The 1,153,433-nt window shown below is 39.0% G+C and overlaps 11 protein-coding genes and 3 non-coding genes across 17 annotated transcripts; 8 read left to right on the forward strand and 6 right to left on the reverse strand.

Annotated features, from left to right (window-relative positions):
* The first annotated feature begins 22,571 nt into the window (after positions 1–22,571).
* On the forward strand, positions 22,572–44,098 carry LOC139686723 (glutathione S-transferase-like). Of its 2 annotated transcripts, none has more exons than XM_071583742.1 (5): positions 22,572–22,664; positions 22,785–22,961; positions 33,290–33,457; positions 33,807–33,949; positions 43,658–44,098. In XM_071583742.1, the coding sequence occupies exons 2-5, from the start codon at positions 22,826–22,828 to the stop codon at positions 43,823–43,825; spliced, it is 615 nt and encodes a 204-aa protein (XP_071439843.1). In that variant the 5' UTR covers positions 22,572–22,664; positions 22,785–22,825; the 3' UTR covers positions 43,826–44,098. The 2 variants fall into 2 exon arrangements, with proteins under 2 accessions (XP_071439843.1, XP_071439844.1); XM_071583743.1 differs by having other exon boundaries at positions 22,651–22,656.
* A 10,004-nt stretch (positions 44,099–54,102) lies between these two features.
* Positions 54,103–56,349, forward strand: LOC139686724 (glutathione S-transferase-like). Its single transcript, XM_071583744.1, has 5 exons — positions 54,103–54,202; positions 54,362–54,519; positions 54,759–54,926; positions 55,827–55,969; positions 56,072–56,349. The coding sequence occupies exons 2-5, from the start codon at positions 54,384–54,386 to the stop codon at positions 56,237–56,239; spliced, it is 615 nt and encodes a 204-aa protein (XP_071439845.1). The 5' UTR covers positions 54,103–54,202; positions 54,362–54,383; the 3' UTR covers positions 56,240–56,349.
* Positions 56,350–57,497: 1,148 nt separating this feature from the next.
* Positions 57,498–64,217, forward strand: LOC139686725 (glutathione S-transferase-like). 2 transcript variants are annotated; one of them, XM_071583746.1, is made up of 4 exons: positions 57,498–57,573; positions 58,285–58,452; positions 60,295–60,437; positions 62,744–64,217. In XM_071583746.1, the coding sequence occupies exons 1-4, from the start codon at positions 57,564–57,566 to the stop codon at positions 62,909–62,911; spliced, it is 489 nt and encodes a 162-aa protein (XP_071439847.1). In that variant the 5' UTR covers positions 57,498–57,563; the 3' UTR covers positions 62,912–64,217. The 2 variants fall into 2 exon arrangements, with proteins under 2 accessions (XP_071439847.1, XP_071439846.1); XM_071583745.1 differs by lacking the exon at positions 57,498–57,573 and adding an exon at positions 58,031–58,203.
* A 2,295-nt stretch (positions 64,218–66,512) lies between these two features.
* Positions 66,513–72,399, reverse strand: LOC139686726 (cathepsin B-like). The gene is made up of 6 exons (XM_071583747.1): positions 72,031–72,399; positions 71,733–71,948; positions 69,027–69,227; positions 68,308–68,455; positions 68,067–68,183; positions 66,513–66,924 (listed from the first exon to the last, which is right to left on the reverse strand). The coding sequence occupies exons 1-6, from the start codon at positions 72,136–72,138 to the stop codon at positions 66,707–66,709; spliced, it is 1,008 nt and encodes a 335-aa protein (XP_071439848.1). The 5' UTR covers positions 72,139–72,399; the 3' UTR covers positions 66,513–66,706.
* A 4,504-nt stretch (positions 72,400–76,903) lies between these two features.
* CtsB (Cathepsin B) lies at positions 76,904–85,566 on the reverse strand. The gene is made up of 7 exons (XM_071583750.1): positions 85,336–85,566; positions 85,066–85,177; positions 84,767–84,979; positions 84,336–84,536; positions 81,123–81,267; positions 78,797–78,913; positions 76,904–78,404 (listed from the first exon to the last, which is right to left on the reverse strand). The coding sequence occupies exons 2-7, from the start codon at positions 85,171–85,173 to the stop codon at positions 78,190–78,192; spliced, it is 999 nt and encodes a 332-aa protein (XP_071439851.1). The 5' UTR covers positions 85,174–85,177; positions 85,336–85,566; the 3' UTR covers positions 76,904–78,189.
* A 293-nt stretch (positions 85,567–85,859) lies between these two features.
* LOC139686728 (WD repeat-containing protein 3) lies at positions 85,860–123,673 on the forward strand. Its single transcript, XM_071583749.1, has 14 exons — positions 85,860–86,164; positions 89,652–89,861; positions 90,216–90,419; positions 92,966–93,142; positions 99,557–99,759; positions 102,268–102,421; positions 106,821–107,029; positions 107,550–107,778; positions 111,649–111,900; positions 112,398–112,667; positions 114,565–114,816; positions 117,338–117,540; positions 120,264–120,489; positions 122,884–123,673. Exons 1-14 carry the CDS (start codon positions 85,994–85,996, stop codon positions 123,046–123,048), a joined length of 2,925 nt encoding a protein of 974 aa, XP_071439850.1. The 5' UTR covers positions 85,860–85,993; the 3' UTR covers positions 123,049–123,673.
* A 3,927-nt stretch (positions 123,674–127,600) lies between these two features.
* On the reverse strand, positions 127,601–131,663 carry LOC139686730 (splicing regulator SDE2-like). Its single transcript, XM_071583751.1, has 6 exons — positions 131,462–131,663; positions 131,267–131,375; positions 131,081–131,192; positions 130,610–130,779; positions 130,355–130,448; positions 127,601–128,674 (listed from the first exon to the last, which is right to left on the reverse strand). The coding sequence occupies exons 1-6, from the start codon at positions 131,555–131,557 to the stop codon at positions 128,368–128,370; spliced, it is 888 nt and encodes a 295-aa protein (XP_071439852.1). The 5' UTR covers positions 131,558–131,663; the 3' UTR covers positions 127,601–128,367.
* A 635-nt stretch (positions 131,664–132,298) lies between these two features.
* cindr (CIN85 and CD2AP related) lies at positions 132,299–182,178 on the forward strand. Of its 2 annotated transcripts, XM_071583753.1 has the most exons (13): positions 132,299–132,391; positions 133,603–133,763; positions 135,797–135,863; positions 139,238–139,374; positions 141,790–141,904; positions 146,924–147,040; positions 155,614–155,801; positions 157,401–157,539; positions 160,213–160,455; positions 160,798–161,006; positions 164,373–164,823; positions 175,887–176,209; positions 178,366–182,178. In XM_071583753.1, the coding sequence occupies exons 1-13, from the start codon at positions 132,388–132,390 to the stop codon at positions 178,516–178,518; spliced, it is 2,307 nt and encodes a 768-aa protein (XP_071439854.1). In that variant the 5' UTR covers positions 132,299–132,387; the 3' UTR covers positions 178,519–182,178. The 2 variants fall into 2 exon arrangements, with proteins under 2 accessions (XP_071439854.1, XP_071439855.1); XM_071583754.1 differs by lacking the exon at positions 146,924–147,040.
* A 141,077-nt stretch (positions 182,179–323,255) lies between these two features.
* On the forward strand, positions 323,256–323,327 carry TRNAG-UCC (transfer RNA glycine (anticodon UCC)). The gene has a single exon. It is a non-coding gene; the product is annotated as a tRNA-Gly (tRNA).
* A 1,169-nt stretch (positions 323,328–324,496) lies between these two features.
* TRNAG-UCC (transfer RNA glycine (anticodon UCC)) lies at positions 324,497–324,568 on the reverse strand. Its single transcript has one exon. It is a non-coding gene; the product is annotated as a tRNA-Gly (tRNA).
* Positions 324,569–332,352: 7,784 nt separating this feature from the next.
* Positions 332,353–332,424, reverse strand: TRNAG-UCC (transfer RNA glycine (anticodon UCC)). Its single transcript has one exon. It is a non-coding gene; the product is annotated as a tRNA-Gly (tRNA).
* Positions 332,425–350,922: 18,498 nt separating this feature from the next.
* LOC139686858 (synaptotagmin-like protein 5) lies at positions 350,923–942,720 on the forward strand. The gene is made up of 12 exons (XM_071583934.1): positions 350,923–351,310; positions 509,287–509,637; positions 619,504–619,637; positions 664,471–665,376; positions 924,981–925,237; positions 927,963–928,046; positions 929,204–929,388; positions 933,385–933,487; positions 934,135–934,296; positions 936,120–936,310; positions 937,202–937,410; positions 940,710–942,720. Exons 1-12 carry the CDS (start codon positions 351,267–351,269, stop codon positions 940,871–940,873), a joined length of 2,790 nt encoding a protein of 929 aa, XP_071440035.1. The 5' UTR covers positions 350,923–351,266; the 3' UTR covers positions 940,874–942,720.
* A 34,248-nt stretch (positions 942,721–976,968) lies between these two features.
* On the forward strand, positions 976,969–1,002,493 carry LOC139686860 (phospholipase B1, membrane-associated-like). Its single transcript, XM_071583935.1, has 7 exons — positions 976,969–977,157; positions 982,235–982,502; positions 985,898–986,124; positions 992,849–993,008; positions 994,709–994,863; positions 995,813–995,999; positions 1,001,780–1,002,493. The coding sequence occupies exons 1-7, from the start codon at positions 976,969–976,971 to the stop codon at positions 1,001,938–1,001,940; spliced, it is 1,347 nt and encodes a 448-aa protein (XP_071440036.1). The 3' UTR covers positions 1,001,941–1,002,493.
* Positions 1,002,494–1,072,399: 69,906 nt separating this feature from the next.
* Positions 1,072,400–1,091,965, reverse strand: ec (ubiquitin specific peptidase echinus). Its single transcript, XM_071583937.1, has 8 exons — positions 1,091,948–1,091,965; positions 1,090,662–1,090,754; positions 1,088,600–1,088,734; positions 1,086,421–1,086,585; positions 1,080,050–1,081,014; positions 1,077,489–1,077,660; positions 1,075,666–1,075,702; positions 1,072,400–1,075,557 (listed from the first exon to the last, which is right to left on the reverse strand). Exons 1-8 carry the CDS (start codon positions 1,091,963–1,091,965, stop codon positions 1,072,550–1,072,552), a joined length of 4,593 nt encoding a protein of 1,530 aa, XP_071440038.1. The 3' UTR covers positions 1,072,400–1,072,549.
* Between the last annotated feature and the right edge of the window lie 61,468 nt (positions 1,091,966–1,153,433).

Here is a 1,153,433-nt window from a genome sequence, read left to right on the forward strand (position 1 = left end):
AGTACTCGAAGTACTGGGTGAACCCTACCATCCCTTACCAAACCGAGCTTCGGGTTGATTACCATGTCTGTTTTAATGCAGTATTATCCGATATGCAAGCGCATATTTGTACATTAACATAAAAATGTAAAAGACTTGCGCATATAATCAAATATCTAAATGAAATCATCTTTTGTGTGGAAAGTGTGTGGAATTACAAAGTCAATTATTTCATTTCAATATGTTATGCAAATTCCATAAAGTTACGCCTGGGACAACGAAATCATCTTTGTTACCGTTTTCGATAATCGAAAATCATTCGATACAATAAAAATCAGTTTTACCGAATGAAACTTATCGATACGGTTGTATAACGCGACATACTATCCATCGCTAGTTTGTTCTCCGAGGGAATGGGGAGGGGAAGAGCAAGAAAGAAAGAGAAGGAAGGAAGTATGTGAGGATTACCTCAAAGGCACGTGTGATTTCGGGAGTCGTTTGTCCTCCTAACGCCCTTTCTCCTCGCTGTAACGATCCCGCGGGATTCACTCGCGATTTCTACGAAGTTAATGACCGCTTGGCAAAGCGAAAGGAAACAATGATACAACAGCACCAGTGTCGGTGTTTGAATGGACCGTTATCCTGCCACGTGTTGTATTTTCCACAATCGCACAGTGGGGTCTAACACCGATCAGGGTGGGGCAAACGTCGTTTCGTTCACACTCGTAAAAATGTTTCCAATTGTAAATGCGTCTTTAACAGTTTCTCCCGTCATCATTCATACTTTAAATTTTGTATTGTAACATACAAGAAATTTAATGTAGTAAAACATGTAATGTAACAAATGGAAAGGCCACACAGATTTAAAAAGACTTTTGCCCAGCAGCAATCTAACTAACCATCGTAATTGAAACATTTATTGATAATAATGTGTGTATATTTCACTTATTTTGGCCGTCTACTGTGTTTGCGACAAAAAAAAATTAGCTGAATCGAAAATATAATTTTGTCTCGATAGATTCTCATTTGGGCACACTATGTAGCTCTCCCTAGTGCAATGGCACCCATGGAACACGCATTCTAAATGTTTGGAGCAGAAAAGAAAGATAACTGCCCGTGATTGTGGTGTCACAACATTTAATGATAAAAATACATGACAAACAATCTCGCATTGCGTGAAGATATACATGTTTATCCGATATCGAAGCTGAATGAGACGTGAAAGAGTGGGTGGTCATTTTTGATAGTGATAAAGTTTCTTGAACTGCCAAATGAAACAATGCGCTCCGGTAAATGTGAACCTTCGTCCGGGATCGTCGCTCTTTAGCCGTTCATGGCTGTTGACTACTCTTGCCTTTCATCGTGAGTAGGTGATTGGAATAAGACGCGATTCATTACTCCCCTGCTAGTCAACTCTTTCCTCTTCCCCGCCAGCCGATCCTCGAGGCGAAAGAAAATGCTCTATCATGCTGCATGGAGACATTCTCCGCTCTCTTAAGAATACTTCGTCACCCATTCCTTCGGTTCGTCCCCTTTAAAGATTTTTGGAGGTATCGCTTCTCGGAAGGCCTTGAAAGTGTTTGTGAACCTCAACGAAGAGCATGCGTTGGACAAACAGGAACGACGAGTACGTCCTATTGGCAGCACCGTCACTTGCCGATATGTTAGCACGAGACGAGCGGGAAAGATTCCCTCGGACCAATTCGGTGTTGTAACGTTACCAAACCATTACCCACGTCGTTGTGATACATGGATACCAAGCAACAAGTCGTAATTCGTCATCTTGTAGCAAACACCATATGCTAACAGCATACCGACTGATAAATAATCACGTTTCGACTAGAGGCAATAGTTCGGATATCCGTTTGTAAAGGAAAACGATTCCATCAATGGATTTGTGCTAGACGATTGAATTTGTTTTCACATTCTTTGTATATTACATTCCGTTGAAGAAACTCGTCTCATCGCTATTCCTTAGGGCTTTCTTGAAAATAAAAGATGATTAATATAAGCTAAAACTGTACTTCTACTACTATTACTCACTGTTTAAAGATTTGCCAATGAATAAATGCAATTCATTGATCATTCTATTCATGAATTATGAATGAATTATCATTCCATATCGGAAACTCGTGCATGCATCAAACGATAGAAATGATCTTAATACGAGATTCCAAAAATGCCAATGCAACAATATTAGATGTGTGCCTTCATGAATCGGTCTCGAATCGGAAAAAACGTCTATTTATTACCATAGAAACAGTTACGTTGTTCATTAAATTCTTCCTCGTCGTCAAAAGTATATATTTTATGGACTCTGAGTCGAAATATTTTTGCATACTAAATACATTTCATATACTGTGTCACACGTTTCATGCCTTTTCAAATCCCCTTTGCCGTTATTACTGCAAACTTCAAATCCCGACATAAAATTACACATTACACCACACCTGTCACTAGTGATTTTAGATTTTCAAATCTGAATTGACCGTCGGCAATGCTATGAGGTGCATAGAGTGCTCGGTGATTGGGAGTTTCCCAGGTTCAACAACTGAGTTGATTCCACAATCCATATCAAAAGCAAAGCAATGTGATTTCATTGGTCCGAAAACTTAATGAGGAACCTAAAGAGGCACGGAAAGAGGATCTGCTTGCCCCCACCCTGACCCAAATCTCATATTTTGAATGTAAGAATTATAAATGCACGTGCGTCAGTTTGAGATCAACTCCACACACACCTATGAAAATCAACCTCCATGCCAATTTCCGTGGTATTAGTGGCAAACTTTACTTGGAAAAGTGACTTTTTCAAAGTGCAGGAGCCCAAATTTAAACATATCTACTGGTGCCTGTCGGTTATTTCGCACAAGATTTGAACGCTTTCCATTTTCCTGGTCCGGGCGCCTTTCATGTCTTTTGATTGTGACGTTCCGTGTGGAGATGGCTGGTTCCCTATATATCCCTCACTTTTCTCCTTCGGTATTTATCTGCGTTTTCCTTCCCATCCTTTCTCCCTCACCATTTTCCCCGATAAACATTACTAAAATACGAGCAGATACGCCTTTTCATGCGTTTGACAGTTATGCAGGTTTATTCAACTATACCCACCACAATAAAGACGCATCGATTCTCGGATTAAAAAGTAAACTAAGCAATGGGATAAAGATTCCCAATTTTAACATTAAATTCCCGGGTAGCACCGTGAAAATAATCCGTTTTCATTCCAAAAAAGGAACATGACATCACAATTTTTCATACAGTAAACAAAAAAGAATTTTGAAGTAAGCTTATGCCTAGATTATTATTAGGTAATCAACCGGTTAAGGTAGGTGTTTGGATGGACGTAATTACTAATTAAATAATTTGTGACCCCTAGCAAAACACAACATTCTACTCTACATCAGGTCCCTCTTCAGCTCTGAGTACTTTCTTCCTCCCTTCATCCCGTTCAACATCCCTATCCTGTTCCTTCCCATTCCTCGTTTGCCTAACATTCTCCCCTCAGTTACAGTCTTCAACATCCCGCTGCCGGTCAATACCTATTCAGCCAATTTTCCTGCCTCCATAGGATTGCTCCCAACAAACCCCTCTCTTCGCCCACCATACCAAGTACTTCCTCGTTTGTTTTCTTCTCTGTCCATTTCACCTTCTCCATTCTTCTCCAATCTTCTCTGCCTAATCGTGAAACCAAAAACCTTACAACGACCTTGGGCGATGAGAAGCTGAAATATTGGGAATTGACGGAAGACGAAACAAGGAAGCTTCCTCATTGATCGTAACCTTCAATTATCTCCCATTACTACATCTCAGAAATGCCAATACTTTCTTTTATCACCAAATCCAGGTAGCTTTAAATTGCTGGGTACACAAAACGAATAATGCTACATCTGAAAATTATGGGAACACCAATTAGTCTATGACCCAATCTTATTTCACCACTATTTCGGTTCAATGACGTGTTTAAACGAGAATACTGATAGATGTTTGCACTATGCTGTAAGGAGTGAAATATAGCCATTCCACGTTAACATTCCATGTTAACATCATCATCATCATGCCACATGGAATAGCTACCCTCATACACGCTCCTCAGGGGCTTCAAATACTATTTGTTTTCAAGTCTCCAACACACAAAGCGTTCATTACGTCGAGCATCTTACCATAACCTCAAAGTTGCGGTGGTGCCTTGTTCACTCCATGCTGAGAATGCTGTCGCGGTGTTTTTTTGACAGCATCATTCTTATTTTCTATTTCTACCAAGATACCATATTTTCCTAGAATTCCGAGTTCCGAGCGTGTGCGTTCGGGAAGGCTAAAAGGTCTAATGGAACTTAAAATGTAGGTACAACGCCAGTGAGACCAAACTCTCCACTAACAGTGTGTCTTGATTACTAAGTTCAAAACAACACAGTCCATCTTTCGCATTAGCATGGTTCATCCACACAAATCATCGGGTCATGTTTTTCACATGTCCATAGGTCACCTCTCACAAAAATCTCCATTTTGTCTTTCACATTTTGTGTTTGATTTTATTGTTTACGTGAGCACATTTTCCACGTAATATTTCCCTCAGTCAAGTTGAAACAAAGGTCATATTTACGAGAACACTCACGGTTGCGTAAGGGCGCAAGTAAGACCTTGGGGTTCTTCGAGTCGCGCAATAGGATGAATCAACCTGTTAAGCTCGGACGGAGCTGCTTAGAATTTAACGACCAGGCAGCATGCCTATGCAGCAGAGAAGGAAGTAATTTCATTCGCCGGAAGCGAATGACAATAGCGAGCTACACTTTAGCGCCTCGTAACGGTGACCAACGCTCTGGCCCTCTCATCACAGGTGACACTCCCTCAAAAACCTCTCTCTTTGTCGTCATAAGGTCATCATCCACGGAGGAGCAGCGTCGTCAACAAGCCATATTTGAATAATCTTGTACTCCTCTTATCCTTTGGCTCGTAGACATTTGAACAACGAATTACATTTCATAATCTTTTAGGGCTATATTTCTCATCCAATGCTTCGCGTTCAACCAGTTATCCACATAAATAATAATAATGGCTTTATACTTTATGACGAAATTAGGTTAGCCGTTTTACTGTGAATCTTATGAACGCATTACAATATTATAAATGACAAAGCCAATCACTAACACTCAATCCCTAGGTAGAGGAAAACACCCATGCGAGAATCGAACCCAAAGTCCGTGGATTTACGGACGAGGACGTCACCCCACCAAAATCGAGACCGACACGGCCATAAAATGATACCGAATCCTTAAATTATTATTGATAAATATCGCACCATTCGTTTAAATTGTATTTAAAAGATTCTGAAGTCGATAGAAATATTTTTACGAAGTAAAACGGGAATAATCTTGCATACATATGTAGACATTCGCTATTATTCTCCTGCAAAATAAGCTGATGACCCACTACCCGAAATATCTTTGGTGAACACACAATGTTTCGGAGAACATTTTGAAAACTAAGAAAATAGAATCACTATTATACGCGTGACAAAGAATTCTCAAAACGATCACTGGGCCATGTGGAGGAAAGAATTAACTTATTCTGGTTCACACCGAATAACCACGAGTTTCAGGATGAAGTCATCGTTATCGCATCCACCAGCTAATTGAGGCATTGGTATTAAATCCGGGTTTATCTTCCCCTTTAAAGCTATGCGAGTGAAATGAGTGAGTGACAGAGTTTTAATAAAATGAAAACGAGAGGTTAAGTAAGAAATACAGCAGTGATCAACGTAAAGGTTAGTTTAATATTCGAGGGTAGAGCTCACCTCGTAGGCGCACGTCCTAGGGCGTGTGGAATCCATACATCAGGATGGGGTGGGAGATCCTGTCTCTGTGATGAATACTGAAATATCACAGAACTTGATCGAACCTGGGCGTGTCCAGGAGTCACGGACGCGTCACCTGGATTCGAACCAATCCCCTGAACGGTCGGCAGCAGAACGTTAACCAATTCCACCCCACTAGGCTACCACTTCACTATTAAATAAGAAGACAGATAGATGGGGGTTAACTGTTTAAAATCCACAGGTAAAATCCATTTTGCCCATCGTCCAACTTCACAAAACCGTTGCAACGGTTTCGGAGCCGTACCAACCGTCTACGAAGAAAAGAAGGGCATTAAACTAGACAGCATCGGAACAATTAGAATTATTAGTCAACTAAAAAAGTTGACCTAGAAAATATGACCCTCTCTTCTCGCTCTTCGAACCGAGGCACCATATTTCCAAACCCCATTTCCACGCCAAACTTCCCCGAACCCTCGAACTCCACCGCAAGCCAGCACAGGGAGTGGCCCTCACCCAACCTTTTGACTGCTGCTAATATTGTCACGAGTTTTATTTAACTCATCACTTTCAATGTACCTACGTAGATGGTACAAATAAAATTTTTCCAGTGGAATCGCATATATTAACGAATTATGCTTAGCATATTCACAGGAGTCAGAAAGAAAAACATAACGAATTTTAGTTAGTTGTCTCAGGCGTAACTTTGTGGAATTTGCATAACATATTGAAATGTAATGAAATAATTGACTTTGTAATTCCACACACTTTTGTGTGTGGAATTACAAAGTCAATTATTTCATTACATTTCAATATAACGAATTTTGTTCATGTGGAGGAGGAGAGATGATGGTTGTTGTGATAAATTCAAAGAAGGCAGAACAAATTGCTGCAAAAATTTGAGTTAATGGACTACTGAAGACCGAAATAGAAATGCAATGTTAGGTAATCGAGTTAGAGGTAGGAAAAGAATGGGTATATTGGACGTAATGATAGGAGACAGGAAGTGTGTTGATTTAAAGAATGGCATATTGTGTTGAAGGTTTTAGGGTATTTATTAACATTCGTATTAAGCATTGCTTAGAAAAGTAACTGAAATTAGGTATTAGATTTATCAAATACCATGACCGATAGACTATCGTTAGTAATAATAGCTGGAGGAATAATTTCATTGTCATTAGGACCCATAGAAATAAAATTGTCTCACCATACAACTTGCATTATGAAAATAGATCAGTTGGTATGGCAAAAATTGTCTTCAAAAGGTATGAAATATGCCGATAAAATTGCAAGGTTTGTTTTCTCTGCGAGTTTCAAGATGAATCAGCATTTACGAATGCTTGAATTTTCCTGAAATTAGGCACAACCTTGAATTGTTCTTTAAAAATTACTTTTTGATTACTTGAAAATATGTTAACATTGTATTACCCAACTTTCCCTGTTAATAAAAATCTCAATTTCTTTCGACTGCGATGTAATTGAATCCGTGGAATTTGACCGATAACTGAACGCGAGGAAAAAGCTAATCATAGTGAAAATATTATGTCTCGTCACCGTGAGTGGCTCGTCTCGCCTCCTCATCCTACGTATAACTCCATCTGAGAGGCTACTCAAGAGGCCTCTTGCGCTCTTTATCTGAATGGGTCGCTTTTTTGCTAAGTTAATGATGATGTTGAGTAACTTTTTGCCTCCTCAATGTTGTTTCACTTGCGAAACGTAGCAGCGAAGTGGTGAAGTCTTGACAGTCATGAGTCAACCATGACTCGAAATATAACGGGGACCACCAAAGAGGGAGTTGTTTTCTGATAAAAAAGTCTTTTGTTAACGAGTTCGCTATGTATGGCAAAGGCAGTGACAAGTAACGTTTACTGGCGCCTGGGAGACCTATGTACGAGAGAAGGCAATACGGAACATTGGGTCGGGTGGTAATCGGCAGAATAAGGCAGGTTTTTACGTGATAGCCTCTGCTTTTTAGATATTCGCTGAATAAATGGAAAGATAGGCATGGGAATAGGATGAGACAGGAATGAATTTGGTGGGAAAGTTACTATATATTTGCGGAAGATAAATCGTCAGTTCGAAAGTCAGCAAAGGGATTAAATTATTAAGAAGCGAATTTTAGAAACCTTGCAAATTTTATTGCAGTATTATTTCATAAAAATGTAAAAAGCTAAACCAAAGTGACAGAATAAAATAAAAATAGTCACAGAAACCAGGTTTCAATTCATTCTAATCACCATCAAGTCAAGCACCTGATTATAAAGATTAGGCATTGAAACCCGGGTGGCGTGAAATTTAAATAGCGCTATTTTCTACAGTTTTAGAAATAAAATAAAAGTGATTGCTGCAGTAGTTCAGCACTTCAACAGACCATTTTGTTAAGCACTGAATGGATAAATACTATTGATGAGGATTCTAAAAAGAAATATGGCTAAATTCATCACTAATTTGGGAGTGTTTTAAATTGAACAAATGATTGAATTGTCCACAATATGATTTTATTCAGATTTGACTAAGATTCAGTACTACGCTAAATAAATGATTCAAATACAAAGGAAAGAGTATAAAAACTCGAACCTGAGACTCGTGGAGTGAGGTCAGAAAATATAATTTGAAACAGCGTCACAATTGGGCTATCCACAATACAAAAACGTAATTTTGAGAGGTGTGGATATTTATTAAGACGTGTAATGTTTATCGATTATAGGCAGGGTTTTCAGGGAATATTAGCAAAAGCATTCCACACGGTGCTTTAGTCTTTTTTTAAGAACCGAGCGCTCCCAAAGACACTACATAAAAATACAGTCTGCGCCTCGCGGGTAAACGAAAATGATATGAACATCGAAATAAATTAAGCAAGGGAAACCTTGTGTAGAATGTGACTCTCTAGATATATGAACCATTGATAGAGTGGAGTATAATAGAACAATAATAGAGAGGAAGAAACTTTCAAAACCGAGACCTCGAGGTGGATGCTGAAGACTAATAGGGTAGAAAATATGAGAAACGAGGAAGTATATATAATAAGAATGGGAAAAAGAATGACGATCACTATACAACGATACAATATAGAACGATGCTGAATACCGCAGGCAGACATGCGAACCTTGCCTTATCAACGGCAATACGTGAGAATCTGCTTGTCTTCATCGGAAAATAGAAGAGGTCCCACAAAGATCAAAGGTCACTCGTGTAGAACAAAGAGAGGGATATAGGGCAGAAGAGCTATAATGATGCATGATAATTTCTGTGGCTAGGGGTGAATGGAGGGCAACAGTCAACCAATCTTCTAATGGAATTCCAAAAGAACATACGGCGCTCCACTAAATATTTCATAGTTAATTAGATTTTAGTATTCCAAAATAATAGAAATAAAGGATCGACCGAAAGGCACAACCTTAAAGAAAAAAATTAGTTAACCCTTACATCCCTCTCCTCCTATTCTTGAGATTAGAAGCACGAAGTGCATACGAACAATTGATTTCTTAGGACCAGGTCGACAGCAATTATTCAATGAACTACAAAAATGGCTAAATAAGAGTATTGCTGTAAGAAATTAGTAGGGACCGGTTTCTCCAAGTACAAGTCAGTTTAGAAGTTCTTTTTATTAGATCTCGTAATTTGAACACACAGTCTTCAGATGCATTAATTGGTTCAGCATAGCTACTTGCCTGCATTACTCGGTGTGCAAAATCAAAAGTTCTATATTAAACTTCAAGCTGCTTTATAAATACTACTGACATAGAATGCAAAGAGAGGGAGAGGATGAAACGTTGTATTTAAGATTGCTTTAAGCCAATGAAAGGATAATCAAGAATATTTCTATAGAATAAAAAAGGTTCATCGTCTTCACCACTAATTATCAACCATGAAATTGGTTTGACGTAATTCCCCACTAAGTTTGTTTGATGTAACTCCCCATATATGTTAACTTCGCCATGCCTTTAGTATTTCTTCATTTTCACATCTGCCATTATTTTTGCTTCTCGTATATCTCCCAGAGTGTTTCTTTATGGTTAAAGCCTTGCACAAATACCTTTAAACAAAAATGCCTATATTTCTGCCATATAGATTGTCTCAAACTTTCAAATAAGCCATCCGTCTCTCCTTTTTGTTGTTGTCCCAAAACTCATGACTCCTCTCGCTACTTTATCATTTGATATTCACCGTCCATTGGATCTCCATCATTATCCACCTGCATCACATTTCTAAAAGATTAACTAAACGAGGAAGAAAAGTGGACTTTAGACGGGAGAGTGCCGCCAGGAACGTTTCAAAGCAGGTAAGCAATTTTCCTCTTGGCACGACCATCGATCCTTTGTACTGCACTGTTCAAGCAAAGAGAATATATGATCAAAACTAGGCGAAAAACTTCAAAAAGCCGAGTCAGAATTCGCCAATTAGGAGCTTAAATTATCTCTACGTAGAGAGGTGACCATGTTTAAGGAAGATATAATTTAGGCGTCAATCACCCTCCCACTTAAGATGCCGATCAATTTATTAAGAAAAGGAAGAACGACCGTATCCATTGGCGAAGCCATCTTGGGCCTCATTACGCCAATACTTATTGCTTTACCATCGTTGCATTTAATTGCAATGAGTAAATTATACAAGTGATAAAAGTTTCTCAATCTAACTACATTTTAAAACATGGCAGGGAAGATTTAATATGAGAGCGAATTTTCAACTCCATTATTCCTCTTTATAACCACCTTCCATTCAATAGTTACCTCGTGAATTCGTCTTCAGAACCCATTCTCCTTATGGTCGTTAAGAATTTAGAGACCTTCGATAGATAATGTTATGTGCATACTTGCTAACACTTAAATATATTAGAACGAGGCTGAAGTTCCCGAAATCACTTTGCGTGTCCTCTCTCCCGGCTTGCTACGCAGAGCAACTGGAAGACGAAGCGTCGTCTGCCCGTTGCCCGACTCCCATATCAATAATTTCGTATTCAGCCAGCTCGCCGTCTCCGTGGGTTGCCCGATGGTCAACGTTTCGGGTCGTTTATCATAAGGTCACGGATTCAAGTGCTACCGGAATCATGAATTTTGTTTTTCCGAATCATATTGCACATCACATTAAAAGACATGATGGGGGAGGAGAGAAGATTATTGGGAGAAATTCAAAAGAGGTAGGAAAGATTGATGTAGAGCGTTCATTTTGACAATGAGATGTTGAAGACTGCGATAGATGGGAAAATGTAAGGCAAATGAGGAAGGGTTAGGAATAGGATAAGCACATTGGATATAATGAAGGGAGGACAAAAATATCTGGAACTGAAGAGGGGGTGTAAGGTTGGATTTCGGGTTGTGTTTTGCTGGGGGATGCAAGGAAATGTATAATTGTATTGTTGTAAAGTCTGTGAACATACAAAACCTACCTTTAACGGTAGAATACCAATAATAATTACAGATCGGCTGGGAATTTCCGGAATCGAAATGAATTGGAAATAAAATATGAAAACTATATCTCAACTACGGAGGCCCACAAAACCCTGTGCCACAACTAATAGTTATATTATTGCCTGGAGCGTATATCATGTATGTAAAGTATCAACGCAGATCTATTTTCCGCGTGATATTACCTCAGCCATCGAAAGAAATTTCAAATTATTTAAAATTTCTGTAGCATAACGGTCACTATTAAACGGTTCAAAACTACTTCACGACATCTTTAAGTCCGCAATACCCAGTTACCTAAAACTGCGTTCTCTGAAGTGAATGAAAACTTACATTACCGATAGAATTAGTCCTAGTCTATATTTCATTGCTGGAGAAGGCATATCAATCAACTTAATTTAACCTGCATAGCATGCTTGACCCAGTGGGTTGCCTTTCTGGTCCTTTCAGCGGTAAATCATCCCAATTAGAATAATATTCTGGTGGCATCCACTCCAAATAACTTACACTTTTCACAATTTATTTTGTTTGAAGAACTTTATCATTGCTGAATTTTGTGTGAATCATGTTCATTCATGATATTTATGGCTAATTTCGCTGGATGCGTAAATTTATATATATTTTTCTGTGCCGTCTTCCGTGATATATGTAGAATGGAAATAGTAGTTGTGATGAATAAAATAGACCATTGATATTTTGCTATATTTTTACTATTTTTACAATGAGTTATAGCGAGAAATAATATGGGAATTTTCTCGGCGATGTAAGCGTTTGGTTATTTATTCCCTTGGATATATTGAATGGTAGAAATAGTCGTGGGATCGATGATTTACATTAATCATCCGCGAAGAGCAAAGGGAATTGAATATGAAAGCGGATGGAGGCGGAAGGATTGTGGAATTAGATTAGGTTATTAGTCACTGCGAACGGCAAAATGAAAGGCAGGAATGAACATAAAATCATTTTCAGCTAATAGCCATTTCAAATACCTGGGATACCTACCCAGTTAAATAACATTATTATTTCATAACTGGAAAACTACATGTACCTATAATTTCATCAGTCACGCAGTGAAACACTATTTACAATTCCATTTTGAAATGTAATTCCGATTCAATAGTTCTGTTCAGCAGTTCTCTTCTTTTTTTAAAGACTTAATGAATGTATGGTATTTCATTTTAGGTCTCATTGAGTACACCATTCTCGAATGCAGTCTAAACCGCCGAAAATACTGGTTTCTAGGATAAAATTGAAATCATCGAAATTCACTTTCATAAAAAGGTATAACGAACAAGATTGCAACCGATTTTACTAGTGCAATTGTGATGTGATTCGCAGTTGTAATGCAACGTTATTTCTAAACACATTTAGATATCATCGGTGAAAATTCTTATATTAATTTTTTGTTTTTGAATGACAGATTTCAATCATAAATATATGAGGAATAATAAAAGATACCCCTTGGAAAACCTCGAAATTACTTACACGTACGTAATTGGAGCTGGAGTTGAAAGATTGACAGATTGAAAGTTTCAGATCCCGATTATGCATTTTTTCATCTATTCTCTACCATTGGATCTCGGATAGCAATTTGGCGTGTGCAACCACGTGAAAAGCTTTCTTAAATCTCATAATATATCATCCACTGCTCCGTTTCTTTTTCCTAACTTTCACCATCGGGTACATATTGTGCTTCTCCTGTGCGCCGTTTTTTAATGTCATGCTGGTTGCAATAGATGAGGAATTTTGATTTTCGAAGGAGGAAAGCAAAAGTTGAACCGTTCGCCACCTAATGTAGAATCCTATCAAGGTCTTTTAACAAATTTTCCGGTATTCATTCCAAACTGTTTTTATTAGGGCAGAAATATCAAAAAGAATAAGTGTCATCCTTTGCCGAGTTGGTCTGGAAGCGTCGCGATGCGCGGCTGCACTCTGATGGGTTATCGTCCAAACAGCCGTTTCGTTCAATATTTACGCACAGCATCCGAGGCGGGTGGGAGGCATTGCGACTCGATCCTAATTAAACAATCTCGCTTGCTATCGCGAGGACGACCGTTTCGTTGCCTTCAAATGCCTCGCCTCTGTAGCGCACCCACCCTTCAACGACCCCCTACGCTTGCACACACAATTTCCCTCCACCTTATCTGTTTCACACGCCATGTGCAGGGCTGCCAGCGGCTGGAAAGCATTAAAAAAACTCCCCCGAGGAATCGACTCCTATGGAGGGTCGGGCGCGAAGTTGGGCCACCTGTTAAACGATAACGAAACTCTAAACATGAGAGGTCGTCCATGCACATATTGTGCCGCAAAAAACACAGTTTCGACCCCTTCTTCCCCCCCTTCCCGATATTTAACCCAACCAGAACACTCATGAAACACACAAAAAATTTTAAAATGTAAAAAAATTTTAAAAGTATTAACAGCAATAACCCTCCCATGGATTACCACATTGACGTGGTGGAAGGGCTTGTGCGTTTCGATGACCCCTAGAGCTGAGCTGGCGGGAGCAATGATAATTGTTCCAGGTAGGGTCACCCATGCCAAAGGATAGGTCGAAGGTTAGGAGCCAGACGAAATGTAGTCCACGCAGCGTCTGTTTCTCAGTGAGGCGGCTACAAAGGCGTCTAACTGGGGAGTGGGGCTGCCATTGAGTGATGGTGTCACGTTAAAAACACTATTGCGGAAGGCAACGGGAAACCACCTCAATTATCATTCCCAAGATTATAATGATGGACAGAATAGAGAATTTGAGTCCTGGCAACTACGGGACTCGGCATAATCGGCCGTGTGTCGTGCCCGGCAGTGGGAGAGGCAAGGCTGCCGCGGTCGTCTCCTCACGAAACGCAATAAGATGCAAAAGAAAACCGACAGCAGCAGGACAGAAGACGCAGCAGAAGAAGATCAATTTAGTTAGAATAGGAACTTGGAAAGTTAGGGCAATGTTGAGAACAGGAAAATCAGAGAAGATTAAGCGAGAGATAGAAAGAGGAAATATAGATATTTTAGTTTTATGGGGGTATGATGGAAGGGTAGCGGGGATTACTGGAGTGATAGATATAGAATAAAGAGGTAGGAAGAAGCTTAGTAAACATAGAACAAGCAATGGATAGAATATTACAGAAAAGAAGAAACCGACGCAGATAAAAGCAGAACCGACGAACTTGGCCTTTGTTATGGTACGTACACATGCCACCAAGAAATCATAAGGAAGAAGAAGTCGATAGTATATACGATCTGTTAGAGCAAATAATCGCGTGTTTTCCTACACGAAAACACTTGATAGTGATGGGGGATTGGAATGCGGCGATAGGCGAAGGAAGAGATGGTGATGAGGTTGGGGACTACGCTTTAGGTACGAGGAATGACTGCGGGGAGAAAGCAATTGAGTTCTTTAGGAGACCGGTTAGTCATCACTAACACTTGTTTTAGACACCACAAAAGGAGTAGGTACACATGTAAAATGCCAGGTGACTCAGAAAGGTATCAGTTAGATTATATTCTGTTTAGGGACAGATTCAGCAATAGTGTGATTGATTCGCACAGCTTTCCAGGAGCGGATGCGGACTCTGACCACAATTTAGTTTTTATGAAATGTAGTGTCCGTTTCAAAAAGGTATAGCAGGGGCGGCGAGTTTGGGAATGGAATGTAGAAGCTTAACTGGAATTATAAGGAGTATCAGTAGGCTCTAGAGAAAATCATGAATGAGGGTATAGACCTGATCATAATGGTGGAAAAATGGAAATACATAAAAAAAGTATATCGAAAGCCGCAAAAGAAACTATAGAAACCGGTAATGGGAAAAGGACAAGGAAACCAAGGATCAGGGATGAGATGATTAGAAAGATAGATGATAGAAGAAAATGGAAGAAGGCAAACACAGAGTTAGGCAAAAGGAAGTGCAAAGAGTTAACAAATAAATTGAGACGGGCAACAAATAAAACAAAAGAAGCATGATGGAAGGCGAAGTGCGAGGATATCGAAAGTTTCCAGGGGAGGCTGAAATTGGTGTGTTATACAGCAAGGTTAAATCTCAATCGGGAAGCAAGAAGGGAAGATCTGTGCTAACAGTGATAAGTCGGGTAAGATAATAGTTGACACAGAAAAGATCCAAGAGAAATGGAAGAAATATATAGAAGAACTGTATGGTAAAGGGTAAAGAACATAGACCAACAAAGTTAGACATAGAAAGGGAACATAACGTAGAAGAAGATAGCTTAGGTCCAGGCATACCCGACGATGAGATAGAAAGGGCATTGAGGGAGATGAAATCAAATAAGGTCGTGGGGGTGGACAACATTCCCGTGGAACTGTTAAAAGGGTTATGAAAATGTAGGAGGAAGAGTCTATATGGACTGATTGTTAGTATCTATGAGGAAGGAATCTGACCAGAAAATATGGTGAGATCAGTGTTAGTTCGCATTCCAAAAAAGGTTAAGGCTACATCATGTGACGATTACAGAACAATACATGTAAGTTTGATTTCCCATGCAGCTAAGGTTTATCTCAGGATCATCAACAAAAGGATAGAGAGCAAGGCAAATGATTACTTAGGGGATGATCAGTTTGGGTTCAGGAAGGGGTAAGGCACGCGCGATGCCATTTCCATAATGAGATCAGTAATCAAATAGGAATATAGAATACAATCAGGACGTATCTGCCTGTTTCGCAGATTCCGAAAAGGCATTTGGTAGAGTGAATTGAGAAAAAATAATGAGTTCGTATATTTCAGAAAATATGAATAGATTGAAGGGACAGGAGGCTAATCCTCAACCTGTACGTCTCAGACTGCTCAGTTGCGAGTGGGGAACGTGGAGTCCGGATGACAAATGTTAGGGGGAGGTGTAAGGCAGGGTTGCCCATTATCACCAGTGCTGTTCAACGTATATGTGGAGGAAATGATTAAAGAGGCATGGGAAATGAGGTAGGTAGAAATTCGGTGGGAAATTTGGAAAATCACTTAGGTTTGCGGATGACCAAGCTCTAGTTTGTCAGAAAGCCAAAGTGTTGGAAGCATTGAGGATTGAATTGGAAGTTCAGTGCGACAGATGAGATGGATTGGAATCAATATTAATAAAACAAAGGTTTTTCCATTTTCCAGAGAGACAAAGGCTAAGCTTAATATTAAAACAAAATGGCAAAAATTAGAGCAGGTGGAACAGTTTACTTATCTCGGAAGTATTTTGGTCCAAAATGGTCAAAGTAGTAGGGACGTAAGGAGAAGAATTGCACTAGGGAAAGGGACTTTCCCATGGATGAGGAAATCAATGACAGGGACGTTGAGTACGGATGTTGAGAAAAGGCTCTTGAAAACTTTGATAAGGAGCGTAGTTATGTACGGCGAGGAAACGTGGTCACTGAAGCAGAATGACAGAAGTAGATTGGAGGGTTTAGAAATATGGATGTGAAGAAGGATGGAGAAGAGAAATGGACCGAAAGGAAAACAAATGTTAAAGTCCGAGGTATGGTGGGCGAGGAGAGGACATTGTTGGGAGAAATCCTATGGAGGCAGGAAAAGTGGATGAAGGGGGTATTGACCGGCAGTGGGATGTTGAAGACTGTAATTGAGGGGAGAATGTGAGGCAAACGAGGAAAGGGCAGGAACAGGGTAGGGATGTTGAATGGGATGAAGGGAGGAAGGAAGCACACAGAGATGAATAGGGAATTGATGTAGAGTAGGATGCTGGATTTTGTTTGTTGTTAGGAGTAATAAAATATTTATTTGGTAGTTGTGTCCATCCAAAACCTACCTTAACCGGTAGATTACCTAATAACAGCAATAAAAGGAACAACTCCTCCTAGTGAGTAGACTTTTCGTATTTATCGATATTTAGTAGAAATCATGTTTTCTCCCTCCTCTCCTGAGGCGTATTAACCACACCTATAACGAAATGTTTCATTTATCATATTTAAAATAATTTATGGCCTTCACAAGGGGAGATTCGCTTCCTATTGGTAGAAAGTCCGGCTACATACTGCAATAGGACCTGGGATGGAATCTCGGTGACTCTAGACACACCCTCACACTTTTCGAAGCAGCGTGATTTATCAAATACCCAATCTCCCTGAAGAAAAAGTACTATGGAAAGAACGAAAACCATGGACGTTTTAAGAATTTGTAGGGAGAGGATAGTGGAGAGAAATCCAAAGGAGGTAAGAAAGGTGAATTCAGTGCATTTTGATTGGTAATAAGATGTGAAGATGTGATAGAAGGATGGGAATTTAGGTAGGTGAGGCAGGAGAATCAAAAAGAGAGGCATGTTGGATGGAATGAAAGGAGATAGAAATAATACTGAATCAAAGAAGGGTTTATTGTAATATGTGGCTTATTGTAACAGGGTTTATTGTAGTGTGGAGCTAAACGTTGTATTTTGTGAAGTGAAGCTTAGAAATGTATCGGTGGTTATTCAATGCAATCAAAACCTAACTTAAACAGTATTCTACCAAAATAAAGTAGCAATTATCTTCCGGGGAAACCACAGGCGGCGGGGAACAGGAACTGCACCCTCTCCTACTTTCATCTGCTGCAAAGGGCTTAATCGGTGGTTATTCAATGCAATCAAAACCTAACTTAAACGGTATACTACCATAATAAAGTAGCAATTATCTTCCGGGGAAACCACAGGCGGCGGGGAAAAGGAACTGCACCCTCTCCTACTTTCATGTGCCGCAAAGGGCTTAATACGAGGTAATCTCTTGCCCTCACTTGTCAAACATATTTAGGGTTGAATACTGAATTGGTCATTGATTATAAAGAAAGCCGGAGATCGTTCAACCAGTTGAGGTAAAAAAATGCTTTATTTTATCAGTTTCTTTTGCATTTTTGTACAAAATTTGGCACGTCATATTTAATGCAATCTTTCATATAGCGCTCCCCTTGCAATGCTGGACTCCGCTTTTCGCGCGAGACGTGGGCCCCTCAAGGTCTTAGCTAAAGGTGGACAGCCAATTTCAGGAAAATTGCTGTATTCCATATAAAAAAGACTCAATGGAAATTTCTTATAATTCGAATGATCGAACATTTTTTTCAAATGTATGTTAAAACATTCTATAAAAAAGTGTTTTCCAAGTGTTTTTACAAAGAAATCTCCTTCACAAGAACCCTATCTTGCAGTTGATACATGAGGCCTTCATCTGAAATTGCATTCATCAACGGCGTAAAAGGTCGAAAAATTGAGGGCATTTATGCGTTGGATTATATGTACATGTTTCTCATGCTTGTTCTTATTAACTTGAGTATTAATTGGGCGGAAAAGATCATATCTTTACCATAACTGCATGTTAATAGTAATCCTATTTTGATGACATAATAAGCATTCTCGAGCCAGATTTCTATTCAATAACCCCTTGTTGTCAGTAACCCAGAGTGGGGAGGCCATGATTCTCCAACTCCCGAAGACGCTGTCCATGACATGATATTTCTTTTACGCTCGTACTAGGTTCCGATGAATAATATAAAATTACAGAACACTAAAACCATAATTAATATCATTTTTACAAAAGTATTGCATTTCAGTAGGTACCCATTTATGCCTCCCACCCCCGCTCAGCAAAGTGTTAAGGATGGCCATGCCCGAAAATTGTCCCTGGATTCGCCTTTAGTTTAGTGAGGGCGCATGGTTATCACCCTGAGAAACAAGTCGCCCAGCTTTTAGGCCTAAGTGTCAATATAATGACCCTCTAGTAGACCTAGCAATAACGCAGTCCAACTAGACAGCGTCTCGACAACCAAGCGAAATGACTCTCTGCGCGCGACTGATCAATCAACCGAATAATATGAATGTAACGAGAGCAGCAATAATTACTCCGTAAAACATATTATGATAAACAACACACATTTCGATCGGAAGCACTTTATTATTTTTTAAGTTTAAGTATTATGAACTCTGCCGTAAACATTACATATATTCTTTCCAGTACACTGCTTATGTAGCTCATTTCAGCCTCATTCTTTTACTTACTACAAAAATAGCGTAATTTCAAAAGCTTATGAGAATAATATTGTGAATCCAGCACATCTCTCCCCTTCCCACTACACTCTAAATACCTTCTAAAGATGACTATGCATTTAAAATTAGCAGAAAATGAACACATTCTGACCTCTGTAATCCCTCCAATTCCTTTCGCAATATTAAACTCAAATTTTCCATTATACGCCCTCAAAAATAAACTCCTATCCATCCCCTTAAAAATACGCCCCTTAAGAAGCCATTTCGGATACAGGGAAAACATTTATATTTCACTAGGCTTAAACATAGATGGGAAAATACGAAGAAAATACGTAATCAATAGTCTTCACCACTTTCCTTTTCCATGCCACTAAAAAGCAATTAATAAAACTGTCCTTCTATCCCCGCTCGCCAAAGGTCTTCGAATCGTTTTCAAATAACAGAAAATGCTCCTTCTTCAGCGAAAATAAGTTGAAGACACTGTTATGGCACCATAAATACTTAATGCAGTCGGCCCCGGTGGCGGTGGGGTAACGTCATCACTTGTCAACCCAGCGGTCGCTGGTACAATTCCCGCCTAAGAGGGTTTTCCTCCAACTAGGGCTCGGGTGTATGTAATTGTGTTAATTGCTATATCACTGTTCAAAGTCCGATGTAAAGGCCGAAGTGCTGTTTTCGGACTAACGCAAAATAAATGAATAAACAATCACACACAGGAATAACTTCGCAATTATGCTGCTCGACCTGCAGCATGGTATACTAAGCTCACTCACCCACCTCTCTTATTCGAGGAGAACTTAGAATACACAGGCACAATACATAGACACAAGAGAATAGATAAAGCCAACACGGCTAAAGACTTAGTTGAATGAAACTCTATCATTACCATCATCTAAAACGTCCCCTTTCTAACCTCTTTGAACGTCAATTCGATCGCAAATCCACCGCTGATTAAATTCATGTAAACACCCCATTATTTCTTCCCTCTTTAATTCATCCACATCGTTACTTCGACCATTTCGAATCCCAGAGAGAGGTCCGCTCAACTTCATCCATTGCCCTTCGCCCCCACCGCTTCACATACATGCATACCCCCTACACATCATTCACCCCCCCCCCTTCCTCCCAATCTTGCACATTCCCCTCTACTCCCAACGCAATTCTTCATACCGCACCACTCCCACTTGTTCGCGTCATGAATGATAGAACCTTATCCCATTGAGGATGCCTTTCATCGAAATGGTCGGACAGTTCATTCCACAGTCTCTTTTTCTTCCGTATTCCCCATATGCTAACTCCATCATGTCATCCATCATTTTGCCTATGTCTCCACAAATCGTATCTAACTTCTACCAAGCATGTTCGTCATAATAATGTCCGTCCATCAACATCCTTTAGGAGTCTTTAATTAGGTTAATTATGCACTGAGAATTTTTTGCCTCCATTTTAAATAACCTCGTCCATGAAATATAACCATCGGGAAATAATCTCAGCCAAGATCGAGTTCATTAAAAACTAAGTGGAGTAAATCCATGGTTTACCTCTCCACAGGCCCCAACCACACCCTTTCTCTTTCTAAACTATTTTCACACAATTGGCAAAAACTATCGCCCACATATTATTTAAAAGCTATATAGGCAAAAAGCAAAATTAATCTACTTCATACGCACCTCCATATTACATAGGTCTGCCACGCGTAAGATTAAATGTAGATAATCATCACCGTATTTACAGCTTCATATCTATGTACACTTTTATATTTCGTTTAAAAGAAGATATTTACTCATTGGGTAATTACTGGTGACCACCACACGTTTCTGCAGCCTTTAGTACACCCTTGGAGACAAAGGTAGCGCACAAGTAGTGCTTATGATGCGTGCTGAGGCACTACACATTTCTAGCTACGCAGGCATTGCCTGCGTAGCTAGAAATTCCCCCAGTTAGTGAAGCAACAAATACCGACCATTTATTTAATAATCTATCCCCTCAGTAGAGCTATTAGTTTAATCTTCCGCCCGTAGTGGAGGTCTTCTACTTTAGTTTATGCTGAGGTCATACGTGAGCGGCATATTAAAACAATCCCGGTGATAATTGTATTTCTCTCGTAGCTCGACGCAGCATAGCTTATGCCAAATAAGGAAGCTCTGGATAGAAATATCGAATACTCCCCAGTTTTATTTTCCTTCTCACCGTTTACGCGGTGGTTGATTTGTCTTTCCATTTCACTCAAAATCGAGAATTTCTTTAGGGAACATTTCACTTACATGCTTGAGGTGTAAGTGCATCTGATCAAAACTATTAATTATGAACAGTCCTATGACCTCAAGAGCGTTGGAGAGTTGGAAAAAATAGCGCCATCAATACAGGGAGGATATTCATCAAATGGTCCCTCACCCCACACGAAAATGTACAATAGGGACGTTACCAAACTCGATGGCACGCAAGAGGTAAAAATAGGTTTTTTCCCAAAGTCTATTCCCAATTTTTTTTCCTTGCACTCAATGATTAACTAAATCTTCAAATATACTCGTAACCCCACATCTATGCCATGAAAATCGTCCACAGTTACATGGTAGGGGGTGCGCGGGGAATGTGTTTTAAAAAATGGATTGAGGGTCATAATTTCTTAGTTTTCTCTTTCCAGCACTGTTCGTGGAGAAAAGGAATCCCTAAAACTGAAACATATGCTTGTATAAATTTATATTATCCTTGATTATTATAATTTGAATCGTAAATCATTAACTCATCATAGGAGTGGAAATCCAAATAAAATATATAGTTCAATATATTTTCAATGATATAATTCTGACCTTTCATTTCCTTTCCTTCGATGACTCCTAATCTGTATTTACAAGTATCATAGTTGCAACTTTTGTTATTTATCGAAGTAAATTTGAAGGAATGGGTCGCTCTATGTAGATCCTCATAAATAAGAAAAATGAAATCTTCCCTGCCTGAATCCTAAATATTGAACGCAGTACTAAATGGGGTGCGAAAAGCGTAAGATTACCATGTTCCTTACCATTTAAATTACTTCCAAAAGCAATTCGCTTGGTGAAACCTAATTTTAACTATTAGCTTTCCCAGAACTTTGTCGTCGTTTACGAAGAACCTATTATATAAGGCACCAGAGAGCTTTACCCAAGGATAATGTTAAAGACTAAAAAATTTAGTCGCACAAAAACATAATAATTGTTTCAGTTGAGTCCATTTATTCGCCTGCTACCCAATCAGTTGCAGCAACTATTCACGGCAAAAGTAGGAAAACCACCGGGGGAAAGTGGTAAAATTGGCAACACTGAACCCCTGAGTCACCCCTTCCCCGACTTTTTTCTCAACCATACACTTTTCCCCGACCTTCGGGCCAATTTTCGAGGGGGATGAGACCACTTTCGGCGCTGCTGCATGTCACGGAGCCAGAGAATAGACCGAACGAGAGCGCTGAACGGAACGCTGTCAGAATCGAGCGCTTGGACAACCGTCAACGCAGGGAGAGAGAGCATTGGAATATCGGTGGTGGGTTCGTGAGTATTCAAATTTATCGCACCATCCCATCGCACTCCACATTTCATTTGTTTGATTTTATTCATTCGTTCTTTTCTTCTCCCTTCCTCTCCTCCCCCACCCCCACCCCAACTACGCAGGTCAGTTGTTTTGTTCGACGTTTTTGAGCGGCCGAGAGAGAATGGCACCGAAGTACACGCTGAAATACTTTCACATTCGCGGATTGGGAGAACCCCTCCGATTCCTCTTTGCATACGGTGGAATTGATTACGAGGATGTGAGGTTCACGTTCGAAGAATGGCCTGCACTCAAGAGCTGTGAGTTCTTAAGCATTCAAAGCACGAGCCCTCTCCGCACAATCACTCCACCCTGTTTCAGAACTCGTCCATTTGACGTAACGTTGACGTTTATTGGATGACTGCTCCATGGATTTCGACGCCGCACTTGTCACCACGGCCCGTCCCTCCTCAAAGAATTGACATGAGCTGAGGAAGTGAATCGCGGAGACTGCTTTCTTCTTCTTTCCCCCCTCTCCTCCACGCTAATGTAGGCGGCGGAGCGGAGGCCGCCGGGTAATTTGCCTACTTAATGCTCTCGAATACTCTGAATACATATATAGGCAGTTATTTCCACGACGGGAGCGATTGCTTTGCTGAGGGGTTCATGAATTATTCAGAATGAAACGAATAACGCAGACTCTGAGGGTTCACTGGTCAAGAGTGACCAAAACAAATGTCCGAGTCTCCGAAGGCCAAAATTAGAGTCACGTCCTACCTTTGGCAACAAACAAAAGTACAGAGCGTAGGAAAGAAAATATTCCATCAACTTGGCGGCTGATGAGAATTTGGTGTCTAGAGCGACCAAAGTTCACTGCCAAGGACATCTGGCAGTCACCACTAACGTTTAGACTGTTTTTACTTGTTGCTCTCCATCAGTGTTACTTTGAGCGTCCACGGGTGCATGACAAGGTGTGATTTCAATCATGAAAGTTGGAGAAAAAGCGAGTTGGGAAGGGATTAGATTTAGAGCTAAGGGCCTTATGTTGAGTGGAAGTGTTACTGGTGCCAATGTCATTTTCACGGAAAATGTTCCAACATTTATGGCTTTCAGTGTCTATTTCTGTACTTCCGCATACGCAGCAAGTACAAATCTGAATTTTAATGGTAAAAAATTTAAACTCGGCTCAAATTTTTTTATGATTTCCATCTTGTCTCAAATTACCATTTATGATCGCCAACCTAGATCTTAAAGTACAGGTAGTGTTTGTACCTGTATTATGAATACAATATGCAAATAATTGCAATGATTTTTAACTAATGGCGCTCTAATAAGAAAAAACCTTCCTGAAAGCACTAATAAGAATTTTCTGAGCGGCATATTATTATGTATCAGCCTAGCACCGTAATATAGGTGGAGGAATACAGTAACTCTCAATGAAGTAATTCTCTTGCTTGTATACAAACAGATTTTCGATATTTGTGAATGGAATCAGAGTCAAAATACATATAAGTACATGAGCTTGATTTGGTCTGCGGCCGGTTTCGTTCGGATTCCACCTACCAACAGCCGTGGTTAGTCTAATAACTTAATAGTTCTAGTTAGTTAATCCCTGACTTAACATATGTCATTAGTATTCCTATCATTGGGTCTCATTTGGGAGGACTTCAAGTACAGTGGGTACTATGCCCATCAAATATAAATAAATACATGTATATAATATATATATATATATATATATATATATATATATATATATATATATATATATATATATATAAACACAGATGTAGATTTTTAGAATATAGAGACACAAAGAAAGGACACTCACAATTTGTTATTTTACGTTTCGACAGCACGGCTGTCGTCTTCAGAATGGCGTTCTCGGGGAAGAGCGGAGAGGATTTGCGGGGGAGAGGTGGGGGAAGGAGAGGTAAAGGGACCAATAGGAAATGAGCAAGGGGGTGGGGGGGATATGTAGGCAGCCAATTGATGCATTCAGTGGGCTTGGTTCAGCCCGGGCGGTTTGAATGATTGGGCCACCCAGATATATATATATATATATATATATATATATATATATATATATATATATATATATATATATATATATAGTGGGTCGCGGTAGTCCAGGGGGTAGAGCGTTGGACTACTGACCGGATGGTCCTGGGTTCGATTCCTGGACAAGGCACTCTGGTCACCTGCAGCTCAACCCAAGCTATGTAATTTTTCGGGAACCAGGTCTTCCTGGGAAACCATAACCGGCACAGGGAAAGGAGCTAGCCCCCCTACCCAGATGTGTGAATTTCACACGCCATCGGGCTTAGTACTGGGTGAACTCCACCATCACCTACCAAACGGACCTTCAGGTTGATTACTGCATTTATGGTTTATATATATATATATATATATATATATATATATATATATATATATATATCTATATATATATAAACCATAAATGGGGTCGAGAGTTGAATAACTGACTTCAACGATTCCCAGGGAGGGCCCGGGCTCATTACCCGGGCAAGCATCTCTAGGCACCTGCAGCTCCACCCAAGCTATGTGATTTTTCGGGTATGAGATCTTCCTGAGAAATCATAACCGGCACAGGGAAAGGAACTACATTAAACAAAAACCCATACCCAGATAAGTGAATTTCACACGCCGTCGGGCTTAGTACTGGGGGAACTAGTCCCGCTGGACTCCCGCTATCATCACCTAACAAACCGACCTAAGGGCTGATTACTGTGTTTATGGTTTATATATATATATATATATATATATATATATATATATATATATATATATATATATATATATATATATAAGTAATCTATCGGTTAAGGTAGGTTTTGGATGGACACAACTACCAAATAAATATTTTGTGAATTCTAACAAAACACAATCCAGCAACCTACTGTACATCAAGTCCTTCTTCATCCCTGTGAAATTCCTTCCTTCCTTCATCCCATCCAACATCCCTATCCCGTACCTGCCCTTTTCTCGTTTGCCTAACATCCTCCCCTCTATTAAAGTCTTTAACATCCCATTGCCACAGGCATTCCTATTTTTCCTCGATGGTGGTCAGCTATTTACCCTCAACCCTGATTTTCTCTAGAGCCTGATGATACTCCTTCCTTGTAATTCCAGTTAATGCTTCTACATTCCATTTCTCAACCAGCCGCCCATGCCTTATCTTTTTGAAACGGACGCTACATTTCATAAAAGCTAAATTGTGGTCAGAGTCCGCATCCGCTCCCGGGAAGCTGTGCGCATTGATCACACTGTACCTGAATCTGTCCCTAACCATAACATAAGCTAACTGATGCCTTTCAGAGTCACCTAGCATTTTAAATTTATACCAACACCTTTTGTGGTGTCTAAAACAAGTGTTGGTGATGACTAACCGGTCTTCTACAGAACTCTATTGCCTTCTCCCCGCAGTCATTCCTCGTACCTAAACCGTATTCCCCGACCTCATCACCATCTCTTCCTTCGCCTAGCGTAATATTCCAATCCCCCATCACTATCAAGTATTTTCGTACACGAAAACACGCGATTATTTCCTCTAACAGATGATATATCCTATCGACTTCTTCCTCCTTATGATTGCTTGGTGGCATGTATACCTTAACAATGACCAAGTTCGACGGTTCTGCTTTTCTCTGTAACTGCGTCGGTTTCTTCTTTTCTGTAATATTCTATCCAATGCTTGGTCTATGTTTACTTCGCTTCATACTACCTCCTTATTCTATAACTATCACTCCAGTAATCCCCGCTACCCTTCCATCATACCTCGCATAAACCTAAAATATCTATATTTCCTCTTTCTATCTCTCGCTTAATATTCTCTAATTTTCCTGTCCTCAACATTGTCCTAACAGTCCAAGTTCATATTATAACTAAATTGGTCTTCTTCTGCTGCGACTTCTGTCCTGTTGCTGTCGGTTTTCTTTTGCATCTTAATTGGTTTCGTGGGGCGACGACCGCGGCAGCCTTGCCTCTCCCGCTGCCAGGCACGACACACGACCGATTGGGCCGAGTCACGTAGTTCCCAGGACTCATATTCTCTATTCTGTCCATCATTATAATCTTGGGAATGAAAATTCAGGTGGCTTCCCGTTGCCTTCCTCAATAGTATTCTTAACGTGACACCATCACCCATCTCCCCAGTTGGACGCCTTTGTAGCCGCCTCACTGAGGAGCAGACGCTGCGTGGACTACCTTTCGTCTGGCTCCAAACCTTCGACCTATCCTTTGACATGGGTGACTACCACGATAATTTATCATTGCACCCGCCACCACAGCTCTAGGGGTCATCGGAACGCACAAGTTCTTCCACCACGTCAATGTTGTAATACATGGGAGGATTATTGCTGTTAACACTTTTAAATTTTTTTTTAATTTTAAATTTTTTTTTGTCTTTCATTAGTGCTCTGGTTGGATTAAATATCGGGATGGGGGAGGGAGGGGTCGAAACTGTGAGACAAGTATCACGCAATATGTGCTTGGACGACCTCTCATGTTTAGAATTTCGTTATCGATTAACGGGTGGCCTAACTTTGCGCCCGACCCTCCGGAGGAGTCAATTCCTCGGGGTTTTTTTAATGCTTTCCAACCGCTCTAGGGGTAGTCGGATGCACAAGCCCTTCCACCACGTCAAGGTTTTAGTCCATGGGAGGAATATATATATATATATATATATATATATATATATATATATATATATATATAGATATATATATACACATACACCACAAAGGACGCAGGTGTACATGGAAAATGCCAGGTGACTCAGGAGGGTATCAGCTAGATTATATCCTGGTTAGACACAGATTTAGGAACAGTGTGATAAATTCGCACAGCTTCCCGGGAGCGGATGCGGACTCTGACCACAATTTAGTTGTTATAAAATGTAGCGTCCATTTCAAAAAGATAAGGCAGGGGCGGCGAGTTAGAAAATGGAATGTAGAAGCATTAAATGGTTTGAAAAGGAAGGTATACAAACAGGCGGTAGAGGAAATCATGGAGGATGGTAAAGAGCTAAGTACCATCGAAGAAAAATGGGAATGTATCAAGAAAGGGTTGTCTAAAGCCGCAAAAGACACTATTGGAACCGTTAACGCTAAAAGGACTAGGAAACCATGGATCACGGATGAGATGATTACAAAGATGGATGAGCGGCGAAAATGGAAGAATATAAATACAGAATCAGGCAAAATGAAGTACAAAGAATTGAACAATAAATTGAGGCGGGCAACAAATAAAGCAAAGGAAGCATGGTGGAAGACGCAGTGCGAGGATATGGAAAGTCTGCAGAGGAATAGGGAAATCGGTGCGCTGTACAGCCAAGTTAAATCTTTATCGGGAAGTAAGAAAGGGTGATCTATGCCAACAGTTAGAGATAAGCGGGGTAAGGTAATAGTTGACGCACGAAAGTGCCAAGAGAGATGGAAGGAATATATAGAAGAGCAATATAGTAAAGAGCTTAGACCAACAAAGTTAGACATTGAAAAGGAACATGACGTAGAGGAAGACAGCTTAGGTCCAGGCATACTAGACAATGAGATAGAAAGGGCATTAAGGGAGATGAAACTAAATAAGGCTTTTGGGGTGGATAACATTCCCGTGGAACTTTTAAAATGATTATGAAAATGTGGGAAGAAGAGGCTATATGGGCTGATCCGTAGTATTTATGAGGAGGGAATCTGGCCGGAAGACTTCGTGAGATCAGTTTTAGTTCATATTCCGAAAAATGTAAAGGCCACGTCATGTGAGGACTACAGGACAATTAGTTTGATATCCCACGCAGCTAAAGTTGTTCTTAGGATCCTAAACAAAAGGATAGACAGTAGGGCAAATGATTACTTAGGGGATGATCAGTTTGGGTTTAGGAAGGGGTGAGGTACGCGTGATGCCATTGCAGTAATGAGATTATTAATCGAGAGGAATATAGAACACAACCAGGAGGTATTTGCCTGTTCCGTAGATTTCGGAAAAGCGTTTGATAGAGTGAATTGGGAAAAACTAATGAGTATTCTGCAGAAAATAGGAATAGATTGGAGGGAAAGGAGGCTAATCCGCAACCTGTACATGTCTCAGACTGCTCAGGTGCGAGTGGGGAACGGGGAGTCCGGTTGGGCAGTGTTAGGAAGATGTGTAAGGCAGGGTTGCCCATTATCACCGTTGCTGTTTAACCCGTATTCAGAGGAAATGATTCAAGAGGCATGGGAAGAACTCGAGGTAGGAATGAAAGTTGCCTGGGAATTCTTAAAATCAGTTAGGTTTGCTGATGGCCAAGCTTTAGTTTGTCAGTCAGGCAAGGGGCTGCAATCATTGCTTAGTGAATTGGAAATTCAGTGCGACAGGTATGGGATGAGAATCAATATTAATAAAACAAAGGTTATGCGATTTTCTAGAAAGAAAAAGGCTAAGCTAAACATTAAAATAGGAGGGCAAAAACTAGAGCAGGTAGAACAGTTTACGTATCTCGGTAGTGTTTTGGACCAACACGGTCAAAGTAGTAGGGACGTAAGGAGAAGAATTGCGCTAGGCAAAGAGGCTTTCACAAGGAGGAGGGAGTTGATGACGGGGACGTTGAGTAAGGATGTTAAGAAAAGACTCGTCAAAACTCTGATATGGAGCGTAGCTATGTACGGAGCGAAAACGTTGTCCTTGAAGCAGGAAGATAGACGTAGACTGGAGGCTTTTGAAATGTGGGTGTGGAGAAGAATGGAGGAGGTTAAATGGACAGAAAAGAAAACAAATGAGGAAGTACTTGGTATGGTGGGCGAAGAGAGGGGTTTGTTGGGAGCAATCCTATGGAGGCAGGAAAATTGGCTGAATGGGTATTGACCGGCAGCGGGATGTTGAAGACTGTAACTGAGGGGAGAATGTTAGGCAAACGAGGAAAGGGAAGGAACAGGATAGGGGTGTTGGACGGGATGAAGGGAGGAAGAAAGTACTCAGAGATGAAGAGGGACCTGATATAGAGTAGGATGATGGATTTTGTGTTTTGTTGGGAGTAATAAAATGTTTGTTTGGTAGTAGTGTCCATCCAAAAACCTACCTTAACCGGTAGATTACCTTTAAAAAAAAAAAAAAAATATATATATATATATATATATATATATATATATATATATATATCCCTCCTCGGACTACAACCTTGACGAGGTGGAAGGGCTTGTGCGTTCCGATGACCCCTAGAGCTGTGCTGGCGGGAGTAATAATATTTGCTCCTGGTAGGGTTACCCATGCCAGATAGGTCGAAGGTTAGGAGCCAGACGAAAGGTAGTCCACGCAGCGTCTGTTCCTCAGTGAGGCGGCTGCAACGGCGTCTGACCCCAGTGGGGCGGCCAGTAAGTTATCCTGTCACGTTAAAAACACTATTGAGGAAGGAAATGGGAAACCACCTCAATTATCATTCCCAATATTAACATGATGGACTATACAGAGATTTTGAGTCCTGGCATCTACGGGGCTCGGCCCAATCGGCCGTGTGTCGTGCCCAGCAGCGGGGGAGGCAAGGCTTCCGCGGTCGTCATCCCACGAAACCCTTGCAAGGGAAAACCAGCAGCAGCAGGACAGAAGACGCAGGAGAAGAAGACCAAATTTATTAGAACAGGAACGTGAAATGTTAGGACAATTATGAGAAATTGAAGAATGTTAAGCGAGAGATGGAAAGGGGAAATATCGATATTTTAGGTATATGCGAGGTGAGATGGAAAGATAGTGGGGATTACTGGAGTGATAAGTATAGAATAATATACAGCTGTGGGGACGAGAACCAACGAGGGGTTGCCATAGTATTAAATGAAGAGGTAGGAAGAAGCGTAGTCAACATAGAGCAGGTAACGGATAGATTATTACTAGTAGAGATAAAAGAGGGAAGAGAACTCTGGAAGGTTCTGTCCCTCTCTTCCTTGATAAAGGTGGTCACGACCACCGAAAATTCGAAAAATAGTGAGTCTCTTTTTTGTGTGTTTCTGTGTGTTTTTGTCTGTGTCCACTAGGGCTAAGTGTTATACATTACATATATAAACCATAAACACAGTAATCAACCCGAAGGTCGGTTTAGTAGGTGATGGTAGAGATCACCCAGTACTAAGCCCTATACGGCGTGTGAAAATTCACACATCAGGGTAGGGGGGCCAGTTCCTTTCCCTGAATATATATATATATATATATATATATATATATATATGTATATATATGTATATATATGTATATATATATATATATATATATATATATATATATATATATATATATATATATATATATATATATATATATGGTGTTCATTCATAATATTTTTTTATAAGGACTATGATTGTTTTTAGAAATTTGACACAGTTTAATTTTCCCTGGCGTGTATCGCGTACCTTTTTTTTAGAGTTGAATTTTGATCAAAAAGTGCTAATCACGTGCAATTAAATCTCAGTATTTGCGAAAATACCGTAAACCTTGGTGCAGGTTATGTTTCCGTATCATCTCTGAACTATTGCCTCTTTTTGGTGCTGCTGTATGCAGTCCATCGTGATCCTATATTTTGCGTCTGTTAAGGGGGGTAACACAGGGGAATGCTTATCTTATCACGTCCCGACCACGGAGATGAAAATTTCCCAAAAGGTTTTATAGTCAGCAGTGTCTGCATCGCAGTTAAAACCGAAAGTACAATCCTCTAGTTCCAACGGTGCTAAACCTAGTTTCGAAATTATTTAACTTATTCGCAAAAGTTTACCTTCCTGAAATATACTCGGATTTCTAGACAAACCTGAGTTAATGTACTTCTTTTCCAGTGCCAATACTCTTTCTTGGATGTTATTGAAAATTTGGTAATAAAATGACAAAATACAATCAGATATAGGGACTTTCCGATGAGGAAATTTGTTTTATAATTTTGTAGTTCTAATAATTTTTTCGTGTGTATTATGAACTCAGACTGAACTTTTCGAGCTGCAATTCATGAACACAGATATGAAAAATGTAAATGCTCTCTAAGTTAGGCTCAAGAACGGTACTTCTTTGTAATAAAATTTAAAGAATATAATAAATTAATAAATGAAAAAATTGAATTGATAAAATAATTTTTACAAAAGGAGAATAATAGGCATCTTCTATTTAAAGCTCCGAAAGAGTAGAAACAAAGCCGTTAGGTAATTTAGTGAAAAAGTGGATTCAGTCACATGATCTTTTTAGTTCTCGGACTCAAATACTCTAATGCTGTCTATTTTGAATAAGTTTTGTCCGATGTCAATGCATGAAATAGTATGTTTGCCATGTAGATTGTCAAGTCAATCTGCATTTTCCTAGCCTCAATAATGAAAAAGTGTGACGAATTCAGTTTTCATTGTGTACATACATAAAAATGTATTTAGGAGCTCAAATTAAAAAAAATAATTGACTATGATTAGGCGAAAGCTTGCTACTTGATTTCGGGCACGACACACAACTCTGCAGCATCATAAATGGACCAACCCAACTTTTTTCTAGTGAATTCATTTCTATCCCTTAATGCTAAGAGTACTTGTAGTTTTCGATTCTCGTTGAAAGAAACGTCCAGTGAAAGATTCATTTCAGTTTATGTAAACATTCTATTACATTGCGCGGACTCTAGCTGAGTAGAATGTGGTAAAAACCTTCCAGCGTATGTTTAATTTTGAATTAAAGAGAAGAAAACGTAAATTAACTTTTCATGAATGTAACTACAGGCTTTGACTTATTCACAAAATATTTCTGTTTTATGCTGATTTTACTTTAATTGATCACTTGCTGAAATTCATAACGTGCGTAACAGTGATAAGCATTGACATCGAAGACAGAAACATTGAATCAACTTTTTGTTACATTATTAGGTAATACCACACATTTCATGCTTGGTAAATGCTCCGATGCGTAGATTGCAAGGTTATTTTAAAATTTTCGTAGGAGCCTGGAAATTACCATCATTATCTTGAGTGGCATCAGTATGATGCAGAGTTTGTGCAAGCAAATTTACCCAGCCAGTTAACTATTACTGGATCAAAACAGAGAAAATGCCATAGTATCCCGGGAGCCAATTTTCACCCTCTATGCAAGCGTCACGAAGGCCAACGGAAAGAAGCCGAAAGTCACGAACGTTACTCGATTTCTGTGCTGGTTATATAAGGAGCACGAATGGACTATAGCTCAGTTTATATTATTGACAAACGAACCAATTCAACTGAATTTAGATGATGGCTACCTTTCGATGGGAGTTATTTTTTCCATTCAAATACCTCATTTTTAACTGATTAGGTAAACAGTCCCTTCAGTGTATGCAGTAATTCTTTTTCTTAGTCCCAACGGCGAGAGGGGATATGATAAAAAAAACCCTACTGCGTGTTGCCAAGTATCACTATGCTTTGATTCATTGGTATAACCACTATGAGGTGCTCGTTTTACATTGCTTGGGAGTATCTCCTGTTGATTTCAATATCGACCCATCACTCGCCTACATCATTTCATTTGGGAGGAATTTAGTTATTTCTCCTTCACTTCAATAGGCACACCACTGCCTTAATTACCGTAACAGGCGAATCTGAAACAGCTGGTTATGCGTGATTGTATTAAATTTGGATGATAAGGATTCAGTCGCTTGAGATGCTTTATTCTTTTCCAGCTATGCCTTACGGCAAAGTCCCTGTAATTGAAACAGATGGCGAAGATCTTCACCAAACCTTGGCGATGGCACGCTACTTTGCCAGACAGCTGAAGTTAACCGGGGATGACGATTGGGAAGCGATGCTATGCGATATATCTATTGATACAGTCACAGATCTTCGACTGCGTAAGTTTTTTTTTGTGATTTATTCACTTGTTGGTAAATCATTTTCCTTTTTGGATCGCTTCTGTCGCTGATTTTTTTTGTCAAAGATGGATGGGTAAATTTCTTCATTGTCAAATTTTTACTGTCCATTTTAATCTATCTTATTCAATCTTATTTATTTGTTCTTAGTCCGAAAACAGCAATTTTCGGCCTTTCACATAGGACTGTAAATAGGGATAACAATGGACATGATTAAGAAATCTGGTTGAATATATCGAGAAATTATCAGAATTAGAGGATTTTATTGAAAAGTGTATAAGTATGAACATCGTAACTGTGTTGGGTCATTATTTAACTCATTTGTTTTCAGAGATTGTAGCCTATAACTTCGAGGCAGATGAAGACGCTAAAGAGAAGAAAAAGGAAGTCCTTGTCAACGAAACAATTCCTTTTTATTTGGAGAAATTGGACGATGACGTGAAGAAGAACAATGGTCATTTCGTTCTCGGAAAGGTAAGAGCCAAGGAATGTGTATTTAAACGCATTTTAATTTGTGCTAGGAGTCGAAGATACTAAGAAATGTTTCTTTTATGTTCTTCCTTTCGTAGCATTATTGAAAATTACTTTCGATCCAGATGCCTTTTTTCTTATCTAAATCATTAAAAGTCCACCAATTTCCTTTTTCTGTGACTCTTATCAGTATTTTTGGGAGGCGTTATGAAACGTCACCGACATATTACAACACCTCGGATCTCACGCGCTTCAATCCGGTTGAAGTTCAACCACCTAGAAATTTTTTCTACGGATTCTTGCCACTTGGTGAGATAATACGTATTATGTCTACATCACTTAGCATGCTTACAGAAAAACTCCTTAGAGCCTCAACTACAATTTAAGTGCATGGTGAATTGGGGCTTACAAAAAAAAAAGTTTCTCACCATTTCCTTCTGAAAGTAGCCGCTCATCTATTACACTACTAGAATTTCGAATTAATAATCGATAGGGGATACAATTTCCTAAGATGTATGCCTTTTGTCAATTTAATAAATTTCTTAAAAAAGGGGATCGAGATGGTGCGGGGGCTAACGTACTGGCTTCCCACCCAGAGGGCGCGGGTTCAAATCCCGGCGGTGTTGAATATTTTTCTGAGGTATCTCGATCCCTACTTGAGGTGCTTTGTGGAGGGCACTTTGAGTGAGTACGCCGTCCGTTGGATGGGACGTTAAACTGCGGACCCCTTGGCGCCTTTCGTAAAGAGTAGGCTAATGCCGACACCGGGTTTCTCTCCACCCTTCATCCTTTCCTGTCCCCTATGGCACAAATGACATTAGCTGTCGGTCCCCTCCCCTAAAAAGTACTACTATTTTCTTGAAAAAGAGTGGAAGAATGCTAGAGTTTAGATCCTGTCAAATACTTGTCTTGTTTTGTCCAGAATTGTAAGAATATATTAGTGTAGACTTCTATTTTTGATCTATCAACTTAAATGACACATAATTATTATTTGGCAACCGACCGGTTAAGGTAGGTTTTGGATGAACACAGACTGAACACAGCTACATTCCTTAGCCTCGTCCAAAAGACAGCCTGGCCGCACGCTACAAAGAAACCGTTTCTCAATTCCGCATGCACTCTACCTCCCTTCATTCCGACCAAGATACTTATCTTTTTCCACTCTCTTCTTCGCTTGCCCAACCTTCTCCTGTCTATCATGGAGTTCAACATCACATCGCCTACCAAAATCCTCTGCATACACCTTTACTGCCTCCATTGAATTTATGCCAACAATATTCTCTCCTCTCCAACCATACCTAGTATGTACCTGTAAGTGACACATTAACGTAAAAATACAAGCTATATCCAGAATCGTATGTATGATTCTGATAGGCTATCTGATGATATCGTAAACCCGGGCGATTAACCAAATCTGCGGGAAACGAAGTATTTTTATATGAAAGAATTTCACAAAGAACATCAGCTGCCAGTCATTGGACGAATGGTCTTTTTAACTATTGGCCCTTCGAGCTATAAGTAGACCGAGACTCCATGATGTAAAATCCGCTTGTTACTAAGGACGACTTAGGACCCCGATTCATTAAAAAAATCAATATTTATTTGGCTTCTATTATCACTTCTGACATCATGCAGGTTTTATTTCATCAGCCAACGACCGATGAGAAAGAAACCTATCGTCGTAGTGCCCGAGATCTTAACAGCAGTGGGATGGAACCGAGGCCTATGCAGCGTAGAATAGCCGACGGCGTCTCTCCCTCAATTTATGAGAAATAGTATGCTAAGTGAACTAGGAAAAAAACATTTTTTAATCATGGTATCCTAGTGATAGTAGAATAAGAGTCGATTAGGTTTACCGATAACAGGAAGAATTTAAAGCACACCTGGGACGCAGTTTTTACACCATCCACTTCCTTACACCATCACTTTTTACATGAAGTCGGTGTGGCGTAATCTAAAAACGTTGCAAATTGCTGAAAACATAGGTAAATAACCGTATCTGGATTTGACTAAGCGAAGCGAGATTTCATGAGGTACTGTTATTATTCATAACCCTTATGATTAATGAAGGCAGTCGACAGCTGTGACGTTGGATAACGACGACAAATTATTCTGACCGCGAAGTCTTGGGTCGTATCATCTCACGGTGAAACTAGATTCACAACCCTGGCTTTAGGTCCAGTCAATCAGGAATTTTGCGAATTTTTAAAAAATTGAATTTACTCGTAGTTCACTTGAGTTCAACTGAGTACCATTTGCAGATGCGTCGTCTCCGAAGATTTATCAAAAAACCAATATTTATTGAACGAATTTCATAAGGGTTCATAAATGAGAAAAATAGGAGGAACGTAACAGTCGTAGAATTTATGTTAAATGAGAATTGTGGAAAAATGTCCAAAGGTAGAGGTGCCCACATGCACCTAAACCAACGATGAAAAGTTCTAAGGATAATTTTTGAAAAAATTATTCGAAAGAACAATTCCGTGGTACTAAAAAGACGCATTTTTGAAAAAGTAATAAAACTTATGCCTTTTAATCAAACTAAAATAAATTAATGAGTTAACTGCATTGTTCAAGTTCATATTCTTGCTTTGTTTTTTATTATCCATAGCGTCGCCGTAAAATTAATTTCATTGTGACGCAATCCGCCAATCGCATAGCCAGTGCATTATTATTTGTTATTGGCAGTCATTAACCCACAAAACTCTCGACTGCCGCCTATTAAGTCCCAAGGCTCAGACACAGGTGATGAACTTCTGAGACACAGGTAATGATTAACAATTTCGCCGTAACGAGAGGATTTTTTGCAATTCTGGTTTATCTGGAAACTAGTTAGCAGGTCGGGGTCCGAAGAAAATGGCCACCATCCCTTCATGAGTGATTTCACTGCGATTTATTTGTATGATATGCGATCTATTTATCTTCCCTCGACATACGCTCCGTACTCGTTTTTTGCGTGCCTTGAACCCTAACTGACTATTATTCACCACCGCCTCAAATTATCAAGGAAACATTTGCCGTTTCGCTACAATTCATATGCACAGGGTCAGACGTAGCGACGTCCAAAAGAGTTTCTTTTCCCCATCCTAACATCGTCTAACCCTTAGGAACTCGCTCAAATTTGGAATGAATCGGGTCGATGACTATAACTGATAACATATCTGAGCACACCTGTGGAGTTAGCAGCCCACCCACCTGCAGCCGGTTTCACCGTGTGTCCGTAGTCGTAGTAGGGGGAAATATTTGGGAGGCGTCAGCACTCAAATCGTGCGGGTTATGCTGCCTGCTACACGAGTGGCGGAAAACCCAGGACAATGAGAGGAGCAACGCTGAAGAGCTGCCCTTGCAAACACATTCTTCTTTTGGAAAACCGCGGCGCGTTTGGACATGGAGAGTTCCAAAGGCCGCCAGAGTGTGAGCAAAAGCCGCCATATAGTGTGTCATCTGGAATGTCACGTTGTCATGTACCAATTTTCTACACGAGTTTCCTTATCTCTTAGAGTTTTTAACTGTACTATTTTAATGAAGTATAAGTAGAGAAATGAAAACGGAAATGGATACGGATACCTTGGAAATTGCTGTTAGAAACGTCAACAAGTAACGGAACCACGGGCTGGACACAAATTCATCGTCAGTAGTACGATATCACTGATTTTCTAGAACTTCTAGATTTTTTAAACTCTTTACGCAAGAGTTCCGAAAAGATCGAGTATTTTCCTAACAGAAAACTTCTCATGGGGCCTGTCGCAGAGCTGTTTTCAAAAGGGAGTGAGCGCATGAGTTTGAGTTGAGCGTCACGAAATGCTCGATACATGCGCAGGGAGAGCCAGGAAGCTCAATGATGGAAGGGAAATCGATGGGTGGGGAGGAGAACTGGCTGACCCCTCTTTGTACAGCTGCGGGAACTATACATGTCTATGTTGTATGCGTGTGGTGTATACGTGTCTAGGGTTGTTCTCTTCTCTCTCACTCCCTGAAGCTGAATAAACTGCGTGTCTCTCTTTAGTGAGTTAGTTTATATCATCACTCAGCTTCGAACACGCGAATATTATTTAGGGGCATATACATATTTTTTTTATTTTTCATAAAGATTCAATGTTACAATTATAAATAGATTTGACACTTTCATCATTTTTCTTCATAACTGATGGGTATTTTATACATTACTGAAATTCTTTGAAATCTAGGTGTAAGAATGTACAGAAATAGAGTGAAAGAGAAGAGAGATGCGGAGTTTATTTTTTACCACCACTCAATTGTATAGGGTATTCCGCAACATTCATATTCTTTAATCAAAATCCCTGTTGGCTTTTGACTTCACCTTACGCTAAATTGCATTATAAAAATATGCATTCCAGCGCTAACGTATTACTTTTGACGGTTGAATTTGACTATTCCACATGCTCGCATAAATTCTGAATTGGATGCCATTAATAATGGTATGACAATCTTCCCAGATGGCATTGGACTTGTCAATAAGTTCAATGGGTGTGCCGGGAAACCGACATTATGGGTATATCAATGTTATTGTCACATTAGGATCACAATCCATATTTTGTAATCCAACGGAAACACCGTACTCCCGCTAGATGCCAAAATCGATTCTTTTTGCTGAGGGACTGACGGGGGGTTAACTTGAAGAAAAGAAGTTCCATGATTAGAAAAATAGATGAGAGAAGGAAATGAAAGAATGTAAACACATAGTTAGCTAGAAGGAAATGTAAAGAGTTCAATAATAAGTTGAGACGAGTAACAACTAGAGCAAGAGAAACGTGGCGGAAGATGCAGTAAAAGGATATGGAGAGTCGCAGAGGAAGGGAGAAATTGGTGCGCTATACAGCAAGGTTAAATCACTATCGGAAAATAAGAAGGGAAGATCTGTGCAAACAGTTAGAGATAAGTCGAATAAGATAAGAGTTGAAACAGGAAAGATCCAAGAGATATGGAAGGAATGTATAGAAGAACTGTACTGAACGCAGTTGAAAAGTTTTGAAGTACAGTTTTGGGGAAGAATACTTAATATGAACTGGATAGATGAGGATCTAGTGGATGAGGATGAACTGAGAAATGAGGACGCAATAATGACAATAGGAAAAACTGTCCGCTGCATGTGATACTTCATTCCTTCCGATAGCACCCACGGACAACGCTGTGAGTTTGCTAAAACGCGAGCAACAGCTGAGCATTTCCCTCGAATTGTGTTCCCGAAGCTGTTGATTGCCCCGCAAGTCGCTCTTTTAAACTGTCGTGGTAGTCGCAATAGAGTTACGCAAAGGTAATTGTCAGATCGCGTATTTAAGTAACCCACACACTTCTGCGACGAAATATTACGATTAATGTCGACATTCTTGCCAAGAGTAGAAATTCTAACCCAATATAAGGTGTGGTATATATTCCGCGAATGTATCAGTAGTTAGAAGGATTCTCATTTTCTACGAATTCAGATTTTCGAGTAAAAATGACATTTTCAACATCCGCGGTTGTGGTTTCATTTTTTTTCGAATTTTTACTAAAAACCTAACCGTTGGTCTTATGCTGATGAGGCAGTGTCAGCTCCATCTAGCCTTCGTCTAGAAAAATTAAAATTCCTTGTTTGTTTGCATTCTTTACTTACTAATGGCTATGTCTCTTCTCAACGAATTTGACACTCGCAATATTTCGTAGCATCATTGAATTGAAATGCTTTATCAATGTTAAGTTAAAATGAACGTCCCTACGGTCGTGAAACAATGGAAAACGAAAAAGCCACGACCGTAAACTTGTCAAGTTACGGTCTTGGCTTTTTCATTATCCATTGCTTTATCACAGCCAGTATTTCATGAGACCATTTCTTTTGCGTACAATGCGTTCTCTGTCACACGCCTTGCCGATGGCTTGCAGATTATTTAGCAGAAAATTAGAAGTAAAGAAAAAATTGGAAAAATTTTTAAGAGAAGAGAAAAATATGTTTCTATAAATTGTATGGAAAATTAATGTCTTATTCTTAATATATGTTTATCTTAAAGTAAATTCAAGAAGTAAACCTCACGTTTCATACGGAGCCTTCAGTCAAATATTGTTTTTCTTATGGACAGTGAATAAGAGGTTTTGTTATTTTTAATTGATATTGGCTTTGCACGACACGAGAACTTAATTTTTGATGCAAAATGATAAACGTAGATTAGAGATTTTAGGACGCGGAGAAGAATGGAAAATATATAATGGACAGAAAAAAATAAAGGATAGCACTAGGTTTGGTAGAGGAGAAAAGATTTGCTAGGAAAAATCTAATGGAGGCAGGAAAAGTGAATGCTCCCCGTTTTGATTGGCAATGGGATGTGTAAGATGTGACAGGGGGAGAATGTTGGGAAAACGAGGCAGAGGAAGTAGTACGAGAATAGCCATGTTGGACGGAAGGAAAAGTATTCAGAATCGAAGAAGGATATATCGTGATGTAGATTGTCACATCGTTAAGTAAGGCTTATAAATAAAGTGATATGTGCTCTTTCAAGGAAATACCTTAAATGGTAGACCAGACTTTATGTAGTGAAGCCTATCAAAGAAGGAATCACAGTCGAATACCTAGAACTTACGGATTAAGTGGTTTTCACAAAAGACCCGGAACTTAAAGCGGATAAGAACAAGAAAAATATAGAATTAACCGCATGAAAACCAAATGCTCTTTTTAAATGTTACAGCCCATAAAAAGAAGGCAGTAATTCCAAATGAGAAGAGGTTTTTGCGACTGCAGGTGGTGTCCAAACGGAAAAAAATTCCGATCCCTCTCCAGACTGGCTAAAACATTTGGTCTTTCCGTCTTTCAAAGATACAAATACAACTCAGTCACGAAAGTAAGGGACCGTAGAATGCTCTCCGTCCGCGTCTCGCAGGGGGTAAAGGCGACCATTATAAATTACGATTCCGATATTTCCAGTAGCGGAAGTTTTCCATATCGTGCAAATTTCGCCTTTGACAAGTCTCACTGTGATAAAAATAATTTAAAAACTAATAAAAGAATTTAGAAGAAATAATATTTCATCGAATAGATAAAAAAAACCCCTTCACCCTCGCAAAAATCCTGCAACCGCCCCTGAATAATTCACTCTGCGCTTCCGATCCACGATATCATTTGGGGATAAAGTGTACCCCATCGACTTCTTCATTACGTCCGCGGAAAAAAAGTGTTCTTTCTTCCATGACGAGTTGGTGTTCGTTTCATGTCGCTCCGCTTGTTGCGTGGAGTCTCTCAGACACGAGGTCATGCTTAGCGCGCACCCCCGTTTTTTCTTCCATACGGAAGCCCTAATTTTCTCCAACTTGGACATCCCCAGTGGGCTATAATTGTCAGATCGCAATCAGAATTGGATAGTTATTTTTTGCAGCTATTACCATGAGCCTTTTTTGGTAAATAGGTATACTCTGCTAATCAAGACGCACAGGTTTGTACTGAGCAATTTCAAATACGTAGATGTTAGTAATTGAATGTGAGGTCTAGGAGTTATGTTACCTACGGAAGAATTTCCTTCTCTAAAGCCTACTTTCTAGCATAGAGGCAAGTGGATATACATCTTGTATAAATTTATCGAGTTTAATGTTTGTGTGTGGCGAGGACACAAGAGAGAATGATAGTAAGAAAGTAATCATACAGCGTCATAAAGGATAGGAAGTGCATTTCGTGGCACTCAGTCAGAAGAAATAAACAAGCCACATAGGCTAAATACACATTCAAACACAAAAACCCACCAAATGGCGAACACATATTCATTCACATGGATATAGATAAAAGGAAAAGGAATAGGAATCATTTATTGCTTTCCCTACTACCTTTCCCTCTTGTGCCCTGGTCCATTTCTCCTTTGGTGGGTTAAATATTTCCCGAATACCATCTCCTGGCAAAATAATCGCGGCAGTTGGTTGCATTAACCCCCCGCTGATTACAGTGCAATTTACGTTTTCTCGATAGCTCAAGTGGTTTACGTAGAGCATCAGCCCAGTGAGTCGAAGGACCCGTGATTCAAGTACCGGTCTAGAAAACGTTTTTAAGTATAATTGATGGCTTCCGGCGTAACTTTATGGAATCGATTCATATTGGAAATGAAAAAATAGTAACTTTGTGAATCCACGAAAATTTTATTTCTATACCACCCGGGTTCCGACGTTCTACGTCATCTTCAGGTTGACCCATTATTATTATACTATATTTATAACTTATTTTATATCCTATATATTCCGATACCTATGCAAGCCTTCCGGGCACCCTCAACTCCACCCAAGCTTTGTGATATTTCGGGTACCATATCTTCCTGGGAAACAATAACTGGTTCTGGGAAAGGAGCTGCCCCCCTACCCTGATGTGTGAATTTCACTCGCCGCTGCGCTTAGTACTGGGTGAACTCTACCATTACCTACCAAACCGACCTTCGGGTTGATTACTTTTTAAATGATTTATATATACATATATACTTGGTCTTTCCCAAAAAACAAGTAGAATGAATCGGGGGAAACTTTATTGCAGATCAAAGTAAAAATTACTAAAACTCTTCAAAACAGCACCCTTGCGCATCAACACACCGATCTCAGCGCCTCTGCCACGCTTCAGGTATTCTCCCTGGAAGGCGTCGACGCATATCTCGTCCGGGCACCTCGTCACGCCCTCTTTGACATAATCCAGTAGTCCAAAATGGTTTTCAAAGGGGTCGTACTCAAAGGCTCATGTCTCGTCGCTACTAACCACCTATTCTAAAAAATTCGGGTCACTTTCACAGAGGTCCAAGAGGTTCAAGGCAAGATTGTCACACAAGCAGTCTTCCGAAAACACCTTGGAGACCATCTTGGCACACATTTTTCATGGATAAATCTTCTGTAAGAATGCAATGCACTGTGGTTTTCTGAATATTGCATTCTGCTAACATTCTGACACTTGGGGATCAATCAACATTGAGCATATCTCTCACTCTTTGCGCCATTTCATCACACTGTGTATACCTCCCTTTATTACGTCAAGCATGTTAATTCTTTTCCTCTTCTAACCTCGTTTGTCTAAAAGTCTCCTCTCTTTCATGGTCTTCGGCATTCCATTGGCAATCAAAATGTTCTGCATCCACCTTTCCTGCCTTCTTTGATCTCTCCAAACAACTCTCTCCTCCCCAACCATGCATAGTACTTCCTTGGAACAAAATATTCTAAAAACACAGACTAGATGTCACAATAACTAGTTATTTAGCTCTGCCTACTTTCTTTCTCTCTTAATTCCATCATAAATCCCCATTATTTTCCTACCTCTACCTCTTGCTTCCAATATTTTCTCCTCTCTTACCAACTTGAATATCCAATTGCCTCTTAGTATCTTCTGCTTCCACTTTTTCTACCTTCTTAGTATTTCTCCCAAAAGCCATCGTTTTCCCTCTGCTATGTCTAGGACGTTTGCTTTCACCATTTTCCACACCCACGTCCCTGATGCCTCTAATACACACCCAACATCTTGTTTTAGTGGCCAAAGTTCCCGCAATACGGTGCGCCACACCACGCTAGTTTTATCAAGGTTTTCACTAATATTTTCTTAACATGCGCTACACATCTGTTGTAAACCATTTCCTTCTTAAAGCTTTTTCGCCGAACGCAAATCTCCTTCTTATGTCCCTACTACTTTGACTATACTGGTGATAAAAATTATTAAAAATTCGTCACAGAATATCTATATTTTTCTAAAATGGTCATTTTCTGTGATTTCAGTTGACCTGGGCGGATTTGGTGAACGTAGCCATCCTTGACATGCTGCAGGATATGATGCAGATGAGTTTCACGGAAAACCACACTAATCTCAAGGGGATCATGGACAAAGTTATGGCGATTCCACAAATCAAAGAATGGGTGGAGAAGAGACCAAAGACCAGCTTTTGAGGAGCAATCCTTTCGACGGCATGAACAAGTTTCTCCTTCGGATGCCGTGTCACTGAGGCAGTCTAAAAGGGGTGGATGAGAACGGTTGAGTCGACCCGATTCTCATCTTACTTCACTAGCTTGCTGTTTTCTTTCTTTTTTGTGGCATTTTCGGGCATACTTCGCCCATGTTATCTCCGTCCACGTAAAAATTACAGTGGGCAGATGGAAATGGCAAATAAAGACAAGTATTGCAGTTCGTTTCATGATTTCACGACGAGACGACATCCGTGGAGTAGGAGATCTCTGCTTGCGAACGTTTTGTTAGCAGGGGGGACTCCTCAAACGCGATCATTGATACTTGCTCGTAAATCTCGGTGAATGGATATGTGAGCAGTGGCATAGCTGGAAGTTTTTTTTCCCCTGGGTGGACCTTAAGTTGTCCACCCTTCCTTTGAGACAAACGAAACATGATGCACAAGAGGATTAACTGAAGACAAAAAAAGATATTTAGCAACAGACAAAAGCAACTTATCGATCAATGATTTTCTGCGCATTGAAGGTAATTTTCAACTGGCCTCAATGGTGGTGGGGTAACGTCCTTGCCTGCCAACCCAGGGGTCGCGGGTTCGATTCCCACCTCGGTGGATTTTACTCCACCTTGGGGGATTGTAACTTTCTTTAATGTAATATACAGGGTTTAGGAGGGAGAAGGAACTATAAAGTCTCAATCTCGCCTCAATAAAGTCGCTAAATAAATAAACAAAGAACAACTTTTCTGATCTGCTAATCGTGAGAACCACCTGTCCGCCCAGCATTATTTCCTCAACTTCTGCCTGCATTGATTCTGTTCAGCCCCGTCCCAGAGGTTAGTAGCAGCGGTAGTTATTTGGGGTGGCGACCGACAGCTGAGGTAATTCCGACAATTAAGGATAGATGATGAGCAATTTGGTAGGATTAAATTTTACCGGGGAAGGGCGGAGAGAAACCTGGCAGCGACCAAAGACACTCTTAGCCAACGGCTCCCAGGCGTCCACAATTTACCGTCCCATCCGACAAACTCCACACTCCACATGAGGGGTTCTCCACAAGGCACCAGAGTAGAGATCGGGATATCTCTGAAAAATGCTATTGGGCTCCGAACCCAGACCCCTGGGTGAGAAGGCAGTACACTCGGCACACTTAAAAACTAGATCCCTCATCTCATACTAGACTAACACCTTAACGTAGTGAAAGGGCTTTCTCATTCTGTTCACTCCTAAAGCTGTACTGGCAAGAAATTGATTATTACTCACGCCTATGTAGGCGGAAGCGTTAATACTTTGATAGGGTCACCCCTGCCAGATAGGTCGTAAGTTCTGTGTCGGACGAAAGGAAGACAGTGCACTCAGTGTCTGACCTCAGTGACGCGGCCCATTAAGTGATGGTGTCACTCTTGAGGACGGCAACTGGAGACCACCTCAATCATATACGTCTACACAATGCCCAGAAAGCCTGTGTTATTACCATTCGTCAACACCCACACAGCACAGTCATTCACGAATAAATATGCAATTCAATATGAATATATATATATATATATATATATATACTACCTTGATCAAAAAGTTCCCGGAATAACCACCGTGTGGCGCTCCCATCGTTCCGATTTGAGTTCTGTTTTTTTTGTTAAATTGGTACATCTGTTGTTGATATTCCCTTTAAATCTTAGTGTCATAACTTGACATTTGCAAAAGTTACGGTCGGTTTTCGGTATGTCCATCAGTGCTTCCTGCGATTTTTCCATTACTTCCTCTCGGCTGCTAAAACGCGTTCCCCGTAATGGTTTTTTAACTCGATTGAACAGAAAGAAGTCACAGGGAGCCAAATCAGGTGAATTCGGTGGCTGTTGGATGGTATTTGTTGCATTTTTCGTCAAAAAATTACGAATAATGATAGCACTGTGCGACGGTGCGTTATCATGGTGCAAAATCCACGAGTTTTCTGCCCACATTTCTGGTCTCTTTCGGCGAATTGCTTCACGCAAACGTCTCATAACGCCCAAATAATACTCTTTGTTTACTGTCTGGCCTTCTGGCAAAAATTCATGATGCACTACACCGTTGAAATCCATGAAAACCGTCAGCATTGCCTTCTTTTTTGACTGAAAACGACGTGGCTTTTTGGTCTCGGCTCATTTGGTGAACGCCATTCACTTGCCTGATGTCTGGATTGCGTGTCGTACTCATTAACCCACGTCTCGTCTCCAGTAATGATCCTTTTGATGAATGTGGGATCGGATTCAGCCTCGCAAATCATGTCTTTTGCGACGTCAACACGGTCTCTTTTTTGCATGAAATTGAGGTCTTTTGGAACCAACTTTGCTGCTACACGACGGAAACCCAAATCATTAACCACAATGTCTTGGGCGGATCCATAGGCAATGTTCAAGTCCTCCGCTATTTCTCTGATGGTTAATTTGCGGTTATTGACCAACATTTCTTTTACTTTATCAATTTTTTCACCGACTTTCGATGTCGATGGTCTGCCACTGCGTTCATCATCTTCGATTGACTCACGACCACTTCTGAACCGCTCGTGCCACTGGTAAACGACCGTTTTTTTTAGAGAATCGTTGCCGAAACACTTTTCCAACATTTCCTACGTCTTTGCGCCACTAAATCCGTTTTTTACGCAAAATTTAATACAAGTTCGTTGTTGCAAATTTAAATCCATTTCTGCAATTGTAAAAAATCGCCAACACACACAGAGATAGATGTACTCTTGGCTACGTAACTTTTGCAAATGTCAAGTTATGACACTAAGATTTAAAGGGAATATCAACAACAGATGTACCAATTTAACAAAAAAAACAGAACTCAAATCGGAACGATGGGAGCGCCACACGGTGGTTATTCCGGGAACTTTTTGATCAAGGTAGTATATATATATATATATATATATATACATATATGCACATACAAAATCACACATATGTACAAATTCTACACCATGCAATAATTATCTTTACCATGAAAACGTGGAAAGTAATAATGGTATGTATGCAAAAGATTAAAACATTAAATTTATTTCGGAAGTTAAAAATTAATTAAAACGGTCTACAGAGTTATTACCTTTCCGTAGCTATAGGTATGTCCAAACATACCTGGGTGTAATGTTTTCTAGTCTTCTATCCTTGCCCAATTTCTACGAATTTGCATTTGCGATGAGAAAATATACCTATGTTGAATGCCAGGACTGCACTCACAAATCGCGAATATTCTAGTGGATAAAACCATAACGTATCTTAAACAATTAGCTTTCACATATAAGGATTCTCAATTTTTGGAAAAATTTCAATTATTAACAACCTCTTGCTATATATTTAAAAAAATAATTGTTTATGTAAATTTTTCACATGATTTAGAGGTCGTAAAAGATTAGAATCGTTTATTATAATTTCATTAGAGACATTTAGGAAAAATGGATCAAATGATAACATTGGTCTATACTTCCACTGCAATAGATTGTATTGAGAATTGAAAATTCTGGAGTCTGATGGGGTTGACGGAATTGAGAACTTGACGGAAGTGGAAGAGGGTGCAAGCACCAGGTGGGTAGGATAAGTGATAAGGGAAATTCCAAAGAAGAGATAAGGGGAATTCCAAATGAAGAGGACGCCTCGGTAGCTTAAGTGGCTAAAGCACTCGACCGGATATTGAGGGATCTGGGTTCGAGTCCCAGTCAAGGCGAATGATTTTTACGCTCTGAAATTGTTGCATTAAAGTGATAAGGGAGATTATGGGAGAGTAAGGAAAAACAGAAAAATATTCAGTAAAACACTATCAAATAAAGTAAAAATTTGTAATCATGCTGGATGAAGACTTAGTTCAAAACAACGGTTAATACACCTAATAAATTACTTGTTTGTTATGTAAAAAAAGGTAATAAAAATAAACCAAAACTATTCATACGACATGTCTACACTGTAGCAAGACAGGTGACCTTATGAATTAATACGAAAAGGATATTCTGATGAACTATCGTCTTTTTAATTCATGACATTTCTCCTTCCACGGAAGAAACGGCAACGCTCGATAAATTGAGACAAATAAGGAATGTGCAGTATAATTGTTACCGTTCAGTTGAAATGCTAAATCTACATCGCTCGTGTATCTTAATATCTATAATACGCAAAATAGTAAAGACATTAAAAGAAGAATTGCGCAAGGTAAAGAAACTTGTACAAAGCGGCGGGAGTTAATGTCGGGCATCGTGTAAAGAAAAGACTAATGAAGACCTTACTACGGAGCATAGTCTAGTCTGGCTCGGAAACTTGGTCGCGCAGACAAGATGGTTAGCGTAGTTTACAGAGGCTTTCGGGATGTGTGCGTGTGGATAAGAATGAAGTAAATAAAATAAACTTGAAGTATAATTAATGATGAAGTCCTAGCCGTGGTAGGGGAAGAGAGACGAGAAGGCTGTTTGGGGAAATTCGAAGATGCTGGAACAAGTGGACGAAGAATGCAGTGGAGAAGATGAGACAATGGGATGATGAAGACGGGACTTTCCCCTCGAGAATGGTGGGAAAGCAGGGATGAGGGAGGAAAAGGATAGGCATTTTGGATAGAATTAAGGTTGCTAGAAAATATGCAGAGCTATGAAGTGAGTTTTTGCAATAATTTGTATATGGGTACCAAGGATATTTTGCGTCATGTTAATTAGAGCTAACAAATACGGTAGTGTGCAGTACCACTTCCCATAAAATAACCACCCTAAGTCTACCTACAATTTACCCTAATTTTAGCATGTTTTTTTTTATTTTTTTTGGTATACCACCGTTTAAGGTATGTTTTGGATTAACAAATATTGAACAACGGAAAATTTATTTTCCCCTTCTACCAAAACACAGCCTGGCATCCGACGCTTTATTAAACTATTCTTCAATTACGTGTATCTCACATCATTCCCCTCAGCATCCCTATCTTTATCCCCCTCCTACCTCGATTGTCTAACATCCTTTTCTCTATCTTAGTCTTCAACATTATAAAACCAATCAAAACACTCTGCATCCATTTTCCCTGGCTTCTTTAAATTTCTCCCAAAAAGCCTATCTCATCCCCAACCATGCCTATTACTTCTTTATTTGATTCCCTACCTGTCCATTTTACCTTTTCAATTCTTTTCCACGCCCTAATTTCAACAACCTCCAATTTACGCTTATTATCATACATTAACGACCAAGATTCCGTGCCGCATGCTAAAAACCAAGGTTTTAACGAATATTTTCTTTGCATTCATATTCAACGTCCCGGTTATCATTGCTTCCTCCTTGTAAAGCCCTATCTTCCCTACGCAACTCTTCCTACTACTTGGGCCATTTTTATTCAAAACACTCCCGAGATAGGTAAACTGTTCCATCTATTCTAGTTTATGAACTCCTATTCTAATATTCAACTTAGCTTCATTTATATGTGCGAAAAATATTTACATCGTCCGCTTTGTGGTAGACACACGGAAGAGAAATTTTTCTGGATGGAATTAGAAAATCACAAATTTCTCACTCATGTTAGATACTCGGTTTCAGGATAACGAACTAATATGACTTTAACGTCACCCAAAATCGTGTAGTTGTTTGCGCTAAATACAGGTGACTAGTCATGTTGAAAAATGAGTGGTTTAGTTTGATATTGATGAAAATAACGCACATCGCATTTAGCAGCTCTATTTCTTGTCCAGAAATAAATTTTCCACGATGACCTAGCAACCTCCGGTGTCGTGCGCATTTACTTCACCTGTGTATATCGATTACATACGTAATTAGCCAACCGCCTACACGCTAGAACCCATGCTAAATTAATTAACCTAATGGATGAGGAACATTGCGAATCCTCTTAGCGAATATCTGATGGGATGCTTCACAGTAACAAATTTAGAAGTCAAAGGATGAAGAGTTACATAATTTCGTGATCTGAAAATGACGATATCAAAATGAAGTCTACATAATTTATTATTCGGCGTTTAATTATTAAATGGGTGACGCGTTGATTCCAAATCATGATTTCATTTCCCTGTTACTGAGTTGCCAAATTTTGTCAGTATGTGTGTATATGTATACACACATACCCCTATGGTTTTATAATAAGGCTCTGTTTATGGATTAAGTGTGCATATACACCATGCATACCTTTTGGTTTTGGAATGGCCCTACTTTAAAGAACATTCCCATGACCCTTATCCTATTTATATTAGATGACAGTTTCTGCATTTCTATTACAAGTGATATCATAGAAAAAAATAAACCATCCATGGCAAAATTACGAGCTAAAAAGATCGAGAGGTATAATTTCGTGATCCGACAATAAATTGCCAGTCTCTCCCATATCTGAACCCAAACTGATCGTCCCCTAAGTAATCATTTGCCTACCTCTCAATCCCCTTTATAATGAGCTGAATTTACCGACTTAGCTTCATACAAAATCAAACGTATTGTTCCATAAATTTACAAAACAGTGTCCTATTATAACATTGTTCCTTTTGATCTCTAGTAGATTATTGACCATTAAATTACCCAATATTATAATAAATAGGCATTAAAAAATGTGCACGAGAAAACTGGTCCTGCCAGCAGGAAACTTTCAACGTCAGAGCAGAGCACTAAAATTAATATCAACGAGGACGCTATGGAATGGATAGAAACGTCAAATTTTCTGGATGTGATTGAAGACAAAAATCTAACTTGAGAGGATTACTCTCCAGGTGTTACCGAGAACCCTGCGGACAGGTAGGAAACCTCAATGGTCAACCCATTCAGGAGTAACATAAAAGCACTGGCAAACAAATATTTTTTCAAGTCAGGGAACAACCCATCTGAACTAATCCAACGAATATCAAATGATACGGACTCGACAAACTCCCGAGAAAGATATCGAACGATGAGGAATACGTTCTCTCTACAAAGAGAATGAGAAACAACCTTGAGTACGAAAATCCGCATAAAACGAAAAAGAAAGTAAGTACAATGCAGCTAAAAGGGGTATCTTAAAGATTAGACTGATACGAGGGTTGTCCAAAAAGTAACCTCCGTTTGTGTGTAGCGAGCCAAGTAATGGGGGAAGCCGAATGCACCCACACCAGGGCAGTACTCCTCGAGCTGCAGTGTTCGGGAGGCCGTACCGCTCGTCGTTTGTTTACAGTGGCGAGTCAAAATGAACAATGGAATTGGAAATCCCGCCAAATCTAGAATCCGTTAAGTGATAAGGTTTGCACTGGCAATGAACTTCAAAACTGCTGACATTCATCGAGAAATTTGTGCTCTGTACGGACCAGAAGTGATGAGTGACAAGAGTTGTACGTCAGTGTTGTCGTTCGTTTGAGAGTGAGCACAAATGTCCATGATGATGACGGAATTGGCCGCCCGTCTGTGGTGAACGATGAACTGCACCAGAAATTTGACGAAAAGTACGTGAAAACCGTTGTGTTAAAATATCTGAAATATTTAGAAAGTTGTCCACAGATTTCTACGATTCTGTTGCATGGAAACACGACTGAAAAGTTAGGCTGCTCCATGTTTTGTGCTCGTCTCGGCGAGGAACTTCAAGATACCTGCGATCTCAGGCGGCAGAATTTAATGCTGAAGGAAGTTGAAAACTAGTTCAGAGAAATGATGAATGTTTAAATATGCCTGGCGAATATGTATGAAAACAGTAGAGACATGTAGTTTTTAGATGAAAATGATAAATTTTCTGTTTCTATTCCAGTGTATTTTTTTTAGCATAACAGATGTTACTTTTTGGACAACCCTCGTATTACCGCCTTGAAGGCAAAATACACACACGCCCTACCAGCACCTACACTTCATCGAGACTTTGTAATGATGAAGACGGCGAGAATCGCAAATTGTGAGGCATACAAAGAGCGTATTCCTAATTTTGGAAATCGTTCACCCGATGCAAAAGTGCGAGGTCTACCTTGGGCTTGGTTAAAAGAGGATCACTTTGAGTTTAGGAATTGAGGAACAAGAGAAGGTATTCTTGCCCTCATACATATCGATCTGAAGTGGGCACAGAAAGCTCAATCAACCTTTATTCCACTCGTGGACGATAATTGCTGACGCTAACTTTTAACAACATGGAATGCTACATAATCCTGTGTATCCTTAAATAAATTGGAACGAAATACATAGGTAGAAGATTGATACGTGGTCTACATGGACAGCATGGGGTAATGATTAGGTGAAGTAAAGGCAGAAAAAGAATAAATTATCGGATCAAGGCAGGTTTGCTCGTTATTGTCACGGTATTGTCATGATTGAATACGATCGTTGAGAAGACATTTTTTGCAAATCAACGAAAGGAAAAACTTCAACACAAGAATGCATTGTGGAAGTACAAAATAATCTCGTGATTTGCGGGCCATATGGCAATTCGACGATACACAAAGAAAATAACCAAAGTCTACAGTCTAACCAAAGATCGACAGTTGAAATAGAGGAGGATTTCTTTTTTTTTTAACAGAAAGATACTTGCTCACTGGCGTAGTTTTTTTTACTCTTTCAGCAGCAATATCAAGATATTGTGTATATCGTAAGAAGAGTTGGGAGCAGAGCAGACATCCTTTCAGAATAAACAACATTAATGGCTTTGATGACTAGTCTAAATGAGGAAGCAGTTCATTAAAACTTAAATATGGAGTCTGATATTCTACGACTGTGAAACCTGAACTGCGATAGGAGCAGCAGAGAAAAAATAAGAAGAAATGAAATTGCTGAAATCAATTGTTGAAAGAAGAATAATGAAAATAATGAATACGCAATAAGTGAATAAAGAAGTACTTCGAAGAGTGGGGAAGGAGGGAACTCAATTGAGAACTCAAGAGGAAAACTAATTGGAAACATCCTGAGGAACGATATTACACCGAGACCATAATTGAAGGTATCGCAGAGAGACGGAATGGCGGAGGTTGTCCCGGGTAAGTGAATGAATGAGCAGGTTACGGAACGCGTCAGCGTAAGGAATAAAGCCATGCAGAAATTAAAATATTTACAGCTCACAGGGCTGTTTGGAGAGCTGCTACAAACCAAACTACGACTAGGTAACCGATCAATTAATACAATTCGATGATCAGTTTGGGCTCAGGAATAGGAAAGGTAGGTACGCAAGATGCCATAGTAGTGAGACGGTCAAAAAATGAAAAGGAACATAGGGTAAAATCAAGATATATTTATCTGAGTTTTAGATTGAGAGAACGTATTCAATTGAGTGAATTGGGTAGGATTAATGAATGTATTACATTAGATAGGAGTGAGCTGTAAAGATAAACGACTTCTCCGTAACCTGTATTTTTCTCAGACTGCTCAAAGGGTTATAATCATTTATGAGCGCATTACATAATCAGTAAGATAGGCATGGGATGAGAATCAATGTAAACAAAGTAAAGGTTGATGTTTTCGAGGAAGAGTAGGGTTTAGTAAAACGTTGAAATTGGAGGGCGTTTAGCATCCACAGGTGCGACTTTCCTTGTTGAAATTCATTAAAAGCGCTAATTTTAAAATAAAATTTTGATGATACAGTGATTTCCTTAAAAATGCTTGCCTTATTCAAAAGAAAGTAGAACCTGAATGATAAATCTAAAGCCGTTCTTTGGTTTGCGAAGTGGATGCACATTTTATATCCATATGTGTTAAATCCGTATGTATTGTTCATCCAATTCTAGGATATTGGAGGACATCTGGATTTACATTGTATGCAGTCTGTATATCTAAGTGATGTCAAGGATCCACAATACTATACACTGTATATACAATAGATGAAATAGTTATGTGGGTTTTTTATTCATATAAAAATATACTGCCGATGAAAAATGCAATTTGCAAGGAATGAAAAATTAGAAGTACCTTCTGGGGTGCCTTCTTATTCCAAGGATTGAGGAATTTCCGAAAACCAGAAAGACAAAATTTAGGAAGCTGGATGGTAGCAGGGTTCGGCGTTATCTAAAAAATATGGTTGAATAACGTTGAGATGAAAGCGTTGATATGAATAACATTGGTGAAGCTGGAGAAAGATTGCAATAAGAAGAGAGAAATGGCGAAAAACCCTACAGAATGCCGAGGCGCGCACGGGTAGGTAGCATCATGATGATGGCTGTGACCAAATGCAACTTATAATAGGGAAATCGCTTCCGTGATTTATATCGCAAGTCTATTAAACTATGCATAGATAGTGAGAAAACATTTTATAGCAGCTTCCTCCATTCAAAGTTACGCGCCCTCTTATACCACGGGATTAACTGAGTTGGCAACCATGCCTTCATTACGTTGGCAACGCTGTAGCGACCTTGGAGTTCAAATTTGATCTACCGACTCCGTTCCTTGATTCCGTGTAGTCTCCGGAACATTCTTCTGCAGTGAAGTCGGGAAGGGTAAGCGTGGAAATATTTTTTATCGCTGTGAATGCAATGTTTGCTGCACCTCATGCATGATGTTAATACGTTTCTCAATAATATTGCCAAAATCATTCTCATGTCAATGGTTAGTGTAGGTTATAAATTTATGCCGGCTTCCCTGATTTCTTTTTCTAGATCCGTTTCCTAGAGCTCAAGAATGGCGCCACAGTATAAGCTTACATATTTCCCAGTAAAAGGCTTGGGTGAGCCCATCCGATTCCTTCTGGCTTATGGCAAGATTGAATTCGAAGACTACCGATTTGACGTTGCTAAGTGGCCTGAAATCAAACCAAGTAAGCTTTAAATACGTGCACCGGGCTTATCACTCTGAAGTTCCTTCGCAGATAAGTTGTGTGGACATGTCAAGGATAGAAGATCAAAATTTGTATTAAATGTATTTTGGGCACATTCCTGGTTGAATCTAGTTTTGAGGAATGCCTAAATGCGTGTGGTTTAATGAGAACTAGCGAAAATTGTGTTACATAAGGGCGGGAAGGTAAAGCTAATGATTGTTTTTTATTTTCAATTACAGCCACCCCATTTGGCAAGTCTCCTGTTTTGGAAATCGATGGGAAAGTTCTGCATCAATCTGTAGCAATTTCCCGTTATCTTGCCAAGCAGTTGAAGCTCGCTGGTGACAATGACTGGGAATCAATGGAATGCGACATAATGGTCGACACAGTTGGGGATTTGAGAGCACGTAAGTGAACAGAAATCAGTCGGCACTTGAGACGTAGTAACAATGCAGAAATTGTGCAGTCCGATATTTATTGGATAAAATGCGTGTGTACTCCTGGAAATTATAATTTGCGTTGTAAATTCTTTTATAGCTAGTGCAAATGTAAATATTTTTTTCGATATTGGAATGCTGCAGTTTTAAAATGATTCACAAAATGTTTATTATAGACTTAAATTTTGTTTGCATGTTCACCTCAAAACAATCAGCATTGACTTATTGTGGTCCAATTTAAAAAATATGGACATTTTAAGGCAAAAAGATTGCCTTCATGGTGGCTGTGAAATCACGGTATTTTCCAATAATGCCATGTGTAAAATGAATAGTTAATACGAAATCTAATTGTTAATTAGATTGTTAGTAATTCAATTAATGTTGACAGAATGGGTCGGTGTAGCAGGTAGTCGTCTATTCCTCAGCTATGAAACCTAACACTCAAAGCAATGAGCAAAGCAAAGAGGTATGGCACATAGTTAATCTTTCCAAAGATGTACTACCTCGCGTTTACGAAAAGTCAAGTATTTAAAAGAAAATCACTCTTGACGAAACAAGGGTAGTAATAATTTTCACCCATGCAGGTAAATACACATTAATATGTTTTTATTGTCATTGCAATTGTTTGGTTATAGAGTTTCATGGGTGTGTAGACAATATTAGTTTTGAAATAAGTAATTCAATCATCCATTCAATGCAGTCGTCCTGATTTTTATAGTCACCGTTTTTATTTGATACTTTAATGTCGCTGTTTGAAAGTTGTAGTTGTTCGGCTTATTTTTATTCAGCTTAGTTGAAACCGCTAGTATTGTTATTTTATATTGCTCCCTAGATGTCATGGACAGGTTTTAATATGCTGATGCCTTTCAGAAATTGCTGCATATTATTACGACAAGGAAAATCCAAATAGGGGTTCTAAGAAGGAGCTGCTTGTTAAGGAGACTGTGCCATTTTACCTAGGAAAATTGGATGCTGTAGTATCAAAAAATAATGGCTATTTAGCAAATGGAAAGGTAAGGTTTTTGAAAGGTTGAAAAATTGCTGCAATGGTCTTTAATTGCTGTAACTGTGTATTTATGCACTGCCTAATTTACATGCAACTTTTTTTATTTTAGCTAACCTGGGCAGACTTTTTCTTTGTTGCCATACTGGACTATTTGGAGGCCATGATGGAAATGAGCTTTACTGACAACCACGCAAACCTCAAGGCTTTGAAAGAAAAAGTTTTGGCTATTCCACAAATTAAGGAATGGGTAGAAAAGAGACCAAAGTCTGATTTTTAAACTGCAAATAAATTTATTCTTCTAAAGCTGCAAAGTAAGAGTTTGTCAAAATAAATTGTGTAAATCTATTCTGTTTGGTGTTCTTTCCAGTGAATAAATATTTGGCTATATATGTTTTTTTATTTATAAATCCTATTTAACCTATATATGTGTCATTTGTTTTTAAAGTTGATTGCCGGAATGTTATGCTCTTCAAATTTTGGGTCAATTTTACAATGTGCTTGATGTTACAGATCGTATTAAACTTGCATGACATGGTAAAAAGAAATAATCTTTCAAACTGGAATCATTGCAGAATAACTTGTGTAGTTAAGTTTTTAATATTTTAGTTCTTAAATGTAGCAAACTTCAAATTCTAGTAATCATTAAAGCACACTAATTAATGTTAGCAAATGCAAATCCATCACTTACAGAATCAAGGTAAATAGAAACAATAGGGACACTAAATTCTCAGAAAATGTCATTCCTAGGAGTGATGGCTGTAAATACTTGGGTGTATATTCTACCAAGGATTTATGGTGGGGGCTTAACGTGGAATACATCAAGAAAGCTTTCGAAACTTTTCATTGGTAATGAGAAACCTTAAAGGGAGTATAACACCCTGGTAAGACAAATTTTAGAGTACTCTTCACTTGTATGGGACCCGCATGGAGGACATATCAAAAAACGAAACGGTATAAAGAAAGGCTGCCTGATATGAAATGGGGAAGCATAGGATGATGGAGAGTGTGTGAAATGTTAAAAATGCTGGGCTGGAAACCTTTACAAAGTAGAAGAAAAATAAACAGACTGTGGAATGCTCCACATTCTGAAGGGAGAGAAAGTTGAGGAAGGTATGAGGCGAGAAATCCAAATTTTATAGGGAGAAAAGATCGCAGAATCAAGAAAATGCCGGGCACAGAGAACAAATAAATAAATTTCTCTTCTAAATAAAACATTCGTTGATTGGAACACCTTAACTGCGAAACTATTCGAGCCCATTCCTTGGAATTTGTGGGCCACCTGATATTGTCTCTCTGCAAATGTAAATTATAATAATAATAAAGGTTAGTGAGTGCCTGTGATTGAAAGCTTCTTCAGATCTAGGGTTATCCATAGGGAAGAAGGTCTTGTTATAAACAGCATTTACTTAGCTCAAATGGTCGTGTGCCGTAACTGACCAACCTTGCCCCTCCAGTTGCCATTTTATGTAGGTATTACCCGATGAATGTTGAGTATTTCCATTTCCACCTTTGTAGTAGCTGCAGTTAGTAAGCAACTCTAAGTCAAAGTTGTGAAGACTGGACCGGCCTCATTAACTCCTGTCTAGAATCCGCTACGATGGATGATGTCCGGTAATGTTATGAAACGAATGATAACCGCATTAAGTATTGAATATCGATCTAGTTTAAATTCACTTAAAAATTAGCATACCTGTTAAAGCTTTTAATTAACCTCGGGGTTCCTTACCTGTGGTTTTATTATCTGAGTTGATAATTTTATCTTCAGTAACTTCAATTTTACAAAATTTCGGTGGTGGAACGTTAGCCATTCATTGTTTTTCGTAAAAAAATGTCTTTAGTAAGCACGCATTCACAAAAATATACGGTCGCGCCAACAGTTTGATTTGTACATAGTTCTACAAGCTTTTGAAAGAGGGGGTTACATGAAGGCTTAGTTTTGGCAGCACTGGTCAACGATAATAAATGTAATTACCAATGAGCGAGGGATATGCAAAAGTAGCAAACAGAAGTCCTGACGATTCGTAGGAGGCTTTGCAAGTTGTTTATTAAGCTTAGAAAAAGAGGAAGTGTCCATCGTTTTCTCGCTATCATTTTGTTCAGTTTCAATGTCTCTTCGTTGTAAGTTAACTTACTTCCGCGCAATGGGCTTAGCTGAGCCAATCCGTTACATTCTGGCTTATGGGAAGGCAGACTTTGAGGATTGTCGCGTGGACTATGAAAATTTTCACCAAATTAAGTCGAGTATGATTCCAATTTTCTCTATTACCGGTATCAGGTTGCTAGTTCTTAAAGTTTTGATTTTGGCTGGATGTTTTTTTTCAGAAATGCCTATGGGCCAACTACCTGTTGTCGACTTTGAAGGGAAAAAACTGTTCCAGTCCATTGCTATTTGCCGTTTCTTCGCGAAAAAGTTTAGTCTTGTGGGCAATACTGATAATCATGAACTAGAATGTGATATGATAGTTGATACCATTACTGATTTCAGACTCCGTAAGTTCACATTCCTCAGCTACGGCAGGAATTTTAATTTTATTTATTCACGAAACAACCATTTCACATGCTCATTCTTACGTATGCCGCACATTTTTGTACTGTGATTGTGTTTTATAATGTCTAGCAGCATTCGCCGTCTCCGAAATAGGACAGACCTTGCCGCTTGAATTAAATGCAGGGCACCCGAATTTTTAGCTATTATTCTGGACCAAACACTTTCATCGCTTTACAGGGTGCTGCTATCATGGGAAAATAGAGAAATCATCTTAATTTATATATTTTTTAGAATGGTAAGAATTTTTACGCGAATTCATTGGAACATATTAGTATGTTTGATTCGATTTACCTCCAGGGAGCAACCTACTAATGAAATACCATACGTGATGATAAAATTGTTATTTGTGGTCTCATAGTCAAGGTTACATTTTTGATCAGCACCAAGACTGCTGCCTCACACGATAGTAAACCTCCCTCTCAAAATGCCCTATATTCACTTTTACTGCCCTATATGGTTATTTTACCACTATCTCCTGCAATGGTCTAAACTTCTTTGTTTTTCTCTGTCTACTTCGGTTTTTTCAATCTTCTCTTTACCTATATCAAAAGCCTAATATATATGCTTTCCCTTTTTCTTCGGCACCTAATTATCTGTGTTTTAAAAATTATCCTTCGTATTATCAATCTTTTCTTTCCCTCCTCCTCATCACATCCGTCGTATTCGTAAAAGATTCTTCACCTTACATAAATATCCTTTAAATACTCCTAATACTTTGATCATCTCCATCAAGAACATCTCAGGTCATTGATTCAATCTACTTTAGACCGACTTGCAATTTTAATATTTAACTTTGCCTTTGTCTTTATTTTACCTAGTTATTACTTCATTGATTCTAATCCCTTAACTATGATATTAGTTCTTTACTCCACTAAAGGATGATTGCAATCCTTTGGCTGGCCGGCTAACTAAAGCTTACCTACCTCCAGCTCTTGCCATGCCTATTTCACCACTTCCTCCTCATATGCATCATTAAGTTTGATTCATGATCGATAATACTGTCTTTCCCTGACCAGCCACTGCTCATCCGATTCTTTATATTACAAAATAAGAATCTTGTCATAATGTCATTATTCGCTTATAGCCTTTCTAAGTTTTATGGCAATGGTACTTAATGACTATGGTAATTGATGAACCTGAGTTGTTATGAAACAGTTTTTCTAGTTGGAGGTGAAAGATCAACCAAGCTTTCTCATAGCCTTACATTCTTACCTCCAATAATGTCATTTTTCTCCCAAAGGCATTATTGCCATCTCTCATTTTTTGCCACTGGTGGTAAGAGGAGAATGTATTTGGACTTTGATCAAGAACATTAGGCTAATGTTTGTATGTATAATGTGCTGAAAGAGTGTAGGTACCGAACTATTTATATTACTTCTTGTCAATTCCCTTTCATTGGCTATCTCTGCATCCAAGAGATGGCAGGATTTTTCAGTGATATACCAATGCCCATTTCGAGTCCTTTATGGAGAGCACTTTAAGAGAGTACACTCTCTGTCAGATGAGATTTTCAACTGTAGGCTCCTTGGTATCCATTTTTATAAGTAGGCTAATGCATCAATCCTCCCTTGAAGTTCAGTCACGGTAAATTAACTGAATTAACCAGTGCAAAGAGTGTTTTCTCTTAATTTCTCCAGCATAAGAAACTGGGAACTCATTGTAACATTCACAAGTAGGATAATTTCTTAAAACAAAGTAATTGATTTATGTTTATCACCACTTAATTTTTGTTTTCATCAATGAGGTAACACTACTCTAAAGTTAACTGTGATGAACTTCCTCAGATTTCAGAGATTTGCATTTCTGTGAAGACCCAGAGTTGAAATTGAAGAAGAAGGAGATACTTCTTAGTGAAACTGCTCCCTTCTATTTATCCAGATTTCAGTCTGTTGTGAATGAAAATGGAGGATTTTTTGTGGGAGCTCAGGTGAGTTATATTTTATGATTGTTGCCTATGAGTTAATATTCTATCTCTTGGAACATTAATTTTTCAATTCTACGTAAGTAGCATATATGATGGATTTTGTTGCTACGACTACTAGAATGGAATGGATTTTCACACCATTTACGAGGAGGTGCTGAAATTGTGCAATATGGAACTTAAGCTTGTTTGGCTGGAAATCTTGATCATTGAGGAAAGGGGATGGGCATAGGTTGAAGGCTTTCAAGATGTGGTGGTGAGGTAGAATGGAGAAAATAAAATTGGAAGAAAGAAGAACAAATAATGAAGATCAAGGAATCGTAGGGGAAGATAGATGCTGGGCTGTTGGATGAAATTTCTAGAAAAATGAAAAGTGGATGGTGGAGATACTGAGAGGCTATGGGGTGCTGAAGACCGTGATATTTATACAATTATTAAGTTATTAATTAAGTTATAATTCTGTGAAAACAATGTAGGGGGAAGAAAATTATATACGTTTTGGATAGATTTAAGGGAGATAAAAATCACAGAGCTAAATAATGATGCATTGCTGTATATGGCATTATGCTTTAGGATAATTTGTGTCATGTTAGTTAAGACTTTTAAGGTTATATCAAAAACCTACCTTAAGCGTTATGCTAATAATAGGAGTATATATAATCAGGGAGGAGAGAGGAAAAATGTCAAAATATTAATCATCAAATATCAGTGACATCTTCCTCAAGATTTGAAGTTTAATATCTTGGCTGAAGGACAGAATACTGTGATTAAATCAATCAGGGTAACTACGCATTATGCACTGCATTTTGTTAACATACTCCAGTAAATGGTGCAAATGACCTTTCATCAAGGTATCTATTAAACAGAGGAACAGAAAAATATCTTTGTTTGAGAGGCATTTCCCAGAACTTTCTTGTACCTCAGTTGGTGTTTCTGGGGAAATATCATATTCCCAGCAATAAATGCCTCATCATATTAGAATCTCAATCAAAAGACCTGTTGACTGCAGCTACCTATTCTCCCATATCCAAGCTCAGGATAGTCCTGTTTTATACCCCTCTTTGTTTGATTCCTCAGTCCATACATGTATACCAGAGGAATTCAATAATTATCTAAGAATTAAATGTTTTTCATCATAGACTCAATGGCATCTGCTTGCCTACTTAGGCTATTGCAATGCACAAAGAGTACAAAAGCCCTCTTTAAACTTTGCTATGTTGAATTTTTTGCTCACATTTTATACAGTATAATGAATTGGGGATCAATATGCTACTCACTAAAAATATTCAAGATACAATAAAATAGGCATCAGGATATCGCTGGAACAGGTTGCCTTACAAACCTATATTCATTTATTTGCAGCCCTGCCTATTTCCTGTATTTATGTAATAATAATAATTTCATTTGTGAGCAATTGCCCTTTTATAAATAACAAAAATCTAATGATTACAATAATATACCTACAGCATAACATCACAGTAAGGTGAAATATCATGAATTTATTTTGTTAGTAATAAAATCTAAAGGTGTTCTGTATTAATTTTGTTGGACATAATATGGCAAGAGCAGTAATCAACTCCACTACAGTAAAAATCTGGCAACGGACGACTTAATATGAATTAGCAGTTTTTAGGGGAGGCGACCAACAACTGAGGTCATTTGCACCATTAGGAATGTATAGGAAAGGATGAAGGGTGGAGAGGAACCTGGCATTGGCATTAGCCTAATCTTTATGAAAGGTGCCACGGGGCCTACAGCTTCAAGTCCCATCCCACAGACACTGTACTCACTCAAAGTGCTCTCCACAAAGTACCTCAAGCAGTGATTAGGGTACAACTGCAAAATATCTGCCGCCTCTGGGTGGGAAGCCAGTACGTTAGCCACCACAACATCCCAATCCCCACTTAATGTGAACCCCAATAAATGGGCCTAAAAGACATTTTAATAAATTAACAGGAAATCTGTAGTATTAATTTGCCTTAAAAATGTACACAATTATTTGATTTGTCCTTTGACTGGTGCATTATAATTATTTCTACAATTACACTCTATAATTTTTTCTAAATTATGGACCAGTGATTAATAGTTCCTGCCTAATTCAAAATGAATAGGAAATGAATAACTTCAGCAGCCAAATTTTGAGCTGAATTGAAATGAACAAATCCCATGTGGTAGTTCAATGTTACTTCATTTTTATTCTGAAAATATTTTGTGTGTGGTATTTTTTAGACATTAAGCTCTAGGAATTAACCATTTTTCTGTGGAAAGTATAATAAAAAATATTTAATGTCACTCTCTTCTTATCTTTCTAGCTAACTTGGAGTGATTTGTATTTTGCGGGCATCTTGTGCTTCATGGAATCTCTGCTCAAAATGAATTTACTAGAAGGTTATTCATACCTAGAATGCTTGAGAGAGAAAGTTAATAATCTAGATGGTGTGAAGGAATGGATTTCTTCTCGTCCAAAAACTGATTTGTAGAAGAGTGTCCACCCCAGAATTCTAAAAAAAATATGATCTTTGTGATTTTGACAAAAAACCATTCCCTTCTAAGTATTTAAATGCAAAAATTTCAGAGTGTAAAAATCATTTGCCTTGACCGGGATTCGAACCCGGATCCCTCAGTGTCCCCCCCAAAATTTCAGAGTTTAAGAAGATGCCTAGACAACTTAACTGGCATAGCACTCAACCGGACATTGAGGGATCCGGGTTCGAATTCTGGTCAAGGCGAATGATTTTTACACTCTGAAATTGTTGCAGCATCTCCCGCAGTTTCTTTGGAATCCTTCTAAGTAGAAAACTTACATTTTAACCTTTCATTCAATACCATGTTTTCAACTAAAAATGATTTGGCCAGCCACAGATTCCTGACTTAAGCTATAAAGCCAAAAGTAGAATATATCACGAAGCTTTCTGGGATGTAAAAGATTTAGGATGGTATAAGTGTAGTTCTCAATATGACAATGCTGATTTTGCACGAAACTTCTTGTTAAACAGAGAACATATAACTCTATTTGCAATGTTTTAACTTTTTTTAAATCATAGGAGATGTATATACATATAGACAAGATTCTACCCACCCAGGTAGTCACATTTACTCAGTTGGTATTAACAAGGCATTTTTTAACATCACATGGCAGAGTAATGCCATTTTAACAGCCGTGTGAGTGGTATTTTTATTTAACCTTGATCAAAACTCATAGAAATGAATAATTGAAGTGGAGGACTGGAGAATCTCAAGTCAAAAGTTAATTTATCCAAAGATTTCAAGAAAGCAGGTATCTTAATCATGAAGTTTGCCTGGAAGAAAATTCTTATGGTTGGAATGACAGTTGCATATTTCACTGTTTAAACATAATTTAATCAATAGTATAAATGTTACCAAAACTACTATACTACCAAAAAGAATTGACTCTGCTGAAAAAATCTCCATAGCTCAGAACATATGAAATGTTATTTCATAGTTGGTGACCATGGGATTTGCTATATTAGAGATGCTTTTCGGAAAATGAAGTTAAAAGAAAAGTATCAATTCCACATTATTCATTCATACACCTTTTATTGTATGTGAATAAAAATATTTACCTGGAATTGATTTCTTTTCTGTCAATGTCTATAATATAAGTAATCTGCATTAAGCTTTGATATTGTCATTAAAATATTGCTGATTTTATGATTCACTTATGATGTCATTGAATATCCTCTTGTTGGAGGAATCTGTAATAATCAGAGCAATAGTTAACCTTATGCATTGTGGTTAGTTGCTTGGTGTTTTGAAAATAAAATATTGAAGGAAAGCCATTATTGTGTCCCTCGATCACCCCTCATCCATTTTTACAGGTACATGCGGCCTTAAATCACTCTGACACTGTTCACATCTTACTAGGATCTCAATAATATCATTGCTCTAATGGAAAAAGGAGTGTCTGGCTAGATGTGACCATCAAAGCCATTTAGTTTTACTCATTATTGTCTTTAATTAGTCTAAGTTTGGTGTCAACTCATTTAGGCACCAATTCTTGATGTTTCAAAGGTTATTATTATACCCTACAATCTTTTTCAAATTCAAAAACTATTTTAATAGGTCAAATGCAACCTGTTTTCAACTAATTTTTCTGCTGGCATATATTTAAATATACACATTAAACATATTCCCTTCATCTCTCTTACCCATCTCACTTGGTGCTTACACCCCATGCCACAAACCTTTTTGTTGGATGACACAAAATTTATGTAGATGAAGGTTACTCGGTAAATTTCATACTTGAAATAAAAGTTTTGTGTTGAAACAAAAATTGTAATGAATATGAAAAGAATTAATATAACTTTTCATTCATTAAAATAGGCCTTTTTGACTTTTGTAACTTATAGTTACTAAATGTAACCAGTAGTAACAATGGGTCTTCATAATGACTTTTGCACATTATTATTGACAAGGAGATACATATGGTAGGACTGCTATTCTCCTAAGCATTATCAAAGCATACTTAATGATAATGATTATAGTATCCATAAAAATATCTGAACCTAATTATGAATAAAACAGACAAAATAATCACAGGATGCATTCAACGAAACATCTTACGTGTAGCTTCAGGAATGTGCAGGTAACCCTGCCACCTTACAAGAAGATAATTACTTAGTGCTTCAACCTCACTAAATTATATTATTGGATAGATTTACTGTGGCTGTTCATTAAAGTCATCATACATTTTTGCTGACATAGTTTAATTTATATTGAATTAATTTAGCTTCATGTGCAATTTAAGAGTACAAGTTTCATTGATCTGACTTAAAAATTGCATTAGTGGCACTGCAATGATGGAGGCAACATGTAACAAGCTGTAGTTTACATAGAATTTTGGTTTAACCTGAAGAAATCATCACCTGAGGCCTATGTAATACAGCAGGTTTGCGGAAAGTTTGTTCTTCCAATGTTTCCTGGAAGCAATTATGTCCCAGTTACTATGACAACTTCCTCCACCCTATGATTGCATGGTGCAATGTATACCTGAACAGCGACCAATTTTGTGGTTCAGCTTTCATTGATACTAATAATATTCTATTAGTCGCCAACTTTATGTTCGCATATTTCTTCCTACTTTTTTATTCAATAACATTGACTGCCCCTCGCTGGCTTCTGCCACCTCCACTATATATTCCTCTGTAACTATCCCTTAATTACTCTCTGCTATTCTTTCATCACACCTTGAAATATCTGACATACAGAACTGTAAATGGAATACACTTCATGGATGTGAAGAGAATTCTCTAAGTCCACATCATTCACAAAATGACACATTTCAATGCAACATGCTGGATGCTTCATCACAATAATGCTCTCCCTAACATCACATTTGTAGTTACCAAATATCTCACAAAAATCAATGTGAAATGTGTTATCCCATCAGTCCAAAACTAGCTCCATGTAACTATATTTTCCTGTCCTCGTACTGTTAAGAAACACCTTCGTGGAAAGCAATTTTAAGCATCATAAGAGGGTGTAGGTAAATTAAATGTTTCAACTCACAACAGGTACTGCTAATGCAATTCATAAGTCAGAGAAACTTCTACTAAACATACATATTAAGCTAACAACATGAGGTTTTAGCACGATAAATTATCCAACAAATTTCATGATCCCTCTTAAGTGAACTGTGCTAATATAAGATAGATTTATTGTGAATTATTATTTGAAAGTTTCACAGAGAAATCTAATCTAATTACAAAGAATAAGCATAAAATAAATAATTTTATTGAACCTAACAGTCAGTATGGCCACACATTAAGGACTTCAAGCAATTACATTCTTAAAGGTCAATTAAAATTAAATTTTTAAAAATTATTTGGTACCCAGATATGCAGAATAACTTTCCTTGGTAAGAAGTACTTCTCATATGATTAAGCAGATAAAGCTGTTCTACTTGCTTGTTAGATATCCCTCGAAACGACATAATTCTTTTCTTGGAAGAGTTAGATAAATTACCATTTAAGGAAACTGGATTATTTTCAGCATAACAGTCAACAATATTTTCCCCTTAATATGTCATAATTAAGGACTTTAAGGAATTATACACCAAAGAAAGCAAATAAATTACACATTTTAATGCTTACATTTAATGCAATACTTTCAGTCGTATATTATCACAGCACTGCTCAGAATTCCAACCTGACCAATGTCAACTTGGGAAAGTCTTTTTCACATAAGCTCCATCAATTTAATCACAGAAGGATAGATCCTTGCATATTTACAAGTGTGAAAACAACTTTTTACATTCATGACTTTTTCGGGAGACCTGAAACTACCGCTCCTTCAATTCCACATTCATCTTTGCCTCGCAGTATCTTGAAGTAGCCATTATCGCCCCAATCAGTGTTCCATGAGTTGGCTACCAACCAATATGGGATATTTCCAGCTTCCTTGTCAACTCCCCAACCCAGGATCCTGACAGCATGACCTCCTAGTTCTGACCCAGCTACATGCTGGTACACTCCTATGAAAAAATGTTTAAATGCTTTAAAATTTATACATTACTGAAGGTTGACAAGTGAACTGCCAAAAGAGATCCTGGATTCAATGTTCACATTATGATAAAAGTAATGGAAGACATGAAGAGGTAAAAAACATTAGCTTCCCGGGAGGGCAAACCTAAGTTTGGTGACTACAGCTGCATCCAGACTCGCCGGGTGCTAAATTGCTCAATTTTAGGGAGAAAGCCATCTTGAAGGGTGTTCAAACTCGAGAGGCAACAAGAGGGCACAAATTTAAGCACCCATTGCGGTCCCCGGATTTAAGATACAAGAAGAGTATCCCAAATGCACCATACTGCTACCTCATAATTCCAAGTGCTAGAAACAAGACAACTAAAAGAAGAATAATTGCCATGGCAAGAGTGTATTATATATGTTGGCCACAATAATATTGGTTATTTCTTGGAGAGAGTACACTTACCTCATTGAAAAAACAAAGGGCTTTATTTAAATGAGGTGGGAAAAGGCAGAGATTTCCTTAGGCAAGCGAAATTTGGCATCTTCCACATGAATGTAGTTTGATTCTAGTAATAGCTTTGTTTTATCCAGTTATTGGGGACAGACATTTGAAGTGTAGAAGTGATAACATATTTCTTTGTTTGGTGTTTCATTTTATGACTAAGAACATCATCTGAGTCACTGACTTTGTATCCATGCTGTTTGTGTGTTTTTAAATCTTATTATGTTATATAAATTTGTAAAGCTAAACTTAAAAATATGAAGCCTTCAGCAAGAAAAGTACTTATAAATATAAATGAAATACACATGACAAAGAATATCTTAAAACAATTATTGAGAAGGATCAATGACCTAACAATTACCTTGGAGTAAAATGTCATATAGTAAGATAAAAAGGGTTTTGAAGTTAAATACTATCTGATCTAATAATTAAAGCAAAATAAAAAATGGATAATATATAAAGAGTTAACTTAAGTCCGATAAGAGAAAATGAATTACTAGATTAAAAAATCGCCTATATTTCCTACATGGCTATCATGCTATGGGAGAAGTTGCCCATCCATCCATCCATGTCCATCGTATACTGAACAACATTTTTTTTTATATTCCACAACAATAGGTCTGGAGAAAACAATTAAAAACAAACCTTTTTTGTATGTGATGAAATCTTCATAAACCAAAAAGGAAGCTTCTACAGGCCCATTAGTCATTATTTCTTTCTGAATTTGCTTCTCCTCTGGAGGTGTGGCATACACTTTGGCTCCTATAAGATAAAAATTCATAATTCTCAGCGGTGAGAATGAGGAAAAGCAAAACTCATTTTCAGAATAATCTGCCACGGTATTAATTCCATCATAAGCCTTCAGCTGACTGTTCCATGGACTTACCAAAATGAAGATCATCTTTATATGATACACTGTAGGCTTTCTCACAAGTCCTTTGGCATGGAGGAGTATGCCCACCTTCACCCAGGCAAGCTGGTCGAGATCCATTTATGTGGTGTTCACAAGGCTCAAAAGGATATGGCTGACAGCCCTATGGAACACCAGAAGTGAAAAGAGCAATCATACTCATTGTCAGTTATCAAATTCAGCTAGGACAAACCTCAACCACAAGAATGGTAATTTTGGCTGGTACATTGCACAACACCCCATAAGGCTAAGAGGGGGGGGGTGTTTAGATCACCAGCCATGAAAATAAAATTATTAGTTTATTCCCTAACTTGAATATATATTAGCTCATACACAAACAGACTTGCTCACACACATGCCTATTTATCTCATTTTATAATTGTTATGTTTGATTAATTCATTAAATTTTGGTAAAAATTTTATTATTTTCATATGAGTAAGAACATTTGTTCTCTATCCATGCAATGTGCATCTTGTGAAATCACACTCCCACTGTAGTCTTAAGTCAGAAAACTGAAAGGTATGAAGAGGATTAATAGCACTTCTCCCCTACCATTACTTTATTTTCAACCAGCATCAGGAGAAATATCAGGCATCAAAAAACATAACCAATCCTAACATACCCTAGAACCAGTGATATGAGGATAAAATAACCCCATAGCCTAGTGTAGGTACCCAAACATAAAAATAGTTACCTGTTGTGAGCCAAAAGATCCACCACTAACAATGCCATAATAAACCCAATAACCCCAGGCAGCAGCTGGATACCCTCCATTACAGCCATTGGAAAGTGTGCGGCAGCAGGATAAGATATTTTCTGCAGAAAACCGAAAATTTTCCTTTCCGTTCGAATGAATGCAAGTACGATCTGTCATGGCCTCAGCAGCAGCAATGGCCTGGAAATAATATTAAATTGTAAGAAAATAATTTATGCATATGATATTTTACTCTTCGGAAATTATAAAGGTTAACATTTCAATTACACCATCATAACAATGTGGAAAGCATAGAAGTTTAGAAGGATAGTATTTTAAAAAATTGTGCCCCTTAAATTTTACCTTTGAAACTTACACTGGGTTTTCTGCAATAGAGAACACACACATTTTCATGAAGTTTTTTCTTAAGCACCTCACTTGGTATTCTTCCCACCCATTTCCTTCCCCTTGTGAAAGCTTTTTTAGCTAAAAACAAAACTTTTTAATGGAAATAAACTTCTTAACTGGCCTAGCTTAAGAGCAGATTCTCCCTTGATGGAACTTAACATTACCTTGGGCTGATTTCTTGCAGGAATCCATGTATTTCCCAGTCAGAATATGGAATATGAAGTTCCACTACCTATGCTTCTATGAAATGTACAAACCATTAAAAATCCCTGCTGCATTAAAGTGAGTGTAAGAAAAATCAAAAACTTATTTTGGAATAACTAAAACCTTGCTGCATCACTTAGCCATAGCCTTGCCAAATCAATAATATCATCAAGAATGAAAAATATCCCCATGTTGCTTTGACCAGTTACATACCTCAGCCAGATGAACCCAGCATGGTTTTCATTAATCAAATCAGTTTTTATTGCATATAACAATAGGGAATACATTTGTTCAAATAATATAAGAAACAACAGCTAAGACTTCACATTTTTTGCACAATAGAGAATACTAAATCCCAAGTTCAATTAATTTTCCATAAATGTGCATTTATTTGATGCTCAATATTCCAAGTAGGAAAAGAAAGACTTCAGGGCGAAATTGAAGTAATAATACAATGAAAAATTTTTCCATGAGACTAATTTGACTCACCACAAAATGCTTTTATTGAGTAATGTAGAGTAGTGCTTTACAGGCACCTGATGTGCCCTCCAATTCATTCGAGTTTACACTCATCTGCTCAATTATTAACAGAAATTTCACATGAAAAATAATATTTACACAGAGTCTGGTTGACAAAGAATTGACAGAACCCTAGCACATGATCCAAATCAACATAGCTCCGATAAATTATTTTCCTAAAAGAACAACCAAACTATAGAACAATGTCCCAGTTCATAATAGTAATAAATTATTAAATAACAGGTTTCACTTAGGTTTGAATGACATCCTGGGCTCAAGACTTCATCCTTGCTCATCTGGGATCAAACCCTACATATTTGTGTTAAATCTGAAATCAAAGTATGTACAGCAAATTTCCTGCTATGTAACCTTGTTATAAATGCGTCATGTATAAATGGTGACAAGGTGGCTCAGTGAGATGGGTTGTTGTTTTGCCATTTTGGTATCAAGGGATTCTGCCCTGCTGGTTGTTCAACATATAATTTCATTCTTCTCCTTCCAGAAGTTTCTATTGCATTGTTGGTCAGAAATAAAATAGTCATTCATGTGCAAAAATTGACAAAAGATTAACTTATAAATTCCTAAATGGTCTGAATTCTAAAATTAATGCATACATATTGATATTCAAAGAAGTTCGTCTCCATGAAATACTCGAACCATGACACTTATGCTGAGAAGTATATTTCTTCCCTTGCCCTAGGGCTGCCATCTACGGTAATGAGGGATCGCTGGCAGTATTTCTTCTACCACGAATTTGAAAGAAGGACTGCAGAAAAGGCTGATCAATATATAATCAACATCATCTCAACATAATGAATTCAGTAAACTCGCTGACACGGTGGTTAATAGTTAAGTCTCATATATATAAAAAAAATAAAAATTTGGCATACTCTGGATTTAAAGGTGGATGAAATAAATACCCTAAAATCTGTGAGATTATTTCGGTATACAAAATAGATTAGGCACATTCAACAGCAAAATTACCACAACTATTCTATAACATGACATACTTTTGTTGCATGATTCTTTTGTGAGAGGACAAGGAGAACTGAGATAAGTGAATAATGCGGGGCTGAGTAAGGAGCAGAAGCCACTGACCAGAAATTAAGTGGTGTTTTGCATCAGAAGCAGGAGTTTACTGAAACGGGGTGAAATTTGCATAGACTCGGTGGTAATACGTTCAGTTCCAGAAAAAAGTTGCCGTTTAGGGTAACCGCTGAAAGGAAATGCGGCGTTGGGTGAGATTTCAGGCTATTACTTTTTTCTGTCGTCTCTTCACGTTTGATCAACTACCGTTTAAACAAAAGTTGTCAGATATATTGCGGATGGCTAGCAAGTGGCTTAGCATGAAAGGTAGATTCAAAGAAAACGGTACACCAGAGCAGGATTTTTTTGTTCAAGTCTTTACAGTTGCAGGACATTTTAATACTACTTCTCAGGTGGACCTAGACAAGATCTATTCGAACCCCTACCGCTACATTTTCGATTTCAAAGAGGAGACAATATCGCAGATACAAGAGAATGAAACTGAAATAATTTTCAGTTTTGAGGAAGTGTTGATTATATTCATCTTACCCAACATGATCCACAGGATCCTTGATCTCGGACTTCACTGATAGATGGGCAATGAGACCATTCCTCTCGGGAATCAAAATTTTCTGGTAGTATTTCATTTCTAGCTGAGAAATGTTTTTTATTAATAAGTCCGTGCTGTTTCCCCAAATCTCGAGGAACGCCCATCAATTTTTTTATGTACGACATTGATACATGAGGTCCGAAGTTGCGGCCAGCCTAATTAAGGAAAAAATTAAAGGTATGCATTACTTAGACTTAAATTTCACTTATGAAAGAGAATTCGAATCAATCTTTATACCTTCCAAGAGGTACCCAGAGAATTTATGTGGTCCACAAATTCGTCGGAGAGAGGATTAAACAAACATTGGACCCCGGTCAAAGAGAACAACAAGTAAATGAGCCTCATCGTGCTTCCGATTAGAACTTCTAGATATTTCAATACTAATATGCACGAAACATCAGTTCTTGTATGATTGAAATTGCTTTGTTAACCTCAAAGTTTCTTCATCGGAGGTCGGAGTGCAGTCCAGTCCTATGACGATTAACCTACGCATTACACATCATTATACATCACGTGTATGAGTTGAGGATTAGTCATGCAGTTTACAGCAGTAAATACACATCCTTGCTATTCAACATTAATTGGAATTATTTATAAAAAAACTCTGCCTTTCCGCGATTCAAATTTGTTGCATCTTTATCTCTTTTTTTAAACTAACTCGCAACGAAATATCAAGGGTGATATGATTCGATAGGATTGCATGAAAAATTTAAGAGACAAAGTAGAGGGCTATACAAAATTGCATTCGTGACAGTTGCATGGATGAATCGGAGTAAATTCACGCCCAAGTTATATTGAAAAATCAATTATATCTGATAACTGAAATTGAACAATTATCATCAACATGTGCAATAGTTTTTGGATCGAACTAATCCAAATTATAAACAACCAAGGCCAAAGCGGTACTGATAAAACGTAAAACGCAATTAATACCGATTTGTAGTGCAGAAATAGACAAAAGTTAGGACTATTTTAGCAGCAAATGAGAATATATTGAAATAAAATACAAAAAGAGAATTACCCCAACATTAGTATACATTCCGCATGTACGTTCTATATTAATTATCAAGAACATATCTTAAGAATGCATCGGTAGGAGGAGCACGTTGAGGATGGTTAAGTACGAGCCGAAAGAGGGGATGAGGAATGCAGCCAGGTTCCTGTTTGTCTGAAAGTAATTCAAGAGAGCTCTGATAGACACGAAGACGCATCCAGAGTAGTAAAAAGCGATAGAGAAATTATCAAGCCTACTGAAAGGGAAACTAAATTATAAACTAAACTAAAAACAGGAGACCACAGGTCAAGTAAGGATTTTATGGATACAGGAAAAAATACTGTTACAGTTCCCACATAGTAAAACTCTATAGGGTATTTAATTTGTAAATCTCCTAAAACCATGGTACATATATAATATATACTGTTCTTTCATTCAGCATAACTTCTGTCGACTCCATTGAGTAAACCCTATCTTTTCCTCCCTCTCCTGCATAAAATTCCCCCCTCTATCTCATAAACTACATACCCTGCATCCACTTAAATTGCTTTCTTTGAATGCCTTCCTATAACCTCTCTTCCACCCTGGCTACAGTCATTCAATAAGTCTTTCCTCTTGACCTCATAAGCTTTAGGCACTATAACTATTTGGTTCCTCTCCATTTTTTCTATCCTGATTTCTCTTCCATCTCCTTCCTACATTCATTCCATATATTAACTGGATATATAGGCAAGGAAACTTCACACTGTGAAACCTATCCTGATAATGATGTTCTACCATTCGAATAGACCCATTTAATTTTGTCAGTGGTTTAGTTAAAAATTTCTGAGAGTAAATATTGACAAATTAGCCAGCCAATCTGGAGTTTTGCAGCTATATTTTTAGATTTTTTCGGAGCAAAGTTTCACACAAACGTGGTCTCTTTCAAGGAAAATTTCAATTTTCACATGTGACAAATCATCAAGAAGAGGATGAGAAAATTAGGTACATATCTACATTACATATAATTGAGAAAAGAAAACAATCCGCAATGAAAGGATTATTTTTTAATGCAGTAAGGAATAAAATAATTAATCGCTTTCAGTCCAACAAAATTAAAGGTAATAAAGCAGACTAAAAGATATAAAAACTGAAAAAGTACAGAGTAATACTGGTAAGGAAGTGGAAATCAAACCACAAAATGAATACACGACTGTTATGGTGTAATTTCAACACGTGAACAAAATAAAAATAATTAAATTTTCTCCACCCTGAACTTCTTATTCCATATGAGAAACTTATCTTTATGTGTTTTATCATGTTTAATCTTCTGGCCTTGCTGCTCTCTTGGTTTCAAGGGAGCCCCTTTCTTTCTTTCATAGTCTTTTGAATCCTTCTCAGCAGCCTTCCTTAAACTTACTTTGGTATATGCATTCAAATTATTCATGGACTTCAATGAATAAATATGACTTGAATAGGAAAGAGATACCTGAGAAAGGTTTTAAGTCTGTGGGATCCAGCAAAATAGGTGTGTATAGGTTGAGTCCTCTTGTCAAATATGGGGTTGTTTTTCAGTGATGTGTAAGGTCAGTTGGGATGGCAGATTTTATTTTGTACGAGTCTTTCTGGGTAACCGCATTATTGGAGTGCGCTCGGGAGATTGTGAAGGTATTTGTTGAGGTAGGCTGATTATTATAGGCAAATTCCAAAGAAACTGCGGGAGATGCCGCAACAGTAACTTTTAACGGAGTCATCCGCTAATGTGCATTTCAATGCAACTATATCAGAGCGTAAAAATCATTCGCCTTGACTGGGACTTGAACCCAGATCCCTCAATATCCGGTCGAGTGCTTTAGCCACTTAAGCTACCGAGGCGTCCTCTTAAACTCTGAAATTTTGGGGCTTTTAAAGGAACTAGATGTTATGACGAAATACCGTACATACAATGTCACATGCATTCGTAGTCGTGCGCGAGGCGCCACTGTCCACGAGGTTAAAGCCAACTTTAAACACTTATGGTGCTTTCCCTTTGACAAATTCCAAAGAAACTGCGGGAGATGCCGCAACAGTAACTTTTAACGGAGTCATCCGCTAATGTGCATTTCAATGCAACTATATCAGAGCGTAAAAATCATTCGCCTTGACTGGGACTCGAACCCAGATCCCTCAATATCCGGTCGAGTGCTTTAGCCACTTAAGCTACCGAGGCGTCCTCTTAAACTCTGAAATTTTGGGGCTTTTAAAGGAACTCGGCTTTAAAGGAAGCCTCGGTAGCTTAAGTGGCTAAAGCACTCGACCGGATATTGAGGGATCTGGGTTCGAGTCCCAGTCAAGGCGAATGATTTTTACGCTCTGATATAGTTGCATTGATTATTATAGGTATTATACCAGTTAAGGTAGATTTTGGATGGACACAATTACCAAATAATTATCTTGTCTCTCCTAACATAACACAACCCAACATTCTACTCTACAACCAGCATCTCTTCATCTCCATATACTTCCTTCCTCCCTTCATTCAGCTCAACATCCCTATCCTATTCCTGCCCTTTCCTTGTTTGCCTTACATTCGTCCCTCTATCACAGTCTTCAGCATCCCACTGCCAAACAATACGACCTTCATCCATTTTCCCTGTCTCCTTATTATTTCTCCAAACAATTCCTTCTCCTCGTCCACCATACCTAGCACTTCCTCATTTGTTTCCCTTTCCATCCATTTCACCGTCTCCACACCCACATTTCAAAAGCCTCCAATCTGCCTGCACTTATCATCCAGCTTCAATGACCATGTTTCCACACCATACATAGCTATGCTCCACATCAAAATTCTGACAAGCCTTTTCTTGACATTCTTACTCAATGTTCCTGTGGTCAATTCTCTCCTTGTGAAACTTCTTCGTCTAAAGCAATTCTTCTCCTCAGGTTCCTACTACTTCGATCATTTTGATCCAAAACACTTCTGAGATACATTAACTTTTTCACCTACTCTAGTTTTTGCCTTCCTATTTCAACTTGACCATTTTCTTTCTGGAAAACCACAGCAGCCGCTATGCTGTTGAGCATGGTTTTTTAGGACATGGAAACTTGGCTGTAAAAGCAAGATTATAGTTGTAGATTAGAGGCTTTTGAAATGTGGGTGTGAAGGATGGAAAGGGTAAAATAGACAGATAGGAAACAGAGGGCAAGTTGGGGAAGGAGAGAGGGTAGTTGTGAGAGATCCAAAGAAGGCAGGAAATAAGGACACAGAGTATTTTTCCTTATTATATTATATAATTATTATTAAAACTCACATGTGCAGATAGACACAAGTCCCAAGTATTACAATCAGATTTTCCTTGGAAAAATAACACGACATTTCACACTCTCTCCACTCTCACAGCCTGCTCTCATTCCATTTTTTATGAATCACCCTTAGTTTTTTCTTAAAGGATCTGATTTTGCAGTTGTAGAACTCTGGGTTAGTATTTTCTTTAAGAATTTTTTCCGGAACAAACTTATTTAATCCCTCCTCCTTTATCTCCTTAAATGTCTTCCTGATTTCTTCTACATTCAGCCCACCACTTACCCATTTCGAATACTTTTCCCTTAAGGTGGTCTGGAACCCTTGCCTATCACCACGTTTATAGTGCTATAATGTCTTTTTGTTTACAAGCCCCTTATTTTGAGACCTCTCCCAGTTTAGATACATACGCACAGCTGAATGGGCACTTATTTCTGGAAGGACCTCAACTTCCCCCCACCCACTTTTCCAGTCTCACAAGTATAACGTCGAGGATGTTTCCCCCACATGTTTTAATTGGCAATGGGATGTTGGAAAACTGTGATATAGGGTAATATGTTAGACAAGTGAGGTAGAAGTAAGAAAAGTATAGGGATGTTGGATAGAATGATATAAAATGGAATATATATGGAATTGAAAAATATTTGATGTAGTGTTAGGTGGTGTTGTGTTAAGAAAGGCTAAGAAATTGTTTGCTGTCCCAACTGTGTCCACACAAAACCTACCTAATATGGGCAAGTCCCAAATAATAAAAAGTTTAATCATTTCACAATTCAAGGGATTCATTTAGAGTTGGATAGTGAATGATAGCTTTGAATAATATATGGAGGGGTTGGAACAGAATGAAAGACGATAAGTAAAATGATGTGGTAGATTCATTTCCTCATTCTAAAATGATACATATATGTACTCGCATACAAAAATTAAAATTACATAAGTACATGTCTTACAAGAGGCAAATCAGTTAAAATTATATCTAATTCAAATTGTCAAGTCATGTCTTAAAAGGAACAATGAAATGCCTGTTACACCTGCACAATATGTTAACATACAAAAAACCATTTCCTTAATTTCTTCCTCCATGCATAAAATTACAGCAAATGAATAGTAAAAGGAGTCACATTACTTTGAACAAAGTGAAGACCTTCAAATTCTAGTAGTCATGAGGTAACACTTGCCATGAAAATATTAAGAGTACAGAGGATTATGCTTTGATATTGCTAGCCCTTCCAAAATATCCACATTAAAAATTTGGTATATGCATTAATATATTTACTTTAGAGTTTACTCTGTGCAGTTTACAAAAGAAAAGTTCTCATACTTCACTGTATTCTGTTAACAGTATTGTTTAAATATGATGAAAATATTTTCTTATAGCAGAATGTATTTGTGCACATGAAAAGGGAAAGATTTCCATGGCTTGTTAACATTTTAAGGGAATGCAAGAAAAAAATACACATATACCTTGAGCATTATTCAGAGGGGCAGGGAACAGAGAAAATTTTAACAATTGAAAAAAATATAATGCATAAATACTGTACAAATATGAGAAGCTTCACTGTAAATGCTTTCAACCTGCCTTAAAGATTGCTCCAACTTAGAAAGCAAAGAGACAAACAGTAATTTATAGTAACTTAGAATATTGTTTCAACAACGCACATTTGAAAGAAATAACCAAATCATTTAAGGAGGAAAACTAGGGATTATCAGAACACAGGTAAACCAATATCCAAAGAACAAGTAGTATCCTACAATATGTTACAAAAGAAAATGCATATTATCATTAATTTTAGATATTTCCCATTATCCTTCTACCAACTTTCTCACTGTAACCCATGACAAAACAAGCACTGCATGATGCCACCCCTTAAACCATTTTACACATCTGATAACCTTCTTACTGTCAGCAATCCACATGTTATTACAGAATTTTTGCAACACATAAACCAATCAAAAACCTCATAAAATGGTGCTGGCCACAATCAATGGCAAGATAATAGGAAAAATTATGAAAATGCATACCTGACGATTGCTTTGCAAAAAAATATCAATACATTAAAAAGTTGAAATTCAGAACATCCTTCTAAAACATGAATAAATGTAAGCTTATGAAATGTTATTAATTATAGCATTAATTATTCTATCACAGTTTTGGTAGACCTGCAGCAATGTCATCTTCAATTCCACATTCATTTTCTCCCCTCAAGATTCTGAAATAGCCTCTATTGCCCCAGTCGCTGTTCCATGAGTTTGCCACTAGCCAGTATGGAAGATTTCCTGCTGATTTGTCCACTCCCCAGCCCAAAATACGGATGGCATGACCCCCAAGTTCGGATCCGTCCACATGTCGGTACACTCCTGCAATAGCAGACATTCAAAAGTTATCCAAAATGATTTGAGAGTAAAAACATTCACTCTCAAATAATATTTATTTGAGAGTGAATGTTTTTAAGTAAGAACAAGATAAGTAGTACAAGTTTAAAACTTCAGGTGATTAAGAACAAAGAGATATTCCAGGGACAGAGAATGTTCAATATTCATACGAATAATGCTGCTTATCTTATTGTAAACAAAAATCATGAAAAGTATCTATCCTTTTTCCCATTATCTTTTAAGTCCCTCGACATAGAGATAAACGTAGTAAACTGAGTTGTGTGTTAATTTGTTCAAGGAAAAGGAAAGTTGAAGTAGCAACCTTTCAGAATTATTACTACCATTTGAAAGATCTCAAATTGATTACAATAACATACCTGTTTTATATAAAGGAAAGTCTTCATAGACAGTGAAAGCACCTTCAACTGGCCCATTGGTCATTATTTCTTTCTGGATCTGTTTCACTTGTGATGACACTGAGTATGCCTTTAACCCTAAGGTTAAAAAAAAAAAAAAAAAAAAAATAGGTTACATTATGACCTGGAACATACCAAATACAATTAAAACAATGTTTTAGTGGAATCAAAGGAAGGTTTGACATCTATTTTTTGATATATCACAAAGAATAAAAAATGTGATTACTGCATGAAACTGGAATATTTTCAAGTCACTTTGGGATGACATTAAAATATTCCAGGTAGTAAATTGAGGGGATGAATTCTTTTTCACAGTAAAATTAGTCCAAATGGGAATTTAACAGCTATTTTTATATGAACTGAGTTCCTGAAAACCTTTACATGAAATGAGAGTTTATAGTGATTGCTTAATACTAAACTTTGCATACAGCATGTTTGTGAACCAAAAAATAAAGCAATACTCTACTACATTGTGTTTCTTTCCTGTTTAGCAGAAAAAGATTTAGTGTTTCTCATATTAGCTCAATTCCAATCAATATGAAATAGAATATGTTATTGCAAATTTGAATAAACCACTATATGGTTGGAATGTGCCTAGATATGCATTTAGTGTATCACCAGATGATTGCCCTTGTGTTTGCATGTCCAAACGTTGTGACTTTTAACAATTATTTCAGCCTGATATACCTCAAATAAAAAGATATTTTTGAAAAAGAACAACAAGTTGTAGCAAGGGATTCCTGTTTATATTCAATGAAACAAATTCAGAGGGTAAAAATCATTCACCTTGACCAGGGTCCGGGTGGAGGCAAATGATTTTTACACTCTGAAATGGTTGCATTGAAATGCATATTACCAGATGACTCAATTAAAAGTTACTGTTGCGGCATCTCCCGTAGTTTCTTGGAAGTTTTTTTATATTCATTAGATATGCCTTGAAGAAGGAGATAATATTTCGAGAAAAATTATTTTTACACTTGGTGTCTTGAATGATTTGCCATTATCAAGAGAAATATGATTTTAAATTACGTTAAGGTACCACAAAAATATCACTGTAAATACTTTAAAATGAAATTACTGATGTCATAGGGCCAAACATTGCAAATTGATTTATAAATATGATAATAATTAAATTGACCTTTTACACATTACTCATTTTAATTAATTTTCTAAATCATTCCCAGAATGAAAATTTACAAGTTTAAAATATAGGTGTGGAAGTTTCTTTGATTTTTCAAGTTGAAGAGGTGAACTGAACACCTGGGTTTAAGACTCAAAAGTGAACAAGGGCAGTATTTTGAATTTACAGCATCACTTTCAAATAGCTCAAGAAGAGAAAATTTTCCTAGAAGTGTGAAGACTTGCTCAGATGATGATCGCAAACCAAGCCTTAACAGGCTCTTTACAAATGCAACTGTTTCAAAGAATAAGAATAATTCACTTTGACCAGTATGCAAACCCGGATCCTTTGGGCACTAGTGGATGATGCTAAAAGTTATTGTCATGGCATCTCGCACAGTTTCTTAAAATTTGATGAGAGTAAAAAAAGAAACTTTGCACTTCCACATAAAGATTTAATACTTCATGACCATGGTTTCGATGATACACAGCATCGAAACCATGGTCATGAAATATTAAATCTTTGTGTGGAAGTGCAAAGTTTCTTTTTTTACCCTCATCATGAAGGAATTCCACAAAGTTAAACCTGAAACTGTTATGTTATTTAAATTTAACAAGCTATCTTTGTAAGGAAGAAAATTAAGACACAACAGTGAAACATTCAAGGTCTGGAGTGGATATCATGCAGTTCTACAACGTAATCTAACTCTAGATGTCTATATAAGGCCTTGCTTACTAAGTAACTTCAGCAAAAATCTTCTTTGATGGAACAACAGAAATCTTCAACAGAGTGAAAGGAAGCCTTGAACTGTTACACAAACATTTACGTCAAATACTTTCTTTAATACTTGACAAATACCCAATACTTTATTGATATTTTATGGTTTCCAGATATCATTGCTTAGCAATATCAGATTCTGTAATTTTGCATTTAAACATTTTTCTAATACTAATATTATTACTTATAACTTAACAATTTTAATTTTATCAAGGCTGAGGGTTCCCCAATTAGAAATACCTACTCTGCCAATTGCTTTTTTGGAGTTAGTCACACAAGTTTAATCCAAAGATTTAAGTCTTGACTTGGGTGAAAGTGCTGCATATAAGCTAATTCATCACTATACTATTGCTTGAAAGAGAGACAAACATTTAAACAAATTATGCCAACCATAGTGCAGATCCTTTTCATATGGGATGTTGTAATTTTCTTGGCAGGTTCTTAGGCACTTGGGTGTTTGTCCTTCACCTTTGCAAGGAATTCTGGAACCGTTGACGTGGTGTTCGCATGGCTTAAATTCATAAGGCTTGCATCCCTTCAGGTAAATAAAACAATATATCATTTTAGACAACTTGATTGATTAATAACAGTTGGGGTGCTATTGAATTCCCCTTAAGTTTTGCTGTTTTCACTAATTACAACTAACAGTTACCTGATTACACATGATTTTCTTTATCTTTTTCTATCAGAAATGTTTGAACTCAATTTTTTAGATTCCAGAACAGAAACATTTTTTTTCTTTGTTCTAATACCAAATACCTCACGAGCAACAATTTTAAATGCAAAATCGATAATCATCATAGATAAAAAAAGTAAGAGAAATATTAAAAATAGATTTTGGGTAATACAAGCTTAACCTGGGCAACATCAATTATCCCCAAAACATGGAAAATAATTTTTTTTATATTCCAAGACCTGAGAATATATCTAGGCTCTGCCATGCTGTCATCTGCCACTTTGTCAGGTTCCACTTCATTTATCACTCAAACTTTTGCTGCAGTGATACTTCAAGAGTTTCAACACTGTTGCAAAAACATTTGATGCATATTGAAAAACTTTTATTTTTAAACTTGCTGACAATGTCCTCCCAGAACTGAACAAAGTTTAAATAACTGGACGAGTACTGAAAAAGTCAGAACAAACAAAGCAAAATATTTACAAATGGCAAAGTATATTTGAATCCAAAGGAGAGCTAAAAGAAAAATTGGTTAAAAAAATGGATAAGAAATTTGTGATACCATCAAATAGCTGTGTGTTAATCTACCATGATCTACAAAAAAATGGCAAAAATCTCATCAAGATCAACACATGCCTCCACTCGGTTCCAGGAATGAGAATGATTCACATGGCTTGAGATCAAAGGACAGGTCACATGACATTGATGCATCTTAGTAAGAGAGGAAAGTTGCATAACCTATGAGTCGGCTGGTTGAAACTGGAGCATTACTTTCTGTCTTCTTGACACAGCTGACAATACTGCCTTTTTTTGAACCTTCAAACAACTGAGGAACTGTATTTGCTAGAATGCCATCTAATATATATTACAGGATGAACCCATGAGGATGAGACATGGTGGTGAGGTGCATGGCGTGAGGCGAGGGGGATGAGGTGCAGCAGGTGGTATAGCTGTATGGGATGCCATTACACTTCTTTTTTAAGCCCACAGCCTTAGTTTATGGCCTTTGCTCTCTTTGTTTAAGTCCCTAGGGCTTCAACCAAAGAAGCTAATTTTTGCAGAATACCACACCTTTACCAGAGTTGTAATCTTCAACGAAAAACACACTGTGACCCACCCATTAAGCTGCATAGGAAGGCCCAATACACTTCGGTGCAAGTCCTGCACTGTACCCGTTACTCCTGGTCATCTGGTTTTATCATAAAAGTTTTGGGAAGAGTGAGTCCTCTTCAATGTATGCTTAAGCTCTGACCTAAAGCATTACCAATTGACAAAAACTAGGCAATGGGTTGTCGCTCAAGAAGAGAGCACTGGTGATGAAAATTGATAATCAGAGAGCAAATTTTGAAGCTCAAATGGAGGGAGTAAAAAAGGCGAGATTTTGGACCAAATGGGCCTGTTAGTTAGGCCAATGAGGTGAGAAGGATGGAAAATTCCACCTTGAGGGCAAACCCGACCCGGAAGGAATTTCCGTCAGAGTCTTTGAGTATACACACCAAAGAATCAGGGGTCATCAGACCTTCCAAAAAAGGAGATGAGGCTATACAAGGGGAAGAGGAGGAGATATAAGTCTTCAGGAATCACCCCAGGTGATTGGACAATGGAGAGGACACCATTGCATAGGATGCACGCAAGCAGTCTTCTGGGAGCAGGGGGAAGTAGAGTTTGAGATGCAGAACGAACAGGAAAAGAAGATGAAAATCCAGCACACAAGGAAGTCTTGTCAACTAGTCAGGAAAGAGAGCGGCAAGGACTGCCATGCAGATGGCAGATGTGGAGCTGGAGAAAAAATTCAAGGTTCACTCACAAGGCAAGAGAACAAAATTCACAGATATTCACCTGCCTTTACATTTGAGGTTCCAGATCCAGGGATTGCAGAACACAAGAGGCAAGGAGGGTACATGGTGTGATGAGGTCACTGATCTAATTGCAGTGTCACCTTAGGAATTAGTGAGCAACAGGGTACAGGGCATGCAATGCAACAGCAATAGCAGAGATTGGCACCTCATGCATGATGTCAGTGGGTTTAAGGTCTCAAGGCCACTGTGGAAGCAGTAAAGGAGGGTGGCTATGCTAATGTAGATAGAGGGAGGCATCGCCCATCACCCGGAGCAGCAACTTACTGCAGGGCTTGGTCAAATGAGAATGTCTAAAATTGTAGAAGACAAGTCTTCCCAACAAGTTTCAGGATTTAACCACACTCTAAGGGCAAGTAGATCCAGTCTTCAACATTCCATTACCTGCGAAAATGCTCAGCTTTTTCAAATTTGGTTTTAATTTCTTTCACGTCCATTATATTTCACAATAAATATTCGGAGACATAAGCCATCCCCATTCACATCATATCTCTGTCTAAACTTGCTGGGTTAATTTCTTTACCATATAGACCTTCTATTATCCTACCCCTCTCTCAGAGAGTCTACATCTTCAGAAGAACCCCTACTATTCATTTATTTAGTAATTGTAGTACATCAGAACACAGCATGAACATATTCTATTAATTTTATTATATTATTCCTAATGATGAGGGACGATACCACTACATCTGTACAGCTCAAGATATTAATTTTAATTTATATATCTAATAAAGAAATCGAGTAATCCTATGGAGGCAGGAAAAGTGGATGAAGGGGGTATTGACCGGCAGCGGGATGTTGAAGACTGTGATAGAGGGGAGAATGTTGGGCAAACGAGGAAAGGGAAGGAACAGGATATGGATGTTGCGGGGGATGAAGGGTGGAAGAAGGTACTCAGAGATGAAGAGGGACCTGATGTACGGTAGGATGTTGTGTTTCATAGGAGTCACAAAATATTTATTTAGGAGCTGTGTCCACCCAAAAACCTACCTTAACCGGGAGATTACCTAATAAAAATAAAATATCTAATAAAAAAACCATTAGATAAGAATTATGTAGCTAGGTACTGACCTGATTTGACCCATATGATCCACCACTAACTATTCCGTGACGAACCCAATATTCCCACGCTGAACCAGGATATCCACCGTTACACCCATTGCCACACGAGTAACAGCATGAAACAAGATCCTCAGATGAGAAGCGGAAGTTAATCTTCCCCTGCGAATGGATGCAGACTCTATCCGACATTGCTTCTGCAGCTCCGAAAGCCTGAAACAAAGTCAAGGTATGAAATAAAAAAAGAACTTTCATTGGGGTCGACAAAACTTTCACGTAAGTATTTAGCATATGTATGATATTCTTTCCTCATAGACATAACTCAGGAAGCACATGCTTTCAGGTGACATTTAAGCACGCACATGCACCCTAAAGTTTGCGGTTAGCTAGTTTAGATAGCTACCTAACGCCGACGTCAGTAGGAATATTGGGTGAGAACTTACCCAACACGATCCACAAGATCCTTGATCTCTAATCTCTGTAATTGTGGGACAATTGGGCCACTGTGTACGGGAATCAAAATTTTCTGGAATTTCTTCGTCGGTAATTAAATAATTCTCTCTTTCTGGCAGTCGATGGAGATGAGAATCACGACTGACCCCCATCAATGTCTTTATGTACTTCATGGAAATATGAGGTCCAAAGTTATGGCCAGCCTAAAATGTAACATTAAGAAGAAATGCGACGTATTTTCACCATTTTTTATGATATTACTTCACGATCAAACATTCAAGGAACTCACCTTCCATGATGTGTTTAATGAGTTGATGTGATTTATAAATTCATCCGATAATGGATTTAAAGAAAAAGTAGTGGAGATCAAAGCGGTTAAGAAGAATATGGCCCACATTTTCCTAAGGAGAAACCAAAAATCCATTGAATTCATAAGAATGTAGATCGCGAGTAATTAGCCGATATTAACTACATTTCAAAAGCAATTGAAAGGTTACGAAGGTAACTTTAAATGGAATAGTTTTATGTAAAATTGAAAACTTTGAAATCAATAACGTACACCTTGCAAATACCAATCTCCTGAAGGAAAAAGACCCAGGTTACACAGAGACAACAGCACAACTGCAGATATCAGGCCACTGACAATCAAATCCACTAATTCTTGGACAACGATCATATAGCCTACTGCTTCCCTGACCCTTCAACTCAAGGACGATAAGCCAAGTCAACTACAACAACACAGCAAATTATCAGCTGACCCTCAGGAGCAAACGAAAGATACCGTGCGCACAGTAATGGCATACACTGCTTATCTGCGCACACTGATCTTATTCACGCAATTCATAACAGAAAATTCGGGATAATGATTACTGCCAGTGAAACAGCAAAAGAGCTTTTCAATCTTCAAAAGTAAATTACTCGTTCACGGTTCCCGAGTAGTAGTTAGGTAATTCGATGATTTAGTCATAAAATAAAATAATTCTTTGTTGCCATTGTGAGCTCCTTAAATTTTTCATATCCTTGATATTTTAACAAAAAAAGACGCGCGATAATCAGTTTAACGTCATAATGGACGAACACTATAGTAAACACGTGTGTTGAATTTGATGTGATTAACGTCTATATATTTCCTCTTGTTCTCATTGTGCAGTGCATTCTACGAAATTAGTCGAGTGAATTAAAAAAGTATATGTTTAGTATTTCGCCTTAAATAAGTGATGGGGCTTACTCGGGAATACCTTCGGTATGCTGCAAGTGGGAAATTCAACATAATTGCTAGTTCTGAATGCAATGCAGCGTTTGTGACATTTCAAGGCTTCCAAGGCCGTTATATAGCTGTTGGGGCATGTGAAGACGTTATAATATGGGATTTACGTCTTCTAGAAAAGGTGAGTGTGGCATTACAAGAAACTGGTCAGGTTATCTTGTAATTTTCCTTTAGTAATTCGTACTCGGTGGTATTGTGACGCCTACAAATGTAAGGTGGCGTCTACGGATTCGTGAAAGTTGCAGAGTTGTTTGTTAAACCAGTGGCGTTGAGGCATGGCTATGTTGCATAGTAAGCTTGGAAAGGTGATCTGAAATCGACATAATCTGGAATTATTACAGTCTGCCGCGAGCCCGTCGCGTCCGACCCAAAACTGAGGCAGACACGACGGCGGAGTGTTCACACCTTTGAGGTTTTGGCCTCTATCGCAGGTGAAAGAAACGTTAAAAAGTAAACACCGGTACTAACGGTTACCCATGAGCTTCCATGTTTTCATGTAAACATCCCTGCATTCATTGACTTGTCTTTGCAATCAATGGATAGAATCTTTTGTATTCGCAGAATAGGTTATTGTTTAATCAAGCATTAATTGAGGAATGAATAGTTTATACAATGATCATGTGTTGAAAATGGTTCTCTTAAAAGGTCTCCGAGCATATATTGAAAGAACCTAAACATTCTGACCGATGAACTGTTTTCGTGGATTAAATTGTCAAAGAAAATGGTTTTATTTGCGAAAAACGATGCTTTGTTCTCCTCCCTGGCATTTCGTCCGGATAACTGCCAATGCGAATTGGCGAGAGATGAATTGTATCAATCAAATTTTGTTGATGAAGATTAAAATGTTTCATATCTGTATGTTTGATGTGTTTTTCATTCCATTTCCCGAACATTTCTAAATAGTTGTCTTAATGAATTATTAGAGTCACTGAGCTAAGCGTCATGAAGAGTGTGTCAGTATAGTCAGTTTAAGCTGAAACTGACTATACTGACAGCTTCATTTGATTTTGCCCATACAGCAGAAAATAGTTGCACTAACTTTAAAGTAGGACCCCTTGAGTAGACTAGCCTTCGGCATTATTGGCTCAGTCTATTTTAGGAGAATTATTTGTGGAAGGAATAGACACATTATGTTTAAAAAAAAGTTGGATGGCCTATGATTATACCTCCAAACCTTCTAGGACATTCTCCTAACCTTGTGAAATTTATTTGGTTTCTGATATAGAATTTGACGGCAGCGGGTCAGGGGCAGAGCCAAATAGTTGATGGATTCCCGCTACGTAATAGAAATGTTTTATATTATGAGTTTTATTTTCATTGATGTTGGTGCACATTATCCTAGAGTAACTAAGTCATTCTAATTATGTTAGAAAATTTAGGTCATGCGAAGTATATGTTGAAAGAAGCGTGGTGGAGGATGCAGGAAGAGGATATGAAAAGTGTGGATGGGAAAGGTGAAATTGATGGGTTGCACAGAAACGTGTATGCACTGAATGGAAATAAGAAAGGAAAATCTATGCAAACAATCCAGGATAAGTCAGGATAGATGATAATGAAATCTGGAAAGATTATAGAGAGATAGAAATAATACATGAGGATTAAACAGTCAGGATATTAGGCCAGCAAATTTAGTCATAGAAAAAGAATATGATTTAGATGGAGATATCTTAGGTCCAAGCATTTATGATTGTAAATTAGAATAGAAATTAAGAAAATCATAATCTAATAAGGCCATGGGGATAGGTAACATCATGCAAGCTACATAGGATTTAAGCAAACATGTGTGGAAGAGTTTTTGAGCTGATTCATAACATTTATGAGGAAAAAATGTGGCCTTAAGATTTTGTCTGGCCAGACTTTGTTCCCATTTCAAAATTAGGAAAGGCAGCCAAATGTGTGGACTACAAAACAATAAGTTTGATTTCTCATGAAGCTGAAAGGGTACTCAGGATCATGAGTAAGATGATGGAGAGTAGGGTTAAGGATTAGTTAGGGGATGATCAGTCTGGGCTCAGAAAGGGAAGTGGAATGAGTGATGGCATAGCAGTGATGAGGTTACTAATAGAGAGGAATGTAGAATACGATCTGATATATTTGTATGTTTCATAGATTTGGAGGTATTTGATAAAGCAAATTAGGTAGAATTAATCAATGCATTGCAAGAAAAGAGAATTAGCTAGGAAGGATAGGAGACATGTCTGCAACCTGTAAGCGTCTTAGACTGCTCAGGTGTAAGTGGTGGATAGAGAGTCGGGATGGGCAATATTAGGAAGAGGAGTAAAGCAGGGTTGACAGACATTATCACCTGTGCTTTTCCATGTATACATAGAGGAACTGGGAAGAACTGGATGTAGGAATGAAAGTGAGGAATGCATAAAAAGTTAGGTTTGAGAATGATCAAGCCAGTTAGCCAGCCACGCATAGTGTTATGAGCATTGCTGAGCACATAAGATAATCAGTGTGATAGGCATGGGATGAAGATCTCTGTGAAGGGAAGACATTCTATAAGGTTTCGAAGAATGAAGAAGGCTAAGTTGAAATAGCAGGGGAAAATGAGTTAATGGAGCAGTTTATCAATCTGAATTATATTTTAATCTAGATAGTTAAAGTGGTAGAGGCATAAGAAAATGAAATCTGGTAGGCAAAGAATCTTCCAATAGAAGGAGTAAATTAATGGCATGGTGAGTGTGGATGTTAAGAAAAGGTTAGTAGAAACCTTGACATGGAATGTGGTTTTGTACAGCATGGAAAAATGGTCATGGAAACAGGATGATATGCATAAATTGGAGGCATTTGAGATGTGGGTGTGGAGAAGGATGGAAAAGGTGAAATGATCAGGAAGGAAAACAAGCTAGGAAGTGGAGGAGGAGAAAGAGGATTGCTTGGAGAAATCAAAAGGAGACAGGTAAGAGGAGGAGAAAGAGGATTGCTTGAAGAAATCAAAAGGAGACAGGTAAGGTGGATGCAGAGCATTTTGATTGGCAATGGTATAGAGGGGAGAGCGTAAGGAGGGCAAGAAAGAAATATGATTAAGATAGCCATGCTAAATGGAATGATGGCAGGCAGAATATACATAATTGAAGATCAGTTTAATGTAGTATCAGATGTCAGGTTGTGTTTTTATAGGAGAAGGGAAATTGATAAATTGGTTGTTTTGCAGTCTATGTCCTTCCAAAACCTACCATTAATGGTAGAATACCAATGAAAAGTATGTTTTATCTCAAAATGGTAACAAAATATTTCTTCCCAAATTTTTATTCTGTCAAGTCAAAACATACTTTTTGTGTTCCATCCCAAACCCTGAAATTCCTTTCCCATTTATTTCCTAATGTTAAATAACAGGATTATAAACTGAACTATGTAGACAATTATTTGTAGTTCCTTTTGGTATTATGGAAACATTTTTCCATTTTTCAGATAATCACATTACAATATACCAGTACATCTAATGTACTCACATTACAATATACTCAGTAATCTTGAGGAAACCTTTCAGTTTATGTAAAATTTCCTGTGAGGTTTAAAATAAATTTGACTCCTTTTTAGTACTATTTTTAAACTTACTAATTGTTCAACTTCCCTTAATCTTTCTGATAATGTAATTTCAGGCATTGGTGTTGACTGGAGAGAAGTGGGAGGTGACACGTTTATGCCCTAGTCCTGTAAAGAATTTTTTGGCTGTTGGATATGCTGATGGAACCATCAAAGTTTTTGATTTCACCAATCCAGACAACCCTGTGTCTTATGTTGGGCACAAGTCAGCTATTACCTGTCTTTCTTATGATTGGAATGGCCATAGATTGGCCTCTGGCTCAAAAGTAAGCAAATGTATAATGAAGCAAAGTTTTGATCAAAGGAAATATTGACACTTCCACTTACCATTAGAAGTAGAATGGTTAAGACGTGTAGAGAAAAAAGTTGTGCATTTATTTGTACCCACAGAGTTTACATCTCACTTGCCAAGTCCTTACCTTCAATTGTATATTGCAGGCATCCACAATATAAAATATTTTTTGTTGATGAAAAACCTTGCTTTAAATATTCTTGGTTTGAAAATGTCATTTTATGTCAAAATATTCCTAGAATTGGATTCATTATGTGTTTGATATCATGTACTCAGTTAATCTCAGGAAATGTACAGGTTCATGTTTATCCATTCTTTTTGCTTAAAGGATACTGACGTTGTTGTCTGGGATGTGGTATCAGAATGTGGGCTCCACCGTTTGAATGGGCACCGAGGAGTAGTGACGCAAGTACTGTTCCATGGACCAAACCATCCATCTCTTCTCATTTCATCTTCCAAGGATACTTTTGTGAAATTTTGGGATCTAGAAACTCAGCACTGCTTCAAAACTCTTGTCGGCCATAGAACAGAGGCAAGTACTTAATGCTAACGAAGTGTACAGCTCTGATGAAAGTTTATGTTACTGTGCAGTAGATGATTTTGGGACTGGGCGGCTCTATTTTCTAAAAACTGGATGATGCAGGTGGGACAGAAGCGCTTAGACACTGTACAGTATGTGATGATCTCAAGCAGAGGCAGCTCACAGTCTACCTCTTATGCCAAGCCCCAATACCAAGGTATACATGTTGTAGTTTCGCTGAATTGAATGCTCAGATGCCATTATTGGAAGATAGTAATAACTTTCTTTTGGACTACAGTAACTCTCTTGATGTCTTCATATGGAAAAATGAGACAATAAACAGTTCCATCAAAGATAATGTTATTATATTCATTAAATTATAAAAACTAAATTATAGATATATCTGGAGCAATATTGTGGGAATGAGATTTATATTGCTTGATGCAATACCTGGTGTGGAACTATCCCCTGCCAGTAGTGGCATGTAAAATAACATGTAAATGATCATTTTTCACCACATCTGCTTTGGCAAAATTAATATGAAGTGTTGATTGGCAATCATTTGCGCTTCCTTTTGAACTTGGGTATTGAGGTTATTTTAAGAACTGGCACCTAGTGTGTACCTTGGTAAGCATTGAGTTTTTGAAGGAAAAAGTTTTATTTTTAAAGAGCATATTGTTGCACCAGCATAAATCTAATTGAACTCTTGCCAAGATGGTTGCACCTGATAGCTGTGCAAACTCCAGATGAATAGATTTATGCTTAATATTTATGGCGATGAAGTCTTTTTCCCTGCACAATTTCTACATGTGTTCACTCATAACATTTGAATTGGCATTTCTTGTTATACCTTTCCAACCATTCACTTTTCCTAATGCTAATGGCATAAATGACTAATAGGGAACTTAGTCTGACTTCAATCGTCAAAATGATGCCCCATGAACCATATATTATTATTTAATAATCTACTGTTTAAGGTAGCCTCATCTAAGAAAACAACCTGACTCACTACACTGCCATAAACTGTCCTTTAATTCTGCATACTTGCTTCCTCCTTACATTCTGTCCAACATTTGTATCAATTTCCTCCCCCTGCTTTGCTTGCCCTACATTCTCCTCTCCATTATGATCTTCAACATTACTTCGCCAATTATCTATTCATTTTACATACTTTTTCCAGTCTTCTTCATGCCCACATCTTAAAAACTTCTGAAGTACACCTAAGTGTCTTGCATCAGTAACCAAGTTATTGTGCTATGCAAAGCTATGCACCATATCAAAGTTTTCACTAATCCTTTTGCGACATCTTTGCTGAAAATCTTTGTCATCAATTCCCTCCTCCATGCAAAAGCTTGACTCATGTAAGTATTTGTCCATTTCATCTGAGTATAATATCAATTTCAATCTAGTTCATGTTTTACGTGATGAGTTCTTGTAAAGTCTGGAAATATCAGGCAAATGGAATTACAGGATGATCACTAAGTCAGAAAAAATGTCCGGAAATACCCAGTGTCTTCTAAAATTATTTAAAACAGTGGGGAAAAGGCTAAAAAAATTTCAATGTAAGAATTTAATATTTGAATCATGAAAATTATGTGACATTCAAAATTCCCTGATGTGAGTGATAGTGAGACCAATTAATGTTTACCGTAGGTCACTTTGCTTGCAAGCTCTATTCAAAGCTGAAAATATAATTTAGGACCAACTTAAGTGATAGTGACATCTGAAATGATGAAGAATTTATTACAAAAAGTGGCTAATCCAATTTTAAATGCTTGGGAGAAAAATTGGGAAATGTTAGGAGTTGGTATCCATGAAATGAGTGGCCACACATGCATAAATCTGGGACTTTTTGAATCTGCTGTCAATGGTTTGTGATATCAATGGGATAAAAGTCTTGTAAGGATAAACTGAAGAGTGATTTATTTTCATGAATTTTTTTTTAAATGTATGCACTACTTTTGTGCATTGGATGTAACATTGAATGTAACTGGGAATTTAGTGCATTGTTTTCTTTAAAAAATGGGCAATTATTATTAAAACTGTGTGGGATGTGGCTGTCCAGTGGGTAGAGTGCTGGGCTACTGACCAGAGGGCCTGGGTTCAATTTCAGATTATGCGTCAGGGCACCCTCAACTTCACCCACCTGCATGATTGTTTGGGTATCAGGTTTTTCTGGGAAAGCATAAGCTGCACAGGGAAAGGAACTACCCCCACTACTCGGCGTGAATTTAATATGCTGTTGGGCTTAGTGCTAGGTGCTATCTACCTTCACCTATCGAACCAAACATCGGGTTGATATGGTCAATAGTAAACCAATGAGTAAGGCGTTTCATGCAAGGTGGAAATATTTAAATATATTAATTAATATTAATATGTAAATGAATTCTCTCTTTAATATTTAAAACCATACCACTCATGAAAGGTGTTTAATTTGTTTATAAGCATTTGAAAGTAACTTGTCCCTGTAGATGAAATACATTTGATCTTTAAAAGGTCAAACTGGTTAAATAAACTTATGGTATGCATGAATTTCATGCTGTTGTGATATTTTTCAGGTTTGGGACATTAGTATTGTCAAAGATGGAAAGTATTTAGTCACTGGATGTGGTGATAGTGAGCTTCGAGTTTGGTCTCTCAATTTTGTTGACAGCGACTTACCTCCGGAAGATATCCCTGAAAGTAAAGAAGTGGATAAAAATTTTTTGGAAGAGGATGCTGATAGTGCTTCTATAGTAAGTATTTATTAAATTCGTACCTAATACAATCTCCTTTGAACCATTTATTCATTCAATTTTCTTTGGTAAAATTGTGAATAGGAAACAATTTTGGCATCCTATCATATTTCTAATTACCTTTCTTTAAATTTATAAGGCCTTTTAGATTATTAATGCAGATGCTGAGGAACAAGGAGTTGTACTGGTGTAGGATAGTAAATTAAGTTTAGAACTTCAAGTGAAAAGATTTTAGAAAGAAATCAAACTTGTCACATGACTTTTCCACTTGATTTTTAATGTAGCTACATGAATTCATTAGTTGTTACAAGGTTGAACAAGCACTTTGAAAAATTTTACTGTGAAAGTAATTTTTTATAGTTAAGTGATACATATGTTCTCTTTGCTGATATGATTGAAAATGATGGCTTGTTTTGACCCATTTTAAATTATATTTGTCGGAAATGCTGAGGAAATGTAAAGGGCAACTTGAGTAGGGCTTGAGCTGCAAATGAAAGTGGACAACAAGATGACTCATTAAAATTGCAAGTGATCAAGCAATATTGTTAGTTTTTGAACAGAGGGGTTGACCTGAGTTCTTACGGAATACTTTACAGAAGCAATGCGAGAGCTATGGGAGGAAGATTAACCACAAGAAAGTAAAAGTGATGAGATTTTCAAAAAGTAGAAAACCTACGTCAAACATCAGAGAAGGAGAGAATAAATGGGTGTAGCAGTTCATACATTTAGGCAGTATTTTAGAGAAAATGGGGTAAAGTAATTGGGACAATAATGCAAGCATAAGAATTATTTACAAAAATAAGAGAATTGATGATGGTGTACTGAGTAAGAATGTGAAGAAAAGATTATTAAGAACTGATGTGAAACATAATGCTTTAATGGCGTGAGACTGTACCTTTGAGGTATGAAGATAAGTGTAGATCGGAAGTTTTTGAGATGTGGATATGGAGAAGAATGGAGAATTAGTTGGACAGAAAGGACAAATGCTCAAGCTTTAAATGTGGTGGACATAGAGAAGTTTGTCGGGAGAATCCAAATAAGGCAAAAAATGTAGATGGAGAAAATACTGAGAGCTAGTGGGATGCTAAAGGCAGTAATAGGAGGGAGAGCATTTAGTAAACAGGGTAGAGGAAGGAAGGAAATCGGCTTTTCAAGCACAATGAAGAAAGGCACAAGTTATGAAGAAACAGAAAAGGAACCAATTAAGGGCAAACAAAGGGAATTTATTATGCTTTGTAGAGGGTATTTGGAATTAGGGATCATCCAAAACATACCTTCAGTATGTAAACCGAAAATCATGAGTTGCAAATTCAAAGAACTTTGAGAAGAAATTCTAAGCATATGCCATGACGGTAACTTTTAACTAAGTCATCCACTAATATTTATTAAAATGCAAAATTTAAAAGTGTAAATCTTGCCTTGACCAGGATTTGAACATGGATCCCTTGATGTCTGGCTGAGTGATTTAGCCAGTTTAGCTACCAAGGATGACTTGGTCAAGGCAAATGATTTTTACACTTTGAAATCGTTGCATTTTATGAGTTGTATACTATCCTAGAAATTTCAAATGAAGTGGCATCACTACTCACACATCTTCGTATCTAAATTTACTTAATTGTTATTCTATGATTGAGAGTTCACGCTCTTATTTATATGCTGATAGAATGTCAAGGGCAGGGAAGAGAATATATGCTAAAAATTATTCAAAGGTTACCCATTAAATGTCAATTCATATTTGGCATTTATTTCTCTTATTCATATCATTTACATTGTATGCTTGTGTGTTCTTGTCAATTTGCTAAGTTATCCCTAACTTTTGTGTCACATTTTATATTAATACTCTATTATAATTAACGATACAAGGATGACCATTGATCTCCATTTCCATATTTCATGTTATGGTCAACTAGCAATGCAATTTAAGATCAATGGTCATCATTATGTGTTATTGCATATATTATTTATCATATATTCCTTGTTTTGCATTATGAACCCTAAATCAGGCGCAGTTGCTTTTTCTTTGATAATTATAATAATAATACATTTATTTGTCCGGAGATTTGTTGCATATTCATACATACACAAATATAGGACACGTCAAATATAATTTTCACAATTTCACAATAGAAGAGATACAATATATAAATATATATATATATATATATATATACATACCAATACACTAGTATAATTACATATCAATTGTTTAAGCCGGAATTGATGCATTGCGACAATTCAAGGTATTCATTTACAGAATAGAATATATTATTTTTTAAAAGGTTAAACAGCTTTTTCTTGAAAACAGGTACTTTTGTTTCATATTTCATTTCATGGGGAAGTTTATTGAATAACCTTAAGCCCATTGCTTTGGGCCCATGGGCAGTATTGTATGTCCTGACAAATGGTTGGTGCAGGTCATTGCAGGTCCTTGTGTAGTGACTATGGTAATTGTGGTTGGACTTGTAATGGGAAATATTACCCTTTGCATGTAAGATGACATTAAATATATATATGCAAGGTACTGGTAATAAACCAAGTCTTTTGAAGAGAGGTTTACATGGTGCATTGCAAGGAGCATTGCTCATAATGCGTATAATCCTCTTTTGGATTTTGAAGATTATGCCCGCATGGGGAGAGGAACCCCAGAAGAGGATACTGAAAGTAACACGAGAATAAAATTCACCATAGTAAATGGATAGAAGGACCTCTAAATTTACAGAATACCTAATATTTCTAATAAGGAAGCATAGGGAGCTTAACTTGCTGCGTAATTTGAAAATATGTTCCTCCCAAGACATGTTTTTCTGCAGGATTACTCCCAGGAATTGGGTACTGGAATTTTGGGGAATGCTCACACCTTCTACATCTACTGAGATTGCAGATGAAACTTTCTTTTTATTAGTAAAATAAATCAGGCTGGACTTATTTAAATTGGGTTTTAGAAAGTTATGAAGACACCATGCATTGAAAATCTGAGCTACTTCGGCGGCTCTTTCTGTCAAGCTGTCTACTGAGGAGGCTGATACAATGATATTTGTATCATCAGCATACAGTATTGGGTCTATCCCCTTAATGAGCTTAAGATTGTCTGGGAGATCATTGATATAGATTAAAAATAAAATAGGACCAAGTACCGAACCCTGGGGAACACCCAGTGTTACTTCTCTGCCAGGGGAAACAAATTTGGAGCCATTTCTTGAGAGCTCAACATACTGATGCCGTTCACTTAGATAAGATTCAATCCATTTGTAGGGCGTGCCTCTTATACCATAGCATTTCAGTTTATATAGGAGTAACTGATGATTGACGAAGTCAAAAGCTTTACTGAAATCAAAAAATAATCCTAAAGTTTCAGTTCTATTATCCAATCCTGAAAGTATTTGATTCACCATGTGATATGTGGCTGTTGTAGTGGACCTTGTTTTCCTAAATCCATGTTGAGATGTGGATAATAGCTTATATGTCTCAAGATATGATACAAGACGTTGATAAAAAACTATTTCAAATATTTTCCCCAGCTGGTTTAACACTGATATTGGTCTATAAGAATTCATTGCCATTTTGCAACCTTTCCCTTTGTATATTGGCACAATTTTTGCTGATTTAAGAGGGCTCGGGAAAATTCCAGTTTTTAGGGATTCATTAATTAAGAACAGCAGCTGATCCTTAATAGCATTAAACGACCTTTTTATGACTATCCCTGGGATGTCATCTAATCCAGGACTAAATTTGTTAGGTAATTTATTGATTACGTTGGTCAGTTCCATGGCTGAACATGGGAATATATATAATGAATTGCATGAGTTAGGAATATGAGAATAATTTGCTGAGTTGACTGAAACTGTGGGATTTTGATGGGATAAATAGAAATCATTCAGGATGGAGGCCATTTTAGAGTAATCTGATAGATAAAAATAAATAACTTATTGCTTTTATTCACAAGGTAGGATATGTTTTATACCTTTTTTATTTTTGTTGCACATTCGAAATTTCTTTCTATGATATTCCTGGCTCTCTTTCTTTGCCTTACATTATTTATTTCTTCATTTATTCTTACTCCTGCCTGGCTTCATGCTGTATAAAAAACCTCTCTTACTTCCCCTTCCCTGCTTACCTGAAGTTCTCCCTTCTATCATGGTCTTTATCCCATTTAATTTCACTATTTCCTCATCTTATTAAAATGACTTTCTGATTTCCCTCTACAACTTCCATTTTTTGCCCGTCTTTTTTAAAACCTCAGTATTTGTCCTACTCCCGGTCCATTTCATTTTCTCCACCACACCCTCATCTCAAAAGCCTCCAATCTTAATTCATCCTCCTGCTTTAAAGACCAAGTCTCGCATCTCCCATTAAGAGTGTTGCTCCATGTTAAAGACTTCACTGATATTTCCCCATCTTTATTTAATGTACCCATCATCAGGTCTCTTTGCATTTGTCTCTTTTGGAACTGCAATTTTTCTAATTTCTACACTACTTTGCCTCTTTTCATCTATAATAGTTCCCAATTGCATGAACTGTGCCAACTGTTATAGTTCATTCTCCCCTACTTTCATATTTAACTTAGCTTTCCAATTTCTCAAGAACCTTATTACTTTTATTTTCTTTTGTACTCAATAATTACTGTAATCTCTGGCTGTCTGACTATCTATTGCTTGGTCATCTGCAAACCTCAATTAATCACATTGCTGCCCAATTTTATTCCCATGCTACTCTTGGCATTTCCTCAGCACGTATGTTGAAATTACTGCCAATAATGGGCAGCCCCGCTTCACTCCTCTGCCAATCTTTATAATCCACTCAATACCCATCCCAATTCTTCTTCTGCTGCCCTTACCAATGCCACCCTCATTTGTGTACAAGATTCAGATAAGTTTGCCTACCCCTTCAGTCTACTCCCTCATTCTGCATTGACTTCATTGACCTCAATCTTAAAATCTCTCTCAAAAAAAAAAAAAAATGGTCTTCTCAAATCTGCGAAACACACCAAGATGTTTGATTATATTTGATAATATTTTTTATTAATGTACTCATCTTGGTTATAGTGTTCTAAATGTAAAAAAATGGCAAGAAAATTAGACAGGACTTAACAAATTGACAATTGCACAAAAGCACAACATATCCATACTGAAAAGAAAGACTCGTACTTTTCCACAGATTTTATCATGCGGTACAATGCGTTTCACCGTATAATAAAATTTTTGGAAAAGTACGTGTCTTTCTTTTTAGTATGGATATTAAATACTTCCACGAAGTGAAGCCCGAAACAATAGAATATGAAAGCACAACATGTGGACACAATGAAAAGAAATAATAAATGCTAGGTATGCATGGAAATTCAATAATTACTCTCCAACAACTTATCATATCGCCAAATAAGCGGAAGCATTTGTTATTGAGAATAATGTTTGTGAAGTTATATTTCAAGAAGTGTATGTGGCACGATCATATTTACTTAAGGTCTTCTGAAAAGTTGAGCTGCAAGAAAGTGAGGTTATTGCAAAATATTGTTTAATTCACAATTTAATGTCTTAACAAGAATGAAAAATAATAATTAATGACAATGTTCCTGATTTTGTGAAAGTAGTCTCCAGTATCCGCCAAGGATGGCTTGTACATGTTAATTCTTTATTTTTTACTAATTGTATAAATTATAAAATAATCAGTGATAAGATTATTTACTTTCAATATTTTCATCAAAATGCAGTTGAATCGGAGCCCGTGAATATAAATCAGTCGATTCCTGAATACTGTTAAAAAAAATTATTAGCCAAGCTTTTATGGTATTTTTAGAAACAATAGTGCCAATGGGAGTATTTTGCTCTGTAGGGAGGTTATACAACACATAAAACACATAATTTTAGGGCATTAGTATTTTTTCAGAAATTTCAAATATCTACAGAGCTGCATTTGTTAAAACTTTGCTTTATCTAACAAATACGGGGGAAGTATGTAAATGAATGGTTAAAAAGTGTGCTTATTTGCATTAACGAGGTATCATATGCAATATTCCTGGAGGATGGTGGCCTATTGCAGGAATATATTTCAGAGAGTAGCACAGTAGAAAGGCACCTGAGTCTTAATAATTATTGTAAATGAACAAAAGGCAGTGCATAACCCTTGAAGAACCTAGAATCGTCGATTCAGCCATAAGAGATAATTGAAGCTATGCAACTCTCAGTTACAGTGATGTAGGAGACCAATTTTAACTTGGAATATAAAGGATAATCAGTTTTATTTGTTTTGAAGTTTTTTTTTATTTTCCAAGGAAGACAAGTTTTGTGTTTCTGTTAGATTTTGTCTAGCTTATCAGGTGATATTTTGTCTAGTATTTATGCTACAATTATATATGTATTCCAATATGATTGCTTTTTTCTGATACTCTTGTGTTCATGTTGACTAATTTTCATCTTGCAGTATCCATTGAGGTGTCACAAGGCTGGTTCCATACTTAGGAATGGTTTAGGCCGTGTCATTTCACTGTCTGTGGATTCATCTGGACTCTTATTGGGTTGCCATGGAGCTGACACAAAAGTTGAAATTTTTCAATTCAGGAAGGAATTGGAAGCTACACTTAAGGCTAAGAAGAGGCTCCGCAAAGAGCGTAAAAAGGCTATCAAGTAATTTAATATTATTATCGTTGTGTGGTTGTTGGATTTTGGTTGTTTATATGCGCTCTGAAATGTTTTTAAAGGCATGATTGATTTCCTGTCATTATTTGTATATTGACAATAGTGTTAAGGCTGTGTAGTGCGGATCTCATGAGTATGTTAAAAAATTATCCTAAAAATGTAAGGGTACTATGATTAGATATCTAGTTTTGAGAATTAACCAAATTTACCAGTTTCTTCCTTCTGTGATACCCATTTCTTTACCCCCTCCCCTTTCTCTTTATTCATCTTGCATGGTTAGAAGAGTCAGGAGAAAAAGTATCTATTATAGGAAAAGTAATTTTGGTTCATGCTTAGAGAGAAACAGTTGTAGAAAATATATTCTGGTGTGTATTTAGTTTACATCAGGCACTACAATTATACTCTCCTATTAGTGGCCTTGTTTCTATTGAAAGTGGTGTTATTTTATGACATATTATATGATATGGAAAAAAGTTAGGGTCATTTGTTGCTTGTCACTTAAGATGTGATGCAATGTGGAGATGCAAGATGTGATGCAATATCTCACCCCTATCATTTAACCTCTTTGAATCTAAGGTGAATACTACGCTTTGAGAAAATTGAAGCTAAATTAAAATCCATTTTGTGCATACTCTTGCAATATTTTCAAGTTGCCATTTGCTCCAAATCATATTTCATGCCATGATGATCTTACCAATGCAATTTTTAATTGTATTATCGTGGCGTTTAAATTACCTTCTCCTTTTATCTTTTATTTGTTGAGACTATCACCTTTTTTCTCTGGATTAATTGTAAGCGCTATTCTCAAGTTCCAGTGTTGAACATTGTACCGAGCCTTCTGCACAAGAGTACATTGCATGTAAGATTATACCTAGTGTTAAATCACTGACCTACCCCATTGGATAGATGCCAAAATTTCTTATTTATAAAACGTTATCTTTGATATTGATGATTGTTGATAAACACTCTTTCTGAGGGAGTTGGCAACATTTAACAACCCTCGCAAGAGCAGTTGAATCTTAAAAACAACCAATTGCAGTGATGCTGCTCCTTTACATAAAATATGCCACCAATTTGAAAAAAATAATCTGCTTATTTGAGAAAATTGTCATGTAATTTTGATAAAGTTGTGCAAAATCATTGATTTAATCAATTTCGGGTGTTGAATCAAGTGTGATGTTTTGGATGGTGGACATGATCAATGCATAGCAAATAATAATGCACTGTTCCACAGTTAAATCTGTTGAACAATTCATTTTTATTTGCTATGAATTGATTAATCAACTATGTAAATTTACTGATTTTTTCAATTATTAATCTAGTATTATATTTAAAATCAATATTGAATTTTACATTCCACCAATGCCTGGAACTTTGATTGTGTATGTCAAGTTAAAATATACTAAAAACACAATCCTTGGAATAATGTGAAATGTAATGATGTCATATTATGTACCATTTCAATTTTCAGTGGTTTCTTTAACTTTGAAAAAACGGGATGAAGCCCAAAGCTAGTTACTTGCTTTTACAATTATATTTGCTTTAATAGAGCCTAGGAATCCAAGAAATATGTAGAAGAAAAAGAGAAAAACAATTTTGTACAGCCAAAAAAAGTCCTTTCACCAGCAAGCTGTACACTTAATTTTGCAGTCGCGTACAAACATTGTAGAATTTATTTTAGTTCTCCTATAAATAATGTTAAGTACCATATTGATAGAATTGAGCTCTTATGGCTAGTAGTATTGAATGAATGTAAAACTCCAATAGCCGTAAACAGTTTACCTTTCTAAACAAAGTACAAATGAAATTAGTTTTTTCATAATTCATATGATTTTATTTGTACTTTGTTTAGAAAGGTAAACTGTTTACGGCTATTGGAGTTTTACATTTATTCAAGTTAAGTACCATATTTTAATAAAATGGTTCATCTTTATATTGCTCAGAAACTACATCACTATTGATTCATATATCTACCTATGCATGTGACAGGATTGAGTACTTTTTTAAGCGAAACAGTTCACAATGCTTTGTACATTGTAGTTAGGTTTATTACCTGCAACTTATTTTCCATTAGAGGTATTGAACCAAATGGAGTTTGGATTTCCCACCATATGATTGCCATCTAATTTAAGAAAGAAAGATTGATCTTGAAATTATTGGTTAATTGAGTAATTGGTAGATGAAAAGGAAAGTTCATATTCATGAATTTATTACTATTCTGTCATACATTTTTAATTTGGATTATATCAAAATAAGCTTGTAGGCTGTTGTTTCACCAAGACCTTAATTTTATGTGAACCTTAATTTTAGTTATTTTTCATTGGTTGTTGTGGTATAATCCTGGCCATATTTTTATTTACAGCTGTATCACTGAATCTTTGAATTAGAAATACAATATTCAGACAGCATTACAAGGTTATTTTTGGCATAGTATTTTTTTCCTGGATGTATTCTAATTCTCACAATTTCATTTTGTATTTCCTAATTAATCATTAGGGATGATGGTGGTCCTCCAGTTACGAATGAGCCAGATGCAGTTGTAGTTACCCTGAAAGATGAAGTACAGCGACTTCCAATACTCAAAATACCTCCAGCTGATGGCAAAATCAAATCCATAGATCTTATTTCTGGGAAAGGCGGAGAACTTCGGGTAAGAAACTTTGAACGGCCGATATTATTATGCTGAATATGTTCGATGTCATGAATTAAGTAGCAATTTTTCTAGACTAAATAAAGTATTAATATCTCAATGTTCAATATAGATGGTCCTAGTATTATAATTTTTTATTGATGTAGTTTATTTTATTTTTATTCCTAGGGTTATGTTTATTCTCGTCTGGTTGTATTCCTGCAAAATTTTCTTTTCGACATTTTTATAACTGTGCACAAAATATTATTTAACTTTGCCCACAAAATATCACATATAATTTGTTTTAACATAAGTTTGGAAAAATGTATGATAACCAGCCACTCTAAGATGCTAGCACCGAGTGCTAACCACAAACTGAAATAGCAAGTGTGCAATTCTGGGAATACCCCTCTCCTCATCGCTCGTTTTGCGAAATGTTACTTGTTAAGTGAACCATTTTTGGGACCAATATTTTTGCTCACTATGCAAATGCGAAGAGCTCATTGAGCTTGGTTCCACTGTACTAAATCTGTGCCTAGCATGACCATAATATAGTGTAACTGACTGGTTGTAGTTCCTATAGAGGAGCTAACAATATACAGTGGAACCTCACTTAACTCTCTTAGTGCGGTGGGCCGATATATCGGCTCTTGTGTAGGCTATTGTTTAAATCGCTGTAACTTACGGTTTTTTCTTTAATAATTTATGGTTTTTGTGCTATCGATAGGGTGAATTCCATACAATTATATAACACATTTTTTAATTTTTTATTAGTAATTTTAAATGCTTTTCAAAAAGTATAATTCTTACTATAATTTTATGTTCAGTTTTGTACCTGTCGGGAAGCTCAGCCTAATTGTCAGGTCGTTTATTTTTCTTAGTGGTCTTTCCACTATGAAATGCCACTGAAAGGCTACTAATCTGTTTTCATATGTAATCTCTTGAATGTCCTATGGTGTGGTGGTGTTGATATATAACTGCTTATTCAGACTTTGTTGATACAATGGAAATGAGAGCACTGCTTTGTAATCATTTTGGTTTATCTTGCCGTCCATCCCATCTAATCATTTGCACCCTGTATTGGATTACATTGTCAGTAGTGCTCTGTGAGTTAGAACTTCGTTTTTTTCTGCCTTTAGATTGTAAGCACATTGCCGCAGTCTCAAGGAAAGGGGAAAAGTCCCAATTTGACTCAGTGAGATCAGCCTTTTCAACAAAATCGAACTATGCAGAGGCTGACAAAAAAATTTGCAATTCACTGGTTTTTCCTTATTTATTTATAATTTTTTCTACTTGTCTTTTTGATTCTTTCTTATATTTAAATATGGTAGTTTTTTTGAAAAATGTTTAAAAAAAATATTAGTATTGTGTCTAAAAATCGAAATATTATTGCTAAAAAAATATTCTTCAAATTTATAATACTGTAATAATTACATTTATTTTTCAGATGATGTAAATGTATAACATCATTATTAAATACAATATCTTATTTTAAAATAAAAAAATTGCATATGGATATCTAAACAAATAGCTTCATAATGTTTTTTTTCCTAAGGTGATACATTTTCTTAAATTCCCCTTTGCACTTCTCACTAATACCCCTGGAATCCCCACCGCACTAAGAGGGTTAATGAGAACCTCACACAGTGAGTAATGTGCATAATGAGCAAAAATATTGATCCCGGAAACAACTCGCTTAATGAGCTAATTTTCGCTTATTGAGTGACAAAGAGAGGAGAATCCTCGGATTCATTGCATACCTGCTACTGCAGTTTTTCTTAAGCACTCTTTCTGCTAGCATCTTAGAATCACTAGTGATCACACATTTTTCCAAACTTGTGATCAAACATGTTATTAGTGATTTTTGTGTGCAAAGTTTAATAATATTGTTTGTATTGTTTTAAAATAGACACTGTAGAAAAATCCTTAAGAAGAAAGCCATGAGAGAATAAAATTAAAAAATAACAATGGAAATTAAAAGTAAAATTATTGAAAATCTGGAACAAGGTATGAGCATGACTGATCTAGTACCCACATCAACAATTGGCCTTTTCTGCAAGAACACAGGCAAGAATAAGGAGATAAATACTTTGAATAGGATGTAGGGTAACAAGAGTAATCACGCAATGGCTGTGTAATCTCAACGATGCTGAAAGGTTGCTCCTCCTATGTATAGATAAAAAGCAATTGCAATGCAACACCATTAATGAGAATATATAGTTTGTGAGTAGGGGAAGTGAATTTCACCGACCTCATCAATAAGATGTCAGGATCATTAACTGCTGAACTAGTATTTAAAGGGAGGCATGCGTGGTACAAGAAGTTAACAAGAAGAACCATCATCCGCGGCATTGTGAGGCATGGTAAAGCTGAAAACTCTGATTCAAAGGCAGCAGAGAACTTCATTGATGACTTCAAAAAGTTCTTAGATTCCAAGGGTTATCAGCCACAATGCATTTTTAATTGTGACAAGACAGTTCTCTTCGGGAAGATGCCGAAGCAAGCCTATATTTGTGCAGAAAACAGTGAAAGAGAATGCATGACCCGCATGGCAATGAAACACCATCTCATGCTGCTATTTTGTACAAATGAAAGCGAAGTTTGAAAATCAAGCCTGTGATTTTTTACCATTCAGAAACTCAGCGAGCCTTGAAGAAGTGTTATGGTCAAAACAGCAGTTTAAATAAGATGTGGAGGTCACAGGAAACTTTTGCATTGTACCATGTGTATGAAGAATCACCCTAATAAGGCAGTGGCAATGGGCACCATAAGTTTATTCAAAGATCATACTGAGTCATATTTTTACCAAATTTTTGAGCATTGGCAAAAGCAAATTTGTGTAGGCAGCTTTCTAGTTAATAGGAATTCGGTACATGTCACAAATAATGAACAATTTATTTTTTGATTTTACGAATCAAGTTCACATTCAAGGTTGCTTCATTCCGTGAAAGAAGAAAAGGTGGACGTGATCTGTGATCCTAAACAATACATGCAAAATTTTCTTTAAAGAAACCATGTACATAATTTATTTCTTCGTCATAGAATACATTATTGTTTTTCACATTAATTCATATGCAAAAAGTTATTTCACTAAATGCGTGTTTCGATTTACGAGAAAGATCACAGAATGGATTATGTCCATGTAAGATCGCAGAACTGATGACGTTCTACTGTAAGAACATGAAAAAAGGTTTGCACAATAAAACATGACCGAAATGTCCATACTAATTTAACCAATTTGGTCTAAAACACTTCCAATATAGGTTAACCATTCGACCTGCTCTAATTTTTGCTATTCTATTTCCTGTTCACCTCCGAGGTGAGAGTTGATGGCAAGGACACTGAGTAAGGATTTCAAGAAAAGATCAATGAAAACTTCTCTGTGGAATGTGATTTTATAAATGTGGGAATATGATTGTTGAAGCTAGAAGATAGGTATAGGTCTACAGGCATTTGAGTTGTAGGTGTTAAGAAGGAATGAAAAGGTAAAATGGATGAAAGGAAACAAACAAAGAAGTACTAGGCATGGTGGGGGAGGAGAGAGGATTGTTTAGAGGAGTCCAAGGAATGCAGAAAAAGTGGATGCTGAGTGCTTTTTGGTGATGGAATGGTAGACTGACAAAGGGGAAGGATATTTGGAAAGCAAGGTAGTTGGTGGGGAAGGAAAGGCATATAGGATGGAAAGAAATGAGTATAAATAAAAAGTATACCGAATTGAAGATTGTTTTATTTTAATGTGCATGCCAGGTGCTGTTTTGTTAGACAAAGCTAAGAAATTTAGCAATGATTCTGAATGTGTACATCGAAAACCTACCTTAAATTATATACCTAATATATTTTGGAAACACTTTCAGTTAGGATTTATTTTATTTTCCAGTTGCTAACCAAATGTTGATTTGTTATCAATGAAATGCTCATTTTGGGCCATCTAAACTAATGCCTTTAAGAATTGGGAATGTATGGTGAGATAGTTTTGGACCTTTTCATGTAGTAAAATAGTTTGCTTTTTCTTCATCATATCACATCATTATGTGTGTTCTATCGCTTTTTGACAGACTCTTTATGACAAAAATTTAAAACAAAGTATTCACAGTTGTATGTTTTAAATCAACACAAAATTTCTCCATTGGGTGAGACAATTTTGGTTAGTTCTGTTGAACAAGGCCTTCCAAAATTAAATACTCATGCCAAGAATACTGTTTTTCCTTAACTTTAGTTAAATAGGCAATAAAAGGTTTTTTTAAAAAATCAATTGTTGAGAAATGATGATATTAAATAATTTCTCACAAACATTTATTCCTCAGCTACTGATGCAATTGCTAATAAATTATGAAACCTACATTGATTGATTACCATTCTCTCCAAAATTATACAACTTAAAAGTATGTCTTATGCAAGGAATGTATTATTTTTATTTTAGATTGCTACCACTTCACGAAATAATATCCTCAGCTTGTACAGCCTTCCCACGGTGGACATTCCTAACGAAACAAAGAAGGAAGATTGTTTCCAAACCTTAGGAACAATAGCAAAATTGGGCCATCGTTCTGAAGTGAGAACACTTTGTTTTAGCTCTGATAACTTAGGTGTGTTATCAGCCAGCTCAGAAGCAATAAAACTGTGGAATAGGTAATGTGAGGTTTTCTATTTCAAGTACTTCTTCTGTTTTCTTGTGCCTTTGTTTTATAACCATCCACACCTACGTGGATTCTTGGTAAATGTTATCTTTAGTTAAAAATAGTTTTGTTTGTATCTTGTAAATTTTGTATTCACAGGACAATGCATAAAGTTGAATTTTTGATTATTTAATTAGCAATTGAAATTGTCACATTTGACTTCTTCAAAACCAATTAATCACTATAAATGATGTCTATTACATTGTGAACTTCATCTATGTAGATACATATTTGGATGCAGCTAATACATTATCATAGCACATGGTATGAAGCATTGTCCCATTGTCATTATACTATCTTGTTTACATGCTCACTAGTGATCACTTTCCTTATAAATTACATGCATTATTGGAACATTTTATAATTAAATAGTTGTTCTGTAAAATGTTTGTAGAAAGTTAATGAAATTCATCTGTGAATGTTGCAGTCTTGTTGCTGATATTCAGCTCTTGTTTATTGTTTTCTATAATCAGGCCTTCATTGTCATGTCTACGCACTGTGACTGGAGAAGAGACTAAGAGTGGTAAAATTTCATCCCTTGGATATGTGCTCTCAGCATGTTTTGTCCCTGGTGATAGGCATGCGATCATTGGCATGAGGGATGGTAAATTGTTGGTGGCAGACATTGGTGCTGGAGATATTCTGGAAGAAATTCCTGCTCATTCCAAGGAAGTGTGGTCCATTTGCTTGACTCATGATGAGGTAAGAAGGATGCCCATATGAATATTTTTGTTGTTCAAATGTATTTCTAAACATTTTGAAGCTGATTAATAATGAAATGTCTGTGGGCTGGCTACTGCTCAAGCATATTGTTTCCTAGCCACTATTTATTATTGATCGAAATAAGACTATGAGTTTGGTATTCATATGGAAAATTTTATTATGGTTTTTATAATATATTATAATCATAATTTTTATATATTAATCGGTGGTTACAAACCACAATGGATTTTATTGTTTTATTAAAAGCAAAAAAACAGAGTTCCTGGGTATATATTTATATGCATTTTACTTGAATACCAAGTCGACCCCGGTGTGACGGGGTAACGTCCTCATCTGCCATTCCAAGGGTCGCGGGTTCGATTCCCGCCTGGGTGAGTTTTCCTCCACCCAAGGCTTGGATGTTTGTAAATGTGACCATTGCTATCGTTGTTAGTTCGATGGCAAGGCCAAAATGTGCTGTTTTTGGACTAATACTGAATAAATAAATAAATAAGTCACTAACATAGTCCCAAAAAATACATTGTCAGAGTGATTGCCAATAATAAAGTTTGGTTGAGAATGTTGTAAAATTCGTGCTAAATGCAATGGCTGGTAGTTTGTTAAATAAAGTGATGCTCATGTAATTCACTGAGCCTTGGGTCATAGCGAAATTAGAATATCATGCATTAGTGTATGTCTGTTTCTTGTTTTATAATTACACTGGATCTTATCTAGAGATTATTAAAATTTTCTTTTATATCTCATAAGATTACATAAATATATGTATAAATGGTACGAGTTTGGTCTGATAAGTTCTGGGCCTCCCCCATTGTCACTACTTGCTTGATTTTTTCTATAATTTAGGCACAGCTGTCAGTAGCTGCCATGTAAAATTGCTAGCTATTCTATCCTGCAGTTCACTTTAGCCAGTCGTTTTATCAGTTGTAGTGTATGTGTTGTTAGAAGTAATAAAATGTCGAGGATCATGCATTGATAAAATTCTTCATGAAAGAAGGTTTAATGCTGGCCCAAATTCATTTGAGGATTGTAAATATGTATGGAGACTTTTCTCATATCTACTGTAAGAAATGGACAGCTGAGTTTAAACATGGTTGTGAAAGCCTCCAGGATAATCCACGAGAAGGATGTCTGAAAAGTGCAACCACACCAGAAATCATCAAAAAAGTATAAGACATGTGATTGTGGGAGATCAACGCACAAATTTGGGTGAAATTGCTAATACTGTAAGGATATCAAAAGAATATGTCGGTTACATTTTGCACCAGTAATTAAATGACGTGACAAAGCAAGATGGGTGCTGCACATGCTCTCTATGGTTAAAAAAATGCACACAGACAACTCTTCTGTGCTTGGTACGCTTTAAGAAAGAAAATGTGATTTTCTACATTGATATGCGACACTGCATTTAACATGGATTATGGAACCTAGTTATTGCACACTAGAATCGAAACATCCATGCATGCCATGGGTAAAGAATGATTCTTCAACTCTGAAGTAGCCAAAGGCAATGCCATTGGCTGTGAAGGCCATGGCGTTAGTTTTTTAGGTTGCGAAAGAAATTATGTTGATCTTGAGAAAGATAAAACAGTGGCTTGGGAGAACTATTCTAACCTGCTAACAAAACTGGATGCAAAAAAGAAGCAGACCTGGCTTGCAGAGGACTGAAACCATATTCCATCAGGGCAATGCAACTGCCCAAAAAAATGCCTTGGTGATGGAAAAATTGAGGGATTTCTACTATGGAGTGCTTGGACATCCACCCTATTCCCTGCAGGGATATGTCTCCCTTCCACATCCTCCAAATACTCAAACATTTCCTCGCTGGTCAAGGTGTTTCCTCCACTCAAGAAGCGAATGTGACTGCAGGTGAGTACTTTGCAGCATTTCTGGAAGAACTCTTTGGAGATGGGATAATGGTACTGTAACACCGCTGGATGAAATTTATAATTGTGATTATGTCAAAAAAGTATGCAGTAATGAGATCACAACTCGAAAGGAACTTAGAATAAAATCGGCCTGTATTTGCCTGTTTCATAGATTTTGCAAAGGCTTTTGATAGGGTGAATTGGGAAAAACTAATGAATATAATGCAGAAAATAAGAGGCTAATCCGCAACATGTACATGTCTCAGACTGCTCAGGTGCGAGTGGGAGACAGAGAGTCCGAATTGGCAGTTCAACTTCCTTGTAGTTAGCCGGATTTTAATCCATGCAAATACGCAGGCTGTCCAGAGACTAACCTCCATTTTCGTGTAGTGTGAGAATTATTGGAGGAAGTCGAATGGTCAATGTATTGATGCATACAGTAAGTCAGGGTGCCTCGAGCTGTAGTGGTTGGAAGGTTGTGCTGTTCGTTGTTTGTTACAATAGTGAGTCAAAATGGATAATCCAAATGTGAAGTTCGTTCAGGGATAAGGATTTTACTGATAAAAACTTAATAGCTGCTGACATCCATCGGTAAATTTTTGTTCTGTGCCAACCAAATGTGATTAGTTACAGGAGTTGTGCATCAGTGTTGACGTTCGTTTTAGAGTTAACTTAAATGGCCATGATTATGATAGGAGTGGCCTCCTGTCTGTGGTGAACAATGAACTGCACCTGAATATTGACGAAAAGTTTGTGATGACTGACAGTTTAAAGTATCTGAAATCTTTAGAATGGTTTCCTCAGATTTCTACGACTTTGCTCCATGGGAACACTACTGGAAAGTTAGGCTACTCCATGTTTTGTGCTCATCTCAATGAAGAACTTCAAGATGCCATTATTGGTTGGCTGCAGTCTCATGTGGCAGGATTTTATATGTAAGCTGAAGGAATATGAAAACTAGTTCAGAGATATGACTAATATTTAAATCTTTTGGCGAATATGTATAAAAATGGGGATCGAGATGGTGCGGGGGCTAACGTACTGGCTTCCCACCGTGAGGGCGCGGGTTCAATTCCCGGCGGTGTTGAATATTTTTCAGAGGTATCTCGATCCCTACTTGAGGTGCTTTGTGGAGGGCACTTTGAGTGAGTATGCCGTCCGTCGGATGGGACGTTAAACTGCGGACCCCTTGGCGCCTTTCGTAAAGAGTAGGCTAATGCCGACACCGGGTTTCTCTCCACCCTTCATCCTTTCCTGTCCATCCCCTATGGCGCAAATGACCTTAGCTGTCGGTCGCCTCCCCTCAAAACTACTACTACTATGTATAAAATAGTAGAGATATGTAGTTTTGAGATGAAATTAACAAATTTTCTGTATCAATTTCTGTGTATTTTTTATGGTATAATAGAGGTTACTTTCTGGACAGCCCTCATATTTTAATTCAAGAATCATATCCTGTGTATATCTGCAACTAGAAGTGGCTCATGTTTATTGGCACCAGATAATCTGAAAATATCACCAAAGCAGCTGTATATATAGCTTTAGCCAGGGGAAGTTTTAAATGAACAGTGCTTTCCTAGCTAACTAGTTATTAGTAATTTGACCTTTTAATAAGTATGTTTAATATTGCCTGTAAGAGACAAAGCTAGTCCTTCAGTAAAAAAAACAGCATTTAAAGAGTGACTGGATATCCTAGTTTTTTTAAATGTAAATGTTTTACAGATTGTTGCAATATTTGTGAATGTACAAAATATATTTGGGAAAAAAAACATCCATGCTTTCCCATTTTACATTGATAGGTATGTGTTTTAAGTTTCAAAGTGTTTGTCCCTTGTCATTAAGGAGGAATGGCATACTGGGTCCAGATACTTTTAAATAGGTTTTATGCACTCATCAGAATCTCTTCATGGCAGAATAAATGATATGACCCAGGTGAAATGAAATTTCTTTGTTAAAAGTTGATATTTTTATTTAATTTCGACAGAAAGGATGTATTTCCGGAGGTGGTGACAGCACTGTGAGGTTTTGGAGTTTTGAGCTAATTGAAGATAAAAAGAATACCACAGAAGATTCAGACGGAACTGTTGCCAAGGGTAAAGTTTTGTCATTGTTTAATACAAGAGCTTTGAAGCTGGAGGAAACAGTTTTGTGCATATGTGCCACCCCCAACGGACGATTCATTGCCGTTGCACTTCTGGATTCAACTGTAAAAATATTTTTCATGGATACATTAAAGGTTAGTTGAATGGCTGTGAATTCAATTTTAATCAGTTACTTTGAAGCATCCTACATGATCTCTTCAAAACTTAATATGTTAATGCAGAAAAATTAAGGAATAAATTGATGTATAATTTTTTTAGCCATGTGTCCAAAATATACATTACAAAATGAAACTAATTTTACGCCCTTTAATTGGTCACAATAAAACTCGATAAAAAGTCTGTTGAAGATTACATGGTATGTTTTATGTCACAATATGAAATACTCCTATCTTTTATTATTTGTGACAACCAAGTATCAAATCAGCTATTAAAGTGGTTAGTCCTGTAAATGTGATTACACATTTTGGTTGGAAAAGTTGAAATTCCATGCTATTTGAAATGGATTTTCCAATTACAGCTGTGTTGTTGTACCAATGTGGAGTAATGAATTTGTCTTCACTGTTGTTTGGTGTAAAAATAATTAATTGTTAGAATTTCGTAAGATGGTAAAAAAAACTTTTTTTTCTTGCAGTTTTTCCTGTCCCTTTATGGTCACAAGTTGCCTGTGGCTTGCATGGATGTGTCATGGGACTCCAAATTAATTGCCACCGGTGGAGCAGATAGGAATGTGAAAATTTGGGGGTTAGATTTTGGGGACTGCCATCGCTCCATATTTGCCCATGATGATAGCATCACGTCTATCAAGTTTGTTCCCAAAACACATCTTTTCTTCACATGTGGACGCGATGGGCGTGTGAAACAATGGGATGGTGACTCTTTCAACAAAATTATTACACTTCAGGTGAATATTGCTTGCCTTGATATGATGATATCTGTGATTGAATGTGGTCCTTTAGCAAAGCTTCCATCGGTTTGTATAACATTTAAAGCACATTTTTCCATTTTTAAATCCAGAAAATTCAATTTTATGTCTTTGAATATGAAGGGGCACCTAAAGCCTAGCCCTGGCCACCTTATATAAAAGACATCAAATAGCTCCAACAATTATATTATATAGATATTATTTCAGAAGTCTGAATTTAAAACATTCTACAAATGTTATTTTCGGGGAAGTGTAAAAGTTTGGGAATCTTAAAATTCATGCTTGGTTTCCTTAACTGAGAGGTCTTAGTGTAATAATTCAATTTTCTGAATGCAATAATTCAATTATGATAGTTATCCCATTGGTTATCTTATATGTTTGAAGAAAGTGGAAATAGTCTACCTTCCGAGGAAACATTTCTTGTAGCCCAGGATGTAATTATCTTTGTAGCATCCATTTTGGCGTATGCATATATTGAGAGAAGATGAATATATTTTCTATCACCAAATGCCAAGCAATTGGTGATGGAATACTTAAGACTGTGTTACTGAGTGGAGGATAAGCAAGTGATGGAAGGAAAATAGTATGATAAAGGGAAGCCAAAGGTATGCAGAATTGAAGAAGTTTTTATTTTAGTTCACAGTGTCATATGTTGTGGTGCTAGGCAAGGCTTAGAAATGTGTTAGTGGTTAGTCTTTGTGACTGTCTTCCCTAAATGGTTGACTACCATTAGTAATAATACATATATTGTAAGGTGTAATGGGGGATATTGAAGTTCAACATACATGTCACTGCTACAACCATTTTGCTTTGAAATATTAAACTTATTTTTTGAATAAAAAAGAATTATACATAAAATGCAGTGATTTTGGAAGGAGCGCATTATTTTATCATTTGGGAGTATTGCATGATGAGGGAATAAACAATATCACACCATCATTTAGAAGGCTAACTCTAATGGGAGGGACATTCTCTTTCTCTATGCCCCTAGTTTTTACCATCTGGCCTCATCTGGCTCCCAGTTTTTACCTCTGGCTCCTAGTTTTTACCATCTGTTGTATTATAATTTGCTATGTGGAAAAGTGGTTAAATTCAAGTGTAGACACGTAAGAAATGGTATCAGGTTTAACTTGCATAAAATATTTTACAGTCATTTAGATTAAATTAAACTCGCTCACCAAATGTTCACACCTAATTCATTTAAACAACCATCTTTGTGCCATTATCAACGCATTGTTACCAATTGGCAGCCTTGATAGTGACACACAATACGGAAATCATGGTCCATGGAATAAATGAAGTGTGATAAATAACCTAGTTAAATTAATGTAAATAATAATCTAATATCTTTAGTAGTAGTATTTAGGGGAGGCAACCGACAACTGAGGTCATTTGCGCCATAGGGGATGGATAGGAAAGGATGAAGGGTGGAGAGAAACCCGGCGTCGGCATTAGCCTACTCTTTACAAAAGGCACCATGGGGTCCTCAGTTTAACGTGCCATCCGACGGATGGCGTACTCACTCAAAGTGCCCTTCACAAAGCACCTCAAGTAGGGATCGAGATACCTCTGAAAAATATTCAACGCCACTGGGATTTGAACCCGTGCCCTCAGAGTGGGAAGCCAGTATGTTAGCCCCTGCACCATCTCAATCCCCTCTAATATCTTTACTGCAAAGAGTTATTATCATCAATGTTTTGGAAATTAGTGAGTTTTTTTGTTCTATTGAAATGTTATGTACTAAGCATAAGTCCAGTGAGGGATAGCTATCTTTGCTTGTGAATAGAATGGGGTATCGTAGATTTGTTACCCCCAATATAAAAGATTGGATTCTTGCCATCCTCATCCTTCACTGAAATTGATTTTGCTTATACAGGGCCACAGAGGGGAGGCATGGGCTTTAAGTGTGAGCCCAAATGGGAGGTTTGTGGTAAGTGCTGGATCAGATCATGTGCTGAGATTGTGGGAGAAGACAGAAGAGCCTTTAGTCCTGGAAGATCAGGAGGAGGTGGAGAGGGAGGAGGAAGCCAATGAGAAGGATGCCTTGGTAACAGGAGATAGCACGGTCGTTCCTGGTCAGCATGGATCTAATTTACCCTCCCGAAAAACCGTTGGCAGTGAGAAAGCAGTAAGGATTAGTTATACAAATTTCAGTGCGAAACCTCATAAAAATCATAAATAATTGTGTTCATTAATTGTATCACATATAATTAAATTAACTTGTTAATAATGTAGTCTGAAATTTAAAAAAGTCATTGTTGCTGGTTAAGAGATAAGTTGGTCTGAATATGTGCATCCTGAGAATATGAATGTGATGGCTGAAGGGTATAAATAAGAAATAAAAAATGGAAGATGCAAGTGATATGATCAAAATCTGCTTTCATGTTTGCAAATGGGTAAAAATTTTCTCATAAAGTAGAAAGATTTATTTTTGACATTTTTCTGAAACGTCGGGATTTTGCTGCACAGATTTCAATTATGACCGGAGTTCACTTCCCCCTCTTTTGATTAAATGACAGATTCCCTTGTGACAGTTGAGCACTTTTACATGCCAGCAGGATAAACATAATTAACCGATTCACAATTTTTTTGGGAACTGGCACTGTTCCTGAGGTGTGTTTCTTTCTCAATCATTCAACCATCACCACCATCTCCTCAAATTCTCTTCACATTATATTGGATGTTGATTCCATAGACCAGCTTTGGAAGATGACATTCAATAGTTCCATACCCAGAATATAACATGTGGATGATTAGTTTAATTTGGTTTTACTAGGCAAAGCTTTCCCGTTCACAACCAGCATTTGATCACAATTCTTGCTGTAGTTTTCCCTTTCTTGGTGAAGAACTTAATTGCAAAACAGTTCAATGCAACAATTTCAAAGTGTAACAATCATTCGCCTTGACCCGGATGATTTTTACCCTTTGGAATTGTTGCATTGAAATGCGCATTAGCAGATGACTCCATTAAAAGTTACTGATGTGGCATCTCCTGCAGTTTCTTTGGAATTTGCAAAACTGTTCTTGATACTTGTCGTGATACTGAAACTCGTGCATCATACTATTAAAATACCAGCTTTGACTCTACTGTAGCTCACTTGAGAAAGAAATGGGCATTATTTTATTAAAAGATTGAGTCCTTGTACAATGGTTGATGACATGTTGTCTAACTCATTTGAAATTAGTTTAATCAATAGTAGTTAAGACCTAAGGCAGAAACATGTAGCCTGTATGAACCCAGAATGTGAACAGAAGCGTGCAATTTGCTTAACCTACCTTGAAATTATGCTATCCTTCTAATGTAAATTGCAAGCACACTAAACCATCAACTGGGAGTTCCATTATTAAAAGCCTGTCCTTGTAAAATCATTTATTTTGGCATGCACATCTGCACTCAAAAGAATAAATATCAATAATGAAATTGTGGTATATTGCTTGTGGCCATTAGCCTTTGGGTGCCTGACAGGTTACGCATTCATAGCACTATAATTGGAAAAGGATATTGATGATAGTGAGGTGATATTGCAAAAAAAGAAATATGCTCATTGAATGACCTTTAATATTCATTATTAAGTTCATATTTGGTAGTATTTAATGTAGAGAATACTTTAAATGATGTGCATGACATTGATCCTTAATGCATATCAAGAAGATGGAAACTGGTTCTTGTTGCATCTTTTTTGTAACAGACATAGTCACAAGGGAAAAAAATCCTTCTATTTTCTCAATAAATAATACTTTTGATAGTTACATGACCCACAGTGGAGAGAATATCCATTTAAATGGTCAAAACATAACCGGTTCTATGCGAGGTTCTCAACATTCTGTTTTCCAAGTTAGACGTAAACTTCTGAAATCAATAAAATCAAGGGAAGACTACGAATGGGAGAGGCAGTAAGATGCTTGAATTTGGTAGGGGAGGAGAGGAAGGTTAGATGTAGCTTTTCCAGACTCGGCCAACTCCTCAGTGCAGGTACTGGAGGTTGAAACTGATAGAGTGTTGGAATTTGGAAAGTGTAGAAGTGTGGAGTGTCATCACAGTGAAAAAGTAATCATGAATGTGAAATAGTGGCATGTTTTCTCCCCTGAACCTCAAAAAATAAATGTTTTGTGAAGGCTAATTTGTGAATTTTAAAGGATTGAAAATATTCCAACATTAAGATTACAATGTTTCTGCCAATCTGACCAATGTCAACACTCAGCAGGGGGAGTAGTAATAACAGTTAATTATTTTTCCTTTTTGAACTGCATGCATATGATATGACTTTTGAGTTTGGCATACTTTACAATGAACTGCATGAAATTTCTAATGGATTGCAATTGTGAAATTGAATATATTTATGGGGTGTTATTTTGTAGAAAATAGTGGTGAAAGAAATAAATGTATGCAGAAATGTCCTATTCTTTACATAGATACAAGGAGAACACAAAAATATTGAGTTGATCGCCACTCCTCCATTTCTCTAGAACCTGGAACTGAACTTCATGCTGGGTTAAAAATGGTGGAATGATAAAAAACTCCATCAACTTTATTTTGGTAGAAGCCTCCTTTTGTCATTAATTGTAATAGCATATGGAAATTGGTGGCCTGTAGGATCATGTATTAATTGGATTTATTTTGTTACTTTTCAATTTCCGTGTAAATAAAGGCTGAGGACATTATGGAAGCAATAGAAGTATTTGAAGATTATAAGAGCAAGCTTGCTGCATATGAAGAAACCTGCAATGCACTTACCATTCAAGGGAAGAAAGATCTACCTCCGCCACCAGTGGCTCCCATTTTGATGTCAGCCTACAAAATTTCCTGTCCACACAGGTTTCTTATTGAAACAGTTAGAAGAATTAGATCAAGGTATGCATAGATGATAAGATGGTAATAATGGTGGAATACTACCTTGATCAAAAAGTTCCCGGAATAACCACCGTGTGGCGCTCCCATCGTTCCGATTTGAGTTCTGTTTTTTTTTGTTAAATTGGTACATCTGTTGTTGATATTCCCTTTAAATCTTAGTGTCATAACTTGACATTTGCAAAAGTTACGGTCGGTTTTCGGTATGTCCATCAGTGCTTCCTGCGATTTTTCCATTACTTCCTCTCGGCTGCTAAAACGCGTTCCCCGTAATGGTTTTTTAACTCGATTGAACAGAAAGAAGTCACAGGGAGCCAAATCAGGTGAATTCGGTGGCTGTTGGATGGTATTTGTTGCATTTTTCGTCAAAAAATTACGAATAATGATAGCACTGTGCGACGGTGCGTTATCATGGTGCAAAATCCACGAGTTTTCTGCCCACATTTCTGGTCTCTTTCGGCGAATTGCTTCACGCAAACGTCTCATAACGCCCAAATAATACTCTTTGTTTACTGTCTGGCCTTCTGGCAAAAATTCATGATGCACTACACCGTTGTAATCCATGAAAACCGTCAGCATTGCCTTCTTTTTTGACTGAAAACGACGTGGTTTTTTTGGTCTCGGCTCATTTGGTGAACGCCATTCACTTGCCTGATGTCTGGATTGCGTGTCGTACTCATAAACCCACGTCTCGTCTCCAGTAATGATCCTTTTGATGAATGTGGGATCGGATTCAGCCTCGCAAATCATGTCTTTTGCGACGTCAACACGCTCTTTTTTGCATGAAATTGAGGTCTCTTGGCACCAACTTTGCTGCTACACGACGGAAACCCAAATCATTAACCACAATGTCTTGGGCGGATCCATAGGCAATGTTCAAGTCCTCCGCTATTTCTCTGATGGTTAATTTGCGGTTATTGACCAACATTTCTTTTATTTTATCAATTATTCACCGACTTTCGATGTCGATGGTCTGCCACTGCGTTCATCATCTTCGATTGACTCACGACCACTTCTGAACCGCTCGTGCCACTGGTAAACGACCGTTTTTTTTAGAGAATCGTTGCCGAAACACTTTTCCAACATTTCCAACGTCCGTGCGCCACTAAATCCGTTTTTTACGCAAAATTTAATACAAGTTCGTTGTTGCAAATTTAAATCCATTTCTGAAATTGTAAAAAATCGCCAACACACACAGAGATAGATGTACTCTTGGCTACGTAACTTTTGCAAATGTCAAGTTATGACACTAAGATTTAAAGGGAATATCAACAACAGATGTACCAATTTAACAAAAAAAACAGAACTCAAATCGGAACGATGGGAGCGCCACACGGTGGTTATTCCGGGAACTTTTTGATCAAGGTAGTAGATTTAATGTATGCGCTAAAAATATTTGACTTGCTATTTTGTTGTTAAATTGGAAGATTTAAATGTTAAAAAGGCTTTACATAAAAACTTATTAGCATACAAGCAGGTACATTTAAGGGGTGAAATGTTCAGTGCCTCCGTACTGCTAGTATCTAGGAAATGCAACCAAATTATTACAAATTGTGGGTGAAGTAATTTTTCTAAATGAAGTTTGAATACTTAGCAAAAAAGAAGAATTCCAAGACTTTTATATTATGTTATTATTCTCCTATCTCTTAATGTTATACTAGGTCTTTGGGCTGGGTGTTCCCATCTTTAACCTGTCTCTTCTATGTATTTATATCTCTCCTGGGCTTCCTCTTTTCCCCTTTCTCTCTCCCTTAGGTCTCCTCTCCCACCTTCTTTCCATATGAACTTGGTCCATCCATTGTTCTGTTCTCCTGTAACTTCTCTGCTCTTTTTCCAGCTTATTTTTCACTCTTCCACTCCACATGTCCAAACCATTTTAATCTTCTCTCCTGTAACTGTCTACCAACAGGTCCCATCAAGACTGTTCCCTGGATGTAGTCATTCCTTATCTTGTCTCTCTTCTTTTCCCTGGACATCCGCCTCTACATCCTCATCTCATTGACTTTCATGTGAAAGTGACATTAAACTTTTAAAACATCTTGCAAACTCAGTGTGAATGAAGTGTCATGTATGTATGATATACAGCAATACACAATGTCTTGTTATCAATCCTTATTCACTCTATACCTCATCCCAAATTTTAATGCCAGAGGTTGCGTAGGCCACCCAGAGAATCTATGATTTGCCATTATTTATAGTTTGTGGTGAAAGTTTTTTGTTTCAGGTATCTTAAATTTTCAGTTCCAGATTTACTTAGGCTATTATTTACAGACTTAAACGGAATATCTTACATTCATAGAGGGAAAAGTTAATTTTTTAACAAAAGTATGAGTATCCAGGAATTAGCATATGCCTTATGTGCCAATTTACATATATTATGTCGGAGGGTTCTGTCTCTCTTTTTAAGGAACCTAAGTTAAAAATGGAACTTAAATTTGTCTTGTAGGTTGGTCATGATTAGTGTGACAAAATGTTCCTCAAAATTTCAAATTTATATAGATATGTATGTTTGTACATTATATAATATAATGGAATCTCGCTAACAAGGATAAACATTCCTATTTTTATAAAATTGGAGGTGACAACCATGCCGCTGTAGTATTACTATAGATTTAATTTTACAACAGTATGTGATGCCCTTAAGATATTCATTTCAATTAATTATTCATTAATTGAATTCTTAAGACTTGCTGATCCATGCTTATTTCTTCTTCCCTTTTTTTTAGTGACTTGGAGGAGGCTTTGGTGCTGCTACCATTCCCTTGGGCTTGTCGCTTCCTCCAAGCCACGCCTGATCTCCTGAAGCACAGTGGGCCAGATGCTGAGCTAATCTGTCGTACCTTGCTTTTTTTGGTTCGTGTTCACCAAGCTCCCTTAATTGGAGCCTCACATTTGTATCTATTGGTGACGAACATCACTAAGCTAGCTTTCGAGCACATAAAGAAAATCAGGGTAAGTCCTTTGTTAAAAAAATAACTTTAGCTAATGCCTTGTCGATACAAAAAATTAGGAGATTGAAAATGTCAACCAAAGTTTTTTAACAGAAAACTGTGAAATGGGCTCAAGAGAGTGGCAAATGGGTGGCTTTTCTTTCAATTTGTGATCATGTAGATAGATAGATGCCAGGAATTAATTAATTATTTCAAAACTTTGGGTAAAAATGGGGAAGAGGACTGAATTATTAAAAAAATTTGTAGTGTGATGTGGGCATTCCTGACATTCCTATTACATTTGAGATCAACTCATGTTTATCACAAATTAGGTCTTGCTGGTCCTGGCAAGAACTGAAACTATTATCCGCTGGTTTCAGTCATACCTTTGGTAGGAGAGGTGTTGAGGATGATCCGCAATATGCAGTGGGACCACATAATACGAGCAAGATCCGTTCTACGGTCTTTCTGGAAAAGTGAAACCCTCCTTTACTGAAACAACTTTTTGAATATAAATTAATTTAAACTATGATAATAGGTTCCAAGCCGAGATAAATTATGCACAAGGTTTATTCAAAGAAAATTACGTGTATATTGTTTAGGATTGTGGAACACGTTGACCTTTTCTTCTATCATGGAATAAAGTAACCTCAAATGCGCACTCAATTTGTAAAATCAAAAAAATTGTTAAATATTTATGATATGTGCATAATTCTTTTTTACTAGAAAGGTGTCTAGACACATTTGTTTTTGCCGACGCTTAAAAATTTGGTAAAAATGTGACTCGTGACTGAATTATTGTTTAATAAATTTATGGTGCACCTCACCACTGCCTTATTAGGGCAATACCTCGTATGCGTAGTTTATGCAAAAATTTCCCGTGAGCTCCACATCTCATTGAAATAGCTGTTTTGGACAACACTTCTTGAAGGCTTGTGGAGTTTCTAACTGATAAATAAGCAAGGGTTTGATTTTCAAATCGCCATTTGCATTTGTACAAAATAGCAGCGTGAGATGGCCTTTCATTGCATGTGTTCAGGAAATTCATTCTCTTCTATTATTATGTGCACATTTGTAGGTTTACTTTGGCATCTTCTTCCCGAAGAGAACCGTCTCATCATACTTAATACATGTTGTGGCTGGTAACTCTCAGAATCTAAGAGCTTTTTGAGGTCACTGATGAAGTTCTTTGCTCCCATGGACTCTGAGCTTGCTGCTTTGCCATGCCTTACTACGCAACGTTCTTGTTAACTTCTCGAACCACGCACAGCTCCCCTAAAATATATGCTCAGCCATTGATGATCCTGGAATCTTAAAAACAAGGTTGCCAGAAATCACTTCCCCCTTCTCACAAATTATATTCTCATAAATGGTGTCACATTGCAATTGCTTTTCGTTAATGCATTTGAGAAGCAACCTTTCAACATTTTTGGGAATATGTAACTGTTATATAGATACCCTTGTCACTCTATTTAAAGTATCTATCTCCTTAGTCTTGTTCGTGTTCTTGAAGAAAAGGTCAATTGATGTCAGCTGATTGTTGATTTGCGCATAACTTCTTCCCGATTGATGATCTCAATGATTTTATTTTTCATTTCAATTGTTATTTTTACGTTCTAATGGCTTTCTTCTTATTGATTTTTGTCCTGGGTCAATTTTAAAACTATGCACAAAATATTAATAAACTTAGCGCTAAAAACCACATAATACGTTTGAACACAAGTTTGGAAAAATGTATAAGTTAGCTGATTCAAAATACTGGTAATAGTAATTGGGTAAATGTGCAGTGAGCTCCATGACTATACTATAGGCCAAAAGGATCAATCTTTTGGCATTTTTGGTAGCAAGTGCACAATTACCAATGAAATACTAAATATTTGTCACAAGTTACAATAGGACGCAGTTGGTGATTTTTTTCCCTTCTGTATAATAGCAAATGGGGGAAGATAATTTTTTTCAGAGAATGGCTCATATCCATGTTCAAGTATTTAAATCACAATTAAAGTTCACTCTGGTGCATATTGCCCAAATGTGTAATACCAACTTATTGTGTAACTTAAAAAGATGTAATAAATAGTGTATTGATAACCAAATATTAGCAGTTTTCCACAAGTTAAAAAGTTATTACTAACGTGGTTTGGATGTACTACACCTTCAGGTATAGAATAGGGTAAGCTAAATTATTGTAAACACTTAAAAATGACTAAACAAACAATTAGCAATTCAACACTTAACTTAATTTTTCACATTCTATGTTTGTTGGTAAAAGTGATTGCTTGGGCTAGAATATCAATTTCTTTTGAGAGAATATTGCTTTGATCTCAGATCATATTCTGGCTATCCATTTACAAGTGAATTAAAAAAAAACTGTTCTGTCCTTGAAAAGCAATTAATCATTTACCTCTTTTTTTTTAAGGATGTGGTGGGCTACAATCTCCATGGTCTGGAATTTTTGCAGCGAGAAATTGAAGTTAGAGAAGGAGTTCAACTTTTCCGAGAGGCCACACTAGATAAACTGGAAAAGGACAAGAAAAAGAAGAGGAAGGAAAGGGCTATCAAGCGGGCAATTTTAAGACTCTAAATTTAACTCCAGTTGTACTCGGGATAAAAATTGACCTGTATCAGGTTCTCCAATGTTCTTTATTTCAAAATATATTGATAAACTCTCTCATTATTTCTTCGTTATTTATTGTAAATTACAAAAATATTATTTATCAACTGGCAAGTTGGGGAACTTAAAATATCCAGTTATGTTCGGAATTAAAGTTGCAATTAATATAAGTAATAATACTTGGTATCACTTAGTGGACATGCTTCATGTTAAACACACACCGCACATACGCTTTGTTTTCCACAAACTTTTAATTTTGTATGACCTGGGTTTTGCTGCAATGCAGAATTATCACCTTATGATATTACGTCATAGTGAAAATCGCATCATACAAAATTAAAAGTTTGTGGAAAACCAAGTGATTGTGGTGCTTATTAAATATGCAGTAATAGTCTGCCAAAGTTATCAACTTAATCTAATTAACAAGTGGAATTGATTTGAGTAATTTAGCTCTAATATTTACGTCATTTTTGGCCTCTCTCTTTGGAAAAATTAAAAAAAACGAATTATATGGAGAAAAAAATGACCTTAACTTTCCATACATAATATGGATTTTTTGCCATAAAATTTTGTTGGAAAAGCACAGTTAATATTATATGAGTGACAAACGAACCATGTAATGAATACGAAGTTTTTCATAGGGTAATAAATAATATTTTTACACAAATTTTAGGCATCTAAAGCCTCGATTTCTAATTCAGTTTGCTTAAAAATAATCACAAATATAATAATATTCATACAGTTTAAACTGCCAAAATCACTGAAACCTTTTCGTTCAAAGTCATCTTCATTTGACTTGAATAGTATGTTAAAGATATGGATTTCATTCTCATCACTCAGGTGTGCTATATCTTCAAGAATTTTTTCATCCTCATCATTTTAGATTCATTATTTTACTTTTTATTTGATCCATTAATGGTGCTTGAGAGGTGGCATTTCTTAAAGTCAAATTTTTAATGGATAGATCCACTGTATCTCAAGATTTCTTCTATCAATAGCATAGTTAGTTAGAGGTTCATTTGAATGCAAACAATCATGGGATATACTCCACCAGCCACTTTAATAGAGTCATCTGCCATTGTGCATCAAAATGCAGAAATTTCAGTTAAACAATCATTCACTGTGACAAGGCCTTCTACCTGGATCCCTAGGTGCTTAAACCAATTAAACTGCTGAGGCATCCTCTCATATTGTGAATTTCCTGGTATTTTTAAGGGATTAAGAATTACCATACATGCATTGCCCCAAGTATCTGCACTAGATCTTTCAATTCATTGAAGGAAAACCTCCTTGTGTTTAAATGTTTCCTTTAACCACGTAAACTCTTACCGACAGCTACTATACCAACCTCACGTTGATTACTGTTTATGATTTTAAAACCTATGGGTAAATGTATTTAATTCAGTTCTTTGCAATATTGAATGAACTCATTCACAGTATAGAATATGCTCTTTAAAATAAATATTCCAAGGCTAATTTTAAAAGGTTTTAATAAGTAAATACTTCTCACTCTATCTGGCAAAAGGTTATATAATTGCATATACCACCCTTCCCATTCATTTTTGAGTTTCTATGTTACGAAAACGCAAAATATGTTTTTTGAACTGTTTTAATACAAATGATATTTTATTTGCGCTAAATTAATGAATATTTTAAGAAATAAATATTAGATTGAAAAATGTATAAATGGTTGGTTAGACTTTGCAGTGACTTAAGCTGAGTTTTGCAAGATTCCCAATACAATAAATGAGACATAATACAGGTCTCTTTTGTTTTTTTAATAGAACTACTTTCATTCTACTTCATGGTAACATAGGAAATTAGAAGTTTGATGGGCTAAATATTTATTTATTTGGATTTATTGGAATAGAATACATGAGTATAGGGTTGTTTGGCTTGTAAGATCGTTTTGTTTTGAATTTGAGTCATTTGTTAGTAAAAAGTAGGAATGCATATTGTATCTAAATTCATAGAGATCTTACATTTGATACAAAAATTGGGCTTTTACACGATATGTTATACAGCCAACGCAAAGATACAATATGATGGTGGGGAGAACCTTCTACTGGCCACAGGAATAAACACTCAATTGATGTTTATTGGTTCCTAAAAGACTTGTATGGAATAGATCATTTAGAAATGGACATAATTAATAAATTAAGGAAGGTAAGAAATCACAAGAGGGGTTAATGGTATGGAAACTAATATTTTTTAATATATATGATAGAAGTCCAATCTTCTGGATAAAAAATAATCATGTAATTTGACTTAATTCCCAGAAAGCTAGGAAGGGAGATGGTTAAGTACAAGAGGAAAGTTTATCAGTGGTGTTATGCCTCTTGAAAAACATGCTTAAAAAATAGGTGTTGAGAAATAGGTGTTAGTGAACATTATTTGGTAGATGAAAAGGTGGATAAGGTGGGCATATTCAATTGCAGTTTACCTCAATTTTTTTATTTTAAACTAGCCATTTATACAAAAGATAATAATCACTGGTGAGATCATGACAAAATCAGAGTGGTGGGTATGTGCAGATGATCACCGTGAACATCATGAAGGTTGAGAAAACTTGGTCAATGAGGCAAGCTAATTAGCATTCATCGAAGGCTTTTGAGATATTGAGTGCGGAGAAGGATGTAAAAAGTATTATGGACAGAAAGAGTCATGATGGATAAGTAGTACACATGTCATGGGAGGGGCGAGGGTTGATAAGAGATATGCTTAAGGTAATGGGAAAGGTGGGTGCCGAGCATCTTGAATGGCGATGAAATTTTGAAAATTGTTTTAAGAGTGGAGGGTTAGGAATAGGGTAAACATGTTGGATGGAATGAAGTGAGGCAAAATGTATGTGGTGTTGAAGAAGGGTTTATTGTGATGTAGGTTATTATGTGATATTGCATTAGGTGAAGCAAGAAGAAATGTAGAGATGGTCAGCTAATCCAAAATTTAACTTACATGGTATAGTACAATATATAAAAACCAGGTAATGAGGGCAAAAGTTTGACTAATGGGGGTACTGAGAAATTAATAAGTTCATCAAAAGAGGCTTGAATTTTTTGATTCTCTAAGGGCCTTCACGTTTAAGTATCAGTTCTATAGAATTTTTACATAATTTGTGAAACATAATCTTAATGCATTAAATTCTGAGACTGGCAAACATGCCAGGGAGTAGGTTGGTGAGTTTATAGAGGAAATTGTGAAGTATTAGGTGTATGAGTTTTTAAAAATTTGGACTAGGATCCAAGAAGGAATTTTAATTTTGGGTTTATTAGAATGGAATATGACTTCAGAGTTATTTTGGCTTTTGAGACCATCTTGTTTTGAGATTTTCAATAATGAGCTGGAATCGAGAAACTGTTTGACTTGTATTAAGTAATCAGATTTACACGGTATGACAATTACCTTAATTTTCCTTCAAAATTACCATTTTTTTATGGTTAAATATGTCCAATGGAAGAGGTTTGCTAGATTTGGAATGGTTATCTTTAATTTTGATGGGGGTGGAATTATGCATAGCATTTTTCACCATTTCAGGTTGATATCCAAGAGTGAATTTAATGTTAAGAACGAGGGCACCAAGAGGGAATTGACCTGGCTTGAGGGTGAATTGGAGACCATTTTAAGAAGAGTGACTTATGTGGGAATAAATTAATTGAAGATTGGGTTTGTGATAAAGTTGTTGGGAGGAGAATTTTTTGGTTACCAATTATATAATAGGTGGAAGAGTTTATATTGGACTGTTATGGAATTTTTCTTCTTGTGCTCTTCAACTATTAGCGCTTAGTGTTTGAAATCATGCCTGAGGGAAAATTCAATATTAGATGAAATGGGTAACTTCTAAATGGATTTGGTAAGCTTCTAGTTCAAGGCTTGTATGGACTAAAAAAGGTAATGAAAGTGGGCAGATATCAACTTTTTTGGCAATTTGCTGGAGATTATATGAACATTTATTGCTTAAGGGAACTTGTCAGTGAATTTAGGAATACTATCAAATCAGAGGGAAATTATAAGTACCATACTCACATCATCAAATACTCATACCTCATCACTCTTTAGGTCAAATGACATGAAAGCCATGATTTCTGTGGATGGGATGGCTCTGTATGACCATGTGGGAATGGGATTGTTTAGACAAGTGGGTCGTCGACGGCTATTAATTGTAAAAGAGGGCGATGTGAGTGGGATGAGGAAATAGTGGGTATCAAAAAGAAGGAACAGTAACTCTCGCAGGGATGGATCACTTGTTGGAGAATCAGCTGATGATAGCCACTTGCAGGACCAGCTAGATATAAGTATAAATTTTCACTTATATTTGAGCGACACAATATACTGGGAGGTCACTGGGTTAAGAAAGTGATGTAAGGAAGGTGAGAGAAGAGGGAGGGCCATTTGTGAAGGAAAAAAATATCCAAGGCAAAAAAGGTAATCATAATGCTGTGACAAAGGTGGCTGTTAAACTGTGTTGATGCAATGTGCAATTAGGAATACATACTCTTAACACAACTTCAGTTAATCAAATGTGTACACTGTCATCAAAAATTTTATTTCAATTATAATACAATTGTCACTTTGCTTATGTTTAACTATGTATTTGTACATATTCTTGTTGTATTAATTGATGGATCAATTTCTACCAAAAGGACGGTGTGGAGATCAAGTTTTATTAATGCACATGAATAATAACAAAAAAACATGTATCCATTTATCAAAGAGGAAGAAATCACTTAAGTATAGGACCATTAATTAGTTTTATATTAATTACCATAGTATAGTCCATAACACACAGTATCAATAGAACTTTTACATCTCAGACTTTTACAAAATATGTTTTTATATTTATACTATTTGCCATTCGTGTAGCCACAAACCAATATATATGTCCAATATCCACATCTAAACAATTTCAATTACTATTTTGTACTCTAGCATTGTACAATGACATCATTCTTCATGCTTAATTAGCATTTACAAATCTTTGGTGGTATCTCCAAAACCATGTCCCAATTCCATATTTAATTTCCGCACTGAGAGAAGAAACTATACATGGGCAATTGGCAATCACTTATTGTATCAATAAATTAAAGGTTTAAGTTAATGTGAATGGCCCTTACATCCATTAATTTATTAACTAAGCAAAAAATAGAAATAAAAAAAGGATGGAAGAAGTTTTCAAATAAATCAAGAGAAATTGTAGATAACTGATTCTGCCCTTCTAGATTTAATGTCATAAAACTGCTCTGCAGGGCATTTCATATTCAGGGTAAGTCAATGGTTGCTTTACACAGGTGATCAAACTGCCAGAATGTTCTGAACTGTCTCTTTCACTGTTTCTGGCTTTTTCTTTGACTCTAAATTTTCTGAGTCTGATTCGGTCTCATTGGCTGCTACATTACTCTCCTCCTCTTTTGGTAGAATTTCTTCAGATGACGCTTCTGAATGGTCATTTGAATCCTCGGGAGTATCCAGAGTTTCACTGCCATTTTTACCACTCTCTAGGTCACCCTTTACAGGTGGATCCACAGGTTTTTCAGTGACTGCATCTGCTTCATCTGAGTCATCACTATCACAGGAACTAATATCATCAATATCTCCCACCCTGGAATCAGGAAAAATTGTTCTTAGGAAATGTGGATTAACTAAAACTGATCGCTTTGCAGAAGCAGCAGGCTATGAATAGACTAATGTATAGCAAACACTAACACAATGATGATGAATTAGTATAATGATGAAATGTTGAAAAATCATATAAACTTTATACCAATTATGGATATGGATGAAGCTTTAATAAAATTTTGCAAACCACTAATGATACAGTGATGACAGCTTAAATATGCCTCATATATGTACAACCATTAAAAAATTCAAATGATCACATATGTAAAAAAAATAAAATGATGTGGGCTTTGGTTTGATTCCCAAGGATGCCTCTGAGCACCCTCAGCTTTATCTACATTGTGTGATATTTTTTGGGCGTCACATCTCCCTAGGAAATCAGAGGTGGCACAGGGAAAGGAACCCCTCTATCTTACCATATAATTTGTACCCTGATGAACAAATAGGATTTCTGGATTAAATTTGGGTGATGCTAAGGGGACTCTTATGATTGACCTTGGCACACAAACAATGTCTCCTGATTCCTAATGTTTTCACCATTTTCCTAAAAAAACTTGCTGCCCTTTCGCCTGATTGTTCACATCAGTGTCAGAAATCTGACTGTGTATTTGTTTTGTGGATCACCAAAGTCATTCCTACTGTACTTTTGCAGGACTTGTTACTTGCCTACAGTTCATACTTCATGAGTTTATAAGATGTATTAATTAAATTGATTTGTTTTTTATATTTGTGTCCATCACTGTGTAATTGCCATGGTAGGGGAGGAGAGAAGGTTGTAGGGAGAAATCAAAAGGAGACACAAATAGTGGATGCACAGAATTTTGATTGTCGATGGAATGTTGATGAGTGTGATAAGAGGGGAGAATGCAAGGCAAGAGACGTAGGTGGAGGAAAAGAATATGCATGTTAGATGGAATGAAAGGAAGCAGAAAATAAGAAGGGTTTACTGCAGTGTAGGGTGTCAAATTAGATTGTATTACGTGAGCCTTGTGAGATACGGAGGTAGTCAGTTTGTGCCTGTCCAAAACCTACCAATAATGGTAGAGTACCTTAAAAAAAGGACTATTTTCAGAGAACTTGACTTGCAGGCTGTAAGAAATGGCCTCCAGTCACAAAACTAAATGGAACATCATTCCCATCAGGAATCTCTGATTTCCTTATCACATTCCAGTTTTTTCATGGATAGTATTTTCCATCTTTTATGTGCTTTCAAAGACACTGATTAAATAAAAAACCTTTTCACAATTTCCCTGTATGATCATGGGCTTAACTGGGGGGGGGGGGGGGAATATGTACCCTCACCTATTAGCCAAACTTCAAGTAGAATGATATTTTTAAAAATAACAACTCAGCAGGCTAACAATTCAACTACTTACCAAGTCCAGTGTGAAGTCTTGTAAATAACCACAAAGAAAATAAACTGGTTTGATTTTCTGGTAGTCAGAACTTAGTTAAAAATTACACGCAGGACCATGGAAGGAGCTTGTCCTCTTACCCTTACCTTTCAAAATCAACTTTTGGTTACTTACAGACGTAGGGGAAAGAAAGAGGGTATAATACAACCATTTCCAGGATAGGAAGCCCATGATTGAATGAGATATAATTGCATTTGAAGAGAGCAACAACATACAGGGGCAGTAAAGAAAATGTTAAAAATGCTCACCAAAGGCATGACTTCTTAGTAGGTTTCTTGGGCTCAGGAAGTTTCCTCTTTTGTGAAGATGACATACAGCACCCAGAAGTAGATGCTTTCATACCTGTTAAAATAAAAAAAACGGAATTAATAACAAAACTATGCAAGTACAGATATTAAATGGATAGTTTGTTTGTTGCAGAATCCCTTTAACGGAATATATCATACTGCATTTATGCAATTTCCAAATTAATCCCAATTGGCGAAATTATTGCATTCACATACCTTGATCAACTGCATCCCAAACCTTCTCACTGAGGTCTGACCTCTGCCTCTCATATTCCTTGTCCTGAAATTCGTGCTTAGGTTCAGCACATAGCCTTTCTAGTTTCTTTTTGCGTTTTTCTGCCGCTTCTCTCTCACGGTCAGCTTGCTGAGCAATCCAGTTCTTCAACCTTCATGATAAAAAATTGTATTACAAGGATTTGAGAAAAGAAATTTTTAACGAACAAATTTAGAGTGAATTGTATATGAAGGAAATTTTCTCTATCTTACATTGTAAAATGTAAGCCTTTTTTTAACCATATCAATATTGTTATGTATTAATGCAATATATATGGTGGCATAAGAGGAGGCTATTATGAAACTAGGCTGAGTAGATTATATTTGTCGCTGCTTTTTCCAAGCGTATAACATTTTGGATATTTGCGGATTTTATCAGAGGATTCCATGACATTAAAAGTAACAAAAAAGTACCTCTTTTCTTCATTGATGTCTCTTAATCTGCGCCCACTTAAGTCTCGGCAAGCTTCGCGGTTAGTTGTCTTCTCAATTTGAGCGCCGATAGCTCTGAGCATCGAACCAAATCCTAGAAAAGACGTTAAATTAGACAAAACAGCGGGTTAATAGGCACATATATGTGAGATTATAATCACGACATACCTCCTTTTCCACCAACAAGACGAGGTACTGCACGAATGACGCCATCGCAAACATCATTAGGTTGTATACGTTTCCCATTGTGTGTGAAATAAAATTCATCGTCAAATCCCTAGAATAAAGAAGTAAATAAAATAAGTGACCAAGCATGAAAAACAGCTATAGCCTCCACAACAGTTAATTATAATTACCACTTACATTGTGGACTAAAATTTCATTTAGTTTTTCGACAGTTACATGCGAATCCGATAAAACGAGTGTCCTCTTCAAATGACTTAACTCTAGAAGGGTCATATTTCGTGTCCTTTCCTGATAGGATAATACAAAACAATGAAATGTATAAGGCAGAACAACAAACTACGCACTGATTGATCGGTTGACACAATTGACTGAGAACCTTCAGAACGCACAACTCCTTTCACTTGTTTTGTTGTGTAGAAATCTTTCGTTTCCACGACAGAATGAGGTCGTAGTGGGGATTGGGTTACTATAATCAGCGGATGAGACCAAAAAATGAAATTATAAGTGTATCAGAGGAGTTGTGCATTGATATTAAGAGCATACAGCCTCTCCGCTGTTGGTTGCTGCTGAATTAAATGCTCTAGCTTATAGTAACAGTTTAATTTTCTTAAAATTTGTGTGACATAGATGTTTAATGAAATTATTTAATTTATTCATAATTTTAATCTCGGGTTTTTACATCTCTATTATCATCCGAATGGCCTTGGACGAGTCGATTTCTAAAAATCAATACACTTTTGTCCATTACGTTTCTTCGGAGATTAGTATTCGTCTGATTAGAACTTAACATCCGAGAGTGTCATTCTTTTACCTCAGTCACTTCGGGGAAAAATTTTGGCTACTTACTATTACTCATCAACTGTTGCATAACTCAGCAATTAACAAGGAGATGCTCCTTTGATATCATATCATATGTTTGCAAGTGGCTCCACGACCGGTGGTTTGCGAGCCTACCAAGCAAAGGAACGAATGAAACGATAGGAGCGCTCAAAGTTTTCGAGCAATGATATCATCAGGGTTGGGCGTTGTGATGTGACGCTTTATATTTTCACAGTGAGCGATTCTCTCAAGATTTTCTAGCCTTACAAGTGTGTGGCGGAAAAATGGGTAATATGTTTAATATATTATCAAATTTAACCTACTGTTAATGGGTATTTGCATTAATAATTTTGTAGCCGTTTTGTTTATATGCCCACAGCTGGTCATTGATATGCATTCCAACTTGACTTGTTTATTATGGTAAAATATGGTTAAGAAACGTTTATATACTAAATCTAATGACGTTTCCAACTGTAATTGATGAAATGCGGTGATTTTCTTTAATTATTTGTTTTTTAAGAACTTCGCCTCAAAACCTTTTGTGTGTCATTAGCGAATTGATGTCTGCCCAAACGGAAACTTATATTGAAACTAGCCCAGGAAAGTTTTCGTTCAGTGAATGAATAATATGTTGTCCCAGTACAAGCAGGGAATGAATGTTTCTGTTCCAATTTCTATGTTTTGATTTGGAAATAATCCTTCCTTATGTAGTGTACATGACTAGGAAGAGGGAGTTTATGTAGGCCACGAATAGGTTATACCGTCAGATTTATGTCATCCTTAAGCATTCAATTTGGGTGTGTTTCGGAGTTCTTTGCATTACGTCATTTATATGTGGAAGCAGAATAATTCTGAAACGCCTTCCACCGCCAGTATATTTAAAACTTGCATTAGTTACACAAATTTAAAACCTGTGTTTGCGTTTTTGTTTGTAAGATGAGTTAGTTTATATTAAACTTTGCTTGTTTTTATGTAGATTTTCGTATATGAACGCAGCAGTTGTGGATTTTGTTTGAAATTAGCGTAGGGTGTGGAAATATACTATTACCATCGTTTAAATATTATCCGGGATAATTGTTGTTTTAATTGTATTTTTTAGTCATCCGTTTAATGTGACATTTAGATGGTCTAAGACTTTGTTTTGAAGGAATAACAAATTTTCAGTTAATTCAGTCAGGATTATCTTCTTTGCTTTTATTAGTACTAGTAACCTTTTTAGCACTAGATTTGCCTCTCAATACACATCCATATTTATTTAATCAATTTTGAGCTTTTCATCGTGCAACGGCCTGTTGTGTTTTTTGTCTGCAGTAGATTTGAGAAAAAGCCGTGGGAAATTAACATTCATCATGATTTCAAATGTATTCAACACATTGCTGTTTACTGTGGATTTATTGGAATTTCCTAATGTATGTTTAGGATCTTTTAGTTATTACAGAAAGTTAGTTCTCACTGTTTTAATATTTGGTGCTCATGCATTTTTAATTTTATGTTTTCAGTGGAAGCTCTTGTTGAATTCGATTACACTGCTCAAGCACCAGATGAGCTAACATTAAAGAAAGGAGATTTAATCACTGCCATAAAGACAGAACCTGGAAATGGCTGGTGGGAAGGCAGCCTAAAGGGGCACAGAGGCTTGTTTCCTGACAATTTTGTAAAGGTTTGTATACTGAAGGATTCTTGTATTGTGAATTACATTAGTTGGGAAGACTGGAATTGGAGTGTTGTAAGTTATGACTTATCATTTTGAGTGATGGAATTTTTTTTCCGATTGTAAATTTTATGAAAATCTTGAAAATTACACTTTGTTTGAATTCCTCACTGCAGATGAAAAGCTTGTGATGGCTACATTGAAAACAGTTATATGGTTTTATTTAACAAATCTCAAAACTTCTAGTATTTTGCCACATTACACATTTGTTTTCAAAATAATTTTACCAGATATATTAAGTATTGTTTGTTTCCTTTCATTAAAAGCTTTTGCTATCTATTTTTTTTTGTAATTTCCTTGTGTGCATTGAGAACTTTTTTACGACCCTACATTTCCTTCTTCTAGCTGAGAGAATCACTAGAAGCTGAAAATATTATCAGTTGAAGGAATGGAAAGTCTTAAAAATGCTCAGCATGCAGCAGGAACTCTGAAATATGTTATATCGTTGGTCTTATTTATCACCAATGAAAAGCACGTCGAATTAAGTTTAAAAGTTATATGCATTGGCTTTTACTGGAAATCTGAAATTGATACCTACTGCAGAACTTAAAGAGCTTATTTTTACGGACTTGCATGAGGTCAGAATACACAATATTATAAAGCTAGCATTTTTAAAGGGAACATTTTCAAAGTGTCACATAAGCAGTTTTCAGAATTTGGACTTGGTCACATTTATTCATTGAAAGACATTCCAAGTGACAACCTAGTGTGATAGTTGTATGGTCATATTTCTAATAATTGGGCTCAATTTACCTACTCTTTATTTTTTAGATAATTCTTGTTGTTAAACTTTTTTCATATACCTATGTCCACTCTTTAACCTTTAAATATAACAAGTATGTTGTTTTATTTTGGCTATCCCTTGCTATTAATTTTCCATATTTACAACAAGAACCCAGTTGTGCATTGCACACATTATTAAAGCTCTTTGTTGTTGAGTGTAGGTTAGGCACAGATGGAAAAACTAGGTGAAATACCACAATAGAATTTTGTAGAGTTGGGGGAGTGTTTCATGTGATGTGGAAAATTATTTAAAACTGCATTTCAAACAAGTTTTTTCCCCTCTCAACAACAAAAATTTGCAAAATCTTTGATATTTAAGAGAATTGTCATTATGTTGCATGTAATTTTCACTGTACTTTTTATTTTTTTAATTATTAATTTATTTTTGTTAACTTCCACTATTTTTATCTTATTTGAAGCCATGGGTAAATCAAAATTATCATTGGGAGTGGTTTAAATTTTGTGAGATTGCTGCTCTAGGTTAATTTATTATTACTGTCAAAACCCAACAGAGTATTCTTTATATGAGGTCTGTCAATCTCAATCGATGATTTTAATTGGTCTTCTCTGCTTCAATTGATACTCAAACACACCTTTATTGGGGAAGTGAAGTTTATTAAGTGAAAATTTGTGGTTATTTCAACGAGTGCAGTTCTGGACTACTGACCAGAGGACCCAAATTCAGTTCTGTGCTCCCTAAGTAATAAGGGTATCACAAGTTTTCCATAAGCTATGGGTAATCAAAATGACCATTGTTGTCAAGGTACCTTTTAATTCAAATGCTGACCTACCTCAGTTGGGTTACACCTCTGGCCCCCTTGGGTTTACCCAAGCCATTTGATTTGTTGGGTATCAGATCTCCTTCAGAAACTTCAGGTAGCCCTTTGAACTATCCCTATACTCTGATTTTTGAATTATGAACACTATTTAGGGCCCTGTAGAAGGTGAGCTTCATCCTTGCCTATTAAACCAGCCTCCTAGGTGATTGTGGTTGTTTGTTTATCAAAGGAAAATTCAATGTAACCAATTATCTAGAAGAGGAGGAGTTTATTTTGTGGGGAAGCACCAAAGCAAAAACTTCATGCCTTTTTGCCAGTCTAATATTGGTTGGAATGCTTCATCAGATGTGATTCTATATTATATGAATGTAATTCAGGTTTTCAATGCTGACATTATTATTATTATTTAATGTCCTACAGGTTTTAAAGAAAGAGGCCCCAAGTGATTCTGGTAAAGATGAAAAGAATGGAGTTGTTCTTAGATCAGGTGAGTCATTTGTATTGTACTCTTATTTGGCCTAATTCCTAGTTTTTAGTTTCATAATGCGAGCCAGAGTGCCGCTCCAATAATGAGATGCTGTGGTAACAATTTTTTGCATCTTGCCATACACATATTTTCTATTTTTAGCAAGATTTAGCCTTACTTGATGATTTACTTTACTTTAGATTTACTCGATGATTTTTCAGTGTGACTTTATTCTTTGGAATATTCTTATATCGGTTACTTATAAACAATGATTCGATTCCCTTTGAAAGAGAAAAACTGAACCTTTACGTATTATGTTCAGAAGAAAATACATAGTTATTTCCAAGGTCCTTCAATTGACCAGTGTTGTCTTTATTGAAGAATGGTTGGCATTTGATTGACTTGATATAAATGTGGTGGCAAGATTTTGCATTTATTTCCTCATGATCTCAATGTTGTCCTCTTATTTACATAATTCCAGTTTTACAAAATTTAATAAAGACATTGCTATTCATCGGCTGTGAATGAAAAATTAAAACAAGTATCGTGGCTAGTTCACTTTCAGGCACCAGTTTTGAATACATAATCTTTGCTAAGGAAATTGAATTAAGGTGAGGAATGTGTTATGCACATCCCCAGTAATAAAACCAGTAACCTCAAAGCTTGGCTGAAAGTAGACTCTTTGAATACTTGAGCTTGGATTAACATCATATTTTACATGTGGCTTGTGTAATAATCCTAACAAGCATCACGCTGTTGCTTCTTGAGCACCAATGGGCATACATTTCATTAATAAATTGCATTTAGTTGTTTGACTTGTTTAGTTAATATGAATAAATCATTCTCTGCGTCTTGGAATAGGACTTTAAAATGGGAATGATAATATTCTTGGTTGATTTTGGTCAGATAAAAATAAGTGATGGCATGTGTGCTCTAACACTAATGCCGTGATGGACATAACTCAATCTTACCTCATCACAGCCCACCTATTCCAAAAGCCAGGTCATTAATAACTAAGAAGGGGTTGATTCTGTTTGTTAAATCTTGGTTCTACCAATTCTTTGAGGGATTCAGAGCCATAGAATCAAAATTTAAAGTTTAATTTAAGTAATTAAAAAGAATGATGCATTGGTTTACATTGAAACAGTAAAAATATTAACTTTCATATCATTGAACCCCCCCTATTTTGTTTGCTAGATTTTTTTAGAAACTGGATAAAAGAGCTAAATTGCACATTAGTCATATCTGTTTTCTTCATCATTTCAAAATATGCTTGTATACGTGATTGTTTTGTAGCTAAGAATCAAGCATACATTTTCTATAATGTCACTCCGGCAATACAACTTCAGCATCATTTGTGGCTCAGGAATTAGAATTGAAGATGAAAAAATTGTGATTGACAGGTTTATTAACTGCCTCACTTGAACCAATCTTTTTGCTCCTTAATCAAGATTTTTACCATTGCAAGGCAATATTCTTTGTTCATTGAATTGTATATCTCCTCCAAGGCTTCTGAGTGTTTGTAATTGTTTTAATGTGCCTTGCATATGCTCAGCCTGGGGTTAAGGGCCTACTGATTGTTCATCATTATGCCACCGAGTTTCCCTTGTGTGTCGGATGTCTTTTTAACCCTTTTTAAGTTGTCTTTTAGGCATTTGTAAGGGAATATACAGAATATTCAACAATAGTATTTTCCGACTAGCTCTCAAGAGCTTTTTAGCTTAACACAAATTTATACTGCTACTTAAATTTGTATTGGTTCCATCTTCAAGGATTTACTCTAGCATAGGATGTCAGCCTTAAGTAAACTTAAATGAACAAATTCCATACATGTTTCCTTTTCTAATTTGTTTGTGGTGTATGAGCGTATACCATTGATTTCCCCTTTCAAAATTTTGGTATAGCTTTATAAGTCAATGATAGACGGAGTGAAGGTAGGGGAGCAGAAAAGACATATTTATGTAGATGTGAGGATCAATTCTATAATCAAACTTGATTGATACCTCTTAAGCCCTTGTGAGAATTTTGTGGCATTGTCCTTGCTTAGCAATGAATTAAGGTTTGCTTTTCATTTAATTTGGTACTGAAAATTTGAATTTTGGAAATTACTCGTTCTTGTATTTTCATTAGATTTTAGAAACGTGAAGTGACATAATAGTAGGCCACATTAATAAAGTAATAAATCAAATTTCTTTAAAAATTAGGTATATGTATCACAATTGAACGTTTTCATTTTTTAGCAAGACATTTTTCAAACATACGAGGGTCATCCGGAAAGTAGTACCCGTTCGTGCCGCATGAAGTGCTGACGACGCGAGTAGCCGCTGGACGAGGTCAGATAGCTTCAGTGGCTTGTCTGCCTTCTCTGAGCCAAGTTGCGTGACGCTAGCATTGCCTGTGTTGTTTCTGTGATTGTTTACAATGTTTAAAAAAATTGAGAACGCCGCCAGTTGTGAAGTGAGGGCAGTGATTAAATTCCTCAATGCAAGAAACGTTCGCCCATGTGATATTCATCGCCAATTAAAGGAGGTGTATGGAGACAATGTAATGGACGAGTCGTCTGTTCGGCGGTGGTGTCGCAACTTCAACATGGGGAGGGGGAACACACACGACGATGAGCGTTCGGGGAGACCGTCTGTCATTACAGACCAACTGGTGAGCTCAGTTGACGAATTCGTGAGGAACGATCGGCGCGTCACAATTGATGACATCTGTGAGCATTTTCCCAATGTTTCTCGAACAATTGTTCATGAAATTGTTAAACACCATCTGCATTATGCAAAAATTTGTGCAAGATGGGTCCCTCGCGTATCTCAATGAGCTGGCGGCGAAGGACTATGCAGCAGGAATACAGAAACTTGTCACACGTTATGACAAATGCCTTAATTTGCTTGGAGATTATGTTGAGAAGTAGTTTAAAGTATCCTCTTTCAAATAAAATTTTTTATGTTTGTTAATATTTACTTTTGTGTCTTTATTTCACGAACGGGTACTACTTTCCGGATGACCCTCGTAATTTTTTATCCAATTGATTTAATTATATAAGGTGCCATATTTAATTAACAACATGCATTTTTTTGTATGAAATTAATTTTAAATGATACTTTGTTAATTTTCTGATCATTGTTATTATTTGATGTTTCACGGAAAATTTATGTTGCATGTTTAATTTTTGTGTTGGAATGCCTGAATTAAAAATGTTATTGCTGTATATTTTCCCTATCATTTTGTCTTCATTAGAGAAGCATGGAATAAAATGATTTTTTGCTCTTTGGGATTGATCTGATCGTTCATCTAAATTTTATCTGAGATTGTGGATTATTATTCATATCTTGATATAACCTTTTATGTAGTCCTAGACATGGTGATTTATTCTGTTTGTCATATTTCTGTAGGTTCAAAGCGTCGATGTAAAGCAGTCTTCAGCTACAAGCCAGTGAATGATGATGAATTGGAACTAAAAGTGAATGACATCATTGAAGTCCTTACTGAAGTTGAAGAGGGATGGTGGAGAGGGAAATTAAGAAACAAAGTATGTACAATGTATTGATAATGATATATGACGATGATATGATTTGTTCGGGCCATTTGAAAATGTTTAATCCTTTAAGCCTCTACGCAAAACGATGGAAATTTTACAAGAAACATTGTCCCTAGCCATCTAACTCTAAACTGCAATACAAACTGTCATTCCTACCTTGAAGGAAAATTGATCCATCAGATATCCTCTAAAATTCTAGGAATAGTAATTGATGACCATTGTACACATTTTTATAATCCTGAGACTCACCTCCTATCTGGGTTTGCTAATCTCCTTAGAACTAATAGGAAATGGTACTGTTACCACAATAAATGTACTGGTTTCACTTTATAATGAAGAATTTTGCTCTCAAATCATATGCGGTAATCTGTCCTGGGATATGTCATTCTAGTCGCACAACTAAAAAGGGCCATATGATATATGATGATAGTTGCAAATAAGCACAACCACGTCCTCTCACACACCGTTCAGGAAATTTAATTTTTTACTTGTGACTTGCGTATGTCTGCATGTCCTTACTTCTAGGTTAAAAAAATTTGTCATCATCTGATGTAAAATAACTCACTTGTGAACTCTTATGACACAAGATCCCTGGATGATTCTCACAAACCATATGTACATACTCGTGCAACTGTATTGGGAACATATCCAATGGGGTGAGTCCTTAGGAAACTGAGTGATGAAATCAGAGCAACTCACAAGGTATTATTTTTCTAAAGCAAACACAGGAATTTCTATACTTTTTTCATTTTGTATTTAGTCCAGGAGTTTTTAGATGGTGATGATTTCTAATGGTTCTATATACTCTTTGTTTGTTTGATAGTTTCACGTTAAAAACAGTATTGAGGAAGGAAACAGAAAACCGACTCAGTTGTTTCTCCCAAGAAACTATGATAATAATGTATATACTCTTGGTGTTGTGTTTCTGTTGTTCATGCTAGCCTCAGGGGACGTGATAGTCCAGGGGGAGAGCATTGGACTGCTGACCGCAGGGGTTGGGTTCAATTTCGGGCAAGCCTCTCTGGGCACCCTCAGCTTCACACAAGTACTGTGATATTTTGGGTACCAGATCTTCCTGGGAAACCATAGGTGGCACAGGGAAAAGAACAACCCCCCCCCCCCCTATCCAGATGTGTGAATTTCTCATGCTGTTGGGCTTAGTACTAGGTGAACTCTGCAGTCACCTATCAAATTGACCCTTAGGTTGATGACTTTTGATTTGGTTTACCTGTATATTTCCATTTTTGAAATGCCAAATTTTCACAATCTATATAATGTATGTATCTCCTGCTTTAGCAAACTCAGGAAATTCTTAAAGTAGTTCCTTTTCAATTTGATCTGGGAGATTTTGGTTAGTGATGATTTCTAATATTGGTATGCACAGTAAACTCTCCATTATCCATGCTAATAGATGCTTGATGAAGGACAGATAGTCAAAAGACACCTATAACCAAAATATGCTGACAATATGATTGTGAGATTGATGTATATATATGGAGACACATTTTGCCTTTCTTATAATTAATTTGTCCTTTCCATCAATGGAAGGTACAATTTTTTCAATTTTTGATCCATTTTTATAAGGGAGGAAGATATTGTATTTATGTATGTAACACAGAACTATGATCAACTGTATAGCAGAATGTATTTTCCAAAGAAAGCTATACCAATCTCGTAGCCAGAAACAAATAAGTGAGTGGTGAAGAATGAATTTTAAAGAAGGATCGCTGATACTGATTCATATTGTCCTATGATACCGATTGAAGTAAAGCAGTGTGTTTCAATGCAACAATTTCAGGGAGTAAAAATGATTTGCCTTGACCGGGAAGATAGTTAATGACTTATTTGTTGCATAGTAAAACTTTGTACTTGTTCACCTTAAAGGAGATTATAGAATTCTTAGGACTGGTGAATTCAGGGGAAATAATAATGGGAAAGTACAGCTAGTGCATTAAATGTTTACTTAATACATTAGATACTATTGGCAACTTTTGATTTGGTGATCAATATTAAAAACTTTTCAGAAAACCGAGGTATTTCAAGCTTGCATTTTTACAAAGTACAAAAGTTTCAAAGCATTTTCTCATCTTCGCGATTGTGATTTTATTAAAAAAAATTAGGTGCTTGGAAGAGAATAGTAAGTATAATCTGCCAACAGATAAGAGTTTACTATGATCATAAAACCTCAAGTCAGGTGTGGGAAATGGTGTCTTAATCTCATCTCGTCTTTCCCAACCAAAAGAGTTGTTCAGCTCAGAGACATGCTTCTGTGTCCTGTGAGTTATCACTTTCAGGAAGTTACCCTATTTGTCATCTTAAATAATGATTTATTCAAAATTTTATGTTTTCTCTTTATATCTCAATGAAATTGCATATTTATGTTTTAACCTTGCATTTTTACCTCAGGTTGGTGTATTTCCATCAAATTTTGTCAGAGAGGAGCCATTGGCGGAGGGTGGTGTGGTTGGCGATGTGGCGGAGAAGGTTATCCCAAAAACAAAATCTGACTCGAAAAGATCAAGTAAGGACTTATTTTTTGTCATCGTGTTTTTTTCTTTTGATTTTTTCAATGTGGAACCTATTCCATGGGATTCAATGTGAAGTATTCTTATTTCTACCTTCTTTCAAGAAGATTCTGGAGGCAATGATTGAGTACAATCTTGTTGGTTTCAACTTGTCATCATTACATCATCACAAACATTGTTTACTATATAGCCGTGGCATTGTCATATTTTTCATTTCTCTTCTCTGGTTGTCATTGTCTTGCTTGGTTTAACTAGAATTCCACCAAGCAAACCTGGTTTGCAGTTAGGTCCAGCTAAAAATCACATTGAGAGTCTGAAAATGAAAATATCATTAAAACAGGTTTATACATGTGAGTATAATCATTCATGATTACATAATTATGTACAAATATATAATTTTCAAAGTAGGTGAAGTCAAATAATGCCTCAATTTAAGGTATTTTATGAAATTTTCCCCCTTTGTATTTATTTCTTCTGTATTGCCCTGTCTTTGCCCTTCCTTTGCTCCTACCATGTCAACATATTGTTTCATGCTTTGTAATCTCTTCCTGAGACACTTCATATTCTTGTCTAGAGATTATCTTTGACCAAATCTGCTGACTTTCTCATTTTAACCCTCATCTTAAACAATTTATCTTTTCTCATATATTTCCTTGGTGATAGCTGACATAAATTCAAATAAAATATCTGTGAGAAAACAGCTGAGCATTCAATACTCATGAATTTTCAGCTGTAATAAAAGTATTTTTCTTTTTGGGATATCAGCTAGTAATGGCATTGACAAATTTTAAACATGCCAGTTTTTGGTACCTTGGATAAGGAGCCCCCAATTTAATTTGGTTTTTGAGCATAACATATTTTTTTAGATCATACATCTTTTACACAGATTTGTCATTGTCTGCATGAACTCAAGATAATGGTGTCTTGAGTTTTTTAATGGTGGTATATTTTCAACCATATTATCTGAGTTGAATTTTATGTATATGCATGGCGAATAGACTTAGTAGCAACCTGAATGTGAGAGAGAGCACAGTTTCGATATTTTTCTTGCACCATTTTAGATTATGTGTTACAATTTAGGATTCTTAGTACCAGTCAATAGTTGAATGATATTAATTTGCTTAAGATGAAATTATTTAGCTGCATTCAACGTATTATTATTTAAATTGAATAATACTTTAGCTGTGGATGCTTATAGTATTTCTCATTTTTCTTTTGTGAAGAAACTGAATGAATGATAGTGAATAGTCATGAGTTTTCTTTTTTACTACTAGCAATATTCTTTATTCCTGTCAAGTTCTTTGTGTCATTGTATATTTCATGATATTTATAAGAATTTTTTTAAAATTTTGAAGTAATAAAATGGAGAGTAGGCCATTTGTTGAAAATATTTTAATTAAAATTTAAGGTGTACTCAATTATTTTAATTCAATTTTGCATTTAATTTATACAAATAATTATTTTACCCCTAGATATGTGCTCCTGTTCTTTCTTATCAAATTGCTGATAGAGAGGTTCTATATATATTCCCATATCATTCACTCTTCCTGTGCAGTCATGCTTAAAATGTATGATTCATACATCTGAGCTCAGAATACCTCCTACTCCATCTCCTCTTTACAGAGCATTGGAAAGCAATGGTAGCCAAAAGATGAGATGGTAGTTAGGGTGGGAACTGTAGTTTAGGAATAAGGAATGTCCTCAATGAGAAAGCAATTGAGTTCTACTGGAGATGGCTCAATCTTAACAAACACATGGATTGAACCCCAAAACATTCTTAGGTATACATATAAAATGCCTTGGGATTCAGAGAGGTATCAGAGGTATACAATATTATATTTATCCACAGATTTAGGGATTTGTCAGTTTTATTGGAGTTGATGCAAATTCTATTTTAATTTGGTACAAGATGTAAATTTCTGTGGACTCATTCATAGTATTTATGAGGGAGAAATTAGGCCAGAAGATTTTGTCAGATCAGTGTTACTTCCTATTCCAAAAAAGGGAAACATATGCATATTTGAGGACTACAGAAAAATAAATTTGATTTTGCGGCTAAAGTGGTTCTCAAGATTATCAGCAAGGCGATGGAGAGCAGGTCAAATGATAACTTAAGGGATGATCAATATGAATTCATTAAAGAGAGGGGCACAGTGTTACCATAATAGTAATGAGTTCACTAATAGAGAGGAATATAGAATGCAATCAGTATGTATTTGCTCGTTTTGTAGACTACATTCCTGCGGAACTACTAAAAACTTTAGGAAAATGTGGGAGGAAGAGTCTATATAGACTGATTCATAGCATCTGTGAGGAAGGAATCTGGGTGGAAGACTTTGTGAGGTCAATGTTAGTTCTTATTCTGAAAGTTCTTATTCTGAAAAAGGTAAAGGCTACATCATGTGAGGACTACAGGACAATAAGTTTGATATCCCACACAGCTAAAGTGGTTCTCAGGATCATAAACAAAAGGATAGGGGGTAGGGCAAATGTTTACTTAGGGGATGATCAGTTTGGGTTTAGGAAGGGGAGAGGTACGCGTGATGCCATTGCAGTAATGAGATTATTAATCGAGAGGAATATAGAATACAACCAGGAGGCATTTGCCTGTTTCGTAGATTCCGAAAAAGCGTTTGATAGAGTAAATGGAGAAAAACTAATGAGTATATTGCAGAAAATAGGAATAGATTGGAGGAAAAGGAGGCTAATCCGCAACCTATACATGTCCCCGACTGCTCAGGTGCGGGTGGGAAACAGAGAGTCCGGATGGGCAGTGTTAGGAAGAGGTGTAAGGCAGGGTTGCCCATTATCACCGTTGCTGTTCAACCTGTATGCAGAGGAAATGATTAAAGAGGTATGGGAAGAACTGGAGGTAGGAATGAAGGTGGGCGGGGAATTCGTAGAATCAGTTAGGTTTGCTGATGACCAAGCTTTAGTTTGTCAGTCAGCCAAGGGGCTGCAAGCATTGCTTAGTGAATTGGAAATTCAGTGCGACAGGTATGGGATGAGAATCAATATAAATAACACAAAGGTTATGCGATTTTCTAGAAAGGAATAGGCTAAGCTAAACATTAAAATAGGAGGGCAAAAACTAGAGTAGGTAGAGCAGTTTATGTATCTCGGAAGTGTTTTGGACCTAAGTGGTGAAAATAGTAGGGAAATAAGGAGAAGGATTGTGTCAGGCAGAGAAGCTTTCACAGGGAGGAGAAAATTGATGACATTGAGTAAGGATGTTTAGAAAAGACTTGAAGAACTTAACTATGGGGCATAGTTTTTGTATGTTATTGTTAAACACTTTTAATAGTTAAATTATTTTTATTTATTATACTAAGAGGAGAGACATTTATTAATGGAGTCATTAGTGCTAAAATTACTTATTTTATTGGTGAATTTAGTTTTCAAAAGCATGGAGAAAGAACCAAAGACTTAATTTCTGCAGGAAAGAATTTATTGGGTTGACTAGTTTCTCTACACTTGTAGCATTATCTGGACTGGACACGGTTGGACATCCAAGAACAATATGCCATTCTGAGCAGTGTATGGAGAAAGGAAAAAATTACCAGTGACCGCCTTATCCCTCTCCATTCCCCCTTTTTAGTCATTCCACAATTACTACCTAAGAACGACTAATGAGCTCTACCCCCCTACCCTACCCCACCCCCCAGAACTCAGTGACTAACCACCAGACACCAAACCCTCCTCTCCCTGATCCTGATCACCCTCTCTCTGCTCACATCACATCCACCCTGGTGTCCTCCCTTCCCTTCCCGGTCATCCCCCGCTAGACCCCACCCATTACCTGTATATGTGAGTGTAACCTTTTTGTAACCAGTCCAGATGATGCTACAGTGTAGCAAAGCTGTTCGATCCAGTAAATTCTTTCCGGTGGAAATGCAAAGTCTTTGATTATTTCTTTGTGCTTTACAAATGGATTTCCAAGTATCTCAGCCATCTTTCAAATTAGTTTTCAAAATTATTTAAGTATACTTTAAGGACCTCTCAGTAAAGAGTGATGATTACATTTTTTACTTGCTTTCTTTTTTATATAAAAATTAATTTAATTTTAATTTAATGTCAGCAGCAGCCATTGAAAGTTGAAACATATTCACTTGAGTAATTTCTGCTTCTGAGAAATGCTATCCACAAAGGTGTTTCTTTATATTGAGGAATAGGAAATAATTAAAGGTGGGAATGACTAAAGGGTGTGGAAAATAAGGAAGTTTAGGGACCCATTAAATATTTAAATTCCACAAGTTAATTTAATTTGTGGAACCTACTGTGCAAAAACTCTAAAAAGTCTCTTGCAATGAACTGTTACCAGCATGTGGGTGATAACAAATGAAATTTTCAATATTTTTTATTGTATCCCTATGCTATGTGGTGATCTTCTTTTACTATGTCAGCAGTGGTATTAATGTTTACCTCCATAAGAGGAGTGACTAGACCTCCTGGTCCACTTTCCTTTTAATTATTTCCCTTCATTAAACATTCTCAAATATTTTCTTGCTATGCTGTGGGGAATATCAGACTACTCTCCATTAGCATCCTTTAGCATTACATATACCTCAGCTGGTGATTTTTCAGGCAAAAATAAAATTTCAATTCAGTCTCTCATGTTATCTCTATTGTCATCATAGGTGAACTGAACATGTTTCAACTTGCAGCATCTGCCAATGCTCCAGTTCTGCAGTCATATCAATGAACTTTTACTAAATATTCATTAGACATTGAGTTAATAGTATAGCGTAAATTGTTCACAAATATTATGAGAGTACAAAATTTATTATCTTTCTCAATTGACTAGTCCTACTACTCATACTATGAAAAAAATATTTTTCTTTTTAAATCATGCTGTTTTTACTTTCCCTGGTTGAATATTAAATGCTCCAGAATCTATTTCAATAGATTTAGCATTTAAATTATCCTGAATATAAATGCTAGATAATTTATGGTACAATTTGTTTTTTGATATCTTCATATCATAACTTGTAATAGCATTCATGAACCTTTATTAGGCATTCCAAATGTCGAGGAAACTTTAAATCCTAGTCCAGGAGAATCTCAAAGCCATGTAATGGAAACCTTAAGCACAGAAAATGAGGCTGGAGTGCCATCATTGCCCCCAAAACCAGGTATTAATTTTGTGAGTCGTTTGGTTAGATGAATTTTTCAGGGCTATTTGATGCGGGGTACTATTTGGTATTCTTATGAGCATGGCTTCCTAAAAACGTTTTCTCTTGTTTACTAACCAAATTTAAGCCAATTTTTATTCCTTATGATTTTATATTTATACCAGTAATGGAAAGGAAGGTTGTGTTATTCTGGAAGTGAGCACAGGCCTCTATTTAAAAAGGACACTTTCTAAACCCCTGTGCTAATTCTGAGTAACTTTCACTGGAAGTTGTTTTTATGGATCATGTTGCATGGATAATTATTAATGAAGTAGTATCTTGTGGCACTTTTTGTTGTTATCAAGCATGCAATTAGCACAAAGTATTACTAACACCACAGTACAATGTACACCTGTATGCACTGGACTCACCCATTTTTGTCCCTCCAATCACTCGAAGAAGAACATCTGAAAAATTGGTAAGCCGGCCATCAACTACCACTTTCATGGATGATCTAACTATATTCTCTCTGTTTGATAAATAATAAATTTAAAGTAAGTGGGGATAATGTTCACTTTGAAAAATTAAAATATGTAGAAAATTTACAACTATGAAATAAGGGGAATGATAAAAGTGAATTGAGTTTTATTATAGTAAATCTGTCTCCCCCTTACAACTCCGCCAAAAACATAAGGAACCCAGCCTTATGATCAATCATAACTTGCGAGTGCAGTCAGTCATTTAAACCAGTCCAAAAGGTTTATGTTAAATTGGAAGATAAATTTTTGGAAAATATGGCTTGAGCATTTAAATCAATTGTGAAACAGGGATAAATTTTATCAACTTTTCTTGGACTGACTCCTCAATTGTACTTTCCTATTATCTATGTGTTTTTTTCTATTTCTCATTGATTTAGTAATGCAATCCACAGAACTCTTCAATCTCAGCTCTCTTCAACACTTGCAGTTTCTCTCATCAATTTTTCTTGTTGACTTCTGCAGTGAATGCTTATTAACTTTTGCTACAATGCTATTTGACATTTCACCATCTGATCCCTCTTTTCCTCTACTGATATGATCAATGTCTACTTCTTCTGGTTTGAAAATTCCATTAGCTCAGTTGTCTTCATCTCTGCTGTCCATGACCTAGCTGTTGCAAATGACCTCAGATTTCCCTAACCTGGCATTTTTCTGCATTTTCTATCCATTCACAGGAAAGATAGTTTCCCTGGAATCAAACACTTGATTGAGTGACATGTTAATCTCTAATTATTATTTAATTTAGTAAATCAATTCCAAGTTTTCCTGTTATAGTTGCTGTTGCCATCAAATCGTATCTTGACCAGTGGATTACTGTTAATTATGTGATTCCATGGATTTAGTGGTGGCATACTACCTTGATCAAAAAGTTCCCGGAATAACCACCGTGTGGCGCTCCCATCGTTCCGATTTGAGTTCTGTTTTTTTTGTTAAATTGGTACATCTGTTGTTGATATTCCCTTTAAATCTTAGTGTCATAACTTGACATTTGCAAAAGTTACGGTCGGTTTTCGGTATGTCCATCAGTGCTTCCTGCGATTTTTCCATTACTTCCTCTCGGCTGCTAAAACGCGTTCCCCGTAAAGGTTTTTTAACTCGATTGAACAGAAAGAAGTCACAGGGAGCCAAATCAGGTGAATTCGGTGGCTGTTGGATGGTATTTGTTGCATTTTTCGTCAAAAAATTACGAATAATGATAGCACTGTGCGACGGTGCGTTATCATGGTGCAAAATCCACGAGTTTTCTGCCCACATTTCTGGTCTCTTTCGGCGAATTGCTTCACGCAAACGTCTCATAACGCCCAAATAATACTCTTTGTTTACTGTCTGGCCTTCTGGCAAAAATTCATGATGCACTACACCGTTGTAATCCATGAAAACCGTCAGCATTGCCTTCTTTTTTGACTGAAAACGACGTGGTTTTTTTGGTCTCGGCTCATTTGGTGAACGCCATTCACTTGCCTGATGTCTGGATTGCGTGTCGTACTCATAAACCCACGTCTCGTCTCCAGTAATGATCCTTTTGATGAATGTGGGATCGGATTCAGCCTCGCAAATCATGTCTTTTGCGACGTCAACACGGTCTCTTTTTTGCATGAAATTGAGGTCTTTTGGCACCTGCTACTTGCTGCTGCTACACGACGGAAACCCAAATCATTAACCACAAGGTCTTGGGCGGATCCATAGGCAATGTTCAAGTCCTCCGCTATTTCTCTGATGGTTAATTTGCGGTTATTGACCAACATTTCTTTTACTTTATCAATTTTTTCACCGACTTTCGATGTCGATGGTCTGCCACTGCGTTCATCATCTTCGATTGACTCACGACCACTTCTGAACCGCTCGTGCCACTGGTAAACGACCGTTTTTTTTAGAGAATCGTTGCCGAAACACTTTTCCAACATTTCCAACGTCCGTGCGCCACTAAATCCGTTTTTTACGCAAAATTTAATACAAGTTCGTTGTTGCAAATTTAAATCCATTTCTGAAATTGTAAAAAATCGCCAACACACACAGAGATAGATGTACTCTTGGCTACGTAACTTTTGCAAATGTCAAGTTATGACACTAAGATTTAAAGGGAATATCAACAACAGATGTACCAATTTAACAAAAAAAAACAGAACTCAAATCGGAACGATGGGAGCGCCACACGGTGGTTATTCCGGGAACTTTTTGATCAAGGTGGTACATTATAGCCCTTGATTCAGTTTCATTTTCCCATGTATTCTTCTCTTAAGCCATAGCTACTACCTAACACACTCATACTAGACAGCTCCTCATCATGCCTCCTTCTATACCACAGGTCAAATAGAGCTAAATTTCATATAGCAGTTGACTTGCTCATGTTCTTAATTAAGCAAGCAGTGTTGATGTCCCTCACCCCCCCAAAACTCAGCTGATAGCCTTCCTTGAATTACTTTACTCTTTGATAATGATAACAGTTGCTAATTGAGCTTCTCAGGTATACCACTGTGGGTGCACTCCGGCCATTTTTAGCTCATGCACCGTATCACTTTCTCTAAGTAAACACTTGAGGTTGCTCACTATTGTATTCACCAGCAACGTCCAATTGAAAGGCCTCAAACTTCCTCTCTTGTGGGTGTTCACCTCTATTTTTGATTGCCACAAATGTCTTGGAGACATCGTTCTAATTCCATATTAATTAAATTTTGCTGTGCCTAGAAATATCAACATTAAATGTGACCAAGTTCCTCCCACCTTTTATGACTTTTGGCTTTACATGGCCCACTTAATCCAATTCAGGTGGTCGTCTCCCTTCTGTCTATGGGAACTTGAAATTTTGTGGCATTTTCCTCTTGAATGCACTTCACATTCAGAATAATCTCATTATATGAAATATTGTAAGCATGGCTAAAGATAAGATGCCTTGAAACAGCTTTTGTTGCAAATGCTGGCTTTGTCAGTTGCTGCCGTTTCACTCCTGAGCTGGCTCTCCACACTAGGATTGAGTCCACTTTTTTCTTATTATTCCCAGGAAATTACATTCATGTTTTCTTGAACAGACCTAACTTTCGGTAGTACGTTAGTACGGAAAAATTTCCGTACCATCATTGCGCTTGTGAAGGCTCCCCGAACACTGCTATTGTTGATGAACAACTAAATGTCAGTATTCTCAAATTTCTAAACAGACAATGAGTTGTCACTGTCAGCATGCCTGCAGTACTTTGCTCAAATGAAGAGTCCAAGGGGATCAAGATGGTGCAGGGGCTAATGTACTGGCTTCCCACCTAGAGGGCACAGGTTCAAATCCCTGCGGTGTTGAATATTTTTCAAAGGTATCTTGATCCCTACTTGAGGTGCTTTGTGGAGGGCACTTTGAGTGAGCACGCCATCCGTCGGATGGGACGCTAAACTGCGGACCCCTTGGCACCTTTCGTAAAGAGTAGGTTAATGCCGACGCCGGGGTTCTCTCCACCCTTCATCCTTTCCTATCCATCCCCTATGGCGCAAATGACCTCAGTTGTCGGTCGCCTCCCCTAAAAACTACTACATGAAGAGTCCAACGATCATTGTAAGCTGCGATCTTCTATGTTAATGAACCTGTTGATTCAACTCATACTATCCTTCTTGGCTAAGTCTTCTGTTACCATTCTCATTGAACTTCTCAAGTAGTTAATGGAAGCGATGAGATTTGCAACCACAGTCCAAAATCCACCTAGTCTGCTCTCCATGGATCACTCTTGTTTACTCATGATTCAGTCAATCATTTCATGCTCTATGTGACAAGTACAGGTCCAACATTTTTAAGTATTCCCACCAGCTCTTCCGCCATATCACCTTGATTTCTTTTCCCATGTTGCTCACTGGCATGTTTCTCCTTACCCCATGCTTGCCAACACCAAAAAAGACTTGTGGTATTTATTCTCATGCTGAAATAATATCCTCAAGAACAAATTGAGACAGTAAGCACGCTAGTTCAAGGCTACAAAACATCAGGTCTATTTTGATTTTTGAAATTATAACCTAGTTTGATGAAATGAATCTTATGACACTATTAGGCTGACTGTAGACCCTTTTTATTCTAGAAAAGTGTTATATGGAGAACTATTGTCATACATAAAACAATCAGCATTTTTCTGAAAATGGGGCTGCAGAAGCATGGAATGAGAGACTATTTCAAATAATGTGATGGTCACTCCATTGTAATGCTTTAAGTGCTTGTATGTACAGTAATCATCACACAAAAAATACATGAAAACATTTCTGAAAAACATTCAAACGAAACTTCAGATTGTCAAGGATTATGTTTCCAGCTTATTCTTCTAAGGTGTCTATTGCTTGGTTAAAGAAAATTCATTGAACTTTCTCATCTATTTTCTGTTTTTTTTATTCCTTCAACCACTTCTAAAAATATGTTACCTTTAGATTTGACCTACCTTAGGAAATCAACAATGAGAATGTTAATGGATGCCAAAAATTCCTGTGGGTACTGCTTTATGAATATTGGTGTATGTTCATCTAGGTTGTGATTGGAAATTATTTTCAGCTTGAAGATGTATGTCTTATGTGCATGAGGAATGTGACTAGTCTGTCTGTACATATATCGTCTTCATTTGAATGTGATTTAATGAGTTAAAACATTTGTAATGAATAATGTTTCTAGGATTCCGTGAATGTTTACAGTAAATCTATTTGAGTTACTGCTCTGAAGATGTACTATTGGATGCATAATTCTGCAAACAAATTGATCAGTGCCTGTTGTATATTGCTTCGTCATTTGGCACCATATCTATCAAGTCTTGCTAGAAAATTAACTTTCCCCTTACTGTGATGATTTGCATTTGATTTAAATCCCCATTCCATTAAAAAATGAAATGCACTCTAATAATAACTTTTGTGCTTGTGCATATCTTCACTGTAAGTGAAATGTGGTAGGATGGTGAGTTTTCTGCAACGATGACCGTTGCTAAAAGAGTACTGTAAAGTACTTCATAAATTCATTATGACTAGCGATAGGAAGGGAATATGTTCTCATCACCAAATGGAAAAGAGAACATAGCATGCATGTATATAATCCCAGGAATTTGGAGTAATAGCTTTGGCTGCAAGTATCATTTATATTGCTCAATGAAGTGGTATCAAAAAGGTATGAAACTCCTGATAATTAAGAGCAGAAGACAAAGGTATACGAGTAGGCAGCAGGACAAAGAAGTATGCCATAGGGTTGCAAAACTTTTCCATCTCTTCATATTTGTCATAACAAAAAATTGAATTTGATATGTAGTGAGCCTTCAATTTAACTCATTTGCATGATGCTTAAATTCATAACTACCACCATAAAAATAAATAAAATGTCATGGAAACCAACCCGTTGATAAAGTTGGGAGATTGTAGGGGTTCGCGTGAAATTGAATCATTTGAGAAGCAAGTGTCTGGAGGATCAAAGATTCACGTTTTTTATATGTGCATCTTTAAATTTTTTACAAGATAATTTAATCAAGATGATAATGTTTTAAATAAATGCCAGATTTCAATCCTAATAATACTGTAGTAATTGAGAATTTTCCTTAAAATAATTTGCATATAATTTGCATCACTTGTGTAATCAATGAATATAATTGACCTAGAATTAGATATGGTTTTCATGGAAATGGATTGTACATTAATCTAACCAGCCATTAGATGTATCCATTTTTTCACCGTATGACTTTTGCTAAAGCAATACTTATCTTTAACTCAAGTCTCTCAAATAATGTTAAAGTTTTGAAAAATTTGTGGCCTCTTTATTTTTTCACCAAATTATGAGGGCAAAAATGAGGTAGCATTTCCGATATATCCCAAGTGCATTCAGAATAAAGATATGGCAAAACTTCAGTATTTCAAAATTTGACTAGAGACTGAAAAAAAATTCACTTCATGACTCATAATGTGTGGGTTTGGAAGAAACAAACTTTCTAAAATAAAAATACTGGTTCTGTATTTGGCTCCTATAATTGCAGTGCTTTTTTTATCTGTGCATTGATATACTAGGCAAATTGATCTGGAAACTTTATAATTCAATTTTTTATACTATGTGTATGATGTAATCACCTGATGCCATGAGTATTTATTTGAAATAAATATGGAAATAGATGTCTTAAAGCGAACAAGAATTGGTTACTGTGATACTTTTCCATAAACTGTACAGCTTAAATGAATTGTATCATGATTGCAATGACTGCATAATAATATGATTCTTACCAAATAAACAAAATACTTCTGAAGACTTTACTGACTAAATTATTCCACATTAGCTACTAACTTAACAGAAGTGTGTATTTTGGGGTCAGTGGAGTTTTTTATGAGGAATTAATAATAAAAATATGACTTTATTATGTGTACATGAATTCTAATAATAATATGGTGCCTTATTATATAATATTGTATATAATTTTGAAATTATGTTTTTAAGTTGTGGGACCAGATCATGATTTTGAATTTCATTGTAAGTTGGTGCATTTTCTTTCATCCAAGCAAATAAGTAATCAATATCGTATTCTTTTGGTCAGGGACTGCTCTCAGGTTTCATTTACAAAATATTTTGTAATAATGAGATTTTATTGTACATACAAACAGGCTCACAAACTTCATCATTGGCTCCACATTTGCATTCGGTTGTAGTTCATAAGTCTTTGTAATTGTCTTTATTCATTCTCATTTTTAAGTAAACTGTTAATTGATCTTAAAAAAAGTATTGCATGTTCCTCTTGTTCATACCTGTCATTATAACTTACTAATTCTTTGAGTGGTAGTAAAAATACTGCTGCTTTGAGCATGGAAATTCAAACCTGTCGGATTGAAAGCAGGTACAAGGCCTGTCAAAAAATGAACCCACCTTGATTCTCCAGCTGATAGTTGTGGTGCTAGGGCTTTATCCTTCCACAGTGCACAGTGGAAGGAGAAAGCCCTGATTGCACTTAGTGCAGTGCATAGTGGTAGAGACAACTTAATGTGCATGCTTGAATTTTTTCCTCAACCATTGAGTGAGCCAGTTGCTGTCAAGTTGGGTGCTTTTGTACATGTTCATCCCTTTTTGATTTCTCTCAGTTAGACTGAATGAGTCGATTTTGTTGGGTAGTCCAGTTATCAGTGTGTTCAGAAACTTAGGGTAAATTTTGGGTCCAGTGGGTCCTGTGCTAGAGATGAGTCATGGGTGTATGGGTACGACCCACAAAATCAACTCATTCAGTCATCTTGAGAGAAATCTAAAATTGATGAACACATACAACAGCATGTAACTCGGTGGCCAGCAGGCAACAACTGGCTCACTCAAAGGTGGAGAAAAAATTCAAGCATGCACATGAAGCTGTCTCCTTCCACTGTGTACACTGGTGCTACCTTAATATCACTACTGAACCCTGGCAAATTCAAGATCGGCTCCTTTATTGACAGGCCTAGGATGTCTCATTAATAACATTAATTTTTATTTTTGAATGTGATCCATAAATGTGAATACTCTACTGTAAATAGTAAAACTAATAAAAAACTTATTTTGCATAAATTTCTCTGCATTGAAAAAGTAACATCTGTCATCAAATTAACTCATTTTAAGAAACTATTGTACTTGTAATGTGTGAGAAAACATTGGTTCTGGCATCTCGATTATGAAATTTGAATTACCATTGATTTGTGTGACACCAGAGGTCTGTGATCAGATTGGCAACACAATGAATTGGGATTTCTTGAAAATATGAAACTTTAAGAAAAAATGTCATGTCTTGAGATAATATTGAGAAATAAAAATGAAACGGTTATTTATCTGTAAAATATTTGTTGACCATTTAATCCTATAATGTGGGTGCTAATTAATTTTTAGACAACTATAAAATATTGTGACTTGTGCATTTAACCATATCAAGGGCTATAGTTTTGATTTGGATTTCATAGATTATCTGTGTATTTATTGTGGCATGATAATGATTCAGTTGTCATTGGAAGTTGAAGCTATTTAATATTTTGTGATTATGTGTATTGAATACCTAATCTGACTAACAAAACATTTACTTCTTTATGTGAATCTTTCTCCTGATAAAATTTTAAATTTTTTTCAAGCAAAAGAGTATTGTAGAGTACTCTTTCCTTATGAAGCAGCCAATGGAGATGAACTAACACTCACCAAAGGGGATACTGTTCTCATATTAAGTAAGGTTGTTCAGGATAAGGGGTGGTGGAAAGGGGAATTGAAAGGAAAAATAGGAGTCTTCCCAGATAATTTTGTGGAACTTATTCCTGCTGATGTGGTGAGTCATAATTTAAAATCCGATCCATTATTGTAATTTGATGAATGGATCAAAATAGCTACTCCTGATCAGATATATTTTTAAGTTGTATGCATATTTTTAATTGAGTATTAAATATAGTTCAAGCACCTGTCCTGGCAATTAACATGCCTCTTCCCCCTCCCTATCAATGCCAATCGCAACTCCATTTTCTTTCGCCTCCTTCTCTCCCCCCTCTCTCACCCACCCCTCCTCTCCCTCATGATTGGTATATAAGTGGACTGCGACTGATTTATTTTGTACCTGATGATGACGCTTGAGCATTGAAACCGGTTGTATGCTAATAAAGGACAGTGGAAAGTTACTTTGTATTCTTAATTTTATTAAAATGAATTTCCACAAGGTTGAGCCGGGAACAATTGAATAGTTTGGACTCTTCAGACTGCCTGTTTTTGCCACAATTCCCTGTTCTTACTTAATATATTTTAGAGAATTATCAGTAGAAAATATGATTTGAGGACATTTATATTTTATTTGTGAAATGTTTCATGTGATAATATACAATATGTTTTAACCTATAACTGGCCATTTTAATCATAATTTAACTAAAACATCCATCTAAAAATGTAAATTTGTATTTATAGGCATATATGGCTTCCAAACCAGGTTAAGTGCAATGTCTTTATGTGGTCATTTTTATTTCAGTGAACCCACGTATGTTTATGTTGCATATAATTATTGATGAGGTAATATTTTTAAATTTAATGTGTCCACAGTTTTATGCCATAATCATATATGTATCTAGTCCCAAAGTCTCGATCTTGTTATTTGTGTCCCAGGTGCAAAGCAGTGTTAAGTAAAAATCTGTTTATGGTAATTTAAAAAGGTTTTCCTTTGCTAACGACATAGTTTTACAAATGCCTTCATTAAAGGGATATCAGGAGTTCACAGTCAAGCTTTGTTTAATTTATAATATTCTTAAAGAAATGCCATGTGTATAAATGCATTATTACTGGGAGCCTCACCAATGGAGTCAAAAAAGACCATACTCATGTCCAAGGATCTATCAAGAAATTATGGAGCCTATCTTATTGTGTCTTTTAAAACAGCAAGTCTTATGCTGATAACATTACAGTATTTATAGGGGAATGTTGATTTCAGTTGGATATATATTAATTGCTTACTGTTAGTTTAAAAACAGCAGCTTTTAACCAGCATTCATTTTTATATTTGATTTGGATTCCTTTTCTTTCCCCAATACTCTTCTGCAAATAAATGATGGAACCCTTGTGATCTTTTTGAAAACCATTAAAGAGTTAACTCTGAGCTCCGAGATGGTTGTCAAAAACCTCAGAAATTTGTTTCCAAATTGTACCATACAATGTGCTGTCTATATGATATTTAGTCTGTGGTATTGCTAAATAGAAAAAGAAACTCCAATTTTAATATAATTTGTTAAATTTATTTAATTTAATACTCCAATTAATACTCTAATTAATGATTTAGTTCTTTTAACTTTTTTTCCTGTACAAGGAGAAAATCTCACATGTACAGTGTATAATGTTTAACATGTTGAACTTGGTTAACATATGTTGCTTAAATGTAACATTTTTCCCAAAGGGCCCCAAGAAGGCAGATAGACTAACGAGTAATGTATCAACGACTGATACTGGAGTGAAAGCTGTCATAAAAACTGACCCTGCACATCCTCCTGAAGCAACCACTTCTCACACAGAGCCCCTTGAATCACCAAGTAAAGGTAAATCGATGCTCTAGATTTTTTGATGGGATAAATAGGATGAACGATATGGTGAAATATATTAGTAATGAAATGGGCTCTTTGTGTTGATATTCTTTGACATATTTTGCATGAAGATATATGCCTATAGATTAGATTTTATAAATTTAGCCGTACAATTTGATTGATTATGTCTATCCTCTTTTAGAGGTTGAAAAGTAAATCCAATGAAGATTCAAATCAAATCCCCAATTCAAGATTTGGGGAGAAGAGGATTAGGCAAATTCCCGAATAATCATGTTGCTAGCCCAGGGATTGATGGGTGTAGTAGTGTAGTGAATAAAGATTATTGTAATTTTATAATAGCTGGTTCACTGTTGTCTACTTAGCAAACCTTTGTACACAGTCCCTCAGATTGAGTAGTTTCAGGCATGATGTGGTGGAATTCAAATATATGAGGGTGGTACAATAAGTCCTTAGAAAATCCAAGAGATGGCACTCGTAGTATCGAAAATAAATGTTTTCCATTAAATTACACTCCTAAATAGTTAGCTGTTAAATTTTCAGCTATATCCGTCATATAGTTTCAATGTTGTCATCGAATGAAGTAAACAACTTTAATTTGTCTATAAAAATTGATAAAAATGAGTTTCGAGCAGTGATTAGTCACTTATATTTGAAAGTGTTGACACCGAAAGAAATCAAAACTGAGTTGGATGAAGTTCATGGCACATTTATGCCTGTGTTTGCAACTGTTTACAATCGGGTGAATGAGTTTATATGTGGTTGTACATCCACAAAAGATGAATGCAGATCTGTATGCCCTGTGGAAGTGTCTACCCCCAAAACGATTCACAAAATCCACAATATGATTTTAAGTGATCGACGACCTGAAGTGCGGGGAATAGTAGAAGCCATAGGCATATCACGAGGTACAGTAGCTTCAATTTTGCACAAAAGTTGTGCATGAAAAAAATCTCGGCAAGATGGGTGCCGCATTTACTCACAACGGAGAATAAGCGCAAGCGTGTGGTCCACTCTGAGGTTGTTTTGGCACTTTTCCGTCGCAATCCTGATGAGTTTCTGTGTCGATATATAACTGTTGATTAATCATGGATACACCACTGCACTCAGCAGACAGTCAATATAGCGGATTTTTGAAAATGAACAGGCTCCGATGAAATTGAAGATGGTCAAGTCGGCCGGTAAGGTTATGGCCATCGTCTTTTCGGATGCTCGTGGAATCATCTGCATTGATAACTTGAAAAAGGGAACAACGATAGCAGGAGAGTATTATGCGTCATTAATGGAATGACTGAGCAAAGAAATCAAGGAAAAGCATCCTCATCTGACAAAGAAAAATATTCTCTCTTATCAAGACAATGCACGGGTGCACACCTGCACAGTTGCATTGGTCAAAATCATAGAATTAAAGTTCCAATTATTACAGCATCCACCGTATTCATCAGATTTGGCCCCCAGTGACTATTTCTTATGTCCAGACTTGGAGAAATGGTTTGACAGGCGAAGGTTTATGTCTAACGAGGAAGTACTCAATCAAACAAATGCCTATTTTGAGGAGCTTCCAAAATCCTACTTTTTAGACGGCTTAAAAAAGTTGGAAAAACGCTTTGACAAATGTATAGAGTTGAAAGGAGATTATGTTGAAAAATTAAAAAGAAATTTTCTCAAAAAAATGGTTTTTCCTGGTTTTTTATAAGGACTTATTGTACCATCCTCGTAATAAAGAATGAATAATAGCAATTTTCCACTAGGTAAGATTTATGAATTATCGGGTTACGATGTATTACATCATCTTCAGATCTGATCCTGACGGCGATGTAATACATTGAAACCCAGTCGTACATGTCTTGTCTAGTAGAAAATCACTACTATCCATTCTTTATTACAGTTTACCATGTGGGAAAAATTAGGCCTTCATTTTCTCATAGGTATTTATAGCCCTTATCTTCTTTGTTGGAGTTAGATATGAGGGAGTTAGACAAAATGTGCCTTTATCACTTAGTCAAGCATCATTGAGTTGTGCAATTAAAGCCTAGGCAAATGAAATTTATTAAGTTTTTATTGCACTTTTGATGATTATGAAATTAAGCAATGCAGACAGTTTTATACAGTTTATTCGGGGTGCTTGTCTTCTCTCAGTGTCCCTGATATAAACATTGTTTTGTTTATCAATAAGATATTTAGATTTACATGAAGCTGGAATACCTGTTTAGTAACAGCAGTTTCTCTCTCCAAAGAATAAAGCTTAAAATTCTATCATTCTATCAGCTTAAAATTTAGAATATATTTATAGTTAATAGATTTTTCCCTGAATTCTCTCATGTAATTGAAAATTATCTTTTAAAATCACACAAAACTTGAAGAATTCATACATTTCCCTCATGATTTGAAATTTACAATCCAATCGGTAATTTTTCTTTAATCATTCTATCTAAACAGAAATCATATTTTCCATGCCATTAGACTTGTTTACTGATATTTTGTGATCATGAAAGAAATAATATCAATAGAGTTAGTCATTGGTAAAATGCATGTAATGGGTTGAAGAATGTTTTGGAAGTTGAAATAAGTTTGATGAATGAATAGTGAAGTTAAAGTGAACTTAATGGATACATTTTTTGTTGGATAGTATTACACCAATCATTGTAAGATATATGTGCAATTTTCCAGGAGAAGAGAAGCCTCAGGTTCCACCAATTCCTGGTAAAAAGCCTCAGTTGCCCCCTCCCCTAAAGAAGCCACAACGCCTTCCACCCGGACACCCCCCTTCAGTGCAGATGTCCTCAGCATCTGCTGCCAGTGGCCTGTCTGCTATAAAACGTATCTCCGGAGAGTTTGAGGCATGGGGAGCAGCAGGAGATGCCCCAGATGGAGCCAAGATGAGTTGCATGTCAAAGTCCAACAGCCATGCCAGTGAGTTATTCAAGAATTTCAATCCTACTATTGAAATTGACAGGAGTATTCATATTTCAGGTGTTAATAGTTTATTGCTGGTTTAATTAATGACAACAGTTTAGTATTTATCTTTTAACCCTAACAGTGCCGCATGCAAACTAATCTAGAATCCAATTCATGTGACTCTTATTTCCGTTAAAGGAAATACTGCAGTTCCATGACTTATCTCAAAAATAGTTGAGACGTATCTCAAGAAAACAGATAAATTGACATAATATTTCATCTATTTTTATGAAGTGACAGTATGTGGGAGAGCCTTTTTTTTGTATATTATCCTGATTGTACTCATTATTTATTCAGACCCAATAAGTGCAGTGAGATTAAGAAGAATAGATTCATCTTCGTCGTCAGCCTCAACCATCTCTGATAATGTAGGAAACTTGCCTCCATCTGGGGAGATGGACTTTGACAGTGTAGAGAGGTCTGCAATGCTTTCTCATCCAACAGCTTCAAGAGCCAAGGCACCAAGGAGAAGACCTCCATCGGCTATGTTCCCAGGCAAAGAAAATGTAAGTCACTGTTCAGTAAATACCTTTTGTGAAAACAGGAAGCATTTGAAGCATAAGCATAAGAAATCCTCAATTTTTTGTTCACATCAACAATCATCTTGCATTCAAAAGCATTACAAAGTTATATTGTGGGAATGGGATAATGTAATTTGTAGTAATTAGGGGATGCAAATAACTGCTAAGATCATTTGTGTCATTAGGGATAGGTGGTTAATTTGGTTGATGTAGGATTTTCAGGGATTGTGAGGAAGGGTAAAGAAAAACCCAGCATCAACATGAGCTTACTCCTAGCGAAAGATGCCAAGGAGCTGGATGTAATGCAACCCACATCTCAGTATACTCCCACTTGAAATCCTCCCCAGAAGGTACTCAAGTAAGGATTGTGATAACTCTGGAAAGGTTAATCCTTTGAAGTACCAAAGTTGCTCTGAGTGACACTGATGAAAGTTCCCAAAAATACCAGCATTCCTATGGGTGATTTTTCCTGATGGCTATAAATGTTAATAACAATTAAAAAATCCTAATTTTTTTGATTTTTTATCTTCTTGTGCTTAACTATATATAATTGTTATTAACTTTCAGAACATTATTATAAATAATAATGTTTTTACAGACATTTTTTCATTCCTTCTGCATTTCTCTTTAAAATAGCCTGGCAGTTTTTGCACGGAATGAAGCATTTATGCATGGCACTCAAAGGGTTAAGGGGAGGGGGTAATAGAATGTCATTTTCTTGATTCCCAGTGGGCCTCCTCCTGCAGTTTTATCCTTTTAAAAGTTAGGGCACAATCATCTTAACAAATTATGATTTCAGGACTCTGCAGAAGACTCCCAGCTATTTCACTCACTCTCTATCATTCTCCAGTGCAACTAAGGTCGGTAGAAGTTAAGGACAGGGAATAAGAACTTCTTAGTTCTATTGAACATGTTTTCTTTCATTGCTGTATCTTGGCAGTCCAGGGCTAGAGCCACATAAAATAAACATGGCACGCAGTAACCTGCTCAAGGGCTAGTGCAAAACAGTTGCATGCTTGTTTTAATATCTACATCTACATCAATACTCTGCAAACCACCAAAAAGGTGTGTGTTAGGGGGTCTTCTTGTACAAAGTTTAAGTTCATTCACCTTACATGCCCTTGGGTGAGAGGCATGAGCCCATGGTTTCTTTAGCATTGCGAAAGTGGCTCCTTAATTTGAATTGAGTCAGGGTACCCAAAAGCAAGAAATTTCACTAAGGATAAATTAATCACCTTGAACATAAATCAAGCCTTTACTCCCTTGGTATCCAGCCAAGTTCTTTAGACAGTTTAGTTACCTTGGCATCTTTTTACCCAGTGAATTTGTTATTGCTTAAATGGACAAGGGCTTATTTAAATTAAAGTCAAGGAGAGGAACTTGGTTTGGTAAATATGATGCTGGCTTGCCCCTAGGGTATTGGTTTGAACCCCAGTGGTGGCAGACTTTTTCAGAAGTATCATGTTCCCTACTCAAGGTGGAGATCAATTAAAGTGGTGTGCACCAATCAGGAGGTTGAATTTTGGGTAACTCCTCCCCCAATGATTACTACTCGTTTCTTTATGCCATTAGAAATCCACCGGGTAAGAGGATGCCTTATTAGCTAACTTGCTAAAGTACACTGCAGGAATTCAATGGATCTAGGTTTGAATCTTTGGCAAGGTGAATGATACATGATTGGTAAAAAAATTATCAGGAAAAGTGTAGGAAAAATAGATTTATTTCTGATATTGCTACAATACCTCAAAATTCTTCGAAGTATATCCCATGAGTGTCAAAACATTTAACCAGTGGCATTCCATGACTTGAAGGCTCCCTGGTTGGCAGATTCCGGAAGGTCCTTAAGGGTAAGGGTGCAAGCTTCTTTGTCAGCACAAATGGTCCCATAGTGGTGTCCTTTGAGTGAGGATTTCACTTGTGGGAATAGGAAATAGTCTGCTGGTGCCAAGTGAGGACTGTAGAGGGATTTGGGAATTGTCACGATGCCATTGCAGAAGGTCTTCGCAAGCAGACACTTGACTCTGCTCTTGGTCGTCTATCAAGAATTTTGTGACAAGTTTACGCAGATCTTTCACATCACCAAATTTTCAGTGATAATGGTGTGTATTGTCATCTTATCAATTCAATACGATCTGCAATCATGCTCACGCTTAACCAAGGTTCTGAAATCAGCATTACACGCACACATCAGGAAAAAATTGTTCCCGATACTTTTTATACAAACCTTTTGCACTGTGTAATATTCACATGTGTATTTGGGTAGCCTCCAGCTTCTGCCTCCATTTAAGTTACCATTCTGGTATATTTTTGCAGTTTTTTCATTGAGTCAAATGTATTTGGTAGTGCTGCATCTCAGTCTCCTGGGCATTACAAACAAGTCTTTTGCTGGTTCCTCATTTAAATTCAATTAATGGAATATTTTAGTTGTGCATTTACACTTTTTAATAGATGGAGCATAATCTATTTGATTGAAAATTCCCTTATTTCTGATTTAGATTAGCAGAAGGCAAAGGAAAAGAAAAAAAATTTTTACTTGACTGTCCAAGAAAAGTAAAAACAGGGCTGAAAAGAATAATCTGATTTTGTACCACTCGCCTGTCAAAACTAACCTTTGGGTTGATTACTGTATTTGTTGTTTGATTTTTAGTAGCTGATTTCTATGAAAGGGAAGATTACAAGTTGATGCAATCTCATATGTAATTAACTCGTGAACTTTTACATATCATTTGATTTTTAATATTCTTCTAGTTACCTTAAGGATGTCCAATGCCCACCTGAAAATGCTGTTCCAGTCTCTATCCTTAATCTGATTGCTGCTATTAGATAAATAGTTGTAGTTTTCACAATAATGAAGTTTAATTATTTATTTAGTGCTTAAGAATGAAATTTTGTTATCAAAATGTCATTAGCCAAGATAGCACCAAACACTCTTTACAAAAATGTATAATATTTCAACATATATTGCAATGGGTCTGATAAGAACAGATAAGAAAAATTCTCATTCCTGCCCATGACCTCAATTCTTTCTCTATGTATTGAATCATTTGCCAACAATTATGTTAGTATTCAGGAGTCCATTCCTCCTTTTATATGTTACATTATACACTTTTGGGATTAACTAAGGTTATTTCTTAAATTATGCAGCATATAGGTACCTGTATCTTGATCCTCTTCCTGGTAAAGCCATCCAAATTACTTCTTAATTCAAGAATTACTTCTTTTTTCAACAAAGCGATAAGTGTTGAAGGGTTTGTTGGGCTCGCATGTATGTTGTGATAAAGTGGTGCATTGATGTGATGGCATGTGTGAGAATGATATTTGGATTGCAATCAATGTGTGCTCACATTGCAGGAGGGCGGCCTGATGAACGGCTCCGCGGAATCAGAGGAGACTGTGGGCATTGTTGTGGAGGCCCCCAGAACTTTTGTAGAGAATGGTGGAGTCTCTGAGGATGCCACCAAGGATGCAGATGGCACTGTAGCGACAGCAAATGGTGGGAGTGAGGACATAAGGGAGAAGAAGAGTCCAGCAGGTGCGGCCAGTCGAGCACCCTTCATGGAGGAGCTGAAGATGAGTCAGGCAAAGAGGGGAAATCCCGTAAGCAGCAACGTCAGGTCCGTGACAGTCCAGCCATCGACGGTGCAAGTTGTCCCTTCGAGCACCACACCCCCCAGGCCACTCAGCCATTCTTCCCCCCCCAACCCATACCCTGCACATGGGGTGCATGTGCACCAGGGTGCTGCAGCAAGTGATGTCAGCCAGCTGAAGCAGCAGCGGCCCTTCTCATCGAGAATGGAAGAGGGTGAGTGATGGGGAAATAAGAGTTGTGTTGCGTTTTTATGTATGGAATGAATTTTATCAATTTTTTTATGGTGTGGTGTGGTTTCAATGTTTCTTGTGGTATTTCTAATGTTTAGACTCTTCTGGACCATCTTGCATTGGAGGGGCTTATGTATGTGCATAGTCAAACTAGATGATTGGTTTGCTTCTCAATTGCTAATTTTCCTTTATATAGGTGTTTAGATTGCTCAAATCTCTGATCTTATTTCAAAGCTTGCAGGTATTTTGGTATGCTATCTATTCCCTAAGCACTATTGCAGCTTAATCATAAGTATAGAAGAAAAATTCATGATAATTTGGAATATGAATTTTGTTGGCAATAAAACATCTGATATTTGAACTCATGTAAAGTCTATTTCACATTGCCAAATTTTGGATGATCTTTGGATAATTTTATGGGAACTGATCAGTTAATACAGTGGAAAATCTGCTGTCTCACGCTCTTATTTTGCACAAATGAGTGTGGTGATTTGAAAATCAAACCCCTGCCTGCTTACTCAGAAACTCAATGAGCCTTCAAGAAGTGTTCAGTTCAAAACAGCCGGCTAAATGTGATGTGGAGTTCACAGGAAACTTTTTCATCGTACCATGCGTACAAGACATCACCAATAAGGCAGCAGCGATGCGCGCCATACATTTATTTTACTGTAATTCTGAGTCACATATATACCAAATTTTGAAGCAATGGTGAAAAAGTCTTTAGATAGCTTTTTAGTAAAAAGGAATTAGGTGCATATCATAAGGAGTTAGCAATTTATTTCGATTTTTCATTGTTTTTACAAAATGAGTTCACATTTTCTGTGATAGAAGAAAAGGTGGACGCAATCCACAATCCTAAACAATGTTTATATAATTATCTTTGAGTAAACCTTGTGCATAATTTTTTTTGGCACAGAATGCATTACCGTAGTTTACATTAATTTATATGCATAAAGTTCTTTCACTGAAAGAACTTTTTGCATATAAATTTTTTCTTTCAGTGTTTCGCTTACGAGAAAGATCACAGAACGTCTTATGAGGTACCACTGCATTGGAATTTCTTACTTTAATGTAATGCCAGTTAAATATCTTTTGCTTAGCCAGTCCCCACCTCAACAAGTTTTTTTTATGGCCCTTGCATTATGCCTTCAGCAAACCTTATATAATTAATCGTTTCAAGCTTAACTTTGTGGAATTGTTCCTTGATGAATAATGTAAAAATAAAACTTTGTAAATCCACATGAAAAATAAACTTAAATGTGACCCAGGTTTCACTGTGGTGCAAAAATATCTGGCCTGATAATGCTGCAGTAAAACCTGGGTTGCATTAAAATTTATTTTTCATGTGGATTTACAAAGTTTTATTTTGGCATTATTCTTCAGCAAGCCTTATTGTATTTGTGTGCCTGGGACTCATGTGCCCACCGCTTTGCCTGTCATAACATCTACTTCGTCCTACTGTAATCCTTTCTGCTTTGGCTCTGATTTAATGGGGGTGAATGCTATTCCCTGAAAATATAAAAGTCCTTTTTTGTACCATAGATAATCATAAAAGATGTTTTTATGAGGATCATGAAAAGTCCTTCCCAAGCTCACAGAATATGAAGTTTGCTGTTTATTCATCAGTTTATTGAAAAGATTGATGTTCATTTTTAAATAGCATCTCTTTTCAATGCAACATTTTCAGAGTGTAAAAATCATTCGCCTTGACTGGGATCCCAGTCAATGCAAATGATTTTTACACTCTGAAATTGTTGCATTGAAATGCACATTAGCAGATGACTCCGTTAAAAGTTACTGTTGTGGCATCTCCCGCAGTTTCTTCATCATCTCTTTTGTTCAAATGAGCATTGACAGCCTCAAGGCACTTGGTCATCTCTGGTTTTATATGTGATTAGTACATTTTTCCTCCGCCTGAACAAAATAGGGCACCATTAAAATTTCTAAGTGAACGCTGAACTTTTATTTTGTTGTTAGTACTTGTTTCCCATCTTGTACATACTTTTCTGCAGTTCTGTCCTTTTCAATTATTTAACATTACAGTTAAGAAGAATTTGGATACTCAGATAGTTTTTCTGTCATTATAATGACCTCATTGACTCCATAACAGTTGATCAGGAATAATGGAGTACTCAAAACTGGAAAAAAACCTCCATATTTCCCAGCCTAAAAGACCCCGAGGTATAATAAGATGCACTGTGATTTTTCAGATTAGAATTTATGAAAGTATTATGGTGGTAACATTTATTACGAAAAAAATTGAATTATTATGTTAAAAAATTAGCAGCTACTCATAATCGATGTTTATTCATAGTAGAATCCCAGAAATTCCTGATCACTGGTGGTAAATAATTTCCACAGTTAGTTTCACTAGTTGTTGCTTTCCTCTTTTGCAGTGTCATCTTCACTTCCATGTAGCTCTTTGCTAATTCTGCATATTTGAAAAGACTTTACGAGAGTAGTTTGAAAGGTTTTTAGAGTCACTACCAGGTATCAGCACTAGCGCAATGAGTTTCCTGCATAGTAATTAGTAATCCTTTATGGGTAAACACGTAATGTGTCAGTGCCCTGGGAAGATTTCTGCAGTGTGCACGCCTATCTATGGATGTTCCTGTGTACTGATTTGTGAAGTGGGAAAAAATTGAGATTCGGGCAGTAATTAAATACTTTGTAAAGATAGGTATGAAAGCAAAGGAAATTCATGCCGACTCTTAGGACACTCTGGAGTACTTTGCTCCTTCATATTCAACAGCTTCCAAGTGAACAAACGAGTTAAAGTTTGGTCGGAACAGCTTAAATGATGATCTGCTTAGTGATCAGGCAAAATGTGACAAAAACCCAGAAATCAATAAAAAAAGTGCATACAGTGGTCATGGACCCTCGTTGACTGAAACTTTAAGATATCGCTGAAGCTGTGGGGATGTCATCTGAATAGGCATAATACAGTTTAATAGTGGAATTAGATATGAGAAAATTATCTGTTAGATGGGTGCCAAAACTCATGATGCAGGGTCCAAAACGCATCAGAATGGATATTTCCAAACAGTGTTTGACCCATTTGAAGAGCAACCAACAAGATTTTCTGCGCCGGTTAGTGACCAAAGATGAAACTTGGCTCCACTACTTATACCCCAGAGACAAAACAGCAGTCAAAGCAGTGGAAACATGTTGATTCACCATCACCAAAGAAAGCAATGGCAATGCAGTCTGCAAGAAAGGTAATGGCTTCAGTTTTCTGGGATGCGAAAGGGATTCTGCTGATAGATTATCGTCCCATGGGTTACACAAATACTGGACAACACCACGCTGACCTCGTGGACCAACTCCAGCAAACGATACACAAAAAAGGCCAGGTTCGGCAAGGAAGAAATTCATTTTTCAACAAGACTGCACACCCTCTCACAAGTGTCATTGCCATGGCAACTATAAGTAAACTTCGACACAAATTGTTGCCACACCCACTTTATTCACCTGATTTGGCTCCATCAGATTACGATCCTTCCCCAAAATTTTCCTCGGTGGATGGAGATTATCTTCAAACAAAGAACTCTCAGCCAAAGTAGAGGGGTTTTTTTCCTGGCCTGAAGGATTCTACTTTTTGAGATCGCATCAAGGCATAGGAATATTGCTGGACCAAGTGCAATAGTGTACATGGAGTCTACATTGAAAAATGAAAAAGTTCCGAGATAAGTTGTTTATTTCTATTCCACTCTGAAAACTTTTCAAATTACCCTCGTATGAAGACATGATGGCAGACGTGTGGCATTTTTCTACAAATGAAAATTAAACAATTAAAGTGAGTTGATGAAATTGTATTGTTTACGTGGAAAGCAAATCTCATATAGGTTATATGTTTTTATGAGGATTGCTTCAGTACTATTCCTGGAACTTTTGGAAAAGACAGGTCAATTGTTATTGCAATGCCCAGCAGTTTAACTTATGTAGTTCACTGTACTGCTAGGCTCTCACGATTAAAATCTAATTAGTTTTTGTAACGCTGAATTTTTCCTGCTATTAGTTGCTCTAACTCTATAATCTTTGTAAATAATGAAATTTTTGCATGACCAGCCCTAAAAAATCGGGGTAATTTGTGATTCTAAGACTAATATAATCCTGTTTATGCTTTCTGTTCTTGTGATGTATATCTCAAGATTTGCCTTTGGAACTTGTATGTACATATATAGCTTGAAAATGTAGATTCCAGTTTTTGAGAGTATTGAAATTTAAAAAAAATTGATAAACTTGCTTTGCGTGTATATTTTTGATTTTCTTTTGTATTTGGTTTATGTTGTATGTTTTGATATGACTGAATATTGTTGTGGAATACTGCATGCATATTTTTGACACTTTCTTTTTTTTAGTTGAGTCTAAAAGCAAATGCATTATTTATTCCTATCAATTAAAAAAAATTGTATTGCTTGATATAATAAGAAAAAATCTGACTTGTGTATGTCAGCTGAAGGAGAAACTCTCCTGTATCCCTTTGGGCCAATCTGCCACTGGTCACAGAACTAGATCATGACTTTTGAGTATTATTTAGATGCATTCTAGAGTGTTTTTATTTATTAGTACCCAAAATCATATGATTTTGGTCCTAAAGACTGCTTTTACCTTAAAATTACTCCTCAGAAAGCTTGGAATGAAAAAATAGATGATGGATGGTTATGGCTTTAATAGATAAGATTGGCTATGTTGCAAAATCTTTTGACAAGTCTTTGAAAGAACCCAGAATGTTTAGACAACACCAGATACTGCAATATTGCATAGGCACCATTACTTACTTCACATGTCTTCTACCACTCACTTACCTACATGTTATAATTTTGGAAACAAAATATTGAAAATATTATTAATGGTATTCTGCATGTCAATTCTCCATCCGACACTTACACCCGAGTAGTCTGAGCCATGTAGAGATAGCAGTCTCTTATCCTTCCAAAATACTTTTGTTCTCAACAATATATTCATTCTATTTAATTCTTTCTAATGAACATGTACTCGAAATGTACAAAACAAGCGATTAAATCCTGATTATATTATATGTTCTTCTCTCTTAGTGACCTCATTACAGCTATGGCATCACATGTGCCTCTCCCCTTTCTGAACCCAAATTGATCATCCACTACTTTGCATCCTCTTTTTGATGGGCCCATATTTACCATCTTTACTTTAACTTCTTGCAAAATATAGCTAATTAGTTTATGACCATTATTCTCACTTAATTACAAAAAATTCCTTTTTTTGCCCTGCATTTTTCCAGTGTTTGTCTTTCATTCTCTTGCCTCCAAGGTGAGGTCTCACATTCATGAAGTACTATAATCCAAATTAAATTCTTTACACTTCCTTTCTTCTTATCTCTATGTGTGGTACCTGTCATTGTTAATTATGGATAAAGCAGCATGCTTGCTTAATCAGTTTTTGTTTGAAAGCATCTGACACTCAACCCATGGTCTTCCTGAATATTTGAACCGAAGTTACATTTTGATTTTCACGCACATCAATTGTTTACACTTTGTGGCCTGAAATTTTATGAAGTGAAATGGTCATTTAAAGTTTTCTATTAAACAGTGACCCTAGTTGTGAGCATAACTGACATCCATTCTAGTTTTTCGTTGATTTATAGTAATGAATTTCAATTAACTAAGAATTCGTAAAGTAAGTTTTTAATGGAGCATGTACCATTGTTAGCTTGCTGTGCGAATAGTTTAAATCATAGGCAAGTGGAAAGAAATACTGCATTTGCAAGGTATTACATTTGAATGTAGGACTGAAGTATTTAATTTTGTTTCATTATATTTTGTTTACATTTCATTCCCTGGGAATTTGATCTGCCTTGGTCTTGAATTCCAAATGGCTAGTTGATGTATCCTCGAGCCTCTCAACTGCTGTTGGTCCCTCTCTCTCACCCTTGGCCTTGAAAGAGGTTTTTCCAAAGAAACCCCCTCGGAGATGTCGAAAGTTGCTGGAAAATGATGGCTGCGGTTTGCTTGAGGTGTCGGATGGTGATGGTGACGTGGTGATGGATGAAATTTCCGGTGCTTGCTAGCTTATGTTTATTTTAAAATTATTTACCATTTTTCAGTCTTGATTTTCATGCTTATTCTTTTGCATTTTTGGTTATAGTTTATTTTCTCACCTTGATTTTACAACCATGGACACATTCTGCATATCAAGATTTCCCTTGACTGACTTCTGAAACTTAAATGCTATTTAACGGAGTATTTTCCCTGATGGTTAATGAAAAATCTCATGGTGTTTTGTGAAAGATAGTGAATGGAAGAATTATTATTTTTAGAGAGTGGAAAGATATATCAATATAATGGGGAGTTGATATTTACCTGGGAGTGGTTCCTTTTTAATGAGCAGAATTGAAATATTTGATCCATACAATGTAAATTACCAGATTTATAAGTCTGCATCCCCTTAGAAGTTTTGCATGTTTGAACCACAATTGATTACACCTTTCCTTATTAGTCCATAGCCATAAAAGGCAAGGTGCAAACAATTAGAAGCATTGGCTCCTTTAAGTCATATACATTTACAATTTTTATGCTAATTAATTGAAAACCTGCAGCATATGTTTACAAGCATTCACTATAAAATGAGTGCAATGTATATATATTGTACAAGTCTTTAGTGTATAAAAGCTGAATCTGCATTAATTAAGCTTTTTAATATAATTTAAGCATATTTGTATTTTATATTTACTTGGTGAACATCTCCTTTGATATGTGTATCTTTGGGGTCTTAATAGATAAGACAGATAAACGTCTTTATTCAGGCAAAATTGAGACCATTAGGTCCCTTCTTCCATTTAACCCTAGTCACTCCTAACTTCTCATCAGGTTTCCACTGGGCCAAACCTACAAGGGTTTACAGAATAACCACTTCTAGGGCAGAATTTCATCCCTTTGCCTTAGTGTTAGCACATTAACCATCAGACTAGTACTTGATTGCTCTGACTAGGAATTGAGTGATTAAATGGAGGATATTGAATGATTTAAATATAGGGTGTGGCAACATAAATTCCTTTTTTAAAGGGGTTTTGCTTTGTAAAAAAGAAAGTTATGTTGCCACACCCTATAGTAAAACTAAAAGGAATTCTTAATCATCAAAATAGATGAAATTATATGCATTTTTATTAATAAAATGTTCACATCACATTAATTATATATGCTGCTCCATTAAATTATATTCAGCACCTGTGGTGGTTATTCTTTCCTCAATGATGACCTCTTTGATATTTTCAATTCGGGTATAAGGTATACTACCTTGATCAAAAAGTTCCCGGAATAACCACCGTGTGCCGCTCCCATCGTTCCGATTTGAGTTCTGTTTTTTTTGTTAAATTGGTACATCTGTTGTTGATATTCCCTTTAAATCGTAGTGTCATAACTTGACATTTGCAAAAGTTACGTAGCCAAGAGTACATCTATCTCTGTGTGTGTTGGCGATTTTTTACAATTGCAGAAATGGATTTAAATATGCAACAACGAACTTGTATTAAATTTTGCGTAAAAAACGGATTTAGTGGCGCACGGACGTTGGAAATGTTGGAAAAGTGTTTCGGCAACGATTCTCTAAAAAAAACGGTCGTTTACCAGTGGCACGAGCGGTTCAGAAGTGGTCGTGAGTCAATCGAAGATGATGAACGCAGTGGCAGACCATCGACATCGAAAGTCGGTGAAAAAATTGATAAATTAAAAGAAATGTTGGTCAATAACCGCAAATTAACCATCAGAGAAATAGCGGAGGACTTGAACATTGCCTATGGATCCGCCCAAGACATTGTGGTTAATGATTTGGGTTTCCGTCGTGTAGCAGCAAAGTTGGTGCCAAAAGACCTCAATTTCATGCAAAAAAGAGACCGTGTTGACGTCGCAAAAGACATGATTTGCGAGGCTGAATCCGATCCCACATTCATCAAAAGGATCATTACTGGAGACGAGACGTGGGTTTATGAGTACGACACGCAATCCAGACATCAGGCAAGTGAATGGCGTTCACCAAATGAGCCGAGACCAAAAAAACCACGTCGTTTTCAGTCAAAAAAGAAGGCAATGCTGACGGTTTTCATGGATTACAACGGTGTAGTGCATCATGAATTTTTGCCAGAAGGCCAGACAGTAAACAAAGAGTATTATTTGGGCGTTATGAGACGTTTGCGTGAAGCAATTCGCCGAAAGAGACCAGAAATGTGGGCAGAAAACTCGTGGATTTTGCACCATGATAACGCACCGTCGCACAGTGCTATCATTATTCGTAATTTTTTGACGAAAAATGCAACAAATACCATCCAACAGCCACCGAATTCACCTGATTTGGCTCCCTGTGACTTCTTTCTGTTCAATCGAGTTAAAAAACCATTACGGGGAACGCGTTTTAGCAGCCGAGAGGAAGTAATGGAAAAATCGCAGGAAGCACTGATGGACATACCGAAAACCGACCGTAACTTTTGCAAATGTCAAGTTATGACACTAAGATTTAAAGGGAATATCAACAACAGATGTACCAATTTAACAAAAAAAACAGAACTCAAATCGGAACGATGGGAGCGCCACACGGTGGTTATTCCGGGAACTTTTTGATCAAGGTAGTATATTTGAGCTATAGTAATTTTTGAAATATTTTCTCATGAAATTGAATTTACATAAACTGGTAAATTATTTAAATTTAGGTTTAAATTAAATTTGCAATAGCTTATTATTTGGCAGTAACAAAATATTTTGAGAATTGCTGATTGAACTGCGCACATGTATTACAGATTTTCAAATATTCATTATTCATTAAACACTTTCCCTTAAAGCACATAGCATTTTCCAAAAAAGTGACCTAGTATGGTCGTTGAAAATTGAAAATGAGAGTCGCTTATTCTTAAAGCTCCTACGCATTTGTCATGTAAGGTAAAAATCATGGTATTTTTTATGTGGTGCTTAATTTGTCATGTCCTGCATCAGGTATTGATGATACGTAAAATTGGAAAAAATGCTGGACATACTAGATACACTCAGGCTATAAACATTAGCTTGCAATTGGTGTAATGTTATGAAGTAGTTTTTTTATGTAGAAATAGGATTGTTTACTGCAAAAAAGTGCCGTGTATAGTGTAATATTTTATTTCAAGTGAATTAGTATTTTGTAGTAAAAACTTGGTTTTGAAAAAAGTATGCAGAGTCACTGATAGGGAAGTATCTGAATATATTCAGCAACAAATTTTGATTCTAGGAATATACTTAATTTGCTGACTTCTTGCATGTGTACCTGCTGAACCAATCAAACCCTTAAAAATAAACATAATTTAAATTATACTTTTTCAAAACTTGTTGGTTATAATGAATCAAAATCTTTTAGGCAATGTAATGAGATGTGATCCAAAAAAGGTTTGGAAACATTGCTTTAAATTAAAGCCTCCATAGTGCAATATCATTTTCACTCTATAGAATGATAGAGGTTTTGTTTTACCATAAACTAAAACTACTATCCATAATCAAAAGAAAACTTCACTCAAATTCCAAGTATGGCATAATGTTGAGTAGAATTCCAGCATGTATTTTCCAAAAAAGTAGATGTGGATTTATATTTTCTACAATTAAAATTACATTTTCAAAACCCATGTTTCAATGAGGATACATTATCTTGACCTGAAAATCATGTATTCACGTTAAAGCATAGGTTGTGAATAAATGATATTATTTGTTAAAAAATTCGTATCCATTTATTAGCTAATGCAAAAATTTGTAATTTCCACAGTTTAATTAAGGCAACAGCATTACATATTTCACTCTTATATAACATAACCATGGACTGTACATCATGTGGACACAGCAGGTTATATATACTCTCAGGAAGGGAGGATTGGAAATTTTAAACTGCTTGAGTTGTTCTGCCTTAATAATAAAATCTCTATCTTAAAGTCACAGATGTAGTTATCCTTGAGATTGGGTCGTAGTCTATTATGATAAATTACTATTGTGTTCTTTCAGCTTATTTGCATATGGTCACCTGATTTGGCCAATGTACTCTTCATCACAGTTAGTTGTTTAGTGTATTAAACTTTTATACCTTTTATTGCGGAAGTCGGGAGTGTTCTAGTTACAGGCTAAATGGAAGGTCGTGGAACTTTGCATTTAAAAGTTTCTAATTATATATACTATGTAATCAGAGTGTAATTAAAATATGCTGTAATTTGGTGTGACCTTTAAAGTGTTTTCATCCCTTTTTCATTCTCACCTCAATAAATGTACTGGTCATTTTTAAGGATTCAGATTCTTGCTCTTCAGTTGCTTGAATTAATTTATGGTTTATTTCACTGTGTATATTACCACATGTTATAGGTTGAGGGTAGCATTTGAAAAGCTTATTTGGTTTAGTTAATGATGCTTATCCTGCCAAAAAAGATTTTCGTGTCATTTTATTTGTAATAATTTAAAAGTTTAAAATCTTTATTATGTCATAGTTAATGGTTTTGACTATGGTAAATGTTTTTTTCATTAAAATTTTTGTCAATATCTTTCATTATTTTAAATTATTTTAGCAAGTGTGTACATATTTACTACTTTGCCTATAATGCATCTGGTGAGTATATTATCTGGTTTATTAATCAACTTCATCAATGGAAGCTAATTAATTATATTTTCACTGTAAAAGTGCATTTTCTGATTCTCATTGTCAACTTAACTATTTATCACAGGCCTGGTAGCATGATTTTTCTGTATTGGCATCCCACCAAAATGCATGGTTTTGTAAAGGAGTGGAAACTAAATTTGCTATAAATTATTTTTAGTGTGTGAATGATTGTAAAATGTTCCTTTGTGTTGCATATTTGAATTTTCATAAACAACTCTGACAAAGAATGAAATGACAGTTCATTGCGGTGAAGGATTGAGTTCTATTCTAGTAAACCTTTCCTGAAAATCTATGGTTTATATTCATGCTTTTAATTAACTTTATGTTACTCTTATGCCTTGATAGTTTAATATTTGGAATTCACCAAGCCCCCAAAGTGTTGGTATTCGACTCATTTTGTCTCATTTCAATTGGCTGTAGGCTCAGCGAGGTCGACCACAGTCATAACTGGAGTGAGTCATGTTGCCATCAGCCCTGCTGTAGCTGATACCACCCCAGCAGCTATGTTACCATCAGCGGTGGCAGCTGATTCATCTACGACTTTAATCAGCAGCAGCAGTAGGATGCCCAGTGGAGATGGCCCCGCTCCGACTGCTCTCTCAAGGAGACCGGTTTCGGCTTATGCAGCAGACATTCCGAGCCACAGGCGTGTAGCGGCTCAATTTAGCTCATGGCAAGAGCCCATTTCTGATGGTGACTCAGTCCCTGTAACTCCTCAGATGTATAAGGAGCTTAGGGAAAGGGTAAGAGTTTTTTGTAGTACCTCAGTTTTTCAAGTGTGTAATCATTTCAGTTTTCATTTAATACAAGTACGAGGGTCATCCGGAAAGTAGTACCCGTTCGTGAAATAAAGACACAAAAGTAAATATTAACAAACATAAAAAATTTTATTTGAAAGAGGATACTTTAAACTACTTCTCAACATAATCTCCAAGCAAATTAAGGCATTTGTCATAACGTGTGACAAGTTTCTGTATTCCTGCTGCATAGTCCTTCGCCGCCAGCTCATTGAGATACGCGAGGGACCCATCTTGCACAAATTTTTGCATAATGCAGATGGTGTTTAACAATTTCATGAACAATTGTTCGAGAAACATTGGGAAAATGCTCACAGATGTCATCAATTGTGACGCGCCGATCGTTCCTCACGAATTCGTCAACTGAGCTCACCAGTTGGTCTGTAATGACAGACGGTCTCCCCGAACGCTCATCGTCGTGTGTGTTCCCCCTCCCCATGTTGAAGTTGCGACACCACCGCCGAACAGACGACTCGTCCATTACATTGTCTCCATACACCTCCTTTAATTGGCGATGAATATCACATGGGCGAACGTTTCTTGCATTGAGGAATTTAATCACTGCCCTCACTTCACAACTGGCGGCGTTCTCAATTTTTTTAAACATTGTAAACAATCACAGAAACAACACAGGCAATGCTAGCGTCACGCAACTTGGCTCAGAGAAGGCAGACAAGCCACTGAAGCTATCTGACCTCGTCCAGCGGCTACTCGCGTCGTCAGCACTTCATGCGGCACGAACGGGTACTACTTTCCGGATGACCCTCGTATGTCTTGAATTTCCCCCGCACAAAATTCAACAATTAGATATTGTGAACACATTCAGGGTCCTCTTTGTCGGTAAACTCATAATTGAAGGGCGTGTGCAACAGTGCAGTAAGTTCTGAGCATAGTCAACATGACTTAGCCCTTTGATCCACATTTTCTACCATTTTTAGCTTAGCATTTTAATCCTAATAATAAACATCCACAGAAGAAGTGTCATGCATTATGCTCAGAGGAAATCTCCTATGGCTGTAATAAATTAGCACCAATCATCCAAAAGGAAAACTAAAATTTGTTGTGATGGTTTATGGGAGAAGAAATTCCAAGGTGGTAACCAACCAACTCGTACCACCTCTCTGATTCATGTCTCAGATCCTTTGTATCAAATTGTAATTATTGAACACAATCATATCCTTTGGCACTTCATTCTTACTGTTCACAAGTTCATTTATTACATTTTCCTCTTTGATTTCTTCGAAGCCCTGACTACATCCATATTTGCAGTGACAACAATTTTTAAACTGATCATAATCAGAGTTACTTTGCAAAATAGTGGCATGATGAAAAGAAAACAGCTTTGTAATATTTCACTAAAAGTTGAGTAAAATCTTGACTGATTTTTGATATCTTCATACCATACTCAGTTGTATGGCAATTGATACCATGCAACTGGGTTCGCATAATTGCAGATTCATTTAGCTCGGGGCTGTGTAAGTTGGGGACTTGTGGTATAAATGTTTTGGTGTACAATGTAAACTTCAGCTATCCAACTCCCATGTTTTGTTAATGTTTTAATAATTATTTATATATTTTTTTAATTATTGAGGATATATTAATAATTATTTCTCTGAAATAAAAGTTCATTTAATGGGCATAAATATTATAAATACAAAGTATACATACATATATTGAAGAAAAATTTAAGTATCACTATTGTTATCCTAATGTTAAATGTCTGGATTAATTATTCAGTAGTGAAAATCTTCTAGAAAAACCTATAAGAACACTGGCCAAAGAGCTTTCTGCTCTCTCAATAGTATTGCTCTTTTTTATTTAATTTTAATTTCCTCATCTACAACAAAATCCATTTGGATTTAACTGAAAAACATTTAGTATATGTATTAGAATTTAATTGTCATTCAATTGAATGTATTGAAATCATGTTATCTTTTGTCATTGTGTGTTTTTGTGCATATTTATCCTGAAGGTGAGCCTTTTTTTTAGGAAATTTGGGAAAAATTAACTGTGCCCTATTTTCATATTTATTACTGAAGAGGCATTTGTAGTATACCAGTTTGATTCAAGATTTTAAAAAAGTTTTTCTTAATTTTCTTTAGGTTGAACAGCTAGAGCAAACGGTAGGAAACCTGTCCGAAACGTTTACTCAAACAATGAACCAGTTGAAGGAAGAGCTAGGTAAGGAAAGGGAGCGAAGAAAAGTCCTGCAGGATATTGTGAATCAGCTTCAGAGCCTCCTCACGCATGTATAGCAGATAGGATTTTTTGTGTAAGGTTAAGGGAAGTTTATTTTACAATGAAGTGAGTCGCTATGGATGATTTTTTGGAAAGAGAAATATGCTGTCCTTGTGTGGCTTTGTCAATGGTTACAATCAAGTATAAAGTGTGCCACGTAAACACTGCAGTTTCACTGAAGAAACATCGTACCATCTAGTCTCTTTTGTAACCATTCAGGGGTATTAAAAACACATGCAGTTTGATTTTTTGCATTCGAAAAAAAAATATTGTTGATCCTTTTTAAAAGCAATTTGGAAGACGTTGGTAAAAAGAAGCAAGCGATAGTAACAACAATCCATGTTCTCTGATTCGATTCACTGTGAAAGAACAAGGTCTGATGTTATAAGATTTGGAAGGGAACAATACCTCTCCATGTAGAAAAGGTGCTAGTGTTTGTGTTGTTCCCTGCATGTGTTTAAAGCAGAAACTCTCTATCATCCTCTTCTTATGGGAAACTTTGGGATTTTACAACATGAATTCGAGTTAGGTTTGCTCATGGGTACCATTTTCTTTGGGCTCTCTTTCCCATGAGGAAGGTGATGCAAGCCAGAGAATACAGTTGGTACTTCTGCACAAAAGGAATGGGTCGGATATCTCCAATTCTCCTGCCCCTGGGGAAGGGATGATCAAATTATTCATTACCATGCTCCAAGGAGCCTCCCATTCCATCCAATGACTACTATGGAGATGATGACTTTTTTGGGGGCAAAGGGCAAAATTCATAATGCAGTTACCTATTTTAGTGTTTGCTACATTGATGCATTCATTGGAATTTTTCTGTGTCAGACCTTGTGATTGAAGGTGGTGTGGGGTAAAAGCGAGAGGATTCAATCCGGGAACAACCTGGGAAAGGGACGTGCTGGTGCTGAATATATGTGACTAGTCCCTATTTAGGAAGTCGTGAAGTTTTTTTAAGGGAGTGAGTTTGCAATTAAGATGCATTTATATGGGTATAGACTACTGCTGCTGTGTGTTTTCATTCCGTGTTAACAATGTGCAATTCCACTGCCAGGATACATTTTTTTATAAATACCATACAGCAGGTAACTGGCAAATACTTAAACAGTAGTTTGTGCCATCCACTGGAGGTTGCACTTGTAATGCATATAGTGCGATATGTGATTTTTTTAATTTCCACTGTGAAATCTGTGATTTCAGGAAAGTGTTTGGAGAGTTTTTACAATATTATTTTGCTTCCATAATGCCAGCTAATATCATTCGCGCAATAAAATTCAATCATTCCCTTGTATTTCATGAGCATATATATAGATATAATTGTTACTTATTCCAATACATATGTAATGACAAAGGGACCTGATGTTCAGTGCATTTCTTATCAATTAAGCTGAAAATATTGCAATATAAGCTTCACGAGTTTTTTTTTGTGGTACTGCAGCAATTCTGGTGCATTACAAAATAGCTGTTGCATAGTGTTCTCATCATTCCTCAGAATGTACTGAAGTATTTGATGAGAACTTGATGTACATTAAAACTTAATTTCTCTAGCCGTAGTTAACATATGTGACATTGTTACATTATTCCTTAAAGAAGTGAAATTCAAGTCATAGTTTACCGTATTATAATAACTCTTTAACTGTCATTTTCGTTCAAGGATGTATCATAAAATTTTATTTTACATCTCAGTGGCAAATGATTAGCTAATGACTACTGTGCATTACTGTAAAGTGAAATGAAACCAATGTTTGCTAAAAATTTCCGGAGGTATAGTTTTTTTGGAATGCATTGATATTCTCTAGAAATATGTAATCTTGAATTAAAGATAAAACATTTGTGGTATTTTCAAGGCCTTTGTAGTAAGGTATGGTCTTGTTTGGGACAATATTATTTGTAAAGGATGTAAAGTAGAACGATGCAATATTGTTGCCTCAACATTCCCAAACTAAATTTTTTTTAAATATTTAGAAAATGATGGTGATATATTGAAATGAAATATAAGACATTAATGATGGTTGTGGCCAAGCTGCATTTGTTGTGCTTTTCATTCCTCCTTATTTCATTTATATATGGTACTATCAACCATAAATAATCTATGGCCGCTGACTAATTAAAAATATCATTTAGAAAGCCACAGGTAGTAGGTAGGCTGTGACCTGATTCATTCTGTAAAGGCAAAAAGGCATAATCATTACCTGTAAAATACCTGAAAATTTCCTTGCATATTTATTTGTTTATTGTATATATTATTGCCATTTGATTACATTAACTTTTGAACAAGAAGCTAAGATTAGTTGAAAATCCCCCATTATCTTTTCTACATCAGTATTAAAAACTTAAATGTTATCTCACACTCTGATTAACATTTTTGTAGTCTCCATAATTCCACTCTGAAGAAATAGCATAAATATTAAAGTTAGCAATGGCAGTATTTTATTTCATAAGTGATAAACTACTTGGGGATTGGAAGCTTATTGACAATTGATTGTGAATACATTTGAATGTATCGATTTTCCATATACCGGTGATTGGGGAGATAAGAAATATCCTATAATTTAAGATTTGTGATTATACTTCCCAATCCATGGAATCAATCTTCTTGTTTGGTGGTTTTGAGTGTGTCGGCAAGAATGCAGTGTTGTATGAAGGGTATTGTTTGTACTGTATGATGTGGAGCGTTTGGTTGTACCATTCCAGTGAATTCCCTTTCCACTTGTTGAAAGTTGGGATATGTATTGTGCATTGTTTCAGCCTAATGAATAACAACAAAGAGGATATTCAGTGATTGGATTTATTTTTATTCTGAATATGATAAGTGATGGACACGATAGTAAATCATGTAAAGCAATATTTTTTGAGAAATGGTGCACATGATGATGAGCTGAGTCCTGTACAGTGTTTGGTCTATTTATTTATATCTGATAAAAGGATGTGGGGAGGATTGCCTAAACATTGTTGCATTCTTGAACTGATAGAATGTAGTGATATTTTATAATTTTGGTGTCTATTCCTTTGTGTACTGGTTTTGGGAAGTTAATTATCCTAATATCTGATTGCCATAAATCATACCTCTGTGCGCTCCTTAAAAAGAGTTGTATAAAGTATATTTTTATTGATGAGGTCGAAACATTCTCATAATTTGTGAAGTCAATATATTATATCGGTTGAATGAAATGCAGTATCACTTGACTAGGGATAATTTTGAAAGTTAAATGTTGAATTTTTAACGACTATTCCTCAAATGCTTGTTATGTCCTCAATCATGTAACCTAACAGGAAAATTATGCCAATTGTTTATGATCACTTAGCCCAGCAAATATTCAATGCCTATTTTTCATGATTTTTGTGGAAAGCATTGAATCATTGTTTCCATATGTTGCTCAAATATTTTTGTACATTTTTTTCCCCTGCAAGGGAGATTTGTTTTGCATTGAAAAAAATTGTGTATTGTATTTATAATTTAGGTGAAAGAAAAAAATGGATAGTTCTCATGTAAATTTGCTACTGTCTTTGTTCGAATCACACCAAACAATTATTTGAACTGAAAACCAATGAAAATGTAAGTGAAACATTAAACAGTACAATTTTCATGGTAGCATTTGGATGAATTTTTTACTGATTTTGATGAAATATTTACTGTCAGCCTGATTTTTGTACACTATTAAATGCAACAAAATAAACTTGGGGTGCTTTCACATGTGTGTTGATGCTTTTCTTTTTTTAATGTAAATTAGGATAATGCATGAACTGTAATGGAATTGAATGAAACTCTATTTGGAACATATCACGTAAAACTATATTAATGTACAATGTTGCAGATGAATTCATTATTTGTATTCTTTGTTTGCTTCACTTTTCTTGCTTCAATATTTTCAATCCAGTTAACAGTGCACCCCTATGAGTTAAATATGAAGAGAGAGTGCAAGTTATATTATTCAAAGAAACTGCAGGAAATGCTGCAGTGCTAACTTTAACAGAGCCATATGCTAATGTACATAAAATTGCTAATCCTGTCAAAGCGATTGATTTTTACCCACTGAAATTGTTACCTTTTAAGTTTCATTTTAGGCAAAATTTTCATCTCATAAGTAAATTGAATTCCCTTGTCTGTGATGCCAGTGTCTACTATTACAATGTTGCCATTTGAATAGTACATAAATTGAAGTGATGATCAGGACATGGCAGAGACTGATAAATATATTTCAGAAGCATCAATATAATGGGCCAAAATAATTGCTGATCATTGATATGGTTGCTCATTCATTTTTTAATTTGTAATTCAAATATTGAAATTGATTCCGAATGCTAATACTCTCCCTCTCAGCTCAATATGGTATTTCCCATGTGTTAACAAGCTGGGTTATAGACACTTGAAGGATAATGCCATACTTGTTGTTGGGCATCAAAATGGATACAACAAATAGAGGGGGATTGAGATGTTGCGGGGGCTACCATGCTGACTTTCCACCCAGAAGGCCCAGGTTCTAATCCTGGTGGTGTTGAATATTTTTCAGAAGTATCTCGATCCCTACTTGAGGTGCTTTGTGGAGGGCACTTTGAGTGAGTACGTTGTCCGTCGGGTGGGACGCTAAGCTGCGGACCCCTAGGCGCCTTTCGTTAAGAGTAGGCTAATGCCGATGCCAGGTTTCTCTCCACCCTTCGTCCTTTCCTGTCCATCCACTATGGTGCAAATGACCTCAGCTGTCGGTCGCCTCCCCTAAATACTACTACTACTACAAATAGTGGTTATTTTCACATAAAATATTTCATACAATGGGTTGCCAGCTCATACTAGCTATGTGTTATGTGGCGGTTCATTTGTTGATGTAGCAGTTCATTTGTTTGTGCGATTCAGGGGTGTGCCGCGAGGTGTCACCCTAGGACTGCTCCCAGGAGGAAGCATTTTGACCCACGCGGGACCAGTCACGCCTCAACTCCCGCCGAGCGTTCATCCCTCTTGTGCACGTTGCGCCCATGGCAATATATCTTTCCGTGTTGACCTTGGTCTGTTATCCACAGCACTCAGAATAAATCTGCTGTTCATTCAAACGCTTTATATGTGCTTTATTAGTATTTCCTAGCACCGCCTGCGCTAATATAATTTCCAGCACTCCCACATGTTACATTATTCAAACTGAATAATAAATATTTAATTAAAGCTTGAGGATAGACTCAAAATATTGCATTAAAGTGATCCTAACTATTTGGGAGACAAATTTGAGTAACCCATATCTATTCTCCACTTCTATTTTGCCTTGTTAATGACATTGCATGTAATACATGGGAAATGACTATTTAAATAAATGCTAAAAAATAAAAGGGAGGTATTTTTGTACTCCTTAAAACCATTATATTGTTGTAAATACTTAATTCAGTTCTGTTGAATCCAAGGTGTTTGGAATTGAATTTTAGTCCAATCAATTAAGCCAATTAACAGAGTAATTATTTTGAGAAAATATTGTCAAATGTCCAATAAGGACTATCAATTTTGAATTTTAAATTCTTATTCCTCCTAATTGTTATCCCTAGATTTTAGGGTTTCAGATTGATTGATCAGAACCAGTGAAGCTATAGAAGCCAACAGGTGAATTCATGGAATATATTACAAATATTATTTAGAGCATACATAGGTTGAACTTGGGGAGGTTTGATAAAAAGTAAGTAACAATGAAACATTGATTCTACTCTTTGTTTTCATGTTGTACATATTAGTTTGCTTTTGCATATAACTCTAATTATTTTAAATTGCATATCTTACAATTGTTCTTGTGTGTTGGTACTTTGGGTACTTTTATGAAATTCTAAAAAGAACAATAAGATATACTTTACTATTTAGCAAAATTTTAATATTCATAATGAAGGACTCAACTGATGCAATGATGCCACACCTTTGGTAAATTCATATTTTCCTTTGGGAAAGTTGGATTCTCCATTCTTCTTAATTTTAATTACCTCTGGGCTTTAAAACTAGGATTTCTATACATTAATTAAATAACTGGAAACATTTCAGAGAAGTATTGACACACTGTCCATTATTACTTTTGCCCAGGAGTCATATTAGGGGAAGCTTTTGCTATTGATAGATATAGTATATTTGCATACATGAAATATTAATCCACTGATACATCTGATCTCATCCTAAAATTTTATTTTGAAAACCATGTCTGTGAAAACCGGCCTCACATAGTAGAGATTGTTTAAACATGACATTTTTAAAGAATATGTAAAGTAAAAGGTCTGTCCCAAAAGTAATAAGACTTATTTTTTCCCGGATAGACGTGTGGGCGGCGGTTTCTCTGGTTGAGTTTGAGGGAGGGGAGGCTCGGGAAAGACTGGAGGCCGGTGTGTGTTGGCTCCCAGCCTTTGTGGAGTTTGGAACGTTCGTTTGAGACACCTCTATAACGTGACGTCGTAATGAACCGGTTATTGGAACAGCGCTACGCCGTCACATTTTTCGTGTAACTGGGCAAAACCGGAAAAAGAGACTCATGGCATGATCGAGTCAGCTTATGGCGATAACACCATAGGTAGATCGGGTGTTTTTCAGTTGTACAAATTGGTTCGGGAGGGTAGAGAAGATGTTGAAGACGCCGAACGTTCAGGATGCCCTTCGACCTCAAAAAGTGGCGAAAATCTTGCAAGAGTGATAATTATATATAATTAGTGAAGGCTTTGTTGGACAGGTATCACTGATTAAGTGTTCGTATGGCTTCTAATTAAAGACACTAAGATATATTTTGAAGGGGGAGGGGGGTTTTTACTGGAGAGTGTCTCAGAAATCTATGGCAAACTCCAGGAGTAACCCCCCTCATCCTTCAAAATACATCTTAGTGCATTTCGACGTCGCGGACCTCTTCACCAGTGTTTGCATTTCTGAAGCAGTGAATGTGGCCGAAAGAGTGCTAAAAAATTCAGGTGCTCAATCCCCACTTATGAAAGATTTTTTGTCTCTACTGAAGTTATGTGTAGAGCAAAATAGTTTTCAACTCAATAGGGAATACTACCATCAAAAGGAAGAATTAGGTCACCCTTATTGCCTCTCCTAGCCGACCTATATATGGACGATATAAAAAAAAAACCTTTACAAAAAGTACTCCGACATTTTGAAATATATTAATTGCTGGTTCAGGTATATTGACGATGTTTTCGGAGTGTGGACTGGTACGGACAGGCAGCTGGACATTTTTGAGCCCTTAAACGCCCAGTGGAAAGATATAAATTTCACTTGTGTGAAAGAAATAAAAGGAAAGCTTGATTTCCTTGATCGGTCTCTAAAACCAGCAAAGACTATGATTTTTCAATTTATCCGAAGACAACCTCTACAGACCTCATGTTATTCCCTCAAACTCCCGCCATCATAATTCCTAAAAACTGTTTGGATTGCATTTTATGATGCATAGATTGCTTAATATTCTACTTTGTAAATGTAATTTTTCCAGGGTACGTAATATAATTAGAATGATTGCAGTGAAAAACTGATATAGCCAGGATTTAATTGTAAGAATGCTTAAAAAGAAAGGCTCTATTAGAGCAAATAATCTAATGTATTCATCCCAAGGCAACGAGGAAGAAAATTTTCGCTGGTGTAAACTTCCATATTACGGACACATCTCTGAAAAAATAGCCAATCCATTCCCGCAAGACAAATTATGGATTGCAACCAGCAACAGAAGCAACCTGCGAACGTTTTTGAATAGAACTAATGACAAAGTGGAAAACATCATGGAAAAAAGTGGTGTTTACAAACTTCAATGTAACGACTACGACGCAGTCTACACAGGACAAACGGAAAGATCTCTCAAGCTACGCGCCGAGAAATACTCGTACAAGCGGAATATCGGGAACGGGAATGTCACCCAATCCCATTCCACCAAGCACCTATGGGATATTAACCAAAAGAGTGTCTTTATTCCGAACCTACTTCAGTTAGAGGAAAAGGGACACAAAATGGACACGTTGGAACAGTTAGAAATTAAAAGAGGGAGTATTACCGGAGATTTGGTCAACGAAAGCATTTTTGTAAGAAACTCCCCTCAGTTGGAAGTTTTATTGTGCATCAACAAAAGGTATTCGTAAACTCTGTTCCTTCCCCCCTCCCCTTTACATAATCCTCGCCTTCCCACACTTTGTCGCTACCCCTCTCCCATCAGCCTCCTCATTGTACCAACCCACGTCCCTCCCCTAGGTTCCCCTTCTAAAGAGAATATACAGGTATTAATGTGTGTTTCTTATACCTGATGATGTCGTCCATGCGTCGAAACCGGAAGTATTTTAAAGTTTTTTAATTGAAAAATACCGTTGTATTTATTCAATCTATTTTTTCCTTTTTATTGTTACACATTTTATTTGATATTAAGTCCCATATTTGTTCTAGACAACATTTGCTATTATCATTTTTTTGGACTACCGATGTTTTAGTTAGGATCAGAGGTGTGTGGTTTATAATGAAATGATCCAAAGTTTCTCTGAAAAAATATTTAATCTGTGAATGAAAGAGTATTGAACTTCTGGGTGAACATCTTGTGCAACATGTTCGACCAGCCAGAACGCGGATCGCACACCATTGTTTATTTGATTTAACCCACCACAGGAAAATCCAATGTGTGCTTGACTATGAACCTATTACCTAAGCATACTTGGCCGAATAAGGAGCCTCAAGCGCGGCCATGCAATCCACCAAATCGTAGCCGGGGAAATTCCCGGTTCGAGCTAAATAGTAAGTTCACTTCGGCGCGGCGCGTCGCTGCCGTCGCTGGAGTAAATCGTGGGGGCCCATACCTAAGCGAGCTCCTCCCCTCCTTGACGTCACTCCCCGCGGGTCGGGAAAGGAGTATCACACCCTGAAAACAACCAGTGCGGCTTACACGTCCGTGGGTGTCGCGCGCGGGACTCGCGAAACCACCCGGCCCGGCTACCATCGAAAGCGTTGGACGGTTTTTGACCGGGAAAAGTGGCTCGAGTTTTCACACATCGGTTTTTCGGGGAAATAAAAACACTGGATAGATCGTAATCACACTCGTACATGTTACTTCTCCTCGGTGCAGGATTAAATTAGCTGTCGGCAATTCGCACGTTCACTATTTTCCTCTTCTTCGCTGACGGTGCTGACAATAGTGTCACTGCGCGATCGGCCCGGGCTTAATATTGGAGTGTTCTCCACGTGCAAGTGTCCTGGATAGAAGGAGATGAGGATGGAGATCGTACGGTCAAAACCTGATGGCCCCAGGGAGACAGTTTCGTGAGGTAAATACATTTCATGTTAATTTAGGAGCTTTCATTTTCCAGTGAGTGAGATCCTGACCTATCCTATGCTTATACTATTTGTCTGGGGAGGATAAATGATGGTTATTTGGAAAGAGAGATACCTATGGACGTCTTGTTATTGACATTTGCGCCCTATTGTTTTAATTAGTTATTCCCAAAAAATCACGGTAGTAGATAATAGGAGCATAGTTTAAACCAATCCTAGTGACACTAATGTGATAATAGACCATTTGTTTGACAAAGATTTTAGTTATATTCACTTTCCAACTCTGATGTTCATATTAGGTTCTTATGAGTCGCACGGGACGTTTTACTAGAACTATATATTCGTTTGTTAAGTAGGTAAATTAAGACACCACCGAACAGCTTATTAAACGACTCACCCGATAATTTAGACTATTTTGGGCGTTCATATTAAAACTTAAATGAATATGGTGGCTTATTTATATTTTTATTTCTGTGGCCCCAGAAATGATTTACCCAGGATTGTAATGCCCTCTGAGACAGGACGTAGCGAAAGCCTTTTCAAAGCGGCTTTGTACTTTCCGCTTGAAATTTCGTACTGTGGTCGGAAATGATAATTTTGAACAGTTCTCACAAGCGGAGATAACCTCATTTCCTTTTTAGAGAGGAAAAGTGGGTAGATAAATGTGTACTTATCCACGTGATTCAAATATACGTAATGCTTGAATTGTCAGAATACTTGCAACTGCTGAACACTTAATGAATTCCGTCGAAGAAGTTAGGACTATCAAAGCGTATTGCTTTGAAACTTAGGAGTTGATATTTACTCTTCTTTAAAATTATTTGAAGTTCAAATGAGCTACCACAATTTATATTTGACGTTCTTTATGGACAAGGCCATTTGTTGATAATATGAAGAAATTCATTACCCAATAGGAGTAAAATCATTTTTTGTGGTCGATTGTGATTGAAAACAAAATTGCGCATCTGAAGAAATTAGCTTTTCTTCAACTTTAGTCGTTTTATATGTTTTTGATAATGTACTCCTATTGTCTCTTCTCTCTCGGCGAGCAAGACTCCAGCTTTCAATTTTCGTGTCAACCTAAGCGAATGAAAAATAGTGCTAAAATAAAAAAATAGTAAATCTTTATGCATGCTTCTGGCATTCAGTGCGCAATAGAACTGCAGTTGGGCCACCCTTAATGTCAATGACTAAGGTGTTCTTTCTTAGCCCAAGCGTGTAACTGAAATTGACGCTTCACAGAGGTTATTTCAGTGGGACATGGCATGTTGACCAGTTCATAAGTTTTCTATAAATGAATGTTTTATCTTGAATATTATAATTGCCTCTTCAAATTGCATATCGCTTGATCAGTTTGAACATTTTCTATGGAGCAGTTCACCCCGTCGGGTCGTAGTTAACAAGTAAGTAAACAAGTATACAAATTCAAATCGTGACACTCGGTTCTTTCAGATGACAAAGTTGAGGCTTATTAAAGTCTCATACAATAAATGGAAAATTGCGAGGGATAAAAAGCAATTTGAGAGGCAATCTAGAAGGTAGGCCCTTTGAAAGTTAAAGAGTGCGACCGACTTAAACTTTTCAGCGACAAATTGGCGGCTCTCGTTGCTTTCATCGTGCTGTGAAACTCAAGACAAAAGTTCGACACGCTTAGTATATTTTATAACAAATGACACACGTACGCATAACAGAATCAAAGGCGCGCACTTTTTAGATGTTCTAACCTCTCAAGTCTTTGATTGACGAAATAAGTGTCTACAGCTTCAAAGAGTCGAAAAACGTGTGTACATTCAAAACTTCTTGGCTTTACGAATAACGGTCGTAATTAGTAACCGACCTGACGCCATAAAATTGAGAGGTCATCAACAGTGAATTGAAAAGCTCCATAGGTAAACTTTTAAATTTTCTTGAACTCATCCCATTTGAATTGATAATTCGAATTAACATCTTTCTTTGATGAGGCATATTGTCCTTTTCGTCTGGGTATTCACCCCACTGATACCGAAACAATGATTTATAGCAGCTTTTATCTTTGAGAAACAAACATGTTGATAAATGTGCTTTTTACAAAACTGTAACAATGAGCCATGACATTCCCTCTCTCAGTAGGTTTATGCATGAGCACCCAATTTTCCGGGATCCGCAGCGTAAAACTCATTGCCAGGCAGTACGATAAATAATTAATGCAGACGAAAAATTTATGAACATCCGGTTTTCAAGTTTCAGATTTTCTCGATATCCTCTGAACTCCCCTTGAGGATATTAGGGTGTGAGTTTATTTATGAATTCAGCTAAAGAGCCCCTAACATGGTAGAGTATTCTTCCATCAACTACATAGATTGGCCAGTAACCTCTTTCCACCAATGAGAATGATGCTGGAATGAGGAGGATGCCGGATGGTTGTTAGGGCTGTTGCTAAGGAAACGAAGTAGGTATTCAGGTCACGGTTTAGGTGGAAGCAAAAACGCTTAGGAACTTAAAAACTTATTTTTAAGAATTTCAAAACTTTCCCTTATCGGAGGCTATTTACAAAATTTGCCAAATTTTTGGAGGACAGTTTATTAAACGAAAGAAGTACATCAAATGCGAAAAAATTAAGTGTTTGAAAATGGAAGACATTGAAGCAGTGAAAAGAGTGTTTTTTGTGAATCCTATCAAAAAATTGAAAGAAGTTGTCTACGTGGGTGAAACTTACAAAAGCTCTTTAGCCAGCAGCAAGAAATTAGTAATGAGGACACGGTGTTTACCTCAAAGATTGTTCCCCATTGCTACATTTTGGGGATTGAGCTACATAGTTTTGGTGTGTGTTGGGAGCAGTAACGAGTCTAATAACATTCTGTAGGGGTGAAAATTTACGTTCAGAAGTCATTAGCCTCCATGGTGAGAAATATTTTATAATATTTATTTACTTTTAGAAGTTATAAACTGTTGGTAAGACGATTATCATTTCTTGTATTTCAGAAAATTAATACCAGTGTTTGTTGTCATATAAAATGATCTCTTGATTGCTTTGCAGCTTGCCAGCTTCTTCACGTATACTTACTTGCCTGGAACAATCTTAATATATTTATCCTATTTATAAATCATGAAATCGGAGAATATGTGCAGTAAATCAGTGTAAGTGAACAGAATTTGAAACTTATAAGCAGCTTTAATTTGACTTCAAGTGATAACTTATGCCTCAAATCAATATTTTCTTTATGCTAAAATGCTTTGGTAGTTATTTTTGCTTTTTTTCAAGAGTCAGCGAAAACAAATAGGTTTGATGTCCTCATTTAATGAAGCAGCTTAAATAAATAAAATTATACTTTCATATGACCAAAGCCGCGCCTTCAAGTCGTTTTAATGCTCACAACTATATAGCATTGCTAATACAAATTGAGGTGAGATACAGAAAGTGACATATGCCATGCATTAGAATACTTTTTCATTCTTTTGGTGTTGATGTGCTGTATCGTTTCTGGCGGGTCAACAGCTACCGGTTCCAAAATTTCACTCAAAGATATTTCTCTAATAGTGAAGTATAAGTGAAATAGTAAAACCTCCCATCACGGTTTTGTCCAATATTCAGGAGACTTTATGGCTGAATCGGGGTAGGATGATATATATATATATATATATATATATATATATATATATATATATAATATAAGAGGCTGTAGCAATAGGAAATCTTCCCACTCCCATTTGTAAAAAGTGAGCGTGATTTTGCGGTGAAATTTTCGTGGGTGTTACAAAACTGTGGGTTTCTGCAAAAGAAAAATTTGCCTCACGTGTAGAATATATAGTTTATCAGTATTAAATTGCTCTATTTTTAAAATATCTTGTGGGTACCTGTTAAATTATATTAGTGAACTATCTCTTTCAAACAAACTAAAATATCAGCTCTCGAATGAAAAGTCCTCAGAAAAGTTGTGAGTTGGTGTTTCTTAATCTTGTAATGTAATTCTATGCTATTTAAATCATTTGGATTTCAAATTATGATAGTCATATTTAATGTTGCGTCACCACTCAGGAAACAGAAATTAAAAAAATAAGTATATATAAGTTTGTCAAGGGCTGTAGGTAATATTGTATGATGTTTTCATTTTGTTCAGAAATCTTTATTTTTATCATAGTTCTGTCTCTGATGGAATTCCCCAGAAACTGATTTAGCATCGGTATGCTCAGAATGTTTTTTTTTAAATGTACCATGGTTGGAAGGAAATTGCTTGTCGGAAAAAATATTCGCTATATCTATGTGACAATACTACACTTCTACCGCAATACACTAGAATCTTGAGGAGTGATATTAGTGGAAATTTAAAGTTTCTATTTGCTCTTGGATACGAATAAGTTATCTACATCATGACCCTGTTTGCAACACATTTTTCGCAAGAAAATACGGATTTTTAACCGATCCATACAGAGAAATGTGAACAGCCATATTAGTTCTCAAGTTGCAATATGAAAACCGAAAATCCTACTTTTTGAGCAAGTTCAGTTCTAAGTAATAATCGCAATGCCGAGAGGATAGAGGAAGTGCGCTTGAAATTTGAGAGATTCATAGGAATTTTTGGAGTTGGAAGTTTTAGCAGCTCATTTTTAAATTTTGATCATGGCGTCAAATTTTTATTCGGAGGAATCTCATCCCAGTCGATATTTCTGAACATCTGAAGTTTCAAGGATGCTTCTAACTCTATCCTTTTTGTATCCGTAGTTGTTGCTTAAAATTGAACAGGTTCAGCCACCTACCGCGTAAATGACGTTTCACTCAATCCAAGGGTGGTGGAGTCGCAAATAGAATCGAGGCAACAAAATGACTCGATTTGCCGCTTTTTTTGCGTTCCGTCTTTCTACTATTCCTACGGCAAGGGCCGATCTGGAAACTTTCTGGGGAGGTAAGCGGAAAGAGAGCGGGGTTAAAGTCGGGCGTCATTAAGAACCGTTTACCGAAATGAATGGGCAATATTTTTATAATTCCTTTAAATTTTTGCGAAAATGAACGGCATTTCTCGAACAGCACTCCTTAAATTACGAAAGGCCATTTTCGGATTATTTTACACCCTTCCCCTTGGAAGGATCCATAAGAAATGAACCGCCCCACTCTCCTCATCTTACGTAATCACTTGTGTTACCATTAATACATAAAACAGGGACCTTTTCCTGAGAAAATGGCGTAATTAGGTTTAATGATAAGAGTTTTTCACTACGACTCTAATGATTACTTCTATGATGTGTATGCGATGAAAAACTATACTGTATTGAAATGAAACTTGTTTTTTAAATATTTCAGTGACATTAGACTACATAGTAGATTGAAATTTAATAAAACATTTCGAAAATACTTCAACAGATTGTTAAATGGTTTTTGGTTTTGGTAAAGTAGCGTTCACAAAGGAACAGGAGTTAATGGCGTACCCTTTAATTAAAGGTTTAAAGGAAAGACAAGTGGAAACTTAAATATGAAAGTAACAATAAAACAGTATTTTTGCGTGGTTCAGAAACTTGGTCGCTGAGACATGAGGATAAGCGTAGATTGGAGACTTTTGAGATGTGGTTATGGGAAAGAATGGAAAAATTTTGATGAACGGAAATAAAAACAAACTATAAAGTTTTAGAGTTGACAGGAGAGGAGATACGGCTGTTGGTATTCGAAGAAGGCAGGAGAAAAGGATGCAGGAAATACTGAGAGGCTGACGCTGAGATGCTAACATAGGGTAGCGCTTGGACATCAAGGCTGAAGGAAGGAAATATTAGGCATTTTGGATGATATTAAGGGATGTTGAAATTATGCAGAGCTAAAGAATGAGTTATTGTATGGAGTCTAAGGACGTTTTCTGTCATCATGTTAGCTGGGAATTAGGGACACCGTAGTGTGTAGTGCCAGGGTTAAAAAATCTACCTCAAATGGTAATAGTAGCTATTGGGGGAGGCGACCGACGGTAGAGGTAATTTGCGCCAGAGGGAATAGGTGGGTAATCTGTTAGGGGTAAAATTTTTAGGGAGTGGAGGAGGGGCGGAGAGAAACTCGGCGTCGCATTAGCCTACTCTTAACGAAAGGCTCCAAGGGGTCTGCAATTTAACTTCCCATCCGACGGACTCACTTGAAGTCCTCTCCGCATAGCACCTAAAGTAGAGATCGGGATGCCACCGAAAAGTCCAGAATTTGAAACCTACCTTAACCCGATAGACCACTACTAATAATTAATGTTTGAATAATTCCAAAGCGAAAGTTTCATTTGTGAACCTTTACACCATGTGCTCTTTGGTTATAAAGGATAATTCAAATTCTTTTTCATTAAAATGACTTGAAATGATTAAAAATAAACCTCACGTTAAATCTTCCAGAACCCCATCCACTCTTCTTCCTCCGTAGGGAAAGAGGGTGTTTGGGTAGCAAATATTGACGCATAAATATGCATCTATTCATAGCTTATCATTGTGGTAGTCTACCGTTTAAGATAAATTTTGGGTGGGCGCGAAATGAACACCCAAACATTTCTTAGCCTCGCCTAACGAGACAGTTGGACCCCCCACACCGAAATGAAATCTCCTTCAATTCCGGATGCTTTATGCTGCCTTGTTTCCGTCTAAATTGCCCATATTTTTCCACCAATCATCTCGCTTACCCGGCAATCTCCCTTCCATTGCGGTCTTCATTATTCCATTGCCGATGAAAATGTCCTGCATCCACTATTCTTGCCTTCTTTGCATTTCTCCCAACAACCGTCTCCCCACATTTACATTGTTTGTTTTCCTTTCCGTCCATTTTACCATTTTCCATCCTTCCGCACACCCACATCTCAAACGCATCAAATCCGTCCCTATCACCTTGCTCAACGCTTAAGTTTCCACGATGAACAATATTGCCTTCCATAACTTCCATAAGTTTTCGGCAATTTTTTCTTAACATCCTCACTCTGTGTTCATGTCATTGATGAATATACATTTACATCAACTCATTTACATTAGCACACGTACAATTACACAAATGCGGTCTACTCTCCATGGTTCGCGTAAAAGGATATTTTTTGGAATCGTACCACAATGGTGAGATTTTTTATTTCGAAGAAAGATTAACACAACGCTAGATTCATTCTAATTCCGTGTCCACTTCATACTACAACATACTCCGTACTTCCCTTCATTTTCTCCACACGTTCCCACTTACTCTCTTAATTTTGCCTCATTACCTTTCCTTCTTCCATTGCAACTTTTATTAATAAATTAGGGAACAACGGGGCTCAGCCAAGCAACCATTTCCTTTTTTTACGGCGATTTTGATCAGCCCTTTGTTTAGAGGTATTTGTTTTTTTTATCCTTAGCTATCTGCGTCCACTTTAGTATTAAAAGTTTTTTTTAGGACCGATGAATAAAATTCGGATTCAAAGCACACTAATAAATAATTCTTTTGGGCACATGTTTGTTATATGATGAAGAGTAAAAAAGCGTAAGTAAAAAAATTGTCACAACAAAGCGACACTAGGGACAAGAAAAAATACTACTCGCAACCAATGCAGAAACAAAAGCACAACAGCATGAGAAATCACAAACATGGGGTCATTACAATTTTTAACATTCTTTTATGTGCGAGCGTGCTTATTACAGTTTTCTCAAATCTTTATTACCCCACGAAAGGATGTCACTGATATGGTAATACATACCGGCGGGATTCCCATGTCGCTGCGTCGTGGCTCGGCGCGAGAGAAGTCAAATCGGTATATTCGCGTCGTCGCAAATGAAATCGCCGCCCAAAAAAAAAAGAAGGGGACGAAGAGCTTTCGTTCGTGGTTGTGAGGCTTAGCTCGCGGGTCGAAAGTGGCTCTTGACGTCGTTTCTTTCTCCTCTCTCTCTCGCCACCCGTCGGATCTGAGAAATCCTCCGTCGAATTGCGTAGGCGTGCGCTGTGCTACGTGTCGCACGACACGGGTGCGATCCCGAAACGCCGTTATTCGGGAAAATTGATTCGATCGAGCTTCCCTTCCCCGAGTCTAAGGGATTTAACGGGCGGGTGGAGGATGATGGGGTGTGGGGGGGGGGGGGGAGAGAGGCGACCGGCGCGAATTCGGAGGATGAGTCAGGAGGCAGGAAATCTGCAGTGTAAGGAGATTGTGGGACAAGGGGATGATTCGGAAAGCGTGCGAGGAGAACTTTGTTAGGGATAAATGCTTGATTCCCTAAGAAAAATAGCTTATAAGGAATACGTTACTCATTTTTAGAAGCGACGTGTCCACACTTTGAAAACAGTGGAAAAGTAATAATATTTTGTCTACCAATTCAACTCGGAAGACTAACATATGTTATTCTATTCTCTCTTTAACCGGGGTGTATAGTGCACCACCGTATGAGTATAAATTTTGTATTTTTACAATGCAGTCACAGCGGTATTACCGATTTCGATGCATTTAACATCATCAGGTATAAAATTTTATAACATGGACGGGAAATACAAGATATACATATGCCAATTTTCGAGAGGGTTGGAGTTGGGCTTCAGAGGACGGGAATGGAGAGGAAGAGACATATCTTGGTTAAGTGAAGGGGCCAGAGGGAGGAGGGAGTTGGGTTGTGTTGGAAAAGGGGAGGAGGGGTTAAATGGAAGGTTGGAAATACATAGGGAGGTTACGATGCAATTTTGCCAAGGACAAGGGTACTTCCAGGAGTGTGTATCTTTCAAAAATATTTTTGCTAACCAAATGTCTCTTTCTGAACTCTCCAATCATTTAGCGTTTCCATTTTTCTTTCCTTTTTCTCGTGGTTTAGAATGTCCGGAACAAATTCAACAGTACAAATTTCATGTTCCACGGGTATTTGGCGAAATGGTATAGGGAAACAATGAAATGTAGTACCTCATGATGTCACTTACGTGTCGAAACCGGTAGTACCATAATACATTTATTGTGAAAATTCACAAACTTTACTCATTCAATGATCATGAATCTTCACAAATCTGAGTCTAATGCTATCGAATCTATTGGGCTATAGATACTTTGAGAATTTGACTTTTAAGCGAAAGCATCTGTAAAACAAGAGAATTTATTCGTTTCTATCTTGTAAGAGACTAGTATGCAACGCATTCTTTGCTTACTCGAGTCATGTAAAAATAAGTGTCAATTATTGCGGGTCAACTCAATCGTGTAAGAATATGATAAATTATCCTTAAAGCTCATTCATTTTAGATGTATTAAAATATATTACCTGTATTCAGACACTCAGAAAATCCACCCGATGTGCGAGATCGGACATCGAATTCAACATTATAATAGCCATGTGGCCTCTGATTGGTCGCCTGATTTGTGAGCACGTTAGTTCTAAGTCTCCGACGGGGAGGGGGGGGGGAAGGGGGGCTTGTTATTGATTTTTAATTTTAGATTTCACCGTCAGCGCGAGTTTCCTGATTGGTTGACCGATCTGGGTGCCCCTAGCGACTAGACTTCCGGCCGCGCTACACTCCCTCTTCGTGCGGATGGCGGAGTTGCGTGCAACAAGTGACCTCTTTTATATTCCCCGACATCCGCCTGCCCCTCCGCCCCACCCCTGATTCCCTCTCCCAGACATTTCCATTCTCACCCCCTAGCCCATGCCATTCCCTTCCATTTGTTTTCAGTGTCAAGATTAAATCGAGAGGGATTCAATGGTATACGAGATATCGGTTTGATTTTGATGTGCGTTGCGTTTTTAGATTCTCCGTCAAATCGTCAAGTCATATCGATTCCGCGGAAAGCTCGGTACTGGAAATTAAATCAAGAAAAACAGTCCCAGCGTGAGGATCTAAGCTGGGACTTTCCAGGCGTCAGGGGCGAGTGCTGTCCTTTTCGTTCTGCCGATGGACTTAGCCGATGGTAGCGGATCTAGAAAAAAATTTGATGGGAGAGAAGGTATTTTTATATTTGGACAAAAATAATTAATTTTATAACCTTTCTCTCCGCAAATAAAGTTGAAAATCGTATTAATTTGGAAATTGATCGCAATAATTTAGAGATAACAGTGTACTCGGCAGTAAATATTTTCTTGCTCGTGGGACGGTAAATATTCAAAAGTAGTGTCGGGGGCATAGCTAATATTAATTTTTAATTTTATTAAATCCAAAAATATTCCCAAAGCCCCCCCCCCCCTTCTTGGATTCACTGCAGCTTGGTTTGTTCTTTTTCCTGAAAGACCTTGAATAAACTCAACGGAGCTAAGTCTTGGTGGAAGGAAGTGAATATCGCAGTAATGCGACGGAGAGGTGTGCGTGTTTCGTATTTGGTTAATCCTCTCCAGTACACGGGAAGGATTTCGTCCACGTGGTGACGTTGCCTTTGATATCACTTGCGTGCAGGAAGCTCTCACAATCACGCGCAGAGATTTCAGCGGTCACCAGTGTTTCCTACCTGGACTAACCCTCTGAGTGGCTAAGAAAGGTTTTACACACTCTGACCCTTACCTCGGTTTGGTTCACGAATACTCTTTTAAGTCATCCCCTTAGGTTTTGTTGTCGAGGCTTGAGAAAAGAAGTCTCGAGGTTTTGTAAACCACTGCAGGTAATTTTACGAAGAACTCCTGCGCATCCGCAGGAGCAGCAAAAAAAGATGCAATTGTCGAGACTGCAAACTGCGTATTTTCTTAAGAGTCTTTATTGGCGACTTCCGTGAGAGCCTTGTGGTAATTACTCTGGAGCGTGATAAACCATCGAAGTTTTCTCACGGGTAAACTATATTCCTTTTTGGGGAAACTGTATGTAGAGTGACCCTGTGACTTGGTCGGAGGGGTGGTAATCTGATTTTTGAAAACAATGTCTTTCTAAAGAGGTTCATAATCTATCATCCTTTCTTCATCTGAGTTTGTGGGTCTGGATTTTATTTTGTTTGTCACGAAGGGGAGAAGGCCCATTATTTGTAAGATGGGTTACTTCAGGGATTTATGGAGGTAGGATGAGACATGTCCTTTGAAGTGCCATCCCCTCTCTTCAACATGATTGACCGAGTGGCCGAAAATAACTGAACCAGTCAAGCGTAAACATGGAAGGAGGAGAGGGTTCAAGAAGTTAACCCTCACTTAGTACTGTCATTCACCGGGAAACTTGATGGGAAGTTCTCCCTTTGATTCGACAGAGAGTGTAGCTAGTTTGCCTTCGGGCTTCAGATTGTTCCCCCATCGAGTTATTTTATTAAGGAGTTTTCAGAGTTTCGAATTACTTTACTGTCTAACTATTGGGTTATTAAAAGAAGATAAACCTTGAACTAAATTCCTGAGCGAAGTGAAAGGTTGATCTACCACCTTTGAACTATCGTGTCGGTTCGTAACTCTGAAAAATCGCGATACATTTTCATGCAGTTCAAATAATAGTAGGGGCAATAGTCATTATCTCATACTGAATGGTGCCACATTTCTCCTTGTTGAATTAAGTTTAGTCGACAACTGGCCAAAATACACTCCGAAAGTCTTTTAAAGACGTATGATGCAAAAATTATCTATTCTTTTAACTGAAAAACTTTTAAACTGTATCTGGAAGTTTTTTCCAAGATAAAAATTATCACTTCTCAACAAGAACTCACTATTTAATCCCGTATACACGAGGAAATACATTTTCAAACCTCTGTCAATGAAAACATCTCTTGAGTTTAGATTATCCAGGAATCATTTGTTTACTTTCACGGCAAATAAGATGCAAGTGTGAGGAAGGAATAAATGCGTCATCACGGCTTCCAGAAATATTAGCCATTTGCTCGTGCACAACTCATTCTTGCCATTACATTGCTGGTCAATGGGGAGATCTGAAGCTGCGGAATAATATGAAATAATTATACATAGCCTTCAATTGCGAGCGGGTTAATTTTCCCACTTGGCTCGCCTGCCAATTATTTCGTTTCCTTGTCGTTCATGAATCAGCTCATAAAATATTTCTCGAGTCCTTTATCAACGCACACGAATTTCATCGTCAACATGCAGTAACATTTTGTGTGCTCTTTATCGCAAGCCATGCACAACTCTATCTCTTGTCTCCGCAATGATTCGTTATTCACGCATACAAACGCATGCTCGATCCTCATATTTTCTTAGCATTCTTATGATTAAATGCACCATAATCGTATATCATTAAAATAGAATACCATCATGTCAACCTTAGTAGAGTAATCAAACTGAGGATTCCTAAAAGAATTAGAATAATCGAAGAAAAATATTTTACGTCACAAATCGACTTCGTTGACTGCTACAGACTTGCTAGAAAATTTTTTATGGTCTGTCGTTTTCTAAGGGCCCAAAATAAATTAATTTTTTTCGCGGCAGAAATAATTCTCACTCGCAATCAGTCGTATTTTTAAAAGATTTAGGTTCTTTTCGACCAACATTCAGAATCACCAGATTCCATATTTTCGCCGTCCTTCCTATCACAGCATTATGCATAGTTTTTACCGTCAATGAGTTCCATGAAAGGTCGTCGTTAATAACTGAGGAGGAAGCCTCTGAGCACACTATAGTACTTATTCCTACTTCAGGAATATTTTCCCCATTTTATCAGTCAATGGTTACACGTTTTTCAAATTATGTATATCTCGTCATGGTAAGCTTCGCGTAGAAGTGACCGAATCAGCCGCTCCTTCATTAAAAGGAAGTTTTGTTATTTGAAGAAGGGACGAGGTTGAAAGGCTAGAATATTTTATGAATAAAATGCTCTATAGTCAGAATTTTGGATAAGTATTCCTGAATTCTCATAACACGACTACGAAATAATCATCACTAAATATAATCATAGCATAATTACATTTTCTCTGAAAAATTCAAGAATGTATGTACAAGAAAACAAATGGTTGGCACAAATATTAATATATCAGGTAAATTCCAAAGAAACTGCGGGAGATGCCGCAACAGTAACTTTTAACGGAGTCATCCGCTAATGTGAATTTCAATGCAACAATTTCAGAGTGTAAAAATCATTCGCCTTGGATGGGATCCCAGTCAAGGCGAATGATTTTTACACTCTGAAATTGTTGCATTGATATCAGGTAAAGATCGTACCACAAAATTACAAAGGCTGGTGATGTTCGCTGAAAAGATTTGTCACAGCATTCAAATAAAATATATAAATTGGCTTGTTGAAGTTAACATGTTAATTCAGGGATAAGACAGTTTCGATGTGTTGAGAAACTACGAAATAAAATTTGCCATTTTAATATTTACATGATAACATAAATTAATGGCATCTTTAGAGAATATCAATTTCAAAAAAAAGAGCAGTAATTAATCTGCAACTAATATAGGGATAAGCTCTTTCACTTAATACTTATTTTCCTTTTGAACTTTCCATAAAATTCAGTTGGATTGAAATTTTGGTCAGCGTAACAGAAACTTTCGTAAGTGTTATCAACATTACATCAGAGCATGAAACTTCTAGAATTACTGCCATTAAATTTTCATAATTGGGAAGAACTAGCTTTGACGCAATCCCCACTCTCATGCGTATCTTAGTTCATTTGAAGGTTTCTGGGTGACCCAGTGTGTCGAGCATTCAGCCACTCTTTGGAGGTTTCGAATCCTGGGTGATGCCCTTGGAACGATTCCTTCTAAAATCCGAGAGTTGTAGTTTTCTGGTCACCAGAACATCGTGGGAAACCGCAGGTGGCACATGGGAAGGAAATGACACCTTTGCCTTGAATATGTGCTTGTCACACGCCGCCAGATCAATTTATAGGCGAGCCCTATTCTCACCTGCCCCTGCTCCCTGCCTTCACCGATCGAAGCCAACCCTCTGGCTCAATAATTTGGTAGCATCTGTAGTAAAATGAGTTGATGCATTTCTAGAGTTCCGAGCCAAATATTCCCTTTTGATGTTACTTCGATACTGAGGGACAAGAAGCTTCACGGATTCTGTATTTGCGTTCTGTGAATTTGTCTTATTTAAATCGATAAGGGGTGAATTGTGAAGGAGGCATGGGAAGAGCTGGAGATGGGATCAAAAGTTGGTGGTGAAATTACAAAATCGTTTTAAATTTGCAGATGTTCAAGCTCTAGTTAATCAGTCAGCCAAGGAGTTACAATCATTGCTGAGAACGTTTGAAAATCAGTGTGATAAGTATGAGATGAGAATTGATGCATAAAAAACAAAGGTAATAAGGTTTTGGAGGATTAAGAAAACCAAGATAAATTTGAAATTTGAAGGGGATACACGAGAGCAGATGGGTCAATTCACCTATCGAAGAAGTGTTTTTGTCGAAGATAGTTGAGTAGTGAGGACGTGAGAAAAATAATTTCTTTAGGCTAAGAAATGTTCGCCAGGAGGAAGAGGTAATTGACAGAGAGCGTGATATGATATAGAGACTAGATGTAAAGAAAATACTAGCTGCACCTTAGGTATGGAACGTGGTTTTTCACGGCGTGGAAACGCGGTCTAGAGTCAAGATGGTAGGCATAGATTGGAGGTGTAGGCGTGGGATTTTGGATTGTGGATATTAAGAAGAATGGAAAATAACATGATGTACAGGAAAAAACAAAGAAGTACTAGGCATGGTAGGGCAGGAGACAGCATATTTTGAAGAACCTCAAAGGAATAAGAAAAGCGGGCGGGGATTAACTTGGTGGAAGTAAAATTCTGAAGAACGTAATGAAGGGGAGAATGTTGAGCAAGCAAGATAGGGGGGTAGGAAAAGAATAAGCATGTTGGACCGAATAAAAGGAGGCATAAAGCATGCTGAATTGAGAGCGAGTTTTTAATAGTGTGAGATGTTATGTTGTTTTCCGTTAGGTGAGGATTATAAATGTGGTGGTGAGTGTGTGCCGATCTAAAACCTAACTTAATCTGTAGGATATCACTAGTAATGAAAATATTTTAAATTTGTGTTCCGCACAATTGAAATTAACAGAGTAAAATGCCCCAGGTACAAGCCATAATGTCAGCGCTCAATTTACGTTTTACTATTGCTGATCTTATCGCATGGTAAATAACGATCAACTTGGGCACGAAAAATAGCGCAACATAACGTACTGATGTCGTAATCTGAATAATAACCCAATGGTGGGGACGGTGTGACCTTTCAAGAGGATTAGACTTGGCGATTGGTCATAAGTTGAACATTAGAGGCGATATAAAATTATTAATTTTATAATGAAATTCAGTGGCCTCAGGTTCAAGTTAGAGAATATTCATAACCCCTGATTAAGAAAACTATGTATATGTTCGCAATGTATTTATTCCAGTACCGCAGGTTTCGGCCTTTAAGGGATATAATCAAGTATCCGATGATTTCACCTATGGTTTACTTATTCAGTGAAAATCTTACAATTGTTCGTTCAAAGAATATTCGCATAATTAACCGTCAACTAATTTATTGATCCGGGGGGTATATACGAGTATATCATATTGGAGAACGATTGCGTGAAAATAGTTTAATTTTCTTAGGGAGTGAAATCAAACCTCGAACTCTACGGGCATCAGAGGTAATAGCTATGAGGAATGCCGGTGGCATTGAAGTAAATTTCTATTCGGAAAACCTATATGATCCGGAATGACGGAAATTCCGGGCAAGAGAAGATTTCGTTTCAACCGCTTGTTATTGCATTTATTCCTCACGGGTGGAAGATGGGACTCTCGCACCCTTCCTTCCCTCTCCCCGACGAGGGGTTCACTTTCCCTCGAGGGGAGTTGATAGTTTCGTCTCACGGAAAAGTGGCTCCGTAAAAATATATTTTTTAAATACGAAGTGAAAGTATAACAATGAATTTTTCCCGAGACACTCCACGCCATGGCGTATTTCTCCTCTCCTCCCCATCCCCACCTCATCTCATCAAGAATCACCCCACCAACACCACCACCCTCCCTACCCTATCTGCAGCAACCAACCCTCGCCACCATGTCGTCTCTTCTTCTTCTCTGCCTCAGACACCCTCCCCTTATGATGTCTCCTTCTTTCTCTCTCTCTTCCCTCTCTTCTCCTACTCCACCCCCCCAATCTTACTCCCGTTTCCTTTCGGGCTTTTCCTCCTCATTCCCCTTCACTGCGGGCCTTCCTTGATATGAAGAAAAGGGAATGAGGAGGGGGAGATGAAGGTGATATTCCGTGTGGCGGCTGCGGAGGGCTCCTTAGATCGATATGCGGGAGAAAGGGAACGAGGGAGGCTGTGTAGAGGGCAGAGAGGGGGAGGGAGGGATGGGAAGGGGAAGGGAGCCGGGATAGGGTTCGGGAAAAGAGGCGTCGGGAGGAGGGGAAAGGTGGGTGGGGGAGGAGTGGCGGGAGAGATGAGGGAAGACCGTTCCGGCGGACCGGAGAAAGGAATACGGGCGCTTTCAGAGAGATTGGAGAATGGTGTAGTGAGGGGTGGGAGGAGCATGACGGGATTTAAGGGGCTCCTAGGGGAGGGAGAGTGGGGTCTGAGAGGGACGGGTAGGAGGGAGTTGAGGCAGTGGGGAGGAGGGGCTAATGTTTTGATTCCCCCATTCCCCTCGCTTTGGGGTTCACAGTAAAAGGGAGAAGTACTTAAGTATACCCTCACACACACACACACACACACACACACACACACACACACACATATATATATATATATATATATATATATATATATACTTATACACATATATAGAACTATTACCCTGTCCCTCCACCCATTGTTAATTTCTCCACACTTAATGTACTCGACTTCCTCTCCATGTTTTTGGTGAGCGATCACCCGGAACTTAAAATGGAAATTCACTGCGCTTTTCACCGCTCCAATGAATGATCTCTTGAAGATACGTCAACTTGGATCGTGACTGAATGAGTCAATTTGTCACTATAGTTCATGTATTAATGACGCGTGATGAGAAGATAATGGAACACCATTATTCCAATGGAAAGATAATGCAACCCCGTAAAAATTTAAGGTTTGAATATACACTTTTAAGCACACTGAGCTTCTTATTATTTTTTGAAATGTGATCTTAAACTTATTTTGGACTAGCTCATAGAGGAGATAATTTTTTAAACAACGCTATTTCAGCTATTTTAACGGTTGAGAAAAAAAGGTGAATTTATGCTGTCATGTTAATAAATTTTTTTGCGAGAAAGACTTCTATTTCTGCTCCATTAATTCATAATTCTTTGGTGGCAGTCCTACACTGCCATAATAAAACGCTTAAAATCTTTGATTTTCAATGCCAATTTTCATTAGGACACACAGGAAATTCCTCAATTATTATAGTCATCTCATAAACTGAACTTCAGACTACATATTAAGAAAAATTTACCAAAATGGCATGTAAAAGGAAGATCGTTTAAACATACATGTATCTAAGGAACGTGCAAAGAGATGGGCGGAAAGCGCTTCTCTGAGGCGAATTTGAAATAGTTGGATCCCATCTTCTAAAAGAAGCTTAGTCTATAATGCGGACGCAGGTCTGATAAAAATGACACTTATTCATATAAAAATAAACAACTTGAACGAAGAAGTAATTGCCTTGATTTATCAAGTATTAGTTTTTCCTGGTGATTTTTCATCAGAATTTAGCGTTCTTTCAATACTTTCGCTGAGAACATTCCTATCATTAATCTTTTGTGCCTGTTTCTAAGATGAACTTGAAGATAACATCTGCTGCAGAATCGAAACGTCACCCAGAAGTGCTACAGTGCCAATGATTGATTTGGAATAATTAATGTTAATTTCCTCCATAAATCGCTATATTAGAACTAATTAAAATGTGTACAGCAAGTTGGTTTAACATTTGAAGTGAAGTAAATTATCTTTAGCTCCCCGTAAACAGGCAACGAATATGTGTGTGAGTATATACACACACACACACACACATATATATATATAGATGTGTGTGTGTGTGTATATATATATATATACATGTATGCATATACATTCACATGGATATATACATATAAAGAAAAGGGATATGAACACGATTGGTGGGGAAGGTGGAATCGAGCATATCACAAGCGCAAAAGGTTTCCTTGCCCGGGAAATAGATTGCAAAATGATTTTATCCGTGATGATTTCTAAGAACAATGGGTGGTGGCGAAAACTTCAATCTACACATTTCTGTTCCAATCCTTTACCCCCTTTTCCCTTATCCTAGCCGTCTCAATTGGTACTGGTTTACCCTGCCGTATACCTTTGGGTACTGGGTACAGCTGGTTTTACATGGTTATTTTAAAATTTCGCCAAGTTGTTCAACCTCCGAAAGAACATTGTCTCAATTTTTTTTTCTTTGCTCTCGTCATTTTTCCTCTCTCATTTCAGCTCACCACACTTCACATACCCTTTCCACACTTACACCTCTCGTCTCACCAAACACTTTTGCACGCCTACCTTGGCCTCGGAAAATGATTATCCGAGCGGTAGATACTATATACTATACATCTCATCTACTGCTTTCTCTCGGTATAAAATATTCAAAATACAGGCGTGTCATACAACATTTATATGCGAATGTATGCATACTTACCTCTTTTTTGTTGTTTATTATTTTATAAAACGCTTCTTCATATTTTAAAATTATATGAGTACGTATGTGTGTGTGTGTATATATATATATATATATATATATATATATATATATATATATATATATTTTTTTTTTAAGTAATCTACCGGTTAAGGTAGGTTTTTGGACTGACACAACTACCAAACAAATATTTTATTACTCCTAACAAAACACAAAATCAATCATCCTACTCTATATCAGGTCCCTCTTCATCTCTGAGTACTTCCTTCCTCCCTTCATCCCGTCCAACAACCCTATCCTGTTCCTTCCCTTTCCTCTTTTGCCCAACATTCTACCCTCTATCACAGTCTTCAACATCCCACTGCCGGTCAACACCCCCTTAATCCACTTTTCCTGCCTCCATAGGATTGCTCCCAACAAACCCCTCTCTTCGCCCACCATACCAAGTACTTCCTCATTTGTTTTCTTCTCTGTCCATTTCACCTTCTCCATTCTTCTCCACACCCACATTTCAAAAGCCTCCAATCTACGTCTATCCTCCTGCTTCAATGACCACGTTTCCGCTCCGTACATAGCTACGCTCCATATCAAAGTTTTTACGAGTCTTTTCTTAACATCCTTACTCAAAGTCCCTGTCATCAACTCCCTCCTCCTTGTGAAAGCCTCTTTGCCTAGCGCAATTCTTCTCCTTACGTCCCTACTACTTTGACCGTGTTGGTCCAAAACACTACCGAGATACGTAAACTGTTCTACCTGCTCTAGCTTTTGCCCTCCTATTTTAATGTTAAGCTTGGCCTTTTTCTTTCTAGAAAATCGCATAACCTTTGTTTTATTAATATTGATTCTCATCCCATACCTGTCGCACTGAATTTCCAATTCACTAAGCAATGCTTGCAGCCCCTTGGCTGACTGACAAACTAAAGCTTGGTCATCAGCAAACCTAACTGATTTTACGAATTCCCCGCCCACTTTCATTCCTACCTCGAGTTCTTCCCATGCCTCTTTGATCATTTCCTCTGCGTACAGGTTGAACAGCAACGGTGATAATGGGCAACCCTGCCTTACACCCCTTCCTAACACTGCCCATCCTGACTCCCCGTTTCCCACCCTCACCTGAGCAGTCTGAGACATGTACAGGTTGCGGATTAGCCTCCTTTCCCTCCAATCTATTCCTATTTTCTGCAATATACTCATTAGTTTTTCCCAATTTACTCTATCAAACGCCTTTTCGAAATCTACGAAACAGGCAAATACCTCCTGGTTGTGTTCTATATTCCTCTCGATTAATAATCTCATTACTGCAATGGCATCACGCGTACCTCTCCCCTTCCTAAACCCAAACTGATCATCCCCTAAGTAATCATTTGCCCTACTCTCTATCCTTTTGTTTATGATCCTGAGAACAACCTTAGCTGCGTGGGATATCAAACTAATTGTCCTATAGTCCTCACATGACGTGGCCTTTACCTTTTTCGGAATAGGAACTAAAACTGATCTCACAAAGTCTTCCGGCCAGATTCCCTCCTCATAAATACTACGGATCAGCCCATATAGCCTCTTCCTCCCACATTTTCCCAAGCATTTCAAAAGTTCCACGGGAATGTTATCTACCCCCACGGCCTTATTTAGTTTCATCTCCCTTAATGCCCTTTCTATCTCATTGTCTAGTATGCCTGGACCTAAGCTATCTTCCTCTACGTCATGTTCCTTTTCAATGTCTAACTTTGTTGGTCTAAGCTCTTTACTATACAGGTCTTCTACATATTCCTTCCATCTCTCTTGGATCTTTCCTGCGTCAACTATTACCTTACCGGCCTTATCTCTAACTGCTATCGTTGATCTCCCTTTCTTACTTCCCGATAAAGATTTAACTATGCTGTAAAGCGCACCGATTTCCCCCTTCCTCTGCAGACTTTCCATATTCTCGCACTGCGTCTTCCACCATGCTTCCTTTGCTTTATTTGTTGCCCGCCTCAATTTATTGTTCAATTCTTTGTACTTCATTTTGCCTAATTCTGTATTTATATTCTTCCATTTTCGCCGCTCATCCATTTTTGTAATCATCTCATCCGTGATCCATTGTTTACGAGTCCTTTTAGCGTTAACGGTTCCAATAGTGTCTTTTGCCGCTTTAGACAACCCTTTTTTGATACATTCCCATTTTTCTTCAATAGTACTTAGCTCTTTACCGTCCTCCATGATTTTCTCTACCGCCTGTTTGTATTCCTTTCTTTTCAACCCATTTAATGCTTCTACATTCCATTTTCTAACTCGCCGCCCCTGCCTTATCTTTTTAAAACGTACGCTACATTTCATAACAACTAAATTGTGGTCAGAGTCCGCATCCGCTCCCGGGAAGCTGTGGGAATTTATCACACTGTTCCTAAACCTGTGTCTAACCAGGATATAATCTAGCTGATATCTTCCCGAGTCACCTGGCATTTTCCATGTATACCTGCGTCTTTTGTGGTGTCTGAACCAAGTGTTGGTGATAACTAACCCCTGTCTCCTGCAGAACTCAACTGCTTTCTCCCCGCGGTAATTCCTCGTGCCTAAACCGTAGTCCCCCACCTCATCACCATCTCTTCCTTCGCCTATTGTCGCATTCCAATCCCCCATCACTATCAAATGTTTCCCTGCAGGAACACATGCAATCATGTCCTCTAACTGATCGTATATCCTATCGACCTCTTCTTCCTTATGGTTGCTCGGTGGCATGTATACCTGGATAATAACTAAGTTCGTCGGTTCTGCTTTTATCTCCACTAGTAGTATTCTATCCGTTACCTGCTCCCTGTTGACTACGCTTCTTCCTACCTCTTCATTTAATACTATGGCGACCCCTCGTTGGTTCTCGTCCCCACCGCTGTATATTATTCTATACTTATCACTCCAGTAATCCCCGCTATCTTTCCATATCACCTCGCATAGACCTAAAATATCTATATTTCCCCTTTCCATCTCTCGCTTAACATTCTCCAATTTCCCCGTCCTCATCATTGTCCTAACATTCCACGTTCCTATTCTAACTAATTTGGTCTTCTTCTCCTGCGTCTTCTGTCCAGCTGCTGCTGGTTTTCCCTTGCAAGGGTTTCGTGGGATGACGACCGCGGAAGCCTTGCCTCCCCCGCTGCCGGGCACGACACACGGCCGATGGGGCCGAGCCCCGTGGTTGCCAGGACTCAAAATCTCTGTATTGTCCATCATTTAAATCTTGGGAATGATAATTGAGGTGGTTTCCCGTTGCCTTCCTCAATAGTGTTTTTAACGTGACACCATCACTCAATGGCCGCCCCACTGGGGTCAGACGCCATTGCAGCCGCCTCACTGAGGAACAGACGCTGCGTGGACTACCTTTCGTCTGGCTCCTAACCTTCGACCTATCTGGCATGGGTGACCCTACCAGGAGCAATTTTTATTACTCCCGCCAGTACAGCTCTAGGGGTCATCGGAACGCACAAGCCCTTCCACCACGTCAAGGTTGTAGTCCGGGGAGGGATATATATATATATATATATATATATATATATATATATATATATATATATATATATATACAAATATATAAAAAACACAGATGTAGATTTTTAGAATATAGAGACACAAAGAAAGGACACTCACAATTTGTTATTTTACGTTTCGACAGCACGGCTGTCGTCTTCAGAATCATTCTTCAGATTGATTCTGAAGACGACAGCCGTGCTGTCGAAACGTAAAATAACAAATTGTGAGTGTCCTTTCTTTGTGTCTCTATATTCTAAAAATCTACATCTGTGTTTTTTATTTATTTGTGTGTCGCCGAAGAGCGTTCCATTTCGAAGATATTTTATATATATATATATATATATATATATATATATATATATATATATATATATATAATATGTTTACACACATATATATATTTATGTGTATATATTTATTTATTTATTAAGTAATCTACCGGTTAAGGTTGGTTTTGGATGGTCAAAACTACCAAATAAATATTTTGTGACTCCTAACAAAACACAATCCAGCAACCTACTCTACATCAAGTCCCTCTTCATCTCCGTGCACCTCATTCTTCCCTTCATCCCGTCCAACATCCCTATCCTGTTCCTGCCCTTTCCTCGTTTGCCTAACATTCTCCCCTCTATCACAGTCTTCAACATCCTACTGCCGATCAATACGCTTTTCATCCATTTTTCCTGCGTCCGTAGGATTTCTCCCAACAAAGCCCTCTTCTCACCCACCATGCCTAGGCGGGAGCAATGATTGTTGCTCTTGGTAGGGTCACCCATGTCAGATAGGTAAAAGGCTAGGAGCGTAAGGTGGTCCACGTAGCGTTTTCTCCTCAGTGAGCCGACTGCGAAGGTGTTTCACTCCAGTGGTGCGGCTAATGAGTCCTGGTGTAAAGTTAAATCGTGAATAAGGGAAAAGAGCGGAGTACTATCAAGGAAAAATGGAAATACCTGTATATCAAAAAAGAGATATCAAAAGCCGCAAAAGTAACTAGGAGCTATTAAACAAAAGTAGAATGACAAGGAAACCATGGATCACGGATGAGATGATTAGAAAGATCGACAAGAGAAGGAAACGGAAGAGTGTAAACACATAGTTAAGGAGAAGGAAGTACACAGAGTTAAATAATAAAATGGGACGGGTAAAACATAAAACAAAAGAAGTGTAGTGGAAGACGGAGTGCGAGGATATGGAAAGTTTGCAGAGGAAGGGTGAAATTGGTGCACTATACAAGAAGGTTAAAACACTACCGGGAAGTAAGAAGGGAAGATCTCTGTTTACAGTTAGAGATAAGTCGGGTAAGATAATAGTTAAAAAAGAAAAGATCCAAGAGATGAAAGGAATATAACTACATGGTTAAGAGCTTAGGTTATAGAACCTTAGCTTATGGTTAGAACTTATGGTTCAGGAAAATATGAGAGGAAGAGCCTTTATGGAATGATTCTTAGCATATATGGTATAACGAAATATCTGGCCGAAATACTTAGTGAGATCAGTGTTATTTCCTATTCGAAACAAGTAAAGGCTACATCATTGGAGGACTACAGAACAATAAGTTTGATTTCCCATGCAGCTAAAATGGTTCTCAGGATATTCAACGAAGAGATGGAGAGCAGGGCTAATGATGACTTAGGGGATAATCAGTTTGGGTTTAGGAAGGGTAGAGGCACGTCGGATGCCATTGCATGATTGATATTACTAATCGAGAGGAATATAAAATATAATCAGGACGTATTTACCTGTTTCGTAGATTTCGAAATGACTTTTAATAGAGATAATTTGGAAAAAACTAATGTGTATGTTACAGAAAATAGGAATGTATTGGAGGGACCGGAGGCTAATCCGTAGCCAGTACATGTCTCAGACTGCTCTGGTGCGAGTGGGGGACGGAGAGTCCGGATGGGCAGTGTTCAGAAGAGTTTTTTGGTAGAGTGGTCCATTATCACCTGTGCTGTTCAACCTGTATGCAGAGGGAATGATTAAAGAGGCATTTGAAGAACTGGAGGTAGGAATGTGAGTCGGTGGGGAATTTGTAAAATCAGTTAGGTTTGTTGATGACCAAGTTCTAGTTTTTCAGTCAGCCAAGGGGTTGCAAGCATTGCTGAGTGTATTGGAGATTTAAGTGCGATTGATATGGAATGAGGATCAATATAAATAAAACAAAGGTTATGCGATTTTCCAGAAAGAAAAGGATAAGATAAATATTAAAGAGGGGTGGCAAATACTAGATCAGGTGGAACCGTTTACCTATCTCAGACGTGTTTTGGACGAACATGGCCAAAGCAGTATGGACGTAAGGAGAAACATTGCGCTAGGCAAAGAGGCTTTCACAAGGAGGAGGGAGTTGATGACAGGGACGTTGAGTAAGTATGTTAAGAAAAGACTCGTCAAAACTTTAATATGGAGCGCAGTTATGTCCGGCGCGGGAACGTAGTCACTGAAGCAGGAGGATATACGTAGAGTAGAGGCTTTTGAAGTGTGGGTGTGGAGAAGGTGAATGGACCGAAAGGGAAACAAATGAAGTAATTTCTGTTTCCATCTCACCTATGGTGGGCGAGGAGAGGGGTTTGCTGGGAGCAATCCTATGGAGGCAGGAAAAACGGATGAAGGGTGATTAATCGGCTGTGGAATATTGAAGACTGTAATAGAGGGGAGAATTTTAGGCAAAAGAGGAAAGGGCAGGAACAGGATAGGGATGTTGGACGGCATGAAGGGAGGAAAGAAATATATTATTTATGACAATATTATTGTGTTTTACGGCCCCATACGACTTTCATGTATTCACTAAAATTATTAATGGCTTCTACACAAAAGCCTTACACTGCGTATCGGAAATATGCTTTAAAATTGACGAGGCCGCGTTATTTTTAAGGAGGGGTCTTCTTGCAGCGCTTAAAATATCTGTTTCGTTAGGGGAAAGTTTTAATTCCTTTCATTGTGTGAAAATTGTCAGATTCAAATAGATAGCCCTTATAAACTTCAAAATAAATTCTGTGATCACCTTCGTCGTTCAATAAAATAGTAAGGAGAATCGTGAGGAACCAAATACGCTCTAAACAAATAGTAAACAATTTAAACCATATTCACTCGTTTTTATCTAATTTTTAAAATGAAAACCTCGTAATTAAAGCATTCGCATTAAGTTTAGTTTTTCCTTTATTATTAATATTTCTGAATTTAAAAAAGTAGTTTTCCATTTATGATCGCCGAAAGTTGATAAAAATACCCATTTAAAATTGTTTTTTTTTCGTTCACTATCCGTGTCACCGATTTCACATGCACTTAATAATAATTTTATGATAAGACTTAAGATATTTCATTTTCAAGCTTTGAGATAGTGTACAATAGTTTTTTGGCCGTACAAGACGCCGTGAGAGACTATTTCTCAATGGATAAATGAGTCATTGCGTCTAACATTTCGAATGCGGCAGAGGGACTTGCCAAGTAGAAGAATTTACGTCTCGCATACATCCCTGAGTGAGGAGGGGGAAAGCGAGTAGTCATTTCGAGTCTTCGCAGCATCATTCCCTCGTAACCTATGAGGCCTCAGAATCCAACGCCTGTTGGCCACCACCTGGAAGCGGTCCATGTTAGGCGATTCATTCTTTCGCTCCAACACTCTCACTCCGCCAGTCACCCCGGAGCCCCAGAAACAATCCCACTCTCCTCAGACGGGTGAGTCATCCCCGGCAGCTCACGGCGTAGGTCATTATTTGGAGGGTTTCATAGAGAAGGAGGCGTGTGACTGTGGGCTGGGCTTCCATCGACGAAATTAGAGAGAAAAATTTTAATGAGAGTCTGTCGATGTTCCAAGAGGAAGCTACCGATGTCCCCCGGGATTAAAAAATAATTCAGGCTGTGGTTCCTCTTTATATTCTGAAAAATATCCATCTCGTGTCACTTAAAGAGCTTATATGAAGCTTGCAATGTGGGAAGCACATATTGCTCCACTTCTTCTAAGAGCCCCTCATTTAAAGAATTTTCCGCAAACCAACAGTAGTAAATGCCGAAAACCATTATAGTCTATATTTTATGAGTGGAATATTAAGCATTTTACGTTCATTTTATTCATATTTAAGATATCTACAAATGAAGGAAAGAATCAGTGTAAATTAAAAGTGAAAAGGGTAAAGTAATGGTCTAATCAACAGCAACCTATAGAAGGGGGCCGAGATTTAAACGGTGTTAATTTATTACTGTGATTAGGAATTTCAGGGATTTAATTATTCCGTTAAGTTCCTTCTTCAATCTGACCACTGTGTTTTATAAGTAATGATAATACATACATTGAGTGTTATTAATGTTCGCTAATTCTTTTGTCATTTACTTCTTCGAAGATGTCCATAAAGCTTTTTTCACGACGACCGAGGATCTCAGATAACAGAGGATAAATGTTTCTGCAGTTATAGATATTGAGAATCCCAAAGGTGAGGAAATATTTCATTTAGTCATATTCGTATTCTCACATTGGGTCGAGGCACGGGATTTGGGAACCACTAGTGTTAGACTTGCTCATCTCATTTCCAAATGATAACCAGTCCGAAAGGAGTCCAAAGGGGGGAATTTAAGAACGTTGATATTTCGAATTCACAGAGTGAGGAGGTGACGTTCCAGGATAAAATACTTCTTTAATATAAAACGAAATACCATCACAATACGAGTATTACTCGTAATTACTTAATTACTTAGTGCATTGCAGAATCGGTGTGATAGGAATGGGATGGAAATTAATCGTAAGAAAACGAAGGTAATGATTTTATCACGAAAAAGGAAGGCTAAGATAAACATTAAAGTCGGGGGATATGAACTAGAACAGGTAAGAGTTCACCTATTTGAGAATTGTTTTTGATGAAGGTGGGAAGGGTGATATGGACATTGGAAGAAGAATTGGATATGATTAATAAGCATTTGCCAAAAGGCGAGGGTTAATAACAGGCACTTTATGTAAAGATGTAAGGAAGATACTAGTGAAAACTGAAACATGGAGCGTAGTTTTACGTGGTCGTTGAAGTTTATCTTGGTCGTTGAAGCAGGAGGATAAGAGTAGATTGGAGGCCTTTGAGATGTGGGTGTGGAGTAAAATGGAACACAAAGGAAATGAAACGGAAAGAAACGATGAAGCATTAGGCATAGTGCGAGTAACGGTTGCTGAGAGTTATTCAAAGAAGGAAGTAGCAGTGAATTCAAGCAATACTGAGTGGTAATGGGATGCTTAGGACGGAAATGTAGGGGAGAATGCCGGGAAAGTGAGGTAGAGGGAAAATTTAAGTCATATGAAATAGGGAGTAGAGTACAGCAGTATTTAGTGCTGTGGCCCATCAAAACCTACTCTAGATCGATAGGCAATTGGTAATTTTTTTATTTTATTAGTATTACACCGTTTTAAGGCAGGTATTGGACGCGCAGAGTATGCATCATCATCAGTTACATAATAACGATGATATACATGATGACGATGATGTTTTGGCATTGAAAATCGCTGTACACATTAAACCGTCGTGGAGAATTTCAATATTTATTATTTCGGAATTTCAGAGATATCTCAAGCGGAGTTATAGAAATTAATGTTCTACATTATCTTCCATCGGAGACTTCTCTTCTACGGTAGTGGGTCACGTAGGTCTCTGGCAATAATGTACGTCGACGGGAAAACGTAGGTTTCAGAAGTTACGTCGATACAAATTTTCAGTTTAGGAATAAATTATGTCTATACCATTTGAGGAAGAGGTAGAGGCCGCGAAGCTTGGGGAAGTTGACCTCTAAATTGTATTTTCTTGATTACGAAAACTGATGTTTAATGGATTTTGATCGAAACGGGATGCAGGACGATTTTTATCCACTAGCTGTGCCGGGATTAACATACCAGCCGTAGGCTCCGAGTCTGCTCTTAATTATGGTAACTGACCTGCCAATTTTGAATTTCGGTTGCTGGATTTGGATTTGGTGAACTGAGCATGTCTTCTGGCTGACACCCTATTGGCAGAAGGTCCCGAATTTCTCTGGCAGTGCTGATTTTTTTTGCAGCCATTTCACCCGAAATTTAGGTCCTTCCTCAATGGCGTCGGTCCTTGAACCTCTGGACCCTACCTCTATGCCTCTCTGTGGTGCAAACATGGGCTACTTTTGGAAGTTGTTGCGAATTAAAAAAATAACAAAGAAAATTACATACAGTCGCACGCAATAGTGTAAGTTAATGCACAAACGAGTGTACACTCGCTTTGAAAATGTAATTCGACTTCATTGTGATTCGAGCACATGACTTCTAATTGTCCGTCAGAAGAATTGTGCAGCCATATCATCAAGCTTGCATCTAGCTTGTTGATTTAATTGTTTTCGCTATTTCCTTTTCAATTATCTACTCAATCATAAATTACCTCTGTTTAAGAATAATCCCTGCTCTTATCGCAGAGCTCCACTAGGTTGTAAAATTTTACTTTACCTTTAACCTTTCACAATTATTAACTATGACCCAGAAAGCAACTCATGCTGCCAGTAGAGATGAACTTTATGCTCGACTCATGATTAATTCTGTCAAAGATCGCCTTTTCTACATACTAGATGTGTCTAAATGTTTAGTTTATCAAAGTGAATAGATGACGCATACGTTGGAATGGTAATTTGATTGGTAAATTGGGTACAAAGTATTCCATATATCGAAAAGGTTTGGCAGCAGCCTCAGTCATTCGATTGTATTAGAAAGTTGGTTCTTCCTTGAAAATATAGGTGATCACTTATATTCTTGCGTGTGTTTCAGTTCCACTTCGGTACCCAAAAAAATGCATAAAATATGTCCTCTGCACAAAGAGGACGAGGAGCGAAAACCCAAAACTCGATCGAAAACATAAAAACTTCCTGTTCTCGTGGATGGTTCCGACACACCTCGTACGCTCTTACAACTCCATCCTCTGTCATTGCGCACTGGAAAGAGGTGATTGGGCGACACGATGGGTTTATCCAATTGCGACGCCGTGGCGAGTGGGAAGAATATAGCCACCATAACTGGGAACGAAAACGGGTAAACGCAGGACCGAATTAGGGACGGGAGATGTGACATAGGCCATATCAAATTACCAGAAGCCTTCTCATTCACCACCAACATTATTTTCTTTTACGATTGCAAGGGAATGGAAAACATCGGAGGATAAAACTTGCCTTAGGGTATCAATTAGAAGAATGCACAGGTACCTATATTTGGATATTACGCTGAACGAGAGTGATGGCTATCCAAATGAACTCCTAATTACGTCAGCTCTCATTTGAAAGAGCACCAACTTAAAATATGCATAACGGTCATATTCATACCACATTGCTTATGGAGGGGGACTTACGTATGTTCCGTCAAAGATAAAAAAAAATTTCAATCATGTTAAATAATATCTCATCATTATTTTCAACCCAAAAATTATCCTGCAAAACTTGAAGCACTGCACGCGAATATTTTGTGTGCAGCATTTGTTAGTAAGTACGCAGATATATTGTCGTGGGATTCAGTATATTGCTACAATCCAAAATACATTTTAATGGACAGTAAAGAATGTAATTGATATTTTTATCGGATTTGCTTTAGAATCCATTTTCTGGTAATGAAAGAAATCAGAATAAAAGTATAAGAAACGGCATACACTTTCATGAGTTATGATTAACTTGCAAAGTAAATGAAATGTATGTCCGAATAATTTTGCAATACGAAAAAAAACGGAGAACACAGAATTTATTTTGAAGGTTGAACGGTGACGAGCTGTTTGTAATTTGAGAGTGGATTTAGGTTTGAAACTATTAGGTTATACTAGTGATAGCTCGTGAAAATTGGCTGGCGGGATAGAAAGGGAAGAGAAAAGAATAGGGATTAAAATTATATTGGAGAGCACGTGATGATTGGACGACTTACGGAGCATCTTGCTGATAAGTTTTCCTTTTTTCCTGTCGATCTCCCAAGGATAGAGACTCTTTCGTATACACTCAAACCTCCTATGGGGGAAATTGGCCTTTCGGTCGATCTTTCTGGAAAATGTCTTTCGGAAATTCGCTTTGTTAATGAAATGTGGTGACAGGAGAGATAAGACAACGAGGATTTCATTCCAGTCACCCGAGAACTATTGAGTCTTCGAAACGGGACGCAGTTACTTCGGGTCCAATAGTTCCACGTGTTTCTCATTTAAGGTAGTTTTCTAACTTGACCGACTCCAATCGAGCCTTTGCGTATGTCCAAAGGGTGGAAATGCGTGGTTTAGGAGGATTTTTTGGAGGCAATCCCAAGCCGTGGTTACCATGGAAAAGAGGGTCCCTAAATTAAGACTGTTGCGAATGCCACCTTACAGTCTTGATTTCCAGTTACATTCTTTAATATGTTAATGCTAATGCTTTGATTTTGAGCCTGAGTTTTCCTCAGTTAAACTGAAGAATCTGACAAGCAAAAAGACATATATAATATTTCCCTACGTTCATTTCAGGCATGAAAATTTTCCTACGAGCAAGCAAATGCCAATTTCTCATTTTCCTCAAGTTAGAGTAGATATTCCATGAATTAATAATTCATTCTATAGCTCCAGCAGATAGAGCGAACTTCAGTTGTCAACTAAAAGATCTCATAGACATGATTGATAGTATTTTGTATTAGATTAGATGATAGTATTAGATGGTATTTCGCGTCTGAGAGTGATTAACCTCAGTAAGGTTTCTGGCGTACGTATATCTAAGGATTTTTAAAGTGGTATGCCATATTTTCATTACAGATGCATAAAAACATGCCTCCCTCCCTATTCTCCTTTACAAAAATAAATATACTATTTCACCCAATATTTGGTAGAAATAACCTGTACAAAGCATAAATAGTTTCCTGATAATGATAACAGGTTATTCTTCACTTAGCTCGAAATAATGGCCGATAATAAAAACTCTCCTGATACATCTAGTGTACGGTGGCGATGATAGACACAATTACATTTATTCTGACTTACGCTCTATGGTGGCACTTATATATATATATATATATATATATATATATATATATTATAGTGGCACTTAGTGGCACAGATGGCACTTATTAGTGCTGTTGTGTCTGACTACTCTCTCCAGAAGTATTTTTATCTCCTTTCTCTCTCTCTCTCTCATACACTCCCATGAATTAAGAATCCCATTTAATCCGTGTATTATGGAACGAGACTTTAACATTTTCTAACTTCTTTTTTTGACGTTTAACCTTTATTCATTGAACTTAGTACTTTTCTTCCTTTTTCATTCCGGGACGTAAACGCCCACATTACGGAGGTAATTTCATAATATTCGGGAATCGCAGGATACAACGCTCAGTAATCACCTTATAGTTCGGTTCGATAGTGGAGGATGGGACTTGCCTCGTATTAAGCCCGACGTCAAGGGAAATTTTCACTTAAGGACGGTGCTAATTCCTTTCACTGTACCACCTGTGGTTTCCCAGGAAGATCTGGGATTGGCGTTTCTTAAATCTACACGTCAATTTCCAAGTCTTTGTATGTTGCTCATACGGAACATCCTAATTAGAGTAAATTTATTACGCTACTCATAGTTTTACTGCAGTAAAACAGGATATGACAATCCCTGTAAAATACTTAGTAACAGTGAGAAATGGGCCTTGGTGACCAGAAAATCACGGACCTGGTTGTAGCCGGGGGTGTCTGCAATATTAAGGCCCATCGTATCTTAGGCTTCAGTGTCATAGAGAGGATTTGTAAAAGAGAATGGAGATATTAGCTATCATGGAGTTTTAAAAATTGATGAATTTACTATGCATCAATTCGGAGATTGATTGTGGTCGGTAAGGGTAGAGGCGAGGCCCAACCATATGGCTTCGAACCAAGTGCTATGGCGTTATTAACACAAAAGGTAGGGGGCATATTCCTTTCCTTGAGTCTTCTGCGGTTTTCAACGTTTCTTAGAACTGGGAAATTTCGCTGATTAAATTTCAAATGGCGTTTTTGCCAAAACATCACTAGGGTTTGAATCCTCAGATAGACTAGCGCTCCTCTCAATGATCCAAATCTCGATCAACATCTTCCTTCTGCAACACCAGAAATGCCGTAGAGATAGATGATCGCATTGAAACATATCTTGTATCATGACCCGTCTCCGCATCCTTGTCCGACGATGCGTACAATTGGAATTTCAACTTCGAATGCTGTGAGGTTCATGGTGACACATAGGTCATGCACGATTAGGCGCCACCTCTTGGAGGCTTTGGGAGAGAGGCGCGCGTCGAACTCATAGATTTGCCCCAAATTAAAGCTTGACTGTTCCAAAGAGCAAGGGTAGCAGTATAGTTTATTTAATTATTTCTAGTCAGCACTAATTACCATATCGTAATTTCGGATCGAGTTTATAAATATTTTGCTCTACCGTACTGAATATTATTTCGTCATTTCGTACCGCTCTTCCATATCTCTCACACACATGCTATAACCTAGGCTAATTTTAATTTCGAGGTGCTCTATAATTTGCAAGTTGTCCTTAATTATTCGTAAGGGATATACTAAAAACTTTAATATATAGTGCTAAATTTCGAAATGTTGGAAGCATTCCATGAATGCTTCTTGTTTGAGAGATACCCATTCCGAGGCGATTGGCACTTTAACATCAACGTTTGATATCACTTAACGTTGAATGAATTACCGAAATCTGTATATTTCAGTTTTGAGATGGAAAAAGGGTTGTTTCAGCAACTAGCCAAAATAGGCACCGAATATTATGGAATAATATTAAATTTTATACATTTCTTTGTTTGTTTCTCATCTCAGTTTCCAATGCCACCTATCATCCCAGCTCTCCGGGTCGGCTGCAGTTAAAAAGATTGCGTGTAAATAAATAAATAACTAAATAAATAAATATATAAAATAAAAGCAACCAAAATATCTACAATCGTGGGGTATCGATGTAAACAATCAGCTGACATTTTTGACCTCCGAATATGTTTCTTCAATCACAATATATTCGAGACTTACATTTCAAAAGATTGATTTCAATTTCGAGAAACTAATGAAACTCGAATGAATTAGAAAATAAAAATATATGTGTTATAAGCTGCATAAAAAAGAGCATAAATCAGGATGCTCCTTCGTTCTACTCGATTCAAAGGAGAAGGTGAGCTGAAATAGGAATGATGTCCTAGAAAATCTTCCGTACCTCAATTTCGACCCTAATTGTTCGCATGTTAACCATACGGTCACCATGTGGAAGTAAAATTCAAGACTAAAGAATTTAAATACAATAAATTGTAAGTTAGGTTAGCGTGCAAAACTTGGGGTTGTGTGGAGACGTGTAGGGTCGAGGCAGCAAAATCCGAACTGAATTTAAAAAATATAAGTGTCTTATCTCCTAATTTATAATCATATTTTGTCATTAGCATAGTTACATGTATACTTTCACATATCGTGGATTGTTTCTTACCGTGATTCTCTTCGGTCCCTCCCACCCAAGTCCGCGTTCACCTCAGGTTTCATCGAGTTCTTACCTTTTGTCAGATAATTGGGAAATAGAGGTGGATTTATGGATCCGTGAGCCCTCAGAGAGACCTTTATTGAGGCCCTATCAAATAACTTACGTTAGAGTGGAATTGAGGGGCACCCTTAAGGATAGGTGCCCTCAGTCTCTGTGCAATGTTCCCGTGTGTAAATCAACCCAGCGAACGTTTCTCGTAACAAGCAAACCTTCCTCTAAAAATGAAGATGAATGTAATATGATTAACAGGATTCTACAGGTCACAGTAAGATTTTTTATGAACGAAGAAAAATGTCTATATAGTTTCGTGATATCTGAGGATTCAAGCATTTCTATCTTTCTAAACCAAGCTGTAACCAAAACCCTATCAGTATGCCTTACAGTAAACCATTTCCCAAATCTTTCTATCATGTTATTTCTAACTTTGAGTGTAGAGAGCTCTCCTTCTTTACATTTTATGCTTTTTAACTTCCATCATGCCCTTCAAAAATTTTTCTTCCCCCTATCACACTTAACCAATTCTCCCCTTTGTCTCAGCCCTCAACACTCCATTGTCTTACGATATCTCAAGAGTAATTAAATAAACCAATATGCTCGATCCATTGAACACCTAGTTATTGCTGGAACTTTATTATTGTCATTGAAAGGCTCTGCGCAATGAAGGTTCAAGTGTCCATAAGTACACTCGTAACTCGAAGAAACGGACCCTATGCATATCTGGCGCTCGATGGGTCATGCTGGGGTACGTATTTGACCCAGACACCCGCTTGGAAACAATGGGAAAACTATTTTATTTGGAAAACACGAAGAAAAAGTAAAACAGAAAATATGTGACTGATTCACATTATCGTCCACCCGTCTTGCTTTTGTTTTCCGTTTGAAAAACGAGCGAAGGTTCCCGGTAAAAATGGGGGAAGTCTCGTCGGAGCCGCCTCTCCACCCTCCTCACCGCCATGCCCTCCCGAAGTGGCGCCCTCGATGCCATTGTGTATTCGCACTTCTCGGTTTTGATTCTGCGAATTCCGTCGGCTGGATTTAATTCGGAATAACCATTCGAAATCTCCGGGATCCCGTTATCGGGGACGCGAAGAAACAAAAAAACATTTTGGCATTTGGGATGTGTTCATTTTCATTTTTTTTTCGGAAAGGAGAATGGTCGCGGGTGAATTGCCTCTAAAAATGCAGCATTGGGATATCAGTCTCGTGCGTTTTTTTCCAATCGGTCCAGTGCTGGGGTTTTACCATCAAACTTGGCCAAAAATGGAGACAGAACAGAGACCGCGGGAGGGGGGAGGATTAGGGACCGGCTCCCTTGTTTGTTGAAACGAAATATTTATCTTTGGGAAGTGAGAAGCCTTCCTTTCTGATGAAATCAGAGATACCGATTATTTCGGGCTTCTGGTGCACACGAAATATCTTTTTGCTTACAATCAACCCCAAGGACTTTTGCCATTAAGTGCCTGCGGTAGCGTCAAAGAGAATAGAGTTCCAAGCGAAAGAATAAATTGAAAACATAGTATTTAATCAATGATTATTCAAACTCACCAGGTGATTATTATAATTTTGATTCAAATCGTTCAATGCTTGATTTGCGAATGTTATATGGATTGTAAGAGGAAATGACTCAGGAAAATGTGAGCAAGGGGTAGAAGGCGTTGAGAGGAGATTTATTTTCAATAGAAAAAAAATAAGCAGTTACCTTGTATGAAATTCTTCATATGGAATCACTCAAGAAAAAATAAGTTCATATAAGTACAGAATATTGTGTTTTTAAATGAGAGCAAGTAATAACAGCTTTCAAAGTAATACAATATTTTCTGTAATTCCATCATTTCATGAAGTTATCGCTGGCTATCCAATGTGTCACTGACTAGTCCCCTCTCAAGCAATCCTTTATAATAAACCCTTCTCTCGGTGGGATAAATTTTACATTACTCGAGGGAAGGTGTGCTATATTTTGTATGTATTCATGTGCGTATATGAGCCTGTTAGTAGTTGTCTCCAGTTGGTAGAACTCTGGGCTCCTGACCGGAGGATACGGGATCGATTTCCACTCTGGGCACTCTCAGCTTTACCCAAGCTGAGTCATTTTTCGGGTACCAGGTCATCCCGAAAGACCACATCCTGGGAAATAAATTGACCCCTCTAGCTTGGTATGTGAATTTCACGCACCGATCTTTGAGTTGATAAAATATTTCTCGGAAAAGTTGACAAAGCTTTTTATGAAGCATTATTTTCATTATAAATAAGCGATGATAAATTAATCATTTTGGGGAATTAAATGATTTTTGTAAGTCCTAATTATTTCATGAGTGAAGAACGGGTCTGGCCCGTTGACCACATATGCTTAATAAAAATGGCGCTATGCTAACGCTCAGCTTTGAAAATATTTCATGATGGTGGAGAATATAAAGAAGAAGAAATTAAGTTGGAGGTGCATGAAATGGATGAATCGATAAATTGCATTTTCGCTCATGACACTGGTGTACAGCCGTGCGCTTCGATTTCCAGTGTAATGCTTTTGCTCTGGCTCGTCTGAATGAAGCCATTTTGCCCAGTGAGCAACAACAAAATAAATCGCAGCAGTACACAATAGCTATGTTCAGAAACGTACGGATGACGCGTGCTTTAGTCGGCGAGTGCACTTTCTACCCATTAGACTAAAGAGTTTTTGGCGTTTATGACAACTTACTAGAAGATCTGTAGGATGGTAATGCGCTAACTATTGACGGCACATGTGTGTGCATTTTAAATTAAAAATGAACATGATTCCAATTTTCAACGACTTGGAAAGCGAATCACAATGAAGATACATCATCTCAACATAACGGTTTTTCCTACCATGTTGCCTATTTTTACGCCTATCTCTGGTGAAAATTTGAAAAAAGTATCAAAATGTGTTGGGTCAATCAGTACAATACACCGGTTCGTTTTATGTAAATTTGTAGCTTTCTGGAGTAAAATGTTTCCCCACCCGTAGTTGAAATGTCACTGCATTTTCCGAGATTCGCTGCGTAATGGTCGTTTCACCCTGCTCCGCGGGCGGCCCTCCATTACGCGACAGGTATCGAGAGTATCTTTTATCGTATTAAAATGCCATTTCGTTCATCCTCATTTGCCGTTTGAGTGAATGGAAAGATGAATCCACCATTTTCCTCGGGGACTGGTCGACCGCAATACGAAGGTTTTGAATTCGCGAGATAAAATTATCTCCCTGCTATTATACGTGTCGATAATATCAGCAGTGACGAAGCTTAAAGGGAAGAAAGCACATTTGTGTCCAGCTCTACTATTTAATTTCCTTTCCGATAGCTGCGTTGAACATCATTCGTGCTAAATAATATTTCATCGCCAGGTATCAACTATAATCGAAGAATATAATTCAACCTTCGGTGAAAAGGTTCGGAGAAGGCTGGTGGAGTCTCTTCTATTCGATCGGGTAATCCAAGGTCCGTGTGTGACTGAATTATTTGAGCTTTGTGACACTTTTGATATTTGAAATGGCGGAAATTGATCGGCAATTATTTTTTCTTCATCTCACACTTTTGACAAAATTTATGTAAAGCCATTGCATTGTGGCCTGTGGCAGGTTCCCTAAGCACTTAAAACCTTTTTCTGGTTGAGCTTAAAGGATTCGGCTGTACACAGAATTTATATATTTTTTTAATATTCGGTAATCATCTCAGCGTCTCTCTCCCCTTTACAATACCATACATAACAACCACTTTTATTTTATTTAATACTAAATGGTTAAGGACATTTGTTCAGTTGAAAAGCCGAAAAACATTCCACATTTAATAATTTAAATCCTATATTCATTACTGCTATCGCAATTGGCAGGGATTTCATCCGCAACAAATGATTTATTTGCCCCAAGGCAATCGTTAGCAGCACCTGATTTCCGGAAACGTTCGAGTTTTTTGTGGATTTTCTCCAGATTCACGATACACTATTTAATTTATCAGTTTTTTGTGCGTTTCTGATAAAACTATAAGCACTCTTCTATGACGCGGATCGGTTTACCCGTCGATATTTGGGTTATGGGTACTTCTCCGCTATATTTTTACCTGGAGGTTCTAGCAATCTAGGTTAAAAGTTGTCAAATCTACTTTGCTTCACGTACGAATTTCTAGCCTGGGCCAAAAGCAGTTGCAGCAACAGATAAAATGTGTTGCTCAAAAGGTTTGACTATAGAATTGAACCGTGCAAAGGATTTAATGCGATGTCTTCTCATTAGTGCGTGTTCAACAACCTTTGACGCTTCAAGTGTCCAATTACTACAAGTATCTTTCAGTGCATATTTTTTACGCATCGAACCCAGATATCCCTTACTGGAACACTTTCATAATGGAACTGAAACTCGTAAAAATTGGAACGTTTGGGTTTTAAAAAACGTGAAGGGAGAGCACAATGAATCGGAAATTCAAATTTCAAAACAATTATTCTTAGGATTTATTGTGAGAATAACATGTACAGAACCACAGGAGGATATTCATATGATCTGGGTTTCAATGCTTTAGTATCGTCATCAGATGCGTATACTTTTGCGTTAAATAATAATGCTGAAGAATTAAAACTGGATTCGCACGAATGGTTGCAGATCTGGTGGTCCTGTTAAAGTTATTTTGACGATAAAGTCGAATATACTTGTTACCGCTGAGCAAGTTTCATGCGTATTATTTTAAGTTCTTTTTTATGAAAATTGGTTATAACAAATGTATAAGTTCATATTAAATAATAGACAAAGTTAAAATTCACACGACTATTGCATATCATTATTTAAATTTATTTGTAAACGAATAGGCATCCTGGAAGAAATGAAGGGATGTAGGAAGTACATGTATGTGAAGTTAAAGGATGGCTTCCTGCAACACGAAGCTTTGGAGTAGGTACTCAATTGAAACTCGTATTACCACCATTCCACCTAGAAACGCCTCAGACTGTTTTATAATTAGTATTATTTAGGTGGCGCTTAGAAATACAGCGGTGCGTGGGTAGTGGACCCATTGCAACAAACCTTCCTTTACCAATATATCTTCAAAAATAATAATTGTATAGTTATTTAATTACACATGCCAGCTGCATATGGATCATTGACGGTGGCTATAATATTGCTGTAAATTGAATGATATCCCTTCTTGATTTTGCTCAAAACATTTGTAATAACTTCTGGTTTCTGGGTTGAAAGAAAATTAATGTATTATATTTACTATACGTATACTCTGTATTTTCCAGCTGGCATTGGGTTCCAGTGCAGCCGTTAATCCTGCTAATTTTCCTTAAATCAATAAACTGGGTTGTAATTATTAATTTACAGCCGTGAATCTCGATGTTTCGATTTCCTGTAAAAAATATAGGTGGAAAGGGAAAACAAAGATTCACAAGCCGAACTTGGTTTTTCTTTTGCCACCCACAAGATAGAATTATACCTGCAGCCGTTCATGATAACAGTGACGGTTGAGTTATCCTATACATATTTTTTATTTTATGATTTTTTCTATTCATGATCCCGGATTAAGACAAAAAACTTTCAGCTTGAGTGAAATTTTAGACCACCCCTGAACTTCTTCCTTTCTAACTGGTGCATAACCCGAGAAATCCAATCTAAAAGAACCTTTTTTTACTTTTCCGCTGACGTATATGAACACGATAAAGAACGGAGGATTACATTACAACGGCGCTTCCGGAGCGACAGGGAAGGGGGGGAGGGGATCAGACGGTGATCATCGTTGAAATCTGGGGTCATGATATCTGTATGGTGATTGGATAGTTTGAAAGAATTTTCCCTAATTCCTGATTGGGCAGGAACAGTTTGGGCGCGAGAGAACAGGCTGGGGGTATCAGTCAACGGTGAAACCGCTAGAATGAAGGTTCGGTATGTGACACGTCACCTGCTTGCGATATAAATTGAAGTAATGGACTTGAAATTTTCGGCAAGTATTAATTGTTTATATTTATACTTCTTTTGTACCATATTGATTCTTCGACGGCTTAATATATTACGAAATAGGTACTTACATCGCCAACAATGGCTTCGCTTCTTGATGGAATGCAAGACGCTATTTTATCTCGTTAGTGGCAGATTAGTGGGGGAATTGGAATGTGTTACGTCAGAGGTTTAAAAGAGATTGTTCGTGCCTTATTCGGCTGCATTGTGCATATGATTCACCACAGATAATTACTTAACCACATGAAATTCCAGCCCGACTGGTTAATTTGTCTATTTCATCGTATTTTGAATGCTGAATACTTCGCATTCACTTTTATCAATCGCTAATTTGAATCGCCTGCATTTTAGTGCTTATCTTAATTAAGAATACTAGTTGCATTCCAATCACAAAATTGTGTGCGTGAACGCAGACTATGATCGAGGCATCTCAACTTGCTTGCTATTCTGTGATTCAGCATTTCTTCCCGTTCCTCTTATCCATATTAATTTTTAACTGGGGGGAGGGGGCGGGTTTGTTACGATGCCTGACACATGCCGGCCCCGGAGATGGACGCCCTTGCTTTTCTCGGGTTCCCTCGCCGCTGCTCTGATGCCTTATCGCCAACGTCTCTTTTAACTCAGCTTACTCCGTCTTTCTTGTTGACATAATCTACGAATCTAAAAACAGGGATCGGAAAAAATATTACGAGCCTTCAGAAACAAAACCTCGGCCATGTGACAAGGGGAGCCATTTCTCTGAACGTCATTACCGGTTTTAACAAGAATTTTGTTCAAAACTAATCATGACTAATTTTGGCAGATTATTGTCGCCTGATGAATTCCGTAGTACATAATCATATTGAACCTTTCTTATTTACTATCATTGATCAGCTTAATGCCACCCATGCGTAACCTGTGGGATATCATTTGGCCTGCCGCCATGGTTTTAGCGTTGTAGATCTTTCTGGTGATAATCTCGTAGCCGTATGACGTAGGTGCACGGTAAGGTATACGTGTACGGACAATTTATCATGACGGAGAAAATACAGACAAATACATGTTTAATAATATTTTTAAGGTATTTTTGAGTAGTGGCTGCGTGCATAACCGTAATTATCAGCCAACAAATTTCCTTTGTCACCCAGTCCTATTTCTTAAGAAGTAAAATCGCTGCAAAATTGGGGTAATGTAATGTACTCGTAGGATAGTCAAGAATTCTGTTTCAAAATGAACAAATTAATTTTCCGTAGTGCAGCAAAAATTTGAAAAGAATGTGCGCGTGTGTAGCTATTTTACATTAGGGTGCTTCTGAGAAAACAAAGGAGATTATAGAATAGTAATGGGCACTGTCACAGTAGCTTAGTCAAGGACATGCTGATGGTATGTCCTCTCTGCAAACTTATCCGTTCAAAAAATGGTCGGTATTTCATATTTTAATTCAAAACACTACTTTATCAATATGCCGTTTGGTCCAATTTTTATAGCTAAATACGACAATCGAAGTATCGCTGTTTAGATTGCTCTTCACGGAAGTGAAATGTCTTTTGCCTTAAGTTAGTTATGAAAATAAAGACATTTATCCTTGATTTCTGAGACCTAAAAGCACTGCGTAATTTAATTTCAACGAAAGCAGTGATTTTGCCGTCATCAAGTTAATTGGATGACATTAGCTAACTCTGGATATATTTGACATGCATTTAGTAGTTACTAGATATATTTTTCTACATCTACATCAATACCCTGCAAGCCACCAAAAAGGTGTGTGGCAGGGGGTGCAGCACCAGGAGGAAAGGGTAAGGGATGAGGGGATTAGGGTTTTTCAAATGGATGGGGAAAGGTAAGGGGAACCTGCAATATATATATATATATATATATATATATATATATATATATATATATATATATATGCTTTCATAGACGTAACACGGAAGTGCCGAATAGTACAATACACAGTAACACATAATATAGAAACACAAAAAAAGAGAACACACACTCACACTGCTCTCTTTTTTTGTGTTTCTATATTATGTGTTACTGTGTATTATATATATATATATATATATATATAAATATAAGCGTATAACCCTGCGCAGTCGCTACCTTGTAGGTTAATACTTATTATGTCGAGCCGGATCCTGGGCGATTTCGATTAAAAGAATTCTGGTCTCTTATTGTTCTCGGAAAAAATGACCATTTAAATCTGTCTGTCCTGCAGTCAATCTCTCTAATCTTACATTCGTGATCCCTCCGCCCGTAATACGTTGGGGTTCGTATTATGTTCTTGATGTCATCGGAAAAGGACCCATCTTTAAATGTTTTTAATAAGTTTAATCTATATTGTAAACGCCGCTGTGTAAGGGAATCCCAGCCTAAATTTTCTAGCAAAGTAGTTACGCTACTGCGTTGGTCATAGCAATTTTTGACAAATCTAGCCCCCCTCCGCTGAACTCGTTCCAATTCCGAAATTAAATTTATCTCTTGCGGATCCCATATACTGACAGCATACTCTAGGTGGGGCCTGACTAGGGCAATAAAACATCGTTCCTTCACTTTTTCGTCACATTTACCCAGCGCTCTTTATACAAATCCCAATTTTTTATTAGCGCGACCGCATATTTCCCGTATGTGCTTTCCCCAGGACAGATCGTGAGTAATTGTTACACCCAAGTATTTAAAGGAATCTACCCTCGCGATTTCTGTTTGCTTCACTTTGTAACTAAATGGTGGGGTGTTACTCTTTTCCCAAAAATGTATTACTACGCATTTCTTCAAATTTAATTCCAATTGCCATGTATCGCACCAAGTCTGGATTGCATTTAGGTCGTTAGCTAACGTGACTCTGTCATCGCGACTTCGAATGTCCCCATAAATCACCGCATCGTCAGCAAAAAGACGGAGCCTGCTATTAACCACGGTGCTGAGGTCATTTATGTAAATAAGAAACAAGAGGGGGCCTATGACACTTCCCTGTGGTACACCCGACGTGACCTTAACAGTATCGGATGATACACCGTCCAGAACGACTGTTTGAACACGATTTTTTAAAAATTGTCTTATCCAGCATATAACACTCCCGTGTATTCCATAACTTTCCAACTTAGCGAGTAACTTGCAATGAGGGACTTTATCAAAAGCTTTTTTAAAATCTAGAAATATTGCATCAACTGGAATATTACTTTCACCGGAATGCATTATATCATGAACAAATAGTGCGAGTTGAGTTTCGCAGGATCTACCTTTACGGAACCCGTGTTGGTTATTTATCAATAAATCTTTGCTATCGAGGTACCTCATTATGGAACTAACAATGATGTGCTCAAAAATCTTACAGGAGATGGAGGTGAGCGATATTGGCCTATAATTACTGGGGTCCTCCCGGTCTCCATTTTTAAAAATGGGCGTCACAGAAGCTATCTTCCAGCCACTTGGCACGCTTTCTTCTGCTAATGATTTCTTAAATATTATATTAAGATAAGGAGCAATTTCAGACGATAGTTCTTTATACACGCGAGTCGGTATCTCATCAGGTCCCGGAGATTTGTTGGGGTCTATATTTTTAAGGAGTAACTCTATTCCGCGGGTGGAAAAGTCGATTGCATGCATTGGTTGTAGAAATGCTTGCGGGAGGTTCTCTGGTGTATTCGGGGAGCATTTGTTGAAAACACTGTGGAAGAATGAGTTTAATACGTTGGCTTTGTCTTAACTACTTGTTACTTTATCCCCTTTTTCGTTGTTCAATGAGTTTACGGTGGACCTTTTTCCCTGCACATCCCTGACATAGGACCAAAACATCTTTGGGTTATCGTTTAAATGTTCACCTAACATTTTCCTTTTGAATTCCGCCTTTTCCGAATTTTTATAGAGGTACCCTCGCATTTGAATGAAATATACATGGTTTGTATAAAAAGTATCGTTAAAAGTTTTGGAAAAATAGATTTATTTCTGATATTGCTACAATGCCTCAAAATTCTTCAAAGAACATCCCTTAATCGTCTAAACACTTTTGCCAGCGGCTTTTCCATGATTCGAAGACTCCCTGGTAGGAGAATTCCGGAAGGTCCTTGAGGTTACTCGTGCAAGCTTCTTTGACGGCACTTAGACGGCACCATGGTGATATCCTTTGTGGGAGGATTTCACTTTTGTGAATAGGAAATAGTCTGCTGGTACCAAGTTGAAAATATAAGGGGGTTGGAAAATCGTCGCGATGCCGTTGCAGGTCTTCGCAAGCAAACACTCGACTCTGCATTTGGTCGCCCGTCAAGACCTTCGGGATGAGTTAAGCGCAGATATTTTGCAACGCCAAATTTTCAGGGATAATGGTGTGCACTGTTATGTTATTAATGTCAATACTATCTGCGATTATGCGCTCATTTAACCGGCGATCTGAATTCAGATCTTCACGCATACTTTAGGAAAAAATTGTTACCGATACTTTTTATACAAACCTTGTATTATTTGTACAAGGTCACTCCAATATAATTTTGCTTATTTTAAATTCAAGTTTTGTTAGTTAATTTTAAATTATTTGCAATTTAAAGTAGCGTTGCTAGGAACACAATTATATAGCATACAATGTACAAATTGTTTCATTATTTTCACGGAACACGTTTGAGACCGATCGCAATTTACATTATGTAGGGAAAACATGTAATCCTTCTGACATGATCGTCTTATTGATGTTTTCCTTATCCTTCTGTACTGAGTACTGTAGTTGATACGATTTCATAGATATCCTCTCTTCCTTCTACCTGGGTTAAGAAACATTTCAACTGTACTGCCTCTAATGATCAGACCGTTTGTCGGTGCCTGTGATACTTAAAAAAGTCTTGATGGAGTTCATGCAGGGACATCCTTTCTGACTGAATTAAGAATATTGAAACACTACTAGCAACTAAGATTTATCCTTATTTTACTACAGAAGATGAAGTTATCATTATGATATTAGTCATTTATAAAATTAATGAATGCAATTAAAAAAGAAAGATTTAAAAAAGTGACTGCTAAATTGACTAATGTGCATCACAGTAACATTTCTTACTTTGTAAAGTGAAATACTTCTCTATGTTCCTAACGACCATTGTCCTAAAGACAGCAGCTTTCATTTTACAAGATATAAAATGATTTCATTATATAGTGTTCTTATGTTTATGATGACATAATCTGTGGAGGTTGAGTATTAAGAATGTTGGCATGTCGATCTGTTATCATATAAATATCAATCCGGAGAGGTGCTCGCAATAGAGCTAATTTGGGAAAGAAAATTTTTTTATATAACCGTGATGACATAATCATCGTCCACTTTTATTAGCTCCTCGTCTCAATCAAAATTATGACAGATGGGGTGGGAGATACGCATATTTTTTTGCGATGGTTCTCGAAAACTGTTTCGTGCGACGCGCTTATTATTTCCTTTTCGTTCCATGGAGCTGACAGGCGGTAGCGGCATTATTTAGTATTCTAAAATAATGAACGAAGCCCCACATCTCAAGAAAAGTCCCACAATTTGTCTTCATATATTGCGGAGCGTCGAAGGTCTCACCTTTTGATGCCCGCTGAGTGAGAGAGGCCGTATTTCAGACCGCTAAGTGGCGAGTTTATTATTTTTTTCGATTCTTGCATCGGAGTAGAAAACACGACTCCCCCAGTAGCGTTTCCTTTTCCTCTCTTCCATTGCCACAAGTAATTACTATTCGACGATTAATTAAGGAAGTGAAAATATCTTTTTAGGTGTCCGTGTGATGATTGTCATGCGGAATGAGGAACTGATTTATTTATTTAGTTATGTGCTGCTGTTCAAAAGGTTGTTGACATATAGATTTAAAAAGGGATCGTTTTCTTTATTATCGCTCGACTATCTGATTCCCCTTGTATGAAACAAGGTAGATGGTCATCAAGATATTGTCACCGGGTTATTTATTGTACAGGATAACCGCGAATGGAAGAAGTTTGGGTTACCATGTTATTAATTTGAGGTATTTGTTGACGAATTCGGTCGCTCACGATTAAAAAACGCAAACAAAAAAAATAGAGTTTAAAGAGAAAATTCTGTTAATCCATTTATTTTTTACTGTCACGTTCAAATGTAACATGTTAATTACTGTAGCCTAGGTAGCTTAGAAACTCTTTCTTAAAAGAAATTACCACGTTCATGACTGACTTAATGTTTTCAAACATTTTATTTAGTTGTGAATTTTTGACGCACGATAACCCAAACAGAAACTAAAATTCTCTGTTATGGTACGACTTCATGGCATATGAACGAGGAAGCAAATATTGCTTTCGCTGATTAGATATTAAGATTCTGTGATTTATTTTTACGTTGGTGGATCAAAATCAAAAGGATAATCGAAATTGTACAGGTTTCAATTCTCTGCATCCTTTCAAATTGAGTAGCTTCATGCGTGATGTGGTGGAAGTCGAACATAATGAATAAGTGCTTCGATCAGTTATTCACTGCATTCTTTGACTATTTTTACTTTGAAATTACATATCATTGAGGATTCTTAGGTTTTATTCAAGATGGCAACTTCTCATGCAGATGTGGATGAATAATTCAGGCAATTTTGGAAATAAGATGCAGTGAATGTTTAACATGATAGGATTAGATAAATTTCCGATAAATTACGGGTTGGAAATATAAAATAAGAATTTTATCTTTATTTTACCTTGATGGATTCCTTTTTATCTTTCTCAGTCTTCCTTTAGCATTGCCATTTTTCACGAAATTGAAATCCTTCTCTAACCTTAGTTGTCTTTCTTACGTACAACTTCTTTCGTACGCTAAGAGAATTTTATCTCATTCAGATATCGTAGTATTATTATTAATAGGTAATCTATCGGTTAAGGTAGGTTTTGGTTGCAAACACAAATATCAAATAAATATTTTGTTTCTCCTAACAAAACACAACCCAAAATTCTGCTCATCAGGCCCCTCTTCATCTCTGTATGCTTCCTTTCTCACTTCATCCCGTCCAACATCCCTATCCTATTCCCACCCCTCCCTCCCTTACTTAAAATTCTCGTCTCTATCATTGTCGTCAACATTTTACCGCCGAACAATATACTTTTCATCCATTTTTCCTGCCTCACTATGAATTCTCCCTCTCCTCGCCTACCATACCTAGTACTTCCTCATTTGTTTTCCATTCGGTCCATTTCAACTTCTCCATCCTTCTCCACACCAACATTTCAAAAGCCTCCAATCTACGTCTACCCCTCTCCTTCACTGACCACGTTTCCGCGCCGTGCATAGCTACGTTCCATATCAAAGTTTTTACGAGTCTTTTCTTAGCATCCTTACTCAACGTCCCTCTCATCAACTCCCTTCTACTTTATGAAAGCATCTTTGCCTAGCGCAATTCTCCAACTTACGTCCCTACTCATTTGACCGTGTTGATCCAAAACACTTCCGAGATACGTAAACGGTCCCACCTGGTCTATGTTTTTCCTCCTATTTTAATATTTAGCTTAGCCTTTTTCTTTCAGGGAAATCGTATAACCTATATCAATAAAACAAAGGTATATAAATAAAAGAATGAAAAAGGCCTGTAATTATCAACATCCACGTTATTTCAATTATTTTACATACAAGTTGTCATTAAAAATTGAGAAAGTATTAATGTTATATGTTGAATGCCTACTGTTGAGTCTTCCCTTCTCACACACCCTAGCAGTGGCTTGCAATATTTCATAAGGAAGAATAAAATCAAAGGATGGACGCCCTTTTTCAAGAAATCAAGTCCTGCGGTAACATCACCAGATTTAATAGATAACTTTTATCAACCTACTTACAATTATTTAGTCAATGAACACCGGGGAAAAATTGATACCAAAATTGTGTTGAAATAGTTGCAAAGTGCATTGTCAACTTCAGGAAGGTTCGCAAATGTATTAGCCGTAGTGCCTAAATTATCACATATGCTCCTTGTTATCGTCATCCGAGATAATTTCCTGCAAAACTGATTTAATGGAAGTATGTTCAAGAGTTCGGAAGTATATTGCATCGGGTTTAAATAAAATAAAGTTTGTTGAGAACGAATTAAGGGATTTGGACGAAGTCTAAATAATTAATACAATGCAGAACGTTAATATCATTTGGCACTGTAACCCGTTGAACTTCAGAAAAGTAACTAAAGTCTCTCGATAATATTTAGTTATTAAAACCCTACCATGTTGATAGGTCTTACTTTTGCTTTAGAGAAAAAGTTTATGCCGTTTGATTGACTATTAGGACATATTCATGGCACTCTCCAAGACTCTATGAAATCGCTTTTTCGCCTGTATTAATCTTTAGTGATTATGAGTCTGAGCCGATTTTAATGAGAAAATGTAGACATTGATGTTTGAATTGAGCAGAACTGTAATTATAAAAGAAAAAAGGAGACTTTCGATGAAAATCACCTTGGAATTAATCCTCTATCTAGAAAGTATCCACAAACGCTCGGTAGTTTGCACAGCAACTTGGTGTCGAAAATGATATGATGACGTAAAGATGTTCAGAAGTGAAACTTAATAAAATCTCCCGCCATTTAATTTTACTCAGTTCGATTAATCTAGTTGGTGTTGAGAGGAATCGGCTGCTAATCCTAAGTTATCGGGTCCGAGCCTTGCCTTAAACGTGGATGCTGAGTCGTGACTTGACAGTTTTTAATAACAAGTGCAACTCAAATTAATCCACCGTGTCCCTATAAACCCTTTCTCAGTTAGCATCTTTGTCAATTGGTTAATTGATTTCATAATCGGAAAAATTTATCAATTCGTTTTATAAGTTATAAACCGTTACACTCCACTTAATTTAAAGGACTAAGGAGGAAAATGAACTGAGATTTCTTCTCAGAGGAATTTTACACACATTAAGTTTCGAGTGTCCGAGCCAAAGGTCTCGACGGGACGCAATATTATACTTTATTCTTCAGTACCTCAACGTCGATAAATATGGTAATAAACTTTCAGATTCATTCAGAATCTATTTTGAATACATCACGTGTGTGTATATGCAGGCATTCATTATTAACGAGTCGAATCTATTTTTTTTTAATCTGAAGAACAATGAACGCGTTGGATAGTTCTATCATCCTCCAAAAAATTTAATTTTTTTGCATTTTAGTGACTTACGTTCGGATTAATATTATTGAATTGCCAAAAAAAACAAATTAACCTGACTGGTTGTTCTAGAAGGTGGCCAATGCTGGCTTACATGTCTAAGGCGCAAAAGAACTCACCACCCCCAAAATGTAACAAATTCGTTCTTCCAATGCTGCTTTAGAGATTTTTGCGTTAGGGACCCGGGTATAGTTTTCCCTGGTTTAGTTTAATTTAATACCTCTTTTGGCGTAGTGATCGTACGGCAAGAATTACACTATACCTTTCTCACCTTAAGTCACATGAGGAGGAAGTACCATTCTTGACCATGTGATCGGTACCACTCTGTGTCTATTGGGAATCGCAATTGCTCACTTAAAATCATCAGTCAAGCGATCACGATTTTACTTGGAGCGCCCTCCTTCACAAGGCTCTTTAAAGCGTTACCCAATCTCCTAAGTGCTTCAGTGTACGGTGCGTTTGATATATTCATTTTGACTTTAGTTCCAATCAGTGCCATTGCTAGGCAGAATAACCCCATAGATATGGGGGAAGGCCGAGAGAAATAAAGATAATACTTTAAGGATGATATGTTTTATACAGCTGGGCCTTGTAAACACATAAGAAACTATTTTTATGTTAATTCTCGGGAGATGTATAAGAAATGGAAACTCTTCTCTTTGGTGCTTTTTGGTTGTGAACGATCGCACAGTTTTTCGCCCGACGTTGCATTATTTCAATATGCCTAGAAGAAAAGCTAAGGATGCAATGGTTATTTAGCTAAAAGGAAAAATAAAACAAGTGACCAAGAACACCATAGCTAATGATTCAATCGTGAATCACCTGCATCAATAAGCAATTTAAATCTATGATAACATTCTATGAAAAAAGAGCCATTTTACAAGCAAAATTTAACCAATAACGCTGTCATTTTCACTTACTTCTATGAATGGATGTCGTTACCGAATATTCAACAAAAAATCTTCTAAAAATGGGAAATTACTTTTAAAAGTGTACCCATTTTAGGGTGTATATTTACTGCATTGTATTTCAATTATATTGTTGAAAATATTTTAAATATTTAACCAAATTATCGAATTTTTATCGATGAAGAGGTATTCATAAAACGTAATGCTTGTGAATCCAGCTCGTCAGGCTCAATAAAATCATTCAAATTACCTGGTGCGACCCCGTTATCCATTGTGGCACAAGAGAGCTTTGTAAACTCTGCTGCCGTAAATTTTATGAAACTGATGTCGATCTTTATTTTTCAATGGATTTTCTCTCTCTCTATTTTATTCTATCGTATAGTGGTGCGGGGTAAATGTGGTCACGAAACTACGCTCCGTGCATCACTCGCAGGCGATTGTTCCCTTCAGGCTCACGAAAAATCTGTGATTTTGTACCGCTGCACAACTTCCCATGTACACCATTAAATATATAACGCAGTAATAAGAAGGGTAGTGATAGGTACGTGTTAAGCAATAAACATCTGAAACACATAATACGCCCGTGTAACTCGGGAAATAATTTTGAATTTACAATTTGAATTAAATGAGGGCATACGAAAACAATAACTTTTATTTTAAAAATATTTTTTGGCCCGTAAGGGATGGATGGTATGCGATAAAATTTTGATATGTGCACTAGTTTCGATAAACCGAGTGGTTTCTGAAGTTTAAGGAGTTTGGAAACAGTGGAAGGAATAATCTCTTTTCATTTTTATGAAAGTAATATCCCGTCCGTGTGTTTAAAAATGAAGTTTAATATTGTAACAATTAATTAATAATCAATGCCAACATTTGTTTATCATCACCAAACTAATTATGTTTACGCGAAATCCTGTTCTGGAATCCGTGAAATGGAGAAATTACTGGAAAATGTTACTAGGAATTCAGTCGCATGGATTTTTATTTACTAAAAAAGGGTAATGGAGTTTTCTTAACCAAATTATTTGTTTTTATCAAAAAAAGTACTTCAACTTGCTGATCCGCATTACTAGGATTTTAATTACTTTCAATTCAAAATAAATATCGTTTATCATTAAGTAGAATGCTTATTGACTACTGAATTAGATTCCGAAAAGCGTCATTTTTCTGGATCAGCTATGCATTGAGCAACAGGAATTATTTTTTTGATAGAAATAGCTCTTAGAAGAAAAACTTAAGTTTAGTAATGTCCTTGGACTCTGCACACTTCAATCGAACTTAAAAAGCCAGGGCTCGAGCTTTCGTCACCGTGCCACTACTCACTGTTTATCTTTGGGCGAATTATTTCCTGAGACGGCTTGCCTTCCTGCATGTATCTCTGGCGAAAACCCGAGCAAAAGGAAAAGGCGGAGTCGCCGTGAGAAGTCCAATTTGTTATCACCAAATATCTCTACCTCTCGAGGGCGTGGTGCAATTGGCACCTCCGCTAGGCCCCGCCTGCAAATATTTTCTCTTTTGACACTTGGACAACCGACGGGAACATGACACTTGGTCGCTGTAGCAAATACATAAATTTAACAGTTTAATCTACTGCCTCGGCAGTAATTTTTATCGCCATGAGCCTAAAAATACTACCTGGATCTATTGAACGAAATATTTTACTCGGGCTCATGTTTGCTGGGTCGAATGTGATGGGTAGAGACTGCTTCAATGTTTTAGTGAAAAGAGCCTTTGTATACTTGCGATTCAGGGGAGACAAGATATTCTGGTCATGTAGTAAGTGTTGGCTATCCCTGGCTCAACTTAGGCCACTGGCAAAAAATATTCTTTAAATGCAGTAGACACTTGATCAGGCCGCATGAAATCAGTAATGCTTTGTTCTATAAGAATTCTGAAATTGTCCACGAATGGTTTCTGCCACGTCACCCCGTGAATTTTTCATGCTCGAGGTCTTTTTTTCGAATCCGTGGCCTCTGAATTAAATCTGGTTTGCCAAGTGCAACCAAGGTTGTGTAACTTAATGTTATGTTTAGTTTCAGGCTTAGCTTATTGGAAACTTTCCATATTAGATAGAAATGATAATTGACAATTGTGATTAACACTGCAGTATTTTTGGTCACACGACCCGGGTTTCAACACTTGGTGTTAACTGAAGATGACACGGAATGGTGAAACCCGGGTCGAGTGAATTAAAATATTGTAGTGAAAATTGCAATTGTTAATAATCATTTCTCTCTTTAAAGGCATGTTTTTAAACAGTCACACTATGGATATGGCATCATGTTTTATTTCATCATAGTGATTTATCGTTAAAGCTGCATAGCTCTTAAGATGGTTTACAATGCAAAATCGGGAAGCAGATGTGCTTATTATCTCTGCTATTCATATTTTAATTCAAATACTGTAATGAGAAATGCAAATTTGCATTTTTCCACAAGTTTATTGGAATCGTACTGGTAAAAGACTTCAGTCTTGTACCTGAAGATGGTTCTGTGAACCGAAACGCGTAGTACGTTACCAAACAGTTATGGAAAAGTGCAAATATGTTTTTCTCATAATGACAAACGTCCACTACATCTCGTCTGAATCTGTTGAATGTAATTCAAATACCACTAACTAATGTGACCTTGGAGAAGTCATTACAGCTTAGAATGAGTGGGATTACGTCACTAGGGATTTAAATAACGTGATCATGAATCGTCCGGTGGTGACAGAACTGAAATAAGAGTAACGTCATGACGCGTTTCCGAAGAGAGCAGTCCTTTTGGAGAATTAGGGGCTTGAGAAAATCGATTGAGTTAGGGTCTACATCACGCCAATAAATAGATTTATTTTTGGGAAAAATAACGTAACAGTTTTGCCTGCCATTATTAGGCAAGAACTAAATACGGAGACAACTCTGGAACTGATAATTTTAGGCTACTCTGAACTTACTTTCTTGTTAAATATACATCCAAGGAGGACTACATATCATATGTATAAAGACTATTAATAAATACACGGAAACTTTTTCTGTTCTTTGAGAAGATAGTCAAAGAGGCAGAACATCAAGAATAGAGCTACTTAGCAGTAGTCATTTACAATCATTTCTGTTCTATTCCTGAGGAATTGCTGGTTCGAGGTTGTTACGTTGATTTTTCTCGCAGTGGCGCACGTGCGCTAAGGTGGAAAAAATGGAAAAATATGCGTTATGAAAAGGGTCAAAAGCTTCAGGGAGATGAAATAAAAAAATATCAACCTTGCCTCCACACTGTTCGTCCGCCCGTTGTGTTCCATGACCTCTGGATATTTTACATTTTCCCACTACTGCAAACGCGCGCGTTTTTTTTTCCTTCCTTTTCCATCATTCCCGTTCCTCCAACCACATGACACCCTCTTCCACCTTAAAAGCACGACCTTAACGCTATTAATTAAACCACAACTGCCTCATTTTCCACCCCTCTTGAATAATTTTCGCCGTGTGCCTCTCTTTTGAAATGGGGGCTGTGAAGGCAGGAAAAAGAATATCCCTCTGCTTCCAGGAAATAAAAGAGGCCCCGAATGGGTCGGTGACGGAAGTTTCTTCTTTTTTTTTCATTGCTGTCATTTACTTTCCTTCGCCTCTTTCTCCTTATCTAGGGGACGTATTGCCGAGCGTTCCGTTTTTATAGTTGGCTCGTATTTGTTTTTCCTTTAATTGCGGAATTTGAAGCGTTCCGCACCAAGGAGCCAAGGCTAATCGCGCACCCTCACGACAGACTTGTCACACCAGGCACGAGATTGTTATAATGTAATGGAAGTAGTGAACGAAGGCTTTATCCGAAGAAACTTCAAAACAGTTTGCCACTGGTGTGGTGGTAGTGTTGGGAATATGGTTGCGTACGTGCCAGATGTAAATTCGTAAAAGCAACGGTTCAAAAGAGTTCTCAACGCAACATATAGTACTTCGTTCCTCCCTTCATTTCGTCCAACATTGTCTATTCTATTCCTACCCCTTCCTCGTTTGCTTAACATACTCTCCTCTATATCAATCTTAAACATCCCAGTAATCTGCATCCATATTTTCCGCTTCCTTTGGATTTCTCCTAACAAACCTCTCTCCTCTCTCACCATGCCACAAGCTTCCTCGTGTGGTTTCGTTTCAGTCCACTCACCATTTGTATCCTTCTCCGCATCCACATTTCAAAAGCCTCCCATCTACGCCTACCATCCTGGTTTAATGACTGCGTTTCCGGGCCGTACAAAATCACGCTACGTAACAAAGCTCAAACGATTATTTTCCTAACTTCCGTACTCAACGTCCTTGTCATCAATTACCTCCTCCTTGTGAAATGTTCTTTGTCTAACGTAATTCTTCGTCTCACATCCTTACTACTTTGACCATTTTGGTCCAGAACACTTCCGAGATTCCTAAACTGTTCCACCTGCTCTAGTTCTTGCCCTCCTATTTAAAAGTTTAACTTAGCCTTTATCTTTCTGGAAAACCGCATAATCTTTGTTTTATTTATATTTATTCTGTTTCCGTATCTGTTGCACCGAATTTTGGATTCGCTCAGCAAAGCTTGCAACTCCTTAGCTGACTGACCAATTAAAGATTGATCATCAGCAAACCTAACTAATTTTATGTATTCCCCGCCGACTTTATTTCTTATCTCTAGTTCCTCCCACGCCTCATTTCCTCCACATATATGTACGTTAAACGGAGCAGGTGATAATGGACTTACTCATCTTCCTAACACTGCCCATCCGGACTCCCCGTCCCCCACTCGCACCTGAGCAATCTGAGACATGTACAGATTGCGGATAAGTCTTCTATCCCTGTAATATACGTACTCCTATCTTCCGCAATACATTCATTAATTTTTCCCAATTCACTCTACCAAACGTATTTTTGAAGTCTACGGGACGGAACAATTCATTTTGATTGTATTCTATATTCCTACCTCTTAGTGACCTCATTACTGCAATGGCCTCATACGTAACTCTTCCGTCTCTGAATCAAAACTGTTCATAATCTCTAAGTAATCGTTTTTCAGTTTTAATGATGATCCTGAGAACCACTCTAGCTGTGTGCGTTATCAAAGTCATAGTTCTGTTGTACTCACATACAGGGTTCGTCCGGAAAATAAGTGTACTGAGCTCAGGAAAAAAAAATTATTTATCTTTTACATATCTTAAGCTAATATTCCTCAAAATAGGACCCTTGTGAGTCGATACACTTGTTCCAGCGGCGTTCCCATTCCTGGAACGCTCCCGCGAAGGCATGCATCATCGGGAACCTCTCGAAGACTTGTCGTCGACCTCTTCTCTACCCTCCACGAACATCTTGTGCCACCGAAAGATCATGTATCTGGGCATGGATGACTCCCCGTAAGCCTGGTTAATCATACCGACAGTTTCGGTAGACGATTTCCCAAGCTTTACCGCAAATTTGATGGAATAACGCTGCTCCAAAAACTTCGGCATCGCGTTCCGTGACGTGGGTCGAGCGTGGAGGTTCGCGTTAACAGAGCTCCTCACTACACCACAGCTCAGAGCCGACTGCCTTTTTCAGCGTCGCTTGCCAACATACCCCCCTCCAATCGCAGCCCGTCAGAGCGGTGCTGGGCGCGCCTGGAGCGGCGCGCCCAGCCCAGGAGTCAGTACACTTATTTTCCGGACGAACCCTGTATGGCTGCATTACCCTTTTCTGGGATGGGATCAAATAGTGACCTATCGAAATCTTCCGGCCATGCTCCATAGTACACGCAGTATATGTCTTGCCTTCTTCGAGAAGTAAATGGAAACGTTAGGCAGCCTCAGTACATTTAGCTATCGCAGTCTCAAATCCATCATCATTTTGGCAATGTGTTTGTCCGTTATCAACTCTTTCTCCGACAAGTACAAGAGGTTCTCTGTTTTCAATCCGCGGAGTGGATAGAGTGTATTATGTAAAATTATGGTTAACCATGCCTTCCGAACCCTAGTTTTTTTCCATTATGTAAGCCTTGGTTGGTAAGGATTATATGTGTTATGCCCGTAATTTTCGAATTATGTCTGTGGTGCAATAAATCATTTTTGAATAGTGTAATAAAAACTTACACGGTATCAGAGGTGAAAAATGACGTTATTACCAATTAAATACTTAATGATGGTAATAACAGGTTGACTTTGGTAGTAGAGCGGACTGTGAATCAGACATACGAGAATGAGGTCACGGAATCTCCTGGAAGAGATCTTAATAGCTCGTTTAGTTGTAACACGAATCTCCGTGAGTAGGCGTCTCTGTTTATTTAACGCTCGATGTCAACCTTCTGAAATAGTAAGGGAGAAAAATTATGTCGTGAACGAACTTGAGAGTTGCCGTCCAAAGATAGGGGAAACGACACCACCTTCGCGCAGTCACAAAACATTCTTGAGTGTCTCCGGCGCCAGGAAACTATGGAAGCTATTGCGATGTATTTAATGCATATTAAAGGAAAATAATGCCCAACTTCACTCATTTAACTACCGAATAGAGGGATAAGCATAGTGTGGGGAGGGCACGCGTAAACAGTTGTAAGTTTGTCTCAAGATCTCTTGTTATCCATAGTGTTTAGAGATAGCGTGTCTTTGGCAGAACGCTGTTGATTCCCCGGGTAGAATAGGTGGAGGTTGCCTCAACTCGTCGGCACGCAATGCAACAAGTGTTCTTTTATCTTCGCGGTTAACCTGTTGGCGCCGTGAAAACGTCTGCCATTTCTCGAGTGCCGACACATTTGATAAAGCTCTCCAACGACGGATGTAGACTCGTCTGTCGATTATGGAGTAATATATATATGTATTTTTCACGTCCAAAATAGCCATGCTTTTTGTTCACGAGATATATGGTTTCCTAGCATATTTTTCCGACTCTCTAAAGAAAGACGGAAGCATCGTGTCAAGTGAAGAGTGTGGAAATAGAAGCCCGTTTTGCGAACTGAAAAAGACAGCTGTTCAGTCCTCCAGAAAGTTCAATTTTAAATAAAACTTGTAGATGATTCTGAATGTAGTCAGCTGAATGATTCGCATTGAATTTTATTACGTAGGCTCCCAGTAATTGGTGGTTAAGGAATCGAACTCTTAGTATAAAATTGGTTGTAAATTTCCGAATATTTCACTTAACTGTCATTGTTTCTGTTCTTCTGAATGCAAATAAGACATCTCGTAACGAAACTGAATAGTTCAGCCTAATGGAACATCGTGTGTGAGTGAACTTTAACCTAAGAAGAACCATCATCCCCAGCCCTGTTTGAAATCATCTCGTATACATTCATTGGGGTATATAAGGAGGAAAGGTGTAACCTTGGCATCTATTAATTGTTTTTCAATTACGAAAAGATCACTCAATGCCTTTCAAGGTGTCGGTGGTGTGTAGGATCGTATGGAAAAGGCAGTGGGAAGAAAGGGAGAAGACACTGCTTCTTTAGATCCGGAGTTCAAATCCCGGTCTAGGAAATATTTTTACTCTCGTGATCTGCTTAATTCCACCTTCCCCACCTCTCCTGTGTTCGTCCTTTTTTTGTATTTCTATCCCTTTCCCTTATATCTGTTTCTATATAAATGAGTATATATATATGTATATATCTAAAATCAACCGGTGACTAGGGTCGCGAGAATACCACAGTGTGTTCCTGTTGCGGATCTTATCGATAGATGGGTATCGGTAATTAACGCACGTTTTGTTTGCACTTCCACCATGAACGCTGGTACCTCTTTGAGCCAAAGGCCACGAGATGCGAAAACTGACAACAACGGAAGGTTTTTCGCTAATTGTGTCAAAAAGTTTCGTGTTAGACACGTGGTGTGGAGAAATTCTATTCCTATGTTAGCGTGACTCTCTCGACGAATAATTTTACAGAAGAACGGTATATAACTCGAACGACATTTGCTTTGCAGTTACATCGTCTTTTGGGGGGCTGAATTCGAAATTCACTTGCATGAAAGTCCCTCTTGCTGGCCTCGACTCCCCTTCATCCTTACTCGGCTGCAGCGTTGGCTCCGATACACTCATTAACGAGTATTTAGCGCTCGCAATAGAAGGGAAATTAACTTTCGTGCCTCGAGAGGTAAGTCGACTTTGTAGCAAGTTGTATGTAACACTGAAAATTTGTTCAAAATTGCGAAATAAATCTGCTTTTTGCTTCTGGTCATGAAATTGGTAATACTAATGCGTTTTTAATTACATTTAACGCTCCTGTTTTGACTTCTGGAAAATTTTGAATCCAGAATAAAAGTTTTATCCTAAAACTACAAGACGAAATTATGTGGCACGCATACTTCATATTCCTAAAATTCTGCCTTCCAAGTGGATTCGTATGCGAGTCAGCTCATACGTTTGTTGACCTCTTGACATAGCGATCTTTAGCCTCATAGACGTAACACGTGATTTGTTGATTATCCCTTACGTTTGGGATCGGGTGGCTAATTTAAGACCATTATAGAATGTGTTTCGAGTTTTTTGCGTTGCTTTTTTTTCCATCGTTTCATATATTGTGCTAGGCGCTTCATCAGAAAACTCATCATCAGAAATTCAAGCATCAGAAATTTATTGATTCTGTGGACATCCATTAAACAAATCTTAAGAGTATTACTCTGCGAGAGATCAGCTGTAATAAAGTACAGAAAATGGAATTGAATGAGGGATTACTCACTTTGGACACTACTGAATGGTGTCTGAGGGTAATAGCAAAATGCAATACGAACAGCTAATCTTACGCAACGAACAAATGCACACTGACATCTTGTTTTTAGGTGCGAATACAATATTCTTTTCTCATAAACAACCATCGTAACAGTTATTTAACTATCATTTCCCTTCGGGCCTCATCATTTCAGAGGAAATATAATTGAGGATACTCTGTTTTCTTTACCAGTGGAGTTTAGGCAGGAGAGCAGAGAAGATTGTCTGTAATCGTCAGTGCTGCATTTTAGTATGTGTAACGCGGCTGATAAAAAAATTAACTGTCCCATTGAAAATTCGCAGGCCAAATAATACTGAGAATATATCAACCATCTCCAATGCCACGAGGGAGACTTTAACTTATCGTAGGGCTTGATACGAAATGGAACCTACTTTTGGTTGCAAACTGTGGTTTTACTCGACTGTGAATTACAAGTGATTGATAACGATATAAAATGAGAGAACAGGGTTCAAGTAATTTGATTCAATTATAGTGCTCTGATAATTAATCGGACTCCGATACTGATACTTTGATGACGTAAACGTATTTGAAAAAGTATGAATCAATTATTAGACTGAGTAATGAGCAAAAAAGTAAGCATATTTAGCCTGTGTGTAATGTGCTAGTTGAACTCGATGCATGAGCGCTAATGACATTAATCGGTGAAAATTTAGTGTCCGGGACACAAATGATCATCTCACTCCGGGAACGAAACACACGACCGACCCTCAGCGGACGGAATTTCATCCGTGACCTAAAAATGTTTGACACTTGCCGCGCGTGCTCCACCTAGACTTCAGGCGTAGAGCTCGAGCCATCCTCGGGGCCTTGTTCGCCCATTTGGCACGCGTGACCGAGCCCCAGCGAGCTGGCACTTAAATGATGAATGCTAATGGCGCTCGCGCGCCCCACGCAATGTGCACCAACATGGTCCGAAGCCCTTTAAACGTCCGAGACGTGAGGTGGACTAGAAAATCCTCGACCTCCCGGCCGACCCGTCGGCTCAGTTGGCGGAGGGAGCCTGCGCCGTGAAGCGGGATAAATCAAGCGTGCCCACCTGGAGTGTAAAATTGCCGTATCCTCTCCTACACGTTTCCTCGGAAGTTGGGAGGCTTTAATCGATATTGCGGCGTTAAGCCACCGTCAAAAAGCGCGTGGCGATGACGCAACGGGACAACATTACGGGATTGTAGTGGAGCGAAGTGGGTGGTCCAAAATTTTCCCTCGCCAGGCGAGGGGTAATAAGGAAACTTTCCATTCTCCTCAAGAAGATCTCGTTCTGGCCCTCCACTGGTCGAATCCAATTCTTACTCCATAATTAACTGGCTTAGGGTGTTGCTAGATTGGTGGCTCGCCGTCGAATTGACGTATTCAGTTGCTGGATGCGGCGTCGATTCTGAAGGTAAAGGTCGATCAAAGCTTTGAGTTTAAATCAAAATATCATCAGGCCGTTTCTCTAAGGATGACTCGAAATATTTGTATTGGTTTGAAATGTTGAAAAAGAATATTGCTTTGTTTTTAAGCTCAAGCAGTGGAGTATGACGAGGCATATGATGAAGATACTGAACTGGGGATAGGAGCCTGGTTCTCTCATTTTGTCACTTGAGGACATAACTGTCGCGTCACCAAATCATCTTTCTCCAAGACTTAATTATGATCTAAAATGATCAAATTTTTCGATACCAATCTCAACCGATTTATTCATTATGGAACTTTATAACCCTAAGTTCAATATTTCATTTTACTCATAATCTAAGCTTACTCTCTTGTTTTGAAATAATAATATAATTTTGATGGCAAAATGGCCTGATTGATTCCCGAAATTTCTCAAAAGTAGCGTTTTATTTACCTAAGAATAATTTTCCTTCTAATGAATCGAATACACGATAAAATTCTTGTGGGAAAGATTTAGTTATTCCTAACTAGAGATAAAAATCTGGATTCTGGAAAATCCCTCATCTTTTGATTATGCTTTACATCGAATCTATTGCCAAAAATCAGCCTGTGAAGCACGAAAAAGACTAAAGTGGTATTAGTTGGATTTTTTCTTGATATATTCTAACAGATGAAGGTACATCACAGCTTGATTTCTCATTTGGAGTTGCAATTGCATCAGCCATGCTTGAGACAGGATTTGGACCATCGACCTTCAGCGAGCGCTTTATCAGCCGTTCCTCTCGGATCGACATACGGATCATATTTTTTTGCCCATACACTTACCTTGAAACATACACTTAACTTGGCTTGAAACCTATTAGAAACTTGGTGGACAAAATATCGGAATTCTTAATTATATTAACCTTTTGGAGACCCTTACCAATACGTGACCATTATGATAGTTTGTGGAAATTTCGGTAAAATGTCTTAAATTTGAATTCAAACAAATTAGCTCAATCATTTTCAAAATTCTTACTTAAAATTATGTTTGTTTTTTTAAAATAATCAAACGGTAATATTTTCTTAAACTTTTACTAATTTTCCGTAAAATGAACTTACTTATGTATCTTTTTCCTTTAAATTGCGTTTATCATAAAAAAGAAAGTGAAAAACATAAATTATATTCTTTCTCGTATCAGTCAGTATTGAGAGATGTGAAAGTCCAGTGGACGTAGCGATGAACTACTGACCGGAGGGCCTGGGTTCGATTCCTGAGCACTCCTCTCAGCTCCTCTAAAACGGTGCGATTTTTCTGTTATCAGATCGTCCTTGGAAACAGGTGGCAGAGGGAAAGAACTTGACCTCCTTAAATTGATGTCTGGATTTCATATGCCGTTGGGTTTAGTACTAAGGTGAAATAATAGTACCTTTACCTATCAAACCGTTCTCCGGGATGATAACTGTGATTTTTTGGTATCAGAATTGGTGCATGAACAGTGAAAACATTTGACCTGCATGCAAAGTAATTTTCTAGGCCTAAAAATATTTAACTCAATAAAACGCCACAAAATTATTAATTTATGATCATACGGATGCTCCGTTCCCTCAGATGATGCTACTGAACTGTAAAATTGTTTGAATACCGGAAACAGTTTCAATGTGACATCCCAATGTTTGTTTCCGAGTTTTATATTTCAATAAGGGTATTATAAGGAATACAAAATTCTGATTAAAAAATTCATACCATAGATTTTACCTTTTGATTAACGACAATAGGTATTTGATGATCCCTTAGAAAATAACTTATCTTCGTGTGCATCTAAACATTCATCATACGACATAAAAACCTCTTTCCTTCCTCCATGTGATTTCCTTGCTCAACTCAAACGTTTTTCCCTCCTTGGTGCCTTCCAAAATACCCATTCCATTCCTCCCATCCCCAGCATTCTTCTTTCTAAAAATGCTGCATATTAATGAAAGAAAAGCCTTCATAAATGTCATTACGTTAGATTGAGAAATATAATGGCTTATTTGAATATTGACTTGTAGAGGGAAAAGTGTTTTTTCAAGGGTGCCTAATACATATTTGAGCTAAAGAATGCAATTCATTTCAGAAGGCACTCATTTCCTCTACCAAAGTGATTTTTAGCGACTAATTCTGACGGTTATAAATAAAACCTGTAAAGTGTTGTTTGATTAAACTTTTCAGAGTACAAATCCTGCACTAATTGGCAGTTGTTATCATGTATAATTTTTTAAAGTTGAAGATTATCCAAATTTATTCTTCTTAAATCTTAATAGGCAATAGATTTTGTGGTAAAATGTTATTTCTTGATGTTATTTCCAGATCCTATTTTGTGGTCGCCTGTCCCCTTATCTTGGCAGGTATTTTACTTCAGTTGATCCAGTTTTTAGGAGAGTTTTGCAAAAAATATAACAAAACATTGCGCGAATGTTTGACAATAGTTGCTCAGGAACAGAATAGGCCGTGAAGACCGTTTCGGGCTGTCTTGTGATGCCGAATGTATTAGTCTACTGTTTCGAAGTCCTCTTTGGGTATTGATGTTGTGTTGTTCAGCGATAAATATGATTCTATTAATTTTATTTTGTTTCTTAAGTTCTTAAAAAAATCTACTGATGGGAGAAATAACGAGACTGAAAACGAGGACTGGATTGACGCACCATGCGTTACACCTTATTACGTTATCATACGTCACGTTATTGTTAACATTGTACGCACTCTTGAACGCGTGAATATAAAGACTGAGAAAAAGTGTTTTATTAATTCTACCTCTTATATCTTCTCGGATATTCGTATTTTATTTTTTCTCGTTTCCTCTATTCTTCATTATGTATGTATGATATCTCCCTTTTACGAAAACTCTCCGCTTGAATATATCCCCAAAAGGCACTCTTATTTTCTGGTCGTATAAGAAAATAAAAAAAGGCCAAGTTTAGAATGAAAAAGCAAATGGGCACGATTTTTACTCCAAACCCTGTAGAGTCACACCCCTTTCCGATTAATTAACTTCGGATGTCATTTACACACGACGGACGTGCTTTATAAATATCTTTGAAGGATGAAATACGTTCATCGTGATCTATTTTTGCCTAAGGTTTTTCTTCTTCAAATAGACTTTGCCATTATTTTTTTATGGGTTTATTTCTCCTCTTCCAAAATTTCAATTGATATTGCATTTGAGTCTTCTCTGTCAACTATTCTATTAGCAAGGTATTCCTCAATGTTTATGAATGGTATAATAACACCATAGATTTAAATATGTTGCATATTCCATTTGATACTGGAAATAAAAAAATGAGTGGATTCAAAAAATGATATTTCTTAAAAGATGAAAAATGTTATCGTGAATAATTGAAAAAGGATGTTATGCATAAAAGATTTTGTTACACAAAATTAACTTTAGCAGCTGCTGTCCTTCATTCATTCCTATTGCATGTTTTAATTCCTTCAGTTCTTCATAAATCCCTTTGCTGCCATTTTCCTTTGTTTTCCCTTGGCATTGGCCTTAGGAATTCCTTTTGCGACATTCACTTCGAATTTCTCATTATTATGACCAAAAGAATGAATTGTGCGGCGTTCCTAGTCTGTAATTTCTTTGCCTTAAGTTAAAAATTGCATCCCGTCTTATTACTCTATTTTTGTCACAGCAAAAGCCATGTACAAGTTGATAACAACGTGGAATTAGCGCAATGGGGTGCATTTAATCTATAGAAATTTTGGTGACCGTTCCAAAGTAGTCTTCACCGCAATTCAATTTGTATGGTCCTTCTCTATAATTGAATATGAAGGAAATACTATTTTTTTTGTTTTTTTAAGGCAATCTACCGGTTAAGGTAGGTTTTCGGATGGACAAAACTACCAAACAAATATTGTATTACTCCTAACAAACACAAAATCCATCATCCTACTCTATATCAGGTCCCTCTTCATCTCTGGGTACTTTCTTCCTCCCTTCATCCCGTCCAACATCCCTATCCTGTTCCTTCCCTTTCCTCTTTTGCCCAGCATTCTAACCTCTATCACAGTCTTCAACATCCCACTGCCGGTCAACACCCCCTTCATCCACTTTTCCTGCCTCCATAGGATTGCTCCCAACAAACCCCTCTCTTCACCCACCATACCAAGTACTCCCTCGTTTGTTTTCTTCTCTGTCCATCCTCTCCACACCCACATTTCAAAAGCCTCCAATCTACGCCTATCCTCCTGCTTCAATGACCACGTTTCCGTACCGTACATAGCTACGCTCCATATCAAAGTTTTTACGAGTCTTTTCTCAACACCCTTACTCAAAGTCCCTGTCATCAACTCCCTCCTCCTTGTGAAAGCCTCTTTGCCTAGCGCAATTCTTCTCCTTACGTCCCTACTACTTTGACCGTGTTGGTCCAAAACACTACCGAGATACGTAAACTGTTCTACCTGCTCTAGTTTTTGCCCTCCTATTTTAATGTTAAGCTTGGCCTTTTCCTTTCTAGAAAATCGCATAACCTTTGTTTTATTAATATTGATTCTCATCCCATACCTGTCGCACTGAATTACCAATTCACTCAGCAATGCTTGCAGCCCCTTGGCTGAGTGACAAACTAAAGCTTGGTCATCAGCAAACCTAACTGATTTTACGAATTCCCCGCCCACTTTCATTCCTACCTCCAGTTCTTCCCATGCCTCTTTGATCATTTCCTCTGCATACAGGTTGAAGAGCAACGCTGATAATGGGCAACCGGGCCTTACATCTCTTCCTAACACTGCCCATCCTGACTCCCCGTTTCCCACCCGCACCTGAGCAGTCTGAGACATGTACAGGTTGCGTATTAGCCTCCTTTCCCTCCAATCTATTCCTATTTTCTGCAATATACTCATTAGTTTTTCCCAATTCACTCTATCAAACGCTTTTTCGAAATCTACGAAACAGGCAAATACCTCCTGGTTGTGTTCTATATTCCTCTCGATTAATAATCTCATTACTGCAATGGTATCACGCGTACCTCTCCCCTTCCTAAACCCAAACTGATCATCCCCTAAGTAATCATTTGCCCTACTCTCTATTCTTTTGTTTATGATCCTGAGAACAACTTTAGCTGCGTGGGATATCAAACTAATTATCCTATAGTCCTCACATGACGTGGCCTTTACCTTTTTCGGAATAGGAACTAAAACTGATCTCTCAAAGTCTTCCGGCCAGATTCCCTCCTCATAAATACTACGGATCAGCCCATAGAGTCTCTTCCTCCCACATTTTCCTAAGCATTTTAAAAGTTCCACGGGAATGTTATCTACCCCCACGGCCTTATTTAGTTTCATCTCCCTTAATGCCCTTTCTATCTCATTGTATAGTATGCCTGGACCTAAGCTGTCTTCCTCTACGTCATTTTCTTTTTCAATGTCTAACTTTGTTGGTCTGAGTTCCTTACTATACAGTTCTTCTATATACTCCTTCCATCTCTCTTGGATCTTTCCTGCGTCAACTATTACCTTACCCGCCTTATCTCTAACTGTTAGCATAGCTCTTCCTTTCTTACTTCCCGATAACGATTTAACTTTGCTGTACAGCGCACCGATTTCACCCTTCCTTTGCAGACTTTCCATATCCTCGCACTGCGTCTTCCACCATGCGTCTTTTGCCTTATTTGTTGCCCGCCTCAATTTATTGTTCAATTCTTTGTACTTCATTTTGCCTAATTCTGTATTTATATTCTTCCATTTTCGCCGCTCATCCATCTTTGTAATCATCTCATCCGTGATCCATGGTTTCCTAGTCCTTTTAGCGTTAACGGTTCCAATAGTGTCTTTTGCGGCTTTAGACAACCCTTTTTTGATCATTTCCCATTTTTCTTCGATAGTAATAAGCCCTTTACCATCCTCCATTATTTTCTCTACCGCCTGTTTGTATTCCTTCCTTTTCAACCCATTTAATGCTTCTACATTCCATTTTCTAACTCGCTGCCCCTGCCTTATCTTTTTGAAACGTACGCTACATTTCATAACAACTAAATTGTGGTCTGAGTCCGCATCCGCTCCCGGAAAGCTGTGGGAATTTATCACATTGTTCCTAAACCTGTGTCTAACCAGGATATAATCTAGCTGATATCTTCCTGAGTCACCTGGCATTTTCCATGCGACTACGAATGCATGTGACATTGTATGTACGGTATTTCGTCATAACATCTAGTTCCTTTAAAAGCCCCAAAATTTCAGAGTTTAAGAGGACGCCTCGGTAGCTTAAGTGGCTAAAGCACTCGACCGGATATTGAGGGATCTGGGTTCGAGTCCCAGTCAAGGCGAATGATTTTTATGCTCTGAAATTGTTGCATTGATCTCTTCCTTCGCCTACCGTCGCATTCCAATCCCCCATCACTATCAAATGTTTCCCTGCAGGAACACACGCGATCATGTCCTCTAACTGATCGTATATCTTATCGACCTCTTCTTCCTTATGGTTGCTCGGTGGCATGTATACCTGAATAATAACCAAGTTCGTCGGTTCTGCTCTTATCTCCACTAGTAGTATTCTATCCGATACCTGCTCTATGTTGACTACGCTTCTTCCTACCTCTTCATTTAATACTATGGCAACCCCTCGTTGGCTCTCGTCCCCACCGCTGTATATTATTCTATACTTATCACTCCAGTAATCCCCGCTATCTTTCCATCTCACCTCGCATAGACCTAAAATATGTATATTTCCCCTTTCCATCTCTCGCTTAACATTCTCCAATTTCCCTGTCCTCATCATTGTCCTAACATTCCACGTTCCTATTCTAACTAATGTGGTCTTCTTCTCCTGCGTCTTCTGTCCAGCTGCTGCTGGTTTTCCCTTGCAAGGGTTTCGTGGGATGACGACCGCGGAAGCCTTGCCTCCCCCGCTGCCGGGCACGACACACGGCCGATGGGGCCGAGCCCCGTGGTTGCCAGGACTCAAAATCTCTGTATTGTCCATCATTTAAATCTTGGGAATGATAATTGAGGTGGTTTCCCGTTGCCTTCCTCAATAGTGTTTTTAACGTGACACCATCACTCAATGGCCGCCCCACTGGGGTCAGACGCCATTGCAGCCGCCTCACTGAGGAACAGACGCTGCGTGGACTACCTTTCGTCTGGCTCCTAACCTTCGACCTATCTGGCATGGGTGACCCTACCAGGAGCAATTATTATTACTCCCGCCAGCACAGCTCTAGGGGTCATCGGAACGCACAAGCCCTTCCACCACGTTAAGGTTGTAGTCCGGGGAGGGGAAATACTATTGCTAGTGTGTATATTTGAAAAGAATCTGCTCTAGTATCAATCTTTTTGCCTATGATTACTTATTGGCCATGTGACACAGATTATTTTATGGAACACCATTTTTGATAACTAATAATTTTATTAGGACACACGTTGGCCACGTGGTTTTTGGGACTATAGAATATTTCCATTCTATTTATATTTTACCCCATTTATTACTCCTTTTATTATAAGGGTAGCTTGACCAAATGACTGAGGAAACTTCCATTATCGTGTTTTAAAAACTCTAGTTGAAGTGAAGTGTTGATTGTTTCTTCAATGTGACCTACGACTACGATGGAGCTCCGTTGACCTTTTTGAGCAGATACCTGTGAATAATTAAATCGTTTCCAGGGCACTTTGAACTGTTTTTAATGGAAGAAAAATCAATTGCTTTCTTTGACGTTTTTCTCTGAAATGCAAAATTCTCCGAATACGAATTATCCGTCAGCAGTTTAATTTTTAAACAATGGATCTAATTTAATTGATTAAACCGGTTCCACACATTCAGTATGTAAAAATTTATATTTACAGTGATTTTTGCGGAATGGTTATTGTTTTACCTAGCTAAACATTAAGTGGTGACCGTGAAAATTATATTCATACGTTCACCATCATTTCCTCATCACTGTGGTTCTAATACGAGTATGTGTCTCAGCGAAACGTATTCCCATGTCGAGACCGGTCGCTCGGACAAGGATACGCGACCAGCAGTTCTACGGAATGGGACATGTCAAAAACAATTGCCATAAGACAAAAGACTCGCTGGCTTTCCTTTATCCTTCAGCAAGGACCGATTAGCCCGTAAGCAAGGTATTGACGAATCTACATCGGTGAGGGAATAATGTGGGATTACGACTGCTTTAGGCTTGCAGAACCGAACGAAACGTATATGTTGTGCTGACTGTACCTCACCAAAAGGGACTTAAAGATGAAGGTATGCTTGATAATTGAAGTAAACTCGTAATAATTAGCTGCCGCATTTGTATATTTTAGGAACCTCTGCAGTTAGTGAAAGTGTTGAACAAAGCCTACTCACTATTCACTGGGTATTGAGTATTTTCTGTAATTATAGGAGAGTTGACACTTAATATTCCTTCTTAATGCTAAATGGTAAGGATTGAATTGCGCACCTTAAATTTTCAAAGCACTGCGGGAGATGCCGTGGCAGTTATTTCAATTAAGACATCTTCTGAAATGAATCTAAATGCAGGAAGTTCATTGCTTATGGATAATTCGGTTTGACCGCGACTCGAACACGAATCTCCTCTGAGCTGAATATTTTTAAGAAATTCAAATTATAAAACGTCTCACGTGCGGTGGCTAACTCATTGGCTTCACACCCAGAAGGCCTGGGTTTGAATCCCGGCGGCGACACATTTATGTATTTCTCAGTAGTATCTCAATCCCTACTTGAGGTGCTTTGTGTAGGGCACTTCGAGTGAGTACGCCATCCGTCGGATGCGATGTTAAGTTGCGGACCCTTTGGCGCCGGGTTTCTCTCCACCCTTCATCCTTTCCTGTCCATCCCTAATGGCGCAAGTGACCTCAGCTGTCGGTCGCCTCCTCTAAAACAAAAACTACTACTAGGACGTCTCAGTAGCTTAATTGTTTGAGGCGTTTTGTAGGTAATCGAGGGAACGAATGATATTTTCTCTGAAATGCCTGAATTTCGATTCGTGCATTTTTTTCAACGACCATACAATAAACCCTTCTTCAATTCCACATACTTCCTCCCTATATTCCGCCCAATATGCCATTCCTTTTTCTACCTCTAACTCTCTAGTTCAACGTTCTTCCCTCTATCATAGGCTCCATAATTCCATCGAATTGCTCTGCATCTACCTTTCCTGCCTCCTTTGGATTCCTACCAACAATCCTCTGTCCTCTCCCTTCAGACATAGAGCTTCCTCCTTCGTTTTTCTTTCAATCCAACTCGTCTTTTCTATCCTTCTCCATACCGAAATTTCAATTTACGCTTATCTTTCTGTTTCAATGACCATGTTTCAGCGCCGTGCAAAACCGTGCTCCAACATAAAGTTTTGAAGATCCTTTTCTTAACACCCATTCTCACGTCCCTGTCATCAATTCTCTCCTCCTTGGGAAAACATTTTTGCCATACGGTATTCTCTTCCTATGCCCCAATCATTTTGGCCATTTTGTTCCAAAACACTTCCAAGATAGGGAAGCTGTTTTTGTTTCGCTTAACTTTTTCCAAAAGTTAATCATCGATTATGAAGTAATTATTGAGCTCTAGTTCTGTTAGGTTGAACATTACTGATAGTAATTAAATTGGAGAAAACAAATATTTATAAATGTCTTAATTTTTTGTCAGAATGTTTCTTCGGTAATTTATCTAAGTGTTAAAGCAACACCAATATTGATTACTATACATTAAACCTGAGTAAACTTAACTTCTCGAACTTTAAACATTAAGATGTATAGGCAAGGATTGTTGTGACAAATGTGATTGAATACACTCGAATAAAAATTAAACCCGGAAATACAAACACTTAGGTTTCAATTCAAATGAATCACTTTAACAAAATCGTTTTTTCTTCCTGATGATTGTTGAACCGATGTTCGAACTCGAACCAAACCGAGAATATGACTGAGACGCTTGCCTTTTGGAATTTGAAGGCGAGGGTTAAAAAAAAAAAATAGAGCGTCGGTTGGATTAATCTTATTCAATGGAAATTGATTCCGTGGAATCCAATTCATAGAACGAATCGATTTGGATGAATCAGTCCTTTGTATAAGAGAGAGAGTTTACTTCAATTAGGAGACCCATAACTCTCGAAATCCATTTGGCACCTGGATTCCATTCGACAGCGCCGGCAGTGTTCTCGCTGCTTCACTTTCCCCTTCGTTCTATTCCGTGTGTCCCCCAGGACCCTATACTCCTCTTCCCTCTTTCCCTTTTACATCCACTCGCGTGCCTCTGGAGGTCCAGCGGATTTATCAGACCCCCCCCCCCCATTGCCAACTTTTCTCTTTCCCAGTCCAAGCCTTCGGCGCCCCCTTCGCACCCTTTATCTACTCAATTGGATAAATACGCCCGGGCGATCAAAAGACTCCTTTTCCTCGTTTTTTCTTTTTTTCCCCCTCCTAAAGTCTTTTTATTCCGGCGCTACGTCCGCAACCGATTCTTTCTCCCTCTCCCCCCTCTCTCTCTCTTGTCCTCCCCTCACCCTCCTAACCCCATCCTTCTCGCGTTGAATAATTTTTGTCGTTCCGACTAAAAACTTAATCGATACACGCACGTGCGTCTCTGGCGTCTATTTTTAAACTCAGTGGCCGAGTTACCTACGTTGAGAGGAAGGGGTTGGTTGTTGCGCGCGCTCGCGGAGAACACTTCCTGGAGGGATCGCTGTTTCTTTTAATACAAACCTTCAACGTCTTCGTCGCTGCCCCCTTGCCTCTTCTTTACGTGTCGTTGGCGTTCCCACCTGTGGGATTTCATCCTGTATGATAATGATTCCTGGGTGACTCTTTGTTCTTATAACGATCCGGGATATTCGAGGGTTTTGTGCAACCCAGGTTATTTCCGTTCTCCGTTCGTTCTCCTTCTTCGTTAGGTTAGGCGAGAATGAGAACGCAAGTACTTCCGTTCTCATCCTCATCTAATATAATTATTTTGGATTCACATTATTAGAACCCTACACTCGGAATGTTCGTTACTCTTTTCGTGAATCAAATACTATACAGATTCTGATTGCTTCAATGTATACGCAAGATACATTGAACAAAGTCATGGTAATGTATATTATAATTTCATGGCTTCTGACAAATGAAAACTGCGCAGGGCTGCCGTAAAACAGGGTGAAAAAAGTAATATTTTATCCTTTTTCAGAACCGATTTCGGGTACATGTCCAGTACGTAGAATCTATCCAACATATAAGACCACGAAGGTGCAACGTAAGCAAGCCTAAGTCATTAAAATTGATATGATTATTTCAAATATGACCCTACGATTCATATATCTTCCTGTCGTGTGGAAATAATTAAAGGAAAGATAAACTGAATCTAAATCCAAACAAATTTATTGTTTAAGAGTTTCGAGTTCACATTTAAATCCATCCCACTATTTTTAGAGTCATCAGTTTTTTCCCTTTGGTAAAAGATAATTTAATGGAAGTAATAGATTTTAAAATAATTATATTTAAGGATTAATATTTTTTCGCAAAAAATAAGTGATTGACTCAAATAATCAAATCAAAAGGCCTTCAATAAAAGTTGCAAAACTAATTAATTTGGGTTTGCTCGGTTAAAAAAAAGCAACGATCTTGATATGTATAAACCCTCATTCGTAATCCCACTCATTTGGTTCTCTTTCCCATTCCTAATCCTCTTTCAATCTTCATTTAGTAAAGAGACTGATAGCTGGCTTGAATGGTATACAGAGATAACCCTTTAATGCCTCAAGGAGGTCATATTCCCTAGCTGATTCAAGGGATTAATTAATGAGACGTGGTTCTTCTCTATCGTAGCAGATATTTCAACAATATTCTCCTCAATCTATCTTAGCTCAAAGTTAAAAGCAAAATTAATTAATGCATGAATTTATACTAATTTGTTGATGTGGTGGTTATGGTACTGGTTAGGATACAGATGCAGAGGAATAGATAGTACTCGTAGTAATCCAATTCCTAGTTAGGTTGTACGACTCTAGTCAAGTACTTATATAAGATAGCCAAACAGTGAATGATGATATTTGGTGATGTTTGTCCAGTTTGCACTAATTAGTCTGTGTCAAAATAGTTATTGGACGTGAAGGGTTTTCCTTTGTTACTGTGTTTAATGTCATCATTTTTTTCCTTTGGTACAATGGGAGAAAATTTAGGAAATAGTCGCCAAAAATTTACTGTAGGGATAAATAAGTGATAGGAACAAATGATGTAATCAAAGACCTACCATAAATGTTCAAACTGCAAAACTAATGAATTTAGATTAGTTTAATTAAAGAAGCAGTGATCTTCATGCGTGTGGGTGTATAATGTATATGATATATTAGATGTAGACTTTTGTGAGCCAGAGGGGGAGCCATTTTATTATGTTTATTAATGCATAATTTCAGCCATTGCTTATGAATATAGAATTACAATGATGATTATTTGAAAAGGCACTGGGAAAATTCCCCTTCATGAAACTATCGTTTCAGAATTATTCCAGCACTGCTCAACCAATTCAAGGATTGTTTGTATCATTTCACTTAAGGCGTTCTATTAAAGATAAATTTAAGGGAATGGATCGAATATTAATAGTCCGTACAAAGGCGAGGAGGAGTAAATAAGGCCAAAATTAGCCTTTCGTAATTTAAAAACGGCCTCTCATGGTTCATCTTTTTTCTCCCGGAGCGGGGGAAATTTTTCTGACAGAATTGAGGAACGACCAAAAAATAACTCAAATTCTGGAGATATTTTTAAGTTATCATCTTATTTAGGGTATTTGTTTCTAACGTTCCTGTTTTGTTGGTCACAATAAGTGCTTCCACTAATATTCATATTTTGCGCCGTCTTAAGACTTGTAGTATGTAACTTGGAAATATGTACCATGTTAAAATATTACTTATTGTAAACTCATAAATGAGACCTATTATGTTTACAGGTATTTTATAAAAGATTAAACTTTATATCTTACTTTGTTTGGTGAAGTCGTTCAAAACTACTAATTTTAAGCAGAGTGATAACTCATTACCAACACATTTTTGCGGCAGAATCATACCCGGCCGGAGGAATGAAGGCTCGTGAGCGCTAATGAAGAAAAAGAGACTTTAGAATAATTATGATTTGGATCCAGAGATTTTGAGTGTCACATGTTACCCCTATGTGCCACTAATAACACTCAATGATAGCCTAGGAGTAATTCCTTCAGTATGACAAGTATTTTTATTTTCAAAAATTAGGATGTGGAAAAATATACTATTTTTTATATGAACACAAATAATACTGCAAAAATGTTTATTAATACAGTGTTATTCTAGGTTCAGTGAATGGTGAAACAGGATTTTTCTGCAAAACTTCAACTGAACTGGCTAAGAGCCCCGAATAATGACATTTTATTTTAATTAAACAAAGTTTTAAAATATCATAATATTTCTCGCATTAGATCGAATAATACATGTATACCTATTACTTGTTCCAATTAAAATTTTACCGCGACAACTTTTTCTACCCTCCCACTTAATAATTGACCTCATTTTATAGGCTACGTGATATATCATCATTTTGATACTGACCGATTTTGTAAAATTTCATCCTAAAATCCTAGCGGTAAAATTTCCTAAGGAAAGGGAACTAATCCCAAAGCCTTGCATGTGTGAATTTCACATGAAATGGAATGGTTGTTTTGATAGGGGCGAGTCATATCCTATCAAAAAATATCCTTTACATTGAACCTCGGGAATCGGTGTTTGATTGTGATTCAGCTTTCCACCTTCCAGTAATTCAATTTCCATTTAATGTTTGACTTACGCCAGCGCCTCTCAAATCCTATTATGGTCTCGAAGGGCGGAAATAGAAAGAGCAGTAAAGAATGGAGGGGAGAGGAAAGCTACGATGTAGACCTTGGTTTGTTGCTAGTAGTTGCTTCCTTTCTCTCTAATTACGTAAGAGAATTTGATTTTCCCACTCAATATTTCTCCCATGGAGATATTAGATAAAATGTTCGCTTTTAAGTAGAATAAAGTAAAAAGTTAAGGTCCTAATTCTATTTTATTTATATTTTTTTAACGATTGTGGTTTTTAATTGGATTACTGAACTTCATGCGTAATTTATCACTTGATAGCTATGAAAACTAATGATTAGATTAGAAGTCTTTTTTCTCATATTTCCACGAAATTGAAACCTATGACATAATCATGTAATGGAAATTTAACTTTGAGGTCTTGAGAGCATAATTGGCTAACAATGTGTTACTCATTAATCGTCTCCATTTTTTGGCACCCTCAAGTCATCCCCCAATAATTTTTGTCACGATTTCTTCTCAACCGGCATTCAGCTATTCTTTTCATAAATCCGGATGTGAAATAATTTGGAAAGTTACCCACGATGATATAGAAAAAGTAACCTTTTGAATTTTATATATTTTGAGCTAGAAAACTTGGAATATTATTGCTAAATTTTCTACTTTCTTTCAAATTTACTTCGTTTATTTCGATTAACTGGGAAAAATGATCCGTAAAGGTCCATATTTTTATGAGCCTCAAGCTCAAACTGAGAATTAGTCCTAAAATAAGAAAAAATATTTAACTTCAGAATGAAGGGGAAGAGGTCTCATACCGTTCCTTTTGGTTGCACTTAGGGACAAGATAGACATATTGGGATGTTTCATTTATCGTTCGCTAACAACGTCTTTAGAAAATATGTATACCTTTTAAAGTAGTTTCATGTCTCAAAAATATTTACCTGAGGTTATGATAAGGGTACTCATTGAATGAGTTAAGTTCTTCATCTTTAGTTCACCGCGTAATCTAATTGATCTGATCAGTTTCCTTTGTGAAATTGGATTTCATGCGTCTTTCTCTTTTTTATTCAGGAAATGGCGTCTGTTTTAGATGATAATGATTAATTATAATTCCTTAAGATGGAAAGAGGTTCCTCCTCCTGAAGCGTTAAAAAAAGCCGAGAATATCCTAACATCATTTTAGGATGGCCCCTTACCAAGAGAGTTCCCTCTTTACCTCTTATGCTATTCTTCCCACGAGCATCCCACCTTTAGCTACATTCATCCTCTTATATGTCTTTTCCCTTCCTTTTACAGGATCTTTCATTTCTTCATCCCACTGGAATTACTCGTATGCTTTTAGGGAATTTAGAAATCCTTTCTTTCAAGCATTCTTGAAATCCACTCACACCTCCGTTTTTTATATATTTGCTCCAATCAGCATGATAGGATTAGAGTGTGCTCTCTAGCTTGCATCCATATTGCTTTCATACCTTCATTTCCTGTGGGTTTTTGAATTTTACTTCCAATTGGTCCTTGCTATCCATTTTCACCTCAGATTTGCATTCGAAGTTAATAAATCAAGGTCGGTTCCATTTATTGTCCTAGAATTCTTCAATACTGCTCTCAGACTTTTATCACCTACAACGAAAAACATGTACAATCAGAATCTCTATTTTTAAAGGTATTGTAATTAAATGAATACGTCATTATTTTATATAACCCTTGTTTTATTGTTCTTGTGTTAGCAGTTCGCGTGGAATGCATTTTATTTACTCTTTGGTATCGTGGTGAATGCCAAATGTTGAAAAAATTATTTCCATTGTTTGCATTATTAACATATCTATTTTAAACTATCACATAGCAGCACTTAATTTTGAGGCTCCTTGCCTGGTGGGTGTAATCTTTCCAGCCAAAGACAAACTAGCGGTGGATATGTCACTCGGGAATCACCAGATAGTTCAGTCTTCTTTTTTTGATATTCTTTCTAATACCAACTAACACCAAAACAATCATGCGTATTAGGGTGGGTAGAGAGAAGCGAATTTTCGAGCATCTAATTCTAAAAGTGAAGAAAATTTTCGTATTTACATGGTATTACTCATAAAAACATTTATAACATTCCCAGGTTTCATTTTCAGTTTGCGTAAAGGGCCTTACGTTTGGAAAAAAGAGTTTTGAAACACCAAATGTTAATTTAGGGCTTACATTTTTTAGATTACATTTTTCAACTTCTAATATTTGAAAATTGCGTAAAACTAGAGACAGAGCCCGCTGGAATTTGGCGAACAAGATAATAGATAAGCTACATTATAGCACTTCAAGATAACGCCATTGACTGTTAGCGGTAAGCCAACATAATTCGCCATGCCCCAAAAGGTATGATGGTTTGGTTTGGCGTGGGTGGAGCTCGCATCGGAGCCACCTTCACGTGGTGAGTCCTTGGTAATTTCACAAAAATAAGTTTACGGAATGGGCAAAGAGCAACAAGGCCATTGTTGAATATGCTAAATTACTCATAAGAACATATTAGTAACAAAATGGCCCATTTAACCCATTTTTAATACGAGTATGTTCCTATGAGTTTTTTTTTACAATTTTTCACTGTTAAGGTATCAATTTTTCACTAAAATTCACAAACTTTAAGCCTTACGCATGAACTCAAAATGGAGTGCGTGCTTTAAGAAATATTTTTTATCATCACTCGTATCTACAATAAAGTGCTTTCACGCTATTATAAATCGGAAAACTTGTAATGTGTGAAATTTGAGCATTAAATTCATTTTGTTTGTTTTTTGTAATGTTTTCAAACTTTAGGCCCCTTGCGCTAACAGAAAATTAATTCATAAGAACTTTTAGTATTTTTTACTCACTTGATTTACCATTGTTTTCCATACACGTTTCTCACATTCAAGCACCAATAATCTAGGTCTGCCCGATGCGTTTTTCTTAATGGGCTGATTTCAAACGACGCATGGGACTCATCATTGCCTAGACCACCCGAGACATTGAATTGATCTTTGTGAGAAATGAAAGGCTATAGGCCTCTGCTGTACCCTTTCCACGGGTAGTATTCCTTGCTAACCGCTATGGAACTCAATCGGTAAGTTTTGGCCCATTTTTTAAAATCACTTAAATCCTTGGACTATTGCGACGCATTCTGGTTGCGGAAGTGACCCTCAGGTAGTGAGTGTAGAATTGTTATGGAAAAGAAGATATTTACTTCCGTCGCGCACCTAGAGAGCTTTTTAGTAGTCTTTTATAATTTTTCACTACAGTGAATATTTAATTAAGCTTCCATTGTAAAAATAAATTATTTCATTTATCTATATTCATATTTTCCATGGTAGGAATATGCTAGGAATACAATTGAATACAATTAATAACGCGAAACTCATTTTTAATGAATTAAAGAAATAATGATAATGACTTTAGGAATAGGCGGAAAAGGGGAAATATACTGGTTTATGAATTACTATAGTTAGCTATGGCGAAAATAATAGGCAGTAATCTAAATGGTTGATAAATTACGTTGCGTCTTTTAGAAAATCGTATTTTACTGTAGAAAATCAATATTCAAATTCTAAGCTGTTTGTTCTATAAAACTGATGGAGAGCGAAAGATTTTTATAGAATTTAATCTGGCATCTCAGCGTCCTTGCTACCATTTTGCAGATGAGAACGTGAGAATCAGAAGTTTGTATTCTTCCGTCTTAGCGTGAGCAAATCGAGAGGAAAATATTCGGGCAGGCCTCATCGATCCCTGGAGATTCCCCACCATGATTCTATGGACTCCTTGAATTCGTTTGTCAACCTTAATTCTACCCTATTTCGCGGAAGCTGAAATTCAATTTAGTTTCCATGCCTCACTTCTCTTCAAGGCCATCATTTATAAAATCCCATTTATCAAATTCTGGTGCCCAAAGCGAAAAATTACAATTTCACGTATTTCGGCGAAAGAAATTTTCCGAAAAAATATCATTTTAGAAAACATTTCGTCTTTAAGGCCCCAAGTTGCCAGGAGTTTTTGGTGAAAGAGGTAATCGAGTGGAGAAATAATTAATTGATGGTTATTTTCCTGAGCAAGGATATCATTAAATGAATAAAGAAACTTCATTAATGGAACGTCGAGTAAATTAAACACACCTGCAATATAAAGGAAATATTTTTGTGTGCATACACGTGTATTTACCCAGATGGACCCACAGCATTCATTATGCACTTCAGGACAACTTATTGGCGATGAAATATTGAAAACTCAGATAGAGAGTAGAGTGTTAGAAAAAGGAAATAGGGGATTGAAAAAGATATTCTTGTTGGACGGAATGAAGGGAGCCATAAAGTATGCGGAATTGAAGAATGATTTATTTTAGTGTATGAGAATGTCTTGTTAGACAGGGCTTAGAAATGTGGCATTGTTCAGCCTTTATGTATTCAAAACCTACCTTCTTAAACGGTTGGCTACCAAGAAAATAATTATCCCGAGTGTTAGCAGAAATAGTAGTCGATGGTGACCATGCACACATGGTACGGCTATATGAGGATTACCAATTAATCCATGCATCAGGACTTTTTCCAAGAACCAATAATATTTCCTGGAGAGCGCATTAACCTTTAATATTAAATTATCTTTTATAAATGCACATATGATGATATTCAACGAAATGCATTACATCTAATGTATAACAAAATACTATTAAAAAATATAGGATGGGCCCTTGTGCAGAGAATAAAGGAACTTCTATTTAGAATTGAATTTAATAATCCAAGGGAGAGCATTATTTCGGTGATAATAAATTCTGTACAACTTATAGTAAGTTCTATTTTTGCTTTTTTTCAAATGAATGGATTTGCAATAACTATTTCCATTTCTTGAACTACACTTATGTGTGGCTCTTGCCTAAGTGTTTGGTCTCACGGAGCAAAGAATGGTTACATTGACGCTAGAAGCCAAAGACAATTCCTTTCAGACTATAGAATCATTAGTATTCAGGCGGTTTAAATGTCACACACGAATATTTTTGTCGCGGGTTGGCTGATGATTTTAAACTAAACTTTGAATATTTCACACTAATTGAAACTGAAAGTCCATGTGAGACTTATTTGACTTTTTTAATTTGCAAATTTTCATTGACTAAAGAATTATCGTTGATGCTCCAAAACTGACCCATGCAAAAAATATCCACCTTCTCTAAGTAAATGCACAACTTCCTCACTTACGAGTAATCACTAACAACGGATATAGAGTTCCTAAAATTTAAACTCCTTCACTCTCCTTACCACGAAATAGATTTTTATTAAGTCACTTGGAAATCGTCTGTGCTACGAACTGTGTCAGATGCTTATAGCTCAGGGAGAATGAAACAGATTCGTATCTTTCTTCATGATGCCCCCATCCATTAATTGCCACGTAGAAACGTGGGTGACAACCTACGCAAATAAAGCCAGACTGCTATGGAAACTGAAGTATCAACAACGACGTAAAATGAACTCGGCCTTTCTCTGCACGCAGGCTTCGCGACCCCGCGAAGTTGGCATTTTCAAGACTATGGAGAGAAGTATTCCACTTAGATATAATTAATCATGAAAATTAAATGTGTTACTATTATCGGTTTAATTAAACCGTGTTGTTTTTCAGTGAGTTCACCTTGTAAGTCTGAGTTAAAAGAGTTAATTTAAAAACGGAATATAATAATCACAACACAATTTTACGTTAAATTCTAACTCCTGCTTAGTCTATTTTTTAGCATACTATGATAGAATTTCTCAACCTACCCACCAGTTTCCATAGTTTTAGATATATTTTTCGATGCCTAGATCACGTTTAAACTATTGGTTGATGATTTTTATCAGCGTGTGTCATAATGTTAAAGATCAAGGCTTTGGTCCACCCATTAATTAATGTTACCGGTGTTTCCTTGGAATTATCGATTAGATTGCAAAGTGCAAAAACTTTAACCATGTTTCTGTATCTAAACCAGTAGACTTCTGATTTAACTTAGTGAGTTTAAATGAAAACGTATAAAAAGATCATTCTTCCAAAATGTCTTCGCTAAAAACGTTACTTCACCAAATGAAAATCATATGAAACTAATATGTCAAAGAGTGGCATCATAATGCCACGGAAATGAATAGTTAACGATTTCAAATTTTTAAAATAAAGACACCCAAGGAAACATCAGATAAGAATCCAAAGTGAGTGAATATTGTGCATATTAGTTAGCGCCGAGACAGTGGCACGATCGGCATTGATTTCCGTATATTTTCTGCGAAATTGGGAATCGCTAGGTTAGATGTTAGATCAAGTGGAACGGTATACGTATCTCGGAAGTGTTTTGGTCCAAATGGTCAAAGTAGTAGTATCAAAAGAAGAAGGCTTTAAGCAAGAAAACTTTCACTAGGAGGAAGAAATTGATTGAACAGGGACTTGGGTAAGAATGTTAAGAAACGACTCGTCAAAACTTTGATATGTTGCGTAATTTTTTACGGCGCGGAAACATGGTCACTGAAGCAGGGTGATAGAAGTAGATTGGAGGCTTTTGAAATGTGAGTGTGGAGAAGGTGAAATGGACAGAGAAGAAAACAAACGAGGAAGTACTTGGTATGGTGGGCGAAGAGAGGGGTTTTTTGGGAGAAATCATAAGAAGGCAGGAAAAATGGATGAAGAGCGTATTGCTCGGCAGTGAGATGTTGAAGACTCTAATAGAGGGGAGAATGTTAGGCAAACGAGGAAAGGGCAGGAACACGATAGGGATGTTGGACGGGTTGCAGGGAGGAAGTACACAGAGATGAAGAGGGACCTTATGTGGAATAGGTAGCTGGATTGTGTTTTGTTAGGAGTCACAAAATATTTATTTGGTGGTTATGTCCATCCAAAACCTACCTTAACCGGTAGATTACTTTATAACAGCAATAAAAGGGGTACCTCATCCCACCTATACATTACCTATTTCCAAATGAAGAAATATATGTATCAGTAGATGTATAATTTTTAATTAGTTTCCACGTATGATATTATCCCCAAATTCATTTATGAATTCCCCTTTGCCAAATGAAAGTCCATATAATCTCCACGAATTAGACAAGCGTAAAGATTAACAATAGAGATTGTTAATTTCCTGAATACGCCTCTGAGTCTGAGCCGCTTGGGGTTTGAATTTTCGAAGGGTTGTATCACTCGCATGCTGAGAAGTCATTCCCGTTTATATTTATCAATGAGCTCCACGAAGACAACCTTTTTTAGAAAACATAAGTCCGCCCAACAAAAGGATTTAAATAGTTCGTTTCCCCGAATTCTCGGAGAAGTCCATCCATGTTGTTGAAGCATTTTAATTGGGTTCCGCTCCTCTGATTACGTATTCAAACCACGTCAGGGCTTAAACTCCAGCCTGCACTCAACGGGGAAAAGTATATGAAGTTCCAACTTTCTTTTAGGCATTTGTGGAGCACCATATGCTAGTACACATATATTCTTTATGCCCGCCCCGAATTAGTTGCCTTAAGAGTCCGCAGTTCCATTCGGTGGCGCCCGTGGTTACGTACACGCCAGAAGCCTTACGTTCGAACGTGCACGTGAACACGAGGAGCTCAAACCGCTTTGCATGCGCAAATATGTGTATAAATAAACAAACACGAGAATATTTGACGCACACGACGGGTTTTTATAATTGCTCCTCTTCCACGTATCGGTTTCGATCAAAGAGTATGTTCATCACATATCCCGTGTCCGGGAAGGGTTAAATGTGATATCAAGAGGACAGCCGCGGTAATTAAAGCTGCGCGTTTCAATGGAAGGGGACTTGTGCCCATTGGGTCGTTTTTTCCTATCGCTGCAAAGTGTATAGAAACTAAAGTTGACCATGAGTTTTTCGACATTTTCACGGTTCACCAGATAAAATTATAACCGTTATAAGTGAGCCCAAGAGCCCAACAAGTCCGTTTTATATGAGAAGATATGTATTAAATTTATTTATAAAGAGAGTATATGATAAAATTATGAGGATGCTTATGAGAATTCATGAAAAAACACGGAATTGGTTGAAACTCAAGCGTGAAATAAAAAATAATTGCAATCAGACTGTTTGGGAACATATCGTGGATCACTTTAGTTATCTCTTCTGAGTGAAACTCGAAATACAAGTACTAATTATTTTTTTTGGTGTGGTTCTTCGGTTTAAGGGGTATATTAAATCAGAATGGTTGGAATCTAATGTTTACATATTACTCTTAATACTGGATTTCTGGGAAGTTTGGGGAATACTGTGTTTTTTACCTTTGACATATCCATTAATAGTCATAAGGTGCTCAAATCGTGGAAACGGAATCAATTTGTTTCTAAATGTTTCTCAGAATAGAAAGTTTCGTCGACCGGAGGATGATAAATTCCTATCCTGTCATTGTAGTTATTTCTCGTATCTGTCTCTATACAGTGGAGATAATATTAGGAAATTCATTCTTTCCAACTTCTATTATGAAATTTAACTTCATGGAATATGTGTAATTGTTTCTCTTTGTTGTTAATTCTGTTCTGTTAATCCGTCTGCCATAGTCATAAGAGTATTGGTAGCTGGGAGAGAACCAATTACTTTCATTGCCTTCGTAAAATAAAGAAATATTATTATTTTAGCTATAAATCGTATTTGGAATATAAAATTAATATTTATCTAAAGTGAGGTATTATTAGGACACAGTGAAATTCGTACAAACAAAAGTGATAATGAACTCTGTTTAGTATTGACTACATTAGTGACACTGCGAAGGATGGGAATGGTGTTTAAATACCCACTTTTACAGCCTAAAAATATACATTAAGCGGTAATTACGTTTTGAATTTCATGAAACAGAATATGAAATTTTTCCACAAAACCCACCTCAATTATTTAGAATTTAATTTGCAAAGCCGTTTAAATTATTTACAGCACTGCCATGACTGGCTTTAAGGAAGGCGATGAGAATATTGTTATTTTGTTTTCCTTTTTACATAATTATGTTGGTTATTTTTAATTTGTATTGTTTAACTCACCCATTTGCACCATTTCCTCGAATGGCTGCATTCTAAAAGTTTAATTCATATTTATTTTGAACGGTAATGACGCAAAAATACTACCTTGATCAAAAATTTCCCGGAATTTATTCAGAAAATTAAAAATACAAGTTTATTCATCTAAATCTATATTGTCCCCTTCAAAGTAATCCCCATCGACTGCAACACACTTATGCCAGCGCTTGATCCAATCCTCGAAACATTTTTTATATTCGGTTTTCGGTATGTCCATCAGTGCTTCCTGCGATTTTTCCATTACTTCCTCTCGGCTGCTAAAACGCGTTCCCCGTAATGGTTTTTTCACTCGATTGAACAGAAAGAAGTCACAGGGAGCCAAATCAGGTGAATTCGGTGGCTGTTGGATGGTATTTGTTGCATTTTTCGTCAAAAAATTACGAATAATGATAGCACTGTGCGACGGTGCGTTATCATGGTGCAAAATCCACGAGTTTTCTGCCCACATTTCTGGTCTCTTTCGGCGAATTGCTTCACGCAAACGTCTCATAACGCCCAAATAATACTCTTTGTTTACTGTCTGGCCTTCTGGCAAAAATTCATGATGCACTACACCGTTGTAATCCATGAAAACCGTCAGCATTGCCTTCTTTTTTGACTGAAAACGACGTGGTTTTTTTGGTCTCGGCTCATTTGGTGAACGCCATTCACTTGCCTGATGTCTGGATTGCGTGTCGTACTCATAAACCCACGTCTCGTCTCCAGTAATGATCCTTTTGATGAATGTGGGATCGGATTCAGCCTCGCAAATCATGTCTTTTGCGACGTCAACACGGTCTCTTTTTTGCATGAAATTGAGGTCTTTTGGAACCAACTTTGCTGCTACACGACGGAAACCCAAATCATTAACCACAATGTCTTGGGCGGATCCATAGGCAATGTTCAAGTCCTCCGCTATTTCTCTGATGGTTAATTTGCGGTTATTGACCAACATTTCTTTTACTTTATCAATTTTTTCACCGACTTTCGATGTCGATGGTCTGCCACTGCGTTCATCATCTTCGATTGACTCACGACCACTTCTGAACCGCTCGTGCCACTGGTAAACGACCGTTTTTTTTAGAGAATCGTTGCCGAAACACTTTTCCAACATTTCCAACGTCCGTGCGCCACTAAATCCGTTTTTTACGCAAAATTTAATACAAGTTCGTTGTTGCAAATTTAAATCCATTTCTGCAATTGTAAAAAATCGCCAACACACACAGAGATAGATGTACTCTTGGCTACGTAACTTTTGCAAATGTCAAGTTATGACACTAAGATTTAAAGGGAATATCAACAACAGATGTACCAATTTAACAAAAAAACAGAACTCAAATCGGAACGATGGGAGCGCCACACGGTGGTTATTCCGGGAACTTTTTGATCAAGGTAGTATATTGTAGCAATGGAAATGTTCCCTTCTTTCTCCTTGGAATTTAAAAAAATACCTATTGTGGATTCTTGTAAACGAACGTGAATACATTTTGTACAAATCAATCAAAATATGAAAATCAAATAATGATTCAGTACCTAGCAAATATTAGATGTATTGTACACATAATATCCATAAAATCATCCATATAATGCCATCAGGGATAATTTGTACTAATGGGAATTAGGAGCCATTCTACTAATATTCGTTGCTGTTACGAAGTTGATGGCGATATTAGGTGGCGGAAGGCGAATTTGCCCCAAACATAATGTTATATTTGAAATAGTTTATTTGCGTTGTGTTTATCTTTACCATTGTACCATTTACTAATTAAAGCATTGCAGAAGTGTAGTCTGTGGTATCTGGTCTAACTCTGTGGTATTTCATGCTTGCAAATAAAAGATTCTTGGTAAGTTTCCACGTGGATATATACGTTATAATGCCGGCCTCGGATTCAACGTTACTCGTCACCGTGCTGCAACATGTAAAACCAATGTGCCAAGTAGTCACGTGCACGTGATTATTAATTGTCACAGTTTGCTCCGGTTTATACGTGAAAACGCTAAATCCTCTATCGACAGTAAGTATATAATGTTTTGGATAATTATTAATCTTTCATTTACATTTGAGAAGAATGGCATTCATTAATAAAGGGATGACCATTTTAAACTATGATTTATGCGGTGTTGGCCATTTTCATTTCAAGCGAAATGGTTATGGACGACAACATATAAGTCACTGTACTTAATTAATGAACCAAAACTCAAGAACCAAGTTAATCCTGATCGTAGAGGTAATTACCTCATCAAGGTGCTTCAGTTAATCTAAACACGTAAAACAATTTTTTGTAAATCGCCAAAAATACAAGAACATAAGTTCCCATATACTTTTCTTGATGAGAAGATCAATTGATTTGACAAAAATAATTTAATTATTTTAACTTAGTTTCAAAGTTTCAAAAACTTTTCTTAGAAGTCTTAAGTGTTCTACAAGTTCCTCATTTTATTAGGACTAATATTTATTAATCGTGGTTTAACAATGAATAATCCAATTGCACATTGTAAATGAAGAGACTTTGCAGCAGCATTAAAAAATTTCGATGGGTACAAAAATTTACTGTAACCCTACCTGTAACTATTCGACTAGTTCTACCTGTAACTATTCGACGTCACTCCAAAACTATTTCTTGGCGAACTTCCAAGAGCCGGGAGAAAGGCTTCGAGTACCTTTCTGTCCTTAGCACATGGTCCCCAGTGAGTTCCACTTATAGCCTAATGTATTTCATCACCTTTCGAATGGTGTGACCGTATGTTGCTTTAGTTCTGCAAATTGTTTTCAATGGGGGCGTAGTTCAGATGGTAGAGCGCTCGCTTAGTATGTCAGAGGCATCGGGGTCGATACCCGGCGACTCCAGAATCCTCGTAAGAATATACTCTTCTTTCGGTAAAATATTTGATTCCGTGTCCAAACGTAGGATTTTAAAAACTTCCCTTAAGTTAAGATCTCTTCACGTTGAAAATAATTACTTAATATTTATTTCACGTCAATGTTTGATTTCTTAGTTACAGTCATTTCAAAGGTGAGCATTTTCTTATTTTGTTTAATGTGTTCGGAATATAGCAAGGATCATTGTGAAGATAAACGTTGTCTTCGCGTGTGTATTCGTATGTGTGTTATATATATATATATATATATATATATATATATATATATATATATATATATATATAAAACACTTTTTGAAAGACTCACGGACGTGAATAATAATGTATAACACTTAGCACTAGTGGACACAGACAAAAACACAGAAACACACAAAAAAAGAGACTCACTATTTTTCGAATTTTCGGTGGTCGTTGCCACCTTTATCAAGGAGGAGAGGGACAGAACTGAAGGGAATACGAGGGCTGGAGCGATGGATGGAAGGGGAAGGTGGGGAGGGAATTCCGAAGGGACGGGTTTGGAGGGGCAGCGTTAGAAGGGTGGGGAAAATGTAGAAGGTGATGGGGGTGGAAGGGGGATGAAAATATAATTAGAACAGGGTAATTAGTGCCTAATATTGATTCCTGGCCAGTTCCAGGACTCCAAAAGCCAGATGAAGGATTGCTCTAGTGTTTTCAGTTTCAGAGGAGGATCAGAGGGTGGGAGGGATGCTATGATTGATACAATATAGCATTTATCAAAGGGAGTGTTGTGTTCGGAGGCGTGTTTGGGGATAGGGAGCATGTCAATGAAGGAAGAGTTTTTGCATGAGGCTCGGTGGTTGTTGATTCTGATATTGAGGGGTGTGGTGGTTTGCCCAATATAATAGGCCGGGCACAGTTGGCACTTCAGAAGGTACACTACATTGCTAGAAGTACAAGTAGAGGAGGGAATTGGTGGGAGAGAGTTAAAAAGCGGGTGGGAGAGGGATGGGATTTTGGTTTTGAAAATAGGGCATGTTTTACATCTGGGTTTATTGCAAGGCGTTGGAGTGGTTTTAGGACGGGTTGGGGATTTAAGGAGTGGATTTGTTGATTTGAGGAGATCGGATAGGTTGGCGGGGCGTTTGAAAGTAACTGAGGGGCATTTGGGAAAAAGGTTGGCGGTGGCATTATGATTTTTTAGGATAGGGTAGAGGTCTTTCAGGATTGATCGTATAGATTCTAAGCCCGGGAAGTATGTAGTGCAAATTGAGAGAGGGTGGGGTTCTGCGGTGGAGGAAGGTTTGGGAGTGTACGCATGTTTTCGGATTCTTTTGTTCAGGAGGGATTCGGGATAACCTCTTTTTAGGAGGGAACAGTGTAGACTTGAAAGGAAATAATCAAGGGAATCAGGGTCACTACAAATTCTGTGTCCCCTTGTGGATAGGGAGTAAGGAATGGAGCGTTTTGTGTGATATGGGTGGCAACTATTGTAGTGTAAGTATTGCTGTTTGTTTGTGGGTTTAATATGTACAGAGGTGTGAAATGTTTGGTTTCTTAATGTAACATTTACATCTAGGAAGGTAATTTGGGAGGAGGATACTGTAGAACTGAAGGAAATAGAGGACGAAGCATTGAGGTCGGAAATGAAAGCTTTCAGGGAATCGGTACCATATTGCCAGAGGAGGAAGATATCATCGATGTACCTGAGCCACAATAGAGGTTTCAGTGGTTGTTTTGACAGGAATTTCTTCTCTGCGAGACCAAGAAAGAGGTTTGCATAGGAAGGGCTGAACCTGCTACCCATGGCACAGCCCTTGATTTGTAAGAAGAATTTGTCGTTAAAGAAAAAGGAGTTGCGGGTGAGGATGAACTCGGAAAGACTAAGGAGAAAATCTGTGCTGGGTATGTGTGGCTCAGGGCGTTGGGAGAGGTAATGTTTGAGAGCGGAGAGACCTTCTGAGTGGGGAATCGATGTGTATAGGGATGTTGCATCTATGGTGGCCATAATGATCTCAGTATCTGGAGGGAGGGAGGTTGATTTTAGCCTTTCCAGGAAATGGTAAGAATCTTTGGTGTATGACGGTAGGGAATGGACTATCGGTTGGAGATAGTGGTCTACAAATGCAGAGATTCTTTCAGTTGGGGAGTGACGGGAGGATAAAATCGGACGACCGGGATTCCCAGGCTTGTGAATCTTTGGAAGGATATAGAAATGAGGGGTGCGTGGGTGGGGAGGGGAGAGGAGGTCCAGGTCTGAAGGAGATAGACCCTCATTTGGCCCGTTGGACACGAGAAATTCAATAAGTTCCTTCTGAAGTGCGGGGTTTGGGTCTTCGGGGATTTGCCGGTATGCGCACGTATCCGAGAGTTGCCTGTCTTTTTTTGTCTGTGTCCACTAGTGCTAAGTGTTATACATTATATATATATATATATATATATATATATATATGTATATATACATAATAATTATTATTATAGATAATCTACCGGTTAATTTAGGTTTTGGATGACACAACCACTTAATAAATATCTTGACTTTCCTGACAAAACCAAAACCTACATCCTACTCTTAAAAAAGCCCCCCTTCATATACTTCCTTCCTCCATGCATTCCGTCCAACATCCCTATTCTATTAATACTACTCTCTCGTTTTCCTACTTACAATACATGCATGTATAATTTTTCACATATAAATAAATAAATAAATATATATATATATATATATATATATATATATATATATATATACTATATATCCCTCCCCGGACTACAACCTTGACGTGGTGGAAGGGCTTGTGCGTGCCGATGACCCCTAGAGCTGTGCTGGCGGGAGTAATAATTATTGCTCCTGGTAGGGTCACCCATGCCAGATAGGTCGAAGGTTAGGAGCCAGACGAAAGGTAGTCCACGCAGCGTCTGTTCCTCAGTGAGGCGGCTGCAATGGCGTCTGACCCCAGTGGGGCGGCCAGTAAGTGATGGTGTCACGTTAAAAACACTATTGAGGAAGGCAACGGGAAACCACCTCAATTATCATTCCCTAGAAAAATATGATGGACAATAGAGATATTTTGAGTCCTGGCAACCACGGGGCTCGGCCCAATCGGCCGTGTGTCGTGCCCGGCAGCGGGGGAGGCAAGGCTTCCGCGGTCGTCATCCCACGAAACCCTTGCAAGGGAAAACCAGCAGCAGCAGGACAGAAGACGCAGGAGAAGAAGACCACATTAGTTAGAATAGGAACGTGGAATGTTAGGACAATGATGAGGACAGGGAAATTGGAGAATGTTAAGCGAGAGATGGAAAGGGGAAATATACAAATTTTAGGTCTATGCGAGGTGAGATGGAAAGATAGCGGGGATTACTGGAGTGATAAGTATAGAATAATATACAGCGGTGGGGACGAGAGCCAACGAGGGGTTGCCATAGTATTAAATGAAGAGGTAGGAAGAAGCGTAGTCAACATAGAGCAGGTATCGGATAGAATACTACTAGTGGAGATAAAAGCAGAACCGACGAACTTAGTTATTATTCAGGTACACATGCCACCGAGCAACCATAAGGAAGAAGAGGTCGATAAGATATACGATCAGTTAGAGGACATGATCGCGTGTGTTCCAGCAGGGAAACATTTGATAGTGATGGGGGATATGAATGCGACGGTAGGCGAAGGAAGAGATGGTGATGAGGTGGGCGACTACGGTTTAGGCACGAGGAATGACCGCGGGGAGAAAGCAGTTGAGTTCTGCAGGAGACAGGGGTTAGTCATCACCAACACTTGGTTTAGACACCACAAAAGACGCAGGTATACATGGAAAATGCCAGGTGACTCAGGAAGATATCAGCTAGATTATATCCTGGTTAGACACAGGTTTAGGAATAGTGTGATAAATTCCCACAGCTTTCCGGGAGCGGATGCGGACTCAGACCACAATTTAGTTGTTATGAAATGTAGCGTACGTTTCAAAAAGATAAGGCAGGGGCGGCGAGTTAGAAAATGGAATGTAGAAGCATTAAATGGGTTGAAAAGGAAGGAATACAAACAGGCGGTAGAGAAAATAATGGAGGATGGTAAAGGGCTTATTACTATCGAAGGAAAATGGGAAATGATCAAAAAAGGGTTGTCTAAAGCCGCAAAAGACACTATTGGAACCGTTAACGCTAAAAGGACTAGGAAACCATGGATCACGGATGAGATGATTACAAAGATGGATGAGCGGTGAAAATGGAAGAATATAAATACAGAATTAGGCAAAATGAAGAACAAAGAATTGAACAATAAATTGAGGCGGGCAACAAATAAGGCAAAAGACGCATGGTGGAAGACGCAGTGCGAGGATATGGAAAGTCTCCAGAGGAAGGGCGAAATCGGTGCGCTGTACAGCAAAGTTAAATCGTTATCGGGAAGTAAGAAAGGAAGAGCTATGCTAATAGTTAGAGACAAGGCGGGTAAGGTAATAGTTGACGCAGGAAAGATCCAAGAGAGATGGAAGGAGTATATAGAAGAACTGTATAGTAAAGAACTCAGACCAACACAGTTAGACATTGAAAAAGAAAATGACGTAGAGGAAGACAGCTTAGGTCCAGGCATACTAGACAATGAGATAGAAAGGGCATTAAGGGAGATGAAACTAAATAAGGCCGTGGGGGTAGATAACATTCCCGTGGAACTTTAAAAATGCTTAGGAAAATGTGGGAGGAAGAGGCTATATGGGCTGATCCGTAGCATTTATGAGGAGGGAATCTGGCCGGAAGACTTTGTGAGAGCAGTTTTAGTTCCGATTCCGAAAAAGGTAAAGGCCACGTCATGTGAGGACTATAGGACAATTAGTTTGATATCCCACGCAGCTAAAGTTGTTCTCAGGATCATAAACAAACGGATAGAGAGTAGGGCAAAGATTACTTAGGGGATGATCAGTTTGGGTTTAGGAAGGGGAGAGGTACGCGTGATGCCATTGCAGTAATGAGATTATTAATCGAGAGGAATATAGAACACAACCAGGAGGTATTTGCCTGTTTCGTAGATTTCGAAAAAGCGTTTGATAGAGTGAATTGGGAAAAACTAATGAGTATTCTGCAAAAAATAGGAATAGATTGGAGGGAAAGGAGGCTAATCCGCAACCTGTACATGTCTCAGACTGCTCAGGTGCGGGTGGGAAACGGGGAGTCAGGATGGGCAGTGTTAGGAAGGGGTGTAAGGCAGCGTTGCCCATTATCACCGTTGCTGTTCAACCTGTATGCAGAGGAAATGATCAAAGAGGCATGGGAAGAACTCGAGGTAGGAATGAAAGTGGGCAGGGGATTCGTAAAATCAGTTAGGTTTGCTGATGACCAAGCTTTAGTTTGTCAGTCAGCCAAGGGGCTGCAAGCATTGCTTAGTGAATTGGAAATTCAGTGCGACAGGTATGGGATGAGAATCAACATTAATAAAACAAAGGTTATGCGATTTTCTAGAAAGAAAAAGGCTAATCTTAACATTAAAGTACGAGGGCAAAAACTAGAGCAGGTAGAACAGTTTACGTATCTCGGTAGTGTTTTGGACCAACACGGTCAAAGTAGTAGGGACGTAAGGAGAAGAATTGCGCTAGGCAAAGAGGCTTTCACGAGGAGGAGGGAGTTGATGACGGGGACTTTGAGTAAGGATGTTAAGAAAAGACTCGTAAAAACTTTGATATGGAGCGTAGCTATGTACGGCGCGGAAACGTGGTCATTGAAGCAGGAGGATAGACGTAGACTGGAGGCTTTTGAAATGTGGGTGTGGAGAAGAATGGAAAAGGTGAAATGGACAGAGAAGAAAACAAATGAGGAAGTACTTGGTATGGTTGGCGAAGAGAGGGGTTTGTTGGGAGCAATCCTATGGAGGCAGGAAAAGTGGATGAAGGGGGTGTTGACCGGCAGTGGGATGTTGAAGACTGTGATAGAGGGTAGAATGTTGGGCAAAAGAGGAAAGGGAAGGAACAGGATAGGGATGTTGGACGGGATGAAGGGAGGAAGAAAGTACTCAGAGATGAAGAGGGACCTGGTGTAGAGTAGAATTTAGGGTTGTGTTTTGTTAGTAGTCACAAAATATTTGTTTGGTAGTTGTGTCCATCGAAAAACCTACCTTAACCGGTAGATTACCTTAAAAAAATATTTATATATATCCATATATATAATATTATACATTAATTATATGCTCGTAAATATATATTCCTTCATTTCTATTTTGTCTCCTTACGGCACAGATGTACTGCATGATGTGATACATATGACCCCTCCGCCTTCCTCGGACAATTAAGTTGATTGAAAAGACGCCTCGCATCGCCCAACTCTCGCGATGGACCCGGAGGAAGACGCGCCGCCAAGACACCCGGTTCCCCGGCAGCCGCGGCTCTTGCCGAGGGCCGGCAGGCTCCCGAGCTGGGCGCGGGGCCGCAGTCCCCTTAGGGGTGGCCGGGGACATCGCAGGATACCTGTCCCGGTCCCCAGGAGAACCGGTCCCGGAGGTTGCGGACCTGAGGGTTTCTGGGCGGTCCAGGAAGGTGACGTGGCGGTGGGACCCCCTGGCGTGGGAGCGATCGGGGTCGGATACCACAACGGCGCGGGATGGAAGAGTCCGTTCGTGGAGGGCCAGGAGGGACCCTCGCCGATGCCCGGTGGGAGCAAGAGGAGGGCCGAGGGCCCCGTGAGGGGCCACAGCGTACCGGATCCATACCATGGGGCGTCCAGTGGAGACGGCGAAGAGGGTTGGGAGGAAGTCGACATGCCCACCGTATCCACCAGCTGTTCCCTTCCGGAGCTCCCGAATCTCTCTGAGGAGGAAAGAAAGAGCATCATGGAGGTCATAAGAAGAGACGAGCACCTGAGGAGACAGGACGATTTGCGGGTTATGTGAGTGTTCTCTTCTCATTTGTTTATGTAGATAATCGATATTCGTACTTTAAAATAAAGACGTTGGAAACCCACCACAACCAAAACTACCGTTGGGGTGACTTAGAATAGAAGGGACCATGGATTCTCTCGTCATAATGACAAAATAGGTTTGTTATACATTTTCATGGTCAAGCGTATGATGTTTCTTTTTCTGCAATCGTGCCTTAATGATTAATGCTAGATGTTTTACGTTTGCAACAAATTTCCCGGCGCATGACATGGTTCAGTCTTATGTTTTATCTCAAGGGACAAAACCTGACCGTTTATCCAGTTCATTTTTTTCTCTTTTGAAGAAGTAGAAGAACCAGACTTTAAGGTGGCACTTTCACTAATATCATCACAAAGCTTGGAGGTAAGGTGATATACTCATGTGTATTTCTAAACCACCATGGCATGCTACTAATGGCCCATGGGCTACTGGTCACTTTGACTTGCGTCCACTGAAGGAAATCGGCTCCAAAACAAGATACTGATTTCGCGCAAAGGTATTGAAGAGTTGAACATCGGAAATAGGGTTGCAAGGTTATTTTCCAGCATAATCCTATTGCAATTTGAATAAGGTTAGACCTAGACCATTGAATTTTTTTAAAATTTGGGTTTATTCTAGTACTTAAAAATAAAATCTGACCAATCCAGTTCTATGCAGGAATATGTGATCATATAAAATACTTATAATAATAATAATTATTATTATTATTATTACATAACACACTCCAGCGAGTGTTGGTATTATTTTTGTAAATACACTTGTTCAGTTCAGTTCAGCTAAAGAGGGTTTCAAGTAGTGGGCACAAAGACTTATCGGACAGTATAGTCATCCAAGGCGAGGAAACCTACATTATACAAGACAAGGAATTTGACCAATGCCATTCAGGTAACAGCGTATAATAATATTACATAATGGCTTCGCTATCGTTTGAAGTGTTATCATCAAGGACAGAATTAGTTTTTAAGGCAAATTTAAATACCGTATTTTTTGGTTTTCGTAGATATTCGATTTTCAAACATGAAAGTAAATATTTATGAAAATATAAAGGACGAAGTGGATGCATTTGATAAAATATACTATAGTAACGAATTTGATTATACAACAGCCGAAAACTTTATTGCACTAGTGTTATTCATTAAATTGTTTCTGGGAGAAAAAAACTAACGCTTTCTAATGGAACGCCTTAAAACATGGTTACTAGTATAGCTACGGCGAATTATTTGGGTAGATATAAAATTGGAGTGTCATAAGACTAAAACTAATTTACTTAACGTAAAATAGTAGTTTGAAACTCATACCAGTAATCCATTTTGAAATACCAGGAGCAATTTTTTCGTCAGGTATGATACTGTTGGTATTTCAGGCTAATGTATCGTTTGAGATGTAATTTGAGTGTTTTTTTTAAGGATTAAGGCGATTTAAATGTTTTTCTTTTTGCAATGAAATATTGGCGGAATTTGACAATTTTAAAGTGTAAAAATAATTCGCCTTTACCGATATTTTAACTCAAATCCTTCAATGTCGGGCCGAGTTCTTTGAAGTGATGGAATCTAAAAATATTTTTAGTGGAGAGGAATTAAATCGCCATTTAATACTGACAAATAATAAAGATTACTTGCAACAAATGGTTCATCCGAAAATGTGTACGCAAATTTGTATAAAATATTTGAATATCTTTCTTTACCATACCTATGGCAATTGGCGATTTTTATGTGCATTTGTATTCTGATCAACTAAGTAATGCTTGAAATTTCAACACTTACTAATATTTTATTCTTATAATACTTTGAATTATACGTATTCACAAAAACGGCGTTTTCTTTTTGAAAATTATTTATTTAGTATCAGTCCGAAATCTTTAGTTAGTTAGTTGGGAGACGAGGACGTTACCCCGGGGCCGGCGATGAGTCATCATGAGTCGTCATAATGAGTCACCAAAGGAAATTTCTATAGTCATTATCATTCCCTTGCCATTAAAAGTATCATAATTGGTTTGCACATCTAGAAAGAGCGAAATAGGCAGTTTTTGAGTCAATATAGTCATGAGTGTGCCATTTTTTGATCCTGGTTCTTAGGAAATGATATCGCACGTTTTTTCAGGTCTCGTTCCAAATCGCACGTTTTTTTTCAGGTTCTCGTACACAGACAAATGAATTTCCTGACGCGCAATAGAATAAACGGTAACGTCGGTTTTGCTGTCGAGTTAATATGCTAATATATCCAATACAGGAATGCATGGGAGTAGCTCCATTTTACATCTCATAATTGCCAAGGAACGTTTTCAATTTTTTTAGAGTAAATATAGCACACGTCAGAAGGCTATTTCTTGAAGGAAAACGGTCGCAGTTATACATTGTTCGTATGAATCGTCTCGGGATTTATTTAAGATATTTTTACGTTGCCTCAATATTCTTCAAATTACATCCCTTGAGGGTCGACACACTTCAGCCACACTTTTTCCTCGACTCGAAGACTTCCTTGTAGGCGGATTCCGGAAGATCCTTAAGGTTACTCGTGCAAGCTTCTTTGACGGCACTCAGTGTCCCATGGTGGTGTCCTTTGAGTGAGAATTTCACTTTTGTGAATAGGAAATAGTCTGCTGGTGCCAAGTCGGGACTGTAAGAGGGTTAGGGAATCGTCGCGATGACATTGCAGAAGGTCTTCGCAAACAGATAATCGACTCTGCTTTTGGTCAAGACCTTCGGGACAAGTTGAGCGCAGATCTTTCGAAACGCCAAATTTTCAGTGATAATGGTGTGCTCTGTCATCTTATTAATGCCCATACGATCTGCAACCATGCGCCTACTTAACCGACGGTCTGACTTCAGCGCTTCACGCAAAGGTCAGAAAAAAATTATTACCGATACGTTTTATACAAATCTTATGTACGCGTAAGATTGACGCAAGCTGATATTTGCCAGCTTGGCCTTTCAACTCAAAACTTTCAAGTAGATTAATACAACTCGAGTTAATCGTTTTCTAATGCTATCCCATTCTTTAGTAAATACATGCAGGTACCTGTATATCAGCTCCTGGTATTTAGATTGACAAGAGAGCAAAGATATATTGAGCCGACGATTTGCTGAGACCAATTATGATATAGGTATATCATTATGGATTTTCACCTGGACTGTTTTCGAAATTGATTTCAAATAGGATTGAAAACAATCCGCGAAAGAAAATAACTAAGGAATGAACGAGCCACGACGTCGGAATTTCTTTTAAATCAATTACAGTTTCTGTTTTCAAATCATAAAATTTTGAATTTGTCTACCAGCGTTTAATTTTTATTTCTCCCTTATTATTTTTACTTCACCATTTACAATTTAATTATTATATGGATCACAGAAGGATTTTACAGCCAAAATATTTATTGATAAACTTGGCGAAAAGATAGATCCACTCTATTGTTTCTTAAATGAAACTAAATGAATCTAATCCGGTTGTATTACAATAAATAAATCTCTTAATAACTAGTTTAAAGTTTATCAAGATATCCGCAGTGTCCGTTATTATTCCACTATGGAAAATTTTATTTTCTCTTTAAATTGCGCTGTGAAATTCTTAGTAAAAAATTAAGTCGTCCATGGCAACAACTCTACTTACAACTTAATAAATGATGAAATATTACTTACACACGCTCCACTATAAAAGATTCAAGAAGCCGTTTCGGAGGTAGAGGTGGGAATCTTTTCTCCCGAGGGTCACATTACTGTTAAGCGACACTCTCTTTCGTGGCTGCGGCAGAGCCAGAGCTGCCTACTTAGCATCTCGCCACATCAACAGGTGGCGCGGGTGTTCGCATTTCAACAAAGGAACCTCAGATTTGGACGCGCGCATACTATTTTCCTTTCGCTTAATTCACGAGAGCCTAAATTTCTTTTTGCTCGCAAAATTAGTGAGGGGAGGTCAAGTGTCCAGATAATTAAAAAATGAATTGAATATGTTTCCTTTTGTTTTCCCAATACCCTTCTACAATTCGTAATGGAATTCCACATCTCCATTCTAAGTAATGCTGTTAGTGCAATCCATCTTCGATTGAAGAATGCTTAAGTTTCTAAAATTTCTTTACTTATCCCGAAAAAAACAGTTATGTTTATTTATTAATACTTTTACATGCACAGGTAACTTCAATAATTCTCTTGTCGCTGTCATCTATTCCACTAAAATGAGCGTTTTTAGTTTTTTGAAAAAAATACCTACAATATCTTGCAATAATAATAATATCTCCCCACATATAAGTAAATCACAATTGTAGCTGTTATTATTTTTAGTGAAAAATATCTAATAGAAAAAATAAAGCTATTTTAAACCTTAAAACCAGCTTTTCGCAACATGCATCACACTTTAAATGGAACATTATTCATAAGTTCATTAAATATCTATCTCGAATGGAAATAATTAGAAACTGAACATGATGATAACGGCCATCGCAAGCGAACGGTTTTTGTGGTTATATTGTCAAAATATCACATCACCTGGATTTGTTTCATTAGTCGTATGCTTAAAGGTTTTCATTCTTGATTTTGCTCTAATGGGTAGTTTTTTCCTCGATTTAATTGGAAAAACTGCGAATGAAGCATTCAGATTTGACGTGAACACATCGAATTAAGAGGATAGGAGGAATTAATAATCAAATCGGAAAGATACGATTTTCTCCTTTGGGATTTCCTGCGACAGAGGAAGTAACCGATTGTTCTATATCTCCAAATTTTATTACCATTAATTATTCACTCAAAAGCTTTATCCCTTGTAGTCAAAGGATGAAAGTATCAAATTAATTTATTTTGTTTCTAAACGTTCAACTTTGTGGTAAGTGCGGGTATTTCGATCTTTACCATTTCAGAAAGGTTTACTAGTCATTAATCCCATTATACTTTCTTTAATCAACGGATGTTGAGCGTAGGTGATACACTTTTCTTAATTCATATTCGTTTTCAACGTTCATTGAGGCAAACGTTTACCGAAACTTTCCCTTTCAACTCCTTCAATTTATTTTGCCGCCTCTCATTTCACACGCAAAATTTTATCTGTCATACTTCGATTATATCACCGTCGTCGCACACAGCGTATTAGGGAGGCCTTTCTCGTTTTCATTTTAGTTTTCTTGCTGCCCTGTGAATCATCGGTAATGTCCAAAGGTTATCACGAGGGAAATTATTTTGGTAGTGGTTGAATGATATCGGTTCTGCAGAATAGGAATCAGGGCAAAACCTCTCATAACTCGGCTCTCTTTAAGTGTACGTGCTGTGAACCCAAACATTATCTGGATTTGCTACAAGTCCTATCTTTGGTTTTTTAGGTGATATTCCCGTGTTACAATGAATCTTATACAGTTATGAAGTTTATCTTATGTATTTTAAACTATAAGCACGTAATAAAAAAACTTTTTATACGAGAGAAAAGTCTTCTCTGGAAACGAGGTTGGCACTATCATCCTCAATAAATATGAATTCTCTAAACCTCACGTCGAAGATATGGGTCCACACCGCGAGAGGCTTATGCCTGAGAGATTCGGTTTAACAGTTATTATTTATGCAACAGCAGTTTTTTTTAGATGGAAGCCCTCCAACTTTTGAAATAAACCGTATCATAAAATATTTCTTATCGACTGCTACGCCAGAGAACAATATATCCTGAATGACGCGTACTACGTAATGTTTTGGCGTTCGAGTTTGCATTCAAAACTTACCTTAGGAGCGTAATCTGCTTTTATTTCTTGGAGTAATTCCTTTGACAAAGCTACCGACGATTTTCAATGTAAAATACGAATATATGTTTACACATTCAAACACGTAATCCCCCCATACGGCGAACAAATATTCATCCGCATGGAAATAGATATAAGGAAAACGGATAGGAACACACAAATGACGAACACAGTAGAGGTGGGGAAGGCGGAATCGAACGGATCACAAGAGCAAAAATATTTCCTTGACAGGGACTCGAACAATGGATCTTTCCACTTGCGGGACGGATGCTCTTACCGCTTGAGCTATCGAAGCAACGTAATTTACGATCCGTGGGTCTAATTTGTCGCCAATTGCCCCGATTCTTTGGTCAAGAGATGGCGTCTGGGGGCTGTTTCACCCACCAAAGGAGAAATAGACAACACACAAGAGGAAAGGAGAGTGGGTTAGAAATCATACAACATCATACAGGAAACGAACAGTGCGTTTCATGGCACGCATAGTCAGAAGAAAGAGATGAGCCACATTGGCCAAATACATATTCAAACACGAAATCCCGTTATACGGCGATCAAATGTTTCGTTTGATCATGGATACATTCATGCATAATTTGGTTCTGAACAAACGTTCTTACTTTGGCCAATCTATGATGAATGAAGTGTCGATGATTAGCATTAACTGCAATAGTTCTATCACAATTCTTTCTAGTCCACAACCAATTCGATAACAACCACACTAATACTTCGTGTATTCTACTCAAAGGTTATCTTCTGGTATTTCAAGGCGATAGAGCAGGCCAGAAATAACTGGATTAATGTGAGTTTCATTACCGACTCAAATATTTCATGAAGACGCTGTATTTTTATTTATTACGCGGATGCTCTCGTCTTTTGTCAAAGTTATACGCGCTCAGTTCTTCCCTATCTTTGGATTTCCGTACTTGAATTAACCGAACGCCAGCTGATAGTTTCTGTCTTCAGAAAATACAAGCGTCACTAGCACCACCATGTAATTGCAGAATCACGAAGAATTAAAATATATAAAAAGTCCATTGATGTCGTTACGTGCCAAACTGGCCTTTCCATAAAATATTTTTGCATATGGACGCATTCGATTCATATCTTCTGACGAATTTAAAAAATCAGCCGTATTTTTTACTCAATTCTCCATGATTCCGTTCGATAAGTCGATTATCAACAGCCCTTTATTTTATTTTTGGACCTTTAAAAACAAAGAAAGCAGTATAAGGACTAAGGAATTCGGTACGCACAATACCTTATGATTTGGGATTTACTCTGAAAAACATATCCTATCGAATCTAGCTTCAAGTTTGCTATTCTAATGCAGAGCCTTATGCAATCAAATGCACGGGATCTCTTCGGTTAGGGAATCATCAATCTAGAAGGGCTGGTTTTCATCGTTTGGTTCTGCGTGCGAAAGGATGCATCTATGACATCGCTATAACTTCCCCGGATGGTACATTACGGCCTTTTACATAAAAATCAGGCCAGCACTAAATATAATAATGGCTATATTAATCATATAAAACTCAGGCTAATATTAAATAAAGCTACATTAAAAATACTTAATTAATGGGATTTCAATAAAGCAAGTTGTTTTATTTTTCGGGCAGCACATCTTCCTGGGAAACCACGTACGGCACAGGGAAAGGAACTGACTCCCTATCCTTTAATGTAAATTATACAAACCGTTGGGTGTAGTATCGAGCGATCTCTACCATAACCTATCAAACAAACATTCGGGTTGACTACTGTGGTATATAACCAGTATGTACGTTCAGTAATCACAGTTTTTACACAGTGTACAGATTTTAGTATGAAATGATCATATATAAAGTATCGAAGTTAAATTTTGATAAACTCCTGCGCATAAAAACTTCCACTCGCTGATGTAGATGGGAAAAATATGAAGTGTTACAACAGTGGCATGCAAAATACTGAAACTTTATATGGCATTTAATATATCTCATGGTGCTATTATCTTGAATTACTTCGAGTGTCGACATTGAACATTAGGGGGACATTTCTCAAAAGTTAGAGCCTAGCACTTTTTATTTTTTATGCGCAGCAATTCTGTGGACACAAGACCGTAAAAGGACCGACTAAATCGTGACCAACATATGAAACTTGTGACCCAGACCTAATTTACAAACGCAGGACGATGTTCTCATAAGGCGGATTTTTTGAGGAAACTAAACTGGAAACAATAATTGGGTCAAGAAATTAAAAAGTATCGATAAATTGTACCAGGAAGAGGAACAATGAATTTAGAGAAGAGAGAGTATGGAGGGAAAGAGATCAAGCGGGAGAAATAAGAAAGAATGGGAGAGAAATCGAGAAATGGTGTGGAACTCGGAACGTATCTTTTATCCACCACCCACGCTCAGAGACCTTCCCGATATTCCCTCCCCACTTCACGCTAAACCACGAACCACACCCCCTCCCTCCCTTCCCAGAGCTGATATCCTGGCAACAAAAGTGCTTTAAGTGGTCCTGCGAACCTCTTATCTTCCTTCCGCCCCCTCACCATTCCCCTCCGTGCTATTTTTTCCATTCTCCCTCTCGCGGCGGCGGCACATCCTCTTTCCTCCCACACCAACCTCCCCTTTTCCCCCTCTCCCTCTATTTCCGTTCCCGTCAAACCGTTGACAATGGCTCCGAGTCGTATCATACGGGAAGAATGCTTTGCGAGGGAGTGGGGGTGTCGCGGGATAAAAGAGGGGAGAATAGGACGGTGGACCGTTGAGCGTCTCTTAGTCTACCGTTCTTGCCTCTCGAGGCTTCTTCTTCTCATCTGGGAGAAGGGGTGACAACTCGGTTCGCCGACTGGGACTGCGGACGGTCAGAAGGAGTGGGTAAAATTTACCGACGATTGATCGCGCCGCAGATATTTCTTCGGGTATCTCCGACCGTGATAATTTTTGGATTGAAGCTTGATAGTTAACCCTAATTTAAAGGAACTTATTTTTACTGTCACACAAAAATAAGGATGGGGTTAAGGAAAGGCATCGTATATTAACTGTATGGGAACGCAGCCTGAATGTGATTAAATCATTTATAAGTTACATTGCGAATTGTCATTGTTTTGCACTAGCTCATCGCTTATGCATTGAAGTGCTCTTTAAAAAAATATTAGACTGCTAATTAGACTTTAAAATGCTATCGTGATCGCAATTATTTTTAGCATATCTTTTAAAAAACATCTCTACTATTTCCTAATCTTTTGGCATTGTCTAAATTTGATGATATTGACTGGGTGTGGAATCTCCTGCCACACACACCCGAGTGGTGCAGCACTGTGCAGGCTAACATACACGCGTATTCGAGGGTGGTCCAAAAAGTAACCACAGTTATGCTATAAAAAATAAACTGATAGATTCATAAAATTTATTATTTTTCATCTCAAAACTATACAGCTCCACTGTTTTACACATATCCACCAAACATATTTAAACATTTGTCATATCTCTAAAATAGTTTTCAAAGTTTTTCAGCATAAAATTCTGCCGCCTATGATCGCAGCCAGCCGGCGGTATCTTGAAATTCCTCGTCGAGATGAGCACAAAACATGTACGAGTACCTCGTAGTAGCCTAAATTTTCAGTCAAGTTGCCATGCAACAGTCGTAGACATCTGTGGAAAACGTTCTTAAGTTTTCAGATATCGTAAAGCGCTTCTTTTTGCGGACGTTTCGTCAATTTTCAGATGTCGCAGCTAACCGATGGAGGTATCTTGAAGTTTCTCGTCGAGACGAGAACAAAACATGTAGTAGGGTAACTTTTCGGTCGTGTTTCCATGCAAAATATTCGTTAAAATCTGTGGAAAACTTTCTAAGTATTTCAGGTATCGTAAAAATCCACTTTTCGCGGAATTTTAATCAATTTTTAGTTGTAGTTCATTGTTCACCACGCATAAATATTGTCACTTATCACATTTGGACCGCACACAGCACAAATCTCCCGATGAATGTCAGTAGCATTGTAGTTTTTTATCAGTAAAAACCTTATCACTGAACGAACTTCACATTTGGCGGGAATTTCTATTGTATTGTAAATCTTGATTCACTATTGTAATTAAGCGACAAGCATACATACATACATACGACAAGGTATGTATCCATGTAAATTTAATTTGATTTCTTTCATTTAGGGTTTAATCTTGAATTTGCTGTGTGCGTCCAGCGAGTTGCAAGTGGTTGGAAGATCTCACTCTCTAGCTTTAACGGCGAAAAAAGTGAGTTGACGAATTTGCAACCATAAAAATAGCGGCGGTATTCGAGATGCCAAATTCATACCTGGGTAAATGGCTTAAACATACCACAAAATCCTACGAATTCGCTGTTACTTGGGTACTACATTTTGCCATTCAGTTGGATTACAATGACCTGGGGGTGATGGCAACAGTTCTCTATCGTATGAGCAAAATTGGAGACGACATTGGACAGCACAGCAGCATTCATTTCACTGCTGGAGCTGTACAAATTTCTCGAATGTTGTATAAATTTAATATGGAAGAAAACGGGATATCATCTCGAGAGCAGTTACTACCGCGGAAGTCGAGAGCTCACCGTTTATTTTGCATTTTTATTGGTCTATTAGCAGACATGAATCTCCGGATCTCAGGGCGGGAACTACTCAAAATAGCACACTAGTCAAGTGTGCAAAACGACAATTAAGTATTGATACTTTGAACGTTAGATGGCTTAGGGATTTCAGATGAATGGAAAATCTGACAATCGAAATGCAAAGATTGAACTTAATTTTTTGAGAACAAATGAAATGGGATAATGGTAGGGCACTGAAATACGACTGTCGGAGAGAGCCAAATAAAGTTTAAAGCATTGTGGAGACTAGATTAGTTAAATGTACGAAGATGAAACTGACATTCTGCATTTATTAGAAAGATTTAATGGGGAACATTTTTTGCTAAGCACAGTGGAAAAAAATCACACGTTGGGTGTTGCAATTCGTTTGTGATGCAGTGCTCACTTCATTTCAATGAACATAGAAAATCAATGAAGAGATATTTTCAAGTGAAACCTTGGGAAATCGACATTAATGTTTTCATTAAATCATAGAAGATGTAAATAGAAAGCGATAAATTGGAAATACTATAGGTGATTTGTTATTAAGAACGAGAAAAAATTAAGCTGTTGAGAGGAGGCTATGGAGTACACTAGTGTTGATGAGCTCTCCGGGCTGTAAAGTCTGCATCGAACAAGCAATCGGGAGAACGCCTCATATTGCTGGAGCCTAATGGGGAAGGTAAGAAGCAGGTGAAGTGATTGGGCAGGGATATGGCTGGGAAAGGAATTTACGATTACCTGTAGCCAAAAGTCCACCTTTTGTCCTGATTAGGCTCGCTGGTACCGCGTGCTGAGGAGTTGACGCGTAACATAAAATAAGAAAGACACAGGACGTCTAAGGTTCTGAAGGGTCTAACGTCTGAACTGTGATATTCCCAATGGAAGGCGAGGGTTATCCAGGACACCCTGAGGGCTGAGGATTATCCAAGTCCACTGATAAGAGAAAATTGCAGGGCTCGGGACGGGGCAGGGGGATTAAAGTTTAGATTCAAAAGTAAAATCGGATCCACTCTCTCTTAACGCGAGGAGAGTTGGATTGAATGGTGAAAAGAAGAAATCTGAAGAAATATAAGAATTAGGAAGGGTGGAAGATTTATATATATATATTTTTTTTCCATTAATTTAATTAGACATAATCAATAAAAGTCAAAAAGTTAAAATGATAAAAATCAACTGTAAAAAAGTGTGAGGTGCATGGAAACAATGAATATGACAAGATAACAGGTTGTCTATGAAAATATAACTATTACTTAAAAATAAAGAAAAGGTGTCACGGGGCAGAATTTAGCTTGCAAAACGGTTTCAATTTACTTCGATATACCTCCTATAAAATACGAATTATGGGTATCCAAATTTAAAGAGCGAAATTCAGTCCAAACGAAGAAAAGAATTCTCGGAGAAACCTGCTCAAGTTATCTCCTTGGAATTATCAAAAGACACTGTAATGAAGACCGTGAGAAGAATATAAAAAATACAAAAAACATTCTTGCCACTACAAACGTACCGAGTTTCTTCCAGTAGAGCTTAATTGAGCAAAAAGGCAGGCAGATACATAGTTGAAACATATATCTTACTCCGCAAACAACGAAAATTTTGCATGGGTAAGGGCTACAGTAGAAACTTATATGATTGCCAACGCGAATTACATTTCAGTTTTCGGGGATGCATAGTTTCAGAGGCAAGAGAGGAGCAATTGTAATTTAGAATTATCTCGGAGAAGAAAATACCATGGAACAAATCAAATTTTCTCCCCTTCATTGATACTTCACTCATAAGCCTCGTACGTGTTTAACGTCGGCAGAAGCCAGACCCTATATCAAAAGAAATAGGGGCGAATCACGACGGCTAATATTTAATTTTCAGAATGCATAAATGTCAGTCGGCTGTCATTAAAGGAGGGTGCAGTTCTGAAGAAACAAGAGGATTCAACAGGCACGTGCTTCGTAGTCCGTGATCTTTAACTTCCATGTCGAAAGAGAATGAGTGAACTACATGAAACAGGAAGCAGGATCACCACCTAAGCAGGAAATAATATAGATATGGAGATAAAAATAGCCGAGGGAAAAACAATCTACCGAGAAAAGTCGAACCCACGAACTGGGAAGTTAAGGATGTAACACTTTCATCAAAACAAGCACCTCAATAGTTATCCCCTATGATAGTGAGGGAGACAATCTCGTAATACTGAATATAGTAAGCGTTAGAAATCTGTTGCTAAAAAAGGATGATACAGAATGATTCACCGCTGAAGATGCCCTACGAAGGTTGGAGCAAAAAGAAATCGATCGAAAGCTGTGAAGGTGAAGAGACTTCATCATTGAGGATTCTGGAAGGCTTAATGATTTCCTGAAGAAGGATAGAAGCATGAATAAATTGGAAAAACTTCAGAGGAAGACCAGTAGTAAAATACATCAAGCAGATAACAAGAAATAGGAATCGAGGGCGTTGCAGAGAAATGAAGGTGCTACAGATCGGGATAGAAAGCTTCAGAAAACTAATCTTCGTGTTGATTGCAGCCATGCATAGTGCCTTTTGATGCAAATATTAAGCCCTGCAGGTCCAAGAAAAAGTATACCTCTAGTAAATGATCCAGACAGCTTACTGTTTATTGCTCCAAAGGTTTGTAACGAGCGAAGTGATTCATTGAAATGCCAGTATGCCACGAGTTAAAAGGAGAGTTAAAACATTGGTTCGTAAATGATTAAAAAAACGGTAATATTTTATTTTACTTTGAAAAAATATTTTTCTATTTAAACGAGAACCTTAATTACTCTGTGAATTATGAGGATCTGAAAGTTGTCAAATTTGTTATCTAAATCTACAAATTACCCCGCGAGCCCCCGCAAGGGCGTTTGGCGGGGATGTTAGGTCACCACTCGTAAAACAATAAAAACACATGCAAAACTAACAGATGTAACTTTCTGAATGTAAGCAACTGTAAAAGAAAAATTATTTTCATCTTAATGCCTTTTTTTAAACTAAAATTGTCATGTCATGAAATTATTTTATGTGAAAAATAGAATTTATCAGCAATATAATCGATATTTGAGTTTCTTCATCCATTCATGAAATGAAGACAACAAATGGAAGTCATCTAAATGATAAATTTAATTAGGAAAAATATTTCTCAATTTACTGTTAGATAGCCAAACATGATGAACCCGCGAGGAATGAGTATTGGCCAAATCAATTAAGGAGATTATGGAAAATGTATTTAAAAATGAGATAAATTAAATCTTTGGTTGATTTAATGCTCATTAATGGAGTACGTATGGAATGGTTTGTATGCATGGTAGGAATTTTGGAAACGCGCGTTTATACTTGGGAATTCGTGGAATCCACATTAATTACTCTAATGAATTTTGCTCTGGGTGAGGAGTTCGCTGCATGCAGAGATATTGATGCGCACTCGGAAATTTGGCTAAAATAAATTTCTTCGCGGTTCATTTTGTCAAGGAAAAATTCCTCCATCTGTAGTTCAGATGGTAGACAGCGCTAAAATGAGTGCGATTCTTCTCCTCGCTTTGAATTTGGATTTCTTATCTGTGGTCACGTATCTCGGTACATACAGAAAACATTTTTCATTACTGGAAGACATTTAATCAGGGCGATGCGTGGCTAGAATCCAATTGCTTAGGAATGCTTCGTTGAGTTCCTGAGGCACCAGGAATGCATAGCGTGCAAAGAATGTGCCCAGCATTAGATATTGATTAACAGTCGGCCTCACGAAAGCCAATTCGGGATGTATTTGTAGTGATTCCTTTTCTAGTGTGATTATGTTTTTGTATCATTTCCACAAAGAATATATTCTCTTATTATTTTCAATTAACTTTCCATTGAACACCGGCTCTACTGAAGGAGAGTTTTCAGGGCAAAGAGCGATTGTTATTTCAACGTTTGAAAGCATCAACATTTATGTCCTTATAATAATGAAACATTACAATACCTTTAAGTAAGAGCTTACATATTATTTGCAACCTCTTTGTCGACAAAAGGTTTCAAAGTGTTTTTGAGTGGTTCAAGTTTTGCTAAAAAAACGGAATTGACGTATTTTCTATGTTTTATCTATTATAGCGTTTAAAGTTTATTTAAATAGGAAAGTCTTCGGTTAATACTGCTCTCTGTCGCACGGAAAGGAATTCAATAAAAAATTCACTGAATTTTTTTAAAGTACTGGTAGAATTAGATCACAGAAATCCATATCAGTTCCAAGCATCAGAAACCATTTACGTGGTAAAAATATCCTCAAAACATAGTCGAGAGAAGATGAACAAATATGACAGGCTGTTTTGGATAAATATTGAAATTGAACTCATTAATTTTAAACCATGATATATTATATGTATATTTTTTTTAAGGTAATCTACCGGTTAAGGTAGGTTTTTCGATGGACACAACTACCAAACAAATATTTTGTGACTACTAACAAAACACAACCCTAAATTCTACTCTACACCAGGTCCCTCTTCATCTCTGAGTACTTTCTTCCGCCCTTCATCCCGTCCAACATCCCTATCCAGTTCCTTCCCTTTCCTCTTTTGCCCAACATTCTACCCTCTATCACAGTCTTCAACATCCCACTGCCGGTCAACACCACCTTCATCCACTTTTCCTGCCTCCATAGGATTTCTCCCAACAAACCCCTCTCATCGCCCACCATACCAAGTACTTCCTCATTTGTTTTCTTCTCTGTCCATTTCACCTTCTCCATTCTTCTCCACACCCACATTTCAAAAGCCTCCAGTCTACGTCTATCCTCCTGCTTCAATGACCACGTTTCCGCGCCGTACATAGCTACGCTCCATATCAAAGTTTTTACGAGTCTTTTCTTAACATCCTTACTCAAAGTCCCCGTCATCAACTCCCTCCTCCTCATGAAAGCCTCTTTGCCTAGCGCAATTCTTCTCCTTACGTCCCTACTACTTTGACCGTGTTGGTCCAAAACACTACCGAGATACGTAAACTGTTCTACCTGCTCTAGTTTTTGCCCTCCTATTTTAATGTTAAGCTTGCCCTTTTTCTTTCTAGAAAATCGCATAACCTTTGTTTTATTAATGTTGATTCTCATCCCATACCTGTCGCACTGAATTTCCAATTCACTCAGCAATGCTTGCAGCCCTTTGGCTGACTGACAAACTAAAGCTTGGTCATCAGCAAACCTAACTGATTTTACGAATTCCCCGCCCACTTTCATTCCTACCTCGAGTTCTTCCCATGCCTCTTGAATCATTTCTTCTGCGTACAGGTTGAACAGCAACGGTGATAATGGGCAACCCTGCCTTACACCCCTTCCTAACACTGCCCATCCTGACTCCCCGTTTCCCACCCTCACCTGAGCAGTCTGAGACATGTACAGGTTGCGGATTAGCCTCCTTTCCCTCCAATCTATTCCTATTTTCTGCAATATACTCATTAGTTTTTCCCAATTCACTCTATCAAACGCCTTTTCGAAATCTACGAAACAGGCAAATACCTCCTGGTTGTGTTCTATATTCCTCTCGATTAATAATCTCATTACTGCAATGGCATCACGCGTACCTCTCCCCTTCCTAAACCCAAACTGATCATCCCCTAAGTAATCATTTGCCCTACTCTCTATCCTTTTGTTTATGATCCTGAGAACAACCTTAGCTGCGTGGGATATCAAACTAATTGTCCTATAGTCCTCACATGACGTGGCCTTTACCTTTTTCGGAATAGGAACTAAAACTGATCTCACAAAGTCTTCCGGCCAGATTCCCTCCTCATAAATACTACGGATCAGCCCATATAGCCTCTTCCTCCCACATTTTCCCAAGCATTTCAAAAGTTCCACGGGAATGTTATCTACCCCCACGGCCTTATTTAGTTTCATCTCCCTTAATGCCCTTTCTATCTCATTGTCTAGTATGCCTGGACCTAAGCTGTCTTCCTCTACGTCATTTTCTTTTTCAATGTCTAACTGTGTTGGTCTGAGTTCTTTACTATACAGTTCTTCTATATACTCCTTCCGTCTCTCTTGGATCTTTCCTGCGTCAACTAATACCTTACCCGCCTTGTCTCTAACTATTAGCATAGCTCTTCCTTTCTTACTTCCCGATAACGATTTAACTTTGCTGTACAGCGCACCGATTTCGCCCTTCCTCTGGAGACTTTCCATATCCTCGCACTGCGTCTTCCACCATGCGTCTTTTGCCTTATTTGTTGCCCGCCTCAATTTATTGTTCAATTCTTTGTACTTCATTTTGCCTAATTCTGTATTTATATTCTTCCATTTTCGCCGCTCATCCATCTTTGTAATCATCTCATCCGTGATCCATGGTTTCCTAGTCCTTTTAGCGTTAACGGTTCCAATAGTGTCTTTTGCGGCTTTAGACAACCCTTTTTTGATCATTTCCCATTTTTCTTCGATAGTAATAAGCCCTTTACCATCCTCCATGATTTTCTCTACCGCCTGTTTGTATTCCTTCCTTTTCAACCCATTTAATGCTTCTACATTCCATTTTCTAACTCGCCGCCCCTGCCTTATCTTGTTAAAACGTACGCTACATTTCATAACAACTAAATTGTGGTCTTAGTCCGCATCCGCTCCCGGAAAGCTGTGGGAATTTATCACACTATTCCTAAACCTGTGTCTAACCAGGATATAATCTAGCTGATATCTTCCTGAGTCACCTGGCATTTTCCATGTATACCTGCGTCTTTTGTGGTGTCTAAACCAAGTGTTGGTGATGACTAACCCCTGTCTCCTGCAGAACTCAACTGCTTTCTCCCCGCGGTCATTCCTCGTGCCCAAACCGTAGTCGCCCACCTCATCACCATCTCTTCCTTCGCCTACCGTCGCATTCCAATCCCCCATCACTATCAAATGTTTCCCTGCAGGAGCACACGCGATCATGTCCTCTAACTGATCGTATATCTTATCGACCTCTTCTTCCTTATGGTTGCTCGGTGGCATGTATACCTGAATAATAACTAAGTTCGTCGGTTCTGCTTTTATCTCCACTAGTAGTATTCTATCCATTACCTGCTCTATGTTGACTACGCTTCTTCCTACCTCTTCATTTAATACTATGGCAAACCCTCGTTGGCTCTCGTCCCCACCGCTGTATATTATTCTATACTTATCACTCCAGTAATCCCCGCTATCTTTCCATCTCACCTCGCATAGACCTAAAATATCTATATTTCCCCTTTCCATCTCTCGCTTAACATTCTCCAATTTCCCTGTCCTCATCATTGTCCTAACATTCCACGTTCCTATTCTAACTAATGTGGTCTTCTTCTCCTGCGTCTTCTGTCCTGCTGCTGCTGGTTTTCCCTTGCAAGGGTTTCGTGGGATGACGACCGCGGAAGCCTTGCCTCCCCCGCTGCCGGGCACGACACACGGCCGATTGGGCCGAGCCCCGTGGTTGCCAAGACTCAAAATATCTCTATTGTCCATCATATTTTTCTAGGGAATGATAATTGAGGTGGTTTCCCGTTGCCTTCCTCAATAGTGTTTTTAACGTGACACCATCACTTACTGGCCGCCCCACTGGGGTCAGACGCCATTGCAGCCGCCTCACTGAGGAACAGACGCTGCGTGGACTACCTTTCGTCTGGCTCCTAACCTTCGACCTATCTGGCATGGGTGACCCTACCAGGAGCAATAATTATTACTCCCGCCAGCACAGCTCTAGGGGTCATCGGAACGCACAAGCCCTTCCACCACGTCAAGGTTGTAGTCCGGGGAGGGATCATATGTATATATATGTATTTATTTATATATATATACGTATGGGATATGGGGTCGCGGTGGTTCAGGGGTAGAGCGTTGGACCAGAGGGCCCGGGTTCGATTCCCAGGCAAGCCTCTCTGGGCACCCTCAGGTCCTGTGATTTTTCCCTCAAACCCAAGCTTAGTGATTTTTCGGATACCAGATCTTCGTTGGAAACCATAACTGGCACAGGGAAAATAACTGGCCCTCCTACACTGATGTGTGAATTTCACACGCTGAATAGGACCTGGTACTGGGTGAACTCTACCATCACCTATCAAACCGATCATAGGATTGATTACAGTGTTTATGGTTTATATAATAGGTTTATATATGTCAGAAACCCTTTAGTGAGAACATCCCCAAGCCATAAGTGATGTTTTGTTTCCCTTCCATCGGTTATGGGCCCCTATTTTTTTGGGGGGAGGGGTCGAGATGGTGCGGGGGCTAACGTAATGGCTTCCAACCCAGAGGGCCCGGGTTCAAATCCCGGCGGTGTTGAATATTTTTCAGTGGTATCTCCATCCCTACTTGAGGTGCTTTGTGGAGGGTACTTTGAGTGAGTACGCCGTCCGTCGGATGGGACGTTAAGCTTCGGACCCCTAGGCGCCTTTCGTTAAGAGTAGGCTAATGCCGACGCCGGGTTTCTCTCCACCCTTCATCCTTTCCTGCCCATCCCCTAATGCGCAAATGACCTCAGCTGTCGGTCGCCTCCCCTCAAAACTACCACTACTACCCGTATTTTGGGAAAAAAAATAGTTTCCATTATGAAGATACAATATATGTACGGACTAGATTTTTTTTCTGCAGGCATCCAAAGTCGCCTTTATACAAGGTATGGTAGACAACTGAATATAATTGACAGTTTGGTACGATTTCAATAGTCTGGAATGACTGAGAGTGAAATATAGCTGAACGGAGGCACATATGTATGTTGTCTCTTGAAGTGCTTTAACCGGCATTTTGGCGTCGTTTACTTTTTAAAATTTTTCTGATGTTAACTACATGTATGAAAACAATCCAAAAGCGATGCAACAAAGTATATCCTCTTATTTTTTTGTAAGCAAATGACGGGCCGTGATTGGCCATTTTTTTCCTGTCTCATCGAAGAGGTTTGCCAATTTCCTTCATTGTATGCAGCGTTCCTACTAACTCCCCCCCTCAATTATAATGGAGCCCGAAACGAAAGGTGTGAATGAAATGAAAGGCAACTTCCTTACGCCGCAGGATACGGGGAAAACTTTTTTTTATCTCCTTGAATGTAAGCGTCTGCGTTAAAGGAAATCGGTACATTTTTTGGTGCTCTTAGCGAATGTGAGTGTAACGAGACCTTCGCATGCGGAAATGACGTGGTTAAAAAGATCTGGTTTGCACTTTAGGCGAAGGCAAAGTGTGGCTTCAGCTTTTCTACCCGTACCCCTCCCTCTCAGCCCCCTTGGAGCGGATTGAACCCCCGGGGGTCAAAAAGGGGTAGTTGGTTTTATCTAACGGGGAAGGGGGCGAAACGGAGTCAGAGAGTTCTCTTTTTCGTGCTGCGGACGAGAATTGGGGGCGATGGATGTTAGATGGGGGCGTGTATTGGGTTGGGGGGGGGGGCGTGGAGGGGTTTGGGCCGAACGATGGGGAAATATTACTTGGGGTAATGGAAGAAAAAGAAAAGAGGCGGATGGGGACGCTAAAGGGGATCGGATGAAGCATGTGGGATATTAGGAACGCGTGAGTGGTGGGCTTTAGTAATAGAATCTCGAAGAAAAGAGGACGTTTTCGGAAAGTTTCCTCTGCCACCCAATGTAGTCAAAGGATAAGCTCCGAGGTCCCATCTTAAGCTTGGCCATTTCAGTTTTCTGCTTTGGGTCAAAAATCCTGTAGCAAATTTCCAAGTTTCTTCGTGGTTTTAGTGTAATTCAGCTAAGTGAGTGACGTGTAGGAGTTGAAATTGGTGCCCTAAAGTTTTATTGCTTGCGTTATTTGCCTCGGTCTCCCCAATGGCTTAAAAACAATCTCTCTAGAGCTTTGGTCTTTGTATCCAGGGATCAAGGATGTTTGGGAAATGTGACCTAGGCATAAACAACTGAGAAGAACGACGAGTCAGCTTTACACTAATCTTAACTAAATGGCCAACAGGGTTCGCGCTTCGTTTATCTGGAGGTAGGCGACCTAAAGTTGAAATGTTCTCCACAAGGTCCCCGAGATAGGGCAGGGATACCAATAAAATCCCACCTCAGCTAGGAACAGAGGCAAGAAAGTCGACGCAAGGAAACAAAACGTAAACAAAGAAAGAAGTTAAATATGTGGTTACATGACGTGATCCAGGTTTGTACCGGACTCTTTTGTTAATATCCGCGATGCAAATCCTTCTGGAAATTAAATGTACATCCCCATTTTCCTCTAGGTTCTTTCTTCTCTGTCCTGCTTCCTCCTCGTACTAACCTATGAGCCCGCGCAATCGAGAGTGGGTGAAAGTCAGCCACTATTCAATCAAAATAGGTATTGCATTCTCCATTATTAATTTCATTGCTAATTTAGAATAAAATATATATGTAGTACTCGAAGAAGATGTTTTGGACTTTGAAATAAGTTTTACGTTATCGATGAAAGAAAAATGAAAAAATACATTAATTATTTTCATATGGTATGAATATCCACAATTAAAGGCTGTCACAGGTAATATAATCAGGCTGAAATAGGATATTTATTATGTTAATTCGTAAACTTAAGACATAATGTTATGTAAGGTGAGCAAGGAATATGCGGAATTTCAAAAAGAACAATGATTTGTATGAGTTAGTGTATTTACTTTTAGTTCAGGGGGAAAAAGAGTACGCAGATACGAGGTGCGTTCAAGTTTTACAATCAACTAATATTTTTCTGGCGAACTACCTGCACCAGTAAGTTTTATTTTCTATGGCTTTCTAATGTAAAATATCTGTAGAAGAACATATTTTTACAATGCCGACGGCATGATTCCGTCATGAGTCGAGAACGCTTCTCCAAGGGATATAATTTGCCCCTGGAAAAACCGGCTGGTCCGTGGCCTAGGCGTTTTGAGTTCGTTGTCACATGGAATTCGGTCTTCTTTGACCTCTCGCACCCAGGAACGCCGCACATTTTTCACATCCATCACACCATCATCGCATGTCTCACACTATTAAAGATCAATTTCGATTTGTGTTCAATCACGCCATTTGAGAAAACGGATGAGTACACGTTGTTCTTGTGCACTAAATGATGGAATTTTTAGTATTGAAACGCTTTTTGCTCTTGCGGTAACTATGCTAGCCTTGTGCTCTGTACAGTGAACCCATCTATGTTTTGTATTAATATTGAGTGCTCCCTTATTTGAAAACTTTCCCGTCTCGTCCTATCAACTCCCAGTACTGAGAAAAAAGAACCTAAGAATCGAAAGATCCTCATGAGTATATCTACAGGCCAAGAATGTTAAAAAAAGAATGATAATGCTATGTTTATTATCGTATATTGGCAGTCAATATTTTTAATTTTAAGCAGACGTAATTTGGCGGTCTTGGAACCGAAAAATACGGTTTTTCGTATCCTAAGTGAATGCAATTATCCTCAACATCCTACTGGTAACCGTAATTTAGCTTTATTTTCGTGACTGTAAGAAATCCCACTTTCTTTTATAATCCTGCAACACTTAAATATGGTGACAATATTAAGCGATTCTGTGAGCTCATTTGATAACTTTATTTATATAATGAATGTTATGTAAACCAGTGATAATCATTACTTTTAACTTTATAAAATTAACGAAATTTCCAACATTACTCAAGGGCATTTGTTTTAGAATCGCATATTCTTCCAATTTGGGAATAGGAGACCTATAAAGTTTCTTTTGGCAAACCTGAAGCCAATTATGTCCCTCGAATTTATATCATTAATGCTTATTATTTGTATGCTTGTGTACACATAGATGAAATAATCTCATTTCATTGGCTGCTTCTGCATAGCCATTAAAATATTAATTATTGTGTAGATTTTTAGCGTTTTGAAGGATTTTATGAAATCTTTAAATACTAAAAATGATGAATTTATTGCTAAAAATAACTTTCACTCGACGTAGGGTTTGAGTTATTCACGATAATCTGTCATGCAGGCATTTTTTTCATTCATATTGCTCGCGTATTAAATGTATGCAGAAACTATGAAATATTTCAAACTTAATGGTTCAGGAGATGGGGTTGACTTTTTGCGAGTGATTGATCCGAAGTGTCAAGGGTAATCTTTATTTACGAAAAGGGTGAAAACCCCAAAAATCTCCTATTCCAAGGAAAATACAAGCGAAAAATATTAGTATCTTGATTTTTTTGATGGGTGTTCCTTAAGAGTTTCTGCTAATTATAATGTTATTATTGACTGACATATATATTTAATTGTTATTAAATTCAATTTTCATTAGTTGTATCGGCTAATATTGCAGTGTAATTTTGCTAGCTTTTCTGAATCCGGTTATTTAAAATTGGGCGAATAATAAATCAATCGGGTACCAAATGCCCGGGAACACAGGTGTATAGGAACTCGGGTTTTCCATCCCTCTCCCCACCCCGGTACCGGAAGTTAGCGTCTAACGATATTCGGGTTGTTTCAGCATTAATAATTTGAACTCTTTTTCCTTAGTTACCCGCATTGTTTTAAAGGAGCCATGTTAAACAACGATTTATAAATATTATCATTTCAACAAATCATTCATTGTTCCAAAAAATGAATTAAATCGTTTAACAGGACTCGAAGAATAGATTTTTTCCTGGCAACGAGTCGGGCGTGGTGGGTGAAATTTCCTCTTGGCGAAATAGAAAAAAATAGTGTAGGGAATATTTCGATGCAAAGGGATATCTGGAACAATTTCATTCTTACCGTTTTCCCTCGTGAGGCGTCTTGATTCGTTGATGAAGGGACTTTGCGGTCTAGTGGCGTTGGTGCCATGGGAAATATGGAGCGGAATGTCCCGCTGTCTCTTGTGTTGATCGGTGGGCGCTTGGAGAACACACACTTGGGAAACCTATTTGCCCTTCCAAGGAGATATCGAGAGGGCAATTCGAGCGTTGGGATGGAGCAGAACTGGGCTCAAGGAAAGGGCGTGTTGGGGGAAAGCCTGCCAACAAAAGGGAAGAGAAGGAGGGGGGAAAGGAGGTAAGGGAAGAATGAAACAGGAAAAAGAACTCGGAAGGGTACGTTATTTTTAGTGGAGGTGGAAAAATGAAAATACAATTTATGGGACATATAGTATAATATAAAAAAATACATGGTCTGAAAAATGTCAACTGCTAGCAGCATGTTTATTCTGTACCGTGTGGACTTTTATGTCTCTCATTTTTTAAATAGACACAATTATCTGACACAATATCATTCTCAATTCTACCTTCACAGTAGACAATAGAATAATTGTTTTGTACAGTTATGCGGATACTTGCTAATAGTGATGATTTATTTACCCGTATTGCCTTTATGATAAGCCAATGCTAATTGGTAGGAAAATTTTGCAGGATGTTTAAGCCAGCTGACACAAGCGCTATGCGTTCAAAATCAAATAATGTTTGTTTCATTTATTATACAGAAGAATGACTCCTGTTAAAGCGAATCCTTATTCAGCTTTTTCGTGAATGTTACTTCCTTAAGCTTGTCGCTATTTGATAAATATTTAAGACTCTCATGGGGCCAAGTGCAAGGTTAAAGGTAAACGTTCATCCGTGTCCTCGGCTAAATGAGGACCATTAGTCGAATGAAAGCTTCTTTACAGAGAGGCGCGCAGTTTGGACACTCAGCCCCAATGAAAAAGTCTCCTCCTTTCTGAAAGCTATACCCATACTATCTGAATGCCCCTTGAATTTATTTAGCATTAATTGTTACGCAGCCATGGAATATTACGCAATATATAGAAAATTGCTTTGATTTTTATTTAGGAGTAGAAATGGAATGACGAAGAAACTTTTTCATTTCTTCACGTCACGTCAGCTTGGATTTCTTAGTAACTCAAGTAGATAATTCAGTGAAGATTAAGCAAAATATCCACAGCCATTGTAAATAGTAATTTGAGAAAAAAAATATATTTTAACGAAGTATCGCGGAATAGAAATGAGGAAAGAACAAAAAAAAAGAATCTTAATAGCGGAAGACGTTTCGAGTTAAAAAAAAGGACTTTAAATTTGAATCAACGTGGTATACAAGTTCCGAGTTCAGTGCAACAATTTCAGAGTGTAAAAATCATTCCCCTTGACCGGGATTCGAACCCGGATCCCGGTCAAAGCGAATGATCTTTACACTCTGAAATTGTTGCATTGAAATCCACATTAGCGAATGACTCCGTTAAAAGTTACTGTTGTGGCATCTCCCGCAGTTTCTTTAGAAGAAGAAAGTTGTTAGAAAGTGCGACTAAAATTTCCGCTGACAGTTTTGTTGATTACCTTGATTACGACCTCACCTTAGTTAGAAACGAGTTTTAGTATTTCTTAAATGTGCAGTTTTTAAACCGATCTTTTTCTTCATTAAAAAAGACTAATTCTCTCGGTTCAAATGATAGAAGTTAGAAGATGAAACGAGAGGCACTAATTTTCACTTCATTGCGACTCATAGGAAGGTCACCATTCTTTCTATTAAGAATTTTTACGGCTAGAGACGACGCGAGAACCATAGCGATAATTCCCTGCTCAGAATATTGATTTATTATCCATGGAGTGAAACAGTTAACAATTATTCACTTTACTTGTCGAGGCTGCAGTTAATGAAAAGTTAGTTTGTAGATGAAATGTTAGACATATTTCTCTTTTCCAGATGCGGCATTTTCTTCTCTATTTGTTTCCCCATTCCCTCCTGCAACTGCCACTTCCGTAAACCTAGCCTTATCGCTCCGGGAGCGGGAAGAGGTCTCGAGACCGTAAGCATGCTTGTCAGGGTGTAGTCTTAAATTTTTAGTGCGTGAAAATCGGTTGTTGGTTCGAAGATTGGTTGCAAAGCAGAGGTTCCGAAACGGTATCTTCTTTTCCCAGCAAGCTCTCGGACGGAGAAATCTTTTGAAGCGCGTTTCAGATTGTACATTTCAATAGTTTATTTCTAGTTACCAGGCATTGTCACTTTCTTTCTCTCCACGTGTTTTCCAAATCTACCGTCTTTAATTCCAAAATATCTTAATCTGCTATGTAGTTTTAGATAAGATGAAACGATTGTTCTAATTTTCCTAGATAATATTTGAATAAAGACATGTTAAGATCTTGACAAAAGAGAGCTTTAGGGGTAAATGGTTGCTCGTCGGGAAGGAGCCCAACTTCTTTTAAACGTTTTCCGAGATTATTGGGAAGCCATCAGAAAATAATTGTTCTTTGTTCAGGTAACCTAGTTCAAGATGAATTTACTACATATGTACAGGCTGGTTAATCAATGCATCCAAATAACATGAAAAAATATACAATTTTTTTGCTTAGCTTTTCCAATCGTTTTAAAATTAAACTTGCCTAATTGTTGCAGCTCAGGTAGTTACCGATTGATGTGTTTATATAAGTAATTCTTGGCTAAATAAATGCTAATTATTTGCATTATCACCCAGATTCACATCAAAAGTATACGTTTTCATTAAGAGTGAGGTAATTAACTTGATTAATGAAATGTGCTAACTTGGAAAAATAAAATTATTTGACTTAATTTTTTTAATCATTGGACATGAAAAGAACAAACTGATTTTGGAGACTTCTACTGGTATGGGACATGGTTTACTCGTTCTTGATGAACAAATTAATAGTTTAAAGGATCGGCGAAAACGTTTTGTTGTGCATCAGTGCATCAATATATTACGAAAGGAAAAATAATAACTTTGTGATTCCGCAGAAATTTTATTTCGATGCTACCTTTCGACAGTATGGAAACAAAATTTCTGTGGAATCAAAAAATTATTATTTTTCATTTCTAATATGAATCAATTCCATAAAGTTACGCCCGAAACCATGAATTATATCTAGAAATATATTACGCTTTATTGCGTACCATAGTTAGATTAGTGACTTAATATCTAAAATAATATTAAATAAAATGAATAAATAAATAGCTATTCAGTGTGAGAGGAGTATTTAGGTAATTTCACTGCAAGTACCTTACACGGACATCAGAAGACGAGCATTATCGATGAATTCTCCTCAATAGTGTTAGAAACAAAGAATTAAATGCTCCATGGGAATTTTCCTATTGTACCAGGAAAAGAAGACTGGATACTGTGAGTGAGATAACCGAAGTGAAAAGGAACAAAGAAAGGTGATTGACGGAAAGCGAAGTGGTTTAGATTGTTTCCTCAGAGAATCGATTCGCAGTTGTTCCCCTTCTGAGCGGTAGTTATGTGCCGCGCATGAACAATGCTCGAATCCTTTCTTCAAGATTTTCCTAGGAGAGAATTCCTCGCAAATCTTTTACTTCTTTAAGAACAGATGGCAAGGTCATGAATGGTGAAATCTCTGCTGGAATAAATTTTCCTTTATCCAAAAATGTACACGACCTAGTGAATGAATGAAATGAGTCAAAGAAGTTTATCCACTACGGATCTGTAGATGTATTATACGCGGGAGAGGATTTGAAAACCGTCAGGCCATAAAAAATTTTGATAATCATTTTGGATGTGGTTTATAAATAAGTCTATAAGAATGTGAGATCAGCCGGCCCTCCATTCCATTAAAATTTTAATTCCCACAAATTCAAGCAGAGATAATATTACCCAAACGTGTTTCGTTGAGTCGAAGACTTAGGTTTATACCTTCTTGTCATTGGGAAGTGGAGCAGTATTCATGATAGCATACGAGGGGAGAAAAAGACGTTGAGTAGCTTCTTCATACTGCTAGTAGCCAGTTAGATGCACCCTTATTCAAGACGATCCAATATTTTCTTACGTTGATAAGTTTTTCCTCACTATTGAAGTTTTGCATCTTCCTAACTACTTATTTATTCAATATATAAGCATTTTATATCACCCCTTAAGACTTCCTACTGTGGATAAAAAATACATTTGAATACATTACTTATATTTTGACCAAGGACTTGGCTTGGTCTTGATATAATTAAATATTATTCACTTACAATGTTAACAAAGAGATAGCTGTGTAGATCGAATAAATGCCCACCAGCGTATTTTCTGCGACCTGGAAACATTTTCTTTCCTTTTCTCCTTTTCATAACTACGACGCTGCTTATTACATGTTTACCCGAAGTGTATTGAGTCATTGTTTTCGTATTCACAACATCGTGCCAAATCTCATTTATGTCATTTTTCTAATTTTATGTTTATATACGTCTGTTACGTATTTTTCACAAATTTTACGGTATCTACGACTATTATTATTGAGTAATCTACCTGTTAAGATTTAGTAATATCTGGTAGATTAAGTAATCTACCAGATAGGGTTTGGATAGACACAACTGCCAGCCAAAAATCTCATAATATAACACAATACAGCAACCTAATATTCATCAAGTCCCTCTTAATCTCTGTGTACCACCGTCTTCCCTTCATCCCGTCCAACATCCCTATCTTGTTCCTGCCCTTTCCTAATTTGCCTAAAATTCTCCCCTATATTACAGTCTTCAACAACCCACTGCCGATCAAGACGACCTTCATCCATTTTTCCTGCCTCCTTAGGATTTCTGCCCACAAACCCCTCTACTCGTCCATCCTACCAAGTACTTCCTCATTTGTTTCCTATCGGTCCATTTCATCTTCTCCGTCCTTCTCCACACACACATTTGAAAGGTCTCCAATATACAGTCTCCTGTACCCCTATCATCCTGCTTCAGTGACTGTTTCCGCGCCGTTCATAGCTACGATCCATATCAAAGTTTTTATGAGTATTTTCTTAATATCCTTACTCAACGTCCCTCTCATCAACTCCCTTCTCCTTGTGAAAGCCTCTTTGCCTAGCGCAATTCTTCTCCTTACGTCCCTACTAATTTGACCATGTTGGTCCAAAACACTTCCGTAACTCTTCTACTCGCTCTAGTTTTTGCCCTCCGATTTTAATGTTTTATTAGTATTGATTCTCATCCAACATCTATCGCGCTGAATTTCCGATACACTCAGCGATGCTTGCAACCCCTTGGCTGACTGGCAAAAAAGAGCTTGGTCATCAACAAACCTAACTGATTTTACGGATTCCCCTCCGAATTTCACTTCTGCCTGCAGTTCTTCCCATGCCTCCATCATCATCTCCTCCAGAAATACTTCGGACAGCACCGGTGGCAATGGACAACCATCTTTACGCGTCTCCCTAAAATATCTATATTTCCCCTTTCCATCTCTCGCTTAACATTCTCCAATTTCCCTGTCCTCATCATTGTCCTAACATTCCACGTTCCTATTCTAACTAATGTGGTCTTCTTCTCCTGCGTCTTCTGTCCTGCTGCTGCTGGTTTTCCCTTGCAAGGGTTTCGTGGGATGACGACCGCGGAAGCCTTGCCTCCCCCGCTGCCAGGCACGACACTCGGCCGATGGGGCCGAGCCCCGTAGTTACCAGGACTCAAAATCGTATTGTCCATCATTTAAATCTTGGGAATGGTAATTGAGGTGGTTTCCCGTTGCCTTCCTTTATAGTGTTTTTAACGTGACACCGTCACTCAATGGCCGCCCCACTTGGGTCAGACGCTTCTGCAGCCGTCTTGCTGAGGAACAGATGCCGCGTGGACTACCTTTCGTCTGCTTCCAAACCTTCGACTTATCTGGCATGAGTGACCCTACCAGGAGCAATTATCATTGCTCCTGCCAGAATAGCTCTTGGGGTCATCGGAACGCATGACATTATCTTTGACGTCTTAACGATTCATATGAACTCACTATCCTCGCTCTACAATCAATGAGAAGTCAACGAATTGTCAATGAACCTCTTTCTTGAGAGGAGATATAAAAAAAGTAATATAATAGTGGAATAGGTGGAATTAGGTTAATCATTTAATCCCTTGTAGATGGTTCATTCATAGCAATAATATGTGTCGACTCACATCAGTAGTGTCATATTTACTTTCACATGATGCCCTTTCTAAAATATATTTATCCTGATTTTAATATTTGTATATTTTACTTGTAGCTTTGGGAAAGAGGTGCCAGTAGTTTTGAAATGGGAAGAAAACATGAACAGAGATGAAGCTAAATTATAATAGTGATAAAACATAATGAAGCGTGGATAAGTATATATGTTACCACCAAATTACAGATCTCCTTGAATAACTTTTATCAAGGTAGCCAGGGAGTCAAAGCAGTGACAGGAATTTCTTGAAATTTCAATATTGAGTTTCGGACGTATGCTCAATATTTATCAGTTTTTAATGTGTGCCCAATTATTTTAGATTGAAACAGTGTTATTGTAAGTTCTAATAAAAAAGTAGGATGTGCAGGAAGGACAAGCAATCAAAATAGGACATATTGGAATATTAAACAAAACATTCATCGGCTGAGAACCTCAAATATAAAATTAAATGAAGAATAAAAATTATATGGTCTAAAGTAAGCGCTGACAAAATAAGAAATTGCAAAATGGTAAAGCAATAGCATTCAAGAATAATTGAAATGATTGAATGATCAAAAAAAGGTGCGTCGACCGGGAATCAAACCCGGGTCAAGGCAGCTCTACTTACCATTGCACTACCGACGCCTCATCCTCATTTTAGCAAAGATGATCTCCCATCCCATTCCCCGTAGCGTCCCAGATTTCAGCCTCTCCTACTGCGAGGATGGCATGAGCAGGAGATTTGAAATACTCTCCCTTACCAAAGCATGATTTCTAAGATGTCAGCGTTACTTAGATCGCCCATCATCATTCATTTCTATTCCATTCCAAGAAATTTCCAAATTACACTCGTATCAGAGGGTTTTCTTATTCCGGCAGGAACTGCAATCGATATGAATTGAATACATGCAAAATGAATTACAGATTCAGGCGTGATTTGGTGGAACTATTGCAAAATAACAGAGACAAAGATTATTACAATTTTCCTCTTAATAAGTGGAAATTTAATCATTTAGTGGAAAATTGCAATAGTCTTAGTTTCTGTTATAACATGCAATTTTAGAAGGTAAGGTAGTCTCAGTTTTGATCGAACCAGAACTTGAAGTCTGTTGCAGTTGATGGTGGAGGACGATACTTCGCGGAAGTCCATACTGATGAATAAATTAGGAAATAAGACTTGAGCGTTCCACTTTTAAGAGGTGTATTTTATTTACAACATGCTCTACTACATTGCAACATCTAAAATTGCTACCAAGGGAGTTGAAATTTTATGGTGTTAATAAATTGACATTTTTGTTGGGGTGTGGAAGGATATATGGCAAGGGAGGGGAAGGAATGGGGTAGGGTGGTGTAGAGATTAAGTACTGTGAATTTTCAAATCCTTTTATAGTCCTCGAACATGCCACAATATAGTGAAACATTTTGTAATTGAACCATATATCTTTCAAGTGGAACGCTAAAGTGTTCTTCTCTTAAGATTATTCATGAATTTGGTAGCATTTGCAGGAGACCAGCTACAGAATGAAAACTGTTAGATAGTAGTTGAGGCGTGTAAAACCTTTCAATTTCAAAGGAGTCTCATCACGAATTCCACTTCCTTGAGAGGTTAATCGGCGCATGCAAGCAATTTATGTTTATTTTTAGACATACCATCCAGCTTAATCTAAGTTTTACTTCAGCGCAAAGTGAGCTAAAATTGTACAGCAGAGATATATTTCCATTTTCAGAGGGATACACTTTCTCATGAAATTAAGCCATGGCAAGAGAAGAGAGACGGCCGTTGAGAGAAATACGAAGAAGGCATGACAAGTGAAATCTGGAGATTTTGAGAGGAAACTGGATACCTAAAGCTGTAATAGAGGGGTGAATGCTGGGGAAGCAACATTGAGGGAGGAAATTAATTAGTATTTTGGATGAAAGTAAGTGAGGTAGAACGTATGCAGAGACAATAATGAGTTGTTATATTTAAAATGGGATCTAAGTATATTTTTAGTCATGTAATATAAGACTTTGGATTAGCGTAGTGAGTAGTACCTGTACATGGGTTAATTAAAAATCGATCCTAAGCCGGTAAACTACTGCTAATAAGATAATAATGCTTGAGCATACTTCCTCCTTAAGTGTTAAGAGCTACTTTGACGATGGGTGTCATCAAACCGTATTGCATACGTTTTCTATTTATTCGATATGATATGCGTACATTCGTGATTATTTGAACAAGTTACTCCCTAAAAGTTTCGTGCAAAGAAAGTAGTACTAATATAGCATTTACGCCATGATAAATTGCTCATTTTACTAGAAGTGGTTTTGCTAAAGTGTAGGTCAATGTATGTGTCAAATAGTGGGACTTTAAAGTATTTTTTGTTTAATAATTTAGCTTAAAGTGCAGTTTTAGCAGTGTAGGTCAGTATATTCAAGTAACCGTAATGTCTTAGGAAACATAATGTGATTAGTAGTTAATTGCCGAATTAAAATAAACAAAGTCACTGAATACCATCACTTATTCAAAGCACAGAAGCAGATTTAAGTATTGGAACTGAAATTTGGTTATCCACTGATATCGCCGACAGTGAAACTTTCCCGAAATCCTTTTCCGCTAACAGAAATGAGAGATTAAATAGAATCAGGCGGTGTCTTTATTGTAGTTAAACTCTTTTGCGTCATGAGGGCTGAGGTAAGTCCAGATAACAGTTTAGAAATCGTTCGGAGTTCAATTACAAGTCCTGAATCCAAAGAATATGTGTATGCGCATTTTAGAGCCGCCGATAACAGAGATAATTCAATACTAGAACTATTAGACCAGCAAATCAAAAGTTTCTCATTAAAAAATAACGATCGTTACATTATAATCAGAGGAAATTTCAATGCCTATCGATACCAACTATTGATTGGGAAACATTTTTTAAACATGAGTAAAGACAATGGTACCTGCGAGTTGCTATCACATTCTGTATGTGAACTTCATGCATCAACTTGTCACTTCACCTTCTAGGGGCGATAATATTCTTGATTATTTGGCAACGAACATGTCCGAAAGTCTTATACATGTAGAAAATATTAAAGGTATTAGTGATCTCAGATTAGTAAATACTAAGTTTTGCCTACATGGGGCCCGAAAAAAAACTAACAGAAAAATTTACTTGTTTAAAAATGAGGACTAAAATGGCTGAAAGTGCGTTTTACAGAGTTCATTTGCAAACTGAATGAAATATGGTGAAAACAGAAATACTGAGGATACGTGGAATCACTTCCTTAGCATTGCTTAGTAGTCAAAGGACTCATCCCAAGTAAATTTATAAAAGATAAATGAACCTTGATGACACAACGCGGATGAAAGGAAATCTTTTAGGCGTCAAAGAATACATGACTGTATATCATGATGAAAGATATATCGTACTGTGTTCGTGATAAAAGAAACTCAATGCGGACTTAACGCTGCTATGATGCACGAGGGTAATTTGAAAACTTCTCAAGTTGGAATAGAAATAAACGACTTACCTCAGTGAACATTTTTTATTTTTCGATGTATTCTTCCTGTGCACTAATGCACTTGGTCCAGCGATGTTCCAAAGTCTTGATCCCATCACGAAAATTAGATTCCTTCAGGCCTGCAAAATACCCCTCTACTTCGGCTGTTAATTCTTTGTTTGAAGAGAATCTCCGCCCAGCGAGGAAAATTTTGAGATTGGTGTAGAGATGGAAATCTGATGGAACCAAATCAGGTGAATAAGGCGGGTGTGGCAACAATTCGTATTAAGTTCACGTATTTTTGCCAAGGAAACGAAATTTGTGAGTGGGCGTGTACTGTCTTGATGAAGGATGACCATCTTTCTGGTCAAACCTGGCCTTTTCTCGCGTTTATTTGGCTGTAGTTGATTCAAGTGGTTAGCATAGTGTTGTCCAGCAATTGTTTGGTGAGTGGGAACATTATCTATCTGCTGAATTTCTTTCGCCATCCTATTAAGTGAAGCCATCACCTTACCGGCAGACTGCATTGCCTTTGCTTTCTTTGGTGGTGATGAATCGACATATTTCCACTGCTTTGACTGCTTTTTTGTCTCTGAGGTATAGTGGAAGGCCCAAGTTTCATTTTTGGTCAAAAACTTGAGCATAAAATCTTGTTGGTTGCTCTTAAAATGGGTCAAACATTGTTTAGAAATTTCCAATCTGATGCGTCAAGGATTGTGGCACCCATCTAACAAATAATTTTCTCATATCCAATTTCACTATTAAACTGTATAATGCCTATTAATATAACATACCTACAGCTTCATCGATACCTTAACGTTTCAGTCAACAAGGCTCCATGGCCACTCAATACACTTTTTTATTAATTTCTGGGATAGTGTCACATTTTGCCTAATCATTATGCAGATCACCATCTAAGCTGTTCCAACCAAACTCTTACTCATTTGTTCACTTGGCAGCTGTTGAATATGAAGGAGCAAAGTACCCCAGAGGGTCCTGAGAGTCGGCATGAATTTCCTTTGCTTTCATACCTATCTTTACAAAGTATTTAATTACTGCTCGATTCTCAATTTTTTTCATCTTCACGAAGCACTACATGGGAACAACAACAGAGAGGTATCCACACCACAGATCTCTTCTCAGGGAACTGACACATTACATGTTTACTCATAAAGGATTAGCTATTACTAAGTGGGTATCTTGTTGCGCTAGGGCTGATATCTAGTGATGAGTCCAAGAACCCTCAAACTAACTCGTATTTTAAATTCGTTTTGTAAAAAGAATTACAAAATTTTTAAATTGAAATCGAGCTGAATTATTCTATAGAATAGAGAAATGTTTATAAAAAAATAAGAAAATTTTATTCAGTAATGGGGAACGTCTATTTAATGTTATTTGAGGGATAAAAATCTTTAAAATTGTCTCTCGTAGATTACTCCAACTTGAAAAAATTAAAAGCAGAAAGTGCATTAGCTAAGTTGGTAATAGGACGAAAATATTGCATAATAATGAAATCACGTTACGATCATGTTAACCTAAGTCTTTAACACCTTTCTTTATATCAAATGTGCATATACGGTAGGTAAGTGGTTTTATTCGGGCGAAATTATGACCGCCAAAGTTCCCTTTTAGAATGCATAGTCATCCTGATTTTGGTTGCAGGAAATGCCATTGATCATAGTGTATTCTGTACGTGCCGTACTCGTGATCTATCAATCTTTGAATTTGGTGTTTTTTTCAGGGATTGGTACCAAGAAGATTTATATATTCCTTAGAATTACATTGTCATCTCGTATACATGTTAGTGAAAGGCATGTCGCTCTGCGAAGATTGTGCGGGAATTCCCGAGACAGAGATGGAATGACATCACCTAAGTTCGGCTTTCTTAGTCCACGCATGCATCGTGACGTAATATGGTTGGAGCACCTCCAACATAAAATTTGAATCATGTAGGCGTAAATGATTGAGTGAACAAATGTGTAGCAACCAAAACAATTTGCATTATTTCACAACTTCTCGAAATACACGAGGTATGGTGTCTTTAGAATTTTCCAGCATACAAGACGTAGTAGTTAACCTGCAATCATAAAGGAAGGAGTCATAAAGAGTAGAAGTAAGGAATTTGAGTCAAAGATAGCATTACGATAAGCAGATGTTGCGAGGTTGTCAGCGGAGTGAATTGCAAAGAAATGAAGAGAATGGTGGATAACAAAATAGCACGGAAAGCTAGAACAAACCAATCCTAGGCTCGATAACCCATGATAGTCATAATATTGTGAAATTCTCAGTCTAGTCAACTCGTAAAAATATGCAAAAATCGGATTTTACAGAAATTGGTGCATTATTCAGTTGAATTTACATAAAGCTGTATTAAATCGTGCTCATTTTTATGAAATCATAGTAATGTGGGATCAATCTGTCTTCCGTAAACAAAAGACAGGAATAATACGAAACACAATGCTCTAGAAAATGAGAAACGTTCCTGTGAATATATGCGCGTGCATTTATGTGTTGTGTGCGTGTATGTTTATATATTGTTATAATAAGGTAATCTACCGAATGTGCTCGTATTGTTCAAGTAGTGTTTATGTATCATATAACACATATATCGAAATATTATGTATCATGCCCTGGATTAGTATGAATATCTCGTGGGAATGAGGAAAAAGTTAACTTTTATTTATTAAATGATCTATCGGTTAGGGTAGGTTTTTGGATGAACACAATTACCAAATAAATATTTTGTGACTCCTAGTAGTATTTAGGGGAGGCGATAGACCGCTGAGGTCATTTGCGCATTAGGGGATGGGCAGGAAAGGATGAAGGGTGGAGAGAAACCCGGCGTCGGCATTAGCCTACTTTTCACGAAAGGCGCCAAGGGGTCCGAAGCTTAACGTCCCATCCGACGGACGGCGTACTCACTCGAAGTGTCCTCCACAAAGCACCTCGAGTAGGGATCGAGATACCACTGAAAAATATTCAACACCGCTGGGATTTGAACCCGGGCCCTCTGGGTGGGAAGCCAGTACGTTAGCCCCCACACCATCTCGATCCCATTTGACTCCTAACTAAACTCAATCCAGCAACCTACTCTACATCAGGTCTCTCTTCATCTCTGAGTACTTCCTTCTTCCCTTCATCCCGTCCAACATCCCTATCCTGTTCCTGCCCTTTCCTCGTTTGCCTAACTCAACTCATTCTCCCCTCTATTACATTCTTCAACATTCCACTGTCGATAAATACGCCGTTCATCCATTTTTCCTAGCTCCATAGGATTTCTTTCAACAAACCTCTCTCTTCGCCCACCATACCAAGTACTTCCTCATTTGTTTTCTTCTCTGTCCATTTCACCTTCTCCATCCTTCTCCACACCCACATTTCAAAAGCCTCCAGTCTACGTCTATCCTCCTGCTTCAATGACCACGTTTCCGCGCCGTACATAGCTACGCTCCATATCAAAGTTTTCACGAGTCTTTTCTTAATATTCTTACTCAACGTCCCCCTCATTAACTCCCTCATCCTTGTGAAAGCCTCTTTGATTAACGCAATTCTTCTCCTTTCGTCCCTACTACTTTGACCGTGTTGGTCCAAAACACTTCCGAGAGTCTACGTAAATGTACCTACTTCTTACTCAAACGGTTCTACCTGCTCTAGTTTTTGCCCTCCTGTATTTTAATGTTTAGCTTAGCTTTTTTAATTCTGGAAACTCGCAGGCCCTTTGTTTTATTAATATTGATTCTCATCCCATATCTATCGCAATGAATCTCCCATTCACTCAGCAATGTTTGCAGCCCCTTGGCTGACTGACAAACTAAAGCTTGGTCATCAGCAAACCTAACTGATTTTACGTATTCCCCTCCTACTTTCATTCCTGCCTCCAGTTCTTTCCATGCCTCTTTAACCATTTCCTCCCCATGTACGTTGAGCAGGTGCGGTGATAATGGACAACCCTGCCTTACACGTCTTCCTAACACTTCCCATCCCGACTCCCCGTTCCCCACTCGCACCTGAGCAGACTGAGAAATGTACTGTTTGCGGATTAGCCACCTGTCCCTCCAGTCTATTCCTATTTACTTCAATATACTCATTAGTTTTTTTCCCAATTCACTCTATCAAACGCTTTTTCTAAATCTAGGAAACAGGCAAATACGTCCTGGTTGTATTCTATATTCCCCTCGATTAGTAATCTCATTCCTGCAATGAAATCACGAGTATCTTTCCCCTTCCTAAAACCAAACTGATCATCCCCTAAGTAATCATTTGCCCTACTTTCTATTTTGTTATTGATAATCCTGAGAACAACTTTAGCTGCGTGGGGTATCAAACTTATTGTCCTGTAGCCCTCACATGATGTAGCCTCCACCTTTTTCGAAAGGTAGAGGCTACATCATGGGTAAAAGGCCTTCTAATATCTTGTATGAATAGGGTACAAATGTGCAAAGAAACCAAGTCAAGGTAGTCCGATTCGGATATGCTTTTTGGGAAATTTTTGAGATTGAAACATTTAATCTTGTGTCCTTCCAAAAAAATGTCCACACACAGATGGCAGCAAGTATTTCACTCAGAATTAAGATTTCAATTCATAATTGTGTGTCTGCAGTCGACGACACTGTGGTGAAGAAACTGTCAAAAGGCATGTGAATGTGTTTGTATGCACACATTCACATGCATTTGACGAAAAGGTGGACTGGTAGGGGCTACCTTTCGGACGTCCGAGGGATGTGAGATTGATGGCTTGAGAACGATGCAGGGAAAAGGGATGACGGTCTTTCTCCACTTGTCCACCTCGCCCAGTGTTTTTCCCCTCAAAGTGAATGGAAGGCTAGACGATATAGGGAGGGTAGGAATTTGCGAAAGTGTTTGTGTAGATGTGTGCAATGGATGGATTGAAGGCGGAGAATGGAGGTTTTGAGAAGACACGCGGTGACTTCAGAAGGGGATATGCCAAATGTCTAGAGGTGAAGTATCGATTTGGATTGTAAATACGTTTGATGATGAACGTACGATATCTGTAAAACGCAAATTCCGCATTGTGGGGAGGATAACATTTGAGAGAATGTCCACACAAACACATGCGTCTGCATTTCTTTCTGCACTTCTTTCACGCACACGTATTGATTCTGCAATCAATAAGTTAACAAAATGCTGTAATATTTCTCAAAATTCGGAATCGGTGAAAGACCTAGTTAGATTCTTTCCACGAAATATTTCCGCTCTCCTTCGTGTCATTATAGCGTAGGGAGTGTCGTTGTGTCGAGCTAGGTGGGGATTAGATATGTATTGGTGGTTTTGGGTCCACTGAAAATATTTCATAAACAGTGTACTGACTTTAAAAATAATCGAAGTTTGTATATTTCGGTCTTTGAAAGCAATAATTTTTTGATATTGTAGTAGGCTTCCAGAGTTAAAAATTTTGGTTGTAAAATGTAATGCACTTTCTTACAATTCTTCAATAAAAATACGCACTTTTAAATTTTGTATCCTATCCTATTTATGTGGGTCGCGGTAGTCCAGGGGGTAGAGCGTTAGACTACTGGCCGGAGGGTCCCGGGTTCGATTTCCGGGCAAGTCTCTGGGCACCTGTAGCTCCACCCAAGGTATGTCATTTTTCGGGTACCAGATCTTCCTGGGACACCATAACCGGTACAGGGAAAGGAATTGGCCCCCCTACCCTGATGTGTGAATGTCACATGCTGTCGGGCTTAGGTGGGTGAACTCTATCATCACTTACCAAACCGACCTTAGGGTTGATTACTGTGGTTATGGTTTTTCTTTATCCTATTTATATTCAATACACACCAAACAAAATTGGAACTAGCAGTATTGAATTCATAGTTTAGTTAATCACACATCTACCCTGATCGTTCATGCACGTATTGTGTGGCAGTATTGGTATAATTTTGAGCAATGGAGCTCGAAATATGGTTGCCCCACCAATGTAGTTGGGTATGGTACAGGTAGTCACTTGAATGTAAGAAATGGTCCCATTCTACGTTAATCATAATTGCTGAAATGGTAATCGAACCTAGTTAATTAGTGATATTCAGTAATATGAGCTAGGATCGTACAGTATTCCTACTGTTATCACTATGTTTCATCTCAGACGCAAGCGGGTTAGGTTTAAGTCAGATGCTGCGATTAGGGTAATCCCTGCTATTCATGTCCTGCTCGGGAAATTGTTGTGGCCTTAAGGAAGTAATTACATTTAGTTGATGAAATATATGAAAAAAAGGCTTGCGACCGTACTATATTATTTAGACGATTTTGTCTCTTGAAGAAGGGAAGACTAAAAGAAACCCGCTTCTAAGTTGCTGCCGGTAAAGACAACTTTACTCGGAAAATATGTACGCACTGCGAGAGTGATTCTTTCCTGTATTTGACTAGAGTCAGGAAATTTCGTGGAAAATTTGTCAGGAAGTATTGTGTTATAGCTATTGTTGGAGTATAAATACACATGGTTATTATTCTATCAAAATTTTATTATTTTGAGACGACTTCTGTGATTATTTATACCATATGCGATATGTTTTAAATGCGGTTATCGCCATAAAAATTAAACATTAGAGACATAAATGGCGGAGGGAAATTCTGGGGTTGACACTTGGTAGAGGGAAGGTGTATGGGAGGTCAACGGCTTCACGTTCCATCTCTCACGAATTGCGTCCCGAACTTGAACTCTCCTCTACGCATGCTCATCGAAAGCGAACCCGTTGTACTATAATTCTCTCACTACAAAGATTCCAGCTTGGGTTGCCCTTTGAATGAAGCCGTCGCGAATAGCAAAGGAGTCGAAACTATGAGGACCTGAAGAATGAAACAAATAGGTTCAAAATTATCTCATGATGCTGGTGCTTAAAAGGGTTGGAATTACGTGTGACGACTTTCAATGGCCGTCCAGGAAAAAATTGCTAATGGGTAGAATACGTTTCATAATAAGTAATATTCTTAGGCGTTAAGAGAATTTCCTGACATTAAGAAACTTGTTACGATGAAGCTAACGACAGGAAAAATTGTTTCATTGAGTGCCTGCATATTTACCGATTTGACCGCTATTGGTGAACTTAAAAGATTGTGTTCATCACATGGTTAAACTAATTCACAAATGGGTAAATGGTTTCGAGTAAAATTTCTAATATTGATAACATATTATGGCTTAAGATAGAGCGTGGCCATCGTCCTAAATCATTTCATCAGTCTTTCTAAAGACTTCTTACATGCATAATTTTCTGTATATATGTTTTAGAATACCATTCTTCACAATTCAATTCTGTTAATGATAGGATTGTTCTAGACGAATATTCATTTTGCACTCAGGGCCAATGCTAAAAAATTGTCTTTTAATGATTCATCAGTGGGAACGAAGGGACGTTTTTACATCCCGCATTCTTGATCGTTGCAGATGATATAGGGAGTTGATGTACAGACATTGTATCCTAAGTTAGAAAGAAATTGTGGCAGTAAAAAAAAAGATTTGACTTCATTTCTTACAATTCACCGTTCATTATCTCCACCTTTATTTTCCTTCCTCGTTAAAATCCTTTCTTCAAATGAGTTATGCTCCCTCGATATTGAAGCCTTTTTTTGCTAGCTCCCTTACCATTATCCAATCAACAATCCTCCGTGAATGATCTCCGGGTGTTATATGGTTGTAGGTGCCACTATGGTCGTTGGTCAGCTGCCAATTTAAGAACTATCGCTTCAGCAAAACGGCCAGCGTGATTATCTGCGTAGATAAAGGTAGCGAGGATGTCGGGAGCTCTTTCTCCCGAGCGTTTGTGCCCTCGTCAAGGAGAAGGGGGCATATCTCTCACTGTCCGCCATTATGCTACACTCGCCAAAGAAATTGTACCGCTCTACCCTCCGCCCTCTCCAGCATCCAGTCATCCCAATCGACCTTTCCCGTCACGTTCCCGGCCGCCAAGTGTCTTCAGAATTCCTGCCAACCCAGTTCCGTCCGGACCTCTCTACCCCCTTTCTCTCCCCTCATCCCCTGATTTCCCATTGTCCCACGCCAGAGCACCTGAACACCGAAGGGACTTTAGGGACACACCTGACAACTGGCCAAGGAAGGAAGTTCCCCGCACATATGATTCCCAATGACTGTGGCAGGATGAACATCAATTGAAACTCGCCGTTATTCTTTTTTGAATGACAGTTGGCGAATAACTACCCGAGGATTCATTGCTCACCTGGCTTTTTTCCGAAAGTATTTTAAAATTTTATACTTTATTTGGTGTGCGAAAACAAATTCTATTTTTTGATGAGAAATGTGAGATTTATGTGATCCAAATGCCAGAGAAAAATTGGCTTAAACAATCATTAAAATATCTTGTAGTTTTCAATGCTCAATATCATGATAAAATTATAAAATTTCGTTTTCAAATCCATGTCTTCACTCTTTTCATCATTTTTCCTTATTGTCAATCACCTGATCCTAATTCTATGCGTCAAGCTTTTCAATCCAGCGAGGCGATTTTTGGACGACAGGTACCCTAGAGTTCATTATAAGCATACCGCTACTTTTAAAGCAGCGGTTAATAATAGCAGGGATGTGTCCCGCCTAAAGTTCGGGGCTGATAGCACGAGAAAAAAAAGATTACCGGCCTATCTTAAACAATCATACATGCAACTATGCATATTCATGCTTATTGCCACCACCTACCCCAGAACTAACATTAATTTTAATAATGGTATACGCCTATTTCGAAGATTTAATTCCACCATCACTAATATTTAAATGGTAATAAAAATCAGTGGCCATCAATCATGATTTTCCATTCAGTGCTTTCATCGGCTAACCTTTTCATGTCTTCCCTTTCACATCATGCTTTTCTTGTGCCACCTTTTGCCAGCCCGAATCCTGCTCTGAAATTCTTCTTATTCACTTTGCTTCCACATCTTTCTTCAGCAAATTGTTATTGCTCAAAATATTTCTAATGATCTTATCCTATCTCCGTATTGCTTTCCTCGAACTTGTGTTAAGTAGGAAATACAGGGTGTGGCAACATAACTTCCTTTTTTCAATGCAATATTGCATTGAAAAAAGGAAGATATTTTGCCGCACCCTGTATAACCCAGCATGTGGTATAAGTAAAAGACAATTGATCGGCAGTGAAATGTTGAAGACTGTAATCGAGGGGAGATGTTAGGCAAACGAGGAAAGGGCAGAAATAGGATAGGGATGTTGGACGGGATGAAGGGAGGAAGGAAGTACACAGAGATGAAGAGAGGCCTGTTATAGAGTCGGATGTTCAGTTGTGTCTTGTTAGGAGATATTTATTTGGTAGGTGTGTCCATCCAAAACCTAAATAAAAATAAATATTTACCCTCTTGGATAACTCCGAGTGTATTTTTCGTAATAATGTAAATCCGGCGAAATATCGCGAGTCCACATTTTATTAATCTGGAGGCGGTGAATTTTTAAAGATATTTTTCAGAGAGAATATTCGATAGTTGAAGCACAATTCTAGTAAAATACGATTTAAACGTCACGAGAAATAACAAAATTCGTCTAAGTTCATAGTACAGTAACGCTAAGATAACGCCTTAATTGCATTGATGGTGATTTTGGCTCTCATAGCCAATTTTTTTTATCTAAGGAAATTTTGATTACATTCAGTTTACCAGCGCACACATTACCACGTCTCCTACGAGCCGTCACACCATATATGAACATATTCCACAAAACGGTGCTCCTTGCTATTGGTTCTCAACGCTTGATTGCCTCTTATTACAGTTTAAGAAGTTAATTTGAAAAATACTGTAATTTACCAAAGATATCGCTGTTCATTAATTTTGTAATTACTATTAGTACTTGTGCTTAATGAATATTTTATAAAATAGCTGACTGTTTCGACTTTTTTTAAATATCTTAGAGAATCGAATTGTCGATATTTTTATATTTTTTCTTCAACGTCCATGCTGGATGGAGAGCAGTTTTGAGAGTCTTTTTTTCTTGCATGCTCGCAGTCGGCATTTCAACCTAAATTGAGCATTTTAAAATCAAGTTTTGGATCTGGATTCTCATATGAGAAAATACGAAGCACATCTGGATGTTTGAAAGATGAAATTCGAACCAAGTGCCAGACCTGCCAGGATATTTACTGCGTGAGGGGAAAACCAGTAGCTTCAGAAATTTCCATGGAAGTCGAGCGAACGCCTAGCATTTTGTGGTTTGTTTACCCAGGTAAAAAACGCTACCCGCATTTTTTTTCGAGGTTTCATTAGCGAAACAAGCAGACGTCGACCAACTGTAACTATAGAATTCTTCCCATAGCTTCTTAAAGAAACTGATTGTTTTTTTTGTACGCTTCAACTTCTCGCAAATTGAGCGGGGAACTCTACACCGCAGGAAATGTGAAGCAGAGTACGAGTTTCTCGGAAGACCTCTGAATTAAGAAAGAAAATAAGAGGTTGGTCTAGTTCACCGGTCAAAAAAGTTTAGAAATCTTTTGGCGGAGTGTGTGTCTACCTGCTGCATGGAATAAGAGAGCTCGCTATTCCAATGCATCATTATAAAGTGATTCTAGGAATACTTTTTCGTTCAAAATATCCATTCTTTATTATAAAACTAATTCTTCAATGTTTGTGGCCGAAGATTTTATCATTCGTACAATCGACAAGCCGCATTATTGCATATTGTATCTGTAGGCTAGATTTTTTTTTTAATTGTATACGCTGGAATGGTTCCTTAATAGTTGAAATGGCGATTTTTTAAATAAAAATAATCACTTAGAAGGCACTCGTGTCATATTTCCAGCTATATATACCTACTGGAACATAAAATATTCGATACGATTACGATATTCATGATCGTAAATACGGAATTGTGGAAATGATACTTTTACCATCTGAAGATCCGACTTCACAGCATCATTTTCTTAGAATCTAATAATAAGAGAGAATTTATTAGGCTCATTCTTTAATGCAAATGTATACCTTGAAAAAGCGATAAAGGTAGAAAGAGACATATTTAAGGAGGAACACTATACGAAAATATACAGATTATTAATTTAAAAAACAATAACTATGGATATTTTTAAGGGGAAGATGGGAGATATAAGCTGCGCTAACATTTTGAATCTCCCTCTCATGCCGTCCTCACATTTGGAGAGATGAAACCTGGGACGCCTCGGTGAAGGGAATGAGAGATCATCTTTGCGGAAAGGAAAACTGTATTCATACAAAGTTCTTCGAGGCGTCGGTGGTGTAATGGTCAGCATAGTTGCCTTCCAAGCAGTTGATCCGGGTTCGATTCCCGGCCGACGCACTTTTTTTCATTCAATCTCCGAATGCTATTTCTTTTCTGTCCTGCAAGCTATTATTTTATCAGAACTTTCACTAGGCCATATCATTTTTATAATCAAAGTGCATTTGATCTACGTAACGCTTAAAAGAAATGGATTTTGAGCTATTCATGTTATTCAGTTTTCTTATGTTTAAAAATATTGGAACATTCTCTTCATTGGCATGTTTAATTGCTCTCTCGCCCCTTTTGGTATAATATAGTGAGTGCTGAAGACCTTATGTGTACCTGATTATTTCATTCCCTGTCACTATATTTTTGTTTCAATTTTTAATTTTATGTACTTCACCAAGCTCTTTTTGTACTCAAAGGCAATCAATTTATATGTGCTCGATTAATTAAAGTGCGCCTTCCCCAAACTTACTGTAGGAAATTTGAATATAAAAAACACGCCATTCACTCAAAAATTAAAAAAAAATGATTTTAGTAATTTAACACAGTATAATGATTCCTCGGATCCATTCAATAAAATGATACCAATATATTCATCGTACTTGGTAAAATTACTGTTCATCACTGAAGAAAAATAGTAACGTAGAGCTGAAGGTAAAACTGAGAATAAATTTAATCGTCCTTTCCTCTCTAAACTCATGTAACAATTAGCAAATCGTAGTGACACCATATTTAAAGGGATATAAAATATTGGCCGTATTGTGTACTATTGCATGATACTTATTTCCTCATATCATGTAAAACACAATTTGTAGGATGATTTAATATCATTTGCGTTGCATTGTTAACTTAAACAAATTGACTGACATTACGCGTGCCTATTCTCCATAACCACAGTACGAGTGTTATTATTTTAATTTGAATTTAAGCAACTCTATTTTCAGCACTGAAATACTAAAGTATCCATCAGAAAAATGAAAATTTTGAAGCAAGTCTATCAGGGCACTAAGCTGTTATTACTGGAATCCATTAAGAGAAAAAACCGCGATTCATTCAATCGCCCGTCATGATATTTTCTAACTATGCACTTCGTCATTATTCGCATTGCCATGAAATAAGATTTCGAACTATCCTGACTCATCTGACGATAAAAATAATTTCAAAAGCTTCAAGGGAAACGTCGCAACATAAAAATATTGCAGTCTATCCTGCATATTTTTATATTTAATAGTAAAAAAGAGTGCGTCGGCCGGGAATCGAACCCGGATCAACTGCTTGGAAGGCAACTATGCTGACCATTACACCACCGACGCCTTGAATAATGAAGGAACAAATTACGATGAGCTTTTCTTAAGATGCTCCTCTTCGGCTAATGGTGACCTAGATAGCTTTCACTCAGATCTTTTGGTGGGCGGTTCGAATTGATGAAAGAGACTAACTCGCAGATGCCTTTTCCACAACTGGTATAATATCAACGTTGAATAACGACCGTACTCTTGCAGTCTTATTACGTCGTACAAAGATTTGAAATGCGAAGTATTGTTTCCACATTCTTACGAAGAGCTTTGAACCCGGCCTTATATTTTTCCAAAAAAATGGGCGTTCTCCCTCGCGAAGTTTCACCGTTCTCGTGTTTATTCAGAGGAATAACTAGGCATTAAGCTTTTCCGAGAGTAGTATGAAAGTATTATATCTCACGTTTGAGTTACTATGCTAAATCACAGTGCACTTTGGACCTGTCAGAATGACGGCGTGGTCATCAGAAACGCGCCAACAATGCAAAGTATCTGGTTCCTTCTGAGAAGGCCGTGAGGTTGACCAACGGAAGTAAAATTTTTTTAAATCGGTGATTTATTTAGAGCTACGACGTGTGAAATCGAGGATGCCCAGGGTTGTCACCTGCAATCGAACCTAGGTACTTCGTTGAGATCAATAGCACAGCCCATTAGACCAGCACATATCAAACTTTATGGTAAAAAACATATGCTCTACATAGATGACATTTAACATTTGTAATTTGTTATCCTCTTTTAATTACATGAAGATTTTAAAGGCATAATAATCCCACATATTGGTACGCAGTGAAACAGTGCATCCCTCAATTATACCTGTAAGAGGACAAATATAATTCCTACTGAAACGCTTTCAAATAATAAATGTGGACTTGTCATGAGTCCAACGTATATTGTAACGAAGCTTTTAATAAAAATCTGCAGTTAAATTGGCAATTCGTGCTTTTTTAAGAAAGGGTACCATTGCTTTTTTTTACAATTGTTATGCTCATTTTAACTCACTTTTGTGGTGCAATTATTGACGCACACATATGATACTGCCCACTTATTTATGCTTTACAATCACTAAGCGTACTTAAAAATTTGTGTGGCATTATCAAGAATACGACTTACACTTTTTACTATTACAACGAGCGTTTCACCAATCAACGCTTAAGACAGATGATTTAGTTTCGTTACTGATCACGATGATGGTGATTCTTATCTAGCATTAATTTTTACCGTTTTAAGGATTGGCATTGAAGATAATTATCGATGACTAACTTTAATCTTTTTTAAATTTGTAAACGGATCGTTCTGGATGGTACTCATTTCTATTTCTCTCCTCCCTCTTAAATTATATGCCTATTGAGCCTCGGGCTCCGGCTTGTAAAATTCAGACAGAAATGAGCTTCGAGAACGGAAGTGTTTCAGTATCTTTCCTCCCGAAAATAGCTCTATTTATAGTTTAGAAGATAAGGAGTTAGGCGCGCGTCATTTTTTTCCTAAGGTTTTCGGGCATTTAATCATTTACTGGTTGAAATTTTTCAATCTGGGTAGCATTATCGGCTCGGAGGTTATCGATTACTAAGGCTGAAGTCATGCCAACGATTTGCCAAAATAGACGGTAATTTCGTTAGTTTCATCATTTTTGATATATCAAATACTAACATGCATTACACATTTTGTTCAGGAACTTGTTGTGCTCCTCCAGTCATCTTCCCAATGATAATCTGAGCATCATATTGTGTAATTATGAAATCAATAAGTAAACTCATGTACGACTTCCTAACCCATACTCCTCACTCTATATCTAATGGTAGCTCTATACGGAGGCTTACTTTTTTATGAAATATTATTTTGATCTTCCATCATCTGGTTTAAATATCATATTAATTTTATCTTGGAAATGAAATTATTAAAACTGCTCATTTTACTTACTTAATATAAACCATCGGAATATACGGGTTTAAATAATTTTGATTGCCCGTGGTGGCGTCACTGTATGGTAATATTTAATAAGTATCATGCTTCAATATGTATCCAAGGATCTTTCAAGTGAATATTGGGAAAAAATATATCATTAAGGAGGAAAAAGTAGGAGATTCAATTTAGCTGACAAATTTATTCCCGCGTCTCTTACTTTCCCAGTTATTGAAATTTATAGCGCACCAACAGGATGATAGACAGACTAACTACAACAATGAAATAAGGATTTTGCAATGCATACATAATTACAAAGAATGCCCAACATTGTACGAGTATTACTTGTCGCTGTCCCGTAAGGCACACACTTTTTCGGTACACGATCATATTTAATTGAATTTAAGACTCTCAGCTCATAAAGCCTACTTAAGCTTTCCAGATAGACAGAAATCGAATCAATGATTAGGCTTTCAAATTGAGACCGAATCACGAAATGCACAACAATACTGCCAGGGAAAAAAATTGAAAAGGACTCTTCCCGATTCTAATTCCTGCCCGCTCCTGGGGATTCCTAAATAAAAAAATCGCCTTATGACTATTCTATTCCATCCTCCCATTCCATCACGACCGTGGCAGCGGGGGAGACGTCCCAACGTCATCACGTAACCAACGCACGCACACTACTGCTGCCAACGGCGGCGGAGAAGCCAGACGATCCCATCTGCGCATGCGCATTCGAGTTTTTTTCTCTTTCTCTCTCTTTCCTTTTTATGAAACTTTTATTTATGTGTGTGAGGGTAGAGGGGAATGAGATTGGAGAGAGGGATTGAGGGAAGGAGGGGGTTTAGAACGAGAAGAGGCGAGGTGAATCGAAGAAAGCGAAAATGAAAAAGGAAGAGTCTACCCTCGTGGAGGGTTTCTAAACTTCTCGTCCTTCCCTGGCCTCTTTCAACTCCACCTGACGTCTCCTCCATTTGCACGGCCAGGACGGTGATTACCGCCTTTCTCGTTCCAGGTACACGCAGTTGAACGTATACGAGCGGATCACCACATCAGGACACTACCACAACTCCTCAACTGTAATAAGAAATTCGTTTTGATACGCTCTTAATTCAAAAATGGATATTTGCCAGAAACAATAGATACCAATGTTAATCCGCAATTATGTATAAGCATCTCACATCATGGACTCTAAGACGAGTCCATGATTGAGCCTCTCATATCAGATAAATATGAGAAAAATTGAACAAATTTCAAGAGGCGAGTGAGCGCGCTAGATATATTTTCACGGTATGTGCATGAAAAAATATTAAAAGTTTTGTTACCTCCATACAGAAGCCAATACATAACTTGACATCGTTTTTCAGAGTCTGTATTTATCATCTAATGATACAAAAAGAGCATTTATTAACCTTCAAGGAAGCATGCTCATTCTTTCCATTTTCCTATACACATTTTACATCTAATGACATTCTCTTGAGTAGATTTAACTTACTAATTCAGTAATTAGGTCCCGAAATGAAAAATAACTCCAAGGTTACCTTGTTATATTATATTATAAATATTATAATTGTATTGGTGATATTTTATATTAACTTCATTGATTTACGCCAACGAGAACTACGGGACCAATCAGTTATTACATGTTTTCGCGGAAAATGGTACGACTAGAAACATTACGCTTATAAGTAGATTCATTCTTTTGTAATATGAGCTGATTCTTCTCTGCAAAAACATGGAATCCCTCGTTCTCGATCTCGTACGTAGGTAAATAGCTCATCTTCACTCTTGCTTTGGGCGCCAGTGTCAAAACGGATTTTCGGTATGCAAGCTCTTATTGCATAGCCCGGTTATTTCCAAAAAATGCGTTGGCAACGCATCGAGTGCTCTTTCCTCTCTCTTTTTTCCTCTGATTCATCCTGTCATGCAGCATATGCTCTCTCCCTCTCGTTATATATTATTCGGTGCTGCGCCAGCTGACCTCAACTTTCGAAGTCCACGGTTCACCATTCCGGGTATTGTTCGTAGGCCCTATTCAGACATTTTAAGTACACCAATCTTGTGTAAAGAAGACTACAGGCAAAACTCAGGCGTGGAGTACTATGCCACGTAATCACAAGGTCATTTATAGTGATCCTTTGTATTATTATTATTAGGTAATCTACCGGTATAGGTATGTTTTGAATAGATACAATTTTGTACTCTTACAAATACTGTGCCTAAGAATCAAGTAGGCAAAATAGCATGTAATTATGATAGGAGAAAACTTCAAGGTTCTGGGCATTGTTTATCCTTTTCAGTATCATTTATCACTTATCTTAGAAGCGAACGAATGTTCTTAGTAGTAATTTTGTATTTGGTGACCCGATTAAGGTAGTATAAGACTCTTAATTGAAGTTACCATATAGGAAAAGAACATTCGTATATTTTATTCATTAAAAAGGAAAATGGTAATAAGCCAGGTGGCAAGGTACAGTTAAATTCGTTCGTTGAAGCAAAGTGAACAAAGAGTTAACTAGAAAAAAGATATACTTGGTGTAATATGTATGTATTCGGTAGATATGGGTATTAATGACATTCATGAATGCACTACCATAAGTATTTCCAAATAAATGTCATCTTTCGGGGAAGTAAAAGACAAATCCACGAAAGACAAACAAGTACATATTTAGTTTTGCTAGAGGTATCAAAACTTTAAAGACTTTTCTAATTTTATTGTGCTACTGAATTAATATGCAAAAGAACGGCGGCTCTTTACGTGGAGTTTCCTTTTCTATTACATTGGACAATACAAAACAGATATCAGAGATCCTGTTTATACATTACGTTCTAAGGAAACGCCAAGTACTAACGAGGACTCTAATACGAATGAATTTTCATGAAGAACACAAATTAAAAGAATATGCAGCAGCATTATCTTAGAGAAAATTGAGTTAATTAAACAAGATAGTTATTTGTAATATGATAGCGTTACAATGCGAAATTTCATTTTGAAAATATTTTATAGTACAATTTATTAATTAGTAACTCATATAAATGTATTTGTCTATCTTTTCAAAGAAAACAAATCGGATTTTCAAAATAAAAAAACGTTGGAATTCCTTTCTTCAAAACAAATTATTTATTAGTATGGGAAACATGTAAGCACAGGCATTTTTGATGCTGATACTTGCAATTCATACCCCTTGTTTTCTTTTGTTCTTTTCCTTTGGGAGAACTTCATGAGATAAATTTTCATATTTATAAAATAATAATCACTATATTGTTCATCATTAAAATCATGGGATTAATGATTGTGGTGGTTTCCCGTTGTCTTCCTCAATACTGTTTATAACGTGACACCATCACTCAATTGGTGCCCCACTGGGGTCAGACGTCTTTACAGCCGCCTCACTGAGGAACAAACGCTGCGTGGATTACCATTTGTGTGCTCCTAACCTTCGAACTGCATATTTTGTCATGGGTGACCCTACCACGAGCAATTATCATCGCTCCTGCACAGCTCTAGGGGTCTTCGGAACGCACCAGCCCTTCCACCATGTCAAGGTTGTAGTCCATGGTAGGAATTATGTGGTTTTCCAGAAAGAGAAAGGCTAAGCTAAACATTAAAATAAGAAGGCGAAAACTAGAGCTGGTGGAACAGTTTACGTATCTTGGAAGTGTTTTGGACCAAAATAGTAAAATTAGTGGGATCGTAAGGGAAGAATTGCGCTTGGCAAAGAGGCTTTCACAAGGAGGAGGGACACAATGACAGGGACGTTTGGTAAGGATGTTATGTAAAGGCTCGTCAAAACTTTGATATGGAACGTAGTCATGTACGGCGCGGAAACATTGTCACTGAAGCAGGATCATAGACGAGGATTGGAGGCTTTTGAAATGTGAGTATGGAGAAGGTGAAGTGGGCAGAGAGAAAAACAAATGAAGAGGAGCTAGATATCGCGCGGGAGGAGAGGGGATTATTGGGAGAAATCATAAGGAGGTAGGAAAAATAAATGAAGGACGTAATAATTGGCATTGGGATGTTGATGAATGTAATAGAGTAATTTTTAGGGGAGGCGATCGACAGCTAAGGTCATTTGCGCCATAGGGGATGGGCAGGAAAGGATGAAGGGTAGGGAGAAACCCGGCGGCGGCATTAGCCTACTATTAGCGAAAGCCGCTAAGGGGTCCGCAGCTTTACGTCCCATCCGACGGACGGCTTGCTGACTCAAAGTGCCCTCCACAAACACCTCAAGTAGTGATCGGGACACCACTGAAAAGTATACGTCGCCGCCGGGATTCGAACCCGGGCCCTCTGGGTTAGAAGCCAGTACCATAGTTGAGGAAAGGGTAGCAATAGGATAGGAATATTGGACGGAATGAAGGGAGGAAGGAAGTATACCGAGATGAAGAGGGGCTGGTTTTAGAGTAGGATGCTGGGTTTTGTGTTTTGTTAGGAGGTACAAAATATTAATTTGGTATTTGAGTCCATCCAAAAACCACCTTAATTGGTAGATTACCTAATAATAGTAAAATAATAATTTACAAAAAGATAGTATCCCAAAATCTTTTTTATCAATTGTAGCTTTGGCAGCTACAAATTGCTCGACGTAACGTACTTCTGCGAGATCTCTCAAAAAGAATAAACTCGTAGGGGTCGAAATGTGTCATCAGGGTCAAATGTGCCATAATAACTGCAAAATGTGCGTGTTTGGAAAGCCATACAATTATTATCTTTTGCATGAACTGATCTAGGAAAACAAATAATGGAAATTCCACGAATTTGGGGTATAATCAGTTCTGACTAGTTTGTGCCTCAGATATTAGAAAAATATAAGTTATAAAATTAGGATACTGCATTACTTTATGTATGATTAAATGAAATTTGAAATATCCTCTTATATTACCTTGCCAATACATCATAATCTTCCTCTCAAATTATGGCCATCAAAAACCATCGTCCTTCTTCTCCGTCATACAAACCTCAGCCCTTTCAGTCAAATAATGCTGAATATTACTTAATTTTTCTCATTATATTGTTCTTAGCTTAAATGACACAAATTTATTCCACCAATTGAATTCTTATTGATTTCCCTTCATGGGCACAGGTAAATTACTCCGGCAGCAATTAGTTTCGTGCGTTATTTTCACTAACTAGCCGTCGTAATCTTATCGCAGGATGAAAAAGTGATAATATATTATATTGAATACGATAAAAATAGCAGTTTAATTTTGCATTAATTAAGTAGCAATAGTCTTAAAATGTCTGCACCTGACAGAAATACGAGTATATCATCTCACGTGGTAAGTGAATTCACGTTTCCAATTTGGTATCCATCATGAAGCTCGTCTATGTACTCAATTAAGTTCCCCTTTAAATATGACGATATCCAGAAAGAAATAGTGACATTTTTTAGTTAGAATGTTCCCAAATTATAAGAATGGAACTAGAAAAGTAGAATAAGAGTACGAAATGAATAACTTCTAATTAATGCAGAATGCAACCATTTGCATTTCGATGCTTAACCTGCGAAAGAATTTTACGAGAATAATACGAAAAAGAAATACTCTCATACGGTTCGTTTCCCTGAAGCCTGTTGTGTATTTCTCAGAAAAACAATCGGAGAAATTAAGTCTTGATTCATATATTTTAGGATAAACAGGGAAAAATATGGCAGCGACCAGTGGCTTTCCATAAGTTTTTGAAACATGATGAAGCGTGGATACGCAGAAAAATTACTACTTTATATCAAAATTCCTTGTAATTCTTTGATCAAGGTTAAAATAATTTATTGAAATGGATGATCTGAGATTCGGCCGAATATTCATTGTGCATGAGTTTTACGCTCTAATGTAAGAGCACGAAGTGCAGGAAACTCTAGCAATAAAAATCGGAGATAATTACAGATGAAGAAAAAAAGTGCGTCGGCCGGGAATCGAACCCGGATCAACTGCTTGGAAGGCAACTATGCTGACCATTACACCACCGACGCCTGTAGTTAAAATGTATTAAGCAAACTTGTTATTTCCGCAAAGATGATCTCCCGTTCAGCGAGGTGCCCCAGATTAAAGCCTCGAGAGATCTCTTAAGACTCTCGAGGATCTCTTAGTCTCTTAGCAATCTTAAAAATAATTGAAATCCAAGAGCATTACCTAATTTAATTTTTGTCCAATTTTTGGAATAAATGTTAAAATGACTATTTTTTAAATTTATGTCAGATATAAATCATAACAACGTTAGGTTCGTATTGAGTTTATCCTTAACCCGCGGCCTCAGAATCTATTTTTTAAAGAGACTTAACTCACCATATCATCAATATGACGTTGACGTATTGTCGATGGGTCTCTTTCCTAATGGTATGCTAATGTTTATATACTATAATACTTATATGATGATTTTGATACTTGTAATTTGGCTGGTAGCTTTGGGACACGGGTGCCAGGTCGTTAAGAAATGGGAAAAATCAAAAAGTAATCATACAAAGCGCCCAGAGTTCGGCGTCAGCTTTGTTGGGATTCTGGAAACCTCAATGTATCGCTATTATAGATTAGTCAACCAACTGGGCATACAGTTCCCCGAGTAAAGGGTAAAAGTAGGGCAATGTAGACCTAAACATCAATATAGCGCTGCTGACTCTTCCAAGGGTAGTGAGCTAGTGTTTTGTATGTTCGCTAGACCTTGTATATTTCATTGAGAAGTCTCAGCGGAGTGAGATGACTGATGCCGTTGACTAAAGATTTTTGGTATGAGACTTTATTTCCTTCCAGGATTCCCTTTTTTCTTGCCCGAGGCATCGAGATAATCTCCGAAAAAGTGTCAACTAAATTGATTTTCATGATCGGGCTTACTTTTTGAGAACTGCGAAGCACCCAGTGATATATTCCAATGCGGAAAACTAAATACCATTGAAAAATCAGTTTCGGAATATGTGTTTTAACTTTTTCTCGACACCCACCAAAATTTCTCCCTTTTCCAATCTCTTCTCCCCTTTTATATAATTTCCCCTCTTGTTTCTACCAATCCCCCCTCCACTTTCTCCAAATCTCCTCCTCACTACCTCCCTCTTCACTCCACCTTCGCCTTTTATCCTCCCATCCCTTCTTTCCTCCTCCTCCACCCTCTCCACTTCCCGGGTCCTTCCCTTCCTCAGCTCTCGTCCAACTCCACCCACAGCCTCCCCCTCCCACCTCAACCCTTCCTCCTCCGTCCAGGTTTTCGTCCCAGACCACATGCCATCCTATGGCTTGGCCCGAGGTTACCAACCACTCAACGGCCGACCATCAAAAGAAGAGGAAGAAAAGGAGGGTGGGATGTGGGAGGGGGGTGGGGATGGGGGAGGAGTCGAATTTGGAGAGGTGGGGGAGGAGGAAGAGGGAGTTCGTGGCCGAGAGCGTCAGGAGGGTGGGAGGAGGGGGGCAGGAACCCATCCGACAGTGAGAAGAATTTCGGGTTCCAGAAAGGGGATCGGGGGGGGGACGGGTAGAGGAAGGGGTGAGGGCGGAGAGGGATATCAAGGGGGAAGTGGGGGAGTGGGTTGGGGCGGAAAAGAATAAGACGGCCACCGTGAGTGGGTTAAAAGCTCTATCTCCTCGAAGCACAACGCTCGCGCACGTGTTTTTCCTTTAATGTTTACGTGCGTTAGATCGGTGTTATTTAAAAACGTGTGCAATTTCTCTCGTGGCTAAAACTTCAGGAATTCTCTGGATTTTGTTCTATTCAGCGTCGAGTTGTGAGTTTCTATCCGATCGCCGTCGGGAGTGACCATAACATGTGCTGCTTTCAGTACGAAAGATTTGGATGGGTGATCATCGAAAAGTGAAACGTTAACGCACATGGACTGATTGGCTGGTTTATATTATGCCGCTTAAAAATCCATACTTTATTTCAGTGAATTGTTTGCTAAATAAAAGGGTTGAAAAACGTCAATTTTAAAAATTATTTTAGGATTTTGCTGCCTCTTTTGGTTATATTTCCCTTAATGCCCTTTCTAACTCGTTATCAAATATGCCTTGACCTAAGCTATTCCGAAATCAATTGATAAAAATATCAATGATAACACTCTCAAAAACTAAATAAGGCGCATAGTTGATATTGGATGATATCCGACACCATTTTGATTTCAATGCAACAATTTCAGAGTGTAAAAATCATTCGCCTTGACTGGGATTCGAACCCAGATCCCTCAATATCCGGTCGAGTGCTTTAGCCACTTAAGCTACCGAGGCGTCCTATTAAACTCTGAAATTTTGGGGCTTTTAAAGGAACAAGATGTTGTGACGAACTCGCGCACGACTACGAATGCCTGTGACATTGTATGTACGGTATTTCGTCACAACATCTGTCAGATCCCTTGTGATGATGTTCGTCACATCATCACAAGGGATCTGGGTTCGAAGCCCAGTCAAGGCGAATGATTTTTACACTCTGAAATTGTTGCATTGAAATGCACATTAGCGGATGACTCCGTTAAAAGTTACTGTTGCGGCATCTCCCGCAGTTTCTTTGGAATTTGTCAAAGTAAAACACCATTTTGATTTATTTGAAAAATGAGACTTCTTATTTAAATGAAAGACTTCTCAACTGTCGTACGTCCGTTTTCAGCGGCCTGTGTCGTGTGTTACTTGTTTTTATTTGATTTAATCATTTTCATTATAATGTTGATATTTTGGACCCCTAATTTTTGGTAATAGAGGACGCCATTTAATCGCTCTGTGCTATGTTACATCCTCTGTATTTTTATGTATTATGTTGCATGAAGATTGCAAACAGCAAGGAAAATATTTGAATGTTTAATAGTAATATAAAAAAGTATTTCAGTATTAACACTCTTGACTACTTGCTTCTTCCAGGCTACATTGTCCAATCAAAACTTTTGATTATTTTTCCCCCTTCAAAGTATGCTTTTATTTCACGTCCTAAAACTACTCGCTCTCTCCCTATTCTTGCTTTCCATCTCTTGATTTTAGGAGACAGCTTCCGAACATCTCATACAAAATCAAAGATTCCCTCTTTTATTTTGTGTAAAATCTACTTTCTCCGATCCCTTGCAGACCCATGGCATTAAAACTTTTCGTCTCGATATATACCCAATCCTAAGGTTCCGCAATTCCGAGGGACAATGCCAATTTTGTACCAACTTTCAAAATACTATCTGTTTTATCCTCTATCAAATATTCTATTTTTTCTCGCTCCCCTTCAATAAAACTTCCTCTCTTACTCTTTTTCAATACATGTCCTCATTTCTTGCCTTTGCTTGAAGATTGAAGGAAAAAATGTGTTGAGCAGAAAAAAAAATTACCACTTAGGAAAGGATCACCAACAAAGGAAAACTCTGAAGAACTTCTATAGGAATAGCCCATAAGTAAATTTTTTGCGTGGAGAAACATTTTTTGGAAACAGTACGTGATGTCTGTAATAAATTGGATGTTACCAATCCAATTACTGTATGACTCATTAACCTGGTTGTGACGATTGGATGATTACTGCAGCGGAGAATTGTAGATTTTCTGAAGTTTTAGTCAGCTAGTTTTTGATGGCGTAGGTGAAATAAACTGAGAAAATCTCCAATGAAGCATATATATATGACGAGTAAAAAGTGAAGACTAATCGGGAGCATTATTTAGAAGAAGGCATAGGCATACCTAGAGATATTTGAAGTGCAATAACAAGAAAATGGATACTTAAAGTATTTTCCGGACATATAATAAGTAATGACGGGGATTAAAGGATATTTGAGTACAGGATTCAGGAAATCAATATTCTGTTAGAAATATTTAACATATAGAAACCAGAAATTTAAAGCTGGATATGTTCATCCAGAAGAATATGTTCATGGGAACGCAGATGCTCAGATAACATTTGTGTTCCCTATATTTAGTGCAATTAATCGCGAAAAATTATACGTAGCTGTTAATTTCCGTCTCAGTACTTATCTGAGGTTGAAGATGTTGCCTTAAGTGTTTCTTTTAACTGAGCTGGTGAAATGATGGAGGTATTTTTAGGACATCGGACTCTCTTTCTCGGCTGAAAACACCAGCTGACTAAGTAGCATTATCAGAAGATCTGATTACGCCAAATTCTACAATAAACTCTCATCTTCACATATTGATCTAACGTGAGAAAGCATAGAACTCATGTTACTTAGTTCACAATCGCCTCATCTACAAAGAATAGTCGATTTACCACGAAAATCTCTTAGTTTAAGTCGATTGGATAGCATTCAAATCAGTATTGCTCATGAAATAGGCGTGTTAGCAATTAGTTATTGTCTGAAAATTTTAATGCGTTGAATTCTGTTCAGATGTTTTGAACTTTCGGAGCTATGTAACCTAAGCTAAATAAATTTCTTGAAAGAATACTCGGCGACCGCAGCCCTATTTCAGCCAGTTGAATTCTCTTCTAAAGTGACTACATTTGATCCCTCCCGCACTTACCGCGATTCTTACCGCTTTTACACACTTTATATGTACGTGACGTATTATTTTGGAATCATAGGGTCTATTGTTAAGTCCCTTTACTTCATCCAATGCTCTCTTTCCTCTTTCTTTACTCTTTTATTGACATTGGAATTTGCTTCAATTCGATAAACTTTCTTTCTCCCTTCATTCCGGCCAACATGCCTATTATATTCCTACCATATCCAATGTTTATCTAACGTGCTCCCCTTTATCAGTCTTCAGCATCCAACCGCCAATCAAAACTTTCTGTATCTTTTCTTTCTCCTTTGGATTACATCCAACCACCCTATCTCCTTCCGCACCACACCTACCTCGTCCTCGTTTGTTTTCCTTTCCCTCCGTTTCACTTTTTCCATCCCTCTCCATTTTTCAAAAGCCTCAAATCCATATGTGCATATCGTCTTTCTTCATTGGCCATGTTTCCGCGCCGTCAAATACCAGGCTTTATATCAAAGAGCGTATGTATTGTGATTTTATAAAACCTTGGATGCTACTTGACAAACATTTTGTAGCCACACTTTCATTTCTATTTGCTTTCTTACATTTACGCGTTTCGGTTTTCTTTTACCATGGAATTTCATTTATTTTAGAATTGAAGAATGATTGTGTGTTATCATTCAAGTAAGGACTTTTATTACATCATACCTGAAACAGTTATGTTAACCCAAATTATAGTATTGTTTTATTATGCCATGCCAAAGTGCATACCACATCCATGATATGCGCTTCAATACTTTCCTATCTCTTTGCCCTTGGCCTTCGCTTTGCATGGAATCGTAAGCCCACATAGAATATGAGGAAATCGTATGGGGTTCATTTAATAAGACACTGATTGCTGAGTTTAAAAAGATGCTGAGAGGGACCGCCATATTCGTTAAAAATTCGTACGAAAGAATACAAAGCGACATACATATACTGAAAGATCTGGGATTGGGATCCTCAGATATTCGAAGACTCAAGAGTTACATCATTGCAAAGATACTAGTCGAATGTTCTTGCATCGGCTGTAGAAGATGTTTTTCGGCACCCCAATTACATCGGCAGGGGGGATTCGGTAGGCATCGGAAGGACAAAGCGCACATTTGATTTCTTTTCTTTTTCACGTCTCAGAGAAAATCCCTGAAGTGAAATTAAAAGTCTCGCCGATTTTTCTACCACAATTTTTACTTTTACTTTACATTTGCTATACCCTGGAAAACTTGGAAAGGTGTGCTGACCTAGTGGGTGTATCTCATGGCTTCTGACCGGAGGGCCCCGGGTTCGAAATCGGTCGATTATATGCCTCTAGATACCACTGTCGTATCCCCGCGTCTTCGAGGGAATATTGGCGACACGAGAAAGTACCCCACGAGTCGAGTGGCTGCCTCGAGGGTAAAACGGGAGCTTTGAGTTTGGTGGGTGATGACGTGGAGAGGAGTTCCTCGATAGAAATGGGGGGGGAAATAAAAGGAACTAAATAAGAGTACAACGACGGTCCCGATTTAATATAGGAGAACAGAGTTTACAGTAATATATATATATTCCCTGGGTGCCACTTGGCGCTTCCAATCAGAGGGGCCCCGGCCCAACCTGACTCTCGCGTTCCGAGTCCCAGACTGACCTCTTCGGGATCACCCACTGGTTAGTCCACGGCTAGTCAAACAGTTATCGCTGTCGGTCCATAGTCCACATCGAGTCACCAGGGGTGATTTGGATGCTCGGACCCACGCCATTACTTAATCACTTGGTCCATAGTCCACATCGAGTCACCAGGGGTGATTCGGATGGTCGGACCCACGCCATTACTTAATCACATAAGGGGTAGGCATCCTGGCCAGTGAATCACACGGCAGAACACGCGGATGCAACACGTCCCCCCATCACCAGAGAGAAACATGGGAGAACAATGTTTCTCTCGACACCAAATACGTATGGGCGCACTAGCCTCTGGAGGTTTTACCCATAGCAACACCTTGCTTAACATGTCACAAGTATAAAATGCAATAATAGATACAAAACAAAATTTCATGGAAGATTCACTATGAGTACACATAACATGAGAGCCTTATTATTACATTTTTTTTTTTTTTAGTACAGAGACACATAATCACTTATCTTCTACCTCTTACATTGCCAGAAACATTTGGAGGCAGTGTTGGTTGGGTATTTCCCGTTGAATGATTGAGGGCGCATAATTCCATGGCATCGTTACTAGGATCTACCTCAGGCGTACTGGCGGTAGATGGTAATTGTTCATTTGAAACATGAAATTTGCTTATAATCTTAGGTTTGAAGATGAGGCATATATCTCTACAATCGCCCCCTTTCCCGTCCGTTTTACGTTTACAATCCCTTTTACAGCAGCATTTACATAAACAACAATATACGAGAAAACAAATAGCTAGGCAAATACACAGATATCCCATGACAGAAAGGTGAGAATGGGTACTTTTGTGAATATTTTCCTGTTTTGTCTTTTCAATTAGTTTTTGAATAGTGTGTACTTTCACACTTGCAACACGCAAATCCGCCTCGTGGCGGACCAAAGCTCTCAATGGTAATTGATCCTCCAGTTGCGCCCAGGTTGGCTCTCGTTCCTCCACACAACAATCAAAATTTAGGGTTAGAGGAGGAATGAAATCCTTATTTGTGTGATTAGATTTCACAATTAATTCTCCTTGCAAAACTGTTCCCAGACCGTACCCCTTGCAAAAAGTGAGAAAGGTCAATTTTCCCGTCCCATGCACGACAATATCGTAGGGATCCTTTTCATTACATAGAAGAGTCACACTTTCGGGCTGGGGCGCAACATACAACCATTTGCTGGAACCCGTAGGTATCCATACCGTTTGGTTCAATTCAACGATTTTACGTTCGCAAAACGAAGGGATTGCATTAATTGGTTGCAACATGCCAGCTTCGCAATCCTTGTGGATCTGCAATAGTTGTAATGGATATAACTGTCTACAGATTCTCCAGTTGTTAGTTATCTCCTTACAATTTTTAAATTCTTCCAGGGATAGCTTCAAAAAATATCTTTTCATCTTATCTACTAACAAATACGGTTGATTTGGTTGAATAAAAATGAACTTATTTTTAGTTTTTTCCACAAGAGTAGGTAGAGGCAACACATGGTACACATTAAATCTAATTTCATTACAGAGGGGCAAATATAACACGTACCCCAACAAATCCTTTGATAAAAACACATCTAATTTTAACAATTTTACAATGGCATTGGTGTAAACCACACTCGGGGGAAAAGGAAGGGATAGTCCTTTGGGCAAATTTGGTTGTTCCTTCTTAAATATATTAATCACATCGTCAGGGCTAATTATCTGTGGCTGCCACACCCCCTTATGTGCACCAACGATTGCATCCAAAATGATCTCGTATTGATGAATCGCATCATCCACAGCATGGATTAATAAGGTCAAATGTTCATTAGCTGTTATCGTCAGTGAAAAGTAGGCATTCTGAACCTTCAATTCCCCGGTTGACTCATTTACATAATGTTTTAATGTCTCCAACCCCTCAGACAGAATACCTTCGTTGGCTTCCACATCCGCTAAAGTACTATTCACTGTGGAAATTGTGGATTTTAGCAGAGTTACATGTTGTTCAACTATAGTAAGGAATTGAGAGCGTTCCTTCTCGAGTTGATTTATCTTATCTATATAAAAAGTCGCATCGGCCTCATCTAAAGTCCCGAAAAGCACCTTACTCACTTCACCTATAAAATTGAATAATCCCCTCCTCCTTCTTGCCTTTCCCCCGGCAAGTTGAGTGATTATTCGTCGCATTCCTTCCAATTTAAGAAGTTTAGACTTCACTCCAGGAACTATGGTACTGCAGCCCGTGAGATGAATCCAGCTTGCATTCTTATGCAATTCACAGTATTCACCTGTCAACCTTGCATACTTCTTAACGGTGTTGGCGTCGTCAAATAATTGGGCTAAATTCACATATGTCACTATTTTCCACTCACTATTGAAGAGCTCAACCTCACCTATATTATTGTAGAAAATCCCTGGGGTCTTCTCGTAAGTTTCCTGCAGATAATCACTTGCCATGGCACAAGTCACCAGCAGTAAACAAAAGGAGACTACGGGACTCATCCTGAGGCTGCCTGTAGAGAGTCAGAGAAACAATTTTAGACGATTGGAGTGAACTTTTACTTCTCCTTTTCTCCTCCCCTTTTTAACGGTGACATTCACCCCATCCCTACCGATTACCTCATAAGGACCCGTCCATTGGGAAGACAGTTTTTTCGATCTCCCTCGACGTACACTTTCGTCATGCAGCAGCACCTTGTCACCCACTTCAAATAGCTGCAGGTTTGCTGACTTGTCATAATGTTCCTTGCTTCTTTCCTTGGCCCTTTGTAGCACTTTTTTAGCCTTAGAGTGAGTTTCATTCATTCTTTGTTTTAGTTCCCTTACGTAATCGTCGCAGGTGTAGATTATATCTGAGGATTCCTTCTGCAACGATGTAGGAAGATTCGCCTTTCTACCGAACATCATCTCAAAAGGAGTGAAACCCGTCGACGAATGAGGTGTTGTGTTGAACACAAAAATGGCGTACGGGATCCAAACATCCCAATTATCCTGTTCGGAGGAAATGAAATGTCGGAGATATTCCGTCAGTGTCCTATGACTTCTTTCTAAAGCGCCGTTTGATTGTGGCCGATAGGCTGTCGTCTGTAGTTTCTTTATTCCTAGCAGGCGACAGGTGCTCTTAAATACTTCGCTGAGGAAGTTGCTCCCTTGGTCGGATAGTAGAAGCTTAGGGACTCCATGCTTCAATATTATCTTTTCCACCAGTGCTCTAGCCACCGTTGATGCCTCTTGGTCTGGTAAAGGAATGGCTTCCGTATACTTAGACAAGTCGTCCTGAAATGTCAGCAGATACTTATTTGCATTAGAGGTCGCAGTTAAAGGTCCCACGATGTCCACATTACATTTCTCGAATACAAACTCCGGGGTCGTGGTGATGACCAACGGCATTTTGGTTTTCCTTTGAGTCACTTTATTTTTCTGACATGACTCACAAGATCGAACATACTCCTCCACATCACGCTTCATTCCTGGCCATTCATGATACATTTTTATTCTATCATAAGTCCGGTTCATGCCCTGATGTCCCCCCCCACGGGTGAATCATGGAATTCGTGCAATAATTCCCTCCTCTTTCCTTCTGGAATTTGGTCACTTTTACTTGCTGCATGCACAGTCTCCTGGCAGGAATCTAAAACACATATCCTGCTGAGTGCATCGGCGTTAGTGTTCATAGAACCCTTCTTATAGACTACTTTGAAATCGTATTCTTCTAATTTAATCCGCCACCGCATCAACCGCGAGCTTGGATCCTTGACATTCATTAGCCATGTCAGTGGTTTGTGGTCGGTAACCACAGTGAATTTTCGGCCATACAAATACGGTCGGAAATACTGTGTCCCCCACACAATTGCTAAGAGTTCTCTTTCGGTTGTTGAGTAATTTATCTCAGCTTTATTTAATGTGCGGCTTGCAAAAGCGATTGGTAAGTCCTTTCCTGATGCATCTTGGGATAAAACAGCCCCCAGAGCCCTGTTGCTAGCGTCCGTAGTAAGGGTGAAAGGACGCGTGAAATCAGGATATTGGAGGATTGGCTCCTTCACTAAACATTCTTTTAGGCTTCGAAAGGCTTCTTCCTGTGCGTCCTCCCATTTGAAACTAACCGCATTTTTTAGCAATTCATGCAAGGGTGCGGCGACTCGGGAAAATCTAGGAATGAACCTTCTGTAATAGCCACACAGTCCCAAAAAACCTTTTAACTCCTTGGTGCTGGTAGGTCGTGGGAATTCCTCTACCGCCTTAGTCTTCAGAGGATCCGGCTTTACACCTTCGTCTGAAATCACATGCCCTAAGTAATTCACTTCCCTTTGTAAAAATTCACATTTTTCCGGCTGTAGTTTCAGTTGGTACTCACGTAGTCTGTCAAATACCTCCCTCAGTTTTTCATTATGAGACTTAAAATTACTTCCAAAAACAACGATATCATCAAGGTAAACAAAACAACGCAGCCCTTGTAGCCCAGCCAAAACGGTGTTCATTAACCGCTGAAATGTAGCGGGAGCCCCCTTAAGGCCAAACGGCATTCTTAGAAATTCAAAATGGGCGTTACCCGTACTGAAAGCCGTCTTGCATCTATCTTTCTCCTCCATAGACACCTGGTGGTAACCACTGGCCAAATCTAGAGTACTAAAGTACCTTGCCTTACCAAGTTGATCAAGTATTTCCGTAATATTTGGTAACGGAAACGCATCACCCACCGTGACTTCATTCAGCTTTCGGTAATCAACCACGATTCTCCAATTTTGTTTCCCGGACGCGTCTTTTTTCTTGGGGACGACAAGTATGGGAGAGTTCCATGCACTTCTGCTTGGTACTATTATTTCGTCTCTTAGCATCTCTTGGATCTGTCTCTGCACCTCATCCTTGTGGGCTTCGGGAATTCGGTATGGACGAGTGTTGATGGCGTTGCCTTCTTCTCTGGTAGGAGTTGGAATTTTATGTGAAACGGCAGGAGTGCACGTAAGTTTATCCCCAGGTAAAAAAAATACATCGCGGTATGACATGCATAATTCTAGGAACTCTTCATCTTCTGATTTATTTAGAGGGCCAACGCGGAGCTGCTCTTTAAGTAGCTTTCCCCGTGTGACCTCTCGTCTCTCCACATGCGAAATTCCAGCCAGCGGCTCTTCTTCTATCTTTTCCAATAATTTCGGGGATATTTCACAGTCTACTTCCGCCTCGGTGGTGTTAATTATGCTGGCTATACATTCCCCGGATATTCCAACGGTCAAAGCCTCAGCCAGATAAACCCCTTCCCGCAATTTCTCTCTTGCCAATAGTCCTTCCCCTGTGGATGGGGTTGGGATCTTCACTAAACTTTCGCAGCGGGCAGGAATCGTCAGCTTCCTTCTCATTTCCTTTTCTGCTCCCGGTCGTTGATCCATTTCCATCATCAGTCCCCTCATGTATACCTTTTTTTGCTCCACATACACCACAGCGCCTAATTCCCCAAGCATATCTCTTCCCATGATTCCATCAAAACTAAAAGACAAACGGGAGTCATCTATTATGTGAAACTCGACGGTGGATTCCTTACCCTGGCACTTTAACGTTAAATTCACTCTTCCTTTGGTGTGCATGAGACCATCTGTTATTCCTTTTAGAGCTATTCTCTCCTCGGGGAAATATTTGGTGCCTTTCCTTAATATATTCCCCTTAATTAGACTTACATCGGCCCCCGTGTCCAACAGTAAGCACAACTCGCCCTTCTCACATTCATTGCATTCGAAGGTAACGGAATCTCCACTATCATTCTCACTGAACTTGGCCTTATTCACCTGCCTGACGGCTGCTGGTTTAAAACCCCTTTTCCCATCTGTGTCGTTATCTCCTCTCAGTAGTGGTTTCGATCGTTGGGGCCACTCTGCCTTAATGCGACAATCCCTGGCGAAATGTCCATATTTTCCACACCGGAAACATTTACTCCTTTCGGCCGCCCTGTAACATCCTTTTTCTTCTGGGTGATTTGGTGGTGTCACACGCGTTCTATTTCCCACATGTTCAGGATTATTTGCTCCTTCCACAAAATGTATTCCCTTGGCTTGATCTGACTTAGGTCCCTTTAGAAAACACTGTGACGAGATGTGACCAGATTTCCCACAATTTTCACACCTCAAAGGATACTTTAGAGTTCCCCTTTCCTTCAGCGACAAGATGGCGCTTTCCTCTTCCAGTGCTATTTCCACAGCATGGGGCAACATAATCAAATCACCCTTGCTCCTCACAATAGTCTGGATGCGCTCGTTTGCCAACCCTTGGATGAAACATGCCTTAGCCAAGTGGTCAACTAAATTTACGGCCCCCCTAATTTCCTCAGGAGCTGACACCCTCTTAGCGGCCTCACGGAGATCGGATTGCATGGAATCCATTCGGCTCCCCCAGCTAGCAATGCTCTCTCTAGGTCCTTGGTTAGAATTGAACATGGTACACGCGTAGAAGTCCAAAGTACGCCTCGTTGCAAAATTTTCTTCCAATATAGCTCTAACCAACGGCCACGTGTGCGTTTTAACCCTAGCTGAAATTTTTGAACGCGCATCACCCGTAATCCTCGCCTTAACGAATTTCAATAACCTATCATGCTCAGCAGGGTTAACAATATCAAAAACTACGTCGACATTCTCTAGGAATTCACGTAGTTTACCCTTATTCCCGCTAAAAGGTTCACTGATTATCTTCATCGCTTCCGAAATTCCACAGTAATCACGACTTTCACTCGGTTCCCCGTTTCTGGCCATTTTTACAAGATTAACAATTCACAGTTCGCCCAGTATTTTGAGGAGAGGGTATAAGGAATAAGTGTGGTTTACTTACAAGGTTATCAATTCCCTCGCGTCCGCAGGACACTGTAGTTGAGAAATCGACCGCCCTTCCTTGGCTCGCCTCCTCCGATGCACGATCCGTCAGCGATTTTCCCTCACCAGCGGTGGGTCGGCGTTCCCTACTTCGGCCGTCCGTCTGCGTTTTCCTCGCTGGTGATCCGCACGGTACCCACTGTTTCCCAGAAACACGCTATACCGATTTTCCGCCCCAAATTTTTCAAAGATGACCCAATCCGCCACTCTTAACCCAAGGAAAAAAAACCAAACACAAACCTGCACACCTGACACCAGATTTTTATGTCGTATCCCCGCGTCTTCGAGGGAATATTGGCGACACGAGAAAGTACCCCACGAGTCGAGTGGCTGCCTCGAGGGTAAAACGGGAGCTTTGAGTTTGGTGGGTGATGACGTGGAGAGGAGTTCCTCGATAGAAATGGGGGGGGAAATAAAAGGAACTAAATAAGAGTACAACGACGGTCCCGATTTAATATAGGAGAACAGAGTTTACAGTAATATATATATATTCCCTGGGTGCCACTTGGCGCTTCCAATCAGAGGGGCCCCGGCCCAACCTGACTCTCGCGTTCCGAGTCCCAGACTGACCTCTTCGGGATCACCCACTGGTTAGTCCACGGCTAGTCAAACAGTTATCGCTGTCGGTCCATAGTCCACATCGAGTCACCAGGGGTGATTTGGATGCTCGGACCCACGCCATTACTTAATCACTTGGTCCATAGTCCACATCGAGTCACCAGGGGTGATTCGGATGGTCGGACCCACGCCATTACTTAATCACATAAGGGGTAGGCATCCTGGCCAGTGAATCACACGGCAGAACACGCGGATGCAACACCACCAATCAAAACCAATTTGTGTAATTTTCTAGCTATCAGATATGTGTGAGCACCTACCACGTGGGGCATATGGGAAATGAAGGGTTCCCCTACTCTGGATATGTTAATTTCACACGCCGTAGGGCTTCTTCTTCATACGATCTACACCCGTACATATCAAAACCGATTTATGGGCTGAAGGCTATGGTTTTTGATGAGTCTTGGGAAATGAATTTTCTGCTATGTATTCTGCACGTATTAAGAGCTGAGGAGCTGGTCACAGCCTTTCTTATACTATATTGAAGCTTTGAGGGGAGAGTATTACACAAATGTGAACGAAATAAAATTGCTCTAATTTCAATACAGTCTATTGTATGAGTAATTATAATATATCCTTAACAGTATTATGTTTGATAGACAAGAAGGTACATATTTTATTCCAATCTACTTTTAAAATTGCAAGTTTTTCTGGCGAATTAATGGAAAAAAGGCGGTTACACCAAAAATAGTCAAATATTTAATACGATTGCGTAGTCATCTTCTGCCCAATCCAAATACTACACATTCAGAGAGTAGGCAAAAAATTGAAAGGAAAATCTCCAAAATAAAAATTTACTCTAAGCGTTGGATTATTTTTTAAGCCTATCCGCACTAACAAATTGAAAGCAATTATTTTGATAAGTTTGGTTTATGTAATTAAATAATTTCATATAAATTTAATTTAATGTAATCTCATTTATGTTTTCATGGCATAGGAAACTTTAATAATTTTATACATGCACACTATGTAGATGGTGTACAGGTGAACAGCAGGACAATCTCGTATTCAAAATGTAAAAATGTCGTGAATCTTTTGCAAAAGAGTCTCCATTTTGCTTTGAAATTTATGACGAAGTGGACCGATTCTATTAATAAGAAATTAATACTATCTATCGAATTAGCAGATTGCATTGAAACTGGGTTATATTTGATATTTTTCCAGTGAATTAATCTAGTGTAGGGGGAAAATTTGAATGACCTATAATGGACAAAATTCAGTTATCACTGGCGTTTCTAATAATTTGAATGGTAAGTTGCATAAAATATCGCAGTCACGAACGCTGTCGACCAAACCCAGTCGGATCGTAGCAGGAATATGTAAGAATTTCTTACTCTGAATAATTTTAAATACGAATTTTTGGGTTTAATTGGAGGATGGATCCATCACCCTCATGACAACCTTCGGCGTTGATGTAATGCCAAATCCCACGAATTACAGTCTAGTGCATGTCGGAAGTGTACTTGTTCACCAACAGTGCCTCATTGAGTATTGATCGTAGGCTCTCGAGTCGTAAAAATTCAGCGCACTAGTCCAACACGCAAAGGTCCGACCTCAACCTCATCCAAAACGATCCGATTTCCCAATACCTTCCAAGACGAGTGAATATTTCCCGACCTTGTGTGGAAGTACCTATGCGCATTTGAATGGCAACACTTTTAAAACAGGAGTGAATTTCTTCCGTTCGTGCGTGCCTGTGGGAATCCAGGAAACAATCGTCCGGGGAGCCGTCTTTCCTCTCACCTTCCAACTCCCCGTCACTCCACTCCCAACACCATCCCCCCCCTTCTTCCAACTCTCACTCTGCTTGGATAATCACTTTTTGGTTCGAGACTTTTATCCTTCTCTCGCACAGCGACGGCACGCATTCCCCTCCCCCTCGCCCACCAACCTCCTCCCCCACCACTCCCCTTTATCTCCTCCGTGGCCCAGCTCCTCAGTCGCTGGCCTTCCTTCGCACATGGTGATTATTTCTTTTTTTTCCTTCTTTATTTCTCTCCTTTGCTTTCCTCGCTGGCGCCGGGGATACTCTTCCACTCCATCGTTCCAGTCACCGGAGCATTCCAATCTCAATTTCCTCCCGCTCGCTCTCTCTCCCCCCTTTTCTCTGCCCGCCCCCCCACCTCCCCTCTTCTGCGTTTACATCCCTCCCCACTCCACTTGTGTTTCGTCCTCGTCCGCTTCCCCCTCTCTCCTCTGCCCCCTCTCATCTTCCTTATTCCCTTTCGCGAAAATTCACTTTTTTACCCGCCCTCACCCAACGAACAATATTCCCTCACGGAGCTTTAAATTATGGGTCTAAATGGTGCGCAGAGGTTTGCCGAGATGTGCTAGCCTTACGGCCAAGGCAACAAATAGGTTCCTAGATGGATTAGTTGGGGTAAGATGATTGAGAAAAGAACTCTTCGGGAAAAGGACTTTATGTAGAAGTGACACACACTGAGACGGAATATTTTTTTATATACATAGAACCGAAACTCCTTGTTTCTCCATCGTCTTCCCTATTTTATCTTTGCTAATATCTGTAGCACACTCGTAATTGCAGAAATCGATCTCGGCTGAGTTGTACTACTTTCCTTAATTGCCAAGTCAGTAGAGTTGAAAAGTCACATCGTCCATCTTGATTATTGGCAAGTAAAAGTTTCAACCGTTAAGACTTCTAATGTTGTTCTTCTTTAGGGAGCGAAATACATTATGAAGCGATTGATTCTGGTTTTGATTTATTTATGGGAAACGTGTTTTGCTTCTTTAGATAAGCAGGACTGAGCCGATGGGTATATTTGCTAAAGTCTGAATTTCTTATGGATTAGCATTTGCCAGTCATTTAGGCCCGTTAAGGCCCTTTATCCCTTGAGTTCATCCACAAATTGGCAATTGTTGGTTCCTCATTTGTAAAGTTCCAAGAGAAAAAGTTCAATTCAAATAAATATATTGTTCTTTTATACAAATTACTTTAAAAAGTGCATGTTTGAAAGAAGAAGAAACGAAATTTGTTTTTTGTATGTTTAAATGGTTGCTAAATATCTTCTTCAGTGAACTCAAAGATCTAGCCTCATTTAAAAAATGATTGTATAAATTATTATGAATCCACGTCTTTGAGAGAAAGCTACGGCTTAACACTTTTAGAATTTGCTAATGGTAAGTAGCATAGATTACCCCGCAGTTGACAGTCTTTCATCCAGAGAGTAATGAAAATAAATCATTAAAAATCCTTCTTGCCTCCTTATGGTAAATGAAAATAATTCATCCTTAATGCAACTATCTTTGCATCGTACAGTGTCCCTTACCATACCGATTACTACAATGACGTTCGGATATTCTTCAATTTTTGTGCACTTTTCTCTGAATACGCTGAACAAACACCAGATGAAGCTCTATTACGGTTTTTTGTCCATTGAATCAAAATACCGAATAGTTAGTTTACCAAAAATCACCGCCTACGGCATACATTAATCACAAAGCCTAAGTGAAATTATCTGGAAATAAAAGCTGGTCGTGTCTTTAAAACTCATAAGGTCATCGTCAATGTAGCAAATGTGAGCCTCCTAAGGCAATATAATTATGTAAAGAAAATACTCAGTGATTAATATTTCGCCCACCACATATAAGGCGAGGGAATTGTTGCGTGTCATAACGATGCATAACGGAGGCAAGAAAACTATCTTTATAGTTTTAAGGAAGTTGTACTTGAATGGTATATTACAAGACCCTAAACTGAAGAACTCGCGGTACCGACCATAAATGACGGCTCGCTCATTTTGGCCACCTTCCATCGTCCATCCGTTCATCGTCACGCATGAATCCCGCAAGAGGGGACAGTTACTTACTACGCAACGTCTCGTTGCTTCAATTACGATCCTTCAAATCATTTTGTGGGAAACCTTTGGCTCAGCGTGTGGTTTAAATACGCTTGATACTCCTCGCCGGCGTCTCGGATCCCGAAAGGTATTTGTCTGTTGCACGCCCGATATAGATAAGTTATTCATAAATAAAACTCCATAAAGAGTAACATTTTCGAAACTGATCGTGGAGTGCAGCATCTTGCATCATGTAGCATCTTGCCGCAATATAGAGTCGTTTGCTATGCCTGATACTGAGGAACATCTTCAACGATTGTTACGAAGTAAATATTTTGATGCCTGTTGTGGCATCTTCAGTGCTCAGCACGAAGTGACGTCGTTTTTGCTAGTCACTCGATTATTATTGGCGAGCGCATCTGATTTTATTTAGTAGTTAACGTGACGTCACAGGTGCCCTAAACCTCCCTCTACCCCCGTCTGAGAATTTTACATTGGGAAAAAGTCCACCAAAAGTATCCAAAGGCGCCGTCGAACGTCCAGATGGACCTCACCGTTAATAAAAGATTTCAGGTATTCTAGGGTGGTCCGCGGTCGTTGAAGTCACCAGTCGCGGTTCTAATGCGTCGAGTGCACGCGGAAACTGCTCTCACAGACCTTCTCCTCCTACTGGTGCTTCTTCAAGTAGCATGGTGTCTGAGGCGGCATTACATATATTCCGCTCCAACCATAAGCTCCCCCAGCCAGCATAAGTATAGCAGGTCTCATAGTAGTATTTCGTCCGTAATTTGCGAGTGTTTATTCTTTCTCTTTCCGTCTGGAAAGTGAAAGGAAGGTGAGGAGGGGAGGGGTGGGCTGGAAGGATGTAAGAAGTTAGGTGAGTGTGGTTGTTCAGAAGGAAGAGAGAGAGAGAGAGGGGGGAGGGAGGGAGCGGTTTGTAGTCATGGCCAACAGGCAGCGCTGTTGTCAGCGTAATGGCGTTGAAACCAGAAGAGGTGGGGGGGGGGGGGAGGGGAGGTGAGGCTGAAGGAGTTGTTGGGAGTGTTTGTGTGTGTGAGGGAGAGAGGAAAGGAGAGGGAGAGAAGTGGTGGGACAGAGGGGAATGTTGTGGGAGAAGGAAAGACGGGAGGGGCAGGTTACCAGAGGGAGCAGTCGACCGGTGAAGCCCGAGTTGTGAAGACGGATTTTTCAAGTCTGCGACCGCTAATAAGAAAAAAGCCGCTTTTATTTTTTTCAACACATTACTTGTGCTTGATGTTACGGCCTCCTCTTCAATATTCTAAATCCAGTGTTGCATAGATAGTGTGTGAGAATATATATATATACCTGTGCTTTCCCGTTGGCTCGTGAGTGGATAAAATAACTTCACCCCTACGATATCATCCTTATGTGGTTTGTGATGTAGTTTCGACGGTCTCCCGTGGATGCTCCGGACCGGCCATGTTCTTCTCCATCCTTCGCTCTTGTCCATGGGAGTAAGTCCGGCTTCAGGGGTTTCCCTTTTGAGTGCGAGAGAATGGCGACTGTGACAGTAAGGAGCTCAAGGGAGGAGGAGTGCAGGTAATGATATGTCCTGGTCCCGCCATTTTACCTGTTTCACTTGATATTTTAATTCGTCAATGAGAGTCGTAGTGAGGAAAGATGTTCCTTGATGTGGCTTGGTGATGTAGTTCCGGATGTTCTCTATACCCCTGCTCTAATGTGACTGCTTAGGAATTGATCTTTTTTCCCCTAATTCTACTGATTCCGAATGAATTCGATAATGCTAAATAAGGGAAGTCAATGATCCGAAACGGAATTCATTCGAACAGGAGAGGTGCTAAGGCAAACACTTACCAGTTTACAAGTATTGTAATTTGTGAAATTAGAGCGCGTTTGATTGTTTATTATCCTTGAAATGAAAAACGAGGTTATGGACTCCAATCGTGCAGAACGCTCCAATGATGAAACATTTTGATGAATTTGTCCTTAAGATGATTCTGAATTATTCCAACGATATTTTGAAACTATTTTTGCCTTCTGTTTCATATTTTGAGTGTAAACCCAATTAAGGTGTAGTGAGGATACCGCACGATGCACTCAAAATAGTCTCATTCTATCAACCAATGCAAAACGATGTATACGATGTTATTTTGTGGAAAAAACTCATGTTGCCCGATTGAACACCATTCTACCATAGTACCTTGAGGAGTATCATGGTAAATAAATCCCTTTATTCCACTTCATATATTGGCTTCCTCACAGAAAAGCAATAAACCATTGCAAACTGAGTATTTGATGTCCTAATTCAGAATATTATCTATAATTTCCCCCTAAAGTTTATTAAATATGCTAAATGAGTCTTGAGTCTTAATAACATAAATGAGTCTTGTATCATGTCGTTGAGCATTAAATTTTGTCCAAATTTTATCCTCAAAATCAAAGGCAGCCTAAAGTAATGAGACCTGATATTCTTCGTTGGAACTCCTAAACCCTATTGCTTAAATTAGCGTAAATGGTTTCCCTTCACTTGCAGCCGTGGCCTTCCTTACCTTGGCCTCGGTTTACTCTGGTAGGTGCCTTTCTTCTTATCGCTCTTAACTTTGGTAAGTGTTAAGACTTCCGTGAGGCGTGAATTTTACAGAAGTCAATCAGTTATACTTTTGCATTTTATAATTTAAGAGGCAGGAGGTCTAGCGTGACTGGAAATATGGACTTATATATTTCGACGTTACTGGCTAAGATTTCACAGGGTTGGGTGTTATGATCGTGAGTGGCGGTTATTCAAAGATGTGGATGTCAATGACTTTCAAGAACTCTATTTTCTCAAAATTGATGTCTCGGTAATATTCCTTTTGGCTTTCCTTAGCTGGTGAATAGATTAAGGTGTGTTGACTAGTTATTCCAGCACTAACTTCTATATATATATATATATATATATATATATTAAAATAATGAGGGTGGGAAATGAGAGAGAGAATTTAGGGTCAGCCTACCTGTATTACACAGTTAAGCATCTCAAGCTTCATTTCAAGAACCTCGGGTTCTTAATTGCCTATACATTAACTAAATAAATTAGATTTAGCATCCTTATTTAGCAAAATATTTGATGAATACCACAAGTCCCTCACTTATATTCAGCAGATTCAGGCGAGATGTAGAGGAAGTTCGTCATTATAAGAAAAACAAATTTGCACTTTTTCATATATTTATTTGTAACGTACATTGCGTTTCAATTCATCGAAACATCTTCAGGTACAAGACAAGATTCACATTGTGATACATAATTTTTATACCTTTTTGAGGAAGGGGGGGAGAAAAGAGTGAGGAGTAAAGTAGGCGGGGACAAAGAGGGGAAATATGGAAAGCCCAAAGAAACAGAGAAACTAAAGAAATGGAGAGGTGAAAAAGTCCCCTCCTACCTTACTCCTCACTCTTTCCCCCCCCTCCCTTCCTCAAACAGTTATAAATATGATGTCTCACAATTTTGAGTCTTGTCTTGCACCTGAAGATGGTCCTACGAATGAGATTATCAGCGGTGTGAGCATTTCATATAACTTTCAAATGTTAATTAGTATTTGGAAGCCGGCCAGTAAACTGACGGTCTTCAAATTCTTAACTCAAATTTTGCTATTTAACACCCACTTCAGACATGGACTTTGTGCTTATCGTAGAATTTTTCCTTTGATGTAGATATTTCGGTATTATTTTAGCTATGAGAGCATTTGGTAAACAATATTTGGTTGCATCACTTTGTACAGGCTACGGTACTCCTATGAATTCTGTTCATCAATCAACTCGATGACTTTAAATAAGAGCTTGGGGAATAAGGAGAATTTTCCTGTACCGTTATGAGGAATAACCTGGCATTAACTTCAATGCCTTGAAAACATGTTTAAAGATCACGACATCAACCTTAATATTCTTCTCGTGCGTGCGATCGATGAAGAGAGGATGACCTCGGCTACTTTTTTCAACCTGGGTTGTTGCTACTTTTTCCTGGAAGTGGGCATTTACATGGTGGAATTGTTGTTAAAATGTGTGCCCACCTTTTCATTGAAAAAGAAGAAATTTCGTGAATACTTGGAAGTGAATTTTATTGAAATTAAGTATCATAATTATTACCGTATTTTCTTTTTGGTTCAAACAAATTTAATTCTTATGACCATTATATGATGAAAAAGTTTTAAATGTCGCGTTATTGCCTTGGTCATAAATCCTAGATGTTCCGGGTTCTGCTTCAGCTATCATCCTAAAATTTATACGGTAACATATGGCTATTGTAAATAATTATAAATGTGTTTCTTTCGGTTGTATAGCAGAAACTTGAGAATAAAATATGGAAGATATGCCTTATACTGAATGGCTATGGAGTAGATTATTTAGTTAAAAAAAGTAGCGATATGAAATAAAATTTAACATTCAAATTTGTCAAGATTTAAAGGTAATCTAATGACTCCTGTAATCATCATCTTCCTGAATGTCTAACCAAATAGTTTTACACATCCGGTAGGCTAAGATTTATGCAAGTGAATCCATGAGTAGCGGTTTGGTATCCAGCCATAACTGCATTAAGATATAATATATGCTCTTATTATAATCATTCATCTCGTTATTCTGGACTCCATTTTACGAAACTTGAAAAACTTTTTAAGCTTTCCCATGTGGGACCAGCAGATTGTTTTTTTTCTGGCTTCAGCAGGGTGTCTTTCAATTATTCCCTTCACGAAAAATTAATAAGATTTCGTGAGATAAGTTGAATATTTGGTTTCATAAAAATGTTTATTATAGTTGTAATTCCTATGAAGGGTTGTGGGTGTCGGATTCCGCGCTTCGTTTAGTGGATTCTGCGGTACGAATCGTGATGTCGTTCGTAACCATTCAGCCGTAGCTGCAAACGCGTGCCACAGAAGATTGTCTCCATTAGTGGGTGTCCAGAATCGGTGGAGGATCGATTGGAACAAACGATTTGAAAACATTGATTGGTCCTCATTTCCAGCGGCGTTTAGGGCACTTATCCAGCTGGATTATCTCGAAATTATTTTTGTCTAGGATTTTTTCAAATATTCAATGAATAAAGAAGTATAGAAATACAGTTCATAAAACATTAAAGGTATCTTGAAAAGCTTTGCTCATTTGAAACTTGCTTTTTAAGTAATTTCTTAACACCCTAATAGGTATTCAAAGTACCTATTGGTGAGAAATTTCATGTAGTATCAAACGACGATCAATTTCATTTCTGATTCATCCCCGCATTTTTCATAAGAACGTAACCACATTTACGGGAAAGATTTTCCGAAGAAACCATTTTTTCGCTGAATTTCTCTTTGAGCGTCAAAAAATGCAGGCTGAGCTGTAAATTTGTTATGTACGTTTACGGTTAGTCTATTACTATGGAACTTGAAAATATGTTCTGGAAGAAATTTAGACTGTAATTTTAGTTTGCAAATTATTTTTACACTTACGCCAGCTTAGATAAAATCGATATTACATGTAAATATGTATATGCAACTAGATGGGTGAAGGTGCATAACGTACCGGACAGCACATCTTCCTATTCCGTGCATAGTTACCCTTGACTTAAACTTGATACTTCTGTGAATTCCTCCTCTTCATTGGAATTGAAAATTTTGTTTGTGAGAATTTGCAATGCTAAAGAAGGGTCATGAAAAAGTGTAAAAGTGATTTCTCCAAAGCTTTATTAGGAACTTATAATGAAAAATTGGATATAGGATTTGGGAGATACCTTTTTTGTGAAGTCTGCAGTCATAGGGATTGGTCCACGATCTTCTAGTATCACCTTGTTGGAGATGAGGCAATCTGCTCTTGACATTAAATAAATTGAATCAGAAAAGCTCGGAGATTCATCAATTAAGCTCACTCGGCGTAACTCTCGTACGAATCATACTTAATTGCTGCCGAGCACCAAAGGTATTTGTCTAGGGCGTCATTGAGTTTCTTAGAAATAACTTTTTCTTTTCTTCCCCCCTGATAGTTACTTCCACTCTCTTTTTCTGCAAATTAATTTATCGTGATTTGCATTACCATACGTTTCGTTGTCCGAGAAGAGCAGAGGGGGATAGTGATTTGCGTTATTTCATCCCAACCATTTTGAAATCGCAATCTTCGATTTACTTCTATTCTTCTGCAATTTATTACTTTAAAATGAAAATGTCACCAAACCTTTAGGCATTGTATTTTTTTCTGCTTGGAGGTTGGTTGTTGCAATTTTTAAACACATATGCTTTTCATAAAAGTTATACTGGCCGGTGATCCGAGCATACCATCCTCCATTTTGTTGTGTTCTAGGTAAACATTCTTCTAATATTGACGATAAACCGTTTTGATTAATGCATGTAGCCGTTTGGATAATGAGGTAAGAATTTCTGCTCCAAATGCTTTTCTGCTTTTCCTGCGCTCCGTGTAAATGTTACTTCTCCTCCTCCAAAATAGGCCGATCTTAATTTATGTACCTAACAGTGTCGTATTGTCGAGTGTCGTCGTTGAGCTGTTCCATGTCGTCTTATCAACTGCGTTTTATGTTTACCATTCCCATCGAAGGGGTAAGAATGTTATTAGTTGAAAAATCCCATTCACGATTTTTGAGCGTTGAAGTCATTCAGTCCACAATTAGTTGAGTGCTTATTAATTGTTTATTCATTTAGTGCTTATTTCGTAAGCTGTATCTCAAAAGTAGTCGTTTGCTATTTTTCGAGAACAAGTGTCGAAACGGACTGTAGTAGAATCATTTCAAGGGAAAATGTAACTTTAGGAGGAAGTTGGTTGGTTGGTTGGTTGGTGAAGTCTGTTCTCAGAGTTCTGTCCCTCTCCTCCTTGATAAAGGTGGCAACGACCACCGAAAATTCGAAAAATAGTGAGTCTCTTTTTTTTGTGTGTTTCTGTGTTTTTGTCTGTGTCCACTAGTGCTAAGTGTTATACATTATATATATATATATATATAAATGGGACCCTAATTACTTCTATTTCAATAAATAAAGGGATGAATTTATTCACATTAATTACATAAGCGCAATAAGTATATGTGATTTTATTATAATTTCGTAAACGCCTATATTTTTATGTATACACGCTGAGCCATCGGAGAGACTCCCAAGGCCTTTCCGAAAAATTTCTTCGTCTAAATCATGGCGACAGTCCATCCATCACCGAATAATTATACTCACCCAAACACGCACGCACAATCATTTACACACGCACACATGTATATATTTATTCCTACGCAGCTTAATTGATTCCTAGGATCATCAGCTGAAGGAGGGAGAGCAGGGCAAATGACAACTTAGGGGATAATCAGTTTGTGTTAAGGAAGGGGAGAGGCACGCGTGATGCCATTGCAGTAATGAGATCACTAATGGAGAGGATTATAGAACACAATCAGGACGCATTTGCCTGTTTCGTAAATTTCGAAAAGGTGTTTGATAGAGTGAATTGGGAAAAACTAATGAGTATATCCAGAAAATAGGAATAGATTGGAGGGAAAGGAGGCTAATCCGCAACCTGTACATGTCTCAGACTGCTCAGGTGCGAGTGGGAGACGGAAAGTTCGGATGGGCGGTGTTAGGAAGAGGCGTGAGGCAGTGTTGCCCATTATCACCGCATCTGTTCAAAGTATATGGGGAGGAAATGATTGAAGCGGCATGGGAAGAATTGGATACGGGAATGAAAGTCTGAGGGGATATCGTAAAATAAATTTGATGATGACCTAGCTCTAGTTTTTCGGTCAGCCAAGGGGTTGCAAGCATTACTGAGTGAATTGGAAATTCAGTGCGATAGATATGTGATGAGAATCAATTAATAAAACAAAGGTAATGCGATTTTCCAGCCAGAAAAAGACTAAGATAAACATTAAAATAGAAGGGCAAAAAATAGAACAGGTAGGACAGTTTACGTATCTCGGAAGCATTTTGGACCTACCCGGTTAAAGCAGTAGGGATGTAAGGAGAAGAATTGCGCTAGGCAAAGAGGCTTTCACAAGGAGGAGGAAATTGATAATATCACCTTTGTCAACACTGTCTGGCTTTGCCTTAGGTATTTGCAATATATATTGAAGGAAATAGAAGTATTAGAACAAGCTAGGCTTCCGTTTTTAGGGAAAAGCGCAGTATTTTGGATAAGAGTAACTAAGCAAATGCATTTTAGCGATTAAATAAATGAAGAGGCATGCATAAGAGTCTCAGATTAATGCTTGATGATAAAGTAACAAACAGCGATGATTAGTGTTACGACTACATATGAGAAAATATTGAATGCTTTTATTTTGAAACCAATCCGTACTGCAATTCGCTTCCATGTATTATTTGTAGCGCATATGTTTTTTTGCAGTTTCTAAACATTTTCATTGCTCACTCCGAATGAAGCGCGATTTCGAAAGTGATCTTGCGAAGGATACCGTATACGTGTTGAGTCTACCTTAGTTACAGCCCTGAGAGTGTTTTTGTCTTCCCGATTAGCTCCGGAGAAACCTCCTTTCGCCGAGTGTTTCAATGCACGCCATGCCCAATCCGTTGTGTGACTGGTTAATCGCGTAAAAGTACCCTGCTCTAAAACGTGGAGCTAATCACGCGGCCCCATCCCACTCGGTGAAACAGGAAGTCGGAATATAGGTTTCACTCGTGTATCAATACTTTCCAGAAAGTTTCATCGCGGTCTCCACTTATCTCAATATTCAAAGAGTCTAACGGGGTCTGGTCACTAACCTACAGAGGGAGAGGTGTGTTTTCACGTTCGTTTTCTCCCCTGTCCATTCATCTCAGAGTGACCCAAAACTCTTGAGTTCTCATGTTTTTGAGTGGGATGTCAAGGGATTTGAATCGGACGGTCGATACGAAATTCTACCCCTTCAAAAAGGCTGCATTTGCATTTTCCTATTCTTTTAGGGTCACTCGCTCATTTTTTTTATACGGCACATGAACGTGCCAACGCAGTCAATTGCCGGTCATTTTTTTTATCAAGCGCAGGAACAAATTTTAGTGAATCCATCCGCGAAGAATTATCCCACGGAATAGATTTTTTGCTGTATCTTTTTATCCTACCATGAATGATTAACGGATTGAGAAGTTGAAGTGAGAATTTATGATGAAAATTATGTCCATTGAATTTTCAGGAAACAAATGTTATTAAATTTTTTCCCGGTCAATCATGCGAAAAATCATTTTCCTCTGATAATCTATTGAAAAATGCATTATTCGTGATACCGTATGGTTGAATAATTTGTGTATAGAAGTAGGAGAGTAAGATGTGGTAGGCGTAGTAGAAGAGTCGGGGGTCTATGCGCGGAAGCATTTTTTTCTCGCGCTGTCTGATTCGACCAAAGCTGGCTTAATATCTAGGTGAGTTACATTATCATCGGTTTCCTCAAATTTTTTTAATCAGAAAAGTTAATTAATAAAGCTGTACTGGATAAAAATAGTTTTTGAAATTCATGTTTCTTCACAAATATTCCCGAAATTGATTGCTAGATAGACTCCGAGGGCAAAGCGTAATGAGACAAGTTAGCGTAATGATTGACCATTAGGCTGCTGACCAGAAGGTTCTATGTCCAAATCCAAGTGATTCCATTCCTCTGGACCTCATTTTAAACCGAGTATCAGAATGTTCTGCAAAACTAATGGACATTAGCAAAGAAATTAACCCAATTACGCCGCAGTGTGAGTTTCAGTTATACCCTCAGCTGTCAAATCGTGATCGATTTATTGTTTTGAAGCTGCTGCTTAATTTATTGCTAGCTAATTATGTATGTGTTCATGAATTTGGAATAAAGATTTTTTCACCGAGGATGTAGATATGAGTGTTTTTTTGTATTTATTAAACGACTCACGTGAAATGGGGTCATATGCACAGACAAGCTCGTACATATAACGGTTAAGTATTGAAAACGGCGAGATCCCCTTTTTCACTATTTTTAACGGTCAGCCAGATTAATATGCCTGAGGTTTCCACCGATATGGTGCTGCACTCCTCAGTGGTTCGTGTAGCGGCCGTGATCAGTAGGAAAGTAGAGGCTAAAGCTTCTCACCAAAGGAAAAAAAACTGGCATTAACATGTTTTTGGAGAATTTTTATGTCATGAAATATTCATGAAAGCTTTTGTATCAAGGTAACCATGGTATCCATGTAACAATGGTATCCACGTGACTATGGTATCCACGTGACTATGATAACCACGGTACCATATGTTTCCACCAGCACTTCTAAGACACTTATTTTTCTGTCTTAATAGCGTGACCTTTCGATTTCAATATTTTCCATGAAGCGCACTCTATTATTCATCTATTGCTTGATTATTCTTCCCTTTTAAAATAGTGCCGCTGAAAATCTCTACAAGTGGGCTTGTTTTATAGAGGTAGCATCTTCATGTAAACAACGATGGGCATGCTTTAAATCTTTTTCCATATCTATTCCCGTATTCTAAAAGTGAGTGAGCACTGTTTATGCTGAGCATTATTTACATCCACTGAATAAACAGTTTATATTCGTTTAAAGTAAATGTTACAAAGTGGTTTTAGCTTGTTTCAGTTAATATACTACCTTGATCAAAAAGTTCCCGGAATAACCACCGTGTGGCGCTCCCATCGTCCCCGTAATGGTTTTTTTAACTCGATTGAACAGAAAGAAGTCACAGGGAGCCAAATCAGGTGAATTCGGTGCTGTTGGATGGTATTTGTTGCATTTTTCGTCAAAAAATTACGAATAATGATAGCACTGTGCGACGGTGCGTTATCATGGTGCAAAATCCACGAGTTTTCTGCCCACATTTCTGGTCTCTTTCGGCGAATTGCTTCACGCAAACGTCTCATAACGCCCAAATAATACTCTTTGTTTACTGTCTGGCCTTCTGGCAAAAATTCATGATGCACTACACCGTTGTAATCCATGAAAACCGTCAGCATTGCCTTCTTTTTTGACTGAAAACGACGTGGTTTTTTTGGTCTCGGCTCATTTGGTGAACGCCATTCACTTGCCTGATGTCTGGATTGCGTGTCGTACTCATAAACCCACGTCTCGTCTCCAGTAATGATCCTTTTGATGAATGTGGGATCGGATTCAGCCTCGCAAATCATGTCTTTTGCGACGTCAACACGGTCTCTTTTTTGCATGAAATTGAGGTCTTTTGGCACCTGCTACTTGCTGCTGCTACACGACGGAAACCCAAATCATTAACCACAATGTCTTGGGCGGATCCATAGGCAATGTTCAAGTCCTCCGCTATTTCTCTGATGGTTAATTTGCGGTTATTGACCAACATTTCTTTTACTTTATCAATTTTTTCACCGACTTTCGATGTCGATGGTCTGCCACTGCGTTCATCATCTTCGATTGACTCACGACCACTTCTGAACCGCTCGTGCCACTGGTAAACGACCGTTTTTTTTAGAGAATCGTTGCCGAAACACTTTTCCAACATTTCCAACGTCCGTGCGCCACTAAATCCGTTTTTTACGCAAAATTTAATACAAGTTCGTTGTTGCAAATTTAAATCCATTTCTGCAATTGTAAAAAATCGCCAACACACACAGAGATAGATGTACTCTTGGCTACGTAACTTTTGCAAATGTCAAGTTATGACACTAAGATTTAAAGGGAATATCAACAACAGATGTACCAATTTAACAAAAAAAACAGAACTCAAATCGGAACGATGGGAGCGCCACACGGTGGTTATTCCGGGAACTTTTTGATCAAGGTAGTATATATTATGATATTCCCGTGGCACCATTGCTAAATTCACGTGAAACCGTTCGACTTTCATTCGTTTCCGCGTTGAGCTTTATCTTCTCAATGAGATTCCCGTACGTGTAAAGCGGTCATGAGCCATGAGCGAGTATGTTCCACGGAGTTCTAAAGGAGAATAGCGAATAACTAGGTTCTTGCGCATAAGAATAGAAGGGAATGCCGTGACTTGAAGATTCTTTCATTGGTGAAAAAATAGGTGACGGGGAGCGATTTATTCTCTTGGAAAAAGTTTTCGCCACCCATTCGCCGATTGAAGTAGGCTGGAAAAAAGTGAGGCACGAGTTGCGCAAACGGAGCATGCGCGCTCGCACTTACATTCAAGGGAGGTTTTTTATTGCCGCGCTACAACCAACACAGTTTTTTGACGTCCAAGGGAAAGCGAGTTCTATGCGTTTGAACGGGGATGGACTAGGCGAAATCGGGGCCCCGCAGAACACCTCTTGGAATTTATCTCCGCTGGCCTCTTTCGCAAACTGCTCCGAGGAAGCATACGACTCGTACATAGCTCTACGAGAGAGGGGTGCTCTAGTCTTTAATGCTTTATTGGCCTTCGCATCCGAAGGAGCACGTATAGAATTGCATCAGTCGAAGGGCTGGGATATATCCCAGGGCATATGCAGTCTAGGGCGAACTTCTAAAATCCCATCTCCCGTATGTTTTACTAGAATATTGTCCAGTTTCAAATATCTTCAGCAAATTCGTTTAAGTTGATAGCATCTATCCTAATCCCAATAATATATAGATGGGAAAACTAAGTTGTTTGTTTTGGGACATATCATAACAAGACGGTACGCAGTAAGGGCTTCTAATTTTTTAGCTTCAGTTATCCCGATAGCAAATCAGTTCGGTGTATATTGGAAAATCAGTTTGATAGGTTTAGGATGATCACTGTGAACAATGCCAAGGATAAGTTGAACGTTGTAATTGGCAGACATGAACTTTTACATATATTGGTAGTATTTTTTTCCAAGATGGTCAAAGTAGTAGGGTAACCAGAGGAAGAATTGAGTTAGGCAAAGAAGCTTTCACAAGGTGACGGTTGATGTCAGGTGGGTTTTGTAAGGATTTAGAGAAAGGTTTAATGAAAAATTTGATATGGGGCGTGGTTTCGTTCGGTGCAGAAACTTGAAATTTGAAGCAAGATGATAGGAATGAATTGGAGGCCTTGAAGATGTGGGTGTAGAGAAATATAGAAAGGGAAACAAATGAAGAAGTACCCTAAGTACCATAAGTAGCATAAAGGGGGAGCAAAGAGAATTCTAGGGTGAAATCCAAAGGAGGTAGGAAAGGTGGATGAAGAGCATTTTGTTTGAAGATGAAATTCTTTAGACTTTGATGGAGGGGGAAACGTTATGCAAGCGAAGAAGAGGAAATAAAAGAATAGGCATGTTGGACGGAATGACGCGAAGTAGCAAGCTTGAGGAATGAAAGGACAGATGTAGTTTGGGTGTTAGGTAATGTTGTGTCTATTTGGGTGAAGAAAAGAAATGTAGCGAATATTAGTCTTCTGTCCATCTAAAACCTATCTTGAACGGTGGACTACCAATAATAAAAGGTGGATATCCAAGGATTATATATATTGCATAGATGTTCTACTTTTACAAAGCGAAAGTTTTCTCGTTATTTTTTAGTTAGATATGCGCAGGTCAATGGGATCACTTGAACTTAAAAATAAAAGTAATTACTTAGCAGAAGCATATTTGACTCCTGAATCATTGAGCATCGATGTATTGGCATGCATATTATGATTGTGATCTTTCCCGGTTTTAGAAGGCGGTGAAGAGAAAGGAAGACGAATTAAATTGTTTCAGTCGGTGCCAATTGAATCCATTCATCATTTAATGGAAGAGCCGATTTTAATACTTTCAATAATTTTCAGTCATCATATTGTCCTCCATGGAATAGAGTTTCATCCCATTTCCTTGAACAGTCTTCATTTCTTAGGAGAGGCGATCACGTGGCAAACTTTCCAAATGAATATTTCCGGAGTGGCAGAGTTAAAAGAAAATCTTAAGGGATTCTACAATTGTCTTTTCTTTGCGAAAATGTTCCCTCTTGTCGCTTTGACGAAACAGAATTCTATAGGAATAATTTTTACCATTCTTATCCACATCATTCAATCGATGAAAATTTTATTTTCGATTGGAGTTTAGCTTCGGCTATTCTCCGAAACAAAATGACTATCCCATTGTGTAAAACTTTCTCACTTAAAGATATAAAAACTTGGTAGTATTGTCATTTATTTCGGCTTCGAGGCATCCAAGAGCTGATCAAAAGTGAAAATCCTTAAAATTCAGGTGAACTTAAAGGACTAAATTTCGTCATGCCTTAGATATTCCCGTATACTGCAGTGCTTGCCGAAGACGCTAATTTTTTTCCTACGCTACACCAGTCGTTGGATGGATATGTGCAAATTAAAAGAAGGCTAGAAAGTACCTATTTAAAATCGATGAGTAGGCATTTGCAAAGCAGGACTCATCCGCTATCCTTGTACCGGACAGATATTTTCATCTAACATCTAACGTCACCCGACCGGAATTTTTTCCTTTGTTATGTACTACTAAAGGGAATCGTCCAGATTTGGCGGTTGAGTATTATGCTCGTATATGATGTCTCTCTACCACCAGAGGACGCTCTCAAGATATTCGTCTTGACCTTGACACGCTTGTATTCGATGGGTAAGCTATATGTTCGAAGGTATATGTGATGCGAGTGACATAAAGGATATTAGTTAATTGATTCAATTCTGCCGGCCAGAAGATTCGGGTTGGAAAATTAATAAATGAATTCTATCATGCATTTTTTCTTTCCCTTTCTCATTTGGAAAGATATTCGTAGGCCTAACGTAAAAGTTTTGGCGGTTAAGAAATATGCTATGATTGTTTCTCCTACCTCAAATAGAGAGGCGATCACGCGGAAAAATAAGGTTTTCTATAACAGCAGAGTAATCAGGAAATCTCATTGGATCCTCCAAGTTTCTTTTCTTGGTACATAACTCCCCCTCTAGTCATTTTTACGAAATAGAATTTTATTGGAATGATTTTACGACTCTTACCCAAATCATTCACTCGATATATTTTTCTCTTCAAATGGTGTTAAGCGTCGTCCATTCTTCAGAGCTCCACCAAGAAATAACGGCATTTAGAATTCACACATCAGGGCAAAGGATCAAATCTTTGTGTCACCTACTTCCACGTTCCCAATAGAATAATCCTACGTATGTTAGCGAAAAAAATAATATCCTGTTTAAACCTCCTCATAATTTTCATGGCGGGTGAGGTGGAACGAGCGACACTGAGACCAGTGCTGAGACTATCATCTCTGGAAGTTTCTTTGAGAACCAGAATCGAAAATTCCCTTTACCATTTTGGACGTTAAAGGGCTCCTGTAACTGTAGGCCACCATTAATACGGGCCTAAGACTTTTAGAAAAGTTAGGAAAACTTGAGTTTACCTCTGATGATAAGGGAATTATTATGTACCCTCGGAACCTTTTCGGAAGTTTATATCAAACAGGTAAATTAAGAGGAAGATTTCAGCTCTAAAGAATTATTTTCTTTTACACATCTTTATACTGGATAAACTTTCTGTGGTGAATTCTTTGTAAGGTCAACATTCTTTGAAGAGAGAAGCCTATTGAGGACACTTAACAAGAAGAAGAGGGAAATTGATTGGAAATATCCTGGGGCTAGATGGTTTACTGAAGATCGTGATTGAAGGAAGCATGGAGGGGAAGAATTTCAGCGGAAGATCCGAAAATGGAAAATGTTGGAGCAAGTCGCTATGAGAGAATCAAAATAATGGTAGGATAGTCTGGAGAGCTGCTACAAATTAATCTTCGCATTGATAACCCGTCAGGATGAAATTGTTTTCTGCATTAAAACATTAAAAATTTACGAACTTTGTGGTCTCAGACTGGATTTCGTGGAAGTTGTGCGAGGTACGATCAAGTTTTAAGGTCACCTGATTATTCTCGGTACTTGTAGCAGATTGGAAGATGGGCAGATGTAGTGTGGTAATAGGAAGATGTTCCACCACTCGTCATGTTCCATCATCTTTCTTTCCGCGCACAATTCACGTTCGAAAGCAAGCTATTTTTATAGCAGTTGGATTTTAGATGGAAATACTTGTTTATTTGGTATTCAATTGTTGAACGTTTTACAGCCATCCGCAATTTCAAAATTTGAAGATTGAAATCCTCAAAGACGCCTCTAGCTCAAGTCACCTTGAGGCTCGCAGGGTATGGTCTAGATGTAGGTATGAAGGAACTACCGTTGGTTTCGGAAAGCATTTTGTTTATTTGCCAGAAATCCCATGATTGTACTTTTTTTTCATCTGACGGTTTACCTGCACTTCCTAAATGGCAAAACCCGGTTACACGACCCCCACGTATGATCTGCTTTCGCGTGTTTCAGCCTTCCCTTCGCGTGCCTCCTCTCTCGTTGCTCGCCACTCGCCCGTTTTCTCCTGCTCACCGTTTCGTAGGTGTGGGCGTTATCATGTCAAACTTTGAGAGGCACGGGCGCCATTAACACATCAGGAAGTTGGCGGGGCAATTGCGCTCTATTTTTGCGCCCAGGGCGTGGTCATTCCGCTCGTTCTGCCGTACTCGACAAAAGGCAAGGAAAAAAAGTGGTTTCAAATTGCATGAGTGGGGCTAAGTTGAATGGGTGCTTGTATTTTCTTCCTGTTTTCAATCGCCGTGTTTCTCGATTGCCGACTAATTGCATGTTCCTCCACTCAGCTTCAATCGTGTATGCAGCCGAGCTTGGTTACTTTCGTCGATGTTTGACATTAAGGTACCCATGGCCTTCTGATGTCGGAAGTTTCTATCTTGTGTCGATCTGCAGGCCGCAGTTAGTGTTTGATACACAGAAGATCAGAAGATTTTCTCTTTGTGTCCATGAAAATGTTTCGCACAGAGTATTTCTTACATGTGGGGTGTGGGTATTACTGATGGAATGGTTTGTTTATTTTCTGTTTGTGGAATATATATATATATATATATATATATATATATATATATATATATATACATATATATATATATATATATATATATATATATATATATATATCCATGACGACAGAAGGAACTGCGTACTCTTCTACAGAATTCGGTGGTAATTCAGTGGAAAATTATGAAAATATTTGAAGTTCCTGTTGTTGTGGATATCGATGAAATTACTATGAAATCTCGAGAGAATATGAAATAAAGAGGGCGATCGGGGTTTTCGGTGACTAACGACGGCCCGGGTTTGAATCCTGGAGATGGCAGATATTTTTCAGTAGCATCCCGATACCTACTTGAGGTGCTTTGTGGAGAGAACTTTGAATGAGTACGCCGTCCGTCAAATGGGACGTTAAACTGCGGACCCCTTGGCGCCTCTCGTTAAGAGTTGGCTATTACTGACGCCGGGTTTCTCTCTACCCTTCCTGACACAAATTACCTTAGCTGTCGTTCGCTTCCCATAAGACTGCTATGAAGTAAAGAGGGTGTATAAGGGGGAGCATTAAATTTCAAAAAAATCTTCGTCAGTAATTCAGTTATGGAAATTTGGTGTATTTCGTTCAAATTCTCACTACTAACCGAAAGGTTGGAAATCAGAACTTGTCCTCGTTGGCTGACCTCTATTGCATACGCAATCGTTCGCAATCGTGTGGGGGTTTTTCGTTTTCATATTCTTTTCGATGTTGCATCTGAGAATGACAGCGAGCGCTTTTGGCATTTTAAGTGTCGTAGTTGACATTTCCTTGTGTTTCAAGGGACGACAGGAGCGCGTATCATGATGTTCCACAAAATTTTGCACTGGAGGTGGCTGACTGTCCTATTTGCATTCATTATGGAAATTGGTCGTTGCCTCACTCTGCCTCGCACGGATTTTCTTTTCGTGCTCTCCACATACATTGTCTTATAACTTGCTGTTAAACAAAATATCTGGCTGAGCCAACACATCGCGTCCAGCAAAGTTCTATTATTTCTATTTTAAAAAGCGAATATTAAGTGGAAAAATTAATAATTAACTGCCGATTGATATGAAGATATTACATTACGTCGATGAAGACAAGCTTAAAGGTTAATTCAGTTCTGTTTGATTGGTTGCGTAATTTTAGTGATAACGCTGATAATATCAGCTTTCTCTCGCCAACTATTTTTATAATAATTCCCTTTACGAGATTTTTTATCAGAGAAACATTCCGCCACATCTCGTTCGTTTGGCTGATCTCTTCACCGAGCCTAATTTCTGTTCACTAGGAAACCCCGCGCACCCTTCCTCCTTCAAGTCCACCTCACATAGCTGACCCTCAGGCTTCCCTTCCCATTCCAACATTCACTCGGTATAGGGATATTAATATTATTAGAGTGGTCGTTTTGTAATGCTCAGCTGTTATGTGTTTGGTTGTCTCCGTGGGCAACTAAAAGTAAATCCCCAAGCGCTGATGCAATGCGATAATTGTAAAAAATTCGAGAGTCAGTCGCTCGTCAACTTCAAGACATTCGTCCTACTGGTTGATTGGTTGGGACTATATAACACATAGTCGTTCCCACAAATTGGATATCTAGCGATAAGAATTACGTGACAGTTCGAGTACTTGACGTCTGGTGCCCTGTATAAGATTTCTTTTGGATCAGGGAGGACACCACATCCGCATCGGGAAGGTGCTTTTTCTTTCCTGTGGAGGTCTGATATTTTTTCCTCGCGATGGAAGTTAGCTTTATACTTTTCTCAATAAGTGCTTATTTTTTTATTTTTTGTTCACACCAGTGTGCGATACCCTTGTGTTTCTTTCAAGTGTTATGGACGAACGACAAAATCAGTACTTGACCCATCTTTGGTATATTGTGCCGTCATGCGGTCGTGCAGATGTCATTGCTCTGATAGTGTAGCGTTATCCTATAGGCCATTTCTTGCTTCTTTCTCTCCTACTATTAGGGGACCTTTATTCCCCCGCTATTGAATGCTATTTTTAATAGTCACTATGTAATTTAATAATCTTAGACTGAATGTGAGATCTTTTTACATTTATTCCTAAATTGAAGCACGTGCAGTTTAAGAACTAATAGTGCTATTCTCTCTTTTGCTATTTATTTCAAAGTAAAAGTCGGAATTTCATTCTCTATATTGTATATATTTAAGACTGGAGTTTTATGATCTCTATTGATTAGTTTACAGACCTGCTAATGTTAAAGTTATTCTTAGTTTCTAACTTTTTCTTGCAACCAAATACAGATCGTGCCAAATGATTTTTTGTCCCTTGATGACGTTTTCTTTAGATAATAGTATTTTGCTATTTCCATATTTTTCATTTGCCATTATGGTAATTTCAGTGATTTTTAAAAGCTTCTCTTTTATTTTACTCATTTTTCCTAGTTTTTCCCTCAACTTTGTCTCTCGTCAGGTGTTGTGGCTGCTTTCAATTTAGCGAAGAATACCTCATGGTTAGCTTGCTATGTCTTGACACGTATTGACTTAATTCAGGTCGCGTTCCTGTTTCTTTAGGCTGGCGATAACTCCCCTTTTTGTGCTGCGCTCAACAAAGGACTTTGAAAATTATCGGCTGGGCAAATCAATGACGTGGGAGTGACAACTATTCAAGCTTTAACGCGTAACTGATCGTGTGCCCGATTGGAAGACTTTCTGAGACGTATTTTTTAGGTATTGCCGTAAATAGGCGATTCTTTTGCGGTCTGGATCCTACCCATCGACTGTTGGACGATACTCCTTGCAGGTCCATGAACAGATTATTGAAGTACAGTACAGTGCTGGTTTACAAACTGCAGTAAACTCAAAGTAAAAGTACAAGGAGCAGGCCGCAGAAAACAACAGAATTAATTATTTTAGCCCGAGACAAAACAGTTTTCAATCCCTGTTGAAGCCTGAAGTTAGACTTTTAGAGGCTACTCGAGGAGTAATAATCTATTTACGTACCTAGATTCAAAGTTAAGGATGCCTGCCTTTCAATATTAGCATTTAAATTTATTTAAAACTTATTTGATGCGGAAAGTAGCTAATTAGGTAGAACTAAGTTGGAAAGATTGGGAAAAAGTCGCTAAGAATCGCTCAATTAAAATTTCGGAAACAAATGAGGAAGAGAGCCGATGGTTTTTGTAAAATTATAGATTACGAATTTTGATTAGCTAATAAATCGGCAATTCTCGTTGTTCCTTCTGTTTGCGAGATCATACCCGCTTACCATCGCAGTTGCTGGACCTATAAAACCGAAATTATAGTGGTACTGATTTCATTGATACCAGTCACACTCTTATCGATGAGACTTAATCCCCTAAAAACATCTAATCAGATGCCAAAGACTAACAAGAAAAATTGGGAGAAAGGACTCTTCGTCAGAGAAATCGGGAAAAGTTCGGGAATGGTAAAATTAAACAGAGTGGCCACCCTGTCCTCTCTATTTTGTTAGTACATAATCCGATAAATAGTAGCTACTTTTTTTTAACAAAGACTTCGTCTTTTGGTTTCAAATAGGTGTATTTGGGATTGTTTGTCTATTCTGTGGTGATTACTCGTTTATCGTTCTTGGAAAAGGTACACGAATACTCCCGGCGTGATCAAACCTATATAAGCTCAGAAAGGTAGCATGGCGGGCCTAATATAATGTTTCACTCTTGCGTATTGGGCGGCCCATTTTAAGGCATTGCCAAACGTGATCTCTTTTGCGTGCCTTTTTTAAAAATGAACGCCGCCGAGGACACAGTCATCTCTGGACAACATTAATGCTCTTTCAGGTTTGGCGACATCACTCTCGGATTGAAAGGGCTTTGTGCTAGCGGATTTTTTTTTCATTAATGCGTCTCCCGAATCCCTTTCATGAGAAACGAAGGCCTTGCGCTCGCGGTTTTCATCAATCACAGCTTCCTGTCCCGATCGCTTCCCTCAGCTGGAGGTTCCCAATAGTATATCCCCTTGGCAGGGCCAAAAAGAAAGATGAACAGAGAAAATTGACGCTTCGATCTATCGGCTGATGCATAGGACATTAATTGCCGACCCGAATATCGCGATTTTCCCGAGGAACAAGATCCTATGTACCTCTACTTGGTGACGGAGACTATCCTACCCCAGAATCACGAAGTAAAGTCATGCAACTACGTCAAATGCATAACGCTAAATTAGGTATCGATGTCAAATGTTGATTGTTATGGAAGATAAACGAGTAACTGTCATAAATGGTGGAATTCCGTTTATATTTTACGTTTGCTTCTGATCGATGAGGTTTTTCTTTAAAGACCTCATTCGATATTGATGTTGAAATTAACCTGTAATGTTGACCTACCGTTCATTGTAGGGCGCTATTTCGCCATTTCAATTATCTCTGCCCCACTATTTTGCATTCTTTATAGATATTCGGAAAATCGGCTCCGACAAGGAACGAATGAGTTCATCTAATTGTATGATGATTAGAAGGAAATTATTATAATTGTCAAATATAATAAAATTAGATATAAATATTGAATATGACGAGATCTTGTTCTTAAGCAGCGCGCAAATGTTACCATAACTTAATTACCAGAGGGAATTTATGTTTAACTTTCTATTTAATGCCATGGCATTAAAAAGACTATACATGGCGTGTATGGGGGCAAGGGTAGAGCGGTGAACTACTGACCGAAGGGATAGTTTTCGATTCTAGGGCAAGCCTCTGGACACCCTCAGCTACATCCGAGCAGTGTGCGTACCATTATTTCCTGGGAAACCGTTGTCGGCACAGGAAAGGCGAAGATGACATATTAAAAGCAAAATCCCTGTACTATGTATGATGCGTGATTACATTTCGCCCTGTGTCTGGCTCGCTTTTCGTTTAGTTTCGCTTTTCCGCTCAGTATAAGGTGAGCTCCATCCTAGCCCACCAAACAAACCTCGGTTTGAATTTTGTGATTTATAATATTTGCACTTCAGAATTTTGCATTACTCCCACAGGATTGAGGTAACATATATTGTTAAAAGATTTAATGTCCTCTTAATTCTGGGGAGTTTATTTGAATAAAATTCGGCCCTTCAAATCAAATCCTTTTCTAAGTTATTAGGATCGCCTGGTAAAATATATATTCCCAAGGAGAAACCACAACTCGCACCTACGAGGATTGAGCATTTTTCATCAGGTAAACATGAGTTGACTAGGAATAATTTTGTGGTTGGATGGAAAAGATAACGCCTCTTACAAGTTAGCCATATTTCAGGCAATTTTGGAAAAATACTGAAAATTCACGCAGAAAAAGATTGTATTCGTGAAAATAATATGGATTTATTGCTAAAATAAGTTATGACGTAAATTTCGCTTTGTTAGTTCGTAATAGTTAGTAATAAAATTAGATCATCGGTTTTATTTCATTACCACTGGTCGTTAAGGACATTTTCAAGGAATGAACTGATCTAGTTCCCCATTCAGTTATCTTGTGGGCTAACCTCTTCATACGTAAGTACAAATTTGTCTTCGTGTGTAGAAGGAATGATCAGAAAATTAAATTTTATCTCCAACATTATAAGCAAATAATTTTATGTTAGTCTAAATGGAATTTGTAAACGTCAAATGGAATATCACTTTCATTAGTTACAAATTGAGAAAGAGTGAAGAGATAGACCAATATTAGGAGTGACAACATTTATGAATGAATTTAAAACAAAAATAAATTTCATTTTGTATTCTTAAGTCCCTTAAGAAATCCGTAATATAATGTTCCATTTTATCAATGTACTCGGATGTAAGGAATGAGGTCATGGTGTTTATTATCTTTAGCAGGATAAGTTCGATAGTTTAACTTGCTATCCTCCCTTTAAGTAACGCGGGAAAACGCGAAGATCATATCTCAAATGAGTTTCACTTGGCAATGAACAGTGTAGGATATACTGTTTCGAATACTATATTATCTACTTTATATTTTGCATTATCAATTTAAGTACAGCAATTGGACTCGAAAATTGCTAGTGCCCGTTACAATTATAGCGGTCATAACTACCCCGATACCTCCCTCGAAACATACAAGTAGGAAAAGACGAAGCAAAAAATATAGTTTTGATAGGAATGTAGAGGCCTTTGTTGTTGCATATATATATATATATATATATACATGTACACACACATAGGTATATACATGTAAACATAAAACTTATGTGAAAGTCCCTCGGATGTGATTAATATATATATATATATATATATATATATATATATATATATATATATTATTCACATTATTATATATATATGTGTATATGTATGTACACATACACACACGTACGTACATACATCATCAAAGAAATCATGATGACCTCTTCGAATTAATCACTTTATCACGCTATCCTAGTGATGATCTTGTTTCTATTGCTATACAGAGCTCCCTGTACACCTAGTCCAATGATTTTCTTTCACTTATGTCATGCGCTCGAAGTTGCGCCTGATCCAAAGAGAATGGATTTTTCTCGAAGTGGGCGATTGGATTCTGTCGTGAGGAGTGACTCCAGCTTGATTTACAAGGGCGAATTCATGCGTGGGTGGAGGCTTAACATATTTCGGAATCAGCCAAGCGAACGATTTCCCTTCCCCACTCCCTGCTCTTTCTTTTCCCTACAGCAATTCCATCCCCTCATTCTTAATTCTCCATCCCCAACCAGGTTTCTCTTCTACCTCTCTCTCTCTCTCATGCCACTTCTGCAAGAATGTGGCCGTTGAAGGTGAAGTCTTACTCTCTGATACTCTCTCCGCTATGTTTACCGAGCTATATTGATCGTGGTCCTAAACGTGTTATTGTACTGACTTGGCGGAATGCTTCTTATTTCTTATTGTAACATATTTCCTTTCTAGAACTTCCAGCATCGAATAATAATCGAATTGGAAGAGTTATTATATTTGCTACAATAAAAGATATTTCAGCAATCCTTCATATATATGTGTGTGTGTATATATGGTAAAATCCTTGGGCAGCATTCAAATACGGAATCAATAAAGTTCGATCTTTAACTTTATTTTTTATTATATTACCACTTATTTCATTTGAGGAATTAAAGTAAACCTAATTGATTTTCTGGAGAGATAGATCTTTGCATAATTATCCAAGGGATCGTGAATTTATATTCAAATTTATCTTGAATTAGTTTGCAAAACATTCGCAAAAATACAAGATTTTGTGGGAGAACGTCGTATTTCTCTCCACATCCCACCACGATACCCTCAAGAGCACGTTAAAAAAATTCAGTACTTTATTTTGCTGAACCCAACTCTTGCTCAGTGATATTTTCACGCATGGGTGGAATGTGGGACGGTGTAACTGAAAATTCATGCAGAGGTAGAAATATTGAATGATATCCGGCGCAGTGTAGAGCCTTGGAAAGGATATCCAATGATTTAAAAAATTTTGAGAATACAAACTCCTTCACATACATTCCTTTGACTCGCGTAGAGAAGACATCGGAGTAGTGATTGGGTCACGTAGCGAGCAAAGGTTATTTTCTGGCGAGGCAATCAACTACTTGGCGTTTTTCAGCGAGTGGAAAACTTGAGTATTCGGAGGCTCCCAGAATTTTTAGGGCAAGAAGAAGGATGGAGAAAATGTTCTGTTATAAATTTAATCTATTCCAAAAGAATGGGGTTAAGCTTTTTTGCAAATAGACATCTCGTCCTTTGGATTAGGTACTAAAACTGCGAAGACCTCTCATTGGTATGCAAGTCGAGTTCAAGAGGATATACCATGTGGGAATATAATACTTGTGCATGAATAATGTGTATTTATTAAGTAAGGAAAATCGTTGAATTTTTTTTAAACATTCAAAGTGTGCGATTAATCTCAAGAAAGGGTTAATTTTACTCTTTGGTTTGAAAAGTGGAAAAATATCTTTGGAAACTCATTTCATAAGAATTTTCGAAATTAGTTGTATCGTCATTCGCCTTATTTTCGTAGGCGGTAGACATAGGATTCGAAATATTAATTTAACTTGCCAGCATCCTAGTGTTTTTAGGGCGTATGAATAACATAAAGAGAAATAGAGTGGTGAGTTGGAGCCTTTCTCTTAGAGTTCTTTATCCATATACCCTTCTTTCTCTTCGTTGAAAATTCTTGTCAAGTACAAGTTATTTCGGTAATCGGTTATTACCTTATTTGTCTTAGGTTACCCACACAACGCCAATCAAATTTAGTGAAGCGTACTTTTGCCAAGTTATTGAATGCAGTGAAAAGTAAGATCTAGATGAGTCTTTCATCAGGATAAGAAGGTATTGTTACAAAAATGATGTTTCTCTTGTGTATTTCTTGTAGCTGAAAAGTTTTTTGGCATTACAAATCATCTTTAGGAAAAACTTTGTAATTTTAATAATATTTAAGTGTGTGACTTTACGTTCACAACTTTTAATCAAAGTTTTTTTACACAAAAGATAACATTCTGATCATTTTTTGACAAGTTTCAAATTGTAATCTCTTTAGAATAAATGTTCACTATATCACTGTCGCTTTCAGGGTCGCGTTTTACATTGAGTTAGATCAATACACTCTTTCGAGGAATAACATGAACCATGATGGGAAGGTAATATAGCCAAGGCAAGCGAAGCTCATTTCTGCGGACTTTCAAACTCACTGGTCACGGGGCTCACCCTTTTTGTGTGTTAGACTTCCCGAGTACGAGGCAGTTTGGAATGCTCGATGCGTAGGATGAAAAATACCCTCGAAGAAGCTAGCTGCATTCCTCTTCTTCCCAGGACGGTGAACGGAATGGCACCGCTCGGTGGTCTCCATTTGAGCTTCTATTCCAATCGCGAGGTTGTTTTTTATCCTGTGCATTTTCATTTGCGCACATCCTTGGCCACACAACATTTCGATGTTTAAAAGAGTTTCCTCCTGTCGTGTGTGGTATTATTATACGTACATGCATGAAATTTGAACTTGTCGGTCCTTTTCATTATTTCAAACCCATGCCCTTGAATTCGGACTATTACGCAGTGTCCTAAGCAAAGGAGTATATGGACAGTACGAGCAGTGAGGAATTACGTATATTGTCTTTCCTGGCCAATCCATGACTTTTCGCTGGCGAGCGTCGTGGTCATTTTTACGATTCATGTCGGGACTCTTTTGGTTAAAACGCATATCCGAGGTAACGTCGCTATTATCTCTGTGATCTTTAGTTAATTTCTCTTTTTTCTGTAACTTTAAAAAAAAATCTTTTAGAGGAACCGAAGAGGAGCGGTCTTTGAAGTGGTGCTACTGGTATAACTTCCATACTTATTGAGAATGGAGAAAAACTCAAAAGAGTTTTCCGATTAAGCATGAGTCTCGATCCAAAAGAACGTACTGCCACGAATGAAGCCAACGAAATATTCCCCTATCTTCCCTGTGTATTCGAACATCTTGTGTGTAAATAACTGAAAGTAGTTGTCATTTACTTGGGCCTAAAATAGTGTAGCAGCAGAAACTTAATTTCTCCTTTGATGTATTTACGTTAATACTCGTCTTTGTTAACTCACACGACCCCCTCTGGTATTTAAATTGTTCGAGAGTTTGTCTAGTAGAAAGCCAGGTGATGATCCTGGAAATTTCTTTGGGGTTTGAAATTATTCAGATTACTGAAAATGATTTTATTCATCCATCATAAAGCTGCGACGAAACCAGCGGGAAATAATTCACGAACAATTTTTTTAGCTCAATATTGACGGGTTGAGTTTCCAACCGAGTGGAAAAATATGCGAGTATCGTAAAGAAATTGATTTAGAGGCACACTCCTCCCTAGATTCTCGGAAACGATCAAACGACATGCTTGTTCCTTTATTCTTGCTCAATAGCAAAATTTCCATGGGTAAGCACGCAGTTGACTGGATTTCGCATATCTTTTCATCTTTGCGCAGGCTTTAATAATATCTTTGTATTTCTCCGGAGTCGCTTTTTCCTTCATATCTTTGCCCTGTGAACGGCTACGAACTCTCTGCAAAGGACGTTGCTACAATTCGAACTGTTGCTTGTGCTTCGAATAGAATGAACATACGTTGGGTATATCATTACTTTTCCTTCGACATCAGCAAATGCAGGAGGACACTTTGTAATCATAAGCTCTACCCACAAAAGAATTTACTCTAATTTACTTGGTACTGACAGTCAGATATTCATTTATTCGCATATCTTTCATTTCTTTCACCAATATTGTTGGTAGAAGATGTCTACCTCACTTCAAATTAACTTTGGTTTATTTTCTCTTTTGAAATCCCATTTCGTGTAATTCGATGCCTCTCCCCGGCGGCGTATTAAGACTCGATTTTTCTCTGAAGCGATGGCGATAGATCAAAGCTGTTACATTACTTATTGAACATTCCTGGCGTATTTTAAAGGCTCGCGGTGAAACTTAAAGGGGAATATTTTTGGAACATTTGATGGAAAAGTGATCGGATAGATGCTTTTGTTTCCAACGCTGAAGGTCCGGGCGCGAATCTCGGTAGCCGCGGAATTTTTCAGCGGTACCCCCGTTCCCTTAATAGGCAACTATGTGGAGGGCACTTCAAGTGTAGTACCTCACCAGATTGGACATGTAACCGTGTGCCCCTTTGGTGCTTTTCGTAAAGAGTAGACCTATGCTGACTCCAGGTTCCTTCCCCCGGATCCTTCTCACATTCCTCGGAAACCCTATCTCCACCAAATAAGCCACCAATCCTCAACGACCTTATGACCTCACCTGTCGGTCACTTCCCTTAAGAATTACTTCTATTTGACCTGGCAGTTTTTATGTTTTGAGTCGTGTAACAAATGTACTGACTGCCCGTTACATACTGCTCATCCATTGTTATAACAATTTTTATTTACGTTAATTCACTTATTCATTTTCTGGAAAAGAATATTGTTAATTTGTTGAGAATGATGTTATCAAACAGGAAATTTAATAACCTCGTAGTTCAACCTAAATATAATTAAAATGGAAGCATGTGTCTCATAGAAAACTTGACTTGTATTTCAATGGAAAATGCTTAGTATATGCTTTATCATTTTTGTACAAAGAGCATGAATCATGCTTGGCCACTGAGCACACAACCATAGACTGTTTATAGAATCAGGAATAAAACGAGATAAAAGAGTAAATTTGTTTACCCGACAAATAAGTTCCTAGAACATCTAATAGACGAAACTTTAACACAATATGTGGTAGAACCGCTTACTACAAGTATTTAGGGTATTTCAATTCAAATGGTATGTCACACAAAGATAAGCTTTAGTAAATCGACTAACTTGCATTTTCTACCGCAGGTTTGCTGCGTCTCGTTAGGGGAACGAGCGTCGCTTTGAATATCAGAACACAATTTGTTCAGCTTTAATTGATATGTGGGTAACGAGCCTGGGAGAAGACCTTGCCCTGTTTAGCGTAGCGCTGTATTTACTTACGCCTTAATCTCTGTCTGCGAGAGATTCAGACCGTCGCATTCCAGAGATCGACTTAAGATAGTCGGGCTATTGTTTCGTGAAAGTTTGGCTTTCGATGTCGAGCGAAATAATCACGGAGCATCTTTGCGGTGACGGTGAAGTTACATGCCTTACAATCAATGTGGAATCCTTACCATTATACCCAATTCTAAAAATACTTGCTTCAACTGAAAGTCATTTCACTTGTCCTTAATTCTTAGGGGAACAAAGGGAAAGCGACGACTGTTTTAGTTATACTTTTGCTGGGATAGTATTCGATTCAGTTGCCTTGATCACACCCATGGTATTTGAGCACTGCTAATTCACGAATTCGTCCGAAATCTTGAGGTTCACTTACCCAAGGGCAGTACTGTGCGGTGATCGTACTACTTGTGGTGTGAGTTCCGAACCTTTTTTGAGGCGCACGCATAAATATTTTAATGGTGATTTAGACCAGTTTCTGTAATTTTCATCATCTTCATTTTTTTAATTAAATACGTAAAAAAGTTTATTTAAATTAGTACATACCATGAATAATTAGACATCTGTTATACGGATACGGTATAGTTGTTACTGGAATGATTGCGACTTGGCGGTATGAGAAGTATCATAAGCAATTCACGAGGGTTATTGAGGGATGACTGGTCATACTTTCCGGGAGAGACACGTTCAGTTGGTGTCTCATCACGCCCTACCCAAGTAGATTCAGTAGAACGACTAACGTTAGTCATGGTGCTCTAGTATTCATTTACTTATGGAACGGAGTTTTGGAGTGACGGATTAAAAGAAGAACACCAGAATTGAATTACTATGGGCACCTTACTTTTGGTGGTATTTCGAACTATTAGCTTTGTGAAATACGTTTTCCATGCCAATTGACCACATTGCAGTGCTTTTAATATTTTATTTTCATAAGGAACCTGGTTAAGGTGTACAAGGATTTCACTTTTTGCACGTAAACTTGAAAGTATCAAGTCTATAATTTACAGTGGTGTGGTTGGTTTTAGATTATGCATACAAAGTAACATCTATAGATTAATTATTGCAATAATTTTCTCTCCTCAAGTGTACAACAATTTATATATAACCTTATTATAAGCCGTAAATGACTTGATTAGGGTGAGTTTCCGATGGTCCCAGACAATACGAGTACACTCCACTGTTGCTTAAAGCCCTGACTAACACGAAATTAAATATCCTTAAACCCCATTTCATAATAATTCGTTCTTTAGCTCCGCTTCTTTAACTCCATTGAAATGCCTTTTTTTCTTCCCTCTACCTTGCTTTCTTAACATTCTCGCCTATATTACCGACTTCAGAGCCTTCACTCACAGTCACTCGCATCTCAGAAGCCTTTAAATAACACAATGTTTGAAAGTCATACACTCGGTCTGTAATCGTTAACATCCCTTTGCGTGAAAAAGCTCATGGAACATTGCTTAAGATCCATATTATCATATTTTCCTGACGAAGGGACAACAGATACCAGAAAATTTCCTAAAAGTTTTCTATCTCTTTGACTTGCCCCTTTTTCTCCAGCAATGTCATCAGGAAAATAGATTTAGACACTTGAAGGAACCGCTATGTGCCTTGTCAAGGTGCCTTGGTACGGCCAATGTGTGTATATAGCCGCCATTTTATGATTCTGAAAATATATTCCACGTGATGTTTTGTTGCGAAGGTTTTTAAGCGCGATATACTTAGTAGGTGCGTGAGAGCCTGTGTGAAATTTACCTTTCATGTGTGAGAAATTTAAAGTTCGAGAAAAAAGCAGGATGATGCCCGAATTCTTTTTTTTTTTTGATTCCTTACCTCGAGCGAGAGGAGTCTTCGTGTTAATTTGGTTCACGACTTACGATGATTCAGAAAGAGTGCGTTAAGTGGAATCGCCATACCAGTCTTTTGAGTGATGGCGCGAGGGAAGGTGAAAGTCGCAAATCTGAAGCATATTCTCGTTTCGTGAGACATGAATCATGGAGGGAAATTATCGTGCACTGCAGCCCCAGACGTGCGTAGTTGCTCGTTTGTTATAAGATCGCGAAATATTTAGGCCTGACTTACCTACTGTCCTGTCGTAAGAGTCAGTGCCTCTGGTTTCCTCGCATTCATCCTGCGCGAAAAGCAATCGGCGTCTCCTGTGGGTAAAGTTATGTCGCCAGTTGAGCTTCCTTGTTACTTAATGTTTTGTTTTTTTATGGGCATCTTGTTCGAAAAGTTTCACTTTTGAAAACAGTCGGCTTCTTCATCAATATTTCGATAGGAAATTAATGCTGATTTTGAAATACATCGGAGAGAGTCTGCTTAAGAAAATGAGTTTAAAATATTCAAGTATTCAATGTATATACAAGTGCATACTTGTATTTTAAAGACTATCAGCTGGAGTTTCCAAGCCTAAACGCTCTGTAAAACAACAAGTGGAAATTTGTAATGAAAGTTCATTTGACTGAATTGAGAATCTATTCCAGTTCTCTCGAATGCTGGACGTGTGCAGATTAGGTACTTCCGCGCGGATTTTTTTATATATTGGAATTATATACCTGATATTATAGAAAATAGGTCAGAGTATGCTCTTAGTCAAAAGAAGTTTCATCAGAAAGTGAACTTCACGAAAAACATCGGAGTACGTAAGTATTCTGGGGCTAAACAATCTTTAAATCTCTCTTCATGCTGAAGGTTTGATGACCAAATTGGGAAATAGACTGGACATTGTCCATTAACTCGCGCACGGCGCGCTAATTACAAAATACAAAGGACTGCTAGCGAAATATTAATGATAAAATTTGAATAATTTAATAATAAGTAGTTGGCAGGATGTCAATCATACATAATTTGAGTTTAACCAAGGCTTTAATTTAATCAACCATTTTCCATTGAAAATCACTGGACGGAACATGGTTCCACTTCAATCCATAATAATTTCAGTTAAGTAATTGATTATGAATATAATCATATAATGGTGAGTAATGTTCCGGCCATCAGCGCGGTTAAATTGGAGGGTTTGAAGTTAGCAAAAATGAAAAAAAATAGTAGGGAAAATCACGTTAATTCCATTTATGAGGGAGGGTAAATTTTAAACTAAAGTAAAATTACAAACACACTAGTAATTTAAACAATAAATGTTCACTAATGTTTTTTACGTGGTATCATTATTTTCGAGAAACCTTCTTACACGTCAGTTGCCTTAATGAATTTCTCATTTTTTTATGAAGAGATACTTTGCTCTGAGTTTCGCCTATCAACAAATACTTCATTAAAATATATTAATGTATTCTTCAGTGAAACAGAAGGTTAGAACGAAAGACGAAAGATGGCCGCTCTAATTTATGCGGAACGGCACACAACTCTCGTGATTATTTTGATATTCTTGACTATATTCGAAATGCATTTAATGCAATTTATTCTGGAAATTTATCTCTGACGTTACTGCACGTCTTCTCCCTTCTTGCCAATTTCAGATAAGGGTGAAAATTTTCCCATGGATTCTCGTGTCATTTTTGTAGTTGAAAAAAGAAATACTCTAGCCAAATGAGACCATTGAATCGAAAGATTTTTCAATAACTATGTTCCGCGGATGTGTTTGCTGCCGCATGAATATATCTAATAGAAATTTTATTTTGTTAGAATTCATTTTTAAATTTTTTGTACCATAGAATACTTTGGCTAGAGTTTTGGTTTAGTTGGTAAAAAATATGCTGCAGTTTTTCTTACCTCAAATACTGCATCCGAAAAATTTGCTGGCTAGACGTAATGGTTACTGCTTGAAGACATCGATGAGATTTTACTGATCGAGTTCAGCTTGTGGTACTACCACTACCACTAACTTAGCTCTTATATGCATGTATTATTACCTGCTCTCTCCAGGACTGAGCTAATCCATTTGTAGCTTAACTGACATAAATGAACGAGGAAGATTATCAGATTAAATGTTCAGGTCAACTCAGGTGGACCTGAGGAACACTTGGTAGCAATTTATATATTTAGACATTGTTATCGTCACATGAATTGCCCATTTTTTCCTGTTCCATTTAATGTTGTCTCGATCATAATGTATGTAGCCAGTGCTTACATGTTTAACCGTGCGGTGCCCTTAACTCAGCCAGAGAAATCGTCCTATGCTATCTATCAGTCATCTCTTGCCCTTGGTGTAATTTTCTTAAGTTTTACCATAAGTTTCCTTCAAGCGCTAAATATATATTTACTTGAAACGAATCCATTCAATAAAATTCAATTTCCAGTATCCAGTGTGTCTTAAATACAGAGTACGAGGAAATGTGTAAACAGGTATCCACTTTATTCAGCCACTGTAAGTATCATCTCCTGTAGAAGATTCTGCGACCAAGCAGAAGTTAGGAAAATAGCAGTCACAGAACATTACGGTCAAAAATGAAAAGGTCAGAAAGCGGGTAGGGGTGAGGTGGCCAAATGAGTAACAAAAAGCTGATGAAGGCTGCTGCAAAGCGGGAGAAACCGAAAATGACCAAGGCCGCTCGGGACAGATCTCTACATTCGTCAGCATCAGCCGACCAACTACTAACCAAACGATCTACGACTTATTCCACATATTTTATTTATAGATCTGGTTTCGTTTTTAGGTCTAAAGGTTCTTTTGAAAAGGCCAGAAGACTTGCTTCGATCTGCATTAATTCATATTCCAAAAGAAGGAAGCAGCAGTATGCCCAGGCTTGAGATACTATTAATTTGAAATCACCCCCAGCTGAGGTAGTACTTAAAATCATCTACGAAAGGAATTAAATGAGGAAAAGTGATTACTTATGAAATGAACATATTAGATTGGGAAATAGGGTTTAAGCACGCCCCTGATGCCTTAGGAGTGAATGAGATGACCAATCGAAAGGATAATAGGGGGCATATTTGTTTGCTTGTTAATTTTTTGATTGAACTCGACAGAGTAAATTGGGCACAATTAGTGAAAGCATTCCAGAATATAGTAGACTGGAAAGATAGGCGGGTTGTACGAAACCTGTGCAGCGGTTTTACACTTAAACTGAACTAATATCACGTCTCTGACTGTAGTGGTCGGATTATGGACTTAGGAAGGACAGTGGTAGGCCGGGAGGAAGGATAGGACTGTCCATTGTTACGTGTACTTTTCAATGAATGCAAGTAGAAGGCCATCCTTTGGTCCTTCCCTCTATTCCATGCATAGGTATGACCCATTAAGACAGTAACCACCGGTCAACGGACGTCGATGCCCTCGTATAACTTCCCTCCGGAGTTTCGGACTTTTAGAACGGTAAGAAACCTGATATTTGACGGAGACGCCGAATTGAATTGCTGCAAATGTGGAGCAGAAAATAGATTATTACTCATGGGTAGTTGAAAATAGCTCTGTAGGATAAGCAACCGGTTATGACCGAAATTGATTCGTATGCTGGTGTTGTATATTGAACGGTTTCCACGCAAAAATGAAATTAAAATAAGATTTGGGAGATGTAATATTCGTGTGCGAAGACCTTTGGGTGGTTCTATCGTCCTTTAAACTCCCATTAAGTCGTGTATTCGTGTTGTCACTTCCTTTCAAAATCGATACCGAGTCATTATCTTGTAATGCTTGTGGCAGGTATCTCCTGTCAACTCTTCCTTAGTTTCACTTCTAGCCTTTCTCCCCCCGCCGATATCACCTTCCCACACTCCCTTAGGGAATAAAATCCCTGAGAATGGGGCGGAATTCATTAGGTGAAGTTAATATCATATACCTTCGGATTAGAGATACCATTTGATAATGTGTAGTGATACTTTTAAAAATATACATCGACAAATTTCAAATAAACTGCGGGAGATGCCGCAACAGTAACTTTTAACGGAGTCATCCGCTAATGTGCATTTCAATGCAACAATTTCAGAGTGTAAAAATCATTCGACTTGACTAGGATCGAATATACGTACATTTAACGCCATGTTTGTTATGGAAATGTATAGCGAAATCAAAAATAATGATTGATTAAATTTATGTGCCTCAGCTTTCTTATACGTGTACTATATATCTCAAATCTCGTGTGTTTTTTTGTACTCACGTGTGATATTTTTAAAATACGTCGTCACACTGACTGTTGTCAGAATTTTTCAATAGTCTGCGGATTCTATTTTTCTATTGAATAGGAAAATTGGAATTTTTTCCGACTCTAGATGAAAACTCAATTAGTAAAAATATATTATTGAAAACTTGCAAATTTTGTGAAATAAGTATTGAGGGAATATTGGCATAATAAGCTATATTATTGAATTGCGATACCTCGAATGAAATATTTTTTTGTTTTACCCGAATTTATAATCTTTGAAAACTGACTACCCTTGTGTGGAATTATGTCAGAAAGAATTTTATTAATTGAAATCACATATTTTTCTGAACAAGTCATGACACGAGGAAAAAGACGTGTTGTCTTGCACCAATAAATACTTTTTACTTATTGTCGAATTATTGGTCTAGCCACAGAGCGTTTGTTTATTTTGATAGCACTTCTTTGATTGATGAATGGAAAATTGACGAGCTATATATGAGATATTTCAGATGGGAGAAAATTTTAGAATCCTTATTTCTATTATTCCATATTATATGAGGGAAGAGTGCGATGTGAACAGCAGCTTTTATATTTGCTAGTAAAATTATAATATACAGGCCCAAGTTTCCGGTTAAATTTTGGGAAGGAATATTTCTCCCTAGAAAAACCAAATCGAATATAAGGAATTACTTGTCGATTCTCCTTCCGTATCCTTCTCATTGTTAGGTTTGATTGATTACGCAGATTTCCGATCACATCGATGCGGTATCTCCCGTAGTTTCTTGGAATTTCTCGTTGAAGTCTGTCACGAGTTCCATAGATCCTATTTCAGAGGCTGTAGGTCATCGAGGAAGCGGAAGAAAAAGAATGGCAATGTTTGGCAATAATGTAGATGGAAGAAAATACCATGGATTACGTTAAGTGACGTCAGATTGATTACTTGCTCGGATTTCAAGTCAAAGTAATTTGAATCTTCATGACTGACCTGCCTTACTAGGGTAAATGAATAACACTTACACACCGTCTGAATGGTATCTCGATGTTTAGAAACTTATTACTAGCTACGCTAATGTTTGAGTTACGCTATTGAGTTGTTGTTCCTAGTTATGTCTGTTTTAGAGCTATATTGTTAAACTGATCCTAAATGCGTATATTTTTAGTTACGTTGTTGAACCGCTGTCACTAGTCACCCTAAATTTTTTGTTATGTTGTTGATTTGTTGTCCGTATTCATTACCAATGTGGTAGCGCAGTTTAAGTACGCAAGGGGGAAGAGAAAAATTCACCATTAAGTGTTGCTCATGCGTTTGCTAATTGAGGAGCTTACCTTTTTTTTACCGAGAGGTATTAATTTTAATTTTACGTCCCCTCATGCGAACAAGTATGGTTTGGTACTGACCGACCCCAGACGGCCATGCATTTGACCTCAATGGCAACCGTTGAAGTGCACTAGCCAAGAGGGCAAAGGACGCATACGCTGGCTGGGGCTCCGTTCCATGCGGGTGATGCCGAGTAATTTATCCGGAAGACGGCGAAGGATAGGGGTTTTTTTTCCTACTAGAATGAATAACTTGGATGCCTCACGGAAGAGTTAGAAATTTTTCACTTTTCCTGAGACTAAATATTGCAATCTCTCTTCGTATTTTTCACGTTTATTGTTCACCCCCTTCTCCACACTCGCGTTTTATCTTTTCTTCCCCGAGTTTCTCTCCGTTCGCATCTCCCTATTACCCTCATCCTCCTGTCCTCCTCGCAAATCTTCCCTCGCCATCGACGGAGCAACAGGACAGGCCCATAAATTATGCATTCATATCAAACAGGTGCGCGGGGACGCTGCATGAGAGTGGATCTCCAGGGGGAAGAGTTCGCTGGTGCACAGGCGCGGATCGTTGCCGCGGGTAGGTATTTTGCTATACGTTCTCTCTCAATTTTCTCCTCCCCTATGCCTCCAACCATCCACCCCGTGTCGTCTCATTCCAGGGCGCATATCCCTTTCGCCTAGGACTCGTGTTTTGTTCTGGTCGTCATCTCATCCATCCCACCCCCTTCCCAGCCTGATCTTCTTCCACCCATGCTGCCGTTCTACGGAGCGAAAATGATTTGGCGGGCTTCCCTTTTTATCCTCCCTCTTGCATGAGCTCCCTTCGCGTCCCACTCATCTCTTTCTCGTTCCATGCCACCTAAAGCCACGTGGGAGGTGGTTTTGAAAGGGTAGGGATTTTTTTTTCGTGCCGCGTGAGGTTTAGAATCGGAAACCTGGTGACTTCCACATCCATCCGTGCTCTCGATTATAGTCCGCTCGATGAATTTAGTATTTAGTTTCTCACATCGGCTTCTCTTTATGCTGGGAATGTTTGGGAATACATTAATCTTCCTGTCAGACCAGAATTGGACCCCTGACCACGTAGGTGGATGAATTACACTCTCAGGATATGAATTCCGAATTATAAATGGAATAAATTATATTTATTGTTTTTGGAATCTATTTCATTTTAAATGGAAGAACATATAGACCGCATTAATTTTTAAATGTAATATAACTACTTTACCGGCCACGTCAAATTTTGTACTAATTCGGAATTCACAGCACTGCCGCCGCATCGTTAGCACTATTTGTTTCAAGTTATGTGCCAAAAAATTCAGAGTATGGCACATGCCTCGTTTTTGTTCCAGTACTCTAACTTGGCTAATAAAAGGCTGGAAGCATTCTCCATATTTCTGTCAATTTATTTCCCGGTATTGTTATTCTGAAGAGCTCACGACCCAGGACGTAGGTATTACATACCTTTCTTTAGAAGAGTCTTTGGCCAGATAAAATTTCGACCAATTTTTACTAGACTGGATAATTGGGAGTGTACTGCAATTTTACTTTTATCCAATTTCTGAGATAATCAGAAATGTAAAATATCTAGGCTGGAGTGTTAAGCGATATAAAATGTATTCCATTAGTTCCTAAGAGTTGGAAAAACCGTTAGGGTATCTTCAGCAGCTCTGCATTCGCTATGGCGACCAATTATCTGTTCATTTGGTTCACATTTTTGTATTCAAATGTGAAGGCATAACATATGGAATTGGCTGAATATAAGGTTTTGAAATTTAATGAATTCTCCACCAAAATTGATGGTTTATTGGGTGATATGATCAGCACCCGCTTATATAGATAATTTACTAGCTATGGCATGAATTAATTTTGGTTTGATTACAATCGATTGAAAGCAATATCACAAATAAATCAGGCTAAAACAATGCAAAACGAAATTACATATTTACGAGGAAAACCATTGAGTTATACGGCAGAATTCAAAAGATTTTGTTAATGAACTCATTTCACACACTTGCTAAACATATTCTGAGTGAAATTATAACCGAATGTAATCTAACATTGGTGAAAAAATAGATTGAAACAAATTGTGGGTTTATCAAAAACCTATACCTTTTTAATATATTTTAATTTATTTGATGATCCATTATATATTTTCTTCGTGGAATAATTACCACGAATGCGGGCCATTTATTTGAAAATAAACCATAATACGCTCTGGACCTTGTTCCCTGGATAAGAACCCAAAACAATTGTCATTTAATTTGATTTCCACATATTAACCAGCGAAATGACCACGATCCTGAATATAACAGCAGACAAACGCTTCCGACTGTGTGGAAAAAATGGGACATGTGAGATCATAAGAGATCTTATCACTCTAATCTCAAAATTTTCGTGCATACGCTGAAGGAAAAGATGCCGGAGGTTAGTTAGCATAATTCCCTTGTAATTTAATGATAATGGGACAATGGCTACGTCTACATCTACTCATTCTCACGAATTCGAAGGATTGGGAAAACGTTTCCCAAACGACACTTTTCATTTCGTTCATTCTCCTTTATTTCCATTCTAGCCGTTTCCTGAGTGTTCTGTCTGTCTGTATCTCTCGATTCTTGTTATCTTGGCTATGCTCCGAGACGAGGTAATGGCTCGTTAGCTAGATCTTCCCACGGATCCAACGGGCTCGCCGTGAGAGTCATATGTGTTAGCTTTCATTTCCCGTCTGTTACTTTTTCACCTTGTATTTTACCTTGTTTCAACTCTCTTCGGGTCACTTCCTCGGCTTAGGTCGGATTCGCTGGCGTGTGGCCTCAGCAGGGATGGGAATGCATGACATTGAGTGGGTATGTAACCCGCTTGCCCCTTTCATATAACCTATCCGTTCCGCTGACCCTGTAACAATCCCGACTTTCTACACAAGCGTATTCTGCCTGGTAAGACTTACCTAGTGGCGGGTTAGAATGTTGAATTCAGCAAATGTCGTGGGTGTGTCCCGTTAATGCTTTGCGGTCATGCATTGAGGATATAACCATAAAGATCTCATCAACATCAGTGCGGTCACGAACTCGGATCTCCCGAAAGCAACCGACTGGAAATCGCTTAGTGGTTCTGTATCCCGTTCAATGGGGATGGAAGATCTTCATTTCAAGGCTTCCATTAGTGTGTCAGCGCCTGCGACGGCTCTCTTAGGTCTGGCCATTAATTAGCAAAATACAGATAGGCGTGCTACGAGTACGTGCGTACACTGAAATGAAATCGTTAATTGAATCGATGTAGAAATTGAGGTTCCTACGGTGTAGTATGTTGACATTTTGAAAGGAGGTACTTAAGGCAAATTGCGGTGTTTTTTCACTGTGCGTAGAAATCATTCGCCTTGACTGGGGATCGAACCCGAATCCCCTGATTTCTGATTGGGCAATCAGCCAGAAATCGAGGGTGAAAATGATGTCTGCGCACTGTGAAATATCCGTATTCCGGTGCACGTAGATTCCGTTAAAGTAATTGTCGGGGTATCTCCAGCAGTGTTAAATTTAATCTTTCAGGACTTCTCATCGAATGTCCCCTCAGTTGAGTTATAGATGTATTTCAGGTCTGATCAATGTATAAACAAGACAGCAAAGTCACCCACGGGTCCTGGATACGTTGTCATCAGGCAAACAGTTGGTGAATTGATGAGGGTAAAGTTAACAGTTTCATAGTTGGTGAATTGTTTGGTATTTTCATTAGTCTGTGAATTGAGTAGGGTAAGTGCTTGCTTGTATCATCCACGCAGAGTCCGCATATTCTACGTGAGTTTGATTACCATGCGATCGACTGTTTCAGTCTTGCGTGACTGAACTCAAGAGATCGGATACGCGCCACTTGGAAAAAGGTGATATCACTTTAGAATAGCCTTTTGCTCTGTGGGACGTACTTATTTCACACTTTTACACCTTGAAGCAACGTTTCTGGCATGGAATATGATATCTCGGGTGGCGTATATCCCGGAAACTTTTATTTTCATCATCCCGGCCGTCATGGTCTTCCTAACCTGCAAGATTAAAGATTTCATTTGCCTGATGCAATTTCCTTTTGGTTACACGACTGGAGAACTCAAATCGCACAACTCCCTAAGGTTCATCGCTTTCTATTTTATATCTCTTCGCTATATCAACAAATAAAAGGGTTAACAGCGCATGTTACGACGGGGAATGGCTGTATGGCTCATGTTACTTTCTTTGCTTGTGAGTGTATATGGCGTCAGTAGATAGTCCCATTGCGAATGAATGCCTCTCTGTTCCGTAATTTTTGGGTGTGGGTCTTAAAATGGCAGTGTGGCAATCCTTATCTAGGTGACGTTCTAGCGAGCGACATTTAAAGTAACCGGCGATTGGGAGAAAACCTCCTGGTATCCACCAGCTTCTCAATTAGTTGCACCGTATGTGTGACGGCCATTACGTGGTAAATCAGACCTCAAGAGTCCGGGAAGTAGCCGGGTGTTGCGCAAATTATGAATAAGTACCTGTCGTTGTGACCTATTATTCCGCTTGCGTGACAGCACGCTAAATGGAAGCTCTCCTGGCAACTTTTCACCTCTTTAAGAAGCGAATGGGGGTAAGGATGGAGTAAGATTTTTTGCGTTTACGCTCCGAAATAAAATTTCGCGACCCGATTCTCTAATAGCGTGACGTAACTAGAACTAAAAATGTTGGCGTGGCGTTGGAGGTCAATGAAAACTTTTTATTAGCCATCTTTTCAACTTGGGTTTTGTCTCGGAATCTTTGAAAAGCTTTTCAGAAAAAGCTCTCCAGGTATGCCTTAAATTCTCGTGCAAGATAAATTGTGCGTGTTTAAGTTGTCATTAATGATATGTTAATACCTTGATATTGTGTTCTATATTCTAATAGCTCTTTCATTTTGAATTTGGAGATACTTCATGAGATTCTCTCAATGTGCAAAGTGATTTATTTATTTTAATTTCGGGGGTCGAGATGTTGCGGTGGCTACCATACTGGCTTCCCACCCAGAGGGCCCGCGTTCAAATCGCGGCGGTGTTGATTATTTTTCAGAGGTATCTCGATCCCTACTTGAGGTGCTTTGTGGAGAGCACTTTGGGTGAGGACGCCGTTGGTCGGATGGGACGTTAAGCTGCGGACCCGTTGGCGCCTTTCGTAAAGAGTAAGCCAATACCGACGCCGGGTTTCTCTCCACCCTTCATCCTTTCCTGTCCATCCCCTATGGTACAAATGACCTCAGCTGTCGGTCGCCTCCCCTGAATACTACTATTTGAATTCCGTCGTAAGGAGCTCTCATCATAAATGTAGAAAAGTTGATGGGTTCCTCCTGTATTTACCAGAGCTAAGTTTAGTACATAAGCACTTTGTTGAATTGATTAGATTTGTGGGTAGTTTAGTGAAATTTTTGGAGTTCCTCTAATTCTCTTTAATCGGTAAAAATATAGAAGAGTGCGAGCGCCACACTCTATTTTCACCACTATTTTCTCAGTGAAAGGGGACTAATTTTTCTGCCGTCATTTGGCAACCGGGAACTCTTGGATGTTATGAACAATTTATGCATTCTCCTTAGCCCTTTAGAAATCATTTTTATAGGTTGACTTCGACAATGGGCAACTCCGAATTGATAATTATACCTCGTTGAGGAAAATAAAATTTTCTAGAAGAAGGTACCAGTATGTACCATTACCCTCATTACGTACTTTTTTAACTTGAGAACATACCTGTTATTAGTACTAAATTTTGAGTCAGCTGTCGCTGATTTTTTCTGCAGCATTCCGGCTCTTGCCATACATAGTTTTACGGTAGTTGAACAATCGTCTACCGATTGTGGTAGTACTTTTATATAAGTCCTCTTGATTTCTGAAAAGGCCATCAAACAGTAAAGACATAAAATGAAGCCATAGCATCAGTTAGATTCAAACATTAGACGTAGGATCATTTCAGCTTTATACTAGTACGATAGCATTGGGTAACAATATTGCTTACTTTAGGGCAGAGAAGAACTCAGTTACTCGGTGTTATTATCTTACATAGATGAATGCTTTTGTAATTTGAAAGCATTAGGTTATTTGACCACTTTCAAGGACGGTGTAATAGTGTTGTGCTATATTCTGGTTTGCGTTTGGTATACTTGGAAAATATATGCGCACAGGAAGATTATAATCATTATTGATGGTATTCTATCCGTGGGTCGCAGTGGTCCAGGGATAGAGCGTTGGACTATTGATCGTAGGGCCCGTGTTCGATTCCCAGGTTAGCCGCTCTGGGCATCTACAGCTCCAGCTCAGATCCTCCTGCGAAGCCATACGGCACAGGGAAAGGAACTGACCCCCCTACCCTGATGTGTAAATTTCACACGCCTTCGGGCTTAGTACTGGGTGAACTCTACCATCACCTACCAAACCGACCTTCGGGTTGATTACTGTGTTTATGGTTTTATGGTATTCTATCCATTAAGTTACTTTTTGGATTGACACAGTCTAACCACCGGTACACTTCTCTAATCCTCACCTACCACGACACGACTTGACACCCGACAAAGCTCTTATTATCTCGTATAATTAACCGTTTTTTAAATCCGCGGACCTTCTACCTCTGCCTAAGACGCTCAAGAGAGATAGAATGTATATTTTTAGGCTTAAAAGTTTTCAACTTATGAGGAAGCGATGTTATCATTATCCTTATAAAGGGATGTTATCTTTTGTATAAGAACGGCGATGGTTATTTATTGGCATTCGACTACCGCGGCTTTATCTTTGGGACTGTCCCTCAAAGAATATGTTGTTAAAATCCCATGAATTCAAGTGTTGCTCGTTTGCACAAACTTACGGAATTTCTAGACAAACGAGATGGCATGTCCTTTAAATTTTTAAAACTCAAGAGGCCACTTGTCGGATTCTTTACGGCGTGGAAGTTTTTACACCCCCATTTGTCACGCAAGCAAACAATTAAGGTCTTCCCGTATCCGTAGAGGCAACCTACCGTGCCAGAGATCCGAAAAAAATTTTTATCCCCACAACTTAACGAAAGGAATATATTTCCCACTGAAATCCGAGTTTTCGGTCTTCCGGCTCAATTCTCTCGATGGTGTATCTGTTTTAGAGAATAGAGGCTTCTTCGTATACCTGCGATGATTACTCAAAAAAAACGGAGAATTGGAATGATAGTTCAAGGAGATCAGTTTTTTGCGAAATTGAGATGAAGATAGATAAAAATGATGGAACATTTTCTTTTCGTAGATGTAAACAACTTTATAAAAACTCGTCTTTAAAACGGGGCAATGAAGGCTGCAGTCGTTGGCGTGAGCAACCTTGTTTATTAATAAATGTACAAGTTTGAATAAATAATTAATCCTGAAATCTTAATTAACGCAACCGATTTTAAAATTGCTTTCGTGGGTGAGAGCGTTAAATAGTGAATGTTCGCTGCCGTGGTACTTACATGCATGCTTCGGAAAAGCCAAAACGCTATTTAATTTTTTCGAAATCCTTAATACTGGGTTTTCATATTTGTGAATGTGCTTCTTTCCTGTGACTGCCATGCCGTCGTATGAGCAAGGGTTTCACAAACTATCTTCCAATTTTGTATAAGTTTTAATTATTTCCTCTATCTCCTGGGCACTGATTTCCTTTTGAATATGATCTAGAATTTTTTTGAATGAACTTTAATCTAGCAAAGGGGGCGCGATAGTTAGTGGGAGAGTACTGAAGTACTGACCGGAGAGCCCGGGTTCGATTCCATGAGATGCCTTTGGGCTCGCTTAGCTTCATCCTAACTGTTTGATTCCTCGGGTACCTGGGAATATTACTAGGAAACCATAGGTGGCACAGGGAATGGAATTGGTCCTCCATACCCTGATGTGTGAATTTCACACGCCGTGAAGGGCTTAGTAGCATTAGGTAAGCCAAACGCACAAATCAAACCAACCTTTGGGTTGATTCCTTTGGTTTTAATCTAGCGAGGAATTAATAGACGAGTTTCATTTAGTGAGGGTTTAATTTATGTTGACAAAAAGTAAAAGGAGTGAAACCATAATACATATGAAGAATCGCTAATCGCACGGTCACTGTGCCCGTTTACAATTTTATTGGATGGAGAAAAAGGTGTAACCTTTACTCACTAATAATCCTCGAACCGTAAAATGTGGCGTTGATCACATAAAACAGGAAACCGACAAGGGAGATTGATCTGTTTTCATATCCACTGAAGCTTGGAAGTTGAACGATTTAAGATAATCGTCAACCGGAATCCCTTTTCCGACTTGGCCCTCGAACACTGGTTTAATAGTGTTCTGTTGTCTCGCCGCCTACAGATAACGTTGACAAATACAAAAAATAACGAGAGCGCTTCACGTGTGGAAAAAAAGACACGGAGGATGTTTATGGCTCGTCCGTTTTCCGATTTTTTTCCCTCTAGCGAGTATTTTTAGGGCTTCCACCTAGGGATTTTTTTTCGGGGTGCATCCCGCTGGCCTTGAACTTTCTCTCGTTCCCTCTCCCCCCATTCCCGACCGAAATAGTTGCACTCGGCGCTGGGGAAGATTGTGTGGCCTTCGGAGAACAGAAAACGATTTCTATAGCACCTTTCTAGGCGCTTGTGACTTTCTCCCCACTTGGCGTGTATCGGAGAGAAGGAAACAAGATTTTGAAGGCTTATAGTAGTTAAGTGAACCCAGTCCGTATAACGTCGAGGGTTGTTGGGCAAGAGTTTGAAATATGTCGGAGAAAATATATATTTGGTAGCAAAAAAGTGAAGGTGTTCCAGCTTGGTTGTTTTTTTTACATGTTTGATCTACAATTTTCTCATTTTCAGTTTTATGTTGATCTTTTGATGTGCGAACTTTATGATTAAACGAGAAAAGTTGCGAATAAATGAAATTCGTGAAAAAAAGAAACTCGTTGTTCCCCAACTTAGTGATATGTTTTAATCGCGAAAACATCAAAATCAAGGTTCCATTGCTTAATCATCATCAACATCAGGGTTTAACCCATCAGTTTCATTATCAGAATCTGTTAAAGAATTGAAATTTGGGTCGTGATTTGTTTGTGTTGTTTCTTTATGCGTTTTTATAAAAGTTTACAGTAAACAATAATTTGGAATTAGTGAACTTCTCAGCAGCGGTGAGATATAGGGTAATCACCTCCCTGCATAAAGGTTTTTCATAATATCTCCACATGCACTTACTTGTCTGGACTAAATTCTTAAATAAAGGCCAGTCTTACTCTGGCGAGAGGATTAAATGTATTATATATGAAACAACAATATCGTAGATGTATTGTTTATTCAAAAATAACCTCAGAGGCCCATTTTCTACAGACAAGTAAATTTTGCATATCTTTGTAGTTTATTACGGTTGTGTGTTCTTCTCTACAAGGCACTGTGTGTTAGTTCTTAGTAATTTCTTACGAACTTTATCTCTTTCAACTCTAATCAGATCTATATTTCACCGGGTACGTAATTAAATATGTTCCCCTTTACGTTTAAGATTGTCTTTAGAGAACTTTCAAATTACTTTGAGACTTGAAGTATGGTTCCGAGGTCCATTTACAGCTATTTGATTCCTAACACCGAATAGGTTTACAACTGCCCTTAAGAAAATGGGACAAATGCCTAAATCATGCCTCGCAGTTTCAGTGAAACAATCATATTGTAGAAGAAAAGCAATGATACCATGTAGAGCAGTATAATATACCAGATGATTTGTTACATTTGGCTATAGTGGGTGTGAGCTCTTAAACATTGTCTAAGCAGGAAAAAGTGATACTCCAAGAATCAATCAGATGAGAATCAGTTTTGATTTATTTAAAAATTAATGTAAAATATCCGCCGTTACATTGTTTTTTTCCGGCTTGCTTGGGCGAAAGATTAAACTAAATTACTATAAAGTGAGTTCACTTCTTGCGTTCAAAAATATATCGTCAATATGGTAGGACGGCGATTTTCTGATGACGTGAAAACAGGATGCCAGCTACAACAAATTAAAATATAGATGACATTTGAAGTACTCATGGTGACATTGACCAGCCTTGATGGTACTTCATCTCCAAGTCTTACTTCTGCGCGTCTTCCTTCTGCGCACCCTCTGCAAATGAAATTACGGATTTGAATTTTCCATGAGTTGCCATTCTAATGAGCCTTTTTAGAAATTATTTTTCTCTTCTTTCTCAGCTAGGCCAGGCTTTTAAACAATGGAAAATTCTTCTAAATTTTCTTTTTACGATGAAATCAATTGTCTTTAGCCAGCATTGGAGGTATTTTCTATATTTTTTTGAGCAGAAGTGAACATTTATTACGTAGCACATGCTAAAATAAATATTCAAAAGAGTAGGATTGTTTAGAGAGCACTCTAGTCTTAGTGAAACTTTAAATATCTTTCTTTCCCTGCTGGAAATATTCTGAGTGAAATTCCACTGCACTGGGGTTTCGATCAAATAAAACTCTTGAGAAGTTCCTTCTTGTTGTTCGAGCTGCTTGGTGTTCTTACCCTTATCTCCCCACAGAAATCATGGAACCCGACAATATAGTTACTAGTCGGCTATGCTCCTGGGACGTCACTCTTACTGTCGAGGACTTTCTGCGCTTGGAGATTTAAGAGTTTTATCGCCCCGCCGTTTGCAGCGAGGCTCCCGAGGCTTTTTAGCGTGTTTCAGGCGGCAGGAAAGGGCAGTGGGAGGCAAGGGAGACGGGGAAGCGCGAATGGGGAGGGCAGCCAGTCCGAGGTAAGGGATTGGATGGGAATGGAGGGGTTGGAGGAGGGGAGGGATGGAGGAGTTTAACCACAAGGGCATTGTCCTCTCTCTCTCTTCTCGACTCCTTCCACCTGTTCCTCCGCCCGACAACCTGTCTCCAATACTTCTCCTCCTTCGTTACCTTATGTTCCCAAGGCGCGCGTGTGTTCCCTCGGTCGAGGCGTGCGATGTTGCGATGCAATGACCAGGGCCGGGCGGTATTGCGATGAATGCGATATGCGCTGCTCTCGCAGTATCGTATTGCGGTGTGCAGACGTCGAGGAATGCGATGAAATGGGACATTTCGAAGAAGATGTGCGATTTCCGCTCTCTCTAGCCTCGATGTTATATAATAAATAAATGTGGATGTACGATATGGCGATGTATGTTACGGTTTCGTCCGCTTATTGCTGTAATTGAAGTCCTTCGATGGCCAACGCAAGAGGAAAATATTCGCTTAAACCGATGTACGGCGTAAAAAATCTGACATCCCACGGCCCTATTACTAACCATTATGCTCAAGGATCGTACGATATTGCGGCTTTATTGGTTGGTCAATTGTCGTCAGATAGCATTAAATACGATGCGAAGTTGAAGCTGTGGTGCGAGTGAGATATACAAAATGAAATGCGGTGTCTCATGGAAAGGAATACCTAAATTTTAGCTATTCCCAAGTAGGTACAACTTTTTGCAGAATTCTAACTTGCAGCTACTTACATTCTACCCAAAGATCTGATATTTTAAAGTTTATCTGCCATTTAATTAAGATGCCCTATATTCATTGAGTTACCTTACTTTTATAATGAATGGTGTCATTCTTTATCCAATTATTTATTTCCTAAAAATTTACGCAGCTAATGAAATCCAAAAAGTAAAGTGCTGTGAAAAAATTAATATATTTTTAACAGAGCCTACCCATAAAATAACATTAAAACTATGGTTTTTGCGAAAACTGAAAGTCTTTTTTAAACTCTATAATATCATCTCGGGAGATGTGGTGGATACCTAAGACGATGCAAAGAATAATTTTGTATGCATAGTGAAACTTTTATTAGTCGCGAAGTTCACGTGCATTTAAATTAGTTATAAAAGGTTGAAAATCAGTTTATTTTTTACTATTTAAAGTATCCAAAGGGGGTAGATGTTTAATTAAAATAGGATGTAACGTACAACGATACAAATGTTATGTGTGTGTGTATATATATATATATATATATATATATATATATATATATATATTATATATATGTATATATACATATTTATGTATATATTTATATATATGTATATATACATATTTATGTATATATTTATATATATATATGTATATATACATATTTATGTATATATATTATTGTATATCAAGTTGGAAGACTGATGTCGAACTATCTTCTAACATTCCATCGATTAATTATTATTAGGCAAATAATTAATTTGAATGAAACAATTTCGTTAATAATTGAAGCGGATGATTAAGGATATTCTCTGCTTTACTAGGCTGATCCCAAACTTTGATAGAAATTATGTAACCCACAAGGGTGACGACTGGTACGGCGGCTCCGGTATCGACGTAGAGGGAGATAAACTGGACATATTAACGTGGGGCGTAGTTTTGGATGGCACATGATCAATGAGGAAATACGTTTCGACTGGATGCTTTTCAGGTAAAGCTATGGAGAAGAATGGAAGAAATAAAGTGAACGGACAGGAAAACGAAGATATGCTAGCCATGATAGTAGGAGAGAACGTGGCTGGGAGAAATCAAGAAGGCAGGAAAAGATGCAGAGAATTCTTATTGGAGTTGGCACGTTAAAAATCGTGATAAACCGGAGAATCTTAGGCCGGTGTGGTAAGGGATGAAAATATAAGACATTTCAGGCAGAATAATAGGATGTTGAAAGTATTTCGAACTGGAAAGTGGTGGTAAGGCGAGTTGTGAGGTCCTTTACTTTCTTATGAAACAGATAACCTATCCTTACGGGTATTCTGCTGTGAATAGTATTCATTTTTATCTCATTTTAATAATTCTGTTTCATAAATTATTTGATTTTTTAAGGCTTATTGCGATTTACTCAATCCGGACGAGTGTTTTACGATTAGCAAACCCTTCGCAGAGCCATTTTGCATTGCGTTAATGCTTATTTGAAAAGTGGGCATGCTACTATACATGCATACATATGTATCTAGATATCTATTGTACTGCAATGACCCGTAAAAGGCGGCTGTTACTGCTGGCTCACGTCGGCCAAGTAAAATGCGGATTCTAATCTCCCACTAATAGATCCCATGTTTTTATATTCGTGCCCCACAAGACCGTTTTAGGGCCAAGGGCGGGCAGTGTTTTGGCAGTTGTTTCCCGAGAAATCTTTGGCCCAAGAGTTAGCCAGTCTTAATTCGAGAGGAGTAAGGACGGTATGCTTAAGGTGAGTTAAGGTCAAACTTTAAAGTTCTCTTTATAACGAAAGGCAGACGGGAAATGTAGCTGCAAATGGTAGCGAAGGTTGATTCCAGAAAGCAAGTTTCCCTTTTTACGCTCCTGCTCGGCTAATTAAAATAAGAAGACTCGAGCTGGTGCCTCTTTTCGTTATTGAGGTGATTATGTTGATACTAAAACCTGCCTTCACTTAAGGGCGCAGCTACTTAAAAAAGGGACGTTGGTCAAAAAAGGAGCATTAGAAGTCCTTGTGTTCCTTTAGTTGTTTTTGCACCATCCACTCGTCGACCTAAAATGCTTTGGATATTCATCGAAGGACACCAGACTATGGAAGAGAAACAGACTCTTCCCCCTTGTGACTTGTAGTAGTCAGCATGTGCACCATCTGCTTAGTATTCTGTGAGGGTGTACCACCCCTGGATAATTTACGAACTTTTTCCAGCGTCGCTACAGGGGATTTTTTTGTTTATTAAAAAATAAAATTTTTACAATTCAGCTGGGCCGCACAAATTGTAAAAAGCTACTTCAGACCGGACTCTCGGTTAGTCTGGAAACTGTTCTTTGTTTTAGACGAGCATTTTTCGTCCGGACAGAGTAGCTGCGTGTGGAATAATTTTGTTAAATGAACTAACTTTTAGGTTTTGTTCGAATATTTATACATTATTCTTCTATTTCAAACTGATAGTTTTGAATTTAATGTTGGTTATTATTGTTTTTGGGATCTAGGACCCATTTAGAAAACTTAGCAGCAGATGTAGCAATGGTTCATGTTTAGTTTAGAAGATTTATTTCGTTCATGAAACGAGTTTTTTTCTTTATTACATGATGCACCTTAGTTCAATAGTTTCAGCCTCAACTTTGTGGAAGTTCATTTTAATAAATGAAAAAGAAACACTTTGTTCCAATCCACCACTTTATTACAGGTACGACTAGTTTCGACGCTACGGCGTCATCCTCAGGTACAAAGTTTAAAGTCACAATCATTGTATATATACCCTCTTCTGGAAAGGGTGGGGGAGTTGTGGGAAGAGGGGGCGGGGAGGGGAGTACGGGGGTAGGTACGAAAGAATGTGGGAGAGGGTAGGAAACACCAGGAAAAGCGTTAGTGAGTGGGGGGGATTGGAAGGTGGGTTAAGAGAGGGGACAAATTTCATTGGTCGGTATAATTTGAGTCAATGGCTAATGGGGATAAAGGTACGGGTTAGGAGTCAATGGGAGTTAGGGGGAAGGGGTTAGAGGTTCTGTTTTTCTGTTATTGCTAGGGAGGCTTCCAGGAGAGGTGATACGTTTTCAAACAGAATGTCATTGAGTAAAGGATGTTTCTTCATTGTTCTCCGGATCTCCAACTCTTCCTTCTTGTCCATCCTCCTCCCTTTTTCTTCACGATGTAGAATTTTGGGGATGAAATCACTGGTGTGATTTTCCTCCCACAGGTGTTTGGCAAAGTGGGATTGGGCTAGGTTACACTTCTTGTAGCACCTCTTGTGTTCCTCCGCTCTTGTCCGCACCGCTCGACCACTCTATCCGATGTACCTCGCACTGCAATCCCCGCAAACCATTCCCACGCAACCAATCCCACTTTGCCAAACACCTGTGGGAGGAAAATCACACCAGTGATTTCATCCCCAAAATTCTACATCGTGAAGAAAAAGGGAGGAGGATGGACAAGAAGGAAGAGTTGGAGATCCGGAGAACAATGAAGAAACATCCTTTACTCAATGACATTCTGTTTGAAAACGTATCACCTCTCCTGGAAGCCTCCCTAGCAATAACAGAAAAACAGAACCTCTAACCCCTTCCCCCTAACTCCCATTGACTCCTAACCCGTACCTTTATCCCCATTAGCCATTGACTCAAATTATACCGACCAATGAAATTTGTCCCCTCTCTTAACCCACCTTCCAATCCCCCCCACTCACTAACGCTTTTCCTGGTGTTTCCTACCCTCTCCCACATTCTTTCGTACCTACCCCCGTACTCCCCTCCCCGCCCCCTCTTCCCACAACTCCCCCACCCTTTCCAGAAGAGGGTATATATACAATGATTGTGACTTTAAACTTTGTACCTGAGGATGACGCCGTAGCGTCGAAACTAGTCGTACCTGTAATAAAGTGGTGGATTGGAACAAAGTGTTTCTTTTTCATTTATTATGATGCACCTTAGCGCAGTCATGCACAACTTCCCGAACGTTTTCAAAAATATTGAATCTTTATCGCTCGGCTATTATGCATTCACTCTTGTTAAGACGTGCAACTACGTATATAAGTAAAATATGCATAAGTATTGATGAATTTTGAGCGGGAGGCCTTCTACGAGGGTCATCCGGAAAGTAGTACCCGTTCGTGAAATAAAGACACAAAAGTAAATATTAACAAACATAAAAAATTTTATTTGAAAGAGGATACTTTAAACTACTTCTCAACATAATCTCCAAGCAAATTAAGGCATTTGTCATAACGTGTGACAAGTTTCTGTATTCCTGCTGCATAGTCCTTCGCCGCCAGCTCATTGAGATACGCGAGGGACCCATCTTGCACAAATTTTTGCATAATGCAGATGGTGTTTAACAATTTCATGAACAATTGTTCGAGAAACATTGGGAAAATGCTCACAGATGTCATCAATTGTGACGCGCCGATCGTTCCTCACGAATTCGTCAACTGAGCTCACCAGTTGGTCTGTAACGACAGACGGTCTCCCCGAACGCTCATCGTCGTGTGTGTTCCCCCTCCCCATGTTGAAGTTGCGACACCACCGCCGAACAGACGACTCGTCCATTACATTGTCTCCATACACCTCCTTTAATTGGCGATGAATATCACATTGGCGAACGTTTCTTGCACTGAGGAATTTAATCACTGCCCTCACTTCACAACTGGCGGCGTTCTCAATTTTTTTAAACATTGTAAACAATCACAGAAACAACACAGGCAATGCTAGCGTCACGCAACTTGGCTCAGAGAAGGCAGACAAGCCACTGAAGCTATCTGACCTCGTCCAGCGGCTACTCGCGTCGTCAGCACTTCATGCGGCACGAACGGGTACTACTTTCCGGATGACCCTCGTAGTATTGACGTCGAGGTCGCTAAACTTTGCTTTTGACATATAATAGACAATCTTGGCCTTCCTTGTGCCTCTAGCGGACCAAAATAGACTCAGATTTGCTGTTCCTACCTCTGCACAATGGCAGTACAGAGATAGAGCCGATATAATTGTAATTGGGTTCTTTGGTTCTTAGCAAATATATTGAACTAAGGAATGCGTGAGAATCATGTCATGATCACCGAGGATTTATCCGTAAATTTGCTTGCCACAATTATCCATTCATTCTCTTCTTGTCTCTTGGTCAGGCTCATCTGTTCCAAAGGTGCCGCCTTCAAAGTTCTCATAATCTGCTTAACGGTACTTCATTTTTCTTCTTCATCTTTGTCAGCGTTCTTCACAAACCATAATGCGTTGTAACAACTCGTTGATACACATGACGACACGCTGATGTACCTTGGAATAATGAGATTAACTTTTCTTCTTAGGTATGTTTTCAGCAGACATTTTTTTCCGCTTTTCTCGAGGTTTCTGTACCGGTGGTTCGTCCTATCCATTAAATCTTATACGTTCTGAGGCCCAAGTAACTTGGGAAGTTTTAAGTCTATGAATCAACGGCATGAGTGCAATATTTGCCCTCTTCGTGAGCATTACTTATGTGCTATTATTGGTAGGTCTAAACGTGTTCTGTGACGGGGAATGTGGCATGCACTTACTTCGATTGCACTTACTTTGTTGTCCGGTTGATGTCCATGGGAGAGAGGGGAGGTGGTTTTGGTACAGGTTTCGCTCAACACGGGACGGAGTGAAAGACTGAAATGGTGTTTCTTTCCTCCTTTCTCGCAAGTGAACATTGGTGTCGCCGATTCCAAGGAACTTCGGTATGATTTCCAATGGTTTGTCTCCTTGAAAATCCAAGTAAAAATCAACGATTCTCGATATATTTTTCAAGTCAAGTCGCATGCCTCGATGCGTGCAGAATGACTAATAATCTGCGTTGCGACTCATATGTGTGTGAGGAAAACCTGCATTAAAATATACCATTAGAAAACGCATATTTTTTTAAATTGCCCTGGGCCATGGAAACAAAGCAATCGAAAATAACCAATGAATATTTAATGACTTCGCAGGCTGGAACAAATAGGACCCCGCAGTTTCGGCCTATGGATACACCATCATAATGTCCCATTGAATCGCTTGGTACGGATGATTTCTGTCGCCCACATTAGAATTTGTAATCAAGGGAGCTTATATTGCAAATTTCATGCCGGATATAAAACACGTGGGTTGCGAATGTATTGTCTTGTTTTATGTGCCACTTCTCCTGGCGTCAAAGAGTCCGTTCATTCCCCTCTTCCTTTTTCAATTTAGTCTCCGTCTTACATTCGCTATCCTCCTCCATCTCCCGTGTCGCATAACCTCCCACATGGTCCTTTCTATCTAGCCCCTTCCTCTCTTCGCACGCACGCCGCGAGATTTTCTTTTGTCCTCGCGTTGATTTCGAGGTTGGTGAAGGAGAAGCCCGTCCTCGCTCGTGAGCCGGGCGCGCCTGTTAAGGCCTTGAAAGATACCGCAATTGACGTCACCGAGGTATCCCTCCTTTTTTTTATTTTGATATCCTTGCTCTCAAACACTCGTCGCGCGTAGTCGGTATTTTTTTTCGATGTCACGCTTCATAATTCGAGACTTTTGGACACGTTCCTTCAAGAGATGAGTATTTGGACAAAAGGCGTTTTGATTTTTTTCGCTTCATTGGCCCTTGTGGGTACTTAACCATTGGTACCATTGATACCATTTGGTATTTCGTTTTGCGTGCCATTTCGTGAAGACGATGGACATTTTCCTGTATCTTTAATACGAGATTTTGACTTATTCGTCGTTTGAAAATTGCCTTTTTTCTATTTTGAGGTCTATTTAGGCTCTTAGGTTTTACATGCGATCATAGTGAGCTACTGAACACTGGATAATTCTTTGTAAGACTGTAGACATTAAGTAAAAATATTTTTCGCTCCAGCGGTTTTACGTATCTATACACAGATAAGTGTGCCACGAGGTTAAAATTTGGCTGGGGCATTTCCAAAAGTTTTATGGGTATCTTTTTGAATATAAATTTCTGTGGAAAGCATTATGTGCTTATAACATTTTATTATTACTGAAGTATACCATTATCATCATGCATGAAATTTAAAACACTTACATTTTAGTTGATTGAGTCTATAAATAAATACAATCTAAATCAGGATACCTAGTGGAGCATTTATTAGAAATGATTAGGTTTTCATTCTCAAAATAGAGTCGATAAGCGTTAAACAATTATTCCTTAATTCAAGGACTATTTCCATCAAGCTTCTCTGCATCGTTGACCATCTAGAAGTCAGTTTGATTTGAAATAACTATTGTGTTTCCCGGCTGATAGGGCACTAAAACCTAGAAGGTTTGTGTTTATCCCACTTGGAGGTATGTCAGTACGTTATGAATTTCCCTCAGGGAAGCGGGTGATATTGTCAAAGAGATGTTTTTTTAAAGAAATATTTTGCGAATCAGATCACAATATACTGCATTGCCCTTTTTCATGTCCTTTGAGTAAGACTATTTTTCCCTCCCCTTCCTTTGGATTCACCAAGGTAATGGCATTGAAGTGCTCTGCTCGAATATTTGTAGTGCTCTTTCATGTTCCTAAATTTGCACTTTGAACAAAAAAGGGGGTATGTATGTTTTTCAAACGCATTCACGGAAGTAATAGTATTGGAGAGTAAAGACGAGTTCTAGACTACTCTTGAACCTTTATCTATTATCTGAATTTGATGGTGCTGCTATCTACTATTACGACCACCCTTGTGATTTTATACTGATCTGACGCCAGAATCTTGGTTGAAATCTTGGAAAATGTGAAAACTCAAGAACAAAACGCGAGGATTGTTTTTCCTTTTCTTGCCTCTGAGGTGTTCAGCGAATAAACCGATCGCGATGATGAAGTAAAAACGTTTCGGAAGTTTTTTGTATGTATACACACGCGCATACATACAATATATGTATGTGTATTATTTATAAATATATATAAATCATAAATACAGTAATCAACCTAAGGGTGCATTTGGTAGATGATGATAGGGTTCACCCAGTACTAAGCCCGACCAACTTCGGGTTGAGTGCTGTGTTTATATATATATATATATATATATATATATATATATATATATATATATATATATATATATATATATATATATATACACATTCAAATACGAAATCCCGCCAAACGGCGAATAAATACTCATATATACAGAAACATATATAAGGAAAAGGGATAGGAACACGTATAAAGGACGAACACAATAGAGGTGGGGAAGGCGGAATCGAACGGATCACAAGAGTAAAAATATCTCCTCAACCGGGACTCGAACACCGGATCTTTCCACTTGCCGGGCGGATGCTCTTAACCACTTGAGCTATCGAGGATATGTAATTTACCATTAATTAACCATTTACCAATTTAATATATATATATATATATATATATATATATATATATATATATATATATACACAACACAAATGAGAACACACAACAGTCGTTAATCTAAATAGTCTGGGTAGTAAACAACTTGTTCATTGTTTTTTTAATATTTAAATTCTATAAATCAAGCTTTTTGGAAAAATTATTTAGCTCTGTATTGTCCAAAGTTATTTTACTATTAAAATAACTTTGGACGTCACGTCTGTGAGAACGTAACTGGAGTCGAGGCAGCCGAAAACAAACGCAACACGTCGAAAAGCCACCCTTTTCGTAATCAGTATCCGTGAAAATGACGAAATCTTATTTTATGCTTTCGTGGTTTGGATGGAAATTTCTTTTCTTTTGGCTTAGAATTTCATTCAACTGAGTGGGGGACCTTTGGCGTGTTGCAAGCATCAATAAAACACTACCTTAGGGATACGACTTCAAGATGGTCATAGATTATTATTGGAGCGAAAACAAGAGAAGGGAGGAATGGCGTGATTAACAAGGGGGTGGACTTTAGGCTTGGGCGAAGGAAATGAAACAGGAGCAGTGACATTTATTCGACAGGGACTTTACAACTTCATTTAGAGAGTTGAGGGGAAGAGATTCCAAGAAATGACATCGCCACCACGTCCTTATAATTTCAAACCAATTCCGCTATAGATTCGGGAACGCCAAAGGGTTGGTGGGCGTGAGACTTTTTCATTCCTCAGAAAGAACCGTCATGGAATGAATATTCTCTTCTCTCTCCTTCCTTCGCTCTCCCTCTCTCCTGCCTCCCTCTCTCCCTTACTTTCTCCCTTTAGCCGTAATCATCAGCTCAGGTTTTCAGCCGATCCCTCCCTTACGGTCCTCTGTCTACCTCCATCTAACCTTTCTCTTCTTATTTCTTCCTTGAGATTGGATGAAATGGTCGTTTTAAAGTCGCGGCAAATGCTCGATCGGCCACTCTCCATGGCTTGGTGTAAGCTCTTATCCTCCAAGATCCAACTCCGCTTCTTCCCCATTGCGTATAGGTACCTGCAATTCGTTTCGTGCGCAAAAACGTTTTTATCGCGCACCTCTCACGATCGGCGTCGCCGCATTATAGGCCTGTTGAGAGTGCTAGTCTCCATTTCACATCTATGGAAGGGCATCCCCAGTTGCACACGGACTGATGTTTCCCTGGAGATGGGAAGACTCAGCGATACATTAACTTATCGACAAGGTATCCGGTCGCGCAGTTTTTGGTTTTTTATGTTTTATAGAATTCAAAGAGCTTTTACCTGTGAAAAAGGGTTGAAAATCCTGCATGATTCGTAAGGTACAAGTCAGTAATGCTTGAGCCGTTTCAACTCCATGTTCCAAAATGTACAATGCCTTGGGAAAATGTGTCCAGAAAAAATGTCTTTGAGGTTTCTCTTTTTTTGTTTTCATGTTTATCCATTTTTTGAACAAGGAAGCCTATAACTTAGCTAATAGGCTTCTTACTTAAAACATTTTGTCAAGTATGAGAAATTAGTGAATATATTTAATTTCCAAACAGTGAGGAAATAAGATAAAAATATCAGTTAATTTACATTATAATATTAATATAGGGAAAAATTGAGTTATTAAATATAATTCAGAATGGTCCCAAACATTAAATGGACGTCAAAATGGTATTTTTTGTAACGAATATAGAAGTAAATCTTATAAATATTGCTTTAACAATGAATTCCTAGTATGTATTATATTATGGATCTGGATTTTTACCAAAATAACAATGATTTTTCGTGGATTAGTAAGGAGAAAACCCTCATCGAGGCATTGTCCGTAACCAAAATATTTTGAAAATAAATTATAGTGTATGCATGCATGTATCTGAGAGCGTGTCGTCCAAGTTGTACTCTATACATTATTAGATCGAATTTAAGTGACCAAATTAGAAAGTCATACTGTCGGGCAGAGCGATTAGAGTAACTTTCACGAGTTATTTTTTTCCCTCTTACATTTCATGAAAACATCAGTTTATGTGAGACCCAAAAATACCCTGTCGCTAACTGTTCCGGCGGTTTGAGAAATATTGAATGGATGTGGGGTAATGCATAAAAAAACTCCATAAGGTCTCATCTGTAGATATGCCACTTGTCGTAAAACAACGCGTGTTGAGTTTTATATAACCTCTATGCCTTGATCGCGTCGCACCGAAATCTGAATACGAGTTTGTTTGCCGCGAGACTTAACATGTATGTAAGTGTGCTGAGAGGTCAAAATAATTGCTGGAGTGTCATGCGCGACGACCCTAATATTTGCTTATTGAAAACGGCTACGCAAATTTATTAAGCCACTGCATATATTTACCCTCATTAATTAGAAAGTTCGGTATCTCTCATCCAGTGGGACCTCTTTAAAGCGTATTTTTCACTCCTGAATAAAACTGGTTAAATCAAAAAAATCTCTCGTACTTGCCAATCGTCTCTTTCGTCTTGCCTTGAACGTTTCTCGGTCCTCCGCAACGCATCAAGATTTCCATTCCTTTAAATGCAGATACATTGTGGATATATTATGCCTTCAGTGAATAATTGAGTATTCTCTTAATCTTCCTAATTGCATAAGCGTAGTCTTTTAAGGAAGTAATTACTTAAATAATTGAAATATACTGCAAAATCTGAATTGGTAGGTACGTGTGGGGTTAGTTTAAGCAGGGATTGAAAAGGGGATGATGGTTTGGGTAGTCGGATTGATAGGGATGGTACCAGTCGTGTGGGGATTGTTATAATCTAAGGCATAATATATCGAACTCATAGGCGCCATGAAGGGAGAATGATTGACAAAAGCCTAGTAATTTAAAAATTCCCATCTTATTTTGTTGCACGGTTTACAATTGTTCCAGGATTTGAAGTTTTAAGGCCTAGAGATTCATTCTGTAGGTTCACTTCAATGATGATGATGATTCATATCATATTGGATATGAGGAAACCATCACATGCCCTGCTGAAAGTAATGAAGATATGATTGACTCCACTTTTCGTGCATATTCTTTAACTTTAATATTAACTGAATAAAACTTCATTCAGCGAATGGAACACTCCACGGGTATCATACAATAAGCGGTATACTCCACTTTTTCGATGAACTTCACATTCCATAAACTTGTGTTGTACCTGAGGATGAAGCCTAAGCATTATGCGTTGTGCGAAATAAATAGCTGTGGAAAATGACAATTTTATTATTCTTTATAATGGTTATTTTCCAGAAATTAAGTCTCTGCCACTATTATAAGTAATAGACTCCCTTTTGCCAATTTTTTTTCCATATTCTCCTTGCATAATTATTTTCCCACTCTCAAATCTGTATGTTTTTTGTAGCTCCTCGTCCATTCTTGAGACTTCTCATACCTCTTGAGAACCTCTTCGACCGCATTCACTTTCGCCCTCCTCCGTCCACCCTTTCCTCTCCGACCATTTGCTCTCAACTGCTTCTTGATTTGAATCATGCGTTCTCTGGACATGACCAAACCACGTGTAGCACACTTCTTTCGTAATTGCCTATTATCTGTGTATCCAAATGACATTCTTTCTCAACCCACCATTCCCCACTTAATCTCTCCTCCTGTTACCACACTATGGTTATCATATAATATCTCATTTTTGGTTTTATCAATTTTTTTCGGGCTCAAACATTATTTGAGATTCCGACATTTAGCGAAGTGTTGCCTCCAAGATAGACGCACCATGAAGTGGTTAATCAGTTTAATATACATCGAAAATGATAGAAATCGTCGTACATGAGGATTTTTTTTCGGATCTTTCAGCTCCCTCTTTTCTGGATGATATCAAAAAATATTTTCTGGCTGTTCCGAAAGAACGAAATCACCACAATTAGTACTAACAAAGAGGGTGGAAGAGCGAAATGCGGCGTCGGAGCCCTTGTAATGTTTTCGCCGAAGGGGTGGCCAATCTCGGCGGCGAAGAAAGCGTTATTTCCAGTTCCCCTTCTCTTTTTGCCATCCAGTCGCGCCGGCCTTCCATGGCGAACTGCCGCGCGGTATCCGCGTTCGAATTGTCTGATATCTCTCCTCTCTCCCCCACAACGAACGCACGTCTCGGCGAATGAAGGGAGTCTCGCGTTACGCCGCGTCTGTTCGTGGGAACTCGGGACAGTGGCGGTTACTCGAATTCGATCCGCGGGTTCCGAGTGGCCGCTGGGAGTCCGCGGGTCGCGTGTGACTCGCGCCAGAGGGCGGTGCGAGGTAGTGACTACCGGCCGCGGCTTGGAAGGTGAGGAATGGCGGCGGCCTAGTGCCCACCCATATCGTGTGGCGTGGGTTCGTCGTCTTGGGCAATTGAGTCGCCCCTCGGAGACATGCAGATGTGACAACTGTGGCTGTGCTCGTAATTATTTAAGCTTATGTTCTTTTGCTTCCGAAGATAGCCTCGCCAGTCAGTGACTAGAGAAAGCGTCTGATGTAAACGATTCGTGTGACGACGTCAGCTGCCTGGAAAGCACTTGTCTTGGTCGCCTTCGATTTTTTTGACGGGAATATTATGACACCATAAAATTTGACCTTGTCTCCCCCCCATTAACAATTTCGATTTCAAGGAGCAACACGGGAAAAGAAGTATTCAGTAGTGGCAAAGGATTCCATTTGGGCTTCGGAAAAGAGTACGAATGTCGCTGCATCCTCTGATATCTCCTAGAATTAGTTCGATTCGGTGGCCAATTGATGCCAAATGAATTTGGATGTCGTTCAATATGGTTTATTTTCTCTTTCTAGTCGATTCTGTGCAGAACGTTACTGGTCAATACGGACTCTACAAACGGACGAACTAAAAATGACTGTTGGGACGTGAAAATTGATCAGAAGAGTTTTGTTTGATGCTAAATGTTTGAAGCGTTGTAATGGATGGTAATGTCAGAAAACATTTTTACAAATAGGTGGTAATTTAAAATAAAATTTGGATTACTTTTGTCCTTATGTTTGTTCTTCTTTTATGGTTGCTTGGGCACCTTACGCTGGTATAGGTTTCATAAAAGTTGATCATGATCTGTGGCTGATTCGGGTATTTTATGCCAATAACATGATTCCTCTAAAAATGGGTTATTCCCTTTCTCGAAGATAATTTTCCCGCAAAACTCTGTAAACATTGCATTTTATCAATCGAAAGTATCGGCTTGTAATATTTTATAGAATTTCTATTGTACTTGTCGCAGTCCAAAACAAAAAAATTGAGCGACAGATGAGCCAAGGGAGCCAACAAGCACAGATGTGTTTGGTAGTAAACAAAGAGAAATGAGCTAATCATTGAGAACGTAGCAGTTCATATCTATAATATGATGCACTGACTACTACTGATGCAAATTACTAAAAATACAGTGGAGTCTTATTTGCTTAGGATTCTGACTCAGAAGTCAATTATTTAACTGTATTCATGATTCTTCATATATTCATGTAGTCCGATTTCCAGTCAAGCTGAGTGCAATTCGATTGAACACTATCCCGATTCGTTTATCATGCCGAATCAATCCTTACGAGTGAGTGTCCACTACTCTTACTTAGTCTGAAAAAATCGCAGAATAACTCTAGATGCCGATTACCAGCCAGTAGAAAAAATCGAATAGTTTATTTGCATTTCTCCCACGAGAAAATCTCCGAGTAAAATCTATTAACCCGAAATCGATTTTAGGAGTATGATTTATTTCGGGACTATACATACCTCATTTAATTCTAATAGATTCTACCGAATTGCATTTAAATATAAAATTGGAATCGTTCATCTCATTGCAGGAGTGATTTCTGAGGCCCTGACGCTTCGTATCTTCCGCAGGAATCGGGACTGATAGGGAATTGAATACCTGAATGAATAATTAATCGGCGCATTCCATTCGGAACCCTCTCTGTTTTTATTAAGGGACGCAGAGAATGTGTTTTTTTTATTTTTAAGACTTAAAGAGTTCGAATAGGTAATTAGAGTGGGCGCTCCCTACTGTTAGATTCTATAGATTCTGTTCCTAGATGTTTCCTCAGTTACTGGTATATTGGCTATTGCTGATGACACGTTTCTCTCTTTATCATGCTAAGGGGTACTTTGTTTCCATTACGCGGTGTTCTATAAATCATTGATGGCCAGAGAATATTTTAGGTATTAATCGGACAATAGGGCATTTAACAGCGGTTCAATGAAACAACGCTAGTTGTTATAATAATATCCTACAGGTATATGAATCAGAACTGAAAAGAAGATTGAAATATACATAGAATTGGATTGCAGATTGGTCCTCATGGCAGAGCTTATTATTAAGTTGGAGGACAAAACCCTAATTTGAAATATTTACTAATTTTAATCAAGGTACATTAATAACTATAGTATCCTTCTTATTTGATACATATCTATTACAAAAACCTTTAAAATTATTATTCTCTATACTTTCAGTTTTATGCCGTCTCTGATTATATTTTAACTGCCCGGAGATATTGTAACATTGAAACTTTTTCTACCTAATAATTCTTTAGCAGCTCAGGTGTTCGGATATGGCTAATATAGGCTTTCACATGTCACTTGATATCGTTAAGCAACTAAGAACAGTATTTCTGTCTAATTAGTAATACGTAATTGATATTAATGCCATATGCGGTCTACGGTACTATATAACAATTTGATGACGGAAGAATATTATCCGAACTGAATCAATACTTTTTCTGGCACAAAATATTCAACAAATAAAAAACCATAAATACAGGAGTCAACCCGAAGATCGATTTGGTATGTGATTGTGAGATTTCACCTAGTACTAAGCCCAACGGAGTGTGAAATTCAAACATCAGCGTAGGTTGACCAGTTCCTTTCTCTGTACTGGTTATGGTTGCGGTTACCAGAAAGTTCTGGTACCCGAAAAATAACTGCGTTTGGGTGGAGCTGAGGGAGCCCAGAGAGTCTTGCCCGGTAATGAAACCTGGATCCTGCGGCCAGTAGTCCAAAGCTCTCCCCCAGGACTACTGCATCCCATATTGAACAAATATTCCTTATACGGATTGCGTCTTTTGGCAACCACACTTCTCAAAACTTATAATAACATATTCATTCCCCTGTTCTCTTCTTGTATAAAATTATCTCGACGATTTGTACCCAACCTTAATTGTCTCCAACACATGCATGACATACAGTAGGAGTTTGGGATCATCTTTTCAGGTTAATTTTTTTTAACGTGACAGTAGTTTGTTCGGTTCGAATTATTTCGTAGGATTTCTTTGAAAGCATATCAATAATCATAGTCAGGATAAGTTGTATATTTGTTTGATTCTATAAACATTGCAAAAATACGGGCATATTTTCACAAACAACGTCACTTTAGAATCAATGAAGAGAAAATAATTCATTGAGGACCGCGTGCGTTTTGGATACTGAGTTCATTTTTGTAGATTCTGAGAACCGTGTTGTGAATGATGCGGAAAATTCAAGGGAAGAATCGAGGCGAGAAGGAAGTCACCACGATTCAAACCCCGCAGACATGGAGCGTGAAACACTTGTGGGTCTCAAGAATGTCAGAATAACGTGGACAGGAAAGAATGACTCAAGGGAAAGGACTTCTGTCCTCATATTATCCTCCTCAAACAATCAAGCATCCACCTACTGGCAGTTCGTGGCGGTCATTCTTACATTCTCACATGCCATGATCAAGCTAACGTCATGAGTTCGCTGTGGAAAAGTGCTACTACTTGTACATTATTTCTGCGCTTTGGTTCGGAAACTATAAATCTGAAATTGTGGAATAACTTATCTAGAGCATCAGTTTAGTTATCTCCCGAACATTGTGAATTAAACTTCGACCCTGCGCAGTAAAATAGCCGGAAAAGGAGAATAGATTCCATCAGGTAGCAGCAATCCTCCCATTGATGAATGACATATATTTCGTGTGATTTTTAAAAAGGTGATGGTGACTCCCTTTTCTTTTTGTATCACGTTAATAATAGCTATTATTGACAAAGTATTTAGAATTTTTGGGAGCATAGCTTCAATAAAAAAATTCTTTCCCATCAACGATAGTCTAAGATTTAATTACGTACATTCCATTGGATGATTTATGGGTCTTAAAACTCTCTTCCATCATTATCAAACACTTTTTAATACAAATAATTGCTTAATGAAACTTGATTAACAGTATCCTAGACATTATCGTGTGCTTAGATCAAATTTGCGTTTGTGATAAAAGTTTGTTCCTCTTTTTAATTTCCTGCTCTGGAAGAAGATTTAGGGCTTTAAGTGGCTCCACTTTCCGCAATCCAAATTGGTCTTCTTTTAGGAATCCCTTTCCTTTGTGTTCCTTTCATCTTGGGAGGGGTCTTATGTAAACACCTAATCATATTTGTCAAAAGAACCATTCCCCCTGGCCCATACTACGAGGGTCATCCGGAAAGTAGTACCCGTTCGTGAAATAAAGACACAAAAGTAAATATTAACAAACATAAAAAATTTTATTTGAAAGAGGATACTTTAAACTACTTCTCAACATAATCTCCAAGCAAATTAAGGCATTTGTCATAACGTGTGACAAGTTTCTGTATTCCTGCTGCATAGTCCTTCGCCGCCAGCTCATTGAGATACGCGAGGGACCCATCTTGCACAAATTTTTGCATAATGCAGATGGTGTTTAACAATTTCATGAACAATTGTTCGAGAAACATTGGGAAAATGCTCACAGATGTCATCAATTGTGACGCGCCGATCGTTCCTCACGAATTCGTCAACTGAGCTCACCAGTTGGTCTGTAATGACAGACGGTCTCTCCGAACGCTCATCGTCGTGTGTGTTCCCCCTCCCCATGTTGAAGTTGCGACACCACCGCCGAACAGACGACTCGTCCATTACATTGTCTCCATACACCTCCTTTAATTGGCGATGAATATCACATGGGCGAACGTTTCTTGCATTGAGGAATTTAATCACTGCCCTCACTTCACAACTGGCGGCGTTCTCAATTTTTTTAAACATTGTAAACAATCACAGAAACAACACAGGCAATGCTAGCGTCACGCAACTTGGCTCAGAGAAGGCAGACAAGCCACTGAAGCTATCTGACCTCGTCCAGCGGCTACTCGCGTCGTCAGCACTTCATGCGGCACGAACGGGTACTACTTTCCGGATGACCCTCGTATCAGACTTGAAAGTTTCAAATCTCTCGTATAAATAAGCCACCACACGAATAATCATTTTCAAACCCTCCAAGAAATTCTCCTATTTTTCCATTTTTTTATTGTTTCATTGTTGTTCACGACATTAGAGTGATAATATGACATTTACATGTCTACAAATTCAATGTTGTAATAATGAATTAATACCCTGGGATTTTATTTGATAGCACAAGGAAATCTTTGAACAATTAATACATAACAGGTTATAATAAATATAAATCACAGGTTATTTTAGTGATTTTAGTGTTAAGTAATTATTTTGAAAGGCTCAAAGTTTGGTTTTCATGCCAGATAAACCGATATTGTTCTCTTTAATATTCGTTCCCATCTATTTTAACCTGCCTGTGGGTGATTATTTATCCATAAATCAGGTTCCACCCCAGGCCAAGGGATAGGTAACCATTAGTCTTTGATGAATTGCTAATGTATTACACATTTTTTTTGGATTTAGCGATATTACGGCTCTTGCGTTTCTCACATTTCTTGTGTGCATCATAATCTTTGAAGCCCGAAGGCACCGTTAAATATGGATAACCAACATCCATTTACGTGTCAATAAATTGACCATTTGAATCGGATTAGTGCTATGAATCATCAAAGACGATTTTATTTGCATTTGAATGTTCAAATTATTCAGTGTATTGTCATAATTAATCAGGAGGGTTAGAGACTTTATTGAACTGGCAAAAATATTCAGGGTCGTTATTTAATTGAAGTTCATTCTCTGGCAAGACTTCAGAACGTTTGGGATATAACAGTAATAACGGACATATAAGCTTGTAAATGCATGACAATAAGTATTGTAGGGTTTTTTCACAAAACTTATATGCTTGTTAAAGTTGTGGGAAAATATACAATAAATCATAACTGTATGTTGTATTCTCTGTTCAAAACATTAGTCATACAGTAATATTTTTGGTGTGCTTATGGTTGACAGCCATATCAAAATAATAAAATTGATGACGGTATAAGAATTTCAGCTTGAAATTATTCTCTTGGTGCAAAATAATTATAAATATTGATATATAATGATGCCAAACTAATAATAATACATTGTGAAATAATTTCATTTTGAATCGAAGGATAAAACGTATCCTGTTACGAAACTGAATGAAGTATATCTGAAAGAAATACTTGCTGCAACTTTTAAAAAAGTAATTCTAAAAGCATTTCATCTGTAGTATTGGTCTTGTACATTCGCTGGATAATCTACTTAGTCGGGGGGTGAGGGGGAGATAGAACAACTCCTACTTATTTCAAAAGTATGATGCGTAATTGCAATCGGGGGCCGTCGGTGGATGTAGTGCGAAATGAACCCAGCCGTCAGGGAAATTAACTTTCCAATAGGAATTGCCCGAACCAATTGGATTTGACTTCGTGATGAGGCGCATGTTCGATTGCCGTTCGATTCCAAAACCTCTCTTTGGCCGCTGCGTTGAGGGAATCTTGCTAAGATACTCACTACCCGCATTACAAGTTCATATGTCTGTTGTTTGCTCTACTCGTGGCGTTCCACAGCACCGAAAGTGCCCCGCCCCTTTCTGTGACCTATGGAAACTTTTTTAACCACTTCCTCCTCCAGAACTTTCGATTCTTTCTCTAGTGGAAGACACCACAAGAGGACCTGATACGAATACAACTGCCTGCAATAGTGTTTGCGGAGAACTAGTAGTTAATATTGTGCTGCCGCTTCGTCTTCTTCCACCGCTGGGAAATAACTTCTGGTATCAACGCTGCGTGTGGAGAAAATCCATCAAATCGCGGGTATGCGACTTGCTCCAGGGCCCGGCACCAAAGGGAGGGAAAGGCGATATTGGCGTGTCGAGTGGAGGGTAATCCATGGGGACTAAGGATATGGGATATTATGTCGTTGCGGAAAGAAAGGGATAGAACTCAGGCGAGCGGCTGGTGTCGTGCGTATGGAACGGGAATAGATCTACATCAACACAATACCCCGCGAGCCACCACAAGAGCGTGTGGCGGGTGGTGTTGGGAACCAGCTATACCTGCAGAAATATCAGTTTATATATTCAAATAAATATATGTGTTAGGTCATACAGAAATACACTATTGAATATAAAAACTTACAAGCCTAAATTTATATTTCAAAATTTGTTGTATTGGGCTATTATTTCAAATTTTTGTAAGTAATCAATATAATTCATTCAGGCGCTTGTGCTCGTATTTTTTTATTGCTAGTTGTATATATGTATCATATAACATGCACATCGAAATATTATGTATCATGCCCTGGATTAGTAGGAATATCCGGTGGGAATGAGGAAAAAGTTAACTTTTATTATTAAGTGATCTACTGGTTAGGGTAGGTTACATGATGGACGCAATCACCAAATAAATTTTTTGTGACTCCAAACATAACACAATCCAGCAACTTACTTTACATCCCATGAGTACTTACTTCCTTCCTTCATCCCGTCCAACATCCCTATCCGGTTCCTGCCCTTTCCTCGTTTTCCATTCATCATTCATTCAACATTCTCCCCTCTATTACAGTTTTCAACATCCCACTGCCGATCAATACGCCCTTCATCCATTTTTTCTGCCTCCATAGGATTTCTTCCAACAAACCCCTCTCTTCGCCAACCAAACCAAATACTTCCTCATTTGTTTTGTTCTCTGTCCATTTCACCTCCATTTTCTCCAAACCCACATTTCAAAAGCCTCCAATCTACGTCTATCCTCCTGCTTCAATGACCACGTTTCCGCACCGTACATAGCTACCCTCGATATCAAAGTTTTTACGAGTCTTTTCTTAATCTCCTTACTCAACGTCCCTCTCATCAAATCCTTTCTCCTGGTGAAAGCCTCTTTGCCTAGCGCAATTCTTCTCCTTACGTCCCTACTACTTTGACCGAGTTGGTCTAAAATACTTCCGAGATACGTAAACTGTTCTACCTGCTGTAGTTTTTGCCCTCCTATTTTAAAGTTTAGCTTAGCTTTTTTATTTCTGGAAAATTGCATAATCTTTGTTTTATTAATATTGATTCTTATCCCATATCTGTCGCACTGAATTTCCAATTCAGTCAGCAATGCTTGCAGCCCCTTGGCTGACTGACACACTAGAGCTTGGTCATCAGCAAACCTAACTGACTTTACGGAATCCCCGCCCACTTTCATTCCTACCTCCAGTTCTTCCCATGCCTCATTGATCATTTCCTCCTCATTTACGTTTAGCAGGTGCGGTAATAATGGATAAGCCTGCTTTACACCTCTTCCTCACACCGCCCATCCAGGCTTTCCGTTCCCCACTCGCACCTGAGCAGTCTGCGACATGTTCAGGTTGCGCATTAGCCTTTTGAATCTCTCTAATCTTTGAAGTCTCTCTAATCTATTACTATTTTCTTCAATATACTCATTATTCCTGAAATGGTATCGCGCGTCTCTCCATTTCCTCAACCCAAACTGATCCCCTAAGTAATCATTTGCCCTACTCTCTATCATTTTGTTAATGACCCTGAGAACCACTTTAGCTGCATGGGAAATCAAACTTATTGTTCAGTCGTCCTCACATAATATAGCCTTTACCATTTTCGAAATAGGAACTACCGCTGATGTCACAATGTGTTCCTGCCATATTCCTTCCTCATAGAAGCTGGAGTCCAAATAGACTCTTTCTCCCACATTTTCCTTAAACTTTTAGTAGTTCCACCCCAACGGCCTTATTTAGTTTCATCTCCCTTAATGCCCTTTGTATCTAATCTTCGAGTATGCCCGAACCTAAGCTATCCTCCTCTACGTCATGTTCCTTTTCTATGTCTAACATTGTTGGTCTAAGTTCTTTACTGTACAGTTCCTCTATATATTCCTTTCATCTCTCTTGGATCTTTTCTGTGTCAACTATACTCCTACCCGCCTTATCTCTAACTGTTAGCATAGATCTCCCTTTCTTACTTCCCGATAAAGATTTAACTTTGCTGTAGAGCGCACCAATTTCACCCTTACTCTGCAAGCTTTCCATATCTTCGCACCGCGTTTTCCACCATGCTTATTTTGCTTTTATTGTCGCTCGTCTCAATTTATCATTCAACTCTTAGTACTACCTTCTGCCTAACTCTGTGTTGAAATTCTTCTATTTTCTTCTCTCATCTATCTGTCTAGTCACCTAATCCGTGGTTTTCTTGTCCTTTTCCCATTTACTGTGCCTATATTTTTTTTGCTGCTTTCGATATCCCTTTTTTGATATATTCGCATTTTTTCTTGATATTACTCAGCTCTTTAACCTCATCCATGATGTTCTTTACAGCCCGCTGATACTCCTTCCTTACCTTTCCAGTTAATGCTTCTACATTCCATTTTCTAACCCGTCGCCCCTGCCTTATCTTTTTGAAACGGAGGCTACGATTCATTACAACTAAATTGTGGTCACAGACCGCATCCGCTCCAGGGAAACTGTGCATTGATCACACTCTTCCTAAATCTGTACCTAACCATAATATAATCTAACTGATACCTTTCTGAGTCATCTGGCATTTTTCATGTATACCTACGCCTTTTTTGGTGTCTAAACCAAGTGTTGTTGGTGACTAACCCCGGTCTCCTACAGAACTCAAGTGCTTTCTCCCACCGACCTGTTTCCAACGATTCTTCGGTCAATTTCAATTCATCGCGCCAAGATTTCTATTGCCCTTTTCAGATATGATAATGATTTTATTATAATTTTAATCATCAATGTGTTGCAAGAAAATATTTTCTTAAGATTTAAGATTTTAATTATTTCGTTAAGAGTTTTTTTTCTGTGATCCGTTTGAATCAAATTCCAATAATGGCCGAAATATCGGCCGAAGGCAATTTATTTATCCCTACAAGGATTCATAGAGTGGTGTACTGCATAGAATGTTTAAGATCCTTGGCCTGTCAGGATGGAATTGCTTTTGGTCTTTCATTTTTTTTTTAATTCTGTTTCCCAAGAGAAAATTTTACGTGACTATTAGGAATTTGGTCCTTATTTCTTAGATTAAATATACTTCTAATGAATTCTCTCGAAAACACTTGCAAATTATAAAAGGAATAACTATGGAAAATGATGAGTACGAAGTGAAATAACTGGACCATATGTATGATATTTTGAATTTAAAGGTCTTATGAAGGTAAGGTTAAGGTCTCGTTCACAATTAAATGAAGAATTCGTGGAGTTCGGAAATGAACGAACCTTCCGCAAATGCTCTCAAACTGTTTGAATTGCGTAACTTCGCGTGGGGACAACGAACTTGACTTGTTCCTGCGGTTTTATAGATAGTAAGATAAGTTACAGATCGATTTCAAATAGAGAGTTGTACATTATTTAACGGTTGCTGTGACGTGGAATTTCCCAGCTGCATTTTTAGCAAGATCAGCAATCGACTGTCGTTCCCTGTTTTGGTCAGACGTTTCAATTTTTGATGTATCATTCATGATTTTATTGGCAGCAAAAAATTACTCGTAAAATTGGGTACATGTCGCTCAGAGTGGGTTACAACTCATTCGTAATTCAAAGCACTGGAAGCTTGTTTGATACCTTTCTCTGTTTACGGTGAATTTTTTTTTGGAGCTTTAACACGGCAGTTTTTCTAGAATGATCACCAAAGATTTCCCAAGCGCGCATTTGGCCTTTACTTTTTGGTCCCTTTGCGTGGTTTTATCACGTTAAAAGTCATTAACTTAAAATTTGCGTCGATGAGTTCGTAACAATGTATTGGTAGGGGGAGGAAGTAGAAGGACAGGTATTTTAGTAGACGGGGTGATGGGAGGCAGAGTTTGCCTACTTGAAGAAGGGTTTATTTTATTGTAGGGTGTAATTTTGTACTCTGTGCCCATCCAAAACCTGCCTTAAACGGTGGACTGCCATAATAAATTTAACGTGTACACAAAGCTTTCAGAATATGTGTGATACTTCGCTCTTCGAAAAAAGTGACCGGGCTAACTCCCATTCCCACTCAAATTTTCAAACATGTTGAATGTGATTGTAGTATATTTCATGAATATATGAAATAATGCTCCAGGGTCCCGAACATAGGTGCGTTAGGGCGTTGGACAATCATTTGATCGATAATGGGGGCCCGAGGTCTAAATTATGCTCGCGGGAGTGTTGGGCTAGAGATAAAACATCGTTCCGGGAGCCCGTGCAAAATGTAGGTGATTTTGCTCGAATTAGAGGCTGTTACGCAAGCGTTAATGTCACGATTGTGGAGCTCGCTGGATATTTATTCCCACCTTGTCGCAAGCAATATTCAAAGGACAAAGGACGAGTTCGCCAGGTAGATTCCTCAAGTTCAAGGTGATTACGCAATCACCCTGTGCGGGGGGGGGGGGGGGGGGCGGCGGCACTATTATTAATAATTACCTTCCTTTCCCCCTCCCCCGGCTGGTTCCCAAGTCCCCCCATTTCTTCGCTCACACCCTCGCGTCCCTCTCTCAACGGCTTGTCTCCCGCATCTCGCTCTACCTCCGCTCTCCCTTCTCTATCATTCCCTCCGCATCACGTAGACAAATGAGCATCCCGCTTTCCCCTCCTCTTCTCTCACCCCCCTCGGGTCGACGTAGTTCCCGCAGTAGCAACGTGACACGTCGTGGAATGCAGCCATTACCGCCTCCTTCCACCTCCCGCGCGTTGGTGTGCGTGTGTGAGTGTGCGAATGTGTGAGGGTATCTGATAAGTGGAATGGATTGCCTATTCCACCGCAGCCACTCTTGCGCTCTCCTTGTTTCTGCCCCGACCAGGGACTCTCATTACACCCGTACTTCCCGTTCCCCGCCAATGAATTCGCCTCCCCATCAATTCCGTTGATTGCTCTCAATAATCTTTGGATTTAAACCTAGAGGTGAGATGGTGTCGAGAATTGCGAAGGAATTTCCCTGATATGGACTCAAGTCTTGGGTTCTTTTTTTCGCAAGTTGCCTGTTCATCCAAAATAAAAGCGTTTGAACACCCGAGTGAATTTATTAATGTAACTTGAATGAGGATTATTAATTTTCATCACTTACTCGAGTAAGATCAGCAATCTATTTTCGATCCAATTTTAAAGGATTATAGGATTATTTATCTCGACAAACTGTTTAGGAGTAAGAGGAAACAAATGTTCATAGAAAGTCCATAGTTGTCATTTTTGGTGTCCCGTTGATATAAAAATCGAATTCCTTCACTGTTCGATGCGATACATAATTATAACCGCTTTTCAATTACTAAGTCAAACATTAGAAGAGTTGAACGAGCCATTCATATTGTGTCCGAATGAGGAACCGTTTGTATTTGCAATTATACACACTCCCTTATCTTAGAGTGATTGCACAATGTTATTTGAAGAATAATGCTATGATAAATTGTTCCCCATGAAAAAATAAAATCTAATTACAATTGATAATACCTGCAGTACACACTATTTCCTATCCGGCCATGACTAGATTGGGCCAGTTAAACGGATAGTCAGTAACTGTGTGCGACAATATTAATAACATAACATATTGGAGTATAACGCACTGTGACTTGTGGTATTTCTTAATTCTAAAGCTAAAACACTGCCATCATATCAAAACCAAAATTAGTACTCAAGGTCTCGGCGAGTAGACGTGTCCATGCCCGTCTGCCTTCTGAGCAGGAGGGTTTCCCCTCATGGTAAGACAGGAAACGTTCCCTCTTTGTCATCAATATATTTTTTCAGGTGTAATATTCCTCATGAGCTTCCGATTTATAAAGCATGTACAATGCATGAATTGTATACTCATCGATGATTTTTTCGACTTATCCTATGGAGAAACCCCGATCGGTTAAAGAATGGCGCGGTTGAAGCTAAATCAGAAAATGGGAAATCTCAACAACATATTATATAAAAACATTCAACATTTTTATCTATTCGTTTGAATCACATTTTTTCTAATTGTTAAGTTTATACGTGCCAATTTACATGTGTGGTAATTCTTGGTTATGGAAGAAAAATATTGTTTTTATGTGGTGAATAACTTTTTTATCTATCATGGCTTTTCGCGACGGATTATATTTTTCTCTGAAAAATTAGTTTTTTGTGAGCATCTAGCTCGCATTGTCTGCCGCACCATTACGTTGCTCAACTGTGGCTACATTAAAAAAATTCCTGGTGATTATAGCTCGTTCTTGTATCTAATGATTCGCCATCCTAACGCTGTATGCAACGTCCATTTTATTCGTCATTTCTCTTAGTAATCTTACAACACGACGCCAAGACGTGATAGTGTTGAATATTTTACAGCATTTACCTTCACAATTTCCATAGCACACTACTACATGTTATAGTACAATGACGTAATTTACTTTTTTTTTTAAATTTCGACTTAAGATTTTTAATCCATTAAATTAAAAAAAAATACTTAGGAATTTTCCTTCAAGGTTGAGGTTAAATAAATCATTATCGGTTTCGATTCAATTATTTCAATTAAATTGAAGTATTTCCAAATTCACGCCGTTGGCTCTATTTGTAAACAAGGATTATTTATGTTCCTCCTATGGACTTCAACCTTGACGTGGTAGAAGGGCATGTGCGTTCCGATGACCGCTAGAGCTAAGCTGGCGGGAGCAATGATAATTGCTCCTGGTAGTGTCACCATACCAGATAGGTCGAAGGTTAGGAGCCAGACGAAAGATAGTCCTGTTCTCGATGTAGCGTCTGTTCCTCGATGAGGTGGCTTGAAAAAGCGTCTGACTCCATTGGGACACCAATTGAGAGATGGTGTCACGTTAAAAACAATATTGAGGAAGGCAACGGGAAGTCACCACAATTATTATTCCCAAGAATATAATGATAGGCAATATAGGGAATATGAGTTCTGACAACTATGGGACTCGGTCCAATCGGCCGAGTGTCGTGCCCGGCAGTGGGAGAGGCAAGGCTTCTGGGGTCGGCATCTCACGAAACCCTTGCTAAGGAAAACTGACAGCAGCAGATCAGAAGACGCAGAAGAATAAGACTAAATTAATAAGAATAGGAACTTGGAATGTTAGACAATATTAAGAACAGGAAAAGTAGAGAATATGAAGCGAGAGATGGGAAGATTATGGGAACTGTTAATGGGAAAAGGACAAGGAAACCATGGATAACAGATAAGTTGATTAGAAAGATAGGTGAGAATAGGAAAAGGAAGAATGTAAACACAGAGTTAAGCAAAAGAGGGTACAAAGAGTTAAATAATAACTTGAGACGAGTGACAAATGAAGCAAAATAAGCATGGTGGAAGACGCAGTGTAGGCAGGAAAGGTTAGGAGAAATGGATGAAGGGCGTATTGATCGGTAGTGGGATGTTAAAGACTTTAATATAGGGGAGAAGGTTACGCAAACGAGGAAAGGCCAGGATTGGGATAGGGATGTTGGACGGGAGAAGGGAGGAAGGAAGTACACAGAGTTGAAGAGGGACTTGTAGAGTAGGATGCTGTATTGTGTTTTCCTTTGAGATGTTTATTTGGTAGTTGTGTTAATTCAAAACCTACCTTAACTAGAATATTACCTAAGGAATTGTTTATGTTTGTATATGTTGCGCGTAGACTTATTCAACAAAATAGAAACTCTGAACACACAGGGTGAATACACACACACACGTATAAACACAGAACCTGTATTTAAACGTTATTTTTGGAAGACACCATCTTTTTCTGCAGTTTTACCGAATTTTTACTTTACTTACTGATGCGGATGGCATTCACCGATTAAAAAATGAATTAATATATGTATTAATTGCACAGAAGGTCATTGCAGAGAAAAATCCAGTCTCTGAGTAGCAATACTTTTCCTGACCCATCCTTACCGTCCATTCACTCAGGGGAATCCCTCGTTGATTGTGAACAATCCTTGGAATAGTTGGAATTCCCGTCACGTCAAACGCTGATTTTGCTGTCTGCCAAGCGGGTATTCCATAAGAATTTTGCGTTCCCCGAAACCCGTTCTTGGAATTCGAATGCTACATCCCTTTCTCGAACCCTATGGAAAATCCTATTTTGGCGAATTTGAATCCTCTCAAACTCACTCACACAATCATTGTTGAATCAAAAATACATTTAAATGCACGCAGAAGCGAACTTATGACGTGACTCATGATTGCGATCGGCGAAGAAAGATTAACATTTGCGTACACATTCGATTCAAACAGGATGTACAATTCTCCTTTACAAAAGACAAGACGTGTTCATTTCATATGGCAATACATTATTTACCAGATTCTAATTACAGAGCCTTAGAATATTTATTAAATTGAGACAATGAATTACTATGGGCATCTGTATGGGTAGTTTAAAGGTTCGAAAATTTTTCCGCGAAGCGTGTCTGAGTACTGAGTATAACTTTTCTCATAAAAGGGCATAGTAGGATACTTAGATGTCAGGTCAATATGTCACTTAAAGGGATTTCAATAGATTTTTATCGATTCTTTCCGAAGGAAATAAATGTATCACGAATTTATTTGAGTTAAGGGAAATACCGAAGCAATAAAAATACAAGCAAAGGATAAGGAATGCATTATAAATATTTAAAATAATTATTATTGCCACTATGCTATGTGGCTTTGTCGTAAGTCATCTCTTTAAGCCAAAACTGTTATCCTTGATGATAAATAACGTTGACATTGGGAGTGAAATTCAGTGATAGAGTTTCTACTTGTTTTTCAGTTTTATGTTTGCATTATTAATGGTTTCCACAATTTTAACTGTTACCTCTGTAAGGTTCTCCCTATCTTAGAAAATAAATGTTTTCCCGGGATGCTTTATGTCTATGTGTCTTTTATTAAATCTTGGAATCTATTGTATTTGTAGTCACTCAACCGTTGGGCGTCCGTGTCACTTCTGTTGTGGAAGCAGTTTATTTTATTTCTTATAATGTAGAAGGCATTTAATTAGTGAGCGCTACAATTTATATCCTGTGCTAAGGTTATGAGTACCAAAAGAAATTTAGGTCGACCGTAATTCTCTCCTGTTTACGTCTCAAGTGTTACCTGGAGAATTGAATTGCTTTTAAGTGGAAAATGCAAAAACTGCTCGAAAAGAAGTGAGGAAATGAACTTACTCAAACTCGGGAGTCTTTCATTTAGAAAGCTTTAAAGAAAGATTTCAGAAGAAGGGAATTGCTTTAAATACCGCAGCGGTGAACTTGTTAGTTCTCGATTTGAATGTGGTGGCATGGCGAACATAATTGTTTTATACCATTCGTTATCTCGCGCAAGTACTTTTTGTCGTACCTTGCTCTGTCTCGAGCATATTTAATCAGAGAGTAGCATTGTTAGGTATTAATTAGGTTGATGCATTAGAATGTGTTGTGTAGGCCACTGTTGTAAGGAATGTGTTGTATATAATGGCATTGAGATTCTTTTTCTGTTTTGTTTTCGTTTCAGCAGTATCATGATCATCTTTGACCGTCACTCCATGTAAAATTAAATGAAACAGGCATGGATGTGTCGAAATAATGGATATCCACAATTAAAACGCCAACCACATGATTTTTCTTATGGAAATGAAGTAGGATTTAAATTATGGATATTCACTTCATGCATAGGAATATAGGTATGACGCTCTAGTTAACGATGACATAACTGAATATGATTTTTATGTTAAAAATTATTAAATTTGTATTGAAGAAATTTTAGAAGCAAATATTATTAATCAATAAATCAATAATATCGATTTATCGGTATTGTATAAACACTTGCATTTGGCCCTGAGGCAGTGGCGTAACCTTTTTGGCGAAATAGTGAAATGTAATTCTTCGAAGTTTCGAAAATTTTAACGTTGAAATGCATGACCTAAGAGCCATTTGGAATTGTTCAGGTCTGCCCTTTGAGTAGAAATCTGATGAATATCGACAGAAGGAAAATATTCGCTCGTTAACATGTTGGTTCTTTTCAGAAGTATAGTTCCGTACGCTTGGTTGTGTTCTCCAAAAACGGCAAAGGTACGGTGTTTATAATTCGATTCCGCAGGTTGATGAAAGCGAGATCCGGGACATAAAATTTCCAAAAGGAACCCGGGGATGGTTAGCTTTGAGGCCTCGGGCAACTCTACAATCCCACTCGGCTTTATCTGCCCTTTTCCCACCCTGTCGTTCCCTGAGCCTTTCCGTCTGCTAACCACAACTTTCAACAAATACGTGAGCTCATGCCTCACTCAATGTCGAGGCTCCTTTATCCCCCTCATGTTCCTCTTAATTTCGGAAGTAAATACGGGAGCACTAAGGCGCAGACCTCACACCGAGGCCAGCCAGGGCCGAATATTTTGTGAGGACGTCATTGGTTAAAGCATAACTGTTGAAATTAAGACTGAATAGAGTATGATACAAATAAGCATTATAAAGCAGTTTCGACTTCCAATGTTGCAAAATGGTTTCATGCGTAAACAAGATTTATCGAAGAAAATGTTTTGAAACAGTCTGTGAAGTTTTCTCCATCTCTCCACCCTATTCGAACATTTTATTTTATATTTAGGTATCTGTCTGAGTACAATAGGATAGCACGTCATCGTTCTTATTCGGAAGGATTGAATGGAGGGAATTGCTTTTCAAGGTAAACTATTGGATATAGCTTCTGTTCAACGGGTGCTCAATTAGAAATTCATAAATGAATCGTAAAGATTTTATTTAACTTATCCCATAGATCACGTAAATAAGGACCCCGAAGGCTATCCTTAACCTATGTTACCCCGTACCTCGTAGTCAAAAGTTTCGCTCCCTCCCGACTTCACTTTTCTCTCTTATAGGTATTTTTGGTTGACGCAATGAAATATATTTAAAATATTTCAGAAGCAAGAAAATAAGAATTACTATTTGCAGTAATCTACCAGGTAGGCTTTCGAAAGACTGGGTCAATAAACTACTGTTCTCTCCCAAGCACTGTCAAATATGAAAAAAATAACTTTCAAAGAAATGATCAATGTTTAAGCAACTGAAATCAGGGGCTGATTTCCATAAAAATCGATATTTCCATTGTAAGGGTGAGAATTATGCCGGTTTTTTTCTTACAATTCAACCCGATGGAAAATGCTTAAATAAGTGTTCGAGAGGGGAATATGCCATTTGAGGAAAAATCGGCGAATGAAACTCCTTCCCCCGCCTCCTCCGCACGACCCATCTTTCAACACCCTCGTAGGAAATGCAAATGAAGGAGCGTTCAGGATCCCCCGTACACGGAAGAAAGCGAGCAAGCGTCCACTCAGTTCTCTTCCCGATCGTATTGTCGTCCCAACTCGCAGGGTACGGAGGTTGGTAGGGATAAGTCGGTTGGTCGACCTCCGAGGGAACGCTCAAGTGATTGCGCGGGATCCGAAGAGGATGGACAGTCGTAGCTATAGTAACAGGCACCGTGGCAACCGGCAGCGGGTTCCCGTCCGCTCTTGGGAGGAACCGAAGGGGTGGGTGTGTCTGAGGAGAGGGGGTGACCTGGAGGATTGGTGGAGGAGGAATGGGTTGCGAGGGGAGGGGGGCGCTTGGAGTAGAGTTCGAGGGTTGGTAGAGAAATTGGAAAGAGTTCTTCCAGTCGGGGGGACATGAGGAAGGGTGGACGTGACGGGAATAGAAGGGGAGAGAGGGAAGGGGGTGTGGGGAAAGTGAAGGTGGTAAGGGCCATTCGGAGTCCACGGCGGGACTTATGCCTCCCTCTTTTAGCAAGTTAACTCGTTAGGGTTGATCCCTCCATCCCTACCGTCCCTCAGTCCCCTCTCCCCCATTCCTAGTTGCCGTTTGCTGAGGAAACCGGGGGGTGGCGCAAACACACACAAACGCTAAGAAACGACATTGCACGCTCGCATTTTCTCCTCCTCGTTCCCATTTTTTGTTCCCTTTTCCGCCTCTGCGCGCAACGGAAACAGATATAGTTCCATTTTTTTTTGTATTCCTTTCGCCATCTCCCGCTCGCAGCCGTTCGGTCGGGGGTAATCCTGTTTTCCAACATCCAGTTGGATTTGAACTCTCGGTGTGGTTTCGAATCAGTGAGATACCACTTGGTTGGAAGAAAAAAAAGGGAAAAGGCGAGCGTAGGGATTCGATTACGCGCAAGGGATAGACCTTTCAAATGCGCAGCGGTTGATTATCTGTCTGTCGAAATGTAACGCGGTATCCCAGATTTGTGATAGTACATGCAAATATGACGTAAATCCAGTGTCCTGAGATCGTTTGTGATAAATAATACAAATCTAGTGGTTTTGTAGTCTTAGAAGCTTTGTGAGATATTTTTCCGTAGGTATAACAAGCGATTAGTAATGAAAATGTGGCGCATAAGTTGTTAACAAGTTTCTGAAGTTGTTGAATGGGTATTAGGTTTTTAATATGTAAAAGGATCAGCGATGTTGAGGGTTTAATGCACGGTCTTCCGACTTATCAAGTGATTATTCTAGGAGCTTCGTCACTCCGTACTTAACTTCAGTAAATGCTAATTTCGAGATGTGGACTGTCTTTGTGACATTTTTTCAATTATTAATCCAGCTGAGGATGAAATTTCTTGCAATATTTTACTCGTTAGATTTTTGATAAAAGCGATCAACAATACTCTCAGATGAGGTGGTCATTTAAATCCAACAGTATGTCTCCGATGTTGATTTCGAATTATTATTATTAGTGAGTTTTCTGATTAATTCAAAAAAAGTAATGGCTTCAATAAAATCGATTAAAAAGCGTGCTGAACCCAGTTTTGAGAGTCATGAGAGTCCAGGAATACGCCTCACTATCTCTCTGTAAGTGGTGTTGGCTGAAAAATCAAGCATGTTTTTAATTATTGCATGTTCATGGCTTAATTTCGGGTCATGTACGAGGTAACTGTACTCTTGGGTACATTTTGCAATATACGTTTGGTGAAAAAATACTCATTATATATAATTATAACTCCTCAACAGCTTCGTCACAAAATACGCACCCGAGGTGTACTGCATCGTTTCCATGATTTTCCATTTCTTTATAATTTTCATTTCCCACTATGTCATCCAAAATTATTAACAGGTTTTTAGTTCAAAACCGTTGACTTAGGCTAATTTTTGCTTTCTTCTCGGTTCTCATTTTTACTTCTTTCCCGTGCTTCGCACACCAGTTATTCAAGGAGCTTAATGATGACCGAAATTCCTCCGTCGATTGGCTGACTAAAGCTATCGTCAATAATGATGTCTTTGAACGTCTAAACCATGGTCGTATCTAAATAAAAAGCTGTGGAATTGCAAAGTTATAGTTTTTCGTGATAAAATGCATAATTTCCATTAAGTCACGCTTCAAGCAGCCGATCATGATCCTAAAATAGTCTTTTTTATTTTTGATTAATGCCGTCACCAGTACTGACCCTTTCCTTCTTAAAAAATAACTAGACTTCGTTAGTAGTCATTTGACCACTTCTCCAGCCTTTCTGCCATTCATCCTTAGTATACTCTGCCTTTTCTCTTCGCCAAATATATTATTGACTTCGAATCCTGTCACTATATTCATTTCCTTGACAGTATTTAACATTCCCAATGACAAGTTCTTCTAAGGAAACTCGTTCCTAATAAATACTACGACATATACATACTTCCAGTTCTTCCCATGCCTCTTTAATCATTTCCTCTACATACAGTTTAAACAGCAACGGTGATAATGGGCAACCGTGCCTTACACCTCTTCGTAACACTGTCCATCCTAACTCCCCGTTCCCCACTCACACCTGAGCAGACTGGGAAATGTAAAGGTTGCGGATTAGCCACCTGTCCCTCCAATCTATTCCTATTTTCTGCAATACTACCTTGATCAAAAAGTTCCCGGAATAACCACCGTGTGGCGCTCCCATCGTTCCGATTTGAGTTCCGTTTTTTTTGTTAAATTGGTACATCTGTTGTTGATATTCCCTTTAAATCTTAGTGTCATAACTTGACATTTGCAAAAGTTACGTAGCCAAGAGTACATCTATCTCTGTGTGTGTTGGCGATTTTTTACAATTTCAGAAATGGATTTAAATTTGCAACAACGAACTTGTATTAAATTTTGCGTAAAAAACGGATTTAGTGGCGCACGGACGTTGGAAATGTTGGAAAAGTGTTTCGGCAACGATTCTCTAAAAAAAACGGTCGTTTACCAGTGGCACGAGCGGTTCAGAAGTGGTCGTGAGTCAATCGAAGATGATGAACGCAGTGGCAGACCATCGACATCGAAAGTCGGTGAAAAAATTGATAAAGTAAAAGAAATGTTGGTCAATAACCGCAAATTAACCATCAGAGAAATAGCGGAGGACTTGAACATTGCCTATGGATCCGCCCAAGACATTGTGGTTAATGATTTGGGTTTCCGTCGAGAAGCATGCCAAAAGACCTCAATTTCATGCAAAAAAGAGACAGTGTTGACGTCGCAAAAGACATGATTTGCGAGGCTGAATCCGATCCCACATTCATCAAAAGGATCATTACTGGAGACGAGACGTGGGTTTATGAGTACGACACGCAATCCAGACATCAGGCAAGTGAATGGCGTTCACCAAATGAGCCGAGACCAAAAAAACCACGTCGTTTTCAGTCAAAAAAGGAGGCAATGCCGACGGTTTTCATGGATTACAACGGTGTAGTGCATCATGAATTTTTTCCAGAAGGCCAGACAGTAAACAAAGAGTATTATTTGGGCGTTATGAGACGTTTGCGTGAAGCGATTCGCCGAAAGAGACCAGAAATGTGGGCAGAAAACTCGTGGATTTTGCACCATGATAACGCACCGTCGCACAGTGCTATCATTATTCGTAATTTTTTGACGAAAAATGCAACAAATACCATCCAACAGCCACCGAATTCACCTGATTTGGCTCCCTGTGACTTCTTTCTGTTCAATCGAGTTAAAAAACCATTACGGGGAACGCGTTTTAGCAGCCGAGAGGAAGTAATGGAAAAATCGCAGGAAGCACTGATGGACATACCGAAAACCGAATATAAAAAATGTTTCGAGGATTGGATCAAGCGCTGGCATAAGTGTGTTGCAGTCGTTGGGGATTACTTTGAAGGGGACAATATAGATTTAGATGAATAAACTTGTATTTTTAAATTTCTGAATAAATTCCGGGAAATTTTTGATCAAGGTAGTATACTCATTAGTTTTCCCCAATTCACTCTGTCAAACGCTTTTTCGAAATCTACGAACAGGCAAATACCTCCTGGTTGTATTATATAATCCTCTCGATAAGTAATTCCATGACTGCAATGGCATCACGCGTACCTCTCCCCTTCCTAAACCCAAACTGATCATCCCCTAAGTAATCATTTACCCTACTCTCTATCCTTTTATTTATGATCCTGAGAACAACTTTAGCTGCGTGGAATATCAAAATTATCGTCCTGTAGTCCTCACAAGATACAGCCTTTACCTTTTTCGGAAAAGGAACTAAAACTGATCTCACGACGTCCTCCGGCCAAATTCCTTCCTAAGAGATACTACGAATCAGCCCATACAGCTTCATCCTCCCAAATTTTCCTAAACATTTCAATAGTTCCGCAGGAATGTTATCCGCCCCCACGGCCTTATTTAGTCTCATCTCCCTTAATGCCCTTTCTATCTCCTCGTCGAGTATGCCTAGACCTAAGCTATCTTTCTCTACATCATGTTCCTTTTCTATTCTAACTTTGTAGGTCTAAGGTTTTTACTATACAGTTCTCCTATATATTCCTTCCATCTCTCTTGGATATTTCCTGTGTCAACTATTACCTTACCCGCCTTATCTCTAACTGTTAGCATAGATCTCCCTTTCTTACTTCCCGATAGAGATTTAACGTTGCTGTACAGCGCACCGATTTCACCCTTCCTCTGCACACTTTCCATATCCTCGCACTGCGTCTTCCACCATGCTTCTTTTGCTTTATTTGTTGCCCGCCTCAAATTATTGTTCAATTCTTTTTACTTCATTTTGTCTAACTCTGTATTTACATTCTTCCATTTTCGCCGCTCATCCATCTTTGTAATAATCTCATCCGTGATCCATGGTTTCCTAGTCCTTTTAGCGTTAACGGTTCCAATAGTGTCTTTTGCGGCTTTAGACAACCCTTTCTTGAAACTTTCCCATTTTTCTTCGATAGTAATTAGCTCATTACCATCCTCCATGATTTCCTCTACAGCCTGTTTGTATTCCTTCCTTTTCAATCCATTTAATGCTTCTACATTCCATTTTCTAACTCGCCGCCCCTGCCTTATCTTTTTGAAACGGACGCTGCATTTCATAACAACAAAATTGTGGTCAGAGTCCGCATCCGCTCCCGGGAAGCTGTGCGAATTTATCACACCGTTCATAAACCCGTGTCTGACCAGAATATAATCTAGCTGATACCTTTTTGAGTCACCTGGCAATTTCCATGCATACCTGCGTCTCTTATATTGTCTAAACCCCTGTCTCTTGCAGAACTCAAATGCCTTCTCCCCGCCGTCATTTCTCGTGCCTAAACCGTAGTCCCCCACCTCATCACCACCTCTTCCGTCGCCTACCTTCGCATTCCAATCCCCCATCACTATCAAATGTTTCCCTGCAGGAACACACGCGTGTATGCCCTCTTATTGATCGTATATCCTATCGACCTCTTGCTCCGAATGGTTACTCGGTGGCATGTATACCTGAATAATAACCAAGTTCGTTGGTTTTGCTTTTCTCTCTACTAGTAATATTCTATCCGTTACCTGTTCTATGTTAACTACGCTTCTTCCTTCCTCTTTATTTAATACTATGACAACCCCTCGTTGGCTCTTGTCCCCACCGCTGTATATAATTCTATAATTATCTAGTAATCCCCACTATCCTTCCATTTCTCTTCGCATAGACCTAAAATGTCTATTTCCCCCTTTTCCATCTCTTGCTTAATATTCTCCAATTTCCCTGTCCTCATCATTGTCCTAACATTCCACGTTCCTATTATAACTAAATTGGTCTTATTCTCTTGCATTTTCTGTCCTGCTGCTGTCGGTTTTCTCTTGCAAAGGTTTCGTGGGATGACGGCAGTAACTTATTTGATCATTATAGCATGATTCTCCCTTTATGGTGTCATATTTGCGCATACAATTAGCCGCATTAGATGTAATGTGGCAAAATTAGATTTTATTGGTTTATTTTATCATAGTAACAAGTGTAGGCCATGTATTGTCTCCTAAATTTGCATTAATGCATGCCTGTATTGGGCATTTATCATATTAATTTAAGGTAAGAAGTCCTTAAATGTTTAACTCGTTCTGTCCCTCATTTAAATATATGGAGAGACAAAAGTTTGGCAGGCAGCTTTAGATCAATGCCGGCAACGTACTGTCTTTATTCCATATGTGCCTAACCGGAATATGCAAAATATTATTCTTAATTAACATTAGCATTAATTTTACGAGATGAGGCATAGTGTGTTGAGCCGAGTTGGAAACAATTTAATTCCTATGATTTCGGTGCCACCGAAAACTTCTTTTCACCTGAATCCATTGCGTTAAACCTCTCTTGTCTCTTGCTCTACTGCCCATAGCTAATTATCGTTGAACGGACCAACGCACCTAAAAAAGTGTTATTTTCTCTGAATGTGTCCAATGAACGTACCGTGGATAATATGACGTGGATGCATTAATACATAATTAGTTTGCAGTTTACTGCTCACGGAAAGTATTTGCTATAATTTCGGAGTTTTAATTCAACAAATCAGTAATTCATGAAATACTTTACCGTAACAGCTAATTAAAATTTGGATCGGTCAAGTTCAAAGATTTCATCAGGAATCATGATTGAAGCAGCGTTAAATATTTATGGCTATAATGAAAGTAACAAGAGTTATTTTCTTTTACCTATAGCATATGGAGCATAAAGATAAATGTTATTGATGATCATAAATTCCCGTAATTCTTAAGCTAACCAAAATTTCGTGATAGAGCCCGATTATATGCTAGTGTAGGTATAGGGGTTTTTCCGTAAAGTGAGTAAAAGGAAGACGACACTGTTTTTTCTCATTGTGGTATTGAATTCGGTAAAATCGCAGAATATATGCTACCTCATCTGCCAATCGTAAATTAGGTTTTGTAATAGCCTTATGACTTAAATCAGTTTAATTTCAACCAGAGTATAATAATTTAATGCTATTTCATTTTTTGACGTGTTCTCATATTACATGACTTCTTTTAGTGTTCAGTGGCTTTGTTTATTCTTATTTCAGAGCTTAGTGGAATCATTTGACGAGAAAAGCAAGAGTTTATATAAAAAAATCATAAAATTTAAGGAAGCAAGATTTTTTGAATATGTCTTCTCAACCGAGTTAACGAAAAGGATGTATTCTTCACATCCATTTGCACATCCGTATCAACATTATTTCAAGTTTTAGGACCCACGGATATGTTTCTGTGGTTTAACTGAAAACAATTGAGGAAAAGAATTATAAAAAAGAGGTGAGAGAGATGAAAAGGGGTTGTGCTATAGGAATATGTGCATAAGGATTTACGAGAAATTCGAAATCTTCGGAAAAGTATACTAATGGACAAAGTTATGACAGCGTCCAGATTATCTACACGAGGCATATCTATTTTTTTTAAATCTTCTGTAAAGTAAGTAAGTGAAGAAAGACGAACAATGCCCTTACCCCTTTCTCTATTTCCTCGTGCCACTAGGATTAACCAAAGGAGTTAATGGTGACCCAAAATTACTTTCGCAAATAATGCGTTGCGATCCTCTTGTCTGATGGAGCCGTTGTTAGATGAAGCATATGAGAGTGCTACTATGGAACTACATTTTCTAAAGTAATGGGCACTGTCTACGTTGTGTTGCGTGTTAGAGGATACAAAATATTTTGCATGACAAACATTAATTCACTGCACTCAAGGGTATCCAACAATTGAAGTTTAGCAAAGATGATTGTTGGTATGAAATAATTTCGATCCCTGGATGCAGTGAATTACTTGCAGAAGGTATTGAATTGAGATACCAAGTTTTCAGGACCATATTCTGTACAATGACAACTTATTCTTGCGATGGAACCAAAAAATAAGGGCCAATAAATTGTCAAAATATATTATCAATTGTGAACGTAGTAATATTTCATTGCTTTAATACAATTTCGTATCTGGTAAAGTTTATTTAATCTCATAATTTAATTTTTACATTCATATATCCCGATGAGATTATTTTTTAACGCAAAAAAAGCTTAAGTTCATTTCGAATATTCTCAATTATAAGTCTGCGTTCTAAAACTTAAAGTGGGAGTGGACTGCCTAATACAAATCCGGTGATTCTCTGCTTAAATAGACTTTACTTGAATAGCTTGTTGTATGAATAGCTTGAATAGGTCGATCTCAGCTTTCCTAATATTCAATACTGTCACGGTTAGTGATATTTGCCAGGCAGCTCTACGCTAACTTAATGGGAAAGACATTTTTATCAGATTCATGCATGGGTGAATGCTGTCTTTTTTGTGTATTAATTTACATTAAAATTCAACAATTAAAACTTATTTATGTTCACATTTGCGCATGAATGAATACTTAAGTAACTTTGTTCTGACATCTTTCATATGCCATACATATGTGTGTCACATATATACCTAAGTCTTTATCACAAATAACCGTTGGTAAATAAAATGGTGTTAAATAATGTGTCACTGATTATATTGCTCTCAGTATGGATTTATAATTACAATGCCCTAAAATTTCGGAGTTTAAGAGAACGCCTCGATAGCTTAACTGGCCAAAGCAGTCGACATCAAGGGATCCGGGTTACCGGTCATGGCGAATAATTTTTACTCCCTGAAATTGTTGCGTTCTACTTCATAATGACTATCGGAGGTTTATATTTTGATAAATATTTCAACGAAAAGTTAAATTAATTTCTGTAAGAGTTTGCACTCTCTCTAGGAGTACAAAGGAACTGTGGATTTACAGATTTATGAAATATATATATGAAAATACTGTCGTTGGATAGCGTTTGCCATTGGGTGAAAAATTACCGGTAGCGAGCTTGAGTGTAAAATTACTGTTAAGTCTAAAAAAATAGGAATTGTTAGTGAAGACGGAGGTAAATATGACATGTTATACGAATACTTTGACGCTAAGAGTAAAAAGAGCGGTGAGCAGTGATTTAGGAGCAGCCATAAATCTTTCTAGGAGTCTACGAGGAAACTTTACGCTATAGTAGTTGAAATTGTTAGTGGCAATATCGAATTCTTCCCATGAATCACTATAAAATAATGAGACATTCATTATTATTTTTTCTAAAATCTCGAACAAATATTTCTTTTGTGGTCTTATATGCCGGGAAATACTTTATTCGTTATTTGCTCGGAAAGAACAAATTCAAAGGATAGATGACCCTTAGTTCCGTCACGCCCAAAGAGAATGTTTGGTATTTGAGAAGCAGAATTACATCTTATCTGGGCGCTACCCCTCGACTCCTCTGCGTGGTATTCTTCGTGGGGATTGTTACCTGAGGGCGTGAGCTGCCTTTTAACGGCGTGCGGATAATGTCGTGGGTACAGGTTTACCACCCGCTTGTTCCTCCCACACATGATGACGCCCCTCATGCCTCCTCCCCCCTTCCTCCCCGGAGAGTTCAACAATCCCCCACCCGCGCCTAACTGCTCCTCCCCCTCCCGTTTCGTGTATGCCGCGTCTTCCGAGAATTTCCCGATCCAACTTCCCTACCCCACCTCCGCGCCTGCCTGCTCCGCCCTTGTCTCTTTCTCTCTCTCTCTCTCATTGCCCCTCTCCTTCCATTCAATCCCTTCCACTCACTATTCTCCATTTTTCACTACCACACACACACACACACACACACACACATAAATACACTCCCAATCCCTCTCGGGCAGAAAGGGGTGGGTAAAAAGGAAGGAATACAAATCCCGTTCGATGAAGACGCTCAGGATGTCCTCAATGTCTCCCCCTCTTGGTGGCTTTTCCATTCCCCGTCGTTCGTTCAATGTAATTTACTTTCCAGTCTGTTGAAACTGTTCTGACATAGGGGGACCAAGTGTCGTGCCAGAACCGGATTGGACGGAAGTGAACGAGCGGAACGTAACAGAACGGCGTTGGTACTCGTGATATGCACTTAACAGAGTCAAAGATGGGCTAAAAGGCTCTCTTTTTATTTTCTGCTAAGTGTATCAAGAGCTAATCACAAGCAATACCAATAGAATAGAGAGTACGAGACGAGTGAGGTATATTTTGAAGTTCAAGGAATAACACTATAAACTTTGACCCAATAAATGCGGGATTATGCTTTTGTGTTGAGAAAATTTCGTGTTTTTTGTCATGTATAGCATTTCTGGAGATGTTCGTTAGCGACTGTATTTATTTTACGTTGTAACTGGAAAATTCCAATTGAAAATTAATGATTAGCTAAAGACATGATGTTCCGTCTATTTGAAAATGCATTCCTGTCGTTATGTAATTCTCCCGGTAAATTCAGACTCCCAGTCCAGGCAAATGTATTCTTCGAGGAAATGACATTGTGATTCATGTGGTTTTGTTGACTGTTGTTAAATGCGAGTCGCTACGTGATTTGTTCTTCTCTTACGCCTCCATTTGTTCTTATTCTTCTTTTAGTTTATGGGTGTTGTAGTTGTATACCATAAAATTAATTCTGATGCCAGTTTTCATTTCACAATCTGGCAGAAACTAATCGATAGAAACTCTGTGATGACCTCATTTAATGAATTAAAATCCTCAGAATTCCAGAAAGTCCTTATGTTTTAACTTCAAGACCACGAAGCGTGATGCCACATGTTAAGTTAATGCACGAAAATATATACTTTGCACTATACGTATAGCATCCAGTTCTAGATGCCGACGGTAGCGTATGATATATAGTATAACTTACGCCTGCTGTTTTTCATTTGTTTTACCCCTTGAATATTTTTTAGCCCTTTTATTGAATTTAGTAAATTATAATATATTTTATATATTCGATGTCACTTAGAGGGAACAATGAAAAATCTTCATTGATATTATATATACGATGGATTTCGGGCTTTGTCTTTTTGTTCCAGCTATGTAATTCTTCCATTGAGCCTGAAATTCCAAGGAAGGAGAATATTTATTCAGTGGATTAGGTATTGAATAACCCTTCTTCCGTGTTTCTACCGGCCTAAGTATTCAATCCGTCTGACGTGGTTTGACATTGTGTAATGTCATACGTAGATGCGGAACTTGGTGTTTCAGTCAAGAAGGTGAACGTAGATTGGAGTCCTTTGAGATATGGATATTGAGAAGAAAAAAGGGAAATAAGTTAGAAAGAGTGCCCTAACTCTGAAGTTTTTAAATAGTGTAAGAATAGGGAGGAAGTTATTAGGTGAAATCAGAAGAAGAAAAGTGGTAGCAGCAAATGTGTGGAGGTAGCAGGATGTGTAAGGCAATAAAAAAGATAATTTAGTTAGAAGAGTAGATTAATATTACAGATAGCAGAGGATTGACTTTTGTGACGGCATGAAGGCACGTAGAAGGTATTAAGAAGTGAGGAAGGAAGTAATGTAGGGCAAAGAAGAGGAAATCCAGTTGATACTAGTTCACAATAGTTTTTAGACCACCCAAAAACTACCCATATTGGGTAGATAACGTATGACTGGATGAATGAATGCCCCATTTCATTTGTCCTCCCACTTTCCCGTTTCCCTTTAGTTCTTCCATGAACTTTTTGTTTTGTAGACACCATCCTTCCATTTCACCCATGACCACGATCTTGAAAAGAGGTTGCCGACACGGGGGGAGACGGGAGCTGGGCGTCTTTTACATTTGATTATTTTTTCTGAGATTTGAGATTGGCGGCTTTTGGCGCGTTTAGACTTCGGAAGGCGGCTGTGGAAGGGAGGAGGGGTGTTGGGCATTCCCCGCGCAGCGGCGGTGGTGTGGTGCGTTACACCGCGCGCGCCGATGTATGAGAGACCGGCCCTGTTGAGGAATGCGATGGAAGGGGGGAGGAGGGCGAGGAGGTGGAGGGAGATGAAGGGAATGAGTTGTGCCCGCTCTTGGAATTTGGCGTCGACCTTCCAGTCGCTGCTTCACCCCTCCCAGTCCACCAAACTCTCCCACCTTCTGTGCTCCTCTATCTTTGTATTCCTCAGCCTTACTTTCTCCAACTGCTGTAGTTCCTCTTCCTGTGCATGCAAAATCCTCTCGCTCTCTCCTACGAGCCCAGACAAGGTAGAACAAGGAGTATTCAACAAAGCTTAGACTCTTCGTAGATCACCATTAAAATTGTCGTCAGATTGAAAAAATATGGTACTATATTCATAATCCTTTTCATGTTACATCTAAATATGGTAGGTTACCCTTGAAAAATGTCCAAGTCCTCCGTCAACAGTAGATAATACGCCTTTGAAGTGGGTCGTGTTTGATTACTTTGATAGCTCCTAACTATTAGGTAATCTATTGGTTTAGTTAGGTTTTTGGATGGACAGAACAACTACCAAAGAAATATTTTGTTTCTCCCAACAAAACGCAATGCAGTATCCCACTCTAGAATAAGTCCCTCTTTATCTCTGTGTACTTCTTTCCTCCCTTCATTCAGTCCAACATCCCTATCCTGTTCCTGCCCTTTCCTCGTTTGCCTAACATTCTCCCCTCTGTTTTATAACTTCATTCGTATGGTGTTTTTTATCTTACCTTTTATTGAAAGATCATTCAGCACGTTTGGAAATATCCAGCACACAGGAATGCATGCAAATGATTTAGGAATAGCGTGTGATGCGGCAGAATGTGTGTGAATTTCTTTCCGAATCACTAAATTTCCGTCGTATCTCGAAAACAAGAAGTTTTGTGGATAAACTGAAAATTTTGTGGATATGAAAGTGTTTACTATATATTTGTAGCTTCTTGAGCTTGCGAATAATTTATAAAATTTATCAAGCAGTTTTTGTCGACTCTTTCGTCCCAAAATATTTGGATACCAGGGTGCGTATTTTCGGCAAAAAGAATTTCATTAATAGTGTCGAACCCGTCAACTTACCGCATTTAAAGTATTTGGCAAATTTGTTACTTACTTGCAAGTTTTGCTTGCGGAAACTCACGTCTCACTAGTTTGGATGGGAGAGAACTCGCCTTAGGACTCATCGGATAGATTTCAGAGCTATTAATATAAGTGGCATTAGGAGCACATTCGTTTCATGAGTGCTACTGACATGATTTTTAAGAAAGCCTGAGTGGAAGTTAGTTGGAACACCTCCAACGTAAGTGTGACCATTTCTGCTGTATTGACAGGTGAACATAAAATTTATTCCTTCAAGATAACTAGCTACCTAACCAGCTCCTACTTTCTTTCTGAACAGCATTAAGGAAGAAGTAGCTTAACGTTTATGGCTATATTTTTAGAAATTACTCCGTTTATCGTCCGCGGTTTGATTAAAACCAGTAATTATAGATGCCTGGAATCGGAAAATTATGATAAAATGAAATTTGAAAGTGAATTAAGGAATAATTGTGGGTGCAGTGGATTATTTATTAGGCAATAACATTTGTGGAATCTCGGTTATGCTTATTCATGTGAAAGGGGGGTTCATTATCTAAATTTTGTATTTCGAGCCGAGTTTATTGAAACTTTTATCAGAGTGTAAATTTTACTGAGGTCACGCGGTTCATTTACTGCTATTCAGTCCAATCTTCCCGCAAGATTCCCAGACACCTCCGGCTGGGAAATCGAATAAAAGCTCTCTCGAACGAGTGTGTCGATTCTTCTCCATTGGGAGCTCCTTGATGTAGAATCACAGCTCTCGTTCCTCTTCTCTCATCCAAACTCAAATCTAGATACGATAGCATAAGTTCTGCCTGGAGAGTTTATCAACAAATGGGCAGTTTTTCATCGATTGAAATCAGTTTTATCTGGAAAAAATTGGATATCGGCAAAAATTTTGCTCCGCCGAATTGGCGGTTTTGCATCTTCGTTTTATTTAACGCAGAAGTGTGAAGCTACTCAATCGAGAAAATCGTGAAAAATTCTGAAATATCTCAATTTATGTAAGGGTTTGGGAAAAATTGGGGAACAATTTGGTAGAGACTTACGGAGTTTGATATTCGAATCAAATTGACGATGAAAACGATGTTCATTTTCTTTGTAAGATCAATTTACCTTATGCCATTGCGTGTGGGGGCCCTTTCAGAAACGGAAACTTAGAGTTGGATGGACTTCAATAATACTGTTGGCAAGTGCAGCGATGAGGTATGATCCAAAAATAATCGTAATCAGATTCCATACACTCGGGAGGAAAATCGGATGGCACCTTTGCCAGGAAAATCTTAAAAAATTAGGGTATGGGAACCCATTAAATAACTGGTCACCCTGAGTACAGATATTACCTTGAAAGCCGCCATACAGCTGGGTGTCATGTGGTTATAGGTCACCATCCATTATGGGAAACTGAGATTTTATGTGGAAATTTAGGACACAATGGAGTAATATTTTTATGAGTCTATTAAAAAGTTTGTACCAGTTCTTTATGATTGCTGTGATTACTGGGTTGTCAGAGTGTATAGGATTCTTCCTTAAATCGATGCTTACCTACCCATTCATTCACTGCCCGATTTAATGTGAGGTCAAGAGTTGTTCCTTCACGGTCAGTATCAAATTCTTGATTTATATTTCTTCAGTGAAGTTAGTCGTGCGTGCCATGTTCGTGCCCGTGAGGGCTCCCAGCCCTGGTTCTCCAACAATCTTGCGACGTCTTCAGCTGGCCCCTTAATATTTCGAAAGGGTGAAATGAGGGAGCTGGGTGTTTTTGGGGGCTAGAAGAGTACCGGCGTCGTGTGAAGGAGACCGTAATTGGGCGGCTGTGGGCGTGCAAGGCGTGCAAAGAGGGAGATGGAAGGGTTGGAAGCAGGTGGGGCGAGATGAGAGTCAAGGGATGTGGGGAGGTATTGAATGCGACGAAATTTCTTTTGCTTCAACCTCATCGCACTTTGGTAGAAACGTTCTGCGCGGGAAATATTAACGTCGATAGCAATATTTCTTCTTGTTTGCTTACCACTTCGAGTCTTTTTGAGTGCCTCTACTGCTTGTCTAAAGGCATTCGTCTCGTTATTTTTATTTTAGCGTGAGTTGGAAGTATTTGTTCTGTCCTGTCAGCTGTCGAAAGAAATTGGTTCATTACTTATTATTTATGGCCAGAGATTAAAATTTCACTATAAACTCACCTCGTAATAACGAAGCAAAAAGATTTTTAGTAGCCTTTGTTGAGAGGAATCAAAATGATTTTCATCCTCTAAAAAGGCCACTGAAAAAGTTGCTTTCTTTTCAAAATGCAATGAAATACAAATTTATTGACGCACTATCGATACCAACTGCTTCTGTCTCTCGAGTATGTACAGGGAAAATTTGGTTAGAAAAATTATTATAAGTGAACTTATTTAGAAAATGAGATAAACGGTAGTAAAATCCCAATGGATTAAAATTATTAAGTTGCAAGACTTTCCTCTTTTAATTTATTGGCTCATGATAATTCTAGCTTTAGATTCATTTCGTAATTGTATTATTCAGTAGGTAAAATTTTCATTAGAAATTAACTGACGCGAAAATAGACTTCTGATATTGTATATTCCCTGTCTTTCTTAATTGGAATGAAACAGAAACATAGTTTATAAATTAGGTTCGATGTGCTTCCGGAATGTTTAACTTACATTAAAAAACGAGTCATTTGGGATTGTATATGGATATATTATTTTTAAGCCACAAGATCTCACACTTGATGCTTTTCCCTATTAAAAAAATAGCCATGATATCAGGTCACCCGGTCGTAGGGGTTACGCAGCCAGCCAGCAACCTTCTTAGAAGTTTTAATGTTATCTAACTGTTGTTTTCCCGAACAGAATTGCTGATAGAAAGTGTTTCGTTAAATATTTTGAGGAATAACGTTTGAAATACGTGTCCCTTCATTAATAAGGTAAGAGAAAATTCTGTAGATATTTGCTGCCAATGCTCCGAGAAAACCAGTTTCTACTGTTTTTTTAACCTCTGGCTCTTTGTTTAGCTTCGATTACACGACCAGCGTTTTTTCATATCTCCTCTTATTTGTGAAGGGGTAAATATTTCCTTTCCCTTGTACCACGGTTGCGACGAATACTCGGTGTGCGAAGTAAATATTTTTGCAGGGAACACTTGGTGGAATAAATTGAAAGGTTTGCGAAATTTTTCTCAAATATTTCACTTCCATTTTATCCTTAATGAGCCCTCAAATGAACCTTCAATATAATTTTCAATCAATATTACGTAGCTCTTATGGCTCTTTTTTGTTGATATTTTGGTAACTGTAAAATATTGTTTCATTCTTTATTTATCAGCATATCTTTCCTCATATGTTGAATTAAATCGCGGCAGATTGTGAAGAAGAAAAAATTAATAATATTTGCCTGAGGGTAACTGAAAAATATTATATTTTATAGCTCAATATTATCTACTGGGAACTCAGTTGTTCCATTGCAAGTGCCATTTTTCACATTCTTCTCTTTAATTTTAAATTAAGTTTGTAAAATAAGCTGTTTAAACATTATGATTTTACTGCATCAAAATCATCTTAAAAGCGTTTATACCTTGTAAACACTACTCTACGCGGCAACTGCAAGAAAAATTGTTTGTTTTTCACTCCAAATCATATAAAATCATCATCATAAGTTCTCAATGGGATTCTTGTCTCAATTTTCTAAGCATTACTGTTAACTAGTTTTATTTATTCACAGCTACTAGAGCTAAGTCTGACATCACCTGCTTCATCCTCTGCATTCCTTCTGTAATGCCTCCCTCCGTTGTTCCTCCATACATGCTTCTAAATAAACTGTAATGCTACAGGGTATGCCCAAATTAGTTTTCTTCTTTCATTGCGTCTCTTCACTCACCCTTTAATTGTGATATGTTTGATGCTGTGTTTGCTTGATATAAAGTCCTTTGATTTTATTTGAATGTTTTTTCGATATCAATTCATTTAAAAAACTTTTAATATTTTCCTTTCTCCTACTTTCTTCTCTCATGTAATACACTTTTGTTAGGTCACGCAAGTGCCAAATAACAGAGCTTTTCACACAAGGAGACTCCGAGTCACGAGAAAAGAGTAAACTCTATAGTCGGAACTTCCGGGAGTAGAATAATTCCGAGAGCAGTCTCTATTAGCTAAAATCTGATAAGGAAGAGCTGCGGGTGATTTCCAATATTCGGTATCGCTATTGTAATCCCCGGGCACCATGAGATTTTAGATGGCGTAGAAACACGAAAGCAGACCATTATAGAATAGTTAAATTTCCGCCGTTTATACCAAGTTATTGTGCATTTACCATTAGTATAGTGCCCTAAGTACGTACATTATCCTGCTGCATTTCCTGCGTCAAAAGTGTATAATTCATTTTTTCAAAAGGTGAGCACTGTCATAACTCTAATGCTGTTCATAGAAATTGTTCATATTATGTTTATTCCAGCTTACTATTTACGCTACTCAGCAACTCTGGCCTTGCTCTGGCCTGAGATAGATATAGAATTGAGACAAGACTGGTGTTTAACGGAGGCGATGCGACCTAGAACAGTTGCAATAAATAAGAATTCAATGCAATTTTCTCAATTTTGTTTGATTCATGTGTTTAAATGAGGCTTAATGACCAAAGATACTGATTGTAGCCGAAAAAAGAGTCCAGTGATTTCAAATGAGATCAATGCATGGCAAATATTTATTTTCGTAAAAATCAAATGCCTTAGATAGAAAATTATAAAGGATATCAATTGAAATGTTTTCCTTGTCTTTATATCATTACCACGATACAAATATTTTTTTAATGGCAGCAAACGAAAATAAAGTGGATGAAAAGGAAAATAAACGATGACGTTCCAGGCATGGTAGGGGAAGAGAGACGACAGTTGGAAGAAATTTGATATAGCTGGATAAATGGGAGAGAGGAATGGGCATAGAGGGGGGAAAGGGATAGGCATTTATATGGAATTAATGAAAGTAGGAAGTATGCACATCTGAAGAGTGAGTTATTGTAAAATGTAATAATGGGATTAAGGATGTTTTGTGCCATGTTAGTTTTGCTCTAAAGAGTACCCGACTGTGTAGTGCCAGGGTCCAACAAAAACCGATTCTAAAGCGATAGACATTGCTAATACATTTGTGACTGTGATTGCGTGTAAGTTTTTCTTTATTATTGATTGTGAAAGCACTCTAGTGAGTCGGTCTCTGGCGTCAGGAATAATATTCCTCATAAGTAACTTTGTAGGAATAAGTACATCTCATGGTTTGTGCGTGAGGGCGACAAAGGTAAATTGGTTCCATCACAGGGCTAATTCTCCTCTAAACCGGCGACTTCCAAGTGACCTGAATGTGTCTTTCGCCAGCCCCCCGAGGAAAACTCTTACATAGGGGACTGTCTTCTTAGTACCTGTAATTGTCCCAGGCAGAAAATTCAATATGTTATAAGCAATTAGAGGCTGTTTGTCTCCATAGTGTTTTACGCGCCCTGATCCATTTCATATATATATATATATATATATATATATATATATATATATATATATACATATACATAATACCCCGCAAGCCGCTGCAAGGGCGTGTGGCGGGGGGTGTTAGGTCACCAACCGTAAAAAGGAAAAATACCACATGCAAAAAAACAACACGGAAAATTACACCCACAGCAGCGCACACACTCATGCAAAAATCCCTTCATCCAATACTCATGCAAACACATATACCGCAAAACAACTAAAAAACTGCACCCCATGATGCAGCACGAAAGCCATCCTACAACACGGAAGCCAGGACACAACAAGCAAGAAATTGAAACAAAATTGAAAAAAAATTTCTCGCAAGTAACAACGTTGAATTATCATATTTTTGGTAAAAGTTAATTGTGCGTTAGTGATAGCGTCAAACCCTTTATGCAATTCATTTCAGCACGTTTGTTTGTTCCGTATTGTAATGGCAGTTGGATTTTACTTCAATTAACAGTTCATGTAGAAAGGAGACATCGCGTTTTGATAAATTGTCTCGCCTTGAAAGTATTTGCAAAGTGTACCTGTGGATCCTTTTGTACGGTCAAAGGGGGTAGAGAATATCCTATTTTCGTGAGCTGACCCAGTTCAGGCGGTTCCGTCTTCGTTCGATGTGCGGTGAACGGGGGAGTTTTCCCCGAATGAGGGTAGAGCAGCAATATTACCCTCACAAGCCGAGAGGGAGAGAGAGAGAGAGAAAGATCGAACAGAAGAGTCTCTTCGGCGTGTGGCAAGCTGAGCAAGGTTAACGCGGTAGTCTAAGCCGGGAAGAGAAGACGGGAAAAGACTTTTTGAGACTCCGTCACAGCCTCCGTGCCGATATCAGAAAGGGAGGAGGAACGGCAGGGTGGAAATATCGGTGTGGCATGGGTGATGGAAGTGGAGAAGGATGCAAGCGGGAATAATGCGTTTTGGCGAAAAATGCCCTTGCTCAGTGAGTGTGTTTCTATTTTCCATTTTCTTCTTACTAGAGACACTTTTTTGCGTTCCCGCAGCGCCTTTCGCCGTGGGGGGCGAAAGGGAAGAAGGGTGGAAAGATTGACGTTGCCATGGAAACGGGAAATACGCTCGGTTACTTATTTTTTCGTGCGTGGCTAAAAATATAAGCTCTCCGTGTGGAGGCAAGTCAGGAGGCGGGGTGCAAGAAAAGCTCCAAACAGTAAGGGAGGTAAATTTCAAAATTGCCCACATTTTTCTGGGTGACGTGGGATCCACATACTTATATGAACACTTTGCAAATTTTGATCGCGTCGAGAAGAGTTCTCCCTTCATCAAATTCCACCAGTGTGGTTTTAAAAGTGAAAGTTACTTGGCAAATGAATGGTTAAATTATGAAAAAAAAACTGAAGGATTCTCTAGTGTAGCTGGACGATAATAATATCTCGGATGTATGTCAGAGGTAGCTATTTCCCAGTTACTTGTACTTACATTTTATGAGAGAAACTTCTTTTCTAGGTATCCCTTTCACTCTTACTCCCAGACAAAACCGCGGAAATGATCGTAGACCCAGGAGTGTATAATCTTCGTTAAGCGTTAGTGTATAATGGAGAACATAACACGGTGGAAATTCATTATGCGTTTATATTCTTTATTACTGGACCGTTGTATGAATTCAGGTAATCAGTGCATATAACCCTTTAAAAAGTTTTAATAGCTAGGTTTGCTTTTCAAGCCATCCATATTGATGAGAACATCGAATACTTGTAAATAAATATGCATCTGGAAAGCGTTCATTCTGGAAATCATGCCTTGTAAATGAAAGCATGAATCTATCATCTGTATCTGTTTTGTTCTTGTATCAAATACGAATCAGTGTTAATTTATTTTTATGAAATTAATAAGAATGAACTTGTAAATTATATTATTTACGAGTATTAAATAATAAAACTTGATTTTTATTTGAAATTATTCTTTTGTGAGTCTAAACTTATCCTTGCGGGTAGCAATGGAGTCAAAATTTATATTGTATTCTGCATATTCTGCAATGATATAGTGATCATCGTTGGCCTACCTAATGAAACTATTCCTCAATAAGTGTTATAACTTGGGTGAAAATAGAATGTCGTCGTGACCAACCTGAATTCGATTTAAATGTATATTTTATATTAAGTGTTACTAATAAAGAGATAACTAGAAAATGTAAAGCTAGCGTTGCCAAAGGTGCTGCAAGCATTCCATAAATCCAACAAATGGAAGGAAGCAGTATTATCATTAAATGATGGGCATATTGACAATGAATAAAATAAATCTTTCAGTTCCTAGCAATATTTAATGACATTATAGTATATTTGACACTTTATTTGCGGTTGACATTATTCAGAGAATCCAGAAGATTGATTGATACGATATAAATATTTAATAAATGAAATAATGCTTTTCACTATTGAAAGTTTTCAGTTTCCCCTGGTATCCCTTAATATTTATTTTAATTGAAAGGCGTGAATTGTTTCATCAAAGAAAATTTGATATTGATGCAACTTACAGTGAGTGAAAATAGAAATCTTATTATTTTTTCTTGTCAGAAAATTTCTGTATTTAAACATATACTTATATATAATTATAGTAAAAACTAAACGTATGGATTGATTTCAGATGAAATTGATATTTCTTCACAAATGGAATCATTTTCCTTCCAATCGAAGAATTTGACTTCCCTTTGTTTTTCGGTTTCATCCGTTCTTGGGATCATTTGTGATTCGGGGCCTGTAGGTATTTCCATTTCAAAGTCATTATTAATCAAATGTAAATAAAATGCGATATTTTGAGGTCATATGCATGCAAGGTCGAATGTGAGAGGCTGATGTAGGGGGGGGGGAGGGAATTATTTGGTGTGCAAATTTATTCGCTTACCGATACTTATCGGAGTTTGAGGATCGGAAGGATATTTTGCTCCAATTAAGGATTCACTGGGAATGCTTTTTTTTGCCCACCCACTTGTGTGCTATGTTGCGAATTTTTAAAAATATTCTTGCTCTTTTTAGTACCATATTGATATTGTTGTTTCACTATAGTATTCCTCCTTCCTTTGACTTCACTATTCCTTGTTTGGCTAATATTCCTGTCTTTTATTACATCTTGGCCAGCTTTGTACTGACCTCTTTCTCCTCCATCACATGCTTGTCTTCACTTGAATGTTCTCGCCGACAGTGTTTCTTCTCTTATAATTTTTTAACAAGATATTCATTTATATTTATCTCACTCATTCATTATTTCCCTCCCTCATTCATACAAAATTCTGAATGTTCTCCAAACTAGCTCCGTGATTCCTTGAAAACATGCTATGGCGTTTATTACTAAGGCGAGTCTCTCGCCGGCGAAATCACGTAACGAATTTGGATAGATTTGCGAATTATTAAAATATTTGGGTCTAGAAATAAGTAAAAAGCAAGGAGCTTGTTGAATTTTGGTGCTATTTTCTTATTCTATAAGGGCATATTCAGCTTATATAGTTGTGTTCCTAACTTAAGGAAAGATATGAAGACGTCCACATTCTTGTACGTTGGTTAAAATTAAGGAAGTGGTTTTCGGCGCCATTTCTTGGAACTTTTCGAGATTGAATAAACTCATAAAACTATGATTCAACATAAAAATATTTATTGCAAGCTTCAAGTTATTGCATTTAAATATTTTAATGCAGATTAAAAAGTATTTTTAGTTTTACCATAATTATTCAAATTAATTTTCATACACCTGAGCACATGTTGTAAGAAGTATAAAAATAGTTCAAGTCATAATTCCTTTCAAGTGAATGTCAGTACATATTAACTTTCATTTCTTAAACAACTTCATTTGTATTAATATAGATTTGGCCAGCCAGCGGTTGGCTGTCGGTGATCATTCAGGCCTTTTTCATATTCCAGAACATTGCTTAACCCTGTTCTCAACAGTGGATACCTTGCATTTATTTAAACCACCGGGCCATTAATTTTACCTCTAGTAATCGCCGTATTGTTACGGTTCTCAATGTTTCAGCGCTTCGTAATTCCGAGGAAGTGAGCGTCATAATACGTTTTTGCGAAGCGACCGTGTTTTTGCTTACGAACCAACTAATACATAGTTTCATGCACTCAAGCGTGTGCATTGGTATGTAAGATTAATTCTGTGCGTGCGTCGTGTATGTGTATATATGCATATGTGTGAAATAGTATCCGAGTGCCATCTCTTGTTCAAGGAATCAGATACTTAGTTTCAAAAACTCGAGGATTTCAGTGGCAATAACATTTCCTCGATAGATTAATTGGTTGGGTATCGGTTGGAAAATGGAAGGTCCTAATTGCAAGTCAAGGAAATCTTTTTCTCCTCTGAATGCACACCCTTTCACCATCCCCACCAGCCTTGCGTTCGTAGTAGTAGTAGTTTTTAGGGGAGGCGACCGACAGCTAAGGTCATTTGCGCCATAGGGGATGGAAAGGAAAGGATGAAGGGTGGAGAGAAACCCGGCGTTGGCATTAGCCTACTGTTTACGAAAGGCGCCAAGGGGTTCGCAGTTTAACGTCCCATCCGACGGACGGCGTACTCACTCAAAGTGCCCTCCTCAAAGCACCTCAAGTAGGGATCGAGATACCTCTGAAAAATATTCAACACCGCCGGGACTTGAACCCGCGCCCTCAGGGTGGGAAGCCAGTACGTCCTTGCGTTCGTCCCTGTATGAGTGTTTCCATATGCCCCTTTTCGCTATGTCTATATACGTGTAATATATATCTTTTTTATATATAAATATGTATTATAAATTATTTTTACTCTATTATCTATGCACATATGTACGCGCTCAATGAACATATATATATATATATATATATATATATATATATATATATATATATATATATATATATCCAGCCAATCACGCTGTGTTGAAGCAAGAAAAATACTGACGCGCGTAATTACACTTGCACCGGAGCGTCGGCTTGTCCTTCATCCTCTCCTTTTAATCAATGACGTAAAAAAATTCACGGTCCGCTGCTGATTGAACCCCTCAACCGAAATGAGGTCCGATTCCAATTACTCTGGGATTTTTCTACCCCGTTTGCTCTGACGGAGTCGAAATTGGAACTTCTGTCGAACGTTCTTAGACAATGAAACGCCTCCGTGGTCATCAGAACCTGTTATTTCCTTTTTTATGCCCTCGTTTTTTATGAAAGAAATATCTCCTGTAGCAAAAATGCACTCCTTTGTTGGCATGATGTATTCCCTCTGTATGTAGTGTCTCAGGAAAACGGCACATTGCATCTCGACTCGTGACAAGACGCATAAATGCCACATCTACAGAAAACAGGAACATTCACTCCATCGCGGGCGTCTTGGATTAATTAAGCCCAGAGATGCAACGCCTTTGGAGAAACAAAGGCCGCCCCTCAAGTTCTTTTGGGAGCTCCGTGCACAGAAGGTGCATAGAAAGAGGCCTAAGGTTTGGGTCTCGTTGTTATCCGTTCATAGTTGTTCAATCGTGCTCCGGTTTATTTTTTTCTTCAAGTGTGAGGGGCAAAAACGCTTCGCCCCTTCCCGTCCCGTATACGAATATTCTTCTTTTATTGTCTTGAATAATTCATCGGGGTGCGCGTGATGTTTTCTCCTTCATGAATCATGCCCTTTATATCGAAGGAGTCGGGGTGGGCTTTATATCTTTTCGTCTGGGACATGAGTATTCGTTACGGGGCCTCTCCTCGCAAAAACTTTTGTCGAATGGCAAAAGAATGGTAATACTGAACACAAGGTATCATGCATGAGGTTAAGAGAGCGGGGGTCAAGAGAGTTAAAGTCGGGGCAGTCGAGAGAGTGAAGAAAAACACAACTAATGGGAAGGGTCATAAGTAGACTCGGGGGATGTTTATGCACGCGCTTGCAAACGATGCGACGTCAATCGTTCAGCTCCTTTTCCAAGCACGGGGGATAACTCGTCGTTTACAAAATATCAGGACTATAACCTGGACGTAATGGGAGTTGGTGCATGCTCGTTTCGTACAAGAACTGTTGCAGGGATGAGTAGTGATGACTGCTTCTTGTGGGGTCATTCGTACAAGACAAACGTTAAAAAACGATGATGAGCTCTGTCGTAGCACCTGTATATCGTGAGTGAAGGAGCTAAGCCCAGTGGGGTGGTCTTTCGATCTCATTTCTCATTCGCAACTGCATAGTGCCTCGAGAGACGCTGCAGTGACGTGTGGTAGGGGTGATTGGATACCATCCATGATAATGTGGGTGTAGTCTGTAAAGGGATATTTTTAATTGATTTAGTTGAGTCTCACTGTAGTAATTACGTGTACTTTTGGAATTGGAGAATGATATTCCGTGGTTTATTGTGTCAGTTAAGGCCAAGGATTATATCAGCGATTTGATTGTTCATCAAAAACCATATAGTTTAGGCGCTACTCTTAAGAAGTGTTTCATACCTTAGGATCGACTTAGACTCGTTAAATCCCATTGTTCAGTAATGCGACCGTTGACTAAAATTGGAAACCGACGAATCCGTTTTTATAAACATATAGGATTTGTCATTAGTGAACGTGAAAGTTGTTACCGTAGAAACATCGTTTGTCCGTTGAAATAAATTATATATATATATATATATATATATATATATATATATATATATATATATATATATATATATATATATATATATATACCCGAGCGATATTTATCTTATAATAAAATCAACCGTTGAGTCTGTCGTTTCTTAAGGACTCTCTCTATTTCTTATTCGTTCCGCCAACATAGTGTGGAACATGGATTATTTCATAGATGCCTAGGGTAAATGCGCACGATTGAAACCTTTGTCATGAGTCTAATCTTGCATGGAGTCCTCGATTCTCAGGAATCTCTCGTCCCATTTCAGGCATTTATTATGTGGTACTTTTATTCTTTCAAGATTATTTTTAAATGGTGGTGTTAGGGGATTTAAACATTGAGGAAAAACTAAGAAAAATGGTTAACAAATTCTTCCATCAAATTATGGTGGACGGAGACAGAAAAATGCATCCACAGACGAGTTTCCAGCAGTGGAAAAATGAGACAGGATGGTGCCGCAAAACTGAGTTTAAGGGACATGAAAAGTTCGTAAGATATTCAGTGCAGGGAGGTTTAAAAAGGTCGACTGAGAATTATAGTTTGAAAGTGTATATATGTTAACTTGTTGTCCAGCGGGTTGAATAGTTGATGGTGAACACTTGAGAGAATATTGAAGTAACTTATACTATTGTATTATCATACTTGGAAATGAACAAATCGCGGAGAAGAGTAATGAATATAGATAATGTCAGTGAAATATTACCAGTGGAAGTGAAATGCTATCCAACAAATCTAGCTGGTATACATAAGTACGTATTTGCGAGTAGTCATGGAAATGAACAATTAAATGCTGTGTGATCAACCAAGGGAAATAATTGCGAAAATTTAATGAAGGTTATATTTAATACTGATGCTAGATATTAGCGCTGTAGTAGAAATAAAAATGGGAGAGGGAGATGAGGGAATATGTTTTAGAGATCGTAAATAAAATAAGCGAGGAAAGAATATGGTTAAGCATGGATAAAATTAACTTTTATCTATTTCAAGCATCATAAAATATTTGGCACAAGAAGAAATAACTAAATGAAAAGGAATATGTTAATAAATTTATATTTTGGTTTGACGTAAATAGATTTCTGAAAGGTTTTATCAATTCACACAGCTTCCTGGCAACATGCGAATGTACCTTTCATATTTTAACTAGATTATGATGATCTGAATCGTTATCTAAATTATAGTACAGAATTATTGTTATCATTAAATTTCAAATTAAATGGATTGAAGGTGCTGGCATGTATGGAAGTGAAATATGAAATATTTAATTGGATTAAACATGAAATATCGCCGAGGATCGGTTAATAAAACTCTCTGGATTCCGTTCCTGGAATTTTACGAGGAAGTTGGAAGATGTTAAAGGAAAGTATAACAAGGAAAAAGTACCATTGTAATGGGAATATCGATGGAAATAATTAAGAATACATATGTGGAGTACGGTGGAGGTAGTTAGATAATTAAGAGAGATACTGAAATATGGCAAATGAACTTGTACACCATGATGGAGGAAGATTCAGCGGGAGTATTTAGCCAATTAAACGAAAATCGTAAACGGAGGGCGAAATAGTACTGGTTGCAGTTGAGTAAAATGGATTTTTTTTAAGATCATGGGGATAATGAACGGATGAAAAGATATTATACGGGAAGGTAAAAGAATTTTCACCGGCTAATGAAAAGCCATACTCCCTTTAAGTGATGTCACGGATGTGTATCGAGCGAACCGAAATAGATTTAAGAGAGTTGAAGAGAATAGGCGGACAACATAGACGAAAAAGTTTAGGAAATAGGTGAAAAGGGAGGAACAGAATATGCATATTACATCCGATGGAAATGAGTAGAAGGTATTTATTCTTTGATATTGAGTACGGATACATTACATATAATGTGCAGTTGTCAAATTTTCTGAGAGAAAAAGTTTTCATGTATTTAATTTCCACACGTGGGCATTATTTAATGTATTTTTTGTTTCATTTTTTGGTCCGCTTGAAAATGCCAACAAGATTTTTAATTTATAAATTACCATGAAATTAGAATGTAGAATTATATTTATGATTAATGTGTGTAATGTAAATTATAATTTTAAAGTTTGTGCACCCCGTTCGTTTTCCTAACTAATTCAACTTTATTAAACAGTAGTTTGATCTCATCTCTGTAATCAATTTTTCGAGGTTGTCCTTGAACTGTTGTGTAGCTATTCTTCCGGTTTGCATTTTGCCGGGGAATTTGGTCCGACATATACGTCTGTCATCGCCGCGGCCAGCTGTGAAATCCAAAATCAGAGCCTTTTGTTATCCGGAAAGGAGGCTGTGCTGATAGTATCCTTCGATATGGGCGACCAGCCGTACAAACTCATCTGTTCGGCGTCTCCGTGGCGCCTGTTACTTGGATCGCCTTAGGTTGGGAAGGGATGGATGGAGGTCCTTGAATTGCTTTCGTTTTCAATGCCTCGTTTGTTTTTCAACATTCTGCCTCCCTCTCTCTTTCTCTCTCTCTCTTCCTCGTTTAGTTAGTTTCTTTTTTTTCTTTTGCTGCAGCTCAGGAATCCAGCGGCAGCCCACTGATTACGGGTCAAAATAATGAATAGTATTGCTTCTTTCAGCTGTCTCCAAGAGTGAGAAATCACTTTCCTTCCTCGGAGGATGGATTCCGAAAGAAAGAATGATGAAGGCGAATCGATACCCACCCACCATGGAAATGCGCCCACGTAATACAGTATGTAGGAAACACCGATGATAGAAATCTCGGGAAGAGAAAGACCGGTATGAAACAACGTATTCACGAAGAGAAAAAGTATTCAAAACGTATTCTGGAAGAAACAAGTAAATTGGATGTTTGTCTGTATATATATGTGTGTGCTTGTATGTGTGGGTCAAGGGAGTCCAAGGGTAGAGTTTTGGACTGCTGACTGGAGGGCCCGGGTTCGATTCCTGGGCAAGGCACACTGGGCACCTGCAGCTCCACCCAAGCTATGTGATTTTCCGGGTACCAAGTCTTCCTGGGAAACCATAATCGGCACCGGGAAAAGAACTGGCCCCCTACTCTGGTGTGTGAATTTCACGCCCCATCGGGCTTAGTACTGGGTGAACTCTACCATCATCTACCAAACCGACCTTTGGGTTGATTACTGTGTTTATGGTTATAAATAAATAAATAAATAAATAAATAAATATATATATATATATATATATATAATTATTATTATTAGGTAATCTACCGGTTAAGGTAGGTTTTTGGATGATATATATGTATACATACATACATATATTGAGAAACGGGTAAAACTCGTGTTTTTTAGGTAATATCATTGTTTGCATTGAGTCGCATAAAGCTAAATGGTAATTTAAAAACTTTTCCATCCACATTCCTGTGGCACAACCACTATTCATACGTGATATAAAATGGACGTCAAGAATTTTAGAAGTTTAGCATTTAAATTTGAATTCGAAGAAAAGAAATGTTCCCAGGATATACTATCTTTTTTCGTTATCGCTGGCAAAATGAAGTTGGTAATCCCATTAATAATACTAACTCCAGAGTAAAATAAAAAGCTAAATCTTAAGAGCCAATTTACTCTTGATTTAAACTGTTTATTTCATTTGATCTATATTATTTCATTTTCTCAAATGTGAATGTTGGTGTATTAACATTTCGACCGTTAACGACCTACCTGGTCAGCTCTAATAAAGTTTTAATTAAAAATTATAGCCGGGCTTGGAGAAGTCGGATTTTTCCTCTGAATTTCCCTATTATTGTTGACGTTTGTTATTTAATAAAGCTGCTGTAATTGAATTTTCTCTATTTACGCTTAAGGCGCTCCAGCGGGTAAGGCATGATATGCGTAATTAAATGAAGGTAGCAATTATCTTGCCAGCACATTTTCCATCTGGCTAAACACATTAGGTCTAATTGGGCGTTTATTTGTACATCAATGATCATAACAGGAAATAAAAACTTGATCATTTGTTCCAGTTTTAAGTTGAGTCACCGATGCATTTACGTCGTTGGCCGGATAAAATTATATTTTGCATTGCCCTCTCTCCTCGATTAGTTTGTCGAGCACAAGTTGGAAGCCATGATTTAGTGAATTAGCAGCTTTTTTTGAAAAAACTGGAAAATATTTGGCCGTAATGGACGACGGATAATCCAAAAACGAGTCACACTGTGACATTAATGACATGCTTAATATGGAAAGCATAGAATTTGCTTTTCTCTAAAATAGCTAATTCTCTTGTTTGAGCTGAAAGGAATAAAATTAGTGAATTTCATTATTTTGATGGATATGATTAATTCAAATTGCTTTAATCATATAGCAAGTACAGAGATTTCTAAATATATGTAATATAAAAATATGCGTGAGCTCATGCAGAGATATTTTTCCATGCGATGAATAAAAAAAATCTCATCCTCATATTGCAAGGCACAGGCTTTTTGAATTTGCATGAGAAATTTATTTCACGATGTGATAAAATGTTTTTACGGTTATAAGACCGGTAGAATTCCAAAAATATCGGTAAAAGCAGGCCTAATAATCCTGGCACCAGGATCGTGTCCAGTGTTTCCCTAAGTGTCAAGGTAATTACATTTCCTGAATCACGAAGTATCAATGTTTTCTGTAAGGAAGCGGATTGAGTAACGAAATTCCGTTTCTTCCCTAAAACTATGGAGAGCGGGCAAGGGAGAGGAAAATAAAGAGAGGGAAGCCATTGAAATGTACGGGCAACAAGCAAGCGATGATTTCGATGACTCTGCATTTGAAGGTTGCAGTAAACTTCTTTCGTAGGCGCCTTATGTTCTTCTCTCTTCTTTAGGCGGTTCGTTTTGTCTTTTTGTAGGTATATGAATACATTTTTAACATAATTTATGGATGATGGCTAGGAGTGTTCATTCTTTATTCAAAAGAGAAAAACTGAACATCATCCGCCGCTTTATGTCGTTGGTTGAAGGTCGCGCTCCTCTTGAAGTATTTTGCTCGTTGGGAGAGGAATTATGGCCACTAGTTGGGCTAAGTATAATCTCCCTATCATGAGTTCGTCATTATGTTAGGTGTTCGTATCATTCATCGATACTCGGTTCGTGTACCAGACTTCTGTATCCATTGATTTCGTCGTGTGATTCCTTTCGGATAAAATTGGTTTTTACTAACGTTTCTCATTACTCATTTACCTCTTTCATACTTTTTCTTCTTTGATTTCTAAAAAACAAATTATATCTTGAGATTCATGAAATGAAGAATATACAACGTGCGCCATTTTATGAACATAAACTTCCCCGTAATTGAGTCTGAAATCATCGAATCCAATTTATTTCTTCGGATTATTCCCTGAGACTTCAGATTTCTTGGTGGTGTAAGCGGTTGACTAATTCGATTTCTGATTTGTTCACCTGGTGTTTTCATTCCTGGTTGAATCGAATATTTTTTCTTTTTCAGCATACACAAGTATGTTATATACCCGCGTTTTTTTTGGGTGAGATACTTCCGGTGAATGCCATCACAAATCCGAATTGCAATCGACTTCCGCTGAATTATTGAGAATTTTTAGCTGAAGAAAAACACATAAAATTTCCATCAAAAGTCGATACAACATGGCCTAAATGTTGGATAATGATAACAGGAAATGACATGTTTTATGCGTGAAAAGTATTATCTATTTCCTCTTTTATTTATTTTGGGCTGTTGTAACTATTTCAAGTGCTTAACATGTAGCTTTAAATGTCTATTTTTCCAGTGAACTCGACGCTGAGGCCATTAAACTTTTTCCTTATATAAGTTGTGATCAATATCCGAATTGTGGTGAGTTATCATCCTCTGCCTTTCGCTCCAACGAAAACCTTAAATTATCAGATTAATACCTTGCCACTCCTTACCGATCGTATTTTATGTTATGTGTATAGTTGCGAAGTGAGGAAATATAAGATATTAATGTTGAATACCGATGTTTCTCCTTTATATATCATGTCAGTATTGCTGTGAGAGGAGGAAAATGAAATAAGTGATATGGATAGGCAAAAACAAATGAAAAACCTTTAGGCATAGTGGTGCAGGAGGATAGGTTGTTGGGAGAAATTCAGGAAAAGTGGATGCAAGATAAACTGAGTTACGTTTTAAAGTTGTGATGGAGGGAAGAATTTTAGGTAACCGTGACAGAGGAAGGAAGATTTGAGCTATATGGAGCGGAATTGGAGGCCGGGAGTAAGTGAAGTTGAATGATGGTTTATTTGAATGTCGGTTTTAGAGTATTTATTTAGTGTGATGTCAGATGGAGCTCAGAGATACAGCGGTTCTTAGGTAAAGGATCCATAAACAACCTATCTCAACCGGTAGATTTCTTTTAATAATAATATTAATGTTGAAACATTCAGAAGACTTTTCTATGCGAAAACGCAGTGGACAAAAATGGTATGTTTATACTCCTGATGGTGGTGACACATCCCTATTGGTGCAATTTCTTTTCAAATGCGAGAGACATTATTATGAGGTATCTCAAAGGAGTTTTTTAGGTGATTCTCTGGCAAAAACGTTTGACAGGGTGAGCAAACGTGTAATGAGGTTTGATTTAACGCCATAAGTTAGTCCACGTTGCTTTCTTTCGAGTGAAATATCCTCACATTTTTTGCATCCTTACTTGGGCATCTGCATGAGGTGGCTTAGTCGGGGTTCGGACTCTCTCCTTTGTTCCTGTTCATTTATTTTTCCCGCTTCCTTTCCTGATTCGCAGATCGGAATGGGAAATCGTTTGACCGAGAGGAGTAGGTATGCAAACCTGGGGGGATGCAAGGTCGTCCTCCAGCTCGCCCTTCCCCCCATTCCATTGTTTCATCCACCCGGATGTCAAACTTCCCTCTCCTCAACCCCGCCGTCTATTTTTCCGTCCAGAGATCGTGCCTTTCAATTCGCAAGGATGGAGATAAAGAGGGGGGTTCCTCTCTTTTAACGTTCAGCGTGGGATTTTTACCGATTTCGGCATCAAGATATAAACACTAGCCGTATTGGGATTTGTTTATCGTTTGCTGTTGCCTTTTGCTGCGATTAATAGAGTGGCTCAGCCCGTTAAGGGGAAGTGGGGACAGCTGAATAAACCTCGATTCATCCGTCGGAATCTTCACTCAGCGCAAAGTTAGTTCCTGATTTTCGTCATTTCGAATCTAAAGGCTCCAGAGTGGTTGTGCTGGAATAAACGGATAGCGTTCGAATGAAAGCACAGCTTTAATGAAATATGAGCCAGTTATAAACCACTCTCCACTTCTCCTTTCATACCTTTCCCCATTCAACAAATTCAGGAACTATTCTCTTGCTTACGAGACACATATTTATCCTCATCCTTCCTAGAATTTCTTCAAAGTTACACAATTCTTTAAAGTCTTGTAACCTACCTGATATCCAGAATATCAAAACTAGTAACATTTAATAAAATACTACGTAACAAATTCTTTAATGGCCATTAACGTCATCATTCCTCATTTCGGAAACCTTTTTTGAGTATCCGCAAGTGAAAACTTGCTGCAAGCATAATGGTATTGTTCTTTGCAGCGAAATATCTGCGAGTTTTGTTTCCAAATCTATTATTGCATTTAGGACAGTGTGCAATTAGGTGTGGACAAGGGAAGAAATATATAGCCACTGCCAATTCCGGCTTCGATGATACCGCTATCCAAGAGATAATCTTTTGACGAAAAATTATGAACATGTCAAGGTTTAACTCTGCTTCAATAGATTTTTACTCCTATTTAAACAAATGTCATGCTATATCATACTATGGAGATCAGCATCTCTCGTAATGAACGCTCGTCCATTTTCTATAGGTGTACGTCCAAGCCAAAATCGAGTATGACGACCTATGGGATTCTCATTGATAATTTTCCATCAGGGATAAAGTGCGTTTCCAATCACGAATACCATTTCCATAATCAGATCCTTATTTTGCGAATTCAATATTTTCCACTCACGCCTCGAATGCATGTAGTATTATAGTTCTCTTTAATATTAGCATAGAGCTGCTGCATGTTTCCTCTTAACAGCATGTATGGTTAATTAGTGAAAGCGCAAGTAATTTGAAATTGAAATAACATTCCAAAGAACGAATTCTCATTCAGTTAAAAGTTATGAATTAGATCAAAGTTATAAATTAGATTAGTTCGGAAAATCTATTAATAACTGGTGTACCTGCTTTAACTGACACATTAAGATAGTTGCGTGTATGTTTATTAAAATAATTTAAGTAATCAAAGTAAACAAGGAAATTACTTCAACCGATAAGTATACCCACGTTTTTATAGAAACTTTCATTCAAAAGATTTTGATGCCATCACCGTCCAATCGTCTTATTGGAATGATTACTGTATTTTTAGTATCCATAACGCTCGATTGTTATCAACACTTGGGAAATATTCTTCCGTTACTGTCTCTCCTAGGCTTCCGTGAATTGAATTTTCAGCTGATTACTGTATACAAGTATACTGTATTCCTTGGGTATTCAAATTCCAAGTTTGGGCGCCATGGGCATATATTCGACAATTAGACACAATCAGTTGCCTCTTAGTATAGATATAATCTGTATAATTCGGTAAAAATATTTGTAGAGGAAATTGCATATTGAAAAGAGCCCTAGCTTCATTCTCGTTAAGTTCATTATGTAAAATCATGCGATCTGAATGCAATCCACATAAGAATCATTTATTAACGCAAATTATATGGATACTTGGCCGTCTGGCAACCGCATTGATATTTCAAGAAGTTTTAACTATGAGCGTTTTCGAGGGAATTTAATTTGCCAAAAACTTTTATATATCTTAATAACCATTTATTTCATAGATTGAATGGTTGAAAATTTTGTAATACACTCATTTCATTACATTTTTTATTAAAGGAGCAAATGGCGGGTGTAGAGTAGCAGAAACTGGTGGAATGCTCACAGCACGGAGTGAGCCCTATTTCATTAAGAAGCAGAGGAAATGTGTTACGAAAGATAGAATCTTGATGGAACCTGTGGCCATCCTTAAAGGAAGAACAATGGAATATGACGTAGGGCGTGGCGTATAGATTGATAAAAAGTATTATGTAAAGTGTTGAGCAATAGTAATTTTACTCGTGCACTCAATAAGTGATTCAGAAAGGGAGGAATTTAGTGGCCCGTACTATCGCGTGGTAGGTATACAATGAGTCGTTCCTAAGTCTTGCAGGATATTAAGACAAGGAAATTATTTGAACTTTAAGTCGTCCTTAGTCCTTTCATTGGTATCCGATGAGAAATATGGTCGTTAAATCTTCCTGTTTCTACTATTGCTACCGAGACATATCCCTAGTAGAAGTATTGTCTTGAATGATGGTAATTACTGCGTATTTAAATTTTGAATGGAATATAATTGAATGAAATGGCAGGGTATTCCCGATATATATTAAAGGATAAAAGAAACTTTCGTCACTACTGTGGTAGAATATATTTTTTCATAGAAAATAATGCCGATTGAAATCTATTTTTATGCTTATTGCCAGAGGTGAGAGTGGGGTATAAGTTATTATGCTACTGCAAGGCATTATTATAATAAAATATACAGATGATGTTTAGCTCTGATGTACAAGGTCTGCCTCGAAAGTAGTGTGACTTATTTTTTCACTGGATGTACGGGTGGCGATTTCTCTGGCTGGGTTCCAGGGAGTGGAGTCACAGGAAAGGCTGGAGGCCGGTGGTAGTTGGCTCCCAGCGTTTGTGGAGTGCGGATTGTTCGTATGTGAAACCTATAGAATGTACCTCGTTGCGTTTCATCATCAACCGGTTATTGCAATAGCGCAACGCCATCAAATTTTGACGAAACTGGGCAAAACCGGGAAAAACTCATGACATGCTCAAGGCAGCTTATGGTAAAAACGTTTTGTGTAGATCGGGTGTTTTTCAGTGGCACATGTTGTTTCGGGAGGGTAGAGAAGATGTTGAACGTCCAGGACGCCCTTCGATCTCAAAATGTGACGAAAATCTTGCTAGAGTGAAGGCATTGTTGGACAAGGATCGCAGATTAAGTGTTCGCATGGTTTCTGATGAACTCGATATCCCTAAAAGTGATGTGAATCGACTTGTGACCAAATTCATGAACATGCGAAACGCATGGACGAAGTTGGTGCCGCGAGTGCTCGCAGACGAACAAAAGGAAACTCGCACGCAGATCTGTCAAGAGCTTCTCGAGCGTGTTAGTGAGGATCCAAAATTTTCAAACAGTGCCCCACCAGACTTATTCCTCTGCCCCCGCCTCAAATTCGTGGTGAAAGGGAAGTCACCACTTCTCGGTGGAAGCGTTACCACATCGTGACGAGGGAGCTTAGCAGCAATTCGGACGCCTCCTTCCAGAAGGCGTACGAGGCGTAGAAAACCCGCTGGCAGCGGCGCGTAGACGCTCAAGGGTGCTATTTGAAGACTTCAGATTAAATGTATCAACTATGGCAATATTTTCTTTTAATTGACTCAATCCTACGACTTTTGGGACATACCTTGAAATTCCATGCATTCGAAATGTTGACCAAAAAATTCATATCATGACTGAGGAAACATCTTATAGACACTTGTCCACCAAGGATTTGTTATTAAGAAAGCCGGAGTTAGAAAATAACATGGCAGAAGTGTAGGTTACGCTATTTGCTTCATAGAGAAATCAAATTACCTCTCTGATATTCATAGGATTGGAAAAATTTTAACGCTTGAGTATATTAATGTTAATTTTATTTCAATGAATTGCTTTTCTCTGAGTACTTTCTTCATCCCTTCAATTTTATAATAAGTTCAAGTAAATTCCCTTCAACTCTTGAAATTAATAGATTTAAATCAACTTTACGATCGCACTTGAATTTTAGACCCTATGTTTCCTATAAACTTAGCCTGATTCCATGCATTGTTTTAACAGTGAAAAACTCTACTACAGTTTGTTTTCCACTTCTATTTGATTCGCTCCTCTTCATCACTGCGTACTTTTTTCCTCCCTTCATACCATTCAACATCCCTAACCTATTCCTTCCCACATTTTCTTTAATACGCATGAAAAATGGATCTGAATTGAATACGAATACTAATTTTTTCAGCTCGTGTGAGGCGACAAAATTATTTCCGGGATTATATTAGGTTCCCATGCATATTTTTCTTCGGAAATGCACTGAAGAAGTTGCGCGTGTATTTATTTTTGTGAGGGGAAGGAATTTCCTTTCGAAAGTAATTTTATTACTTGAAATTTTTATATCCCCTCCTCAGTCAGCAATGTGCTTTTAAATGGGATCGAGTGATAAAACCATTGAGTTTTCCAAGACGGCAGATTCTTTTGGGCTTTTGGATTGTCTGAAACGACCTGGCTGAGTCATATTTGAAATATTTGCGGGTAATGCTAGACTTGCAGCGTAATAATGATTCTCGATGGGAGAGTAGCGAGTGTTGTTTCTTAAAAATATTTTTCCTTCTCGAGAGGACTTTCTAGCTTCTTAGACAGTGCCAGTAAGAGAGGCGCAGTTATGCCATCCCAGACAGAAAGGAAGGAGTGTACTCAGGTGTGGTCAGTGATTTTCACGTGGGCGTCCATTCAGAAGAGCCCGGGAGAGATATAGGATGTGGGTAAAAAAAAAGGACGAGCATTAAACATATCCTCGGAGGGAATGATCGCCCTCTCATGTTTATGCATGATATCGATTTGAAACCGTTTCGCCCCATTCCCCACCCCCCTTCAACCACTCCCGCCCATTTCATCTTCCTCCAATCGCGGCAACCTCATCTCTTTCATTCTTTTTTTATTTTCGTGGAAGTCTTCCATCCTCTGGGGCAGGCTTCGTCTGAACGATTTATTTCTCAAGAAAATTTGAAATTTACGACTTTAATAAGATGTCTTCCGTCCCTATCAAGCTGCTCTCAATCACCTACATCATCATAATAATCGCGTGATCGTGAAATATGGGCGTTGGGCAAATATTTTTCGAGTCGTGAACTGTAAAATTTTGGAATGAGACACCGGGTGTTTTATCCGGAATCATTGTCTTATTGGCGGTTGGATAAAAGGGGCGTGCGGTCAAAACCAGTGGAAATACAATCCCTTCACACAGCATACTTTCTCCTGACATTTTTATTATCACAATTCAACTGGAGGTGACCTAGTCTGTCCATAGCAGATCCTTTTCATGAAACTTGAGTGTTTTTTTCAAAAGTTTTCAAAAGTCTAAAATTCAATTTTAGACTTTTGAAAATGTTATAAATATGCTTCGATCTATCGTTTGCGTCCGTAGCTCTTTGTGTAAACACTTTACCCTCGAGCGTTTATTCCAATTTTTCTTCTGACTAAACATACATTTTCTGGCTTATGGTCATGAATTGCGCTACTATTTGATGCAGTGACGCCTTTTTAATCATATTTTTATGTTCAATTTAATGTGCCATTAATTGAGGGATTAGGGATTGAAATGCAGTCAGTTGTCATGATGATTGATTGCTTTTAGGGTTTTTTTTAATTGTATTAATTATAAAATGAGACCTGTGGAGTAAGTTGGTATGGTTGCAATTTCCTTAATGTCAAAAATTTTAGATCGCTGCGGTAGGAAATATGAAATAAAACGTTTTTGGCTGTTACGACTTCTTGTTTTATGGTGATGTTATTTAGTTTCAAATGAGCCAAGATTTATTGTTAGTTATCGAAACATGAAGTTTCATTCAAGTATTACCATTTTAAAATCCATCGTTTCTTTTAATATATTCATAATTATTAACTTTTTGTCATAATTATTCCCCTCTTAAAAATAAAAGATTAAATAGACTTGGTAAATTTTGTGACAGCGAAGAATTATTCAAGTGCATTATAATTCCTTTTTGATAGCATTTGGTATAATGATTTCGTCGTAAATTTCGGCTTATGTTAATAGTTGACAATTTGTACTAGGTATTGGGACACGGCGCTTATTTCAAGTTGCCATATGCATTCTTACAACTCAAATTAGATGAAACTTGAAACGAGTGGGATTAGATTTAATCTACTTCTAGGCGGTCTGAACATCAGTGTGGTAGGCACTAATTTCAAAATGAGTTTTTTTCTATTTTGTATGCCTCTAAGAATTCATTCCAGCTTCCGTAAGCGGTCTTCTTAAAGGGATAAAAGAGCGCTTCGAGTATCCATTCCACTTTTTCACTGCTCTGAAACAACTTCAGCACAATGCAACTGCCATGGAATGTCTTTTGAGAGAATGTCTGCTATGGCTCTTTGGAAACCATTAGAACTATTCAAATTTGCGTATTTGATTGCAAAGATTTACCGAGTAAATCAAAAGGTCACGTTCTGCGTCTTTTACATTGCCGTCCACAGAGAATAGCGGACGGAGATGGTATGAAGAAGAGTGGATAAAATGGTTTTGGCAGAGAGGAAGACGAATGGTGACGTTTTAAATATGGTCGGCGGAGAGAGGAAACTGCTAAAGAAAATCAGAAAAAGGTAGAAATGTTGCCTGGAGAAAGTTTTGAGAGGCAGTAATAGAAAGGAGGGTGATGGGCGAGCGGAATCGAGGAGGGTTGATGGTAGACATTTTAGACTACACAAGGCACGTAGAAGCTACTAAGAACCGTAGAAGAAAATGTAAGCCAAGAAATAGGAAATTCTCAGGATACGAAGAAGAAAATAGTCGTTAGGGACCGACCAAAACTTACCGGTAAAAGATAAAATATCTTCAATGATTTAACTGTAGAATTTACAGATATTCACAGAATGTATTAATTATTCATGTTGCAGGAAAAATCTACAGTGATTGAAGTTTGAATGATATACCCTTGGTGTTACTTAAATACTAATAATGTTAAAAGTGACTCTACGAGCGGTTATGGGTATATTCTTTTCAATGTATAGATTTCATAAGTGGTCAGTTCTGGTTCGTTGCGATATCTGAATTCATCTGAAACTGATTTTGGGCCAACGACTGGTTGGTGATCCCGACAAGAAAGAACATTCGAGGACAATAAAGTTGTATAATTTATTTTAAAATTATTTAGTTGCGTAATTTTGCGCTTTAATACAAATGTATCATACTTAGAACTGAAAAGCTATGTCAAAAAGCAAATACAATTGACTCAAATGTTTTCGTTTTCATTGCCAAGTCTGGAATAAGTACTATGCATTAGTAATCCTTCCCAAATTAATGTGAGGTCAATTTATGGGCAAAAAGGAGGGCATAATTGAAATTACCGATAGGAATGCTAATTCCCTTTTTGTTTATTGTAATAAGATTAAATTAAGGGAATAAAATACGAGTACATGATCCAAAAGAAACTTGAGACTCAGAAGAGGAGGGAGTAAAAGAGGAGGCTAGTAAAATTTTAATCAGCATTTGAAATCATAACAAAATTCAGAATGTTCTTGTAGGGAATTTCATCTTACAAAAACATAAGGAGAAACTAATACCCTTAAATTAAAGTACGTGAAGCCGTAAGTTCCGGCTTCTAATTAAACAAATGAGTTTAAGGGCTATTGTGTCTCCGTAGGTGGCCGTTAATTCTTCATTTTTATATTTTTTTCTATCAGTGGCTTTTACAATAATAACGTCCCTGGTGACATACCGGAGACGTTGTTTTTCTCGTGACTTCGCCGGGAGAATGAAATATGTGAAAAGTTTTCAAAATAAATTCTTACTCTCAGCTCAAGAGAAAGAGTGTAGTTGGAGGGACTGGTCCGGTGAAATAAGATGGTGGTGCATTAGGAGCGCGGCATGCCAGGGCATGAAAAAACTTTTGTTCAGTCGCCAAGTCGTTAAGTGGTACGTGTAAAAAGACTCCTACGGCCAAGAAATTTGAAAAAAATACTATGGCGTCTCCATAGGTAAACAAACGAAAGAATGAAATGTATGAGAATAGAAAAATAGACTGAGGAAGTTTTTACAATGAAAAATAATTGCTCTTAAAAACATTCAATATGACAATGCTGGAGTTGCAGCTGTAAGGATGTTACTCTGCTTAGTATTTTGAAAATATTTTCTTTGCATAAGGCTGTTATAGAAGAAGAAATGATTTACTGAGTACTTGTGAAGAATGAAGAGTATATGATGAAAAATAGATTGGACACACTTAGGTTAGTAGGAAGTAAGTGTGCTTTGCTGGTTTGGTCATGTGGAGAGAATTTATGAGGGTCTAATGGAATGTTTATGGACGAAGATGGTCATAGTGGTGGGAACGAACAAAGATGAATTGGCCGAGGCAAAGAACCTTTTGCAAGGAGGGAGTTGATAACTGTACGTTGTGTGAGGATTTTCATAAAAGATTATTGAAAACATACAATGTAAATATGTTTAGCACGATTGCTTAATTGTTGAGGGAAAATTGACAGGCGTAGATTGGAGACATTGAGACTTGCACGTGGGGAGGATTGGAAAAGGTTAAATGGAAAACGAGCGAAGTAAAATGATATGGAAAGAAAGAAGGTTGCTGGGCGTAATGCAAAAAAGGTATGAATGGTAGATGAGCATCTTGCCTGGCTATGGAATGTTGAACACTGTGACTGTCTTGTTAGGTGAGGCAGTTAGTTACGGAGGTGCTTTGTCTATTCGTTCATGCAAAAAAATTTAAACAGTAGACTTCCATGGTAAAATCACCATGCAGATATTTGAGAAAAGGTTACCTGTTTATAAAAGAATGGGTGAACTGAGAAGACGATGGGTGAATGGCTTTCATAAATAAAATCGAAGGTTGACTCACTGGTCGGCCGGTGATCTCAGGTTTGATGCTGCCTGAGGATACCTGAGGGCATCCTTAAGTCACCCAAGGTTTATAATTTTTCGGTTACCAGATCTCCCAGGGTTAAAACCGGCGGAACAGGGAATGAAACTGGTACCCCGACACAATGTGATAATTTTCTACACTCACATATCAAATCAAACTGAGCGTTGATTACTTTGTTGGTAAAGAATTCATAACCAGGGTAAATAAACTAACATAACGGGGTTCACTAACTACAATAGAAAATTCCGGTATTTACGCGTACTCGAACTTGGTATTCATTATTGTAATCAATGTAATAGTTTACAATAGACAAAAAGGAAGAGAGCATTAGCGATTGAAGACTAGTAATCCCTCTATACTGAAAGCCCAGGTGACACGTTTAGATTATTTAAGGCTATACCGTACATTTATCTTCCATTATATACTCTAGATAGTCTTTAAGGTGCTTTAAAATATTAATTTTTACAGTTTACACTCTAGGCGTGGATCTAAAGTTTTCGTTTGGTGATCAAAATTTCGACTCAGTTTAAATTGCCTTTCCTTATACCTTCTACTTTTTAACCTAATCCCCCAAATAGTGAGAAAACATGAAAATTTTAGAACAGCAGAAATAGCATCAGAGATTATCTCCGAAAAAAATTGAATCTTCGATTTGTAAATCAACCGCGTCCGGCTTAATAATAACTTCTTACATTTCTTTCTTATAATATATTAAATCAATCAGTGGAGTGTACTGTGTTCTTCATTTATGTAAATTCTATAAATGTCATATATTTTTTTGATGTAAAAGAACAAGGTTACTATTTCATCTGTTTCTGTTTCTTTCTTATAATATATTAAATCAATCAGTGGAGTGTACTGTGTTCTTCATTTATGTAAATTCTATAAATGTCATATATTTTTTTGATGTAAAAGAACAAGGTTACTATTTCATCTGTTTCTGCTGTTACTTCATAATATTCTCTGTGGGGATCAGGATGGTGCGGTGCCTAAAGTACTGGCTTCCCACTCAGAGATTCTGGGTTCGAATTCTGGAGACGGCAGATTTTTTCAGTAGTATCCAATCCCTAGTTGAGGCGCTTTGTGGATACCACTTTGATTGAGTACACCCTCAGTCGGATGGGATGTTAAACTGCGGACCCCTTGGCACCTTTCGAGAGGAGACATGTCGACGCCGAGAAGCTCTCCACCCTTCCTCCTTTCCTACCCATCCATAATGACGGAAATGACAGTAGCTGTCGGTCGCCTCTCCTAAAACTGCTAATGTCGTCTGTGGTAGGTAGTCATTAGTTTGAACCCGATCAAAATTTAATTGAACTTGAGGTGAAGTTGAAAACCTCGTGATTGCATTGATTTTTTCATGTCCGAGAAGGCCGAATAACTTGCATAATTACTACTGAAGCTTGCGCGTGCGATTTCAATGCAGATTTTAGGGGTCTGGAAATAAATTGAAGCATTAAAAAAATTAAGTAATGTTATACCCAGTAATGAATTTAAGATTATCATTCTCCACCACCCCTGAGAATCATTGTTTCTTTTACAAAAATGTAAAGAATATTTTTTTCTGAGAATGTCAGTTATATTTTCAAATTTATACATTGGGTTAACAAATAAATATTTTAAAAAATCTTTGTAAACTCCCCAATTTCAAAAACTGCGACACGATCCAATTTTCATCATATTCCATCTTCAGGTACTCTTGCATCAATGTGCTTATTCGTTTAACAGGAGCTGAAGATGACATACGTGGTCTTGAAACCCGGGTCTTGAAATTAAAATTATTTAAAATAGTTGAATTTTCAAAGTTTTGTAAAAGATATTATTTTTATTCCATTTAAGTTTTCGGTGCAGTGCGACAACTTTCGAAAATAAAAGGAAACGAGAAATTCTGGCTCACATTATATTAATAATTGGCTCGAAACAGGTATACTTAATTATCTAGCATGGCATCCAATTTAACAAATGCAAACTAATCTACCAAGTGAAGGAATACATTTTACGAAAACTTTTACCAGTCTGCTTGAATATTTTTCGTTTTTTTATTCTCTTGTTTTGGTAGGAGAGGAAGCATTTCTTATGCGAAAAATTGACTTAAGAACGTTTCTCAGTTCCAGCCCATAAATTATAAAAAAAAATAATTTTTTTTCGGAGACACTTGTAGCGAAATACATGAAAACAGAAAGAAATCAAAAAAACTTTTATGGAGCGGAAAGGGATGTTGCAACATTCACGGGACTCGTTGAAAAACAGAATTTGTGCAGAGTAATGTTGCAAATTCATAGAAAAGCATTCGGGAAGAATATTTTAATGCAGTTAAAATTTCAATCAGCCATTTTTGGAAAACCTCGAATGCTAAACTTATTATTTTATTATTCTCGGACTACCTTTTGTATGGATTATGGAGTAAGTTTTAAACCACTGTAGTCAGTTGAATGCCTTTATCATTTTTTTAAGCGTTGTTAATTTTGAAAATTGTGAGAGAGCAGAATCAGTAGATTTAAATGCGTACGTTTTTGTTTTAGCGTTCACGTTCACATTTATTCTTAGATTCAAGTTAATTAAAAACCTTTTCGCTGTCTTTTTGTTCAATCCATATTTTCATCTCATGAGCTAAGCTAAAGTAAATAAAGTTTAATTAGATATAGAATTGTGAAAGTGTTGCATAGTTTGTTTCGGGATGTCAACACATCCTAAGTACAAACAGGAAAAATAAACTCGGTTATTGATGGACTACGCCGTTCAGTAGAAACTGCTTCAGTGAGCCATGCATTTATATACTTAACCACATATCAAAGCTTTGTCTGAACACTTTCATCTCATTTTGATTGGCTAATGCTACTGCTAAGTAGAATTTTCAGAGTGAGCCTACATCTTCAGAGACCCGCCATCGGAGAATTTGATTCAAATCACAATATTCATTCTGCCATGTCAACTGCAATTGGGGACTTAGCACTCTTCTGTGTTCCTATCTAGAACATATTTAATACGATTACTGGCCTTATTGGTCTACTTTTTAAATGAATGCTCAAACAAATGTTTTCATCTCTAAATATTCCAGCTCATAACTAGCTCGTGAATACTCAACTGACTGCTTTGTCGATATCTTTTGTAATGGTAAATTTAAGTGATTCTATTTCATCACAGGTGACAAGTGTAGTAGTATCAGCCCTAGAAAAATCATTGGTATCTTTCTTAACGTCGCTACTTCAGTCATATCCGCAACAATGAGGTCCGTGGATGCAATTGGCGAGGACACTTGAATAAAGTCATAAAAAAAAGTCTGGACGCCTGGTGGTCATCCGGATCAAATGACCAAACGAAGCCGTCGTCAGACCTTGAATATGAACTGTATATTCTGGTAGAACGCCGTGAAGTTGTTTATTAATGGCTTCGGCTTACCGCGCGCGCCGGCCACGCATTCTTCGAGGTCCTGTGGGAGATGGGAAAGGTATTCAAGGTCGAATCCACGCGAAATTTCCACGCCGGGTAGCTCGCGGAGTCTCAAAACGGGCTGTGGAGGCAGATCAAGACAGTCAGCCTCAAAGCCACCGACTTAACTGTTGTCGATGAGTGCTTATAGACGGCGTTTGAGGCGTAGTAGGGTGAAAGCGCTAGGCTATGAAGAGTTCGGCCAAGGCAGCGCGCGATTTCCTAGTCGCATTAGATTTCTGAATCAATTTTAGGCAGCCTCCCGGGACTGCTGCTGCTGTTGTTCTTGTGGGCGGTTCCTGTAAAATGTTTTTTTTTAAGGTAATCTACCGGTTAAGGTAGGTTTTTGGATGGACACAACTACCAAACAAATATTTTATTACTCCTAACAAAACACAAAATCCATCATCCTACTCTATATCAGGTCCTTCTTCATCTCTGAGTACTTTCTTCCTCCCTTCATCCCGTCCAACATCCCTATCCTGTTCCTTCCCTTTCCTCTTTTGCCCAAAATTCTACCCTCTATCACAGTCTTAAAATGAATGACCTGGAAACACTTAGGAAAAATTCGAAGAGTGATGGAAATAGTTTTCTCAATATTGTTGTTACTTCCATGCCGTCTAATAAACCACTTCTCTTCTTCCGTTTTTACTCACGTTCCGTCTTCCATATCTTCCCACTGATGACCTACTATCGCCGTATGCACGAACCTCCGACTTAAAGCCCTAGCTCTAGGCTGGTGGGAGTGTCTCCTATTTCTTAGGGAGGGATTTTATAGAATTCCCCGTGTCTCCTGGGTTCCGTGATCAGTTGCCACTTTGCCCCGACCTCTGCTTTAATCGTTCCTTCCCAGGGAGTGATTGTTTCTTCCCGTTGCCTTCATCTCCTTCCGCTCTCACAAGGGATTCAGGGTGTGGGGTAATTATTTCCTTAGTAGCGTTCTCTGTAGGCTGTTGCCAAAACTATTTGAATCCTTAGCGGTGGAAAAATTTTTAATGATTCTTGGTCCCTAACGACGGTCCTAAAGACAAAAGAGGAAATCCAAAACAACCAGACAATAGATAAAGCTAGTGATGAAGCCGAGAAAATAGCCTGAAATTCAATTTGTAAGATCACGCAAGCGTTTTTCTATTATTTTGTCCTAATCTTCACGAAACATTCGTATAAATATTCTACTATACGTTAGGACAAGCTTTTGCGAGACCTGTAAAATTGCCATGTATGTATAACGGCCCTTCGACCTGTCTTCCATATTTCTCTTCTCCCCGCCAAAACTTCTTTGCTTCCTCCAAACTATCTAACGTTCTTTTTTCTGTCGTCCAATTTCCTTTTTCCAATTTAATCCCGCATTTCACACACCTCTTTTCTATTAACTTTATTTCCATTATTCATCAAAGAATTCATTCGCACATGGTGGCCATTAATTTATTCGTTGATCCATCTTATTTTATGGTTTTAAATTTTCTCTTTCTACATGAGTTTTCCATGATTCATAATAGTTACCCGTTATTTTCACTGACTTGCGATATTTGTACTTCATTACCTGATTGAATGTTCAATTTCCCATATCGAGAGGATACAATGATCGCGTCGCTTATCCGAGCAGCGGTGGTTGAGCTCTACCCGTCAAACACCTGTGCGGTGGCTCTCGCTGTAATTAATATGTAGATGTCGGGGGCAGGAAAGTGACCTGTTGCTCTCCGAATTTTCCTTCCCCCTCTACCCATCCCCCTTTTTCTTCCTATAGCCCCCCTCCCCATTACCTCCAGCAAAGTTCAGCGGCCCCCTTGTTCGAACTTCGTGGCGATTATAAGCCCATTGACGACAGTCTCGGTTCTCGGGGAATATTTGGCTTCATTCCCGTCTGTTATATTGGATAACTAATTCCCATATGCTGCAATTGTTGAGCTATCAGGGAGACTTAGATCGCACAAATATTAGGTTTAATATCAGCAACCTATACTGTTGATCACACTGCACAGAGTTCTGATTGTACATTTAATGACTGCCTTTTTGCCAGTTTTATTGACTTCTCCACTTTGCGTGACCGTTGACTGTGTCTGTGCGTGACTGCGCCTTGACCGTTAAGAGTCCCTTATTTGTGTATTTTATTTTGGCTAGTTCGGAATAATATAAATAGCCGTATTATATGATAATGATAAATTAGGGAACTAATTCTTATTAATTCTGACAGGGCAGGATATTTTTGCTAATTCTCTGACCGTGAGGACTGTGATTAACTAATTTTTGTCTTTAGCTATTGGTTTCTTTGCCCTAAAAAGTGTAATGCAATGAGAAATAACTATTCGCGATAAAAATACACATGGATCTATCTATAGTTGTGGGCATATTAATATTTGTGAGAAATGTAAAAAATTATTAATTTTTAATCAGGCCCCGATGATAACTTTAATAAATACAATGATTTAACGCATAAATATTTATTCAATGGTGTGGCTGAATTGGACAGGAAATGTACGAGTTGCCCGTTTTTTAAAAACTTTATGGGAGCTAAGCGGAATTATACTCTTGTAGACTTAGTTCTAAATCCTTTGAAACTGTGAACTCCTTCATCCATCAGTGACCGAAATCACTTGCAGCATGGGGAAAAGACTGAAAAAAGGAGCCTTTTTGCGTCTCCTTCGAATCGAGCGACTGGGCATTTTCCCCAAACATGTGCACCGTTGTAATTCATCTTCGACCAGAATGGAATGAAAGTCGTGACCTCGTTGCCAAGGAGGTGGAAGGGACGATATTTCCGTTCGTTTCTTTCGCGTTTCGTGAGTGGCCTCGATGGGCTTTTGGCTTTTGCTCGTATTTTCTTTCGTTTCTGCCTCGCGAAACGGGCGTCGTGTGTCGCTCCGTGCGACGAATTCGGGGTGCAAGGGGAGAAGGGTTTCTGTGTGCTGGGTGTGTTTGTTTTGCACCATAAATAGGCACCGAGTGGGGCAATGCGGCTTTGTCACTCCCTCTCTAGAAAATCAATTGCTACAATTATATGTAAGATTTGATACTTCAATGCCGATTTCCGTTCAGAGTCCAATTTCCCGGAGGGGTAATTCTGGATGATTGCAGCGGAAGCTCAGCGATTTCTCCATTCCCTGTTCATTCTTTCCTCCAAACCCGTTCTGGCCTAGAAGCCTTGAAAATGAGTTATTCTTGACTTGCGCCTTCAACCCGTCTGGACGGGGTGTCTATGCTAATTGGGCAGTTAATCACCTAAAATTGATTTCCTTTTTCCCTTTCCTTCGGTTTCGGTTTCTATCAATCCCTATTGCTCAATCATCCACAGCTAAAAAGTTTTCTTCCCCCTCCCCCCCTTAAAATGATATGCGATCTGATCACCCGATTCACGAAGAGATTAATTCGACTCCTTAAAACGAAAGCGGCGTCCAACTGCAATTTCAATCTCTTTGATTTATGCGTCACTATGGTTCTCGCATCAGTAAGAAATTACATTTTATTGAAATAAATACTGCATCTTATCCAGATTGATTGAGAGTATAAATGAGTTTCGGAAACGGCGGATACAAAATCTGTAGAAACACAGAATTCGTGGGCCCACTATGACTCATTCATTACACACATTTAAAAGTATTTATATATTATTTTTACATCGTATATCGTTATTTTACTAATAGCTCTGCTATTGCATAATTGGTAAACGGAGCCAAGTCTTATTAGATAAAGTTAGATTAGGATTAAGTGCCATTTGTATGTTGGACATTATTTTATTATTTAATTAAATCAATTCACTTCGTCAAAATGAATCATGTAATTAATTTAATGGAACGAGATATAGTTTGAGTAAATGTTTATTGAAATTCGTTATTTAATTGAGGTAAGCATGTTATTCGAAAGTTTGTGATCTTCTAAAGTATTTAAATACCATTCTTAATTGGTAAAAGACATGAACCAAAATATCTTTTATGGCTATTTTCTTAGTTGAAATTTTAACTGCTGCTATTTTATTCTTTGATAATAAAATAAACCTTTTTTTAGATTTGCAAAAATAGTACCACTACGTTTTATTTCACAATATTTTTATATACAAGTATCAGCGTGACTTTTGTTTCAGCATTTAAATGCCAAGTGTGTAACGTTAAAGCATCGGAACTCGTGTCGTGCTGATTAGTAAACATAATGCGAAATTGCACTCGTTTTTATATCCATCCCCACTCAATACGGAATTCGCCAAAGGCAAGACTTCTGCTGTCAGTGTTTTTCAGACTTCTTTTAAAGCTCCATCCTTGTGGAGTTACATTTTTCAAATTACTTCACTGCAAATTTTTATTATTTTGTGAACGTGAGATATGTTTTGAATGCTGAAATAACAATTGATTATTAATTTAATGATGGATTTCAACCTTTATCATGTTTTGGGTAAATTTTCTGTCCGTTTTACTTCTTCAATAATATTTGTCAATTCAATTTCATATCACGTGTATTATTCGTTGAATTGCGACCATCTCTGCTAATAATAAGTAAACAGAGACACTCGCGAGCCTAGTTTCGGGACTACTACGTATAATGGGCGCTTTTGTGTTAACTGTGACGTAACTGGTTTCTGATTCCAATTCAAGTATTTTAATATTTTTTTGCGATAGTATTCCCGTTTGGCATTGAATAAGAATCATATTACGTGGACCAACAACATTGTTTAAACCGCGGGGTCATGAGTGCGCAAAACCTTAGCTATGGGGGAATTGGTCTATGGTCAAGGTCGTGGTCATTTTAGTTAGATGGTGGCGTCTCTTGTGGTTAGATGCTCGAATTTGCCCTTTTGAGTGTTCGGCAAATAGACTATTGTTGTTCGTCATCCCTGGCTATTACAGCCACGGGTACTACAAAATTCATTTGCAGCTAATGTGGCCGTCACCCTTTGTGTCGCAATTCTCGCTGAGAAATATGTAAGAGTTCTTCCTTTAATTAGGCGACACAGTACAAATTGCTGTTAGTCGATTCCATTAGTGACTTGATTTTTTTGGCTACCCACATTTTTTATTTTCGGTTTGACAGCCGCAAGCTACGTCTGTGAGTGTCACACTTTTTTACTTCTGTTGTGCATCCCTGGGGTCGGATTAGCTTTTTGGTGTATCCGCACTAAATATTCTAACGCTTAATCGTAGGTAATTCGATCCTGGTCAGTGCTTTACCCTTTTGCGATCTCCAAAGTAATATTCCCTTTTCGATAGAGCATTTTTAAGGCCACAGAAGGATCATTCGACGATATAGAAATCCATGGCGCCAGCGTATAATTCCTGGGTGGCAGGAGTACCTTGGAATCGGGACTAGCGCTGCGATTGCGTATTTATAATTCAATATTGCACCGACAGTGGCCTTTTGAGAACGTATATACGAGATTGCGTTGCGGAAAAAGGGATGCCAAATGAGTTGTCTGATTGCTCGTGCATCTAGGGGTTGAGGAGATAATTGCGCTCCCTTTCCTTAGCCTGGTCGATTGTTGATGTTTTTAAATTTGAGAGTATTCTCAATGATGACGTGATACTACTATGAAAAAATCACTATTCTAATTACTCCAGTAAAACAATCTACGTTATCTCGTTTTATCGTTGTTTATTGAGGCATCATATTGGTCCCTTAACTTCAGATGATGGTATTCTTTAGAATTCGGTAGGTAATTTATAGCTTGTGTTACCAATAGTATTTACCTGGTAACTTATTTAGTTGTATAGCAAATTATCTCTCTGTGAATGGATCCACTTGTAAAACTATCTATGTCTGTCAACCAGGTGCACATTTTAAGCCATAAAAAAATAGTTTTAAAAACGTATATGCTTAATTAAAAATGTTTAAATTCTTCCCTGAGCTAGTATGTGGATTTTCCACGGAAACCTGGAAATAGCTGCTAAGGTATCTGTCACCTGAAGAGGACACGAAAGGTGTCCTCTTCAGGTGACAGCACCTCACCTAATGCCTGAGATTTGAAGTATTCAGTGCAATTACAAATGTTCTATTTTCTTTCCTATTAATCATGGAACGTTTCCACAGAGTTAAACCCCCTGAATTTTACGTTTCGTCGTGGCGATATTGGTGGAAGAAATCATTACGTGTGATTCACTTGATCCACGCAATACAATGATGTATTTTGATAAAATGGTTGCTTGGATAACTCTCTAATTAGCTAGTCCGCAACACAACTTGGAGTGAGTGTGTCGAATTTGGCTCGCTCCCATCATGAAACGCGGCATGAGCTCTCCATCTACGCAAGTCTGCTTTGTAAGTTGATTCTCGAACTCACCGCGAGTGGGTGGCCAGAGCAGTCATTACCTGCCCTCGGTCATAGGCGAAAACCTGATACATGCGGAGGGTAATAGGGTGCGTGTTAAGTTAAGGCTCTCTGCTCCTCCCACCAAAATCGGCTGCCATTTACCCCACGAGGACAGTTCCGGAGCAATCTCACTGATTCTATACACCCTACAATCTTTGACCGCTCTGCTTTGTTCCTTCCTCCCTCCCCATTCTCAGTCACTCCATTCCTCTGACCTTTCCACCCTTCTCCTCGCCGGGACTTTTTCGAATTTCGCCGGGTATCCCGCCGGCTGTATTATTCGCCATTACGAGGTCACCAAACGGCGTCACGCCCCGTAGCGTGCGTTTTGCTACTTTTTCTCTCTAAGTGTCCATCCTCCCTCTTTCCGCTCCTCTCCCTGGGAACGCGTGGCGTGGGAAAGCCATTACGCGCAGCTCGTGCACAAAGCGAAATACGCCCACACATGTGACCTCATGGCCTCGCTCGACGAAAACTAATTGGGTTTGTTAATGAATTAGGAAGGAATTGCCGAGTTAGTCCCTAGATTTCCCTGCCCCGGCGGTCGGATCAAAGCATTTGCAAGCGATCGGTTCGAGAGATTGCAAATGAACCAGGGCTCTGGTTGGAATGCGTGTGTTATTACGTATTGCACCACGATCGTTTGAGTTTATAAAATACGAAATATCTTCGGTTTTTACGGGCTGTTGCTTAGGGAATAAATATACAGGTTTTCACCTGCCATATTGATGGCGTCTTGTTGGAGCGTCAGAAGTCAGCCTCATGGCCTTCAGCAATCTAATCGCGTTGGACATTTATTTCAATATTTTAATAACTTTTGAAGTTATTTTGAAGAACTTAATATTTTAAAATTGTCTTTAATGTTACTCAGTTTTCTAATAATACTGTCATTATTGATCTGTTTCCATGCTTTATGCTCATACCTTTCTAAATGGAATGTCAGCATTCATTAAGTCTCATGAACTGGAAACGTATTGTATCCTTGCATTGCAATAGTCAATTTACTCTTCGTAATGTGAATAATCTATCGTATCTATTGGATGAAATACCAATATTATCGACGAAACTTTAAGTTCATCAGTTCCGTGCCCATCCCGTTATTTTTAATGCTTTCAATTTTATTTTGAAGTCGATTCGTTTGCCATTGCGAAAATTTAAAGCAGTTACTTTTTCGTGACGCATAACTTTTATTATAATATCATTTATTTGTTTGACGACTTTAGGTTAATTTGAACAATGAGAACTATTTCATATATTCGTGGATTATTGAAGTATTCATCAACTCTTTCGGCCTACATTATTTCTTTTGTCAATTCCTTTTTTTTCTATTTCCTCAACTCATTTAAAAATTTCAATTCCTTTTCTCTTTTTTTCTTCCCCGTTCTTCGAATATTCTTCCTTCCGTATCAACCTTATAGAATTATCGTTGTTTCGGTATTTTAATATTTTCCATCCAAATTCCGAGAAACTGCGGAAAGTGCCGCAACTTTATAGTTTAAGAGGACGCCTCGATAGCTTAACTGGCTAAAGTATTCGGCCAGACATTGAGGGATCCGGATTCGAATCCCGCTCACGGCGAGTGATTTTTACACTCTGAAATTGTTGAATTTTCTATCCTTCTATGTCCTTCTTCAGAGTTCCGCAAAATGCTTTCTTTCCCATACTCACTCAATTATTTGCCCGATTGATCTTCTATTTATTAAGCTTATTAGCGCGACTCTCTAACGTTTTCCTACACACACACACACCCTAAAATTTTGTTAATATTTCGTTTACCTTTTTTTGAAGTTGCCAAGTTTCCGAAACGCATAGTGCTAGACAGTGTACCCAAATCTTACAATTGTTTTTGTCTATATTTAAGTTTGTCATAATTTCAGCTTCTTTGAAATAATTTATCGTAGTAACTTTGTACTTCTCCTCATGTTACTTTTACTTTCATTCTGCGATGTGCTAAAAATGGCTGCACCCTAAATATGATGATTAACCTAATTTTTCAAAATTCCTAAATTTTAAATAGTCAATTTACTGTCTGCTTACATCCCCATCGTAGTTCTTCCCTGAACTATCTAATTATTTCATCTTTATACACGTTCAAGAAGAATGAAACGAACGAATTAATATTTATTTTATCCCTTTCCTATCGCTCCCATACCCTAAACTCCATCTGGTTCTCCTGCAAAACGCAATTGAATAATAGGATAATCCTATTTCCTCTTCCTTTACGTTTGCCTCTATCGCCTGACTTGTCGTATGAAATTGTTTACATCTTTGAAAGTGGTACTTTATTTGACTTGCTCATAACACTCTTTCTTTCCATTTTTACAGCAATTATGTGTACTTATCTACATCTTAATAGTTTTTTAAAACTGCCACTATGGTAGGAGGGATTGTTTATGGTAAGTTAATCATCAAATGAAAACATTTTTTGAGAGGAAGAAAAAGCTTTTCGTGAATTGTGCGAGAGCAAAGTGAATCATCGTATCCTCTTTCCGGCCTTTATTTGTAGCCTTCTGCCAGGTCTGGATGATTCCCAGTGTCCCTCTCGTCGAAATTTCCCATTTCATATATCAGCCCTGCGACTTATTTTTATGAGGAGTTTATTCGTCAAAAATCAAAGAAAACTTTTACGGATGGGAGACCTTAGTGTTCCTTAGAGTTCGAATATATGACTATGAATACGCCTACATCCCTGTCACACCCACCTCGAGGATCAACTCGAATACGCAGATGGAGATTTGAATTTGTTTCTTTTACCCAGGCTTGCATGGGACAGCTCATTCTCCTATTTGCCCTTAGCAGAGCTAAATAGTATCCCAAATGATTATTATGAGTTGATGAATCGGGCTAAATCACAACTAAGTAAACTGTATGGCGTATAAAATTATAAACTAATTTCCCTTCGCCATCATTCGGTTTCCTGTGAAGTGTTAGAAAGCATAAATTCATACCTCTTGGATTTTAGGCGAAGATATCCGCAGAAATCCATGGGGTTGTATAAAGGACCCTCATTGGCAGTTATTAGTTGTAGAGGCGACTTAATAATGAGTTAATTTTCGCTATAGGGATAGTTGTGTAATTTTTCTAGAGGTAGGATGGTTGAATAATAAACGAAGGAAGCGTGGTGCAAACTCCGGCGCGAACTACTATTGAGGAAATAAGCCAAGGGGTCCACAATTTAACATCCCATCTGACGGACGGTGTACTTCGAAGGCTTTCCTAATGGCACCCAAGTAGGGCTCGAGATACCTTTGAAACTTTTACCACAGCCGGGTTTCGAGTAAGAGGTCTCGGTGTGCGAAGCATGTGCGCCAGCCACCTCTCCAATCTGATTTACGGGGCCCTTATGCAGGTTACATCGCCGCCATCTTATCGCTAGTGTCAACATCAATTCAGGGTATTATACCTGTTAATATTAGGTTTTCGATTTTTTATCTCCTACGCATCACAAGAACTTCTCCGTGTTTACCCTACATTATTTCCTTTGCCAGTTCTTTATAACCTCAGCCTACCTTCATGCTGCCTGAAAAGCCTAGTCTCTTCCTTCCTTCTATCCCACTTACACACTTTTCTCTATCCTATCACGGCCTTCAACCTCCCCCTACCTTTTAATATTTCCTCCACAAGTTTTTTTTACTAAACACCAGGTTTCGGGTCCATGCAGAGATATGCCCCATATGTTGAGTATTTAATAACCCTGTCCTAACATTCTTAGTAGTAGTAATATTTATGGGAGGCGACCGACAGCTGAGGTAATTTGCGCTATTAGGGATGGACAGGGAAGGATGATAGGTGTAGGAGAAACCCGGCGTCGGCATTAGCCTACTCTGTACGAAAGGCGCCAAGGGGTCCGCAGTTAAAACATCCTATCCGACGGACGGCGTACGCACTCAAAGTGCCCTCCACAAAGCATAGATAGGGATCGAGATACCACTGAAAAATATTCAACACCGCCGGGATTTGAACCCGGGCCCTCTGGGTGAGAAGCCAGTACGATCCCCACTGACATTTTAACTTTGCGTTTAGGGCATCAGTTCTCTTCTTCATGCAAATGCTTCCTTCACCAAAGCCACTGCCGCCTCCACGCCAGATATTGTAACATTTGAAAACAATGCAATGGGTTTTTAAGGTAGGGTTTGCTATTTAGAGAAAGTGCCAATTTTTCGTCTGCATCAGCCATTTTTTCAGATATCTCTCGCTAGGATGCACATTATGATGTGAGATGGAGGGAGGCAAAGGGGGATAACACAAATTGAATTTGGTACCGCTTCTTCTCCGAGCGAGGCCTCGTCTCACGTCGTTTCAGATGGCCTTTCAGTTGACCTTTCCGGGTGTTTGCTGGTTCTCTCTCTCCCTCTTTCTCCCTTTCCCAGACGAGTGAACACCAGCGAGACGTGGACCGCTGGCTGGGAAATGTCCCGGAAACCCTGCCAAACACATATTTTGTCGCAAATATACGGGAGACCACTAAACCTCTTATGGGGTGTGTGGGATGGTAGCCGAAGTCCAAAGGAGTAGTGTAGGAGGGGTTTAAAGGTTTAGGGGAAGTAGTGTAATGAAGGAAGAGAAGGAGGTTGTAATCAACGGGAGTCGTTTGCGTATTCCCCTTAAGTGGCCGCAGGGAATAAGGTAGAGAGAGGGTATTTTCACCAAAAAACTGGAAAAACTAGCGGAGTTTTTTTGTTGTGGTGAAGATAAAAATGCCAGTCCAGATATTGCAGTTACAGGTGGTTGCGACATTTTTTTAGTCATTAAACACATAAAGGAACGAGTTGGAACTCTTAATTGAAATTCGATTTTTTCATGCCGTTTGGTTTTTTTTTAGGTTCTCCAGTTGAGGAAAATAGACCATCTGGTAAGAAAATGGAACGAATTATTATGCGCAATCATTCAAACTGCACGTGCATGAATTACTTCCTAGTTAAGTTTTGAGTTTCATAAACAAATCGTTAGTTCCCTGAATGTTGACAGTGCCTAACGCTCCTTGCTCTGCACTCCTTATTCGTTTATCCGAGTTATATGTCTGTATATATATATATATATATATATATATATATATATATATAACATTTGGACGGCACAATAGAACACAAATAAAATAGATAACACTTAAAAGGACACTCGCATTGTAGATTGTTTGAGCTTTCGGCCTTCTCCGCGGCCTTCTTCAAGTAAGACTGTCTTACATAAATTTCTGACTGAAGTAAGCAGTTTCTACAGATTTTTTTACGTAGAAATATTGAGGGGGTTTGAATACAGAGCATGATACAGTTGGTGAAGATGAAAAGATGGTTTTGCTTGTCTTTGAGTGAGGTGAAGAAACTTATCTCGTCCTCCGAATCAATAATTTTGGTTTCAAGGGATCTTACTTCAAGTATCTTAGAAAGACAAATAACTTAGCAAGTATTTGATGGGGAGTTGAAGTAAGTTAGGTGCTCGAACTTCGATTGGAGAACTTGATAGGGTGCCTGCCGGAATGCCCGTGGTTCAAAATTTTATGAAAGAAGAGAGGGTCCTTGGGGTACTTCTCAAGGAATATTTCTCGGGATATACCCATCCTAAATAGCAAAAATTAATACATACTAAGACCAATCAACAAAAGTAGGCGTATTACTCTTTTTATTTCCTGAATACGTACAGTAACAACTCCCCGTAGTCAATCGATACATACCATCTCGAAAATTCAACCATTTTCCAGTTGATATTCATGATGTATTAAAGGAAGTTTTTTAAGGAGATCTTAAGGTTTTTAATCCTCATAGTTTTACTCGTTCCGTTGCATTATCTCAAAAATGTTCGCAGCATTTAGATGTATGAGTTATACATATAACTCCATAAATACCTATATATATTATCGACGAATTATTTAGGTAGTCATAATAAACAGAATAAATAATCAAAAATATTTCGAAGTAACTTCCTTAAACACCAAGGTTAGATTAGATTCTCTCCTTTTCAGTTCTCCACTCGAAAGTAGGCATGCATGTTACAATTTTGTTTCAATGCTGACTGATGAAAGCAACAATATTTTCTTGCGACTGAAATAAAATTAAGACCGTACGTTTTCGGCTTAACTTTCTAACTTGTGATTAAGTGTCTTAGTCACTGCTCTCTTCATATTATACTGAAAGCGGGACGAATCTTTTGGATAGCATCGGCAAAAAAGGGAATAAACTTCAATGCAATCCGTGTCTTTTGAATCAACATCAGCAGTGAATTATCGTGCAAATAATGCATTGCTACCGAACCGAGGGACAATCACGTCCAGTCATCGTCATAAATACTCTCCTTCTGTGCAAGCAAAACTCGGAAGGGCTTGGCGTAAATGCAATTTCGCACTGATTTAGAGGGACAAATACGCATAGCCAGGTAAAGATAGGAGTGGCATATAAATTTGTGGAAAGCCAGGTCGAAATCACGAAAGCAAATATAGCGAGCAGACGCGAGTGGAATGTAGTGTAGGGGAGACTGGTACGAATAAATAGTATAATAGCGGTCATACTAAGTAAGTATAACTTAAGTATTTTTTAGGAGTAGGCGTGGTGGTAAAGGATTCCCGTTGGATCGAGTAAATAAATGGCCCAGGAAGATATTTAAATGATATGGAAGAGGAATCAAAACTCATGTTTGGATTTACTATTTCGTGTCACCCAATTCAATTCTAATGAAAATTAATCCAATTCATGCAATGATAACTACTCTAGAATTCACCAATTTGTTTCCATTTCGGTTTCTGAATAATATTGCTACTGCGGTTGCCGGGAATTAAAATCTTTTTATTATTATATTTAATTATTTATTAAATAACTGTTTTCAGGATGTCTTTAAATTCCGGAAATGGAATAATCGGATGTGATTATTTTGGGAATACGTGTATGTGCAGTCAGACACCAATTTAGGCATTTAATCTGGACAAATGCTAGATGACCAGAAATATTAAATTTATATATTGTCATAAAACGAATTTAGCCTGAGTATTTTGAAAATGAATTGAAGTATTAAAATCGTCAGCAAACCATGAATGCATAGGTGACAGTCACAAAAAAATTCCTCTTCTTTTACTATGGACGTATTGTGTGAAAAATTATTGTCTGGAAGGCATTCATGGGGTGGAAAGATGACGGATCGTTCAACGAGTACTAGAATCCAAGAAAAGCATCTCTGTATGATTTACGCAAATTAACATTTTTATCTGGTTAGAGCATAATTAAGTACGACAGATTCAAATCCTAAAAATTACCAACAAGAATTACATTATAACGTAAATATCTTTCGAAACTATAAGCGCAGTAAATGGAAAGAGTGGATTAGTTCTATGAAGACTGTAAACTCGAAATTAATGTTTGTCCTAAAGTTTTAATACTGTCACTCTAGCAAAACTTTATCTCTCTTACTTTCATTATATAAGTATAAATATTTTATTCTTCTCCCAGAATCTTAATTCTGATACCCCTGGACATCCCTTGAGAGGGACTTGGGAGTTAAGGGAAGATGGCTATATGAGGATAAGTGGTCATATTTTTCAAATCTAGCAAAACTATCAGTGGGCGAAACATTTAGTATGTAGTTAAAAATTAACTTTGGACATGTAACAAGTGAACTGTCAGGCATTCTCTCCCACGGAAGATATTACGTTCCTGTTTGCCATTTGCGTATACACTTGAGTTTTTATAGAATTTTTTTTGGGGGTCACAATTGCCTCAGGAGAGAGGAGCGTGGGTGCTCGGGCTAAGATGATTCTCCCACGCGTCCGGTGGCGAAGGAGCGTGGGCCGTTGGAGTTCTTGGTACATTCGAGTGAAGCGCGCTTTCAATCCCACTCCCTCCTTCCACGCCCCCTTTTGCTTCCTACCTCATCTTGCTCCCGAAGCGTGATGCGCAGAAGGCGCCCGACGCAAACTACATGTGTAGCTCTCCCTACATTCTCCCGGCCAGCCCCATATCCTTCCTCTGCCGCCGTCCGTAAATGACGTCACCTATTTTGGATAGGATCCTAACTCTCCGAGAAGGGTTTTGCCTGAGCATGACAACTGCAGGCTAGGCCTCACTCAATATTTCACCGATGTTCTCCCATGGATTTACGTACTTGAACCTGGTTTTAGAAATGTGACGGTAACACACGTGCGATAATTTTAGCGTGTGACCAGTTTCGAACCCGTAGCAGTTATTTGGGAAGTAGAGGGGATCGAGATGGTGCGGGGGCTAACGCACTGGCTTCCCACCCAGAGGGCGCGGGTTCAAATCCCGGCGGTTTGAATATTTATCAGTGGTATCTCGATCCCTATTTGAAGTGCTTTGTGGAGGGCACTTTGAGTGAGTACGCCGTCCGTCGGATGGGACGTTAAGCTGCGGACCCCTTGGCGTCTTTTGTAAAGAGTAGGCTAATACCGACGCCGGGTTTCTCTCCACCCTTCCTCCTTTCCCATCCATCCCCAATGGCGCAGATGACCTTAGCTGTCGGTCGCCTCCCCTAAAAACTACTACTACTACTTGGGAAGTAGACCAATAACTGAGGTCGGGCATTAAGGAATGGGTGAGTAATTTGATTGAGGTAGGATTTTGAAGAAATAGGGGAAGAAACCATGTGCCAACTTTAGTCTGCTCTTGACGGAGGACACCAAATGTTCCACATAAGGTCCCACCCGACGGACAGCGTACACCTCTTGAATTACTTTTCGTATGGGGCAACCAAGAACGGATAGGAATATCAATGTAAAATTAAGCCGCCACCGAGGTTTGAACCCTGGCCTTTGAGTTGAAGCCAGAACGCGAGCCACCCCTTAAAATCCGATCACGGTCCCTGGATTTTCCGTGGATCGCTTTAGCAAATTCAGCCACCTAGATTAGATAAACTCTAATACTGAGAATTATAGTAGATATAAAGAGACTAAAGTATCAAAATCCCGTAAATCGAGAGATCCTGATTCTGATCCTGATCGTGGCAAATAATTTTTGCAATGTGGAATTCTCGCATTTGTGTGTATCTCAGCGGGCTGATAAATTTACTACCGCACCATTTCGCGCAGTTTCATGTCTCTCTTACTTTGAATTGATTATCAAAATCATTTTTGCCCTGCGGCTGGAGTTAACAGTGAGTTAATCCGTCTCGTTCGAAAATTACTTTCTCTTTTAGAATACTTCATGATATCACTTCTTCTCTTGGGACAACACGGGGATGCATTTCGGATGCGTGAAAGAAAATTAATCGAAGTTCATTAGTAGCACCATTTTCTGATGCCTACGTTCTTGGCTGAAAATGATTTCGTACTGCAAATTTTCCCACACCACCACCTTTAGAATCATTTTTGATCGGTGAGAGTGGAGTTCACCGCGAAATAAAACCTAGTATCAGTAGGGTAAAAGTTCCTGTCCCCGTGCCGTCATTCGGTTTCGCATGAAGTTTTTATCGTTACACATACCTCTGGTCCATATTCGAACTCGTTCTGCCTAGGGTTAACACGCTACCTTATTGTATCCTTGTCGTTTGATTTACTGAATCTTGTTTTCTTTCACATAATCTTGTTGCTGGAAAGCCTAGGGTAATTCGGAATTCTTCAATTCGTTGGAGGAAACGTTGGATGTCGTCATAAATATCCGTGATGTCACTCTCGAAGTTAAGTGACCATGTGAGTGTAGGAGCCAAGCGTTTCCTGGAAAAAAAATTGGAGAAAGGCAACGAAATCATTTGCGGTTCACTCTAGCGTGATAGAGTGTGACGGGAAAGGGGTTGAAAAATGGTCAAAAACAGGGTGATGTCACTTAAGAACAGTCGTATCTTCCTCAGCGTAACCGTCAGAACGTGCAAATGGAGTGAGCGCCACGTGATTTTCTTCGCGGCCTGGTAGAGCCGCGATTTTTTGCCCACTTCTAAGACCTCGAATTCGTAGTCATGTCAACTCCATCGAGTTCTCCGTGACGGGTGTTTGGCTCTCTCGTTCGTTCGGCACGACTGGAGAAGTAAATGGGGAAGGAGACTAGTTTGCCAACGAGTCAGTTTGATAACGTGGTTTTGCTCCCTTGATGGAGTGATTTATACAATGTTTATGGTTACCAGCGAGGAACTGTGATTTTGCGATAAGGTCGAAGCCAGGCTCGGTTCTTCTTACGACATTTAGACTACAATTCAGAGTTTTCCCCATTTTCAACATAATCATCATGAAGAAGATCGGACCATTGGTGCCAGTCTCTATATTTTCTTGATGAAATATTGTTCGTAAAATAATTAAATGAATTAAATTATGTGGAATAATGTTATAAAACTAATTTTTACTCGAGGAATGAAAAAAAAGGAGCAGGCCGTTCCCTTGTAGACCGAATAGTATTGTACATTATTTTAGCTTGTCCGTTTCCAGGTAAATTAGTTGTGAAACCGTCGCTGAGTATGGAAAAGGAAATATTTTCGTCAGCGGAAATTGACGGATTTCTAATACATTAGTTGAAATTTCAAATTTTTGCAACAACGTCGTCGTACCATGTACAAACCTCTGTTCTTGTTTAAATTACTTTCGAGTTAATGGAGTTTTGAAAGTCTCATTCTAATTGAACTAAAGGGGCAAGATTCTATGTAAAGAAATTCTTACAGTTAGTTAAGTTAGTGGTAACCAGCTTGGTTCGTAACTTTGTGGGATCTAGGATTGACCATCAAAGGGGTGAACCCGCATATTTTTTCAAAATTCTTCGTTTGTGTAGCATGTATCAGTCTCTATCCTAGGCTCAGAATAACCTATAATTGTATCTGCTGTCGAAAGTCATCCTATTCGTGTCACGGCAAAATATTGATATTTTACCGCGATTATCTCTTTCGGAACTTGGGATTGTACTCAACGAATGAATTGAAGCTGCAGTTGTCTCATATGTCAGTTGTAATGGAAAAAATCTAATTGCTAGGAAATGATATTCTCAGCGAATTTCGTATTTCGATAAGTCTAAAAAAATGTCCCCGGTGTACATGAAGTACTGAATCGCCAAGCCTCTTCAGGTCACCCTGATAGGTGAGGGTTGAGTGCTCTGCGACTAAATTCTACTCCGTGTGCATTTTTCTCGCATTTAGTCCCTGGCCCTAGTATTTTCCAGTAAGATTCTATGACTCCGCCTAGGTAGTTAGGGTGCTCGTGGATCATTCGTTGGATTGAAATTGTTTGAGTATTACACCCTCCGTTCATTAATCTGAAGTTCTACCTACCTGAGATGCCACACCAAGGATTTGAACCGACAGTTAACCGTTGTTTTTTATATGAAATGTCATTAACTACTTTGTTTGGAGACTACGTTTCGAAAAATTCATCCAAGTATTTTCCCAATACATAGGCTCTTGACAAAGAGATTCAGATAACCGAAAGAAGGTCATTCCACTTCCAATGCAAAATCTACTTCATACTTTAAGGGTGATTCAAATTATTGCGATTATATATCAGTGATACTGGAGGGTCATTTTGCACTTATAATAGATATTCGCTTTTCCTTATGTTTCCTATTATTGAAGTTTATTTGTTAATAAGCAGACTTTGCCGATGCCTCCTGCCAGCGTTCCCGTCGCGTGGAATGGCGTTGAGCAGAACAGTGATGTTTACATTGTACTTCAGGACTATTCGACATATTTATTTCATCCCTGCGAACCACTCCGGCGTAAGAGATAAGGATGCGTATTAAGTGCGCTGATAATGCGAGAGAGAAAGACCTGTGATTATGGCCAGTTCATTGATGTTGCTTGTCGTCCGTCATACATTTACGTCACTCAAGTGAAGCAAGGAATATTTCCCTTTTTTCCTTGCACTCAAGCTCTTGGCTATATTGGCTTTTGTTAAGTGGCACTAGTGTCATAGATCTGGAGTTACCTGCTTCGGTTTCAACGGTGACACGTTGAATTCCTTGAACAACAATTCTTGTTTAGTAAGCATTGCGTCTCCTCTGAAAAAATAATATATATATATATATATATATATATATATATATATATATATATATATATATATATATTATTATATATATATATATTATTATATATATATATATATATATATATATATATATATTATATATATATATATATATATATATATATATATATATATATATATATATATATATATATATAGTGTCGAGGTGAATCGGTTTGGCGCCGGGAAGAAAAGCAGAAGGAACAGGAGATATAGATACAGAGTGATTAATGCCCTATTAAAATCCACTTATATTCCCCACCTCCCATCGCATTCTTTCTGTCTTAAATCTCTGAGCATTTTTTTTTCTTTTATCCAGCACGACAGAACGATTGCCCTACCGTTCTTACGACTCCTCTTCTCCTTTCCCTTACTCTCTTCCTCTCTGCCACTCTCTCACCCCCTCTATTTTTCCTCTACTGCGAGTGCAAAGGAGCTCTCGCCTTCCCCTCGTATTCAGCTCTTTTTTATTTTTCCCGTCCATTATTTTGACAAGCCTGCTTCCTGTTGGAGTCGTCTCATTTTTTTTTATGTCAACGTCATTCGATCGTTGGTCATGTACTGTCTACTTTGAATGCCACGCCAATATTAGCATCAATTAAAATTAGAGAATTGGACGTGAACGGCTAATGGTTAATTCATAGGAAATGGAGATATATGGGTTTCCTTCGTTTCGCGGTAATGATGCTTTTATGTTTTTGGCGGTCGATTACTCAGAGGAAAAAAATTCCTTTTTCGACAGCCTTATAGGGCCTGCGTCTGCCCACTTATTTATTTCATTTCGATTCCATCTCTTCCACCTATTATTTCGACAGGCCGATCTTCCCAACGTTTTTAGAGATTGGCTTTCTAGGCGGGAGACTCAGTGGGAATAGATTTCTGGTCCCTCATTCGCTCCGGCGACGAATTATTTCCACACCCATTTTCCGAGATGGAATTCTTCCCATCCAATTATTGAGTTGGATCGTCCAAAATTTTGACCGCGCGACATCTCTCTGCAAGCGGCATCTTCCGCTTTGCAAAGGAGAACGTCTAATGACCCGGTCCCGGGTCGTAATAACGATAGCTCAGCAAAAGCAATCAACTTCCTCATATTAGTTAATTTGTTTTGCCGTAATTGACATTGCGGGAGTGGAATGTCAGGAATTTGACATAAATAAAGGGATTGATTTTTAAAAGTCAAATAACGCTACACCATCGAATTTATTATCAGTAATGATGAAAAAGGCAATGAAATATAATTGATAACAAAAGTGGGTTGAAAAATGGACGGGGAATTGTTTAATGAATGATAACTGCTCGGAAAAAGTAAGAGTTAATACCATCTGTCAGTTGATCACATATTAATAAGGTAAGAGCTATGGAAGCAGTAACGTACAAAAAGGGGAAAATCACCAAAAAGAATAATGAGAGGAGCATAGGTAGCAGCATAAAAGTTAATATGCTTTGAAATAATAAGAAAATAATTGAATATAGGGGAGATGTTGTGGAAGTTAGAAAAGAAAAAGAAATGGAAGAATATGAGCGTGTAACTGAACATAAGAATGTCAAGAGAATTAAGTAATAAAACCAGGTGAAAAACAGATTGGATGTAGGAAACCTGGAGGAAGCAATGTGGTGATATAGAGAAATTAAGAGACAGAACATCGAGCGTGCTCGTTTGAAAGAGTACGAAATCTTAGGAAATAAAAAAGGAAAAAAATAAAGTCATGGATGACAATATATTGGAGCATTTGAACTTGAAATTTGTACTTCTAGGTTAGTTGGGTGGTAGACTCTGTAAAACGGATCGAACGTTTCCTCGGAACGCTTCACTTTGGAAACAAAAATTTTGCAATGAGACAAAACATTACCATGGTGACCCTGAGAAGGTAAGCAAGCAATCAATGCGTAGAACTACAAATACTATTATTTGAATCTATAAATTATTGTTCGTTTTGGTGAGATTAATGGAAAACTAGTAAATAAAATGCCAATGCACGAATTTCTGTTCCTATATTTACTACGATATTATCAGTTATAACAAATTATAACCGTTTTCATTATTTAAGTATGCATACGCTTATTTATTACATAATATAGTACGAAATGAGAAATTAATAAAAATTATAGGAGAGAAAATGTAACATATCTATGTTGAATCATCTTACGTGGAAAGGAAAAAAAGACTAGGATGTCAGAAGAACAAATACACGTTCTGTGTCCAAGTGAGAAGGGATGTGAGACGGAAGAAGCTTTTATGACACAAGGAAGTTATCCCTGAAAGGAAGTATGAGGCCTGCAGTCACTCAATCTGCAGATTGAAAATATTATTAGCCCTGTTCTACTGTGTTAACATATGTTTTAAATATATCCTTGAATTACGCAGTATTGTACATTTGATCATTGACTAACATGACACAAAACATCCTTAAACATAATTACACTTGCCACAGTAGCTTGTCCTTTAGGATTACATACTTTCTTTTTCCTTTAATTCCATGCAAAATGTCTATTCTTTTCCGCCTGCTGCCTCAATCTCCCAGCTTTCTACCTTCCATCCTACTTTTCTGTCGTCAGCATTACATTACCTCTCCTTATCTCCTGTAGCCACTTGATCTGCCTTCTACGAAATTCTCTCAACAATCTTCTCTCTACTCTTATCATGCGTAGAGCATCCTTTGTTTTCCTGTCTTTCCATCTTACTATATATGCTTTATTCTTCTCTAAACCCACGACTCTGAAAAGCCTCCAATCCACACCCATCATATTGCTTCGGCGATCAAGTTTCAGAACCGAGCAAAACTACTCTCTACGCATAAAAAGTTTTTCCTAGTCTTTCCTCACAACTTTACCCAAGTGCCGGTGAAAGTTATTTCTGGCATTGGTAACAATGCGGTTCGATCGAAGTGAGTTCATCCATTAGTGGGCGAAGATTAGAAATGCCTTCGATCGTGCGAATGGAGGGGGTAGTGTGGCTCGCAGATACTCAAGGTGAGTGTCCAGAGAGCTTCCCTTAACCCTGGCGCTAGCCGTGCGACTTCCGGTTACTCTCGACCCCTCGGGGAAATGGAGAGAAACGGAAGCGGAGAAATGGAGAAAGAGAGAGAGGTACCGTTATCCGCATCATAACACTTGTCGTTGCCAACCTCAAGTAACCCTCCCGAATCCTACTCCATAACTCGAGCCCCTACTTCCCTCCCCTTCAACGTCTCACTTTCGGAATGACCGACCCCTGCAGCCAGCGTGTCCCGGACCTTCCCCGGTCCTCTCCCGCACTCACCACCACCGTAATACCCATATTGTCTAGCAATTTTGACAACACCCCATCTCCCGTTGAAGCCATATCATCCTGAAATCTGGACCTCACACGAGCTCCCGCCGTGGCGCTGCGCTCCTAAGGGCAGGGCTCCACCCCCCCTGACTCCCCTCCTCCGTGTAAGCCCAGAGACTGCTCCCATCCTCTTTGATCCCATGAAAGCCACTCGACTATCTCGACCTCCGCGAGCCTTACGAACAACTGCTCCTGTCTCCGCTTTCTTCTCTCTTCCCTCTTGTGCTCGTCGCAGATGAGGCCTTCGTTGGAGGGTTGGAAGGGGAAGGAGTGGGAAGGCTTTTGTCTTTCGGTGGCCCGCCACTCCGCAGCTTCCCACTTTTGACTCAAAAGGTCGTTTCACCTAGCCCACGTCTCCCTTTCTCTCTATCTCGCCGGCGATAAATTAATCCCGAAACTTAGCATACAAAGTAGGAATTATATCAGCGCCGCAGCCGTATCTGACCTCTCATGTCCAGGATGCGGGCAAGAGAGATAATAAGTGCCTTACTTACTTTGTGGTTTGCCTCTTGAAAGGGTCCGCCGTTTTTAGTTCGACACGAAACACCGGGATAATGTTTAATTCGCGGGGAAAGAACGGTCTTTTTCTCCCTGCCTCAATTAAATTGACCGATCAATATTAAAAAAGGTCTGATTGTTGAAACGCTATAGTTCTTTTGTATAGTATACGAGAAGAGGAGAAAGAGAGACTGATCAACAGATGATACTGTTTTAGTCACCTGAATTAAAGTCAAAAAGTTATATGCGCATCTTGATAAAAATTTTTAAAAATATAGTTACTATTTTATAATTACTAATATACCATTGCTATTATTTACATGCAAATAATGAAGGAATGAAAGTACCATATTATGCTTGTTTGTTATACCAGTATGTTAATTTTAAATACACCACTTATATTAATGAAAAATTAATTACTATGACGAAAAGAATTGGTTAGACAGTAAAGGAACGGTATTGAATTTAAAAAGAATTCTGAAAGACCGCCAGTTTTAAAAAATGTTATTTTTCCATTGCATATCTCACTGCTGGAGAGGTGCCAATACAACCTCCTCCTTGGCCGTAGGTTGAAGCCAAGAGCGAGGTCAATCATTGTTTTTCTTGCCAAATGACCTCGATAATATCAAATGTTGAATGAAAGGACATGGTAATGTTAATGAATAGGAGTTAGTCATAAGAAATTATTTTTCTCATACGAAGACCTCTTTTCAGTGCTATGTTACAGGAAAACTTCGGCAATCAATTCAAATTCGTGAGGATCCCATGTACCAAAAGCATAATCTAAATGAGGCCTAATCAGCGAAAGATAGCATTTCTGTTTGACGTTTTCATCACATTTACCCAATACTCTTCTAATAAATGATTATTTTTTGTGAGGTTGTCCACCTATTCCTCGTGTGTGGACAAGCTAAGCCGGCCCCGGTGGCGGTGGGATAACGTCCTCCCCTACCAACCCAGAGGTCCCAGATGATGTCGCCTAGGTGTTTTTTTCACCACCCAGGTTTACTTTGTGTGTAATTGTCCATTATTCAAAGTCTGATCTCAAAGGCAGAAGTGCTGCTTTCGGACTAATGCAAAATAAATGTTTCACAATGCAGACAAGCTAAAACGGTGTTATAAGACTTTCAAGGTTCAAAAATTGCCTCAATTCTTCACGATCCGACGAAGTGGATTGGCTTTTTTGCCCGCATGGTGGTTTTCTTGCGATGTTGTAAGAGTCCACGGTTTTGCGAGTCCGCCATGTTTGTGATCACTTGAATTTAGATAGGAAGAGAATTAAATATGATCTGTCCCAAAAAATAAGTAGAATGATTCGGGGGAAATATTTATGGCAGATAACGGTAAAAATTACTGAAACTCTTCAAAACAGCACCCTTATACATAAACACACCGATGTCAGCGCCTCTGCCACGCTTCTGGTATGCTCCCTGGAAGGCGTCGACGAAAATCTCGTCCGGGTACCTCGTCACGTCCTCTTTGACCTAAAACAGTGGTCCAAAATGATACTCAAAGGGGTTATACTTCGGTCGTGCTCAAAGGCCCATGTCTCGTCGCTAGTAACTATCTATTCCAAAAAATTCGGGTCACTTTCACAGTGGTCCAAGAGGTCCAAGGCAAGATTGTCTCTAAATTCACATTCGTTAATATTCAATTGCGACGTAATATGACCTGCTGTCCCTTGTATTGTGTTCTCTGAATTTATTCCAACCTTCTTGTATAATACCCTGCACTTTTTCGAATGTGTACGAATTTTCTTCCTGCTTCATTGCATAAGAAATGAGTGACTTCTCAAATAGTTCTCCTGTATACTTTCTCCATTTCTCTCTTTCCCGTTGTTTTCTTAATTTTCCAGAGGTGAAGATTCGTGTTGCATTAAGGAAAGTTGGAAGATTGTTAGCGTTTGATAGTTGGGCACCTCTGCTTCCCCCTCCTCAATCAATGCGCCTCCCGGTTTCCCCATTTATTGTAACATTTGCCTCTTCCCCTCCTCAGCGAATATCTTGGGGACAGATTGTGAGGGAGAGCAATAGTCAGGTCCCCCAAACTATGTGCCGGGGAATCCCTTAATGAAACGACCCTGCTGCGGTTGGGAAAGTAGGCGGGGAGTTGGAATTCCTCCAGAGTTATAGGTGACTGGCTGATTGAGTGGGGAGGAGAAAGTTTATTGAAACTTTTGGCTCGGAGAACCCTCACTCCGTGTTATCTTCATTTACAGGCTCGCGTAATGGCGTACTCTGTTAGCCATGGACTCGTCTATCACGCGGGAAATCACATAAATATTAATAAATTGCAGCGGAAAAATGTGTAGCATACTGTTTCATTATGGAAATCACACCCGAAAGACTTCCTTAATTGCTATGGGAGGATCTTGATTGCAAAGGGGTAATATCCTCAATCGTATGAGAGTAATAATGGTCGTTTAGAATAGTTCGGCGGAAAGCCCACGGAGGCCTAATGCTCTACGGGTCTATTCCTGAAGGAAAATTACCAAGCGAAAAACAATTTCACGTCCTAGAAGGGAGTATTGTGCGGAAACCGAAACCAACTCTAATGCACTTACTAGCAGTGAGCTGTCGGAAATGATTGCAAAGAATTAGAGAAGTAAAAATAAATTTTAACAGGGTAAAGGTAACTTTTTTTACCGCGGCTTCTTCAATTATAAGAGTTAATTTTAACAAATTGACTTCTCAGGTTTTATAAACCATGCTCAAGTTGGTTTCTTCGAGCGTGAATCAAAGTTAATTCATTATTGACTAGACTAATAATATTTGTTTTTGAAAATCGAATGCGTCAAAATTTAAATTTATTTTTAACTGCATTTATTCAAAGTTCATAGTGTTTGACGGATAAAAGATTGATGTGATACACATAATAAGTTTCGAATGTAATTTAGGCTACGAGATATGGCCAGGGTTGACAACATTTAGAAACTTTTAATGAGAGGAGCAAGAAAACAGTATTAAGTTATATCGTACTATGGGAGCTCCATGATATTTTACTGACGCTTTTTTATATTTTTAGCAATAGTTTACGGGTCCTACGGAACTAGAAACCAAGATCGCGGCAGCAAAACATGAGCGAAGGAATTTCTTTCACTCAAAGTATCATTAATAGTCATTTAGTTTGCGATTTGTATAATATAAAATTGGATAAATATGCAGTTTTCCATTTTTGTAGTCTTGGCATTCATTACATGTTGTTGCAACTTGCATTCGCGCATTTCTCGGAATGTTCGCTTTAATACCTGGAGTTAATCTTTTTTGCTTGATGATATTACCACGGTACTCGTAAGTAAGAATTATATAAATAATTAAGCTAACCACACCTTAGCTTTTTAGTATTGCAATACAACCAGAAGTTATATTTATTACGTAAAATTTTACTTAAGCCGAAGCCGAGAAGAGCAGAAATATAAATTTTGGAAGAGTTTAAATCATGTTTTTGAAAATTTGACCATGAGATAGCGGAATGTTAAAATTTGAATTAGCTTGCTTATTTACTTTTATCTCATTAATCCTCATTTATTGTGTGATTCCGAGGAACGAGTTACATCCAAAGTTTGTCAAGAACATTGTAGATAAAAACTTTTATTTTTGCGGGTGAATATCACCAACTGAGGAAAATAACATTAACCGCTTGCTTTAATTTTCCAGCCATGCGGTGCTAAATTCTTATTTACCCAACTTGGAAATGTATTTCCTAATTCCCGAACCATCTTTTAATTTTTCTAACCTATTTATAATTAAACCCAGGAAGGCTCTTAGTAACAATAATATTGATTTCGTTAATAGGATTAAGAAGTCATACGAGACAACTTTTCGAAGAAATATAAAAATTAAGTTTATTTCTTTTATTTCTCCTAATATGTTCAAACGTTGCTTTATGTTTGGGGACATTGCTTGCGATATTTTATTTTTAAATTATAATTCCGGGCACTAGAATTAATCATTATTTATTTTTATTTTATTTTTTACACTGTCCTCGTAAACGATGTGGTGCACAATATTTCGTGAAAATTTTCCAATAAAGGTTTCATAGTCATATATGAGAATATGCATAGATTGCAAATTAATTCATTCAACTATTCATTATCTATGGATTTAAATGGTTGTTAACTCTCACTTCTGTCTTTGCTATTTATCCAAGTCTGTTCCTGTCAATAGTCTTGAGTTGTAATAAGTGAATACTGTCGTACTGAGTGAAGTATTATAATCTACCTTAAGTGTTAGGTCAGAAATTCAATTAATGGGACATTTTTTTAAATTAACCATAGTTTGTTCGAGATAATTAATTCTAAAACTTTTATTTTCCGTTGGGTCACTGGTGAAATGTGTAGTATGAGTAGTTTTTTTACATGCATCTCCAAATTTGTGTGGTTGATTTATCTCCAGACATCTATAAATCCTATCACGGTATTTATGATATTTTATAAAATTGTTAAAAAAATTGTTATATAATCACCAGTTATTCCCTCCCTTTACGATTTTTTGTTAAAAGGTAGGCTCTTGAAATAAAAATGCATATGTCAGCAGTGAACTGCGTAAATGGTTTCATGTAAAAGTTTAGCTTAATAATCTTTTTAATTCTCATATTCTTAGTGTGTTACATGTTAGATGGTTTGATAAACAATAATGTAAGTATGGGTTCACTAATGACTCGCATATTTTTGATTACTACATGGCACATTGATAGAATTCCGTCGTTTATGGAGTATCGAAGCGTCTCAGGACAACAAACCCATTCCCCCAGCGTGTTATCTGTTAGGAAAATTATTGTTGACATTCATCATTCGCAATTGTGGCGATTTGATTACGGACGACACTTATATTCGAGATTTAATCCTCATGGGATCCCATCCGATTGATTCTTTTTCCCTCATCGGCGAAATACCATCAATGCCTACTTGTTTCCTTCTCGGTAAATTTGGGTTTGTGGCCCCGGCGGTTACTGAACGGGAAGTGGAAAGGTCACTCCTTCGCTACCTCTCGGTGCTATTTCGTTTCAGAAGCACTCTCCAAAATTACGGAGATGGGAAAGCTTTCAGTGCATTACTTAGAAGCGTTAAATTTCGCTGTCGCCCTGTTAAAAGTCTGTGGAGCTCAAAACTTTCTCGTTTTGCATTTTGAGAAGTGGCTTCTCACGTTAGCGCTCGTCTCATCGTATCGCTAGAATAAGGCTGGCATGCGAAGTGCTGAAAGTAGGAGATAGGGCATTAAGAGTTTCGTGTAAGGACCACGAATGAGAGTATGGTGAACTCCTCTTACTGAATATCCTTCAGTAATAACCGACCTCCCGAGTAGTCTTGATTGGTGAACACATAACTCAAGTGTGCCGAGTTCCAATAGTTCAGGAGTTCCCGAGCATTATAGTTTTCCACCTCACTCAGACTGAGCAATCTTGTATCCGCGAGAGAGTTACTGTTGAAGAGAATTTTGAAAGGTGGCTTTGGTAATTTCCAGTAACATAAAATAATTAAATGTATAAGGGGTTAAATTTTTACACCTGTTTAAGTAAGACATGGAAAAGAGCTCACACAGTTTACGTCGATCCTGAAAATTGTTTTAGGACTTGAACTGTTTGGAAAAAATATATTATATTGCTTAAGTTCGTCTGCAATTTTGAGGTTACTTTTTTAATATAACGTTATTGTGGGGAAGGAGCAATTCGCCTCAAAACCAAAGGTCACCTTTTAGTATCTCACCTCCGACAAGTGCATTGTGCTGTATTGATAGGAATTTTGTTATATGAGTTAACGTAGCGCACCCGTACTAATTTTGCAAAGCGTAATATTCATTCTCTTATCTTCTGGACTCCCTTTTATTTTAGCAACCTGTGAGCCAACGCCAGGGTTTGTGGCAGGGGGTGATTACACACCGGACTACCCTTGATCCAAAAATCCCTTTACCTCCTTGCGCAGTCGGACAAACGTTATTTTTTTCTGATCCATTATCGTTTGTGGGGAAAAAATACATCTTAAATTTATCTGTCTACGTACACTCAATCTCTCGAATTCAATTAATTCTTTGATCAAAAGTGGAATATTACGGCCTACGGGCTGGATTTGAATTCCAAATAGTAGTTCACTCCATGTGGCCTGATATATTGTTTTGTGAGCAGTTGACAACCTAGCAAAAAAATCATTTAATACGTCCGCGTATTTTGGCCCATCAATTACATTCATATTTATTCATTCGCCTGCAAGGTTTCCGCAAACTTACTTTTGGTTGTTTTCTAAAGCTAGTCAATATCATTTCTCATATTCGACCGGATTGAAAGAGAAATTATCAAAATGTCTTCTCAATCCTCACTAGATACAGACTCTGCACAAAACCATCTTTCCTTGTCATCAATTTCCACTCACTGCTCGTCTCCGATCGGCATGGATACAGGCTTTAGGGTCATAGGTGTAAATTCAGATGACATCTAGGAACATCCGAGATTAAATTCAAGCGGTGCTTTCGAGGGAGTACTATATTTTCGTGGGCAACTGTAGGCGGCACTTGAAAAGGAATTAGTCGCCTACCGTGAGTGCTTGGACTTCACACGCCGCGCCGTTGGGCTTAGTTCAAGGTGAGGTCTGCCCTTCCAACCAAAACCGACCTTCGGGTTGATCGGTTGATTACCCAGGTGGTGTCCTCGATCTGAATTTTCTACTTCTTGCTTTCTCATGCTGAACTTATACCATGTTTGGCCCGTGGTGATTTGTAGTAGGCAATACCTTATAATCCAAAAAAATTGCACTTCTGCCTCAAAACACTATAACTACCTCGTTCGTTCTTCTCGGTCAGAAACCGATATGTTTAAGCTGGGGATACAATCACATTGAACCTGTCTGATGCTGATATTCATAACCCGGAAACCTGCAAGAGTCGTAATTTGTGATTTTCCCGAACAGGCCCATCTGTAATACGGAACTCGTCAATCGTGGAAAAAGAGTATTCAGCATTGTGTTTATTGCATCCATGAATAAGTTGTATTTTACTTCGATTAAGGCGGAAATGGAATTCGGACGTATTTACAACTTGCCTATTCTGAAATTGGAGTTTTATAATGTTTTAGCTTCAAATTTGATCGTAAATGTACTATTTTTCTTTTATAATGCTATATTTTTAAAGGTGAATTATTCACTGAAGTAAAAATATCAGTGTATCTTTCCACTCAATTTTATTCGCAACAACTAGTTTCGACGCATCGGCGTCATCCTCGGGTAGAGATTTACACATACGGGTCGGTTATACTTATATGAAGGGTGGAGGTGTAGAGAGGAAAGGGGTAAGGGGGCACAGAGGTGGTTGGAATTGGTTGAAGTTGGTGGGAGTCGTTGAGGGATGCAGGGGCGGTGGGCGGCGGAGTGTTGGGAGTCAAGGTTCGAGGAGAATTGAGGTGGTCAGGAGGCTCACGGTTGGGGGTTACGAGGCATTTTCTTAAACGAGAGAGAAGTTGTTATCAGTGGGTAATATCTTTGTTAAAACAATGCCATTAGGGAAATGCCCTTTTTCCTATTGTCTTCTTATCTCTAGCTCTTCCAATATGTCCATTTTACACCCTTCTTCGAAAAAGTGTATGGCGTCAGGTGTGGAGTCACTTGCGTGTCCCTCCTCCAGCAGATGACTCGCAAAGTGGGAGTCGGATGCTTTCCCGTGAAGTAAACATCTTCTGGGTTCCTCCGCTCTCATTCGGAAGGATCTCCCGGTCTGCCCCACCTACGTGGCGTGACAATCACTACATTTTAATTTGAGCAATCCATTTTTTTCGAATTAATCAGTCCTGTCCATTTTGTTCTGTTGAAAAGCATCTAAGATTGTTCCTGTTATAGCAGGCAACCATAAAGTTGTATTTTGGAAAGACCTTTCCTATTTTAAGGGATAAATCTCCGTAGAACGGTAATTTGCACCAATTTTTTTTAGGATGCATTCCTCTCTTTAAGGGGATGGTAAAGGAGTGAAACTGTTTTATTCCTTATCTAGGACCCTGGATTTTCACAAAGTTAAGTCTCAAAACATCGAATATGTAAATTATTCAATTTACATAAATTAGTAATTCATTCATGTTTGTTTTTAATTTTCTAAAGGACACCCATGCCCGTTGGTTTAATGTGCTCTGGATGTAGAACCTGCGCATTCTGGAAAAATTACGAGGTTCTCTGAGGTTCCTCCTTTTGCATAATTTACTGCATAAGGATTTTTTATCATGGGTAACGTTAATTAAATTGGGCGTACCTCCATAATCCCTCTCTGGTGCCTTGAATATCAGAAGTTTACTGAAGCGTTCCCTATAAGGGTACTCTTTCAGGTGTGTGGCGGCGGCCCATCATCTTCTTTGAGGAGCGGTTGAGATTCCTTCCATAAAACACCGATCTATGAATCAGTAATCCGGCCACCCAAGGGAGGGTAATCCGATTTCTGTATGCGTTAAAAAGGACGGCAATTATTGAATCAATCGATTGATTTTTCCTCTAACGTTTATGCCGTAAGATGAAAGAGGATGTGGATTTCACTGAGCATAATATTATGATTGAAACTGTTGTTGTTGAATTATACCATATTACTCACCCAGAACAACTGTCTTGCGATCCGCGAAAGAGCCGTTAAATCGGATGCGATTGGGAATGGACATACTTTTACATATTAAAGCTAACTTTCGATGAAAGCTATTAGTTGGAAACCTAATTCAATGCAGTTCAACATAATGATATTCTAAAAAGACTAACGTGCTAACATTTTCAATTTTGTAAATGATTAATATTTCGGGGAAAGTCTCATAAACTTCGCTGGCAATAAAAATTACAGACTCAGATGTGATGTGGTGGAACTGTTCCTTAATAACAGAGGCGAGTAAACTATTGCAATTTTCCACTTAATAAATATTTTCGACTAGTTTCGATGTGATACATCATTTTCAAGTGAAGCTCTCTCTGTGCTCTGACTCCGTGCAGTCGAAAATATATCTTTCTTAAGTAGAAAATTGCAAGAGATTTCGTGTCTATTATTGCGTTCGTAATAATGAAAAATATTTGGGAGTGAAACAGTTTCAAGCCAGTAAAATGGCAAGTATATGAAAACTTAGTCCTCCTCGCCATCCCATTTCCGGTCTAGGTCAAACCCATTTCTGGTGTCAGTAAAAGTATAGCCGGAAAAGTTGAAATAAAGATAATACCATTACTTTCGGAAAGGTGAAAATATTTGACATATATGTCTACTAATCCACTTCAGTTAACAGGCCTAATGGCTCTCTGCGCTTGATATTTTCCAAAATTACCGTGTAGTTGCCAAATTTCGCTGTTAACTATTTGGAATAGTTTAGGCATAATGGTATACACGTGAATTAGGAAAAGTAAAGACCCAGTTACACTTTTTTGAAAGCCGTCTGCAGTGGGAAAAACTGAGCACTAATTATGACCAGTGTAACTTCTCTCTTTGAATATTTATTGTTAGCTCTGTTAAATTTTTAATGTCTCAAGGCTATTGTGTAACTTATAATACAGTCCATAGCGTATTCAAACTAATGATCTTAGGCCACATAAAAATGCTTTTGTTTACATTGTCGACAGTTCGACATGATAAATGTTAACCTAGAGATTCGACTGCTGTAATGAAGTGGTACGCGACTCTGCAAACATGTGAACCTGTATATTTTCTTATGAATAGTTTATTTTCTATTTGTTCAAGGCTTAGCATCTTTTAAATGTCTCTATAAATACTGTTATTATTACGGCATTCTACAGATGTGTATTTATTACCTTTTCTTTCGCCAATTCACTCAATACACAATCTGTATTCTAGCGTCCATTCTGTTACTCAATAATATTACTATTTAGTTTCAAATCACCACCTAGGATAATGAAGTGAAGCACGTGAACTGATTAATGCGGAAAAATCAGTACTACAAGTACGTGTTGTAAATATCAGGAAATGGATAGCCTCTCATGACAGCCAATCATCACCAGAAAACGAGTACTAAAGAACTAAATATTTATTTAATACGCTTTCCATTACATTCACTTGTCAATTACATATTTACGTCGGAATGAGGAAATTAATTCTGCCTTCGAACGTATGTCTAAGTTAATAAATCAAAGAAATACTTGGAAGTGGCGGCAGTATTTCATTTCCGTGTGCGATGAAGTGATTGAGATAAATAAATGACAATCTGTCAAAGTTATTTGGAGGGCTCACCATGTGCTGGGAATAGAATTTGTAATGATGGAAGAAAAAGCTAATTAAATGAATGCTGTAAAGAAAGAAATACATGAAAAATATGAAACTCTTGGCGAGAAAATTATAGAAAATAAAACTAGAATTGTAGATTTTGTATGGCTCTGCGAATATAATCTTGAGAGTAAATTGAAGGAATTAAATATAGATACACCGTCAACTTCGATATCGTCATCACGGGATAGTAAATTTATATTTTAATACACATTATTTTAACGAATTCATCGAGGTGGAAACTAAGATGAGGTCGAAGTTTCGGTATGGGATTCAGATGCGGACGTGTTGCGCGGATGCAATAGACGATTTTGGGCCAACTTTGACAATTGATTGGTGATACGCAGATATAAAAAAACAAACGGAACAAAATGTTGTCTATTTACTACATTAGAAGCCGATATTAGCTTATTGCCCGAAAATTCATGTTGGTTAATCGTTGAAATGCAGTCACGCTTACGTAATTTGAATGAACACGGTAGACTACTAATTTCTTTAGTCTTGGAAGAGGAGTTCCATTTAGATATTATTACTGTAACTAGTCTAGCTATTAGGTATACGGTTTGTGTCCTTAAAATTATAACTTGCTATCAAGGGCCTCTTCATGCATTCCTTCGCTACACAAATACCGATTTCTATGCACCACTTCTGTCTTAATGCATTTTACTTCTACTGTCCAGAATTTTTAAAGGGATAGGCTGGTTGGTTACATTTTTTACGAGTCATTGATAAGATAAATAAAGGATGTACATTGCTAATAGTAGCCTATCGATCAAAGTAGGTTTTCCGTTGACCCAAAGACTGATCGTTACTACTTTTTTTAAGTCCCGACTAAAAGCACACTAAATACATACCCTAAGACCACACACTACAATAAATCATACTTTCACTCCATAATACTTCTACCTGCTTTTCCACCCTCTCTTTCGATCTACCCTCTCTACCTCGCCCAAATAAATACCTCTATCTATCTATCTACCTCCACCCCCTTACCTTCTCCGTTTGATCAATCCTTACCATGTAAAATCCCTTGCTTCAGCATTTCTTGCCTTCCTCGAATTTCTCTCAACAAATTTCTCTCTTCCCTCACCGTATCTAGAACTTAATTTATGTGTCCTTTCTGTTCATTTTATTTTTTCTATTCTTCTCCAATCCCAAATTTAAAAAGCTGATCTCCTATCTATGCTTATCCTTTTGCTTCAACGACCAAGTTCCTGGGCCGTAGATACCTACGCTCCCTATCAAAGTTGTCATTTTTCTTTTCTTTACGTCTTTGCTTAAGGTCTTTTTGATCAACTACCTCCCAGTGAAGATTCTCTATATACCAAATTCCTCTTTTAATTTTCTTATTATATTGCCGATTTTCTTGTGGAAGACTTCTAAATAAGTGGTGTGAGTATTCTGCCTGCTCTACGAGTAGTTTAGGCCTTCAGCTATGATGCTTAACTTGGCATATAACCTTCCACGTGTAAAATTATCGATCATTTTCACGCGTAGATATTTAAAGTATGGTTAAAACTCGATTATAAACTGGTCCTGAATCAATGCAATCGGTATTATTCTTCTTTTTTTCAATGTTCTATCCTTGCGGATGCGAGAAATGACTAAAATCAATGAATAAACTAAAACTGAAGTCAATGAATTGTGGCATAAGAGAAGAGAACCTAGATTTACTTTTTGTATCTATTAAGCGATGAAGATATGCTTTAAGAAGCGGAGGGAAAAAGATAGTTTTTTAAAATACTGACTTGAAGAATGTATTCGTATATGTCAGGCACATTTTTGGGACACGATAGTTGAAGGTAAAGTGAACGGAAATAACTGAAAAGAATACCCCGGATGGGACCAAAATTAACAGATTTGATAGTAAGAAATGTGTAGACAAAGAAAAGAGGGGCTCGATTTTCTTCGAACTATTCTCAGGACCAAGGTTCGTCGATGTTACAGGATCAAAGTGGCGCAGCTACATGGTCCATTATGAAAGTAATGCGCATGCTTTTCTTGTGACGTGACTGTTCATGGCAGCGCGGTAAAACCGGCCGGGAAATGTGGTAGGGGTTTGCCCTTTCAACGCAGCCAGTCGCCAGCTTGCTCCGAGCAGTCTGAGCGGGAAGACGTGCCTGAAGTGTGTTTTTCGACTTTGTAGCATGGCACGAGCGCCCAACCACACGCCACATGCCCCAGCCACACGTCCTTCATCGTTACTAACCTCCTGGCCCGGATAACTACCCCGGTGGTCCCCCATTCCGCTTACAGCCCCGACTTGGTTCCCTGCGACTTTTTATGTTTCGCCGACTGAAGAGAGAGCTGAAATATATTCACCTGTATTCACTCTAGTGCACGGATTTACGTGTAATTGCGGCTTCTAGCAAATTCTGTGTTAACTCATCATAGCACGCGTTGATGTTGAGTTATCCTCGTTATTGCGGAGCCCTTGGTTATTCCAAATTCTCCTTTCCTCCCCCGAAGATGCAAGAGTTCCATCGTTTCCCGACATTTCTTTTTTTTCAATTCTTTACCAATCCTTTCCATTTTCCATGCACCACCCCTTTATTTGGGTAAATTATCACGGTGGTGAGGGAATGAAAGAGACTGTGCCTTTTCTCATTGCAGTTAGTTCCACTCTTGAGGAACGACTCCTCTTCCTCCTTTTTATACTGCCTCACGAATGAGCTATAAAAGAGCATTAATTCCGCACTGGAAAACTGACAAAAATCATTAAAGAGAGGAATAATTTGTCGAGAACGAGGAGAGTCAAATGGGAATTATTTTCGTCAGAATATGAGCCAGGTATCCCCGAGGGAAGTCGAGGGAGGTCGAGCCTGGGATTCCTTCGCGTAGTAGTTAACTTCGTCGAGAATTCTAGGTTTGTGCCGATCTCGGCACCGTTGAGTAAATTGCGAAAAATGGGCCCACGCTCGGATTTGGCAGTGACGTGGGCAGGAATGAGAGAATCCACAGTAGTTTCTGAGCACGTCTCCAACCTTTATCAAAACTTAATAGAAAGTGGTAGGTAATCGGACGTGGGCTTCAGAGCGTCTAGGCATTTACATTATTGAAGTTCGTGTGGCAGGCCTCTAATTTTAGTTCCAATTTTAGTCTTGCAGTTTCACTAAAAAAGATATTAAAGTATTTGAAGTACATTAGGGGAACGGAAAACAGAAAAGAATGGAGGACTCGCAGTAACGGAAGAAACGATAATGAAAACTCACAGCAACCCTCAATTCCTAATCTAAAGACTAAGAAACAAATTCATAATTCATGAAATTTACATATGTAAAAGTTAGTGTACGCATCTTCCGTAGCAGATTTTTTTCTGAGAAGAGCAGAGTACAAATATCCCCATGAGTCCCTCGTTTGCTGATTCAGCGTGAAAATATTAAATCCATTTTCGCTTTGAGCTCAAGATTAACTGAATCTTGGCAATTTCAACCATCCTCTTCCGTAATATGTGATTATTACTATTTTATCATTTTCAATAAAAATTGAAAATCAAGGTATTTGGCTTCAAATATGGATTAATATTTACTCATAGCAATCTTAGTGTTTTTTTTAGCTTAAGTTGGTTGAGTTTATTCCTGTTCCCATGTATTGGTTGCTTCGCACGATTAAGTCACGTTTCAGAAACCTTTCAATCGCAAAGTCATTTCCATGCGTATTTCTTCCAAAGTTCTTAAGTCAAGGTTTCAAATGTTGTGAGCATTTCATAACCGTACATTAGTCCTGGATGTGGTACACAGCGTGCATTAAAATGAGACGGCACATTAGATTCCCAAAACAAAGCTTATGTTGATGTAAGTTGAATTATAATAAAATATTCAGGACGACGCCATTTCTGTTATTAAATTCGGCATTTGATACCTTTTTGGGAAATAATAGAAGGAAATTTGGCAGGCTAGGATATCATATTGGTATATAATGGCAATTTCGAAGCTCGAGCTTTATTCTTCAGCGGATACCTGCCTTCCATAAATGTGCTCTTCGCCAAAAGCCTCGTGGTCTTCTCGGTAACTATAGAGGAATCGTGGCTGATTTTTTTCCACTCAAACTTTTCTATTTCCATTTCATCCTATAAACAGCAAGTTTAAATTATCTTTCGTATACATTTAATAGTTTTATTTCATCATTTGCCAAGAGGCAAGGTTCTGGATGATGTACAGTTACCCCGGTCACCCAGGTCACCCAGTTACAGGTACCCAGGTCACTGCTTGCACTAATTATGATCTCAAGTAGTGTACTCATTAAGTAATTCGATGGGGAAACTTAGTCAATCAATGGAATCATTATTTATTCTTCGCTCGGATATTTCTTTCGAAAGGTTCCATCAAAAATCAGTGGCGGGATTAAATGTCCCTACAAGGCTGAGGATGAATGACCGTAGGGCCAATCATACTTGCAGGTCAAATGACAAAGTATATGGTTTCAATGCTTTTCTTGGTAAATAACAAAACTAAGCATCCCAATGACCATCTTACTTATAAGGAAAGGTGAAATTCCTAGGAACTGCGGGAGATGTCGCGACAGTTACTTTTAACTACAGTGCACGTATTATCCTCATACATAATTAGCGAATATTACTCACTTAGGAAATGTGAGTAGATTATGATATATGCTCTATTCTTTTCAATAATGCTCCTATTCTTTCCTAGGATTAGCTCTTCTCTAAAGTAGTGATAGATTTGGTTACGAGTAGGAAAATATGACCGGCGCAAGTGTCAGCTATTAATGCAGAAATGTGTGTGGCATAAGTTTCTTCGCTTTATGTCCTGAGTAGTAGGAATTTTATTAAATATTTTAATAGTTGGCATTAAGGAAAATAAGAAATACATGTGTGCCCATTCTTTGTCCCTCCAAAATCTACCTTAAACGGTAGGCTATCAAATAATAATGATGGGAAATTTGACGTTTTCATTTGTGAGTATTTGTTTCAGCGATCACAATTGAAACAATATTTTTAATTGCATTTAAATAAATCTCAATATTTAATAAGAAATTCAAAATATATCATTTAAGTCTCAAAATTTGAATCGTTCTCCGCCAGTTTCCTCATGAATTACAAAATTGTGAAACTTGTGCAAGAGATATGTTCGCGTACATCCTGTTTCAAACTTGTCTCAAATAAAAGGGACGTATATGACACTACTTAATGCATGGAATATTCATAGATTCTAACTCGGCGCATTTCATTAGGGGTTCTCCTGCCCTACAATCTAAAATATATTATGTTCCATGGAGAGGATCATATTTTTTTTAAATAATTCATGTAAGAGAGTCGTTCTAATCTTTCTACTGAAGGAAGTCATCATGAAGATGTTTTATTTTTTGTACCATTTTCCTCATTAATAATGGTAAACTGCTGCTGAATTTGATAATTCTCACGACCATACTCTTCACGGATCCGGATGAGTAATTCCATGGTCCATTCGTTGCATGCTAATGCCATAGTATTGAATATCTTAACGCTGTAATTAAGAATGTGTATAATAACAACTTCAGATGGTAGAGTAATTTAACTGCCTAATCCTACTCCTCCGACATACCTGATGACTCGTATACCCCTAGGATCCCAAAAAACCTTTCTTACTGTGTTATCTCCCCAGTCTATTATATCGGAGACTGGATTTGAACCCTCGTCATTAAGCTTAGCAAGCGGGCGCTTTGCCCATCATTCGTCAATGGATAAACTATGAAAACATAATGATGTGAGCACCTTAAGAAACCGGAGTCGGTTAGCAATGTTTGACTGTGATGTGCTGTTGTTCACTTCAGTTTTAATTATTCTGTGCCAACATGCCAGTCCGTCGAGTGCTGGCGCTTAACACAAGTTGGAGAATGTATTTTTCCTCCTTGCCAACCCTCCACCGCCATACGCTTCGTCCGTGATCGTGAGTCGCCGTTTTCCTTGCCCCTCCCGACAGGCGCCTCAAGGCCGAGCTCCAGTTCCTCCGGAGAAAGGGGGCGCTAAGGGCTGACTGGGACCCCAATAGCGGACCGCAGACCACGGGTGGAGGCAGCCCCGGGGGAACACTCGTCGGCGTCGGGCTGGTCGGCGGCCTGGGCTCCGGACTGATAGGTGGCGGAGGCGGCAGTGGCGGTGGCGGAGGAGGCAACGGAGGAGGCCGCGCATGCGCGAGGTGCCGGGCGGAGCTGGGGAGGATCATCAACCGCGGCGCCTTCTGCCGAGCCTGTCGCCTGCGGGTGTGCAAGGCGTGCCGGGAATACAACGTCAGGGCCACGGACTGGGTGTGCTCCGTATGCCACAAGCACATGTGAGTGTTTTCATATTCCAGATACCTATGTACACCACCCCCTGACATTTTCCTCTGTCTCTCACACACACCCGGAGGCCTGCAGTTTACTTGCCCCCGCGCTCTGGCACGCGGGCACGTTCCTCCTCCTTAATTTATTCATCGCCGTCCCTGCTAAGCGAACAAGGAAGGGGCTAAATGCTCTTCCTTTGGCGACCAGCCCTCTTAGTCACGCTCTTTTTAATGCCTTCCGTTTTCTCGCCGCTGTCACACGCACACAAACACACCTGTAGTTCGTTTCGTGTCTGTAATGCGGCACGTCATTATCTTTCTGGAATTACTGACACACGTTTGGACTAATGGCTCAAATTGCGAGTCGGTTGTACCCCTGGCGACTGTTTGAATTCCGTTTTGCCGGCCTTGGATTGTTCCAGATACGTGCTTAGGGGTGAATACTGCGGACTGACTGATAGAATACATTGGTAAGATATATAATAATTAGAAGTAAAATGCCGGCTTAGGGTAGCTTTTTAATGGATACTGGTGCTACAAACTGCCTAAACCATTACTAACATGGCACAAAAAATATCCTTAAACACCGTATTAAATTTCAATATAATTCAATTTTTAACTCTACGCACTCTTTGTACTTTCTAATTCTCTTAATTCCATCCAGAATGCTTTTTCTTCTCCCTCGAACTCGCTTTCCAAGCACTTTTCCCGCTATTATCGTTTTAAGCGTCCCACTGCCTCTCAGTATCGTCTGCATTTACCTCTTCTGCCTTTTTCGAACTTCTTATCTCTTCCCTAACTATGACTTAAACTTTTGTATTTTACTTTATTTTATTTCCTCCATTCTTCTCCACGCACACATTAACGTTCGTCCTCATGTCTCAACGACAAATTGTCTAAATCATCCCTTAGATTACTTAAGCTATTTTTGATGCATATATTACTTGTTAGCCTATCGTTTAAGATAGGTGTTGCACGGACGCAAACTAAACACGTTAATGTTACCTCTTACTTAGCCTCTGCTAACAAGGCAAACTGACATCCCACACTGCATTAACCCTTCTTAAATTCCGTATGCAAAACAAGTACATATTTTGGATAATTTTTAGGTGTGTTTCATTTCTTTAATCAACCTTGGCCAGATTTTGGTGGTGGTACAACATTGGGTTAGCGAAGAACACACTTTATACTGGTCACTGACGCCTATGCTGATGCCTGGGTGTCGTAGCTGTCGTTTTCATTTATAATAAACTAGCTGAATACCCGGCTTTGCACGGGTTAGGGAGAAATAGTAATATAAATATACTACATAAATAAAAACAACAAATTATAAAGCACAATAATACACTACTTCATACAAATTTAAGAATCTTTTTTATATAACCCCTGTTTATAAACTACATTTTTTGTTTCATATCCAGGAGAAAGAATATATAAATTTTTAGGCGAACCTACTCAGGAGCAAGCAACATAAAGTTGCCCGTGGCTAAAACATGGCGATCTTAGATCAACACCACAAAACTTTAAAGACTGTCCCTGTGATTTATTAATGGTAATTGAAAAAGCTACCCGGACTGGAAACTGTAATCTTTTAAAGTTGAAGGGAAGATCAGTTGGGATTAGAGGTATCCGTAGAATAAAAATTATTTCACCTTTTCCTTTTCCAGTTAAAATGACTGCCTGGATTATATTTTTCATTAATTTTGTCACACACAATCGTGTCCCGTTGCAGAGTTTTGGTGGATCTAAATTTCGCAATAAAATGATTGGAGATCCTACTTTAAGTACAAGGCGATGTTGTGGCAATCCAGCTGGATCAAGTGAATTTAGGAATTCCGTTGGATAATTGACGGCTTCGTCAGCATCCACTACGGTATCAACCGATTTATATTCAATCACGTCTCCTGGCAGCATGGCTAGTATCTCCTTGTTAATTTCATTAACATCGTCGTTCTTAGGAGCAAGAATGGCTCTTTCTCGCAACCATTCCAATTTTTTATAATTTTGATTAACGTTGGGATAGACTGCTTGTATCATATCGCGGACAGTTTTCACCGATACACATAAATCTGATGACAATTTTATCATACCAGATGCTTCAATAACTAATCTATCTTCTCCAATCTCCAAAAGTTTATTTGCAAAATTTTGAGCATTCCCATCTCTTAAGAGGATTCGCATGTTTTGTTTAAGGCTAATTTCTTGGGCATGATTCCATAGAACAGAATGTTTTAAACAGGCATAAATTTCATCGGCTGGAGTCGATTTTGGAATGACAGGCAGAGTTTGACGGAAGTCTCCACACAGGAGTACCAGAGCTCCTCCCATTAAACTGCAGTTTCCTCTAAGATTTTGAAGTGTTGCGTTGAGGGCCTCAAGAGATTTTTTATGAGCCATCGTACACTCATCCCATACTATCAATTTACATTCTATAAGAACTTGTGCCTGGCCGCTTGTTTTATTTATATGACATGTGGGATTTTCTTGTCGGGAAATATTAAGTGGCAACTTAAGGGCAGAGTGGGCTGTTCTTCCTCCTTCCATTAATGTCGCTGCAATACCTGAAGATGCAACGGCTAAAGCAATTTCTCCATGAACCCTGATTTCAGCGAGAACTAAATTAATTAAAAATGTTTTTCCCGTGCCACCAGCAGCATCAAGAAAAATGATACCTCCTTCTTGTTTATCTACTTGATCCATTATTGTTTCGTACGCGAATTTCTGATCTTCATTAAGAAATGGCTTTTTATCCGCGATGTATGCTTCTAAGTCTAAGACATTGTAGCTAGTTTCACGTATATAATCTGGATAAAATACACCCTGTTGATCTTGTACAGGTGCAAAAAGACCGAGTTCCACTAAAGTCTTGTTAACCATGGTGATACACTTTTCCTCCAAAATAATCAAAGTTTTATTAAAAATGTCGGAGTTAAACGTAATATCCAATGTTGGATTTTCACTTCGAACTTTAGCCAGTATATCCTCACTCATTGATTCTTTATATTTTTCCCATAATGTTTTTGGGTTAGATGGATTACAGGAGGTTATTATGATGGCAAACAAAATTCGGATTTGTCCTGGAAGAGAAATCAAACTGGCCTCTCGCAATGAGTCATCCCAGTGTTGATCTCCTTCTAGCAACCCTAAATTCTGGCAAGCTTCTCTGAATGTCTCACATATTTCTCCGTTTACCGTTCTTAATTCTGCAAATGAGCGAGGTCCTCTAATGGTATGTAGAAGCATTCTTAAAAAATAACATTCGGCGTTGTTAGGATGGACTGTGTAGACTCGGCCCAATGCGTCACATGAATAAATATTATTCTCAGGATCAAAGTTGCCCATTTTTCTTCTACAAAAGACTTTCCTTGATGTATTCCACGTATAATATCTCGGCAATTCTGAATACAATAGTGTTCTTGCAAAAGTATCCTGCTGGCATAGTTGGAAAAATGCTGTTTCTATGACAGCAAAAAAGTAAACAAATTACATACATACAAACAAACACTCTCCTTTATATATATAGATTAGTAGGCAGTGCAAATGTTTTCGTCGATAAAGTGCTAACGTTGATGAATATTTCCAGAATATTCTTCGGTGTTTTCATGGGTTGATAAATTGAAAAACACAAATTTAAGATGCATAACAGTGCAGGCATTAACTTGATTTTAATAACCTTGCTTTGAAAAATCGAGTATTCTAAATGTTAGTTTAAATAATTATGTTGTGAGCTCTGAACCTGATATATTTTAGATTTTTCTGATTGTCTTTCCCAGGTTGATTACGGCACCAATGCTTCATTTCTTCCTGCTTTCTCATAGTCTAAAAACATCGTAGTAGATAAGTGACTTACACGCATGGAACTTCATGAAAATTGATTCGTTAGACTTAATTCACAATAGCGTTTAGTAATTGATGAGATAATTTTCGTTGTCTCAAAGAATCCCTACCTAATGCAAACGGTCACCATAGAGCGTAGTGATCAAACGTCGTCCAAGGTGAAGGAGAAGAAATGGTCCGGATTTTCCTGGAATGTAACGGGGATCAGATAAATTTCAAAACGGCCGGCGGTCATTCTGACTAGAGGTTAGTGTTCTCGGAACTGGTATTTCCGTCTGCCGCAGCAGTTGGCCATATGAACATTGATGTTTCTGTGGCCGATTTAAGTGTTGGAAACCACGTGAACCCTCATATTTATTTTAAAATGATTTAATAGAAGCAGGAATACGATTTGGATTTGTTTTGAATGCCTTATCGACTCATTTGCACGTAAAAAAAGGGTCGCACTTGGTCGACATGTAAAAAACAGAAAATTTAAAAACAATATTTGTCTGTTGATTCATAGTTGATTTTTGATATCAGTGAATATTATTCAGATGAAATGCTTAGTTCTTCTTAACATTCTTACCGAATGACTACATGGTTTCGATTCTCACCTGGGGTATGAAAAATCTATCGAATCACTACCGCTGACCAAAGCTTGCGGGTTCGTATCCTGTCTCGGACATGAGTATTGTTTTGATCCCGGTGTTTAGACTCAGAACTAGAACTGGCTTATTAGGTTTCAGTAGCAGAAGGCCACCTGATACGCCTCGAGAGAGAAAAAGAATTCCTTTGGTTTATTTTTTCGGGATGCACATGGTTCATAACTGAAAAGTCATCTTCCTCTCTATCTTTCCTTCAAGAACCTTATAGTTATTTGAGGGCTTGCTTGAGAATTTTGTAGGATTTACTTGATCATGAGGAATATGGGTAGGACGTAATTTGTTGTGTTGATGCGTGACTAAAACACAAGACGAACAGTTTAATTACGCGTCAAAGAACGTTATATTTTGATAATGTTTACTGATTAATTGACCCCTAAACAGTTCAGTTTTTCAGGTCGTTAATTTACATAATTAAATGTGCTATCAAAGGATTCACATTTATTCATCATTCCCTATTTTTTATTCCAGGCAAGAGTTGGAATTATTGGAATTCGCAATATTCTAGCAAGTGAAAATACCCTGATAAAAAAAGAAACTACATTATTGATAGATTAAAATTTTTTATCTTTCCTTTCCCTTTTCGGAATCACTAAGATACCAAGTTTAAGCAGCCCGAGAATTTTGCCTGGAATGGCATTGATTTCCTCAGCCATTTCATGTCCAAAAATTTTACTTCTACCAAAAATCACGTACTCAAATGTTGTTGCCCTGACTCCCTATGCTACACGCCCTATCAAGGGTCCTTGAGCGTGATATAACCTATTTTATATATTTAAAATATCTTTTTGCTAAGAATTACCGGTGCGAGCGCTTCCTCCAGCGCGATTAATCAAGTGTATTACTTAGACGTTTAATTTGTAAATTGTGTTGTTTTTCTCAAGCAATTAATTTTTTGTTATACTTATCCTGGGAAAATGCTTACCCGTAAATGACACGAGTGAAGATAGCGATGACCGCATATTATTCTGCGCCCCCATTAATCCATGCGAGCTCGTTTCCGCATTTGTAGATGAACCGTGAGTTTTCGCGTAAAAATGGGCACTTATCAACGACGTCTCCGCTGTGAATCAACCGGTTTTCCCTCCTTTCCATCCCCCTTTGATGTAATCGTCCAAGAATGTTCGCCAAAGCTTTTGTATGAAACTTCGTGAGGGTTGAAAAACCTGTTTGTGGTCTACGTGTATGTTCAACTAGCGTGTCACACGTGGCTCGTATCTTAAGAACAGATACTCAAATAACTTCTAATTAGGATACACCATGCAAAAATATTAACCATCATTGTAGTAAGCGATAAATGCACTTTCAATCGGTAAAAACTATGGCATAGAATTTGCAGCTGTGTACAACTGAGAGAAATTAAAATGGTGATTACAATACCAATTATGAGAAAATAAAGTCGACCTGCTTCAAATACACAGTTAATTTCTATATATTTGGTAAAATCTTACAATTCTTGTGAATGTGTAATGTCTGAAAATACTGCGTGTAGTTAGATATTCAAAACTGTCACTCTCAATCGATCAATAGGTGAAAATCAATTATGGAAGTAGAGAAAGTGGTTCAATTTCTTTTTCGTAGTAATTTTCAAATTCTTAACCAATCTTCCGAAAGGCAAGAAAATTGGTCGCGGTGTCAATATACTTGTAATATCCCTAGCGTTTTGAGATTTAATCCGCAATTAATTTTATTAATATAGCTATTTTCTTGTTATTTTTGCATTTTATTTCAGGAGAGGGAAAGTTTGTTAAATCCATGGGGTGGAATCAGCCTCATTTTCTCTTGCCGTCCTTAGACTAATCGATTTTTTGGTATAAGGTATCTCGGCACCCCAATTAGATGCTCACAGAATGTAGGAGCCCTTTTAGGTATCTTAATTATGGATCACGTATTATTTTCAGTTTAAATATATCGTTAAGCTACTTTTTATCAAAACACTGAAGTCTACGTTAATTAAGAATTCAGCGATTAAGATACAAGGAAGGAGCGGCATGACGCGGAGATGATTTTTGGTTTACGAGAATGTCAATAGACCCTTACTCCCAATTGGATTGAGATGAGCTGATAGGTACTAGCAGAAGCACTTCGAGTTAATGAGTACATTCATGTCTTAACCGAGTTGCAGCGGTATACCAGAACGTTGTAATTCCCTTTGCGTGCTCTAAAATGATCCTGAACCCTATTAGCTGTCGTGGTTTCCCGAATTTTAAGGGCTATTAACCAATTTCTCTCTCGTGTGCAGCCACATTAATTTTTTCTTCCCAGACTTTTCAAAGAACTCGCTTATTTCCTTATGACACATAAGTAGCAGCTTTCAAGTTTATTGAAGAGATATAATGTCAATGGTAATTCTTATTCCGCAAATCTTTTGCTAATATTATTGTCTCGAAGTTAAATATATCTACATTATCTACACGCTTGAATTTTTGAATTTATCAAAGCAGATTTTATTCTCGATAAAAACAATCTCTGCTTGTGCTATTAGGAGTCACTTCTAGATAGTTGCTAATGGATAACAAATATGCTTCATCCACCGCTGCCATTCATGCTACGTGCGTTTGAAAACATTTCCACTCACTCCTGCCTTGATTTGCTCAGCATTTGCGTTTTTTTTCTTTCCTCTCATGTGTTATCTTCTTGTTTTTGGTTGGGTTGTCTTCATGTTGTACCATTAACTCACTTTGTTTAAATTAACAAACTTACTCTTCACTCCACTCCCCTCTCCGAAACTGTTTATATCGTCTACAAACACACCGAATGTTTTCTTTCTCTCCTGCACATTTATTTTAGTTTCGCATATTGATTTCTCTTTGTGAAATTTGAATACAGTGGGTAAATGTAGATATTCTTTCCTTTCTCTTCATTTAAGCACTTCTGCTCCTTCTGAGTTGAGGTATACCCTTAGGTACTTGGCTATATTTGGATCACCCATTTGTCATAATATGCACGGTCATCTCCTTTTCGCCTCAGAATCGGAATCTTTCTGTTCTGGTAACCATAATTGAATACCTGTTGTAATTATCGAGAAACCTTAGAGGGAAAATTACCTCTTTTTTCAATTTAATTCTGCTTAATTCAAATAGATATTCTTTTTCGGAATGATTTTCTCTCGTTTGCATTATATTTTAGGTTACCCTTTGGTCAATGTAATCCTCGTCGTATTTTGAATTTATTTTTTTTAGTTTTCAAACTCTCCGCCATCAGTCATACACTTTTCTACCAAGGAGATAGAAATCGTAATTTTATCATCTAACAGTTATTTAGCACGTCAGTTCCAAGAGAAATATTTTAACCTTTCCGGAAATGACTAACATCATTTCTATCTTGAGGTGAATAATCGTTATTCCTAGCAACCCTTTCTAGTACGATTTTAGAAACAGCGTAACATGTGAAGTTCGCATTGCGCTTTTCATGCCTGATATTCTAAAATCGAGAGGTAGAATTATACAAGAAGGTGGATATAAAAGACGTTTAGAGGAAATGTATTAAGTATGAGCTGAAGTCCGTCTCGGGAAATTGATATATATATGCTGCAGGGCATAGAATAAATTTAAATAAAATTAACTGGATTCAGAGTTTTTCTCCTTTTGTAATCAAATCGTATTCATGGAGTAAACGCCACTTGAAATTACGTACGATTGATTTCTATTGTCCCTAAGGAAATCGTGATAGATTTTTACGGTTCGTTAATATCTAATATTTAAAGAACAGGTTTGACGTACGCTAAAGCATTTGCACGCAATAGATGATGCAACAGTATTTTTTAATTCATTTTCGGTGTTCTCTGTCAAATCAATGAATGATATGAATTCAAAAACGGCTAGAAACATGCTACCCTTCCTGATCACATCGTATTTTACATGTAAGGAAAGAATAAGTTTTGTAATATAGTTTCAAGCGATTTCACAGTATTCATGAAATATGCGATAAGTGAGCAATAGAATTGAATACGCTAATTTCAACTTGAGTACCGTGTTTAGACTATAAATAGTTGAAAGACGAATACACCAGCACTTACTTACCAGGAGGAATTTCAATGAGAATTGCCGACCTTATGTTCCACCATTATCCTGGTTCTAACGTTGGTAAAACACATACATGTGCCTACATGTGAATGTGCTGCACATGTACAAGTACACATGCACATGTAAAACACATACTCGTATATACATGTACATGTGCTTCCACCTTGAAGAAGTTATAATTTTTAAAACCTCAATGTTTCACAATGCTGCGATGAATAATTTGATACTGTCTCAGTAGTAAGCCCTTAGAATTTGTGAGAATTTCGAATGTTTCAGAAAAAGCATCGATTCTAGAAGTCAAAGGAATACAGAGCAACGTGCCTTGTTCCTAAAATATTTCGTGTAAAGGTAGACCAAGTGTCGTCACGTCACCACAAAATCCAGAATTTAATTCCCTAGAGACTTATGTCTTATGAATACCATTACTAAGGAATCAACTATTTGTTTTCAATGTGATATCGAGGATAAATCCATCTTTTCGACTAAGCAGAGAATATTGACACATTTAGATATATTTATAGAACAATTACATTCAGGGATTCGAGGAGGAATTTTTCCTTTTCGGCCACTTCACGACCACAACGCTTGGGCAGGTTAGCACACGCTACTGCAATCTCGTCTTAACTAACAGATTTATCTACGATTAGTTTATAAATCAACCCACGTTATTTGTATTACCTATTATGTATACATTTTTATTAATTGGCAATTGACGCATTAGTTCCAGATTTGATTAAAAGTTCTAAAGTAATAGTTCTAAGTAATTTTTTAAATTTTAAATTCCCAGTTCCATTTCAAGTAAAAGTTATTGATTCTTCTCTAATAAATCGTATCACTCTTATTAAGGTTTCGAAAGAATTAGATTTTGTGAGCTACCTTAATTGTCCATTTGAATAGGAAAAATAGGACTCCTCATTGAGTTGAAATTAATTCGTTTTTCAAAATTTTAAATATTTTCAGTTTGCCCCTTCAGAGATTCGAATGTAAAAAGTTAAATCCCGAATGCACGAGATCTATTGCCGAATTCAAACCAAAATTTGGCTTGTCCTTCATAGAAAAGCTCTTTATTGTTCCAAATATACTTTTCTAAATAATGCACATGTCGAGTGTGTACGTAAATTCGAAATAAATTGCACTGTTCCACCGGAATCGCTTTTAAATTTCGTTGTGTGGTTAAAATATGTACTGTTATGGATTCCAACCTTTGTTATGCCAATGGAAACTAAAAAATAAAATTCTGTCAAAAACAGATTTACTTCCATACCTAAATTAGTCAGTGATAAATGGATTTTTCCCATACAGGAACAGAATCTAGTACCCCTAAGGGACACCCTCCGAGAATTAACATTAAATTATAGGCGTCTCGAGGCTTTTAATTGTTTAAAGCCCTGTGTCATCATTCACTCATTGAATCGAAGTAGTCGCAGAATGTAATTACCAATTTTCTGGCGTGGAGTAGGGTCAAAAGGAAAGGCAGTAATTGAAATAAAATCCTGTGACCGTGATATTCGACCGAGACGAGGCACTGTTTGCCAACAATTTTCAGAACTCAAATTGAATTAGACACAATTTGTGTATTGTGACGTTAATACTTACGAGTGGAATATGAATACATGTAGACCGGAATACATTTAGACCGATCGTATAGTGGTAAATAATAGCATTTAATACTTCCCAAAGCATTCAGGGGGTATGTAATACATTGAACAATAATTGTGAGAAGTTTCACTGACATCCTAGGCTTAGTAATTTGTGAGTTGATTTGGAATTTAATAATTTTTATTCATTTCACAGTGCATATACATTTTTAGCGTATTTTTTTAGGCTTAGGGAATAACATTTAAAACTGAACGTGGCACAATTTCGGTTATGATGGACGAACATTTTTAAGCAATTTTTTGTTTCATAATTAATTATTTTACGCGGTGTAATGACTGCAGGTGGTCTTCCTCTTCGCCCGTATTTACTATTTCCCCTAATAAAATACATCTAAAAGATATCCCTTCTTTATTTGCCCTGCCTTACGTCTCTCTTAACTCATTACATTTTACTCTTGGTGTTCCAAATTTACGGCCGCCTAACATCCCTATTCTGTACCACTTCTCGCTTGAATAATATTATCCTTGCCAATACAACCGTCAAACGCCATACTACAGCTCAGTGTATCCTTCTTGTATCCTTAAAGGCGTATTCGAATTTCCCCATCACCTTAGCATATTTACTTGCTGATATAGGAGAATCGTTCATCAGTCCTCCCTTTAGCACAGCCCTAGGGGTCATCAGAAGGTTCAAATCAATCCATGTTAGTTAATGGTCAGTTGTAGAGGAGGAGGTCATTACCTAAAGTGGGGTGTACCTTGACTTCAAATTAAAAACTTTATGTAACGAGTGCATGACACATTTGTGTTTAGATGCAGTTACAACCTGTAGTAAATATGGCTGAAATATTCTTTTAAATTTACACACCATTCTATTCTTGATATGGTCGGGCTAAAACGCGTCAACGAAAATAGAACGAATATTATCACATCATTCTTCATATAATCGGGCTTCATCTATAGAAAACTGATGTCTTCAGTATATCAGTTCCAACTTTGTCCCCCTTTACTGAACATCTTCAGTATTTTAAGATGACACTAATGCGTTGACATCAGTTAATGCTAAGAATAAAATTGTGTGAAAATTGCAAAATGTATTTCAGTCATTTTTTGCTAAGTTCTCCCTAAAATAGCACAATTCGAATAGAAACTACTTTTTATATGTACAGGAATGTGGAGGTACAGTCCGAGGTTAATATTTGGCGCATGCAATTTTTTAAAACATTTTTCTCGCTTCTTTTGCATATTCTCCCACATAGATGATGAGCTTAAGGGATGTGCGTTGTAAGAAAAGTGAACAGATTGTTGGGGGACTGCCAATATCAATTGACGGTAAGGGCTGAAGTTTAATGCGACGATCAACTTCCCTTGCCACTTCAATTTATCAGGGTCGATGAAAGGAGCTTAAGGTCGTTTATGACGGGCTCGTTAATCTTACTCTGCACTGGAACCGCATTATATGCCTTTTATTTCGCACATAAGGCTACTCCCTATTTTATTCCTCACAAATGAAAAGGGGCTTTTTAAGTGCCTGTCCGCAAACAGCTCGTAAGGAATGAGGGCCATTTATTTAGTGTTTTATATCAGTTCACTTCCCTTACTCTTTCCAATTATTTTATTAGATTTACTGGTAACGGTCAGAGGGCCAGTCTTTGAATAGGCTTCCAGACGAAATGAGGGTTTTTCTCGAGCAATAATTTCCTCCGATATGCTGTTTATCTTTACCATCGAATGTCCCTTTTCTTTCCTTTATTTTTTTCTCCCTGTAGTTGCTATCGCATTATTAAAAAGTTTCCACCTTTGTTCTCTCAGTTATGTCCCCAAGTATTTGAATAGGGAAAATAATATTATTAAATCCTTGGGTGCACGCGAAAAGTTCATGCACGTATGCGCGCTGATTGGTGAACAAATTCGTTTCCTGCTCTAAAACTTCACGAGAAGTTTATGTGAGACCTGTGAAAGCTCATGAAATTTGTTCATTTCACGCAAATATAAGAATTTGAACAGGTGTTCAGGTGTATGTGTACTGGTCTTTCACCCCGAAGTATCGAGATCGGATCGTGGTAGAAGTTTTACATGAGTATGCGGATCCCTTATTGATTGTTAAATGGAGAGCACTTCAATTGGAATGCATCGTCCGTCGAATGAGCTGTTGTAGACTCCTTGGCTCCTTTCGTGAAGAGTAAACTGCTGGCGACACCGGGTTTCTCTCTACCCTTTCCCCCATTCCCTGAACTTCCTACCTCTAAAAAATTACCCGTCCGCCCCTAATGCCTTAGCTATCGATTGATAGAATAACTTCTGTGACAATTATCGGAGGGTTGGTGAAGGGTGCGGTTTTTATGAAGTAGGACTATCCTATGCTAGGGTTCTTTTCGGTCTTAACGCTTTTTGAATACGTTCTAGCTACACGGTTTTTTTATGATAAACAACCAATCGGAGTCTTTCCCAATGTAACGAACCTGGCCATTAGTTCGGGCAACCAATAAATTAGATTCCTCGTTAAAGTCCCCCGTCGCTGTTCTATTCCCCATCGCGCGGCATAAATCGGTCGTATTTTTCCCTCTTTTTCCTTGTGAGCCCGCCAGAGATTGTTCCACTCTTTTAAAGGGGATATGGCGGTCGGAAGCGGAGCGTCGGGCGCAGTGTACGTACGTATGGGGTGGAGCAGCATCTCTCAACGCGTTACGTGACCCCCAGGAAAACTCCTTGCGCCCTCAGTATCGTCCCACCTCTATCCCTCCCTCCCTCCTTCTCCCTTATCTCTCTCCACTGTTGCTTACCTACGTGTTTCCCGCTTCCTTCGCGAAATTTGCAGGTGGGGTGGAGAATGGGACGGGGGAACTTGTCCTCCCCCACCCCCCTCCCACCCTCCTCCAAACATTTGACCACTTTTCCATGCGCACCATTAAATGAAATCTCATTACGACTCGTGATTCAATTTTCTGTTCGGTGCGAGGGGACCTTCCTTCCTCCTCTGGAATATCGCCACTCATCTTTCGGGAGTGCAGCGTGTTCTTTCCGTTCCTTCTTCCCGCCTCCCCCTTCTCTTTTTTTATTTTTAGTTTGTCGTTCCTTTTCAAGTTGCTCATCGTGCGTGGGTACTCGTGTGCGAGTTGAAAGAGTTCCTCGGAGTAGTTGTTCTTTTGGACCATCTAGAAAAGTGGACCCGCAGTTTAGGGTCACATTTGGATCCCGTCTCGATCTTCGTCCAGTTTCGTGTGGAGTACCCTTCTCCCTTAAAACCGAAATAGCGTCAAACCTCCTCTTCCTTCCAACTGGAACATTTTCTCGCATTTTATTCTGATGGCGGAGGAAAACTTCTGGTTTTATCTCTCACTGTTTCAATTCAGTGAAGTCAGTGGATGGGATGATTCTTACTTTTTTGATAGTGGGATCCATGTGAAAACAAGAGACCACAAGGTCAGCGTGCAGCTTCTCCTTTGCTCCCTAATGTCTCCTTTCCCCCTGAAAGTCTTGGTATGATTTTAACGTCTTTAGCATCCAATGAATTTACGTTTAACCTTGTGGCGTCATGAAGTCCCGTACTTGTCTCTTCGAAGTCCTGTTTCGTACAATTATCAACTTTATTCAACCGTAGTCGGCTTATTGTGGTGGGGCAACATTGTGTGGCAGAGCGCAGTTTGAGCTATACATTGCTTGTTTAAAAAAGTGGAGAGTACTTTTATGTTTTAAATTAATATCCATCGTTAGGTTACGTTGTATTTGCATATTGTACGTACACTCGATGTACTTTCCGGATGACCCTCGTATTTTTTGTTTTAGACGTTTGGTTTTACTGTACCATCCGACTAATCATGTAGGAACGGATATAAAATACTCTATGGTATTAAGTTTAATAATCCCAATCACTGCATGATGTAAATACTCTCCTAATTTGAATGAAATTACGACGTATTAATTAGACTTTATGCGCCAATGACTCGAATATCTCGAATCCTGCATGGGGAAGATGAACATCCGACTTTTTATTTGAATTTATTAGTAGCGAAGTGATTGAGATGGGCATGTCTGATATCTATCCCAGTACGTGTATGTGATAGTATAACCCAGTATGTTGGTCAGGCAAATATAAGTTTGTTTTGAGTGGGGAGGTAAGTTTAAAATGGGTTGAATACTGATTGACACTTGTAGTTCAGTTTCACTGCAGTTCATTAATTTGTTTGAGGGAACTCAGAAGAATTCTTAGAATTTCTGTTAATATTTGCAGATATCAATTAGTATACTTTCGGCATGCATTCTACTTTGACAAGTTTTCATCAAATGGAATCGGTATAATTATATTTATCCTACGGAGCAGTATGAATCGTCAACGTATTTCTGTCTTCCATTTTTCCATCTGTAAAGCGAATTGCGGTCAAAATGTTGTCCAATGCCTCATAAATACGTCCGATAAACGTTTTTGAAAGAATTGCTCTTTGGATTAGGAAAGATATGTCATTAATCTTTGAGTAAATTGAGGATGCTTTGTCAAATAAAGGACAACTCTACTTCTCCAAGAAACTGAAAGAGATGCCGCGACAGTAACTTTTAACGTAGTCATCCCCTAAGTGTGCATTCCAATTCAAAAATTTCAGAGTCCGGTCGAGGCGAATGATTTTTACACTCTGAAAATTTTGCAAAGTAACTCTATTTCTATTTTGATTTTTGACCATTGGGCATAACACTATTTTGGAAGTACGTTATGTCTGATAATTCTCTTGGTGAAAATAATCACAGACATATGTAATTATAGAACAGTCTGAAAGTTGAAGAGCATTGTAGAGATCAAAATCTCTATACTTATTTATATGATACTTACTCTACACTTACTATATGCTATCTATACTTACTATGCTCTCTATACTTGCTATATGCTACGTTATGCTCACGTTATGCTCACGTTACATTCTCTTTTAATTTAATTTGTACCTCCGAGAATAAGAAAAACAATGAATTTATTTATTTGATGAATACGGAATGATATTATTTGGAGGAATTCGACTGAAGCAGAAATATTGATGAAAGTACTCAGAAGTAATGGAATGCTGAAGTCTGAAGCGAGAGGGAAGAAACAGACCTGTGAGAAGAGAGAGTTTTAGTAACAAGAATATGTCGCAGTTCTTCAATTGAAAATTTCTGTTGATAATGAGTTCGGTTGGAAAGAAGAGTTCAAGCATTTGATTCGGCTGCCGCATTCATGAAAAGGACGAGCCACGAGAAAGCATCAATCAGCTGTTCTTATTCGATTCATAACTTTGATTTTACTTGGTCCAAGTTTGGGGAGCTCGGTTCTCTACGAAGGAGAGGGAAATGGAAAGTAGATATCGCACTCTCTTCCCATAATTTACATCACAAGTTTCCCCATGGTCAAATGCTCAAATTTAAATAAATTTGGCTATTTTATTTCTTTATGTATGCCTCTATAACTCTCGTTCCTAGATGTCTACCGCTGCAGGAGTGATTCGGAACGCATCAGAACTAACATGAATCTATTTAGTATCCGAAGTTGTTTTAAAACGTATCACAAAAGAATAATTCACAGAAAAAGAGGTTGGCAGAAAAACTCCAAATCTGAATTATAGGGAAATAGTTCTGTTGTCATAAATGATTGGAATAGAAATCATATTAAATGACTAAGAGAAAACATATTGATGTTATCCAGGGCAAAAAATATTGATCTCATCAAGATGGATGAAAATGAATGAAGCGATTATTTAAAAAAAAATAGCATGCATCACTCTTAATTCAATCCACAGTATGAACTTCGCTTTTAAGGCTAATTAATCGTCAAAACGGTCATTAGTAGCTAATTAATGACAAACATCCCGGTTCAATAATCTAAATGAGTTATTTCACATTCTCCCGTCCCTTTTAAGAGAATTTAAGATAACATAAGAAACATTTAAACAAAGTGTTAAAATTGTTGAATATGATATTAAAAAGTGTATATAAGTACAGGCTCAATTAATTTCATGATGAGTCTTTTGGTCGAATAGTTGCATAGCGTAACAGTCTGTATGTTTGCTGTGAATTTTGTCAAAGGAAGGTATCTCTTGGAGAGCAGTTAATCAAGTTGAAATGGTTTTAAACTTTTGATCATAATGTTTGACAAATTTGACCCTATACTCTAAGGATCCCTATAAATAATTTGGGCAAACATTTTTTCAGCTGATAGAGGAAAACAGTTTTCATTTGCCTTGAATATCGTTAGATGAAACGTCCATAAAGGCCTTTTTTGGGAAACTTAAGTTTGCATTCCAGGAAGTATTACTTTTTATTCATCATACAACATTTCCTCACTTTTTGACCAAATTAGGAAAACAGAAGTGTGGAAGTTAGAGGAAGATTGAAAAAAATCGAAAAAATCACTCGCTACCTTTTTCCATATGCGCGCAAACCTCATCCTTCCTCATTTACGTTTCAATTTGTCTTTCCTCTCTCTGATTGATTTGAATCCCTTGAATCGTAACATACTTCTCTTAATTTTGTCCCTCTCCTCTCCTTGTAAACATTTAAATCTTATGTCAATTATGATTGCAACATTTGGGGAACTCCCCACTCTGTTGGAAACGTGGTGTAAATAAAATTTGACAGATAGAAATGGATGGCGAAAATTTCTTTTTATTAATGAAGGAAATCACCCAATAGCGAGCTCGTTCGTCTGTGCTGCCGAGAGGGCTTGGGCGAACGGATTGCCCCTCCTCTTCGACGTCCTAAGTCTGAATGATCGCAGTTTTGCTTGTGCGCCCCAGGCCGGGGGAGGAACTGGTCAGTCGCAGGTCACGACGATGTGCTGTGCACGGTGAAAAGCGTGATCGTGGGGAGGCAACAGGAGCGGCGGCGACGGGTACGCTTTGTATAATCCTAGCGTTTCGGACCGACCGCCTGTCCTCTTTGATCTCCGTTAATCCGTCACCATGACAATCGCTAATGAAAAAGATCTCGAAATGTTAAAAAAAAGTATACGTGGTGGTAAATGAAAAGAGAACAAAAAGACCTGAGGCTATCCCCTTAAGCGCACGTAGGCACGTTTAGAGAGGCATTTGCGTGTGTGAGTCGTTAGAGTGTGTGTATACGTTACCGGCTTGCATCAAAATGAAGACACGTTTTCGGTTTCCCTTCTCGTCATTTATTTCGCTTCTCATATAGTATCTCTAGGGATTCAAACTCGCTGTAAGCCCCATCCCTCACCTCTGGTAAAAGCAACGATGACAGGCAAATCATCGGCGATTCCTTGCAGCGTGAAAAAAAAATGCTTGAATACCCCGTCAACGGGAACTCGATTACTTAACGTTGTTTCATTTTTCGTGGGGAGACGCAGTTCTCTTTCTGCGTACTCCCCCAAAGCTTTTAGGTTCATGGAGGAACGTTTGTTGTACTCTTTCACCCATGCATGAACTTGGGGGATAAATTAAAATTTAATTTGTTCGGGGATGCTCCGCATGGATTCTCATTGTCTTTCGTCAATTTAAATCTTTTTTTTTCAATTTAGGACTACAAGGAACTTTGAAACGGGATAAAAATGATGTGGTGGCTAATGAATCTATACAGTATTCCGATGAGCCAGATTTAATTCCCATTGGCTTTGATTTTCCCATGTAGTTCCATTCCAGACTTGTTTCAGTGTTTTTAGCGCTATCTCAGCAGGTTTCTGTTCCTCGGTTAAGCCGTGATCTCCCTGGCATCAATCCTTATGCCTAGACTCATGCTTCCGTTTTTCTCTCACCCGTCCTCACCTCCCTTAAACTCTCATTTACCTCAAAATTGCTTAACCATCCCTGATGGCGATAATGACCTTATATGTTGGCCGTCTGCCCTAATGACTGTGCATACATCACTAAGAGAATAAATGAGCATATAAGGTATGTTCGCCCATCACAAAGAATATTAAGAGACGAATCAGGTAAAGGATAGTATAATAAAGAGGCTATTTAATTCATTTTAAGAAAACACGGAACCCTAAGACGTTAACTTTTATTGGATATGAATGGATTTCATTAATATTAATTACAAGTAAAATGTAGAAAGAATTCATTTAGGACTCTTTTGTCCATCTCCAAATAATAAATGACAAATAAACCCCCCTTCTAATGCAGATGCATTCCAGTCTTTCATTCCATCTTTATACAATGCTTGTTACAAAATACATCCAAATTTATGAGTTGGTTTTCGAGGTTTTCTACATTTTTTAATAGATCACCGTCCCTATCACGGGAGAGTAAGCACCTTCAAGAAAATATGCCATAAAATTGGGTGTATTGTGAAGATTTTTAATAATCTCGAGCGTAACCCATTTTTGCATAATGACAAGTAACATTTTTCACCCTCTTGTTATTCCTGTATAAAAGGAGTAGTTGTTTCCGTCATCATTCCAGGCGCCTGTGTTACAGTTATTATCCAGAATCATCCCAGTAGGAATTCATGGGAGAAAGTCTTAATGATTAAATTATTCAGAACACTTTTGCGAGATGTGGAATTTTAGGAAATATCTCGGTTCAAGACATTTTCGTGAATTTTTTATGCTACGTTATTTTGTTCTCCACGTAAGAACTAGTGCTGGAATCCTTGGTGTGACTAGAGAGTAGAAGAACTACTGCCACGTTTTAAAAAAATAGATGGCATTATTTCGCAGAAATACTTCATTCATCCAGCATTGGGACTGTTATCGGTGAGAGCAGCAATGGGTTTCCCAACCGTATCCTCAGTTGCACACCTACCCAAAATTTGCATGGAAGACCTCTGGGTAGTTACTCATCCTTCCTTCAACCAGCGGTGTCTTACTTTAAGGCACCCCCTATCCGCCTATCGTAGGCAATTTAAGAAATCGATAAAAACGCTCGACTCATGACTCACTTGCAAAGGGAATACGTTAAGGATGGCCGACCAACGACCAACCACCCCGTAGTAATTGATGCCGTCATGTGGCTACGCACCACCATCCGTATCCTGAACTCATTCAGCACTTGAGCATTGGACTGTCAAAATTACCTGCGTCACAGTTATAAAGCAGCGAATATAGCACGCTTATTCTCATACGCTTTGTGTAATAACTTCAACGACGACACATTCACCAAACGAGGCATGACACATGAATAAAAACTGTGGAAGAAGTGCAAAAACAAGGGAATGGAAAAACTGGCCCTTTTATCATGCGTCCATATTCATCTGTGGTATCAGATCGCCGAGTCCGGATACTATGGATCAAATACGTCATGAATGCGCTGGTACGGTTAAAAGACCTGGATACATATTTTTTAGGGAAAAAAAGCAGTGAAATTTACCAATGCCCAAAAAGATGCCGTTTATCTTACAGATCATACAGGAAAGTCGACAGAAGTCAGGGGTTCAAGGGTAGATGTGGGTCTGCGAAAGAGAATGAACCGAATCCATCGCGATGCACATCATGACGGAACTAGGACACAAAACAGAAATTGGAAAAATAATTTTTTTCGCGAAGTATTGAGTTCTCTTTCCCATGACCAGTTCATTAAAGATCACGAAATGGCCAAACGAGTTCAACCGGGAACTCAAGTTTTCACCTGTTACACGATTGGAAACCGCCTTCCCCACCGGCGAAATGTGATTACCGTGGCGGAGTTCGCGAGCACCTACGGCGAAAAAGGGAAAGTAAACAGCGATGATCGTGTAAAAATAAGCAAATGCAACAGTCGCCACGGTCGAACTGCAAAGAGAAATTAAGGACAAAATGCTTTGCACAAGACGATGAAGTACGCTAGTCTCCGGATAAAGTATCTGAAGTTCCTGGTCGGTGCCCCTACAATTCGGGTTACTGAACTGAGAATTATCTGGCTAGTGTTGATCTGTTTTTACTCTCTTATTTGTTGCCATCAATGGTGGATGTTTATCTTTAGGTAGAATCAATTTTAAATTCAAATCTGTAGCTTATTAAAGGCTTTTTGATGATTTTTTAAAGGAAAAGTATTTTTGGAAGTAAGCGCCTTTTTTCAAAAATGTCTACCTCCTACGTACCAGACTGTAATATCCCAATCCGAAACTGTGAAACAAATGGCTGTTGAGGACGCGATATCCTCGCGACGTTTTGAAGTGTGTACCATAAATGTAATGGCGACAATACTTGTATTTTTTCATGGTTAAAGGAAATCTGCCGTTTGTTCTTCTACGAACAAGACTTTTCTAGCGCTCTTTAATTCATTTTAATTATAACCAGAGGCACTGAGTGATGATGAATCGTTTTTTTTTCTCCCTGGGAATAACACGAGAGACTTCGATACGTTTTAATTAATTTTCTGTCCGTTCCCGGAAAATTGAGACTCAATGGGATAATTCGGAGAAGTTTTTCGAAATTCTGAAATATTGATTTTTGACTTTATAAAACGAAGGCCAAAGCCCGCCGAAAACTGAGGAACGCGCTCCAGAATCCTCCGCTGGGATGAAGCAGATCCGCCGCGGGGTGTTATTTTGATCCTTATCCATGTTCCGGACGTCCGCGTGGATGCCTTGTCTGTCGAGACTCGTCGCTCATCCAAGCATCGCGAACCAAATAATCCGCCGCGTTTCTGGAAAAAGCTGGAGCGTTGGATCGCTGAAAGCGCCGACGTTCTTAGTAAGCTCCTTCACCCCGTCAGGGGCCTTCAGTTCGCCATTGCGATGGCGGTGACATGCTCTTGGCAATTTATCAAGCGGTTCTTTTCCTGAAGAATCAATGTTTGAAGTCGAGGAAGACCACCTTCTTGTACGAGGGTCATCCGGAAAGTAGTACCCGTTCGTGAAATAAAGACACATAAGTAAATATTAACAAACATAAAAATTTTATTTGAAAGAGGATACTTTAAACTACTTCTCAACATAATCTCCAAGCAAATTAAGGCATTTGTCATAACGTGTGACAAGTTTCTGTATTCCTGCTGCATAGTCCTTCGCCGCCAGCTCATTGAGATACGCGAGGGACCCATCTTGCACAAATTTTTGCATAATGCAGATGGTGTTTAACAATTTCATGGACAATTGTTCGAGAAACATTGGGAAAATGCTCACAGATGTCATCAATTGTGACGCGCCGATCGTTCCTCACGAATTCGTCAACTGAGCTCACCAGTTGGTCTGTAATGACAGACGGTCTCTCCGAACGCTCATCGTCGTGTGTGTTCCCCCTCCCCATGTTGAAGTTGCGACACCACCGCCGAACAGACGACTCGTCCATTACATTGTCTCCATACACCTCCTTTAATTGGCGATGAATATCACATGGGCGAACGTTTCTTGCATTGAGGAATTTAATCACTGCCCTCACTTCACAACTGGCGGCGTTCTCAATTTTTTTAAACATTGTAAACAATCACAGAAACAACACAGGCAATGCTAGCGTCACGCAACTTGGCTCAGAGAAGGCAGACAAGCCACTGAAGCTATCTGACCTCGTCCAGCGGCTACTCGCGTCGTCAGCACTTCATGCGGCACGAACGGGTACTACTTTCCGGATGACCCTCGTAGTTACCTGCAATTATCAGTTTTTTTAAATATGAGAGATGTTTACGGATATGCGTTTCAATAGCAACAAAATACAGGTATTAATGCACGACTTGTTGGATGATGGGAACTTGGCAGTTAAAATTTACATAGTTTCTCACATAGATGTATTTATTGATTTTGTGTGTCATTTTTCACTGTCGCCAATTTTTTACCAAGCCAACGTCACTAACAGTTAGCCGTCCGTTGAAAATGAACATCGACGTCCGTTCTCCCGTGATGGTTTTCGGTTCTCCTAATCGACTTTTGCCATCAAGAAACCAGCATATCGACCTCGCCAGTAAATATTTTGCAATGTCATCGGTACTTTTACATTTATGATTCGGTAGGTGATGGAATTTGTGATCAAAATAATAGGAACTTTAAAATACCATATTTTATTTGAGTAGTTGAACTCCTATTAGTTTTCCACATGTTTGGAACTGGGTGAAATTTGAATACCTACGATTATTTTATCCTTAATTATTAATTGTAAAATAAATTTCGTATTTTTGGCGATGTAAGATAAAAATTAACCTTCGTAGGAGGAGATAATTTCTTATTCTGTTTATTTTTGAATAACTTGATTTAATGGAATATGTACATTATTTATACTGATTGATTAAAATTTATTCATCCGAGTCGTTATGTATAGTTGTCGGAAAAATCAGAATAAACTATTGACGAGGAAAATTTATGTAGATAAAGTATAAAACAAAATAATAAGAGATGAAGTTTCTAATTAAGTTTTACCTTACTTGGCGGGAATGGTATTGTAGTTTTTGATCCACAACGCATCTAGTTTTGGACAACTGAAACTGCATGAATCACTGAAGTTCTATTGCTTCATGCATTATATATTAGATACTTAGGGGCATCTTCCAGTCGTAAAAATGGCCGTGTTTCTATGCGACAATGTAATATGTTTTATCTGGTTTATAAAGTTGTGGAGCTTGCTCACGTGAATTATGTCGATGAGACTTGATATATTCTTTCCCTATTTTTTGTAATAAAACTCATAAGTGAGTTGTTAATCATAAAAAAGACTATTTTATATTTTTTTCATGGTTTTAGTGTCTTTCATGAGTGATTATAATTAATATTGTTAAAATTGGCGTGATTCAAAGTTTGCAATACATTTACAATTTATTTCAGCCCTATGAGAACCTTGTGAATTTCTCTTTAATGTTTAACATCGCTTGCCGCTACAGATAATATTGTAAACGCCTCATTACATGTATAGAGAATGGTTTCTATTGGGATTAATAAAATTTAGATATTTCATAATTTCCGTTGAAACACTGGTATAGTTTAATACCTTGTATTTTGACTCTAAAACGGGTTATTGTGAAAAAAACGCATAACGAGGACTGTATTTGTTCGTTTAATCACTGGGGAAGTGCTCCTTGTTCGACCTATTTTCTTTGCCTTTTTTTAATAAATCACCATAAAATCTTTCATTTTCCCTTTCACCAGTTTCCACGTCGCCATACCTCCATATCTTTAAGCCCGCTTTATATATATGTACTACTTCAAAATCTCGCCTTGCTTCAAAAGTTAGGCAAAAGTTTAAATTTAATCTTCAAACTTGTGGTCTATTTCCACTTCATTTATACATTCTCAATTTTCCCAAAATTACGTCTCCACATATTTCTGCCTTTCTTGATGTCTGCTTCGCAGCAGAGCGGTAGATTCAGACTATGAAAGAATAGGCGCCGAAGAATATGAAATTTAAAATTTAGAGTTTCGTAAGAAGTTCGCTCGTCAGTGCTGCCTTTTCCCCAAACTTTACTCGCCCCGTAACTACCTAGGTATTGTATTGGGCTAAGTTAATCGCCAGCCAATAAGCAGAATACTTATTTTCTGTCTGCTGGGCTCATGTGAAGGCATCAATTTGAAGTTTTGAAGAGTTTAAATATTTTTCTTCGTAGGGTCGAAAATCTTTATATTATTGTAGTGATTTCAACATAATCAAGAACCATGGCCTTCCTTTATCTTACTTTTATCAGAATTCTCTAATATTTTATTGAGTATAGAGCAAAAGTATCGTAGTCTAATGGGCCGGATTTGAAGGAAATAATTTTGCATACACAGAAACCCAGAAGTACAATGCACGATATAAACGACGTAAAATTTAATATTGAAATCTAATATTATGAATTCTCTCTAATGTATAACAGTTGAACATAACGCTTGAAAGATGGCATTGTATTTTAAGACAGGAAAGAAATTTTTGCTTCGCAATAATGGAAAATAATCATGCAATTTTATAATTTTAGTAAATAAGTGTCGATGTGTGTGCTCGGTGAATAAAGCATTTTTTTAAAGAAAATTTTCAAAAAATCAAATTAGAATCCCTGTTGTTTGATGAATGAAAAGGAATTGACAATTCAAATGACTGTAAGAATATTGGAAAATATTTTTTTCGTGATTCAACTTTAATATTAAGTGTTATTAGTTAGTTACTGACGAATGAGAAGTAAAAAAGGGCGTTTCTATTGCAGAACCGAGTTAAATGAACTAACAGCGGGGATGAGGTTGTCCGATGAAATGTTGGCATTTTAGGAACCCTGGTCTGTGAATGACCATAGAGATGATAATTTTTATTACATCCTGGGATGTATGCAACCTAAACTCACCATTCCTTTCAGTGGAGGTGAATGCGTAGAATAAATTATTTAGTTACTTGTCAAATTTTTGCCTACTCGCTGAAAAATGATAAATTTATATTTTAGTTTAACTAATTTCATAATACCTTTTGCGTAAAGGATTTGGTAGTCAAGGAGCCATCAATAAGAAAAATAGGTGTGGTGGAATTTCTTTATGAAAAGAAAGCCAATGAAACGTGTGTAATTAATTAAATAGTAAACACTTCCGCGTTTTATCTTGTAATATTTGCTTATGAATGCTAACTTAAGTTACATTTTATCATAAAAAACGGTATCATACTTAATTGTTCCTTGGAATCCCACTCGCCTCGTTTGGTTAAGGGGAGAAGAAAAACAATTACGCGACAATTTTTTAGGGAATTTGTTTCATTCGATGGACGGTATGTAAATATGGTGATAAATTAAACATACAGGTATTGGCGATGTGTAATATTTAAAATAGCCTCTAACAGGGACCTAAAGAGAAAAGGGTTGAGAAAAATTGGATAGGATTCAAGGAAGATGTGTTCAAATGTTGTTGCAGAAATAAATTATCTGTTACTAGGATATTATAAAATATGGGATCGTGGATCCACCCTTCACACATAAAAAGACACTCACTTTTAGATGGATACTGACTTCTGTATACGATAGAATAATTATGACCTAGATTATGACTGTACGGAGACAGATTTCAGATCTAGTGGATTAAAATGAGCGTTTTTCTCTCGCGTAACCTTAGATCACAGATGGTTCAAGATAAAAAAATCCTGAGATATTTAATGCTTACATTTTCATTTTGGGAAGACTTCTTCATAAAACATAATCAAAATTGAATACGATCTCAGTATTAAGGGCTGTCGTCATAGTATCCCTGACCAGATGCCTATGTGACGGTTTTTCAAATATAATTTGGCAATAGAAAAGAAATCCTGACGAGAACAGGATTGAGAGTTTCGATATTTGTTAGTTTGTGTCATTTTGGTGCTCAGTTCATTCATACAAAATATATTAAGGTGTTGGATGGACACAGACTGGCCTTAAGAAATGAAATAATTTCGTCCGGTGAAAAATATGTTTCTCGACGTCATTAAGCGGCTCACGGATTCGCAATCCTTAAACTCTGAAAATGATTCATCCTCTGGCGAGATTTTAAAAGATTGAGAATTCCCACGCGCGAGATTATTGAGACAATAAAAGTTTTCACGAGACCGCCGCGTGCGTCCGTGGTTTGCGTGCAGAGTGATCCCTGTTCGTTGCCTCGGGCCTTTCCGTAGCTGTTCGCATCCTGCGCTGCTCGATGGTCACGAGGACTGTGCGACCTCGCGTCTTACCTAACCGAGGATTGTGATTATCTCTTCCCAGTCTTGCAGGCCTCGTTCCCCGGGCGACAAGCGACCCACCTGCCCTCCCTCCCGTAATGACTCATGCGACCCCGACCGCGTCCGTGCATGATCGCGGCTTTTGACATGCGAGTCCTGAGCGTACGAGACGTGATTCTCCCAGTCCATGCAATACATTTGACCACGCGGATAATGGCTGTCTCTCTCTCCCCCCCGAGTAGTTCCCTTGCTCCCTCGTGGTTGCCCAGCTGTCCGGCCGACACGTTCTCTCTAGCCCTCTTCCGTCCCAACCCGCCCGCGTTTTTTTTGTTTGCTTCGCCGCCCCAGCTCGTACATTTCCCCATCTTTCGTCAGAGAGTTCCATTTAACATTGTCTCCGTTATTCAGACATGTAATTTAAATTCTAAGAATAAGTTCTTTGACCCATGAGGAAGAGATGAACCTTAGAAGATATTTCCCTGTTGAGGGATTGTCTGTCTCTAGGCTTTAATACCTTTCGTGTTTTCACGTGACACATGTTGTAAGCGTTTAATTTTTTTTAACGTAGTTTCTAATTTTAGAATTCAGTTTATTCCAGAGCTCTCTTTTTACTGGAATACGCAGTGATATAATCTCGAAGCGGGATGACGGCTCGAAGTCCAGTCTGAATTGATTAGCTTATAATGAAGAGCAAAAGATCGAGGGAGCTTACTAAAACTGACTCTTTTTTTAAGTTACCCCTTCTAGATGATTATTACTCTCTCTTCATTTGAAATTTGTTTTTAGCCATTTTATAAAACGTTCCTTCCTCGTTATTTATTTATGCTCTCGTAGAAAGGACATTCCTCCCGCTTGGACGCTTGGTCCAGGACTACAGGTATATTTTGGTATCGACGAGATTACGTATTACATAGCTCACTTATACGTTTTTATGTGATTTGTGATTACTAATTCTAATCCTCTACCTAAGGCTTGGAGGGGATATAAATTGTGCCGATCTAATAGACTGGCTTTCCACCAAAATGGACCGAGTTCCGGCCACGGGAGATGGCATAATTTTGGGAACAACGGCTCCATTTGGAGAGTAATTCAAGTGGAGTGCGCCTTCCGTCGCCAGGTTTCTCTTCACCTTCCCTCTAATCCTGAATATTAAGAGTCCTACGAAATCACCCACCTATACCTAAATCGCGCAAATGACCTCAGCTATCGGTCGCCACCCCTAATCCTCCTAACTCCTACCTACGGCTTGGATTTACTCTTAAAGTTCAGAATTAATGCCTAGATTTTTTCTTCTATTATCATCCCTGTAGTAAAATCTTATCACCTCGCCAATAATGCAGCCTCATTCCGCAAAATATTATGCGAGTTTGAGTATGGGAAACAAGCGATTATTTCGTTTAACCTTGACGTAAATTTTCATTACAACATCGAAGGGCAGTAATCGAAGAATTGAATGCGGCATTATTGTTGGTTTAATCATGAACTAAGTTAAAATGGAATTAACTGAATTGGATTGGAATTTTCGTATACGTTTCCAGATATATTTTCGACGCTTTTCTTATATATCAATATTCCTAGGTTTATTTTCAATGATATCATTTAAATTAAGTTACTTAGTGAAGACATATCTTTTTTAAGTTTTTGTCTAAGCTAATTTAGTTTATATTGAAATGAATTTGCCGATTTTGTCTCATTTTGATCAAAACATATCTTTTTGCAATCAATGCAAGTAAGTAAACAGAGGTGTGGACGCGTAAAACGTGGTGTATATGTACCTTGTCGCAGAACATCTAAGATTTGGGTTCCTCCCAGAAACCTAAAGGGTATAGTAATTTTAAAAGCTGATGAATTTGGTTTTCAGAAGGACAACTAAGTAAATACGATCTAGTTGCGTATTAGTGCTTGCAATTAAAAAATAAGATGCTCCTAATACAGACCTGCATTTATTATGTAAAAAAAATTTATAGGTTCCCTGAATCGCGCCCACTCGCTCCCCCCTCACATTGCGGCGTTCTGCCGCATTTACCCTTACATATAGTAGGTGAAACAGGGTTGCAAAAAAATTGATCACTGGTTTGGAATAGCTTTCAATTTCAAGTATATGTTTGGTGAATGAGAGATATGTAAAAAAGTACTGCTTTGAATAAGGTTAATAATGTATTATGAAATGCTCTCACGGCAGATGATAATCCCGCTTGCCGACGCGCGGTTTGAGATTTTTTTATTCTTGATATTGATAGAGTACGACGCTACCCGATAATGCATATAATATATAATATGCGCACGTAAGCGGAAAAAATAAATAAAAATATCTCTAGCTCTTGGTGGCACGAAGTATTACAGTGTGTCAACCATGCTATTTTATAATGGCCGTAACAGTCCTAAAATCAATGCTTACGTTTTTCTTCATTTTACTTAAGACTCCTGTAGCGTGCCTCCCGTTGTGTTAGGAAAACACAATTTTTAAGGTTTTTTAAAATTTATCATTGAAGATTAATCTTAATAATTTTTTGCCTGCATCATTCCGACAGGAGCTCACGCAATATCTTTGTTGAATCTGTAGATGATAATACTTACGTGTACTCTACGTGTATATAAATACGTTAATTTTACTAATAATAATTTAAATATTTGCAATCGTAACCTTTCTTCTAAAATGTCCGAGTATACTCTTAAGTAATGCCTTCTATAGATAACTATTTCGTCACGTAATAGATTTTTTTCTTGAAAATGAATGTTTCACGATTTTAAAATTTGCCAAATTATGTTGTTTTTAAAATATTTCTCTATTTTTAAATTGTTGACATTTTAAATTTTGAGCTATTTCAGTGTCCCAAATATGTCCATTTATGTCCATGTGTCCTATATTCCTATTCTATAAATTGATATGAGAAAGCCAATCACAAAACATGTCATGCATGAACATTAATCCTTAGAGTAAATTTCCCAAGTGTTGAAGAAAATTTCAATATTTTACATTCCTGCTGTCATTGACTACATCTCCTCAATTCATGGGTCATTGTGAGCATTGATTTTGACACTGCAAAAATGAAAGAATTGTTCCCAGTATATCTCTGGAAATGGCATGTTTAGAAGTTCATTTTATGCTTCGTAAAGGGCCATTTGAATAATAATCTGTTTCTCCTTCCCTGATTGTATCTGCGCATCAAGATAGTATAATGAAAGTTGAAAATGTTCGCACTTAAAGCGTTCCCATATTTGCGTCATGAAGAATTTTCGTCGTAGTGGATTTAATTTGAAGCAGGAAGTATATGTCGTAATGTAGAAAATATTTCTCGCTAGCTGTTAGAACCACTATGTATCTCTTTAATGGACTCTCATTCAACCCAGAGTTACACGAAATGTATTTAATGAGAATGGCCCACGCTCAATAATTCAGGAAGTGTTTATTTTGCCGAAAGAAGATATACCTATAAAGATAACCTTACTTATTATCCGCTGTGTGTAGATGAGTTTCTTTTACTGATCGCATATTTTATGCTGAATCGCCTTTGCTACCTGCATTGCCTGCGATAAAATTCTTTGACATTCCTTCCGCTTTTATCATCGTCACCTCGTTGACCCCACCAATTACTCACGGTGGGAATTTGCATACGCGACCTTTCCGCCTCTCCCATCCTCCTTTGCTTCCTCCTTCCCATGCCGCTGGATGCCCTTTTATAATCTTCACTTCCTCCCTTTCATCCGTCCGCACTCCCCATCCTTCTTTCCTTTAAACGGCCTCACCTCTTCCTCACCCCACTTCACCCCCTCCCTTTCACTTTCTTCTCGTCCCTTTGACTACCGTTGTGCCACCGCTCTGACGAGTGTTGGCTCTATTTCCGTAGATTTCCATTTCCACTGATCAGTACTCAAGTTTCACGCTAGTGGCGCTCAAATGACTGTGGGTGTGGGGCGTAGGCAGCTGCACGCAAATCCAGCTTCGCCTTCTATCCGTAGCTTTTCAATTATTGCCTTTCATTTTAACCCGCCTAACTGCCACTATTGCGATTTCCATTTATTTGGATTCTTTTGTTTTAACGTTAATTCCATTAATTTCATGTAGTTCTTTAATTTCTTTTAATATTCGCCTCAGGAGTTGTTGTGGAGTCTCCCTCTATCTTGATATCGGTACTGAATACTGCAAAATTGCATATTCCTCGTTCGTTTAAACATTCGGGGGATGGACATTGATTTTTTGACAAAATTTTTTTATCTTTCTTCTTCTCATAACAAGCGATTGACTCAGATCTTTGCTTATTATATATGGGGAAACCATGTTCACAATTTAGTAAAAGAGAAAAGAGGCTTTTTAAATGGATACAGGCTCGAGTTTATTTCTGGCATTAACGGATATATACGAGTATATTTATACATATATACACACACACACACACGCACACACACACACGCACACACACACATCACTATATATATATATATATATATATATATATATATATAGTGATTGCTTGGCAGCATGTATACCTAAACAATGACCAAGTTCGTCGGTTCTGCTTTTATCTCCCTTAGGAATATTCTATCCGTTGCTGGTTCTATGTTTACTACGCTTCTGCCTACCTCTTTATTCAATATTATGGCAACGACTTGTTGGCTCTCGTCCCCGTCGCTGTATATTATTCTATAATTATCACTCCAGTAATCCCCGCTATCCTTTCATCTTACCTTGCATAGACCTAAAACATCTATATTTCCTATTTCCATCTCTCACTTAATATTATGTAATTTTCCTGTCCTGAACATTGTCCTAAAATTCCAAGTTCCTAATCTAAGTAAATTGATCTTCTTCTTCTGCGTCTACTATTCTGCTGCTGTCGGTTTTCCTCTGCAAGGGTTTCGTGAGATTACGACGGCGGAAGCCTTGCCTCTCCCACTGCCGGGCATGGCTCACGGCCATTCGGGTTGAGTCCCGTCGTTACCTGGACTCATATCCTCTATACCTATCATTTTATTCTTTTGGATGATGACTGAGATGGTTTCCCGTTGCCCTCCTCAATATTGTTTTTAATATGACACCATCACTCAATGGCCGCCCCACTGGGGTCAGACGCTGCGCGGACTACCTTTACCTACACAAGCATTTCCACCACGTCAAGTTTGTAGCCCATGGAATGGATGAACTCGTGTATATATATATATATATATATATATATATATATATATATATATATATATATACATAATATAAATGAAATATTATATATATTTAACTGGACTATTTTAATGCTTGAGGGAAAAGGATCACTTCGTTTTTGTAAATAACATCATTTTTTCCTTTTTCTCTGATATAATAATTTCCGCATTAATGCAATTATTGTAATAAAATGAGATACAAACTAGGAGTAATAAAGTGAAACATTTATAGTCATCATAAATTTAAAAAAAACGTACGTCTTGTGGGAAGAGGATTCTTTTTTTCTGGTTCGCAGTGGTTCCTTGAGTTGCATTTGTGCTTAGGAAAACTCTCATTAGGTCATGAGTAACTCAAGTTGAAAGCAAGCCCAGGGGGCACCTCAGAAAGTTGAGGCCCGTCTTTTGTTTCTCCTTTAATTTCCTTTCTTTCTCTCCATACGATCCTGATGCCCTGTTTACCCCCTAAATTCTTCCGGTCTTCTCTCCTTCCCTTGGCTGGGAATGGATTTGTCGGGCCAAGGGTAAATTTTCTGCTTATGAGGTCATTAACCATAGCGTTAGAGCCACTTAAGCGACGGTGAGCTGGTCGACACGTTGTTTTCAGGAGATGCTGTGGAATTGTTTTAGCTTTAGGGGACATGCCGTCGTTTGTGGTAGAGGGGGAGCGTGGGAGGGAACAGGGACAAGGTAATGGGGTCAGGTTGGCTTGTGTTGGCTCGTGCATCCTATTCTCACGTCGAAATCGAAGCGATTTTCTTTCCTTCCATGACTTTCCGTAATATCACGAGAATTTTCAAGCGGGTGCTAGACTGAAAATGTGGAAGCTAGCATATAAGTGCTTGACGATAGGAGATTCTAGACAAATTCCAATACTTTATGCAGGGTTGTGGATGTAAGTAAAAGGTTACAGGGATTGGAAATTAAACAGGTAATGAAAACTTCAGGAATATTTACATAAAGTTTCCTTGCGGTGTAGAAGGAGATTTTGATTTGAAGGCATGTCTTAATTTTTTCTGGGGATTGGAAGTGTTGTTTCTGTTCCACTTGAGTGCCTTCACTTGTGAACATAATTAGATTTCATTCTATGAGCCCTTTTTTGTTCACTTGATCTCCGAGTGCGTTTTTTATGCTTGGAAGATCCCCAGGGTAATTTTTGAATAATGTTCTTGGGGATATTTTGGCAGTTTGGCTTTGTCTGGTCTATTCATAGTTATCATCCTTCCTTTACTTCTAATCTTCCTGAAAATATACTTCATGTGCTCAACTTTGAGCTCAACAGGTTGTTAAAAAGTTTTATCAGTTGAGAGAGTTTTACTGGTAAATGCGATGCTGAATTCTTATTATTGTTTTATTAAATTAGCCATAAACTCTTATGTTTTCAATAGCAAATTATTCTTAGTACCGTTTGCTTCCGTGTATATTTTTTTTAAAGTTTGCTCATTGCATCCGTTGAGGGAGATTTATTTTTTTTCGGGAGTTCTAACGAATCAAAACTGAAGCGTTAATTAAAATGTAAGATTTGTTCTTTACTGTTGAAACTTTGTAGCATTATATTGTGTTTTAAGAATTTTGGCGGGCATGCATTTTAGCGACATGAAGTAACCCTTCAATCATTACCAATATCATTTATGGTAAATGTTGATTGAATTAAGTTAAGCAAATAATATTAATATAAAATGAGAAATTTGGATGAGATATACTATACATCATTTCGATACCAATACGTTTTTATGTGAAATGACACTAAAATTTCATTGAAAACTTTGTGTCTTTTAATCTACTTGTTATTAAAAATGGCTTGTTGTTAGTGTTATTCTATGTGCGTTAGGGGAATGACAGCTGCGATCATTTATGCCATGAGGGATGAATCAGTGTTTCGGGCGTTGCTAATATTTCTCAAGTTAAGGGTTACCCGGTGTCGTTAGTAGCTTTCGCATGCAATTAGCGAAAGGGGCCTGTTGTCTGTTGAACAGTACATGCGATGGACGGAGTAATACTACTGAATTTCTTCAGATGGTATCCAAATACATGCTGAATATTCCTGAAAAAGCTATCATAGGGTGTTTAGTTAGCTGGATGATTCCCGAAATAGCACTTTTTTCTTGCAAATAATCTATTCTGTACTTATTCCTCATCTTATAATCAAATTAATCAATGTATTAATTAAAATTAATCATCAGAGAAGTTCTATATTCTTGGTGAAAACATCACCAAAGCGAAAAACTGAATCCCAGGATAATGGTTTTGACTAATGTAAAACATTTTAATTCGGCGTTTTGACTTAAAGCTATAACACTCCCTTGAAATTCCTTTCGAATTACGTGCTAACGTATTTATACTTAGATCTCTCGAATATTATATCATCACTAGAATAATCTGAAAAAATTACAAAAAAAATGAATAAAAATTATAATTTAATAGCTTAGTATGTTTGGTAGGATTTCATGGTGCGTTCTGGAAGAAATGCAATTTAATTTCCCGCGCCGCTTCTATTGGTTGGAGTGGGAACGGACGACTTGGATTAGGTGGAAGGGACGCCAAGCTTTTCCGCAAAAACGGTCTTAGTACTCTACAAGCTGTAGAAGCAGCAGGATGTCAGATATTGTAATCCTTTGTGCGCCGATCGTGTCACGAAAGACAAATCGAGCGGATATTTCAAGTGAACTTTCGGAACTTATTGAAAATGAACCTGATTATTTGGACAATGTCATTACTGATGATGAAGCCTGGGCTTTCGAATACGACCCAGAAATAAAACGCCAAAGCAGGATGAGAAAAAACATCTCCACTACGTGGTAACTCCATCAATACAACGCGCCTTGCCAAACTGCGCTACGAGTCCGCGAGTTCCTGGCCAAACACCAGATGCCAACGCTAGACTCTATAGTCCTGGCGTCGCCCCTGCAGACTTCTTGTTGTTCCCTCGGATTAAGGCAGCCCTGAACGTGTAGAGGCCAAAGAAGAGTACTTGACTTGTAAGTGTTTGCGCAAATCTGTTCAATGAAGTACTTTTCAAAAAATAATTGCGCTACTTTTTGAGCCCACCCTGTATGTGACTGAAGCTTAACTCACGATGTTTGGACCTTATCATGTGTGCTATAGGGAAACTAATACAAGTTAGGAAAATCGTTTTGTGTAAACTTGGCAAGAGATTTTACCTAATTTTTGGTCAAGTTAATTTTGGTCAAGGCAACTATTGTGGGAAAATTACGTTAAAGGTATCAGAAAATTCCTAGCCAAGGAACACTTATTGTACATCAGCTTCCGGGAAAATATTTCAGATTATCTCATATTATAAAAACCTCGTATTTCTCATAATCTTTTGTTGCTGGTCAATTTATAAACCATAATAGAAACATGATGATTTGTTGCCTTAAAATTAAATCCTTAAGAAAATGTACACCTTGTTTGCTTTCTCATCCCTAAAGCAATTCTACTAGAGAATGTGGATAAAATTTTTCACACTTATTCTTCCTCTTAAAGAGTCTTGTATTACACTCTTAAATCATAAGCGTGTGTATAATCTCGACTTAGTGTGCATTTTATCTGTAGTAAAAATGTTTTTTCTGATATATTCATCATTTACGTCTTCTGTATGATAAAACTGATGGAACTAATTCAAATGCGAGGGAAATTCGCTCATAAATAAATAAAAGCTTCAGATATCAGATTCAAAAAGTGGAAAAATGAGATTAGTGTCTAGACTATTCAAATTTATACCAATTATCTGATCTATTGAAGGATTATACGCATCGTGATATTGCATCGTATCATATAGAGTGAATAGATGGAGTATAAAGAAAGTAATTATCTCATTATCAGCCGATCTATTTCTCTCCATATCGTTGGCATGCATATTGGCTGTTTATATTTTGGAAGGACTATTTCAATTATTTATAATTGATATTCATAGTTTTTTAGGTTAAGAAATCTAAATTCGATCTTTTTTCTGAATTGATGGTTTTGTAGACAAATTTGAATAAATATTTAAGGTTGGAGGAATGATACAGTCGCCTTGTTTATGATCGTCAAAATTCTAACTTCTATGTGATTGCTAACCCCAAGTGCTTGTTTCAAGATATACAAAATTTTCTGGTACCGAATAAAATCATCGTATTTTTAAACTACTAGGATAATTGCTGATAGGCACAGCAATCGTATTCCTTTAATTCTGTACTAATGAAAAACCATAATGAATTTTACAAAATTCAGGTATTTCATTTTGAATTTCATACTCGATTGGAGTCTTTTTTATGAATTATTTCGTGAATTTAGTTTATGTAATCGAAAACTGTTAATTATTACTTTCCTTATTTTCAGAACATATGTATGGATACCATATTTGCGTTAATAATTCAACGAATAAGTGTATGACGACAACGTATAAGTCATTACACGTTTTTTATAGTTTGATACTTGCCAAGTAATATACTTAATTATGTAGAATTGATGTTTACTTTAGGAAGTTCTTAAGGCTCTTTAGAGCTTTAATAGCTTCTCGCTATTGAAATAGCACAATTTTCATTTCCTTAAATTTTATTATACCTGATGTGCATAAACGCATATCTCCGAATGTGTTATCTTCAATTTCCAAATCGATCCTGCAGTTCAATTGAAACGCTATACATCGGATATAATATCAGAATTGTTTAATGAGTTGCAATAATCATATATGAATGGCAATTCGTAGGTAACGGGTAGCGAATTATCCTATCCAGCAAGCAGATTTCGTATATCTTATTGCATATTTTACTATGCTACTCTTTGGAACCTCGTAACGACAATGGTAATACAGGTTTGACGGCGAGAAATATTTCAAGAGTCAATGGGAAATTAAGTTTTTTTTCCCAACAGTTGACAAAATTGCAGCACATTACTTTTCGCACAGAAGCATCAGTGAATTAATCCACAGCGAGATACAAACTTTTTGAAGATTTCACCCGACGTTCAAGATAATGCCTGGAACAAAAAAAGCTTAGCCTTACAAACTATGTAGTCAACCTTACTCATCACGTCAATTTCTTACCTATCATCTCCTATGAGTGTCAGGTTAAATATTGGGTAATGAATGAGGTACGAATACTGAAAATGTTTCGAGTTGTATTTGTCGCTGAAACGAAGTTCAATTGAGGCAATGCAATAAGTATTTTTGATTAATGAAATATACACCTGTCATTTATGTGTTTTTTAAGATTTTGATAAAATTATTTATCCTAAAAACATAATAATTCGTCCGGCTGGTTGCTTAATTGAATTATTGTTTATAGTTCGAAAAAAATCTGTGCTTTGTCTCGGATATTTATAGTCATTACAGTGCATATTATATTCCTATGACATGATATATTGTTATAAATTTTCGATATTAAAAATAATGCCGGTCAGTAATTAGTGAGGGTAATAATTTAAGCCTAAGGATCAAAGGATATTTAAAGCCCCCTCCAATAAAACTTTTTGACGGCAAACATCTGCCTCCAATTACGTCGAATTTCAGTTTATATGGAAATAAATGGATTGGATTAATAAACGTATTCATAGGCAATTGAATTTTTTTCCTCATTTATTTTTCACAGTGAATTCTTTTATTTGCAGAATTCTCGTTTTTCAAAAAGTTAAAGCAATGCAGATACTGATTGTGATAGTAAAATATTTAGCATAGATTTTTGATTAATTATCATTTTTTAAATTGATGTATAGGATTGGAAAATAGGTTAATCACTATATTGGTAGAAATCCAGAAAATAGGAGTTGGCCATATTAAGTGGATATTTTATTATTGTTCACAAGAGGCTGTATAAAAATGCATCAATACATTGCTGTACTTTTCTACTATTTAATTCGATTTATTTCGTTATTTAGTTTGTTTCTGCTTGTGCTTTCCTGCATAGAGGCTATTTTATGAACACCTCCTAAAACTGAATGAACACATTTCCTAGCTACTGCCAACCGTAAGGTAAAAGCAATGTTTATTTATTGATAAAAAAATTCATATATCAACAGTGAAATTTTTTCTTTTAATGGAGACTAAACTGCATGAACTTTCTGATAGAACATTAAAATATGTGCAAATTAAAGCAATATGTCTAGGTCACTTGTAGTAATTGATTGGTTAATTTTCATGCCACCAAACACATCTATTTAGAAATAAATTGAGCATAAATTTTCTGACTCCATAGGAGTTAAATTTAGCACCGAAAAGCATGATGAATAAGAATATGATTAGGATTTAGGTTCATATGGCGCAATGCATACTAACATTGGTGTCATACTCCTAGGGTCCTGGAATAGAGATTTGATTTTAAATATTTTACCCTAATGAATCCAGATTTGCAAAACTTTGTTAAAGGTGACTGAATTGTGCGGAAGAAGTTTATCACAAATATATCATATGGTAATTTAAGTAATGGAAACATTAAGTAATTTCAATGATAAGAATAATGGAGAATTCATACTGACTAGTTCCAACTTTGATTCTAGTAGCAACAGTAGTAGCAGCAGCAGCAGATTTAGGAGAGGCGACCGAAACATGAGGTAATTTTTTCCATTTGGGATGGATAGAAAAGGAGGAAGGGTGGAGAGAAACCTGGCGTCGGCATTAGCGTACTCTTAACGACGGGTGCCAAGGGATCCAGAGCTCAACGTCCCATCCGACGGACGGCGTACCTACTCTAAAGTTCTTCTCAAAAAGCAACTCAATTAGGGATCGGGGTATAAAAATAAATCTGCCTCATCCGGCTGAAAATCTACCAGGATTCGAACCCGGACCCTCTAGGTGGGAAGCCAGTATATTGGTCACCACATTATCCCGACCCCCCTTTGTTTCTTCTTTGAATCCCAAATATATTTCGAAAATCCGAATGTAAAATAACCAAAATCTGGATTAAATATCAACCCTTAGTAATTGTAGTATAACTTATCCGTCGTTTGCGATAGAATGAGAAAACAACCTCTCTAATTTGAGTTATTTTCATTTATATGTTTTATCGGAGGAATAGCAATGTAATGGTGTTTTTAAAAGTCAGTATTAGCGTGGAGAAAATAACAATGCAAAAGCAGTTTTGTGTCAGGCTCGTAGAAGAGGTAGGAAATGGAGGCGAGAGATTGCTGTCATCAATCCTTTTTTTGCGCTGTCCCATCCTTTTTGTAATCTATACGTGACAATTCCGTCCCCTGTCCAATGGCTTGGTGGGAATATTCTCCGAGAAAGCTAAAAATGGGGGTCAATGGAATGCCACCTTGGTGTCGATTCGCCAATCCTATTTTCTCCGAGCGCCTTTCAAGGAGCACTCTCTCTCTCCCGCTCCACTTCACCCTAGACTGTCTTCTCTCCTCCATAAACGTCCCGCGGTAATTGTTCCAAATCCAAACAATCCCTCCTTGGCGTCTTTATGTCTCTTCTTTCCCCATCCACCCTCGATTTTCCTACTTCCACTCTCCTTTCGGTGTGGTCATGAAATGAGTTAGTATCGAAAGAAAGGCCAATTTAATAGATAATTACGTTATCTCTCCAGCGCACATTACTTACTGCAGAATCGTGAATTAATTACACGTGAAAAAATTCATGAATGTTGAATCGTAAGTATTAATGTTTTTGAGGTGTTTAGACGGAAAAACGAGAGAGGTGATGACAGAAATAGTATGAACTTTATCAACTTTCCCACTTCTTATGTGTGAAAGTTAAGTGGCAAAGGTTAATAAATTTTCAATAAAAAGTTATAATTAACTAAGATATTAATGCGTATCAACTTTTGAACAGCAACCACGAAAATTGATATGCTAGTTTCAGCCTTTATAAGCTTTTGAATGTGAAGCTATTTGTTGAAATTGTATTAGAAATAAATATCATTCTAAAGTCTGCTAGCATTCTAAAATGATAAAAAATTATTTCGGTTCGTAAAAGAAAATAAAAAAATTACTCGTGATTATAATAGCTGACTAACAATGAAGTTTTTATTTGGCGTGATGCCTAGTGGGAGGAATGAGTGCGGATCCCCTCCTAGGGTCAAGGTCATTCGTCTATCCTTTCGTAGGAATGCAGCTTAACTTAAGAATTTAACCTGAACGAACTTCTGGTGTGAAACGCACGTCATCATGTTCCTATTATATGCAGTTTTGTATGCGCGTTTGCTGGTTCTTCGTTACATATTCCCACTTATTCAATTTCAAGTCCCCTCCAAAATTTCCCTCACGTTCTTTATTTCTATGATCTTTCATTTTCCATTATTTTTATTCATTTCAACGGATTTTTCAACGCTTATTTGAAACATTATCCCCTTCGCAATCCGCCTTTCATGTACTTTCTTGTTTCTAGTCAATGACGTCCACAATTTTGACAGGAGGGAAGGTTTGCACAGTGAAACCGCAAGGGCCAACTCCTGGGGAACCCATTCGGTTCGAGGCTCGTGCAGTTGCGAGAGCAATTACTCAGCTCTGTACCAGGAGGCCCTGTCAAGTGCCCAGGAACTTTATCATCGCCGTCATGTAAATGTTGTTCCCAGAGTAATTAGTGCACGACGTCGGCGGTTTTCTGTTCGCATGTTAAATTAAATGAAAATCGCCGCTTCCGCTCCCCCACCCCATGGCCACGGTGCTGACGAGGCTAATTAAAATTTTTTTTGCCTAATCCAGAAATAAATTCCGCTGGAGGACACGGGCGTTAATTATGTAATGGAACGGATACAGACAAATGAGGTCCATGATATACCCCAAAAAACGTTTTCCAGGCCAATGATAATTGCATGCCATGAGATCTCATTAAGATATGAAAATAATTCATTATAGTAAAAGAATCGATAGGCATACGGACCAGAAAGGCAAAATTTTGATAACGACTGATAATTTTTTACGAGGAGGCATCATAAGAAAATGTGATTTTATGTCTGAATCTCTTTTATTTTGGTTTATCGTAAATATGGATGGTCATTTTTATGTTTTTTGTTCTTTATTTATGGATTCAATTGGGTCATATTTTTAAGTTAAACTTTTTATGTGCGTGAAATTTGATTCATAAGAATGTCAAATGTATCGTCGGAGCACCTCAATACTTGTAATGCCCTCGAAATGTTCCGCGTGAAAACTTTTGCTTTTCTTTGAAATAAACTTGGTGCTGAGAGCAAAGAAAAAAATTTACTCTTTATGTAGGGTTTGGAAAACTTTGGTACCAATTTAAAATGGTCGAGACGTGGCGAGGTCTCTTCGTAATAATTTCGGTGTTAGGCGTATACCGTCCGAGGCTTGTGATATTCGGCTGGCTGGCCGCCCTGTATTGGGATTTTACCAGCTCATATTGCGTGAACACCAAAAGGTCCGTGCCCACCAATTTTTTTAAGCTAATAAAATGAGTTTAAGGCAATAATAATAATATATAAATAAAGGAAATTATATAGTAAATTTAGTTATGGATTTAGATTTTAAAAATTTTGAAACTTCTTCAACTTTTAGTTTCCATGGGAAAAATATAATTTTAAATTATTCTTTTTCCCTTCCCTTCATCTCTGGTGGTTACGTCCGTAACATTCCGAATCCAATATACCCGGGTGCCTTTTTGATATCCTTTCTGCCACATACCCTTCAAATATGGTCTACACCAGTCTATTTCCTGGTATTCATTGAACGTCTATATTTTTTTAATATTCCTTGTTCTGTAAACTCAGCGCTTATTTTTTTTGACCTTCCCAATTATAACATGATTTCATTTTTTATTCCGTATCATCGTGATATTTGAGGTGTACAGGGATGAAAATGTACTTTTATTCTGAATCATCGTGGTTTTTACTCTATACGGTAATATTCTTTCATTCTAGTCTACTATTATTATTTGGTTTCCCCGGATACTATTGCCTCTTCAGGATTCTGCATTTTAATGACTTTGAGTGTTTGTCAAATTCCTTTCTTTGTCTGATTTCTGGAGGTCCATCTCTGAGTTGTCGATGTACCGATCATCATTCAAAAGTTTAATGAAGAATATTGTGTACTTAGCATTGAGAATTCTCTTGTATCCGATGCCATATATTCCTTCATCGAAGGCATCTGCATTTTATGTATATGAAGCATTTTTTTGATTTATTTTTACAAACGTTGATATTATCTATTTCTTTAAAATGTCTGTTTCTAGATTATTGCACACAGTTTTGATGGAAATATGGTAGGTGCTAATACGTGCACCTCAAAATGGAAAAGATAAATATGATGATTTTTTATAGGTTATAAATTAACTAAATTATAAATTATCGTTAATTTATAACATATAGAATTTTCCCATAACCTCAAATACTTCCACACCATACATACAACGGCAATTTAGTCTGAGGCAACGGATGCTTTTCAATCACTCACTCGCCCCCACGCCACGCCACTGCTGACTTACGGTGTGGCGGGAGAGCGAAATCTTTCGAGTAAAATATTTGAAAGTTCTGGCACGATGAATATCTGGGGAAAACTTGGCCAAGTGAAACCTCTTTTATTAAAAACCTTTGCGAAAACGTCCAGAAAGCTTCCCTCAATGCACACTCGAGGCGAAATGATCCTTAAACAAACCCTGGCAAAACAAAGCATATGAGCATTCAATTCTCGGTGACCTTATCTTCATCGAGCTTTCATCTCCACCTGAGCTTGCCACCCTTTACCTGCCCTTTTCACATTAAAAAAGAAATTGGATCCCCTCCTACGCGTTGATGGAAACGATGGAATTCAATGTATGTCTCAAATGTCATCGAGTTCAATAAGCTGACCTCATCTCCAAGTAAAAGTAACGAATCTACTCACTCTGTGGGTATTGTTTTCCACGGGATGCAACGGCCCCATTCCAGAACCCCGGGCCCTAAGGAATTCCTGATCAGTAAGCACAAAATAGAGACGAGAAGGTCAGACTAAGGTCTTATGGAAGCCTTAAGCCCTTCTTATCCATTGTTTTTATGGTAAATTTAAAGTGAGCTGGTTTTGGTTAAGTAAATATGGGCTGGGTTAACGTACTCGGCGTCCATGATTGTCTATTTAAGCCATTGTGTAAACTTCTTTATTTAATTATTTAAAAATGAAAATGACAGAAATTTAGGTTCGGTATATAAAATATAATATTCCTTAATCTATATCCCCTTTGGGAATTTTTGTATGACGAATTGTTAAAGTGCGTCCTCGAACTACTTCTGTCAATAAAGTGTTTTAGGCAATTTTTTAATGTTTTTATTATTGTAAATGTAATTTTCAAAAATAATTTTAAAGTCAAATAAAGTGGTCCTTTTACTAGTTCATCACTTTTCTTTGTTTTTTTTTGTGTTAATCTCATTTAACTCGGATATAATTTATTTTAAATTATCTCTTTCTCCTTTTTTTATGATCTCATTTTGTCTTCAATTCAATTTGAATGATTACTATGTACCCATTTTGCAGTTTCTCATCCTCGTATACATGATAATTAGTCCTTGTTGACAGTAGTTAAGCAAACTAAGAAATTGTGGTCATCGTCCCATCAAAACAATCGATCAATCCTGAGTGGCATCTCGAACATGCATCTTCGTTTCTCTAAAAAGCACTTTCTTGCAAGACATTTCGTTTGTTTTTCTCTTAAAAAAAAGACAAAAGTCTACATGTTGAGTAGGTTTGATTCAGACTTTTAACGCAATTAGAAATCGTAATTCTTTTTGAAATGGTTATCTCGTTGCGTGGTTTACTTATTATTATATCTCAATGCGTGCTAATCCCAAATTTTCCCCTTTTAATTCATTGGTAACTTTCAAAAATATATATGAAACCTTCAGTTATTGTTAAGAGTCGTAATGAAGTGAGCATCTCCGACAATGTGTGGACATAGGCATTTTTTATTAAACCATTGATTCAGCTATCTTCGACTTTGTTGAATCGTTAATGGAACTTTCTTTTAGGTAGTTAGCGGATAATAACACGGTCTACATACCAGTTTAAATTACTTTTCTGAGGGACTTGACCGTTTGAATTATACGATTAGGCGACAAAAACTCTTCGCTATTGTGAATTAACTGAAGCTTGTAGGAAGGCGTTGTCTTAACCAAATGGTACCACCTCTGGTATAGCTCGGCCCTTTGATGTGCTCTCTGCAATGAATAATCCCTGTATTAAACGAAGAAATTAATCTCCAAAAGCACCCAAATTCGCTGTTTACTGGCGAATTTTCCACGCTATATAAGTTAACAGGAAACGTAAAAGTGTGTGTGCATCATCATAATAATTAGGTAAAATAAACTGTGCGCCTGCATATGACCAATTTCATAAACTGTCGTTAAATTATAAAAATGTTTTCGTACGAGTTTCTTATCCTAAGAGTTGGATATAACAGTTCGACTGATTTTTCACTGATAATAATCTTCTATAACGTACATCTTGGCCACGAAGAGCCCATAGATTGCGCATAATATGCGTCATAGAAATTTTATAGAAATACGTCAAAAACGTATTTCTATAAAAATTATGAGAGTTTTTAAGGTGATGGTCGCGTCGTGCAACCTAATCAATTGTGATGGAACGTATGCTCAATCACTATGGGAAGTATATCATCATAGGAGTGAGGTAAGTCCTTTAAGCTGAAATGGTAATTAGGAGGGCTATTATGGAAGTAGACAGAGGGAGGAGAAGTATAGGCACGAACTGTACGAGAGAACTTCCCCGGCTAAACCCAACTGGTTTGATTTTCCTGAACCCTAGCTCTTACCAGGAAAAGATGGCTAACCTGCCCTGAATGTGGCAATGTCTAGTACCCAAGGTTAATACAAGGTGAGATACATAAACACCCACCTATCAAACGAGCTTTCGGATTGATCAACGTGGCGGCGTAATATAGTATGTGACATTTCAGATATTGATTAACAGAGAGATGACATTACATCTCCCTATAAGATTATACTGCTCAAATTCGTAACTTTTATTGGTATTCGAACCTTGAAAGAGTCCATTTCTCAATTTCTGGGCATAAATTGTAGTGAAAACTTTAATATGGAGTGTAGATTTGTTTGGCTCGGAAACAGTCTTTAAGGCAGGAGGAAAAGCTCAGATAGGAGGCCTTGGAGAAATGTGTGTGGAGAAGAGTGAAAGAAAAAAAATGGCTGGAGAGGATGACCAACGAAGGAATTCTAGGCCTAGTGGGGGATGAGAGAAGGCCGCTGGTGGAACTTCGAAGTTCGAACAGGTGGATTCAGGAGATGAGGGTGCTGAAGACGGTGGTAGAGGGGAGAGTATTGGCAAGGCTCTAAATCAATCGGTCACATACTCGCGTATTTTATTCACTGTGTATCTGCAGTCTTTAAACTCCGCATGATAAAACTAAATTCTGTACATTTATCATTTGTATACGAACATCTATGCGAGTAATATTGTACATTTTTTGAGAGATCTTTGAGGCCAATACTTCATTACTTTACAATACGCGCCGATACTTTATTATTTATAATATTATACAGTTTTCGCATCAATTAGTCTATTAAACTTTCATATTGCTGCTTCGATATTCTCGATGCAATTAATGAATCACAAAACTAATGGCATAATTATATGAGAAATGACTCGTAAAATGGGAAAATAAATTGTAGTAGTTGCTTTCTTGGGAGTAGTTGGGTGAAATATTCAATTAAACAGGCATTCAGCTGAAATTATACGTTTATAAAATCTCTATGGAATGTTCATCTTGGGCTGAAATCTATTTGAAATTTGTTTTCACCACTGTTTTAATGTGATTTGTTCCGAATTAACGAAAATCCCTAAAAAAAAGGTCTTATATTGAAAAAATTCAATATTTGAAGAAAAATTTGAATTTGAAATTAAAATAGGCACAGATATGCCATTTGACCACTTGGTTTAATTAATGTCCAAATAGATAACGATAACACCATATTGAAACATCTACCTCTCTATGGAACACTTGGAATGGATACAAATAATATTATTCCTTTAGTAGAGTTGTGGGGAAGTTTGCAAAACATAACAAACAAATGAGTTTTACAGCAGAACTGGATTTACTTAAAGGTACGAGGTTATTTTATCACAGCCTAGTTGCACGTTAGCCTACCAAAACGACGAAGATTCACTGCCGCTTATTCGATTTGCTGCCGCCGGCTGTTCGCCATTTGCGTTTCCAGGCTTTACGGTTTAAGAATTATCCTCTTTTCACCCTCCTCTTTACTCCCCTCTCCCTTTTTTCATCCATTTTTCCACTCTTCAAACGCCTTTTTTTCCCCTTATACCCTCCCATATTTCTATTTCAAGCCTTTGATTCGAGGGAAGTAAGGTTGACGCCTCGGAGATGAAGCTGTTGCCTCTCTTTATGGATATCTAAACCCTTTCCTTTGCCTTTCCTATTCGCTTTTCCCCTTGATCCGCGTGTGTGTATATATATGTTAATGTATATATATACAGTATATGTACATGTATTTAGTTCTTTCCCTCTCTTCCTTGATAAAAGTGGCCACGACCACCGAAAATTCGAAAAATAGTGAGTCTCTTTTTTGTGTGTTTCTGTGTTTTTTTGTCTGTGTCCACTAGTGCTAAGTGTTATACATTATTATTCACGTCCGTACATATATATATATATATATATATATATATATGTGTGTGTGTGTATGTGTGTGTGTGTGTGTACACACATACGCACTATGTATATAGAAAAGAAAGAAGGATCAAAACCTTCGAGGAGTTATTCCATCCTCTTGTAAAAATACGCCTCAAGATTTTCCCTATCTTTTTTATCATCGCTTCCTTCCTCGATCGATGCCTCACTGAGTTTTTACTGCAGGCATCATTTTTGTGACCTTCCCCCCCTCTTTTCTATGGACCTCCCAGCAGTTGCCCCCTTCTTTCCGCGAAAATACCAAATATACCTGGGCTTGGTTTCAGCGGCAAAGGAGCAGCTAATGGCTTGTTTCAGTTTCCAGTTAGATCGACTCAAATTTTACAGTGGAATTATGTGTTTCGTCGCAGTGTTGATCTTGAGTTTTTATTCATTCGCTAGTTTAATATTTTGTTAATTGGATATAAAAGGGAGAGCTGAACTTTATAACATTTGAAATTTTATTTTTTTTAAGTACGAATTAACCACCGTAATGGGCCTTTATTGCTGCGCTGTTAACAGGAAGGCAAATCAAATTTATTTACTAGTTTGTACCCATTAGCATCCTCTAGGATGGCGGTAAGCGTTTTATTATTCTCTGCGTCAAATTATTGTATCCTTGTGACTAAGAGTTTATTCTCTTCTTTATCTTAAGACAATTTAATTCATATATACATGTTGAATTGATGTTTTTGGGTTATAAAATTTGGTTACGCAAACCTGAAGTTGGTGGTCTCCGGCCAAATAAAATGAAATATCAAGCTATTGAAACTTGAACGCTTGGATGTAATAGTTTCGTGATCCAAATGATGTATCATTCTCATATCTAGCCTAACTATTTATGGGGTTAGTTTTGCTGATACTACGGATAATTTAGTAGCACAATTGCTAAAATTTTTCCCGTTATCTTCTAGTTCGAATGACTTATTGTGGTCGAAGTACTACGCCCATGAAATTATCCTAAGTAACACCCCAGGGAATTTGTCTCCTGAGAGATCCTGGAACATGAAATTAGGGCGGCATATAATTTTAAGTGAGCTGAAGGGGCGTGTAATGTGTTCAACTATTGTGAATTAATCATGACCCTTTGTTTACGTTGAAATGAGTTTCTTCCACGTATATTTCAACAAAATAGTGTTTATGCGTGAAAATGAAATAAACGCGTCAGTAGAAAATACTCTCATTTTTCTGTTCTTGTGCAAACTCGGAGAATGACAAGTTATTTCCGGATAAATAACCTCCTTGAAGGATTCGGCCGGTTCAGAGCTGTTTTTTAAACATTATTCTCAGGATGATGATAAAATTTTCATTTAAAATGGCAACCATTTTTTTTCAAAAATAATAGCAAATTTGAATGTAAGGAGAGACCTACCTTGGAACGTAATTAAAAAACTATGATTTTAGTTGGCAAAATAGTAGGTACAGCAGGATAAAGGGTAAAGTATATATGATAAAAGGTAAAGTAGAAAATTAAAATTAGGACACGCGTAGTGGTCTTTTTCCCCAGGAGCTCTGCTTTACTCGCTTGGGAAACTGATAGCAGAATATTAAGTTCACGTCTGCGTTCCCTAAATCGTACTAAACGCCGATTCATGTAGCAGCATATCATATTACATGCCATATTTAGAGCATTAAACGGGTTCCAACTGATACGTCATATACTCTCCTCTCCAATTCCCCTCTTGCTGACCTTATGTGTAACGGCCCCAATGTGATTTTTATATTTTAATTTGTGATCAAAACTTCAATTCAGATAGTAAGCGAGTGGTATTTTTTGCAAAGATGGTTTTTTTCAGCTAAATATGACCCTTGCTATGGAAACTCAAGCATATTTGACGATATTTTCATAAATTTTACCGCTAAAATTCTGTAGACCCAATTTTGCTTTAATTTTTTTCTGAATTGTGGGGACATTTTCTCACCTAATGTTTAAAAGCAAAGATCAAAACGAAGGCGCTAGGCAAAAGTGACGGTAACACATACTCAACGTGCTCAACTCGAGGTGATATTCTTGGTTGAATAATGAAGGTACGAGAGAATACGCCATTATAACTTCTTGCCTGATGCTATGAAGAAAATATCGGGCTTCAATATTTCCTTACACTATTCCATCAAAATGTGGTCCATAAAAACTGAATTATGTTTTATATTATTTTTTATAAATTAATAATAATCGTAAGAAAATAAATCTTGACGCAAGATGAATTTGTTAAAAAAATGACTTGCGAAAATTGAAGGTAAGGTCTCGCAAGGAAGACTAAGGGACAAGTACATCGAACAAATTAAGAAATGAGTAAAACAGGAAATTTATCGGGTGCTACGTAATTAACACTGAATTGCAAATAATGGAGGGCCTCCAGTGAACCAATCTTGCCATTGAAATACTGATGACGAATATACGTAACCCATTTAAAAGTAATTTACATCATCGATTCGTTTTCATTTATGTGTCTTTCACACCGTATCCACACTAATGGGTACACTTAGACTAGAATAATATCGTGGCAATTACAATTTGCAAATTACATATTTGAAATCATCTCTATATAATTGTATGGCCGAAGTATTATTTGTTTTATATTAATTGGTAGAAAAATATTAATATGGAGCTTATTTTAGTTGGAAGTGAAGACTTCCTTGTTGAGGTAATATGCTAAGGGTAGATTGAGATATCGGCGTGGAAAATAATCTAAAAGGAAAAATTGGACTGGAATGAAAACAAGCGAAATACTAGAACTGGGAGCGGGAAAGAGGGTCGTTTGGCGAAATCCTAAGTAGAAATAAAAAGTGGACGAGGAGTATTTTGATTGGCTCGTATAAAGGTTTAAGACGTTGGTAAAGGGAGAGTAGAGAACGCTACTAAAGGGGGGGGAGAACAGGTATGTTGGACGCGATGAAGGAAGCCAGAAAGTTAGCGGAATTGAAGTAAGGTTTTATGGCAGCGTAGGGTTTAATTTCTTTTCATGTTAGTCGCAGCTTAGAAATGCAGTGGCGATTTGTTTGTTTTCAAAACCTGATGAACTTCATTAATAAAATTAATTAAGTAGTGGAGGCGATCACCGTTTCCCCCACACTTGTGGACCAATCAAAATGAAACTGAAAGAAATTGTTTCGTGTAGTTAATACAAGTAAACTCATGAGTTTGTCGAATAAAAAACAATTATCTCTTGGCTTTTCCATCTACCTATGTGTGCGCAAAGTGGGATCGGTTACCCTACCCCGGTTGCTTTAGTGTGTATTTGACCAGCCGCTGATGCTGTTCCTGAACGACACTGCTGACGGCGAGAATGCCCTCCTTGATTCGCTCAGGCGCCGCCGGTCGGCGCTGCCGTTCGGCGCCCTTCCCCCCACTCTCCCCCCCTCCTTTCACAGCCCCGAGCAACGGCGAGGCTGGGGATGGGCGAAGGAGGAGGGGTTTGGTGGAGGGAGGGGATGTGTGCGTGCGTGCGCGAATTCTGCGGAAAGAGAGAGGGTGAATGGCGTCGGGTGTCGTTCGGCGAGGGGAGGGTGGGTGGGTGGGTATACGTGCCATTTAGGCACGTAGGGGGTGGTGGGAAGGGAAGCAAGACATTCGCGCGCGGTGGAAATGCGAGTGTGTGTTGGTTTTGGGAGTATTTCGGATCCATTGCCGCCGCCGCCTCTCGTTGGCTGGATTGATTTATCGGACTCGTGTTCGCCCATAGTGGGCCCCGGCTTGTGTGAGTGTGTGTACTCTCACATGCTACAAGGGGATGAGGCAGGACTTGTCGTAGGCCGCGAGTGGAGGAAATATTTTTCTCTCTCTATCCTCTTCCCACACTTAACCTTCCCCTCCCCTCTTCATACCTCCTCGACCTTCCGCCTTTTCTCTGCTCCGTTGTGCCGTCGTTTTAACACATCTTTCACTTTCCTTTTATATCTCTCTTTTTCCCATTCTGGAGCCAATGATGAATCCCACCGCTAACGCGTTCTGCTCCATCCGTACCTCGGGTTCGAACTTGATGGCGTAAATTTGCTTTGGTGAGCGCTTCAAGTTAAAGAGGGTGTGTGTGTGTTCTGTCGAACTGTTTCTTCTCTTTTATGAAGTGGTTTGTTTGGGAATCAATAATCCTGAGCGATTTTAAAATGAGATTGATAAATGTTGTTAGCCGGATCGAAATCCCATACTTTTCCGAACTCGTGTGAGATTGAGTCAAGAATAGAGTACTTGTACTTTTACGGAAAGTTTGAATCTTTTTCCTGATGAGATTTTTTTATTGAGCGTGTATTAAAAAGCGGAATGTCAACGAGTGCGGATTTAAAATTATTGCATTGTTGGCATTAAATAAGATCGAGTTTCCATGATTCTATGCTCGTCTTCTAAACCATTTTTTGGATGCAGTAACCCGATTTTATTCATTCATCTGCTAATGCGCAATTAGTGAGTTAGGACACCGTCTGGACACTATTTTGCCACTCGGGGAGCGGCCAAGTGATAATTCTCAAAGAGAACCCCCACTAATAAATCAGTATTGGCTGATTTCCCCGTTGTTTAAAATAAATAGAACGATGATGTCCTTATCGTGAAACTTATTCACCAATTTACACCAGCCATCGACCTTTGTTTCCTACCGTGATGAAACCACATTATGACCTACACAATTAATCAACTTAATTGCTACAAACTTTTTTATGCGTAACTAACTTACTGTTTTCGGTTACACGTTTAAAAAATATTATTTCATTTTTTTGTTAGCTATAATAATTTTAATGGAAATTTACGTTATGTTTATTTCATCCTTTTTATTTATCACCATGTTTTCGATTATTTGACTGTGTCATGAATTGCTGAGAAAGTTTGGAAATGTCCCCGAGGGCGTAAGTGATCTACAAATTATCGCAAACTGATGTGCGATGACGATTCGGGAAATGAGCCAATAGGAATGAACGTCACTGACGACTCATCCGTAGAAAAGGCCATGAATTCTGAATGGCAATCGGGTCTAATGGTCCGTTTAATTTTACGTTCGTCGTTGCACCCGAACAGGGAAAGTGATTTCTGGAAATACCTCTCTGAACCTCAGTAGTTTCACTATTTGTGGCATGCTTGAAAATTAGCTCGAAAATGCATTCCGAATGGTACTATATAGTCGTCTAAGGATATCTCTTTTAGTCTTGTTTGATAAAAGGAAAATAATTCAGCTCAATATGAATTGAAAAATTGGATAGTTTCTTGTTAAATCTCTTGAGTAGTCTGGCGTTGGTGGAAACTTTTATTTAAGCTGCAGCTTTTAAACCCACGCAATACGTACGTTCTCTGCGTTGCTTATAACATTATTACCTGTATCAACCGAGTATATTACAGTATTTCCGCAAATTGGTTCATGAAAAAAACCCTACGACCTACGACGGAAATACTGTATTTGCTGCATTTATTGGATCTGAATCTTATTAAAATGTCAACCGTGCCAATATTCAAATGTTGTATTTTTAATTTTCTGATTATATATTTCGTATTCATTTGTAAACTTGGTGCTTAAAATTCTAAGCAAAGAATGGAAAGCGCGGTCCAACCAATACAGATTTGGAATCGTTCTTTGTGACAGTCGGGCAAAAATGGTGATCTCACCCGGAATATGTTGCATCGGAGTTGAGGGAGATAAATACGTATTGGTGTCTAAACCTAATCTGTAGCCTCCTATCACTAATTAAAATTGAAACGTTAAAACTTTGTATCATATAATAATCATAATTTTTAGTGCATTTTCGACTCCCACAGTTAACATACGACAGGGAACAGAATCAAAAAGAAAGTGGGGGAAAATGTTGAAGAAGATCACTTTGACTTCCGGGGAGATTAAGGAGCGAGAGACGCTGTATTGGCACTGCGCTTGAGCCTAGAGAGAAGGCTGGAAAAGAACAGGAAAGTTTTCCTTACCTTCTGAATTGTTTAGAAAATGCCTTCGATATTGTAAATTGGAAACTTATGTTTGAAACCACGAAGAGAAAAAAATAAATTAAAAAGACAGAGAGCTCATATTTTAACTCTATCAGAACAAAAGCACTTTTATAGAAGTACAGCGATGTGAGAAAGGAGCAAAGTTTAGGAAAGGAGTAAGAGAAGGATGTCCACTTTCACCATCATTTAACCATCTATTTCTCTTATATATTGAAGAAGCTATATAGGTAATTAAGGAGAAAAGAAATAGAATAAAGATAAATGGAAGAAAGATACCCTGCATTAGGTTGGCAGATGATATTGTGACCCTGGCAGAATCAGCCGAAGATATGAATAGAATACTCCAAACCCTGTCCACTTTGGATAAATGAAAACTGAAAATACATGAGAAGAAAACCAAAGCTATGATAGTTTCTAGTAACAGAAGAGATCCCCTTGTCAATTTAATGGTAGGGGAATCAATGATAAGCCAAGTAGTAGAATTCTGCTATCTTAGGAGTGTAATTACAAGAGTAAACAGATGCACCTCAACAATGAAAAGGATAATCTTGGCGAAGAAGACATATGAAAATAAAAAGAATCTTTTGGAAGACAAACACATGAAATTGGAAAGTAGAAAATCTTTTTCAAAAATGTTTATTTGGAGTATATGATTGCATGTATGCTAAACTTGGACAGTGGGGAAGAGGGAAAAGGCTCGTTTGAAAGCAATTGAAATGTAGATTTGAAGAAGAATAACAAGAACAAGATGGGTGGATAAGAAAAGCAACATATCAGTTTTGAGAGAAATTGAAGAGGAAAATAATTTAGTAAAAGAGCTGGAGAAAATTAAAATTAAATTTGTTGGATATTTCTCAGGCAAAGCAATTGCCTGGAAAATATAATGTAGGGGAAAATAATTGGAGAAAGGTATAAGTATATTAAATCTATGAAAAAAGATGTTTAACAGATCAAAGTACAAGTTGGTAAATTTTTCATAAGAGCACCCTTGTGTATCGGCACACCAATGCCGGTGCCTCCGCTAGTTTTGGTATGCTTTCTGTGGGGAACCAACAGGACTCTCGTCCCGGAACCTAGCCGTGGCCTCTTTGATGTAATCCAGTGGTTTAAAATGGTACTCGAAAGATGGTTAATTGGGTCGTACTGATTACAAGACCCTTGACTCGTCAATAGTAACCACATATTCCAACAAATTCAGGTCACTTTCACCGTGGCTCAAGAGGTTCAAGGCAAAATTGTCACAAGCAGTCGTCAGCGTATATGAGAGGGTAAAACGAATAGTTAATGTTTAATTCTTTGACAATAATTTCGACGTTCAATGCTTTCATTAAGATCCGTGAATCGAGTCCCGGTCAAGGAAAATTTTTACCCTTGTAATCTGCTCGACTCCGTCTTCTCAACCATTCCTGTGTCCGTCTTTTTTATGTATTCCTATCCCTTTTTCTATATCCATGAGAATGAATGTGCATTTGCCATGTGGCAGGTTTTCGTGTTTAAATGGCCAAAATTCATGACTTAGAGTTTGAATTGCTACCTCATGCATTCTATTCACCGGATTTAGCGCCCTCGGATTATTTTCTGTTTGCAAACTTGAAAAAATGGTATATATATATATATATATATATATATATATATATATATATATATATATATATATATATATATGCAGTACGAGTTGAATGCTTAGTTAATATCATTATTTAGTACTTTCTCAGCAAGGAACATTTAATATGGACTATCATTTTCTGTGCCTTCGGAAAATTCTCTTTGAAAAGTAATTATTTCATTAAATTCATAGAAATCAGCTTCATTTTTAGAATAATAATTTGCTCGCTCTTTTCACTGAAACATCAGTAGCTTTAGGGAACGGCAAAGGGAAAAAAGCATCATTAATTTTTGCTTTGATTAAAAGTACCTAAAGAACTTTGGAATGTGCCCCCCCCCCATACGATAAATGACGAGCTACAACTCAAAGACTTTAAAAAAATATATTTTATGGATATTTCCTACAAAGCCCTTAGACTTATATATTTTTACTTCAGGCTCTGTAAGGTAATTAAAACTGCGCTATTCTTAGAATAATATCTTTGGTGGAAAGATTAGAGTAATAATAATGCTTACTATTGAATGTGTATCCGAGGCATAATTAAAGAGGCGTGTCGTTTTTTCCCACTTACGACTCCACAATTGTTTCCTGAGCTGTATTAATGAAATTCGTACTGAAGACTTACACCTCTGAGTGAATATCTTGGTATTCTTTTCAGTCTAATTAATTTTTGTTTATCATAATTTGTCATGTAACTAAATGGCCGCGGAAAGTGAAATCCAGTGAATACATAACCCTTGTCTCATTTCCTATATTTCTGTTCATGCAATTTAATTTAAAATTTTTAAAATTTAAAATTTTTTTGTTCGCTGCTCTTCTTTGTAACATAAAATTTCATTGTTCTATGTATTTACCAAATAATGACTTATTTTGATTCTTTTATTGGAAACAAGGGCCTTTTTAAATCATTTCTATTCACAAAAAGGGAAGTTGAGGGCTAAAGTTAAGTTGGATGACATATAATTAGTTTCAAAAGAGTCTTGCCTTGTTTCTATCTTTTAGTAGTTATGTTCCAATTTTGGCAATCGTTATGCGATACTCTCTTCAAATATAAATTTATAATCATAAGAACATCAGAGTTCATGTTGCGCATATTTTGAAAACGTGTTCTAGATCCGAATCCGTTGATTTCGTTAATTTGTACGTGAACTGAGTTGCATTTGAATCCGAATATGGTAATACTGGTATATGCTGCAGGTTAATGCCAATGCGAAAAAATGTGAGTTTTACACTTCGGTGAATCCGGTTTAGTTTCAGAATAAACTTCAAGCATCTACACGGGCTCCACGACCTGGCAGTGTTCTTATTATTTCATTCACAAATTAACTTTAACCAGGGTTATCCATCTCAGCAACTCAACCTAAGGGAAAACTTGAAATACCTGTGAATTTCAGGACAGCGGAGTAGGCAAATTGTTTTCTTCAAAGAAAAAAAACAGTAATTTGTTTTCCTTAAAAAGGTAGAGAGGAAGGATACAGGAATCTAATATTCATGGAATTTATAATAAGCTTAAAGGGAGTACCAAAGGGATAAATGAGAAGATAGACCATAAAGCATAAACGTGGATGCGATGCTTCTCCGTGCTGAAAATTGATGTAATGCCCACAACCAATTTCTGCGAGTCGCGAAAGGAAATAGGTGAATGAATTTGTTTTCGAATCGGTACTCTTACCCTTTGCTGCGCAATCTTCGTCTGTTTCTTCACCCCTTGCCGCCCTTCTGCTACCCCGTACTTCATCTTCATACTCATTTAAATCTTATCATTAGGGACACCAAGACTACACTTCAGTTGCATGAGTAGTTATTAGGAGAGGCGACCGATTTTCGCAATTGGGGCTGGGTAGTTTAGGAGTACTACTTTTGATGTAATAGCAGATGGGTTCACAGTTGAACTTTCCGTCCAATGGACAGAGCGTGCTCTCAACATGGCACCCTATTAGGGCCCGCGATCCCTATTTAAAAGTCTACCTCAGCCGGGATTCAAAATCATGGCCTCTGGGTGGAGAGACGGTACACTAGGCAACACCAAGGTAATCCGGAAGATTCATCAACCTATTCTAAACTAGGTACATCAATCTAATCACTTAGCTTAAGTTGCGTGAATTATGTTTGTTCCACTACTTTCCACCCTCGAAGTAAAACACTGACAGTGCAGAAACAATAAGGCATTGTCACGACAAATGCGTGTGTGTTATGCCTGCAAGAAATTTGAATTCGTCCAATATGCTAAATATTTGCTTAAGGTTTAATGCTGTGTAATAATAAAGAGGTAAGATAAAATTTTGAATGCAAGAAGAGAAAACCTCTAAGCCATCTGTCATAAAATGTCCCGGATTTGTTGCTGATGTTTCTTCCAGCTCGCGAACCCTGCCTGGTAAGCCGTCTTAGGGATCCTCCTCAAATCCGCCGTACAATTAGTTTGAATGTCCGCCATAGGATCGAATCGGCGTCCTTTCATGGTTGATTTGGAAACAAGGTTGATTTGGAACTTTGGAAACAAAAAAAATCTGATGGAGCCACGTCTGGAGAGTATGGTGGTTGCGGGATCACGGAAGTTCCGGATCTGGCGAAAACTCTGTCGCGTTCAGCGCCGTGTGAGCCTCTTCATAACCTTTAAGTGGAAACCTTTGTTGACGGTTTGACCTCGAGGGACGTATTCGTAATGAATCAGCCATTGCCAATCGAAGAAACACACCAGCTTGACCTTCAAATTGGACCGGGACATGCTGGCTTTCTTTGGTCGCGGAGAATGAGGACCTTTTCACTGAGAAGACTGGGCCTTTGTCTCCACATCGTTACCGTAAACCCAGGTTTCGTCACCGGTCGCGATAGTTTTAAGAAACTCTTGGTTGGAATTGGCTCGATCTAGGAGTTGCTGACTAATGTCCACACGTTTTTATCAGTCAGCTCCCGCGGGACGAATTTTGATGCGACGCGCGTCATACCCAAAATGCCTGTCAAAATTGTCTGAAAGGATCCAGAACTAATGTTCACTTCCTCGGCTACCTCCCTAACAGTTAAACGGCGATTTTCCCGCACCAATTTGACATGGTTGGGGTCTGTGGAAGGGGAGGGCCGACCCGTTCGCGAATCTTCATCTGCCGAGGTTCTGCCCGACTTAAAACGACTTTACCACTCAAAACACTGGCTTCGACTCATAGCTTCATTAACAAAGGCTTGCTGAATCATTTTAAATGTCTTCGTAGCACTTTTGCCAAGTTTAAAACAAAATTTCACGCACCCACGCTGTTCCTCTAGCTCTTTCATGCTGCCGTTGCACGCGGCGACGAACAGTTTAAGACACGTACCGCTGCTGCTGCGTAACGACTCGACGTAAACAAACGCAGAATCTCTCGTTTTAGTCATCAGATTTGTCGCTAGATGGTGTACCGTGTCTCGTTTCGATCCGTTGAACGGTTTATGCAGAATAAAATCAGTCCGGTCTTTTTTTTTATCACACCTTGTAATTTAAAATTAACTGTCTCTGGCGCCATTGTTATTGCATTAAATATAAAAGTATATGATATTTTTATTTAGTTGGAATGAATTCGGTGCTTCGCTGTCACCATTAAAGAATTGAAATATACGACAACGAAAAACATTTGTAATCAATGATATTTAGAGTATTCTAGCGAGTTAGGAATAAATCTGAAGATATAGAAACGAAGATTTTCATGCCTTTAAAGTTTTTGGAGAGGAATGAATGATCTAGAATAGAATATGGACAAGTTTTTTCTGAAACACTCGTTTCAATGATTAATAAAATACTTCATGAAGTAATCATTGTAATTTGTCATCTTTCGGTGGCCAAACTCTGGCTTACAGCCTATTATTCTCGTATTTATACTTTGAGTGGGTGATGTTATAATAACAGAATGGACTTAGGTACTCCATGTATGGAAACTTCATGTAGTAGTTTCAATAATCTATTGACTGAACTGGTACCGTTTCTTGTTCAAATTATGCTGTTTCTTAGTTGCCTGTTTACATAATAGTAATAGAGTTTCACGCTATGCAAATTAAGACCTAAACTAGCATGGATCTGAAATTTTCGAGGGCTCTTCATCACGAAGTTTATTGAGCCCCATTTGATTCTACGCGTTTATAGAAATTTCTACGCGTTAAAATAGGAGGTCCAGGGTGATTAGAATGGAAAGGAAAACTCAAGTCGTCGCTTTCACGAAATCTAATCCATTAATTATTATCAAGATCTTGGTGATCGATCTTAATACTGAATGTCAGTTCATTCTGAATGACATTGGCATGAATAATTACGACCACCTGAACGGAAAATCGTGTATTTCAACGGGGATCTTTTTAATGATTCTTGTTGAGTGTGATTACCGTCGCTTTCTAACGCGAACGTCGAGGCTTTTAGACCTATTACGAGTACTTCGCTCACTTTTGCAGGGTCAATTCTTCGTTCGCGAGGTCACTATCTCTTTTACGGGCAAGGCCGTGGATTACACAGGTTGTATGAATTGGTTGGTTGGGTAGAAAACCCAAATGTTGGATCACACAAATTGAGTCCTTTTTTTATTATGTTTGATTATACTCGACGAGGAGTCACGTTAATAGTCTGGAATCTGACAACTCAAGTGACCCTTTCACTTAGCCTCTTTGCGGTCCCCCTTTTGCACTTATGTCAGTTATGCACTTTAGTTCATAATCTCTGTTTTGTGCCACATAACTACACCTAGGAGGACAACTGATATATAAGACCGAATTCTCATACTTAGGTATGTGTCGTTATCAATATATGCTTTATTAATGGAGTTCTAATTATATTTACGCTAATAACTTATAAGTACAATAATTTTTTCTTAAACTCAATTCAAACATGCGAATTTCCTCTATACTTCGGATTTTTTTACAAATAGTTCCTTCGCTCATTATGTAAATGTGCTTTATAGGCGCCTAAAGTATTCATTAAATAAAATGGAAGTTTACTAGAGAAGAATGAATTCGACTAATTTTCATTCCCTACTCATATTTTCTCAGTATTTTGTGTGGACTATGTTTTATCCCTGGATTTTTTTTCCTGCCGGCCTGAACTACTTCGACAGTAATCAACCCTCATGTTGGTTTTAGTAGGTGAGTGGTGACGGTGTCACCTGTTGAAAAGCCATCTCCTTTTTTCTCTGCAACCATTAGGTTTCCCATTAGTAATAGTTTCAATTTCTAGATTTAGTTAGAAATTTTAGAAAGGGTTCTCCAAGCATCGCCCTCGGCTTGGATTGTCGAAAATATAAGGATATTTGATCATCATGTTGTTGACACTTAAATGTCAACTACGGAGATAATAATCAACTTAGTCGGTATTGTACATTAGGCCCCCACTAATTATCGGAAATTCGTTACGGTCAACCGTCACCAACTTATGATCTTATTTTTTATAAATGGTCTGTATTTAATAGCGTATATCGCGAGGCCTCATCCAATTATTCTCCCAATCAGGAGGTCAGAATGTTTGGAATGATTTCAACTTATAAATCGAAGATTGAAACTCGCGACTCATATAAATAAGATCGTTCAAACTCCTCATTAGTTTCAGGGATTATTTTTACGTATTTCCACCACAAAATCCCTTTCCAAACACTAGTTGATCCTAATCATGCGCGTTGCTACATGTAATCCTTGAAGAAGTGCTTTTCTATTGCTTGAATGTTCTCTTATATCGTGTTTTCTTTGAAATAAAATAACTCTATTGATTCAGTCCTTTCTTTAAGTATAGTCGTGGTAAGATTCTTTTTCTTTTTTTTCTTTTACGATATTAACTTTCTTTCCCTTGGTTATTTTACAATTCCAAGTACGCGGAGAAGTTCTCTTTTGTTTAGGATTGGCCTTTAGTCGCATATTAATGCGTACCTCTTGGGGCATTATGAAATAAAGGGAGAAATAAATTGGAAAATGAAAAGGAGAAATAAAAGGACTCTTTTTTGTTTTAGTAAAGTAATCAAACTTTGAAACTTAAATAAAGTAGACGATTGGGAAGAGTGATACTCCAGTGGGTGGAGTACTAAGTATTAAGAGTGGATCAGGATTGGTTGAACTGTACTCTTCCTAATCAAACCAACATTCGGGTTGATCACTGTGGTTTAACAAACAATCTTCCTGTAAAGACATGCAACTACGTTGATGGGGGTTTTATTCTGGCACTCATTTTTCCCTGCGTTATTTCTCAAATCATTTATTACTGATAAGTGCGCGTTTATAGTTTCCCTTGAAATTAGCTTCTCTTCATTTGGCTCCTCTTCAAATAAAATGTTACACCTACGTTGGAACCTTGAGCATTTTTCTAAAGCCGGTTTTATTGAAGTATATTTTTCTAATTGCATAAATTAATTAGGACTCCTTTTGACATATTTTAATTAACGCCGAATGATATATTTTTATAGAGAATACATATTTTAATATAGATATTTGTTGCACTTTATTTAACTTGGTTTAATTTGAATTGTGTAGTTTTCTAATTGACACTTTAGATTTAAAATTTTTTCAATACTTTTGAAATGTTATTTTTGTACTTTCTTTTAATGCTTAATCTTTATATATTCTTAATGCTTAAAACTTATACTATACTTTTGAGGCTTCTATAGAGATACGCTCTGGAATCACATTTTAAAATATAGCTGATGAACGTAAAGAAAGAATATGCGAGTATGATGGCAGCTAGTTGGAATCAAAATTGAAATTCGGGGATAAGACTTGAGATGTGAGTTTTCGAAAATTCGAGTATCTCGAAATAGGAGTTTTATCCATGTTCGTTTTGGTTGATCGCAAGTTATTATGATTAATTTTTAAGCTTCATTTACCTAGAATTTAGTGTATTCATACTCTTTGACGGAAGTGTGCGTGGCATAATTATAACAAAAGACTTTTAAAGTATAAAAATTGTTGACGACATTAATATTCATTAATCTAAGTGGATATTCTTCGGGCCTAATCTTTCCGCAGACATTGTGCTCCTCACTGTTTATATTATTTCTTTAAAAGTTCCAAGGCGTAGTTTAACTCTTCAAGTGACACCTCGATAAACGTGCAGGTCAAAGGTTGCCTTCTACAGTGATCAATCGAAAGTCTAACTTTCAAAACTAAAACAATAAGGCGCCTGAAGTTTACACACTCGGTAGGAAAGGTAAGCAGGATCCGTGATGTTTTGGCAACCAGAAAATTGCACCTATTTTATTTCAGCTGAAATATCCAAAGAAATCACCCTGAATTTGAATTGGTGACACACCGGCCGGTAGGCAACTCTCTCTACCCATCAGGCTTGCTTGCAAAATGGGTAGAGAGAGTTTCCTCCTCTCCTCATCTCGGCGGAGGTAGACATTAAATCATAAACATTTTACTTTGTGCAGGCTCCTAGCAGTAATTCAAAACAGAAAGTGAACGATACCTGTTTCACTTCAAATTCTAGGGCTTCTTCCGCTTATTTTCCTTGTTCCGGTGAAGACTTATGTTATAAAGTTATTAATTCATCTACATTAGTTTGCTCTTCAAAAATTCTTGTCTTTGAATTCACAGTTCTGAAGGATTGCTTATTTTTACACTGTCTTCACAGATATTTTTATACGCATGTACATTAATTACCTCACCCATGGATGCACAAGCTATTTCCTCTTGATAGCGATATTTTTTTGTTTGTTACTGATAATTCGGTCAATTAATGTGCATGTCTTTATGAATATTATTATTGAAAGTAGACATAAATATAATATTTCAACTTGCCTCTTATGGCAAGTAATCAACTGTATGATGGTAGATGAGACGTACAATTCAACTTTGAAAATTGCTTCCAGGTTTATAATTGTACATGTACTTACTCGAGATACTTTCTTAAGTATTTCTGGTAATTTTTGACCACTTTACATGTTTTGCAGTATGCATGGTGTGAGAGATTGGTATTTGACGCTCATATGAAATCATCCCGCTCTTCACTCTAATACGTTCCGGTGCGGATAGTTCTCAGGTCTTCTTTTTTTTAAAATTTTTTGATACTTCAGAGTGAGAGTATCGGCCAGTTTCCCAGGTGATTTTTTCGGAATCCTCGTCGTCCCGTTTGATGGTAGTGCGCCGCCGGAAATGGGGAGACGACTTTTATTTTTCTTTCTCCGCCATTTCGTATAATTGGATCGTTACCCTTTTGTATCCTAAGAATCCTTCGTCCCGCTTACCCCCTTGTCACCTCCTTTCCTCCCTTATTTGCCCCCCTCCGTTTTCTCTTGCCTCAGAACTCAAACTGTTGTTCATCCTTTCACCCAAGTTTCCCCTTTTATTGTCCTTATCCTTTTATCCTCATTTCATTCTAATCCCTTTCGGCCATTCTCGTTCTGTCGTCGGTTTGTACATTATTGTACCTTGCATGGTGATTTTGTTTTTGCATTGAATTGGTTATAGCCACGAGGCGGGTTTTTTTCCTTGTTTCCTCCTATTCTTCCTTCATTAAGGTAATGGTGGAAAGACGGCTTAGGAAAAAAGTGCACCAGCAAACGCACCCGATTACAAATTCTTTTTTTAAATTTTGATTAATAATTAGTAAACAGGGTAGAGGAAAGGAAATCGCGGAAATGTCATCTTGGTTCTCATTAATTAAAGACAAACCGTACTGTGGAATGTAAATTTTGCCTTTGAAGATGATTTTGTGAATTATGGAAAAAGGTGGAAGAAGAGCAGGAATCCATTTATTCACGATTTCGAACAGTTTTAAATTGATCACCCTTCAGGAAAACGTCACAGTGGGACCATTTCCTATCAATTAATAAAACCCTCATTAAATTTAAAATTCTTATTTGGTTGGAAATCGCTTTAAAGATTAATATTTTAAAGGAATTTAAATTTCTTCAGGAGTTCTGCTGCCTTATCACAAATGCGATGGTATATGTTGCCTCACTTCTTTGAAACAGTTTTCCAGACACAATGCAATATAAATTAACCGCGAACGAAAACGTGGCGATTGAACGGAAAAGGAAATTACGTATAATATTATATATTTTGTATTATGTTTGATATTTAGAAGTAATTTCCTTTTTTACTTCAGGGTACCCACCCTGTCAAACGCTTAATAATTATGTCTATACAGCTAAAGGAGAACCAATCAACAAAGCCATGGAATCTTTGTTATTGGTTATTATTTCTTCACAAACAGTCAATTAAATACGAGTATTTAAGATATCATTTCATAATATTGTTCCTCATTTCTGGGTCAAATAAAATAATCTACTCATGCATACAATACAACGAAAGCCGCCGTAAATACCTACTTGTAGAAGGCGGTGTTAGAATGCCATTTATGGAAATGGAGGAATGCGGAAAATCGTGTGAAGAAGATACCTTTGAATGTTTTTACCTTCTGTTTGGGTTGTAATCTCGAGTCATTGGGGGGGGGGGAGGCAATCGAAAGTCAATTTGCATACGATATCTATCTCTTTTACTTAATCTCTCTCTTTTCTACTAAATACTTTCTGGTATTTTTAACGACAAAGGTTTTTTATCATTGCAATAAGGAGAGTCGCACGATAATTGCCTTTGCAATAAGCTGGATGTAACAGTGATTCTTTATGCTTAGGAGGGTCTCTACGCCAGTTTTTTCGAATAACTTTGAGGTACCTCATGTCAAGTCAGTGTTTTATCGGCAATTAGCAAATCACTAATTATTCAATGTAAATTTTTCAAAATTATTTAACAAATTTTATATAGATTAATAACAATTGAGAAAGATTTTCGACGAAATAGTGATTTTTCCTTTCCTAATGCTATGCTTGCCAACTAGGAATACGTCCCTGGAATTAGGTCCCAGTAATACAACAAATGGATTAGGTATCCCCTAATTAGGTCCGAGTCGATTAGAGACATAACCATGTTAAATTTACGACAGCAATCATTTGAACTTGGATAGTAAAACTGTTCGCAAATCGGTTGATATTTATATAATCTGAAAAAAAAAAGAATTCCTGCTGATTCTCTGAGATCCACTTTTATCCATCTCTGTGTATTTTAGTTAGCGAAGGAGGTGGACAGTGGCCTTATGAATGGACCGAGTTTAGAAAAGGTCAGATCACCTGTATCCTTACAAGTATTCAAGACTTTGCCTATTTTGCCGAGTTCCTACTAATTTCACTCGAATTTGCAATTACTTCCTTAAAGCATTAAATATGAATGGAATACTCGTAGAGTAAATTGTATATCAATATTTATCTATTAATGTGTGTTTTACGAATGTAATTATTTACTTATGGCGAATAGCATGCGATGTTACTGCTTTAATTATGATCTTTGCTAAAAAATATTCAACGAAAAGTGTACTTAAAATTTAATATCACAGGAACCAAGTTTTACTCAAAATGTGTGTACTCAAATGGTCGCTTTTCGTATAAGATAGTTTTTAACTGATATTTATTCAATTTAATAAATTCTGGCGATCCTAGGAAGTCAGCAATTTAAATTGCGGTGAAACATTTTGAAAACTGTATTGACAATGTGTTTGAGAAACCTCTCAAAGTATTTCATAATGAAAAATGTGACTTGGGTTCATTAAAAATTTTAATTAAAGAAGTTAATTAAAGCGCATTCAGGCACTAAAAAGAATTGGATTGCAATTTGGACTAGTTTCTCTACATTTCCGTCGAGAGGTTCTTTCGAAGCCGTTGAGGTAATTCGCTCTACCGAAAGCGAGCAGTTTTCAGTTTTTGGCACAGTTTGACCATGTCCTTATCCTCGATGCTTTCCTCCAAGCGAAGCCTTTCCTTCCACGTCTCTCTCTCCCCCCCCCTTCCTGCTCGCTCTCTCCATTCACTCCGTCCCACGCTCGGCTCCCTCGGCCTATTTTTTTGTCCTCCCAAAAAAATCCAATATGTTTTCATTTGGTTAGAGGGGTTCATAACCTCGTCCTCCGTTTCCGTCCTCCTCCGATCTCCCAACCCTCATTGCATACACTACGTCGTTTTTTTTACTATTACTCACTATTAGCCGTATTCTGGTGGATTTTCCCAATTTTATTCCTTATTATAAGCTCAGGTGAACGAACGAGAACTAATGGTCAGCACCCCAAATCCTATCTTGCTGCTGGGAACCTTACTCATCCGCACGAAAATAAGATGAATTGGGTTTACCCATCAAGGTGTAGGTATGACGCGTTCACTCGCCCATTAATACGCGATTAGAGAAAAAAGCATTGAAGACCACATCATTCTATTAAAATGTATTTTGTCCCTAGCCAGACCGTTCATGTTTATCAACCTACAACCGACGGTATAGTGGCCCTATAATTGTGGAGGTTCTCGAAATTACACGTAATACAAAATATGTAAATAATGAATTTGTTAATTTTGCGGCAAATGATTCTAGTAATTATCCGTCGGAGAATGATTTTCGCTCATGATTGTTTTGTAACACTTAAGCGAAGACTACCCACTTGAAGATTTAGGTACATGTCGCTCCTCGAAGCACCTGTTGTTCAGGTCTGGGTCGGGCTGCTTCGGTGGCTGCTTCGGTGGCGAGCTGGCTTCCCATCCTGAGGTTCCGGTTCGAATCCCAGGCGTGCCAGAATTTTTCACGTGTATCCTGACCCCAGATTTCATGCCGAGGGCACCTCAAGTGAAGTACGCCGCCTTTCTTTTGGGACGCTACCATGTCATATGAAGCATTGTGTGGACCCCTTGGCGTCTTTCGTCAAGAATTCGCTAATATCGACGCCTAGTTTCTCTCTACCCTCATTCTATACCCTGAAAATCCTACCCATACCAAATTACTACCTACCTACCAGCTAAATCCTATCAGCAGAAATGCCTACACCTACCAGCTATTCCTCTTGGCGCAAATGCCCTTAGCTGTCAGTCACTTCCACTAATAGATATTACTGCAAGTACTACTACCGCTACTACCTGTCGGGTATAGTTTACAGCATGAATGACCTTCAATCCTAAATATAGTTAAATTCCCATATCTCTTTCGGAATATTAAACTACGTTCCGAGTTCATATGCTGCGGGCAAGATTATACACTGTGCATTTCTATATGTTTTGTGCTTTATTCTGTAATTGCTTAATAACTCGATATATCCGATGAAATTTAATGGCATAAAAATAAATGGCGTAAGTCACCAAATGAGCATATATTCTTTCGACTCTTTTGGATATTTGTTTCCCGATGGCTATAACCATTCATCACTTATCATGTATGTAATATCGTTTAAACTGTAAGCTCTGTTAATAAAACAAGCAGCGTAACTCAAAAGTAGCATATCTACCGATTTTTTTCCAGTTTTGGATTAGCATATCGTGAAGAATCAACAATGAACATGCTTGAAGAGCGGGGAACTATTTGAGCCACCATCATCTCACCTCAGCTACAGCCGCCTTAGATGAATTGTTGTAGTCTGCGACTGGTTGAGAAATTTGAATCAGTCAGGAGAGACTTATTTCCGTAATTTTTCTCTGGAATCATCAGTTTTCAACTTCAAGATTGTATGCAAGATTGCAAATATTCTCTGCTCTAATCATGCATTGCAATTAATGCAGATCAGACCGGAGTACGCATTGATTTTTTTCTTTTCCACTTGTAGAATACTACCTTGATCAAAAATTTCCCGGAATTTATTCAGAAAATTAAAAATACAAGTTTATTCATCTAAATCTATATTGTCCGCTTCAAAGTAATCCCCATCGACTGCAACACACTTATGCCAGCGCTTGATCCAATCCTCGAAACATTTTTTTATATTCGGTTTTCGGTATGTCCATCAGTGCTTCCTGCGATTTTTCCATTACCTCCTCTCGGCTGCTAAAACGCGTTCCCCGTAATGGTTTTTTAACTCGATTGAACAGAAAGAAGTCACAGGGAGCCAAATCAGGTGAATTCGGTGGCTGTTGGATGGTATTTGTTGCATTTTTCGTCAAAAAATTACGAATAATGATAGCACTGTGCGACGGTGCGTTATCATGGTGCAAAATCCACGAGTTTTCTGCCCACATTTCTGGTCTCTTTCGGCGAATTGCTTCACGCAAACGTCTCATAACGCCCAAATAATACTCTTTGTTTACTGTCTGGCCTTCTGGCAAAAATTCATGATGCACTACACCGTTGTAATCCATGAAAACCGTCAGCATTGCCTTCTTTTTTGACTGAAAACGACGTGGTTTTTTTGGTCTCGGCTCATTTGGTGAACGCCATTCACTTGCCTGATGTCTGGATTGCGTGTCGTACTCATAAACCCACGTCTCGTCTCCAGTAATGATCCTTTTGATGAATGTGGGATCGGATTCAGCCTCGCAAATCATGTCTTTTGCGACGTCAACACGGTCTCTTTTTTGCATGAAATTGAGGTCTTTTGGCACCAACTTTGCAGCTACACGACGGAAACCCAAATCATTAACCACAATGTCTTGGGCGGATCCATAGGCAATGTTCAAGTCCTCCGCTATTTCTCTGATGGTTAATTTGCGGTTATTGACCAACATTTCTTTTACTTTATCAATTTTTTCACCGACTTTCGATGTCGATGGTCTGCCACTGCGTTCATCATCTTCGATTGACTCACGACCACTTCTGAACCGCTCGTGCCACTGGTAAACGACCGTTTTTTTTAGAGAATCGTTGCCGAAACACTTTTCCAACATTTCCAACGTCCGTGCGCCACTAAATCCGTTTTTTACGCAAAATTTAATATAAGTTCGTTGTTGCAAATTTAAATCCATTTCTGCAATTGTAAAAAATCGCCAACACACACAGAGATAGATGTACTCTTGGCTACGTAACTTTTGCAAATGTCAAGTTATGACACTAAGATTTAAAGGGAATATCAACAACAGATGTACCAATTTAACAAAAAAAACAGAACTCAAATCGGAACGATGGGAGCGCCACACGGTGGTTATTCCGGGAACTTTTTGATCAAGGTATATAACGTAAGAGCATGCAGCCATTTTCGGTGGATGGGCATTGAATGAGATGTTGTTCGCTTAGCCTTAAGATAAACACCTATCTTTACCTCAAGTCAAAGGCCAAGAGGTGCGAATTTCACGCCAAAATAATCCTATTTTTACTCATTATCATTGCTCGTACAATCCTAAGATTGGTCGACGGCAGCCCTCCATCCTACCCTATCCGATGCTAGTTGTTTTACTTCCTGGTATTTTTGGCAATGTACTTTCTTCTTTATTTTTACCATGTATTTATCCCTTGGCCTTCCTCTTGGGACTATTCCCTCTATTTTTCCTTCTATTATATTCTTCGCGAATCCATTGTGCCTCAGAGTCAATCCATCTGATTCTTCTTTTTTCTATGGTGTTCCATGAGGTCCGTTCTTTGTCTATTCTTCTGAATGCTTCTTCATTTCTTATTTTATCCGTCCATTTGATCTTAAATATCCTCCTTCAGCACCAGGTTTCCAAGGCTCTAGTTTTTTGTGGTCTACTTTTCCGATGTTCCATGCTTCTGATCCATAGAGTGCCACGCTCTCTTAACGTGAGCTATGCTTCGCTTGATGTCTCTACTAGCTTAATGTCTGTAGTATTCTCTAATTTTTGTCCTTTCAATGTGACTGCTGTACTCCGCTTCTCTCTTCCACCTACTAGGATTTTAGTTTTCGTCTTGTTTATCATCATGTTGTATGAATAACTGATTGAAGCACTTTTCCACTTTATAAATTTTTTAAATTATTTTACGACCGGGTTTCGAAGTGTTACATCATCATCAGGTCACCCTGATATCATCATCAGGTAGACCTGATGATGATGTAATACATCGAAACCCGGTCGTAAAATAATACAAAAATTTTATCAAGTGGAACAGTGCTTCGATCAGTTATTCATTACGTTCGACTCCACCATATCACGCCTGAAGCTACTCAATTTGTTCATGTTGTACCTTTGTAGAATTTGATCCAATACGTTCAGTGACCATTGAAGATCCTCCTGGTTTTCTGCTATCATTGCAATATCGTCGGCGAAGCGTGGCATGTTTATATCTTATCCGTTGATCCTGATTCCGTTTAATCCGATGCCTTGTGCTTCTCTAATTGCCTCCTCCAGGGACATGTTGAAAAATTCAGGTGAGAGGTTGCAACCTTTGTTAATTTTAGCCTATATATGTCTTTCATCTCTCATTCGTTTTGTGGCTACTTGCTTCTTGTATAGCTAATGGATTATTCTTTTGTCGTTATAATCTATTCCGGGTTTTTCCAGAAGTCCAAACATCTTGTTCCAATCTACATCGTCGAAGAATTTCCCCAAGTCCACAAATGCTACACACAGTTCTTGTTCACATGTATTGTTTTCTCTATCATGATTCTCAGACAGAGAATGGCTTCCCTGGTTCCTCTATTCTTCATAAAGCTAAATTGGTTTTCCGATAGGTTATCTTCAATTTTCCTTTCCATCCTTCGACTTATTATTCATGCAAGTTTTTTTGATGCATATGACATAAGACTTTAGGTTCGGTGTTCCTCATATTTCTCTGTTCTTGTCTGCTTTGGCATCGCGATCATCACGCTCCTTTGAAAGTATTCAGGAAGTCTTCCGACTGTGTAGCTATCTTTAATTATTCCACACAGATTGTCCTTGGCATTGTTACCGAGTGACTTGATGATGTCTCCATCGATTTTGTCTTCTCCAGTAGCTTTGTTTTTTAAAGTTTTTTTACTGCTCCATCAAATTCGCTCCTTAGTATGTTTGGGCCCTAGTTTTCGTCATTCGTTTCACTCCCATCCTGAATGAGGTTTTCTTCCAGCGGCCTCGGACCTTGGTAGAGTTGTTTGTTGTATTTCTCCCATCTAATGCCAATATCTTCACCTTCTTTTTGCTAGAATCCTTTTTTCTCACAAATTCCGTGATAGATACTGTACTTTCAGTCTATTTTCAAAGACAATTGAAATGTATTATTTCTTATTTATTACGGCCAAAAACAGTTTCCTGACGAGTACTGCTTTTATGCAATGCAAAAATGCCTTCCTTTGCCTGACTCAGAAATCTCCTTTCTCAATGAGCGAAAATGAAATCTAAATTATCGGTTGTAATACTTGTGCATAACTTAGCAATCTATTATCAGATAAATGGAACTATCTAAGTTAACTTCATCAAACAAATATTTTAGATTTTACTCATATTGTATTTTTCATTGCTTCTGTATATGGTCATAATGGTCATGGAAGCCACAAACTGAACGCCATTGACACTTTGTTGATCCAAATTTGGCGACCAGTGTCCATTCAATTATTCCTTCCTTTGGGTCAAATTAAAGACAAACAATGGTGAAGCAATTACGTTGTCCATTTGTTTCCTCTGCGGGTTTACTTATTTAAGCGGAAAGGACCAGCGTACATTGAAAGCTCTGCCCAAAAAACTGTGAATGTGAATGTGGAACCATTATATCTGTTATGATGAGTTCACTCTGAGGGAAAACGAATGTGTTTGTACTGTCTCAGTGGCAACAGCGTCGTTTTCGCATTTTAGTGTATATTTTTATTAATATTCTTCGAGACAGGCTAGTTTCTTTTAGTTCACTGACGATATGTCGGTGCTCATTTTATACGTTTAGTGCCATTATGAGATTATCAAATGAAAAATAAGGTCATGTATGGTAAGGTAATTCCATCGTACGCTTTCTTTGCCTAGGCTAATCGTGCATTCAATTCGTTATACTTTTTACAATACAATATATTTTATACACGTGGAATGGTGCGCATCCATAAAAAAAGCACATTTCAAATGAATTGACGCATTTCTCTTACTGTGTTTACGTACCATTTCCATAAGATACTGATGATATGTTGTCTTATTCATGATAATGGAGTGCAATGGGGCTTGGATTTAATAATACACACAGGATTGGTGTATACCGTTGCCCCAGCGATTGTCCTTCCCTCTCACTATCTGAATTTCAAACTTCATTTTCCTGACCCATGATTAACGTAAAAAGTTTAAGTTAAGTCTTCCGCAGGTCCGATTATTAATTCCTTCGAAAATATTTTCTCTTCCATAAGTAATAAAATAAAATTCCTCGCCATCTCATAAGAAGACTGATTTTTTTCGCGGATAGTTTATAATTTTGGGCCCGCCTCATTGAGCTTAACCTAGTCGCATTACATCACCGTAGTGCTTCAATACAAAGGAAAAATGAAATGAATTTTGCATTCGCAGTTCTTTGCGTTTCCTCGTTTTTTTTCGATGGTTAAAACGGGTTTCACGCTACATTGCACGCACTACCCTACGTGCAAATGCGTTCATTGATCTGTGCATGCGATGGGCCAGTGAACCACTTAACTGTAGCGTTGGACTTTTGCCGTTTTGGGGCACGTTACCAGCATTTCAGCAGGTAAAATTTACAGATTGTAACGGCAAAATAGTGACTGAGTACTTTGGGGTCGTAACATTAAGGAACATATGAAGCCCTCTAGCGATAAAAGGATCGTTTGACCGTAAAAATGTCCTGCAAACTCGCCCGTTAGGATTGGAAATGGTCCCGATTCGATTAATCAAAACAAGCTTCCTAACAATCGTAGAGTAACCCAAAGTAAATGAAGTGCAAAATGCACTAAGCGTGAATCCGAACACAATTTGGCGGATTTTATAAGATGGCTGATTTATAAATTGGCAAACCCCCTCAGCTAAAAAAAAAAACGTTTTTAAGTCCCGTTTAAAATTAATTGGGTGTTAAAAATGGAGAAATTTCAAATTGTTAAAATCATTTGCCTTATCTTTTGACCGGTATAAGGCGAATGATTTTCATACCTTAAATATCTGTACTTTGATGCATATTAACGGACGACTCAGTTAAAATTTACTGTCTTAGCATCTCCCGCAGTTATTTGAATTTAATTTGATGCTGTGTAGCTGAACTCACCCCTATATGTGGGATTGTAGTGTAATTGACTTCACTCATGTCGATACGATTCGACTAAATGCATTTCATGATCTCCTCTGAGAGAACGTCGAAGGTTTTTGTGAGGAATTTGGCTAAACGAGAGGAACACGCCCATCTTTTCATCCTTTTCAGTTTAACGTTGCCCTGCTTTTTTCCGATGATGGTAACTAATTCGTACTATTGTTCTATTCACGATTTTTCATTTCGCGTGGTGGAATATTATATAATAATTTCACTTTTACTAAGGAAATTCTCGGCCTATGATTTCCCGCAAATATGTATAAAATTAAGATTTATTGAATAATTACAACTACGTGTAAAATAAACGGTGTCTCAAAAGGCCGTTGCATCTAATATTACGTGTTCTTGTAGTTTTTAAGGTCTATGTAAACTAAAAATTACTTGGTTTATTATCCAATGCGTTGACTATGTATTATTTGTAAAATTTACGTTCCGAGTAATTGTTCTTTGCGGGAAATTATCTCAACAGGATAGAATTGGGTTTCTGTCTATTTCGCATGTTTTTAAAGCATGCATCAATTTTTTGTAATGTCAGCATTTACTAATCGTTTTCCTCTTCTTCTTCTTCCCTATCTCCGCCCATTGAAAAAGTGATTTTAAATTTGTTAGTTGGTACTACGGTTTCCCCCTTCTTATCCTCCTAAAATGCATGAGTTCGCTAGTTTTTTCCTTGAGTTTCACTGGCTATTTCCTACCAGTTTTATTTTTAGATTTTTCCATACTTGGCGCTAAGATTCCAGCGCTCCCTAGGCTTCACGATACCATATGGTGTGTACTGTAATGTTCGACTCTTTTCGGTCCTGCTTTTCTTCTAGCCAATTAATTTTGGCTCATATACTGATCATTTTAAATTGTATTTTTAGAAATTCTTTTAATGTCCAAGATTTGTCCTTATGATTTCGTCTTGTTATTAATTTTAAATCGTTTTGTTGGATATTTAATTAATATATATCACTTTTGTTATTGCACAAGGACTCGGTAAGTTTTTGTTTCTTTTTTAACGCTGGTTATCATCACTTTGAGAATTTTTTCCTCGACAGGATTGCTTTTTTAACGATCGTTGTTCCTATGCAGCCTTTAACGTGCCATGTAATCGACTTCAGAGCGAGGCTCAAGACGTGGATTTACTCATTTTCATTTTTCATTTCGTTACTTTCCCTTTCGCTCAAAGTCAATATTAGCGGATCTTCATCGTTCTCCTTTTCCTCTCCAATGTGTTCCCATGGCTAATTATGGAGGGTCTGCTTCCGATTTCGTCCAAAATTACATCATCCCATTCGTAAAAAAGGTTGAATTTTTCGTAGGTTAATTTTTAATCACTTTAATATTTTTCTCCTCCCTCCTCTCCTTCTTTAGATGATATTTGACTGCTTGGAAGTCCTCTGGTGGTCATGATCATTATATAGTTTCCAAATGACCAATTAAATGGCAATGACGTGCTCCGGGTGCCTTTATGGACACAGCTGAATGTTCTCCGACAAACATAATTCAACGTATATCAAGCAAACCGACGCCAATTATATTCTCCCTTCAAGACGACGCTCCCCTATTGAATATTTTTTCCTTTTTTTTCTTCCAAGAAACGTATATCGATTTTTGATGAAGACTCCGGAAAATATTTTCTCCCCCCTCTCCTTTCACCCATCCCTCCAACTTTCAGGTTTGGAAACAATATTGCTGAGGTCAAGTTTTTCCATCGGTTGTTTGCTTTCCTTTTTTACTCCCATTTGCATGTCTAGGCGATAACTGTTCATTATCAATCACTTGGTAGTTTATTAAATCAGTTCACCTTATTTTTTAATTCGTGATATGAATCTTCATATTCCATGATTTGGTCTCATCCTGAAAACAATGACGAGCAAAAATTTTGATTTTATGAAAGTCTCTGTTAAGCACGTATTCACACTGACCACAATGTCGATCAGGCCATTCAATTAACTTAATTTTTCCGATTTAATGTTATTTATTTTACTATTTTTTATATTCTCACGTTAAAACATCATGTCAATGTTTATTTTAAAATTGCAGTCTTTTATGTGCATTCTGTCATCCATTAATACATATGCCACTCATTGGTTATTCAATCAATGGAAGAATAGTTTCCTGATAACGTCCAATTATTCAATGAAGATTCTTTTACTTTTGTTCTTTCACCATTACTCTGCTTAAGAGTAAGGATGTTTAGGAAATGCCCATCAAAACCTTGATATGAAGCGTAGTTATGTACGGCAGGGAAACGTGTTCATTGAAGCAGGCGTTAATTGGAGGCTTTTGAAATGTGGGCTTGGAGAAGGATGGAGAAGATGAGGTGGAGTGAAAGGAAAACAAATGAAGAGGTCCTAGGTATGGTAAGGGAGGAAAGGGGATTTTTGCGAGAAATCATATGGAGACAGAAAAAATGGGTGCAAAGCGTTTTGGGTGGGAATAGGATGTTGAAGACTCTTGGAGGGGAGAGTGTTGAGCAATAAAGGAAGGGGCAGGAATATGATAGGGATATTGGACGTATTTAAGTGAGGAAGGAAGTATACGGAGATGAAGGGGGACTTATTTATAGAATAGGATATTGGTTGTTAATAGAGTAAAGAAAATTTACGCTGTACCGTTTGGTAGATCATGCCCATCAAAAGCCTACCCCACCTAAACACCTACCCATATACATTAACGATAATAATTCCTTTTTTTCTGTTTGTTAATTTCCTTACAGACCCATTATATATTCTGTGCCTGATCATTCTGTTTCTTTTTCGTATTACTGTTTTCTGTTGCTGCTATACTCTTTATCATTTTTCACGCTATCTATTTTTAATTCTTGATCATCGTCATTAGTACCAGGAATTCTTTTTTCCTTGTCTATCCAACGTTCCCAAAGCCTTGCCTTTCATTCGATGAATACTACAGTTCAAATTAATACTTTATCATGCTTCTACCTCTTTGCAAAGGTGGGTAAATTCGCTGTGCGTAGCAGTTTTGTCTTTAAAAGTCTTCCTAACTTGAACTACTCAATGGTTGATGTCAGTCGAACTACTTTTTTTATTCAATTAGCATCCATTACATTTAAGCGTATGGTTGTATGTCGATTCGGCATCACGTGTTACGAGTGAGGAGAAATAGTGGAGGGGAGGCAACAGCCTACCGAGCAGCTGGGGTCTATCCCTCGGGTCTAGCCCTCCGAGGATTGAAGGGTTCGCAACGTCCTCACGATGACAGCTTGAAGCCATCGAATCGAAGACACATGATAAAGGAAAGTGGCGCGGTTAGCGTCGTGATCGGTGTGAGATGATTTTATTTATTTCAGCAACGGCATTTTCACGTTTAGGTGGAGTGAAAATGATCTTTTGGAAGTGTATCTGCTCCTTCATGATTTTCATCCATTGTAAAGATTGGAAGAGTAACTTCTGGTAGTTATTTGTTAATTGTGCTCAACCCTTATGCATTTAAGTTCTCCATGAAATGTCAGAAGTGAAATGAATAATATGCAAAATCGTTTCATTTTAACTCGCACATTTCTTGCAAAACTTATTCATGAGAAGAAGACACAGTTAACAGTGATGAATGATCGATAGTTGTGGAGGCTTTCTCCCTCTATAATTGCATTTGCTGTTCCCGCACATATTTAACGATGCTAAATTCTCAGCGAGTATTCCAAGCCGATCTGTTCTTCTATTTATTTTAATCGAGTAATTGCATGTGTGATGAATATTTCGGAAAATGTTTCCCATTTATGATGCGATATATTTTTGTCCGATTCATTTTTGCTCACACTTGAATATGATTTTTTAACACTTCAATGCATCGCTGCAATCGATGATGCCAGAGTGAGTTTGGGCATCTGTCATGCGTTGACCGTAGCGAATGCATAAATGAATCCTGACTCTTTGGTACGCCGTATAATTTGATAGCACTAGCGCAGCAATTTCGTTTCCTTTATTTGTTATCTAGTTTTAAGTTGTCATCACAGGTTAGCTTCAGAGTGCAGGACTGTGTTTACTTATTTTTATATCGGGTCTGCACAACTCTGCCTTGTACTTTAATATGACATCATCATATTTTTTGAAAATCCTTTTTCTCCAGAGTAAAATTACTATTATTATTTACTATTAATATTGTAAAATGTAATGGTAATGAAATTATTTTCTCAGCGAACCTTTTTTTAGTAAAACACTGTGAAAACCACAGTGAGCGTGGAAGATTTAGGTTGAAATACGTCTATGTATAAGGTGTTTTAGGGACGAAATTATTTATATTTTCCTCTTATCTTATTTTTGTATTTTGATCACAGATTATAGATCATTCTGTTGTTAAATAGATCGTCAATGTCATATGGGTGATTGCAGATGAATTGTGGAAACCAAATAACGAATTAAATAAACATCTATCTATCAATATTAATCATCAATATCAATATTATTTTTTATTTATATGTGTTCGTGCTTTCTCCGCGTTTTGCTGAGAAATTTTGGTTCACTAATGAATTATTAATATTAATATATTAATTTATTCTATGGGCATGGGTGAAATAACTTACTTGACAAAGTTTCATTGACGGATATGGTGAAAGAAAAGGAGGGATATCTTAATCATTATGTATTCTTGAACAAATTCCGAACAATGGGTTTTAAACCGCGCGAACCTCCTACGAGCGCGACCTCCTTTTAAAATATTTTTGCTTTCAGCTCAGCGTACTGCAGTCTCACCAGCAGAGTTCTGGTTATTCGTGATAAATGTGTGTGCTATAGTTTGCAGAGGTGAGTTTGGTGCTTGCTGCTAAGTGGTTTACGGTTCTTTTAGGGATATGGCGTATTTCTAAATGAATATATACGATTTGGAACGAATTTTAAAAATCTTTCTTAACTTATATTATCATCATATTTTTCCGTTTATGTAAGTGGAATTAGTACGTTAGCTTTTATAATTTGCTAAACAAATTATCCATTCTATTAATTTTTTTCTAGAGAAAAGATGTATTTTTTCACATTTTATCAAAGATTATTGTTAACTTAGTTTCATCGTAGCTCTTTTGTTGACCGCTTAATGAAAAATTCTTTTGAATACTTACATTTTGAAAGTAATCGTCTTTTCTTATTAAAACGGGTGTGCCATACTTTTACTGCCGTTTCCTGAATAAGAATTCAGCGCGCTCTAGATTAAAATATTTCATGAGAAGGAAAATCGGTTATTCAACAGCAATCCCCTTTTGCTATGGGGCTTTCCTTTTTTATTGCCAGGAGTTATGTTATCCTTCCATTTCGTCGGGTTCTCTTGGCGAGTACCCTTTTCGCGTTCAGAGGTTGAATCGAAATAGACAATAGAGAAGTACGTCTTTTGCAAGGACGACCGAGCACAACCCTGTAATCAAGAGCTCCTTTTTATTGAGGTGAAATGGTATTGAAACTAGCATGATTCTAATGACTAAGTATATTTGCACATTACATATTCTGCTACACAAAATCACTTTCACATCAAATGACGTGTATCCTCTGGTCTCGCTGTGTGTTCTGTCATCCCACATAAGGTGGCTGGAACCGCCGGAAACATTATTGGATGTTCGCTTATTTTATGTGCCACGCCTGTGTTTTTAAATGATTATTATAGCTATCGATGTAAAATATAAATAATAATTAAAGTGTGTATTTCTATGTAGAACATACAGAGGTCATCAATATGAACATCATTAATTCTGTTCCTCCATTGCGTTCATGGGAGAAAATAAACTCGCAAGAGACTATTTTAACCCAGTTATTCAGAAGAAATTTCAGTGATTAATCATGTCTTCGTCCGCTCATTTATTATTCTTGAGTTCGCAATTAGTTTCATTTAGTGTCTCTTCAATCGCTTAATCTTAAACTTCAAGCAAATGGAGTTTCATGTGAAGGATAGAGCTGTAGTGCACCATTTATCTCGAGGGCATCTTATTTTATGGCAGAGCATACAGTGCCTTTCTTTTCCTCTTTTATATTCTTTAGCTTCCGTTTTTCATTGTGTGCTGCAGCCCTCCTTTTTCCTCAAATCTCCAATATTTTCTTAAATTTCAACCTAGATAATTAAAGTTTACCAGTGAATCATCATAATCTCTGTGAGAAGTAACAAGAAAAATAATTGTTGGATCTATTTCGAGGGAAACGCCTAGATACTTCTAAATTTGTGTTAATAATGCATTACTAATGGATTTAGCAAAAGGCAAACACCAATTTATTGAGGTATTTTCCTGAATTAATTGGTGTTTTGTGTAAAGTGTGGTGGTTTGTTACATAACCCTCTTTTATGATCAGTAAAGGTAAACACAAATTATCTGCTTGCCAAACGTCAGAAAGAAAATAAATATCAATCAGCGGCTCAAAAATAACTTCAAACGTACTGTTTTGGCATGCGTGAAAAATAAGCTCGGGAACTTCGGTAAACCAAAATCGCTGTTTGAATTCACTTACTGATAGATATAACTGCTTATACAAATATTTTAACAATTAAAATTCCATTTTTTACCATTATATTTAGTTGTTTTCTTGTTGAATGAATCAGTCTCATGACCTTATCTTCAAATTTATTTTGATCAAATATTCTTCTTTCTACTGTCACTACCAGCTTCGAAAGTGTAACATTTAGCGTTAACATTAGGCAAATTTAGCAGCTATTGTGTTTTACATGTATCTATTTACCTTTCCATATCAATAGATTTTGGCAATTTCTCTCTTCTCTTGCGTTGATCCTTATAACCAGCGCTTCAAATTCAGTGAAGCATCGAAGGAAAAAGATATATTTTTTGCTGAACCTGTAATTTTGAAGAGGTTTCTCCTGGAGAGAAAGAAAATATCGTATCTTTAGTATTGACATTCCAAAATCAAAGTATGCTATCATATAAATGAACGAGAAAGTGATTTCTCGAATTAAATTATTGACGAATATACTTTATCGAAAATACTTGATCTTGTGATCATTTTCATACTCAGATATTAACTTTGTCCTATTTTTTCAAAGTTTCCTATTTATTTCATGATTAGTGTGTGCAACTTTGATTTTCTAAGAAGCATTACTTTTCAGATATTTAATGTTTTCCATCCGTACAAATTAACAATTTCACCCTACTGTATCATCCGGTGAAATGTTTGGGTCAGACTATTTTGTTGAAATGTTGAAGAGCTCATTACAAATCATTGTTGCCGTTTCCTCCTTCTGCTGGAGTCGCTTCCTCCGTTTTAATAGCCGCGGATCCGTCCGCCATTCTGGCATCAAAAGATGCCTAGGGTAATATTCGGAGTTGCGTTTATTCTGTGTACCGTCTTACGTGAACGTTAGCCGAAACGGAATGTTGTATCGAGACTACGTGAACGAGCCCGCAGCACTGATATTATTACGCCTGGAATACGTTTGAAAATAAAACTCCGAATCGGATATTCCACGCGATTGTCATCTCCGGTGGGAAGAGTCTGGGATTGTTATACGCGGGAAAGTGGGTCAAACCCTGCAGCAGTTTTTGAAGCGACTTGGGTATGCTCGATTTTTCTTCTTTCCCCCCTTCCCCTCGCGGTCTCAGTGGTATTCTTCAAGAAGAGTATTTGAATTGGAGTCATTTTCGTGAAGAAGTCATGGGAAGTATAGGAATAAAGGGTTTCAAGGTCCAGTATCTTTTATATCCAAACATCCTGCACTATGGATTGCTTTTTGAGTTAATATGCATTCGCTGCTCTCGCAAAGTTAATGTCAACACCACTGGGCAGTTTATGTGTCCCGAGGTGCGTTCACATTTTAATGTATTCTAAATTTTTCGGCAAATTACTCAAACCAGAAAGATGAAACGTTTTTTGCTTTCCAACATAATATCCCTTGTAGGTGTACACATTTTTCACAATCGTCTTCCTGGGTCCATGTTCACCGAGGATACTTTGTTTTGGCCATTTTAAAGACTGAAAACTCTATTCACTTTACTGATAACTATACGAAACCTATGCAATGTACGGTACCGCCATCTATTTCTTATGTTTATTAATAATACCTTCTTATTTAAGCTTAACCACACCTTTTCTTCTTCTCTTAGTCCTAAGAAAAATATTCGTTGACCTGAGAACTTTAACGTACTTTGAAGGAACTGCTCCCAGTATTTACTGCCGTAGAAATATTTGAAAGTCTATAGAACTATATTCGATTTTGCCTTTTCGCTCATATTTCTCATTTATTTTGTGTTTAATTACAGATCCATGCCTTTCTGCTAGCATAAAAATATTAAATGAAGTTTTAAAGTTAAGCTATCGAGGCGTCCTCTTAAACTCTGAAATTTCTGAGCTTAAAAGGACGCCTCGATAGCTTATTTGGCTAAAGAACTCGACCAGGCATTGAGGGATCCGGGTTCGAATCCCGGTCAAGACGAATGATTTTACACTCAGAAATTGTTGCCCTGCACATTAGCGGATGACTCCGTTAAAATTTACTGTTGCGGCATCTCCTGAAATTTCTTTGGACAATATCTTTTAGCTCTGCCAGCATTCTACCCCATAATTATATCCAAAATGTTTATTCTTGATATCCCTACACTTCGTTTTCCCAGAATTCTCTGCTCTGTTACAGTCTTCATAATAACCTGTGATTTAAATGAAATATTTATTATTAAATGGCTATATATTATATAAACATTGCTTAAGTTTTATGTATATATATATATGCTAATTAATATAGTAAGGAAAATTAATATCCAACCATAATCTGGTAAAATAAATTTCGTTCGCAAAGGCTTGTGCATTCTTTTTGCTTTCCCTCGACGGATCCTCATTTAACTTCGTTTAAAAGAATAGGTAGTTTATGTAACCAACGGAGAACAATTTTCGCAATTTCTGATTCCGTAATGTAGAATTTATGAGAGGGGACACCTCTAATTACATTGAACACCTTGACCAAGAATCGTGTGTTAAATGACGCCCGTACTTTAACGTGGGATATATCTAACCTTCTAGGATCTCCCAAATTCAGTGTCTAAACCGTAAATTTCCATGCAAGTGTCAGTTTTTCTTTTATTTTTCCCTCTCATTTGCTTCATTTTTTCCTTGTGATTCGATTAAACTAAAATATTTTTTTAATTTTTAATTAAAACTAATAATTTTAGTTTTCATCATTTATTTTATTTATTGATCGACCTAATTTGGCGAGATTGAGTCCCTTCTTCCTCCTAATATTTAGGCTTAACATTGAAGATATGCAATTACACTACCAAAGCCCTTGGTGAAGGAAAATCCACCTAGGCGGGAATCGAATCCGCGACCCCTGGGTATGCAGGCGAGGACGTTACCCTGCCGCCACCGGGGCACACTAAGTCGGTGTGTTAGTGTGCCCAAGCACAAGCGTGCAGAGAGGGAAATTCGTGGAAATTTCTCCCGCGCCCAGTCAACTCGTTTGTATAACGTGATCCCATTTCGGTCGGTTCAAATTGGGCGTGAAACGTCTGGAAGGAAAGGAGGGGTGGACGCTACCCCCCGCTTAAGGAGTTGAAATTATTCCACTACCCCTTTGAGAACAAGTTATACCGAGGAGTCAGAAGCGTCTTCGTGTCTCCTCCAGCTCGTTAAATCTAATCCCTAGCCTCGATTCCATTCGTCTTTGACAGTCGTCACTCGATCCTTGGACTTTTGTCGCATCTCCCCTCTCCTAATCTGCTTCTCTGGCATTTCATTACGCCCTTCCTCCTCTCCCATAGTGGTATTTTGTGTGCCCCTCTTTCCCTTTAACTCTCGCGCTTCGTTACCACATTTATCTCGACTGGAATTATTTCTACGAGCAAGGGATTATTTTTTGAATAGTCCGTAATTTTTTTATGATATAGTGCTTTTTTTACATTTCCTGGAAACAATCCAACTGTTCATATCCTTTTAAAGCGTTAAAGTTGTTCAAAATAATCATTTTAACGTTATGCCCATTCCTACGGAAGGATTCTGTATACCGTGATGTACGAGAAAAACGGTGACTAATCCTGTGTATTCTAATGTCTATTTTATGAATGAAATAGTATACTGCTGAAAGTCCACAAAGGCCGCTTTGTTTTTCATCTGGATTTTTCGGAAGTTTTTTAAAATGACGACTGAAAAGCCGAAGTTTTAAACCTAGACTAACAAGTTAATCACGAGGAGTTTAGCTAAAAATCGCTTGAAATACCATTTTAATCTATTTTATCTTTAACGTTAAATGATTCGATCAGTTCTTTATATATTAATTGCAATGCTTTACAAAGAAAATGTAAATTTATCAACTGAATTATAGATTTTATCAATTGTAATATTGTAAGAGTATTAAAATTTTTGCTACCCATATTATTCAGGGGAAAAGAGAATATAACTGGCTTCACTAAATTTACTCAAGCTTCGTTGGTGATGGTGAAACTAGTTTTTTTTCTTAGTTCCGTGTAGTAAACAAAGACAAATCCCTGGGGAGTTACGCCATGTAGAGTGTTTTTGTGGATGGTAGGGATTTGTTATCCATATTTCGCTGGAAATTCCCTTCCTTCCTTGGCTTAACAGATTTCATTTTTAAATATTACAAGGGTTAAATTACCTGATTCCATATAGTCTTAGCGAGAAACACCAGAACCAACACAACATCAACGGCGGGTTTGGATTGTCAAGTCTGCACTGTGCCAATTTAACTACTGTGGTCAGCCATTTAATGCTCTTCATGTATCCGTTACGTTTTCATTCCCTGGGTTTGAAAATTACCGGATGCTTAATTCAAATTAAGGTTTTTAAATTTTTATTATGGGGTGATTTTACGGATGTGTTTGATTCCGAAGTTTATATACCTACTGATATGGACATTTTGAAATCTCTACAAACGTATTCGGCGACAGTATATCAAGGAAACTTCAAGATATATCAGGTTTTAGTAAAAATCCGTTTGAATAATTAAGTTTTTCTTCAGTGCACTATATATTAGGAAAAATATATGTATAGTGAGACAATCCAAATCGAGTATTTGTTCATCCGATGGCGTAGAAATAAAAAGAAATAAATGGTATATTCTGCGGAAATTATAATTACATGCATTCTTCATCTCAAATTTGTATTAATTTTCCCGAAGATGTACTTTACGGTACTTCTTATATCCAAACAATCAGTTTCCAATATTTTGGACGCGTTATGTTGTAGGTAAATTTAATTCGCTACATTATCTACTAATTTTCTACGTTTTATGTACATTACGTGTGTATCATGCCTCTACGTTTATTTGGAAGCCTCTTTTCATTGTATTTCCAGTCGGTAGAGTGAGAGTATAAAGGTATAATTATTTAAAGAATTTCTGTGAATGAAAATAGGGTTACGGGCATGTACTTTTATCTAACTACGTAGTGTATAGTCGTCAAATATGTAACCTTGAGTGTAGCTCTGGAGCGTCAAGCGACGAATTGAATTGGTGCATACTAATTTTTCATATCACCTTAAAAATCCTTTCATTATTCCTTTACGTAATAATTGTTTGTTATCAATAACTTCCCCTTCTCCGGGATTTAATTTTTCACTTAATCATTCCATATCACGGTGAAACTTCACTGTCAAATTTCAACGCAAATATTTCTTCTCCACTCCTTGAAACTTCGTATATATTCTCCTACCCCTATCGCCATTCCTGGCTCATCCCTTGTTATTTCTGCCACAAAGCGCTCGCTGTTCATATTCCCAAAAACCTCCCGTCGTTTCCTTCCCCCTGAACCCCAACGCGCACTGCCGCACCTTCCACCGTCATCCATTAATCCATCTATCAGACGAACGGCGAAGGCGCGGATCTAACGGATTTTTTCGTAATCTCGAAAAAAAATCTTCATATTTCATTATTAGCTCCGTTAAATTGCAACGAGGGAGAAAACAGAAACGAAAGAGCGAATGAGGAACAATCCAATCCTACTACACACAATACACTGCTAGAGTATAGATCAAAGCTTTAAACCTCGTGAAGACCCGTATGAGTGAGTATAATTGTGCAAATTTGTGGTGCTCGACTACGAGTAAAATTATTGAATTGCGAATCAGAACCCTTGTTCATTCGTCAAATATGGAGCAAATTTTATTTGGTAAGTACTTTAATTAAACTTATTTCAATTGTATAATTTCGCTAAAATTCTGTGTCCGATTGTCGTTTATATATATCCCGCATTTCGACTCAATTACAAATATGAAGTGATATTTAAGTAATCCCTCCTCGGACTACAACAGTAACGTGGTGGAAGGGCTTGTGCGTTCCGATGACCCCTAGAGCTGTGCTGGCGGGAGTAATAATAATTGCTCTTGTTAGGGTCACCCATGCCAAATAGGTCGAAGGTTAGGAGCCAGACGAAAGGTAGTCCACGCAGCGTCTGTTCCTCAGTGAGGCGGCTGCAATGGCGTCTGCCCCAGCGGGGCGGCCAGTAAGTGATGGTGTCACGTTAAAAACACTATTGAGGAAGGCAACGGGAAACCACCTCAATTATCATTCCCGAGATTTAAATGATGGACAATACAGAGATTATGAGTCCTGGCAACCACGGGGCTCGGCCCACTCGGCCGTGTGTCGTATCCGGCAGCGGGGGAGGCAAGGCTGCCGAGGTCGTCATCCTACGAGACCCTTGCAAAGGAAAACCGGCAGCAGCAGGACATAAGAGGCAGAAGAAGAAGACCAATTTAGTTAGAATTGGAACGTGGAATGTTAGGATAATGATGAGGACAGGGAAATTGGAGAATGTTATGAGAGAGATGGAAAGGGGAAAAATAGATATTTTAGGTCTATGCGAGGTGAGATGGAAGGATAGCGGGTATTACTGGAGTGATCAGTATATAATAATATACAGCGGCGGGGACGAGAGCCAACGAGGGGTTGCCATAGTATTAAATGAAGAGGTAGGAAGAAGCGTGGTCAACATAGAGCAGGTAACGGATAGAATACTACTAGTAGAGATAAAAGCAGAACCGACGAACTTGGTTATTTTTCAGGTATACATGCCACCGAGCAACCATAAGGAAGAAGAGGTCGATAGGATATACGATCAGTTAGAGGACATAATCGCGAGTGTTCCTGCAGGGAACCATTTGATAGTGATGGGGGATTGGAATGCGACGGTAGGCGAAGGAAGAGATGGTGACGAGGTCGGGGACTACGGTTTAGGCACGAGGAATGACCGCGGGGAGAAAGCAGTTGTTCTGCAGGAGACAGGGGTTAGTAAACAGCAACACTTGGTTTAGACACCACAAAAGACGCAGGTATACATGGGAAATACCAGGTGACTCAGGAAGATATCAGCTAGATTATATCCTGGTTAGACACAGGTTTAGGAACAGTGTGATAAATTCCCACAGCTTCCCGGGAGCGGATGCGACTCAGACCACAATTTAGTTGTTATGAAATGTAGCGTACGTTTCAAAAAGATAAGGCAGGGGCGGCGAGTTAGAAAATGGAATGTAGAAGCATTAAATGGGTTGAAAAGGAAGGAGTACAAGCCGGCGGTAGAGGAAATCATGGAGGATGGTAAAGAGCTAAGTACCATCGAAGAAAAATGGGAAAGTATCAAGGAAGGGTTATCTAAAGCCGCAAAAGACACTATTGGAACCGTTAACGCTAAAAGGACTAGGAAATCATGGATCACGGATGAGGTGATTACTCAGATGGATGAGCGGAGAAAATGAAAGAATGTAAATGCAGAGTTAGGCAAATTGAAGTACAAAGAGTTAAATAATAAATTGAGGCAGGCAACAAATACAGCAGAAGAAGCATGGTGGAAGACGCAGTGCGAGGATATGGGAAGTCTGGAGAGGAAGGGTGAAATCGGTGCGCTGTATAGCAACGTTATATCTTTATCGGGAAGTAAGAAAGGGAGATCTATGGTAACAGTTAGAGATAAGGCGGGTAAGGTAATAGTTGACGCAGGAAAGATCCAAGAGAGATGGAAGGAGTATGTAGAAGAACTGTATAGTAAAGAACTTAGACCAGTAAAGCTAGACATAGAAAAGGAACATGGCGTAGAGGAAGATAGCTTAGGTCCAGGCATACTCGACGATGAGATAGAAAGGACAGTAAGGGAGATGAAAGTAAATAAGGCCGTGGGGGTGTATAACATTCCCGCGGAACTATTGAAATGTATAGGAAAATGTGGGAGGAAGAGTATATATGGGCTCATTCGTAGTATCTATGAGGAAGGAATCTGGCCGGAAGGCTTTTTGAGATCAGTTTTAGTTCCTCCTCCGAAAAAGGTAAAGGCTGCATCATGTGAGGACTACAAGACAATAAATTTGATATTCCATGCAGCTAAAGTTGTTCTCAGGATCATAAACATGTTAATAAAGGATAGAGAATAGGGCAAATGATTACTTAGGGGATGATCAGTGTGGGTTTAGGAAGGGGAGAGGTACGCGTGATGCCATCGCAGTAATGAGATTATTAATCGAGAGGAATATAGAACACAACCAGGAGGTATTTGCCTGTTTCGTAGATTTCGAAAAAGTGTTTGATAGAGTGAATTGGGAAAAACTAATGAGTATGTTGTAGAAAATAGGAATATATTGGAGGGACAGGGGGACTGTACTGCCTGTACGCAACCTGTACATGTCTCAGACTGCTCAGGTGCGAGTGGGGAACGGGGAGTCCGGATGGGCAATGTTAGGAAGAGATGTAAGGCAGGGTTGCCCATTATCAGCGTTGCTCTTCAACCTGTATGTTGAGGAAATGATTAAAGAGGCATGGCAAGAACTGGAGGTAGGAATGAAAGTGGGCGGGGAATACGTAAAATCAGTTAGGTTTGCTGATGACCAAGCTTTAGTTTGTCAGTCAGCCAAGGGGGTGCAGGCATTGCTGAGCGAATTGGAAATTCATTGCGACAGGCATGGGATGAGATCAATATTAATAAAACAAAGGTAATGCGATTTTCTAGAATGATAAAGGCTAAGCTTAACATTAAAATAGGAGGGCAAAAACTAGAACAGGTATAACAGTTTATGTATCTCGGTAGTGTTTTGGACCAACACGGTCAAAGTAGTAGGGACGTGAGGAAAAGAATTTCGCTAGGCAAAGAGGCTTTCACAAGGAGGAGGGAGTTGATGACGGGGACGCTGAGTAAGGATGTGAAGAAAAGACTGGTAAAACTTTGATATTGAGCGTAGCTATATGCGGCGCGGAAACGTGGTAGTTGAAGCAGGAGGATAGACGTAGACTGGAGGCTTTTGAAGAATGGAGAAAATGAAATGGACAGAGAATAAAACCAACGAGGAAGTACTTGGTATGGTGGGCGAAGAGAGGGGTTTGCTGGGAGCAATCCTATGGAGGCAGGAAAAGTGGCTGAAGAGGGGGTATTGACCGGCAGCGGGATGTTGAAGACTGTAATTTGAGGGAAGAATGTTCGGCAAACGAGGAAAGGGAAGGAACAGGATAGGGATGTTGGACGGAATGAATGATGGAAGGAGGAAGGGAGAAGTACAAAGTTCTCCGAGATGAAGAGGGACCTGATGTAGAGTAGGATGCTGGATTTTTTTATTCTTCGGGAGTAACAAAATATTTATTTAGTACTTCTGTTCTACCAAAAACCTACCTTAACCGGTAGATTAGCTAATATTAATAATTTATTAATTGTAACTTGTGTTTTTATACCCGAATATCATTAATTTCTAAATACATTGTAATTTATCTTAGTAAAAATAGTTAGATGCGTAATTTTTGCAATCACTGAGGTTAATGCACTTAACGTTATTTTTTCATTTCGATATCTTGAAATCAACTTCAGATTAATCATAGTTGATGTTATCTATATTCGAAGTTTTACTCGATGAATCATATACTATACGATATTCTATTAATGAATAACTAAATATCATACCTAATTTTTTCTCTGTGAGGTTCACTCTCTATTTCATTTAAACTCATCTTTCCCGAGAAAAATTAATTTAGTTTAAAGACTAATTTAGGATTGGTGGCTTCAATTTTGGATTAATTGAGTTATTGGAATGCATATGTGGGTTTTATGGGAGAAATACTATAAATAACAGTATATACGCCATATTTATTTTACTTCCACGGGAAATGTTTGATTTGGTTTTATTTGGCTGATTCGAGGGATTCATCAATGGTAGAAATGGCGCAATCCAAGTTATAATTCACAATTCTTGGTATCACTCGCTGAAGTATCATATAGAATTTTTCACCAGGTTATGTCATATCTATGGTGAATGGGTGCTTTTTTAGGCCGTTTAAAAATAGGCGAATAATAAATAATAATAACTGTCACACCAGGAATGTAGTGCGAAAACTTCCTGGTTTATTGCGGTGTAGATATTCTCGGTCGTGATTTTTAATGGTCCACTCACACATTCCAATTTAATGTGTGTGTGTGTACATTCATCCATTCGCACTCACAGGGATTCAGGCAACTAGAAATAACCATTTTGAGTGGGGCTCTATATTTACCTTTTCTGTGAATGTGTTGAATTACGAGATTACAATTCCTGCTGCCGTTAAACGTAATAGTTGTCGTCGCCGCTTTGATAGGCATACGACAAAAAAACATTCTTCGAGTTACAAGAATGATAATTTGCAAAGAGTTACAAATTTTAAACCCTATGTTTTTTTTCATTCTTCATACCACAATGCCTTAATTCTAAGTCTCTTGCAGCTTTTACATTTTATTACTCACAAGAGTTTGCGCGTTACTTTTTCTTGAATTTCAATATAGATTATGCATAAAATAACACTAAAAAATAAACGAAAATACGGATTAGTATATCACGGTAAGAACGGTTAAGTCGCCTTTAATCCTCTCCTGTGTTCATACGTGAGCGGATGAGTGTTCGTTGGAGTTGTATTTTCATGGTAATTAATATCATGAACTTCCTAATAATGAATCGCTTCATAGTTGTCGCTCTGGGCGCATTGCCATACGCTTGATCATAAATTACCAACGTTATAAATTTTCATCACCCTTCACTGTTGTAATACTCTTGATGCATCATGTTTTGAAGTACCATCTTGAAACACTTTCCGATATTACTCAGAACTAATCATTTTGGAAATATCGATCACCAACTCTTACTAAATCGGGCATTTATTGACACATATTGCTTGAAAAAATATGCAAGTTTTTTGGGAAAAGAATAAAGTGTGCAAAATCGCTTGGATCATTAAATATTCCTTATTTTTATAAAAAAAAGTCGCACTTTCTCATCTTTACATCTTCCTTAGATCGTTGTCGCCAAAGCTTGGCCCATTTTAATACATCCTACCGTGAATAGAAAATGACGATTTCTCAAATGGATTTGCTTGGATCCACAAAAGGAGGGGATACTTTTCGAATTCCTGGTTCCAGTCCTCATTTAAATGTTTTCTTTCACTAGACGAAAGGGTTTAACTCACAGGCGGACTTGATAATTTTAGGATTAATCCGTTCCCCGCGTCCACTGTGAGACTGAAAGTTTCAATTGCTTTTCCCCATACGCCACTTCATACAACTCCTTTCGATAATAATTTCCAAAGGAGTTAGTCTGGCAATTCCCTGGATCCAGATATCCCGTTAAAAAAATAGTCCGGTCACAATCACGAGCGATTTCTTCCGCTAGTCCTGAACGACCGCACATTAGGGGAAGGAGTTTCAAGAGAGAGAGAGAGAAGTGGGAGACATGCATAATGGTGTACAAGGGTCGGATGCAGCCACAGGAACTAAAGTTGTGTTCAGTTATTCTTGACTTGAGTCTCGTGACTCAAACTTATCATGCTATATCTGAAAGTGGTATATTCGGGATTCGAATCTATTGATATTTGTCCTGCGTAGACAAACTTCGCGTGTACGTCATAGTAACATGCCACCATTCGCGTTAAATAGAGCGTGTGGTGTTTAAGGTCTCTGAAGAATGTTTCCATTGGAAGAGTGCAGGTGTGTTTTCATGTGAACGCACAGTGACTTTACATGATGGTGAATTGTGAAACTACTCCTGCTACCATAATTTTAAAACCGTAGTCATGAAACTGATTGTTGTTTTATCGGTGAGATTAATGTTGCTCTCGTATTATGAAAAATAGATACCGTTTGCTGTTACAACTTCAGAAAAGTTAGATTTATCTATACCGCCTGTAGTTTCAGAGAACATTTTGACGGAAATCACGAAGTCTGGATCTCTCTGAGGTCATTGTAAACACTAAATTACTCCTATCTTTTAATTTGGTACTACTCTCTTATCAGCTTTTTTCAGTTGCTACCAGTGTTTCATATTTTTTTGGACATCACACTTAATGAGGAAAATTAATTCACTTCAGAGAAATACTTGCTTTTGTTCAGAATTATGGTACCGTCTCGTGCAACATATGTGTAAGCCTGTATTCAACTTGAACTGAAACTGCTAATATCAATGAACTTTCAATGAAATTGAAGTTTGTATTCATATACTATATTCTTTTCCAATCTCCCAAACTCCCAACATTTGTTTTCCAAATTTCATAATCGTCCGTGTATGGCCCGTTAAGAGACTACTATAGATTCTGGTCCATTACTTACAGTCATAAATTATTAAACGCCTGAATTCTCAATTAATATTATGTAATGCAATACCCAACGTAAAGTTTTGGAAAGTTTACCATTTGGAAAGTTTTTTTGAACATTTTTTCCTCAGTATTGACCATATGACTTCGCCTATATCGGCCAGAGACATGGGAAATGTGAGTTATAAAAGATGGTTTTCCCATGTCTTTTGAACTCACTACATGGGTCAGTGAATCATTGTATTCGCGTATGATTGATTTGTTTCCTCTGGTTTCTTTGAAGTCCTTAGTAGAGGTCAATAGATCATTAAATTTGGACATGCTTACTTCGACTTCCCTTGTTTCTTTTGAGCTCCCCAGTTAAAGTCAATAAATCCTTTCATTCGCAATGGTTTATCCTGTTTCTATATTCGTTTTTTAGCATTCTCCCTGTGAAAGTATCACATGCGAGATGTCCCCGCGTCGTTAAACTGAAGTCGTTAAAGAGTTTTATATGACAGTTTCTGAAATCCTCTATGCCTTTACCTAACCAGTACCGCCTGTTTGATGTCCCTCAAACCAAAGTGTACGCTATTCGTTCTCAGATAACATTTGCCCCTGTATGATCGCCCTAGTGACAAAAGTGTCCTACAGTTGATCATGGTCTCTTGAAGTACGCACAAGTTAAGCTATTGCTTATAAAGTCGTGTCGACTTGTCGAGTCGTTCTATTTCGAAAATTTAAATTATAAAGTAATCCCTCATAGTAATTTAGTCATTAGATATTCAGAGAAATTTTAATAGCGGTAGTGTCTCTTTAATTCTTAATTTAATGAATCATGTTTTTCAAGAAGGTCATGCCACAAATATTTTGAATGAAAATTACACGATACAATTTTGCTTAACAGCCGCCACGTAGCAATGACGCTCGGCTTATAAGTAGCTCGGCGTATTAAATACGGCTTCCACCTCTTTCATTCACGCATTCTTGGTCTTTTTTGTGATATGTTCCGTCATATGTAGATCTGTTTCGATTTTTCCTTTAAATATGCATTTTCTATGCATTAGAATTCACTGTTTCATAGACTATTGTTTGTAATGTTTGTCAGATACTCCTTGAGAAACCTTTTTAATGCCAATAGTACGACTAGACTGTCGTTAAAAATAGTTATCAATTATCCATAAACAGCAAAACACATATGTGACGTAGGATTTGGTTTTTCCCCAGTTCTAGCGAGGTCTTTGCGTATGTTTATCTTGTCGGGATTTAAGTTACCGACGTTTCGATAGCGGAGTTAGCCGTCAACACGTCAATAGCTGAAAACGTGACACGGGAGAAAACATGCGAATACTTCGGAAATAATAATTACAACAGGTATGTATGCATTGGTATACAAATGTGAAATCTGAGTTAATGTAAACACTTGTGACAACAGACCGAAAGTTAACTGAGGCTCAAAAATGTTGCTTCTGACTACAGAACTATATGCAAGCAAACACTAACCTCACAAGTGCTTTAATTTCGACCGAATTGGCAATAAAGGCAAATATGAGACATGAAAAGTAAAGAAGAAAGAATTCTCTTAGAAACTCAGCTCTATTTAAACGTACCATAGCTAAGGGTGAAGATCTGATACTCGATTTTGGAAGTATGGCAAACATGATGGACCATTTCTGAGAAGGGAAGGAAACCTTCACATTCTTCCCAGAAGTTAGGCCAGTTACAGTGTGCACAGGGAACTAACGGGAATACAAGTGGACACGGAAACTTATTTAATGTACCAAATATCAGAAAGTAATATAAATCTTAAATTAAGTGGTGTGGTAGTAGTATAGATGACGTATCCCTTCTATTATTGAACTGCCCAATGTAAAGAGATGAAAGATGAAAACTCCTATCTAACTTCGACCAGTGACTAGTCACCGTATGACAGATGGAGTAGATAATTCATAGCAAGGAAAGTAGCCTGACAGATTATCTCAAGGAAAATTTTTAAAACCAATAATGTACCGCGCTATATATTCAAGTAAGGAGAGGGCGGAAGTAAGTGACTAATTCGGAAGCTACATAAAGTTATATTCAACATTTAAACATTTTATAATGAGTTATATTTTTTTAAATCGTGTATATGTTATATTTTATTATTATTGATGAAGTAGTCAATAATAAGAAATAATATTTCCTAACTAAAATTTGTTTTAACAAAGAACGTGTATTAAAATGAAATATTGGGGCCTGGTTACAAAGAAGTCCTATGCGTGTTTATTCGTAGAGTTTTAGCTCAAATAAACAATGTACTACATCAGCTGATGCAAATGGTAAATTGCTTTTTGTGTTTGGCTGGGTGTGGAGTGGAATGGAAAAGGTGGAATTGACAGATAGGAAAATGGATGGAGCCAGGCATGGTGGAGGAGAAGAGGAGAATTGTTGGGAGAAATCCTAAGGAGGCAAGAAATATGGATACAGAGCGTTTTCATTGACGATTGAATGTTTAAGTCTGTGACAGTGGGGAGAACGTTTGGCAATCGAGGAGGAGGTTGGAATATGATAGAGATTTTGAACGGAATAAAGGGAGGTAGGAATAATCTGGAATTGAAGAGGGGTATATTATGGTGTCGGATTCCACGCTGTGTTTTGTAGGGGGAGGCAAATAAATGTATATTTGTCTAGCCTGGATTCATCCAACTCCTAACTTAAACGGTAGAATGTCATTAATAATATGTTTTAGGTTATTTCCATCTGTGTACGCAGGAAATATCACAGCTGCATGGGGTGTGGCTTATACTTCAGGATACAATAACGTTATTCACGGATTTTTGCAGATTATTCAGCCATCTACATTTCTAAATACATTGCCTCAATTTGAATGCTGTACGGTTAATAATATCATACAAAAGCGATTACATAACCGTTTCATGTGTATACATATTATTTGTAATCCGAGAGTGATGAACTTTAAATCGAGGATAATCATTGTGTAGAATGTGTAATGTCATATGGAGTCCTTTATTTTAAAATAACAAAAATAACTTCTGTCGTCCAAACTTAATGTATTATTTATCCATTATAAAGTTTTTCGAAAATTTAGAATAATATTTGGTCCGGAAATTCAGATTCTTAGGGAAAATATCGTACGAAAGTTAAACCTAAATTGAAAGCGAAAAAACGTCCACAGCGGTTCTTTTAGCTAAGTTGAAACTTTAATGGATATCCTTTTATTTATCTTTGAGTTGTTCGAGGAACCAATATAAGCTTTTGGCAGTCATGATTCTGTCCAAACTCTTACGAGAATGAAAATTTAATCTTGAGGGATTATTAGAATACCCCAAGTCATAAATGCCTAAACTCCTCTTTTCCGTCACTAAATTGTTCCCCTCCGCGAAGACTCCACGTTTATTCACAGAGTTTTTATCCGGGTTCATGCTAATTTAACGAAGCTATATGACACCAACCATACATTATTCTATCTCATTTTCCACTCTGTAATCATTGTTTCCCAGAACTTACCTAACGGTTACAATTCACGTTGAGGAAAGAAATCGTCCCTTGTTATTTTTTCATTCTAAATTTTTCGTTAAACAAAATGGTATTTCCTGGAATCAGGAAATACTATTTTGTTGAACATATTTCGTTTGTCAGGTAAATGGAGTCAGAGGCTTGTCAAAAGGTCCTGTGTCCTAATAATTAAGTTTTTTTTATAGAGGATTAAGGTTAAACAATATATATATATATATATATATATATATATATATATATATCTTAGTTGACGAATTAACTTAGCAAAATGACGAAATATATTTAAATAAGATACTCTTCATGTACTACTTTTACCGTTTTAAGCGGAATCATCGCGCTAATCTCAATAGGTTTTAAGTCAACCGACAGCTGAGGTCATTTGCGCCATAGAAATGGAGAGGAAAGGATGAAGGGCGGAGAGAAACCCGGAGTCGGCATTAGCCTACTCTTAACGAAAGGCGCCAAGGAGTCCGCAGATTAACGTCCCATCCGACGGACGGCGTACTTACTTAAAAGGCACTCCACAAAGCACGTCAAATAGGGATCGAAATACCACTGAAAAATATTCGTCGCCGAACCCGGGCCCTCTAGGTGGGAAGGCAGTACGATAGCCACCGCAACATCTCGATCCCATTTTTAAATTATATTCTTAGGAGCGCCAAAGGTAGGGAAACCTGGATGAATAACGACGCAAGAAAGATGGATATTTATGAGAGTTACTTATTCAGACATTTTGACGGGAAAATATGCGTAATATTTTCAGTGAGCTGTATATGATGAAACCCTGAGGGTTTGAATCGCGGAACACCCTAACAAAAATCTGACGATCCTGTATAACCCGTGAAAAAGCAAAACAGAAGACTTCTGTGTATTTTGGATGCATGCTTCGTAAAAATGTCCATTTTTAGCACCGAACTTTCGCTTTTCATTCTTTTTCATTCGTCTCATCCTCCATGAAAGTTTGTGAGTCCTTTGTTATGGTGGTCCCTTTGCGAAGTGTGTTATGCCTGTCCACGGAGCATGTCGGAAATATGAATACGGGTCTGGAAGTTTGTTGAGGAGAAACAATTTAGCGCATCCATGGAGCAGAGGGTAATGTACATCTCGCGTAAGCGCGTTTTATTTTTTTATTTAACCGTTTTCCTTGTCGCCATTGATTTCTATTGCTAAATAAATTTGAGGGACCGGTGCATATTTTTAGTTTTATTGTTCGAAAAGCACTCTGACGATCAATATAAGTGCAATGAAACGAAATACGTAGCAGCAGAGGAGCGAAAATTTAAAATAAGTTAGGGGAAATTGAAACGGTGAGGTCGTGTGTGCATTAAACAAGAAGTGGTGAACGACTTGTCTTTGTAGTTTTTGTGAAAAAATTTATTTTCAGAAAATGGAATACCTTGATTTCGTTTTGTGAAAAAATTGTGTTGTACTTATTTCCATGGGCATTATTAATTCAAAGCTGGATGTTGTGACTGATTGCATATCACATCCCCTAGTAGGGGTTTACTTGAAGAATCACAGCGCCAATGTATAGTGTCCGCTCCTACCGCATAAAGCTTTTCCATTGCAATCCGTAGTGGTCAATGAATTACTAAACCTTATTTGTCTATTTTTTACTACATTTAATTGCAAATTTTATATACTATTTTGATTATTAAAGCAAAGTTTTTATTTACGTACAGTTTGAAGTTGAATCAATTAACTCCTATTGGTATTAATAAAAGCATATCTCTGTGATACTACTAATTGATTGGGGTATCATCTTAAAAAAAAGTTCCCAACGTAATTCCATGGGAACATTTTCATCGGTGGTTACACTAGCACAGATGGAAATTATTTATTTCCTTGTGACCGAGAGACACAAGAAATGCAAGTGATATCGAGTCATTTTGTAACTGTAAGTACATAGTTGGAGCAAATTTCCAGTTTTTTCGTCTATGAGGTAATTCCGAGAATGTTAGCAATTTAATACTAGTTTTGACAGAATGTGGCTGGCTTTTTTAATGTGCTGTAACTGCGTGATATGACGTTTTATGTGTAACGTTTTTATGAATACTTGCGATTTCCGTTCGGCTACTAGAATATGCTGAGAGATTTGATTTAGCAGAAAGTACTGTAAAATGCCCATCGCTAGTGAAGTACACACATTACCAAATACCTATGTTGGAGTTAAAATTTAAAACTCGTGGACTACCTGCTAATATGAAGTAATAAATTCTATTTTGAACATGAAATTTGGTTTTAGACTGGATTCTTCACGTAAATCCACTTGCCCACTTTACTTTGCCAGAATTTTTTAAAATAAGAGTGAATAGCAAATATTAATCTTTCTTTAGCTAATTTCAGGATAAAAATAAAAAAACAGGAACTTAATCGAAACTTTTTTCTTTAATGTTGCCAGTAAACAAACAGTTTGGAAAAATACGGCGCTTCAAAAACTTTGATCAGGGATGAGGAGGGTTTTTCGGAACACGCTCGTTTTGATGTTACTCCCATCTGCTGGATACTGTTTGCAGCATAAAAAGAAATTTAAAACGGGACGGCCACACATAGAGGTATTTTTACGTGTTAATCAACCCGCCAACTCGCAAACCTTTTCCGTAGACAAATGAGTTGCTCCTCATAAGTTTTTTAATGATATATTTTGGACCGGGAGGGAAAACGCGGGAGAGGACGAGGAATGAGAAGTTAAATTCATAATCAGTACTGAATAAACGAAATGTTAGAATAGCATTTTGATTGCCCCATAACCACTCGAGCGTTAATTTCACAGAGAAAACTAATAATCCCTTTTCGCTTGGTAGCTCTTCGTAATATCCTGTTCAAAACCCTTCAGGAAAATTAATATTTTTGGAAAAAAACCTACGAGATACGAATTATCTGATGATTTGACTTATATTATTATTTTTGTTCCGGTATTCCCACAAATCCTCTTTATTAACCTTTCGTTTATCTAAACTTTCATGTTTTCTTTCCTCTACGAAAATGTCTCGCAGTATCGGCCTCGGGGATCGTAGACTGCGATTTTTCTGCTTCTCTTATTCGGTGCACTTAGGAGTTGTGCTTCCCAGGAGGGAATGCCGTTTATGCGACCTATGAATTGAATTGCTATGCATTTTGTATGAACTTTTCAGCATGTAGAGTAGAAGTGCTTTTATAAGATGAGAGAGAAAGTGAAGGTTTCAGCATTCATTCACATCGGGTGGGTCTGGAATCCCTCCTTACCTCTTGGTCCTGTTCCCATTTCCTTTTCATTTGATGGTTGGTTATTTTGTACGATTTTCCTAAAGCTATGATAACATTCATCTTTAATTTCCAAATTTGCGGGTCCAAAAATTACTAGGTGAATATATTGACGTTTATAAAAGACTAGTAAATGAAATGTTGAAATTCAAACCAGTAATAACCACATAGGATGGTTTTAACGACGCTATTTTTCCACGATTGGTCCTATTGACCACGATTTGTTCCTATCAATTTTATACTTATACATGTTGAAATGTCAAAATGGCAATAATAATAATCTTCATCATACAACATAAAAATTTCAATACAATTACAGAGAAACGTCATCATATGCTATTGTAGTATGATCTTCATTTACCTAAGGTTAGAATAAACGAGTATGCATCTGCTTCCCTTCAAGGGAACTAACAGTTTAATGACCCTTATGGACGGCAGTTCAGCGTCCGTGAGATGGGGATATGGAATCCATTAAGTGATTTCTAAGCATAAGACGTAGTCCGTAGTCTTATCGACATTTGAGGAGGCTAAGACAGTGTTCATGTAGCCACTCGTAAATGCGCAACTCCAATGGTGTACGGTATATTTGGGGGGTATACTCATTCCCTGCCTTCACAAAGCTTTCCTGCTTTCCCCAATCTCCTCTTTTCCCCGAAATCTTTTCTTCCTGGGTGAAATTTTTCCCTTCCGCATTCGCCTTCTTCCTCTGCAAAGAAGTGTATCCCCTCCCCATGCCTATCCCCCCTCCAATAAAAAAGAAAAAGCATTCTCCGAATGATCCAGCTCAGGATGCTTGTAGCACCCGGTGGTGATGAAGCTTCGCCTGCCCCACTTATCGCATGCCCTCTCAATATCTCTCTCTCTCCCCCGGGACTTCAAGTTCCGGCGAGGGTAGCTGCAGAGCGGGGCCTGGTGTGAGGTGAAGGAGGGGAGTTCCTGGGAAATGAGCAGCTCCCGTGTTTTTTCTCGGAGCGGAGAGCGCACGTGTGTGAGGAAGAAGAAGAAAGAAATAAAAAGAGTATGTGATGGATTATCGGATGAGCGTATTTACGGATGTAGGGCCGTTTAAAGTTTGAGACTGTTTAGTATCATAGAATATTTTTGCATTCTCGTGAATCGCGCTATGAACGAGAATCCAAACACGTGTGCAACGTGTAACGTAATCGTATGGAGGAAAGAGCTCGAAGTTTTTCGCAAGCATCCGCGTTTCCACGATCCCTTCTCTCGATCCCATCGAGGCGCGTTCAATGCTTTCTTTCGAATCACTGAGAACTTTTATGATTTTATTTGATTTTTTTTTCATTCCGTCGCTCGTATCGTGCTTGTTTTTCTATCATCACATGGATGTTTTTTCATCAACATAAACACAAGTTCTTGCATTATTTTTTCAGAAACTCAAAAGTGGATATCTTGAAGTGTATTATTTGCGCACATTTTTGTCGCTCTAAGTTTTCATCAGCCCTCCACCATTTGAATGCAGTCCTCGTACGTCTATTATCGATTCTTCGTTCATTTGTAATAAAAATCTCACCTAACGATATTTACCTTTTCTCTGTATTGTGCGTAATTATCGAAAAGGGTTTGTTGCTGGACATTAAGTAATCGATGCTACTAGAGTTATCTGTAATTTGAAGTTGTAACTAGTACTTTGACTCCTGTGGATATCTTCCCAGGAGACTCCCCATGCGTCTTTGTCATCGCACCCTGAAGCTTCTCCGCTTCCTTTCCGTATGTGAAAATTAATGAGGTTCACGGCTTGGATGTCTTGCAAAAAACTCAAGTTATTTACATACGCACAACCACATGGATAAAGTTAAATAATCATCGAGCGGGGACATGGACCCTGGGAAATTAATGGGAAAGGGTTTCTGGAGGCGAACACACACACATGTGGGAAGTGAGGGAGAGAGTGGAAGCGTTAAGGTTAGTATTTGAGTAGGGAGAGGAAGGAGAGGTATTGGAGTGGCGGTGTGGATAAGAGGACGGAATTATCAGCTCATTCGACCCTGCCCTACCCTTCGAGTGATAGAGGCGATGAGTAGAGGAGGGGTCGATGCGAGAAAGTTGAGTGCGTCCTTTGACACGTAAGGAAGGGAATATTCTTCGGGAATGTGTACGTGAGAGAAACGAGAGTGAAAGAGGAAATTGTAAGTGAGAGATTGGTCATGATAACTATAAGGCGTAAAGTGAGTCTCTAATAATCACAAAAAATATATTTTTTTAAAGGGTCTATTTTGATAATTAGCTATCAAATTGTATTTAGTGTTTCATTTGTCAATCATCTTTCATCGTACTGATGCTTTTTTATTTTACCACCATTCATCCTGAGGTTCTAAGACTAATTACGGCAATATGCGATTATATTATAATCGTTTTCTGTACTTGTTTTTTAATCTTTTATTTCGGATTTTCAGGTTTGCCGTTTCTTGTTGAATAGGGCAAACAATTGGAAAAAAATGTCCTCGCTAAGCTCTCTAACAAATTATTTACGTAAATTGATAAATTTTTATTTTTCATGCCTTTATATTCATCAAAAATAAGTCATCTTTAAGTTTCCTTTCCTTCGTAAAATAGTAGGCCCGAAGCGGGAAAAAAAGTCAGAAGAAATGTATTGATTTTCTTCTCTGGGCTCCAAATAAAAAAAAACTATTTCTGTATGATCTTTATTGCTATTGCACGTAATTTAAAGGATAAGGGAGTTGGTTTTTGGAAATTTCCTGAAAATTATTTTACATCGTCTTGGACATCTCATGGTAGAGTACCGTTTAAAGGTTCTAAAAAAGATATTTTTTTCACTGCGCCCCTATTGATAACCTTTCAATCTCCCTTCTATAATAAAGAGAACTGGGGATCTGAGGGGAAGAAAACGGCTTGCGTTTCCTACGGTGAGGTCAGTGGATGGAGTCCCGTCTTTCACTAAGGTCGTTATTTATTTTTATTTCCTCCGTTGCCATGCTCCCCTTCATCTCATTCTTCTGCCCTTGGTGCCTTTTTCTCTGGGATCGTTCCCATGTTGTCCTCGATCATAAAATCGAATCCCTTTCGTAAGACCCCTGGTTCAAACCATGGTGATTAACAGGGGCTTGGCTGTGTATTTTGCCCTCCTCTCCCAAGTCACGAAAGTGCAGAACTTCTCACTATACTTGAGGAATTTGGGTAGAAATTATCTGGACACGTGCCATCAGCACACTATGCAGTGTGTATTTAAAACTGTGACCGCGAGCGGATTTCAATTTTCATTCGTTCATCAATTTTTAAACAATATCGCGGTTAACCCACCCCAGCACTCGGAAGTCGTGTTCTGAAATGTTTGTGCCCTTTACTGATCATATGAGCTTGGAACAACAGGTTCAAATAAACCTTATTCTTTTAACCAGTTGCGTGTATGTTTATTTATAGATCAATCTGTATTATATTTACAAGATTTATTTTTAGGATAACTTGAAATTGTGGCATTTACTTGGAAATTTCCTTGTATATATTTCAACAGGTAACAGTTTGAGTTCTACCTTTTCTCATTTGTAATTCGAATTCCAATAATATCAATTGATTTAAGAGATTAAATTTTATTATTTTTGTCCCACAAAGATTTTATCTAAATGGTTTAATGATTTAATAATATTTCAATCCAGGTTTGGAATGTTATCTAATATAAAACATAGCACTGAATAAATTTTGTTATGCTTTCAACATGACATTGACCCTAGAGCTTAAGTTAACCTGAATTCTTTTCAATGTTTTCAACGTCTTGTCTAAAAATGTAATTATTATTATATCAAGTCTATTTACCGCCGACCATGTGTCGAAACTAACGCGTACATGCAGGACTTATGTCTTTAAAATAGAGAGTACTCATGACTTGCCGATTGCATGATCCATCAGCTTTTTTTAGCACATTTAGCGACTAAGATTAGTTTTTAATGAACGCTGGCGCTACACAATACTGGACACGTAAGCCCTGACTAGCATAACACAAAATATCCTCAAATCTCATAATACATTTCGGATTACTCATTTTTTAGCTGTGCATACTTATGAGCCGTACAAAACTACGTTTCATATTAAATTTTTTATCAGTCTTTTCGGGACATCTTTACTTAGTGACCTTACTAAGCTCCAGCATCAATGCAAACGCTTCTTTACCTAACGTAACTTTTCTCCACGACTTTTTACACCCTCCAACAAAACACTTCATAATATCTTAAATAGTTCTACATACCTGGTTTATGCTCCACTTAATGTTTATATTGCCCGAACAATTTCTTTAGAAACACATTGCCTTCGTTTTCTCATTGCTAATTCTCCTCTTATACCGAGCACACAGGGAACTGCACAACGTCCTAAACAATGATAGTAACCCTTTCTCTTACTTGCTAACTAATGCCTAGTGGTCTGCAAAAATTAGCTGATTTGATCAAATCCCACCAGCATTTGCGTCAGCTCTTATCATATCCTCAGCTTACGTAAAATGGATAGAACGGGTAATGAGGGCATTTATACAGGTTCGTCCGGAAAATAAGTGTACTGATTTTTTCCCGCCACTCCAGGCGCGCCCAGCACGGCTCTGACGGGCTGCGATTGGAGGGGGGTATGTTGGCAAGCGACGCTGAAAAAGGCAGTCGGCTCTGAGCTGTGGTGTAGTGAGGAGCTCTGTTCCTCCACGCTCGACCCACGTCACGGAACGCGATGCCGAAGTTTTTGGAGCAGCGTTATTCCATCAAATTTGCGGTAAAGCTTGGGAAATCCTCTACCGAAACTGTCGGTATGATTAACCAGGCTTACGGGGAGTCAGCCATGTCCAGAAACATGATCTTTCGGTGGCACAAGATGTTCGTGGAGGGCAGAGAAGAGGTCGACGACGAACCACGGCCTGGACGCCCATCAACGACACTCACCGACGAAAATGTGCGAAAAGTTCGCGATGTACTGAACTCTGATCGTCGTCTTAGTGTTCGGATGATAGCAGAGCAGTGTAATGTGCCAAAAACAATAGTGCACGAGATTATTAGGCACCAATTACAGATGCGAAAAATTTGTGCAAAGTTGGTGCCGAAAGTGCTCAGTGATGATCAAAGACTCAATCGTTTGGAAATCGCGACACAACTTGCGGATCACTGCAAAAATGATCCACGTTTTTTAGAGAACGTTGTTTCGGGTGACGAGACGTGGATCTTTAGTACGACCCGGAGTCGAAGAGACAAAGTGCAGAGTGGCACACCCCATCATCACCCCGTCAAAAGAAAGCTCGCTGGAGCAAATCTCGGATCAAGGCGATGCTCGATGAACGACAAACTGTAAATGCTGCATTTTACGTCCAAGTGCTCGACAGGCTTCGAAAACGAGTCGCCCGCGTCCGGCCAGCGATCAAAAACATCTGGCGGCTGCATCACGACAATGCGCCGTCTCACACCGCGCTTGTCGTGTCGGACTTCTTGGCCGAGCACGGCGTGGCAACGCTGCCGCACCCGCCCTACAGCCCGGACTTGGCACCACCGGACTTCTTTCTGTTCCCGAAGATAAAGAGGAGTTTGAAAGGAACACGATACGGGACTTTGGACGCCGTCAAAGAGGCCGTGACGACGTGTCTTCGAGAGGTTCCCGATGATGCCTTTGCGGGAGCGTTCCAGGAATGGGAACGCCGCTGGAACAAGTGTATCGACTCACAAGGGTCCTATTTTGAGGAATATTAGCTTAAGATATGTAAAAGTGTAATAAATTTTTTTTCCTGAGCTCAGTACACTTATTTTCCGGACGAACCCTGTAACTTACCTCCCTGCCTAGAACAGTCCGTCCCTACTTTCCATTCGTTGTCCCCCCTTTTGTAATTTCAGACAAGTACTGAGACCGGTTAGGTCATCTACCCCACCATTCTACTTCTATCGAATGCATAATTGTTATTAATTTCAACCAGTTTACTTGCTCAAAAGCCTTCTCAAAACTCAGACAGCATACACATATATTATATTCCTTTCTATTAGACAGCTCATTATTTCTATGGTATCACGAGTATACCTCTTCTTTCTAATTCTAAGCTGATTTTGGCCGAAATAGTCCTATGCTCTCTCCTCCATCCTTTTATTGTTTATCCAAAGTAATCGTACATTTTCCTTGTATGGAATCGGACAGTCCCATAACATGGCGGTTTTTTTCCATTTTTGGGTTAGGTATCCTAATTGACATAATCATCCGGCCAAATTCCTCAGTCATAAATGCTACAAATGGGCTCATTAAAAATCTTACGTCATTAATTTCCTAAATTGTTTTTGGTTTACATCTGTATTTATGTTAAAATATTCGTAGGTATTTTACAGGCATATGTAGTTTTTAGCCTGTTATGGCTGACTACTAACTTGTTTAGCATTAACTTTAAACATTTTGTCTGATCAAAAACTTTATTATTTCGTTTGCTACGAGAATCACATCCATTGGGAAATTTTTTTGCAACATGAACCGCGGGGATTGCATTTTTCCGCACTAGCGACTTACAAACAAACGGATATGCTCTCTGTATCCAATATTCCCACCAAATAAGATTTTCTTAATATTTCTTGCATTTTCCGGGAAAGAATACTCTTTTACAGAATAAAAATGCGTATTACTCGTGGAAAGATTAATTGATGTTCCTTTTCCTGGAATTTATTTTCAGGGATGACATACTCTATTAAGTAAAGTGATGTTACCTGTGAATAGTGTGCTCTTTCTATTATGCTTATTTTCACTCCTACAAGTAACCTATCTCAAAATAAGAAAAGTGCGTAAAATCTATTCCCAGAGAAGTCATGAATTTTACGGAAAACCTTTTTTCATTCAAGCGAAACGTTTATTACAGATCATGACTAATGCATTACTTAAAATGCACAAATTACTAATAGTGTCTTGGTCCCGTTTTACTTTTGAAAATGATATTCAACTTGAATCTACAAGCAAGACCTCATGCATACATACATAACATGACCGCAGCAGCACAAACCATCTCATAACACAATTTGAATTGAATGAAATGGTGCCGAAAGCAATTACTAACTAAACGGTTAGCTGGTGAACTCACACCCCTCTCCCCTTGTTACGTCATCATTATTAATACTTGTATGTCAAGCAATCCACTGTTCCCAAAAAAAGAAAAATGTATTTCGATTACACAAAAGTGTTTTTCGACATGATTAGCTGCTGATCACTCAAACTTTTTTTGTACAAGAAAAAGAACGCTATTATAAATGAAATGGCTTACTCTAATGGTATCATATTGCATACAATGAAATTAATGCAGCATTTGAAACAGGTTGATGGTAAATGCTGAATTAAATCTGAGGCGACAGTTGCATTTATGAGCATTTGTACAAAATTTTGATCATGGATAATTAAATCTTTTTTCGTTAAAAATGGCCGAAATAATTCAATATTACGTCTTACGTATGTCCCCTGGCCTCCCTCACCCTCCTCCGAGAAAAATTAATTAAATGGGCTAGCCCCTAATGAGGCTGACGTACTTAATTTCTATTTAGCGTATGCAAACTCCACAGCGTTGTTTCTTCTTGAACCTTGACTAAGAAATGTCAAATTTGTACCTCTGAAATTCGCATAGAATCTTGACACCACGGCTTTTCAACATAATGAAGGACGCTCTATGTTCATGTCCATCTATTCAACAGATCCAACGGATCTCTGTGATTCGACTGTAAGCATAAAAAAACTACTTCCATTATAACAGGAGTCATAAACCTCACAGCCGTCTTATTTTGACACATTGGCCTAGTCGTAACTCTTCGCTGAATATTTCAAAAACGTTCCCTTCAACGTGAGGGAAGAAGATTGCCCAAATACCGAAATAATTTAACATTTTTCTAGTCCAAAATATTGATATTACCACAAGAGGTATTTAGATTTTCACGCAAGAAAAAAAATGTAACTGACACCGTGAATAAGCGGTTTTATGCCGAAATTTCATCTGATATTAGGAATATTTTTAAAGCCGTATGAATCAAATCATGATGTTTATTAGTTTGCGATTAACGGGAGAGGAATGAGATGAATTTTAGCGTTTTGAAAAGAATTTATGCAATGCACAAGAGGCTTCTAGTCCTCGTTTTCAAAATGATCCAGTGTATGTTATTTTGTTGTAAATCTTATGGAAATTACGCGAATTCACCCTTAGATGATTGCCGACTCCTCGTTGGGCGTTTCGAAGTTTAGCGCGGATGAACTGGGAAACGGGGAAAAATGCCTAAATAAATAATAAATGTCGTAAAAATATCAAATCAATTTTGAAAATTCTGTGTTTTATTCAATGTAGCTTCGATGGATATTATGGAACTAGATTCCGGCCGCCTAATGCTGTGGGAATTATTTCCTGCTGAGCTAAAGTGCGTGGGCTCACTGTACTTGCACGCCTTGGCGTGCATGCTTCTTAATAGCTGAAGACAGGCAGGAAGTAATCTCGAGTAATATAAAACGTACTTAAACTGGCAATGATGTTTTAATAATTTTGGATGTTTTTGCCTTCGGAATATTTTTTACCCAAGCAAGGAATGGAAGTCAACATTAGTACGGAAATCCAAGTTAGCACTAACAAGTTTCTAATAATTGAAGAATATTGTATTTGACTCAATTCGCAGTTTTGTGCCACATTCTGTTTATTCAAAGAAAGACATATTCTCGCTTTTCCATGGAGACCACCCTTACTCCCTTTCTCTGACCAAAACGGCAGTCTCTCAACAGATATCGATGCCGTTCAAGAGTGAACGGGTATCCGTTTGTGGATTTCCTGTAGCCCTTTCTCACTCCCTATGCCGTCATCTCCTTGCCCCTTTAAGCTCCTCCTCAAGGATTTCTCGAAGGTGGAGAGGTTGATGGTTGCTGAGCTAATATTAATTTCCCTGTGAGGGTTGAGAGCGAGATGGAAGCAGGAGACTTGTCTTTGTGAGTAGGGTTTTCGGTCGGATGGCTTTAAAATTCCTTCCTCGTAGTTTGATAACCAAATCGTTGCCATGGCTTTTCTGCGAACTTCGCTGAGAAGGTAAAGAGCTTCCTGAAATCGGCTTGTTGATCTCCGGAAGTGCAGATTCAGGTTTCCAGCCAATAGACCGCCTATTTTAACCTTTTGAAAATGATCCTCTTCTGATAAACGGCATAAATACCTAATGACAACCCAGCCTACTGTTTAGGGGAAGTTAAAGGGATTTTAATGGGTTGCATTTATTAAATGGCTGAAGGCTTATATCTTTTGCGCGTCATTTTAGTCTCCCAAATTAATGCGCGTTATTTTTATACATAATTCTTGTGAGTATGCGGCGCGGAATAAGCTTCCATAAAAGTGCGAGGTTTTCATATGTCCTGGGAAATTTCGAAATTCACGCAAAATTTGGCTGCTAATTGTTTATACTGAGTGAGCGCTGCACACATGGAAAAATAAAATGCAGTCATTTAGCATTGGACGCAAAATCCATGGGCATTAACTCAAGGGGAAGCAAAGATAAATTACTTGTAGTTATTAGGAGAGGCGACCGGCAGCTGATGTAATTTGCGCCAGTAGGAATAGATAGGTAATTTTGGTGTAGGTAGGATTTTCAAAGAATGGATTAAAAAGGACGGCGTGAAACATTGGTCGCCATTATCCAACTCTTGATGAAACGCGCCATGGGGTCCCCAGTTTAACCTTCAATCCAACAAACGATATACTCCACTTGAAGTCCTCTCCAAATGAGAATACCTCTGAAACATTCTGCCACAGCCGGGATTCGAACCGGACCCTAGGGGTGAAATCCGCGCTAAGCTGGTCTTCTCAGTAATCTTCTCTGTTTGAGTGTTAGTAAAAATAAATTTATTATCCAAAATCAGTTTTAAGTAGGAATGACGATGGCTGCATGGCCCGAGGGGAAAAATGGAATTCCCGGAGGGGAAAATCAAGTTCCTTTTAATATTTTCCTTTTTTTATTATCAGCTCTCAAGCCTGTTGTCAATTTACTTTCTTTTCTTAATTTCTAATGCGTGAAATCTTCCTTCCGCCTCAAAAATCCTCCTCCTCTCCGAAATCAATTTTGATAAATGGAGCCTCTCAATACGTTCCGAAATCACATTTTCTCTTATTTTTTTACGTTTGTCACAATCCCTCTTCGATCGCCCTTCTATCTTATTCATCACCATTTTCGTTCGTCAAACCTGGACTTATTTTGACTCAGTTTTTCTATTCTCGTATATTCATATTTTCACTTTTACTCTCTTTGATGTTTTCATTATTTTTATTTTAGTAGAGAACACTGATGTTAATAAATTTTTGTACACTTTGTTAAGGCACATCAGTGGAAGGTTTAAAATAGTGGTAAACTTTTCCTTTCAGCAATTAAGTCGATTTTTTAGAATATGTAATTAAACTAACTTTGTGTCCTTATAAACGAAAGAGCGCATGAATTTCAAACTCTGTGCTTAGCCTCTCGCTTGATGTTTTTCATTTGGGTTGATGACGCACCCACTAAAGCCCACGGGAGCATTTCTAACAAAATGGGTCTGTGTTCTCGTACCATTTCCAGGAATAGCGTTGAATAGGAACTCATTTCGTTCTCGTTTGCGTATTTAACGAGGGAAAAAACAGGCGTTAAAGAGTGTTTTGAGCCGTACATATGTTTTTACCTTTGTTAACTTTCAAATGGGTTTCAGAGAAGTGGACCGTTTTTGCTTCGTGAAGGCTCTCATACTATAAGCATGGATTTGCCTCATTTTCAACTTATACTCCGCGAATGAAGGGCTTTTATTCTCGGCAGCACTTTTGCTCCTGGAGTTATCTCTCTCTCTCTCCCCCCCCCCCCCCGCAGTATTACTGCATTCACCTGAGTTCGTTTAATTCTGGTGTTCGTGTTTAATGTGAAACTGCTGGTTTTAATTCTGCGCTTTGAAATTTATAGCTGGCGTTAGTAAATTTTTTAAAAACTTTTGAGTTCATTCTTGTTTTTTAGAGTTGCTGAGACAAAGTAAGACACGAGTTTTGTTCAGGTAGGACTCGAAAAATCCCGATTTCGGTGTGCAATATTCGATGTTCGTCGAGGTGAGACTTAATTTGACTCGTAGTTCGTCATTATCTCGAATTGGACTATTATGAAACCTTCATGAATAGCTCTTCTGCTTCTCACTCCCCTGGCGAGGAACAAAGCGGGTCAGTTGGGTAATTGTGAAATCATTATACTTGCTTGCTGAAATATTTAGACGTTTTCTCTGTTTTTGTGCTCTTCTGTGAAAATGGGAAGCGTGCGAAAAGTTCGTAACGATATCTGTATCGTCTTCAACTCCAGAATTCCTTCGGGAAATTTGGCTACGTTTCTGCCTCCTGCGTCATGAGGTGGTTTCATCATCCTTTGTGTGCTATCGCGGAGTGCCTTGCTCTGTATACACATGTGTATATAGTTCCTCCTCCTCCTCTCAGGAAACGTTTGTAGTGTCAAATTATTCGATAACCTAGTATGGCATTCTCTCAAACTCTGTTTGTCGGTAATAACTAGCGAAAATCAAAGATTTGGGCGTGTGTTTCCTGATTTCCCCAAAGGCCAGGGTTCTCACCGCAAATCACCTATAAATTGAAATACAGCCAGCTTCATTATTTTTTTAAGTGTCCATAACGTAAGTTACCTTCTGTCTTTCGACTATACTGGTGATTAAAGGTATCAATCGTCCCCATTTTTCGATAGTGATTTTAGATAGCAATGGATATCTTAATCTCCACTGGGAAACCACTCTAATGGATTAGCTTTGGCTTGCTGGCTATATTTATTTCAAACTCCCTTCTGATTTTATACTTTTTTGGTTCAATTCTAACAGAAATAGAATAGGAGGTCTGAGACGGGGGGAGGGAGATCAATGAACTTTTTCTTCACGTTATTGCTATCGACCCATTAAGCGTAATTACTGATTAGCGTATTTTGTAATTATGATTTTCGGTACCCAGCTCCAATAATTTTTCGCTAGGTAATGCTGCTACATAATGTGTAATGTTGTCCTCTCAATATGCTGTTTTGTGCTAAGAATGGTGATATTTATTATTTCGCCAGAATATAGCGGTAAAGATAAGCCCCTCGCGTGGAATGAAGATACGTGGTCGTCCTTGTCCAAGATTGAAAATGTTCACTTCTTTTAATCCAACGATGGAGACTTCGATATCCACCTCTGGAATGAGTGCTGTGCAATTCTGATGGTTTGACACATGTACTCGTAGAAACATGATGATTAGGAAGCGGATTCGCGAGCAATAAAAAAGGGGAACATGAATTTAAATATGCAATCATTTGCAAATATACTGTAGGTGTTTTCAAATATGAATGGAAGCGAATGAATCAGGCACTAAGTAAAGGAAAATCAATCAATCACGTTATTCTATCTATTTTAAAATAGATAGAGTAGCCGCTTCCAACGACTAATTAATTCTAAGTATCGTGGAAACTTCTTATTTCTTCCTTCACTTCTTAACTTCTGCCAACCTTCATTGCTGTCTAAAAATCTAACTCTATTCATTACTCTAACCCGCCTTCCCGTCGTTTTCCCTTCGATCACTGCCTCTAGCATACCACTACCTTAAAATATTTCCTCCGTCCACTTTTTCTGTCTTTTCCGGATTTCCCCCGGTAACTTCCCCTCTTCGTGTACTCTATTTAAAACTTCGTTTGTTATCAACTCTTTTTCCAACTTATTTCCTCCATTTTCCACCACAGCCATGCCTCTTAAGTCACTAATCTACGTTCATCCTCTTGTCTCAAGAAAGAGGCCTCACATCCTTAAGAAAAAACCACGTACACAGTTAAGTATGTAGGAAAATAACTCACTAAGGAACAGTGGGGAAAGAACTTTGTACAATTTCATAAAATAGGAATAGATAGCTAATGCAATAACAAGGTTGGCTTTTTATATTGAACTTGGAAGGAACTTGTTTAATCCAGAATGGTATATATCTCATAATACATGTATCTTTGAAATACATGAATGGATATTTTTTACTATTATCCGGATGAGAATTCAATTTATTGATTCTCAGATTGTTTCTACAAGGATAACAATCTTTTGATGACCCAATAAATGTCTTCAATATTCTAGGCATTAAACATTTGCTAGGAAGTATTTAGCAATAAGATTGTTTTTTCAAAACTGCATTTGTGTGTGCATTTAAACTCCGGGTTCATGACTTCCACGATTCAGGATTTAGTAATTCCCGAAATGACAGCTAATTTTTGGTTTCGGATGCGTGAAAAAAAATACTCTGCACTTGTGAAAACCATTCGCCGTTCTGTTGGGAATGTGTTCTGAGCTGATATTAAGCCAAAAAATAGTAATAACTCTGGGTGCGAAAAATGCACGGCATGCAAAAACATGTTTTTTATTATGCTCCCAGTTTTTCATTTGATAATATAATAGTTGGTTTTTAGCATGCTATAATTTATTAATAGTTCTAATAGTTTCATTTTAAAAGCATCTTCAGTAACTCTCGTGTTTATCTAGTTAAAGGTCGGAATTCCAAACAACATTATGGTTTAAAAATAATTTTCGAGTCACATTACTCGGCGAGCGCGCGTGTATTATTTGCAATCCGACTTCATAATAATCGCATTATTTATTGATGACGTCAGAATTATGTAATGGAGATCGAAACATTCGCTTTTGATGTTATGAATTGTAAAAAGAATATTTTCACCTATTTTAAAATGGAACAGGATAGATACATATATTCGTATAGCAGTCAGGGAATTTATTATCGGCACCTTTTATTGTTTATTGTGAAAGAAAAAAAAATATCTCTTTGTATGAATATTTATACATAATTTTGTCTTCTAATTTAATTGGACAATTTTACGCGGTCTTGTGGCGTTAAGTGAAGAATTGACGGAGCATATTTCAGTAATTTGTTTATTTTATCATCGTTGAATTACACAGAAACTTTATTAATGTATTTTTGAAGAACTAAAATTACACAAGTTCGCATAAGAATGGGGTCTGTCCATTTTAAAAGTGTATTCATTATTTTCTTACAGGGAGATCCAGGTGGCAACCGGTGAATGGATGAACGAGTTCGTGAGGAGGCCGAGTAGGAGGCGTGACAATCGCGTTTACGTTCCGGCGGCTGACATAGTTAAGAGAAGCATAAGGAGATCGTGGACCATTTCGAGTAAGTGACTTCCCAGTTTTTCAAACTTCATCTGGTATAAGAAACTATTTGCCAAGCTAAAAAAATTATACTTCTATAAGAATGAGAATCAGATTCCTAAGTAATAATATTTATGAAGTAGTTCATAAAAATTCTCACGTATTCTCAAAAAAATTAGAATGAACTTTTACTAATCATCCCGCCTATTCAAGTTTGTCTTTGAATTGGTAACTTAATTTAATTTTTATTCCTACGGCAGATGGGGTATAAAATAACGGCCGAGGCTCTTGGGTTACGTTGCGTTTCTGATACTCCTATCTGGAAGCAATTATTGTATCAGGATATGTATTATTTAGCTCGTGGAAAGTTCCACATATCGCTTTCAAAAAACCTAAAAAGACGAGCCATTTTAGAACAGGTCTTAGGGTAGCACAAGCCCCCCGTGGGTGCGTCCATTGAGGTAGAGGAATGGAAGAAGGAATTTACATCAACCCTAGTATTTTTCAATTCTCTTTAAACATCTAGAGTTCTAGAGGCAAAGTTTTGTCACTAGAAATAAAATCGAAGAAACGTGGTCGAAGTTTGCTGAAAACATTACGAAATAGTTTCCCTCTTTCATATATTGAATTAGTTGCCGCAATGATTTGGTTTAATATTCATAATATTAAACTTGGATATGTTTCTTAAACAGGAACGGAGATATATCATCGTCATGGTGATCTCAACAATTGCGGAAAGGGTGCACGAAGGTTCACTGTCAGTCACCATAGGACATACATAACATTGAGATACTTTAATACTCAGAAGTCAATTAATCCTATTAGTTTCTGCCGAATCTTCTGCTTTCTAGCGGAATTGTATTACTTCAAATTTTCTTTGTTTTACTATGCACATTTATAAATAATAATGGCTGTCGAAGTTGAGCTACTCATAAAATACTCCTTGTTACTAAATTGCATTTGTATATACATATCTGACCACATCGCTTCCGACCTTGCGCTAACATCTATCTTTGCCGAGGAATTGAAATCCCTAGCGTCGACTTCATTTGTCCTATTTTATTTTTTATTACCTAGTAGGCGAGGAATTTAAAAGTATTTGCTTACGTTTTACGTCGGTGGTCATATCCGTATGTTCGTGTAACTACATGTACCTGTATTTTCCACTGCTTCTTAGGATCTGCGAATGACAAGCCTATTTCTGGACGCTACCTGTTTGACGTGGGGCCTTCCTAATTGAATTTCCCAAGTTAATCAACAGTGTCGGGGCAACAAATCAGAAAAATTTCCGTTTTCAAATTTCGCTACGTTCATAATTTACAGGAAGGTTCGCAGTGAATAAGGTGGCATTCGCGAAATTCTGGACAAAAAAGTTTCCCTGTGTTTTCTGTTCTGCAGGCGGATTTTCCTCGTTTGTTGGTTACCCAGCACATTAACACATTTATCGTTCGTTTTATATTTTTGGAAAAAAATCCTAAGTTGAATCTCCTATCCGAACAGGCTAGGGAAACATTCCTTTCATACACAAATGACAGTTCCTATGATTAAACCAAGTAGGGAACGTTAATTAGACAGCGTAAATCAGAAGTCACTAGTGCATTCCTGCTAGAAGTGATGATTCTTTGCTCGTTTAGTCGTAGCAGAGTTGATTTTTCAATAATAAAATATGTTTAAAAAATGTACCCCCTCCGGATCACCTTCAGTTGATTTTTGTTTTAAAAATACCATGTTTGACTTTCCAATTTTCTATAAAACTAGCGCGAATATAGTTCGAGTAATTTGACAGATTTACCAAAACTTAATTATTTTCGGATACGAATTATTTGATAGAACGAATTTTATCAAATAAAAATGGAAGATAAAAAATAGCATCGGACGATTAATTGCTTAGTAAAGATAATACTATCCAATATCCACCAAATGACTCGTGATACAAGTTAATTTTATTTCTCTCTATGTTTTCTTGGGTATTATTTCAACAATATCTACAATATTAAGTTTAGAATTTGTAAGCTTATTATTTTTTCTAAATAGGTTTTTCCCATTTCTTTATTCAGCCTTTTTATATCGCATTACCTTCACTTCCATATAGGGTGGATAGCTGCCTTGCATATAATAAAATACTATTCGATTTGGTTCCAGATTTTGGTTAAATTTATAATTTTAAGTTATTGTGAGTCACTAAAAAGTAGGCCATTAATATGAACCTGAAGAAGCAATAACTGATGATGTATTATTTGGTTACCTTCCTTAAGTATTTATTCTTTATTCCCGTTGCAAATGCGATCGTTTATCTCAGCAATTATCAAAACATATTAGTAAAATTAAACATTTTATTATTCTGTTTTCAATTAAAATATGAGAGAATCCAAGAACAAAAGTTTTTTTTTGTCATTTTCATATTTAATGTATAGATTATTGTGAAGTGAACTAGGAAAATAATTCAACAGCGGGAGGAACGATATTATTATTTTTTCCTAACTCTGTTAAGTTATTTAGGAAACTTGAAGTCTATCCTCATCTTAATTAAAACAATTCAATGTATACTCCGACTTGAGCAGAAAGGCATCAACGATAATACATTTTAGTTAACGGTTCAATCTTCGAGTAAATCCTGACTTGATCCATCAATCATTAATTCAAGTGAATTTCACAAATGTAATACGTTTGTTTTACTATCATAACTCAGCGTAAACTATGATAGGTTAAATATGAAAATGTCAGACGAACGGTATCGTCACATGGATTGCGTACTTGCCAATAATGAATTAATTACTCATGAATAACTCTGAATCAATGCGAGCCGGAATGTGAATAAACTAGTAGATCACAGCTTCAAAGAGGCGCTTCTAGCTAACCATAATTAAAGAAAATTAAACACGACTGTTTCTATGCTTCCATAATACATCTAATATCATTTTTTTATTCGAGAAATGGAAAAAATATATATGTATGAGATTTCGTGGAAATAAATATATTTTGTCATATTTATTTGATGATTAACTTTGATCCACTTAATTGTTAGTTATAACCTGACTATCATTAATTTAATCGGCCTATAACTTTTGCCACGACTTGTTGAAAACTAAATTGCACTCAACTGAACTGAATGAACTTTTTTATACAACTTTACCAAGTCTTTGTATATTATTCATAACGGTTGGTTGGTTAAGTTTTTTTTCGCAATACCTAAGCGTGCAAGTGTAGCTTCAAATTAGTGTGTTTGGGAGAGAGAAAATATTATCATGTACGTACTTCTCCGCATTAACCTACCAAATTGAACCACGCCATTAATGGGAGCTTCATTATGCCTTAATCTGAGGGTGCCCCGAACTACTTGCAGAAATTCTGATGAAAAAACCTTTCTAATTCGCGAAGACATGAATTACTACTTGAATCATTTTTATTGATTTATCAATAGGGTAGCTTGGAGAACGAGTAAAAATTAGATGAACATTAATGATCTGATTTACAGACACTTCTCATAACGTTTTTATCAATGAGATTGATTAATTTTATTAATTTGTTCAACTGAAATAGGAAAATAAAAAAGAAAACAGTTGTAGGATTGGTAACTTAAGTATACCATGAGGATGAAGAGACATTGCAGAAGATACTTTCAACATTTTTGTCGGAAATAAAATGCTTAGTGCCGTACAGTGTTACATTCGTTTTTTTTCCTTTCTCCGGAAGAGGGTTTAATGCGCTGCCTAATATTATATTAGCCTAAAAGAAATTCCTCTCTATGGAAATATTTATTGTGCTTCGTGGCAGGAGGTATTGCTGCTAACAGAGTCTTGAGTATGGTGACAGATACTCAAAATATTTGCGTTCCTAGTCCAGTTTTCAAATGTTAATTATTAAATGTATCGCCAGTGAAAATGATAACCATTTTCCATTGATTCAACTGAATTTATGTGATACCCTGTAAGCTACCGCTGGAGTGTACGACAGAGGGTCGATCAAAAATTATGGTTTGCTTAATTGTTGGCAAAAATTAAATATGTAAAATAATTCAAATTACATGAGATAATGTTAACTTCAGGTACATGCACTGCATGTATCATAGTTTGCAATACTTATTTACAAATGGGAGACGAGCTACTTGTAGAATAACAATAAATACATACATAAAAAGAAGAATAAAATAGCTCTCCATCAATATGAAAATGTTTTGATCAACAGGGGGAGTCGCTTTGCTGCCCTTCTATGTCATTTCATTTGGTCCAAAAGTCATGACCTCGATGAAGCAACGTCTTAATAAGTTAATCAAGGAGCGATTTGGTGATATATGATGGAGATAAGGGTGATACGTGACTGCCTTTGTTGACGAACAAACTACCGCTTTCAAAACCCGCCGCCTTCCGCTCGAAAGAATAACTCCATTTGATTCATGGCGCTGCCGTCGTGGAAGAAAAGAACTCGCGCGACATCTGACCGTTGAAGGAAACACTTCCTATTCTCCCGTCACAGGAGCGGAGCATGCGAAGGAGGGGAGATTAGTCGGTCCCTTCTCTCTCACATTCTCTTTTTTTTCTCTCTCTCTCTCTCTCTATCACTCCTTTCCCCGGCTGTGTTATGTTTTTTCCTTCTTTCATTTCTCCTCATCCGTCCCGTCCCACAACAGCCGCCATCCCGGGGCGCACACATCCCTCATTTTTTTCCATTCCTTCGGTTTCCTTTTGTTGAGCAGGGAGTTCCCACGAGGGAAGCGGCACCTTAGCGTGTCGGGCACGGGGCCAAGGCACGCCGGCCGAACCTTCCACTGCCCCGTGCCAAAGGCTGCGTGGAAGCAAGTATCTTCCTCACCGTCACGTATGTCCGAAGAGGGTTTTTTTTAAGGGGCGGTGAGTTTAGGGAGTGGGGTGTGTGCAAAAACTCTTGTGATGTGCCAGGAGCATTCCGCAACCCCGTATTCAAGGTGGGTGGGGAGGGTTGGTACGGACTGGGGTCTCAAGTCACCTGGCAAAAGGCACGTTGGTATAGCTCGCGGACAACAATGATGTCACTATCGTAAGATGATTCAGTGAGAAGCGAGTGAACGTGACGCTAGCACTCAAAAGTGGAAGGGGACTGAGAGAAAGAACGAGAGATTGTTTCCTTGTGACGTCACCCTTATTTATCGGTCCGGATCCGCAGGGTTCGTTGTTCCCCTGCAGCTATGAGGGATCCCTGACCTTTCGTCCGTCACCTTCACAGAAGTAGACAATGGTGGTGGCAAAACATTGCCTTCGTGGCAAAACATTGTCGTCGTGAATCTCTCGTGAATTTCTAGTTCGGGCAGTTTTATTAGTTTCAAAGGGAACTGTGATATTTTGTATTTTTTTAAATCACCATCATCGGCACTTCGTTCTGAAAATAGTGAAGATTAAAATGTTTATGTAACAATAAAGAATAGTCATTATATTTCTGTTATTATATCTTCTAATGAATAGTTAATATATCTGCTAGAAATATTAACTCAGCTCGATTACCGTCTGATAATAGAACTAACTTCCTTGAAAGCAACATTTTTAAATGTCTTAAACGTATTACGAAACAAGGGGAATGTGCATCCAACCAACGTCCATTAAATATTTCTCGTAAAAGCGACACCAATTTTGTGTTTGTACGTTCCCCATTTCCAAGAATCAGTTTTAGCCCAAGAGAATCGAGAGTCTATTTTCAGTGGAAATAGATTTCTTCATCTCATTTTAGGATAAAGAGCTAATTTCTGCAATACCGTTCTTGATGTGATTCATTTAGTGTGGCAAAGGTGACTAAGTGAATACCAGTGTCAAAGTAAGCATCCTTCTGAGGGAATTAACAAAAAACGTGATTCTCAAGGTATTCAAAGAATTTTTAAGGTTATTAAAGAATTCGAAGTTTCAAAGGACCGTTCTAGAAACTTAACAAGTGTAATCTTTTCAGCTAACATTGTGTCAGTTGAATTTTCTGAACGATTGTTGGGGGCACTCATAATGCAAGCACTAATAATGGGGGTTTAAAACAGATGGAGAAATTTTAATTTTACTTTTTAAATTACCGCCACCAACAGCTTTTGGAGATTTTATGCGATTAACCGAAAATAGTAATATTTCAATGGGTTGGTTAATCTAGGACACGACATGAGTCAATGGAAAACTATGTGTCGTCATTAGACCTTTGGGTGTGGCGTTTATAATGTACAACTCATTTAAAATTTGAAATGATACAGCAGTTTTTTCTACACATCCTTTCCATCTGTTCGATACTAGAAACCGTTTTAACCTTAAAAACATGAAAAAGAAAGTGATCACTTCTCACAATGGGGTGATTGTTGTTATTTAGAGGTAAACCGATAGACTACGGCAATGAATACCATTTCTCGCGATTTTCAATTTATTTTAGTTTAAGTATGTACGGTCAGTAAGAACTCTCAGCATTATGGAAATTGCCTCTTAAATCTTGTGTTTTGATGTCCTTTAAATTTTGCCTACTCCATTGAACCCTTCACTTGAGTTAAAAGGAAATTCAGGACGTTGAAAATTTGCCTCTGCTTACGTGTATCATCGTCATCACATTTGAGAGAACAGTTTGGTCCAAAATGAAGGTAGAGTCAGTCGTATCAGCTGTCCCCCAAAGTGGTGTCCTGAGACCCCTTTCATTCTTTTTTTTCAGTAAACGACATGAACACCATGGTAAATAGTCAAAACTAATTCTAAAAGCTAAAAACAAGCTAATTCCCCGAAAATGCAGCAGATGACGGAGTTATAACGTGTGTAGTCGTCAGGATAAAGTAGAAGACCCTAGAACAATGCAGAATTGGTGCGTTACTTAGAAATGAAAATTAAACTTGGAGAAGAGTGAAGGCGTGAATTTTTGGAATACGGCTAGTTCTCGTACAAACACCCACTGCATCAATATACTGAAATAGAAGGTGTAAACTTGACCAAATCCTTATTCACATCCTCACTTAATTGAAATTTTCCCATGGAATAAGTGGAAAAGCTAGCAAAAAATTAGGAGTTTTAGAAGAGTGTTAGGGAAATGCTATCTTTCGCTATTTGGCCACATTTAGAATATACGACCAGTGTGTGGGATCCTCATGAAGTTGGATTGATTGCCGAATTAGATCTCGTGCAGTGAAGAGGGGCTTGGCAGCAAAATATTATAATAATATACTTGTAAGTGGATCTAGGGATTATTAAAGGAACTGAATCGGAAATTACTTATTGAGCAATGGTTAAATTAGAGATTAAATCTGTAGATCAAGTTTAGAACCGACATATTTAAGATATTGTTTTTATCGCAAACGAAAGGGCTTCAGAATAACTACAAACAACCACGCTATGGGAAAAAGTGCATTATTTAATTCTAAGTAGCGTAGTATATTGTCATTTTTTTATCTCGCCTTTAATTAAATGTTTTTCTTGTTACTAATAGCTCGTCTCACAAGTCATTTACTCGCAGTAAGTATTTTACTCACAGATACCCTGGTGAATGTACCTATAGTTAACATGATCACCTATTATTGGAAATATTTTGTATATATTATTGGTAACTAACAATTAAGCGAAACTTAATGTTTGATTTTGCATACCTGCTGTTGAATCACCCAAGTGGAAGCTTACAATGCTCCATATATAATGTGGAAAATAATGAGATCAATACATGCATTGTTAAGTTAGGGGTGGGACAAACAGAATTTTTTGGAAGCAAATCATCATTTTGCAGGTCAAAAGGGTGGATTAATATGATCGCTGAGAACGTAATTATGAAAAGTCGGAATTTGCTGGAGATTACTTCCGTGGTTAATTGCTTCGACGGGCTGTAGAATTTAATGGCAAATTCCGAAATTCTAGTTGAATGAACAAGGATATACCCTGCGACCAAATGCGGGGTTCATCAAAATAGTTATTTCCAGGAAATATTGCCTAAATGATGTTAATCGAAATTAAAATGGTAAAAAAGTTGCAGAGTACAATTACGGCAAAGTGTGCATTCAATCGTACCTGATCTGTTCGTAAACGACGTGATTGAGACACATTGTTCCAACCATCAAATTAATTTTCACCTAACCAATTCCACTTAATGGGAATCGGAAATTCAAAGACTCGGGACAGTCTCTCCCGCCATCCATTAACCCTTTATATTTACAATTAGCAAATTCAAATGAGCCATTAAAGTGAAAATTGTCATTTAAACTCAAGTTTCTACTGATATTCTGGTTTTTTGAGCCATCCCTAGATATTCTGCTTTATTTTTTTTAGAGAACTTCCCGAAGAATTAGTAAAGTAGTAAGTACCATTATATCACGCACTCAAAGTGGGAGTTGTGATAAGTGGAGTGACCTCCACCCATTTACAATAAACTAATCCTCGCCGTGATCCTAAGACCCCTCCTTTATTTAATTTTAATCCATGTTTTATGCTCAAAATAAATCTTACTCAGTGAAATTTTAAGCACAACTGTAACATACGAGTACTCAGATGCCCTTAACCGATGTGGACATCTCTCAAATATATTAGTGACTATGCAATGTGACGTTCTGTCGAAATCATGTCAATTAGCATGCTGTCAAAGGCGACTCAGTCGATTTAAAAGAACAATATATCGACATCGACTCTTTCGTCTGGTATGTCATCCCGATAGTATTGGAAATAGGTTTTTTACATAGGCTGTCAAAGGCGACTCAGTCGATTTAAGAACAATATATCGACATCGACTCTTTCGTTTGGTATGCCATCCCGATAGTAGTGGCAATAGGTTTTTTACATAAGCTTTTTTAGCCCTCTCACTCCCATAGTGCCCGATTCGCGCTCTACCTATCTCTCCATTCCTCTACCTTGGGACGATGTTCTTTATCAGATATGCAATAGATGTCACCATACCAATACCTCGCCATCGAATCGATACTTTATGAAACGATGATCCGCTTCCGAGAACAACTATATCGAAATCAGGGTAACATATCTGTAAACCAAGCGATGCAAGGTATTATTAAAAATTATAGAACCGAGATTTTTTCAGATTCTTACCCCCTGCCAAATTACAAACGAGACAAAAATCGTAGCAGTCAAAAAGTGACGCTTGCAAATTTGCTTGGAGATCGTAAATCGTAGCTATCTGTTACTATTCTTTCTGCTGTAACTGAACGGGAATATAATAGACCAAAAGGAAAAAAAATTATTTTCATTGAAATGTTTTGACGGGTGTGAGAGCCTAGATGTGTTAGGTATACTGCTGTTCGCCTACGGACTGAAGTGTCAAAGTTGATTTCCTGGAGACAGGATGCCCAAACTGTGAGATTTGTTGGATACTACGTATTCTCGAGAAACTTTGGGTAGTAAAGGAAGAGGAGCTGAACCTTACACCTCGTACCCTGATGTGCGAATTTCACATCCCGCCACAGGGGTTCTGATGGGGTGAGTTCTGCCCTCATCTATCAAAGCAATATCCGGGTTGATTATTGTTGTTTGGCTAAAATAACTTCCAACAAATGACTGTGCGATTCGAAATGTATTCCTTAATATTCAAGCTGTTCTTCTTAACTCTTAATGTTTTTTTTATATTTTACTTAGTTTCTCGATGCATTATTTGTAGTAAATCTGGCTGTTTAGATGATAGTCTTAACCCTGGATTAATTAAAAATTGAATTTTTCATAAAAAGGAAAGACGATATTCAGGTAAGGAACAAATTTATTTATTCGTATTCTTATTTTGCTAAAGGAGAGGGAAATGTGTTTGTATATCGACTCTGCTACGGTATTGCGAACATGGTGCATGCCGAGGGAGAGCCTAGTGGTCGGTGACCCCATGGAATGATCGAGAGGAGGTGGGTCAGAATACCGCCTGGGGAATGTTGTTGTTATTGTTTGATTATGGTATCCATGCATGACGTGTTTACGTTGCCATAGGAGCGTTTCCAACGAGGCACCGAATCGAAACAACATAACCAACATACTCTGCCCCGATATCGTTTTCTAAGGATCATGGCGTCTCACCAAACCAACCGCCGAAAAAATCTCCCCTCACGATATACGCCTACTTCAGGTGTCTCTTTCACAAAATCATCAGCATTTGATTCAACCCTTACACCTAACACCTGCCTTCTTCCATCTAGCCTTTCCTTTAAAGGTCATACACGTTCTTCCTATTAGTCTTGCGCTGCGCAACATCAAAATATACAAGTAAATATATTCCATATACCTTATTACTATAAAAAAGTCACTCATTTTTGGTAGTGATGTAGTATTTTTGCGGCCGTGTCGAGAGGAAAGTGGAGAGGTTGGCTCGTATTTTGACGGCACTTAAGTTGCGAATAAATAAATGAATCACCAGGAATATTACGTTACAATCTCCTTGGGTCTGTAATTCAAGATGATACATGCACGACAATTTGCAGTTTGTAAATTTGTAATACGTATATCAGGCGGATGGGGTCGGTGGCTTGTGTAACTGGATTCCAACCCTTAGTGCGGGACTATGGTGGTAGTTTTTTTAAAGATGAAGTATCTAGATTCCTGCTTGTGTGCTATGAGGAGAGGACTTTATCTGGGGTACGGCGTCCGGCGGAAGGGACGTTAATTTGTGTGATCCTTTGGCGTCTTTCGTTGAGATTAAGCAAGTGCTGACGCCGGGTTTCTCTGGACCCTTCGCCCACTCCCTGAAAATCCCACTCATAACATACCAAATTACCCACATGTCCCTAATGGTGCATTTGACGTCAGCTAGCCTCCCATAATAATGCCAATGCCTTTGCCCACAGCTATGTATCTGATACTGCCTATGCCCACAGTAATGAATCTTGTATCAAGAGTTTGAAATGTATGATTTCCCATTCTCCTCCGCCGCATTTGTTCTTTGAGCATTTTTATCTACTTCGTTTTTCTCCCGAGAGCGGGAACCTTATGACGTGTCTTTTGGTTGGTATAGAGCGAATTTCAACGATCTCGCTAAGGTCAATGGCAAAATTATGAAGAGAGTAGGCTTCAGGGAGCAACGTGACACTATTTGAGGTGGAAGAGGGTCCGTTGCGGCGTGACAGAAAGGGAAAATGTGGGGAGGGGGATGTGTTGGAAACGGTCAAAAACGGCGTGACATCATTTACGGACGTTCCGAAACCCGTCATTCCCATCACCCCCCCGCGATGCGCTGGACTGGAAAATGTAGCCTCTGGAAACTCTTTCCGTTCCCCTCAATCACCTTTCCCCTCACCACCAGCCTCAATCCCACCCCCACCCTCTTCTCCTCCCCTCAGGAGTCCCCTGATCCCCTTCCACCATTTTTACCTTACTACATCGATTCTCATTCCTCCGGGTCGGGCCAGTTATCTAACCCTCCTGCACCCCGTCACCTCTTCGCTGCCCGCCGTCGCTCCCATCCCGCCTGGTGAGATCCTGCTCAGTCGCGCGCTGCCAACCTTTCTGTCTTCAAGACGTAGTTTACATGACTTAAGAGTCATCAAGTTCCCATCCAGTGATTTGCTTTTAAATTTACGATGGATTTTTCCTTTTTGAATCAGATCATTAAACGACTGATCTGAGAGCAGCCTAATTGGTTCTTAGGATTAAGTTTTTTTAAGTCCGAGGGTAATTTGCAAAGTTCTCGGAATGGAATAAGAAATAAACGACTTACCTCAGTGAAACTTTTTTATTTTTCAATGTAGTCTCACAGTACACTGCTGCACTTGGTGCAAGGATGTTCCAATGTCTTGATTCTATCTCTAAAATCAGAATCCTTCAGACCTGCAAAATACCCGTCTACTTCGGCTGTTAGTTTTTTATTTGAAGATAGGAAAGGAAACTTCCGTCCACTAAGGAAAAAATTGAGCTTGGGGAAGAGATGGAAATCTGATGGAGCCAAATCAGGCGTACGAGTATAAGGTGGGTGTGACAACAATCCGTATCTTAGTTCACGTATTTTTGCCATGGCAACGACTCTGGTGTGTGGGCGTGCATTGTCTGGACGAAAGATGACTTTCTTCCTTGCCAAACCTGGCCTTTTTTCGTGCATCTTTTGCTGTGGTTGGTCCAGGAGTTTAGTGTAGTGTTGTCTATTAATTGACCCATACAAATCTGAAGACATCACCTTACCGGCCGAACGTATTGCCTTTGCTTTCTTTGGTGGTAGTGAATCAACATGTTTCCACTGCTTTGACTGCTGTTTTGTCTCTGGGGTATAAGTAGTGTAGCCAAGTTTCATCTTTGGTCACTAACCGGTGCAGAAAATCTTGTTGGTTGCTCTTAAAACGGGTCAAACATTATTTTTCTTTCATAGGCGTTTCTGTTCTTGCGTCAAGAGTCGTGGCCCCCATCTAGCAGATATTTTTCTCATATCCAAGTCCACTGTTAAAATGTGATATACCCGTCCAGATGACATCCCTACAGCTTTAGTGATTTCTCGCACTTTTAGTCGCCAATCCTCCATGACCATGAGATGCAATTTTGCAATACTTTCTGGGGTAGTGGCAGATTTTGGCCGACCACCACGCGGAACATCATCTAAGCTGTCCCTACGAAACTTAAGCTCATTTGGCCACTTGAAAGCAGTTGAATATGAAGGAGCAGTCCCCCCCAAAAGTGTTTTGAAAGTCTATATGAATTTCCTTTACTTTCATACCTTTCTTTACGAAGTATTTATCCCTGCGCTAATATCAATGTTTGCCCTCCTCACAAATCAGTACCCGGGAACATCAATAAAGAGGCGTCCGCACCACAGATCTCTTCCGAGAGCACTGACGCGTTGTGTTTACTCATAAAGGCTTACCAATTACTACGCGGGAAACTCGTTGCGCTAGCTCTGACATCTTATGGTTATTCCGAGGATCTTTAAATCTACCCTCGTATTAATGAGGGCATTCACAAACACCCTCGCCCTTGGGGGAGGAAAATTGAACTTTCGGAAGGATAGAGTCCATGACCTTTGAGCCACCAGGTGGAAATGTAGCCCCGCCGCCTTTGAGAACGGAAAACTAACCTATGTTAAAGAAAACATAATGGTTACATCAACATAAAAAGGAATGCAACAATTCCAGGGTGTAGATATCATTCGCCTTGACCGGGATTTGGACCGGGACGGCGAATGATTTTTACAATCTGAAATTGTTTTATTGAAATGCTTGCTAGCGGATGACTCCGTTAAAAGTTGCTGTTGCGGCATCTCCCGCAGTTTCTTGGAATTTTATAAAAAGGAATGATTGAACATAAATATAATAATGGTTGGAACCGCTCATAACATGAAACTCGTTGTAACCCGTGCTGAACCAATAAAAACTGCATATTCAGTGTACGCTTATTACAAATTTGTACCTGATGATGCCGTATCATAGTGAAACACATTGCACTAAACCAAATAAAGTCTGTGAAAAAGTACGTTCTCACTTTTACATGATGGATGTCAATTAATTGTTTAAAGTTCTAGAAATCCTTACAAATATATATGTAAATCTAAAAAAACTGTCCCTCTCAATACAGTTTTATTAGGCGAGTTCCTCAATGGTAGGCAGCAGCTATAAATCAAGATTAAATCAAATCAGCCAAGTCCCTCGGGAATATATGCCCGCGATAGACGAATAAAATTTATTTCAAATTTTATTCGTCTATCCCGGGCATCTATTTATTTCATCAAAAATATTTTAAATCATAATTGAATGGGACCTCACCTATTGACTTTTACAACAACTAAAATTGAGCTTCTATTTGCCTCTCGACATGTATTGAACGTTTACGATGCTGAAAATGTTTCAACCTTTGGTTTTGGTAGTGTTTATCAATCATCTATGGACCACGAGCCGCCTGTACTTAATTTCCAGAGACGCCTAAAATGTGGAGTTCTTTTGGAATTCGTTACAAGTAGGCAGTTTGCAAGGTGGTGACATGACTTGAATGTACGTTCTCCAGCATGGAGATATGAATATTTTTCCATTATCTTTTGCGTTAATGTTAAAGCGTGAATTAACTACCAACTTCAGAAATTTTTCTATGGAAAAGTCAAAACTTATCGCAGATGATTGGAGAATTTGCCATACTGGTGTGTAAAATTAAGTAGTAAAATTAATTACGGATGCATATTCGTAGATGCTTATCAATCCACAAGCTCGTACATCTAGGGATCTCGGTCGAGCTATGAAGTAAGTTGAAGAGATGTAAATTATTCGATCAAAACAGCAACTGCCTTCAAAGTGATTTTAATTAGTTATATTTTGAATCAATTAACCAATATGGCATCAGCCATGGTTGGCTGATACCATACTGGTTCATGAATTCAAGGAAATACTTATAGTATAAGCGCCACCGATCAACTTTGGTTAAAGCAGCATTAAGATTTCTAAATAAAGTAATATTTCGGAGTATAGGCCAGTGGTAATTATTGTTATAGATATATTTTCAGTTAAATATACTGTGTGATATATCTAACGGACTCTCAATTTGATTTGATCGGTATCTTCGAGAAATGGTTCCAGTTATTAACTGCGACCTAGTTTTTATGCTTGAAACCTTTATTGAGTTTAGCATGCCCTGATTTTCTTGATCATATTGGTAGTTAGGGTCAGTGACTTTAAAACATGTTGAAATTCACTTTTTGTTAATGTAAATTAGACTTTCAACTTGAAAATTTTGAACATGCGTGTTCTCTGTCTTAGTGATAGCGGCGGGTTCAAGAGGCTGATCGCCCCTCGCTTGGTTTTTCTGCATATTAATCCAGTAGACGTTCCTTCATAATACTTTACTTCGACGTGACGTAAAATCATAAAGAATGTTAAATGCATGCAAGCAATTTGGAATAGTCATAAGTCTGGGGAAAGTATTCTACAACCAAAATAATCACGGGAACGTTTGAAAGAGCCGAGGAAAAACTCGTCCAGAACTAAGGCATTAGAATGGTGACACTCACAGTTTCAGAGGGTATATGCCTCTACGCAGTACCCGAAAATTGCCAATATGGCGTGTTTTTGCGGGTGTTAGGAAATAATGCATTTATGTATAAATATGCATTTAGTAATTTATACATCAATAAACCAACGCTTAAACTCGTACATGCCTGTCTGCATCGTGCAAAAATGGCTGTGTTCAGGTCAAGGCTTAAAGTTCAAGGCTTAAATTTTGCATTTTGACTTAAGGATGAGATGTGGAAGAATGTGTTCACATGTGATTTTGTTATGATTATGTATCGTGCAAAGAAAGAACGACTATTTGAGTTAAACTGGAGTATTTCAGTCTGTATAAATTACAGATTCAGGTGGGATGAGGTCGAACTGTTCCATAATAACAGAGACGAAGACCGTTGCAATTTTCCACTTAATAAAAGATTTATCTCCGACTAATTTCGATGCACTTGAAAATTATGTAGTGCATCAAAGCTAGTTGGAAATAAATCTTTATTAAGTGGAAAATTGTAATAGACTTACGTCAGTACTGGCATAAGCCTTTCTTATTTTACACTGGTGGCCCAATCTACCTGTGTAATGAGGGGTCTACATCATTCCTTCGGTGTCAAAAGTTAATTTGGGTGATTTGTACGTATCTAAGTCTCTTAAAAATTTGTTTTGCTTGCTTTTCTTCGTGTTTCAAAGGTCTTCCATCGGAATTCCTCCTGCTTAGTCGTCATTCTTCTTCATAGAGTTAGCGTAGGGGCCAATTTCGTTTACTTTATCACCATTTGTGTTTTCGCGAAATATTAGTCATCAGATGATCGCGCCGTTCAGTCTTTAGTTTATCCAAAGCATCATCCGTGAAGTTTTAACTCTGGATCCTCCAGAAAAAAATTAGTCCACGTGAAGCCTATAGCAAAAATGTGGCCAGTATCAAATTATTTCCGACCTGTTTGGGTTTTTAGTATTTAATCGCTCTTTTCCTCTTCGCGAAGTTGCTGCATCAGGCCCTAAGATTAGTTTTACCTAAAAAAATCTCGAGGCTGCGTACTGGAAGAAATAACTGTTATGGGGATGTTGATGTATTCCTTCGCGCTTAGACCAAAGTCCTCTCCTGCCCAATCCTTTTCAAAGAAGCAAGAATTTCATTATTTGCGGTTGGCATCGCGCATCCGTTCCATCTCCACGCTCAAATCCTCTCTCGAGTCATCCGGCGTTCTTCCAAAGACGCTGTTTAGACGACGCCGTTGGGATCCTTTCCGGTCGAGAAAATGGACTGTCCTGTCCTCTGTGGCCTTCTCGTCTTGTGAGCAGTGTATCCTCCCCCACCACATCCGCCCCCCCTCCCCACTGCCCACTCGTTTCCCTCGATCACGAAAGTAAGCAGTTTCTGCTTACAAAAACATTTTTTCAAACTTTGTTACTTCATTCATTTCCCTTTGCTGCGTTTTTATAATAAAAAGAACCCACATCACCACACCCATCGCTTCTACTCATTTTAATCGCCAAAATTTTGATTGAATATAAATAGGACCGAATATGAATATGACTGAATATAAATATGACTCGATATTAATGATAGGTGTGTTAGCTTTCTGCTTCAGTGTTTTGAAATATTTTGTTTATATTCAGGAAAACTGATAGAAAATGAACTTAAAAAAGGAAGAAAATATTTGTGATTAATTCTGCCTTTGCTTTAAGCATAGATATTTAGCCAAGTGTCTACTTACCTGTGCGTTTTCACCATATTTTATGCATTTCAATGACCTTTTAACGGCAGGTATAAAAATAGATTCTCTAGAGTAATTTGGATATTTATATGTGGTAAAATCGTCATGTATTGATGTTTATTGGTGTCCTTTCCCTCATTTCACGGTACCTCTGGTCCCCACGGCTATGTCAATTCTTTAAACCTTTAACTTCAGGCATGCCTCCTATTTTTCTACTTACTCTTTTTCTAATGTGAATTTGTGTCTCGGGTATACGTTAATATGAGGTACATTCATCGAAACTGGATGGTAGTGATTGATTTCAGATGAAAATAATAAAATAGACATTTGGATGGAATAACGGGATATATAAAGTATGCTATGTTAAAGAATGAGCTACTGTAATATTTTACATGGAGTTAAGGATTTTTTGTCGGGTTAGTCAGGGCTTCGAAACAGTAGTGTGTGGGACCATCGAAAACCTATCCTTTGCCAGTAGACTACTGCTAATAGTTCATGTCCTCTGGGATATATTAAAAGAAGGCAGGATACATGAACGTAGGAAATTGCGATTGGCCATTGGACGTTGAGCACTATGATAGGGGGAAGAATAATGGGTATACAAGGTTCCAAAGAAACTGCGGGAGATGCCGCAACAGTAACTTTTAACGGAGTCATCCGCTAATGTGCATTTTAATGCAACAATTTCAGAGCGTAAAAATCATTCGCCTTGACTGGGACTCGAACCCAGATCCCTCAATATCCGGTCGAGTGCTTTAGCCACTTAAGCTACCGAGGCGTCCTCTTAAACTCTGAAATTTTGGGGCTTTTAAAGGAACTAGATGTTATGACGAAATACCGTACATACAATGTCACATGCATTCGTAGTCGTGCGCGAGGCGCCACTGTCCACGAGGTTAAAAGCCAACTTTAAACACGTATGGTGTTTTCCCTTTGACAAATTCCAAAGAAACTGCGGGAGATGCCGCAACAGTAACTTTTAACGGAGTCATCCGCTAATGTGCATTTTAATGCAACAATTTCAGAGCGTAAAAATCATTCGCCTTGACTGGGACTCGAACCCAGATCCCTCAATATCCGGTCGAGTGCTTTAGCCACTTAAGCTACCGAGGCGTCCTCTTAAACTCTGAAATTTTGGGGCTTTTAAAGGAACTAGATGTTATGACGAAATACCGTACATACAATGTCACATGCATTCGTAGTCGTGCGCGAGGCGCCACTGTCCACGAGGTTAAAAGCCAACTTTAAACACGTATGGTGTTTTCCCTTTGACAAATTCCAAAGAAACTGCGGGAGATGCCGCAACAGTAACTTTTAACGGAGTCATCCGCTAATGTGCATTTTAATGCAACAATTTCAGAGCGTAAAAATCATTCGCCTTGACTGGGACTCGAACCCAGATCCCTCAATATCCGGTCGAGTGCTTTAGCCACTTAAGCTACCGAGGCGTCCTCTTAAACTCTGAAATTTTGGGGCTTTTAAAGGAACTAGATGTTATGACGAAATACCGTACATACAATGTCACATGCATTCGTAGTCGTGCGCGAGGCGCCACTGTCCACGAGGTTAAAAGCCAACTTTAAACACGTATGGTGTTTTCCCTTTGACAAATTCCAAAGAAACTGCGGGAGATGCCGCAACAGTAACTTTTAACGGAGTCATCCGCTAATGTGCATTTTAATGCAACAATTTCAGAGCGTAAAAATCATTCGCCTTGACTGGGACTCGAACCCAGATCCCTCAATATCCGGTCGAGTGCTTTAGCCACTTAAGCTACCGAGGCGTCCTCTTAAACTCTGAAATTTTGGGGCTTTTAAAGGAACTAGATGTTATGACGAAATACCGTACATACAATGTCACATGCATTCGTAGTCGTGCGCGAGGCGCCACTGTCCACGAGGTTAAAAGCCAACTTTAAACACGTATGGTGTTTTCCCTTTGACAAATTCCAAAGAAACTGCGGGAGATGCCGCAACAGTAACTTTTAACGGAGTCATCCGCTAATGTGCATTTTAATGCAACAATTTCAGAGCGTAAAAATCATTCGCCTTGACTGGGACTCGAACCCAGATCCCTCAATATCCGGTCGAGTGCTTTAGCCACTTAAGCTACCGAGGCGTCCTCTTAAACTCTGAAATTTTGGGGCTTTTAAAGGAACTAGATGTTATGACGAAATACCGTACATACAATGTCACATGCATTCGTAGTCGTGCGCGAGGCGCCACTGTCCACGAGGTTAAAAGCCAACTTTAAACACGTATGGTGTTTTCCCTTTGACAAATTCCAAAGAAACTGCGGGAGATGCCGCAACAGTAACTTTTAACGGAGTCATCCGCTAATACCTTATTACTTTCTATCTCGATCGTTGGAGGAATGTATTTAGCACGAAAAGTTATGCCAAAATTATAGCCACTCTAAATGTCAATTTTGACGTATTCAACCTGGGTCATTATTTTTTTTTAGCTGTTAGATTGAAATTATTACATACCCCCCGCCACAGGCCCTTGCGGCAGCTTGCGGGGTATTTTGTAGATGTATACCCGGATTAATTGCTCATAATTACTTGGAATGTGTGCTGTTGCTTCTATTCTTGCTTGTTTTCTGCTTATGTGGTGCAAAGCTTACACGTCAACGTAAAAACTGTGGCAAGGCTAATCTGTTTTTATCTCAACTTTAATAGTGGTTTTCACACGCAATGCAGAACGATATTTAGTCGCGGACTGCGAAAGACGAAATGAATAAGTTTCGTCAAAGCAGGTCATGCCCTGTGACAAATTTCACTGTGGAAAAATTGTGTTGCCAGGGGACAAATAAGTACATCTTTTTATTGCAAAAGTAGTGTCTTTTTGAGTTTCAGCTGCCATTGAAAAATTATAAAAAATTGATGAGTTAAATAAAAGAAAACTAGCAAAACTATTTTTATGTCATTATTCTATTTTTGTTAAAAACTAAATTTGATTCCGTGTTAATTCATGGTTAGGTACATAGAATTGGCAAACCATTGAATCAAATGCGAATTTATGTAGGTATTTAATTCGCAAACGCGGAAGTTGTTTTCCTCTTTACTTGCTTAACATGTATAGCAAATTATCCCAAGGTGTACAACGTGTTTTTGTTGTGATTATCTGATTGTATGGTAGTGTGTCCGTATCTTTTGAATATTCTTTTGAGTTGAAATGATTAATCAAATAATTTACTTTGACGACCTCATTATATTCACTGTTACGCTGAAACAATTACAGTTATGTTTTATTAATTTACTCGATTCACCTTTGTGAGCACGATGAAAAGTAGTATGTAATAATTGTATGTATATAATTAGTTTGCCTTTCAAGTTTTTACACTCCAATTGTATCCGCGAATTAAAAGCTGCAACTTGTTTCAGTTAACTCCCATCCCGTCCCGTGTTGATTTTCTGTTCATTATCTTTACCATTCTCTGAGTAATACGGAAATTTCCTTTATTAATTCGGAGCCCCTCATTTTATGTAAACATTTATATTATTAATAATAGAAAAAGTATTTCATTCTCTAATAAACTCCATGCAATTGTTTTTTTAGGTAACAAAAATAGGTTCGAATTAAATGTGAGATTGCTAAAGTTGTTTGTATGAAAAAAATACCATCCAAGAAATCTGATGGTTACATTTAATTATTAATCTCGAATTTTATATGCCTTGAATTATACCGAAGAGCATTTGAAGACGAATTTTAAACCGAATGGGTGGAAATTGTGCTTTTTGGAGCCTTGTGTAAGGATTTCACACGAGTTCCTTACTGAGCGCGAGTTTAGGCTTCCAATTCCTCGTCAAAATATTTACCTCTCATTTCCATAAAATTATTAGAAATCACAGAAGCAAGCGGTTCTCGATTTTTCTTGAACCATGGAAGCTATTTTATATTCGATAAACCTAATTAATGTATTTAAAACAACACCTTTTCCTATTTTTCATTTGAAAAAAATCATTGCTCGAGAAAGTATATCATTGAGGCGGTAATGAACTGATGGAATATATGAATTTATAAAATCTCGAGAATTTTTTCTTGCATTAGAGGAGCACCACTTCTTAAGATGGATATATGAGCTGTTTATTTTGAAAGTGACCTTACTCCGTTTTTCAATTTTTTGCCGGTTACCATGGTTAAATGTTCAGCTTCATGTTATATATCAGTGAAGCATTTCAGGTTGCTTATATTCAGAGCAAATACGATAAATTTTCAGAATATTCACACATGAGTTTTCAGAATTAATTAAATAACTGAGCCGTGTAATTTGAAAGTGGCCCAACTCCATTTATACTTACAGAAAGATATTTACTAGTGATAATGTCGGAAAGCAGAGATGAAGGTTATTTCAATTAATTAGTATTTACAAGTTAACCTAAGTTTTGGGACAATTGCGTTAGTTGAATAACCTGTACGTTTAATTAATATAAAACTTAAAATTTAATATTAAATTTTAGAAATTATTTCACCGATGAGGAAAATATGAATAAGACCATAAATTAGTTCAGATAGTGAAGAAGAAATAGTAACTAATAATTTTTAAAAAAATCGAAAAAGAAACTCAACAAAAAACAACACAGAAAAAGAACAATATTCGTCTTCAGAGGATGAGGATCCGAATAAAAATAGAGAAAAGATTGATGCATCATACGAGGGTCATCCGGAAAGTAGTACCCGTTCGTGCCGCATGAAGTGCTGACGACGCGAGTAGCCGCTGGACGAGGTCAGATAGCTTCAGTGGCTTGTCTGCCTTCTCTGAGCCAAGTTGCGTGACGCTAGCATTGCCTGTGTTGTTTCTGTGATTGTTTACAATGTTTAAAAAAATTGAGAACGCCGCCAGTTGTGCAGTGAAGGCAGTGATTAAATTCCTCAATGCAAGAAACGTTCGCCCATGTGATATTCATCGCCAATTAAAGGAGGTGTATGGAGACAATGTAATGGACGAGTCGTCTGTTCGGCGGTGGTGTCGCAACTTCAACATGGGGAGGGGGAACACACACGACGATGAGCGTTCGGAGAGACCGTCTGTCATTACAGACCAACTGGTGAGCTCAGTTGACGAATTCGTGAGGAACGATCGGCGCGTCACAATTGATGACATCTGTGAGCATTTTCCCAATGTTTCTCGAACAATTGTTCATGAAATTGTTAAACACCATCTGCATTATGCAAAAATTTGTGCAAGATGGGTCCCTCGCGTATCTCAATGAGCTGGCGGCGAAGGACTATGCAGCAGGAATACAGAAACTTGTCACACGTTATGACAAATGCCTTAATTTGCTTGGAGATTATGTTGAGAAGTAGTTTAAAGTATCCTCTTTCAAATAAAATTTTTTATGTTTGTTAATATTTACTTTTGCGTCTTTATTTCACGAACGGGTACTACGTTCCGGATGACCCTCGTACATCGAAAAAGTGCGAAAGATTAAACGGAATTCAGGAAAAAGATATTGCACTCAAACCGGAAATATTGTTCCTGAAAAAAATTTAGAAAACAAAGATTGTGGTTGTCGGAATGCTTGCACAAAAAATTACAATGAAGAAGAAGGAAAGAATATTTTTTAGAAGTTTTGGGGTTTGGCAGAATTTAACAAACAAAATGTATTACTTCACGAAGCTGTCGAGCGCAAAATTGTGGAACGAAGACGTCCAACAAACGGGAAAGGTTCACCAAGAAATTTTAGTTTTAGATATTTGTTACGTTCTTAAAAAGGTAAAATTCCCGTCTGTAAAAAATTCTTTTTGGATTTTTTAAAAGTAAGCGAAGGACGCTTAAAACGAGTACTAAACTCTGCAAATGTGGGCAATGATATACGTGGGAGGATGGTTGGATCATCAAGACAATTATCTGAAAAAGCGAAAAAGCACGTTCAAAACCATATTAAAAGTTTCCCTAATTTTGAATCTCATTAAAGCAGATCTCATAATTCTAATAGAAGATATCTACATCCAGATCTAATTATCAGGAAAATGTTTAATTTATACGAGCTTCACTGCGAGGAAAATGCAATAAAAGCCGTTAATGAGTGGACTTCTAGGAAAATATTTAAAAAAGATTTTGATTTACATTTCCACCAACCACGCAAAGATACATGCCAAAACTGCGACTAATTAAACTTCAAAATTAAAGCATCGAATAATGATGAAGAAAAGAATAAACTCACCGAAGAACACGATGTCCATTTAAGACTAGCAGAATCAGCTAGAAATTCACTAAAACAAGCTCAGGAGCAAGTATCACGTAATTCGGATTATTATTTTGCTTTCTCGTTCGACTTGCAAAAAGCATTACCGTGTCCCAAGCTGATTACCTCAGTAGCATATTACAAACGCAATATGTACATTCTAAATTTTGGTATACACAATTTTCATAACAATAATGTTTACATGTACGTTTGGGATGAAACTATTGCATCCAGAGGAGCTCAAGAAGTTGTTTCATGCATCTTAAAACATATTAAAATTTTAAGAAGTAAAAGACACATAGCTTACAGTGACATGTACCGGGCAAAATAGAAACATTAAAGTAGCTTAAATGTGGTTAAAAATAGTCCAAACTTTGGATAATAATGTGGAAATCATAGATCATAAATCTTTAATATCAGGACATTCATTTTTACCAAATGATAGAGATTTTGGCGTGGTATAAACAGCATTTAAAAAAATAATTTACTGTTCGTTCCCCAAGATTGCTACAAGATTATTAAAAAGTGTCGGAAGGGTAATAATTTTATTGCAAATGAAATGAGACAGGAAGATTTTGTATCAACAAAATTATTAGAAGACGCAATTTTTAAAAGGGCAAAGAACGCTGATGGAGAATCAGTAAACTGGTTAAGAATATGTTGGATGTGTTTTGTCAGAAATGAACCATATAAAATTTTCCATAAGACATCAATGAATGAGAATGAAAATTTTAAAGTCCTGAATTTATTACCACGTCGGGGTAGACCAAGAAAGTTCGAATATATTGTATTGACACCATTGTATAAAAATATTAGACAAATTACAACAGCAAAATTTAAGGACATAATTGACCTATTACAATACATACCACCAGAACATCATGATTTCTTCAAATCCCTTTCACACGCAAAAAATGTAGACGAATAGTAATTTGTTTTGTAATAAATTTATGCTTGCAATTTTCTATGTTCTGTAATTAAAAAATGTTTTGAATCGCATAAATTATGTTTCCGAAGTGTTTTCAAGATATGTAAAACAAATTCAGTATTGTTTTTTTTCAATATGAAGCATCTTAAATTATATTGAATGGACTTGGGCACCTTCAAATTTTATAATGAATCTGGCTGTTAATTTTGAAAGTGGCCCAACTCCATTCTTGATAAAAAAAACGCACGTTATTTACTTAATAATTGCCACTATTTTAACAGGAACTTTAAATTTAACATACTTAGATACGCTTAAGCAGTATGACCCATTAGTATCCTATACGAATATTTGTAAATTCATTTAAACGCAAAACTTTAAATATCTCGTCTTGAAGATAAATGGAGTTAGGCCACTTTCAAAATAAGCGGCTCATATTTTGATATCGTTAATCGAGAATCTTTTCATGATAATGGACGAAATAATTTTGTTGTAGTTCTAACTTAGGGCAGTTTCGATATGAATTCAGGCATTGGCTTAAATTATCTTGAAATTTTATTATTTGAATGTGTAATTGAAATTTTCGACATTTTTCTTTGCCCAATAATCATTCGTTCACTTAGAGTTCGGTCGCGGTAACATCTTCATTTTACGTATTTTTTGCTAGTTTTAAAGTTATATCTCAATGAATAAAGCTATACGATATATACGGTGAATACCTCAATGTATTTCCCACACGTATACCCCCTTGTTTTGTAATGGCTAAACTACGATAGAATTAAACGGTCCTTGTACCTTTCCTTTCTATTCTAGATTTCCTCGAGCTCAAAATGACGTCATTCCCTTTACCCTCGCTTCATAGCGTATCAAAAGTCATTTCATAACTCTGGAACTCACTCTGTGAATAAATATGATGTTCCTGAAGAGTAGCTTCACCAATCAATACTCATTTAAAAGTACATTAAGAGTTTATTGAGTATTTTAGGGTTAAATTAAAATGCATCACCCTTGTTGTAGCATGTATTTTCTTGTTCACCTACATGATTACCATTACACTGTCTACTGTCACCATGGAGGAATGAAACTTGAGCTACACATGAAAAGGCATCCCCCCCAGAATGTCGCTGTTGATAATCGTTTATGCAAAGATTTCATCAAAGGTGAATGGAATTGAAGAAATGGTTTTTGGTAGATTTTTAAATTATTTTCGAAATTTTCTTCGTGAATGTAAGTTGATGCTGATGCTATTTGATGCTCTCGTTTCCGAAGAAGGTAAGACTCACCTCGAGTCCAACGCTCTCCATGCACATTAAGAGAGAGGCTGTGGCGCATCTGTCGGGCATACATTGTGATGAAACTCATAAAATACCTTCTTTGACCTGGTTTAATACCTCGCTAAATCATTGCGCTTTATTTTAAAGTTGGTGTAATAATCGCGGCGTAGAGTGAAAAAGTTAATTCGGACCAGATCCAAAGAGGTGTGTATGTTGTTGACCTTTAAACTTAAACCATTTTCTCCGATGGTCGGCCACTTCGCCGGGGTTGTTGTTGAGAAATACGCAGCACAAATGGACAGCTTCTGTAATCGAAGCCCAAGAAAGCACTCAAAATTTTACGCACGTTTCGAACGTCAGTGGCCATATTGTCCATTCGTGGGTTGGTGACTCCATTTTTCAAACCCTTTCTATAATCCCACCATGACTCCCATTTTTCACATCCATATTTCTTCGTCATAGTCTTCACGTTTTGATATTTTTACTGATTTTTCCTCTTCCAATTTCAATAGTAACTTAGCAGTTAAATAGATTAGGCAAGTGCTAAAAATAACGGGCTGGTGAAAATATGTTATCGTTAATGTCTTCCTTCGCCATATTCCGTCATGATTTCTTCTTCATCTCCCGTAAACTTTGGATAATGCGCCTTTATTTTTATCGACCTTAAATGGGAAAGAAATCAACGATGATAAATGGACCAGCATTCATGCCGCCTACCCTATCGATTTCTCTCTCTGAACGACAATCTATTTTGATCATATCTCCGATAAAGAATTGGCATTGTTATGAAGTTTTCCAGTGAAACAAGTTCTTTCGCTCCTGCAGAGTAACTTTTAATCTATGATTCATGTTCTTCTCCGATTTTCCAGTTCTTATTCCATAAATATGTCTATAATTAACTTATCTCAATTTGAAATCTAAATGGACTCATATTTTGCCATTGCTTAGTAATTTTCCTCGAAAGAATAAAGGAAAAATGGAAACGTTAGTATAATTTTATTACTCTGTTTGTACCGCACGGTAATCAAAGATGTTTAGGTACTTTTAATCCGCTTCAAAGCAACTTATTTTATTATGGTGCATAGCTAATATATTTTACGTGTTAAGTTTTATTACAATATGCTCACAGTTCTTGTTTCACAATAACCATATAAGAAACAAGTCTTTGCAATTTTCTAAGACGAAGCTCTCCCCTGATGATTTCGAAAGATGATTGGTTTACTCCAAGAAAACGATTTGACTAAAGATGAGTTTCCAGCGTGAAGAGCGGACATTTTACGGTTTGATATTATTCATTACTTTTCTACTTTTGATCATGATAAACTTGCAGTCACTCAAATTTCGTTTATAATCGAATGAAACTTGTTTTAGATAAAAATTAAAAACCTAAATTGAGGTGTTATGTGAACATAACACCTCAATTCCATGCCTCATAACATAACACCATCATATCTCAATAAAATTTGACCTTAATATTTTTTAAATAGAGATTTTCATGATATCATGTGTTTCTTACGTCAAGTTTCAGCCCAGAATTAAGGTAAAACATTCATTAAATGTACTAGAACTCTCTGTAAATTATATTATGCCACGGTCAGGTATTAAAGAATTATTATTGTGGGCTTCGAACTGGACAAATTTAAAAACGTTAGTGTCCAAATTGTACCCGGTATTTTATATCTTCGTAGTAGTATTTATGGGAGGCGACCAACAGCTTAGGTCATTTGCGCCATTAGGGATGGACAGGAAAGGATGAAGGGTGGAGGGAAACCCGGCGTCGGCATTAGCCTACTTTTAACGAAAGGCGCCAAGGGGTTCGCAGCTTAGCGTCCCATCCGACAGACGGCGTACTCACATAAAGTTCTCTCCTCAAAGGACCTCAAATAGGGATCAAGACACCACTGAAAATATTCGACGCCGCCGGGAGTCGAACCCGGGCCCTCACCTGGGTGGGAAGACAGTACGATAGGTACCACACCATCTCGATCCTCGTTTTTATATCGTACTGAATATGTTATATATATATATATATATATATATATATTTTGAAAATACATCATATTACATTTCGGTGATGGTGTTTATTTCCTATAAAAAAGAAACAATTTTTATTTTAAGTAGCATTTGCTCGCGGGAAAAGCACCAACTGTAAATACGATGCCTTTCTTTCTCTTTTATCATTTTAAAATTGATTGGATTATAGTCCATATACTATAATAAAGGCATCACTTAATTGAGTAAAACTATCCGAACTATGACCCTACGAAGAGGAAATTGTTGGATATTTTAAACGAAAATGGACAGTCTCAGAGACAGTCTCTTGGTGTAAAGAGCATACGACAAATGATCTCAGTTGTTTATGATGTCACCATTATGCTTCTTGCCAACTTTGTCTTGACCCAAGCTCACGATATTGCTTTTGCCCCCATGATAGGTGTGAACTTTAACTTCTAGAGTTAATCGGTATTTTTCATCGTAATGATCGTTAATTGAGGCGTCGTTAAGTAATAATTCTGCCACAACTGCTTCTAACCACACACTCTGGCTGAATAAATGAAATGCTTTGCAATAAGTTCTAAACATTTGTTTATAGGAGCACTGAGATCATAACAGACGTCGAGGTAATGCTAAAAAATATATGAATAGTTTAAAGAAATGATAATTTTAATCGTGAACGTGTACAATTTTGTATGTTTGCATTCTAGAATGAAATAAACATTTAATTTTACATATAAAGGCTGTACGGGATTCTTAATTAATTATGGCGTTCCTTTTATGACACCTTTCTTCATTTTGCATCCATAACGTCGATGTGTGATCGTGATTTTGTGAAACATTAATGCTATTTATTTATAAAAATTTTGCAAGCCTTTCGAATGCATGGATATGGGCATACAGGGTTTACTAACAGAAAGGCTAATTGTGTTACGAGGCTACTCCGTGCAGTCACATGCGTTACTTATTTTTTCACGGAATATGTGAGTGAAACAGTGTTCTGTACCTCCATTTCTTAATAAGAAATTATACAATGGAAACTTTCTTCAAAAATTTGCTGAAACCCAGCTCATGAAGTAGTATGGAAGGTTTTTGTTAATACATATTACACGTTTGTCTAGAATGCTCGGTTAAATCCTGGGCAGAGCCATCAAACAATCGAAAGGGAGCGAAACAGTTCAACTCTTTCGGAACTTTAAAAATATTCCTGAGAGACACGCGTTAGGTATTAAGTTAATTAAATCATTAAAAAATTAGGACTTAAAATATGCTTATAGGGGGATTTATCTGAAAAAAATACCTCTTTCTTTGCTTGAATATTACCGGCCCTAAGTGCTAAGGAATGTCGCTTTGAATGGCATAACCTTCTGTTCAAAAATTAGTGTTATCTGCTTACTGCAGATTAGCAAATTAGTATTAATTAGCATTGCAAGAACCTCAACTTTTCGGCGGCCTTACTCACCTTAACGAATAGGATTGGATTCCCACCCAGGCGCAAATCCCGATGGTGGCAAGACTTTATTTCCCCGATCCCCACCTGGGTTTCCATGTGGATAGTACGACAATTGGGGTATGGCTTCCGTCGGATGGAACAATTATGTGATCTCTTGACGCCTTTCGTCAAGAGCAAGCTGATTACGACGCCGGGTTTCTCTCCACCCTTCCCCTCATTTTCTGATAGATCTTACTTTAACCACCTTACCCAACCAACTTCAAAAATTACCCCGGTCGGTCGGTCACCGAGTAGTAGTTTTAATGTGAGGCTACCGACAACTAAGGTCATTTGCGCCATTAGGGATGGATGGGAAAGGAAGGGCAGAGAAATATCGGCGTCGGCATTGGCCTACTCTTGTCGAAAGGCGCCAAGGGGTCCGCAGTTTAACGTCCCATCCGACGGACGTCGTACTCACTCAAAGTGCTCTCCACAAAGCATCGAGTTCGGGATACCACTGAAAAATATTTGTCTCCAGGTTTTGAACCCGGGCTCTCTCGGTGGGAAGCGTATACGTTAGCCACCGCACCACCGAATTGCGGCTGCAACTACGAATAAGTGAGAACAGAAGGTCTTTCAATAAAATGACGACTCTGTCTACTGGATGTATGATGCAATCCTAATCCTTAATTAGCAGCGGCACGCATACAGTAGATGAGTAGTCATCTCAACTCGACAGCAACACTTCAACTTGATGTTGTCAAGTCGTACAAGGTCTTAAATGTTGACGGATTGCATTTAATTCAATTGTGTATTCTGATTCTTCCGCCAAAAGTTTTACGTAAAGAATCTCCGACCAAACTTAAGCGTGGATTGCCACGGTTCGGTTACTTTGGCACACCGTGTGTTGGCATAATTCGTTTAGTTCAAAATAATATTCAACATTGATATTGTTTAAATATGCTTAGATGGAGGTGATATTATTTCCTATGTCCTAAATCGTCTTTCATTTTCATGAAACTCTTTCTGATGGTCTCTTTCCACAATCGTCCAAGAGAATTAGACCTGCCCGGGAACAAAGCACGCATAGTTCTGGGTGGGATCTACCTCGAATTCCCCAAAATTAATCATTTTCATTCAATATATTATTGCATTTAGATTTTGAATATGATATAAATGAGGGGTCTCCAAACTGTGTCCTGCGGGCTACATCCAATCCTTAAAGGTTTTTTTTATCTGGCTCGCGGGCCCATTGAATATCATATACAGATATCCCTCAACCTGAACTTCTTCGGGATACTCTTTTATTGCTAATATATCGCAGAAAAATTTAGGATACCATTGGAGACACGCCGTCATCTCCCACTTAAGCGTCAAATAATTTCATGGTAAGAATTGGTGCCTAACTAGAGTATTTAATCAATTTATCGTAGAGAATTTAGCTGCTAATACATTCATATATATTTCCTTTCTTTTATTTTCTTACTAATAAACGTTCTTTCAATCATTTATTCATAACCATGCTATTCGTAAATATAATCAAATAAAATATATATTCTTTTGTAATCGGCCCGCTTAGCGCTTTCCATGTACTTTTTGGGCCCACCTCTCAAAACGCATGTGGATCACTGATTTAAATGGATTAATATGGATTAAATTTGGGAGTTAGGGTACAGCTGTGGAGTCTATTCATCTAAAATCACTTCTTTCATCATGATAGGTTTTCAATCCTATGATTTGCAGGACACAGCAACTCTCCGAGCTATGCTCTAAACCTGCCAATTTTTTTTATTCCTTCATAGTTTCTTGCGCTGACGCCACATGCTGCTACTCGTAATTCACCTTTGCCCTTTCTCTGTAATTCTTGTCTCCTTCAATTATGGTCTTCAGCATGCTATCAGGACGGGTCCTATCAATTTCCCTCTTCTTATAAGTGTCCTCCATAGACTTCTCTCTTCACCTATATTTAGAAGTACTTCTTCATTTATTGCTCAATCCATTTGATTGCCATATTTCCTCGGTGGTATCTTATTTCTGTCACCTTAACATTCCTTACTCTGCCTACTCTACTCTTCTGTATCTCATGGCTGTTGAAAAGTAAACTTCAGACATAATTTCAAATAAACCACTTCCTTATTTTCTTTACGCGTACCATTTATCCGTTACTGGTCTAGCATCTTATGCATATGTACATATCAAATATATTTGAAAAAATATGAATGTCATTCTTCCCTGCCTTAAGTTTCAAAAATCCAAATGCCAGGAGAAAGCTTAGGTTATCTTTTTAGTAAAAAAAAATCCTGGTCAATTTTTTTACGGGACTAGCCGTACTGAAAAGGCTGCAACCTTGGGCTTCCCTCGGTCGGGCCGCCAATCAACAAGTTGCCCGTCTTCCGCCACTTTCATTCTTGCAGAGGTGTGTCTTGCGCGGGGCTGCCGATTAGAATCCAAGCGGCAGGGAATCAAAACGAGAGAGGAAAACACGTTAAGAATCGAGCCTCGTGTAGTCGAAGGCACTTGGAGGTGCACTTGGCCTCACTTCGTTTTGCGTCACATGTCTGTCGGTGAGGGCGAATGGAATATTGTTGTGCAAGCGATCAATAATTTACAGACTATGTTACGTGAGAACGAGATATACTATATGAAAAAATAATTGATCGCGTCAAGGCAAATAATATAGTGTAATGAAGGCATTAACCTTTGCAGGTAATAAATTGAGAACTCCATCAAACAAATCTATGTGCTGTAATTTACAAAATTCTGTAGGCAGTCACCCGCGTACCAAGAATTAGGGAAAGGTGAATCCGTTCGTAATTTTGGCATTTATTATTTAGTGGGCACTCTGACCTCTTTGAACGACGTAAAACTATCGCAGCACAAGTGAGCACAGGCCATTGAATGCAAACATATAGAAATGTTATGTATGTCCCATTCTCGGCGCGCGTATGTCTGCTTACAGACTTCTGGAGATGATAATACAGCCGAGCAATAATACTGCTGGCCCTGGTGGATGAATTTCAATTTCTCTTACTATGTTAGTAATTTAAAGATTGGAGTACTGCCATGTAACTCTTGTTGCATGTAAGTTTTATCTCCATGGAGAAAAGATGTATACGCACAGAGTAACTTATGGTGCTTAGTTCTCATAGCGTACATTCGGAAAATTTTGACTTAAAATTACGAAATTAGGTCCCACAGCAACAAATCTCAATAGGTGTTTAAGAGAAAGATACAGACATATGGCTCCATTTGCTGAAAAACGCAATGTTGTTGCGGTTTTATGTGGGTAATAATGTCTTTATTCCAAATTATACTTTGTTTATTGATTGTAAATTCTGTATACATATTTTCATGAGGCTGGGATAAGAACTTTTGACCTCATCCACTGCTCGTAGCAGAAAGACTGAAATGGGAGTTATATATACATGTATATACATATATATGAATATATACACACGATTATATATAATGAATACATATATAAATACCTACAAATACATAAGCATGCGTGAGCATATTCTTCAGCATATGTGTAACTCGTAAATAATGCAGGTTACTTGTAGGTATTCTGCTTCTACTCTGGGTATTTAAAGGCTACAGTTGCTGGCCTTGGCTCGAATGGGCCCAGCCATAAGAGGACGTAATTTGATGGCAGTATGATAATCCCAGCATCAAGCTTCCATCCGTCAATCAAACCTTCTTCTAAAAATATGCCTTCCACTCCATATATGATGAGATGGGGTCAACTATTACCAATTACGTGTAATGTTTTCATAGCTACATATCAAAATACTGACGTTGACGTAGAAGATGTATTCCAAACTCTAAAGCATGATGAGCAGTCATCGAGGGAAAAGTGAACGGGAGGAACTAAACAGGGGTACCCCTGATGAGGTACACGAAGCAAATATTGGCCGACGTCAAAGAGAAGAAATATGTAGACATAAAGAACTTAAACAATTTGAGAATTGATGGGGAAGCTGCCCATTTTCAAGATCTCAAGATTTGACCAATGACGATGATTATCCACCATATTCCTTAATGCGGACGGTGATATGATATGTGCCGATGGAGTTTAACTCGCATTGAAGCCTGGCGTAGAGTGAAATCACTCCTGTCATAGCCACGCTTTTACAGTATGGTTCCGTTGCCGGTGCCATGATACCAAGTACCCAAGCTTCGTGATGTTCAAGGTATGATCACTCAGAGAGCTTGACTATTTCTGAGTAGTTCAAGACATTTTTTCCTGATGTGAGTCCATGATGCGACGGTCAGTAATCGACTGTTCTACTCATTGTACCATCACGTCTTCACGCACCTACTTTCGCACTCGGGTTGTTTGTTCCACAAGAGGCGCATACAATTTCAAACTGTGGCAATTATCTGAAATAACAATTTTTTCTAAACAATGCCAATGATAATTTTTTAATGATGGAACAGGAAACATGATATTAAAGAGCCATTTAAATTGGAGAGTAACTTATTCGCATTAAATGGCTACGTTTTGTATTCCTGAAACGAATGCCTGAGAGGACATGCTACTCATCATCGTACGTAGAATGAGTACGTATCTGAAAGCTATCATTTATGGTTTAAGTTAAGTAATTAAAGCAAATACAAAGGAGAGTTTAATGCTATTTTTGATTTGAAAAAGATTTTTACAGCAAGAAGTTTAAGAATTACAATCTCATCTGAAAAAATAGGTTACTGGTTGGTGGCCATTAAAGTATCGAAGACTTCTGAAGATTTAGCATTTTTTGTTGTTTTAATGCAAAAATGTAATGCAAAAATTTAATGCAGAAAAGTTCACAAACCGCGGGGCATAGACCTCTACCGTCGCCCAATCATATTTTAGGGCTGGTTTTTTCATTGGAGGATTAGACTATGCGGATAAAATAACAGACATAAAGCAGATACCCTGATCTAAACACATGGGGATTCTGGATGAGGAGTATTTTGACATTTTCACCCACTAATTTCATCCGTCTTTTTACTTTCCATTAATGCCTTCTTATTCCAGCATTGGTTAATTAATGGCTGCGGTCCTAACAGTTTCTTTCACATGACCTAATGATCGTTTAGAAGAAAATCAAGCGTATTTATCGCACATCACGTAGATGTGTGATACGAGAAATAAAATTTGGGAGATGGTGACTGCCTATTTTTCCCCGTCGTTTTACGGGAGTGACGGGGGTGTTCTTGACAAGGGAAAGAGAATGGGAAAGAAAGGATGCAGTAATAATAATAAAAAAGACCCAAAGCGCCTTTCCTTTTCCCTCCCCACACCAATGGGCGGGGCGGGGAGTACTTTTCCGGTTCCCACTCCTCCGAGCGCGAGTTACGCGCTCCCTTCCCGCGCCTGCCCCCTCCCACGAACCTCCCTCCACCCCCACCTCCTCCCCCGCAGCGAAAACGCTCTCGTAAAGGTTAAACGATCCAAGATTAAGACGAGATATACGTGGGTACGAATCAGGCTCTCGGGGAGAAAGACAAATACATAACGGCGCGCACTTGCCCATTGTCAGATTCCTTTTATTGTACCCGCTCGGTGCAAAACAGATAGCGGATCTACTCGTATATGAGAGTGTATTGGGAGGTAACGCATTGCCGTCTTGAATCGATTGCCATTTTGTATTATGAAGAATTCGACTTTCCAAGCTCCTTCGTGCGATGGTGGTGGTGTTTTTGCGTTTGCCAACGCCTCTTCAAGTCCCGTTGCAGACCAGTCGCCATCTGTGTGGAATACACTGTCATCGGTTTGCTCTTCGCGCGGAAAATTCGGGATTCGTTTTATACTCTGACAACTTCTGGGTGCTTCTTAGCGAAGTGGAAGTATTGAGCTTAGATTTATTAAAAAAGGAAGCCTTAAATGGTACACTGATAGAAAGTTACTCAGTGTTATAATGTTCTAACAATGTTTCATCATTGACGTCACGTAACATTCTTTTTTAACTGCTTCTTAACTGTCTTTAAACGTATTCCTCTACTCTTACTCACTTTAAAAAGCTTAGATTCGAAACAGTAGCAATAATCTATTGATTTATGCAGTTGAATTGGAGCTTGGGGTGTTTTTCAACCGTAAATGGACCTCATGAAAATAAACTTCATCTAACGCAAATAAAAAACACCGCTGTCTTCAAGGTAATGTACGCATTACCCTCATAGTTAACGTCTTTCGCCGGCCAAAGCAGGTTTTTCGGTAAATGGTGTTAAGAGACATAGTCTACATTTTCTTGAGTATTTGATAACATTTTTATGTTTTCTGTGGAGCGTATTCCATATTTCTGTCCATCCTTTCCTTTTTCATCATTTAAAAATCGAAAAATGAACTTAGAGTGTTGAGGTTGAACTATATTCGTCATTATTATGTAGGAAATATGTTCATATTCGATAATATTTCTTATATTCGAAATAGTTTTTCTAGAAATTAGTATTGAAATAGAGCAAGCGAATAAAGTAACAAACATTCGAGGACGTAAACTTACGATTTCACGATTAAGTTGCCATAAAATCTGCTTGAGTGCGCATTATGTAGAAAAAAAAATGACGAGGATTGTTGGGCGAGTGTGTTCTACCTTGTTTAAGACGTGGTCACATGCAGCAAGCGATTATTCACTTCGCCGTAGGGGCAATGAGTTTCGTGCACCATAAGATTCGAAAGGGAGAAAATGTGATATCGGCATATGGGTGGTGGCAGTTAAGATAAGTATCAGGTAGGATAGTGAAATAGAATTGTGTTATTCAATGTGACATTGTTTAAACTTGATTTAATCTCTTAAAAATTGCACAAGGTATTTGGAAAATAACGAAAATTCTATTTTGTATACATTTATATCGGGAATACACAACTTATTTTAATAATTCATTGCTGTCCAAGTGGTTAAATACGGTGACCTAACCGTTGAAAGTTCAGGGGAAATAGACTTTAATATTGAGTGAAATTCACTTTTGGTTTAGTCCTCTCAAGTGTTTTTATTCTATTCTTAATTTTTTCCATTTTTCCCACCAATGTAGCCACAATAGCTGATTCTAATTAGCAACACAGACTGAATATTTGAAGGATTAGGATTGCTCGACGACATTTTTGTTATTAATTGTGGTATGTCAAAGAAATATTTAGCTGGTGAAAAAGTTAGCTAAGCTCATATAGAATGCGCAAGATATTCACACACAAATTCTTATCTTGGTTTCTTTATTTTACCTCCAAGTGTTTTACGATATGTCATTAATAAGAAATAAATATAGTGGATTAAATTTATTCAAGGTATCATTCAATCGATTCAAGGTATTTTTGTCCTTTTCATGGTAGATTTTACGATATATGGTCCCTAACGACAATGCAATTCTACATATTACAATGCAATTGATTTGCATATGAAATTTTATTTTTGGTTGACTACTCCTTCAAAACTAAAGATGAATGTTAAATGGTAATACTTTCGAGCTTTTATATTTATGAGACAAATATTGCCTTGAATTCTCCCAGGCAATATATTTTTAGAAACCCGGACGTTGCACAGGCCTAGTTATTTCTCGTAACTATGTCAACGGTAAGGAGAGGAAACTGGCTGTCGCGATTTCAGTGGCTAGGTTCCTGCATCCATAATGTGAATAACTTCATGGTCAACCTTAAAAACGACTAAAACTAGGAGACTACAATGTATTTTACGACGCATTCCCGCCAAGAGCCATAACATCTGACGGGAACCAAGCCGCAGATACACATAAAGCGTGTTCGGAAGCCTCGCGTCCACCGGGGCGTAAAATGAGTGCGGGAAACTGCCGTGGGTGGTCGGTCGGCCTCTTGGGTGTCAAATTTTCTCATAATGGATTTTCGTTCCCGCGTCGCAGGTATCGTATTATTTTTTTCAAATATTTTTGGGAGGGTGACACTTTATTTTTTATAAGGTCTGGATCTGCAGCCCACACGGAGTAAATAATTGCCCCTTTTTTAGTAGTAGTGTTAACTTTGTGGTCTGTTCCTACGGAGACGGCTGTCGGCTCAACAAATCGTTGGCACGGTCAGTCTTTCAAAAAAATTTATTCTCATAAAAAAAATTTTAGAGGTTTTCTCAATCTTACGCCGACCCCGGTGACAGGGGGGTATCGTTCTTGCCTGCCAATCCAGAGGTTGCGGGTTCGATTTCCGTCTACGTGGACTTGTGCGTTCCGATGACCCATAGAGCTGTGCAGTCAGAAGTTATGAAAATTGCTTCCGGTAGGGAGCAATTTTCATAACTCAGATTTTCATAACCCACCCATGCCAGATAGGTCGAAGGTGAGGAGTCAGGCGAAAGGTAGTCCACGCAGCGTCTGTTCCTTAGTGAGGCGACTGCGAAGGGCGTCTGACCCCAGTGGGGCGGCTATTGAGTGATGGTGTCACGTTAAAACACTATTGAGGAAGGCAACGGGAAACCACCCCATTTATCATTCGTAAGAATGAAATGATAGACACTATAGGGAATATGAGTCATGGCAACTACGGGACTCGGTCCAATACGCCTTGTTTCGTGCCCGGCAGTGGAGGAGGTAAGGCTTCCGCGGTCGTCATCTCACGAAACCCTTGCCAAGGAAACCGACAACAGCAGGACAGCAGACGCAGAAAGAAGAAGACCGAATTAGTTAGAATTGGAACTTGGAATGTTAGGACATTGTTAAGGACAGGAAAATTGGGGAATATTAACCGAGAGATTGAAAGAGGAGATGTAGATATTTTAGGTTTATGCGAGGTGAGATGGAAGGACAGTGGGCATTAATGGAGTGATAATCTATATATATAAAGGAGAGTGTTTGTTTGTATGTATGTAATTTGTTTACTTTTTGCTGTCATAGAAACAGCATTTTTCCAACTATGCCAGCAGGATACTTTTGCAAGAACACTATTGTATTCAGAATTGCCGAGATATTATACGTGGAATACATCAAGGAAAGTCTTTTGTAGAAGAAAAATGGGCAACTTTGATCCTGAGAATAATATTTATTCATGTGACGCATTGGGCCGAGTCTACACAGTCCATCCTAACAACGCCGAATGTAATTTTTTAAGAATGCTTCTACATACCATTAGAGGACCTCGCTCATTTGCAGAATTAAGAACGGTAAATGGAGAAATATGTGAGACATTCAGAGAAGCTTGCCAGAATTTAGGGTTGCTAGAAGGAGATCAACACTGGGATGACTCATTGCGAGAGGCCAGTTTGATTTCTCTTCCAGGAAAAATCCGAATTTTGTTTGCCATCACAATAATCCTGTAATCCATCTAACCCAAAAACATTATGGGAAAAATATAAAGAATCAATGAGTGAGGATATACTGGCTAAAGTTCGAAGTGAAAATCCTACATTGGATATTACGTTTAACTCCGACATTTTTAATAAAACTTTGATTATTTTGGAGGAAAAGTGTATCACCATGGTTAACAAGACTTTAGTGGAACTCGGTCTTTTTGCACCTGTACAAGATCAACAGGGTGTATTTTATCCAGATTATATACGTGAAACTAGCTACAATGTCTTAGACTTAGAAGCATACATCGCGGATAAAAAGCCACTTCTTAATGAAGATCAGAAATTCGCGTACGAAACAATAATGTATCAAGTAGATAAACAAGAAGGAGGTATCATTTTTCTTGATGCTGCTGGCGGCACGGGAAAAACATTTTTAATTAATTTAGCTCTCGCTGAAATCAGGGTTCATGGAGAAATTGCTCTAGCCGTTGCATCTTCAGGTATTGCAGCGACATTAATGGCAGGAGGAAGAACAGCCCACTCTGCCCTTAAGTTGCCACTTAATATTTCCCGACAAGAAAATCCCACATGTCATATAAATAAAACAAGCGGCCAGGCACAAGTTCTTATAGAATGTAAATTGATAGTATGGGATGAGTGTACGATGGCTCATAAAAAATCTCTTGAGGCCCTCAACGCAACACTTCAAGATCTTAGAGGAAACTGCAGTTTAATGGGAGGAGCTCTGGTACTCCTGTGTGGAGACTTCCGTCAAACTCTGCCTGTCATTCCAAAATCGACTCCAGCCGATGAAATTTATGCCTGTTTAAAACATTCTGTTCTATGGAATCATGTCCAAGAAATTAGCCTTAAACAAAACATGCGAATCCTCTTAAGAGATGGGAATGCTCAAAATTTTGCAAATAAACTTTTGGAGATTGGAGAAGATAGATTAGTTATTGAAGCATCTGGTATGATAAAATTGTTATCAGATTTATGTTTATCGGTGAAAACTGTCCGCGATATGATACAAGCAGTCTATCCCAACGTTAATCAAAATTATAAAAATTTAGAATGGTTGCGAGAAAGAGCCATTCTTGCTCCTAAGAACGATGATGATAATGAAATTAACAAGGAGATACTAGCCATGCTGCCAGGAGACGTGATTGAATATAAATCGGTTGATACCGTAGTGGATGCTGACGAAGCCGTCAATTATCCAACGGAATTCCTAAATTCACTTGATCCAGCTGGATTAACACAACATCGCCTTATACTTAAAGTAGGATCTCCAATCATTTTATTGTGAAATTTAGATCCACCAAAACTCTGCAATGGGACCCGATTGTGTGTGACAAAATTAATGAAAAATATAATCCAGGCAGTCATTTTAAGTGGAAAAGGTGAAATAATTTTTATTCCACGGATACCTCTAATCCCAACTGATCTTCCCTTCAACTTTAAAAGATTACAGTTTCCAGTCCGGCTAGCTTTTTCAATTATCATTAATAAATCACAGGGACAGTATTTAAAGTTTTGTGGTGTTGATCTAAGATCGCCATGTTTTAGCCACGGGCAACTTTATGTTGCTTGCTCCAGAGTAGGTTCGCCTAAAAATTTATATATTCTTTCTCCTGGATATGAAACAAAAAAATGTAGTTTATAAACAGGTGTTAAATAAAAAAGATTCTTAAATTTGTATGAAGTAGTGTACCTGTATTATTGTACTTTATTATTTGTTGTTTTTATTTATGTAGTATATTTATATTATTGTTTCTCCCTAACCCGTGCAAAGCCGGGTATTCAGCTAGTTATAGAATAATATACAGCGGCGTGGACGAGAGCCAGCTAGAGGTTGTCATAATATTAAATAAAGAGGTAGGAAGAAGCGTTGTCAACATAGAACAAGCAACTGATAGAATATTACCAGTGGAGATAAAAGCAGAACCGTCGAACCTGGTCATTGTTCAGGTATACATGCCACCGAGCAATTATACGGAGGAAGAAGACGATAGGATATACCATCAGTTATAGGACATAATCGCGTGTCTTCCTGCAAGGAAACATTTAATAGTGATGGGGGATTGTAATGCGACGGTTGGCAAAGGTAGAGATGTTGATGAGGTGGGAAACTATAGTTTAGGCAGAAGGAATGACCACGGGGAGAAAGCAATTGAATTCTACAGCAGGCAGGGGTTTGTTATCACCAACACTTGATTTAGACACCACAAAAGGCGTAGGTATACATGACTCGGAAAGGTGTCAGATTACATTCTGGTTAGGCACAGGTTTAGGAACAGCGTGATCTATTCTCCCAACTTCCCGGTGGCGGATGCGGACTCTAACCACAATTTGGTTGTTATGAAGTGTAGCGTCTAATTCAAAAATTCAAAAAGATAAGGCAAGGGCGGTGGGTTAGGAAATGGAATGTAGAAGCAATAGCTGGATTGACAAGGAAGGAGTATCAGCAGGCTGTAGAGGAAATCATGGAGGATTGTAAAGAGCTGAGTACTATCGAAGAAAAATGGGAATGTATCAAGAAAGGGTTATCGAAAGCCGCAAAAGACACTATTGGAACCGTTCACGCGAAAAGGACTAGGAAACCACAGATGGGATGATTACGAAGATAAATGAGAGGAGAAAATGGAAGAATGAAAATACAGAGTTTGGCAAAATGAAGTACAAAGAATTAAACAATAAATTGAGGCGGGCAACAAATAAAGCAAAAGAAGGATGGTGGAAAACGCAGTGCGAGGATATGGAAAGTTTGCAGAAGGGTGAAATTGGTGCGCTGTACACCAAGGTTAAATATTTATCGGGAAGTAAGAAGGGAAGATCTATGCTAACAGCTAGAGATAAGGCGGACGCGGACCTAACCGCGCGCACTTACGCATTTATTCAAGGTTTTCTACTTAGTTAAATATAGGTTTAAGTTGGTTACAAACGACTTCTTACCCCTTCATTTTCACGAGAACTTGCTCTTTTTCTGTGGCGTCATTCACCTCTTTGCACCTTCTGCCGGCCTTCGTGCTGTCTAAAGTGCCTACTCTCTTCTTTTCTCTAAATCTCAAAAGACTAATTCTAATCTAAGCTCATCCTCTTTCCTGAAAGACCAGATCCTAAAAGCTCTACGCTCCACATTAATGTATTTAATACATAATCTTTTCTTCATTTCTTTACTCAGTATACCGTCGTTAATTCTCACACGTAGTGAACATACATGTATATACCAGTAAATATGAGCCTAATTATATGTTAGGTTGTCCAAATGTACTAGAATCCGAGCAGAAACAATTGAACTCAAATGTCCCTGAAACGAAGATGTCAATTACCATCGTAAAGGTGACTTTTTCAATGGTATCGATTCGAATTACGACGATATCATATAGTATAACGTTCTAATATTGATAATAATTTATTACTTGGTAATTATACTGATTCGAATTGATTTTTTTCGGCTAAACATTGGCCACCAGCCGGCTCCTACAGACCTTGCGAATCGTTATTTTTGGAATATTTCAGCATTTTAGTTGGTGCATTGAGTTTGAATGTAATACCTTCATTTATAGTAAGAAATGTGACTACCGTTTCTTTTCAGTTAGTCGTAAATATTGATCACATATTTGTCAAGTAGTTATTAAAAGTGGGAAAATTGTAGGTGTTCTATGACTGCATCAGGTCAATTATGAAAGGACTTAAATTTAAATATAAATATTGTAAATATTGATGCACAAATATCGACAATATTCAAAGGGAATATGTCAGTCATTCAATCAAATCTTTATTTTTTTTAGTAATCTACACTTATTGCATAAGTATTTGCGGTCTCTTTTCCCCAATGGGCGATTTAGTAGACGTATCGGATCGTCTGTCCTTGGTATTTAATGTAGCAAGACAGGGAAAATGGGGCAGCTCTTAAAGGGTGTCTGCTTAATAAGATTAAGAACAGTCTCTTCACTCGGCTCGAGCTCGCTGGCCGAGGGCGATTGGGTGAGAACATTTTCGGGGCTTAGTTAATCGGATTGGGCGATAATGCTTTCTGAGTGTATTCAGTAGAACATTGTGTGTTTAGGAATCAATGGCCCTCAGTTTGAGGATTGGTTCGACAGAGCTTCCTCTTCACTGCTTTCTCAACTCTCCCACCGGATAACCTCTTCATGTCTTTATCTGTTTTCGTTTTCACTTCAGCACTTATTTGCTTCGATCTGTTGTTCTTTTCCTTCACTCTTCCCTCCAAAATAGTTTTCGGAAACCTACGACGCTTTAAATGTGTCCAAGAAAACAATTCTTAATTTTCAATATTTTCCGCACACTTCCTTCTTCACTCCCTTTGCGAAGTTATTCGATTTCTAAATTCGATGCTCATCATTTTCCTGCAGCATTCTTCTTCCCACTGATTGCAAATTTCTTTTCTTTACTGCTTCAACATTCCATCTCACATCCGTAGGGAAACCGACTAAATATGTCTGATTAATGTCAGTGGTATCTGGCTCAACCTTTTGAACATAAATCTTTAGGAATAAGACAAACTAATAATAGTATTGATAAAATTTTGATGAATTTCACAAAGTTTTTCATATTCCTCATGTCTGATTAAGCTATTTTCGAATAAATACTTAAGTACGTTTTTTCTATGAATAGTACATCCTTATTTTATAAACTATCTTGGCCAGGACAATTCTGCGAACTACGTTTTTCTATCAGTTGTCAGTAATCCTGCTTCCTAATGCAATAAAATTTCCATTTCTCTATCCGCATGGCACCCCACACTAGAATGTGTTTGGCAAGGAGTGACCTAACACCAGGCATACGATATAAAATAATTGTCGCTTAAATGTTAGCCACTAATAAATATGTTGAATGATACAAATAATTGAAATGATTTATACCATAGCTACACATGCCACGGAATTTAGATGTAACATATCTACTTCTTTATGCGTACGAGACGAACTTCTAATAAGATGAATAGTAAAATTTCGTATCGCTTTCCTTCTCCTAGATTTTACTCTTTCATTCTACCATTCTCTAAATATTCAAGTTTGGTTGTGCTCTTATCTAACAGATAATATTATTACTACCTCGAAGTTCTTCAACGTCCTCTTCAAATCAGTTTATCCTCCCTCATTGCTTCATTATTTCCTTAGCGAATTTCTTGCTTGCCACATGTGGTTACTCAAATATTCAGTGCTATGATACACCAGCATGACTCTCAAGTTGGACAATGGAAAGGTTTCACATATTGGGGGTAATGCATGTATTTCGTTTAATAGAATTATAATCCAATAGAAATAGCATTTCGAATTAATATCGCAACAGTGTAGCCGTGTAATATCCGAGATAAATTATTCTACTTTCAATTTTGTTCAGATTTTTACTTCTTTGAATAACTGTTTCGCAAGGAAAAATGTATGGTGTAAGCACTAAGTGGATTCAGTGTTACGTACAGCATTTAATTACCTAATTTAATGATTGTTTAATTAGCCGTATTAGAGCATAGCCTTAAACGAAGCAGCAACATGTGATTCCCTCAAGATAAAAAATGTCGTGAGAAACCATTACTCTTTTTAAAAGCTGTTTTTAAACTCTAAAACGGAATAAAGGAATGAATAACGTACAATTTTACGGATGGAGTGGAATTCTAACGGAGAGCTGAGTAGGCCTAGGCTTATTGAAACCGTCTTGTTAAACGAAGACTACCCGACTTAGAACTACAGTGGAGCAAAAATAACTTTTAAAACTTCGCATAATCAAATAGTCATCATTTTGTAAGTAATCTATGATAATAATGTTTCCTACACCTCATCAGTTCCGCATCACCGTGGAGGGACACGAGAATACACCTACGGCTTTTTATGTATTTAGAAGGTTCGTCCGATTAACAATATCCGCATATGTAGAGAGATTTAAGTTCTTGGAATCTTCCGCGGCACTGCCATGAAGAAGGAACCGAAAAGTTGAAGAATTAGTCCACCTAGAAGATTCTGTCCTGTATACACGTATATTTCGTGATGGGCACTTACAGTAAAATATACATTTTTATTAGGTAATCTACCGGTTAAGGTAGGTGTTGGATGGACGCAACGACCAAATAAATATTTTCTTTCTCCTAACAAAACACAAAGTCAACATCTTTCTCTCCAACAGGCCTCTCTTCACCTTTGTATTCTTCCTTCCTTCATCTGTGTTTATTCTTCCCTTCATACCATCCAACATCCCTATCCCGCTCCTTCCCGTTCCTCGTTTGCCTATTATTCTCCCCTCTATCACAGTCTTCAATATCCCACTGCGGATCAATACGCTTTTCATCCATTTTTCCTGTCTCCTTAGGATTTCTCCCAATGATCCCCTCTCTTCGCCCACCATACCCAGCACTTCGTCATTTGTTTTCCTTTCCGTCCATTTTTCCTTCTCCATCCATCTGCACACCTACATTTCAAAAGCCTCCAATCTATTAAAATATCTATTAAGCCTCTAATCCAGTAATATGTATATTTCTGAGGTAAAAAATCCACAATCTGACCTGATTGGGGATTATTGTGAAGGGGGATATAGGTCAAATCGTATACCAAATAAAGGAGGTATAAGGGGAAATATGAGGTTGTTAGATCTCCGTTAAAAGTTACATTGCGGCATCTCCCGCAGTTTCTTGGAATCAACTGAAGGTTTTGTTGGTGGATAAGGAAGGAACTCAGCCAATGCGAAGCCCTATGCGGAGTGTGAAATTCACTCATCATGTCTATGTCTAATTTCCGCAGAATAGAATTACCTCTTTCCCATGACGCCTGAGGTTCACTAGGAAGACCTGGTACCAAAATATGTCTGCAACATTCTTGAAGCTGAGGATGATAAGGCATCACCTGGAATCTAACCCGGGCCCTATGGTCAGTAGCTCAGCGCTCTACCTAATTAGACGAGCACATTGCACTAATTCGTTTGTGATATAAATTTGAATCGATTCGCAGTTCATATTATTTGAAGCACCTCACATCCGCCAGTGGAATGAGTATTATTATGGACATTAAGTTGTACCGCAAAAAAATCCCATCCAGCGCTCGAAAAGTTGGTTGTCTTAGGTTAATCTCATCCCTCAACTAAGATACCTCGCGGTGAAAATTCAATCGTCGAGAGAATGCGATTTTTTCCCTCTGCCACCGGATGAACATTAATAGAAATAATATCAATATCCGCACTTGGACTCCTCTAATTGCAATACTAAGACTCCTCTTTTTTTCCGGTTTCGTTACAGCATCACACAGGAGATCCTTCGGTGGTCCGCAAGGTTCACCGGAACTACGGGCCTACAGCAGCCTTCCACGGGGCGCCTCCTACCTGCCGGCGGCCGCAGCCGAGGCCGCCGCCGATGCCGCGGACGCCGCCGCGGCCGACAACGCCAGGCGCTCCACGGATAACCGCGAGTCCCCACCCCACCGCCGCCTGCCCGCACACCCCCTCCTCTACCTCCTGCGCCGCGGGAGCTCGAGCGGGAGCGGCACCATCGGCGTCGGCGGTAGCGGCGACCGGCCCATGGACGCCGTGCCCACACGCAGGTGCGTCTCCCAGGATGAGGACGTCATGCCGCCGTTGCAGCCACCCATCTTCCGGCGGGACGAGGACGCCATCTTCTCGTCGTCGCCGGAGAAGAAGCACCTCTCCGGAGAGGAACCGGCGAGCCCGGTAGGTGGCGGCGGGAGGCGGTTGCTCGGCCGGAAGGGAATATCCCTGCGGAGGCAGCAGGCCGTGTCCACCGGGTCCGCCGGGAGCACGGGGGAAGGGTCATCTGAGGGCGAGTCCTTCGCCCCGAAGAGCCCGAGAGAGAGGAAGGGCAGCGGAGGCGAGAGATTCGCCCGGGTCCTGGAGAAGGGAGGCGGTGGGAGGTCGGAGGAGGGGGGCGTCCAGAGAGTGGGGCGTGGGGAGAGCCTGGAGAGGAAGGCACCCAAGGAGAAGGAAGCGGCCGCTGGGAAGGAGGGACGTCAGCCGCCGAGACAACAGCAGAAGAAGCAACAGGAGGAAGAGGAGGAGGATGAGGAGGAAGAAGACCCGGTGGAGGATTTCGACGTGGAGCCGCTGAGCGGGACCATCTTCCGCAAGGTGACCATCAAGAGGAAGAAGAAGAAGAAGAGCGTGGAGGAAGAGGTCGCTGTGGTCGACGGTGGTAAGTACCCACTTGCCTCGGACTTCTCTCCTATTTTCAAGAAGTATCACGTGTCTCATGTTGATCGTAGTTGACCTCTTTATTACCTTGTGCACGCTGCTTGTACCTAATTCTACTTACAGAAAATATTAAGGGCAATAGTTTGGAATGTACGGAGCTAAATTCCTCTTACTTAGTACTTTCATTAAATTACGGTTCGTAGGTAATGGTTGCAGTGCATGAACTAACCCATGGCATAATTAAGGTCTACTCACTATTAGAGAAGCCGATTTTCAAATTATCGTCGCGAAACCGCACATTGTAAGAACTTAAAGATAGCTAATGAGCTTTCTTTGTTCTAAATAATTGGTAATTCGTTGTTTTGGCCAGTCATTTGTCTAAGTAGAGTCCATGATAATGACATAAAGTATCTTCGTTCTGTCCTCCATCGTGCTTTCATAATAGTCAGCTGGTTTTCGGAGATAGAAAGTTTGAAGAAATATCTTGGCAATTGTTGACACTTATGTACATTCATGTAGAAAATGTGGTTGTGAATACATATCCATCATATGCGCATTAAAAAATAAAATTAAAGTTTTTGAGACTGAGTTACGTACATGTACGCGTCATATATTTGCCTCCTAAATAATGATGTTATCTAAGGTAACAATTATAAATGGGAGAGTACTTATCGTGTTCATTACTCCTATAAATAATCACTTTCTAACAGGTATGATCAGATCGCTGTAATGATCGTGTTTTCATAGTGTATGAAATACCACTTCTGCATGTATTTGGGTTATTCACCAAACGGAATGAACGTCAGTTTTGCATCTTGCAAATTGTGTCGGAGTAACGTAACGATTACGTTGATGGCATGATTCTTTTGTTCCATCTTTTTGAATATTTTGAAAATTAAAATAGGGCTTTAGGTATTTCTATGGTCCTAAATCTCATTGTAAAGGTATTATACCTGCCTCAATGTGTAATGTATTACTGGTGCTATCCACTAATATTGTAACGTTATGCTGTATAGTTGGTACCTAATGCACCACTGGGAAATATAAAAGCCTATGCAAATAAATGCAAAATAAAGGAGCTGAGCAGTTTCATGTAATCAGTAGATTTACAACTCCGATTGCATCTGCTAATGCCTGTGGTTATTACTTTACTAACTGGGAAGTATTGGTTTTATCATATTTGTATTCTTTCATATCTAAACTACGTGGCTAGCATGAATAGTCTGTGTAGTTCGCTGATTAGGAACATAACGAGGATGGAAATAGCTAGAATACGAATATTGAAGGTTCTATGTCTAAATCGTCATTCCTCTCATTGTGATTGTCTTACAAATTATAAACCTTTAAGATCAAAATAAAGATTTCAATTCCTTATGTAGCGACAACTTCATTAACTTTTGCTTTGAGAGTTGAAAACGCATTTGCAAAGATATATGGTACAAAGTACTTCTCACTATAAATCTATACTCTTTTCATTGCTAAGAGATTATTCCGACCATGTTTTTAGCGTTAGTAATCCTTTGTTTTTTGAACTAAACAATGTATTTCCACACGGTTCTAAGTCCTTAGACCCTCAAATTGTTGCATCCTCATTTTACATCATCCATTCACAATATGTGATCTAGTGAATCAGTAAATGCTCTTTCGTTATTTTGAAAATGAAAAATAGTAAAATTAAAAACAGCTAATGATAAAATATCGTGCGGATTTAATATTTTCAATGGTGTACCATTTAGATGCGGAATATCCATTTCCGGCAATGAATTGATACCCTATGTAAATAATTCGTCGGAAATGAATTTGATATAATAATGTTTAGTCTCAATACCCCCGCTAAGTTAGTAATCACAGCGTCGATACGCATTAGAAGCAATCCCATAAATCGAGTAGATTCATTTAATATTTACTGTGCGAATATATTTATGGCAATGGTGTGATTCAGATAAAATATTGGAGGACTTGGCTGATGTGAAATGTGAATTTGTGTGGTGCGTGTGCGTAACCACTACTCATGGACTGACCGAGAGAGAAATATCTATCTATCATATGGTGTTCGAAAATAGTAACATTTGTACCTTCACAAATTTTGTTTAATGTTATAGGTACATTTGTACCGGTAACTCCGTTGATATTTCATCCACATCATTTTATCGTTTCAGTCGTTGACCAAACCACTTAATTCCCTTTATCTATGACAATTCTTTCATAATTCGAAGATATTTCCTAGTCCGCGGGCAGAAAGCTAAATCATAAAGAATTATTTAACACTATTTTAATATAATCTGTCAGCATGAAAAATTTTCCTCCCATTACGAATTTTTTATTTTTTTTTACGAGGAGCACCCAGAAAAATAAGTGATTTACGCTAGTTATGGTCGGAAAAGGATAGTTACTTAGGTTTTAGAATTTTTTGGGTAAAAAAACAAATAAAGGACTTCCTGTAAAAGATTTGAAGAAAGAGACCACGAGAAGGACAAAAAATATTTGCCTAAAAGCGGTAATCACTACATAATGTTATATTATTTTGAAATAATGTGCTTCTATTGCACAAAATTAGGATAAGTCACTTCCTGCCATTACAAAAAAATTGCGAAAATCCGAATTTCTAAGCGCGGTTCGTTCATCAGTCCCACAACCCCCCCTCACTAGTCTCGGAATTACCCTTTTGAAAATCAAATAGTTTTGTTTTATCTATCACCTCTACATATAATGCTAATTTTTAATTACATAAATACCTAGAGATGTATTATAAAAATGTTTTAAATTCATTTTAACAGTGGAGCACTAAAGGCTCTACTCTTTTTTTTTCAAATTTTCTGAAGAAAAGAAAAGAATAGTAGAGAGACAGTCAGAGAAAACATTATGCTTCGAAAGTAGTAGTATCTCCAGTAGCAGTAGTTCTTGCAGAAGCAACTTTTCAACTTTCGTAGGTATTCGAAACGGAGCTTAAAAGTTCGACGTAGGGAAAGGTCGCTATATCCCTGAATTGTAGTTTACCGATTCCCCTTCAAGTAAAGACATACCAGATAACATCAGGGGCGTACTCCGTGACTGGAGGCTTCATGGATTAACATTTTCTTTGCTTATGTTCAATAATTTCGACTTGCGTTATCTAGAAGTAACCTCTGACGGCGGAGTTTCTCCGCTTATAATTTGCGATATTTTTCCCTGCACATAAGACTTGGAACACCGGGTTTCCTTGATTCTCGAGAAAATTTGTATTTTTTTATAATGAATGACGAATTCGTTAAAAATATTTTGTCGCATTTAATTTATTTCACATTTGTGTGACGAAGGCCAAGAGAAGAGATGCAAATATTAATGAAGGAAAACAATCCATACAAGAATACTGGAAAAGAATATTGTCGGGATTGTGAGAAAGGAGAGTATATGAGCCGTTTATTTGGAAAGTGGCCTAAGTCCATTTGTCAATTATTTCCGGTTGCCTGTGGTTACATGTACAACTTCAAGTTATTAATCAATAAAGCATTTGAGGTTACTTATTTTCCGAGTAGATAAGATAATTCTGGACACAAGTTTTCAGAGTTAGTTCAATAGTGAGCCTTTTACTTTGAAAGTGGCCTAATTACAGTTATACTTAAATTGAGATATTAATTATTGATCACGTCCGAAGGCAGTCATGAAGGTAATTTCAATTAATTAGTATTTAACAAGTTAACCTCAGTTTTGGGGCAATTGCATCAGTTGAATAATCAGTACGTTTAATTAATGCAGTTAATCAAATTAAAAATGAAACTTAAAATTTAATATTAAATTTTAGAAATTATTTCACCCATGGGGAAGAACAAAACGACCTGATCATTTAGTTCAGATAGTGAAGAAGAATTAATAACAAATGATTTCAAAGAAAATCGGAAAGGAAAGAGAATTATAGAACAATATTCGTCTTCAGTGGATGAAGATACAAATAATAAGGGAGGAAAGATTGATGAAACATACATCCAAAAAGGGCGAAGGATTAAACGGAATTCAGAAAAAAGATATTGTACTCAAACCGAAAATATTGTTCCTTCAAAAGTTTTCTGAAACAAAGATTTCCGTCATCGAACAGCTTGCATAAAAAATTACGAAGAAGAAGAAGGAAGAATATTTTTGAGAAGTTTTGGTATTTGGGAGATTTTAATTAACGAAATGTATTGCTCTTAGACGCTATCGAGCGCAAAATTGTGAAACGAAGAAAAGTTCCCGTCTGTAAAAAATTCTTTTTGGATATCTTTAAAGTAAGTGAAGGACGCTTAGAACGTGTATTAAACTCTGCAAATGTGGGAAATGATTTACCTGGGCGTATGGTTGGACCATCAAGAAACATATCCGAGGAAGAGAAAAAACACGTCCAAAACCATATTAAAAGTTTCCCAAAATTTGAAACCCGTTAAACCAGGACTCATAATCTTAATTTAAAATATCTACAAGAATTCTAACTAAGAATCAATAAACTGGTTAAAAATATGCTGGATGCGTTTTGTTAGAAATGAACCGCATAAAGTTTCTATAAGGCATCAATGAATGGGAATGAAAATTTTAAAATTCTGAATTTATTACCTCGTCGGGGTAGACCAAGAAAGTTCGAAAATATTTTATTGACACCCCTGTATAAAAATATCAGACAAATTACGACAGCAAAATTCAACGACGTAATTGACCTATTACGATATATACCAACGGAACATCATGATTTCTACAAATTCCTTTCACAAACACAAAATGTAGATGAATTATAAATTGTTTTGTAATTTATGTTTGTACGTTGTAATTTATGTTTGTATTTTTGTACGTTATGTAGTTGAAAATGTTTTGGATCGCATAAATTATGTTTTTGAAATGTTGTAAATATATGTAAAATTAATTGAGTATTGTTTTTTTCAATGTGAAACATCTTAAATTATGTTGAATGGACTTGGGGTCCTTCAAATTTTATAATGAATCAGGTTGTTAATTTTGAAAGTGACCTAACTTCGTTCTTGGTAAGAAAACGCATATTATTCATTTATTAATTGCCATTTTTTGAAATAGGAAATATAAATTTAACACCTTTAGACACACTGAAGCAGTATGACTCATTAGTATCCTGTACGTACATTTTTAATTGCATTGAAACACCAAACCATTAAATATATCGATTTAAGTATAAATGGACTTAGTCCACTTTCAAAATAGGCGGCTCAATTATCCGCAGGCCAGAATTTGATACTGCAGTAAGGACTGCAGAGCCAAAAAAAAAGGCGCCAGAGATTGACAAACTCTTGAAACTAATAAAAAATTAAGAAAATAATTTCCTGAAACCGTTATACCTGTATGATGAGTAAAAGGAGGAACAGTACCGATGGATTTTAAGAAGAGTGTAGTTGTCCCTTTACAAAAAAGAAAAAGGCAAAAACTGCGAAACCTTAGGAACAAGCAGGCTAATAAGCTCCATGTCTTGAAGATTCATACAATAATAATACATCCAGGAGTGGTGAAGAAAGCAGAAGAGTATTTTAATTTGGACGAATTTGGATTTAAAAGAAATAGCGGAATAAGAGAGCTATTCTCGCTATCACACTCATTATAGAGAAGAAAATGATTCTGCATATGGACCGTCCAAAACCGACATTTAATTATTAAAACTGTCGATAAAAATGACTTTTTTCCTGATTTTATCATAGCCTAATCTTCCAGTATTTCTGTTCCTTGGTTCTTTTTATGTATTTCAATAAGATTTATTGGATTTTCTAATAGGTTTCTAAAATAGTATCTCTTTGATTCATTGAATATATTTTGAAAACATTGACTCTATAGACCTCCTGGGTACATTGGACGTGTTCCACAACTATAGGAGATTTGATTTTGAAGTAATGGAGGGCCAACTCAACATTCTGTTATAGTAAATGTATTAATGAAAATTGAAAAAAAAGTCTTCTGTTGTATGGAAGACGGTGGTCGAAAGTTGAACAGTTGCACGATCGCATTTTCATTGCGGGTTGAGCTCGTTGCTGTGAAGACTAGTCCTCCTTGACCATGACAAAGAAATATCCTCGAAAACGAGGAGCACCTTTGGCATCAATCACTGTGGCACCCCCTCTGAAAGGACGGAGCTTGTATGAACATAGTCGCGCAGGTCAAATGCGAGCATGCCCTTTGATATGCCAGATGATGTCACGCCCTGCCACCGTTGCTTTCTGACGTAATTTCAGAGAGCGAAGCCTAACTCTTTCCGGAATGCTTAAGTCGCCAGCCGCTTCGTAACTTCCTCCTGCAGAAGAGAATTATTTCATGGCATGCGAGGACTGATCTTCGCGATTAAGAACATTATATGCAATGCAATAAGTTCGATTTCGTTACCTGGCGGAAATCGCTGTCCATTTTCTATCTCTAGAAAATATATTTAACTTCATTTTATAACCATTTTGGCATGAGTTAAATTTGTTTTTGGTAATTCACCTGTACAAGTAAGAAATGGGGAATGAAGGTTCGCCTGTAAATCGATGGATTAAGATAAATAATCAAATGTCTTTGAGGGATCAGTCTGCTGAAAAAGGGAAGGTGAGAAAAATTATTTCCCTCCTCAGAACTAAGATAAAACTGAAAGTATTGCTTCTATATAACGTCAGTTTTTGAAAATTTACCTAATGATATTCACGAGCACCCGTCGTTGATAGTTAGGAGTAATAAATGATTCGTATACAAGTTTTATTATCGCTCCCAGCTATTGTTGATACTATCCATTCACAATGATACTACTTAATTGTAAAAAATACCATTATGGTCTGTACTATGGGATAGTACTTAGGAAAATAATCCAACAGTGACGTTATTTACGCTGGAGAATTTGTATGAATAACCAATATATTACAGCTGCCCCGTTAACCTTCTTAACAACTTTTAAAAACTATGCTTTGATTCATGAGTATATCAGAAAGTAAAAGATAATCAGAAATATTTATAATATAATGTAACTGTAGTTAAAACGTGAGCAATACTTTCTAAAATTGTAATTGACACATATCCTAATTCTCGGGGACATGTTAGATTTTCTAGAACCAGACAAAGATTCTCGGAGGGATTCTAGATGGATTATTAATAATTGATGATTTCTGTCTGATAATTGAAAATCGATTGTGTCTTTGTTACATTACCTAGTCTGCGTAACCGAAATGATCTGTTCCAATACAGTTCATTTCAGTGAGCATTGAAAAATCTGAGACTATTTTTGCGCATAATTGAAACTTTTCCCTGCCATTTATTTCAATGAATAGCCCGCTTCGTATTGAAACGGCTTTCGCAGTTAATTAATCTGATAATACCAAACCAAAGCGAAGTCAATCACAATGACTGAATTCAGTGGAAAAGTACTATTTAAGTACAGTTATATACAAATATCCAAATTTAGCATCCCCGTGATATGATCGAAGTTCGTTTAGGGCTTAAACTTTCCATCGTTTGATATATTTACTATGACTTTGATATCATATTATGTCAAAATGGGCTATGGACTGGTGATTCCTTTTGAGATAATTTTAAATATCCTCGGAGAATTACCAAAAAACCTCCGGTCTTAATTCTTCCCAAACAAAGAAAAATTTTTGGCCGAGTAATCTTTTCCATAGCGGCTTGCATATTTATTTAGTATGAAATAATCCTGGTCTCCCTTTTTGTTTTTTTTTGTGGCTAACTGTATTTTCATTCATAGCTCGCATTTTACTTGTTCGTCTATACCAGTGAGATTGGGACATAATTTGCCAAAAATCTTTGCTAGGAACAATTATCTTTCGTTGCGTCGAGTTCCCTCAAAACCCATGCATATGCGTTCTGTTGTGCTGCATTCGGATCGTTTCTATTTTCGAGCAACATTCTGCGATATCATCGTAATACGGCTTGAACGAAGTTCTGATATTCTTCGGATATTGCTTCTCAATTAGATTGCGCACATTCCCTTTCTCCCTCTCCGTCCCAGGTTGCCCTCGTCAGTGACCGTCTTCCCCGCCCTCCCTCCTCTTCCCTCCCGCACCCCGTTCTCTTTGTGGTTAAAAATGCCAGAGGTTAAATAAATCGAAAATGACCCCGTGGCCGGAGCGAGTCGTACTCGAAGTATATTATACGAAGTCGTGTCCGCTCCTCCCGACTTAACGGTGTACGAATCATTCATCCGCCGTTCCACTTTCCATGAAACTGATTTTTTTTATCGCTCCACCTGCTCCTCCATCTCTCTCCAATTCTGCCTTCACTTCGATCCTTTCCACTTGCTCCATTTTTCCCCCTCTCTACTCTCCTCTACGGCCGCACTGGACGTTTTGACCTGAGTGCTCTAATATTCGAGTTGTGATACAAACCAGATTTTAAGTCTCGGTTGGCCGTTTTTATTTTTCATTTTCAAGCTAGCGCAAAATTAGTACAACATAAATTTCATAGTAAATTGTACAACAATCCTCACAAAATCCATTCCCTGTATGGGTATTCATCTCTCAACTTTTAGATTCACCGGCAAATGCGTAACGAACACAACGGTTACGGCGAACGAATACGGCCGACCATGCCATAAATACATTTAGAAGCAGCCCTTTGAATGCTGATGTTTTCAAGCGCCCGCCAATTAGTGGGAGGAAATACTCGAATGAAAAAGTTTACATGTGCTATTTCGCGTATCTTAGGCCTCACTTTGAATGAATGTCTGACTTTCAAGATTCCATGCAATTTCTGAATTGAAAAATACGTGAAGAAAAGTTGTTCATTTATATGATAATCGTCATGGACGTGCAGAAAGCCTCGCACAATTATTTAAAAGTCTTTGCTGTAAGTCGTGTTAAGCACGAAATTACATTCATGACATAACCTTCTCGAGTGAAAACTGAATGGCTTTAATGTTGACACTATGGGAATAATTCTAACCCTACATTACTTGGCGAGAAGTTTCGATGAAGAAAAACTAGAAGTTACGAAGATAAATGAACTGCTGGGGCAAACCGATATAAGGAATTAATTTGCTCTCCCACTACGCGTGATTACAGAAGTAGAATTAGCATATCTCACCAACCACTCGAACTGCACGAAAATTAATTGTTTCCTAATTTTGCTGTAGGGTAACGTAGAAATCAATAATTGCCATAATGACGAATCAACACATCCTGCCACGCACCTCCGTGGCGATTTGTAAGGCTATGTAGAAAATGTAAATATTTAAGTTTTGAATTCACTGACTGAGTACTCTTAGATTGAGTTTCCCAGCCTAAATAATCCGTGACATGGTCCGGAATTGATGAAAGAGTTCATCACCCTTATCCTTATTTTTGATCATGCATTGATAATTTTATTCATTGACCAATCCTTTTTTTTCTTCGCAGCTGCATAGAAGGTACGAGTAAGAATGTGGGTCGCTCATCTGCATAGCGTGCTCACGGAAAATGTACGCCGTCGCAATGGTAGTCTCTGTTTAACATTATGGATCATGTTTCATCCCGTCCTCGACGCTTCAGGTGTTCTTCCTAACGTTTCATTTCTTAGTTGTTCGCACTTTCTTCTATATTAGCGTTAAGACCTATTAATTGTTGTAGCTTTTTTCCTGGTGTATTAAATATGTATATCACTTTGCCTGCAACTTGGTTAACGTGTAATAGAGATATTTGCGATTTAATAATCTTGAGTCTATTAATTATGCATTCTTACTGCAACCAGTATTTTTCATCTTTTTTTTTCACCGACAACCGTCTGCCATTCATTTAATGAAATACGATGGTAGGCTGAAAAGTAATGCACACATGCTTGTAGAGCGCGAACAAAAACAAATAACAAAATCGGGAAAAAGTACATTAAAGTACAATTCTTAAGCTTCAAAATCATATATTTATTTTTCAACATGTCACCGTTAATGCTAACAAATTTCTCCCAGCGTGTAACACGTTTTTTCATTCCGTCACTGAAAAACTCATCCGACTTTTCTTGAATCCAGGACTTGGCAAGCTGCCTTCACCTGATCGTCCGAGGTGTAATGATTACCCTTGAGGTGTCTCTTGAGTTGAGGAAAAAATTCGGGGGAATAAGGATGGTGTGGAATCGGCTCATTTCAGGTTACGCAGAGCCTCTCCAGTTGCGCGCGAAGTGTGTGGACGAGCGTTGTCATGTTGCAAGTTTATTGGCGCCAGGCTGCCTTTAAAACGACAAACTTCTTCCTTGGATATTCCCATATGGTTTGCGATACGCTTTTATGTGATCCGCCGATCATTTTGAATCAAATCTTCGACGATTTTGCGATGTTTATCGTCTGTGGCAGTGATCGGACGTCCGCTGCGTGTTTCATCAATAATTATGGCTTTTCCAGGCTCGCAGCCACGAAATTTTACTACCCATCGAAGTACAGTAGACCTATCAACAGCAACGTCACCATAAACAGCCTTTAAACGACGATGAATCTCAGTAGGAATCACTTTTTTAGCAGGTAAAAATTCGATAACAACACGCTGTTTAACTCGCGTTGACATTAGAACACGTCTCCATGCTTCCGCTTCTCGAAATACACTGGATGAATAAAACGACCTCAAACCTGCGAATGCATGTTGAGGAGAATGATACTTCCACATGCCACCAGGAGTGCTTCTGAAGGTCATTTTGTTTGTGGTCTACAAGCATGTGGGCATTAGTTTTCAGCCTAGTCTCGTATGTTGCTCGGAGATATCATGAATCATCTTATTGAAATTCTTGCCCATATTCAACCTTTCGGCTTAAATCAACCTTGCCTACGGAAATTCAATAGATTTCCTTTCTCTAGTTTTTCCTTGCTGAAAAACTGCCAAACATCACTAGAAGTTTTCAACCCGAAGGCTAATTTTGATGTTCCTTCACGGCTAAAACTGGTTTCTATTGACCGCGGTTGAATTGCAGTTTCACTCTTGACTTCCATATTTTATTATGCCGAGACCTTTTAGGCTTTGAAGTTACGCTTCTATACCAACTTTCGAGCTTGATAGCTTGGACGTGCCCCTTAAACTGTTATTTTTAACATCTTATCCACCTTCAGGAAAGTGGTTGTTTACTATATGGTTCAGAACAATTGTCGATGAGCAAACATGGACCAAGGACGGACTTTATGGGTCGAATGTTATAATAATCTGTAAGGAAACTAGTACGGTCTTATTCACAATATATTAACCAATTTTTGAAGGAAATCGGGTCAATCGTGTAATTTTCAGGCAAGAAAATTTGTGAAAGCCTTTCGAAGGCTTGGTTTTTAGTAATTCAAACACTGCCCTTTACCAGGTCCCTGCCCCTTTCGTCAATTTATCTGGATAAATGTGACATGGATTCAACCTTTTTCTTTCACCCTAGATTTGCGACGTATTGTAAATGGATGGGGAGGTAATCTCACATGCATTCCAAATCCCACCTTAGACTCTTCCACTGTTGTCTCAATGAGTACCGTCAAATAACGGCTCAGCCCTCACACATACTATAAGTATATGCACCATGAAGAACAACTTAGTTTTTTAAACTTACGGAAAACGATACTTTTTAGTGTATTTAAATGCTACGCTAAGGGGTTTCTAGAAAACAAAAATAGTCATTTCAAACATAGGAATATTTTACAATCAAACGCAGTGGAACAGTTTTCGTTTCATGGATCACGTGATTAGGCGTGACAAATGTGTTGGGCTGAATTCTTCAATGAAGCACTACTTTGCGTTTCCATAGAAATGGAATCGAATTTGAACGGTTCATCTGAAAATCCATATTGCAGTCGGAATGACGTAGATGGCATTTGCAAATAATTTATTTTACCAACTTTCTATGGCTGTGAAATACTTTTAAATGTCGGAAAAACCTCCGAAAACACAGGGTGGAGAGGGATTTATCCCCCGGACCGATGGATCCCTCCGGTTGAGCGAGTGTGTTGGTTATCCAAGTCATTACTTTCGATGAGTCGCCCGTAGATGGGAAATTCCATACCGTGGGGAAAAATTTCTCGATAGATCAATATTTTGCCATTTACTCTTTCCGCTTGAATTTGTTGGTGGAAGCATTTTTGAATCCCTAAAAAAACGGCACTGCCAGCACACTGGAGCAGTGCCGGTATGAAAAATCAAGCCGAATCCATTGCGATACCAATGATGATAGGAAATGGGGAAGGGAATGAGATCCGGGAGGTGTGGAATTGGGGTAGTATGACGGACGGGTGTGGCTGTTGGGGTCGGAGGCTGAGGAAGAGATGGAGAAAAAAATCTGAGCCGTTGGTGGGGCAGTGGCGTGGGCGAGAAGGGTCACCAATTACTTTTAATCGAGCGCCACTGAGCTCCCCGTCGCTTTATTCCTCCATCTCCCCTCCCACTCCCCTAAAGTCCACACACTCCCCCCCCCCTTGTCTCGTCCCTTCTTCAGGTCCTCTGCGCCCCTGGGCCTCGTCTTTAAAGCGGCCCCTCTCCCCTGGTAGAAAACGTAGTGAAAAGGTCAACGGCGCCCGCCCCCCTCTCCAAGACCTTGCTTGTCACTGCCCGCCCCTTTCTCGGTCCTCTCGATTTACGAATATCCAGCCAGTCTTTGGGGCTCGTGGACTCTTTCCCTAAGATTAACGTCTGCTGATTGGTTCCATTTGATGAGGTTGGGAAATAGAGACATTTTGCTGGAGGGGGATGTCGAAATTTTAATTACATTTCAAAGAGAAATGTCAAACTATAAGTTAAATTACAGGTTTCGTATTCGTATGAGTCAAGTATCAGAACAAATAAGCATCTGGTTAAAAATGAGAAAACCTTAAATGACGATTTGTCTAATTCAATTTGATTGTTTAACTCAATATTATTTTAACGCTTGTGAGATCAGGGAAATTTCTAAGATTGCATTGGATGTTTAAGTAATTCTTACTATTATGAATATTCTAAACCGTGGCGGTTAATTTCAAAACACTTCAGTGTTTTTGGTATACTTACGATAATATCCTACAATTCCCCTTCTTTCCGCACAAAATACTTAGTAGTAGTAGTAGTAGTAGTACTTTAGTAGTATTCCTCTCTTTTCCACTCTCGCCTGAATTGTCTTTACCACCGCAGTCTTCATGTTTTTGCTACCTATTAGGGATCTTTTTCGTCCACCTTTTTTCTTCTCCCCCAATATTCTCTTTTTTCCTCGAACTATTTTCAGTTTATTCTTTTGTTAGGTGTAAAGATTATCTGTAGGACTATTTGAAATTTTAAACTGTAAAAGAAGAAAAGCTTATCAACTAGTGGCGAACTATTATATAAGAATCAACGGCCTTATGAAGTTTGATCAGTTGAAGCGTCCGTTATATGGGAAAGGCGCATATCAATCCACAATCATGCGTTCTCCCGTTCGACAAACATTACTTTTCCTGATAAAATGTAAACGACGTGCAGTTAAGCAGTCCTACTGATAAACCCTACCACACACCCCCCCCCAAATCGAGCCTTCTTTGGGAAGCCAGCACTTCAAGCCCATGCTTCTATTTAATATTACTGAAATAATTAATGTATTCAATATTAAGTCATCAGGTCATGATGAGTAATGGTTATATTATAGCCATCTTTTCTTTCCGTAAAGTGATAGATACAAATCGCCATGAAACGAATCGTCGTATTTCACTTTCTATAATTCTTGACAATTATCTCCTTTGTAATCTAAAATATTTATTCCCTTCCTCCATCTTTCTGCTCACTTTCGTTTACCTACCTCTCTTCACCTTTATCATTACTTCAACATATATTTCCAGTACCCCATGACATTTTATTCCCACTTCCCAGCACTTCCCTTGACTAATTTTATTATCCGTCTTCATCTGAAACCTGCTGCGAATGAGGTTTTTCTGACTTGTCAAAAATATTTCTTCATCCAGTTAAATAAAAATAGAATTGGGCAAACTCCGTAGACTACTGCACTTAATGAAGATGATATCAACCCCAAATATCAAATTTACAACGGTAACAACCTATAATGCAGGTTATTTAAAGGAAACGCAAGTATATTCATCGGATATAACTCTCTTCAACCCGCTTCAAACGTTAATTTCGAAATATTCACTTATTTTACACCCTCCTTTATCCGAGTATTGATTTGTGGTGAATCTAAAGAAACGCTGTGTAATACGAGGGAAAAAGTTATGGTCAAATGACTGGGCGCTTAAAATATGTGTAGTGAGAGGGCAAGGTGTAATGTGGGAAGAATGCTATTTTTGGGTGACAAAAAAGTTTCTCTTTCCGAAGACGTCCATGCGTGGAGAGAAATGTTCGGTTGGACGTATTTTCCCCCACGCCCTCAATAGGTAAATTTTAATGTTGGTTTTGTCTTAACCCCTTGTACTCACGTGTTTTCTCTTAACTAATTCCTTACATCTTTACTTTGAATGTATCATACTAATATTCCCAGCGCCCATTGGGACATTCAATCTTTTCACTTCATTTAGAGCGCGATATTTGGGAATTTTGGTGTAAGTGTGCATGTCTTTGCCCTCTACTCGCCCTCACCGGCCTCTCTCCGTGCCCTCCACCCGTCGCGGCGCCCATCAGCGGGGCCAATGCTCCTTGTGCCCCTCCCGTTTGGTCCCGCGTCCTGTTCTATCGATTCCTTGCATTCTGGATCCTCTAAAAACAGGTCAGGATGCGTTTTTTCGGCTCAGGTTGATTTTAGTCGTTAGCTCCCTTACAGCTCTTCCTGTTGAGGGATATAGATAATGGTAGAATCCCCTATTAACCCAGTTTCAAGGAGGATCATCGGTCAAGACTGGCCGACCATTGGCCGAAAATGCTAACATATCACGGGAAGAAATGGAATGCATAAAAAATTTATGATGACCATCCTGGAGTTGAAGAGTAAAAAAATGCTCAAATCATACTTCACTTGATGGATAATCACTGGCGTCCCGACTATCAGGAAAGCTTCTCATTTTCTATACTTTTATTTGTTTGATATGAAAACAGTTTCTTTTCTGAAATATTCAACCTATATTACTTTTAAATTGGTATGAAGAAGTAAATTCTCTCCAATACTGGAATTCGTCGTGTTCTAATCCTGTATCTTATCTTACAAGAAATAACCTTCTCCTGTTCACCACATGATACTATGTTCAACATCTAATGACGAGAAACAGTAGTTTATTAACTAAATCGTTAGTTTAGCTAAAAATACACACACACAAGTATATAAAATTTATGTGAAAATACAGTGTATTATTTGCATCTTATTTGCTGCTTTAGTACGTTTTTTTGGCAGAGATATAACGAACAAGCACGAAGTTTGCTTCGGATCCAGTATCAGGTGTGTGATCATTCCCAGTGATTGTGATGGAGCATTCTTTAGGCTAGGAAATCATCACATTCGGTGCATCCATTAATAAATTAATATCAGTGCCACTATCTGTGCTGAAATTTAAATTTCTGCATAATTATTGTTTTCAAAGCCAAACGTGGTTATTGGCCGCATGCGTTCTGCATTTTAACCCCTTTTCGGTCCAATAAAATTGTGGTAATATTTTGCAGAGCGACATGAATGTAAATTAAACGAATGAAAATACGCATTAAATATACATTTTTTGACTGATGAATAGTATAGAGCAAATGATAATGGAGTCAGTGTTGGATACGACACCACATACTCTCGAATTAATCGGCGATAAAGTCATCATGAGCAATATGTGATGGGGAAATATCGCCACCGTAATATAGTTCTCTGGACGTGCAACAACCGTTCCTGGTCATTTTTGATATTCGGAACTAATATCAAACAAGTATTCCGTCAACTAGCCCTTTGTCAATATTCCGCTGAAAGTAAAACTGCATCATTTTTGCGGTCACGAAGCCAACCAGAGTTTTGAGGGAATAATTTTGCGTCGCAACAATGTTTCATTTGTTTCGGCACCAGTCGAGGAAATGGAGGAATTTTTCGATGGAATTCCATTCGATGATTGTTCGTGTTTGATTGATGGCAATTTTTCGATTCGAGCCCACTTGCATCTCATCGACATCTTCTTTCATCCCCATCGACCTCCCCCTTCCTTTAAGGGAGCCGTGGGTGTTGCAGGAGAAGATGACGGACTCAGAAAGAGAGAGAGAGTAAGAGACCAACCACCAGCGTGCATGTAGAGAGATGGGATGGGGGGAGGAAAGGGAGACTCGGAAACTTCTCCTCATGTGCCATCCCCGGGGGAGAAGACAGTTTGTGTGTGTGGGTCTCTCTCTCTCTTTCACTCTCTCGTCCCCCTTGAGGTATGCATGCGGTGGCGGTCTGGGGACGGTGGAGGGGGTTGCGGAGGGAGAGGAGGAGCGGGGGAGGGTCGGCGTGGTGGAAAAAGACACCGTGAGGAGGCGGGGGCGAGGTGGTAGGGGGGCGAGAGATAAAACCGAGCTTGTTTAGGCGTGTGGAGAGAGGTAGCGGGTGGAGGAGACTTGGGGGTGGTAAGAGTCATTCGATACGGGATCTCCTCTCTCTCCCTCTTCTCTTTTGTATGTACGTGCGTACTTAACCAGTCCAGTCGGGGCATTTCAGCTTGTTCTTCATACACCGCCTCCTCTTCTTCCCACCACCAAGCTCTTTTTTCCACCATTTGTGTCCACCCCATCCCCTTCCTCTTCGTCATACTCCCCTACCTCTCCGTTTTCTCCATGCGTTGTCGCCTGAATTGTTGCATTTGATGGTCAAGGGTTGTTGTTTTGCTTTATACCTTTTATTGACAAATTCAAGGAGCCTCGGGGAAATGCTGCGACAGTTACTTTAACGGAGTCAGCCATTGATGTGCGTACAAATGCGAGAATTCGCAGTGTAAAATTCATTCCCCTGGGAATCCAAATCCGGATCCCTCGATATTAGAAATCAACAGCGTTAGGAGACGCTTAAATGGCAAATGAACTTTCGGTCGTTTATCAAAGGATCTAGGTTCTAATCCTAGTCAAGGTGATAATCTTTACGATTATGAAATTCTGACCATTTTATTGAGTTGATTGCAGTGTATTCTTTTTAACATATATTTCTCAATCCTGTCGTTAAAAATAACTATATAAGGTTACAATTTTTTTACGATGTTTCTTTTATACAACCCGTGGTTTTTAGGTCGCTACCGCGTTGATCCGTATCGCGGGACGGCGGGATTCCGACCAGCTTCTTCACGTCAGAAGGCTTTGTCGTCTTCTTTATAGTAATTCCGAGTCTGTGGTTGCATTTATTTTATTTATCAAGGCGTTGCGTCAGTCAAGGGGCTGAGAGGTCGACTACTGAACGACGGATCATGGCACTAAATTTGGGTGACTCCTGTAGACATCTCGAAGCAAACCTGGGCCCAGATTTTCTGAGAAACCTTAGAGTGGTTCAGGACAAGTAACTTGTCCTCCTACTTGAATGCGTGTCTATCGCGTGCCGTTTTGCTTGACGCGAGGTGGGCTCTGCCTTAAACTATCAAATCGACTTCCTGGTTGAAGATTATTGTCCATTTAATTCTCAAGTCATTAGCTTCTTGAAGCAAGTATCAAGAGTATGTGATTTGAGTAAATGTTTCCATGCCACACCTCCATCAATGTAATCCATACAAAAGGTCAAGTTATTGAACTCATGCATCGGATCAACGATTTTCCTCTTGGAACGAAATTCATTGATGGCGGTAGGAATATTAAGAAGACAAATGAGTAAGCATTTTAAATAACACATGATTGTATCAAATTCTCTTCCAACGAATAAAATAAGAATAAAATCTTCATTTATCAACTGATAGCTATCTTAATTTACACTTTCGTAAATGCAAGGTAAGGCTAAATGGACGTCTTAAATATTATTAAAGCGTTGCAAAGTAAGATATGTCTTAGCTTCGCCAAACATGCTTATTTTACTCACTTGGAAGAAAACCCGCATTAGCATAAAAGTTTCAGAAAATTAATAGTCGGAAAGATTTCAGTGAAATTGTGGTGGTGAGAATAAAGTAATGCTTATTATGGTGAATAATTGTCATTCCTATTTATATACAATTGTTGAAAATTTCGAAGACTCCTTTGAATAATTCATATTTGTCAAAATGCCAGTTTACGAAATCGATAGATTTTTTAGTTGTGATTGTAGAGGTAGTTGAAGTTGATATACTTTTATAGTCACTATCAGTGAATAGCGTTAACTTAGGTTCAAAGGAATAAACGTTTTTCTTCCAAAAAAGCAGGTAAAAAATGAAAAAGGTGGAGAATGTGTTAATAAATATTACTAGTCTAATGAGGGAACCCTTTCTTAATGTATGAACCAATGTTCTTTAGATGCTAAATCGAAGGTGTCTTCGAAAATGGAAATTCCGCTGGATAGCCGAATCAGTCATTTCAGCATTGCCTCAAAGTGTATGTAAACGCCTAATAGAATCGACACAGAGGCCTTTAGGTCTTGGATATCTTTAGTAATATTTGTGTTAAAATCAAAACACTACCAATTTACATTGCCTGAGATATAAAAAAAGTCGCATTATATGAATTTCTTGTACCCTCATGGTCAACAGTTATCATTCAGAGCTGCATGAGACGCACAGCATATGGTTTGTTTTTAAATTGTCCGTCACGTGCAACTGGTACAAATTAAAGATGTGTTCGAAGTTGTATTGACAATGGCGGAAATAATGCAAAATATCTTTGTCCTTGTTGACTCAAGGAGGCAAAAGGTCTATCAATATGATAAAAGGGAAGTCTTATCTAATCTGTGAGGCCTGATATAGATTGTTTTTCCGAAGTACATTCGAAACGATAGCCATTTTTTGTTTGATGTTATGCTGCGACCCCTATTATCATGGCAGCAGAGGTTGCCAACTGCTGTAACCGTTTTGGTAGCTTCAGGTAGAAAGATTCAGGTAGAAAGAAACAAAAATGAGTCTTTTCATGTCTTAGACCTCTTGCATCGTATCCATTTATTGCGTTCAGGAGGCCTTGACGAGCATTTCTGCTTTATGTGTAGTCTGAGTTCAAATTCGAGATTTCTCCCGAAATCAGAATGATGTGTCTCTGCCTTCTACGGTAATCGAACCCAAATCCCTTTGGTTTGCCTTGCACCATTTACGAGGTTTATCCGTTTGGGCCATTTTACTTATAGTAATGGTGGACTCTGATATCTAAGGGTTTTACTATTGGATTGTTCTACATAAAATAATATTTGTTATAATTAGCTTAAATGAACGCACCTTATAAATAGCTTTTCTATGAGACATTAGAATAGCTAGCTCGGATCATTTTATATTCATCCTCAAGATAGGGACAGCTTTTTATAATTAATTTTGGTTCCGCCACCATTATATCTCACATGATGTAAACTTAAATTCAAAACTTCAAATGGCAGTGAAATACTTTTCTAAAAAATAGTTATTCATAATCGTGTATGAGATAATTAGAGTCTGACTAAACACAGTGATTTAACTATTAAGTTAGATTCTAATTATCATCAGTGATTCAATATTTTTCTGACGTGTAATGATTGAGGCATTCAAGGAAACCTGTCCCAAAAAATCTCCTTTGCTCGTCGTATTCTTTCCATTTATCGATTACTATTTTATTGGGAAACCATGTCTGGTTAGTCTCGTTATCAAGACAATATATTATTTGGAAACAACATATCTTGGAAGCATGTTAGATTAAGTGGCGAGGTAAGGTGTATTAGTTGTGAAACAGAATAGAATTACGTCAACTATTCGTTTTAGATCTATTAGAAAGACTTTTGAGACATGGAGTAGGGTTCTCAGGCCAAGTTTTCTCGATGGCGTTGGATTCAAATAGGAAAATCAAGACAAGGAGTAATTTTTAAATCAAAATGATGGAGAGCAAAATACTAAATAGTATAACTTATGCCATATTTATCATTAAATGGCTCGATCCCCTGACAGCAAAATGCATTTAGTGGAAAGGAAAATAGTTTGAAATGTGCCCTGATCGGATCCAACGTAATGAGGAGGATCGAAAACACGTTTGGTTGGCATTGACAAGTAAAAATTAGATGCAAATGATTTTCTTTTAGAATAATGAATTATCATGATTATTAACGTGGGCGTGGTATTCCAGAGGGTAGAGGCAGGTAGAGTCCAGAGGTAGGTAGGGTCGGCTGTCGGTAGGGTTCGGGTTCACTCCGGGTGACGCCTCTGGGCACCATCAGCTTCAGTGAGCTGTGTGATTTTTGGGGCACCAGATCTTCCTGGGAAACCATTGGCGGTACAGGGGAAGGAACTGGTCTCCGTACCTTGATGCGTGAATTTCACCAGCCGTTTGGCTTAGGATGAAGCTGATTTGTAACTTATCAAACCACCTTTCAGGTTGATAACTGGGGTTTTTTGCACTTATTAAGCGACATGGAAAATGAAATCGATTATTGCACATTATTTTTGCTCTGATAAGAACACAATTAACTCTTTTGATTCATAACTTCATAAAATACCATATTCGAATTTTATATCGTGCATTTAAATCATCGCTGAGAGGGATTTGGTGGAATTTGAGCCGAGTGGTTGTTATTAGGGAAGGCGAACAACAGTTGAGGTCATGTGCGCCATTGGGGATAGGTGGGTAATTTGGGAGAGGTAGGATTTTCGGGAAATGTGAGAAGGATGGGTGGAGGGAAACCCCCAGTCAAAACTAGCCTACTCTTAACGAATGGCGCCAAGGGGCACATAGTTCAAAGTCCCATCCGACGGATGGGACTCCATTGAAAATGTGCTCCACGTGGAATTCAGTCCCTTCAAGAACAGGATACCTCTGAAAAATCTGATCACCGACAGGATTCGTACTCGAACCCAATATACTGTCAAAGAATTTTGACTCTGATACATCAAGTGGGATGGAAGGAAAGAATTGAACAGCAGCCTATCTGCAGAGTTCATTAATTCCTAAGGATTTGTGCCTGCGGGTAAATGGTGTGATTTCGAATTGAGCGAGTACATTTCAATGCCAGAAGTGTTACGAAGTAAGTATTAAATGTATTGCTTAGTAAATGTACTCGTATATTGCTTGAAGTATTAAATATAAAAAAATCTTCAGTCTTGGTTCCTTTGGTGGGTATTTGATGAAATTTCAGTTACCGATTCGTTTTTAATATTTGCCTTGATATGACAGGAGTTGGACGAATCGGTCACAACACTAAGTGGAACAGAGATAAATTTTCATTGGAAATTAAGACGTTTGAACGTGCTTGTCAGGGTGAAACTTACTTTGGATAACTCATAGCATGGTTTAATTTCTTTCGGCACTGCTAGACTTTGGCTTCCGTCGCGGATTAATTACTCAGAAAAATTCTTATCGGCTTCAGAGTGCGATTTTTTTCTCCGTGTGAAACAAGCGCAAACCGTTGATATGAAATATGAAAGGAGGATAGCAGTATTTACGATTTCTTATCTGGCTATGAGCCATATTAAATATATACATCCGATAGCTCTCTCCTTCAAGATTTCTAATCGAGCAATTTATGCCATTTAATTACGAGGCGTTGGCCATTATTTCATGGCAGATATAATTTTCCGAGTAATGAAACGGGGTTATATGGAAAAGATGTTTTAAAAATATAATGCGGTGGTTACCAGAGACATAAAGCAATAACAGTTTCGCAGTCCTTAAGCTGAACTTTACGAGGGATAGAACTTGGAAGGATTTCATTGCTTGCGATTTTGTTTACTTCAAACCTCAATCTGTATTCGAAGGAATAGTTTAAGGCAACTCAAATGTCAGCATATTTCATCCAGTTTCTCTCATGGAAAAGGATTACTCTCACGTTTGGAATCAGGGCTAAACCGCAGCTAAGCATTTTTTGCATGGAAATGCATTGAAAATTAATGAAATCATAGGTATCATTTTGGCCGCAATTCTTTTCGTTTGTGTGCGATTGAAATTGAAAAACACCCAGCACTTCCGTTTGAGTTGGAAATTACTGGACCAATTATTAAAATTACGAGCTAAGTTTGCCTTCAGTAACATTTAAATTAAATAATTCTTTTAGGTCAAATCGTTGTGGTCCCCTCACTTGGGGTGTTCTGGTGTTGGAAAGCAAAAAACGAAGTCGGTAAGTGTTGACCTTAGTGCCATAAAATGACTGGTAATAATTGTTTTATTAATAGCTAGATTCGGGTTTAGTAATTTAATTCATTTTTATTTCCGACGTGGCATTGCGACCGCGAAATATTTTGGCATTCTCCCATAAACGCCATAAATGGATTGATATTGAGTTAAATCATTCAATTTACATTGGGCACTTTGCGCAAAAAGCAAGTTTTGTCAAATATCGAATTTTGGTCGAGTAACGATAAGGTTAAAGCGTCAGACAAGTTATTGATGCAGAGAACGACGTGTATGTATTATGTCCCATTATCGAAAAAGCCGCATGTTCAAATCGTCGTGGGGAATCTTATAGGAGCAAGTTGGGGTATTTACAAGTAGCCTGTATCTTTGCAGCAAAAATAAATATTTATTCAACCTATACGTACAGTTAATTATTATTCTTTTTCTGTAAAGTTACGTTTTGCGGTAATTTTGTTAAACTCTATTTCAATTTTTCCATACGAATCGCAGCAGTACTCTTGTCTACAAGTCGACCCTGCATTATTAATAATATTTGAGGGTATGCAATTCTACCTCGTTTATTTTTTGGCTGTTATTGCCTTTTAAAATTTGGACTTGATGGTCGGGCTAGGCTTGTTGGCCATTTACATGTAATCTTTTGAGGCAATTTCTAAAATGTCAAAATGGAGACTGTTAGAAATATACGTCTAAATACTCAATTCTGTTGTTTTGAAACAATTTTTATTTCTTAACTTTGATGTGCTTCATCCAGATCAATTTCAAGTTAACTTCCTAGGCATATAATTTACTTTGTAGCACTCTGATGGTAGTTATATGAAAACTGTCCTCCAGCATTGTATTACAATGTTCTTTGAATTCAGCATTAACATTCGTGTTTTGTCCCGCTCCATCGCATGTTTCCTTTTGTAGTTCACTTAGAATCATAGGGCTGGCTTTGCTTTTAATCTGTATTTCTTTCTGCTGCTAAATTTCGAAGGCCATCATGCCTTACTTTAGCTACCAGGGCTGGAACGATGGATGGAAGTGGAAGGTGGGGAGAGATTACGGAAGGGAAGGGTTTGCATTTATATAAATGAACCGAGAAGAATTTAAAAGAGGAAGTTCTTTGTATGGTGGGCAAAGAGAGAGGTTTGTTGGGAGAAATCATATGGAGGCAGGAAAAATGGATGAAGGGCGTATTGATCGGCAGTGGAATGTTGAAGACTGTAATAGAGAGGAGAATGTTAGGCAAACGAGGGAAGGGCAGGAACAGGATAGGGATGTTGGACGGGATGAAGGGAGGAAGAAAGTACTCAGAGATGAAGAGGGACCTGATATAAAGTAGATTGCTGGATTGTTTTGTTTTGATTCACAAAATATTTATTTGGTAGTTGTGTCCATCCAAAAACCTACCTTAACCGGTAGGTTACCAAATAATATATATATATATACATATATATATATACATATATATATATATACACATATATATACATATATATATATTTATACATATATATATATTTATACATATATATATATACATATATATATATATATATATATTTATACATATATTTATACATATATTTATATATATATATATATATATATATATATATATATATACACATATATGTATATATAATGTTTAGCATAACAATATTTATTTTGCTGATTGTATACAACTTTAAGGATCGAGATATTACGGCAAATTATACGTATGTGTCGAATAGAAAAACTACGGGATTAGATTATATCAGTGATTGATCGAACAATCTGTTTCACTACCTATCAGAATTTTACTTCTTTACTTAAAGACACCTATCCTAAAGGGAGACCCGTAGGATTCGAAAAAACTCGAGGTCAACGAAGCAATTGCTGAAAAGATGCTGAGAAATTAAGTCAATATTAGATCGAAGTAATACTAGCTTATTTAATTGATCGTAGTTGATTTAATTTTTTAGTTATAAAAAGGCTCGTGTGAATACATTGAGCCTCTAGCCTCAGATTTGTTCAAACCTTCAAGAATGGCTGTCGAACTCACTTTTGAAGGAACATTCAAAGGAGTCTCCAGCGTTTTTGGTTGGTTACAGAACCAGCCTATCATTATCCCGAAAGTTAACTTAATTAATTGACATTTTCAATTGCTGAACTCTACGTCCTGCGAAAATCGTGCATTAAAAGTAGAGGATCCATTTCCGATTCATGTTGTTTTTGCAGAATCATTGGTATATGGAATCTCACTAAGTATAAGTAAAGTTGGGGGCGTGGATTTGAACTTGGCACTCCACAAAAGTTACCGGATGCTCACTGAATTGGCTTACCACATAGATTTTTGCCGATGCCGAAAGGTGCGTTGAATATCTATGCGATTTATGATTGAGTTGTTCACAAAAACTGACGCATATTGCGCCTGACGAACACTGATGGTTTTTAATGAAAACATCATTTCAATTTCAAAATAATAACTTTGAAAGGAATATACCGTCTCTCTATCGGACCCGGCCTAAGGAAACTTTTCTGTCGATCGTATTATATTAATAACCTCCTCATTATTATATTTCATATTACATAATGAACCTCCATCACCTTCAAATGATGAGGCATGCCGAAAAACAGCATTTCATATCGAGAAGAACAATAGTCGAACCACTCACGGTAAGCCTATGTTTTCTCATTTTTCGGTAGCCTCCAATGTAAACGCATCCTTATTTGTATGAATTCCATGTCTTCCACTTCGAGTTGTAACCCCCGATCAGAAGAAAATCTTCCCACGAATAACCTAAAATACGTATTTCATCCTCCTTCTTCCGACCCCAATTTCTTCTGACGTTCACCTCTCCTCCCTTCCGTAGAATCACAAACGTTTATATCACCATCCCCCTTTTGTGGATGTGATCCTGCTTCCCTCTCCATTACTTATTCCCCTTTTCAAAACCCTATTCATCTATCTTCAAACTTCCCTTGCGTGGCTAGAAATTAATCTTTTTCCTTGTACTTATTGTTACTTATCCCACCGACCTCAAAAGGTCACCATATTTATTTCAAACTAGGCAATGGGTAAAATGAAGACATAGACAAAGGACTATTTAGCATTAATTAGTCTTGTTATTTCGTCATTATTATTCCTATTTCTGAAGTTTAAGTAATTTCTTGACTATCATCCCAGGAAAAATAATCCCTTGTAACCTGTACTTGGAAAATATTCTAAAAATCGAAACTTGTCCCTAATATGGTAGTGCCTTGTTTCTATTTTGAAAATCCATAAAATTATGACAGCATGAGTTTTTACGCTATTACGATATATATATTGCCAGCTATGCCCATTACTTTGAGTTGAATCATGAGTGAAGCAACTTGTCCCCTGCTGATGGTTTTATAATCCCCGACAATGACCATGGATTTTGGGATTTTGAAATCCAGCAGTTTTCGTCGCACTACAAAATATTTTCAACAGCGAAATTTGGTTTTTATGCCAAAGAGTATCGATAAAAAATAAATTCTTTGCCGAGAGGTAAAAAGGAATAAAATGTTTTAGAAGGTAACCGTAAGGATTAGGATCTGATGAAGTCAGACGCAGAATTAGTTCCTAATAGTACTGCACGCTAAATGTTACATATTGAAGTGAATCGCTGTATTTAAAAAGATTGAAAATAATCCGCAGTCACAAAAATTTCAAGATTATCTGTGGTCTTGCAGGAACAGGTTAATCTAATTTTTCGATAAGCAAAATCTATTTTAAGTGCATAGCCAATAGCTCTTTTTCCGACGAATTACATCTTTCAGAAAGTGTGTATTTTTAAGTTTTTAAATTTCAATATTTTTCGTATTTAGTTTACAAGAAACTCCGATTCTTTTAAAAAATGTTTTTTTTTATAATTCTACGAGTATTATAAACCACTCATATAAATCTCAATATCCCTCTCGTAATCCCCTACGGACGTGTTCTGCGAAGTGTTCCCTCCTTTCTTTTCCCTCCTTCCCGTCTCCCTCCTAGTGTGGCCTTCCCTCCTTCCGAATTGCTTTCTTTCAAGATCATTTCGTAAGAGAGCTTCTCGTTTATCCACCATTGGATTTCTATCTGCCAATTACTTTTCCTGAAGGGCAAATCGTGAGGACACCTCTACCGAAAGAAAGAGAGATTTATGATTGACGGTAAAGAAGAATCAGGAATGGTCGAACTCTTCTGAGGAAATTGTGGCAAGGCAAATTCCTAGAGGGTGTGGAGGGAAAAGAATACGAGGAGAAGGATGGTGGGGTTTGATTGAAAGTCCTGAGTTGTTCAGAAAAACAAAGTAAATAACCCAATACACCTCAGGCAAGATAGTCAATTAGCCTAAAAGTAGCAATTCCTTTTAAAAAATGATAAAATCTCTCTCGCATATGTATATTCCGAATACTGGCTAGGCCTTGAGTAAAATGGTTGAAAGAGCTTTAAAGAGCAGCAAATCGACCATTTTCGTAGATTTCCTAGGTTTTTTTCCATTCAAAATTTAATTTTATGCTGGGCAAGACTTTTTATTACGTTTGTACAGAAATATGGAAGGATATTTATGGAAAGAGTGAATGCATATCTGTAAAAATTAATAATCTTTAAAAGTGTTTTTTATGCAGAAAATTTCTTACGCTTCTGTCATCGTTGTGAATGTTCTTTAAAAAAATAAGGGTTATCTTTGTGGATTTCTTTGCATTGCTTTGCTTGAGAAAATTTTCCTCTTGGGATAAAAAAATAAACTAAGATTCCACGAAAAGGGATTTTTATCACACATCTACTATTTGTTTCTGAAAAAATTGCTAAAACTTCTTTTTAATGTTTTTGCTACCATAATATTGACTTGATTCACCTAATTCGTGATGGCAAATGAAGAAATGAATTAAGTGCACGTCAGTGTTACTCTTATCGGTATCATATTTTTAACGGAATCCTCGTCTTTATATTTTTGATGTACATCAGTATAAGTTGTAATGGGAGAGATTTGCGAGCAAGCAATGGAGAGTCATTCAAGTGGAAAGAAGTGTATCCCTAAATATATATCCCAGGATCGGGTGAATGTTCAGAGTTGCGTGAGTCCCTGGAATGCATTAAGTTACGCATGAAAGTCAATTTCGGGGGAAATTAGGTATGCTTGAGCTGAAGCAATAGATCTATGGGCATGATTTGAATACGAAGTACAAGGGCATCTTTCTACTCTGACCGATCTTATCAAAGTTAAAGCTACGATGAGTTTTCTGCCTAGTAGAATAATACGTGTTTTCGTTAATATAGAGGTCCACAAGGTTGAGAATCAGTGAATCAAAATTGTGCTCGACCTTATAGGAAGTAACTACTGAGATACCTAGGTTCACGCACTTTGAGATGGAGACCATTTTATTTATATCACTATTGTCGAAAGGGGCGTTTCCTGATGTGACACAAAGGGTATCGGGGAATGTCACATTAAATACGCTGAGTCTTGCCAAAAACATCGTGTATAATACAACCTCAGACACATTACACCATATACATTAGTATAAGCAATTGAGTATTATGGATGGCTAGACCCTTGGTAACCTAACGCGAGAACGGAAAACACTAGCATGGCGGAACGTTGCCTGGGACCGGGTTAGGGCAAGATTGACGCGGTCACGAGACTCTTAACTCAGGCAGGGCCCTCGTCCGTCAGAAAGTAAGGGATAAAGGCAGGATGGACGCTGTCACCAAGCTCGTAACCCAGGCAGGGCCTTTGTTCAAAGTTAAGGTCTGACGAGGAGTGCGGGAGCGGCGGATGCTGCCACAGACACTGTAACAAAGGCAAGGCCCTCGTCCGTCGGAAAGGAAGCAATAAAGGCAGGGTGGACGCGGTCACGAAACTCGTAACCCAGGCGGGGCCCTTGTCCGAAGGTGAGTCAGCAATAGGACGCGCTGTCGCGAATAGCGCAACACAGCCGAAACCTCGCGTCCTACCGGTCACCGACGGAGAACCGACTGCTTTTCGCCCCGCGACCAGGGCATTGATGAGTATACCCAACTTAAGAGCCAGAGAAGGAATACTATGTTGCATACTTGCGACATTATCCATCATGAACTCTAAGCTATATGAACGATATTATATTATTTTAAGGTATATTATATTTACATGATAGTTCAAATCGCTAGTATGACCTTGTGTTGCCATTAACAATTAAAAATCATGAAAGTGTACCTAATTTTAATTTTTGTTAATATTCTTTCTATTTTAGAAATAATTGATTTCCTCAAGTAAGTAAATTTCCTCAATAAGTACATAAATGATGAGGTTGTGAGGATGAGATTCACACGTTGCCATGATGAAAATTAAAAAAAAATAACATGAACGAAATTTTTTTCCCAAGAAAACCGTGTATTTTATTGTAGTAAATGTGTTGTTGCGCAACATTCAGTACCTCCAAGCAATAAACTGCACAATTTCAATCATAACATTGAGTGACAAACAAGCTAACAAATGTTCACCGTATATGTCGTTTAGTATGAAATTTTAGCTGCTAGTTTCAACTTTTTTTAATGGTTATGTAAATCAAGCCTTAAAAACCATAATATACTTTTTATGCAACATCATATCATAATTTAAATGAATATAAACTCTAAATTTCTATTTTATAGTGAATTATTTCCCCGCCTCCATTTTTTCAAAACCATGGACCGATGATATTCTTCATATGTCAGGAAAAGTTAATTTCTTGATGTCAAACCGAATTAATTCTATTTTTGAGTGGGCACGTGTTTTTTGATAGCGAATTTTCAGTGTATCTCGTAGTTGCGACAATTTTGGGACATGACATGGGACGTGCAAATTCACTCTCCCATGAGAGGCAATGAATATACTTGGTCAAATGTAAACGAAAAAATTTACAGATACAATCTTTGAACTGTTGTTGAATCGTTGTTGTGGAGGAAAATATTGAATTGTTTTTCGTCAGGAGAAAGAAGATATTTATTTGGTAGTTATGTTCATCCAAAACCTACCTTAATCATTAGACTACCTCATAGTAATTGTTTAACATAAACTATCCAGTCTCCGATCAACCTTCCCATTCAAATTAACCCTTCAGAGTAATGCTGTGGTACTTTTTGCTTCCTAATTTCTGTACTGAAACTCTTGTTAATCATTTTACCCCAGCAAGACCTTATTCCGTTGTTATTTCGCATCATCAGACTAGTTAAAATGTAGTGGACCTTATCAATCCGTTGAAAAATTTCATAAACTCCATCGAAAATAATTTTTTATAAATAACTCAAGGGGAGATACTCGTGAAAAATTATAAGTCAAACTTTTCTCTGAAAAGGATTCATCATTTTAGTACCGCGAGGTTTTCTCATTGCCGTGCGGCATTCCCTCAGGGCAATTTTCATGGTGATGATCATTCCCTCTTTCGAGACGTTACCGCTCTCGGTCGCATCAAGCGACTTCATTTATTCACGCGCAGATTTCACCTGACTTTAATGGATGCATTGCCGTCCATGATTACGTGGCATATATCTGCCGGAAGGGATTACCGCAGTACGTGTGGCAGCTCGCGAAGAGAGAGGGAGGAAGAAAGAAGGGTGAGGTGACTAAAACGTTTCGCTTCGTGGTTTCGCCTGCATGGTTCTTTGATTCACGTCCGGTTGGGTCTTTCTACCTCTCACTCCACCGCACCTGACCCATCCACCGTCCACTCTCGTTTCTATCGAATCATTTTTCCGAGTCCATTATATTTATCGTTTTAATTGACGAGCATGGCCGCCGCGTGTGTGTTCTTGACACTAGGAAACGGGCGGAAAACGTGAAATAAACAGAGATTTCATATTTCGTTTTATTCAGCCACTTCAAAAAAAATATTTGTGTAACATTTCGGGTCACCTGTCATTTTTACGATATTTTATTCATAAAATAGGCGTTCTTTCGTCGAAACTCATGATCCTGTTCCAAAATCAACGGTGCCTGGGGTAAAAACGAATCGTATGCTTGAACGAGCGGGAAAAATATCGGCGTTATATTTTATCTAAAGGCATTTTTCGCACGTGAAACGTGAGAGAGTAGTTACTTTTCGTTAAGTTCAGTTGAATCCTCAGATTAATAGCATATATCATATTGCTTAACGTATTTCTTTCATTGCCTCTTTGTGAAATGCACATTTGTTTAAAGATTTTCGGAATAAAATGATCCGTAGTTTATAAATCTCTGGCAAAGGGAAAATTTTGCACTACCGCTGTTTGTTGAGCCGTGTAATGTGAGAGAGTTGAAGGTTTTGTTTGCCAATATTAAATTTGTCGGGGCGAATCAAGTCTCGTTATATTTGCGTGACAAAAACATCATTTAGAATTTTGAGCGCATGTCATACAGATTAACTTGGTGGACTCTTTAAAAAGTTTAAAAGTAGTAGTAGTGGTCTTCTATTGTAAGATAGAGTTTTTCACATGAAACCTCATTGGATGGGTAATATTACTTGTCTATATACACGTACTTGAAAAATAAAATAAAATATTTGAAAAACATGTTTAAGGCAATATGGTTTGTTAGCACAATAATACTTGCCTTTGGATATAAGTACTTTAACCATATGCCCATTGTTCAAATTCGAATGGTTAGTATGTTGTCAATGAATTTATTTCATGGCATTCTTTTGATAAAGAAAAAACAGCCATATCCAATTTCAGTACATTGTTTTCATGCTCGAAATTATAATAATTTTCACATCAAGAAACGCCAGCTTTTATAGGAGCTGTATAGCAAGCAGAGGTTGATTGTTGATAGGTCACAGACAAAGTACTACATAGCATTATTGGTATGCTGAGAACTAGAAATTACTAGCATAGACTGGCCTACTGACCGGAGGGCACGGGTTGGATCCCCAGTAACGTTTCTGGGCACCCTCAGTTTCATTCAAGCTGTGAGATTTTTCGAAAAACCAGAGGTGGTACAGGGAAAGGAACCCTTTATCCTATGTGTGAAATTCACTTTTCGTCAGAACGCACCAGCTCTTCCAGAATGTCAGGGTTGTAGGCTTTGGGGAGGAAGATATTTGTGCGACGTTGTGTAGTGTTAGGTGAGACTTCCAATCGTGGTATGTCCAATTATGGTTTGCACTGTGTGTGTGTCCATTAAAAACCTACCTTAATCGGTAGAGACCCATTACCAATGATACTTTAATATAATTTTAATAATTATTAATTTAGAGACTCAATTATGTCTGAAAATATTGACTTAATTATGTCTGAATTGTATATATATGCCACATGCAGAATGATGCAACGAAGCAATTAAAAGTCGCCGATAGGTTTTGGGAGTTCTTTAGCTTTTTCCTGATGGGCCTTCCCGAGCAAGAGAACAGGAGCAAGGCAGCGGCAACGTCTGCCCTTTTGTTTCTCCCCCGCCCCTTGATTTTCCCCTCTTTCCCCCTCCCGCTTGCTTCCTTCCTTCCCTCCATCCCTCCTCCCCCCACCCTCAACCCTTTCACGTCTCCTCCTTTCCTCCCAATCTTCCTTTTTATTCGCTTGCACCTGCCTCGTCTCCTCTCCCGATCTTCGTGCACCGCCTCGCAGCTGAAGCGTGATTCGCTCTCCTTTCCGCCTTAATCGATTGTATCCCTTTCGAGCCAGACGGGCCGAAGTCTCCTCTGGAATTCTCTCGCTTCTTCTTTGGAAGTGGGAAAAAGACTCTCCGGTTCTACTGCCTCCGCTGTATCCGCGCGCAATCTTCCGGAGAGTAAGGTGGGGAGGGGAAGGCGGGAGGAATGAGAACTTCCTACGTACCGGTCCGTCTTTTCGTGCGTTGGTTCGTCTGGAGGTACTCGGGACTACTACGTATAGTTTCAATGAGACGGAGGGAGTTTTAACGCGTATTCGTGCAGTGAAAATTATCACCCCGTACGCTGCATCTTCAAATTAGTAACCAAGCTAATTCGTTAGCAGCATCTGTTATCCAACGTGTGGAATCTCGCGTTGCATACATCATGACGACGCATTCGAGTCCAGTAGTAAAAACAAAAGCGTTCGGGGAGAGATGTTATTATGTTTGTGTTTCTCGTTCCATGCTGATTTTTTTGTAATCCTCTACAAGGAATCCAAGCAACGCCACGCAAACGGCGAAATAACTTTTCACAGTAGCTCGTCAAATTTGCCAGCAGACTATTTCCGTTTCTCGGAGTGAAATGGCCAGAAGTTAACAGTCATATTTATTTAGCCGTTCCTTTTGTGTTTTTAGTCGGAGGGGAGGACGTTAGATAAGCAAACCCATGTCCCAAATTTGTTTTCGTGAAACGCGTGAAGTTGCGAAATCTCGTGGAACAGTAAAAAAATGCGAAATTGCGCATTTAACGTGCAGACTTTTGAGAAGCATATCCCCGATGGCTCATGCTTAATTGGAATCCGGGGATAAGTGCTCGTGTGTCCGCAAGTTTGCGTGTGGGAGTAATAACCGAGGAAAAGTCTCCGGCCGCCCGGTTTTGCCTCAGGCATATCTCGAGACTTGTCAGATTTCAGGGCGGTTTTTCAAGTACATAAGTAATTCGGAACGGTCAGGTGCAGGCATGCCGTTGCGAGATTCGTCGGTCCCACTGGGGCGATGCTTTTGGAGTGCAAATGGCAATCGAGTTTTTAGGAGTTGGAAGTTGTGAAATAAACTTTCCTCATAGCGTTTGAAGTTTCATCAAGCTTTAACAAATGTTTGAGGGGACAAACGAACAAAAGGATGAGTTTCGATTTTTAAATAACCGCGCATTTTTCAATTTTTATAGAAAAAATTTCGCCGAAGATTGATTAAAAAATTTGCGGATTTCAAAAAAAATATTGGACTGGTTTCATCACATATGTAACATTTTCAGGCCCCTGATTGAAGAATTTGCGAACCTATGTGCTGAAGCTGGTCGTACTGTATGAAATAATTTTTGAGAAGCCAATAAGGTTTTTATTCAGCCCTTAAGATGAGATTTCACAAAGTTTTGCAAAAACAAAAAAAATGTTTTTTAAAGCTACCTTCCGTTCATGCTTGCTATTATCGTCGTAAGTGTAATTTTTCTCCGTTAATATAAAAGGTTAATATTCCATCCGATAGAAAAGCATTGACAATTTTTGACTCGGATGAAAAAAAACTCCATAAGGTAAGGAAATCAGGACTAAGGAAAATTTCTTTCTCGTCCCACTCGTATGCAGAGAAAATGATGTGCGTAAAGCTTTTTAATACATTAAAAATATACTTTGTCATATACATAGTTTGTTTTGAGTGTCATCGGTAATTGTTATTAATGAAATACTTTCATTCAAAAGCAACAGACGAAGTTTTCCTGCGATAGTTCATTTGATGTAGCTGTTCGGCAGCTCTCTGTTCGGTAGCCCTCTGCAGAATTTTATCCCGTATACCTATTTCATTCATGATTCATACGATAATTGATCTCTTAGAGTCGGGATGGACCTTGTGGAATGTCCTCAGCTTACAGTAGGATGCTGGTCCCCCTCATGCCTCCTGCAGGCTGGTCTACTTAAAATGTCCCTGATATTTTAGCTAAGTGGTACTGATTGTGTCAAGTACCAATCTCTTTGACCACTCTCCGATGACTTTTCGTGTCAGACCCCTCAATCCGTATTATTAGCAAAATATTTTATTCAGGTAGCTTTATTCAGGCTCTCTGTGTGCTACAGTATGTCCAATATTGTACGTTATATTTTCGCTAGGAGGCCCTTGATTCGCACCTCCTCGACTTCTCTGAGGTGCAGGTATTTCTGGCTATGAACCCTTGTTTTAAATGTTTACTGAAAGTTCTGAACTTTTCCACATCTTTTGTATTTTGAAGATAATTTACAGCATCTCTCTCTTCGAACAATATCTCTTTGAAATCAATTAATTGTTGAGAATATTTCCAAGATATCCGGTAATATTGCATTTTGACGGGTGCGTTGAAAAATTATTTCTCCATCATCTCCCCATTTTAGGTAGATGTTGAGCGGTTTCTAATAATATTGTCATTAATACAGCCACATTAAACAGCCTGATTAAAAATAATTTCATTCTTAACGTTCTCTTTGAAACTTTTATTTTTAATAACTAAATAAGATCTTATTCGGTAGGATCATTTTAGCACCTTTATCCCTCCCCGAATACAGATAAAAGTTCACACCAGTTTGGTCCAGACCTTAAGACGATTTAAATCGGAATATCGAAGTGAATATTTTTTATGCTCAAAAATGTTTCCAATACTGCAATCTTTAACCGTCCACCCACTCTCCAAATTTGCAGTCATATCTCATGTGTATGCAAATGTATAAAATCCTTCTTATTTCGAGTTCCTGCGTGGGCGTGTGTCTTCGTGCACTCGCTAGGAGTGTTCTCGCCGTCCGGTGTGGGTGGCTGGATAGAATGAGAGAGGGGAAAGACTTTTGTCCCTGCTCCCCGAGGCGGCAAGGACAACAGCCGGTGTCTCAGCTTGAAGGAAAGTCCGGGTGGGTAGGGAGAGAGAGAGAGAGTCAGAAGGGAAGGAGATTTTTAAAGAAGCTCGTGTGATTGGCCGAGAATCTCAAGGCGCCATAGCTCACCCTGCCGTTCCTCCACTTTCATCTTTCCTTCCTCCTCTCTCCTATCCCTGTTTCGGCCATTATTGTGATTTGATTTTCCGGCTATTATACGTACCCAGCATAATATGCACCTTGGGTCTCACTGATGGAGCAGGGAGAAATCGCCCCCCATCGCTCTTCGGGGTAAACCTATGCATTATTGTGCCTGCTGTGCCGATCACAGACTTGATTCAAATTAAGACAGAACGGTTTATGAATGGCATACTCAAATGCTATGGATAATTGGCCCTACAAGTGGAAACTGCATATTCTGCTTTCGATCGGAACTGACTCCATAATTTGAACGGTCGTTGCGAAGAAAAATTCAAATCGATATTTTTTTTAACGATCGAACTTCAGGTGTCTCAGTGTTGTGTGGCAGAATCGAATTTGTTTTTTTCTCGTTGAAGCATATCAAAATCAGAAAAATGGAAGCATTAAATAATCAATAGTGACCCCTTACATTTTTATTGATCGATTGTGAATATACATGTTTATTAATATATATATATATATATATATATATATATATATATTTATTTATTCATGTAGGTTCTCATTTTTTAGAGCAATGGTAACGTTATCTTAAGGCAAAAAGCTGAATCGGACGGAAATAAATGTCGGTAATAGCAGGGAAAAAAACGAAAACAAATATAGAATACTACTATTGTAATTTCATACTAATATTCCTGTCTGCATATCGATTTAAAAATATTTATAAAAAGAACTTATGGATTTCTGTTCCAATTGCTCTCCGAAATTACTGCATAAAAGTATACAGTAAGATTAATTTGAAGTAAGAGCATCGCCAAGCACGAATCATATTGCTTGCATGATATTAATATAATATGTCAAACTTAATGACGATACTTATTTTTGCTTCCTCTTTTTCTCTTTTAACTGAAAGGTGCATACAGACATTTTTGAAGCAGAATTAAAAATGAACGGTAGTTACGAAGCCATAATTCTACTTTGCCCCATACCGGATGTCTAAATGAATAAATGGTTATTATCAGTTTAGGTGTAACTTTCACCTCGTATTTTCTGTTCAAGCCCATCAGGACAATGTGAAATTTAAATTGAGAAATGCTTTGAGGTAAATGGCGATGAATTATAACATTGAAAGCTGGAAGAAACGAGTGTAAGAGGTTCGAAAGCACGAGTTCAGCATTGAGTGGAATCATTTTAAGAAATAATGTCCCCACCGAGTGAAGGGTGGTCAGCAGTTGCAACAGGTGGAGTTGAAAAATATGAATTTGATTTATTATGATGCATTGCCCCGGTGTTTAATGACGCGTTATTTGAGGCGCAGAATCCATCTTTAGCCTCAGAATCCATCAAAGACCTACCTTGACTGGTGGACAACTGATAGTACTGATTCGGCAGAGAGCTCTCAGGGTCAACCGCACTGAAGGACTAGTAATTATTTTACTAATCCTCATCCGTGTTTCCTGTCGAGATTGAAATTCTACTTTTCCCCATACTGGACGTTTAAATGCCTTGGTGGTTATTAACAGGTTAGGTGTAGCTTTCACCTTGTATTTTTAGTTCAAGTCCACCAGGACAATGTGAATTTAAAATTGAGAAATCCTGGAGGTCAAAGGAAACGAGAAATCTGTCTCTCAAATATTAGTGATGTGAGTGATGATGCGTTTCCGATAAATCTTTTGTTTCGCAATATAATATTTCGGGTGTCGTAAAAAAGGAGTTCCTTGATTCGGTATGTCCTGAAGTAGAGGAAGTGAAAAGGATTATTTTGCAACAGAGGATACATATTCAAGCGCTCATTGTAAAAATAGATATCCCACGTCAGAATGTAATGTAACAATCATACTGACAGTGTACCGTATGTTAAATTTTATGTGTTTTTAACTGAACTTATTCTGGCGTTGATTTGCTCTATTAAAGCTGTAGGAGCAAACATCCAGGAATATTTTTTTCTGATCAAGCGACGGGTGTGTTTTATAGTTTTTAGATCATTAAAGTTGGTTTTTAATCTTTTTTCAAATCAACAACGTTAAAGCTTGGAAAAATAGATTTGTCTTAAGATGGTGCAATCGAATCTTGTTTCAAGTTATTGCACAGTCATGGTGATTTCATATTAAAATTTAATGTTCTCCAGGATGTAGAAAACATTCGCGTTACAGTAATTAATAATTATAAAGCGTAACGCCTATATTTTCTTATCTCGCCAATATCCATTAGCATTTTTTTTATTTTTATAAAAATTATAATTACCAGCCATAAAAATGACAAGGTGGCATTTTGCTGATCTTAATGAAAATTTATCTCCAAATGAGTAATAAACAAATGACTCAAGTGAACTAATACGGTCTCATTGTAGGAGATTCAAACTGCAATTCTATATTTTGGGTTCTTAATTAAAACTTTAGAATTGTTGAATTATCTCACTAGATTTGCCTTAATTTTTAACGGTATTAGGAAGGGACTTGATGCTTTAATAAGACTCAATTATTTTTTTTTATTTTTTGTATTATTGTTGAAAAACGTAACCACGCGAGAAAAAACTGTCCACGCCGCGTTAGAAAAAGCCGCGCTTTTGAGGTTTCAAGTGTTCGCAGAAATCGTTCACTGGATCAGAAATACCCATAAATTAGAGGCTCGTTCATGAATTAAAAAAATGTGACCTTTGCATAGAATTACTATAATTATCTATTACAATAGAATTTGGCAATCAGCCAGGTGGCAGGATATAGTTCAACCAATCAATATTTTAAACTTACTACAAAAATATTCTTAGCCACGAAAATAAAATAAGGCGTTTCCTTATTCATTCATTATGATTTTTTGGTGACATTCTTATCGATGGATACATTAAAAGAATCTCTCAAATAGTCTTTAACTATTTAACAGGCCGAGTTTAAATATAAAGCTACCTTTGAGTGGGGTGGGAATCTCTATCTTGAGTGGGGTGGGAGACTGAATAATGTTGTCATGAAGGCCCTGACTCAAGCGTAGTCATTTACCCCTTTACCCATTTACCTCCACGGTTATTAGGGGATCTGCATAGGATGCCCGTAGCTGCAGGCGATGCTTGCGGACCAATTCACTTCAGCAAAAGGAGTTAGGCAGTCCCCGTTCGAATAAGGGGCCAGCTACGTCGTATCCCAGTGACTGAACTCATTAGACGAGTCCTATCCCGCGAAAGTCATTTCGATATATTCAGCCCGCCATATAACCAATCCGTCAATAGCATTTCGTCGATCGGTAGTTTGAGCTGTTTTCCTCTCTCGACATATTGGCATCCGAATCCGAGAAATTCGTGCAATTCTGCCGTTTCGGCCGTCTAGTGTTTCACAGCGTTGCCGTTTCTTTCTTTTGTAATTGCCTCTTGCCTTGCTTGAATCAGTCCCCGTCCAGGATTTAACCTTTTCTCTCGTACTTTTGTTCACTGGTGCTTCAAGCTCTTCAGTGACGTAAGTCGAGCGTACTCCCCCATGCGAGGTTTAATGTAGCGGGACAGCAAATGGGTGAAACACACTCCCAAATTCTGGAATCCGAAAAAATCAGTTCACCAATGAGGAAGGTTTTCTTTGCTTTCTTTTTTTCCGCGATTTAGCCCCCAAATTGGATTGTATTGGATGCGATTATAGCAGAATTATAAGAGATTATAATTTTTAAGGTATTTTAGATTTTTTTACAGATGCAGTGAAGTTCACTTTTTTCTAATTTCAAATCTTGTCTTAAGTATTAGGCAGTCCTTGTGTGGCCATGCATTCCAAATTCATAAATTGCGCATCTCTAGTGACTTGGTGAATATTTTTCATACAGTGGTCACCATTGAAAAATGCTTCCTGCATCAGATCACACAATATGACGCAGCGATTTCTTGAATTAATTACAATATTACTAATTTTTAAATATTCTATTTCATTCATTCGCTTCCTTCATTTCGAAGATTTTCTGCCAGCAATACTGTCTTTTCATCAAGCCAGTTTTCCATCCAGTAAAACTATCTCTCGCATCTACTCGCTAAGGATCATTTTGTGCAGAATCAATAAGGCTCAAGCAATCGCTTACGTAATCCATAAAGGTATTCCACGTGATATTCCTCTTAATATGACCTACGTATTCACGACCACGCTCTTCTTTGTGGGATCTCACATAAATTTCAAAAAAATGAACATGCAAGTACTAATCAAAGGGGGGAAACAACCATACGCATGGTAATTTTTAAATCTACAATCAGATATTGCTCGTTAAAGCTGGAAAAATCTTATTAATGTGTTTCCTTGGCTTTCCACGTTGGTTTTATTACACTAATGAATTTTATTACTTTGAAGTTAATGAACTTAATTACGAGCTTTGGTTCTATGGAATGTCTTCAAGGAAGTATATATGTATGCCAATTGTTCAGAAAGTCTCTTATGCTTTTATAATTTCCCCCTATATATAGATTTGTCTTCAAATTTCTTTTGCAACTCTCCACCCTTCGAATCGTCAAGGAATATTTAGTTCATAAGCAATAATACCGAAGTACTGTGGTTAGGTAGAGTGGTGGGAAACAGTTATGGAAAGGGATAGTAAAGATAACTTAGGATTAGAATTTTGGAATATTTCCTTATTGTTTTGAATGACAAAATAGGTTTTGAAGGGTAAAATGTGTCTGCATTCGTCTGATATTCTTCTCTATTTTACTTTCTTGTTGTACTTTTCTTTGATTACTTGGTATACATCGAGGCATATTGAACCATCTGCTCCACGCTACCTCCGGTTGAAATTCTCCAGAATGATTTGGATATGCAACAACCTGCTTGCACATGTAGTTACTGAGGTAATGTGTGAGTGGATAAGAAAACTTGATGATCCAAACGTTTGGTCCCTCACTAAGTCGCTGGTAGATGGTTCCTAAGGAATAAAATATGTGTCATGACATTAGGTTTTGATCGTTATTAAACCTCACTTTACCATGTCAAAAAGTGTGTCTAAAGTTTAAGTAGCAATTCAATATACTATTGCTTCCGATTTGGAAAAAAGGCAATGAGTTATTTTTTTATTTTGAACTTGAAACGTAGTGACTTCTTGATATATCAAATGCGAAATTATTTCAAGAATATATCGCTACTAGTATTCCACTTAGAAATTTCAAATTGGTAACAATATTGTGTTCAATTATGGTGAATTATGATTCAGTTATAGTGTATGAAATAATCCTCAATTTGAGGTGATCGTAAGAAAATTACCTAACTTGTATTGTTAAGATTAAACGCCCCCAGCGTGGGAATATGTGGAAATTATCCAGCAGGATTTATTCAGCATTTCATTATCATTTTCCGTGAATAGATTTATTGGTTAAAAACAATTACCCTTGGGATTTTTGCAATAAAGTTCATCCGAACTACTCTTTAAGTATTGCAGTCAATGTTACATAAAATGCGAGTGTGATTTAGAACGTGCACCAGGTTTCCCTGTCGTCGCATCGCCCTTACTACCCCAGTCACAACTCATGCCGTAAAATAACCTCGGCTGTCAGGAAATTTGAAATACTATCACGTCCGTTGAATGATTAACGATAGGTTTAGGAATAGTAGGGGAAGAGTAGTCATTTATTTGAGACGACCTAAACGGCGACTGCGTGATAAATTTCTCCGCTCCGCGAGGAAATGGCGAATGTGTATTGCTCTTGCGCTCCTCCTCCTTTGACGTTTCAAAGCCTCTCGCATTTATTTCGACCCGTTAACTGTGCAAGGGATGTGGATGGCCTTGGTCACTTTTCATGACTCACTTAACGCGATTGTGGAAGGGACTCTGGCAATAATACACTCTCACTCTCCGGCCATCATCCCCGTTTCTTTATTTTCTTTCCTTCTATTAAAGCTGACCTCCCATTTCACTACTCCCTTCTCCGCCGCAACGAATTTATGTCGAGTCTAAACTCGTCGCCCTTTCCTACGTATACAGTCCATATGTTACAGCAGTAGTAATAGCGATGAACCGCACACTTGACTGACCACGATTTTTGGTTTCTCGTGGTTCAACGTTTTCGTGCTGCAGCCCAAATAAAGACTTTTGAAAGTGTGTATAAGAAGATTTTTTTACGAAAAGTCTTTTTTATTAGTTTTGCCCGTCGGTGAACTATCAATCATAGAAGATTAGTATTTTCGATTCTCTTCCTTTAATATGGTCGATTATTTTCCTGATTAAAATTTGAACGACTTAACAGTGCCTGGGTATAAAATATTTCATATTTACTGCCTCCCGAATTGAAGTTCTTTCTGTTCCCGAGAACCTTTTTCTTATTACATAGTTTGCTGCACTGATGGTTACATTTTCCTGGCCTTCTGATGATGTAATGATTGTATTTTCGTTCAAGTAAAACTTAAGTCACAAAAGAAATGTCAATGTACTAGTAATATTATAAAAATCCGGGAAGTGTGCTTTGCTTTTCCATAAAATTTTCCATTCTTTTTCCATAAAATAGTTATTTTAATATTACTAAGTTTGGAAGGTGATTAACCTGCATTTGCAGTTTTTACTTAGAGTTCTTTGTCCCAATAAATGCGTTTGAAATTGGGTGAGATAATTTAACGGCATATGTAGAGGGCGTAGTAGAACCACAGGTTCTATCAACAGTTCCTAATTTAATTTACCACGTTACAGATTCACTATGACTAAAAATTAATTTCAAGAGTTGCGACGAAAAATTCTTCAGATATCCACCTTTAAAATTACTACCTTGAAATATATTTTAAAGTTTCCGTTTACCCCTGCCTGAGCCATTAATATCTAATAAACTAATATTCCTAATTGGTGGGATTTAATATAACTGCACTTTCGGAAAAAGTGGAATTATTCAGATTCAGGGTTAGCATTACCTGAATAGCGTGAGCTTAAAAGTCATGATTGTATTTATATAATGCATGTATAGATAAGTTATGGAATTATTTTTCTTATATTGGCAGTTTTGTAGAGTAACCATTATTCTTAGGGGAAGTATGCGTAGTAATTTTAACCATCTCGAGCTGGCTTTAGAAAAATAATCAGTTTGAATGATTTCATCAATATGCGAACAACTAGAAATGGTAGATTTTTCGTTACTCATGGAACACACTGGTGTAATATTCCTAAGCATTCCACATTTTCGTCCATACTTCATCATAAATTTAATTTTTCAAAGTTGTACATGGCATGTCCTTTAGCTATTGGCAGATTCGCAAACAAATAACATATACTTAAAACGAATTCCATGAAAAAATGGAAATAATTCAAAATAAAAATATTTTGATAAAACAATCACAGTTGATTGCAAACTGGTTTCTCTCGGAATTAAAGAAAAATATTGACGGTTAGAATGATGGTATGCCTATCAATGGTAATATAACGTCGTGTAATCCGTAATTAATAATCTTAGGTTAAGTAAATTACTCTGCAAACTCGTCTTACCTGATGTCTGAACTGTGTTTATTACACCCCAACATCTCTAGACTACACTAGTCCTAAAATAAAACTTCCTCTTATTTTTTTTCGTTGCTTCAACCACATAAATAGCAACCGGTATCTCCTTAACAGTCAAGACAGAATCAATATCCTTTCACCTTGAATCATATTAGATTTTCGCGGTAGGCGGCGAAGCTTTCCCAATTTCTCAGAGATTGCTTTGCCTTTGCGATGCCATAGAAAGCCGCACTTCTCGGGAAATGTTTGCATGCAAAGAGAATACCATGTGTGCATCAGAAAAGAGGCCATGGTAAAGAGACCACGTTTAGAAAAGTCGAAGCGAAAACGTAAAAATAAATGCTTGAAAGTTTGTCTGCTTTAATTTTTGATCGACAAAATATTTCAAGGGTCGGTTCAAAAACTCGCGTGATGCAGTAGCTGTTGCATGATCAATTATCACTCGCAGCAAGGTGTATCTTATGAAAAGTATTGTTTTACTTCCCTTACTATGCGTAGTTCGGAACGAAATAAAAGAATATTCAATTCTGTATGAAATCTCTATCAGCTATTTAATTTTTCTGTGACTTTTGTAATGTTCGATCCAATAGGCCTCTTAAGACTTACTGTTCCGGAAGACCAGGCAGGACGACTGTTATCGTCGTTAGCAATTAAACAAAAATGTATTATTGGAGCTCGTCTTTTATTTATCAGAGTATACCATTTCTTAGCTTAATAAAGCCACCCGGCCATATAGATTTTGGAACTAGGAAGTCGTGTAGTACCTTTCCCATAATTAGCAAAAAGGGGTTCAAATAGAGCTCGCGAGGCGGGGTGTAATGCACTGATACGTTGTATCGACGAGATTAGATTTCTACGGAAGCATTTCCTTATATTTGATTTAGAAGCAGCTCTTGAAAAAATATTATATTGAAATCGTACAGCCGTCTTACTTTTTTCTCCATGTTAAATCATGCGATTTAACTTTAAGCGGAGTTGGAAACACACAGATATAAATTAATAATTGAATATATATATATATATATATATATATATATATATATATATATATATATTATGCACACGCACATACATACCGGGTGCGGTAACATAACTTCATTTTTTGAAATCCCTCCTTGTTTCAAAAAAGGAAGTTATGCTGCCGCACCCTGTAAATATATGTGTGTATATAAATGTGAGACACGTTTCATGAAACCATCCAAAGAATTAATACAATATTCTTCACGTCTCTTCTGTTGTATTTTGATTGTTTTTCTAGAAGTTTATATACATGCTATTTGTTCCACGAAAGTCATCAATGGCAATGAATAGAAAATTGATCTGCTTCACAGAATAGGAGAAATGTATTTATTTTCACTTTTGTTCTTCATAGTTGCCGGTGCCTTTTGTCTGATCCCTCTGTTCTAGATAACAAATTAGAAGATACACGAAATAGAAGAAGATACTGTACATACATCACTCATTGTCATCTAGGACTAGTGTATTGGCTCTATTGAGAGATGGATCTTTGTGTATTTTTTTCCTGACACTAGCTCTTCAGGTCATGTTACTTCAGCTTCACAACTTGCATCAAGCTGTCGATGTACTAGCCAGGTAAGCCCTGACCTTTTTGCTAATGAATGTCTTTGAAACCTTTCGCTCGCACTGATGGGAGGGAAGTTGCAATTGACATCAAAGCAGTTTTTTAACAATCAGGGTGGAAAAAGTTGGAACGCTCCCATGTGACGTACGGTGTATGTATCTACGTATATCATGGGTGTGAGGACTTGGGTCACGTCACTAGTTTTTTTTCCTCCACTCCGCACCGGTAAAATGAAACAAAAAAAAAACAGTTTGGGGAAAAAGGCTTTTTTTTATCTCCTCCTCCTGCTCGGAACTTGGCTCGGCAGCAAGTGGCAGCGCACCACCGTCTTTTCCCTTTCCCTTTCTCCTCTCAGTCAAGCCTCGCCCCTCTTCTCCAACTCTCCCCCACTTCCAGAGGTCCCTCGTCTTGCAATCTCAAGGAGGGGGGAAGGTTGTACGTGGAGGAGGGTCCACGTCCTCGAAGGTGTCGTACTTAAACTGGGAAAGGCAGCGAAGTAAAAATAATGTGATCTACAGATGCATTTCCTAAATATGCGGGTAATTACTTATCGTTTTTCGCAATTATCGCATATTGATTGCATCGATTTTGTTCAGCTACTGAACGATGTAAATCTTTTCATTTGTCGAAATGATCTAAACCGACCAAAGCGTGACTGTGTTGTTTTTCATAAGAATCTCTGTAGTTCCTCGTTAATTGGGATATGTTTGAAGAATAATTACCCCATAGGATTATTTATATTGATATAAATTACAGATTCAGGTGTGATGTGATGAAACTGCTTCATAATAACAGAGATGAAGACTATTACAAATTTTCCGCTTAATAATAATATTTAACTATTAAGTGGAAAATTGGAAGAGTTTTCGTCTCTGTTATTACTTATATTGAGTTTTTACTAATTTTAAACCAACTGAAAATTCTGTGATACTGTGATATGGGTCATCTCCTTCCACATCCCATGTTTTCACTCTTTGCCATTGTGCGAAAAAACCATAGTAATATCTAGGTATAACTATATAGATTAAATAATAACGATGCATCGCGTCATTAGAGATATTGGCTTTCTCTTATTCCATATTATATTCATCGAGATGTAATTTTTTCAGCTTCCTTAGTGTTCCAATGCAACAATTTCAGAGCGTAAAAATCATTCGCCTTGACTGGGACTCGAACCCAGATCCCTCAATATCCGGTCGAGTGCTTTAGCCACTTAAGCTACCAAGGCGTCCTTGAGGGATCTGGGTTCGAGTCCCAGTCAAGGCGAATGATTTTTACGCTCTGAAATTGTTGCATTGAAATGCACATTAGCGGATGACTCCGTTAAAAGTTACTGTTGCGGCATCTCCCGCAGTTTCTTTGGAATTTCCTTAGTGTTAGCTGAGTAACTTTAGAAGTTTCGATGGTGAAGGTGGTGGTGGTGGTGTGGTATGTTTGCGTGTACGTAGGTGTGTGTGTGCGTGCATGTGTGATTTGTGTGATGGGTTGGGTGGTGTGGGATTGTGGGAGATTGGTGCGTGCGTGTGTGGGGATCTTGAGGCTCCTCCCACTTTTCTTTCGCCAATCCAGTGGTCGCGTTAGGTAGTGGTGTGACGGCGGCTGGGTGTGCAAGCGGTGGTGTTGGTGTTGGCGGTGGTGGTTACGGTGAAAGGGGTAGTCGAGTGTCTCCCCTCCCCTCTGCTCCCTTCTTGCACAGTGTTTCTTATTTTTGTACTCATTTCCCCAAGAAGAAGAAGAATGATAGAAAAAAGAAGAGTGTGGCATGTAGGTGGCAGTGGTGTGGGAAGTTTTTCAGTAATTTTTTGCTGTAGTTTTTTTTCTCTCGAGTGTTGCAAAAAAAAAGGCAAAACTCAAAACGTGAAAGACAGAACACCACGCGCGTCGTGGAGCAACACAGCATCCCACGCCCGATGGCCTCCACTCTCCCCCTCCCCCAACCCTCTATTCCTTCCCTTTTGCCCATTACTCTCGTCTTCTACCCCCCTCCCCCTCTCCTCCTCATTCTCCTTCCCACTCTTTTGTCTCTCTCTCCCTTTCTAACGTGTGTCGAGAGAGTTCTGTTCTTTGCGGGTGTGTTGGTGCGACTGTGTGTTCTCGAATGCTCGCAAAACGAGCGTGACCCATTGTGTTTCCCCCGCTCTCCTTACTCCCCCTCTCTCTTCCACCTCCACCTCCCCCGATCACCCCACTTCGCTTCATCCCCTTGATATATAACCCCTCTTTTTCCAACCCCCTTCGGTCCTCACTCACCCCCATCCTGCCCTCATTCTGCCCCACATATTCTTATCCCCTTCTCACTTCGCCTCATTACTCTGGAAAAATTGTTACGCCTTCGCTCAAACCCCGTTCACTTGATCATATTCTTCCTGGTTACTGTTACCTTCAGTTTTGATATCATCTCTGCTCTCTTCGATTATTTTTATCCCTCCTCAGCTTCCCCACTCTCACCTAAACCAGGCGCATCCTCCCTCACTTCATGCCCTACATTCTTTACTCCACCCACCCTAGTTTGGTTCAATCGATTAGCTAGCTTTCTACAGTTTTCTTTGTTCTCCCTGAAGGCTACTTATAATTTACTTTCTGGAATTACTTTCTCTTCAGCATTCACATTTGCTTTATCAATAGTACCCTAGCCGTAAGTGATAGACAATTTCCCCATTTCCCATGGTCAACTTTGGCTAAATCTATTACATTCGTGAATAATGTAGACACCCTAGCTAACTACACGTGCCTTTATGTTTACTTCATCCTTGATTTCTCATTGCAGAGCTGGGTTCCAATTTTCGATACATTTGCGTATGTGATAAAAAATTTTGAAAAAGGCTTGACCATCTTTAATACGGCCCATTGTCATACGTGGTGCCTAATGATAGAAATTTTCTAGCAAAACCGAAACTTCATATTTCTGTCAGTTAATTTATCTGTATCAACCAGATCTTTCAGTGAAATACAACACCCATTTCTGATATTTTCTTCACCATGTTAAACCTTTCAAATATTCTCCAGGAAGAGCATTCGCTCAATTTCCTTCACCCTCTCAGCTTACTTCACCCCCCTTTGCCCCACTTATTTTCATATTCCCATTTCTGTGGCTAACCCATCCCAACCTCAGTCCCTCTCACTTTACTTTATCTCAACCCTCAAGTAACGTCTCCGTCCCCTATCCTCTTAACCTTTCCAATCCTCACTTTATTTATAACTCGACCCACTCCTCGATCTTTTCATCACAACCACGTACATCATCATCCCTTTCTCCCCTTTAAAAAAATCTCTCCTTCTTCTTTCCCCTCCGTGCCCGATCCAAAAAATAAACAAACGGGGAAAAACAGACGACTCCGGAGGTATAGGAGCTGGCGATGCGGGGGGACAGACGACGCCCTCTTCTGCATCCTCTACCGTGGCGCCGTCCCCGTCCCTCGTGAGATCCGAAAAGGCACTCCTGCACCACCACCAGGGGGAGCTGACTCGTCGCCTGGGTGCGGCGGCGACGCAGGAGAGCGCACCCTACGAGGGAGGAGGCGGCGGCAGTGGCTCTCCGGCCCACGCGGCCCTCCTGCTTGACTACGTGCTCGACGAGGGCAAGATACAGCCAGACGGTGAGGACTACAAGCTCGTGTTTATCAGCTCGGACTCGTCTTCGAAGGCCTCGACGGTCAATTCGGACGAGGAAGCACCCGCGGAAGAGGAGGACTGCGACTGGGATTACTTCGAGCCGGCCAGGGCCGTGGTCGTGCGGGAGCTGGGTGAGGACGCGGAGTCCGGAATGATGGTGGTGGGCGGGGTGCGCAACCCTCGGACCCCCCTGGCCGCCTCCCCCGCTTCCCTCATCCTCCTGCCCCCGGTCGTCGAGTCCCCCTCCGCAGCCCCCTCGTCTCCCCCACCCCGGCAGCCCACGCCGCTGTCCATACCCTCCGACTCCCACCTCCTAACCACCCCGTCCACCTCACCCTCCCCTCCACCCCCGACCACCTCCTACTCCTCCTCTTCCTCTTCGTCCCCTTCGTCGCCCACTCCACCACCCCCGCCTCCGCCTCCTCCTTCAACCCTAACGGAGGAGGAGGTCAGTAAACTGCCGCCCGCCACGCAGTCCGGAATCGCCTCCGGAGTCGGGGCGGCGGAGGTGGCAGCAGGGACTCCTCCGCCGTCACCGCCACCTCCGCACCACCACCACCGCGTGCACCAGCACCACCAGAAGCAACAGCAGCAGCGGCGTTTCCTCCAGAAGAGCGTGACGCCCGCCACCGCCGGAGGGGGGGAGTGCAGGGAGGCAGCGGCCGCTGCGGAGGGCGCGGCGGGAGAAGTGGTGTCTCTAGCGGACCATATATTCTTCGTTGAGCCGATGCCCGCGACCGTGGGCTTCGAGGGAAGCGATCGACAGGGGGTCGCAGAGGGAGCGGCGCAACAGCCGCAGCTCGCCCCGCCGATCCTCGTCCCGGCTGCTGCCAACCCGACGGCGGCGTCCCGTAGGGCCCGCCGTCGCAGATCGAGGCGCGTGGGTCGCAGCCGGAGCGAGACAGACCTCGCCCGCCTGCATCTCCGCCTCGCACCCCCGGAAGACGCCCGCTCGCCTGGCGAGAGGAGCGGCTCCGAGGGCTTTGTCATCGACCAGGGCGCGGCCACTACCATCCTGACGGCGGCAGGAGAGTTCGGGCCGGCCGGAACCGGCCTCGGGGGCACCGGGATACGCATGTGGACGCTGGAGAGGGAAGGGGGCGAAAGCTGCCCTCCCGGTGGTGGCCGCACCATCATCCCAGTGCCGGTCCCCGTCCCGATCCCCGCATGGCCTCACCATCAGCAGATGTTTACTTTGCACGACAAAGGGGACGAGCTGGGGGTTGGCTCGGAGGGGCAGTCACAGACCGTGCCGCTTGGGCCGGGTTCCTTGGGCGGGGACGCCGTGAGCGTGGCGGACATCGTGTACCTTGGCCCCGCCGGGAGTAACGCAGTCAGGATCAGGATACGCAGTTTTCAGAGGTCCTCGCCGTCTTCCCTCGACAACCCGTCCCTCCAGCACTCCCCCGTTTCCCACGTCTCCGTCGTGGGCCCCGCCACGCCCTCCCCGTCCTCTTGGTACGCATGGCATCGCGTTTTTGACACTCCCACCCTAGAGACTACTCAGCAGGCGACTTACACATCCTCGGTCACCCTGTCGCCCAGCTCCACCCCCGCGCCGACCTCTGCGGCCGCCCCCACTCTCCTCCCGGATGCAGTGGACGGCACTCGCAGTCTCGGGATCGTTTCGGAGTCCGAGTTGGGCATCGTTCCAGATGAGGGCGCGCCGAGCTTGGCCGCCGAGAGCGGGGCAGAACTGTGGTCCTCCAACGATCGCGCGGAGGAGCCCTCACGTTTTCAGCCAGGTTCCGTCGCATCGGCGGTCGAACTCGGAATCGACGCCGGGGACGGATTGAAAACTATGCAACTGGGATCGACAGTAAAGGAAGGGGAGGCCTGTCCGTTAGGTAAAGGCCCTGAGACCGCTCCCCAACCTCGCGAGACCGAACGTTTCGATCCATCGAATGCGCGTTGCGAAATCTATTTGGCGGAATCGAAAGAAACATCCGATACTCTTGCCCCTCCACCCACCATCCGCAGCGCAGATGGCGTGAAGGGAGAGCTTTTGATCCCGGCATCGGAGCCTTCCGAGTGTGAAAGTGTTACAGGGAAGGCGCCGGAGTCGGGGGTATCGGATGGAAAGGCGGAGGAGGTGACGCCTGGGGAGGGAGGAAAGGATAAAGACAAGGAGGGAGAAAGGAGTGAGACTGAAGGAGCGGGGAAGAGAGATCTTAGAGTCGAGGGAGGAGATGGAAGAGGAGAGGAAGGTGGAGGATTGGGCGAAAATCCGGCGGCCCAAGTGGTCTGTCGAGTTAGCGATGATAAGGGAGACGACGGGGGAAATTCTGGCGAGGGAGTGGACGAGAAAGATCGTGAATTACCCGCATTAATGGCGGAGAGCGGGGGCGGAGATTCCCGAGGAGGGGAAAAGGGGGAGGAAAGCCACTCGCCCTCGGAGGAAAGCGACGGTATGAAAGACGGCTCGGACCTGCCGGAAGATAATTCGGGTGGATCAACGGGGGGTGATGAGGAGGAGGGAGGAGAGGATGGAGAGTTTTCTTCCCGCGGAAGGGAAAGGGAGCTTGGGGAGGAGAAGGGAGACGGGCTAGAAGAAGGAAGGGAGGACGGTGAGGAGGATGCGGGGAGCGGTGGGGAGGGTGGAGAGGAGAGCGGGGGAGAAGAGGAGAAGGAAGAGGGAAGAGAAGCGGCAGGTGAAATGGGAGAAGGGGAAGAGGAATCGGGTGACGAGGAGGAGGCGAACGTGGAGGAGGCAAATGTGGAGGGGGAATGCGTCCGCGACGAGGGGGTGGGAAGGAGTGGTGATCTGGACGCCTCCTCGGGAGAAGTCTTAGAAAAAGAGGGAGAGGAGAGCCTTGGGGACGTTGAGGAGACGGATAATGAAATTAGGGTGGAGGAAGCGCTGGAGCTGAGGGGAAGAGAGGGGAAGATTGCACTCTCGGAGGAAGAGGACGGGGAAGGAGAAATCTCGGCGGAAGACAAGAAGACGGATGTTTCGGTCGCGGCGGAAGGTGAAGGTAGACGAATGGAAACGGAAGAAGACGCCTTGACAAGAGGGGAAACCAAGGAGGAGCCAAACTTCACGACCGAGACGAGAGGCGAAGAAGCGTGCGAAAACATTTCCAAGGATAGTGTGAGCGCGGAAGAATTGACGAATCCGAAAGAACCAAGCGCGGGGAGGAATGTTCCCTCTGTCGTCGCTGGCGCGGAACATGCCTCAGTCGACGGCTGGGAGGCGGAGGAAGATAAGGAAATAAAGCAAGAAGCGGGAAATACTGTCAAACACGGCAAACAAACCGTAGATATCGTGGATCAGGTGGAGGAGGAGGGGGTTTTCGCGATAGAAAGCACAAATAATGCCGGAGAGGCGACGTGTGCAGCGGGGGTAGGTGATTCACAGTCGCATAAGGAGGCGATTGGATCGGAAGTCGGGTGTGAGGAGGGAACGAATGCTGGCGTGGATCACGCGGCCGAAGGGAATGTCGTGAAGGAAGGAAAGAAGGAACGTTCCCCCGAATCGCTGACGGAGTTAACCGAAATGGAATGCGAGTGCGTCGAATCGGGACCGAAAGAGTGCGAATCAGAATCGAAGCTAGTCCTGAACGAGTCGGAATCCTCGGAAATCTCGTTCGGGAGGGAAGTCTGCGGGACGGGATCGGTAAATGAGACGCGGCAGCCGGTGTGGAAATCGAAAAAGACCTCGGAAGTCGAGATCTCGGTCGTCGAAGTCGTGACCCAAGGAGAGAAATCGACACCGGCGAAAGGAACCGACCTGGAGAAACAAATGGCTTGCGGTGGAAAGGTCGAGGAGAAGGAGATCGTAGGAGGAGAGAGAGTGTCCGAGAGGAAAGCAGTGGAGGAGGATAGAGGAGAAGAGGAGGAAGGGGAAAGGGGGACGGAGGAGGAAAACACGGTCGTGCTGCTCTCCTACAGACCCCTTTTCGAGACCGGGCAGGCGAAAGTGCACCACCGGCCGGCCTCCCAACCCGGAGCGGTGGGAGGCGAAAGTGAAGGAGTTTGCGGAGGCGTGTCGCCGGGCGGCCGTGTGGGTGCACGGGTGGACGGCTTGGAGGTTCGCCGTCGTGCTTTGTCGTCCTCCCACAGCCCAGGTGCACACGAGGGGGGAGACGAAGAGATGGGGGACGAGAGGAGGACCTTATCAACAGTGGGCGGAGTCGTCGTCTCCGAGGAGGTTGCCTTGCCGCCGGATGATGAGGAGGGGAAGGAGGTCGGGTGTCCTCCCCTCCCGTCTTCCCCCCCTCAAGCCCTTCTCCCGTGTACTCGGCCGGTGGTGGTGGTGTTGGCGGCCGAGGGAAAGGAGGAGAGGACGGAGGAGAGGGCGAGCGGGGGGATGAGGGCCGCCCTCTTGTCTTCGGGGACCCCTCGCTCAGTGTTGCACGAGAGTTGGGAGGGAGAGGTGCGCGACGAAGAAGGCAAGGAAGGACACAAAACGGGAGTCGAGGAGTTGAGTGGAGAAGGATTGTCCACGGAGGAGAACAAGGAGGCGACCGGCGAACTGGTGATCGGCTCCGGCGGAGGCAAGGGGCGGAGGAGGAGGAGGAACAGGAAGAGGAGGAGGAGACGGGGCGGGAGGCAAAAGGGAGACGCCGGGGGCAGCGCCGAGAAGGAAGGATTCGGGGAGGAAGAGGAGGAGGAAGACGAGGAGAGGGGAGTCGTAGGCCACCTCCGCGAAGCAGCGGAGGAGGCGGTGTTCATCGCCGCCGAAGGCGACAGTGTCTCGATGGGTGACGGGAGGCCCGATGGCGGGCAGCAGGAGGGCGAGAGTACCGAACGCCCCGGCGAGGGCGTCCCCGTCACTGCCCCGGGCAAGATAGCCGCGCAGACCTCTGGCGAGGCGAGCGAGGGCGAGGATAGTGTGGCGGCCCAAGATTCGGACGAGGGTGAGACGAGCAGCGGAGAGTTCGACCTCGCCTCCGGACCCCGATGGGCCTCAATAATGACTCCCCCGTCCGTGTCGTCCAATTCGGACGCGGCGGGCAACTCGGAGGAGTCAGACTCAGACGACGAGAATTTCTCGCGCGTGTTCGTGGTGAACGCGATGGACGACGACGAGGATGAAGGCGTGGGGAGGGGTGAGGAGGACGAGGAGGAAGATGATGAGGACGGGAAGGTTGCGGGTGGAGGCGTGGGACGTGACGCAGGGGGTGCCGGCGTTAAGGAGGTGGTGGTGAAGCTTGAGGGTGCGGTACTGCCTTACGGGGGCACCGGTGTGCGGCTCATGCACATTCGGACGTTGACGGATGAGGACAGCCCCGTGTCAATCGGGTGCAAGTCAACGTTGGGAGATCGCGCGTCGGTCATCGAGGCGCCGCTCTCGGAGAAGGACGAAGCGAGGGCCTCCCCCTCCGTTTCTCCTCTCGTCGATTCGGATTACTCGGACAGGGAACGCGGGGATGCGGAGGATTTGTGCAGGAATTACGACCAAACGGAAGAGAAGTTCAAGGAATCGTTCGCGGAGAGGATAGAGGAGGAATTCATCGCACGCGGGGGTGTGCACATACTGAGTTCTGTGTTTCCCGAACCTCTTTTGGAAAAAATTGAAGCTGAAACTGCGAATGAGAATGAAGACTCACCATCAGTTATCCCCGAGGGCTCGGGTTCGGATCCAATCGCGAAAGGATCCCAGTTTTCGCGGAGTCACGACCGGGCCAGCGTGATCGATAAGCCGCCGCAATTGGATCGCGTCGATGTCGACGCGACATCGCGAGGTGAGAAGCGCGAGGCGAGCGAAGGGCAAGATGTGCGAGTTAAAGGGGCGACGATCGCTTTGGAGGGAGAGATGATGGAGGCTGCGGTTGGGGCTGAGGGCGTTGGGTCGGAAGAGATCACAGACGCTGGGCGTTCGGAACGCACCCCGTTGGGTCAGGTCGCGGAGGAGCGCGGCGTGGAGGCGGGGGTGGTGGGTGGATCGCCGGCGGACGGGATATCTCCTCCGGGCGCGGCAGAGGCGGGAGGGGGAGTCCACGCGGTCGGAAAAACGAGCGGAGGGGAGACGGGAGGGGAAGGCGGCGTCGTTGCCATGGAAACGGAGGGAGGAGTGGGGGCGGAGACGGACGTCGCCGCGACGCGCGCGGGACGTGCGACGGGGAAAGAGGACGGCGATGGAGAAGAAACGGAGGCGACGGCCTTTAGTTCTCCGGCCGGAGAAAGCGGCGTCGGCGGCGGAGGAGATCCCGGTGAAAGTGCGCCAAGCAAATTCGGAGGAGGAGGCGATGATGTCGGTGGTGGTGGCGGAGGTTGTGTAGTAGGGGATTCTGGTGGGGTAGGCAGTGCCTCGGGGGAAAAGTGCATCTCGGATCTCAGTGTTTGTGATGTCTGTGTCGTAGACGGCGGCGATGATGGTGGTGTCGTTGTTGGTGTTGCCCCCGTGTTAGTATCCGCGGGTGACGAGGGAGAGAGAGGAGTACAAGAGGGAGGAGGAGGGGTTGAAGCGAATGAGGAGGATTCGGTAGTGGATCAAAAGGTTGTGCCCGTGGAGGAAGGGGGTTGTGAACCCACCGTGACCGAACCGTTGGGTGCGGCACTCTCCTCGATGGGGGAAGGTGCCGATAGTGTTGGTTTTGTTTTCGGTGATGGTACCCCTTGTGATGCTCCGACCTCGTGGGAGGAGTGTGGAGGAGCAGCTGGAGAAGCAAAGGGGGATGTTGGTGACGTGTGCCCTCAGGTGTCGCGACTAAGAGGGGAGGAAGAGGTAAAAGTAGGGGAAGTGGAGGAAGTATTTGTTGAGGAAAGAAATCGAGAATACAATATGTCACAGGAACCGCCCCTTTCTGCATCCGTAGTGGGAAAAGGTGTTTCTGTAGAGGAGTTGGAGGAGAAGAAAAAAGAAGATGGGGAGGGAAATATAGAGGAAGAATCGGGGCAGGAAGTTGTTGGGGAAGAGGGTAGACAATCGTCGCCATCAGGGGTGCTGCAGGGGCCCGTCTCGCTAAAGTCCTTCCCAGAGACAGAAGGAGAGCAGAGGGAGAAGCCACTTGCGCCCTCCTCGGGGGCGGAGGCGGTCGGGGTTGCGGGGGGCGAGTCAGTGGAGGATCGAATATCGCCACAGTTCCACGCGAAAGCTACGGCCGAACAGGTTTCGTCACCGCACGACTCGGAGGAGGCGGCAGAGAAAGAAGAGGGAATGGGAGTGGGAGCGATTAGTGTAAAGGAAGAGAAAGACGAAAGGGATGAAATATTGGATGCCACTTACGCCGAGAGGGAGGCAGGAGGGGATGAGGATGATACCACAGGGATTGAGGAGGAGAGGGAGTTAGAAATTTCGATGGAAGGGGGCGTCGCGACGCCGGCGCTGGAGATTATCACTGACGAGAAATACGATGGAGTAGTTGATTCGGCACATGGCTCAGAGATGGCGCTCGCTATCGCGGTCGGCGCGGGGAAGGAGGTTGAGAGCCGGGGGGCGGAGGGTGCGGGCGGGGGAGTAGGGGAAGGACCGGAAGTAGCGTTTGGGGAGAAGGAGAGGAGTGACCCCGTTCCGGCGGGGGAACTCGCGGACCCTTCCACCTCTGCCGCCGCCACAACACCTGCCTCCTCGGCTTCCTCCACCCCCGCCCACTCCCCGCTGCCGCCCTGCTCCCCGCATTCGCGCCGCCGCTCTTCCCTCCCTCCACCCCCACCCCCCACGCCCTCCCCTCCAGGTGAGAAGGGCCCGGAGGGGGGGCGAGCCTCAGTTGACGCCTGGAAGGCGCCGAGTGAAGACGGAGGTTACCGGAGTGGGGGTTTTCGCTGGAGGACCATCGGTGGGCGTGCCGCTGGAGAGGGCAGGTGCGTCTCCTTGGAGGACATTCTGCACCCGGAAGCGAGGTCCTTCGCCTCCGGCAGTTTTGGTAGCGCGAGCGAGTCCGCTATAACCGCCAGCACGACGGGGGGCGGCGGGGGGATCGGTGGTGGTGGCGGGGTGTACACGAGTTACGTGATGATCACGCAGGATGGTGGGTCCGGAGAAGGGCTGAGTGGAGGAGATTCCGGAGGCTTGAGTCACGAGCTGGAAGAGACGGAGGACGGGGAGGGCGTGGAGGAAGGAGTGCTGTCGGCCGGCGAAGAGGGCGGGAGACACCAACGCGTGAACGTCAATGTGGTCGAAGTGAGCGTCGTGACGAGCGAAACGACGACACTTGTGTCGGAAGAAGAGGAAGACAGAAATGAGGAGGACATAGAGGAGGAAGATGACGAGGATGAAGACGAAGAGGTCTCAAGTGACGAAGGGGGCGTGGTCCTGAAGCACGTAAATTGGGGAGAGGAGGAGGAGAAGAATAACAGCAACAGGGGACTTGCGGGTTATTTTACACTAACGCTGGAAACCGGGACCGCCTCCCCGACACCGCCGAGGAGGCCCGAGGTGATGAGCCGGAAGACCATACAACTGAAGGACCCTTCTGGAATGGGAAATGGATTGGTGGATCTGCCCATAAGTGGAGGCGACATGAGTGGCGGGGATTCCTCCGTGGATTCAGACGAAGGGCGGAAGGGAGTTCGTGATGCGGTGAGGGTTGTGACCGGTGGTGATACCTTATCGGCTGTCGTTTGCCTGGAGGAAGGTTTGGCCGACGACGACTCTTGGGTGGAAGAAGTTGACGCCACCGTCGACGATATAAGGGATGAAGACGACGACGACGATGAAATCGGTAGCGAATCAGCCTCTTCCGGGGATGAAGCTTATTTCGACAGGGAAGAGGAATTGCGAGGTTATAACAGAGCAATAGATTTCACTCTTCACACAATTCTAGAGGAAAGTGGAGAAGAAAGTGAAGCTGAGAGCCACTTAGCTGCAAGTCAGTTAAACAACCAAGTGGTCAATCATGGAGGGAAGCATAAATTGAACGTCTCAAACGCAGAAGCGGATGCTTCCGAGTTGGAGAAGTACTATTTCTTCGATTTGGGAGGCATGAAAGGAAGCAATCAGCAAGAAGAAGGAGCCGACGATCAAAAGTTTGCTAATGAAGAGAGCGAAATTAGTGACACCGTCTCAGAAACGTCCTGCAGCTCCATTTATAGCGAAGGATTGGAAAGTTTGGGAATTATCGGAGCCGCAGGCCATGAAGGTATTTCTGAAACGGCCGAAGGGATTATGGGAATGGATCCTGCAGATCTTGCTTCCTCGAGGCTGGAAAAATATTTCATGACAAACATTTTAGGGTTGGAACCCCCAAGAGGACTGAGGGCGCCCCTGGGAGAGGAAGACGGCTTCTCGGAGAATACCGATGAAAGCGGGAGCGTCGGGAGCGACAGTGAAGGGCGACCAAGTCCGGAGCAGAGGAGGAAGCGATTGGTCAGGGCGAGGGGCGCTGGGAGACAACACCATAATTCTGGAGGGAGTGGGGGCGGTGCCGCCAGCGACGCGGAGGCCGCAGCCGGAAGCCCTTCCGGTACAGCATCCGAGGGGGCGTATTCACAACAAGCAACTCACACCCACTCGCAGGCGCACCATCACCAGCAGCAGCAGAAACTCCTTGGTCAATCCCATCAGCAGAATCAGCAGCAACAACAACTGCTAAATAATGGCTCCCAGCAGGAGGATGCGGAAGCGTCGTCGACGGGGTCCGATTCCTTCGACGAGACTGCTTTTGAAAAGAACGACGGGCAGTTCGACACGGTGAAGAGAAAGAAGAAAAAGAGGAAAGATAACAGACACCAAGATGGAGAGATAAAAGATGAAATCGTTGCACTGTCCGGGGAAGACCACGATGGTGCGAAAACTCCTCAGCCCGATTTGGAGACAGTTGCTGAAGAAGAAGAAGACGGAGGAGAAGACAGGGAGGGAGGAGGGGAGAGAGAAAGAGGAGACGAAGCAGCGATGTTGGAGGCAGAAAATAGTTTGGGGCCAGGGGGGCAAGCCGGGAGAAAACAGGCGAGTAGGGACAGTGGTTTCATTGGTAGTTGCGACGATCTTCTGAAAGAGCAACAACAGCAGAGAGTCAGTGATGGAGAACAGAGGAGTAGCGGATCTGATAAGGACACGAAGAAAAATAGTCAAAAAGACAATATTATTCAGGAGGATGGAAAAGCCTCGATAGTTGATGCCTTAGAAAGGAAAGGGGAAGGAGAAACACAAGTGCCTAAGGAGGGGGATGTTAAACCTGGTTTAGATGTGATAGGAGAGGCGGAAGTTGCTCCTCTGCCTACTCCTAGGCCAGTGCCTTCAGGATCTCCTGCATCCATTACCCGGACTTCCCTCTCGAGAAAAGATAGCTTTAATAATTGGAGCTCTGATGAGGAAACCAACCTCATGATGTCCAAAATGCGTGCCTTTTTTAAGACAATGGTGGCCGGAAAAATGGCCGCTGCCAATTCATCGGGTCTTAGAAGATCTCTCAGTAACAGTAGTCGACAAAGTAATGGGGCTGACGCACACAGTGCCAGCTCGTCCACCAACGGCGACGTCGTAGAAACGACTGAGAAGGTTAAACCTCCTCAACTGGTGTATTTTGAGAACGAGTTGACGAGACTAATGAAGACCGTCCCAGGAATCAGGGACGAGCAAGTTAGGGAAATTGTGGAATATTTGAGCAGTGAAGACACATGGAGTGATTCCTACGATTCGTCGGATTACACCAGCAGTGATTTGGAGGGAGCCGGTATGGGTTACCATGGGAGAGGGGGCCCGTCAGGACCCCTTAGGACTGAGCTTCAACAACAGATCTCCGCAAGTTGTCAGCAGATCATTAAGAATTTCGATAATTCGACATTGGACGATGTTGAGGACGACGAGAATTTCGTTATGTCAAAGAACGGCGTGGCTCCCACATCAGATGCAATGAACAGGGAAACTGCCTTCGTGTATCAGAGGCTGGTCGCATCCTTTGGGAAAGTGGCAGGTGGTGTAGGCGAGCCGAGCAGTTCCGACGCGTCCAGCACCCCCCATTCGTCACCGCCACTGATAGCCAAAGTCATGCATCACATCGGGGGACGCCTTGTCGCTCTCATGCACGAGGTCTCTGCGGCTGGCTCAGGAGAAGGTCCACACGCCTCCACTTCCTCCTCTCCCAACTTCAATCGTAACCTGTCTGCTGCGGGGAGCCCCAAGACGGGAAATAATCAGGCCGCCGCCGCCATGGCGGCGAGATACAGACGTCTGTTGAGGAGGGAAGCGGCAGCGGCCGCAAAAGACGACAAGGGCTCGGTGACTTCGACGAGCGTAGAGTCGGAGTGTCCCAGCACGGACACGGAGGAAAGATCGGTGGATTCGGACGCGGATTCTTCCTCCTCCTCCCCGCCTCCCTTGCCTCGATTGCCTAGTCTTCCAAGAAGTAAATCCCATGATTTGGGACAGTGGCAGCGCCTTTTGCTCACCGGGGAAGGCAATCGAAGGTCGAGTGAGGCGCACTATTACTACGGCGTCTCCGGCGTGGGGTCTTCCGTAGGCGGAGCGTCAGGGGTTCCCGGCGCGATGAACTCCTCCGGGGTCCATCCGGGGGGTGTTGGGGGGAGGGACAACAAAGAGTCCCTGAGGTCTTCCAGCAGCGGAGTCTCCGACCTCGCGGAGGAACGCGAGGAATACGAAAGACTGAGCTGGAGGGGCAGCTTCGAATCCGCCTTGGCCGCCGACTCCAGGACGAAGCTCTCTATGGAAGCGAAAAGGAGGAGTGCTGGTTCAGGCTCGGGGTCAGCCTCAGATCTGTGCTCGAGCAGCGATCAGCTGGACCATCGTGGACGTGTCAGGAGTTGCGGAAGTATCACCAGTGCCGGATCGAGGGGTTCCCTACTACAGCAGCAGCAGCAGTTGGGGGCACGTGCGAGGTTATCAGGGAGCGGCGGGGATCTGTTAGCCTACAGGTCGTCGGCATCACGGGGGACCGTGGCAGAGGAGCACGAGGGGGAAGGTGACGACGAGGGGGACGGGGATACTGCAGGATCCACGGGGGCCCTGTCGAGGAGGAGGAGGAGCGTGCCCGATGCCAGAGGTCCCCCAGGGGAACGCTCCACCACGTTGCCCCGCAGCAACACAGCCGTTAGTGCTTCCACCAACTCGTTACCCCCGCCTACCTACGGTCAGTGCGCCCCCCCACGGCACGGCCGCGGCCGCAATACATAAGTCGCAGAGCCTAATGGGCCACCACATGCAGCAGGCGCACCAACAACAACAGTCCCACCACCACCACCATCACCTATTTTTACAGAACGTAAAGTCCGCTAGGTATAGGCCTCCAGGATTCAGGCCTCCTCCAGTGCCCCCCGTGCCCCCTAAAAGGGCCGTGTCAGTGCCAGGGTTGAACCATCAAAACCGAGGAAGAGGAGAGAGGAGAAGGCAATCTTCCGGGGGTGAGTTTTCTTTTGTTGTTTTATTTTTTGTCCCATTTACTTTAACTCTGGGGATTTTTTTAACCCGTTTGTTTTGGCCCCTGTAAAGTTTATATTGTTTTGATTATCATAATCGCGCTACGAGACTATCTTCTTCTCGCAAGAGTTCACAGAAACGCTTATAAAATGACTGACCATACTTCACTGTTGAAATTCACATTTTTCAACATTCATTGATTGGAAGATTACCCACTTCTTTGGGTGTTGTTGTGGGAAAGTTTTGCGATTTCTTCAATGAAGGTATTCCATTTTAGAAATTTCGATTTTATCGCATAACTTTCATTAATTCATCGTTGCATAAGTTGACGTGATGAAATAAAAATCTCGATTTTCTTCACGAAAAATATTTTTGTTACTTAAGTTTGGGGACTGCATCAATCTTTATGTCGACAGTACATACAAGTATATTAATGAAAACTTCGTTGCAATTTTCCACAGTTAAAACTTTTAACCACAGCTAAAAGTTTTAACTGTGGAAAATTGCAACGAAGTTTTCATTATGTCTCGATTCCACAATATCACGCCTGACTCTTCACTTTTCGTACAAGTATATTGTCGTCAGAAACTGCCATGTGCGTTCAAAGCGAATGCGTAACATGAACGTGAACATGAAGATGGCATTTTTATATATTTCGTTCGGACGACATCATATTCACCAAATTCCTGATGATTATATAGAAATGACCGAGCGGGTCTCACAGCATATTTATGATTGGTCGTTCCATGAATAGTGGATCATTTCTTGTGCTCCAATGCGCGGAAATGGAGTTGAATTTAGTCATTCATAACACGTGCGGTGTTTTGGCACCAGGTATATCGGGGGCGAACTGCTTTGGATTCTCATCAGCACATTTACTTGCGATACGATGTACCTTAATGTCACACATATATAGATTGCAGAGGGAATTTAAGTGGCCTAGTTAAGCATCATTTGCAAGACATTGCATTTTCATCCATAAAAATATCTTTCTCTGATTTTGTTTCTTGAGCTCGCATTTTATTCCTTTCACTATGATTTGAGTAAAGGTTCATTTCGCTTTTTTTTAATTCAGTCCTTTTTTCCACATTCCTTACAGAAGTATAATTTGCTGAAATTTTTACCAAGACATGGTATTTTTTTATTTGTTTCCCTTCATTTCCCGTTTCCAATTTGAATTAATCTTCAGTGGTTATGGATGCGTACAATCAAATGCCTTCATATTATCAAGCACATTTTTGAGGTAATTTATGTGTATACGTGGGAATTGTGGTCTGGGGAATAAGTTTCAGCAAATCTCATGGGATATTCTATGAGGATATGGCATGACGGGTTCGTCAAGAACCATGAGACTCACAAAACAAATTAATATAATTCTGGTCAATAATTAGAGTTATTCTAATCAGTAAAAAACACTCTGGTCTTTACATTAAGGGGATTTTGATAATTTCAGCTATTAAAAACATTTAAGTTATCCTTCGTGACATAATTGATTGAAAATTCATTAGATCATTACCTGACATATAGTACGAGAACTAAGAGAGTTTGGTAAGGAATAAATTGTCATTTGTCTCATACTACACTTCGAAATTTCCTTGTCAGTACCATATGCTGGATTTTTGAAACAACACCAATTTTTAGAGAATCGTCAGCCATAGTTTTTTTTCTAGCCGTCGGCTGTGGGTCCCATAAAGATGTATATTTTTATTGGAAATACGTATTTTTATCTTACGTCAAGGTCGAGCTAGTGATGAATTATTTCTTTCATTTCTTTCTTTCTTTCATTATTACCTTTTCATACTGTGGATGAAGCTTAACTCCTAGTAAATCTGTATCGTTATTTTAAATAAATAAATACCATGATGCTGATTCTGAGAATTTCCGTAGAATGTTGCATTAAATAGATAGTGCAACAGTTTGGAATCGTTTTTCTTTCGGAATTAAGAAAATACGCGCCCAAATCTGTACGGGATACGTTTTAATTTGCTTATTACTGAAGGGAATGCGACACTTTTAATACCATCGTATAAATCTCCCTCCAACTCGGAAACATTTGCCTGCTGCTAAATACCACTGGTCACTCAAAACATAAGAGTGATATTTCTCTCCGTCCAAGAGAAATGCCTTTTAGAGAATATTTTTTTTGGTTATGAAACGGACGAGATGGAAACAAAAGGTCTGAAACGTGCTGCGAAATGTAAGGTTAACTCTTAGAATTTACGCAAAGAAAGTGTGTTTGAAGGGTAGTTCTGGAACCACTTCGAAAAGTCGATTGAAGAAATGGTTATGTGGTGTCATAATTGGCAAAACACGTGGGCATTAAAGGCGTCTGTTCGAAAATGTTGATACGGTTGCAAAATTGTATTGCTTCAGTCTTCGAGGAACTCGGAATCTTCTGCACTCGCTCCTACATCGGGTGTGGGATAGACGCAACTGTTATTTTGTTTCGCAGCCGAGCGGCGGCGATGTCGTCATCGAAAAGTTCACGAGACCGTCTCTTTAACCTCTTTCCACTTTGAAGTGTTCTATTCGATTACGACCAAGGCGCGCATCTCCCCTCTTTTTTTTATTCAGTCCATCTGCAGCCTTTTATTTGTTTCCTCTCTTCCCCACCCCTCCCGTTCACCGTATTCTGCCCCCTTCTGTCAACCTCACCTTGTTTCTACCAGTCTCCCCTGCTATTGCCCCTTCCCTTTCGGCTAGCGAGTAGTGAGTCAGCCCTCGTAGATGTGCTCTGGGAGTGCCGGGAGAGTTGGCCGGAGGGTATTGCGACGAGAGGAGGGGAAATGGGGAGATAGTAGGGGGCGAGAGAAGGTGGGTTGGCGGTGGCGAAGGTGTGTAGGGACGGGAAGGTAAGGAAGGCTTCGGAGGGGGGGGAGTATGACGCGCTGTTGGGGAGGGTAGTAGGAGAGTTGAAATAGCAAGCAAGGGAAGTTGTCGAAAGATGAGTTGTTTTGGAAAGTCGGGACCTCTCTCTTTCTCTCTCCCTCCTTCTTGTGAGAAGTTGTGGAGGAAAATAAAAGGTGTATAAGGCTGGAGACATGCCGAAAGGCCGTTCGCACTAAGGTTTATATTTTTACTAGAGGAACCATGCGACTTGCCGTATAAAGATATATAAACTTATCTATCGATTTGTTATATTGTATCGAAAGTCTTATTATTTTGGTCACAAAATTCATGATACACTCAAACTTCGTTTTTTGGTACAGTTACATTTCTTAAGGTGCTTGAAGAAAGAGTAATGTACGCACGGAGAGGAAAGATTTTCTTCGTTTTTGACGCAGTGTGAAATATTTAAAACGTTGGTATAAATGTCTCTAAATATTTATTGCAATAACTCTTACGATATTTAAAAAATATAAAAGCCAACAGCTATGTATTGATATAAAGCGATTGAATATCTCAAGTAATCGCCCATAGATCGTTGCCAATCCTGTTCTGTGGCTTCGGTCTTGATTCAGTCGCCTTAATTTCCCATGAAATTTCCTTACCTTGCGCCCACCCTTTGTGAATTTATTGCTCACGACCCGGAGAAAATGAGAATATGTTTCTACAACCGGATTTAAGGCTTAGTCATCGCCTTTTATTATTTCCCGAAATCAAATGTCTTCTCAATAAGGAAATTTCATGCGTTATTAATGCATCTAAGAGGATTCGAATGAATTTTTCCTTCCCCTTTCCCCCGACTTTTCCTTCTCCCTCTCGCAGTTATCTTTTGCCGTAATAGTGCAGGATATTTTTGAAGATGATTTAGAAAAACTCTCTGTTGGCTGTATTGTGCTGTGTTGGCTCTATTGAACGCATGTATAATCCTAAAGTCGTGGCCCAAGTTCCACTGCTTTTGTGATCGCTGTTTAGGTTATTTACCTTTACGAATTATACCGTCGCGTTACTTGATGACCTCAACATTTTAATATGAAAACATGAATCGTTGTAGAAATTCTCTTCGTTTCCATTAGTAAATACTCGCATTACTCAAGGGTATTTAATATTCATCAGTCACAGGAGGTACCCGTGCATTTCAAGATCGTGAAATATGAAACGTTATGAATTTATGTGGATTGTTACATTATATCTTCACGATCGTGACTTCGTTCATGAGGCGGATTTGATGTAGATCAACATTCATTTTATTCGTTTTGTTTTAAAGGGTAATAGTCCTTGGATAATTTCCTACCAATCTACCAATCTCATTGAAGACTCTTTTTAGAGTAAAATAAGTCCTCTCTCAATTTGCCGAGCGCTTTTTTGATAATATTATTCGTTTCGGAGGGGAAAACTGAGCGTTGCCAGAACGGGCCATGCTAAAGATGGTAGAGTTTAAAACCAAGATAGAAAGTTGTCCATATAGAGTGATGACGATTTTAAAAGGCCGTATAAATATCCCCAGCTAGACTGTTTAAGGGATAATTCGCAACTGCATAAGCTTAAATGCCGTCGGACATACGGCCTGTAAGCTAAAGAAATCTAGTGTTTAACCAGTAATTTTACTAGTCATGAACCTTACTTTAAAAATCAATTTGCACTTAAAAAGTTTGGGTGATACAGGTGGTAAAGAGGGGAAATTGTACGGCAAATTATCGTCTAGGGCATATCCATGCACAGGAATTTTTTACTGCGATAATTCAATATTTTAGCTGGCAAGTATCACGAGAGTAGGGTGTCGAATTTATACTTAACTTAAAATTAGAAAATTGCGAAACCTATTCCCTTTACCTTTTATTCACATCTCTCTATGTCATTCGAAGATTTCCAGGAAATTCGTGGCAGTAAAACTTATTGTTCCGCATCCAATGTTATGTCTCGTATAGAAGTCACAAAGGGAAGACTAATTAGGTACGCATATTCTGAAACAAGGGAGTAGCGGTATTTATGGAACGCACATTGATTAAAAAGAACAATTACAATCTGCGAAATTTTGATGCATGTAAGAGAAATCTTTGCGTCTTAGGTAAAAGAGATCATATCAGCAAAGAAAATTTTTCACATTTTCCCCTTTAACATTAGTGGGATCAAACATCTCATGGAAGTCTGCGACCTTAATGCTCTTGGTAATCCGCTTCTATGTCATGTGCATTCTCAGCTGGTTTGAGCGGTGGAGTAAGAATCATTTGTGAAATGGTAGAACAATTTATGATCTAAGTCTGGTTTTACAAGGTCGGTGCTGCGTGTCAGATGTAAGGAGGGATGATGGTAATCACTTATTTTTACATTTTTCATGCATGCATGTCGTCCTGTTACGAATCGCCAACGTCGGTGAAAGCATACTGCCCATATGGTCTTTTCGCTCTATATATATTTAAATCAGTTCAAAGGTAAATGATATCTCTACTCTTTCTTTTTATGTGCTGCTTGTTACTTAGTGTAAAATGATACATGCAACATTTCAACCCTTCCTGTTTTATCTCAAAATAGGAATATGGATCTAAAAATTCATTTATAAATGCATAGTGAAATAATCTATAAGGTGTCAAAAAGTACCCACGATAGTAAATATGATTTTTCTAAATAGTTTTAATAGGTACATGGTTATAAAGTTTCCGGAAACTATTATAAACTTTTGAAGTACCCATTTTCAATACTTTTTAAAGATATATTTGGGGAATTTTGAGAGTACGTAGAAGAATTGGTCATAGTCTGCTAGAAAATTAAGCGAAGTTGAAAAAAATTAAAATACTTTTTTTCAAAGTTCTCCCGAAAATATGCGAGACCTTATAAATTTAGGCCAGAATGATAACAAAAGAAGGCCGTGCGTTTTCCTAGCGCTGCTACCATATTTCCTTTCCATGACGGCGACGATGACTCAATCAGACGCATGATGTTTCTTCATCTTGAGAATAATTCTATGTTATAGATTGAGCTATCAACTATCTCAAAATTAACCAAAGCCAGAAGGCTACATTATTTTTGTATGTAAAGGCTTATAAGTCTTTTCGCGACAATATTTTCCGAAGTGCGATTACTTTTGAATTCTAGTAGGTAACTTTCAGCGGAAGTTCTTGAGGTGAACTAACCTTTGTTTTTAAGAAACTTGATAATTTTGATACCTACCAACAAACTGTAAAAGCGATCCATCGTGTACAAAGAACTTCGGGAGATTCCGCGATAGTTACACCTACTTTCGCGGAGTCCTTCGCAAATGATCATCCAAGCGTAGGAATTTCACAGGGAAAAAGTCATTCTTCTTGACTGGGACGTTAACCTGGATCCTCTCGATTTCCGGCCGAGTGCTTTCGATTTATGCATTTTATCATTCGTGTGCTTTCCGCCTCTTACCATAGAATATTCTTAGTTATTAATTTAAAAATATTAGCAGTTCCACAACCATTGACAAGGTAATGTTGTTTTAGATGAGCGTAACTCTTCAATGGAACACTATAAAAAGTTTAAATCAGGAAACAATGTTTTTTGCTCATTTAGTTCTCTATTTTCAAAATAATACGACAGCAATCGAAAGATGATGAAACAATTCGAGTGTCTTGAGGGCTGTTCACTTTCATCCACGAGATCGTGGCTATCGTATTGCGTGCCCATCATGGTGGGGATCCCCGAGCGTGGCATCATGGGTAATGACCGGTAATAACGTTGAAGAGATTATGTACGTATCAACATTAATATAGATTACAATAGGAAGAAGTTCGCGTTCTGGTAAATGGAATGTGGAAGATGGTTGCTTGCCCAAATTTAGTTCCATCAGCCCTCCAAGGATTGAACGCGTGAAGTTTTTAAAATTTACACTTTATGAATGTTATGTACTTTATGTTTGCTTATTGGCTATTTTGACGACATATGAGGTGTCATCTTCCTCTCGTAAAATCTACCTCTGCAAAATAGTGACCCTTCGGTCGTGTTTGTATTTTTCAGTCATAAAAATTAGGATAACTTTAGCACCAAGTGATTATTTTATCGTGCGTGTCCAGCCGGAGGAGCATTATAAATTGTGGTTTACATTAACTGTTGGCGAGATATCAATGTACTCGACAGGTAATGGCCACTCTTGTGTGATATAGGAAACATAACATCTGAAACACCATCCCTAACTTTTTACAAGCAAGGCGCTTTAATTAAATGGTCTGTGAAAAATTACGGATAAAAATGTGGGTCATTTTTTGCCTTTTATCTTTCTCAGGTATGGTGAAATATGCAATATGAGGATCAGGACAATCGGGTATATTTATTTCAATAAGTTATTCCCGTCATGTAATAAAGGCGAACTAGCGGGCCGACGTAAGAGGCACATTTTAAATTAAATTAAAAATATACATTAAATTAATGTTTAGTTGACAATTAAAACCTGAAACATATCCGTGCATTTGAAGATACGGAAATGTTAAGTGACGTTATACATCAAATGGTTATTGAATGTAAAGTTTGGATATTGTCTTGTGTCCGATTTCCACACGCTATACATTTCATATAATTCAGGCCAACTCGAGGATAAGGTTAAGCTCACCTTACTGGCAACAGAGAGATCCAGTGTTTGAATCCTGGGCTCTTCGAATGAGGTTTTCAAGGTTACCTTCCGGTTGCACGCGAATAATTTTTTAAAATAATCTCGCGATTGGCATTTTTTTTTCCTTTACCCATTTAAGCTTTTCATTTCTAAGGCCGAAAGAATGCGTCATTTGTCCAAGTTTCCTCCGACGTAGTGCTCGCGTATTAGAAGAGGAAAAAAACGGCGCCCTTATCTCCTTCTCTTGCGGAATCGTGGACTGCTTCTAGCGGCGTAGTGGACACTGCTCCCGCCCGACACAGCTGTTGAACCTCCACCTATTTCTTTCCACAATCCCTTCCCCTCCTCTTCCCTCTTCCTCTTGCAACCACGGCTCAGTAAACGGCTGTTGACGCTCGAGGAAAAGCCGGCTGTTAGTCAGTCTGCTCTGAGGGCTTTTGCGATGCCTCAAGGACTCTTTCGAATAGAACGGCTTTCGTATTTGTCGAGAAAGCTGCTGTATGCATGTTGCCGTCATTAGCACCTCCGCGCCGCGTTCGAAATTTCCCCGCTACGACTCGTCGCTCGCATGGGAAGTTCCGGCTACGGTACATAAATGCTCAGCAAAGGATATAAAAACTGTATTTGATCTCTACATTTTTATCTCTGGCATATCGATTCTTTCCGCCTTTTTCCCCCATTGCATTTGGTGTCACATTTCACGAGGTGATGTATGGACATAATTTGCGTATTCTAGTTTTTTACTCATGCGTTTGCCTTTTACCCCTGATCAATTTTTCTGCACGACTTAAAGGGTGATCAGCATTAACAAGTTTTTTGGAAAGAAATAATTTACTTTGTAATTCCACACACTTGTGTGTGGCATTACAAAGTAAATTATTTCATTTCATTTCAATATGTCATGCAAATTCCGTAAAGTTACGCCTGAGACAACAAAACGAGTTTTTTGTTAATATTTTCCGAAAATGTAAAGTTATACAGGGTGCGGCAACATAACTTCCCTTTTTTCAAACGCAAAATGCTTTCAAAAAAGGAAGTTATGTTGCCGCACTCTGCATGAACTTCCTAGAAAGGCCATTGATCCCTTGACCAATGAGGAAACTTAGCGAAAATTGGGATAACTGGAGACGTTTATTGGAAATCTCTTAGAATATATAACTGATTCTGGACTATTCCTATTCACCTCTGAAAGCAGTCCATTCAATAATTTACTACCTGTTGTTGTATCTAAAGAAAAGTAAGTACTTTACTTGTTCATCATTTTTGAATTTATTCGTTGTTCCAATTTCATTTTAAATTTTTTATAAAACTAGTCGTTGTTCACTTTGTTTTAGATTATTTAGATGTTTATACCATGCCGCGTATATTTTATTGAAGTAGTTCATTTGAGAGGCAAAGATGCATCACTTCCTTACAGTTTGAGTGTATTTTTCCGTACAAATATGAATATTTTCTTCAATATCGTGATGGGCAAAAGGAAAGGCATTGTAGTTAATTATTAGTTTTCATGGGGTTACAGTAGCATAACCATATGATGATTTCTTGCATCGCATCCATCAAGTTTCCAATCGTGTTATTGTTCACTTTATACTTGCTTGAGATTTCTCCAAGAGCCACGGGAAGAGTGAAAGTTTTTCAGTTTTTTTTTCCTCTTTGCGAACCACACTTATTTATTCCCGCTGCTTGTCGTGCGCACATTTCGTTTTCCGCTTTCTTATACGTTCTCGAAAAGGATTTTATGTACGCTGATGATTTTTTTTATTTGTTATTGTTTATTCCTCGCCTATTTATTGAATATTTTATGTCGGCTAATGGAGTTCCTTGCCTTAAGCGTTCGATTTTTCTTTCTTATTGCTAACGTTACGGTCTTAATTTAGGGTAAAAACTTATGTTGTCCCCAATCAGTGTGATTCGATAGTGTTAATAATTGAATTTATTCGCGATTAATAATTTTCATTTATCATTGAACAGCAGTAAGGCTTTTTCATTTTATAAAAATGATGCTCTACATATATAGGGTAGGGTCTTCAGTAAACTGAAGACTAAGTCACTTCGTCCCTTCGTTTTTCGTTGAATTTAGTGTTCTGGTTCATTTCGTCCATCCTTTCCAGATGGTTCACTGAATATAACGTTACCTTGGTAGATTAAAATTGGTGAGAAGTTGACCGATATTGTTTACGAATGGATCTTTTAGCATTATTTTCATGTTGATGTTTACATCTTTTTAGTTTTTTGAGTATATGAGTAATGGGAAACATGCCTGCAGTAATTCATTTGGCTATTCCGGGTAGTTGTTTCCCTTAGGGTTCATACTGATCCAACTTCAACTTTCCGCACTGTATTCCTTTCCAAAATGGGGTGCAGATCACAATCGGTGTTTTATCGTATTCTTCAGGGAGTTTGCGTTGATTTTCATATTTTTTAAAGAATCATTGAATGCACCAATACGTACTCATTAAGTTCTTAAAAAATCATATTATTTCTCTTTCCATAGTTATCGTCCAATTTTCTCATCACACCATTTCTGGACAATTTATTCTTCGTAATTGATTGAATCCCTTTAATGAACTCGCGGTCATAGTGTGCACTTCAATTATTTTAATTCATAATCAGGGCATTCCTTTATGGAAGTGATATTCACGAAACATCCATAGTCCTGTCTAGTGTTATCTGTAATATATAATGTATTTCACAGGGTTTCATCAACACTCGATTGGCGAGGAAAAATTGGAAGGCCAATTCTGCGGGGATAAAACTGTCATATTAAGAAAAAAATTGAACTGATTTCTAAAAGGAGCCCAATCTGGCCTTTGATCTTTTGAGACCTCACATGAGGGAGACAGCAGAGCCCTTTGAAAAATAAGGGTATTTCTGATACACAGGCTCGTCGTTTAGAAATGCGATGACACATGGTAAGAATCCCCATTTCAAGTAATTGTTTGTTTTTTTTTTACCCCCATATAGTCCCATTATTCTTTGACCGTGAAAAGGAAGACACGTGAAGCACCCCAGGGATAATGTAAAACAAATGAAAAAAATATATATATAACTGCTTTCGGTTTTCCAGGAAAGAGGTCGCGACTCGCGTCATAAACCGCGATCGATATGATTATTTGTTTTCGTTCCCGCTTATACCCTTTTTCATCCCCAGGAGTCTGAATAAGTGAACGCCACAGTTATTCGACTACGTTACGAATTTTGAAGAGCGCTTCTGTGACATTCCTCACAATTCCATTCATTGCCATAAAATACATGAACTATCATCTCCGGAAGGTGTTTTATACCAAACAATGATAGCGAAAAAATGGAAATAATTACGCATTAAATTGTGATATTTGAAGGGCAGAGAGCGATTTCGTAACAGAATTCCTTCGCTGTCGACTCCTCTATTCTTCAAATATCTGTGCTACCTCAATATCGTAAGTACCAAAGTTAAATCCTCCGGGTGGATAGCCCATCTGGCGTCAAGAGAATACTAAAGACATTTAAAAAAAGTTTTAAACCCTTTTGCTCGCATTGATACCGAGAAATCTCATAATTTTACACCTCCTTAGTAGTGAGAACATACTCCATTTTTATTCTTCAGAAAATAACGCTGTACCTCATTATACTAATCCACACCTACTTTCCGTAATTGTCATATTCATTGCAGTAGTGATGTGGGATCGCGCTTTCATTGATCTGTACACCCAGCACGAACAAGTCCTCATTCCTCACTGGTCATGTGTTTGGTTTACTTCTGCGACAGGCACCAGCAGTGAGGTCATTGTCGTCATTTAGAATTGGCTAAATCTTGCATCTTAGGAAGGTTGAAGGAATTACCACTCAGCCTGTTCTTAATTTGGGGCACCTTGGTGTCCTTAGGTCAACATGAGGGTGCTGCAGTAGATGTGCTTCCAGCAAAAAAAAATTAGAAATGAAATTCCGGTGAAAAGTCGCTGGCTGACATTCGAAATATGGTATGTCTTCCAGATGGGACGCCGCTATACTTTTGTATTAATCGACCCCATAGCGAGGAGCTCTGTATTCAATTTTCATATTATTTCGAGGGAATTCTCTCTCAATTTTTAAGGATTAAAAAAAATTAAACACGGATTATTCTTTGTGAGAACGTGATTGTCCATGGCACGTGGTCAAAGAGCAATGGCTATCGGAGAGCTATATTTTTTACTCAACGAGTATCAATAACCTCTAGCATTGGAATAAATAATTATGTAAGGAAATGATTTTTTTAACGACCCTTTATTTTGTAGTAAAGGACGGGTGTGGGTTCTATGGTGTGCATAGTCTTTGCATTGCATGGCATTTTCGGATGATACAACTGCGTGTAGGTGAGGCGGAGAGGCAATTTAGTGGTGGATCGTATTCCCACTGACTTGCCAATTAACTTTCCGCTTTCTGCTAGGATTTATAGGGCCGCGTCACCAGCTAGCTGAAAGCGATACCCGAAAGAGGAACAATTAGACGAGCACATTTTTTATCAAGGCAATGTGGCGAGCGAGGTTCATAACTTTTATTTCATCCTTTGTTAGCTTAACAATTAAGATATGCTATTATAATCAAATATCGATTGAGCAAATTTCTTAATTATACGTACACAATAATTGCTCGGTTCTGCGGAAAATTAGGTGCTATGAAGTCTACAATTGATTCTATTTTATTGATTTTGCATGTTTGCAGCTGTTTAATTGAGGATTACTAAACTCTGCTATTCCAAGGGTCGCGGGTTCGATTCCCGCCTGGGTGAGTTTTTCTCTACCTAGGGCTTGGGTGTTTGTAAAACGTGATCATTGTTATCGTTGTTAATAGTTCGTTGTAAAGGCCAAAATGTGCTGTTTTCGGACTTATACTGAATAAATAAATAAATAAACTTCAGTTTCATATTTCAGTGTGTCATTAAATGCAGCCTCATAAAAAATTGCAGGTCAAATGTATCGTTCCAAATATAGAGGACAGTGCAGGGGGGCATGAAATATTTTCGTCGAACGCCTAATCTGAAGGGAAAAATTAAATTGTGTGGGTATGTGCTTGTATTTGGTGGGTGCATAAATGATTAATATAATGCAGAAAGTAATTACCGTTGCCACCAGGAAAATCGCCTAATTTAAACGTAACTGTAAAATAATAGTAATAATGATAATAATAATAATATTTACGCACTATACGTATACGAGTGCAATTCGTGACTACAATAGGAAGTAACGTGAAGTTGGACTGTTGAGCTTATAATAATCCCGTATTGCTAAATCTTTTAATTATTTGATTGCTATGATCGATATTGATTCCAACCTCTTTGGTTTTTTTTAAATTCTAAAATTTTTATTAGATTATAATTCCTTTTAAATTAGTTTATTTAATTATTCAACATGTCCAAGCAACCGTCGAGGATTTAATATTTTGTATGCATCCTTAACTTGTCAATTTTTTTATAACATTAAATGGTAGCATCTCAAAGGGTCAGGTGGCATGAGAATATTGAGACATAATTGAGCTTTATTTTATTAATTTTCCCGAGGGTTTCTTCACATTTCAGAGAAATTTTATTTTCATAATAGATTAATCGGAAGCGTTGAATCACATTTAATGTCATCCTTAATAAATAGTTTTTTTCCTGAGTCAATTATTAAAATCATTTTCCCGAGTGAAAATTATTTTGATCCGAAGAGAATTTGCGACGTTATCTTAAAAAATGGAAACAAGTTACCTGTACAACCCCTTTCCCTCTCAGGTTTCCCCTTCCGTTCTTGTGTTCCTTTGTAGCTTTTTACTCTATGCGGAGGACCGTGAGCAATGAAGGTAGAAATGCCATTTGTCCTTGGGGATGGGCGTTGAACTGTTTCTTCTTCTTCCTCCTACTCCTTACCCCACACACACCCCTCCTCCTCGATTCCCCTTTCTCCTCCACCCCCTCGCCCTTCCAATCCTTCTCTCACTCCCACCCCCAATGTCCTTCCTTCTCGCCCCTTTTTAGCCCTCTTTGTATTCGATGTAGGTGTAGGTGAATGATGATGGCCTCCGCCACCCTCCTCTCCTCTTTCATCCGTTCTTTCTCTATTCCTCCCCGTCCTCGAATCCGTGCCTCTGATCTTTTTGCTTTGTTTCCCACTAAAATTTATACATTCTGGGCGCACTCACGCATAGCGAAGGGCTCCATTTATAGCCGCGGTGTTTTGTGTGTTTATGTCCGCTTCACGTGCGTTCGGCGTGCGTGTGTCCCTACTTATCGAAGCGCTCGCTTGTAAGCGGTGTTCGTCGTTTCTTCGTCTCTTCATAACGCGCGCGCCGCAGAAGGTTATTGAGTTGACCGACGGGTTTTTAAAAGGATGGGAGGCATATACCTGGCTAATACCTTCGTCTCTTGTTTCGCTTACCATTAATTTTATTTTGTTCCCTCGTGTTTCGCTAACCACTTGCGTTGGTCTCTTGAGTATTTCCAAGAACTATTTCCTAGAAAACTACCGGCTACGGCAAACAGGAAGGACGTCTTCCGCGAGGGATATTTTATTTTTGAGATCCAAAAGAGGGATTCTGGAGGATATCATTTTAAGCCATGGAACATTGGAGTTATTTCGCTCCTCATTTTGTTCGTGAGAAATTTTTTGTGGAAGTAGAAAATACACTTTTTTTATTATATTATCATTTCCGGAATAAACTGAAGTTTTTTTTAATGTGATTGGTATACTATTTTTATGAATGCGTCCTTGCCCTGATAAATTTTCCTTCTGGTCAAACTCCGCAGCTCTTCCAAAATGAACGTATGTTGGAGGTTTTTCGTTGGTGGTTTCAATTGGTGTTGTGTTGATTTTTCCGAAATCATTGTCAGCATAATTTGTCCACATGGTTTAATCATTCAGGCCAAACTGAAAAGTTGGTTTTCATTTTCCGATTCCGTTAGCTTTCAGTCAATAAAAGAGTGATTACAAAGAACAATAAAAATGAGGAAACAGAAAAATATTTAAATATTTTAAGAAAACTAGTAGAAAATATTTATTCTAGAATTATCTTTCGTATTTGAACCCTTCGCATAAATCAAAGTTAATATAATAAACAGGATGCTGAATCATGTCGTAAACGTATCAAATCGGTTTTATTTGATGTGGACCTTATCCCCACCTATGTTTGTTGATGATTAATCACATCAGGAAAATTTTTTTATCAATAAAACGTGCTAACGTGTCACCGCGAAGGCAATAGATTTTTTCCTTACTTGCTATAAATCGTTGCCGTTTTCTCGAGTAAACTCATTAACGTAGTCTCACTGCTTGAAACGAAGAATTAAGAGTAAAGCTTTCGAGGAAGCTTTACAATTAGAGGTATGTTGTGTGCGGGGCTTTCCGTGGCTCTCAAGTTGTAGCGATCGGCTTCTCAAGTGAAATGTTTTTTCTGCCAACACGGCCGTTACATATACACATATTCCTTCCTTTTTCTTTTTGACCATTACAATTATCTCCAGTTATTTTTATGTTAACAAGCCATTGCCGTCCCTTATGTATGTATGTACACGTGTTGGTAAAGCGTTATATAATTACAAACGCGCTCAATTCCAGAGCAATGTGTTAATTTGCACCGCTTGAAAAGTCAGTCTGTCTTCGCCGTCAGAGCATCCACTCGCTATATCTGTGTTTAAAGGAAGAAAAAGCGTGTCCAGACCCTTGGAGGAGAATTTTCCTTCTCATACTATTTCCACTAAGGTTATTCGGTGTGAAATTCAGTGATCATATGAGTTCAATAAAACCGTGACGTAAAATTTCTCGGATCCCGAGACATTACTTCTGTCCCTTCAGGTTAATTGGTTAATTGTGCGTATTATCAGCTTTGTTTTATCACTTCTACCTACAAGAAACTTGTCGATATCTCGTGCCAGTGAAGTCGTGTCTTACGCTGGCATCGAAAAGATCGCACTCCCATGACCTTAATCTTGATATCATCGAAAATAATGGCTAAGTGTTTGCAGAATCTCTTTCGAGGCAGTCGTGCTTTCAGAATCACGGATTTTTCACCCTCTATTTCATTGTTCTAAAGATACAGGAGTACCGATAACGAGTGAAATAAGTAACCGATTGGTAAGTCCTCATGCTGTTATGTACGTATTCGGAGCTGTTCATTTCGAAAGAAATCAGATAAATTGCGTATAGATAAGTCTTACTAAAGAGTGCTTCTAAAACTTGGTCTACGTGAGACGAATCGCGCGCCGGCGATACCATCACTTGGCATTTGTTTGACACGGGCGATAGATTCTCGTTTTTAGGTTTGTGCGGATAGACATAATCGTTCGCCATTCGGCAATTGTGGAGTTGTAATGTAATGACGACCCCATGCCATTTTGAGAAGACTCACTCCCTATATCTATTCAACAATGATTGGATCACTTGCCGCAAGAACTAGCACCAAAGTTGGAGAGAGGAAAGCTGACAACTCACAACTTTATCGCCAACTTCGAACCTCCCGCGATTTGAGCCCTCCTATTTACACGGCACGGATTTCCTCGCTTGCGAAGCAAACTAAAATAAAATCTCAGTGTGTATATTTATTTATGTATATATATATATATATATATATATATATATATATATATATATATATATATATATATGTATATATACATAATCAACCCTAAGGTCGGTTTTGGTAGGTGATGGTAGAGTTCAGCCAGAACTAAGCCCGGCGGCGTGTGAAATTCACACATCAGGGTCGGGGGGCCAGTTCCTTTCCCTGTGTCGGTTATGGCTTCCAGTAAGATCTGGTACTTGAAAAATCACACTATATGCATGTATATGAACGATAGTTATGTCAACTCTTAAAATTATCATTTTGAAATGAAACTGGACATGCGATCCATATATTGTTATATAACACATCCCTAAGCGTGCGTAAGTGGCGTCTACTCGGTATTGCAGAGTGGCAACCGTAGAAATTTAAGTTTGCTCTCGTCTTGCTTATTTCTTTGGAGTCTAAATGGTCTGCGAATATGAAAACCACTGTCGGGGATAATCTTTGAGATCTGTTCACATCTGTATCTTCGGAGTCGATCGCTAAAGGGGGGTACGTACGGACATCTGGTGGGTAGTGAACCCGCGCTAAGAAATTTGCATTTATCGATCCCACCCTGGGCTAGGCTCGTTTATTTATAGAGGGCGCGCGGAATGGGCCTGGGAGCATCAAAGACTTGCGTTCGAGGACGGCGCTGCATCATATCACACAACAAGTGTGGACGACCGCGCTTGGGATGAGCGCGTCCCAGTCTCCCTTTCTTTCCCTTCCTTACCTCCCTTTTTGGTCGTATCCCCCCTTTCATCCTCGTCCATTTTCTTCGTTGTTTATTGCCCTCGTCGCATCGATTTCATTGAGGGATCAGGAGTGCACGGCACGTCCGCTCTTGGTTCAGCTCGGAGCAAGTCATCCATTAGAGTTCACGGGCGTTGAGAAGACAAAAAAAGGAGTCCTCTCCCCCCCCTCCCTTCCCCCGAGGGCGGTGGTCTCCAAGGGGCAGGTGGATATTCTATTTGTGCGTCCATTCCGAAGCATCGGAGGTGCACCCGGTTGCATCGGTGATATGAATCGGGGTCGTACATCGTAGTCTCATTAACATCGCAAATTGAAAACTCAGTGCGGACGATTCTCGTTCGATGCAATCAGTTCCTTTAAGTCACATCGCACTTTTCTTTATATCTACCTCTCATTGCACTGCACGAACTGGAATTCACGTCACTGAAACAGATAAACGGCATTATTTGTGTCTGCGGGTTCAAATAGATCAGTGCCATGTAGTATTATTATAAATATGGATGGTAGTGTAATGGTAGTCTACCTTTTAAGATTTTGGATCGACACAGGGCAGATTCATTACAGTTACACTTCTAAGTTTCGCTTAACACAACAGAAAACGTGACACCCTAAACCACAATTAACGCTTCTTCATTCCTGCATCAATTTCTGCCTCCCTTCATTCAGTCCAACGTGCCTATTAGTTTCTTCCCCCTAAGATCACCAATCAAAAGATTCTGCATCAACTTCTTCTGCCTCCTTTGAATTTCTCCTAAGAACGCTCTCTCCTCGTTTACCAAGCCTAGTACTTCTTCGTTTGCTATCTACCGGAGTACTTAGGCCCCGGAGTACTTAGATTCTTATTAGTCTACTTCGTTCGTCGAGTGGACGTACTCCACGTGCACTTGAGTTATTTGTGGCTGTCGCACGCGAACAGAATAGTAGTAAGCACGTGAAGGAAAAGTACTCTATCGCTGAATGCATCTGGGATCTGATACACGTATATGTATCATTTTATTTGGATTTTTCGCATTTAAATTTCTATGGGTTGGATAAAAAAACTACTGCATAAAATACTATTTCTATTAGTTTTTAGCCCAAGTTATGACGTAATAGCGATTTTCTTTCATTATCACTACAATTATAATGTTATTTATGTAAACCATAAACACAGTAATGATCCCGAAGGTCGGTTTAGTAGGTGATGGTAAAGTTCACCCAGTGCTAAGCCTGACGGCGTGTGAAATTCACACATCAGGGTCGGGGGGCCAGTTCCTTTCCCAGTGCCGGTTATGGTTTCCCAGGAAGATCTGGTACCCGAAAAATCACATAGCTTGGGTGGAGCTACAGGTGCTCAGAGAGGCTTGCCCAGGAATCGAACCCACCGGTCAGTAGTCCAACTCTCATCCCCTGGCTACTACCGCGACCCACTGTTGTACATATATGCATATATGTATAAAAGAACGAAAAGGCAAACAAAGAGAAAAGTTTTGCGATATTTAGATGTTAATAATTGTTAGGGACCGTCAGAAATCCGCTTTTAAATATGCATAATATGTACTTTGAATGAATGAAGGAATTATATCCTTAAGAATTACTCAATGGCGATGGAATGTCTACGACTGTGATAGAAAGAAGCATGTTGGGCAAATGAGATAGGGGAAAGAACAGGATAGACAATTTGGACGAAATGATAGGAGTCAAAGTATACGTATTTGAAGAAATTTTCTTCTAATATAAAGTGTGGCATTGTGTTTTGTTTGGTGAGACTTAGAAGTGTAGTAATGGTTAGTTTGGGTATGTATCCATCTAAAACCTACCTTAATTGGTAGAATACCTTAAATAATAAATTATTTACAATGATAGTTTAGTTTATTGTGTTTAGGACTGTTTCTCCTATGAAAGTAATTGTTGGGAAGGAGGCAAAATCACTTCCACATCTACATATGATTTCCCAGAGCCTCTTCGGATATTTTAAGATCATTCTGATTGCTTGAACAAAGTGAGTCATGACTGATTGCTGGGATTTTAGAGAGTAATGAGTGCGTAATGTACAGCAAACGTTGAGCTCTAGCATTTCACGATTCGGTGGCTACGAAAACAAGGCTGAAATAGGATTTAAAGTGCTTGGATTGAATGAGAATAGAGAATAAAATCCCCGACGACAATAAGGACCCTTTTCCGTCTCTTTGTCCTTTCTCTTTCCGCGGAACATAATATATATATGGATACCCAGCTACTTCTTATTCAGTACTTCTTGGTTTTCCGTTCACCATTGCGTGCGTTGACTTAAATAGATGCACCCACCATCCTTTGTCCTTCTTTTTTTGATTAGATGTCCTACAGGGGCGTTACCATATTTTGATCCGGTTGGATGAAAAAGCTATTGTTGGGCAAGAATACCATTGGCAATTTGATCACTTCGTTGACTCGCAATTTTGTTTTATCATTATTGTAGGAAAATTGTAAAGCTCCCTAATCCGTGGAGCGTATACAATTGTTTTGATAGGCATTGTTAAGCGGGGATGCCTAGGTAGCTATACAATGGAGCCAAGCTCTGCCTCTGTCAGAATTCCTAACCGTACGAGGTTGAGATTTATAGGAAATAAAGCACATCTATAAGTACAAAGTAAGTAATAAAATTACATGGGTAAATCGTGTTAAATCCACAAACCGCTGCTTTGTTATTAATGGCTGTTTTTCAGCTAAGGACAAGTTTGAAAATAGACTTGAATAAGGTTAAGTTCATCCAACTTTGTTAGGGCCTCGGGCGATTAGTTTGTGTGGTGGGTATCGTATAAGGAATGATTGTATGTGTTCTTAGTAGACTATCGATATCGGTAGGATTTAAATGGACACAGACTCAGAATTGCTGTACTTAAATTTCTGTTAACATGACACGTAATACTTACCATAACACCCTACTTTTTAGAAAACCTATTCTGATTCCGTTTGCCTCACTTATCAAACGTTTTCCCTCTTTCGGCCTTCAGAATTCTTTTATTCAACTATTTCTCCCTTTGAAATGAGGGGCACGTATTTAACGAATAGTTAATAAACGTTAGTAAAATATCTCCTATCGCAAAATCCTTATTCGAATGTTAGATAATTTTCCCTCATCGACACAACACCATGGTCGGCGATATCATGCGTCTCGCGAGATTTCCCACCTGAGGTGTCTCGCCGAGTTCCGTCACGCCATTGGATTAGACGTGCTGGATATGTTTTTGGGAAATTCCTCGACTCTTTGAGGCAGAAAAAAAGAGAATGACTTCCAGGACCTTGTGATTGACTGGTTCGAATTCTTTCTCTCGTGTCGGAGGAGTCCTCAAAAGTTGTGATTCGACGTGGGCATGGCTCATTTTCCTTCCAAGCTGTCCAGTCCGGTCGAATCGGAACTGACTGACCCTCTTGTCCATGCGTGACGGTTCGCACGGGGAAATGACGGTGATTGTGAGGTGCTGTTCGGATTGAAATTTTTAGTGTTCATTGCTGTCTGCGTACTCGGAAATCCGTCGTAAAGGTGAAGGTATGTTCTTGCAACTCTCTTCCTGACCTCGTCGTCTGAAAGTGTTAACTCATCGTTGCATGCCAAAGTGCATGGTTAATTGTTTCATTGTTCTCGTGTGATGAAATCGTTCCATTGAAGCGCCATGTGCCATCCCCTAAAACGCTAGTTCAACTAGCTCACGTTGTGCTACCTATAAGTCGTTGCATTGGCGTGGCGATAGCAATACGATGAAAGTATATTTTACCTCGGATCTTCGTCTTCTGTGGTTTAATTTAATTTGGAGGTTTATATTTGGTTGGCCGACCTTGAGTATTGACTCGTGCAGTAATTCTCACGAAAAAAAAATTGATAGATAAAACACGGAACTCCATCCGGAGGTTAATTTGATTAGAGAGGTGTAATGTTTGCCTCGTACAAGCCCTACGACGGGCCATGCATTTCACTAATCACGGGAAGCAGTTTTTCAGGATGATGTTGTACCCGAAAAATCACAAAATTTGGTTGACTCTGGGAGCGCTCAAAGTCAAACTCATGCCCCTCTGTAAGTAGCCGAACTAACTTTTCTACTAAAATAATTAAGTTTTCCAACAATGTAACATTTTTGCGGATTAGCGGATGACTCCGTTAAAAGTTACTGTTGCGGCATCTCCCGCAGTTTCTTTTGAAGTTTTCCAACATTTGTGATACCATCATATTGATTTTTGTGATTTATTTCCACATTACTGGAGACATTTCATATTTATTTTCGGCAAGAATAATAATTTTAAAGATGGAAATCACTCTATTGTCCGATATATTTTCCTTGTCCTTTAAAAGCATTATTTTGTACGGTGATATTACATTTCAATTGCATCGGAGAAAAGTGAGATGAACAACGTATTCAGGATAATATTGAATAATGCACAGTCAGCATTTTGCAGTTCTACAAAAAACAATATACGTGTATTGCATTCAATAATCTAGTGGTTCCTTCAAATTACACCTCGCAACGGATCATTAAAAGCCGTTTGTTATTTGTAATCGGGGAATCTATTTCTTGAGTAATAAACAATTATAATATGAAACGCGTAAGCTACAATTAGTCATGCACTCTCGCTGAAAAAAGGAAGATCACGAGATTCTCATATTGCCTCCTCTTCGCTCTCTTGCCAAAGTTTCTGATTGTAACTGCATCGTCCTTCCATGGAGTCCCCCTTTCGAACCTGGTCACTCGAACGCTTCCGATTCTCCTGCGTCCGGGATCGTCGCGACGTGCAGAATGCCAAACGATTTCTCCACCACGATACGGAACCCCAGCCGGCGCAAGTCCCGCTCCCCCTCATTTAAAACACCGTCTTCTGTCGCTTGGAGACGAAGGAGCAAAACCCTTCCGTACTCTGGTGGGAAGGCGGCTTTGTCTTTTAACTCCTTCCCCGTCTCTGGTCGCAGCTTGCTCCCCGCGAGGGCTCGGGCATTATTTTCCTGCGCTCCATTGCCGGTGCCTACCTCCCACTACAAGCCGCTGTTTGGCTCCATATATGGTCCAGGCTGTTAGTCGGTGTATGGTTTGAAAGGCGGTCATGACGACACGGGGAAATAAAGCTCCGTCTTCTTGTCCTTCGTAAAGCTGCCCTTAGTCCTGCAAGGGGCTTCCGAAGGTACATGCGATTTTACTGCGCTAGATGAGGCTTTGAAGCTCGTGTCTACATTAAAATGCAATCCCTGCAGTCTCTCCAACGGTGTAGGAGGTACGAGCACCAATGGAAGTGAGTTGGAATGAGAAAAGAATTTCATAGGAATTAATATTGATAATTCGTATTTATTCGGGTGAAATCGAGACTGAAGTAGTCCTTTTATTTTAAGTTATTAGATTGGGTTGTGTGTAGGGAAGTTTCAGCTGGTGCTAACACTGTTTTGTAACAGGTTTACTGATGCAGGGCGCATTGTTTTTTCCTCCTCCTTTAATTTCAGTATGTTCCGTTGGGCAATTTTTAGTTGGGTTGGCGAAGAACTTTTGAGTGCATTCGAAGCGTGAAGACATCCGCTGAAATTTTGTTAAATAATTTAAGTCAAGAGTCACGTTTTCTTTTCTCCAACGATACTCAAACCAGGACTGAAAGCATCCTATCGACCCCATGTGTTCTATCAGACAAGTGTTTAAAACATCGGGATTTCCCATGTTGCCCCATTCGATGCCTCGATGGAAAGTTTTAAGAGCACTTCCTTAAATTTCGGTAGACTAAACGTTTATGCAATGGTCCTCCAATTGTTAAGATACTGAGTGTTCGATTATACAATTTTAAAATATAGTACAATGGGATAATTACACTGAGGCATTTTAACGATGAAGCTATGGACTAGTTGGTCAATCATTAACTAATTATTGGCATTGTCATAGAAAAACGAACTACGAGTCAAGTTTGGGGTTTCTTGTTGTCTCAAAATGCCCGGAGGCATTAGATATAAATCTCTATAGACACTCTAAGAAATATAGTTGATAAAGGAGGATAGTGTATGGGCGATATCTTGTCACATTACAAGTATAGTATATTTCAAATCGAATGTATATTTTGTGCCAAATATGTATATCGAACCTAAAAGTTTCGTAATTTTGTATTTTAAACACTTTTTCCTTGTCTTCACCGATTTCTTTTACAGTAAAGGCGCTGTAAATCTCCGTGCAAATGTCGTAATCTTCGAAGGTCATTAATTCTGAAAAATTTACTCGATAGGCATTGAGATCAAGAGGTCACTGTGCAAATCAACCGCCTTCCGTGGTAAAAATATATGAACCGATTATTGTTTGACTATATTATTGGATTATTAGTCAAAATTACGTTGACTTGTGACCAATGGCAACAATTAAAGTGTGATGAAATCTATTTAATTGTTGATATTTGATCTCTTCAAAGACATAGGGGCATTGGATTGATCTTAGAATGCCATCGTTTTCTCTCCATAAATATATAGCTAGAAACAGCGATATTCTGTGCGGAAATTGATCATGGATGAACAAATCGGAGAGAGGTAACTCCATGGACTTGATTGTTAAGCGGCCTTGATTGGAAGGATAATCGCCACCGTAATGGTCACGGGTTATCAATCCGGGGATTAGATTATATCAGTCTTCCAACCTATCCTCTTACCTGCCAATCTTTTTCTTCGTAGTTCCATTTGCTGACGTGTTCATTGCCTGCTTCTTGTGATTCATCCTTTCCTTTCCTCTGTAATTCTTTCCCGGTCTGTTTCCTTCAGTTATGGTCCTTGGTACCTCTTCTGCCTCAGGATATGTATCATTAGTTTTTTCTTCTCCGTCCTCGAGTTATCCTCCTTAGACTCTATCTATTTACCCACCCTTGGAAGCATAACTTAATTTGTTACAATTTCTATCCATTTCAATTTACATTATTCTTCAGTAGCAATCGCTGCTATTTTTTTATTTTCCTCCATTACTACCGTCCACGTCTCACACTTGCAGGAAATATATCTCTGTGTATGAGCTTTTATGAACTAGCCCCGCTTCCTTACGAATAGTACTTCATCGTCACCGTCTGGAGTGAAAAACCATCTGATCTCTCGATCTCCCATGATTTTTCTCGGGAAAAGAAGCACCTGCCTCAACTCTCACAGCTACATATTCTCTCGAAAAAAAAAACCTTCCTTCCCATCTCAGTCTGTTGCGTTTATTTTTTTTACGAGCTTAATTCCCGGCCGGTCACTCTGCATCACGTGCCGAACTGAGTTGGTGCCGAACCCATTGATTCACTCTCGGTTGCCGTGGTAATCTCGGCCTCTTCGCCCCTCCCCCCGTGATTCCCCTCATTCTATCTCCCTCTGCCCCCATGGCCCCCTCATCTTCCACCACCGCCACCTCCTCCCGCCAACCTCCGAAATCCCGTCCTCTTCCCTCCTCTTTTTTCCAGTCTGCCACCCGAGCGCGGAGAGCGAAATAACAGCGCAGGGGGATTTTCGCCGTGTGAAGTCCCGCACCGCAATTTCCCCGGTCTTCTTCGGAAAAAAACCCCACCCTCTCTCGCTCTCCCCCCCCTTTTCGCACCTCATCTGCCTTTTTCCTTTATTCGTTACCTTCCAGAATGCCATCGTCTTGGTCTTAAGAAAAAAGAGAACCAGGCAAAGAGCAGGGTCGACGAACTCATTTTTCTCGTTTTCGTCGTCCTGAAATTCTTTTTTTTCTTTCAAAAATGTAATTTGCATTTGCTTATTACCCCTGTTGAATATTTGAAAGGGGCTGAATTCCAGCGGTGTGTACACAAATTTGGACGAGTGATTGGATTACGGTGACTCTACACCGTCAATTTCCCATTTTCGTGAATGAACGAATCGCAGCAGAGTCGTATAGCCAAAATCACGTACACCACACTAACTAAATTATAAGAATTGAAAGCATAACCAAGCGCTCCAAAATTAGATAAAGACATGTAAAATTGTGACAAATCGCCTTTAGAAAAGAGTTTTTTAAATCTATATTAATATTGATTTTGTCATCATCAGCTGTAAGAGAATTAGTTTGCTTTAGCTCTCCTAAATTGTTTCAGCTAAATTCCTAATTCTTCGTAAGTTCTAGCATATTTGTACGTCTCTTAACGAGGGATATGGCTGTGCTTTCACGTATTTCATTCATCATAGTTCCCCTACTATATCTTAGAGCAGAGATGACTAACTTGTCTACAGCTGTGTACGACTTTAATACTATTATTTGTGGATATGATCGACTTTAAATTATGTTAGGGTCTGCCACGGTAAAAATAGTTCTCCATTGAATTTTGTTCCTTTATTAGAGTTTCATATTTTATAAAATTTTAAAATTCCAAGTGTCGGTTCCATAAAATATTTGGTCACCCCCTATGTTATAATATCGAATCGAATAATTATCTGACTGTGTGCGTTCCAGTAAGTTGTAAATTCTTTCTTCTGCAATTACTAATCGCAATAAGTCGTTTAATTGGTAGTTCTATCTGTACACTTGAGGTTCATCATTCTTCTCTTGTATGACATTGTATTCTTCCAATCGTTTCTCTTGTTCTGCCGTTATTGTTCATTTAATTATTTTTATTAATGCGACATAGTGAATACATTGAGAAGCGAATGTTGGGATGACCTCTAGCTAACCTTTCAAGATAGCTGCAAAAAAGCGAGTGTACTGTAAGGAATCATGGGCAATAATCGACATCAAATGAAGGAGTTTGGTTTCTATCCTTGGTAAGAAAGAGTAAGAATTTAAATAATACAAAACCTTCTGAATGTACCGTGACTTCTCAAATGATTTCCCCCTCCTTTGTATGAGAGGAGGTGGGAGACGAGAGTGGTCTGCGCCGAAGCACTCATTTTGCTTTGGGGATTGTAAATATTACCTTCAAATTTGCAGAATTGAGATGTGAGTGAAACGGGAAAACATTACGTTATTCTTCCAAGCAGGATTAGAGCACCGCTTCTTTGCTTTTCTTTGTGTCGTAACTCGGGAATCATTTTTTTTTAAATTGAGAAATAATTAACCTGAGACACCTCTGCTGAACCGTTGATTTGTGGGTAAAGTCCTTGGAAAATTATGGTCCCTTAAGATAACGCGTTTGTATGCGATCATTTATTCCATAAATGTTAACGCTACCATTGACCGGCGACTTAATACGCAGCATTGTTTTTGTTTTCTTTCTTTATGCGTGTGATGTGTTATAGTTGCTCCGTCATAGTTACTCTCTTTTGTTTCGATCCGGACTCAGTTTTTTTCATCGGTCCGCGAGACATCATAATCTTGGGCGATGATGGGGTGGTGAAATTCTTTGTTTTCGTTGTGCACGAAAATGATAACTGAAACAGATGCCTTCCATTCCGCGTGCGTTGTATTTTCAACAAGCCCATCCCCGACCTTTAATCCATTTCTTTAGACCCTTCGTGTCGGCGCAACTCATCAGCGAGTCTCCTGAAGACAGGAAGGGGGAGGGAATCCACCTCGATCTTGCCCCACACTTATTTTTCATCTCATCCTCTGGAGTACTGTCATTTCCTTCTCACTCTCATTCATTCCCCGTCGAGTCGGTTCACATTTTTTTTAAATCAAGCTACACCAATTCAGTTTTCAGACGTATTCCATAGTTCGTCCGTAGATTAATCCTCCCATGTCTCACGCAAACGGCTGCTACCTCATATTCTGCAGTGTTTTTCACGGATCACTTGTGCAGTCGGGTAGCAGAGAGTTGCCAGGCTTCGAGGTACCTTAACCACGTCGGATTGAGCCTTTACGTTAACGTTTACATTACGTCTCTGCTCAGAGTGATGAGTTTAGCGCATTGCCCTAACTCTCTTTATTATCACTCATTTTGTTTTCTTGTTTTTACTCATTTTTGCGTATTCTTTACAATTTTTTTAAAACTAAACCATGTTCTAAAATCACAGTGACGAGTTTATTTTCTTTCTCTGCTGCGTTGGTAACCCTTCTTCTGAGACCCACCTTGGTATGCCTATCGCCTGTAGGATTTGAAATTCTCAAAGAATTTCATTCGACTTTGGCATTTTCCGGGAATTACGTCATGTTTATGTTGGTCTGGAGGAGAACGTGTTTACGATTTTTTTCGAGAACTTCAAACAGGTGCTCTCCGTTCATCCTTAAATTGCAAGTTGACACTACAAGAAAAACCAGTTAATATTGTAATAGTACTACACAATATGAACGCTGTATCCATCATGAAGTGGTTCGTGTCCAGAATTCAGTAACTTTCACGTATTTTTGCTTGGGAGAGAAAATTTTCTCAAGAATTCTTTCGTTAACGGGGCTCAGAATCGTTTTGCATTACACCAGCGATCCGGAAGTCAAATATAGGTATGTTAATTCCGAAAAAGATCAGAAATCATACATATTGATGTATCTGTCCTTGAATATACATACATAATAAATGGCAATTCTACATGGTAATCTGTTGAAAAAGAATGATCGAATTAATTGAAAGCTCGAATGGATATGTATTGGACATCTTGGCAGTATTAATTGCGTGATCTTTCGCGGTTTAATCGTCATATGATATCTGCTACATAATGAGCAGCTTAGCTAGGAATTATCAAAATAACTGGACTTAGCCATTTTGGAAATTATATTCGTGCTAGTTATTAAAGAGTTACTGAGGAAACAGTAAAAAGATACTGATGAAAGTATATTATTTGCGATTACCCTTCATTGCAAGCTATCAGAGCAATTGTTTCCACAATCAGGAGGTTAAATGGGGATGGTAGGATAATTTTAGGAGGTATCTTTTATTTTTTTTCGTAGAAAAACAATAATTGAGAGTGTCAGAAATCGAACTTCGCAGTGATGGCTCAAAACAAATTACGCTCAGTAGTGTCCCAGAATACTACTTTTCTTTCTCTTTTTAATTTTATTCATCGTTATCACTACAAGTTTTCATAATTAATATTATGCTTATTCTTTCCCTTCCTACCGCGATGTCGTTCGAACGGAATTGTATTGGTATCCAACATCCTAATCAGGATCTGGTTCCATATTATGACGCGAAAAATTGTATTTAACTTAAATACCTAGTACTTTTTGCCATTTTTGTGGTTTTACCTGCAAGAAAGGAGTATTTTTTTTATGTGTTTGTATGATTACTGCGCAACTATTCCAAGCACATACAGATTTAACGACCCAGTCATGCATGCCTGATATATTACTGGGCGTAGCTTATGGGATTAAAACTGTAAGAGTCGGAAGTCTAAATTGAAAACTTCTGTTGAAATGTCTTTCATGTGCTGCCGATTGCTAAACTAGGCATTTCTGTAATATATAATTTAAGAATTATGGTCAAATCTTGACGCATTCAAGCGTTTAGTACAGGTTGGCCGGATCTTCAAAGCCTGTGAGAAAATATTAATTAAGGATAGCCGTCGTGGGCATTTTTCCCGATTTCCTGAAGAAAGCTGAAGATCCGTCAGCTGTCGCTAGCGGTTAGGATGAAGAACTATCTGTTGCACGTCTTTATTTTATTACGTTCAAACTTCAACGAATAATTCGCATAAGTATGTTGGCATGACTACTGTTAGAGTAAAAGAGCACTCTGTCGTGGAACATCCAATGTATTCTGCCCAACCAATTTGTTTGTAGTCCAATGCGAAGGCCAACTTGACCGTTTTTGGATTGTTGTTAAATAAATAAACGGGGTTCGATCCCTAAAGGGTCTCTTGACATCGTCACAGTCAGGTTGTGTGGCTGATATTTATGGTAAGTACCAGATTCAACCAGGAAAATGGAGGGATGGGAAAAGTGCCCCTAACTGGATTGCGTGATTTTATTTGCCCGTACTAGCTACTAGCCAACCTTGGTTCGGGTCGGTTCGTTGGGTACTAAAAAAGTTCGGTCGTCATTTTAATGGTTCTTCCTTTCCCTTCGTTCGTTCCCGTTCTCCCAATTCCCTCGGCCGTCGCTCCAAAATATCCCCTGTAACGCTCCTTTCCCACCACTTTCCGTGCTAGTTCCTCTTCGTTGATTCCCCTCCACTCTCGTCCCGTTTCGAACCGCGAGGTACCCCCCCCCCCTCCATTCCCCGTCGACGGCGGGCGACGAGAAGGTAGTGGGGGACGTCGAGTGCGTCGGTCGAGCGGCAGACGATTTGCGATTCAAATGAGACGAAGAGGGATGGTAGAGTGGGGGGGGGGGTCATTTCGCAACTCCTGGTTTCCCATTTGGAAGCTCCCCCTCTCCCTCTTCCCCCTTCCTACTCTCATGCCTCGCTGCTCTTACCCCTTGACCTCACCCCAGATGATCCCTTTGTAATTCATATTCGATTTTTCCGCGATGTCGCAGCATCCCAGGGTCGTTTCGTAGTTTCCCGGTGGTCGAAAGGGAAAAGGTCTTCTTTATTTTAATCGGTAATCTGTTGTTTCCGCAAGACTTTTTGGTACCCGGGCGGTGTTTCGAAACGAGAGTTTCAAGGGTCGCCCGAAATGTTATAGGCGTGATTCTTCTTTGCTTTTCTCCCTTTTAATTTCCTTATTTGTTCAGTGTTTTATTCGTGCTTTTATACCTTGTGGAGAATATTTTTAAATTTAAGCTCTCCTGTCTTTGATCCGAGTTTCTCGAAGGTGCTCGTTGATATGCAATTCCTATTCGTTTTTACATGCAGAGAAAGCCTTTGAAAATGAATGTGTGACTGCGCCTCTAATTTTGCTGAATTTTACTCGAGGATTTAGAAAGTACCCTCCAGGTTAAAGTGAACTTGTACCTGTGTAAAACTTATCTTTCATCTTTGATCCATAGTGTTATGGAGCTGGCCTATTGCTGTTAGTTGTGCAAAATAAAATGATTGGTGTAGTTAAACGATAATTAAATATTGCTCGAAATTTTTATAGGTTTTGCCAACTCCCTTACGAATGTTTGTCCCTGAAATTACCCATTCCGTGATTTTACGAGGGATTCTTATCTTTCAACTTACGTAACGCATGATGGAGAATGCAGTTTTCGATTAGTAGACAAGTGTTAGTGAGATGAATATTCCGCCAGCCCTTTTTAGACTGCAGTCTCTTATCACTTAAGTTGTGTTGTGGAAAATATCTAACGAGTAGAATTTACTTATTATGCAGTGACAGCTTCAATTGGTTGACTGGCTTTTTAGGTACGGTAGGTTGATAATCAAATTGAGTACATTCGGTACAGTAGGTATTTAAATTTTTGCACGATATCCTGCTAACCGACGGTGGGGCGTGTGGCTGTAGTAGAGCACCATTTATGCATACTTCACTATTAGCTCCTAAATACATTTAAATGTATATTATTTCATATACCAAAACACTCGTAAGAATATATGATTGAATGCATCATGCTCTGATTGACTTAATGCATAAATGATTGTGTTTATGTGAGTATTATTTATGTTTAAAAAATATATTGTGTGCGCATATTTTTTATGACTGCGTATCTTATCGATTACGAGGGAAGAACGAGTTGTTGAATCTGTCGGAGACGGTGTCTCTCTCTCTTTTATTTTATCCAGGTGGTCTAATCTAACAATATAATTTGGTGTCATAATAATTACATCGGTGTAGCAAAGAAACTACAGGAAATCCTACAATATAGGTCGTGGATAATTACACTGCTGAGATAAGTCCACGGAAGATGATTTGTCTCGCTTTTAATTCTATAATATCGTATGTGGAGCGGTACGCAGTCTTTTCAACCTAAAAAACTGTGAACGCGATGTCATTAAAACCGAGTTCCGTATTTTGAATCATGTCGCGCAATATTCTTTTCAGCGAAAGACTGGGGTATAATGGCGGTTTGACTTTCGCTTATACAGACATAAAATCTATTTTGGGATACAGGATGAGTTTTCGAGGAAGGGGAATCTTTCCCAGGTATTTAAAACACAGGTTGGCGTTGATTACTTCCTCATACAATAGGTGATAATTTATATTAACTACCGAGACATTTTTATGTGTTCCTATTTTTTCCCTCTTTTACGGCTTTTGGGAAAACGACTCTTCGGAGCTAATGATCGATGTGTCAAAATCTTTTCTTTAAAATTATCCTTGAAGGGTTTCCCTGGGACAGGTTACTACCCTTTTTTCTCATGAAAAAAACTTTCCTCAGAGGGTGAAGCACCGCCGAAAAGAGATTGGTTCCGACTTCTTCTCCGGAATCTTCGTGTTTTACGGTCAGAATTTTTGCGACGAATTTCGGAACGGACGTTTTGGGAGTTTCTCATTTTTGCGGACGGTTTCATCTCAGACCATCTCCTCTCGAGACCGTGCGCAAAAGCGTTTGGAAAAAAGTGGACCTGGTACTTGAAGGAAAGTTGTGTGAACGTCAGGGGTCAGACTGAAAGACCCTCCGCGCATTTTGTGCTGAGCCATTATATTGAAAAGGGACAGGAGGACCGTTGAAAAATCCGAAGTACTGAAGGTTCATGTGAAAATAAAGTGTTAACCACTAGTACTTAAAAAGGTCGTGTTAAAGGTGTATGTAAGCAATGCTGAAACAGTCAACAGCCATATTCATTGAGAATCTCAGAATTTTTGGAAGCCTGTTCTTTCGTTAGGCATGGCATAGGGTTTCGAGATGGGTGTGTGTGTGTGAAGCATGGAAAAGTAGAATGCGCATAAATGAAAACAAGGAGTGGACACATTCATGTTTAGGGAGGAGATTGGGAGCAATTCCAAGAAGGCAGGACACGTGAATGTAGGAGATACTGAGAGGCAATGGGATGCTGAAGGCTACATTAGAGGGGAGAATTCTGAGAAAGCGAGATGTAGGGAGGGAAATTATAACAATTCTTTTGTTTGGATTTAAGGGAGATAGCAAGTAAACATAGATAAATAACGAGTTATTGTTACCTTCATCAAGTAGTCTAAGGATATTTTGTCTGGTTTTGGTCTAGGCTGAAGACCGGAGTAGGGTCCTCTGAAACCCAATTATAACCCATCATATATTTATATATATTATATATATATAATGTGTATATTTGTATATATATATATATATATATATTTGTAAATATATGTATATATATAAATATATGTATATATATATGTGTGTGTATATATATATATATATATATATATATATATATATATATATATATATATATATATATATATGTGAAGAAAAAAGGTAATTGCACTCCGCTGGGTCAATATACGTCAAGTTTTCTATTTAATTGTGAATAAATTTAACAAGCAATAACACCAATAGCATAACGAGCCCATTTATTTTTATCTCCGTTCACTGTGCATAGCATCCCATGAAAAGTGATGTTTCCATTGACTCAAGTTTCAATTTCTATTCAGCTACAATTACTTGGTTTCCTCTGCCCTATGTAATCCTTATTTAACCAATCATCCATTTTACCGATATTTATTTCGTATAATTTTGTAAATGTTGGATTTGGGAACGTACTATATATGGCCTTAAACGAAAGGGCACGCATGTCCTTCCCCAGCCTAATACTCGAGCATGCATGCAACGTGAAAACCACAGTGGCGGCTGGTTGATGTCCTCGGGATGTTTTTTTCCCCGAAGAGGGCAGTGTCTGAGACTTAAAATGCCCGTGTCTCCCGTGAAATCTTCGGCGTCACCTACTACGGAAAAAATTCGGGTCATATGTCGAGAATTGTCCTCCTTTGTCTACCCATATGTCCACCACCACCATAGTTATCGACCCGAAGGCTGGTTTGGTAGATGAGGGTAGAGCTTACCTAGTTGCTAAGCACAACGGCGTGAGAAATTCACTCACCAGGGTAGAGGAGGGCAGGAGCACATTTCCTTTTGTCATCTTTGGTTTCCCAGGAGGGTCAGGTACCTGAAAAATCACACCGATTGGGTGAACCCGAAGGAGTCATTTTTAATCGCCCCGGGGCCTCAGGTCAATAGCCCAGCTCGGTACCTTCCGGGCTACTGTATCCTCCAATTCTGTGGTAGTGAGTTCGATTTGAATCTTTATGGGGTTTCCTCTACCTGCTACTTAGGCGTTTTGGTTGGTGTACGTGTTGCTATTTCGTGTTGCAATTTTATGCAGTGCATTGCTGTACAACTTTGCATTCCATGAAATATAATTATTGATATGAGAGAGATAGATAGCAATTATTCAAAATTAAAGAGCTGCTTATTTCATTGTGAGGTGGCAGTTTGTGTCTTTTTAGAAGGATCTGGGAAGTGTAGCGATGATTATTCTGCGTCCATCCACTACTTTCCTTAGGCGATAGTCTAACAATAAAAAAATGAGCTGTACGATTGTAGTAACCATGCAGCATTTTATTATTACCATTTTGTCTTACAATTTTAGACAGTGTTCTCAGTTCAAAAATCGGGTGTTCATCGTTCGTCACTCCTCAGGGTTCGGACTCGATTCCAATCTCTCGTAGCTTGGTTTGCCGCTACCCGCAAAGTAGGCTTATTAGTTTGCATATGATGTTATATAATGCAATGTATTCCAATGTGTGTATTACTAAAGTGTTTTACAATTATTATGAGCAGGATGTAAGCGATCTCTGTCTGTCTGCTAAGGACGGTCGTTCCTTGAGTCGAGACTCCCTCGACCCACCTTTTGCCCTCGTCCCTAGTGGCTCCCTCTCTCTCAGTCAGCAACCCCCGCACACTCCCCTCTCCTTTTCTTTTTCCATTTTTCTACGCCTCTGCAGGGCGACACTTGCCCGACTCAGACCCACTTCGTGAGTGCTCATCTTGTCCTTCTCCTCTCTCTCTCTCACACACACACACTCCCTCCCTCCGTATTTTTCATGTTCTCATTTTTTCACCTCCCGAGTGCGACGCTTCAGCCCTCCGGGGGCCCTCCCCTTTCGCTCTCCTCCCCGCCCACCCCCTTCAACCTCTTCTTTCATCTCCCATTCCCGCCCTGTCTACTCGGGCCCCTCCCATTCCAGGTCGTCCCTTCCCATTCAGGGCCGTCCCTTTGGCGAGGGGCGTGGGTGGACCCGACCGCACCGCCTCCATTCCTCCCTCTTCCTCCCTTCTCTCCACCACACACTCACACACACACACCCTCATCATCGACTCGTATCCGCCGTGCAAGGTGATGCTTGGGGGTCCCCCCTCGCGTTGAGGAGATGTGGTGGGAGCGTAACTTTTTTTGTATATGGTAAAGTTTCGAGGGTGGCCATATGTCACAGGTGAAGTGAAAATAATTCGAAGTTGCACCACCAAAAGAGGCTGAGGGGGGTTCTCGCATGAGGGAGGGTTTTGGGACGAGGTGCCCTCACTCAGAAGAAAAAAGTTGATCATTTTAATGCTTTAAGACGGAGAGTTGTCGTCCGATGATTTAATACTAATAGGAGGCTTGCGAACGCTAAACTTGTGATTTGTTTTCGATGATTTAAATTGAGTGCTATTTTTGTTTTCTGTAAATTATCTTTGCAATTTACGACCTGGAATCCTTGCTTGACAATGGTTTTGAGTATTTTCTGGATCATTTTTATATTCAACGTATGCCCATAATGACTAATCCTTTCTCCATTAGCCCATGTGAACCCGAGATTTATTTACCTCAGCTTAATTTCGGCATTTTCCTTTTACGCCCTTCAGGCTTTCTGAAGAATAAACCATCCAAAATGGTGCTTTTATGACGGAGGCAAGTTTCACAACAACAGACATAAACTGATAGATGGGCTAAAACGAAGTTAATGATACCTGTAAAAAGAAATATGCATAAGAGTTGGTGTATGTGCATTGATGTCCCTATAATACGTATACAATTGAAGTTCGTAATTTAAGTAATCAATAGTAAATAATTTATATTTGTTCAGTAAAGTGTCGTTTATGTGATCTAGGTTTTTCATTCCATTTTCTGTTTTAAAATTCATATAACTCCATTCTCTTATGGTCTCTCGCCAGCTTTTCGCAGTTCTTTTGCGCCCAAATTTCCCTTGCATATGTTTCTTCTCCCAGCGAATGTTTCTCAAACTCAGGATCGCGAAAAATAGTTATGCTATACGGTGAACAAGTCGAAGAAAGTAAAGCCAAAAGCTAGGATAGAGTTAGGGTTTTCAATAATGACCTTGGTTAATCGGATATATAATTCTTGTGAACTATGATTAAGCAAATTGAGGAGTAAAGGAATTTGCTCGTACATAGGAATTTGCTTTGAAAAGATAAAGAACATTAGCTTACGTGGTTCATTTTTATATTATTGATGTAAAACTATCGGAGTGGTTAATTTGTATGGGCTTAGTACTGGGTGAACTCTACCATCACCTACCAAACCGACCTTCGGGTTGATTACTGTGTTTTTATCTGATATAATGTCGGAGGTTAAACGACAAACGAATCATAATAAATGTTTACATATTTATTTGTTTTGATTTTCCAGTTTAGTGATAATTGCCCGGATACGTTAGAAGAGGTCTGAAGATATCTACATCTACATAATGCCCCGCAAGCCGCCGCAGGGGCGCGTGGCGGGGTGTTTTAGGCCACCATCCGTAGAGAGCCACATGCCAAACCAAGAAATTCATGCATATGCGATATTCATGCGAAATTTCAACTTATACGCATGCAAATACATAGACTATCAACTAACGTACACATGCACCTGCGAATATACCTTATATCTATGCAGCGTTTAATTTGATCCTGAATTGTACATCGAATGTCTTTGCCATTGCTGTAGTGACTTTGGTTTCCAACCATTATGATTGCTGTTTGTCCGGGGGAAGAACGAGTAATTGTATCCTATCTGTACTGGAGTCTTATCTCCCCTGCCTTTATCTTTGTGGTCTGATCTACCTAAATAGTGTGGGGCCATAATAATTCCTTTAGTGTGACTTTTTAATTAAGGTTTTTATTCATTATTCAAGGAAGTCGGAAACCCTAATACAATTCGGTTGTTTCCTGGTCAGTAGTGGAGTGGATATATCCAGAGCGGTTGAAACATTATAAAGGACCTTCATGTGTTTTGGGTGAAGTACAAAGTAGTTTACTCTGCGTTCTCGCCCAGGAGAGCCCTCCTGTCTGTCGGTTTTAAAGTTTCACTCCCTCCCTGTCTCTCCATACATTCGGTCAGTTCAGTGCCTTTTAAGCATCAAATAGCTGTCGTGCTGCCTCGAGTTTTTATTTGTTTCATTCCCGCTCTGGGGAGTTGAGGAGGGGAAGCGTTTCGGGGAAGAGGAGGAGACTTGAGAAGATTATTGCGCTTGTTGTGGGGTGGGATGGGGGGCCGAAGGGAGGATCGTGGCCCATGGCAGTGTTCTGGTGATACACTGTTGACCTTCGGCTTTCACCCGGCCTCCCCGCAAAACTCTCTCTTTCTCCCCTCTTCCACGAACGAGCACGGGCGGTAGGATCCGTAGGCACGCTCTGCAGGGCACACTCTCTTTTCGCAAAGGTAGCTCATTTTTTTTTAAATCAATAACATGGTGGCCACTCATTTTTGATATTCCTCATCGCCGACGTTATCCCCATTTTCCCGACAAACATAATTTTAATTGCGATTTTTCTCCCGAATGTTTGGTATCTGAATAGTTACTCCTCTCATCCCTTTCCGTTTTTCTCTGGTGTCACCGAAGACCACGCTGCTTAAAAGTTTTGGTTTATGCAAATTTTAGCACGCGAGAGGATTTTAATTCCTACTAAACGATATTTGGTCATCTTTTGTCATAGTTTAGTAGCGATTCATCTAAAAACAGCATTTAAAACGATGTGATAAAACTTTAAAATTTGTGTACTTTGTGATTCCGGTGAGCAACAACTGGTGCGCCATTATTTACACCATCAGCGGACTCCGTATGTGCAAATTATAAGCACTTGTCAGTCGAATTGTAGTTTTTGTAAAATGGGCTTCAGGGCTCACACAACTGAAAATAACCCCGTCCTCAACGAGAAATCTCCATTCGCATACCATATTCTCCCCTTTTTCGAAAAACCTTTATCATTTTTCCGATTTATTCACAGATTCCCGGCTTTTACCAGATTTTCCCCAACTGAGTGGTCGCTCTAAGTAAAAAACATTGGACGAGTTCATCTCCAGGGCTCTCTTCCCTTATATCTCACTCTCTGCGTGTATCTTCCTCTCCTCCTCTCGTCTCATCTCTTATTCACGGTTCGGTCGTCCCGAAAAAAACAATAGATAAATAAAATGTTATCGCTTAGATAGCTTTGCTCTTTGAACCGTTCCGAGATCGATTGGGTATGAGTCTGTTACGTGACCCAAATACTGCTTAAAAGGAATATGTGGGCGTGCGAATACGTAGTTATTGTGTATAGGAAGTGATATTATCCATACCACCCCAAACAGCGTAACTTGAATCAGAGTCATCATTCCATGCACTGCTGAATGCTTCGAGCTATCCTATTTTGACCCAAAATCCGCGTTTCCCGATTCGAAAATCATCTCAATTTTTTTTAATTGTTTAATTATTGCCGAGGGTGAGACATATCGCTTTGAATCGTAATTTTTACTACCAATTGTGCGTAACATCATTGAGTGCCATTATTGTTATTCGTTTCATAGAATTGGAGTATAGGATCGATATATAGGTGAATCCGAGTCCTGGCCAATGTGGAAGTATTATTTCCTTTAAACTCATCGAATTTTCGAGAGTGTCAGTGCGTGACTGTGATTTAACTAACTCTGCAGTATTATCCATAAATTCTTCGAAATGGCACGTACTGCGGACGAGCACTTGAATTTTTTTTTAGAGAACGACGCTTCACAACTAGTTATTTTCCATAGGCGTTTTATTCGTTTTTTCATGACACATTGTATGTCGCATTGCCTATCCTTCGTATGTCACGTACTCAGAAAATACCAGGAAAATATCTACCAGAATTTTATGCACCACAAGAGGGAAAAATATTCAACTCATCAGATTAATTTATCTCTGAATTGGAATTAAATGTGATATATTTTTAAATATTTTCCCTCTGTGAGAGTTACATCATGCATTATATATATCTGAAAGGAATTTAATCCAATATGCAAATTAAAAGCCCTCCATCATGTGTAAAAGACCTTTTTTGTAATTGAAAACATGCATGAAATTTTTTATTAATTTTCTTGTTATGTCGAAACTTGAAACTAATGATCAGTAGATTTTTCATTGAAAACTGCAAAATGTTTTTTTACAATTTCTGTACGAAAAATCATAATACATTTAGAGTTACCGTTACGTAACGTAAAATACACCTTGAATTTTGAGCCATGCATTAAATTTCCAAAAACTGGGTAATGCCAAAAATATCAATCTCTAACACTTCCATGTATTCTCTGTACCTTAGCTTTTAAAATGATGGTTTAATGGATGGATGGTGCCTTGTTCATTTATCAGAAGTTATCACTGTGAGGTGAAAATGCCTTGTAAGTTTTCATGAGTTGGAAACTTCTATTTAGTCGGAGAAAATCAAGTATCAATCCAATTACATTTTCTGTGGGTAGAAGTTCATAGTGGCATGTTTCATAGTTTCATCTTTCTCAACGTTCTAATTCCTAGTTTTGTGACCGGCTGGAACATATGTATATTAAGGAAAATCTTCATGCAAAATAAACGCTCAGGCCCATCGTGGAGTTGCGTTCCGAATGGGACCGTGCAAAACGGTATCAGATGGCGATTAGTCGCGTCGAGCTTAGGAGGGAGATCACCAAGGTTGGGCATCTCCGCCGGAAAAGTAGGCTTCCGTGAAACTCCCAATTCGACTGATTCCCCTCCGATGGAATTGATGCCGTGGAAAGTCGATTATGTAGGTTAGCTTTCGACGGGAAAGGGGATCTTAAATGCTGTCTGCCCTTCGCCATCTTGAGGCACCTCTACAGGAAGTCTTCAAGCTTTTATGTCGCACGTAAATACAAGGGCACTCACTTCCTTAACTTCGTCGTAAAATTAAATGCACATATCCGTTCATGAAGGCACGTGATAATGCGCGAAGAATTTAGTAATTCGAGTAATTGCTGTCGTTTGTATCTACTCTCGCAAGCTAAATCATTCGTCAATTTCGTCCTTCCTGCGATATCTGCCTCCTCGCACTAGCATGTTTGCCGTGATACTAATACTATTCATAATTACTCCCATATTTAATTAATTACACATGGTGCAATATTAATTCATTCAAATTGACTTAAATTGTTCTGCTTCTGGACCACCAAAATATCTCTATACTCCCTCCCCTGTAGATTTCTAGAACACGTGTTTGTATTAATCTTAGAAAGTAGGCTCGTAGCACATGACGTAGCATTTTAAATTTAGTTCGATACATTTATGCATTCCTTGACTTTTACTGAAAATGAAGAAGTATTTTTTTTCAGTGGTCTCAGTGGAATTGAATCATGAGTCAGTGAAACTGATTAATTTTGACTTCTACGGCTAATTGTTTGAGTGGCCTATTACGTAGCGCTACTTTTTTGTGAAAGCAAATCAATCGATTTCGCATATTATGCAAATTCGTTACTCTTCGACATATTTATTTCAAATTTCTTCCTTGGCTTATGTTCAAGAAATAAATAGTATACGTATTTGTATGATTTTTTAATCGAGGAAGAGCTGGACTTACTTGACTAAAAAAATAAAATTTGCGTCATTGCTAACGATTTGGAGGGGCCTTGTAAGTGTGACGTGGAAATTGGATTCCCCCACCCGCAATATATTTCGTCCGATGAAATACTTCCTCTTGCCTCTCCTGCTATCCCTTTTCCGCACCTCCAAAAACTAAAATAATTTAATGCCATTTACTCAACCGATGCCAACATTTCCAGGAGGCTAAATACGTATGTCTCTCATTATTTTATTTCTAGGAGTTTACTCTTATTAGAAGCAAACTTTTCAGATAACTACCGGAAATTACAGTAAGGCCGAGCATAGAAAGTTCCAAGTCAGTGCTTCTACACTCAAGGTTTCGGTGTATTCATTTTCTCATTCTGCAGAAATGCTTTTATTTTTCTGAAGGGCGTGCGCACATACTCCTAACGAAAACCCCAAACAATGTCAAGGTTTGAATTCTCGCAAGTTCCTGCTCCCGATGCAAACAGTGTCGAATCATTTGTATTAATGTGAGCTAGCAGTCGTTCTTTGGCATATTTTTCAACTTGAGTTTGTTTTCAGATTTAGAAGCCCCCTTTGTTTTCTACGTTTCGGACAGAAGTGATTTCTCAGCGTCCTCAAGGTGGAGTGCTTTGTTTATATATTTTTCCGTCCTAGAGTTTGATTCTTACTTAACTGCTTTCTATAAACTTTGCTTATCCGTTGTGGATTTCGCCGAGGACGAAAGCTTTGAGGGAGCGATTGATGGTTATTTGATCTCGGCAACAAATGCGTGGGTAGCGCATTTCCTCCCCGTGCCCTTGGTCGGCCCTCGAGATGAGGGCGACGCACACCGCCTACGCACGTCTCGGCAGTGCTCCTTCCGAGAGAACGCGGAGGAGCCCTCTTTATTTATTTTACTCGGGCTATTGTTTATTTTTTTTAATGTTCTTACGAGGTTATCAGTCGGCGGTAATGGATCCCCTCTTCGTGATGCAATCAATTTAAAACGGTTTCAGCAAGGGAGAGAGAGAGCGAGTGAGTGGGCGATGTACGCTTCATGGTCCTTGGGAGGGAGGATTAGTGAGAGGGGGGAACCGAAAAAAATCCTGTCCCCAACCCTCCTCTCCCTCTCCCCCCCCCCCTTTACGCCTCATGTTTTCATTGAGTGTTCTCCTCCTCGAGCGCGTTCTCCTTTCCTCGCCTTACGTCGCGTCATTCAGTCCAGCTTGAAAGGGAGGGGAAAGGAGACCTTTGCTCAATGGGAAGGGACCTCCTAAGTACCCGAGTGCGTCTGATTGCAGGAAGGGTGGATTATTAGCCGCGGGGCCTCGCTCTTGATGTGCAGTAGCCTTACTTCCATGATTGGGGCCCTTGGTTTTCTGAAGTGGTCGTCCGAAGGGGAATGGGTCGGCGTCGTAGGTGAAGCACTCTCAAGGTCCAGGCTTCCTATTTCCTCGATGGTAAATTTTTAAGAGGCCACACGATCACGGCTTTTTGATGGCGGGTGGATAGATAAGTGTAGAGTGACTGTTCTAGGTTACGACCGAAAAGAGGAAATACATGATCGCAAAATCTCAATCCTATGGCTTCTGTGCATGAATTTTCACCTACGGTGCGATGTGAATGCACTTACATCCCGGGCAGCCGCCAAGAGGGCTTGTGGTAGGGGATGTAAGATTACCAGACATTGTTGTAATAATTGATTGATGTGCCGTAAATTCATTCGTGCGGTGTTGGTCTCGAATTGTGCGAGAAAGAAATGATTCCTTACATCAGTATGTTCTGCGGTCAATTTCTCTCAACTTATCACTGTCATCTCGTCTATCAATGTTACGTGGGACTAGGATTATTTCTTCCGTGTCGGCGTTAAAATCGAAAGATCTGCACTTTCTTAAGAGTTTAATTGGCGCGTGTAATGCTCGTATTTCTAATGTCAAGTCATTCCAAATGATACCTTAGAACGATATGTGTTCGTCAATGAAGATTATTCACAAAACGGGCAGCTTTTATTTGCATATTTTTGTATTCAGATTTACCATTCGGTTTTGGAAGAATTGCCGGATGAACTTGTGGATACACACGAGAGATACTTTTGTTCCATTACCTGGGACTTAAACTGTGAATGCCGTACAGCCTTCCTCAAAATGTGGGATGTTGCCCAAGCCGAGTTTTGCCATCGTCTCTATATCCGCTACGTGAACTTCCTACCTGCCTCCTCCCAAATTACTCACCAATCCCAAATCGTGCCAATCAGCTCAGCACTCGTCGGTCGCCTGCCCGAATCAACCACTCCTTCTGGTCGTTCGCATCCGGGGTCAGCGTCGGAATGCGTTAATTGCTTATCGCATCGCTGCCTAAAATCTTGGCTTGCGAGTCATTTGCTCTCAATTTTACCTTTTGCGCTTCGAGTTGATTGCTGTGCTTTCCCTCCCGTTGTGCAATTCTTCGTCTGCGGACCCTGTTTCGAATTTGAGGGATTGGGTGGAACAGTCATTTGCTACCATTTAGGGTGGGTGCCTTTACCTGCTCAATAACAGTGGTGTTTAAGAGCTTTCACCTACATTACGTTTCTTATGCAAGTCAATGAGTGCAGAGCTTTCTCTCAACGTGTGTAACATCTATTGAAAATTTCGGCTATTCATGTAATGATAACAAATTTACTTAACGAAACAATATGATTGGATAGGGTTGCTGGATTTCATGGACGGTAAGGGTTAAGTTTCAACTGGATTTTTCAGCAGTTCCCGGTCGAAGGAGGTCGAACAAGTCGTGGAACAATTTTTCAATCTTTTAATTTCCATTTTTATCTTAACAAATACCTCTCGTCATTTTAAACTAACAAATCACAAAATTTGCAAATTAATAATATACCTGTATGACCTATATTTAATTGCATTGATATATCATTTAATACACAAGGTTCCAACCCAATCATGAGCCATCATTAACTTTTTTATCCCTCGAAACAACAACTAGGGCAAACGTAACACACAAGCCTTCAAGCGACTTCTGTCAATTTGCAATCAGCTTTTAAAAAATACATTGCCATATTTTTCAGATATTATCCGAATGTTTCATATACGGTTTCTTTACCCGCATACATTAATTTAGCTTAGTATTAGTATTTTTTCCACTCCGGCGTCGAAAGGTGTTTTTTTTGTAACTGACGATATGATTTTGACTAATTAGGATACGCGGAAATGTTTGACTGATACCTAAAGGCTAAGTAAGTATCTCTCTAAATGAGTTTTAGTAGAATATGACCTCTTGGAGCCCGGCCATTTGATAGCCAAAATAATGGTCTTGGTTCGAATTCCATCTTGATAGGGCAAACCGCAGCGACGAAACATCTCAATCTTTTTTTTTGTCCCATTCGGGTAACCTAAGTGTGAGACAGCCTGTATATTAGTAATTCTGAGTATTAACCTAAAAAGTAAAAGATTTACCGTTCAATGCCAGGTATGGGATATTGCGCGAGATATTTCATTGTGCTCTGAACAGCATTCTGCGAATTAATAGATGGAATCTTAGCATTTGCTGAAAGGTGAGGTTACATTATTTTAATGTCTCTTTTGCTCTTTTGGACGATATAATTTACTTAAATAAGCAAAAATCTACTTGAGGTGTAGCTATTAAGTATATATATTTAAATATTATATTCTATCTAAAAATAGCTTTTTTTATATGCGTTTAAGTAGCTAAAAGAGTCTACAGAACTCTCCATTTGTTGTAGTTCAGTTTGCATTACTCTAGGAAAACTATGACATATGTGTCCCGTATTCCACCTTGATGGGCAAGGGATGATCGCGAATGGTTTCTCTTCCTGCGTGTGTGTTTCTGTCCCGTCGTCGTCGGCCTTTGGCCCGGATCGGAAACGGGCGCGAGTCCAATCCTTCGCAGGCCACCTCGATCCTTCCGCTTTCGAAGGGGTTCCGTCTCCGCCTCGCGGAATGGAGGGCAGCGACCGGGACGTAAATCTTGTCTATTCCGAGTGCGGCGAGAGCGCGCGCGCTGGACGTCGGAAGTTTAAAACGCGTCCCCCATCTCATCCCACCGCTCCTCCTCTTCCTCGGTTGGCACGCCTGACGAGTGCGATCCGGATCGAGGCCTCTCGAAGTGCGACCGACCGTTCTTCTTCTTCTTTACTTCCGTTGGTTATCCCACTTGCCCCTTTTTTGGATGGTTTTGTCTGCATTTCTACCTCCCAAACCAACCCCGCCCCTCTCCCTGCCCATTCTCCGTCTCCCTATCTCCCCCCTCTCCCTTATTTCACAGGCGTTCGCAATTAGCGACTTCCCGACTCCGCCATTTTCCAATCTTCCGTGCACCTCTCGGGACTACAAGACTCCTTGAAATGGGAGTACGGAATCGCGGTCTTCTTCGTCGAGGAAATTGAAAATGGGGTTTTCCCATAATCACGTATCGCGATGTTTCCCTCGATTCGAATCATCCGTCGGGGTTAAATTCCCTCGCCTGCTATTTCTTCTTCGGAAACTCACGAGTATGACGCAATGTCCCCGCCATCCGACGAGAGGGATTCGTGAACGTGACTAGTTGGAAAACTGGCACGCTCCCTGGATTCCGCGTCCGTGGTCGGAACCGTGTTCTCGTGGCAATTCAGTGAATGTCATTGCTGTAATATAAAAGCATCGGAGCGTGATGTAGCACCTTGTTCTTAGCTGGAAGTATTCCATTCAGTTTCTCATATCCGGTTTGTTCGCTCGCTGTTAGGAGCGAACGATTTTGGGCACTTAGAGATTCATGGAGGTAAAATGTACTGAGAGGGTGCCATTTATCCCGTGCGTGCAACAAAACCGTGGTAGGAATAAGGGTGCTTGTGGAGGTTTGGCCACTCCTACTTAGACCAAAGCATTGGAATCGCATTAGATTTAATAGGCTAGTTTAACGACTCAGCTCAGGGTAATGAAGATGTGAATATATTTAACTTGAATTGTTTTAAAGATAAAAAGCACACGTACGCATCGTGTTCTAGATTGTTAATGTGCGTGACTCAACTTCACGTCGTGTTCGGATGCGAAGTTGCGAAGAAAATATGCGATTTTAGTCTACGTTGTATTATATTCTCCGTTTAAGAGATTTCTAGAGGGGAGAACAGATAATAGCAAATATAGGTAAACTATTTACTGCACGGACTTCCCGCTGAAGCTTGATAAAATGAGTGGAAGGCGAAGCAAGTGAGGAAAGTAAAGTGCTCACAATTACAAAATCTGATGGCAGGCCTTTGAGCACAAGAAATACCCCAAATGAGACACCTCCAGTGGATTTAAACCTCCCTAGGTAATGGTCGTTGCGACGGCGTGAGACAACCACAACCATTTGCCACAGTTGATAGTTTCATCAAATTTTAAGAATAGGAGAAAGAATGCTGGACCTGCCGTCGACTGTTAGAGGAAGACGACTCGGAGTCTATGGATAGGAAGAGCCACACCCGAATGACGAAATGTCGAAGTTTAAGGTCCACATTCTAAAGCGTGACTCCAAACTTCCCACCCTATATTTAAGTAATTTTCGGGAATTATAATTCTTCGTGCGGTATTCTTAATTGCCACTCAGGGGTCATGCTCCATTCTAGAGGGCTGCAAGGGTCGGGCAACGGGACGGGTTCTCGACATTCCCAACGTTCCAAGGTTAGCAGAATATAACTGCTGCAGGATTGACATGAAATAACCGTCTGAACTGGACTGAAACCAATTATTTTACTTCATTATCAAAATCCGTCCAGTCTGCATGTATAATAGGCTGATTGAAATATCCAATCTACCTACATGTAGGCATATTAATGGTAAGTTTACCTTTCTAATAAACCTGTACGTGTATACGGGTAAGCGTGCGGATGTATGTATACTTATAGGGCTATGATATCTCCTTACTGCATGTTTAAAAATGTAATCAGGCTACGTGACGATCACGAATATTGTCAACGCGCGAGGGTTGGGCAGAGGTAATGGGCGGTCGAATTAGGTTGGGCCTTCATTCCAATCGCATGTAGATATCGTGAACACCATATGAAAGGCAATATGATTGATATGCGTACAAATGATGCAAGGAGTTGAGTGATGATTTAGGTTGCTGGCATAAGTGTTTTAAATTCAGTGTTGCTTTAAGAGTCCACCGTGGCGCCGTTGATTGAACTCAGACCATCGGTGCAGTTGATCAGTTCACTAAATCAACCGCTCTGTCTTGACTTCAAGAGATATGAAGAAGATTAGTGGCCGCCAGGTGATTCGAAACAATCTCAACCGAGTTAGTCGAGGATTTATGTTGGGAATCTTATCAGATCGAAAACCTAGACTCGATCAAATGATTGCGATCATTCATTTCGAGGTCTCCAGTTGCAGACTTGTGACGGCGTCGAAGTTTCAACACGTATTCTTTCTTCGGCACCTTCGCTATTAAGAGTGTTCAATGAATCATCACGTTTCAAGGTCATCGGGAATGAACCGGTTAAAAAAAATTAATGCTGTGTAAAATGTGGGCGGTAAATCATTGACATTAATGTTGCAAAATTTTGATTGCGGTAAGTGGATACATTTTTTTTTCTTTGTGAAAGAATTTCTATCTTAGAAATGTTTGGAAGCAATAGTTCGTTGGTGTGGCATTTGCAGAGAATTGGAGGTTAGTAGAGCAAATTTAATCCTCAAGTTTGTTTCTCATGTACAGTTGACAAGGAATGCGAGTCATTTTTTCAGATTCACTTTTTTGTAAGATCTTCGGACAACCTCAATATTGAACGTTCCGACGCGTGTGCGTGTACCTTCAAAACCACTGGAATTCGATCGTTACACCGATTTAGTTTTTGCACATCCAGTCAAACTGGGGCTCACGTCTGTGAAGTTCACGGCGATCGAAAGCGATGGTCTTTTCTTTCGATCCCTTTTTTCCTCCATGGCTTAAGCAAGAAATATAATCGTGGGGCGATTGTGACAGCCACGTTGTTATGTAGGTTTTAGCGCACTTCCCTTTGTGCCACTTTTAACTCTTTATCCTGAAATAGCTTCGTTTTCTCATTTGCCCTTGACATTTTGAAGCAGTGGGTAACTGTTACCGTGGACGGAATGACTCTGGCGTTTTTCTCCCCTCCCGACCGATAACGTTTAGTGAGAGTAGGAAAAGGAGAAGATGAATTGAACGTACGCATAAATTATGCGAGTTTATGTGATTTTAATATTCATTTCGTTCTCTTATCGTCTAGTCCAAGTCCTTCCGTCTGTCGGACCCTGGAAGTAAATGCTCTGGATATTTTATGGATCTGGAATTTTTATGCGAAACTAACCGCCAATCCAGAGTTGACAATGGTATGAATGGAATGAGGAACATATAAACTCGGTCTGTAATATGAAACTTTTGAGATTTTTTGCTGTGAAATCTTAGACCGTAAAATATCGCGATTTGACCTTTTTAGACGCAACACACAAAAAGTATATAGTGAAAGGATATTGGTGCAAAGGGAGCGTACGACCCTTCAGATTATATAGTGCTTTATTCTTATGACAAATGACCTTTACTAGTCATGGATGCGTCGTTGATGAGCTTATGAATGTTCTAAGGAATGACTCTTATTGCCTTTCACTCTTTATTTTTCTTCCGTCTTTCATTCGCCTTTTGCCATGCTGATTCTTGTTGATTTGGTAGACTATTCTTCTGTCGTAATACTTGCTGTTTCCAGTAATTTGAATATCTTCTTCCACCCGTCATTGTCAGCGGCCACCTCTACGAAAGCTGACGGTAAATAAATGGTTTTAAAGGTCTAATCATTTTGTCCAGCTTTTTGTCCAGCCAATTTTTCCAGCTATATCCTATATCTTCATTTTCTATCAAGATGTTCCCATTCGTATCTCCGAATTAATTTTTGTCTGATTTTCTTTCCCCATAGTGACTTTCCTTTATTTTATTTCAATTTTACATTATTTTATTTCAATTTACTTTATTGTTTATTGATACATTTCTGACATCATCTTCTTGAATATATCTAGATAAAATTTTGAATTAGAGTTTGTAAATAGTGGCGGATTCTCTACTCGAGCTCTCGTTATTTTCCCTCCCTCGGCACACGTAGGATACTGCTAAGCTCTTGTATTTGAACATTCAAATGAGTGTTTTTTTGCCGTTGATTTAATGCAACGATAACATTTTTAAACTTCCTTTATTTCAATAGGTAAACTTTCTTATCGGATAGAAGTGATAACCTAATAATTTTTCCGACAATGTACGGCCACATTTATGTGGCGACCAGTTGTGTAACTTTGTCAATTTTATGCTTTTTTATCCGTACATTGCTTTATTTTGAAAGTATGAGTGCACTCACTTCGTGAATTGACGTTGAAAATGTTATAAGCGGTGCCACTACGGCGGGAGCAGGCTTGGACTGGGAATAATTGTTTTTTCGAATGATCTTTATTGTTTTTTCTTTTGCAAAATTCGTACGTCGGTGACATCACGGTGGCATATAATTTGTTTGTAAAATTGGAATATAAGGATCCACAAAATTATTGTCCTGTAGTGTGGAAGAGTATCAATTATGTTCCCTTTGAGCCCTTGATAAACGAAATGAGAGAACGCCATTGAAGTGAGTCTTAGTTTTTGGCATTAATCACGGTTTTTGTCTCATTTACTGGAATAGGCTAACGTACACACAGTCCGTATTATTTATTATTTCATCATGACAACAATTATACATTAAGTGAATAGCCACCTAATGATTTAAAGACAGCGGGCCAATGACTTTTTACCATTGTAAATGGTGGAGACTTTGGTTTAATTCTATTCTGGTGGTCATTATCTTTTTTCAACCACCGAATTTGTGCTCGTATAGTCGTGTGACGTGTTTCGATCCTGTTGTGACCCCTATGATAGATTCCCCTAAAACGCGAACGCTAAATCTAATTGAGGGAACATTCTGTTGGGAAAGACGACCTTAGGTAGCTAGCTAGCTTTGGACGTGAATTTCATTGTCAAGCTTGGATGTTTGCGATTAAATAATGCAAACCATGGTGTGATAATCATTGAGGTGCTACTTAACACCACATACTGTTCGTTCAGGCCGAGTGATGTAAATTATGAACGTAGGCGTTTTTATCCTTGTCCCCTTTGAGATCGATCCCCGACTTTCATCTCTTGGTTTGTGTCACACGCCACGGGTTTTGGCAGTTTCATCAATTTCACTGATGAGTGGGTCGCTGTGAAGAGTCAGACGCTGGAGACAACTCAATTTTGTGCTCTTGGTTTCGTGGAACCCAAATTCCCACGTCTGTCATACGTATATACGTCTTTCTCTGGGTCGTTTTGGTGTGTGCATTCGTGATGCGTGTTCACGTACGAGTATGCATTCCTGTTAGAATGTAATGCGGTGCTATTAAACCGTAACCTTTTATGAATTTAATTAATTAGCAAATAACTAAGTCTCATTCGACATCAAATATACTATTCTGATGGGAAAATGTTGGTCTATGGCTGATTAAACTTGACGACGAAGATATTATTGGCGGGTGATGAAAATAGAACCGTGTTCAATCAGTAAATTTTATAAATATTCCTATTATATTCATATTATGTTAGTATCTAGATTAATTTATCGCGTTATTTACATTGTTACTACGCTATTTACTGGGTCGTTTAATTTCGTGTTTTGAATTCGATGTGATGGATTTAGTTAGCCGAGAATCATTCTAAACAATGCGACGATATAGCGTTCCCTAGGAAGTCTTAAGTTAAAATTTACCCTAGAGGCCATAAACCGGGGTAGCTAGAACACATTGACTAATTTTAAAGTATTTTAAATTGGAGTAAGAACTGCACTTGATGCAGGAACCATTACAATTCGGAGGAAGTTGATAACAATGACCTTCAGTAAAAGTTTAAGGAAAAGACTTCATGGAAACCCTAATATGGAGCGCAGTTTTGAATGGATCTGAAACGTGATCTTGGAGAGCTATTGTAGACTGCAGGCTTTTTTCAGGCGTGTGTTTGTGGAGAATAGTGGCAAAAGTGAAATGGTCAAAAAGGAAAATGAAGTAAGAGGATCTAAGCATCGTACAGTGTGGGGGAAGGTTATTGCCATCAATTCGAAGAAAGCAGGAAATTTTGATACAGGAAATCTTGTTCGGGTAAGGAATGTTTAAGAATGATAGAGGGAAGAGCATTGGGTCAGTGAGGTAGGACCTGTAGGGAGGCAGAAAGTTGACAGAGTTAAAACAAATCTTTTTTTGTAATTTGTGATTTTAGGATATTTCATGTTGTGCTGGGTAAGAGCTTAGAGCATTGGAAATGCGTAGTCCCCAAATTCATCAAGAACCTACCTTGATTGCTTGACCACTTTTGATTTGGGTAAGCTATAATTTAGGTAATTACATTTAAAAAATTAGCCATTCATTTTGTGAAATATATCTTTCTTTCAACGAGGAAGTTCAGTGCGAATTATTGGAACAGTAGTTGCTGTTTTAGTTTGTTCCAAATTTTCATTGCTCATTTATAATAGCTTAATGGAACTGATTATTGGCAAATTTTGTTACACCCTCGATAGTTTTGTGGATGAATATTTTCGAAAGTTCCGTCTTGGCGCCTCCATTGTGGTCAACCATTATCTCTCTCTCTCTCGAATTAATCACACTAAGGCGCCGTCCTATTTTGCGCCACCATTCATTGACCTGTAAATTTTAAATTAGCCGTGAGTTTTGAATATTCAAATGACTCATCTTGGCCAATTGTTATTTTCTGGATCTGTCTGGCCCAGAGCGATAAAATAATGAGCGAGGAATGCTCTAGGGCGATTGACTACGTGAGATATTGCTAATGAGGAACGTTGTACGGAGGGAACCGGTTTTTCTAAAGGTTCGAGTTTCGAAATTAAGTGTGGACATCGATTTCAGTGAAATTAACATATTTTCTGCGGTGTGGTATCGCCCATTGTTTGCTTGTATCATGCGTGGAACTCTATGGGAAGTTTCATTCGGAAATAGAAAGTTATCTGAAGGTACAGATAGGTTTCTCCTGAAAGTAATTGCGATTTTATATTGGCCGTGTTTAATTTTTCACAACAAATTGCTGAGTCTCCCATTTGAAAACCTTTTCGTAGCTGGGATAAAATGGATTTCCATTTCAATTAGTATCGAATGTTATTTTTATATTATATTGAAGTGTTAAATTTTCCAAAAAAGCTCGAAACTAGTGATCCTAAGAAAGATGAGTGATTTGTGAAGAAATTGGAATGGGTTATTAATGTTTTTAGCCTATCTGGTGGATACAGTTGAAAAACTATTCTAATAGCTAAGGGCTTCAGAATAATAATAATAGTATCAAAATAAAAATAATTGTGAATGGCATCATTATGCCGTGGCCTGGAATTCTAAATCTATAAGATTTTCAACATAATTCTCTGGCCGATATGTATGTGCAGTTCGTGTATCAAATCAATTGGAAAAATATTTGGGTCCATAGAAAGAGCTTTTCAATACATTTACGGGGTAAACTCAAATTTTTATGAATGATAGCATTGATCAGGCCATTATTGATGTCATTGAAGAACTCGGGTCAGGAAGGTTTTCCTGTGGGCCTCGTTTACTTTAGAGAACTGAAAACCTGAAGACATTGCCGAGAAAAACTGGTTTTTAAAGCGTACTTGACTAAAGAAACGTTGCGTAATTTTTTTAGTACTTCAACAATGTAGATTTTGCTCGTGATGTATTTCCAGTGACGTGACTCGAACACCGAAACTTCCAAAACGGTTAATGTGGTGGCAAACGGACCCGAATGGTAACCGGAAATATGGACGGTGTGCGGAGGAAAGTACTTTGGGATCTAATTAAGATTGAATTTATAATATCGACGTGTCTGTATTGAATATTGAGACTAGACGATCTGCCGCTATGCGAAGTGGATAAGACCAAAGACCGTGTGGTCAAAACTGTATTTGTTGTTATTCTTAAGGTAGAACAACCATTAATGCTAGGTTGTGAACCGTAGAAAGTTATAATTTATCATTACTTTCTGAAGCTCTTCCGCAATATGATAATATCTTTTGCATCCGTTATTTCCTTATTTTGATCCTCATTCTTTCTACCCTTATACTCACCTTCATCTTTCCACTACCCTTCTTTCTCCTCCATTCACTACTGTTGCCTTTTTCGACAATCTTCAGATAGAATTTTCCTTTCTCGATCATATCCAGGCCCTTCTTTTATAACGCTTTTTCTTTCTCTATTTTTCTCCGTAACTTCCCCCTAAAGCTCTTCATGTTCGGTAATCCATTTTCCTCAAAGGCCATGTTTCTGAATCGCACAGCTATCCCATGCTAACACCTTCATTACTTTCATAAACTTATACTCATAAACATATACTCATAAACTGTCGAATTTTGCTCGTATTTTTCCATGCACCGCTTGCTTGGGCTGTGACATTTTTATCCAATATACTTACTTTCGAGAGACGAACCAGATTTACCGCTCGTAATTCGAGTAATCCGTGAAATAATAGGTTGACTTAGAAAATGGAAGGTGATCCCTTTTCGAACTGGTCGGGGTCACCATCACCTTGGCATTGAATTCGAAATTTTCAAAGTAAAGGCGTTAAAAAAAAAACAGGTTGACATTACTGACAATCCGATCTTGCGGTCGAAAAAGATTCGAGGTTATGAACCCGGGAGATTTTAAAGCGATTCCATCTTTGCTGCATACCCATTGGGTTTTGAAATGCTTCAACCCGTAAAGTTTCAGGGCTTAAGGGCCTATTACGTGCTATAATTTCCTTCACCCAATTACCAGGGTAATTTATCATTTCCGACGCATGGCTAAGGTAGTAGGTATCTTCATGCAAAAACAAACGTTATTTTTTAATTCATCCTCGTTGAAATTTTTTGCGAGAGCCTTTACCAATGTTATTATTTCTATTATTAGGCACTGTGACGTGGGTCACGTTTCCTTCCGTGAGTGAAGCGCTTACGGTAAAAAAGTATCTGATTCCGTTTGTTTCCGAGCCCGTTGTATAAAGAGCTTAGCTTGTCGGCGAATTCGCACCCTTACATTCGCTCCCCACTACACCTGCTTGCGGACCACCTCGCGAGCACTTCCACTGGCGACACTCGAAGCACGGAGATTACACGCACAACTTTTAAAAGAGTGCAAATTATACAAATTTAGCGTTGATACAGAAGGAATAATCGTTGTGCCGAATTAAATTGGTAGGAGAGACCAAAATGAGAGAATCTAAGGAGATTGACAGAAGAGTCGATGCTTATGAAAAATATTTTTTTTTTATTCTTACAAATGGACACGGAAACAGGAGGAAACATTACTAAGGCCAATTGGGACTTCCTGAATATCGCATTAATCACCTATCGGAAATTCTTCCAACGGCTGGATGCCTGCCATCAGCCTCGTGGCGTTTTACAGAATAACACAGATGCTTGCTGAGTTGTACCACCCTTATTACAAAAAAATAAGTTGTGCTAATGCGCACTGCGGTGCGGTTGACCAGAGGAGCACAAGCAGGGTTTTCATTCCCGCACAAAATTTCCATATTACCCACTCTCTCAGGGAAATATTCAGAAAGATTATGATCAGCCTGTTAGACTGGTGGATAACGATGTAGGTAGCCATGAAACATATTGATAAAGATTTCCTCGATTTTCTACCGTATTTTAGTGTAAGTGGGATGATCATTTTTAAACATATCGCTAGCTTATCTCCACGAATGAGAACGAATAATTTTAGGCCCCATGTACCTGCTATCGTGACGCACCGTTGCGCTAGAATGATGTCGCCAAATTAAAATTATGTCAAGTTATCCTATATTATTCCTTCTTAATATTTATTCAGGGAATCCTAGCCTTTGCGTGATGATCCAAATTTGCAAACAACATGGTGGGAGCTCGCAATGTATTTGCAAGTCATCTTGAACGCGAAGAAATCGCGAAGGAAAAATAGAACAAAAATCTCTCGTGGGAAAATTTTGGAACCTGATGGGAGGAATAAAACATCGTAATCTCCTTCCACAATACCGAGCTGTCTCTTGCATCTGTTTCAAAGTAAAATACTCAATGTCAGGGGCAGTTAATTGGTTGGGAGAGAGCTGGTGATTTACCTGGCCTTGTCATTTCAACCGTGACTTAACCGACGACAGAATCTCCTGCCACTCCTCGTCAGAGTCGTCACGTTGAACGGAAAAGACCCCTACATCCTCATACCGTGACGTTATACATGGACGAAATTTGCAATCAGTCACCGGGCTCATTTTTCCCGTTACGCTTGATTTTTGAGCACGCTGCAAAATAATTACAACGCAATGACACCTAACTACACATCCAGCATGGAGGGGTTACTCGCTTAGGAGTCCAATCAGATGGTCGAATTTTACGTGTATAGCACCCATTTCGATTCGAGTTTTCTCGTCTACCATGTTCGGATCGGATACTTGATGCAAATTATATTCGATTGAGGTCGTTTATTTTGACAAAATCCTTCCGATCGAATGAGAAACCAGCATCAGCGAATCCAATTACTTTGTCGGAGAACTAGACGACGTATTTGATAATTTAACTATCAATAATTTGTTAAAATCATGGCAGATATTTTAAAAGTGGTTTCGACGCGTCTACCACAGCATAGATCGAGATAAATAGTCAACCTGTAGACAATAGTCGCGTTCTGAGTTCAGAGGTTATTCGATTCGATAAAATTTGATTGGTTACAGGGTTAAATCTTGTTTGTATATGGGGCTCTGCGCAAGTCTGCATCCCTCTTTTATTTCCGACCTCTCCGAAGACGTTTGAGCTCACTTGATGCCCAGCCTATTTACTATATAATATAATAGTATTATACTAATTTGATTTTAAATTTTTAAATAATATATTTTAATATGCATCAGCCTCAGTGCGGAAGTGAACTGTGGAAGGTTTCATTAGCATTTTATAGTTTTAAACCATTACTTCTTGTCACCTCCAGATACAGCATTTATTTTCTGTTTATTTTGAATTCGATTTAGTGAAAGGAAACTCATATCCGTTTAATTTCCTGGTGGGGAAACGATGGCGGAAAACAAAGCCTCTTAATGAAAACCTTTTTTTTGCAACCACACGCCACTTTTTGTCTGATTTTTCGTCGTCTGTCAATTCTATGTGCATTTGTAAATTTGCTCCCATGTATCCATAGAAATGACTACTTATTTCGATTCACAGCCTCGTCGCCGTGGAGAGTTATGTTAGAGCTTGTATTTGAATGCCCTCATACCCTTCTGCCATTTCAAGCATTGGATCTCTCTTGAGGACCCATCTCGTTTTCGCATGCGGAGAAAGTTTAAAACATTTTACATCTCCGGCCGTTCGCTGGGCTGAATGAATCCTTTCTTTTTCGATCGGTGGGACGGCCTTCGCTCCATGCGCAAACGCGACACCTTGATGCATGGACGAGAAAGATCTGAGCATCACAATCCGCACGCTTCCATTCTCGGGTATTCGATATTGCACGTACTTGCCTCTCTCCCGATCGCCCGTCCAAAAGGATGGTGGGGAGGACGGGTTGGGTTATCGATTGATTGGTCGGTTATCGCTCATTGCCGTGGAACAGGCGACGGTGCTTGGCAGGGCAGTTCCATTCTGTTTTGACCAAGCCCGAAAGAACATTTCTCCGAGTTAGAACTTTCAGGCGAGGAGGAAAATGGTAATTAACAAGTTGGGGAAGACTGCGGGGTGGATTTATTTAAAATATTAACAGTGGATTGAAATAGCAATTTAAGAAGAAGCAATACATTTCATATTTTTATAAAAATACACAATTTGGCGGTCAATAAAAACATAAGTGTTTTCAAACGCAAATACCCGTTCCTCACGAAATCATTAGCGGGCATCACGAAAATTGCTTTACCCATTGTCCTTAGGTCATTAAGATTTAGTATGCGTTCTCATTACGATTTAGAATGCGGCTTGCGGGGTATTATGTAGATGTAGATTACCTTTTTTGCATGTGTTTTCCACTATTTGGCTTCCCCTATTTTTTGTTATTGTTTAACTTTTGTTAATATCATATTTTCATGAATACAAATAAGCTTATTTTATGTAACCATAAATCAAACTACATGCCATTCGTAATTATGTTTGTTCCATAATAACAACGTATTTTAGTATTAGCTTAGGTTGTTCAGTTATGAGATACTCGATACTGAAATGCTAAGAAAGTCATTTGTTCTCAAAATTATGAAACGTTTCCTAAAATATCACCTCTCATCTTGGCGGAACTACTGTAATTGTATTTGGTGAATCGGTAATTCACGTGATGTAAACTCAGTTGTTTTTTTAATAAATGTCAATAGGCTGCAACTTTTCACTTGGTGATTACTGATATGGAACGTTTCAATTTCTAAATACGGCACCAATTTTAATTATAGACATTTATCCTGTTCTTGCACAATAATTTACTTAAGGTTAGGCTGGAAGAAACAATCCGAATCCCACACTGTGTCGCCGGCCGGAGTGGACTTCATTGACGTAAGTTGGAAGAAATATAATTTCGAACAGATAGGTTTTAAGCTTCGGTAATTTCCTCCCACAATTCCCGGAAGCAACGGAAAATGAAGGACAACTAGAGCGTCAAATACGGATTACAGGTTAGAAGATAAAAACACTTGGATTTATTCAAAATTTAATTTTTACTCTACTCTAATTTCGACTTGACGAAGTCATATTCCCGTGAACCACTGGTGGTGATCAAGTGATATTTCTGATATCATATGATTAAAAGTTTTCCCAAAATACTCCCGATACCATCAACGACTTCCTACTCTGCTTTTTTATTTAGTGTTGTCTGGACATCCCATGCCACACGCCTTTGAGGTGGCCTGTTGGGGGAGGGGTGTGTTAAAAATCGAACTCTGGCGCTCTCTATCCACCGGATTCACCATCGACGATATCTCTGCCCCACATCGGGATAGAGGGAAGGGATCGCGATATTGGCTACGGAGTGCTTCTGAAGAAGTGATTATCGACTCTATGTTCAGTGAAACTATGGATTGGTAATCGAAGAGAGGACAAAGACATGGAAGGGGATTGATTGCCTCGTGGCAGTTTGCGGCATCATTCTGAGCGCGTAGAGGGGAGTTGGAAATCGGGGCGGGAGGAGAAGGGAGAGATCATCTTTAATGGAAATGCATGGGAGTGCAATTCGCGTTCCTGCAGTTTTCACTGTCAATCAGATTTGTACGCTTGTGAGACTTCGCAAATCGATTCAGCTTTGAGTCTAGTGCCTACCATATTATTATTTTATTTTACCAGGCATAACGTTATGGCACAGTCGTTTACGAGTCCGTATACAGGTTGGCCTACGTTTCTTTTACCCAAGAAATCAGACCTCCCACCCATTTTATTATCGCACTTCGCTCTTATAGGTTCATGAAAATGTAACTTAATTGTTTACGCTGGTATATTTGGTGTATGAGTACAATATTCCTAAAATTTCCTTCGCCGTTAATAATACGGAATTATTATTCTGGGTACTCATACCCCTTACTCCTGCATCCAATGTTGTATTTCTAGAAGGTCCATTGCATAAAATAACTGGAAAACGCTTATCGGCATGAGGTAGAATTTTTCCACCTAATTCCAGTCTTCAGGGCTTAATTCTTCCTCATTCCCTAATATTATATATCACTTTGCTGACTAGGTGGGAGTAGAATTCGTACCTTCGTTTTCAACAGAGAGTAAGATGCCCACCATAAGTAGGTGCTAATTCGATATATTTGACTCGCTGTTCATTTTACCCATCAATTCATAAGTGTGCTTCAATGATCATCGAAGTTGTTAGCGGCATTGAAAACGCAAGCGTTCAGTCACTAGTTATTGTCTATCAGTTCAACGTTGTCGTCTTGGGTTCAGATTTTATGAATCAAATGCCCGTAGAAAGTGAATCATGTTTAATTTGTGTTGATTTCACACCGCTCTAGCCCATTCATTATCCTCGATGAAACTGCATCATGATTGATTGGGATAGTGTTCCCCTTTGGTTTCTAAGTCTAACCTAGATCACTTAGCATCAATTTTTCGTGTATCTGTACTGCACGCTTTGCAAGAATAGCGAACATTTTACTCTATAACTCTTGCTATATCCCTTCATCTCAATCGGTACTGTCCTATGAATTCCTTATGAATTTCCGTTTGATAGGTAATTATAACTATTAGGTTATCTACCGGTTTAGGTAGATTTTGGATGGACATAACTACCAAATAAATATTTCCTAACAAAACATAATCCAGCATCCTACTCCACAACAAGTCCCTCCTCATCTCTGTGTACTTTCTTCCACCCTTCATCCCGTCCAACATCTCCATCCTATTCCTACCCTTTTCTCGTTTGCCTAACATTCTCCCCTCTATTTCAGTCTTCAGCATCTCACTGCCGATCAATACGCCCTTAATCTATTTTTCCTGCCTCCTTAGGATTTCTCCCAACTCACCCCTCTCCTCGCCCACCATACCAAGTACTTCCTCATTTGTTTTCTTCTCTGTCCATTTCACCTTCTCCATTCTTCTCCACACCCACATTTCAAAAGCCTCCAGTGTACGTCTATCCTCCTGCTTCAGTGACCACGTTTCCGCGCCGTTCTTATCTACGCTCCATATCGAAGTTTTACGAGTCTTTTCTTAACATCCTTAATCAACGTCCCTGTCATCAACTCTCACCTCTTTGGAAAACCTCTTTGCCTAGTACAGTTATTCTCCTTGCGTCCATACTACTTCGATCATTCTGGTCCAAAACACTTCACAGATACGTATACTGGATAGGCAATGTATTTCGTGAATACATTCCCAAGATCTAACTTCCCGTGGAAGCGCAAAAGAGTAAATTTCAAATTTTTTAAAGGTTGATTTTGATTTAGGTGAGATGGAAATAGTAGCATTGTCTATCAGGATGATTGTTTACTATCTGCCAAGAAAGATTTGCGCGTCTAATTGCCCGTGCTCTTAACATCCCTAGAGCGCCATTAACAGAAAGAACGTAATGGAGAAGGAAGTCGACTTGAAGTCGGGTGGAAATTATGCATGCATTTCCTCACGAAATCTTATCTTTCTGGCGTATTAACGTTTGGTTTTCTTCAAATTCCTACGCTCTACAGTATAAGTATGTTTTACTCATTTCCATCGACTGACTGACATGATCTAAAAGGAATGCCCGAAAGCCCGATGATACGCTATATCAAATGTCACCGTGAACGTGAAAATTGAAGATTTTTCCCATTACTATCTGCGAAAGTCAAATTGTTGATGAAGATTTTTGTACAACCATCATCGTCTCCCGGAGACAAAGGGAGCCTAGATCTTCACGCGAGAGTTCTCGATCGTGAGACCTATCCGTATATTCCCGAGGAACGCGGGCTAATATCCCGCTTCCTTTTAAGGCCCTGTTTCAGCCAATTAAATCTTTTCTAGCGTCGGATCAACGATCTATGGCGACTTAAAGAGACTCACTGCTGCCTCGTAAAATAAAAGAAGGAACTCCTAGTAGTAATTGGCTCTCCCCTTTTCTCTAACGATCCCGAATCTCTTTTCTAATTACGTCTAATCGATGCACGGCCTGAATTGATATCCTTTCCATGTTTCATTAACGGTTCCCCACTTAAAAAAATTCGCCGAGCGCTTGAATACACAACTTTCTTGCGGCATACGTCGAGAGGGAAAAAATTGAATAGAAAAAGGTGTCGACGTTGAGTGGCTGCTCCTCTATCGCCGCGGCGGATATGAGCGCGTGCAGTAAGCGCCAATGCGTGTGTGTGCCCGGCTGAGGTCCTTCACCCTCGCCCCCACCCACCAGTCTTCCGCGTGCGCGAGCCATTCAGCTGCTCGAGAACTTTAATGTGCGATACACCCTGTTGACTCGGCGCATGTCCAGCCCTCCCGCTTCCCTTCCCGATCGGGCGTTTGGCACGCGAATTCGTCCTAGCAAGCGCGCGGTCTCTACAGGCAAATCAACTCACTCTCCACCCTTTGATTACGGCTTAAAAGTGCCCTTGAAGTGATGCACAGAATTACCAAAACCATTTTCTGCACTTTACTATTTGGTAGTTCATCGTTTAAGGTAAGTTTTGGGTTCATTCATCTTCCCTGCCTCTTTTTTATTTCTCCCAACAATCCTCTCTCCTCCTCCACCATGCCTAGTACTCCTTCCTTTGTTTTCCTTTTTAACCATTTCACTTTTTTTTCATTCTTCTCAGCACTCACATCCTAAAATCCTCAAATTCACTCTGCTTCAATGACCATGTTTCCGCTCCGTACAAAAAACCACGTTTCAAAGTTTTGGTGGACCCATTCTTAACACCCTAACTGTAAGTCCCTCCAGCTCAAGTTCATGTACCCCTTTTTAAATATTTAACTTATTTTTTATCTTTCTCGAAGACCTAATAACCGTTGTTGTTTACATTAATTATCATCTCATGTCTATCACACTGATTTATTAATGTGCTCAGCCGTGTTACTGACTGACCCTTGGCTGACTTTCTTAACTAAGGCTTACACTCTGTAAAAAAGTTTTGGAAAAATTTTATTTGAATCATTATACTATAATCGCCAACTCCTTACATTTTTCCAAAGAAAGCTTAACGTAAATAAATATTGCCAAACTCCTTGAAATTTGCGGTAATGAATATCATTGTAAAACTCCAAAAAGAATCGACCAACATAAACTGTATTGTAAAACACATACAGTTTCCTTCAATGAATTGTAACATATAATTTCAAGTGCACCTGTAAAAATAAATCGTCAAATTCCAGGATTGTCTAAAAAGGATGTAATTAAACGTACATTTTAAAAATTCCTAGGTAAGAAATTAAGTAAAAAATTATATTGTAATAAGCCAAAAAAATATATAAAGCTTCTTCAAGAAACTAAGGCAACGCATTAGTGTACAGTAATTTTTACTCTATGTACATCAGCTCCATGCTTGAAATACAATTTAATAATTTTTGAACAAATTTTGGAATAGGATGTTTTCGTGAATAAAGTTTTGCCTAGGGCGGATCTAGTGACTCGAGGTGCTAGGAAGGATAATAGAGATTGTAGAATATATGTGAACAGTTGTAAAAAGAATGGTAGGTGAAGAAAACAATAATGTAAAGGAAAATATGTTGATACTGCGCATAAGTGTTTGAACATTTTCTCGGTAATGTAATAGTGATCAGGAGCCGTCGAAGATGCCAATTATCTTTAAGGATATTCTTATTTTTTTAAATGTACGTATACTCGTATACAAGTCCTCCGCAAGGCATAAAAAACATCAGCCCAGCCCAAGTTGCTGGTGAATATCTGAATATTAATTCCGGTTCAATGGTTAAATTTCAAGACAATAATATTGATACGAATCAATAAGAAGCAGTTAATCTGACATACCAAAGAGAAGTTCATAAAGAGGATAAATAAGCTAGGTATTCCATATCCAATTCTACTTTCCCCCTTTAGCTCTTTTTGTACGTATACACTTCGGATTTTCATGATATTTGGTGTGACTGTCTCCTCAGTCATGTAGAAGTTGTAATTCTATTAGGTGATTATTTCAACTCCTTAGGATTGTCGTGAAATCCACCCATTCAAAGCAGTGATATATTCTGAAATATTTTTCATTTTATATAAAAGCTTCAAGAAAATCGCCCATTTTTCATCAACCTGGTGACTTTACTCGTGCATACGTCATAGTTTTTATTATTCCCATGGTCAAGACCCACCGTTTTTGTTCAGTGTTAAATGGATATCGATCGTTTGATTGGAAGGTTTTATGTGTATTTTGGGCGTTGGAATACTTTCTCTTTATTCTCTCCTTCTATATAGAGTGATGAGCCACACAAATATTGTCCTTCAAACCATCTTTCATCCCTAGCTTTGAAAGGAAATATTTTATTTTAGGTCTTTTCGTCTTTATTTGACCGATTTTGATCAGGGCATTTCTCTGGTATGACTGGAGATCTATATTTTATGCTGACTATTGGCTAATACTTTCTTTCATTCTTTCGCTAATGATTGAGCGACAGTCCCGATTTGGACTTTGAAAGTGGAATAATTGTATGCTATCATCCTTGGAATCACTTTGTCTAGGTCTTGGATTCCATCGTGTTATTAAAACAGTCCATAATTTAGGCCCAGAAATGCAGATGCATACATAAGAAATAATGAGTGGCTGTTGCATTGCTGAAACGACGTATCTATTCCAATTTAAATAAACAAAATATCTATCAAAATATGGCTGTGGGTGAAGTGATCGATAAAAAATTCCACTTATTAGTCAATTTATATAAAAGGATATTTTTTTAATATTTAAAGAGAGAATAAATTTTTAATCTAAGCCACAAATTTGCGAAGACAACATTTTCCTGTAAAAAAGTTCATGAAACGCAGTCAAGACTACCATAGAGTCCAAGTCAAGTCATACCGTAGAGTCCACCACCACGACATACTTCGTAGTTAGGTATGAAGGGGATTCGGAACGAAGCTGGGTGTTTAATCAATCATTTCTTTCTTTGTTGTATTAAGTTTTGCCTTCCGCCACCTAACTTCACAGACAGCCTAAATCCCTGCGAACGAGAATTGCTAATTGATACGGGATTCCGAAGCAAGAAACGCAATGTAAGGCCTCAATTAGTTTCCAAGGAAACCGGAAAAAAATTATATCAACGATTACGTGACCTGGACCAAACGAGAAAGGAAAACACGAGCGAAATCGTCGCTAGCGAGTCTTTTGGTTTTGTATGCCCTGAATATTTCATTTCTTCCCTCTTTGGAAACTGAGACGAAAGCGCGGACTTCGGTTCGACAAACTCTGATAGGTACACACGATTTCCATGACTTCGGCTCGACTGATGAGCTCTTCTCTTCGGTCAACCTTTTTTCATTATGGCAGGCCGTCGAGCGTTGGAAGGATGAGCAGTTACCTTGACACGTTAACGACGGAGTTGACGAATTGCCTCCACCCGTGTTGCCGTTTTTTGTAGTCAGGGTGCGGCACGGGCGGCCTTCTTCGTTTAAAAACCTTTTGCCTGCGAAAGGACCTCACGGAAGTTTCCGTGAAGAAAAAGGCCCCGGCGGCTCTTTACGCTGAAATGTCTGTTCCCGCCCGGTGCATTAGTCTCAAGATACTTCTTAAGAGGGTGAAGGGAGTTTTACACCGGTCTGCCTGTCCCAAAAACAGGGAGAACGATGGCCTCTCAACTATATTGCTTCCCTCTCTCAGAGAAGCATTGCAAGAGAGAGTTCCTTGGGGGAATGTATTCGAGTTTCGTGCGTGGCACAGTGGCACTATGGAATGAAACCATCTTTAACTTGGTTCCAGTGCCGAAACCAGATCCATAAAAAAACCTGTTTTTGTTGAAATTCTCCGTTTTTCGATGGTAATGTTCAACATTCAAAAAAATCAAATGAAACTTTTAATGAGTGCGCTGCTTCTGGGAAAGATCAGATACGAGTACGGATAGAATCAGTATTCGGGCGAGACTTAGAGGGTTAGGCAGGTACGATGACTTCTCCACTCAAAGTCAATGCACACATCAATAATAATTGAAGGAATTTATTAGAAACTATTTTTTCATTGTTTATACTTCTTTATACTCTCAAGTTTTATCTCTTTAATCAATCTACAGTACCTCCAGCATCAAAGACTAAACGCGCGTGTTCCATGTTTCGTTGTTGATGCTGGAGGTGCTGTCGATGTTAACTGCTACGCGATAACAAATGGGGTGTTGTTTTTTAACACCCCATCTAAAACATTGGCAAATAGCATTTACTTAGCTTTAAAGAAATAGAGGGAGAAGTTGAGCGTTTTAGCTACCGGTCATGATCGAATGGTAACAGGTGACGATCAAGCAATAGAGTATCTACTATATGTATTTAGTATGCTGATGTCTTTATTTATTGATCATTACCTTTTGAAATATTCTCAAAAGCCTCTTCAAGTCCCGAAAATGTCCTCTTAACGTCGACGTCAACATGATAGCCTACAAAACCCCTGACATGCTGTGTGGGTGGAGGCGTTTCCATACCAAGCATGCTCGGAACGCGAAGCGTTGCCGTCACGTATCGTACATTATTGGTTGTTATAATAAACTCTTGTCATATTAGACTATTGAAAATTACGCCTGTGGAAAAATAACCATCACCATGGTAGTAGAAAGATCATGCAAACATGTAAAAAAGCACTGTCACTAAATATTATTTGTAGGGTATTTAGCAAGATAAAACTTAAATCAGCTACATGAGGAATACAAAACACAATTATGATATATCGAAACCTTTGGAAACGAAAATAGGAGTACATGTCAATTAATTACGAAAAAGTATCAAATCGCAGTTAGAAAGCGAAGGAATTGGATGAAAAGAGCATCAAAGAGTTGGGATCGGATATTTTATCTCTTGGAATCCTTTCACATTTATACAGAGTGGTGGAATGGAAAATGATCTGTTAAAGTGAAAGGAAGATACAGGTAATTTTGTGGCGTTCGAAAAAGGGACGAGCATGTGGAGGAAGAGTGAAGATGTAGTGAAGAGAGTAATAGAGAGGTTGTTTCCGCACCTATTCGAGCCACTATAAAGCAATTTGGAGAAGAGTTTCGTAACCGCCAGCGAGAGTACAATCGGTTGGCGGTCCATTTGTAGTTTGGTTTATTATATTCTATGTCTTAGACGCATGAGGTCAAGTGTTCCTTTTATAGTAGGCGAACGGGAAATTAGGGCAGGAGAGGGGATAAGTGAAAGGAGTGGCTGAGTGTCGGCGGTGTACTTGTTTTCGCATAAACGCCAACTCTTTAAGTGCTTCAGCGCCCAGCGTGGTGACGTAGGAGTATTCCCCACCACTGTTACTCAATGCACACTCGAAGCGGAAGTCATTAGAGATGAATCAAGAATGGGAGATTGGTTGAAATAATTTGGTATTTTCAAATAAAATTTTGCCTGATTAGTACGTAGCTCACATTATTAATTAATGCACCCAGAAGGCACTTTCGTTCGGCATAAGCAATCTTAAAACCCTATATGGTTGATATATATTACATTTCGGTTCCCAGAGGCATCATAGGATAAGCAATAGAGAATTATTTTCAGCCAAATGCGTAAGACACCTAATATATTGTAAAAATGAAGTATTAGTACGTCTAGGGGTCATCGGAACGCACAAGCCGTTCCACCACATCATTTTTGTAGTCCATGGGAGGGGGAGTAATATATAATAATTTTATATCCACTCGTTTTCATTTAGAATTAAATATTTTTCCCTTTTGGATTTTTATTGAGTCGTTTCTTTCTTAGGAAATAAAACGAATCAACCGTTGAATGTTTTCCTGTCTTGATAGAAGTACCGCTCAATACAGATTTGTGACTTGGGATTTATCTCAAATTCGAGAGCACAATCTCTAGAGAGAGGTGAATCTCCTTTCGCCGCATGTAATGCGCACGGTTCTTTTTTTAGTGTTATATTCCAAACCTTCTGAGTATTTTGTGTCATGAGCTTAAATTACTTAATCCGCGGTTAATTGAAACCAAAAAGCGACAAGATGCTCTTGAGCTTCGGATAGCGATCGTTGTTTTTTTATGTCCCCGCGTCTGCCCTCGCAGCTGGCCGCACCGACGGGAGTGCGGGTGGGCCTCGGGCTTGCATAGTGGGAAAAGGGTTAGGGGAGGTTCGGACAGGGTTAAAGGGGGGAGAGAAGGTGAAATATAAAGCCTCGCGTGGGAGTACAAGGCGCCCCAACTTCTCCGCTTACCGGTTGTGTCGCGGCGTTGCCAGACGTCCCCGCCCGTGTGGATAAACTCGTACGCCAATCAACGCTGCTGAGTCGGCGGCATTCGTCTCGCACCGTGGGCGAAACAAAGGCTCTCTAGTGTGCGGACTTTTTTGTTCAACTCGTCGCGGGCGTTAATAATAGTGTGTTTTTCTAGTTTCTCCATCTGTCAGCGAGTCTTCATCCATGCATCTCTGAGCTTTCTTCGCGCCCTTCAGCCTTATTGGAGCTTCCATCAAACTCCCGGGCGACTTTAATACAATTACCGCGACTCCGGGTTATTGCCTTTGCCCAGATGGTCTTCTTCTTTATAGAGAGCCCGAAAAGCAGAATTAAGCGGCGGTAATATTTGCCGGTGGGGCGGGGGATATTTTTTATACATTCCACCAGACCAAGCCTCATGTTATCAGATGTGATAATGATTTACGTTAATGTTTAACGAATTAATTCAGTTCCACAATCGATTCTTTATGTGTTAAAAATGTTTTCTGGCAAAACGCTGAATGTATTTTTAAAATTTTTGTCAACGACTTTTTTTAATCTTCCAATTTGAAATAGTAAAGTAACGTAAAATATTTTATCATTTAGACCAGGAATGACTCTTTGGTACAGTTTTTGAACAGGAAACGTTTTAATGCCTATATATTATCTGCGATAATGAAGGAGTAAATGCAATTTCTAATACCCTATGGGTGTATTCCAATTTATTGGCGCAAATAATTCTGATATAATTCTTAATAAATCTGATATAATTCTTTAAACATTGGTGAATCAAGTCCACATTTCCTCCGTAGTTTCTTGAAAAATTACGGAGTCTCAGGCGATGCTAACTGGATGTTGAGTTGCAGCTTAAGTAAACTATCCAAAAGTTTCGCATCGATAGCCATGTTGGATTTTTTTCAAAAGTCGAAGCGTGATAATGTGAAGTAGACCTGCCTGTAACACTATTTTCACCACTGTTATTCAAAACAATAGGTTCTTCCCTCATCTGATGATTAAGGAACTGAGTCCTTTCTCAGTTTCTCGCTCGCTCTCAAATGAAGTGATTTGTCTTTTTCAAAAATTCATTGTTCCACTTGGTCACCTTTGTATATTATTAATCGTTGTTTTTGTGAATTATGGGATGATTGAGATATTGTATAGAACTTTGAGATGTTTAAAGAGTGCGTTTAAGTGAAGCATTATAGGGAGATTTATGAAAGATTCAGATTTAGATTAATGGGTGGAGCCAATAGATTTATAGAACCTGGTGATTGGTCCTCTTTGCTTTTCTTGTAAAAGATATTTCCATCCATCAATGACGTTTTTAGATAAAGGAAACTGAGTAATTGGGTACTCATAACTTCACCCCTCATCCCCAACTTCATATGATTCCACGCCTCCATGCGAACTCCCAACTATCAAACGTCTACATTTCTGGACGCATTTTACAACAGTGAGGAAAAAAGGAGAAAAGAGAACTAGCATTTTTTCATTCCAACAGGGTCTAATAGTATACGTAATAAAGTATCGCTAGCGGTGGGGAATAGATAGATAGCTATGGCTTTTATATTTGGGGCGAGATATAACATGCCTGTTGTCTCCATCTAGGAGTACTCTCAAAAGATAACGGATGATTTCACTCATAGCGTCCAGGGATGTAAGCCAACGGATTGCTTGAAAATGAGACTGTCCCAGGGCAACCAGAAAGGCTCCGAAGACATTCGCTTGGCCGCGTTGAAGATTGTTTTCATTTGGGAAGAGAAAGCCATTCCGACGTGGCCCGCGGCGGATTTAGGAGCGTGGTTCCCGGTGCGGACGCTCACTGAATCATGCCACTATACGCACTCTCAACTTTGGCATATGATTTGTGGTGGCAGCCCCGTAGCGGAATAACTCGGGGGGAGGGGTGTAGGTGGGTATACAGGTGCCCGAGGCAGGGCGGTTTTTCTGACGCCCATTCTAATTTATACTTCACCCCTCGCATCCCAATGCGCTCTTCCCGGCGTCGGTGGTGTCGCCCCCTTTAATTTATGTAGCCGCGAAATTTTTTCGCTTCCTCTCCGGAGGCGCCGCCGTGGACTCGTCGCCGGCGCTGCCTTTGCCCATTGAAAGTTAGTCTGAAACTCCGGCGGGCCGAACCGATGGCTTCACCTTCTAATTCGACGAAAATTAATTTTCGGTGTGGTTTAAGAAAGGGAACGAAGAATTGCTATGCACGTCAGGGGAAAAGGCAAGGATGTCGGAAGAAATTCGAAGAAGGCAAGGAAGTTGGATGTTGAAGGCCTCAAAAAGAACTTTTGAGCGAGGTAGGGGCAGAATTACATTGAACATGTTGGCCAAACTTCTGGGAGGTGGAAAGTATGTGGGGTTGAAATAAATGTTTAAATACAATGCGAGTTTTTTACTACATTTAGTGCTGTCGTAGGTACATACTAATTAAATAAAGGCAACCACATAATTTATAGCATCGCTATATTTAACATTCTGAACCTCAAAAATTAAAATTAGGTTTGGTTGAAGCCGAAATTTTGGTGATAATTGCTCTAATAACTAGTATGAATTCTTACATAAATATTGCTTCGGGTTGAAGACTTGTAAAAATCTCTCCGTTTTCAGCCTCTTAGGATTACTTTATGTGAGTGTATAGCATTAGAGCATTATGTTTAAAGCTTACTTTAATCTAAATCATCAAACTTTACTATCATGTATTTTGTTTTTTGGGCAGCACTCATTTAATCCTTCATTTTTCGAGGCATTGATTATCCCAACCACTTTTTTTTCTTTCTGGATATCAAAGTAGTTTTTAAGTTCTCAATTTCGGACTGGTTGACTAAAGTTAGTAATCGGCGGTTCTTAGTTGTACAATGATCGTTGATGAGCAAATCTCCGCCCTGGGCATATTCATTTCAAGAATGAATTTGTTGCATATTTTAGGAATTAGGACTGGGTTAGGAATTAAAATTGATAGGTTCATCTGGTAATGCCAAGGCACTAAAATATCAAGATGAGTCATTTTGGTTGGCTCCGAATGTATGCTTTTCACTACTGCCGCGAAGGGCGGAAAGCGTACCTGCTTAAATGGTTGATCACCATCATGTAGCATATCTGCAGCACTCTCCTTACTTTCGTGTTTGTCTTACGTTTTGGTCGTTTGCTTAGCGTTAAAACCCATCCCCTCCCCAGAGGAGAAGCTTAAGCCAACAGTGACTCGAGGCCTCTACGTAGTTTCCCTTTCAAATGCGCGCTCGAGAAGACAAATAAAATTTCCACGTGTACACAACCCTTGTCCTGCAATCATCCCTTTCTCAAAGGGCCGAGCATCCTCCCACGACTCTGCCAAAGAGCTTCCAACGTGGGAGAATAATATTCTCGGGGGCAAGCAAAGATTCATGCCCTTTGCTTCCACGAGACATTAAGCCATTTCGTAATGCGTTCCGTCTTGTCTTCGGCCGAAGAAGAGAAAAACAAAATGAGAGTGAAAGGCGTGGGGGAAAGTAAACGCACGGCTTGGCCGCCCTTCATTTGTTTTTGCAACCGTTATTGCTTCCCCAGTACAGTGCGCCATCGAGTGTTTACACGGCGAGATTTCCCGCAGGGCAAGTACTCAGTTTCATCAGCCTCTCTCCCGACACACTCTCCCGTCCTCCCGAAGAACTCCCACGTTTTATATTCATTCCTTTTCACTTGTAATTAAAGAGTTGTCACCACTAGGCGTCTCGGTTATAATGCATTTACTTCCGTGCTGCAGGTTTGCGTACTAAATTACGTGGCGAGGCGGAATTTTGACAAGTTACTGATATTTTTAATCTTCATCCCCATGGTTCATGGTGGAAAAAACTCTTCGGATCTGTTTACCCATAAGGGTTACCTTCCTCTGCCCTGTGTATGTTTGAATAAGACCCCTGATTTTTCGCAGAAACAGCCAATGGCTCTGGGGCGATGTTATATTGAATGGTAGCAACCCGGTTGTGGTCTAATTCTTTGCCCAAATCCAATTAATGGTTCCAATCAACCTTTTGAAAGAGATGATAAGCACATGAAAAAATGTACAAGTTAAAGCGAAGCGACAAACAAAGACAGAAATAGTGCGACATTGGCGGAAGTATATTCACTGTTTGATTAAGTAAAAAATTGAAATAAATTTACTCTCGTTTTACTTTTATTGGGGAAACATGTAAGTGGATTGAAGTCATTGAGGATAGAAAAATGTGTCTCCTCGTACTGCTCTAGAGATAATACTTGAATTTGCTTCTTGGAATAGATTTCTAGAGTCTTAAGTGTTTGGTCCGCTGATCCTACCTACCTTGCCTAAGGTGTAGAACGTTTTGGTTTTCTTTTCCTATTCATTTTCTAATATTCTCCTTCCATGCTTTGGTGTCGTTGGGAGAGCAACTCCCTGTTGAAATAGTCCGGGCTTCGAGTATCGTCAAACTGTGAACTATTGCCAATTGCAGAAGGCCAATGAAGAAGTTTGAATCCTCTCCACTTATACCCCATCTCTCTCTCTCTTTTACTCACTCTCTCATTCGAACCTCTTCTTGATTGCCCTCCTGCCCGTAACGGCTCTATTTGCCTTGGGGATCGCGTGCTTCCCACAATGCCTCAATCAAGGAACACATTGCTGAATTTGCTGGAGTTGCGCGTGAATGGCCATGCCTACCCTTACTTATACACCGATCCCTGTGAGCATGCGGTCATCCACTGTTATATTTCCACCGCGGATAAGTTCAAAAGTATTAAGCAAATATTGTGTATACAATCACAAAAAAGGAAATTTATTTCCTTGGTTAAATGTTTGTTTTAGTGTATTAACATCTCGTATAGTATATTCCTTAACGCTTTCGAATAGAGATATATCATCTACCTTATGATTTTTTTGAATTGTACATGCACATTAGGTATTAATTTGTGTGATATCTGGTTATTAATAAACGTAAAATTAGTATTCATATCACTCGCCCAATAGGCATTCTCGAATACTGATTCCATCCCATTGTGTTCATCAGAGCAAGGGTTGTTTATGCCGAATAATTTTACTTAGATCTTAAATAAGCTAATAGCAGAAACGTCATAATTTCACTGTCGGATGAACTTGAATGAAAAAAATGCAAAAAAATCTTTGCGATATTTGAGAGTGTACTAATACTCGTGTAACATATACTCAAATTGGATATAAATACAAATATCAGCGACTCGTACCAGATTGACTCGCGACAGTCAATCAGAGTGATATTTACCTTACGATTTGCTGAAGCGTGTTGTGAAACGATAATACTACCTTGATCAAAAATTTCCCGGAATTTATTCAGAAAATTAAAAATACAAGTTTATTCATCTAAATCTATATTGTCCGCTTCAAAGTAATCCCCATCGACTGCAACACACTTATGCCAGCGCTTGATCCAATCCTCGAAACATTTTTTATATTCGGTTTTCGGTATGTCCATCAGTGCTTCCTGCGATTTTTCCATTACTTCCTCTCGGCTGCTAAAACGCGTTCCCTGTAATGGTTTTTTAACTCGATTGAACAGAAAGAAGTCACAGGGAGCCAAATCAGGTGAATTCGGTGGCTGTTGGATGGTATTTGTTGCATTTTTCGTCAAAAAATTACGAATAATGATAGCAGTGCGACGGTGCGTTATCATGGTGCAAAATCCACGAGTTTTCTGCCCACATTTCTGGTCTCTTTCGGCGAATTGCTTCACGCAAACGTCTCATAACGCCCAAATAATACTCTTTGTTTACTGTCTGGCCTTCTGGCAAAAATTCATGATGCACTACACCGTTGTAATCCATGAAAACCGTCAGCATTGCCTTCTTTTTTGACTGAAAACGACGTGGTTTTTTTGGTCTCGGCTCATTTGGTGAACGCCATTCACTTGCCTGATGTCTGGATTGCGTGTCGTACTCATAAACCCACGTCTCGTCTCCAGTAATGATCCTTTTGATGAATGTGGGATCGGATTCAGCCTCGCAAATCATGTCTTTTGCGACGTCAACACGGTCTCTTTTTTGCATGAAATTGAGGTCTTTTGGCACCTGCTACTTGCTGCTGCTACACGACGGAAACCCAAATCATTAACCACAATGTCTTGGGCGGATCCATAGGCAATGTTCAAGTCCTCCGCTATTTCTCTGATGGTTAATTTGCGGTTATTGACCAACATTTCTTTTACTTTATCAATTTTTTCACCGACTTTCGACGTCGATGGTCTGCCACTGCGTTCATCATCTTCGATTGACTCACGACCACTTCTGAACCGCTCGTGCCACTGGTAAACGACCGTTTTTTTTAGAGAATCGTTGCCGAAACACTTTTCCAACATTTCCAACGTCCGTGCGCCACTAAATCCGTTTTTTACGCAAAATTTAATACAAGTTCGTTGTTGCAAATTTAAATCCATTTCTGCAATTGTAAAAAATCGCCAACACACACAGAGATAGATGTACTCTTGGCTACGTAACTTTTGCAAATGTCAAGTTATGACACTAAGATTTAAAGGGAATATCAACAACAGATGTACCAATTTAACAAAAAAAACAGAACTCAAATCGGAACGATGGGAGCGGCACACGGTGGTTATTCCGGGAACTTTTTGATCAAGGTAGTATGCGATGTGCCTTCAAGTTCTAAGGTCACCCAATTTTTTCCATGGATTAAGGGTAGGAAAATATGTTGTTTAGCTTAAAATACGTGGGCACCCTTGATGAATACAAGGTATAGATGGCTGAATCGAATAATGTAAGGGGTTGGTATAGTTTCCTCTAGATTGAGACGTGTTTTCGATTTTAAAAACGGATGGCGTCGTGGTGTACAAGAACAGCGTGTAGTTATCCGTTTTCTTTAGTGACGTGTGTTGACGCCCATCGAAATTCAATTGTCAACTGAGTGAGATATGTGGTGAAAGTGTTATGGATGTGAAAAATGTGTGGTGCACTCTTGGGTACGATAGTTCAAAGAAGGCTGAACGTCTTGTACAACGAACCCTAGAAACCCCTGGCCACTGACCATTTGCAATTTTCCACCGGGCAAAAGGGACCCCTACACTTGCATTCTCGGTGGTCATACGAGTATAGTCACGACGTATACAGGGAGAATAGGATATCATTGAGTACGTCTAGAGTGAGATCATGCTGAGAGGTTTCAAATATCTGGTGTAAGTGGCTTGTCAGATAAAAATGGGAGGCAATAGAATATGAAAACTCGTCGTAAGTATAATATACTCGATTCGTTAACAAGATTAAAAATTTTTGGATCTATATTATTGTCCGTGTACTCATCCTTTCGATACAGGTTATTAAACAAGTTTTCCTTATGTAAGGAAACGCTAATGAGTTTCGTGATGTAGTTCTCATCTATTTTTTTGTAACGTCCTAAGGTTGATTTAGTTTTTTTTACAGAAATGAGAAATGTCAGTTAGGGTAGGTATGTCATAATTGGACAACGTTTCCGGGCCGTCTTATTTCGCGTCAATGTCCTCCCTCGATCTATCCCAGTCTCCCACGTCCTCTCTCTCCCGGGCGAATTCGTCACGAAACGAATGACGTAACGCCATGCATTCGTGTGCGATGCCCAAATCCCAAGGCATTCACGTGCTTCCACGTGCCTCTTCTTTCGGCGGGGATCCTATGCACTTAAAATTAGCTCCGAGTAGTCGCGTGCTGCCGCAATAATTAAGTCGGCAATCCCTTGAGTGGGCCCGGGGGAAATGGCGGTGGGCCGCGTGAGATCGGTGGGGGTGGAAGGGAATCGCATTTCGTTTCTGGATGTCCGTCGTCGAAGTCCGTACAATTTTTGAGGGTTTCAACATTGTGGAGAGATCTGCTTTGGGTATTTTTCAATCCATCAATATTTCGATGTAAAGGAACTGTATTATCACTTCGTGCATCATCAACACATTAAGATTGCACACAGGTGAATGCATTCGATTCGTAAACAAGATTATAAATGTTTGGATCTATATTATTGCCCGTGTACTCATCCTTCCGATACAATTTCTACCGAAGGAATTACAGATATACTCCTAAATGTGCTTCTATAAAATTAAATGACTCTTGTTAAAAGTGGTGCATAGGAAATGCAACTCGCAGCCTCAAAACTAGCATCACTCTAAGCTCTCGATGCATCGCAGTGAGTCTCTCACCGCCCTCCGCATTTTTTTAGCTGACGTCGCGTGCTGTCCAGAGCGCGGACGAGAAGCAGATACGTGGGCAGTATCCACTACAACCACACGCAACATCTAGTACGGGCTGTGAGGGGGGAGGAGAGGGGTGGTTTGGGTCTGGTCTGGGTCAGCGACGCTCTCAGGGGGCCATATGCGCCGCTCCGTCGGCTTGGCCTGGATGAGTGAGTGGGTGCTCGGGGAAGAGTGGTATCGTGCGTGTGTACATACGTTAAACCTACGCGGCGAGGGTGATGGGGGAGGGAGGGAACAAGCCGTATGTCAGAGCTGGATAGAGGCGAGCATCGCTTTCAGTGGCGTAGGCAGGTGGGTGCTCTGGTTTTATTGAGCAAACCGGGCAACGCGGGGAAACAGCTTGTTTCCGAATGGTTTGCACCGGAAATAAAATGACGTGTGGGGATGTGCGTGTGCGCTTCGCGAGCTCAATATTCACTCGCACTCTGTGCTAAGGGTGCAACCAAGTGGAAGAACAGAGGGTAAGGTAATGCGTCTAAAATGTGCCAAAACAGCAGTGTGAATGCCTTTGCTCTTGGGGAAAAAAGATGAATCGCTTAGCTTTGCTGTGGCTGTATTTCCTATTTTTATTTGTCGTCATGCGAGAGGAAAACGCTCGACTGGACGATGCATTCGAGGCCCAATCCCGTGAAATGTGACCGGTTCGAATCCCTCTTTGGGTGCAAATATTATGTCTTTGTACTATGGTCACTGTGGACGCTTGAGTTTGTGGTGTGAAATTACGTCAGTCGCAGAAGCACCGTTTACTGCTGCTTCACCGGCACAAAAAGCGCATTGTTGGAGTGACGCAAATAAAAGCAGCCAATTTATATCTCTGTTTAATAAAATGCTATCATGTTTAGTTTTCAGCTAAAGAGGTAACTTGGCGTTGCGCGTTACATGGAGTGAGGTATGGGATGAGAAGATAAATGAACATCAAGTAAATGGGGGTACAGGTTTACTGATGTTTTTCACATTAAGTTACACTGCACTCAAGAGCCATATGAATATCTAAAAGCATTTCTACTTTCTTTGTGGGTTGAAGTCTCGGTGTTTCGGTTAGATATGCTTTTTTATTGCGAATGATGCAAGAATATTTTTATTTTAAGCTTAGCGACTTGTTAAAAGTAGCCCTGTGAAAAATACGTTTGTCTTAAAGTATCAGGACATTCCGTCTACTTAAGGTGATGGACATGATGATTCTATTTGGCAATGTTAAGCATTCCTATTTTATGCATTAGTTTTTTTTTAGCATTTTGATGATTTCCTTTTCCGGGTGAACACAGGGAGAAATAGAATTTTATTGCAGGGGATATTTTTTCAATAGCCTTATGGTCCAAGAGGGGTTAAGTGTTTTGACTTCTTTAACTCCGACGTCCCTTTATACGACGAATGAGGCCAGCAGCAAAGTTGAAGGGAAAAATCTCTGTAAAATATTACAAATCCTTTCATTGACTCCTTCGTCGTGGGCCTGTCTTCTGTGAAAACAGCTGCATGCAAACATCATCCTGAATTATCCCTCCATTAAATTCAGTATTATATAGTTATGATCTATTTCTGGTTTTCGTTCCTTGTTTTTCCCCAGGGTATGGGCCATTGCAGAGTCAGAGAAAGTTTTATTGGGTATGCCCTCATTTATTCAAGTCACCTTTCGTGATTTATTACTCGCATTAAAACCATTAGGGAGCAAATTTAATATCCAAGTTTTGCCAGTACCAACCAGCCCCACAATTGTGCTAACGTCTTTTTAAGCCTGGTTCAAGGACATGCATCCATGCACATTTTTACGACCGTTTTATCTCTCTTGAAATATATATATGGGGGCCGACTTACGTTCGTGGGACAAGCATCCAATTTCATAATGCCTCCCGCCGTGCAGAAAAAGATTCATAAAAACGCTGTTGTTGTATTCATTCTGGTATTTCTATCATATGCGCAGCACGGGATTCATTTGAATGCAGATATTCGCATTTAAATTTGACTGCAGATGCGAACTTAAAGCATCTCTATTTCGTCTGGGGATAATGAATTGATAAAACACGATTTATCTTACTAATGGAAGCGTTTTGGTATTACTAAACATTATCGTGCCGCAGAAAATGCAATATCGTAACTTACTCTTAATATCTTAACTTACTTACTGTTCAGAATTATTGGGAAGTTGTAATTTATTATAAAAATTTAATCTCCACGCTCGGAAAGATAAACATGTTCGATGGATAACGATCCCTTTGTTTTACCTATTTGGTTTTTATTCCACATTAAATGTAAGAGTAAAGGAAAATCACGCATTCAAATTGCCTTCGACTCAATGTTACGTGTGTTATAAACTTACTAGATTTGGTTTTTTACATTAATCACATCTGCCCTCGCGGGTAATAAGGGACCGCCAATATATCATGCTTTAGATTTCTAAAGAGGTATCCTTCACACCAGTTTCACAACATTTAGGCAAATCCGAGTTCGTCTTTGGTTGAAGGCAGAATTTGGTAGTAATATTGAGTTTTAGAAGACTGCTGTGAATTTGTGGTAAGTAGTCGTATCGCAAAGTTCACTTCGGAGGAAATCTTCCATTTCGCGCAAGGTCACGGAAAGTAATTCGTAATAATCAACTGGTACAAATGGTGTGATACCACATTCAGTAAGTCACACACTGATGAAACTAGATTTTTTCTTGTGTTGATATTTAAGCATGTAATTTATCGCGCCATTATTAAAGAAGATGCATCTTCAAGTATTTGTTTGCCCAGAGTTGTTGAATTATTCAATCTTATCATGATATGTGAAAAATTGTCTGTGGAAATATATTTTATCATCTCTCTCATTCGATAATGCACCAAGAAAATACATGGAAAGGTTTTCTGTTTCGCCGGTGATTAAAGGAATTAGCATCTCCTTAAGTAACACCGAGGTACAAGCGTCCACCCTAGGAAACACTTGATCGAACTTCATCGAATATATTTCATTCTGGTACTGCGCTCTGAAGTGAACAGCGCAATGGAGGACGTTGTCATGGCGGAATTCTGACGAGCGGAGAGGTACTTTTAGTTGGCGCTCTGACCTTAATACTTTATCACTCCTCTTTCCCTCTCTCATCCTTTTTCTCTCCCGGCCCCCACGCTCATTCATCGAGTTTTTTCGTCCACGTGCCGGAATCAATCGATTGCCTCCATCATACCTTGCCCCAGTCTTCCTCCCCCATCCCAAACCACGTCCAAAGAGAAGTTAGCCGGTTTCAAAGTTCTAGAACTGTGCGATATTCATTTACCTTTACCTACTATCGGCATAAAATAAGGATTGATGTGTGTCGCCATGGACAAAATTATTGGCTATATCTAGCAATAATGGTTCTATTTGATATATCTTAAAATGCATTAATTATACCGAATAGTATCAACAATTAGAAGTATATCGACCAATATCTACAGAATGCTCCAAATCGCGAAAGAGTAAATGATCTATATCTTGTATCGACTGAATCTAAAAAAATCAATATCCACCGCATCGCATATTGAACATATCGTTGATAGCAAATATCGACATTATCATACTTGCGTACTGCAAGAATAAAAAAACCCATCATCAAATGGAAAGTTAAGATCGTTTCTATAAGTTTATTTAGAAGTTAATCTACATATTTCATTATTATCGGTGACATGCACCTAAATCCATCGTCAAAATCACCAAATCGGTCCATATCGTATTCAAATTTACCTATTATTGCAAGCTTTTACAGATTGACCTTGTTTGATTGACTGCCACCAAGTTAACGAATAAGCTTGAAGGCTCTTAAAATCATATCGACATGTCAGTATGACCTTATGATATTAAGCATATATTGATATGGAGTCCATATTGGAATGAATGTTTTGGATTTCACAATATCATATTGAAATTTACCTATTATTTAAAGAGTTCACACATTACCAATGTGTGGAATGCCACAAAGTTAACGAAAAATTTTCAATGTCCATAATGTAATGTCGATATGAAACATATTGTTATGGAATCGATGTATCGTCGTATCGATACTCTGCCAGTCCGAACCGCCGTGACTCGTTTCGAACGTCCTCATTCGCTTTCGTCCCGGACCACGCAAGCCCCCCACCTCCTTCCCTTCGCCTTCCATCCCTCTCCAACCCCTTCGTTCGTCTTTGTCGTTCTTCCATCCGAAAATCCCCCACCCCCGCTTCACTCGTCCCCTTCCCTCTTGTCGTAGTCGAGGGAAGGCCCCCTCGCCCTCGCGGGGTCGTGGGGGGAGGCCACGGTTGCGGGGGTTCGGTCGGTTCGTATTCACACCGACAGGAAGAGAGAGGCGTGCGGGTAAACCCCTCATGCGTGTAAAGTTTTGAGTGGTCGCTTCGTGGGGGCTCATTTGATTCCCCCTCTCCCCCGCGCATCACTTCGTCTCTCGCCGTTTGTTGGGACTGGGTGTGGGAACTGACAATAAAAAAGGCTACCTGTATGCACGCTGGGATACAAACATTTCATTTGTTTTCGCCGCAGAGGAAATGATTTAGGGGTTCTCCGTTCTGCGCAGTTCTGTCGGCGATCCTATGAAATGGTTTGTCCCTCGCTCTCCGAGTATTCCAAAGGACGCTGTTTAGATTTTCCCTTTCCCACATCATCGTATGCTTAATATTTGGAGTTGTGTCATTGATGAGTTGAGTTCACAAAGCGATACGACGTCGGCAGTAGGGTCTAATTCAAAGCTATTGGATTAAAAAATAATATTGAAGGTAAATGACACTTTTGTGCAATGACAAACGATATTTTATTTTCACCAATCAATTCCAACGTTAAAACGTCATTATCAGTAGTCAAGAAGTTAGCGTGAATTTATCATTTACATTTAAGTTTAGGCGATCTAATTTTTTCAAGTCTGAATGATTGTTCCCATGTCGTCGAGTCCCATAACCGCGCAAGTATTTGATCAAAACAACCTTCGTGCTGATCGTGTTGGTTGAGTGGTTGGGCAAAAACTCTAATATCCTTCGTTGTATCTTCCCTGAGGATGGCTTTATTTTTTGTTTTACCGTGTGCCTTCAAAGTTGCCCTTCCCGGAAGTTAAAGACGCTCCTTCCTGCCCGGAAGTCTTGCAACGTAAGATCCAATAATTTGTTTTGGCTTTATGGTAAGTGGATGTCCTGATAGAGCACTCGCTCCTGGGTAAGCACTTAGTTTTTACGGTGACTGGACTCGGTGTAAAAATTACCAGCCATAAAGCATTTATTCAAGTTTAGGAAAATTAAAAGTAGACAAACAGTCACGGATAGTTGAAGTTCATCTTTGTCTCAAGTAAAGAAGCCTCCTCTTTCCTAACTAGTGTGGTTTCCCTAGGTATAAGCCTAATGTCTGGATAGTCCCGGGTTCAAATCACTGGTAATGCCTTGCGTGAAAAGACATCTAAAGTCCAAATAGTGAGATTATCTCGACACAACAACTTCGAGGGAAACCTGAGGGAAAGGGATTGACGTCTCCTCCCATGAAGGTGCGTATTTCACATGCCTTAAAGCTTTATCTTTTTCCACACTTTCCAAAACAAAGTTTCGGTTTGAATACTGTGATGCTGATTATGATGATGGTATACCTGCCTGTTCGTTGAATGTTTTAGCATCTGTCAGTTGTGGAAATTGTTTCATTGAACTTCATGATCCAGATATATTTTGGGATAGATACGCTCCCGACGGAGTTTTTACCATGGTATGCTCGGGTATTATCAAATTTATCTGCATATCTAATATGTATATGCAGCATGGCTGCATTTTTCAGCAGTTCTTCATATTTAATCTTATTATATTTAGCTCGTTTACATAAAGTAATTTCGCGCTTTTGCATGAAAAACTTATTTCTTAGCTCTATCTCAACTGTGATAGATTAGCAAAAATATTTCCCCGCTTCTTGCAGAAATGGCGGTTTAATGCAAAGAGAATTCCTCTCTAATGTTTGAATATCTTCATCTTAAGGGGATGCTGATGTTATTATTTCGAGTAGTTTCAAGAATTGAAGTTGCATAAGTTACAAGTAAGTACCAATGTACCAGCTCTTTCCGTAGGAAAAAATAAACGGAAGTTAGTTTGGCCATTTACTCTCTCCTGCGCCGTTTAATTTATGAGTAACAGGCTAGTGAAAAGAATACGTAGATCAAATATAAAAGTGTTAAGATTAAAATATGAAGATAATTCTCCTCATCACTGGATAGAGATCTCTCCATTATTATATATTCGTCATCAAGGACTTAGTTGTGAATTAATCTCATATGTGAGCGTGAAAAATGATTATTTGAAAACATTACGTTTGTAGATAGTGAAGAGGCTTATCTTCCAGCAGCTTTCATTTTTTGAGATACTTCTTAAGAAATTGAGGCTACATATTTTGGAGCAACGGTGATCGCGAAATGATACGCGGAGATGCATGCTTGGTGAAATTCTGGCGTTCTGCCATCTTAGCCGCGTCAATCGCGGGAATCTCATCTTTTTTCTACGCCACTCTCTTGCCTTAATTGGTGTTCTGAAAAACCAGAGGGATCGATCGAGTGCTAGTGTTCGTATGACCAGAAGGCTAAGGGGGACACTCTTCTCTTGGCAGGCTTGAAATATTATAGAAGATCTTATTTTATCTCCAAATTTTAAGAGAAACTAAGACCGTAGATTAGGCATTGTCATTTAATAGGAAGTGTTTTGGAAACCATTCCTTAAATTTATTAACATCCATTAATTCTACCATACAATTTTATTCAGGATCGATTGCCCATTTACTACTTCAGTAACCTTCTGTGTTGAAGTGCCTTCTTCAGTCGACGGATTGAAGTGGACACTTCGATTTAAGGGCCTGCTTCAATCGACGAAGTAGTTTAAAATAGGACGGCTGATTTTGTGGCAAATAATAATGGACTATTCTAATGTTAATAATTTTGAGTGATGTTTTGTCGTGAGTTTTCGAATAACATGGCCATTAATTTGCAAATTAGATGGCATTGCTATTCGCATTCAATTTGTTTCTCAATCATTAATCCTCGGAATTCTATTTCATGATTTTTTTCATTGGTCCTATTTTTTAAAACTCGAATCGAAGACCTTTAGTATAGGGGCGAAAAATCCGTTATACCTTCACAGCTTTTTGTTTTGTCGGTACTGGAAAAATACTACCAGCACCTTTGGATATACTATTAAAATTAATCAACCTTTTCTTTGTTTAAGTCGTCGCTTCTTTTTTTTATTTCGTCGCCGCGGAAATGATTTCCCCTCCCAGAAAATATTCACCTCTTTTTCCTTCCTCACTCAGGATGTCAAACCGCGTTCCTATAACATCCATTGGATATTTATACGAGATGGCCATTCTCCGCAAGTGCCGATTTTGTGTTGGGAGTTACGCGTGAGTCCCTCCGGATATATTCCATCCTCGCCCCCATGTTGGATCGGTCGATATTTGCGTGGGTAGCCTTTGTTGGAGAGGACGCATCACCGTCGAGGAAGTTTTTTTGGAAAAAATTCCACCCACGGGTCACGTCAACGAGAGCACTGCAAAGCGAATTCCTTCTAACGAGTCTTCCCTCCCCAGTCCCGCCTTTCCTCTCTCTCTCTCTCTTTCGGCCTTCTTCATCCGTGCTTCCACTCCCCCAAACCGTCCAACTTTCTCTCCTTCGAGCGTCTCCGTTCCCGCAGAACGGGAAACTCAGGTCAACCGCGCGGTTGCGTCCTTTGTAAATCCGTTCTGGGTTTTCAAGAACTCGATTGCTGGCCACAGTGTCTTATGAGCAGGGCCGGTTTATTTGTTTCTCTTTCACAAACTTCTATCGAGAAGAGTCACATCGCTCACACCTGGTGCCATATGTTTATTGTGCGTAAACGAAGGCAAATGGTAGTGTTTCATCCTCACGATAATTTGTTGCCAAATAAATGTGAAATGCATAGTTCAACTTTGATAACGATGCAGTGAATTCGATTTCATCACCATTTCTGTCTCACTATGTCATCAGAAGAAAGGCTTCAAGATATAAACCATGACAACTATCAGATCCAAATGAAGTGCGTGTTAAACTGGATGTTAGATACGAAAGCCAAAGAGAAGCTCTTTATGTTACGCAAAAAGTCTATTTATGATATTTTATCTATAAGTTAACACCTATTGCAGAATGTCATGGGAGGGTAATTCTAGTTTAGGTACAACTTTAAAGTCACAGGGAAGCCCGAAAACTGAAAAAAATTGCAGTATAAAATATGTTGTAATTTGGTGTCGTACGTGTGTGTGGTCGTAGAAGTTAATGCTACGATGGATGAGGTCCATGTAATGCATTTCTTAATCATTGAAAGTGCCGCTATGAGTGATTTTCAGCATGAAAAGTCTTAATTAATTAACAAGAAACTGAATAATCATCTTCAAAATTTCACTGTGCTTGATATACGAAAGTTATTATTTGTTAAGAGAAAAAATAAAATAATATTTAAGGAGATAGAGCAATGTTTTTCTTTTCCAAAAATTACGACGGTTTTTTTAGGTTGCTAAATGTAGAATATGAAACAACAGGAAAAGCTTCGAAAATAGTATACCTATATTTATTCTCCATCAAACAAGTTCAGGAACCTATTGATAATCCAGTAGACGTAATCTTAAGGTTTCTTCTTTCGATAATAGGGAGAAAGCTAGTGGCAAAATGCTCGCAGTTATTGTCTGTTTCCGGCGTGGCCATGTGGCATGAATTCAAATCGCCAATCACGACGGACTTGTAAATTTTCCAGGGCTCAAAATTCTAATTTCTTTGAAGAAGCGTTTAGACGCACTGCCAACATATCCAGGTGTCTACTCAGATTCACAGCGGGAAAGCAAGAAAAAAAAATAGGGAATCGCATAAATAATAATGTCTCAGTGAATTAAAAAATTGTATTTATATTTTTTTAGAGAAGGAAGTGGAGTGCTACTAAATTTTATCGTTTTTATTTGCCAAGTGCCCACAGTGGCTTGAATTATATTTTCCCCAAAATTCATCGCTTCATATTCATTTTCCTTGATGTCGCGATATTTTCTGCTCCTTCGAGAGAAAATTGGATAAGAATTGCTCAAGCCTAATGGTCTCGCGTTTGAAATTGGCGAAAGTTAATTCTTACTTGGTATCCAAGGAATAATGTCGCATCTGTTGAGAAAAAATCAGTCACCAGCTGATCAAACTCCCGAAAACTTCGATACGATCGTAATTGTAACACGTGCTTCTTAGTTTGCCCGATCTCCTATTGGTTTCAGAATGTGCCCCCTGGTCATCATAATGGTGTATGCATACCTTTTTGTGACAGTGGGTCAGGGACCACGAGTACAACTGAAATCCCAATAGCACGAATGCCTATGAATGACTTTCGACGAGACCAAGAGGCAAGTGTGAAAATACAAAAGGTGAGGGGGGGGGGAGAAAGAGAATTGGTTCTGATTTGTCGCGAATTTACACGCTCGAGTGTGTTTGTGTAATTTTGGAGCCGGAAACCTTTTCAAACCTCTCCCAGTTAATTTAAAAAGGCATGGGCGTCGTGCCATGGCGTGATTTTCCGATCGCATTGAATCTAGGGAATTGAAACGAAAATGTGTCGTCAGAGCACATTGAAAAAAGAAACTCAAACGACTTCTTAAATCGGTTTTCGTGGAACCTGGTCTTAATCTCAGCAATCATAATGACTTTCACAATCCAAACATTTCGCTCGCGGCAAATACACCTTGGATAGTCTCACTGCTTTCAAAACCGGATAAACCCCGATGCTTCCCTTTCGGGTTCGATCGAAGTTTGGAAGTCGGGTAGGCTCGGCGAGCGTCCGCTTTTGTTGCCCCGCCAGGTTGGCGTGACTCCGTGATTTGGAGGTCACTTTCGACGGAGGGAAAGAGGAGGGGACGTCCCTTTAAGGTCATGATCGCACCTGTGCGTGTGCGGTTGGCACAATTTCGTAACTCCACGGTCATTTCTCTCAGCCATGGTCGAAGAGGATTGTCAAAAATTTAATCATCACCGTCGTTCGCGCCTCCCCACTTTAGGCTTTTTTATTAATCCGCCAAGTGGCCCGAATCATCTCGCGCTTTCGTTTTCTTGAAAATGAACGTCGGCACGTGGCGCGAGAACATTATCGAAGGGAGGCTTCGAGGTGAGGAGCGACGGTGAGCGTCGCAAGTGACGCAGCAGCCGTTGAGGTGGCATTTGGATAACCCATTTCGTGAAAGTGTTCAAAGGAGGTTTGGTATCGGTATTATTTTGTCCCACGTCGCTGTCTTAGAAGTGTCCTAAACCCCGAACATTCATCATACTTGGGCACCGCAGCAGTTCGCATGAAGGTTGGTCATGTTCGGTAATGGTTGATATGCTTAGCTGATATTAACTCTATTTCAGTGACTTGTGAAATTCATTCATTCGTGATAGGGGTGGTAAGCTCCTTCACCAGCACCACCTGTGATTTCCCACGAAGCTTTGGTATCCAAGAAGTTACACCCGCTAGGAAATTGAAATGGATTTGTCCAAAATGGTCACCAGATATGTGATGTTGAACCTTCAAGTTAGAAGTTCAACTCCACTTTCTACTCGTACGGGTACCCGCCACGTAAATTTATAAATTATATTACTATGCGATGTTTCAGGAATAGGATTCTGATATTACGCGCAATAATTATAAAGCGTGCAATTACTGAAACCCATCGATAAAGTCATTGACCTTGCATGTTTACGGTATCGTTCGCTACATATATTTTTGGATTAAAAAACACATGAGCGTATAATTTCTGTAGTTAATCTGCGTTATCTTAAAATATTTGTGAGTGGCTCTATTTTTTATATTAGTATAAAAAAGTGTTCGTAAAATACACGGTACAATATTAAAATGAATAAAACTAATGGTTTTAGGTAATATATTGTGTGGATAAACCTAGTAGAATTTATCTTTAATATTAGTATGGTATAAATCTTACAAAATATAATATCGTTTGAATTATTTTTCAAAATATCAATTAGTCTCTCTGTCGTCTTCAAGAAGTCCTATATTCATAATTGATGGTGATCAATAGTCGGCCTATTCACCCATTAAAAAAAATAACCTTCAGTTTACCAGATAGAGTTCTTTATATTAAATCGCCGCAAGTTTTTGCGACTGGGGCATAGTACAATGCTCTTTAAGTCTGCCATCTTCTCTTCCCCACCCACAGTAGCTGTTCCTAAATGTCGTCAAGCACATTTGACGGGGTGTTGACACGTTGCGTCACTCCCTTGTTGAGTAGAGCTTCCAAAGTCTTCCGGAAGATATAGAGGTTCTCATCTTCAATCCCACGTCTTGTGCCTCACTTATTTTATTAAGGATGTCGTTTTCTCTATGACGCATGGTTCAAACTATGAACTGGTGACCCAACAGTGAGTATTCTTCGCCCGTTCAATTGAAATAACATCGATACTAGTTTCCCGCACCTGCAACTCATCTAACGGGAGTAGCCACGTACTTTTCAGTGTTGTTTTATTGAAAATAATTTCTTTTCTCGACATGCATTGCACTTAAATAAGGAAAAATAACATGTGGGTGCGCAAAGATGCCATATCTTCACGGCAGTGCGTGCAAACAAATTGATATTTTTGTAAATATATTTTCTGTGCGTTATACTCGCTGTATTCTCGTCCTGTTGATGCAGTTTTATGATCATTGAGTTGATAGATCTCGTGATGTTCAATTTTGATATATACGAATCAATTCTCTTCAAGAACATAAAGGTCGAAAACATGATCCAAGTTATACAAAGAAACCGAAAATAAATCAGTAATATTACTAACTATTCACCATCGAGAATTACGGGAAAACGTTCAATTTATTATGAAAGTAAACATCATTCCGCATCGAATGATATACGTCTACATCATACGAGTCGCAAGGGTGCGTGGTGGGGGTTGTTAGGGAATCAGGCATTCATGCGGAAATACTAATTTATTGATTCACTAGAATATATATTAGCTCATATTCAAAACACTCGTGCATGTACACGCCTACATACCTTTGAACATCATGCAATAATTGTTGTGTTTGACTTATTCATTATTCATATTTAAGTCAATTTATTCTGGCATTTTGGTTTGATATCGTCATAATTGCGTATCGTACGAGGGAAGAACGATTGCTTGAATCTCCCCGTGATGGTGTCCACCTCTCTTATTTTAATCTCGATGGACACGTCTATCAATATAATATTGTGCCATAATAATTCCCTCGGTGTCCTGTACCTACCTATTTAATTAACAGGCTCCCAATATAATTCCTCCAACATTTGCGTTACACACTCTTCCCGTAGTAATTGTTAACAGAATTCATACATACTTACATAAATCACATTTCTCCCGCATGAGTGCATGGTATGGGCGCACTGGTGTCTTTGACGGACACACATGCAGACTGAAAATTCAAATTTAATAAATAGCATTTAATAATGAGAGCGGAGCAATTGCTGTTACTAACCCTTCGAAGTCTTGCCACTCTGGAACCATGAACTCTCAGACTCTCTTGCAGTTCTTTTTAAACCTCCCCTCCTTCTAGATGTACGCCACATGACTGCCTCTTGCTGTAGGAGAAGGAAAAGCGAGAGCGTGTTTTTAGTAATTTTCGAGCCACGGCGGCGAGCGTGGGCGAAAGTGTCAGCTCGTGGTACTCTCGTCGGTATTCCAATGTCGAAATGTCGTCTTTCCTTTTTTTCTCTTCACCCACTCTCAATGGGGAGCGCGCGCCGCGAGCCCTAATGAAGGCGGTGTGCCGCCTAACGCGAGGCAAGCGACTCCGATGACAGACTGGATTGGGTAGGAAAGAAAAAAAAACATCCTCGAGTGCCAATTCGACGCGATCTTGCCACAGGTGCCCTGACTTCTGCGTCACTTGATTTTTCTTTGGCTCTCTATATCCCCTTGTCCCACCCGATTAGCAAACTCTTGTTGTATTAATTTGTTATTTGGGAGATTCAAGGAATAATCATATGCCTTTTATTTATCTCCCGTATTGCGCGCGGAAGCCCTTGAGCATCAGATAAAATATATTTAATTCAAAAGTCCGGGCTTTGGTGGCTATAAAGTTTTCTAATTCAATTAATTATCATTTGAAAACTCGCTTATTTTATCTCATTCTCTTTCGGCCATATTCATCCAAAGGAGGCCATTCTCTTTGGCCTCTTCCAGCCATTCTGTTTCGGTCTTAGGTCCCATTCAGAAGGGGATCGAGATGGTGCGATGGCTAACGTACTGGCTTCCCACCCTGAGGGTGCGGGTTCAAATCCCAGTGTTGAATATTTTTCAGAGGTATCTCGATCCCTACTTGAGGTGCTTTGTGGAGGGCACTTTGAGTGAGTACGCCGTCCGTCGGATGGGACGTTAAACTGCGGACCCCTTGGCGCCTTTCGCAAAGAGTAGGCCAATGCCGACGCCGGGTTTCTCTCCACCCTTCATCCTTTCCTGTCCATCCCCTATGGCGCAAATGACCTTAGCTGTCGGTCGCCTCCCCTAAAAACTACTACTACCCATTCAGAATTATATCTCTCAATGATAAGCACTGAGGAAATTACTTGTATCAAATTTTGAAAATTTTGGAGTTTTCCAAGGCAGTAGATTATTAAGAGTCGCTCTAGGCGTGCTAATGAGATTTCGCAATTAAAAAATAAAATTCCACTAGGCTGCCATATGCTCTGTGCTGATTTAGTGTAGTTGAGCACGACATAACCAATTAACGATATGTTGTCCCGAAGAATTAAATAGTTCTAAGTCTCTGATGGCTTCTCTTAGTATTTTCTGATTTTTAGCCTCCGATCATAGTTTGAATTGACGCTGCGATTTGTAATCTTAAGTGCATGAAATAATCATTTTACTCAATGCTCCAAATGGTAGAGCAGTTAAATTACATTTTTGTATTCTCATCTGATAAAGAATTGAGGTTTCTCTCGAACGAGGCTACCTTCATTTTCTTTCATGCTGGTAATCTTTTTTCCGCAGAATATTTTGGTATAAAATCGTGCATTAACTCGAATGCATTCATATGGGCACGGAAATTCTAATTTTTGAAAGGTATTTTAAAGACGTTCGTAGATATACGAGTGCGTTCACTCGTGTGTATGCCCTTTTGTATTTAATTTAATATAGAGACCTGCCGTCCTTCTGATCCATCCTCAGTAATCCTTATCAATTTTGGAGAATATTCTTCTCCTTCTATATGGTACCGTTCAAGGTAGGTTGTGTGGCAGTGGATGTTCCACAATAGGAATACTACATACACCAAAATTTAGTTCTGCTTAATAATTATTTGCCAATAAATATGTGAAATATTTCAAATTATGGAAATTATGCTTACCCCAGCTACATTTATCCGGGTATCTAAGTGTACAATAATTCTCTGCACATGCATGACGAGGTACTATTAACTGAAAGAACAATGGAATGTTAAAAGAATATTGAAATTTTTCTACATATTTTGATAAGGAATTAAGTGGATCATTCCATTATATTCAGGCCTCTCTCACTCCAGTATTAAACACGTATACCTTAAAATATAGTTAAGTGCTGAAATTTTAATAGCCGATTGATGATGGCCAAATGTAAAGCAAGACAACGAAATCCTGATAGGAAACACGAAAATCGGATTTTATTCCTGTTGTCTTAGTGCCCTGTTAACCGCAACAATTGTCTAAAGAGAGCAAGGGCAGGAACGCACGTGGCAAGATAGAGTCAACAGTAGGTTCTAGAAAGAGGGTTTATTGGGTCAAACTGACCAGTTTATCGAGTGTCGACCCATCTCAGAGTTAAATGACACGGACATAAGCCGGCTCATAATGGATCATAATTTGGATTTGGATCTCTGCTGGATATTCTTTTAAACTACGCCAACCGATAGATGAGTTGAAAGCGTTTTTGACACGTTTTGTGTGCTGTCCGAAGACTGATCCGTGCTCTCCGAAGGCTGATCCGTGTAACCTTATGCAGAAAACCCTCTCAAGCATGTGTTTTCGCGTAGGTTTTATCCTGGAAAAAGTCGCCTCGCCATAAACAGTTAGTGTGATATAAAATGTAACGTGTTTTTTTCTTGTCTGTTAGTCGGCCATCCAAAAAATAATGATAATAATAAAATAAAAAGTTTTCCATACCTTTTTCGTCTCGTCCACACCTGTTTCGACGCCCAAATGGAATGGTGCCAGAAAAGAAAAGAAATTTGTGCCGTCGCAGTCTTGGAGATTTTGCCATCGGCAAACAAACAGAATGGTGAGGATCTTAGGAATAACTAATGACTCCTAATACCGGCCTCAATGGATTGAGCACTAGTGCTTAAAGAGTTTTGGGTGTTTTGAGGTGGGAGTTTCTTTTAATTCCGTGAAGTCTCCATATTAGTTTAATAATGCTTTTGCTTTCCATCTGTGCCGGATTGAAACTAGCAAACGACCGTCAGGTCTAGCACCACGGTCAAAGCTTCAGGGCCAGAAACTGAAGCTATTGATATTCCTGTTGCATCAGGCTAGTGATAACTTCAGTTTTAATGTCATAACTTCGAAGAAAATTTGAAACCCTGGTTTGTGGTTGAAGGGGAATTTCCGCCTAGACGCGAGAGAAAGAGAGAGGTTTCATCTTCCTTCATTCCTTAACCCTGCTTTATTCCTGTCGCACTCACACATACTTAACAGTTGTTCCCAGAATTTTGTACGCGATATTTTTCATTTAAATAAGTTTCTGCTGTTATTCAACGGTCTCTTTTTGATTTTTTATTTCAATTCCATTGCCAATGTTTAATGACATTAGTTGTCCCATTAGCATTACCTCAATTTCATAGGTGGATGCTTTCCTTCGGAAATTAATCACTCGGTGACTTCGATTTGGTTAGATAATCCATCCGTCCGGTAACTCCCAAAGTAGTTGGATTTTTTTAAATAAAAAAATTATGTTCCCTCTAGAAGAACGTCAAGTGTTGGTTTCAGTCTCACCTGGACTTGTGTAGTTTCAAGGTGATTCAGCCCACAAATAGCGAGCGACCAATCAGCACGCCAGGTCGGCGCAAGTAACCTGACATATGAGCCATCCGATGGGCGAATGAATTAAAATATTATCTCTCATACCCAATCCCTCGTGTTTTCATATTTTGGTAAGGCCTAGGGTGAACCCCGTTTCAATTGGAGTTCACTTAATTGGATTTTACCTAAATGACACCAGGAGCATAGCCAAAGATCGAATTATCGGATAAGTCAAACAGCGCTGACGAACTCGTGGCAATATTGTGGCACGAATGCAAGCGCAAGCCTGGGCGAAAATGTATATTTATTTTGGCTTCCTTACCCGTAAAATAAAGGGTTCAGGCCAGTTACATGCGTGTTCGTGCACAATGTGGTTCTTTGGAGTGCGAGAAAAAGTTGCTCTTTTGGACTCTTTCTCCGATTCGGTGGGCGAACGCGTCTTGGCGTTCCCTCATCCATACGGGATGTGGGCGATGCTCACTTGTATGGAACCCCCTTCCTCTTCCCTGCTTCTTTTCACCTCCATGAGCCTCACTCTCCCTCTTTCTCCGTCTCTCTCTCTCTCCCTCCCTCCTTTCCTCCCTTCGGCCGAGGTCAGCGGGCCGTGATTCCTTGGCGCACCACAGGAGAGAGAGGGACGGGACGCATACCTCACCCACGTGGACCGAACCCGTTTCTCCTTTTACGGTGCAGATAGCAGTGCTCCCTCCTTCCCTCTCAGGTGTCAGTGGGTGGATGGCAGTCCAGTGTAACTATTTTCGATCTTTTAGATTCTGTTTTGTAAACATGCGTGGATTAAACCCTGCCTTACTTTTATTTTTAATTTAACTTCCTCTTTTCCCATCCTCCGTCGCTATTCCCCTATTTCGATCACTCCTGTTCTACATTTCATCAGTAAATAATCCCTGACGAAAACTTCATGTTCGTTCACGGAACATTTTGCATCTTAAGGGCACGTTAAAATATCAATGCGCACTGAAATAATCAATAGATTCGGATGTCGCTGAAAAAATACATAACATTCTTCAATTGAACTGACGTTTTTAATTCTTTTATAAGAATTGCAATTTTTTTTTCAATTTCTCAACGGCTATCTGGATTAAATGGTTTTCAAGGTCTGCATTCACGTGTATATTCTAATTGGATTTATAATTAAGATGGACGTGCATAGGGGGCACATCTTTTTGAGGTAGTAGTTGGTTCTACTCCACGGTCTTTCTAATATTATCAGTTCTAGATTTTTTACAATATTTACGAAAACAGTGCGTTAAATTGACTTCTTTTCAAACAATTAATCCATTAATGAGCTAACTTTGTGTGTCTACCAGCTGATTACACAAGTGTACCTAGTGTTAAAAGCATCTTACGCTAGATAGTTCACTTCATGAATGGTTCACTTCATATTTTATATGCATTATTTTAACAAAGTTCACTATTTGGGATGCGATTCATAACTTATGCGTTAGAGTTTAAAGATTTTTTTCGGAAAACTTTTATTTATGCTTCGTGTTCAACATGACGGATGCAGATCACTCCTTTCTTGAATTTATCCACAGAGGCCCCATTTCTTTTGTCGTTTCAGTCTGCCTTAGGAGTGATTTTTTTCAGGAAATTGTTTCTTTAGACAAAATTAAAAATATCTCGAAATGAAATGGCTGCATTGTGCCTTCTGAGTTGCCTTACCGACGGTAGCGGTCCCTACGCACCATGTTCTTTGGCTGAATCCTCCCCGTCTTGAGATGCTATCCATCACTTCAGTCAAACTACCTCCGTCATACCATTGAACCTCCTCCGATAACCTCGAGAATTTCCTGCTTTCCGCTTCCCGTCATCGCATTAGCTCCCTCATGAATTTGCCGCGTGAAATAATTTCAACCACTCTAGGAATTTGTCGTCTATGACAACGCTGCTCAGCATCGAAGGCGAAGTTATTTATTTCCTGGCATTCGGAATGGATTTTTTCCGCAATAACGACCTTCTTTCATTCCTTTGAATCCGAATTGCTCCGCATTTTACGGAAAATTCAGCAGCCTTATACACGTCCCACATTTCCTACTTCCCTCATCAAAGCCCTACCTTTTCTTCAGAATCCATTCAATATTCAGCTCCCTTTCTCAAATAAACCCTTCTTTGGACCTCTTCTCCCCTCCCATATCATTCACCTCTTTCCTGAAGCATTCATCTATGCAATCCACGGTTGGATTTCATTGTTGTTACACGTGTGTGTTCATTTCATGTATGAAATAATAAACCTTGTTTCTCTATCATGTATTGTCATTATATTTAATCTGAATGAATTATTATACCGGTAAAAGTATATTATTCAGACTTTGTGCATTTTTGGTGCCGTGATAAATTATAAATATCTCAGATTTAGGAGATTAATGTGGATTAAAAGTTCCCCTTCTTTTCACTGCCTGAAAAATATAATAACAAAAAAGCCGCAAATGTTTTCTCTATTATACCCTCGTACATGGATCACGCTTATCTTTCTTGCCCTTTAGTAATTGTTGTAGTCACGTTTAGGTTGTAGACTAGGTTAGATATGTAGTAGCAATTTCAATCTCACTAAAAATATCAATTACGAGGAAGGCAACGTTGGTTTAAAACTTCGACTTGATACGTTTATGGGAAATATTATTGATGTACAAAAAACACAGTAATCAATCCGAAGGCTGGCTTGTAAAAGGGGAACTCACCTAGTGCCAAGCCCAACGGCGTGTGAAATTCACACATCAGGTCAGTTCCTTTCCTTATTTCGCATGTAATTTTCCAGGAAGTTCTGATAACCAAAAAATCGCACAGCTTAAGTGGAGCCGAGGGTACCCAGAGGCGTACCCAGGAATCAAACCCGGGCCCTCCTGTCAGTAGCTCACTCATCTACCCACTGAACTACCTCGTCCACTATTGATATAAATTTTTAATGAAGCATGTTGTCCCAAGCAATGTAAAACGGCAATGTTTGAACGTGTTGTAGGAGTACCCGTAAATAGTGTAGAGGTGTTAATATATATAAGCGGAATTAGGAGATTGAATGCAATTGAAATAATGTGTTGGTGTGAAAATAGTAATTCGGCGATAGATTTATCAACGTTTTGGTTCCCCTCGTCATAGATGAGATAGGTTTTTCAATAATAAAAAAACGCTCACAAATGTTTTCATATTAAAAAGTAATATACGAGGGTCATCCGGAAAGTAGTACCCGTTCGTGAAATAAAGACACAAAAGTAAATATTAACAAACATAAAAAATTTTATTTGAAAGAGGATACTTTAAACTACTTCTCAACATATTCTCCAAGCAAATTAAGGCATTTGTCATAACGTGTGACAAGTTTCTGTATTCCTGCTGCATAGTCCTTCGCCGCCAGCTCATTGAGATACGCGAGGGACCCATCTTGCACAAATTTTTGCATAATGCAGATGGTGTTTAACAATTTCATGAACAATTGTTCGAGAAACATTGGGAAAATGCTCACAGATGTCATCAATTGTGACGCGCCGATCGTTCCTCACGAATTCGTCAACTGAGCTCACCAGTTGGTCTGTAATGACAGACGGTCTCTCCGAACGCTCATCGTCGTGTGTGTTCCCCCTCCCCATGTTGAAGTTGCGACACCACCGCCGAACAGACGACTCGTCCATTACATTGTCTCCATACACCTCCTTTAATTGGCGATGAATATCACATGGGCGAACGTTTCTTGCATTGAGGAATTTAATCACTGCCCTCACTTCACAACTGGCGGCGTTCTCAATTTTTTTAAACATTGTAAACAATCACAGAAACAACACAGGCAATGCTAGTGCAATGCACGCAACTTGGCTCAGAGAAGGCAGACAAGCCACTGAAGCTATCTGACCTCGTCCAGCGGCTACTCGCGTCGTCAGCACTTCATGCGGCACGAACGGGTACTACTTTCCGGATGACCCTCGTATAAAGGATTCGATTATCTGTAGGGTACCATAGCATTATACTTGTCACATTAATGGAATAAACTACTGGTGTGACGTCATTAATATTATACACATTAATAAAGAATTCCCATTTTATTTATTTGAAATAGATGCGTGACCCTTCACTGTTCGAGGTGAACACCGTGGATTTTTCATGATTCGTTTTTTATGAAGTAGACCCAAAGTGACTTTGGCAATTACTGTTAATGTTCGAAATCGATCAAGGAAATTACTCCTCAGCCATACTCCCAAAAACTCGTTTCGAAGTTAACTTTGTGATTTAGTCAACTCTTGGTTAAAACCCTTTGCTTGCTGACGAGTGAGTATAAGCCATGTCTGTGGTGATTACGTGCTAGTTCTCCTGTGCTTGATGTGATCTCCATCAAGTTAAAAGAGTGATCCGATTTTTTGTTTTAAGAAATACCGGCGAAGGACAATTACTCATGATCTAGGGCCGCACCCCGATTGACTCGATCTAGTTTTACTTAATTGTTGGTTGCGGTTTTGAATATATCATACTTTTCAGACTGCTAAAATAATCGTTCTCGTTCCCGCCTGCTTAATGATTGCATCAACCACAGCCTGTGACCTCCCGCTGCAATTAGCCATCAGGCAAGTCCTATTGACGCACCAGATTTAATTTCTCTTCCTACTATTTAATGCCAACACAAAAATGGAGTTATAGGTACCCACTTACAGTATGGTGTTTGGATTTGACTTGATGCAGAATTACTCTGTGCCCTAAAAAGATGAAGGCATATGAGTCAGGACTTAAGTTGTTGCATTTTAGTCATGCTAGTTATTATCATACTTTTTTTATCTGCTAGAAATAAGCTTTTATTCTCCTTCCACACCTCAACTAGGTAATATCACGATCACTGTGCATAATCCCACGCCAATCTAATGCAGTAGTGATGCTTTATTCTCAAAAGCTCTCTCTTCGGTTATAATCCTGAAACCATAACGATGAATCTTTTCGGAACTTCCTCTGTAATGGTTTATCTATTTCCCAGCACATAATTTCGCATCTCTGTCTGAATTATATCGTGCTAAGTGAGTTTAACTGGGACCCTAACATTTGCGGGACTCTGAACACTCTCCTGAAATGTAAGGATTTCACACCACCTCGCGTCGTTTGGTTTAATCACCTCGTTTGTCCGAGTCGGATGCAAAATTATGCAATGTTTTACTGCCTCTCCGCCATAACGCCGTGGCACATATAGCCTCGAAAAATAATACGCAAATGCAATAACCTGCAGACGAATTTCAATTCAGCCGGTGGCGTAATGCAGTGCGCTTAGTTGGTCGAGACTTCTCAATTCGGCGTATGCTGACGTCAAGTTGTTTTGTTTCAAACCACGACATTTTATTTGATAGTGCTTTGCGATAAAAGAGTTGAACGTAGGTGGTGGATAAGTTGCTTCGTATTTTGGTATTATGGGAACTATAAGAAACGGTGAATGTTTCTCCAAGGCAGGAGCAATGGTGATGCATGCAAGTTTACTCTTTCCCGCATTATGGTATGGGAGTGAAATTTCGGTAAGTTAGGATAAGAATAACTATTGAAAATGTGCAGTGGGGTTATGAGAAGCGATTCCTGTAAAGATATTAAAGGCAGGGTAAGGAATGTGTGGGTTATGAAAGAATGTGGAATGGACGCTCTGTCAACACACTCGTATGTAGGAAGTGTGGTACGCTCTTTTGGTCATGTTGAGAGAATATACGCGACTCTAATTACCTAGCATATAAGTGAGAGGCATTTAGTAGGTGGTTGGGAGTAGACCGAGAAAGTGTCGGGGTGAAGAATATTGGGGGTCTCGCAGTCTGAAGCAGAAGGTCACGCATGATATATTTTACGAATATGATAGAGGTAAAGACATGATCAATTGTGGGACCTAATACAGGAATTTGTTGCAAGAAAGTTTATCTTCCTTGAATGGACTATGAATGGAATAAGGCTCCTTTTTAATGTGTTTACCCAGAAAAAGAACGTCGTGGAGGATTTTAACGCTTGAATTTGTAAATTTTGAATGCGTCCAGGTGAGGTAGGCTTAGCCATGAGTCAGTAAACATGTCGGTAGACACCATTATGGCGGGAAAGCATACGTTATTTTGAAACTTTTTTTCTCTCACAAACCGAAATAAAGGAATCGGTCGCTTGTCCTCCGTGGGGGGAGACGCGCACTCTCAAAGCTGGTGGGCATGTCCTTATCTTGCGCGCGCCACTGTTACCTAATCCTCGGGACATAGACGAACGGCATCTGATACATCGCTAACGACCCCAAATTACCCCGCTTCCTATGGCGATTTCATTATCGTCGCGGCCATATTTCGCCAACGCAACACAGCCCTTCCTTTTTATCCCCGTTCATTCATCCACCACTCGCATCATCATCGGAAGGCCTATTGTCGGCTCTCCCATTGTCCGTCCATCCCTGCATTTCGACACCGCGACTGGGAGTTGAAGGGAGTGGGAGTAGGCAGACGCACTCGGCGAGAAGGTCCGTCCGTCGGTCTCACGCACACTTTTCAGGGCTGACTGCCTGGCTGGCCTTCGTCGTTCCCTTGCCCCTTGGCTTCTCTCGTCAAGGCGTGCGTGAGTCACGGGTCAGGGAGCAAAGGGGGTGTGAGGCGGGAATTAAAGAAAGCGACGTGATGTGGGGAGAGGGAAGGGGTGGGCCAAGGTTTGCGTGTCCCTGCCGCTTGTTCCTAAAATGCTTCTCGCCCACGCCCTATGCGTCCCGACCCTGCGATGCTCCCGGAGGTCGGTTGCTTTTGAGGATTCAATGGTGGAGCTTATTGACTCTTGTTTCTGGGAACTTTCTTTACTGCCCGGAGCACGAAAGTCTGAGGAAGACTGACTAATGTCCAACTGCGAGTGTATAAGCCCTAATTCCATGTTCATGTTGCCTTTTTTTGTCACCGGCACGAAATGTTGGAGGGTTGTAATTTTTGTTTCCCCTCAGGGCCCGAAACATGCATAATTTCATCATCAACCGTTCATTTCATTTGTCACCCGCGACGTATGCCTTCTCTTTAGCCCCCTTCTCTCTGAATGTATTATAATATATCTACATGGGTGATGTTTCTGAGTTTAAAAGAAATGAGCATTATCATGGATTTGATTTCATCAACTGTATTTCTTTAGAACGTCGCTTAAAAAGAAAATGAACGTACGTAATGTACCCGTCCAGGGCATCAGGCTAGAGTACCTACCCTCCATGTGTGGGCAAGGAAGGGCAGACGATATTGGTAATAATAGGAATTCCTTAAAGGAAAGAAAGGTCTTCAAAATATTGTCCTTTTGTCCATTTCATTTATTTAACTAAAATATAATTTTTTAGTTTTATGACTGTTGCATCACTGCATGTCCCAACTCCGTCCCTGACGAGCATTTGAATTTAGTTTCTAGTTTAGATCTATTTTTATTCAACCGCGATGGAGGTTAAATGTTAAGCGTTCGGAGAAGAGGGAGGAAGAGAATAATCTACCTGTAATAGTTCGACTGACTGCGATAAAGATAATTGATTTCGTGTTCGTGTTTAGTGTTCTCTCCACAGTAACCATGCCTTAAGATCCGTTTCGTTTGCATTTATGTCCTCTATCCTCGAGGGTTATATAATCTCTCATTGCATCATGGACTTCTCGTTGACAGTGTGATAGACACTTTTGCGTGCTTGCAAATGCGGTGAATACGTCGAACCCATAGGTGCTCTTGGCAGCGACTCATCGACGCGAATTTTTGTTCTGAGCTTGCGCGGGAGGAGGGAGAGAGGAGCGTGAGCCCCGATTTCGGTTTTGAAGGCGCTCATAACCGTTGTGTCATACCGTCCTCCCGATCGACACCGTTACTTATTCGGTTTCGGGTGCCCTTGCGTAACGCGAGAAGCTGCCCGGAACTACCAGGTTTTCTTGCATGATAGACTGTCTCATTCACTTTCATAAATTAATCGGAGCTTTGAGGAAAAAAAATGAGTCTACTTATTTCAAATGATTTCCTACAAACTGATGAAAACGGATGTCAATAATATAGTAAACTGTGCAAGACGATATGTAGAGAAATCATCCAAAATTACCAGGAGCTTCTCATGAATTTCATCCAGACTTAAAATGTCATCTGGATCACATAAAATGTGGATAAATTCCAATCAGTCAAACATTCTTGCGAAAGAAACCTTTTTGTAGGCTATGCAAATATTTTTCTTTAGTAAATATTAGTAGTATTAAGTGTAATCTACCAGTCAAGGTAGGTTTTTTATGGAGTTACTAGCTAAATTTAGCTACATTTCCAAACTCTTAACGAACACGATACTAAATAAATACTCTAGAACCTGGTTTACAATAAACCAGTCTTTAACTCCATATGGTATATCTAAAATGAATGCGTTTTTAAATTAATACCTTTTTTAAATTGACAGTATTTGTTGAAGATTTGACGAATGAGAAGTTATTAATGAAGGTCCACTAATCTGGGTGAAGTAGTCCCAGAAAATAGTTTTCTAATTATAGTCTGCCTTTCTGAATGCAATTTAAATCAATGCACTATAAGAAATTAAAAATTTATCACTCTCTCCGTATTGATTATTTATCTCTCATCTGGGGTTAACTCACTCGAGAGGACCACTTGACTGCATGCTCCAAAATTAAAATATAATTTAAAGCAATATTGTTGTGTTTATTAATTTTTTCCTTCACTTCAACGCTTTCATCATTCAGAACTCAAACGAGCTGATCGCGTGAGCTCAGGCTTCTGGGCTGCAACGGTTGCGACCAGAAGCCCATTTTGATTACGTTATCACTATCCCTCCATTCTTCTCTCGGGAAAGAGACAGCGATAATTGCAACGTTGCCAGGCTGTAATTACTCCAGTCCTTTGCCATAGAGGCTGTGGGAGTCCACAATTGCCAGAATTTTGTGAGAGTCAGAGAATTTTCTGAAAGACGTTGATCGATGACCCATCTTCTTCAAAAAGGGATCGTAATTGTGGTTGAAATACTTAATAGAAATGATTATGTTTTCAGTTAAAACAGTAGGGAGGAGGATCCTTCGGCAACAGACCAGATGATCCGGGCTCGGTCTCGGGAAGAGTCAGGAAGATGAAGTAAATAACCTGATCATTTATTAAAAATCTGCGTTTACTTTAATTTTTTTAAATTTCATTAGTTTATTTGGTATGGTACGTTGAGCAGACCTCTAATGCATTCCGAGCAAAAACAACCACTTCCAAAAAAACCTCCCGAACGAAGTCACCTTAGATATAATTTTCAATAATGGAGTTACCTTAGACATTATTCATCCTTAAACTTTTCTTCCCTAAAATCTCTTTTTAGGTTTATTTCGGGTTTTATTCGAGTAATATTCATGGGTAAGATTAGACGGATAATATTTCTGCTCGATTTGAGGTGCCGAATGCGTCGTTTCGCATTTCTTATAGCGAAATTGGTCTTTTTTCTTCCCGGAAGGAGAGGTAATCTAAAACAAACTGAGACTGAAATATTATTCTTTTGCTTTCCACAGTGTTTTACTCTATTTCTCAATTCGATGAATCGTCGCGGAACTTTAGAATGTTGACTTCTTTTTTTAAGTAGGCTCCAGTAACTTCAGTATGGTATGGCTGCGATAAAGTGTCACTGCTCTCTGCTCCGTCAGTATGCACTATCTGGAATCGCTTCCAAGTTTTTATCTCGCATAAATGTGTGTCAGTTCGACTGTCTCGCTTCTGCTTGAAATGCGTATCGCTACTAAGCGCGCACTTGAACTACCACCATTCGAAGGTTTCTCATGCACTCTGGACTCCTTTGTTACTTGCTTCGACGGCAATTCCTAGGCAAATATAGTCCATATATTCCCTCAAATTGCTCATGAGACGCGCATTCTATGGAAATCGGAGTTATCATTTGAATTCTGTAGCAGTATATATCTTATGGTGTCGGGCAGTGTCAAATTTCCCTTTGTCTTCTAGGTATTGTGGGTAATTGCTATTAAATATGTACATCATAGAAATCCACTGTTTCAGTTTATATTAAGTTATACATATGGATATAGGATCAATATTTAAAAGTTAATTTTTTGATTTTGTCCTTCGATAGGTTATGAACCCTCAGAATGTAGATCTGTTAATGCATTGGTCTGTGATCAGCAGATCTGTGAAAGAATCTCAGTGTTGAACTATGTTTCGTAGGAATTTCCGCATGTGTGTGTGATGTTCCTATTTGTCGTTGTCCTGACGAGGTCACGTTTTAGCCCATGTTGGGTCTGCAGAGGATCTAACAGTGTCGTGGGATCAAATTTCAACCCCTTTGTATTTATAAATTGGCTCTGTTTTATCTCTAGGCATGTTTTTCGTATTTAATGGCTGCATATTGCGGTTAGTTGAATCATGATTTAGTTAACACACTGATACTTTGAAGGGTTGCACTGCCCATCGTGCAAATTTTGTGATTAAGAGTGGAAGGTATGAGAATGCTATTCAGATAAAGTAAAATACTTTTACATAAAACCGCTATGCTACCTTGAAAATGGCACATCGTGTTCGGCCAAGGGTAAAAAAGTATCGTTAGCTCGGTACCAGTCCTGGGGCAAGAATTCTATATAGTATATGATATCACGAAAAGCTGATGTTGGTACTTTATCCTGTGAATATGTCTTGCTTTTATTAAATGACTAAGGAGCTAAAATTATTTATTTATTTTATTTATTTTATTTATTTATTGCTAATTTAAATAATAATTGTTAGGGAATAAACTATTGCCAAGAGTAACGAATTTCTATTAGAAATCTTTACGTGTTATCCAGGGAAAGGAAAATGGGTATCGTGCCCTAGGAGCAAGTACATAGAGCAAGAAACCTAGGTATTTCTAGCAACCTAGGTACTTGTGCTGACCCCGGGTTTTAACCATTGATCGGTTTTCGGTGAACGAAGTGGGGACTTTAATTTATCGAATTTTACCTACGTGAAGTTTATGAATTTTCACAAGAAATAAGGGTAGTTACGAGGGTAGATCGTAAATCATCTTGAGCGATTTCTCTTTTCTTTCGGCCTTCCTGCGATGAGAAATAATCACCTCAGACGACTACCCATGTAAAAACATCGTTTATAAACAGTGGCAAATCGAATGCCCTTTGTTCTCAGCATGGGATCGCAGCCAGACTTCAATTGTCGTAATTATCTTTTCCCAAACTCCCTATATGAGAACAAAGAAAAATTTCATCGAAAATGGATAGGCTCCCTCCCGAATTCGGCTGTAATTTGAGATGTTCGCTTCTCTTTAGTATGCATGCATTCGCCGGAGTCATCCCTGCCGTATGGCACAGTGAATTTCTCTTTATGGCGGATATCGGAAAAAGAAACCCGAGAAATAGCCCTTAAACTCCACCTCTCCCTCGGGAAGCCTTTTTTGCGGCTATAAAATCACCTAACACGCCGTGAAGTGACCGCGAAGCACTGTAAAATTTCAGTCCTTACCTATCCCCATTCTTCCCCGAGTTTAAGCTTATTCTTCGGTTATTCAGATTGCCAACAAGCGTCCTCTTCTTATTATGCCTGATCGCGGATTATATCGTGGCAGTGCAGCAACAGCTAATATTTATGACGCGTAAAATGGTAGCAGTACTTACTCCCTTTAATTTGATGGCTCGTTTGAAAGGATAATTGAATTATTTCCAAGAACAAATCGTTTTTCTGCCCGCAATAAATGCAAAAATAAAAACTCGGTCATTCTATTTCAACGGAAAATTGTTCCACCTCTTTCAAAAATCTTGACTGGCTGAAATTCCCTCCTCGTTTTACTCGCCATAATAGCAAATTGTTGCATGTGCTCGAATGACGAGACAATTACGAGACTGTATTTTTTTGTTCAAGTTTTTTAAAGTTTTCAATTACTTAGGGGTCAGTGCTAATGGAGGAAATTTTTGTGTGAATTGGACCTAGTACGCGTGTGTTGGAATTAAGATCTGCTTGAATTGAGGAAGAATAACGAATAACAGCCATTAACCTGGCGGTCGTAGCTTGTACGTCGTAGATGGATAAAATGTTATGCTACTTCGACAGGTTCACGTGGTAGATCTCCAATACCCGCCATCCACCGCTACCATCTTCATTCTCCCGCAGGTATTATCTTTATGCCTTGCTAGGCTATCAATCTTCAGGCACCATCTACTCCCTCTTCATGTTTTTCCTTACTCCATCCCCTCCTGGGAATTCCCCGGGATTCATTTCAGTCTTTGTTGGTGTCCTATTCAATTTCTCTTCCAAATTTTGTTATTCAATGTACTTCTTTCTTTGCCAGTTGATGTCAAAGCCTTCTCATTCATGACTATTTTCATCATCAATTTTTTCCATTATCCTCGACAAGGGACCACTACTCCATCCCATGTAATAATAATACAGTCAAACCTAAAATTCTACCATTCAAAAACGCCCGTAATAAATGACAGTCCGTGGATTCGATGATTGATGGTGGGTGTTCTTATAGTCGCCAAACGAGTCGTTAGGATAATGACATCTAAAGCGCTCTAATTTCTGGATGCCATCAGACAAAAGAGTTTCTACTGGCAATTATTTTTTCACGATGGTCCGTCGAACAAGGCCATTTTGTGTGACTAAAACAGTGAACGAAAAATGCATTAGAACTAAATGCTCACGCCTGTGCCCGCGGCACCACTCAATACCCCGAGGCCTTCGGTGTAGCAGCCGGTTACGCTACCCACCTGTCTGACCGATTCGACCGCAAACGCATGAGATCCGATGGCATAGTTTGATGTTGCCCCTCAAATACATTATTATCGCACGAACACGAAATTAAGATATTTACGCTCAAGTCACCATCACTGCCATGGATGGCGCAACATCGGTATGTCAGAACATTCTGAGTTCAGGAGAGATTCCAATCAAATTGCGAAATAATTTGCCAAATTGCATGCTGACGTCTGAGTCCACACTTGGCCCTCACAATGCCCGAGTCACACATGGTGTAATGAGATTGAATACGTCGTGGATTACGCGCATTTGGTCTCATTATCTTTTCCAAATTTTTAATCAGCGTCTTTGAAACCTGGAAAAGGGGAGAATTTTCGTGGGGATTATACTCGACTGTCCCATATAATCATGGATGGGAAGAAGAGTAATACACTAATGGGAATTCGCTTGACCACCATGTCCTTTTCCCTGTTTGGTAGATATGTTTTGGAGGCTTGAAAATTGTATCCCTTAGTTACACGTGATTTGTGAGCTTTTTGTTTGTAGAGTGCCGGTTTCCAGTACGAAAGCAACACATCGCCGTTCGTCGAATTATGGGGTACGGAGGATTATTGCATGTGCAGCCTGTAATTAATTGTTAAGTATGTATTGAAATGAAATAATTGACTCTTTAATTCCACACTCTTTATGTAAAAACACGACCCAGGTTTCAGGTTCAGGTCCTGATGATGACGTTCAACGTCAAAACCTGGGTAGTGTTTTTTTAAATAAAGTGTGGGGAATTACAAAATCAATAATTTCATTTCATTTCAATTTGTTATACAAATTCCATAAATTACGCCGAAGACAACAAATTTTGTTAAGTACGTCTTTATTATTTAAGTTTGATTGGACGAAAATCCATGCTAATTGCACACGGAATATTCCAAAATTGTGCATGTATTAAGGGAGTAAATGTCAGAATTCAGCCCAGGAAATTCATAGAATTTTCGTGGGAAAGTTTTAGAGTTGATTTTCGGGTACTAGGATCTGTAAGAAAATTATCCTAAATAATTAATAAAATTATACCTACCTGTTATTACATTGATAGCTGAGATAGCTGTTGTCATTCATAGCTCTCTTTCTCGTGGTATTTTTTTTAAGGTGTCACGGCGGCTTAGGGAATATCGCACCGTAAATTAACTGGAATATATATTTACCGCATGATAACAATATGCCCCTGGAAAATTCCAGACTACAAATTTCGGTTTAGTTTGTGAGCACATTCCCCATCGTATCAAATATGTCGCCTGCTTGTTAATTACCACAGTAAATGAGTTAGGTTTGAAATGAAGGTACCAATAGTCAGCTGGAGCTGAGTTTTTATTGCTTTATTTCGCATTTTTTGCTATAAGGTGTTTATAGCTCCACTATGTATCCTTCCTTTTTATTTGCGGAAAGTATTAACTACAGTCGAATGCACATCACCAATTTTTCTGATATCTCAAAGCGTAACGGGGAAGCAGTGATTTGCAAAAACTCTGGACGGGTTTGTTTTAGCATAATACTCCGCCATTTTTCATGGACTGGAAACTATAAAAAATATAACCATCCGGTCACCTCATTTAACTCCCGCGTCATTTTATAAATTTATTAAAAAAATAAATTGGAAAGAGTTGAGAAATGTTAGTTTGTCATTTAATTTCTCGCAGGCTCTCAGTGATCTGTAGCATTGAGGTCAATTATTTCAATATAGCCATTTACACTTATAATTAAGTTTAAAATTCGGCCTAAAATGGACGTGTCATATTTTCCCTCGTTACCTTGAAATGACTTGAACATAATAAATAACAGACAGCAGGAGCATTAACCTGCCCATGAAGTCTTCTATAAGCTGAAAACAATTAATTTAAATCCTATATCAAACTAAAATTGCGCTCAGATCATAGGGTTGATTTGCACGGAGATCGTTTCGCAGAACATCGGTTTCAGAATAGAAACCCCCCCTTTACAGAGGAAATGATTGTTGATTTATTACTTTGAAAATTATTCTTTAACTTTGTGTTATACTTTTCATAGGTCGAGTTTTCGAATGCATACGAGACGTACATTTTCTCTCTTCAAATATACATGCAGCATTAACTTCTGCAAGCTATCGACTAGTTGTGTGGCAGGGAATGCGTTTACATCATGCAGGAAATGGTACGCAAAGAGTTTTGGTCACGTCGCGTTACGTTACCTTAGGTAGTTACTCAAGGCATCTGGCATAATGTGCAATTAAAAATTACATGGGCAAAATTGAAAGGTATTCCCAATTTGTGTGCATTGTCAATTTTTTGCCTTGCTCTCTAGGATTGAAATGGTAGGATAAGATGTGATTCTGGAGAGTACAGACAGGAGGAGCATTTAAGTCTCATCGTCAAGAACAGCGAACGTTTCCGCGTTTTCTCTGGAACTCTAAGAAATAACTTTTTCAATACATTCTTCTTCCACCTTGATACAAAATACTTTATTTGAAGAAAACCGCAGCACTCTCAATTATAGACTTAACTAAGATATTAGGCGTGTTTTTATATGCGTATTTGTATTAAATATTATTTAAATAATTACATTAAATTTAGGAAAACTTCGATCAACAATTAATTCAATCTTGAAATACTTCTCTTTGAAAATATTAATCGTTGCATTGATCCCGAGGGCTGATACCTTGTAAACTTCAAGTAATTTTCCATTGCTTGCAAGAGATTTCTCTTGCTTGCTTGCAACTTCAAGTAATTTTCTCTTGCTCCTCTTGCTTACAAGAGAAAATTACTTGAAGTTTATAAAAATTACTCGCATTGTGTGCAATCGCATTGTTTGGCATGCTATTCGCCATCTTTAAATTCATGCTGATGGTTGAAATCCCCAATCAGAAATATTGGTCGCGGCGAATATCGTTGGCTTTTTAACTGACCGATGTGTTAGTATCACAATTTTGCTTCTGGTAATTGTTCAATAATTCCCCTGTAACTCCACGCGTGAAGGGACGAGAAAATAATAGTGGCATGGTCCACGTATTAAAGGGCCGTGCCATACTCCTCTATCTTTCCCTGAGAATTATTCCCCAATTTGTGGATGGCCCTTGCGGAGCTAAAGCAACGCCTCCATTCCTAAAAACGATTCCGTTTCTCACTCTCCCTCATGTTAATCCGGCCTGGGACTTCGTGTGCCTCCATGGTCACAGGGTCTACCGGTCGGGGGTAATTAAGAGAAAGTTCTCCGTTGCGAAGTTAATCTCGCCGTTCGCAACTCGGTCATTTTGTAGGGACTACTAACCAGCCTTCTGCCCGCGAATCCGAACCGATGCCATCTAAATCGTCCAGGATAGTGCGTCTCATTCTCTTCGTTTTACAGCCGTTCGCGTTACACGGGAGCTCGTGTTTCCAGCATGACTCCCAACACCAGTGTAGACTAACTTAAAACTAGCGGAGAACTCGCATTTGGGCGTAACTAAAAAGTCTCTAACGGAAAAACATTTAATTTGTTATGCCTCTATAATTTTTTACTGCTTCCTGCAATCGCCGATTCTTCTATCTCATACCGTGAAACTAAAACGATGAATCCGAGAAATTACGATAGGAAAAGAGCGTTACCGCAACACGTCACTATTAAACCTGGAAATTATTTAATTTGAAAGTCATCAACCGTGTAATACTATATATCTATTTTTTACAGTCCCTATCCATTTTAGACGCCAGTTCTTTAAGATTGGCCTGATTCAAATACGGAGCCGAGTTTGGCAGGTATTACATGGCCATATTTCCGGGCGATACACTCATTTCCTTGTGTATTTAATTCAGCATTTTTTTATTTATGTTTATATACTTGTTGTTAGCGGAGTGTCCATTTGAAACGAAGTTGAAATTTAGAATTTTCTTTGAACTTATTTGTAAGGATCGCGTTGAAAATTGCTGAAAAATTGGAATCATGTTCATAATTTGAAAATAACGTTTTTGTGAAACATTAATGATTTTCAGTTATCAGAGAACTGGAAAAGCTTACATCATTTAGTAAATTTTAATTTCTGGTACAGAAATTGTCTTATTCTTATTCATGCGTTTTGCAATTACAAAAGTTTTCAAATGGATGTAAAATTACATGGGAGGTCAAGCAGTATCACCACTTAGCTATTATTTATTTTCATTAAATAAAGGAAATGACTTCCGCAGCTATTTTTACATTGGATGAAATTTTCAACGATCCTCATAAAAATACTTCAGCTTATCCAATTAAACATGGTGGCGTTTTCAACTCACAAATTAATTTATAATGAAAAGTATTAAGTTTCAGGTCGAAAATGTATTTACACTGTAATATACGATGTCAGTTTTACATATGTTCCGCAGTTAACAGTTTTTACTATCCCCTGTTCAACCGCCGCGCAACACTCGCCCTCGTTAGATGGTGAAGATATCAAATCTAGAGTGAACCTAATTTTTTAAATGGATGATTTCTTAATTATATAGTCTTTTCATCGTCTCGTTTTCTTTCACGTGTGGTGAACTCACCGCCCATACGTTTCTCCAGTTCAGCTCTGCCCTTACATGACACGGTCTGTCAGCGGGAGAATCTTCCTGAAAATGACCTCGGAGCCTGCGTCCTCGTTTCCGTGGACCTCCCCCGCATCACCTTTACCCTCGATACTTACGTGTTTCAATTAGAGTCGCTCCCGCGCGTTAATTAAACGACCGTGCACGCCCTTTAGCTTCCCCTCCGTTTCTCCTCCCGACATCCACGCCCCCCGTCTTCCTCCTCCCCTTCCCCAGTCCATGCCTCTCGCGGTTATTAAAGCCAACTCTATCTCACGAGGAGTAGTCAGGCATTCCCATGGTGCTAATCTCGGTAGTGCCGTTATGGCCATGTACGTAAACGCTCCGTATTAGGGAAGGAGCGATTTTTCGCGCGTTTTTTTAATTTATAGTGTCACATTATGCAAAACGAGGGAGAAGAGTGTGTTTTGTTTCACCCAGCCGCGTTGAATTGATGAAAGCACGCGTTTGCAGCGAGTTCGAACTGGAACCCTTGCCTTAAATAAGTGATTTCACTTAATTCTGTAGTCCGAGTGGCACGAAATTAGTCCTCGACTATTAAGACGAATACTTGGTACTTATACTTTTTTGAGTGTGTACTAAGAGTAATTCCTTTTCGAAATTATCTGTGGAATAATTGCCTCATGGAAAAATTTTAGCTGATAAAATTTGCATTTGGGAGCGGTGATATGGGTGAGAGGCAAGGTCTCTCCTCCATCCGCTCTATATCCGCAAAATATTAGCATTTTAGAATCATAATTTTTCGATTTAAAATCGCTGTCTACCTTTCTCCCCTTTATTTATTCTTTTTCTCATTCCGGACTTCGAATTTGACCCAGACCAGTGTGATATAGCCTGCAAAACAATTGTGATGGAGAGAGAAAGGCGCGCAGCATCAATGGTTTCATTGGATATATTATATTGAATAAAAATGCACCATAGGAATTCCTAAGAGGCTTAAAAAAAGACGAGTGAAAAAGTGTATAAGAGACAACTTAAGGAGACAAGTAAACAAACGTTGTAATAACTTCCTGCGGACATTTCAAGCAATCATTTTCTATAATTTTATAGTTAATGCAGGTGATACGATATCCCCTAATGGCGCCTTCTAGGGGAGATGAAGGGCTAGAATGATCCTTCGTCTTAATGCTGATAAGGAAAAATCAATAGGGGACCAACTTCACAGTGTTGGATTGAAAGAGCGATTAATAATTTGAATGCGAGTGCAGTGGCAGCTAAAGGATAAAAAAGTCCTACAATCAGGATCGACTCGTTAAATTTCCCATTTCCAAGGTTAACAGTCTCCCCATTATATTTTAAATAAGGGTAATATTTAGTAATTGAGATAATTGACGGAAAATTCTCCCGGAACGAACAGCGCAGCAGAAAAGTTAAGATGGTTTGGACCTTTCACTCGGGTAAGTAAAATGAAGGAATGGAAAGTACTTGAATTATGTATGTTACCCGAGGATGAAGCGTTGAGTAACAATTTCCAATGAAGTCATTAACATAATTAAGAATTATTAGCACTCAGGAATTAGAAAGAAAGTCATTGGGCCGTGTTGCTCACACTGCTCTAGATTTAATGAGCAAACGAATTAGGAACCTTTCACATGAGAGAGAATAACTCTCCGAATGAGGACTATATGGTATGAATAAAATGAGCTGCACTTATGAACGACTAAATTGCTTCGATCCCACTCCGACAAATACGAGCGGCGCCGGAAATTCGATTGCATTACCTTTGGAACGCACCCTGTAATCCAATCCTATTTTCAGTAAGGGTTCCAAACGGTGCACATATTCATTTTTTGTGGGAGGATATGAGATCATTCATTCAGTTGAATAGAATATCTTATAATTAAGTAAAACTATTCATTTTGGTGTAATTTTATTCTGGGAATTTTAATCTGAGATGTTTTCAGTAGAGTACCTTCAAACACTTTACTCCAGACACTCATAGATTGGAAGAGAGAACTGACCAGGACTTGGTTTTAAAATTTCGTCCGTATTTTTAGTTTTTCTTCTACTAATCGGCCAACATGTGATTTCGTGATAATGTTACAGGTTATGATGTGTATAAATCATCACTCCACATGTTATTTGATCCATATATAATCAAAGAAAAATGGATGCATTTATACTGAAAAAGATTTTAACGAAACTTTACCCACGGATCAAACTTCCCTCTCTTCTGATCGCTGTTTTGAATGCTGAAAATTTTCCCATATTTAGCAAGGTTTTATATAGCCATATTTTTTTGTTAATGAAAATTTATTATCATATGCGTAATTAGTAGTTCATCTATACGCAAGAAAACGTATTATTATTATTCTTACGGTTTTATCGCAATAGTTAATTACTCCTGTCATATATTTAACTATAAAAGGTAATAATTAATATATTTCACATTGAAATTAGACGGAAATCATTTAAAAATAACTTTTAACAGGTTTGAATTCTGAAAAATGGAAGGATTCCAATATTTTTGAAATATCAAAGAGTTTATATTTACTGAACCGATGCATTTCGGAAATACGGCGGTTTGAAGAAAAAATGCAAAAAATAATTTCCCCTTCATCGTATTGTTGACCAAATTTTCCGTTTTTGATTTTTTTCGATTTATAAATTAAAAATAAATAAAATCAAATGATTAATATTAGTGGCATGATGAAACTATTTTCTCGAGTAGAGTCGTGAATTGCTGTCATTTGAGCGTTTCTTTTGGGCAGAAAGTGGAATGCAAACCTTTCATCATATGGACTAATCTTACGAATACAATACATTAACAAACAAGGATTCAGAAACCGCCGATCATTAATGTACTCGAAATGTTAAATGAAATTGGTGCATGTAAAAAATAATTAGCATTATAGAATTGTTGTTTGCTTAATGATTTGGAGAATTTCCGATTGCTGCTCGGTTCTTTGTCACAACAGCAGTATTCTCGATCTGGACTTTCACGTATAACACCTGTACTTCTCTAAGCGCAACTCGTACTTTTTTCACGCACTCCAAAGTAGTGACGCGGAAATAGCGAATGATAAGCTGGATGGTAAATTGGAAAATTTATTTGGTAGTTGCGTCCATCCAAAAACCTACCTTAACCGGTAGATTACCTAATAATAATAATTATACAATCATATATATAATTATATTTATATGATTATATGCTCTCATGGCAAACTTTGTTCAACTTTTGGTCAGGTGATCCAGGAAACACTCTGGGTAAACGTTGGACCAAGCTCGTAAATAAATACGGAAAATGTACAGAACTGGGAATCCTTGTTTGGGAAAAGAGCCAAAGTTTCCCATTCTTCCTTTCCGGTCGGTTCATTTTCATTCTCTAGATCTCCCTCGCCCAGGTCGTTCAACTTTTTCTCGCAAGGAAACGGAAGGCGAGCCTCTTCCATTTCGTTTTTTTGTGATCACGCCTTTTCGTTAACTGTTATGGGCGAGTGGAATTTTTTAGAGATTCGGGTGGTAGCATTATTTTTTACATTTTCTTCTGAGGAACGAACTCGATAATGACTCGTGAGAGAAGGGAAATTAAATGCGAAGTAATGAACATTTTTTTACGTCCTGGTGGTAATTGGGAAATGTTTTTTCGCTCAATCGCTGGCATGAGTGTTTTTTTAATTGTACCAACATACATTATTTTGACAAAAAGTTAATGAGGTATTCTTCATTTTGCATCCCAGGTAATTACTCTAATTAAAAATTTACTTTTTCCTCAATGTGATAATTCATTCGCCATATTTATAGTAACTTCATACTAAAAAAAAACTTTCATCCTTTGGTGACTTTTTGGGTTTGCTGTATCTCGTGAAGTTAAAGTGGCTGTTCGAAGATTAGATCTCAAATGTTATTATCGTGTTGACTGAACGTGATTTACGGCGTCTAAGAGTATCATATGGCATTAGGGTAATTTTTTTAAATAATCTGTGTCGACTACTAAGTTTTACTTAGATACATTATCTATAAATGATATTTATTTTTTCTAATAATACTAGATAACACTTTCTCCTTTTTACGTTTTGTAAAAATGCATTGAAATTATTGGAAAGGAAAAATATATCTTATTAGGCCCAGCTTTTTTCTTAAACTGCACTGATAATTGTATTCTGGAAGCATTTATTTTGAAAAATTGCTAATAAAACTAGAATGATCATTTATTCATACCTAACTTTGAAGATAACATTTTATTTCAAATTAATTATGGATCATGTAGTTCCGCAACAAGCTAGTAAATATTTAGCGTGATATTGTCTACTCTCTGGCATGTATCTCACGTGACCGAAAATTTGAAACTATTTTGACATGATAGGTGAACCTGATAAAAGTTTACACTAATCGTCATGGAGAAAGTTAAACCCTTTTTATATTGAGTCACCCACTGAATAATTTTCTTCTGGTTTAACGCATCGCAATAAACATATTTCATTTTATCAACCGTGTGCAAATGGTTTGGTCCACATTAATTAAATGGGTAATTCAACGGTATTATTGGGAATGGTGCATCGTATGCTTCTCTGTATTTGGGCTATAGGTAGGCTGTATCGGATAAAGATGGAAAAACTACGAATGAGCAGTGGTTCCGAATATGTTAACTGAATATCCAAGTTAATCATAGTCATAAAGAAAAGGAGAGCCATATTTATCTGATTTTAACGGCCGTTATAAATCACACATTATTTTTCTTCATGTTTTAAATTGTTCTAATGCAGTTTGAAAAATATGCCCGGAGTATTCCGGCCAGGATACTGGCCTGGCCCCTAATGTTGGGCGAGAATTTTTGGTAGTTTTTCTAGCCGCTAGTAGTATCGACATTTTTCAAAATGTTACCAATTTGCAATATTGTGCACATCGGAAATAACTTTATCTTTGGGTGAGACTAAACGATTTATAGCAGATTGATAGCGGTCGATATGACGGCAAATCACTGGTTTGCAATGTTCGGGAGGACGAGGAGCGCAACGTCTTAATTTGTAGGATCATCAGAACAAATATGGTGCTGTATGTCTTTTTCACATTTTATTGTGCCTGATTTATAAATACGCATGATGTTCAACGAAATCTGCACTGTTGTTGCCAATACTACCGAACAGGTCGATGTTAAGCACTAATAATCCGTGATATCCCCCAAAAATTTGGCCGTTTTGCTTAGAATCGTTGTCCCCTGGGTCATCGTTCGGGAGACCATTCGCTGCATAGATCTTTGGAAGCTGAAATCACTTCTCGCTGATTCCCAGGGCTTTTCCCCTCCACACTCAGCAAGTCTCGCGCCAATATCCGTCGTCGCTCTGAGATTCTCTCAAGGTTTCCAAGGCAGGAGTCTCTCTCCCAACCTCCCATTCTTGTCGCGCCTGAATCGCGAGACCGCTTTGAAAGATTTCGGTGGAAGCGCTGCGAGGTTTGATTTGGTGGAGAACGGTCTTTTACGGTTCCCTTGTTTCGCCCTCATTCCTCCCGAGTTCCTCTCTCTCCTGTTATTCTGCGATTTGATTGCCGCCTTGCGGATTCGAATGCCCCGTCTCGTTTTTCCTCGAGGTGATTCTTCGCTGTTAAGTCTCTTTTCATGGGCTCCTCCGGGGCGGATTTCTCCAACCGTGGAGATTCTTCCATGGTATGACTTCGAATGACCTCGGGAGATTTTTTTATTCTTTTTTGTTCTCTTCGGCTGTCATTCTTCTCCCTCAGGCGTCTAAACTTCTCGTTTTGCTCGGAAGTTTTTCTTCTCTTCGAAGTCGTCTGATTACTTTAGTTTTGTGAAATAATTCTCCCTTTTGCTATTATTATGAAGAATGTATTTTTGTTCAGTGGTCTATCGTTTAAGGTAGGTTTAGCATGGGTTCACAGAGTAAATAGTGCTACATTTCTACAATACCCTACAAACCAATAAATCTCTCTTCAATGCGGCATACTTCCTTCCGCCATTCATTCCGTCCAACAAGGCTATTCTTTTCCTCGTCCCAGCTCTCATTGCCTAAGTTTCTCTCTTCAGTCACATTCTTCGACTATTCCACCAACCTCATAATACTCTGCATTCACCTTCCCTTCCTCCTTTTGATTTCTCCCAGCAATCCTCTCCTCTCATCTCCCCTGCCATGTATATTACTTCTTCGTTTGTTTACCTTTCCGTCCATTTTACTTTTTTCATCATTCTCGCATCTTACCAGCATCTCGCAATCTTCCAAAATACTCACATTATCTTGCTTCAACGACCAAGTTTCCGCGAATCACAAAACTACACCCCATAGCAAAATTGTCGCAAATATTGTCTTAATATCCTTGCTTAATGTGCCTGTCGTCACCTCCCTCCAGCAAATAATTAATTCTGCAAATAGTGATAACTTTCTCACGTGTAATGAAAGTCGTCATCGTTTTATGTACCAATCAATGTATTTTCAACAACATATACATGTTATTTATGTACAGTATATAAAATTTTACTTTGACAACATCAACTGTTTTAGAGATTTGAGTAATTATAAATTTTGTCTCCTGTGTCCTTAACTTAAAAATAATCGAGTAGCACAAAAATCGGTTCGTAACATGTATCGTGTTTTAATGTATGATAATTTACAATTACTTAACGTTTTCCATTCCGTTTGATTTGCTGCTCTTTCCAGTGTTATATTCGAATGGCGTGTATTGAACAGAGATACTATTACATTAATGTAGATAATCAAATTGTCAAAATCTCAGGGAGGAATTTAGTTGATATTTATTTTTCAATGAAATAGTACCCTTGGTTAGCAATCAATGCTTTTACATATACTTGATCTTAGTTACGTTACATATCCAGTAACGTTACGTAATATCCAGTTTCATTAATAATTCAGGGTTAAAATACAAAACACAGATCATACCACAAGCATTCGGAACGCATTCTGGAAAGTAGTCGTGAATGAAATTCGCGTGGATTCAATTGTTTTTCATTTTTGAGTTATCATGTCATAATCGAAACTTTATCCCTAATCAATAAAGAAAAGGAGACATCTATTTTAATAACACAATACTTTTGAAGAATTTTATGGGTCAATATTCCGGCGATAGTTTGGAAGAAAACTATTCTTCACTTGTCCTTCTTCGATTCTACATACATGCCTTTTACTCCGTCATCATTCGTTTTTATAACTTTCCTCTTTTCGCCGCCTTCGCCGATCTTTATGTCGCTCCACGCCCGTTGCTGGGAATATCTCTCGTTTTTTTTTACTCTCTCGCTTGCGCTTCTTTCCCCTCTCCCGAGCTTTGTTGTTTCCCACGCCGCCTCTCTTTATTGCCGACAGTCCTAGTCCCCGAGTGTGCGAGATCGCCGGGAAATAAAAAGTTTCCCATTCGACCGATGCCAGGATCCGCCCATCCCGACCTGCTGGGATTTGTGTGGCGAATCCATGTCTCAACCTACACGTAAGGATTTTTCCTTTCCCGTGCCAGTCGGTCACTTCTTTTTTCTAAATTTACCTCATATGACCACTACGGGGTCAATGATTACCGCGGACCGAACCGGTTCGTCAAGTTGCGAAGCGAGCCTGCCGTGTCGGTCGGTCCGAGGTTCGCGGGTCCGTGTTCCGCTTTTAATTGGAAATTTGTGCTTTGGTTCGGTGGCCTTGATTTAATTTTGTGCATCAGCCTCGCCCCCTGTGCACCATCTCAACACGCAACACCTAGTTTCTTCTGTCAGCACCATTAATCTGTTTAACTTGGGTGAGTACAGTTGCCACGCAAACACACCACATTGCAGCTCTATTAAAGTAACTGGAGACCTGCAGCGATGTTATTCTTTTGAAGGTCCCGACTCGCAGTTATATTGTCGGAACCCTTTACAGTGATGGCGGTGTGGCCGTTGGACTATTGAGAAAATCGCCGCGGTATATCCATAGAACTTATTTATTATGCAATAAGTCAATTCATTAGATGCGATAGGTTCACTTGGCCTTTGAATTAATACCTTCCTTCATTTCTATTCGAATGTTGAACGATGGTGGGTAGTTATGCTACTCATTCAGATATTTTTTAATATGCATGTCGATGTTTAGTGTTCTGACTAATAAATCTGTATTTTCTTTCCTTTCAGGTAAGTGGTCGTTGTCATACTTGCAGCCTTATATTTTTGTTTGGGAGTGGGGATTTCAGAGGGTAAGTGCTGATTCTTATGGGTGATTCATGTGTCCAAATATCCAAATCGCATTGCTATGCGAAATATTTTACGTATTTCTCCGACTGAGATATACAGCAATTAACTGTCGGAGTTGAGTGAAAAAACCGAACTCGACCGCTCCAGGTATGCTTTTTGTTGTAATTCCTGACCTTTACTGTGTTTGAAGAACAACTTCGACGACACTTAATGCATGATAAATTGAGAGGAACAGTGTTCGAGTACGTACTGCCAGCAAAGCTCCGTCATAATTCACTTGAAGCCATTAGTTTATGACTCGTATGAGAACGAGTATTGAATCGCTATCCGTTATAGCTCAAGAAAAAATGCATTTGTGAATCTCTGTCATTACAGTGACTAAGATGAATGAATCACCTTCTTGTGACTATGATCTTTTATCTGTTAGATGGGAGACTTTTATTTTTTAAATGCTGGAAATATTGAATGTAGATTCATAGGAATAATGTGGTCGAAGGAAATCGGTGAACAAACGCGAATGGTTGGCCCATAATAAATATAAGATGCTAATGACGAAAGTTATTTATACAAGGGATAGAAACGCTATATTTTGATGAGATTAAAGATATTTATGACCTATAAACGTGTGATAAGGCGAGAAATATAATTGACGTGCATCCTTTGTTCCTTCTAACAAGGTTTTGAGCACACGGGGCAATCAAGAATCGACTCTTGGACATAAAACACGGTCTCTTCATTTGATTTCGTTCGATCGTATTTCTTCGAATGGGCTAAGTGGCCTCATTATCGGAACCAATCTACAAAAAGTAAAATGTTGCCAATTTCTTTGAGTTTAATCCTTCGTTAGTTCCCGCCAAACCAATTTAAACGGGGTATTTTTCCAATTAACGATCGAATGTATTCTGTGTGTCTAGGATAGTTTCAGTTTAATACTTATTATTTGGCATTTTCCTCTTCCCATGCCTATTTTGAAAAATTGAGCAAGAAATATTTTCATATTTTTTCTTAGATAACTATTAAAGTTTGATTTTTACTATAGCATATTTTATGACGCCTTTTCTTCTTTTCCTAACTTTCATTTTTCCTTTTTCTTTTGGTCCCTTTCATTTAATAGAGTTTCCTTCATTGAGATTATATGTGCACCAGATCTGTATTTAATCGTGTCAAGGATGAGAATAAATTGAAACAAAGGCAATGAGGTTCTCAAAAAATAGGAACGGAAAGTTGTGCATTAAAATTGGAGGGCAAAACAAAGTCATAAATGTAAAATTTTATCTATCTAGGGAGGAATCAGACTATGGTGAACAAAATAGTAATGGTATTAAAGATATGGCGGGAAAAAGCTTTTACAAAGAGCAGGTATTTGTGATAACGGCTTTTAGTCAAGTTGCAGAGAAAACTTTAATCAATGATATGGAAGGTAGATTTATAGGCTTGGAAACTTGGTTTTTGTTGCAAAATGAAAAGCATAAATTGGAGGCTTGTGTCTGTATAGCTATGTGGATGGAAAAATACAATGAAGGAAAGCAAAAAGAATCGTTCGGCTCTAAGGGGGGGAGAAGGTTGTTGGGAGGAATTTGCAGACGCCAGAGAAGTGGGTGCCGGGCTTCTTTAGGGGTAGCGGAACGATGAAGACTGATAGGAAAATATTGGATATATTGGGCGGAGTGAAGAGACGGTAGAAAGTATGTGGTATTAAAAAAATACTTATTTTACTGCAGGGTGCAAGAATATTCACTGAAATGACAGAAGGGCCTCAGAATAGTAATGGTGCTTAATTCCTGCGTCAATCAAAAGCCTACATACTCATCATTATCATAATATTGATTTTATTAACATTTTCAATTCCATGTTCCATTTGCAAACTTTTATAGAGGTTAAGTGGACAAGAGGATTATTTAGATCTCACTCTGGCTCCATTGAAGGTGATGTATCGAACTATTATTTTTAAACGAGCATGTAATCTCAAGAGATCCCTTGTAAAGGGCACGTTTCGCAGAGGCATATGCTCGTATATTGCCGTACCAGTCGGAATCAGGTCAAGACGCTCGTTTGCATCCGTACCTCGTAATTGTTTTAATCAGTTACCTTCGGGAAGGCATCGGAGGCGTAAAGAAAGACTTTCTCTTGGGCATGCTCGCCCCTACGCTCGATCATAATGCACGAGCAACGAAAAAAGGTCACGATCTCGTCGACGCCTCTGGAGAGGCGGGCGCGCGTGGGACGCGTCACTTGTTTGTTTACTTCCACGCTCCTTTTGAACGACTCCCACTCGTGTGTGTTTCGAGTCCACACACATGTGACCCCCTTGTAATGCTTTGTGCTCCCTTCGATTTCGTGCAGTGGGAGTCAAATTTTCACGGTGTGGCAATGATTATGAATTAGAGGCGTGGAGGTGGATTTTTGTGGAGCAAAGGGGTAATTATTCATTACATGTCCCCTAACTTTCCTGGACACAAAAAAAATATTTCCCTTAAATTATTGACCCTCGTGTTGTTTGTGCGTTTGTTTTTGTATCAATACACGAAATTAAAATCGTGTCGCCGTTTCAATTTGTAAAAAAGCAATCTCCTCACATTTTGAACATTGAAGTCACCGCATAAATCAGGGCCCAAAATGTTAAAGTATAAAAAATCATTGCGACCTTTTTACCCGAAATTTAGTCTTTATCAGAAGAACTATTACGGTTGAATCGCTGGCCACGTGAGTCAATGTGTAAAGTGTGCCAGAGATGGGGCCTTTCATCCTGGTTTGATGAACAGTGAAGATGTAATTCCTTAAAAATTCGAGTTCCTGATCTCACAAGCGATATTAGGATTACCGTCAGCTCAAATTTTGTTCTGCGGAACGATGGTGACGAAACCCAATAGGAAGAGGTTTGGCATCGCAGGCCTGGGCAAGAAATTACATCGGAGCACAAATGTATTTCTAAGAGATAAGGTCAGAGGAGACGCCACCGCACCCCGTACCCGAATCATAAAAGTCTCCGGATATACATTTAGATGCATTTGCTCTGCACTTGAACAGCACTTCTCTTACTTGATCCATAGTCTCCAACAAACCGTAGTGGTTTCCCTTGCAATATAAATGTTTCTTTGAAAACTAGTAATATTGTGCACAAAGCATGCAGCAGAACTTCATTAAATTATCATGGCCACCAAGAGAACCCGGGTAGCAACACTCTTCTGATAAACCCTGAATGATTGCTTTCAATCCTGGCTGGTGACCGGAGAGTATCACCAATCCCTCTATTGGTGGTGATAAATAGGTTTCTGACATTATGAGCGTATAAGCAATGAAACTGGAAAATCATTGAGTTATCCTTGCAGGGAAAGAGAGCCAAGGAATACTCCTTCAGTACCAAAAAGTTTCCTGGACGAAACAGGCTTTGTGTAAATAACAGCCTAACCTAATGTTTTACCTTAATTCAAATTCTTACCTAAAAATATATGTGAGATTAAAATCATTCCAAAATTTTATACTTCAATAATGAATAATGAGTCATCGTGTTCGTGAGCAAATAATAATGGTTAATAATGAAAATTACATTCTGGCGACCGGTGAAATTGGTACAATCGTGTTCTCTTTTTATATTTAGCCGTTTAGGAACAAAAATATAATCAAACTCGAGATGATACTGGTGATGGATGTCCCTTTAACAGGATTCATTTAGGGTTTTCAGGCAGCCAAAGGGCCAATTGGGCTAATCCAATCGGAAATCAAGTCCGCTTTAACTTTGAGTAATTGGTTTCCAAGATTAAAATAAATGAAATCCATATTAGTTTCCGAAAGATCCTTTTCAGGTTTTCAGCTAATTCACGCAGGTGAGGCACGGCTCGATGATGTCTGAAACTGCGAATGAAGACTGCGTGAGTACCGCAGATTTCCTGTATCATTACGGTGATAATTGATTGAAAGATATTGACGCCGCCCACGCCCAGCCCACTCTTCCCACGGAGGCTATAAAGGGGAAGGAGGTGCTACGGTGAGGGATAGACAAAAACGAAGACGACGATGCATTTCGATGGGGCGAAAGGGGTGGGGGACGTCGGAGAGGGGAAGGTTGAAGCGAAGGGGGGTGGGGTGGAAGGCGGAGGAGGGGAAGAGAACGTTCCACCACGGCCTCCATATTATCTTCCTCCCTCTCCCTCGTGAGACTTTCTCTCTCCCGCCGCCCTGGAGGCTGGGCGGGTTGGTTTCGTGTCGGGAGTCGTGGAGGCGCACTGGATTCTCGCGTGGGCGCGCATGCATCTCTTATCCGCACCGATATATGGAGGGGGCAAGACCTCAAATCCCCCTCCCCGTCTTCTCTCCAAAACCCCCTCCCCCCGCATTTCTCCGTCTACCCCATCCAGCCTCCGAATCCCACCCTTCCGTACCACCCCTCTATCCTCCTCTCCCCTTCTCTCCACCCCCATCACATCCCTCCCTCTATCTCTCTCTCGGGGTGGGGGTTTGGGGTCTCCTCCCCGCTCACGATCCCTCCCCGATCACGACCGCAAATCAAATAAATCACCGCGCGAGAGGGAGGGGGAAGGCAGGGCGCTAGAGGGTGAAAGGGTAGGAATGTGCATTTGGGGGCGGGGGAAGAGAGGGAGGGGGTAAGGGTGTGGGTCAGACGGTGCGGGCCCTCGAGTTTGAATGATAATGCCGACGACGTCGCGGTGACGGACAGAATCGTTGTTGGCGCAATACTTTTCTTGCATAGTTCAGTCAGGCGGCGGCGGGGATTGATAAAGGAAATGAAGTGAATGATAGGTAGGTTGGTGGTCGTCCCCCCGGGCGTTTTCGAGGGTGAGTGAACGTGGTGAGAATTTCCTCGGTGATAGTATGTCCATGGAAGGCGAGCAGGTAGTTCTTGTTTACGTGTCCGAAACGTATTGACGGCGTAGTTATCGGTCGTGGTATCCCACGCCTATTGACTAATGTGCTGCCGTTCCCATATGTACCAATGCTCATTAATAAAACGTGCGGGACTAGATAATATGAACTTCGTGAAACTATGTGTCAGTAGTTACGAGATAAAAAAAACCAAAAATATTCAGACTTTTCCTTCTCTCTCGCTTGTGTTTAGATACGGTATTGATTATTGAAGTAAATGTTAATCCTTTTTGGAGTTTTTGGCAACTTAACTCCAAATTTTATTCCATAAAACGAATTCTATAAGTTTGTAAAGTGCTTGGTAGTCAAAATTGATATTTCACATTTCAGGATACTCTGTAGCATTGTAAATATGATACAGGGTTCGTCCGAAAAATAAGTGTACTGAGCTCGGGAAAAAAAAATTATTACACTTTTACATATCTTAAGCTAATATTCCCCAAAATAGGACCCTTGTGAGTCGATACACTTGTTCCAGCGGCGTTCCCATTCCTGGAACGCTCCCGCGAAGGCATCATCGGGAACCTCTCGAAGACACGTCGTCACGGCCTCTTTGACGGCGTCCAAAGTCCCGTATCGCGTTCCTTTAAAACTCCTCTTTATCTTCGGGAACAGAAAGAAGTCCGGTGGTGCCAAGTCCGGGCTGTAGGACGGGTGCGGCAGCGTTGCCACGCCGTGCTTGGCCAAGAAGTCCGACACGACAAGCGCGGTGTGAGACGGCTCATTGTCGTGATGCAGCCGCCAGATGTTTTTGATCGCTGGCCGGACGCGGGCGACTCGTTTTCGAAGCCTGTCGAGCACTTGGACGTAAAATGCAGCATTTACAGTTTGTCGTTCAGGTACAAATTCGTAGTGGACGACTCCCCTTTTGTCAAAAAAGACAATGAGCATCGCCTTGATCCGAGATTTGCTCATGCGAGCTTTCTTTTGACGGGGTGATGATGGGGTGTGCCACTCCGCACTTTGTCTCTTCGACTCCGGGTCGTACTCAAAGATCCACGTCTCGTCACCCGAAACAACGTTCTCTAAAAAATGTGGATCATTTTTGCAGTGATCCGCAAGTTGTGTCGCGATTTCCAAACGATTGAGTCTTTGATCATCACTGAGCACTTTCGGCACCAACTTTGCACAAATTTTTCGCATCTGTAATTGGTGCCTAATAATCTCGTGCACTATTGTTTTTGGCACATTACACTGCTCTGCTATCATCCGAACACTAAGACGACGATCAGAGTTCAGTACATCGCGAACTTTTCGCACATTTTCGTCGGTGAGTGTCGTTGATGGGCGTCCAGGCCGTGGTTCGTCGTCGACCTCTTCTCTGCCCTCCACGAACATCTTGTGCCACCGAAAGATCATGTTTCTGGACATGGCTGACTCCCCGTAAGCTTGGTTAATCATACCGACAGTTTCGGTAGACGATTTCCCAAGCTTTACCGCAAATTTGATGGAATAACGCTGCTCCAAAAACTTCGGCATCGCGTTCCGTGACGTGGGTCGAGCGTGGAGGTTCGCGTTAACAGAGCTCCTCACTACACCACAGCTCAGAGCCGACTGCCTTTTTCAACGTCGCTTGCCAACATACCCCCCTCCAATCGCAGCCCGTCAGAGCGGTGCTGGGCGCGCCTGGAGTGGCGGGAAAAAATTAGTACACTTATTTTCCGGACGAACCCTGTACATTACCTTGACAATTGTCTTATTTTTTGTGTTATCCATATTTTATCCGTCATTTATTTATATTTATTATGTTTATTTACGTATTTCGTATTTTATTTCTCTCTATTCTATTAATTTTCCCACAACAATGGATTTAGGGAGTTTGGTTTATCGTATTGGTTGGGTTGGTCGGGTAGTGCAGAAGTAGGGGGAAGGAAACTGTCCTAAAGTGTGGACAGGGACAATGACATTAAAGTTTGATTCACCATAACATTGGAATTCCACAGAGTAAATCGTCTTGTTAATTGAAATGTTATGAAACATCTAGTCGCCATGATGTATCTACGATCTTTTACTGCAGCCATCGCATGGTTCTATGAATCATTCTAAAGTGAAATACTGGCACATTTATTTATGTCAACATAAAATTTTTAGGTCATTCGGGAGAATGATACGCAATTAATTAAAAATGTTTTTGCTTAGAGAGAATTGATTAATGATTTTAAATTGTTAATTTAAAATACTTCTCAAAATTTTAAGCGTAAGACAATTCTTCTTTAATTCATAATTTTTGTTCATTTTTGGATTAATTGTGAGGAAACAGGATACGCCTGAAGTGGAAATTGTGGCGTAAAAGAAGAATAACTCTCGCGGAAAATTTTTGCAACATTCATTCGCTATCGCAGGGGCGTCTTAGTAGTGTGCGTGAAATGAGGTAGGAATAGCAGCGCTTTGAAAATTTGAGCACCACGGCAACAAACAGAATTGCTACGATTACTGTTAAGCCCTCAATATATCTGCGTGCGTCGGGGGCGCACGGTCATAAAACGCATCGTAAATGGAAACGACACAGTGAATCGAATCAGAATACTGCATGAAGCGATCAAACCACTGAAGCCATTACATATAGTCCTTTGATAGAAAACGAAAAGAACATTGTTCAATTGCTAGTCATAATATTCATCTTTCATTTTGTTTTTTTTGACAATTTTATTGCTCAATCCGAAATCGAAGCCCAGCAGTCTTAACCATTCGCACTGCGAAATAAGGGGATCAAGATGGTGCGGTGGCTAACGTACTGGCTTCCCACCCTGAGGGCGCGGATTCAAATCCCGGCGGTGTTGAATATTTTTCAGCTGCATCTCGATCCCTGCTTGAGGTGCTTTGAGAAGGGCACTTTGAGTGAGTAAGCCGTCCCCTAAAAGCTACTACTACTGCGAAATAAAATGCGGGGGGGCGTGTCTTGTCTTATGGATTTGATGGTTTTAAGGTTTTACTTTGTGAAAATTCATGATCACTGAATAAATAAATTTGGTATTTGTAATTTTTTTTAAACTTTGTATTTTTTTGAGCGAAAAAATATCAAGTTACAAAAATGTTAGTTAAAAAAATAAAAAATGATCCCGTTTAAGGACGAACGTGGAGGTAGATATCGTATCGCTAAGCCCGTCTTACCTTGAATTTATCTCTCATAAAATGTACTTGGGTCTTGCGCGGTCTTTTTAGAGAAATTTCAATGCCATGCTTTTTTGTCTGTCACTCCATCCATATATCTGTGAGAGGAAAATCTCTGGTCTAAAATATTCAATAAAGAACTATGATAGCGTATTGAAAATATTGACAAATGGAGGCGTCGCCAAGGGCAACCGCAACGTTTAAAGATTCTGTTTAAGGATGGTTTCTGGCTCAACTTTGTGGAAGTTCATGTTCATTAAATGAAGAACACTGTTCTAGAACTGTGGATGACAGTGTAACAAAAACATTGTTCTAGAACAGTGGAAATATACATTGTGTTCTTCATTTAATGCTGTTTTATCTATCATTTACTCCAGAGAGATGTAGTTATTATGTTAATAGGCTTAAAAGAGTTACATTTCAATTATAATATTGATAGTGTATTATAATAAACAAGATATTGAGATAACATCATAATGCAGGTCCAGTATGAAAGTAATGCGCATGTCTTTCCCCTCAAACCGCTCGGAACAAACTGGCGACCGGCTGCGTTGGAAGAGCAGACCCCACCACCACATTTCTCGACCGGATAAACTGCGCTGCCATGGATAGTCGCGCCTCTAAAAATCATGCGCAATAATTTCGTCATGGACCATGTATAATAAAATAGAACGTGATGATTTAAAATGCTTTAGGAATCCTAAAAAATTTACATTAGCTAATCAGTGGTAGTCGAGGCAGCAGAAATTTTTTTCGAACTCTTTCGAGCAATATTTTAGTCTTATTACTATACTGCATGCCTACATTTTCCATCGAATACCGTTCCTCTTGACTGCTGACTATTTCATTTCTAAAGAGCTTAAGAAAGGAAACATGTGACGCATTTTAAACAGATTCATTTGAATCAGGTGGGAATATATATTCTGTACGTAAGGTCTTTCTTCCACTTAAAATCTGCAGGCCCAACGCTACAATTTCGACTTCCTATCCTTCCTCCCGACGAGCTATTTTTTATTGTCAGTGGCCACGGTCGCTCTCATATTAATCCACCTCGGTGAACATTTCCGGAGACATTTTAGACGTGGAGGAAACCCCAGGCGTTTCCCAGAAATCCACCGAGTGTAAAAAAATCTTGTTGGGCTTCAGTGCACGGACATAATACGGCAATTCGACACCGGGACTGTGCATATGGACTCTTTATTTATGTTTCACGCCCGCCCTCCACCCATTCTCGTTCGTCGTCAAGAACTTTAGCGATGGAGATATGCATGCGCGAGTTCGCATCGCATACGTACACATATGCGCTGGCGGAAGTTCTCGAGTCGATGGAACGTGTGATGGAAGGCGTGGAGATAATTCTTTTTTATTTTTGTTTTGGTCGACACGAGTCCGCGTTATTCGTGAGAAAATATGGCGATTATTTGAGGCACGCATATTGCTGCGCTCGCAAGCCCTAGGAGGTCCCGTGCGGAACCCACTCCATCAGCGGTGAAAGTCTGGTTCCGCGTTACCGGCGAGGCGTTGTTTCTTTTCCAATCTTGTTTGGCGTGCTCGTGGTTCGGGTGTGACGCGCAAAAGCGTACGTATCTTATCAGTTTCTCACGCAACATGTTCTGGCGACGGAATATGGTACCTATTCGTTTCACTTTTAAATCGAGAGTGAGGCTTTTTTTTTGAAGTGGCGGATATCTCAATGGATGCAAAAATGTGTGCTTATTCAGAGAGTATAATAGTACAAGTTTTTTCATTTATCATGGAACGAGTTACGTATCTTCGGAAAAATGAAGTCGTTTGTTTACTTTAGAAACGCTATTACCAGTTTGTCTAGATATACTTTCAAATGCCTTGTATTTCGGCGTGGAGTTTTGGTGGAAACGTTGAAATCATGACAAGTTCACTGTGAATACGCTCCAAATTTAATTGAATAGTAATAAGTAGACGTTGGAGATTAGGCCTATGGAGGAATATAACATCCATAATTATTGTGTTGCCTAAAATTATTGGGTCTTACATGCTGCACAATGTGGTTTCCAAAACATGGTTGGGTTTAGTACTTGAAAGTTGCACTTTGCGATGTATTGGCATTTGAATCCCACCTCAAAAATATCCTCTCTCAAGGTAGGCAAGCGTAGGTAAAATTTCTCAAATGAAAAATTTATTTCCAGGACTATTATTAGTAGTAGTAGTAATTTTGAGTGGTGACCAATAGCTAAAGTCATTTTCTGCCATTGGAAAGAGATTGTTCGAAAAATTTGCGACGCTCATAATACTGTCTGCCATAATGGCAATTATCCACTTAAGGTATTTTTTTACTTAAGTTTCGAAGTCGCTGTCTACGGAAACCTCATTCTAGGTAACCACATCTCTTATGGATAGGTACTATTCTTTCAGGTAATAATAGATGGTAGAGGTAAACTTTTCAGTGATAAGGGGAAGAATCGCTTTTCAAGAATAATGGGAAGAATAGATTGGGGGAAACTCAGTGTGGGAATTAGTTTATTTTTAATGAAAAGTGCCAAGAGGTGTAACATTTTAATAACACTTTCGACGGGAGGCGTACTAGACTCGAAGTGCTCTTTTCTAAGCACCATACTTAAGGATAGATATTTATGATTTAGGTTTTAGGATGAATGCATCATAATTCTTTATTTATTAATTAGTGTTGTAGATGAGTGATCCTTAAGAGTTTACTATTATATGAGTGTAAAAGCCCAGCGAGATGTTACGTATACTCATTTAGGATAAGAGTGCCAGTTCCATTCCTGGTCCAGGATCAGGTTTCCATGAAAACCCTGCTTACCAGAGAAAATCGCACTGCTTGGGCTGTTTGTATCTGCATGCGTCATCAGGATTTGAATTCGGGAAACTGGGCAGCAGGCAAGCATTCTGCCCCAAGAAGTTAGTCATCTTATCACCCCGGTATGCCCTAAATAATATCCAAATCATTTTCAAAATCACCGTTGTCTTGTTGGCTTAAGCGAATAATGTAAGCTGTCACCGTGAAAAATAAAGAGGTAACCATTTATCCGATGACCCAGCAATATTAAAATGCCATAATTGCGTTATTTTTTGTGTATCTTGAGTCGAATGATTTCGCGTATTAAAAAAAACAGATCTTAAAAATCCTTCGCGGAAATATTACTGTCACAAAGCGATTGGGTTCTTTGGAATTTCCCCTCGGAATGTGTCCTTCAAGTTCGTGACCACTACAATTTAAGGAAAAAACTACACGGATTTCCCAGATGAGAGCGGATATTTATTGTAAAAACAGACAATGCAAATTGACCAGAAAGTTGTACGTCAGATTTGACGGGGAGTGTTGGGAAACTTCAGCTGGTATGGTTTTTTTGGTAACCTTGGAAAAATTGCCCCTCGCTCAGGCAATTGTAGGTGGGGAAGAGAATAGAGAGTGGTGAGTAATGCCTTCACATTTGTGGAAAATTGACAGGAGGGAACCACCCGGACAATGTCATCTTTCGGGCCGAGCCCATATGCCCTTTCACTCCCTGATATTTGTCATCTTTCCAATATGTGGTTGCCGTAAATAATCCCGTGATGAGACCCCAATAAGAGAGCACCGGGGATTTTTGGGGAAATGAACCCCCCCCCCCAATGCAGGCACTCAAATACCTATGTTGTTATAATTCTGGCTTCTTTTTTTCTTCCTGTATGTTTAACGTAAGAAGAAATATTTATTTGTATTTAATTCATCGATATAATTAGCAATTTTATGTACCCTCATAATCTGTCATCAATCAAATAAACCGTGGGGATAGATAACACTCACTCAGAACGACTAAGGGTATAGGAAATCGTGGGAGACAAAGTTTAGATGGACTAATTTGTAGCATTTATTAGGGAGAAATTTCGCCGGAAGACTTCCACTGATCGGTGTTGATTCCCATCCCAACAAAGGTAAAGGCAGCCATAGAAGTTTGATTTCGCGCGCGGCTTAAGTGGTTCTCAGGATCACCAACAAGAGGATGGAGAGCAGGGAAAATGATTACTTTGGGAATGAGTTAGGGTTTTAGGAAGGGAAGAAGCACGCGTGATGTCATTGCAGTAATGAGGTCACTAATGGAGAGGAACATGGTATACTATAGTCAGGGTGAATTTCTTTGTTTCGTAGATTTAGAGATGCCGTTTGATAGAGTAAATTGATTTGAATGAATTTATTTAAGGAAATAAGAGCATGTTGTTAGGATAGGAGACTTATCCGCAACCTGTACATGCCTCGGACTTATCGGATTCGAGTGGCAGATGCATAAACGGGATAGGTCGCATTAGGAAGAGGGATTAGACAGGGGTATGAATTAGCGCCTGTGTTTTTCAGCGTCTTTTCGGAGATAATGGTAAAAGAGCCATAGGAAGTACTGGAAATAGGAATGAAAGTCGGTGGACAATTCATGTAATCATTAAGGTTTGCGGATGATAAAGCTTTTAGTTTACCAGTCAGCCAAGAGACTACAATCATTTCTGAGCGCATTGGAAAATCATGAGAAGAAGTATGGGATGAGAGTAAATGTAAAAAAAAGGTTTTGCGTTTTTTAAGAAAGAGAAAGGCTAAGTTAAAATTTAAAAAAAGGAATTTATAAACTATATAGAGCAGATGGAACAGTTTACCTAGTGTATCTCGTAAGTGTTTTGGACCAAAATGGTCAAAGCAGTAGCGACGTAAGACGAAAAATTGCGTTCGGCAAAGAAGCTCTTACAAGTGGTAGGGAAATGATAACAGGAAAGTTAAGTAAGGATGTTAAGAAAAGGCTCGTAAAAACTTTGACATGGAGCGTACTTATGTACGGCGCGGTAAAGTGGTCACTGAAGCAGGATGATAGACGTAGATTGGAGGCTTTTGAAATGTGGGTGTGGAGAAGGTGAAGTGGACAAAAAGGAAAACAAACGAGGGAGTGCTAGCTATGGTGCGGGAGGAGAGGAGATTGTTAGGAGAAATCATAAGGGGCAGGAAAAATGGATTCAGAGCATTTTGATGGGCAATCGTACGTTAAAAGACTGATAGACGGTAGGTTATATGAGTGTGGAGGAGGTAGGAATAGGATACGCCTTTTGGACGGAATGAATGGAGAAAGTAAGTATGTGTCATTGAAAAATACCTTATTGTAGTCTGCCATATCAGTTTTTATGTTTTATGAGAAATAATGAACTGTATCCTTGTATAATTGTTCGTTCTGTGTCCATCCAAATCCTACCTTAAACGGTAGAATAACAAATGTAACCGTCAGAATGTTTAAAATAAACGTATACTAAGTGTGACAAATAATTAGCGAATAAGTATTGGGATAGGTGGTATGTTCACTTTGCTTTCCATTCGTTTTAAATGTTACTATTTTCTCTTAATAATGGGTTTAATTAGTTAATTTACCGTTACAATTTCTTCTCATGATTTTGCATTATTTTGGTTCTCTCGTAATTGAAAGCAGAAAATAAATATTTAGCTCCTTTCTCGTGACGAGTTTACTTATTGCATTGGTTGGTGACCGACGTATAATTATATACCGACTCCACAACGTAATTATACCAGCTGCTCGAGTAAATGTTCGATTGGCTATAAGATAACTGCCTAAAGTCAATTTTCTTGGGAACTCCCATTGGCAAGAGGTCACGGGTCAGCCTAAATACAATCAATCAAATTGCTCTGATGAATACTCCCACGAAGCGGAACTAACTGCCTTTTGTGTCACTTTTGGTAAGCAGAATTTAATTTTCTTAATCAACGATATTTCTGAATTCTTATTTTCTGCCTTTACCGATTCCTATTTCAGTGATGTTTCTTGTAAAACACGGTTTTTACTCCAAATATTGATTCTTCGTTAACAAGCGCACGGAACATTAAGTTGGAATAATTTTATTTTCGACCGAGTTGTCCTTAATAAACCCTCATCTTTAATGAATAATCCAGAAGTATGCATTATCTTCGTAAACTACTCACTTCTCTCGCGTGCATCGCTTAGTAACAGGTGACATCTGTGTTTGGCATCAGAAGTCATAGCGTGAAAAGTGAATCTTCTCACAAAAGTTTTGTCGTTACCACATTTATTTTTTTTATAATTCCGTTAAAATAAGGATTTCATTGTAATTAATTGCTCCTGCTTCGTTTTGTTAGTTAAAGAGTCCACTTTTAAAATGGAAAATCACTGTAATCCATTCTTGGGTGTCCTCATTGGTCGACGACTGAAGGCAGGAAACGGCTTCAAACGGCCTTTAAGACGTTTCCCGTAGTGCCCAGATATGTCCGCCCATCCGGAAAACGATGTTCTGTTTTCGGAACGGACGCGGAGCCGAAATAATTCTTTTGTGTAGGTGGCGGGAAGAGGTGGGAGGAGGAGGCTGAGAGGCCTCGGGAGTGGATTTTGGTGGGCACCGTGCGAAAGAATAATTTGCTCGAACTCTGCTTGCGGAAAACGTATTGAGAACAGCGTCTTTCTTGCCTTCTGTTTACTTCGACGGAAGTTCTATAAGAGGGTTTGTGTGTCTCAACGAGCGGTTGGAAATCTTGAAGGAGATAGAGAGAGAGAGAGAGAGAAATTCGGGCCATCGGCGTGGCTCGCGCGGCTCTCACGCCATTGACCGTGGGGGGCCTGCTTTAGAATGTGGGAATACCGTGCTACAACTGCAGCGAGGTCAAATGGGAAAAGACGGGAAAGGGACACTGAACGCGGGTTCGGGGGAAGTCGATGGGTGTTGTTTTTTTCATCCGCATGTCGGAGGACCACAAGAGTTCGAATCCGCGGAGATTCCAATCTCCGACTCATCTAGTTCATTCGTCCTCCTATTATTCCTTCCACTCCAGCACGCCTCTACCTTCCCGACGTCACTGGGTGTGCTAACTGTTCCGGGGTTATAATAGCGGTCTGGGACGGTTTTCCCACATTTAGGGAGTTGCGGATTTTCCTCTCTTTCGCGGAACGATGTTTTGATGTTTACGCTGGGGATTTTCTTTCGGAGCCGTAGAAACTTGGAAGGACGTGCGTAAAATTTTTAACTGTGGATGGAGATGTTCTTTTCTTCGATACTCTTCTTAAATGGCTAATAACGGAGCTCAGTGTTTATTCATTGCAGATCTCTCATTTGTAAGCAGTTTATTGTGAATGAATATGTACTTACGATCACGTTAATCGTGGATGTACGAGCATATAATCAGAGTCTTTGGGACACCTAAAGTGGCCCGTTAGGACTGTAATTACCGAATCGACCAACTGGATTTCAATGGGAACCACAGGTCATATGAATTTCTCGTTAGCTCTTTGTCAAGGATTAAATTATTAATGTTTGATGTCGAAAGGAGGCTACTGGATGTGGAGAAAAAGGCTCGGATTTAATATCGCTGGGTTATAGCTAAGGCAAAAGACAGCAGAGCCCGTGGCGAAATTGTTTCCTGGTTGGTGTATCAGAACTGATTTATCAGAACTTCCATTCATTTATACAGTCACTGCGAACGAGCACGAGAATTTGTCGTCCTCGGGACGTAATCATGGAATATCTTTCGTATTAGGGTACATTTTATTGTGAGGGGATGGGTATCGGACAACTCCCATCTCACGTCAATATGGTGAGGGGAAAGGGGTAGTTATTTGTGTACAAATTTCTATTATTCTCCATTGTATATCTGTCTCAGAACATCGCAATTGGTATTGTTCAAAATCTTTAATTATTTGCACTTTAAAAATATTTGGGTTCGAAACGCTAAATATGGATACAGACAGGGTGGAGGAGGGTTGTGAGGTTAGGATTTTTGCTTCGGGATAAGCCTGGATTCACTAAAAAACTCCCTCATCGAGGGTATGTGATTGCTTGAACTCTCATCCATCGACATCTCGTTATATTCCTAATTCTCTTTCTCCCACTGATCACTTCCCCACTATTTACATTTTTACGTACTCCCTCATTACTTATTGCTAAATATATTAGTGTACATGACATTAGCTCTCACTTCAAGAAATGACTTATCATTAGTTGTCAAGTGTCTGCAGCTACACTAACCACATCAAAATTATTTTAGATAGAGGAGTGATATTCTTGGTTGAACTAGAATTCACGAAGCTCGATACACTTTCAGATGGATATATTGTAAAAATTGTTCACATTTCACGATTATAAATTAAAAATATATTTTCAGGTCAACGAAGTTTATTCGTGGATTAATATTTTTTTTAAAAACGCTGTTTGTATTTTGCATGAACCTTTATTTTTTTAATTTTTAAGTAACACCATTGACTATAAATGATGGTGACTTCAATGACCTGAGCGCCCAATCATGTAACAAATATATTCCATTTTGTCTCTCTCCTTTCCCTTGGGCTTTTTTACCCTCCACTTCTTAGGGAAGGCGTTTACTAATGGCGGTGATCTAATTCCGATTCTCGGCTATTTATCGGGACATTCATTCATTTTGCTAACTCTGTGACTTTCAAATAACCAGGCGGATCCGTATTCAGAGAAATAAACAGTCCGGAACGCGAGATCCAAATTCCAATCTAAGGCTCTCACGGTAGATTCCCGTGAATGATATTGGTGAATTTTTGCGGATGTCATTAACTCATTTTTGTCGATTGCATGCGAATTGATGCTATGGAATGTTTAAGACACCAGCATCAGATGCAGTTATAATTTCATGGAATAATATTTCAGGAATAACTGGGAGAAATGGGTAATTTTTACGCAATTGCCCTGAATATAAGTGCTGAAAGATAAGGAAATGAATTATGTTGTTCATTATATTATTTCAGTGGTCAAATCTCATTATGTTAGAGGTAGTTTGAATCCAAGGATTCATGTCTACTTCTCAATAAATTATTTATCACGAGGAATTGAAAATGGCACGTAAGTGTCGAAATCATGACTGGCAAAATGAAATGTGTGGGAGTATTGCCAAGTGATTTTAATTCTTCAGCGCAGAACGCTTCTTCTAAAGACTTCTCATATCATTTTGTATGTTAAATTATGTAATTAATTATTAAAATTATCATTTACAGTCACACGCGCCTAGCTTTCATCAGCTGCCGAGCTCCTTACAACCATTAGACACAACCCATCCCCAAAATATAAACTTCTTAGAAAAGAAAGATAATCACGTCCAAGTACGTTTCCTGATTACTAACATAAATCTCACTCCACACGTTACCCCCCTCCCATGCACCCTTCGATACATGACTGGGCTCATAAGTCTACGTGGACAGCTTACCATAAAACATTTTTTGCATCTGATTTCCTACGCCTTGGGCGATTGTAATGTGATACTAAAGAATTCATTTTATTCATTCATTCATTTATAAAATCATTCATTTCACATCATTTTGTTCAATTCCCATTGTCATCATTTTGTTCCAGTTCCAATTGTCTCGCCGTATATGGTTGATTTAATGTGATGTCAAAGTCCTTGGAGAATTGAGTAGGGATTTATAATGTAGAATTGAATCAATGGTAAAAATCAAAGTGGGTGATTCTCTCGCTTAGTCAAATCAAATGCCAGTAGCACAAAATGTATTTAGCCATCGAGTCACAAATAGAAATTACATGAGAGTTAAATGTCAGGTATAACAGAGTCCGAGGCTCGCTCTAACATATAGAACAAAATATGCCGAGCAATTAAATCTTAAAGGTGCTCACTTCTAATGCTTCAAAAGCCTTTCCTATCATTCCATTTGTGGCTGCACCATCTTCCAGACACCGCTGGGTGTCGGGAATGTTTTGCATGTAGACGGGGACGTACGTTTTCGCAGCGGAAGATTTTAATTGGCAGAATGTTGGAGGTTTCTCTTCTAGTTTTGTAGGCTTCGGGCGAGACGTCGCTCTTTGCGGTCCGAACGCATTGGGAGATACAACCCTTTTCCTCTCGTTTCCCTGAGACTCGGCTAATAAGCTTCAAGAGAATAGTTAAGTATTAAATCAACCATCAGATTCGCTTGAAAGATTTTTCCTAAGGACTACAGTATCACTATAAGAAAATGAATCCCAACGAGTGGGACCAACGGGATCCTTATCCCTGTAAAAATTGCTGAATTCATCGGATTTTCCATAGAAATTAGGCAAGCTTCTCAAAATATTGTTTTGGTTTTTCCTGTTGAAGATTTTGAATGTTATTTTTGAAGAAAAATAATTTTCGATTGAAACAGTGATACATTCGTAGTCTTTCTGCCGCTTACTTTTGGCATATATGTTTTCTTTTCTTTCGCACTATGCCTTATTATTTGTTTTTCCGACAGCTCAGAGTTTCCTTGTTTACTTTAGCCTGTTTCGAATCGTCCTATGAGTGTTTGGCATGAACTAAGAGAGGAAACACTTCATTCACATTGAAAACAAAGAAACAATTTTTTCTCTTTGTTTTTTATTGAAACCTAAAACAATTCTTTGCATTTTTTCTGGACTCTGCGTTCCGTGGAATAACAAACAACTTTGTGACGTAAAAAAACGTTTATTCGATGCATATTTTTCTTGTAAAACGTGAAAAAATTTGATTGTTTATCTCTTTGTTAAAAAAATTTATTTTCTTTTTCTACGATGAATTTTTCTCATTTTGATTCATTTCGATGGCGACGAACTTAACCGAATTTTATGTGCCCCGTTAAAAGGCTCTCGTAAACCGAAAGATTGAGCTCCTACCTAACGGCACGCTTCGCAAAATCAGCACTCGCAATAAAAAATGGAGTGGGACGCCCTCGAGATGCTGCTGAATGTTCCTCGTAAGCGATGAATTATTAACACCAAGCGGTCCGCTGGGGATAAAATTTCCTGGCAGTCGACAGGGTAAATTTCGGAAAGATGTTATGGAAAGGGTACGCTTGCAAAATCGTATTTTCACCCTTTCTCAGTTTCCCCATTCTCACTCTATAACGGGAGTAATAATCTGTTTAAATCAAATCAGTTTTATTTTATTAAGTAATTTAAATGTAAAATTGTTATTTTCCCCCATCTTTCAGGTATGCTCTCAGAATTCTAATCAATTTCAAGAGCAATGCACTTGTTATCGTAAGTGCAACCTGTATTAATTTGTACACAACCATTGTATGTACACATAATGCAAATATCTGCAATGTAGGTTAATCTTTACCTATTTGGGTTGCACTTTTCAGCAGTGTTTTTTTTATATTAGAATAATTGTAACAAATACTTATTTTTTTCTTTCGATATGTGGTATTGAAATTGATTCCTTGGGCATAGATCAACAGTTGATTTGAAATCTGGGTATTGCAGATAATTATATGTTTGTGTGTGACGAAACTTAACATCGTACATGATTAGCTATTGCACGTACTGTGGAATGTTTTTGTATTGTACTCTTGCAAATTGCTACCCCCCTCGCTTGGGGTTGGAAAAACTCGAAAATCTCGCTGTTGACTCACAAATAAAGGCCATTACATATCTCTCTATCTGGCTATCTCTCTCTATTCAGCTGACACCTCGAACCCACGTCTCTTCCCTTTGCATTCCCTAACCCTCCCACTTCTCCTCGACTCATGCCCCGTCTCCTCCGTTTCTTTTTACGGCTCATTGTCTTCTTCCGCGCGAGTTTCAAGAGGAACGTATTTATCGTTCGGCGTTGCCATATCGCCTCCATCCTCGACATTGACCCTCCCGAGGTGCGCTCCCTTCACTGCGATATTTCTGATAAGTCGTCGTCCACGAGTTTTAACGCTTCAGTCATATCTGCGTATAGTGAAACTCATTTCCGCGTTTTCACGTGATTCTGCAGCGATTGCAATGCGATGCAGAAGGTGAGCTACGGTGGCGTTTTTACTTCAGTTAAATCGTTAATGTTTCATGTAGAGGTAAGAAGACAAAATTTACAAGTCAATAACTGCCATTTGGATGGACCTATTGGCGTGTCCTAGCTGTCAGCAAGATATGACCCCAATAAATTATTTAAAATTTCCAAACACCCCTAAACTTCTCAAAAATCTTAGCAAAAATGTAACATTTTAGTTCTTCCCTCAACGCCTCCGTATATTTATCCCCTTCCCTCCTCCAACCCGGCCCTGGATCCGCCGCTGGTTGTTATCATGAGGTCAATTGATCGAAATTGTCCATAACACACGCTACTCAGAATAGGACCTAACCATTTCATTTTTCAGCGGTTAGAAAGTGCATATGAGTACAATATCTTTTACAGAAACTAATCTGTGTTGTTTTCTAATCGTTTATCTCTTATAATTGAATTTTTAGTCTAATATTTCATTTATATTGAATATTTAGAATTACTGTCGACATTTTATTTCGGTATTTTTCGTTTTGTTGGCTTAAATTTCAATTGTAGTTATATGTTAGTGCATTTCGTAAAGGGATAACCAGTAAACTTCACCATCACCTGGTAGAAAATATGTATACATATAGGGTAAAAATGGCTTTTTTTATCAATTTCTACTGATATAATCTCTAACGACATTTTTTTCCTGAAACCGGGTTGTGGATAAACTGTTCGTTGCGTTAGTTGGTAATTACCTTATAGGTACGTAGGTTGGGCCCTCCCGTCAGTAATTCAGTTTTCTACCCACTGAACTGCCCTGAAATGCATTTGGAGACCTAATATTCTGACAGCGTAATTCCACAAATTCTTTGTGTTCAAGTGGGAACCAACCTGAGCGTTTGATGTTTCTATGGAGGTAGCGTCTATTACCTTTGGTATCATGATGGTGGTTTCGAAAGAAAAGCCCTGTACGCCCAAGCCCTGATATCACGGATATGCTGGAAAGGTTTCGTTTGGTGTCATCTCCATGACACTTCAATGTAAGGCACACGTCGTAGGCATTTTTACCCTCAGCGTTTTCAGCGACTTCAGTCTTCGAAGCTATTGAACCACGTCTCCGTGCTTGAAAATATCAAAACACAATGGACTTGACTGGGGAGAAATAAAATAACCTTTCGATGTCACTGAGATACTCGAGACCGTGAAAGAATGTTTTCGGGAAGAAAATATGTTTTAATTAAAATTTTCTCTTCGTGTTCGTATTTTGTCTCATAAGGGGCGTGCGTTTCGAGTGAGGCGGGTAAGCACGACTCTTGGAAGGATGAATAGGTATTATTCAACCACTAATCGTCCGTGAACCTCTCCGATCAATTGGCTCCGGGATCGAATCTCAAAAGGGTCGAGAACACTACTGTATTGGAGATGCTTATGAAACGCTGTCGTGAACTCGATAAAAAGAAGCATCGCCAGGTGTATGCATCCAAATGGCACTCCGACATTTTTCCCGGATCGATAATTTTTTTTCTCTCTCTATCTCGAGGGATTTTTTTGAAGCCGCAGGATAAAAGTAACTCAGTTCCTACGCTCCCTGATAAGAGAGATAAAGTGGGTGGAATTAAGTGGGATTTCTTGATTATACCTTCCCCTCTGAATTAAGTTCAATGGAATTTACTCTTTCGTGACTGCTCGGACCAACAGGGAACGAGATGCCATCTTCCCGCAGCGAGCGAAAGAGCATCGATGCAGAGACGGATGTTGTGAAAGTAGTTATAATTAGACCTTATAGATAGATATTATAATCTTAGACTTGCAATGCTGCATAAAATATAGTATTCAATATTTAGGCCCGAAGGACTCTTTGTGGTTGGAAAACCATTGAGTATTTGCTTTGTTTGACTAATGACTTTCTCGGGAATTTAATATTCGTGACAATGCGATCAAGTCCGTTATAATACGTGTTAACTTCTCGTAATCCATAAATCCCCTTTTCACCAAATTTCCAGTGTCATTAAGGGGGGAATTATAATGGTATTAATTCATCAGGCTAATGATTAATATTTTAGGTCGAGTTGGAGCTGGAAGGAGATTATACGTGTTGGCGACGCGTGTGCGCGATCAGGAGTTTAGATGGCTTGTTGTAGCTTAATCACTTACGTAATGATTATCGAATATATCAACGGTCATTATGGTTAATGGTAATTTGGAAAATATTGTGGCCCTCGGGTCCGATAAAATATTGATATCCCATTTGAAATGGTGTCCACGATTAATAATGGAAAAAAAGCGGTTGACTTCTTCTCTTTTGGAGAAAAAATCATAAATAAAAAATATTTTTATCTTCTGAAAGATCAACAAACAAGTGAGTTCACTGTAATTTTGGCTGAAATATATCCTGGTGGAAGACAATTTGTCACAAATGTTTACTTTAAAGAAGTGCATTAGTAGTGTCGTCGTTCCTATAATTTCCAGTAGACTCAAATAGGTGTTGTATATGTAAATTAGTATTTTGGTGGAGCCTATGCATATACATATACGAGTATATATCGTACTATTCATGCGTGACTGTTCGGCCCGTAACGTTTTTTGTTGTATGTAAGAGCGATGGTAGGTAACTTGTGGCTAAGTCTTATGCAGTTCCCGACCCGTAGTCCTCAACTGATTTAGGACCAGTCAAACTTTAGTATGTGATGCTAAAAGAGGCTTTCGGCTCGTACGTAACGATTTCTAATATATAATATCGACCATTCGATTTCTTTTCCCCTTCGCGTCCCTTTTTCTCGTAAATTATCCATCCACATCAGTCGTTTGTTTACTTGAGCTTGGTGGCTGGACGCGTAGTGAACGAAGCAGGGGACAAATGTCGATGGATAACTTTGGCCGTGGTTTCGGCGAACGAATCGGAGCATTGTGTCAAAAGTTCGAGGAGAGGAGGGGGGATGGATTTTCTCAACGATCCGATGCAATCGTTAGCCGTGGGAACAACCAAACGCCTCGACGGTTAATCACGATTCCTTATCGAGGTCCCTCACGACCTCTCCTGGAGGGTTTTTTTTTGCGTTCCCCTACAAGCCTCTCCTGCGAAGTTATCATTATTACGTTTTCATTGTTTAGACTCTATCGAAGGGTACGTTTTCGTTTTTTTGGTCCCTGAGGGATGTTGCGTAGCGATTTAAAGATTTCTCGGTCGCACCTGTGAATTACCCCTAGCAGTCAACGAGTTATCGGTCGAGTATTTTTATTTTAGGTTTCCTTGGCAGCGGAAAATAATTGCACCCCATTTTCCCGATTCATATTTTTTATTTCTTTAAGGTATGACTAAGAGGTAGTTTTGTTAAGTGTCTCGTCATACACCGAGGTAAAAACATCAGCTAAATACGCATCGCTTATGGCCCATCGGATGTTTCTAGTGTGGGTTTGATGTCCGCTATGAATGTCAGAGTATCCTGACAGGAATAATAGATGATTGGAGTAGAAACGAAATCTAATTGAAATTCCTTATTGTAGCCGTATCTGTTGGCAATCTGTGTAATTATATTTTATCAAGCCGGAAATATTCGCAAGCCCTCATAACTGATTGCATCGAAGAAGAGTTCATAATAAATATTAAATCACGGGTGCAATGTATAAGAGGCAAGCACAACATCCATTTTCGTCATATGCAAAAACCCGTTAAACATCTTATGAGGGCATATAACGTCCAAACTCTTTTTCACTTTCAGAAATAATATTTCTGGTTGATAAAAATGGCAAGGTTTTGTCTTTTTGTCCAGCGGTAAAATCTTTAGTATTTTAAAATAGTGAATACAGTGAAATAAACAATATTAATGCGCCAAACGGAATTATTTTTGACACAGAATATGATAATAATTTATTTTGCCATTACCATCGTAATAAAATTAATTAATCAATTTATCATAGTAATCAGAGATAACCAATGAATGGACATGTTGGTAAAGGAAAGGCGAAACATTTATTGGAAATTCCCTCGACAAATGGTTCAAAATTGAAAAATATGACTCTCAATAATTCGATCTACGAGTTTTAACATGAACTATGATTCTACGCCTGGCAATTACAATCCAAGCTCATTCATGTACATCTCTTCCTTGTAATGTATTTTGGCATTGATGTCAGTTGAAATTCCTTACCATTATTGTACCTAGAGTTGTGCGCTGTGAATTCCGGCTTTTAGAGATTGTGAACCTTCCCGTAATTTCAACTGAAGAAGAATCCGCGTCCGCTAGCTGTATCGCGAAACCCTGGTGGGTCGCACCTTGGTTCCCGGACATGACCGAACGAGAAAATAGCACGAACCAGAGCGGAGGAGGGCGCTCCGTAAGGCTGGTAATAATCACCCCTTTGTTCCCAAGCGTCCGGAGAAATTGCTTTCCGCTACGGTTGCTAGGCAATGACACAACAATCTTTGTTCGGATGGATGAGGGCGGGGTTTAGGATGAGGGCGATGTGCTAGGCACTCAAGGCACTTGAGTTCGCATTTCATGGACGTTCATTCATTTCCGTGTCACACGGAAAGTAATAAGTGAATAAATTTCGACTTTGTCCGAACTGCCCATGCGAAGGAGGAAATCTGGAATGTGAGAGAACACAAGAAAAGCGAAACAAAAACAAATGCATAGCTTCCATAGGAATGCGGTGTTGGATTTTCGAGCTAGAGAGGAGACGGTTGGGGGTGTCGGATGGGAGGAGGTAAGGGAGGGGGATGATCGGGAAAGGGGTCAGAAAGGAAAAAAAAGCCACGGATGGTGGGAGAGGGTATTGCGCGGACGGACGATGAAGGAGTGACAGAAAATGCAGGCTCCCCGAGAGTGAGGCGAGGCGAAGAGCAACAGGTCCGTCGTTTCTGAGGGCATTGGGAATACGATTAAAATCAGAGTGGAAGAGAAAGCCATAACGGCTTCCAGTTTTGCGTTCACTCGGATGCATAAAATTTAGGGCAAGGAGTTCTCGTCTAATTGTCGCGGTAACTTCTATAATTATCCGGTCGTTGCGGCTCAGAGTAAAAAAAATGTTTTTTTGCTTAGGCTGGTGTCGAAGTGAATCATGCTGTAGGACTTTTCTCAAATATAAATCATTGGTTTAATCGTGTAGACGTTTGTAACATTTTTTGGGGACTCTCAGGGCATCGCCGGTGACTTTTACATCTTTTGGATCACAAAATACCGCTGTAATCGTGTTTCCTAGGGGCTGAACTGTCCGAGTTTAAAAGACCTATTTCATTGGCGGGACTCTATAATGTTTAGGTCAGTAGGTTGACACGTCATCCAGCTGACTGCCATGATTGACTGATGAATATTTTCATGAAGACTATATTAAAATATCCGAAGGATTTTTTTTCCTTTTAATATCATTGTGAAATTATCAAATAATCAATCACCCAACTGAAGTTCAAGTGGATTAATCTTAGCGACGGTTTCGTTAACATTTCGCTACGAATTTAATGTTTATTGCAATTTATTACGTTTTAAACTTGAATTAGAATATAGCATTTGACATCCACAGATAGTGTAGCCTTGGCATTTGGAATTGTGATAACATTCAATTCAATTTAACCTCATTAATGTAAGAATCACCAGGTTTCTTCCAGTACATGTTAGCTTAAGGTTAAGGAGAAGAATTGTTAGCACTCTTGCGAGAAAAAACATCTTTTGAGTAAATATGACCTTTCGAGCATGAGACAATGTAAAGAAAAGGCATAATTTAACTGAAGGTAAATATTTCAAAAATGAACCATTGAGTTTATGTGTGGATATGGACTAGTCAGCTCTACGTGACGTGATCGTCAAAGATTTAGAAAAAAGAAAATTGCTTTGGCACACACTGGTTGTCATAGAGATTGACTAACCATTGTTTCAGGAGATTTTATCATTTTTAATTATTGAAATATAGAGAGTAGTCTAGTTCCATCGATTGACGATGGATAATCGAGTCCTGTTAGTCACTTGATTTTCCATGTTCACGCCTGAATGCCCATCTCAGTCCCATTGAAAGTCGTGCCTCGATTTCATTTCTTTTAATGACTTACCGTGCCTTCTTCGTCTAATACAATCTCGTGTCGTGTCCTCTCAAAGTCTCCAATTTGCTTTTCATACCATATGCCTCCTCTCTCTTCAACTTTAATGTCCTCAGAGCCCCACACTTTATTATCACGACCTTTTTTTTATTTCTTTCCCACTTTTTTTGCATCAGCGCACTTGGGATGTTGCAAGGCGAGAAGAGAATCAGAGTTGTGAAAGTGGAATTGAAGAGAAGCATGTGTAATGTAATATACGGGAATGTCGCAATAAAAATAGCCAGAATAATGTTCGCTTTGAAAGATAATTCCGGACTCTGCTTAGCATTCGAACTCTCTTTTTGCATTTCATGTTTTATGCAATAATTTTGTGAATTTCAGGTAAGGATCAAGGAATATTCCATATTCTGATTAAATGATTAACCAAACAAACGCAAAATTTTGCGCGCAGTTTTTTTTTAATGTTCTTATGTAATAATTCAGTAATATAGTATGAGGTAAGTATTAACAAGGCACACACATTACTCACCGCTACCTTTCTAATCCTCATCAAATACAAAATCCTCCGTACTTTCCGCCTCGCTTCATACTATGTAACATGTCTATTCTCTTCATTTCCCCCACCTCGCCTGCCTAACATTCTCTACTCTATCACGGTGTTTATGGCATAGTAATACTCAGTGAAAAATAGCCAATAATATTTTATGACATTTTTATGCATATTATTTTAAAGGGAATTTTGGCGTACTAGGTAGCGTGCAGCGTGGAGGAGCTAGATCTGTAAAACGTTGTAATGATAAAGTGAGTTGTGTACCAAAATGTTAAAGAAACTAGGCTGGGAATCAGTCTCGGTGTTAATATTAAATTACGGATTTAAACATCCTACATGGATTGGAAAGAGATTATATTTTATCGCCTCTTTAGCGATGTAGTTGAGTATGTATTATTTAACCCATCGTTCTACGGTATGAGAGATCATGTAAATAAAATTTGAGAGTTTAGGTGTAGAACGAATGGATTTAAGATTTAATTTATCCGACCGCGCTTGGGGAAAAAGTATATTGTGTCAAGAAAAGTAGGTGTGTAATCACTCTCTGCCTCACATTCTAGCGGCGGCTGGCAGAGTGTCCTAAAGAAAGATAGAAAAACCGCCTTTGATTCATCAGAGCAAGATGTGTAATATTGAAATGAAATAATTGTCTTTGTAATTATTTCATTTCATATCAATATTTTTCATTAAGTGACGCCTGAGACAACAAAATGTTACATGTTGCATCGGAAACCTCCAGTCTGTCAATACTCTACTAAGTAATCATTGAGGAGGGACATTGTCCTATCCGTCATTGCGTAAATTTATCAGTGGATTATTGCCGAAATGACCATATGCGAACTCCATCTCCTCCCCCAATTTAGTACTCTATACGGAAATTATGAAATGCACAACTTGGTGCGCTATGTATTCTCCGAGTGAAGCCAGAGTTCGATTTGTGATATTTTAAAAAGAGACGTTTCAGGCGTGATATGGTGGAATATCATGATTAATTAAAAATAGCAATTTTCCACAAAAATAAAATTTAATGCGACCGGTTTCAATGTTACTACATCATCATCAGGTGGCCTGATGATGATGTAGTAACATTGAAACCGGTCGCATTAAATTTTATTTTTGTGGAAAATTGCTATTTTTAATTAATTAATTGTGATATTTTGTCACGTTTTCTACTTCTTCTCTGACAAAGTGTGAATAAAGATTTCGTTTCCACCAGTGACTCATCCCATTTAGCTCTTCTCACCGCCGTTTAAACACTCACTAAGCGAGTAACGGAGCGATGGGCTGCAAAACGAACTGGGCGGAGTACTATATTCGGGCCCAAGAGAAGCGAGTTTGTGTGTATGTAACGAGAGGGTTTCCTCTCCGCGAAGAAGAGTCGATGGATGTACGTGTACTACTGAGGAGAGGAAGGGGAGAAGGAATTTGTAGCTCTTTCCGTATCCGTCCGTCTTTGGGTCCGGTCCCCCGCCCCTTCTCCCCCCCTCCCCCCGCCATTCAGCTATTCCTGAGATGGCAAGTGCTCGACTGCCCAGGGAAGTAAGGGGCTTTTGTTATTCCAACGGGAGCACGTAACCATCTCACGGAATGGATTTTGTTCGGTTTTCGCAGGGATTCAGCAGGGTTGCCAAATTCATGCTTGGAAGGGACTCTGAGCACCCTTGAATCAGCAAAAGCTGCACGTTTGCCTTGTGCATCCATTAGCTGAATTCTTTCGAAACGGTCCGTGCGCGAGCAAAGGGTGATTTGAGTGTCGGAGAGAAGATGGAATTTTTTTTAAAGATAGTAATTGAAAATGAATGTGATAAAAATAATATAAAAGACATTTTCAGTTGAAAATGACCGTTTTCATGCATTGGGCTCGCTGGGCAGCTTGACTTAGGACTGAATGGAGTCTAGAATTCGTTTTTGGTTGACACATTTATGTGCGAAACTTAATTAGCTTCCAATACAAAATGTCTTTCACAAAAATATTCATTCGGAAAAGAAAAATTATTTTCAAAATTTAGCTCGTAAGACGGCCGGTGTACACTATTCCCGTTAAATGATCGGTTTAGTATCCTTGGATATCGGATAAAAAATTGCGCACTTCGGTTATGTGGAAAGTATTTATTTTCCTCGCGTATCAACTACATTTCCTGAACGGATTATATTTGATCCACACTTTGGGATTAGATTTCACGGTAGAAAGGTTCTATTTAAATGAAAATTACAGATTTTAGTCAACTTTAATAGACAAGGTTCTATTTTTATTTAAATTTCTAAGTTCAAGCGTTCATGTTTTAATTATGACGCCAGCCTCCAAAGGCTTAATTAGAACTTGCAATTCTATTTTAGTCCGACCTATTAAAGACTGATTCGATGCTAACATTTAGCTTCATCTCATTCGAAAATGAATTGGAAAAATCATATCGGCTGATTTATTTTTTCGAACTAACCTCCATAAATCTAATCAATTGTGACTTATTTTCCGTTTGAAGCTCTTGCTTTGAATCAATTGGATCGTGTCATTATTTCAACTTGGTATCCCATGTTGTCCTTGGCCCAGTTTTGCATGAATCAGATTAAGACGTAAGCATAGCGAGACCTCATATATCTATACAAAGATGTTGATTCGTCGACGGTTTAATTAGCGCGAGAATACCGTTAAAACTATAAGTATCTCTTAAATATCGATACACGCTTGTCATCCTATTGATGTAATAACGATTAATGGTGATTGGTAAATGGATGTATTTGTGTAATTGGGTGGTCAATTAGTTGTAGTGTGAAATACCGGCTTTATTCATTCATTTTAATTTTAAAGTGTAATATCCTCTCTTGGAATCGGTATTTAACACGTTGGTGTACCATAGTGAGAAATTGATTGAACAAATATCAGCGCTTGCAATCACAGCTTAATAATCGAGGTGCGTTTTGCAATAAAGGGCTTTCCAGATAATTCCCTTCATACAAGCGAACACATTTCATTGATTGGCTCTAATAAATTGGAATGCTTGGATATTATATGGTGTAGATTTAAAAATACCTAACATTAATGACCTCTTAGGTTTTATTTGGCAACATTTTTTTTAAATTTGGTGAACCTTCTTTTGATCTGAGGCTCGTTTCTCAAAGTTACAAATCAGTTTACAAGCCCTTGTAAGTTTGCTCATGAGTTGTCTGCTGATGAAAATACATAGTACAGCGCTTGTCACTTCCTCAAATGACATTGAGAATGAATTTAAAACTTTTATATTATGTTTAAATGTGTTTTTAGAAGACTTGTAAATCGACTTGCATCTTGGAGAATTTAATTCATTAATTAAAATCCGATAACAAACACTTGACGGTTCATCCTCAAAACTGTAATGAAATAACACTCCTATTGTCTTTTCATCTCCATTAAGTGTCCCTGAATTTATCAGTTGAGGTTCTGCTGAGGGAACTTTCTCAAGTGATAGAGAACTCTCTCGAGTTGCATTGTTAGACATCAATTCAAACGAATCATCGATTGAACAATGGATTTTCGGAAGCGAATCGAATGAGAACCTTCCTCAAGTCTCAACCCCATTTTCGCTAGCCTCGGCGACCGGCTCAAACATGAGTGTCCCTCCACATAGTCCCGGCAAACCCCGACAGCGCGAAGGGTAAACGAGAAGAGGGAGGGGAATTGCTGGCGGGCAACCTTGAGTGAAGGTGCTGGCGGAACCGCACTCGCCTTGAAGTCCAGTGTCGACTTTCCTCTGCCTCCATTGCACTCGCAACCCTCCCCTCTCCATAAACTCTTCCCCCACGCCGTCTTCACGGATCTAGAGAACGAATTTAACACGTCTCGGAGGGATGGAGAGCGGAGCAGCGACTCTTTTTAGATAACGAAGAGTCAGGGGCAGAATCACTTGTGGACCCATCTCTAAACGAGAGCAAACGGTGCGGATTCTTATTTTTTTTAATCATGAGGCAACGAGACCCGCGCACGCGGCCCGCAAGACGAAAGGGGAAAACCTTGAAACGGAGCAATATTTAATTTCACGAAACAATACATCTTATCATCCATCAAATGGCGTAGAATCTTTCTTACTTCCTGATGTTAGCAAATGTGGCAGAAAGTTTGAATCCCAACGAGCTATTGGACGTGAACTCTCACGTATCGTACACGTTGAAAATGTTATCAATTATTAAAGAAATACATTAACGATTTTGATGAAGACTTTTTGAAAAAAGGAGAGAAATAGTTCAACCCAAATACATCGTTTTATCTGTGTTGGTGGTTCTCTTTGGTTTCAGCTTTACCTTTCAATAGTGCCAGGCTCGAGAGCCTATTGGCACAAGCGTCCCGATTCTGTAAATGGGTGGCTTGAGAAGCTAATTTTTCCGCATAGCAGAATGGTACCGAAATGTGACGACATTAGAGTCTAATCAGACTTACGTGGTCGGATTAAGGGAAATATTATGACACCTGGAAACGATTCTGACCCCGTAATGATTTAGTTGGCGATGAAAAAAACTCGAGTAAAATTTATTGAATACCGCGTAATTGAAGGAATCCTTTTTACCTCATGCAATTCGCCATCACAACAGCAGGAGATAATAGGTATATTTATTACAATTATTTAAAAGAAATTAATAGCATTCTAATTTCAATATCCATTCACAAAAAAGGCTGGTCGCCTAGTACCCGCTGCCACTTGCCCCCGGGGCGGCGTGGAGGGCATCATGAAAATTTAGGTATTTTATTTTTTTTAAATCTTCTTTTCAGAACTTAAATTCCACGACAAGTCATCATTTTGTGGGAATAGTTTATTTTGCTATAATGTTTTTTATGTTTTTATACAGTTATTTTGCTTTGTTTTTTAATAGTTTATTTTGCTGTTTTTTATTTTTATGTTTTTTATGAATACATTTGTTCTTTGCGCACGCATGCTACTCTGGCGTGCTGTCGCGAGCGCTTTGATACTCCTACGACATATCTAGCGGAATTTCTATAATGTGCTGACATTCGAGTGTCGGCTGATCCTTGATCTAATTCGGTGTGCTCACATCACTGGCGGAATACTCGAGGCGTGCCGTTAAAAGCGATATATTTCACAGGGCGGTTACCGCAACCTTCCCGTGGTCTCGGAATCGTATACCAAGTTCCAACGCTCGTCCCGAAACGAGCGAAAAACGAACGCATTGGGAGAAGTTGTTCTTCGGGTTGCGGCCATCGAGGATGGAGTGACGGCCGTTGGAAGCACCATTTCGATGTCGCCCACGGTCGGTCCTCCCTGGGATTGAGGACCCCAAATGACTTCAATGCGCATCAGGTGAAATTTGTATGCCTTTTCCGTAGAGTTCATCAGACCTAGGGTGTCGACCACATTTTATTGGCGAAGCGACAACTTCGGAAATCCTCTTTTATCATGCCCGGCCTCTCTCTCTCTCTCTCTTTCCTCTTCCAACTCCGCGACCGCCCACCCATCTTCCCCGCGCGCTCGGGAAGGGAAACGGAATTTAAAATTCTCGACGTGACTGCAGCGCTTTGGGAAACGGATTCCTCTGTTAACTCCTTCCCCTTAAAAACCACAAGGGGGGAATACAAACGTCTTGGCGGTACTGGAATTCTGGTGTGGAAGGAATTTGAAAGAAACAGGGACGGAACGGATTTATAAAAAAATAAACAAATGGAAAGTTTCGAGTTCCTTCGCTCTCTTCCCCCTTTTCGCTTCTGCCTTTCCCTGAACTCTGTCCTCCCTTGAGTCCCTTCCCTACGAAGGCGCATTATTATACCTCCCCCACATCCAATCGCGCCTCCATTGTTCCCAGCGGCAAACAAACGATCGCCCGCCCGGACCCGAAAGGGGCGGGGATGGTTGCGTCACGTGGGAGAATGGGGAGATTAAAAGAGGTTTGGACCTTTCTCTCTCTATGTCTCACACAAATACGAATGCACAACCGCCGCCTCCCACCCGTCACCCAGGGGGCTGAGCTGAGTGCGCGGCGTCCGATAAAATGACCCCACACACGACCCTCGTTCGTAGATGCAAGTACGGCGTTCCCGGCCCTCACCCCTTCCACTGCACGCCGGCCGATGTTGCGGAGGTGTTGAGAGGAGAGGGAAAGGGCCGAGTAAGGGCACACCCAACAAATCAAGTGAATGTAAAGTTGGATGGAGGGCGGACTCAAAAAAATTTCTCCGCACGTTCGGAAGCACAAATCCTTGCTTTCTCTAACAGTTAAGTTTTATGTTATTTATGAATTTCCGCTAAAATTGTTGCCTTGACTCAAAACCATTGACGTTTATCGGCAAATTAAATTACTATAACTCAATAAGCTTTAAAAACACTCAGGACTGGTGAGCATACCATCCGGGATGTCAAATTTGTCAGCATCGTAGTCGAGCTTAAATTTTAAAAGACGATAGGCAAAGACAAAGATCGGCAAATTTCATCTATTTTTAGGAAGCTATTTGACTATAATCTGTATAACTATTCGTCTGGTTCTTTAAAATTACTATCTGGTGTAATCTTGCAACGTTATGTCGTTATCCTCTGATGGAATATCACGACAGCTTGGATATCAGCGAGTAATTGGTACAGGTTTTGATAATCTCAAATTCTTACAGTGTTTCATGTCTGCGAATGCTAACTGTAAAAATTAAAGAACAAATGGTTCATGATACCCAAATCCGATCCTTTTTTGCGAGAAGCGCACCCGAAAACATTTGTCCATATTGTCTCTTCTCTTAAGGGAAACTGATCGCTCGTTCCTCCGAATATTCGTTACGCTCGGTTCTGATTCGGTCAGTAGCCCCAGTGAATAACCAGTGAATCGGGTAGCGGGTGAAGCGACCAGTACTCAAGATTATTTAAGCAGCTAGAGATGGTTATATCGTTACGGGTCTTATACGATTTCATTGATTGGGATAGGAGAAGGAAAATTTGGTGCCAACTTTGGGTTGCCCTTTCTGAAAAGGAAACCACCGAAGGGTTCTTAAATTTAACTCTTCTTATTCGATGTACAGCGCGCTGTACTTGAAGGTCTCCCCACGGTGGGAGAACTTCATGAGGTTCTATTATAATCACTAAAATTAGGATTGGAGTAATACCTCGTGCGTAATCACCCCTTTCCACACGTTTTGGTGGTGGCTTTCAAGGTACCTTGGAGAGTAGAATAGAGAATATCCCTGAAAAATCTGGCACCGCCACGATTTGGATCAGATTCCACAAGCTCTCAACTCAGTTTTCTGTCGTGTATCCTCTTCGTTGACCACAAATGATCCTCTAAGGCTTAAGCTGGTGCAATAGCGTGACATGTGTTGTTGACAGAGAAATTCTTATTATTATTTTTTTTATTAATACCGATGTGGAAATAAAAAGTTGATATCGTCGAGCGGTCGAAATATTATCGACTTCGCAATCGAGAGTTTATGGTAAAAGCTGTGTGGAATGTTATTAAGTATTTACAATAAACATCTCTTTGACCACTGCCGCCACTCGTTGTATGTATCGCATTCAAGGTCTCTTGTAGTCCTTACAGGTCTGTATTCCTCGTCGACTTTGTCCTACCAGTAGAAATGGAAAAGTAAGGCCCGAAATCATGCTTCAAATTGTTTTCGACCTAGCTAATGGTTTTCGGGAGAATGCTTCTTCTTTTCAGCGTTTTCATTGAACTTATTTCTTCTCCTATTCTTGTGGAAGTTCTTTGTTGCTTATTCGACATTATACCCACCGAATATGAATACTAGTATAATGAATATGCAACAACTGGTAGACTGCAGAACTTGTAAGAATAGAATGTCATGACTCTTGACTCTGAACAGAATTCTTCCACAATTTGAAAAAGTGAACTGGTGATTTTTATTTAATGATTGTCCTTCATCTTAGATGACCCCGATGCGGAATGGAATCATGGCATCTATGTCTTGGAAGTAGAAATGAGCGAATTGAAATATAATGTAGCGTATCTGGCCATAATTTCCATTCTTTAATCGATCAAAGATGTAACTTTCACTCTCATATCGTCTCTTCGAGTAATATTTCCACAAAACAAAGCATTGCATGTGAAGTCTTACCTATCTGACGGATTTCTCCCATCGCACCCTTCAGTCGCGGGCGGGTTTTGGTCTCTTCGAGTAGAAGATCAGCGCTGTCGGCTCACCGCGGGCGGTGGCTCATTCGTTTCCCGTCATCCCTCCCCCCTTCCATCCCACCCGTGAGGCGCGCGAGGAAAACAGAGAGTAGAGAAAGGGTCCCCCTTCTCACACTGATAGGATGGGAAGGACCCTTTCATATCCCCTCCGTCGAAGGGCGGCGAGGCGTTTTCCCCTAATCACGCGAAGTGTCTAGGCGCGGGAGCGAAATGCTCACTCTCTTTCTCGCCCCGGGAAAATCTTTTGGGTCTCACAGCGACTCCCGTGATACCGACTAAGTGATCACGGCACTGCGGGAGGGAGGTATCTCTTGAAGCCTAATCCATTGGCGTTTATCATGAGAAACTTCAGGTCTTGACGTGGCCCCCGAGAGCGAGGGTGTGAACCTATGAGACCGATAAATGACCTTTTCCAAGACTTTCATTCTAGTTTTGCGTCACCACTGATTATTTTAATGGTTTCGGCACGTCTCGATGCACGCATCGGAAAAAATAACATTCCGTCCGTGTGTCCATTAGGTACATTTTAATTATAAGTGTTCAGCTCACAATTCTTTTTTGGAGGTCATTCGCAAGATTATGCAATGGTTCTCAGAGTTAAAACCGAGACTGAGCTATGAGAATAGAGCCTACGACCGGCGCTTAGACTGGTTTTACTTAACCCCAATATAGTAATTCACGTGTTTGTACAGATAGTAATGTTGTTTTCATTCGCATCTGCGTTGTACCCTGCGAGCCGCCACGAGTTTCTTTTTCACTGTTTGTTAGGACATTAGTCCGTAATTATGTATCGCGGGTTAATTTGAAGTGTTCGTAAAAAGAATCGCGGATAAATAGTTTTTCTTTTACAATTCTTGGGCATTCTTCTTGTTTCTGACTAAGTTAACAAGTTTTTGACCTAAATGTTCACGTACAGTTATTTTAGTTGACCAAAATTAAATTCAGCGTGGTGCGCTTTCAAATTCATATTCCCCTATGAACAACGAAATTTTAAACGAGGTATAAACTAGCATCTTAGAATCAGTATCAGAAATTTCGCCCAAGTAATCATGTAGTGCCGTGATTAAGTGTCAAGAATTATTTTTTTCATACTTACATAAGTAAGTATGAAAATAAATATCGTACTGGCAACCAAATCACCTGGTGCCGACGAGTTTTGCAATGAGCTCTGGATAACCGCCGATCTTGCCATCCACTCCGAAGGTTTTCGAGCAGAAACCTCAGAGGAGTCTCCCTCATTGTTTGTTTGAGCGTTTTACGATAGTGTTAAACTTACTCATGCTCACACTCATGAAGGTGGGTTTACAGCCCGTAAAATCAAACGTCGAAAGCGCTAGAAAGGAGATTTCAACGCCCACAACTCCATCGGGGATCGAATCTAAGATCATTAGCCGGGAAGCGGGTTGCATGCCTTGCCACTGCCGGTGGAGTCAATGCTTTATTACCTACCTCTCGATCTCGCTCTCTCCGGCTGTTGGAGAAAAAGAATTTCGCGCGTTCAATTACCATTTTTATACTACAACAGGTGCTGAATGTGCCGTAAGCGGGGCAGACTGTTTTGAATTTTGGCATTAGCCCCACCGAAGACTTTTTTTCGTAGTTTGGCACGAATATTCCACAATGAAGCACGGAAATTCAACGTGAGTCATCCATTGAGAGCCATCAGCACGAACATTCATAGGAAAACATAAAATCTCAATTCCAGGGTTGTAATGTGGGTGAAGCATCACTGTTCTGACGTTATTATTGAGTTATTTTCCCAGGTTGATTTCATAATTATGTAAATGTTTTCTATTGACTATTTCCATAGGTAGATGAATTGATAGCTTCATCGTTACGCTCAACCCGAAATTTGTTTGACCATCTGTTCAATGGTTGTGTTGTCAATTCGGAAAAATTTCGGCTGTAAAGCAAAATATTGAGTTCTTTGGTAGGTTTTGTAGCCTTGTTCATAAAAAATTAGAAATTTTGTTAAATATGTTCACGGGTTTAATTTAAGAAAGGTAAAATGTGATATTATAGAGCAAGTGTATTTGAAATCAATTTACATAATCAATGTTTATGATTCACTGAAAAAATTCTGTTGATACACCATAGAAATTTATTCCACTTAAAAATTAATCCGCTTGTCGTTTCTTTAAGTCACGAAATGTTCAACATTCCATTGTTTTATTCCCGGCAAGAACATTTTTTTACATTTCAGTGAACATTGTATTGAATAATATTTCAGCTGTTAAGATTTTCGCGGGGAGTTTTTTCTTGATACCTGGATAAAACTTTCACATGTAGTTAATGAATCAGCATTTTGTCCGTAGCCCTAATGCTGTCAATTTAGTTACTTAGATTAGTGTTCAAAATCCATAAAATTATTTACCAATAATAATAAAGCAATTTAATGCCGACTCTAAGGGAAACCATCTTTTTTCTCCTATCATTTTTCAATAAATTTGTTTAATGATTGGCCAACAGCAAACGCCAAAGTAGACAAGATAGGCAGGCAGAATTAATTTCGCGGCGTTTAACTAACTTGATCTTTCGTGTCAATGATCTGAGATAACCCAATGCAAATAAAAAGTATTTATTTTGTTCGTTAGCCATACACCGATTTTCTAATATTTTTTTATCTCGCGGGGAATTTTAATTCAGATCAAAGATATAAATTCCAAATAGCATTAATCATTGGTGGGGTTTCATATTATCGAGAGCTGGATGATTCATCAAAATGTGAAATTAATATCCGGATGTTTTCTAGCCGCGTGATTCGGGAGCCATTATATTCAATCACGAAGAAAGCATTCTTCGCGTTCACAGTATTTTTTCTATTTCATAAATCGTTCATATTTTCCAGACCGGGGTTAGTCCACGATACATTAGTGGAGTCGCAAGTCGAAATCTTAGAGCCCGTTCCCACTTGTTCAATACCTCGTGCACCCGGCGCGTTAAAGCTTCATTTTCTTCAAGAAGGCAACAAATACATAAAGGTCAACGGTTGAAAATAAATTCTGACGCCATCACCGAATACGAAATTCACCTTAGCGAGTCATTAGTCGAGCAATTCGTAATTTTAATCCGGATCCTTAATACTTCGTGATCTCCCAAGAGGAGGCTGAAAACTCGGGTAAGCTGTGGGAGTCGTAAGTCAAGGAATGCGCGTACCGTACGCTCAGACATTGGTATTCCTTCTCCGTTGCGGCTATATTTCGCTATGCGTACCTCATCCGCCTCTCCTACCCTAAACATTTCATTGTGTTCACCCGCAAAATATGTGCCTCGTGACTCCCTCCCTCCGCTCTCCTAGGAAATGCCTCGGTAGTTTCCACACTCACACTCCGCAGGAGTTGTAAAGTTGGGGGAATAGGAGAGATGAAGGGTAAGAGACCTTAACTCCTCCACGACAATGACGGAGGAAGTCGGCATGGTTGCGTCTTTTCGCCACCGCGATTATCCGAGGAGCCATGCAAGAGCGAGCCCAACGCCCTCCCCCGCCCTCTCCTCCCCACCCTCCACTCACCCACCAACCACCCCGACCTTTCGTCTCATAGACTTTCCTTCCCCTCCTCCTGAACCCCTCTCCCATCTCCCCCCCCCTGCCCACACACTTTGTTTCGCCGGGGATGTGTAGGCGGCGGAAGGAGGGAGGGTCCTTCTCCTCTTCCTCCCAGGGTTGACAACCCCGCACTTTGCAGTTGGCGTCGACATACGTACTTTCGTGCGTACCGACTCCCTCGGGTCTTCTCCTCCGCGGGGGCTCGCGGCCAACCACCGCGCGCTGTGCCCCCTTCTTTCCACCGCCCCCCTCCCCTTCACCCCCCCGCTATTGCGTGCCCCCCTTCGATTTAACGGGATTTTGAATAGCCGCCGTGTTGTGCTGTACCCTCCTAACCTGTGCACTCGGAACCACGTTGTGGGTGGACGATGTGCAAATGAGTATCGATGCGCAAACATTACCCATTCGCGAAAGGTGTGCGGCGGGATACGATTTGCTGAATTTTACAGTCAGCTCGGACACCGATTCGGAACCGACTCGGCGAACACCGCATGAAAATTCATTGAAGTTTTTTCTCTGGTTATGATTTCGTTCTCCCAAGCATATTGGGCATTTAATTGAAAATAGCCATATAGTACCTATCTTGTTAACTTTTATTCTCCTTCAATGCAAATTTTAAGGGTCTTTGAGAGCAAGGCATTTACTTAAAGGATTACAGGATACAGAATCCGCTTCCCATTTCAGGTTAACTACCTGATAAGGGATAGCTTTGGGCTGGCGAAGGAGGAGTAGGAAGTAGATAGCCATGTTGGTAGAAATGAAGGAAGGAAAGAAGTAATCGGAAAATCCGAGCGTACTTCACGACGATTTTCGAGTCCAAAGACTCACACCTTCTTATTTTGGATGAACCAATAAAATGAAGAGAAACCATAGTAAAATTTTATTTGCCTTTGGGTAATATTTCGCCTTATCCAGAACTAAACACATGGTTATAAGACTCGTGGAGGCTAAATGTATCCCTTTTATTGATTTATATGTGCTTACTTTATTATCTAAGGTATCCGTAAGGCAAATATAACACGTTTAAATCTCATTAATAGAGTAATAAATTGGGTGTGGTAACAGGGGTTGCCGGAGAGTGAGTTCGTGGTGGGTTTAAATGAGACGAGCACGTCATTCTGTGTGCATAATCTCTTCACATTTCTGTTCGAAGTATTCGGTAGACAGTTAAATCATCAGTTTCACGCCATGCCTCTGGAGTTTCAATCTGTCTTCTGACAGGTGAGCTATCTAGCGAGGACCATGCGACACAGCGGTGGAAGGAAATTTAGCGGATTATGGAATGTAAAATATATACATTTTTTTATTTGCAAATAATCGGTATTTTTACGGTTTAAGTAACCTTTTAATAATGAACACAAATGGTGGTGACAGCGAGGACATATGCTTTTTCCGGACGCAATTCGCTCTTTGCGAACACAATGTCTACAGATTTTATTCCAACCTATTTTTTCCGAAATCCCTACATCCATCTACATAATGTCCTACAAGCCACCGTCAGGATAGCAGGTGGTGATTGCATACCGCAAGATCAACATTAAGTAAAATTTTAGCTAATTTGGCCATAAACATTTTGTATGTTCTAGAGGATTTTCGAACTGCGTGTGAAGAAGGGGTATCACCTTGTATCCTGTATTTAATAGACGTATTTATGCTATCCAACTATTGCCTCAAATCTTCGTTGTATAATTTTAAATATTCCAACTCTTGAATGCCGGATAAGTTTTGACAAATGAATAAGGATGATCATTGAAACAATTATTATAAAACCTTTTAATGTGTAAACCACACCCGAGAAAAACACACCGAAAAAGTCCTGCTTTACTTAATCAACTTGTTTTTTTTAAATTTAGTATTTGAATTCTTCAAATAGAAATTTTGAACTTAAGTATTTTTAAAATTCTGATTGAACTATGTGGAGAAGTAATTCGTCTATTTATACGTTGTTCGTAATATACAAATAGTCCTTTAAAACCTCTTCAATATTAGTCATGTTTGCATATTTTTTCAATGATAATTGAGTAAAGGGTGCCTAATTTGTGGTTCGTTGGAACCATTCCTCTCTTCTTCATGCTCTTTTAATTCTGATACAGCCAAGGCTACCATCATTTGAATTAAATTTTCTGCGATTCACAAGCTCATGTTCACAATGTTTGTGGAATATAATCTCACTTTTCAAATCAAGTCGTGAAAGAAAATGTACTATGTATGTAATTGAGTTTATTATTTATTCAATTTATTGTATTTTTTATTTGTTTTTTATTTTATCAAAGGATTTATTTCAAACAGATAATTGCACTTTGAATTATCTGACCGCCTTACAGTTGTGATCATGCCGCCCTTTCACTAGGCGAGGAAATCCGGAACTCTCTAGGCTTTTAGCTTTGGTCAGTCTCTTAACACTCGAGATGGTGAGGTGGCTATCGTACTGGCTTCTCACCCAGAGGGCCTGGGTTCAAATCCCGGCGGTGTTGAATATTTTTCAGTGGTATCTTGATCCCTACTTGAGGTGCTTTGTGGAGGGCACTTTGAGTGAGTACGCCGTCCGTCAGATGGGACGTTAAGCTGTGGACCTCTTGGAGCCTTTCGTAAAGAGTAGGCTAATGCCGACGTCGGGTTTCTCCCCACCCTTCACCTCTCCTGTTCATCCCTAATGGCGCAAATGACCTCAGCTGTCGGTCGCCTCCCCTAAAATACTACTACCATTACGAGTCTGTTACCCCTGCAATTGATTCCTCTAAGGATTTTTATGTTTCATTATGTTTTTCTTTCTGGAACGGCCATCTCCAAGAATATTTCGCTTGAAGGAAATTTATGACATGGACGTTGAGATGTTAAAAGAAGACTGGTGGCAACTTTGGTATGGAACCTGGTCTTGCACTGCTCGAAAACTTGGTTGTTGAAACAAATGGAGGCTTTTGAGATTTGGGTAAGGGGAAGGGTGGAAAAGGTGAATGAACGGAAAGGGGAAGTAATCGATGAAGTATTACGCATGGGGGAAGGAGAGAGAAATCTAGAGGAAGGAAAGATGGATGTAGAGCAGTTTGGCTGGCAAGGAACGCTGAAGACAGTGACACGGGGAGAGCGTTGAACGAGCGAGGAAATGGAGGGAAAGAATAGGCATTTTGGACGGAATGGTAGAAATTATTCGGCATTGAAGAAGGGTTTGTTCAACTGTGAGGTGTCCAGAAGTGTCTCGTTAGGCGAGGCTAAGGAATGAAGGCGGGTTCAGTCTGTGTGCAATAGAAACCATACCTTAAACTGTAGACTATTTTAAAAATAAGTCTTCCAGCAATTGTAAAGAAGTCTGACGCTTCCAGAAATGTTTGCCATTTCTCTTCCTATGAGTGGGAGAATAAAACAGATGATCTTTAAATGAAAAGGAATTTGTTATTCTTCGGTAAGGTTTAGTCATGTGGAGTGAAATGATTGACTTTGGAGCAATTTTCTAGAAAAGTAGACAGCTTGCATTTCTCTACTACTTCTTAGCATTCCGATCGAGCTTAACATTCTGCTATTAGAGATTTTTTACACTTGTATGTGATTCTTGACCTTCGCCAGAACTTAAAAATTACTCTTATTTAGATGATGTTGTGGAGTCGATTTTTATAAATTCATTCCTACGGCGCTCTTTCGCGGAGCAAACGCTGTAGAGCACTGTATCAAATAATTACATAAGCCCTTGTTATAATGCGTACGTATAATATATTCCTAAATTGGCTTCCCCATTCGTAATCACTTGCGTGTCTTTTTAGACCTAGAACGGGCGTGTGTCTTCAGCAGCGAAGTGCGAAACTGCGGCCTAATTGTGTCGGCCGTACCGAAGACAAAAATCCGTCCGTTGCTCTTCACTGCTATGGCTTCACGAACTTCCCTAAAGACGAAGTAAAAAAGAGCAACTCTCTGCTTTTTAAGCCCATTATTTGCCAAGAGAAGCGGAAATTCCAGTTTCGCGACTCCCTACACATAATGGTTAGGATATCGAGGTCCATTCTTTTTGCAAGAATTCCGTGTTGCATGGCTTCCTATCTTCCCTATTTTGCCTACAACTACGGGACGTGGAGAGGGGTGATTCAGGGTACACCGGCGTCCTGAAGAAAATTCATTGTTAATTGAGAACGATCCCGTAGGTAATTATGTCTATGGAAGCACTCAACGCTCAAGGCAGTCGATAATTCCGCTTGCATAATGATGCATGAAATTAGAACATGTCACGATCTTGATCCCATGCATAATCGATTCTGGAGCCATCGGGAGTACGGAGAAGAATGTAATTATGCACATAATTATGTATGAAGTAATTCAGACAGCCCGCTGGAAGGCATGAATTATAGCAAGTTTTGCCTTTCAGATGCCGTGCCTTGTTTGCCAATGTATCACTGAGCCAAAAAGAGTTATGGATGGGCAATGCGGGGATGGGTGTGTATTTGTTATTCCCCCGCTGATTATTTCTAAGAGAACCATTGCCCCAGTTAACGCCTTCACGCGTCTTGTTGTGGTTTGGGATCCATGGGAACGGTCTGATGAGTCGATGGTCCCCGCGGCCGGATTCCATTTGCCCCCTCATCCTTGGAACCGAACGAGAGCTTTGATGCTCTCCCCGCGCTCCGGAGAGTTATGTGCAGGTGGCGGCGTGTGACTGCTTTCCTCTGCGGGAGGGAATTCCCACCAGATCGGATGCGAAACGTGGGATGGTGATAGCGGACCATATGAATGAGAAGGCCGGAGGAAATTCCGCGATCTCAATCAGAAGAAATGCCTCTAAACAATGCCGAAATCATGAAGGCTAAAAAACTATGAGGCGAATCTTCCCCGGTCTCACCACTTAATCGCAGTGGCTACGTCTTATTAGAACTACGTTAGGCTGTATCACTGACGCAGCGCCGTTTCCAAATACGCCATTGCCATTTTAGTTATTCCTTCATTGTTCTTGAAATATTTCCAACCTATTAAAATATGCAGTGAAATTGTTTCTCTATTTTTTTCACCATCAACCTAATGGTATAACACGAGGTTCTGCAGAAAAAATTAAGTCATAGCGTGATCACAGTATTGGAATAAGATCGCGAGCTTTTTGAAATTCACGTCCAAATTTGATTCTTTAGGAACCTAAAACCCTCATGTAAAAAGCGACCGTTTGCGACAAACCTAGAAGATATCACAAAAAGTTTGGACATCTTTTTATGCCATCATGGCCTAAATAATCAAGGATATTTTCTGTGTATCCATGATTTTCGTGCCTTTGGACCTTGGGGTAAATGCCAAGTTGAGATGATGGTTTGATGAAGAACATTTGAGGTATCTTCCAGATCCACGCCCATCATTTAGTTCTGAGTCACTTTCTACGCGATGCTTTTTGCAATCGACTAAGAAGGTGAGGAAGTATGACCCAGATTAGCCCAAACGCCAGGTTTTATTCAATTTTCACTCAATTGTCTCCGTTCTTCTCCATCCCAATTCAACCCAATACAACCAAACCCTTGTATGTCTCCATTCTTGCTAATCATTTCGCTGTCATGAACCCTTTTCTAATTTTGTTTGAACCTGATTTCGGTAATTCAAAGATTATCATTTTTAAGACGTTAACATTCGTCCGGTCCAATACGGTTGCGTAACAATCCTGTTTGTGTGTGATTGTAATGACTCCACTTGGTTACCGATGCTTCATTGCTTTTTTTGATAATTACACCCCTAATTTTTAGTTATAGCAATGTGTATCGCTGAGCTCTTACTTTTCTTCTAAGTTGTTTGCTCAAGTTTTTGCTAATTCTGCTCTGGCGAATGAGGCCCTTAAACCACTATCCAAACAGTTTGAGAGGTTATATTATCGTCGTGGGCTATCAAAGCAAGCATTAGTTTATAGACGGTCTATAAGGTTTATAGAAGGTCCCTGTTACCTGCCAGTCTTGTCATTTCTTATATTTCCTTGCGTATGCGTCTTCCATAGTTTTCTTCTCGTAATTTTCCACTTCATTCTATGATGCCTTGGCATTATTCTCCCTCCCTCTAGCTTCCTTCAATTATGGTCTTCATTTAACTGTCGTGTCTCAGGATGTGTCCAATTAGTCCTCTTTTATTGCAATTGTCCACCGCAGGCTCCTTTCTTCACCTATCCTTCGTAGTGCGTACTCATATGAATATTAAATATTTTTGCTTGAGGGTTGTCTTTTTATTATTCACAATATTGAAGATTCATTGACGTGATGAAATGTACCCCTGTCAGAGGCGACAAAACCCCTACAAAGGATAACAGTATTGGTAAACTGTTTTTAGAGGAAGTTAGTAGTTTTTTTTAGATTTTTGTCTATCATATAAGGAGACGGTTTGGGCGCATTGTAGAATGGATTTTGTTTGGGATAACTTATATTTATTTTCAGGGACGATTTTTTGGTAGTGTGATGATCACTGCTTAACATCGCTACTTTGATGTATAATTAGAGATGTCAGCATATGCAATGGCAGTATAAACGCCATCCTTGGGTAAATTGTACTTTTATCATTGTTCTGGTCAGCTATAATTAGGTGACACTGACGTACGGTGAAGCCCATCTGATAGCCGGTCATGGGCTAGGTGCCTGTAATCGCCCTCTTATGATTAGGATGGTGAAGTGACTAAAGTGACAAGAGGTGGGCTTGCTTATTAAGATGAAGCTAGGTAGTGTCTCCTGAGAGGACGTCGTTAGCTAAAAGGTCGATAGGGAAGGGTGAACCTCAAGAGGCTCATAGTTCGCCGGAAGCCAGCCACCTCCTCCCGAGAACATGTTCGGAGTCACAGATGAGCTACCCTCCTTCGCAGTGTTGCCAAGTGAGCGGATTTGTCACCTGTGTTGGATACGTTTACCTTCCACTCTGTCGTTAAGGCAAGCAATAATTGAGGCATAAGTAATTTCATTGCTGGGCATTAATTTATTTTGTTTAGCCGGAGGTGGCGACCTCATTAAAAGATAATTTTATTAAGAAATGCGGGCGGAGAAAATGTAACGAAGAAATAATGTTTTTTTTGAGATGATTGTATCTTGAGTTATTTTGTTTTTGTTAAAAATGGCATTTTTACGCAATCTTCTGTGGTAGAATAGCACTTAATTACGTTCAGTAATATTTATCAAGTCATATTGTTTTCTCATTTTCTTTTTTATTGCATTTTTTTCTCTTTCCAGTAAGATAAATTACGTTCCAGAAATATTTCTTCGGTTGCGCCCTGAGAGTTCCTTAACACAACAACTTTAGGGCTTCTCATCTATCATATTGCAAATTACCATCCTTCATTCATTGTTTTGTGTTGTATCTCGCTTGCCCCTGCAAAATTCTTGTCTTATCCATATTAATGTCTACCAGTACTCCTACGTTGCCTCCTACGAATTTATTAATGGGGGATGTTATAATTCCTTGCATCATAGCACCGTATAATTGATAAAACAGTAAGATATTGTTGATTAAAATATTTTTATTTTCTTAGATTCATAAGATTATCGTACACCAGTACAGCCTAATTTCTTCTTTTGATGTTTCTTATCGCCCACTTGATATTGATGAGATTTTTAGGATTTTACCTTACTAACGATTTAACCCCTGTTACTGCGAAAGAGATCTTTTTATGAGAAGTGCTACAATTATTTGTCTATTTAATCAAATCATTCATTAACCCTAATAAACAATCCATCGAGTACAGTGCAATCAGTTTCTCATGCAGTTTCCGCAACGATATCAGTCGGGTATCTTAGTTTTTTTGTGGTTCGCCCCAACGCATAACTTACTCTGAATTCAAGTGAAAAACAAAATAAAAATAATTGATTGACAGTACTCTCCACACCCTTAGGATATCATCTTGGACACCCAACAGATTTTCAGCGATCGTTCGATTGTGATTCATCTCCGTTCGTGACTTGCGTCTTCACTAGGATACTCTGAGAATCGAGCCGGAACACTCCCGAAGGGGGAGAGAGAAGAAGGGAAGTGTTTCACCGTCAGGAACAATTGCTTCGGAATCCTCGTGCTGTCCCGTACATTGGAACGCCAATTCAAGATGGCCCACTCAGGTCCAACCCCATTAGCGAGTCCGGTCGCGTGGCTGTGGCGGATGTGTCCACGAAACTCCCATCCGCCGTCCCATCGGGGCCGAGAGGAAAGAAACATCCGACTCGTCTCGATCTTATTATTTTTTTTTTAATCTTCCGCGAGAGATTTCACGTGGGAGAAAATATTTTTAAGGTTTCTGTTCGAATATTTCCCATCGGAATGTTCGAAAGGCAGAGAACGAGGAGAAATGCATTAGATATACTCGCGGACCTAAAACCGTAATTTTTCGAACCAAAAGTCCCATGGATTTTTTTCAGACTGGGATAGGTTTCTGTTGCTTCTCTATCCACCATTGGTGCAAAATCCCTCGTACTTTCTTAATTCACTTAAGCGGCTAAAACTTGCCCATAAATCTCTTTCATATAATGATTTTCTCGGTAAACCTAGCGATTCTAGAGTATGATAACAGTAAACCAGGTCAGTGTTTCTCGAACATATTGTCACGAAATCCTAACTTTTGGCATTATTGCGAGGAGTCGCGAATTTTGTTAATTCAAAACGAAATGGTTAGTTAGTCGAATGAAACAGCATTAAAACTCTTGAAATTGGATGTAGACATTACATGTACAATTCCATCAAATTTTAGAAATATTCTGTAATTGTTATTTTTATATCAGTTAGACGAATATCTTCGTGAAAGGGTGTGGATTTGACTTTTGAACGAAGGTGCATCACTGTGAAAAACTTTTAAGGACAGTCCGAGATATTTATGGGATCAATGGGATAGCAATTTGTGGCGGAAATGTGCTAGAAAAAGAAAAAAACATTAAGTGTTTAAACGCTGATTTTCTTAAAAACTAGTAGCGAGAGATCACGGAGCCAAAATCAATAAAAACGAACATGTGAACCGTCCTTAGCAGTGATGTGCCCATCGCGTAATTTCCATGCCATGCCACATATATTACACATATGAATGTAAATGGGACTATACACCCCTTTTTTCTACTCGTACCTATTCGTAGACTTAGTAGTTGCAATTAAAATTTAAATTGTTCTTGATTTTTACAGCTGATTGAACTGATTTAATGCTGATTCCAATCCTTTTACATTTCTAAAAAAAATGGGGTTGTCCTATAGGGGTTGAATTATTTAAACTGGACACTGAGGATCTTAAGTTTCCACAGGAGGTTATTTTTTTACATTTTGTTCTTCAGTCGGGGATTACTTACACAGAACTGCGGTTAATTAGATCTCTCACCCTGACATCTTTATTCCCCTTCCTGTGCCCTTAAATCCCTCGACTCCTCCCTCCGATTCTGTCTGAACGAGCTCGGGAAGGATTTTCGCAGCACTACATCGTGCAAGACTTGAGGAAGAGATTGAGACGGCTTCCCCGTATCAAAATGAAGTCGCGAGGGGTCGAGTGGGGCACCTTGGCCTCGTAAAAAGCCACATAACCCGCGATAGAGAGAGATCGTTGGTTCCCCGTCTCCATGCCCCCCCCCCCCAAGTTCGCGCAACAGCATCCTCGTTAAAGGAGTGTTGATTCATCTGCTGAGGGTAGTACCCTTAGTAGCCCTTCGTCTCCGAGGTGCAGTAACCTTGAACCTCAAGGGAAGTAGAGGGGGGAAGTGATTTCCTCTTTCGAAGGCGGGGCGGATGCAGTGTTTATTATCCCGACACACCTTTCGCGATAATCTTTCCTCTCCTCACAAACCCCAATGTGATCCCTCCGAGGACCAATTAAGCTACTTATGGAAGCGGTCCTCTTCGTTCCCATGGCAACTAGCTCTTTCCCTCTCTCCGATATTTCTGTTTGAAGAGGGATGAAAGGAAATGAGATACAGAATCCAATGGAAAGTCCCTTCCCCCCTGAACGAAATTGGAAAGCAGCTTTGTCACGTTTTATACCCTCATGGCATTGAAGTTGGCGCTTTTTTAAAGAATCTTTCCGCCTAATTTGACGGGAAGTAGTTAAGGATATTTTGTAGTTAAAAGACTTGTTACGATACATGTAGCATCCGCATTACACACACTGAGGAGAGATCCACAGTCACGCATGGTAGAAGTGTTTAACTCTAATAGTGTTGATGTTATATTTGATGGTGCAGATTGACATAGTGCTCGATTTTTCAAAAAATAGATATGGTTTTTTTCAACAATTCACACATCTAATTGATGCAAATTTATTACTATCCCTAGAGTATGAGAGTGTGTTTAGAAGATTAAGTGTGGAAGCTAAAACCATTCACACTTGACTGGTTCTTGCGCCAACGGCAACTTCTGCTAATGGGTGCTCTTTTTTTATAATATGCTTAGTCGTTTACAGCGTCATTTATTCAGCCTATTCGTGAGATATTCTTCCATGCTATGAGCATTCAGTTAAAGTTTATGGAGGGCCGTTGCATGTCTCAAGCAAACGAGGGTAATCAACAAATAATACAACGAACTATTAGAAAAACGCTCGTATAATCGTCTGTTGAAGAGGAGGAGAAATAGCGTTCGATTATATTTTAATTTGGAAAACATTTCAATGTAATTTTTTGTAATTTTTTCAAATGTTGAAACTGTATTGAGTGAGGTAACAAAGCTATAATTTCGGTTATCATGGCCAAAGTTCGTATTATGGCTAGTAAAATGCGAAAACTAATGTCTCGATGGCAATGCTTCCATTCTCAGAATCTCTCATTCTGCCTACATTTTGGAACATGGAGCAAAGTTGTAAATTCCGCTGCAATGATTGCTAAGCCAATGTAAGACCTATGAAAAAGGAATCACTTATGTGCGAACAAGTCGTACATGTAGACACATATGTATTTACTTATGTGCGTCATGCAATAATTGACTAAATCATTAAATGCTTATCTCCAAGTAAAATACATTCGGATGCCCGGGTTCAACCCTGCTTTTACCTCGTATCGCGCGAAGGAAGAACCGAGCATTCGAATTCGTCGATGACGCCGTCCTTCTTCATCCTATCTCTTCGATCCCATCTTGGCGGCCTAACCCACCCATCCAATTTGGTGCCCTCGGTGCCGCAAGAAAACTCAGCGGTTGTACACCTTTCCAAAGACCCAAGTCCTACCTGCTGTCCCCGCGAACCTACTTATAACCCGAATGGCTGATGACACGATACCCCCTTCAGCACGCCCTTGTGGTAGTCTGCAGGGGAAAATGTAGATCCCCTTAACTGTCAACATCCAGACCAAATTTTCTCCTTTTTTCGTCGAAAGTAACAATTCATGAAACGAAAAACATGAATTCCGCGTTACATTGGGTTGTTGATTGCGATGCTAACATGGCAGATAGCTATGAGGTCAGTTCAGTGCTTCTAAAAGCCGGATGTAATGGGTTTTAGAGTACCAGAGTTCTGGGATATTTATGAACCAGGGTTAACTACCCGTATTTCCACCCGGGTATCCGGGATCGCCACCCGACGTGTACTCGCACGCCGGATGAAAAATCATCGAAGAGGGAAGATTCAAACCCGCGAGTTTTAGGACACCGGAATTTTTTTCAACCACGCACTGCTATACCTCAAAATGGCTTCGTTAGCAGTACCGAGTGGGACGAGAAAGGGAGACCGCCGTCCGTTCGCCGACTGCTCTCATTTACCCTCGCTGGCACACAGCACCTCCCCCCCCCCTGAAAGTGGCATCGCGTTCGGCCTCTCGGCTCCTGCGATGGCTCCCCGCTCCTCTCAACCCCTCGCTTCGTGTCCCAACGCGAATCTCCCGTGTGAGGGAAAGGTGCTCCCCGAAAGGGAGGTTTGCAAAAAAATTAAGAAGGGAGAGAAATTGTTCGGCGCCGGAGATTAAGGGCGAGAAAGGTCCGGCACGGCATCCTGGATGTAAACGGCACACTTTTCCGTTCCCACTAGACAGCCCGCGGAAAAAGCTAATCGTTCTCTTCTCTTTTCTCTCTACCTTTCACGCCTTATGGCGTCTCCGAAGAAACGTCCGCACAGTCTCCACGTACCTCTCGGAAGAAGGTTTGCCACACTTTCAGCATGACAACAGGAAGCGGGCAGTAGAGCGAGGATGGTGCTAAACGATTGGATATCAAGTGCTTGCGGGCAGCCAGCGTCCCGTAAATTTATGAGCTAGCGGAGGATTAAGTCCTTCATGTTTTATATGTATTTGTATTCATGGTTGCAGAATAGTGATAGTTGCGCAGAGATCACAGCAAAACCGTCGCAGTATTCATTTTACCTTGGGGAAACAGATGGAAGTGAAGACTGAAGAAAGGTCGGAGTAATGTTTTCGTATGATGACTTCTGTCGAAGTTATTAATCTATTCCCTCCGGAAAAATCTCCAGATTTTGCACTAAACACTGGGTAAATAAATCTGTTAAAAATTTCCCGCTATGGATCGTAGGATATATAAGACAGTGACACAAAGTTTGCTAGTCCCCAGTGGAAAGAAATATTTTTCTCTGCATTAACATGGGGCGTTGTCATTTTTGTAGCGGGTTACAGCAAGTCATTGGAGTGTGGGTGATTCGGGTTGAACTTTCATCTAATTTATCATGAATTGTGTTTCATGCGACTCATTTTCCTCATTTGAAGATTTATCGCTGTTGGAAAAATCACCTCGTAAAAAAAATACGTTCAGACCACCCGCTAATTAACTTGATATTAACATAATGAAATATTGATTATAGTTAATGTCATTTTAAAATCATGCATATTTTTCTTTTTCTTAAATTGAATAGGCTCGTTAATCATCAAAGAACTGTCAGAGCAATAGGCGAACCATTCTTTGAAAACCTTCTATGTTTGTTTATAAGTAGGTAGCTTGTGGAAGAGAGGGGTAAAGGGATCGGAATGAAGCGGTTGATAATGTACCGGCTTCCCACCTCGAGGGCTCGGGTTCGAATACCGGTGGTGGCCAAATTTTCCAGTGGTACCCCGTTGCCTCCTTGGGGTGTTACGTGGAGAGCACTTCAAGTGAGTGCGCCCTCCGTCGGATGGGACATTAAATTGTTGACCTCTTGGTGCATTTCGTTAAGGGTAAGGTAATGCCAACGTTGGGTTCCATCCTAACTCCATTCCCTGAAATATCATACCCCTACGCAATTTCACTCCTATCCTTTCTGACGCAAATGGTCTCTGCTGTCGGTCGTCTGCACTAATAACTGCCAATAACAAAGGACTAGCCGCATTGGTAATAGTTATCCCATCGAAGTCGAAATAATTCAGTCTAATACATATATCTACGCACGCCTATTTAAGTTTGTGTGAAACGAAGAAATTTTTCATTAACCAATGAACGACGTTTGATTCCGATTGGCTTGATTCTCCAGCAAGCGATCTCGCCCGACAAGATTAGAAACGTTGGGGATTGGTTAACATTGCGAACGCTCCCTCTGTCGATTCAAAGATAGAGGTGTGGGTTTGAAAAATCGACAATGAATTTCCTCCCTTTTGATTCTCTAAACCCTCCGCACGTGTTCTCAGCATCGAGGAGGTCATTGCCAACTTAAGGAGGGAGACGGACACAACTTTCGGATCTAATTGAAGGAGACACCTGAAGTTCTCCTTCTTGTTTCTTTTTTGAATTTCTCTTCCTTCTCCTCCCTTCACTTTCACGTCCCTTCCGTCACCCGCTCTCCCCCTCCAATAACACATTTACCCCCTCCCAACTCCTCCACGTGGATACGCTCGTACGTCAGGACCTCTTCCCCCCAAACGAAAGTTTTACCCGTGGAGAGAGAATGGGAATCTTCGCAAGGACGCAGTATTATATCGGGTTTACTGTTATACGCGCCCCAGAAAACTCTCCCCCGCCCGCTCAGCCCCCCCCCCTCCGGCTTTGCAACTCACCGAATGGTCGCAACGGAGGTGTCGCCGTGCTGCGGGGAGAGCTCGCACTGCCCACGATACGAAAAAGATGCTAAGGCGAATTGCCATGTTAATCTGTGGTCATTTCTTAGAAGTTAATGATACTAGCAACTGCCTTACAAAATTGAAGTTTTTAACATTGCAGTTAATCTTCAGCCAAACAATATCCCAAAAACCACCGTAAGGACGTACGGCGGGGGGTGTCAGGACACCAACCTTTTAAGTAAAACTATTCACACACACACACACACATACACACACTGAGTCTACTATAAAAGTAATACGCATTCTCAGGGAAAAATAGATTTATTGATCTTACTTGCACAAACGCTTAAATTCTTCAAAATACTTTCCACGCCTGGTAGGCACTCTGAAACTCCTCGACGGGAATGTCTCTCAGAAACGTTGTAACATGGTTTTGGATGTTTTCCACGGTCTCCCAATGATTTCCTTTCAGCTCTCTCTTTAGTCGGGGAAACAAAAAAAGTTGCAAGGAGCCAAGTCAGGACTGTAAGGGGAATTGGTAACGATGAAGGACGTTTGGCTGGGGTTATGTGGCGTGTTTCTGGGGGCTCCATCGCACCGTGTTATAAAGTCGAAAAACACACTTCATTCGGAGGCGCGTCTTTCCGCTCTGACTGCTCGGAACAAACAGGTGATAAGCTGTGTTGGATGGGCAGACCCCCCACCACATTTCCCGATCAGTTTCACCGCGCTGCCGTGGATAGTCGCGTCACAATAAAATCATGCGTATTACTTTCGTAATGGACTATATATGTAAATATTTGCTCAACCTAACGTGCACTTAGGCGTAAATATTCCTGCATACATCATGAAATAATATACCAATTTGTTCGAGTGAATTTTAAAATTTTCCATTTTGAATGTAGATAGTAGAAGTGCATAAAGTTTGATTTTGTTATGATTTTATATCGTGGGAGAGAGGAAAGAGTATTCAAGTCTGTCGCATTTCATCCTAGTGTTCCAATCCATCATAGTAATATGGGATAATAACAACTTCCTCGGTGTCTCTAGTAAACTCAATTGTTCTGTACTTCTCTAATAGCCTTAGTAAGCTTGCTCACTTCGTGACTCTGAGGCAGTCACGTTCCGGAGCGTCGTATTACACATCTTTGCAAACTTCAAGATAATACCCCAAGAATCTTTTGAACTATCCTCCTTCTGTCTCCTTACACACCATTTAGTTTTTGCCACCCTTCATGGCTATGTAGTTTCTCTTCCTTTTCTCCATCCTACACTTTTTTCCTTCTGTACTTTCCTCTTACTATATTGCGATACCTCTCAAAACCTTTTCGCTGTTCATTTCATCGCTAAATATCTAGACTTCATCTCCTCTCGACAAAATATTCATAACCTATTCAATTTTGATTTAAGATTGTTGAAGACTGTGATAGAGGGTAAAAACGTTTGGTAAGCGAAGAGTCATGTTGGGGTGAATGGAGCGAGGTAGAATATATTGTAATGTAATGTCTTGTTAGACCAGGCTTAGAAACGTTGTGGTGTTCACTCATTGTCAACTCAAACCTACCTTAAACGGTACATTACCTAATAATGATAATTTACAAGGTGTTTTTTTAAAGGTATCGGTAGTAATTTTTTCCTGTCGTGTGCGTGAAGTGCTGCATTCAGACCGTCATTTAAGTGTGCGCGTGATCCCAGATCGTATTGGCATTGATAAGATGACAGCGCAATCCATCATCACTGAAAATTTGGCGATGTGAAAGATCTGCGCTAAATTCGTCCGGTTGACGGAAGACCAAAAGTAGAGTCGAGTGTCTGCTTGCGAAGACCTGCAACGCGTTGGAGAAGACCCCGACTTTTTGGACGACGTAATCGCGGCACCAGCGGGCCATTTCCTATTCCCAGCAGTAGTGAAATCCTCACTCAAAAGACACCACCATGGGACCATAAGTGTCATCAAAGAAGCTTGCACGCGTACCCATGAGGACCTTCCGGAAGCCGCCTACCAGGAAGCCTTCGAGTCGTGGAAAAGCCGTTGGCAAAATGTATCGACGCCAATACTTTGAAGAATTTTGAGGCATTCAAACAATATCTGAAATAAATCTATTTTTCCGAAACTTTTTCCAATAATTTTAATACAAGCGATGTATTCTTGCTTCTTCAGACTTCTCTTTATTTTTTAGATTGTGTTACTCTCATCTTATTTACGTAGACTTACTAGTCTCCTCTCTCCGTCCAAATACCCTATCACTACCGCAAATAATCTTTTTATTTAGTTATTGCATGACATCATTTCATGTTACTTACAGAATTTCTATTAATTACCCGTTTACTTCTGAAGTGTCCCACCAATGGAGTTATAACTACGCCACTTGTCAATTTTTTCTTTAAAGTATGTTTTTGTTCAACTTCAAAAAATAGCGAATTGTATTTGTGGGACAGTTTCGTTTAAGCTTGTGAAAACAAAATCTTCTTATAAAATTTTGATAACTTGAATGCACCAGCAAGTCGAAAAATGATCCTGTAGGGATGTTGCGTAAATACTTTCCCCTTTGTTTCTGTCTCCCTGGAGATTTCACATTATGTAAAAAGACGAAAGGCACCACAAAACTTTCCCCCTCCTATTGTCACAGCTTCTATGGGATTATGATAGGGAAGAGGAAGAGGTCGCGAATGTGTAACTTGAGGGAAGAGCAGGAACAAACGGCGGAAATTCCTGGGAATCACGGGCGAGTTCAATTAATCTGTTTCCAGGCGTTTCCGTCCCCCTTCGTGCTTCACGAAAGTAAAATGCGTGTTTTTATTTTGATTCCTTCCTTCTCTTCTTAAATACCACTTGTTTTAAACCCTTAGGGCCTTCGGGCGATGTGTGGAAATTCCTTCTTTTGCGAGTAGTCCATCAGGTCAATGACCGTTAGATCATCTTCCCTTTTTTAATTTGAATTTCACGATCTTTTAAGGAGGATCTCGAAGATCAGTGTTGCACGCACAGGGAAAAACAAGTTAATGGATTGGCGCGGACCCATGGCGTATTCATGAAGTTTGAAATCGTTTGCTTTTTGTTTTGAATCAGTTCAGTTAAAGTTACTTTTTGTGCGTCAATCGCGAATTATTTTTACGAGTGATGTAAAAAATGCTGCAAGATACGAGTTCGTGTATTCCCTTTACCGAGAGTATGCTGCCCTCTGCGATATACAGCTTCGGTTGAAATTTCGAATGTGCTGACCCTTTTAGCTGCTGTAACCAAATTTACTACCTTTGTGTACAAAAGTTTAGTCAAATATTATTTTACTTTTATTTCCACTAGGGTTAAAACTCTTTGATCTAGCTTTTCTGATTTAGAAAATAATAATACTTAAACCATTGCAACATAAACTCTTTTAATTGCTGGCTGCAAAACCGATCGCTAAGAGGAATCATTTTTTCCTGCGCACAATTTGAGACCACAACAGTGGGAAACAATTTATGGCACGTCAATCAATATTTACAGTAATGGAGGGTAGCCCTACCCCTCTGCAACACGCCCTCGTAGTGGTTTATGCTGTAGATGTAATTAATTGTAAATGAATCTACTCTTTGCAACTCCCCGAGTCGTTTGAAATTATCTTTGTATATGTTACTCCTCGTTGATTGCATACAATTAATTTTTTGCCAATATGTTTTCTTAGCCTATTTTAGAATTCAAAACTTACGATTTCAGGTGTTTGTAGTGCATTTTTATGTGATAAATATGGTTCGCATATTCAGTTTAGTTACCAATAATAATAAATTAAGCAAAACACTTCATTAATACTTTGAACATGCGTATAAACTTGAGAAATTCGAAGACTATACTTTTCAAACTAATGATTTGGGGTTGATAAGGCCGATTCATTTTCAGCTTCAATTAAAGTTTTTTTACGTGATAAAATATCAATATTTACTGTGCTCTCCTTTTCAGCCAGACGTGATATGTTCATGTCAAATTTAAAGAGTTCCCAAAGTGGCATCGTGCCAGATAAATATCTGTTCCCCTGCGCTCCGCTTTCCCCTTCCATTGTTCTCTCCCCGCGTAATCTATTTATCGAATTCGTCTGGTTGCGTCATTTGTTTTGTTGATTTAAAACGTAGTGAGGTATGGACTAAGTCATCAAAGTAAAATTTGTTATTCAAATTCGCCATTGGCAATCACCTTCAGACTGTGTCTCAAAAATAATAGAACGAATCTACGTAGGGGAATGAATAAAGCCAAGTAATTTAATTGTGCACTTCTTGCTTTCATATGTGTGTAAGTGTATGCATAAAATGTTTCTTAATTATGCATTTGAAACTGTCAAAGTTGCATAATAAAATAGGTAAATAGAATTTATATTTTGCTCCAATGGTTATACATTAGTGTAGCGACTACCACATTTTGTTTTCGTGCGTTGCTTCAAACAGAAGATCTTCATTTTGGAAAAAAAAGTGTAGAAGCTACATAAATTGAAGTAAAGGATTATGGTCAAAATGGACTCTAAGGAGCACACAGAGATACATGTTTATGAGCATATCGGTGTCTTATAATCAATGCCTTTTAATGTTTTGCTATAAAAAGTAAAGTATTAGAGGTTTTTTTGGCGATCTCCTTCCACGATTGACCTAATTTGGAATGTGATAAGGCAGACAGGTCACCATTACCTAAGGATTGCTTAACATATACCATCAAAAAACTTTCTGTCTAACCTTATTCTCATTTGATCAGTATCCGAACTCCTTTCACATTGAATTGGCATGTTCATTTTTGCTGCTAGTGTACTAGCGTACTAAGTTAGAATTCAGGTGCTTATTTAACTGGATTTATAATGCAAGATACGTCATTTCTCTGACTGAAAATTTCTGTTTAGCAATACATATGATATAGTATGCCACGGATTACCCATATATTTCCATTGATTCCAAGTATGTCACTTTATTTGTATTCACGTCCGCCGTAGGCTGTTTTATTCCTCCCCGCCGAATATTCCTGTGGAGTTCTTCCGGTTCACATCTACTTCCACCTTTGATTCCAGCCAGCAATTATGTTTCAAGATATGCCTGAAGAGTTTGATGCGCTTCCTTTCTAGTGTTGTTACATGGGCTCCTGTCTTCTCCCACCTTTCGCACGACTCCTGCGTTATATGATCAGTCCAATTTGTCTTCATAGTATTACCTCCAATTTCCATTCATTGCTTTCAGTCCCCTTTTCTCAGCTGTTGCCGCCTCATTCAAGAGATTACTTCAGATATTTTGATCCCGGCCATGCAAGGGAAGTACCTGCCTACCTATACTTAAAATGTATACATGTGCCTCAGGAAAGTTGTCCAACAGGGTGCGATCCAAAAGTAATACTTTTATTTTATTAAAGTAATTTATTGAACAGATTTGCACAAACACTTTAGACTCTTCAAAGTACTGTCCTTGGGCCTCGACAGTTTTTCCAGCGACTCTGTCATCACCGGTATGTGCCCTGGAAGGCATCTTCGGGGACCTCTCGCAAAGTCTCCGTCACGGCTGATTAGATCTCTTTTATGGACGAAAAACGTATTCCTTTCAGGGCTGCCTTAATCAGAGGGAACAAAAAGGTCTGCAGGGGTGACGTCAGGACTATAGGGGGGGATAAGGCAGCGTTGGCACCTGGTGTTTGGCCAGGAACTCGCGGACTCGTAGCGCGTTATCGTGATGGAGTTGCCGGGTAGCGGAGATGTCTTTTCTCGTCCTGATGACCCTTTTTCGGAGTCTTTTCACTTTTGATTTGTTCATTCTTACCTTTTTGGGCTTGGGGGACTGGCCGGTTTGCCACTCAGACCTTTGGGGTTTTTTTTCTGAGTCGCATTCAAAAACCCAGGTTTCATCATCAGTGATGACGTTGTTCAAATAATTAGGTTCATTTTCAATGCGTTGCAAAATTTCACTTGAAATGTCCGCTCGGTTGGTCTTTTGGTCGTCTGACAACACCTTAAGCGCGAGCTTGGCGCACACTTTCGTCATCGCTAAATCTTCAATAACAATGCGAAACACAACAGTAGACGACAAGTTCAGTTAATTGGCAACATCATGATACTCAATCGACGGTCAGAGTCCAATTTTGTCGAACACGAGCCTCATTGTTTTCGGTTTTGCTGGTTGACGACCGCCATGAGCGTTGCTCGTCGTGAACATCTTCCCGGCCCTGCTTTAAGGTCTTAAATCGCCACGAAACTTGTGAGTAGGTCAGAGCAGAGTCCCCTGTAAGCCTCACAAATCATTTTGTTTGTCTCGTAGAGAGTTTTTTCAGTTTAGCACAAAACTAAATCGCGTAACGTTGCTCGATCGTCGATTCCATTTTTTTCGTTACACGGTTGGCGCGCAGATGTTTACAATAACTGACGTCCTGCCGCTACCTCAGCTTTGCGAGCACTGAAACCGGGGATTGAAGTTTCGCGGCAAACCTTAGCGTCCCTTTCACCTACTCCAAGTGATTCGATCCCACTACGACCAAAAGGAGCGGCGCGGGAAATTCATTTGCATTAATTTCGCAACGCACCCTGTATTTTCCAGGCGTATGTTTTTCGCTGCTCATAGATTTTGGCCCTTGCAGGAAGTTCCGTTCTCATTCATAGAGATAATTCGTGCGAATCATTGGCTTGCTTTGAATTAATTACTTATCTGCTGTTGCTATGGTATTTTTGTTTATTGAGATCAGTTTCGCCTGAGGCTTTGTTTCGGAACTTTTTGTCGTTGCGGACGTAATGAGGGCACAAGGAATTCACTGTGGTGTCGAGTTCCAATTTTATAGACATGATGCTGAAGATGCCCTGATTTTTTAATGGAACCTATCCTCACTTTCCGTCATCCTCACGTTCAGAATTCCGGGAAAGCGCTCTCGAGTCTATTCACTCCGCTACCCAAGGGGGTATTGGATTCGCCTCCCCCTTATCCCTCCCCATCCTCAAGGGTGTTCCGCCATTATAATTGCGAGCACGCTATGTGGCATTCCCCAAAATGCCAGGAATTTCCATTATCTCCGTCGAATTGGCTCGTTTTGATTGAGCAAGCATCAGTGGTAAATATTTCTATTTAGTAGATAGATTGGGTCTTAGGACTGCCATGCTTTCCTAATGAGAAACAAATATCTCCCTAAGGGGCAAAATTGCGAAGGAAGTTGGCTGAGGATAAGGTGAAATTTTCAACCCGAAAAGGTGAATGGTTGAATGTTTTAGATCTTCCTTCAATCATCCATACATTTTTGTAAACCTCAAATCAAGGCAGCCAGGATATTTTCTTTTGCTGTGAATTATTTTAGACGACAATTGGCAAATTAGTAATGACAATGGTAAGGGGAAAATATTTTCTTTGAGTAAAGAAGAATTCACAAATAAGAGTAAGTAGATAAGGAGAACCAAGGGAGGTAATACGATACTGAGAAGTAAGTACGATAAGAGCATACCGGGTTAAAACTAATATAGACCTTAATTTTATAAGATTCTGAAACTTGGTCGTTTAGGGAAGAGGATTAGCGTTGACTGAATGATTTTAAAGCTAGGGGATGGTTATGATGGAGGGAAATAAAATGAACGGAAAGTAAAACCAACGTAGAAGTCGTAGGACTGGTAGGGTAAGACATGGATAGGAGAAATTCGAAGAAAGAAATTGAGTAATGTGGGCATTTTTAGAAGAAATAGGATGCTGAAGAGTGTAACTGGCGTGGAGGGAATGTTTGACAAGCTACATAGAGGGAGGAGGTATTAAGGAGGTAAATATAAGGTATTTCATACGGCGTGAAGGCATGTGGAAAATACTTTACTCCAATGCTGGCTGCTAGAGTATTTAGGATTGTGTTAGGTAGGGTTAGAAATCATTTATTTATGCGTGAAAACTTGTAACACGAATAAGTTAAAGTAAAAAAATAAAATACACATTCATTTACCGTTGAGCTCTCGGAGAACATTTAGTAATGTTTCAAAATGAATATCAAAAAATAATCGACATGGAATAACCCAAAGTACCAAAGAGCGAATTTTATTTATTAGGACTTAGAATATGAACAGTACTTTGTTCGAAATGGACCACGACATTTCGTGGTAATAATTTTGGATTCATCAAAAACTTATCTATGACTACTATCAATAATACTAACACCCGCATGTCACACGCCCCTGTGGTGTCATACGGGGTATTTTGTTAATTTAGATGAATGATTATCCTATCTATCGAAGCTATTTCATCTCTTTTACAAATACGTTTGAGCTCTCCAAGAAATCATTTTCGGCTAGGCTACATTATTTCAACTCGCTACATGGACACTAGAATGTAGAAAACAGCGGGATGCAGTCGGCCTTTGTGCCGAGAAAAAACAACTTCGCCAGATAGAAATGTCAGTAAATTGGTACGATTTAATCAACCTGAGTTCACTATTTTCCCTCCTGAGAATCTATGTTAACAGCTAAGAAGGATAAATAGTGACAGGTAAAATATTTAGGCTTAAATATTCTTTGGTTATGTTCTTATAGGTCCTTTTAAATTAGAAAGTATAAGGTTGAATTGTTTTTTCCAAGACTCAACTGATGGTAATGGACTGAAATCGCGGTGGCGTGCAATTTAAACTTTGTTATGAAAATATGCCATGCGTAAATCAATGAAAAGTATTCCATTCGCAAGGTTTTAATCGATATAAGAGTGACGATTGACTTTCTCATAATCTATATGACATCCAATCTTAGTCCGTGTATTTTTGCCCTGTCAAGAACATTCTTAATGGTCGTGGTTTACCATCCCCTCTCGTGGTGACTTAATTTTTTCTGGGTCATTACACCTAGGGTGGGTTTTATAAATTGGTTGGGTTTTGAAACCTAGTAGACCACAGAACTCTTTCGGTATAGAACTTTCTAGGTAGCAGAGCAAAATCCGAAACTTTTCCTGGCGAACCACTGATGAGGTTAACAACAATGAAAACCAAGGAAAACATTTGGTGATGGATGATGTTGAGGAATGTTACTGAAACATCAGGGCGCTACAAGCATGAGTGGCTGTATAGCTCTAAAGTCTTCGAGTTACGAATACTTCGAGGGATCAATCAATATTACGTCAGGTCCTATCAACTTCGAGAAGCTAATAAATCTCTTCCGATGAGTCGATACGTTGAAGGAACTTGTAATGGGAGTCAATCTCTACCATCGTTCCTTGGTTATCGAAATTGAAACGCCTCCATCCTCTGTGATTCCCAATACCAAGGTTTGTCCTTGAACCGAATTTAGGAGTGGCTTTGACTTAATTTAAAACGATAGAGCCGGGGGTGGGTTGAAAGGCGTGCTCGCGTATGAGGGTTGGTGGAAGAAGGATAACTCTTTTGCATTGACGGGTAAAAATGACGGGATGGGGATTAAAACCTCATTTAGAGGCTCTTAAAAGTTCCCCACTACGTAATTTTTGCATTAATCTATAAGTACTTAGATTATTATTGTCAGTCATTCATCGATTATCATCATTATTATGGCTAGACATGAAAACTGATTCTTTGCTAACACGATTGTAAAAAATGAATTTATTAATTTTAGTACGGATAAGAAATTTATTCCATTAATTTAATCATGGTGGTCTTTATTCCAGTCGGTTCTCAACGAAATTTTCAGCTCAAATCGAATAAAGAATGTAATATTTTTCATGGACAGTCCAAAAACGTCTCCCTAAATGCGCTAAAATACGATAGAAGTTAAGAAATGATCACTGTACTGAGATATGGATTCGCAATTTAATGACGGACCTTTTTGTTTACATGCTATCGATTTTAACATGAAGTCTATTAAATAAATATCAGAAATAAAGAACACCTTACAAAAAATATTGCATCAATATTTTATCAACAATGAATAAAGTCGAACAGTATAGTAAGTAAGTCAGTACATTAGTTCCCAAATACATCAATGGCATTTTTGTAAATTACTTTTTATGTATACATATAATTAGAGAGGAAATATAATATTAATGGAGCAGTATTATTTTTTATATGCAGTACCTTAAGAATAATAGAATATTTCTGCGCGGAGTTGCTTCGTTTTTTTTTTTAGTTTGCTGCTTTAGTAGCTTGCGGGGGAAAAAAGATGGCTTGTTTCATTTGGGTCTCGGTTCCAGTTGTAAAATACTCCTATGAGGCTTGATTTGCCCTTTCGCAGTCAGAAGTTAATTCGAAGGACAGGAGTATTTCTCGTGGATTTCATCTTCATATGGTTTTTTAACACTAGATCGGGTTTTCCCAAACCGATCGTTTAGTACCCCATTTCCCTTCAATTCGCAATTAATCATTTTCGTCTCCCCCTTCGCCGGAATGAGGCTATCTCCACGAAAGCTCACCCGTTTATGAATCGAATTGTGGTTTGTCTACCGCTCCTTTGTCGGCACTCTCAGTTGATGGTTCGTGGGTGGGGGTGCCGTAAATCAACGCCGTCGTGACGCGGAATGGGGAGAAAATCGGAACTGAACATTTCCCCCGTTCCATTTTTCTCGTCCCGAGGCTTTTGATGGGTTATACACCGTCTTAAAAGATTTGGTTTTTATTCGGCTATCGCCCTGATTACGGCTCCATTTCCACCCATTTTTTTACTCGAGCACAAAGCAAAGACCGCCTCCCCGCCCCTTTACTTCAGCCCTAACACCTATTTCCTTTGTCGATGACCCCCACAAACCACAGTGGGCATCTATAGCACCGCATGGACCTATTTCAAGTTCTTCATATGTTATAGGGGGCTTTAAACTTGAGCACCATCCGTCAGATAAGATATTTTGTGGTCTCTTTTTGTTAATGGAAACCTTCTTGGTTTTTATTCCATTTTCCTCCTCGGCTATACTCCGTGTAATCAATTCTCCCGCATCATAGATGAGGAACGACTATAGTTACCTAATCTCTGAGCTAATCAACATCAAATAATGTACGCAAGAATACTTCGACCAGGTTTTCAAGAATTGGCATGTTATTCCTTGTGTTTCAGTATTTATTTTTAGAATTGAAAATAAGTAGCAATTAACAATCCTCATCCGATTGACACCAATATATCACCCTGATAATTGCAGTAACGTGATAAGTGCAATGATTCAGCGAAGTTATTTTCCGTATGATCTGCACGTACAGCGAACGTTAATTGTCATATGAGTCAATAGCATTATTACTTTCCATTGGCAGATTCCAATTGAAATTCTCTCCACAAGGTTTAGTCATTCCATTATAAGTATCACCCAGGAAACTAAAGGTAATATCTGTCAGAAGACTATTTAATGAGTTTATTTTTACTTTTTGAGTTTATAACATTTGTTTCCTTTGGCTCTCAGATCTGAACTATAGTCTCACACTTGTATTTGTATTTTTTCAGTACCCTGCAAACCACCGCTAGGGTGTGTGGCAGGGGGTGAATACACACCAGACTAATTTTGACCCGAGTTTTTGAAGTTTATACCGAGGAAAATCGTTCTAATAATAACATGAAACATACTCAGGTCCACCTGTGATTTACCATTTTCATCCCGTATCTAATCAGATGTTCATCTTGAGTGCTGATGTTCAAACTTAATTTTCATAGGTTGTGAGCTGTTGTTCTCACAGGATCCCTTCTTGCACACTCGCAGAGAGGTACCGCTTTGAAAATGGTCAAAATGCATCCGGGAGAACTTCAAAAGTGATTTCAATTGGAACTCCGGTGTTGATTATTTTCATACATACATCGTTTGCGTAACAAGCATAAGGAAAAGTTTCGGTGAGATTTATTTCAGATATTGCTACAGTGCCTCAAAATTTTTCATAGTACATCCCATGTTTGTTGAGCGTATAAGCATGTGTATTCGCATCCCCTTGAGCGTCGATACATTTTGCCAGCCCCTTTTCTACGATTCGAAGGCTCTTTGGTCGGCGGAACCCGAGTCCTTAAGGGTACGCGTACAAGCTTCTTTGACGGACGGCACTTAGGATCCCATGGTGGTGTCCTTTGAGGGAGGATTTCACTTTTGGAAATAGGAAATAGTCTACTGATGCAAAGCCGGGACTGTAAGGAGATTGGGAAATAGTCGCGATGTCGTTTCAGAGCTGAGTCGGGCGTCGCAAGCAGGCACTCGACTCAGCTCTTGGTCATCCTTCAAGACCTTCGGGACGAGTTTGGCGAAGATCTTTCACATCGCCAAATTTTCAGTGATAATAGTGTGCACTGTCATCTTATCATTGCCAATACGATCAGCGATCATGTGCACAATTAACCGACGACCTGGATTCAGCACTTGACGCACACGTCAGGAAAAAACTCTTGCCGATACTTTTTATGCAAATCTTATACAGTTCTGCTTATGGTGATAGTAACGAGTTAAGTTAGCGTTAAAGTTCAAAAGTCCCAATGTCATTCATTTATTATTTATGTCAGTCATTTATTCGTCGGAATAATTTCTTTCATTATATGAGCTGTGGGATGTTAAGGGCCATGAAAGGAGGGGGAGAATGTTTGGTAGGCGAGGACGAGGATGGAAGAGAATAGGCTTTTTAGGGCTCATTAAGGGTATCAGAAAGTGCGAGGAACTGGAGATGAAAATGGCATAGAAAAAATGATATTTTGAACTGGGACTAGTTCACGTACTTTGTAGCAGTTGCAACTAGCCCAGCCTTATCCGACATAAATGATAGGCCGAGACTACTAATGGGATGCTGGGCGCGCGGTTGGTGAATGTGGTGCCGCCGTTGGTCTGATTTTCATTACGGGTGAGCCGACTAACTAACCGCAATGATCAAGCCGAAAGTCGGATTTCGGAGAACTGCGTGAATCAATTCCTACATGACGTCACGTGAACCTCGTGTTTTCTTTTCTTTCATTCCACCATGTTGGCCCCACTGTATTTATATGCGATAAAATTTTTAAAAAATATCCCAACTATGACTCCTCCATTGTATTTTTTTACTAGCCTTTGGCCGAAAAGACATGGTTTCGGAAAACCTGACCTTCGGACTGGTGAGTTATTTCCGGATTCTCAAGAGAGTTTTGTGGTTTTTAGGGAGGTGGGGGAAGGTGGGAAAGATGGAGGTAGATGGAAGCCACCCGCGAGATCGTGATATTTCTTCGGCCCGTGAGCCGCGCGGCTCGTACGCCGTAAGTGCGTCGTGTTCGCTCCCCCACCACAACCATTCGCGTGGGAGGGCGCGCCACTCATAATTAAGGACAGAGGGCGTGGTGCGCTCAGCGCCGAACCCCTTAGACAACTACGCACCCCCCTCCCCATCTTCTCCGCCCCGCCCAACCAATGCCCATCGGATATATCCCTCCGAAAAAACCCTATCCCGTTCCACGGACCCCCCGGAGGGGGCGCGCTGAGTGATGAATCGAGGGATCCTTCCTTCCCCCGCTCACTACACCCTCTCTTTCCTTACCCCCACCCACCCCTTCACAACCTCCCGCGGTCTCTGCCCCATCTCCTAATGTGAAAGCAATCGATTGCCGTCCGATACATTTCCGTGAATCCGTTGATGGGTTCTTGGAAAAGATTATTTTCTTCTCGCCTTGGAAATCTTTTCTCCAAGCTTAATGCTAGGCGGATGACACTTTGTTTCAACCTCCCTCAACGCATCCTCTGCCTTGGTTCTCTCTCTAATTTGAACTTGTTTTAACCGAGAAGGGCTTTCGTTTTTCGTTTGTTTTGGCAACATCGCTGGTCGTTTCCACGCCTTTGAAGGTGAGTTCCCTCCAACGAGGGATTTAGGAATGAATATTTCCCGATGTGATTACTAATTCCTTCGGATTCGTTTCAATCGAGTAGTGATAACCGAATGTCCCGAATCACAGGAGGATGTATGTACGTGTATTTGCTGTAAAATTCCGAGGGGATTTTTAGAAATATTTTTGCTAGAAATTAGAAACTTTATTTTTGCTCGATTTAAATGTGTAACTGTGTCTTCTTGGCTGGATTTTTTAAACCTCGAAATTTTATTTTTATTCCTGTCGTCCTTCGCTAATATTGGTTGGTATTTGTCCATGATTACTTTTGTGAAAGGAATCTCTCCGCCTTGCACATTTTAAGCTATGGTAATCCGAACCTTCGACGTTTACTCATATAGAAAGAATATCTCACCGTTCGTGAAGCTGTGTGCGCACACCCATGCATAGCAATATTAGGTCTCGGCGGTGTGACTTTCATCCCAAAATTGATGTGAGTAATAAATGTATCACATCTTTAAGTAGCCGAATAAAATTAACTTTTGATGTAAAAGAATCACGAAGCCAAGGTTTGTTTAATAAAACAATGTGTTTTGTCGTGTTTCGTTGGCGAAAAGAAAATAATTTCAAAGAGTGCATCATAAAATTAAATGCAACTGGAAATGTGATGTTCTGCCAAAAAGGTTCTTTTTCATATTTTCTAAAAATAAAGAGATGAAATAATAATAATATAGTTTATTCACGACTTAGATTTCCCAGAATGGGAGCACGAATCTTTAATCCCATCTTTTTTTTGCAAATACATGTATGGTCGAATTCTACTCAATGTCGCCAGAATCTTTGGGAGATGATGTTACGCCTGCACTTACACAGTGGTAAATTAAGAGTCAACATTTTTCGTTGGTGATAAAACTTCTTGTTTAAATATTTCATTGAATATTTTATCTCTTATCATTTTCGACTGTTTCTTAATACTAATTGACTTCAGATAAAGATGCGTTAAATCCGTGAAGAGCTAGCCCGCTTTCCTTGGAAGTGAATTGCGTCTACCCTTATTTAGTTCGTTTTATCAACTCCTATCACCGGCTTGACTATAATTTCGTCAATGATGTTTACCGAATCGTACGTGCAGTTTGAATTTACTCTCTAAGTCAGAGCTTATCACATAAATAACAATTAATCCTTGACAATCAATGATGAGTGTATTAAATAGTTTTTATGGTAATGTATGCATTAATAAGTCATTTTCGTCCATTTTTATTATTTACATCCGCCCTAACGTCGGCAACAGACATCAAGAAAACATCATCGTTCTCCTTTCTATTTTTTATGCATCCTCGTTGAAAATCTCTGTTGCGGTGTAATCGCTCAATGGTGTCATCGCTTCGCTTAAAGTGATTGCAGCATCCTCTTGAGTGTTTGCGAGATTACGTCGTATTTGTGGAAACATTATTTCTGTTTAGCCGTTCCCCGCTTGGATGTCGTGCCCAGAGACAGGATGTAGTTGCCGTACAATTAAGCTCGGAAGCGTTAAACGCTCCCCGAGATAGAGGCGGGGTGACCTTTTCAGGAGAACTGGGTTCGATTTTTGGGTGGGGTTATCTACCGGATGTGCAGTGCGGCGGTTGAATTTCCGGCCGATAAGTGGAGCTCAGGAGTCCGCAAGGATCCAACGAAAGCTATAGTCTCTTAGTGGAAGTGAACAGGGAAGGGTTGTCACAAGCTTTCCTCGCAGTAACATGAAAAATTTGAATTTCCTCCACTTAACAAAGTAACGTTTTCCTTCGACGAAACAATGTTGAAATCTCTGTTCATTGTTACAGCTTTTTTCGTTTCTTCTTGGTGTTTTGTAATTAGGCAGACGGCCGGGGAAGCATTTAAATCGTAATGGTCCTTCAATTTTTTTCCGAGGTCTTCTGCCTAAGGCTCTCGCCTTAAAGGAAAGGTAATTTTTTCGGAAGGTTTCCGGTTCTCGTCCGCGTACTTTGTCACGTGCAAGTGCTGTTACGATATTACTGGCGTTGATACGTTAGCCTGAAGGGCTCTCTTTCCCGAAATCCCTTTCGGGAAAGGCGTCACGCGACGGTCATTTCTCTCACGTGACGACGAGTCATCAGTCACCTCCGTCGTGAAAGATCCCAAAGAGATCTCTCCGGCGAGGCCCTGAGGATTATTAAATGATCCTTCCTCAAAAAAGAAAAACACAAGGTGAGCCCTTCGTCCGCGATCACTCAAGTCAGCTCTCATCTACTCGGGCCGAATACTTTGATAAATTAAGCAGTCTTGATCTGTAAGTTAAAGAAGAGCATTGTGTTCGTGAAGCTACACCAAAAAAGAGTGACTCAAGATGGTCGTCGGTTCGAAATCGATGGACAAAACGCCGAGACGCTACTCCACCTTCGATGATGACGGCGATCCACCATCCGACCGCTGCTGCGGGTGCTGCCCGTGTTGCCCAAAGGCCAAGAAGAAAATCGTCAAGAGGAATAGGCCGGCGACTCTGGTGTTCGAGAGAAAGAGCCAGCCGTTCAAGGATGCAGCATCCTCGCCGATACCTTTGATCAAGGTAGATCTCGTTGACAGCAGCACGTCCCCAATGCACAAGTACCGGAGATCTTCGGAAACCTCGCCGGGGTCGCCCTCCGAGGCCATGTGGAAGAGAGAGCAGTTCAGGAGACCGTCCCTGCAAGGTTTGAGAGAGCGTTATTTTTGGTGATTGTCTTGGAAGCTTAGCACTTTCGAATGATTCATGAGTGTTTTGATCAGTGATGATGATTGATCTGTGAAATATTAATTTGTACATTACCGTGTCGCCGGGGCGTGATGGTCCAACGAGGTACGCCGTACTATCGACCGGAAAGCCCGGATTCGATTCTGGTTGATGATTCTGGAGACTTTCAGCTTCATCCAAGCCGTATGATTTGTGTGCTAATGCTTCAAAGGAAAACCTAGATGGAACAGGGAAAGGATCTAGAGCCCTCATACCCTGACTCTGAATTTAACTCGCCGTTTTATTTAGTATTAAGTGAGCTCTACTTATCGAACCAACTTATGGTTGATCACTGAAATTTATTTCTCGTAGAATCAGAGTACTTCCGCTGATACTCCCTTACACCACTCTCGTCGTGTTTTGGTAGTGTTCCTAGTCGGTGAGCGGTGATAACTCAGATGTGCCGTAAAACCATCAGTCTTCATTACAAAACCATCTTAGTCGTTGAGATCTTCGACCCACGTTTTATTTGTCTTTAATATTTTCAATTTTTCCATTGTCAGATGCGATAAAAGAGAGCAGGAGATTCTCGGAAGTAGACGGAACGATCGAAATTATTGTGTCAATCGTATTCCATTCCCTTCGGTCAAATTTTAGAATTAACGCGTCATACTTTAGGCATGCAAAAGAAATCTCTGAATGCCTCTCAGGGCTGAGAAATTTTTGTGTAAAAGAAATGGAATCTATAATGGTTCCTTGGGTTTTATTGTAGGAATTAGTGGAACTAGTAGAACTAAGAATAGGAATAAATTAAATATCCACCACCCCTAGTAGTTGCACGCGGTTTTTGGAAAAGGGGGGCAGGTAAACAAACATTCACACGAACTTGACCGAATACGTTTTGGTCGATAATGGATTGTTATATTTTGTGGCGTCGTGTGAGTACATATATGTTTACGTGGTGTCTGTACATATATAATTATATAAAAAAACAAACGATCTTCAGCGACTAAATATGTGTCGTGTGTGTGTGTGTGTGTGTGTGTATATATATACATTATATATTATTAAGAAGTATTCTACCGGTTAAGGTAGGTTTTGGATGGACACAACGACCGAATAAATATATTGGAACTCCAAACAAAACAATCTAGCAACCTACTCTACATCAAGGCCCTCTTCAACTACGGCAAGGGTTTTTTACAAGTGTTTCGTGAGATGACGACCGCGGAAGCCTTGGCTCTCCCGCTGCCGGGCACGGCGCACTGGGTCGCGGTGGTTCAGGGGTAGAGAGTTTGGACTATTGACCAGAGGGCCCGGGTTCGTTTCCCGGGAAAGCCTCTCTAGGTGCTATCAACTGAACCCAAGCTGTGTGATTTTTCGGGTGTCAGATTTTATTCGGAAACCGTAACCGGCACAGGGAAAGGAACTGCCCCCCCCCCACCCTGATGAATGAATTTCACACGGCGTTGGGCTTAGTCCTGGGTGAACTCTACCATCACTTACCAAACCTACCGGGAGATAGAGGAATAATACTCAAAGAAACAGAAAAGTAAATATGGGGGAACTTTTTCCTTATCAAACACATTTTCAGGAAGACAATTGGCCTACTAAACTGGAGCACCAAGGATAGTTCTCATACATTGTTTTACGCTGCCAAATTTGTTAGCCTTATCGTGTCAAAATCTGGTTCTTATTTAGGTTAATGCCACCATGTAAGACGATTTTTGGGGCGGCATGTACATATGTATATATTTCCCCCTTAAAAGTGTTCCATGAAAGGATTTTTGTCGACGCGCAGGTGGCACTTCTGAAAAATCAGGACGTCACCATTGATATTATTGTTCTTAGGAGTAGGTTATTATGGTTACAATTATGGTCTTTACTAGAAAGCGGTGACCCAGAAATACATCAGGATTATTTTTTATGGAGAATAATGGCATTCTATAGCTCTTCGGTTCAAGAGCTTACGGGGACATGATTCGGGGCGGACCTTGCGTTATGTAATTAAATTAATTTAATTACAATGGACTTATTACTGTGCTCATTCATACCATTATATTTCATTTTATCTCTCGTACATTTTCATGCGTAAAATTTAGTTATCTTGATTCTAATTTTCTTCCTACTCTTTAATAAAGAAAAGCCTTATCCCTTTGTTTCGTGTTTCTAGGCACATTACTACCGCCAGGCACTGGCGTTTACAAGAGTTGTATGGCAAATGGGTAAGAGTTGCATGGTTGTATGGTACTTGTAGAGTACATGATAAATGGGTTTTTAAGGTTCGCTGATCATGTGGCTGAAGTCACCGACTACCACGCGCTGGACTCAATTAAATGTAATACATAAATATACAATACTAATGATCGAGGCAATGCGTGAACCAGTGAGTGTGAGTGAGCGTCTCAGTATGACCCCTTGTAGCCAAACTTAAGGAGCAGTCCTAATTTGGTGTCATCGTGTTCGTCCTTGCCATGCATTGAATAATTCTGAAATAATATTTCCCAGAATCTTCTTGAGTATTTGTATATATTCATAAACTGTTCTTAGAGCGAGACTATCGTGTCATCTCTTTAGATTTTCGCGGTGATTTATTTCGCCATGTAATTTTTTCGGGATTTCCTGCCGCGCATTAAGCATAGTTTTAAAGTTTTCAAATTTATCATGTCGTTTATCAATAGTGTCTTATTCAGATTTTCAGTCGCCTGGTGGTTAAAATTTGATATTAATATCAACGGTTGATTTCACAAGGAGCAAAGGTTGTGTCTCTAGTTCTGAAGAGACAAAACGCCGTTTTAATTTGTGTGATTTCATCCACACCCTAACGAATGTTTCACGGGAAGAAAATCCCCCCTGGCGTCACGTTCTAATCTCCTTTCAAGTTAAGTGACTTCATATTTAATTTTATCACCTGCCGTTCGATATATAGGTAAGGTACAGTAACTTGAAAAGCTCGCGGGCACTTTTAACAGCGTGCGGTTTGTTCTTTATAGCAGTAGTGCGCGTAGGGTTCAGAAGGACAGCGGCAACTTTGCGCGTTATTTTTTTCCCCTAATTAATATTTCGTTCCGCTTTCCAAGCATTTAAGATAAGAGCCGTCTCGGAATTGCGGTTGGCCACAACTTGTAAAAGGTGCGCGCGGAGCTTCAACGTGAATTATTTTTGTTTCGCCCCTTGGGAGTTGTAAAAGAAATGAATGTTCCGATCAGAAACTTACACGGTTTCTGCCCAAGATGATAAATGATGAATGAAGCGCGAAGTTCGTCGTTTCACGGCAGATAATAATTCTTGTGCGCTTTGCTGGAAAGGGTTTCGAGTAAACGCGGTCCTTACGGTTATGTGGGCCGTGTATGTCGAAATTTTTTATTACTCTTTCCTATATTCTTGACTGGAGAAAGGAAAAAAATAATTTTACTTCGGATTACCCAATGTCATACGTAGTTGGCCCTACAAGCCTCCACACAGGGAGCGTGGCAGGGGCTGTTAGATCACCAGCCATTATTGTTTGATTAGTTGTAAATTATGCTCCATACTTTGGTGGTCTCGAATCGCGCGAGGGAAGAATGATTTTATGCAGTGATCGTTTTTGTCGTCAATTTCCCGCAATTTATCGCTGTAGTCTCTTGCCTACCGATGCAATGTGGATTCATATTAAAATAATTTTGTACTTTTCCACCGACTTTATTTTTAGGTTCAACGCGTTTCGCCTACTTACGGCATCATAAGGCCCAAGAGGTGAAGCTTGAGACTGTAAAAAAATGATTGCTGTTTCTCATCTGAAATTTTAATATATTTGAGGGCCGCAAATAAAGTCAGTTAAAATGTTGTGCATGAACATAGCATAGTTCTATGGCATCTGCATTGTGTCTTACCTCGAAATGTCAGGGTAAACAAGTAGAAGTTTTGTTACCAGAGCTGCAATTTTTGTTGTTCCGTTCCCATTTTTAGGACTTCAGTGACAGGGCCCATGATCCTTCTCTAATTTCAAAACAAACTCGGGAGTGGAGAGGGGGCGAGGGCGTCCCACCTTGGAGTTTTGCGAACCCATTTACAACCTTCTTCTCTCGCGATTGAGACCTTCCACAGGACCACTTGAATAGGCTTTTCCCAAAGTATTTCCCCAACCGTTGCAATGATCCCGTTTCAAAAATTGGCAATTCAGCCAGCCCACCGTTATCAAGCAATCGGATATTTGCGGTATTTAATATGCATGGATTTGTTAGGTATAACTGCAGAATAATGTACGCAATAATAAAGCTAGATCATTGTCCCTTGCAGTTTGTGAAAATTTACTGTAGTAGTACTCGTATATCTCCATTAACCTGTAGAAAAGATATAGGCATTTATATGGAATTTAAACGAAGAATTTTGCTTTTGAACTGCAACATTATGGTTTCCTCATAAATTCATGATATTTTTATTCATGCAGCAATATTTTAAATAAGTAAATATGGATATTTCGATACTGGTGAATTGAAATAATTGTATCTAAATTTGGATGATCAAAATATTTCCACATCAACATTTTTTTTGCAAACTTAATGGATGAGAATAAGTTTAATAATTGGTCTATAATTCAGTCGGTGATTAGAAAACATTTCTAAATAACATGTGCTAGCCTACCACGACACTGTATTTGATCTTTTCAGTAGCCCAGTCGGTATTACCAGCGATGCGAATCGATCACTACCCCATTAATCATGTGTACTCTTTCTCCGATCCATTAATGATTTCAAGCGGTCAGAGAGAAGGAGATAATATTTAGTTGGCCAGTACCATAGGCTTGGCGTCCAATTAATGTCAACTAACATCTTTGAAGTGATGTTAATTAATGGTGCGTAATGCCAGGACGATAGGACAGAGATATTAATTCCTGTGACGTTAACGAGGACACCGCGGCCTTTGCTTTCGGCGAGTTTTCATCTTAATCAGCATCGTTTCATTGGCTCACAATTACTCCAAATCTCAATGTGTGCACACAAAAAACATGCAGATCCACTTAAAAACAAACTCGGCTTCACTATGCGGGAAAATGTAAAGTAGAGGTGAATCAAGTGGAAAAGTATGCGGATATTTGAGAAAAACCCGTCTTAAGTATATGTACACATGGCGGTGTTGTTGAATAAAATAGGGTGGATGTTCTTTCATGCACTAAGAGAGCAGGCGAGGTTGAAGTTGAAGAAGGCCGGGCTATCGAGTTTAATACGGACTCTGAGGAGATACCTGTATGTATGTATAAGATCTGCAAGCCTTTTCTTTGGAAGAAACAACCCGGATAAAATAAGAGAAATGAACCTCTTATATATCCCACTCTTAGAGAACGACCTAATACCAGTCCCGTCACGCAAAATCCGCGATTATGACGGGAATAAAGTCAAGTATCCCAATATTTGTAATCAGAGAGTCTTATTGCCAACAGTCCTTCCTTTAAAAGTCACAAAGTTTACCCACTATAGTGTTATCCAAGGCGGAGTCTGATTTAATGCTACTGCATATTCTGAGCGAGAAAAAGAGCATCCAGTTTTCCTGCTTCTATTTTCTTCTGTATATTTTTCATATATATTCGATTTTTGACGGAAATTACTTTTGCCCTTGTGACTAGAAAATCTGTGGCAGTTACTTGCCACGTGGTTGTATATAAAACGCGCCAACCATGGATTAATTTGAAATTTCAATCCCGCTTTATTCTACCCTATTTCACTTCAGTTTTCCGTAATATTCCATGTGTTCCATAAGGGTAATGTGCTTCATACAGGTATACTACCTTGATCAAAAATTTCCCGGAATTTATTCAGAAAATTAAAAATACAAGTTTATTCATCTAAATCTATATTGTCCCCTTCAAAGTAATCCCCATCGACTGCAACACACTTATGCCAGCGCTTGATCCAATCCTCGAAACATTTTTTATATTCGGTTTTCGGTATGTCCATCAGTGCTTCCTGCGATTTTTCCATTACTTCCTCTCGGCTGCTAAAACGCGTTCCCCGTAATGGTTTTTTAACTCGATTGAACAGAAAGAAGTCACAGGGAGCCAAATCAGGTGAATTCGGTGGCTGTTGGATGGTATTTGTTGCATTTTCGTCAAAAAATTACGAATAATGATAGCACTGTGCGACGGTGGTGCAAAATCCACGAGTTTTCTGCCCACATTTCTGGTCTCTTTCGGCGAATTGCTTCACGCAAACGTCTCATAACGCCCAAATAATACTCTTTGTTTACTGTCTGGCCTTCTGGCAAAAATTCATGATGCACTACACCGTTGTAATCCATGAAAACCGTCAGCATTGCCTTCTTTTTTGACTGAAAACGACGTGGTTTTTTTGGTCTCGGCTCATTTGGTGAACGCCATTCACTTGCCTGATGTCTGGATTGCGTGTCATACTCATAAACCCACGTCTCGTCTCCAGTAATGATCCTTTTGATGAATGTGGGATCGGATTCAGCCTCGCAAATCATGTCTTTTGCGACGTCAACACGGTCTCTTTTTTGCATGAAATTGAGGTCTTTTGGCATGCTACACGACGGAAACCCAAATCATTAACCACAATGTCTTGGGCGGATCCATAGGCAATGTTCAAGTCCTCCGCTATTTCTCTGATGGTTAATTTGCGGTTATTGACCAACATTTCTTTTACTTTATCAATTTTTTCACCGACTTTCGATGTCGATGGTCTGCCACTGCGTTCATCATCTTCGATTGACTCACGACCACTTCTGAACCGCTCGTGCCACTGGTAAACGACCTTTTTTTTTAGAGAATCGTTGCCGAAACACTTTTCCAACATTTCCAACGTCCGTGCGCCACTAAATCCGTTTTTTACGCAAAATTTAATACAAGTTCGTTGTTGCAAATTTAAATCCATTTCTGCAATTGTAAAAAATCGCCAACACACACAGAGATAGATGTACTCTTGGCTACGTAACTTTTGCAAATGTCAAGTTATGACACTAAGATTTAAAGGGAATATCAACAACAGATGTACCAATTTAACAAAAAAAAACAGAACTCAAATCGGAACGATGGGAGCGCCACACGGTGGTTATTCCGGGGACTTTTTGATCAAGGTAGTATTCGCGAAGAGGTACTTTGCTTGTAATTGCAGTCTTATTGCTGTCATGATGATCTGTTGCTTCTACTCCAAACTTTTCCTGTGTGAGTTTTTAACGAAAAAATCCCTAGACTAGCAGGATAAAATCTAAGAGAATTTTACTACAGAAAATATTGAGTCTTATTCTACAGCACAAATTTTCCCCTTGACTACGATGCATTGAAGATGTTACTCCAATTCTGATGGATTTAGCATCCTTGAAATTGAACTCTTGTTCATTAATTTATTATTACGTGCTTAAATGATTGTAAATATCGGGCACTCATTATAGTATTCCTAATTCTCCCTCATTCGTTTCCGTTCTTCATACCTCATCATTTTAAATGCCTGCAAGTGTCATCTGCAGCTTCTCGCGCCTGCCGTCTGTTCTCACTCAAGTGACTCGGCGTGACGCATTGCTCCTGCTGGATTGTCATTGGTCAGTACCACGCACGTATTCGAGGTGAAAGGACTTCATAGGCGCTTAGGAAAGACTGTTGTTAGTCACTGGGGTTGTTTTCCATCCCAGTGACAGTGAGTACGCCTCCAATGCAATGAGCACCAAACTTACTTCGAGGAAATAGCTTTGAATATATTCCCTCGAGAATAGATGTCTAATTTCATTTTATGTATTCACTATTTTAAAATGTTAGATAGTTTAAAACTTAATGCCACTGAACAATGTTTGGTTAATTATTTAGCTCCTGAGCTTATCATCGCCTATAAATAACAGTAAAAGTATAAATATATATATTCTTTTCCAACCGATGCTTCGTTAGTTAATGCTTCATATGGCGTTTTATTTCGTCGATCATTTGACGTATAGTTTATGTAACAAAGAGCCTCTTGGCTAATCAAATGACGTGCCCAAATTGAATATTTGTTCAGTCCATTAATTTCTACAACATTATCAAGTTCTTCGGTATTCCGAATTGATCAACCTCTTCGATATTGCGATTATCTCCATTAAAAGTATTAAATTTCGAAAAAAAATCATAATTTACATGTTGGTATCCATTAGTTATGTGTATCTTTTATCTCAGAATATTATTCATAGCACCCTTGAGCTCTCGGTAGATAATAATACAATTATATGACTGGCTGTATTTAAGCATATTTAGTCGCAACTTTTATTGTTGAAGTCGTTACTTAATTTGTTACTGTTTTTGTAGTAATTTTTTTACATAAATTTCCCGTCGTCCACTTGAGAGGTAGCCTTTGCCAATAAAAGTTTACATTTAGATCTTAGCAAAAACCTAACTCACTTCTGCATATTTCTTTCATTTCTCTCTCTACCCTTACTTGGTCCTTCTACCTTAATGTATTCTTTTCTGCTCCTCTCGAAATGCTATATAAAATGCCAAGGTGTATTTTTTTTAATTATTGTAATTACGCATGCGTATTTATAACATTTTAAATGTGAAATAATAACGTCATCTATTGAATTTGGTTTGTGAAGCTTTGTCACCATGATTAGGAACCGCTGGGGTCGAAAGTATGGGCTAACGAAATCGGCTTGACGATACGTGACGCTGTATGCATTGGCGTGTCCCGCCTTAACTCGGCGACCCGATCTCGTTCTCCGCACCATCCTCTCACCGTGACGAGGCTCGCTTACCTACGCGTCACGGCCTCCGCAATAAATTTGCCTTTAACTATCTCTGCCCTCCAGTTCTCTTTTTATAAGTGTGTGTACGTAGGCGCACACATACTCATCTTCGCCGTTAAGCCCTCTCCCCGTGCGAAAATCGTAAAAATAAAACACGTTCGGGGACGTTGAGCAATCCCCCACTCGAGCATGCGCTTTTGAGTCCGTTGGTGCGCGCACGTTCGTCCTTTGCCCTCCCCCCAACGCCCATTTCTCGCTTTGATCTCGCTCCTTCCGCACGAGACTCCGGTCGGTAATCGCAGGTTCTAAACCTCCTCGTACAGCCACTTCAGGCCGTGCTATGCATTCAATAATTTTCTTCCCTTTTCGTCCTTGATGGACGGGAGGAATATTGGTGGCAAAAAGTAAGAAGTAGACACATACTTGATGGGGGAAGAGAGGAAGTTTCGAGGTAAAATCCGAACAAGGCAGGAAAAGTGGGGCGGAAGTTATGTTGAAAGGTAGACGAATGTTAAGCGTCGCAATGAACGGCAGAATTTCAGTTTAACGGGGATTAGCAAACAAGGGATTTCCTTTTGTAAGCGTCAATTTTACTAGTAGACAGTTGATCACTGACGAAGAGATAGTTAAGTACGGGGGGAAATAGGAAGGAAGTGAATAGGCTTTTTAGATGACGGGATGCTTATCGCTAATGTGAAGAAATGGAAGGCCAACAAGTGGGCACGGGAAAAGTCCACAAGTACTTTCCAACGCACATGTATTGCGTTTAAATCACAACAGTCAATTCCAACGATATTGTGCGACTACATTGATATTTGGGACGTAGGGTGAACATTTCCAAGAAGGCTGGTGCTCAGAGGCAGGGTGTGATGGTTAAGACAATGTATAGAGAAAAACATGTTTTTTGGTTACTTTGGTTGGCTTAGAATAAAACTGGATTGTAAGAAACGAATTTGAAATTTCTATGCCATTTATTTGATAAATACGGTCGATCATAACCTTCAACTCAGTTATTTAATGTTGAACTTTTTAAGTTACTTATTTGGGTGTAATAACATCTCATTTTCGGTGTAATGCGATAAATATTTCACATCCAGTGTATTTTGGGTATTTGCTGAGGTGAGCAGTGAGCAGAACTCGCCCGCTAAAGTATTTATTTAGAGAATGGACCCAAAGAAGTGAGGGATGGTTCGTAAGATAACGCGTTAAGTTATATAATCCAAACGATGTGCAACACTTCACTAGAAGTTATCTCAAAATGACGCCGAGGTGTAATAAGGATTGCCTTTGGAAAAATCGTGTTACCGAATCAGAACTCAATTTATTGAGCCAGCCTTTGGATTTTTTCTTTTTCAAATAAATTTTTATGGTTTAACATTATTTATTGAAGCAAGCAGCCGACATTTGAGGTCATTCCCGCCATGGTTGAATGTAGGGAACGTATGGAGCGATCAGTTACAGGTTCGTTTGTGTATGTATGTTATTGATACTATAAGTGTAAGGTACAGGGAAATTCCATTTACAAGTGCTTTTCATTTTGTTGATATCGAATAATATTTTGAGGAATCCTCAGATTTTCGTAAAACACGAGTCTCCATTTTGGTAGAAGTTCTGTCCGCTAGGATACATAATATTTCGCTGCGAAAAACCCAGTTTTTCGTCCATTCTCGCCTTAAAGACTGATGGAAAAAGCATTCAACAATATTTGAGAAAATATGTACGACATTAATCTTGTATCTTGAACAATTCTACTATAAAAAATAACTGCACGTCGTCAATTTTGACCCAATCGTACACCTTTGGTTGGTACACGTTTTATGAAGCAATGACCCCTTACCACAGAACCTTCATCCTAACATACGGGATAGCTACAGCTAGGATCCACTGCGAGTAAAATATCGAAGCGATACATGTGATACTTTTCTTCACACGAGGAGTTTCACAGCAAAATTCATTGGTTATAACTGGCAAAGCATGACGAAATGTTTTACACAATATCTCTGAAACTTTTGCAACATTAACAAATCTCCTACTTTCATTGCGACCGGTTTTGGTATCGCAGCGATAACCACTCATAGTATGAGTAGGCATTAGGGCGAATTACGAAAACATTTTTCTTTCAATCCCTTTGCCAAGCGTTACGCATCCGCCGATCCAGTCCACATAGACGATTGAGGAAAAATTCATTTCGATCTAAGCAGCCTTGCCGCGGCTAATGTAACCGTTTTCCTCTCTTGATGTCCCGCGATTGCGCCAGCCAGTCTTGAATGAATCACACGCGACCCCTATAGCGTTGAAGACATCTCTTGAGGGCTGGAGACATCTCTCCTCCGCCTCGCATTGTCTTCCCTCATCTCATTACGTTCTCCTTTCGGCTTTAATAGAGCGGTTTTATCTCTCTTCCCTCTCTCTACGCCCATTTCTCTCCCTCGCGTCTCGTGACACGCCAAGGCGCCTCCGCGTTCCCGTCAAGCGTGCCTCCAGTAGGGCGCGTGGAGCGTAAACTTTTAATGAAGACTTATAAACAAGTCTGCGGGCCGTTTGGTCAATCCTCTGCCTGTTTCGAATGGTCACACTCTTGCTCCGATCTTCGCCGGCTGATGAGGAGCAATCAATCGAAGCTTTTATTGATACTTAACAGCGATACAATTAGTTGAATTTGATTCGTTTAGTTTCCCCGCATGGATAAGCGAAATATGAACGCAATTAAATATCCGAAAATAGATTTTTGGCAACTTTCATATTCTTTAATCAGTTAGCTTCATCATTTCTTAGCAAATTATTCTCTTCACATTTCTTCATATGTACTTGGTGAGTTACATTGTTATCCTAAATTATTATCCTTTTCTCTGGAAATCAAACGTGATAACCCTGAAGTAGCAAACAGACTTTCTTTCGTCAACACTGTTTGTTTTTTTCTCGAATTTTGTTGACCTCGCAATAGCAGTTTTATCGCAGTATTCTTATAAAAATGTGATTTTCTATTACAAAAAAATGTGTAAGCGCCTAGGATAGGTATCTAAATAGTTGAAATAATTAAATATATTAATTGCAATATCTAAACAGTAAAGTGAACGCTATTTGAAACTTATCAATGACATGCTGCCACGAAAGTATGCGTTGCGCGGGAAATATTATATCATAGAATGTTTCAAAAGTTCCTTTTATTTCATCCTTTATAATATTATTTTCTGGCTACAGTAGGTTTTGGATGGACACATAAGTACTACACAATAGCGCAACGATAGATTTGTCTGCCTCTCCTAACGAAAGTCTCCCAGTCATCCAACACTACAATATCCCCCTCTTCAATTCCACATACTTCCTTCTATCATTCCGTCCAACATGCCAATTCTATTTCTACCCTTCCCCGTTTGCCTAACGTTCTCCCTTCTTTCAGAGTCTTCAACATCCTATTGAAAATCAAAACGCCTTAATGCATAATTTATTTATTAATTCTCGAAAATTAATGGAAAAGTTTCATATTCATCATTATTATACGTTTTAAGCGACCGTTAATCCTACTGACAGAATATCTAATGACATAAGATTCGGGGTGATTTTCATTAGTAATAACCCATTAAAAATGCAATGTGAAAACGAATTATTAAATACTGGTAGACATACGCGTTTAAAAAACAAAGCAATTTATTATTTCACGAAGAGATTATTATTTTGCTTATTTTAAAAAGTTTAATCCCGGTAATCGAATAAATACTCACGAAGCTCTCACCTAATTTGGCCACGCATATATCGCACAATAATACCGCCCATTTTCCTTGATGCCCAGGAGGTGGATTGAAAAAAATCCAATTTCCCAAGGTCAGTTGACGATCATCAATTATTTAAATGCACTCAACAATTTGCTCGAAAATTATAGTGAGCGAATTCCTTCAAGCTTCGTCAGTTAATTGTATGGTTGAGTTGAGAGTCTTTCACGGGACGAGCCATGCTCGACAAACAGCCTTTTTGCGGTTGACCGTCGTGAAATCGGAAATTGCATCTTCCCATCCCCAGTATTTTATTGCGCGGAGTAGCATATCTCGATCGCATATGAGTGAGCATGTGCTCCACACTAAATTATTTGCTGGTGGTGACCAGATTGAGCATGGCGAAGCGCCAAGGTCTACGTCGACATTCTTTCGTTTGACCGAGGTCAATTCATGCAAATAAATTGTGACTTTTGTTTCGATTGACAAAAGATTCAATATTGTGGTATCCATTATCCATTGTCAACTGTGTTATGCGTGTGCCCAACGATGCTTTGTGGTGCTGTAAATGTTTTGTACCAATACATTATTGACAGGGTGTATCAAAAAGTTGCAAAAGCCTATTTCATTTATTCAATACGGCCCTTGATAATTTAATCGAAAATGTCGACTTAATTCCAAATGGATGTTTCAGTAGTGATTTTAGACTTGATTAAATTGCCGGTTGACACCCCTCTAAGTTAATTCGATCTCAATGTTCATAAGATTAATTCTGATTCTTCCAATCACCCATCTCTTTTACGCGCGGCTGTAGGTGCGATAAGCGTCAATGAAAATGCCCGGATGCGTTGATCTCGGAATATATCGTCCACCTCTTAGTTCACGATGACGCATCATTACACAATTCGAATTTGTACCTTATCGGAAGAAATCAGGCCCGATTCCCTCTTAGCAACAGGAACACGTCTACGTAATCTTAAAAGATATAGAAAAATGAATAAAAGCCATGGGTAGAGAAGATAGAATATCCGGTGGTCGGCGGAATCATCATGATGGGACATTAAAAACTAAGGTTCTCGGTATAATGTCGATGCTTGGTTACACCCCTTTTAGGTCCCTTAACGGTGGTCCGCGTGACCATTGGTCCGGGACTGATGTCTCTCTACATCTTTTAAGATTTCCTCCTCGGCGTTTGATTATTCTCTCTTCCGTTTCAAAATCGACCACAATTGTAAAGTTCACGACAAGCTTGTTTTATGACAGCAAACGCTCTTTCAGTCGTCGAGGTTCATCATAATTTGGGTGGAGAACTGTTATACATAGTTGCCTACCACTTCAAGCGTAGCTTATTCGCTAAGATTAGTCGCAACTTCCGTGGGAATGTTACGGCAAAAACATTTTTCCATAAGCATATTTCTTCTCTTCGATTAGTTGCAACGACTTTCACGACCGCTTCGGCGTGCCGGCATGACGGTCGACGGACTCTGGATCATTTCTCGCTCGAATGCAGGAAACGTTTCCTGCTCTCTCGTGTCCCGAGTGACTGGTGAGCATCCTTTCCACGCATCCTGGGAAAAACTTGTAGCAAACCTGGACTCCCTTCGCCTCCGAAGGAAGTCTCTTAGTCTTCGGTAAGGTGCTGAAGGGACAGGAGAAGGGGATTTCGCGTGTTCATCCGGGCAGGTTAGGATGTGGAATGAAGCTCTGGTGAGGGTTTAGTTGGACTAACGACTTTGCCGCCACGGAAACTATTTTCATTTCTCATTCATGACTCGCCCATTTCCTTATGCCATTCTGATTTCTTCCCCTCCACTCCTCTTCAGAACCTTTTCCCGGATTGGCGCGAGTTTTTTTTGTTAACCCCTAGGAACCGAATGTATCGATGTAAATACAGAAATCATCAATCGGATATTTTAATTACATTCCTTGTTGAATAATAACGCTGATATATCCTTAATAGCCGCCTTATCCATTGCCTCTCTATCATTTAGTGCCACCAGCCCTTCACAATGCTTGCAGAAGTGACGGTTGATCGAATCATGACTTCAGCGGGGCTGGCACTCAGAAAATCTTCAGTTTTCAGAAAGACTGAAGCAATGAAAAAATGCCATCTAATTATCGTAGATTCCTTTTTATGGTGGTCTTTACGGCAGGAAGTGTTAGGTCATTAACTGTAAAGGGAAACTTGCTATTTCCTCGTGAATTAAGAGGACAATATTATTTAATTTTCAATTAGTTTTAATGATTGTCCCTATAAATCAGAAATAAAAATGATTAGAAATAATTTAATGTTCCTGGTTGGTTTACTATTATAAAGAAAATAAACCACATACTTCCCTAGTTTAATAACTCTTGATCTGACCGCATATTTTGTAGGGGAGAAAACTGCGCTTGGTGAGTGAGTAGGAAAGAATGAAAGGACGAGCAGCTACTCCTGAGGAAAATTGACCAAAAAATCCGCAGAGGGAGGCCTTGTATTAAATACAAAAAACAAATGACACGGTGAGAAGAATTATGTGCACATAAAGAGAATCACCGATAGGAGTATTAACCTGAAAGCTGTGTCTAGTCTAGTGAGTGGCGACTGGCAATAATAATGGAAAGTAGGGAGCGCATTTAGTGAACCGGCAGTCTACCCCGAAGGTCAAGATTCGAATCCTGTCTGTCAGAATGTTTCGGAGGTAATCCCTATTTGGGTGGAGGGCACTTCAATTGGAGTACACCCTCCATCGGATAGGACGTTAAACCGTAGGCCTCTTGTATTTCGTTAGGAGTAGGCTCATATCGACGCCGGATTTCCCTTCATTCCCTGAATATTTTGCTTCTCCCAAATAACCCAACTGTCCATAATGTCGTAAATTACCACCATCTGTCGGTCACTAGTCCTAATAACTATTACTATAACCCTAGTTGCTCATCTGAGGAGGCCAGGGTAAAACAGTTGATTGTTGGACTATGGCGCTATGTACCTTAGAACCGAAATTATACAAAATTACTCAATTAATTGCTGATTTCCAAGCACTCGCCCTGGTTGCAGAATCTCGAAGTTTCATTTGGTTTTTTTTCTGTAGCTTTTGTGGCTTCGTTGCACGTATGTTTTTTGGAGAAAGCGCCCTTGAGTTCATGGGCAGAGAGGAAAGCAATCAATGAAGTTCTAGACATGTTAGGGGGAGAGAAGTTTGGGAGAAATTCGTAGAAGGTAGGACGTGTGGATGCAGGAGATACTGGGAGGCATTGGGACGCTGGAGACGATGATTGGAGAAAAATACTAAGAAAGCCAGGTAGTGGGAGGAGAATAATATGCATTTGGATGGAATTAATTCAGTTAGAAATTATGCGTAGCTAAAGAATGAATTATTGTGATATGGATTTGAAGGATATTTTGTGTCGTGTCAGTAGGGGGTTACAGCACTCTGTTGTTGTCGAAGCTCGTGGTAAACGTACCTGGCCCGATAGACTACTACTGCTAATAATAATTCTTGAGGTTTAGTGTTTTCTATTCGCTATAAGGCTTCGTGTGCACATGATTTTCGTTTTGACCCCTCATCCTTTCCTCTCCTCCAAGTGACGTGCTAAGCGAATATTTTTTCAGATTTCACCTATAATTTTTAAGATTGACTTGGTATTACGATTTTTTTTTATTTTTACTCCGCCAAGTCATGAGTTTTGCAGCAAATATGTGACAAATGAAAATGTACAAGAAGGTCGGTTTTGGCATTTACGATTATTCTCTCCGCGTCTCGAAAGCCTCAGTTGCGTCCCTCCCCGATTATCAATCAACATCACACTTCATTAAACCTTGACCTCCAGGCATTTCAGCCTCTTTCCCCCCTCGCTCTCTCCCCCTCCCCCGCTCTCTGCCTTAACTTCGTGTCGTCGTCCGTGCGCGAAGCCGGACACAAGCTCACTATCATCGCTTGGGATCCACAGAATGAAAAGATATCGTCGTAAGGAGAAAGAGGAAACTCCGGTGAAAGGGAATGACTCATTCCCTCGAATTGAACACCTTCATTACTTTTTTCACTCTTTCGCCAACGCTGATTCTCTCCCCCACCCCTACCAGCACACGCTCATCTGGAAGGAAGTTTCCCGGAATAGTAGTGAATCTCGAGACTAACGACCTCACTTGGGGGGTCGGGAGGGTAAGAACCGGGGTGCAAGTCCCCAAGTGGACACGGCGTGAGCGGGATGGTGGCGGTAGGGGAGGCGTGAGGGAAGACAGGGCATCGGCCCTCGGAGGGAAAGGCCGGCTTCCTCCACTGGACAGATGGCGGGCGACCTAAAAGCGCTCACCGGGAAAGGCTGTGTAGTACCATGGGTGATGATGATGCGATTTCCCGGTGACTGCTCCCCTCCGAATGTGGGAGGGTTTCAATCAGCTCACGCTCGAAGTGGGAAGATAAAGCGGGGAAGGATGATCGGGCACGAAGACGATGGTCATGGCCACGAGCGGAATTAGGCGCTGGAGGATCCCTGATGAATTCAAGATGAGGAGGTGGCAAAAGAATTATTCAGTGTCTGTATATGTATATACTTCGGAGGTAGAGTAAAAGAAAACATGTATGGATAAACACGAGGGACAAGTCAATGTCCACGGAACAAATGCAAGATGAAAATTGGCTCAGTCGGTAGAGCACTCTACCGGAAAATGAGAGTTCAGATCCCGGGTGTTCTTTACTCTGCACCCAAAGGGTTTTTTTTTAATTGTCTAGCACGGGTTACTTGAAATAAAATGTATACAGATATATTTTATGTTCAAAGAAATCTAACCTACTTGTGGCGATGTAGAACGTTTATCTTCACAATATAGTGACACATTAAGCACAAATAACACAAAAAAGAAAATGCACAAAAGATAAGACAACCCCTGAAAATATTTCGGTGGTCCCAAAATCAGTGTGAGAGAATTGACCACTTTTCTGGGCGGCCCCGTAGTCCCATTAAGGGTAGGAGAGCCAATTTGCTTTCCCAAAGCCATCTGCGGTTTCCTAGAAAGATCTGGTACCCTAACACTCAATATCTCCTAGATTGGGGAAAATTGCGGGTACCCGGGATAGAATTTTAACCCGGGACTTGTGGTCAGTGCCGTACGATCTACCTGCGGGGCTACGACACCCCTTCTTAATGCTGATATGAAACAAAACAGTTTATTAATTGCTGTTCCCTATGGTTTATATTTGGGCACTCGGATCTTTAGTTGTGCACCGTATTTGGTAATCACTTGGGAGGATTGTCTACATCCTTGCATGGGCGTTCGTCACTGCTCACTCCTCTCCTCTTCTTTCTCTCCAGATGACACAGTCAGCGGCGCGGATGCGACAGGCAAGGGCTCGAGTGCGGCGGTGGGAACCACCACGCCCACGGCCGGCTCGGCACCACCCACTCCAGGTGGTGCTAAGAAGGTGTCCACCGGCTCCAGCATCGGCAGCTGGGCAACCTCACCCCCCTTGTCCCCATCTGCAGGAGCCAACAACACCGCTGACGACGAACCAACGAACGAAAGAATACCCAACACGCACCAACAGTCTACCACACTGTCATCGCTCGGGGTAAGTTTTTGCGCGTTCGTCTCTCGTAAAAAAAGCCGAGAATCACGCTCATGTATCTTTCCTTCAGTTTACTGATTGTCATTTTTTCCAGGATATATTGATTTTTTTATTTCAGGGCCTGCTTTTTGTTAATGACGATGGGAGAATCGTTCCAAGATGTATACGAATATACGATCCTACCAGACTCCCTTCCCAATCTCGAATTCGACTTTGCTTTTTTAATCTCCCATTATATCTGTCCCTTATTATGAAGGGTGAATATTTTATAAATCAAATATGAAACGCTTTTCCTCCAAAATTTTAGATTTCGACTCAAATTTATGTGCTGCTACAATATTTTTCATTTAACTTTTTAGAAAATCCTAGTTGGTGGGTTCACATAAAATATTGTTTTTAATATTGTATTTAATATTGTAATTTATTTTTAGTAATGACACCAAGAATATAAAATTGAAAGAAGAGATGCCAAAATCAATAGATTAGGGAAATGTTACTCCCAAGAATAATGCATTAAAGAACTTCACATGGCCTGAAGGTTATACATTTCACAGAGATACTTGTATAAAGAAAGAGGAGACCAACTAAAGTCAATTTCTATCAAGAAATTTCATTTAATTTTTCCAGTTCAAGGGATCTATTTTCAGGGCAAAGTAAATTTCTCCAGTATTTACTATGGCAACTGAATTTTTAAAATGATTATGATGCATTATTGGTTTTTAGTGTTTGTCCACGTGTTGTTGACAAATTACAGGTTTTTGGAAAAATTATAGTTTTCATACCTTCCTTGCAGGAGCATGTTATGCAAACTAACGGACCCTAAATTTCCTTACTTACTAAAATTCACTAGAAAATACTCATATTATTTCATTGAACTATTTAGAATTTTCATATTGTAACTCTAGTCCATCCCTCCTAAAATGAAGGCTAGATCACCATCATAATATGACATGAAAGTATTGTAAGGGAGAGTTAAGGGCTACAATGTTTGAGGACTAGATATTTGCAAATGTCATTACTTTAAATCTTTAATGATCAAAACAGTGTAGGCCAAGCCTAGCCTGAATGTGTAATGATAATAAATTTCCCAGAAGCAATGTTACGAATTTTCCCTGTAAATTATTTATGAAGAATGAAGTGAGCATTTTATTGTAAGTTTCTATAAAACACTCAATTTCTGATACTGGCCAGGTGATTCCAAATCTCATTATTGCATTGGAGAATGCTTTCTGTGTAACTATGGAAATTAAAGTTATGTATATTATTTCAACAAGTTAAGCGATTTGATGTAAAGTATTATAAATGTGGTGTCCTCAGGGATTCAATTCTGGGACTTGTATCATTTACTATTTATTAATAATCAGCCACAGTATATCAATGAACAAATGCCTTATGAGAATCAAATTTGCACTTTTCCACAGATTTATCTGTGGAAAAGTGCAAATTTATTTCTTATGATGAAGAACTTCCAATACATCTCGCCTGAATCTGTTGAATATATTCTGAACAAATGCCTATTATACATGGATGATATAATTTTGTTGCTGAATTCCCTTTCTTGGAATCTCTTCCATCTTCTAATGGCATTAGTGGATAGCAGCTCCTTAGTTAAGAAAATAACAATAAATTGTTCTGCTAACAATCTCTAAATAAATCAAAATAAAACTAATATTCAGTTTCATGTAACGAAATGACCATCTCAACAAAGTCCTTCAATAAAGATGAGAAATTCAGGTTTAGAAAGGGCAAGTGCAATTAAGTTTTTTAATAAACTAAAAATATGTTCATGCACTTTTACAAAGTAAACAAAGACCTGAGTAGAGAATATCATAGTGGTATAGTTCTCACATTAATGTCAATTGGTGTGCGCATTCCTGCCGTATCACTGTTGTGATAGAAAGCTCAAAAATGATATCTTTTACTGATGCTCAGAGCTATTCGTCGTACCATAGTATCTTTTGGCATCAATCCCTCAATCCAAAAAGGTATTTTTAAAGTAAATGTGGTCTTTCAAGAAAATGTTCGGTGTTAAAAATTGTTTTGAAGAGTGACCACTATAAATCATTGGCTTCTTTATAATGAAGATATTAATATATTATGCACTTAACATTTTCTGAATAATACAAATCCTTGATTGGCACTAGGTTTGTTTGAGGGAGGGAGGTCCTCCCTCCCTCAAACAAACCTAGCGCTTATCAAGTTTACAGTCTCGGATATTTTGTTTTCCATTGCTTCACCAGCAGAGGTACGTTTATTTTAAATTTACATGCAAATCCTTCCTTATTTGTATTGAACTGAGTTTGGTATGATTATATCACCAGACAAAATTGAAATGTACTTATCTCTTGGTAAATATAGACCAAGTACATGTCAGAAAACATGTTGCAGCATCTCTCACAGTTTCTTAAAATTTGTCAGAAAACAGATCGCATTATTGTCCCTAAGTATTATAACAATCTATGTAAAATCTTCCTCCACATTTCACCTTTAAAATGTATTTAAATCTTTCCAAATGGAAAAGAATTTTTATGATTTGAAAGTATATCTATTAATACTAAAAAAAAAGTGTGCCTGTATTGTGTTGAGTTTGTACAATAACTCTTTATTAAAGCTGTAAACAAATGAACCTATATAAAAGGAAAGGGTAAGAAAAAATCCCATGTTTTCTTCCCTTTCACTATTACTGAATAATCTATCAAGTAAAAATAATGAGAGCTTACTTTTGAAGGGTAATCATATGCGGCCAATCGGCTTTCGTCCTCAACGGAATCAATCCTGGTGTGGATGCCATCCACGTCCTGTGCATTATATGGTAGTTACTTGATATTTTCCTCAGTTGAATGCTCGGAAAAGCTTTCTTTTTATTCCAATGGAAGCATCAAGTGTTTGTGGACAATTTAAAGCAGCATCATTGGGCTATTTAATTAAATGATTGTTAAAATAGTACTTGAATTATTAAACCAGTAATTGGAAAGTAATAATACCTCATTTAATAGATATTGTTGGCCGCAATATTTTTTTTTAATTGGAAAATTCTGATATGGGTGGATTATCGGTACAAAAATTTTAATGAATAATTTTGTTCACAAACATAAAATGCAAACATTAAGTATGCTACAAAGTATACATATTCCATTGAAAAGTAGGTATCTTATCTTTGTATAGCTTTTTTCTAAACTTGTTAGACCTTGAAACCCCTAATCATATTCCTCTGCCAGCCCTGCCTTTTAACGACAGTAACTTTCAGCTAGATATTGGTTCATTTGTAGTACCAACTGAACTAAACATTGCTTTCCATATATTTTTCACCAATTTATCGTATATGTTGCTTTTTGCTTGTCCATATTGTGGTACATATTGTGCTGGTGCATATTGCTAGGTACCTAGCGTCTTGATTTGACTAATGTAACATGGACAAGAAACATATGATATGATGATTTTATTTTAAGGCCTCAGTGACTTCCATTAATATTTTACTTAAAATGTGATGAGATCCAGAGAAAGTTTCATGGGTACAACATAAGTAAATGAACATCCACATGCATTGGATTGGGTTGCTTTAATTTTGGTGAAAATATTTGGGAAAACTTACTAATTTGTAAGCCATTGATTATTAACTCTTATTTTGTAATTAAAGCCTTATTGATAGAAATCACATTTTCTAATTGCCATCTCTGTGTTGTTGTCTAATTACCATTTTAATTTTTTTTCGAGAACTTAACGAAAGGTAAATTTTATGTGAAGCCATTCTAGAAACAATATTGCCCTCTTCTAGTTTGTAATAGCATGCCTTTAAATATCACAGGAACTTTTGAGTCATTTACTTTTGCCTCCTTTTTTATACTGAAAATTATTTTCCATTGAAAACATAATTTAGGAATATAAAATAGAATCATGGTAAACTTGAATGTTCTACACAAACCATCAAATGCAAGTGTACATTTCTAAAATTAAACATCAACATTTCAGCTTCGCAGTGACTCAATGGCTAGTGTTTACTCTGGTGCTGGGGAAGGCAGATACGGAACTGTGGCTGTTCGTGGTGAGGTTGAGTTCGCCTTGCAATATAATTACAAGCAGGGCGCCCTAGAGATCTTGGTGAAACAGTGTCGAGAGCTGGCACCTGTTGACACCAAGAGGAACCGATCAGATCCGTAAGTATAAGCCATGTGTTCACATTTAACTTTTTCTGTGTCAGATTTTTTGATACATGCAAAACAAGAATTTTGGTAGTATTAAAAGAGATAATTATTCAATTTACATATAAGGTTGACCCTATAAGAGTTATGTTCCAGCAAATTTAATGTATGCTATTTGATCAATCTTGATGCAGATTTTAACAGTCTTCATCGTGCACAATCCATCCGATTACTGAAGATCAATCCTTGGATTTCCAGGGCTGCCAATCCAAGGGGACACGACTTATACTGCTTTTCCCATTTTCCATCCCATTTCTTCTCTGTATATGTTATTGGTGACTGAATGGACATATTACAAATGACCCTTGATCCAAAATGTGCTAGATAAAACTAGCAAATTTCATTTCGACCAGCAAGTGGTTGCCAACCCTGGCTGAATGGCAGTTGTTCTCAATTGGGAACATAAAGATTTGAAAGCACACTTTTAGAAAAATTTGTGTGTTATCTAGTGAGCAGACTAATATAATTGTTGACAGGAATATTTTAAAGTTCCATTCAGGCTCTTTCCATATTTCTCCCATATGATTCATCCTGTATTTGTCAGCATTCTTGAGACCTCATTCCAGTCTGAATATGCATTTCTTGAGGGCCATTTGATTGGAAGTACAGCGGACGGGCATCTCATGAATGAATATCCAGTTGTCCTTGAATGTGTTAAACCAAGAAGAAATAAGATTGCTTCCTCCATCAGACATTAACCACTGTGGGCACACCCAAAGTTTCAAGAATAAACTTAAAATAAATGACCCATGTGAATCAAGTGTTGGGTTATGCATGAACTGGTTTAACTCAGTGGCTGAAAGTCTTCATTTTGCATTACACCATGAGTAGAAATGATGCAGGAGGTGTGTTCCAAAAGTAAGGTGACTTTTCAAATTTCGCGGGCAAATACATTCGATTTTTTTTCGTTAGTACACATGTCGCAAACATTTGTTTACAGTTTCAATATATAGCATATTTAGTTTGTTATTGACAGATACAAATGTTAGACGTGTTTTGGTGTGCTCGGCGGTTTTCGGCACTAAAAAAATGGATCAAATTGGCCAAGTATTTGCATCAAATTGTGAGTAAAAACTAGAATTAAGTGCTCCAAAACACGAAATGTTGACAGTGGCATACCGTGAGTCAGCTCCGAGGAAAAAAATATTTATAAGTGGTATAAGCTCTTCCAAGATGGCGGATATATGGCAATAACGCACCTCGCTCTGGACGCACCAGCACGTCAACAACAGATGAAAGCGTCGAAGAAGTGGTGAAAATTGTTTTGAAAAATCATCTAATCTCTATTAGAAAAGTTGCCGAGGATTTTGGAAAATGCGTTGGCTCGTGCCATGTAATGTTTTCGCATTTTTTGGGCATGAGACGTGTGTCAACGGAGTTCGTTCTGAAACTGCTTAATTCAGACCAGAAGAACCGTCGCATGAGCAGCGCTCAGGAGCTGTTGAATGACGTTAATGATGATCTTGATTTGCTCAAAAGGATCATAACTGTTGCAAATCATGGGTATCTGGTTATGGCGTCTTAACCAAATTCCAGTCGTCCCAATGGAAGAATGCAGGAGAACTATGACCGAAAAAAACACGTCTTTTTCGATCAATTGTCAAGGTTTTGCTCACTGTTTTCTTCGATTACCGTAACGTAGTGCATCAGGAGTTCTTACCCTCAAGGTTGTGCGGTCAATAATGGCACAAATGGAGTATCACCTTGAAGTTATGCGCTGTTTGCGAGAAGCATTACGGAAAAAACGTCCGGAATTGTGGAAAGACAATTCATGCCTTTTGCATCGCGATAATGCACCTGCTCACCCATCGTTACTTGTGAGAGATTTTTTTGCCCAGAAACAACACCACAATCGTGCCTCATGCACCGTATTCATCGGATTTGGCCCTCTGCGACTTTTTCCTGTTACCAAAACTGAAGAGACGTATGGAAAGACGGAGATTTACAACGATTGAGGAGATGAAGACTGCATCGCTGGAATAGCTGAAGTCTATACCAGAAAGTGCTTATTAGAATTGCTTCGAGGATTGGAAAAAGCGTTGGCACAAGTGCATTATATCTGGTGGGGATTAGTTTGATACTTCGAAAGGGACAACTTGAATATTGTAGAATAAGTAAATATTTTTCCATCAAATATAAAGCCACCCTACTTTTTTAACACACCTCGTACTCCTCTAAAAATAGAATTTCTCTCCCTGCCTTTTGCCATTATCCATCTGAAACTTCCTGAGGCTTGAGGGGTTGTTGATACTTGCTATCATGGAATCGTCCACACAATCACACTTTACCAGGAAAAAATATTTCAGCATCCTGCATCAAAATAAGATATCCCTCAGTTTACATTAATGGGCAACATATATATATGTCACAGTCTATCTTTACTCTCACACAGTTTGGGACAGCATTAGGCCAGGTTTATTTGGATCAAGCCAAAGTAATAGTCCATGAAATAAGGAACACTCATTATTACATGTATTTATCCACTAAATTTTATTCAGTTACAACTAGTTTCAGAGCTTCAACCATGTCAACAGGTACCATATTTCGTGAACATGAACTTCAACATCATTGAGCTGGTAACCATCTAATTCCTAAGTCATATCTTAATTCTTCCTTTAAGGCTCAATAATCGGTGTGCAGATAACTGAAATCTGTGGCCCTCACTCTAACATGCACAAAAATTTACTTGTAAGTCAATATCATAGGCAGTTTGATACATGAAATTTAACAGGTAATACACTCTACGTAATAATGGAACATTTCAGAGCTACACAGTATTGGGCAAATGTAAATCCGTGCCATTTTATATAAATGATATTTTGATAATAGTTTCATGCCTCAGCAACCACACACTGACATTTCCAGATACATTACCTTTCCTAGTCAGTAAAGGATATATATGTATAGGCAAAATTAATATTCAGAGGTTAATTTTTGTAACAAGCATTTCATGGCTCCTCATCCACTACTTTCAGCTCTAATGTCCCTGCTGGAACATACGAGGGTCATCCGGAAAGTAGTACCCGTTCGTGAAATAAAGACACAAAAGTAAATATTAACAAACATAAAAAATTTTATTTGAAAGAGGATACTTTAAACTACTTCTCAACATATTCTCCAAGCAAATTAAGGCATTTGTCATAACGTGTGACAAGTTTCTGTATTCCTGCTGCATAGTCCTTCGCCGCCAGCTCATTGAGATACGCGAGGGACCCATCTTGCACAAATTTTTGCATAATGCAGATGGTGTTTAACAATTTCATGAACAATTGTTCGAGAAACATTGGGAAAATGCTCACAGATGTCATCAATTGTGACGCGCCGATCGTTCCTCACGAATTCGTCAACTGAGCTCACCAGTTGGTCTGTAATGACAGACGGTCTCCCCGAACGCTCATCGTCGTGTGTGTTCCCCCTCCCCATGTTGAAGTTGCGACACCACCGCCGAACAGACGACTCGTCCATTACATTGTCTCCATACACCTCCTTTAATTGGCGATGAATATCACATGGGCGAACGTTTCTTGCATTGAGGAATTTAATCACTGCCCTCACTTCACAACTGGCGGCGTTCTCAATTTTTTTAAACATTGTAAACAATCACAGAAACAACACAGGCAATGCTAGCGTCACGCAACTTGGCTCAGAGAAGGCAGACAAGCCACTGAAGCTATCTGACCTCGTCCAGCGGCTACTCGCGTCGTCAGCACTTCATGCGGCACGAACGGGTACTACTTTCCGGATGACCCTCGTATCTCTTCTCCTAAATAAGTCTCATTATTGATAATGTATTGTGTTTATTTTATGCTTGTGATGTTATGATAATTACTCATTTAGCATGTCATGAATCTTTATCAGTAGGCACTCACTAGTGTTATAATACATGTGTATATATTTTAATTAGTGAATAGTGAAGTTAATTAATTACATTTCCTTGATTTTTCTTTCAAGGTATGTGAAAGTGTATCTTCTTCCTGACAAGTCAAAAAGTGGGAAGAGAAAGACCAAAGTGAAGAAGCACACATTAAATCCAGTATTTGATGAAACATTAAAGGTTAGTTGTATTAAAATTTAAAATAACTCCATAAGTACTTACTTGGATGTTTTTCCCATACTAACATTAAGGGTTTGTTAGCCCTTTTCTTTAAATATTATTATTTGGGACATTTTGATTAAGATTAAATCTATACACACTTCTTGTGAATAATATAAATGGTACCTTAACTTACTGATTTCAAAAGATACAGTCACTAGAGGAGACCATGTTAAGTAATTTGAAAAGAACATTTAAGGCTGCAAATACCACTAAACCATAACATTTGATGTAGAGCCTGAGATGTAAGCAACTCTGCCAGAATACTTTTCATATTAATAGAAATTTGGTTCCACCAGATGAATGCCATGTGCCCAGTGTTATGATTGTACATATTTCAAAATTTACTAAATTTACTCAGTATTCATTGAGATAGAACTGAAAGGCTCTCCCAAGCAGAGAATGTTTTTTTTTTGCCTGGGCATCTGAATTGCTTCACCACCTAAGGTTTCTAACTGACTGTCATCGTTGTTGAAAGATGATTATCTTTGTAAATGGGTGTGTAGTGGAGAGTGTTTTCTGGTATCTTTAAGTTGACTACAAAAATTCGAGGTTGAAGTGAGATTGCATATGTATTCATTCTAAATGGGTTTCTTTCTGAATTCTAGTTCCATATAACACTCAATGGATTGGAAACTCGAACCCTTTGGCTGACAGTGTGGCATAGTGATATGTTTGGCCGAAATGACTTCTTGGGAGAAGTGATGATGTCTTTGGAGAACAAAGTATTTGATGACCCATCGCCAAAGTGGTATCCTTTACAGGAAAGAGTAAGTAATTCACTTCGTCAATAGCGCATTAAAAATATATGATGCCACTTCTAATTAAGCTTTCATCTTTTTTCCATGCAACTAATAATAATAGTGGAAATAAATTTTTTCTACTTCTATCAATCTTTAATTGCAATTGAAAACTCATATTTTTTTGGTTTCTATTAAACACTGGAATAATAAAAATATTTTTGCTTGAGGCTTGAGGAAGGACTAAGGAACAAATAGTCTGTTCTTCACTAGGGATATCCCTGAAAAAATTGTTTCAACAGAGTTTGAATAGAGTAATAGTCCATCTTAGAAGTATCCAAACTTATTTTTGATTGCTCCTTTGCATTTAAAGAATCTCCTTAATATTATAAATGTATTTTAAAAGTACTTTCTTTAAAATATGTGAAAATAGCATCCCTTTACTACATGAAAACAGGAAAAGTGCCTGTTTGTTACATTGTAGAAATAGATTCTCAAATCTAAAAATTTTGCTCTCCAATTAGAGATTTTTTTTCTAAGTTTTCATTTGAAAAATATGTTGGTCTCCATAAGTTAGTCTCTATGCTAATATTTTTTACTTTTGTTGGGTTTTGCCTTCCATTTTATCCACAAAGCTTTGTCAACACACACAACAAGGCTATACACAACAAGGCCCATAGCCTCTTTATGTATTTGAACACAAACTTGGAGAAATGTATACTGTAAAAATTTTAATGAAAGTTACATTATTCAGGAAAATTCAGGCATGAAGGAGTGCACCAATTCCTATCGAACTGTATACAAATATATATCCTTAGGCCATGTGTGATGGAACATGCAAGATATAACGGTTAATTTCATTAGGTTTGGTGTGCCTCTCTCTCATCTCCATTTTTCTTTTCATAAACTTTTGAGTTGAGTCTAAGCCGAAATATATAATGAACATAAATAGTCAACAAAAAATAATATATTTCAACAATGTACTCCATATTTATGAATAGGAATAAAGATATCATTTAGACTTTTACAGTAGAACCTCATAATACAAGCATAATCCGTTATGCGATCTTTCTTGTAAAGGGAAACACTCATTTTGTGAAACGACATTTTCCATATTTTTATTAATGTAAAATATGATAATGCATTCCATGCTAAAAATTACTTTCCCCTTCTCAAATATTATATTCTCAATAATGGTGCCGCATTGCATTTGCTTTTATGCATATGAAAAGAAACCTTTCAACATCATTGAGAATACATAACTGTTGTGAAGAGACTCTTGTTTGAAGCATCTATCTCCTTAGTCTTGTCCATGTTCTCGAAGAAAAGGCCAATTATTGATGTGGACTCATTGTTCTAGCACACATTAGATCAGCCATGCTCGCATCTTGTTCCCAATTTTCTATGATTTTACTTTTCATTTCCACTGTTATAATCGTTCTCATATGGCGTTTTTCAAACAGATTTTTCTTCAGGGTCAATTTCAAAACTATGCACAAATATTATTGAAATTTACACAAAAAATCTCTAATAATATGTTTGAACACAGGTTTGGAAAAATGTATGATCAATAGTGACGCTAAGATGCTAGTGGAATGAGTGCTAGACACAATATGTGTAGCAGGCATGCAATGAATCCAGGAGTACCCCTCACAACATCACTCATTATGAGAAAAGTCACTCGCTAAGCAAGTCATTTCTGGACCAATATTATTGCTTGTTGAGCAAATTACTCGCTGTACGAGGTACTCATTACGTGAGGTTCCACTGTGTATGGCAATAGTAAAGGCAATAAAAATCATTTTGAATGAGTATGATAACATATGATGACTGGTTTTCTTTGTGATTTGCAGACTGAACCATTTGATGACTTGCTGTGCTACAAAGGAGAGATGATTGTTGGACTGAAGTTTGTTCCACCTGATGTCACCAACTTGCACAAGAAGGGTCGAATGTCTAAAGGGTCATTACATGTCCTTGTCAAAGATGCCAAGAATCTAACAGCCGTCAAGGCAAATGGAACTTCAGATCCATTTTGCAAAAGGTTAGTTTGTCATTTAACAAAGTCTGGTGGGAATCCCATTTGTTGTGTGTTGGGGAAAACTAATACATTACTGCTTTGACGTATATTTTCCAAAACAGTGATGCAAAGTTAATTTTTCAAAATCTCGGAGCAAAAATATTGTAAATTACCGCATTAAAATAGCACACATTTCCTCATTCCATTTAAGTTATTGCTCGGAATACAGTAGGAATTATTTCCTTAATAAATTGCCACTGACTAACTGGAACTGAACAAGTTCAAATAATTGAGTGACTATTAAAGATACTACATTAAGCAATATGTTATCAACAAATGTTATTATAGTGATTTCAATTCTTTCAGAAAACTGCATGTTTTGAAATAGCCATTTGGAAATTGACCTTATACTTAAAAAAGTATATGACAGGCCAAACTTCAGAACATCATAATCTTTGCATAAACTCAAAGTGCCTTATTGATAGCGAACCAAGAATATGAATCCTCAAGTCAAAGGCTGAGACTCCATTCATATGGTGTGGACAATGGATGGAGGGTGCCTAGTTAAATTCTAGGGTCTACCGCCATTTGTTTATCCAATGAGTAATCCAGCCATGATTGGAAGATTATAGACTATTTACTGTGATTACCTGGTGCAGGGGCAACAGCTTGCCCTTTTTGTACTTCCTCAGGCAGCTCTGATTCTTCATTTCCTAAAATGATACTTGCAATTTAACTCAGGAATCACCTGCATATTTAAATTTGTTTGACTCAATGAGGACGTTTTCAGTGAGTTTATAAAAGAAAAATTTCTGATACCATTCAATGTCAAAGTAAATCAAAATGTTCCATGATTTTTTTGCCCTCATTTACTATAGTAGTTATATATGTAATATAAATGCTTTTTCACTGCAGTTACCTTCTACCTGATAAGGGCCGAAGCTCAAAGCAGAAGACTGCAGTGTGCCGCAGATCTATCAACCCTGTTTGGAACCATACATTTGTATATGATGATGTTAGCCTGCAAGAGTTATCTGAGCGAAGCTTGGAGCTTACAGTATGGGACCATGATAGGTTAGCTAGCAATGAGTTCCTTGGCGGGCTTCGATTCAACCTTGGAAGTGGTAAGATTTTCTATTCTCATTTTAAGTTCATATGTAATCATATATCATAGTGATTCTATGGTTCATAAGTTTATCTCATTCTTTTAGCTCAAGAAAACGGTTCTTACCAACAGCCATATTCATATTTCACACAGTAAAAAATAACGAATAATTACAGTACTTAAATACTAGTAGTTAAGCATTTTATGGCATAATCGAAAGCTTACTATTTGGGACCAAAACCTGAATGAATTATGACAAATGTCATTCACATAAACAAGATTCATGTCTTCTCCTTATCATAAAAGTTACATTTTTAATTAGCATTCAACTGTGAATTTTTATTTTTGTTTAGTACAGAAAGTTCATGCTGATGCCTGATTTGAATGATGTACAAGCTTTATAGAGTCAATCCAAAGCAGTCCCAGTTAATAAAATGATAATTAAGATATATTAATTTACCAAGTACATCCATATCATAATGGAATAATATTTAAAAATGTTGCGGAAGAGGTCTAAAACTAGCAATACTTTGTCAGTAATCATAAATAAATTTGTTTGAAATTTATGTACTGAAGTATTCAGGGCTGAATGAGATTGCTGTCATATGATATTAAAAGTCATGATGACCAAGGGACATGCTTAGAGGTGTTTACAAAGTAAAGTAAGCAAATAATAATGAACTTTTGGTTACCTTTCTTCAAAATTACATGTTAAAAACACAAAATAACGAATTGAATGGTTTGAGACATCACTTTATGGAAGCGATCCATATCAGAAAAGAAATATTTAGTTATTCCCCCTATATTTTATTAAACATGAGCTAGGTTTCGAACTAGTCGAAACCTAGGTCGTGTTTAATAAAATATATGTGGAATAACTAAGTATTTCTTTTCTGACAAAATAACGAGTAAAAGTTCTGGAATACACTGGAATGGCTGGTGCTGGGTCACAACATTTTCTATTACAAACTGTACAATATCGGAAAATAGGTGGCAACAGCGTTAAAATGAAAGGGAGTAGTCCCCTTCAAATGCAATTCACCTGTCTCACCTTTTTCCAGTCTTTAGTGGCATGTTTGAAGCCATTTTCTGATAGGCTCAAAATCACCTCAGTGGCACCACGGCTTCAGATGATGAAAAACACTTTCCTCGAGGGTGTTTCTTCATTTTGGGGAGCAGATATAAGTAGTTGCATCAAGCTAGGTCTGTAAAAAGATTGATTTTTGCAGTATATTCAGCCACAAGATATGCAATATGCAGCCATTCATTATCATTGTGCAGTATAAATCATCAAGCCTGTTGCTTTGAAGTGTGACCTTTTGTGATTGATATGGCCTTAGAGAATTTTTAATACACTATTATAGTGCAGGCAAAGTTGTATGCATTTCCTTGTACAACAAGCTGATTGAATACACCATTCCCTGAATTCCAAAAAATGATATGACCATAACTTTCCCAGCACTTGGGCTTTTTTGGTGTTCAGGATGCGGGAGATTTCCACATGGAGCTTTGCTGTTTGTCCTCGGGATTTAAATGACAAAGCAAAGTTCCATTTGCAATCATAACCTTTAAAAGTAGCTCCTATTCAACTTTAAGTGCGAAAAAACCTGCATAATGTTAATTCGGTACAAGCATAGTTAAAATCCACCATGTACAAACACAATTCATGTGAAACCTTTTGCTACCAATGGATCAGTATAACTCAATGAAATTTTTGCTAATACTCTCATTGCTATTCAATAAACTTCTCTCACAATGACTGTCAGAGGTGTTAGTTAACTTCCCTCCAGTAAGTTATGTGTGTTTACAATTAATTCAGGAGGTATTTGAGACTTGCAGTGAAACCAAGATAACATTAATTATGCTAAAATGGCATAAGGAGAAGAATTGTCCTAGGCAAAGAGGCTTTCACAAGGAGGATGTTGGTGACAGGGACGTTGAGTAAGGATGTTAAGAAAAGACTCGTAAAAACTTTGATATGGAGCGTAGCTATGTACGGTGCGGAAACGTGGTCATTGAAGCAAGAGGATAGACGTAGACTGGAGGCTTTTAAAATGTGGGTGTGTAGAAGAATGGAGAAGGTGCAATGGACAGAGAAGAAAACAAACGAAGAAGTACTTGGTATGATGGGCGAAGAGAGGGGTTTGTTGGGAGAAATCCTATGGAGGCAGGAAAAGTGGATAAGGGGGTATTGACCGGCAGCGGGATGTTGAAGACTGTGATAGAGGGTAGAATGTTAGGCAAACGAGGAAAGGGAAGGAACAAGATAGGGACGTTGGATGGGATGAAGGGAGGAAGAAAGTACTCAGAGATGAAGAGGGGTCTAATGTAAAGTAGGATACTGGATTTTTTGTTTTGTTAGGAATCACTAAATATTTATTTAGAAACCGTGTCCATCCAAAACCTACCTTAACCGTTAGATTACCTAATAGTAATAATAAGTTCAGTAGGCAGCCATTGTGACAAAGTTTTATTATTTTTTAATTTCATTTCCAAACTCAAAGGCCTTCTAGAATGCTTGTCGGCTAAAAATGGAACTTTCCTTTTCCTTTTTATCTACCTCTGTTTAAGGGCCAAATGTCAAAAACACAAAGGTACACAAACAAATTTCAACAACACAGTACATATACAGTGTCTTTGAGCATATTAAGATGTAAATTGATGAGCTCACTGTCCCATACTATTATAACAATGAATGATGATACCAATTAAGTATTTTGTGCATGTGAAGTAAATATTCCATGGCGTTGAACAATAATGAAGGCATATTTCACTCACTTTTGTTTACTGGGCAAAAAAGCCTTTTCAAATTGAATAAGTGGATCAAGGCAATGGGATAATAGATTAGTGGTTGTATTTCAATGATATGTGAACGAGATGAAAATAATAGCACTGGCCAAGAGCAGGGATTAACTCTTTGTGATTATATGTCTAATTTTAAAATTTGTTCTTTAACAAAGAGCGCACATAAGCAAACATGGAATGATTTTGGCAAAAATCATTCCATGATTTTTGCCAAAATCATCAGGAAGACTCAAAATAAGTTAATAAGATGTGAATGTGATGTTAATGTTATGTGATGTGTGATATTGTTATATAAGTTAATTCTGATTTTTAAAGTAATTTTTGTCATTATATTCTGGCTAATTGACATATTTCCTGGTCAATTCTTCCATACAGTTTCCTGTGATGAGGCATTATTTATCATTTACAACTCAACTCATAAAATCCAGACTATATTGTCCTCACATAACACCTAAAAATCTATTAAAACGAGCGCCTAAAATCTTATTTTAATTTTTATTTATCCAAAACTAGGTAAACACTATGGAAAAAATGTTGATTGGATGGATGCAACTGGCCGTGAGATGACTCTATGGCAGAGTATGCTGGAGAGAGCCAACTTTTGGGTCGAAGGATGTCTTACGCTTAGGCCAACCCTAGATCACCGTTCTTCACCCTCGTCAACTCTAGCTTCATAGACTGAAAACAAATTCCCCTTTCAGTGGGGAGTCTTAAAATTCTCTCTTTCTCAACCAAAGCTCCACTGACACCTTAAGTGGTTGTCGCCTGTGATGCACGATTCCCTATGCCCAAATACCTATCTATGCTCATGCTATCATGCTGCATATTGGTACGATAAGAGGGCAAAGGTTGTTGAATTTTGTCATGCTCCGGGCCCATTATCTCGTAAGAAAATGAGAGGGCAGTGACCACTGGAGATAATGTCTCTCATCAAACGAAACATTTTTCTAATAAAAAAATGAGTTAATTATAGAAGAGGCATAGTTGTTGTTGGTACAAATTATGGTCTGTCCTTCATCTTTTCAAATAAATGTGCTGGTAACAAGGCTTTTTGGGGAATGAGCTTGTCTCATTTCTGTGTCCAAATAGGCTATGAGAATTACAAGTACCTATTTATTTATTGAGCTTTTAACTCAGATGTGTTTCTTTGCTGTGAGATAAGAAGATGAAGGTTTACCATTCTTATTTAATAAATATGCACAAATGGCATACTTCTGCTTTTATATCTGGAAAAAACATTTTAATGGTAAATAAGATTTTGGCTTTTACATTGATTTGGTACTTAGCAAAATACAGAACTTAACATGTTTGTAATGAGTGTATCACTGTCAAAGATCATCTTTTAAAGCAATTTGCCAAATCCATCTATTCTTTGAGACTGACCACGGAATCATTACAGTAATGAGTAAACACTTGTGTTTAAAACCATTGCTGATTAGTCAAAGTTTTGGCTGCATTTGTGGGCCCAAATATTTTACAATTAAATGTGTAAAATTAGAGCATGAAAATTAGTTCCATGGTGCCAAAGTGAATACTTTGGTTTGAGAACATACTGTAATATAGTTGTAAAATGTTGTGGATTAATTTCTTGTGTTTCTGGCTTGCCGTTCTGTGAAATGTTTTAAAAAAATGAAATTTTACTGTGTTATTTTATTTTAGCTTTGATCTCTTAATGGCACAGTATTGCATGTGACTGAGATGATGAGCAATATGAGTGTCACACTGCAAGGAGGAATTCAAAGGGAAACTTCCTGAAATATTTAATTTTAAATGTTCCTAAGAGTGTGAAGTGAAAGTGATAGTGTGAATCAACGGTGTTCATAATTACTATGTCCATTTTCAGTTGAAATTAATCAATTGTGGTGATGATGTTTTCTACTTAGATGGATATCTGTGAAGACCTATGTTTAAAACTTTGCTGCCTATGTCTTATTGCATGGGTGGATCACACATTTTGATGTGGTCATATTTGATTCTAACAATTTCTTCATGTTGCCATATCTGTGTTGAGAAGGATTTAGCTCTCCAATGTTTAGGGGCTTCACTGCGAGTGCCGTGATGTCTGGACTTTCTCACGCAATATGTGTTGGCAACTTGATATAATTAAGTGTACTTTAAAATCGTCATGGTGCTGTCTGCAGATCCCCTGCAGTATTTACATAGGTATGTAGATTTTCACAACATCTGTATATGTCAGTTACACTGTTTGGTGAAACATTCTCCTAGGATTGTCATTGGGGGTAGAATCTGGAGAAAGCACAGCATTGGTGAATCTTAAGGACCACCATGAGCATTTTATGCCTCTATTACTCTGTGCTTTTTATGCTGCATTCCAGTTTATTTTGCTACATTTTGTGCTTATTAATGTGTGAACAGATTTTTCGTTATTAATATGTGAAATGTTTTGGGATAGGAAGGGCTAGAGCTATCATCAACTGCAAAGTCATCATAGATATAAATGGGCCTAGCGTACCATATTTTATGACTTCAAAATGTATATTACCATTAAAAAATGTTTAATTAAGCTCTCATGTTTTCTCTGAATGTGAAATGATACCCATTTGATTTTTGCATGAATACTTCACCTAGAAGATTGAATCATGGAGTGTTTTAGGGAGGACTACACACAATGATTTATTTCCGAATTTAAATCCAGCTTTGTTGGTGTACAACAAATATGACCCCCAAATAGCCAAAAGGCTATTTCAGAAAATTTGAGCTTTGCCAAAACAGGTATTTCCTGATTTTAAACAAGAATAATTTTCAAAAATCTGGTCGCTAGCAAGGAATTATATTCATATGAACTTTACATGCCTTGATAATAATGTACTGGGCAATGCAATGATATTATAACCTAATTCCGACTCATTTTACATGCACTCTTTTCAATTGGGACATGCAGCATAACAAACAGTTGTGTGATGGAAAGGATAACCTCAAAGATTGAAAAATACTCAAATTATTTATGAGATAACCCTTGATAATATTAAATCTTATTTTTCCATGCACACAAAGAAAAGGTCAAAGAAAAATGATCTTGAATCCCATAAATGAATAACTCCCATCTGTTGGTTGTTATTTGAAATGACTGAATTCATCATATCCATCTTAACAGATACTTAGCTGGCATGATCTGATGAACTTCATAAATATATAGTGTAGGGGATCCCAAAAACCATCAATGTCTTACAATATGTCAAGAATTTTTCCAAGCGCCCCAAACAAGAAAGTTAAAAAATATTGGTCCCAACAGTAGCATCTCAAAGCTAAGCTTTTAGTCATTGAGTACATCCTTCTTGTCGCATATGGTGGATTGACTTCTAGATATAGGAATAAGCTGCAAAATAATCCAGTGTACTTAACGAGTAAGCTGCTAAAGAGTAATTAGTGATTGTACTTAGAGGATGTAGAGGACAACCTTGGGTAAGATGACAAAAATAGCTATGAAACCCTATGATGGTCAGGTGACTTGATAAATGACTTCTGCCAAACAATAGCCTGTCAATTACCTGGAGAAGGGGAGCCTTCCTTTCTATAAGTGATGGTGGAGATGACAGTATTCAGTATAGTGACACTAATCTCACTGCTGTAGTGAGGACTACAATGTGAAAGGGAATGTGAAGCCACCACATTAACATCTCAAGGTGCAGCAGTTCACCAATTTTCTCTTTTTCTTTATTGAATTAGAGAACTGAAGTGATCGAGCCTTCTTGAGTAAAGCAGCGCAGAGGTATACTATTCCCCCATTTGGATCACCAAACAGGGACTACTCAACAGAGTACATCACTCAAATGTGTCAATCAGTTTAGGATTGGAACTTGGACTGTCTGGTTACCCTATTGATTTGAGAGGTTAGAGAATGTAAAGGTAGACATGACACGAATGCGGTAGGAAATCTTAGGTATAATAAATGTAATATGTGGATGGTAGTAGTCCAGGGGGTAGAGCATTGGACTTCTGACCGGAGGGCCCGGGTTCAATTCCTGGGCAAGCCACTCTGGGCACCTGCAGCTCCACCCAAGCTATGTGATTTTTCGGGTACCAGATCTTCCTGGGAAACCATAACCAGCACAGGGAAAGGAACTACCCCCCATACCCTGATGAGTGCATTTCACATGCCATCAGGCTTAGTACTGGGTGAACTCTACCATCACCTAACAAACCGACCTTTGGGTTGATTAATGTGTTTATGGTTTTTTTTAATGTAATATAATGGCCCGAAGGAAAAGTTTGGAGCGGTAGGTACCAGATCATTCACAGGGGTTCCATGAATGGAAACATGGGTATATAATTATAGTACAGAAGATGGCTACTATGAGAGGAGAGCTTCCTACAATAAAATGAGAGAATCTTCATGGAGAAGTTAGCAACTAACAAATACTGCAGTGGTACAATTACATGCCAAGAACAGGCTATTATGATGAAGTGGTATATCATGATATAGTTGAAGTAATCAAAGGAAAAAGAATATCAAATTATACATGAACACTGGAATGCCATCACTGGAGGAGGCCAGGAAGGAAAAACATTAGGTATAAATGGTCTAGGGAAGTGAAATGAGAGAAGAGGAGGGATTTTCGAATTCTGCAAATAATGCAAATTAATGGGGGGAAACACTCTTTTGCTACCTCCCAAAAAGATGAATCATGTGGAAGAAGATACCAGTAGATATAAGAAGATACAAAATTGACTGTAGGCTAGTAAATTGGAGATTTACATATCAAATAAAAGAAACATTGCGATAAAAGAAGGCTGGATTTTTAGTTACCATGAAGAGAACTGTAGGCTGAAGAAATCCTGGGAAAAGCAAATCATTGACCACTTAACAGTACTGGACCTCATAGAAGAGAGAAGAAAGTACAGAAACTGGATGAAGACCCTAAGCAAAGAAGAACAGTGTGACCTAGTCCAAGGAAAAGTTGTAGCAAGTTACATGATTGTGAGACACCATTTCAATGAGCACAGCAAGTATAAACACCATTTGGGATAGCAATGGTGAAATTCTTGCTAAAGATGACGGCAATGCAAAGAGATGGAGAGAGTATAGGGAGAATAGTCATTTTTGAGAAAAAATTAACATAAGAATCCTGGGAGAAGAGGAAGTATACTGTCAACAATAATAAAGAAAGATACTATATATTTAGAACAATCTGTCACATGACTTATGCACCATATATCCTGCAAGAAAGACCAAGAGAAAAATGAAAAAGAAAAGGGAAAAGTGTTTAATTAAAGACAAATTTGGATGTAGATGGAGTAGAGGAACAAGAGAAGTTATTTTTGCTCTCAGAATTATTATAGAGAAGAGGTTACAGAAAGATAATTCGACTTATATGACAATCCTTGACCTGGAGGAAGTCTCTTAAAACATGCATTAGAATATGCTGCCAAACTTCCTCAATGAAATCACTATGAACTACAATAGGGCGGGATATTCGTAAAATCAGTTAGGTTTGCTGATGACAGTCAGTTTGTCAGTCAGCCAAGGGGCTGCAAGCACTGCTTAGTGAATTGAAAATTCAGTGTGACAGGTATGGGATGAGAATCAATATTAATAAAACAAAGGTTATGCGATTTTCTAGAAAGAAAAAGGCCAAGCTTAACGTTAAAATAGGAGGGCAAAAACTAGAGCAGGAAGAACAGTTTACATATCTTGGAAGAGTTTTGGACCAGCATGGTCAAAGTAGTAAGGATGCAAGGAGAAGAATTGCGCTAGGCAAAGAGGCTTTCACAAGGAGGAGGGAGTTAATGACAGGAACTTTGAGTAAGGATATTAAGAAAAGATTCAAAAACTTTGATATGGAGCGTAGCTATGTACGGCGCGGAAACATGGTAATTGATGCAGAAGGATAGATCTAGATGGTGGCTTTTGAAATGTGGGTGTGGAGAAGAATGGAGAAGGTGAAATGGACTAAGAAGAAAACAAATGAGGAAGTACTTGCTATGGTTGGTGAAGAAAGGGGTTTGTTGGGAGAAATCCCATGGAGGTAGAAAAAATGGATGAAGGGCATATTGATCGGCAGTGGGATGCTGAAGACTGTAATAGAGGGGAGAATGTTTGGCAAACAAGGAAAAGGCAGGAATGGGATAGGGATGTTGGATGGGATGAAGGGAGATAGGAGATACTCGGAGATGAAGAGGAACCTGATGTAGAGAAGGTTGCTGGATTGTGTTTTGTTAGGAGTCACCAAATATTTGGTATTTGTGTCCATCCAAAAACCTACCTTAACTGGTAAGTTACCTTATAATAATATGATTTCAAGGAGAAAGGATAAGTATTCTGTTGACATATTGCTCACCACACTTGCAAGGGAGAAAAAAGGCTTTACAAGAATACTTGCCAGCATGTAGAAGGGGCTGAAAAAGTAGACCCTCAAGATATGAAAGTTTATAGCTAAGATCATGGCCTGCAGTCAAAGTAGAAAAGAGAATCTTTGAAGAGGGAAAGCATAATAGAATAAGTGGACAAGCTTTACTAATTAGGCAGTAAGATCACTAGTGAAGGAAGAGGGTTACAGTTAACTGAATAGGAATAGAAAAGAAGGCTTTATTTCTGAAGAGGCAACCACTGATGCAAATAGTACTAGCATAGACATAAGGAAGAAATTCATTAACATTTATATATGGAGTCTACTTTTCTATGAACATGAGACTTAGGATGATAGGAGCAGCAAAGAAAAGAAGATTGGAAGTAATGAAAATGGGATAGTAAAGAGGAATACTGATAATGTGTTTATAAGTGTAAAACCATAAGCACAGTAATCAACCGGATGGTTGGTTAGTTAGGTGGTGGTAGAGTTCACCCAGTACTAAGCCTGACTGCGGTTGAAATTCACACATCAGGGTAGAGGGGCTAATTCCTTTCCCCATGCCAGTTATGGTTTTCCAGTAAGATCTGGTACCCAAAAAATCACATAGCTTGGATGGAGCTGAGGGTTCAGAAAGAGGCTTGACCTGGAATCTTAACCCATGCCCTCCGGTTAGTAGTCCAACAGTACCACTGGACTACCACAACCCACATAGATAAGAGTAACAAATGAATAAATACTTTGAAGGGTGGGCCAAAGCAGAAGCATGTGAGGATACTTACAAGAAGAGGAAAATTGTTAAAACATATCCTGAATGAAGTTTATTTAAAATCCTGATAATTTACTGAATACCATAATTGAAGGAAATATGGTGTGGATAATTGCACAGTAAGACTTAAGATGAACTTCAAGAAGCAGGTAATAGGATATGTTGGTGCAAGAAACTATGATGGAATGGAGAGAATGACAGGGGACAGAAGTCTGGAGAGCTGCTACAAACCAATCCTCACATTGATAATCCATTATGATGAACAGTCACATGATGTTTATCTCAAACATGATCCTTGTAAAATATTAGGGAACTTCTATTAGCCCTGTCCATGGCAAAAATAGTACAACCATGCTACACCTAATGCATCACGAATGTTCCAAATGAAATTTCTTTAGTAATTCATCGCTTAATTTTTTAATTACTGGTTGTAACTTTGGATGGTCATAGGCCAGAAGGAAAGAGAAGGGAATCTTGAGAGACAAAGATGATTTGCAGAACTACTATACGGCGATACTTATTTCTTGCTTGGGTACCCATTAACTTCCAATATCATGTTCTCTCCCCCTTCAGTTATTCAAACCAATATGAGACTGAGTGATTCTTCTATTTTTATTTAATTATATGCCCTATAGAGACAGGGTACTCATCAATGCAAAACCCTCAGAAGGCTCCTAGGTTCAACTTCCAGATTTCCTTTTAAATTAGAATATTATTGTACCGACATCTAAGAAGTGCATTTAAATAATTTTTTACATTTAACTTTATAATTATAACAGTTTTTAAAGTTTAGCACTTAGAATGATATATGATTTTCAATAGTGAATTGGTTAGCGATGCATTCATGGTTGCATTTTAAATTTAACCATTAAATGGCCAAGGATTAGGAGTCCTCTCTGGTAGGATAAGCCATTTTGATGATATAAATGTACATATATGGCATGACGATATGATTATTGAAGATATTGACCTTTCATTTGCATAAGCATTATGAGTAGAATGCAGCCCCTTTTTCCATTATGAGAAAGCTGTAATTCCCTAAGTAATTCTTAATATGTACATACACCACCTACCATAATCCCACTCGCCTAAATCGTAGCATCGCATGCACATGAAACAGTATTACGTATTTGCTAAATTATGATTTAATAAAATACTTTCAAAAGTTTATTTCATCAAATCAAATGCAATTGAAGAGTCAGAGAGCCATCATCATCTCTCTTGCATATCTTTCAACCGTTGAGGTACTTTCAAATTACTATTTCACAACCAAAATCAGAATGCACTTCGATTTTGATAATAAAATTTACTATCATATTAAATCAAAAATAAACAAATCAAGTATTTACAGGGCATCTTATATTGATTCGTGCTGGTTAAACTTCAGCCACATAAAATGCTGCAGTATCTTTCTTGAAGATGAATAAATATCGAAGTGCTTGCTTTTCTTTGATGGTAAAATAATGGAACATAATATTATTTTGAGTGGGTAAGTTCAGTACTTAAATATTAACAGAGGATTACAATTTAGGATGAGCGATTCCGTTCCAGACTACGTTCATGGTGCTAGGCTGCGTGACATGGCACTAGCAGCTATTTCGTAAAAGTCGCTGATACCATTTCTGAGTCCCTCTCTACCCGAGTGAGAGATTTCAAGGCATATGCCCTGATCGCTCGGCCCTGTCGCCTGTCGTCGAGCTCGCTAGGGTAAAATTTCGAAACGGTAGCCGGGGTGGTAAGAGGTAGGCAAAGGTCTAGTAATAATTTTGATTCAAATCTCTTTTGTAACAATTTTTTTTCAATGTGCAACATTTTTTTAATCCTCGTCCTACGGGAACCTTAACTAGAAATCCCTCAGGTGGCTTCAGGGGGGCTATTCTCTAACGATGGCACCTGAGGCTACTAAATGCTTAAGGATGCCATTATGACATCGGAAACGAGAAATGGCATAAGAAGTTATTCCACGATTGGCGGCGATGCCATTTCTGGAAGCTATTTGAGTGTCAGGCTGCTGACCCCGTGCCATAATAGCATCGCTGAAATAACATCGACAAATGCATTGCTTTCAGGTAGTCGTAAGTCAAAATCGTCAAATAAAACACAATACAAACGCCTAAAAATGGCAAAATATTAATATGTTTAAATATAATTAATCGGAACGGCTGCGAATGTTACCTTACGAATGGACACACATTAAAAAAAGGGCTCGTCTAGCGGTGTAAATTTTCCGAGAATTACAATAGAGACCCGATTCCGGTGTTATATCCCTTCGGGCATAAATAAGGTTTCATTTGATAACAAATAATGTTAAGTATTATAATACAATTTTTGTTTATGTAAACGGCCGGTGAAAGTGAATGTATTACCAATGATCATGCATTAACGTACGTTTTAACTCTTTTATACTAATGAAATGACGTACGTTTAATATACGAGGGGCATTCAAATGAAAACCAAACACCCGCTACAACAACCAGTCCGCCCACCAAAAAGAACAGAACCCAACATATGCGTGCGCCTCCGAGTTGTCACTATGCAGTTCTCCTACCACAGCGATGGCAGTATCGATACGTTAGAAGCTAGCTTCTAGCTGGCTGGGTGTTATGGCGGGTATTCGGTTTTCAATTGACTACCCTAATAAATTTTTAGGCTAGGCGTAGTTATGCCCGATGAACCCGCACAAATGAAATCGCAAGAGAAATTGATTAATAATTATTACTTTGAAAAAATACTGAATTGTTGCGCGCTCTCAATACATAACCACCCAATTTTGCATTTTTTGCGTTGCAAAATTGGATCATTGGAGGTTATGACATTGTTCACCTCAAATAATCGAGGAAAAACACGATAAATATGCTAAAAGACCCCATTTGTTGTATGATGCGCATAACTTAACTCCTGGTTGCAATCAAATCCTAAATAATCCTATTAATAATCCGGATCAAATCCTAAATAATCCTATCTTCCACAGAATGTTATTCAAATGAATCGCTTAAAGGGCATCTAAAACATTCACTCCCTAAGTTCACGAGAAAGCATCAGCAGTCGCTAAACATCGGTCCACGAAGAATTTTCAAACCAGAGACAAGTATAAAAGACACGATTTTATTAAAACCATACACGCTTTAATTATTTATTAATATTAAAAGGAGTAATTACCTTATCATATTAGTTCAAATGAAACCTCTATGACCAGTACAGAGATTCAAGTATCTTTGCGAAAACGTCTGGGTATGAAAATAATAAGTGAAAAACAACGATATAACGGTAAATAAAATAGAATTAATTTAACCACAATTCTGAAAGGTCAACTGAATAAGTATGCAATGCCTAATTATATTATTAATATAATAAGAGAAATAGTTACCAGGTTGACCCTCAGCTCTTAAGGTAACATTTGAAACATGCACAAGCATCACGGTTGAAAATTTTTTAATTATAATAAAATTTAAACATAATAAGGGCAATGGAAAATTTAACTTATGCGCATGATGGCAATTGATATTCATGAATCAATGGAAAATATTATTTATTTTAGCATTAAATCCAAAGTTTCTCATTTATACAAAACAATAAAACTTTGCATTTAAACTATTTAGGACAGCATGTCAGTTTTGGGCGATTTATGCATTATATACCATCAATGAAAACATTTTCTGAAGAATATATTTCTACTGACCAAACGGCTATTATATTTCGGTTATTACTCGCATGAAGCACAATGGGACTGTTTAAAATATCCAGGGAGTCAAGCAAGGTCTTAGGTGACCACCCTATACGTACTAGTAGATAGGTAGTGCATTCAAATTTCTTCAGTGAAGTTTCTTCAATGAAAATCGTTTATCAAAGTCATAACTTTCTTAAATGTAGAATATATTAGATATAGTTAGCCTATTGACGATATGATGTTTTAATAAATTACTACCAAAAACATAGATGTGATATAATGTGAACAAATGATTCTAGCGCATTTTATTTTCAATAATTTCAGTTTTGTGAAAGTGTGACGTAAACCTAGCCGTCAGGACGCCATAAATTAATTCTATCTCTAACGTATACTATCCACAGTTCATTAAATAAACGCCCACAAGATGTTTCCCCATTCTTGCCCAAAGCCACTCTCTTTCTTTAACCTGAAGCTAGGTTTCAAGAATAGAAATCTTTCTTACACTTCCAGAACAAATGACATGTCCACAGTATTTATGAACATTAAATTTCAAATCATTAAATTTCTTACAACACAATGTAATTTGCGTTATGCATCATTTGAAATAAAATATCGGAATGAGGGAATAGCACTTCATATCAAGATAAAAAAATCACTCCTCTTTAAAAACCAATTGAGCCTCGAGCCAAAACGAAAATTCCTTCTCTTTCAGCACGCAAAGTCGTCTTCTGCGCATAGAGGAGGGAATTAGTTCTCCAATGAGCTGAAGTCTGAGAAGTGCATCTGAATAAACACACGCGTGTATGTCTCCAAGCCATAGTTTATCCCAACAACTCGGTATATTCGTTTCCTCGATGACGTATGAGAGCGTTTTCTGCATTAAAAGAATCTTAAACAATTAGGTAAGTTTTTTCTGCTGTTTTCATCGAAACGATAACAATTTTTATAAAATTCTAAATAAACGACGGGTTTCAGAAACGGCATTTTCATTTTTTTTAGCCAAGAAAACAAAAATACGCGTCCCAAAAAGAGCGAGTTAAATATCAACGAGATCTAAGTTTTTAGATACGACACCACTTTGTGTTTTCACGAATGGAGTTCATACACAATTTATGCAAATCATATGCGTCCGTTGGCGCCAGGATATGGGGTTCAAGCCGTTTCACTCAACACTACATGTAGCACCGAGGTCGTTTCGATTGAGTTAAGTCTAACCAGCAAATCTGCTTAAAAGCGCTCTCCCCTTAATAGGGCAGTGATATAGAGATGACATCTTTTATGAAAACCATCCAATGATGAGACATCTAGATTCATATCCTTGAATTAAGGACGCTTACCTACTATGAAGCGAGCAAGGAATACAGCATTAATCTTCACTTTTTATTTTAAAACAACACATCTTAGCGTGGAGTTGATTACGCAAGCCTACCCCGAAGTCTACTTACTATTATACAAAGTTTAGAGCGATTGTAATGTCAAGGTTTTTATGACGACATCATGATGTTTCTCCAGTGACGGGAGTGGTCGCGAAGAGGCCGCACGTACTCTTCCTTCGCTAATTTCTACGGGATTTTGATAGACAAATAATGGAGCTAAATATCACTAAAAAGGCTATAAAGACCGGGAGAGTTGTGCTGGAGGGAGTAATGACAATGCCCCGTTAGAGTTATCCATGCCAGTTAAGTCTAAGGGCAGGATTGAGACGAAAGGTAGTCCGCACAACGTCTGTTCCTCAGTGGGGCGGTAATTGCGTGATAATGCCACCTTAAAAACATTATTGAGGAGGGCAATTGGAAACAACCTAAATTATTTATCCCAGGATATTTAGCATGCACACCATAGTGAAAATGAGTCATGGCAACGACGGGGTTCAGCTTAATCGACCAAGTGTCACGTCCAGTAGCAGGAGAGGCAAGGCATCCGCGGTCGTCATCTCACGAAATCCTTGCTAGGTGAAAGTGACAGCAGCAGCACAGAAGAAGAACGAACCAATTAGAAGAGGAATTGTAATAAAAGACGATTTTGAGAATAAAATAAGAGGTGAGATGGAAGGATATCGGAGATTACTGGAAAGATAGTTATCGTATAGAGTGATATACCGTAGAGGGGGGCACAGTAAGCATGGGGTGGCTAAAATTCGTATTGCACAATACGGTAGGAAGAAGTGTAGCAAGCAAAGAACGAGAATGATGGAATATTATTAGCAGAAGTAAAATTGGAACCAATGAAATTGGTCATTGTTCAAGTCTACATGCATCCAAGCAATCACTGGGAGGAAAAGGTCGACGGGGTACCGACATCAGCTAGAGGAGGAGAGAATTGCGGATTTTTCCTAATAGAAAACATTCGATTGTGATAAGGGATTCGAACACAAAGGTGTTGGGAAAAGATGGTAGGGAGATGGTAGAAGACTGCGGTTTAGGAAAAAGGAATGACCATGGGGCAAAAGCAATGGAGTTCTGCGAGAGACGGCTCAAATCATAACGAACAAGGTTGTAACCCCACAGTAGGCGTAGGTATACATGGAAAATGCGGGGGGATTCAGGAAGGTATCAGGAATGCTACATTATGGTTATACACACATTTAGAAATAATGTTATTAATGCGCACAGTTTCCGAGGGCGGATGCATATTCGAATCATAATTTAGTACTAATGATCAAGAGGATAAATAATAAAGACCGTTGAGGAAACGGAATGTAAAAACATTAGCCGGGACGAAAAAATAGAAGTATTAGTAGGCAGAAGAGAATATTACGGGGGCAGACGGGGATTTGGGTGATATAGAAGAAAAATGGGAAAATATCAAGAAAGGAATATCGGAAACTGGAAACGAAATTACAAAAATAGTAAATAGGAAAATGACAACAGTTACTGTTATTAGTGAAAACATGAACTACAGATGAGATGATAAAAAAAAAAGATGAGAGAAGGAAACGGAAGACTTTAACACAAATTTAGGAGGAATAAAATGCAAAGAAAAAAATAATACACTTAAGTGGGAAACTAATATCAATAGCCAAGGAAGCGCAGTTAAAGACGCAGTGCGAGGACAGAGAATTTACAGGGGAAGAGAATTTACATTTCCTGTACAAAGGAAGGGCGAAATAGGTGCACTGTACATAAATGAGAAAGACCCATCAGGAAGTAGGGAGGGAAAATTCGTGTACATTAATAAAGATACGATAGGAAACTTATTAATTCAACAAGGAAAGATTCAAGAGATATGGAAAGAATGCATAGAGGATCTACATGGTAAAAATATTAAGCCAACAAGCAAAAAGAGAAAATGACTTAGATGGGGCTCAGGAAAAAGCATACTTAAGTGTGAGAGAGGGGACATTCAGAGAATAGACATCGAATGACGCAGTAGGGATAGATAATATTCCCGAAGATTTACTAAGGGTTTAATCAAACGTGGAAGGAAGAGTTAAATGGGCTAATCGTAGCATTTATGAGGAATGAATATGGCACGAAAATTTTGTTAAATTAGAGTTAGTTCCTACCCCAAAAAGGGAAAGCCAACCGTATGTGAGTACTGCAGAAGAATAATCTTGATTTCACATGCTGCTTAAGTGGTAAATAATATCATCAATAAAAGGACGGTGAGGAGAGGGAAAATTATTACTTATATGATATTCAGTTTGAGTTCAGGAAGGGGAGAGGCATGCGTGATGCCAGAGCAGCAATGAGGCCACTAAAAGTGAGGAACATATAATACAGTCAGGATGAACACATTTGCTTCGTATATTTCGAGGAGATGCTCGGCAGAGTACTTTTGGTTGAATTAATGAATGTATGATGTAAAGTAGGAGTAGATTGGAAGAATAAGCGACTTATCCGCAACCTGTACATGCTCGTTGATCATCACCTGTACTTTTCAATTCATGTTTATGTGGAGGAAATGGTATAAGAGGCATGGGAGGAACTGGAGAAAGGAATACGAGTTGATTGGGAATTCATTAAATCATTTAGGTTCACGGATGATGAAGCTCTTTGTAGCCAGTTAGCCAAGGGGATAAAATCATTGCCGAGCTCATCGAATAATCAGTGCGTTCGGTATGAGATGAGAATAAATGTAAATATAACAAAGGCTCTACTGTTTTTGAGAAAGAGGAAAGCCAAGTTAAATATTCAAATAAGTTCAGACTCTATAGAAGATGTAACAGTTCACCTATCTAGGAATTGTTTAGGAACAAAATGTTCAAAGTAGTAGAGACATTAGAAGAACTTCGTTACGCAAAGAAGCTTTTACAAGGAGGGAGTTAATGAAAGGGACGTTGAGTGAGGATGCTAAGAAAAGGGTCGTGAAACTTAGATATGGAGCGTGGTTTTGTGCAGTTTGGAAATTTGGGTCTTTGAAGCAAGACGACAGGTTTAGATTGATGGCTTTTTAGATATGAGGGTGCAAAAGGTGAAATGGGAAAAAAGCACAGCAGACAAGGAAGTGCTAGTCGTTTTGGGGGAGGAGAGGGGAGAGGGTTGAGAGAAATCCAGAGAAGGCATAAAGGATGGATGCAGAGCATTTTGTTTGGCGATGAAATCCTGAAGATTGATAGAATGGAGATCGTTAGGCAAATGCGGATGTGGGTGGGGGAGAGTAGGCGATTTGGGCAGAATGCATGTGGAATTGAAAAACAGTTATCCATAGTGTGGGGTGCCAGGTTGCGTCTTGTTAGGGGAAGCTAAGAAATGAGGCCGTGCTGATTCTGTTCCCATCCAAAACCTACCTATTAGGTCGACCACCAAATGATGGTATTATTCTTAAATAAAGTTGTGTGGGTGAGAGATAGAGAAAGACGCATAAACTGAAAACACTATGCAAAAATCCAGGGGCGTCACTCTTAACCTACAACCCATAAAGTATGTTACGATTGATTAATCTTCAATGGTGACGTTTTGGCAGTCAAGATGGATTTACTTTTTGTTGATTAAACGCAATTTAAAATCTGCTGTTTGCGACATCCAACATTTCGCAAAAAGGTCAAATACCTGAATGGTGTAATCCTCGCGGCTAAAAACGCTGAGGCAAAAGGGCGTTCACTTCTTTTGATTCAGTATTAATTTCTCATGCGTACACTCTTAGCATGGCGGAAGGAAAAAATATTTTCCGCGGTGCTTTAGACCCTCGGAATGTTGTCACCTCGGGATATAATAGTGCTTCTAAAGGTATTACTGTATTTCCTAACAGCTTAAATACGGGCCCGGCACGAGCCTGTTTACCAAACTTCGATAAGCTGAACCTTGGGACCGTCCCTTTAAGACTCACACTCTTTAGCATACCCTTCAATTTTCCTGACTCTGTTATTAGGAACAAATGTGAGACAAGAGCGATATATCTTTTCTTACGAAAAACTTTTAAGCTAAAAAATAAAGAAAATCCACGAAATGTTAACGTCTGGCAATAAGAAGTTAAAAATTATTTATATATGTGTGTAGCAGACGAGCGAGACTGAGTTAGCCGTGCCTCATTTGCAACCAGGGATAGTTTAACACACGATGTGCACTGAGCATGCTATGAGGGAAGACGAAATCATATTGTATTTTTGCATGCAATTTGGCATGGTTGGTATTGTTAATCACTTCTTGAAGGAGTATGTAATAATAAATAAGTCAATTAACACGCTTTAAGAAACTCTTAGGGCTGATCTTAATCAATTTAATTTATTCATACAATAATGAATCATCTAAATTAGTTAATTTATACAATATGTTATAAAAAATTTCTGTATATTTCTCACGTTGCGTCACAACATACCCAGTTTCATTTAAATGATCAGATAAAAATTCCGTAGAATTTATTTATTTGTACGCTCAATCATACGAATCAAGTTCACACGCGTTAACAGGTCTATTCATTAACGATAAGGAGACAAGTTTATTTATCAAAGATAAGTAAATTAAATTCATGTTATCTAATTGTTATTTGTACAGGGGTTTCAATAGCCTTGGGGTGACATTTTTTCATCCATTTCTGCGCCACATACTCATTATTATTACTATCGGTATTCTACCGGTTAAGGTAGGTTTTTGATGGACAAAAATTACCAAACGGTACAGAGGCTATTTCCTTGCCTCTCCAAACAAAACACAACCCAACATCCAACATTACAATAAGCCCCTCTTCAACTCTGCATACTTCAATCCTCCATTACGTCATACAATCCTAACCTATCCCTTTCATTAATTATACCCAATTTACTCCATCAAATGCCTTTATGAAGCCTAAAAAACAGACATACAGGCCTGTACCATACACCTGTACACATCCTAGATGTATTCTTTGTTCCGCTCTATTGGTGACCTCATTATTGAAATGACATCACGCTTGCCTCTGCCCTTCCTGTACACCCACTGACCCATGAGTAATCGTTTGACCTGCTCCCCATCATTTCGTTGACGATACTGAAAACCACTTCAGCTGCGTGTGAAATCAGAATTATAGTTCTATAGTCCTTACATATTGCTGCCTTTCCCTTTTTTGGAATAGGAACTAACACTGATCTGACCGAAGTCTTCCAGCCGAATTCCTCCTTCGAATTAGTCCATAAAAACTCTTCCACATTTTCCTAAATCTTTAAGTAGTTATGTGGGAATGTTGTCCCCCCCAACGGCCTTATTTGATTTAATTTCCCTAAATGCCCTTTTTATCTCATCGTCGAGTATGCTTGAACCTAAGCTATCTTCAACTACATTATATTATCTTTCTATGCCTAAGCTTGTTCCAATTTCTTTACCATAGAGTTTCTCTATTTATTCCTTCCATCTCTCTGGGATCTTTTTTATTTAAACTATTATCTTACCCGACTTATCTCTGACTGTTAACATAGATCTTCCCTTCTTACTTCCCGATAGTGATTTAACCTTGCGGTATAGCACACCAATTTCACCCTTCCTCTGCAGACTTTCCATATCCTCGCACTGCGTCTTCCACCATGCTTATTTTGCTTTATTTGTTGCCCGTGTCAATTAATTATTTAACTCTTTGTACTTCCTTCTGCCTAACTCTGTGTTTATATTCTTCCATTTTCTCCTCTCATCCATCTTTGTTACCATCTCATCCGTGACCCATGGCTTCCTAGTCCTTTTCCCGTTAACGGTTCCAATAGTGTCTTTTGCGGCTTTCGATAACCCTTTCTTGATACGTTCCCATTTTTCTTCGATAGTACTCAGCTCTTCACCGTCATCCACGATTTTCTCTACAGCTTGGAGGTACCCCTTCCTTGTCAATCAATTTAATGCTTCTACATTCCATTTTCTAACCCGCCGCCCCTGCCTTATCTTTTTGAAACGGACGCTACACTTTATAGCAGCTAAATTGTGTTCAGAGTCCGCATCCGCTCCCGGAAGCTGTGTGAATTGATCACACTGTTCCTAAACCTGTTCCTAACCATAATTTAGTCTAACTGCAAACCTTCTCAATCGCCGGGCATTTTCAATTATGTACTTACGCTCTTTTGGCGTCTAAACTATATATTCGTAATGATTAACCTCTGTCTCCTGCTGTCTCCACTGTCCCCTAATGCTTTCTCCCCCGGTCATTTCTTGCTCCAAAAACGTAGTCCCATATCTCACCACCATTAATTAGAAGTTGGTGAGTTATCACCTTCACCCACCGTCTCGTTCCAATCCCCCATTACTATCAGATGCTTACCTCCAGGAACACCTGCGATGACGTCTTCCAACTGATCGTTTACCTTAACGATTTCTTCCTCCGTTTGATTGCTTGGTGGCATGCATTCCTGCACTATGACTCAGCTCGCTAGCTCCGCTCTTACCTCTACTAAATGTATTCTATCAGTCACTTGCTCCATGCTTACCACGCTTCTTTCTACTTTTTATAAATATCATTTCCACTCCTCACTGGCTTTCTTCCCCTCCGCTTTATGTACAACCGTCACTCCAGTATTTCCTGCAGTACTTCCATCTCACCTCTAACACGCCCTAAACATACGTACGTATATCATATCTCCTCTCTCCATCTCTCACTTCATATTTTCTAATCTTCCCCCTCAACGTCGTCCTTCCAGTTTATGTCCCTATTTTAACTAATTTGGACGTTCTCTGTGTCTTCTGTGTTATTACTGTTGCTTTCGCTTTCCTAGGTCTTTGCGAGACGACGACCGTGAAACCGGCCGCCTGGCATCTGGAGAAACCTTCTCCCGTTGCCGAGAACGACACATAGTCGTTTGGTCTGAGACCCGTAGCTGCCAGTACTCATCTAATAATCCTACCCCTCACTGGTCGGAGGGATAATAATTAAGATAGTTTCTAACTGTCCTCCTTAATAGTATTTTTAACGTGATACCATCCATTAATGGCCACCCCGCTAGGCTCAAACGTCTTTGTAGCCGCATCGCTAAGGAACAGACGCTGCGCGGAATACCTTTCGTCTGGCTCCTACCCTTCGTCTCATTTGGCATGGGTGACCCTTTCAGGAGTAAATGTATTTGCTCCCGCCAGCACAGCTCTATGGTTCACCAGATCTCACAAACCTTCCCACCGCGTTAAGGTTGTAGTCTATGGGTAGGGTACATACTCAGTTTCATACCAATTAAGGGGTAGGTTTTTATATACACTCCCATTTTAATTATGTTCCTAATTCAAGAAAATAATGTAACTTTTGCCATAAGGTGTGGCATAACCAGGATAAGGGATCTTATTACTGGAACTTACGGGAGGTGTGCGATGGCCCGATTGACGTGGTCGCCGTATTAATATCATATATCGCCTATTATCGCACATTGATGTCAAATGCTTTAAATAACTATTTTTTTTAATCCATTAAAATTCCTTGATGGAGAGATTATTTGTAAAAGTTCACACAAAGGTCATCTTACTATGCTCCATTATCGTATGAACGTGCGCTGGAGTGACGAGATTTCAATCTGCCAAGCTTATTTTTAATTTTTTTTTTTTTAGAATTTATTTATACAGTAATTTATTTTTACAGTACCAAAACTGGAACAGGCAAGCATATTGTAATCATTCACCGGCAACCTTTAATGCAATGAAGAATGAATGGGATATTGGATAAACGTGTTACCCTCTAGATTTACTTTAAAGGAGGCTGAGTTCATAGGACTGAAGGTCGGAAAATGCAATGAAAAATTGTTGAAATGGGGTTTATTTTGAAAGGCCAACCTTGTGATATAGTACGGCAGTTTTCGGGGCACATCGGAGAAAGTGGCAATTGAGGAGTTAGAAAAAATTGAAAAAATGTGAACTGGTTCGTGAAAATTCTAAGCGTCGTCGTGAATGACGTCTCTAACATTTTTTTAGGAATGAGACCACGAGTGGCGTACGCAGTGTGGTGAGCCTTCATCGCACCCCTTTTGTGATATTTCTCTCCTCTGTCAATATATTAGAACTCGGCGTCAGAAAAGTCAAGGCAAATACTGATAATTATACCTCAAATGCGTTTTTAAAGTTTGAAAATATTATAGTGAACATTCTTATTTTTTTAGTTCTTGACTAATATGATAAAAATTTAAATATTTCCGCTAAAACATTATAAAGGTGAATACATTTCTCTTTCATTGAAGCGCACATTTTAGCACTATAACACACCACAGCCTTTCCTTGCACTGAGTGCTTTTATTTTATTCTAATTTATTTATTACTACTATTTTTAGCTGTTAAATTCTACAACGACCCCGTTTGAGTCTGCAGTAAGCATCAGGTTCCATTTCCATTATTATCATTATTTTACAGTAATTTATTCATTCCAATTTTCTTCTTGAATCCATTAAAATAAACTTTTACACGGTATCGCTGTCATTTAAATACATGACGGTGAGTATCATAGTAAATACGTGTAAAAATATCATCCCCTATTTAATGTATGTAAAAAATATGGTTTTCCATGACATTTTGAACGAAAATGATAATAAATGAAAAAATATAACTTCGCTTGGAATCGAACCATCAATCTTTAGTAAAAGAAGCGCGTTAGTACCTTAATCATTTGGTTCTTTTATCCTAAAGCAATGAGCAATGTTGTCAATACGATCATGTTTACAGAAAGTAATGCACACATTATAACAGCACCTAATATTATTCGAACAAATTCTTTGTAGTGACACTCCTAACTGCCTTCCATCTTCGATTTTGCCAAGGATATGTTAAAATAAATGTTTCTCTGCTTTCACAAATTAAGTGCTTAGAAAAGCCGTTTTCCTTAAAAATAAAAAAATATTAATGAGAATGCATATTATCAAATCCCCAGAATACTTTTTCATAAGTTTCGCCATGACATCTGGGTATCTCATACGGAAATTTCCTGGATGCGTCTTCTCAACGACTTCCTTTTAATTACTTTGTCCTTGCTGGAATTTCCTCTGTAAACGTAAAGGAAACTGCTGCGCTGAAATATCCGCACAAATGAGAATAAAATGAAACCTTTAAGCTAATTCCAAAGTTTGTGCTCAAACTATCACGTGGAAGTCACAGTTTCCACCTTCCTACTAACGTACTATTCTGTTACAAAAGATTACAGGATGAAGGAAGAGTGCTTGAAAGTACTGTTTATCGGAAGAGAAAATCTGGTTTCAGTTTATGAAATTCATTCAGCACATTTAGAAATTGCAAGGTAATTTTCGGTGAATTTTATTAGATATAGACATTAGTCGTAAATTTAAATGAAGTAATTATTTTTATTTCCTGGGAAAATCAGGTATCACAATAGTAAAAAATCAAATTTACAATAGTAATAATAAAGACAGTCGAATTATGAGCGAGGAAAATATTAAACGCTGAATAAATATCTGGTACATTCGTAGTTACATATTGATGAGTATGCTAGCTGCTATTATATGTAATGGTATGCGTAAAAGTTAAATGGGTTTCGCAAGAATATACGTATACGTCTCTCTGAGTGTGAATTAGCATGCTTATGTTAGTTTTGCATTTGGTTTTATTCTGTTTTACGGGTGGTGTCCTAACACTTCCCATCATATGCCAATGCGGCGGCTTACGGGGTATTGTGAAGATGTAGACGCAGAATTTTAGATCAAAAACTCTGCCATCAAAACATATCGCACGGAGACACGACTATATTGAAGTCATAACTTGTGAATGCATATTTTCTTGTTATGTACAACCGTGATCAAGTCATCTCATAACGAGATAAAACTATCTTCTGTCCCGAATGTTACTAAGACGTCTTATTTCGAGAAAAATATTCTAATATTTTTATTTATTCACTCGTATATTGACTTCAAAATTTAAATTTGCAAACCGTGTGATTCATATTTCGTAAGGATGTATTTTAACAAAATAATAACTCACTGCTTACTGGTTTACACCACACGGGGAAGATACGACGCATAAGCGGAAATCACGTGTAGATTACATCCTTCTATCAGAAGACCAAGAGAGAAAAACTCGATATATACGCCTATAAATGGAATAACGTTTTTAGTTTTCTCATATCCATTGAAATTAGCAAGTGAGCGGCATTTCCGTCACATTCTGTCGGTTTCCCAAAAAGATTTTGCAATCAAAACTAACAAATGTAAAAAAAACAAAAGCCTTCTTTTATTTATTTAGCACGAGCTAGGATAATCTACGCATGTTATATCAGATTGTCGTAAGTTACTTATTGATCAACAGTAACATATGTTTTGCCCTGTTTAGAATCTTTTTGCATGCTCTATCCAAGGTAGTATTCAGCGGAAACCTACGCACGATGATGGATTATGGAAAATGTAACCATATTGACCATACACCAGGAGCACACACACCAGGAAAAGCAACGAAATCTAACTGCCATTATGACAGGCTTTCTTCGGCTCGAATAAACAAGCCTCTTGTAATTAGTTGAAGCTAAAAGCCCAACTTCCAGAGTTAAGAGAGGATGAACAAAATGTGGCCCATTTTAATCAGCCCGTTTAAAAAAATTCTCAGTAACTTCAAGCTGGGAACTCAGTATTCTATCTACGAGTATTTTCTCTATAATCTGATAATGATGGTAAAATGCATTGAAACAGAAGTATATGTTCATTCTATTTACAAAAGTATGGTGCCATCGCGCACATATTCATTGATTTTGTTCAAGAATCAAACCATCCAATACATACCATTTCCAGAAAATATTACACATATAAAGTAACGTTTTAGTTTAGTCTTTACAACTCTCCCAGCTGGCAAACCAAACTCAAGAAATGTCATCGAGAATACTCAATTCCTCCGTAACACACACCCTAGCGGTGGCTTGCAGGGTATATAAATAAATATAAGTTCCAAACGCCCACAGTATTTTGAAGCGAGTCAGTTGAATGCGACTCTTCACACAAACCAACATGTAGATGCGAAAATGTTCACTTATTCTAGTTGCTAATGCTATCTTCGGTGAAGTGGCCCGAAGGTCTTTTTGTGCCCTTTGATGAAGAATAAGTTAGAATTATAAAGAAAATAATTGATCTGGCAAGTTTAGTTGGAAGAAATACCAAGAAAAAAATCCAAGGTGAACGTCCTTATCTGGTGATTCACAAAAAGTTTAACCTCAACTACGGTGACACTCCGTTAACTACAATACCTTAAGAGTGTAACGGCAGCAATCCTCAGCGGGTGTTTACTACCTCACTATGACCTTCAATTTCTATGCGCCTCGTCAAGACATTATCAGTCAACGCTATACAAGGTCCTCCGGTTAATTTCTCAAGAGTGCCGTACCAATCAATTTACATGTTCTTGTAGTTAAACCATGCAGAGAGAGCCTTTTGACGACAATACATTAGCTCCAAAACTTCGTGATTGCATGTAGCAGGATGCCACTATTAAATTTACGCATTTTAGTATTAAATTTACGAATTATGACATGCTGACTTTCGAGTCTCGCTTTCGGCAACCCTTTACCCAGCCAGTAAGATCGGCCTTAACACCTCCACCTTGCCAACTATAAACATTAGCATCGATCAAATAAAATTTAAGCTGCAATAAAATCACGTAACAGCCAGATTACACCCTGGGAATAATAACATGCCATAATGTGAGTGTTCGCTATGGGGTCTAAAATTTATGACTATTTTTTTCCTCACTTACGTTTAGACTCCATGGCCCCGGCCTTCTGTCCCAGGCTGCGAAGGTCTTTCCTCCCCGACTAGTTCCAAAACACACACAAGCCAAACGTTACCACCGAGTGGCGGGTCATGTTCTAACTGTCGCTGCTGCGTCAGACGAAATGTGAGGGGAGGGGATTGGGGATGGAGTGAGGGAAGAGAATACACCTCAAACTAGAGGGGGAACGGAGGGGGTGTGGGGTATGCTTCCTTGGAGACGAAGGTCCCTTATAAGGGATATTCTTAACCCGCGTCAAATGTGTACACCTCCCGAATATTTTGTTCCCCACTCCGCCCATTGAGCCGCAAAAGAACGGAATAATGAGCGTAACAAGGCTAGTTACGTCCGTCGCAATCTACCGCCTCTGGGAACGCGAGACCTTGACCCGCTGTTTGCTGTTTAGAAAGCTCGGGTCAAAAACACAGAAGGATCGCGCGGTGCAGAAGCTAATGTCGCGGCCGGGGGAATGAAGAGAGAAGGTCGAGTAGAGGTGAGGCGGGAAAAAAGACAACGTGGAGAGATGGCATTGTCTTTCTCGACGAGATTCGGTCGCACCAAGGCACGAATCGACCCAGCAAACAATAAGTGGGCGACGCCGGGGAATCGAGGACAACTCCAAGCGGTTGCAGAATCCATATCATATGTGTGCGCTCTCACCAGCCAGTGTTTTTCACACCTGATTTTACAGCCGGAATTTTTTCACCCCGGAACTAATTTGTTAGTTGCGCGGTTAATTAAACAATTTTTCTGTTTAATTCTTCATTTTTCAGCTCATCTTTCTCTACTTTTTTATGGTCTTCCTCTACTCTGTGGCGGACCTAAAGGGGAAGTGGTACTCCCTTCCTTTCAGGACATTTTTGATTTTGATAAAACTCAACACAGTATTACTTACATGCTCGACAATGTTTTTGAATATTTTTGTCATCTTGAGTATACATTTATCCAATTTAGGGTGCATTACGGCCTCTAAATGAATATAATTATTTACAATTTATCATGTTTTTTGTCAGTTTTTTGAGTTGGAAAAAAGGATTAAAAAATTATTTCTGTTCATTGACGAAAATCCTCCACCCTCCTTAAGAGATTTTCTAGAGTCCCTTCTTCCTCCACTCTTATTACCCGGAGTCTAATTGAAACATGCATGAAACAGTCCAAAATTTTCAAAAACATTATAGAACTGTATAAATGTCAACGTCATCGGAAAAACATTGCATAATGCGACGAATAATATGTGATAAACACAAAAAATATGACACAGAACATTACTTTATTCATAATTGAGCTAGCCTTATTAAACAAAAAAAATGAGAAGCAATGAGACATTAATTTCAAATTGGTATTTGACGTACCGTCGGCATGAATGATAAGTCCCTCTGTACAAGTATAAAAACATTTTCCTTAAGTAAATTAACTTCAGAGTTTGTTTCTAAAGCAGAAAAATGTATAATTATTGACCAGGCATAATTAATGCAATAATTTTATAAAACTAACTAAACATGAGTAAAAAAAACTATGTTGTTTGCTCAATAAGAAAAATTTAATTAATCGGCCAGCACAATCGAAATTAGACAGATAGGTTTTAAGAAGCGCGCCATTGACTTCAAATAAGCATTTTCCTCATTTTATTTGAACAGTTGAGCATGGACAATGAAAAAAGGAACTTATTTCCGCTCATAATGCATTCCAATTTCCTACTTATGCAATATTTTCATTCTTGGACGCAATATTTTTACTTGCCAATATGAAGCGACATTTCCTCACAAACGGAAATGAACTTCATTCATCTGTCGAAATCCAAATCAAAAATGAAAGTCACACATCTGTCGAATTATAATGCGTGAAAATTGCTTTCAAAATCATTCAGAACTTTTTTATAAAGCCTGAATTATTCATTATTACTCAGAATAATTTTAACGTTCCCAAAGTCACTCATATCAGGATTTCACGTCCTCATTTGAATATTATTTTTTCGTAATATGAACCAAAAAACTGGTGATAGTACGAGTTCACTGTCATATTTTGTTACTCTGGCTTATCTTTAATCTCCTAACTTCGTAAATACTACGGAATTATTTAAACTTAATATTTATTTACCCATTCAATGTTTTTATGGTTTGATTAATAATGATTTACTTATGCTTGAGGTTACTCTGAGAAATTTCCTTAGACTTTGTTCGTTAGCATACAGTGCACGGTGTTGCACTTTTAATGATAATTATTTACACTTTGGTGGTTATTCTCAACGATATTCACATTTATGTTTCAAATAAAAGTTAAAACACTGAAATCCTACTGGTCTACGGCCATTTAGATTAGTAAATTATAATAATCTGAAATAAAAGACTTATAAATCGCAACTATAACAATCGGCATTTTGCTAAACGGTTGTGTCATAGGGGCTCTAGTAGAAAAATACAAAATTTAGACGTTAATATTATCGAGGAAAGAATATAAAACCTCAATTTAAAACGGGAGAATAAAAGATAAAGTTCGAGAAAGCGTAAATTGGAGTTTCGTGTACAAAGAAATGAATTAAGGAAAAACTCAAGACTGTAATGATGAAAAAGCATTTTGAAACGACATAGAGAGCACGGCGTCCCGGCTAAAAATCTATATACCTTCAGGATTTGCATTAATTTGCGAAAGATAATAAAAATGCGCGACACAGATGTAAAAAAATCATTGGTCGATGGATAATTATACTACAGTTGGAAAATAATTGATATCCAAAAAATTGTCGAGTACTTATCCCCGCTATAGTGTTTTGGGACCCGGGAATGTTTACCACTTTTTCTTCTCGCCAATCTATAGTTCTGACCTTGGCCGCTAATCTTACGCTTCCTCTAACCATAAAATCTGCGCACATTTGTCCAAAAATACATAAAGGTGAACATACAAAGATGTAAAAATTTAAAGCCAACAGACTAAAAAGTCAATGGTCCGTGAACACCTGCCATGAACACCTCCACTCTTCGCCCTCCTCACCCGCATGTTCCTTCCCGGATGACCCTGGAAGATTCGGTACACAGAATATCCCACAGTTTGGATTGAAATGGAGATAATCTACGCTTAGAGGTATTCCCCAGACTTGAATCAAGGAGCCGCGGGCGGTAACTGAACGCACCACCCCCTCGGCTTGCTTGAAATTACGGAATGATACGCATATTATAGGATAAAAAAATCAAGGTGCCCAAGAAATATTTCTAGTTTATGGTACGGATATGGAACGGTAGGTTTTAGAGTTGCAACATATTCACAGACGCCCTCACCAAGTTCATCTCATTTTCGCATTCGTTCCAAATTTCTTTCCGTTATACTGCCAGCATCAATACTTCGGAAATAAATGGATCTTCGGTTATCCTAAGGGTTGCCGCCCTTTCAAATTTAAAATGCGAAATAGGTCCTCCCACAGTACCAAGTTTCCTCTTATTTTAGTCTATGTGAGGTGGAGGATTCTCTTCTCGATCTGACGGGATTTAGAGAATTCTTAAGCACTTACAAAAGTAGCAGCCTCAACTAAAGTATGCAGCGTTCAACTTGCACTTGCCGAGTTCCTCATAATGTGAATCCTGGAATAGGGATTCGTCTAAGTATTAGGTTTGTTCCTAACGCCTAATAATCTACTCCTAGAAATAAGGTATGGGGTAAATGCATGGATTTAAGGTGCGGCAGTTGTTGCTGAAGGAACGGCACGTGGTAGTCAAGCCAAGGGTAGAGCGTTAGACAACTGATCGGAGGATCACTGGTCATTGCTTCCGACAGATCCTCCTAAAACTCAAGCTGTGACATTTTCTCGACCAGAAAATATCGTGGGAGGTGGAGTAGTGGCTTGGGAAAGGGCAAGGTCCGTTTGCTTTGAATGCGTGGATTTCGCATATATTATGGCTTTAATTCTGAGTGAACTTTACCCTCACCCACCATTACCTACCATCGGGCAGGTTATTTTGTTGGCGATTACTTGTAGGAACCAGTAGGGTTCGGCACGAAGGCATCGTTTGGATTACGAAGCCCGAAAAAAAACCGAACTGGAAACCAAGGTTCTGTGTTTCACCCTAATTCCAGTCGGCCGTCGCCAGTAACCACCGAAAACCACCTACGACTCTCTCCCCAGCTTCCGCTTCCCACGCTCACTCCAGAACAACCGCTTCTCCAGCCTTTTTCGTCCGAGGAGTTCAAAATTATTACTCATCTCATATTTAGAAAGAAATGACCCGTTACATAATAATTTTGCGTCTGTGGCTGCGATCGACTTCGTGGGATCCCGGTTCCAAATACGGGAACATACCCTTGACCCCAAAGGGGCTTGATCTTCTGCCTCCAAAATATTAAGGGAAATCGAAAGTGGCACAAGAAAAGTAACAGAATGAGGAAGGTTAAATCGTAACATTGGATGGAGGTTGGATCGGGACTACATGAGTTCATGTATTAATAACATGCATAAAATAAACGAGGGGTAAAATGTAATGTAATATTTTTTAATAAATCTTTAAACATTTTTTACGTGCCCCAAAACTTAGTTTTCACTAGCTTTGAGGCGCTTATTTTTAAAAGAATGCGATTTCAGCTATTTTTTTCTTTTCATATTAATTAAAACCTTTTAAGCGAATGCGGTTAAGTGTTGTAACTTTAACACTATCCAAACTTTTACATAATTGCGCACATGATATCAGTCCCTCGTGAGAACAATACGAATTTATGCAACATTAAACCGTGTTTCTAATGGTGGCAGTTCTCCACCGCCATAAGAGCATGTAAGAGTTTGGATTTTTTATGCCATATATTATGAATTCTAACAAGGTAAGATGTTTTTAGTCGTGCTTTAGAGTGGAATTACGACATCAATTTCAGAAAATGTTGTCATAATTACCGCAGAAGTAACTTTTGCGATTCCCAAGGGGGAGCAATCGGGAACCACGCCGCATTCCGCTCAAAAAGGCTCTCTGCCGATGCGGCTAAGAGCGCCGGCGCTAAGGGCGCCGCTGGCGGAGCGCCATGGCGTGGTGCTGATGGGTCGATCTGGGTACCTCTCAAAAAAGTGGAATGGAAATACCACATTATCCAACATCTCAGTACTTTTAGCTATCTTCTCCTTCCACTTTTTCTGACTTCTAATTCCGTCCAGAAACACCTCTTCCCTTGCGCTAAGCTAAATTTCGTCATTTTTCTTCATTTTTGTCAGCTCTATTTTCTTCTACAGTCATCTTCATTGGGATTTTTACACCTTGAAATTATTTCATTATAATTCGCATTCAGCGGATGACTCCATTAAAGTTACTGTTGCGGCATCTCCCGTAGTTTCTTAGCACTCTCCATTCACTCTTCTTTTCATTTCATGAAATCCTCTGCGAACTGAACTTGAAAATGGTCACGAGACTGATTGCAGCTCAATTATAAAGACAAAATTTTCAGACTTAAGTGATAACATCAATTAATTTACTTGACTCTCACCAACGCTGATTGAACACTCGGAAATCCTTACTAATGCATCGGCAGACACCAGCAAATTCTGGTGAAGGATCTCTCAGCACCTCAATAAACCGATTACCTAACTGAGAAGCATCTGTTGAGAATGCTTTACTAATTATATTATTTGCCTCTTTGAAATGCTGAAAGAGATAGTTGACAATAGACTGGGTAGATGTGTCATCAGGGAGCAGAATCAAATAACAGCCGTGTTTAATTTCCGGTTAAAAAAAGAGAAAGCCACCCAGCCCCTCTGACGATTACGATAGTATGACCTGCTTGAACTCCCAAAATGAAATGTCATCTATAGAAGTCATCAACCCGAAGTTGATAGTTGGTTTGTTACATTTCTCTACTCCTTCCTCATCACGTCCAGCCTTCTCCCACACGACAACTTTGGACATTTTCATCCCTCATATTAGAGGGATTACGGTAATCGTCTTTCTGTTTTCCCTCTCCATCGCTTTCCTTCCATTATTACCTACAGCAGATAGTTTTCCTTAAACTATATCAATTAATTTTGTCTCTCAAAAAGAAAAACTTGTGAACACATTTTGTAAGCTGATGACCTGCAAATATATTGCAATTGTTTTCCACATAAGTTGAACGATATTATCAGGAAGGTCAATGAAGACGATCATCCATACTTGTTAATTGCCATCAGTAATAATTTGACCTGGAGCAAATTGCTTCACTCCTTTGGTATTTGCATATTCTGTATTTTCTTCTTCCCAGCAAATTAATATCCCAGCTCCCCGTATATGATATCACCTTGCGTTTTTCACTTTTCTTGTCTTCTTTCTTCGGTATTCTGTTTTTTTACCTTGCCATAGCTTATTATGTTAGCAAATGCCACACACCTAGCGGTGGCTTGCAGGGTGCATAAATAAATAGCTTAGAATGATTCTTTCTTCTTTTACAGCTTCCCCAATCTCCACTTGAATGACCATCAAGTGCTAATTTAATCAGCGATGACGTCTTCCACCGATTATTCATTGATCGTTTAAGTTTTTAAACTTAAGGAAACCTTTTATTATTACCGAATTGAGTCTAGTGCGGATATTCGAATAATTGTAGCTTTTGCAATCATTTATTTGATTTCGGAATACCTTTTTCATCAGAAATTCAATATATAACGCATCAAGGTCTTATTTGGTGCAATATTTAATCCGAGTATGTTCAATTTTGGGTACACAATCCATATCTCCATACCATCTCAACCTATTAACCCTCTCATACCGTAGTATTCCAGTCTAATGGGATTACTACACTTTCCTCTCCTTTGAGATTACCTATCACTTGGTTATCCCTAGACATCTGCCACATTATCTTCATCTTAATCCAATCCAGGCAATATAAATGAGCTGCCTCTTCGGTATAATTTCTATCCTAATTCTAAACATTCCTAACTTTATGAATAGTAGAAAACTTCTAACGGCAAAGTATTATTCCTACACCTGCATTTTCCTTCATATATCCAGAGTGAATAATCTACATTTACATAATATTTATTTATTCGTACATACCCTGCAAGCCACCGCTTCAATGTTATTATGATCCCTAATCGTTCGTGGAATAAATGACATCTTAACTCTATCTGTTCTAGACTTACTCTCTCTAATTTTATTAGCATGATCTTCTGATTTGATCTTATCAGAATATTTTGAAACTATCAAACGGGAGCGTGGTAGGAGTTGTTAAATCACCGGCCATCCAAGCAATTAGTCATTATTTTCATTAGTTATATTGTATTTTTGAAGGGTTCGAAAGGTTTCAAATGTAATATTTTTACTGATGCTATCACAATTGTATTAAGGGAAAATAATTATTTATGAGAAAAATACTTGGTAAATTACAGAGATTTTATTTCACGCGACCGAATTCATTGAACAGTCAACATTTTCAGGCCTATTTGGTAATCGGTATAATTTGGAAAAACGATTCCTCAAAGCAGCCTGTTCGGCAGTCAAACTTCCGTAGCGTTTCCTTGTCGCCCTACTCCAATCTTTTAGCAGTAGCATTAAGCATTAAAAATTTAAGGATTTACTTCCAATCAATAATTTAAGTCCTTCATGTAATCTTCGAGTTTCCAGTGCTCCCATCCCCAGAATTTTCAATAATTACGTAACGCTTTCTGTTCGTTAGAGAGATTGTTGAGGCATTTACTCGGTAGAATTCCATTAAGATTAAAGGGAATTAAAATTTAAGAATTTGCGTTTCCACAGAATAGATTTTTATTACTACAGTTTAGTGAAAATAGTCGGCAATAAAAATCTATCCTCTCGAAACGCTAAACCTAATGTGTTACTTCCCTTTCACTTTTTGTTCGCCAATTACGGTTTTTAACCAAACGGGCAGGTTTCACCTGCATCTCGATCAATCCAGAAATTAGATCCTCCGGCGCAGCGATTATTCAAAGCGCATTCAAGGTGAGTTTAACCAACGCGAAAGAATTGCGTTGAGGTGAGGTCAAACATGATAGTCCTTGGCTGTCGTTCAGAAATCATAGGCTCATTTCACTGTAATTATATCTAAAACGACCAGACCTACTTCTCACATTTCCACTTTCAGGTTTTCCAGCCTCCCGAAGCCTCTCCGAATTCAAGATAAAGAGTTTACTGGTGTACACTCCCGAGTAGTCCTTGAGTATAGATCCTAAACAAGGAATACAAATAGCTGACCCTCGAAATATTCTAATAGAGGATATTCATTCATGTCAGTTATGAATTCAGGGCAAGAGGAAAGAATTGGTGACTCAGGATTTATCTGGATAACAATGTGGTAGTTCCTCGTTGCCTTTCACATCGAATGATTGCAGCCATTTAATTAATTTTTGCCTCGTTCGAAGTCTAATGAGTGCTACTGAATTGACCTCTTTGACCTCCATCTTAACTCATATTAATGAAGGCTTCTGCTTCCACCTCTCAGATTATTTTTTTGATGAATTAGGAGACACCCTCGAAGTAAAGTCACCTTCATCAAGGGATTTCTCGGTATTCTTAAGTCATCTTTTCCACAAACAGACGGAACGTTTGAACTCGCATTCACCGCCACATGTTGCCCAAGATTGTTTATTCGTCTATGGTGCGTTTTTAGTTCATATTTAGCGTCTACCTATATGTGCAGACACATACATACACATATGCATGTGCGTCTAAATAAATAAATATTATTTATAAATATATATATATATAGTATATACAATTACGTGTACAAATATATACATATGATATTATGTTATATATATATATACATATATATATTCAATTTATATTCGATATTTTATCAGGAAAATTTTGAAATGAATTCAGCCGCACCAATTCCCGTTGCCTTCTTATTGTAATGACTGAATATACTCGTGTCACATCGGGACTGTGCAACTGAATTTTCTCCCTGGGTTGCGTTTGTTAGACTAACGTCCAAAAATAGAGTTAGCTAAGAACTACGCACGCGCGATGGAAGAATTAACAATCTTGGGCAATGTGCGGCGCGGTGAATGGAAGTTCAAAGGTGTTCGTGAATAAAATGTTTTGAGAAAACCGAGAAATTCCTTGATGAAAGAGACTTCACTTCGAGGGTGTTTTCCACTAGATCATCAATACGCTATAAATAATCTGAGGGGTGGGAGCGCCAGCCTTCATCCATATGAGTTAAGATGGAGACCAAAGAGGTCAATTCAGCAGCGTTCATTAGATTGTGAATGAGGCAAAAATTAATTTCACGGCTGCAATCATACGATGTCTCCTCCGTCTAATGACGGTGACGTGATCACCGAAACTCACAACACTATACTACTACTATAATTATCGCGTGTATGTATGCATATATATATATATATATATATATATATATATATATATATATATATATATATATATATATATTTATATATATATGACTGAGAGAGACTGGAAATATGCTGTGAAGAAGGCCTCTGAGAGGGCCGAAACCTCGAACAATTTACCGTGTGTGTCCTTTTAAATGTTGCTATTCTATTCTATTTGTCTTATATTGTGTCTGACCATTATTGTGCCGCTCGTGTGAATTTTTCCGTACAATCGTTATATATATATATATATATATATATATATATATATATATATATATATATATATATATACACACATACATACATACACACATACACACATACACACATACATACATACACACACACACACACACACACATATATATATATATATATATATATGCATGTGTGTATACACACAAATAAAGAGCTTTTCGCCCATAAAGGCACTAAAATTAGTTTATTTGAATCGACACTAAAAGAATTATAAAAACATTGCAGTGAAACTCACGGATGGTGGGCGTTTCAGGACCACGAGGCGGTCCCTTCGTCAGGGGAGGAAGAATTCTGATTTAGAATTCCGGTACCCTCACAAATTTTAGATTTATTTCAGGTTTATTTTTTGACACAGCTACCAAGAAAAAGATGGTATCCAGACCCAGTGTCCGAGTAGAGAGGGAAAGGAAGATTAATTTAAATTACTGACAAAGTTTCACTTGCGTTTCGCACCTCCATATTCCAATTTTCCTTTGCTATCTGACGAACCCGTTAACTTCAAAACACAAACTAGCTTTTAAGTACTACTGGCACCAAAAATAAATGGAGACGGCAAACTGCACTAGATCGAACACTATGGACTCAAAAGATGTATTCAGAATGTAGCTACAAAAACTCTCTAAGGATTAAAAGATTCATCAAGTTGAAATTAATGGTTTCTTTTTCACCCTCAGGTGAAGAGTACTAGCTCATTATTCGACTAATACTCGTACGTCAGAGATTCATGAAAGCTAATTGCGATGGCGCAAGTCTGTGATGATCATCCACTGTCCGCCTTTCCTTGGAGAATTTATTCAAATTACACGCACTATTAAGGATGAACGAACGCGCAAACCATAGGGCTAGTCCATCTTAGGGCCCAGAAAGCTGTGGGTAGTGGATTATGGTGCAACGCCTCAAGAACATTCATACGAGAGTCCTTGGAGGGAAGGAAGCATTTCACAACACCTTAATATTTCAATGCGATATTTTTTGGTCGCGACTTTTTTCCTTTCAATATGGAAGCGAATCCACTCATAGCCCCGCAAGAATAAATTCCTCATGTATGGGTTCGAGAAACCGCGCGAAAACTGCCTAGTCGCACACTCTCCGAGATTTCACGTAAGCTCATTCTTTCGCAGACAGCGAAGAAATAAAAAGAAATAATACTGCAGAAAAACACATTAACCATCCAGAAGATTAATTCGATGGATAAGGTTAGAGACTACCCCCAAAATAAGTCAAGAGGCTTGCGAAACGGAAACAGCAGAACATGGAGGCCAATTCATTCCTCTGTGCTGCCTGTAATACGTCCATTTTAATACGCGTTTAGTACAACACCCGTGATGAGATACGTATTGTAATTTACAATGGCACAAGTGATTTAACCTACGGTTGATTTAATTTACGTCAACCTTACCTATTACTGTGCCCTTAGGCGTGTGTGATTTCACACGTCAGAGGTTGGGTAACCCTCCCCCTGTGTCGTCTGCGGTTACCCAAAAAGATCAGGAGCCTGCTCTCAAAGCTACCAATCAGCTTCCAACTCCTTGCAGTTTACACAATTGGGGTCTGCTTATGGTAATATATGTTGCAGCAATTTTTCCTTACTTGCGTTACGCAGTGTGCGAATTTGAACGTTTATTTATTTTTTTTTCATTTATGTACCCTGCAAGCCACCGCTAAGGTGTGTGGCAGCGGGTGACAACACACTAGACTAATTTTTACCCGAACATGACCCTACCGCGATCGGACAGTGTTATTTTGGCCCATCATCTTTCTTGGAAAAAATGACATCTTTAATATATCTGTTCAACACTTGATCTCTCTAATTTTATTGAAGTGATCTCTCCTACCGTAGTACGATGGGGGTTATAATACATTTTCAACATCACTGCTAAAGAGACGTCCTTCCAATTTATTCAAGAGATTTAATATGTAATTTAACATTCACTACTCAAGTGGTTCCCAACATATCTGCTCTAGTATTTTGGGTACGCTACTAAGTTTATCATAACAACATTCCACAAATCTAGCTCCTCTACGCTGTACGCGATCCAATTCAGCAATCAATCCACCTTCGTGAGGATCCCATGTACTTGCAGCATATTCTAAATAAGGCCTAACCAGCGAAAGATAACATTTCTCTTTGACCTTTTTATCACAGTTACCTAATAGTCTTATAATAAATGCTAATGTTTTGTTAGCTTGTCCACATTCCCCGCATGTATTTCACCCAGGAGAGATCGTGAGTGAGGGTAACGCCTAGGTATTTAATTGAGTCTGCACATTTCATTTCAGTTTCCCGGATGCAGTAGGCGTTCGGGAGGGTAATGCTCTTTCAACAAATATTTTATTTCATTTAAAAAAATTTATATATACCCTGCAAACCACCGCCAGATGTAAAAGGGGGTAAATACACAACAGAATAATTTTACCCGAACATGACCATGCCGCGGTCGAACAATACTATTTTAACCCCCTATCGTTCGTGGAAAAAAAGTTAAATATTGCATTTAATACTGCTTCTGGAGGATTTGCGAATTGTGTTTTAGCTTTGAGAAAAACGTCCTTGGAGTCGAAGTGAAAATGAGGAGATGGTATCACGGAAGTTCATCATAGGATATGTTGAAATTCGCATAGTTTTGTTTAGGGACATGTTTTCGAACCAATTACTAAAATTCTCTACTATTTTGCATGGTTATCAGCATCGCCCCGGGTACCCCACTCAAATCACGCAGCCTGGGTAAATGTGTCCCGATGTTACTTAGAATCGAACCCGAACCTTGGTCAGCAGTAAAAACGGTTTACCTACTAAGCTACCTCGACCCACCTGGAACAAGATGCGGTAACACGAAAAACGTCTGACTGGCGGCCCCGACTTTCCCTCGCTTCCCACCTCCTCTCCTCTTATCCTCCCCGCAAGCTAACCTCCGGCTCCTCCCCGTCCCAACCTCCCCTCCGCCGGGGCACAGCTCCCCATCCGCAGACGGAGGTCGTCCGTCCCCGCGTTTGGATTGGAAATTAGAGCATGCCCGCGTCCCTTTTAAGCGAGGATGAGGGAGGGCAGGGAGGGATGAGGGAGAGAGACGGAGAGAGAGATAAGATTGCAGAAGCTTTGGGGAATACCCCAGGATAACAGAAGCCCGACCTGTTGAGAGTGAGGGGAGAGGGAGAGGAAGGGACCGCCCGAAGACACCCCTTTCTCATTTTAAACTTGACCCCTACAGCTCGGCGTATTCGCGAAAAAAGGAAAGCAATGTGTTGAAATAGCAGATACACACCCACACACAAGGGCTCCCCTCTCCCCTCACCGATCCTCCCCACCATCGGCATCCATCTCTCCCTTCCCTCCGCCCCACGCAGGCACGCCTTGTTCCAAGAGTGCCCCACGAAGAGCTTTTATAAATCCCCATAGTGAGCTAAGTTGAGCGGAAGATGTCAAGTGCGATGGCAAAAGCTAGGTCGTCTGTTTCTGCTCGCCGGGGAACCGTGCCGGCTCCGAGGGCCCTCCTCTTGTTTTGTGCCGTTGCCTCTGCATACCTACCCGAATCGGCGGGCGCGCACCGTGGAGCCGTCCGGGCCCCCGCCGGTACCGTCCCGGCGGCTGTGGATCAAATAATGAAGGTGGGTGCGCACGTGTTTTTCGAGTCTCCCGTTCGCCTTACCGATGGATACGTGTGTAAAAGTGAGCGCCGCAAAAAGAGGAGGCACAAATCGTTCAACTCCATCGGTTGTAATTTACCACGATCATCTTATTGATCAATTCATTTCAGGTCGAGTGCTTATTAAAACAATAGTGATCCCAAGTGTATCTTGGTCATATATGTCAATTTGGTGAACTTATGCATTAAAGTCCATTCATTGGTGTATCTCGTGAAGTACGATGCAAAGGAAAGACTAGTGATAGCTTCGATTCGGAGATTAATGTTTTTGGCTTGGTCGTTAAGGCGAGAGAAAAAGCGTAGATTAAAAGCTTTGGAGATGCGGTTGTGGATAAGAATGGAAATAATAAAATGGGCGGGAAGAAAAACCAACGATGATGTTCTAGACATGGTAAGGGAAGAAAGACAGCCTTTAATAGAAATTTGGCAGACATTCGAAGAAGGCAGAACAAGTTCAGGAGATACTGCAAGGAGATGAGCTACTGAGGACAGTAATAAAAGGAAGAATAGGTGGGGAATGCGAGGGAAAGGGAGGAAAACAATAGACATTTAGGTTAAAATTTAGTGATGTAGAAAATATGCTGAGTTCAAGAACGAGTTACTGTAATATGTGGTTTCAGGATATTTTGGGTCATGTTGGTTTGGGCTCAGGAGTACAGTAGTGTGTGGTGTCAGGGCCCATCTAAAGCCTAACCTATTCTGGTAGAATTCTACTAATAATAATGGCTCTATCACTTACGTACCTGTGGATCCAATACATACTAAAACCATTAGCACAACTGGGTAGCAGTAGCTATTTGGTTCTATCAGTGCTCCGACCGCTGGAGGTCATACCTAATTGCAACTCATTGCTGGCAAAAACCGTAAGTGGAAATAGTATAACCATATAAAGAAAGATTCGAACTCGCCCTCTTCGGTTAAGTAAGCAATCATCGGTCGAGTCATTACTAAATTTAAAACATCGTCTTAAATTGTTGAATCTCAATTAAATTTTTACCATCAGTTTCCAAACCGAAGGTTGTAAAATATTTTTTCAAATTTATTTTAGTACCCTGCGAGCCAACGCTAGGGTGTGTGGCAGGGGGTGAATACGAACCAGACTAATTAAACCCTAATATGGCACTACCGGGCCGGACAATGTTATTCTGGCCCATCATCGTTCTTGGAAAAAATGACATCTTTAATATATGTTCTACACTTGATCTCTCTAATTTCATTGAAGTGATCTCTCCTACCGTAGTACGATGAGGGTTATAATACATTTTCAGCATCACTGCTAAAGAGACGTCCTTCCAATTTATTCAAGAGATTTAATGTGTAATTTAACATTCACTACGTAAGTGATTCCCAACATATCTGCTCTAGTATTTTGGATACTCTACTAAGTTTATCATAGCAACATTCCACAAATCTAGCTCCTCTACGCTGTACGCGATCCAATTCAGCAATCAATCCACCTTCGTGAGGATCCCATGTACTTGCAGCATATTCTAAATAAGGCCTAACCAGCGAAAGATAACATTTCTCTTTGACCTTTTTATCACAGTTACCTAATAGTCTTATAATAAATGCTAATGTTTTGTTAGCTTGTCCACATATTCCCCGCATGTATTTCACCCAGGAGAGATCGTGAGTGAGGGTAACTCCGAAGTATTTAATTGAGTCTAAACATTCCGTTTCGGTGTTCCCAATGCAGCAGGCGTTCGGATGGGAATTGCTCTGTTTCCAAAAGTTTATGACTACGCGCTTTTTTAAGTTTAATTCTAATTGCCAAGTGTCTCACCAGCGTTGTATAGCATTAAGGTCATCTGATAAAGCTGCTGTGTCGTCAGGATCACGGATATCAAGGTACACTACTGCATCGTCGGGAAATAAACGTATGTTACTAATGACTAAAAGTCATTTTCGTCAACGTAAAGTGGGAATAAAAGAGGTTCGATAACACTTCCCCGAAAGTTAACTGAAAAAGTTACACTAAAGATGAGAATAGGTCTCCTGCACGAAGTTACAATTTGTAAAAATATTTTTAGAAGTCCGTGCCAATGGTAGTGACTGCTTCAAAAATGCATCCATCAAAATTCCACACTTCATTTGTCTCAATGCTACCACCTCAACACTCCGTTTTCCGAATCTGTTAGCCTGCCATCAAATTGTTGGACAAAGGGAGAGAGTTCACTTCGTGTGCGGTAATGGCGAAAGAAAAAATTCGTGCCGGGAAAGGGTTTATGGATTAGTGGAAAATCATTAACATCATTTTAGTTAAGGGATAAACATTAATAGGCTCACAGTCACTCGTACTACTGTGAGCCAATGAATGATATCCAGTCGTTCTCTCCATTCCTTCGTTTTTCCTCGCGCCGACGATTTCCATCAACTGCTACTCGTAGTTTAAGGATAAATAAACCCATGGGATCATCCCAAACGGTTAAGACGTTCTGACTGGTGCGGTGTTAGATAAAGCAAAGAAAAAGTTGACCGAATCGTTTTCTCGCGACTACGAGGGGAAACTCAATCAAAAGTCGGGTATTTTTTCCGTCCTTCCATACACTGTGCGTTACACTTCTATAAACAATAACTATGTCGCCATGACATCAATATTACAAAAAATTGTGGACGTAGAAAATTGAACTCATTGTCGTCTTAAAGTTTGTTGCGTCGCGCCTACGCTTACTTTGCTGCTTATATGGAAGTCCAACTTCAATTATTTGGTTTTACGGTGGAGTACACACGCCGATTTGTTCCAAAGAGTTTTAGTAATATGGAGTGGGTATTGCTGTCTTTCTAACATTTCAACGTTGATATAATTCCTTATCCTATGTTGCTGTTTTTCCACCTTTTCTAAAAAGCAGATTAACATCGAATTAATATGAATAGTTTTACCCGAATTCCTAAATTTATCACTCTCTGTCCTAAATGGAAAATTTAAACTTAAAAATTTAAATAATTAACCATAAATAAGTTTCAAATGTATTAGAGCATCAAAAATAATATGGACGGGTAATGTTTTGCCTCGGATAAATCGCGGTAACAGGTATTAATCGGTCGGATGCGTAAGAATTAAAAACTATCCAAATACCTAGTTCTCTGGATTTAATAGATTACTTAAAGATAGCATTTGAAACCATAGGAGTATTAAAAAACCGTTGGAGTTCTCATTAATCATATAATTTGAGAATCCTTGACTTTATACATAGTTTTAAATGATACAGTAAGATTCAATTCGAGCCAAGTAAGACTAAGAAAACCATCACCTTGACCGAGACACGATACTTGAATTTCGTTATACAGGAGTAGTCGGCCTCGCGATCAAGGTTCACTTTCTCCGCGATCTCAATAACAGGCTAGGAAAATGTGATATTATTCGCAGATTTCCATGAAGATATTAGATGAAATATGACAAGGCCGTATTACGTGTTAGCAAAATTTTGCTCCATTGTAAGTAGGTAAGCGTAATCTATTAGAAGACTATAATCTTTTCGCAAGGAATTTTTAAAATCTCGCGTCAAGGACGCTGCCTACAAAGAAATGATAGTTCTCATGACACCTTTCGTTATGCAAAAGTGCATATTGGCATCAAAAAACAAGAAAGTATTTTTCTACCCTAGCATTTTTCAAGCTTAACCTAGTTTATTTAAATGTTATTTGACAAATAATCAACGTTTTCATCGCCTAAAATGGAAGAGTTGATTCTTGCAATTTTTGACTTTGTTCTATGCGATGTTCTGTGTTTTGATAGTTAACAAATTACTTTTCGAGTAATATTAAAGAGACTCAAACTTCCTCCGCCTATGTCATTTCCAAACTAGCGTATAATTCACTTGTTCACCAAACTTGTGCGTTCACACGTGCGGTAATGCATTCCCTTTTTTTGTGTCTTTGAACTAATTTATGCATTGACCTCCATTGCAGAACTCATTATGACTCGAAAGAGGAGGAAAATCCGGTCAAATGAGACGAATATGATACCAGAGATTATGAATATCAATGAGCCAATTGGGCGATAGCTCGGGGAGACAGTCATTAGTTTTAAAAATAATTTTTAAGTTGACGTGATATCGCAGAACCGAATGGAAAATTCATCATCCCCTTGAAATTCATAGAATATACCGTAATTTTAGAATACTATTCTATTAATACTCTCGTCAATTTTGCGTAAATACAATCTATGAGACACCTGATATTCAGGGTTCAGATTTCCGAATATAGTTTTGCGATGGAAATAATTTTTCTGTTGCATTTCACTTGGCGTGGGCGTCCCGCTACTCAGAACTGCAATCGTTAACGTTGAACTCGACAGTTTTCTTGTAAGTTCAAGGTAACTTTCCTTGGAAGAGAATCCAATTAATGAATCCTAACTTTAAATAAAGCCTCAGTCTAAATAATATTTTCTCCTAAGACGAATACATTATATTTTTATTAAATATTGATCGATTGAGTTACTTGTCTAGTCTTGTACTAAACGAGCATACATACACCCATGAAGGATACTTGAGCAGCGACAACCCTGAGTACATAATAGGTACTCTAATAAAACATGCATAAAAATAAAGGACACTTGCAGAGATATTTTACGGCTATACTACCATTGTCGACACAGAAATGTATTAATTAATCATAATTATTAAACAGAATATAATTGATATAATGGAATTAATATATATTATCATGTGATTAAGTAATATTAATTATTATATAATATAAAACTATATATAATTATACATAATTTCTATAACTATTTGTGACGGTTGTGCATGGTATCAACCTTTGTCTTGTTGGGTGAGGATTATAAATATACTAGTGATTAGTCTGTATGTTTGTCCAAAGCCTATTTTAAATGGTGGAATACCATAATTATAAAATCTATCGCAAGAGACAACCAGAGCTGGGACACGATCATTGACACAGGTTTGAGGATAATTCTTTGACCTAAAGGTTATTCCGGTGGCATTGAAAGTACTCTCAAGGCTATCCTGACGGTTGCACACCCTTTACGGCCGATGTGGAAATCCTTGACGTGTCCCTCATCCCTATTTCCACAGGACGTTCAGTCGATCACGTATCCTCCCGATGCTTACTGGAGATATGTGCAAGCGACGGTGCCGCAAGCGGAGCCGTTCCCATGCGAGGAAGGGAGAGGCCGAGTGCCCTGGCGCTCGCCGTCGCCCCCGGAGAGCGTGCACCAGCTGCGGCCAGGGGACATCGACGTCGTGGGAGCCATGGGCGATTCGTTGGTGTGCGGCAACGGCGCGAGGGAATACAGCCCACTCGGGATGGCCATCCAGGACAGAGGAGTGTCCTATTCCGGAGGTTCGACTCGGAAGCCACCGGGGCGCAATCACACCCCGAAATTATAACGACCCGAAATGTGACCCCAAAGCATTTCCCGTGCGTTCTCCGCGTTGGCCATAAAAAAAGCACCCAGCATACATCTATGTTCACAACGTGACTCATTTGCGTGACATAGGGATAATAGTTAAAATACTGCTCTTGCCAATGGTTTGCTCGCAAAATGAGTGTTACGCTATGACAGCAACACATTCGAGCGCCTGGCAAAAAGGTCATAATTACCAACCAACATTTACCCACTAATTAATTTTTAAAATCATAACAGGTCGTTACATTATGATCGCATCATGTAGAGATATGTTATACCATTGTAAAGCAATATCAGAGAGATAGACACTATGATTTGGCACAATGCCAAATAGTTGAGACAATAGCTCGATTTAACCGGTAAAGGTCAACGCAGGATAGAGAAACATTGTGTGTTCCAATGAAGAAAATCAAAGAGCATTCCGTGCTAATATATTCAAGTAAATGGCAAAATATTTCTTTCAAACCTACCATGCGGATGACCAAAATTACTGATAATAATCACACACACACCTGTGTATTCATAAATATATATATATATATATATATATATATATATATATATATATATATATATATATATATATATATATATCCAAATCCAGTCTCCAAATATACGCCTATTATCTTGCTTCAATTAACATGTTTCCGTGCAATGAAAAACAAAACCAGAAATTTAATACAAACGTATCGTAACTAAAAATTTTTAGACTTAATTTTTGATATCACATTAGTGTGTAATCACCCATTCGGTGGCGGGCAATTACCATGTGGATAGATAGAAGTTGAGAGTGCCCAGCGGCGTCACAAAGATCCGAACCCCGACCCTCTGGTCAGTAGCTCAGAGGTCTATCATCCTACTACGTCCGGAAATTTAGAATTTATTTCGCAAGTAGTTATTTCATATGAGTCTTAACAGCACCGAAAATTTTATTCAGCTATTGTCCACCAGGTCATGGAATCGTAGCCACCGACATTAAACATTTGAACTCACTGGATTGATGATGAAAATAAATTATTTTAAATTAAAAACAAACTCGAACACGAGAACGGAATATCGATAGTCTTTAAACCTCAAAATAATTTACACTGATAGTGTTATTTTATATTAAAGTTTTGGAAATTCTTGGAGCCATTCAGATAATCCTAATCTTTCATTTTTTATGTCCATTTATTTTTTATCTCCATATAACTTGAATTAATCTGGCATAAGATTAAACTTATAAGGTTCTTCTTCGCTGGAAGATAACGTCTCGTAAGGTCGTTAATAAAAAAACAAATGTGTTTTGAGGAATAGGAGATAGAATATAAAGTCCTGGTATGTGACATACCCGAATGAAGTACAACCTTGACGTGGGGATGGTCCTGTGCGTTCTCATTGCCCCTGGAGGTCTAAGGCCTACCTTACACACTGGAGTGAATTAACCTGTTGATAACATGATCTATATCATCTGTAGTATTTCACAAAACTGTATTATAACTAAATGTTAAAAAAAATTTAACTTTTGATGTTGCATGAGTTGTATGTACCATAATCATCTCCTGCCAGGCACCCTAGAGGTGGATTGTTGGTGCCAATTAGATAGAAAGAGAGATTTTGCCAGGCAAGATGAGCACTAAATTCGAAAAAACGAATCAATGCACTTTAAAAGTTATCTCTTAAAGAAATTATTCTACACCATAGGATTTAGCAGAAGTGATTTGCCGAAAAAAATTCGTACTTTTAATGATAATTTTTAAAACAATAATTCAAGACTATAGAATTTTGCTGCAGCTGTTAACAATATACGAAGCGTCTTCTCAGCTCTCGGCATGTATCATAATATAACTTGGCAAATGATATAATAGCTATATAAAGAATGCGGCAGTTTAATTGCCACTCCTCACTGTAGTAAATTAATTGAAATCTGAATTCTGAGTCAAATATTTTCTGCCACATGTATTTGAAAAAACAAATTTGTTTAAAAAAATGCTTTTTTTCGATCTCCAAATTTTCCAAAAAAGTATACGATATCCAAATCGGACCTAACCTATGTTACATTGTGATTTTTTACCTTATTTATGCAAAAAAATTAGCAGCCCTTATTCCGTACAGTCGTGGCGTGATTTTTCCCCAAACAAACAAATTAATTTGCAGATTTACGAGTATACGTATACTATTAGTATATACAGGGTGCGGTAACATAACTTCCTTTTTGAAATGCAAGCCAATCAGGCTGTAGGGGTTGTAGCTAGGCAAGAGTGGTCTCATTTGACATCCAAGGTTTTTAAGTTTTTCCTCATTTCGGTTAGTCACCATCATGCGTTGGAACAGTGAGGAGCGTGCATTTGCCGTCGAGGCCTACTTTCGAACGAATGTTCTGTGATTGCAACCCAGCGGGCCTTCCGAAAACGCTTCCACGTGTAGCCTTGTGAGCCCTGTCCCGGACCGGAAATCAATTGTCACATGGGTCACTATGTTCAGACAAACCGCGCTTGCGACGAAGAACTGGAGTCCCTCGGCCCATCAGATCCCCTAAAAACATTGAGGCTGTGAGAGCAGCCATCCAATCCTTACGGCGTTCTGCGCGCAAACATGCGTGTGTTTTTCGAAGAGATTAGACCTTTTTGGCATTCAACAATATCCGATGCGCAAGCATATGTATAGATAATAGCGTAACAAAATATTTTTCAAAAAGAGTAATCAAAATTAACAAAACTCACTTTAATATCTTGGTGGTCCCAGTCACCTACATCAGAGTACGAGGAGTTACTGACTGTACTGGTAGAGTGCCGTTTCCAGGCTAAGATCTGAAACATACAAGTTGTATAAATGGCTAATGTGATAAGTTGAATTAAATTCAATGCTAATTATCAACCATAAATGGTACTAACAAAAATAAACTTGCGTTATCTCGTTTAAAAACAGAAGCCGTCTTCCAAAATGGCTTGTATGACTTTAGAGGTAATATGAAACTTTTAGATTCTATCAAAAAAAATTGCGCGCCAAGGTTTCCCTTACTCCCATCGTATTGCATAAAAGAAATATTTTCTTAATCATTACAAAATAACATCTTTCCCAACGTTAAATTTTAATTGGCATAGTTTCGACACCTTATCGAATCTAATATTTTTCCTTTATGTTGTGTTTATTTGTGCCCAAGAGATCACCCGAATTTCTATCATTTGTCAGCCCCTCATTAATCGAAGCGTCTGTTCATTAAGTTCGTAATGGAAAACCTAAGTTCCCCATCCCTCCCGTAAGCGGTCGAGAGCCGCTAGATGATTGTATGGCGATGGACGTGGAGGTAATGCTCCTGAGGCTCCAAAAATCTCATTACCACTCGCAGGTGGAATCTCCACTTGGAGGCAGATCGTCACGCTGCCGAACATCTTGAAGGTCTTCAATCCGAACCTGGTGGGATACTCCAAGGGCCGCGGGGATTTCCTGTCTTACAACGCCCAGCTGAACGTAGCCATTCCGGCGGCCATCGATGATGACTCCCTCGACCAGGCCAAGTTGTTCGTGTACAAAATGCAGAGGGACCCTGCGGTTAACTTCACGCACGACTGGAAGGTGAGTCAGCCTCTCCGATACGTTGGTTTATCAATCAGCACAAATTGTTACTCAAGCACCGAAAACGAATGAATCGTATTTTACCGGAGATGTGCCCGAGCTACGGGGGCTCTGAGAACCTTTGAATTCCGGCCCGCGAGAGGCTGTCGGGGTTATACTTACTATACAGGTGAGGTTATATTATTCCAGGAGCTCGTATGTTGTTTTCCATGAGGCAAAATAATTGCTTGGATGGCTTTAATTCCACAAAAAAGAATAGGAAAATTTTATTGCATTATATACACGGTATGGATCCGAAACTAGGTCATTGAGGCAAGTGGATTAACATACGTAGATTGCCGAGGCTTTCGACATGTGGATGTGATGAAGAATGGAAAGGAAAAGTGGACGGAAATGAAATAAGGTAAGATTGCAAGGCATGGCTGAAAAGGAGAGAAGGTTGTGGGGAAAAAATCAAATAAGACCGAAAGGTCGGATGGAGGAAACGGAGCGAGGCAATGAAATTAATATTTAAGACTGTGATAGTGGAGAGAATGTGGAGTAAATAAGGAATAAAAGGAAAATTTAGGCATGTTGGATAGAATCTTAGAAAGATAGAACTTAGGCATGTGCACTTAAATAGATGTACATTGTACGTAATTCGGAGTTTAATGGGTATTTAGTGTCGTGTTAGGCGTAGGTCAGGCATGAGAGATTTAGGAAATGCCTAACCCCCTTGCCTATCTACCAAAGACAACTGCCGGTTTTGGAAGACAACCTACTAAAACCAGCAGATTACAGCTAATATGTTTAATATTTGGTGGATTCACAAAAGGTTTTTAATAATTAATTATTTAAATATACGTTGATGCCCTGGTTCGACCAAACACTGAAAATGCCAATGTGGTTGTGAGAACAAAAGACTGAGAACCGCAGTCACTGCCACAGAACGAAAACAGAATTACGTGTGTGAACCTCACAAAAAAGTAATACCATTTTTTTTATTTCCGCAGCGTGGTTTACCCTTCAGTCAAAAGTTAAAATTTTAGGTTTAATCCTTTCTCGGCAAAGAATCATATCCCCAGTTATATCTACATACATCTCTAAATGTAATCTGCAAGTCACCAAGTGGTGAGTGGAATTTGAGCTTCGGTATATCATATTCATTACAAGTGTTTAAACTATGATGAATATATCGAGCTTGTAACAAGAATGTTATATTACAATTAGATTCTTCGATCATAGCTACTGCGGAAATTGACCTTGATTTGATGGTGAATTGTGAGAGGTATGTAGTATTTAAATCTGTCCGTTACTCAGCCTATTTACCTTACTTTACCTTTTTTACCGTGAAATAATTCAAATATTCAAGTTTCCCCGCAAGAAACAATCATTATCACTAACTTCACGGTGATTAAAGGAATCCTCCTCATGAGATTTCTCTACATGCACTTATGTTTGCATGAGAGTGCAAGAGTGTCTTACATATAAGCTAATATATTTTCAAATAAATGAATAAACCAACATTTTTGCAAATATGTCTATTGCCTTATCGTCTCTCACCACACGCCCTTACGGCGGTTTGCCTTTATACTATGTACTTACATAAATTAGAAAACAAATTGTTATTCTTTAAAATTTACATCTCCTCCATTTGCTCTATTATGATACGCCCAAAGATAAATATATTCCTTTTCAAGAATCTCTATCAGTTAAAGCGTCATCTCCGGGAAGTAAATACGTTTTATCCCATCCCAAAGACAAACCTTTCCTAGTTTCATTCCTGTTTGTTCGCAGCAACATCTTCGGTTAGGCGTTGAATAACTGGAAGGCAAAGACACAGAGAAGGCAAAGACACAAACTGTGTTACCTGCTCTAGTTTTTGCCCTCCTATTTTAATGTTAAGCTTAGCCTTATTATTTATGGAAAATCGCATAACCTTTATTTTATTTATATTGATCCTCATCCCATATCTATCGCGCTGAATTTCCAAGTCACTCAGCAATGCTTACAACCCATTTTTTGAATGACAAACTAGAGCTTGGTCATCAGTAAACCTAACTGCTATTACGAATTCTCCGCCCACTTTCATTCCTACCTCGAGTTCTTCCCATGCCTCTTTGATCATTTCCTCTGTATACAGGTTGAACGGCAACGGTGATAATGGGCAACCCTGCCTTACACATCTTCCTAACACTGCCCATCCGGACTCACCGTTCCCCACTCGCAACTAAGCAGTTTGAGACATGTACAGGTTGCGGATTAGCCTCCTGTCGCTCAATACTCCTTAGTTTTTACCAATTCATTATATCACACGCCTTTTCGAAATCGATGAAATAGGCATATACGTCCTGATTGTACTCTATATTCCTCTCCATTGGTGATCTCATTACTGCAATGTCACCACGCGCGCCTATCCCCTTTCTGAACCCAAACTGCTCATCCCCTAAGTAATCAATCATTTGTCTTGCTCTCCATCCTTCTGATGATTTTTTTAAGTACCACTTCAGCTACGTGCGATATCAAGCTAATTGTTCTGCAATCCTCACATGATGTAGCCTTTACCTTTTTCGTAATAGGAACCCACACTGATCTCACAAAATCTTCCGGCCAGATTCCTTGCTCAGAGATGCTACGAATCTGTTCATATAGACTCCTCCTCCCACTTATCCTAAACCTTTAATAATTCCGCAGGATTGTTGTCTACCCTCACGGCCTTGTTTGATTCCATCTCCCTTAATTCCATTTCTACCTCATCGTCGAGTATGCCTGGACTTAAACTATCTTCCTCTACGTCATGTTCTCTTTCTATGCCTAACCTTGTTGGCGTAAGTTCTTTATTATAGTTCTTCTATATATTTCTTCAATCTATCTTGGTTCTTTTTTGATTCAACTATTATCCTACCCGACTTATCTCTAAATGTTAACACAGATCTACCCTTCTTACTTATCAATAGTTTTTTAACCCTCTTTTAAAGAGCACCAATTTCACCCTTCCCCAGCTAACTTTTCTTATCCTTGCACTGCGTCTTCCACCACGCTTGTTTTGCTCTATTTGTTATGCCTCGATTTATTATTTAACTCTTTGTACTTCCTTCTGCCTAACTCTTGAGTTTACATACTTCCATTTCCTTCTCTCATCTATCTTTCTAATCATCTTATCCGTGATTCATGGCTTTCTTATACTTTTCCTATTAACAGTTCCTAAGGATTTTTTGGGGCTTTCGATATCCCTTTTTGATATATTTACAACATAATTTGCTAACTGAAAATATATGTATCCACTATATGCTACTTTCATCAAATTTTGATTCAAAACCTTATGTTAATTCACCAAATGGTAAATACGTAATAAAGAGCAACTAAGGAAAGGTTATTTATATCATCGAAAGAGGTCTTGCAGCCGAAAATTAATGAATTACGATTAAACTATTGAAAACTTACACGAGAATGAATAAATTTAAAGCAACTCTTAATAAATTACGCTATCTGAATTTCTGAGATTATAATACAAGGCCAACCATGCATTTTGGGATTGAAATACATTTGAGCAAAGTTCAACGTAAATTATCTAAATGAGTAATATGTTTTTTAGATTAATTTATTCAAAATCATCCTAGAAATGAAAATACATGCAAAATAGGAAGTTAATAAAGAAGTTGCAGCGCGATCGAAAACATAATTACCACAAAACTTCCGTGGAGAAGCCAGTTTGTGGTGGTCATCGTCGAAAAACTATTGGTAAAGTCAGTATGTCAGAGCATGGCATTAATTAAAAAATCATGAAATTTAGCCGTGACTTTTGTTAATTTGAACAAAAAGGTGCCTCCAAATGAGCGACACACATCTTGTATCCGATGCCCTTAGATGTATCTTAGCTCCGGTAATCAATATTAATACAATCAGGAAGGCTGGCCGTGAATGGTTATATGAGAAAAAATGGTTATACCTTAAAAACAGAGCACTCAGAGTGAAATTTCTTAGTTTTAAGATTTTAAATGCCATGAAAAATTTCCATTTGAAACAACGCCTTTCAAAGTATTTAATAGTATAATCATAGTATAAATCAGAAATAGAGTAAATCATTTCTCGAATGCAACGCTAAATATTATCCATTGTATGTAATCTGTATTGACAATTCAAATTTTGAGAATACCCCAATGGCAAACCCATGTTTTCCAGTATGAAGAAGGAAAAAAAATAAAAAGAGATAAATCCTCTCTCTCTCTCTCTCTCTATCTCTCTCTAGAGCTACCTTTTTTGTCCGCAACCAAAAAGCGAAACCATTTACCTTCGAAGTTATCAGTAAAATGAAATCCCCGAGGTTAAGTTTCCGAGAACATCACTTGTGGTTTACTATCTTAAGTTAAGTAAACCACCCTCTTTCATGGGGGAGGTCACTGCTTATCACGCCTTCACGAGAAATACGAAAAGATTTAGGAGTGAGGAGTGATGTGCGGAAGAAAGGGAGAGCGGGACAGGTGGAAGGCTTTTAGAGCGATGTAGAACATTAAGGAAAGAGTAAAATATTTCTTTGAGAAGATACGTCCCAAAGGAAGTCAGAAGTACTAAAATCGATTGCTTAACTAAGGAAGAAAGAATAGTCTACGCTAAATAACGATTTACATCTCTCCGTGCGTCCAAGTTCCATCCATTAGGTAAGCTCTTAACTAAAAATGGGTGAAATGCCGCGAAATAAGTTAGGAAAGTAGTCACAAGCTACAGGATAAGCAGTAAATACGTGCAACCCCTGCACGGAGAGTACCAATGAAAAATTTAGCTTAACATTACAACTAAAGCTACATCTTTGAAGCTAAATTACAGATACAAAAGTACAGAAACAGCTCAAGTAGCCTGCCACTTGTTGGTTCGCTTAACTAAGCCGATGACGGCATGCGAAAGGGGAGATACGTACTCGTACGTGCGTGCCACAGAGAAGGTACAGTTTGCCCTTTGCACAACCTGTCGATATGGAACTAAAAATGTATTTATCATTCCCTTAGTCTTGAGGTACACGAGAAATGAAGTTCTCCCTTTCACTGAAAATATGTACAAGGCCCGTTTAATGTAAACATTCAAGTGTAGCACACACTCTGTAATAATCAACACAAAGTTTGGCCACCAATTAAATGGTGCATTTTATATTTAATATTTCTGAAAACATTACCCCATAATATTTATGACAAATATTTTCCAAGTTTGCTACCAGATCGCTTCAAAATGTAAATAGATTTGGAAATAGCTTTTGAAAATTGAACTGTTCCATTAGACTTTTTTCCTATTTTAATTCCGCAAGGTGGTCATGCACAAGTTATAAATAATGAATAAAAAATGCTTCTTGTCGCCCTGGAACATATATTCGAACATAATCACCTTAAAAAGAACACCTTATCTATTCGAAGGAGAAGAAAGTAAATCGTAACATAGAAAACGATGGCAAAATGATTAGACGCCAATTTGACGAAATAACTTTCAAAAATCCTCACTATTTAAAATAAATTTTGAACTGAACATGCCAAAAATATTTCCAATAGTTTTACATATTTTCCTTAGAGAGAATTTTGTGAAATAAAGTAAATGATATACATCATAATGGGAGGATAGGCGATCTATTCAATGCATAAACACTAACCAGAAAGCAAGCAGGAAAAGCGTAAGGCATGTCCTGGTAAGTAATGACAGTTGACGGAGCAATAAAAGCTTTCCATATGTCTCTTGAACTTTTTCCTACATGTTGAGGAAAAGATAAAAGAAAACCAGAAAGAAAGTGGTTATTGAGTTCATGTCGAGTTGATGTATTTGGCATTTGAAAGATAAGAGGGGCAAAGGTATGGGAGATAAGTTGTTGTACCTGCACACAGTTTCTTGGAATTTGTCAAAGGTGAAACACCCCTAGAGTTAAAGTTGACTTTAACTCCGTGGACTGTGTCGGATAGCGCATTACGAATGCCTGTGACATTGCACGGTATTTCGTCACATCTTCTTCCTTTGAAGTCCCCAAAATCTCGGAGTGTAAGAGAACGCCGAACGTAGCTTAACTGGCTAATGCACTCGGTAGGAAGTAGAGGGATCCGGGTACGAATCCCGCTCAAGGCAAATGATTGTGTAACTCCGAAATTGGTGCATTTAAATGCACAATTAGTCGATGAGCCCGTTAAAAATTAGTGTCGCGGCATCTCCCGCAGTTTCTTGGAATTTATTTTACATTAGTTTGGCCACCTTACGAATCCGCGGAAACGATTTGGAAGGCATCAGAAAATGGGTTAACTGAGGAATCGGGAAAATTCCAAATAGTACCAACTAAATTTGTGAAAAAAATGAACTTTGGAGAACTCAACGTGAAAAGAAGGTCAACTTTTGAATACTTTAATATGAAAAGTTGTACGACTTTCAAAACTAAGGTCAACAAAATATAAACTTCGGTGTGGAATAGAAACAGATCATGATAAAACACTTTCCTTTTTTTCACATCTTGAACCAATTAAAAAAGTACTTTATCAAAGAAAGACTGCATATTTTATAATATAACGGTCAGAATAAAGCACTAAAATAGTTTCAAATAATGACATTGGTAAAATTCATTCGCTTATCTGATACTGACACTAACGACAAGCCTCCCTTAAATTTCTTAACAGCTGTGAATGTCTATTACGTTGGCTGCCTGACACCCTTGGACATAATAATTTTTAAAATCCGCCATAAATTATGAGAATCATGCCTCGACTATAACTCTCCTTCTTTCCAGTTATTATCCATCTCCATCGGACACAACGACTTATGCTCCTACCAGTGTTTTTACAAGAAGCAGAACACACCAGAGGCGCATAAACTACAGCTACAGAAGGCACTTGATTATTTGTACAAGAAAGTACCAAGACTATTCGTGAGCGTGGTGTCCATGCTAGGTAATAAGATAAACCTTTCTCATTTTTTCAGGTTTTAAAAAAATGGGAAAATAAGCAAAATTCAGAATATATCTCACCTTGAGCAAATCTGTTCATGCAAATGTTAAATTACTAAAAAAACAATGAAAAAACAGGATATTTTGAAACCAAACGATTAGATTACGTTAAATTAGACATGAATCGATTATTTTTCCGGTCAAAAAGTCAATCTCTTATGGAAAAAATCACTCTGATTGAACCTTGGGCTAGAGAATAAAAAATGGATCTCAATTTATCCTGGAAGGTAAATGCGAGGGTCGTATGAGCGTAAAACTTCAGATTCTACCGGATCGCTTTACCAGCGATATACAAGTACTGAAAAAGTTAGGGGGGTAAATTTGTCACATTAAATGTTAAAACATGTAGATAAACAGAAAATGTATTTATAACTTGTATGCACGTTATACATTGAAAATGCATCAATGCATTTAAATGCAAAAGCCTTAGAATAAGGACAAAGCTGAAGATAAACAGATACAACACATTCTCCAACAAGAAATGCGTTGTCAATTTTCCTTGACTGTGGTCTCACAAAATTTAATGTGGGGTACATCACACATTCATCAAGACACTAGACGAAAACCGTTTATGTGAAAATAAAAATCAAGAGAAATTTAATAAATATGACAAAGTACCTGCAGCAACTTTTAAGTAAGTGTACATATAGGCTTACCAACAATTCTACAACCGCCACACTTTTAATTTAACAGATAATATTTATATAAAGTAAAAAATATGGGTACTTCTAAAGTGAGTCACTGAAGGCTATTTTTCCAAAGACGCCTTTAATCTCATTTTCATGCCCTACAAAGTCACGAATTTCTGAAAAAATCTCGAAAAATCTGAGAACCATCTGCTTCCGTGTTTAAAACTTAACGTAAAAAGAAATTTTTTAGATGTTTTAATTCTGAATTTTAATGGAATAAATACTGAAATGGGAGAATATCCAAACGTTTACCAGGATCACTGAATAGTATGTTGCCTGTCGCCTATGCGTCTAAACCGACAGTAGTATAATGAAGTTTTTCTGTGTGAAAAATACTAAGTTAATTTATTCAGTGATCATGAATTTTCATGAAGTAGAGCCTCAAACCATCGAATTGTTTTTACCAGAGTTTAAAGCCCTGAAATGCCATCACCTAAATAATAAAATTTGCGAATACTGATAGAACCTATTCTATCTATAAGAGACACACAAAACTTAGTTTTGGTATATCTTCACTATCAAAATTACTAGTATCATTCAGAAATACATGTTGAAAGTTAAAATTGAAAACCTACTGGTAAAAAATGTAGGCGTCAATAATGCCATTCTTCATTGTACGTGAAAGTGGGGAAAGCGTAACGGAAGAAATTGGCTTCAATTGGTAATCCTTCCTGGGAGTTGTACTGAGTTACGTTTGATGCTTTCAATTTAAGCCAAGATGAATGGATTTTGTGCACAGTTTTAAGGGTTTTTTGTTTAGTTCACATAATTTTAGCCTTTATAAAATCTAAAAGAGGGAGTCCTGGCCATGGGAAGTGGAAATTCGGAAGTTATCACAAATTTATTTATCCGCAACTTTAAACAAATTCAATTAAGACATCAAAAAATCTATGCCAATGAATTGCAAATTTGAAACCGAGCTCAATCTTTAATCAGAACTAAAAATTCCTTACAGACACAACCATGACTGCAAGGATGCCCCGAAGCAATTTCTGTCAATTGCTCAACAGAATAGCCTGCCCTTGCGTATTTCAAGAGGCCACTTTAGAGAAGGGTATAGTGGAAATGACGCGCATTGTGCAGAAATATCAGCAAAAGGAGTTGGAATTGGTAAGCTGTCTTAATGTGGCATACTTTCCTTTATTGCAGCATTTTTTGGAACGCTCTATAGACAAAAAAATGCAGACCATGATGTATTGAATAGTAATTTTCCATTAAATGAATCAAGTCTAAAGAACGATAACGGTACTAAAAGCATCCAGAAGGTTCTATGTTCATAAATCGGCATAATAAACAGAATTTAAGGATTCGTCCCATTGCTTTTTTACTTGCTGTGGAAGACTCCAGAAGATCTTTCGTGCTGATTCCATAAAAAAATAATTTAGCACCAATGCAACAATTTCAGAGTGTAAAAATCATTCGCCTTGGCTGGGATCCCAGTCAAGGCGAATGATTTTTACACTCTGAAATTGTTGCATTGAAATGCACATTAGCGGATGAATCCGTAAAAAGTTACTGTTGCAGCATCTCCCGCAGTTTTCTTTGGAATTTAGCACCAGTTTAGTCCGTATCTTAAAATTGCAAATCAATCCACGAAAGCCTTCAAAAATCATTTTGAAAAGTTTTATAAAACATTTTGATCTGCATTATGTGGAATTCAAGCAAATAAACATCTTTTCGACATCCAATGTCTTCATCATAATCCGTCGGTATAAACTGCAAATTACAAAGAGTTTGAAACTTTAATTTAGAAATGAATTTGTACCTTTGAAAAACTGGCCTCGCAATGTAATTCCTTCAATCCTCAAGAAGGATTTCTGAAAGTGATTTTTTTTAATTGGGAACAATCAACCACACCTATTTAGGAAAGTTGTCATCGAAAACTAATTAATTCAAAATGATAAAAATATTTGTTATAATTTTCATTTTTAATGGATTTGAAAGTCTACAACTGCCCACAAAGTGGGCTGTTTTGTGGAATTGATAATGAGTTTATTTTTAAGTTACTTCCCACGATTTGTACATGCAAATATCTTCGCTGATTTAATACATCTTTCAGGCATTAAGTCGAAGGTACATGGGGCGAAAGGACTTCACTGTGGAATGGCAACCGTTTTTGCAGTCCACAAATCTATATAAATACTCCAAGGAAATGGAAGACGACAATACATTGTTTAAGATGCTCGCGAGAACGCCTATAATGACGCCGGATTGTGTACATTTCAACCAAAGAGGAATGGCTATACGTGAGTATCAATCACCAAAATTGGAGTATTCAGAGAAGAAACTGAAAACCCATGCCACCTACTAAATATGCACGGATATTTCCAGAATTGAATATGAACTTATATTTTCAATGGAAACTGTGACTACCAAGAGCCCGCACTCTTTGCGGGTTCAGAAAACAAATATTGGGAGTAAATAGTAGCTTAGGTCCAGGCATACTCGACGATGAGATAGAAAGGGCATTAAGGGGGATTAGCCCAAATAAGGCCGTGGGGCTGGACAACATTCCTACCAAACTACTTAAATATTAAGGAAAATGTGAGAGGAAGAGTCTATTTGGACTGATTCATGGCCTCTCTGAGGAAGGAGTTTGACCGGAAGGTTAGTTCCTATCCCGAAAATGGTAAAGGCTACATCATTTGACGACTACAGAACAATAAGTTTGATTTCCCATGCAGCTAAAGTGGTCCTCAGGATCAACAACAAAAGGATGGAGTGCAAGGCTAATGATTAATTAGGGGTTGATCAGTTTGGGTATAGCAAGGGGAGAGGCACGTGTGATGACATTGCAGTAATGAGATCACTAATAGAGAGGAATATAGACTACAATCAGGACGTAATTATCTGTTTCGTAGATTTCGAAAATGCGTTTGATGGAGTGAATTGGTAAAAACTAACGATCCATTCCTATCGCAGAAATAGGAATAGGTTAGAGGGACAGGAGGCTAATCCGCAATCTGTACATGTCTTAGACTGCTCAGGTGCGAGTGGGGAACGGAGAGTCCGGATGGGCAGAGTTATGAAGAGGTGTAAGGCAGGGTTGTCCATTATCACCGGTGCTGTCCAACGTATAAGTGGAGAAAATGATTAAAGAGGGATTGGAAGAACTAGAGATAGGAATGAAAGTCAGCGGGGAATGCGTAAAGTCAGTTCGTTTTGCCGATGACCAAGCTCTAGTTTGTCATTCAAATAAGGGGTTGTAAACTTTACTGAGTGATTTGGAAATTCAGTGCGATAGATATGGGATGAGAATCAATATAAATAAACCAAAGGGTATGCGATTTTCCATAAATAAAAAGGCTAAGCTTAACATTAAAATAGGAGGGCAAAAGCAATAGCAAATGAAATAGTTTACGTATCTAGGAAACATTTTGGACCAAAATGGGCAAAGAAGTAAGGAAGAATTGCCTAAATGTAGAGGCTTTCACAAGGATGAGGGAATTGATGATAGGGACGTTGAGTATGGATGTTAAGAAAAGACTCGTGGGACGTAGTTGTGTACGGCGCAGAAACGTGGTCACTGAAGCAGGAGTATAGATGTAGTTTGGAGGCTTTTGAAATTTTGATATGGAGAATGATGGAGAAAATTACGTGGACAGAAAGGAAAACAAACGAGGAGGTGCTAGGTATGGTGGGGGAGGACAGGGGTTTGCCGGGAGAAATCCTAAGGAGACAGAAATAATGGATGCAAAGCATATTGATTGGCAATCGGATGTTGAAGACGGTGATAGTGGGGAGTGTGTTAGGAAAACGAGGAAACGGCAGAAATGGGATACGGATGTTGGACGGAATGAAAGTTCCCAACATCCCCTTCTACGCATTCCCAAGTTGGCTGGAAGAATATTTCATACCATAGGTTTGTGCTTGTGATTACTTGTAGGTGCTTCAGCCAGGACCGCGGAATATCCCTGACTCATCATATTGATTGACATAATCTTGAAAGAGAATTAGGATATGGTAGTGAGAGATGAAATAATGAGCACTTCCACCAATTTAGGTAATCGGCTACCGGTGTTACGAATGGCTGATTTTGGCATCGTCCTCATGGTTACTCAACATATGCTTACTATGCTGTAGAGGGTAAGTCCGAAGAGAGGCGTGCGAGATGAGGTATTGGATAAGAGAAAGGGACGAGAATACTCAAACATGGTAATTGACAACACTTAAAAGGGGAAATCAAAAGGAATTAAGGTGAGCTGTTAAAATGATCTAATAGAAATCTCACTGAAAAATTAAGAGGCGACTATTAGAGAATGAATATCCGCATCCTAAGAGCTGAGCCATGATAGCAAGTATATCTACGTGCATGCTTCTTGAAACATTTGCCAGCGTATGTCATATGTAGGTTATAAGCAGCAATATAAATTCATTATGAAAGAAAGCCAAGTACTATTTTACAGCTTGGTACCTTTAAGTTGTTGCTCTCATGATCGTCCGAAGAAAATATTCGACGTATTTCGCTTTTCACATATTTTTCTAGCGTCAGATTTTGGTCCGTAAAATAGACTGGAAATTTGATGTGGACTAATTTGCTAAACAAATTGAAAAAAATATCAACATTCACGAAGTATTACGATATCTGTAAAAGACTGGTAGATCTATTAAAAATGTTTTCAGTTATTAAATTTTTTTTTTAATTGGATGTCTAATTATTGTCACATTTACGTGCATTGATTATTGATTATAGCCATGAATTCTAATCATTAATCCTAAAACATGAAATGTTAAAAAATTACGAATTTTTGGTTAGGAATGTTAGATCCTTTGGAATGAAACACATCCAGGTGGAGAGGTTCAGCATACAAAATTTTTTTTCACGTGATAGGGTGTTTAATGTCGGACTCCAGCGTATAAATTTAAATTTTAAAATTGAAGACTTCTCAACTTTATCCATAGTATTAAAGATGGGTATGGTAATCCAATGAGTAGAAATATGAGCTACTGACTGAAGAGCCAGGGTTCGATTCACGGTGATTCTTCTGGGCACCCTGAGCTTCACCCAGGGTGTATATTTTTTTGTGTACTAGATGTCAGGTAAACCACGCGAAGTACAATGAAAAGAACTACCCCTTGCCCTGATGCGTGAGTTTCACACGCCGTTGGGCTTAGTACTAGGTGAACTCCACCCTCATCTATCAATCCAACCTTCGGTTCGACTACTGTGGTTATAGTATTAAATGAATTCAGTAGGAATGATTTCGCTGAACTGTAGCATATTTTATTAGTCACAATTAAAAAAATATTGGCCTCACCCATCAATGATCTGTAAATTAATGGTCTCATTTTTAATTAAAATATTTTCACCACCACCTCGACTCCAAACAGTTTGCCGAAGGATTTTATTCGAAAATATTTTCCCCTACATTCAAGTCATGGAATAGTCCACTACCACAGAGTGACCATTGGTAGATCTACTATTTAATTACAGATCAAATCAATTTAAGTTTTAATGCTAAATCTTGATACCTAATTATAAGGGTATTTACGAACATTCGCCCTTGAGAGGGTATTGGAAATAGGAAAAAGGTTAATGCTGAACGTATTCCAGGTAGATATTGAAACTTGTGACTACAGTAAAGAGAACTTGCATTTACTAAGTATCCAGTGTTTATGATTGTTATAGGCTATAAGCTAAGGAAAACAAATTTTAAACTATAGGAAATATACGCGGAGAGGTATAAAAGGGAAAACAGAGTAAATTTATATATTATCCAGACGCTCATTTACCGCTGTTTTTATAAACGCTATTAGCTGATGAAATTCATTCGGCTTCTTCAAGAGTTCTAATATAGTGCCGCATTTAAGGTCATACCACTTTCTTAGAATCTTCACCGCAGAATAGCTTTTAATTCATCTGTTATTATAATGGCTTCCTTTATATCACATATAAGTTCCGCTCAACCAATAACGATTTATCTTTTCTTTACTGGGATTACCTGAAACTTTAAAATGGGTGAAGTCTGATAAAACAAGATGCTGCGTGGAAAATTCAGCTGGGATGTTATTCAAGACATCTGTCTCGTGCTTGCTCCCGTAGTAGACAATGAATGTTCTTTTGTCGATTATTTTACTCCAGATTTTGTGGATTATTTTGCGACTCCGTGTCCCTATCCTGATACTTTTTCACTAAAGTCATGTTTCCCGCAAGCAGAACTGCAGATATATTGAAAGGAAGTTTCTTGTGCCAGAAAATTACTGGTCTCACAATGACTTAGGGATATATTGCGCCGTCGAAATATATTGAGTTCTGCAAATTACTTTCATCTTCAACCAGTTCAAATAGTTGGAGGATCTTGGGTATATTGTTTTTTAAGGAAACTTTGCTGCAATATAAAATAAACTTTAAACCCTTTCCCTCCACAATGAAAGAGAACTTTTATAGAACTTTTCCACAAACTAAAATTATTCAATGCAAGACGGTGGACTCAAGAGTTTCCGACTTTAAGTACAAGATGGCTCTGTGAGTCGAAACGCGCGCCTTGCATCAAAGCGGAACTCAGCTTCCCATAATATTTTCATAGTATGACCGACACTATTAGAAGGAAATCATTCGGAATGAATGCATTCGGTTGTAAAAAATTTAATTCTTTTAGGAGCTTCAGTTCAATTAAGTACGCTGTTTCAGTCAGACAATGGAAGAAATTATTTTAACAGAATTATTCCCGAAAGTTCATATAAACAGGACAAAGGGATGGTAAGGAAAATTTTGAAATAAGGAAATAATTGCTCAAAAACACATTCAAAACGCTGAAAGTATGAAATATCCTATATTTGAAGCAAATGAAAATATTGTCAAATGATTTATAGCAATAAGTCTTCTGGTATCTATTGCTGTAATGCGCCGATTTTCGTTTCTTAAGCCGCCCAAAAACTTCCGCTTATAAAATGGAATTTTTCGCGATTTCAGCCGCTTGTCTTGCTTAAAAATAACCGATGAAATTTCAAATAAGAATTTTACATAAATTTTGGGGAGAAATACTTTGCGATGAGGAAATAGAAGTGCAATATGCCTGATTTTTCTGAGCTTGACTCCGAATTTTAAATTCAAATGAAAAATGTCGTCCACTTAGAAGTAAAAAAATGTTAAAACATAATGAGAAGGGAGGATTTGCGGAATCAGTCGGATCCTACATACGGACGAGGTGAAAAATTGGACAACCAACTGCTGTTGCATTCATATTCACCTTAACTTTATTGATTAAGGTCCATAACTGTTCCGTGTACAGATATTTTCCAAGGCTCTCTTCCTATCTACCTATGGACTATCTTCCTCTTGGCTCGATTGTTTATTTCGTTAGTCGGGATTTATGCATCCCTTTCAGAATGTTCAAAGAAACGGTTTGCAGTGATGAACGAATAAATAACCTTGACCACTTAACCGTTGATGCCTCCTCAATTAGGATTCTCAGGTACCATAAGACGCATGCCTCCGTACATGTAAAATTTCTATGATAGTGAAAATCTGTCCATTAAGCGGATATGCATTATCATAAGCCATTAACAAGTATACATTAAAAGATATATGTATCACTTGGTGATAATTCCTCATTAATGGGATGAATATTGATGACATGGACTAATAAAAACATTTTTAGCAAATAATAATCTCTAAAAAAAATTGATCAAATATACCTGTGTGTACGTAGATATAAAAAAAATCCATTCAATATCTCAATAAAAAGAACATGAATCAACATGGAGGCATAAATAAACTATTCATGCCATTTTCTCCATGATATGCACCTGCATACGTCGATCGTGGTTCCAGAGGTCACACATCATTTTCAAGACATTCTTAGTCTTGGAAATGGAAAGTAAGCGTTGAAACTTTGAGCTGCAATGTATATTCGTGGCGAAAATTATCAAGTATTAATAAATATGGTGTTCCGCAAAGTTAACTATAAATAATGTGAATTGGTTAGACATAACGTGGTGGACTTAGAAAAAATCTCTTAAAGCTCCGGCTCTCTTCCCGGCTACTATTACATAGTACTACAAAAGATTACATTTTTCATTTCAGTCAGCACTCTGCTATGGAGGAACATGCTGGAGCCCGTGGGGAACAAAACCAGGAGGTTCCTTTTAGCGACGCACAGAGATATCAAATGTCCAACAAGGGAAGCACCCTATCTTTTTACGAAAAAAAACAGTGAAAATTATTACAAGTTTGGTCATCAGTAAATTTTAGTGCCAAATTATCTGCTTAACATGCAGATTAGGAGATGCAATTGCGGAGAATATGATGCTAGAATTTACTTTTCTGTGCTTAACCTACGGCCTAGTCTTTTTATACGCCTGTTTTTCATGTGCTAGTAGGATCTCATTAATTGTATAGACACTGATGTATGCAGTAACCTAAGGGTTAAAGTAGTTCCAAAGATAGGCGATTTAAACGCCCATGCTTACCCCATAATGAACTATATTTTAGACGTTACCTAATATATTACAGTGAAAATATCTTTTTCACTCGCTAGTAAACCAAAATGCAAAGTTGAGAAGGTAGTTATGCGTAATTCTCTAAGTTATAAGCATGAGAGCAAGCGGTATTGAGAAAGAAAGAGAAAATAATTAATTATCAATGATACCTTTAGTCAGTGCTTTCTATTTCGAATGCACTGATTCTATCTCTGTAGTAGTATAACCAAGTGCAATGTAAATGCAAGTTTCGTTACCAAATAAAATGGTTCAAGGTGAGCTGGGAATCTATAACCACTGGCCAAACAGCGAAGGTCCATGAAGGTCTTTCCAGTGGCAATGGAAGCTGCATTCATTAGCAATTTTCAGAGTCGATTCAGAGTCGAGGACACTTTTATTATTTCTATACGTGAAACTCATCTGGATTGATTCTTTTGATGCCAGTGACTCCAATAAATTGCATAAATTGTGAATCGGCAGTCGGTTTTAGTCGGGGATGTGAACATCAAACTCGTCGAAGTACCAAATTTTGTAGAAATGGGCGAGTGGAGCATTACGCGGAGAACTGAAGCCTATGGTATTTGATAAAGTGAATATTTTTAGTTTTCCAGGCTCAATTATCGTATTTCCTATGAGAAAGATGTGTATGCGCGCGCGACCGCCCAGAGTGGAAAGGTAAAGAGAATGCTTAGTCCTTGGACCCAAGCGTGCCACCGGCGGGGCATCATAAAGTACTGGTATGAAGTTATATGCTGTTTTAAATGTTAAATTTATATGTACTCCATCCTCTATCCTTTATCTTTCCCCGCTTTCGTGCGAAACGCAATGCAGTGTGCCATAAGACCGAAGGTATGGGGCACATGGCTGTTATTCGACCGAAGGAAGACTACTTACAACCTGCACCATTCTTAATTAGTAGTGAAAGGAACGAATGGATACCTTGGTAGAACTTTTACATCGAAAGCAATTGAAATGGCTCCTTAATGGCCGACGTAAGTGACTCAAAGTCAGGCGTGAGCCATTACCCCAAAGGGAAAGCCTAATGGATTCGACCACCAGGTGGGAGGTGACAGTCATAAGACTCTTGAGTTTCCTGTGTTTTTATGTTTACGGGTGCGTGAACTAGTGTACTTGTGCGCCAATATCTGTTACGATGAAAGTTTTAAGGATTGTGAACATTGTAATAAGTTCATTCTTAATCGTTCAGTTAAAATCGTTCCTTGATTCTCATCTCCAAAGTTATTACAATGCATAAACTATCTAAACCTGGTCTCTTGTAATTATTTTTTTACAACTATTTGTCTAAGTTGTGCACCATTATGTTCGTATTAGTCTTTAGCAGTCACAATGAAATAAATCAATCTATCAATTAAGTACCTGAATATCTTCTTTTGTACATCCTAAAAAAATCACGTTGGACTGATTTTTAAACCATAATATCAACAACGTGTTATTAAAATCACGACTTCAATTACTCTGATTCCAGGCAATTGACTCTTCATGGAGGAACTAAAGGTATTACTCACAGTTAAAAGAAGCAACTAATTCAATCAAATAAATTGTATTCTTCTGGGCATATTACCTAATCTAATACCTGAATCTGGTATATCTTTAACATTCCTTCTCTCCCTAACTGCAAAAGGGCTAAGAGGTCAGAATATAACTGATCCTGGCCTAGGCCTTATAGTTTATGGAATTTACAAATTAATAGCCAGTTCCTTTAGCTGCGGCAATATTCCGTTTCCCACAAAATTCCAGAAAACCTCACCACAGAGATTTAAGATGCAGGTAGCCAAAGGCATTACCCGAAATTTGAAACAGGAACCTCTCCGATCAATAACCGAACGCTCCGCCCATTAGACTATCAGGCCTCATTCAACTAATTTATGTGCATTTATTCATACGTAGAGAGGAGGGCATACTCTAAAACAAAAGGAGCAGTCTTACTATCTTGGAAGTGTTTTGGACCAAGATGGGCAAAGTAGTAGGTACACGGTACAGCAGTATAATTTGATGATTTGATTTCAAATCCCCTTCAAATCAGCAAGTTATATTGCCGGACCCTGTATTTACAAAGAATAATTGTGTTAAGCAAATAATCTTTCAAATAGATGAGGAAATTAATGGCTTGGACGTAGAGTAAGAATATTAAAAATATATATCAGTAGAAATTCACAATAATTCAAATATAAATAAAATAATTCAAAAATATAAAAATGAATTGAAAATATAAATAATTCATTGGCAATTTAAACTTTTGGAGGGTTAGAGGACACCTCATTAGCTTAACTGGCTAAAGCACTTGGCCGGACATCAAGGAATCCGGATTTTTAATCCCGGTCAATGCGAATTACTTTTAACCTTTGAAATGTCTACTCGATAATTCATTTGTGATACATGAAATCAGGATGTTAATGGCTACAGATAAAGTCTTTTGGTGGAAGTTATTAGGAATTACAAGAAAAATACATTAAATGGCAATCCCAGAAGATCGGTATAATTTTCGATCAAGGAATTCCCAAATTCGAGATTCTGAAGCATAAGCGTTTAGTGATGGTTTTGAAAAAGAGAAAATGAGCATTAACAGGGTTCTATGGACAGATAATATCCCTGAAGAATTATTTAAAGATATAGGAAAAGGTGGATATCAATTCCCATTTTAAGACAGAGAAAGGCGAAAATACGTGATGGCTAAAGAATCAAAATGCACGTAATCAATGTAGTATTTTGGATGTTCACAAAATTATATGAAATGGAGAGAGGAGTGATACCATGGCACTAAAAAGGTCACTATAACCAGAATGTTATTATTTGCGTGAATTTCTAAAAGGAGTTTGATAGAGTAAATTGGGCACAATTAATGGAAATATAGAGTAGATAAGGGTGGTAGTGATAGGCGGATTCTCCGCAACCTGTGCATGATTCGGACTACTCAGGGACATGTCGGACTACTCGGAGGGCTGTCCATTATTTACAACGTATGCACGGATAAAATGGTCAAGTAGCCATGGAAAGGACCGTCGATAAGAATGAAGTGGGTGGGGAATTCATAAGATCGGTTAGATTTTCTGATGATCGAGCTTCTGTGATTCAGTCATCCAAAGGGTCAATCTCACTGCTCAGCGACACTACATAACCAAAGAAATAGGTGAAGGGCAATGGTAACAAAAGCAAAATAATGAGTTCGTCACGAAATAGGTAGGCTAAATGAAACATAAAAGAGGGCAGGAAATGGTGTAGGAAGACAGGGTTTGAGACGAAAAAGAGCAACAAAATGAGGACATGAAAAGAAGAATCGCTTGGCAAAAGAAACATTTACAAGTAGTTGATGACAAAGAGCTTAAGTAAAGGAAATATTTGTGAATATTTAAAAATGTGGTATAGTTTTGCGAAGCTCGGAAACTAGGTCATTGATGCAAGAGAAGAGGCGTAAAACTGCGGATTTGGAGACGGAGGCTCACAGAAATACGAAAATAAGTAAATTGGCAGAAAGGGGAATAAAGAAATTTTGGGCATAGATGGGGAAGCGAGAAGGATTTTTAGAGAAATTCAAATTTGCATGAATGTAGGATACTGTGTAAACAAGGTGGAGAAATGAAACGATTTCTGGATAGGTAGACTACTTCATACGATAATAGCGGGTTTTGAGTTGTGAGCTAGAAAAAGTTTTTTGAAAGTATGCTGGATAGAGAGATGACTTAGTAAGATAAACTTAATTAGACAAATATTCAATTAAGGAGATATTTGAGATAGTGAAGTAAAATATATGAAGGGGTATATAGTGGTATTTGGATTTAAATAATATAACAGAAAAACGATATAAGAAATTGCAGAAGACAATCGCTGCGTTTGCAGGAAGCAAATGAGATACTAATGAAAGGAAAAATACGTTATAAGGAGATGAAGAAGAGAATAGTGACGGAGAATGAATGCATTAATTAATTTTATGGAAATTAGAGCAAAACAAGGCCCGAAATTGATATTCGGATGGAGAAAGAAAGTATATCAGTACCCTTCGTTGAAAACATATTTGACATTACACAAAAATTGGGGTGCAAAGTAAAAAATGCAACAATTTGAGGGAGTAATAATCATTCGCCTTCACTGGGTTTCGAACCAGGATTCGTGTTCAGATTCCAGATTAAGGCGAATGATTTTTACATTCTGAAATTGCTGCATTTTAATGCACATTTAGTGGATTATTGCAGTAAAAGTTACTGTCGCGGCATATCCGGCAGTTTTTTTGGAATTTGAAAGTAATGAAATTTTAGATGATTTAAAAAGGCATACAATTTAAAGAAACACATTGGAAATCATGCTCCGGACAAACTCGCAAAAATTATGAAAAATAAGAATAAAAAAATAAGCAGCAGTAGGAAAAAATGTTTTCGAAAGTCTTGAGGGTCTGAAGTAGGGAAATGAGCTCCAGAGATATGGATAAGCTAAATAGAGAAGCTAAAAATAGAAAGGAAAATTTTAAGATAGAAAGATGCGAGAAAATAGGAATATTGCAAAAATATAAAACTGTCGTTATACCACGTAAGGAGTAAGAGGATTAAAAGGATGGATGAATATAACAAATAATAATTAAATACAAGAAAGTTCGTGACTTGTGAGCCCAAAATATATTTGGGATAAAACAATTTGTGAATTAAATTAGGAAAGAAAAGATTAATACCTAATGTAAACAAGCATATTTTAAGTTCAAAATCACTTAAGAAATGGGTCAAAGAAAGCAGAAAAGGAAAAGACAATGCACAAGGACATAAAAATTGATAATATTACCTGAGAACTTCTCAAATGCTAATGAAGTCGAAGGGCGAGGTCACGGTTTTAGATATATAATTTTAAAGGAGTTTGCCCTAAGGTTACCAGAGACTGATTTTTGTTCCACGCCATTTAAAGGTTTATAATGATATCGTATGATCTCGGTTTAAGTTATAATGCGGAAAATAATCTCGAGCGGAGGTATGAAAAAAAACGAAAGGGTACTTAGCTGAAGGTCAGCTTGAGTTTTTAGAAGGGGAAGGGAGAGTGATGCAAACTCCGTGATGAGAATACAAACAGAAACATGACCAGGAAGCTTTCATGTGTTTTGTGGATTTAAAGGAAGTCTTTGAGGGAGTGTAAATATTAAGTTGTAAATATTTAATCGCCTGATTAATGGTCCTTCAAACAGTATGAAACCTAATATATATTTCCTGAGAATTATTTTTTCTATCTGGTAGCTAGACTTCAATACAATTCAATACAGACTTCCATTGTCTAGGGTTTTTTTAATACAAGCAATCGACGATAATAGTGTTTTTAAACTCAACTTCAACGGAAAAATAACTTCATGATTGTTTTTAAGACTGAAGTGGATCAGTATTTAGCTTATTAAGTCAATTCTACCATTATAGATGCACTTCGATAAAAGAGGCCTCTTCCCTGTGTTTTACCGATTATTATCGACTCACAAATATTGTCTCCTAATGTCTAATGCCGATGTAATCGATTCATTTATGGAGACATTGAGAAGAGAGCAGGAGGGAGTTAAAAAAAGGTGGCACGCCAAATTATCATATTGTGATATTAATGCGATCAAATTCCCTTTATAATGGTTTTCCGTCAGTCCGGAGGATCCGCGATAAATAACAAATTTAATATTATCAAAGCTAAAATTCAAACAGAAGACCTTCAATGTGCAATGGAAAAGATAATCGAGGCTGAATTTATTTGCGCTAGAATACAAAGTCTGTCCCAAAAGTAGTAGGACGTAGTTTATTAAAAATGTGTATGGTCAGAATTGATACATTCACCCAAAAGCCCGAAGTAGCACCCTTGTGCGTCCACACACCGCTGTCAGCAAATTTTCCACACTTGGCATGCCTTATGGAAGACTGCGACAGGAATTCTGTTAAGCTCACTCGTAACGGCCTGTTGTAACACTTACACCGAGCCGTGGTGACGTCCTTTCAGCACGGATTTGAGGCGGGGGATTAGGAAGAAGTCTGGTGGGGCAACGTCAGGGCTGTAGGGTGGCTGAGGCATGTCGAGAAGCTCTTGGCAGATCCGCGTGCGAGTTTCTATCGTTCGTCCGAGAGCACTCGCGGCACCAACTTTGCACCCGCCTTTCTCATGCCCATGTTTTAGGTCACAAGTCGATGCACATCACTTTTAGGGATGTTAAGTTCATCAGAAACCATGCGAACACGAAATCTGCGATCCCTGTCCAACAAAGCCTTCAATGTTGCAAGATTTTCGTCACAGTTTGAGGTCAAATGACGTCCTGAACGTTCGGGATCTACAACATCTTCTCTACCCTACCAAAACAACCTGTGCCACTCAAAAACACCCTATCTATCGGCACTATCACCATAAGTTGCCTTGAGCATGTCATGAGCCTCTTTCCCGGTTTTGCCCGGTTTCACGCAAAATTTGATGCCGCAGCGTTGTTCCAATAACCGGTTCATGACGGTGCGTAACGAGGTCACGTTATAGAGGTTTCGCAAACGAATGACCCACCCTCTGCAAAGGCTGGGAGCCAATCGCCACCGGCTTCCAGCCTTTCTTGAGACTACCCTCCCTTGAACCCAATCAGTAAAACCGCCGCCCGTCCGTCATTCTTCCCGGGAAAAAATAAGTCATACTGCTTTTGGGGCAGACCTTGTATGTGACGAAATGCGCTATCGCCGTTTCGAATACCGATGCACACTCAGTATTCTTCAAAATCTAAAAATGCGACTAGGAGTCATTGCGCCTATTATTTAAATTGGTCTATATTTTTAAAATTTGTTCTCAAAGGTACTCAAACATCAAATTCAACTGGAAAGATTTTCCAGGAAAATATATCATTAGGCACCTTCGTAACACTTGTTTAATTTTCCACATATTTATCAAAAATTCTGTAAAACCCATAAATTCTCTGTAAATAATTAGATTTCAATAAATGTGATAAAAAATTTCACCTGTGACGGATTTGGATTTGGTGTATTTTGCCATGGTAAACTGGTAAAGGAGCATTTTTCCAAGAAAACTATAGCTGATATTTAATATGACAGAAAGGACAGCACTTCATGAATTTCTATAATACGTTTCAATAACTACTTCTGTAATTTAATACGTCAAAATGACCATTATTAACAGCCAAAAATAAAAATGAATGGCACTACTCAAAGCAATTGCTTCCGACGATTAATTAAAATTGTATACATCATATCGGTCAGATAATTACGTGCTAAGATAAGTAATGCATTCCAATGATTACTATTCTAGAAAAATCTCTGCTCTGAACTTTTAGGTGAGTAAAAATGAAAAAAGGTTTTCCACGAATCACCGCTAAATTAGAGTGGCACCATTTGGTTAGCCATATCTTGATGAAAGGCCGTCAAAAAGAACATAATTCTTGGCTCACGAGATTAAAAGTATGAGGAGTTTTACTCATTCGTGTTTCTTCCGATAAACCATAGAGAAGTCGCGAAAATATTAAACACTAACACAGAGCGCGTTTGGAAAACTTCCATATCCTATCGGAAACCCTCCATTTCAATGTGTGCATTAATTTTTAAGTTCTGTTACCGTTTCATCTCAAAAAATCACTTTATCGTAAAAATAATAAAGAAATTTCCGGACCCTTACCCAAATTCCTTTGGAAAAATACTTTCAGAATGAAGAATATGAGATTTTTATGTTCTCCCTGATATCCCTCGAGTAGTCTACAAAAAATGAAGTAATCATGCAGTTGGGGTTTTAAACCCTTTCACTTCCTGAGCGAAACCTAAGATTCATCACAGAAAATTGAACCGGCCGTTCCTGTTGGACTACCATCTCAAAGGGAAAATTATGGAACCATCTAGGATTAGCGGATTGATCCGAGGATATGGGTCGAGTAAAAACTGAAAACATCAGACGACGATGTCGATCTCGTACAGAAAGACGATACGTACGCGTCTGGGACGCAGGGCACACATGCGTGCCTAAGTACACGACCGGGTTTTAACTAATCTGCCGGGGTTGGGGAAAATATGAGATCGGAACAACCCGCCAAGGAGGAGGCACGCGAGCACCTGCGCAGAAGTAGGCGCGCAATAGGCGTCCTCCGCAACTTTCACGTCTCCTTTCGGTCTGGTATGGAGTGAACGAGTCGGGAAGACGGTGCGGAGGGGGCTAGATGTGGAATCAAGCGGGAGGGGGGTTAGGAGACATTTTCCCGTCGTTGGATGTCCGGCAGTATCTTAATCGCGCAGTCATGCAGAGTCCGGTGACAATTGGAGTCTCGCTCCTCTTCCTCTCCTGGTCCGCCGCCATCGGGGAGCGGGACCGGCCCGTCGACGGTCTCCTCCGGAGGGCATACCAGAGAACGATGGATGTGGACGCCATCGTGAAGGTAAGTAAGCAATGAATTGGAAAACATATTAGCTATTTAGTGTCTTCCGCAGCCCACGTGAAATTTCCTCAGAGCTTCCCTCGCACCTCACCCAGAAAATTCACTGGTCTATTCGATTCCCGGTGAAGGTGAATATATCCGTGCGATCCGCGACATGATGTGACACTGAAACGCGTAAGGAAGCATGACACGGATTTGCTTTCCGAGTAAAAGGTCGTAAGTGGAGATCTAGTTAATACGGTGGTCACTGCCATAGCTGTCCGGGCCGGATGGATGGATGGATGGAAATTCTGGATGAAATTCCAGCGGATTTTGCAGTGATAGTCCAACATCCTCCGAAATAGGTTCCGGATAGAGGATGCTTAAAGGGAATTACTCCGTCCATAGGAAGGAACGACAAATAGTGGTTCCCTTGGTGCGTGTAGTTATGAACAAGGTAATGCCGAAATTTAGTGTTTCTTTCTATACTTCCGTTGTTTTCTTCACATTCTTTGCTATCCTGTACTATCCTTGACTTTATTAATCACCTCACCAGATGTCTAGTAACTGCTACTCCTTATTTACCCAAGTAAAACGGTATTTTATCAGGGCTCGCCATTATCGTAACCTTTTGTATGCTACTACGATTATGGAACACTTCTAATCTTTTATTAATTTAAAACAGAGAATATTTATAATGATTATGACATTAACAATGAATCAATATGGCTGTAGTAATTATATTAACACCAATAATTAGCGTCGAATATGCGAAGCTTACTTTATTATAATTTTCAAAATTTGTAAAAAAATTCAAATGACTTGATCTTCCAGATTTTTGTTTATAACTCTAGCATTTCCTTCCCATGAATATTTAACTTAAGGGGATGGTGATTTGAATAACAATTACAGAGATCAGCTTTGATACACCCTTAGGAAATTTGTTTTGAAAAAAGATGATTCAGTAATAAAACTGATGCACTATACGCTATTGAGGCCCGAATGTTAGTTTAGGTCATTTCAAATAATTTTCGCGAGAAAAATCACTACAATTGTGAAGTATAAGTTGACAATAAAATTTCGCTGAAGATAGTTCAACAGAGGTTTTCATAATCCGATTTTCCAACCACGTGCTACTACTTATTGTCATTCATAAAAACCTCCGATTAAGGTAATTTTTAAATTTAAATTATAAATATAGAATAAAAATAATGTCTCATCTCCACTACTATAAATTACTTCGTGACTATGCCCCCATTATTACTCTGTTTTTCCATCCCAATTCACACAAATGTTTACATAAGTATCTAAAGGTCTTTTGCAAAATTCTTAATTGATATATTTTAGCTACCCCGTCCCCAAAAATCATCAAAATATTCCATGTAGCCAATGTAGAAATTTAGGTCCTGCACTGTCCCCTTTGCTGTTGCGGTTACCCCGGATGACGAGCGCGGAGACCCTGTCTCCCTCGCTGCCAGGCATGAAAACCAAGTCACTGAGTTTCCAGGATTTATTACGTAAGTTATCTAGTCCATCATAGTTTTATTAGAAGATCGAAGTGGTTCACCGTTGCCTTTCTTAGTATTTTTATAGAGTCAGTCCTCCATCGCTCAAACAACCGCGAGTCTTTTGTAGCCGCCTCACTGGGAAACAGACGTTGTATGGCCGACCTTTCTTCTGGCCTCTTCCTTTCGATCTCTCCGTTATTATATTCTCGTCCTCCCATTCAGTTTAACGTGTCATCGGAAGGCGAAAGCGAATACACGTTAACTTTGCATTCTATGGTTGAAGCTTAGGGTGACCACATATTACCTCCATTACTGATAAAAACTGATGATACTGACGATTCAGCCCAAAATTATTAATGTACTCGTACATGCATCATTATGAATGGTTCATACCATGCGGAGTTTCTTTATTCTTAAATAAATTGACATGTGGTCGGGTTTTCAATTTTTAACTAGAGCATTTTCATTTGTAGGAATAAGAATCCATTGAAAAGTACTGCCTTGGCTGGCGTTAATTTCTTCATCGAATTAACCCATTACCTGGTCGTCTTCTGGCGACGACGGGCCCAGGGCTTAATTAGGTTTCCCATGAAGCAAGAGAAATGGATTTCCTTCGCCGGACGTTGATTCAAGCCAGTTCCTTATTGCATGTCGTGAAATCTCCACCATTATGAAAAAATAAAAAAAAAACGTCTCATTCAAGGATCGGTGAAACTAGAATCTCACGAGTGCGTATTGCGTTATGTTATTCATTGTCAAGGCTAAAATTGAATTAACCCAGTAATTTAAAGCATCAAAAATCGAGAAAAGTGAAATAAAAAAATTACGGTAGATTTCTTCTTCTCAACTTTTGTGAGAGGGAAACATTTTTCACTGACCTTAACTGTCGCAATAGTCGAGAAAGGCCCTTATATTGAGACATTTTTTTTAATGCTCCAGGAAATGATTAAAGTGGTAATTATTGATGATTGTACACCAAAAAGTAGTAGTCTACCCCTTTAATGACTATGTTACCTATTTTCTAGGTAGTGGATGTGATGGGCCATGCGTGGAAGTACGAGTATATCCGGTAATGTCAGGCTTGTAAAAGTAACTATATTTTTTAAAGTTTAAGATCTTATATTTTCTATCCAATTGCTTTCAGTTATATTGTTACGGACCCGATATAGATCTCTGTAAATCATGACGCATGGACGCTGGAAGAAAATAAATACTATCAAAACAAAGCCGATGAGTCAGGAATCTATCCTGAACTGTAGTAACGCATAAATAACAGGGTAATGAAACTATGAATATCAGGAGAATGAAATTTATTCGGCCAGCGTAGGACGAAATTATTTAATTAATTAGGGCATCGAAATATCTTATATAATTAAATGAGAAATCTATCCAGCAATGCGGTTGCGGAAATTTAAGATCGTCACCGTATTTTCGCTTCCACGTGAAAATGAAAATTATGATTATCTAAATGCTACAAAAGAAATGCATAAAGTAGTTTGGGGGAATAGTTTTAAACTTCAAAATATTTGGGACTTGGAAACATGGGAGACAAATTATAGATAGCTTATAAAAAACCCGAATGAAAGATATTATGTATCAAAAATATTTATAATGTGCTAAAATTAGTATTACTTTAGTTTCATATAAAAAATGTCCCTCCCGTGGACTACAACCTTGACGTGGTGGAAGGGCTTGTGCGTTCCGATGGCCCCTACAGCTGTGCTTGAGGGAGCAATCATAATGGATCCTGGTAGGGTCGCCCATGCCAAAAGATAGGTCGAAGGTTAGGAGCCAGGCGAAAGGTAGTCCACACAGCGTATGTTCCTCAGTGAGGCGGCTGCAATGGCGTTTGACCCCAGTGGGGCGGCCATTGAATGATGGTGTCACATTAAAACTACTATTGGGGAAGGCTGCGGGAAACCACCCCAATTATCATTCCCAAGACTTAATGATGGACACTACAGACAATATGAGTCCTAGCAACTACGGGACTCGGCCAAATCCGCCTTGTGTCGTGTCCGGCAGCGGAAGAGGCAAGGATTCCGTGGTCGTCATCTCACGAAACCCTTGCGAAGGATAAACCGACAGCAGCAGGACGGAGGACGCAAAAGAAGAAGACCGAATTAGTTCAAATAGGAACGTGGAAAGTAAGGAAACATTAGAGAATAGTAATCGGGAGATGGAAAGTGGAAATATAGATATCTTTGGTTTATTCTAGGTAAGATGGAAGGATAGCGGGGATTACTTGAGTGATATTTATAGAATAACATGCAGCTTCGGGGACGAGAGCCAACGAGGGGTTGCCTTAATATTAAATGAAGAGATAGGAAAAAGCGTAGTCAACATAGAACAGGCAACGGATAGAATATTACTGGTAGAGATACAAGCAGAACCGACGAACATGGTCATTGTCCAGGTATACATGCCACCAAGCAATCATCTGGAGGAAGAAGTCGACAGGTATACGATAAGATAGAGGGCATAATTGCCTGTGTTCCTGGAGGGAAATATTTGATAGTGATGGGGGGTGGAATGCCAATTTAGGCGAAGGAAGAGATGGTGATGAGGTAGGGGACTACGGTTTAGCTAAGAGGAATGACCGCGTGGAGAAGAGAATTGAGTGATGCAGGAGACAGGGGTTAGACACCACAAAAGGCGTAGGTATACATGGAAAATACCAGGTGACTCAGAAAGGTATCAGCTAGATTATATTCTGGTTAGACACAGGTTTAGGAACAGTGTGATAAATTCGCACAGCTTCCCGGGAGCGGATGCGAACTCTGACCACGATTTAGTTGCTATGAAATGTAGCGTCCGTTTCAAAAAGATAAAGCAGGGGCGGCGAGTTAGAGAATGGAATGTAGAAGCATTAAATGGTTTGAAAAGGAAGGAATACAAACAGGCGGTAGAGAAAATCATGGAGGATGGTAAAGAGCTAAGTACTATCGAAGAAAAATGGGAAAGTATCAAGAGAGGGTTGTTTAAAGCCGCAAAAGACACTATTCGTACCGTTAACGCTAAAAGGACTAGGAAACCATGGATCACGGATGAAATGATTACAAAGCAAAGTTTGCTGATGACCAAGCTTTCGTTTGTCAGTTAGCCAAGGGATTGCAAGCATTGCTAAGTGAATTAAAAATTCAGTGCGACAGATATGGGATGAGAATCAATATTAATAAAATAAAGGCTATGCGATTTTCTAGAAAGAAACAGGCTAAACTAAACATTAAAATAGGAGGGCGAAAACTAGAGCAGGTAGAACAGTTAACGTATCTCAGTAGTGTTTTGGACCAACATGGTCAAAATAGTAGGGACGCAAGGAGAAGAATTGCGCTAGGTAAAGAGGCTTTCACAAGGAGGAGGTAGTTGATGACAGGGACGTTGAGTAAGGATATTAAGAAAAGACTTCTAAAAACTTTGATATAGAGAGTAGCTATGTGCGGCGCGGAAACGTGGTTATTGAAGCAGGAGGATAGACGTAGATTGGAGGCTTTTGAAATGTTGGTTTGGAGAAGAATGGATAAGGTGAAATGGACCGAAAGGAAAACAATTGAGGAAGTACTTGGTATGGCGGGCGAGGAGAGGGGTTTGTTGGGAGAAATCCTAAGGAGGCAGGAATCGGATGAAGGGCGTATTGATCGGTAGTGGAATACTGAAGACAATAATAGAGGGGAGAATGTTAGGCAAACGAGGAAATAGCAGGAACAGGATAGGCATGCTGGACGGGATGAAGGAAGTACACATAGATGAAGAGAGACTTCCTACAGAGTATGTTACTGGATAGTGTTTTGTTAGGAGTCACAAAAAAATTTTATTTGGTAGTAATGTCCATCCAAAACCTATAACATCTTAACCGGTAGATCACTTAATAATCAAGAATGTGTTTATTACTCCGAGGCTAAAAGAACGACAATCGAAAGGATTTTGGAAATCACAGCTTGAATCCCCGTGATATCATACTTAGACTGGGGTGTAGTAGCTTACGTTTCATGGAATAGAATGGTTTGCCGATTCTAGCGTAACGTCTTCCTCGAAAATAATTCTTCAGAGGGGAACAGCCAGTCCCGGAAATGAAACTTGACGGTAGCAGACGCCTATGATCACACGCAATCCGATTGCTAGCATTGATAGCGCTCGCCCTCGTGCTTTTTCTTGAGGCAAAGCTATCTCTTCACGCTAAATTTTACGCTAACACGGATGATTATAATCGCATCAGATTGCTACCGCACCTTCCCCCTAAAAAGGAAAACCGTGAAAGGAAAATCTTATTTTTTCGAGGGCATTGTTCGTACGGTAAAGCAGAAAGGAAAGATATTTTTTCATACTTTCTCGAAAGAGACCTAAAATTTGTACGAATATTACATCAACTGGAAGAATCTCGTAATATTAAAAACCTAATAAATTCAGTGCGATAGATATGGGATGAGAATAAATATAAACAAAATAAAGGTTATGCGGTTTTCGGCAAAGAGGAAAGCTAAGTGAAATATATTAAAATAAGAGCTCATTCACTTGGATGGTGCAGGGGAATAAGTTTACCTATATCGGAAGTGTTTCCGACCAAAATGATCGAAGTAGTACAGGCATAAGAAGAACAATCGCGTTTGGCAAAGAAGCTCTCACAAGTAAGAGGGAAATGATGACAGGGACGTTGAGCAAGGATGTTAAGAAAAAGCTTGTAAACGATTTTATATGTAACTTAGTTTTGTCCAGTGAAATCCTTCTCTGAGCCCACATTTTCAAATGGGAGAAATCCAAATAAGACAGGAAAGATGGATTCTGAGTGTTTTCATTGGGTATGGGATGTTGAAGATTGTGATAGATAGGAGAATGTTGGGTAAGTAAGGATGGGGTATTAATTGGATAGGCATGTTGGATTGAGTGGAGGGAGGATGCATGTGGAATTGAAGAGAAGCTTATGGTGATGTTGAATGTCAGGTTGTGTTATGTTAGGAGAGGCAAGTAAATGTATCATTGTACCATTGTGAAGGCTGTTTCCGTCCAAAAACTACCTTAACCGGTAGAATACCAAGAATGAAAAATAATTATGGAATTTACAATCGCCGATTGTCAACTGTATTTTCCGCTAATTCGAAGTGTTTTGAAATTGTTTTAAAAAGAGTTTCTTATTTTTGGATTATGATTCAGGGCTAGGTGGATACTTTGGCGAGTGTAGTAAGGCTTGGTGTTAGCAATACTCAAGGTATTCAGTTGGACGTCCCGTGCGACAGACGGAATACCGCAATTGCGTTAAGAGCTCTTCGCACGCACCATAGAAAAATCGACCACCGACGGGATTCGAACCCGGGCCCTCAATGCATATGCACTTCCCGCCCGACTAATAGCTTGGGTGATCGATCCGAGTGAAGCTTAAATATCCGGATTCCCGGTGGCATGAAATCGACCAAAGTCTAAAATTAAAACTACTGAAGACGGCACCTGGCAATCGAAGCGATTGCCCAAGTTCGCCCGTGACCTTTCAGGGTCGACGGTGAAGTCGCCTCCCTCGCCGCTCCCGACACGGCCACTTCACTCCAACTCGAAACGTGAGACCTGGCTTGCATAACGTATGCTTTTTCATAGATTTCACCCTCTCCAACTCTCTACGGCACATTCAAATATTTCCCCCACCACTCCCACTATCTGGCCCCACCTCCCAGCCCTTTTGCCCCACTCCCCTTCAAACGCTTGTCCCTCCCGACCTTCCTTCCTCGTGGCCTTCCCCACCAACCTCTTCCCCCCTCTCGTCCCTCGCCTTCACTCCCCCTCACCTAACCCATTCCTTCCCTCCTATTCTTGCGCCAAGGGAGGCGGTTGTCCCACCGAAATGTGTCTGACCGAAAAAGATTCCTTTCGGCGACGGTTCCTCTCTCTCCGTTTCTGTTTCCATGTTTTGAGTTCAACTTGTTACCAATGTTAATGAACTTGTTCCAGAGTTTTTCGTTAGCACATGACACGCGCCTACGTCTTTGGGCGCATGTGGAAATGCGTAATGCACGCGGGGACTTGACGCGTGATTGTGAACCCACAGTATCAATAAGACACAGAAAAGGTTTGTCCTCACAGTCGATACCAATTTACAATTGATGTCACTGATCACTGTGATAGATTAGCTGAGAGTATCAATTATCAGCAATTCCACAAAAAAGGTTGTTTGATAATAGTCATGTGTGGGAATAAAAGAACATAAGAGTGCTTATGAAACATAGTCATCCACAATTATTTACTATGCAAAATTAAAAACGTAGGTATTAATGAAATACCTTAACAATAGCCAATACATACACGTTCATTATTGTTCTAGTCACTATTTCGAAAAGTTGGTAGAGCTATTAGCAAGAGACAAATTTTAAAGATTTGAATATACCAGGCCATGCTCGCAACAGCTTATAAATGAACTTTGGCAAGTTTTTTGAACGCCCCTCTTGAATTTTATTCAAAAGATAAATTAGACGCATTAGCAAAAGTTGTGTACGTGTGAATTCCAATGACGGAGGCAATTAGGGAAGTTTGTATGTGGGGAGCATATTGACAATTTCAGAACCAATGAACCGTAGGATCTTAATAAGCTACTTTCAGCAGCCCCCCAGGTTTTCCTAGGAACTGAACCACTAGGGTTTACGTGACATCCATGGTTCAGGAGGTACTAGTGATTAAAAAAAACTGGATTCTTTCGCTCAGTTTTGCATAATCCTTCCAAAAAGTTGGAATCTCGCATGAGCTGTTATTGATTGTTAATTACCATACCAAAAATTCTTATTTGAGTCAGTGACATAAGTATTCCAGAATTTTAGAAAAACCGATCATTTAATCACTAGATATTTTCTGATCATATGAGTGCAAAACATTACTCAACCGGCTATGGTTTCTTAAATACTACGATTTTTAGTAATGAAGTTTCAACTCATTCGTCACCACCTAAAAAATGCACCATATTTTACATAACTAGCGGCGCAACATAAACCATCACTTCCGACAAAAACATACTTTTGAGATATCCATGGTAGTAAATTAAACAATCAATATATTCTCCATAAAAAATTAATTACATGTCTTTTAATACCTCGTTTATATGCATACTTACATTTTCAACAGTATAATTTTTCGGAAACTCTTAATTTTATAAAATTAACGAATTTCATGAAAGTGATCCCGAATACGGCCTGTGACAATTACTTCAATTTCCTTTTGTATAACCTAGAAATGAAGCATATTATACATCGGGGTAGGGGGTTAATTTAATTCCTTATACTGCCTCTGTTATCCCATGAAGAAATTTGACCTTTAAAAAATTGCACTTATTCGATAAACCAGATTGGTACTTAGAATCGTCGCTCCGAACCGAGCCCGGGTTACTGGACTACCACGTCCCTTCATCCAGAGATAAAAGTATTCTCAATCTACCTTTTTTTGGTGTACTACCAAACGTTCCATTTATTCCAGAATTAAAAAATTCAGAGCATCCGATGGAGGTTTTTTCAACTTTTAATCCGTATTCGTTCGCCAAATAGAGTTCAGACTTTCGTTTAGTTAAATAGACTATCGATGCTGGAGTTTTTTTCCAACAGCACACAACTGGAATTCCACATGTCCCGTACTGCCCACTTTTCCTTGATGCCGCAGATGAACTCAGCGGTGGCAATCTTTCTTAGATACTACCGCGACGAGCACCCACTAAAACACTCCTTCCCTTTTTATAACAATTTTTACATGCAAGCAGAGAAAACTACGAAAACAGTCACTGGATATTCCGTAGATATTTCATGCCGACACTTTTTGGAACCTATACATCATAAAATTTAACATTTACGAGAAGGAGAGAGTTTATGAGTGCTAAAAGTATAGGCTTACAGATTTATTAGGGTAGAATGAGAACCTAAATTGATGAGGAAAATCCGGAGACATTCGGAAGAAGCGGAATGTTGAAGACTGGGGAGCACCAATTAAGAAGTGATGAGGAAAAGAATTGCTATCTGTAATTTCTGCATCGGGATATTAAATATGAAGAACCGAGTAACGTAATGACATGGAAAAAATTATTGACACAGTTTAGAATAATCCCAGAAACATGCAAAAAGGTGCATCAATTTTTGTTCACCATCCAAAGCCTATTTCCACAAGTGAACGATCTGCAATTTACACATAATGTCCATAATGCATGTCTCATGATCTGGTTTAGCGTTACGCACGAATGTAAAGTGGAATTTGAGACCTCCGTCCTTCTTTCGAAAAACCAGGTTAAAATGTGCCCACCCTTTGGCCTGATTGCGTGTGACCATCCCACAGCACTGTAACACCACCGTGGTGTTTTATTAACCGAGTACCTTGCCTAGTCGGATTAAGTGTCTTCCCAGCTGATTCCTGAAGACGTCAGAAGACGACTGCGATGAACTGGCATATTTACTATCGAAGGGAGTCCATTAGCGAGGACATTTTTTCTTTATTCTTGATCGAGGACTGGCCACGAAGTTGGGCGTGCTGAAACGTTATTCATACAGGGTCGCACCCAAAAGTGGTAGGACTGATTTTCTCTGGCGCGAACGGAGAGGTGGAGGGGGCTCTTAGCAATAGACCAACACCAACCTCAGTCGCCTGCGGGCTGTCGTTGAGTGAGGACACCGTTTTTAGTGAAGCAAGTTTTTTGTCCGCGTCGAAAAACAAAATGAATCTGAATTTAGACCAACGTTATTCAGTGAAGTTTTGTGCGAAACTCGGGAAGACGGCAACTGAGACCCTCAGTATGATCAAGCAGGCTTACGGGGACACTGCCTTAAGCCGTTCCACAGTATTTGAGTGGCACAAGTTGTTTAAAGAGGGTAGGGAGCCCGTTAAAGACGACCATCGCTCCGGACGGCCGTCGACGGCAAGAACCGACACGAATGTGGTCGGAGTGAGGACACTGCTGAACACAGACCGACGCTTAACCAGTGAAGAAATTGCAGACCAGTTGGGTCTGTCTGCATCCAACGTCCAACGCATTATTTCAAGGATTTGGCCATGCGCAAGGTGTGCGCAAACGCGCCCGTGCCATGGCGCGCTCGTCGTCAGACAGCTCCTGGTCAAATACGGCGTTGCCACGTTGCCGCACCCGCCCTATTCTCCCGATCTGGCACCACCGGACTTCTTCTTCTTCCCCCTGATGAAAAGACAGCTCAAGGGACGACGTTTTGACTCGATAAAGGCCGTTCAAGAGGCTTCGACGAGGGTCATCAACGGCATCCCCAAAGAAAATTTCCAGCGGGCGTACGGGGAATGGGAGCAACGTTATACTAAGTGTGTAGCAGCTCAAGGAGCATACTTTGAAGATTATTAAGTCGATGTAAGTATATTTTCAATAAAATTCTTGTAAAAAAATCAGTCCTACCACTTTTCGGTGCGACCCTGTACATGCGGAAGTCCCGAGATGTTCAACTTCCACCATAAAGAGTGGTGTTTTACGTGACTAAATGGATTACAAGTAAGATATTGCATTATTTATTCCTCCAAAATTTCTCCCTTTTTCAAAAACCAACTATGAAGACATAATGAAGACAGCAGGGTTGCGACGAAGAAAAATAAATATTCGATAACCAATGCTCACCATATTTTCACTTAATATCTAGGGTTGGCTTTTGAAATGATTATGCTAAACGTTACCAAGTGGCATCTGCAGCTATTAGAATATGAAAATAGTCATGTTACAAACTCCATAAGAAATTCTATGCGTGCATTTATTTAAATAGTCATTCGAAATACGCTGGAAAAAGTAATAAGAACTACATTTGTGTTGTGGCCTGGTAACCCAGGTATTAAATTAGTTATAAAAATGAAATATATGCATATAGAAATAGCAACCCACGTACAAAAACCTATGTAAACGTAATTATTGAATCATATTTATTTTAATATTTCTTCGTAATAGGGGCCCAGTAATATAGGAATTTATGAGTATTTAATTATGAAAACAAATTTGAAAATATATTCAATAGATCATTGGATTTTTGCTTCTATAAAAAAAGGTTATTCATGAAACAAGAACTTATTTTGCGCAATTACTTAATTGCTCATCAACATCGTATCCTCCTAGCCACCACAATTGAAGTGTGGTAGGGGGTGTTATGACATCATGCCTTGCCATTTCATTGTAGGGAAATTTTAGTTATTTCATGAATGATTCGAAAAAGCATGTCAGGCAAAACCATCTTTGCATAAAAAATATTGTAATTATAATGTGTTGCATTGGTCACGATTATGACTGCGGAAAAAAAAGCATTGAAATATATAAGCTTGAGAATCATACATAATAAAACAGAATTTTATACTTTCAAGGGCGGCATTTATCATTCAATTTTTTTCCTTTAATTCGTACGCCATGCCATCTAAAAACCTGCATTTACCATACAATTCTTGAGTAAAACGTTATTGCAAAATCAAGTAAATTAGTCATTTGCTATAAAATAAATACTTAGTCTGCCAAGGGGCCAGCCCAGGGCAAGCATTGCTGAGTGAATTAGAAATTCAGTATAATAGGTATGGCATGAGAATCAACAGAAATAAAACAGAGGCAATGCGATTTTACAGAAAGACAAAGGCTAAGCTTAACATTAAAATAGGCGGGAAAAAACTACTGCTGGTGGAACAGTTTACGTATCTCGGTAGTGTTTGGGACCAACATGGTCAAAGTAGTAGGAACATAGGAAGAAAAAATTGTACTAAGCAAAGAGGCTTTCACAAGGAAGGATTTTTTTATCCAATAATGTGTTTTATCATCAAACGGACGGCTTAGCAATGGGATCTCCTGAGTCCCCGCTATTAGCAGACATATTTATGGACATTTTCGAATCACGATTATTTAACTACGGCCATCCTATCCTAACTAATATTTTCGACAAGCAGCCCTATGTGGACGACATCACCTGCTGCCGGACTGGGAGTATAAGACAACTAGACGGTTTACTCAATCTTTTAAATACCCAACACCCCAAAATTAAGTTCACCAAGGAAATCGAATCCGTGAGAGAGTTGAACTTTCTTCAACATTCCATATCTATCACAGATGATAAACATAGTTTTGGCATACGTAGGAAACCATGTTACAGTGATTCGATCAGCCCAGCCGATTCCTGCCACCCTACGAACCACACACTGTCAGTCTTCCATTCAATGATACGATAAATGGACTTGTTAATTTACCCCTAACTATAAAAATTTCAACCATGAGCTGGACACCATAAAATCAATAGCAATATCTGATGGCTATGGTATAAATATTTTCGCCAATCTCTTAAAGAAAAAATTAAAATCTAAAGCTGTTTCACAGTTATGTTCCCTTACCCCCACACAAGAAAATCCCAAAAAGTGGTGTCGTCAATTATTTGTAGGTTATCTTTCCAATAAAATTGCCCGAAAATGTAACGAAAGAAATTTTAATACGTCATTTCATATCCGCATATCCTTTGCCACAACAAAGACCAACTAGAACCCCTCTAGCAATCCGGCATTTACAAAGTGAAGTGTGATTCCTGTGACATGTGCTGCGTACATAAGCCAGACCGGTAGACGTTTCAAGACAAGAATAAAAGAACATGAAAGATGCTGGAGGACTTTTGATGAACCATCACTCCTAGCTAATCATCTACTAAAATCATCCCACTCACGTAAATTTAATCCTGAGAGTCTACAGCACGGAAATAAGGGCAAAAGACTTGATATTTTAGAGCAACTTGAAACTGAAAAAAATTAAATATGGATGTTATTTTAAATGACAATATTTTTTTAAACCACTCTCCTCTCCTAGAATTCCTTTTCCACAGCAAACAGTGAAACTCCCACTCTTCAAATGTCTTTGCCCTCCGCGTATTTTCCCATTTAAATACCCCCTACCCTCCACTCACAGTATGCGTCGGACAACCATTCCTTGATAATGTCCTTCTTATAATCATTTATGCCTCATCCCTCAACCTGCCTATATTATTTCCAAGTCCCCTTAATTCTTCCCTCCTTCCTACCGCTAGGATACCAGCTACCTGCCACCGTCATCTCAATAATGACCGCAAGTGCTTATCTTCCCCCCTTCTTGAGATGTTTGAGATTTTTGTCCACAGGCAAACTAATCTGATAGCTTTAAATCCGAGAGCGCCACCAGCGTAAGTATCCACTTATATCACGGTATGTGATACGAACACAAAAAGACACTACAATTGAGTCATTTATCATTGTATTTTTTCCTTAGCTAGGACATCATAACGTGTCAAAGCCAATACGTTAAGTGCACCAGTGTTTGAAGTCGCTTCGCAAAGTAAGTTAGTCTTCTCTTTTAATTTAACAGAGAACACTTCTTTCATTTGAATAAGACAACAAACTTTGATTTCATACAATGTTTATTGACTAGAAGAAAAACTGCCGACGGATTAAGACACCGAGGCCAATCTTGTTTCGGGCGAGCTTACCGGTTTCATTGGCATTTTGATATATGAAATTTCCATATATTCTAGGTCACTATTATCCTAATCCATAGATTATGTTATTTACAGTCAAATCAAAAGTCAGAGCTTCATGATATGACCAGGTTACATTTTCAAATTGCTTGTATTTCCCAAAGGCTATCAGCGGTATTCGCTTTGGATGCATTCGTCCAAGGTGGTCTAATCGCATTGTTATCTGCATTGATTTACATAGGCCGTCTGATGGATGATACAAGCTCTTTAATATTTTGATTCTTCCTCTTCCATGTGCTACGTGTATGACTACCTACGAATATGGATTCCGTGACCACACAGAAATCCCACCCACTTTGGTTTGTATTGACGAAACTTAGGGTAAAAGGTGGTACAACTTAGGGTACCCCAACCTCTTCTTCTCCCCCCCCACCCTATCTGACGTATATCTATCCTTTTCTTCCTATACAAATCCCATGAGAGGGAATGGAGTGCACAGAAAGCTCCCACACACAAAAGCGCCATTGAAATTGCAGCCGGTTCACTATTCATAACATCAACTTATTAAATGAGGTGAGAAGAGATAATGTTTGCGATCCTTACTAAATTTTGGCCATTCAATCGCGTTTATGTAAATAATGATATTATAGTTAAGGAACCGTCATGCATGTCACGTCTTTTTTCATTTACAAAGCGACAGCGTAGTATTACTTTTTTGTTTCCTGTCACACCCAGGCGACATCATAGAATTTCCAAAGCATCTACTGGGTGAGACTGATTATTTTTATCCTCAAAATTTATTGGAACTTTGGTCGTTCTCTCAAAATATATGTCGTAATGAGTGGATACAGATTAACATACAGGAAGTACTGATTAAGCACACGTCTGATAAAATCGAGCGAGAGAAGTAGAGATTCTATTTTGATCATTGCATCGCATTTTCAAAAAAAAATTGCTTGAAAATGATACCGCATTGATCACAGCCTTCAATGGGCACTTCAAAAAAATAAACTAAATAAATGGCTCCAACTACCGCAGAGCAAAAGTGCGTCTATGCAATCTGCTGATGCATTTTTACTTCAAGTAAAGTTTCAAACATCCTTCGAATGCAGTATATCTGAATACTTTCTTCCATTGGAGCATAAATTTGTACGACTCGAAGCAAAATTAAAAAATAATTTATCCTTCAACGAAAAAATGCGGGCACTTTCCCAATCTCGGCAGTGTTGTTAGATTCCATTTTATGAATCATAATATGTCAGTCCTGGCGACCGTAATAATTTTCCCCTGAATGTCTTGTCGGGACGTGGAAAATCTAATTACTCCCAAATTGGACACTGGCTGTGCTCTATTTGGAAGTAGCTTTACTCGCGAAATGAAATCGCACATTCATCCACCTTTCTCCTCTCAGTTGTCACGGCCAAAGAACTCAAAACACGCAACATTCCCCCGGTTTACGCACGCGCTGCCACGCGACATGAATTGTCTCTCGTCCGCGACGCGAATGAAGTACGCATTTAGGAATCACCATGTCGTAACCGCCCAGGTTTATGTCCACTATGAATCACAAAAGATGACTCCCAGGGAATAAAAGTTAAGCATGAAAAAGCCGCGCCTACTTTTCGATGCCGCTTGACGATAGCGTGCAGTGGAAATGGGAAGGGGGGTGGGGAAATCATAACCATTTCAGAATTCCAAGGGCTTGACATCGCTGAAGGAAGAAATGGAGTGAATCTTTAGATCTTCAATCCACGGGAAGTGAGGAGTTTCATTCTTTTTAATGGTGCCCTGCCGATTAATGTAGGTTTTGGATGGACAAACAAATCAATCCCCGCTTCATTTCTAAGACTCATTTAACAGGAAACATCATAACACCCTTAAATACAATACACTCTTCTTCGATTCTGCATACTTCTTACCACTCTTCATTCCGTTCAAACATGCCTATCATTTTCCTTCCTCTTCCTAGCTTGCCAAACGTTCCACCCTCTATTACAGTCTACAACATTCCATCGCCAATCATAATGCTCAGCATCCACTTTTCCTGCCACCTTTGGATTTCTTCCAGCAACACTCTCTCCTCCCCTATCATGTACATTGATTCATGGTTTGATTACTTTTCCGTCCATTTTGTACTATCTTCAATCTTCTTCGTACCCACATCTCAAATGCCTTCAGTCTACAGCTGTCATCTTGCCTAAACGACCAAGTTTCCCTTAAGACCTTAGGGCGATAAAAAAAAACTTTTTCGATGAGCAGGCAAGCCACGGCCCCTCCACCCCATCAAGTAGTTGCCAAATGACCTAAAAACATGAATGACAAAATATTGGACACGTAAGAACATTTCCGGCCATGCCCCGGCCTCCTTTATATTTATCATATACATGACATGCTTGGGAGGTAGACAAGCGTTCTCCTGGTCACCTAGATGACCTGTGCGTGCTCAGAGTCACTCAGTTATGGAGTAGAAGGAAAGGAGATGCGAATTGAAGTCACCATTTGTGGAAAACTATTAACAAAACAGAATGACTCCCACAAACCAAAAGACGGAGAGCTTATCTAGGGCCTAATTAAGACACATGCTTGAAACGTTTTCGTGACGCCTTTATTAGTTGATTAAATTCACGTTTTACCCCAAATAGAGGTCATAGATCGTCATATAATAAGTATCAGTGATGTAATCTTCCGGTAAATGCGAAGTAACCCCATTCCTAGAGTTAAAGCGAACAATTCGTAAAACTCCATTAATGGATTAAGACCGCTTATTGCGTCTAGAGAAACTGTCGAAATAAACTTTTACTAGAGCATATGTTATCCTCTCATCTCTATCAGTCTGTCATCGGTTCTCTCCTCTTTGTGAAAGCTTCTTCCCTAACGCAAATCATCTTATGCCGCGAAAACTGAGCAATCCCTTATTCTTTAAAATTTAGCTTAGTCTTCCCCTTTCCCGAAAACCTCATACCCTTTGCAGCCGTTTCACTAAGAAACGGACGCTCTGCAAAACACCTTTCGTCTGACTCCTATCATCCGATACATCTTGTGTGGGTGACCCTATCATGAGTAATTATCGATTCTCCGCCATCACATATCATGGGATCATCAGAACGCACAAGCCTTTCACGTCGCCAAAATTGTAATGGGAGCGGTCATCCTTATGATATTTATTTCAGTCTCCAATCTTTTAGACTTTCAATCTTTATTATTTAAAATTTGATAAAAATAAATTCTAGTTTTAAAATCATGAATCGAAATTTCCAATCTAATTAAGAGCCAATTTCACGCACAAGGTAACCAATTTGCAATCACTTTTCTTTCAGGCAAGAGGGAAGGTCCAGAAGCAGATTTTAGTGTCATTTCTCGCTGACACAAAACTGATTCACTGAAAAAGTCATTTATTCCTGTAAATAAGAAGGTAGCTCTTGGCGTAACTCCATTTTATATTTTGCGAACGGGTGAAGCGAATATTTTAATATAGGCGTTTTTATAGAGAGTGCGAATTCCGACTGTAGCCCAGAATAGTGCGAGCCACAGAGCCGGTGAAACATAGCTCCCTACGTTAAAGAGGTTAAAACCGAGAAATTGGAATTGAAGTGATGAGAAGAAGTAGGCAGTTCCATAAACTTTTCGGTGACTATACGTTATATGGCAAGCATCTCATAGCTTTATAATTAATCCTTTTCTTTAATCCATCGTGAAATTCATATTTGCCACCTTTGAATCGAATTTGAAGAGCATTTTACGATATTTCTTTGATGGCTGTATCCTGAACCACTGCCATTGTCGGTTTTTTTATGCTTAAATTATTCGTTTCTTTCTTGAAAGTACAACGTAGTGTTGAGTACTTATTTATATAATATATATTTATTAAGTCAATTTTTAACTATGATTTTTACAAACGGTACACATATTTAAATGGATTATTGTTGAACACATCCCCTTTGATAATAAAATTATTAAAATCGAGAATAATCTTAAAAATTATGCATTTCATTTCGACGCATTGGATTTTCAGCCGTAGAATCGACGTTTTTTGTTTTACTCTGGACGGCTCAGTAAACTGGACGAAGAGAAAGGGGGCGTGGAGAGGGGAGGGGGAGTTTTTATCAACTCCCGTCTGAATAGTTACGGTGTGGATAAGGATTTCAGCATTGGCCAAAAGGTATAGTGATGTTCAAAAAAATAAATTTTCACATAAGCATAGTTTAAGTTTATGCATATTTTACTTAGGGAATATTAATTTCATTTATATTTAACGGAAATATTTTCCTTTGGTAACAATATTAGATACTTTTTACATTTCAGTGTTTCAAAGCAATCTCTTAAAAAGTTTTGTTTTAATTTGTAGTCGTATATTCAAACACTCTTATACCTCCATTCAAATCCTTTGTGTAACATAGTTGTCTGTAGCCACATCGTCTACGGCATTATTGAGGTATAGATGTTTTAAGGTGTTCGTAGCTGACTGAATCATTTATATGCGTTTCTGCGGAGCACTAGTGCAGGCAGACCGGTTTCTCTAACGCTGGGAAAAAGTCCCCCAGGCCAATTACTTCTGGCCGCGATCCCGCGCGTGCTGAGGATTAAAAGACGCTCACGTCGAGAAGGGTTCTCCTTCGCTGATTGAGGTTTTTACACGACTCAATGTCTGGCAGCAAAAAGAGCATGGGGAAATTCCTAAAGGCAAAGTAACTCTACGTTTCTTAGAGACCTGAAGAATGGAGCGAACAGTGGTAAAGAAGACAGGAAAGAGAAGAGTGTAATGAGTGAAATCGCACTCTTCATGAATTACAATGAAAATCATATAAGCGGAATCATTAGCTTAGAAAATTTTCAGTTACGAGACCATTGATAATCAAGAAAGTCACCGCGATACCCGGAAGTAATGGGATGAACTGTTTGTGGGTATTGAGAGGCAAAAAAAGTGAAAGGATGAATGTGAAAACATCAATGAATGAAGTGAAAGAAACTGAAATATTCAATCTTTTCAGAATAATCGAAGCAGTGTGAGTAGATGAGTATAGAAAAGGGCTAAGGGATAAAAAAACTCATAATTATTTGGATGATAATTATAAACTGACGCCATTTTCTGTTGGATTTCCTTTCCCATACGTCTCATCCCCAGACCTTCGGGACAATCAGAGAGACTTATTCCTTCACGTGGAGACAGTGTCGGATACATGTTTTCAAAGAAGATTCAGAATACTTATATTGAGTTTATTCTGTTAGATTCAATGATTAACGCAAACATATAAATAATCTATCGAAATTTTGCAAGCGTGAACATTTGGTACCAAATGTTGGGCATACCGGTGTAAATTCCAACACGCCCGTTTAATTTCTGCGAACCCAACTTTTAAGTCAATACGAGGCCCCTCATCACCTTCATTATGCAAAGCTGCAAAATCCGGCAAAGATTACACAGAAGGTCTAGTATATTTCTTCACAACTGCATGGAGAGGTTGAACGAGTTACCCTGTAAAATTGTAACGATTGCTAGCAAACCCGTAAACATTATGTCCCGAGTAATACGTTCGTCTCCGTTGTTTAGACCCTCAGCGTACAGTGGGGCTTTTCTTAGATAAAAAATCAATGAAGCTCTTTACGAGAGATTACTCAGAAATTCTGTCGCAGTACTGTGCGATATTGATTTTCTAATATCTGAAGTAAATTTAGAGGAATTATCGAGGAGTTGATGATACATCTAGATGACTACAATTAACTACGGCTTACGCGGACTAATATCGGCTGAATTTGGTGTATCCAGCAATATTGATCACATCGGATATTAGTAAGATCAAAAATCAGTCCAACTAATTAATACTACTGTGCTGATGCTCAGTTTGTGTCCATTCAAAACCTACCTTAAACGGTTTTCCATCATCTTCTGTCGACAATATGATGATATACAAAAGAGAGAGCATCTCCACTACCGTAGCAAGAAAGGTTGTAAAATTTCCCTCTATACGTACATCAAGAATATTATCCAAATTATCTGGGTAGTTCATCTCATCAACATTTCAAATCGAAAATCTCTTAGAGGGGGCTCTCGTAGACTAAGGTCGGTAATGAGAAAGCATGCGTAATATTCATACTGACGATAATTATCGATCTTTGATATATTGGTTCCTTCAAATTATTCAAATCGACCACTTCGATGCGACATATGCAAACTAAATGCTGTCTACAGGGTTCGTCCGGAAAATAAGTGTACTGATTTTTTCCCGCCGCTCCAGGCGCGCCCAGCACCACTCTGACGGGCTGCGATTGGAGGGGGGTATGTTGGCAAGCGACGTTGAAAAAGGCTGTCGGCTCTGAGCTGTGGTGTAGTGAGGAGCTCTATTAACGCGAACCTCCACACTCGACCCACGTCACGGAACGCGATGCCGAAGTTTTTGGAGCAGCGTTATTCCATCAAATTTGCGGTAAAGCTTGGGAAATCGTCTACCGAAACTGTCGGTATGATTAACCAGGCTTACGGGGAGTCAGCCATGTCCAGAAACATGATCTTTCGGTGGCACAAGATGTTCGTGGAGGGCAGAGAAGAGGTCGACGACGAACCACGGCCTGGACGCCCATCAACGACACTCACCGACGAAAATGTGCGAAAAGTTCGCGATGTACTGAACTCTGATTGTCGTCTTAGTGTTCGGATGATAGCAGAGCAGTGTAATGTGCCAAAAACAATAGTGCACGAGATTATTAGGGAGCAATTACAGATGCGAAAAATTTGTGCAAAGTTGGTGCCGAAAGTGCTCAGTGATGATCAAAGACTCAATCGTTTGGAAATCGCGACACAACTTGCGGATCACTGCAAAAATGATCCACATTTTTTAGAGAACTGTTCTGTTCCCGAAGATAAAGAGGAGTTTGAAAGGAACGCGATACTGGACTTTGGACGCCGTCAAAGAGGCCGTGACGACGTGTCTTCGAGAGGTTCCCGATGATGCCTTCGCGGGAGCGTTCCAGGAATGGGAACGCCGCTGGAACAAGTGCATCGACTCACAAGGGTCCTATTTTGAGGAATATTAGCTTAAGATATGTAAAAGTGTAATAAATTTTTTTTCCTGAGCTCAGTACATTTATTTTCCGGACGAACCCTGTATATCACAGCCCTAGCTCTAAGAGGAATTTTTTTCCTCCGTAAGAGTCCGGTGGGAGAATAAAGCAAGTTTTATAGGTGGAAGTGGAACGAGTCCTCAGAAAGCAAAGCATAGCAACAGAATATAAATCGTAATCGAATAAAAGGGAGTAAATAAATAAGGCCCCGAGGAGATTCCCAGGTATGCCTCCGAATGTAGCAACGAGGAACAAACACTCGCGAGAAACGACAGAAAAACCATGGTTCTGATTCAGATCTGAAAAAAGATTGTTTTGCGCGAGAAGAAAAAACTCGAACGCTTTCTTTACGCTAACCTGGTGAATGAAACAGTCAAAAGAAAGACTTTCAAGAAACTCATAATTGCAAAACACTGAGAATGGTCTTGTGGATTGAAATGTTTGTCATTATAGATGCGAAATAAACAATTAAAATTGAAAAAAAAATCTCAAACATACAAACAGTTGATAGTGCTTTGTCTTCTTTTTCTTGCACTGCGTCTTATGACTGCAGCGTTTCTCTGACTGATGCTAATTATCTGATTCAAGCCGAGAAACAATCCGATTATCGTGATTTGTTCAAATTTGCAACTAGATAAAACAAGCGCGGCGTTTCCAGAAAATAAAAAAAATAAAAAACAAGAAAAAATCTTTCTGTAATAGATACACTAATTCAACAAAAAAAACGTAAGGAGAAAAGTATTGAGTAGAACAACTCTTTTTAAATTTAATATTAATACATTGTTTAATGCGTTTCTATATGAATAAACAAGCATATTTTCTCCACGACGAGGTGGACAAATTTGTTTCCCTAGCGGAAAACATTGAATATGGCATTGTAGTGTTTTAAATTGCTGTCATCTCAAATCTCAGCAATGTTGTAATCCCGAATAAGCTGAGGCCAGCGACTGAGTTCATTTATTTGAAATGCACATCATTCATGTTGATCGCTAAGAGCCCAACAAACTAAAATATGAAAGAAATCTGAGGCTTTACCCTAAATTGTTTTCACCATTTGGGCAATATGATCAAATATACCAAACATACGTGTGCAGAAACATTAATCTGTGGGTTGGCTCTAAATAGGCCAAAGTCGGCAATTAATGAGTCACCTTAGTATGCGCCTGCAAAGCCGTAATAGGAAACAGATTCGTGTTCGTCAAAATGTCAAACTCGTTAATGTGTCAAACGTTTCAGAAATATCAGTCAATGCTAAAACGTGCGAAAACATTTTACGTTCTAATTCAATGCAGCAAAAGCTATCGCGTATGACACTGACCTTCTTAGAACTTAACTAGAATTTTAATTGCGCCTGTTTAATGGCATTTCTGGTCTCGTAGAGACTACTGCCTACTCTCTCAAAGTAGCGATAACTATATCTTTATGAATTAAATGGTCATGCGTCTCCTTGTGGTATTGTATCATAAACAACAGGATGTACTCCTAATACCTTTTGGTTTCTAATAACTTTTACGGTTACTTTTGACCCTTTTGAGCAATTCCAGATTATTTTTTTTGAGCAATGAAATAAGTCATTTCGGTCACAAATGGAGTCGCTTCCAGTATCCCGATTGCAGAACGCTTTACGCATTTATGACTTTGGGCCCATCGCGACATTAGGATTCTCCGTTGGGCGTGGATGTTTTATTGTTTTTCAGTGGCGTTTTTTAAGTCGACTTTGAAATGCAAAATAACCTGTCGTAAAAGCACCTAATAAGTGGAATAACGGCTATAACTATAAAATAGCTACGGTATTACGAAATTCTATTTCGAAACAATATTGACGCAATGCCACCCTCATTCTTGAGCCCAAACGATATCCTAACCTCAAACTTCCCGTAAGAACTGATTGGCATAATTATGGATAAGTGCGTAATTTTATACGTAAGATGACAACACGCCAAATCAAAGATAAATGAGAACTTGAAAGTGCTAAGAATAAACTTTAAGAAAAAAATGAATAGTAAAATATTTCGGAATAGAAATAATAATAGGAAAGACAAGAGGGCAATCACAATCCTATTTGTAGGTCACCTGGGATTCCGAGACTGTAATTCCTAGATTGCTTTGGAAGTGCTCTGCAAGAGAAAGGCAATGGGGCAATATACGGTCGAGGGATGTATTCAGTTTTCTTGGTGTACCTTAGTACCTACAGGACTTAAGAGATTTATTTCTCGATTCGTTACCGTAAATCTTTGCCTATGAAGTGCCATGCAAATATTTTAAGAGGAATGTTCACTCGACATCACAGAGTGGTGTCGAATTTCTAATCAATGAACTGCAGCAAGATTAGAATCTGACTTTGCGGTGTTAGTCTAGATTGTGTTAATTATCCATTTTATATTTTGAAAGCACAAATTTATTAACGGTTACACATCGGCATTAATGCCAATCATACCCTAAATGGCGTTAGTTGGGCCAATGTGGTCCACATTAAGACACTTTTGCGTCATTCAAATAAACGTCACACAACCGCGATCAATCGACGCCACAACTCGAACAATTAAGGAGGGACTGACGGCCAAATTGATACTAGCGAGTTTTTCTTTATGCCAGGGAATCGAGCCAAAGAAGAAATTCACGAACGCCGGACAAACATATGCATCAGAAGCAAAAGTACCAACATTCAAATGGCAAGTCGGAGCGAATCTGTGCCAAGGTCTGGCCCCATGGAGGTGCCCTCCCTCCCCCTTCCGCTCCTAGTAATGTTGGCAAACACTTAAAGTAATCGCTAAGGAATGCACTAACCTTTTCGCCGGTGGTCGTTTTCGGACAGCAGAACAATAGGCAGGAGGCGGCCTGGATCGCTGAATGACGGGCGGTCCAATTTCCCATCTTTTTTCAAAAAGCAAAACAAAATGAAGCCCATATAATTACAAGCCGTAAAAAAATAATTATTTTTTTCAAGCATTCAATGTGGAAGAAGGAGAGGAATATTCGGCCAAAGCACATTGTGTAAGCTTGAGGCTTTGTTAACTTTCCGAATGGAGTAATGCGCGAGATTACGACAAGACCTTTGATGAAACAGAACAAAAAAATCCTGCAGCAGTAATATTTTTAAGAGGTCGAAGGATGTTTTAATGAAAGGAAAAATACGATGCGAATGTCGCCAATGAATGAGTACAAAAAAGTAAAAACAGACGGTGGTAAAGACGCGCCGTCGAGACAGCCAATTGCCACGTAATGTCAGAAGTTCAATTCATTCCTAGTGAGCATGTTAATGAATCTTTTGAAATTCTCACCTCCTCTTCGACAAATGATACCCGATGCATTATTGCACAATAATCAGCTGAGCGTTCCCTGCGTTAGCTCCTAGAGTTATACAATACCAGACCCATACAACCTAGGCACCAATATGAAGTCACCCAGTCTGTTTCAACATTAAAGAACAGTAAGCCATTTCAATTAAAAAAAATTGTTTCCACGTTTCGCACGTTTCCTCTGCACTTTCTTCAAACAATCATGCCATATCACTATTTCGGATTGTACACCAAATTCGGTTCACGCATTACATTCCTTTATGTGGACGTAGGCAAAATATTTAGGGACGACAAAAAAAATTTGAGAATAATATGTACAAGAAATATGAATGCATGATTGAAATATTCAATCCTTCAAACAGGAATGTCATAATAATTTAACGGCATAATAAAATAGGCATAGCGTTGTCATTATATTGCATTTGCTCGAAGAATCATTGCTTTCGCGGCATATCCTTGGCTAATTATGCAAATAGGATAGCAGAGATGGTATTTTATGATAACAAAAATGGCACGAATATTTATAACATCCTCGCTCATATTTAGCAAAGCATGTGCTGCAAAAAACCATTAAAATATGTCGTTCAAATGTGATAGACTTTTAACGTTAGCTGAAGAAGGCAGTAGATAGATAGATCTTTATTTGGGTGAAATTGAGACCAAATGGTCGCTTCTTCCATTTAACCCTTAAGAAAGAGAGAGGAAGTGAAGCGACAACTATAAAGTGTGGCAAGCATTCATGTGAGCTGCGAACTCGAAATCATCCCAAAAACAATAAAATAGACTGAAGAATTTATGTTTCGCTAAAGTTTTTTTCGCAGCTGACCTGCCACCTTCCATACGTATCGTTCGATTTGGCAAGCTCTCGTAAGGAAAGAACACCTCTCCCCTTATCGGTCTCTTCCACTCGATTAGATAACATCGAAAGACAATGAATATGCTAAGGCACTGAGTGATCAAGCATTCCCAAGAAGAACAAAATCGACTTCTTCCAACTTCGTCTCATGGAAGAATTGAAAATTCTTGTATATACTGCGCTTTTCCGCATAATTGCTCCCTAGACAAATGTACGTGTATATTAAACATGAATGATGCTGAAGAGAGGTAAAAGACCTTCATGATCATTTTTCTGAATGCCTTGTATTTTGTCAGGCAATAGACGACCTTAACTTTGAATGAAATGCCAAACTCAGTAAACATTATCCCCTAGGACATTTTCTTGAGCTTTAAACTGAAGGTTTCTTCCTTGTTTTCCGTCCTTATCTTCCGCCCATCCCATATTTACCAACTCATTTCAATGGTGAATGCCACCTCAACAACCATTGGCACTTGACCAGGTGCGAGAAATCTCTTACCAAGCGGAGGCCAAATTTTCCAGGAGATTTAGACTAGCCTAATGACCTTCATCGGATGGGACCAACTAATTGTATTTGCAATAGGAGAGAGGCAAAATAGTTTGTAGGCGAATAAGACTGTTTCCGGCTTGATGTGGTGGATGGAATTTATATTTTTTTTAAGTTCCGTGCGAGACTCCCTTAAAAGCATTTCCTTTTAAAAAACAAATAGGATTTTAAATTGCATTACAGAGGAGTTAAAAAACAGCATCTACATTGTCTGCCCTAAAAAATGAAATGTATATAACTACAGTGATAACAATAATTATTCACGTATCATTCGCAGGTTCCTTCAAAGCATTCCCAGGTCCTCATTGTTGCTGTTGTCGGAAGAGACAGAAAACAACGAAACATTCTCAGGCATAATTAAAAAGTAAAAACTCTTCGAATGATCAAGTTTTGTATTTCATGCAGAGGTAGTTCTCGGGCTGGACTGCGTGAGAGACATTCAGTAACGAAGGTACCAGTACATATGTTACCCTATAATCCTCTCTCAGCGATTTCCAAGTGCGGTGCTGCCTGGTTTTCTCGTGCGTCAGTGGAAAACACCAATAAGGTTTACCGACACACACTCTCCTTCATCCTTTCCCTCCTTTGCGATGCATGCCAGGTGGGAACGGCCAGTGAGGCTGGTCAGTTTCGGCACGCCTCCACGCGCGGGAAGGACGTCTGACCACCTTACGTCACAATTTCCGAATTAGCCGGAGTTAGATTTCAAATTACCTCCCACCAACATTCCTTCGTGAGTGGATTTTTGTGTGAGGACTACTCCATCATATCACTGACATGAAGTACGATAAGGACACGCTCGGTTCAGTGTTATCATCCAGAAAAAATTTCCCGGGAGAACACCGACCGGAAGACGACCAACAAATGTCTGTCGACCCGACTTCGGCCATAAGTGTCGAATGCATCGCGCAATCTTTCTCTGGCCAGATTAGGACATGAGACACGGGAGGTAAAAGAGAGAGTCAATTCTGAATGAAAAATTCGATAAGCATCTTCTCCGATAGTCTTACAATAATTGCTCTCCTCTCTCTCTTTCCCCCTTTTTTGCGTTACGAAACCAGATGCGTAGAAGCGTTTCTCAAATTACGAGATCAAATTAATGGGCCATTTGGGCAATGATATTTGGAATTTTATGTGGGTCAAGTTTAAGCTCGAGCCAAAATGGACGTCCATAACGTTTCTAAGATAGTAAACGTCCACCAGATCTAAATCCCAATTAAGACGCAAAGGAGACGGATGATTCTTATTTTAGAATGAGAAGTAATACATTCGACACCATATCGTAAATTTCAAAAATCTTATGATATTATGAAACGGAGAAGGCCACTGAAAAATTGAGATTTCAGGGATCGAATCGTTCCATAAACTTCGCATTGAGGGTACTGAGATGAAGACAGGAATCGCTAGTTTTCAAGTCTACATGCGAATAATTTCAAAACGAAGTAAAATACCTTTCGAAACATAAAGGTGCACAGATATCTTTCAGTTGGTTGCGCCCAGTTTTTACAACATTTTTTCTAATGGATTCTCCATGAATGTCTAACTTGCAAGGCAAGCGTTCAAGTCTTCATACTACTTACGGTTACTAATTAAACCAATGGGAGTTAATCGTTAAGATAAGAAACCTAGTAGCCGTATTTTTTATTTTCAAAAAGATTTCAGCTCCACCCTTGCACATCGAACTAACCTTCACGTGGTTACGCGGTTAGCCATACAAACGATTTACGTGTTTAGCCTTAGTAATCGTTTAGTTTAGACTTTCGGGAAATTGAGAAGGTTCAACGCCGGGCAGACTGTTTCGTTAAAAATGTTACGATAAAACGATAAGTGTTACTGAAATGCTTATGGAGTTGGGGTGGGAATCATGAGAAAAAAGGGGATAGGGATTAGTGCGGTGGCTATCGTACTAGCTTCCCACCTAGAGGGCCCGGGTTCAAATCCCGGCGGTGTTGAATATTTTCAGAGGTATCTAGATCCCTACTTGAGGTGCTTTGTGGAGAGCACTTTGAGTGAGTACGACGTCCGTCGGATGGGACGTTAAGCTGCGGTCCCCTTGGCGCCTTTCGTAAAGAGTAGGCTAATGCCGACGCCGGGTTTCTCTCCACCCTTCATCCTTTCCTGTCCATCCCCTATGGCGTAAATGACCTTTGCTGTCGATCCCCCCCCCTAAATACTACTATGAGAAGAAGGACGATTCAATGCCAGTGAATACTCCGTAGGGGAGACCCTCCCGCTAACTCTAGCGTTTGGTCACATTCCTTACCTCTGTCCTCGGGGAGGAGAGCGTTTTATGTTGCATGTTTATGTGATAGTGGAATTTCGCATTCTCACTTTTCATATCCTGTCTTGCGCGTTGTTGGATGGATTTCATACTGCATCCTAAGGCGCAATTGTTTGTTAGATGATAGTGTATATGATTGCATGAGTGTGGGAAGAAGGGATTTTCGCACGCCATAGGCACGCCACTGTGGACCCTACTAATCGCCTTTCCTGACGCTTAACGCCCCTCTCCTCCTTCCCATCAACGCCGATCACAACCCTTCGTCCATCCCCACCCCCTCCTTTTCCCCCTCTCCTTCCCCCCTTCCCCCTCTCTCACCCACCCCTTCCTCCACAAGAATGGTATATAAAAGGACAGCAACTTGACTAATTTGTACCTGTTGATGACGCCTAATCTGTGCAATTAGTAGTACCAAAATAAAGAAGTGGAAATATTACATTGTGTTCTTCATTTACTGAGCAAGTGTTTTCCTTTCTCAATCAATAATCACAACTATCAGCCCTATGGTTTTAATTGATGTATCAATATTAAACCTCTTAGTAAGCGGACTAGTAGAGTTCACAAATAAGGATAATTCCAATGATTTCCCAAGAAGTTCTTCCAGAAAATCTCTTGGGTTACGGTGGGAGATAGAGACATCAACCAAATTTGAACCTGAAAATCTAAGCCAAATGCTGCACTTACTTGAACCTCATGCCCATTCCTTAGAGACCGTAAACAAAATTAAGTATCTGCTGGCGTTGTCAGAAGGATTCGAGGGTTCACACGAAAGCAAAACCACTAACGAAGAAGTCTTGACTAATAGTCAAAAGACGATTAATTTGAAATACTCTGCCATTGCTCCAATCACATATCGTATTAAGAATGAAACTCTCGACCACCGAATGAATAAACGGGCGTTTAAATGTCCATTGTAATTAATTCCCTTCGATTATCTATCACTTCGACAGGATGCAGAGAAGTTGAGATTCCCGATCGACAGCTACTGGCGGCATTTTCAGGACAGAATACCCGAAACCGTTCACTTTCCTTGTGAGCAAGGTGACGGAAAAGGACCGCCATGGCGGTCAGAAAAAAGGCCTACCAGTGTCCATCGCCTACGGCCTGGAGACGTCGACGTGGTGGGGGCCATCGGTGACTCCATAACCGTGGCGACTGCTGCAAGAGAGTATATGATTTCACTCACTCAAGACAGAGGAGTTTCTTTCACCGGAGGTGAGGAGGGTATCATTTAAATGGCGCCCATTCATCATTCTCGCGAATCTCATGAATGAAATCCATTACTTAGCGTAAGCGAAAAAAAATGATTGTGAATTGGCTGCGCATATGTGTCCACACGATTCTTTCCCTTTACTTCGACTTAATATTAGTATGTGAAGAGGTTTATCTAACAAAGCGATGATCCAGGGTGGAAAGTCTACACGATAGAAAACAATTCAACCACATCTCTCTTTGTAAAATGTTGAAATCGATTTAAAATAGTAATATACAGTAAAGAGAGATCCCCTTTGGCCCCATAAGTTTATACTTCAGTTTTATCTCTATTTATAATCGCCCTTATTGATAGGGATCAGCTTGTTGAATGTTCCCAAGTTCTTTGCTTCTGGTACAGACAATATTAGCGCAATTTTATTCACAGTGATACCAGTTCCCCTTTCCCGCCGGAGAAGGCCCGTTTCACTTACATTTTCTAATAGTGCAAAAAATCACCATCACAGTCAAACGGCAAAATATAGAGTTAACTAATAAATAGGAATCAAAAACATTTTTTCAGAAACCTATTTCAATACACACCCGAATTTTGATATCGACGATCGTTTTTACTCTCAAAGCCGCAACTTTCGAGTGAGGTGGACTTTTGAATCTAAAAAAATGCTTCGATCCACTCCATTGACCATACGTTTTTTCTATGCAATGAATTTCGAAGTCTGCTCTTTTTTTCCAATTACCCGAAATCTTCGCGGCCAGTGACGCCCGTTACTCTCTTTACACTCATTGCCGGACCTATTGCGAGTACATCATGAGCGAGTACGACCGAATTTGGTCGCACTATGATCCTGGATAACTCTAAAAGATGCCAATATTTGGAAATCCATACAAAGACGCAAGACCCACGGCCTCTCACGGAAGATATAGTATTAGTATCCAAGGACACTGCGAGAGTGTTCGATGGACTCCCAAAGGAGTCGTGAGCCGCTTTCCAAGACGATGGCGGATTTCGAAAATAATGGCTTCCTATCCCTTCACCCAGGACCACTGGAAAATTACGCAAAAAGGAAAACAATGTATCAACGATCGGATGGCGTGTTTCAGATTTCATTTTACGGAAAGTAATCAAACTGAAAAAACTAATATCCATTGTTCATGCGTATGTAGATCAGTGAACATTTTGATATGAAGTTAAGGAGTTTCCAAGCGGATGATATATGTTGTAGGTATATCATTCTTCATGCTGGCAAAAACATTCACATTAAAGTAAGGGACATCCGTTGGCCATCTTTATACGTAAACTAGTGAACATTTTACATGAAGCATAGTTTGGCCATATTTAGGATATGCTGCTAGTGCATATTGTACATGGGATCCTCTGAATTCAGCGCGATTGGCGAGTTAAAACTTGGGCAACAAAGAGGAGCTAGATTTCTGGAACGTTGATATAATTAACGTAGAAGCATGTCTAGATAATTAGAGGAACTAGGTTGGGAATCACCAGCGAAGCGAAGGTCAAATTACAGATTAAATCTCTTGCATAAATTGGAAGTTCTCTTCCGCGATGATCTTGAAAATGTATTATTAGTCACATCGTACTGCGGAAGGAGAGATCATATAATAACATTAGAGAGATCAAATCTAGAACCGAATAATTAAAGATTTAATTTTGCCCGCAAACGATACTGGATAAGAATAGCAACAATCGACCGTGCTAGGGGGGTAAATATTTTTTCAAATCTAAGTAATGTAGAATGTTGTAATTGTCCTTTCTAACCCTTATATGATTAACTTTCGTGTAGCTATCTGTTCGTATCGCGTGTTTAAAGAAGTATTTTGTCCATAGATACCTTATAAAATATAGCTGTAGTTAACATTATCTTTATTGTTATAAATATTTTGCATTAGTATTGGGAATTAGCATTGTGGCAAAACTCGATTCTGATGTTGAATTCCTGGTATGGAATCACTCCTTGCCATGCACCCTAGTGATGGCATCAGTAGTTTATAATGATTCCGAAACATGGGCCGTCGAAGAAAAATACACGGACGTCAGTGTAGAAGGAAAGATTACGAGCTGTGAGTGGAGTGTAAGAGACGAATGGAGTAAATAACTGGACGGAAAGTAAAACAAACGACGAAATGTTCACACTGTTTTCGGTAGTAGAGAAAAGGAGGTATTTGAGAGGAATTCTAAGGAGGAAGGAAAAGTGTATGAAGGAGATACTGAGAGGCAGTGAGGTGCTGAAAGGTTGTGATAGATGGGAGAGGGTTACGAAAGTAAGGCGGGGGTAGGAAAATGAAGTGATTCATTGAATCGTCATGTCTTATAATATTACACCGCTGCATAATATTATAAGACCAATTAAGGAGTAAACCACAATCATGAACCCAAAGTTTGGTTTGATAGATACGAGGGTCATCCGGAAAGTAGTACCCGTTCGTGAAATAAAGACACAAAAGTAAATATTAACAAACATAAAAAATTTTATTTGAAAGAGGATACTTTAAACTACTTCTCAACATAATCTCCAAGCAAATTAAGGCATTTGTCATAACGTGTGACAAGTTTCTGTATTCCTGCTGCATAGTCCTTCGCCGCCAGCTCATTGAGATACGCGAGGGACCCATCTTGCACAAATTTTTGCATAATGCAGATGGTGTTTAACAATTTCATGAACAATTGTTCGAGAAACATTGGGAAAATGCTCACAGATGTCATCAATTGTGACGCGCCGATCGTTCCTCACGAATTCGTCAACTGAGCTCACCAGTTGGTCTGTAATGACAGACGGTCTCCCCGAACGCTCATCGTCGTGTGTGTTCCCCCTCCCCATGTTGAAGTTGCGACACCACCGCCGAACAGACGACTCGTCCATTACATTGTCTCCATACACCTCCTTGAATTGGCGATGAATATCACATGGGCGAACGTTTCTTGCATTGAGGAATTTAATCACTGCCCTCACTTCACAACTGGCGGCGTTCTCAATTTTTTTAAACATTGTAAACAATCACAGAAACAACACAGGCAATGCTAGCGTCACGCAACTTGGCTCAGAGAAGGCAGACAAGCCACTGAAGCTATCTGACCTCGTCCAGCGGCTACTCGCGTCGTCAGCACTTCATGCGGCACGAACGGGTACTACTTTCCGGATGACCCTCGTAGATGAGTGTATACAAGTACATGTAGCTAACCTTGCAATAAGGCTAAAGGGGTGAGAAATTTAAATCAGTGTAGGGGAGCCAGGTATTTTCTTGAGTAGCCCGAGTTTTCTCTGGACGACCTGTTATCTGCAAATAACACAGCTTTGGTGAAGCTGTGGGTACCCAGAGGCGTCACCCAGAATCGGAATTGAAATCGAACCCTTTATTAAGTAGCCCAACGCTCTACCCGCTGGAATAACATGCTTCCCTATTAAGGGGTACAAAACCTAATTTGTTTTCTGATTGTCTTTTCTTCAACCAGGTGGAATTGGAACTTGGCGTTCAATTACGACAATGCCGAACATATTGAAAGTGTTCAATCCGAAGTTAGTGGGCTACGCTGTGGGCAGTGGGGACTTCCTGTCCTACAACGCTCAGCTCAACGTCGCAATAACATCCTCAATCGACGACGACGCATTGAATCAAGTTAAACTCTTCGTGAAGAAAATGAGGCTGGATCGTCGCATCGACTTCGCTGCCGACTGGAAGGTAAAACATCAGTAGGGTCCTTCTCGAGAACATTTTTTTACATGTCGTAACTCGAAGAAGTCATCCGTTTCCTCCACACAAAAATAAATAGCGGGAGCCCCTAGGTGTGCACATGAACATCTTTCATATGACGCATAACTGAAATCACTCCCTTCCCGTTCATTTCGTAACGTTAACGTGAGTCCTTTCAAATCTCTCGAGGATATTATATGATAACTAAACATTCATAAGATTTAAAAAAATAATCTTCGTGTTTTTACGTTTAGAAGTTCTTATTTGCGTGGTTAAGAAATATTTTTTTATTTATTTATGAACCAAACCCATAAACAATATATCCTGAGAGTTGACCTAAAAATATGAACTACAAACTGCTACGTCCAAATTACATATTATCCTAATTAAAGTAGAGTTCGAGGTTTGATTTATGGACCTTTTCCATAATCCGCTAACAGTGCCAAATTTGCATAAATTTTTTATATTTGCAAACCCCTAAGGGGATGATTCCTATAACGGCGATTCCTGGGTTATGTGCTTTTCTAGTTTATGTGATCCCATCCCTGTGCCAGTAAAAAATCAGCGGTATAATACCTTTAAAACTGAACTAAACTGGACCGCACTTGTGAACATTGGACACTGATGACGAAATTAATGCGAGCGAAATGATCTAGTCTATTAAGAAGTTTACCCCAGTGAAAACTAAAGCAACAATCCATATATCCTTGATAAAGTTAGATATGCCATTTAACTCTATCACTCATTTTCCTTCGACCAACTCACCAGTAAAACCTCCCTCAGTATTATTTCCAACCAGAGCCGGATTAATACGCAACACGAAAGCTCACTGAGATAAACATGCACAAACATAAACTAACACTTAACACGCCCTATTCAAAAAACCCCACCGAATAACACGCCATGGCCCTAAACCTAATATAACCAAATCGTTAAATTTGTACCAATTTCAAATGCCACCCTTAGGAATTCACACAATTCGGAATGCTGAGTGGGTAATTGAATGGTGAAGCAAAGGTAATTCGAACGGCGTGCAGCAACGGTGTCAATATGTGAATATTGAAATCGAAATATTTACTCAAGTTTGTTAAATTTCCGACGCTTTTGCTTTCCTTCCCAATTTGGAGCTGCTTAGAAAATTGAAGATTCCTAAGGGAGATGGTAACCGAGGAATCCGGCATAAAATTTAGGGCTACTGTAAAAAAAACTCTGCGGATACACTCGGCAACTTTTCACCTGCCAGTACTCACGGTTTACTTGCGGTAAACACGGCAGTTGTGATTCATCGATTGACAGTGTTAATTCAGTGGAATCTGCTCTGAAATTAGAAGCAAATAATAACCCAGTAAGACTTTAATGCACCACGATCTACTGTCCTCCACGCTCATGTCCTTCGAGCGTTAAAATAATTGGAGATGCCTCAACCCTTTCACCTAAAATAACCGTCTACTGGTGACGAATTTCGCTTTTCTGAAATTTTAACATGTAAATAGCACAGGCCACAGATCAAATAATTTGGAATGTTTCAATGTCTAACAAATAAACTAGGAATAAGCGAGGAAATATGGGAATGTGGAATTACATAATAATGATGGAAATATAATTAATTGATAGCATAACGAGGGAAGTGCTTCAAAAAGCTCATAAGTGAAGGCGCCTCAGCCCAACCTAAGGATTAGTTCACTGGTAAAGTTAAGTACTTATATCAAAAGTATTTTAGGTTAATATAATATAACAGCTACGTTTTCATGCATCCCGTTTTGCGTACCGTTTTCGCGTCGTTATCACGCCCCTTCTCCAATGCTGAGACCACGACGGCAGGAAGCAGAAGACGTCGATGACCCTTGCACTGTGTTTTGATGGGATATGGCAGACAGCGAGCGTCGGGTTTCGCTCGCCGCCCCAACCTGCGGCGATAGTCTGCGCCCTGATTGGCTGTAATGTCTGCGGCGCCTCAACACCGGATGCATGAAAACGTAGACGATACCAGAAGTAAAAAATCATATAAAACCAAATATTTCATATTTAATGATTTAAAATCAGAATTTGATATGAATGTGAAACCGGATTTTGTATGGATTATTTATTTGTACGGCCATGGAGGTGAGCGATGGGTCCCCTTGACGTCACGAGTTTGCTTTGCCGCTCCTGTTGTGCTGGCCCCCAAAGTTGGCTCGAGGGCACTCCCGTTGGTTTAATGATCGAAGGCACTCAGCATGCGTCAAACTGTCCCCAATTTTCCTTCACGTCTTACCCTTCCTCTGAGTACACCTTCACTCATCACTTAGCCCATGCATACAGCTTGCTATTCCCTTAGCTCATCACGATCTCATTCGATCGAGCGTTACAGAGAAAAAGAGCAAGCGTCTTTTGACTTCTGCATCAAGGAGATGTTTCCATTTGAGACTGTACATGCATGAACCTCGCACCCGTTGTTATCTTCTATTTCTAGTAGAATCCTTAAGTCATATTTAAACTCGCCACTCATCAATAAGGAGCTAATGGTATTATTTTTGAGAAACCATTAAAGGAATATTCAGAGATGGGATATTAAAACAAAAAAGGTTCATGGAAAATCAGTAAAAGGGAACTGCGGGAGACAACGCGACAGTTACTTCAACAGAGTCAGCCGCATATATGTGCGTTAAAATGCAGTAATTGTTCATGGCAAAAGTAATTCGCCTTGATCGGGAATCTAACCAGGACCCTTCATATCTGGGCGGGTACTTGAACCAATTAAACTACCAAAGTTTCCTATTACACTGTAAATTACCAGTGGCTTTAAAGAAACAAGGTGTAATGACGAAAATACCGTACATCAATGACAAGTATTTGTGGTCTTGTATAATTAAGCCACAGTCCGCTGGATTAAAAGCAACATTGTTGAGAAACTTTATCTAGAAATTCACAATGTAAGAGGACGCCTAGGTATCGTTTTTTTGAAAGTATTTGGCCTTATATCTTGGGGTGCGGGTTAGAATCTTAAACAAGGCGAATGAATTTCACACTCTGAAATTGCTGCATATTGTAACAGCACTGCGTCAGGTAGAAGTTCCTGGCCCAACTCACCATTTTTATTTCTTCTATAACTTCCACTAAGCTAAGAGTGTATGAAAAAAGGTCAGCGAATAATCAGTACAACTCAATTTTCAGCCTTTGCAAGAAGATGAAATAATAAAAACAGAGATAAACAGCATTGTGTCCGTGTGTTACAGGTGGGTTATATATTTTTGGAGGGGGATCGGGGTTATTGCGGTGGCTATCGTACTGGCTTCCCACCCAGAGGGCCCGGGTTCAAATCCCGGCGGCGTTGAATATTGTTCAGTGGTATCTCGATCCCTACTTGAGGTACTTTGTCGAGAGCACTTTGAGTGAGTACGCCGTCCGTCGGATGGGACGTTAAGCTGCGGACCTCTTGGCGCCTTTCGTAAAGAGTAGGCTAATGCCGACGCCGGGTTTCTCTCCACCCTTCATCCTTTCCTGTCCATCCCCTATGGCGCAAATGACCTCAGCAGTCGGTCGCCTCCCCTAAATACTACTACTTATTTTTGGATAGCATCTATCCTATGCCCAAATAATGTTAGTTGTTTCTTCAGTATTCCTTGCATTGACGTCCTCCAATTTTGGTTCTCGTAATTCATCCTGGATCCGACTCTATCCAACCAAACTTTTTTCAAGCCAACTTTCGGATTGATCACTGTTTTTTTTTCTTCTTATGCAATTCTTCCCCTCAATGTATCCTTCTAGTATGGTCTTCAGCATACAGGATGTGTGTATTGTATTTGCATGTACAATCATGCTTTAAGATATCCAAATAGTTTGTCTTCTTCTTATAAGTACTCATCATAATGCCTCTTTTCGTGCACTTCCCATTTATTACTCCATCAATCTATTTTGATATCATCATTCTACCGTAACGCCACATTGCCATCTTTTTCAACAGATTCTCCACATGATTTCTATTTTTTAAGCTTTAATTTTTTTTCTATATTTGGGTCTAAAACCATTATATATTTTCTAGCTATTGATATTTTCACCGTAATATTTTGCGATACTTGTCATGAGTTCACAATGCAAACTAAAAGGTGCATTTCATTGACTCATTGCAGAATCGGGTGCTTAAAATGGCAAATTTCCCGTTGAAAAATGGGCCATATTGAGATTTACATAGCTTATTTTGACTTTAAAATTAATTATAAAAAAGATTTATTTTAAAAGATGAGGTCGAAAAAAACTATATACAATTGAAAATCGACACTAAATTGTACAAAAGCACGATTTACGTCTTTTCTAATAATTTTGACGCTGAGCAGTCGATAAAAATATTCTTTCATATATAACGCATAAACGAAAAATAATAAAGCCACAAATAAAAAGACGAAGGTCATCTAAAGAAAGATTGCGGCCTCGTTTTTTTATAATAATCGATTTGAGAACAATAAAAATGATAAAATTATAGTGATCCATAATTCCATTGGGGTCGCCGAGTTTTTTATGGGGAAATATTAGTGTAACAAGAAGAGATTGCATTTATTTGGCGTTGGGAGATTGCATTTATTTGAGTTTGAAAGATGTTATTCGTAAAGTTGTGCTCTTGAACTCTCTGAATACATTAAGACAGTGCCCTGGACACTAAGCCAAGTCCAAGTAAATTATTACCGTTTGCTTTTGCGTAAAATAAGCAAATCATTAATGTCCTGACGCTTTTCGGCAGTGGCTTTTTAAATGAAACATACATTTGCTGAAGAAACATTGAGTCTCCATCTTTCATTTCAACAACGGAACTTCATCACGAGGAAACTCAAAGACCCCGATGGAAATTCATGCAGGCATTTTCTGATAAGTGTTTCCGAAAATGAAACTCTGACCCTCAAAAATCTTCAACGAAGTTTATTTTATGTGAGTTTGAAAGATTACACATTATATTTAATTTTAGTTGCTAATCCTACGCTGTCCGTGAAAGCCGCATAGTTCCCCCTGCTCATCCTGCTTTTCCTCCCCTTAATCCTATGATATCACCAACTCAACGCAATAATTTTAGATGTCTTCAACGGCCGGGCACGGGAGACACTAAACTTACCTTTGCTAACGACTTAAGAGGGTGAAAAAACATTAAAAGACTGAGCTTCCTTGGTAGAGGGGGAAGATTGAAATTTACTGTGCATCAATAATTGTACATGTTGCTGTTTTATTTCCAAAGAGTCCAATACTGAGTCAAAATCATCGACATTTGGTAATGTAAAACGATTCAGAGTCAAAGTACCAATCCACATCTACAAGAATATTAATGACCGGTTTTATATTTTGCATTGAGTAAGAATGCATAAAGTAAATATCTGACTCTTTTCTGAACAAGAAACATAAATCACACGTTCATTACCGAGAAGCTTAACAATGAACTTCCTCTTTTCTTTGTTAATAACAGACAGAAAACCCTTGGATAATATCATCGTTCAATTCAGTAGTCAATCAGTGTAGTTGTCGAAAATTGATCATGGAGTGCGTTTCTAAACATTTTACTCATTTTTTACAGGTGTTAACAATATTCATCGGCCATAACGATATTTGCAGCATGAACTGCCTCGACAGGATTACTCATTCTCCTGAAGGCCACAAACGACAACTGCAAATCGCCCTAAATTACTTATACAAGGTAGTTCCTAGGATATTCGTTAACATCGTATCGATTATAGGTAAGCGTTTAAAACACAAAATAAGCAAATAATCCAACATGTGTAGCAAGTAAAAATTAGTACTCATTAATCTATATTTATTTTTAAATATATATGTATATTCGTAATGTTTACTAATCCTGCACTTGAAATTTCCTCTGCCATTTACTCCGCACAAGATAAGTTTCATGCCATCTATTCAGTGAAACTGATATTTACAGATTAAACACCTATTGTGTGCATGCAATACCTTCTACTGTTTTAAAAACTATTTCAGTTAAATCCCCTAAATATACCCGTATCTGTCTGGACATTGATTCTGAAATAGCAACGACAGCGATAAGGTATTCCCAACTGCAATTTCAAAATAAAATGGAAACGAAAACTCAATTTTATTTTGTTAGATAAACGTAGTGGACCCGCCCGCGGAATTTTGGTATATATATCTAAAGCGCAGTTTCCCGTTGTCATCGATACCTTCCATCGCCAAATTCTGAATTTGAGTGTGTTTAAAAGTGTGGGAATTTAATTAACTCTGACTTTAATATCAATAAGTCGGTTCTCTGCATTTTTAGATCCCACCGTGACAGCAAGAGTTACAACGAGCGGCCTTTGTAATCTCCTGAGAAGGATTGCTTGCTCGTGCCTATACCGTAATGGCAACTTCACGCAAAGCCTGGTTGACATGAGTAAAGTGGTCCAGGAGTATCACGAAGCAGAAAAGGACTTGGTAAAATATAAATCAATAAGTACATTTCTAAATCTTAGATCGTGTAACAAAGGTTGATCTTTCTAATAGCGTTTACATAACTGCGCTGATTGATCGTGATGCCTCTATCACACACCCTTAGGTCTACAGCGGCATCTACAGTGGCAGGAAGGATTTCGCAGTGGAGCTGCAACCGTTCCTACGCTCGACAGTGGGGCCCACGAAGGTCGGAGATCCAGATGATTCAAGTGCCATAGAGTATGGAAACACAGAGAAACCCTGGACACCGGAATGTTTCCACTTTAACCAAAGAGGCTTGGCATCAGGTATTCAGAAAAATAATGAGTTACCGAGCAATGGTGGATTTTTTTTGTAGGCCTGAAGTTCAACCACTGAGGGGGCACTTCGCATCTTAGGGTACCCACTGGTAATCACTTCAATAGAACCCCTCAGACCTTCTGGGACTAATGGGACAGAATTGTTGTTACTTTCATGGTAGTTTGCTCCCGTATCCAACCAACTGGTTGCGCTCCAGCCTACGATGGTTTACGAAATACAGTTGCCTCTTCGCATAAGCTTTCCAATTAGTTTATGTCGGACACAAACCTGAAATTACTTTACACAACATTTCTGTACAGAAGGACCTCACCTCTACAACTGCACAATGCTTCGCAAGACTGTGTGCCGAAGGATGTTAGGACCAAAGTAATACACCCTCTGGTATACCACACCTATCCGTAGACAACTGTTAATGAAATAAGTTATAGTGAGGAAGTATAAGTAAGTCCAATATCGTTCAAATGGGTACAAAACTGGTATTTCTGTGTTTCAGGAAAAATCAGTTGTTTCCGATTTTGAGTGGACAAAAAAAGAAACAACAAATAAAAGGACATTACTGAACTCAAAAAAGATGTTATAAAAAATACATGTTACGATAAATAAGTATACATGCGATCCCACTCTAAGTTACTTTCTCCTTCTACGCAAATTCCCGTCAGTTATCATTACATATTATGACATTCCCTATCTCAAACTGACACGGAAATAAAATCTAGCGAATATTAAGGTCAAACTTTCAACTTGGAAAAATAGATTATGTAAATTTTCTTTAATGCTCTTGCTGTAATTTTTAGCAAGCACGTTTCATGTTGGACGAAATGAAAGCAGAAAGGAAGTACGCAACACTGAATAAGGGCTTATTATTTTGTCGGGTATTAGGTTGTTTTTCGTTGGGAGAGGCAAAGAAATCTATCATTATTCAGTCTTTGTCCATCCAAAACTGATTTTCAACGATGGAATACCTATAATAATCCTGATTTACAATAAGAATGATAAAAATGCACCCAATTATGGGCAATTGTGTAAAGAAAAAAATGATGTTTTCATCTACAAAAACAAAATGCCAATAGGAACTATTAATTATTGAAATTTCATTTGAAACAATAACGATACCGATTACTTATATGCAAAGTCTCAACCATCATAATACGTATTATCTTCTCTTTTCAGCTTCCATACTGCTCTGGAATAATATGCTGGAGCCTGTTGGAAAAAAGACTGTGAAGATGGCGAAAATGACGCATGAAAACATCAAGTGCCCAACAGAAAAAGCTCCATACATATTCACTCAGAAAAATAGTAAAGCCTATTTTCAAACGGGTAAACAATAAACAATTGCTGAAGTTAGTTCTCAGGTTTCCCGGAGTTCCGACGTACGAGACGGCACGGGTTTCGGATTTTCCAACCCGAACACAGGATGGCTGAACGAAATGTCGCCAAACAGAGGTGCGACAATCATAATGGATGAAGAATACAACGCGGAGCCAAAACTCGAAAAACAATCAATACCTAGCTTTCGGCAATTTTCAAAGGCGTAAAAAGTCGGGGAAATGATCTCAAGAATCCCGTAAATGCTTCAGCCTGCAATAATGGATATATTTGTATGATATAACGGGAAAGTATCACTGCACACCTGGTAAAAACTGATAAGTTGGTATACATACATCTCTAGAAAGTTTGTAAGCTGGCATTTCGCCCATTAGGCTAACAGAAGCTTGCTATGCAAGGAGGTCGCGCAGAAAATGGCATAATAATCAATCGCATCGAGACGATAGACAGCTGAGGTCATTTTCACTTTACAGCAAAGGAATGGTAATCAGGGCAGGGGATGAGTCGATGGATGGGGAGAGAAACCCGGCGTTCATCAAAGTTGGCAATCTAAACCAATGACGCCGACCGTTTTCACTCGGTGGTCTGTAAAAACTGTGCTTAGCCGGAGTCCATTTGGAACTTCGTCTAAACCTATTTATTGGCAGAACCCAATTTTTTGCCTGCACTGCCTTAAAAACAGAGTAACACAACTTCGACGACACACCAAAGAATGGCTTAGTTACGATATATCATCTCTCGGTGATTGGCAACTGAATATAATGGGACAATTGATCCCTTTGGCTTGCAAGGAAGTCGACTGCTAGACAAGGTTTTGATAGATCTAGTCCGTAGATTCCATTACTGCAATTCATCCATGGAAATTGAGTGTATGAAGCGCCACTGCGAGAGAAAGGATGTTAACATCAAACCTTCGTCGATTCATGCAATTGTAACTTGAAGCCTAACCATATCCTCCACGCTTATCCGCATGAAAACGTAGATTGTCATGGAAAAATCTCCTCAAAACGTGTTTTCGCGTCCACTGAATGTTCCAACCGATTCATATACTAGAAAATGTTACTTAAATATGATCAAATCGGCCACAAGGATAAGAACAGTAGATAAAATCTATTTACTCAGTTCAATAAACAACGGTGATTAGAATTATAGGAGAATGAGGGAGGGCAGAAAGGGAAGAAGGGAAAAGGAAACATGACGTCAAAAAGAAGTGATTTTCAACGAAAAGCGCATCGATATTTTCGTCAACCCTGGTTGACGATGTTGATGTGCACATAAGGTATTGCATTATTGCAATTTTCTCTAAGGCGGCACTAAAGTCGAAAATAACGTACAAAAAAAAGCCTCTACCATTTCCGGAAATCCAGTTCTTGTCTTGGGATATTTATTATACTCCACCCATCTGATTCTCAAGCATCACTCACACGTAGAATGAGGTAATATTGGCCCATTGCTCAATCTTAAATTATATTTTATTGGTGTTGCAAGAAATGTAAAATGGATACCAAAAAAGCAACCATTTCAAATTTAAACTAAGAGACCTTTTTACATAATATTGAACGTTTTATAAAGCATGCATAAAATCGAACCCACGAATGTTGAAATACCAACGTGCGCTATGAAACTCGCGTTCATATGCAAGTATACCTCTGATGGCTATTTTCATGTTCCTATCGTCAGAGAGAATGACCTTCACCTGTAAACCTAACCTATTTTCCTTAATTTTATACATCTAAATTAGCTAGTTATAGCCCTATGTAAGCAAAGGTTTCCATTACCTCTAAAACCCACAACCAAAACCCATGAAACCGCTGGAACTCATAAAAAACAAACTGATTCGGTAATGTTCATTAAATGAACTTTGGGTAACAAAAAGCAGTCTTACAATGCGTTTTATTCTCATCTGGTACGTTCATTTTTGCAGAACTTCTACAATTCACCGCAATATACACATTCTTAGGGCAGAATTCTTTCTAAACGGCGTTATCCCGCTCACTACATATTAGCATCTTTCTAGATTCTTCCACCACACACTTGCTCTAACATGGATAACAATATCCTGCCACTTCTTCTAGTTTTTGTTTCCCTATTTTCATATTTTATCTTTTACTTCATCCATGTAATCCATACGTCTTCTGAATTCTCATTTAAGAGATCTTTATTATCTTTTCAATGGAGTGCAGTATTTTCGACAGATTTTCTTTTACGTCTTTGAAAATGTTGAAGTGGTCAGCTAAGTCAAAAGTTGTCACCATTACCCTGTATGGGGAATCCTTTTTCTATTACTTTGCTACCCAAATATTTAAGAACGTAGGAAACGAAGCCTGATGCACTCCTTTCCAGCTTTTAAATTTTAAAGATTTTAATCCCTATCAACCACCCTTGACAGCTAAAAATTGCTCTTCTGCCGTTTTATATCGTCCCCATTTTGAAAAGTTACAATTGTATTCTACTCAATATAATCAAAAGTATGCTCGAGGACGATAACTGATATTAAAATTGACTTGTTTTTCATGAGAATTACTTTTACGGATTGCAATTATTTCTATGGCTTTTCTCACGGGATTGCAAATTCTATTTTTCCCGTCTAGGAAGATGCTGTTTCATTCTCATTTAAATAGCAACTGTCCAAATTTTCGAGGCGCACGCAGTAATATTGATGCTTTCAAAAGTTTGCATTGGCTTATTCTCCTCCTAGGTTTGGGAACAATCAAGTTCTTCCTTCTGTTACTTAGATTTCATCGATCAATTGATACCATCTGCTCCCATATTTTGACCATTCTGATTGAATTTAATGAATTTCTTATGATTAGGATTAGCTTTATCTTTTCAGTAAATCCTCTACTACAGTATTAAATTGTAATAGCAATGCAGGGCCCCGCTTCCTCTAATCTAAGGTATTCTACGAATATCTTTCACTTCATTTACAGGGAAACTCCATTCTGGGAAAGAATTGAAAAATACTCATACAATACCTATTTTTACATCTAGTTCTTCGTTTCCATGAGAATTTTCGTATTACGCATTTCGTATTCTACCGCTTTAAGGTAGATATTTGGATGAACACACAATACACTCCTTTATGCCTTAGCATCTCCTAGTAAGGCAAAATTGACGCCCCACACAAAAATTAACTGTTCTTTAATTTCGCACACACTAAAATAAACTGTTCTTCATTTCGCACACAACTCATTAATAATGAATGAAATTATTTTTTGTAGAACGTCCTATGAAGTGACGTCTTGAAATTCTATAGTATGTATTAACGTTTTCCTGTGACAATCCATCTTATCTCCTCACATAATTTTAATTATCCACTCTTCCCTCTTGAGTAATCGACCAATTTAATTTCTCGAACCATTTACTGCCCTTCGTAGACCATATATACTGCCCTTCTTAGATTCCTAAGGCCAATCCAATATTGGATACAGAATATAAGCAGTCTCTCCTCTTTCATTTCGCTAAACTCTATACATGATTACCACTCCTCTTCTTCTGAGCCTAGTTTCTTTTCCACCATACTGTAACCTCCTTGGATTATTAATAATTCACCTATTTTAACGCAACTTGACGTTACATACAATGCATGTTCCATAACTATCGGACAAACACATGTAAACTTATTTGCATTACAGGCGGATCCTTAGGTTCAAAATCTATCCTGGCAATAACGCTATTTTCGTTTAGTTACAGAAAGCTTCTCACTCTCATTCCCACACTCCTCCTTTGAATAATTCCTACATTAGCGCTTTCATTCATAGAACTCTGGTGATGAAATCTGTAGTTTTGACTACTTAACCGAATCATTTCACTTTCCATGAGCCAAAGAACAATATCATGCATATACTTCAACTATCAGTCTTTCCAATAGTCCGCAGCTTCCATGAAATCTGACATTACGGGTATCAGTTTTTAATTAGTCCTCCGGAAGATATGAATGCGAAACTAGTTCAGTAGGATTCAATTTACAAATTGCTTAGGCTAGGGTTTCGCCAAAAAATCAAAGATTTAATTCCCTAGCCAGAGTTAGGTATACTACCGCAACACCGAGCTACGAAATTTGGACCACTGAGAAGGAGAAGGGATAACACTCTAGCATTTTTTGAGCCCCAACAGCGACAGTGACATTTATCGAAGAGTCCGATAAATACAGCACTTGGATTTTCAACGCCATGAAATTTCAAGATCTCGTTCACTCTTCATGGCTTAATGACTCAGAGACGTTGGAAGGATTAACAGACAATTAATAAAAATTAACAGAATACTAATTTCTAATGTAATTTTAATATATTTATCTATTTAAGCTTCATTTAGCGCCATTTGGCTCTCACGAGCACTATACTTTATCCTGATTTTTGTTATACTCGATATTCAATTGATTCAATACGCAATGATGTTCCACATAACGAGTTTTGCAAACATAAGCAACATGATACTCTATTCGGGTCATTTGCTAGTTTGCTATGGATGCTCATCCATTAATACAATAAAAAGTTCATTGATTTCATAGAACCTGGAGAATAGTCAATAAAGCAGTTGAGAAAAATCCAAGCAACAAAGGGTTCAGGCAAAGAGGCACCAAGGTACTATACGTACAACATCACGCACTCTGCATTTAGGCATGGCTCTTTATACAAAGAAGTATGGCTGAAATAAGTAAAGTAAAAACCAAGATAATTTGTGCTATCAAATAGCCATCACGACATGTAGCGTATTTCAGCTTCCTTGGGCATATTTTCCTGTTATGACCGCTCTATCTGACAATGCATTGGAGTGATTTATATGGGATCTTTTCCCCAGAGCAATTAAAGTCCATTTAATTGAAATGCTGTCCATAACCAACCCGGTACACTCAGTGTTTTAATCTTATGTTTAGCGGTTGAGTTTCTCAGTTCTATGAGAAATTTCATATAACCAAAAACAGGACGAAATAATTATGAATTAGCGAGCGTGTTTCCAAATACAATGAAGTCAAAATGTTATCAATGCATCACTAACGATTTCGATCATGCATATTAGTGACTGGAAAGACTTCCATACCAATCGCCCATATTTACGGATCATTACACCGAAAGACATTTGACCTTTCAAAGAACCAGCTACAAACATATTATGGGTCCTAGTCGTCTTCCGTACAATAAGTTAACTTTATCTGTAAATAAAAATATCACCGAAGTACATAAAACCATGTTACTACCTAGGATGAAATTGTTAATGTAAAAGATGAGTTTTCCTTTTATATTGTTCCAATACTTGTGCTTAAATTTTTTGTGTGATTGTAATTTTTAATTTTTTGTTTGATAAAATAATAAAATTGTGTGAGAAACCTATGAATACATTATTGTTCCACCATAGGAGGCACTAAAGTTTTAAAACAATTATGTCATTAAAATAAGTTTTCATGAATAAATTTATCTTCGTGAAATAAGAAGCAAATTTTGAAAATACAATACAGGTTTAGGTTTAATTTGTGAAAATATTCATATATTACAATAAAGACGAGTTTTCCACTCCCAAAGAGCTTTCATTCCCATCCCACGGAATGTATGGGTCTGCGTACAAGTAAGCGCACCAACAAGGACATAACCCGACAACTGCGAGCGCATGTGAGTTTTCACTGCGCAGTTTTCCTACCACAGCGATGGCAGCATCGATACGTAAAAAGCGGACTGTATGTTATGGCCAGTGTTCGGTTTTCATTTGACTGTCCCTAGTATTTCCATTCAGTAACTTACTCGAAGTGGCGGAAGTATAAAAAAATTGGCGTTATCCTGATGCATAACGAATACAAGAGTATTTTGCTGCAGGCTTGCACATATCATGTACATAAAAAATGAAGGTTTGGTACGGTCATGATTCAGTTACAGAAGCGCTGTGATGCGAAATAAAGAGGACAAAATGTCAAATTTTGTATCACGAAATAAGCGAAAATATAGGAAAAAGGCAACCTTAGGTGATTTAGAAGTTTCTATAAACAAATATGATACGATAAAAAAATAAACATGCACAGTGAGCAATATTAATTGATATAACAACATTTTAAGCCTCTATAAGTATTTCATTTATACGTATTTTGAATGGCTGCAAAGAGAATTGTATTACTCAACGGATAAAAAACACTTGCCAATTTGCAGGCTTGCTATGATATACGAAATATTACTGACTTTAAGCAAAGGAAATGGTTTGCTGATGTAGCAAACTTGATTGGGTACAGCAACCGAAAATTTCGGTACACTAATCTACCAATCTAGATTGATAAGAAATGTTTTTATGGCAAGATATGATGTAACTAGCTTGATGTAGCTTGTAGACGGAATATGGAAACGGCGTATGTCTCTCGATCCGCAATTAGTTAATATTTCATTTGAATAACGTACTCGGGGATTTATTTCTCTTCCTCCAAGCATCAGTGCCTCTCAATTCTTACTCGAATCGATAAAACGGTAAACAAAAAGTATTTTACATTGTACCTAATAGATAAAAAATATTCATAGCGATGAGAGGAAAATGTTGGTCCTGAGAATTCATAATTAATAATGATTCCAGGCGAAAAAACGCATTTAAGTTATAATACTATGAAAGTGCAACCCTAACGAGTACTCAAAATCAGACATGACATATTTCCACGGGGAGCCTAAACATGCCTTACAGAAACTAGCAAAAATAATTACGGACGTGGTTTAGTGGCTACCGCGCCCGTCAACATTAGTCGTGTTGCATTTGGTTACTCGTTCCGACTTTTCCTCGAGAAAAAAAACCAACTCTTTTTTTTTTCATTTTGAGCATGATGTCGCCATGAAATTTTCACATGGACCAAATACTTAATTTGTCGCATATATTTTTAAATGAAGCATTAACGGTTAATCAAATCAGTTACACAACTGTGCACAAAATCAGCTGTATTCCGTTTCCTGAGAAAGTAGTTGAATGACTACGCTGAAGCTAGGCACAAAACTCCTCTGCCCCATTGAAATTACCTAAAGCGTTAGCAAAAACCATGCACCTGCTTGACACATGTTTCACTAACTCTCCAGAGTTTTTGTCCAAGTCGACCAAACACGCAGAAGTGTGGCATTTGAGATGGCGAAGAAAATTGGAGGCCTTGTGAAATCAAGCGGAAGCCTATTTGAGCTAGCTCAATGCGTACTATAGGGAGTCTTGGTTTCAACGATTAGTAAATTATTGTGGCATTTCTAATGCTAATAAAAATTGCACACAAGATATTTTCTTGGGCATTTCTGGGTTAAACGACCAAAATCCTTTTTCCGAGAAACCAGAGAGTGTTTTAAAAATTACTTTAATTTTGATAGCAATGGCATTAGCACCGAAGTCCATTTTTCCACTTCATATCCAAGTACATGCTTAAAAATAATGTGATACTGAAATTCAACTACGCTAATAGGACAAAAAATATTGAAATGCATTGGGTGAGACCGCCTCTCTGGCATTTGTTTAATTTGATAATGTCAGTATGGAACGAACATCTGCATATTAGACCATCATCGATGTTATTTATTTGGAGAGTTTCCAGAGTCTACAATTCTAATCTGATAAATGGTTTTTTTCAGTAATCGTAATAAAAATCCAAGCAGGAATTAAATACTGTAACAAACAACACCGAATATTTCAAACAGATTTATCGATTTTTAAGCTTTAAAGAAGTATTAACCACGGCCTTAACTGGCATTTGATGGGCATCAGATAACGTGGGCATGTTTTCTCCAATGAACTTTATGTTGTCACTTATCATAAAAATTACCACACAAATATTCATGGTTCAGGTGGTTTGAAACCACATAAGACACGTTTCCTGCGTATAATGTCACGATACCACTTAACGTAACAGAACATCTACAGTCGTATTTTAAACCAGAATTAATTCCATTTGTCATATCTAACCTGTACTGCTAAGATATACGTGGTATCTGCGAGCACCGAAAATATTCCATGGTTCACACTTCAGCAAGATGCAGTCGGCAGAAAAATACATTTTTGGCAAGGAATTCAAAAGCTTCAATCTTCGAATGCGTCACAATAAGTATTAGTTCTTGAGAGCTACATTTCTTATGTGCACTGAGCCTATTTGATTGAATATTAGCTGGACTAAAGAGCTTTCAACTATTGAATCATGGACTCAGATTTTTTCCCCCTGTTTTCCGTTTATGCATCTTGAAAGAAAAATATGCACATTTTTTAAGAATCATCGCCATCACCCGTAGTACGAGGGTCATCCGGAAAGTAGTACCCGTTCGTGCCGCATGAAGTGCTGACGACGCGAGTAGCCGCTGGACGAGGTCAGATAGCTTCAGTGGCTTGTCTGCCTTCTCTGAGCCAAGTTGCGTGACGCTAGCATTGCCTGTGTTGTTTCTGTGATTGTTTACAATGTTTAAAAAAATTGAGAACGCCGCCAGTTGTGAAGTGAGGGCAGTGATTAAATTCCTCAATGCAAGAAACGTTCGCCCATGTGATATTCATCGCCAATTAAAGGAGGTGTATGGAGACAATGTAATGGACGAGTCGTCTGTTCGGCGGTGGTGTCGCAACTTCAACATGGGGAGGGGGAACACACACGACGATGAGCGTTCGGAGAGACCGTCTGTCATTACAGACCAACTGGTGAGCTCAGTTGACGAATTCGTGAGGAACGATCGGCGCGTCACAATTGATGACATCTGTGAGCATTTTCCCAATGTTTCTCGAACAATTGTTCATGAAATTGTTAAACACCATCTGCATTATGCAAAAATTTGTGCAAGATGGGTCCCTCGCGTATCTCAATGAGCTGGCGGCGAAGGACTATGCAGCAGGAATACAGAAACTTGTCACACGTTATGACAAATGCCTTAATTTGCTTGGAGATTATGTTGAGAAGTAGTTTAAAGTATCCTCTTTCAAATAAAATTTTTTATGTTTGTTAATATTTACTTTTGTGTCTTTATTTCACGAACGGGTACTACTTTCCGGATGACCCTCGTAAATCTATATTCTGACAGTTTTCCGTTCTGGAATTTTTGCCCATATTTCTCTTGCCGCTTACTTCATTTATTGACACCCCTCCCCCTCTGAATACCTGTCAGAATTCCAAATTCCCTCCCTCCTCTTCCTCTCTTCCCACTAATCTATTCTTCCATAACCATCTCCTGCAGGCATTTCCTCCTCAGATGTGGCCTATCCGGTTTGCCGTTCCGATCTTTACGTTTTCCCTGCACAATGCCCTTCCCCTTACCACCTCATTTCTAAGCCTGTCTGTCCACAATCTATTAAACTATCAATTCTTCGCCACAGCCAAGTATCGAAAATGTCTTGGTCATTTACTCCTGTCGTCCGAATTGCCGATGTTTCACGCCAATGCAAAACCTTTAAATGTAGCAATTTGATAATCTTCTCCTTAGTTCTCCCCTGATACAGTTCCCTGAGCTTTCCAAACATTACCTTTCCGCATCCAACCCTACTTCAATTTCTTATTACTAACACCCTTCTCATTTGATGATGAATTCCAGGTGTTCAAAAATAGAGTACATATTCTACTTCTTTCCCATCTAATTAACGTTTTTATAGACCTTCCTTTGAAATTTTTTCTCGGTTCTGTTATTCACTCTCTGCTATCACCTCCTGGTAATCAGCATATTTAATATTCTTTAGTCTCCCTCCCCTCACTACTAATCTGCCGCTCTAAAGCTTCTTTAATCAATTTTTCCCCATTATTTGGTAATAAAATTCGGGATGTTCATCATTTCACCTGACTAAAGGCGTTTTCACCTTTAATACACCAGATACACATCTACCTGCTCACCTCCAGCGCCTTTTTAATAAGCATTCTCAACCACCCAGTTGTATCTCTCATTTCCCTTCATCTTCTGATCCGCAAATGGCCTTTACTTTAGGAATATAAACATTTTATTTTCATATTTGTACAGCACTTCTCTTATTAATGAAATTTGTCAAGGAAGTACTATTGTAAAGGTGAAGACTTCATCCTGTTTCCAAAAGGTTTTCATCACGTTTATTGTTGTAAAAAACAATCTTTGTGATCGAAACAAAGATATTTTCCTTGACAATAATCGACGCGACGAAAACTTATCGGAAACACGATGAAGTCTTCACTTTTACAATAGTACTTCCTTGACAAATGGTTTTTTGAGCGTTATATTACGAGTATAAACTACTTTTAAAAATACTGATGATAATAAAAGAATAACTGCTGAAAACACCACTCATCGATACAATTAATGATCATGTCAGCATCGCCCGAGTCTCGGTTCTCTAATATTACTCCCTTCGAGGCCAAACCAGGTTAGCAGATTCAGTGCGCTTTCACCGATTACTGTCACACCTTTTTTGTTTTGGGCGTTGAGCATGGAAAATCAATAGGTTATCTATGTTTCAGGGGATTGAAAAGTTATGCAAAAAGCGACTCTTAAGATATAGTAGCATAATATTTTAAGAAGAGAAGAAAAATTGCAACTAACATCTATTGACTATGCATATGCTTTGTATCCCGTGTTATTGAGTATATTTTTTCAATTTTGCAGTTATTTTCCACGAATGACAGGAGGCTTGTTGTTGATCATTTGTTGAGGCTTGCATATTGAAGGCAAAATTAAATTTTTCCGTCCATTAAGGCGTAATCACCAAGGTGTAGGTATACATTATATCAACACATCCTCCAAAAGCGCTCCCTAAATCAGCATATAACAAATGGGCATCTTTTATAAGCTTATAATTTTAGTTAGGCAAAAGAAAATGGTGTTCAAAGCCTCCTTAGAATAACACCAGCTGTACAGGAGGGTGCATAAAAACTGCAACCCGAAGGAAAATATTGTTTCAGTTGGTTGCTAGCACATTTAATATGCCTAATGAAGTCATGGCGACCCATTCAGATGGCGCTTAATTCTTGCGGCATAAATCGACTTCTTTTCATGCCTATGCTTCACATTTAACAGTTCAAGACTTGTAATTGATGTTGACCGAAGGCATAACTTTCTCCAACAGCAGTTTGCTCTCATTGCCTATTTCGCTAATTTGCCCACCGAAGCATACCTCTCGCTTAGCCAGGCTCAGTGCTCATTCAGGTATTTCAAAAGGAAAAGAGCATATTCTTCATCAAAATTACTGCCACAGAAAAGTTGAACGCAAGATATTTCAAAAGGAAAAGAGCATATTCTTCATCAAAATTACTGCCACAGAAAAGTTGAACGCAAGATATTTCAAAAGACAAGATTAGAACATCTTCTGTAGATTAAATAGACATTCGATTCAACGGTGCCAGGCTCAACCTTATGGAAATCGCATCTTGAGGAATTAGAAAAAAAACTTTTTAGATTTCACCAAACTTCAATGCCTCGATACCTGAAGAGGTGTGATCAAACCGGTCATACCGCAATAGAGTTTGGTGAAATCTATAGTTTTTCTAATAACTCGAAATACTTATTAATTAGTTTTACCCATAGCACTTTCAATGCAAGATTTTCTTCCAGAAAATTCAATGGCATATTTAAGCTTTGTAGTCTAATATATCTAAATTATTTTTCCATGTTTGTGTTTGTATTTTTGGAGAAAAAATGTCCTTACCTATCCGTTCTGTTTTTCCATTGCCATTATGACCCAGACAAGGGCAGTACACATTGGCAGGAGACTTTCGAGGTACTATTCTTGGTACAACTTGGTATGTCATCGTCAGGTTGATATGAATATGGGAAAAAATTTCATTCGTTCTGATTTCGATTCAACTTTTATTACGCATATAGATTGTAAAACGTAGAAAATAAGAAAATAACTGATGACAAGAAAAGATTAGTATGGACTTTAATATGGATCGCACCGCTGAATGTATCTGAAATCTTGTCATCCAGGCAAGAGGACGAGCGCATATCCACGATGGTTTTTGAGCTGTGATTGGAGAGGAATTGAGAAAATTAGTAGGACAGAGAGGAAGACAATCACTAAAGTTTTAAATATGTTGCGCAATGAGAGGTATTTGCCAGGAGAAATCTGAAAAAGGTAGGAAAAGTGAGTGGAGGAATTATTGAAAGATGGTGTGATATTAAAGAACGTTATAATAGAAGGGACCCCGTTGGGCAAGCGAGATAGAGGAAGAGAGAAAAAAGGCTTCTAACTCGTATATCGCATGAAGGCAAGCAGAAGTTAGAGAGAAATAAAGATAGAAATAATGTGAGGAAAACAAAAGGTACTTCTCGCGATTCGTGGAGGATAGCAGCTGTTAGAAAATTTCCCGAACCTACCCTGGATATGTATTAAGCCTTGAATGACTGAAATGAAAGGCCTTCAATTTGCGATTTATTTCCGGTAAGACGGTACTGATATGACTATGCGCCTTGGTTTTTAGGTTTTAGTTTTGCCGCCACGGCCAAATCCTTATCACCTTAGAAGCGTTTGAAAAAATGTTAGAACTTGCTAACATCTACCGCAACGATTCTCCGAGTACTTGCCAAAAATCGAAACAAATATTTTTATACAAAAAGCAATCTGTGTGATGTCGTTTAATTCAGTGGAAGTAATCTGTCACCAAAGGGAACCTGGCCCAAGGCCCACTTCAAACTTGCTCCGCCACTGCCTCTACAAGATATACAGGGTTCGTCCGGAAAATAAGTGTACTGAGCTCAGGAAAAAAAATATTACACTTTTACATATCTTAAGCTAATATTCCTCAAAATAGGACCCTTGTGAGTCGATAAACTTGTTCCAGCTGCGTTCCCATTCCTGGAACGCTCCCGCGAAGGCATCATCGGGAACCTCTCGAAGACACGTCGTCACGGCCTCTTTGACGGCGTCCGAAGTCCCGTATCGCGTTCCTTTCAAACTCATCTTTATCTTCGGGAACAGAAAGAAGTCCGGTGGTGCCAAGTCCGGGCTGTAGGGCGGGTGCGGCAGCGTTGCCACGCCGTGCTTGGCCAAGAAGTCCGACACGACAAGCGCGGTGTGAGACGGCGCATTGTCGTGATGCAGCCGCCAGATGTTTTTGATCGCTGGCCGGACGCGGGCGACTCGTTTCCGAAGCCTGTCGAGCACTTGGACGTAAAATGCAGCATTTACAGTTTGTCGTTCAGGTACAAATTCGTAGCGGACGACTCCCCTATTGTCAAAAAAGACAATGAGCATCACCTTGATCCGAGATTTGCTCATGCGAGCTTTCTTTTGACGGGGTGATGATGGGATGTGCCACTCCGCACTTTGTCTCTTCGACTCCGGGTCGTACTCAAAGATCCACGTCTCGTCACCCGAAACAACGTTCTCTAAAAAATGCGGATCATTTTTGCAGTGATCCGCAAGTTGTGTCGCGATTTCCAAACGATTGAGTCTTTGATCATCACTAAGCACTTTCGGCACCAACTTTGCACAAATTTTTCGCATCTGTAATTGCTCCCTAATAATCTCGTACACTATTGTTTTTGGCACATTACACTGCTCTGCTATCATCCGAACACTAAGACGACGATCCGAGTTCAGTACATCGCGAACTTTTCGCACATTTTCGTCGGTGAGTGTCGTTGATGGGCGTCCAGGCCGTGGTTCGTCGTCGACCTCTTCTCTGCCCTCCACGAACATCTTGTGCCACCGAAAGATCATGTTTCTGGACATGGCTGACTCCCCGTAAGCCTGGTTAATCATACCGACAGTTTCGGTAGACGATTTCCCAAGCTTTACTGCAGATTTGATGGAATAACGCTGCTCCAAAAACTTCGGCATCGCGTTCCGTGACGTGGGTCGAGCGTGGAGGTTCGCGTTAATAGAGCTCCTCACTACACCACAGCTCAGAGCCGACTGCCTTTTTCAGCGTCGCTTGCCAACATACCCCCCTCCAATCGCAGCCCGTCAGAGTGGTGCTGGGCGCGCCTGGAGCGGCGGGAAAAAATCAGTACACTTATTTTCCGGACGAACCCTGTAGCATTTTTGCGTGAAGACACTGCATCAAATGAGACCGATTAAGTCGAGACTTTTAAAGTGAAAATATGGATGATAAAAAATAAACGTCATCCCGTCTGACTCTTTCCAAATACGGAATGGGATTCTGAAAGTTTCGAGTTTGACCAACACGTCACCGAAATAATTTGTTTCCATCAATTTCCTTTTTAAAAGAGCAAGCAAAGGAGTGTAATTTAGTTGAAGAGCAACTGGAATTCCTTCCAAAAAATATCCCCTGTAGCAATGCAGAACATTTTTATGGCAGTAATTGCACTTAAAAGCTGTGTCGGGGTTCATTTTTGTTGTTTCATTAGCTGGAATCATACATTACCCTTAACTAATTGAATTTTCAATAATAAAAAACATGGATATACACTTGGTGCACATATCTTGTACAATTTTTTAAACTTAAAAAATGAAAATCCGTCAAAGCCTATCACGCATCATCCACCCAAGAGCGAACAGGTAATCAGTCAAAAATGATTTTCGCCCATTAGAGACAGCGAAAAATAGAGTCTTTTACCGGAATTCTCTCAAATTCTGCCAAATAAACTCAATAAATTACATTCATTTTATTTTAGCTCCATTATGACATTTCACGAGTAGTTTAGTTTTAATTTGGCTATATCGGTAGTGGACACAACATCCGGAAAGGTTAACATAAAAATTCACCAAAGGGATTAACTAGAAATTAAAATCTCTAACGTGGTTGAACTGCACCAGTGAAAATTTTATACTAAACATAGTATGTACCCCAATAGCTTACTGTAATGTTGGTAGAATTCACAATAATTATTTATATTGAAACTATACTACGGCGATGAATGCCTATGTTGCATACACAACGTCAAGTGTACTGCAGTATACAAAGAGTAATCTTAAGAAAATTCGTGCAGACTGAGTGAAGTCCAAATACAATTACAGAACAGATTCTCAATTCTGACAATTTAAAAAAACTCGTAGAACGTATAATTCCCTGTTAATAGGGCAGAAATGTATCCGCCTAAAATAAGTCACAGTTACCAACCTGAAGGTTGGTTTAATGTCGTAAATTAACGCAGAGTTCACTTAATACTAACCCAACGGGGTGATAATTTTACAAATCAGTGTAAGGGGGTCAGTTCCCTTTCCTACGAAGTCTGCGATTTCCCAGTTATAACTGGGAACAATGAACTCACGGGGCTTAGATGATGTTGAGTGTGTCCAGAATCCAACATTCTAGAGTCACCTGGAGTCCAACCCGGGTCATCCGATCAGTAGTTTAGCGCCCTATCCATTGGACTGCCACACCCCTCCCCGAGTAGGATGCATTGAACACAAGGAGTACCAAGATACAAATAAATTACGTTCAACAGCAACAACCAACTTAGATATTTGCGAGATTCGAATTCAAAATTACGTACGGAACAAAATACATCAAGAGCGACTTTAGAATTCATTCGCGATAGATGAGAGGCTCCACATGGTTGTATATACAGACAAACGCAAAATTAATATATATATATATATATATATATATACCATAAACACCATAATCAAGCCAAAGGTCGGTTTGGTAAGTGTTGGTAAAGTTCACCCAGTACTAAGCCGAACGCGTGAGAAGGTAATCTACCGGTTAAGGTAGGTTTTTGGATGGACGTAATTACTAATTAAATAATTTGTGGCCCCTAGCAAAACACAACATCCTACTCTACATCAGGTCCCTCTTTAGCTCTGAGTACTTTCTTCCTCCCTTCATCCCGTCCAACATCCCTATCCTGTTCCTTCCCTTTCCTCTTTTGCCCAACATTCTACCCTCTATCACAGTCTTCAACATCCCACTGCCAGTCAACACCCCCTTCATCCACTTTTCTTGCCTCCATAGGATTGCTCCCAACAAACCCCTCTCTTCGCCCACCATACCAAGTACTTCCTCATTTGTTTTCTTCTTTGTCCATTTCACCTTCTCCATTCTTCTCCATACCCACATTTCAAAAGCCTCCAGTCTACGTCTATCCTCCTACTTCAATGACCACGTTTCCGCGCCGTACATAGCTACGCTCCATACCTAAGTTTTTACGAGTCTTTTCTTAACATCCTTACTCAACGTCCCCGTCATCAACTCCCTCCTCCTTGTGAAAGCCTCTTTGCCTAGCGCAATTCTTCTCCTTACGTCCCTACTACTTTGACCGTGTTGGTCCAAAACACTACCGAGATATGTAAACTGTTCTACCTGCTCTAGTTTTTGCCCTCCTATTTTAATGTTAAGCTTATCTTTTTTCTTTCTAGAAAATCGCATCGCAAACATAGAAAAGGAACATGACGTAGAGGAAGATAGCTTAGGTCCAGGCATACTCGACGATGAGATAGAAAGGGCATTAAGCGAGATGAAACTAAATACATGGGTGGGGTGGATAATATTCCTGCGGAACTACTGAAATGTTTAGGAAAATGTGGGAGGAAGAGGCTATATGGGCTGATTCGTAGTATCTACGCCCCGCCACACGCCCTTGCGAGGGTTTGCAGGGTATTAAGTAGATGTAGATGTAGATCTACGAAGAAGGAATCTGGCCGGAACACTTTGTGAGATCAGTTTTAGTTCCTATTCCGAAAAAGGTAAAGGCTACTTCATGAGAGGACTACAGGACAATAAGTTTGATATCCCACGCAGTAGAAACTTGATTGTAATTACTATTTCATATTCTGGGATATTAATTATATTAATCGCACAAGAAAAGAATTAGCAGTGTCCTTATCTAATTCTGCGAATTAAAGTTTCTTCGACTGTTTCACTCCATCAATTAGCTGATTTCCTCGTGTATCCATGGATACGAAATGATGTAGAGAATAGAGGAAATTTTTCCTTATCGTACCTTCCTTTCCCCATTAATATGCCCGATTATATCAATGATTATTTTAAAAACTCATGCATATTTCAAATTGTCGTTTAGAAATTTAGGTAAGTAAATCTACATCTGCGCAATACTCCGCAAGCCACCTCAAGGGCGGTTGGCGTGGGGTACCAGGATCCTACCCGTAAAATACAATGCGATTACATGCAAACAAACAAAAAACATTAATACACATACAAACGTATACATTCTTGCAAGACGTTTTACCTTACCCACATGCAAATACAAATGGGAGCAACTAAGATACACAAAGCACATGCACCTATAATTCACCAAATATCTACGCAGCGGTTAATCTTGCTCTCGCTTGTACTAAAATTGACTTCAATTTTTATTATTATGAGCCCTGATTGTCCAAGGAAAGACAGAAAATTTATCACTACCTTATCATATCTTTGTGATATAACTTGCCTAAATAGAGTGGGGCCTACATCAAATGCATTTAACGCGAATGATAGCTCCTAGCGAGTAGAGAAAAATCCCACCACAGGATTTTCTTGCTCCTCGAAGAGTAAAAGGCTTAGTGAAGCCAGATGGGTTTCGACCCTTTGGGTTCCTTGGAATGTTATGAAACTACTTTAAGGTCAGCGAGGGTCAGACGGATGAAAGAGTCAAGGTCCTGTTCCTAAAGCCCCTCTACGAATCAATGGGACCTTAAAAATCATTCTTCCGTATATAAAACGCTCAACATTTAATTTACCTTTTCACAACATAAAAAGCAAAATCGCAAGAAGGTTGTTCAGTGTTAATGCCTCAATAACCCATCTATTTCCCTTATGAAGCAGTAATAAGAAACTATCAATTTAAAATTAAAATCTGAGAAAAGTTTTGGGAAAACGCCCATGAGAAACTGAAAACTTAGATGCAGATCCACGTATTCTATTCAGCTACGAAGATTCCGCGTACTAATCAACTTTTAGGAAAAGTAAAGAATTTGTTTCTGGCTTGATGTTGTGGAAGGAATTCATAAGGAAAAGTGCTAAAATCTTCTAATTCATTTTATATAAGGAAAAGAAAACGAAGTCCCGGGACCTTTGGTACACTAGGACGAGTTTCGCGCCCGACGGCAAGACGTCCTAGGGCGGGAAACCTTCGTAAACGATTTATCGAAAATGATTTATTCCAAAACCTATTTCTATGATCATTTCGTAAGTGTGTGAATTTAAATGTGTGATATTTCTTGCTTATGGAATTAACACAAAATAGTACGTAGGCTTAGCACACTATTCACGTTCTTGAAGCTATGACAAAAACTAGTCAACTACGTATACCTCGATACTAATAAGCCCCGTCAGCATCTTGAACAATACTCCTAGGATCCGACCCATAGAACATAAATACTTTGTAATTCTAAGAACACAAGTTCATGAGGTAATCCTCTAGCATACAGAAATTAAGCTATCAAATACTGAGATTTAAACGACAGAATTAATCGTTCCAAGAGTTTGTTTAAGTACATATCATTATCAACTTGTCCCACATTTTGCTCAGCATCTAGGTTCGTAAGTACCTACCCATCGATATTGCTAGCGTATTTCGTTCCTCAATAAGTGCCATCCGATGAAAGTTTTTGAAATTGCAGGGGAAAATACGATCCAATTTCACATTACTAATATTTAAAAACGTATAAAAATCTCAACTTACTAATTGGTGGATGCCGCTGACTTATCAGTGATCAAAGTTAAATGAAGAAGTGTATTTCATACCAATAGTACATGGATCCTAAAATAGAAGGCAAATTACAAGAGTATAGCGTGATTGTGTAAATAATTTCGTTATTTTTAGTGATTAGAAATTAAGCCGGAGACCCAATCTTTAACTAAAGGAATTATGTCTTACCAACCTCACTCAATAAAACAGGCGGTGATCCTTTTCAATCTTAGTACAAGCAATACAATAGTAAAGCACTAGTGGATCAAGTAGAAATTTCTAAATCCAAGTTCACTGTGAGTGTATGAAAACAGAAAAAACAATAAGTAGTTGCACCGGTCTGTCAGACCTAGATTACCCTTGTTTAAACAATTGATTAACGAAAACAACGCTCAAGTTTTCGTGCTGCATTTGCTGGTAGTGTTTATATGGCATTGCTTGTGATGTAAATTAATCGAGTATTTCATATGCTCAAAGGGTATTTGTTCAACATGATTTTACACCACGATCTAATGTTCAATTATATGGTCATGGAATTCTATTGTACGCTTTTTTTATTCATAGTTGTAGCGATCCACCTTTACGTTTATTTTCAAATTGGAATGTATTAATGCTTAGGAACTGCTAGTTGCTTTGCCATCAAGTACGATTAAATTATCTTCTGTGGGTACTTAGGTAGCAGAATCATCATTAAATGTAACATTTTTGGCGTGTCACGTTAATAAAATATCACAATCGTCTTCCACATAAATGATTCATATTTGTGGCTTTATCAATTTCACTATCGAGAACTATTGGTGTGTGTAAGAGTTTCGGTATTAAGAATCAGTCGATTGAGGAATCGAGTCTTCGTAATTTCAGCTTTTGCAAATTTTCAGGGCACAAAGTAGGAATGGGTCTGTGCTCAAAGCAATGTGTTCCTTTGACAGCTGAGGAAGAAATATTTCCCATCTAGTAACCATTAACTCCTCGGAAAAAATTGTAAATAAAAAAAGGGTAACAGGCGCTAATTAATGAATTAAATGAAAAACTATTCCACAAAACAATAAAAAAGCAATCAGCAAATCATGGACCTTATGAAAACTAGAAAGTTAGGACGAAATAATGAATATATAAGTCCTCCAATGTTAGTAAACATTAGAGAACCTACGTATTATTACAGTTATTTCATAGAATTTATATTTCATCCAGCATTACTAAGAACAGAGCCCTGATTTTCATTGCACAAAATGTAAAAATATTTTCCAAATCTTTAAGTTATAAACATAAGAAAATCCATCAGCCCAACATGAAAAATGAATTGTTGAGAAATTGCAAAACTGTTCTTCAAATGATTGCACTATTTGAGGTGAAAATCCAAGTGAATCTTAAGAACAATATGAATTTAAATATTCCTTTTAGAAAGAATTGACAGATTTAGACCAGTAGGTAGGAAAAGAAAAGGTTTGTGTGCAGTTTGGAGGCCACAAATGGAGCTTAAATATTGTAAGGAATTGGAAAAAATAATTGAAGAAACAATTGTATATTTCAAAACTATTCTAGATAATATGGTAGGTTAAAACTTACAATGAATATAGGTTTGAAAATTTGTGACCAAGTTATACATGAAAAGCAGTGGTTGAAAAATAAACATATATCTATATATTGACTGCCCTTAATTTGCTAATTATGGTAAATAGCTGTCTTCTACAGGTATAATGTGATTTATTTTCACTGAAATCACTGGCTGGTGATATTTACTAGGGCGATGGATTAATTTAATCACAGCAGCCAATTGTAAATTATTTACTCAAGAGTAGTAGTGTAATCAACTTCTTCAGACACTCCAAAGCATAAGATATCTTCTTAACTCATCTGCTTTACAGTTTTTTAATCCACCTCCTCTCTAAGGCGGTAAGGCTAACATGCAAGATTTTGATTTCTTTCTGCATATGACATTCACTTAAAATTTAATTCATATTTTCATAATATTTTTCATTCCTATTTGTATGCTATATCTTCTCCTCTACATCCTGAGAATGTCCACTTTGACCTCTTTTCCTACTAATATTTTTTAAATGTAAATTTTCACCATAAAGATTTTTCATGCTAAATTGTATTTTCCTCAAACAATCAAAAGTGATGGCTTCTTATAAAAAATATCCAAATAGGAAAGTTTTTTCTGGAAAGATTAAAAATTTCAAGAAATCAGTGGGATTTTTTCAAGAATAAAATGACAATAAAATTAAGGATGAAATGCTTTTTAAAAAATTATGCCATAAATATTGGGCAGGTAGAGCAATGGGCTTCCAACCCAAGGGCCTAGATTAATTAATTAATCAATCTACTATTATGGTCACTGCCATGCTTTTGTCACAAACAGTTTCACAATTATGGTGTCGGGGTTAGGTAAAAATGAAAACTCAGAAAAAAACAGTAACAAATTTAATGAATTTGTATAAAAAACAAAACTGTAAAAGGTTATAAAAAGTTATTGCATGTAAGTACTCATAATGGATAAAAATTTGTACATATTCATGAGAAAATATATTGCATATGACATGGACACTATTATTGCTTTTGACATGGAGAAACTTGAGCATAAGTTTCAGATACGGTGGGAAACTTCATTGCTATAATACAATCACTTTGTACATCATGTCCTCGGCCTAAATCGAGACATATAAAAGTCACAATCAGGACAATATATTGCGGGGGGAGAAACAATTTTCTTGCGACACAAATGGCATGGACTACCAGATGCACCAGTCACATTTGTCCTATTTACACTTTCATCTACACCAGGCAGTGGTGAAGAGATATGCCTTGGTGGGCCAGGGGCAGAGCCCGTTGAAGGCATTGGCGGTGACCTATAAGGGGGCAGGGAATGCCTTTCGGCTTCTTTCTGAGGTCCATAATGCCTCTGTCCATTCCATGTAGGCTCATTCTGCACTGGGGATTGCCTTTCAGATTCTTTTTGAGGTCCATAATGCCTCTGTCCATTCCATGTAGGCTCGTTCTGCACTGGCCATGGAGCACGGGAGTATAGCTCTCTTTCTTGCATGGGAGTCACATTACCCCTCCATTGCCCTTGCTGAGGAAGCCCAGAAACATCCCTGAACACTGGTGAGCACATTGTCCGGTTACGTGCCATCATCCCAGGAGATGGTGGAGTGGCAGTCATGTATTCTGGATGATCATGATCTGTGTTGTGAGGGATAGGGGCATTCTGTGTGTGGTTGATGGGCACTGACTGGTTGGCAGACTGGGAAGGCCAAGAGCTACCTACAACAGAGGATTCCATGGGGGGAGGCGGATGGGAAACAAGGCCATTTGTTGGAGTGGACGAGTTCTGTCTCATCTGCAGGTCAAGGGCTGAGCGAAGTACGCGCTCAAGAATAGGATTGGGGACATAACAGTCACTATCTTCATCCTCTGCTGTTGCCACTAACACCACCCTATCACAAAATGTGACACTCTTCTTTGTCCTGGGGGGCCGTTTTTGAGCATCACTCTCTGCACTTTGCCCTGTGCCATCAACAAAACCATTCGAATCTGTTTTTATCATTGCATCATCACGGGTGTGAAGTATAGAAGGTGCATGGGGTTTATTTACAACAGGACTGTTGCTACTAGCTACCATGGGTTCCAACGTCCTGGCACTGACCCATGCATTTTGCACTTCTATCGGTGTTGCTCTAGCACTGGGAACACCATCTGGCTCATCACAGTCACCCAAGTCCTCCTGCACCAATCCACCGGGTATTTTCTCAGGTTGACTAACCCTCATTGACTCAAAGCAGGATGCCAAATCTCGAACAGATCTCATTTGCTGGCTGCCTGTAGCTGCTGTGTTTGGTTTCATCCATGTGGTATTGGAGGGAACTGGATTTGGCCCATTGGCAATATTCGAACTATAGTCTGACTGAACGGGGTTGCTCTGCACAGATTGTGAGGGAGGAACTTCTTTCTTAAAGTCATAATTATTGTTTAGCACTGGAATGTTTGAAATTGGTTGGCACCCTGATGAGAAAGATGAAAATCTACCCACTCCTTGGGAGCTGTGGGACAGCTGATTGTGAGGTGTGGATGTATACGAATGTGTTGCTGGTGACTGGACAAGGGATTTATTGGAGACCTCATTACTCCTTTCCATCCGCGTGCCTAGGATTTGCTCTCTCTTCCGTTTGATTTGGTCAAGGAAGGAGTTTCCTCCAGAGCTCTTGATCTCATCGTCATTGAGAGATGTGGCGAGGTCAATGGGTGGAGGGGGCAGGGGAAATTCTTCTACTTCAACTGAAGGGGGTGAATCAGGGGGGCTTGGGTATGGAGGAAGTTCTTCGTCTTCCTCTGAGCACTGTATTGCACTTGAGGGTTTCTTGCTGTCTGTTTGCCTGCTGTCCAACACACTAACACTCCTAATGTTGCGGCTCCTACATGGACCATCCACTTCATCATACACGGCAGTCTGGTTGTTTGAGATCATTTGGTGTGACGATGGAGGCATCATCTGGTGAGAGGCAGGGTGCATCTGCTGGGCAGACTGAATTGGGATTTGATGCGGGGGGAGGTCAGGGTTGATTGTTTGGGGGGAGTTCCTCTTAAGATCAGTCCCATTCATGCAAGGATTCAGTGGTACCCCAACATCTTGGAACGTGGTTAGGGGCTTGGTGCAGAGACGGGAGGTGGTGCGAGGAGGAGGAGGTGGTGGCACTCGTCCCATACTGCCATGGAAGCTTCTTCTCGTGGGGCGGCTTCGCTCAGAGTCAGTGCCCTGGTTACCATTGTATTCCAGGTGTCCCTCAGACAAGTAGCCACTACTTCTAGAAGCAACATCTGAAACATTGATCAGTGACACTGCACTGTCCATCCCACCTCCCATGCCACACCCTGTGCCACCATTGGCCCAGCCTCCATGTAAATCAGGCATGCTCCCATTTCTCCGTCTAGTGGGGCCTCCAAGGAGTTTCCTTCTTATTCTGTGCTGTTTCTTTGACCGGGTATTTTCCAATCCTGTGTCACCAGGAACATCCACCACCACCGGAATCCCAGGTGGACCCTTTCTTTCCTCACTTCTTGCCCTCTTTTCCCTTGACCCCGATCTTAGGCGCTGGGTTTCCACCGTCGCACTCCTTGTTGGGCTCACCACTGCCTTTCTTCTCGGTAGGGTGGCATACATACGAACAGAAGTGTCCTCTCCATCACCTGACCCTGCTCCCCTTGATCGAGGTCTCCTCGTCCCTCCATTACTGCGGACATGATAGGCACCCTCGGCCACATTGCTGGCCTGGGCATTGCTGTCTGCCCAATTCCTATTGATTCCCTCCTCAGCTCCCACAATGGCAGCCTTCGATATGACAGCAGTGGATGGTGTGCTGACAGCAGCCAACCTTCGATGCAGGCTGCGTGCTCTCATTATGCATGCACTGTGCTTCATCCGTGCGACAGTCAACATGTGTGGGTTATTATACGGAGCATCCATTGCAGCCCTTGCCTTGGATGCAGCCGAGCGGCAAAGTGCTAGGGCTGTTTCAAGACCTTCTCCGCAGCCTTGAGGTCCAACACCCTCCTCTGCCCTACGAGATCCCTCCAGCAAGCGATCTGCTTCAAGACAGAGACGTTCACAGTCGTCAGGAGCAGCAGTAGAGAGTTGAGGGTTTGTGGCTGCACCAGAGAGGATGGAGTTGGCGGTTGATTGTGGTAGCCCCATCATCTTCGACTCCCAGCCACAGGAGAGAGATGTGTTACCAACCCAGCCATTTCGTACACCACCTCCAGTGGGATGAGTGCCCTCGGGTATTTGCGCCAACTGTGGGAATAAAGAAACGTACCAAAATAAATTTAATATCCAAATCCAAGTATAAATTGCATTAAATGAACTGTGATTATTTCAATAAGTTCATTGAGCAAACATAAAAAGTGATGTCTACTGTTTCTTCAACCTCTACGTTGGTACTCTTAAAATGTATGATTTTTCAAATTCCTTGTAAACTTTGAAAGAATGCTGTCAGTCTTCAAGTCAAATTAAACATAATTCAATATAGCACTGGCTATTTTAGCAATGCCACAGTAAATAAATGATTATATCGTAAAAATTAACTAATTTAATAAACAGACTTCAAAATTCTGCTTCAGCATATGATTATTAACTGGGATATCAATTTTATTTTCCAAATACTATCGTTTGACTTGCACTCAGAAATGCATTCTACCATGCTAGACGGAAATGTTTCCATAACATATTCAAAATTATGCGGTTGCCATCTGATCTAAAATAATGTGCACATGTGGTAAAGGCATTGGTTGATTTAAAATAAGTAGTACGATATAATCCTTGAAGTAAAGAAGCTATGTTTATCCAGAAAAATGTTTATACCTATATATAACTTATAATATTAATGTCACAAAGCATTTATTTAAATAAATCTCAAATCAAACTCCAAAATTTTGGGGACTTTAAAGGAACAAGATGTAATGAAATACTGTGTGACTGTGAAGTTGAATAATATTGTAAAAGGCATTATTCTCTCAAAACAAATACAAAATTTTTTGTACATTTTTTAGGCATTGATACAGAATAAATTGAGGGAAACATAAAATAATTCTTTTAGTTTTTTCAGCAGATCAGAGATTTAGAGAACATAATTCTATTTGATGAGAGAAAATGAGATTTGGCTTTAATTTTACATGAGACAATCCATTAAATCCTCCATTTTTGCTCCACTCATTAATGCAGAGAACTACTTGAACATTTTGAGGTAGTGCACAGTAGTTACTAGATGAATTGGCAAGTGAAATTTGAAATGGAGTAAACATCCTCTGGTGAGATTATGGTGTAAAGAGAGACAGTTTAGGTACTTCATGAACTTCATGGATATTCAAGCAAAATGAGTTTCTTGAAATTACTCTCGTAGCAAGGAGTAAGGGGAAATTTTTTTTGCCCATAAAAATGGGTATTTTGGGTTTATTCTCTAAATACTTCAAGGGATTGGATCAGGGTATGTAACTATCTACCTATATGTAGGTATTTACTCATAAACCTTCCTGGGTAAACACTGTAGAGTGATGGCATGAAATATATAATATATAATGAATGATTTAAGCATGGAAAACACACAAAATTTCACTCAAACATGAATTTAAACATTCTTGTATTCATGTGCTTCCATTAGTTGAGTGAGGGGCTCTTCTTTAATTTACTTATGAACAATTTAAACTTATAAATTCATAAATGCGTCTATTTCAAGCTGTTGTAGATAGCAGCCCAGTTACATACACTTACTAAAATGTAAATAAGTAGTATATATTAAACCTTAATAATAATAATAATACATGTATTAAGCCTTAAATTAATTGGTACCATTTATTCAATCAACAAATCTCGTCCCTTGGCATTCTATCTTGCAAAACTACTATGAAAATGATGCAATGCTTCTGTTTTTTGATATGCTTTAATGACACAATGGAGTCATTCCATCTCTATTTTAAGCATCAAAAAGGCTAATTAAATAGATTGATACCAGAATTACTTCTCTTTGATTATTGCTATAGCTTAACCTTAACATGGTGTTTTACTTATTGAAAGCATTTCTTACCTGCAGATTGTGTCTCAGATTCTGCTGAAGTGGCAAGCTATCAGTTGATGACAATGAGTATGAATCATAGCCTTGATCGCATGGTCCACTACTTGAACTTGATAGCTCTCCAGGTCGTAAACTGGTGGGGCTTTTCGGTATCCCTGAATTTCCCATGGAAAGCCCAGGTAACCTGAAAAATAAATACATTCTCAAAAATGTGTACCAGAATTCTTTATTTATAATGAAAGATGAACTAAGAAAGTTTCATACAGTCAAATTTTGCTCATACTTGCTCAAATAACAAAGATCATAACTAGGTCATTAAAGAGCATAGCACAAAATCTCGTAATAAATTTAATCAATACAATGAAAAATTTTCCTCGAACCACATTATCCTCTTCTCAAAAAGATTATAAAAGTTTAGCTATTTTCATATATCTGTAGTTGATGTGGGCATTCTCCAATGACCTCAAGTCTAACATAAAAACTGGACATAATTGGTATTTACCATCTTATAAAAAAATTAATTTTTAATTATAAAACAAAATGAAAGCATTTGCTACCAAAATTTATAATCATAGGATGGTTCTAAACTAAGCATAATACATCTCCAAATCTAATGGTACAGCAAAGCAAGCATTTTTTTCCATGAAATTCAGGGTACATATATACCACACTAATCAACTAAAGGGTAAGTAATGATGATTGAGGATACAGCAAAGTTGAGCTTATATCAAAATAAGCTTTAAGTGAATGAAATTAAAAAAATCAGACAAGAAGGCTCCATAGATGAAGATGTGGAAACTTGCACTGGGGTGGACACAATGGAAATATACCAATAATTACATGAAAATTCACAGAATTCATGCAAACTATTGTGGGAGATATAATTACTTGAGGTTAATCACTCATTGCTCTTGTATAAGAGTTACTTCTAAAACAAATCATATTTTGAATGACATTTAACATTTTAAAAATAGATTAATATCAAGCATTCCTCTGACATTCCCTCCCACATCAATCTTTCCTAAGACTTGGTTCATTCCACTGTGATATTTCACAAAGTTATGTCATGCAAAAATTTCACTGCTCGGATTTTAGTTGAGGATGTCCTATGACACCTGGAGCCCCAGATAAGTAACCAAAGTCTTTCCTTAATAGACTACCTCAAAGCTGAACTTCAGGATCCATTGCTCAAAAAGGTGACCAGCTAATGAATCATGTAAGGTAAGAAATTAACTGGCCACCCTTTTGTGTTCTGTAATGACAAACTCATTTGGGCAACCCTTTGGCATTGGCATATGTTCAACTAAGGTACAATTATTGCTCCACATGGCCACCCAAGATTATTGGATTCCCATTAACTCTTGGCTTTTATAACAGCCATTCATGCTGGCACATGGGATTAAATAAAATTTACTATAGGAATAATCACAATGAACCTTCCTAAACAAACAAGTCGAGTAAAATAAGTTTAATACACGTTGTCTTCTACCATCATCCATTGATTTGGTAAAACATTTTTCAAAGAGAAGTAAGTTATCACTCTTTTGTTACAAAGGAGTATTGAAAGGATAATGATTATTATGTGAGGAACAAAAATCTATTTTATGATCAAGTTTACACAGAATATTTGAATTTCCAACTACATGCATACTCTATTGTTCCAGAAGTTGGCTTGCCATAATCCATTGCACTGTATTTACCATGGTCAATAAGGTAAACTTCAGCAATATATACTTATTGAGGGGATTAAGTGTGTTATTATTTTTATTGCATTGGGAAGGGAGAAGAGAGAGGGAGAGTATGGATGGAAGAGAATAAAAAAGGTATTATCTAATTAAAGAGTTCCAATATAGGTTAAGTAGATTTCCCTAGTGCAATTCATTAAACTGAATGATGAATGCCTGACTAGAGAATCCAGAAGTTTCCTCTTGAGTCCTGAAAAGTGCACTCAAGGGAAAACTCCAAGAAAAAATTCATTTATACATGCAGTATCAGTGTGGCCATACGAGCCATTAATCAGAACAAGGTGCTATTTGAACAAGCACGAAAAATTATCTTTTGCCCATTTTATGTATGACCAGTTCCCTTTAATAAAGGAAAGGGGGAACAGAGAGAGAACGTATGTGTTTAGAGAATCTCACAGAGACATACCACGGTGAGAATGATATCACTTCAATGAGCTTCATGGATAATGCTCTCACTGGTTGAACCATGATTCGCTCACAAGACACCCATCACTAGCATGAATGTTTTCTCCTTGAATGGGTGCGTGGGCATGAATGTTTTCTCCTTAAATATAACTGTGATTTCAGGGCATCTGATGCAGCAATTCACTCTAATTAGTATCTCACAGGTGATTCATGCTATGCTTTACATACCTCAAAATATGGTTCAATCTGACAACCTCCCATCTTAAAAACACAATTTCCACTGCATTGAACCTAATTCGGTCATGAATATTCAGAATAATTACAAATCAATTCATCCATTATAATTGGATCCCTCCTTATGCACACAATAAAACAATATCTAATTATGAAAAAATTTATAACAATACTATGCATGACACTGACCTTTGCATCCCACCAGGAATGAATGAGTAGGGATTCTCGACTGATGTAGAAGAAGATGACGATGCACTATTCCTATCACCACTCCAGTTTCCAGAATCCCTCCTGCCTGGATTGTTCAAATGATCGGGCACCACCGGATCCATTGGATAACCCAGATCCCTCCAGCCCCCATCATTCACCAAGTCCCACTTCACCCTCATCTCCCCATTTGTCTGCAGGGGAGACGGGGGAGCTCTTGCAGCCACCGACTGTTGTGCCTTCTGAGCGTGCGGATCTGGTCCGGGGGTCATAACCCTCCTGGGATCCATACCCTGCTCGCCCACGCACCCATTCAAGTTCCCGTAGTTCCTCTCGGGACCCGGCGTCATGGACCTCCGGTGCAGGGGTGGCGACGTGGGATTGCCGCCGGTCATCCCGTCGCAGGACCTGATCGGGGAGGCTGCCGGATCGGCATAGAGTAGCAGCAGGGGCTGGAACCTACCCCTCCGGCACTTGTCCACCACCTGCTCCCACCTGGGTCCAACCTCCCTAACGGAGGCGTCGTCCACGTAGATCCAGGCCCTCAGCCTCGAGTGGAAGAAGAAGGTGGAGTAGTGGCGACCGTAGTAGGCCACGAGGCCCACGAGATTGTGCGACGCGGTCGACGCCCACCTGGCGTCCACGACGGCGTGAAAGAGGTCTTTCGGCCGCAGGGTCGTGCCCACGGCGGAGAGGACAGCGGAAATGGCCTCGGGAGGCGGCCGCTCCGAGTCCCAGATGATCCCGACGGACACCACGTCCGGGGTGCTGGTCAGGGCCCTCCGGGGCGAGACGCCGGCTCCGCAACCCCCTGGGCAGTCTCTCAGTTCACCGACGCCGGCGGTGAGTCGGAGGAGTCGGCCGAACGAACGGCTCTCGACGCTGCCCTCCGATGCAATCCGCCTGGACGTCGAGGTCAGGGCGGAGGCGGAGACGTAGTGCACCATCTGCCGAGCGAAAAGCGCAACTGATTAGCACACGGTCTGTGGGCATACACCCATCTCGTCGCCTGCAATGGCGACGGCGAATCCGTGACGCACGGTCCAAATATGGAAACTCGTTCCGTGGTATATATTTGCACGAAGATCCCACGCAGCAAGAAAGCAAACTTGCTCCGATGCATGAGAAAAAAATACGTATCACTCCATTCATGATTGCATCCAGGAGGTTATCATATAATTTTTGTTATTTTTTCCGCGCAAAATTACATTCATATAACAAATGTCTTCTTCCCTTTTGAACTTTTGTGGTTTCGTCCATCGCTCATCTTTAACGTGAATTTGAACCCTATCACAAACGAATTTTATTTAAATAGTCAATAATAAATAATAATTGGATGCCTGTATGGATGCATGTAGAAATTCGTTAGAAATTGCCGAAACCCCTCTTTAATACATTGGAAATTTGATGATTGGACAATTGGATGATATTCTTAAAGTGAAACAGAAAAGTAAATTAATGGCATATGCGGAGAAAGAATATTTCGCCTTATGTTGTAAAATCGAAATGTAACTCACTCTAACAATATAAAGAGAAGTTATCTCCAAAATCAATTGAGACTAGGATTATGTGAAGCACCTCTACAGTCTCCATTTAACTACGTTTCTCAGATAACATGATTTGAAATTAAAATACGATTAGAACACATGCAGAATTTTTTATGCAATTCCGACACAGAGAAGGAAGCTTATGACAAGAACATTTTAGTTAAGAAATAAACCGGTTTCAAAGTGAACGGGTCTCAACTATTAACCCGGAAAAGTATACAACCCTTCACACAGAGTACAGGTTTTGAACGTTATACAATGAATGTGTTAATTGGTATTGAAAAAAACTTGATTGAGAAAATACGTTCAGAGAAATTTAGACAACTCAACTAACTCCTTATTTGGAGGATCCATTGATAAAGTAATATCCATTTGTAAATGGAAGTCATTAAATAACAATCTTTACGATACATGGATCTTGTATTCACTTAAACCGAATAAGGGCTGCTGCACGATATTTTTATACTGACTGACATATATCTTCAGAGACTTGTGGGGGTCATTCTAGCTTAAATGTCATTTTCATGAGACCCTCGTTACCGACGAGTGATTTTGGGAGAAAAAAAAATTCTATATACAGCGACCCCAGCATTATCTACCCACTCTGTCGCCATCTAGGTTCTAATTCACCATAGCTCACGCACTAGGTGCAATTTAAGCTTCGCGAAGAATCATATTTCCTACCTATATATAATTCTCACCCAACCTATATTTACGAAATAAGATACTTAACGTACAGGGGTAGTTGTCGCATGAGGGAGAATAGATTTCGAATGGTGTCTCAGAAAGAGAAAATTTCACATCACCGCAAACACCGAATCCCATACCGGAGCTAATTACTTTTTTAGCTTGACATTTACGCTATGAGTCGTCGGATACCAACAGTATAGAGGGCAAGAGTCTGGAAGAAGGGCTCATCTTCCCGGATAAGGTGCGGGGAGGGAGAGAATAAAGGAAGGGGCACGTTCTCGGACGATTTCGCAACTTCAGAGCGGTCTTCCGTTTCATTTTTTACCCCCCTTCACCCTCTCTCCCCTTCTCCCCACCCCAAGAAAAAGCAAAGCTGCGGGATCTCCGGGTGCGGGCACGCGTCGACGCTCGGTCAGCACGCCCGCCCGATATATCACGTTTCCCAGAGAGAAGCAAGCGAGGTAGAGCGCGAGGTCTGGGAGACAGAGGGCGCGCGGACATAAGACAGGCGGATGGAGGCGTCTGCACAGCCGCCACCACCTTCCAGGGAAGAAGGTTTAAAAAAAAAACAGAAGGGTGGGAGAGCGAAAGGTGAGTCACAAGAGGTGGTGGATCTTACACGGGGAGAAAGCGACGACGGAACGGGGTAAAGAGCAGGGTGGGGGAAGGACCCACTTCCGGCGATGGAAGAGGGGTAGAGCAAGCCATTCGACCTGGACATGGGGGGAGGCGAGAGAGATGGGGGAGCGGTGCCGCATCCGGTACGCCCCTGACCACCCTCTTCCCTTCCCGCCCCCTCCTCACCTTTCCACTAACCCTCTTGGGGAACTCCGTCGAAACGTTCCATTAATAACAACGGCGACATCGTAATTTTTCATCGAATTTCCATTCCGGAAACCAGATTGCTCCACCGATCTTTCTTAAAAAACGTTCGTGGACAAAACGTTGCGAAACGCTGAGCATTCAATCCTCCAAAACCAATGCTATTGCTTTAAAAAAAAGAGGATATTCACTTCACGTGATAGCCATCATAAACAGTCGAGGTTAAAAAGTTTCCCATCCGAGCGAATGAAAATTATACAGTTATCTAATGCTACCGAAAATGAGAGCTTATACATATACAGGGTGCGGTGCTTATATCCGGAAAAGCACGCGTTTCCTCGAATGAGATATCCTCGCCGAGTTAGCGAAACCTTCCCCAGACTTCTCCGAAGCATTATATTTAGCCACAATAGCGTAAGCAGTTGCTCTTGAGTAGCATAATAATCGAACTATTTCTAAATATAACGCCCAGCGCGAACACTTTCGATAATAGCGGCTCTTCGATTTTAATCCTCACGTGTACGTAACATCTCGGCCATTTTGAGGTTATGACTGTTTACTAGATGCCCATAGCTTTCAAGCCCGCCAATCGCGACCTCCAGTGGAACTACGATATGGCGGGAAATTCAAATTTAAAGTTGTCCAGATTTAAGCGCCGCACCCTGTACATATATGCATGTATAAGCTCTCATTGAGAGCTTATACGTTATTAAATACTCCAAAACAGCGATTCATTTTCCACTTTTTTCATTGTATTCCATGTATTACATTTTTTATTTTTTCATTGCAATGGCAAATGAAAAATCGGAGATTTTAGCGATTTACATGGATGACTATGGAAATATTTATGATGAAAAAGCTTAAGTTATTGAGGAAATAGTCTTTAACAGGTGTGATTATTGGTCAGAATGAGGTATCTATTTTTATATAAAATAACTGATTTCGCACACTGCTAAATATATCTTGATCATAGAATTCCATGAAATTTCTCCTCTCCCAGCATATCGCGGCCATTATGTTAATTTCCATTGCTTTTCCACAACCAAGTAAAGCCCAACATTTCAAATCTAAATAAATATCTTTTTTACGAGGCTTATAGACTTGCGCGTCTGGCAGTTTAAAAAGACTCCATACGGTTATCGAGGGAACGAACTATTTTGGATTGGTAGGTGTAAACAATTGGTGGGGAAAAACAAAGTTGTAACAAAAATCCTGGTTCTATATTCCTATGGCATAGATTTCGGATAGACACCCCTCCATGAAACTAAAATTAATATTAGATTTCCAAGGAAAATATTAACTGTCGCTAATAACAATTTATTGCAGGCTACCTTTTATCGGTCAAGTGGCCTAATTAATCCGATTACGTATTCAGCAAATAAATCAATGAAGTAGGAAGGACTCTTAACGGGTGCTTCTACAGAACAAAAACAAAAGCGGAAAAGTCTTGCGTAAAAAGCGACTAATAAACAGGAAGACTCAAAATTTATAAAAGTAAATTTAGCGATTTGAGATGACTTAGAGTCACATCCGTGCGTCAAATTTAAATCACCGCAGCAACGGAAATGTATGTTGTTTTACAACTCTTCCCTTGGCCGCAGGCAGTACCGGTTTTAAAATTTCCCCGGTGCGCCCGGAGAAAAAACACAAAGAAGCAACCCCTCAACACAGCTCCATTTTTTGAGGTGGTGTACGCCGAACGTAACAGAGGCCCGCGACAGGAACTAGGAAATGAGAGCGACCATTGTATGTAAAGCGTTTAGCGTATGGGCTCGAAATAATTTATTCGCCCACTCACTCCGTGAAAATTACCCACATCGTCTGCGCGGATTCGCCCATGTCGAAATCGTCTCACGTCGGATATGTTGTCAATGAGGCGCACCCGAGATTTCCAATGCCTTCGGCACTCTCCGATTCCCCTTCAAAACCTAAACCGAAGGCGTGACGTGTGCCTAGACATGGTCGCCAGTCTCCTTCAACCCCAATAGGATGCGTGTGCGCACTGAAACTAGGCCGATAATCTTAAAGTCATTCAAACTATGCTCTCCTTGAGCACCACAAAACGTTTCGAACACCACGGCCGAATGTGTTACTGAATTTATTATTAATATCTGCATCGCACGAACGCGGAACTCGATATAATCGAGTGATTCCGCTTCATCAGAGATGAAGCACGAATAAGTGCGTTGAAATCACCAACATAAAATGCATCCGACCCCCAAGAGGTTTCTTTGAATATAAAAAATTTTTCGATGTGAATTTCCTTTTTCAAAAGTACTCCAGCTTTTACTGAAAGGTAAACGAGGTGATTTCTAGAGGGAATGTTTGAGAAGAACCCAAAGAGTGAAATCCTGAATTGTTATCATTATAAGAGCTCTCAATTTGGCACAGAAAATTCCACATAAATCATATATTTTGAGGTAGGTCATTGACGAAAGTTGCTCATTTCACAAAAGGGAGTTCGGGAAGCAGATATTTCGAAAAAAATGGAGTTTAGGGAGATGATAGCATGATTTTTTTAAATAAAGAACTATAAAGTAAAACTAACACTGTAGTGGTGTTTTTATTTGAACGAAAAAGATCCTCAGGTTTCTCCATGTAAAATCACTTTCAGTTCACAGCACGGAATCTATAATTAGCATGAGAGCCTGTGAATTTCCCGAATTCTGTGTTCTCCTTCAATCGAATTAACACGAACGCTTAGACTCACTCATCGAATGTTTCATGCTAATGGCGCGGAAGTTGAATTTGGGAATAGGTAAGCTAAGAGGAAATCCACTCATTATTGATTTTTTCTTTCCCTTTTATAAATTTTAAGAAACATGAAAAAAATAGTTTGCGATACTCTAAAATTGCCGGTCTTCGGTTGAACACTCTAAAACCGAGTATACAATTATTTTAATTCCAAATATTGATTTTCAATAAAAGCATATTAATAATGACGTACTATAAATGCGGGAATTTATCTCACGCAAGGTTACCGGTTACATCACATTCTTCACATAATGCATTTTACCATTTTTTATTTAACTTATGCTTCCATCTTACACTTTTTTATTGAACGTTTAAAACAATAAATACAAAAAATCTCCAGAAGAAAGAAGCTTTAAGCGGGTTATTCTTCAGTGAAAGGTAGGGAATTTTGCCAAAAGGACCTCGCTTACGTACGCAAATATCACTGCTAGCCATAAATTTAGTCACGGGTCTCCACGCACTGCAATACACTAAACCGGATCAGGGTCCTCACGAGGAAAGGGTTAGGGTCAGGGGGAGAGGGGCCGCGTGATATCTGACCTGGGTGAAGGGCAGGGGCTCGGAAGTGGCCCCGCATGATCCACAAACGCTCTGCTCAACCAGCGTCATGGCGAACTTCCGGTGCGGGATACACTGCTTGGCGCTGCACGTGTCCTCCGTCTCCCCGGCCGCCAGATGGAAGTGTATGCGGAGGAGGATGGTCTCCTGCGGACAGAGAAGAAAAAGGATGAGAGAGGAAGAAGGGAGGACAAAAAGAAAAATTCTAGAAAAAAAATTTAAACGACCGAAAGGGGGCATGGGATCGAATCTGATCGTCTAGTGTCAGTCCCCTCTTCCGTTTTGGCACGGGCTCTGAGGGACACGAGTCCCGATTATTATTTCACCGCAGAGGTCGATGGATGCCTTGGGACAGAAAAAAATAATTTTTTTAATGCATTTGAAATGGAATGAGACGGAGACTGAAGGTTAAGACGACCTCTTGGTTCACTGCTTCACGACTTCATCCCTGTGCCAGAAAGGACGAAATGACACGGTGCTTAATTTATGGGGAGCGCACGTCGTAAACGAAGGGATAATTACGTCCTAAGGGCATTTAAGGCTCGCCGCGAAAGACGCGAACTAAGGCACAAAAAACGTTCGTCTTTGACCAGAAGAGAAAAGAGAGTTGGGAGGGAAATGAATCACAAATTTCAAGAGACCAGGTGAAAACATTAGAGAGGAGTTATAAAATGCTCACGCCGAAGTCGGCGCACAAAAATTCTTTTTCTTGAAAGGGAAATGGACCATTATGACGATTTAATGGCAAGGAACAAATGAGATCATTCTGAAATTTCTGCTAACTCAACGTGTAAAAAAAGAGGCAAACGTCGCAGTTTTATTGGATGAATTGGTGAATTTTGTATTTCCTCATCTGGGAACGATAACAAAATCATTTTCGGGGAATTTATTCACAATTCAGCCGGTAATATTAAGAAATAGCCCAAAATACTTGAGTAATTTACCAATGCATGAACATAAAATATAAATTTCAAGGTCTCCAGCGGTGACTAACTCGGTATCTTTTAGGCTATTTTTATAAATTTAAGTCAAGGCCCTTCACAAGTCACGAAGGTAGAAAGATAGCCACCAATAGCATGTCATAAACATTTGTTTATCTCCAGGAAATATATTTGATACTCTCATACGTTCCCAAACCCAAACTGAATCTATCTTTGATTTTATCCTCCATTAAATCAACTACAAACTATCAACCATACTTTTTCATTCAACTACAAAAATACGACAGAAAAATACAGGAAATTAACGAGATATTAAGGGGGAGAAAGTAGTAATTTGCAATAATACTATTCGTGATCCATTGAACTGAGATTAGGCTATTAAAGTAAATATTGTGATAGAAAAAAATAATGGGGGTTGATTTCTGAGCCTAAGTGTAGTTGAAAGAAAATCATTAGCCATATCTAACTTCGGAGGAAGATTCGAATTCTTGACTTGAGACTAAGGTGGTGAATGACGGGGACGGAAATTTCTAGGCAGATACATTTGGCGAAGAACTGCTCCTCGATTGTGAACATCATCGCACCAAAAAGTAATAATTTTTTTAATATTAAATATTTCTAAATAATACTACCCCATAAACAAACCTATACTTTCTAGGGTGAATTTCTCATAAGCGTAAGACAAATTTTGTTTTCTTTTTCAGTCAGCCTGCGTGATCATGGCGTGATTATCGTCTAATACAGAAGGAACGCATTAACGCCTTAATTGTGAATAAGTACTTCCTTCAATATAAAATATTATTATGGAACTCATGCATTCCTACTACTCGGAAGTCGGAGAATCGCCCAATATTCCGGGATTAGTTAGAAATATGCAAAGAGAAAAGGGTAAGGCTATCATGTATGAGAGTTGAAACTACGAAACTCGTACATCCAACGAATGTGCACAAAAATTGTTTTGTACCATTAAAACACAATTTTCTATAGTTTATTGCCCAAATAAGTGAGTTTTCTGTATCACATTTTTTTTATTTTAGGAAATCGTCGTGGGGCTTACGACTCTTTCGGCGGGCCGCTCTAGGTACTGAAATCGACACCTTCTCTCCTGTGCTGGTAATTAAAGGAGTGAAAATGGATCATGCATAAATATTGGGTCATGAGGAAAAGGGAATATCATGAAGGAGAGGGATGGAGACATTACTATGGTCACTGTTACTCACGAAGCACTCAGCGGCGTCATCCATCAGGCCCAACTGAAACCTCCGTCGGTCGCAGAACGCCCTCGCCAGAGCACTCCTGAGGGCGTCCGGTGCGGGCGCAGCCTCCTGGCTAAACTGGAGCTGTGTGAAAAGGTCCTGTGGAAACAAGATGGCGATCAAAACAGGAACTAATTCGCACGCGACAACACGCACACTTTTCATCCGGCAAGATCGCAAGACCATTGTTCATGAAAAAGGGGACCTCGAAAACCAAGCAAATGGCCACGTCCGTTATTCTAATTGCTGTAAATCACGATGCAGAGTGCAAACATGCCAAGGCATTTTACGGCTTCGGACAATGGAGAGGGGTCATCCGTGCGTACAGAGGATTAGCACAAAGACGGTGTACACAACGGCACAAAACATAAGCAAGGTAAGAACAATGGCCAAGTGCGTCGAAAGTGACGATAGGAATTCAAAAAACGCAGACCAAATAATAAACGAGTATCTGTTCGACACTGAACTTAGATAACCCCGTTCAGCACTTCTATAAGCACGCCCTACAGCCGTCACTTGCCCATTGTTCCCGTTCCCTAGATCGGCAGCCGAATGGAACAATCATCAACAAAGCTAACATGATTATTAATTAATTTCACAAACGTCAAATTAGCACGTTCAATAGCGTGGACCCAACGTTTTCTGGTTGGTAAAACTGATTAGTGAAAACAAAGAACTCATGGTTGCGTGAAACAAATTTCACCACGAATATTGGTGCCCTCTGTGCCTCTTGGATCGGATGAATGACTGGAGTTTCGAGAAGTACGTCTGCATAAGTATATGGGTAAATATTTCAATTGTTGAAACAAAAGGATAAAATATTCAAAATCCATCAATTAACTCTGGCCAAGAAACATTATTTTTATTCAATTTTTATCAAACTCATGAGCCCCTCTCGATAAAATCATTTATTTGGATTAGCTCAGTGGCGAGTCGAGAATTCTTAGCGTATAAAAAAACGAAGACGGACGGAATTTCAAATCTTAAATTGATTTTATTGGAGTTTAATTTCCCCCGGGACACTTATTTCCCTTAATTACCTTACTACCGAATAAACCATTAATAGTTTCAACAGATGTTAAGGTAAACTTAATATAGTAGTAGCTCAATATAGTAATTCAAACTATCCCTATCTAGATTTGGAATTTCCTATCTTATATTATGACCCCGCGATCAGAAAAATGGCTCAGAAGGCACCCACCTTCAGCTAATACAAACGCAAAACGGCCTGAATACTGTACAACACTTCATTTTCACTGCCACATAACGTCAAAATATTAAACCAAAGACGAAAAGCCATGTTTTTCGTGCAATTTTCTCATGCAGCTTCATTTTTTTTTCATTTGTGTTTATTTAATAAATTTAACCATGAATTAATATTATGATCCTCTCTTCTTAAAGTGGGTGTTTCAAAATCGTTACGAATGCTATTTTTAATCACGAGTCAAAGCGAATAATTTCAAAGCAAACAATGTTTGCGCAATATTTCCAAGTTATATGAAAAGAAATATGTTAAGATGCGTTTTCCGAAACGATCACATCCACAAAATGAAAAGAATCTGCAAGTTAGTTGCGCGTATATGTTTACGTATGAGAGACTTTTTAAACTCTCCTCCCCTTCCTTTCTCTTTTGCCAAGTCGGGTAGAGAATTATTAAACCACCCCCTTCCTTCCTTCAAATCCTTCACCGACAGCTGATTCCGCCGTTCCTCCCGCAGCCGACATCAAAGAACCGGCTTGCGACGCCCAAGCGAGCGAGCGAGCGTTCGCTCTCGGAGAGACTAATTAGATCGTGAGGAGCCATCCGAGGGATGGGAGGAGAGGGAGAGAGACGCTGGCGCACGTGCGCCACCATCCCCTTCACCCCGTCTCGTCGCTCGATCCCCGCCACCCCAGTCCCCCAACCACCCCCCTTGTCTTTTCTCCCCTTACCCACACCAATGGGGGAGATACGAACGCATCTTCATCTCCCCCTCCAGCCGGCCTGGATACGAGAGAGAGAGAGAGAGAGAGGGATGGGACTCACCTTGAGGGCGCAGAATATGCAAGACTCAGCCATGCACGCGTGCACCGTCAGTTCCCTGAAGCTTCTCCTGAAGACATCCACGTGCCAGAGCACCTGCAGCAAAAGAAGCGAGAGAGAGAGAAATGAGCGTCAGTGGACGATGATGATGGCGCCAGACGTTCCCCGCTCCCGTGACTTACCACGGGGAGCGCACCTCGATATGCTCGACGACTAGTGCCGTGATCCCGGGGATGCTATGTAGCCCGACCCGGACCATTAGACTTAGCACTTAAGTCGAGCGACTCTTATACATGTATATCGGTTCATTTTCTCTGGAAATACTTTGCGGTATTGCTGCATTTCAAGCAATACGAGCGTATTTCGAGTGGAAACGCTAAATGACTTCCCTAGAGTGAAATAGTAGATACATAAGAGAGCATGGGATATTCTCACCATTAAGATATTAACACACTGAGCACCTGCCCATCACTGGCCATGGATAAAAAAGAAGAAATTAGCTAAACCAACCGTGTTTTCTTTTGCTTCTCCATTTATTTGGTGCAGTCATATTTCTAGTGTTAGTGATGCATCTAGACTCAGTACGTTTGTTTTTGTATTGCTATCGCTAATATTCTTAACTCTTATTGTTTCAAAACTGATTTGTTTCCATAAAAAGGGAAAAAATTATTTCCCATATTTACAAAAAGGATAAACGTCTTAAAGGCTTCAAAATAGTCTATGTATTATTCTGTTTATTAAGCCCTGAGGTTCATCGAGGAGATGGATAACAAGTACTTGAAAAAGGTTAATGGATATCATGGAACAGCAAAAAGAACGCTTGGAGCTAGAAGACACAGGACCACGAACTGACCTTCTTCTGGGCGTGAATTGTGATGAATTAAAAATCACCTCAAGCGGAAGGGAAAAAATAAAACGCTATGGCGCGTGGGTATTTATTTTTACTCCCAAAAGATTAATGCTCGACACAAATACAGCAATTGCAGAAAGTGTGATGGCCTTTGAATTGGAACCATAAATCGCGACTTAGAGCCGAGGGACGAATTCGCTCAACGATTGGCATTTAAATTTACACTCATCGATCCCATCTACGTACAAGTCCCTCTCCCCTCGCTTTGTCCGTCGCCATGGAGAACATAATGCGACTTGCAATCGTCTCCCCTTCGATCGTGGCGGTGAAAGTTTTAGCGTTCCCCCAGCGATTAACAAGGATCAGTCTCTCATCACTCCTACTCAACGGACGGTTACGCAACCTTCTTAGATAATTTGAGAGTTATTAATGTCATTACAGAAAACTCCAGGGCCATTATTCGAGAAAATTAAGGGACAGGAAACACTGCCCTCGTACAAAAATCGTCTTCCGAAATGATACGGAAAATAAACAAAATTCACTCCATCAAATAACATCAGCACTTCAACCTCAATGAAGAAAGGTAGATACAAATTGTTCACCACACGAAAGCATCAAAAGGCCAGATTTAAGCCTTACTGGGTGCATTTTGACTCTCAGGCTAAGGCTACAGGCTACCTGTATAAAACGATTGAAAATGATGATTTTTTCCTTGATTGAAAAATATGACTTCGGCAAACGTAGCTCTTTGAGCAACGGAAGGCAAAATTATAGTTCTCGCATTTTTCAATTCTTCATTCGTCATTCTACAAAGACCTGACCACATCTTGGTCCGTGTGCTGCACACCCGGCCGTGAAGATAAGCTCATCACCACGTAGGGTGACGTTTTTATGCGACTACTTCCGCCGTATGCGACGATGGGATTCCTCGCCGTTCCCTCTCCGCATTACGTGAGTATTTCTTTCTCTCCGATGTCGCTTAGGAAAGATCATTTTCGAGATAGAAGCATAATTTTTAGATCCCCGCCTGACCGGATAACGAGCAGATTTGACCTCTACCGGTTACACACCCACCTCAGCCGAGGGACGCGCACCAAGTTGAAAATTTTCTGGATTGAAAGTTTTCCAACCAAACATCCAGAAACAGAAAAGCTTTCTTTCGTCTTTGTTTTCCGTTCCAAAATAAAATTGAAAAATTAATATAGGGTGGATCTCCCCTTACGTATAATACAATGGCCGCCGCGGATACTCTAAGAAGGAAAAACATTCTATTTGTAATATCACAAATGAAAAAAGCATGCTCCCAAAATATAGAATTTCAATCCTGAATGCGCTCAAGTCTATAATGAACTACATACCTTTGAGCATTTTCGGCTGAATACTTTAACCTAGAGATAGCAGTGCATTCGCGAAATCGGTTGAATACCCGGGCAATGCCCTGCAACTGGTGGCCTCAATGTCTCGAGTTCTCGTCACACCTCACGGCTTCGGGACATGCATTATAAGATTATTACTAATATTTCACCATATTTATTAAAGTATGGGCACTAAAAATGTGGAAGGGCTCATCCGAAAATAGCCGTGACTCTGATACAACTTCTTTCACCATGCTAAAGAAGAGAATCTGGTTTTGGACAATTTCCGCATCATTTTCATTTCATCTATTCGGGAATGAGAGCGACGAGTATGAGAAAACTTGTCATTAAAAATATGAAAAAATCACCATTTTCGAATGAAACGCATTATAATACAGACAATATCATCCGGGTTGAGTGAAAGAAGACCTCATTGAATGCTTGCGTACCATTGGAAATAGTTCACTAAATAAAATTTTATACATCTGGCTGACTAATCGTGTGTTACATCGAATTAAATACCTTCAAAAATGTACATCCATAAGATGCAGGTATTTGATTGAAGGAGCATAGTACTTTCCTTATTGTACTAACCATATTCTGACATAAAATGATAATTCAAAAAAATAACAACACTTCTGACATATCAAAATAGGTCGTGTGTCAAAACTGAAAAAGTACATTCATCAAAGGAAAAAGCAAATTTTCGAATTGATGAGATAGCCACTAATGTCGCGGAAGTGAGGAAATACCAAAACAGTCATTGGAATTGTGATTGGCTCTATTCCACTGAGTAATGAAATGGTGAAATCTGTATCGGTATGCCCGAGCTTTCATTTTTAACAGCCATAAGCGGCCACAAGTTAACTCCGGATATGACAGCAATCAAAATGGCCACAATGGAAAGAGAGGTATAGTGACAACAGACCCTTTTTTCAAGCAGCACATTGCAAAGGAAAATAATTTAGCGATATTACTAATCCTTGTTTAAAGAGGATAAAATTAATATCGACGACATCGCAATATTTATCGCTAAATTTGCAGTTGTTCATGAGGAGGCAACAATAGCTAGAGTGTTCTTCCTTCTTCCTCACTTCCTGCGTCGGTCATGGCAACCCAAGTACACGCCCCGAAGTGACTTAAGACCAACTGGAAATGGAAGAAAAACATTCATATTGCAAAACTTTTGGCATTATCGATGCTAACGGCAAAATTCCAAGTCTGTACAGGTGGTGCAGGTATGTTTTTTTTTCATCTGGCGACCTTTCGTTCACTGAATTTGCAAAATCCCAATTCTCTTAGTGTTTGCGCGAGACCCATTAAACGGATGGCTAGAAAATACATACTAAGTGTTCATTCGGAGGGCCAAATTCATCCTCTAATATCTCCTTCCGTTCTATTCAACCGAGGACAGCGATTGAGGACTGCCAAGATTTCAGGTTGTTTACAAGCACCATGCATACAAATGGATTTGCCCAAACGATGAATAGCGCTATGAAATATGCTAATAAGCATTTTATTACGAGTCAACTCAAAATGACAATTGCTGTCAATAAAAATTTGAATATAGAATGGGTTTACTAAACTCATACTACTTATGAGAAAGCTTCATTTTAGAAATATACTTAATTAATTCATAGCGTATAGTATGTATAACGCTGAGGTTAGGCATCCGATTTAGATTCTCCCAGGACATCATGCAAAAAAGAGGACGCTTCCATAGTTAGGCTACGAAATGGCGAGGTCAATGATTTCAACTCATTCCCTTCCCTCATATTCTATAACTAGAGATCACGTGGGGAATGAAAAAAATGCAACCGAAAGAGTTTCTCATAACTCGCATTTTCACAAGAACTTGATAATATTCCAATGAGTCAAATTTTATACAACATTTCGTGCTTTTTCAGACAACAGATGTGACGTTTAACACTACGTTCGATGCCACTGTTACCGCTATCGGGAGCTACCGGATGGACAATGGGTGAATGTTACGAACAATGGCTTAAACGAACGAACGAATAGTGACGCGCGAAAAGCGGAACATTGACACGCTAAATGTATCTGATCCGCGAAGCAGTACGCCCATTCTTTTAATAACGGAAACGAAGGATGAAGGAAACGATTTGAGGAGTAGTGTCCGTGGAAAGAGGAATGAATAACCGACCGTACTTGAAATAGCGGTTCTTGCACCAGAAACGAAAACGAGTCACCCGGTCGCTTGGATAAATGGCCTCGGGTTGTGGGCCTCGTGAATATGACTCCTCCTTAATTAGCTTATATTCTCATTTTAAAAATGGAACCAAGAGAACGAATCCTCAGGGTTCCCCCCTTTTCTCTCTCTCCACATCTCTCAGAAAAAAGAGCGCCTTAATAAGATCATATATTCTGCGAACGGTGGAACATTATTATGCAGAAAAATAGTTCACCATCTACAAAGGGCCCAAGTCGACCATATCAGTTCTCTCCACGTCCTTTAAAAATCTAACCGTGATTTAAGAATTCAAACATAGGCGAGCGATAAAGCATTAATACGTAATTAATTCATTAAAGAAATTTATCATTAGGTAGGCAGGTATCTATCAACGATAGGTTTCTGGACGGTCCTCAACACTTATTATCGTTAGCGTATCGTGGAAATATTCAAAGGTAGTGGGATCTTGCGGGGCGTGGTAGAAGGGATAATGTTAGGTAAGCAGAGTAAGAGAATGAGCATTTAAGAAAGCATGAAGATAGGTAAATGTCACAAAGAAATGGAGGAGGGATTAATGCAGGACAAAAAGAATTAAGTTTTCGCGATAATTAGTCCTCAATAAGAGACGTTATAAGGAAATACAAATCCCTCGTTTGACTCTCGAGTGATAAAAGAAACGTGGGTGCATTGGCGATGGCTTTCAATCGGAAATTGGTATATTTCATGGATTCAGCCGACCATGTTGAAAACCAAATTCAGGAATGAGTCACAAGAAATTTTTTCTCACACTCAGTCCGGCTCTCCGGGATCTACGAGAGAGTCTTTCAGCATCGCGGATCTGACGTTGCATTTATTGCAACCAAAACGGTAATGGTGTAAAAACGATAATTAAATGTGATGCTCCGTACAGATTTACACCAAAATTTCATTTATATTGGTACACAATGCAATAAAAAAAATAATTTTAAGAAGCTTGACGTTCGCAATCACATTCCATTTCGGGATATACTGTTCTGTCAGTCGCTGATTCATATGATTTTCCAGCCGTCAATCGGCGCGTATTCCGAAAAAAGATGTTAATGTCATATTATATATAGGCCATAAAAAGACGCCAATATGGGATAGGAACGAGGCAAGCACATCTTACAAAATTATACATTTTGAAAGAATTTCTATTTTTCGTCGGTCTCGAGTAGGGGCTGCGCAGAGCGCGTCGGCCAGACGTGTTGGCCGGGATCCGACTGCACTTCGATGCGTGGAATTTTCAGACACGTGTGAATCGTAACGTGCCCCACAAGCGATCGGACGCCCCAGTTTTTTCGGTTGGACGTCCCGCTCGAGAAGCGCACCGGTAGGCATTCTTTCTTCCGAGGGCGACGTCAAGAATTTGCGGGCACCGCGTAGGACTGGTTTTTTTTTATTTCCTCCGCAATAATTCGTGAAGACAGGTTTTATTTACTACGAAAGTACAACGATCAGCATTCAATGGGGAAGTTTATTACGCAGAGTGAAAAATATCCTCATGGAAACTAGGTGAACCTTAGGGAGTTTTCAAACCGAAAAATACAAGTAAAAATAACTGTCTGAAATACAATTGAGAGCATCGATACAAAACAATTTTCTTTGACATACAATACTATTGCATAATACGGCTCTTTTTCGTAATCTTCGGAAAACCTTTCAGCAGCAATCCAGTCATTAGTAAGATCCCACTCTCCGTGTGGTCTTACAGAAACCAATGCACTACCTGTGCTTCGCTGGTATTGCATGGAAACCCTGCATAACAACAGCAACTTACTACTTCCGTTTTTAAAGTATTTAAGCCCTCAATTGTTTCAACAACTTTCAGTTAATACTGAGACTGACTAGCTTAACAACCAATAGTTTTTACTATCGTAGAATACCGAACGCTGCGAGCGTAGTGGTGTGACTAAGGATGTTGAAAACACGATTAAATGGCACCAATCATGCATTGAGAGCTACTCTCAAGGGTTAAAAAAGTTTTTTCTGAATTGCGAAAAAACACGACCACTCTCCCTGAAAGCTTCTGAGACCGAACCACAGGAGAGCAATTGGAATATCGCCATCATAGCGGCTTAAAGAAAAAATGATCCTAACAATTCTCCTCTACAGCCGGTCTGATTCTTCTCAAAATCATTATGCCATTCTTCGCCCGTAATGTCAATCCACGGGCAGAATTCACGAGTGGGAGCATGGTACCCGCGCCTTGGTAAATAATGAGACTCGAACGAGCCCACTGATTGATCGAAAGATGCCCACTGCGTTAAACTACGCATATAGCACCATTGCCTACTCATCATAGTGCCGACAATTCAAATACAATAATCTAACAGCGCGATGACTCATTTCAACGTTTGCAACGCCGGCATTTCTCTGACATTTTTCTGCAGTCATTAGAGAACGGTGATTGAACCCCAACTCCGAAGGTAATTTGTGGTGCCTTGAGCCCTATAAATGGACGGAAAGGTTTAGATAATGACTTGGCAAAACGTCTCACGAGTCTTATTTGGAAGTGGCAGATGAGTTGAAAGAGTAGCGAGGTTAATGTGTGTTGCAAGTTAAATATAAGTATATTTTGTCAATTTACTGAATCGGCTGCCAGTAGGTCATATTTAATTTTTGTTAACATAAAATTTACATCTCATGGATGTTTTATTTACGAGCTATGAACACGCAAATGTGTATTATTTGCAAGTTCACTAAATTATATAGGGACAGTTATTTCTTCTCGGCAGGGGTGATTTTAATTAATTGATTTTGTTGCTCATTATTTTATCAAGGATAGTCTACCAGGTTACATTTATGCTCATAAAAATATCATATTTGAAGCAATTATTTTAGATTTGTACTTAAATTCCTGTATTCTATAATCCAGAAATGCCTCCGAGTCCATTCCTTAGAAACAGTTTCGCACTTGTTCGTAAATCTCACGCATTTCTGTTAAGTGTCCGTACATTTACTACGTCACGCCGAAATTGGTGGAAGTGTTTGCGACAGTTTATGACATGAGGTCACATAAAGTGTCTCACCGCATGGAAAGTGCCCCAATGTTGTCAAATAAAAAGCGAGCTATGTACACCAACCAAATCAGTAATATCCGTACCCGATCACGAGGAATTACAGAGGGCCAACCGTAAAATTATTCAAAAAATTGTTCCAACTTTTCAGAAAAATAAAATTGCAGGTGTGACTTAATGTTAAGTAGGGCCAGCGATTCGTCATAGTGTCACACGAAAGATGAGGGAGGGTAGAGCAGAAAGGTATTATTTTTTATAAAAAAGCGTGCGACGTAACGCCTATACCTACGGACGATGCGAAATGCTTGCGTCGCTTTCGATTCGAGCCTCAGCTTCACAATGATACCCGCAAAACCAATCGCTCTCGCGCTCGCAACTGAGTTTCCGGCTGAAACATCAAATCCCCCCTCATCGCCTACCTTTCGTCATCTATTTTTTCGAGTCTTAAAACTGCAGCGGAACGCGCTGTGCACGCGGAGGTGGGGGTGGGGGATGAAAAAGAAAACACATCGGGGGCAGCGGGGTGAGTTATTGAAGCATGAAAGACAACATAAAAGTTTCCCACTTCATTCCCCAGTCTCCGCAGCGCTCGTGAAGAAATCTCCCGTCCCGCGGCCGGTTGCGAAACAATGGAACGACGCCAAGGCTTCCAATAAGCTCGCCATTCACACACACACAAGAACATTTACGCGTGCGCGCAGCTACACACACACACACTCGCAGAATTTCCCTGGCTTTTTATCATTTACCACCCTGGGAATTGGTGGCGTGGATAGATGGGGAGGCATATGAGAAAGCCCCGATACACAAGGACGACTTAATCACAAAGCAATCACGTGGTAACAGCACATGTGGGCGCCTTCAATCACGACAAGAGGCAGGAAAGGATTGGAGGCCACTAAATATCCCTCCTTTCGCGATTGGATTGTCGTTAGTCAATAAATATTCCTTAAAGGTACAGCAGCCATGTGCATAAGCTAACGTTTTCTTCCGACTGGAAGAGCTTTAAACCAAGCTCTCTTGTCTGAAAACGATACTCTTATTTTAAATCAATACGCGACCATATCAGTCGAATGTAAAATTAATAATTCCTGATTAAATACCGTATTTAATTCCTTAAAACGCGATGCAATCTGATGAGTTCGCTCCGAGGAAACCGGGACTGTCCTGCGACCATTGTGCAAGGCTCGTTGGCAATGATTGGCCAAAATTTCAATTCCCTCGTAAATGAAAACACGCGTTGCTTTTTACCGTGAAACATTTCTCGTCTCGTCAAGCATGCCGACTTAAACCGGCGTGGACGTCTGCCCCAAAGATTGGGATTTTTAATCAAGACGCCGCGGGGCTACGAAACGAATCCAACGAGTCTCATTTGAGGACGCAGGCGAACCGAAGCGGGTCCACGTCACCGAGTTCGAGCCGAAGAGCTTAGTAATAACGGTCGGTCGGCGCAGCGCGTTCTCCTTCTTCCTCCTTGGGAGCAAGGAGTGGGATCGGTCTCGTGGGCCCGGACATCCACCGCGGGCGCCTCAGGGTGCCGCGACTGGAAAAGCTACCGATATTTAAAAAAATAAAATAACAGAAAAATCTCTCTCCACCTCCCTCCATATTCCTTGCAACCATCACCCCATCCCGGGGCCACTCCTTCCGAGGCAGCGTCAGACTTAATGACGGCGATGGGAGGCGGGCACGTCAGCATTCCGATCCGCGCCGCTCTTCCGCCGCATGCCTCTCGCACGGCTCGATAAGCGCGAGCGCATCGACGACCATGCGTGTTTTGAATGGAGCGGAGAGAGTGGCAGAGAGAGAGAGAGAGGAAATATTTTGTGAGTTAGAGAGTATATAGGGGGGGAGGAGTTTCGCGCACGCGAGGCAATTGTCTCCTCGTGACGTGCTCCAGGTTTTCATTCGCAAATCTGCTCGAAGATGCCATTCCCGAATCGACCACCTTCGAATTTTCGTTTGTCTTTTATTTTTCAAATGGTATTTTTGCCATAGATGCAAATGGGAGAGATTGTAACTAAGCCAACATACGTATTATTTCATTACATAATTACTCGCTGAATTCACTGTATCAAATATATAACTATTTTTCTCATTGACGTGTAAATCTTGTCCCCAAGGCAAAATTATAATCCTCGCATACCAATCTCTCAGAGCTCACTGATTCCTTATCTCAATCCTTCCCACCCCTCTCCCGCCTCCCAATACACATCCCCTCATCTTCCCCCTTCAACCATCTCCTATCCACTGTCTCTCTTTCTCTACGCCCGCCTCAAGATCGGTACCAATGCCAGGGAATACGGCACAGGCCGAAATGCCAAGAAACGAGTGAGCGTCCCCACTTCTGTTTTCCATAATTAACTTTAGCCCTCTTTAGAAATTGGTTGCAGCACGGTGAATTTGAATTTTCTCCCCGTGGAAATGCCGCGGATATGAAGCGAAAAGTTTTCAACGCGTATTTTGTATTGCAACCGTAAATACAAATATCAACACGGTTTCGCTAATGTAAATTCAAAGCCAGTGCAGGAAAAATCCTTTAGCCTTCCCGGAGATCCAATTTTCTATAAAGTTAAAAGAGCTGAAAAGAGGTTATAAAACTATTAATACGCGCTATATCCATAATGGTCCCTCCAAATTAAGTGGGATGCTTTCCCTCGTAAGATGTGATAAAAAGGTGGTCAACAGCCAACATTAATTTGTATTTCTTCGACCTAAATAATTGATTTCTCATTTTAAGAATGAGTCTATATTTTCTCTAATGGGACAACTAAACCCATTAATATAACTTTTAAAGCACGAAAGATTAATTAGAACCAGCAGTTCTAACAAACAATCGTTATTTTTCATCGCCGGTAGGAATTACTTTGCCAAAACCACAAAATAAAAGTTCCTTAGACGCGTAATGATCCTGTGGAATGAGAATCCGTGCGGTCTACTGCAGTCCCCGGAAAGCATTTGCCCCGGGATTGGCCCGCTCTCGGGAGCACCTCGTGATCCGACAATATAGTAATCACAAACATAACGACCTCCTCCGAGTTTATGCCTCTCCCTCGAATTAAGCCTCAAAACAATGCCTCCTCTCCTCGAATTCACCTCTCTTCCCCCACCCCATAAATCTCAGCTCTAATTAGCGCAATGGGCGGTGGGAGGCCTCCCCGTTCGGTCTCTTTTTGCGCTCGTGACACTCGTGAGCAGAGTCGAGGCCCCCTTGAGCCAGAGAGGTGAAGGGGTGGCGAACTCACCCTGGGCGTGGCAAGGGGAGGGGCGGCCAGACGTGAGCGTCGTGACTGTGGAGGGCACGGGCTGGCTGGAGGAGAGAGGGCCGAGCCGATGGATACTGGGATCGACTCCGATTAATGGCACGGTGGCCATGAAAACCGATGCAAGGGAGGGAAATTGCTCGCGAATCGACAACGGGGAGAGGTGAGGTGGGAGACGGAAACGTTTCGCGCAGATTGCTACGTCCTCTTTATAACAGCGAGAGTTGGGATGGCAAAAAATATTTCTTTATAGCAGCGACAGTTGGGACGGCAAAAAATATTACTTATCGATATCATATATTAATATTTATACCGCGCGAAGTATTGAAGATTTTATCGAATGAATAATGTAGCAATGCATTTAATCACTGGATTATACTTACCCCTTTTTTATTATGATTTTACATTTATTTAACCATAAAATTAACTAAAAGTCCAAATGCTATGCTGATAATACATCAAATGCAATATATCTATAATAATTTATCCGAATTATTTTTCATAAGATTACACATTAGAAAATGTGGGTTCTACAAATGGATAGTGAACATGAAAATTAGGTTTTAACATTTTTTTAAAACAGTCCAGACTAAAATAACTAAAGAGGGAGCTCTAAAACTAGCAGCTAAACTAGCTCTAAAACTAGCAGCGAGCAACTAAAATCGCTAAATTTGTGTTTTGGGCGGTTCAGTTTTTTTACTTAAAAGGACTTATATAAATGGTTTCTCCCACCAAGCTAAAGAATGAAGTCGACATATTTATCGGTGAATTTTGAAAATGCATCGATCGAAATAGTGTTGCAATCCAGAACCGGGAGGATATCGTTCGACGCTACAGCCATGAAAACCACCACCTCACATGTCGAATGCGCCGCTCTGATGCCTCGTAGTTCGCCGTGCAGTAATTGTCTTACGAGGCGCTCAGAGAAGAGGTAATTTTCCCTTCTTCGCGGTAGATGAGTAATTAGACCTATCGGGGCAATGACGTGAGAAGGGCTGGAGGCAAGAGTAGAGCAACCCGTCACCGATTTTCCTTACCTAACGCATTTTCCACGTTCTAATGCGTACTTTTTTTTTCTCTGGTCAGTATTCCCGGAATTTCAGATCTTCGGAAAATCGCTGCAATACATGCACGTCTGTGCTGATCATTATCTTTTACCGATAATTCATTATACGATAAATGGTTTTCAAAGTGAGGACGATTTAACATCGAGGAGCAGAAAATAAATTTATTTGCAAAAAATTAACAAGACCCAATAAAAAGATCCCTACCACGACTTCAACGATAAAATCAACCTAAAATATCAAATACAACGAATTGTCAGAAAAATGGGGAGATAGCTGCACAAATATTGATTGATTAATATGAATTGATCTCCGCCGAGGTTTTAACGCCCAAAAAATATCAAGTCACCCCAATAAACAGCCTCATTTAGGAAGAAGGAAGGGCTGCGTATTATCACCGGTACTGTTCAACGTATATGTGAAGGAGATGATTGAAGAGGTATGGGAACAACTGGAGATAGCAATGAAAGTTGGCGGGGATCATAAAATCAGTCAGGTTTGCTGATGACCAAGCTTTAATTTGTCAGTCAGGCAAAGGGCTGCAAGCATTGCCGAATGAATTGGAAGTTCAATGCGATAGATATGAAATGAGAATCAATATGAACGAAGCAAGGGTTATGCAGTTTACCAGAAAGAAAAAAAGTTAAGTTAAAATTTACGCATCTCGGAAGTGTTTTGGGCCAAAATGATCAAATTAGTGGGGACGTAAGGAGAAGAATAGCACAAAGCAAGGAAGCTTTCACAAGGAGGAGAGAATTGACAGCAGGGACGTTAAGTAAAAATGTTAAGAAAGGAGGATAATACATTGACATACGTTCACATGGAAATAGATATAAGGAAAAGGGATAGGAACACATAAATCTGTGTTATATCTAGTATTTCCATGTGAATGAATATTTGTTTGCTATATGGCGGGATTTAGTGTTTGAATGTGTATCTAAATTCAATTACTCATCCCAAGGGAGAAGGGTGTGCCTCCACAAATATATAGATTTATACAGCCTTGCATTGTTCCTGTAGGTGTATTAAAAGAGATCTTTCAAATAAAATTAGACACCAAAGTAATAACCACATTTTAAAATTTAAGTTCCTAGATAAAATTTCTCAATATCGATTATTTTATCATAATTTCAAGTTTATCTGAAATAGGATAATTCATATTAGGTAAAATAATTGCGCAATTCTTTTTAGTACACATTTGATAATTAAATTCTCCAGTAAACCATAATCATACGAAAACAGCGATTTGGGTGCAAACATATTTACATACCGTTGCGAATTGATTATTTTCTCAAAGACCCGAGTTCATGTCGATATTTGTTGACGTTGAAGATCGATTTATAAGCTCGCCTCCGTAACGCACGAAAGAATTAAGGTCGGTGGTCTCCACAAATTTGAAACCAGGTTAATATTTCGAGGGCCATCTTTAAGGGCTAGAGGGCCAAAGGATAGCATTGACTCCGCGGGCCACCTGTGCCCCTCGAACTGGGACGAAAGCCTTGGACTAAGCGTCTCTAAATCCCAAATTAAAATGTCCTCTTCGACTTTTAGAAAGAGGCTCTCCACACCGTCCCTTCAAACTCATCAAAAGCCATTTACGACATAGGAGAAGGGGGGAGCTGATGGACGACCCTGATGGAAAAGAGGAGAGAGACTTGCCCACAAAAGGCCCGGCCCATCTCGTCGACCACCCACCCCCCCTACCTCTCTGCCGGAAGGTAGAAAAAAACTAAATGACGAGATATACTACCACTTACGAGAAGCCAAAAAGTCTTCTCTAAAAAGTAAACACTCGATCGAACATTGTCCTCCGCCGTCATATGCGGAAGAAGTGTTATTCTGCCAGGTACCCCGGAGTGATGTACAAACAAGAATCAAGCATCACGCAATTTTGAGGACAATGAGGCTGGAAGCACATGAGACATACATCATTGGGGAGGTTCGAGGGATTAATCCTCTATTGTGATAACATGAGGTGCAATGTTCGGTGCAAAAAAGGGCATCTTTCTTCGGCAAAAATTTCCATAAGCAAGTGATTATCTATTTACTGGTTTCACTCATCGTTTACTGAATATTTAATCCCCACGACTTATAATTCGAAAAATACATAGGAACTAAGCAAAGCGAGACGTCACGAGGCACTAATGTCAAATTAATTATCGGTGAGAGTAAGCCATTAAGTTTGGGATGGGTGGACGGCGAAGAAGGAATAGCGGGGTCGAATGGCTCGCACAGCGAGCCGAAGAGTTAGGATTTTAGTCATGCGCATGAAAATGGGGGAAGGAGATGAAATATATCAATTTGATAAGTCATTAAAATGTATACGGATCCCGTGAAAGTTGACTTATGCGGCAGACGGTGAGACAGCAACAGGAAACTTGCGCGTAGCCCTTTAAACACTCACAGATAAGAACTCACTTAACGCTTAGGCCAAAACGAAGTGATTTATGTGATAGATGGTGGACTAATTTCTTTTATTATTCCGCATACTTCGTACATAACCACTAAGGTTACGCCGAGGGACGACATTTTATAAATATGTCCAAATTTATCACCACAATATTCCTGCCGGAAAACTTTAGCTCCCGATTTACATACTGAGTGCAAGAGAAGAGAGATTATTCATCTTGAAATATTTACACGCACTATCAAGTAACATGAGTCCTAAAATACAAATATTACTTTAGAACTTCCTTTTATTAAACATTTACCAAAGCACGATTTACCGCATTTTAACATATTTTCCTAGATTTAATCGCTTTACGTCCTACGGATTCAGTTATATTTTACTTATGGGATTTAATCTTCCAAAAAATCTGCAAGGCGCGAATCGTGCAGCATTCTATTGTTCATCTCAGATAAAATAATGAAAATAATGTAGGAAAAATTCGACTTAAACGATTTTAATCTTAAACCCTGTCAAGTTTATAGTATTCCCTATTAATTCAAATTTATATTCTTGATAAAACACACCACACCAACAAAAACACAAAAAGATAATGTGGAGCTCGATATGTTTATTCGGTTACTTTCATTAAAATGGCTATAGTTATACTACGTTGCCCACGCATCTACCGAAAAATTATATTTAGTGAAATCCTTATGAAGAAATCATATATTCGTCTCATCGCGTGTTTAAAAAATTTCTTGGATTTTACGAAAGTAAGAGCTTCATACAAATGATCTGACATGGCGACAAAGAAACAGGTGCTAAGTGTGTCGCTCTCGACTAGTCATCTTACGCTATAGATGCAAGGAGAGGAACGAGAAAACGTTAGGCATAGGTATACGATGAGGACAAGGACAGAAAGTTAAATAGACGCAATGACGGAACACCACCATCTTGAGACGACCAACGTTGATTTTCTACCTTAGAAAGGTCTCGGGGGGGAGGGAAAAATGGAGATTTTCACCAAGAAATGGCGACAAGAGCGGCCATCTTGCCTTTTAACCCCAATTGTGGGTTTTAATTCCGAGAATGCAAATGTTTCCGCGTGAAATGCAGCGAGCGACGGCACGATTTCCCCCCACCAGAACGATTTCCCGACGGCGCAGTCACCGCTCCGAAGCCGATCCCAGCGCACGCGACTTGGGAGAACCAAACGCCAATTACTCTTGTAACTGGGTAACTTGCCCCCAGTCCCTCTGCAGAAATCGCCAAGAGCGTTGACAGCATCTTATGCGACGCAGAAAAGCAAATCGACGACGAGGAGTTTGCACAACATTCGGAATATGCATTTCCCTAAATGCACCAAAGGTTCTCTCGTAAGCAGCGAGTCACTCGAAAGTGGTGCACTCGAAGTGTTTTTAAACTCCGATATTCCATCGATTAAAATTAGGGATCCAGGTATCACTAAGATGTGAAATTGACAAAATTAAGTTGTGCATACGCATGGTATCCTTTGAGCAAACCGCTAAGTTGTGTGGCATGGAGTGATTCCAAACCAGGCGTGCAACATCAAAAGTAATTTTAGTTGAAATAGTAGTTACCGACAGATATATTATGCAATTCAGATAGCTTAAATACTTTTTGCAGCAGCTACATGCATCACCGAATCTAAGTGAAAAACATCTCTAGGCATGGGAGAAAAGTTGCTGGTAACAAGAGGAAAAATAAAAAATGGATTAAACAAAAAAATGACAACAGACTAGGCTGCTTAGTATAATTATTTCCTAGCACCATCATTTGCAATTATTCCGATCACTTCTCGATTGGGAAAAAAGCATACCATCAGTGCTTGTCAGTAGTATACCATAAGCTTTTGATATAACACATCCTATTATTCTATCTTTATTTTCATCGTATCGGGATTTTTTAGTCTTAAAGTCTTTAGTGCCTAGTTCCTAAATTCCCTTAATTCGTCTACATCACAGTCACAGGGTTGGAAGAGGTTCGATTAATCGTGAAATATGAAAGTAAAGGTAACGAAAAATTCTATATTAATAGAAAAGCATTCCCATTTTAGAATGAAAATTAATGTAAAACACATTTCAAACTCTAGTGCTCGGAAGGAATGAATTAAGTATCATAATTATTCATATTTTTGAAATGCGAAGTAATGGCGGTGAAATGGGTTGGTGACAAAGGTAACATGAGAGGGTTTGAAAATTTACTTCAAAGTGAGAAATGAAGAAGTTGCAACTAAAGAAGAGCCAAAAGTGTGAAAAATACGAATAGACAAACCCGTTGTAAAGTTATTAATACAAAGAGTGCGAATTATTTACCAAAAATTCGGTCACCACTAATCATTACGTATAAGTAAATGCGCATGCGTCAGACACTATCACTAGCTGCTTAGCAATGACGGAGAGGTTCGAAGAAGAATGGAATTCATTCATTAACGTCCTGCATCGATGTCTAACGTTAAAGCGACGCATTGACGTTTTCAGCGAACAAGCATATTTGCGTATCTGTGTTTATCGCTGATGGAGATTTCTGTCGGACGATAGCAAACATCGTAATGGGATGGGATTCCCAAATCAAATCACATTATTACAGCACGCCGACCGACCCCGACGGACGCGACCGTCGTGAGACGGCGACGACGGCACGGGAGCCATTGTCCGGCTTACGGCGGCGCCCAATTTGTGCGTGGAACGATTTGAGAATGCATTCCCGTCGTGCGTAAAATATTAAGTCCTCTTAAGTTCACCAATGCGTGTCGTACCTCCGCAGAGACGATTAAGAGGGGAAGAACAGAAAGCAAAGCTGCACGGCAGCGAAACTAACAGAAAGAAGGGGAAAAAAACGTATGTAATGGTATATAGTAAAGGAGCACGAGTCCTCATCCTCTCGGACGGTGCACCTGCCAGGCTGGGGAAATCTGTGTTTCGCGCTCATCTGCTGTGACGGGAGTCTTCCAGTCTCCGACCAATCCTCCTCCTTCAAGCCACCTCCATCCCTGCCCCGCGGCCCTCTTCATAGGCGGCCCACGCAAAGGAGAAGCCGGGAGGGAAGGAGTGGCGGAAGAAGGGCAGCAAAGGAAACGGGAAAAAAACAAAAGGAAACAAAAGTCGGGAACCAAACATCTTCCGCCGGTGTTTGGGGCGATCGGGGCAACAGCGGTACGTGAGCCGGGCCGTAGGAAGGGGGAGGGCGAATGAGAAAAAAAGAAAGAACACCGGGGGAAAAAAAAGGAACCATGGGGATGGGGAAAACAAAAAGGAACCATGGGGATGCGGAAAAAAATATATAGAAGTCTTTGTTTCCAGAAAGCTTAACCAGGATGGGGGATTTTTCGGGGGGTGGATGAGGAGGGCTGGCGGGTGTGGTGGGAGGGAAGAGGGTGACTTGCGGAGGGGGATGAGGAGGAGGGGAGGTTAGGCCGGCACATTGGGGAGGATTTGAGAGGGGCAGGGAGTTCGACCGTCTGCGAGAGAACCTGTTGCACCGAGAGAAGACGGGGATGGAGAAGGCAGGTGGCTGGCTGGCTCCCTGACGACTGGAGGTATATAAAAGCGGGAAGAGGAAGAGGAGAGAGGGAAGGAGGGTGACGTGAGCACAAAATGGCGCGAGGAGAAATAAGAAAAAAATATCAAGGAGGAAGGCTTCAATGCTGCAGGAGTGGAAGCAGTGGGGTTCCGTGCGGTGAGTTCGACGCTGGAGGAGAAAGAGGAGGAGGACAAGGGAATCAGTCGGATGTGGAAGAGTAGAGTGCTTCTCGCTGTCTCTCTCCCTATCCCTTCGTTTTATTTCCCTATTTTTTGTATCCCTCTTTTCACGCCGGGAGAAAAAAGTACTTGGCTGGGAGAGATGGGAAGGGAGGATGAGGAAGAACGGTTCTGCAGGTGAGGCGAAAGGTGGGTGGTGCCTGGGGAAAGGAGGGGCGGGGGGTTGAGAGGAGGCGAGGATACCCGTTCTGCCGGTTGTGCTGTGTGGTGGACTACGCCGATGGGAGCATTGTTCGCTCGGCCCCCCATCCCCTTAAATCTGCTACCCTCCCACGTCATAACATCGCCCATCCTCTCACCACCATGACTTCACCCCCTCCCATCAAAACGACTCCCATTGCTCGGCGAGAGGGTGCCCACCGGCCCGTGCTGCTCACCTCCCCCCCGCCCTTCCTCCGCCGAAAGTCCCCTACATCGGCCACTCGCCCGCCCGCCCACCCCCCAGGCGCGGTGGTTACCGCGCGCATAGAGATATCCACACCCGATAATGAGTTTCCGAGTAACTCTATGAGAGGGGAGGGCCAAGGAGTGCAGAGAGTGGAGATGGTGCACGCGGGAAGATGCAACACATCCTCTTTCTTGAACAACTAACGTGAGTTGAGTGAAAAAAAGAAAAAGACTCCGACGCGGAAGATTTAAATATTCTTCAGTCCCCACGCACGATTCACGATTGCGATAAAAAAAACCAAGGGTCTCCTCAAGTAAATCGATGATGTAAGAATCTAATTGTCATCTGGCGTTCCTAACGCGAACAAGTAGCATTCACCTGGATTTACATGACGAAGGATGGTGTCCTTACGCATAATGCCACACATCCCGCGGCGGTTCCCATGGCACAACACGAATACGCATGATGGTTTGTGCACATCCCGCAAAAGTGAGCAAGATGATATCCGAAACTCTGTACTCAGTCCGTTAGTCATGGCTCGGTAGTTTTCTCATGCTTTTCACGGACTCCTTGATGGTGCCCTCCACACCGGGTTTTCACCCTCTCTGATATCGTGGTCTACATCTGGAGTTTTCCCACGTATGCAACTATCTTCCAAACAGTACGTAGAAGAGTTTATTTTTCCTTTTGTTTCAACCTACTGTGTTTATTTTCATATCTCCTCATATCTGTTGCCGTTTTATGTGAGAGCTTATTCAAATGTCAGTAGAACTCACGGTAACTCAAGAGAAAGTGATGAAAAAGTACAAACTGAGATAAAAGACAAGTCAAAGATTAGAGTCTGCGGAAGAAGAGCAGTAATGATTACAACCATACAACTGGGAAATCAAATGTTACAAGAAGTAGCAAACAAATATAAACGTACAGTTGCATAAATACCTTAACTCACGCACACTCACACGCATGTCAATCCACACCACGCGATGATGTCATGAATATATCTATCAGAAAACATTTACATGAATTTTAGTTCCCTGTAGTAGTGAGGTAGGGACATTAACCGCAGGAAAAAAAGGAGAGATAGGGAGCAGTGGAAATGTAGAATCTGTCAAGTCATGGAAGTCAATGTATGAAACCAACAAAGAGGAGGCTCAAAAAGCAGGAGAATCAAGATGACTAATGAACACAATGACAACGAGGACTTTGGGAGTCATAGGACTATAGAAGGAGAAAACTTATAGGATATTTCGATGAGAAATAATCTGAAAAAGATAGCTGTCGAGGGGAAAGATAACGGGAATAAATAAAAAGGATAAATTGGATAAGATTTTAGAAAAAATTGGTGACGCGTCAAAGAGAATAAAACTGCAAATTGAACGAGTTTTGTCAATATTACTACTGCTTCTAGAGACGCGTGGAATGATACCATGAATTCTTATCAGTTATGATGAAGTATATATCATTCTTAGAGGCTAATAATAGGAGATCATGGCACAGTGGCTATCGGATACGGCCCGAAGAGTCACTGGTTCAAATTTGACTTTTCAAACCGGATTTGACGACTAATGGAAGTGTGACTAATAAAAAACCACTTCGACTTGTGGATCATAAGGCAGCAACAAGCCTGTTATAAAAAGGATTGCTTTGCTGTTAAGCATATTACAAATCAATCCAAGAGTATTGTATTAAGATGAAAATAAGGAAGGAAACGAAGTGATGAGATCCCTCTCGTGTTTCTCAAGTAATTGGATATGCATCAACGCCGGAGGGCCATAATTAGAGCATTTCGGTAGTGTACTACGAAGATAAAATATTAGTAACAATTTGAATTGGAGCTTAGCGTTGTATGGCTCAGAAACTTGGTCTCTGGTAGGAGAAGAAGTTGAGCTTAATTAAAATCGAGGCCTTGGAAATATGGGTAAGAAGAAGGTTGGAGGATATTAGTTGAAGATTAATAAAGTAGATGAATTTGGTGAAAGAAGAGAGGGCATTTGGGGGGAAATTCGAAGAATTCAAATGACAGAATTAGGAAAAGGTAATAAGGAAGGAAAAGAATGCAGACATTTTTGACGGCATGGTGCGGACATCACGCCTAGCGGAAGACTACCCTTGACCAATTAATTATCTGATAGTGATAATCATGATCTGTTATTTGATATTATGTTCAACGTATGGTAGCACTATTAACTAAATTATTTGCTCCAGCATATCAAAAGCAGTAACCAGGAGGAAGTTGGAGTAGATACGATGGTTTGTATTTATTCCGCGTTGGTCAAATATATTTTTCGGAGGGAAATATCTAAGTAGTTACTGCTGAAATTACAGATCTGTAGCCAACATTTTAAATTTCCGCTCAATCTGATTACGTAAATTTTAAATGCTGAAAAAAAACATTATATGTGGTCATGAGCAGCTGCGTGGGGTGTTCCAGAGAAAACTTTGATCCAAGATGATTGCGGTTTTCCCTTTCTGTTTCACCGGTGCCCTCCTAATCCCCATTCCTCCTCGCCTCGTCTATGTAGAGCGACAGACGCTTCTACTTGCTCCTACCCAGCTTTTCCCCTCCCCCTAGCCCCGGTCGAACCCAAGACGCATCCTCGTCCTCATCCACAACCTCGTTGGAGCCAACGCCGTGATACGCCAGGTGCAGCCGTTTTTTTCCTTAGATTTTCAACCAAGCCAAATATTATTTATGCTTGCCCTTCCTCCTCCGCGGACTTAATCTCGAAATTCGTCAGACCTTGTCCAAAAAGCGCCTTCTCTTCCCTTTCTTCTGCCTCTCCGTTTTAATTATACTTTTTTTTACCACCGAGGGACAAAAGACTACGGTCTTCGGATCGGACGAAGGAAAACAAAAGTTCCAGCGGCGTGAGTCAAACGTAGTACTCACGAGAGTGAGTAAGAAAGAGCATTTGTCACGACTAATAGCGCATCCCCGAGAAACAGGCAGGTTGGGACGGAGGCTCGTGAAGGGATGAGTTCCCTAAGTGGCCGGAGAAGTAAACTGGGGCCACTCGGTTGCTGTGAGGAGACCACTTCGAGTATGGTACGTGGTTTGACACGAAGGGCATTAAACTTTTCCAATCTTCTCAAAGAAGAGCACAAGGATGGCACTTCTGATATTTTTTTCCGAAAGATATTTTGTTTGAAGCTCTGGGCGATTAAGATATTTTTTTAGCCTCAAAATAAGAGCAGCATTGAAATTCTGAGAAAAAGCCTGTAAACCCTTAGATCTACGTACTATGGTAAGGTAGGTAAAATTATGGAGACATTAAAATATACAACAAGTCAAAAGTAGGGAGATCAAGCTTAGAACTGACAGATTTAAGATGTCATTTTCCCCACGAATGATAAGGGACTGATGATTAACAACTGTAAGCGACCGCGCTATGAGGGGGAGTATTTTCATTCATTCCAAGTAGCCTAGTATGTTGTTATTAAATTATCTAACCTTAGTTTTTTTACTTATTGTTACCAAAACCTCTCATATTCGTAGAGAAATATCTCATTTCGATACCGAAATGCATGTACCTGCAGTTTTCACGATCAACATTATTTGAATTATTATATACACACAAGCTATATATTGCAAATAAAAATGTATAAAAACTTAACTTTTTTATATTGCAGGCATGATGTTGAATCACCTCTTATCACACACCCTAGTGGTGGTTCGCAAGGTGCCATGTACACGAACCAACTGACTCGGAAGGGTAGAAATGCGATAAGATTGGTGGGCCAAGTTAAGTGCCCTTTATTATTCAATTTAAATATCATTCGCCGGGAAAACACTTTACACCGTAAATGACCTTAACTGTTGGTCGTCATCACTAATAGTCAATACGTTATGCGGAGCATCATCAAGGGAAAGGAGAACTACTCAAATGAAAAAGTAGTTGTGTCATTTGACGTTGGTTGGAGCTCGCCTTGAACACGCGACGAATGTCTGCGACCCTTTGCAAAAGCCCTTCATCACGGAATTAATCAGAACATGAAAGAAAGTTGCCCGGTTCGTTGAAAATCGTCATGAACGCAGAGAAAGAGTCAAATTATTAGTGGAAGACCTTTGTTAAGGAGATTAAAGGCATGACTTATAACCTTAAGAAAATTACAATTCAGTCAAGTTTAAGGTAGACACCGAAGTAATACTCAAAGTATCCCTTATTTCGCAAATAGGCAAGACCACAGTGATAAGTAAAGGGAAAGCGATAGTCTAACCGATATCGAAGCGATAAAGAATCACTTTTCCCTCCAATTAGTCGTGTCCAAACACAGAGACACGTAACGTTTAGCACTTTGAACTTTCTTACTGGTATCAACCTCAAATTGCTCTCATGTATGGAGACCCAAGGAGCTAAAATTGCCCTTCCCCATGCATGCAATTTCTCTTGCTCTTAGTCCAAAGCATCGTTATTACCTCATGATAAATGGATAAAAAATTTAAACTTTTCCAACTGGTACCTCCTGCCACCCGCCCCATGGAGGCTTGCGTGGTAACATGGGGATGTATAAGGTGATCACTGAAAAGAACAATGCGGTGAAGAAATATGGTATGAACTGAATTTAATCGTGGGAGTTTTTTTTCTTATTTTCCAGGTTCATATTGATGAAATATGATTTCAGAGCATTTTGTAATTTCAAAGAAAATTTGTGAAGGAACAAAATGGGTTTTGATCCTTTTGAAACGGAATTTCGTATCCGTTTGTCTCAAGGCGACCAAAAGCGTCATAAGCCTCAACAGATAAATTAATTGAATATTACTACAATTAACAGTTGGTGACTCACTATCTTCCTTTCTGCTTTTTATTCATATTCAATTATGGCAACCGCTTTCACGCGCAACCCTTAAGGCTCCAAGGTGAGTGTGTGGTCGGAACAATTCGAATAGCAAAGGTAAAATTGCTCTTCCTCAAGCTTGCTATTTCTCTTGCCCTCCGTTCAATGTTCACATGAACGTATTTTCGCTACCTCGTGATAAATGCTCTCAGCAAAAAATGGAGCTTTTTGCAACTCATATCCCAACTTGGGATAGAATGAACTGGATCACGGAAAACACTTAGGTTACCGCATTCAAAGAGAATGGAACCACCAACTTCAATCCTAAGAAAACTCCACACCCATATAACACTCATTTTCTTGGAAGCGATTTCGCTTGGACTAACCTTAAAAATTCGCTGAAGTTGAAAAGCGAGACCATATCCTTAATGTCTCTCGTATACTGCGTGCACCGTAAGAACGGTAAAAAATATCAAAACTTTAACAAAAATACTCTAAATTTACTGTTGCTATACCTAATAACTTGCATGGAATTGAGAATAGTTATTAAATTCAAATATTATTATTCTATCTCAAAAAGACAGAATATAGCACCTTAAATAACTAGGAACAAGTAAGATAAGCGCAGCAAAGATGTGACTCCTGTCCTGTAATTCAACGAAAAAGAAGTAGTAGTATTTTTGATTATTTAGTCACGCTGTTAGTAACTAATAGATGGATTTCCTCGAATGACATAAATTAAACTTGAAGATGTGTGAATGGGGTGGAGTAGTTAAATGCCTGAATGTAAGTATAATTACCTTGGATATCAAAATTATTACATTTTTCGACCGAAATGAATCTGTTTTTAATCTTGGGGTTACAGAGAATCTAAAGGAAAGCCACTTGATTGCCGAGAACTTTTTAAGGGAGTTTCAGAACGAAGATAAGAGCACAAAAAAGCTCTAGTAGGATTGTAAAACGGCTCATTCTACGCCACTTAATACTTGCGTCAGGCATACGATTCTCTAAAAAAAACGGTCGTTTACCAGTGGCACGAGCGGTTCAGAAGTGGTCGTGAGTCAATCGAAGATGATGAACGCAGTGGCAGACCATCGACATCGAAAGTCGGTGAAAAAATTGATAAAGTAAAAGAAATGTTGGTCAATAACCGCAAATTAACCATCAGAGAAATAGCGGAGGACTTGAACATTGCCTATGGATCCGCCCAAGACATTGTGGTTAATGATTTGGGTTTCCGCCGTGTAGCAGCAAAGTTGGTGCCAAAAGACCTCAATTTCATGCAAAAAAGAGACCGTGTTGACGTCGCAAAAGACATGATTTGCGAGGCTGAATCCGATCCCACATTCATCAAAAGGATCATTACTGGAGACGAGACGTGGGTTTATGAGTACGACACGCAATCCAGACATCAGGCAAGTGAATGGCGTTCACCAAATGAGCCGAGACCAAAAAAACCACGTCGTTTTCAGTCAAAAAAGAAGGCAATGCTGACGGTTTTCATGGATTACAACGGTGTAGTGCATCATGAATTTTTGCCAGAAGGCCAGACAGTAAACAAAGAGTATTATTTGGGCGTTATGAGACGTTTGCGTGAAGCAATTCGCCGAAAGAGACCAGAAATGTGGGCAGAAAACTCGTGGATTTTGCACCATGATAACGCACCGTCGCACAGTGCTATCATTATTCGTAATTTTTTGACGAAAAATGCAACAAATACCATCCAACAGCCACCGAATTCACCTGATTTGGCTCCCTGTGACTTCTTTCTGTTCAATCGAGTTAAAAAACCATTACGGGGAACGCGTTTTAGCAGCCGAGAGGAAGTAATGGAAAAATCGCAGGAAGCACTGATGGACATACCGAAAACCGAATATAAAAAATGTTTCGAGGATTGGATCAAGCGCTGGCATAAGTGTGTTGCAGTCGATGGGGATTACTTTGAAGGGGACAGTATAGATTTAGATGAATAAACTTGTATTTTTAATTTTCTGAATAAATTCCGGGAAATTTTTGATCAAGGTAGTATTCATGGGGAAATAATATCAATAATCCAATGTTCATATTCCGAAGGCAATGCTCTACATCCCGAGTCGATTAAATGGCTAGCAAGCACAAATATCACTATCCGCAAAGAGCTGTGCATTATTACAAAAGTAAAATGAATCAGTATTACAAAGTTCTATTCTTTTCGGCATTACAATGCCAAGTCTTAGCCCTGAATTTTAATATGAATCGGAGATCAAAGATTTGAATTCATGCGGAACAGGATCATCAAACCCTGTAGAGAGAGAGAGAGAGAGTTAGAGCTATTGTAGCACCGCCAATTTCCCCCCGAAACTTACAGATGCGCAAAATTATCCGAACCAAGTTTTTTGCGACCCGTCCAAGGGCCGAGATTGTGCGCGCCACTAACGCAGCTGCGCACACAAAAGGCAAACTGAAACGGAGAAAGAGTTCAGGGAGCGACCAGACGCTGTCCTTGGGTTCCATAAAAAACTATATCAAAATAAATGAAAGACAATTGTAAATTCGACCACATAATTTTGTTCGGATGAGAAAATCATCATTATAACTTCTCGGTCGAGTGCTTTATGACTTCGGAGACCCATCGTGAAATGACTTTTTAACTATTGGCGGCACACCTGAATCACGACCGAGGGAGGAAGATTGTTTTTCTTTCTAGACAATGACACGGTGGTAAAGCCCTTATATGTATTTTTTTCTGCGTCTCGAATGAGGGAGAAGACGCCAAGTAATTTCCATCCGACTCGATTAATAGTCTAATGGAAGAGCGAAAGTTTCGGGGATTCGGCATTGGCTTGAGGCAGAGAGATGGAAAGGGATGAGGAAGGGGAGGAGGAAGATAGGAGCGAAGAAAAAAATCCTTATTTGGCACGCTTACACTTATTCGCAGGAAGGGGAGCTAAGAAAATCGTGCATCCCACAGTTCCACGCGCTGCTAAGCGACCAGTCGTATAACAAATTCGTTAAGTCAAGCGAGGAGAGAAACATGGCGCTTACTATATCTAGAGTGATCTGATGTGCATACATCCGCGAAGATACCATTCTCTTAACTTTTCTGCACTCGGTAAAAAGGAAGACTGGATCGAAACATTCGGGAACTGCCGTTGCTTCCAACGGTATTGAAGATATCGAATCACCATCTATGTAATGCCTTGGCAAAGACCCATATGTCTAAAAGTAGATGCGGGAAATGCACAAAATATGAAGGCAGTCCATTCTACAATTTCATTTTAATTGAAGGCGATCAGTTCATGGACTTTATTGGATACTCTAAAGTACACGTAAAGTAAAGATGTGTAAAACAGATAGATTTATGATGTCAGTTTTCCACGTACGATAAGGGATTAGAGTAACTGTATCCGACCGCGGTAGGGTCATATTCGGGCCAAAATTAGCCTGGTGTGTATTCACTCCAGGTCACATACCCTAGCGATGGCTTGCAGTGTACTAAAATATCTATATCTACACATGAAAACCCATTTACCGAATTTTTAGGAGCGCTAAATTAAAGGGTTCACAACATTTTAGCAGTTTTGTTAAAATAAATCGCCAAATATGAAAAAAAACATTATTATTTCGATATTTTCAAATATATGAAATGTATGTATGGTCTGTCATGAAATATTTAGCATCGTTAATAAAAAATGCACGTTATTATAACTATAAGAGTATAAATGTACCAAGCAATATGTCTTTCAACTGAATTATTTAAAAAATTGGAAGTCGATTAAACAAGAACCGCAAATATCGCTTCGTAACGTAACCGCGCAGCCACTTCTAAACATTATAAAGCATATCTATTAAACTAAATGGCACAAAAGGAAATGCACGAAATAGTCATTAAAAGACTCGGAAGAAATGCAAAATGTGAAAAACAAACTCGCCATCTTCTCTCAGTCTAAACTTGGTCACTCTTACCACTTGAAATAATAACAATGTTAAAATTTTCTTTTTACAATACTCATCAGCTAAATTTCAAATAATTATGGTGACTTTTCTTGCAAAAATTATATACTTGCCGTGTATAGAATGATAAATGTAGCGGAATCACGAACTCAAGGTTCTCGTCAATTAATGAACCCATATTTTGAATGTACGACGAAACGACCCAACCCCGATTTAAACACCAAAAATCACAAGAACAATGAAACGGCTTTTGTAAGCTCCCTTTTACAAAACTTTTAGCTCCTCCAACAGATTTTTTCTGTCAGCATGACTCAGAAAATTATCGGCTTCCTATATCTATTAACCACAGGTCCCCGAAATCATCTTCAAACACGCCCGAAAATAAAACAACCTGCCCGGCTTTTTATGGGAAATCGACAGTGGGCGTCATGGACTGGAGATTCAGCATGAACTCTGTCTACCAAAATCTTTAAAATAGGCTATCTGCGCGGACGAGAAGGGACCCTTACAAACATTTCCGGTCCCATCAAAGGTAAAAGGGAAGGAGACGAATCAGTAGGGAGAGGGCAAAAGACAGAGGGAGAGTCCAACTCAGGGCCCTCCTTTTTACTCCTACACACCTGCACGGAGCGTCATCGTGATGGGCGAGTCCAAGTTGAGACCACCATGGAGGGGGGGAAGGTATAAGAAGAAGAAAGGTAAGAGGAGCGAGCGAGAGGGAGAGAGGTATAAGGAGGAGAAGGAAGACTTCCAAGGTTGGGAACTCCGAAGGAAGAGCTTCGCAGACGCACCACGGGGAGCTACGATCGAAGCTAATGGCTAGGGCGACGTCCTCCGCGTCTCTTGAATCCATCCGTGGCGGAGGCTCCTGATTTAAATCACTAGGATCACGCCAGGATGAGCCGAGGAGTCTTTGGGATTAACAAGTTCACACGATTCGCGGCACGTAAAACTCAATGGAGATCAGCAGAGGTGCGATAAGGGAGCCTATGTTCAGTATCTTAAAGAAAATCCCACGAGGCATGAGAAGACGGTACGGAACCCACCGGGCTTATTGCTGTCACCATCTTAACCTTGGTTCCAAACCCTCGCGACGAGGTATTAATGCAATCGAGAAAGTGACTTGAAAAATCTCCGGAAATGGTTGTCGTCCTGGGAAAAACCTTCCGAGAAGTGTCATAATGCTAGCAGAGCCCGGTAAATCCAATTATTGCGACTATTGATGGAGGAGGGGTAGAGAGGGGGTTGGAGATTATATGGAAAGAGCGGATGAGAATTTCAATCGTTTGCATTTAACATATCTCGTGAGCTAAAAAATATTTCTCGCAATTATATTTTTACGGAAGAAAAGCGGCGGGAGTTGAAACGTAAACATTGTAAACGGTCCTTCAACTCAACTCATACGATGAGGTTTCCCGAATAATTAATATATTTTAAGCTTTGGTAAGTTGAATCAAATGGAAGTAAATTTATTAGAAATGCAATATTTGGGACACATTAAAAACTTCCTGTTTCTTTAAACAGAATATAAGTATTTTTTTCAATATATCACTCATTTTCTGAAAAGAGTACCTGCCGATTTTTTTAAGGCGCAGTCAATTTCAATGCCAATATTATAAAAGGATCGCAAGCTATTCAAATGCTGGGCGTGCCCGCGAGCGTTCTCAGAAATGACGCGGAAAGCTGCTCGCCGCTCGCGGAGGACAGAGAAAAAGTCAATAAAGCACAAGCTAGGTTCCCTGGTCAAAGCGTCAAAATTCAAATTCAGCACTTGAGAATGAGGGCACAAGAAAAAACGTTAAAATGCTGATCAGAATTCCAAGCATTCGCATTGGAGCAATGAGAAACGCTTGGGTCGAACTTCGGTGATTTCAACGCCAGCAAAAAAGTTGCAGATTACGTAAAAGTTCTTTCGCTCCCTCACTCTCTCTCCGAACTGTGATAACCCGGCTGAGGGTGCGGAGAGGGGGGAACTGGGAAAGTTTAATATAGCCTGCCGCCAGTCGTCTACGTCCCAGGGGCAGTGGAATACACGTTTCCGTTCCAGAGCCCCAAGCGGGTCGAGCGTAACGCCCACTCCCACGCATGGGTAGGGTCGGAACCCGGGACCGGAAGGAGCGGATGCCTATAGTGGAGAGAGGAAGGGGGGATAAAAGAGGGGTGGGGGAAGTAGTTGGGCGGGGTGGTAGTGTGGGAACGGGTCTCCACGGCCACCCTCACGCAAAAGATCCAACCAGCGCACTCCCGCGAAGAATCACCACTTCCACGAAACGAACCCGCGCGAGGGGGGCAGAGACTAAGAGAGGGAGGGAGGGGAAGAGAAGGTAGAAAGGATTGAGAGGAGATCACAGAGATATGCCCGTAAGTGGAGTTGTAGGTGGCGTCGTTCGGCGCCAAAACACTTAAGATCGGTGACGGTTAAATCATTTGTGCCGGCTTTCATCCCCTTCTCCCACACTTCGGTCTCGATATTTTTATATCCTTCGCCAATACTGAGACCGCCCAAGTGGACGCAAGATTTGCGAACCAACTCGCCATCATGAGAGCGACCGCATGCTCGAATGAGTTTGGCCAAAATTCGCTCAAATGAATAGCGCGCTATTCCAAATTTTATATCTGCTCTGCTTTCATTAAAAAATTAACTTGTGCATCCTTTGGTACTACTGCAAGCTCTGAATATCATGTTCCAACTTGCTAAAGTGCCCACCAGCTCTTGCTCTCTGCGGGATTAGTTAATGCCGTAATTTATTTAAATAAGACGTACTACAAGGCGTAATAATCATAACGCGATTTTTTTTACGTCGAATGACTGCTAAATATTACACATCTTATTCTTTCATGCAATAATAAAAGAAGCCGAGATGTTAATATGATTTAAGAATTAAAAAATAAAGTGAATTAACGATTTTTTTAGGAATTAAAAATAATACCGAGAGTGGTAATATTCAGTCGCCAAATCTCTAGAATAAAATCTTCAAAGTAAAAAAAAATCAGCTTTCCATGAAATCCAAGTGCCCCTAATGTGAATCTAATATGGACTCGACGCATCATTCGCTGAAATAAGCTCCTACTATCTACGAGAACCGGTTCCAGAGGAGATCTCATTCACTACGCAAATGCTTCGTTAAAAATGTGATGCGTGAGATAAAAACTATTAGTAAACACATTAGCACGAAAGACCCCATTCCGAGATACTAATCAAACACACCGATTCATGAACAAACACATGCCCCATTAACAGAAAAGAGTAATAAAGTTCGGAATCTTTAGTAATCAAATCGGTTTAATGCACAAGAAATAGCGCTTCAGGACGGGATATATGGCACGTACGTGGGTACGTATCATATGCCATTTTATTCCTTGTCGTGGCATAAAATGAAAGTTTATGGGACCAAGCGAGCCAGGTCGCTATCCGTGTTTTCTCAGTTAAACACATTAATAGAGTACTTAGCAAGATTGCCGATTGTGGAAATTTGGCGGAAGCTTTAATGGGCATAAACTGGTTCTACGAGGCACCTCTGAGGCTTCTTTCATCCTCCCACAAGCCCTCCGATAAATGTTCACCTCAACATGGATTGATCCCAGCTGGAAAGAACAGAATTAAAGGGACAAAGGAGCCTTGACATGCAACTTTCCATCATACACAATTAAGAATACATCTAACAAATTTACACGAATGTAAGTTATTCCCTGATTTAGAGACAATGACAGAACTATGAAGGATTGAAAATTCAGACGAAACTTTTCACATTATTCCGACACTGAAAATATGATGTGATTCGAAAACAAAAAGGTGTTCAGTTGAAAAATGTATGATTAACCAGTGGTTCACGAAGGATAATGTAACTTTTTAATATATTTTGATTTAGGTGAAAAACATCTACCCATTTTTTAAATTCAGAGTTCAAACCTGAAATGGTTATTTATTTCGTTTCTCCGAGGATAAATTTCATCAAATCGATTTCGCTCTTTTTGCAAGCTAAGACCAAATCTCATGAATACTACCCACATAATTTTAAAAGTTCATTCCTACACGAGTAGTAATATCTTATCGTTAAGTGATGCAAGAAATGTTCCAGAGTAAAAAGTTTAATTTATAATTCCTCAAAATGCCTCATCAGATTTCATGGTTTTTAATTTTTTCCAAAATTACTTTAAATTCTACGCTCACCAACTTCGTAAATTACCCAAGACAAAAAAAGAAAAAAACGATCACATGGAACCATAATTTCCCGAATTACACGCCACACAAATAGGCACAGCATGCAGGGCAATAACACCCTTTGCATGTCCCCTCCTCACTTCCTCGAGACACAAAGGGAGAACCTTATCAAAAAGTTTTGTTTCCCATGCAGATCCCTTCCGTTCCCACAGTCCACCCCGACCCCTCTCCATCCTACTACCCCCTCCCCCCGAGTAGAGAGGGGACGGCGGTCTCCTCAGGGGTTAGGTGGGTTCATCCATAGGGTCGGTCACGCCTCGGGGAACAATTTCGGAATGGGTCCTATCATTTCTACGCAAAGACATGACGGGTGAGAAAAAGGAAGGGCGAGAGAAAAGACGAGAAGGGGAACATGGGGGGACAACGTTGACGGGGTGAGGAGAAAAAGGGAGAAACATAAAATCGAAAAGTCTCGAGACTCAAGGGTCCCGTGAGCTCCCTTAGCCAGACAGGAGGCTCTGTTCCGCACCAGTTCACTGAGAGTCCCTTTGAAGTCGCTCACGCCTCTCTCATAGGGGCCCTACTTTCCCTAGAGACTTCTTGTGCAATCTTTAATACAGCCACGAAAGACCGCCTCGCCCCCCTCTTCCTCCCGTCGTTCAATTCCCCACCACCCACCCTCACACTCCCACGCCAATCCTTTCTCCCTCCCACCACAACAAACTCGCGGGACGATGACGGGGGGGGGGGTGCGGGACGAGGGAGAGGGTTGGGGAGGGGGTTAGACGCGCATTATAAGTCGGGCGCCCTCGACAAAGTCGGCTCGGCAAAGCCATGATCTTTACGAGTCACCCACCGGTGGAGGAGGAGGGATAAGAGTGTAGGCCGCACCCATATATGACTTTCTTGCGCATGCTTTTTCCGCGAAACCCCGGGGCCGCGCGAGCAACCGCACCTCCAAGGAGGAAGGAAGAGACGAAGGAGAGAACTCCTTTCGAAGCAAGACTGCCCTCCTTTTTTCCATAATGGAGGCTGGGGACGGACAACAATCGATTCTAATGCGCTCACAATGGTTGGGAACCATAGTTTACCGCTACGCTTGGGCTTATAAAACCGTACGTTAAAAGATTATTTTTCGGGGTAACGTTCATCCACCGCTGCAACGCTTAACTTTTCATAATTTAGACATTTTTGTGGGCCGGTTACGAATTCGCTTTCCTTATTAACCTTTATTCCACGGGAAAGATGCAAGGGAAAGCGTCGGAGCGTTTTTCCAATTATTTAACACAGCCCATAACTGATTCATGACCCATTTGCCACTGATTGTGATCTAGGGATAGAGGAAATGGAGCAGGCGGGAGTGATTCACTCGTTGAAGTCTCCGTCATACGACTTCATTCCTGCCCGCCTACTAAACTATATGACCTTTCCTTTGGATAGAACCCCATATACGCCTTAGGTAAGCAAATTTAATCTATAAAAAAGATGAATAACGCAGATGCAAAAATAGTATTCACCATTAAGTGCAATAATGCCTTATATCAAGCGTTGAAGTCTCCGCGAAGTTACCGACCATTTGGGAATTATTAGTCATTTAGAAAGTCATTAGTGAAGAGCATTAGATCGGAACCCAAATTTTATAGGCAGAAATGATCACAAATTTAAGGTAAAATGCCGGGCACAGAGAACAAATAAAAAAAATTTTCTTTTCTAAATAGAACAATTGTTGAGTGGAACACCTTACCTGCAAAAATATTCGAGCCCTTTCCTAACAGAAAGTATACTTTTAAGAATAGATGTAAGGCATATATGTAATAATTTGATTGATGTGTGGTGTATTGTATTATATGTAATAGCTTAATTTTTTTTTAATTTATCTTTTTTTTCTTACTGATTAATGGTTGTAAATGGGATGGGGATTCACTTGTTTTGTTAAAGAGATTTGTGTTTTGAAGTTTGGTTTTATGTATTATCTTTTGCGATTATTTGGGACTTGTGTGCCACCTGACAATGTCTATCAGCATATTTGTATTTTTAATAATAATAATAATAATAAATCCCTGGAAATACTGATTACAATGAACTCTAGTTTACCTGAAAATGCACCTGGACGAGAGATTATGTTAAGAACAAGACATATTTTTACACAAGAAATAATAATTCATTTCGACAGACTGCTATGTTCACCTTGAAAATTCATGTGATTTCTATGCAATTTTATTTTATATTTGGGTCAGAAGTCGACCATCATCAGACAAGCCAGCGAGCATGAAGGAGAAAAATGTGGTGGTGTGAAAAACTGGACAGACCGCAAGTATAGGTTCTCATGAGAGTAAACTCTAATGAAGGTGCTACTTTCTCACGTGCTGCATTCGTGTTTAGCGTTTCGTAAAGCGCAAAAGGCCTGCTTTCGGAATCCATATACAGGTGAGACCACTACGAACTGAAGGTGATCGAAAAAGAACATGAAAGTATATCTTAAAAAATTTAATGGGTAATGCCGCGACTCCCGCGAAAGAGACTAGAGGAGGGAGAAAAAAAAAGAGTGGGGCAACGAGTCCAAACAATTAACGCACTATTTGCATCGACAAAGGACGCGGAAATTGTGAACGAGATAAGGTGCTCTAAACGCGTCCGCTCCAGATCTTATCTCCCCTAATCACTTTTCATGGGAGAGTGATTTCTGCATAAATGGTCGCTGTCGAGTCGAAAGAAATAGTCGTCACACCTGTTGCTTCTTTTTCCGTTCGAGTGTCACTGAGTCAGCCAAAGGTCATTGTTTGTTCTGGAGAGCAGGATTGTGCTAAGCTGAAAGACGCTTGAGGGAGTGATTGACATGAGGTTTATTTCTCGAAAAAAAATTAAAACACTCAATGACGTAAATAAATAAAATATGAGCGAAAATGTATTTTAGATAGGATCACTCGACATCATTTATACATGTATATCATCCTCTCAGACCCATTTTTACTGCTTCGTCTAATTTGGATAAAGCAGTAAAAATCCATCATCTAATCACAATTAAAATACTAGCCATAATATAAACTAATTGTAAGACCACTCCTACAATTTTTTTTAGCTTGAATCAACAGCAAAATCGGGCATTTTTATAAACAGTTTTTATGTATTTGCATTTTATACATACATTTTTATAAAAAATGACGCCACAAATATACAAAATTGGCAAGAACGATGGGAAACGCCGAGAACCAACTTTAGTAGAGTAGTAGTTAGCAAAATGTGTGTAAGTCCATTCCATTGATAAAACATTACTAAAAAATCAGTAATTGTGATTTACAATATTTTGAACTCGTTACATGCAAATTAATTATTCATGTATGATATAAAATTCAACAACTCGCAAAGCACAATTTGATATTATAGCAATTTTCCGAGAAAATCTTTAATCGTCTATCGTGCAAATTCTTACCATAAATCTACCAACCAAAAATGGTGGGAAATTTACTATGGGAGGGGATTTCAGAAGCAACCAAAAAGGATACTACAGACAAGAGCAAAATCTACGCTCAAACATTACCCCTATTGTTGACGGCTCCTTTCATCAAAACAGAAGAGAACCCCTCGACCGCCCGTGTGTGACGTACACATTACCGACCCTTCCGGGGTCGGAAATCCTCCCTTTCTCCAACAGAGGAAGAGGGAGAGAGCCGCTCCATCCGCTAATAAATCGTCCCATTCAACTCCCATACTGCGTGGACACCCGAGTACCAATGTGGTCGCGTCTTTCGTTCTTTTCCACACTTTTCACACACGGGGAGACAACAGAATACTTTCACAGCGATTACTTGCGTACATCATTTTTGTTTCCAATTTGGAATGAGGATGGGATAAGAGGAGCACCTCCACAATTAGCCTGCAAAGATGGAAATCAACCCTATCAAATCCGTCTCCTTTGCAATCACGACGAAGCCGTTCACTAACTCACGCTTCGGCGTGCCATATAGGAACAAAACGGCTCGACGCGTAAGATTCACCGCGAAAAAAAGTCTAGAGCGAGTGAAATCATTTCCTCCACCTTCCAGGCATACCTGGACTGAGAAGCCTTACTCATTTCCGCCCTCAAAAGGAAGAATGCCCGGGTCGAAAAATAAAATACCACCTAGGAAGGTGGATTAAAGAAACGACCGCCATCAGGAGTAATATTTATCAGGCTAAAAAAGAAATAGGAGAAGATATTTTGCTTCCTAACCACAACATCAAAACAGGCGCTTAGCATTGAGCTTGAGGGTCACGAGTCGGCAACCTCTATAACCAAAGAGCCGACAACCAATGAATAACCAGATTATATAGAATATATAAGTCACCTTTCAGGACTATCAGATTACAAAACGAAACTTGAGTCTTATGACACCGAAAAATATTCCTTGTAGATCGTCAAAAATTATCTGAATTAACCACCCCTGAGTTCTACCGATGAAAATCAACAGTAATCCGTGATCAACATCTAAATTTTGTGCAAACCTCCACTAAAACAAGAATGACTAAAAAATAATATTAAAAATAAAGTAAATAAATATGGAATCATCACCGACGATGTTATTGAATTCTAACAAAGTATTGTTGGAACCGAGTGCAGTGTTTGAAAGGCAAAACCGTGGACGTTTTTAAAAGAAGTTTCAGATATCTTGTCCTTGAACTTTTCCGCCGTCAAAAAGTTGCCGATAACGGTAGAACGAATCTTCCAGACGAGCCTACGGAAGGACTTGGTGTGGAGCCTGCACCTTCTGGGTTTCCGAGATGGGAGCCTCACGAGTAATTGCAAACGTGTTATATACAACTGGTTGAACCATCGTATTACTGCAGTGCACACGATATGCTACTAGACTAAAACCTATAATATATATCACCGAAACAACATTTTTACCTTTGCTACCTAAAACACTTCGGTATACATTTGAAAGATCAAAGCACAGAGGGAAAATAAAGTTTAAGTGACACGGCATCACTTGGCAAAAAGTAACCAATTATTGTATCAAAATACTTATTTTAGCTTTTGTTGCTTTATTTTAAAATATAAAGGGAAGTCGTTGGGACAACATAATGTGGAAGGAGGTTATTGGGGATCGAGATGGTGCGGGGGCTAACGTACTGGCTTCCCACCATGAGGGCGCGGGTTCAAATCCCGGCGGTGTTGAATATTTTTCAGAGGTATCTCGATCCCTACTTGAGGTGCTTTGTGGAGGGCACTTTGAGTGAGTACGCCGTCCGTCGGATGGGACGTTAAACTGCGGACCCCTTGGCGCCTTTCGTAAAGAGTAGGCTAATGCCGACGCCGGGTTTCTCTCCACCCTTCATCCTTTCCTATCCATCCCCTATGGCGCAAATGACCTTAGCTGTCGGTCGCCTCCCCTCAAAACTACTAGGAGGTTATTTTTTGGCTCGTAAGGTCTAATTCACTCACAAAATAATTGAAATTATGTTTTCATCTACAGAAGTAGGCTATTTTTGAGTTTATTACACCACCACCTAGATTCGTAAGGCAGTTTTTCTAAATACTTTATGGTCTTCAGAACACTGCTTATTTCATAGAGCGTCATAAGAATAATAAATAAATACACTATTTATGCTTTGGCATTATATTATTTCATTACGTGACTGCGCGTGACTGTGAATTTGGACATTTGACCTGTCAATTGGAATATCCATTACCCCTTGCCTTACGCCATTAGGAAGAATGAAATTGGATTCAATTTTAGTTTCATGTAAGGTCAATGGTAATGTCAGACTGATAATAAATAACACCAAAAAAATACTTGTGTTTCCATCCGTGACAGCAAATATCCATGGTTTCCTTTTTGCCAGGCTATCCCATCATTTTGAAAAACATAAAATCGGTGAAATGTGAAGCAAGCTTCGCAGTTAAAGCAATGAAGAGTCCATGCTAACTGCCCACTCTCATTACTCACAATTTAGCTCTTGCAAAAAAAGATACTAGAGCCACTCCGGATAGAATTTCAGCAGTGAGACGACGGCAAGCCATTATTCCAACCCTCCTATCCAAAGTAGAAACCGTATAAGGGCAACCGCAATCCCGGCCCACCTATTGCGGGTCGCGCAATTATCTATGCCGTTAACGCGTCGCCATAAACATTGCAGCTGGGACACGAGCTGTGGCCTAAGAGTGTGCACGAAACACGTATCGTTATCAATTCTCGTCGGCGTGAAACGCAGCGATACGAAGCACGACGTAATCCCATTTCGAGGACAAGAGTATTGCTCGCAACATTTCCCCCCCTCCCCGACCACGTCCAATCGAAATAGTTATTAAAAAATCTGAGAGTTCCAAGGTGAAGTCAGGCTTAAGGTCACACACATCATGCTTCGCAGAAACGAGAGTCTGTGACCGTTTCAAAAGCCACTCTCAACTTTAAAAAACCTTTCACCGGGCTTTGAACGTGCCTGGTTACATTTGGCCGCGAAAGACAAATAACAGTTACTTCTAATTCCCAGAATTAATTTTTGAGGAGGCAGTATCTAGTAAAATGTAAAATCGCATCGTTTTCTAAATACTGGTAAAAATCACTCCGGTGGTATCTGGGAGCGTTCTCTCTGTTGGAACGGATTTTCAAATGACGATCGCTATTTTTTTCCGACGTTATTACTTTTCTCCCCAACGTCAAATATTTGGCTGCGGGTGTAAAATATCGATATTTATTTTTTAGCTTAAAAATAAGAGAGGAAATAAATTAAGTTCTACAGCAGTGACGGCGAGTGTTACTGCGGTCCTGCGGCCGGAAAACTGGTGATCTTCAAACGAAGAGAGAGAAAGAATACACGGATTTGGTCCTTTTGTTGTTTCCCGATATTAGAAGGCGAGATGAGAAAGGTTTGAGTAATATCCTAAAGTAATAATCCTATCATCCTAGATAATGCTTTCTTTGCTTCGTCTGAAAAAATTTACTCTGATTGCAATTCTAGAGCGGCTTTTAAAGCTTAAGTTATTCCCAATGGTATTTTTGCAACTTTTTGGACACCCTTTTGTCTATATTCGCATTCCCATTGGCGGTTCCCTCGCGTCTGAGACCAAGCACTAATTTGATTATCCAATGCTTGCTAATTTGAATAATTTTACCTCTCCCCTGAACTCAGCACTTGGGAGGCAATCGCATCGCGACGCCTTATTCGAATACAACATATCTTAATTTTTACCAGTAGGGGTTTCACTAAAATTCATTCCTCTTCCATTCAAACCTTCTATGTTGAGCCAGGTATATGTTAACACAGAGTTCAAAAGTCATCAAAAAACTTCTCCAAATTGTTTGCGGCTGATCTCACAGACGTCACTGTTGCAAATTCTGTGCCGTCAGCAATTATGCTACCAGTCTCAGGAATTGTGTATTTGGGTACATTATGTGAGTACTACGCCAGATTACTGCAGGCACTTTGACCTCTCCTAATCTGTAAGCACTTACTCTAAACACCAGACTGTTGCATGAAAATTCAACACCTGGTCTCAAGAGTGACGCTAAACATAAGTAAAAAACACGGTGCAACCATGAATGGAGCAAGACGCCACAAAAATATTGTGAAACTCCGACGACTCCCGTAAGTGGAACGCAGGCATTACTCAAGAATTCTAGGCATCCAGGCGTTCTACCAAAATTAAGGTTAGTTGTCCCGCCTAAAGGGGTGCGTCGGAAGAAGTAGAAAACCGTTGCCTTCTTCTTACGCGAAGAAGCAGAGAGCAGGGCGGCGGGAGCCCGTGAGGAGAAGAGGGCCCATCGAGTTCTCCGCCCGGACGGCAAGAAGACGCGGCCCTCTCGCGGCAGGAGCCAGCATCACCAACAGCCTCCTTCCATCTCCATCCTTCGATGGGCTTCCCTCCTTCCAGAGGAGTCGGCGCGAAAGGGCGCCGTGAACCACTGCTGGCAACGCCGCGCAAGAGGTCACGCTCCCATGCGTAGGGTACGCCGTGGAGAGGCGGCAACGTGGCAAGCACGAGGGCAGCGGCAACGGAGCGAGGGCCATGGCCGAAGGTAGACGTGAACGCTGGGCGGGAGGAGAGGAGGACTGGGTGGTGAGGTGGAAGGCTGGTTGATGGAGAGGGCGAGTGAGGAGGAAGGGGGAGCTTGGTGTGTAGTGAAGTGGTGGTAGGGAGGAAGATAGTAAGATGGGCGGGAAGGAAGGGGTAGGGACGGTAGTAAGACGGGAGAGGGAGGCGAGGGACCGAGGTTTACCTCAGGTGAGAAGCAGAAAGATTGGCTTCGGGAGGACCTGACCATCTGGGAGAAGTAGGCTCCTTGGTGAAGCAGCTTGTTTGGTGACGCGGGAAGACTGGCGTTACGAGTAAACCGTAACCAAGGCGGCGATACGCTCAAGAAAAAAGCCACGCGAATTCGACCGGGAGGCTTGGGTGACGACCGAAATTGAGGAACACGTGATTTAAAATTAAAATAATACACCCTAAAGATCGAATTTTGAATGGGTTAAAATCACCAAGTAAACAAAATGTATCCGACAAGTTATTGTTCTCTCACATTATCGTTTCTCGAGTACGAAAAAATATAATGATCGGGGAATAGATTACAGTTCAGTTTAAAAAAACAAACGTCTACGTCTATATAACATTAATAGACTGTTTGATGGAAAACATTGCATTCATAATAAAAATTCTTTTAAAAAATGTTTTCATTGGAATTAGTATTTTAACTCGTAGAAACGTATTAAATATCAAACGTTCAAAACAAACTCAAGGAAACCTCCCGACGCCAAATACACGACTCAGGATTCATAATACTATTTTTTAAGCTGTAATGCGTCAATGAAAAAAGCAATATTAAATTGTAAACATTTAAGAATGTAAATAAAATGAAGCATGCAATGCCAAAAAGTAGGAGAGAATAACAATTATATAACAGAAAGACCCAAGAAAAGTTGTAAAAACTACTTGTAGTTCTAATTGTTAACTTACTATGACAACTTTCATGAAATAATTTTGTAAATGTGCTCCTTCTAGATAGTGATAAAATTATCTTGTACCTACAAATGATACCATATTCTTTTTACGGGGTCCTTTTCAACAACCTCGATGGACAAAAAGGTAAAACTGGACCGAAATTTTGAACGAATCCTGTGAAATCGCATTGGAAAATGATTTTACCCGTGGCACTGAATTCCCTTTCCAATCAATATTTTTATGTCGTGGAAAAACAACAAATTGTAAGTGTCTCAGTAAAAAAGAAAAGATCGACTTATCCGCGGGGCAACTGTGGGTAGAAGTGATGCATCGCTCCCAGAAATACTACTATCATCATTCAAAAAGAAAAAATCACATAGTTGGTTTCAGATGCTTTCTCATCGTCACCATGTAGATTATTAACTATCTATCTGAAAGCTATAAAATTCACTCTTCCATTATTTCTTTGTGGAAATATAATTATCAAAAATGCGTTACCACGGATTTATTCTTTGTTAAAAGAACTGACTGTAAAATTTGCCCTACAACGGTAGTGGAATTGAGCTCTTTGCCAGAAACGGCAGTGATGTTGAGGTAACAGTACCCACAAGCTTGCTGCACTGAGAGCCAACAAATGGCATCGGTGGGAAATATCCCACCGTCACTTATTGCGAATGCATCGTGCGCTCTCTTGATTCTTGCAACGGATCTATCCAGATCAAGTACACATTAGACAGGGATTAATGGCACGTTTCCCGGGGTGACCACTTACGACGCTCTTGTGATGGGTCAGCACAAATTTCTGGGTGATGGCTCAATCAGTGCGATAACGCGATAACTGAGCTCTCTGGCCGGAGAGAGATAAAGGATGGACGACCCGAAATTACTCCAAAATAAACAAGGGTTCAAGAGTGGTGAAAATTTTGTTCCCACACATATACTAGTCCAATGTTGAGATCAAAATACGGCCGATACCCATCGAAGCCTCCCTATAATTCTCGTTCATCTACCCCACTTAATACCACAGCCGTGGACATGAATTATCGTGCTTGTTGTCTAGTCGGAAGAAAAATTATGTGAAGATTACGATCTGGGTTATCGATAACATCGACGGATAAAAACACTACAAGGACCTTAAAATTAAGTCCAATTCGTACCCTAATCCCGAATAAATGCATAGGAATAAGTTGAGGGTTTAAAGCATAAAAAATTAATAAAAAATCATTTTTCTAGTGTAAAGGTTCCAAAAATAACTCTTGTCAGATGTGTGTCAAGAGCGTATATTTATTTTTCACTCTATTCCGCCCATACGAAGTCCTTTTATCAATCAACGATTGATGAACCCGATCAGTCATTTCTATGAATTTGAAATTATTCAAAGGATTAACAAATTGGCCATGATAATCTTTTGGCTATTATTAAAATAGATCATGTAGCAAGCCGATGAAAAACTTAATCAACATTAAGGATAAAAAAGCGCGTAGCTAACTTTGATATACCTTTCGGGGATGAATTACTGACTTATTTATCACACTTAACAAGTGTTCAACTTGATGATTATATAGAAAAACGAAATGGGAACAATCATTTTTTTACTCAGAGTAAAAGCGAAAATGTTGCTTTTTCTCTGAATACCATTTGCAACGAAAAGTTACCTCCGACCGGAAAAAAACACTAAAGAAACGAATAAGCGATCGATATTTCAAAACGCATTGGATATGCATGAACGGTTCCAGCGGAACGCATTTTCCAGATAGAAAAAGTTCCTGATCACGAAGTTGTTTAATCCCTTACTTACGATGGTTTCTGTCCATTAAATTCCTCTTTCTTGGACAGAGTTCGTCATCCTCCTCATCCATGTTTCAAAGAATTTCTCGTCGCGGAATCATCCGGATGAACTTCGCTAAGTTCTTCGGATAAAGGTATAAAAAAATATGCATTCAAGTTTTAAGAATTAAGAAATCGCTACATAGTGTATTATAATGTTAATATTCGCTAAAGATGACGAATTATAAAAGACCCTACTAGAGCCAGTAAAATGTTAGGCAAAAATTGGTGATATCCTGCATTAAGACAAAGCCCTAAAAACTTCCTTAAAACTCTAAAACCTTTGCGCCGACAAATTGACGACCACCGAGATTGCCCGCCGAACAAAATGGCATGTTCCTCCAATACAAAATTCCAATACACTCCAGTCATGCAAAAAAAAACAAATTCGAACAATATTCTCGATTTTAAATCCACTGCACGATTACGAAAGCGCGGACAAGAGATCTGCGTGTGCAAGATCAAAATCCCAAACGCATCTTTCACCAAATCTCTTTTTTTTCGCTCGTCCCGAGGCTACAACGGGCACAATTACACCTCAGGAAGAAACATTAAAAAAATACAGTAATCATGGAAATGCGACCCTCATTGATATCCATCTTATGCGTGCGTAATCAATTGGATGCACGCCCCACGTCCAGATATTGCTCGTGATATCTTCCGCCTTCAGAATCTTTAAGAGGAGACGGCACCACATTCGGAAATCAAAATGAAAAAAATAGGAGGAGGCGGAGTCAATCGAATCCTTCGAGGTGACACTATAGATCCTTTAAATCCAATGATTTGGCCCACCGCATTACACACGTTTAAAAAAAAAGGCCACGATATGAGGAAAAAAACCATCCTACCGGCACGAGAATGATTGGGGGAAGTGTGGAAGACTCAGTGGGTGTCGGAGGTGGAGCCTACCCGCCTTCCCTCCCTTCCGATCGGCCCCCTACGCCTCCGACGAATACATGCATGCATTAAAATCCCCGGCGACGCGTGGATAGGAAAACGATAACGAGCTTATAAGGTGCACTCAGGGTCCCTTTCTCTTTCTCCTTTTCTCTCCCGCCAAACCTGTCTCTCCCTCCCCAACTTCTTCGAGCGAGGCGGCGACACCAGGGGGTTGTTGTGAAGGAAAGGCAGGAGGCGCCGCCGAGGGCGAGAAGGCGACAGGGGGGGGAGAGGATGGCGGAGACTATTCGGTTAGTGTGGAGGTCCTTGGTGGGGCCAAGAAATCGATACCCTACAAACACGGGAGGGCCAACGTATATTTCCATGGGGCGATGGGAGGAAGATCAAAAATCGCTTACACATAAAAGCGGAGACTATTTTGAAATGAACACAAATCTCGTGAATACTGACCTTCATTCTTCTACATTATACCCTGCAACTTTTACCATACAACGTCACCTACAGTTCATGAGAAACTACTAGAGGCAAAAAAAGTCAGGCGTATTACGCAATGGAACAATTTACATGTAAAATTACCGGAGAAAGTACCATCGCCAAAAGTAAAGGGATCGTGCAAATATATTTAAATATCGCTTACCCACAAGGGTGGAAAGATTTTTTAACATTCCAACCAAAATTTTGTTAACACATTGACCTTGCTTGAATGAATTAGGTGGGTATAAGTGGCTCCACCTTCAGTTACTTGTATTTTTAGATTGCTATAAATTGAAATTATCACAACACGAAAACCTAAAGGACATACCTGAAAGACCACTCACAGCCAATTTTCTTCGAAGAAAAAATATTCACCTATCCATAAATAATGGCCGGGAAAGATGTTCCCCGCTACAACTTAAGGCAATAGATATAAACGATCGGTTTTACAATGTGCCCTTCGCATACGAAAGATACATCGTAGGACAACGGATACTGCCACCGCAATATTTTAAAGTTACTAAGGTGAAAGTAATAACTGTCGACTGAGGCAGAAAATTTTGTCTGTGTGTGTCAATTGTTCGCTCCCCACCGAAACCCCGTCGGTTACTTTAAGTCAATAAATCGCTTGCTTCGTCAATACTAATGCCCTAGTAACAAATACATCTCGAAGAAGATTTTTTTGGTGCACAGAACAAGGCCGGCGTTCGGGAGATGGGTAAATAACCCCGTGGGGCGGTCTGAAAGGTAAGAGTCTGCTGGTCTGGCTGGACCCCGCTCACGATTCGGAAGGATCCGCATTGAGGTAATAGTGTGTGCAGTGGCTGTTCGGTTCGAAAGAACTTGAGCCGTCCGTAAAAACAGAAATTACTGCCATGCACCACCAACGTGAACGTTCATTTCAGACCCGAAGTATCTCGTATTTTTCCGCCAAAGTGCCCATAAAGACAGCGGAGTGAGCACGCCTTCCCTCCCTCCCCTCTACACTCCCCCCCAACCGCACGGGCACCACACCGACGCCGCGGCGCCAAATTTCTTCGAACTCCCGCGCGAATCCCAAGTTCGCATGACTTACAAAAACTAATATGAATTTGAGATTTTTCACTCCATGATACGTCTTAATCTTAGTTATTTTTACACACTCCGACATCTACGTGGTACTCTGCAAAGCCACCATCATATGTTATCCCTCAGCGTCTAAAAAATAATTAGTTGTATTTAAATGCATGCTCTTCCACTAACCTTATGTGTCTTGTTATAATAACACATTCTTCCCGAATGACCTCATTCATGTTCTGTTCATCTGTTTTTAAGTTTCCCTTTCAATCCCTCGTCCCTCTCCACGGGGGGAAATTCCTGCTACCTGCAACGTTGGGTCGCATTCCCTGCCTTTTAAAGACTCTTTGGGGGCAGAGTGTTTCGTGGTGCATTTTCATGTGGTGTTTCAATTTCTTGCTTGTTGTGTCCTGGCTTCCGTGTTGTAGGATGGCTTTCGTGCTGCATCATGGGGTGCAGTTTTTTAGTGGTTTTGCGGTATATATGATAGCATGAGTGTTGGATGAAGGGATTTTTGCATGAGTGTGTGCGCTGCTGTGGGTGTAATTTTCCGTGTTGTTTTTTTGCATGTGGTATTTTTCTTTTTTACGGTTGGTGACCTAACACCCCCCGCCACACGCCCTTGCGGCGGCTTGCGGGGTATTATGTAGATGTAGATATGTTAAATAATTCAAACCACTGAAATAATTTTTACAACACTTAAATTAATTACGATATCTAAGCATATCATACTTCTCTCGTTTCGCATGAGAGACAAGCTTCTGGGTGGAAGAAAAATAAAATAATTTTTTGCTCAAATGTTGGACTTAAATATTATATTTCGCTGTTTGGGCGTCATTTAGAATATGCTGCTAATATATGTGATCCTCACGAAGTTGGATTAATTTCCAAATTGGATCGCGTGATGCGTAGAGGAGCTAGATTTTTAAAACGCTGTTATTACAAACTGAGTAGCGTATCCAAAATACTAGAGGAGCTACGCTGGGAATAACTCACGGAGGAAAGGTTAAATTACAGCTCTTGCATAAATTGGAAGGATGTCTCTTAAGCAGTAATTTTGAAAAAGTAATATTACCCCCATCGTACTAAAGTAGGCGAGATCACGTCAGTTAAATTACACAGATTAAGTGTAGAACAGATTTAGGATGTCAATTTTTCCAGAACGATAAGGGATCGGAAAACCATTGTCAGACCGCGATCGGGGTAAAAATATTCGGGTCACAATTAGTCTGGTGTGTATTAGCCCTCTTCCACACATCCTGGCGGAGGCTTGCAGGGTACTAAAAATACAAAATACGAATAAAAAAATACAATTAACATACTTATTTCTTAGCGCGGCAATTTGTAGTCATTCTGATCGCTTAACGTGAAGATTTACATGTTATACTTGTCGGTTTCAGACCGATCCTGAGTTAAAGACGCAATATTATAGGGGTAAATAGGAATTTTGGCAGTTTTTGAGGATAAAATGCTTTATAATTACAAATATTGACATTACTGTAGCATGTGTAATTCGGATAACCTGTCCATGCTTAATAAATTATTATTAGAGAACCAAAGCGAAATGTTCACTGGACAGGATTCAAATTAAAACGCTATGGTGTACAATCGTTTTACACTAATTTTGTATCTGAATTTTAATTTACTGGAATAAAATTAATAATACAATACAATACTATTGTAATTCTCTACCTTGTAAAATCACAAAAATGGGTAACGGTGCTAGGAGTACGCAGAAGAGTTCATTCATCAATCTCGAATTACGTTTTCTGCATTCGTTTCAAATTCTGTCTCCAAGTTCGCGAAAACAAAAGTTATTGAGGGCACAAACGGTACCGCAAATTATGTTCCGTAAACTGTTGAGAGATGTTAGTTGGAAAATTTCGTCTGTGTCATCGAATGTTGCCATCGGATTATCGACCGTCATCAACTGTATTGTTCAAGCCGTCGTCGAACGGAAACTGTCGGCAGCAGTGCCAGCAGCGATTAAGGGAAAGAAGGCGCTTGTTCGAAAAGTTCCCTGGGATCGATTTGACGGCGGTCGCATCCCGCGAATTGGGGAAGCGATCGATTTCGTCGACCGCACCGTGACGCTCGACGCATCCGGTGCACGCATCGCAATGGCCATGGGGAAGAGAGGGTATGTACGACACGGAACATTGCGCAGCAACTAAGTGATGATCCAAAGGGGGGTGAGGGGGCGTGGGCGGGAGTGTAGGGAGGCCTCGAGGGGGTGGAGGCGAGCACCAACTGAGAAGACGTCGTAGAGGGGACGGAAGAAGCGCAACGGAACGGGTATGGGGGAGAGGAAGATGAGAGAGAAAAAAAGGGTTGACGAGAGTGAGCGCGCGGTGGTCTCCAGCGCACGTGCCCCAAGGTCCAAAACACCTCCAGGGGAAATCCTCCCTTCCTAGAGCCGTCAGACCGCTTTTGTCCCCACTCCGTCCCACCATCTCCCCGCCTCCGGACCCGACTCCCTGTCCCCCACCCTCAACCCCGCCTCCCATCCACCTCCGCACTCATCTTACTGTCCCCTCCCCACGTCCTGCCCACCAATCCCGGCGACTCCCGCCATTTCTCCCGAGGGACGTCTTCCACAGGCCCACGCGCCCCTACCTTGCAGCCGTGGCAGTCTACGAGGGCGGAAAACAAAATTACCATAGGCGCGGCTGTCTCCAAAGACTGTTGTCTATTCCGCCCACCTCGACGATAAGTAAGACTACCGGATTTCGTCGAGCCGTCGTGAAGCGATTTCATGGACACACGCCCGTGTTAAAGAGGGACCCGTTTTGGAGAAATTGTCCGCGGTAGTTCTCGCGATCGAAACGTGATATACATGGACGTCCATCGCGGGGATTACAGAGACAGATGCAGCAACTAGCTACACGGAGCCGCTGCTGCATTTGACGGGATTCTGCCACCTTGAGCGTGCCTGCGATTTTCGGGCAGCAACTAAGCATACATCAACTTCGCGCTCTGCTTCGGTCCGACATTGGAAAAAACCTGATCTGAATGTAAAATGGTGTCTCAGACAACAGGTAAAAATCATAGAGGCCAGGTGGCATGCATGTTCTTTGAATTCGCCCATTACACAATACTGATTCGTGACGAAAAGCTGTAGCAAACAACTCAGCAGGTCGGTTCCATTAGATTTCAGATCCCAAATTCAAGAGTTTGACCTTTTAAATTCGGTTTATGAGTTGTTACTGTAAATCGATATTCATATTTTTTAAATATAAAAATTCTAATAGAATAGTGTTCAACCCGGTTTGATACGTTATATGGCTGATCTCGTAATAAGCCCAACGGTGTGTGAATTTCACAGATAAACGGGATAGTGGCCGTCTGTAGATTCTCACCAAGTTCTGGTAACCGTGAAGTTGAATATGTCCAAGAGGCGCCAACACGGCCCACCGATCAGTCGCCCAGCGCTCTACCCACTGGACTACCTAGGCATCCTCTTTGATTATGCTATAAAAACCACAGGTGTGGGGCCCAATAACCCCCCCCCCCAGAATTACCCTGCCCCCAGTTGTCCAGTTGATTACTCTACCCATTGAACTACTGTAGTTGCAGACAGTGAAAAAGTCATGATATGACAAGGGACCCAAAACAATGTAATGTCCTAAAGTTTAATAAACACGTAAACAAATATTTAGAATGGGGTCATAGAATTTGAACTTAATTGTCTTCTACTATCCTTTTCTATTCCCACCTGCACGTTGCTTTTGATGGTACCAGTCAGCAAACGCCGGGTTGTCCTTAATGAAAGCGCGAAAAGGGCTGGTTAATGAAGTGTGTTAGTGGGCAGGTGATTGGTAACACCTGGTTTCCGACTCTGTGCTCCCCGATTTTTCTGCCGAAAATTTCACTTTCCGTATTCGAAGCCGAAGAGAGAAAAATAGCATCGCAGATATGAGCGGAAATGAAATGATTCTGCCACATCGCACGTGATTTTTTTACCTTTATGAGCTTCGAACTGCTCTTCCGTTGAACGCAGGTGATCAGACACTTTGGAAAAACACCCAGGGTCCAATTAGCTTATTCCAATGACTGATTGTCTCAATGAAGGATGACTTGCGTAAACGTTAAAGAGGATCATGAAAGTGTATGATACAATACATCCAAAATTCTCACCACGCTGGCAAATTAGTAAAGAAAAACTTCAAATCTGGCTTCGTATGAGCAGTCACAGTTGGTAGTCATACTAAGGAACTTCATCCAGTGATGCGAACGCTCGCGAAACAGAAGTCACGAGTTCGAAACTCGTCTTGGAACGGGAGGGCCTTTCGGTAGATTTCCTTTTTTGCACGGATAATTTTCCAAAACCATCAGCTATTGAAGAGAATAGTGAGAGGAGAAGTTAGTTTGTAATCGAGGTTTCTACGGACGCCTGTTTAATGCTGGGTACTATAAATTAATTGTTAATCCTGCGATGATGGTATGTATGCATAATTTAAAGAAAATTATATGGCCGCAGTGGTAGCATTTAATTAAACAAAACACCCTCCCTTACACAATAACCTCCCCCCACCCTTTCCCTCTCCTTCCCGCCCACTCATGGTCCCTACCTTTCTCCCGTGGCGTCTTGCCCTCCTTTTCTCCCTTTTCTTCTGCCTCTGTCTCCCTCCCCCGCCTTCCCCCACACCCTCCTGGTCCGAAGCACACTTCGCACCCCTCCCCGTCCTACACACAACACCCTTCTCCTCCTTCCCTCAGTCCCGGTACGGTCTTTTTATCTCCTTTTGTTGCCCTCGTGTCCCGCTCCACCCCCTCTCCCGCCTCACCGCGACACCCCCAAACCCTTTCCCTCCCTCCTATGAAAGCCCACCGACCGACCACCCACTCTTCTCATCCCCCACCGCAATCCCCCCCCAGAACATGATCGCTCCCCCACTTCATTTGCCCTCTTTTGTCTCGTGTTCTTTTCATATACAAGATATGTATCTCCTTACTATTTTCTTCCACTCCATCGCAGACGTTTCCTCCTCCTCCCTCAATACTCCCACCTCCTCAAAGTGAAAGAGCGTGTGTGTCTGGCACCGAAGCAGAGTCACCCGCGGAACGTCACGAAGCGAGGGGGCCCATAATCCCCCCTCTATTACCCAGCCCCCCTCGTCCCTCCAGTGATTACTGTACTCATGCGGCCCGGGCGAACAAAAGCCCCCTCCTCTCCTGCGTCGTACTATGCCCCTCTATGCCCCAGGTGGGACGGGATGTTGTGGCGGGGAGAGTGGAGCGGAGGAGGGACGTAAGCGCCGCGTCGGTTAACCTCCTCCCCCCCAATCACCCCCACTCAACCCACCGTGGTGCTGCACTGTATGCAACGTCACGAGTTGAGGTCTTTGCCACGGCGATCTTTCGCGCGGCTGGACTTGGCCTTTTGGGCGAACGTGAGGTCGGGTGTGTGTGATGGCGCACGAACCAAAACAACGCCGGGTTGATGCTTCGGTAAGAACTTTTGAACTGGGACGGAGGGAACGAATGAATCAATATCGACCTCAAGAGTATCTGCGGCGTAGAGAAGCTTAAGAACGAATCTACGAAAACGAAGAAAGTACGCCTATGAATAACTAATGCTTGCATACATCTGGTAATTAATTTTAACTTTAAAATTACGACGAATTTGTTCCAAAGCATGCATGATATCACGACAACGACAGCATGTGAAATTGATACGTGGTTGGCGCTAGCTGGCAACGATGTTCATTAAATTGGTGCCATATTATATTAGCCCTTGAATTATTTCCTGCGGTATCACACTGCGATTCTAATTTTCAAGATCAGGTGATCACATAGCATCGAAATTAAATACATAGCAAGAAAGTGGCCAATAGATGGAGAAAAGTTAACGAACAGAAGATCGCCTATTAACAGCAGCAATTTTTAACTATTTAGAACGCTTCAACTAATTATATAGCCTTGAAGGAAATAAGTATTAATTGGTGAATGTATTATTACTTTAATTATTTCATTTTGTAGGGTTTAACATTAACGTAGATGTTTAATGTCGGCATTATCTAAATTGAATTACATTCATAAACAAGTTAGTCTAAATAGAACGCTGCGGCATACCGCGATACCAAATATTATTTAAATATACAACCATTAGAAGCGATGATAATTCTCCAACGAGCACGATATCTGCATTTAGATGGACCCGCACACAAAAGATGACGGACCCATATATGGCTGAATCCATACACGCCATACACCTTAAGTTAACTTCTATCGTCACAAAGACCGAAACCTCCGAAATTTGCCATCCGTGCCATATACGTGATTTTCCCGTTCCAACCGCCTAGCACAACCTCTCCGACATCCAACGAAATCTCCACTGCCGACCTGCCCCTTGCACAAACACTTCCCATTCGCACCTCAAACCTACGTCCTCTCTTAACTTCTTGCTATCGCCCACTCCCCTTCCCCACAGCCCCTACCTTGGATCAACACTGAAGAAAAACACACAAAGGGAAGTGGCCCTCCTTATTTGTGTTTACACAACGGGATGTAGTGGGGGGGAGAAAAGACTCAGGAGACATCCACCGACCCGCCCTTTAACGACCGCGACACCCTTTTTTTCATACCCCACCCATTCATATCTTAATGCACGCACAACTTAGCGCGTATGCTAAGGAAAACAGACGCGCACGCCTGCTCACCCCTCTTTTATTCATTTTTTTTCTTGCCTTTCTTTTAGCCCCGGGCAAGAGAGAGAGGAGGGCGCGAGGTCACTTTACGACGGAGCGGCTTCTTTTCCGCCAGGCGTGAGGATTTCTGTACTGGGGTTGGAAGTCCGCTGCCCACACGGTCGACAACACAAATTAGCCCTTCGGTCTCGGGACGAAATTTGGTGTTTCTTTAGAGCGGTGGCCAGCCCCGGGGAATTTTCCAATCTACGGGATGTGGAAAAGGATAACTCCCGTTGTCCACAAGAGTTCATAAACGGTTCGCGGGGGACAACCGTATAGGTCAAACACGGAAGGTACGAAATGTTGATGATTAGCTGGTGATGCTGTGTGTGAATTACCGTGGACACGTCTTCATTTAGAGATTATTGAAGAAATTGTGTAAGGAGTGGGGAAATAAATTAAACAATCTTTCCAAATAGAAAACTACTATTGCAAACTTTACGCGGAAATCCTCGACAAAGTGTCGCAATTTTCATAAAAATCCATAGCAACCAGGACAGCTTTCTATGGATTTCGATGGATATTCCGGAGTGATTTAATAAGAGGGTGATTTCAGACTACTATTTTTGAAAAAATATGTATTTCCCAAAACTCAATCTGGTAATAGCCTACGATACGACAATATGTATGCAAATAAAATACTTTAAATAATTTTGGTCACCCAGTGACCTTCTTCATAAGACAAACGTGTGCAGTAACCTTGTGCTAAAAATTTCCCTCACCAAAGTCACGTGGTGAACAAAATTCTAATATTTTGGGTATCTTATCAACAACTATATTGGCTTACCTATAGCTTCTAGCATTTTTCCTCACGAAGATGATCAACACATCATCAATGAGTACGGCGAAGACAATGGACACTACTTTTGCCAAACGTTTTATTTGGAGTACATCCGGACTTTTAGAGGACTACGACAACAATAATCTACTGGGCAGTAACAGCCAAAACGTTTTTATTTTGCTCAAGTAACAGCTAACAACCTTAATTGTACTTAATTACCAGGGGCAGTATGTGTCGTCAACTAACCCTACTCAGGTTTATTAATGCCGAACGAGTGATGCTGAAAATCTATATTACAATTAACAGCTTGCAATTAAAAAGCTTCCCACGAAATGACCTCGACAGCAAAGAAATTACCATGCGCCAAGAGGTCACACCTAGACTTAATTTCCTTCAATAATTTATCCCCTGGGACGTGGGCAGTTGACGCATTCACAGTTGTAGCCTGCGATGTCCGAGGGTGTCTGAAAGGAGAATCAAGCTTGAATGAAGGGGAAAAAAGAAAAAGTCGAACACCCCCGAACCGACTCTTATTACCACCCACAGCAATCTAGGAGGCATCTCTCATTTTAGTCATACAAACATATTCTGGTAGTATTTTATCACACACCCTACACATCAAGAACCTAACCCACGTACCACTGTAGCGGACGGGGAGGGAGCGGGCAGGAGGGGTTAAAACAATGAACCCAGTGTCCCATACTGTATCCCATTGTCTCTCACCGCCACCCCCGGGGAAAAATAATATAAAATGATCCTTTTATTTACGTTTTCTCCTTCCTTGCAGCACTATTCTCCCTCTTCCCACCGCATCCAAGTCACCCTCTATCGTATCCCCTTCCTCCATTATAAAACTCCGAAGAGTCACGATCTGGCTTCACTCTCCTGTTTTCTTCTCCGTCTCCCCTCTCTTCTCCTCCCCCTTTCATCCCTTTTTCCCCTCTCCCAGACCTCCCCACCACCCCCAAAACCCTACCTCCTCCCCACCCTTCCACTTTTCCCCGCACCCCATCCCACTGACGATGCCGTGGGGGAAAAGTGAGGAGGGGGAGAGAAGAAGGGGCATTAAGAAACATATGAGGTATTGAGAGGGGGATGGGGCGGTAGGCGAAAGAGGAAAAAAGGGGGGAGGGGAAGGAGAGGTGCACGGCGGGAAAAATCTCTCCCCCCCCTTCCCCGCGGACGACGCCAAGGAACAAGCGAAAGGCCATCGACTTGGGTCGGCGGTCACGTGTCCACAATCGCAGCCATCTAATACACCAGGGGGGGGGAGCAGGGTTGGGGGAACACGTGGGGGGGAGGGAAGCGCGGGGGTCTACACGGCGCCAAGACGTAGGAAACCTTTTCCTTCCCCACAGCTAACTCCACCATCCCCCCCTCGGGAGCTATCCATATTTCATCTTCGATCCCGTGAAAGTTAAACCGTGTTCTTTCAGAGCGAAACACTTTCTTCGCGAAGGAAACGTGGTTGCCCGAAACGAAACAGCATGGAAATTACGTCGCCTCACGAATTCAAAAGACAAAACTAATGACCAAGGACTTAATTAACATACTATATGAGTCCCTGAGCCGAACAAAGAGTTCATTAAAAACCCCCTTGGCCTTATGTTCGACGAAAATAATTTTCTGAATTAACAATCCGAAAATAAAGGTAAATTTAACAGCAAACAACCACCAGGGACTGATAATTCGGTGTTCATGTTTTCTATGAACGATTAAGGAGTAACAGTGAGAGGAAATTGCATCTTTTTAGATTAAATGGTTGTTTGGAAAGTGACTGCTCCCACAGAGAAGATGTATAAGCCTGCCTTAAATGACTTGTGTGTTAATTTGTGCCCTCATATGCATGATTTCAGAACATAAGGAAAGAGTAGCAATAGTTTTACGGGTAACGAAAAATAGCTGAGGCTATTGGGTCCATTAGTGATGGATAGGAAAGGATGAAGGGTGGAGAGGAACCGGGCGTCGGCATTAGCTTACTCTTAACGAAGGGCGCCTTGGGGTCCGCAGCTTACCGTCCCATCCGACGGACGGCGTACTCACTTTTAAGTGCCCTCCGAGGTAAGCTCTTCTAAACAAAAATAAATTCGCCACTTGTAAGATAAACGTTATAGTGGCGGTGGGAAACGGATATACTATATATATAAAGAATATCAGCCAATGAATAAACTGCAATTACTTTGGATTCGAATCTAGTTTAGCAAAAATACTTGGGATTGAAATATATTCTTAAAATCATTATGCAATTAATTGAATGACGATTACCCTTAATCCCACAATTAATTTTTTATCAGACAATTCTACATTTTGGCGAATATTTAAGTTTTTATTTCATGTTTTACAATGTCTCCAATAATTTCTACTGCAATATACTGACCTTGGAAAACGTTCCATAGTATATGAATGTCAGAAACAGAATTCCACCCGTTAATGACATCGATAGCATTGTAATAAGTATATGTATGACGTTCGTCATTTGATCGATTAGGAAAGAAAGCCATATTTTGAAAAAGGGAGAAATGAGGAAAATTTGAAATCGATACAGTTTAGACCGAATACTTCCACGTTAGAAGCCGGGAGTTGACTGTGACTTTAACAATTGTGTCACCTCATTACCTTTTCCTTTATTAATTAAGACCCTTATTGCAACCTATATGCACGCCCAAACGTTGATACAGTGAGTTCAATTCCCTTAGGCAATCGCAGGAGGTTTCTCGCAGAAGCACAACCAGCGCTCCCCGAAAATCCTTGCCTTTGCCCGACGGGAGAATAATTCTCCGCGCGGAAAAAATACGCAGACTGAACACCAGACGAGTTCCAAATTATTATGTAGGGATGGACATAAGGGTGAAGGGCTCAGACGCCCTCGGACACGGTTCACTCACTATAAGCACCGAATTCAGTTTCGGGAGCGATCACGCGTGCTTTCTGGTGAGCGTGTGGACTACCTGGCAACGGGTGGTAAATTGATCGCTTGCATGGCTTCTTCTGTTCCCACACTCCTCCCACCCTCTCCGATGAACTGAGAGGGGGCCGTGCGGTCTCTTGGAGACCATGAACGCTCTCGCGGGGATATGCGTGCTAGGCAACAATCAATCTCCGCCTAAAGAATACCCGAATTGCAAGAAAAATAGGCTGATCTCTATGTTTATTAACAATTAAACCATGATCCACCTATTTTGGGGGTGCAGTCTGAACAAAGCTATCCTTCTTATGACAGTGGCTCGATTACCGAGATAGTTAAAAAAAAATAAAATCGATATTGGCGATGCTTTTTTAAGATGGATAAATATCACAATCAGCACTCCGTGAATTTGTTTGGTTGAATACGTAGAGGGGTCCACCGAGTAATGCTCCCCTTAAATGGACGGAACATTGCATTAGAAAAGCCCTAGAGGCAACTACGTATCGCGTCCGTAGAGAGGAATATCACTGAAAAATTCATCGCGACAGATGGCTTGAGCTTGCTGGATATTTAGAATTCTGCCAGGGTGCGATATCAAAAAGCAAAGTCTTCGTCAAGATTTCGGGCAGTCCTTCCCGAGTCGATGATTACCACACAACCTCTCCAAGCCTATGGCCACCTATGTTGATCGCAATATCGGCATCAGATATTTAATCTTATAGTTGGGCTTCGGATAGCACACCTTGCCAGAATTCATCACTGCATAGGTTAATGCACGGAACTACACAAAAGTCGAGGGCAGGTTGCAAGTATGAAATTCACCGCATCTAAGTGGCATCGTGAAATATACACATTCATGTTGTACTCCCAAGACACGAATTGAATTTGAATTTGAAGTTTAATAGTGCACTTCGTCAAATTATTGTAGAGTTGAAATGATTCTCATTCTGAATTTCTGTTCACATGATCTTTCTAAAATATGACTTCCATGTGATAAAATAATTTCCCAGCATTCACGGGAGCTCTAAGAATAGGATTTACCTTTATTGATCGTAAAAAGTCTTTCCGAAACGGGAAACCAAAAAAAAGGTATCGTCCTTCGGCTCACTGTGCTAATACAGACGTGGACTCCGATTTTTCCAAATCAATTGTGAAGCTCGGAGAGATTCTCCGATTTTCAGTGAATTTTTTTTTCAATGCTACCGAAATAAAAACGAAAATATCGAATCTGTCATTTTAAATTAATAAAAACTTTTTTGAGTGGTCGAGCGAGTGGCACTTTTACATCTCGATCACCTACCCAACCCTACCCAGTCCATCGATGCCGAACTTTGCCGTCCCCTACCCCCAAATCCATGCCTCGTGTGCACCATTCTGGGAGATATTTGCGAATAAACCGAAGGCTCACTCCCATTACACCCACGCATACAAGTAAGCAGAGGGAAAAAAAGGGCGGAAATCCTCACACACACACAAAAGGGCCAACAGTGTCACTTAACCAAGACGCATGCACGTGGAATTGGTTTCAACCTCTCTTCTCGTTGACTCGAAAAGTTACCTTTTTGAATGAAGCACCGAGACTAAAGATTCTTCTCTCTCTCTCTCTTCCCACCGGAACAAACACCACGCGCTCGTTTTACCGACAACAAACATCCTGATGCCATAAATACAAGAGTGACGGCGAATCTTGTTTGGTAGTCGACGGAGGCAAAAGGGGAAGCTCATGACCTGCATTGTGAGTGATCCACCCCTCACGTATCTCCTCCCTGCCCCCCTCCGTCGCCGGTGAGAAACCAGTAATAAATGGAAAAATCGTAAAGGTAAAGTCGAGAAGGAGGAGGGAGTACGACATATCCTCCTTCCCCCCTTCGTGAGCGACGAACGTGTTTGGCCGTCCAATCTCGCACTGGGGGGATCTCTTTTGAGATGCTGGCCGCGTCATCTCAGTCAGCCGCCTCGCTTGGCCGTATGTTTCCAGAGACGCGAAAAGATCATCGCGTGCCAAAATTCTTTTCCATCACCGCGCGGATCAACTTTTATGACGCACGTACGACGATCCCCTCCGCCACAGACAGCGAGGGTGGATTCCGTCGCGTCGAAAAATTTGCCAAAGAAATCTTTCAAGGGGAGAAGCGTTTTGAATTTTTTTCCCCCATGGAGAATTTATTAAAATCCTGTGAACAGCATCACTGAGGGAGGGGAAGTAATTACAAAAAAAACATGCTTTACCGCCAGAAAATTGCACCCCACACGCACCTGTGAGAATAAACTGGATTTGAAAGCATACCTGCACGGAACGCCCGCGAAAAACATTTCACATTCACCATCAAGACTCTCAATGGATATTGGTTTCTAGGGGAACGCACACATTGGACAGATTGAAAGAATTTTCAGGGAGATTCGGCGAATTTTTCAAGAAGGTGCCAGATGGGGAAGAGGTGAAGGGAACGTGAAAAGGTACGAGAGAGTTGTGGCTCTAAGAAGTTTTCTTGTGCATATTTATTTAAGATTCCTTTATTTCTTTCTTCCAACACGAAATCGGATGCATGCACGAGCTTGCCTACAGTGAAAAACTGCACTGAAAATAATATTTATTCCTGTATTCCTACGGGCTAGACTCTGGTAATATGTAGGAGCTCGCTGCTGGGTGTTATTACATCCAACTACTTCGCTCATAGTAGTCTTCATAGTCTTCTGTAACTGTCGCCGTCATCAATTTTTATCTAAACCCTAAATTATTATCCGCAAAATACTATTATTTAACACCATTTTACTCTAACGTATTATTAGAATATAGGAGTGCTGATTTTCAGGATTTAAGCAAGCGTCTATCACCCGTCTTGATAACGAACGCTCGGTCGGGAGGTTGGATTGCTAATTCCTCCGTTGATCCGTTCCCATGGGCAATTTCACACGCATTTATAACAACCCGTTCTTGTTTAGGTCTGCCGGTTCAGCCATCAGGGAGAAAAAATGAAATATCTGAGCACATTAAACTTAAGCTTCCGACTTGCTAATAGAAAACAAACATGGAATTTTGTGTCCGTAAGAGAATCTACCACCAACGAGGATCGTCCTCAGTTTAACACGAAAAGGGATCTAATAAATAATTTTGTTATTTTTTGCCGAGAAAGAAGAATTGTTCCCGCAAATATTTTCATATTCGTTCTAAATATGAACCGTTGAAAAACACGATAGCAATTTTAATAGAGGGGCAAGAGGTAATTGACGTTATCGCTGCTTTAAATATAATTAATTGCAAAAAGGAAAACGTCTAAAAGTAATTGAATTGAAAAAAATTATAATTAAGAACATTTTTATGGAATATATAAGATCTACATCAGGCATTACATACATCTACATCCTATTGGTTAGGCATGACCATTGTTTTGGTAAAACATACTATACATGCGGAGTCATTCATATCGAATTTGAAACATATTTTAAAGGCAAAAACAAATTTTAATTTTCTCGGTGTATTAGTCATATATTCCTAAACTCAACCTTTCCAAATGTTTAACTTAACGAAAAAGTCATATAACTATTATAAAATCAGATAAACCAAATTAATATCATTATTTTTAGCACAACTACCGAGTATTCACGTTATTATTAGCAATTGGTGGTCGATATACTCTGACACAAGTATCACTAAATTCGATATAGTGTGATAGTGCATTGATAAATGGTTATTTTCCTCACTAGATAATACAGCGTCCTGTAAGCTCGCGTGCGCTCACCTACCGCGTGTTTGGCGCCCAGTTTCAGGCGCGACTCGGGGAAACCCATTCCTCCCCCGCGGCCGCCATCGCCAATTTATTCTCTCGCGAGCTCGTTCCCGTTTTTTCTTCCTCCTCGCCCGAGAACAACAGTCGAGGGCCGACTCGATCACTTTCACCCAGAGCGATATATTTTTTTTAATAACCGCGAGCGACGGTTGCGTGAGAGATCACGAAGAGAAAGAGAGGGGAGAGAAGGAATGAAAGGGGGTCCTTCCGGCTGGATGGCGCCCATGGGCGAACGGAGAGGGAGCGCTGGAAAACGCGGGAGCGATGACGGAAGGCTTGATCATCTCCGCGGGCATCACGCATATCTCACGAACGGCGGAGGGCTCATCCCACGCCGCCTGCGCTATGGATTACGCGCGCCGTTCATCTTTTATTCACCAACCTGGATACTTAATTGCGAGGAAAGTCGGGAGCGTGTGAACGCGATGGGGTGGAAAGCTCAGCATCGCCCGTGGAGAAAATACGCAGGGCTACGCTCAACCTTTTTGACTGTTTACGGTCGGCGGGGTCGTACAATATTACTCCTAAGGCTTCCAACGGGTCTAAGTGAATTCCGCCCCTAGCCATTGCTGAGCTTTGGATTTCGGTCTCTCAGACCTGGATTTCAGCATTCAGCTTGCCGGCCACTCGACTTTCTCCTTTCTCATAGGCGGCAGCATTAACATGTGCCGATAATTGGCACATCTAAAGGTCCGCGCCTTATGGCTAGTTTCCGCGTATTTCCCGTACTTTTTTCGATAATAGGAAAGGCTTTTCGTTCAAAGTTTATTCAAATGACCCAATAAAATGTTGTGTTGTATTATTAAGTTTCTTGGAGAAATAATGAAACACTATTCTCATTTTCAAGGATTACGTGGCAGCAGAAGGCTTAGACTCAAAGTTTAAATGGTCCTAAATAGTTGGGATGAGGTATTCTGAACACTAAACCCAGCGTAAAGGGTCCAGGAAAAAGTACAAAAAACAAAGGGCATAACGGGAGGACCTTTGCTTATTCATTCCATTAAACCCAAATCCGACCACCGGTCCGATATGGTCTTCTATTTTAACCTAGAACCTTTAATATCCTAATCCGATTATTAGCAAAGGATTATTCCTCCCAACCCAAGACAACAGACTCCGATGCTATCAAAAAAGTAACCTTCTACGGCAATTTGATTATTTTTATCGATCGTTTCTAGTTATTCAATCGAAGGCCACATGGAATTCCTTCAAATCAATTCACCAAACAAAACTCTTACACTGTGGCCAATCTCATTGTGCGATCAAGCAAAATGAAGCTTCAAGAGATTGAGGTACCCCACAATGTTTCCTTCCTTTTACTCGTTCTCTTCTAAGTAGAAAATGAATTGAAATACCACCACAACTCCTCGGACAGAGCTCGGCACAAGGGCAAATTTTGGTTTACATCTCTCTCTCTCTCTCTCTCTCGAGAGAGAGAGAGAGAGAGAGAGAGAGAGAGAAAATCGATTCGACTAATTCCCTCTTCGCCGTGGCCGCATGAAAGAGAAAATTTTCATTTCGCCAGAAAGCGGTGTAACTCAAAAGGAATATTGAATCCGAACAGTTCTGCCATCCTCTTTGAGAGAGCCGCGATATTAAACACTGCGAGGATAGATTTTCCCGAACCCATGAGAAACTCGTGATGAAACTCTTTTGATGTTTTTTTTGGAATCGGGGTGTTTCCTTAGAGCCGTGATCGTGACCGGGCGTAAAACCTCTAGACAGACTAACGCAGCCACAACACTGGAACAAACCGATACACAAAAAGAAAAGACGGAACAAGAGGGAAAGGGGGCAATATCCCGCGGTCACGTGACGAACATGGGCCGTCAATGCGTGCTGCGAGTGGCGAAGAGCGCGCGCGCGCGTTAACCTAATCCGACAAATCACTCTTCCCTCTGTACCATTTTGGCGCCCTCACGACGCTATATGCGACGACTCGAAGAACCAATTCCCTCGCTCCGTTTTGGCGCGTTCGTGAGTCAAGCGAACGAATAAGAGGTGGAAAGAGAGAAAAAGTAAAACAAAAAGAAGTTCAACTTCTCCCCTGTTCCCTTTTACATCCCTCCCCTTTCCTCACTCCAAGGACAGCGACTGCACGGCCGGCGCCGTCGACTACCCACGCTCTCTTTATCCAGCGCTCTGGAAGAGGGCGAGACGTCTTTTTATCCGACTAACCTTTGTTTTTCTCTTGGGAGGAAGGCACCGTCGCGACGGCGGGGTTAACCTGCAAGTAAGCCGCCAAGGCAAACGACCCCCACATCCCATCGAAACGTTTAAGGCAGGGTCTCAGGCCTCAGGGTCACTTATTCTTATTCTCTGTAAGTTTCAACATCTTTGAAGTGAGTTTCATCCACTGGGATGATTTTTTTAAGTTTTGGGTTTCCTGAACTACTTTTAGCATTATACTTTCTTAAAGTGTGAACTTTTAACATGAACTTTCGCGGGCACTCTAAACTAGCACCCAAAAAAACGTTCATTTGAAAGCGCTAATATATTCCGGATTCAAAGGAAAACTAATTTTTAAAAAAACTTCACCCCTTTCATACAATTTAATGCAAAAATATGCGCATCATCAATAGTCAGTTTTGCAGGTACGTAATGTAATCGCTAGGTGAAAATGCCGCCACTGTTCTAGAAGCAAGTCTTCATTGTGGACAGAGGGTGAGCAAATTAAAACAAAATAAGGCAAAGTTAACTTAAAACCATATGAAATTTGATCATTTGGTAATAATATACGTCACAGTTACAATTAATATAATGCCGATTTCTTTCAATTAAACGAATTAAACTGCAAGAGGAGCTTAAATCAAGTTACGCCCTTACGTAGGTACATCATATCACAACGATCGTAAATTAATAACCATCACGGCAGTAGAACGCCTGTCCTAATAACTCAGACGTAATGATTATTTCATTTTTAACATTTCTTTATTTAACGACTTTTTTTGAGGCAAGATTGAGACTCAATAGTCACTTCTTCCATCTAACCCCTAAATATACATACAGAAGAGACAATTACAAACACCCAAGCCATAGGTAAAAGAAAACCCACCTTGGCCGGAATCTAACCCTGGACCTCTGAGTTGGAGGCGAAAGCATTACCCCGCCGCCACCAGGTCCAGCAATAATGCACAGTCGTAAGTGAACAAAAATGGTTGGTCAAGTCACGTAGTCAAACCAGAACTACCTCCGCGAAGTCTGGCGATTATGTGCCAATTATCAGAAAGTAAATCACCGGTTTTTAGGGCAATCCCTCTGACGACTCACCCAGGTGTTCAGTTCTGTCACATGCAAGTTATCCCCGAGGAAAATGAACAAGTCCGTACCACAAGCTTTATTAAGCAAGGTTGGACCGTAACGTGCATGCCTGCCAAATGGACCGCCGACGCAACCTACCTAGTTGGGGGGAAGCACCCACGGTTAGTTACTCCTATTTTATAGTCCAGTATGGAAATAAGGGGGGGATTATAATTCAACGATCGATAATATCGTGTTTCCATTTCGCAGAGGCGTCACAAATCCTTCGTGTTTCTGCATGATTGCTCGTGAAGATATTAAAAATATTCACTTTTACCTGAAAGCTATGTTTGGCAAAACTAGTTACCCCGATGTCTGTCACGAGTGCTCCAGACGTTATTTTTTTTCCAATTCGGATAAGATTAATTCCAGCCTTTGGACGACATGCAAACAATGGATTCACTGTTTAGCGATGACGTACACTTTTCGCTCGATTTTCAAAAATATATTCTCGAGACTCCTGGCGACACTTATCTTTGAAAGTCAATTAAAGCCAAGGAAAATCTAACGCTTTAACAAACGGGCGAGTTATCCTCGGAGCAGAGTCGAATATCCGTCACGAAGCCGAATTATAGGTCTATTTTTATCAAATTGCATTGAGAAAAATCATTAAGTAAAAATGCAATGATAAAATATGGATAGCTAACTAAGCTTAACCACGAATTCTGCTACGTAGGTATAGCTTAATGCTTGCTCAAACTTCATCGGAAATCAATTTTCACGCCGTACATAATAGGTAACTTGCATAAAACAATGCCCTTGAAAAAAAACCCTGCAGACCATTTTTCATTATTTTGAATTAACTCTTATTCAATATCAGAGAAAAAATAATTTGGGAGAAAATAGATAAGATTAACAGTTTCGGTAAATTATACAAAGCAAAGACTAAAAAGCAAGCGATCCGGAAAATAGATAAATCACTATCGCTAAAACCACAGTTCAGT

This window comes from Hetaerina americana, unplaced genomic scaffold (genome assembly GCF_022747635.1).
Source record: "Hetaerina americana unplaced genomic scaffold, ioHetAmer1.1.p SCAF_15, whole genome shotgun sequence".
NCBI classification, from domain to species: Eukaryota; Metazoa; Arthropoda; class Insecta; order Odonata; family Calopterygidae; genus Hetaerina; species Hetaerina americana.

Excerpts from the sequence above, each read along its gene's own strand:
- ec (XM_071583937.1), bottom strand. Across the intron at positions 1,086,586-1,088,599 it reads ATGACGCCGCTGAGTGCTTC|GAGACCATCCTCCTCCGCAT; the intron begins GTGAGTAACAGT and ends CTCTGTCCGCAG. Across the intron at positions 1,075,703-1,077,488 it reads ATCTGAGACACAATCTGCAG|TTGGCGCAAATACCCGAGGG; the intron begins GTAAGAAATGCT and ends TTATTCCCACAG.
- LOC139686860 (XM_071583935.1), top strand. The coding sequence starts at position 976,969 with ATGTCAAGTGCGATGGCAAAAGCTAGGTCGTCTGTTTCTGCTCGCCGG. Across the intron at positions 982,503-985,897 it reads AGGAGTGTCCTATTCCGGAG|GTGGAATCTCCACTTGGAGG; the intron begins GTTCGACTCGGA and ends TACCACTCGCAG. Across the intron at positions 986,125-992,848 it reads ACTTCACGCACGACTGGAAG|TTATTATCCATCTCCATCGG; the intron begins GTGAGTCAGCCT and ends CCTTCTTTCCAG.
- LOC139686724 (XM_071583744.1), top strand. The coding sequence starts at position 54,384 with ATGGCGCCACAGTATAAGCTTACATATTTCCCAGTAAAAGGCTTGGGT. Across the intron at positions 54,927-55,826 it reads AGTTGGGGATTTGAGAGCAC|AAATTGCTGCATATTATTAC; the intron begins GTAAGTGAACAG and ends GATGCCTTTCAG. Across the intron at positions 55,970-56,071 it reads GCTATTTAGCAAATGGAAAG|CTAACCTGGGCAGACTTTTT; the intron begins GTAAGGTTTTTG and ends TTTTTATTTTAG.
- LOC139686728 (XM_071583749.1), top strand. The coding sequence starts at position 85,994 with ATGGGGCTTACTCGGGAATACCTTCGGTATGCTGCAAGTGGGAAATTC. Across the intron at positions 102,422-106,820 it reads GGAAAGGCGGAGAACTTCGG|ATTGCTACCACTTCACGAAA; the intron begins GTAAGAAACTTT and ends TTTTTATTTTAG. Across the intron at positions 112,668-114,564 it reads ACAAAATTATTACACTTCAG|GGCCACAGAGGGGAGGCATG; the intron begins GTGAATATTGCT and ends TTGCTTATACAG.
- CtsB (XM_071583750.1), bottom strand. The coding sequence starts at position 85,173 with ATGTGGGCCATATTCTTCTTAACCGCTTTGATCTCCACTACTTTTTCT. Across the intron at positions 78,914-81,122 it reads TGAAAAGGATCTGCACTATG|GGTTAAAGGCATACTCAGTG; the intron begins GTTGGCATAATT and ends TTTTAACCTTAG. Across the intron at positions 78,405-78,796 it reads CTTTCCTTTATATAAAACAG|GAGTGTACCGACATGTGGAC; the intron begins GTATGTTATTGT and ends CTGCTATTGCAG.
- cindr (XM_071583753.1), top strand. Across the intron at positions 139,375-141,789 it reads GAGGGAAATTAAGAAACAAA|GTTGGTGTATTTCCATCAAA; the intron begins GTATGTACAATG and ends TTTTTACCTCAG. Across the intron at positions 147,041-155,613 it reads ATCATTGCCCCCAAAACCAG|CAAAAGAGTATTGTAGAGTA; the intron begins GTATTAATTTTG and ends ATTTTTTTCAAG.
- LOC139686858 (XM_071583934.1), top strand. The coding sequence starts at position 351,267 with ATGGCGACTGTGACAGTAAGGAGCTCAAGGGAGGAGGAGTGCAG. Across the intron at positions 928,047-929,203 it reads CACGTCCTGTGCATTATATG|CTTCGCAGTGACTCAATGGC; the intron begins GTAGTTACTTGA and ends TCAACATTTCAG. Across the intron at positions 937,411-940,709 it reads TCGATTCAACCTTGGAAGTG|GTAAACACTATGGAAAAAAT; the intron begins GTAAGATTTTCT and ends ATCCAAAACTAG.
- LOC139686725 (XM_071583745.1), top strand. The coding sequence starts at position 58,068 with ATGTCTCTTCGTTGTAAGTTAACTTACTTCCGCGCAATGGGCTTAGCT. Across the intron at positions 58,204-58,284 it reads TTTTCACCAAATTAAGTCGA|AAATGCCTATGGGCCAACTA; the intron begins GTATGATTCCAA and ends GTTTTTTTTCAG. Across the intron at positions 58,453-60,294 it reads CATTACTGATTTCAGACTCC|ATTTCAGAGATTTGCATTTC; the intron begins GTAAGTTCACAT and ends GAACTTCCTCAG.
- LOC139686730 (XM_071583751.1), bottom strand. The coding sequence starts at position 131,557 with ATGACCCTTCTAGAGTTAAGTCATTTGAAGAGGACACTCGTTTTATCG. Across the intron at positions 130,449-130,609 it reads TTGGGATGCAGTTGATCAAG|GTATGAAAGCATCTACTTCT; the intron begins GTATGTGAATGC and ends TTATTTTAACAG. Across the intron at positions 128,675-130,354 it reads ACTAAGAAGTCATGCCTTTG|GGTGGGAGATATTGATGATA; the intron begins GTGAGCATTTTT and ends TCCTGATTCCAG.
- LOC139686726 (XM_071583747.1), bottom strand. The coding sequence starts at position 72,138 with ATGAGGCTCATTTACTTGTTGTTCTCTTTGACCGGGGTCCAATGTTTG. Across the intron at positions 71,949-72,030 it reads CTCTGGGTACCTCTTGGAAG|GCTGGCCGCAACTTCGGACC; the intron begins GTATAAAGATTG and ends TTCCTTAATTAG. Across the intron at positions 69,228-71,732 it reads GATCCTGTGGATCATGTTGG|GCCATTGCTGCTGCTGAGGC; the intron begins GTAAGATGAATA and ends TATTATTTCCAG.
- LOC139686723 (XM_071583742.1), top strand. The coding sequence starts at position 22,826 with ATGGCACCGAAGTACACGCTGAAATACTTTCACATTCGCGGATTGGGA. Across the intron at positions 22,962-33,289 it reads ATGGCCTGCACTCAAGAGCT|CTATGCCTTACGGCAAAGTC; the intron begins GTGAGTTCTTAA and ends ATTCTTTTCCAG. Across the intron at positions 33,458-33,806 it reads AGTCACAGATCTTCGACTGC|AGATTGTAGCCTATAACTTC; the intron begins GTAAGTTTTTTT and ends ATTTGTTTTCAG.